Below are 1,153,433 nucleotides of genomic sequence, written 5' to 3'. Positions count from 1 at the left end.
GTGCGCTGGTTCTTCATCCTCTTACCAAGTCTGGGGTTCAATGATAGGGGGCGCTGTTTGCATTTGCTGCTTGATTTGCTGAGAGGCACTGATAGATTCTATCTCAGGAACTCTTTTCACTAAAATGGGTTGATCTTCTTCTATGCTGTTCTTTAAATAAATGAAAAACAGGGTTCCTGACTATGCTAATGTGATAAAGTCTTCTGGTCAGAGAAACTAAAGTGTATATTAAGTTTTGTCTCACTGGCTAGCTATGGTTCAAAAAAGATAAATAATAATTCAGTATCTCTTTTCTTTATTAAGATAAAGAGGGAGGTTTTGGCACATATTTTCTGACCCAAACACACAGAAGATTTCCTCTCACTCTGTATGTGTAAACTGTCTCCGTTCAAGGTTGCCACTAGAGACTTAAAGTTGTAACCTATACAGATAAATCAAGTGCAGCTTTGGATTGTGATGGGATCTTTATGTGTAGTCACTGCAAATTATCCTGCACTTTTTCCTTCTCCAGACATGCAAGAGTTTAATCTAGAACGCCTTTGACCCTTTTATACTGAAGCTGTATATCCCCGCCCACCACCACCACCGAAGGCAACGCTGGAGGGAGATGGCAGCCGGCTCTCCACTCTCTCCCCGAGGGCTGTCATCGGAGGGGAGAGACACCGGTGGGAAACCACAGGAAGGGGCGCTCCCACCCCCTCCAGGGGAAGGAAGGAAGATGCTGGCTCCAGCCGGTCTAAACCCACCCACCGCCCCTTTGCCCACTCACAATCACCGCCCAAGGTACAAGATCCCGGCAGAAATGCCAGAGAGGAGATTGCAGCCAGCTCTCCACTCACTCCCCAAAGGCCAACATTGGAGGGGAGAGAAGTCGACAGGAAACCACGGGAAGGAGTGTTCCCTCCCCCCCCCCCAGGGTGAGAGAAGGAAGAATCTGGCACCAGCCAACCTAAACCCACCCACCGACCCCCCCCCCCCCCTTTGCTCGCTCACCACCACCGCCGAAGGAACGAGATCCTGGTGGCAACGTTGGAGGAAGATCGCAGCCAGATCTCCACTCGCTCCTCGAGGGCCGACATCAGATGGGAAAGACGCTGGGGAACCGTGGGAAGGGGCGCTACCTCCCCCCCCCCCAGGTGAGGGAAGGAAGATGCTGGTGCTAGCTGGCCTAAACCCACCCACCGACTGCCCCTTTGCATACCCACCACCACCGGCAAAGAACAAGATCCTGGCGGCAACGCTGGAGGCACTTGCGCAGGCAGAAGCACACCCTTGGCACATGCATGAAGGAGAACAACAAAGGAGCTAGCCCCTTTGTGAGCACCTGAGATTATAGCCTGCTGTACATTTAACATTAGGGGTGTGCATTCGGTCCCTACATATTGGCAATCTGCAACGGATGTGGCCATATTTGTTGTATTCGTGGGGAAGTGAAACGTATCGCGATTCCCCACAAATACATGAATCTTCGCCAAATTATTAGGCTGCCTAAAGAAGCCAATTTAAACAAACCCCCCACCCTCCTGACCCCCCAAGACTTACCCAAACACCCTGGTGGTCCAGCCATCTCCTGCACTCACACCCTGGGCTGCTGGTTTCAAAATGGCGCCGATAGCCTTTGACCTACCATGTCACAGGGGCTACCGGTGCCATTGGTCAGTCCCTGTCACATGGATGACCGGTGCCATCTTGTGCTCCTACCATGTGACAGGGGCTGACCAATGGCTCCGGTAGCCCCTGTGACATAGAAAGGGCAAAGACTATCGGTGCCATTTTGATTTCTGGCAGCCGACGGCCCAAGTGCAGGAGATTGCTCCTGGACCCCTGCTGGACCACCAGGGACTTTTGGCAAGTCTTGGGGGACCCTGATGACCCCCACAAGAATTGCCAAAAGTCCAGCGGTGGTCCGGGAGCGACTTCCTACACTCGGGCCGTCGCCTGCTATTATTCAAAATGGCACCGATAGTCTTTGCCCACACTTTGCCGACAGTCGGCCCTGTGACATAGTGTGGGCAAAGGCTATCGGTGCCATTTTGAATAATGGCAGGCGACGGCCCGAGTGCAGGAGGTCGCTCCCGGACCCCCACTGGACCCCCACTGGACTACCAGGAACTTTTGGCAAGTCTTGTGGGGGTCAGCAGGGTCCCCCAAGACTTGGCAAAAGTCCCTGGTAGTCCAGTGGGGGTCCGGGAGTGATCTCCTGCACTCGGGCCGTCGACAGCCAGTAATCAAAATGGCGCCGATAGCCTTTGCCCTTAGTATGTCACAGGGGCTACCGGTGCCATTGGTCAGCCCCTGTCACATGGTAGGAGCACAAGATGGCGCCAATGGCCATGTGACAGGGGCTGACTAATGGCACCAGTAGCCCCTGTGACATAGTAGGTCAATGGCTATCAGCGCCATTTTGAAACCGGCAGCCGAGGGTGTGAGTGCAGGGGATGGCTCCCGCCCCCCCCCCCCCCCCGCTGGACCACCAGGGAGTTTTGGTAAGTCTTGGGAGGGTCAGGAGGGTGGGGGGTTGTAGTTAATTTAATTTTAGCAGGGAAACGAATAGAAATCAATGTATTAACGTATCGGGGCGCCATACGGCCGAATGCAACATATCTGCCCCCGACAAATCCAAATCCCGAATGCAACGTATGGCGTCCCTCTGCACATACCTATTTAATACCCTAACCTCTCCTATGAACTGAAACCATACTAACAATAGAATAAATAAACGTTATCGAACCTATTCTTGGCCATGGCATATATGGTGAACTAAGAAGGCAAACACAAAAACAGAACCAAAAAGGGATATAAGGAAGTTCTTCCAAACGATGAGTAACAACTCTCTTACAATCTCATCCTGCCTAATGTTTATACTCCTACTATTGAATGTTCAGTCACTGGGAAAAAAAAATCCCACTGATAAATGATCTGCTAGAAGATCTAAATCCAACTATCTTCTGCATTTCTGAAACCTGGTTAAATGACAAAGACAATATTATTTTAATCAAAGTGATCATCCCAATTATGATGTCTTTCACTTCCCCAGACCTAAACGTAAAGATGGAGGCCTACTAATAATCAGTAAAAAATAATTCAAATTAATACCTTACAAAATACAGATTAACCCACCCAACAAGGTGGCAATACTAAAATCACCACAACTTAACATAGAAATGGTCTATTCCCCCCCCCAGAACACTTCAAAAAGACTGCTCACCCCTAATCAAATTATTCACCAAGGTGTTTCCATCACCAGACTGTACAATAATAGTGGAAGACTTTAATCTACATGTAGATAGAATACCAAGAACTACAACATGTGAAATCTTTTTAGATACAATGGAAGCAATGGGTTGGTCACAATTTGTAACCAACCCCACTCATAACGCAGGACATATCCTAGATCTAATATTTGCCAAATATAATAATTGTTTAATCAATATTTACCATAATACATTGCCCTGGTCTGATCACCAACTAATAAAAGCAGAAATAACACTCCGCAACACAAAGCAAACAAACTTTAATAATAATCAAACTTTCATCTTCTGAAACAAAATACAGCTAGATATTCTTGAAGAATCAATGAAAAATAAGCTAATCGAGTTCAATCAAGCTAATGCCACCTCAGTTTTAACTCCTGGGATAAAATCGTCAATGACGTTGCTGATAACCTAAGCCCATTACTGAGAAAAACATTTCAAAATGAACGAAATACCTCTAAACAAAGGAAACCATGGTACAATGATGAGCTGAGGCAAACTAAACAGACACTGAGAAAGTTGGAAAAATAATGGTGGAAATGACCGTCTGCAGAATCTTTTGCAAAATTCAGATCCCTTCTAACAAAATACCGTAAAAAATTCAATAAACAAAAAAAGACTACTATGCAAAACAGATTCATAGGATAATATTTAATTCCAAATTACTCTTCAAAACCACCAAAAACTTAATCAAGGACCCATCTTCCTCCAACTCGAGTATATACAACTTCTTAAAGAATGCATGCTATGAATATGCCACCTACTTGTTAGATAAAATAAATAGGATAAAAATACAAATTCCCCACTTTCTCACCAACAATAGAACCTGAAGAAAAACATTGAAGGTCTACATGGAACACATTCAACATAGTAACCAAACTCAAAATAAATCAAATCATTACCAAAATTAAGCCTGCAATCCACAATTCCGACAAGTTCCCTAAAAATTGTACACAGCATAATCACTCCAACAATTGCAACCATAATCAACCTCGTGCTCTCAGAAGGACTGGTCCCACATAGGATGAAACAAACTGTGATCAAACCAATCCTAAAAAAATAAAACTGGCAGAATTGATGATTGGGACAACTATAGACCAATATCCAACTTGCCTTTTATAACAAAAGTTCTAGAAAAAGCAGTGTTATCACAATCGGAAAATCACTTAGAAGAAAATATTCTACACCCAAACCAATTCAGATTCAGAAAAGATCGCTCAACAGAAACTTTACTCATATCTTTAATGGACTCTGTGCTACAAGGATTTGACAATGATGAATCTTACATCTTGGTACTAAAAGATTTAACAGCAGCATTCGACACTGTGGACCACACCCTGCTTTGCCATCAGATGAAAAAAATTGGAATAGACGAAAGGGTACTCAAATGGTTCTCCTCCTTCCTAGCTGACAGGACATTCCAAGTCAAACTGGTAAACCACTTATCTGACACCTTCCTAATCAATACAGATGTCCCACAAGGCTCTGCACTCTTGGCCACACTTTTCAACATTTATATTCTTCCTCTATGTAAATTATTAGCGGAATTAGGAATCAACTTCTTCTTATACGCTGATAACATACAGTTCTAGAGTCCTATTGCCAAGTCAATTGAAAATATAGCATCAACATTCTCAATAGAGATGTGAATCGTTTTTTGATGATTTAAAACAATCGTCAGATATATTTTAAATCGTCAAAAATCGTTAGAGCCACGATACAATAACAATTCCCCCGATTTATCGTCAAAAAATCGTAAATCGGGGGAGGGTGTGAAAACTGGCACACCAAAACAACCCTAAAACCCACCCCGACCCTTTAAAACAAATCCCCCACCCTCCCGAACCCCCCCAAAATGTTTTAAATTACCTGGGGTCCAGTGGGGGGGTCCCGGCGCGATCTCCCGCGATCTCCCGCTCTCGGGCCACGGCTGCGTTAATAGAAATGGCGCCGGTGGCCTTTGCCCTTACCATGTGACAGGGAAAGGTAGCTCCGACGCCATTTTGGTTCCTGTCACCCGATGTCACGAGTGCAGGAGATCACTCCCGGACCCCCGCTGGACCCCCAGGGACTTTTGGCCAGCTTGGGGGGGCCTCCTGACCCCCACAAGACTTGCCAAAAGTCCAGCGGGGGTCCGGGAGTGACCTCCTGCACTCGCGCTGTATTGCCAATATTCAAAATGGCACCGGTGCTGCCTTTGCCCTCACTATGTCATACGACATAATCGCCGTCCGATGCCAATACTCAAAATGGCGCCGATCGCCTTTGCCCTCACTATGACGGCGATCGACACCATTTTGAGTATTGGCATCGGACGGCGATTTTGAGTCTCAAAATGGCGCCGATCGCCTTTGCCCTCACTATGTGTGTCATAGTGAGGGCAAAGGCGATCGGCGCCATTTTGAGTATTGGCATCGGACGGCCGGTGTGCAAGGAGGTCACTCCCGGACCCCCGCTGGACTTTTGGCAAGTCTTGTGGGGGTCAGGAGGCCCCCCCCAAGCTGGCCAAAAGTCCCTGTGGCTCCAACGGGGGTCCCGGAGTGACCTGCCGTCCGATGCCAGGACTCAAAATGGTGCCGATAGCCTTTGCCCATACTATGTCACAGGGGCTACCGGTGCCATTGGTCAGCCCTTGTCACATGGTAGGAGCACAAGATGGCGCCGGTGACAATGTGACAGGGGCTGACCAATGGCACCGGTAGCCCCTGTGACACAGGCTATCGGCGCCATGATGAAACCAGCACCGAGGGTGTGAGAGTACAAGGAATGGCTCCTGGACTCCCCGCTGGACCACCAGGGAGTTTTGGTAAGTCTTGGGGGGGTCAGGAGGGTGGGGGGGGGGTTTAAATTTTTATTTAGGAGGCCGAATAAAACAGAAATCTGTTTAATACATGGGGAGTCGCAATGCGTTTCGCCTCCCCACGTATTTAACAAATAGCAAAAAATAAGTTGCGGATTACAAATCCGTGGAAAACGGATGCACATCCCTACTGCTCGCATTGACCGCCGCCTACAACAACGGGCCAAGGAGCAGCGCTCCTCTCACTACAGTCCTGCTCGTGGGCCAGCGAGACCTGTGTCTTCTCCCAAGATTTCTCGTCCAGATGCTCCCACATGCAAACCCATGCAGCTGGGACGGGCCCCGCTTTCTGCTGAAGAAAGGCAATGTCGCCGTTTGTTGAAGTTTTGTTTATATTGCGGCCATTCCTGATTCCCCTTTCCCCTTATTAGCCAGGTCCTCTCCATTGCCCACTTTTATTGGAGTAGAAAGTTGAATAATATCCGCAGAAAATATTTGTGGCGGAGGAGGGGTACACGGGCTCCGGGGCTAAGAGATGTTTCGGCCAGAAGATCAGGCATCCGCTCTATGCCTTTATCTTCAATGGCCCCTTCCACCAGTTGTTTACTAGGAGCCGGTGAGAAAACTGTTGGTATCTGTGATTGGAGTGGTTCGGATAATGGAGAGGATGTTACTACCTCTCTTATCTTCACCTTCCTTTTTGTATGAGGCATTTTATATTGGAATATATATATGATACCAACTTTCAGATTAACAAATCCTGACCTGGGCAGGTTGGGAGCATTAGAAACCAAATTAAACAAGTAATTACTCACTTTTGTAGCACAGTAGCTCAGGTAGTATGTTATTCCCGCACTGAGACTTCAAAACAAAGCAAAGCCGCGCGACCCTTTGGTGTGTGTGGCTTCGGCGACACGCCGGCGGCAGCAAGCGCTGAAGGGGGATGGCTTTTATAGAGACACCAGTCCCCCTTTGATGACGTCAGCGCAGATGGATCTCAGACAGCGCTCCGGGGGCCGGGAATCTCCTCACCCCTTCCAGCATCCAGGTATTTGCAATTCGGCGAGTCTCAGCCAAGGTATTAAGGTAAACTCTTTAGTTGCCCGCTCCTCCACTGAAAAGCGCCGAAGGGGGCTGGCTTTTATAGAGACGCCAGTCCCCCTTTGATGATGTCAGCGCAGATGGATCTCAGACAGTGCTCCGGGGACCGGGAATCTCCTCACCCCTTCCAGCATCCAGGTATTTGCAATTCGGCGAGTCTCAGCCAAGGTATTAAGGTAAAGTCTATAGTTGTCCACTCCTCCACCAACAGAGATCATACTTAATTGTGTCTGGGTGTCGCATCCCTCCTCCACCACCCTACCCAACTGCCTCACTAGCCATGTGTAAAAGTTCAATGTCACTTATTAATCTCATCTTGAAGCCGTTTTGCTTCCCCCGGTGTGTCATAGGAGGACCATTTCCCTCCGAAGAATACTCTCAGCTTTGCTGGAAATTGTAAAGAAAAGCAGATCTTTTTCTCAATCAGCATGCTACACAAGGGAGAGAAGGCTCTCCGCAGAGATGCTACTCTAGCCGAGTTGTCAGGCACCATTCTTACCAGAGACCCCTGGAGCTGTAAATTTGTAGCTTTTCATGCCGCTTTCAAAATACTCTGTTTATGGTGGTAGGTCAGTATCTTAACAATGGCAATTCATGGATTCACAGCAGTGGTGTTACATGCACCTAGGTGGTGGGCCCATTCAATTTCCAGCGAGGTTTTAAGCTCTGGTAGGCATTGGGCATCCAGCAGCCAGTCCAACAAAAGTTTGCATAGTGCACTCTCCTCAATTGTCTCCAGGGATTCCAAAAAATCTAAGATTTGACCTTCTTGATCTATTTTCAAGGTCATTGATTTTTTCCAAGTGTTCCTTGAGGGAATTCTCTAACTTATATAACGATTGGTAAGTGCTGTCATGTCATCTTCCAAAATGGACGTTCTCCCATCGACCTGATCTAGCCACGGCCCATATTTGGCTATAGTGGCTTGAAGAGAAGACAATTGCTTAGAAATACCTGTTAGTTTACTTTCCAGGGCTGCGATGACCATCTCTTTAATTTCAAGCTTTGTCGGATGCAGATGTGAGCAGGTTCCTTGGCCCTCACTGCTATGGGTTTCTGCAATCACCTCCATCTTCCCTTCTTGCACACGTGGTTTTTCTCTCTCTCCCGTTTAGCAAGCTTCACTGGCATTGCAGAGGGCGATTTTTGTATGAAATTTGTAATTGACATAAGCGACCACGAAGGAGAGGACTTTACAAGCCCCGAGTTTGCTCTGTCTTAAGGATGGTGGTGGATTAAGGAATGCAGCAACCAGAGCTAGCCCAGACGCGTCTGTTCCATCTCATCACATCACGTGATGTCCCTCTGACATCGGGTTTAATATCCTCACTTTTGCACAAAGTACCCAAGGTAGAGAAATATCAGATGCATTCTTGCCTTTAGACTTAATCCTTAAAGGATCACAACAAAAAGGAGATTTAGCAATGTGCAAAACTGCAGTGGAAGCTCATAAAAATTCATGGGTATTTTTCTATGAAAATATTTTTACAAGATGGCCTCCTCTGCTAAGAGGCTTGCCTACAATAATGACCTACCTTCCCAGGCTGAATTTGGTATTCAAACACACAGCATAATATTAGTTCCATTCATACAATAGTGCACACAGAAATGTGCTTCCCAAAGAATAGATTTAGACATAGATTTCAGCAGTTTCACACAATATTTTGTAAATCTTCTTTTAAAGCTGTCATGTCTTTGATCACTCAGTAGGAATGTACCAGTTCAAGGCCTTATGACTCCTGAGATAACACAGCACATCCCCAGTGTGTCCTATGACTTCTAAGATGAGGGGGAGACAATCCCATCACATTTCTTTTTTTCTTCCCTGTTTTATATTTGCCATATGATTCCCTTCTTCAGCTGCTTTAAGGACAGCTGTTTCTGGTTGAAAACTGCCCTAAGCAGTTTATAAATATGTTTACTTAATGAGCATAGGCTTCTCCTTTCTTAACTGAGAAAAATCCCGAATTCCAACGTCACTATATCCATAGAAAATATGAAAACATATTATGATGCCATTTACCAGCAATCTTAACAACATCACGCAGACTGAATTCAAGAATGAGCCACCCAACATATTTCCCAGACCCCATACAATTAGGCAAAACAGTAGTGGCTCAGCCTATCCCTTATGGCCTGGAGCTTTGGAAACCCTCAGTAATTGTTGTCAGCTTAGCTTCCTGTTCTATGGCAGAGGGACAAAGGTAGCAATTCACTAGACACAGAGCCACAATGCTTAGGGATCGGGGAACTCATCATGAGGTTAAGGACAGCTTAATCACAAAGGCATTTATGCAGACTGAAACAGATGTAATACACATGGACTCTTTCTCACTCATTCATGTGTTTATTATTATTTGCACATCATAGAACATCAATACTTACATAGGGGAAATGATGAGCATGCAATGATATAAATGTATGTAAAACTAGAAATATAACGTAATATATACTAGATGACAGGAAAATAAATTATAGAGGGCACTGTAGATAATCCTGAATGTGCAGTGGGGTTCAGATTTAATATACATTACTAAAAAGAACAAAATTTGCTATCCTGAAGGTATATATTGGGCAATTTTCAATAGTCTTCATAGATGCAAGGTAAACACACACTTTTGTATGTATGCACCTTATAGCTAATTTTCAAAGATATACTACCCAGGTAGATCTCTTTGAAAATTAATTGCAAGTACATGTGTAATATTCACTCACATACTTTCCATCAGCAAATTTTGCAAGCAACAGATCAGAGGCAAAGTAGTAGGTGTACATTTGAAAATGCAAATAAACATATGATGTTTTTCTCCCTTGACTTAAATATAGCCCTGGAACATCTCTTTGTACTATTCCTAATAGTACATATGCTCTGGAGGGCATTTTGAGCCAGCCAATTTATCCAGGGCCGATGCTACCGAAAGAAGTTCACCTATCCAGCCAGCCTCATGGAGGAGGAAGATGCAGCAGCAGCAGCCTGCTGACCCTTTTACTCGCCGGACTGTATGTTACTGACCTGGCCTTCTTGGCTTTGCCCCTGGCCATGGCTCTGCCCTCATGGACTTCACCAGCAAGCCCAGGATGGGTGATCCAAATAGGAGCACTCTTTTGAATCCTCATTGGAATGTCTGGTGGTTATATCTGTTTTGAAAAATGTTCGGTCATTTTGGCATTCTGAGTATGTGTTCTTGTCAATTTGCCTATTGTTGTCAACTTATTCTGTCAGAGATTCCATCTAAGGCCTCACTCTGGCTTAGTTTTCTCAGTAGTTCTCTGGCTCCCAGCTTTTCCTCTGCATCTTACTCCACCCTTTCTGGATGGCATCACTGGCAGAAGAGAGGGCCAAGAACTTAGGCGCTTCTGGAAGTAGGTTATTTGCTCTTTATTAAAATTTTGGAGCCTATTGTGCATTATGTATCTTTTATCTTTACTGCAGATTTCATCTTGGTGGGACTAGAAGTTTCTAGACAGTAGGCCCTGAAAGCCTCGGAGACAAGATACCTACATGCAGTCTCTTGTGCTGCTCCAACTAATGTACAAACTTCTACCATTATATTTGGGGGTTAATCAATATATTAAGAATGTGCATTCATTTAAAACAAAGAGGTAAAATGCAACAAATGAGACCATTTTTGTTTTATTCATGGCTCCCCAAAATGAATGAAGGGTGCCCATAAATATAAACAACAATTTTTGTTTCATTTGTTTATATTTCCCATTCAAGTCTTTGGCCCATGTAAAAGTTGAGATGTGAATCGGAACCGGAATTGGTTCGGTTCCGGTTCTGATTCAAATCTTATAATTTTTATCGTCCGGCCCGATTGGTTTTTTGTTTATCGGCTGCGCCCGATCCGATAAACAAAAAACCCACCCTGACCCTTTAAAACTGACCCCTTAGCCTCCCCCACCCTTCCGACCACCCCAAAAATGTTTTAAAATTACCTGGTGGTCCAGTGGGGGCGCGGGGAGCAATCTCCCGCTCTCGGGCCATCGGCTGCCGCTAATAAAAATGGCGCCGATGGCCCTTTGCCCTTACCATGTGACAGGGTATCCATGCCATTGGACGGCCCCTGTCACATGGTAGGAGCACTGGATGGCCGGCGCCATTTTTAAAGATGGGGGGTCGATTTAAAGGGTCGGGTGGGTTTTTATTTTAGCGGCTATTAATTGTATCAGTAACATGGGATCTTCTTAGTGTTTGGGTACTTGCCAGGTTCTTGAGCCCTGGTTTTGGCCTCTGTTGGAAACAGGATGCTGGGCTTGATGGACCCTTGGTCTGTCCTAGCATGGCAATTTCTTATGTTCTTATGTTCTTATATGAAGCAAATTTACTTAAGAGGCCCTGCAAAGAGTTCACCAGGTCTGCTATATGTAGCAGAATGTTATCTGCAGACTGTCAGTTTAAAAACCTGCATGGCCTGCACCTCTACTGGGATACCCTTAATCGACACATTTCCATGAATATTCAATTAGCAGAAGTGGCTTAGTTTGCCCAATTTGCACATCAAGACTACTATAGGCCTCCTTCAGAGATTTCCTCTGGCTTCTCCCTGTGCAGGGCTTTGCACCAATTTTGTTGGTGCCCTTTGCTCCTAATTTGAAGCTTTGGGTTAATCCTATCACTATGGATACATGCCTTGCACCTCTCGTGGTGCCCGGGAATCTTCATGCCATTCTTTGTACTCTCGGTGGTTTGGCGGTTTTATTGCCATCTTTGCTGCTTTGTTCCCCCTTCATGGTGCTTAATGCCACTTTAACCCTCTCTTGCTGCCATGGAGGGGCTCATGCCCCTATTTTTTTTCCAGATCATTTATAAATATATTAAAAAGCACCAGACTCAGTACATATCCATGAGACACTCCACATTTACCTTCCTTCATTAAGAAAACTGACCATTCATTTCTACTCTCAGTTCCCTATCTTCTAACTAGTTTGGAATCTACACTAAGACATTGCCTCCTGTCCCATTACTTTAATTTTCTCAGGAGTCTCTCACAAGGGACTTTATCCAGATACACTACATCCAGAGACTCTTCATTATCCACATGTTTATTAACCCCTTCAAAAATGGAGCAGATTGTTTAATCTGCTTCATCATGCACAGCTGGTTTTAAAAGGGATTTGGATAAGTTCCTGGAGGAAACATCCATGAACAATTATTAACCAGGTAGATTTGGGAAAGCCACCGCTTATTCCTGGGAGTAGGCAACAATGAATTGTTCTATTCTTTGGAATCTGCCAAGTACTTCCCACTGTATTGGCCACTGTCAGATACAGGATGCTGGGTTTGCTGGACCTTATGTCTGACCCAATTTGGAACCTTTTCTGTTCTCATGTAAGGAGAGAAAAGCGGACATATATGGAACAGAGATACAGTAAATGTTACGGGGTTTTTTTTATATAGTTTATTAAGATTTTTAAACATAATTACAATGTAAAAAATCAAAGAACAAATTTTGTTATCAGAAATTTATACATACATACTTTTTAGAAATAATAATCCAAATCAAAAATTTCTAGTCCACTTTATGGGAGGAAACATCTATATAATTAAACTAAGAAAAAATGTAATTTTAATTTACATATCTGGAAAAACTACTTCTGCAGCATTTATCTCAACCTCTTTCTTTATCCACCAAAAACGCTTCCAGGTGGGAGGGATCCTGAAACACGAATTTATTCCTCTGGAACACTATGATACACTTGCAAGGAAACTTGAGGAAATATGTTGCCCCTAGGGTTAAAACTCTAGACTTTAAATTCAGGAATTGCTTTCTCCTAAGCTGCATAGTGCATGATACATCTGGGAAGAATTTGACTCTTTGTCTACAAAACAAGAACTCCTTATTTTTAAAGTATTTCTGTAAATTTAGTATCTTATCGCTTTCTCTGTAGAAAGTGACTAATAATGTTGATCTTTGAGGTATGTCATCCAATGAGGATTCCAAAAAGGAAGTTAAATTTGGAGACTTTGGCTGGACAATGTCCATTCCTTCCTCTCCCTCCTGTCTCTTAATTCTAGTATTAGATACATAATAAATTTTTGACACAGATTTATCATCTATCGTTGATATCGATAAATTTTCTACTAAATATTTCTTTAACAATTCACTAGGAGATAGAAGTCTGGTGATAGGAAAATTCAAAAACCTTAAATTCCTCACTCTATTTTCATTCTCCAGACTTTCCATCTGCCTATGAATAGCTAAGCTATCTTTAATAAAGGAGTTATTAGCTGATTGTAAAGTTATCTGTATAGTAGCTGTTCTACTTACTTCCTCTGTTTGTTTCAACCTATTATCATAAGAATCTAATACATTTTTAGTTTCAATAGATGAACTATTACTCTGAGTCATAAACCCAACATGGCCTTTTGCATCTCATTGATAGCCCTCCATACATCAACCAATGTTATAGTATGGGGGTCTATGGGATCTGAAACTATCTTCTGTAGTTCAGAATCCCCTATAGCCCCCAGGTCCTCTATACCACCACCTCCTGTGGGATAAGAATCACCGTGATTTGTTATAACCACATCTCCTTGAGTTGCAATTGGTTGTTGGGGGGCAGGCATTTCTACTTGTGGTTGAGATCCTAGCTGCTGGCTGGGACTTCCTGATGCTCCAGATGAAAAGGAAATATCTGATATCGAATTACGGGCGGTCTGACTTACCCACCTTATTATATGATAGTCCATTGGTCCCTTAGCCTGCGGAACTGCCAGCAAGGAAGTCCAAACTTTCGTTTTCCTTTTTCTGCCCATACGATTTCAAAAGAGCAGATAAGAAATAATTTTTACCAATGGGTGCGCCCCGCAACTGTCCCAAATTTATCTTGGCGTTCCAACCCTCTTGCTGATGTCACTTCCATGGACGTGGCCTCGGGCCAATCCTGGTGTTAATGCTCAAAGAATGGCAAAAGAGCTTCGGACCAGTCCCTTTCTGCCTCCCTCTCTAAACGAGAGGTATTCTAGTCAAGAAGTCCTCCGGTTTCAGGCCACACCTGTCCTGAATTTATCTCGGCGTTCCGACCCTCTTGCTGACGTCACTTCCAGGGGCGTGGCCTCGGGCCGATCCTGGTGTTAATGCTCAAAGAATGGCAAAAGAGCTTCAGACCAGTCCCTTTCTGCCTCCCTCTCTAAACAAGAGGTATTCCAGCCAAGACGTCCTCCAGTAAATGTTATGTTTTGTAAAAGTGTGAACTCCTTGGCCGAGGTGAGAGGTATCTCCACCCACAGGGAGGAGCCCTGTGAGCCTCACCGTCGGTAGGCACGGTCTCAGCGATGTCAGACACAGCCTTGTGGAATAGAGTCTTTATTAAAAGAAGAGAAAGGCACAATCCGTGGAGCGGGAGATGCAGTAAAGTAAAGTTCTAAGCAGAGGGGTATACCCAAGGGTGATACCTCAGATGTGAAGATCCGGTAGTGGCCCACAGAGCATGGTATGCCAGGAAGTCTTGCAGTAGTGTAGAAATACCTCAAATGTGTAGATCCGGTAGTGGCCCGTGGAGCGGGATACACTGGAGAGGTAGTAGTCCGAGGTGCAAGGACCCTAATGAGGTTCCTTTAGAGGTGGTGCGGTAATGACCTGCAGGCAGGATATACCAGAGTGGTTCCTTCTGGGATGAAGCAGTAGTGGCCCGAGGCACGGGGTACACTGAAGAAGGTCCCACAACGAGGCTTGATAGTAGAGATTCCGTAGAATTAAGTACTCACAGGAGGTAGTTCCAGCAGAGGTCCCGGAAGCAGGAGAGATAAAAGTCCAAGGTGGTAAGACCCTCCAAGGAGCGGATAGCCAGAGACAAAGTAGGGCCCCCGAGGAGCGAGTTCCTAGAATGTCTCACGCCAAACGTAGAATCTGGAACCGGAAGTCCAAGGATGGAGCGGATTTCAGCAACGAGGGAACTCCTTGCTAACTCGTAGAAGCGAAGGGCCAGCCAGCTTAAGTACAAGCGATGAGGGACGTCATCTGGAGGGGACGCCCCCGAGGTTCCCGCCATGACTTGTACAAAGGTGGCCCATGCCCGAGCGCGTGCCTAAGTAATTCCTGAAACAAGATGGCGGTCGGCAGCACCCACGCCATCCCGGGAACGCCAGGCTGGTCAGCGGTGGCTGGCAGAGACCACCATTCTTCCAAAGGATGACAATGCAGCAAAGAAAGAGGTGAGCACTGAGCATTAGTGGTCGCAGCCGTCTGCGACCGACGGGTGTAACAGTAAATGTTGTTATCACGTGTGTTTTAATGGATCCTTGGGTGCTGTGGAGATTACCTCACCCACGGGGAGGAGCCCCGTGAGGAGCCACAGCTCTGGGCTAGACTCTATACACAAAACACCGGGATTGAACTCTTTGGGGCGGATTTTAAAAGCCCTGCTCGCGTAAATCCGCCCGGATTTACGCGGGGGTTTTCAGTCGGGGGGGTGTCGGGGGCGTGTCGGGGCAGGGCCGATCGGCGCGGTGTTTTGGGGGTGGGATGCGGCATTTCGGGGGCGGGCCAGGGGGCGTGGTCTCGGGCCGGGGCGGTTCAGGGGCGTGGCCGCGCCCTCCGGAACCGCCCCTGGATTGCGTCTCGGCGCGCCAGCAGCCCGCTGGCGCGCGTGGATTTATGTCTCCCTCCGGGAGGCGTAAATTCACGGATAAAGGTAGGGGGGTTTAGATAGGGCCGGGGGGGTGGGTTAGGTAGAGGAAGGGAGGGGAAGGTGAGGGGAGGGCAAAAGAAAGTTCCCTCTGAGGCCTCTCCGATTTCGGAGCGGCCTCGGAGGAACGGAGGCAGGCTGCGCGGCTCGGCGCGCGCCGACTGCCCAAAATCGGCAGCCTTGCGCGCGCCGATCCTGGATTTTAGAAGATACGTGCAGCTACGCGCATATCTACTAAAATCCAGCGTACTTTTGTTTGCGCCTGGAGCGCGAACAAAAGTACGCGAACACGCCGTTTTTAAAAATCTACCCCTTTATGTATACAGCTTGAAGATAGCCACCAGGTGGCAGTGGTGATTTGTAGTCTCCGGGACCTCGGCAGAGGGAGCCCTTCTCTCCTAGGTGACGTCAGGAGGTTCCGCAGCAAGGGTTACTGTGGATGAGACAGATGAGATGTTAGAGTACTCACTCATTGTTAGCTGTTATGGATGCGATTCCACCAGATAGTTGTTGTAGGTACAGGCACTGAGGCAGGGAGAACAGGCCCTCGAGGAGCGAGTACCAGTTCCTTGAATGGCACCCGAAAATAGAAAAGAGGGCCCCCGAGGAGCGGGTACCCAAGTTAGTACTAAACTCCGAAGGGCAGAAGGAAAGCTTCCTGCAGGCAGCAGAGAAGCGGCAGAGTAGCGCAGACAGGAACAGCCGAGCCTTTGCCAACTCAATGAGCTAGCAATCTTGAGAAGTAGATATACCCAGAGTGGTGTGATGTCAGCTGAGGGAACGCCCTCGAGGTTCGCGCCACTGGGCGTACTTAGATGTGGGTTGCGCACACGCGCACACCCTAGCAGGTACCTGGGAGGAGCAATGCCGTACGGCTGCACCATAGCCGTTCCGGGGACACCAGAGAAGTCAGCTTGATGACACTGAGGTAGCCATCTTGCCCAGGTAAGCGGGAGGAGCCAAGATAAGGGTGCAACAAGCGGGGCGAAGCCGTCGAAGACCGAAGGGCGCAACAGTAAATATGAGTGCAAAAAGAAACTCAAAGATAGACGAGAGATATAGAATGATCCTAAATAAAGAATTCTGGCACCAATTAACTAGGAAATGAAAGGTCCATATTCAAAGCCATTTAGCTGGATAACTCAAAAGTTATCTATCTAAATAGCAGCTTTTCGAATATTGGGTCTTTTATCCAGCTAAATTATATCCAGACAAGTCATTATCCAACTCGGCAGAGGGAGCACCATAGCCGTTCCGGGGACACCAGAGAAGTCAGCTTGACGACACTGAGGTAGCCATCTTGCCCAGGTAAGCGGGAGGAGCCAAGATAAGGGTGCAACCCTAGGCCTCCCACGCATACAGGAACCTGCATTCTCCATACAGCCCTTCCCACCTTTCCCACCCTGGTAACCCTTCCAGCACACCCCATGCTCCCCCTAACTCACCCCCCGCCTCTTAGCCTCTTCAGCCTCCCCCCCCCCCGCCTTCTTTACCATATCAATCTCTCCTTTACCTTTACCTCCCCTCTCGCATATTTTCTCCCCCCCTTTCCCTCTCCCCTCACCCCTCCCCCCAACGTTGTAAATAAGTTCACATATGTAATATGTAATATGTAATTTTAAACCCATATCTTTCCAATTAAGTTATCCATGCTTGCTTTCTCTTTTCTCTCGTTCTTCGCTTTTTACCTTGTTCCTTTTATCCAATTATTATCCAATTCTCCCAGTTAAACCCCCCCTTGTTCAATGTAATTTCCTTTCTCAGTTAATTGTGAACCGACATGATGTGTCCTACGAATGCCGGTATATAAAAATGTTAAATAAAAAAATAAAAAAAAAATAAACTATAATTTAGCCAGTTAAAAAAGAAGAGGCATTCCAGGGACGTTCTAGAGTGGACCTAAATAATCAGGTTATCATTGTAAGTGGAATAGATTTACCATATGGTGTAAAAATTTGTAACCTATCATTAAAATCATCCATTGTACCTGAAGACTGGAGGATAGCTAATGTAACCCCAATATTTTCAGTTTTAATCAACTAACTCATTGATGCATCAAGCTGCGTTAGTACTCTAATATATTGCACGATATATGTAATATTTTGCATCTCCCCGCCCAGATACTGTCCCCTGTTCCAATGACCTTCCCTTGCGTGCAATTTGCATGCATGAATAATGCAAATACATACAAAAAAGCTCATGCATAATCAATTGATGTTATTATTTTATCACGGCCAACCAAGAAGATAGTCAGCCGCGATAAAATAATAACACCTCTGTGCAGTGGGAGGCTATCTTGGGTCCTGAGGCTCCCTTCGTACATTTAAAGTGGCAGAAAAAAAACGTTGTGGCCAAATAGGGAGGCTGAGTGGGGGTTAGTGCTGACTCCCATCTCCACCTGCCAGTTGAAGCAGCCCTGACACCCCCAAAATGTTTAAAAATAGAAAAAAAAAGCCCACACAATGATGACTCCTGGTACCCCTATCCATGTAAAAAAATGTGGCTTTAGGTCACAGCCCCCCCCCCCTAATTGACAATGATCGGGTCCTGGTCCCTCCTTACTACCTGCCCACCCCCCAAGTGACAGTGACAATGATGACCCCCTCCCCAACCCCATGAGTGACAACACCCCCTCCCTCACCCCCAAGAACCAGTGCCAGTGCCAGCCCCTCCCCTACTCCCAGTGACAGTGCAGTGATGACCCCCTTTGATTAAAAAAAGAAAGATATCTTGTTAATAGCACTGTTAAAAAGATGTTAAAGTGTCTATTGGGCCTGATTCCCACTCCCCTCCCTAATAACTCATACCTGGTACTGCTGGGGGTGCACATTCCCTAGCCCCCCAAATCCCTCCAATGTTAAATAAATTGATGAAATCTGCAGATCTGTGCCCCCCCCCTCCATTCCCAGATGTTTTTTAATTTAATCGATGGCTCTTTCCTGCCTCCCACCCCCCACTCACAAACTCTGTAGTACCTGGCCACCATCCCAAGACCCCCCCCCCAGGACCCAGAAATCCCCAGCCGAGAGTGAGATAACTACCTACCCACTCTCGGCACTCCCAGCGCAGCTCTGACAAGAGCCACTGTCTGAGCAGTGCTGGAAGCGTAAACCGAGGGTAGCTTGCACTCCCAGCACTTCTCTTGTCAACAGCTGCACTGGAATCGGCAAGAGTGAATAGGTGACCGCCTCGCTCCCAGCTGGGGATTTCTTGGTCTGGGGAGGTGGTGGGGGGGAGAGGTGCTGATCTGCCAATAAAATTAAAAAAAACAGGAAGGGGGAGGGGATGGGGGCGCTGACCTGCATATTTCATCAATTTTTTTTAACATCCAAGAGGTTTAATGGGCTGGGGGATGCGTGGCCCCGCAGGACCATGCATGAGGTATTGGGGAGAGGGGGGCGGGAATCTTGCCGCAGGCCCGAAAGACACTTTGTTTTTTTTATTTTATTTTAATAGTGCCACTTCGCCGGATATCTTTGAAGATAATTTAAAAACCTAACCAGTTATATTCAAACATAGCCAGTTAGAGTTTTAAGTTATCCGTCTGAAATGGAGCTGGATAGTTTTAGGTGAGGATATTCAGCGGGCTAACTTGTCCGCTCACTGGCTTACCTAATATGGACCTCTGAGAGTTTATCTTATCCTAAAATAAGGAAGGCGTCATTGCCAGTTTTTATTTTTATGGGTGGGATGTATTCAGTTCTCATAAATGATATTTAACAGGGTCAGTACGTGCATGACAGCCTGAGTTCAACCTCCTCTGCTCCCCCACCTAACTCTATCCATGTACGTCCCAGGCAATCTCCTTTCTTTTAGAAGGCCCTGGGGAAAAGATGTTTTCAGTAACAATAAGAGATGCAAGATAACCATAGACAGACAGGACTCCTGATGGTTTTCAGCTGCTCGGAATATGTCACAGCGGTCACTCTTTAACAGCAGCCGGGGGCTGTGTCAGAAAGCAGGAAGGGGAAGCTGCAGCCACGGAAGGAGCTGCTTTTGGACTTCTCAGCTTCTTCACTTGCTTGAAAGAAAACTGTATTGTAGGTATTATCTGATGCTCAAGTCTTCCCACTCCCGGTGTTGCTTACTGTCCCACAAGAATCTGGTACATTAGCTATAGTTCTTCTATCCCTTTGATCTGGAGTCAAAAGACAGAGCGTTAACAATAGGAAAAGGACAATTAAGGCAGATTTTTCAGTAGCCCCTGCCCCAACATCTTCGGATCCACAGGGGCTCACGTGGGAGGTCATGGGCCAGGGCTGTACCCAGGCTCCCAGATTCTTCCTGAAAAATGGAGAAAGAATCGGGCTTTCAGGACCCTTAGGGTTTTTTCTGGAGCTTCTCTGCCACAAGTCCAGTAAGAAGGAAGTCACTTCATACCGCAACCAGTTCGAAATTGAAATCGTTCACTGGTGAATTTGATTGCAGGAAACAGAAATCACAGTTGGTACATTCTGGTGTCATACACCGTCAGCACAGAAGAATAAAGACAAGGAAGAAATCACATTCTCAGGCAACAGCAAAGCTGCACACCCTGGCAGGAACGTGCTCTGGGTTCTGTACTGGGAGTCACTGCCCAGGCAAAGGGTCGTGGAGTCTTTGTGAACAATACTTTGAAATCCTTGGCTCAGTCCACAGTGGTGGTCAAAAAACAAATAGAATGCTAGGAATGATCCAAAAAAGAATTAAGAATAAAACGGAATATATCACATTGCCTCTGTATCGAGCCATGGTGAGACCTTGAGTATTGTGTGCAGTACTGGTTGCTCCATCTCAAGGAAGATATAGCGGTGGCATGGGCAGCATGCTGCTATCATGCCAATGAATCACGTGAAGTGGATCGGGTAGTGGGTACAGTTGGCTGCAGCCTTATTTGACAATATTTCAATGCGACGCAATCTAAACATAAATGTTACTATGTGAACTAATATAATTTGTATCCTACTAATTAAAATACACATCCCATCACCATTTACTTGACAGTTATGCCCCTTTTATTGATGGCCCTCCACCTCCCACCTGAGTCCAGTTCAATAGTTCATACGATTGGTTCTATGGCCATAATCATTCAAGCCCATCTGCTGGGGCTACTAGCCCGACTTTGGCATCCCAACTTCCAGCATCGCAAGGCCAAGTCCACCTCTACTGGCATTTCACAATCTGTGGCAGTGCAAAGCCTGTACCTTTCACTGTTATGCTCACAGACCAGTCTGTGGGCTGACCCTGCAGTGACTACACTCATAGGGAGTCCCAGTTGGAACTAGCGGGCTCTGTCAATATCTCAGGCAATGTACTCTCTGCGTTGATGTCATAGGCAACTTGTCCCTTTGCCAAACCCAAGGGAAATATAAAGAGGCTTAGTAAGCCACCATTGAAGATGACCGCTTAATCCTGCTGCTCCTCCTCCCCCCACTTTAATTCTTAGTTTTTATATGCTATTTTTATTTTTATTTATGTACTCTTTCAGCAATTTCCTAATCCAGGGTTGGTTTGCTCATCACTTCACCTTTAGGAAACTTTAGTGGGTGGAAAATGGAGTGGCCATGGAGATTCCTACTTGGTAAGGCTAACACTCCAACCATTGACCTGGCTGCTGGGCTGACAATATTGGCTTATACCTGCAGACTTTGTCTGCCATAAATTATGGATGTGGTAAGTTTACCTCTCTTTCTCTCTAGACAGCAACGGAACTCACCAGCAGTCGATTTTACTGGCGTGAAGCAGAGCTCTCAGTGCAGCCTTCTACATTGACACTCCATCAGAGACAAGGTGTACGCAAAACATCTCTTCACGTTGGTACTGCAATGTCAGCGGAGAGGATTCTTGCCAATCACTGCTACTGCAGCCCTCGCATCCCAAGGATCCTGGGGGCAGACCTATAAAATGAGCCATATAGTCCGAGCTGATAGTGAATGGTGAGCCTGGCAATCTTTTAGAATCAGGAGTCTGGTTTAGTAATATATTTTTATGTTCTCCCTCAGACAGAGTACAGCAATCACAATTATATTAGAGCTACCTCTAAGGTGAAGTGACAGAATCTCTCTTCAACTCCCTGTTTGTCTTGTGACTTACAAAGTACTGGAATTTTGACTCTGCATTAGCCAAATCATACTTTTTGTTTTACTCAACTGGCTCACCTCTCCTCAATGTCAGTCAGAAAAAGCTACATTGCAGCATTTGTTGCGATCCCCCCTGCTGCTGCGCTGCAGGAGGTCTCTTACCTTCCTCCAGAGGCCGCTCTGAAGCCAGGGCCTCGCCTGCGCATCATCCAGGACTTGCTCCAGGGCCTGAGAGGCCTAGCTGTGCCGGTGGCTTGCAGCCTCAGTGTTTGGACTTCCTGTTGGGCGACGCCCTTCCCTAGGGGCTGGCCCGCAGCTCTCTACCCTAGTTATAGGACCAGCGGTGGGCGGTCCTGGCAAGCTCCTCCCAGGGAGTTGCCCTCTACCTCCAGTATTTAAGGACTTTCTGTTCACTGTGTCCTTGCCTTCGGATTGGGTTACACAGTTGCCTGTGGCCTCTCCCGATCCAGGTCCTCCGTGACTACGACTCCTGCTTGTCGTCAGCCTGCCTTGACTCCAGTCTGTGACTCCGACTCCTGCTTGTCTTCTGCCTGCCTTGACTCCGGTCCGTGACTCTGACTCCTGCTTGCCTTCGGATTGGGTTACACAGTTGCCTGTGGCCTCTCCCGATCCAGGTCCTCCGTGACTACGACTCCTGCTTGTCGTCAGCCTGCCTTGACTCCAGTCTGTGACTCCGACTCCTGCTTGTCTTCTGCCTGCCTTGACTCCGGTCCGTGACTCTGACTCCTGCTTGCCTTCGGATTGGGTTACACAGTTGCCTGTGGCCTCTCCCGATCCAGGTCCTCCGTGACTACGACTCCTGCTTGTCGTCAGCCTGCCTTGACTCCGGTCCGTGACTCCGACTCCTGCTTGTCGTCAAGCCTGCCTTGACTCCGGTCCGTGACTCCGCCTCCTGCTTGTCTTCAGCCTGCCTTGACTCCGGTCCGTGACTCCGACTCCTGCTTGTCTTCTGCCTGCCTTGACTCCGGTCCGTGACTCCGACTCCTGCTTGTCTTCAGCCTGCCTTGACTCCGGTCCGTGACTCCGACTCCTGCTTGTCTTCAGCCTGCCTTGACTCCGGTCCGTGACTCTGACTCCTGCTTGTCTTCGGCCTGCAGATTGTGCATTACAGTTGTCTGTAACCTTGCCGGTCCAGGTCCTCTGTGTTTCCTGATGTCTGCCTAGACATGTTTCCTGATGTCTGCCTTGACGTGTGCCTAGTTGTTTGTTCCTGTGCCTGCCAGCCGTATGGACTTCGGATGTGAGTATCCCAGCATCGGAGTTCCTGTTCGCCTGGGTCTTCCCCGCGCCCTCCTTCTCAGCGTGGTCCGCGACCAGCCTCCCTAGGCTGTGTAGGGCGCGTCTGGGACAGGGTGGTCCGTGACTCAGTCCCACGGGTGGGCTGAGTAGGGCGCCCTGATGGACAGTGCAATGTTCCCGTCCAGCCTTGTCTCCAGTGTCTGCTTCAGCCCTTGTCCGGATGTCTACCTGTCTCTGCCTTGACCTGGTTCCTGAGCCTTCTGTCCTGTTGGGCCCTGGAGTGGCCAACAGGAGGGATTCGTCCCACGGGCTCTTGAGCTTCTGCCAGCCGAGGGGGCTTCGGATGTGAGTATCCCAGCATCGGAGTTCCTGCTCGCCTGGGCCTTTCCTGTGTCTCGCTTCAGCCCTTGTCCTGATGTCTTCGTCTTGCTTCTGCCCCGTCTGATGTCTTCAGTTTAAGGACTCTGTCTGCCCTCGCCTCTGTCCGGCCTGCTGCCCATTGCCGTTCCCTGCGGCGGGTCCGAAAGGGCCGGGAACAGTCGGAGGACCGTTCACTAGTCAACTTCCCCGTGTTGGCTACCATGGGCATGCAGGTCCGGCTGAGGGCCGGACTCCCTGCTTCTGTTCCTGCCTGCCTGGCTCACCATGCCTGCTCAGGTCACCTCCCACGGTGTGGCCTTGGGCTCCTCCTGGGGTCCTGCCGTGGCCCAAGGGCTCACCACCCGCCCGAGACGACCGCGCCCGCGCGCGCTCGTAACAGCATTAGCTAAATATAGTAGGAAGAAGAATAACACCTCAGATACAGCAGAAAAAATGGATGACTCCCTGCCTCCTAATTCTATTGTCAGTGCTCTATCGAAGGAACCTAATGCCCCTTTTACACTGTTCAGAGTCTGGTTTCTTGGGCTTTCCATTTCATTTTTGTCTGAATGTTTCTGTTTCTAATTTGTAGTCCCTTATTCTGATTAAGTAAGGGTTGATGTGTATTCTGCATACAGAACTAAAGTGCAGTATTTCTGTTGTATAGTTTCTCTGTAGGGATTTGTAGCAGTCTGGCTTGTTCTGTTTCCCCAGTAGATGATGCATTAGTGTTCTAGGGCATGGCATAATATTTGCATTGCTTCCTTTTCATAGATAAGGTTGCTGCTGTTTGAATCCTGAGATTCAGTGCTGTTATGATATGGTATAGCAAGGTTCTAGGTATCTTTTTTTTTTTTTTTTTTTTAGAGGTTTGAGTTACTTCACAGAGTGTTTGGCAGTGGAGGGTGTTTAGCTTGCTGCTACTGAGATGAGAGTGTGTGTGGAAGAGAAGGAAAATTGAGTAGGTGTACATGTGTGTGAGAGTATGAGGGTGAATGAGAGGAATGAGAATGAATGAGTGTGTGTGTGCGTGAGAATGAGCATGTATGTGTGTGAAAGAGACTCTGAGAGTGAACATGCGAGTGTTTTAATGTGCATATCTGTATGAGAAAGTTTGTGTGCATGCTGCTACTGGCATCTGTATGCACACTTCCTCCCCCCCCCCCCCCCCCCCGATCCACAACAATCTTAGGTTGACTAGAAATCAAAAGTTCCCAGATATGTCCACAAGCTATCTGTGATATCTCTGCTGCAACTGGCACTCCAATAATTATCTCCAGTCTCTCACATATGACTGCCATGTAATTGGGGCCACCTCCATTCAGAATAATGTCCCAGAGGTGGGCTGGTACCCGAATAGACCACTTTTCTGCTTCTGGAGCTAAAAACGTGAAACAAAACCACTGCACTCAAGATAAACCATCAGCCATGTAATTAAAAGCACCTGGAACATCTTCAAGATGAGGTATCTGAGAACCAGGAACCTAAGGAACTCAACAGTACTCAGGCATTTTGCCTGTTAATTGCCTCTATTTCACCTTTATTGTCAGAATGCAATATTACTTTCATGTTAGCCAAATCTTGGCCCCACACAAATAAGGCCACTACTACTGAGAACAATTCAAGCAATGTGGTTTGCAAATCCAACTCAGTGACCTCCATTTGGGTGGCCATGGGGCTGCACATCAAGCTTCTTGGAAATATCCCCCAAAACCCACACACCAGATGGTGCATCAGTAAAAAACGTGATGTCTGAATTGAAAACAGTAGGTGCCTGTCGGATACAGACACGATTAAAATCCTCAAAAAAACGGACCACAGCTTCATCTCCACCTTCACTGATCTAGTTACTTGAATGAAATGAATGGCATGAGAAATACCTCTGGTTTTGCTAGCTAATCTCCTAATGAAGACCCTTGTCAATGGGAATGACCCTGCAGACAAAGCTCAACTGACCCATAAGGGCCTGCACTTGGCGGAAGGTCAACTTTTTAACTAGCAATGCTCTGCTGAGTTCATCCCTCAGCTTCTTAACTTTCTCATGCAGGAGTTGGGAAATTATCAAATTCAAATCTAACTCGATACCCAAAAATATCATAACTGCCACAAGGCCTTCTGTCTTACCCTCTGCTAACTGGATGCCCAGGTCCCGAGTGATCCAGCCCCCCAGACTTGACTGAACTCAGATGAGCATTTGGGCCAATAAAAAGGAAATAATCCAGGTAATGGATAAGGCTCTTGTGACTGGATACCTGCTTGGTTACCCACAAATAATGGTGCTGAAAGCCTCAAAACTGGCACAGGATATAAAGCAGACCATCGGCATGCACTTGTCAAAATAATAGGAGGATTCCCATCTAAACCCTAGCAGATAAAAGGAATCTGGGTGAATGGAGAGGAAGCAGAAAGCTGACTCGATATGTGCCTTTGCTATGCAGGCCCCCACCCCATTCTTCTGGAGCAACAATATAGCCTGATCAAAGGAGGAATACTGAGCCTTGTAAAGCTCTGGGTCAAAATATTGGTTAACATCCCACTCCAAGGAGTAAGAAAGATTGTGGATAAGCCAGAATTTTCTAGGTTTCTTCTTCAGGAATACCCCCAGAGGGGATACTATCTGAACTGGGAAATAGAGTCTCATGAAATGATCCTGCCACTGCCCTAGGCTGATTTCTTTGCTGAGCTTCTCGCAGAAAATGTCTGTGTGCAAGTAGGCAGATTTTGCATTATTCACCCTACCCAACAACATCACATATTAACAAAGAATCCTAAAGCCATCATTAAAACCTCAAAGAAAACCTGTTCCACCATTTAGTTTGGGTAGAAACTCAGCCAGCCAGGCATCCTATCTACCCTGACTGGGAATACCACTTTGTTTAGCTGCCCACTAGCCGGGGGCCCCATGCTAGCAGATCTGGTAATTTGATGGTCTCCATAGCACCTGGAACAAGCATGTCTGAATTTACTAGGGATGTGCATTCATTTTGAACGAATGCGCAATCCACAACATATAGGTCCCTATTCGTTGCTTTCGTGGGGTTCTGAAACATGGCAAACCCCCATGAATACAACGTATCACTAACGAATAAAACCCCCACCCTCCTGACCCCCCCAAGACTTGCCAAAAGTCCCTGGTGGTCCAGCGGGGGTCCTGGAGCGATCTCCTGCACTCGGGCCATCGGCTGCCGGTATTCAAAATGGCACCAATAGCCTTTGCCCTTACTATGTCACAGGGGCTACTGGTGCCATTGGTCAGCCCCTGTCACATGGTAGGAGCTGTGATGAGGGTATAATACCTCATATCACTCAATTGATGTTGTATCTCCTCTTTGTATTTCATCGTGACCATCACAACAACAGGTCCTCCTTTATCAGCTGCTTTAATCCTTATCTCCTTATTCATGGATAAAGTGCACGGAGCTATGCATTCCTCTGTCTTCATGTTGTAATAGGTTTTCCTTGGCTGGTGTTCTATTGCATTTAAATCTTGTAAAACAAAATTTTGGAAGCTTTGTAAATGAGGGTTAAAGGGATCAGAAGGAAGCCAATGTGATTTCGATCTTACCAAAAATATATCCCGAGTCTCCATATCTTGCTCTGAAAAAAAGTTTCGGATCTGTATCAATCGGAAAAATCTAAAAAAAACTATCCTAGATTCAAAATGATCATGAAAAGTGGTGGGCACAAACTACAGGCCCAAATTCAACACCCATATCTTTGCCGTGGAAAGTGATGTTTTAGATAGATTTATTACTACTGATTGCGCTGTAATCAGGTCACCGATCTATGCCAAAAGTTTCCTTCCCCATATGGCACTGCAATGATAAGGGGAATGGAACAGCTCCCCTATGAGGAAAGACTAAAGAGGTTAGGACTTTTCAGCTTGGAGAAGAGACGGCTGAGGGGGGATATGATAGAGGTGTTTAAAATCATGAGAGGTCTAGAACAGGTAGATGTGAATCGGTTATTTATTCTTTCGGATAATAGAAAGACTAGGGAGCACTCTATGAAGTTAGCATGTGGCACATTTAAAATTAATCGGAGAAAGTTCTTTTTTACTCAACGCACAATTAAACTCTGGAATTTGCTGCCAGAGGATGTGGTTAGTGCAGTTAGTATAACTCTGTTTAAAAAAAGATTGGATAAGTTCTTGGAGAAGTCCATTATCCGCTATTAATTAAGTTGACTTAGAAAATAGCCACTGCTATTACTAGCAACAGTAACATGGAATAGACTTAGTTTTTGGGTACTTGCCAGGTTCTTATGGCCTAGATTGGCCACTGTTGGAAACAGGATGCTGGGCTTGATGGACCCTTGGTCTGATCCAGTATGGCATGTTCTTATGTTCTTAATCTCCTGGTGCCTCACACCTGAGATCCTCTCTCTAAAAAAGAGGCAGAGGATGAGGAAAAATTAGAAGGATTGGAAGGATGAAATGATGACGCTGACTGATGTTTCTTTTTGGTCTCTTCATCATTATCCTCAGAGCTGCTAGAGGATTCTTCAAAAGGTGTAAACCTAGCGTATCTTTTTTGAATTTGTGTATAAGTAGTTAATTTGTCAACTTTCTCTTTGTTCATCCAAGTGTACACTTGTAAGGAGGAGTAATCTTCCTGGTCTCTTCGAAATTTATGAATCTTTATTCTTTTAATATCTGCCTTGAATTTATCCATAGAAATGTTGAGCTCTGACAGTGCGAATCTTTCAGTAATTCTTTATTGTGTATAATTTCAGCCTGAATCTCAACTACAGTCGATGCGGTGCATTCGACTATAAGCATCGTGAGATCCAATGCACAGTTATTAAAGTATCGCAATCCACTTATTAAGAAAATCCTCATTGTGTTGGAAAATCTTTGACTCCTTGTTAACTCTGAGACCCCACGGGATCATATGATTTTTTACATACTCTCTGAGGGTGGTTCCATGTAGTTCTCCTCTTATTTCCCTCTTGTGTAATCTTGTCAGTTCCCCTAGCTGTTGAGACCAGTCTTGGAGCACCTCCCCTTTCGAAAGTAATGAGGGTTCCCTCATCATATGTTCATGTTGTTCATTCATATTACTGAAAGTTTGCTTCAATTGTTCATATGCCACGGTAGGTTAGATATTGTGACAACAGTTATAGTAAAGAAACCCGTCTGGTGAATAATCAAACGTGTAATAATACAATAGTAAATTCACCTATGTTTCAATAGTCAAAAGTACTTTTTTAAGAAAGAGAAAAGAATTTGGATTATCGGGACTGTCTTCTCAAGTTAAGTATTTTAGTTGCAATTTGAAAAACATTAAAAAAAATATTGCTCCTATGACCAATGATTATAATCTCAAAATGAGATCTAGGTTAGACCAGTTTCTGATTTCCTACAAATAAGTGGATTTCTGCATCTTTTATATGATGGTCATACATACTTTATAAAAAAAAGTCTTTTTTTTCTATTGAAACTGGTGAATTTACTATTGTATTATTATGTTTGATTATTCACCAGATGGATTTCTTTACCATAAGTATTGTATTTATTTATGGCAATCAGTGGAAACCAATGGAGACTACACTTAAACTTTCCTATTCTTGGCTGCTTAACTTTCAATATGATTGAGCAAATCTCTAGCCCCACTCCTTCAATGCTTCTATCCATTACTCCCCACCTACTCTTACTGCTGCATTCCATGTCTGTCCCAAGCATGTTTCAATTCTGTCATATTTTGTTTCACACTACCTGTCAGTAAATTATTCCAGGCATCTACCACCCTCTTAGTAAAGTATCTTTTTTCATCTTTCTTCTGAACCTTCCATTCTCCATTTTCATATCATAACCTCTTCTCTTTCAATTTATTTTCAATAGATATCATCTTCTTGTACTTTATAGAAAAGCTGGAGGGCTTGTCTAACCTGCTGCCTTTAAAGTGGAAGTGGGCAGGCATTCCCCTGAGCCTTAGCTATTTTGGGGGGAGGGGGATCGTTGTAAGGAGGTAGGATTGCTGTGGGCAACAATTTTGAATTGTTGCCAGTGCCTGATTGGTCAGGCATTTCAATTTGTTTTTGGCAGTCTTTTGGGTAGAGGGAGCCCTGCTGACGGTTACCTCAGTTTTTGTAGAGGTTGCTTCGGTTAGGTTTCTTCTCCCTCCCTTCCTCCCTTATGTACATTTAATGTGAGTAAGATCAGTTGATTCTTTATTTAATTAGTAATTGTTGCAGATTGGCGGGTAACCCGAGCCAAGGGGTTGCAATGTATGGAACTTTTGATTGTGTTGCAGGACTGAAGGGGAGAAGCCCATGTATCGGGGGGGGGGGGCTGCTACATGGGCTGTGTGATGGCAGTGAGGTCACTGCTTGAGTTGCTGGGACTCTAAGCTCTAAGGCTGGGAGGTAGCCTAGAGGCCTATACTGATGGCAGAGGTCCGCTGTCAGGGAAGGGGGAGGAAAGAAGTTCAGAGTGATCACCTCTGGGGCTGGTGGTGGTTGGATATCATCTTGCAAGGAGTGTTGGGAGGGTCACCTGGGGGGTGGCTGTTTTATATATGTTAAGATTTGACTTGGGTTTGGTGTTGTGTTAATAAACTGTGGCCTTGTTTAATCTCATTTTCTGGGGCCAATGCAATAAAGTTGCGTAGAAAGCAGGTGCTGAATATTCAGCACCCGCTCTTTTAATGAGCCCCAGGCACCCCCAAGGGGGGGGGGGCATGCAATATTAAAATTAGGGGGGTCGCATTAGCAAGGAGGCAATGGTTTCCCTTACCGGCGGACAGCCACGAAAACCGACACCGATAAACCCAGAGTTGGTTTCATGACTACCATTCACCACTTAGGAAAACCGACACCGATAAACTCGGCATTGGTTTTCATGACTACCATTCACCACTTAGGAAAACCGACACCGATAAACCCAGCGTTGGTTTTCATGACTACCATTCACCACTTAGGAAAACCGACGCCGATAAACTCGGCATTGGTTTTCAGCAGCGGATAGCCGTCATGAAAACCAACGCCAATAGACTCAGCGTTGGTTTGCCTTAGCGGTGAATGGTAGTCATGAAAACCAACGCCGGGTTTATCGGTGTCAGTTTTCGTGCCTGTCCGCCGGTAAGGAAAACCGAAGCTGATAAACTTGGCGTCAGTTTTCGTGATGGGTCCAACTGTCAATTTATTTTTTTACTTTTATTTCTTTTATTTTTCACCCTACATAATATCACAACGAAATTAGGTAGGAGGCAGTACAGAAAAGCAGGTATTAATAGATGACAGTTTAATGTGCGCCCAAGACACATTTTTTTTTGCATCAGGAGTGAATGCCTAATAGCCTCATTCACATGCATTTGCATGTGATGATCGCTATTAGATTCATTCCGTGTTGGGCGCACGTTGAATATGCGCTAATCCCCTTATTGCATTATGGGTTTGATTAGCGACTATTCTACCTGCGTCCGACTGCAGGTTAACTGCGTTCGGCTCAGTGCACCTTATTGCATCGGCCCCTCTGTGTGGTGCATATTTTGTCAAAGGAGGTGAGGGTCGGAATGCTACGAGAGTCCTGCTTGCACACATTATTAAATTGATCAAATATTTTAATGTTTCTATCATAATCCCCCATCCCTTCTTTTCTTCAGTGAGTGTGTTTTGAGTGTCTTGAGCCTTTCTTTGTAGGGTTGGTGTTGCAGACAAACTTATCTGGACAAAGGGGGTGGTGATTCTTAAGGGAAAGATTTATGTTTCCTGCATCAGCTGCCCTGCTTTTCTGCTTTCCTCATCTGTCGGGACGCTGAGGCACTTTCTGCCAGCAGCCTCAACAGCAGGAAAGACTTTAGAGACTTGCCCATTGGCTCCCCTGTCATCACTGAGACTGATTCCTCCTCTCTGCTGATGTCATCAAAGTGGGGGAGTGAAGAGACAATGGAAATGCTGCGCACCAAGGAGGTGCGTGCTCTGTCACACGCAAGAAGGAGCATGGCAAAGGAGCTCTTTGGGCACTCCTCCATGTGTGCTGAGTGGCAAAGAGTCTCTGCCAGTTGACTTATATACAGGCGAGTTATACAATATACATGTAGCCGATAATTTAAAAACCTAACCAGCTATGTTTGAAAATATCTTCAAAGATATATGGTTAAGTAGCACAGTAAAATCTATAAAAACAAAAATAGACTTTTGCGGGCCAGCGGCCCAACTCCAAGCCCCCTCCCCAATATGTGAACATTGGCCCCATAGAGCTGTGTAATTTTACCTCCCACAAATCTCCACATTACACTGTCCTTTTTTTTTTGGGAGGGCAGAAAAGGGATAGCAGAACGCCCCAACCTCTCTTTTCCCATTGTGTGATTTTGTAAATCAAGCCTAGCAGAGGTCTAGCAGCAGATCGGAAATAGCTAAAGATGAAAGAGTGATGCTTCTAGGAGCCTGTAGAGGACATAGGAGAGCCGTTAGTTTGCCAAGAGCCTTTTCCAAACTGAAATTTCTGCAGGAAGTAAACTCTCTCAGGCATTCTAGGGGCAAGGGACCAATAGGAAGAACACAGACAGAGAGAGGAGAAAACAGAAATAGATGCCATAGAGAGCTCAGAATCATTCAAACAATAACCAGTCAGGAAAAGGAGACTCTAAGCTAAGCAATATCATAAATTAATGCAGGTGGCAGTGTAACAAAGAAACATATACCTACACAGCAGAGGCAGAACAGAAAAACAAACAAAAATGTTCACAAAAATAAATCCGCACAACAGATAACTGTGTTATAAAGGTTTTTCATTATTATATGGTGATTTCTTTAAAAAAAAATGTAGCTCACTTGGAAAATTTGAATGAATCCAAAGAAAATATTCAAATTGTTTGTCCAGAACCTTTGCTCTGACAAAATTTACCCACATAAAAATAGTGATACTGGGGGCATTCTGTTGCATCTGCCGCCTGTGGAGCCCGGCGGGCGGCCTCACTCACCAGCTGCCATGCCACCGCAGCCAAACCAGCCCCGGGCTCCCTTGCAGTGGCTGGGAGCTACTTTCCTTCAACCTCGCAGCCCTAAGTCCTGCTGCCACCATTGGGCCACTGCTGATTCCTTGCGATTCTGGGGGCTGGTGACGCTGCCGCTCCCTTCCTTCATGGCTGGAAATGCTGCCAACATCCTGCTCCTGAACCTGACCTCCTAGGTGTGCATACGCGCCTCTCTGCAGAGTTTAAACGGCCCGCGATGGGAAAAGCCCCATGGCCCTTGCTGATGATGACATTGCTCCAGGACTATTTAAGGCTGGTCCCTGCCTTCAGCCTTTGCCTTGGCAATAGGTCTTCTCTTTCTGGAGCTGTGGTTTGCCGTGCTTCCAGAGTTCCTGAGTTTGTTCCTGCTTTCCATACTCCTCGCCTTCTTCCTTCCTTCCCTTCAAACTGATCTTGGCTTGACACCAGACCGGACATCGACCTTTGCTTCTCGCTACCTGCCTCGACCTTTGCCTGGACTCCGACCTTGAGTTTCGCTGCCTGCCCCTGACCTTGGCCTTTCACCACTTCTCTCTCTTCTCTGAACCCCTGGCTGTTCCGCATCTGACCCTCCAGTGTGCTGCCTGCAATGCTCCAATTTCTTGGACTTCAATCTCTGCAGATGCCCCACCTAAGTCCAGCCAGCCCGGCACGCAGGGTCTCGATCTAAGGGGAACAAGGGCTGGTATTGGTGAAGTCCCAGCTAGGCCTCTGCTTCCACCAGCCTTGCCTACTGCTCTTGAGCGGTTCAAACAGCTTAACAATGACCTGTGCAACCATAGATAAAGAGGAGAGCTGCTGTTGCCAGCAAAGAGGGGCGACCAGGTTAAAAAACGTGTTCTCCCCAATCCCACATTCTTAAGGGTGCAGGAGTGCATAGGCCAACAGCGATTTCAATGCTGCCAACCCGGGAGCACCTGCACTTTTAAGGGGGCAGACACTCTGCAGCAAGCATGTGCCTGAATTGCCCTCACCTGCAGCGGGTCCACATCCAGCCAGCACTGCTGCTCCTAGCCAAATGGCTGATCAGCCCAACAGGTGATGCCAACAGCATGCAAGGCACCCCTTTTCTACCAGCACCACAGGCTACCTCCCAGCTCGCCTTACTCAAGGATAACCCTGCTTAGGTGTCTTACTGAAAATTTACCCACATATAAACTCAAAAAATTCTTTGTTGATCAAAGTGAAACTTCTAGCAGTGTGTCTGTGTTGCCTTTTACCCATAAACCAGAGCTGTTTACCCTTCATACTGTTGTGTATATATATGTAAGTGAAAGAGGAAGAGATGAAGAAAGAAACTGGGTAAGAGGAGACAGAATGTTCCAAGCAAGACAGAGACATGAGCTGGAGAGTGGGAATAAGGAAAAGACAGCAAGACACATAAGCAGGAGAGAGAATGCAGAAAGGAGCCAATGAAAAGGCAGGCAAGAAAGAAAGTAACAGAGAGTCTGATGAGAGAGAGGACCAAAACTCAAGCAAGAGAGGAGGGGTGGAGAATAGAGATCGAGAGAAAGGCGGAAGCAGCCTGAAAGAGATGTTGCTGAGGGAAAGTTTCATGAAACAGTAATGCATATTGCAGAAACATGAGACAGATTGATTAGCTACCCTAGAGAGTCTGTGTGTGAAAAAGAATTCTGCTTGCACTTCCTATCAGACAAGGCCAGCATTTACAGAAAGAAAACAGACTGCCACATGGCAGGAAGGGATTGCTCCGTCCCTTCACAGAAGAATCAGCACTGAAGAGAAGACAAAGAGTGCAAGAAAAGAAAGAAACACTGAAATCACACGTTATTAAAGATTTAAATAGTGATTGCTGTAAGTAGGGATTGATAACTTTCATCTCATAGAACTTTATCTCATGAGATGAAAATATCCACTTGAAGGGAGAGCGAACCTAAAGTGAAAGCAATATCTAGATCTAAGAAAACAACAAAAACAATCTAACTTATCAGAACACTTACAGTAGGTCCAGACATTTAATTCTTGATCTAACTAACGGGCCGATAACAGTAAAGCACAGCCACGGTTACCCTGTTTCTAACCCGCTTTGGACGCACAATTTGGACGCGTAAGGCGAACTTCAGTATACGGTTTTACGCATCCTTACCGCTTGCCGAAATGGACGCGTATCCGTCTCTGCCCGCCGCATGTATATGATATGTTAATGATCGATTTAGCTATTCCCTCCGATACAGTAACATGCGCCCAGATTATTGCCTTTTTAACCAGCTTATTTGCCACATCTTTAACCTGCATATTTACCGCCTACCCTGACCCTGGCGTTAGTGTGGTGTTCAGTCAGCTTCCCGCTGCCTTGAGCGCCCGGCTGGACGTCCAAGCCACGACCTCGGACGTCCGGCCGGACGTTCATGAACCTTCCCGCTGCCTTGAGCTGTATCTTCGCCCCCTCTGGATCTCCCTCCTTCAAACTTCTCTGCACAAAAGTCATTTAAAAACATGTTCCTTTCACTCTAGTGCCGGGCGGGGCCAGGTCAGCTGGGAAGGCCCGATCTGGGCCCGCTTGCCCTGCCACTGCAGGCATAGAATCAGAGTTCTAATTTCATTAGGAGGCGCAGCAATCCCTTCTCCACGGCTGCAAATGGAGCGGTGGAGAGTGGAATAACATCGATCTCTTTTGCCAGCCATGACGTGACTCAGCTGACCGAGGTGATAAATGGGGTGAAGAGGACGAAGACTGACTCTGTAAACAGCTGTTACTTCCATTCTAGAGCCTTGAGTGCCCAGCTGGACGTCCAAGCCGCGACCTCGGACGTCCGGCTTAGATGTCCAGCCGGGCACTCAAGGCAGCAGGAAGGTCCATTATCGGACGCCGTGACCTCGGATGTCCGGCTGGACGTCTGAGGTCGCGGCTTGGACGTCCAGCCGGGCGCGGCTTCAGTTCATGGACCTTCCCGCTGCCTTGAGCGCCCGACTGGACGTCCAAGCCAGACATCGACGCGTCTGTTCATGGACCTTCCTGCTGCCTTGAGCACCCGGCTGGACGTCTAAGCCACGACCTCGGATGTCTGGCTTGGACATCCAGCCGGGTGCTCAAGGCAGCAGGAAGGGCCGACGTCCGAGGTCGCGAACCTGAAAATATGAATTATAAATTGGAGTCAACTTTTCAAAAGGATTGGGCGTGCTAAGCTCAATTCAAAGTACCTCTCCTGACATTTTTAAATGACAGGTTCCAGCGCACCCTGGATACTGTATAGGCGCTGTATACCGCTCTATACAGGAAAATGGATTGCGCACGCCTACCGCTTCATGGACGCACTTTGGACGCCGCTTGGATTTGCGTCTAATTTGAATACTGAATCGAGTGGCTTGTGAACCAAAATGTGCGTGTGGCAAACGAGCGGGCGCCTGGCACTGCCGCACTATTTCTTACGCGTCCTTACTGTATCGGCCCGTAAGTAAAATGTCAATTAATTAGCCCACAAGTAAAGGTGTTATTCTGTTCATCACAGGATTGGTTTGTTAATGAGGATATGGGAATGGGAATAACCACTAGGGATGTGCAGCCCCAAAATTTTCACTTTGATTCAATTTTTTGTTTCAAGGGCTTTTTTTTCTTTCAGTTCATTTAATTTTTTTTTTTCAGTTCTGTTCACATCCCAATCTCCCCCCCCCTCCCCCCCATTAAACCTGAAAACGTGGATCCCTAAAGACTACAGGATGGAAATGAAGAAATGAGTGCATGGGGGTAACTTGCTGGTGCGGCAGTTACTACCCTTACCCAGTAAGCCTTCATACTCTTGATGCAACTCCATCATGGCTCCCTGCTTCAATGGCAGGAGAAAAGGGGAATTGAATTCAGACAGGAACCAATGAGGACCCCGACTTCTACAGTCTGGGGAAAGAAATAAGCATGGGCGTTAACTTGCTGATGCAGTGGTTACTATCCTTAACCAATAATCCTGATAGTTTTGATGCAACTCAGCATTGCTCTCTCCTTCAACAGAAAGGGTTAACAGAGAATTGGATTCAACAGCAGCCAACAGGGGCCTGACCTTTACCATCTTGAAATCTGTTAAGCATGGGGGTAACCTATACAGCACAGCAGATACTGCCATAATCTTGCTGGGCAGACTGGATGGACCATTTGGTCCTTTTCTGTCATCATTGCTATGTTTCTTTATGTTTCTATGTAAAAAATAAAAATCAAAAAAACCCCAAAACAGGTCTTTGGCAGTCCTGGCTTGGCCTTCCTGGGCCAAAATCCTCAGCCAGGCTTGCCCCAAGCTGGCTTGGCACTGAGGGCAGGGCCAAGACTGGGTTCTTCCTCCCCATTTAAAAGTGCTGGGGTCAGTGTGCTCCCACCCTAGCCCACACTTATCCCCTATCTGGATATTGGTTCAAAAAGGGCAGGAGTTAGGCTCACTCATTCCCACCCAGGTCCCAGCACTTAAATAATGGCAATCTGTCTGGAGGGTAGCACTGAAGTGACATCACTTCAGCAACTTCCTCCAGTGCAGCTAACACCATATTCATGTGTGGCCAAAAATGGCCTCATTCATTGCATTTTTGCCGTTCATTAGAAAACAAATGCACATCTCTAATAACCACATAATGCTGAGGCTTCTCTGGGAACCAGTTTATGCAGTTCAGGTCAATGGGACCCTATAATTCTCAGATGGAACATTATTTCCATGCACTTTGCTTACTGAGGGTAATATTTAGTGAGCTAGCAACGCTTGCCACCCAGTGAGTTATTTGTGCCTGCAGGCCTGCAAAACAATTTCCCAAGGGAAACTCCTTAACCTGCCTATTTTACAGGTGCAAACTAGATGTGAGAAAGTGGCAGAAACCAGGTGAAGGGATTTCAAAATGAAATTCCAACATGAACTGTCTATGGTCTGCCTCAACCCTATTCCCAGGGCCGCCCTTTCTCCCCGTGACCTTGAAATACAGATGTTAGGGACTCAATTAGAAGCTTGAACCACCCTTACAAAGTTATTAAAAAAGTGTTCCTTTACTCTGCAAATTGATATAAAAAATAATAAGACCATTACTGATTGAGGGGATGAACACTATCTACTGTTTTCAGTCTCTGTTGGGTAAACATTAGTGGATATTCAGCTTTTCTTGAATGGCAATTATCGTAAAATGGTCTATGTGGGAGACATTCAGAGCTGAGAAAAAAGATATTCACTACTGCATGAAAGAAGATATTTGGAGTGAACAGGAGATGAGGGCACTATGGACACTCTGTTACCAATCTCTGTTCTGCCTTTGTCAGGGCTGGCCTTGAGCTGAGGGCTTCCTGATTGGGAGATTGAAAGCCTGCCTCCCGAGCCACTGAGTGGTGGTGATAAATCCAGCTTATGCAAGAGAGGTGGCCTATAATTGAGTTTGATGCAGGGACCAGTAGTCATGCTTCCCCCCCCCCCCCCCCCCCCCCGGGAAACCAGATTGTAGCCTGGACTTAAAAAAAAATGATCTCTGGGAACATGTCCTTATTCCCAGAACTTGATGGCTGCTGAGCACTAAAGAGCCTACCCCACATCTAGAGGACTGGCTAGCCCCCTGCTACATGACTACTCAGGATCTTGAAGGCTGCCCTGACCTATGGTGGTCACCACAAGAGCTACCCAGCACCTGAAAGGCTGCCTAGACTCCTGCTCTGCTACCTGACCTGTAAGTTACCTGCTTGTCCTCTAAGAGAGGGCTTGAGCCAAATTGGACTTGTCAGTTGTTGTGGCCATGCTTTTCCCAGACCAGAACTTGAGTCAGCTCTAAACTAATGACACAACGAACTGTCCTGCTTGCATGCCCTGAGTGAATTTATAGGTATGTTTGGGATCCCTGTGGTGAAGGAACCTATGCTTATATGTCAATTCAGGATTTTGAGTTAAATCCTTATTTGAATCCTGTAGAAACTGTTAAGTTAAACTCTGCTTGGAACCCACCTCCTGAACCAAGCCACATAGGGTTATCCAACCACATACTTCTGCAGATTTTATTCACCTTCCAGCAGACTCCACCCTAAAATATAGTCTGGTTGGGCCTTCCTCTTGCTACACAGATTCATTGATGTGTTCTAGGAGAAAATATATTCAAATTATATTTTCCTCCCACAGAAAATTATGGGAGTTGAGCTTTGTCACTTTTTCTCTTTTTACTCTTTTAATATTCTATTCAAATGGAATGGGAAAGAATTGTCAGGACAGATATCTCAAAGGGACCATTTCAGTAGCCTTTTATCTGCTAGACAGCATGACACTCCTTTTTTTTTATTTTATGTTTTGGCAGACCCTATGTACTACAGAACCAGACTAACACTCTCACTACCCACACATACCCATGCCTTTCAATCATAACTTATCTGCACATCCTCTCTCACAGACATACAATACTTGTTCCCAGACTGTATGCATACAGCTATGTTCCTGCATTCTTATCCACCAATCATATTCACACATCGCTAAATCTATCAGAAAAGATACAGAAAAGAGGGTTTAAACAAATTACACAAATTTTGCTGTAAATATTTTGAAACAAAATGTGCTTTTAATTTTCTGGGATTTTTTTGGTCAATTTCTTTGTCCATTCCATGCTTGACTACGTCTGATGATATGTTTCATTCCTGAACAGTTTTGAAACATTAAGAGGTGAGTAGGGCTTCCTACCATAAGTATCACTTTCCCAGTGTGGGTGATGAATGTGCTAGGCAAGGTCCCAGAGGCCTGCCAGGACTAGTATACAGTATCTGAAGTCATAGATCTCTGTAGGAGGGCATTACTGCTGGGCAGGCCTGGATTTCTGCACAGATGCACTAGATCTGTGCCTAGCATGGCAACCTCTGGGACAGTATGTGAAGTCAAAGATTTTCTACCTCCAAGATGCTCGTGGCTCCCAGGAGGCCCCTAGGCACTATTCCCTCTAAGTTGTGCATGTGTGTGTGTGTGTGTGTGAGCAGACAGGTTGAGATCGTTGTGTACACACCAAAACATAGCACCACACATGAAATCCCGATATTATATGCATTATACCAGCTTGTAGTATACACATTGGAAAGCGCACATAGTCTTTCAAAAATTTGAGGGAACATGGCCCCTGTGGCCAAAGATATGCAGGCTCCTGCTTCTTCTGGCAATCTGCAGGCTGGCATGGCCAAAGACATTTCACCTCCCTTGCTATTTCTGGCTTTCTTTCAGCCTGTAGAGCTGAACACATATCAGTTGCAACTATCCCCCAGCTTTCTGAAAGGCTGAAGACCTCCCCATTCCATGCTGCTCTTGGTTCCCCAGCAGCCCACAGGGTCAAATACCTACATCCAGCAACCATAGGGCCAAAGATTTGCCACGTGCTAAAACCATGTAGTGTGCCATAAGATCTCAGGGAAGGGGGTGGGGAAACACCAAAAATACGTCAGCTAGTAGAAAATAGGAAAATTGGAAGTTGGAAGGGGGCAGCACCAGAGATTGTGGGGAGAAAAAATAGATCAAGCAGGGATAGTACCAGAGGTCCAGAGAGAGAAAAATTGGAGGTCCAGAGAGTGGTGGCACTAACTGTGCCTTGGGGCGACTGACAACTAAATCCATTACTGCTACTACTGAAGTGTTTGAGGGGTCGGAGTTAACTGGAGGAGTGCAGGCTAATGAACCAGTGATGTTTGGAGGATCTAGCTCTAGATTGGGCAAACTGGTTAATGAACTAGTGAAACTGGTCATAGTGTGGACATGTGCCTGTTATAAAATTCCCTAACTTACGCAGCTGAAACCCGACTTACACTTCTGAGCACACAAAAGCTTAAAATTAGGCACACATATATGCACCCTTGGGCTATTTTATAACATGCACATGCATGTGTGCGCATGTTTTAAAATTGTCACATTGCTGGGCTCGCACCGACCTACACATGTATATGTGCACCCATGTGCCCATTTGCAAGTTTCAAAATCAGGCATCTGGCTGGGGTCCAGGCTGAGGCCCCAGCATAGGGACCTGGCCTCTGGACCGGGCCATGGCATTAGGTCTTGGCCCCAGGATCGGGCCTTGGCCTAGCCCCGGCATCAGGCCTTGGCCTCGACAATGGCGTCAGGCCAAAGTCGAGGAGTCGAGACCAGGCCTTGAAGCATGGGCTTCGCAAAGGGCCCAAGACGAGGTCACTACATCGTACCATGACCTAGGCCTAAGCAAGACTGAGGCTTCGGCCTGGGGCTAGACCTTTACTTTAGATCTCCACGGACCATAGGTGGGGGCCAGGGAGGATCCTGACCCCAACATTTTTCCTGGTGGAGGGATAGGTGGTAGGGAGGCCTCAGAAGGCCCTGTTTCTTTTTGTGATTGTTTGTTTTTTAATGTTTATTTCATTTTTTAAACTAAAGAAAATGTAATAAACATTAAATGAAACAAAATTTGTGAAACCCCCCCCAATAATGAAATTTATAAACAAAATTAAGTTTTTACCTCTGTTCATCCCTATTAAAGTCATGAAAGGAAATCAGAGTACCAAGGGATTTAGTATACAGAGAGAAGGGAAGAGGACCCAGGACAGAACTTCTCTATGTCTATGCAAGCATCCCTCGGTATTCAAGATCCCAGGGATATCTCATCCTCCAAGGCATGGAAAAGGAAGAACATCAAGTGGACAGGGGTCTCCTGGATGTGGATGGAATCTCCTTCCCAAGAAAATACCCAAGGTACCTTCAAAGCCAGTGGGATCTTTTTTGCTGCCCTGTGCAAACAATTACTGTCCTCCCCCCCCCCCCCCCCCCCCCCCCACCATTCGTTCTATCCTGGGCTCATCAAAAAAAGCCCAGCTCCCTCCAGCTGGATAGGGATGGGTATTACATATCCTAGGGAAACCATACAGCCTTGCACATATACCCCCATACACACACACACACACACACGCAAACACACTCCCACACCCTTCACGGATACACATAATAAAATTATGCATTTATAACAAATATTACATGACAAAGAACATTCAAAAGTACAGTCTTCTGAGGCAAAATCATCACTTACAACAGGCATATTATATTTACATGCACTGCTGTGGTGCCAGCCAGAAAACTCTGCAAAAACAGACACTTGGAATAAGACTTTTTGTAATGCGTGCTGCATGTGGGCTTGGCCCTCAGAAAGCAATGAATAAAATATAGTAATGGTAACTTCTCATACCAAAGCAGCCCTAACTGCCAGCACCCAAATAGTAACAACCTTATCTATGAAAAGATAACACTGCACATATTATACCAAGACCTAGAAAACCACTACACCTTCTGTTAGGAAAACAGAACACATCAGACTGCTATAGATCCCTACAGATAAATTATATGGTAGCAGAATACCTCACCTTGGTCACACATGGAGAACACAGACAGACCCTGACCAAATACAGACTAAAGAGACCAGAAAGTATAAATAGAAACATGCAGAGAAGAAGTGAACTGGAACCCATAACAAGCCAGCCTCAATAAGCAGAAACATTAGCATTCTTCATAAACATTTAATAAGAAATCAAGAAATCAATCAAAATAGTAAAATCATAGTCATAAAAGAATAAATATTTCAAATCAGTTAACAAATAGAATATCCAAAATTTCCCAAACACCAATAAAATATTTCAAGGCATCCGATGAATAAAAAAAAATCCAATAGCTAAAATATGTTCTAATATTTCCCCCCAAAACAATAAAATATTCAAAACAGCAGAAACATCAAATTATACCAATAATTAAAACTAATAGGGATTAAAAATCTCCTGCTCTCCATACCTAGGATCTTTTGATTTCCTGTCACCCTGACATTGTCATGCATTAGAGGGGGTAGTGCCAAACAAACTTTATCTTCACACACAAATGCACACATATTCATTCTCTCACATGCTCCATCTCTCATATACATGCCTATTCTCTCACACAGACTCCCTCTCTCTCCCTCACAGACACATTATGTGTGTATGCCTACCTGTGAGAGCCTATATGTGACACATAGTCTCTCAGAGGTACAAACACACATACACACAGGCATTCACAAAGACATTCACACATACACATGAACACAAGCTCTGATACAGACAACACATTCAAGCTCTGCCTCTGACACAGACACACACATACAAGCTCTGACACAGACACACACTAGCTCTGACACAGACACTTGCACACATGATCACACACACCACACAGTCACACACATGGCCTCCTATCTCCAGGCCACAGTAGGAGGAGCTCCACCGTGGCCCCATCCATACTCCTCTTCACTTCAGGACATGATAGGATGAGCTCCACCACAGCCCGCCAGCTTCCTTCCCTCTTAAGTTCGTGCCATTGTGGAATGAGCTCCACTACAGCTCAGTGGGCTAGTCTTTCCTTCAGCTCCGCCAACCTTCTCGCAATTGAGGGGAGGCAGGGGCAGGAAAGTTATAAGCGTGCGTGTACCAGAAAGCTGTGAGCACACGCGTGCAGCTAACAGGGAAAACTGCCGCTACCTTTCCTCACTTTTGGCCACCGGTGGGTTGAGCTCTGCCAGTGGCCCTCCTCTCTTCTTCCAGGCCTTTTCTCATTTTCAGCCGCTGGTGGGTTGAGCTCCGCCAGCAGCCATGTCCTCTCCTGCTGCTGCTGCCCCCTCAGGTGTGCCGCCCCGTGCAAATGCATGGTGTGCACACCCGGTCACGCTGGGCCAGTGTACTGTTCTCTAGCCTCTACAACTCTTTTCCTGGGATGAAGACTCCAGTGAGGGTCTCCAGATGAAAAAAAAAGCCAACTCTTACAGTTCTACTTTTTAGATGTTCTGGTTCCTTTGAAAGAAAGAGTCCCTTGTAGAATAGCAGGGAAAATCTCTTTTCTTCCCTTCTCCTGGGCAGGAAGGATGGCAACAAACCTCCTCCTGAACTAAAAAACAAAACTAAAAAAAAAAAAAGTATGTTATTTTTTTAATTTATATAAGGTATTTATATAAATGTCTTATGCTCTTACCTAAGTCTTTCACTATCTAAATTGTGCCTAGCAGTAAAATCCTAGCTAGGATCCAGTAGTTTGCAGACCATCCCTGCAGACTCCTCCACTGAGGTCAGTCTGGATTGGTCAGTCGTACACTGTAAAAGGCAGCGTAGCTTGAGGAGCAGTGTGGTTTTTGCTTTGGATTTCTGAGTTGAAGTTTTGGGAAGTTGGAGAGAGTGGAATTGGTCCCCAATTTAGGCTTCATGGCCTTACCAGGGTAGCAGACTCTGCCCTTGTCAGTATCTCCATAGGTCTGGAAGGGATTGTCTGGGAGAGTGAAGAAAAGATCTGAGAGGTTTGTTGGTTTGGGGGATGTGCATTTTTGAGATCCTGAGCCTGTCTGAGGAGGATTTCCCAGCTGCCTTGGAAGATCAGAAAGGTGCTGTGACTCCTTCCATCCAGTTGAAGAAGGGACAGCAGTATCCAGTCTGAGAAGAAAATAGAAATATTTTTTGTAGATACTTTATTCTTGTTTTTCAGGAGGAGTTTCTTTGGCCTCTAATTCCTGCCCGCTTAGAGAAGGAAAGAGGAGTTTTGGGATTTTTAACATCTTTTTGGGGCTTTGCCACCTAAAGCCCCAGATTACTATCAGAGAAATATACAAGGAGATTACAGCCCTACTAGAAGCCTACTCTCTATCACATAAAAGTGTGGAGTCTCCCTAGTGTTTGTCACCTTAAGGGACACTGACTCAGCTAACTAAACTGAGAAAAAATTGGCACTTTGGACCCTTTATTTTTGTATGGAAATTTTCTGAAGAATTATTTTTATGACTTGAACTTTAAAGTTTTTTTTTTGCATTACATTTTTGTTGAATACCCAACCAGAGTGTCCGGCGTGTTTCTTCTAAGTCTGAGGCGCCCTCAAGCAAAGACATCTCAAGCGTGAGTACCGTGAAATCTGCAGCCAAAGAGACTGTGTATCCTGGTCCCACCTCTGTTAGTCTAGGGCCCCGGAGCTATCCCACCAGAAGAACCCGGCAAGTTGGTGGCCTATTGTGACTGCATTGTTATAAATTGGAAAAGAGAGGAGAACCCAGAATAAAATTGGCCTCGGGACTGTTGTTGTGTCCCTGCATTCCAGAAGGTCTTCAAAGAGGGCGTTACATTTATTTAAAATGTTATAGACCACTTAGGCCCAGTTCAAAGCAGCTTCAAAATTAAAAGCATAAAAACATCACAAACCATGATAAAATAATAATCACAAACACACATCGTAAAAGTTCACTAAAAGACACAAAAAATAATCCTACCTGCAAAACTTAATATATAGACCCTGTCAAACAAATTGGGCTTCTTCTGGAGAAAATGCCTGCTAAAACAAATGGGCAGGATTTTAATATCTACGCATGGGCGTAGATTTGTGCTTGCAACCCGGCGCGCACAAATCTACGCCCGATTTTATAACATGCGCACGCAGCCGCGTACATGCTATAGAATCTGGGGTCGGTGCACACAAGGGGGTGCCGAGCCCTAGGGGAGCCCCGATGGCTTTCCCTGTTCCCTCCGAGGCCGCTCCGAAATCGGAGCGGCCTCGGAGGGAACTTTCCTTCCACACACACCCCCCCACACACCTTCCCCTCCCTTCCCCTACCTAACCTGCCTCCCAGCCCTACCTAAAGTCCCCCTAACCTTTATTTAGCAAGTTGCACCTGCCTCTGGTCATGCCACGCCCCGCCCCACCCCTTTTTTCAAGGGGTGGGGTGGGGCGGGACATACGCGTGTCCCGGGGCTTGCGCTCGTCACCAGGCCTATGCAAAATAGGCTCGGCGCGCGTAACCCCCCTGCGCATGTAAATCCAGCTGGATTTACACACGTAGGGCTTTTAAAATTTGCCCCAATGTGTCTTCAAAAGGTTTTTAACATTCTTCATAGAACTTGTTAACCTTATTTTATTAGGCAAGCTATTCCAGAATACTAGAACCGCTAATGAAAATGCCCACTCCTGTCTGTGCAAATTTCAATAAAGGGACTGCTAGTAACCAAGACTGAGATGAGCAAAATGATCGTAGCAGATTGTACTTTTTAATGAATGCACTAATCCATGGTGACTCAGTGTGCTCAAATAGGGGCAGATTTTAAAAAAGTACGCGCGCGCAAACAAGAGTACGCCGGATTTTAATAGATACGCGCGTAGCGGGGTCAGCTCACACAAGGCTGTGCAAAATCGCTAGCATGCGCGCGCCGAGCCATGCAGCCTGCCTCCATTCCTTCCGAGGCCGCTCCGAAATCGGAGCGGCTCAGGAGAGAACTTTCTTTCCGGCGCCCCCCACCTTCCCTTTCCTTCCCCTAACCCTAACCCGCCCCCTGGCCCTAACTAATTCCCCCTCTACCTTTATTTCAAAAGTTACGCCTGCCCAAGGCCGGCGTAACTTGCGCACACAGGCTGGCTGCCGGCGCACCATGTTCCAGTCCGGGGGCTGGTCCGGAGACCGCGGCCACGCCCCCAGAACGCCCCCCCCCCCGATGACACGCCGGCTGCGACATGCCCCCCAACATGCCCCCCCCAGGAAAGCCCCGGGACTTACGCGCGTCCCGGGGCTTGTGCACGCCGCCGAGCCTATGCAACATAGGCTTGGCGCACACAGGGGGTGGAAGGGGCAGCTTTTCGGGGGTTATGCACGTATCTTACGCGCATACCCCTTTGAAAATCTGCCCCATAGTTTGTAAATTAAAACAGCTATTTTGTAGTTAACATGCTACATTTGGAAACCAATGTAAATTATACAACAGAGTGATATTTGTTACTTATACCTGTCAAAATACGAGCTGCTGAGTCTTGTATGGTTTGCAACGTTTACAGCATAGACTCTGGCACTCCAAAGTACAGTGAATTGCAATAATCAATACCAATAAGCAAAAATACTTGTACCACTGTTCAGAATTCAGATGACCTCCAATAGTGGTTTTCAACAATGTAATGTTCTCAATTTTAAAAAATAGCCCTGACAACTGCGTTGATTTATAGGGATGCATCATAAGTCTGAAGTCTAAAATAACTCCAAGGCATTTTACTTGTGCTATGATGGGAAAATATTGACCCTTGAAAGTAAAGATAGTTGGCTTATCACTTGCAGGGGTCCTTTCCACTATCATTACCTCAGTTTCCAACAACTTCAGTAAAAGCTTATTATGGCTAAGCCAAGCTTTCGCTGTAGAAAGGCATAATAAGGCTAGGGGAAATGTAGAAGCCCATTACAATGACAGTGGAATAAAAAATAGGATGTCATCAGCCTATAGTCGATAATTAGCACTGAGGCATGACAGAAGCTTACATACAGGTACTATATTAATGTTAAAAAGGGTGGTGGATAAAGCAGAACCCTGCGAAATCCCCTTTCCAATCGCATTCCAAACTGAAGAGTAGGCATCAATATACAGCTGTTGATGACAATTAGACAGATATGAAAACCAAGAAAGAATTTTACCTGAAAGTCCACGTTCACTCAGTTGATTAATCAGAATTCTGTGATTTACAGTTTCGAATGCCACAGAGACATGCAGCAACACCAAGACATAATGCTAACCTAAATCAATGGTTGAAATCAGTAAGGTTTCCATGTTTAAAGATTTCTGGAGCCCAAACTGGTAGGGATCCAACATTGTAAAATCCTCCATGAATTTATTTAACTGTTTTAGAACTGCAGCCTCAATCACTTGTCAGAAAAGGAAGCGAAGAGAGGAGATGGTAATTAGAAAAAATATCTGGGATCTAAAGAGGTTTTTTTTAAAAGAAGCAGCTATACAGCAACAATTTTCAGTGCATCTGGCATAAGCTCTTCGTTTAACAAGTTAATAATCTTTGCCAAAAGTTTGAAAGTTTTAGAATTTGCTGAATTACAGACATTTATACAAATCAGAGAATCCACTGAATGGAATAACTCTTGAGAATTAATGCCTGCTTGATTGATTCTTTTGTCAAGATATTCTGGTATCTCCACTCTCCATAACTGACACTTCAGCTCAGGAAGAGAAGAGGTGTACCATAGTATAGTATTACTGCACTACTTGAATAATGGGCTTAAGAGGAGAAAGCTTGTTAACAATCTTATCAAGCATAGGGGCCAATGCAACAAATTCTCGTAGAAAGCGGGCACTGAACAGTCAGCGCCCGCTCTCTTAATGCTCCCCAGATGCCCCCAAAGGTGGGCGCCATGCAATATTTAAATGAGGGGGTCGCATTAGCAAGGAGGTGCTAGGGTCACTTGCGCAACTCTAGAGCATCCTTGCTAATGCTAACCCAATCGGTTTTCGTGACTGCCGTACGCTGGTCATGAAAACCGACAGAGTTTATCGGCGTCGGTTTTCAGTGGCGACCGGTTGTCATGAAAACCAATGCCGGGTTTATCGGCGTCGGTTTTCGTGGCTGTCCACCGGTGAGGTAAACCGACGACAATGAACTTGGCATCGGTTTTCATGATGGGTCCGACTGTCAATTTGGTTTTTTTTTTGTTTTATTTCTTTTATTTTTCATCTTTTTTTGATGCGCACACCTATTAACGCCTGCTCCTGGCAGGCATTAATAGATGACAGTTAAATGTGTGTCCGAGACGCACATTTATTTTTTTTGCATTGGGAGTGAATGCCTAATAGCCTCATTCACATGCATTTGCATGTGATGAGTGCTATTAGATTCACTCCGCGTCGGACGCGCGTTGAATATTAAGTGCACCTTTTTACTGTCACATGTCAGTAAAAGGACCAGTCTCCTTTCAGAAGGCTGTTCTGAAAGGGAATTGGTCCTTTTCACTGACAAATGTCTCTGGCAGGGATTCCAGGCCAGGAGGGAGGAGATTTGCAGTCTGCCAACGGCGTTTTTCGTAAGGAACTCAAATTCCCGAATTCAGGTACTAGACCCCTGGGTCTGACCCGGACTGCTTGGCCCATTGGGCCAGACCTTGGAAGTGGTCAGACCATTTAAAAAATTGTTTTTGACCTTACTCCTTTTTCTGTTCCTCTGACTTAATATCACCATGATTTTAAGTCAAAGGAAGTACAGAAAAGCAGTATTTTCTGCTTTTCTGTACATGTTTTGGGCTTCTCCAAAACTAAAACCTGCATGTGGCAAGCATTAATTTTGGAGATTAAAAATGTGCTCGTCGGGTGCACATTTTTTTTTTTTGTATAGGAGGGAATAGCTAATAGCCTCATCAACATGAATTTACATATGATGAAGCTATTAGCTACACGCATGATTGGATGAACCTTTTGGATTTACTAACCGCCGTTTTGCATCGGAGGCTATGGACATGCGTCCGAAATACACATTCAATCACGTGTTGAGCCATGTGCTGCATTCAGCGCATGGTACTGCATCAGCCTGTAAATGTATTCATGCATAAGCATACATAATGCATGCATGTTTGCTGGGAGTAAAGATACACATATTTTATAATATGTTCGTATTTCATACATATGAATTTTAAAATATTATCATAAATATGTGCACAGCCATGTACATGCATACATATATGCCACCGCATGCAGTAGTTTGAAACCTATCCTCAATGAAAATACTCCAGGTTTCAAATACATCGTCAAGAAAATGACCCTCAATATACATTGAACTATAAACTATCTGATTCCAATGCAACACTGACATAACATCAAGGAATTGATCACAAGATGTGGATGGTTGAACTGCATTGGCATGCAAATTAAAGTCATCAGGAATAATTAATTACTTCAAATTTATATTGGCAGCAACCAAATATTCAATAAACATGGAAAAATTGAGAGATATCAGGCTTGATAGTGCATAGACAAGACACATACTCAAAGAAATAGAGATTAAGAGTAGTAATTGCTTATTAATATAATGTTTAAAAACTATGGGCCAGATTTTAAAAGCCCTGCTGGATTTACGCGCGCAGTGGGGTTACGCGTGCCGAGCCTATTTTGCATAGGCCCGGCGATGCGCGCAAGCCCCGGAACGCGCGTATGTCCTGGGGCTTGAAAAAAGGGGCGGGGCTTGGGCAGTCTGAGGCAGGGGCATGGCCAGAGGCCTCCGTTGGGCCTCTAGGTCGGGGGATTGCGCGCCGGCACTTGGCCGACACGCGCAACCTATGCCTGCCCAGAGGTAGGCACAACTTCTTTAACAAAGGTGAGGGGGGGTTTAGGTAAGGCTGGCGGGCGGGTTAGGTAGGGGAAGGGAGGGGAAGGTGGGGGGGTGGAAGGAAAGTTCCCTCCGAGGCCGCTCCGATTTCGGAGCGGCCTCGGAGGGAACTGGGAAAGCCATCGAGGCTCCCCTAGGGCTCGGCATGCACAAGGTGCACAAGTGTGCACCCCCTTGCGTGCGCTGACCCTGGATTTTATAAAATGCTCGCGGCTGCATGCACATGTTATAAAATCGGGTGTAGATTTGTGCGCACCGTGCTGCGTGCACAAATCTGCGCCCGCGCATAACTCTTAAAATCCCGCCCTATGTGTGTTACGCTGCCGCTTGCGGCAGCCCCGCGGTGCGTCCCTCTCACCTTTCCAGATGGACTCCAGCTGCTGGCTCCTCCTTGCTGACAGTGGAGGGCTTTCAACTCCAACTTCGGGTTTCCTCCTGTGCCTCCGGCCCTGCCACACTACCCAGTGTTGCTAGCCAAGATGTCCCTGTTTGTCAGGCCTCTCCGCATGGCCCATGGAGAGACACCGCCATCAGCACCGAACCCCTTCCACTGATTCTTTTAAAGGGCCCGCGGCGGGAACTTGGCCGTGGACCCAGATGCTGACGTCAGACTCCTCAGCGTATAAAAGCTCAGGCCTCACTCCAAAGCGTTGACTTTGCAACAAGTCTCCTCATATGACAAGTACTCGTTGCTATTCCTGAATCGTCTCATCATTGTGTTCCTGTCGTCCTGGTTCCCGGTTCCTGTTCTCCTAGTTCCTGTTCGTCTATGTGTTGGATTGACTCTTTGGATTTGACCTCCGCTACACCTCACTACTCTTCAGCTTCTCTCCAGCCCCGGACCTCCGCTACATCTGACTACTCTTCGGCTTCTCTCCAGCCCCAGACCTCCGCTATGGCTGACCATGCCTGCCTTCTCCATGCCCTGACCATTGCCTTGATTGACTATGCTTGCCTTCTCCATACCTTGACTACTGCCTGGATTGACTACGCCTGCTTTCTCTGCGCCCTGACCCTTGCTTTGCACGACTATGCTATAGACTTTCCTGTGTCCAGAGTTCTATGTTGCTTGCCACAACTTCCATTTACCGCCAGCTCTGAACCTAGCCTGTCAGTGATGCCTCTCCTCGCCTATCCTCTGGACGTGGACTTTCAAGTCTTAGGCCTTCCTTTGCTTAGGTGCCTCCAGTTCCCTATTGTTCATTTGGCACCTGAGCCTCTGTACCGAATCCAGTCCAGGATAGAACTATGCCATCTACAGACTGCTATCTCTGGGCTGAACTACTATTCTTCTCTAGCTAACCTCGAGGCCCACCTAAGTCCTGCCGGCCTGGAACCCAAAGGCTCAACCCAAGGGGAACGAGGGCTGCTATAGGTGAAGCTCCAGCAGCTTCTAGCTTCGGCCCACTCCACCTGCTGACGGTGGGGACCCGCAGGTCCTTGCCTACGGGTTGCATCAACCCCACCTCAGCCCAAGGGTCCACCTCCAAAGCAACAATATGAAAAATCAGGGACTCAAATTTGAGAATCAGTGTCTGAAAGCCAAGTTTCAATAATGCATAAACCATCAGGTGATTGTTGTTTTAACAGATCAAAGATAACAGATTTTTTTCTTAACCAATTGAGTATTAATTAGCATGACCTTTTTTTGTCAAAAATACATCATTAAATTTATTTTGATCACAAAGCAATGGGAGTAATATCGACAGATCCCTAAATTGTAATGATTGTTTTAAAGAGGCTAACTCACCATACCGCCCTTGACCAGAAATAATCACAAGCAGGCCAATTCAATAAGAAGCACAGGAGAATGGATACTCCATGTTGAGCGCCCGCTCTCCCAATGCATGCCCAACCACATCTCCTGGACATGCGATACTGTATTTAAATGAGGGATTGTGTCAAAAAGGAGGCACTAGTGGCAACCCAGGAGAGGTGGCTGTCAATGAGTTTAGGAAACCGACGCTCAATTTTACGAGCACCAGTTTTCCAAACCCGCTGACGGCCATGGGTTAGGAAAATGGACGCCGGTAAAATTTAGCGTCCATTCTCCTAACCTGACCGGCTGGCACATTTTAAAACATTTTTTTAATTAAAAAAATTTTTTTTTTAACATTTTTGTTTCCTCCGACTTAATATCACTAAGCATGTGATGAGCGCTATTAGTTTCAGGGGCTGTTGGCCATGCATTTTCGATGTGCTAAACCCCATACAGTATAAGGGGTAGTGGACATGTGTTGAAAATGTGCATCCAAGCACATGTTAAACAGTGTGCTCGGCTGAGCGCACCTTATAATATCAGTCAGAATAAGCTGAAACATGCCATAGGCAAAAACTGCAAAAGATGACATGCTTTGCATGGAAATAAAGGATTAAATATAGCCTTAGCACAGATTCTCTAAAAACACAGAGTCATCACTGCCCATAAAGTAGATGTGAGATGGAACAACAGGTCTTCTCTTTTTTTCTGTCATGGTAGCTATGGATATAAGGCATAGCCCACTAGTGAAAGGAAAACCAAGGGAAAAAACTCTCCTCTGACTGCAAACTAAAATTACCAGAGAACTCTGATGCAGCCTAACCCTTGAGCAGGCTGGAGCCTACCATTGAAGTCACCACACAGGGGTGCTGTAGCAAGTGGTTTGTTCCACTTCCATATTCTCTACTGCAGGAAAGTTACTAGGGCCATCTAGTGGAGATCCAAAGAGTCTCCACATGTATATGTTTTGTTTGACTAAATTTCTGTCTGGAAGAGTTTATTTTCCAGTATGGATGAATAATTTGAAGATAAATCTCACTCCTAGGGACATAGTTCAAAAAGTGAAGTGGTAAATCTACATGTAGCAAGCTCCATAAAGTTTCAAATAGATACAGTATCAGCAGTGGATACAGTAGTTGCAGCACATCTATCAGAGCCTTTAGTAGATATAGTATCTGCTGCAGATAGCATATGATCAGCGCTTCTATCAGAGCATCTAGCTTAGCATATTCTATATGTCAGACTTTATTTTTCTTCCAACAACAGCATAGCATGGATTATGCAAGCATCAATTATCTGAAGCATCAATTATCCGAGCATCTGGGACAATGCATAGGTGTAGCTAGGTAGGCCCAAAGTGACCGCTATAAAGCTAAGTAAGACTATCTCCACCTCCAATGGCAGATAAATGCTCAATGACAGATTTAGATTTTTGCTGTCATTAGGCCTTTACCTCCCTAAGAAGGCATTCCAAATGGGTTGCTGGGGGTTAGGAGCGGGGATGGAAGTTTCTGACTTCAATTGAGGGGATAATTGGTCAGAGCTTCTTAGTGGTGTGCTTTGACTTGTGAAAGGGGCTTCAGGGATGACTTTCATGTGTGCAGGGAGATTTAGGGGGCATCATACATGTGCATCGAGGAGTCTGAAAGGGTTTATGAATATGCAGAATTGAGATTCTAGTGGGTGCAAGCAATGATGGAGTTTTTGGGTTAGGAAGAAACCCCCTATGCTATCCAACCCTTATATTTTGGGCCAGTTAGCATGGGCGGGATTGATCAAGGCAGCTAATGTGGATGCAACACTTTTTTTGTGTTATCTGCACTAATACCATGCACATGTTATTGAAGGTGATCTTTAGCATGCATGCATTAAAATGTATTGTATCACTCATGAAGTGATATTTCAACTTAAACATAGAAACATAGAAATGATGGCAAAAAAGGATCAAAATGGTCCATCCAGTTTGCCCACCAAGCTTCTTATGGTAGTATCTGCCGTACTGTGCAGATTACCCCATTTTCTCTTAAGGGTAGCAACTGCTGCTCTGTGCAGTTATCCCGAAGCCTTATGATAACCCATAAAAATGTATTGCTAGCAACATTTTTATTGGGTGATGAGCCTTTTTGAAAATTCAGACAGCGCTGCTTCATGGGCTTTGCTTATGGACTTAGCTGTAGAAGCAGTCCTGTGTTGTTTTCCTTATGTCTGCACATCAGTTCCCAGACCACAAGAGTTGGGACCCTCGTTGGTTGTTGTCTGAATCCAATTCCCCTTTTCTCCTGCCACTGAAGCAGGGAGCCATGATGGAGTTGCATCAAGAGTATCAAGGCTTATTGTGAAGGGTAGTAACCGCCACACCAGAAAGTTACCCCCATGCACTCTTTTCATCATTTCCATTAGGGGAATGATGAAAAGAGTGCATGGGGGTAACTTTGAATTCTTTCATGTTTTGGTCTTCACCATCACCTCCGGAAGGGCATTTCAGGCATCCAGCACCCTCTCCGTGAAGAAATATTTTCTGGCGTTGGTTCTGAGACTTCCTCCCTGGAGTTTCATTTTGTGACCTCTACTGATTTCTTTCCAATGGAAAAGGTTTGATATTTGTATATCATTAAACTCTTGCAGGTATCTGTGAAGGTATCTGTGCAGGTATCTGTGCCTCCTCTCTTCTAGGGTATACATATTCAGTTCCTTCAGCCTGTCCTCATAGATTTTCTGATAATGATCCTACACCATTTTGGTCACCCTTCCTGGACCGTCTCCACCCTGTCTCTGTCCCTTTTGAGATAAGGGCTCAAGAACTGCACACAGTACTCAAGGTGAGGCCTCACCAAGGACCTATATAAGGGCATCACCACCTCCTTTTGCTTACTGGTTATTGCTCTCTCTGTGTAGCCCAGCATTCTTCTGGCTTTAGCTATTGCCTTGTCACATTGCTTCACCATCTTCAGATCGCCAGACACTATCACCCCAAGATCCTGCTCTTGCTCCGTGAACATCAGTGTTTCACCCCCCCATCTCATACAGCACATAAAAATGTTACTAATACACAAGCTAAACATTTTTTGGCATGAGCTTTGTTACACAGATCCCTTAGCCATCAAAGAATATCAGATCAGCATATCCTTTCTAAAATCATTAGGCAAACTGCATTCTGTGTCAAAAGGGCCTCACTCACTTATCTTGTGCACACCTCATCCTTGAGAAATTAAAAAAAAACAACATATCTTTTAAGGAGTTATATATGGGTTTTATTTCACTTCTTCATGACTCATTCAATTATTGTGACTTGCATCTCTACTACTCACTAACAATAGCTATTCAGAACTCATGAAATAAAACCAGGCCTGAACATTCAGAAAGTGACGTATTCCATCCCAATGTATAATGAATTACAGATGTTCAGCACACGGTGGCCGCTAATGTCTTATTATGGTCGATTTGGAATACATAGGAACACAGGCAAACTAATTTTCCTGTGTCTTTGTCTCCCCAGCTGTGGATAGTGTCAGGTTTCTGGCCCTGGCAGAGAAGGGTCATATATATATATATATATATATATATATATATATATATATATATATATATATATATATATATATATATATATATATATATATATTGTTAGCTCCTCCCATCCATCCCATCCATCCCAGACATGATGTGAACGCTTCAGGTATGCCGGTATAAAAAAAAACCTTAAATAAATAAAATAAATAAAAATAATCCCAGCCTATATCTGCAGAAGTTGCTATAGAAAAATAATTCATAGCTATTCCAGCTCAGCCTGTCCTTGAAAGTCATTTTAGGAAAGAGGCAATGAATGCTGGCTATAAGGAAACTTATGGCCATATTATGGCCATAAGTTTCCTTATAGCCATAAGTTTCCATGGCCATAACTGGCCATGGAAACTTATGGCCAGTTATTCGCCAACTTATGGCGAATAACTGGCTTTCCCAGTTATTCGCCACTGTTAAATTACTATCTCCTTTTCTTCTGTTCCAAGTTGTAATATGTCCCTGTTTTATTGTAACTGCAATTTTTCCCTTCTTTTAGCACTTGTTAATGTTTCTTATCACTTTATTGTTGTTCACTCCTTGTTATTTGTAAACCGGCATGATGCGATTCCCTTCGCGAATGCCGGTATAGAAAAAACTCAAATAAATAAATAAATAAATCTCATCCCCAGCTGTTTACTGTAAGATTCTGTAAGAAATGGGTTAAGAGCTTTGGCTCTGAAAGAGAGAGAGCAAGATAGGTGTCTCCTAGCCAGGTGACAATAAACACTGCAAGGGCACAGCTGTTGAGAAACGTTTTAAGAGAGCATAAATAAGTTAGGTGGTTAGACCTAAACTGAAACTTAATCTCCACTGTATGGCTATATTTAGTGGTTCAAAATGCAGACATTCACATTTGACAACTGGGGGAGAGAGGTAATCTTAACCAGCTAGTTTGAATTTTCAAATGATTAGGTCTACGTGCATGGATAGCAGACTTAAATCTAGATTTAATGCGAATCCTAGAACACACTATTGATTGTGGGCCAGATTTTCAAAGGGGTACGCGTGTATCTTACGCGCGTACCCCTTTGAAAATCTGGGCCCGGAAAACCAGCCCGAAGTTCCCCCTGCGTGCGCCGAGCCTATGTTGAGTAGGCTCGGCGGCGCACGCAAGCCCCAGGACGCGCGTAAGTCCCGGGGCTTTCCTGGGGGGGCGTGTTGGGGGGCCATGTCGCGGCGGCACATCATTCGAGGGCAGGACCGCAGGCGTGGTTCTGCCCCGGGGACATTTCGGGGGGGTGGCCGAGGCCTCCAAAACAGCTCCCGGGCCAGGGAATCGTGCAGCCGGCACACGCAAGATACGCCTGCTTCGAGCACTTCAATCGACCACTCATCCAGGGCCGGTGGAACCACTAGGCGAACTAGGCGATTGCCTAGGGCGCCTAGCATTAGGGGGCGCCAAGCTGCTGGTGGCCGATAAGAAGGCTCATACGGCTGCCAAAGATCGGCCCGAAAAAATGGTCGCTCTAAGCTTGTAAATACTCCTCCTCCTTCCTGCCCCCGCAGACCCGGACGAAAAATGTTGCCGGAGCCGCGGGGGCAGGAAGGAGGAGGAGCATCAGCCGCGTGCCGGAAGGAGGAGGAGAATCAGCCGCGGGCAGAGGAGGAGAGTCAGCTGCATGCCGGAAGGAGGAGGAGCATCAGCCTCGTGCAGAAGAGGAGCAGCGCTTACGGGCCGCCGCGAATCCCACATTGCGGGCGGCCCGAGAAGACCAGGGCCGCTGCAGAGCCCATCCTGTGGCGACCCGTGAAGAGGAGGCCCAGAAGTGAGAGAGAGAGGCTGAGGGTCTGTAGAGGGTGTGTGTGTGCGTGTATGAAATGAGTTGAGAGAGTGTGTGTGGGAGTGAGGACCTGAATGTTTGCAGAGACAGCATGTCAGAGCCTCTGTGTGTGTGAGTCAGACAGCATGTGCCAGTGAGAGCCTGTGTGTATGAATGATTGTATGAGTTAAAACATGTGACAGTGAGGGCCTGTGTTTGAGTAAGACAGCATGTGGGAGTGAGAGAGAGCCTGTGTGGTGTGTGAGAGACACAACATGTGCCAGTGAGAGACTGTGTATGAATGATTCTATGAGTGAGAGCCTGTATGTGTGTGAGAGAGAGAGAGAGAATGCATGTGAGAATGAGAGCCTGACTGTGTGTTTGAGGGAAGAAGACAGATGGAGAGAAAAGAAATAGAAAAAAAGACAATATAAAAGGAATTGGCAAAAAAAAAAAAAAAGAAAGGAAAGGTGGGAAAAAAAATCCTGTGACCAACCGATTAGAAAACTAAGATCAGACAGCAAAGTAAAAAAAATAAATTACTTTTTACTGATTGGCACATGTAATCTTTGGGAATGTGCAAGAGTAGCACTTTCTCTATGCGGATCTCACAATGTAGGAGATCAACATTGAGGAAGTGGAAGCCCACGGGGCCTGCAGAGAAAAGGCAGCAGAATGGGCTTCAGTGCCAGTAGCAGCAATCAGCACCTCCCCAATAGCCATGCAGCAGCAGTGACAGTGGCAGCAGAGGAATGAGAGAGGCTCTGAGGTTGCTGGCAAAAGAAAGAGAGGGGGTCTGCCTTTAGTGTGCATGTGTATGAATGGGAGTTTGCCTGGCGGTGTATGTGTGTGAATGCATGGGTGTCTGCCTGAGGGTGTGTCTGTGTATGAGAATGTATGGGTGTCTTCCTGGGGTTTGTATGTGTGAGAATAGGTGCCTGCCTGTGTGTGGTTATATGTGTGTGTGTGAGAATGAATTGGTGCCTGCCTGGGGGATGGGGAGGGAGTGGTGTGAAAATGAATGGGAGCCTACCTGGGGGTCAGTGTGAGAATGACTGTGAGCTTGCCTGTGTGTGTGTTTGTGTGAGAATGATTGGGAGCTTGCCTAGGTGTGTGTGTATGTGAGGGAGCCAGTGAGAGTGAGAGCATGTGTGTATGAGAAAATCCAGGGGCGTAAGAGTGTGTGGGGCGGAGTGTGTGTTGGGGAAGAGAGTGTCTTTCAGCCTGAGAGTGTGTCAGTGTCTGTGAGAGCGAGAGGTTATGGTGGGTATAAGAGCATGTGTGTGTATGTATGTGACAGTGTATGTGTGAGAGAGAATGGATATGTGAGTATGTGTGAGAGAGAGAGGATAACCTCCTAATCCTCGACAATATCAGGCTGACTGGAAATCAAGAGCTCCCATGTATGGACAGCAGGGGCTTTTTAAAATCCTTATTAGTTTTAATTATTGTGTGTTATTTGATATATGTGCTGTTTTGAAATATTTTATTGGTGTTTAGGAAATTGTAAAAAATGTATATGATTTTAATTAATAGAAATTCTATTTATCAATAGTTTTAAAATATTCTTTTATTAGTATGGTTTTACTATTATAACTGATGCTTTATGTTTCTTGATTTTATTTGTTTTATGAGGAATGGTGGTTCTGTTTTTTCCATTGTTAATACACAGAGTCTGGCTTCTTGGGGTTTCCATTTCAGTTTTTTCTAATTTGTGCTCCTTTATTTTGTATTCTGTATGTGGTGAGGGTCTGTCTCTGCTCTGTGTGTGTGACTGTGATGAGAGATTCTGCTAGCATGTAGTGTCTGTATAGGGATCTATAGCAATCGGGTTTGTTTTGTTTCCTCAGTAGGTGGTGTATTGGTATTCTAGGACACAGTGTAATATTTACCCATGCTTATTCACAGGTAGGGTTATTGTTGTTTGAATCCTTGGTGTTATTACTGTTATGTTATGATGGGACTGCAGTATAGATTTTGAGTGTCTTTTTTGCAGGGTTTTGTGTTAGTTCACAATGTGCCTGGCAGTGGAAGGTGATTGTGCTGCTGTTACTGTGAGGTGACACCAGAATTTGAAAATATCTTTTAGTATGATGAGCTGTAAGGGAAACATCCAAGCTCCATTGTTTGGGGGAATTTCAGTGGATGCACAGAGTTACAGAACTGGAGGTGCAGGATTTATATTGACATTCTGTCCCTTCCTATATAGTCCTGACTTCACTCTCATAGCCATATAGAATTAGTTGAATGAGGCTATCAAATAATTTTATAGTGTGAAACTGGCCAGCTTTTTAAAATTATGCAGAAGAGCCTTTGGACTTTTTTATTAACACCTTTTTTTATAACCAATTTTAAAGCAGGATCCATGCTATAGAGGTGGGTGTGATGAAGAAATATCATTTTGGCTCCCCCCCCCCCCCCAAATTCTTCTGTTTAGAGACACCACTGATTTTCTGTGACCTTAAGCATTAGTACAAGAAGGATTAAGGGGGGATGCTGGAGAGGCGCACACATGGATTAGCCCTCAGGTGCTGGAGACCCTTGATCCGCCATTGGGTACAAGCCATATGGGGCCGCAAGCGGTGGCAAAGAGAAGTGGAGATTTGGCGGGCCGCAAGCAGTGCCCAACCTGCTCGTGACCCAGAAAGCCACACAGTCAGCGGGCGCGATCAAGAATGAGGTAGGAATCGTGGCCGAGACTGGGGGGTGGCGGCGCAACGGGGGGGGGGGGGGGCGCAAGGGAGAAGGCTCGCCTAGGGCGCCAAATCCCCTTGCACCGGCCCTGCACTCATCGCAAGTAAGAGACCTGGGTGTGCTACTAGACAACAACTCAACCTCATCAAGTTCATAAACAATACTACCAAAGAATGCTTCTTTAAATTGCAAGTATTAAAAAAATTAAAACCACTTCTGCACTTCCGAGGCTTCCGTCTGGTACTACAATCCATCATCCTCCCGAAACTGGATTACTGCAACTCACTCCTTCTGGGCCTTCCCGCTAGCACCATCAAACCACTTCAGATGGTCCAGAACGCGACGGCCAGAATCCTTACAAACACCAACAAAAGGGATCACATCACCCCCATCACTTTAAAGCCCTCAAGATGATACACAAGGCCCTACACAACATCTCCCCCCTCAACCTAACTTTTCAACTGCAGCAGCACATTACTAAGAGACCGATAAGAAGTGCGTACAAGAACATGCTACACACCCAGCCGGCAAAAACCTCACTGAGGAAACACGCCCTTTCCACTGCAGGTCCCCCACTTTGGAATTCGCTCCCTCCGGATCTCCGCCAAGAACCTTGCCTCATGACATTCAAAAAGAAGCTAAAGACTTGGCTTTTCTCCCAAGCATTCCCAGAGAGCTAAGGTCCGATGAAGTCAATGACTTTATAGACCCCAGTCCATTTATCCCACTGTACATATGTTTTTGAGTTGTACTTTATTTCAGCTAATAGTCTCTTTGAATGTAGTCCTTTTTTGTCTCTCTGTAAGTTCTTTATTTCAACTTGTTCCAATGTATTCCGCCCCAGAGGTGACAGTTTCAGTTCCTTGTAAACCGGTGCGATATGTATATTATACAGGAACATCGGTATATAAAAATTAAAAATAAATAAATAAGTAAATAAATAAAGGTTGGGGGGTTTAGATAGGGCTGGGGGGTGGGTTAGGTAGGGGAAGGTAGGGTAAGGTTGGGGGAGGTGGAAGGAAAGTTCTTTCTGATGCCACTCCGAAATCGGAGTGGCCTCGGAGGGAACGGAGGCCGGCTGCGCGGCTCAGTGCGCGCAGGCTGCCGATTTTTCTCAGCCTTGCGCACACCTATCCAGGATTTTAACAGATACGCGCGGCTATGCACGTATCTATTAAAATCCCGCGTACTCTGCGCCTGGTGCGCGAACAAAAGTACGCGTGTGCGTAACTTTGTAAAATCTACCCCTGTGAGCGTAACTCCTGTACATTTTATTGTGGCCAAGTATAGAATGATTTAAATTTGGATACAAAAGAGACACTGGGGTAGATTTTTAAAAACGGCGCGTTCGCGTACATTTGTTGGCGCACCAGTCGCAAACAAAAGTATGGTGGATTTTAGTAGATACGCGCGTAGCCGCGCGTATCTGCTAAAATCCAGGATCGGCACGCACAAGGCTGCCGATTTTGTGCAGCCGGCGCGCGCCAAGCCGCGCAGCCTGCCTCCGTTTCCTCCGAGGCCGCTCCGAAATCGGAGTGGCCTCGGAGGGAACTCGCTTTCGCCCTCCCCTCACCTTCCCCTCCCTTCCTCTATCTAACCCAACCCCCCGGCCCTATCTAAACCCCCCCCTACCTTTCTCCGGGGATTTACGCCTCCCGGAGGGAGAAGTAAATCCCCGCGTGCCAGCAGGCCGCTAGCGCGCCGAGACGCGACCTGGGGGCGGTTCCGGAGGGCGCGGCCACGCCCCCGGACCACCCCGGGCCGAAACCATGCCCCCGGGCCCGCCCTCGAAACGCCACGTCCCGCCCCCAAAACGCCGCGTCGATCGGCCACGCCCCCGACACGCCCCCCTCGAAAAACGCCGGGACTTACGCGAGTCCCGGGGCTCTGCGCGCGCCGGCGCACAAAGCCCTGCTCGCATAAATCTGGGCGGATTTACGCGAGCAGGGCTCTTAAAATCCGCCCCATAATGAACTGTTTAGCCATTATTCCCCCATGAATTAAACTGAAGTATTTGATATGATATTTCCTGCAAGGTCATTAGCAGAGGATATATTGCCCTGGGAGGTGAGGCCCGGTATTATGGCCTCTACAGATCTGCACTGTTTTTCTTGTTTTGGGCTGGTTTTGAGTTCCAGTGGCAAGATATAGAAAGCAGAGGGGAGGAAGTCTGTATCCCTTTTTTAAGTTGTCCTGTCATGTCCCAGCATGGAGACCGTGGGCCAGTTCGTGCTGTGGTAAGCATTTTCCCCACAGTAAATGTTACTTACTGACCCTTGGGAAGCATTAGCACAGGAAAATCACCATGGCCCTAATTTTGCATGTTTCTGGGTTAGTACATCTCATGCTAAACACAGGCTTCCCACAGGCAGTAAGTGTGGAACGTTACCCAAAGTAACCTTCCAAATTTTTCATAGTTTAGTATCTGGGCCCTCTTTTGCCCACCCTCAGAGGCAGCTCCTCTTCCATCCCTTTGCAACGTGTCAGGTGGGGTAGGGTGGAGGGAGTACCTTTGAAGGGGAATGAGGAGGCTACAAGGAAGGCTGCTTCCAGACACCACTATCCTTTTCTCCTTCCTTCTTTTGTTCACAGAGCAATCTAAACCATGCATAAAGCAGTGACTAACAGGGAACAGCTTATTTAAAGTGTAAGCTGTTTATCTGAAGCAAAGAAAAGCAGGCCTCTGCTACCCATCATAAAACTCTCCTGCTGTTAAAAGACACAGTCGGAGGAAATGATGATCTCAGACGGAATCAGATGGGTCCAGCTGCTGTCTGGGAAGCCCCAAAAATGGAATCTTTCTCTCTGAAGAAAAAAAAAAAAAGAAGTGTTTCCCCTCTAGCAACTGTGGTTTGATTCTTGTGCCATCTGATTTAAAGGTTAAATCTGAAAATAAGTCCAATAAATGCTTCTTGAAGATTCTGAAAATTAGGGCTAAACGAGATAAATCCCCACAACCAGCAGCTTCAGTTCAAATCAGTTCCTCCCATTTCTAAAATGAAGTAATGGAATTGCAGTATAAGAAGTAAAACAAAGCAAAAAAAAAAAGTGTATTGAATACTATCCATCATCCTATTAAACTATGCATCTGTATGACTCATTATATCACATAGCACTCAATGTCATCTGAAGCTCTGTGCTAACGATCATTTTAGAAAATCTGAAGTAGTCACTACAGTGTCTCTAAGGGTCCAGATGAGCCAGGCAGTTTCCCATAGACACCATGTGGGCAATTTGCAAACAGCCTGAGGAACTGTAAATTTATGTAGTTGCTTTTAGCATGTGTACGTCATAAAAAATTTTTTAAAGAGAAAATAACCACATTAAGGGCTAATGTACTAATGGGCTGATTGAAAAATTGCCCTTCACAAATGTGGGTTCCACAGTGTGCATTCTTTTACCTGTTGCACACTGGGCCTATTTTAAAAAGGCCCGGCGGTGCACGTAAAGCCCTGGGATGCGTATATGTCCCCGGGCTTGCAACAAGGGCAGGAGGGGGCAGGGGCGGGGCGTGGTCAGGCTCCCGGCACAGCGGCCATATTTTCCGCTGTGCCGGGGATCGCGCGCTGGCAGTTGGCCGGAGTACGCAACTTGCGCCTGCCCAGACGGGAAGTGGTAACAGGACTGGGAACGCCAGGGACTGCAGCAGGGTCAGAAGCACCGGGGGAGGCCCGAAGACTAAGCTGATGGCCCACCACCACCAGCAAGGAGGAACCAGGAGCTGGAGTCATTGTAGAAAGGTGAGGAGGCCGTGCCACGGGTCTGCTGCAGACGGCACACGTATCAGTACCGCCCCTTTAAGCCCCCCCCCCCCTTGGAGGTCGGGGTTTGCCCGCATGGGCACGATGAAAATTCAAGAGGAGGGTTTTGTCCAGGATGTTCTGAGCTAGTTCCCATGAATTTTCTTCAGGTCCATAACTCTCCCAAGAAAGGAGGTATTCCCACCGGTGGACGTCGAGGACTTCATGTTCCTTGTAGGTCATATCAATCTCAGCCACCAATGGAGGTGGTTCAGGAGCCTTTCGGGAAGGCCAGGACAAGACCACAGGTTTTAGAAGAGATACGTGGAATGTATTATATATTCCCAGGGTAGGAGGCAGCCAAAGCTGATATGTAACTGGTCCAATGCGTTGGTTGACCATAAAAGGTCCGATGTACCTAGGAGCGAACCTTTGAGAAGTTATTCTAAGTCGGATATACCGAGTACTTAGCCAGACGTTCTGGCCAGGAAGGAATTCAGGAGCCGAGCTTTGGTGACTGTCAGCAGTTCTCTTGGCCCGAGAAGCAGCTTGACGAAAGCGAAGATTCATCTGTTCCCATAAAGCCTTGAGGGAATCCGCAGTAGCCTGCACCACAGGGGATGGTACTGACAAAGGTATGGCCATAGACGATGGAGAACGATGAATTGCCTGTAGCAGTGGCAGTGTGGGATTTGTGAGAAAACTCCGCCCAAGGGAGAAGTCCACACCAATTGTCTTGGCAGTCATTGATGTAAGTGCACAGGAAGGCCTTTAAAGAATGATTCATTCGCTCGGCTTGTCCGTTGGCTTGGGCATGGTAAGCAGTTGTTAGACTGATGTTGATACCAAATTTTCGGCAAAGAGCTCGCCAATATCTAACAACAAATTGTGGACCTCTATCAGAGACAATGTCCTTGGGTAAGCCATGTAATCTTAAGATGTGACGGAAGAATAGGCGTGCTAATTCTGGAGCAGATGGTAGGCTGGTAGAGGGACGAAATGGGCCATTTTTGAAAATCGGTCTATGGTTACCCATATATCAGTATGATCCTTAGATAGAGGCAAATCCACGATGAAATCCGTAGACAAGTGGGTCAATGGTTCCTCTGGAGCTGGAAGTGGTTTCAGTAGACCCCAAGGTCAACCGACCAGGGGCTTTTGCTGTGCACAAGTGTTACAGGATTTGACATATGCTTTAGCTTCAGAGACCATAGTAGGCCACCAGAAGAACCACTGGAGCAGTGCCAAGGTTCGTTCTCACCCTGGGTAACCAGAAAACTTAGAATCATGCGCCCAACGGAGGACTCTTTCTCGGAGTTGTCAGGGCACGACAGTCTTCCCAGCAGGGACTGGGTGAGTAGCAGATAGACAGATATACAAGCAGGGTCTATTATGTGCCCGGGTTCTTCCGGAGTGTCTTCAAGCTCGAAGGAGCATGATAGGGCATCTACCTGGAGGTTTTTCTCAGCTGGATGGTAACAGAGCTCAAAATCGAACCTGGAAAAGAACAGGGCCCATTGGGCCTGACGGGTGTTGAGATGCTGGGCATGCCTCAAATGTTCCAGGTTCTTGTGGTCAATGAACACGATGAACTTGTGTTGCGCACCCTCTAACCATGGGCGCCATTCTTCGAAGGCTATTTTTTTGGCAAGTAACTTGCGATCTCCAATAATATAGTTCTGTTCCGCAGATGAGAACTTGCAGGAAGTAGAATGAAATTGGGACTATAGAACCTGAAGCAGTGCGTTGGCTCAGGACCGCCCCAGCTCCAATCGCAGAGGCATCCACTTCCACTTGAAAAGAACAGTTTGGGTCTGGGTGATGTAGACAAGACCCTGCCTGGAAGGCCTCTTTGAGGCGATGGAAGGCTGCGATGGCTTCCGGAGTCCAATTTCGAGTGTCTTGGCCCTTGCGAGTCAATGCTATCAAAGGAGCAGCCAAAGTGGAATAGTGTGGGATAAAATGGTATAAGTAATTTAGAAATCCCAGGAAGCGCTGGAGAGCTTTAAGACCCACGGGTTATGGCCAATCTCAGATTCCTTTTAACTTGGCAGGGTCCATAGAAAATCCTCATTGGGAGATAATGTATCTGAGAAAAGGCAGACTGGATTTCTCAAATAAGCACTTATCCAATTTTGCAAATAAGTGATTCTCATGAAGGCATTGGAGGACGGTACGGACATCAGTGCAGTGTGTGGCCAAATCCTGAGAAAAAACAAGGATATCATCCAAGTATGCCACAACCTTGGTATACAGTAAATCTCTGAAAATTTTGTTCATCGTTCGTTGGAAAACTGTGGGCGCGTTACAGAGGCCGAAACGCATCACCAGTTATTCATAACGCCCATCCCAGGTGTTAAAGACGGTCTTCCAAATGTCGTCAGGATGGATCCGTACCAAGTTATATGCACCGCATAAATCCAACTTCGTGAATATAGATGCTCCATGTAAGCGATCGAATAATTCCGAGATCAGCAGCAGAGGGTACTTGTCCTTACGGGTGATGGAGTTTAGGCTGCAATAGTCAATACACGGCCTGAGCGATCCATCCTTCTTGGTCACAAAAAAGAATCCTGCCCCGTTAGGAGAGGTAGAGGGACGGATGAATCCCTTCGCAAGTTTTTCTTGGATGTAATCCGTCATAGCTTTTGTCTCCGGGAGAGACAGAGGATAGGTGCGTCCTCAGGTAGGCGTGGTCCCAGGAAGGAGGTCAATGGGCAATCGAACCTCCAAAGAGGCAAGAGAAGATCTGCTTTTTGCAGGCAAGTCCCGACTTCACCAGTTGCAACGAACCCCAATTAAATTGGGGAGAGTGCCTTTGGAGCCAGGGGAATCTTAGGACTACCAGATGGATGATTGCTCCAATACTAACAGTTCAAGTTCTTCTGTATGCAGGGTGCCAGGGCACAATTGAACTGGCTCTGTGGTAAGGAATATTCATCTGGGTAACGGTTCTCCATAAATAGATGCTATGCACAAGGAGATCTCTAGAGGACGGGTCTTTATACCCAGGAGCTGAACTAGATCCTTGAGAATGAAATTACCTCCTGCTCCGGAATCCACCAGAGTAAGAACTGGGAAAGACCGGGAGTCCCAGATCAGGGTGACCGGTACTGACAGTTGAGGGGCCAGAGAAGTTGTGCCCAAGTTCAGGACCTTTACTGAACTTAGGCCAGGAAGTTTCTCGGACGGACTGGGCAGGTCTGTAGATGGTGGCCAGGTGCTCTGCAAACAGACTGGTTTGTCTCCACCAGAGGCGCTCTTCCGGTGTCAGCCGCCCACAGCCCAACTGCATGGGCTCTTCCAAGGTACAAGAACAGCAGCAGGGCTGGTGGTTGGTGGCGAATGGGATCGAACCTGATAGGGCTTCTTGGGCATCTGACTCTCTCGGTGATGCTCTTGGAGTTGATGATCGATTCGGCCTGTCAAGTCTATAAGGTCCTCAAGAGAGGAAGGGAGCTCCCTTGCAGCCAGCTCATCCTTCAGCTGTGAGGAAAGTCCATCCAGGTAAATAGCTCATAGGCAGTCTTCCAGCTAGGCGAGCTCGGAGGCCAGAGTCCGAAACTCAATGTTATAGTTGGCTTCTTTGACCTTGACAAAAATGTAACAAGTTGGTGCTTGCCACAGCATGCCGCCCAGGATCATCAAAGGTCCGTCGAAACACAGCCACAAACTGAGATAATTCACTTAGGAGTGAGTCTGATTGTTCCCATAAGGGCGAACCCAGGCCAGCGCCTTCCCTTCAAGGCGAGACAGGATGAAGGTGACTTTGGTCAGTTTGTCCTGGAAGACGGAGAGCTGCAGAGATAATTGCATATAGCATTGGCTGATAAACCCTCTGCAGGGTCTGGAGTTACCATTGAAACGTGGGGGCCCTGGTAGGGCCAGCAGGGCTCGAGGCATCGACGATGATGGCTGTGGATGAGGAGTAGCCGGTGTAGAAACTGGATTGCTGGTGAGGACATCAAGCTGGGCATGAAGACGATCAATGGAGGAGGCCAGTGCCTCAAGAAATTGCTGCTGTTCTTGTACCTTGGATGCCAGGTCAGAAATGGCCTGGAGGGCAAGCGGCTCCACTGAGTCCATGGCCTTTGCAACCTGTTGCGTCAGAGGTGGACCCTTGGGGCGAGGTGGAGTTGACGCAACCCGTAGGTAGGGACCTACGGATCCCCACCATTGGCAGGTGGAGTGGACTGATAGACAGAGGCTGCTGGAACTTCACCTATATCAGTCCTCGTTCCCGTGGGTTGAACCTTTGAGTGCTAGGGCCGGCAGGACTTAGATGGGCCTCTGTATATAGTCAAGGTGAGAGTCGGTTCAGCCCAGAGACAGCAGGTGAGAGATGGTACAGTCTTACTCTGGACAGGGTAGTGTCCTGGAAATGTGAACACCAATGGAATAGAGGCAGACAGGGGGCGCTCGAGCAAGTGCAAACCGAAGTCTGAGTAAACCACATCCAGGGAGTAAGCTGGAGAAGCATTGAAGAGCAGGCTTGAGTCAGGGCTGGCGGCAATACGAAGGCAGTGGCAAGCAGGGCTGAGGTCTATCAAGGAGATAAGGCTTGATAGTTCACTTGTTGATTTGTTCCTATGCTTTCTTGCTTTCCTATTGGTTCTTTGTATCCCCCACCCTCTCCCCTGTTTTTTGTAATTTCCGTCCTATAGTTCGATGTAAACTGATGTGATGTTTCGACTAACGTCGGTATAGAAGACTCTTTAAATAAATAAATAAATAAATAAATAAATAAATAAATAAATAAGGAGATAGTCAATAGCGTAGTCAGGCAAAGCAAAGGTCTGGGTCTGGAGATAGGCGATAGCGTAGTCATACGAAGCATAGGTCTGGGTCTGAAGATAGGCAATAGCATAGTCAGGTGAAGCAGAGGTCTGGGTCTGGAGATAGGCAATAGCATAGTCAGGCAAAGCAGAGGTCTAGGCTTGGAGAGAGTCGATGGCATGGTCAGGTAAAGCAGTTGTCTGGGCTTGGAGAGAATCAATGGCGTGGTCTGGTAAAGCAAAGTCAAAGTCCGTGTAGTCAATCCAAGAAATGAAGCAAGGTAGGAATATGGAGACAGGAACCAGGAACAATGAGGAACAGGAACACAGAGATGAGACAAATCTGTATGCTATTGCCAGGTTCTTATGGCCTGGATTGGCCCCTGTTGGAAACAAGATGCTGGGCTTTATGGACCCAGTATGGCATGTTCTTATGTTCTTATGTTCTAGGAGGCAACACGTACTCGATCAGCGAGGATACCTGGTGCAAAGGCAATGCCAGGGAGCAGAGCCTGAGCTAAAATACTGTAGCTGAGTTGACGTCATCATCCGGGGCTGCAGCTAGGTTCCCGCCGCGGTCCCTACTTAATCATCAATGTTGCGCGTGCGCGTGCCTAGGGAGGGGCATGGCGCAAGTAGCAGCGTCTCTCCGCGGCCACACGGAGAGGCCCGACGGGAAGTGATAGCAGGACGGGAAGGCCAGGGACTGCAGCAGGGCCGGAGGCATTGGGGGAGGCCCGAGGACAAATCTGAGGGCCCACCACCAGCAGCAAGGAGGAACCAGAAACTGGAATCTCTGTAGAAAGGTGAGAGGGCAGTGCCGTGGGTCTGCCGTGGACGGCACACATAACTGATACTGGAACAGGCAAGGAGCTGTGGACTGGATATTGGAATAGAGTGAGGATACTGGGGACTGGACTAGACAGGACATGACAAGACCAGATAAGGACAAGACTAGTGGTTAGAACAGTGGACTATGAACCAGGAGACCAAGGTTCAAGTCCCGCTGTCACTCCTTGTGACCTTGGGCAAGTCACTTTACCCTACATTGCCTCAGGTACAAAAAAACTTAGATTGTAAGCCCTCTGGGGATAGAGAAATACCTACAGTACCTGAATGTAAACCGGTGTGATATCTCAATTGAGATGAATGTCGGTATATAAAAAAAAATAATAAAAAAAAATAAATAAGACTAAACAAGGCAGACTAGGTCAGGACTTAGACAAGGCAGACAAGAATAGGAGCAGACAAGAACAGTGTACACCGAGGCTGTTATGCGTGCTGTCCACGGCAGACCCGCGGCTCGGCCCCCTCACCTCTTTCAAGTAACTCCAGTGCCTGGTCCCTCATCTTTGGCAGTGGTAGGCCGCCAGTTCCATCCTCGGGCCACCCCTTGTGCCTCCAGCTCAGCTACAGACCCTGGTATCTCCAGCTCAGCTATCGCTCCTGCTGCTCCGCGTCAGGCCTCTCCGCGTGGCCCATGGAGAGACGCTGCTACTCGGCACCGCAGCCCTCCCTAGGCACGCACGCATCACTATGACTTAAGTAGGACCCGCGACGGGAACCGAGTCGCGTCCCCGGATGATGATGTTAACGGAGCTCCGGTATATGCTTCGCTTCCTAGCTTTGCCTTTGCAACAGGTCTCCTCGCTGGTTGAGTACTCGATGCCTCCTGATGGTTTTGTCTTGTTCCTGTGTTCATGATCCTCGCTGAGTCCAGTTCTCAGTTTCCTTGTTCCTGCGTTCCCGTTCTTCAACCCTTCTTCGGATTGTTTTCACGGACTTTGACTCTGCTTTACCTGACCATGTCGCTAACTCTCTCCAAGCCCGGACCTCTGCTTTCCTGACCACGTATGACTCTCTCCAAGCCCGGACCTCTGCTTTGCCTGACCACGTTGACTCTCTCCAAGCCTGGACCTCTGCTTTGCCTGATCATGTCTGACTCTCTCCAAGCCCGGACCTCCACTTAGCCTGACCACTTCGTTGACTCTCTCCAAGCCCAGAACTCCACTTTGCCTGACCATGTCATTGACTCTCTCCAAACCCAGACCTCCGCATTGCCTGACCACGTTGTTGATTCTCTCCAAGCCCAGACCTCTGCTTTGCCTGATTACTCCATTGCCTCTCTCCAGACCCAGACCTCTGCATCGCCTGACTACTCCGTTACCTCTCTCCAGGCCCAGACCTCTGCATTGCCTGACTACTCAGTTGCCTCTCTCCAGACCCAGAGCTCTGCATTGCCTGACTACCCCATTGCCTCTCTCCAGACCCAGACCTCTGCATTGTCTGACTACCTCTGCCCATCTCCTTGCTCAGATCTCAGCCTTGCTTGCCACTTCTTCCAGACTGCCGCCAGCCTCAACTCAAGCTAGCCTCATGATGCCTCTTCAACCCTTGTCCTGGACTTGGCCTATTCAGACTTCAGCCTGCTCTTGCTCGGGCGCCCTCTGTCAGATTTTGTTCCTTTGGTGCCCGGGTCTCCGGGACTCCACCTCGTCCAGTACAAGCTGTATCATTCCTCTGTTGCTGTGTCTGGGCTGACCTTGATCCTTCCTCCTACGACAACGTACGGAGGCCCAACTAAGTCCAGCCAGCCCTAGTACCCAAAGGCTCAACCTGCGGGGAACAAGGGCTGGTATTGGTGAAGAGCCAGCCAGCCTCCGCCTGCCGAGGTGGGGACCCGTAGGAACCCTCTTATGGGTTGCATCAACCCCACCTCAGCCCAAGGGTCCACCTCCGGTGCAACAGAGGCCTGAAGGCAGCAACACTGAAGACCTATAGACTGCTAAGAATAAAGCCCATAGGCCACTAAGCATGGTAAGACCTGAGGAAGCCACAGAGTAGGGTCTAGGGATAATAGCAGGCCTGGAGGCCACAAGCCAAGATAAGACCTGGATAGGCAGGGCTGGTACTAGCTTTTTTGCTGCCCTGTGCGAACACTTATTATGGTGCCAGCCCCCCCCCCCCCCCCCACACACACACACACACACACACACTGTCTCAGGCCTGCCAAAAAAAATCCCAGTTCCTTCCAGCAACCTAAACTTTAAACATTGTCACCCCTCCACTTTCTGAGTCTTCACCCCCTCCCCTTGAACCCATTGCTGGTGCAAGAGAATTAGGTGCCCTAGGTAAGTCTTATATCCTTGCAACAAGTATTTCCATGCACTTCTTTGGTGCCAACCAGAAAACCCTACAATAAAAGACACTTGGAACCCATATGGCATTAGGGCTACTGTAATACGTTAGGTATGGCTTGACCCTCAGAAAGCCATGAGTAAATTACAATTAAAATACAATAAATCTCCAACACCAAAACAGCTCTAACTGCCAGCACTTAAAAATGTAACAACCCTATCTATGAAAAGGCAACACTGCATGTTAGGAACCCCGGCTGCGGCGCCCCGCGACCGGGTGTCATGGCCGCCAGTCATGGCGGGCTGGGACAGAGTCAGGTCGACGTTCTCAAAAGTAGCCTACTCACCGGGGGCACTGGAGGCTCCCGCGGTGGTAGGCGAACCTACTTTACTTTCATCGCGACGGCTGCCGCTGTCTCGCCCGCTGCTTGGTTCGCGGCGGTCCGGCTCCTCCCCCTCAGCCCCTAGGGGCTGCGTGCATGACTGCAGCAAGATTTAAAGGAGCCATGACCGGATATTGTCATGGCTCCTCCTGAGACTCCACCTCCTGGTTCCTGTATTTAAGGCAAGGTCTGACATCCAGACCTTGCCTTGGTATTGAGGCTCTGTGCTTGGTTCCTGGTTTGCTGTTCCGGATCTTCTCCTTACTCAGTTCCTGCTCTTCTCCTTGTTGGATTGATTCCCTGGCTCCTGACCTTCGGATTGGTGGTGGTGTATTCTGGTATCGACTTGGACTGGCTCTGGACCTTTCTCCTTCTCTACTCCTGGATCGGCTTCGGACCATTCTCCCGTCTGCTTCTGGACCGGCTTTCGACCCTCCTCTGGACTTTGACCCTTGGACTGGATTAGGACTATTCTTCTGCTATACTCCCGGACTTCTCACAACCTGCTGGAGGCGCCAGCCGTCTGGAACCCATGACCTACAGGAGGCACCTGCATCCAGACCATCTTCATTCTTCAGAGAGTCGCCTAAGTCCCAGCGGCCGTGTCCCTACAGGATCCTCCTGGGGGGATCACGAGCTTCCAGGATGAAGTCGTCCTCTCAACATCTTCAACAGGCCTCGCCATCTGACGGTAGAGACCGACGAGGGTTTTCTTCCTTCTCGGCAGTGCAGACTCTACCTCAGAACAAGGGTCCACTCTCCCGTTCATAACACTGCAAATATTACACCAATATACCTAATATTAGGAAACGAAACAAACCAAGCTGTTATAAATTCCTACATGCTAGCAGAATCTCTCATCTCAATCACACATGCAGAACACAAGCAGATTCTCACCAAATACAGGAAAAAGAAACCATAAAGTATAAATGGAAACATGTAGGCAAAAACTGAATAGGAAAACCGCAACAAGTCAGACTCTATGCAGTGTAACAATGGAAAAACAGAAACCATCACCAATCCTCAGACATTAAACAATAAATACAATAAATACATTAATCATAATAGTATAAACATACTAATAAAAAGAATATTTCAAAACAGTTGGTGAATAGAAAATCCATTAATTAAAAACTCATAAACAATTTGTTTTAAATTTCTCAAATACCAATAAATTATTTCAAAACAGCAGACACAAATAGCATCCAAAAACTAAAACTAATAAGGATAAAATAATTCATGCATGCCATACCTGGAAACTTTTGATTTCCAGTCACTCAGATTGTTGTGGATCAGTGAGAGAGGGATGCATAAACTTTCTCCTCTCTCATACACATGCATACATATGTCCTCTCCCTCATATACGCACCTGCTCACTCCCTCTTATATACACCTGCTCTCTCTCTCTCAAACACATTCTCACTCACACACATGCTCACACATGATCCCTCCTACATACACGTTCACAACACACATGTTCCCTCTTACATACACATATACACATAATATTCCTCGTACATACACCTATACACATAAGATCCCTCTTTCTCTTATATACATGCTCAGACACACATACACGCACTCACAAACACCGCCCTGCAACTTCCTCTTGTTTACTGCATGGCCTTGTGGCTCCTCCTCTTCTTCGCTGTGTGGAAAATTGGGAACCACCATGCAGCCCTGTGCTCCTCCTCTTCTTCGCTGCAAGGCAGATTGGGAACTACCACATGGCCCTGACCTTCTCCTCTTCTTCACCACGTGGTAGGTTGGGAACCACCAGACAGTGGTACCAGCAGTTCACTCGGTCTCGGCCTCAGACTGCTGCCTCCTTCATGGCTTGCACAGTGGGTTGCGCCAGCCCTGTAGATAGGCCAAGGAGCAGGGAGTAGGGATGTGAATCGTTTTCCATATCGTCTTAACGATAGAAATCGTGTGGCAGGGCAAGAAAATCGTCTTAGGCACGATTTTTTAGTTAAAAAATCGTTAAAAATCGTTTTTTCCGATTAGTGCGCACTAACTCGAGTTAGTGCGCACTAACGGGAGTTAGTGCGCACTAACTGGGAGTTAGTGCGCACTAACTGAAAATGATACAATTTGACACTTTTCAGGTCAGTTAAGGTCAGTTTAGGAATGAATATGTATTCCTATTGGCTGCCCTCTTATTTATTCATGTTACCAAGTTTCCTACTGACAGTATATGGGGGATGGGAAATGGAAACAGTTGGTAGCTTGACAAAACAAGTAATGTGATCAGTCAATGTGACTAGAACTTGTGCCCTAACCCTGATACCAGGGGTATTGTGATCTTCCTGCACACAGTGCCCTATCCCTATTAATACCAGGAGTGTTGTGATCTTCCTGCACACAGTGCCCTATCCCTAATACCAGGGGTGTTGTGATCTTCCTGCACACAGTGCCCTATTCCTGATACTGGGGGTGTTGTGATCTTCCTGCACACAGTGCCCTATTCCTGATACCGGGGGTGTTGTGATCTTCTTGCACACATCCCGATATCAGGGATAGGGCACTGCATGCAGGAAGATCACAACACCCCCAGTATCAGGAATAGGGCACTGTGTGCAGGAAGATCACAACACTCCTGGTATTAATAGGGATAGGGCACTGCATGCAGGAAGATCACAACACCCCTGGTATCAGGGATAGGGCACTGTGTGCAGGAAGATCACAATACCCCGGAGGAGTGAGGGTCAGGCAGCTCCCCCCTGTCTGTGAAGCCAGCCTCTCACTAGTAATGCAGGGAGGGAGCTGTCTCAGACTTCACCATCCACCCCCCCCCCCTCACCCACACACCATTCACTAGCTGGGACATGGGGGAAGTCAGGAGTGAGGGACAGGCAGCTCCCCCCTGTCTGTGAAGCCAGCCTCTCACTAGTAATGCAGGGAGGGAGCTGTCTCAGACTTCACCATCCTCCCCCCCCCTCACCCACACACCATTCACTAGCTGGGACATGGGGGAAGTCAGGAGTGAGGGTCAGGCAGCTCCCCCCTGTCTGTGAAGCCAGCCTCTCACTAGTAATGCAGGGAGGGAGCTGTCTCAGACTTCACCATCCTCCCCCCCCCCCCCCTCACCCACACACCATTCACTAGCTGGGACATGGGGGAAGTCAGGAGTGAGGGTCAGGCAGCTCCCCCCTGTCTGCGAAGCCAGCCTCTCACTAGTAATGCAGGGAGGGAGCTGTCTCAGACTTCACCATCCTCCCCCCCCCCTCACCCACACACCATTCACTAGCTGGGACATGGGGGAAGTCAGGAGTGAGGGTCAGGCAGCTCCCCCCTGTCTGTGAAGCCAGCCTCTCACTAGTAATGCAGGGAGGGAGCTGTCTCAGACTTCACCATCCTCCCCCCCCCCCCTCACCCACACACCATTCACTAGCTGGGACATGGGGGAAGTCAGGAGTGAGGGTCAGGCAGCTCCCCCCTGTCTGCGAAGCCAGCCTCTCACTAGTAATGCAGGGAGGGAGCTGTCTCAGACTTCACCATCCTCCCCCCCCCCTCACCCACACACCATTCACTAGCTGGGACATGGGGGAAGTCAGGAGTGAGGGTCAGGCAGCTCCCCCCTGTCTGCGAAGCCAGCCTCTCACTAGTAATGCAGGGAGGGAGCTGTCTCAGACTTCACCATCCTCCCCCCCCCCCCTCACCCACACACCATTCACTAGCTGGGACATGGGGGAAGTCAGGAGTGAGGGTCAGGCAGCTCCCCCCTGTCTGTGAAGCCAGCCTCTCACTAGTAATGCAGGGAGGGAGCTGTCTCAGACTTCACCATCCTCCCCCCCCCCCCCCTCACCCACACACCATTCACTAGCTGGGACATGGGGGAAGTCAGGAGTGAGGGTCAGGCAGCTCCCCCCTGTCTGTGAAGCCAGCCTCTCACTAGTAATGCAGGGAGGGAGCTGTCTCAGACTTCACCATCCTCCCCCCCCCCCCCTCACCCACACACCATTCACTAGCTGGGACATGGGGGAAGTCAGGAGTGAGGGTCAGGCAGCTCCCCCCTGTCTGTGAAGCCAGCCTCTCACTAGTAATGCAGGGAGGGAGCTGTCTCAGACTTCACCATCCTCCCCCCCCCCTCACCCACACACCATTCACTAGCTGGGACATGGGGGAAGTCAGGAGTGAGGGTCAGGCAGCTCCCCCCTGTCTGTGAAGCCAGCCTCTCACTAGTAATGCAGGGAGGGAGCTGTCTCAGACTTCACCATCCTCCCCCCCCCCCCTCACCCACACACCATTCACTAGCTGGGACATGGGGGAAGTCAGGAGTGAGGGTCAGGCAGCTCCCCCCTGTCTGTGAAGCCAGCCTCTCACTAGTAATGCAGGGAGGGAGCTGTCTCAGACTTCACCATCCTCCCCCCCCCCCCCTCACCCACACACCATTCACTAGCTGGGACATGGGGGAAGTCAGGAGTGAGGGTCAGGCAGCTCCCCCCTGTCTGTGAAGCCAGCCTCTCACTAGTAATGCAGGGAGGGAGCTGTCTCAGACTTCACCATCCTCCCCCCCCCCTCACCCACACACCATTCACTAGCTGGGACATGGGGGAAGTCAGGAGTGAGGGTCAGGCAGCTCCCCCCTGTCTGCGAAGCCAGCCTCTCACTAGTAATGCAGGGAGGGAGCTGTCTCAGACTTCACCATCCTCCCCCCCCCCCTCACCCACACACCATTCACTAGCTGGGACATGGGGGAAGTCAGGAGTGAGGGTCAGGCAGCTCCCCCCTGTCTGTGAAGCCAGCCTCTCACTAGTAATGCAGGGAGGGAGCTGTCTCAGACTGGTATCAGGGTTAGGGCACTGTGTGCAGGAAGATCACAACACTCCTGGTATTAATAGGGATAGGGCACTGTAAGAGATGACTGTAGTAGATTGAATAAAGATCTGATGTTTCTGCTCTCCTCACACCAAACAAAAACAACACACAAGCAGAGAAGCCCTTCTTACAAAGCTGAGCTAGTGAGTTAAGTAGGAGGAAAAGTAAACATACTGGTGCCAGTGTGGCTACTTAAAAAATACACTTACCAACAATCAATTACATATATTTGAACTGTGTACAGTTCCAGCCAGGACCACCTTTCTAAAATGCACAGTGATTGGCAAATTCAACATGCACTAGCATTTCAGGTGCCTGCTAACAAAAATAATAAACAAACAAGTTCTAGTCACGTGAGTGCTGATCATTACATTACTTTTTTTGTCAAGCTTCCAACTGTTTCCATTTCATATCCCCCCAACCATATTGGTAACATCAATAGATAAGAGCACAGCCAGCCAATAGGAATACATACATACATATTCATTCCTAAGTGACCTTTACTGACCTGGGAAGTGTGAACACTTTGTTTCATTTTCTGTTGGTGTTCGTTAGTTTCCAGTTCCATTTCCCATCCCCCCAACCATCACCTCAGTGGTAACCTTGGTAATATCAATAGATAAGAGGGCAGCCAGCCAATAGGAACACATATTCATTCCTAACTGACCTTCAGTGACCTGGAAAGTGTTTATTTGTATCATTTTCAGTTAGTGCGCACTAAATCGAGTTAGTGCGCACTAACGGGGAGTTAGTGCGCACTAACTCGAGTTAGTGCGCACTAACACGATTTAACGATTTTTAACGATAAATCGTTAGAATTTCTATTGTATCGTGTTCTATAACGATTTAAGACGATATAAACATTATCGGACGATAATTTTAATCGTTGAAAAACGATTCACATCCCTAGCAGGGAGTAAGGTAACAGAAGGCCCAGAGACTACAAGGCAAGGTAAGGTCTACAAGGCAAGGAGCAAGACACATGAAGTTGGCCATAGAAGCAAAAACTCACAATAAAAACTTGTAAAAATACATCTGAAGCAGAAAGCCTGCAAAGGAGTCAGTTGGAACATTAGATGATACAAAAATTATTCAGAGTAGTTAAATCACAAGCAGACTGTGATACATTGCAGGAGGACCTTGCAAGACTTGAAGATTGGGCATCCAAATGGCAGATGAAATTTAATGTGGACAAATGCAAGGTGTTGCATATAGGGAAAAATAACCGTTGCTGTAGTTACACGATGTTAGGTTCCATATTAGGAGCTACCATCCAGGAAAAAGATCTAGGCATCATAGTGGATAATACTTTAAAATCGTCAGCTCAGTGTGCTGCAGCAGTCAAAAAAGCAAATAGAATGTTAGGAAATATTAGGAAGGGAATGGTTAATAGAACAGAAAATATCATAATACCTCTATATCGCTCCATGGTGAGATCACACCTTGAATACTGTGTACAATTCTGGTCGCCGCATCTCAAAAAAGATATAGTTGCGATGGAGAAGGTACAGAGAAGGGCAACCAAAATGATAAAGGGGATGGAACAGCTTCCCTATGAGGAAAGGCTGAAGAGATTAGGGCTGTTCAGCTTAGAGAAGAGACGGCTGAGGGGGGATATGATAGAGGTCTTTAAGATCATGAGAGGTCTTGAACGAGTAGATGTGACTCGGTTATTTTCACTTTCGAATAATAGAAGGACTAGGGGGCATTCCATGAAGTTAGCAAGTAGCACATTTAAGACTAATCGGAGAAAATTATTTTTCACTCAACGCACAATAAAGCTCTGGAATTTGTTGCCAGAGGATGTAGTTAGTGCAGTTAGTGTAGCTGGGTTCAAAAAAGGTTTGGATAAGTTCTTGGAGGAGAAGTCCATTAATGGCTATTAATCAATTTTACTTAGGGAATAGCCACTGCTATTAATTGCATCAGTAGCATGGGATCTTCTTAGTGTTTGGGTAATTGCCAGGTTCTTGTGGCCTGGTTTTGGCCTCTGTTGGAAACAGGATGCTGGGCTTGATGGACAATTGGTCTGACACAGCATGGCAATTTCTTATGTTCTTATGTTCTTAAGGGGTTAAAGGGACACTTAGAGAAGATAAGGCCATCGCAGAAATATTAAACAATTTCTTTGCTTCTGTGTTTACTGAAGAGGATGTTGGAGAGTTACCCTTTCTGGAGAAGGTTTTCATGGGTGATGATTCAGATCAACTGAACCAAATCACAGTGAGCTTGGAAGATGTGGTACGCCTGACTGACAAACTGAAGAATAGTAAATCACCTGGACCAGATGGTATACACCCTAGGGTTCTGAAAGAACTAAAAAATGAAATTTCAGACCTATTTCAATTAATTTGTAATCTATCATTAAAATCATCCAATACACCTGAAGATTGCAAGATGGCCAATGTAACCCCTATATTTAAAGAGGGATCCAGCGGTGATCTGGGAAACTATAGATTGGTGAGCCTGACTTCAGTGCTGGGAAAAATCGTGGAAACTGTTATAAAGAATAAAATCACAAAACATTTAGATAGACATGGGTTGATGGGACACAGCCAATTTGGATTTACTCAAGGGACGTCTTGCCTCACAAATCTCCTACATTTTTTTGAAGGGGTGAATAAGCATGTGGACAAATGTGACCAGTAGATGTGGTATATTTTGATTTTCAGAAGGCATTCGACAAGGTCCCGCATGAGAGGTTTCAAAGAAAACTGAAAGTCAAGGGATAGGATGTGATGTCCTTTTGTGTATTGCAAGCTGGTTAAAAGACAGGAAACAGACAATAGGATTAAATATTCAGTTTTCACAGTGGAAAAAGATAAACAGTGGAGTACCTCAGGGATCTGTACTTGGACTGGTGCTTTTTAATATATTTATAAATGATTTGTAAAGGGGTATGATGATTGAGGTGATGAAATTTGTGGATGACACAAAAGTATGCAGAGTAGTTAAATCTCAAGTGGATTGTGATGAATTGCAGGAGGACCTTGTGAGATTGGAAGATTGGACTTCAAAATGGCAGATGAAATTTAATGTGGACAAGTGCAAAGTGATGCATATAGGGAAAAATAACCCTTGGAGTAGTTATTTATTATTTATTTATTTATTTTATTTAAAAACTTTTATATACCATTATTAGTATGCATACATCATACCGGTTTACAATGTAACTTTAAAGGCAGAAATTACAATGAACAGGGAGGGCGAACAAGGAGGAGTATACAAAGAGCAGGAGGTGGAGGAATTAAAGCAATAAATAAAACTGCAACGGACTATTTACAGGAATATACAAGGCGTAGGCAAGATACTTGCGGAAGTCAGTGTACTTAATCAGGGTAGGCTTGTCGGAAGAGCCATGTTTTAAGTTTTTTTCTGAACTTGGCGTAACATGGCTCTAGCCTGAGAGTGGTAGGTAGGGCGTTCCATTGTTTAGGGCCTGCAATGGATAGTGCACGGTCCCTAGTAGAGGAGAGGTGGGCTTTTTTCAAAGGGGGAATGGAGAGGGTGCCTTTGTTGACAGTGCGAGTGGGTCGTTCAGTGCGTATAGGACGAAAGGGTTCATCCAACCAATTGGAATTGTGCGAGTGGATGGACTTGTGCACTATGGTTAGAATTTTGAAGAGAATTCGGGATGCGATGGGGAGCCACTGGAGTTCTTTGAGTATAGGGGTAATGTGATCAGCTTTCCTTGAGTTGGTGATGACCCTGGCGATGGCATTCTGGAGCATTTGTAAGGGCTTGGTGGTGGAGGAGGGTAGGCCGAGGAAGAGGGCATTACAGTAGTCCAGCTTAGAGGAAAGGGTGGCTTGGACGACGGTGCGGAAGTCATGATAGTGGAGGAGGGGTCTGAGTTTCTTCAGGATGTGAAGCTTGAAGAAACCTTCTTTGAGGATGGAGTTGATCTGTTTTTTGAGATTGAGTTGTTGATCTATGATAACCCCAAGGTCTTTTACTGTGGGTTGGGGTGTTATGACGTTGAAAGCTGGATCGTTGGAGATCGGTGGTTTGGGAGGGAGGTGAGGAGAGATAAGGAGCAGCTCTGTTTTGGAGGAGTTTAGAGCGAGGTGGATGTTGGTGAGGAAGTCATTTATGTTGGCAAGACATGTGTTCCAGAAGGCAAGGGCATCTGAGAGAGAGTTGTGAATGGGAATGACGATTTGAACGTCATCTGCATAGAGGTAGAATTTGAGGCCGAGGTCTGTGAGGAGCTGACATAGAGGTGTGAGATAAATGTTGAAAAGGGTGGAGGAGAGGGAGGAGCCTTGTGGGACACCTTGAGACAAGGGGTAGAGTGTGGAGTTGTTAGGTTCTATCTTAGGTCTAGGCATCACAGTGGATAATACATTGAAATTGTCAGCCCAGTGTGCTGTGGCGATCAAAAAAGCAAACAGAATGTTAGGAATTATTAGGAATGGAATGGCAAATAAACAGAAGATGTTATAATGTCTCTGTATCACTCCATGGTGAGACTGCACCTTGAATACTGTGTACAGTTCTGGTCACTGCATCTCAAAAAGTATATAGCTGCACTAGAGAAAGTACAGAGAAGGGTGACCAAAATGATAAGGGGCATGGAACGGCTGCCCTATGAGGAAAGGCTAAAGAAGTTAGGGCTGTTCAGTTTGGAGAAGAGATGACTGAGAAGGAATATGATAGAAATCTACAAAATCATGAAAGGACTTGAACAAGTTAATGTAAATCGGTTATTTACTGTCCCAGATAATAGAAGGACCAGGGGGCACTCCATGAAGTTAGCAAGTAGCTCATTTAAAACAAATCGAAGAAATTCTTTTTCCACTCAGTGCTTAGTTAAGCTTGGGAATTCATTGCCAGAGGATGTGGTTCTTACAGCAGTTATTGTAACTGGGTTTAAAAAGGTTTGAATAAGTTCCTAGAGGAAAAATCAATAAACTGCTATTACGGTATTTAATAAGCAATAATAGCTTGTGATGTATCTAATGTTTGGGTACTTGTGACTTGGATTGGCCACTGTTGGAAGCAGGATGCTGGGCTTGATGGACCCTTGGTCTAACCCAGTATTGCATATCTTATGTTCTTATGTAAGGTCCAGAGGCCAGAAGAGCAAAGTAAGAGTGGCCAGGTCAGAGAGCCAAGAATGACTCCACAACATTTAGGTTCTGGCAAGGCAGGGTCAAATGGGGCAGCAAGACAGAGTCCGGGAAGGCTGGAGATGAAACTCGCTTAGGACCCCCTGTGGCTAAGAGGCTGCATCACAAGCCAAAGCAGGAAACAGTGAGAAGATGGCTCAGGTAGCTTAGAACAGAGCTCACTGAAGGCCTCTGCTGTTGAGGAGGTGTCACCGTGGACTGCATCAGAGCACGGTGGGACTGCACAGCAAGCAAACTCGTGACAAAAGTACAGAACAAAAAATCTGCTATCCTTTGCAGACCTTAGCAATTCAAAGTTCTTAAAAATAAATGGTATGTCTGAAGAATGGCTTCCTACCTTCTCCCTGGGTCCTTCCCAGGGGCGATTGGCCTATCAGGGCTTCAGGCATGCTCTGGTGGGCCAGTCAGGGCAGTCACGTAAAAATGCAGCAGCCAGTCAGGGCAGTCACATAAAAATGCAGCAGCCCTATGTCTGCGAAGCTGCTGTTATTAACATCCAGCCCCACTGCAGGCTGTTCTGGCAGAGCAGGAGCCTCCACTGAGGCTCTCCACTCATTTCTGGTTGGTTTTTTTTTTGTTTGTTTTTCCTGTGGTTGCAATAGAGGCCCCTGTGTCCAGGGGCCTCTACTTCTCTTTTATTTTTTTGTGCCCACAGCTGCAGCTGCGACTCTATGGACTTGTATTTTTTGTTGGTCCATTTCCTGCAGCGTTGCTGAACTCTGTGGGACTGCTCCCCCCCCTCCCCCCCACCACTACCATGGCGGTGGAAACACTCATGAGATCTTCCCTTTCATGACCCCCCCTCTCTCTCTGCCGCAGACATCCCACTGCTACCTCACCATGACTGAAGGGCTCTCTCACTGATTTCTGCCGATGATCCCTCCCCCTTATGCTGGGGCCACAGCAAAAAATAACCCCCCTTCCTGCATCGGGCCTTTCTACCTACCTCTTCCCACAGCAGGGCCATCAGGCTGAAGGCCCTGCCTGGATCCCTCCTGACCACCAATGCAAGTTAACCTTTTTAAGCATATTCAGAGGGCAGGGGAAAACAGAGAGAATGGGAGTGTGCAAGGGAGCATGCATGCATGTATGTGTATGTGTAAGCGAGTTCAAGGTAGCACATGTGTGTGTGTTTCAGCAGCTGTGAGGTAACATGTATATGTATGTATTGTATGTGTCAGTGGGAGGAGCGAGGGAGTGTGCATAGGTGTCAGTGTGTGCAAGGGAGCATATTTGTGTGTGTGTGTGTGTGTTTGTGAGTGTGTGTGTGTGTGTAGGTGTCAGTGGGTACGAAGGAGCATATGTGTAGGAGTCAATGGGTGTAAGGGAGCATGTGTGTGTGTTTGTGTATAGGTGTCACTGGTTATGAGGGAACATGTGTGTGTGTGTGTGTCAGCATGTGTGTGAGGGAGGAGAAAGTTTGTGCACTCCCTCACCCCCACGAATCCAGAACAATCTCAGGGTGGCTGGAAAATAAAGAAAGCAGAGGATTTTAAAAAAATTCTTATTGTTTTTAATTATTGGGTATTATCTGATGTATCTGCTGTTTAGAAATATTTTATTGGTTTTGGGGAATTTTTTAAAGTTTAATATGAGTTTAATTATTGGATGTTCAGCTGTTTTGTATGGCTTTACTATTGCTGATTTATATTTCTTGATTTAATTGTTTAATATTTTATGAGGAATGGTCATGTTTCTTTTTTTCCATTGTTCCACTGCATGCAGAGGCTCTGGCTTGTTGCAGTTTCCAATTCAGTTTTTGTCTGCACATTTCTATGTATTCTTTATGGTTTCTTTATTCTGTATTTGGTGAGTGTCTATTTGTGTTCTCCATGTGTGACAGAGGTGAGGTATTCTGCTAGCATGTAGTTTCTGTGTAGGGATCTAAAGCAGCTTAGCTTGTTCTGGTTTTCATACTGGTGTTTTAGGGCCTGGTGTAATATTTGTAGTATTGCCTTTTCATAAGCAGAGTTGATACCTTTTGAATGCTGGCTATTATTGCTCTTTTAGTATTGGAGTTTTACTATATTTTAATTGTAATTCAGTTTACCCAAAGCTTTCTGAGAGCTGAACCCACACCCAACATCTGTTACAGTAGGCTTAATGCAATATCGGATCCAAGTGTCTTTACTTTTTATTTTACAGGGTTTTCTGGTATAGTACCACAGCAGTGCATGTAAGTGATACTTTTACCTCATAAAACTGTTCTTTGAATGACCTTTTTAATGTATAAACTATTATAAATTGTTTGTAATAACAACTCTGACCAAGTCTTAAATCACACAATAATATATTTATTATACTGAGTATAAGCAATGGTATACTTAGGAAGCAAAAGGTATACTTACAACATGTACATAGCACATCTATGGTCTGGAACATTTGCTTGTTTTTTTCTTTTTGCAAGCTCTTTTTATATACATTTTCTGTAAGCTAATTGATAACTACTATTTGTTCCAAACCACAAGATTTCAGTTAACCTTGCTGCTAAATGCAGCTACTCTTTGTTCCCGTTTGATCTTATCTTACTTCATATGCACAAACTTTCTTCACAGATACCCTTTCTCAGATCTGTTATCTTCACAGATACCCTTTCTCAGATCCTTCATCTTGTTATCTCATGCTCATCCTGTGACTTACTTGTTGACGTTTAACCTGGATTCTGCTAATGTGTGTGTTACTTTGCAAAACTAGGCCATAGTTCATATGTTGCTTTGCAAAACTAGGCCATAGTTCACCATAGCTGCTTCTTCTTTCTTCAGAGCCTTAATTCATTTTGAGGCCTCTGGTATTTTTTCCAACAGCATGTTCTACAATCCTCCCTTGAGCCAGATTGACTCTGGCTCACATTAGGTGTCTTCATTCTTCACACAGGGGAACAGCATAGAGACTAGGGTTTTCTTCTCTGTATCTGTGGACACCTCCCTAGGACCTCCCTTTTAACTGCTCTCACTTTCCGTTTCCCAGCTATCATCTGTACTGATTGTGGTTTGGATCATTCTAGTAGTTCTCAAGTTTATATTGCTATACGCTATCATATTGGTTACTGGTTTTGGTGTTGGCATCTTTGGTCGACAATATTGTAATACTGAACAAATACATGGAATACAAAAACATAACATTATACCTAAAACTAGTAATCCAAGAAAAACTCCTACTATCCCCTTCAAATGACTAGATAAGTTAGAAAACCAGGAGGTTATGGAATCCCACCAAGTTACTGAGATTCCTCCCTCAAAATCGCTAACTTGAAGTCTAGCCAGTTCTTGTATCTTTTGCATTGCGTTGTAAACTATATGAGAGCGATTAACCACTACTGTACAACATTCAGAGCTATTAAGTACTGTACACAATCCGCCTTGGGCAGCCAATATATAGTCCAGACCGTGTCGATTATATGTAGAAACCGTAGTTAATTCATCTACCGTGTCTTGAAGGGCTTTAAGGGCGATCTCTAATTCATGCGTGACTACATGGAGGACAGATTGTAGTCGCCGAATGGCCATTCCCAATTCAGCTGCAACTGCAGGTTGGGCAAATGGTAACCATGAGGTATAGCTTAATGCGTCTAATCTAGTTTTAGTTAAAGGGTAGGTGGAGTTAATATAATCCAACGAGAGTTGGATTGCTTGATCTTCAGGGACAGCTGAGGGAACACTCCTTCGGGAGCGGGTATGCATAGGGTGATTTAATGGAATAATTCGAGAAAAATAGTTAAATGTAACTAACACACAAAATTCATAGTATGTAGGGAGTTTGAGGAAGACTATTCCATCACACAACCAATAATGTCCAACATAAAGATTTGCAAAGTTTTGTATTACGGTATCATTGCTATTGTCATAAGGGCCATAAACAAAAGGAGATTTATATTTTCCTAATACACTACAAGGAACCAAAGATAAGTCATTTTCAGATGAACAGTTATTGTCTGCTATGTTGAAAAGGTCACACAGACGTGGACAGACAGTGTATGTGGAATTGAAAGTGCGTATGTATTGGGTGTCGGTGGCTACATGTACAATCTTGGACAGATTTGCTATACATGGGAGGCAACCTGGTGGAGGAGATGCAGTAATATGTGAAAATGTGCAATTACAGCTTATTACAATGTCAGTGAAAGGGGTGCTGGGTAAGATGGTTCCCTTACGAATAATCCATGTTGTATTGTATGTGGAGTAAGTATAGTTGCAAGGAATAGGGTTCGGGGAAGTAATATTACTAAGGCAAAGAAAACCATTTTTTGGTAAATCGGCTGTAAGTGGGGGAGGTTTGGCATTACCCAAATATTGTGTCCATGTTTGTCCTGCTAATGGATCTATGGTCATATTGTGTTGTCCATTATCTTTAAATCCTAAAATATGGTGTAATGGAACTGGAAAGGAAATGGCTGGGACATGTGAATGGGCTTTTTGATGTGGAGTGCAGACGATACAATCCGTAATATCTGCTGGAAGAGCCTTTACTAATTCTTGTATTGTCTGTACCCACAAATTTGTTAATCCTGAAACAGGGGCCTGTTGGAGAGGGAAAGAAGTAACAAGTGGCCATGTATACGTTAGTACATATAAACAGGTTAGTAAACATAACATTTTCATTTCCTGCAGTCAGTCTACTTCAGAGAGAAAAGATAATGCAACAGTCCAATTATAGTATCGGATTAAATGTCCGTATATCCGACAAATGTACCCAAGTGGAATGTTCAGATAGTTTAGCAGCAGTATGGCTGAGGTCTGTGATAGTGAAAGGTCCAACGTATATCGGATCCTTCCAAGTCTTGTGGGTGTAATTCTTTCGTAGTACTTGATCACCTACTGAAAAGGAAGCGCAAAAAGATTGTTTAGGAACCTTTTTCGATTCAGTCTGTATTAGATCTGCTGCCATGGCTACTAGGGGCTGAACTTTTTTCCAATACTCTACTTGAGTATCAGTTTGTCTTATTCTCACCGGATTCATAATCCGTCCTGTCTGTAATTGAAATGGAGTAATCTCATGGATTGTACCTGGCGTATTTCGTATATTCATTAAGGCCAATGGTAATACATCCAACCAGGTATATAATTTGTTTGTTTTGTTTTTATTTAATGCTGCTAGCAATACCCTCAATTTGGTTTTCAATATTCCGTTATATCGTTCTACCAAACCATTCGAGGTTGGCTTATAGACTGACACACGTCGATGGATAATATTACAGATCTCTTGTAATTCATTCATAATTTGATTATTAAAGTGTGTCCCATTATCAGATACAATTTTGATCGGACATCCATGGGCTGGTAAAATTCTATGTAAAAAGGTATCAATAACTACATGAGCTGTTTCTTTTGTACATGGGAAAGCTTCTATCCAATGTGAAAAGCTATCCACCCATACCAATACATACCGTTTTCCTTTAACTGCTTCAATCATATCAGTGTAATCAATGTGCCATTCCAAACCTGGTCCCTGGGGGATAGGCAAGTTACCAGGACTCACAGCTGGGCCTCGACGAGCTATATGAGTAGAACAGACTAAACAGTTATGAATTATCTGTACAGCTAAAGCATAAAGATTCTGGTTCCAATGATTACTTTGTATGCCTGCTAATAGTGCAGTGGCAGACAGATGCATGGTTGCATGCCATGCAAAGAAGTATCGCAACACTTCTGATGTTGTCAAACATTTTTTTCCATTAGGGTGGAGCCATTCTTTCCCTTTTTGATAACATCCAATTGTCACCCATTTCTGTAATTCCTCACCACTAGGTTGTTCATGGAATATGTCAAGTGGCATGGGATATGGAGTATGCATTAATTCTGAGCTAAACCGTGTTTGCATAGTCATTAGTTTCACGGTAAGCACTTCTGTAGCAGCTTTATCTGCTAGGTCATTTCCTTGTGCCTCAAAGCTCATGTGTCCAGTATGTGCTGGCGTCCATACTATAGCAGTTTTAGAACCAACCCCTTCCCTTTTTGATAATAAGTTCAGTATTTGTTTCCAGTTGTTGATATGTTGTAAGGGCTGACCCGTTGCAGTAATCATTCCCCTTCTTTTCCATTTCAATAAATGGTATTGTAGAGAACTAACTACATATGAACTATCAGTATAGATCGTGCAGTGCTCTTTCATTCCTGAAGATTTCAAAGCTGCTATTACAGCAAGGAGTTCAGCTTCTTGTGCTGTTACACCTTTCCCTGTTTGATACTGTATTTTGGTAATAATATCTAAACTGGGTGTAACACTTAATGCTGCAAACGCCGCTTGCTGGTCTTTCTGTGCCCCATCTGTAAACCATATTAGTCCCTTGTCAAGGGGATCAAACTGGGTCAGTAAAAGGTCCGGGATGTCTTTTCTTTCAATTTGTCTCTGTACATTACTAGGAAAAAAACAATCTAATAACTTATTCTGAGCTTTCGTGAGAGGTGCTGTTACTATATCTTGGCCAGTCAATATTGTTTGATATTTACCAAATCTGGTTGCTGTCAATGCAGCCTGACTAGTCGTTAGCAAATGATGTATTGAATGAACGCAGTGTAAAATTAACGAGCTATATGGCATCATAGCTCGCCATTTACCAATAGCGGCGACAATAGCAGTTAATAACTTTGGAATTTCAGGTAGAGCCATTTCCACTGGACTATAGGATCCAGATAGAAATGCCACTGCTTGTTTCGGTGTATCTTCTTGATTTACAAAAGCAGCCCATGTGTTTCCCATGTCTCGGACCCATATATGCACTTTCAGCCTGGGGTCTACAGTACCTAAGGGTTCAGCCTGTAGTAAAGTCTGTAATACATCTTGTATTACCATTTCGTCATCTTCAGTCAATTTTATTTGCGCATTAGAATCAGTACCAGCCGGTACCTGTAAGTGCCTCAGTAGAGGAGAAATGCGCGCTGAATAACTTGGTATCCATTGTCGACAGTAATTAAAAGTTCCCAATAAACCTCGTAATTGCTTTAAATTCTGGGGAAACTCCTGTTTCTGTAGTTCTAACAATAGGTCCTTTGTTATGTGTTTAGTAGCTGAGGATATTATTTGACCTAGAAAATTTACTTGAGTCTTAGCTAATACACATTTCTGTTGATTACATTTATATCCTGCCTCACCAAGCCTTTGTAATAATTTAAATGTCCATTCACAACATTCTATTTTAGTTTCAGCAGAAAGCAATATGTCATCAACATATGTAAATAAAGATACTGATTTAGGTAAAATACTTCTGAACTGCTCTAGATCCTTGTTCAATTGTTTTGAAAATACAGTCGGGCTATCCGTAAAACCTTGGGGCATGCGTGCCCACCGATAAGCTTTTGTGCCTAATACAAAAGATGTTAGATCACGAGAAGCAGTATGTAGAGGAATTGCAAAGAATGCATTAGATAAATCAATGACAGAGTTGAACTTATATATGGGCTGTGTTTGTAATAATGTCAGAGGATTAGCACAAACTGGATATTGTGGAATCACTATATCATTCAATGCACGTAAATCATGAACAATTCTGACATCATTTTCTCCTTTTGGCACAGGGAATAAAGGAGTATTATAGGGTGACTGTGATTCTTCAATAATACCATGTTTTAACAATCTAGCAATATGTTTCATAGTAGGTTCCATTAACTTTTCTTTTACTGGATAAGGGCTCACATTTGGTCCCAGCTCATATGGTACTGTTTTAATTCGATAAGCCGGAGCTGTTTTTGCTCTACCATAAGGAGCCTCTTCTGTGCTCCATAAATCTAAAGGTAGTTGATCCCATTTCCATTCATCCGGGATTTCATTCTCCTCCTCACTTCCTATTGAAGTGAGTAATGAAAGGAGGCTTTTAGATGCTGGGATTTTAAAGGTGAGAGTTAATCCAAATTGAGTAAGTAAGTCTCGTCCTAGTAAATTTACAGGGCAATGTTCAGCAATTAAGAATTTAACTGAAGCTTCTCTTTTACCTTGTGTAGTGTCAATTACTACTGGGGTTAATTCAGTTAAATGTTTTTTACTGGGCTTGCCATCAAAGCCAATAGTGATATTTGTTTCAATGGATCTTTTTACAGCGCTTGGTTTAACACAAATAACAGATGATGTAGCGCCTGTATCAATCAAAAATTGCATTGGAACCTGCTGAGGACCTACTAATAATTGCACAAACGGCTCTGAATTCTGTAAAAATACAGTATCACCCTGCATAATTCCTTCATTCCCCGAAGTCTGTCAATAATTACCTTGGCCCCACACAGGGAATTGTGAGGGCTGTTGGCCAGCCTGTAACTGATCTGGTGCAGATAACGGCGGCGGTGTCTGCAATGTTTGGTTAAGCGGCGGCGGTGTCTGTAAAAATGTTTGTTGTGTGTGATCAGGAACTCCTGATCGCCTGCATTCAGTTGCATAGTGTCCAAATGACTGGCAATTCCAACACTGCACATGAGCTCTTCTATCAGGGGACGGTCTATTCATTATCCCTTGTGCAAAACCTCTTCCTCCCCTTCCCCTTCTCATCCCTCGACCTCGGGGGATATAGGAGGGATATGCTCCCTGATATATTCCTTCATACGGGGTACGCGGTGGACCCTGTATCACATAACAATCCTGTATATCACTGCCTTGTAGGTTTACTGTATCCTGATTTCTTTGTGTTTTCATATTCTTTTTCTCCTCTAAGTCCTCTATCTGTAATGTCATTAATTTGCTAGCCATTTTCTGTTGCTCTTTATTAGAAGTTCTTATCATTTTGCAATGCACTGAGGCGAAATGCATTAAGGTGTTTCTCACCTCTGGCCATGTTTTTGTTGAAAGTGCCACAACATTATTCAAATTAGTCTGCATATTTGCAGGTAACGTAGCATAGAACAAATGTAAAAATACAGGGATGTTTGGCTGTATATCAGCATCCTGCCCGGTTTGTGCCTTATACATGTCCATACATTTTGTCAGGTGCATTGCAAAATCAGTTAAGCCATCCCACTTGGCTGCGGTGATGGCTGTAAAATCTATGCTGGTAGGATACAGGACATTTAAAGCATTTACCAAATCTATCCTGTCCTGTCCCTGAAAAGGAAGTCCATCAGCAATATGGGTTATAAGTCGTGGACGTGCGCTTACTGCTGATAGTTGCGGTAAACTAATGCCGCAAGCTGCACATAGCGCCTTAAAATCCCCTATGGCTAAATGTGTTCCGGCCGTATTAGTATCTATTGCCTCGAGCCAGAGCCTTGCTCCTTTATGTATACTAGGCAATTTTTGTATAATTGTACTAATATCTACTGGTGTATATGGTTTATAGGCTGCAGTGGGTGGCTGTTGCCCATTATCTCTTAGAAAGATAGGACACTCCAAATTATCTTTCTTGTTTCTTATTCCCTTAAAAGGTGGCGAGTTTAAATCTTGTATACATTTTAACCATATGTCTAGACCTTTCTGAATATATTCCCAATCTTCTGACTCCGTACAATATTTGCTGATTAATTCCCTTATTTCTGCAAGCTGTGCTTCATTTACTGGCCCTTCTGGGTGGCAAGGAATGTTTATATTTGCATTGCCTAATTCTGTCTTAACAGTGGTCCACCATGGAGCCCCATATGAACCTTCCTCAATCGTTTTAATCCTTTCTTTAATTATCTCTGGTGTCAAGGATGACCCTTCCTCTTTTCGAGCCTTTTCTGATAAAGGACTCTGGGGGGCACCTGATAACACATCAGCCCATAATTGCTGACAGTCCTTGCCATTGGCAGGTGTCAGGTGCACTAATCCCTTAATTTTAAAATTATCGTTTCCAGGGAATAACTCAGCAGTTTCCCGTTCAAATTTAGCTGCTTGTTCTAAGTCCGGATATAAGGGTTTAGGCTTATTTGGCTTTGGTACAGGACCTTTCAACGGACCATAGCCTGCTGGTATGGGCATTAAAATTTCGTGATCACTGTCTTCCAGCAGGGGACATGTAGTCACATATGGGGGCGGATTTAGGGATTTTGATCCTATTTCATCTATAACCTTATTTTTCTTTTTTATTTCTTTATCAGCTGTATATAAGTCACCTGTCACTGAAAATAAATTCCAGACATGCAGGTGTTTCTCTAGACTATTTTTCTTTTTATTATCTTGTAGGAATGTTAACAATGGCAATAAATGACTAAGTTTCAAAGATCCTTCCATGGGCCAGGAAAGAAAGGAATCTTTAGCAGAGTATTTACCCCATTTGTCATTTGTTTTCTTAATAAGGTCTTTTTCAAATGGAAATAAATTAATTACATGCTGGACAGCCGTACATGTATCATCACTGTTAACATATAATGTATGTAACGTGTTAGGCTGTCCTAATTGTCCTTCTGGGACCCTTTTAGGGGTTGGGTGTGTGTTAACCATTTTAAACTGTCGTTTACTTAGGCTACGCACATATAACTGTATATAGTAACCGAGACAAAATAAGAACACAAAATATATACACGCTAATATTAACCCACACAGTAAATACAAGAAAAACAACAATTGCTGCAGCGTTAAAACCTCAGGCGCCTTTTCTCAAAACTATCACCACGATTCACACAGGACTTTTGGCTTTAATTACCGATTACTCCTGGGCTGCAGTTGATCAATCTGAGCCCTAGGGAATCACCAAACGAACGTGAATCTTCTACTCTTCCCAAGAAATAATCAGAGTTGCTTCCGCAAACATGTGACGAATGCCCGCATTCTTTCCACCAATTGTTTGTAATAACAACTCTGACCAAGTCTTAAATCACACAATAATATATTTATTATACTGAGTATAAGCAATGGTATACTTAGGAAGCAAAAGGTATACTTACAACATGTACATAGCACATCTATGGTCTGGAACATTTGCTTGTTTTTTTCTTTTTGCAAGCTCTTTTATATACATTTTCTGTAAGCTAATTGATAACTACTATTTGTTCCAAACCACAAGATTTCAGTTAACCTTGCTGCTAAATGCAGCTACTCTTTGTTCCCGTTTGATCTTATCTTACTTCATATGCACAAACTTTCTTCACAGATACCCTTTCTCAGATCTGTTATCTTCACAGATACCCTTTCTCAGATCCTTCATCTTGTTATCTCATGCTCATCCTGTGACTTACTTGTTGACGTTTCACCTGGATTCTGCTAATGTGTGTGTTACTTTGCAAAACTAGGCCATAGTTCATATGTTGCTTTGCAAAACTAGGCCATAGTTCACCATAGCTGCTTCTTCTTTCTTCAGAGCCTTAATTCATTTTGAGGCCTCTGGTATTTTTTCCAACAGCATGTTCTACAAAATGCATACTTTTTAATTGTGTGTGATGAAGGAGGGGCTGGGAGGTACAAAGCTGTAAGCTTTATCTATGATACCTAATACCCTTGCACCAGCCCTGGCTGCACAGGATCCATGTGGGAAAACAAGATTTTGGAGCTGTGCTGCTTTGGGTCCTGTGGCGCACACCAGTCTTACCAGGGCTTCACTTTTCTTTTTAAGCCCTGGAAGAACAGCATGGATTAATCTGATCTCCCCTCCCTTCCTTAGAGTAGGTAGGCAGTGCAGAGCCTGGAGGACCCTAAAAGCAGCAATTCTGTAATACTCCGCTAATGGAAATGCAGTGGAATGGTAACTGGTAGGGGGGGGAGGGTGTACAGAGAAGAGGAGGCAAGCTACAGTCAGAAAAAGGGATGGGGTGAGCCAAGAGGAAGTGCCTGTAAAGCATTGAGAAGGCTTCTATAGGCTGGTCTTTCCTCCTGAAATGATAAGCTGGCTGTGGAATCTGTGCGTATCCTGGAGAAGGGATGCCAAGAAGGGGTGGAGGTAGGAATGAGAAAGGGAGAGGGAGAGAGCTGCTGCAGGTTGGGGAAGGGCTGGCAGCAAGAAGAAACTTTTTAGATAATGATGTGGCAGAACTGGAGCAGGGGCATTCAGTGTGTGAGCATATGAGCAGTAACACAATGACAGAATGTGTGTCAGAGAGAGAGAGAATGTGTGTGTGTGTGTGTGTATGTGTCTTTTTTCCTGGCATAGAAAGACACCCATGCACACACTTTATTTATGAGATATCCATACACTGAGAGTGAGAGTGTGTGTGTGAGAGCATCTTTGTGTCAGAAAGAGAAAGACACCCACACATATCTTCTCTGTGTGGAGACCGGGTCTTTACAGTGTTCTAGGGGAGTTTCCTACATACTCTCTCACATGTTGTTTTATTTATATTTTTTTGCTAATTTGACTCTTGAATGCCTATATATTAAGAGGGGTTCTAGTTGTGCATAATTGTCACTAGTATGTACTAATTGCCATTAGTGTGCGATCAATGCACACTAACTACAATATTCAGGAAAAACAAAAAAACAAAACATTTAAAAAATAAAAAAGAATTAAAAATGATGTGAAATTAAAACAAAACAAAAACAATTTGATTCACACTCCTATTTCATCCATAGAGATTGCAGGGTGTAGTTTCTTTCCTGGAGAATCCGTATCCTACTCATCTTTATGGAAGGGGTGGCCAACTCCAGCCCTTGAGAGATGCAAACAGGCCGGGTTTTCAGGATATCCACAATGAAAGTACAAGAGATTTGCGTGCACTGCCTCCATTGTATGCAAATCTATCTCATGCATATTCATTGTGAATATCCTGAAAACCCGGCCTGTTTGTGTCTCTGGAGGACCGGAGTTGGCCACCCCCACTCTATGGAATCCATAATGTATAATGCCATGCTATTACCATTTTTTTCTGCTCTGTCATTTTGATATACAGTATTTTGTTCCCTGGTATCATCATGTCCCACTGGATGTCTTTTTTCTATTAGGTCTTTGAGATGCCTATTATGTCAATATCTTCATCTAGTGCCATACACTCTTCTATCTTATATTTTTAGACTTCTTGTATTTGTATACAGATACCTAAATGTATTCTATTTATTCTTTTTCACAACTCACTTACTAGCAGTTGATTCAGGTAATTTGGAATAGGCTTTTTCTATATCTTTTATATAGATCTGTTTGATGTAATTTTCTGTTCCTTGTTCTGTGTAAACCGAAGTGGTATGCACTAGTGCATGAACTCCGGTATATAAAAGCCTTTAAATAAATAAAATAAATAAATAAATCTTCACTGTCAGGACAATCTACTTTCCTTTTTTTAACAGCATTCTTTGTGGATACGCTGCTCCAAACCATGCATTCCCCAAAGACTGTAATATTTCCCTTATGATCTAGTTTAAAAGCTGCTCTATCACTTACATAAAAAATGGATATAAACAGAAACAAGAATTTTCTACAAAGGTGTAATTATTCAAAATACCACTAAACTGTGCAAGAATGATCCTGTTTTTGGTAAAGTACAGCTCTGGATAAAATTTGGTTCAGTTACCATCACTGAGGATACCAGACCCATTTCATACATCATAAGAACCCCTGCTAAACAGGTGATTATCACATCGACCGTCTTTGCGACAAGGAACCACAGAAACCATCAGAACAACCTGTGTTTTTCTCTCTCCTACTGATTATTTCACTAACCATCTGAATCCATTGAACCATTATTTATTTATTTATTTATTTATTTATTTATTTATTGTTTTTATATACCGACATTCTATCTCAATCGAGATATCACACCGGTTTACATTCAGGTACTGTAGGTATTTCTCTATCCCCAGAGGGCTTACAATCTAAGTTTTTGTACCTGAATCAAATGAAACACCTGCCAACATACTTGTTGGGTCACGGTTATCCAAAGGAATAATGTCATCATCACTGACAGTGGCCATCATACACCTGCCTGCACATACTGTGAAACTGGAGCACATTTCAGTTCAATCCCACTATCAGAATAACTACATTACTGTCTGCACATTGATACTTGACTTCCTTGTTTTTCTATCCTTCATACTGCCTATTGGTTACCCCCGCGCCCAGTTACTCTCCCTGTTGAAATGTATTTTCCAAGCTTGCAGTTATTATGTGAACCGGTATGATGTCCCCACTAATACCGGTATATAAAAGTTTCTAAATAAAAATAAATAAATAAATACTTTGGACTGTGCTGCCTGGATCTTGCTTTTGATTGCTCTATAGACTTTGATACCTTAGACCTTGTTGTCTGTATGCTGCATAGATTGGTACTACTGCTTTGGGACTTGGTATTTAGTATTTAAATGCTCTGGTTGCCAGGCTTCCCAACCCTTCTGCTGCATTAAGGCCAGCCTCCTCCCCTTCGGAGGCAGTCTGCTCTGCATCTGGGAGCCGCTGAATCTGATTATATCCCCTGGGATTCCAAAAACCTGCAAAAGAGTCATACTTCTCACCTGATAAGGTGAGCTGTCCTTTGTCTTAAAACTGGTCATCTGCACGCCCGGCCATTCCTGATACATGCACAAGACTTAAACTCCTGAATAAACCTGGGTTATCATACCTCAACTCTCTCCTCACACTTTTGGGTGACAACTCAACAAAAAATGGGATCCTCAGCATGAGGAATAAGCAGGTTTCTCTGTATATTACCAAGCCATTATTCTGAACAGGTTCTAGCAGCCTTTACACTAAACAGACTCAGTTTCAAATTCCAACACTCCACTCTGTGCCATTTATCAGAAGACTTAACATCTCACCCAAGCCTCTCTTCTCCCACTCATACCATGTCACACTCGCTGCTTCCTTTTACCAAATTACAGTATCTTACTTTGCACAGCATGGGAAAGATCCATCCTGTTATGAACACACACGAGGGAACAAGAAATATCTTCCTAAGCAAACAACTTTATTATCATTGAAATCCATGATAAAAACTTCTGAAATGAAACATAGCATGGGCTTCCCTCCCTGGATGCGATAAATGGAAATGTCAGACCCACTTTAAGAAGCACATGCAAGATGGGGCCAACTTCCTGGTTTGTTTCTTAGTTTAGACGCTTCTGACATACACCAATGTGGGAGAGGAAAGCCATCTTTGCCTTTTATCACAATGATGTTTATGGATAAGATGATGCTTATGTCCAAGTTCAACACTGCTAGCAGAGATCTACATGTGTATTATCACTATTTCTTTCAAAATCATCATTTATTTTACAAAGCACTTTACAAATTGGGCCAGATGTACTAAAAGTTTGTCTCTGTGGGAAACATACTTAGAAGTCTATATTCAGACACAGTCCGGATAGCAAAATAAGCCAGATAAACCTATCTGGCTAAATTTGGAGGCATATTCAACAGTGTAGCCACCCTATTGAATATAGCCAGATATCTTAATTAGTTAGCCGGCTATCTATAACTGACTAACTTTAGGACAGTTCTTGGCCAGCTAAGCTAACCAGCTAACTCTGAATAATGGAGTTAGCTGGTTAAATTAGTCATTGAACTCAACTTCTCCCAATTATGCCCCTGGACTGCCACTAAATAACTGGCTAAATTCTAGGCTCCTAACTTATTAGCCGGCTAGAATTTAGCTAAAAATAAAGATAAAGGCTGAATATAGCTGGGTAAGCCATGTAGATGGATAACTATTATGTTATATGTTTAAATGGTTTTTGAATATGAACCTCTTATTATATTTAGCCCAAAATTTGTTGGTAAAAGAACTAGATATAGTAAGGGTAACAATTTTTTGCTGAAATGTAAACCTTTAAGCTTAATTGTGGGGCTACATAAATTTGGAACCCTTTGTTGGAGACTTTTTGGACCTGTCAAACAGGAGCAAGTACTGCCACATTTTGCTATCTATCTATCTATCTATCTATCTATCTATCTATCTATCTATATATATATATATATATATATATATATATATATATATATATGGCACAAATATATATATATATATATATTTGTGCCATGTTCTCTCTACCTAGCTTGATTGCAGCTAGGTAGTTAGTGCATCAAGCTAGATACAGAGAACATGGCACAAATCTACTCTTCTTTCACATTTCATCACTCCAAATCACATTAAATCTTCACTGATGGTAACTGTGCTGTTCATACATATGACTGTACATGTAAAATAGCTCCCAGAACCCACCCCATCCCCAGAAACCTCACCCAGAGTTACTAGTGCCCCCTCTTACAGTGGTATAAATAGTTAACTATTTTAGGGCCCTCTATAGAGGTTTTCTCTGTACTTAGTACATCAGTGCTTTTTATCCCTTTGATATTTTATTTATTTATTTAGCATTTTTTATATACCGAGGTATAGCAGAGTTGCCTTCACTCCGGTTTACATACAGAACAACGTGTTACATTGAACGATGTTTGAAATTTAAGAATATCAAAGATTAACAATAATGAGGAAAGACATAACAAGGAGAATGAGTATAACAGGATAATACAGGGTGGAAACCCTGAGTAAGTGAACAGAGATATCTGGGAACATTGAAAACAGAGGACATCTGCATCATGAAACAGGAAGATTGATTGAAGGAGATATTGATATATATTTAAGTGGGCAATTTTTCAAAACTGTACATTTTTTACAAAGCTTATGCATACTTTCCTTTGAAAATCACCTATGGAAAAAGGGCCTGCAGAGATTTATACCTCCTTTTAATTGTGGGTAATTTGTTTCTTGCCAAAAACAATGCACAGAGTTTTGAAAATGCAAAATTATCATGTTTTTGCCTCCTTTAGCCTAACCCTACCCTGGGAAAGCCTCAACAAAAATGTGTAAAAGTCTGCATTTTGTGGCACAATCTGCAAACAGGGTGGGCAATTTCAAAAAGCCCTTTCACTCAAGTAAATAGCCATTTGCACAGGTAAATGGCATTTCAGTATTGCCCTTTTAGGAAGACAATTTTGCAACTGCCTGCATAGATATGAAGTCAAACACATGCACAAGTTATACCAATTTTCAAAGGGAACGTATGCGCATCCCTACCCACATACATTTGCACCTGGTCATTTGTGCACAGAGCTTTTTTAGGACCATGCACTTGCATGCTTTTGAAAATGCAAAAGTACGTGTCTAAGTACCAGCCCCCCTCCCCGGTCCCACCACTGAGAACATCTCTGCTCACGCCGGATAAACGTACGTGCATGCAGGCTGTATGCACATTCGTTTACCTGCGAACTAGGCAGGCCATTTTAGAACAGTCCACTTTTGTGGGTGAAGCACAGTTTGCACTCAGAAATGCCTCTGGCATTACCCTGTCTGTGCAGAGATATAAAAACAGTGCTACTTGGGTACAACAGACACAGCGGGCAATTTTGAATAGTCATATTACTGCACATTTGCATGGGTATAAAGTATCAACATCTCTTGTAGTAAATTTTTTCAAAAGCGAACTATCCATACGATTTCCCTTTCGAAAACTGCCTTCAGGGTACGCAGGTACCGAGTACTGATGGGCATTGGCTCCTGCCTTTTCCTGCAGGTTGCAAAACAATTATGACACAACGCACCGGAAGGCAATTTTCAAAGCTATTTCCATGGGTGTAACAGTAAAATGGGGGGGTCTATAAAAACTGACCACCCTCTCTACAGTTAAAATTACAAGCTTGGTGGCATTGTGTGGCCTAATTTTACCAGCGGGTAAAGGAGGGATTCCCGAGGTGGGGTTGGGGAGGCATGTGCAGGTAGGCACCTACCTTTTAATTTTCAAAAGTATAACTGAAAACATTTGGGATAAAAGATTTAGGGGGATACTCCAGAATTTCAGGTGTGGGAAGAGTGTGGGAAAAAATGTAATGACAACATCCTTGTGAGCTTCATTGACTTGATCGCTGTATTTTATAGCTTGCAGAGTCATTTGGACACCGTTAAAAGTATTTAAAATAGCAAATGTGGGCAGTAATAAATGTTGGCTCTGTAACAAGCAATTGGGCAAATCGTCACATTTGCTGTTTTACTGTGACTTCATTTACAACTTATGGGAACCCGTTGGGTTACGGGCAAAAAATGTGTTGCATCTAAGCAGTGATATTTCCTTTAAAATTGTGCTGTGGAAGTCTATCGCCATGCAACAAAATATTTCAAACCCAAAGAAAAACATTATTGGATATCCTTCTGTCATTAGAGCTGAAGATCATTCTTAGTGACTGGGAACAAGTTGATCTTATTACCAAGCAAGCATGGTGGACTTTGACATGTGTAGCACATAAGCATGTGACAGAGACAGTGGCAGCTGGTGGTGCACATAAGAGTTAGTGCCTTTGTTAGTGTACGGAAATGTATGAATGAGTTCACTTGAGGTGAATAGTTTGCATCCAGACTGTAGTTTTTGTAGATTTAGAATTGTTATCTTTTGATGTCTAACTCTGTGACCTAACCATTTCTGTTCCTTTTTTTACATGAATTGTCATTGTTTTCTTTTTTCTGCTGATGTACTAAAACAAATGTGGAAAAAAAAACCCCAATTGTGAACTCTGCCCGGGAAAAGTATCCACACGAAACCTAGCTGTAAAGCTGTGCAGGTACGTTTTCTTCAACTTTTTCCAAAGGGAACCTTTCCCTTCCAAACTGAGTGCCAAGTCTGCAGGTGAAACTTGCCCGCCGGCTTTGCACTTCTGCAGGCCGTTGAAAGTTGCCATCACAGTTTTTGAAAATCAAATCTACATGGCTTGTTTTCCTTTCCAGATCCAACCGTGCCCCTGGCTAAAAGTGCGCGTGTGGTGACAGCCCACACTGTCCTTTTAGCCAGGCTGGGGAGGGCAACTTTCACACAGGCCAATTTACCTGAGTAAATGGATTTGAGAATTGTCCTCAAAATGGTGTCTATTTGTCCCTGATTGGCCATGGCCGGCACTCTACTCTTGGCACTTGCTGGCTTGAGAGAGATGGTTTTACCACTGGTACAGTGTGGCCAGTCTGAGCCTAACGTAATATCCCTATTTTGGGGAGTTGCTATAAACCAACATTTGGAGCAGGGCAGGGAAAGCAGGTACTAATGGTACCTGCATGCTTTGCAGCTGTACAAATCCCCATTCATACTTTATGGTCCCTGCTAAAAGTATACACACTGCCATACTACATGCCTAGTTTTAGCCGTATATATAGGGGGCATTTTTCAAATTGTTGTTGTACATAGTTGAACATGAATTTAACCATATAAAAACCTTGGAAAACTGCCTTCCCGCACATAAAGAAGAAAGGCTTTGGAGTGTACTCTAAGAAAGAATCATAGATCCCTAATCTCATGGCCTTTTGCCCTTATTAAAGGGTAAACACACTGCTTAATACAAAGAGTGGTACATTCCCGTTTATCCCTGTGGGTGTGCAGTGGGTGGTTTCTGCCAGGAGAGAATCTTCAGAGATCCCTGTAGAGAGAAGCAGTCGGTCAGTGTTGGAACCTTAGCCGGAGTCTGGATCTGGATCTTGGTCCTCATCTCTTCTGGAATAAAAGCAGAAGACTCCTGCCTCAGAACAGTTCAGCCCTGCATCAGAATGGCAGAGAAATTCAGATGTTATCATGTATGCCTTTTGGACTGAGCTTTAAAGTCGTTGATCTATCCAATTCAGGTCCTCTAAGTAAGCTTCATGTGGAAGAACAAATCCCTGGTAACCCAGTAATGATATCCGCTTTGGAAAGGAGCAAAGACCACAGGATGTTTCAGTGGTGTATAATGGGCAGTACTTTACTTGAAGTAGCAAGTGGGCTGGTAGTGCAGATTATATTGGAAAAAGGGAAGGACTTTCTTACCCAAGTAATATCTTCATTGCCGAATCCTGCCTTCTAACAAAAAGAAGTAGAACTGTATGCTCTGTTTTAAAACTATTTATCTATTATCTGCATCTAAGAGAAAAGAGAAATCTTCAGGAATAGTAATCCAGTATATTGTGTTTATATTAACTGGAGTTAATAGTGAGTGTATTCCCTGCCCTGGAGGGCCCTGGAGATTATTCTGCTTTCTGAAGGACAAGAGCCCCTATGCCAAATTCAAAATGAAGAGTGAGTTAGGGCTACACTAATGAATGTAAATGAGTGACAAAGAAGAGGGTGGAGATTATGTCAAATACCCAGCAATGGGTCTTGTTTGAATAGTATGGACGGAGAAGCGTGACAATCACAAACTCCTTTCTAACCACTAACCAAGAACCCAGAGGAACCCAACGTCCATAAGCGCTACAACAGTCATTGAGAATGCAAGCTCCTAGTGTAGGATTCAGTTCAGTTCTAAGAGGCCTCAAATTTCTACCAAAGAACTAAAGAATGTACATTGTTGCCCTATCTTTCCTAAAAATGTAAAAGGAAACAATTTAGAGACAAAAACTTTCTGCAAGGAACGTGTGAACAGAAGAAGAGCCATGCTGTTACGCGAGCCGGCCGCAGCAGACCCGCGGCTTGGGCACGTCACCTCTTTCAAAGTGATCCAGCATCTGGTCCCTCGTCTGTGGCAGCTGTGGGCCGCCAGCTCCATCCTCGGGCCGCCCCTGGGGCCTCTGGCTCTGCTGCAGCTCCTGATGCTCCACGTCGGGCCTCTCCATGTGGCTCGTGGAGAGACGCCGTCCTGACCAGCGCTGTGCCCCTGCCTAGGCATGCAGGCGCGCACAGCTAGTCCTTAAATAGGGCCCGCGGTGGGAACCTGGCCGCGGCCCTGGATGATGACATCGGCAGAGCTCCGGTATATAAGCCCGGGCTCCACTCTCTCAAATTGCCTTTGCAACAGGTCCCTTCACTAGTCGAGTACTCGTTGCCTCTTCAGTTCCTGGTCCCCGATCCTGATTACCTTGGTTCCTGTGTCCTGTTCCTTCATCTCTCCTTCAGATTGCTAACCTGGTTTGACCTCTGCATTGCCTGACTACTCCGTTGCCTCTCTCCAGTCCTGGACCTCTGCATCACCTGACTACTTCGTTGCCTCTCTCCAGCCCCGGACCTCTGCATCGCCTGACTACTCCGTTGCCTTTCTCCAGCCCCGGACCTCTGCATTGCCTGACTACTCCGTTGCCTCTCTCCAGCCTTGGACTTCTGCTTCATCTGACTATCCTTTTGACTCTCTCCTCATCTAGACCTCAGCCTTGCTTGCCACTGTTTCCAGACTGCCGCCAACCCTGATCCCAGCTTCTTAAAGATGCCTCTTCAGCCTTGTCTTGGTCGTGGTTCACTCAGGCTTTGGCCTGCTCTTGCTCAGGCGACCTCTGTCAGACTGTGTTCCTATTTGCGCCCAGGTCTCCGGGACTCCACCTCATCCAGTACAGTCTGATACCTACACTAGCTGCTTCCTCTGGGCTGACCTCGATCCACCCATCGACGACTACTGACGGAGGCCACCTAAATCCAGCTGGCCCTGGCACCCAAAGGCTCCACCTGCAGGGAACGAGGGCTGGTATTGGTGAAGCGCCAGCCGGCCTCCGTCCGTCAAACGTCAACCCCACCTCGGCCCAAGGGTCCACCTCCAGCGCAACACATGCTGGGTCAGTCCTGTCCAGTCTGGATCACAAGTACCTGGCAGATTCTTAATAGTGAATCTATTTCTTGTAAAGAAGTCCCAGGGATAAGTGTTGGCTTTTCTAAGTCTTTCTGCCTGATAACTGTTTTATATGATTTTATGTGATTTGGAGTGATGAAATGTATAAAAAGAGTAGCATGATACATCAAGCTAGTTAGAACATTGTACAAATCTACTCTTCTTTTACGTTTCATCACTCCAGTTCATATAAAATCTTCACTGATGGCAACTGTGCTGTTTGTACCTCTGACTGTGCATGTAAAACAGCCCCCCAAAAGCTACCCCACCCCCCAAACCTCACCCTGAGTTCATAATGCCCCCCTCTTACAATGGTATAAAATGTTGACTTAGATGTGAGCCTCCAGAGTCTCTCCCTTTCTCTCTCTCTACCCCTCTATCTCTCTCCCGCCCCGAACTGGCATTTGCGATAAAAGCTGTTTTGGCCGTTAATGCAGGCATAACGAAGAGAAAAAAGGTGTAGTTATTTCCTGTGTTACTCTGTCGCATGCCACATTAACCAATCCTCATTTCCATTTACTCTGCCCAAACTCTTCCCACTTGGAAACTAATTTTAAATTTGCATTCGCATTTTGTGATGTGGCATTTATCGTGCGCGTTACGGTGTCACACATGCCATTGACCCTGGTTCTGATTAATGGCAGGAGGCCCAGAACTATTATTTTGCATCTGCACAATTTCTCAGGCAAGTAGAGGATATGGGAAGCTATGAGAACAGCAGGCGAGATATCTTTTGCAAAGAAATAGAAATCTCTTCTTTCAAACTTTTTCTGTGGGTTTACAATGCAAGCGGTGAAGTTTTCAGGAGGATAAAAGAGAGCTGAGGCAGTGCACTATTCTGTACTCAAGACTATACCCTGCAAAATTGTGTATGCTGCATAAATACAACTGGCCAGATTTTAAATCGGCCACTCGCGTAGAAATCGCCACGCATGCGCACACTGGGGTAGATTTTTAAAAACAGCGCGATCGCGTACTTTTGTTTGCGCAGCAGGCGCAAACAAAAGTAAGCTGGATTTTATAAGATACGCGCATAGCCGCGCGTATCCTCTAAAATCCTGGATCGGCGCACGCAAGGCTGCCGATTATGGGCAGCCAGCGTGCGCCGAGCCGCACAGCCTGCCTCTGTTCCCTCCCCTCACCTTCCCCTCCCTTCCTCTACCTAACCCACCCCCCGGCCCTATGTAAACCCCCCCCCCCTTACCTTTGTCCGTAGATGTACGCCTGCGAGAAGCAGATGTAAATCTACGCGCGCCAGCACACTGCTGGCGCGCCGACCTCCGACCCGAGGGCTGGTCCGGAGGCCTGGACCATGCCCCGGGGCTGGCGCCACGCCCCGGTCCCACCCCCGAAATGCCACGCCCCGCCCCCGAAACGCAGCATCATCGGGTCCCGCCCCCCGGCACGCCCCCTTCCAAAAACCCCGGGACCTACGCGCGTCCCGGGGCTCTGCGCGCGCCGGCGGCCTATGGAAAATAGGCGCGCAAGGCCCTGCTCGCGTAAATCCGGGCGGATTTACGCGAGCAAGGCTTTTAAAATCCACCCGACTGTGCACATTTTAAAAAAGGACCCGGCCACAGGCGTGAGTGGTGATACATGCATACGTACAGGGCCCTGACAAATGGGCGGACCGCATGGCAGGTATGGGTGGTCCAGGGGGCAAGAGCGGGGCAGGCCGTGGAGCAAGCCGTTAACAGCGCCATTCCTCGCTGACCCGGAGCCTCGCTTGCTGGCCGGCTGCCAGCGGGCACAAGTTACTTCAGGATGGGCCCTGAAGTAACTCAAAGAAAAAAAGGTAAATAAAAAAGAAGGGATTTAGAGGGTGGGAAGGAGAGGGGAAGGGGAAGGGGAAGGGGAAGGGAGGTTAGGGTAGGGGGTAGGAAAGTTCCCTCCCGGGAACTGGGGGAGCCCCGATCTCGTCGCCGCCCAAATTTGCCCTAATTCCCCCCTCCCCTTGCACGCGCTGCCTGCACATATGTGCGTGGCTTATAAAATCCGGCGCGTATGTGCGCACAGCCCACATATATTATAACATGCGCACGCCAGTCTTTAAAAACGTTTGTTGGGACTTTTACAATTAATTGTTAATGTTTTTTTAAATAGTTTTGGCTTAATTTGTTTGGCCTTCTATGCCCGGAATCCACTCTGCTCAGATCTGCTAATGAGTTCTTCTCTTTGTCTGGGGTCAGTCCTAGAGGTAGAACTACATGGAGAGTTCACTCTTAGGCCAATACTGACTTTTTTTTTCTTTTTGGGACAAACTTTTAAGTTTGTCCCAAACTTAAGTCCTTTTTGCTTGTGTACTGTTTCTCATTTGGAACTTTTTTCCTAATTTCAGGGTGGATGGGGACTCTTGGGGGAGAATTTGGCAGGGTGGATTGATTTTCTTAGTTCTGAAATGAGTTTGCTGAGTGAGGGGTTGGGTGGGAGGATTGGAAAGGGTGGGCTAAGTTTAGTAGTGGTCTCTACAGGTCTCAGAGGTTCCTCCACTTTGTGGGTTGCTCTACTATGTTTGGGAAATGTTTCTGTTGTGTGCATCTGAGCATTTGCTTGGGTCTGCCTGAATTTTAACTCTAGTCGGGATGTTTGTCCAGTTATTTTAGAGTAGTTGGGTTGAGTTATGTGATTTAGTTTACCAAATGGAATAGCTGTGAAGACAGTGAACGATTTCTGTGTAAGTCCAGTCATCAGTTTGGACTGTTGTGTTTGTTTGTTTTTAATCTAACGTGGGTGTGGATTCTGGAGAGGACGTTTCCCACATGTTCTTTGTTTTTAAATCTGTGGGGGTACTGAGCAGGGCAGATGCAGATTAAAACTCATTTTGCATGTTACAAAGATCTGTTGAGATCATTTCTAATGATGTTACTTGTGCCTCTGTTAATATGCATGGGCTGCCTTCCCCACTTAAACACAACAGGCTTTTTCAGTATTTGAAGAGGCAAAGTTCCAAATAGTCATATTACCTGAGATGCATTAAACTCATTTAGAGCATTTAAAGCTTAAGAGAAAATGGGTGGGACAAGTGTACTTTGCCTCATATAACTCTAAAAATAGAGGGTTTGTGTCCTTATTTAAAATGCATTACTTCTCTACTCTGACCCAGACAGCAGATTTGTTATCTTAAGCTGTGCAGTGTTTTCCTCCTCCTTCACCCTCAATGGTCCAAATGTAGGACAGCAAGCTTTTTACAAGCGGGTATCATCAGACACCGGTCAGTAGTTATAGTGAGGATTAGATGCTTATGGGTGTAGACTGGAATGTGAGATTTTGCAGCCTGATGAGGATAGATCTGTGCCTTCAGCCATCCCAGAGTGCCCACCTGCTAACTTGAAGACATTGATTGAGATATTCCACCTGGAGGCAAGCATTTCCCTTTTACAGGGATTACACTTACTTTTCTTCAAGAAAGAGCATTCAGCAGGATTGATTTTTTTTCTTGGCTCACTGGCAATTTGCCTTAAATTGTTTGTGATAACCTGTCTAGGGTGCTGTCTGAATAAAACTCTAAATTAAGGTTAGTTTAGATGTTCCTGTAATTGGTAAAAGGTTGTGGAGATTTAACACCTCTCTTCTCAGAGACCCTAAATTTGAAAAAATAATCTCTGATACTGTGAGAGATTAAGAGGAAAATATTTTGGAGTAGGGTAACCAAAACCATAAAGGGATGAAATGATTCTGCTATGAAGAAAGGCTAAAGAGATTAAGGCCCTTCATCTTGGAGAAGAGATAAATGAGGGGAGATATGATAGACATCTATAGTATCATGAGTGGAATGAAAGGGGTAAATGTGAATCAGTTGTTTACTCTTTCAAAAAATAAAAAGGCTAGGGGATATGCCATGAAGTTACTAAGTAGCACATTTAAAACAAATCAGAGAAAATACTTTTTCACTCAACACATAATTAAGCTCTGGAATTCCTTGCCAGAGGTTGAGATAAAGGCAGTTAGCTTAGCTGGGTTTAAAAAAGGTTTGGACAAGTTCTTGGAGGAAAAATCTATAAACCATTGTTAACCAGGTAGACTTGAAGATAGCTACTTCTTATCCCTGGGTATAAGCAACATGAAATCTATCTGCTATTTGGTATCCTGACAGATATTTGTGACCTGAATTGGCCACTGTTGGAAAAGGATACTGGACTTGGTGGACCCTTGGTCTTATCCAGTATGGCAGTTCTTATGTTATGTTCTTTTTTGTACATGTATAATACTGCCTCTGATCAGGGGTGGCTCAAGCCAATCTGCTGCCTGAGACAAAGGATGGAATGGCACCACCACCATGGCCTGGTGCAGGTGAAATCACCGAGGGCCAGGGCAGAGGGAAAGCAATGGAAGTGAAGTGACTTGCCCAAGGACACAAGGAATGGCAATAGGATTTTAACCCTGGCTTCGCTTATTTGCAGCCCACTCCTCTAACCACTCAGTTGGACCTGTTATTTTTTTGTTCTCAGTCTTCAGAGTCTGCACTAGAGGGGGCCAGAGAAATGTTTAATGGGGTAGGGTGGGCTCCAATCCCTATTACCCACCCTTCTCCAGGATCTGCCCCCTGGAGAGGGGTTAGTGAATGGTGGAAGTCTATGTGTGTGACACACTCTCTCTTAGGGCTGATACTACAGTATTAGATGCCCTAGACAAACCTTACAGCCTTTCATTCCCTCTTCCCTCCCCTCCCCACAATTTAAAATTTATTAACTTCCCCAATCTAAAAAGGAAGATTGCATATGGAAAATAGACATTCAAAATGCAATCTTCTGAAGTAAAAATATCAGTTAAAACAAAATATATATTGTACAGACATACACTGCAAAAAACACACTTTCAAAAATAATAGTTTAATAAACTTAATAAACTACCTGTCTCATAGTAATCAAAGCAGTTTACTGGATCCCATTTGGTATTAGGCCTATGTAAAATGCACTGGGTGTGGACTTGGCCCATAGAAAGCCAGGAATAAACTGAACTATAATTCCAATATAAGTAAGCCTTTCATATCATAATTGCCAGCACTCAGCCTATGAAAAAGCCATACTGCAAATATTGCATCAGGCCCTAAACACCAGTACACCTCCTATTAGGAAAACAGATTAAATCCAGGTTGTTGTAAATCCCTACACAGAAACTGCCTGCTAGAAGAATACCTAAAGCCTCAGTCACACAAGCAGAACACAGATAAACTCTCACCAAATACAGAAGAAATCATAAACTATAAATTGAAAAGTGCAGACAAAAAATGAACTGGAAATCACAAGAAGCTAAACTCTGTAAGCAATGCAAACACAATCAAGAAATATAAAACATTAAGGGGCAGATTTTTAAAAAATACGCGAGCGCGTACTTTTGTTCATGCACCGGGCGCGAACAAAAGTATGCTGGATTTTATAAGATACGCGCGGCTACGCGCGTATCTTATAAGGTCGGCGCGCACAAGGGGGTGCACATTTGTGCAACCTGCGCCGAGCCCAGCGCGAGCTGCATGTTCCCTCCGAGGCCGCTCCGGTGCTTTTTAATATATTTATTAATCTTCTGGAATTGGGAATGATGATAGAGGTGATCAAATTTGCAGATGATACAAAATTATTCAGAGTAGTTAAATCACAATCGGATTGTGATAAATTGCAGAAGCTTGAGAGTCCAGAAGATTGGGCATCTAAATGGCAGATGGCGCCGAAACAGGTAGGGGGGGGGGGGCGTGACCGGGGGAGCAGCACAAGGGTTGCCTAGGGTGCCCAATACCCTTGCACTGGCCCTGCATGTGAATCATTTGTGTACTCTTTCAGATAATTCAAGAACTAGGGGGCACTCAATAGTGGAAACTATCCTAAAGAACAAAATCACAGAACATATAGAAAGAAATGGTTTAATGGAACAAAGTCAGCATGGATTTACCCAAGGGAAGTCTTGCCTCACAAATCTGCTTCACTTTTTTGAAGGAGTTAATAAACATGTGGATAAAGGTGAACCGGTAGATGTAGTGTACTTGGATTTTCAGAAGACGTTTGACAAAGTCCCTCATGAGGGGCTTCTAAGAAAACTAAAAAGTCATGGGATAGAAGGCAATGTCCTTTTGTGGATTGCAAGTTGGTTAAAAGACAGGAAAAAGAGAGTAGGATTAAATGGTCAATTTTTACATTAGAAAAAAGATAAACAGTGGAGTGCCTCAGGGATCTGTACTTGGACCGGTGTTTTTCAATATATTTATAAATGATTAAGAAAGAAAAACAACGAGTCAGGTAACCAAATTTGCAGATGATACAAAATTATTCAGAGTAGTTAAATCACAAGCGGATTGTGATAAATTGCAGGAGCTTTAGAGTCCAGAAGATTGGGCATCCAAATGGCAGATGAAATTTAATGTGGACAAGTGCAAGGTGATGCATATAGGGAAAAATAACCCATGCTGTAGTTACACGATGTTAGGTTCCATATTAGGAAAAAGATCTAGGTGTCATAATACATTAAAATTGTCAGTTGAGTGTGCTGCAGCAGTCAAAAAAGCAATCAGAATGTTAGGAATTATTAGGAAGGGAATGGTGAATAAAACAGAAAATGTCTTAATGCCTCTGTATTTCTCCATGGTGAGACTGCAACTTGAGTACTGTGTACAATTCTGGTCACCACATCTTAAAAAATATATAGTTGTACTGGAGAAGGTACAGAGAAGGGTGACCAAAATGATAACGGTGATGGAATGGCCCTCCTATGAAGAAAGGCTAAAGAGGTTAGGGTTGTTCAGCTTGGAGAAGAGACGGCTAAGGGGAGATTCGATAGAGGTCTATAAAATCATGAGAAGTCTAGAATGGGTAAATGTGAATTGGTTATTTACTTTTTCAGATATTAGAAGGACTAAGGGGGCCCTCCATGAAGTTAAAACTAATTGGAGAAAATTCTTTTTCACTCCACGCACAATTAAGCAACATCTTAAGTTCTTATGTTCTGAGAAGTATGCACATATTTTCAGATTCATGTGCAAAAAAGGGATGGTCTAAAGGCGATCTGGGGCAAGGCCAGGAGTTACCTGTGTAGGTACAAGAACACATTAGGACATTTATTTGGGCAATTTTTCACCTGCTAATTAACTAACACGATTGATTTTCAGACTTATCTGTTGTCTTCTGTTTTTGGGTGGGAAGTCTGGGTGAACTGGGAGAAGCTTATGGTGAAGTGATAGGAGGAACTGAAGATAGACTGGGTGAACTGGTGGCGGTATCGGCAAACTGGTGATTTCAAGTGTACATGCACATTTTAAAATATACCTATCTCCACGTGAAAATCAAAGTTTGATGCATACAAGTTATATATTTGGGGGGGAGTAATATATATGCATGTATGTTTATAAAATAGATAGAGAAAGTATGTTTTTTTCCATGCATTGCAAATATTTGCATGTACTGAAACATACACGTGTATGTTGAGGCGCGGATATACACGGATTTTATAATCTGCATGGACCAGATACGCACTGATCATAACATACTATAGTAGATCTCTGTGCATCCATATACATGCGTATATGGGGCTGTGTGGAGATCTTTGAAAGTTACCTTTTAAAAGTGTGGAGAGCATTAAGTAAGTCCTTGGGGTTTCTTGAAGAACAATCCTAATGTAGCCCTACACACATTTCTTCATCTGGCAGTTGTGGGCTCCTTTGATTCATTAATGAGGGAGTTTGCTCTAAATAATGCTTCATTAAACACCTATCTGCAGTTAAGACAGGCTTTACAGGAACACTTGGATGGGTGCTGGGAGGTAAAATTGCTGAGTCTGGTTGAAGAAGCACGATGTCAAATCCATACTCAGGTTATGACTATTTTGACTATTTATAAAGGTATTTTAAAGGGTTCTAAGTTAGGTGTGAAATGTATCCAGAAGGTGATTGGCAAATGAAATAATGACCTTGATGCTAGGCTAAAGGAAAGAAACTGGATCAAATAATGGAAATCTATTTATAAAATATTCTGGCACCTTAGGAGGGTGGAATTAACTCCTGAAAACTTGGCAAAATGTGAGGTAGGGGCCTCCTCCAGTCTTTGCTGGGGAGGCTGTGTCATAGGATAGGATCATTTCGTCCATATTTGCAGATTTGTTTGTAGTTTCCGGGCAGAAGCTGAAGGAGAGAGAGCTCCAGAATAATCACATTTCCACTAGATATCGCCCGCCCCACTTCTGGGACTTTGGGGATCCTGGGAGGATATTGCTGCTATTCCTGCTAAATATAAGATTCTGGCCTCTCAGTGGCTGTTAGCAGCACTGTTTACTATAGTTCTCCATTGGAAATATGTCCCCAACATACAACACTGGCAGAATCAAACCAAGGACACAGTCCTTACTGGAAAACTGACATCACTTTAAGGTGAGGGTCTGAAATTTGAGCGAATCTGGGGCCCATTCCTAATATGGGGTAACATTTAATGGATTTGTGAGACAAGACAATTGTTTTTTCTTTGTCACTTCTTTTCATATATGGCGATACGATGGTGTATGAGCTGTTGCACTGGAAAGTTTATTTGTTCAGCGCATAGAACTCAGCTCGCCTTTGATTCTCAAGAGAAGCTTCCCAATGGAAAGAATAAGATGTGTTTTGTGCTGGCACCAGTGAAAAGTATTAAAACAGTATTGTGTAGTTACTGGAAAACAAATACAGTAGTATTTGGGAAAAGATGTGAAATGTAAATATTTGGATGTGGTTTTCAGCCCAGTGAGGTCTGGACTATGCACTACAAAGTGAAAATTAAATGACTTAAAGTTAATCCTCAAAGTTCAGAGATCTCAAGTTGATTCTTTCCTCTAAGTCCTCTTCAGTCTTCACTGAGGATACTGGTAAACATAGATAAGACCCTGGCTGGCATACAACAAAACAGCAGATAACTCGGGACCCGACTCACACACAAATATTTAGCAAATGTGCTTACTCACCCTATATCACTATTAATTAAAACAACTAATCCTCAAGTGACTTTACTTATAACTTAGTGATAACCCCAGCAGATCTTCTGCTCAAGGGAATAAAAGCTTCTCTTTACCAGTGCTGAAGTGAAGTTACATTTCATCCATATTTGGGGGAGAAGGTTCAGAGAAGGGCAACCAAAATGATAAAGGGGATGGAACAGCTCCCCTACAAGGAAAGGCTGAAGAGGTTAGGGCTGTTCAGCTTGGAGACGAGAAGGCTGAAGGGGGATATGATAGAGGTCTTTAAGATCATGAGAGGTCTTGAACGAGTAGATGTGACTCGGTTATTTTCACTTTCGAATAATAGAAGGACTAGGGGGCATTCCATGAAGTTAGCAAGTAGCACATTTAAGACTAATCGGAGAAAATTATTTTTCACTCAATGCACAATAAAAGCTCTGGAATTTGTTGCCAGAGGATGTGGTTAGTGCAGTTAGTGTAGCTGGGTTTAAAAAAGGTTTGGATAAGTTCTTGGAGGAGAAGTCCATTAATTGCTATTTATTAAGTTTACTTAGGGAATAGCCACTACTATTAATTGCATCAGTAGCATGGGATCTTCTTAGTGTTTGGGTAATTGCCAGGTTCTTGTGGCCTGGTTTGGCCTCTGTTGGAAACAGGATGCTGGGCTTGATGGACCCTTGGTCTGACCCAGCATGGCAATTTCTTATGTTTCTTATATTGACTCTGGAGCGGAAGGGGTTCTCTCTAACCTCTCAGCTCATCAGTATCTACTGAAGGGCAATCAGTCACTAACATGAATACAAATGGCAACGTAAAGTTTCCGTAGTCACTGGAAGTTGTACTATTCAGGAAAGCAAGAAGTAGTGAAGAGCATCCTGTTCATGGACTATAGGAGAGACTGAACTTGCCAGGAGGGAGAATGCATACAGCAATAATAGAAAATATACCAGGTGGAATCAGGTTGTGGATGGAGTCTTCTCTTGAAGTCTTTGCCCCAGGAGTTTAGCAGAGGAGAGGACGTGACTGTTTAAAACGAGCAAGGAGAAAGCACAGCAGAGAGAAGGATCTGAACGGTTCTTTTTAAGTTTCACATTGCTCCACTAGCAGCCTCAGTCCTACAGCTCATTATTTAAGTTTTCTGTCAGGTCTTTGAGTGCTTTTTTTTTTTTTTTTACAGTGAAAGCTGTGAACAATTAGAGGATTGGATTAAGATGTGGAAGGTACACTTAATGCCCACAGCCTCCTAGTAATTTCTTGGGGTAAACTTCTTACGAAATGGATACCACAAAATGTTGTGAAAGATTTCAATCACTGTTCCCTAGGCACTGTATACTTTTAAAAAATGCTTGTGGACCAATGCATTTTTATCATTTTTGTGTGTTCCTTATGCTGTTGTAACCCCTTCCTGTTGGGCCAAGCTTATGCTTTCTCTTACAGACTTGGGTATAAAATGACATTACAGATTGAAGGAGGTCAGCGTTCACTGACATGAAGGTGGAACTTCTTTCTGCTGAGCAGATCTTGATTGTAGAAATATGGTGCCTGGCGATGTTTCTGCTGAGGGGGGATAGCCACAGGGGCGCGTACCATCAATCCATCATGAGAATAAATATATAATTAGACAAAGGACATGGCGTACAGACAAAAAAATCACACAGATGGGTATGTTTAGAAGTGGTTCACTCAAAATAGAATCAAGGCTAATAGGAATGACATGAACTGAAAGTCAGCACTGCGGTATTACCATCCTTTGGGGTCACTGTAAGAGACCAATAGGCTTGTCCCTGCAAAGAGTTCTGGAGAAGCTGGAGTTAGCTGGCTCCAAGGGTACCCTCGCAACTCGTAAATTTAATAATGCATGGAAGGCCTGTTAATGGAAAGAAAAACAACCTCTCGGTGTCTTCAGCCTGGCCTTCATCTGGGGACTTGCATAAGGACACAGTCCTTCCTCGTGACTTTCCTTCTACAGGCTTTCTGCCATAACTAAATTGTAACAATGAGGATAGTGCAAAGGGCCTCTCTGAATTACCCACATGTCCACTAACAAGGCTTAAGCTGCAGGTTGAGTCTTGAGTAATTCCTCTCTGTGCTAGGATGTGAGTGCTTAGTCACCTAGCACACTTTCTGCTGATACTGATTATTTTTTTCTGCTTGAGAAAGACCTGTAAGCATAACCTATAGTTACTAACAACAATGTAAATTCCATCTCCCCATACTGAAATCAATAATGGTACAGTCCATGTGTTTGAACATGGCCCAGAGTTTTTTTTTTCCTGAGAGAGTTCTCCAGTTAGAGTGATAGAAGAAGGATGTGCTACATGCGCTCTGTTAACATTATGTAGGCTTAATGCATTCAGCTCCCTGTAGAGAATGTGTGAGCTTCAGGAAAATTAAGTCAGAAAACCCTAATGGGAGGACCCTTCCTAAATTGGAGATTGTGGCGAAATAAGGATCTTTGTGCCTGTTGAGATTTTTTATTTTGCACTGAGACCTTTTTGTTTCCCTAATAAGATTTCCTTTCCTTTGCGATTCTTGAGCTGACAGCCTAACTCCTGCTGTGGCTCTGCAGTTTCTGGCAACCACGACTGAACTGATTAACTTGCCATGGATCCCAAAGTGAGGCTTGAAGTGCATACTTCCCCAGTTTCTACCAGGTGAGGTAATGTTGCAACATCCTGTCTTGCTGTTGGTCAGGAAGCAGGTGCCTTGTGCTTTTGTTAGTTACACAGTATCAGCTCCAAAGTGACTTATCCCAGAATGTTCTAGAAATCACAGTCTTGACTGGGAATATAGAGGAACCATATCTCTGTCAAGGACCTTCCGAGCTTTACACATCCTTGTGAGGACACTCTTTTCTGAACCTTCCCTGCACTGGCTAAATACAGTGAAAAGTGTCTAGTTATTAAATGTCCCCTGCTGTAATTATGTGATTGTTGTTATGTTTGATTGCAGATAATAAATAAGATGGTTTGAACTCAGCTGGAGTGTCTTATGTGGTTAATGGAAAGGCTAACATTAATGTCAAGTGCACAGCTGACAATAAGTGAGAGGCTACCCGAGATCCACCCTGAGATGCTGCACCCCTAACAAGGATAGAGGGAGTACAAGTTACATAAACTCAATGTCTCCCAACTTCTAGTGAAGAATTCTGTAGACTCTCTGGTATCAATACGGCAGCTTTTCCCATATGTCTCACTTGCTCCTCCAGAATAGACTCAACTTCCAATTCAATCTCCTCTGCCAAAGAAACCCCAACGGTTCTCCTCATGTTGAGGTAGAGAATGAGCCACTTTTGCTACTGAATCATCCTTTGGTGGCTCTTCCACAAATTCACCTCTCTGTGTAAAAGCCAGTGGTTCCTGTCCTAATATATTCTAAAATAATATAATAATGATGATTCCACATAGCAACTATTTAGCAAAGTAACGTTTTCATTAAGAATAGCTTTTGCATGTTATGCCATATATTTCAGGGGTGAAGGTACAGTAATTGAAACACAGAAATTAAAATTATCCAGGCTGGTAGATGCGCAACATAGATCTGTGACATCACTGCCCTTTCCTCACTGCTTCTATGTAATGTATACAAATACCTCTACAGGACCTAAAATCACAGAAGGGACAAAAAGAAGTGTTGTGCAGGTAAAAAAGGATATTTGCACAAGAGTAGCCTAGTGGTTAGAGTGGGGGGCTGCAAGCCAGGGATCAAATCCCACTGCTATGCTTTGTGATCTTGGGCAAGTCACTTCACCCTCCATTGCCTCCAGTACAAACTTACAGGGTCATTTTTTATTCTGCACACGTGATAAGGCCCTACCGCACGCGATACCGGCCGCACCGCAGCAATATTATTCTAATTAGGGGAAGGTGAGGAGTGAGGACGGGGTTTGGGCAGAGGAATCTCCTGGTAGTGCTGCGGGTGATAATGTTTTTCACATTATCGCCGTCAGCACTGCGAGCATTAACTACACCTTTTCCCGTGGCGCTATGGGGGCGATAGTGTGCGGTGCGGCCGCACTGCGATGTGGCCAGCTGCCCACTATCACCCCCCCCCACCCCGCCCCCTTTGTTTTCGTGCCTCAACATTCTGCTATAAATATAAATAAATATAGCAGAATGATGAATCTAGGGGTTAGATTGTGAATTCTCTGGGGACAATGAAATACTTAACAGTGCCTGAATGTAATCCACTTAGAAGTGTCTGAAAGTAGGATTATAAATTAAAATAATAAATATATAAATGCAATTTTAAAAATTGCTTGATCTCTGGGGATGCACCTAATGGACCAGGAGAAATAGCATGCACATGTTTTCTCTGTGGAGAAGTTAGTATGCACAAAGGGGAGGTAATTTTCAAAGGACTTACGCATGTAAATGTAACACTATCATAGCAATTTTCAAAAGCCATTTACCTGCGTTAAGTGAGCTTAACACAGGCAAATCCTATCGACAATTCAATAGCATATTTTGTAGCAATTTTCAAAAGTCCTCTTTCCCAGGTAAAGTGCATTCACATGTGTAAAAGCCAGCTTTAAGTGTGTAAATGGTTTTGAAAACCAGGTCCTAAATGGGCATTTCTGGGCCATTCCAAGAACAAGTTGATCTGTTAGGGATCGGTTATTGTGCTTGCACATTGTAGAATCACCATGCCAGCCATGCCGGGCATCCCTTCCCAACACTGATAGCTATGTGAGCAGCAATGGAAGGACTTTCAGACCTCTGTGATTCTAGCTGTGGTACCCTGAAAATGCAGGGCAATTTTTATGTGATCACGGATAGCTGGGTAATTGCTTTTAGGCAACCTGTTGAAAATTGGCCTAGGAATGTCCTTTCTCCTCTTTCCACAATATCTGCTACAGTCTACATGTAGAAGGGATGAGGTTCCAAGGGAGTAGTGGTCACTTTAGAGTGGCAGGCAGGTCCATCCCCCAAAAGGTAGGTCAGTGGTCCAAAGTTATTAAAGGAGGATTCCTAGAGTCCTGAGGGGAGATGTCAACAACGAGCAAAAGGCTGCCTGCTCTCTGGGCTCCAGGATAGGAGAAGACATGTGGCCTTATCGCCTATCCGTTTAGAGAATATGTTAAGTTTCACGTGGGGTGGAAGGTAATTCCAGGAAGAGTATCCAGCCAGAAGAGTCTTCTTCCAAGCATAACCCTTTTCTTTGAAGGGGCATGATCCTTTAGGGGACACAAAAGTATTTTGATATCCATGGGGCTGACTTCACTGTCACTTGTGTCCTCCTGCTGGTTGTGGTGCTGTGATGATGCTTGCCTTGGGCAAATGGAGCAGGACACAGAGCTGGGTGTTCAATGGGTGTCCAATGGGTAAAAGTACAGCTGGATGTGCCTTTGCTCTATCTGCTGGCTCAGGTTCCAGGACTGAGTCCTAACACTCCTGCACTGCCTCAATCTCTGGGAAATTCCTTTTCTGAGTGGAATCCCCTTAAAGGTCCTACCTGAGTTCCTAGTTGAGATCTGCTACCTAGCCTGTGCCTGAGTCCCAGGATGGAAGATCCTGTGGAGTGTCTTCAATTCTGTTCTTTTTTTTTCTCTTTTCTGCCACACTGCTCCCTTTCTTGGACCTCTCAGAAGGAAAGGTCTTGGCTGACAAAGAACAGGTACTTTGCCCAATCTCCAGAGAGAGGAGGGGTGACAAAATACCGCCTTTCAACCAAAAGAGAATTCCTTTACTAAAATGTCCAAAAACCTTCTGGGGTGACCTGTCACTGCAGCCTCTGGATTCAGGGCAAGGCCATCTCCAGAAGTACCAGGCTGCAACCCATTTAAAAAAAACTCTCAAAGTAGTCAAAATTCCTAATAAAGTCTCTTTATCTAACTTAAGGTGTATCCAACCTGGCAGGGAGTGCACAGGAGGGAATATCCTCCAAAAATATACTAAGTGAGGATTGTAGGCCTCACAAAAAGAAACCACTCTAATAGATCTCCTCTATCTACAAAAACCCAACTCAAATGCCACACCTTCTTCTATCCTAGCCCCTACTTATAGTATAAGATCCAGCCTCTCAGGCAGACTGTACAGGAGGAGCAGAACTGTGGTATTCCTTCCAGCTAGTTTGTGGGTTACTAGGGTAGGGACATCTAGCGGCAAACCCAGAGGGGAAGCACACAAGCTTCTACAGGGAAGAGGACTGTGAGTACCATGAGGCACTTGATCTTCTGTATACTGGGAAGAGGATTTCCTGAATACTGAAGGGTTCCGGAGGATGAGGAATTAACAAAAGATTACAGTTTTCCTATGTGAAACTCAAGATGCATGAGGAATTGTATCTTAAGACAGTGAGTGGAAAAGGACTGTGACTGCCATTCTCGTGTTTTCTGGATTTGTGAAGAACTATCTGCAGTGTTGTTTGTATTACTGGATTACTTTACATTTTTAGTAAAGTTTTCTCTTTGTTTTGGAACCTAGTCTTTGGTGTGAAATGTTTTTTGGACTAAGTGTGATCCCCTTGGCCTTACAGATGAATCCTGTCCCCCCACACCACAAATCCATATATTTCCCAGATGTTGCGTCAAGTGTTAAACAGTTCAGAGGTCTCTGAAGTTTGACCTCCTTACAAAAGGGGGTGGAGTTACATATATTTCTGCCCATACATGCACTTGCTTAAAGCTTAAAGCCTGTGTATGTCATTTATACAGTCAGTGAGTGCACTAATTCCTGCAGCATGAATATACATAATGTGTTCAGCTAAAACATTACACTCATTTGACTGTCACCAAGCAACTGACCTAACAATGCATGCTAATTTAAATACAAAATGCTTCTTTCCCTCTAAAGTGGTGTAGGTATTCAGATATCAGAGACAAACGTAAATATGCATTGGGGTAGGTTTAAAGGGCCTGGTAGTGACATGGCCACAACACTGCCTGAGGAGCATTATGTTGACAGGGCTGCCGTTGATGATGCTTATAAGTATAGGGAGCCACCTATGAGTGTTTGCGATTTGATCCTAGGAGTTCAGAGGGCTCTGGGTGAGAGAGACCCCTGGAAATTTTGAGGCATATAGTGGTGAGAGGAAGAAATGTTTTAAATAATTATTGATTGTAATAACGATATTTGACCACCAGATGGCATTTCTTGATAAGTGAGCATTAAGTGATCTGATGCAATCTGTTTGGAGAAAAATGTATATCTTTTCCTTTAAAGTTTGAGGGGGTTTCCTATTGGATTCCAAGCTAGAAGTGGAAGATATGAAAGTGAGGAAATTTGATGGGTTTTCCTCCCCTGCCATCTCTCATATAGGGTGGGAAGTAAGGGCCTCCAGGGATGTGACCATTCTAGAGTGTGCGGTCTATTGGCTGAGAGGTCCAGGGACCCTCCAAGTGGGATCCTGCAGGGGCTCTCCCCCTCAGATCCCCGAACCCAGAGTGATAGAGACAGGTACCATGAAGCATCCAGTATAGTAAGGCTGGTGTGAATTCTGGGGGAGTTAGTTTTCCCCATCTGATATAGATGGGGCAATTATTAAAATAACTATGGTGCTTGCAGGCACATTATACTCACAGGTCTGCAAGCACATCTTCAAACAGAAACCCCAAGCAGGGCTTCCTTTGGAACACCCACAGCAGGAAACTGTAGGTCTAAGGCAGTGGTTCTCAACCTTTTTCCCATCATGACACACCTGACAGACCACTCTCACATGTGTGACACACTGCTACATAGAAACAGAGAAATGACGGCAGAAAAAAACCAATCAGCCCATCCAGTCTGCCCAGCAAGCTCCCACACATATTTTCCCATACTTATCTGTTTCACCGACCACCAAGTTCAGGGCCCTTGTTGGTAACTGTTTGATTAAAATTTCCTGCCACCCCGTGCCGTTGATGCAGAGAGTAATGCTAGAGTTGCATCAAAGGTGAGCATAAGGCTTAATGGTTAAAGGTAGTAACCACCGCATTGAGCAAGTTACCCTGATGCTCATTATAATTCATGGCAGAAATAAAAAATAAAGGTCCAGTATTATTTTTATTGTTAAGAATGACACAAGGGAAAAATAAGTACATTATCTGAACATAAATTGCATAAATAGTAAACATCCCATACCAAAACAGCACTAACTGCCAGCACTCAAACAGTAACCACCTTACAAGGCAAAAATGAAAATATTACCCCAGGCCTTAAACCTCCAACACTCCTCCTATTAGGAAAATGGACCAAGCCAGGCTGCTATAGAGCCCTACACAGAAACTACAATCCAGCAGAATTCCTCACCTTAGTCACACGTGCAGACCCTCACCTAACAAAGAATAAAGAGACCATAAAGCAATGAGCATAAATAGAAACATGCAGACAAAAACTGAACTGGAAACTGCAACAAGCCAGAGAGACTGTATGCAGTGTAACAAAGGAAAAAGAGAAATATCACCAGTCATAAAACAAATCAAGAAATATTAAATCAATAGCAGTAAAACCATAATAATAAAAAGAACAAATTATTTCAAAACAGCTAATGAATGGATTATTCAATAATTAAAAACTCATATAAAAATTTTCTAGATACCAATAAAATATTTCAAATTAGCAGGCACAAGGTCCCAATAATGAAAAATAATAAGGACAAAAAAAATGCTTTGCTCTGCATACCCGGGAACGTTTGATATCCAGATGCCCTGAGATTGTTTTGAATTAGCAGGAGGAGAGATGGTTTGCTTGCAACTTTCTCCTCTCTCTGTCACACACAAGCTCTCTCTCTCTCACACTGGCTCTCAATCATACACATATACACATGCTTTTTCTCTCTCACTTATATAGGCTCTTAATCACACATTTACACACATGCTGTCTATCTTTTCACACATACAACACACAGGCTTTCAATCACACACTTATATGCTCTCTTTTTCTCTCACTTACACACAGGCTCTCAATCACATACTCACATACTCTCTCATCTACACCAGCTCTCAATCACACACAGACCCATGTGCACTCTCTCTCTTATTTATACACACAGGCTTTTAATCATTCATACACATGATCTCTCTCACACAATTAGGTTCTCAGTCATACACTTACATTCATGCTATCTCTCTCACACACGAAGGATCTCAATCACACACAGGCTCTCAATCACACACACATACTTTCTTTCACACAAACAGGTTTTCAATCACACACAGGCTCTCAATCACTCATTTACATACATACTGTCTCATACTTACTCACTCACACATACACAACACACATACATGCACACAGGATCTCAAACACATATGTTTGCTCACTCACTCTCTCTCTTCCCACCGAACTAGTGGCAGCAGCAGCTTCCTCCTCTTCCAGCCCTCGTGGCCTCAAGAAAGGACTCCCATCAGCTGCGGGGGCTGATGTTGCTCCTCTTTTGCTCCTCGCTGTCCCTCTCTTCATTGGGCCAATGCTGCGTGTACTAGCATGGTTTCTTCTTCCCGCACACATGGCCGCTGCACTCCACTTCCTCTTCCAAACCATGGGAGGCGGGAAGAAGAGTCCATGCTGGTGCCGCTGACTCCTGCTGTGTTCCGCCCAGGCTATCAGCATTTTAAGCCCAGGTGGAAGATGTTCCTATTTCACTGGGGCAGGGAGAGCAGCTGGGCCAGCAGGGGACCGGGAAGTGTGGTGCCACACCTGTGTGTGCTTGGTGACACACTGGTGTGTCACGGCACACCAGTTGAGAATCTCTGATCTAAGGTACCCATGTACAAAACAAACAGGTGCAAAAGTCTGTGGAATCTATGTACCCATGGCAATTTTCAAAGGGAAGGTACACACAGACTTTCCCTATGATAATTAGGTACAAACTATCTACAGGTGGACAATTTGAAAATTGCAGCCAAAAAGATGGATGCTTAGAGTTGACAAGTTTGACAGGTCAGATTCATCAATGCAGCCTAGTGTTGTTACCTCGAACAGAATTTTCAGTTTGTTCATATAGCCCCCTCATCTAGTAGTTGCTATGAAGGAAGGGGGTCACACAATACCAGGGATTAGGCCACAGTCTTTCCAAACCTGGCATAGATTCTCTGAAATGGGGGGGTGGGGGTGGGGGGTGGGTAGGATATACCTTCAGGCCCAAGGCATATGGTAAAAGTCTCTTTCTATGGATGTAAGCTCAGTCTCTTAGTCTCTTTAATTCCCCCTGCCAATAAATAGACTGGACACTCAAGTAGGTATTCCAAAATAAAAGTAAAAGTTTGCTATGCAATTTGTTCAGTGGTAATCAGATGGCACCATGAGAACATAAGAATAAAGCAAAGAAAGGTCCATCAAGCCCTGTATTCTGTTTCCAACAGCAGCCAATCCAGGTCACAAGTACATGGTAGGATCCCAAAAGTTCGATAGATTTCATGCTGCCTTTCCCAAGGATAAGCAGTGGATTTCCCCAAGTTCACCTTTATTATGAATTTTTCTACCATGAGCTTATCTAAACCAGCTACATTAACAGATTTCACCACATTTTCCAGCAACGAATTCCAGAGTTTAATTATACAATGAGTAAAAAAATGAGTAAAAAAATATAAAAAAAATATTTCTGCCTATTTTTCTTACATTTTTACTTAGTAACTTCATTGATTGTCCCATAGTCTTTGAACTTTTTGAAAGAGTAAACAACCGATTCGCGATTACCCAGTCCACTCCACTCGTTATTTTAGAGACCTCTATCATATCTCCAAATGCATTTTCTTCTTGCTACATCCATAATTGCTTCAATAAATTAAGTCCAAAAATGTTATTTGTGTGCATGGTCCCTTGATATTTTCCCCAAGAGTCCCCTTCCTTCCTCTGGGTGGAATAAGGGACTGCTCAGAGTGAAATGGAATGGATCTCTTATTCTTCATGGCTCTCCTCTTCCAAATACCCTGTGGTCCACAGATTGAATGCAGAATTGGTCCAACCTTTCCAGTCTTGTTTCTCCTTGGCATAAACTCCTGAGGGAAGCCTCCAGTTTATCCTTTCTCCTCCAAATAGTATGCTTTCACATTCTCAACCTCATCCTAGAAGTCACTGGGATCCTTCAGACTGACAGATCCAAAATTAACACAAGAAGAGGGGGAAAATCCTTCTTCACGTCCCTCTCATGGGCAGGAAGAGTGGACAGAATACTTCCTCCCAAATAAAATCTCAAGACAGAAAAGTACTCAAGAACACTCAAGATACTGAGATACACTATCTAACTACTGGACAAGAGTCAGAATAGGTAGATTTCTCATTTTCCAACTGTAGTGTGGCCTTTACCTTGTATTACCCAACAGAAATAAGACACGCACACAAAGAAATACTAGCAATTATATTCTGAAAAAGGAAGTAATTATAAGCATGTACACTACAATGTACTGCTAACAGCATCATTGTTATTATATAGGACCACTAAGGTTTGGTCAGATATAGTATATGTAAACTTCATGCCTACATAAACTAGTATAGTAATATAATCCACAGCAAACACTTCCCAAAATCCTATGCAATATAACCAGTAATGTAATAGCAAAGCATTAGATAATATATTATCCTAGCTAATAACTAAATATGTATATGGTAGCACCCAAGCATAAAAAGATAGCAATAAAATAAATGCAGGACAGTTATGAGAAAGGCCAAGAGAAAGGATATATACAGAAGACACTTCTCTGATCAAATATCCCCCTGGTACCATCAGCAATGTCTCTGGAAAAGGTTGTCTAGGTGGGAAGATGGTCAGCATGCTGGACTCGGGGGTCATCTCAAATGTAATCGTTGTTCATCTGTGCCAGCAATATACTACTGTGATCTTCTTTTCATACTTCTTAGACTGGATCTGGCTTAACGCATATGCAGTCTTATTCTCATTGGGGTCCATATTCAGCCGCTGAGTGGCTAAAGTTAGCCGGAAACACCTATCTGGCTAACTTAACCGGGACATTCAGCGGTGCAGCATCACCACTGAATATACCTGGCTATCTTAAACATTAGCTGGATAGGTGTATCCGGTATAGGTGTAACTGATAGGATAGGTGGATAGGTGTAACTGATATTGTACATCTTACACCCTCAGCTCACATTTTTGCCAAAATCTGAATATTATCCAAAAAGATTCTTTTAAAGAGCTTTTAAAAATTATTCACCCTAGCCTTGCCATGATTTGAAAAGTCTGATGAGAAACAGTTTAAATGGGCATGAGGAAATGCCCTAATCTTTTGCTAGAATGCATTGGTTAATGGATTTCTTTTGATGGAGAGAGAGAAAAAATGGTCAGTTTTCTATCCACAATGAGGGACTCATCCTGCTAATAAAGTTTTATTGTCAGATCCGGTCTTGCTTATATCTCTTTTGGGATTTTCTTTTCCTGCATTGTACTGACATTAAAGGCATGGGAGGAATAACTATTGTGGTGAGTTCATGGTGCTCCACCCCTGTGGAAATCCCAGCTCTTGCAAGCCGTCTGACCCATCTTGTCTTGGCATTTTTGGAAAACCTTTTCATACGTGGACTAAATTCAGAGCTGAATCCTCAGTCGCTGGGGATTTGTAGCCATTTTCATTTGGACTATAACTTGGTGTTTCTGGAGGTATCTACCCAGCTGTGTGCTGACACGTGTCCTGTAGAGATGACAGCACTGCTGAAAATAATTTCTGCAGGGAGGAAAGCTAGGAAGGTTTGTTTGTCTTGGATGACTCAGGATGAACTATAGAGAACTGAACTTTACTATTCACATTGTAGAAATCTACATGCAAAGATGACTTCATGAGCACCAGTGCATTTTATTCTAGCCCTGTTTTTCTACTGACTTATGCCCTAAGACATTTTGCTATCCAAAGCTATATTGGGACCTATTTCCTAAAAGCTTTTACCACGTACAGAATGGGAGGCAATTCTGTAGAAAATATAACTCAGTGAACAGGAAATTCGAGACTGAAGCTGTGGGTATCACACTTTCTTTAAAAAACTGGGATACTTCTCCATTGTGAATGAGAACAATTGGGACACATAACAGTAATTCTCAAACTTAATCTGGAGCTGCCTTTCTCAGTCCTCCACTTCAAACAGGCCTAGCTTTTTAGGATAGTCTCAGTGAATATTCAAGATACATACTCTAACATTTGGTCTATAAACCAGATTAATTTTCATATTCTGATTATTCGACTTTATGGAAGGAGGTCTGAGGGCTGGCACACAGTAAGTAGACCGAGTCAGCTACAAACAAGTGTAGGCAAGAATTGAAAAGGGCTCACGTATGAACCCTTGATTCCTCTTAAGAAGGATATCCGAAGGACCGAATAGGCAGATTTTTTTTCTTTGAACAGGAGTTTTAATCCCCCTGTTTTGAGAATAGACATAGTGGAATCATGGTCCCCAGTGAGGTTGGTTGTCAAGGCCTTAATCCTCCACATTGTTCAGTCTCAGCCTTAAGTATTTTAAGCAAGGAAATACATACTGTAGTCAGAGGAGGCTAGGCTTGTAAAACTCTTTCAGAGTAGCTGCTCAAAGGAAGCCAGTGGGATTGCTTAGTTTCATCTACTGGACTAGAGGTTTGCACACTGTCAAGCAGGGAATGACCCAGGTTAGGAGCATCTCTAAAGAGTACACTGTGAGGGAGTTTCGAAGGGAAGGATTTGCTAGTGCAAAGGATTGTTGTGACTGTGCAACTATTGCCTGTGAACTGTCTGGCTTTTTATTTCTCTATGGATTGCGCCAGATGAAAATATACAGTTTGACAAATCATTCATCTGCAACAAATACCCCAGCAAAAAATAATTTATTTCTGAACACCAGATTGTGCAGCAGTGTTATTCCCACTGGAAAATTGCAGAGGATATTCCACGAGCCTAAGAACCCAGAAAGACATTTTGCTCCCCCCACCCCCCACCAGTCAAGAAAAAATCCTGGGAGCATGGGTCACAAGTTAAGTCCAAGAACTCCCTAAAGAGCACCTGCATCTATCTAGAGAGTAGAGCAGGGGTTAAAGAGAGATAGATTGTAGGGAGGGGATTTATTTAAAATGAGGGTGTCACCCTCAAGATGAGGGAAGGTCTGTTCTACTCACATCAATGACATTAATATTAGAATCAGTTTCTGATTAAACCACTTTAACATTCTGTCTGCAAAACACAGAACAAGGACATCCGCATACTTCTGCAATGATTAAGTACACTAAAGAGTGTATACGCTCAAATGCCAGATTCAGACTCACAATTGCATCCTATAAACAAATACATGCTCCAAACATACAAACATCACCTCAGTTGCCACCTCTCAGCACGCGCTTTCATACTCCAAATTGCCTTGCAACCTGCCCGGGTACTGTGTTCCCCCTTCAACAAGACTTAGACAGTGAGAACAGGAGCCCTTCCTGGAGTCTTTCCCTGTACTATGCAATGCTGAATACAATATTAGACATCATCACTCAGGAAAGGGATCGTGGAATCATTATGAACAATACTTTGAAACCCTAGTCCCAGTGTGCAACAGTGGTTAAAAAGCAAATAGAATATTAAGTATTATTAGGAAAGGAGAGGAAAATAAAACAAAAGATATCATGATGTCTCTGTATTGATCCATTGTGCATTTGCACCTTGAGTATTGTGTGCAGTTATGGTGGCCCTATCTCATAACAGTAGAATTAGAACTCTACCTACCTACACTGTTTCTTGGTCAAATTCAAGGGATACACCACCTCTGTCCAATGTATAGAGGTGCTGGAAAAACTGTATGCCTTGCAGTGGTCACACCATTAGGGTGGTAGAAACATATCACATGCATCTACACCTTACTATATTACTGGCTTTTCCATGGGGACATGGGCTGCTGTGTCTGCAACATTGCTTGCTCTGACCAGAGACCCCTATGATGTTCTGCTGCCTAGCTTCTCTATGTACATTTGGCTTGAAAGGTGACACAGAATATGGTTGCTGATTGCAGCTTCTCAATGATGCCAGCAGAGTGGAGGTAGAACGAGACACGCAGTGATATGCTTTGTCATCAAACACACATTTGGAATGTTAAAAAGCTGGTTCAGAAGCTTAGATAAATCAGTTGGCATCTTACAGTATTCTCCCCAAAAAGTAACATGTTATGCTTGCCTGCTGTAGGTTTCTTATTAGATCAGCAAAGCATTCCATTCCAGCAGATACTATCTCCGATCTAGAGGAGGACCCTTTGTACCCCTTTGCTACAGTCAGAGAATCTATAGTGAATAGAAGTCAGGACTGAACACAGATGATTGCGGAGTATTTCTTTTGTAAGGGCATAGTCAAGATATATGCTTAAAACTTAAAGGGCTGAAAAAAACAAACACCCTAACGGTTTGATTGGAAATGTTTCCTTCTCAAAGTGCTGCTGGCTACCTCCCCTGCTGATTCTGCTGTACCATAATGACTTCATAACTGTAAACAGTGACATCTTTAGCCTATTGGTTAGTAAATGTGTTTTGTGGGAAGTCATGGCTTGGTATCAATAAGCCAAGCCATGACTAATGAAGGTGCTGATGTTTACCAGCTTTAAAAGGTTAAGAGGCCCCCTACTCCTCAAACCCCAAGAATAAACAGATGACCTTCCACATTAGTCATTTTATTTCTTTTATTTTTGGCCAGTTTTCTTTTGCTCCATGGGAAATCCAGCTTAATTGGAACCATCATCTGCTGACAGCTACTGCAGCAAAAGTTCATGTGCAACCATCCAGTGTTTTTCCCTTGTTTATACCTTCTCCCACTTAGTCTTAGCTGAACTCTCTTCTGGTGAGTACTGGCTAGTGATGGAAAATCTTATTGGTAAGTAGTTCATTCTCCTCTATGCTGATGTGGAAATTATAGATCCTAGTTTTGTGTTGGAGTGTGCCAGTACTGCTCACTTCCTGTGAAGTCACTTCCATATCCAACAGTTCAGGTTATTAAGAGGGCTCCCTCTCTTCCTGGCATCTCTTTCCTCTTCCTATTCACCTCTTCCCCTTCTCCTCACCTATCTTCTCTTCTCTCCTGCTCTCCTCCCTTCTTCTTCTCTTCTTTACCTTCTCCTCCACCACCTCCTGCTTTTCCTCTACCTCTTTCCTCCTTTCCTTACTGCTGTGCTCCCTCTTCCTCTCCTCCATCTCCCCAAGCACATTCCATTAATGTATACCTGTGCGTGAACATTTGACCCCATTCATGCATCATCCTCACCCCACACATATGCACACATTCTCCTCTAGCAACCCAAATGCAGTAGAGGACAATTGTCAAGGCAATTTACTTGGGCAAACAGCGTTTAACCCATGTTGATTGTCTGAAAATTGCCCTCTCTGAATGCAGCTCATTCTTCCACAATGCCCATACTTTTAGCCAAGCTGAGAAAAAGCATTCCTAGGGAGTGTGTTCACAACAGGGGAGGAAAAGTATGCACCCAGAAGACATTTTCAAATATTCACACGTACTTTTCCAGCAAAGATCTATCTGCACAAAAAGCAGGTGCACGTGACTGCGCGTGCTTTCTACCCATGGCAAATTTCAAAGCAAATCTCCACGCATACTTCAGCTTTGAAAACCGGTGCAATGTCCAGGGGTAAAAAGTACATGCGGACTTTGTCCCAGTGCGGACAGTTTATGCCCACAAAAAGACCAAGACTGGCAAATTCAAACCAACAGAGACTTGTACACACACACGCACTCCAGCAGACAAAGGAAGGGAAACAGTAATGGGACAAGAAAACAACAGATAGCACATTTAGTACTTCATATCCCATCTCCACACCCACCTTGCAGCACAGGCACCAAATTGCTGCGAAGGCCCAACTTTTATTTTTTGTCTGGAGTGCCGGCATTTCCCCCAATATTTTCTAAGTCATGTTTCATCAAAATACTATTTCTTTTTACTGCTAGACAAAAAGCTGTCACCAGGTATATCATTAACTTCTTATGTATAGCACAGTAATGTGTTTTTTTACATGATATTTTTCGTAAGTCACCCACAGTACTTAAACTATTACAATTTAGTACATCTACTGCTTATGTACGTGTGTGATTGGCTACAGTAACATACCTGTCCTGTTATCTCACTTTTATCCTAAGAATAGATTTCTTGTGCTTTTATGATTTTTCATAAACATGTTCCACTGTGTTAACCTTAAGATAACAGAAGCAGTCTAGGGTTGCCTACTGGCTCCAGATTTTCAGGACAGATTGATTCAGCTTGGTTTTATCCCATTGCATGCTGGAAATTGTAGTTCTGATTTCCCTACTGCAGTTTATTAGAAATGCAAGGCTACATACAAATCCTGCATGCAATGGGTTTATACCAGAATTGGATCAACCTGTCCTGAAAATTTGGAGTCAGTTGGCAACCCTAACGAGGTCCCTCCAGTGTGAAGGCAGATATATTTCATTATAGATCAGGAGCAGATTCCAGGCCTTGTGCTGAGGAAATAATATCCAGATTATTAATAATGCTAATTAGATGAATGATGCATTAGGGATGGGTAACCTGACAGGGCCAGCAGCCTAAGAGAGTGTAATAAAGAAAGTCAATTTCTAGCCCTTGTAACTTTAAACATATTCTTCAGCATAGGCTGAAAAACATCTGTTACACTTCAAGGCTGAATTTACCAGTCTAGTGGGAGAGTTTATGTTTCAGAAGCCAGGCTTCAGTCCCCTGAAAGGTATTCTGCTCATCTCATCACTTTAAATATGAAGAATGAGTGGCAGAGACTGGCCCTGTCCCAACGAGCCTAGATGATTTACCACACAGACCCTCAGCCTCTGTTATTCCAAATAACATCTCCTGACTTAAGTTCTACAGGAGAGGAAGGGCGAACAGGATGGAAAAGCTTTCAAGAGCAGCTCCGGTTTCTCCAGGTTTAATGAAAAGAGTGGCTGAAGACAAAGTAATATTGTTATCAGTGAGTATTCTAGGAATCCAATTGCAGAACAGATGAAGCCACTCCTGTTTTCAGCGTAGTTTCCTATAAGATCATCATGACTTTTCTGTATGTTTTAACCCTTCATCCAAATTTGTGACATATTTGGTAGGGCACACAAAGATCTATGGCGCACACATGTCATGTGCCTTTGGATGTCTGGTTCCTTTACTTTTCTAGAAGAAAATAGGCCAGTTCATTGCAGTTGAAATCTCAGGGAGGTAAGAATACATTATGATGTCAGCAAGTATTTTCAAAGCTACCTTGCCATTGGTTAGTGCTTATAATTACCAGTTGACTCAATTTCTTGATTTGTTTTCAATAGGGAAAAAAAAATCATCTTTAAAGTTTAACAATGCATTTATTACACAGAAATTCTCAAAACGAATGTTGTCACCATTTTTTGAAAAATTCTCTACTAATGAAATTAGGGGCCAGTGGCTACATTTATGTTGGCATTTTATAAACCATGCAGCAGAAGCCTCGTGTTTTATAAAATATGTATATCTCCACCCCAAAATGTAGGTGCGTAGAAGGAAAAGTATACACACAAAAGAATGCATGTATGGAAGAAGCTATGTGCATAAAACATACAATCTATTTATAATTTTGTATGCATAATTGTTTGCATATGCATACTTGTGTATGCATAGTTATGTGCATATTTATAATTAAGTGGATATGACAGCTTCTGGGATGATGCAGAGATCAGCAAAATGGCTCTGCAACTATACAAGGCCAGCTTTTCCCAAAGGGATCAGCACCACCTCACCTAATTAATTCTGTGAGAGGAGCCCCCACCCCCCCTTCCTCATAGTAGCCAGCCACTACCTGTTGCAGTTGCCCTTATCCAGGACAGCCTCCTATGTATTCCACTATCTAGCATAAAAGAGCATACAAGCTGCTCCCTTAGCTCCCTCCAGCACCCAATCTTTCCCATGTCCAAATAGAGTTGTTTGAGAGTCTATTTCCTTGAGAGCTCTTACCTCTCAGGGATAGGAGGCCTGGCAGTTATAGTAGTAGAGGAGGGTCTGTAAAGTCCAGGATATCTGCCCAAGTGGATTGCAAATTCCTTTTCTGCTGTTTATAAAGGGAAGAAAAAGAGGTGGTGTTACTGTTCTCTCAAAAGTACTTGAAAAAGCAGTGTTATCCCAACCAGTAAATCATCTGGAAGACCAAGATATTCTCTTCCCAAATCTTGGGCCAGCCTCTTCTATGGATCTGACTAGACTGGGTAAGTGGGGGCCAGGGAGGATCCTGGCCCAGGTATTTTCCTGGGTGGGAAAGATGGATGGTAGGGAGGCCTATGGAGACCCCATTTCTTTTTTTTTAATGCATTTTTGCAGTGATTTTTAAAAAATGTTTATTTTATTTTTTAAACTAATAAAAACAAGGGACCAGCACAGCAGCAAAGCCAAATAAGCTCTCTGTCAGCTCTCTGCAGGGAATCTGAATCTATTAGGGTGTGCTTGGATTATATATCCTTTGAAATAGGCCATGCATTGTTAAGATTTCTTTGTGTAGCCTTTCTTGATATATTGCCAAATTACTGATAAGAAAAACTTTCTGTGTATGCCAAAATGGTGGCCTTCTTGTCTTTTGTCCACTGCTTATAATCACCATATTGTCTTTAAACCTAACACATTCTGCCCTGAACAATTGTCAGATATTTGAGCCCTCCGCATTATTTATTTATTTATTTAGACATTTTATATATAATTGTTCCATGTAAAAGATCACAATGGTTTACTAAGTAACATTCATAGCTATAAATCAGCAAGCAATGACAGGTGACAGAGTTAGTTTTCATAAATAGGCATTGACATCTATCAATCGAATTGTTCCGATACATTTGACTCAACATTTAAGACATGGCTGAGGGGTAAAGAAAGTTAAGATAGAATAAAATAGAATAGAATAATATAATGGATTTCACATTTTAGTCATTACATTGTGTTGATTCTTTCATTCTCCTCTTGCTTCAGTTAGTATCTTTTGACCTTCTTGTTATTGTTTCTTTTTACATTCAAGTGTTTTAATTTAGGTTATATGCATTTTTTAATAGCCATGTTTTTAGCTCACATTTAAATCTCTTTCTGTCTGGTGTTAACCGTATCATCTCAGGTAGAGAGTTCCATAGCTTTGGACCCGCTATGGAAAACACACAATCTCTTACATGCGTCAGGTGTGTGCTCTGTATTGTAGGAACAGTTAATAGTCCTTTCTTTTGAGATCTTACTGTTCGCTGAGAAGTGTATGGTTGTATTGTCAAACCTATCAGACCGGTGTTACTGGAATTCATGATTTTGAATATTAGCATAAATATGTACTGGCAGCCAGTGCAGAGAGATCAGTGAGAGTGTAATGTGATCAAATTTTCTAATTCCTAGCAAAAGTCTTGCTGGGGCATTTTGTAATAACTGTAGTGGTTTTAATAGACATGCTAGAAGATTTTATTTATTTTATTTATTTAGGTTTTTTATATACCGGCATTCATGATAAGATCACATCATGCCGGGTTACATTTGAACAAGGAGTGCAGGTTAACAATAAAACTGAAACTAGTGCATAGGAAAGTAATATGAGTTACAGTAGTCTAGGTTAGAGAAAATTAGGGTTTGCAAGACAGAATGAAAGCCCTCGAATGTTAATAAAGGTTTCAATCAATGTAATATGAGCAACTTGGCATAATCTGTAGTAACTAATTTATTTATGTGCTTTTTCATCGTACGTTTCTTTTCAAGTTGGATCCCTAGATCCCATACTTGATTTGATGGAGTAACTTAGAAACTACCGAGGTCTAGAGCTGGTGGTTTCACTATCGAAGAGTTTTTGCTTAACCAAATGATTTCAGTCTTTTTGTGGTTTAATGTTAGTTTAAGTTGCATTAGTTCCTGCTGTATTGCTTTCATATATATTGAAAGTGTTGACACTGTATTTTCAAATGATTTCGAGAATGGAATGTAAAATTGTATGTCATCAGCATATAAGAAGAAGATAATTCCTAATTCCACCATTAATTTACACAGTGGGATCATATAGATATTGAAAAGTGTTGCCGAGAGGGTTGAGCCTTGAGGGACACCTGAATCAATATGGAAAATATCAGAAATGTGATTGCCCAATTTGACTTGGAATGTTCTATTAGATAAAAAGGAGGAGAACCATCTGAGAACACAGCCATCGATCCCAATGTTGTTCAGTTGCTGGCATAGCAGGGTATGGTCCACAGTGTCAAAAGCAGCTGTTAGGTTGATTAGCACTAGAAAATAAGAATCATCAGCATCAAACCCTTGTAAAACAGAGTCCATTAGTGAGAGGAGTAATATTTTAGTTGAACGAATTTTTCTAAATGCAAAATGATTTGGGAGGAGAATATCTTGGTCTCCAGATGATTTACTGGTTGGGATAACACTGCTTTTTCAAGTACTTTTGAGAGAAAGGACAAGTTGGATATTGCCGATAGCTGTCCCAATCATCGATTCTACCAGTTTTATTTTTTAGAATTGGCTTTATTACTGCTTGTTTTAACCCATGTGGAATGGTTCCTTCTGAGAGAGAATGATTCATTAAGGATTTAATTATGGAAGTAATAACTATGTACTTGTTTCAAGGAACTGGCAGGAACTGGGTCATGTGGGTGAATAGCAGGCTTAGTTTTAGCAATGATTTAATCTCTTTCGAGATTAGTTACACTGTCAGATGTGGACCACTTAACTTGATTGTGTGGATCTTCTGGTACTTTTGTAGGAGAACAGATTGGGAACTGAGTTTTCAACTTATTGATCTTGTTTAAAAATGATGTGGCATATTCATTGCAGGCGGCCTTTGAGAAGTTATAGTTTCTCGAGATCGAAGATGATGGGTCCTTAATTAACTGTTTTACAACATCAAAGAGCAATTTATGATTAAATAATAGCCCATGAATCTGTTTAGCATAGTAATCTTGTTTTGTTTTTTTGGTTAGTGTGCGGTATTTTGTTAGGAGAGATTTATATTTTCCTAGGGATTCAGATGACTGCCATTTCCACCATTGCATCTATAATTTTCTAAGGTTCTGTTTAGATCTTAGATCATCATTGTACCAGGGCTTCTTATGTTTTGAGGTATTCCTTTCTTTCAGGCCAATTCAGTAAAGTCCACGGGAGAGCGGACGAACGCCCGCTCTCCCGGCGCGCGCACCGGTGAGGGGCCGGTGCGCGCGATTCAGTATTCAAATTAGGTGGTGCGGTAGAAACGGGGAAAAGGAGGCGCTAGGGACACTAGCGTGTCCCTAGCGCCTCCTTTTAACCCAGAGCGGCGGCTGTCAGCGGGTTTGACAGCTGACGCTCAATTTTGTCGGCGTCAGTTCTCGAGCCCGCTGACAGCCACAGGCTCAGAAACCGGATGCCAGCAAAACTGAGCGTCCGGTTGTCGGCCCGAATTCAAAATTATTTTTTTTTTTTTACTTTTTTTACTCTTCGGGATTCCGACTTAATATCGCCATGATATTAAGTTGGAGGGTGCACAGAAAAGCAGTTTTTACTGCTTTTCTGTGCACTTTCCCGGTGCTGGAAGAAATTAGCGCCTACCTTTGGGTCAGCGCTAATTTCCGAAAGTAAAATGTGCCACTTGGCTGCACATTTTACTTTCTGTATCCCACGCGCATACCTAATAGGGCCATCAACATGCATGTTGAGGGCGCTATTAGGTGCCGTGCATTGGACGCGCGTTTTCCTCCCCTTACTGAATAAGTGGTAAGGGAAAACGAGCGTCCAATAGCAGGCTAACAGTGCGCTCCGTCGGAGCGCACTGTACTATATTGGCCTGTTTGTTAATAGTTTTCATCTGGACAGGACTAAGGTTTTCTGCTATATCATTTATAATCTTAGACACAGTGATGGCGGAGTCAACAACACGCACATATAAAACAATATTCAACATAAAGAATGGGTGGCAAGAAAGTAAATCACTGTTCAATACATCTCATATATTTATTATTTTTAATAGAAACATAGGAACAATTAATACAAAACACTCTTGTTATTCAAAAGAATCCCTGACACAGACGTGTTTCATGTCAAGGCTGCATCAGGGGGACAAACATATTCACATCTGTGGACAAAAAACAAGTTCAATCAATACTGAGCAGAGGGCTAACACAGAAATGATACTAATCACAACAGGTTTTTGTTTAGTAGGGATGTGAATCGTTTTTCAATGATTAAAATTATCGTCCGATAATTTTAATATCGTCTTAAATCATTATAGAACACAATACAATAGAAATTCTAACGATTTATCGTTAAAAATCGTTAAATCGTGTTAGTGCGCACTAACGGGAGTTAGTGCGCACTAACAGAAAATGATACAAATTGACACTTTCCAGGTCAGTGAAGGTCAGTTAGGAATGAATATGTATTCCTATTGGCTGGCTGCCCTCATATCTATTGATGTTACCAAGGTTCCCACTGAGGTGATGGTTGGGGGGATGGGAAATGGAACTGGAAACTCACGAACACCAACAGAAAATGATACAAATTGTTGACACTTCCCAGGTCAGTAAAGGTCACTTAGGAATGAATATGTATTCCTATTGGCTGGCTGTGCTCTTATCTATTGATGTTACCAAGGTTCCCACTGAGGTAATGGTTGGGGGGATGTGAAATGGAAACAGTTGGAAGCTTGACAAAAAAAGTAATGTGATGATCATCACTCATGTGACTAGAACTTGTTTGTTTATTATTTTTGTTAGCAGGCACGTGAAATGCTAGTGCATGTTTAATTTTCCAATCACTGTGCATTTTAGAAAGGTGGTCCTGGCTGGAACTACACAGTTCAAATATATGTGGTAATTGATTGTTGGTAAGTGTATTTTTTAAGTAGCCACACTGGCCACCAGTATGTTTACTTTTCCTCCTACTTAACTCACTAGCTCAGCTTTATAAGAAGGGCTTCTCTGCTTGTGTGTTGCTTTTGCTTGGTGTGAGGAGAGCAGAAACATCAGATCTTTATTCAATCTACTACAGTCATCTATTATATTAACCTACTCAATTTTTTTTAAATGATTTATTATATCACTGAATTAATAATTAATTATTATTAGGTGGTGGTGAATGTCTGACTAGGCTACTAGCCTAGTGTCACTGGTGAGGCTAGTGGCATTTTAGCAGAATTATAATTTATTTTTATTAGTACTGCAGCATTAATATATTCAAGCCTAGGTAGGCAGGCAGTGCACCACTCCAGCAGTCACATCATTGCTTCCTGTGCATTGCATTATGTGCACACATTGACTCCAGCTTGGGGACAAGGCAGGTCTCCTTTACTGCACACATTGACTCCAGCTTGGGGAAAATGGCAGGTCTTCTTTACTGCACACATTGATTCCAGCTTGTGGATAAGGCAGGTCTCCTTTACTGCACACATTGACTCCAGCTTGTGGAAAAGGCAGGTCTCCTTTACAGCACACTGACTCCAGCTTGGGGACAAGGCAGGTCTCCTTTACTGCACCCATTGACTCCAGCTTGGGTACAAGGCAGGTCTCCTTTCCTGCACACATTGACTCCAGCTTGGGGAAAATGGCAGGTCTCCTTTACTGCACCCATTGACTCCAGCTTGTGGAAAAGGCAGGTCTCCTTTACAGCACATTGACTCCAGCTTGGGGAAAAGGCAGGTCTCCTTTACTGCACACATTGATTCCAGCTTGGGGATAAGGCAGGTCTCCTTTATTGCACACATTGACTCCAGCTTGTGGACAAGGCAGATCTCCTTTACTGCACACACTGACTCCAGCTGGGGAAAAGGCAGGTCTCCTTTCCTGCACACATTGACTCCAGCTTGTGGAAAAGGCAGGTCTCCTTTACTGCACACATTGACTCCAGCTTGTGGAAAAGGCAGGTCTACTTTACTGCACACACTGAATCTACCTTGGGGACAAGGTAGATCTCCTTTACTGCACACACTGACTCCAGCTTGGGGACAAGGCAGGTCTCCTTTACTGCACACACTGACTCCAGCTGTGGAAAAGGCAAATCTCCTTTACTGCACACATTGACTCCAGCACGTGGAAAAGGCAGGTCTCCTTTACTGCACACATTGTGAAGGAAGATCACAACACCCCTGGTATCAGGGTTAGGGCACTGTGTGCAGGAAGATCACAACACTCCTGGTGCCAGGGTTAGGGCACTGTGTGCAGGAAGATCACAACACTCCTGGTATTAATAGGGATAGGGCACTGTGTGCAGGAAGATCACAACACTCCTGGTATTAATAGGGATAGGGCACTGTGTGCAAGAAGATCACAACACCCCTGGTATCAGGGTTAGGGCACTGTGTGCAGGAAGATCACAACACTCCTGGTATTAATAGGGATAGGGCACTGTGTACATGAAGATCACAACACCCCTGGTGCCAGGGTTAGGGCACTGTGTGCAGGAAGATCACAACACCCCTGGTATCAGGGTTAGGGCACAAGTTCTAGTCACATTGACTGATCACATTACTTTTTTTGTCAAGCTACCAACTGTTTCCATTTCCCATCCCCCATATACTGTCAGTGGGAACCTTGGTAACATGAATAAATAAGAGGACAGCCAATAGGAATACATATTCATTCCTAAACTGACCTTAACTGACCTGAAAAGTGTCAAATTGTATCATTTTCTGTTAGTGCGCACTAACGGGAGTTAGTGCGCACTAGTTAGCACTAGTTAGTGCGCACTAACTCCCGTTAGTGTGCACTAATCGGAAAAAACGATTTTTAACGATTTTTTAACTAAAAAATCGTGCCAAACATGATTTTCTTCTCCTGCCAGATGATTTGATCGTTAAGACGATAGGGCACACGATTCACATCCCTATTGTTTAGGTCTAGGAAAATGAAATACATCATAGTTAGGCTGAGAAATTTGGTTAAAGAGCGCATTATCTTTGTCATTCAGCCAGGTTTCAACTATGCAAAAAATAGTGGGATTTAAATCCTCTAGCAGATCATTAATCATGGGGATTTGTTTTGACAGAGAATGAACATTTAATAGGAGCAGAGTAAACATTAAGCAGGAAGATATAGCGGTAGGATTGTTATTTATCGTAGGGAAGACCAAATTTGTGTTCCTTCTTTGCTTCATTTTTGGGACACTCCTTAGATTTAAATAAAGACCCCATCATAGCATAGGCTCAATGAAGCATGTCTGATCCATGATAATAGCAATTACATCCAGGACGCAATGAGTGCAATACTTCAAGGTTGCACTTCGGGTCCGCACAAAGGGGCGCACAAAGGAACAAGTTTTGCAAGAAGAGAGGACTACTGGAGGAATCTGAGGGCAAAGAAGAAGGGAGAACTGTCTGAAGAGGAAGAACTGTGGGCTGTGCGTGCGAAAAGGCCATAACGCGAGTTGGAAAATAACCCCCTTAGCCAGTTATAGTTTAAAATCTGCTGTTAGCTGGATAACTTAACTCCTCCCCGGAACGCCTCTTTAATGATTTATCTGGCTACAATCTAGCTAGATAAGGGCCTGAATATCCCAAACCTTGCCATTTAGAGATAACTTTGTTATCCGTCTAAATGGCATACTTTTGGGACATTGAAATACTCCTTACTTAGGGGTATCTTTTTATTTTCCTTATCATATCTAAGGCAAAGTTATTATTAAGTTTATAATTTTTAATTTTGTTCTCTTTTTAGTTTTGGGGTCTTGTTATTGTTATTACAAAGTTATTATTAAGTTTATAATTTTTAATTTTGTTCTCTTTTTAGTTTTGGGGTCTCGTTATTGTTATTAATGCCTAGCTTTTTAGTCAGTATGCATCTTTCCTATCTATTTCTATTCTTTTCACCTTTCTTCACTATTGCCCTCCTTTCTCCTGATTTTTTAATTGATTTCTCTTTACCCACACATACACCTTTTTCTACTAATATGTGGTATCAGTTAATGTATAAACAGTCTATTGCATTGTACCCTAATACTTCTTGTATTGCGTGTTCTCAGCATTTTCATACCACACAGATGGCAGGTTTTGTCCTTACTATACCAGTATCCCCTTCAAATGCTTCCTGTTTTTATCATTCTCTTGCATGTCCTATTGCTGGTACCCCTGCACAAGCTTCATCTCTTATTTCTTCTTATACAGCTTGTGTTGATGGGAATCAAACTGCTGGTCCTCCATCTTCTGTTCCCCCTGCTTCTAACCCTAACCAACATACTACATTCAGTTTTTCTCCTGCCACTATAATTTCTTTGTATAATGCATCTATTCTTAATGATACTACCTCTCAGTGTCCCCAACATTTACTCCATCAGCTGACCTATCTTACTTATTCCTGTCGTTTAAGGGAGAAATGGACTATTTGTGATACTGCTCCTACACTCTGTATATCCCCTATTCCTTTTGTGCCCAAGCACACCTGTGCCTTTTTCCATTTTGCTTCTCTTGTTAATTCATGGCACCCATTTTCTGGCCCCCTTTTTCATACTGCTCCTACATATTTCTCCTTTTGTTTTTCACAGAATGGAAGTGGACCTTTTTTGGGTATTTCTTCCTGTAACACTACCTATTATGGGATGTATCTAAAGTATGGTTCACAGCCTCTTATGGATGTTTTCTGGCAGTGTGGTATTTCTGTCTATTCATTTCTTCCATCCAGATGGCGTGGGACCTGCGCTATGGTGACCTTAGCAGCTCCAGTATTTATTTCTCCTCTTTCTATATTTTCTCCTTCTGTTTTTTCTACTCGTACCCGTCGTTCTGCTATTTATCTACTCCAGCTGATATACCTGATTAATTTAAACTGTTCAGCCGAACTGAAATCTTTTTTGCTTCTTGGCTGACTCCTGGTGTTCAAGCTGCTACAAATGCCAAATGGATTCAAACTATTCGTTATCAATTTATGCAATTTATTAACTTAACTACTGAAGGACTTAATGCTCTCAACTCTGAACTATGAGCTACTGCTGTCATGGCTCAGCAAAATTGTTTGGCTTTAGATTCAATCCTTGCCTCAAAGGGAGGTGTCTGTGTTATTATTGGCACTGCATGCTGTACCTATATTCCCACTGCTACCTATGACCATAACATGTCTTATGTTCTTCAGCATCTCCGTAACCTATCTCATATTATGTATGCACAAAGTGGTGTGAATTCTTCTGCTGACTCTTGGTTTTCCTCTTTATTTTCCTGGCTCCCTTCTCTTTCTTGGTTGCGTACATTGCTTATATTCCTGTTTGTTATTTTTGCAATTATGAGTTTTGGTTGTTGTTTCCAATGCTCTTTTTCTCTTTTATCATATATTCGCACTTCTTCTTCTTCTTCTGTTTTATACCTTTCCACTTCTGTCTCTGCTGCTCATTATGAGACAGTACTCCATGCAGAAACATGCCCAGTATAACAAGTATTATGAGAAAAATAATACTTTCATACTGGTTTCTCTTTGTTGTTCTTATCTTTACTGCAACATTATTATATAATTACCTGGTTCTGAAAGGTAACATATGTAGTCTTATTATCATAAGGTTTCTTTTCTTTATAATGTAGTCATTCTTGCAGCTCCACTATAGAGCTAATGGCTACCTAGTGAAACTTAGTTATGCTGTTATTATTTGTCAATTCAAGAGTGCATGTCTGCCTACGAGTCTCATTTACTTTTATGGGGGATCTAGAGGGATAACAACACACACAAGGTTAGCTGTTAGCCTACACATTTAGCCCATTTGCCATAATCACTTTCCACTGTTCTGTCTTCACCTCTGGTACTTGGGTGTGCCACTTTGCCATTTGTAAGTGGCACAAGAGGGAAATGAGAAGTATGCCTGAACAGAAAACCAACATGGAGAAGGAAATCCCCAGAAGCCTCTGCTTTTCTTTGGCCTGGCTAGGCTGAATGGACTCTAGGTGACTTTCTGAGCATGACTTACAGAATGTCCCTGGATATCTGTAGAAGCAGGCAAGCTGGCACCAGACAGCTGATGTCTATTCATAGAGTCACAAAGAAGAAACCACAGGGGAGCTTCAGGCACTATTCTCAGGAGTTTGTAATCCACACAGCTACAGACAGTGTTGATTACCTTGACCAGTGAAGAGTTTAACAGAACAAAGAAAGCCATGGGAAATGGGCCACACCTCCTGGGAAGAAACTAATCAGGGATAGTTAGGGATGATTTAATCATGCATTTGACATCACAATTTATGTAAATGATTCTTTGGGCAGCCACGCAAGTCTAGAAGCTTCCACAATATTGTATGTTATCTATATAAGAAGAGTCACTTCCTGTATATGGAGAGATGTTGGTCAGATTGTAAGACTAAGGGCACCCAGTACCCAGCATCTCCTGAGAACACTTATATTGACTAATAAATATACATTATACTTTTTACTGAGTCTAAGTGTTCTTGTGTCCCTGGCCATAATCATAGAGTAAGCTTTACACCCTGTTAGCTGGTTAGGTTTTTAAGTTATCCGGCTACATGTAGCCGGATAACTTTAGGTAAGTATATTTAGCAGAACATTTCTTCTGCTGAATAACGTATCCACTAACCGGCCTACTGAACATGACACCCAAGGTGCATAAAATCAGTTGAAAATAGGCACCTAACTTAGGGCTCTGAATTACGGTGCTGAGCACTAATTTAATATTGAGCTCGTGATTTCTCCATAGTTCCCATACTTAATAGGAATTTAGGTATTCCCCCAGGAGTCCACAGGGCATTTTTTTGTCACAGGAAAAATGAGAGATTATGTCTGGTCAGTGGGTTTACAAACAGTAAACGATGATGGTGTGCCTAAAACATTCCAGGAATTAAGACAAAAATGTGTTTTAAGCAACAGGGAATTCTTTGCCTATTTACAACTTAACCATTATGTGGGTGATAGGCAAAGACAGCTTGACTGTTTCACATAAACAGAATATTGACAATATTTTTTAATAGCAAAAAGGATAATTGTTTCTTTTCTTTATTCTATGCTCAGTTACTCTAATCCAAAATGCACAAATTGAAAGTTTTTTAATTGGAAAACTCAGATAAATATAAATTGGACAGCTAATCAGTATATGCAGTGCATTTTACATATCAAAGAAATAACAGAGAGTATTCTCCTAAGAGAAATGTAACGTAAAATACTGAGAAGAGCATGCATTCATCAAATTCGTGCCTTTAAAGACAAAGCAGCATCTGTATCAAATGTAAAGTAGAGGTGGGTACAATGATTTGGTTTTGTGCGTTCTGGGAATAATTTGTGTTATATAGGGTTGTTTTAGTGTACCCTTGGGCCTCAGCCCGACCCCAGACGGATCCAGGAAAGAACCGAGGGTTGACGGCGTGTTCCACCATGGCTGACGGTCTTCCCTCTGCCAGGCTGGCAAGCTCCCATCGACAACAACAGATGATGTTGGAATGTGAATGGTCCTCCGACCATTCCAAGCCCTTTCGGACCTGCTGCATGGAACAGCATGGAGCAGCAGGCCTGGCCTGAGGTCGAGGGCAGACGGGCCTTGACACGAAGACATAACAGCAGACTCGATGCAACGGCATTGCAGATGAAGACATGACAGCAGGATCGATGCAACGGCATCGCAGACGAAGACCTGACACCAAAGCTGATGCGAAGAAATCACGGACCAGTGGTCAATGCGAAGGCATCCCGGACCAGGGTCGATGCGACGACATCAGGAACGAGACGTGATACCAAGAGTGATGCAACGGTATCCAGGACGAGACGAGGAACTGACGAAGTCCAGACAAGATGAGAAGCTGGGCAGAAGGACATTGGCACTGTCTCTCAGGGCGCCCTACTCAGCCCACCCGCGGGACTGAGTCACGGACCACCCTGTCCCACTGCGCGCCCTACACAGCCCGAGGAGGCTGGGAGCGGACCACACTGGGAGCGGGACGAGCGCAGGGAAGGATCCAGTCGAAGCAGAACTCCAACGACGGAGCCGATGTCGTCCGAAGCTCCACCAATGGCTGGCAGGACATGACGGCTCAGGAGCACAGGACACACATCTACCTGTAGGCTAGTCCACGCTCGGGCAAGACATCATCCAAGGGACCCCCGGCCTAACAGGTACCAGAAGGCTCAAGAGTGCTGAAGACGAAGACACAGGAGCAGGACATCAAGGAACCTGGAACATCAGGAAATGGAGGATCAAAGCGAGACACCAGGACACCTGGATAGGGACCTCAGGCAATGAAGACATAACTTGACATGGCGTGACAACAAGAACTCCATGGAGAAGACGAAGAAGACCTGACGGAGCTCTGGCAGGCAGGAGCCTCCAGAGTGGAGTAACTCCAATGCAAGGCGAAGACTGACTGAAGGGGCAGCCCTTTTATAAGGCTGGTACAGGAAGTCCACTCCCTAGGTGGGGCCAGCACACTTCCTGTGCCTGGCCCTTTAAATCTTGCAGAGAGGCGCGCACCGGTGCCTAAGAGAGAGCAGGAAGAGCTGTGCAGGACCGCAGACAGCAGCCTGCACCGACGACTCCACACGCAGACACAGGGCTGGGTCTGGACGCAGGCCCCGAAGAATGCAACGGCTCCAGCCGCTGCAGACAGCCTCAAGGGCTGTTCCATCCGCCAGGAAAGACCGAGGCTTTTGTGGCCTCCAGCCGCGAAGATCAGGTGACGGCGGCGGCAGTCCTGGCCGCACAGGGAACGGCAGGAAGTCCGAGACTCCAGCCGCAGTGAAGAGGAGCAGCACAGGCGGCCTCTGGGCTGCGAGGGAAAACACAGTCCGCGGCTCTGGCCGCGTGGGAAGGCCGATGGCGGCGTCCTGCCGCGTCGGTGAAGCAGAAAACAGCACGGGGTGAGTGAGCCTGCTCGCGGGGGGAACCGCGGACAGGGATTCATAATAATTTGTACCATGTTTGTTTAGTGCATATTACAAAACTATTCCTGCAGACATCTTTGCAGGTGATGCCATCCGATGATTTGACATCCATGGGACCTGTGAACAGATAGATGAAAACGTTTTTTTTTAATTGCAAAAAAAAAAGTAATTTCCAGTTAACTAGAGACCAGAAGAAGACCCGACTCTTGCATAGTATAAAATACAGTTAGATAGTTTGATGATAATAGAAAGTCTTACTACAAAAGAAATAGAAAATGTAAAGAAAACATGTTTCTAAAAATTGGAGAAGATTATGGGATCCATATTCAGCAGCATTTAGCCGAATAACCTATGTCCGGTTAAACGACAACTTTTCAATATTTTAGCTACTTAGGATAAAGTTTAGCCATTTCTCATTAAAAATCTAAAATTTAGCCAGATAACGTAGAGTTAACTTATCTGGCTAACTCTGATATTCAAACTTAGCAGGATAACCTATCCAGCTAACTCTGGTCATGCCATAGACTACCCTGTTTCCCCGAAAATAAGACAGTGTCTTATATTAATTTTTGGTACCAAAGATGCACTAGGCCTTATTTTCAGGGGATGTCTAATACCGTTGAGCTGCTGGCTGCCCCTGCGTCAGCCATGCCTCACCAGTGTGCTGTCAGAGAGAGGTAAGAGTGTGCAGCATTCATGGTAGTCAGCTTGGGCTGACTCTGCTGCTTTTGAACCTCTGCACACTGCTTGGAAGGGGTCCCCCGACTGGTACTGCCACCATCCCCAGATGTCTGTAATCTTGCTGCCACTGTCACTGCTGCCACTTGGCTATTGGGGAGGCGCCGATTGCTGCTACTGACACTGAAGCCCATTCTGCTGCCTCCTCTGTGCAGGCCCCGTGGGCTTCCACTTCCTCCATGCTGATCTCGTACATTGTGAGATCTGCATAGAGAAAGTGCTATTCTTGCACATTCCCAAAGATCACATGTGCCAATCACTAAAAAGTAATTTTTATTTTTTTTTTTACCTTTGCTGGCTGATGTTAGTTTTCTAATCGGTTGGTCACAGGCTTTTTTTTTTTCCACCTTCCCTTTCTTATTTTTTTGCCAATTCCTTTTATATTGTCCTTTTTTCTTCCGTATTTCTTTTCTCTCCGTCTTCTTCCCTCAAACACAGTCAGGTTCTCATTCTCACATGCATTTCTCTCACACACACACAGTCTCTCACTGGCTCATGCTGTCTGACGCTCACACACACAGGCTCTCTCTCACTCCCACATGCTGTCTTGCTCAAGCATAGGCTCTCACCGTCACACGCTGTCTCTCTCACACACACACACAGAGGCTCTCACATGCTGCCTCTGCAAACATTCAGATCCTCACTCTCACACACAATCTCTCAACTCATCTCATAACCGCACGCACCCTCTACAGACCCTCAGCCTCTCTCTCACCTCTGGGCCTCCTCTTCGCGGGTCGCCGCAGGATCGGCTCTGCAGCGGCCCTGAACTTCTCGGGCCTCTTCCTCTTCTTGGGCCGCTGCGACTTGGGACTCGCAGCAGCCCGCGGCGGCTCCTCTTCTTCACGCGCTGATGCTCTTTCTGCTTCCTGCCCATGCGGCTCCGGCAACGTTTACTTCCGGGCCGCACAGGCAGAAAGGAGGAAGAGCATCAGTGCGTTTGCACGCAATCTTTTTCTTCGGGCAAGGAGGCTCAGCGGCCGCATGAGCCTCCTTGCGCCCGGGCGCATCGGCTCCCCTCCGGATACCACTGCAGGCCTCCTCTTCGCGGGTCGCTGCAGGATGGGCTCTGCAGCGGCCCTGAACTTCTCGGGCCTCTTCCTCGCTACCGGGCCTCTTCCTCTTCTTGGGCCGCTGCGACTTGGGATTCGCAGCAGCCCGCGGCGGCTCCTCTTCTTCACGCGCTGATGCTCTTTCTCCTTTCTGCCCATGCGGCTCTGGCAACGTTTACTTCCGGGGCCGCACAGGCAGGAAGGAGAAAGAGCATCAGTGCATTTGAACGCGATCTTTTTCTTCGGGCAAGGAGGCTCAGCGGCCGCATGAGCCTCCTTGCGCCTGGGCGCATCGGCTCCCCTCCGGATACCACTGCTCGCATCTGCTCCTAATACTTTGGAAACTTTATTTTAAAAAAATAAATAAATAAATAAAAAATGACGTCACAGGATTGACCGGCCCACCGGGGGAAGCCTGATCCCCCGATAGGTCAATCCGCCCCTGTTTACAAGGGATGTCTTACTTTCGGGGGAGGTCTTATATTTAAGAATTCGGCTAAATCCCTACTAGGTCTTATTTTTGGGGGATGTCTTATTTTCGGGGAAACACGGTAGTTCTAAAGTTAGCTGAAAAGCTCTTCCTTTCTTAACTGCCAGCAGTGTTAAACAATAATATATGTAAATCAGCAGCCTTAGATGGAACCACATTTAGACCAATCTGTCAATGATTCCTCAACACTCTGAGCTATCAACAGGGAAAGTTTGATGCAGTCAATATTCAAGCCGAGTTTGGCAGGATATTCAGCAGTGTAGCCGCACCAATGAATATATCTGACTATCTCGAAGCGGGGGGGCAGGTCTGCAGAAGCCGACAGCGATCGCATCACCACGGTGTTATCGCTCCCTGTTTTCGCACCCAATAGTGCCACCGTGAAAGGTGGCGCTATTGGGCACGCTACTGGCGGCGATAACGGGTCTTACCTTATCGCCTGCCAGCGAAGTTTCTGCCACGTCCGCCCTGACTCCTCCTCTTCCGGTCCCGACGCCAGTCCCTTTTCGCGTGCGATAGGGATAGAAAATGACCCCCTTTATCTAAATGCTTAGCCAATAATTGTTTTATCTGGGTGGTGACCACTGACCATTGCTGGATATTCAGCAGCACCACTTAGCCGGATAAGTCCGACTTATCTGGCTAAGTCTATTTTGAATATCGAGCTCAGTATTTTATGTAAGAAAGCCTTAACATGTCTGTTAAACCAGTCAGAAATGGCGTTAGTATGTTAAGGCTAAAATTATATCACCCCAATTCTCCACCATCTCCACTGGCTTCCAATTAAATACAGGATCCAGTTCAAGTCTTTAATGATGATACATAAGGCCTTACACAACATCGCACCTCTCAACCTAACATTCCAAATTCAATTACACACATCTGTGAAACCAACCAGAAGCGCCTATCAGAACAGACTAATCACACAACCTATGAAATCCGTTCTGAGGAAACGTGCATTATCCACAGCAGGCCCTTCACTTTGGAACTCGCTCCCTCCAGACCTTCGTTTAGAACCATGCCACTCTACATTTAAAGGGAAACTTAAGACTTGGCTTTTCAAACAAGCTTTCCCCTAGAGCCAAGAACACGAAGAAAAGTCTTTTCAAGCCCACAACGAGTTATTCAGATCTATTTTTTTCTTCCTTTGTTAATCAGAAATTTACACATGCTGACTTCAATGTAAAACTTATTACTTTGTTTTTGTTCAATGTAAAACTTCTTTTATTCTGTTCTATGTAAACCGCTATTTGTAGCGATAGTTACTGTTCTTTGTGAACCGGGGTGATATGTATATTATACAGGAACCTCCGGTATATAAATTAATTTAAATAAATAAATAAATAAATTAGTGCATACATGCATGGAAATAAAGAGATGTCCTATACAAATGAAGCTTTAGCATGTCTATGGTAAATAGCTTGGCATGCTCTTCTTCACCTGCTCTTTAGTGTCCACTTGCTAAATCCAGACATCTAACACTTACCTCAGATAGGGTTGCCAACTGGCTTCTGATTTTCAGTACAGACTAATCCAGTCCAGGTTTTGCATGCAGGGACTTAAGGTTCTTATTTCCCTACCACATGCCTTAAGAAAAGCAAGACTACAAGTTCCTACATGCAGTGGACTAAAATCAAAACTAGATCAGCCTGTCCTGAAAATCTGGAGTCATTTGGCAACCCTAGCCTCGAACCAGGTGTTAATATTTAGCATACAAATTATTCAAAGGGCTCGGCTACCCACAATCATTGTGTATACCACAATCTAGAAGGTCCAATGGCTTTCTGTCTCTCTTAGATGGCTATGCACTTTACTGTCAAGCAGGGCATGCACGGGAAACAGTTTGTTTTGTTTCTCTTGGGGGGGAGGGGGGTGTTATGTTTCTTAAAGTTATTTTGTTTCATTGCTTATGTACAGAAAATGAATTTTTAAGCATGCGAGTGATCTTGTACAAATATAAAATTGGTTGTGCACATGTAAGTACAATTTCCCATGCATATAAAACATATGTGCAAAGTAATGAAACAAAACAAAACAAATGCACATCCCTCCTATGAAATGGCATGTTTGTGATGATTGCTGCTGTTCTTGTGGGGTAAGGGCAGACTAGATAGGTCTTGCACTCTTTATTAGTCATCAGTCTTGGGCTTTCTATGTTTATTTTTACCACTTTCTGTGGTAGAGTTTTCCACAAAATGTATGTAAACAAGGTAATGCGCTTTTTTTCTGAGTCTACTCAGCAGTTCTGTAAAAGCAATATTCTGTCTTTAGTTTCCCTAAGGTCTGTGTGCACCATGCAGAAGACAAATTAAAATTGCAGATGTGTCCTATGCCTAGCAACTGTATGATGCGGACCCCTTAGGCAATTGAATACATCTCAACAATTATAGCAGCCTAGGCTACTGGGGAGAGGAGCAAAGTCTCAGCACAAAGCTCTGCCGGTATTTCTTATTCCTGACCTGTAGCAGTCCTTAGTACCTCATAAAGTTCTTCGTATGCATTTCAGATCTGCTCTGAAATAGTCAGTAGTACTGAGTGTGACAGGGTGCCCAATTCTGGGGCTACTGAGTAAGTGGTTGGGGTCTGGGATACCAGTGAAAAATCAGAAATCGGTGGGCCATCTGTTGCTGGCTACCAGATTCACTATAGCCACATTCTGGAAAACCAATCCCTCTCTGGAACATTGGAGAAAGCAAGTGAGGGATATTGCGGATATCGAATTGCTGAGATATGAGTTTCAAAATGCATATTACCAATATGTTTTGATGTGGGGCCCCTTTTGGAGTACAGCGCTCAATTACCTTTAAATGAAGATCACTGTATTGCAACTGATACTAGCATATATTCATCTGGTGGACTGTGCGTACAACACTTTCTATTGTGTTGATTTTTTTTTATGTGTTGGTGTGCTGAGAAAAGTTGTTAAATGAAGAGTTTGTTTTTTAATTAGTTTTTCCTGTTACAAAAGTGGCAACAGAGGCTTCCGCTAGTCTGCCTGCCCTCAGTGTGGCAGATCCTGCCCCTGTAGTAATGTATCCCCTCTCACTTTCCATTGGGAGGGAATGTGAGGCTCTATAAAAGTACTACACAAGGACAGAGGATTCCAAGATCTGGATTTCTTCTGGGTATCCATCTCCCTAAAGAGTGGTGCCAGTGGGCCTTATCCCTCCAAGGGAAACGTGTTCCTAGGTCCTAGGGGAGAGGATGGTCAGGCCTGGGAGGGAGCTGAAAGTCCAAGCGAGGAGAAACCCTAGGATTTCAAGGTGTGCTGAGAGAAGTGCTCCTGGGGACATTCTGAATCTGAAGGGCCCATGAAAGAGGGGAATTCTCCAGAGTCCAATGGATGAGTGCACTGCGGAGATATAGGAAGAAACAGCTCGCCTTGGGACAGTCCACAGAGTTGCTGACTGATCCATCATATCAGCTTGAGCCTAATCTAAGAGAAAGAAGTAAGAGAGGAAGGAATAAGAGGTTAACTTATCCAAAAGATACTGAGAGGGCCCAGGAAGGAAGGGCACTTTCCCCAAAGAGCTTATCTAGCTGGGAAATGGGTGGAAAGAGTGAAAGGAGACTGCATTGAGTTTCTCTGCTATTTTGGACTCTGGGTTACAGGACTGGCGCATTGCCACTGGTGTTTCCAGATTTTTGTTCTCCTGCTTACCCAGTTTCAGTAAAGATTTCATTGTTGGAGTGCAGTTTGTTTTTGTGTGCCTGGACTAGCAAGCAGAGGAATCCCAGAAACAGAACAAAACCCTAAGGTCCTTGAAAAGGTCTCTCTGTGCAGGAATCCTGGGAGGTTTTCGGCCTTGTATTGTCCAAGTCCCTCCTCTTGTGCTTCCATGACCAAAAGCTGACCGGGACGAGGGCTACGTGAACAACATACAGTACTTAGCCAAGGCATTGCTAGGTACTTAAAAGATTCAGGGCTTGGACCCAGACCTGGTCATGGACCAAATGCAAGCTTTTGCAGGGGTTAAAGGTCCCCTCCAAATGGTAGCTCTGCCAACAGGAATGTAACCCCTGAATGGGATTATCCTGGATACTGGACCCAAAGACACACAGTCAAGGATTTGGCACAACTTGCAATAGTTTTCCAGGAGAGCTAAGCTTATACTTCTGCGTGGTCCAGGGCTCCCCGTGGGGGGGAGCTTAGCTTCAAGGCCCTTTTATATGTGTAGCAAGCTTCTATAAACCAGGTTCCTGTCCCCAGAAGCTGCATCTGGGTCTGAGTGATGTGTTTTGGACTTGTCAAAAAGGGGTTTTCAACCCTGTAGAGACTGAAAGCTGCCACAGTCATGGTGAAGGAATATAAAAATATGTAAAAAAAAAATGCCTGTGTGCTCCATGTGAATGATAAATGCTCTGCAAGGACCAACATCCAGCACTCACAGTGTTAACAAGTTGGGGAAAGGGCTGTACTGTTTAGCCTGCCTAGAGAACAGCACTACCTAGCCAGCAAAGGAGGTAGCCTAAGGAATGCTAGGAGATCATTTAAGATAGAAAAAGTGCAACTTGGCTGGCTCTGTCTGTGTGTGAGGAGCGAGGACAGGAAGAGAGGAGTGCATCTGGCAGCTCTGCAATCAGCTCTGCTCCTGAAGAGTTAATTATCAAGAGGGAGAAACAGAAGTCCGCCCTCAGAGGAAACAGAGACTGATATCTGTTTTTGTTTCATAGCTGAGCTACATGTAAAATCCCAACAAGAGTCAAAGGAGCTAAGAGCTGAGAGACTAAGATACTTCCTTCCAGAGATACCCAGGAGAACATGGATAGATCACCCTCCTAAGAGACTGAATTAAGTAATCTAAACTTTGCACAGAGAGTACCTTAGCAGAGTAGGGAGAAGGTTTATTTCCTTGCCTTTTGTCACAAATTTAGAATCTCATCATAACTGCTTCAGCCTTTCAGCTGAAGTCAAGCATAAACCCTCACCACAGCCACACGAGATAGGGCAGGGAAAGAGAAACTGATGGACCATTGTCTTTTTGTAAGAGACTGAAACCAGGCCAGCTTTTTGTTTAGTATCAAGTAAACCATTTGGGGAAACTCCCCAGAAGAGAGAGAGAGACCTTTCACTCACTGCAGTGCTCACCTATTTGGTTTGTGATCTAGCCAGCTCCACCATCATCTTCATTTTCTTGATTGATTTTTTTTTTTCCACACAATTTTGTGTTTGGAACAGGGTGCACCCTTTACAAACTGGTGACATTGGGGTGGATCTGTTTCCTCCCCCACCCCCTTTTTTTTAGTACTCAGGGGTAAAGACAAGCTTTGAAAGCTGTGTACTTCACAGTATTTTCCCCCAAGCGTTGCTTGTTGTTTTTACTATCCATATGAGTATGTTGGTTGCCCTGGCTAACAGGCCATACCCAGTGTTATTTTTGTAATGCTTGATTTAAAATAAGAAAACTGCAAGTTTATATTATACTTTATACTGTACTTTCCCATTTAATGTTCTGGTTGGATTTACTGTCTACTAAAATAATACTAGTAAAAAGGTTAATTTCTGTTTTATTCTTCTATATTTTCCTAATATATATTGCTTTTCCACTGCTGCTTTGAATCTGTTCTCATGTGTGGCTGGATTGTTGTTTCTTCTGTGGGGCTGATTAATTTAGCAAAACAAAGAACGATAAAAATTCTCCAATAGGCAGTGTTTTATTTCTGCTGTTTTTATATTCTGTCTTGTTGGTTGCTGGAGTCTTATACTTATTTTCTAGGTGGAATTATATTTACTAGTTATTAGTTTACATTCTCTGTTATTAAGAGAGTAACACAGAGCATTACTATACCAGATGTCTGGATGTGGTTTGAAACACGTGCACAGCAAGAGGTATCTACTATAATCTAGTTAGAGACAGAATTTCAAAGCACAAGGTGACTTGGCTGAAGGGCTGAGCAGTTTACCTGAGTCCTGCTTTGGCTAAGTTTAAAAAGTCTAAATTAATATAACTTTCTTTTATATTTTTCCCAATATATGTTGTTTGTATCTCTGCTGTTTTGTTTACTGATTTGATTACTAATAATCTCAACTGTTAGAAGCCCTCCCCCTCTATCCATCCATCCCAGAGCTTGCTCTTCTAATATAGTCTTTCTGGGGTAGATAATTGCAGTAACTGGTAAGAAAATAATTTGCTACATCAATAAAAGGAGTTCTCTAACAAATCAATTGAACAAACTGACGGGTGTATAGGAAATTGAGTGCACGGGAGGATTGCTAAGTGCCTTTATCCTTTATTCATCATAATCCAGCAATCTCTGTGCACAACCTTTTTACTAATATGGATAAATGAGAGTTCAAGGGTTTGAAATATATTGGGCTGCTGATTGGCTGCTGCCTTTTCCTCATTTAGGGCTTGATTTTCAAAAGCATTTACATGCTTAAAACTGAGCTTTACACGTGTAAATGCACTTTACTCATGTAAGTGGCCTTTTGGAAATTGCTACAATATATGCCATTGAATTGTCCATAGGTTTTACCTGCGTTAAGTGCACTTAATAGTTTTTGAAAATAACTCCTTTGAAAATTCACCTGTACGTCCGTCAGTTCTAAGTCCCTGAGGATTTCATTCCTATTTATGATCTACTTCAGAAATCCCTTTACAAGTCGAAGGAGTCTGGTTGGCTTCCTAGATCGATGAACTCAATGGAAGTGCACTGTGCAAGCAAGGGACCAAAATTAAGTCTATTTCTGTGCTATATCAGGGACCATTAGATGATTTGGTAAGCGAGACTAAAGTAAGTCCCTGGTGCAGGAGGATTGAGGGTATTATGGGAAGCGGCACACAGGATATCAATATGTCGTAGAAAAGTTGATTTAATGTTTAGGCTCTTATATACAAGTACAAATATCCTATGTTATACCGCAGATTCAGTTGGGTGTTGGAAACAGTGTGGTCACACTGGTTTACACTTATTTATGCAACATAGTAACATAGTAATGATGGCAGAAAAAGACCAAAATGGTCCATGTAGTCTGTCCAGCAAACTTCCCAAGGTAGTAACTGCGGCTCCGTGCAGGTCACCCCCATCTTTCTCTTAAGAGTAGTAACTGCTGCTCCGTGAAGGTTACCCCCATCTTTCTCTTAAGGGTAGTAATTGCCACTCCGTGCCGGTTAAGCTTTTTTATTTATTCCCATCCTCTAGCCTTTTAGGGACTTGTCCATGGATACAAGACTTCTTGACTGAAGTCGTTAAGGGTATCTCCCGGGTGGCAGGGCATGATTTCTAGGATGGTATTGCTGGGTCATTGGGAGTCTTCTCCTGTCCTCAGACAAATTAAGGCGTTGGTTAACTAAATGTTATTGACCGCCATATTTAGCATTACTCCATTTTGGAAACGTGCCATCATTAAAGAGCCGTTATAACCGATAGGATCACTTCCATATTTGCTAATCTCTGCTCACTAAAATATTATGTGATAAGAGAAATATTCATACATATTCCCAGCTCTTTACAATCAAATGTTCTTGGTGGCACTTAATTATAATCGTCAATTTGTCCTCAACACCAAAGTCTCAACATTGTCTTTTTAAATATTTTTTCTTTAATGCAATTAAAAGTTATTTTATCAGAGCTGCAGCATGTCAAATATTCCAGATTCAGATCCCGACACTGGCCGCGTTTCGAGTTCGTCTTAATCAGGGGCACTCCCCTTTTACAAACTTGTACAGTATCACTTTAACCCTGATTTGATTTTGGATCCAGTGAAAAACTATCACTAGCCCTCATCACTATTTGCTGCTGTCACTACAGCAGTGCATGTAAATATAATAGACATGTCGAGATATTTTTCACTATAATAGTTTTTATACAATTTTTTTTCCAGACACACAGTCCACTAATTCCATGCTGTGCTGATCACAGAGCAGCTTCTGGGGACATTTCTCTTCTAATTACTTCAGAAAGAGCTTTTTCATTAACTCGAGGCATGTCTGTGGCTTGATTACGCTTTCCAAGTGCTACTGGGTATGAGCACAGAGGAAATAGGAGGCGAGCAACAGGGGACAATATCTGTTTATGAACTCTACTGTCTTTCCCTGACAGAGATTCACCCCTTGCATCTGGACACAGATTCCTGCAACTGGGCCTCTCCCATCCTAGCATTCATCCACTTCCCTCGCTTCTTTTACAACTGCAGTGGCACAGCCAGGATTGATTTTTTTTGGTGAGATTAACATGGGTGGGTATTAAGCAGAATGGGGAGGGGTGAGAAAGAGGGGAAGGGGATAGATGAGCGTTCTTGCTCTCTCTCCTCTGAACCCAGCATTCTTCTCCATTCCTTGACTCCGGCACTTTCCCCCCAACCTGTCCCCAGCAGTCTCTCAAGGATTCCAATCCCCAGGGCCGGTGCTAGCTTTTTTGCTGTCCTGTGTGAACAATTACTGTCCGTCCGTCCCCCCCCCGGATTCATTCAGTCTCTGTACCGGGCCCATTAAAAAGGCCAGCTCCCTCCAGCAATCTTATTCTTAAAATCTGACACCCTCTCCCAAACGAAAGCTATGGTCAGGGGAAGGGTATCAGGTACCCTAGGCAAACCTTACAGCCTTACACAAACACACACCCTCTAGAGACGCACACACACAATTCAATTATGCATTTATAACAGGTTTTACATGAAAAAAGCACATTCAAAAGTCAGTTTTCTGGGGCAAAAATATCATTTATAACATGCTTATTATATTCACATGCACTGTGGTGGTGTGAAAAATTGAACAAAACTCTGCAAAAAAGACACTTGGAACTTCTATAGAATTAGACTTTTTGTAATGCGTGCTGCAAGTGGGCTTGGCCCTCAGAAAGCCATAAATAAATGTAATTACCATTACAATAGAGGAAACCTCCCTTACCAAAACAACCCTAACTGCCAGCACTCAAACAGTAACAACCTTATCTATGAAAAGGCAACACTGTACGTATTGCACCAAGACCTATAATACCACTACACCTTCTGTTAGAAAAACAGACCAAATCAGACTGCTATAGATCCCTACAGATAAATTATATGGTAGCAGAATACCTCACCTCGGTCACACATGGAGAACACAGACAGACCCTGATCAATTACAGACTAAAGAGACCAGAAAGTATAAATAGAAACATGCAGAGAAGAAGTGAACTGGAACCCATAACAAGTCAGCCTCAATAAGCAGAAACATTAGCATTCTTCATAAACATTTAATAAGAAATCAAGAAATCATCAATCAAAATAGTAAAATCATAATCATAAAAAAAATAAATATTTCAAATCAGTTAACAAATAGAATAGCCAAAATTTCCCAATCACCAATAAAATATTTCAAAAATATTTATGCTCTGACACAGATACATACACATACACATGAACACAAGCTCTGACACAGACAACACATATGCACATAGGTTCTCATACACACCCACACACATACACACACACACTCGGCCTCCTTTCTCCAGGCTCCTCGCACGGCCCCATCCATCCTCTTCTTCACTCCAGGCTCCACCACGGCCCCACAGGCTTGCCTTTCCTTCGGCCTCACTGGCCTTCTTGCGATTGAGGGAGAGTGGAGGGAAGGAGCCAGCAAACTGCGAGTGCACACGCACAGCTAACAGAGAAAACTGCTGTGGTCTTTCCTCAACCCGCTGGCAAACTGCCTCTCTTCTTCCCGGTGTTTTCTCATTTTCAGCTCCGCCAGTGGCCCCGTGTCCTCTCCTGCTGTCGCCACGTCCTCATGTATGCAGCCCCGTGCATATGCATGGTGTGCACACCCAGAGGCGCTGAGCTTGCAAATCCCCTTCCTTTGCCTTCCTGCAGCAGTCTCTGTCTGTCTCTTGACCAAGGATAACTTTCAAAACTACTTGCGCGCTACGTAGCCAGATAAGTCTGAACAGTGCTAATTGTTCCTGGAAGAGGATAACTTCCAAACAGTGGCATGCAATGACCTTTATAGTAAGGGATTCAGTCTCACTCCCTCTGCCCCCCTCTCCCCTCCTACATGATCCAGCAGTCTCTCTTCCTCTGTCCCTTTTTCCCAACATACAAAAGACAGTTAGAACCCATAAGGTATTAGGACATTTTGCAACATGCACTTGGTATAGGCTTGGCCCTCAGAAAGCCATGAATAAACAAATTACAACACAGTAAACTTCCCATACCAATACCACACTATCTGCTGGCACTCACACAATAACAATCCTATCTATAAAAAGGCTGCACTACAAATATTACAACACACCCCCCATTAGGTAAACAAAACAAGCCATGCTGCCTAAAATTACTGCAAAATAAAAAATACCTGTACCTAAAAAAATTTGTACAAAAGCTTTTAAAACTACATAAGTCTCTTCTTCAGAAGTCAGATCAGAGACATTCATATCTAAAGACAGGTTCCATATTGTCTCAATAACTCATGTACAGTATTTTGGATAATACTTACATAGATTCAATAAAAACTATCATAGTCTGTCAATAATAGACAAATCTGCCATATCAAAACAACACTAACTCCCAGAAGTCAGATATCAACCACTCTACCCAGAAATAGCAGCACTGCAAATATTATTTCAAGAAAATATTTAAAAACAGCAGACATGTCAAATAACATCCAACAATTAAAATTAAGAGGGATTTAAAAAAAACATCCTCTGCTCTCCATATCTGGGAGCTTTTGATTTCCAGTTGCCCTGAAATTGTCCTGGATTGGTTGGCAGGGGAGAGGGTACACAAACATTATCCTCTTTCTCTTCCCTATACACACACTTTATTCACACACACACACACACACACACACACACACACAGGCACTCTTTCATACTCAGTGTCTCTCTCTTCACACAAACACACACACACTCTCTCTCTCTCTCTCCTTTACACACATGCACACTCAAATTCAGTGGCTCTTTCTCCTTCACATATACACAGGCATTCTCTCACATTCAGTGATTCTCTCTCCCTCACACACATATACAACCACTCTCTCACATGCAGTGACTCTCAACTATACAGGCACTGTCTCACAGAAAAAAAGCTCTCTCTCCCTCACACACATGCACACTCACACTCAGCAGCTCTCTCTCTTTCACACACACATGCACACTCAGTGCAATGGTCTCTGCTTTCTCCTGGCTCAAATAGGTACAATCACACTCAGTGGCACTCTCTCCCTCACACACAAACAAGCTCACTCACACTCAGTGGCTCTCACACACATACACACAGGCACTACCTCACATTCAGTGGCTTGCTCACTCATACACACACTCACTCTCTCCCACTCACACAGATTCAGGGCCTCTCGGTCTCTTCTCCTGCTCTTGTCATGCTGCAGGGTCGCAGGTCCTTCCTTTGGCCACCACAGTATAGGCTCCTCACTGGCCTGCCAGGACTCATCTTCAGCTGCCAACAGGATAGGCTCCATTGATGGCCACAGGGTTTCCTCTCTTTTCTGGCAGGCCACTGGACAGGCTCTGCGGTAGGCCTGCCAGATCACAGGTTCTTTTAGTAGCATGGACTGTAGTAGGAGTCATATTGATGCAACGTTGTCTGCTACTGTAGGGTTGATCACGCAATAAGAGCTGCAAGATCAGCCCTGCAGCAGCAGGAGATGACATTCACTTAAATGCGACTGCTGCTGCCGGGCCATCTGCGGGTAAAGGAAGTGGATGGTGTGGTTGAGGGCAGTATCAACTTAGTTTATCCCTACCTGACTCAGAAAAAACAAACTTAAAAAAAAACCAAACCCAAATACATAAAGGAAATAGGTTAGGGCCGGAGATTCAATGAATCCCTTGAAGGCCCTGACTGCACGCTACTGCTTTCAAAACTACTCGCATGTGCTCATATACACCCGTGTAGCACACAAAATTGCTTCAGAATTTTATAACCTGCACACAAACTGTAGACTGGTGAGCCTGACTTCAGTGCTAGGAAAATAGTGGAAACTATTCTAAAGATCAAAATCACAGAGCATATAAAAAGCCATGGTTTAATGGAACATAGTCAGCATGTATTTACCCAAGGGAAGTTTTGCCTCATAAATCTGCTTCATTGTTTTGAAGGGGTTAATAAACATGTAGATAAAGGTGAACCAGTAGATGTAGTATTTGGATTTTCAGAAGGCATTTGACAAAGTCCCTCATGAGAGGTTTTGAAGAAAACTAAAAAGTCATGGGATAGGAGGCATTGTCCTTTCGTGGATTACAAACTGGTTAAAAGACAGGAAACAGAGAGTAGGATTAAATGGTCAATTTTTTCAGTGGATAAGGGTAAACAGTGGAGTGCCTCAGGGATCTGTACTTGGATCGGTGCTTTTCAATATATTTATAAATGATTTGGAAAGAAATACAAGTGAGGTAATCAAATTTGCAGATGATACAAAATTATTCATAGTAGTTAAATCACAAGCAGATTGTGATAAATTACAGGAAGACCATGTGAGACTGAAAGATTAGGCATCCAAATGGAAGATGAAATTTAATGTGGATAAGTGCAAGGTGATGCATATAAGGAAAAATAACCCTTGTTGTAGTTACACGATGTTAGGTTCCATAATTAGGACCTACCACATAGCAAAAAGATCTAGGTATCATAGTGAAATCGTTGGCTCAGTGTGCTGTGGCAGTCAAAAAAGCAAATAGAATGTTTGAATAATTAGGAAGGGAATGGTGAATAAAACAGGAAATGAATGCCTCTGAATCACTCCATAGGGAGAACGCACCTTGAGTACTGTGTACAATTCTGGTCGCTGCATCTCAAAAAAGATATGCTGTAGTTGCACTGGAGAATGTACAGAGAAGGACGACCAAAATGATAAAGGGGATGGAATGGCTCCCTATGAGGAAAGGCTAAAGTGATTAGGGCTGTTCAGCTTGGAGTAGAGATGGCTGAGGGGAGCTATAATATAGGTCTAGAAAATCATGAGAGGTCTAGAACAGGAAAATGTGAATCAGTTATTTACTCTTTCAGATAATAGAAGGACTAGGGGGCATGCTATGATGTTAGCAAGTTGCACATTTAAAACAAATCAGAGAAAATTCTTTTTCACTCAGTGTACAATTAAGCTCTGGAATTTTTTGCCTGAGCATGTGGTTAGGGCAGTTAATGTAGCTGTGTTTAAAAAGGTTGGGATAAGTTCTTGGAGGAGAAGTCCATTAACCTATTAATCAAGTTGACTTAGGGAATAGCCCTGCTATTACTGGCATTAGTGGCATGCGATCTACTTAGTGTTTGGATACTTGCCAGGTGCTTGTGACCTGGATTGGCCACTATTGGAAACAGGATGCTGGGCTTGATGTACCCTTGGTCTGACCCAGTAGGGCAACTTCTTATGTCCTTAATATGTGCAGGTTATAAAATACAAACACATATGCATGCAAACATGCTCGCATATATAAAAACTGCGAGCCACACAAGTTCGGACTTATCCGGATAGATAGCAGCTGCTGCTACTTAGCCAAATAAGTTGGAATTTAGCTGGATAAGTGCCACTATTTATCCAGATAACTTTGAATTTGTCCAACTATGTACTGGCAAAGGCACTACTTAGCTAGATAAGTCAAATTTTTGCCAGATAAGTGTGCACAAATGATATACCTGTGTATTTTCACTTCAAATTTTAAAGGGATACATGGAGTAGATTTTACAGCCTCAACTCTTGTAAATAATCTGCCTAAACTTGTATATATTCCTCTAAATAGCTCGTTACAGTTTTAATGCTTTAACTTTCTATGCCCCCTGCTCTATGTATAATCCTCCTTGTTTTCCCCTCCCTGTTGATTGTAATTTCTGCCTTTAGTTACAATGTGAACCGGTATGATGTTTGCATACTAATACCGGTATATAAAAGTTTTCAAATAAATAAATAGATTTTTACATGTGTTATTTAGATGCATTTAACTCCCATAAGTCAGCTTTTAGACGTGTAAATTGGGGGATTTTCTATCATGTGCGCAACAATGAACTAACTAGTTTTACCAATTAGTCTGCCAGTTCACTTAGTCCATCTGCAGCTCATGAAGACCCTCCTGGCTCTTCAGTCTGAAGTCCCCCCATTTCAACCACACCCCTCATCCTGTCATTTTATTTTTTATTATTATCTGTTTATTGCATTTTGCAAATTAAACATCAAACAATACACTACTTGAATTACATTACAGGTATCAAGGATGAAAAATATTTTTTATACACAAAATCAATCATCCAGAGCAGGGGTGGGCAATTCCAGTCCTCGAGGGCCACAAACCTGTCTAGGTTTTAGGATATCCTAATGAATATGCATGACATAGATTGGCAGACAACTGAGGCAGAGTGCATGCAAATCTCTCTCATGCATATTCATTAGGGATATCCTGAAAACCAGACTGGTTTGGGGCCCTCGAGGACCAGAACTGCCCACCCCTGATCCAGAGGGATTAGACTCCCAAACCCCCAATCCTGTCTATCAAGCCCACAATAAGGATCCAAGACTACACAATTTCAATATAATATATACACAACATATATTAACTAGGCAATTCTAGCTATAGGATGGTAACACTACTTTAGAGAGATCACTTCACATCTAGGGAGCGCATTATGTGGTTCCTGGTGTACAGCTTAAAGCTGGTTTTCCCCTATTAACTATAAATTGTGTTAGTTGTGACGGTTGAGTAAATATATATGTACTAGCCGTTAAGCCCATAACAACGGGCTACATTAATATTTTTTTTTTCGGTCCATTTCCTTACCCCTCATTCTTTCTCCCTCCCCCCTCATTCTCCCTCCCCCTCGTCTCCCTCCCACCTCCCCCCTCCCCTCACTCTCTCCTCCCCCTCCCCTCTCCCTCACTCTCCTCCCCCTCCTCTCTCCCCTCACTCTCCTCCCTCCCCCTCTCCTCACTCTCTCCTCCCTCCCCCCCACTCTCTTCCCCCTCCCCCTCACTCTCTCCTCCCCTCAGTCACTCTCTCCTCCCTCCCCCCCTCCCCTCAGTCACTCCCTCCTCCCTCCCCTCAGTCACTCCCCCTCTCTCAATCCCCTCCCCTCTCAGCTCATGTTTGAGGCCTTACCAGAGGCTTAAATTGTGATAGAGGAAGTCCAGCGTATCTCTCTCCAGGCCCCTCAATTGCTGCTCTGATGGAAAGTTCTCCAGTTCCTTGGATGATATTTAGAGCCGTAGGGTTTTCCTGATGGTCGCTTCGCCTCGTGGAAGAATCCTTCACACCAATACTTTCGGTTGGCCCGGGGTCTCCTTGCTCCAAGAGGAGCCTAGTGGCAGGATTAACCGGCAGCAATCTCTCCCCAGGGGAGAGAGATGTCATTAGTTCAAGAGCGTCGGAGGGCTCCTCTTCCCCCCTCCCAACGATCAGCAAACACTCATACTCCAATTCCATCCCCCGCCGAATGTGGGCATCCATCGGGCCCACAGTTGGGGTAACCATTGTCGCATCCAAGGCCTGATGCTCCTTGGCTCTCCTCTTTTGAGCCGAATGAGGCATTTTTTACAGGTAATTGCTCGCGGTAAGAAAGACGCTCACAGTTGCTTCGCTAGTGGCGCCATCTTGGATCATCCTGTCATTTTTTCTCTTTTAAGATGATAATGATCACTTACTCTAGATATTGATCAAAAGTAAATATACACAAGTAAGGTTCCTAATTTACATGCATAAATTGCTTATAAAATAGCAACTTAATTTGCTCCCGTAAATATTGGTCCCTCCCCAGAATGCCCCTAGCCCTCCCCTTTTTTACATCGCAAATTTACTCATGGACCCTAATTTACTCATGTATGTTGAGGTTTCTAAAAGAGCATATATCTAACCACATATAGTACATGATAAATGCTATGTTTTACATGCGCAACTTTTGAAAATTCACCTTTTAGGGTCTAATAGTCATGGCATGGTGTGATTTAATATTAGACTCCCACCTCAAGTAAACTACACTAGGACAAGGTTTCTCAACTTTAGTTGAGCTGACTTCAAGTTGATAAGTAATTGTGCACAGAAAACCCTAGTAGGAATCCAGGATCTAAATTGTACAGAGGTACTATGGGTAGTAATAAAATAATATAGAGTGTAACAAATCTCTGTGTAAGGCAAGTCAGCAAGAGGAAGAGGAAAAAGGAGCTAATATTCTCTTAGAAGCTAGCAGCAATGGTAAGAACAAAAGGACTAGCATTCAGAAAACATAAAAAAAACAAAGTAGGAAAAGTAGAATTATCAGGAAAAATAAAGGGTCACAGAGAAGGCAGCTAGCAAGCAAAGGCCCAGAGGAGAACACTACCCAGTCAATTAAAGGAGGAGATAAAGCCTTTATTATATAAGGGAGAGATGAAAAACCAAAGGGATATGAGTATAGATAAAGTGAGAAAATAGAGTTAGATAGCAGGAGCAGCAGAAGGCAAAAATCTTAAACAAGTTCTTTTGCTCATTATATATAGAAAAAGAGGAAGGTGATGTACTTAAGGCAGGACACAATATAGCATAGTAACATAGTAAATGGTGGATTTCCCACTTCAAATCTGTGAGCGATGCAGCTTTTGCAAAATGCTGCAGCTAGATTGCAGTTCTTCAAGAATTGAATAGGCTCCTGGTTCATTGGAGAGCCATGTATAAATAAAGTTGCCACTTTTGTACATAAAATGTTATCACTCAATTCGTGTTCATGGCTAATGCATTGTTGCTAGAGATGTGAATCGTGTGATCGATCGTCTTAATGATCGATTTCGGCTGGGAGGAGGAGGGAATCGGATCGTCGCAGTTTGGGTTTTTTAAATATCGTGTAAATCGTGTAAATCGAAAACCGGCACACTAAAACATCCCTAAAACCCACCCCGACCCTTTAAAATAAATCCCCCACCCTCCCGAACCCCCCCCAAAATGCCTTAAATTACCTGGGGTCCAGTGGGGGGGGAGGGCGGGAAAACCGGCACACTAAAACAACCCTAAAACCAACCCCGACCCTTTAAAATAAATCCCCCACCCTCCCGAACCCCCCCAAAATGCCTTAAATTACCTGGGGTCCAGAGGAAGGGTCCCGGTGTGATCTTTTACTCTCGGACCTCGGACCTCCGTGCGTAGTAGAAACAAAATGGCGCCGGCGCTACCTTTGACCTGTCATATGACAGGCCGGCGCCATTTTGTTTTTTTGTCCCCCGACGTCAGGAGTGTAGGAGATTGCTCCCGGACCCCCGCTGGACCCCCAGGGACTTTTGGCCAGCTTGGGGAGGCCTCCTGACCCCCACAAGACTTGCCAAAAGTCCAGCGGGGGTCCGGAATGACCTCCTGCAGTCGAATCATTTTTCCGTACGGAAAATGGCGCCGGCCATACAGCGTATGGCCGGCGCCATTTTCCGTACGGAAAAATGATTCGCGATAGGAGATCGCTCCCAGACCCCCGCTGGACCCCCAGGGAATTTTGGCCAGCTTGGCGGGGCCTCCTGACCCCCACAAGACTTGCCAAAAGTCCAGCGGGGGTCCAGAACGACCTCCTGCAGTCGAATCGTGTTGCCGAATGGCCGGCGCCATTTTCCGTACGGAAAAATGATTCGACTGCAGGAGGTCGTTCTGGACCCCCGCTGGACTTTTGGCAAGTCTTGTGGGGGTCAGGAGGCCCCCCCAAGCTGGCCAAAAGTCCCTGGGGGTCCAGCGGGGGTCCGGGAGCGATCTCCTACGCTCCTGACGTCGGGGGACAAAAAAACAAAATGGCGCCAGCCTGTCATATGACAGGTCAAAGGTAGCGCCGGCGCCATTTTGTTTCTACAACGCATGGAGGTCCGAGGTCCGAGAGTAAAAGATCACACCAGGACCCTTCCTCTGGACCCCAGGTAATTTAAGGCATTTTGGGGGGGTTCGGGAGGGTGGGGGATTTATTTTAAAGGGTCGGGGTGGGTTTTAGGGTTGTTTTAGTGTGCCGGTTTTCCCGCCCTCCCCCTTCCCCTCCCCCTTCCCCCGATTTTTTGATGATAAATCTGGGGAATTGTTATTGTATCGCGGCTCTAACGATTTTTGACGATTTAAAATATATCGGACGATATTTTAAATCGTCAAAAAACGATTCACATCCCTAATTGTTGCACATGCTTAATCCTACATGGGCTTTGTGCTTTTCTCAGAGAGGCCTATTAGAAGTCCCTTGTGCATGACATGCTTGGCTTGCCAAAACAAGAGAAGTGCCTTCTCCATAGTTACTCTTGAGATCTGGAATTCTCTTTCTTTCAAGCTACATATGGAAGATTCTACCAAAACTTCCAAAGGGTTGTTAAAAACCCACCTGTTTTGTCAAGCTTACTCTTTATGAGATCAGGATCCTGAGTTTATTGTTTTTAACACTGATTGGTTGATCCTGTGATTAGATGTTATTGAAATGTTTGTTTTTCTTTTATGTGATTTTATTATGTATGTTTGTCTAGTCACCGCCTAAGGCCTATGGTATTGGCAATCTAGAGATTTAAATAAAATAAATAAATAAATAAATGTGGCAAATACGGACCAAAATGGTCTATTCAGTCTGCCTAGTACAGATTCATCCAATTTACGTATATGCATACACAAAAATATCGTATGCAACCCAATCTTAATACTCTCCTCTCCTCAAGTATTTTACCTGTCCTCTCATCCCTTTGATAATACTAAACATCCATTGATACTGACCAATAGATACACTTCACAATTTTCATAGCAGCCTCATTAAATGCATTATTATTTTAATGGACCCTCATAAAAGACTATGTACTGACAAATGTAATACAGTTGGTGACCTTGAATATAATCATTGTCCAAATCCAAGACTTTTTTGTTATTTGTAAAATGTGATCAAACAACTTCACTGTGAATATTCACCATAAAATTAAAACTTCCTGTTTTAATAAAGATATGGGAAATTAAAAATACTTAACTTAAATTGTGTTTAATCCAAAACTGCTGTGTCCATCAAGAGTGTATTCCAACTGCTGTAAATTTCCCTGGTGGCCAGTGGTAACAGCATGATCATGAACCCAGGCTCATTTCAGGATTCATGGGGGTCACCATAAATTCTTTCAGATGTTCATATTAGGTGAACTGTAAAATACCAAAGCAGAGACTCCTCTACAATAATCCTTATTCAAAAGAAAAGATTAAAAAAAACTCCCACTCACTCCTAAATTTATCACTACATTCACACTGTCTTGAACATGGCATCAGAAAAATGTTTCTCAAATTTTTATACCCACTGCCTCTTGCCATGCAATGGGCCCCAAGCGGTATCAGCATTGGACACCCTTGTTCTCACTCATCTGCTGGTTCACTGGAAAAAATCTTATCTTTTTTTTGTCTAAATTTTTATTTGTTATTTCCCAAAACCCATTAAAGAGAACTAATTACTTATCTTTAAATGAAATACATAAGGTCCCACACAATCACCAAATTCCAATCTTCAGATGTAAATCACCAGATTCACCTTTAAGGGAATAGTAGTCACTGCTTAGTGCTTATTACTGGCATTAGTAGTATGGGATTTATTTAATGTATGTGTACTTGCCAAGTACTTGTATCCTGGATTGGTCACTGATGGAAACAGGATGCTGGGCAACCTCTTATGTTCTCATGGTCTTAAGGTACCTCCCAGAGCAACAACAGCAGCCTTGCCTGGAATATCCCAGACCACCAATGTACATAAAAGCATATTTTCTTAACTTATTCACAGGTGGAGGGAGGATTAAAATGAGTAAGTCATTTAGCCTGTGTGTGAACGAAAGCATGTATCAGAGCATAAGAGAGTGAGTAAGCCAGTGAGCATTTGTGAAAGTGAGTCAGTGAGTATGTAACTAACTTCAACCAAAAACAAATGCAATGATTTTGCACAATTCTTCAATGACAAAATAAAGAACCTAATGAAAAACAACCTCCCCGACAACATTCAAAGCATCAAGATGCAAATCAAAGAATTTCTAAACTGGTCAAACTTTGATCCAGCCCACTGCCGACCTGTAAAGACGCGAAAGCTAAGACTCCCGGTTTTCGAAGATATATTTCGAGCTAATTCCTCAGATATTATTACTTTTGGTCAAGAAAATGCCTCATACTAAGAGGAAAGCTCGTGTAAGAGATATTACCCCAACTCCGGAGCAAGATACCTGACAACCAAGGATTGAGGCAGCATTCGCTAAGACGCCGACGATTCACCCGGAAGCAGCAGTCACTGGGGTCAGCAAGGAGCAGCTGCTGAGCCCCTTGACTCTAGAGACATCGTTAAGCCCAGGTGCTCCAACAGTTCCAGATCCGCCGATGAGACGGTTTGGTTCTGTGAATAACTCGCCAGAAATCAGTGGTAACCAGAGAAGAGAGGAGGAACCCTCTCCGGTGAACCCAGGGGAACCAGGTTCCAGGACCCACGATGAACAGGCACAACATCGCCTGAAACAGTGAAAGAGTGGAGAAGGCCTTATGGAGGTAGGAACTGTGAAGGAGAATAATATATCCCTATTCAGTACCACTCCAGCTTTTGCACTTTCTTTGGAAGAAATCAGGAATATATTATTAGTGATGCAGAAATCAATCAATACACTAATGGTTACGGTTCAAGAAGCGATAACTAAAACACATGCTGCAGAAGAGAAAATGATAAGTATAGAGAAACAATTGGAAGCAATGGAAGGCAGAGTAAAAGAAATTGAGAATGTGCAAATAAATTTGATAAAGTCAGAAAAAATGTTTGAAAATAAAATGGAGATCTATGAAAACCAGGCGAAAAGGGCAAATTTGAGAATTTTAAATTTCCCTAAAACCAAACTAATGACGCAAATGGAATTATTCAAAAGCTATCTCTTAAATATATGAAAATATACGCCAGATGTAATACCTGCAACATAAACAATGTACTATCTACCACAGAGATCATCATTACAAGAAGAAATTTCTCGATCGGAAAATCAAGAAGACATAAATCTAAATTAATCTTTCTTGAAAAATCCTTTAAAATGGAAATAAGTCTAAGAGCAACACTTTTTGTGAGTTTTCTTTCTTGACCGAAAGAGACAATGTTTTGAAACATTACTTTAGATTTCAGAAACTAAAGGTTTATGGGCAACCAATTCAGATTTTTCCGGACATTGCAAGAATAACACAGTTAAAGAGAAAAAAATTCCTCGCAATGAGGGGGGAGATAACTGATAGGGGAGTAAAATTTATTTTGTGTTTCCCTTGCCATTGTATATTGCTTTGTGGTGACACTAAGGGGTAGATTTTCAAAAACGGCGCGTTGGCATACTTTTGTTGGCGCTCCAGGCGCTAACAAAAGTACGCGGGATTTTAGTAGATACGCGCGTAGCCGCGCGTATCCGCTAAAATCCTGGATCGGCGCGCGCAAGGCTGCCAATTTCATGTAGCCGGCGCGCGCCGAGCCGCGCAGCATACCTCCGTTCCCTCCGAGGCCGCTCCGAAATCGGAGTGGCCTCGGAGGGAATTCCCTTTCGCCCTCCCCTCACCTTCCCCTCCCTTCCTCTATCTAACCCACCCCCCTGGCCCTATCTAGACACCCCCCCCCTACCTTTGTTGGGGGATTTATGCCTCCCGGAGGGAGAAGTAAATCCCCGCGCGCCAGCGGGCCACTAGCTCGCCGGGACGCGACCTGGGGGCGGTTCCGGAGGGCACGGCCACGCCCCCGGACTGCCCCGGGCTGAAACCACGCCCCCAGGCCCGCCCCCGAAATGCCGCGTCCCGCCCCCAAAACGCCGCGCCGATCGGCCACGCCCCCGACACGCCCCCCTCGGACAACCCCGGGACTTACGCGAGTTCCGGGGCTCTGCGCACGCCGGTAGGCCTATTGAACATAGGCGCACCAGCGCGCAAGGCCCTGCTCGCGTAAATCCGGGCAGATTTACGCGAGCAGGGCTCTTAAAATCTGCCCCTAAGTATGTATTTAACGATCCAATGCAACTTCATGCTTATTTAGATTCTTCTTCATGATCCTAAGATCCTCCAAAAGGAAAGTTGGAATGTAGAAAGTTGAGGCGATAATGACAGGTCTGACACATTAATATAAATAAAAATGTCTTTAATATATCTTCTCTATTCCTTTTCTTGGTCTCCCATATTTCCTTCAAGTGATTCAATGTGTGCATGACCAGATATTGTTATATGGGGATTTTCTTGGGAAAAGTTTTCTTTTTAAACTCATTTGATTATTATCTGGATTATGTTTATTCACATTGTTTAAAATTTCTTGTTTCAATGTTAAAATGCAATAAAATATAAATTAAAAAAAAACTTTGATCCAGCCTCCACACTAGAAATCAAAACAATCATAAAAAGAATGAACTCAGCTAAGAACCCCCTAGAGAGCATCCCCATACATAAGATCAAAACCATAGAAACTACCTTAACAGAAGCCATAACTAACATCATAAACCTATCACTCGCAGAAGGTCACTACCCAGACTGCCTAAAGTCTGCGATAATCAAGCCTATTCTAAAAAAGAGGAACCTGGATCCAGAGAACCTACAAAACTACTGGCCGATCTCAAACCTATCGTTCATCGCCAAAACGATTGAAAAAGTCGTACACACCCAATTAACAGATCACCTCGAAATCAACAACATACTATATCCCACACAGTTTGGGTTCAGGAAACATCTCAACACTAAAACCCTACTTCTCTCCCTAAACGACACCGTTCTCAGAGGCTTCAATAATGGCCAAAGCCTTCTACTAATTCTACTAGACCTATCAGCCGCATTCGGCACAGTAAACCACGCAATTCTCCTTGACCACCTAACTGAAATAGGGTTAACTGACAAAACCCTACTCTGGTTCACATCCTACTTATCCAATAGAACCTACCAAGTCTCAACCAATAACGATCTCTCTGAAAAAATACAGCTAAACACAGGAGTCCCCCAAGGCTCAGCCCTTTCCGCAACCCTCTTCAACATCTATCTACTCCCGATCTGCCAGCTCCTAGCCAGCCTTAACATAACACACTTTCTATATGCAGATGACATCCAATTACTCATACCGATACAAAACTCCCTGGACGAAACATACAAGAAAACAGCAACCTATCTAACGACAATGAAATAACTGTTAACTAAACTAAAACTTGTAATAAACATTAAAAAAACAGAAATAATAATCCTTGACAGAAAAATCAAATCAACACCTCCTCCACCCCTAATAATAGAGAATCAAATAACCGCAATCTCCCCAATCTCACATGCACATAATCTTGGAGTCATCTTAGACAGCAAACTATCTTTTAAAAATCACATCACAACAAAAATTAAAGAAGGATACCTAAAACTACTATCTCTGAGATGCATAAAAACCTTCCTAACCCAAGAGGACTTCAGAACAGTATTACAACTACTCATTCTCTCCATTATCGACTACTGCAACTCTCTACTACTCGGGCTACCTCTATCCACCATCCGCCCCCTCCAAATTCTTCAAAACTCAGCAGCAAGACTACTCATAGGAACCAAAAAACACAAACACATAACCCCAATTCTTATATCCCTACACTGGCTTCCAATAAAATACCGAATTGACTACAAAATATTAACCATTGTACACAAACACATACATGAGGAATGAACCAACTGGCTAAGCGAAGTGATCAAACCACACAAATCACACAGAAACGTTCATTCTGCCAACAAAGGACTCCTGGCAGTGTGTGTGTCCCCGTCCCCCCCCCAACGAGCCACACAACTGACATCAGTATTAGGGATGTGAATCGGACTTCGGACGATTGAAAATATCGTCGATATTTTCAAAATCGTCAGAAATCGGGGGCTCCCCCAAAATGATAGGAAAACCCTACAATATTGATCATGGGGGTTCCCTTATTGTTTAAAAGTACCCTTTAAAAGTAACCCCTTAGCTTCCCCCACCCTCCCGACCCACCAAAAACTTTTTACAGGTACCTGGTGGTCCAGTGGGGGTCCCAGGAGTAATCTCCCACAATCTCCTTCTCCGGGCCATCCTCCCACTCCCGGACCGTCGGCTGCCACTAATCAAAATGGCGCTGATGGCCCTTTGCCCTTACCATGTGACAGGGTATCTGTGCCATTGGCCGGATCCTGTCACATGGTAGGAGCACTGGATGGCTGGTGCCATCTTGTGCTCCTACCATGTGACAGGGGCTGACCAATGGCACCGGTAGCCCCTGTGACATAGTAAGGGCAAAGGCTATCGGCGCCATTTTGATTACTGGCAGCCGATGGCCCGAGTGCAGGAGATCGCTCCCGGACCCCCGCTGGACCACCAGGGCTTTTGGCAAGTCTTGGGGGACCCTCCTGACCCCCACAAGACTTGCCAAAAGTCCAGCGGTGTGATCTTTTACTCTCGGACCTCGGACCTTCGTGTTGCCGAATGGCCGGCGCCATTTTGCACAAAATGGCGCCGGCCATACGGCAACACGAATCGACTGCAGGAGGTCGTTCTGGACCCCCGCTGGACTTTTGGCAAGTGTTGTGGGGGTCAGGAGGCCCCCCCAAGCTGGCCAAAAGTCCCTGGGGGTCCAGTGGGGGTCCGGGAGCGATCTCCTACCGCGAATCGTTTTTCCATACGGAAAAACGATTCGACTGCAGGAGGTCGTTCCAGACCCCCGCTGGACTTTTGGCAAGTCTTGTAAACCGTTGTGATGGCAATACCAAACGAAGGTATATAAAACTCTACAAATAAATAAATAAATCAAAATGTGTGTGAATGTGAGACAGCAAGAGGAAGTTATTGAGCATGTGTGTGAGCTCAAGAATGAGCTTGTGTATGAGCATAAAAGAGATTACAGGTGAGTCAGTGAGCATGTATGTGAGAGACAGCGAGTGAGCAAGTCTATGTGTGAGCATGAAAAAGAGCATGAGTGAATCAGTCATCCTGTGAGTGTGAGTGAGCCAATGAACATGTGTATAAGCATATGTGAGAACAAGTCAGTGACCATGTGTGTGAGCAAGAGTGAGCCAGTAAGCATGTGTGTAAGCATGAGAGAACAAGTGAACATGTGTGTGAGCATGAGAGAGCGAGTGAGCATGTATGTAAGCATGAAAGAGAGCGAGTGAGTCAGTAAGCATTTGTGTGATTCAGTGAACATATGAGAGAATGCATGTGAGAATGAACATGTGTGTTAGGGAGTGTGTGTATATGAGAGAGAACAGAAAGTATTCCACAACAATCTCAGGGTGAATGGAATCAAAGGTTTCCAGGTATGGAAAGCAAGAGAATTTTTTTTATCCTTAGTGTAGCAAGCTACTATAAACCAAGTTACTTCCCCCTTGAGCTTATCATGTGTTGGAGCCCTACACTGTGAATTGAGCTGCATCTGGAGCTGAGTGATGTGTTTCAGACCTATCAAAAAAGGGTTTTCAACCCTGCAGAGACCACAAGCCACTACAGCCAAGGTGAAGAAATATAAAAATATGTCAAAATCTCTGTATGCTCTCCTGTGAATGACAAAAGTTCTACAAGAAGCAGCATCACAGTTTTAACAAGCTGGGAAAAGGACTGTACTGGTTAGTCCTCCCAGAGAACAGCACTATATAGCCAGCAGAGAAGAAAGCCAAAGGAATGCTGGGAGACAAAGGTAGAAAAGGTGCAATTTGGCTGACTCAGTGTGTGTATGGAGTGGGGATGGCCAGGAGTTGGAGCCAGGAGCCAAGAGCCAGGAAGAGAGGAGTGATCTGACAGCCCTGCAATCAGTTCTTTTCCTAAAGAGCTAACTATCAAGAGGGAGAGACAGAATATGTGCTTTGAGCAAAAAGAGAGACAGACAGCTGGAGCCAGGAGCTGAGAGACTAAGAGACTTCCTTTTCAGAGATATCTAAGCCCAAGAACACATGGCTGGATCACGCTCCTAAGACACTGAGTTAAGTAATCTAAACTTTGCACAGAGACTTTCTTAGTAGAGGAGGGAGAAGCTTTATTTCCTTGCCTTTTGTCACAAGTTCAGTATCTCATCTTATTTATTTATTTTATTTATTTGTGGATTTTATATACCGGAGTTCGTAGAGTAACATCAGTTCAGTTTACATTATAACTTCAAAATCAGCAAAACAGAGGCTTTACATAGAACTTGTAGGAAAACAGTGATTAAAACTATAAAATTAGTAACGAGGCTTAAATAAATAAACTTAAATAGAAGTTGTTGGGTAACTGAGATGATATTGAGAGATGTTTGGGGGATGGAGTATGGGGGAAGGAAAGAAGGGGAAGAGGGAGGGGGAAGAGGGAGGGGGGATGAGGGTGGACGGAGTGCACAGATTGCAAAGTGGAGGGGAGAAGGGTTGCATATTACATAAAGGGAGGGGAGGGATGAATTGCATGGGTTGCATGGGGGAGGGAAAGGAGGAATTGCACAGGTTGCAAAGAGCTATTTACAGTGAATGCATTGGGGTGGATATATATCATATGTTGAAAAACTATTTACAAGTTGTACATTATTGTAGTTATGTAAATCATGGCGTAAAGTTGGAAATCCAAGATGATAGCAACTATAAGAGATAGTTATCATATGCGAGATCATAAAATTAGGATTAGGGGATCTGACAGGGGCAGGGAAGCGGGAGAAGAGAGGCGTTAAGGGGACGGAGGGGAAGGACTAATGGGGGGGGGGGGTTAAGAGGGTACTTGCTTGCTGGCAGGTACTGGGAAAGAAAAACTGGTGGACTGCGGGATTTCTGTAAGAGGCTGAAAACAGTTCCACGTTCTGTTTAGTAACAAGTAAACCATTTGGGGAAATCTCCACAGGAGAGAGAGACCTATCACACACTGCAGTGCTCATCTATTTAGCTTGTTATTCAGCCAGCTCCAACAGCAAGAGACTTCTTCATATTATTGATTGTTTTTTTATTTCATACAATTTTGTGTTTGGGACAGGGTCCACCCTTTAAAAACTGGTGACATTGGGGTGGATCTGATATCCCCCCTCCCCCCCTTTTGAGTACTCAGGGGTAAAGACAGTTTTTGAAAGCTTGGGACTTCACTACTTTTTCCCCAAACCTTTCTCTATTAGCATTTCTTATTTTATTTTACTATCCATATCAGTATGTTTGTTGCCCTGGCTGACAGGTCATACTCACTGCTATTTTTGCATTGCTTGATGTAAAATAAGAAAACTTCAAGTTTATATTATACTTCACCACTTAATTTTCCCATTTAATGTTATGGCTGGATTTACTGTTTACTTATATTACAATACTAGTAAATGTATTAATTACTGTTTTATTCTGGTGTTATGAATTCATGTGATCTTTGGTGCCACAAGTCAGAGGTTGTTTTGGAAGAGCATAGAATTGTGGTATCGAGGTGACTGGGACCCTATAACTTACCTATAACTTACACGCCCACTCAGGCTGCAAACCTTACTAGACAAATCATATTAGTGAATATAATTTCTCATGTTGTACTTCCCACCTCAAACATAAGGGTAATGAATGGTCTGGACCAAGGGGAGGGGGGCACACTTGTTTTAATTATTGGGTGTTGTTTGATATGTCTTCTGCTTTGAAATATTTTGTTGGTATTTGGGAAATTAAAAAAAAATGAGATTGTAATTATTGGATGTTCTATTTATCAGCTGTTTTCGATATATATTTTTTTATTCACATGGTTTTGCTATTGTGATGGATATATTTCTTGATAATATTATTTGACGTTTTTTGAGGAATGGTGATGTTTCTATTTTTCTGTTGTTGCACAGAGTACAAAAACAGATTCTACATTGTTGTGGTTTCAGTTCAGTTTTTGTCTGCTTGTTTCTGTTTATACTTTATGCTCTCTTTATTCTGTATTTGGTGAGGGTTTATTAGTATTCTGCATGTGTAACTGAGCTGATGTATTCTGCAGGCATGTAGTTTCTGTGTAGGAATCTAAACAGCCTGGCTTATTCTGATTTCCTAATAGGAAGTGTATTGGTGTTTTAGGGACTGGTGTAATATTTGCAGTGTTGCCTCTTCATAGGTTGGTTGTTACTATTTGTGTGCTGGCAGTTTGTGCTGTTTTTGTATGGTAGGTTTAATATATGCAATTTTAATTCAGTTTACTCATGGCTTTGAACTAAACCCACATCCAATGTGCTCATTACAGTATTTTATTTATTTATTTATTTATCTATTTATTTGTTTATTTAAATGTTTTTATAGCCCGGTATTCGTAGGAACATCATATCGGTTTACAATGAACTTAAACGTAGTACATGGAACAGGGTGCATAGAACCTGGAGGGGGATGTAAAAGAACTTGAAGGGGTGGAGGGGATACAGCATTAATAATTATGGTGAATACAGTTATAAGATGGTGGATATGGAACTACATGTACAACTAGGTAAGAAATAGAAAATATAAATACAACGCATTAGTAGAGCGTGCAGTAAATTATGCATTCCAAGATACAATGATACAAATTCGATACTGAGGATGCTAGGTGGGAAGGTGGGGGGATCAAAAAAGGCAAATGAGAGAGGATGGGAGGAGAAGCGGGTTGAGAGCATTAGTGTAGGATTGCGGGGGTAGGGGGGGAAGGAGCATTAATGCCAAATGGATTCCAAGTTTCTTTTTGTTTTTGTTATTTTTTTGCAAGGTTTTCTGGTTGGCACCACAGCAGTGCATGTAAATATAATATGCATGTAGTGATATTTTTACCACAGAAGATTCTACTTTGAATGTCCATTTTCATGTAAAATCTGTCACTAGAAAGCATAATTATTTTAATTGTGTGTGGGGAGAATGGGACCTGGGTTGGGGGAATGCAAGGCTGTAAGATTTGCCTTTGACTCTTAATGCCCTTGCACCAGCTCTGGCTGCCCTGGCTTCATACGGGAAAGCAAAATTCCATCTGGGCTTGTGCTGCTTTGGGTCAGTGGCTCTCCACAGTCTTATCCATGGCTTATATTTCTTTTCTTTAAGCCCAGGGAGCAGCAATGATCACTTCTGATTCACTCCCACTGGAGAGATAGGCAAAGCAGAGCCTGGGGAACCATAAAAGGAGCAGATTGTGTAGTACACAGTCAATGGGAATATGTTGGAGTGGTGGAGGTGGCGTGTAAGTTATAGGTAAGCTACAGTCACAGAAAGGAAGGGGTGGGCCAGGAGGAAGTGCCTATGCAGTGTTTGTGAGGCTACTCCCTGAGTTTACTGGGCTCGGTTCTAAGACAGATAGGTGGCTGTGGAACCAGTGAGTCCCCTGGAGAGTGGGGTGCCAAGAAGGATTGGAAATAGCAAAGAGAATGTGCTGCTGCAGGATGGGGAAGGGCTAGCAGGAAGCAAGAACTTTACACCATGATGGGGCAGTGTTGGGGCAGTGAGGGGGCACGTGTGTGAGCACATGAACAGCAGCACATCAGCAGATTGAGTCTGAGTCTGAGTCTGAGAGCATGTGTGGGTGAGTGTCTTTCCCTGATATAAAGTCACTCTTTCACTCTCAGTATATGGGGGGAGGAACACGAGGAGCAGAATAAGAGCAGATTGTGTGTTATCTGAGAGAGAGAGTGTGGGAAAATGTCTTTCTCTCTGACACAGAGACAGGCACTCTCACTCTTAGTGTGTGGGTGTGTCTGTGTTTAAGAGAGATAGAGATTGAGAGAGAACTTGAGTGTGTGTCTTTGTGTGTATCAGTGTGTATGTGCCAATAAAGTTTCCACAATCTGATAATCTGCATGTGTGTCTCACACTGGCTGTCACTGTGGTTGTCTCATTACTTACAACTGGTTCAAGAGCTGCTTGGTTGGCTAGAGATTTTAACATTAGGCCAGGAATTCAATATGGGGCAGATCTTAAAACATACGCGCGGGCGTAGATTTGTTTGCGCAACCTGGCGCGAACAAATCTACGACCAATTTTATAACATGCACACGTACCCCGGAATGCCCCCGAATGCCATGCTGCCCCGACATGCCCCCCAACACGCCCATGACACACCCCCCAAGCAAAGCCCCGGGACTTACGCACGTCCTGGGGCTTTGCGTGTGCCAGCGGCCTATGCAATATAGGCGCGCTGGCGCGCAAGTCCCCTGTGCGTGTAAATCCAGCTGGATTTACGCGCGCAGGGCTTTTACAATTTACCCCTATATGAATATATAGGAGAGACATAACCAAACTTGTAGGGGACTCAACTGATTTCATGGATGGAAAGGGGACTGCAACTCAATTTCTTTACCTTTGATCTAGGGTGTGCTCTTCTTCTTAATTATTTAGGAAAAATGTAAAATTTATTTTGGAGATTTTATGGTTCAGTTCTGCCAGGCTACAGGTCACATGATATACTTCGAGGGTTGACTTGGTGTGCTTTGGGAGCTGTTGATGCACATGCTGCAGTGAAAGTAAAAGAGGAGGTTCGATATCTCATGGGCTGGTTTTGAAGACATCTCCCAAGCTGATATTTTCCTGCCCTTGATGTAGAATTATGTCTTCTTTGCATTACAGGCCTATTTTATTTTGTATAGAAAACTAGAGAGTTACAATCATTATAAGAATAAATAAAAAAGAAAGCATACATGTTTGGTGTTCCACTATTTTTCTGTGCCTTTTGGTCAACTGTATGCCACTGAATCAGATAACTTAACCTCTTCACAGACCACATGATCTATCCTGAGCCAAACAGAGGCTTCCCTCTAACTGCCTTTCACTTGGAATAAGGGCGAGATGGGAACAGATTTCTGTACTCACTTTGCAACAAGTTCATCTAAAACAAGAGCTCAACAGTCCCAGAAGTTAGCCATAATGGAGTCAACATACAGTTCCTTTCAACTTAACCCATTTGAAGGTTATGCCCTCATAGGCAGAAAAAAAGCCTTATTACTCATGTTGTTTACTTGAAAACTACAACAAAAAGCTCAGCTGCAGTCCAATTGCTATAAATATCTGTTGAGTTTTCTGCCATCAAAAAACAGAAGGAGACTGGGAACACCCTCTCTTTGCAACCTTGAGCTTGGACTGCTCTATTGTATCAGATGCATCCACATCCTGCCCTGTGAAATCCTCCTCTGATCTGTCACCTCCACTCACAGCTGCACGAACTGAATTGGACACAGGAAAGTGCCCCCATTGAACTAAACAGATCTTCCCCTACTGCATCCTTGATTGCTGTCATGCTATCACCTTTTAATTATCCATATATAAACATTTGCTTACATTCCCAATACAATTATAAAACTAAAATAAACACTGCTCTAGAGATTATACATCAAATTTTATTAAGAAAAAAGTAACCCAAAATCTAATTTTGGTTCCTTTTACACTCTAATCTTCTTTTCGTTTATTTGCTTCTTAACTGATCAGGAATATCTACTATTAGACCAAGCCCTAATAGATTTGCCAGATATTCCAAAGAATACATTCTAGATGTGATTTGACAATTGCTAACAGAACACTGACCATACTTTCCTTTCTGTTTGCGAAAAAATCATGACCATTATTGCTCCACTGCCTACTGTGAGCAAATGTGATTAGTTGAGTGTCAGCAACAATTCCTGGATGCATGTCATGCACATACTCCCACTCATCTCCAATTTCTATTTTTTTTTTAATTCTTTATTTATGAACTTTTATAACATATTCTGACAACAAATAACCATTGTCAGTAAAAGGTCATACAACAATCATACTTTTAAATACAAATTAACCAAAAAGAAGAATTTAAGTAATTTATAATGTACTATTAATCTGTTATTTAGTATTAATTACAATAATAATTGCAATAATTGCTAGACCAGAAAAAGAAATATTGATGATCCAGTTACAACAGGAGCACTACAAATTTAGGTATTCATATTTTTAAGAAATTAGGAAACACGAGACATCCATTTCTATGCTATACTCCATTTACTACTATGTAGTACTCACTTCTTTACTTACACTGAAATCAATAAATGACCTGAGTTGTGCTGATTCAAAAACTACATATCTATTATCTTTATATTTTACAACACACTTACTTGGATATCTTATATTAATTATGGCTCCAATGTCTCTAGCTTCCTGGCACATCATTAAAAAATGTTTCCTTATTTCTCCCAAGTGAACATTAGGATTAATCTGTGTCTTTCCACTGTCTTTCTTATCACTACAGCAGAGTAAGTCAGGAAAAATTAAACTAAGAATCCACGCACTGAGATAGTGGCAGAGGTTTATAAAGACTACAACCACATCATCTGATTCTCTCACATGGGGAGCCCAAACCCCCAACTCTCAGCTCACTAATCTCTCTGTACCTTCCCAGAACCTTTGGTTTAAGTTTTCTGGTAAGGAAACCTATGGTTTCTTACACATGGAATTGCTCACATTTGTGGAATTAACACATACATATTTGAATTATTACCCTGTAATTTAATTGTGCAAGGAAAAGAGAGCTTATACATAACTGAATTTCCTTATTCTCTGGGGAAATACCTGTAAAATATAGTTAAGTTTAAAAACAGAGAAATGTTATTACATTTAAGAAAACCTGAAGTAGTTGTCCCTAATTAACCTGTACAATATTCCTGTTTAGAGGAATGATTATTCTAAAATGAAGTAAAAAGGGTTCAAAGTTATTCTGAATTTTGTCAAACATATTTAAGTGCATGTTCGTTTGATTCAATTAATACCATTTCTTCTAGCCAAACAAGAAGTGTTCCTGAGAAATGAAAAATGTGTTTTCTGTTATGGACATGTTCTTGCCTCATTAAACTATAATATACTTAAGTGGTACATTATTTGAAGTTACTCTCTTTTCATACAAGCTCAGCCTATAAGGGGTTTGTATAACGCTAAACGTCTCTAACTCAGCTCCCCCTCCCAACCTCCAGGAGTCACATTGGCCATGTGGGTTCACTCATACTCTATATTTTAATGGTCTAGGAGAGATATTATGGGAAGGTAGTCCCCTCTACCCTTTATGGAAACTCCTGAGAGTAACACAGAACTATCTAATGCAATCTAATACCTGCAGTGAAACGCCATGTCACTTTCAATGAAAAGTTCCTTTGCCATAGGGCACTTTTACGCTAGGATTCATTCAAAAGCAGATCCAGATTTGTTTATGGAAGCCTGTATAAAGAGTTTCTGATCACTGAATGTGGCAAGAGACAACAAAATCAGTAACAGCTGAAAAAGTAAATGCAAGAAACACAGAGGGCATACTTAGTGCAATGTTTCTCAGTGCTATGACTCCCATTTCCTATTATAACATAGATGGGGTTTGACAAATGTCATTATAGAATGGCAGCATGGGCAGCAGAATTTACATACTAGCGGGCTGATACAGTAAAAAATGCAGGAGAGCGGGCGAGCACTCTCCTGTGCACGTGATACAGTGAATAAATGTATTTAAATTAGGCCCGGTGGTAAAAAGAGGCGCTAGGGACACTAGCGCCTCTTTTCGGACAGGAGCAGCAGCTGTCAGAGGGTTTGACAGCCGACGCTCAATTTTGCTGGCGTCGGTTCTGGAGCCTGCTGACAGCCACGGGTTCGGAAATCGGACACCGGCAAAATTGAGCATCCAGTTTTCAACCCACGAGCTGCGGGCCTATTTCAAAATTTATTTTTTTTTTCCTTTTTTAAACTTTCGGGACCTCCAACTTAATATCACCATTATATTAAGTCGGAGGGTGCACAGAAAAGCAGTTTTTACTGCTTTTCTGTGCACTTTCTCGGTGCCCGGAGAAATTAGCGCCTACCTTTGGGTAGGCGCTAATTGCTGAAAGTAAAATGTGCGGCTTGGCTGCACATTTTACTTACTGAATCGCGCGTGAATACCTAATAGGGCCATCAACATGCATTTGCATGTTGCGGGCACTATTAGGTTTGGGGGGTTGGACACGCGTTTTGGACGCGCTATTACCCCTTACTGAATAAGGGGTAAAGCTAGCGCGTGGAAAACACACGTCTAAATGCCGGCCTGTAGGTTATCAGAGTTGAGCATAGAGGGATATGGGGCCAGAGGTGAATCACCTGGAGAGGGCCCCTTGAGCAGGGCCAGTGCTAGGCTTTTGCTGCCCTGGGCGAACAATTACTGCGCTGCCCCCCCCCCCCCACCCGCATCATTCAGTCTCTGTCCCACACCCATAAAAAAAAAAAAAAACAGTTCCCTCCTGCAATCTATATTTTTAAAAACCAAACCTCCCAAACGGAGCGCATGGCCAAGGAAATGGTATAAGGTGATTTAAGCAAACCTTACAGCCTTGCACACACACAATTCAATTATGCATTTATAACAGATTTTACATGAAAAAAGAACATTCAAAAGTACAGTCTTCTGAGGCAAAATATCACTTACAACATATTTATTATATTTACATGCATTGCTGTGGTTACAACCAGAAAATCCTGCAAAAAAAGACATTTGAAACTCCTATGGAATTACATATATTGTAATGTGTGCTGGGTGTGAGCTTGGCCTTCAGAAAGCCATGAATAAACGGAATTAGCATCACAATAGTAAATCTCCCATAGCAAAACAACCCTAATTGTCAGCACTCACATAGTAGCAACCTTATCTATGAAAAGGTAACACAGCACATATTGCATCAGGCCCTAGAACACCAATACACTTCCTATTGGGATAACAGACCAAATCAGACTGCTATAGATCCCTACAGATAAATTATATGGTAGCAGAATATCTCACCTCTGTCACACATGGAGAACACAGACAGACCCTGACCAAATACAGAATAAAGAGACAGAAAGTATAAATAGAAACATGCAGAGAACTGAACTGGCACCCACAATAAGCCAGCCTCAATAAGCAGAGCAACAATGGCAAAACAGAAACATTACCATTCTTCATAAAACAAAAAATAAAATCAAGAAATATAAAACATCAATCATAATAGTAAAATCATAGTCATAAAAAGAAAAAATATTTCAAATCAGTTAACAAATAGAATATCCAAAATTTCCCAAACACCAATAAAATATTTAAAAAATCTGATGAATAAAAAAAAATCCAATAACTAAAATATGTTCTAATATTTCCCCTCAAAAAAAAAAAATCTCAAAACAGAAGAAAAATCAAATTATTTCCAATAATTAAAACTAAGGCTTAAAAAATCTCCTGCTCTCCATAACTGGGATCTTTTGATTTCCAGTCACCTTGAGAATGTCATGGACTGGGGAGATATGGCCACACAAACTTTATCTTCACAGACACACACACATTTTCACTCTCTCACACACTCTATCTCTTATATACATGCCTATGCTCTCACACACACTTTCTTTCTTTCCCTCACAGATACATTATGTGTGTGTGAGAGCATGCCTGTAAGAACCTATATGTGATATACAGACCCTCACAGGCCGACACACACACATACATGCACACAGGCACTTGCACACAGGCTCTCACACAGACACACACACAAGCGCACAGGTTCTCACACAGACACACATACATGCACATGAATGCAAACTCTGTCACAGACATACACTCAAGCTCTGACACAGACACAATACATGCATGAGTCCACAAGCTGTCACATAGACACAAAAACATACATATGCACACAAGCTCTGACACACACAAAGCTCTCATATAGACACAGAAACATACACACAAACTGTCACATATACACTCAAGCTCTCTCACACACACACATGCACAGAAGTGCTGATACAGACACACACTCAAGCTCTGACACAGACACATGAATTCAAGCTCTGACACAGACACACACTCAAGCTCTGACACATAAACATGAACACAAGCTCTGACACAGACACATGAACACAAGCTCTGACACAGACACACACTCTTGCTCTGACACAGACACATGAACACAAGCTCTGACACAGACATATGAACACAAGCTCTGACACAGACACACACTCTTGCTCTGACACAGACACATGAACACAAGCTCTGACACAGACACATGAACACAAGCTCTGACACAGACACATATTCAAGCTCTCACACAGACACACACTCATGCTCTGACACAGACACATGAACACAAGCTCCGACACAGACATATGAACACAAGCTCTGACACATAAACATGAACACAAGCTCTGACACAGACACATGAACACAAGCTCTGACACAGACACACACTCTTGCTCTGACACAGACACATGAACACAAGCTCTGACACAGACATATGAACACAAGCTCTGACACAGACACACACTCTTGCTCTGACACAGACACATGAACACAAGCTCTGACACAGACACATGAACACAAGCTCTGACACAGACACATATTCAAGCTCTCACACAGACACACACTCATGCTCTGACACAGACACATGAACACAAGCTCCGACACAGACATATGAACACAAGCTCTGACACAGACACATATTCAAGCTCTCACACAGACACACACTCATGCTCTGACACAGACACATGAACACAAGCTCCGACACAGACACACATTCAAGCTCTCACACATACACATGCACACAGACAAATGCACACAGGTTCTCACACACACACGTTCTCCAGGCCACGGTGTAATGGGCTCCACCGCAGCACCCTCCATCCTCTTCACGCTGGGCCGTGGTGGGATGAGCTCCACCACGGCCCCCGCGGGCTACTCTTTCTTCGGCCCCATCACCGGCCTTTCTGCGAAGGGGGGTGTGGGGTGGAAGTCAGAAAGTTGTGTGCACAGCTAAAAGCGAAAACTGCCGCGGCCTTTCTTCATTTTTGGCCGCTGGCGGGTTGAGCTCCGCCTGCGGCCTCTCCGGCTGCCGCCGCTGCCACCGGTCCCGCAGTGTCTCCTGCTGCCACTGCCCTCCCGGGTATGCCACCCTGTGCAAATGTACGGTGTGCCCACCCGGTCGCGCCGGGCCTGCCCTTGAGAATGAAGAGTGGGTGTCCCCCCTGGGAGTGAGGCGTGGAGTGCCACCCCTGAGAATGAAGACGGGGGGGAGTCCTCTCTGAGACTGAAAACTGACAGGGGAGGCAGGGTTCGTCTGGCCCATCTGAAAGAGTAGCTCCTAAGTTTATGTTCATTTTATTTTGGCACATTGCATAGTTAACAAAACCAATATGAAATTTAAGATAATGCAAGTAATAAATGTTTTTTTTTTTAATTATATTAAGCAAATGCATACATACATCATCAAAGCCTACGCAATAAATATCTAAAACATGAAATATCTTAATACAAATGTACCCCTGACTAGGGTCACCGAGAGGGTTCCAGTTTTCCAGGGTTAAGGAGAGGGCAGAGAGTTCTGCAACTGCAGGGCTTGTGCATTTTGCAAAGTTCCTTCCTGTTTAAGGAGGGGGCTGTAAAGGGGGATTTGAGATTTGTGCTGCAGAGCTGAGTGATGTAATGGTGTGAGATAAGGCAGTAATAATAGGAGGTCCAGGCCCTCGTAGGGGGGATGGGTTGGGAAAAGGTTATTTAAGTTGCTTTTCCAGGCATCTGAGGAGGGAGTTGAAATAGAGAGGCCTGAGGAGGTCTTGGGAGGTGTTTGTTTCTTTTGGATAAAACTGACAGGATTCCTACAGCCATCCAGAAGGAGGAACCCTAAATTCAAAGGGGACTGTCCTTCCTGGGAAAGCTCCAGGAAAGAGGTTTGTGACCATGTGCACCGGAGGCCTTGGGGGTAAATTTGGATTTTGTGTAACTTCATCTTCAGAGAAAGCTGTTTGAAGAGTGAGGTCTCTGCTGACCTCGCCTTATCTTTTTTTTCCACTTATATCCTGTGATTTGATTGAAGATTTCTCCTTTGAAGAAGTGTTTTTTACAATAGGATTTACAATTATTTTTTTTCTAACTTGGAGCCTACAATTGTTAAGGACATTGGACATTTGTTACATTTGCTAAGTCTTCCCTTGGGCTTCCCGGAGACTGCTCTGATCCCCATTGGCGATTCCTGGAAGACCTTTGGTTGTTCCCGGGGCTGCAGCAGTGTAACTCACCACCTCTCTGCAGCCTCCGAAGGAAACCCCGAGGAAAAGGGGGGGTTAAACAGATAATAGTAACAAAACAGAAAAAGCAGATCAAAACACAAGCAAAATAACTAAAACCCTACAATAAAAGTATAGGAATAGATATATGTCAGCAAAACTAGGAACTAGTGCAAGGTTTAATAAAGGCTTGAAGAAAAAGCCAGGTCTTTAGATTTTCCTCAGTTTTAAGTAGCCCAACTCAAATCTAATGTCCGGCAGGAGACAATTTCACATTAAAGGAACTTGACGACTAAAAGCTGTTTGTCGGGTGGACTCCAAGCAAATCCCAACAGGAGGAGAAGTTTTAATAGATCCTGCTGAGAGGAACACAGTGCCCTTTATGGACATGGGCTCCTGGCACTCTCACGGGGAGAAACAGAAAGTGAAGTCAGCTGGCAAGTGCCGGATGCTGGGCTGCTGCAGTGATGCCGTGTGATTGCCCCAGATCTGCTGCCACCCTCTCTCTCCTCCATGGAAGGCCCTGTCTACTGTCAGCCTGTCACTGTGCCCCGTTGGCGACACTGTGCGCTTCCATTCCAGTGGAGAAGGTTACACATCGAACCAGTCAAGCTGGGCACTGCTCAGTTTTAGAATTATTCACTTTATTGTTTAAAACAGCTAGAGGACACAAAACCTAGTTAAAAAAAAAAACAAACAAAAAACCAGATTTAAGCCTTGAAATTTTCTCCAGCAAGCATGGTCCCCTCAGCTCCTCAGCTGATCTATTAAACTGCCTGTTAGCTCAAGAACTAGTCTTCTTTACATATAGCCCTAAAGGGAAAAACTCTCTCTCGAAATTTCTTTTCAACCCTACATATAATCTAACAACACTTACTTGCCTAATCCCCTGAGGGTGCTTATCTTTTAATCACATTTCCCTTCTTGCAGACCTGTGTAGCCCTTTCTTCGCCGGGTTTGCTATTCCCCCTATTGCCATACATATATTTAATCTCTGGGGCTGTCTACCCAAGCATATTTCCCCTCACTGCAGACCCCAAGCGGTGGATTCTTTCTATGGGGGTCGAAGGCCGTCCTTCTTGGCATAGGCGGTGGTGTGCTTTCCCTTAAGTGTGTGTAGTTCTTTGGCTGTGTTTTTATTGCTGGGACAGACAGGCTGGGCACAGGCTGGGTGATCAAATGAAATGCACTGATTATCTCACAAACTTCCATCAATGCGCAATGGGGACTCCACACATGAAACTGCGCAATGGGAACATTTACACTGTCTTCCAGGTTCTGGGCTCGTGCCCTTTTCTCAGATTCTGGGAGGGAGCTTATCACTTTTCCTGTCAGTGTATAAACCGTCCCAGGGTGTTAGGGATCTCCTACTGGGGAAACCCCAAAGCCTGGGAATATCCTACCTGAGTCCAAAGCTTTGTCTCTTGCCACAGCCTGCGTCCTGGGTCCCTTAGGGGTGGAGATCCTGTTGAGGATCTCCTGATCGTCCTCCTTCTTCTTCTTGAATTTCCAACAGATGTTGTGACTTCGATAAAGGAAAAGTATGATGTCTGTCACCAGGCTCCTGCAGCCCTGGCTCCCACAGTGAAAAGAGGTGGAACAAAACACTCCTCATTAAAAAAAAAAAAAAAAAAGGGAGAAAAATCCCAAGTTGCTTTCAGCTAAAAATCCCTCGCTGGTGCCAAATTTTGATAAGTGCCGGACCATTCCCGGTTGTCACCATCCAAGCTGTCTGACCCTTCTTTCTTCCTGTTAGGGCTGCAGCAAGCACCTCCCCTCAGCTGAGCCTGGGGCTATTAGCCAGCCCCTATGCTCACAGGCCCGGCATGCTCCATCCCTAGCATGGGTTTCCCTGGGAACAGGAGGGTCTTGCTAGAGCAGAGGGCTGAGTGCTGCAGGGTCCGTGAGTGCACAGCCTCCACATTCAGCTTAGGGGAAGTTCTCGCTGCAGACCAGTAAGAAGAAGGAAGGTTTGGCGGACCCAGAAGTGAGGGGAGACATGCTGTGGGAGGCCAAGAGGAAAGATCTGAGCATGGATCCCACACTCTCACACTCTCTAGTTTCAGGGGGGGGCAAGGGGGTGCTTCCTCCATGTTTTAATGATTTCTGGGAGGAGGGAGAACTCCCCTCCCCCCTCCATGCTCTGATAATTCCTGGGGAGACCAACCCCTGTCCCTGCACCCTCTATGATTTCTCGGAGGAACCCCTAAGTGCCTATGTGCGCCTAAGCTGTAAATCTGGTCCTGCTTTCTTGGTTTAAATATCTGCTCTGGGAACTCCATGAACACCGATGTGCAATTTACTGGTAGTAGAAGAAAAAGGATAAAAGATAAAGGAACGGTCTTAAATACACATTGCTGACTGGAAAAACCAAGGGGAACACTGTATAGAAAAGGGGAGGGAACTGGGTACCTTCATTTTGGTTCTGTACAGGAGAAACATATTACCATACCCAGAGTATGCACTGCAATGAAACAAATCCCCCAGAGCTTAAAATGAGTAACTTAAAGCCAACCTCATATAACACACTGTAGCCCAGCAACCCCTATCCCCTAAGGCAGAAGGCCCTATTAGCTCCCGCCCAGTTCTCTAGCCAAACAACAGGACAACCAGTACATATGACAGAACTTACAATTTATCAACAGGACTGGAAAAAAAAAAAAAAAAGCCTTGATTTGAATTATTTATGGAATAGCGAAAGATTTTGAAGGGAATTCAGTGCTCTGGGATGCCGGATCCAAAGATGAAGGCCTTTCCAAGAGAATGTTCTATTATGTGTAACAGCTAATTTATCATCTTTAAGGGAGAAATTTTCAAAAGGTTTCAACACATAAAATTGGAAGTTAGGCATGTAATCACGCAAGTAGGATTTTGTAAAAGCCCAAAGTATGCCCTTCTAGCAGCTTCATGCATAAATGTAAGGAAAACAAAAGGAAGTAGTTTAGGAGCATGCCAGGGCGGGGTTCAGTAGTTTGCACACAAATTAGCACTTGGTAAGCAGCATATATGCATACATTACCAAATTTATGTGCATATTTTTACATCTGCTTTCACAGAAATGAAATCGCCCTTCTCTTTTGTCTACAGTTTTTGGGTGGCAGATCTCGGTTGAGTGGTGGGGTGGAATGGTGGAGGGTCTCGTGAACTGGTGAGAGTGTGGATGAACTGGTGGAGATGTCAGCGAACTGGTGGCTGAAAGTAATCCACAAGAATGGTCATAAACAGGATGTGCACGTACTTTATAAAATACCTGCCTACGCACATAAAGTGCAGTAAATATGTATACGTGTTACAATTATTCCATGCATAAAATAGGTAGAGATAATATATAGCTCCCTGCATTGAAAAAAATGTGTGCATATTGAAACATATGCGCACATTTTCGGGGTAGAGATAAGTAGTATTTTATAAACTGTGCTGATCCGACCACTCTGTTTATCAAATAGTGGCATAACTTTGTGTGCACATACTTATACGTATATGTGCTGACTTATAAACACACTGTTTAAAATTACTCTCTAAAAGAAGGCACCAAAAGGCCCGCCTCCTGAGAACATAATGACCTCACAGGGTCAATTTTTTTCTGGAGGTAGGAGAGGCCAATGCAATATAAATGTGGCAATATGGTCACAAGATGGCGTACAGATAATAGCAGTGACTAGAGTCTATTCTTACTATTGAGTCCTATATTTAACATTGAGATTTTTACAGAGTCGGGAGGGTAATTTGAGGGCAAAACATTTCTAAAAGGATGGCTATCCCTTATAATGGGGAACCTTCCAGATCAGGAAAGGCATTAGAAGAGTAAGGGGAGTGAGGGCGATTTGGATGACTAACAGTGTGCCTAGCCCAGAAAGGGGACTGGTTTAAGAAGGAGTATAAAATATGCTCCTCACGAGGAGTTTGCAGGACTGGAGATGGGAAGAGATGACAAAGGTGTAGAAGTGTTAGAGGCTCCTCTCCCACACATCATTTCAAAGTCTGTCACATCCTTAGACAATGCCAGAACAATACTGGCTGAGCAGTGGAAGGTAAGCTTCTACACACCTACCAACTGGTCCATAGAGAAGGGAAACCGAGGGAAGGGTGGGAGGGAACAACAGGAATTTAGAGACATTGGCTTAGGGGTGTTTCCCTTGGGATAACTGGCCTTTTAACTCAGAGCTGGTTCTTATGAGGGAGCACAAGGTATATGTGAAAAGCATACGCGGACCCTAAGGGCTACACCTTGTAATGCAGCCCTGTGAGTGTGCTTGCATTTTGCATTTCATTATTTCAGTACATTGAATGCTAAAGCCCAATGTACCATGGGCAGTAAAATCGTGCTGCCAAATTCAGTGTACATTTTAGTACATAAGCCCTTAAATTTACATAGCATTGAAAATGTGAGTTAAAAAAAAAATGAAAGGAGGAGAAAGGGAGAGAGGAGGAAAATCTAGCCGTGCTGGTCGTGAGCGTTGCCGGGGGCTAGAGGAGGAGCCCAGCCTCGACGGAGCTCCAACGCAACTGCCCGGAGTCTGACGTCATCTAGGAGGGACAGTACAGTACAGCCAGTAGTGCTGTAAGAGAACAAGAACTGAGAGGAACCAGTGATTTACAACATACCTTAGAAGGCATTTGGTCAATTTTGCAATCTATTGAAAGTTCTATAAAAATTCTATCCCAAGATCACATTAGATACTAAACATCAAACTATGTCTAACAATCAGTTAATTACTAGTTTTAATACTAAAACAGAATTCCTTGAAAATAAAATTATCTTTATTGAGAAAAAACAAGTAAAGCTGATTGAATCAGAGGGAATTACCTTAAAAGACTTGAGGCATTGGAAAATTTATTAAGGGCACATAACTTGGGAATTATTCATTTTCCAGTTATAAAATCTATACCTCCATTAAACTTATTTAGAACATATATGCAGCAAGTGTTAAAAATCCTTGAATCGGCATTACCTGTAGTGGTTAAAGCTTACTATTTACATCAGGTTGGTCAGAGAGAGAAGCAAAATGTTTCTTTAAAGCTAACAGACATATTAGAGCAATCTCTTGAGTTAGAGGTAGCTCAAAGGAAACCATTACTTATTTCCTTTGCTTTTCTGTCTGAGAGAAACCATATACTTCGATTACTTTTTTAGAAACAGACAGGTAAAATCCTTGTTGATGAGAGGAGATGTAATTAAGGGGGTCATTTATCAAAATGCGATAAGGTGTTTTCGCATGCGTTAAGGGCTTATCACATGTGAAAACGTGTTTAACGCATGCGATAGCACCATATCGTATGGTGCAATGCAAATTCATAAAATAGGAGGAGTGGACTGGCTTAGCCTGTCTGCAAAGAGCTATTGCACAGCCATAACACTGATTTTAACTACACCTCTTTGAATTGCGTTAAGCTGTGCAATAGCTGCCATGACATAAGGTTTCATTGCCCTTTGTGATGTCTCCCATAAGGCCTATTTCAGGTCAATTGACTGGGAGAGGGGGAGAGAGAGAGAGAGAGAGAGAGAAAGAGAGAGTGAGAGAGAGAGAGAGACTGGCCATAATATCATGGCCCATAGGTAGGTATTTGTATCCCTATGGTAGGTCCACCTAGTAACTCGAGGTGGGGTTTAGGTAAGAGTGTAGGGGGTTAGGGGCCACTTTGACATTCTACGTGACACCTATGAACAGAACAGTGGTCTCATGAAGATTTGATGACCTTTGGAGTGAGGAAACTCACTCCAAGATGAGATTTGGGCAAGGTTCTCTCAACCTAGCTTGATGGACTCTCTACCTGGGTAAAATCAAGCTAGGTTGAGAGAACCTTGCCCAAATCTCATCTTGGAGTGAGTTTCCTCACTCCGAAGGCCAGCAAAACTTCACAAGAGACCACTGTTCTGTTCGTAGGTGTCACGTAGAATGTCAAAGTGGCCCCTAACCCCCTACACTCTTACCTAAACCCCATCTCGAGTTACTAGGTGGGCCTATCATAGGGATACAAATACCTACCTATGGGCCATGATATTATGGCCAGTCTCTCTCTCTCTCTCGCTCTCTCTTTCTCTCCCTCTCCCTCTCCCAGTCAATTGACATGAAATAGGCCTTATGGGAGACATCGCAAAGGGCAATGAAACCTTATGTCATGGCAGCTATTGCACAGCCTAACGCAATTCAAAGAGGTGTAGTTAAAATCAGTGTTATGGCTGTGCAATAGCTCTTTGCAGACAGGCTAACTCAGTCCACTCCTCCTATTTTATGAATTTGCATCGCACCATACGATATGGTGCTATCGCATGCGTTAAACACGTTTTCGCATGTGATAAGCCCTTAACGCATGCGAAAACACCTTATCACATTTTGAGTCTCTCTCTCTCTCTCTCTCTCACCCTCATGTCTGGGACCATTAACAATGGTCCCCCAGTGGTTGAATGCAGGAAATACAACAGGTCTGGCACTTATCACAGAATCTGAAAATGGTATCACAATTTGCACTAACTTAGCTCTTCGCACAAATTGCTATATTAGCATAAAACACACCCCTTTTGCTATCGCATGAGGTACTTACCGCATTTTGATAAATCCAGGCCTAAGTTAGGTGCCCACTTTATATTAAAGTATCCGTGCAAGGCCTGTATATTCTCTAAGAATAATAATTATATATTTCAGGAACCTGCACAATTAAAAGAGTTTTTGGTAACACATCCCACCCCAAATAACTGCAGCAGATTCAGAGTAAAAAAAAAAAAAAGAAAAAGGGATCCTAGTGCTGCTCAGCATAATCAGTCATGTTATCAATTCTCTCTCTCTTTTCTTTAAGTATACGCTTAAATTTTCATCTCCTTATTGTCTTATAATTTAGATGTCTAAAATACAATACAAGATATATGTATAAGGGTTAAGAACATAAGAACATAAGAAAATGCCATACTGGGTCAGACCAAGGGTCCACCAAGCCCAGCATCCTGTTTCCAACAGTGGCCAATCCAGGCTGCAAGTACCTGGCAAGTACCCAAAAACTAAGTCTATTCCATGTTACCATTGCTAATGGCAGTGGCTATTTCTAAGTGAACTTAATAGCAGGTAATGGACTTCTCATCCAAGAACTTCTCCAATCCTTTTTTAAACACAGCTATACTAACTGCACTAACCACATCCTCTGGCAACAAATTCCAGAGTTTAATTGTGCGTTGAGTAAAAAAGAACTTTCTCCGATTAGTTTTAAATGTGCCCCATGCTAACTTCATGGAGTGCCCCCTAGTCTTTCTACTATCCGAAAGAGTAAATAACCGATTCACATCTACCCGTTCTAGACCTCTCATGATTTTAAACACCTCTATCATATCCCCCCTCAGTCGTCTCTTCTCCAAGCTGAAAAGTCCTAACCTCTTTAGTCTTTCCTCATAGGGGAGTTGTTCCATTCCCCTTATCATTTTGGTAGCCCTTCTCTGTACCTTCTCCATCGCAATTATATCTTTTTTGAGATGCGGCGACCAGAATTGTACACAGTATTCAAGGTGCGGTCTCACCATGGAGCGATACGGAGGCATTATGACATTTTTCGTTTTATTCACCATTCCCTTTCTAATAATTCCCAACATTCTGTTTGCTTTTTAAATTAGTATTTTTGTATGTTGAAGACATCAATTTTTCTGTAAAAGAGTTTATCTTGGTATAATTTTCAAAAGATTGGAAAATAAAGAATTAAAAAAAAAAGAAATAGTCACTTGGCCACATCAGTCAATGTACAATGAGGGAGGTCAACTCGGGGAGTGTTACAGGTCAATACTGAGATGAGATGACAGTCTTGTAGGCCCCCAGTAGTGGAAAAGCAGAGGACAGTGTGGGTCAAGAATACGGCAGCAGTTGGTTTTGCAGGTTTACATAGTGGTATGAAAAGAATTAGCTAGCTAAAAAAAAAAAAAGGGAGTAGAAACTAGACTTCTTCTACGCGTACTCATTGCAAGGATCAAAAGATGACCAAACAGCTGTCAGAAGGGGAAACTCTGCTGCCTCTCCAACCTTTGAGCTGTACTGGAAGTTGAAAAGGATCCATTGCGTAAATCCTTAGTAATAATGAAACTGGCCGGATGTGCCAGGAAATTATTGGGATAAGAAAAGTGCTGTTACAGATCTAATAGGAGTTTTCTTTATGACTCATGGGAATATGGTTGTGTCAGAGATTGCTTGTCAACAGGATATCCTAACCCATCAGTAGTGTGCTTTGTGAGAGCTGAAAACTTTTTTCTTTGCCTCAGTTACTTGGTTTTCTGGGAAATAAATGATTCCGAGAATTGTCACAGGAAGCCTTTTATTTCTCAGACTAGATGATGATGATTGGCACAGGGCTAAAGAGTTTTTCATGTCTAGATCTGCCACCCTATCGAGAGCTTGCAATTGAAATCACAGTACTTCTCATAGAAATATCCAGTCTAATAATAGCATTAAGCAAAATTAGATTTTGTTTCAGTCAAATGTATTTTTTACATTTACATTGTATAAAGTGATTTTAGTTGCCAGAGGAGCACTTTAAGAACTTCCATATATTGGCTAATATGTACTCTGGAAACTGCACCCTGATCCAAATCTCAGAATGTGCATCCGTCATAGTTAATTACTCAGAAATAAGCTATTGCAAGAGTGGCCAACTCCGGTTCTCAGGAGCCACAAGCAAGTCTGGTTTTCAGGATGTCCACAATGAATATGCATGAGTTGCTGTAGAGCTGCATATACTGCCTCCATTTTCTGTAGATCTATCTCATGCATTATTATTGTGGATATCTTGAAATCCAGGCCTGTTTGTGGCGCTTGACGGCCAGAGTTGGCCACCCCTGGCTCAAAGCAGTGCTTACAGTTCCACAGTCAAGAAGAGGTATTATAACCTTAGGACCCTATGCATGCATGCTACGGCCATTTAGTGTGCCAAAAATTAGTAGCTATGCACTAAAGTCCTAGCATGCATGCCAACCTGGGGTTATAATCTATTAGCAGGTATGCACTAAAATTACTGCCTGCCTGCATGCAAATGAATGAACTTTACATGAAAATTAGGCTTTAGTAGACACACAGAAAAAAATGTGGCATGCTCTCCTCCACCCGTTATTTAGTGTACACTTACCAAGCCTAAAATGTATTACCTGCCTCAAATAATAAACAATAACATTTAAAAAGTGGGTAATAAATCCAAATAATAAATAAATAATCCCATATTAATAAAAAGAATAAACATTTCAAAACAGCTGATTAATAGACTAGCATCCGATAATTAAAACTAATAAGGATTAAAAAATATCCCCCACTCTTCATACCTGAGAACTTTTGATTTCCAGTCACCCTGAGATTGTTTTGGATACATAGGGGGAGAAGGGGCACACAAACTTTCTCACCTTTCTCTTTTATATACACACACACACTAACACACACATGTTCATTCTCTCATGTATCCTAACTCACAAACTCCCTCTCTATCTCATACCTACACACTCTCTCACTTATGCTCTATCTCTCTTACTGTCTCCCTCATACACACATACATACATACATGCTCTCACTCTTACACACACACATTCTCTCTCTCACAAACACAAATGCACATGCTTGCACAAACACCCCTCTCTCTTACTTTCATGCTCCCTAGATCTCTCTTCCTCACACATTCCTTCTCTATTTCACTCACAAACATGCTCTCTCTCACTCACACATTCCTTCTCTATTTCACTCACAAACATGCTCTCTCTCACTCACACACACACACTCCCTCCCTCCCTCCCTCTCTCACTCATATACACTCCCTCACTCATACTGGGCCTACCTCTCCCTCACTCTTTTCTTTAGCCATTGGCGGGTAGACTCTGAGAGAAGACCAGCCAGGCCTCTCTCTTTCATTCTTTGGCTACCAGTGTGATGGGATCTGCGGATGGCACTATAGAATTAAAAAATTATGCTACCCCAAAAATAGAAATAGACAAGTCATTAAAACAGTATATCTATTTTTATTCATTATAATATTACATGAGAAGTACACTCAAGATACTTCTAAAAAATTAATGCATACAACCAAGCTTATATGTTCTCTATCTATTACAAAATTATGGTTAAAAAAATATTTCACCAGAGGGAGGCAAGATGGCGGCATAGCAGGAGTCAGGAACGCTCGTGCTCCACATAGAAATTTTCCTTAATTAAAATGCCTGCTAAACGAAAGGGTAAGGTGAGGATTTACCCCACCGAGTCCTTACCACCTATGACCCAACTGGAAATCGACCGGTTCCTGTCCCTCTCGGTAAATCGAGGTACCGAGGAGCCCGCTGAGAGTCCATGTGTGGGAGAGCATGGTGCTCTCTTGGAGGAGGTTTCCTTGAGCCCTGAACAGTGACACCCTCCAGCACAGCGCGACGCCGACGCTGACCCGACCCCGGTGCTGACCGATGACGCGGTAGAGGCGCCGGAGCAGGAGGGGGGAGAAGCTTCGTCAGAGGAACGCGCTGTAATCCTCCAGAACGCCGTGGAAAGGAAAAACTCCGGCGAGACAGGAGATGAAATCGGGCCGCAGGATAGCGGAGGAGCAGAGGGAGAGAGCCTTCCTGCGGGAGATCGGGCCCGGATGACAGCAGAAGCTGGAGGTGAGTCCGCGGTCAATTTTAGAAGACCGCAGACTATAACATTGGAAAGTATATGGGAAGTTATGATGGGACTGGGGGCCTCCAGTTGCAAATAATTTGCAGGAAAAAATAGAAGAGGTAAATGTACGGATAACACAGATGTCTTCTAGAATTGGTGTGGCAGAAAACAAGATAAAAACAATACAAGAAATAAACGGGACAATTATAAGAGATCAAATATCTTGCACCAGGAGACTGGAAGCTATGGAAAACAGTGCTAAACATTTAAACATCAGAATTTTGAACTTTCCCAAGATTGCGGGAGAAATCCCTTTTACCACCTTAAAGAGATTTCTAAGCGAGGCTCTCTCTTTTTCGCCTGATCAAATGCCATCAATAAATTCTTGTTTCTTTATTAATAAGAGAGCCTCGGCAGGAGAAATCAACCAAGTTAATATTCCCGCAAACTTGACCAGTTTCCTGGAGAATTCAAGTTTGGAAATTATGGAGAGGGGTACTCTCCTGGCATCTTTTATTTACAAGCAAGATGTTAACTCTATTATGAAATCTTATTTCAGGAAATTTCCTTTGAGTTTTTATGCTCAACCAGTGAAATTATTCCCTGATGTGGCCCAGGCCACTCAAATACGGAGAAGAGAGTTTCTCTCTCTTAGACAGAAAGCCATTGACTTAGGTTTTTCTTATGTTTTACGCTACCCATGTAAATGTATTTTAAAAAAAGGCAACGAAGTTTATGTTTTCTTTTATTTTGATCAGTTTAAGAAATTTGTGGAGGCTAGATTACCCACTACCTCCTCTCCAATACTGACAAATGTTTAAGGGTAAATCAATTAGATAACCGAAGAAAAAGCTATGTTAATGCCCTATTATTAATTTAATAATGAGTTTTTCTTAAAATTCTCCTCTAACAGTTTTCACTTGCCTCCTCCTCAAGTTATTCTTATGAAAGTTAGATAAGATATAAACTAATCATATACTAAGCTGTAATGGTTATTAGTGGAAAATGATTATGGTGAAATGTTTTTGTTAAAAAAAAACAGCGTATGTTATAGATGATTTATTTTTCTGATGTGTAAAATGGAAAATCTGATAAATAAAGAATTTATAAAAAAAATATATATATATTTCAGATGATCTAATCATAATTTCACTTCTTACATTTCGTTTCATCATCTCATTCTAAATCATGGCTAAATTAACAGGTCAGCATGACCTAGGCACTCATCGCAATTATATACCAGTCTAGCACACTTTTTTTTTTTTTACAAACAAGGATGACTCAGCATTATATCTATTTTCTACCACACATAATTAATTCTTCAACCTTGGCATAGTGGTATTATGCCTATCTAAGGATTGCTTAATACTTCAGTATTTTATCTAGTGCATGGGATCAAGTTTTGTAACAACTAATATATTTGGTTTTATGTAAGGAATAGTATTTAGAGTAAGACTAAGTATGGGACTTTTTATATTGAATTGAACAGATAGATACAATAAAACCTTCTGACATTCACAGCGCCACTAGGCCTCTCTTTTTATTCTTTGACTACTAGTGGGATGGGCTCCATTGGCAGCCCACTGGCCCTCTCTTTCATTTTTTTGGCTGCCGGTGGAATTGGTATGCTGGCAGCACTGCTGCACCTCTCTTCTGCCAGTGCCACCATCCCAATCTCCCAAATGTGTTGACCCATGCAATTGCATAGTTTGCACATCCAGTAGCATCAGACCTGTTTACACTGTGCTTCAAAGCCCACATAGAACAAGGCAATTTTAAAACACAAGGCAACCACGCATAAAAAGGGTGGCTAAATTTGCTTTTTTAAAATTTAAAATGATTCATCCACTGAGATTAATTATTCCCAGAGATTAATTTAGAATAGTTGCACAGGCATAGTCATGAGTCACCTAGACTATTGCAATTCTTTTGTATATAGGTGTACTGCCCTCAGCTGCTTGATGACTAGCTTAAGTGCTTAGACAGAAGCAAAACTTCTTCCCAGTTGCAGGTATCAGAAAAATGCAGTTCTTGGTTGCCAAAAACATTTATTTGAATGAAGAACAATTCAGCACTCATGGTAGATAAGTAGGTCTCATGAGTAACTGAACAGGCTGATGAAATTGATGCAGCTGTTATAAGATTCTCTGAAAGTTGACAGTAGCTGTGGGTTAATAGTAAACAAGAGGTGAAAAGATGATGCTTCTCAGAGCTTGAAAGAGGATGAGAACAACCTTTAGCCTACCAAGAGTTTTCTTCCAAATGAAAGTCTCTGCAGAAAGTACACTTTTCCTATTGGGTCAAAGAACCAATAGGAAGAGGAGAAAGGTATATAGAGAGAGAGAGTCAGATCAGAACAGGAACAGATCCAATAGGGAGCTCAGAAGCATTCAAACAATAATCAAGCAGGAAAAAGAGCTCTACAACATGCAGAGACTCTGACGGCCGGATTTTAAATGCCCTGCGCGCCGGCGTGCCTATTTTGCATAGGCCGCCGGCGCGCGCAGAGCCCCGGGACGCGCGTAAGTCCCGGGGCTTCGTAAAAGGGGCGTGTCAGGGGCGTTCCGTAAATGACGCGGCGTTTCGGGGGCGTGACGCAGTGTTTCGGGGGCGGGGGCGTGGCGCTGGCCCGGGGGCATGGTCAAGGCCTCCGGACCAGCCCCCGGGAAGGGTGATGGCGCGCCAGCAGCCCGCTGGCGCACGCAGATTTACGTCTGCTTTCAGCAGGCGTAAATCTGCCAACAAAGGTAAGGGGGGGTTTAGATAGGGCCGGGGGGGTGGGATAGGTAGGGGAAGGGAGGGGAAGGTGGGGGGAGGGCGAAGGAAAGTTCCCTCTGAGGCCGCTCCGAAATCGGAGCAGCCTCGGAGGGAACAGGCAGCGCGCGCTGGGCTCGGCGCGTGCAGGTTGCACAAATGTGCACCCCCTTGCGAGCGCCGACCCCGGATTTTATAAGATACGCGTGGCTACGCGCGTATCTTATAAAATCCAGCGTACTTTTGTTCGCGCCTGGTGCCCGAACAAAAGTACGCGCTCACGCAAAATTATAAAATCTACCCCTTAGCTAAGTAATATCTAAAGACAACACAGGGTGGCAGCATAATAAACATATACATATACTATGAAGACAGAACAAAGGGATTGCCAAAAGAGTTGTTATAACTTATATGCATGGCAACTTGTATAGAAGGCAGCTCTAAGGGTGACTACGGGCATAGATTGTTTTGAAAGAATCACTCCTAAGCTAAGAGAATTACATTGGCCCTCAACCTATCAAAGAATAAAGTTTAAGATACTTACAGTAATTCAGTGATATTCACTCCCAGCCCTCGAGGGCCACCAATAGGTTGGGGTTTTCAGGAGATCCCTAATAAATATGCATGAGATAGATTTACAGGCAAGTGCATGCAAATCTATCTCATGCATATTCATTAGGGATCTCCTGAAAACCTGGCCTGTTGGCAGCTCTCAAGGGTTGGGAGTGAATACCACTTAAGTAATTGATCAGGTTATATGACACAGTGAGATTTATGCTTCTCAGATGAAAATCTACTCTTTACTCCTTTGGTCAAGTCCCTCATGAGAGGCTTCTACGAAAACTAAAAAGTCATGGGATAGGAGGCGATGTCCTTTCGTGGATTACAAACTGGTTAAAAGACAGGAAACAGAGAGTAGGATTAAATGGTCAATTTTCTCAGTGGAATAGGGTAAACAGTGGAGTGCCTCAGGGATCTGTACTTGGACCGGTGCTTTTCATTATATATATAAATGATCTGGAAAGGAATACGACGAGTGAGGATATCAAATTTGCAGATGATACAAAATTATTCAGAGTAGTTAAATCACAAGCAGACTGTGATACATTGCAGGAGGACCTTGCAAGACTTGAAGATTGGGCATCCAAATGGCCGATGAAATTTAATGTGGACAAGTGCAAGGTGTTGCATATAGGGAAAAATAACCCTTGCTGTAGTTACACGATGTTAGGTTCCATATTAGGAGCTACCACCCAGGAAAAAGATCTAGGCATCATAGTGGATAATACTTTAAAATCGTCAGCTCAGTGTGCTGCAGCAGTCAAAAAAGCAAATAGAATGTTAGGAATTATTAGGAAGGGAATGGTTAATAGAACGGAAAATGTCATAATGCCTCTATATCGCTCCATGGTGAGACCACACCTTGAATACTGTGTACAATTCTGGTCGCCGCATCTCAAAAAAGATATAGTTGCGATGGAGAAGGTACAGAGAAGGGCAACCAAAATGATAGGGGATGGAACAGCTTCCCTATGAGGAAAGGCTGAAGAGGTTAGGGCTGTTCAGCTTGGAGAAGAGACGGCTGAGGGGGGATATGATAGAGGTCTTTAAGATCATGAGAGGTCTTGAACGAGTAGATGTGACTCGGTTATTTTCACTTTCGAATAATAGAAGGACTAGGGGGCATTCCATGAAGTTAGCAAGTAGCACATTTAAGACTAATCGGAGAAAATTCTTTTTCACTCATCGCACAATAAAGCTATGGAATTTGTTGCCAGAGGATGTGGTTAGTTCAGTTAGTGTAGCTGGGTTCAAAAAAGGTTTGGATAAGTTCTTGGAGGAGAAGTCCATTAATGGCTATTAATCAATTTTACTTAGGGAATAGCCACTGCTATTAATTGCATCAGTAGCATGGGATCTTCTTAGTGTTTGGGTAATTGCCAGGTTCTTGTGGCCTGGTTTTGTCCTCTGTTTGAAACAGGATGCTGGGCTTGATGGACCCTTGGTCTGACCCAGCATGGCAATTTCTTATGTTCTTATGTTCTTAAAGGAGATAATTTTCAAAAGAATTTCCTTGTATAAAACTGGGTTTTATGTGTGAAAATGGGCCTTTGAAAATTTTTACTTTTACACACATAACTCCTTTCAAAATTCATTCCATATTTTTTTTGCATTTAAATGGAAATGGGTTTTTGAAAATTGCCATCATGTATACTACTGTACTTTTACGCAAGTAATTCCTTTAAAAATTCACTCTGGCTCTAGTCACTGCAAATCACTGCAAGTCACTGCAAGTGACTAGAGCCAGATTATTTTCTTTCATTGATCTAGCACTGTGGAATGCACTGCCTGGTGTTGTGAGAAGCAAGGAAGATTATCTTTGATTTAGAAAAAAAGTAAAAGCAATACTCTGTCAACTGGTTTACGGGCAATCATTTCATTTTAATTATTTTACCTTAAGTATTACATTTGCTCTAATTTAAGTCTGTTTGCCTGTCCAGTTGTATTTATATATGTTTTTTGTGTGTGTTTATTGTTATCCACTATGATCAATTTAATTGGAATAATTGCAGAATATATATGATTGAATGAATAATAAAATAAATATACTGAGTTTGAAAATGTTGATGACAGAATACTCAAAAGGTGACGTGGGGAAATATGTAGAGGCTGATGAGGAGAAAACAGAATTCCTTAATAAATATTTCTGTCCCGTGTTCACTGAGGAAGCACTTGGAGTAGGACCACAGAAAACTGCCACAAATAGGAATGGAAGTGAGGTAGACGTCAAACAATTTTAGAAAGACTATGTTCACAGGAAGCTAGTGTAACCCTTTGGCGGATGTTTCCCCTAGGACCATGAAAGGATTTGTTAGTTGGGGCTAAACTCTCCATCCTTCTCCTTCTCCCTACACCTCCCAGGGAGTGAGCTCTTTCTGTGGGGGAAAAGGAAATCCTTTGTGGCTCAGGTGATGGAGAGTTTCTCCTGAGGTGTGTGTGTCTCAGAGTTGCATTATTTTCCTCAGGGACAAACAAGCTGGACTCAGACTGAGTGTTCAAATAAAGTTTACTGATTATTTCCAAAATGTCAATCACTGTCCCACAAACTTTCCACAATTGAAACTGTACATCTGAACTGTTTACATTGTCTCTCTCCCGGGGTTACTTGTGTCCATCTCTCTAGCTCCTGGGAGGGAGCTTGGCACTGTTTCCTCATCTGTATGCAAACAGCCCAGTAAGTTGGGAAATCCTACGGGGTAGCCCCCGTGCCACAAAAAGATCCCTCCTGAGTCCAAAGTTCTGTCTTGTGCCCACAGCCTGTGTCCTGCTCCCTTTTGGGGTGGAGATCTGGTTGGGGGCTACCAGATCGTGATGTTTCAATCCCGTTCTCTCCTTCCACTCTGTGTGACTTCTCTGGAGAAAAGTCTGATGTTTCCAGTCTTGACCAAAGTTCTCTACCTCTTTCCTCCAAGTTGGGAAGAGGGGTGGGATAAACCTCCACACTAACAAAACAGGGAAAAATCCAAAATGCACTAAGCCCCAAAATATCTCATACTGGGTGGGTAGTGCTGTCACTGGTCTTGTATCTTCTAGGGAGTAGAAGGATTAACCTACAGGTCTCCAGCATCTGCTTTCAGGATTGGGAGGGTCCCTTCTCCAAAACACAGGGTATTCCCCAGAACAAGAAACATCCAAAACCTAACCAAAATCTCCAAGAATCTCTCTCTCTTCAAAATGAGGCAGACCCAATCAGACAGGACATGTACTGATAAGGAATCTCCTACAAACGCAAGAAAAATACCAAACTTAGTGGGCCCAGCTCAGCAGGGGAAAAAGAAAAACAGCTCCTTCCTCTTCAACAGCCAACTCAAAATGATCATACTCTCTCTACCTTTAGCTCCACTCTATGCTCTTAGGATAGCCAATCACAGCTAGCTCTTTGGAGAGACTGAAAAGGAAATGGAAAATCCCACTATGCTGTTACTAGTCCTGATGATAAGGGACCTAGGGCCATCTATTGGCTAACCGAAGGGTCGGCCACACTAGCAAAACTAAAAGTGGATAAAACAATGGCGGCAGATGGGATGCATCCAATGGTAATAAGGGAACTTAGAGACGTTCTGGCAGGACTACCTTATGAACTTTTCAATGTTTCTTTAAAGTCAGGAGTGGTTTCAAAGGACTGAAAACAGGCAGAGGAAGTTCTTCACAAGACTGGAAGTAAGAATAAGTCTAAAAACCTACAAGCTGTTTAATCTGATCTTGACAGTGAGTAAATTAAAGGAATCATAGTTAAAAAAAAATAGTGCAGTTTCTGGAATTTAATGGACTACAGGATCCAAGACAGCATGATTTTACCAGAAGTAGGCCTTGTCAGATGAATCTAATCAATGTCTTTGACTGGGTGACCAAAGTTAGATCAGGGAAGAGCGGTAGAAATAGTGTACTTGGATTTCAGCAAGGCCTTTGACATGCCTCCACATAAGCAACATATAAACAGTTCCTTAAGTATGGCCCAGAACATGACTGATTGGGTTAGAATCTTGTTTTGTGGAAGACAAAAAAGGGTAGAGGTAAACAGAGTTCAATCCAAGGAAAAAGGGATTACCAGTGGTGTGCTGCAGGGATTGGTCCTCAGTCCAGTTCTGTTTAACCTTTCTGTAAGAGATATTGCAGAAGAGATTTTGAGAACGGTTTTTCTATTTGTGGATGACACCAAAATCTGCAGCAGAGTAAACATCCTGTAAAGTGTGGAAAACTTGACGAAGTATCTAGTGAAGCTTGAGGGATGGTGTAGAGGCTGGCAGCTAAGATTTTATGCCAAAAATGCAGATCTAGACATAAGGGTTGCAAAAACAGTATAGGAAATAAAGTTCTTCTGTGAACAAAACAGGAGCAGGATCCAGAGGTGATCCTATCTGATGATCTTAAAGTGGCCAAACAGATAGATAGGTGGTGGCAAAAACCAGAAGAATTCTTGGGTGCACAGAGAGAGGACTAGCCAGCAGGAAAAAGAAAGTAATTTTACCTCTGCAGAAGCCATTGTTGAGACTGCATTTGGAGTACTATGTACAATTCTGGAGGCTGCACTTTCAAAAGGATATAAATCAAATAGAGTAGGTCCAGAGGCAGCAACCAAAATGGTCAACAGACTTCATAATAAAGCATAAAGGGACAGACTTAAACATGAAAGCATTTATACCTGGAGGGAAGGGGGAATATGATAGAGACAATTAAATACCTCCAAGGAATAAATGCACATGAAATGAGCCTCTTTCAACTGAAAGGAGGCTCTAGAAGAGGTGTCATGAGATGAAGATGAAAGGGGATAGGTTTAGTAGTAATCTAAGGAAATATTTCTTTACAGCTAGGGTGGTAGATGCATGGAACAGTCTTTGTGGAGATGATGAAGATAAGAACAGTATTGGAATTCAACAGATAGGACAAGTATAAATATCCGCTGATTATAATCCATGTTTCTGTATTACTAATTTATTGTTTTTGTTAATTTATTGTTTTTGTTGATTATATCTATCACTCATTAATGTTATAGTTTAATTCTGCCCTATCTTCCGACATCCATGTTTTACGCTCCCTGTTTTAATGTAACTTGTCATTTCTACTTAGACGTTAATTGGTTTCCCCATGTTCTAATGTAAACCGGTACGATAAGACCTGGTCTTGAGTATCGGTATAGTAAAAGAAGTTAAATAAAATAAATAAATAAGTACATAGGATCTCTGAGGAAGAAAAAAGGACTATAAACATAAGAACATAAGAAGTACTATTCTGGGTCAGACCAAGGTCCATTGAGCCCAGCATTCTGTCTCTGACAGTAGTTTGTTTTAAATGTGCTACATGCTAACTTCTAGGGGGCACTCCATGAAGTTAGCATGTGGCACATTTAAAACTAATCAGCGAAAGTTCTTTTTCAATCAATGCACAATTAAACTCTAGAATTTGTTGCCAGGGGATGTGGTTAGTGCAGTTAGTGTAGCTGGTTTTAAAAAAGGTTTGGATAAATTCTTAGAGGAGAAGTCCATTACCTGCTATTAATCAAGTTGACTTAGAAAATAGCACTGCTATTACTAGCATCAGTAGCATGGGATACTTTGTTTTTGGGTACTTGCCAGGTACTTGCAGCCTGGATTAGCCACTGTTGGAAACAGGATGCTGGGCTTGATGGACCCTTGGTCTGACCCAGTATGGCATGTTCTTATGTTCTTAAACAGATAATCTATTTAACTCTCGGGAATAAGCAAGGACTTTCCCAGCTAATAACTGTTTATGGACTTTTCCTTCAGGAACTTGTCCAACCCTCTTTTGAACCCCACTATGTTAGTCAACTTGTCCACGTACTCTCCCAGCCCAGACCACGCCCCCCCCCCCCATGCGCATTTTTTGGAAAGGCCCGGCCACGTGTGTAAACCCTGTTATACGCCGAAGTACCAGGCCTCTCCAAAGGGGCGGGCAGGGGGCATGGCCTGGTGAGGAGGGGTGGGGGCAGGCCGGGATAGCGCCATTACCTGCTGTCCCGGGGAAGTGTGCACCGGCAGCCTGCCGGCACATGAAATCCACTGCTGTTCCGAAGGAGCAGCAAGGTGAAAAAAAAAATAAAAATCTAAGAGTTAGGAAGGGGCTAGGGGTCGAGGAGGAGAGGGGAAAAGGTAGGAAGGTTAGGAAGGGGTATAGGGATGTTCCCTCCCAGTCCACTCCTTAATTGGAGCAGACTGGTAAGGAACTGCGGAAGCCCTACGTGCATCGCCGCGCATTGCATTGTAAAATTCCCCACCATACGCACTTGAGTCATGGGCCGCCCGCAAATGCACATTGGATTTTAAAATCCGGCGCGCATGTGCGCGCGGCCATCGGATTTTATAACATGCGCGCACCGGCACATGCATGTTATAAAATCAGCGCCTCCATGTGCGCATGCTGGAAACTGCACAGGTCTTAAAATCGACCCCGAAGTGAAAAAAAAATACTCGCTATGAATTTGCTCTTAATCTGCTGCTTGCAAGCTTGATGGAGTGTGCCCCTAGTCCTAGCGTTATTTGAAAGAGTAAAATAACCACTCCCTATTTACCCATTCCATCCTTCTCATGGTTTTATAAATCTCAATCGTATCCCCTGTCAGGCATTTCTTCTCCAAGCTAAACACCCTTAATCTGTTTAGCCTTTCTCAATGAGGGAGCTTTTTGATCCCCTTTATCATTTTTGTTGCCCTTCTCTGTACCTTTTCTCTGTCTGCTATGTCTTTTTTGAGATGGGGTGACCAGAACTGCACAAAATTCTGAAGGTGTGGTCGCAGCATGGATCTATAGAAAGGAATTATGATATTCTCAGTTTTTTCTCTAATCCTTCCCAAATAATTCTTAATATTCTATTTGCCTTTGTGACCTCTGCTGCACACTGAGCTGAAGATTTTAAGGTGTTGTCCACAAGGGCTCCAAGGTCCTTTTACTGGGTGATGGCTCCTAACACAGAATCCAGGAAATCTGGGTTGGGATCATTTTTCCCTAAATGCATTAGTTTGCACTTCTCCATATTAAATTCCATCTGCCATTTGCATGCCCAGTCTCCTAGTCTGACAAGGTCCTTCTGCAGTTCTTCACAATCAGCTATAGACTGTCATATGGACTGCAGGAGATTGGTATTTGGGGCACTGTTTGGCAATGGCTTTACTCCTATTTGTCCAATAGACAGCAAATCATAACTGCTGAGGGAGAAGGCTCTGTCTGGTTCCCAATGCGTTGAGGAGTTCCTCGGGGATCGGCCCTGTAGGCCTTACTTTTTAATATTTAATTGGCACTAATTTGTCAAGTTTTTTCTACCCTATGCTCCAGTTATCATATCTGAAGTGACGATGTCCAGTTTTTCATTCTGCTTGCCAAATCTTGGTCTGTTACTTCAGCCTCAGTTTTTATTTGTATAAATAACATTATCCACTATGCAGAGTCAAAAAAACATCTAACAGTGGTTTAACTACAACAAGCTAGTCCTGAACCTTGCAAAAAAACAGAAATTATAGCTATTCAGCGCAAGGATTTAATTGAGGTTCTTTTAACCACTCAAACTGAGGGCATTCCTATCTGTATCTCAAAGAGTGCGCGCAGCTTAGGAGTACTTACTGACTCCAAACTGGATTGTATACCGCAGATTACAGCTGTGGTCCGCGTCGGTTTTTATAAACTGCATTTATTAAGGGATTTGAAACTACTTTTACTCCCTCATTATTTTCAGACAGAAATGCAGGCATTTTTACTGATTGCACTGCTTTATTGCAACTCGCTGTACATTGGCCTCCCTGATTCCTCAATTAAACTGTTGCAACTGCTGCAGAATGCTGCAGCGAGATTAATTACTGCCACAGGCAGAAATTACCATATCTCACCCGCTCTTGTCAGTCTCCACTGGCTGCCTTTTCAATGGAGAATTAAGTACAAAGTTGTCATATTGAGACCTACAAGCTCTTAACTTTAAAAACGCTGCCATGGTCAATTACAATACTCTGAGCATATGAGCCAAAAAGAACTCTGAGGTCTTTGCAAAGGGCACTACTTGATAATCCTCCCATTAAACAGTCAAAGCTTCATGCTACTCTAGAACGTGCTTTCTCCATTACAGCACCTAGTCTTTGGAATTCCCTTCCTTTGGAACTCAGGGTAATTAGATGACCAAAGTTGTTTAGATCTGCATTAAAAACATTTTTTTAAGCAAGCTTTTTACAAATTTTAATTTGGATTATATCTTTTAGCATGAAGCTTTATGGCTTTTGTTTTAACTTTTTAATCTTTTGAGTAAATTGTGATCTAGTTTACAGGTTTTACATTTATTGATTATAATGTATTTTTATTTATATTTTTTGTCATTGTTTTATCGTTTTATGTTGGACTGTGTATGTTGAGCTATAAGCCGCTTTGAGCTAAGACATTAGTAGTCTATAAATGCAAATAAATAAATACTGATTTACTAACTTAAAACAATTTTGTGTCATCTGCAAATTTGGTTATCTCACTCATTGTTCCCCTTCCCAGATCATTTACTAACACATATCCCATCCCAGTACAGACTTGTGGGGCACTCCACTAACAAACTTTCTCCATTAGGAAAACTGACCATTTAGTCCTACCTTCTGTTTCCTGTCTTTTATTCAGTTATCAGTTCACAATAGGACTCTGCCTCCGATCCCACATCTTCCTAATTTCCTGAGGAGTCTCTCATGGGAGACTTTGTCAAATGCTTTCTGAAAATCCAAATATACTGAATCAACCGACTCACCTTTATCTACATGTTTGTTTTGTACCTAGGCTCAGCAGAAGATGTGGCTGGGCAGACTGGATGGGCTGTATGGTCGTTATCAGCCATCATGCTCTACACTTCTATGATATGCAGGTAAATGTACACGAGCCTTTACTAGAAACTACCTAGGAATTTTTTCCCCTAGTTTATATTTCCTTCCAACTAACTTCAGTCTAGTTATTGCAGTGGCATTCCTTGGCCAGGGGCCACTCACCAGGGTTCCCACTGGAAAGCTGAAGTCATGAGTGCTAAATCTGGCCACTAGGTGTTGACTCTTCACCCTCGGCTAACCCAGGAAGCAGGAGACTTGACCCAACAATCGAACCACTAAATAGGACACTATTTATTGTGCACGCGAAACAGCTTTCAGTTGCACTCTCTTAGTGAATCAGCGCCATAGTGGGTACGGACAAGAGACAGACTTACTGGGCCAAATGATCCTTAACTACTGATATCTACTATATTATTTTATAATTGTACAATGTGTACAGAATGAGAAAGCATGGGCGTTCAGTCAGTCCAAAATCTGATTGACTGACACCCACAGTTGCTTTCTCATGTCTTTATAAAGATTTCATCTGCTGAAAATCCCATTACTTGTTTAATGGAAGCAGCTAGAGATCTCTCATCAATCCTGCCAAACCTCTATCCCTGTTACAGTACAATGAAGGGACATAACAGATTGGCACAATCAGGTCACAGATGGAATTCATTAGCTGGCTCCTTTATCGCAAAAGCCATACTACATTTAAAAAAATAGTAAGAAACAATAAATTTAAATCAACAAAGGCAAAAATCCATGAAAATACAAAGAATGTTGCAACATCTGCATTGAAAAAGACCCCTCTTTGCAACCTCTATGGCAATAAATTTAATTAGAGGACAGAAATGTACTTAATCATTTCCGTACAACAAAGGCAAACAATTATTCCTGGAATGACTCATGTCAAAACAGGACAGAGCTCTGAGAGGCAGTACTGGAGGGAGGCAGGAAAGGAAAGGAAAGCGAGATGAACAAGAAGAGAAAGAAACAAAAGAAGGAAAGACTGAGGGAGGAGAGAAAGAAAACCACATAGAGAGGAAGATAAAGAATGGAAAAGATCAAGCGAGAGAAGGAAGGGACAAAAAACTAGAGCAAGATAAATAGGAAGAGAGCATGACGGAAGGAAAATAAAGAAACAATGGAGGAAAGGAATGTTTAAAGAAAATTATGAGAGAGTAAAAGCTGAAAAGTGTCAGTAGCGTGAGGGACATTACTAGACACAGGGGCACAGGACCCATGTCCCGAATCTTTTTGACAGTGCTCCTAATCTCTGCCCTGCCTGTGGGAGAGGACTTTGTCATATCGGAGCCGCACAGAGCTTCCATCTCCCACAATCTCCTCTGCTGCGAGGCATGCGTCAGAGGCATCACCCCAGGGCGAGGCGTAAAGCCTTCCCCAGTTTCTGGCAACATCTGCAGGGAGCAGCTCTGTGGGTCCTCCCACTTGTTGCCCGTATTCTGGAAGCCCTGGGGGTAAGGCCTTGCTACAATGTGGTCAGGTGCGAAAGAACCACACAGAAAGACCCCCCAGGCCACAGCATCCCTCAGTGTAGGTCCAGTGAGGCAGCTGAGCCATTGAAGCCCCAGGGGCAGAGTCTGCAGCCACTGCTAGTGCAGCTCAGGCTGCAGGGGCCCACACTAGCCAGCTAACCCAGCCCAGGAAGAGTGGGGCTGGGGTGGGTGCAGCACCGAGGGACACTGGAAAAAAAGAGAAAAAAAAAAAAGGGATAGGGTAAGGTCGAGGGAGGGAAAGCGCATGCTGGAATTTCATTTTGTAATCCCTGTGCCTGCTTTCACACAGCTACATTGCACTGCTTCAAAGCTTGAGCAAAATTCGATGTGTAAAGTACCTACTTTCCCCCACCAGTCTGCATGAAAATTTTGAAACCACCTGCAGGGCCTGCAAGGTATTTTCAAAGAGAAACTCCCTTTGAAAACTCTGCTGGGAGTTTCTTTTTGAAAATACCTTCCGGTTCTGCAGGCAGTTTCAAAATGTGCACCAAGCGTTTTTTAAAAGTAGGACAGAAAATAGATAGGGCAATTTTCAAGCTCCCTGTCTAGAAGCCAAATTCATGGGTACTTTGAACCTGAATACCTTGTACCTGCCAACCTTGTACCTGCAGACTTTGTACGTTTTCATTCCCTTTGAAGACTGTCCATGGGTACAAAGGATCAGATTATTTTCTACTCGCTTTCTGTGCAGGTAAAATTTCAATGTAAAATAATGTACAGGGACGGTAACTTTATAACGCATATGCAGGCATCTGCACATGTGCACATGAGCATGCAAGTGCACATAGACGGGAGTTTTAAATCATGCAGACAATTGCACACATACGATTTAAAATACACCAAACGTGTCTGTGTCCTAATTTTAAGCAGCTACATGAGCAAACGTAGTTCACAGATCTTTCTTAGGACTTTGTCAGCTTTAACATCACACATAAGCGGATTTTAAAACATGCAAATGAAGGACAATCCCAATTTTACCAGTTAGTCCACTACTTTGCCCAGTCTATCTCGAGGTCATCCAGACCCCTCTGGTTCTTCAGCCTGCAGTCCCCTCAGATTACTCAGACCCCCTCACCCAGTTGTTTTGGGCCTAAAAAGAGATTTCTGCAGACTTACACCTCATCAAGAGCAGAAGTAAATATACACAGCTAACAGATTTACATGGGTAAATGTTGGCCCCACCCTGGAATGCTCCTGATTTGCCCTGACTCCGCCCCTTTCCCCATGCATTTGGTTGCTTATACACGCACATATTCACACATAATTGGGCTGTTTTAAAATACGAGTCACTTACACTCGGCCCAGATGCTTGTGTATATAGGCCTTTTAATGCAAGCAATTCTTTTAAAACTCATCTCATAGATTTGAATACATTTTACACACATTATTTTTCTCTCTTCCCCTCACCTCCCTTTGTGTGCCCCCCCCCCCCCCCCCCGACCTAAATATGACTCTGGGCGTACCTCCTTGCAATCTCTTGGAAAGTAAGTTTATACAGAGGCTCATACTTTTAGCCAGATTGAGGGAGGGAATGTTTCAGACAAGCCCTATTTACCCTGGTAAATGCCTTTGAAAATTGCTCCCTTGAAGTATTATAACTGACACATGCCCTGCTCTAAAGCTAATATGAGACATTTTTCATACCCTGTTTTAGCTGGCGATTAGAAAATTGTGCTTGCTATCCAAATTTTTTTACATGTTTTGGATCCCTGCTTGGAAACCATGCAGCGACACTAAGCTAAAGAAATATTACCAAGCAGAACCCAACTACAATTAATAATCATACTCAGGGCACAGGGTATTCCTATGCTAGAAATATGATGGCATTTCTCTCAGTTTGTCTCTAGGATTAGATGCAGGGGCTGCCCAAGTAGCAAGACTGATAAGCTTGTGCACAGATAGGAGCAAGCTTGTGTAAGGGAACCCTAAAATCTACCCCTTACTAGCAGTGGATGCCCATGGTTGGTATAGTATTTGTGGCCACAGTGTATGCCAGCAGTGCATATCAGAGTTTTCAACAGGCCTGAACCTGTGTGTACTGTAATGTCCATATAGTGATAGCATGATGTCTACCACGCCCCATTCGGAGGGATTGTAAAGGTGTATAAAATCCCCGTGCCCATGTGATGCAATGGGCAGAAGGAGAGAGGATTCCAAGATCTGGAGTCCTGCAGGGTATCCATCTCCTCATGGAATTGTATCATTGGGCCTAGCCCTCCACAAGGCAGTTTTGGGGAGAAGGAGGCATGAAAGGTGAAAGGAGTCCAGGAGAGGAAAAAACCTGGGATTCCAAGGTGCACTGATAGAAGTATTCCTGTGAAAATTCTGAGGAGCCCAAGGAAGAGGGGAATTCTTCAGGACCTGGAGGGGTGGGGGGGGGGGGGTTGAAGGTACTGGAAAGGATGGAACAGTAAACCATCTGCCCTGGGAAAATCCACAGAGTGTTGGCTGATCAAGCAAATCAGCCTAATGATCACTTAAGAGAAGAAAGAGAGGAACAGAGCAGAAGATCCCATAGAAACATAGAAATGATGGCAGAAAAGGACCAAATCAAATGGTCCATCCAGCCTGCCCAGCAAGCTTATGGTAGCATCTACCAGGCCATACAGGTCACCCCCATACTTAGCTTCCCAGACCGTCAAAGTCAGGGCCCTTGTTGGTTGCTGCCTGAGTCCAATTCCCCATTACTTCTTGCCGTTGAAGCAGAGAGCAATGTTGGAGTTGCATCAAAAGTATCAGGCTTATTGGTTAAGGGTAGTAACAGCCACATCAGCAAGATACCCCCATTCTTATTTGTTTCCGAAACCATAAAATTCAATGTCCTTGTTGGCTGCTGTCTGAATCTAATTCTTTTCCTCTTTTCCCCCTGCTGTTAAAGCAGAGACCAATAATGGAGTTGCATTAACAGTATGAAGATTTATTGGTTAAGGGTAGTAACCGCCACATCAGCAAGTTACCCCCATACCCCTCTTTTCTTCATTTCCATCTTCTAGCCTTTAGGGATCAATAGTGTTTATCCCTATCCCATGCCCTTTTAAAATCTTTCACTGTTTTTGTCTTCACCACCTCCTCTGGAAGTTCATTCCAGGCATCCACCACCCTTTCTGTGAAGAAATATTTCCTGGCGTTGCTTCTGAGTCATTCTCCCTGGAATTTCATTTAGTGGCCCCTAATTCTACTTATTTCTTTCCAACAGAAAAGGTTTGTCAATTGTGCATCATTAAAACCTTTCAGGTATCTGAAGGTCTGTATCATATCTCCCCTGCACCTCCTCTCCTCCAGGGTATACATATGTAGGTCTTTCAACCTCTCCTCATAAGTCATTTGATGGAGACACCCCCCACCACCACCTCCACCACCACCATTTTAGTCACCCTTCTCTGAACTGCCTCCATCCTATCTCTGTCTCTTTTGAGATATGATCTCCAGAATTGAACACACTACTCCAGGTGAGGCCTCACCAAGGAACTATACAAGGAGATTATCACCTCTTTTTTCTTACTGGTGATTCCTCTCTCTATGCAGCCCAGCATTCTTTTGGCTTTAGCTATCGCCTTGACACATTGCTTCTCTATCTTCAGATCACTAGACACTATAATCCCAAGGTCCCCCAACCCCACTTCCATCTTTTTTTTTTTCAAAATAATTTTTATTGGTAAGGAAACATTACCATGCTGTAGCAAAAAAACAAACAAACAAAAAACGCACAGTATGAACAGTACAAACTGCCTGTCACAGTAAATTTTACAGACCAAGTATCGCCAACAAATACATCGCTGAATAGCTGAATTTTTATCCCCATCCCCCAGTGCCTACCTGTCGCCCCGCCCTATCTCTCTCGCACCACAATTACATCCCCATCCAACACAGACATCCTCGGCCCATCCTTCTCCTCCCAACCCATAGAGACCAGGGTTACGACCACCCAGAAGTGTAACCGCTATCTCGTAGTCCATCTTGAATGTCTTTTGGCAGCAATTGGACACAGATGGACCAACAGGCCCCATACACTTTATCTGGCTTTCGCTTACCAACCAGAAAATCCAGACGTTCTAATTGCAGGAAAGAGGCCATCCTAAGGAACCACGCCCTGACAGAGGGCGGCCTATGCAGGTCCACCCACACAGTGAGAATGGTATGGCAGGCCAGCAAAACCGCCACTCTACTAAATTTGTCCTTCGAGCGGTTGCAGTCAACAGAGCACGCTTATGGTCTAGAAAGCAGAAACTGTCCAGTCGTCAGCAGCTGAACACCAGTACATAAAGAAATGATAGCAAAAATATCACTCCAAAATGTTGCCAGGGATCGACAATGAAAGATATGATGCAGTAGTGTGCCCTCTTCCTGGCCACATTTGATACAGAAAGGGGAGTCCGTGGATCCCATCTTAAACCGACTCACGTCGTTGTAGTATATACGATGCAGAATCTTAAATTGGACTTCCTGCAACCCAATATCCAGGACTTGCTTGTATATTGCTGCAAAGCATTGTGCCATGTATTGAGGGGTTATTTGCGTATCTAGCACAGCAGACCATTTGGATGCCAAATAGTCTAAACGATTATCCCGTTGCATAGTTTGGCACAGTTTAGTCCACCCAGATATAGTATTGGCAAGGTTAGCTATATCGAATATCTTAGTGGCAAATGCCGACTCTGCTGATAAAGCCGCTGGTGTCCATTGTAGAGAGATGAAATAGTGTCTAGCTTGTAGATACGCAAAGAAATGTTTGCTAGGTACTTGATAAGTCCAGGCCAATGTATTAAAGTCTAACAACACATGAGTATCATGGTCATACAAATGAAATGCATAAACAATACTTTCTCGGGCCCATGTCTGAAACAAAACTCCACAATCCCTGCCTGGCACGAATCCCACATTTCCTAGGAAGGATAGCAAGAGGGAGGTGATCCCCTCCATGCCACACTGCCGGTGTATCCACTGCCAAGCGCAAATACATGGGTACATTAATACTTTAGGAAACTCAAGTGTGCCGTGCTCCCCACTCATTTGAATAAGGTTCAAAGGTTCCAGGGGACTGCCATTCCTGTTAACAGGCCCTGCTCACAATACTTATATGTGTCTGTGAGCCACTCCCCCACGAAGCGCATTTGGCAGGCCACGTTGTAGGCCCGGAAATCGGGCATACCAAATCCCCCTTTGTCTCTAAGATAGTCCAACGTCGCATAACTAAGGCGCGCTCTCTTGCCCTTCCATAAAAATTTCTGAATTATGGCACTCAAGTGTCAGAGATCACCTGCCCTCAACCAGCAAGGGGTCATATGTAAAACATAAAGAATCCTCAGCGTCACCACCATTTTGATAAGAAAACAAGGTCAAGGGAAGAGGGCGCCAAGTCTCTAGTTGAGTCTGTATCTTGTCTATGATAGGGGTGATATTAAGTTCATACAATTGCCCCAGATTCCTATGGATCCAAATCCCTAAATACTTCAGCCTGTCATCCGCCCACCTAAGAGGGAACGGGCCATCCTAGGAATGTTGCAGCCAGGGTTCCACTGCCAGGGCCTCTGATTTGGCAAAATTCATTCGAACGCCCGCCATCCAACGAAATTGTTCGAAAAGATCAATAATCACCGGTATACTGGTGCAGGGCCAACCCACAAACAGTGAAATGTCATCCGCGAACATTGCTATTTTGAGATGGTGGTGTCCTACACTAAACCCCCAAAATCATTGCTCTCCCCTCAACCGTGTAGCCAGAGGCTCCATCGCCAGTATGAAGAGCAGGGGAGAAAGGGGACAGCCTTGGTGCATCCCACAGTGTAGAGCAAAGGAAGAAGTCGGCGTGCCATTCACTAGAATGCTAGCAGTAGAATTACTGTAGAGGATCCCTATCCACTGTACAAATGTGCCCGTGAACCCATATTTCCGCAGTGCCCAAAACAGGTATTCCCACGACAAAGAGTCGAAGGCCTTTTCGGCATCCAGACTGAGAATTGCCGTCTCCATCCCGGAGTTGTAGCTTGGCAGCATACGTTACCCACTCCCTGCCGCCCTCAAACAAACCTTGTCTGATCGACGTGAATTAGGGAGGGAAGCACGGCATTAAGCCTCGCAGCCAAGATCGCAGCTAAGATCTTGACATCGACATTAAGTAAGGAAATAGGCCTATAAAAGCCCACTTCCAATGGATCCTTGCCCTCCTTTGGGAGGACTACTATTACCAAAAGGTTCAACATCGCCGCTAAGGAGTTCGTTTCTAAGATCCCATTATAGAATTTTTGGAGTGGTGCTAATAGTAAGAATTTTAGGATTTTATAAAACTATGATCCCAGACCATCTTGTCCTGCAGCCTTCCCCAATTTAAGCTTCTGAATTATCGAGTACACCTCTGGTTGGCTAATGGGGGTGTTAAGGGCTCTTAATTGTCTGGTGTTATCCGCGGCCATGGGAGGGAGTCAAACAGGGCTTCAGTAGCTTGCGGATCCTTGTGCTACACCTCGTACAGCTGTTTGTAGTATTCTAGGAATCTCTCCGAGATATCACTCGGAGCAGTCTTGTGAACACCATGGCGATCCCTAATACCCACTATAGCTTTCCTGTGGTACCTAGGCCATACCAGGTTAGCTAGTAACCGACTGGCCCTATTGCCATATTTATACAACTGATTTTGGTAGAATCTAAGGGATTTGGATGCCCGCTGATGTAGCAAGCAATTCAGAGTTTCTCTAGCTTGGTCCGCCTGTCCCTTATGTTCTGGGGTCCTATCAACTGCATGTCGTTGCTGTGCAGATTTTAAAACTTCCATGAGCCGTAATATTTCTGCATTCCACTTACGGTTCCCCGGGCCACATAAGCAATGATCTCCCCCCGCACGATCACCTTCCCGGCCTCCCACAGTGTCGCTGCGGAGATATCTGGAGTAGAATTAACTGCCACATACTCCTTCCAGCAGCTTTGCAGATGTGTGTGGAATGTCCTGTCCAATTACAAGTCCGGATGTAGATGCCAAGAAAAAGGGGGTCTCGGGCCTTGTCCACACTGAAAACGAGCAGTGACGGGTGCATGGTCCGATATGGACTGGACACCTATACTCACCTCCTCCACCATGGAGAACCACGTATCAGACACTAACAAATAGTCCAGTCGAGAGTAGGTCTGATGAGGGTTAGAAAAAAAAGTGAAATCTAGTTCACCAGGGTGGAGGACACGCCACACATCCAACAGCTGCAATTCATTACACAGAAAGTTGACCCCCATGTGTAGATCCTTGGCTGTATTAGGCTTGGGTGGTTTACAGTCAATTTGTTTATTAGCAACCACATTAAGATCACCACCAACCACTAAAACAGAATCCGAAAAATCAGCCAATATACCCACTAGGTGCAAAAAAGATTCTAGTGAATAAACATTGAGAGCATAAACATTACAGAACACCACCTTTTGCTGGTACAGAACCCCGGCTGCAACCACATACCGGCCTTCCTTGTCGTGACAGGTACGAGTGAGTTGGAATGGCAAATGTTTGTGGATGAGGTTGGTTACTCCCCGCCTCCGGGCGGTGTATGAGGAGTAGATGCACTGACCCACCCACTCTCTTTTAAGTTTATGGTGTTCAACATCACTCAGATGGGTTTTCCTGGAGGAACACAATTTGAGAATGCATATGACTAAACATATGTAACAAATTCTTCCGCTTAATAGGGGAGTGGTGCCATCCACATTTAACGTAGTGACTCTAACTGTTGCCATTCCAGCCTACAATACATAGTTGGCCGGATTTTAAATGCCCTGCGCGCGTAAATCCGGCCGGATTTATGCACGCCGGCGCGCCTATCTTGCATAGGCCGCCGGCGAGTGCAGAGCCCCGGAACGCGCGTAAGTCCCGGGGCTTCGTAAAAGGGGCGTGTCGGGGGCGTTCTGAAAATGTCGCGGCGTTTCAGGGGCGTGACGCGGCGTTTCGGGGGCGGGCCCGGGGGCGTGGCGCCGGCCCGGGGGCGTGGTCGAGGCCTCCAGACCAGCCCCCAGGTCAGGTGATAGCGCACCAGCAGCCCGCTGGCACGCGCAGATTTACAGCTGCTTTCAGCAGGCGTAAATCTGCCAACAAAGGTAAGGGGGGGGTTTAGATAGGGCCGGGGGGGTGGGTTAGGTAGGGGAAGGGAGGGGAAGGTGGGGGGAGGGCGAAGGGAAAGTTCCCGCCGAGGCCGCTCCGAAATCGGAGCGGCCTCGGAGGGAACAGGCAGCGCACGCTCGGCTCGGCACGCACAGGTTGCACAAATGTGCACCCCCCTTGCACGCGCCAACCCCGGATTTTATAAGATACGCACGGCTACGCGCGTATCTTATAAAAATCCAGCGTACTTTTGCTCGCGCCTGGTGCGCAAACAAAAGTACATGCTCGCGCAAAATTATAAAATCTACCCCAGTATGAATTGCCGAGCCCATTTCTTTATAAAGCTCATTCTCGCGGACCCCAGCTAGGCCGCAAGAGCAGATAACAAGATTTCTGTCTAGCCATGCACCCCAGTCTCAGTTGCTGCACAGTGCACCCCACTCCCACCCCCTCTCACCCATCCCCCCCCCCTACCATTCATACCCCCAGTCAACCATCGCATTCATACTCACACACACCCCATCAACACTACTGTCTCCCACTCCAAGAGGCTCAGGGCCTTCCCCTCTCCCATCAAACCAACTGATGAGCTTGGGGACGCCCCTCTCTGACCTCCCCCCCCCCCAAACTCTACAAAAGCATGGCAGTACACAGTTCCAGGGCGTTGTAAAGGATCCTTTAGTCCAGGCCCCAAAAACCTCCTATCGGGAATCAGAGTAACTTCACAGAGTGGTATTTCTGAGGCCCACTGAAGATTATAGGAACTGAAACTGACATCTGGCACTTCGGCAAACTTAGATCTCTTGTTTATAAGACCGACTCGGTTGCTTTTATATCCTGTAGACAAAACAACCATTTCTCGCATACCCTACTGACCACTGCACTTGAACTGAACTATCTAAAAGAGAATCGCATAGTCCCCACTCACACCTCTACAGCTTGTGGCAAAGTAGCGATAAAGCCGTCCACTTCTTCTCTGGATGTGAAGTATAGAACTTTATTATCATGATAGACACGGAGCTTCGCCGCATACAGCAAACCAAACTTAATACTGCGTTTGTGTAACTCAGTACAGGCCGGAGACATAGTTTTCCGCTGTGCTGCCGTGCTAGCTGAAAAATCATTGAAAAGCAAAAGCCTATGGCCCTTATATTCCAGTGTACCTGTGTTTTTCTTGAAAGTTCGTAGGATTTGCATTTTATGGGACCAGTTTAATATTTTAGCCATCACCAGCCAGGGTCTGTTTGTACCTTCACGGAATGGTCTCACCCAGTGAGCCCATTCACATTTCACAGGGTCAGTGGAAAAATCCAGACCCACCTGTGCCGGAAGCCATTTCTCCACAAATTCAGTTAGCTCCCCATCCTTCACTGTTTGCGGCAGCCCTATAATTTGATGTTGTTCCTTCTCCCCCGATCCTCCAAATCTTCTAGTTTAGCGAGCAGCTCCTTTTGTTGAGCACGGAGGTTGGCCACGTGGCATTCCGACTCAGCTAAGCGGTCACCATGCTCAGATATTATGTGCTCTACTTCATCCAGCCGCTTAGTCTGGCCTTCAACAACAGCTTTGATTTCCTCCATAGAGGACTGGATTTTAATAAGGCGGAGATCAAGGGCTGCCATTACGCTTTGCAAAATCTGGAGCAGGGCATCCTACGAAACTGTCTCCAGCACTTTCGTGCCAGAGGGGGCTGCGGCCATCTTGTGGGAGCAGGGCCGATGATCCACACTCTTCTGAGTACTGCACTGGCGCATCACCCGCACACCTCCTGTGTGACCAGAGACGCCTGGAATGGTGACAGTGCAGACGGGTAAGAGCCTTTTAGCTTTCGCACACAATTATCAAGGGTTTGCAGTCGCCTTGGGAAGCTAGGTTGTGGAGCTCTGGCTTCGGGCCTCCGTCCCAATTACGCCACCACCGGAAGACCACTAATCAGGTGTCGGAAGGAGGCACTCCACCAGCTGTGCTGGGTCTTGCTCTGTTTCGCTCCTCCCCGGTCTCTAGTGTCCTATTAAGTGCTCAATTCCTGTAAAGGCCCTCCCGCGCAGGCAGTCCACGAGCCCACCGGGCATATCCTCTAATTCAGTGAGGGAAACTCACGTGGACAGCTGCCATCTTGTCCAGGCCGGGCTGTGCTCTGCTCTGCAGCAGTCGCAACCCCCTTCCACCAGTTCTGCACCGGGAGATCTCCTTCTGCAGCATTAATCCTATAAGTGGCCTCACAGGCCAGAACACTGCCAAATCGCCCACCGTTTTGGATAGTTATGGGAGGCAAAAAACCCCGGCGGCCACCATCTTGGCCATGCCGAGCCCAGCTCCGTTTCGCATCGCTCCGGCTGCAATCATTTGCCTCCCGCGGTGCACTGACAAACGTCGGCAGAGGGACAAAGCCTTCAGGAGATCTCCCCGACGAGAGGTGCTGCAAATTTCTGCCGCTGCACGGAGTTAACGGGGGAGGTTTAGAGGGGAGCCGCGGAGCTCACGTTTCAGACATCCTTGCCGGTGATGTCATCGCCGGAAGTCCCCCACTTCCATCTTATACAGCTCTTTTGGATTACTGCATCTCAGATGCATGTCTCTGCACTTCTTGGCATTGAATCCCAGCTTCCACATCTTCAACCACTGCTCAAGCTTCCTTAAATCACATCTCTTTCTCTCTACTCCTTCCGACATGTCCACTCTGTTGCAGATCTTAGTATCATCCACAAATAGACAAGCTTTACCTTCTATCCCTTACACAATGTCCCTCACAAAGATATTGAACAGAACCAGTCCCTACACCAATCCTTGTGGCACTCCACTTAACACTGTTTTCTCTTCAGAGTAGTTCCATTTACCATTACACGCTGTCTTCTATCCATCAACCAGTTTGTAATCCAGACTACCACCTTGGTGCTCACTCCCAAGCTTCTCATTTTATTCCCAAGACTCCGATGCAAGACCATATCAAATGCTTTGCTGAAATCCAAGTAGATCACATCGAGTACTCTTCTTCGATCCAATTCTTTAGACACCCAATCAAAAAAAAATCAATCAGATTTGTCTGACAGGAACTTCCCTTGGTGAATCTATGCTGCCTTGGGTCCAGCAATTCTCCTAACTGTAGATAGTTCACTATCCTTTTATTCAGCATTAATTTTACTACCACTGAGGTGAGGCTAACCGGTCTGCAGCTTCCAATCTCCTTTCTGCTCCCACCCTTGTGAATCAGGACCACATCTGCTCTTCTCCAATCAGTCAGCACCACTCCCATTTTCAGGGATCTATTGAACTGTCATGCAGTGGACCCACCAGCACATCTCTGAGCTCCCTCAGTATCCTGGGAAGAACCTCATCCAGCCCCATGGCCATGTCCACTTTCAGCTTTCGTAGCTCTTCCCATACATTCTCTTCTGTAAATGGAGTTTCATCCACCCCATTTCCATCTATGGTCTTATCAATCAGCAACTGTCCTTTTCCAGGGTCTTCTTTAGTGAACACCAAACTGAAGTATTTGTTTAATATTTCCACCATTTCTTCATCTCTCTCCACACAGTGCTCCTCATCACCTTTTAATTTCACTATACCACTTTGGGCATTCCTTCTTTCTCTGATATCTCTGAAAAAATGTTTTGTCTCCTCTCTTTACCTCGTTGGCAATTCTTTTTCATCTTGACTTCTTGCTTTCCTGATTTCTTTCATCGTCTCCCTCATTTTTAACAGATTTTCATCCTTGTGATCCTTTTTTTTAGATCCTTTATATTTCTTGAATGCTGTTCTTTTTGCCTTAATTTTTTCAGCCAGCTCCTTAGAGAACCATATAATTTTCTTTTTCCTCTTAGTTTTCTTTACTTTCTTAACATATAGATTTTTTGCCTTTGTAATAGCTCCTTTTAATTTGGCCCACTGTTGTTCCACCTCACCCATTTTCTCCCAGTCTTCCAGTTCTTCCTCCAGGTACATCCCCATTTTGCAAAGTCTGTATTTGTGAAATTCAAAACTTGGGTTTTGATGTGACGTCTCTGTATCCTATTTGTGATTTTGAACCATACTGTCTGATCACTACTGCTCAGGTGAGCCCCTACCCGAACATCAGAGACATTACCCCCATTAGTGAACTCTAGATCGAGGATCACACCCTCCCTCATAGGTTCCATTACCATTTGTTTGAGCAGAGCATCTTGAAGGGCATCCACTATCTCTCTACATTTTGTAGATTCTGCAGAAGGGATGCTCCAATTCACATCCAGAAGATTAAAATCTCCAATGACCAACACGTCTACCTTCTTTCCCAACTTTTGGATGTCCTCGTTCAGGTCTCTGTGCAGTTCATCCATTTGGGTTGGAGGCCTGTAGGTCACACCAGTAAAAGTGGAAGCATCATCTTCTCTTTTTAGGATGGTCCATAATGCTTCTTCTTTACCCCACGTACCTTACAATTCAGTTGCTTGGATATTGTTTTTGACATAAATAGCTACTTCTCCCCCTTTTCTGCCCTCTCTGTCCTTCCTTAACAAGTTATAGCCCAGGAAGGCTGCATCCCAATCATGAGATTCAGTGAACTGTGTCTCCATAACAGCAACAATGTTCAATTCTGCCTCTACTATTAGGGCCTGAAGGTCTGGGATTTTATTGCTCAAACTACAAGCATTTGTGGTCATAGCTTTCCATCTGTTCTTCCTAGTCATCTTTTGTGTTTTATTGAACTGATTGATTTTGTTACTTTGTCTTTCCACTTCCTGTATTGCATGGGGGTGACATTCCAATTTCACTGGCCACCTCCTGTCATCCCCACTTCCTAGTTTAAATGCCTGATAATGTATGATCTGAATTTTTCACTTAGCATCCTCTTTCCTGCCACAGACAAATGTAGCAAAAACTAAGGAATTTAATCAACTGATCTCTGTCTTATTCAACTACAAAAACCAGAGACATCATAAATATAAAAAATACAATGTATTTTTTATTTTTTATTCTAACAATAATGTGCAAAAACTTTCTATCTAGGCAATTAAATTCTGACTAACCCGTACATCACTCACACATCCCTCATTCATACAAATCATTAAAACATATAGCACTTACCAATACAGGTAAACATAGTGACATTAAACCATTTTATATATTCAAATATTTCCTTATCCAATGTCTAATTTCTTATTTCTTCTAATCTCTTGTTAAATTACAAGAGATTCAAATACTTTAATTTTTTTCTTATTGGATTCAAAATTCATTCCGGTCCGACAAAGATATCTGTGTTTCACCCCCAACACCGAGGCCCCTGGCACAATCCCAGGTGGCCATGCAGTACAAACATGCCCTATATGTCTTGGAAACTGGCAGACCTAAGTCCTGTGGGAGGACTCTTCTTAGGTCTAACTGCACCCTCTCCTCCACTCTCTCTTTCTGTATCCTTAATCTGCGGACCCTTAGAATACCAGACTCTTGCTCTAGTGGATTCTGGGGCAGGAGGCAACTTCATTTTGAAATGATTAGTAGATCACTTGCGGATCCCCCACCACAACCATGACATCTCCACTACTCCTATCTTCAATTCATGGGGAGCCATTACCGGGCGAAGTAACCCAGCTCAAACCAGTGAGTTTATGGACCGGAGATCTCCATTCAGAGACTATTTCCTTCTTTGTACTAGAGAAGGCCACCGTGGCTGCAGCAGCATATGCCTCAATTCAATTGGGCCACTCTGGAGCTTTCACGTTGGGGTCCAGATTGCCATGGTAAATGTCTGATGGAAGTTTCTCCAATACCCTGCATGCCAACTACCCCGTTGATGCCTGGGTTGCCGCCTCAGTATGCATCTTTTCAAGATGTATTTTCCAAAGAAGCCGCGGACGTACTACCTCCACACAGATCCTAGGATTGCGCCATCAATTTGAAGCCTGACACTGAACCACCCAAAGGAAGAGTATACCCTCTCTCCGTAGTAGAAACTAAAGCTATGTCTGAGTACATACAGGAGAACCTTCAGAAAGGCTTCATAAAACCCTCCAAGTCTCCTGCCGGCGTAGGCTTCTTCTTTGTGGGGAAGAAAGATGGAACATTGCGTCCATGCATTGACTACATAGGTCTAAACGAGATCACGGTGAAAAAACGCTATCCCTTACCACTCATCTCGGAGCTATTCGATAGACTACATGGAGCCAAGATATTTTCCAAGCTTGATCTCAAGGGAGCCTACAACCTAGTCTGCATCTGCTCTGGCGATGAATAGAAGACAGCTTTCAATACCCAGGATGGGCACTTTGAATATCTAGTGATGCCCTTCGGCTTGTGCAATGCCCCGACTGTCTTCCAAAACAGGATGAATGACATTCTGCATGATATACTTAGTATACTTGGTATGCGTAGTATACTTAGATGACATCTTGATATTTTCCCAGGACATGAACACTCATCTGGAGGATGTCAAAAGAGTGCTGCAAAGACTCCGCGAGAACTGCCTATACACCAAGTTGTCTAAATGCGAGTTCCACAAGGAATCAGTGCCTTTCTTAGGGTACATTGTTTCCAACCAAGGTTTCCAGATGGACCCACAGAAGCTGGAGAGCATTCAGAAATGGACACAACCCACAGGTCTATAGGCTCTTAGACAATTTCTGGGATTTACCAACTACTAAAGAAAATTCATCAAGAATTAGTCTTCACTAACTGTTTCGCTGACAGCAATGACTAAGAAAGGTGCCAACATCGCCAGTTGGTCTACAGAAGCTGTGACAGCATTTCAGAAACTGAAAGATGCCTTCTTGAGTAAGCCATGCCTTCGACATCCGGATCCGACCCGGCCCTTCATCGTTGAGGTCGTTGCCTCGGATGTAGGCGTAGGGGCCGTGTTAAGCCAGTCCAGTGACACTAAGATCTTGCATCCATGTTCCTTTTTCTCCCGGTGCTTCTCGCCAGCGGAGAAGAACTACAGCATTGGGGATAAAGAGCTACTGGCGATAAAGATGGTGTTCAAGGAGTAGCACCCCTGGCTTGAAGGTGCACAACATCAGATCACTGTTTTCACGGATCACAAAAATCTTGAGTACCTCCGTCACGCTCAGCGCCTAAACCATAGGCAGGCAAGATGGTCCCTGTTCTTCAATAGATTTGACTTTGTGCTGAAATACCACCCTGGAAATAAGAATGACAGAGCAGATGCCCTATCTCGCTTATTTCTCTCTGAGGACGTACCTGATGAACCCCAACATATCATTGACCCGAAAAGAGTTATCTTGTCAGCTACTCACCTGGTACCTGCAGGCAAGACCATTGTACCCAGGAACTTAAGGAGAAAACTGTTAGCATGGGCTCACGATTCTAAACTGGCTGGACACCCTGGTCAACGTAGAACTCTGGCTAAACTACAGAAGTACTACTGGTAACCCACCATGAAGGAAGACACGTTCTCCTATGTTGCTTCTTGTTCCAATTGTGCCAGACAGAAACCACCGCCCGGACGTCCTTGGGGCTTACTCCAACCCTTGGTGGTACTAGATGAGCCCTGGACTCACATTGCTGCAGACTTTGTGGTAGGCTTACCACTCTTGGGAGGTAACAATATCATCTGGGTTACAGTGGATCATTTCTCGAAGATGGCTCACTTCGTGTCTCTCCCTGGGTTGCCCTCAGGGATGGAGCTTGCCAAAGCTTTTCATCACCCACATCTTTCGTCTACATGGCATGCCAAAGCACATCATCTCTGACAGAGGAGCTCAATTTACAGCCAAGTTCTGGAAAGCTTTGTGCAAGAAGTTTTATATCTCTCTCGACTTCACCTCTGCATACCATCCTCAGTCTAACGGGCAAATGGAGAGAATGAATAGGTCACTCAAGCATTTCAATCGTGCCTACATCAGTACACGTCAAAATGATTGGGCTGAACTGTTGCGCTGGGCTGAATTCACCATCAACTCTCATCCAGCAACATCAACTGGATCAACACCATTTGAAGTGGTCTATGGACGACTACCATTACCGCCCTTACCACTTCCACTTTCACTTTCAGTGTAGTCCCCGGAAGCTCAATCTACTGCCAAAGATATTCAACAACTATGGACTAAGACTAAAGAGTTGCTCCAAAAAGCAGGACAAAGAGCAAAGACAGGCTATGATATTCACCACAGCAAGGCTCCTGAATTCCAGCCTGGTGACAAAGTCTAGCTGTCAGCAAACATCTAAGACTCAAGCTACCATCAGCTCGTTTTGCTCCACGCTTTGTCGGATCCTTTCCCATTCTCCGATTGGGTACTCTTACGTACAGTCTGAAACTTCCACCAGCGATGAAGACTCATAATACCTTACATGTCTCACTACTGAAACCGTTAGTCCTTAGCGAGTTTTTCACCAAGACACCTGAACCTACATCTATTGATGCAGAAGAAGACATTGAATACAAGGTAGATGCCATCCTTGATGTGAGAAAGAGAGGCAGAGTATGGGAATACCTCCTGTCATGGGAGGGTTACGGACCTGAAGAAAACTCTTGGGAACCTTTGGCTAATATCATGGATAAAGAGATGCTTCAGCAATATCACAGAACGCATCCTCAGAAACCAAGACCAGGTAGGAGGTCTGGAGGGGGCCCTTTGAAGGGCGGTACTGTTGCATCCATCTGTCTCAGACTGCTTCGACCTTTGTGCCTCACTTTTCTCTCTGCTCTCCCTGCCAGCCTTGGGAAGATGGTTGCCGCCGCATCTGCTTGCCACTCTCTCCGGCTTCCCCGGAACGGCCATGGCAAAGCCTCACGCCATGTTTCTCCTAAGGGCCTCCTAGGGTGCGCGCACGCTCGCCACCCTCGTCTTTATCCACGTCATGATGGGATCCATGGGGGTGTCCCCTTCGAATGACATCAAGCCATCCAGGTGTTTAGCCTGCCCTTGTTTGCTAGCTCATCGAGTTAGCAAGGATCGTGAATAGATGGAAAGCCTCCAGTCGGAGCTACTCTGCCACTTTCTTGCTGCCGATGGAAGCTCTCTCTGCCCTTCGGTATTTCTCTAACTTGGATACCCGCTCCTCAGTCATGGACTTAGACTTTTACTTATCAGATTTGGCAGGATTTAGCATTTAGAAGATAACAATTCCTGTCTCTAACATCCTAGTTACTAAGCACCAGTTTGTCCTAAAGAAAGTTCTGTACCATAGATGGTTTCAAACATGCCATAAACCTTAGCCTGCCTAATATATTAATACTTATGGCTAACCTACTTACCTCTAGCCCTAACTTCAAGCAATTTACCTCTGAAGAAGGCTCTGGCTGGTGGTCTGGAGAATGTGGGCAGGGAAAGAGGCTTGCTACTGGGTCTGGTACTAGTAGAGCTGCAGGGTGGTCTGGGAAAGAGGCTTGCTTCTGGGTCTTGTACTGGCAGAGTTGCCAGGCTGCTCTCAGTTCCTTACCGCTTCAGTTTCCATGCCACCGACCAATCCTAGGCAGGGCATCTCTTCTCTCCAGTCTCCTGGCCACACCTAGTCTTCTCCCTCCTCGATAGCAGGGGTTGCTGGGGCTGCTTCAGGTTTGCTCCTTTTCTCCGTATTTGTCCCCGTCTTATACTTTCCAGCTGATAAATATACATAAGCTCATGCATAATCATGTAGTGGGTGGAGGGTCTTTGCCACATTGCAGGTCTTTTGCCCTTCTCCTTTTCTTTGGGGGGGGGGGGGTTCCTACAAGGACTGGACCAAGGCTGAATGCCAGCATCAGCATTTTCTCTGTTTCAGAATGCTCCCCCTTCATACAAGGGTGGGGGTCCCTCTGACCTCTGTACTTCCCTTGGTCAGTCCATGACTTCTGCTTAAGAGCTTAAGTTGTTGCACTGTCCCTCTGCCTTGAATTTATTTGCACAGGAGCTTGCAAACAGGCAATCTTGATAAGTATCCTTCAGTTCTAGTTTAAAGTTCTCACCTGTGCAAAATTTCTTTTCTTTAGCTGAGACAGTGTTTTTGGGCCTGTCAGCATACTTGTCAGCTTCTTTCTTTGGCTATTATGATTCATATTAGATGCTTTCAGTGGTTAAATATGGGATATCTCCCTACACTTCCTCCAACATATCCCTCTCCTTGGTCACCCTCCCCAAATGTTTCCCTATACTCTCTTCCCCCTCTCCCAACTTATCCTCCTAGTCTGCCATCCTCACCCCTATCATCTATTAGCCTGCTACAGCCTATTGCCTTGTCCCTCTCTCTCCTGCTTACTGAGAGCACTATAGGCATCAATTGTCTTCTTCCTGCACTGCATAGCTCTCCAGGTGTGAGATGTGCAGTGCCCAAAATTCTGTGCTGCTCTCAAAGTCTCATGAGATCAACATAGGAATTTGGGCACCACTCAGATAATTCTGAGAGTCATGTGGTGCAGAAAGCAGACAGAAACAGCACTGGCTCTTCCTGCTCCTGTCAGCTCAGTACTGGGATGTATATAGCTCTGTGCATACTATCCTATGCTGAACCTAGGGGGGAATAATGCTTTATTGTTGTAGAATGCTGAAAATGGAATGATCCCCCTTGATGAGCAGGACTACACATAGGGGAATAAGAGCAAGGCAAAGTATGCAAGAGGGTTTCTTTTATTTTTGTATACTAGTAAGCCTTCCTCAACTCCTGTATAACATTCTGTAATTTCCTTCATGACAGTGAGGGTTTTTTTTCACTAAGAATAGGACATTTCTGTTTCTTAAATTTTCATTTTTCACCATTGGTTCCTATGAAGTTGGGCTATGTAAGTGGTTTGAAGCATATTTACAGCCCTAGTGGTAGCATCCCATAGAGAGTTATGAGCATGCTTTAGACGGAGATGTTCAGAAGTGAATCATTGTGTGTATTTGTGTGTTTCAATGAGTGAAGCACCGTCTACAGACAAGGGTTGAGAGTAGAGAGACTTCCAGAAGCAATGGCAATAGAAGGAATACCTAGCTTCTGGGAAGATTATGCAACCCTACTTCAGAGAGTTTTCCCAGTCAATGAGAACATGGAACAGTGAGGAGCTGGAGAATCCTTCTAATATTCACAGTGGGGGAATATGACTCCCATTGTAAACTGGCTATGAGAAAAGACAGGGATCTAGAAATTCTCAAAGAAGTCGAGAAAGAGACAGCATGCTTTTAAAATCCTTGTGCCATGTCTAAGAGAAGAGATTTTGTAATTTATTCTGTAATGCAGTCAAATGTGCCTGTGAAGAAGCCTGGGAATAACTTGTCCTGCAAATATAAATTAGACTACATTTGGAACCACAGCTTTGGAGTTGTCTGCCATTATTCCCGGTCTAGACTGAAGTAAACCAGTGCTGCCACAGAAAGGAGTGGTCACCCTGACTTAGAGTGCTTTCACCCACACTTCACTGCACCAGCTGATCAATCATCATTTAAAAGAACGCACCATTCAAGACATTCCTCCCCCGGAGACTGGTTACATATATATATGTATCATGCTTCACTCAGTTACTTGTGGAGTAATGAAATTGCAGTTTCATTGATGGAAAAAAAAGGGGGATTTCACAAAGCAGGCAGAATGATTACTGGAAAATTAAGGTTTTGTTTTTTTTCAAATCGATGGGGCGCCAGAACCTAATTCTTTTTGAGATGCAAAACGTAATAGAGATACAAATTAAGAGTCTTTCAGCATGAGATGGTTTTATACTGTAAGGTCACACAGATTCTGAAAAACTGTCAAGAAGAGCACCAGGACATTTATAAGAGAGCTGAGAGAAGAGTAGAACACCAGAACATTGATACACAAGGCTTATGTAACTTCTTTTATGTGAAAGGTCTTGGGAAACATGTGAAAAATGAAAGAACTAAAAGAGATGGAACTCTTAGTTCTGAACTTTAGACTCAGATGGACATTTTAGCTCCTAGATACATTTAATGAGTGTGGATCAACTGATGGTTCAGTGACAGTGTTGTGTATTATTGTGCAGAAAATGAAGATTTAATTCCCAAGTAGAGCTTTTGCTCTTTGCATCAGCCAGCACTGGCAATACTGGGAAACAGCGCACACAGTTCCTAAAGACAGAGTCCCTGGAGCGCATGCATCAAGGATTTTGAAGGCAGCCATGATCTGTGGTCCTTGGCCAAGGATTGTCACCACAGTGGCTGGGTTACTGGGGACTTATAAAATAGAAGGAAAAAACCCATAAATATTTACTATGTTTCTGAATATGTATGTTGTAAGCTTCTTTGAGCCCATTTGGAGAAAGGCGGGATTTCACATATAAGAATAGAATAGAATAGGTACTTGAGAATGAAAGTTCATGGTACTTAGACATAGCAGAGGTTGTTTCTGATTGAATGAAAGCCTAAAAGAGAAGGAAGTAATTACCAGGCAAAGCAAATTTGTGAAGAGACAGTGTGTGTTCCAGACAAAGCCCTCATCGACAATCCAGCAAAGGAGATCCCTGGTCTGATCTTTAAGATACTGAATTATATGGAACTGTATAAGAATAACACATGTGCAATGCAGCTGTTTTTCCATAAGTAGAACATGAAGGAGTGACTTTATTGTATTTGTGATGAAGTTCAGACCATCCCTCAGATCGCTGGGAGGCCTTGGTGAACTTCGCTATATGACTGTAAAAGCCACTGAGTGAATATTAAATCTCAGTCCATCAGTTTACATATTCGATTTGAAAATAAAATAAAATGAGAATCAACAAATTGGCTATCTTCTCACTTTTACCCCTAAATTTCTGGGGACAATTTATCTAATACAAGGAAATGTTGATTTCTCCCTTTTTACTGTCATTTTTAAGGTTTAGATGTCTATGACATATTTGAAAATAAAATGCTTAGTGCTGTATTGTGCTGGTCCTGTGCCTGGGTTTGCAAATGCTGACAGTGTTTCCTGAAGTTAAGTCACACACAAGGGTTTCAGAAAGGGATGGTTTATGGTGGTGTGACAGGATCCTTGTGAAGTTGTGCCTGTCCTGTATTGTTGCCAGATAGCGAAAAACAACCAAGCAAACCAGGCAAAAATGCAGAAACATTGTCCTTTTATTCCTCTTCTGGGTCTGTTACATCACACGCTTCATTCTTTGAGACAGGAGCAATACATACATGAACAGCAGGTTTTTATAAATAGGATGGCATAAATTGCCATTCAACAACTTAAAATGCCCTTAAAATGTAATCTGACATTTTCTAAGGCTTCCCAGCCTCTTGCAGAACTATTCCCAATTGGAGTGGTAGTTCAAGGCTTACCATTGTCTCCCTCCAACCAACCCTTGCTTCTGCCTTCCTGGTAGACTCCTGCCCCTTGCAGACTCCACCTGGCAACCCTTTTCTGGCTTTTTCAAAAAGATTTTTCTTTCTGCTTAAACCACACCCTAATATGGCTGCCTCCACAACACCTCTCCTTTTACAACTACATTAACCAGCAACTTCTTGGCTATATTGATACCCCTTCCTTTCTCCCCTTCGCAGCGCCCTCTGCTTCCTGGCGGACTAACTGCACCATTACTGGTCTGCTCCCAGCTGAGTAGAATGCTAACTCTATTACAGAGCCTCTTTTTTAAAGCCACATTTGTTTTTCATTTTACATCTCTGTTCTTTATGTCACTGTCAGCCTACTTGTTCCCTCTCTGTGGGATGCTTCCAAGCATGTGGAACCTTGGTACCACCACAAATGAACTACGACTGTAAAGCATCAGGGAACTCTGGAATAATCAGTAGCATGTGACAATTTGACTAAAAAAGACAAGCCAGTTATTTTTTTCCACTGATTTTCCCCTGTTTTAAACAGAAAAATTGTATTACTCTGTTATTCATTACAGCTGAATTTACAGATTTTTAAGAACTTATACTAATTATGTATCAGACCCATCTTTTCTTTTTGTTTAACTGTTCTTTTGTCTCCATTTTTATATCACCCACAGATCAGCCATTGAGGCACCAAATCTTTTCACCAGGAGCTGCGTTCTATGGTTCCCTCTAGAACCTGGTAAATATAACTGAGTCTCCTATGGCTCTAGCATGGGAGTCAATAGTGTGCTGGCACTGGGTGCTGGAGCCAGCCCCAGATTCTACATTTTGAGGTAAGAATGATTATCTCTAGGACAAAAGTATAACATAGCACAGACTGTGATCATATCTATTTTTCTTTTTATGTTTTTTACTGTCACATTTGTGTTTGGTGCTCCTTCTTTTACCTCACTGGGCAATTTTCAGGAAATTTTTTATTATCATATTTCTTCTCATACTGAGGCAGAATTACAAAACATAAAACAAATATTACAAAAAAAAATATTAAATAATAATAAAAACATGAGGTAAATTTTAAAAGCGCTGCTCGCACAAAGAGAGAGAAAGAAAGAGAGAGCACCTCAGTCCAGAGTCAGTCTGATACTCCATATATAGGTACCACTCTAGTAGAGAGGCATTTTGAATTGGGGTGGGTTTTCAGGAGGTGGGCTGGGGTTACGGGAGGTGTTGTTATAGACTTATTCAGAGGTATTCATAGTAAAATTGACATCAGTAAAGAATTACAGCCCTTATAAGTGATGAAAAGGAATAGACTTGAACAATGCAGCTAGCGCTGCAATACGCACGTTTATGGGCACACAAGCATTCCTTTTAAAATTGACCCAATAATAAATAAACATTAAACACTAAGGGACCCATACTTGAAGACAGCTGGATAACGTGGCTCAATATTGGCTTTGAATATTTTGGGCACCTATCTGGCTAAATTTTAGCTGGATAACTCATTATCTGGGTAAAATTAACCAGAAATTGTAAGGGTGTTCCAGGGGCATTCCAAGGTGGAGTTAAGTTAGCCTGATAAGTTATCCAGCTAATTCCAAAACTCAGAGTTAGCTGGATAACTTATCTGGCTAAATCTGGTCATGACATAAAACAGTGCTAAAATTAGCCAGATAAACATATCCATCTAATGTTAAGATAGTCAGGTATATTCAATATTGAATATCTGACCAAAGTTAAACAGATAGCTAATTTTGCTGGCCAAACAGCAACTAAAAACAAACTCCTAAAACATTTCAAATGAACAATTCTAAAAAAAATCACTAGTTTATTAGAACGCTTGAAATACCGCCTTTTAAACATCAAAGTGGTTTACAATAAAACATCATCATTAATAAACATAAAATAATAATCATAATAATAAAAAAACAAACATAATAATAGATACAAACCTTAAATAAATTATTTGAAAGATTGAGTAAAAAACAAAACATTGTCAAGTTTCCAAAATTTGGCATAAGTAGACTCTGCGAATATTCAATGACAATACAGTCCACAGAAATGGTGCCTAATAAATGTGGAATGTCTTGTCAATTCCTATTTCAAATGGAAAGGCATTTCCAACAGGCCCTTCTGTCAGGAACAAAAACCCTTCATAGGAGAAGAAACATTGAAAAGACATGCCAAATAAGGTTGATTCCATCGAAATAGTTTGTATACCATACAGAGCAATTTAAATTGAATTTGAGAAGAGACAGGCAACCAGTGAAGGTGCTCTAAAACACCAGATACATGATCATACTTGTGAAGATGGTATATCACTTGTGCTGCAGTGTTTTGGACTAATTGCAGCCTTTTTAACAAATAAGAAGGCTAACCCAGATAAATAATATTACAATAAACGAGGCATGAAAGTAGCAAAGAATGTACAAGTGTACAAGGATTAGATCCTTAAACAGTAGAAGCATTTCTGCACCACTGACGAGATTTACTGTGATATTTTCAATTTAGAATCAATCCAAAGCCTCAAAGAAGTCACAGTCTCCTTTACCAGAATGCGAACAGCACCGATCTCTGGAGGATATTCTAAGGGATGACCCTATCTGCTAATTCAGTGCGCCTCCGATTTATCTGGATTCATCTTAAGATTGTGAGAAAGAAGCTACTCAAAAATGCAATCTAAACATTTATTAAAATTCAAAACCATTCTAGTGAACTCATTTTCCTAAAAGCAATGACTGGTTGTCATCAGCATAAAAATATGTGCTAAAACCAAGTTCTTCAATTAACATGACTAATGGAGCAAGAAAAAGATTAAACAATAACAGGACCAATACAGATGCCTGAGGAATACCACAAAATAAAAACCTACTTCTCAAAACAGCTGAACTCCAAATAATTTGGAAAGACCTACCTGTTAGATAGGAAGCAAACCATGAGAAAGCAGTTCCACTAAAACCCAGATAAGAAAGTCTCTTTAACAAGCCATGATCAAACCATAATCAAAAGCTGCATTCATATCAATAATAACAACAAGGGCATCATAACCTTCATCTGCCTTCACCCTAGCCTTCATTTAAAAGGGCTGTTGAAGCTGTCTCAGTACTATACTTTGATCTGAAACCTAAGACCCGGATTTTCAGAGGATTTACGCGCATAGGTGGGGTTACGCTGTGCTGAGGGATCGCGTGCCGGCAGGGTGCCGGCGCGCTCAACCTGCGCCTTCCCCAAGGCAGGCGCAAATAGTAAGTTAAAGAAATGGGGGAGGTTAGAATAGGGCTAGAGGGTGGGAAGGTTAGGGGAAGGGGTAGGAAGGATAGAGTAGGGGGAAGGGAAGTTCCCTCACAGGCCACTCCTAAATTGGAGCGGCCTGGGAGGGAACTGGTGAAGGCCGCGGGTGTCGGCGCGCGCAAGCTGCACTAGTGTGCACCGCCTTGCGTGCGCTGACCCCCGATTTTATAACATGCTTGTACCTGTGCACGCATGTTATAAAATCGGGCGTCCATGTGCTCATGCACTGGGTAGCATGCACACATGGACGCCCGCACGTAGGTTTTAAAATCTACCCCTAATTGTTTATAATGAAATGCAAATTTGGCCTCTAAATAATGCTGAATTTGAGAGAACGCTACTTTTTCTAGCACATTACTAAGAAAAAGTAGATTAGAAATAGGTCAATATAATTTCAAATCTAATAGATCATGTGAACTCTTTTTTAGAAATGACCAAATTTGTGTAGTTTTCAAAGACAAAGCTAAAACACCATGGGAAAGACTTGAATTAGAAAAACTGTCAGTTGCTCTGCCAATCCCAACTCAAGTGTTTTTTACCAACTTGGGGGATCATTTTCCAAGGAGTTACAGCAGGAGATAATTCCGCTAACAGCTGTTAACGTGAATGCAAATTTTTATTCAGGGGGTGGAGTATATGTAAAGTTATCATGTGCGGCAAAACAGCCTAAAGGTTTATTGTGGAGAGAGAGAGAGGGAGGGAGGGAGGGAGGGAGGGAGAGAGAGAGAGAGAGAGACTTGCTATAGTGTCGAGGTGGGGATTAGGTATGAGTGTAGGGGGTTGGGGCCACTTTTACATTCAACATGAGACGTACAAACAGAACAGTGGTCTCTTGCCCAGGTAGAGTGTCCATCAAGCTAGTTTGAGAGAACATTGCCCAAATCTCATCTTGGAGTGAGTTTCCTTACTCCGAAGGCCATCAAATCTTCACAAGAGACCACTGTTCTGTTCGTACGTCTCATGTTGAATGCGAAAGTGGCCCCAACCCCCTACACTCATACCTAATCCCCACCTCGAGTTACTAGGTGGGCCTCCCATAGGAGGCCCACCTAGTAACTCGAGTAGTTACTCTAGGGAACTACCCTAGTAGTTCCCTAGAGAACTACCCTAGTAGTTCTCTAGGGAACAGACACTATAGCAAGTCTCTCTCTCTCTCTCTCTCTCTCTCTCTCTCTCTCTCTCTCTCATATATGAAACAGGCTGTGTGTGCACTTTGCATGGGAAACACCCCTTATTGGAAAATGAGGCCCTTGGTTGGTTAAAATCTTACTATGTTCCAGGCCATGTCAAGGATTCTTATTCTCTGGCCTGATCCCATCAAGTTTTTTTAAATTAACTACTGACACTTACCTTTATTTTTCTCTTAATGAAGTCAGAACTAGAAGTTCCCACGACATATATATATATAAATACAAATGTGGCTCACATGTTCCTCATGGCATGATGCTACCTGGTCATCTTATGGTCACTTCACTGTTGACCTGGAGTGGCAAACTACGCCCACGGACCAAACCCAGACCGACGACAGTTTTTTTCCCGCCTTCCTCCTATTGAATTTGTCCCATTATCTCTGGCCCGCTGGTGATTTGCAATGATGTCAGCAACGGTGGCCTTTGTTGATGGCGTAGTCATGGTTGTCGGCGGCCGGTAATGATATCCCCCTTAGTGTATGCAGGAGAGCAATGCGGACCCCAGCATCAGCAATTAAAATAGCAGTGTGCCAGTGGGGCAGGAAGAAGAAGAGCATTGCTGCCCTGCTGGAATTGGCACGTGCTGATGGCCGATATAGGGAGGCCCTTGCAGCTGCCGGTGGACCCCATCTCACTGTGGTTGAAAAACAGCGAGAGAAGCCCATGCAGCTCTGGTGGACCCCATCCCACTGGCAGCTGAAAAAACAGAGAGGGAGGCCTGAGCTGCCACCAGTAGACCCCATCCCAGCAACAGCCAAAAAACAGAGAGAGAGGCCTGTGCAGCAGTGACATCGGCAGCATAAAAGTGAGAGAGGCTCCAAGGCTGCCGGTAAAAGAGAGAGAGGTTCAGTGAGTGGGTGTGAGAATGGGAGACTGTGTGTGAGAGAGAGAATGAATAGGAGCCTGCCTGGGGTGGGGGGTGAGAATGAGTGGGATGTATGTGTATGAGGAAGCCATTGAAAGTGAATGCATGTGTATGTGTGCGTATGTGAAGGAGTCAGTGAAAGTGAGTGCATGTGTGTGTATGTGGGTGGGTGAGGGAGCATTGTGTGTATGGATGAGAGAGCATGTAGATATGTGTGGGTGAGAGAGAACATGTGTATGCAGGTAAGGGAGAGCATGTGTATGTGTGTGGGTGAGAGAAAGAGAGCACGTGACGTGTGTGTGCAACAACCCCCCTTCATCTCTGCCTGCTATCCATGACAAACTCAGAGCATCTGGAAACCAAAGGTTCTCAGGTATGGAGAACTGGAAATTTTTTAAAATCCTTAGTAGTTTTAATTATTGGGTATTATTTGATGTGTCATTTTGAAATATTGTATGAGCATTTGAAACATTTTTATATGAGTTTTTAAGTATTTGATGTTATTCTATTTGTTAACTGTTTTGAATTATTCTTTTTATCGATATGGTTGCCTCTTTGTTCTCTCATTATGGGGTATACTTGCCACTCTAACTTCTCCTCCCCCACTCATGGAGTTCTGTAACCCCCCTTGGTCTCCAGCTCCGATAGGCACACACCAATAATGTGGCCCTGTTTAAAAGGTTTGCCCACCTCTGCTCTAGACTAGGGATGGCCAACTCCGGTCCTTAAGAACCCAAAACAGGCCAGGTTTTCAGGAGATCCACAATAAATATATATGAAATAGATGTGCATGCACTGCCTCCATTGTATGCAAATCTGTCATTTTCATTGTGGTATCCTGAAAACCAGGCCTGCTTGTGAAGGACCTGAGTTGGCCATCCCTGTTCTAGATCCTCACATAAGTTTCACAAAGAGCAATCACATCACACATTTTTAGAGATTAAACAAGTAGTTCTGTTTATTTTAAAATGTCAGTCTGTGTCTTACTCTTTTCTGTCTTTTCCACTCTTGCTCTTATTCATAAGAACATCAGAATATAAGAAGTAGCCAATTCAGGTCTCAAGTCAGGAACGAATTTAGGGTTTTTGTGCCCCAGGCACTGCTGGTGCTGCCGCCCCCTATCATCCCCCTCTCCCCCCGAAGGCTAGACAACAAGGGGCAGAATGTCTGAAGCTCAGTCCCCCCTACTTTCCTGTGGCAGCTCAGGGGTAGATCCTGTGGCAAAAATTTAAAAATTCTGAAGCAAATTGGCAAAAATATCCATCTTTTAGATTATATTATGAAACTAGTTTTACACTATATTTATTAGTATAATTTATATTATTTTTATTGGAAGGCAGCAAAGCTTCAGCTGGCTTGCTGCCCCCCCCCTAGATTTCTGCTGCCCTATTGACAAATCCAGGCCTGTCTCAAGTACTTGACAGAATCCATGAAGTAGATCTAATCCCAGTTTCTCACTCCCAGGGTTAACAATAATTTTCTTCAGACTAACTGGCTTCCAGTGATTCCAGTCATTCTGAAACTTTTTTAATTACAGTCTATGGGAGAATTGCAAAAACACACAGGAACAGGAACAGAATGTCATATTTATTCCCTTTCACCCATTCCCTGTATAACTCCAGCAGCAGCAACAGCCAAGCTGAGCAAAAGTGAAAGTAAATTTCCAAATATTTGTATGTGTAAGAATTAGGTAATTGGAATTGCTCTTAACTGTACATTTAATTTTATGTGGGGGTTTTTTTTTGGGGGGGGTTGTATTCTATTGAATGATTGTTAAAAGCATAATTGAATTTGCATTCAGGGGCTTAAAAAGGCATTAACATTTTTTAAAACATTTTTTGGACACACAGAGGTCAATATTCAAAGCCATTTAGCCGGATAGCTCACAAGTAATCCGGCTAGATGGCAACCTTTTGAATGTTTGGCTACTTAGCCAGATAAATTATAGCTGGATAAAAATGAGGTGGCTGTTCTGGGATGGGCCTAAGTTATCTGACTAATTTAGCCGATTTTCAGTTGTAATCTCCCCCTCCCCTGCCAGGCCGTGAACACCCCACTAGCCAAAGCTGACCTAAAAGTGAAAATGATGTTGTGGGGTCTGATGTTCCCTTACCATCTTTCCCAGTTCTATTTTAACCTTGAAATCGGGCTGTGCAGTCCTTCATCCACCCAAAGTGCCTATGTCCCGGGCCACCCCATTATCCCCCCTCCTGTTCCATCCCCCCCCATCCTAAAAACACCCAGCTGGGAGTAAGGTACATGGATAGCTTCCGCCTCCAGTGCTGCTTCTGACAGAGCAGTGTTGGAAGCACCAGGCGCGTATCTCACTCCCGGCTGAGGTTTTTAGGATCAAGGTGGGGTGCGTGGGGAGTCCAGGGGTGGGGAGGGGTAGCCCAGGATATAGAGGTTGTGGGTGGGTGAAGGCTGGGGGGTGGAAAGTCCAATTTTAATTTTAAAACAGAATCAGTGAAATGGGTGGGAAGGCCCTACCCACAGACCCCACAACATTATTTTCACTTTGGGGAGGGTTTTGGGGTGCGATGGCTGGGGGGTGCATGGCCCAAAAGGGCTATTTATGAAATTCCAGGGGGAGGGAAGGAATCTGGCCCCAGAGGGGGGAAACACCTCAGGATTCACTAAGCTGCTGTGCCAAGTACTATAGCTTAATAATCCCCATTGTATTTTCCCCGATTTTTCAGGCAAGCCCAAGTTGTTTTATTTACATGGATTGCGTAGTAACGAGTTGCTTTGTATCCATTTGTATGCAAAGCAGCTCATTACCATACTTATGTTATTGGAGGATAATATGGTAAGGCAATTTACCGCACAGTAAACGCCTAACGCTGCTAAGTAAATAGATGCCTTAGTTTTAAGAGAGAGGTTATGAAGCTGACGGGGTGGAAGTAACCTGATTATACTCTTGCACAGGCAGAGAATTTTGATACTGCCAGGTTTTCCTTATTTTTCTCTCATCTCGCTGTTGCAATAAAGAAAAAATGTATTTTTTTTAAATGATCTGACTGATGTCATCCTCCCAGAACAGAGCAAGCTATTCCTTCTCTTGTCTGCATAAACCTCAGCTCTGGTGTTTGTGAGCTTTTATCAGTCAAAGATTCTCCCAAGCCCTAATTTTCTTTCATTATCTATCATTAGCAGTGCTCAGGGGGGAGTGAGATTCCAGTCCCGTTCCATCCTGGACCAATCCCCTCCTCCCTCAGCCCACAAAGCCACACAGAGAGCGGGAGATAGCTGCCTGCAGGGGTTTCATGTTGTTGGTGCGCATTTAGTAATATTCTCCCCTGCCCCTCCTCCCTCAAAGTTCATTCCTCCCCTCTCCTTTCCACTGATTAGTCAGAAATGAAACAATGGATGGATTAAATAAGCCACTACAGGAACCACGTTAACTGGGTTTCTATTGTCCTGGGTAGTGATGGCCCATACTGGTAATACAATGCCAATAAGTCAAGAGCTCAGACGTTATAGATATGGCTTCCTCGCGGCTTTAAGCACATCGGTCACACTTGCGAGGATCTGTGCCCTCAAAGAACAGAATTCTCCCATTTCAGCTAAAGGAGAATATTGTTGTTTTTAAATCAAAACCCATAAAGGCGTTTCATGACCTTCTCCATCAGGTCACAGGCTAGCGCTCCTATGGATTTTGCACTTTATGTCCACATCCTGATGTGGTATTCACATGCCAGTGCAATAGATTTGTCATGGTGCAGTGGGCTGGGCTTTGCCAATAGTGCTCTGCTCGTCCCATTCTAGTGCAGTAGGTTCTGGGCTTAGCCTGGGAATACTGGACATCATATGAACCGGTCTCGGGTCACGTTCACACTTTAACGAGTGAGCTTCATTTTCTATCCAGGAAATTCAATATCAATAGCAAAATATACCATCACTTTTTAAGCCCTTCTAGGTTTTCTTTTGGGCTTTGTGGGGTGTCAAGAATATTTTTTCAATGTTCTGACTTTGGGGTTTTTTTTGTGAACTCTGCTTTCTACCTCATTTGCTCTACTGTTCCTGTCCTCTTCTTTTCGTGAAGTTTTGACATTCTACAATGACATCAGTAGCTCTGGACATTGCTGCCACCGGGATACTTATCTTTCTAACTGATCTGTTGTCTATGCAATAGCCCAACAGAAAAGTTCTCCATAGGCAGCTACCTGTATGTTGAGGGTAACTGACTTCCTCTGAAATGAGCAAGCAAGACACAGAGAGAGGGAACTGCTGAGCAAAACGTGCTATGATTCTCTCTTGCCTGTTTTTAATTAACTCCGGCACCTCCTAAGCGGACGCATCCTTTCACCTATGAAGAAAGAAGACTGAAGACGGAAGAACTCCGAGGCCTGGGCACCAAGTCTGGGCCTGACCCTGGGCCGAGGTCCCGGGGTCGGGACTCAGACTCTGGGCCGAACACCAACCTTGGGCCTGGGTCTGGGCTGAGGTCCCAGCATTGGGACCCGGCATTGGGCCTGGGTCTGAGCCGAGGCCCCGGCCTCAGGACCCATTCTCTAGACAGGATTGTGGCATCGAGCCTGGGCCCGGGCCTAGGTCCAGGCTCAGGTATCGGTCCAGGGCCTGGACTGCGATACTGGATCCCTGGAACAGGTAAGTTTTTTCTATTTTTGGGACGTCGGTCAAGGCCCCAGCGTTAGGCCTGGGTCTCAGCCGAGACCCCGGTGTTGTGCTCAGGGCTAGGACACAGCCTATACCTAGGTGAGTCCCCAGTCTTGGGCCTATGCCTAGACTCAGATCCCAGCTTCCCACTTGAGCCTAGGCCAAGGCCTTTGCTTTGGCATCGGCCTATTCCTTAGGCGAGGCCCCCAGCTTTGGGCCAGGGCCTAGGCCCGACGGAGCAATTTTGTTTTCAAAATGAAACGTGAAAAACAATGGCATTTCGTCAGATTTTCAATCGTTTTGCTTTGATAATAAAATGAAATAATAGGAAATTTTGTCTAATTTCCTATTTTGTTTCTCCCGAAAGCCCATCCCTAACTTCAGTTAGCTACAAAAGCAATTTTCAAAGGTATTTACAAGGGTAAAATGTCCAAACTGATAATTATCCTCCTCAAAGGTGGCTATAAGTACATGCAGGCCCTATTGCAAGCCTACTTTTAGCCATGGGAAAAAAAAGAGGCATTCCTGTGAGCATTTAGAGCATGTAAGTCAAGAGAAGAAAATAGTACATATTCATTCAAATTGCCAAATGTGTTTGTGCTGTTTTGCCTCTTTCTTCATCTCAGCACCTGCAGAATTGCTAATTTTCAAACAAAAAAATATGGACAGTTTCTCTTTGAAAATGTGTGCAAAGTTTGCAACTCCATGGGCTATTATTGCTGCCTATACAATCAGTTTTCAAACCAGTCAAACATTACCCCGGTAAATCCTAAGCTCGACAGTTCAGGTATGACCTAGTATTTCCCATGACAATACAGGTTCACGTCATGCAGAATTAAAGCAGTTCAATAGATGATTAGTATAGGCCACGCAAATACCATGGATTAGACTGAGTTCTGCACCCTACACATCTAGGAAATTTCAGTGGGATGAAAATGTAACAACAGGATACCAAGGTGAACCACTTTAGACAGCAGGAAACCCAAGGCATTGGGGTATAGGTAAGGCAGACACTGGACAAAATGGCACTTCAGACAAGGGTTGTTTCCAGTGAGCCTTTTCCTTTAATGGTTTGCTTCTTCACAGACTCACAAACTGATTCAAAAGACTATTGTGGCACCTTTCTACTCCTATCTTGGTGCAACGGGGGTCATCTTTCTTGCTTAGTCATTGTAACATAATAATGATGGCAGAAAAAGACCAAATGGCCCATCCAATCTGCCCAGCAAGCTTCTTATGGTAGTAACTGCTAGTTACCCCCAATGTTTCTGTTAAGGGTAGTAACTGCTGCTCAGTGCAGATTACCCCCAAGCCTTATGTTAAGGGTAATAATATTAACAATCAAAACCAAGCAACTGTCAAGCCCATAACAAATTAACTGCTAGCAATATTTTACAGGGTGAGCAGCCTTCTTGATAATTTAGACAATTCTGCTTGAACGTGCTTTGCTTTTGGACTGAGCCATAGAAGCAATCCTGCACTTTTTCTCTAATGTCTGTGTATCAGTACCCTGGACCTTAAAAGTAGGGGCCCATCATTAGCTGTCTTCTGAATCCAATTCCCCTTTATTCCCCCCGCCGTCAAAGCAAAGAGCGATATTGTAGTTGCTTCTAAAGCATCAAGGCTAATTGATTAAGGGTAGTAATCCCCATGACTTCTGTTAAGGGTAGTAGCTGCTGCTCATGCAGGTTACACCTATGCACCTTTTTCTTCATTTCCACCTCTAGCCTTTAGGGATCTACAGTGTTTATCCCATGCCTTTTTTAATTTGTTTTGTTTTCATCCCCACTACTTCTTCTGGAAGAGCATTCCAGGCATCCACTATCCTCTCCGTGAAAAAATATTTCCTGATGTTGGTTCTGAGTCGTCTCCCCTGGGAGTTTCATTTAGTGACCCCTAGTTCTACTATTTGCTTTCCAACTGAAAAAGTTCAAAGATAGTGCATCATTAAAACCTTCCAGGTATCTGAAGGCCTGTATCATGTCTCCCCTGCACATCCTCTCTTCCAGGGTATACATATTCAGATCTTTCAGTCTCTCCTTATAAGTCTTCCAATACAGACCCCACACCATTTTGGTCACCCTTCTCTTGACCACCTCTATCCTGTCTCTATCATTTTTGAGATATGTTCTCCAGATGTGAACACAGTACTCCAGGTGAGGCTTCACCAAGGACCTGTACAAGAATATTATCACCTCCTTTTTCTTACTGGTTATTCTTCTCTCTAAACAGCTCAGCAATCTTCTGGCTTTAGGTATCACCTTGTCACATTGCTTTGCCACTTTCAGATTGCCAAACACTATTACTCAAAAGTCCCATTCCCAGTCCTTGCATTTTAATCTCCCCCCCCCCCCCCCCCCCCCCCCCATCACATACAGCTCTTTTGGATTACCATACCTCAGATGCATGACTCTGCACTTCTTGGCATTGAAACCCAGCTGCCATGTTTTGACCACTCTTCAAACTTTCTTAAATCACTTTTCATTCTCCTCTACTCCTTCAGATGTGTCCATGCTGTTGCAGATCTTGGTATCAACCACAGTAGACAAACTTTACGTTCTATTCCTTCCACAATGTCGCTCACAAAGATATTGAACAAAATCAGTCCCAAAGCCAATCTTTGTGGCACTCCAATTGACACTGTTCTCTCTTCAGAGTAAGTTCTATTTACCATTTCCCACTGTCTTCTCTCAGTCAACCAGTTTGTAATCCACTCCATCTCCTTGACGTAGACTCCCAAACTTTTCATTGTATTCAGGCCCCACACTTTGGAACACAATGCCTCTAGAGATCAGATTACAAAAAGATCTCAAAACCTTTAAGAAAAGTTTAAAAACATGGCTTTTTAAACAAGCATTTTATAAAGAGACTGGAGAATAGAAAATATACAGGAATAGGCAGAAGAGCACCAGCGCAAGCACTATTCTAAGAATGTGCCTTATAATAGTCTACGAACTCTATATCACAGTGAAATCAACCTCAAACAACACATATCACTGAAAGTCAGAGAGGGGTACGCAAAACTAATGGTCCTTAGAAGGCTAAAACCACTACTAACCCTAGCACACTTTCGAACTGTTCTTCAAGCACTTATTTTCGCTAGCACAGACTATTGTAACACACTCTTTCTTGGATTACCACAGTCAACACTAAGACCACTCCAACTCTTACAGAACTCTGCAGCCAGAGTTCTGACTGGAAAAGGCAGAAGGGACCACATCACTAAAACTCTTGCGGAATTACACTGGCTCCCAATCAAACAAAGAGCACAATATAAAACACTTTGCACAGTCCACAAACTAATCAATGAAGAAAATACAGATTGGTTAAACACTGCATTAAGACTACATATTCCCCAAAGGAATCTCAGATCAGCAAATAAAGCCTTACTAACCATACCCTCTGTAAAGACAGCTAAACTGACACAAGTAAGGGAAAGAGCATTATCACTAGCTGGACCTATATTATGGAACTCAATGCCATCCAAAATAAGACTAATAAGAGACCATAAAATCTTCAAGAAAAGCCTAAAAACATGGCTTTTCAAAAAAGCATTTCATGATGAGAATGGGGAATAGGTATTACTAAGAAACTAGAAAAGGACTGATACACACAGACAAAAGTCACCAGATAACATATTCCTTACCTTTATTTTTATCACACTTAAGTTTTAAGTTAAAGAATTACAGTATATCGCATATATGGATAGCCTATTAAGGAAACTTCACTACACACTACACATAGCTTATAATATTTTGAATCATGTATCTGAACAACTTTGGCACCCTCAATTTAAAGTAAAATCTATTCCAAATTTATTTATGTGCCTATTTGTAAACCGTTGTGATGGTATATCACTTAACGACAGTATAGAAAAGTTTTTAAATAAATAAAATATGAATATGAATTTTACCCGTGAACAGTGCCTTACAGGTACACCTGGTCATAACCAACTTCACTAAACAATTGATTGTCTTTAACGATATATTGTAACTGTACCTTTTGTGGCACCTGTTAGAATGTACTATAGTACGCATTCACCTACATTAATTTATGTGCCTACATGTAAACCGTTGCAATGGTATATAACTTAGCGACGGTATAGAAAAGATTTTAAATAAATAAATAAAAATAAATTCATGAGCCTCCCATGCGGGACTGTATCAAAAACTTTACTGAAATCCAAGTAAATCACATCAAGTTCTCTTCCTTGATCCATTTCTCTGCTCACCCAATAAAAAAAAAAAAGCAATCAGATTTATCTGACAAGTCCTTCCCCTAGTGAATCCATGCTGCCTTGGGTCAAGCAACCCACCAGTTTGTTAATGATTCACTATCCTATCCTTCAGCAAAGTTTCCCACTATCGAGTTGAGGCTCATCAGCCTGTAGTTTCCAGCTTCCTCTTTGTTACCACTCTTGTGAAGTGGGACCATCACCACTCTTCTCCAATCACATGGCACCACTCCCATTTCCAGGGATCTATTGAACAGGTCTTTCAGAGAACCCATCAGCACATCTCTGAACTCTCTTAGTATTCTGGGATGTATCTCATCCAGCCCCACAGCCTTGTCCGTTTTCGGTTTTCCTGCTCTTCCCATACATTCTCTTCTGTAAACAGAGTTTTGACTACCCCTCCCACATCTAAGGTCTTGTCAACCAGCAATGGTTCTTCTCCATGATCTTCTGTAGTGAACACTGAACTGAAGTATTTGTTTAATAGTTTTGCCATTTCTTCATCTCTCTCTACACATTGCTCCTTATCACTTTTCAATTTCACTATACAACTTCGAGCCTTCCTTCTTTCTCTGATAAATATGAAAAATGTTTTGTCACCTCGCTTTACCTCTTTGGCAACCCTTTCTTCCACTTGACCTTTTACTTTCCTGATTTCTTTGTTTTTCTCCCTCATTTTCACCAAGTATTCTTGCCCGTCTTCCTCTTTTTAGGATCCTTTATATTTCTTGACTGCTGTTCTTTTTGCCTTTATTTTTTCAGTCACCTTCTTTGAGAACCAAATTGGTTTCTTTTTCCTCTTAATTTTGTTTACTTTTCTAACATATAGATTTATTGCCTTTGTAGTAGCACTTTTAATTTGGCCCACTGTTGTTCCACCTTACCCATTGTCTCCCAGTCTTTTAAATTTTCCTCCACGTACATCCCTATTTAAACAAAGTCTGTATTTTTGAAAATCAAAACTCAAATCTTCATGTGACTTCTTTGTTTCTTATTTATGGTATCAAACTATACCATCTGATGTGGTGCTCAGTTAAGCACCTTCACGGACATTAGAGACATTATACCCATTAGTGAGCACTATGTCAAGTATCACACCCTCTCTTGTGGGTTCCATTATCATTTGTTTGAACAAAGCCCTTGAAGGACATCCAGTATCTCTCTACTTCTTGCAGATTCCACAGAAGTGATGCTCCAATCCACATCTGACAGATTAAAATCTCCAAAGAGCAACACTTTATCCTTCTTTCCCACTTTTTGGATGTCTTCAACTATATCTCTGTCCAGCTTTTCTGTCTAAATTGGAGGCCTGTAGACCACACTGATGTAAATGGAAGCACTATTTTCTTTTTTTTTTTAGGACAGCCCAGGTCTCTTGGATACTGTTTTTGACATAAAAAGCTATTCTTCCCACTCTTCTGTCCTCTCTGTCCTTTTTTAATAAGTTATAGCCTGGGATAACTGTATCTCAATCATGAAACTCAATGAACCACATTTCTGCATTAGCAACAATGTCCAAGTCCAGTACCACCATTAGGGCCTGCAGGTCTGGGATTTTATTGCCCAGACTATGAGCATTTGTGGTCATAGCTTTCTAACTTTTCTCTCTTGGTTTGATGCTCTTCCTAGTTACCTTTTCTGATTTTTTAAGCTGATTGATTTTATTTTCTCTTCCTACTTCTTGTATTGCTTGGGAGTAACATTTCATATTTCAGTGACCATTTCTTGCTACTCCTGCCCTCTAGTTTAAATGCCTGATAATGTATGATCTGAATTTCTTGCTTAGCATCATCTTTCCTGCCAAGGACAAAAGTAGATCATCCTTACCATATAACATTTTACTGCTCCATAGATGGCCCCAGCCTGCAATGTATCCAAAACCACTTTCTTTATACTATGTTTTGAGCCAGAAATTGAAGTTCTCTATATGTCAGAGCCTTTCCTTCCCTTTTCCATGAACCAGTAATACTTTCAAAAAGGCAATTGTCTTTGCCATGTGTCTAATCTTCTTCCCTAGATTTTGGAAATCTTTCTGTACTTCAGAGTTACCATTTCTAGCAAGGTCACTGATACAAATTGGGATAAATAAGTGGTCATCCTACTTATAACCGGGTCCTTGCAATGATTCCGGTTATAGGTAGGTTGACCACTTATGTATCTGCAGAATACAGGGTATTCCCATAATAAAAATATTACCACATTTAAAAAGCTGACCTTCCTCCATCTCCCCTCCTCTATGGCAATGAACAACAATATCAAATCAGCAGCCTAAGAACTCGGTAAGAAAACACTCCTAGTCTTTGCAGCTGCTTCTCCTCCCCCCTCTTATGCTTCCTGACTACAAATGAAATGCACACCATGGGGGAAGAGCAGCCAAAGGGATAAGGAGTACACAATTACCGTGCCTCTGCTCTGCTGGTTTGCAATTAAACTACTCTGTCTAAAGTACTGTAGCCCAAGCAACTGAGAGGACCCTGAAGGAGAGGAGGGGAAAATGGAGAGGAAGCAAGAAATGTGGTAATAGAGAGGAATTTGAGGATGGAGAGAAAAGTGGGGAGAGATAAAGAGGAATCCAAGGGTAGGAAAGACGAAGATAATCTTAGCAGGTAGGAGACGGATAAAATCTTAAGTGGGAAATAGAGATGAGTTTAAGGAGGAAGATAGCTGGAAAGGTCTTTGAGAGAGAGAAGGGTGGAGAGACTGAAGAACCAATAGAGTAAGAAAAGAAGAGATAGAAAGAAATGGGTGAGGTAGGTGGAAAGGAACCTGTCGGGAGAGATGTCCTGGAGGAAGCATTCACAGCTCCTAGAGGAAAGGAGTCCCAGCCATCACATGGTGATGATACCTATCTGCCAGATTCTGAACCAACTTCAGGAAGAAGCCAAAGTCTGTCATAATGGGCTGATGATTATTGATGTGTTGAATGGACTGGATGCGAGGGAGTTTTGAAAAATTGAGAAAACCCCCTAATTAGCATAAATTAAATTTCATGACCATGTAGATTCAATGCAAGCTGTAACTGATTAACTTGGAATCCTAAAGGTGCAAGAGAAAACTGCTTAGCCAAGAATAATTGATGAGGAAGAGAGAATTTGCCTTTTAAGAGAGAGGAGAGGCTGAATTTTCCAAAAACATTTGAGAAAATATTAGAAGTCAGAGGAGAAGATTAAGATCAAGGATCAGAGAATAAGAAGGATGGTTCTGACATATCGTAACATAGTAACAATGATGGCAGATAAAGACCAAAAAGGTCTATCCAGTCTGCCCAACAAGATGTCTAGGGTTGTAACTGCTGCTCCATGTGGGTTACCCACACAGAGCAAAGCTACCACAAGCTACCCAGTGCTTTATTTCCGTCCTCTTTCTACTGGGGATCTTCTGTGTTTTTCCCATACCCTTTGGAATTCTGTCACCGTTCTTGTCACCACCACCTCTTCTGGGAGGGCATTCCATGCATTCACCACCCTTTCTGTGGAAAAATATTTCCTGATGGTGTTGCTGAGTCTCTTGCCCCCAAGTTCTTCGGCTTCCATTCCATTGTGTCTTGTGCATGTTTCATATCTTTCAGGTATTTAAAAGTCTGTATCATATTGCCTCCCACCCCGTCTCTCCTCTCCTTTCCTCTAGTCTAGGGTATACACATTGTGATATTCAAAAGGGAAGAAAGGAAGAGGGAAGAGGAATTAGTCCTCACTCAATATTGACCTGAGATACTTAGCACTCCAAAATCTTTGGGGTTGATTTCCAAAGCCATTTACGGGCATAAAATCTAGTAAATGGCTGATACAAAATCAGCTGGGGCTCTGTTCACATTACGTGCGTAATCTGGTTAAGCCATATCTTTATACTGCAAACTGAGGTGTTTCGGGTGGGGGGGGGGGGTTTGTTCCCGGATCCCCGCTGGACATTTGGCAAGTCTTGTGGGGGTCAGGAGGCCCCCCCAAGCTGGCCAAAAGTCCCTGTGGGTCCAACGGGGGTCCCGGAGCAACCTGCTGTCCGATGCCAGGACTCAAAATGGCACCGATAGCCTTTGCCCATACTATGTCACAGGGGCTACCGGTGCCATTGGTCAGCCCCTGTCACATGGTAGGAGCACAAGATGGCGCCGATGGCCATGTGACAGGGGCTGACCAATGGCACCGGTAGCCCCTGTGACAAAGGCTATCGGCGCCATGATGAAACCAGCACCGAGGGTGTGAGTGAGTTCCCGGACCCCCTCCCCCCCCCCCCCCCCCCCCCGCTGGACCACCAGGGAGTTTTGGTAAGTCTTGGGGGGGGGTCAGGAGGGTGGGGGGTTGTAGTTAATTTTAATTTTAGCTGGGACAGGAATTTAACTCCCGTAGTAACGTATTGACAGATCGACAACTTATGGAATTCTCCATACTTCCGCATGAATCGGAATTGATCCCCCACGAATACGTATCACGAATGCAACGAAAACTTTTTGGCTGCACTTCCCTACAAGTTACACACAGACTTTTGCCCTACCTCCCCCTCCCCTCCCCATAGTATTCATGAGCCTATGCATTCTGCCTCTTCCAGTCAAATGTGAGCAAACCAAGCAGCAGGAGGACTGTGATAGAGCATCAGAGAATGCTCACAAATAAACTTTCACATTTGAGAAAAATGGTCCTGTTTCTTATTATCCCTGTACCTATTGTTATCATTCCTTTTTAAGAAAAAAAGGATGGCTCATTTAGAAAGAGAGACAGGTTAAATATTTTCAGAAAAGAAGAATTCCACTCATAACAGAATAAGCAGTGCCGGCGAATAAACGATCCATCTGCCATCAGACTCAATCGAATCTCTACAAAACAGAGGTTTCCTCTGCCTGTGCGTGTATAATGGAAACCGAAGTGACAGTGATGGCGGGGCAAGAGCTGCTGAGATCAGTTTTTATCCAAATTGCAGGGCATGCACAGAATAGGGGACAGGCCAGGGAAATGCACTTTAAAATTAGAACGTAAACCTTTGTACTTTGTGGGTGATGAAAGACGGCTCCGTGCACTGGCAGGGAGGCACAGATCGCACCTGGCGTGCCGCTCCCTGCAAGCAGTGCAGGGAAGTCAGGAGAGAGAGAGAGAGAATGAAAGAGAGAGCGAGAAGTTGTCTTCTTCAGCCATCACTAGGAAGGCAGATTTCGCCAAGGAAATGAAGGGCAGCGGCGCCATCTCCTAGGGCGCGCAATCTCTTAAAGTGGGGTCAGGACATTCTAGCAGCTGCTCTCTGCCTGGAAATTAGTAAGCAAAAGGCAAAGGACGAGAAACAGAAATTGTCAGAGGTGAAGAGGAAGAGTGAATATCCTGGAGAGAGCATCGAGCCAGCTGTGCAGGAAACACAGGGCTTCCGTGGAGGGGACAGGAAGCCGGGGAAGTGTCCAAACAGATAGCAACAGCATCGGTGGCGGAGCACTAGTGAGGACAGTTCTCAGGACTCAGCAGAAATATCTCTTTGTAAAATGCAAAGGGCACTGGAAGTTCATTTTTATTCCTAACAGGTCTGTTCTTTTCTCAAATGTTCATTTTAGAAAGGTCATCACTAACTTTCTGATAAGAGTCCGATGGGTTTTTCATGGCCTGGGGGTAATTTTCAGTTGTCTGCTAACTACTACTCAGGCAGTTTCCCTTTGAAAATGGCCTACAAGGTGTGCGCATACAAAGCAGGCAGAAGAGCAGGCTAAAATAGCGTGTTGACATTTGAAAGTGCAAATGTACGCACATTAAGATGAATTTTCATAATGATGCGTGCGCCAAAACCGAGAGATACACCAGCACCTAGCACACGCATGTGCCCACCCAAATTTATAAACCGGCCGCCTATGCGCACAAGTACCGATGCACGAATATCTCACATTGGGGAAAAAAAAGGGGTGGAATGTGGTGGGCATGGGCATTCTGGGACAGGGCTAAGAGAAATGGCGTAACTTTAAAACAGCCTCGCGGGCGTATATGAACATGTGTACGCCGGTGCGAGCCCATTTTATAACATGCGCACGTATAGGCACGCATCTTATAAAATCAGCTGGATGTGATTTTATAAGATGTAAATGTGCGCGACACTTTATATGGATGTGTGCAGGTGCCGCTTTTACCTTGTAAATGAGGGGATTTTAATATACACGCACGCCGACGCAGTTACCAGTTAAACTAGTTCATTCCCACTTTGCCCTGTTACCCTCTCTGCCCTAACCCTTAAAACCCCACTGACTAGCCTAGTTTTTTTTGTTTTATAACTTACGTGCCATCTATAGCAGAAGTAAAGTTACGCAATAGGGGACCCCGGCACGCGCTTGTGCACATAAATACTTACGCACTGGTTTCCATTTAAATTCCCAGAAACCTTATGTCCCACCCAGACATGCCCACGCCCTGCCCCTTTCTTGGATTTTTTTTCCTTTGTGCACATACCAGGAGTTACGCACATCCATGGACATTTCTTAAAATACGCGCGCTGGCCCGAAAGACGCACATATCTCCCTGATTTTGCACATGAGGAGGGGCAGATTTTCAACGGCTATACGCGTAACATACGCACGTAACCCGAGAAAATCTGCCCCTTCGCGCCGAGCCTATTTTGCATAGGCTCGGCGGTGCGCACAAGCCCTGGGACACGCGATTGTCCTGGGGCTTGCAAAAAGGGACAGGGAGTGGGCGGGCAGGGGCAGCCCGGGGACGGGGCAGGGGCATGGCCGGAGCCTCCAGGCATGGCGGCCATTTGCTGCTGTGCCTGGTATCGCAGGCCAGCCGTCGGCCGGCGCGCGTAAGCTACGCCTGTCGGGAGGCAGGTGCAACTTACCCAACAAAGGTAGGGGGGTTCTAGGTAGGGCTGGGGGCAGGTTAGGAAGGGGAAGTGAGGGGAAGGTGGGGGGAGGTGGAAGGTGGGGGGAAGGGGAAGGGAGGGGAAGGTGGGGGGAGGTGGGAGCTGCCTTGGAGGGAATGGAGGAAGGCTGCGCGGCTCGGCGTGCTCAAGTTATACACTTGTGCACCCCCTTGTGTGCGCTGACCCTGGATTTTATAACATGCGCGCGCGGCAGAGCGCGCATGTTATAAAATCGGGCGTAGATTTGTTCGCGCCTGGTTGCGCGAACAAATCTACACCCGCACGCACCTTTTAAAATTTGGCCCAGAGCTTTTAAATCTACTCCTATGCATGTAGGTGTGCACACAGATGGACATGCATCCAGGTCCATTTCAGCACAATTTAACTTCTGCTACAGCAGAGGTGTAAGTCAGAATAAAACGATTACCAACCACATATGAAGTAATTGAGGGGTCTGGGTTAACTGGGGGGAAGCGCAGGTTAAAGAACCAGGCGGTGTCTTGAGGACCTAGCTGTACCCTGGGCAAACTGGTGGTCAAACTGGTGAAACTGGTCATGTTCTGGACACGCGCATGTTATAAATTTCCCTCACTTGCGCATCTCAAAGTTGACATTTCCCCACTGTGCATGTACATGTTTAAAATTAGGAGCACATATGCACACGCCTGGCCTATTTTATAACATGCACGCTGATTTGCGCACACGATATAAATTGCAACGCATCTGGCCGTGCACCCATATACATGTGTTTACTCCCCCCAAACTAAACACCCCCCCCCCCAGGAGTGCCTCGTTTTAATCCAGTTAAAAGATGTGAACAGTAAAAATCCACGCATTCTTTTGGCAGCTCAGAGGAGGATTTTCATTTCATTTATTAAAAATTAATATCCCGCTTAATAAAACATGCTACCTAAGAGGCAAAACATTAAAAAGAACAATCATACATTTCTAATAATAAAATAAATACAACTTAAAATAATAAAACCAAAACTTTTCTAATCGAGTAAGTTTATAGTAACTCAGTTACGTCCATTTGAAAAGTGTCCTCTTTGTGTCTCTGGGGAAAATGCTTTGTACAACTGGGCCTTATTGCATGAAAAAGGTCAGCCAGCTAACCACAGGCTGAGTCCTTTTACATGGAGTCTGTTTTTTGCCTCAGCAACACTTAACTCCAAAAATGACTCTTTCTTACATTCTAAGTCAAAGTATTGGGACCTTGGGAGAAGGTAATTTCATCCCCTAAATATTTTCAATATTTCCATTTCCATTTATTTTTTATATTCCACCAAAGCCAAACCGAAAGGCAGCCCAAGGCAGCTTACAACACTCAAAAAAAAAATACATAGCATCAAATATTATACAGTGCAAATACAATTTAAATATATCTCTGTAGCGAAGTACAATATACCTATTGTTAGCGCCTCTCTTCAGAAGAATATCATTGAACAAGATTGCCAATTCCTCTTCCCTGGAGAGTTGACCCATTACAGATTGCTATCTCCTTCCTTATAGGAGCATCTAACAGCAGTTCGCTAACACATTACTAACTCCGCCCTCCTGTCGGGGAAAGCATTACAGATAGCTAACTCCTTCCCCTTTCAGGAGAAAAGCAGAATAGATTGCTAACTCCGCCTTCCTGGAGGGGTGAGCGATAACAGATTGCTAACTCCTCCCCTCTAGAGGAGGAGAGCGTTACAGGCAGAGATCAACTGAAGAACTGAAGCTGAGGAACTGAATCTTAAGGACAGAAGCTGAAGAATGGAAGCCGAAGAGTAGAAGCTGAGGAACTGAAGCTGAAGCTGAGGACAAGGAACCACTGTAATTGAAGACAAAGACAAGGAACCACTGGGACTGAAGACAAAGAAAAGGATGACTGGAACTGAAGACAAAGAACGCTGGAGCACCATGCACTACTGGAACATAGGGAGACCTCTTGTGGAGGCAAGGAAGTGGAGTTCTAGAGAGCCTTTATAGGCCAGCTTGTTGAGGTCATCAGGCTGGGCTGCGGGGCTTTTCCCACCATGGGCTCTTTAAGTGTGGCAACATTGGCCACACATGTGCCTAGGGGGAGGCGTGGTGGCAGGAAGTCAGTGGCATCCATCCACAAAGTGAGTCAGCGGCATGTTGCCGTAAAGATGAGTGAGGCCTGATGCACATGGGAGCAGCATCCCACCGCAAGGATAGCATACTGTGACTGAGGCCTGGCCTGGAAGGTGAGGGCGGTGGTCCACGGGGTTAGGCCATGGACTGCAGAATGCAACAGAGGAAAGGCAAGCCCAGAACTAAAGGCAAGAAAAGAATAAAAGAACAAAGACAGGAGCAAACACAGGCAAGAGGAAGTTGGAAGAGGAGAAGCTGAAACTGTGAGTGAAAAGAGTGAGAGGGAACTTAAAGAAGAAGACCTGCAGGCAGAAGGGAGCAGGCTTGATAATAACAAGCCTGCTCCCTTCTGGGGTATATTATTTTCTACTGGGATTATAGCTGCAGCTCCTCAACAGTTCACACCTGGACCTGCAGGCTGCAGCAGGGGCTAGAGAGGAAAGTGATTGCAACTCTCTTCCCATTGTTGGAAAGAGTTAAGGACATAAGAACATAAGAAATTGCCATGCTGGATTGACCAAGGGTCCATCAAGCCCAGCATCCTGTTTCCAACAGAGGCCAAACCAGGTCACAAGAACCTGGCGAGTACCCAAACACCAAGAAGATCCCATGCTACTGATGCAATTAATAGCAGTGGCTATTAGCTAAATACACTTGATTAATAACAGTTAATGGACTTCTCCTCCAAGAATTTATCCAAATCCTTTTTGAACCCAGCTAAACTAACTGCACTAACTGCGTCCTCTGGCAACAAATTCCAGAGCTTTATTGTGCGTTGAGTGAAAAAGAATTTTCTCCGATTAGTCTTAAATGTGCTACTTGCTAATTTCATGGAATGCCCCCTAGTCCTTCTATTATCTGAAAGTGTAAATAACCAATTCACATCTACTCATTCAAGACCTCTCATGATCTTAAAGACCTCTATCATATCCCCCTTCAGTCGTATCTTCTCCAAGCTGAACAGCCCCAACTTCTTCAGCCTTTCCTCATAGGGGAGCTGTTCCATTCCCTTTATCATTTTGTTGCCCTTCTCTATACTTTCTCCATTGCAACTATATCTTTTTTTAGATGCGGCGACCAGAATTTACACAGTATTCAAGGTGCGGTCTCACCATGGAGTGATTCAGAGGCATTATATTTTCCATTTTATTAACCATTCCCTTCATAATAATTCCTGACATTCTGTTTGCTTTTTTGACTGCTGCAGCACACTGAGCCGATGATTTCAAAGTATTATCCACTATGATGCCTAGATCTTTTTCCTGGGTGGTAGCCCCTAATATGGAACCTAACATCGTGTAACTACAGCAAGGGTTATTTTTCCAGTCTAACCCTATTATACCCTTCCTCATAAAGAAGGAACAAGGAAGCAAGGGCATGGTAGCTCAACTAAAGTCTTCTTTGTTCTCATTTCTGTGTCCAGAGCTCTTTGGGCATGTGGAGAGTTCAGCACTGGGCAGAGACAGTCACCACAGAAGGCCTAGTATCAGCCTAGCCTGTTTTGATACACTACCACAGCACCACATGGGGGAGCCAAGGACAGCTGGACCACAACACAGCATCCTTTCCTCAGAAACATTGCACACTAGAGCAGGGTGTTTCAACCTTTTTAGCCTAGTTTCAAGAGAAAAGTATAGGTGGCACAAAAATATACAATATGACATTAAGGGATCTAAAAAACAAATACATAGAAAAGAATAGAATCCTATACCAAAACTTGAAGAATCTTGACTTGTTAGAGAGAGAGTGGTGAGTGAAGACCCTGACAAAGCAGGAGAAGTGATATTATTGATATCAGACAAGAGCAGAACCAGGAATTCTCAAAGATTTAAGAACAGACAAAAGAATAAAATGATTGACAATGCTGAAAGCAGAAGAGAAATCCAGTAAAATAGCGATAAGTTTTGAATGAAGCATAACAAGCATTAGTTATAGGGTTGGCCTCTGGCTCCAGATTTTCAAGACAGGTTGATCCAGTCCTGGTTTTACCCCATTGCATGCTGGGACTTATTCTAATTTCCCTATTGCATTCACTAAGAAAATCAAGACCAGCAAGTGATGGTGGTCATGCATCAGACCTACCATGGACCGAATTAGGTGGCACAGAAAAATCCTGCCCATAGGAATAACTCATATGGCAAATGCTAGGCTGCCAATGAGGGACCTCATGTGTCTCAGCGTGATTTTCCTGCTGTGTATGGTGATAGCCACCATATTGGTCAGTTTCGCTAACTTATCGCTTGGGAGTCTAGATTATATCTGTGTGGAATCAAGCTCGATCTCTAGGAAAGTAAGGACAGTTACCAGGCCAAGGGACTTGCCCTCTGCCAAAGGGACACCAAATCTGTGTGCTAGCTCACGAAACGTGTCAAACAATTTATTTATTTATTTATTTATTTCGGAGCTTTTATATACCGAGGTTTAGCAATTAGCCTTCACCCCGGTTTACAGTAAAACAAATTATTACATCGAACAGGACATGGAACATAAAGTGGCAGAGATTACATCGAACTGTTAGAAGAATATCATAGAACAAATCTTAAACACTTGAACAAGGTCACGTCGTGATTAACTAAACTTTAACGGCAATGAGAACTGGGAAACGGGTTTCTAGAAAAAAACAGGACTAGAGCAAAGCAATATGAGAGTTAAGGTGGGAGGACGGAGGGGGTAAGAAAGGGGGTGGGGTGGGGGGGTGGGGTATGGGAGGATCGGAAGGCGGGAGAAATGGATCTCTGCATTATACGGGTGGCATGTTAAGGGGATCGAGAGGAGAAGAGCGGTGTGAAGGGGGGGGAGGGGGAGGGCATTAGGAGCTCTTAATGTGTTCATCCTGTATGGGAGTTGCTGTTGGAGGGGTTATGATGTTTAGCCCACGCCATCTCTGAATGTTTGGCTAAATAACCAGGTTTTCAGTTCTTTTTTGAAGGATTTGCTGTCGATTATTGAGCTTAACGCATTCATGTGAGTCCCCTCTTCCTATAAATAAGAAATCATCCAGATAGTGAACTAGTGAAGCTAGCCTGGATGCCTTTTCAGTTGCCCAATGTAGGAAAGTGCTGAATATTTTGAAGTAGGCACATGAAATTGAGCATCCCATTGGCAGACATTTATCCTAGTAAACTCCCCCTTCGAATTGGAAACCAAGTAGATGGAAATTGCTTGGGTGTACCAGGAGCAGTCGAAAAGCAGACTCGATGTCTGCTTTTGCCATAAGGGTGCCCCGTCCACAGGATCTTAATAAGTCTAAAGCAGCATCAAAGGATGAATATTATACTGAGGGGTACTCCGAAGGAATATGGTCATTCACGAAAGTTCCCAGCGGATAAGGTAGGATATGTATAAACCTGTATTTTCCTGGCTCCTTTTTGGGAACGACTGCTGGTGGGGACAGCACTAGGTGCTCCAAAGGGGGCTCCAGGAATGGAATGGCAATGCATCTCAGCTGAGCCTCCTTCTTGAGTTTCTCCTTGACAATGTCGGCTGAAGGGGCATTGACTACCTAAAGCGGATTGCAGCTGACCCATGTAGGGAATAAGAAAACCATCATGGAAACTGCTCGGTACAGTATTCGCCCCTACTCTGTTGGGATAAGACCCCAACCAGAGCAGCATTGCCTGTCACTTTATGGGGGTCGGGGCGATAACCTGACCCTGCCCTTTACTTATTGTTTCGCGTACATTTCTTTGCCTGGTGGGGTGCTACACACAGCATGCAGACATGCTTATATCTGCGATCACAGTGGAGCAGGCCCCTCAATTAGGCTTTGCGTGTGCTTGGCTTGCCCGCTGTGCACCTGCTCACTGCAAAAGGGCCGCAAACTCATGTTGGAGTTGAAAGCTCGTGATGTCATTTTTGTGAACCGCAGGCTGTCATCTTGTCTTCCCCAAGACATAGCAGACTTACTGGCCATTCTCTCATGAAAGGCCTCATCGTAATTCACCCATGCGAATCCACTGTATTCTTTATAACCATCCAGAATAGTGTCCAAGTATGTGAACAGGGGCTGCACTGCTGCAGGATCTGCATGTACCACTACTGAAGCCATCTGCGTGAATGCTCGCACTCAGTTTATAATCTGTCTCTGTGTGGGCTTAGCTGCCTCCAGTTCCTTTCTCCTCTCCCACTTGGTCTGGCCCCGCTTCCTATGTCCATCCAACAACTAGAATAAGTCAATGTAGTGCCTGTTCCTGATGCGATGTCTGAGGGTCTTGGGAACCAATTCCCAAAGTTTGTGTCCATTTTCTGGCAGCTCGGGAGGGCAAACAGCATTCTCCCAGTCTAATAGCCTTGCCATAGATGAGGAACCCGAACTTCGGGAGGAAGAGGAAAGCAAGCCGGAAGATCCGCCACTTGAGGAAGATGAAGACCACTGTGCCTCGCACACTTTCACCTATTCCTGCCTCTGCGCTGCTTGCGAGAAACTTTACGCTTTGCACATCAGACTTACCCAGTTCCTTGGTAGGCTGCGGCATTGGTGCAAGGGTCTTTGCAGTTGGCTTCGGTGTCAATGATCTGTGACCAGCGACACTGGGATGGGACACAGCTAAGCACTCTGATGTCGAGTATTGCTGCTGGCTGCATGTATCACCATCTCTGTCTCGCTGCAGACTGCCAGAGGGTGCTGAAGGCAGTTCCCTGCAAACACGCTTGCATCTGTTTTGGTCAAGGTAGTGACTGCGCTCTCGAGATTTCTTACTGCTATTGGGAAATGGTGAGAAAACCCAGTAGGGGTACGGTGGAGATCTAAATGTGGTTGAGGAGAAGCAAGGCCATTTTTACCATCTGGACCGGGGAGCAACATTGAAAGGTCTGTACTTATTTATTTATTTATTTAAGGTTTTTTTATACCGGCATTCATGAAAGCGTTCACATCATGTCGGTTTACATGAAAACAGGGGAGTGAAGAATACAACCAATAACATAAATAAACGTGATGAAGAGATGCAGTTACAATTAACAGGGGCTAATAAACTGGGAGGAGGAAGTAAAGAGAAAAGATAAGGTTAATTATAAATAATAGTACAGTATATATACACAGTCCGAAATATACAGCTGCTGAGAGGAGACTTTAATGGTGTGGCGTATTAAGTGGAGCTCGGGAATGCTTGCCTAAACAGCCATGTCTTGAGTCTTTTCCTAAAGGTTAGGAGGCATGGCTCGTTTCTGAGATCTGGTGGGATGTCGTTCCATAACTGTGGGCCTGCTGTGGAGAAGGCTCGGTGTCTTAAGGTACTGTGATTAGTGGTTTTAGTAGGTGGAATAAGGAGGCATCCTTTGTAGGCTTCTCTGGTCGGTCTTGTGGATATGTGTGGACGAATAGGAATTTGTAAGTCAATTGTGGTATGTTGGTGAATGATTTTGTATATTAAGGTGATGGATTTATAAATTATTCTGAAGTGAATTGGTAACCAATGGAGATCTTTTAGGACTGGGGAGATATGGTCTCTCTTCCTGGTGTTAGTTAGAAGTCTCGCAGCTGTGTTTTGGACCATTTGGAGCGGTTTGGTGTAGGAGGAGAGGAGGCCAAGTAAGGTAGAGTTACAATAGTCCAATTTAGAGAATATGAGAGCTTGGAGGATGGTTCTGAAGTCTTTAGTGTGGAAGAGGGGTCTTATCCTTTTTAAGACTTGCAGCTTGTAGAAGCAGTCTTTGGTTGTTTTGTTGATGTGGGCTTTGAAGTTTAGTTTATTGTCGATTAGCACACCTAGATCCCTTACTTGAGTGGTTTGTAGGTTGGTTGGAAGACAAGTTGAAGGATTGTTGTTCTCAGGAGAAATGAGTAATAGTTCTGTTTTAGTGGAGTTAAGTACCAAATTTAGGCTGTTAAGGAGGCTTTTTATTTCTTGATGACAGGACTCCCAGAATTCGAGTGTTTTTGAGTATGATTCTTTGAAGGGGATCAGTATTTGTATGTCGTCTGCGTATAGAAAGTGTTTTAAGTTGAGGTTGGTGAGGAGTTGACAAAGAGGAAGGAGGTAAATATTAAAGAGCGTAGGGGATAAGGAGGAGCCTTGAGGGACTCCAATGGTCGAGTCGAAATGTGATGATTCTTTGTTCCAATAATGCATGAAAGTGTCCGGATCCCCTGGGAGGTGACAACCGTCAGTGGACCACCGGAACGGCCTGTGCCATGGATCTGTATTTTCATAGAACTGCTCAGATGGTGAGAAGGAAGCCGGCCAGGATGGGGATCTGTATTGCAGCTCCTCCCTTGGGCTACATGCGCTCCTGATGCTAGGCTCATGAGAAGGTGCTGAGGCATGTTCTACACGGCAGGCAGGATTTTGTGCACCCGTTTCTGTACCCTAATAGGGAGGATAGGTGAGACAACTTCTGTCTGGAGAACCACCTGATCCTTAATTTCGTTGTAAGCGGGCTGCGGCATTTTGGTGTTGAGGGCACCAATGCAGCCACTGCTGCCCACCTGCGCTTTTTGTCCTTGGCCCCTTTGTCTTGCAGAATTATCCAAATTATGGTTTCCATGTAGGGTATTCCTGACCTTTTCCCTGTGTTTTCTGGACCTCTTTTTAACCACTTTTGCTCCTCGAGATGGACCTGTTGCCCTACCTCCTCCCTGTCGGCTTCTATTTCCCCTCCGGTCAAGAAACAACAGCAGGCGGGAAGGCCATAGAGTCAGGACGTGAAGGTTCCAGACCTATGGGCATCTCGAGGACAGGGGTGCCTAAAACCCCCGTAGCGCACTGTGCTGGGGCCTGCCGAGCCACAGCCGAGAAGTTGGACCTCAGGGACATCTGGCACAAACGTTGGCAGCACCTCCTTACAGATATACGCGATTCCGTCTCATGTCGGGCAAATCTACAGGAACCAGGACGAACGTGCAGCAGGTGCAGATGGCTTAATTATTTTTTGAGCCTGCTGGACCCGCTGAACAGCCAGAGGTCTTTTTAAAATCCCCCAAAGAAAAATACATTTTTTTTTAAAGGGAAGGAGTGCTGATTCAGCTCTACTCACCAGCGTGGCTCGAGCCCTCAGCCCACAGGAACAGAACCAGTATGATCGCTGTGCAAATCAGCTCTGCTTCAGGTACAAGGAGGAAGAGGCTGAGCTGAGGTGAGCCGACTGGTTTTAAATCTCCCACCGGCCACCCTTTCCCCGATGATGGCATTGTGCGCTCCTCTGGGCCAATCGGGTGGCCAGGCGTCAGGGCACATCTTGATGACGTCACTGCTGCCGACGCTGGACCAACCGGGAGAAGTGGCATCAGCAGTGGTGCCACTGCAGAAAGGATCCCTGTGGCGCCGGCAGTACAATGCCAGCACCATTACCCATGCGGCAAGGAGGGGAACGAACCCCCTCCCCCCACCCTGGCACACTCGAGATACGGTCAAGTACAGTGGGGGGGGCAGCCGCCCACATGGATGCATCAGGCATCTGGTTATTCGCGGCACCCACACATGCTGGAGAGCCGCCCATCTAAAACAAGAACAAGGTCTAACTAAACAGGAGCAAGAGACTGCAATGGGACAAGAGGAATCACTGAGGGGGTCAAAATGCGCTAAGGCGTTTTCGCATGCGTTAAGAGCTTATCACATGAGAAAAGCCCCGTCAACGCATGCAATAAGCACTTAACGCATGTGAAAACGCCTTTAACACAGGCGATAGCACCATATCGTATGGTGCGATGCAAATCCGAAAAAGAGGAGGAGTAGGGGCGGGAGTGGGCTGGGTTTACCAGTTTGCGAAGTCCTATCGCATGGAGATTTGATTACCTTCGGAGAGAGGAAACTCACCCAAAGATGAGATTGGTGCAGTGTTCTCTCCACCTAGCTTGATGGATTCTCTACCTGGGTAACATCAAGCTAGGTGGACAGAACATTGCACCAATCTCATCTTTGGGTGAGTTTCCTCTCTCCGAAGGTCATCAAATCTTCACAAGAGACCACTGTTCTGTTCGTACGTCTCACGTTGAATGTCAAAGTGGCCCCTAACCCCCTACACTAATACCTAAACCTCACCCTGAGTTACTAGGTGGCCTCCCTAGGGATCTTTCTCTCTCTCACTCTCACATATTAACATTTTGATAAATCCAGTCCCACTGTTGCTCCTTGTGGCCTTGGGCAAGTCACTTTACCCTCTATTGCCTCAGGTACAAACTTAGATTATAAACTCTCTGGGAGTAGGGAAATACCTACATATAATTCGCTTTGAAGTGCTGAAAAAGCAAAATATAAATAAATCCGCATAATTGAATTCTGCTATGCCTGTTCACTTTTTTCCTTTCTGTTTTTAGTGCTCTTTCTAGTACCGGAACTTTTGTTTTGATTTCTGCTCTCAGTGATTTCGCAATATTCAGTCAGCCTGATGGCTCAGTGGAAGTGACTGTGTTTAAGTCACAGGTCAGCCTTGACTTCCCTGATCAGGTCAGCCTGAACTGGGGATTGCTGCATTGGCAACATTCACAGCCCTGCTGGGGGAGCAGGGAGAAGCTCAGCTCTCACACAACAGCACTGTCTGTATCCATTTAACACAGTAACCCTAGAAAAAAGAACATGCCTCATATCCACCCTCTCCAGAACTATACCAGGATATTCACTTTCAAAGAGACAAACTTGGTAAACAAACAGGCTCTGGTGACTTAGCACGGGGCTGACCAAGTAGATTTTTTTAAATTAATTAATTAATTAATTTGTATAATTACCTCATTTTCGAAAGTCCTCTGGCTTTTGTTGTCCTGTTGCATTTTATTTATGCTGTTAAGAAAAACAAAGGTTCCAGTTACAGGAGAGCCCTGGAGTAAGGTTTAAAGTCCAGAACTGACCTGCTCTGTCTCAGAGGCCTGAAGACATGCGACCACCCCAAGGGCAAAGCAAAAAAAAAAAAAAACTAAGCCGGCCAAACAGCGAGGACCATTACTACAAAAGAGAGACCATCGGCAATAAGCTCTGGCAAAAAAGTGTTTCTTGTAATAAAAAGTCACATCTTTGTAGGGCTGATAACAAGAGATTCATTTCATGCACTAGTACAGGTTTCTGGCCCACCAAAGCAAATCTTGATTACCAGTAAATATTAAGAAAATTACATGCTGGTGATGGGCAACTCCGGAGGTAGCTGTGAAAGAGTAACAAAGTGCGCCAGTCTCTAGCACTTCAAATGCATTCCCTTGGTAAACGTTAAATTAGAAACACACATATGCACACATCTGTTATAACTTTAAACAACATTAAGTAGCCAAGCAGGAGAGTTCAGGCATACGTCAGTCCACCACATTGAGGTGTGCTCGTATGACCGCACATCTTAAACCAAAAATACAGAGAAAAGGGAATGGAAGCCGCACTGCTGCTAAGCCAAGGCTGTAGGAAGGCTAATAAGCTCCTTGGTGGGCAACCAAGCCCACAGATTACAATTACCATCATTACTTGTGCCCTTGAAATGCAGAGGTGCATATTCAGCTCCTATACGGCTAAGTGGCTATGTCAGCCGCATAAACCTATCTGGCTAACTTAGCCTGGATATTCAGTGGCACAGCTGCACCACTGAATATACCCAGTTATCTAAAAGTTAGCTAGATAAGTCTATTCAGCTAACTTTAGTACAGGTCTATGGTCCGATCAGAGTTAGCAGGATAACTTATCCAGCTAACTTGACTTCTCCCAATTATGCCCATGTTCTGCCCACCATTTAGCCAGCTATTTAGCTGAATAAGTAATTATCCAGCTAAGCGGTGGCTGTTGATCCCAGGCAGATATTCAGCTACTGCAACTTAGCCGGATAAGTCAAAATTTATCCAGCTAAGTGGCAGTGAATATCTATCTCCCATTATCTTATGTCCATTGATATCCTTTCCCAAATTTAGGGTAAGGTATGAAGATTTTTCTTCCAGGTCAGGTACTTCAGGTCACAGGATCGTAGCAGCTCAAAGGTTGCTTTCATCAACTGAACTAACACCACGTTGAAGTCCCAAGACACAGTGGAAGGCCTTAGGGGAGGCTTCAGTTGAAGCAGGCCCCACATGAATGTACAATTATAGGCTGTACAGAGATGGGAGTACCATCTACACCACAATGATGAACTCTAACAGAATTGCTCTTCAAACCAGCTTCCGATAGGTGTAGAAGGTAGTCAAGCAGTTTTTGTATGGAGAGGGAGAAAGGATATAGGGCTTTCCGCTCACAGCACATGAAAAACCTCCTCCATCTCAGTCCATAGGACTTTCTAGTGGAAGTTGCAATATCAATCTCTCAACATCCAGGCTGTGAGCGACAGGGCTTGTAGTTTGCGATGGCGCAACCTGCTTCAATTCTGAATGATGAGATCTGGGGAAGTCTCCAGCCTGATTGGTTTTTGGATGGACATCTCCCAGGAGAATGGAAACCAGACTGTCTCGACCAATGAGCGGTTATGAGGATCACAGTCCTTCTGTCCTCGCGAAGCTTCAAGAGAGTCTTTGCTACCAGTGGAGCCGGAGGATAAGCATACAGGAGACCCTCGTCCCAATGGTGGGAAAGGCATCTGAAGCTGGTTTGCCGCATGTCCTGTACAGGGAACTGAACTGAGGAACCTTCCTGTTCTAAGGCACTGCAAAGAGATCCAGATCAAGGCTTCCACAGAGGTGGAAGATCCTATTCATGACCCCTTAGTCTAGAGATCAATCATGGGGTCTAAAGGTGCGAATCATTCTGTCCGCTATCACATTCTCCATTCCAGCCAGGTACATGGCCCTGAGCACCATCCCCTGGGAAAGGGCCCATGGCTCTTTCTGGACTGCTCCTGAGACAGGAGGTATGATCCTATACCTCCATGCTTGTTGACATACCACATTGCCACTTTGTTGTCAGTCTATATCAGAACAATTTTGTTGGACAGCCAATCTCTGAAAGCCCATAGAGTGTACCTGATAGCCCAGAACTCCAGGAAATTAATTTGATAGAGACATTCCTGGATGGACCAAAGGCCTTGGATGCTGAGTCCATCTACATGAGCTCCCCAGCCCAGGGTGGACACATCCATGGTTAGGACAATTTGGATGGGAGGACTTTGGAAGGACACCTCCCTGTCCAGATTTGAAATTCCTGCCACCAGGACAAAGAGTTCCAGAGACACGGAATGACTCGGATGCAGACCTGGAGGTCCTGAGTAGCCTGTTGCCACTGCAACCACAGGATCCATTGGGCCTTTTGCAAGAGAGTGGTGTGAACTATTGCAGCCATATGGTCCAACAGCCTCAACATGTGCCAAGTTGACACCTGCTGGCTCTGTTGAATACCTAAATAACACATCATATACTTCTTTAGAAATCTGAATATTTATTATAGTAAAATTCTAAAGTATAATAATCACAATTAATATATCATCACAAAATTCACATATCCTACCACTCATTCACAATCACTCACACTAACAAATACAAAATTATTATACATTATAATAATATAAAATCCCTTTCCAAAAATACAATCTCATATAATAAATCACATATATTCCTAAAACAGTATTACAAATCTACTATGTTGCGCTCGGTGGTGGACCCTTGTCCTGGAGCAGTGGAGAACGGCTCCCTGGTAGGGACCAGGAAGCAACTGCCCCCAGGGGGCAGAGCACTGGAGGAGACCAGAGGCTAGCATGAGCTTCACCACTGGAAGCCTGAGGACCCCCTGGGAGGAGCTCGTAGGGACCCGGGCTGCTTGGACTTAGGTGGGCCTCACAGGGTCTCCTGGAAGAATGGAAGTCCGGTGTGCCCACAGACAGAAGGGGAGTGCAGTCATGTTCAAGACTGGAGTTCAGATGGAACAAGCAGAACCAGAATAGCGTAGGTGATGAAAAGGCTAGGAACAGAGCCAGAATCTAGAGACGTGGTCAAACAGGCAGAGGTCAGAGTCCAGGGGTCAGTCCGAGAAGTAGTCAGCAAAGCAGGGGTCAGGTTCCGGAGGTCAGATGAGGTCACAGGCAGGCCGAGGTCAGAAGGCAGGCAGCAGGCAGATGAGTCTAGGAACAAGCCGAGGTCAGAAGGCAGGCAGCAGGCAGGCAGGTCGAGAGACAGACTGGAGTCAGGAGGCAGGTGGCAGGCAGACAGGTCGAGAGGCAGACTGGAGTCAGGAGGCAGGTGGCAGGCAGACAGGTCGAGAGGCAGACTGGAGTCAGGAGGCAGGTGGCAGGCAGACAGGTCGAGAGGCAGACTGAAGTCAAGAGGCAGGTGGCAGACAGGAAGGTCGAGGAACAGACTGGAGACAGAAGGCAGGCAGCAGGCAGGCAGGTCAAGGAGCAAGCCGAGGTCAGTACCAGTGAGATAGTCCAGAGGTACTACCTGGGAAGACAGACAGACGAACAGGAACAGGATGCTGGTATACTAGGAAGCAGGAACAAGACAGGAACAGAACTGGAACAGAAGGATCCTGGAATGAGACTTGGAACAAGGTTCAGACGCAATGACAATCTAGAAAGACACTAACCCGATTGCCAAGGCAAGGAAGTACTAGCAGGGACTTCCTTATATCTGGGAATCAATCAGGGTGCGTCGTGGAGCTAGGACCTGCCCTTGGCCCTACAAGAGGCCGGGCAGTCCGCGCACGCGCGCATAGGGGCGTGGCCAACAAAGCCGAGGATGCCGAGCTCCGGCGTGAGGCCTGGTGCGCAGTGGAAGGCCCGGCGACCACTGCCGCGGGACCCCAAGGCCTGGAAGCACTTGCAGCTGCCACTAGGGAGGCCGACCCAGGACCTGCTGTGGAACCATGGAGGTGAACAGGCCCGTGCACGGGCCGGGCACGGACAGGGTGCATAACATACTAGCAACAATATATATATATATATATATATCTAAGGTACTATTACAACTTGATTGACATACACAAGTAAGTTAGATCAAAGCTCCAATTCTAACAACGTTCATATCTTATTGTTCTTTTTTCCTCTGCTGTTTATTCATCAAAAATAAGTGATACAATCCTCTCACTCTTCTCCTTCTATATATTCCCGACAAAGGACCCGTGTTTCACCAATGGTTTCATCAAGGGATTTATAATAATCATGAGGGAGATCACCATATTTCCATACAGGAGACGTTCAAATTCATATCCAACTGTGTACTACAACAATAAAAATTGTGATTCAATAACCTTTTAGCATTAAGTCTACAAAATACATACAAACATCTTCAAATGAAAATTATATAGTAAATATTATCTCACATAACATAAAACTCATCTTATCAATATATAATCAACATTTAATTGACATTTAATTAACCTGGTCACATGTAACTCATAAATCTTCAGTCATCAGATATCCCAAATATTATATCAAATCCCTAACTCCTTAAGCCTCCAACGCTCAAATCTCACCTATACCAGAACTCAACCACAGCCATCCCTCCTAAATAATTTTTAACCCCACTGATTTTCTAACCAACCTTTCACTTATCTCCAATCTCTGTTGAAACACTTGTTCCCAAAATCTACTCACAAGGGCACACATTGTGCCATTCCTCAATTCTAAAGTACACGCTCTCCATCCACAGTCTAAGGCTATATAATACAAGATAACAACAGAAACAAAAATATTATAACTATACAAATAAGATGACATGAAAAAAATCTTCATCACTTCAGAAATAAACTAATTTCACAATTATTGCCTACCAGAAACCAGAAAGTTTTTTACCTTTTGACTTTACAAAACTTCACACGACTCCATAACACCACTGCCGAAATACGATTCTGAAAAATGCCGCGGCTGCACACAGCAAAATCCACACCCCTTATATACTTACAAAGGAAGGTGCCCCAAATCCAATTAATAAAATCAATCAATTCAAAACTACCTCTAATTAATTATATATATGCACTCCTCTCTACAACCTGATTTAGAGGTTTACCCCTTACTGAATAAGGGGTAATGCTAGTGCTGAAAACGCGCGTCCAAATGCCGGCTAACAGTGCGCTCCGTTGGAGCACACTGTACTGTATCGGCCCGTGTGTAAGCTCCTCCTGGGGAGCTGACTGCACTCCAATGAGGCCATGAAAGATTTTAATGCCTCTTCGGGGCTGGAAACATTCCTGGCTAGCTCTTTTGCTATCTCTTTTCCCCAGGGTCTGGATCCTTTGTTAGTGGGGGGAAGATTTATCTTTCAGGGCCCAGAGTGACAAGGGTGACTTCTTGGTACTTTCTCTTATTCCTGGGAGAGGGGAGCCTTTTCCTTTTCTGTGTGTGCTGAACATGCCAAATAATACACGGGAGCCACTGGTTTAGTGTCTAAAATTAAAGTCTTTACTGATGGAAAATCAGATGAAATGCAGCACAATAAACTTAGACCTCAGCACCATGAAATTTCTCTTGGGTTTTAATTCTCTTTTGTTCTCTCTCTGTGCATGAATCTCTATACCAGGGTAGAGGAGACATCCATCCTCCAGGGCTTGGTGAGGTGGAGTTCCCAGGTGAGCAGGCTGTCCTTTAGTTGGGCTGGAAAACCTCTTCCAAAACTGGCCAAAAGGGTGAAACAGATTAGTGCACAGAAAGGTCCTTGAAGGTGTTAGGGGGGATATGACAGAGGTGTTTAAAATCATGGGAGGTCTAGAACGGGTAGATGTGAATCGGTTATTTACTCTTTCGGATAATAGACTAGGGGGCACTCCATGAAGTTAGCATGTGGCACATTTAAAACTAATTGGAGAAAGTTCTTTTTCACTCAACGCACAATTAAACTCTGGAATTTGTTGCCAGAGGATGTGGTTAGTGCAGTTAGTATAGCTGTGTTTAAAAAAGGATTGGATACGTTCTTGGAGGAGAAGTCCATTACCTGCTATTAAGTTCACTTAGAGAATAGCCACTGCCATTAGCAATGGTTACATGGAATAGACTTAGTTTTTGGGTACTTGCCAGGTACTAGTGACTTGGATTGGCCACTGTTGGACACAGGATGCTGGGCTTGATGGACCCTTGGTCTGACCCAGTATGGCATCTTAATCACAATTAGGTAGTTTGTTCTTCTTTCCCTTTTCTCTCAGGATCCCAATAGGAGGCATCCACTTAGAACAAGCAGCTCCCACTGCTCCAATGCAGGAAGGAAGGAACAGCCAAAATTCATCCTCCTGGATCTCATAAACCAAAGTTGTGTCCCCTTCAACTGAAGTTAACACCGCAATTCTTCCTTGCAGCAGCTCACCACCATGCCTCCTCCCTCATTGAGGGTACAAAGAGGCAGGTCTTCCCTTCCATGGGCACCCCCAGAACCAGGATTCCCCGTGCCCTGGGCTCAGGTGTTATCCTAGGACCTCACAAGGCTGCTAGCACGAAAAAGTGAAAAAACCCAAAAAAATCAACCCAGAGGGAAATCCCAACCAGTCAGGGAGTGGACTAGAAGGAATCACCTCCTGATCATGCTCGGGATCCCCAGGCAGGGTGTGTCTGATTCCTCCAAGTGGGCCTGAAAATCCAAACTCAAGAAATGCTCCTAATATCTTCTAACTCTCCGCCAATCTAAAGGGACTGCCCACAGTCTCTCTGTAAAAAATGCTTTAAAAAATCTTCCCTGGGGGATTCCAGCACCATCAAGAAGAGGGGAGGGGGCTGTACCATTTACCAACCTACACTGCTATAACTAAACTAAGAGTTCCTCCAGGGCGTAATGGCAATGTTCCCAGGGGGCCATTTCATCTGAAAGGTTGGTTTTTTTTTTTTTGTTTGTTTGTTTTTTATGATGGCAGTGAAAGTCCTAAATTTTGGTTGTGATGAATCCTGAGATCTAAGTGTTGGCTGTTTGAGGTTTTTCCCTTTCTTGCACGTTGTGTGCAGTTTGGTTGGGTACTCAGTATTTTGTGAAATTTTGAAGTTTTTGCACAAGCGTTTTTGTACAAAAGGGTAATTTTAAAAGGAGTTACAAATGTAAATGTAACATTCTGTCGTAGCAATTTTAAAAAGCCATTTACCCGTGTAAAGTGTTCTTACATGTGAATATCCTATGGGCAATTCAGTGGCATACACTGTAGCAGTTTTCAAAAGCCCATTTACGTGAGCAAAGTGCATTTACACAAGTAAAATCCAATTTTAAGCATGTAAATGCATTTGAAAATTACCCCCTTTTTTTCATTTGTCCTCTGGGGAATTTTTGGATTTTTTTTTTTTATTTAGCTAATGTAAAGATGCCTGAGTCTTTGAAAATTTACCTCATAATGGGAAGAAAAGCCAGTAGCAAACCACATACAGAAAATGCTTTGTTAGAATTCAAAAAGAAATCCTGCAACAGTTTATTAAAAGGAAACACATGAATAACTGCTGGTATGGAAGGTCAACATATGAAAATGCTACAAAACACTTTTTCATCTCTGCAATATATTTTCTCTATAACTAATGGACAGTTATTCTACCCATTCAGACACAGCATAAAAACATAAGAAATTGCCATGCTGGGTCAGACCAAGGGTCCATCAAGCCCAGCAATCTGTTTCCAACAGTGGCCAATCCAGGCCATAAGAACCTGGCAATTACCCAAACACTAAGAAGATCCCATGCTACTGATGCAATTATTAGCAGTGGCTATTCCCTAAGTAAACTTGATTAATAGCTATTAATGGACTTCTCCTCCAGGAACTTATCCAAACCTTTTTTGAACCCAGCTTCACTAACTGCACTAACCACATCCTCTGGCAACAAATTCCAGAGCTTTATTGTACGTTGAATGAAAAAGAATTTTCTCCGATTAGTCTTAAATGTGCTACTTGCTAACTTCATGGAATGCCCCCTAGTCCTTCTATTATTCGAAAGTGTAAATAACCAATTCACATCTATTCGTTCAAGACTTCTCATGATCTTAACGACCTCTATCATATCCCCCCTCAGCCATGTCTTCTCCAAACTGAACAGGCCTAACCTCTTCAGCCTTTCTTCATAGGGGAGCTGTTCCATCCTCTTTATCATTTTGGTTGCCCTTCTCTGTACCTTCTCCATCGCAACTATATCTTTTTTGAGATGCGGTGACCAGAATTATACACATTATTCAAGGTGTGGTCTCACCATGGAGCGATATAGAGGCATTATGACACTTTCTGTTTCATTAACCATTCCCTTCCTAATAATTCCTAACATTCTGTTTGCTTTTTTGACTGCTGCAGCACACTGAGCCGACAATTTTAAAGTATTATCCACTATGATGCCTAGATCTTTTTCCTGGATGGTAGCTGATCCCTCCACTGACAAAGCAAACATTTTGCTTACAAAGTCCATTCAATATTCAGTCCCTACATTCAGTGCCATCCCTAGACTATAGTTCACATTTACTGTCAAGACTCCACTGCCTTTTCATGGCCCCTTTCTCAAGGCTATTACAAGAGGTGGGCAAGAAGAGTGTCTGCCATGGGCACCAAGCTGAGGCAGGGGCACCATATCACCCTTTTGATTTAGTCTGTAAGTCTTCAAGCACGCAAGCCTGAACGTGAAGGGGGATTCAAGAAGCAGCCCTTCCACATGCATCTTTTTGTCCAGCAACAACCCTGCCTTTTGTAGGTCTTCTGTCTTCTGTCTGCTGCCTGCTGCCTGCATCTCTCCATCCTCTCCACTGGTGGCTCTTTCCTAGACCCATACCCTTCTGCTCCCCCCTCCCCCGGCTCCTTTTCTACTTCCTCTCCTCCTTGTTCCAACCTCCATAGCCCCTTCCCAGGCCTTCTACTTCGTGTCTGCTGCTCCATGGCTCTATCCCAGTTCCTCTCCCTCCTGCTGTCCCCTGCCCTCCATGGCTCCTTTCTCAGTTCCTCCCCTCCTTGTTCCAACCTCCATAGCCCCTTCCCAGGCCTTCTACTTCGTGTCTGCTGCTCCATGGCTCTATCCCAGTTCCTCTCCCTCCTGCTGTCCCCTACCCTCCATGGCTCCTTTCTCAGTTCCTTTTCCCTCCTGCCCCTGATGACCCATTCTTGGATCCTTCCCACACATCTTTCAGCCCTCCCCTCCCCACTTCAGGCTAGTATGGGGCATGGCAGCAGCAGCAATATCAGGAAATGTCAGCACAGGGCTTGTCACAGGTCTGCAGCAGCCCCAGTCCTCAGATAAGTTTCCATGGCAATAGGAGAGGGTGGAGCCACCTCAGGGCCCATGAAAGCATATCCCTTGACTGGTCCTATATTGGCTTTCCCTCCTATTGCTGCTGCAATCCACGGTTTTGGGGCAATGGGGATGGCCAGTGCAGAGAGACAAGCGTCCGTCCTCCTTGGGCCCCCAGCACTGTCCAACTGGGTGACTCTTAAACCACGGTTGGCACATGCATAGTTTTCATCTCATTTTTGGCTCTCTTTCCATCTGGGATCCTGGTTAACTGCCCAGTTTCCTCAGGCCCGTGCCCAGCACTACTTGCATTACTTTCATAGCCTGCGAATGCATGATAACATTGTACATGTCAACACAAGACAACCATTGTTGGGTACTGGAGAATGAAACGTCATCTCACCCGCAGAAGGGCTCCATCTCTGCCACAGCAACCCTGCAGGCTCTCCACACATGGTATTCTCACCCCAGTAGTTATACTTTCATACTGGAGGCTATGTTTTTATACTTGTTACTCCTGCCAGGACCATGGGACCTTGCCCAGTACATTCATCACCCATATTGGGAAAGTGATCTATATGAGAAGAAGTCCTGTTTACCTCCTGATGTTGCAACACACTGTTATGTATTTAAGCTTGCACACAGAAACTGACACTTTCTCCCCTCCGAAGGAGCAATAAAAACAGAAACTTGTAAATATTGCTTCATATATTTTCAGTAAAATGTGAATATTTTGTTTAAGTTTTGTCTCCTCCTGCCCAGATTTAATGAGTGATAGGTATGAGCACAAGAGCATGAGTGTAACCCCACCCCATTGTGTGTGACCTGCATGGGTGGGGCCATAAACTCATTTGGAAGTTCTTTGGGAAGGAACCTTGACTAGCTCATTTCTTTACCCCTTTCTCCAGGTTGTGGATCCTTTGACCTGGGGGGGAAGAGTTCCTTTTGGTCCCAGTACAGATGTGGCTTAAATCCTTCTAGATATCCCTGGAAGAGGGGAAATCTCTGTTTACAGTGTGCTGAGTGCCCCAATAAACACACTGGAGCCAATGTATGATTATCCAAACTTATAGCCTTAACAGTAAACACTGATTGAATAATGGCACAATAAATATGTTCCAGCACCACAGTCTTCTGGCTCTTTTTATAAATCCTTTGTCCTCTATCTGTGCAGGAGTGTTTTAAGTAGGTAAGGGAAATATCCAACCATGAAGTAGAAAAACAAATGTACAGACAAAAACTGAACTGGAAACTGCAAGATGCCTGACTCTATGCAGTTCAACAGGGAAACAACATAGCCATCACCACTCCTTAAAACATCAAACAATAAAATCAAGAAATAAAATAAATACATAATCATAATAGTAAAACATACTAAAAATATTATTTCAAAAACAGCTGATGGATAAAAGATTGAATAATTAAAAACTCATATAAAAGTTTTTTAAATGTCCCAAACACCAATAAAATATTTCAAAACAGCAGACCATCAAATAACACCCAAAAAATAAAACTGAAAAGGATTTTAAAAATTCACACTCTACATACCTGGGAACTTTTTATTTCCAGTCACCCTGAGATTGTGGTGGATTAGTGGGCATGGGATGCATAAACTTTCTCCTCTCTTTCTTTATATATATATATATATATATATATATATATATATATATATATATATATATATATATATATATATATATACATATACACACACACATACATACACACACACAAGTTCATACACACATATGCTCCCTCTCACACACACACATAAACATATGCTCACACACACTGCTCCCTCTCAGACATACCCCCAGGCATCTCCTGCTCTTCTTTGGTTGGGATCTACCAGCAGCCCCGGGGCCCTCCTCTTCATTTCGGCTGCTAGCAGGTTGAGATCCACCTGCAGTCCCATTCTCTCTCTCTCTCACTCACATACTCACACACGCATAAGCAAGGCAACTTCCATTCTCTGTCCTCTGTCTCACACACACACACACACACACACAACCCAGACAGGCTTCCATTCTCTCACACACACACATAACCCAGACAAGTTTTCATTCATATCTAAACACCCCAGGCAGGCTCCCATTCACATACACACACCAAAATCCCAGGCAGATACCCATTCATATCCATCCAAATCCCAGGCAGGCTCCCATTCAAACACAACCCATCCCCGGCAAGCTCCCATTTACACAAACACAAACACACCTATCCCTAACAGGCTCCCATTCACACACACCCACACCCATTACATGCAGTCTCTCATTCACACACACACACATGCAACCCAGGCAGTCAGGGTCCATGGGTCATTCCTCTTCTTCTGTCTCTGCCAGCCTTTACCTTCTTCTCTGGGGAGAGCAGTCATTCTGCAGCTCCTCCTGCGTGCTGACCCCACGGTATTCAGCACCTGTGGTGCTAGTACTTCCTATATTCTCATCTCATGCATTGCAATTTTCAAACGCCCCTTTACCCAGGGAAATCAAAATTTACCTGTGTAAATAGCTTTTGAAAATTATCCTATCCATGCATGTCCAATTATGTGTTTTTATAAGATAGTTCTGGATGATGGTGGAGGTCATTATGAGTACTGATTTTATCAAAATCTTATAGAAAAGAGTGATCTACAGGTCTGAACGTTACTGGTAAGGAGCAGACCTGGATTTAGGCATCAGCAACATAGGAAATTGCCTTGGGCACTAAATACTCAGGCCAAAGAGGATCCTGCTTCTCCTTGCTTTAGGGCTATGTGCCGGCACAGCTTCCATGTGCTGCTGTCATGGCACTCTGCCAATGGGCGTCAAAATTTTAAATCCAGCCCTCGGGAGGAGGGAGTGCAAGGCTGAGGGTTCACCTAGGGTGCCTAATAACTTTGCACCAGCCCTGTCCATGTGCCTGATACCCCCTGCATGGTAAGCACCAAACAACTCTGCAATGAAATGGTCTTTACTGTCCCCACTCACTACCTACACTTATTAAAAATTAGTTAAAAGAAAACCAACAAAATAGTTGGCCAGAGATGGCAGGCTACCGTGATGCTCCCTTTCCACTTCCGAAAAGCATTTAAGTTCTTATGCCCAGTTGCAGAACAGCAAATACCAATTAGTGCAATGTCTGGAGAAGCTCAAGCTCTGGGCTTTGCCTGTTTTGTTAATGATGTTTATTTCCTCATAAAACAGCAGAAAAAAATGAGCATTCCCAACAGGCATTACTACAGAACCAGTGCCATATGTAACAAATTACCACCCAGATTGCTTGGACTCAAATTGAATATTCAATTGAGCTTACAATTTGCAATAATTCTCTAATTAAGTGATAGTTATAAGGAACATATTATGTATGTGGCAAGCACTGCGAAGTAACAAAAATTTAAACTAAGCATGGCAAGTACTATGGAATAACTTAGACTAACATACCCATTCATGTGGTGGATGGTTTTCAAAGGAGTTACCCAGTTAGTTCCCTGGGACAAAAACTGTCACCCTCAGAGTGACTAAATAAAATAGCCTGGTTTCAATGGATGAGTATACTTGCCCCTGCCAAAGGGACTAATCCGAGGGCAGGGATAGGTTAGGGGAGGAAAGCAATGCATATAGATATAAGAACATATGTTGCCATACTGGATCAGACTGAGGGTCCATCAAGCCCAGTATCCTGTTTCCAAAAGTGGCTAATCCAGGATACAAGTATTTATTTTATTTATTTATTTATTTGTGATTTTTCTATACCGGCATTCACGGAGTTCGTATCATGTCGGTTTACATAAAACAAGGGGTGAGCAATACATAACTATAACTTGAATGTATACATTACAACTTATAACAAATTATAACAAATTATAACAAGTGCTCAGAAGAAGAAGTTACAATAAAACAGGGATAATTCTAACTGGGAGTAAAAGAAGAGGAAGATAGAAGTTTAACAAGAGGTAGAACTTTGTGGTGGTTGTTAATGACTATATTAGTTTAACGGAAGTACCTGGCAAGTACCCAAACATTAAATAGATCCCATACTAATAATGCTGATAATAAGCAGAAGCTATTCCTTAAGTCAGCTTGACAAATAGCAGTTTACTGACTTCTCCAGGAACTTGTCCAAACCTTTTTTAAACCCAGCTATGCTAACTTCCTTAACCACATGCTCTGGCAAGGAATTCAGGAGTTTAATTGTGCGTTTAATGAAAAAGAACTTTCTCCAATTTGTTTTAAATGTGCTACTTGCTGACTTCATGGAGTGCCTCCTATTCCTTCTATTATCTGAAAGAATACACAACCGATTCACATTTACCTGTCCTAGCCTTCTCATGATTTTATAAACCTCCATCATATCCCCCTCAGCTGTCTCCTCTCCAAGCAGAACCGCCATAACCTCTTTAGTTTTCCACGTAGGGGAGCCGTTCCAACCCATTTATCATTTTGGTCACCCTTCTCTGTACCTTCTCCAGTGTATTTATATCTTTTTTTAGATGCAGTGACCAGAATTGAACATAATACTCAAGATGTGATCTCACCAAGAAGTGATACAGAGGCAATATGATAATCTCCATTTTATTCATCATTCTCCTCCTAATCATTTCTAACATTCTGTTTGCTTTTTTGATTGCCACAGCAAACTGAGCTAAAAATTTCAATGTATTGTCCACTATGGGCCTCATTTTCCAATATCACAGTGGTAACATGTCCTATGCAAATAAGGCATTTTTCATGCAGTGGGGAAACATCACCACATGTGATGTTTTCATGGAACTGCAAATTGCACACCATGATTCATCAGAGAGAGAGAGAGAGAGAGAGAGAGAGAGTTCCTATAATGCCTATGCCCATGCCCTAGACAAGTATTTGTATCCCTAAGGGAGGGCCACCTAGTAACTCGAGGTGGGGATTAGGTATGAGCGTAGGGGGTTGGGGGCCACTTTCACATTCAACATGAGACCTACGGAAAGAACAGTGGTCTCCAGTGAAGATCTGCTGGCCGTCGGAGTGAGGACACTCACTCCAAGAAGAGATTTGGGCAACGTTCTCTCAACCTAGCTTGATACATCAAGGAGTGAGGACACTCACTCCAAGAAGAGATTTGGGCAACGTTCTCTCAACCTAGCTTGATGTATCAACCTAGCTTGATGTATCAAGCTAGGTTGAGAGAACGTTGCCCAAATCTCTTTTTGGAGTGAGTGTCCTCACTCCGACGGCCAGCAGATCTTCACTAGAGACCACTGTTCTTTCCGTAGGTCTCATGTTGAATGTGAAAGTGGCCCCCAACCCCCTACGCTCATACCTAATCCCCACCTCGAGTTACTAGGTGGCCCTCCCATAGGGATACAAATAATTGTCTAGGGCATAGGCATTATAGGAAGTCTCTCTCTCTCTCTCTCTCTCTCTCTCTCTCTCTCTCTCTCTCTCTCTCTCTCGAAATGTTGTGCACCAAAGTCCTCCTGTAATTTATCATTTTCTACTTGTGATTTAGCTACTATGAATAATTTTGTGTCATCTGCAAATCTGATCACTTCACGCATCGTTCCCCTTTCCAGATCCTTTATAAATATATTAAAAAACACCAGTCCAAGTACAGATCCCTGAGGCCCTCCACTGTTTACCTCTCTCCACTGCAAAAACTGACTATTTAATCCTACTCTCTGTTTCCTGTCTTTTAACCAGTTTGCAGTCCACAAAAGTCATTGCCTCCTATCCCATTACTTTTTAATGTTCTTAGAAGCTTCTCATGGGGGGACTTTGTCAAACACCTTCTGAAAATCCAAATAAACTATATCTACCGGCTCTCCTTTATCCAAATATTTATTAATCCCGTCAAAACAAATTAGCAGATTTTTGAGGCAAGACTTCCCTTGGGTAAATTCATGCTGGCTAATATGTCCCATTAAACCATGTCTATTTATATGTTCTGTGATTTTGTTCTTTACAATAGCTTCCGTGATGTTTCCCGACACTGAAGTCAGGCTTATCAGTTTATAGTTTCCCGGATCACTCCTGGAGCCCTTTTTAAATATCAAGAATATATTGGTCAACTTCTAATCTTATGGTACAATGGATGATTTTAATGATAGGTTGCAAATTACTAGTAATAGATCTAAAATTTCATTTTTGAGTTCTTTCAGAACCCTGGGATATATATGATCTGGTCCGGGCAATTGGCTACTCTTCAATTTGTCAGTCTGGCCTACTATATCATCCAGGTTCACGGATATTTGGTTCAGTTCATCTGAATCATCATACTTGAAAACCATCTTCGGAACAGGTATCTCCCCAAGATCTTCATGTGTAAATGCTGAAGCAAAGAATTCTGTTGCAGAAGTGGACCCTTGGGCTGAAGTGGAGTTGGCGCAACCCACAAGGAAGAGTCTTATAGGTCCCCACTGTTGGCAGGCGGAGCTGGCTGGAGTAGAGGCCCAACAGAAGCTTCATCAATATCAGCCTTGTTCCCCTTAGGTTGAGCTCTCAGGTGCCAGGGCTGGCTGGACTTAGGCACGGGCACTGTAGTGATGTAGATCTGTCACGTAAGGTGTTACAGGCCAGCACAAAGAGAAGCGGAGTCAGTTTGAGCAGTGGTCAGGGAAAGCAGCAGACAGCAAAGATGGGTACAGACTGTGGTCAGAGGCATGGGGAGTTCATTCAGTGTCGTGGTTTGGGCAGATGTCTGGGCAGGCAGAGTTCAAGTAAGTTGATGAGCAGGCAGTGGTCAAAGGCAGACGGAGGTCAAGCAGCATCAAGGTACAATCCGAAGTCAAAGCCTGAAGTCCAATCTAAAGTCAAAGCCAAGAGACCAATCTGAAGAGGTGAGGAGATGAGGATCAGCAGGGCAGATTGAGCTGCTGAAGATAGACAAAGGGAGGCAGAACACAAATACAAAAACTCAAGAGAAGACCAGACTTGCAAGGGAACCAGGAACAGGACACAGGAACTCAAGTAGATATACAGCGGAAACAGGAATTGGGAACATAGAGGCAAATCGCTACACCAACAGAGTCGACCTATTGCCGAGGCATGGAGCAACTGTTGAAGAGGCCCTATACATTCTTAAGGCAGTGATGTCACCTGGTTTCCCACCACTGGCCCTTTAAGAAAGGCAGGGTCAGCGTGCGCGGGCACTTAGGAGGGCCTGGGACTGATGTGGCATCGGAGGCTGGCTGAGTGTGGCAGCCTGCAGCATCGACAGGGAAGAGCAGCGTCGGCACTCCCTTGGCATCTACTGGGGCCAGCTCAGGTCCGGGGCTGGAGGTAAGAGTGGCTGGTCACGGGTCCATCCCGTGAACAGCCAAATGCAACAAATTCATTTAGTGTTTCCATGATGGCCTTACCTTCCCTAAGTACCCCTTTAACCCCTTCAACATATAATGGTCCAACCAACTCCCTTTTAGGCTTCCTGCTTCAGATATGTTTTTAAAAGTTTTTATTATGAGTTTTTGCTTCTACAGCCAGATTCTTTTCAAATTCTCTCTTAGCCTGATTTATCAGTGTTTTATATTTAACTTGCCAATGCTTATGCTTTTTCCTATTTTCTTCAGATGAATCCTTCTTCCAATTTTTGAAGGAAGTTTTATTGGGTAAAATAGCCTCTTTCACTTCATCTTTTAACCAAGCCAGCAGTTGTATGGCTTTCCTTCCACCTTTCTTAATACATGGAATATTTCTGGACTGTACTTCTAAAATGGTATTTTTAAACAATGTCCATGCCTTTTATACACTCTTAACCTTTGTAGCTGCACCTTTCATTTTTTTTCTATCTTTTTCATTGTATCAAAGTCTCCCTTTTGAAAGTTTAGTGCTTGAACTGTAGATTTACTTATTGTCCCCCTACCAGTCATTAATTCAAATTTGATCATGTTGTGATCACTATTGCCAAGTGGCCCCACCACCTTTACCTCTCTCTCCAAATCCTGCGTTCCACTAAGAATTAGATCTAAAATAACTCCCTCTCTCATCGGTTCCTGAACCAGTTGCTCCATGAAGCAGTCATTTATTCCATCCAGGAACTTTACCTATCTAGCATGGCCCGATGTTACATTTTCCCAGTCAATATTGGGGAATTTGAAATCTATCAATCAAAAAATGGGAACACAAAAATCAATTTTCTAAGCCTCAGTGAAGGTGTCAGCAAGCCTGTCGTTGTATTTCTACCGAAACCAACCGGTCTTCTCAATCATTCACCTTCAATAGCATTTTATTCTATACGCTTTTTTTCAGATTTTTTCTCTATAGAATTTTTATAAAAAGAGTTTTTAACCACAGTCCAGGAATTTTCAAGCGCCCAGTCCAGGAATTTTCAAGCGACAGGCTTGCTGACACCTTCATTAAGGCTATTTAGAAAATTGCTTTTTGTGTTCCCATTTTTTTGATTGATATATTTCTGCTTGGGTAACCTTGACAACTCCATTGGAAATTGAAATCTCCCATTATTGTTGTATTGCCAAATTGGTTAGCTTCCCTTATTTCTCTTGGCATTTCATTGTCTGTCTTATCATTTTGGCCTAGTGGATGGCAGAATACTCCTATCATTATACTCTTCCCCAACACACATGGGATTTCTACCTATAAATATTCTTCTGCTCATTTAGGGGCGGATTTTAAAAGCCCTGCTCGCGTAAATCCGCCCGGATTTACGCGAGCAGGGCCTTGCGCGCCGGCGCGCCTATTTTCCATAGGCCTGCCAGCGCGCACAGAGCCCCGGGACTCGCGTAAGTCCCGGGGTTTTTCGAGGGGGGGCGTGTCGGGGGCGGGGCCGATCGGCGCGGCGTTTCGGGGGCGGGACGCAGTGTTTCGGGGGTGGGCCCAGGGGTGTGGTTTCGGCCCGGTGCGGTCCAGGGGCGTGGCCGCGCCCTCCGGAACCGCCCCCGGGTCACATCTCCACGCGCCAGCAGCCCGCTGGCGCGCGGGGATTTACTTCTCCCTCTGGGAGGCATAAATCCCCCAACAAAGGTAGGGGGGGGTTTAGACAGGGCCAGGGGGGTGGGTTAGGTAGAGGAAGGGAGGGGAAGGTGAGGGGAGGGCGAAAGAGAATTCCCTCCGAGGTAGGCTGCGCGGCTCGGCGCGCGCCGGCTACACGAAATCGGCCGCTCCGATTTCGGAGCGGCCTTGGAGGGAACTTTCCTTCGCCCTCCCCCCACCTTCTCCTCCCTTCCCCTACCTAACCCACCCCCCTTACCTTTGTCGGCAAAGTTACGCCTACTGAAAGCAGGCGTAACTTTGCGCGTGCCGGCCGGCAGCCCCGCTCCGTGTTCCAGTCTCGGGGGCTGGTCCAGAGGCCGCGGCCACGCCCCCGGAACACCCCCGGGCCGAAACCACGCCCGCATCGCCGCCCCCGAAATTCCACGTCACGCGTGTCGCCGCCCCCAAAACGCCGTGTCACGCTGGCCACGCCCCGACATGCCCCTTTTAGACAGCCCCAGGACTTATGCGCGTCCCGGGGCTTTACGCGTGCCGGCGGCCTATGCAAAATAGGTGCGCCGGCACGTGAGTGCCCTGCGCACATAAATACGGAAGGATTTACGCGCGCAGGGCTTTTAAAATCCACCCCTTAGTTTTTGGGTACTTGCCAGGTTCTTATGGCCTGGATTGGCCACTATTGGAAACAGGATGCTGGGCTTGATGGGCCCTTGGTCTGACCCAATATGGCATGTTCTTACGTTCTTATCTATTTATATTGGTGTAATATATCGACCTCATCACAAACAAAAAAATGGATAGAGATTTATTGGAGGATATTCACAAAATTTCTATGAAAGGGTAAGGGCTATTGCTAGGGTATTTCAATCTCCCAGATGTTAATTGGGACATCCTGGCTAAAGTGTCTTCTAGAAGCAGCAGGATTCTGGATTATATGGAGGGAGAACTGTTCCATCAACTGGGAATGGAACCCATATGGAAGGAAGCAATATTTGTTCTGGTACTTACCAATGGGGACAATGTTTCTGATATTATAGTGGACAATCATCTGTGATCCAATGATCACTGGATGGTGTGGTTTAGGAACAGAATGCAGAAGATGAAGGTTCATTCAAAGGCAAGGAAGTACCTCAAGGAGTCATTAGCTGAATGGGAAGATCTAGGGGAGACAGAAGGCAGTAGGCAATTAACCTTTTTGTTAGGAAAGTAAATAAAGGAAAGAGAAAAACATGGCCTCTATGGCTTTCTAAAAAAGCAGCTGAAAACCGACAGAAACAAAGGTTGGTGTTCGTGAATTACGAGATGTTGCAGAAAGAGGAAGATGGGCAACAATATCTGGAAAGTAGTCAGGAATACAAAGATTCAAATGAAAGACAAAATATCAAATACAGTACAACAGAGGGACAAGATTTTATTTAGCTATGTTAGAGATAGGAGGAAGTGCAAAAATGGCATTATGAGACTCAGAGGTGAAGAGAAGGAATGTGTAAAGGCTGACAAGAAAAAAGTGAAATTGCTTAACAAATATTTCTGTTCATATTCATTGTGAATGGGCCACAGGGAGGGCCACATAAAAAGTAAATCTCAATCAATTTTCATAAAAGTGTGTTTGTAAGGAATTAACTAAACTTGATGGGGCTCGATGGGATACATACAAGAGTATTAAGGGGATTTAGAGAAGCTCCGGCAACTCCGCTGGCAAATTTTTTCAATTATTCTTTAGAATCGGGAGTAGGTCTAGAGAACTGGAGACAGGCAGAACTTATTCAGAAAAGTGCAAGTAAGAAGGCTGGGAACTACAGACCAGTTAGTCTGAGGTCTGCGATGAGCAAATTAACGGGATTGCTTCTAAAATAGAGGTTAGTGCAGTTTCTGGAATCCAATGAAATACGTGAGCTGAGGCAGCATGGTTTTACCAGAGGTAGATTTTGTTAAATGAATCTGATCAAGTTTTTTGATTGGGTGACCAGAGAATTGGATTAGGGGAAAGTGCTAGATATAGCAAGGTCTTTAACATGGTTCTGCATAGATGACATAAATAAATTGAGTGCCCTTGGTATGAGTCTTAAAGTGACTGATTGGGTTAAAAACTGGTTGAATGGGAGGTGACAAAGGGTAGTGGTAAATGGAGTTCATGCCGATGAAAAGGGCATTACAAGCAGTGTGCTGCAGGGTTCGGTCCCTGGATTGGTTCTTTGCAATGTTTTTGTAAGTGACATTGTGTAAGGATTATTGGGAAAGGTTTGTCTTTTTGCCAATAATACCAGAATCTGAAACAGGATAGACAGCCAAGAAGGTATGGAAAACATGTATGTACGTATGTATGTATGTGGGCATTTTTGCATGAGCAAAGTTTTTAAAATCAACCTGTAAGGATCTTTGAGGGAATGGTAGGGATTATAAAGTTTAATAGTTGGTGTGGTTGAGCAGACTAGATAGGCCATATGGGCTTTTTTCCTACCATCATGTTTCTACGTTTCTATAGGAAAAAATAATCCTAATTGTAGGTACACAATACTGGGATCTGTATTAGAAATCATCACCCTGGAAAAGAATCTTGGAGTCACTGTCAGGCCGATACAGTTAGCCTGCTATTGGACGTGCGTTTTCCCTTACCCCTTATTCAGTAAGGGGCGGAAAACGCGTGTCCAACCCGCCGAACCTAATAGCGCCCTCAACATGCAAATGCATGTTGATGGCCCTATTAGGTATTCGCGTGCGATTCAGAAAGTAAATTGTGCAGCCAAGCCACACATTTTACTTTCAGAAATTAGCGCCTACCCAAAGGAAGGCGTTAATTTCTTCCGGCGCCGGGAAAGTGCACAGAAAAGCAGTAAAAACTGCTTTTCTGTGCACCCTCCAACTTAATATCTTGGCGATATTAAGTCGGAGGTCCAGAAGAGTAAAAAAAGTTAAAAAGAAAATTGGAAGTTGGCCGGCGGTTGTCGGGTCAAAAACTGGATGCTCAATTTTGCCAGCGTCTGGTTTCTGAGCCCATGGCTGTCAACGGGCTTGAGAACCAACGCCGGCAAAATTGAGCGTCGGCTGTCAAACCCGCTGACAGCCGCCGCTCCTGTCAAAAAGGAGGCACTAGGGACGCGCTAGTGTCCCTAGCGCCTCCTTTTGCCCGTTTTTACCGCCGGGCCTAATTTAAATACTGAATCGCACGCAGCAGCGAGTGGCCGGTGCACGCGCCGGGAAAGCGGGCATTCGCCCGCTCTCCCGCAGACTTTACTGAATCGGCCTGTGTGTGAGCAATATGTTAAAACCCTCAGCTCACTGTGTGACAGCAGTAAGAAAGCAAATAGAATGTTAGGAATTATTCATAAAGAAATGGGGAATAAAACTGAGAATATAATAAGGCTTCTGAATTAATAAATGGTGTGACCACACCTTGAGTATTATGTGCAGTTCTAGTTATCCCCACCTCAAAAAAGATACAGCAACAAAAAAGGGCAAGAAAAATGATAAATGAAATAGAATGCCTCCCTTATAAAGAAAGGCTAAACAGGTTAGAAGTCTTTAGTTTGGAAAAAAAAACTTAGAGGGGATATGATAAAGATTTTTAAATCATCATAAGGTATGGTTATTTACCCCTTCAAACAATACTAAGTCTAGGGAGCACTCCATGAAACTAGCAAGTCGCAGATTTAAAACAAATCTTAGAAAGTATTTTTTTCATTCAGCGCACAATCAAGCTGTGGAATATATGTGGTCAAGGCAACCAGCATAGCTGAATTTAAAAGAGGTTTGGACAAGTTCCTGGAATAAAAGTTCATAAACAATTATAAGCCAGGAAGACTTGGGAAAGCCACCATTTATCCCTAGGGGTAAAAAAACAGAGATGGATCTACTCTTTGGAATCTGTCAGGAATTTCCTAGTGCTGGGCTCGATGGACCTTTGATCTGACCCAACATGGCTTATCTTAATACTTAATACTCCTATATGTCAATAATAATGAGAGGTCTTATCATGCAGGAGAGAAGAAAACTCTTCTGGGACCTCTGTTCATATAATACACATTTTGAGTACTTTAGACAAAACCAAAATCATGCACTCTTTTTATAATATAAGCATTAATGCCACCACCCCACAACTTTTGGCCAAACAGTCAAGCTCTTTACTGTGTCCCCTGTGTGCCATTAGAAGGTGTGACAACATGAAGGACTTCTATGCTAGAAACCTGATTTTCCTTAGAGAAAAGTCATTTTAAGGTTTGTGGTATATTTTGCAATGAGAAAGTTCCAGAGAAGGGGTAAGGAGTGTAAGAGATGGTATAGTGATTGGGCAGGTGCTTAGGAGGAGAATACAACCCTGGTGCAGCGTGGGGCTGGGGGTTTCCCCAGGGTAACAGTAGTGTAAGGATGTAGCTGTCATCCCTTCCCAGGGGTATACAGCACGGGAAGCGAAGTAAGATACTCTCTCCAGCATCCCAGAAGACTGGAGAAAGAAGCTGTGAGGTAAAATGGAGTGAAGCCAATCAAGAGGAAAGGAAGCTGTACTGGAAGCCAGCAGGACAAGGAGGAGAAACGGCCCCTGTCTTGGAGCTCAGTGCAGGGCAGAGGAGATTTCATCACCTAAAGGACAGGGAGTGAGCCTTCCTGGAACCATTCTGGGCACTTTCTGCATGCTGGAAACTGGGACAAGAAGCTAAAGAGAAAAGGCTGTGTTATGTGCCGGGGTTAGGCAGATGATTGGAGTGGGTGTAGAGAAGAAACTTGTTGGAAGATCTGGACTGTGAAATGTTTTCTTTACCTGGAAGCTGATTACTGCCATTCAGCTAAGAACTGTGAGCTGATTGTCTTTGGTTTATTCTGTTGATCTGATTTTTTCAAAGTAAATTCATTTTTTTCAAAGTAAATTCATTTTTTTTCAAAGTAAATTCATATAACAAGAAATTTCATTTCTTGTTATATGGTTGACTTTGTTATTCCCCTCATGTTATCTGTAAACCGATCTGATATGAATTTTCTTTCATGAAGGTCGGTATATAAAAATGTTAAATAAATAAATAAATAAATAAATTACTTTTACTTTTGAAGTATAATATTTGGTGTGGACAGTGAATTTTTTGTGTGTCCCCAGCCCAGTTTGGCCCTGCAGGTTAGCCTGCCCCCAGTCCAATTATTTATTTATTTGTAGGGTTTTATATACCGTTATTCGGTAGAGCCATCATAACGGTTTACAAATCTGCAATTATCATCCAACATATGCAATTATCTTACAATCAAATGGAGTTAACATAGTAGTTGGGAACAGTAGGGTTTTGTGAACAATCAACATATTTTCTTAGTCGTTGAATAACAGAATATTACGGAGAACATTTTCATAGAACTTAACCGATCAAGGGAGTGAGCAGGGAGGGGTAGAAAAGGAGGGTACATCAGGAGAGCATGAAGGAGGAGGATTATGCTTGCGAGTTCTGTTGAGTGCTGGGATGATCAGGTGTCAGATAGTTAGAATAGAGTTTGCGGAATAAAAATGTTTTTAGGTCTTTTTTAAATGTTTTTTGGATGTGCTGGGTCCTCAGTTCTATGGGTAGGTGTTCCAAGTTTTGGGGGAAGCAATGGAAAATGCTCTTTCTCGCGTAGTTGAAAGATGAGCGTCTCTTAAGGTGGGGATGTTTAGGAATCCTGTGTTGTTGGAGCGTAGGTTTCTTTGTGGGTTTTGGGGGGTAATGTTTAAGCCTTTTAGTCCATGAAGATCATCATTTAAGATTTTATGAATGATGGTCATAGATTTGTAGGTAATTCGTGCAGAAATAGGAAGCCAGTGAAGAGAGGTTAAAATGGGTGTAATGTGTTCGTTTGGTTTTTTTTCCGGTAAGGATTCTGGCAACTGAGTTCTGGCCATGGCCCAAGAGTAATCGTTCCCTTCCTTGGGAGAGTTATTCCAGTGCTCCCCGGGTCTTGTAAAGTAACCCCGAGTGGAAGAGTGGGTTACACTATATCAATCACAAAAATAATACTCATACAATTAATCACAGGTAAATAAAGCCACAGCCAAAACAAGTACCCAGTCTGAGGGGTCTTTATATGGGAATATTTTCACTATAGCATGAACAGAAGTCTAAAAACAGCTTGGAACGAACAGACTACTCCAAATATACCGTGTATTGAGTCACCATGAGTCACTGCTTTATGCTTGTCTGGACAATTAGTGAAGAGGCAACATCTGATTGATGTTTATGATCTCATACATTTTTTGTGGTGTTGGGTAGCTGTTCTATTTCCGAACAGACATTTCTGCAATCAGTTGGGCAAAACAATTCTCATTCACATGAAAAAGAGAAAGATCCCCTTGCTGTACATTTCTGATGAATGACTCCCTTTCTGAAGGGCAGCCAAAAACTCAGAAGGGGATATGGAAGCCCTTCGTGCTGCCCAAATTATTCTTTTTGGCTGATAAAAGCAAACACATTCTATGTATTTAGTGCAAGATACGGTTTGTGTCACTCCATACAAGGGGAGCAGCATAAAAATGTTGTGTTCGCCTGGGCAATCAGGGACAGCCTGGGCCATTCCTGGGTTATTAGCTCCCATCCCATTTCTCCTTTCATTAAGGAGCAGGACATGCAAGCGTGAAAATACATTGGATCAGGAGTTATGATAATTGGAATGCACTCAGACATGATACCTCTAGAGCCCTGCTAGTCCCATTGTTGCAAGAGAAAGGGAGGTATTTTATGAAATGCACAAAAGGTCATTACCTAAGTACAATTCCTTGCATGAGTTAATGTTAAAAATTAGAAGTAATATATGTCTGCAACCACCAGATGGCAGCAGGAGGTTAATTTAAAGGAGCAAGCTTATTTGTTTTAGGTGGTGGTAATCAGGCTCCTGGGGGGAGTGTTAGGGGGTTTCATGTCTCTCCTCTGAAATTTTAAGGCAGGTCTCTTGTAGATACTCCCACAATCAGCATGGACATGGTGAATTGCACCTCCTTCTCTCAGAATGGAATGGTGAGCTAGCTTTACTCTCAGGTGAAATTTCAAAGAAGTTACACGCATAAATGTAACCTACTACCATAGCAATTTTCAGAAGCCATTTATGTATGTAAATTGCACTTACACAGGTAAATCATATGGACAATGCAATGGCATATACTGGAGTAATTTTCAAAAGCCCACAGGTAAAGTATATTTACATGTATAAAACCTAATTTTAAGCATATAAATGCTTTTTAAAATCAGGCTATGGGGTAAATTTTTAAAGGCCCACGTGGGTGTCCATGTGTACGTGGTTCCCAGCGTGCACACGTGTGCCCGAATTTCTATCGGCACATGCAGGGGGGGGGGGATTTTTTAACTCACCAGTGAAGACGCAATTGAGCCTTTACCCAGTTCCCTCCCAGTCTGCTCCAATTAAGGAGTGGACTGGGAAGGAGCTTCCCTATCTCCCTAACTCACCTTCCTCCCTTTTCCCCTCTCCACCCGACCCCCAATCCCACCCTACCTACCCTATGTTTTTTGTTTCAAAACTTACATGCTCCTTTGAGCAGAATTAAGTTGCGCAAGCCTGCCAGCTGCCAGCAGGGGCTTCACCGGGACAGCGCAAAATGGTGCTGTCCCGGCCACACCCTGCCCCACCCCCACTCTGCCCAAATCCCGCCACAACCCACCCCTTTTCCACAACTCGGCACTTCTGTGTGTGCCGGCAGATATGCGCGTGGCCGGGCCGCTATGAAAATGCACTCGGCGCACACACGCCTGGCCACGCATGTATCTGCTGCTATTGGCCATGCCGGACTTTGAAAATCCGCCCCCTGTTAGTGAATAAAATAAAGAAAACAAAAAGTGGTTTGTGCTGTGTTGCTAAACAAAAAAAGAGCTCACAAAGAGTGAGACCGTTACAGTGCATTAGTTGAAGATCAGGCTAAGACAGAGAACAGAAAGAGTTATTTTCTTTCGGGAAACAGGCTTTTGTTGTTTAAAAAAACTGAAGAGTTTTCCTTAAGTTGGTTAAAAAAATGTGTATATAAACAATGTTCTGTAGTTAAGCAGTAGTGTAAATGAGTGAGTGTGATATGGAAAGCAGTAAGGGAGAAGAGAAAAAGCCTTACTAAAATTAGAGAAACCAGCTTTAAAGATAAGGGAATGAAAAATCAAACAAATAAAAGTAATTTCTGGAGCAAATTCACATGGTAAAATGTTGTTCATGTTTGAGACTATGCAAGAAAAGAATGGTTGAGAGCAGAAAATATTTTGAGAGTGAAACAATCTCTGTCAGATATTTTTTTTTTCATTTATTCTGATCCTGGTCAAAAAAATAGACCCAAATATTAGAAAACTGTTAAATATAGTGAAACACTAACAGAATGGGCTAGCACAGTTTGGTGCTAGCTGGCAGCAGGCCCTATATGAAAATTCTGAAAGGAAAAAAACTTAGGTACACTTTTAAAACACTATCAATCTGCTGCAGGATAAGTATGAAGAAGCTTTGAAGTCAATTGTTACTAAAATCTCCTTGACCAGGGAGAGTGCTAGGGTGAAAGAGTGTGCTAATGACAGTATCAGGGCAAAAGAGTCACAGGGCTATTATTTGATTTTATTAATTCAGCCTCTACTCTCACAGGGGTTTAATGGGAATGATTAATCAGATAAACATTACCTTATATTTAATTTGATTAGTTAGATTCACTGTTCACATTAGCATTCCTAAAGAATGAGACATGCATTAATACAGATTTTGGAAGACTGGCAGATTGAGTATGCAGTCTCTCTTTTTGATTTCATCAAAGATAGGGAATACGTTCTCCAAGAGAGGAGGTTTGAGCTCCTGTACTGGGAAGTAGTGAAGTTGTGTAATCCAGTGATGGCGAACCAACAAGAAGTATAGTTCTAATGTGCCCTATGAACATGAGCATCAGTTACAACTGACAAGTGAGCCTATAAAGCCAGACAACTTAGTAGTATTTCTGGCCAGAACGTATTGCAATATATATACTTACCTGAATTTAAAGAAATTAATGTTTTTCTTGAGCTAAAGATTAATGAGAAATGAGTATTGATGTTATGTGAATAGGATCTGTTTATTTGGTGTTACTTGTATTTATATTGATTAATAATTTTTTGCCTTAATAGCTATTTTAAAATATGAAATTGTATATAGTTCCTTTCATTTGAAGCAAAAACATTGATTTTTCTTATATTATAGATTTATTGTTCAAAATTTAAATTCTTTACTGCACTAGTCCTTCACCCATATCATCGGGGTTACCACTTGTATTATTAAACACCACAGTATGGAAGGATAGTGTTATTTTATGTAATCCCTTAATATTGAGGGAGCTATGATTGATATAAAGTGAATATAGAACCATGACAAGGGGACACTATCACAGAAAACCTTAATAGGTAGGTATGGTTACACTATAATAGTGTCACGATTGGCAGCTCATGCGATGGTCCCGCAAGCTACTGTACTCACCCCGACACTGCCATCAGCATGCTCCATTCAGCAGCCAATGCCACCAGCAATCACCCTCCCTCTGTGGTAGGACACCCCATGCCCACTGTGTCCAGCTGGCCTTCCTAGATGCATGTGTATGCCAATAGCCACATCCTTAAAGGGCCCACGGCGTGAAACACAGTGGTGCCCAAGAATGACATCACTAGTAGGTAGCCCTATTTAAGGGCCTTCAGATCACTGCACTTGTCTTCAGTAACAGGTCTCCTGGCATCCTCATTGTCCAAGTGTGTGTGTTGCTTCTCCTGTGTCTTTTGCCTTGTCCTAGTTTGTGCCTTGTTCCTCTTGCCTTAGTTCCATTGCCATTGCTGTTCCCTGTCTGTCAGCTGTCTGTGTCCCCCTTATCTGGTTCCCTTGGCTTGGTTCTCTGGTTTGACCTTGATATGGATCTTAAGAACATAAGAAATTGCCATGCTGGGTCAGACCAAGGTTCCATCAAGCCAGCATCCTGTTTCCAACAGAGGCCAAACCAGGCCACAAGAACCTGGCAATTACCCAAACACTAAGAAGATTCCATGCTACTGATGCAATTAATAGCAGTGACTATTCCCCAAGTAAACTTGGTTAATGGACTTCTCCTCCAAGAACTTATCTAAACCTTTTTTGAACCCAGCAGCACTAACTGCACTAACCACATCCTCTGGCAACAAATTCCAGAGCTTTATTGTGCATTGAGTGAAAAAGAATTTTCTCTGATTAGTCTTAAATGCTATCTTCATGGAATGCCCCCTAGTTCTTCTAATATTCAAAAGTGTAAATAACCGATTCACATCTACTCGTTCAAGACCTCTCATGATCTTAAAGACCTCTATCATATCCCCCCTCAGCCGTCTCTTCTCCAAGCTGAACAGCCCTAACCTCTTCAGCCTTTCCTCATAGGGGAGCTGTTCCATCCCCTTTATCATTTTGGTTGCCCTTCTCTGTACCTTCTCCATTGCAACTATATCTTTTTTGAGATGCGGCGACCAGAATTGTACACAGTATTCAAGGTGCATCTCACCATGGAGCGATATAGAGGCATTATGACATTTTCCGTTTTATTAACCATTCCCTTCCTAATAATTTCTAACATTATATTTGCTTTTTTCACTGCTGCAGCAATCTTGGACCGTCCATGACTACTGCCTGGACCTGAGCCCTACTTCGGTCCCGATCTTGCTTCTACGCCACCTGTCCCAACCTCTGGCTCATCTTCCATCATTGCTGATTGTCTCGACCAACACTTGCCCAGACTCACAACTTCGGAATCCTCTAGGGACCCACCTAAGTCCTGCTGGCCCCTGGAACCCAAGGGCTCAAACTGAGGAACAGGGCTGGAATAGGCAAATCTTCAGTCCATCCCGCCACAGTGTTTCTCTGATTAAAGGTGACATCTAGGCAGAGAACGTAGTGATGTGTGGCTCGGCGGCTTCTTTTGATGCAGCTATCTCCGGTGGAACAGTGGGGTTTTCTGCCATCAGTTCTATGCAGTCTGTCGATGAAGGTTTGATTCTACCACTGCAACAACTTGCTGAAACTTTAACTCCTTCAATGAGTTTCTCTCTGGTAAGACTAGCCCAGTATACTCTGGAATATATTTGGGAGGACATAGAAGGACTGAGGCTTTCTTTAATGGCATAGTTAAATCCTCTTGTTACTAAGGGTTCTGATTTGGAAGCTCAGGTACAAGTTTTGAAACATTTTAAAATAAATACAGGACAGCAAACTGACTTTCTTGTGCAAGAATTGGATTCCATGAATCACTGTAACAATCTGTTAAAGAAAATCAGTTTCTCTTAAGAAGGAAAATGTTGAAAATTCTATTAGAGCTAAGAATCTGAAATTTATCAATTTTCCTAAATTACTTTTTATACCACCCAAGGAAATGATCAGAAAATATTTACTGGAAATTTGAAGGTTGCTGAACAAGCTCTGCTCCCAATATCTAAGGTTTATTATTTACCCCAATTTAAACAAGAGTCTGATGTACCAGAAGGGGCTTGAGCTACTCCTGCAATTGGTCTGGATAATATTTCAGCTATATTGGAGACCTCTGATAGTGAAGGGATAACTCCTGCAGCTCTAATTGTTTTATTTGTGTTAGAGTCAGATAGAGATTTGATATTGAAGTTATTCTTTAGACCTCACTAAGGACCTATACAAGGAGATTATCACCTCCTTTTTTTACTAGTTATTCTTCTCTCTGTGCAGCCAAGCATTCTTCTGGCTTTAGCTATCGCCTTGTCACATTGCTTTGCCGTCTTCAGATCGCTAGACATTATCACCCTAAGGTCCCTCTCTTGCTCTGTGCTCAACATTCCTTCACACCCCCCCCCCCCCCACCCCAAACACATATATCTCTTTTGGATTACCAGACCCCAGATGCATAACTCTACACTTCTTGGCACTGAATCCCAGCTGCCATATCTTCAACCACTCTTCAAGCTTCCTTAAATCATGTCTCATTCTCTCAGCTCCCTCCGGCACATCCACTCTGTTGCAGATCTTAGTATCATCTGCAAATAGACAAACTTTACCTTCTATCCCTTCCGCAATGTCACTCACAAAGTTATTGAACAGAATCGGTCCCAACACCAGTCCTTGTGGCACTTCTTAACACCGTTCTCTAATCAGAGTAGGTTCCATTTACCATCACACGCTGTCTTCTATCCATCGCCCAGTTTGTAATCCATACCACTCCCAAGCTTCTCATTTTATTCACAAGCCTCCAAGGCAGGACCGTATCAAAAGCTTTGCTGAAATCCAAGTAGATCACATCAAGTGCTCTTCCTTGATCCAATTTTTTAGTTACCCAATCAAAAAATTCAATCAGATTTGTCTGACAGGACCTTCTCCTAGTGAATCCTTGTTGTCTCGGGTCCCGCAAGCCTCCTGACTGTAGATAGTTCACTATCCTTTCTTTCAGCAGTGTCTCCATTACCTACCACTGAGGTAGGGCTAACCGGCCTGTAGTTTCTGGCTTCCTCTTTGTTACCACTCTTGTGGAGTGCAACCACCATCACTCTTCTCCAATCACTCTGCACTACTCCCATTTCCAGGGATCTATTGAACAAGTCATACAGCAGACCCATAAGCACTGTGCCAGCTTCCTAAGAAAATTGCTTCAAACTCACTGCTTTTTTCCTCACTGACATAGCTGCTTTGCAGCACTCACTTTGGGTTGTCAGATCTGCTTGCAGCGATTATGAGGGGATTTTCTAGGCAACCATCAGCAAGCATGACATCACTTCCTCTGAGCTTCTACTAATTCTCAGACCCCATGCTGATGTTTCTCCCCCTTGCCGATCACCGTTGGGCTTGGATCCAGCCAAGAAGGGATGGGAGGTCTGACTATGCATGGGCCAGTGGAGATTGCTACAGTTTCTTCCTCTTCATCCACCACTGAATCTACCCCAAAGAAAAATGTTGGCCCCTGTCATCAGCCTGCCCTCTCTTTTTATCAGTCGTCATCCACTTTTGGTCTGGGTTCCAAAGAAAAATGGTGCCACTGACCCTGGCCTAGGGAACTTGAAGGAGGGAGGTGTTGAAGGAACAATCAGACGTGGGAGAGATTTGGGGATTGGATCAGTTGGAGAAAAATTGGCTGTGAATGTGAGAGAAGGGAAATGACAAAATATCAACTGAAAGATGTAAGAGATGCTGGGGATAGAGGTGAGAGAAAAGATGAAGAGGAGGCGACAAGCCTGAGAGTTGAGAAGTGAACGGGGAATGAGAGTGAAGCATGAACAGGGAATAGGTTGAGAGAGGTCAGGGTTGACAGAGGATCATTTGGGGGTTATAAGCAGGGCTTGGGGATGAGAGAACCAGCTGGAAGGGATGAAAGAGAAAATGGGCTGGGGAGGTGAGGAAATGGAGGATGTAAGATGGGATCAGTTAGAGGGGAGGAGGCTAAGAGAGCAGGTCCTCTAGAAAAGGTGGAGGTTGAGTGAGGGGATTAGCTGAAGTATGGGGAAGGTGACAGTGGAAAGACTGAGATGGAACGCACCCCTACTAATTTGTTTTGCTCATCTTCTGGGGTCATGTGAATTTTCAAGTGCTAAAAAGGGGTCACTTTGGATAAAAGTTTGAGAAGCCCTGACTTGCAATCTGTTTAACAATTTTACTTAAGTGTGACCTAAGGTCTTATTTCTGTATTAAAGAAGGGACAACTTACAGAAGGCTGTTAGTAAAACACAGCCCATATGTGCTCCCCCTCCCCTCCCCCAGAATAAATTGTGCTTTTAAGATGATTTTGCCCAGCTCAGATTTAGAGGCCTTGCTGAAGAGCAGGATATTTGGCAGGAAATAAGGATCTATTTGAAATAGTTTCCTTTCGTTCTCATATTCAATCACTCCTTAAGCTGCTGACTTTGCATTCTTGATGTGTGGGGCCTTCCTTTACTGGCTTCCTGCTTTAATTGTGAAATTAACTTAACTAATGATAGGTCATTAGTCCATGAAAGGCTGAGGAAAGGTTTAGTGGTTTCTCACCAACAGCACACAAATATGACATTTTCCCCTCTGTCTACCCCACCATGGCGCCTGCTGGTGCTCAATGCAACAATTTGTGTATCTATCCATCTCTTGCAGGGCTTGAGTAGGACTGACTCAATTCCAGAGCTGCTTGCTATGTAGATCACAGGACTGGAGCTCTTTGGCTGTGTATACTGGCTGATAAAGGAGACTGTTCACCACAGGAAATTGTCTATTCCCTTCATGGTTCTTCTGTTTGTAATGAAGCAGGATGGTCTCTGATATTTTCAAGAATTCTTCAATTTTCTTAATTTCAAATAGTAATACTAAGTATTTTCCCCACAGAAACTAAGAGAAACTCTCCGAGACATGTGGCCTTTTGAATAGTACAGTTCTGGCAGTATTACACACTTGAGGCCTCCAAAACTGTTCTTCTTATCCAGGGCCACGTACATATGACTGGTTTCATTTCATTAGCAATTTTGCAAACACAGAGGGAATCGGCAAATTAAGTTGTTGGTATCCTAGGCAGGGCATGCAGTTTAGTATTTAAAGTATTGAAAAACGACCAATCCAGAAATGTGTGCTCCAGTATCCTCACTACTGCTAACTCTGCATGACCTTGGTCAAGTCATATTGCTCCCCACCACCACCACCCCATAACTCAGTTAACCCAGCTTTTGAGTAATCATAATAACAGTAGTTTATTTTCTCCTCTTGCTGAGGCTTTCATGCCGTCTGCAGAGCCAGAGATGTGATATCAGATCAGCCACCCCAGATGTGACCGCGTGCATGCCTCTGAAGTAAGTGGTATAAAGCCATTTGGCTGGAGAAAAGATACAAATCATCAATGTCGTCATCATCACCATCATTATTATTATCCCGTTCTGAAGATGCTAACCAGCACGATTTGGATGCATCTCAGAAATGTTTACAAAACTACGGACTCCTGGTGAACCTGGGAAATGTTTTTGAGAATTTCAGTGATTCTTGGCAGATTTTCTCTCAAGCTGCTGTTCAAGTGTTTCCTTTTCTGGCATGGGAACATACGAAACAGAATATTATTATGGAAGCAAGCTTGATGATGAACTTACCCTAAAACTACAAATATTCATGAATGCTCAAACTGCCAAACATTGCAGTGCTCAGATATTTATTTCATTTTACACCCTTTATTTCCTTTCCCTTCACATTCCATAAATTAATGCTAATGTAGTATCCCCCCACCCCGCATACTCTCCGAGCAGAGGGACTCAATATAGGGGTGCTTGTGTGTCCGTTCCCATGGAGAGGGTGGAAGTTAAGCTTCTAGGCCCTTGGGGTTAAACAGTTGAACTTGAACAAATCACTTTTCACATATTCATGTGATACTCTAAGCACTAACTTTTACTTGTAACAAACACCAGATCTGTTACCAATATGCCCTGGGATAATGTGAAATGCAGTTAGAAATAATCAAGGGGAGTATCCACTCACGGACAGCCCCCCCCCCCTGGCAGAGTTGTAATGGAAAAGTTTTTATAGCAGAGCTCTGGAATAAGCTCTGGGGTAGTCTAAGTTGAGAGTGAGAGTGACTGGTTGTATTTCCTAAGTTGGATTTTGGGCCTACCTGGAGCCTCAGAAACCCGCCAAGACCATTCCAGGATAGGTCAAAGGACATCACTGCTGTACTCGCCACACAAAGTGCAGAGTGGCTGCTCTGGGACTAATTTTGGGATTTCTGAACTTTCATTTAGAGGAGCCCTGCTAAAGGCCTGGGCCTTTGTGAAGACCAGGGAATGGGGAACCCTGGGCTGAAAATGCCCAGGGTTTAGGGAAGATCTGCCGAACAAAGGTGGTGTCATGTAGCAGCAGATCTCTGCAGTTATTTAAGTTGGAGAAATGATTTGTTTTTCAACATCTGGGAGGAAATGTTTTTCTACTCCTCTTCCTGCCCATTAAGGGGACTGGCAAGAACTGCAGTCCGCAAGGATTCCTATCACTAGGGATCCTACCAGACGATAAATCTACTGACTGTGAGTAAAAGGTGTACATTCAAGGGAGGTCACCTAGGCGTGATCCTAGATAATCAGTTTAACCTAAAGAACTTTGTCAACACCACAGCGAAAGATTGTTTCTTCAAATTACAAGTTCTCAGAAATTGTAAACCTCTCCTTCACCTCCAAGATTTTAGACTGGTATTGCAATCCATCATCCTTTCAAAACTGGACTATTGCAACTCCCTCCTGCTCGGACTCCCAGCTAACACCATAAAACCTCTTCAAATGGTTCAAAACTCAGCCTCCAGGATCCTCACCAACACCAAAAAAAGAGATCATATCACCCCCGTTCTTCAGCACCTCTACTGGCTTCCCGTCAAGTTCAGGATCCTCTTCAAAGTCCTCACGATTATCCATAAAGCTAAACACAACCTCACATCCATCGACACCACCATTCAATTCACACCTCACACCTCATCCAGACCCATTAGAAGCGCCTATAAAGACACCCTGTTTGCCCCACAAGCAAAATCAGCCCTAAGAAAGAGGGCCCTCTCGACAGCAGGACCCCATCAATGGAACACATTACCACCAGACCTCAGGCAAGAACAGTGTCCATCTTCCTTCAAAAAAAGACTTAAAACATGGCTATTCAGCCTAGCCTTCCCGGACTCCTAATGCTATTCTTCCCATAATCCAGATTCCAGCCTTTATAGTCTCTTATTTCTTGCAGTCTCCGACTGTTTATTCCCCCTCTCTTTCTACCGTAATTGGCTCACACTTTGTTGCCCACCCACCTTTCCAAAGCTTTCCACCGATACATATTTACGAGAAGTTAATTGATATGATAGGATATGTTCTGCTTACTATATATTAAGTTAAAATTCTTTTCATATTTTTATGCCTTCTTTGTTATGTTGTTCTTTATTTGTTATTTGTTATAGGTTGTTATATGTAACGCTCCTAAGCGAATTTTGTTGTTATTATGTAAACCGGTGTGATCTGTATTCGTACAGGAACTTCGGTATAGAAAAATTAAAAATAAATAAATAAATACTAAAGCCCTGAGGGATAGAAACATTAGCTCTCTATGCCAAGATAGATTTTTGTGCCATCTGGGAGGGGTTTTCCAACCATCAATGGGGGCCTAGCACAGGGAGCCCACTCTACAGCCTAATCCAGGAGGGTGGTTGGATCCCCGGCCTTACTAAGACTCTTGCACAGGTAGAGGACAAAAGTATTGTAACACAAGGGAAAAGTGCAGAGACTGGTGCTGGAACACTCATATTTAGTTGTGCCATTCAAAAAATTGGTATGCAGTAAAGTATTATTTGGGCACTGACAATGTGGTCCTGGTGGTTCTTTTGGGATTCTCAGCACACAGTACTCTGTACCATGAAGGAATTTACAGATTTAAGGGAAGCACCCCTAGTCCATAGGACCTACACCTTGGGATGGGAGGAGAAGTAAAAGCTGCCCAGACGAAGTTACAAATTCCTTTATGTCCCCATCTGTGCAGGTCAGGCACACAGGGGAAGGGTTACATAAAATGGCGCTCAACATGAGGCTCAAAGTATGGACGAAGATGGATGAAATCGCATTGGGAATTGCCGCAAAACAATTAGTTCAATTACTCAGACATTTGGGAAAAAAGCCATGAGCCTTACCAACCTTACCAACATGGCCGCTGTTCCTGCCAAAATCTCCGCTTCCACCAAAGTATTCAGTAGCAAGAACTATGCCAAAAGAGGGGACACGTCACTGAATGCATGATGTTATTAGCTGGAATGATGCCAGTACATCAGCGCAACATCATCGCATAAGCATCATGCAGAAGCATAGCCTGCGTGGAGTACATTCACCATAATGCAATGGATCTGGATGCAGCCAGCAGTTATATCAGCTATTCAAAGTTCCAGAGTCAAACAGTCATACCCAGCTCTGCTGACTCAGGGGACAAGCAGCAGCCACCATTCCATTTGTGAATTGGACAAAGGGTCCAACAAGCAGAAGAGAGCTCTCAGCTGGATCACTGGAACAAGATGATCCAAGTAGGGGAATCTCAGTGGGTGATGCCTCGCCATCCAGATATGGAGTCCTTCTTCACCCCTTATGGAAGGATCAAGATAACCCTCCGAGGTGCCCAGACATTAGGGGCATGAGAGTGCCGGCAGTGCTCTATCTTACAGCCAGCATCACCAGAGCAATTACAGGGTGGGCATTAACTTGGCCTGATTTATGGAGTGGCCAAGTTAATTAGCAGAGCGCCTGCCCCTGGGGCAACCTCACAGCTTGCTACTGCCCTGGAGGGAGTGACCATGGCTGGACAGTTTGTTTCATTGTACCTGGGGTCCAAAGGCAGTGTGGACTGTGGCATCAAGAAATTGACTGGAGAAGCTGCAGCCTCCATTCCAGCCGCATCTAAAGTCAGTGGCAGCATATCGCCATCAGATGAAGCAGCAGAGGACTATAAGACCAATGAGTTTCGTGAGACCAACATTCAGGAACCAGAACGATTGCTGTCAAGGGTGGGGAAACCCAACTGGGGAGACCTGGTGGAGGCGGTGTTCCCACTAATTGATTCCGAGGTTGACCGAAGTTTGGAGTGAGGCAGGCCTCCCTTATGGAGACCACTGACACAAGCAAGGCCCCAAGGGATTGGGTGAAGTCTGCCAAAGGTGCAGCCTAGTGAGTCTACAAGAGGGAGAGGCCATTTGTCAGATGCAGGATCCCCAGCTCCCACTTATCTGGAGGTACTCCATCAAGGAAGACGGAGGGCCGAGGGTCGATCCAGTGGAATATAGCAACCAGTGCTAGAGTGACCCGGGAGAGATTACACATCATAATCCCGGAAGTCAACCTATACACCAGACAGCCAAAGACCTATAGAGAATACTGGGTTTCTTCAGCAGAGGCCTCACTGGCTGGAAGTAGCACACCAAGGTCTGGATGACCTGAATCTCTTTACATCCGGTCCCCTGCACCCAGTGAGGCATCAGTTGCCCTTTCACCTCGCAGTATATGGATGCCAATGGAGCTTTTTGACCTAACTATGCAGATGGATGTCAGAGACCAGTCATGGGTGGTCCCCAGTATCTGTCCTGATGCTAGGAAGCTGCTCAGAGCTTCCCAAGCAGAGAGGCTGGTATGTCACCGGGTTCAGTTGGACTTTGGTCTATACCATCTTTATGTCCCAATGAACATAATGGATTAGGTTGAACTGAACTGGCATGAGTGGCTGAAGGAAGAAGTAGATCACCACATCACCAGGAGTGTCTATGATTCCAGCTTTCGACAGGCCCACCTAGATTACCCCAAAGAGGTGGCCAAGTGCATGAAGGAGATGCAGCTGGGCCACAGTATTAGAAAACATGCTGCTGTTTACTAGGGATGTGAATCGTTTTTCTGATGACTGAAAATATCGGAAGATATTTTCAAACTCGTCAGAAGTCGGGGGGGCCCCCGAACCCGATAGGAAAACCCCATGAAATTTTTCGTGGGGTTCTCTTATCGTTTTGGGAGGGGGAAGAAAGGGCACTTAAAAATAACCCCCAAACCCACCCTGACCCTTTAAATTTAATTCTTTCTAATCCCCCACCCTCCCGACCCCACCCCCCCAAATTTTTTTAAAGTACCTGGTGGTCCAGTGGGAGTCCCAGGAGTGATCTCCTGCTCTCAGGCCATCGGCTGCCACTAATCAAAATGGCGCCGATGGCCCTGTGCCCTTAGCATGTGACAGGGTATCCGTGCCATTGGCCAGTCCCTGTCACATGGTAGGAGCACTGGATGGCCCGTGCCATTTTAAAAAATTCCTGAAGCAGGAAGCTTGCGAGGGAGTAGGTTGAACCATTAGATGATCAAGAGGTTAAAAGGGCACTTTGGGACGATAAGACCATCACGGAAAGACTAAATGAATTCTTTGCTTCTCTGTTTACTGATGAGGATGTTGAGGAGATACCTGTTCCTGAGACAGTTTAAGGGTGATGATTCAGATGAACTGAACCAAATCATGGTGAACATGAAAGATGTAGTAGGCCAGACTGACAAACTGAAGAGTAGCACATCACCTAGACCAGATGGTATACACCTCAAGGATCTGAAAGAACTAAAAAATGAAATTTCAGACCTTTTACAAATATTTTGTAACCTATCATTAAAATTATCTGTTGTACCTGAAGAGTGGAATGTGGCCAATGTAACTTTGATATTTAGAAAGGGCTCCAGGGGTAATCCAGGAAACTATATACTGGTGTGGCTGACTTCAGTATTTGGAAAAATTGTGGAAACTATCATAAAGAATAAAATCACATAACATATAGATAACATGGTTTAATGGGGCATTGCCAGTATAGGTTTACCCAAGGGAAGTCTTGCCTTACAAATCTGCTACACTTTTTTGAAGAGGTGAATAAATATGTGGATAAAGGTGAACTGGTAGATGTGGTATATTTGGATTTTCAGAAGGCATTTGACAAAGTCCCTCATGAGAGACTTCTAAGAAAACTAAAAAGTCATGGGATAGGAGACGATGTCCTTTCGTGGATTACAAACTGGTTAAAAGACAAGAAACAGAGAGTAGGATTAAATGGTCTGTTTTCACAATGGAAAAAGGTAAACAGTGGAGTACCTCAGGGATCTGTACCTGTACATAAGAACATTAGATACACCATATTGGGTCAGACCAACAGTCCAGCAAGCCCAGTATCCTGTTTCCAACAGTGGCCAATCGACGTCACAAGTGCCTGGCAAGTACCTAAAAAATAAATAAATCTCAAGCTACTATTACTAATTATTAATTAATAGCAGTTTATGGATTTTTCCTCTAGGAATTTATCCAAACCTTTTTAAATACACTTACACTAACTGCTATAACCACATCCTCTGGCAATGAATTCCAGACCTTAACTATGCGCTGAGTGAAAAAGAATTTTCTTTGAATTGTTTTAAATGAGCTACTTGCTAACTTCATGGAATATCCCCTAGTTCCGATTTACATTAACCTGTTCAAGTCTTTTCAATATTTTGTAGACTTCTATCATATCCCCCCCCCCCCCTTCAGTCTCTTCTCCAAACTGAACAGTCCTAACTTCCTTAGCCTTTCCTCACAGGGCAGCCGTTCCATGCCGCTTATCATTTTGGTTTCCTTCTCTGCACTTTCTCCAGTGCGATTATATCTTTTTTGAGATGTGGCGACCAGAACTGCACACAGCATTCAAGATGTGGTCTCACCATGCAGTGATACAAAGGCATTATTTATTTATTTATTTGTTTGTTTGTTTGTTTGTTTTTATATACCGATATTCACCCGTGGGTATCATGTCGGTTTACAAGATAACTTTTTTGATAATGTGACGGTGGTCATATTATCTTTACATTGTAACATTGTAACAAACGTGGTAACATTGTAAAAACTATGGGGCGGATTTTAAGAGCCCTGCTCGCGTAAATCCTGGCGGATTTACGCGAGCAGGGCCCTGCACGCCGGTGCGCCTATGTTCAATAGGCCTACCGGCGCGCGCAGAGCCCCGGGACTCGCGTAAGTCCCGGGGCTTTCCGAGGGGGGCGTGTCAGGGGGCGGGGCCGAGCAGCGCGCCGTTTTCGGGGCGGGACGCGGCTTTTCAGGGGCGGGCCCGGGGGCGTGGATTCGGCCCGGGGCGGTCCGGGGGCGTGGCCGCGCCCTCCGGAACCGCCCCCGGGTTGCGTCTAGGTGCGCCAGCGGCCCGCTGGCGCGCGGGGATTTACTTCTCCCTCTGGGAGGCGTAAATCCCCCAACAAAGGTAGGGGGGGGGTTTAGACAGGGCCGGGGGGGGTGGGTTAGGTAGAGGAAGGGAGGGGAAGGTGAGGGGAGGGCGTTAGCGAATTCCCTCCGAGGCCGCTCCGATTTCGGAGCAGCCTTGGAGGGAACGGCGGCAGGCTGTGCGGCTCGGCGCGCGCCGGCTACACGGAATAGGCAGCCTTGCGTACGCCGATCCAGGATTTGCGCGGCTACGCGCGTATCTACTAAAATCCCGCATACTTTTGTTTGCGCCTGGAGCGCCAACAAAAGTACACGAACGCGCCGTTTTTGAAAATCTACCCCTATATCTGTGTAGTGCTTTAACAATTATAACATTATAACATTGAATTATGAATTATGACATCCATCATTTTATTTGCCATTCCCTTCTTTATAATTCCTAACATTCTGTTTGCTTTTTTGATCACCAAAGCACACTTAGCTGACGATTTCACTAGGATGCCTAGATCTCTTTTCTGGGTGGTAACTCCTAAGAATGAACCTAACATTGTGTAACAACAGCAAGGGTTATTTTTCCCTATATGTATCACTTTGCACTTATCCACGTTAAATTTCATCTGCCATATGGAAGCCCAATCTTCCAGTCTCGCAAGGTCCTCCGGCAATTTATCACAATCCACTTGAGATTTAACTACTCTGCATAATTTTATATCATCCGCAAATTTGATCACCTCATTCATCGTACCCCTTTCCAGATCATTTATAAATATATTAAAAAGCACCGGTCCACGTACAGATCCCTGAGGCCCTCCACTGTTTACCTTTTTCCACTGTGAAAATAACAGACCATTTAATCCTACTCTCTGTTTCCTGTCTTTTAACCAGCCTGCAATCCACAAAAGGACATTGCCTCCTATCCCATGACGTTTTAGTTTTCTTAGAAGCCTCTCATGCGTGACTTTGTCGAATGCCTTCTAAAAAACCAAATACACTACAGCTACCAGTTCACCTACGTCCACATGTTTATTCATCCCTTCAAAAAAATGTAGGAGATTTGTGAAGCAAGACTTCTCTTGAGTAAATCCATGTTGGCTGTGTCTCATTAAACCATGTCTATCTAAATGTTTTGTGATTTTATTCTTTATAATTGTTTCCATGATTTTTCCTATCACTGAAGTTTATAGTTTCCTGGATGTCCCCTGGAGCCCTTTTTAAATATCGGGGTTACATTGGCCATCTTCCATACTTCAGGTACAATGAATGATTTTAATGATAGGTTATAAATTAATTGAAATAGGTCTGAAATTTCATTTTTTAGTTCTTTCAGAACCCTGGGGTGCATACTATCTGGTCCAGGTGATTTACTACTCTTCAGTTTATCAATCTAGCCTACCACATCTTCCAGGTTTACCGTGATTTGGCTCAGTTCATCTGAATCATCACCCATGAAAACCATCTCCGGAACGTGTTTCTCCCCAACATTCTCTTCAGTAAACACTGAAGCAAAGAAATTGTTTATCTTTCCACAATGGCCTTATCTTCCTTAAGTGCCCTTTAACCCCTCGATCATTTAACAGTCCAACCGACTCCCTTACAAGTTTTCTGCTTCAGATATATTTGAAACGTTTTTATTGTGAGTTTTTGCCTCAATGGTCAACTTCCTTTCAAATTATCTCTTAGCCTCTCTTATCAATGTCTACATTTAACTTGCCAATGCTTATGCTTTCTCCTATTTTCTTCTTAAGGATCCTTCTTCCAGTTTTTGAATGAATATCTTTTGGCTAAAATAGCTTCTTTCGCCTCACTTTTTAGCCATGCTGGCAATCGTTTGACCTTCCTTCCACCTTTCTTTATACATGGAATACATATGGACTGCGTTTCTAGGATAGTATTTTTTAACAATGTCCATGCCTGTTGCACACTTTTTATCTTTGTAGCTGCACCTTTCAATTTTTTCTAAATATTTTTCTCATTTTATCAAAGTTTCCCATTTGAGAGTTTAGTGCTAGAGCCGTAGATTTACATACTGTTCCCCTTCCAGTCATTAATTCAAATTTGATCACTATTGCTAAGCGGTCCCACCATCGTTACCTCTCTTACCAAATCCTGCGCTCCACTGAGAATTAGATCTAAAATTGCTCCCTCTCTCACTGGTTCCTGAACTAATTGCTCCATAAAACTGTCATTTATTCCTTCCAGGAACTTTATCTGTCTAGCATGTCCTGATGTTTCACTTACACAAACAATGTTGGGATAATTGAAATCTCCCATTATTACCGCACTACCAGTTTGGTTAGCTTCCCTAATTTCTCTTAGCATTTCACTGTCCGTCCCACATCTTTGTCAGGTGGATGGTAGTATACTCCTATCACTATACTTTTCCCCAACACACAAGGAATTTCTACCAATAAAGATTCAATTGTGCATTTGGAGTCATGCAGGATCTTTATCCTGTTGGATGCTATGCTATCCCGGTCATAAAGCGCCACCAAGACGCTCCTCTCTGCCATTGCGATATAATTTGTACCCTGTATGGCACTATCCCATTGGTTATCTGAGCACTATCCTATTGGTCCAATGCTTTTTAATATATTTATCAATGATCTGGAAAGGGGTATGACAAGTGAGGTGATCAAATCTGCAGATGACACAAAATTATTCAGAGTAGTTAAATCACAAGCGGATTGTGATAAAATGCAGGAGGACCTTGCGAGCCTGGAAGATTGGGCTTCTATAGGGCAGATGAAATATAATGTGGACAAGTGCATGATATTGTATATAGGAAAAAGTAACTCATGCTGTAGTTAAATGATGTTAGGTTCAATGTTAGGTGTTACCATCAAGGAAAAAGCTCTGCGCATCATAGCTGATACCATATTGAAATCTTTGGTTCAGTGTGCTGTGGCAAACAGAATGTTAGGAATTATTAGGAAAGGAATGGCAATTAAAATATAGGATGTCATAATGCCTCTGTATTGCTCCATGGTCAAACTGCATCTTGAGTACTGTACGCAGTTCTGGTTACTGCATCTCAAAAAAGATATAGTTGTAGTGGAGAAAGTACAGAGATGGGTGACCAAAATGATAAAGGGCATGGAATGACTGCCCTATAATGAAAGGCTAAAGAGGTTAGGGCTGTTCAGCTTGAAGAAAAAAACGGCTGAGGGGGTATATGATAGAGGTCTACAAAACCATGAAAGGACTTGAACAGATAAATATGAATTGGCTATTTATTCTTTTGTATAATACAAGGACTAGGGGGCACTCCATGAAATTAGCAAGAAGCACATCTAAAACAAATCAGAGAAAATTCTTTTTTACTCAACGTACCCTGGAATTCATTGCCACAGGATGTATTTAAGGTAGTTAGTATAGCTGGGTTTTAAAGAGGTTTGGATAAGTTCCTGGAGATGTCCATAAACTATTAATCAATAGGGATTAGCCACTGCTTGTTGCTGGCGTTAGTAACATGGGATCTATTTAATGTTTGGGTACTTTCCAAGTACTTGTGACTTGGATTGGCCACTGTTAGAAACAGGATACTGGGCTTGATGGTCCCTTGGTCTGACCCAGTATGGTGATCTTATGTTCTTAAGTAACCCATCATCATGTACCTGTAGCTGGGATTATATTTTCCCTACGTGGTTTACTTTGCACTTGTCCACATTAAATTTCCCCTGCCATTTAGACGCCCAGTCTCCTAGTCTCACAAGGCCCTTCTGAGTTCTTCACAATCTACTGCTGTTTTAACTACTCAAAATAATATTGTGTCATTTGCAAATATGGTCACCTCACTCATTGTTCCTTTCTACAGATCATTTATGAATATGCTAAATAACACAGATACCAATACAGACTCCTGGGGCAACCCACTAATTTGGAAAACTGACCATTCATGATTGACGTATAGACAAACATTTTTGGAATCTTGCCATTATTTCATGATGATGTCACAGCCCAAACTTGCTCTATGGTTTTGCTCCACCTTTTTTTATACAGGACCAACATCGTGATGCTGTTAATGCATTATTTTTTATCTTGTTAGCTGCTTTGAGTCCTTTTCTGGAGTAAGCAAGACATAAGAATGCAATGTAATATAATATAACTTTGCCGAGGGTAATGAGGCTCTTTCATATTGTAATAAGGCAGATAATGCATCCCATGAATGAGAGAGGGGTTCACATAAAATCCCTCATTACATGCTCATTATAGACCTCTTTGCTGTTCTTTGGATTCCAAAAGTGCTGTTTTCCAAAGACAGGATATGGTATAAATTATTTGGCCAGCCCTCCAAAACTACTATTCACCAAAGCTTCTTAAATGAGTGAATTGATGCCTTAGTTGTTCCTCTGCTTTTTCCTTTTGAAATGTTCAGATGTAGTCATTTATCTAGCTGACTCTAAATGACAGCTAGTTTTGAATGCTCCCTAAAGGCATATAATACTAAACTATAGCACTTATTATTTCTCCATTTTTTTTGAACTTCTTCCAGCTGCCCTCTAAGCTCCTGTAGAGCCTCTCAGGGAGCTACTTCATGAGCACACTATTTCTTAATAAACTCCACAGGGGCCTGGAGCGTGACTAAGAAGATTAACGAGGGTTTCTTGACCATACACAATCATATAAAAAGCAACCTTTAATTTTCTTCTTCGGAGGCTGAATGCTTCTGGAAGCATTTTAATCTAGGTTGAATTGCTTTAAAGAAGATATGTTAATGTAGTTTTTGGCAACTGTAAGTCAGCAGTCACTTAAAATGTTCATTTACAATTCTTAACATTTGTAGGCTAAGAATTAACAATTGTAGAAACGTCAGCCGTAAAAATCTGGGGCCTGGTCTCAGAAGGCTTTCAGCCACTCTGGGCCTGGGGAATATTTAAATAAAAAACAAGGTTCCTGGGATGAGGCTACACTCAGGGCTCAGGAACTGATGCTCTGTTGAAAAAAGTGTGGAAAAACTTTGCTTTTGCCTCATGATCACAGTGTGCTAAGCAGAGATGGGACTTGTTTGCCCAGTGGTTAGCGCAGTAGGCTGAGACGCAGGCAAATGAGGATTCAAATCCAACTTCCCCCATGGTGCCTCAGATACCCACTTACATTAACATTTTCCTCTGAAAATTACCCTGCAGCATTCTATCATAGCAATTTTCAAAAGCCCATTTACCTGTGTTAAGTGCACTTAACACAGGTAAAACTTATTGACAAGTCAACGGCATAAAGGGAAAAGGACTTTTGAGTTCAAGATCCAGGAAGTTTTGTCTGCCCCTTCCTTTCTCTATTGGAACAGGGTGAGCAACCTGTTTCCAAGGGTTCCCTCCCATCAGGGATCCAGAAAAGAGACTGCGAGAGTGCCAAAGAGATTTAGAAGATCTGCTAACTCTGAATAAAACCAGTCTGAGACCACTGAAGTCACCCATCCAGAGTCTTCACCCCTGGGGAGAGAGAGAATTGCCTCTCTGTGCCAAGAACAGTTTTGCCATTTCTTGAGGAGGTTTTTCTGCCCACATAAGGATCCCCCTGTCCACCTGAGAACTTCACTTTTCAAAGCCCTGAAGGGTGGAGACTTCCCTGCCCTGGAACAGGTTACTCCTGCATAGATAGAGAGAAGAAAGAATGTATTGAAAAAGGAATTCTGTGGTGCTGAAGGTGAATTTGATGTGCCATTTCTCATCAGTGTTTAAACAGTAAAGACTTTAATTTCTGGACACTAAACATGTGACTCCAGACTGGTTTTTTTATACCTACAGCACACACTGAGGACACGCTGAGACAGAAAATTGAGACCCTTCTCTCAGGGACTATCCAAAGGAAAATCAGCCATAGCACTTGGGACCCTGAAAGTTAACTCATTCCCCCTCCCACAAAAAAAATCCACACCCCCAGAGAAAGAGACTGCAGGAACAGCTAACCTGGGTTCCTTAAGGCTCCATCGGAGTGCAGCGTGCGACATGGGATGGGGTTTCACATGCAAAAAAGAGGCGTGTTGGGGTGTATCGGGAAAGGGTTAGCATATATGCGCATAATGAGGTATTTTCAAAGCGATATATGCGTAAATGTCATCCATATTAACACGTGTTCATTTACTGCTGCTCATGTACACACACAATTGCACACTTTCCTTTTCATTTTGGACTTGGTGCTTGGCAGGTTGGCTTCTCCAGGTGAATGGACACAGGAGCAGACTGAGGAGTGGGAGGGAGTGTGCCTGGGACAGACTGGGACTTATTGGGTGGTAACTGGGACATACTGGTTCATACTGAGGGTTACTGGAACAAATTGGGCAGGAACTGGGACATACAGGGCAGTAAAGGTGGATGGGAGTATGAGTTGTTGGGACATACTGGAGGTGTGAGGTGGAGGTGGAGAGTTCCTTTTCCTTAACTGCCCTATGGATACTCTGGTCACAATGGCTGAGAAAGGAGAGAGAAGAGAGGAGGCAGAGAAGGTACCCCTTACAGGACTAGGACACAGTTTTTGGATCTGTCTAAGATGCAAGTCCTGCTCAGGTTCAGGGAAACCATACTGTACTTATGCCAGCAGTTAGAGCAGGATCTGTAACCCAACTACCCAAAAGGACCATGCCTTGCCAGTACATATCAAGGTCGCTACCAGCCTGGTATTTTTCACCATTGAGACCTTCCAGCCACTTTTACTGATCACATCTGGAATCAGCCAGTCTGCCACCTCTATGTGTATAGATTAGGTCCGGGCTGCATTGCTCAGGAAAACGCAACACTATATATCCTTTCCTCAGAGAAGACAGCAAGAACATTAAATAATTTATTTATTTATTTATTTATTTATTTATTATTTTTGTTATACCGAGTTTCATGACTAATATCACAACAACCCGGTTTACAGCTAACAATGTGTGTAGGGTAAAGCGTAACATAATAAACAAATTTCCCAATTGAAACTTTAAATACAGTAAAACAATAATAAGGATGTGAGAAAGTTATTATAAAACAGGGAAAATTAACTAGGATCAGAAAAGGGGGGGAGAAATTGTACAAAGAGATATTTACAAATCAACCAGTTTCATCAAGTAACATAATTGTTACTTGATGAATAATGACTGATTTCTATCAAATGGCACATTTACCCTTTATCTTGGGTGCTATCAATTACACTCACGTCCCTATAAGGGCACCAGGGGGAAACGAGGCCACCTATTGCAATCACAAAGATTCTACTCCCTCAATATGCAGGTGGTCTGTGATGCCAATGGCATCATCCTGGACATCATGCCCAGGTTTCTGGGATCCACTCAAGATGCCTACATACTATCACAGTTAGGAATTCATGACCACTTCCAGAAAGGCCGGCTGGCTTCTAGGTAGGAATGCACTTATCACTACCACCATAAACCAACTAGCTTTTTCTTAAAGTCTTTCTCATATTTAGATGGACCGACAGCTTGGGCCCAGAAGAACTGCTTTAACTTTGTCCTGTGAACTACCCACTCCCCAATCCTAAGACATATCTAACTCTGCTCTTCTCTGCCTTCTCCCCTACAGGTGACACAGGATATCCACTCAAAACCTGGTTCATGATCCTGATGGCTAACCCACAGATTGCTGTGAAGTTTCATTACAAAAAAGCCCACAGGCAGGCTAGAGCAGTCATTGAAAGAACCTTTGGCCTACTCAAAAAACGTTTCTGCTGTCTGGACAGATCTGAGGGATGTCTTCTCTACAACCATCTAAAGTCTGTGAGATCTTTCTAGCCTGTTGTATGCTATCTATCTTGGCCAAAACCATATGCATGCCTTTTTCAGAGGGACTGGAAGAGAATCTGGATGAAGAGGAGAAGCAGGAAGAGGACGAAGAGCTGAGTCAGGAGGAACTGCAGGAGTCAAAGGCACGCTGAGTCAAAGGCACACTATAAAGGAAAGGAGCACTCTGATACAACACCATTTTCGAAGGTGTACATGCATTTATTTATGATGTGCTCTATGTGATGACTAATACATATGAAATCCCAACCCCCAGGTGCTGGCTGCACACCGAGGGGGCTATAAAAGAATTGGGGCTGAAACTACTCATAACTAGCTCTTTCAGTTTCTCTTTCCCCAGGGTCTGAATTCTTTGTTGGTGGGAGGAAAGATTTATCTTTCAGGGCCCAAAATGACAGGGGTGCTACTTTGCTCTTTCCCAGGAGAGAGGTAATGCTTTCTTTCACTAGCATGTATGCTGTCGGTGCCAAAAAATATACAGAAGACACTGGACGAGTGTCCACATAAAATACTCTACTGACGGGTAATCAGGTGAAATGATGGCGCAAGTAATAAAGCCCTCAGCCCCACAGCAATTCTCAAATTGCCGTCTTTTTCCCTCAGTCTGTGCAGGGCTCTCTATCCACACGAATGAGAGGCACTCACTTTCCAGGGCGTGGAGGTAGTCAGGCTCCCAGGTGGGCAGGGTATCCTTTGCCGGGACAGGAAAAACTGCTCCAATCTGCAAAATGGGTAAAACACAGTCTCTGCCCAGAGAGTCAAAATCCTCTCTCCCCAAGGGCTGAAGGCTCCCAAGTGGGCATCCTCAATAGGTGTGCAGAGGTTGTTACTCACGGTTAGTTGTCTCTTTCTCGTTCGCACGATCTTTTCTCTTGTATGGAATCCCAAGTTGGAAGGGATCCCCTCAGAAACACGTAGCCCTCGATGTTCCTCTTCAGGTAGGAAGGGGCAGCAGAAACCTTCCTTCTGGATCATCTTACAAAACCTTTTTCCCTGAACAGAGTCCAAAACATCGGAATGCCCCTGAATCAGGTCACTACCATACCTCTGGTCCCTGAAGAGGCTGCAGAGGAGCAGGTCTTCCTTATCCTGGGCTCCCCAGGGACAGGATTCCCTGTGCCCTGAACCCAGGCAACACCCAGGGGACTCTCAAGGCTTCCTGCCATGAAAAAGGTGCCAAAACCCCAGTATAACAACCCGGAAGTAAAGCCAACCAGCCAGTTAATGGTCTGGTAGTGCAGCCTTCCGATCTTACTCAGGATCTCCAGGCAGGGTTTGTCTTAGGCCAAAAAAAACCTACTTAGATAAAATATACCTGACTGCCACCTAACTCCAGCTCAAAGCACTGCCCCCAGTCTCTCAGCAGAGAGCTGCTTATAAATCCTACCCAGGGGAATGGCCATCCCAGCAAATGTACATAAGTCAACTGAAAAACAACCTTCTCACTCCTCTCCCTCTCCCACCCAAACTTTGTTAGATGAAATGCCCCCTCGGACTCATTACCATTAAGCCCTGGGGGAACTCCTGTCAGCTGGTGCTGTGTAAGTTAGAGATAGAGGGAGGTTCCATTTGGTATAGCATGAGGGTGGTATGTTTACTCCCAGGGGAGTGAACTGAACATAACGTTTTTGGGGTGCAGGCAGTGTTTTGATGTTTGGCAGGAATGCGGCCTGCTGAGCCACAGAGCATGGTCAGCGCAAGATGACGCTGGATTCGCAGCATGAGAAGTCAGCATTTTCAAAACAGACCAATAAACATCAACAGGCTGTAAGTGGGATGGGCTCGGCTCGCGGCCGGCTGATATTTGTCGGGCCGCTGATGTTCGCTGTGAGTGGGATCCCAAATCCTGCACGGAAATGGTAAATTCTGTGCAGGAAGGGAATTCTGTACAAATTCTGCACGCCACTGAAGCACAGAATTCCCCCAGGAGTAACAATCAATAATACCACAGTAAATTCTTTTACTATGACTTTGTGGGAAAACAGGTATAGTGTATTAATAGAAAGCAAAATAGATAGCAGAGGTGATAGACTATGTAATTAGAGGATAATTAGCAATAAGGCGATACCAATTACAATAAATTGCTATAAGAAGTAACAATAAGGTAATGAATAAATGCAGAAGAATACAACAGTTTAATCAGCCAATACTATTGTCATATGGAAACTGTGTAACTTGGAACTCATCCAGCTCAGTTTCAACCTCCCACTAAACAGTTACATTGAACATAAGTTGCAACCCAACAAGAAAAAGAAAAAGTAAAATGGCTTGGCTGCACATTTTACTTTCTGGATTGCGCGGGACTAACTAATAGGCTCATCAACATGCATTTGCATGTTGCGGGCGCTATTAGTTTCGGGGGGGGGGGGGGGGGGGGGGGGGGAGTTGGCTGCGCGTTTTCCATGCACTATTACCCCTTACTGTATAAGGGGTAAAAATAGCTCGTGGAAAATGTGCAGCCAAATGGGGGCTAAAGTGTGCTCGGTTGAGCGCACCATACTGCATCGGCCTGTATATGTTTTAGGTTAGCTCAGTTTCTTAGACATGGGGCTCACTCTTTCCTCCTGTCACTTGGATCCTGACATGGATACTGCTTTGCTTATAGGCAGATCCTGCAGACCTTCTGTTTCCAGCCTTGCCTTTCTGTCTTCGGAATTCTCCACAAGAATGCTCTCACAAATGCTGTAGGAATAGCATGGCTCCTTTTCTCTCCCAGCAAAGTGGTTTTCACTCCTCTGTCTAGCCTGCTCCTCTAAACAATGGCCCCCAGAATCGCATGGCAAAAGGACAGCCAGCCAGTTTACCTTGGTATTTTTTCATCTCATGTCTTTGACATGTCCTCTTGGAGTTAGCTAGAATCTGATTGGCTACATGTGTCAGGTGATCTTCTGACCAATCAGACAACAGCCTGTTCAGTTTCCTTGTTACTTCCTTGTGCAGTTAACTCCTGCAGTGTCTGGGCTGCAATAAATACACTGGCTTTTATTAGCACAAGTCTCTTTCTAAAGTTTAACTGAAAGCAGCTTCTATCTGGCTATCTCTGCTTAAATGGGACAATGAAAATGTGCCCACAAGACCACTGCTGCAGTACCTGAAATGCAGTTGCTACCAGTCTGTTAAAAATCCCTGGATGCACTGCAAAGCTCAATAAACAAACAAGTTCATTGGGGGTTGGGACATCCATTTATGGGGATCCTGCCACATAAACAAAGATGAACAACAACTGGAAGTGCTAGAGATTTCTTCACCTAAATTGGCCCATTATGAGGACCTTTTCCATTGCTGGCCCATTGCTCTGGAATTCTCTCCCAGAGCTACAGCATGCTTGAAGTCATTTAGGAAATCACTTAAAACCTGTTTTCCCAGGCTTATAGTTAATATTTTACAGCTTGTGTTCCTCCCCAGAGCCATTTTATTTTTTTACTTGTGTAAGCTGTGTTTACCTGCTGTTAGTTTAGTTTATGTTTTTAGTTTATTTATGTTTTTATTGGAATCTACCTTGAACATTTGTGTGATGTAAGCGGAATATACATTTTTGATTAATAAATAAACAACTTTGCAGTTAAACTAGTCTTTGATAGAATGAGCATTGCTCCTTGCTGGGTGCACTTTTAAAGTATTGTGTGCTAAACAGTGTGCAAGGGATGATCATTTTGGTTTTTACTCTTGCCATTAGTTCGGGTGATTTGAGGCTTTGCTACTATTTGTTCTGTTTAGGATCATAAACTGATCTCAGAGCTGTTGTCCTAATACAAGTCTGTGCACTAATGCAAGTGATATATCACTAAAGCAAACTGATTTGAGCTGCAGTTTTAACCCTGAGCAAAAACAGCTCTGACACTTCTTTTTCCCAGTACAGATACAGTGAGGCTAATATGTAAAAAAAAAAAAAAAGTGAGTCCTTAAATTTAGGGATCTAACAGGGTCATTTATCAGATTGTATTAGGGTGTTATCACAGGCATTAGGGCCCTAATGACCGCGATAATGCCATAACACATGCGATAAATAACGCATCTTGAGATGTGTATGCACATTTTTTAAATTTTGTCAAGTGGGAGGAGTTTATGAAAAAGAAGGGTGTTCAACATTGCATGCAATAAGGAAATGCATGCTATTATGGGATTTAACACTGGAAATAACTACACCTTTTTTCCTGGTGTTATGCCTACAATGGCTGTGTGTGGTTTCAAAGGGGTGGGGGGGGGGGGGAGGGAGAGAGAGAGAGACAACTTCTGGGGAGAAACATATACTAGTCAACTTTTTATACCACTGTAAGAGGGGCCATTCTGGACTCAAGGTGAGGTTTTGGTGGTAGCCTAGTTTTGGGGGAGCAGTTTTACATGCACAGTCAGAGGTACGAACAGCACAGTAGACATTAGGGATGTGAATCGTTTTCCATATCGTCTTAACGATAGAAATCGTGTGGCAGGGCAAGAAAATCGTCTTAGGCACGATTTTTTAGTTAAAAAATCGTTAAAAATCGTTTTTTCCGATTAGTGCGCACTAACTCGAGTTAGTGCGCACTAACGGGAGTTAGTGCGCACTAACTGAAAATGATACAATTTGACACTTTTCAGGTCAGTTAAGGTCAGTTTAGGAATGAATATGTATTCCTATTGGCTGCCCTCTTATTTATTCATGTTACCAAGTTTCCTACTGACAGTATATGGGGGATGGGAAATGGAAACAGTTGGTAGCTTGACAAAACAAGTAATGTGATCAGTCAATGTGACTAGAACTTGTGCCCTAACCCTGATACCAGGGGTATTGTGATCTTCCTGCACACAGTGCCCTATCCCTATTAATACCAGGAGTGTTGTGATCTTCCTGCACACAGTGCCCTATCCCTAATACCAGGGGTGTTGTGATCTTCCTGCACACAGTGCCCTATTCCTGATACTGGGGGTGTTGTGATCTTCCTGCACACAGTGCCCTATTCCTGATACCGGGGGTGTTGTGATCTTCTTGCACACATCCCGATATCAGGGATAGGGCACTGCATGCAGGAAGATCACAACACTCCTGGTATTAATAGGGATAGGGCACTGCATGCAGGAAGATCACAACACTCCTGGTATTAATAGGGATAGGGCACTGCATGCAGGAAGATCACAACACCCCTGGTATCAGGGATAGGGCACTGTGTGCAGGAAGATCACAATACCCCGGAGGAGTGAGGGTCAGGCAGCTCCCCCCTGTCTGTGAAGCCAGCCTCTCACTAGTAATGCAGGGAGGGAGCTGTCTCAGACTTCACCATCCTCCCCCCCCCCCCTTACCCACACACCATTCACTAGCTGGGACATGGGGGAAGTCAGGAGTGAGGGTCAGGCAGCTCCCCCCTGTCTGTGAAGCCAGCCTCTCACTAGTAATGCAGGGAGGGAGCTGTCTCAGACTTCACCATCCACCCCCCCCCCCTCACCCACACACCATTCACTAGCTGGGACATGGGGGAAGTCAGGAGTGAGGGACAGGCAGCTCCCCCCTGTCTGTGAAGCCAGCCTCTCACTAGTAATGCAGGGAGGGAGCTGTCTCAGACTTCACCATCCTCCCCCCCCCCCCTCACCCACACACCATTCACTAGCTGGGACATGGGGGAAGTCAGGAGTGAGGGTCAGGCAGCTCCCCCCTGTCTGCGAAGCCAGCCTCTCACTAGTAATGCAGGGAGGGAGCTGTCTCAGACTTCACCATCCTCCCCCCCCCCCCCTCACCCACACACCATTCACTAGCTGGGACATGGGGGAAGTCAGGAGTGAGGGTCAGGCAGCTCCCCCCTGTCTGTGAAGCCAGCCTCTCACTAGTAATGCAGGGAGGGAGCTGTCTCAGACTTCACCATCCTCCCCCCCCCCCCCCCTCACCCACACACCATTCACTAGCTGGGACATGGGGGAAGTCAGGAGTGAGGGTCAGGCAGCTCCCCCCTGTCTGCGAAGCCAGCCTCTCACTAGTAATGCAGGGAGGGAGCTGTCTCAGACTTCACCATCCTCCCCCCCCCCCCTCACCCACACACCATTCACTAGCTGGGACATGGGGGAAGTCAGGAGTGAGGGTCAGGCAGCTCCCCCCTGTCTGTGAAGCCAGCCTCTCACTAGTAATGCAGGGAGGGAGCTGTCTCAGACTTCACCATCCTCCCCCCCCCCCCTCACCCACACACCATTCACTAGCTGGGACATGGGGGAAGTCAGGAGTGAGGGTCAGGCAGCTCCCCCCTGTCTGCGAAGCCAGCCTCTCACTAGTAATGCAGGGAGGGAGCTGTCTCAGACTTCACCATCCTCCCCCCCCCCCCCCCTCACCCACACACCATTCACTAGCTGGGACATGGGGGAAGTCAGGAGTGAGGGTCAGGCAGCTCCCCCCTGTCTGTGAAGCCAGCCTCTCACTAGTAATGCAGGGAGGGAGCTGTCTCAGACTTCACCATCCTCCCCCCCCCCCCCTCACCCACACACCATTCACTAGCTGGGACATGGGGGAAGTCAGGAGTGAGGGTCAGGCAGCTCCCCCCTGTCTGCGAAGCCAGCCTCTCACTAGTAATGCAGGGAGGGAGCTGTCTCAGACTTCACCATCCTCCCCCCCCCCCCCCTCACCCACACACCATTCACTAGCTGGGACATGGGGGAAGTCAGGACTGAGGGTCAGGCAGCTCCCCCCTGTCTGTGAAGCCAGCCTCTCACTAGTAATGCAGGGAGGGAGCTGTCTCAGACTTCACCATCCTCCCCCCCCCCCCTCACCCACACACCATTCACTAGCTGGGACATGGGGGAAGTCAGGAGTGAGGGTCAGGCAGCTCCATCCTGTCTGTGAAGCCAGCCTCTCACTAGTAATGCAGGGAGGGAGCTGTCTCAGACTTCACCATCCTCCCCCCCCCCCTCACCCACACACCATTCACTAGCTGGGACATGGGGGAAGTCAGGAGTGAGGGTCAGGCAGCTCCCCCCTGTCTGTGAAGCCAGCCTCTCACTAGTAATGCAGGGAGGGAGCTGTCTCAGACTTCACCATCCTCCCCCCCCCCCCTCACCCACACACCATTCACTAGCTGGGACATGGGGGAAGTCAGGAGTGAGGGTCAGGCAGCTCCCCCCTGTCTGCGAAGCCAGCCTCTCACTAGTAATGCAGGGAGGGAGCTGTCTCAGACTTCACCAACCTCCCCCCCCCCCCCTCACCCACACACCATTCACTAGCTGGGACATGGGGGAAGTCAGGACTGAGGGTCAGGCAGCTCCCCCCTGTCTGTGAAGCCAGCCTCTCACTAGTAATGCAGGGAGGGAGCTGTCTCAGACTTCACCATCCTCCCCCCCCCCCCCTCACCCACACACCATTCACTAGCTGGGACATGGGGGAAGTCAGGAGTGAGGGTCAGGCAGCTCCCCCCTGTCTGCGAAGCCAGCCTCTCACTAGTAATGCAGGGAGGGAGCTGTCTCAGACTTCACCATCCTCCCCCCCCCCCCTCACCCACACACCATTCACTAGCTGGGACATGGGGGAAGTCAGGAGTGAGGGTCAGGCAGCTCCCCCCTGTCTGTGAAGCCAGCCTCTCACTAGTAATGCAGGGAGGGAGCTGTCTCAGACTTCACCATCCACCCCCCCCCCCTCACCCACACACCATTCACTAGCTGGGACATGGGGGAGTCAGGAGTGAGGGACAGGCAGCTCCCCCCTGTCTGTGAAGCCAGCCTCTCACTAGTAATGCAGGGAGGGAGCTGTCTCAGACTTCACCATCCTCCCCCCCCCCCCTCACCCACACACCATTCACTAGCTGGGACATGGGGGAAGTCAGGAGTGAGGGTCAGGCAGCTCCCCCCTGTCTGTGAAGCCAGCCTCTCACTAGTAATGCAGGGAGGGAGCTGTCTCAGACTGGTATCAGGGTTAGGGCACTGTGTGCAGGAAGATCACAACACTCCTGGTATTAATAGGGATAGGGCACTGTAAGAGATGACTGTAGTAGATTGAATAAAGATCTGATGTTTCTGCTCTCCTCACACCAAACAAAACAACACACAAGCAGAGAAGCCCTTCTTACAAAGCTGAGCTAGTGAGTTAAGTAGGAGGAAAAGTAAACATACTGGTGCCAGTGTGGCTACTTAAAAAATACACTTACCAACAATCAATTACATATATTTGAACTGTGTACAGTTCCAGCCAGGACCACCTTTCTAAAATGCACAGTGATTGGCAAATTCAACATGCACTAGCATTTCAGGTGCCTGCTAACAAAAGTAATAAACAAACAAGTTCTAGTCACGTGAGTGCTGATCATTACATTACTTTTTTTGTCAAGCTTCCAACTGTTTCCATTTCACATCCCCCCAACCATATTGGTAACATCAATAGATAAGAGCACAGCCAGCCAATAGGAATACATACATACATATTCATTCCTAAGTGACCTTTACTGACCTGGGAAGTGTGAACACTTTGTTTCATTTTCTGTTGGTGTTCGTTAGTTTCCAGTTCCATTTCCCATCCCCCCAACCATCATCTCAGTGGTAACCTTGGTAATATCAATAGATAAGAGGGCAGCCAGCCAATAGGAACACATATTCATTCCTAACTGACCTTCAGTGACCTGGAAAGTGTTTATTTGTATCATTTTCAGTTAGTGCGCACTAAATCGAGTTAGTGCGCACTAACGGGGAGTTAGTGCGCACTAACTCGAGTTAGTGCGCACTAACACGATTTAACGATTTTTAACGATAAATCGTTAGAATTTCTATTGTATCGTGTTCTATAACGATTTAAGACGATATAAACATTATCGGACGATAATTTTAATCGTTGAAAAACGATTCACATCCCTAGTAGACATCAGTGAAGAGTTTATGTGATTTGGAGTGATGACAGGTACACAAAGAATACATTTGAACATTATACTCTCAACCTAGCTTGATAGCAGCTAGGTAGAGAGTGTATCAAGCTAAGTTGAGAGTACATTGTACAAATCTCATCTTTGTGTACCTGTCATCACTCCAAATCACATAAAATCTTCATTGATGTCTACATGCTGTTCGTACCTCTGACTGTGCATGTAAAACTGCCCCCCAAAACCTAGGCCACTACCAAAACCTCATCCCGAGTCACTAGTTGTCCCTCTTACAGTGGTATAAATAGTTGAATTATATAAGCCCCCTTATAAAGAGTCAGTCTCTCTCTCTCTCTCTCACTCATAAAAGCCTGTCAATAATTTTAACCTTTATTTATGCAGGCTCTATACTCATGAAATTTATAACAAAATGATGACTCTAGGTCTTAAGTTAAGCACCAAATTAGCTGCCCATTTGCAGCCAAACTTTGGAGGGTTGCACATAGAAAACTGAACATACATGTGAGTAAATAGTATGTACTCGTGCACTTTCTATTTTATAAACATCAAACATATGCAAGAAAAAAAGAGTTTGTGCACAAATATATACGTGTAAAAAAGGGGCAGTCTTGGAGCGTTCTTCAGCAGGGCAGCGGTTGCTAATATAAGAGAGAATTACATGTGTAGATTTGACAACTTACATGTGCAAATTTTACACCTGATAATTATCTTTCATAAGCAGGCCCAGTGCAACCATGTGTGCATACCATGAGTTTGCACAGGGTGGCACACCCGGACAGGCAGCAGCAGCAGCAGAAAAGGTTGCAGACCGCCAGCAGAGCCCAAATCGCCGACGGGCAAAGAAGAAGCTGCAGACTGCTAGTGGAGCTCTACCCACTGGTGGCAAAAAGGAGGATAGGCTGGTGGTATTTCCTCTAACTTGTGGTCTCCAGCACGGGGAGGTGGTGGGGCCATGGTGGAGCTCATCACACCATAGCCTGAAGCAAAGAAAACCCGACAAGGCCATGTGTGAAGACAGAAGAGATCAGACAGACGCTAGTTGCTTAAAAGCCAGTTAATGAATTAATTGAGATGAATACCAACACTGCCACTGCTGGCCAACAGAAGGTACTGCCTCCACCTGTGGGACTGAAGTGGATTCTCTCACCATCCATGACGCTGCAAAACATTTATAAGAGTAACACATGTTCCATATTTCCCGCGTATTCCATTTCTGCCAATTCAGAGCCATAAAATCTCTCTATTCACATTTAGGATTATTCCCTGAGGAGGAATATGGAATACATCTAAAGACTTCCTTTATGGGGATCCTGCCACATAAACAAAGATGAACAACAACTGGAAGTGCTAGAGATTCCTTCACCTAAATTGGCCCATTATGAGGACCTTTTCCATTGCTGGCCCATTGCTCTGGAATTCTCTCCCAGAGCTACAGCATGCTTGAAGTCATTTAGGAAAGCACTTAAAACCTGTTTTCCCAGGCTTATTTTACAGCTTGTGTTCCTCCCCAGAGCCATTTTTTTAGTACTTGTGTAGGCTGTGTTTCCTTGCTGTTTTAGTTTATGTTTTTAATTTATTTATGTTTAATTGGAATCCACCTTGAACATTTGTGTGATGTAAGTGAAATATACATTTTTTTTATTAATAAATAAACAACTTTGCAGTTAAACTACTGATTAATAGAATGAACATTGCTCCTTGCTGGGTGCACTTTAAAGTATTCTGCGTTAAACTGCGTACAAGAGATTTTCATTTTGGTTTTTACTCTTGCCATTATTTCAAGTGATTCGAGGCTTTGCTGCTATTCTTTCTGTTTCGGATCATATTCTGATCTCAGAGCTGTTTTCCTAATATAAGTCTAGCTGTGAATTAATACAAGTGATATACAACTAAAGCAAGCTGATCTGAGCTGCACTTTTAACCCTGAGAAAAAAACAGTTCTGACACTTCTTTTTCCCAGTACAGATACAGTGAGGCTGATATTAAAAAAAAAGTCAATTCCTAAATTTAGGGACCTAAGAGGGACATCTACTAAGCATGTTCTGATAGATTAACGCATGCTAACGCAGGATTTAACGTCAGAAATAACTACACCTGGCTATTTTTTGCGGTACAAGAGAAAACATTTTTTATCGTGTGCCCGCAGCTGTTATCGTAGATCACGGCTATGATCGCATGCGATGAGGCCTTATATCATACATACCTACCACGTCCTCCTGGACAAATAAAAACACCTTTTCTTACCTGGCCTGGCCTCCTAAACCTATTATGTTTGTGGCAAGTTTACTTGTGTGATGCTACAACAAGAACAACCACCACAAGAACAGGCAAGGGAAGTTCCAAGCCCTCCTAGGAAGCCCCTGCACCAGAGCTCGAGCCATTGGCCCCGCAGGAAGAGGATCAGGGCCCACACCAGCGCTTGGCACGCAGGCAGACAGGGCGGAGGAGATACAGGGAGCACATCTTTCTTCCACAAGCCTCATTGCTGGGCATGCCAGAGGGCTATGTGGTTTGACCTCAGCTCATGCCAGAGGGCTATGTGGTTTGACCTCAGGTATCACCTCAGCTGAGGTGATACCTCATAGCCAGAGGGCTATGAGGTATCACCTCAGCTCTCAGGCTACCCTGGAATTATATGAAGAAATCCGAGGGGATCTAGATCCGGTCACGGAAAGGCCCCACGCTGTGCCAGGCCTTACCAAACTATTGGCCACTCTGCATTTCCTGGCAACCGGCTCCTTCAAGACGAGAGTAGGGGTCATCGGGGGAAAGTACCAAACTACAGTTTCCCACTGTCTGGGCCAGCTGATAACTGGCCTTGAACTTCTACATAGCATTTCCTCAGGACAGGCAGGACTTGATGGAATTGAAGAGAAGCTTTTATCCCATAGCTCACTCTCCCAATGTTCTGGAAGCTGTCGACTGCACTCACATAGCTATCATCCCACCCCGTGACAGGGAGGAGATCTTACGCAACGGAAAGCTTTTCCAGTCCCCCAAGTGCAAGTGGTCTGTGACGCTTGATTGCACATCCTCAACGCGGTGGTCAGGTACACAGAAGCCTCGCATAATTTCTTTATACTTAGGAAATCGGTCCTTTTTGAAAATTTTGAGGATAGCCTCTGCAGTGACAGTTGGATCATTAGTAAGACAGATGCTTCTTTCTCTATTCCCTCTCTGGCTATGTGTTTGCAGCAAATGGCACGGATATTGGGGGAGGTGCTGTGGAGGATGTAACAGCTTCACTGACAAGTGGATTGTACAGTTAGGTCTGCACGCCATTGCGCCAGGGCCTGGCTTTCTCTCCCCATGCTTGAGAAGCCTGCTAATCTTTTGAGGCCGAACAATGCATTTGCCATAAAGCTTTGTGTGAGCAGCCACTATATACTTTCTATGGCTTCACCTTAAACACTGGCCTTTTCCAGTTCTCCCATTTGGAGCAGTTGAAATCTCACTGGTTAATCCCAACCTTTAAGTGTCCACACTGCTGGTACTCGCAAATTCCGGGTGCCCTGTCAGTGATGGATCAGTCAGGATGTCAGGCACAGTTTGTCTTGCCCATCCCACAGGTAAACCAGAAGCAGCGGCCTGTGCATTTTTGGGCCTAGCATATTCACTGTGTCAGGGCAGACAAATTGATACTTCTAGAGGACATATTGTACTGCAGTCAGGGACTTGCATATTTAGAACATGAGGTCAAGATTTTTGTGCTCTGATATACTACTTCAGGGTTTGATGACTGCTACGAATGAGTACTTAACTTGGTTGTGAGGGGCTGCCACACATTTGATGCAATCCACAAATGCAGTTTTCTAGTCTGGAAGATTTGACCCAGATTCAGCTAGTGCTACAGTGTTCATATAGTGTCACAGAAAAAGGTGGCATGGACTTAGGGTAGAAAATCGGCTTTTAAGGCTCATGCTAAGCTAGAGGTTAGCTTATACTATCTTATAGCATGCTGTGGGTCGGCATCCATATCTCAAAGTGACGGTGGTGTGACTGATGCCCCCATTCTGTCTTTGCCACAGGAGATTTGGGATACAGGTGCAGGATCTGACTTTTCAACCCCATTGCTATTCCTAACACACCGGCAGAGACGAGATACAAGGCCTTATGTTCTACCCGTTGTGTCACAGAACATACCTTCAGAGTTCTCAAAAGTAGATTTCGCTGTTTGGGCAAAACGGGTGGAGCTTTAATGTATGCCCCACCCAGAGTAGCAGATATAGTGCTGCTCTGCTATGCAGTCCATAATCTCAGTCTATGCCATGGGATACCAATGGAGATACATCTGGATCTAACCCTGGATCCCCCATGTGCACCGCACAAACCGAGGACACCACACTGCGTGGCAGCCAACTTCAGCAAAGCCTCATAGAACACTACTTTGCCTATTAGACCTCAACTAGCTCGTCTCCTTCCATAGAAGGAAGGCCAGTAGAGTGTATGCAGCTGCTCTCCTCTCTATCATCTTTGTTTGACTCACTGCTCCTCTGTCTGTGTCATTGTGTAACAGAAACTCCATATACCTAACTACACTTCATCTTAACAATGGAGCTGTAGAATGTGGTTGAAAATTTAAAGATAACACCAAATACATGTGGCTGGCCTAATGTTTTCTGACTGATAGTGGGATTAAAAGAGCCATGTGTTGCAATAGTGTTTGTGTAGGACTGCCAACACAGTGTACATAGCTTGGCCTAACTTGTGGCATTTTGCTGGGTGGGCTTACCCCTAGGACCCTGTCCTAGCTATCACATATGGGTGAGATAGTGCCATGGGTGTGATGGAACTCCAGCTGGGCCTTGAACTTGGAAAGCAACAACTCTAGAAATCCTATAAATCACAAGTAGCTCTGAAGCTTAAAGGCACAGGCTAAAGCTACAGGTTGACAATTTAAAGTATCAATCACAGAGTTGCCATTTCAAAGCCTCATCCCATAGCTGACAATTGTGTGCATGTGAAGTTATGCACCTGTACCTGGGATGTTTTGTGTCACATGGTACTGCAAAGACACTGCTGACAGCACTGCCTCAGCTGTTTCAGAGTCCATGATTTTAGTATGCTCACCTAGTAGGCCTTCAGTTACAGGCTTTTATTAAAGTGCTTGTCAAAGATTGTAACATTCTAACAATGCTCACAGGTCATTGCAAGCTAGCATACCTCTTTGGGGTTGCATGCACCCATACACAGATGCATTCTGCTAACCTACCTAGGCAAAATGTCAACTGTCATGTACAGATGGTGAGGGCCTTTGCTGTTGGGCTATCATGGTGGTTATGTTAGATTCTTGGGGAGGCTAGACAAAGATTCTGGTCAGACTGTCTGAAGGCAGGTTGGGAATCAGATGGTGTCATGATTTCACTTATATTTGAAAGTCAGCTCTGAAATACCAAGGGCACAGTCTACTTTATAATGACTCTAAAAGCACTCAAATGTCTCCTAAGAAAAGGTTCACATCATTTAACCCAACACAAAGATGTGTTAGGAGCTATTTGCCTTGCCTGACACATCACAGGTAGCCTTAGCCGGTGCAGTTCAGAGCTAGTCATGTGGTGCTGCACATGACTTGCTGCTTTAAGGGTGACCACTATCTGTGGTCACCCTTAAAGCAACAAGGGCCCTGAACTTGGTGGTCGGTGAAACAGATAAGTATGGGAAAATAAGTGAGGGAGCTTGCTGGACAGACTAGATGGGCCGTTTGGTCTTTTTCTGCTGTCTTTCTATGTATCTATGTAAATAGGCTGAGGACTGCTGAGGTGAACAGCTTGCAGAATGGTCAGTTTCCCAGGTAAGTCACTTACCTTCCCAGTGTTTTATGGTTGGAGGCCCTTGCTGGTCCACATGGTTGCCATGACTTCTGGCCAAGATGGAAGAGTTGCTGTCCTATAGGCTGTGTCTCATGTACTGTTTGTCAGTTTTACAGTTTGTGGTCAAGCAGGTGTGCTGAGAGACACACAATCATCAGTTCTGTGTATAGCATAAAGGCTACAGCAGGTGTTGTCAGTCTACATCCTGTCTCATTCTGAAACCTACCACTCTGCTGACTGTATAGGCCAACTACTCCCAGAGGTCTCATGTATTTGGCATGATGACTTAGGCAATTTCTGTGTTCGTCTCTTGCAAGAAAAGCATTTAGTGCCACCTGAGGGCTTTAGGGGCCCATGTCAGAACCTCTGACAAAATGCTTATCACATATATTCTTCTCACAAATGTGTGTCATGCTGGCAGATGTAGATAATCTTCTGTGCGTAGTTAGGAATCTGACTCCCTCATTAGCAGTTAGGGATCAGGCTGCCACAGACATCAATGATGGTTGATTAGGAACAGGGCACGACCTACAGATTGGCCTTGTGTGGGTGCACAACGTGCAGGAGGTAATCTGTCCCCAAAAATGGCCCAACATATATGTGTGGCTATGTGTGTCTGGGTGAGCGACATGCTGTGTTATCCTTGGTCTAGATCTGTATCTGAGAGTGATATTGGCCTCATTGTTCCCTCTCTTACCACACCTATGCATATCTGAGAGCAGGCCATATGTATGTATCCATTTTGCACAGACTGGCTTTTGACACAAGGTGCCTCAGAGATATGATTGTATCATATGGGGAAAAAGTGGCCTCACACTTACTCAAAAAACATTCCATCTACTGTTCACACTGTTTATTCCTTGCCAGTGACAGACCTCAGGTATGGTGTGTCACATTTCTGGTTGAGTAGATATCTGCTGTAGTATACACCTTCCACCCCTCCCCAGGACCTGTTCACTAAGGAAGATCCTTAGCGAACAGATTCCAGGGCTGTACAAGGGTGGCAGAGAGTCTGTGGAGGTCTGTCTGCACCCAAGCAACAGCATGCCTTATAGCTGTCCACTCTTGGGCTAAGGAGATTCTCTAACCTACACATATTACTTACTTCTCCTCAATTGTCACACAGCTGCTAACACGGCCTTAGAGCAGGCTGCAAGTAGAAGACATATTTTGTTGTGTGTGAAGCCTAAAAAGGATTTGGGCAGGATTGCCTTTTAAGTTGCATAAGGACACAAATAAGGGGCCCAATGTTAAGACTTGTGGGGTGATTAGTGTAACTTCCCCTTACATCACACAAGCTTTATATGTATACTATGTACTCTTTGGCCTAGGCACCTGCAGCTGCACATATATGCTCCCTATAGATGAAACACACCTTTGGAACAATCACGATTAGAACAAAGAACATAGAAAGTGTAAATAGCACCCCAATGGCTACAGTACAGCTTTTAGAGTAGAGCTGAATGCAGCACAACTATATGCTGGCAAGAAAAAGGCTCCAGACAGTCCATGTTGAAAGAGTACACTCAAAGGGGGACAGCCTAAGGGCCAAGACAGAGTTCAACAAGAAGGCAGCAGGACTAGGACCAAAAAAAACAGCATGGAAGTCAAGGACCAGGAGAATACAAGGCAACATGCAGGCAGGAGTTCCAGGAGAAGACACAGCAGCATGAAAGCAGCAGCAGGATGAAATGAGATGAGACACCAGCATGGAGACAACAGCAGGATATGATGAAATGAGAAAAATGATGAGATATCAGCATCAGGAGCAGGAGATGAGACATGATGATAAGAGACAGCAGCAGCTGAACCATGACTGGAGACAGCATCAAGGAGGCTGGAGTACAGGCAGAATATTGAGGAGGGCATTAGAAGTAGACAGCAGGACAACACTGGCAGACAGTAGACCATCCCCATCATCAAGCCAGCACAGGAACTCTGTAGTCAGGATGGGTCCAGCAGACTTCATCTATCTATCTGCCACAGAAACTCTGTAGTCAGGATGGGCCCAGCAAGCTTCTTCCATCTAGCCAGCACAGGAACTCTACACAGATGCCTAGCCAGGCTTGTTCAACAAGTCTTATTCTTAGGCATTAGAGGCCAGCAGTTCATCTCCTTCATGGCCCTTTGCCACAGCGTGGCTTGCCATTTGGGGGTGGCATATCTTTGGGTTCCTAACCCTAGGTCAGCTCTCGGTCCAAGGGCTGCTGCAGAGCATGGAGTCCTGGGAAGCTGGGGAAGGCACAGGTGGAAGCTCTGGCATTCATTGCAGACTTTGGGTCAGGACACTGGTGAGGATATTGATGGAGGTAGCCAGTGTGGTGACAGCTTGTATGTGGGCTGCCATCTGGTCAAGCAGGGCCTCGGTCTGCCTGTTCTCAGCCCTCCTCAGGCATATTAGCTCTGCCCTAAATGGTAGTGGTGGACACCATGGCTCCTTTCCAGCTGGTACAGCTGCTCGTGCATTGAGGGCTGTGTTGGTGCCAGTGCTGGTGGTGATGCAGGTACCAGAGCTGGTGCTGGGGCCACTGCTAGTTCTGTGCTCATCTGGCCAGAGCTAAGATTTGGGCTTCCAGAAATGGCATGAGGAGGCTGGTGGGTTGCTCCAGCTGAGTGCCTGCTGCCTAGTGCCGGTGATGTGGTGTGCTGGTGCTGGAGTGAGGTTGCACTGGCTCAATTGTGTCCCACTGCAGGCTGGGTACCTCCATGAATGTATACATGTTTAAACTCAAATTCAGTGGTTTTGCTGATCCAAGGGCTTCTAGGATCTGGTTGTGCTGAGGAGGCTGCTGCTGCTCCTCCTCCTCCATGCTGAACTATGTCTGTGTTATCCATAAGCAAGGGGGCATGAAAAAGTGCTGCTGCACAGCTGATCCAGGGAGCTTCACTGCTGGTCCCTGGGGCTTGATGGCTAGGACTGGCAGAGTCCTGGATGAGAGATGTAGAAATAAAGAAGAAAACATGAGTACCAAAGCCAAGAAGTACACACATGCACCGTTTAGCATGAGATGCGCACTTTGCATCTCAATCAATGTGAGCATCTTATGCCAAATGATGTGCAGAACTGTAGCAGTCTTGCTATTTACAGGTGGGATGAACTTACTGGCTCTGACTTGCGTGATGTCTAATCGCTCAGCCATGCCCTTGAACACATCCGGTCCCTGTCATTGGACGAGGCGCTCTTCCATGGGCATGAGCACAATTGGATAAGGGGTTCCTTTGCCAGTCTGCTGTATGTAATTGTTACAGTTGGAGCTCTTCATCTTAAATTGTGCCTTAATGTCCTGGTACCTGTGGGCCACCTCCTTTGCACTGCCTGGATATTGCCTGGACTATGTTGCGCCAGATCTGGCCCTTGGATGCCTTCAATATTCTGGTCACATGGTTCTCAAAGAGCATAGCATAGTGTTCAAGGATCCCAGTGATAATCATTTCATTGTCCTTGACACTGAACTTGAGAGCCCTCAGACAAGCACACTCTGCTGCCTGGCTGCCAGAACTGGGTGCCACTTCTGCTTCCAGAGAGGTGTCCTCCCTTTCCTCACTCTCACTCTTGCTCTCATTCCTCACTCCCCTCTCCCCTCCCTTCCCCCATGCCCCTGCCCTACAAACTCCCTTCCCCTCTACCCTCTCTATTTATCCATAGCCTGCCAACCTCCTCCCTCCATTCCCACCTACCTATCCCCTTCCCCCTCCTGCCTCCTCCTATCCCTTCCCTCCTGCCTATCTCTACTCCTGTCCCTACTCCTACTCCTCTTCCTAGTACTCCTGCCCTCATCCTCCCACCTCCTCTCCTCATGCCTCTCCTCTCCTCATGCCTCTCACACTCATTCCTCTCCACTCCTCACTCCTCAACACCACCACCGCCACTCCTCCTCACCACTACCGTCACTCCTTCTGACAAAACGACAGACAGACGAACAGGACAAACCAACAAAAACTTTCACTACAACAAAGAAGACAAAAGACCATGGTAAAGAGAAACAGATGAGAAACACTAAACAGGAGACACAGCACTCAGAACTCGCTAAATAACTTCCAATCAACTACCACCAACTCACCTCTCCTCTTTCCAAACGCCTGACACACCTTCAAAGAGGCAGCTGCAGGAAGCTGGTATATATAAACCAAAAATTAACACGCCACACATAAATCAATGCATGGCGTGTAAATTGACGTGTGATGTACTGACATTACGTGCGATGCGATAACACAATACGCTTCACAAAAATTGCCTATGCGATGTGTTACACTGAAAATTAGCCTAACCATGCTCATTTTTTTTTTATTGCAGGAGCTATTTCTGCTATATTTATAAAATTTTGATGAATCTAGGCCTAAGTTAACTACCCATTTGCAGCCAAATTTTGTAGCCTAACAATTGAATTTTCAATAGGTTACCCATAGACAAATTAACATACATGTGTGTAAATAGCATGTATTCACGTATATGTATTTTATAAACACCAATCTACGAGGCAGTCTATGGGCATTCTGGGGCAGGGCCAATATATTCACGTATAAGTTGTTATTTTAAGAGAAACTTATATGTGTAGATTTGGCAATTTACATATGTAATTATACACCTGCTAATTATCTTGAGAAAGCAGGCCAGGTGCAACCGTGTGTGCATACAGTGCATTTGCATGGGGCAGCATATCCAGAGTGGCAGCAGGAAAGACCTCAGAGCTGTCAGCAGAGCCCAAATCGCTGGCAGCCAAAGAAGAAGCAGTAGGCCACCAGTGGAGCTCAACCCACTGGTGGCCAAAAAGGAGGATAGGTCGGCAGTATTCCCTCTAAGTTGCATCCATGTGCGCACAGCTTACCCGTCCAGTGCAGAAAGGCCGGTGGGGCAATGGTGGAGCTTATCCCACCATAGTCAGAAGCGAAGAAGACCCGGTAGGGCCATGGTGGAGCTCATCTCACCACAGCCCGAAGTGAAGAGGAGGCCATGTGTATCTGTGTGCATGTGTGTGCAAGAATTTTGTGTGGGTGTGTCAGAGCCTGTATGCATGTGTGTGTATGTCTATGTCTGTATAAGAATCTGTGTTCATGTGTGCCTGTGTGAGTGCTTGTGTGCCTGGGTGTGTCTGTATGGTTGTGTGTGTGTGTATGAGAGACAGAGAGAAGGTAAAGTTTATGTGGTCCTACCTCCCCAAATCCACAACAATCTCTGGGTGACTGGAAATCAAAAGATCCAAGGTATGGAAGCAGGAGATATTTTTAATCCTTATTAGTTTAATTATTGCGTGAAATTTGATGTTTCTACTGTTTTAAAATATTTTATTTTGAGGGGGAAATATTAGAACATTTCTTAATTATCTGATTTCTTATTCAACAGATGCTTTGAAATATTTTATTGGTGTTTGGGAAATTTTGCATATTCTATTTGCTAACTGGTTTGAAATATTTGTTTTATGAATATGATTTTACTAGTATGATTGATGTTTTATTTTTCTTGATTTTCTTGTTTAAATGTTTTATGATGAATGGTAATGTAACCCCACCCTGGTGTGTCCTGTATGGGTGAAGCCATAAAAGAATTTGTAAATTCTTCTTTGTGCCCTTTCTCCAGGGTGTGGATCCTTTTGGTTGGGGGGAACGGTTTACTTTCAGGGCCCAGTGCAAGGATGATTTCCTCCTTACTGAAATTTCCGTTGGAGAAGAGTAATCTCTTCACTGTATGTTATGTGCCATAAAACCATGCAGGACGCACTGGGCTAGTGTCCAAAATAACATTTTACTGTTCAGAATTTTGGTGAATAATAGCACAATATGGATCCATCACCACAGACTTTCTTTCTTTGGTTACAATCTTTATCCTCTATCTATACAGGAATCTTTTAAACAGGCAAGGGATCCAGCCACCCTCCTGGATTTGGTAAAGTGGTGGTCCCAGTGGGTAGGGTAACCCTAATATGGTCGAGAAAACGCCTTCCAAAGGTGGCCAAAATTATGTCCATGCATAAAGAATAAATCTTCTCTCTCCGCAGGGGGTGAAGATGCTGGATGGGTGTCCTCCAAGATGTAGATAGTCTCTTACTCAGTTAGTAGATCTTCAGGATCTTTACTCTTGATTCTTTCTCTGTTCTTTTCCTGTGAGGATCCCAATTGAGTGGGATCCGGTGTCCAAAAAGCAGCTTAGGCTGTTTCTCCACTCCAGACAGGAAGGATGGCAAAATTCTTCCTGCTGGGCAATTAACATAAAGTCTTTCTTATCCCCATAAAAATACTAACACTGGAGTTGTTCCTTGTAGCGGGTCACCACATCGGTGAGTCAGTGGGTCTTCATTGCCTGAGTCCAAGAAAGGCCCAGGTGTCCTGCACAGCTCCTATCACGTAAAAGTCCAACATTCCAAAATATTCCCAGGACAACCGCTCAGCACATTGGGAGAAAAGTACAGCAGTGAAGCCCTTGACCCGAAGTAGGCTACTTTTTTAGTGCGATCACATGCTGCAAATAACACAGTATTGTTTGCAGCCTTTTTGTTAACATGTTATACATAAGTGTTCGGATCCCTTATAAGCAATCTGATTGGCTGAAACACAGAGCACCAATTAGGCAGCCATGCCTGATTTCATAAATAGAACCACACCGATGCCTTAACAGAGAGACACAGACATTTTTACTAGTAACAGTAATAATCCCCCCTGGTCTCTGGCTAGGGCATAACTTCAAGAATTTGCAATTAAGACTGAGAGGAAAGAAAAGCACATGTTGGTTCTTCTAATGCATGGAATTCAATAGACTTCTTAGAAGCTCCAAACAGAAAATCTGATTCTATTTTAAACTTGGCATGGAAATTTGAATATTTTTAGCAACATTGATTGTAATATTATTATGTCCCCAATGGTGTCAAATGGCAAGGCATTAACCTCTCTATATTGTTCAGGCTCCCAGTCTCAGCCAAAAGGACACAAAGGGACTATCCTCAGCTCAAAGCTCAGATAGTGCACTTAGATCTTAGCCAAAAAGAGACTGAGAAGGAAGCCTCAAAATATTACATCACGGACTCCATATGCCTTGCCCTTGTCCCTCACACAGTAACAGGTAAATTTTAAAAGGAGTGCATGTGTGCCCATAAACACGCATATTGGGCACACAAGCAAAAATATGCTTAATTTTAAATCATGAGTGCAAGCACGCACGTATCATTTAAAATATTCCTACCACACGTATGTGTATGGCCTTTGCACGTAGTCACACAAGTGACCATGGCGGGGGAGGGGAAGAAAGAGAGAAAATATGACATTCTATATATTTCCCACTGTAAGTGAGGCACTTTCAACTCAGGGTGGGTTTTGAGGGGGGAGCGCCCTAGGCAGACCAATGTAACACTGTCCTCCCCCCCAAAACCCACCCTGAGTTGAAAGTGCCTCTTGTACAGTGAGAGATATAAAGAGTGTCAGAATCCCCCTCTCTCTCGCTTCTGTTTTTATGCAAGCAATGCTTTTAAAATCTACATGTCACTATATAAGCCTGGCAATGAAACATGTTTTAACTATAGCCAGCAGCAGGAAGGATCCTTTTCACTGCAAAATGTTTAGCACTTATAAATCCTGTAATGTAGAGCAGCGGTTCTCTACCGGTGTGTGGCAAAGCACCGGCAGGTGTGTTGCGCACCCACTGCTCTTCCTCCCCTCTCCTCACCTCAGTGAGATGAACACTGCTGCCATTCCTGCCCGGGCTATCAGCACATTCAAGCCTGGAGGGTAACAGCAGCAGTGTTTTGTGGAAGCCGGCAACAGGAACATGACCTTTTCTTCTTCCTGCTCCTGTGGCCCAGAAGAGGGAGTGATGTTTACCGGGCAGGCGGGAGGAAGAAAAGACCATACTGCTGCTGCCACTGCAGAAATCACGTCCCAAGGCTCCCCCCAGCCCCGTAGTGATAAGAAGGCAGCACGCAGCTGTTTGCCTGTGCTGCAATCATTGTGGCACAGAACAGTCAGCTGAGAATGTGGCCGCCAGGATTTCCCTGGGTGGGCAGCTAATGGATGGATTTCCCCAACATCCATGTGCAGAAAATCCCGAAGCTGAAGATCCCTGAAGTCCCACTTTACCAGGGACTGCAGGAGTTTGCAGCCGCTCCCCCCCCCCCCCCCCCCCCCCGGCTCTGACCTCCCCTTCGCTCACCAGCATGACACCAGCAAGAAAATATAAAAATAATAATAATCAAACTGCAAAAAAATAAAAGGCTGGGGTGGGGAGAAGAAAAGGCATAGAATTACATTCTCAGCTGACTGCTCTGTGCCATGATCACAGCACAAGCAAACAGCTGAGTGCTGCCTTCTTAGCTTTGTGGGGTGGGGGGGAGTCACTCCTGCTACAGTTTCCAGCCTGTCAGGACTCTGCTTTTAATAGCAGCATAATGGCTGCCTTGTGCTGTAGCTGCCATGTGTGTTGGGGTAGGATTGGGGGTGAGTGAGTGAGACAGAAAGAATGAGCTAGCAAGTGTGTAATTGAGACTGTGTGTAAATAAGAGAGAAAACATGTATGAAAGTGAGATACTGCTCAGGGAAGTGACTGTTGTGTATCAGAGAAAGAGATTGGTCAGGGAGGTGACTCGTGTGTGTGTGTGTGTGTGTGTGTGTGTGTGTGAGAGAGAGAGAGAGAGAGAGAGATAAAGAGAGATTGGTAAGGGTGGTGACTGGTGTGTGAGAGAAAGAGATTTGTCAGGGAGGTGACTGGTGTGTGGGTGTGAGAGAGAGAGAAAGAAAGAGAGATTGATCAGGCAGGTAACTGGTGTGTGTGCTTGTGTGTGTGTGTGTGACGGTGAACTACAGGGAGGTGATTGGTGTGTGAGAGAAAGAGACATTGGTCAGGGAGGTGCCGTGTGTGTATGAGAGAAAGAGACATTCATCAGGGAGGTGACTGGTTAGTGTGTGTGAGAGAGAAAAAGGAAAATTGGTTGTTACCTGCTAATTTTCGTTCCTGTAGTACCATGGATCAGTCCAGACCCTGGGTTATGTCACCAATCCAGCAGAGGGAGGCAGAGAAAACATTCTAATGACTCTGACCTATACCCTGGAGCACCACCTGCAGTCAGTCACTATTGAGCAGTATCAAAGCAGAAATTTAACTACTAACATATTAACTAGCTATCTAAATAGGAGAACGAATTTCCAACTCACAAATCCTAAATGGAAGCAGAATCCCCCAAAAAAATCTTGGGAATAAACAAGAAAATATTAAGAAAAATAGACAGCATGAAAGGCGGTTTAATCACCCAAACAGTGAACGAGCGGACTCTCCGAAAAGACAAATATAATACACAGACATAAAGGGTGGGCGTCTGGACTGATCCATGGTACTACAGGAACGAAAATTAGCAGGTAAGAACCAATTTTCCTTTCCCTGTATGTACCTGGATCAGTCCAGACCCTGGGATGTACCAGAGCGGATTCAATTAGGGTGGGACCCAGAGAGTCCCGCTTGGAGAACACTCTCTCCAAAGGCTGCCGAACTTGGAGCGTGAACATCCAAGCGGTAATGATGAGCAAAAGTATGCAACAACTTCCAAGTCGCTGCTTTACAAATCTCCTGAGGAGAAACTAATTGACATTCTGCCCAAGAGGTAGCCTGTGACCTAGTAGAATGAGCTCTCAACCCTTCAGGAAGGTCACGACGAGCTAGAAGATAAGCTGAACGAATTGTCTCTTTTAACCAACGAGCAATCGTAGCCTTCGAAACCTTATGACCTTTGCGAGGGCCACTCCACAAAACAAATAAATGATCAGACAATCGAAAATTATTTATAACTTCAAGATAACGCAACAGAGCTCGTCGTACATCCAATTTTTTAAGATCCCTAGAGGAAGGATCCAAATGATCTAAAGACGGAAAAGCAGGAAGCTCTATGGACTGATTTAAATGGAAAGAAGATACTACCTTAGGTAAAAAAGATGGTACAGTCCGTAATGAAATTCCTGTATCAGAAATTCTAAGAAAAGGCTCTCTGCAAGATAAGGCCTGCAACTCTGAAATTCTACGAGCTGAAAAAATGGTCACAAGAAACACCACCTTCAATGTGAAATCCTTCAAAGTCGCTTGATTAAGGGGTTCAAAGGGAGCTGAACACAGAGCCCTAAGAACCAAATTCAAACTCCAAGCAGGACAAGGATTCCGAAATGGAGGACATAGATGTTGCGCACCTTTGAGAAAACGCGCTACATCCAGATGCGCAGCCAAGGATAATCCCTGAACCTTACCACGAAAACATCCAAGCGCTGCTACTTGTATCCGTAAGGAACTACAGGACAAACCCTTGGATAAACCGTCTTGTAAAAAAGATAAAATATTGGATACCGAAGAGTGAACTGGATCGAGCCCAAGCATACACCTGATCTCGACTTCACTAACACTCTCCCGTCTGGAAAACATGATGTGTCCCACTACTTAATAATCCCAGAAACAAATACAATCTCCTCCTGCCAAAGACTACTTGTTACATGACTGATCCGAATCACTAGTATGTTAGATTTCAGTAATTTAAAATGTTCTTTCTCTTAATGTTTTATGCAATTTAATTTAATTTAATTAATTATTCACCCAATTCTTCATTTCCTTGTTCTATGTAAGACACTTGTGTTATGTCATCCCAAAATTATATGTAAACTGAAGTGATTGGTAACTTTGTTACCAGAACCCTCGGTATATAAAAAATGTTAAATAAATAAATAAATCTACTTGATGCTCATTACACCACGATTCAAAAATTTTCCACACCCTTGCATAAGCCAAAGATGTAGAAGGTTTTCTAGAATGCAATAAAGTAGTCACTACAGCATCTGAATAACCTTTATTCTTTAACCAATGCCTCTCAAAAGCCATGCCGCTAGAGAGAAGCGTTCGACCTCTTCCAAACAAACGGGACCCTGAGACAGAAGGCAGGGAAGATCTCGAAATCGAAGGGGACCGTCCAGTGCTAGTCTGACCAGGTCCGCGAACCACGAATGGCGTGGCCACTCCGGAGCCACTAAGACAACGTCGAATTGTTGAATTTCTATGCGACGCAGAACCTTGCCGATTAGAGGCCAGGGAGGGAACACGTAGAGAAGAACATCCCTTGGCCAAGGAAGTACCAGAGCATCTACTCCTTCCGCTCCTCTTTCCCTCCTGCGGCTGAAGAACCGAGGGGCTTTGGCATTCTGAAATGTGGCCATGAGATCCATTGCCAGAGTGGACCATCTGTTGCATATCATTTGATAGGCTTCCTCGCACAGTTCCCTCTCGCCTGGGTCAAGATGATGCCGACTGAGAAAGTCGGCTTGAATGTTGTCCACCCCGGCAATGTGTGAGGCTGCGATGCTGAGCAGATGTTGCTCCGCCCAGGCGATCAGCTGTTGTGCTTCCTGAGCTACCAGGAAGCTTCGGGTTCCTCCCTGACAGTTGATGTACGCTACCGTGGTCGCATTGTTGGAAAGAACCCAAACCGACTTCCCGCAAAGGAGAGGTTGAAGAGCGATTAAGGCTAAACGAACTGCTCTGGTCTCTAAAAGATTGATCGACCACTGTGCTTCCTCTTCGGACCACTGACCCTGAACAGATGTATTCCTACATACCGCTCCCCAGCCTGAAAGACTGGCGTCGGTAGTGACCACAGTCCATTCCAGAATCTCTAGTGGTACACCTCGTTGCAGATTCGCTGTCTGTAACCACCAATCTAGGCTGGAACGGGCCGTCTCTGTAAGAGGAAGGGGAAGGTGGTATAGTTCCGAAACCAGATTCCAGCATGAAAGCAATGCAGACTGAAGTGGTCTCATGTGCGCAAAGGCCCAGGGAACCAACTCCAGAGTAGAGGTCATTGAACCTAAAACTATCAAGTAATCCCGCACACAAGGAATAGGAATAGACTGTAAGTCTCGAATTTGTGATTGAATCTTGAGAAGGCGATGCTCCGGAAGGAACACTATCCCTTGACGAGTGTTGAACCGTGCACCCAAAAACTCCAGAGATTGGGAAGGTAATAGATGACTCTTTTCTTCGCTGATCACCCAGCCTAGAGACTGCAAAAGGCTGATTACCCTGTTGATTGTATAATAACAAAGAGATTCCGACTTCGCTCGAATCAACCAGTCGTCCAGGTACGGATGTACCAACAGTCCCTCCTTCCTGAGTTGAGCGGCCACCACAACCATTATTTTGGTAAATGTTCTCGGAGCTGTGGCTAATCCGAATTGGAGAGCCCTGAATTGATAATGTTGCCCTAGAATGCAAAACCTGAGAAACCTCTGATGATCGGATTGAATGCCGATATGAAGATAAGCTTCGGTGAGATCAAGAGATGCTAGAAATTCTCCTCTGTGAACCGAAGCTATGACAGACCGAAGAGTTTCCATCCGGAACTTTGGAATCCTTAGACAACGGTTGACCCTCTTGAGATCGAGAACGGGACGAAAGGTTCCTTCCTTTTTGGGAACGACGAAGAAAATTGAATAACGACCTTTCTGATGTTGGAACTGGAACTATAGCTCCTAGGTCGCTTAAACGCTGTAGCGAGTCTTGGATTATGAGTCGCTTTTGTAGGGAAGAACACGGTGAAATTAGGAACAGGTGGTGAAGTCGCCGAACAAAATCTAAAGCGTAACCTTGATTTATCACTGATAGAACCCATTGATCCGACGTACATCTGGCCCATTCTCCGTAAAACAGAGACAGCCTGCCCCCTATGATGGGAACCGGAGAAAGGACCGGCCTTATCTCATTGGACAGACTTTGTGCCTCCTGAGACTTGGGAAGTTCCAGGTCTACCAAAGCGGCGGCCACGAAAGGATTGAGACCAATTCTGTTGTCTACCTGAAGACTGTTTAGCTGGAGGAGCCAACGGACGAGAAGAACGGAATCTTCTGTTAGACCGAAAACGAGAGCGAGATGAAAAAGAGCTTCTAGGCCTAGGACGGTCCTCTGGCAATTTGTGAATCTTATTTTCCCCTAGGGACAAAATTAAATCTTCCAATTCCTTACCAAATAATAATTTTCCCTTAAAGGGTAAAGCCCCTAATTGAGCTTTGGAGGATGCATCTGCAGACCAATTCCTCAACCAGAGAAGTCTGCGAGCCGATACAGAAGCAACGATAGAGCGAGCCGAGATCCTAATGAGATCATATAAAGCATCTGCACTATAAGCAACTGTAGCTTCCAGTCTACCAGCCTGAGCAACTTCTTCTTCAGAGAGGGAAGAATTGTTTTGTAAAGCCTGGACCCATCTTAGTCCAGCTCACAAAGGCAAGCTACTACACATGGCCGCCCGCACACCAAGAGCAGAAACCTCAAAAATTCGCTTAAGCTGAACCTCCAGCTTACGATCTTGGAGATCTTTAAGAGCCGTAGCCCCAGTTACTGGAATAGTTGTTTTCTTAGTGACGGCTGAAACAGCGGCATCCACCTTAGGAAATTTTAAAATTTCCAAAGCTTCCTCAGGTAATGGATACAATTTTTTCATGGATCGTGCTACCTTAAGCCCCAACTCAGGAGTATCCCACTCCTGGTACATAAGGTCAGTGAGAGAAAGATGAAATGGAAATGATGTCGTGGGACCTCTAAGGCCAAGCAACACTGGGTCAACGTCACCCATCCGAGAATCCTTTATTGGAACCTTGAGACCCAATTCCAGTAAAATAGCTGGAATTAAGGGACTAAGTTCCTCTCTTCTAAACAGGCGGACTACTTTGGGGTCATCCCCATCTGCAACATGAGGGTCTGAACTAATACTCAAAGCAGGATCTTAATTTAAATCCCCCTCTGGCAAGGACTTGTCTGGGATAGGTAAAGAGCCATGCTCAGAATCATCTGAAAAAGAAAAAATTGTCTGATCCGGACCCTGATGAAGGGGAAGCTTCAGAGCTGACCCCACTCCCAAATCCGTGGACTAGCCCTTTTTGAGGAATGTGGCCTTAACTTCTGTTCAGATGAGAGACTCTTATGTCTCTTATGAAATTCCTTAGATTTGTAAGCTTTGCGAAGAAAACAAAGAAAATCCCCTGAAAAGGCAGAAGAAGAGGAAGAAGAATCTGAAATCTCCTCCAGGCTTTCAGCCGATAAATATGGCCCTGTTTCGCGCGGCTTGTCCCCACCCAGGGACCGCCGGCTGCGGCGACAGTGGAGGCGGGTCAGAAGCACCCTGAATAACTTGTTGTGTCACCACCCTCAGAGTAGACAGGAGTGCCTCAGTTCCCACACTGCAGCGAAAAGAGTTTGGGGCAGGAGAGCAGCTGGGCTGAGGTTTTGGGGCTGCGCAAAGTGGCCAAGTCCCTAACTACCACAGACTGCAGGGGTTAGGGATGTCCACCTCTGCTGGGAGACAGAGAAATACTGATTGACTGCAGGTGGTGCTCCAGGGTATACGTCAGAGTCATTAGAATGTTTTCTCTGCCTCCCTCTGCTGAATTGGTGACATAACCCAGGGTCTGGACTGATCCAGGTACGTACAGGGAAAGAGAGAATGGTCAGGGAAGTGATAGGTGTGTGTGTGAGAGAAAGATTGGTCAGGAAGGTGACTAGTTTGTGTGTGAGAGAGAGAGAGAGAGAAAGAGAGAATGGTCAGGGAAGTGCTAGGTGTGTGTGTGTGTGTGTGTGTGTGTGTGTGTGTGAGAGAAAGAAAGATTGGTCAGGGAGGTGACTGGTGTGTGTGTGTGAGAGAGAGAAAGAGAGATTGGTCAGGGTGGTGACTGGTGTGTGTGTGTGAGAGAGAGAAAGAGACATTGGTCAGGGAGGTGGTGTGTGTCTGAGAAAGAAAGAGACATTGGTCAGGGAGGTGACTGGTCTGTGTGTGTGTGTGAGAGAGAGACATTGGTCAGGGAGGTGACAAGTGTGTGTGTGTGTGTGTGTGTGAGAGAGAGAGATGTTATGGTTAAGTGGTGTTTGGGTAGATTCTTGGGTAGATTCTTGGGTACTGAGGCAGATGACCACACCCACACAGAGAAGCCCCATGAGGCACAACAGTACTGGGCTAAACGCAGAAGCACAAACACAGAGTATTTCTTTTATTAAACAGCTTGGGGACACTGTTATTGGTGCCCTTTGCTCCGCTATTGGTACCTCGGGACATTCTTGTGCCTCTTTTCCACTTTTTGTGGTGTCTTAGAGTCTTCATGCTACTGTTGTTGGTGCCCTTTGCCCCTCTTTTGGTGCCTTGGGATCTTCATGGCACTGCTTGTGCTGCTTTGCCCCTCTCACAGTGCCTTGGGGTGTGAATGTCACCGTTATTTGTGCTGTTTGCCCCTCTTTTGATGTCTTAATGCCTCTGTTGTAGGTGCCCTTTGGTCCCTCTTTTCATGTTTTGGGGTTTTGATGCTACTCTTCTTCCTGCCTTACTCTTCATTCTATGCCTTGAAATGCTGACCACTGTGTTTGCTTCCTTATTCCTCATTCAGTTCTGGGGGTGTTAATGCCATTCTTCTTGCTGCCTTGCTTTACACTTTTGCTTTTGGATTTTAATGCCAGTGTTCCTGCTTCTTTGTCCCTCTCTTGGTGCCTTGTAATGTTTTTGTCTCTATTCCTACTGCTTTGGCTTTTACTCAGTGCAGTGGGTGTCGGGACTGGTTCCACATAACACAAGTGATCTGCCATCCTGATTTGACCAATTATACCCTCATTTTGAATCCTCCAGGCATGTTGCATAGACCTTACCTATTTTGCTCTAATGGTTTCATGCTCTCCTTTACGTTTTCTTCAAAGTTCTTTTCAAATTCTCTTATGGTACTTACTATTAGTCTCATACAGTGTATGAGTACTCCCAAAGAAAGCCATTCATAATCAAGCCTCTGAATGCCTGACCAAATAACATAGTAAAGGGAATGATAATCATGCCGATACCATTACTAAGTTGATTTGATACTCTACACACATACTGCATCTCTCATGGTCCCTTTGGTGTCCCTTACTGTGTCACTCTGAACTCTCTGGTTTGGGGATTTGATGCCACTCTTCTTCCTCCCTTACCCCTCTTTCAATGTCTTGGGGTGTTGATGTCAATCTTCTTGCAGTCTTGTTCTACAGTCAATGGCTTGGGGTGTTCATGCCAGTACTCCTGCTATTTTGCATTTCTCTTGGTGCCTTTAGGTGTTTTTGCCTCTGCTCCCGTTGTCTTCAAAAGTTCTTTTCATATTCCCTTACAGTGCTTACTGATGGTCTCATCTGTTATTTAACTTCCATGGAGTACACCACCTATTTGCATCTCCATTACCAAACGACCTTCCAGTGACCGATGTATAGTAAAACTATACCTTCATGTCATTTTTCCTTCCCACGTTTAGAGGCCTGAGTAATAGCTGTATTTATTTTTATTTTACACAAAAATGTGTTTGTTAAGAGGTAATACTTCTTTAATGCATTAATAAATAATTTTAGGAGTTCTATTATTCCTGGAGAAACAGAGGGTGTGATATTCAGTGCCATTTGGCCAGCTAAGATTGGACTTAGCCAACTAAATGGCTGGATTTAAAAATTCCATTGTGGTTAGCAGCTGCCACACAGCTGGCTAACATTTTAGTTAGCTAGAAAGGTAGCCAGCTAAGTGAGGGGTGGAGCAGGAGCATTCTGGAGCAGGACCATGTGTCCAGCTAATTTAGCCAGATAAATGCAGATGTTCAGTATTAGCAGGCTTAGGAGCTCAGTCACAAAGTTGCATTACAAAATTTACTGAGTGATAAACGACCTAACACAGAGATAATGCAAGGTATTGCAAATACTTTACATTATTCTGCTGCTGGCACTGCACACATTTTAATGAGATGCTAGGCATGCAAATGCATGCTAATCCGTTATTAATAGTCTAAACAGTGCAAATCAAATAATGCAGCTTGCCTCAAAAATTGTAGCTAATTTCCCTCAGGAGCATCAGGATGCTAATGCATATCCTGATGCTCCCGGGGCCTAGGCTTAAAGGGGCCACTTTGCCCTGAGTAACACACTCCCCCAAAATATTTATGAAAAAAACTCTGGGGTCTCCATAAATCTCCTGTCCCACCCATCCCTCCATCCCCCTGCCACCCCTGGAGGTGACTGTAGTAAGAAAAATAAGTAAAAAAAAAGTTAAAGATCACAGTCCAGCCCTGCCCCTAACCCCTGCCCACCAAGTACAAAATTGTGATACAACAGACTGGGCTCCCCTCCCCCAGAATTTACAGTTTTTTCCCTGTTGGTGTAGTGGGGATCCAGAGCATCCTCTAGGCTTCCAGCCCAGCAGATGCCATTTTTTCAAAATGGCGTCAGCTGCCCCCACCATAGGATGGGTCAAAGGCCAGGTCAGATAAACTTTACTTCTTGTTCTAGTAGCTTTATTGGGCCTGACAGTCCTGGATTATCAGACTGACCCTAGAATGTTGCAGAAACCAGGATGAATCAGCAAACATAGAGTGAAGGGAAGATGGGGCTGTCCCAACTGTCTGATATCCATTCCAATATCCTCTTTCTCTCTCTTGTCCTCTATCCCCCACACCCCAGCCCAGTAGTATCCCCTTTATTCAGTCTCTCACTGAGTGTGTGCAAACTTTATCTCCCTAACTCACTCACTCTCTCTCATCCCCCCTCCCCAGGCCTAACCAACATAACTCACCACCTTCCCTCCCCAGACTTGATCCCAGCCAGCATTCTCCCTCTTTCCTTTTCCCCAAACTCCAACAAGAAGTCTTCCCCCTCCCTTCCTCACCAAACTCCAGTAAACACTCTCCTTCCCCTCAAAGATCCCAGCAAGTATTCTCCTTCTTCCCTCCTTCTAAAACCCGAGTAAGCCCTCTCCTCCTTTCTTGCTTCCCAAGATCCCAAGCAAGATCTTCTCCCCAGTAAGCACACTCCTTTTTTCTCTCTCCTCAAGACTCCAGTAAGTATTAGGGATGTGCAGAGCAAAATTTTATGTTCATATTTTTTATGTCCGAAAGGGGGTCCCACTTGCGGCCAATATGGACATAAAAAAAATCCAATGAGTTGGGTATATGTACATATGTGCAAAAAAAAAATTTAAACCCCCTCACCCTCCTTAATCCCCCCCCCAGACTTACCACAACTCCCTGGTGATCGAGCGAGGAGTGAGGACGTCATTTCTGCAATCCTTGGCGAGAAGCATGTGACGTCGGCGGCACGTCGAGTGACGCGGCGTCACGTGATTCCCGGCTCGTTCGCGCCGGACGGCTCGTTCGGCCCAAAAAGAACTTTTGGCCAGCTTGGGGGGGCCTCCTGACCCCCCCAAGCTGGCCAAAAGTTCTTTTTGGGCCGAACGAGCCGTCCGGCGCGAACTCGCCGGGAATCACGTGGCACCGCGTCACTCAGACGCGACGTCACGTGATTCCCGGCAAGTTCGCGCCGGACGGCTCGTTCGGCCCAAAAAGAACTTTTGGCCAGCTTGAGGGGGTCAGGAGGCCCCCCCAAGCTGGCCAAAAGTTCTTTTTGGGCCGAACGAGCCGTCCGGCGCGAACGAGCCGGGAATCACGTGACGCCGACGTCACGTGATTCCCGGCAAGTTCGCGCCGGACGGCTCGTTCGGCCCAAAAAGAACTTTTGGCCAGCTTGGGGGGGCCTCCTGACCCCCTCAAGCTGGCCAAAAGTTCTTTTTGGGCCGAACGAGCCGTCCGGCACGAACTCGCCGGGAATCACGTGGCGCCGCGTCACTCAGACGCGACGTCACGTGATTCCCGGCAAGTTCGCGCCGGACGGCTCGTTCGGCCCAAAAAGAACTTTTGGCCAGCTTGAGGGGGTCAGGAGGCCCCCCCAAGCTGGCCAAAAGTTCTTTTTGGGCCGAACGAGCCGTCCGGCGCGAACGAGCCGGGAATCACGTGACGCCGACGTCACGTGATTCCCGGCAAGTTCGCGCCGGACGGCTCGTTCGGCCCAAAAAGAACTTTTGGCCAGCTTGGGGGGGCCTCCTGACCCCCTCAAGCTGGCCAAAAGTTCTTTTTGGGCCGAACGAGCCGTCCGGCGCGAACTTGCCGGGAATCACGTGACGTCGCGTCTGAGTGACGCGGCGCCACGTGATTCCCGGCGAGTTCGTGCCGGACGGCTCGTTCGGCCCAAAAAGAACTTTTGGCCAGCTTGGGGGGGTCAGGAGGCCCCCCCAAGCTAGCCAAAAGTTCTTTTTGGGCCGAACGAGCCGTCCGGCGCGAACGAGCCGGGAATCACGTGACGCCGGCGTCACTCGACGTGCCGCCGACGTCACATGCTTCTCGCCAAGGATTGCAGAAATGGCGTCCTCACTCCTCGCTCCATCACCAGGGAGTTGTGGTAAGTCGGGGGGGGGATTAAGGAGGGTGAGGGGGTTTATATTTTTATTTTGGCTCAACAATCGCGATTTCCAACATATCGAACATATCTATGTTCGATATGTGGGAAATCCGATCGTTTATGTCGAATCAATTTTTTAAGTAAAAAAAAAATATGAGTTGCGTTTTACTAATGCGGTCAATCCGAATGCACACCCCTAGTAAGTATTGTCCCGCTTTCCTACAGCACCTCCCTCCCCCCATACACACACACACACACCCCCCTCAGTGCTTTATGTGTCTTCTGGCCCACGAGGGCCAATTACACTACTCCTTCCTGTGCTGCTAATAAATACTGTGGGACAACATGGGCCTGAAAATTCTAGGGGGCATCCACTGTGTGGCTCCAGATGATGAAACACCAGCTCATAATGCAACCTCCTCTTCAACGAGGATAGACATCGACCTGAAGACTCTAGGGGGCGTCCACTGTGTGGCTGCAGATGATGAAATGCCAGCTCATAATGCAACCTCATCTTCAACGAGGATAGACAGGGGCCTGAAGACTCTAGGGGCATCCACTGTGTGGCTCCAGATGTTGAAACGCCAGCCCATAATGCAACCTCTTCTTCAACGAGGATAGACATGGGCCTGAAGACTCTAAGGGGCGTCCACTGCGTGGCTGCAGATGATGAAACATCAGCTCATAATGCAACCTCCTCTTCAACGAAGATAGACATGGGCCTGAAGACTCCAGGGACGAGGGGGCAGCACACGGCACCAGATGCTATCAGTCTCTTTTTTGAAACAGTTAATAATGTGTAGGGATGTGAATCATTTTTTGACGATTTAAAATATCGTCCGATATTTTTTAAATCGTCATTAATCGTTAAAGAGTGCAATACAATAGAAATTCCGATTTATTGTGAAAAAATCATTAATTGGGTTAGTGCACATTAACGGGAGTTAGGACACAACCTAAAAACCCACCCCGACCCTTTAAAACTGCTCCCTTAGCCTCCACCACCCTCCCGACCCCCCCAAAACGTTTTAAAATTACCTGGTGGTCCAGCGGGGGTCCCGGGAGCATTCTCTCATGCTGTCGGCCGATAAGCAAAAAACCCACCCTGACCCTTTAAAACCGCTCCCTTAGCCTCCACCACCCTCCTGCCCCCCCCCCCCCCCAAAACGTTTTAAAATTACCTGGTGATCCAGTGGGCCCCGGGAGCGATCTCCCGCTCTCGGGCCATCGGCTGCCCTAATAAAAATGGCGCTGATGGCCCTTTGCCCTTACCATGTGACAGGGTAACCGTGCCATTGGCCGGCCCCATCACATGGTAGGAGCACTCGACGGCCGGCACCATTTTTAAAGAGATCGCTCCCAGGGCCCACCAGGTAATTTTAAAATGTTTTGGGGGGGGGGGGGGGTCGGGAGGGTGGTGGAGGTTAAGGGAGAGGTTTTAAAGGGTCGGGGTGGGTTTTTTGTTTATCGGATCGGGCGCAGCCGATAAAAAAAAAAACGATCGGGCCGGACAAAAAAAAATGCACGATTTGAATCTGAACCGGAACCGAACCGATTCCGGTTCCAATTCACATCTCTAATAATGTGGTCTCTCTCCAGCATGCAGCCCCCTCCCCCCCCAAAGTGTGGGGCACAGGGCAATCACCCCAATTTCTCTCCCCACTCACCTCCAAGAACAAACCTGCTGGATACTTTACAGGTTGTGGTCACTTATTCAGTTCTGGCTCCACTTTGTATTCTGGTTTCTCTTCAGATCAAATAAGAGTAAAAATCTTCCCCTTTTAGTGGCTAGGATCCAAGTGTGGGGTCTGAGCTATGAGCTGAGGACCATTTATTCTTGCCTATTTGGCTGAGAATGAGATTCTGTCTAATTTGGGGGAGAGGGGTGAGAGAGGTTAACACCTTGCCACCCAATCCTACAGGGGAGATAACGATGTAACAATCATTACCAAACCAGAAGGATTAAACCTCCTAGAAAACTGTTTAGAAATTATTTTAATTTAACTAGTCTAAGAAGTATTCAGAGATGAGGTTGTGCACGAGCTTATGAGATGGCTTCTTTCTGAAGAGGGGGTCACATTTTTTTTGGGGGGGGGATTCTTGTTTGTACAGTAAAAGGTATTACAACTTGTCTACAAATCTTATGATATATAATATGTAGAAATAATAATGTTTAAGTGGACTCATATGGCAACCACAATCCTTTCCTTACAATACGCAATGAATCACTGCTCTCTAGTGGGCCTTAGGGTCACTGCAGCACTGGCTATGATTAGATCACCTAGCCATGCAACATATAATATCCAGACACAGGCAGGCTGTATTGATGTACTTCTCTGCAAGAATAAAGCATTGAAACATTCTTTTAACAAGCTATTTTTCCCGTTATTTTCAGAGTTTCTTAATTTGACTTGTAAAGGAAGATGCTCACAGAGGGTAAGTACCATGTCAAAGACATGCAAGGAGCTGAAGAGATAGCTGGGAGAGGAACAGATTTTGCAACCTGCTAACCCAAAAAGATTTCAGAGAACTTAATTTTTATCAAGAGGTGCCAGACAGAACTAATAGATCCTACTTTCTGGGATATGTGCTCAGGAGCACATCTACATATATAGCTAGATCCCCCCCAAAAAATACCTTTGTCATGATCCTCTTGGAAACTTGCCATGTAAAATTTGGTTTGGATAAGACATCAAACACTAAGAGGTTCATTTTCAGCTGCAGAGCAGGGGGTAAAGTTAATGGGATAAACTTATCTGGCTAATTTAGCTGGGGATGTTCTGCAGCACAGGGCACACTGATGAGTATACCCGGCTATCTAAACATTAGCTGGACAAGTTTATCTGGCTATCTTTAGGGCAGTTTTCCACAGTAGTCCTAAGATTACCTGGCTACATTAGCTGGATAATGCTGAAAATTGGCACTATCCGGTTAATTTAGCTAAATAATGCTGCTCCTCCCCGGAATACCTCCAGACCACCCTAGTCATGTCTAACAACTTATCCCACTTTATCAGAAAGGGTCAAACCAGTGGGATTTTTAAACCCTGTGCTTTGTCTGGCTAAATCTGAACTTAGCGTTCAGGTTACATGATTCAATAATATGTGCTATATGGATCGTGGACTGGAAATTCCATTTATAGGACTAATAGAATATCCATATATGAGCTATACTGTACTCTCTTAAATGTTTTTGATCTTTTGTAGCCTCTGTGTTTTTTGTACATTTGAAATGTTGGTATATTTATATAAGAATGTGAATAAGAAATAATAAAGTTTTGTATTTGACATGATATATACTGACATAATAAGTGATGAATAATTGTACCGGCATATTTTGAATCCTGTATATGTACTGTTTATAACATGAGCAAGTTTGGGTTTGCCCCTATATATGTATATGCTGTGACAATTTTTGATAGGGGATGTAATATACTCTCTGAGTTGCATATCTTAAATCTGAACTTAGCCAGACAAACCTCTTTAAATATTGACATCAGAAATTATTGGTGAGGGACACATGGACACATACACACAGACACAATGATTTTATAAACCCACTTTTCTTCCTTTGGAAAGTAGACTGGAAAAAAGTATTTTTTTTCTCTTGAGATTTAGATCGTGGGGGTGTTCCTATCACTGTTGGTACTGTTTTGCTTCTTCTCATGGAGTTCATGTCTCTGTTTGGACTGCCTTGCTCCTTTTTTGGTACCTTGCACTGTTCATGTCACTGTTGTTGGATCTCTGTTGACAGTAAATGGCAAGATGGAACTTTGTACATGGAAAAAAGTAGTTATTTTCTTTTTTTTTAATTTAGTTTTGGTTCCCAGATCAGGAGTGTAAATTTATTTTGGTTTTTGTTTTTCCTATGTTATTTGTTACTTTAATATTTGGCAAAGTTATATGAAAGCACATTCTTTAAAACATATTTTCTCGTTACAGTGATGTACTGCACTATAATAAGATAGAGAATCACCATGGGAGGCATTTCAATGTTAGTAATGCCAAAATACTGCTTTAAAAGTTACAGCTGTCACTTGAGCAGAAGAATAACACAGGATAACACTTTTGGCCCTTTCAACAGCAAAAATATTTACAGTAGAGAGGCCAGAGGACTGGAAGACTTTGAGGTCCTGAGCATAGCACTTATTAGAAAGCCCATCTCTAAAATTAGCAGCCATAGATTTTAACCCATAGGTCAATTTCTTTTAACATATTTTGAAGTTCAGTTTTTCTTTACTTGAAAGTACAAATAAAAACACCAGATTTCTTTGTGATGATTTTTCAAATACAGAACTGTATCCTCATCTTCATCCTTCTGGGTGTTGGGCTAAGTACTGTAGCTGCCCATGAGTAGGGAGAGAAGGGGGAATCATCCTTCCCCCATCCCTAGACTTTAATAACTGATTTTGTAACAATTTCTGTAATTTTGCTTTTTAAATCCCTATTTATTTTTATTACCCCTGAAAATTTTTCTTCAGATATTAATGCAGTTGTCTTTTGATTAGCCCAACACTGTATATATACCATGCTTTTCATCAGGGTCCTACTGCCCTCTAATAAGAGAAACTATCTATTAGGGGTGTGCATTCGGATTGACCGCATTAGTAAAACGCAACTCATATTTTTTTTTTACTTAAAAAATTGATTCGACATAAACGATCGGATTTCCCACATATCGAACATAGATATGTTCGATATGTGGGAAATCGCGATTGTTGAGCCAAAATAAAAATTTAAACCCCCTCACCCTCCTTAATCCCCCCCCCAGACTTACCACAACTCCCTGGTGATCGAGCGAGGAGTGAGGACGCCATTTCTGCAATCCTTGGCGAGAAGCATGTGACGTCGGCGGCACGTCGAGTGACGCCGGCGTCACGTGATTCCCGGCTCGTTCGCGCCGGACGGCTCGTTCGGCCCAAAAAGAACTTTTGGCCAGCTTGGGGGGCCTCCTGACCCCCCCAAGCTGGCCAAAAGTTCTTTTTGGGCCGAACGAGCCGTCCGGCGCGAACTTGCCGGGAATCACGTGACGTCGGCGTCACGTGATTCCCGGCTCGTTCGCGCCGGACGGCTCGTTCGGCCCAAAAAGAACTTTTGGCCAGCTTGGGGGGGTCAGGAGGCCCCCCAAGCTGGCCAAAAGTTCTTTTTGGGCCGAACGAGCCGTCCGGCGCGAACTTGCCGGGAATCACGTGACGTCGGCGTCACGTGATTCCCGGCTCGTTCGCGCCGGACGGCTCGTTCGGCCCAAAAAGAACTTTTGGCCAGCTTGGGGGGGTCAGGAGGCCCCCCCAAGCTGGCCAAAAGTTCTTTTTGGGCCGAACGAGCCGTCCGGCGCGAACTTGCCGGGAATCACGTGACGCCGCGTCTGAGTGACGCGGCGCCACGTGATTCCCGGCAAGTTCGCGCCAGACGGCTCGTTCGGCCCAAAAAGAACTTTTGGCCAGCTTGAGGGGGTCAGGAGGCCCCCCCAAGCTGGCCAAAAGTTCTTTTTGGGCCGAACGAGCCGTCCGGCGCGAACTCGCCGGGAATCACGTGACGCCGCGTCACTCGACGTGCCACCGACGTCACATGCTTCTCGCCAAGGATTGCAGAAATGACGTCCTCACTCCTCGCTCGATCACCAGGGAGTTGTGGTAAGTCTGGGGGGGGGATTAAGGAGGGTGAGGGGGTTTAAATTTTTTTTTTGCACATATGTACATATACCCAACTCATTGGATTTTTTTTATGTCCATATTGGCCGCAAGTGGGACCCCCTTTCGGACATAAAAAATATGAACATAAAATTTTGCTCTGCACATCCCTACTATCTATGCTATGCTCCTCTCTCTGCACATTGGTGGGAACTGCCACAGCCACTGAGGCAATAACTCTCCCAACCGTAGCACAGACCCGGCACTGAAAATGTATGAGTGATGTGTGTCCTTCAAGTATCGTACCTGATTCAGGACATGCACCCACCAGGCCAGTGACATGGTAGATGATATCTTGATTAGGACTCCTTCAGACAGACTCAAGGGTAGAATGTCTGTTTGTAAATGAAACAAAAATATGTAATCAAAGACACATCAGGAGAAAAAGTAAAAAGCAAATTTAAAAAATGGAAAAATGATCAAGGGTTTGGAAGATGTGCTTCATGGCCAAAAACTGTAAAATTATCCATCTGGGGTACAAAAATCAAATAGCCATTAAGCACCTGGAAACAGAATGTGAAGGCTGATAATGACCATTAGGCCCATCTAGTCCACTCAATTTCAGTCCTGGTGAAATGCTAAAGACCCCAGTTAATCTCTGCTTTCCCTAATTTCTTTGCAAATAAGAATTATCTGTGCTTATCCCACATTTTTTTGAATTCCATTACTGTTTTTGTCTCCAACCCCTTCACTGGCAATCCACTACATATATCCATCACCCTTTCCATGAAGAAATATTTTCTGCTCTTGCTCCTGAACCTACTCTTTGGACCCTCATGATGTGACTTCTTCTTTTAGAGCATTTTTCCTCTAAAAAAAAGGTTTTGCTCTTATGCATTTAACCTCTGAGATATGTCTTTCTTACGGGCTGATACAATAAGGACGCATAAGAAACAGTGCGGCAGTCCGGCCCAGCCGGACGTCCAAGGTCGCAGCTTGGACGTTCGGCTGATCGCTCAAGGCAGTGGGGCCTACAGGCGGGAAGGTCCATGAATGGAAGTCGCGTCCGTTCATGGACCTTCCCACCTGTATCCGGGTGTCCATGATCGGAGGCCCCGCTGCCTTGAGCATTTTTCCTCTAAAAAAAGGTTTTGCTCTTATGCATTTAACCTCTGAGATATGTCTTTCTTATGGGCCGATACAGTAAGGACGCGTAAGAAACAGTGCGGCAGTGCCGGGCGGCCGCTCGTTTGCCGCGCGCATATTTTGGTTCACATACCGCTCGATTCAGTATTCAAATTAGACGCAAATCCAAGCGGCGTCCAAAGCGCTTCAATGAAGCGGTAGGTGTTCGCAATCCATTTTACTGTATAGAGAGGTATGCAGCACCTATACAGTATCCAGGGTGCGCTGGTACCTGTCATTTGAAATGTCATTACAAATGTCATTTGAAATGTCATTTCACCAGGTAAGTGGATGGTTCTTTTCTACAGACCCCGCTGCCTTGAGCACCCGGCCAGACGTCCACGCCTCGACCTTGGACGTCCGGCCGGGCGCTCAAGGCAGCGGGGCCTCTGATCATGGATGCCCGGATACAGGTGGGAAGGTCCATGAACGGACACCCGTATAGGCCGTCCATATAGGGCGTCCGTTTGGGCATCCGTAGAGACATCCGTATGGGCATCCATGTCTCCGCTGGACCCCGGAGCCTCAGGACGCCTAGCGGATGCCTATCTCTCCGGTGTCCATAGAGGCGTCCATGTCCGGAGCCTCACAAGCACCCAGAGATGGATGGTACAGCTGAACCGAAACAGAACACATACCTCCTCCGGTCTTGCTGCTGGGTTCTCCGGTTGGATGGGTTCTCCTTGCTGCTGGGCTACCCTGTTCGCCTCTCCAATCTGCCAAGCATTTCAAGCATTTCTCAATCGAGCATTTCTCATTCTGCTTCTCAACCAAATGAAAAATATCGCCAGAGCCAGTATATACATGTTGTCCATGGCGCTGTCCGGTACGAAGCTGACTGAACACCACACTAACGCCAGGGACAGGGTAGGTAGTAAATATTCAGGTTAAAGAAGCGGTAAATAAGCTGGTTAACAGGGCGATAATTTGGGCGCACGTTACTGGAGGGAATAGCTAATCCGATCATTAACATGTCATATACATGCGGCGGGCAGAAAGGGATACGGTCCTTTTCGGCAAGTGGTAAGGACGCGTAAAAGCAGATACTGAATCGCGGGTATGCCTTACGCTTCCAAAATGTGCGTCCAATGCAGGTTAAAAACCGGGTAACCACGGCCGCGCTTTACTGTATTGGCCCGTTAGTAAAATATTCTCTGAATAAAGACCTCTTGGTGTCCTCCATACACATGACGTGACCTACCCATTGAAGCTGATCATTCATCACCATTCCCTCATGCTAAAAATCTCGCACATCTCAAGGATTTCTCTTTTGGAAATCCTGCCTTGCCACCCTATACTGCAGATGGATCTCAGGGAGCACTGGTGGAAATACTGGAGTTGCCTGAGCTATCTATTGTATAGTGTCCAGGATTCACATCTGAATAGTACTATGGACAGTTCTACTGCCACGTACACTTTGATCTTAGTGGGCAGTCTCACCCTGCTTTCATCCCATAAATAATGACGGAGTCTGCCAAAGGAAGAGCTTGCTTTACCAATGCATACTCTCATTATCAATGTTGGCAATGTTGGAAAGAATGCGTCTGAGATAATTAAAAGCAACTGACAGATTATGTTAAGTGCCCAACTGTAGACTTGACATAGGCTTAAAAGGAATTGGCTGATACATGACTTCTATTTTTTTGAAGCTGATGGTGAGCCTGAAGATTCTAACTTCCTTGGTGATCCAGTCTAAAATAACCTGGACATCCTCCAATGAATGTGAAACTAGAACACAGTCATTCGCAAACAACAGATTGCTGACTAATGATTCTACTATCTTAAAGTGTGTTGTGCTCAGGGGTGGACCCTTGTCCTGGGACAGTGAAGGAACATCTCCTGAAAGGGAACAGGAGGTAACTGCCCCCAGGGGGCGGAGCAATGGAGGAGACAGAGGCTGTGAAGAGCTTCACCACCGGAAGCCCGAGGTCCCCCCGGGAGGAGCCCGTAGGGACCTGGGCCACTTGGACTTAGGTGGGCCTCGCAGAGTCTCCTTCTTCTTGCCCACGGGGCAGGGGATCCCCACATGCATATCATCAGTTTGCGGCAGCTGTAGGACTCTGACATCACAATTTCATGCCAGCAGCAATGCTATAGGGTTTCAAGTCATTGCTTTGTGGCAGTGCAAGCCCCACTGGACATCTCCAATACCCGTGGGGCTCCATGTCATCATGTAGCGGCAGCAGCGGTGCCAACAAATCTTCTTCATGCCCTTGGAGCTTGGGATCCCTGCAGGCATGTCATCATTTCCCTGCCACAGTGCTAGCATCCTCTTCTTTCCCCGTGGAAGATTCCACATAATTTCATGGTGACAGTGCCGCTGTTAACATCATCTTCCAGCTCGCAGGGCTTAGGATCCCCATGGGCATGTCATCATTAGGTGGCGCTGCCACCACCAGCCTCTTTCTCTCCTTGGATGTTTTCCATTTAGAAGCAGGGTGAGACAGCCATCACAGAGCTATTTTGTGGCATTTTCTGCCACTCCATAATTTTGCCGCCTAAGGTGGCCACTCACCTTGCCTAGGTTTACCTAATCTTCTGTGTGAACTTTGCACTCTGACTCCCTCATTATCACATAGGGACCAGGCAGTCAGAGACAGCACTGATGTTGGATTACGGATATGCCAGGAACATATTCATTGGCCATGTGTAGGTGCACAAACTACTGGAGGCAGTCAGTCCCCAAAAAAGGGTCAACACATATGTGACTGTGTGTGCCTGGGTAAGTGACATGCTGTGTTAGCCTTGGTCTACATCTGTGTCTGTGGGTGATGTTTGCTTCATTGTTCCCTCCATTACCACACCTATGCATACCCCAGAGCAGGCAGTGTATGTGCACCATTTTGCACAAACTATCTTTCGACATAAGTGATTCTGTGCTTCCACTGCTGAGACTGGGGGCCTCAGAGATATGATTGTATCATTGGGTGAGAAAATGTGCTCACGCTTACTCAAGGACCATTCTACCTATGGCTCACATTCTTTATTCCTTGTGTTGAGAGTGGGGTGAGGTGGGAGGATGTAAAACTTGACAGCATCAGACCTCAGAAATGGTGTGCCACATTTCTGGATGAGTATATATTTGCCTGTAGTGTGCCTGCTCCCCCCCCCCCCAACCCTGATGCTCTTCCACCTAGTACTTCAAGTGTCCCTAAGTGTCCTGTTATTTGGGGGTGAGCATGGTTCCAAGAGCTTCAGCTGCCAGAGAAGATTAGCTGTTCTGGGTGGGGGAGGGAGGGGGAGGTTTCTTGAGGCCTACTAGCACTTCTTTTAGAGGTTCCCTTTTTCTAGATCATGCCCTTTTTACCCTCCTCTCTGTAGAACAGATCCTGGCCACACCACATAGAGGCTACCACAACAGATCACATCTTTTGTGCCTTATTCTGCCAGATGAATAGGCTGGCAGCTGATGCCTACAAAGACGCTGCCATATGTAGCTCAATATGTTTGATGTGCATATATAGAAGTGGTGGCACATTTCTGCAGTTGCTGTCACCCTTCATCGCATTTTGAAAATGGCGCCCTCCCATACCCCAGCAGTGCCTCGCACGCTGCTGCCGCCCAAGTCCTGCCTAATGGTTGTGCTGGCCCTGCCTGCCAACTGGAATGTATCAAAGCAAGTATGTTACTCCTGGAAAGGCTAAGGAGAGAGGGAAACAGCATACTGTATGAGCCAGGCACATTGTATAAAGAGAAAAATGAACAGATCCTTTTGTTTCTACTGTCAGACTGTGGTGAGCCTAAGTCTGATGGAGGGATTGAATTGTATTATTGAAATGTGTTGATTTTTCTCTTTGTATTGCAGGCTTGGCTTTTGTTCTTCTAAATTTTGAGTCGCATTGTTTGGGACCCACGCAGAGATGCACCCTATTTTTTTGTTTGAGTTCAGTGGGTCCTTATCTTCAAGCATTCTCTACAGTGCCACAATTAAACCACCTTGGCATGCAAAGCTAGGCAAGATGAAAGCTGAATCACTTTGTAACCAAACTGCAAATTTGGTTTTGTTGGGCTTTATCCGCTTTGGGGGGAAATTTGTTTGGGATAGATATTTAAAAGCCATTTAAAACAAAACCTCACAAGTTATCCATCTAAATGGCTTAAACGGCATATTAAGCCTCCTTTCCATCTAAATTATAGCTGAATATGTTGCTATCCGGTTATAATTTAGCCGGATATAAAAGGGGCGTTTTGAGGGCTTTTGGGGAGGGGTCCCATTATCTGGCCAACTTAGCCAAATCCCAGCACCAACATTTTTTTTTAACAATAAATTGCCCATTTGGGGGGGGGTGGCACATTCGGCCCTGTTGGGCTTTTGCAACTCGGGTGGGAGGGAGGTGAGGGACAGGCCACGATGAGGGTTTTTTTTTAAAAAAGGTAACCTAACTTAACGGGATAGATTCTTTTTTGAATCCCCCTATACCTCCAGTAATCAGTACAAAGCTATCACATAGAGCACTCTATTTCAATCAGCTTCATTTGTAAATATGTATATCAAGTAACCTTGTATAATATAGTTAAGTTTTCTCTATCCCTCTCTCTTCTTTTTCAGTTTTGTTCCGTTTTTCCGCTGTTGGGAACTCTTTCAGTTTGTCCCCACCCCTCTCCCTGTTTTTTGTACTTTTCCTCCTTTTGTTATTATGTAAACCGATATGATGTGTACTTTAATGTCGGTATAGAAAAGCTGTTAATAAATAAATAAATAAATAAATTTGAATCCCTTTATGTTTTAGCTAATTAAAGTCACATTGCAAGAGAAATCATCTTTTAACATTGCTACTTTTGTAGCTATGAAACAAGGGTTGGGAGCAGCTTCCTTTGGACAGAGTGAATGGAGACCAAGTGGAAGAGAATTTCTGGCAGTGTGCGGACCCCAAATGGAATTGTCACATTTCATGTCCTCCCTCAGCTTTCCCCTGTATTTGATTTAGGAGGCAACTTTATACAAAGGAATTCCTGTACTGAAATAAAAAAAACATGTTCCAGAGAATTTTGTAAATATTGTGATTTGGATTTATTCATTTGTATTATTTATTAAAAGGATTTATTACTGCAACTATCTAAAATCCTAAACGAAGAACATAAAAACCATTCATAAAACAGTCACATAAAATAACTTACATCAAATGAGGCTAAACTGACAGATGGGCAATCTAATCGAATCCGCTCTTGACTACTGCCTCATTCTCAGCCAGATACCATACTGAACACATGCATGCTAACCTACCCCTTGAATGTCTAAGTAAACAGGAAAGTTTTTAGTTGCATCATAAAACCAGATAAAGAACCTTTTGATCTCAACTGAATAGGAAGAGAATTTTACAGTTGGGGCCCAGGTACCATGAAGGATCTGAAGCAGGTCTCAACCAATCAAATTTGTTGCACAGATGGTATGACTGAGGTTCTGATGAACTTATCTGAATTGTCAAGACTGATCATAGATCTTTAAGATTGACCCAAAGTAAGAGAGAGAATTGTTATACAAGGCTTTGTGAATTAAAACCAGCACCTTGTATTTGATACATCATGCTATTAGCAACCAGTACAGAGACAATTTTCTCAGAGGAGGGGGGTGGGCAGTGGAGTGCCTCAGGGATCTGTACTGGGACCCGTGCTTTTCAATATGTTTATAAATGAGTTGGAAAGAATATAACAAGTGAAGTAATTAAATGTGCAGATGATGCAAAATTATTCAGAGTAGTTAAATCACAAGCAGATTGTGATAAATTGCAGGAGGACTTTGTGAGACTGGAAAATTGGGCATCCAAATGGCAGATGAAATTTAATGTGGATAAGTGCAAGGTGATGCATATAGGGAAAAATAACCCATGCTATAGTTAAGAGCTACCACCCAGGAAAGAGATCTAGGCATCATAGTGGATAATACATTGAAATTGTCGGCTCAGTGTGCTGCAGCAGTCAAAAAAGCAAACAAAATGTTAGGAATTATTAAGAAAGGAATGGTGAAAAAAACAGAAAATGTCGTACTCCCTCTGTCTTGCTCCATGGTAAGACCGCACCTTGAATACTGTGTACAATTCTGGTTGCAGCATCTAAAAAAAAATATAGTTGTCATGGAGAAGGTACAGAGAAGGGCAACCAAAATGACAAAGGGGATGGAACAGCTCCCCCCTATGAGGAAAGACTAGAGAGGTTAGGGATGAATCAAATCACGGTGAACCTAGAAGATGTGGTAGGCCTGATTGACAAACTGAAGAGTAGTAAATCACCTGGACCGGATGGTATACACCCCAGAGTTCCTGAAATCGTACTGCCGTGGTGCGAAGGCTGCAGGCTTTTGCAGACCTGCCCATTTTCACAGGATTCATCATTCGGTGAGGAATGATGAATCCAGGCCTAAGTGACTAAAGGAAGACAAAACAATACCATGGTGTTCCATGAAGGATGATTCCTGCTCTTTCAAAAAGCAAAAGGTGCCTTAACAGGAGGAGAGACAAAAATCCATGACCTACAGGCTTTGTGGAAAATATGAGACTGAAGGGGCCCCTGTGAATGTGTGGCAGTATGGCACACTCAAAGTTTCTAAAAATCAAATTTCCTTGCTGGGCTTCCTCTGATGATGTCTCCCATGTGTGAGGACTACCATCCTGTTTGTCCTCAGAGAAAATCTCTTAATGCATACTGATGAGTTTTCCACAACTAACTGAAGACCAGCTCTAAATGCCCAGGGTTTTTATATTATCAGACTTCAAACATGTCACAAAAATATTGCATTGGCAGAATTATTACATCATCAGTGATGATAGCAAACTAACTTTGCTTGTGCTACCCAGAACATTTGTTGTCAGTAGCAGTGTATAGACATGTAGTCTGCTTTCACAGTTAGCTATTCCATGTCTCTCTCACTAATGTTTATTAGCAGATCACAGTAGCATGAGACCAAGGCTTTTTCCCACGGCTTGAGACTTTTCCACCTTTTGGCTCAAAAACAGCTGGCCAATGACATCAGGGTTAATCAGTGCTTCCCACTCAGCCTTTCTTTGGTCCCCATGATGGTGATACCGCCTGTGTCTTGCTCCCTCACAAAATTTCCACAACCCTGAAGAAAGTGAAGTTGCTTACCTGTAACATGTGTTCTCTGAAGAGAGTAAATCTCAAGTCAAACAAGTTTGAGCAAATGTCAGAGACTGAGGCAGACATTGCCAATGGTCATTCTGGCACTAGCGAAAACAGTAGTAATGACTTGAGAGAGAAAATATTATCTGGCCTGCAAGAGGACAATTTTGAAAGGGATGTACCTGGACATTTACATAGGTAGATTGCCTTGGCCCTTCATAGCAACTAAAAGTATGTGTGAGATTTTACTGCATGAGTACTTTTAGCCAGATTAAAAAGAAGTATTTACTGTAGTGTATGTAGATCAGGGGAGTAAACACCACATGTACATTTGCATTTCCAAACATACGCATGCTATTTTACAACCAGTTGGCTGCTCACAGAACTAGCAGGAGCAAATATACATGGTGACTCTGTACATGCCTACCTTGTAGTAATTAGCCATATGGGCCACACACTTTGATAGCTCTGCTAGTCTTTTGTTTGAAGACTTCCTGTGATTCCTGTGGCTCACACCATAGATTTGCTGAAGGTGTTCTATAGATTTGCAGTAATATTTTCACCATAGATCAATGTTTTCCCTGAACAGTATTTTTTTTTTTTTAAGTGTGACACCACCATTTGGAGTAATTTGAAGAGCAGACAATGTGGTCTCGAAAGCTCATGTAACATCATTATCTTTTGATAATTCTTATCTTGGGCCACTAAAAGACAATCTACAGAGAATCAAATATGAACAATATTGAGTAGGATGCTCTGTAATATCAGCAGCAACAGAAACATTAGGGGCGGATTTTCAAAGGGTTACGCGCGTATATTACATGTGTAACCCCAAAAACCCGCTCCTGCGCGCGCCAAGCCTATTTTGCATAGGCTCGGTGACGCGCAGAAGACTGGGGATGCGTGTATATCCCAGGGCTTTGAAAAAGGGGCGGGAAAGGGGTGTGGGCATGGGCGGGATGCCGATCTGGGGGTGGGACTGAGGCCTCTGGCATGGCGGCAGTGCCGGGGGATCGTGCACCGGCAGCCATCCGGTGCACGCAAGTTACGCCTGCCAGAGGTAGGTGTAAATAGGACAACAAAGGTGGGGGGGGGGGGGGGTTTAGGTAGGGCTGGGGGGTGGGTTAGAGAGGGGAAGGTAGGAGGGAGCGGAAGGAAAGTTACCTCCGAAGCCGCTCGGTGCGGCCTCAGAGGGAACGGGGAAAGCCATCGGGGCTCCCCTAGGGCTCGGTGCGCGCAATGTGCACAAGTGTGCACTCCCTTGCGCGCGCCGACCCCGGATTTTATAACATGCGCGTGGCTGCACGCGCATGTTATAAAATCGGGCGTAGATACTAAAATCTGGCCCTTAATATATAAATCTTTACCCTGTTTAGATCACAATGTATAGTTAATTTTGTGGGAAATAAGAATGATGAAATTAAGAACTTTTTCTTTGGTAAAGGTGCTGGACATTGGGGCTGCCTTTCAATTGTTTCTGATATTGCTTTTTTTCAATAATTTCAGAATTTTTGTTAGATTTTATGATCAAGTATTGTACTTTTCATAATAACAATTTCTGACATCATTACATACATTTACATTTCAAGTACCAGGATTCGTAAAGATGCATAATTTGTGAAATTGAGAGACTGACTTTTGTTTCTACTTTAAATTAAATACTGGATTAATCATTTCTCCCTTCTACTGTAAATCATAGAAAGCAATGTGCTACCATATTCTGCTCCTAGTCTTTTACACTGAGCACGAACACAAAGTTGAATCCAGGAGACTTGTTTCAAAAGAACAGGTCTGAATAACTTTTATTCTTTCACACAGCTTTTGGTTGCAAACAGTCTTCATTAAAATACAATATGCACGACAACTCTAAATTATAAAAATAGCTAGAAAAACCATCTTTGCATTGCTATTTACATTTAAGTGAAAACAATGTGGCTTTTATCCTAGAACCTAATAATTAGCAAATCAAATACTAAGGAAAATAAAATAGGTGCATATTATTTGAGTAACATTGCCTGTGAATTGAAAAGGAATCAAAGGAGCTTCACTCTAGTATGTCTACAATGGCCCCACACAAACAAAAAGCAGCCATCGAGAATTGGGCTTCTGGAACAGTCATAAAAATACTCTAACTAAAAGCAGACATACAAAAATAAACATGCTTCAGTCTTTATAATAAGTGTCTTCATTATAATAAACCATAACAAACCTTAACACTACAATTCAAAGCATTATACAATACTATGCAAGTCATCAACAAAAGCCTGCGTCTTTGTAGTGTGGGACGATGCTCTACTGCACTGCAACTGAATACAACACAGACAGGCTTTGGACTTGCTGAGAACAAATGACCTGCCCAGCTTTTTAAGCTGTAAGCAGTGACCCACAACAAAATGTATTCTGAACATCCTTAATGACCAGGGACTACTTTTACTACCTGTCTTTGTCCTTGTCCTACTTTACAGTAAGGATAGGCAAAATGACTTTGATTAACTATCTTGTCAAAAGGAAACTAAAAGGGAAAGTCCACAGGAAATATCTAACTGGAACCTATAGAGAAGCTATAAGATGGTAACCAGTCCATGGTGTGAAACTTACAAAACCTTTCAAATAAGTCAATTTTGCCTAGTCACACTTTAGATTCCTTGTTTTTTTTGTGACTGTTATGGAACAAATCAGAGGACAAGGCCAATGAGTGCACTTTTTAACAGTAAGTCATTTTTTAATGTGCATTTCTTCTTATCTCCTGGTTGAGAAACATCTCTAAAAGGTGTGTGTGTATATATGATGAGATTAACGTTACTTGGAATACCTATGCCTACAAACTCTTAGTTGGGAATAGGGTTTATCCTTGGATTTAAGTAAAGCCCTGTGTTACTTTAGTCCTGTAGGTTGTGCAGCATTACAGTGCCACTGCGGCGTCTCTTCCAGGGCTGACCTTAGGTGGGTGTAGGGCCTGCGGTGACTCAGCCACAGCAGGGCCCCGGAACGCTGACAGGAAATGAGCGTGCTGGGAGCGCAGGGTCCAAGGCGGTCACATTGATTCACACACTCCCCCACCCCTATAAAGAGCTCTGCTGTCTCCACTTTCCTTTAGTTGCTCACAGACTAGTGGAGACTTACTAATACCATTAAGAAGGCGGGGGGGGGGGAATCAGTTTTAGGATCAAGAACAGTGGAGAGCAGGTCTAACCTGGCTCGTATCAGCAAATCAAGCCAGGTTTCTGCTAAAGAAAATATTGTCCACAAGATAAGCCATCACCCCCAACTCTGCATTCTGCCAAGGTAATTCCCAATAGCTGAGAGCTGAATTAGGCTATCTGAGGATGAAGAATATTTCAAGTATGTTGATCTGGTGCTGATCGTTAGCTTACTGTCAAGATTCAGTACGAAAGGACAGGATTGTCTGAGTAGGCAGCAGTCTGGGGGACTCCACAGATACTTCTGAGAAACTCTGGAGGAAAAAAAGAGATTTTACTTGAAATGATTACAGCATATAGCACATGTGTATACACTAAAAGGTGAATTTTAAAAGAGATGCGTGTGTGAAAAAGTGCAGATGCGCGTGCACTGAGCATATACCTATCTCTGCTCGATTTTATAAACCTCCCAAAAACGCGCGCAACTACCGATGCGTGACTATCTTGTATCAAGAAAAAAGGGGGTGGAACGGGGACGGGGCATGGGCATTCTCGGGTGGGGCTAACAGATATGTATGTATGTAATGACGTGAATGGGCATGCGTCCAGGTCCATTTCAATGCCAATTTACTTCTGCTATAGATCAGGTGTAAGTCTAAATAAAACTATTTTTAGCCACATATGAAGTGTTTGAGAGATCTGGGTAAACTGGGAGGAATGCAGGCTAAAGAACCAGAAGGGTCTTGATGACATAGATTTAGACTGGGCAAACTGGTGAACGAACTGGTTAAAGTGGTCATTTCCTTCACGTGCGCATGTTTTACAATTTACTCACTTGTGCGTGTAAAGACTGACTATTCCCAGTTATTCACATGCATGCTTAAAATTAGGAGCACGCATACATAGGCAAGGCCTATTTTATAAAATGTGCGCAGTACTTGGGCGCACGATATAAGATTTTAGCATATGCTGCTGTGCATCCATATACACATATATATGGGTGCCCAGGCACTCATTATAAAGTTATCCTCTAAGTTTTAAGATATTTTCTTTATTGCTTTTTTTAATCACATTGGGCTTGATTCTTCCAGGTCTTTTCCCATAGTCACAAAATTGGAGAAAATCTTTACTGAATCAGGTCCACAGATTTGAAAAGCAGACAAACCGGTAACTTTCAAACCGGCGGGCAGGTGCACTTTGGCACATGTGCATTAGAGCGGGCACAGGGACACGGTGATTTTATAACGTGCACAAACATATGTATGTTGTAAAGTAGCACTGGTGCCCACATGCCTAGGCGGGTAAATCCCAAATCTACCAAGTTGGGGAATTTTAAAAGGTGCGTGCCTCCAAGCTATTGCCAAGTTTCAACAATTTGTCCATCAGTTTGCCCAGTTAAAAGTTAGGTCCTCCAAACTCCCCTGGTTTGATAGCCTGCATTCTCCTGTTACCCCAGACCCTTTAAAACTTGTCAGAAAAGGCTCTCTCTTTTTATTTTTTAACTTACACCTCTTCTGTAGCAGAAGTAAAGTTACGCAGGGTACATAGCTGTTGGACACGCTCCAAAACACCCATGCCTTGCCCAGATTACACCTCTTTTTTGAAATTTTGTGACAGGAGCATGCTGCAGGATATACGCGCACAGTGCGGTAGCTTTTAAAATTCTTGCTATGCTTGGTTTGGATGTCATCTAATCTTTTCATGTTCCTCCTGTAAAATGGACTATTTATCTGGCTTTCTGTAAAAAAAAATGTGTGATCGCTAATTATTTCAGTAGAATTTTGCTTACTTCTAACTCCTTCAAGGACTTAATCTTCCCCACTTGCTCTGCTATAAAATTGTGAATTGAACTGTAGTCTGATTGAGATGAAAAATAGAGATCATTCCTAGCCTATAAGAACGAGCTGGATTAATTGTATCTGTATTGGCAGATTAGATTAAATATGATACTCCACAGATAATGCTTGTATTAAAATAAAACATCCTGTTGAAGAATTTGACACTAGAACAACTGTTGGTTTTTATTTTTTTTTAATAGGTTTAAAAGGCATCATCACTAAAATCTTCAAGAACAATTTTAGATTCCATTGTGGAAAAACTGTTCCTTAGGGTGTGCTTAGGCTTTATCTCTTTTCAAGAAACAGTTTCCTTGTGACTTTTCCTTTGTAACATGATATTACAAATACCTGCATCTTTACATAATGCACCTTCAAGCCTTTTCTAGCTCCTTTTGAAAAAAGGCAAACATTTTAGAAATATCTGCAGTTTAGGTGAGTTTGTTGAAGCTTCGCAATATGATTGTGCACTAACAAAGAAATCTCTGATGGCTTTCTCATATTAAAGTTTATCTCTATTAGATATATAATACACGTATTCCATTTCATGGGAGGGGGGTTATAGCTTATATTAGGATTAGCATCTCATAACATGATTAGTCTCTCAACTAAAATTGTATTCTCTTGTTGCGATCCTGCCCTTTAGGAGCGCGGGCAGGCTCTTACCTTCACGCAGCCAGTTGGGCCGCTGACGCTATTCTCTTCACGGCAGGCCTGCCGCCGTCGCAGGCTCCTCCCCGGCTGTCTCCGATCCAGCGCGGCAGGGTCGGGCCACTGGGAGCTCCCTCATGTGGCTGGGGACTGCCGCTGCCGCTCCTGCTTCCCCGAATCAGCTGGGGCCGTCCCCGAAGCTGTTTCCACGAGGCTGGGGTCTTCAGCCGGCAGGGACGGCCTCCCTGCCGGTGCCTGCAGCTTCCTGCAGCTCTCTGCTCTGCCTGCAGCCAGCCCTTCTTCTCTTTCTGCTTCAGTCTTTGTGGCTGGGAGCTGCTCCTGCAGCCTGCCATCTCTCCAGCTTCGGAGCAGGGCTGCTCCGCTGCCTGCCTGGCTTCCTCGGGCCTTCCACGTGGCTGAGGACGCCACCAGCTTCCAGCTCTCTCTCATCCAGCTTCCTAAGGCGTGGGCGCGTTCCTCTCTCCTCCTCTTCAAGGGCCAGCCAGGTGTGGCCCCCTGCTGACCCTTCCCTGGGCGTTGTCCTCTTCAGCCCTACAAAAGGGCTCAGCGTCCATTCCAGCTTTGCCTTCACAAGGAGTTGGTCACTCCTGGGATCCTGCTGTCCTTCGCTCCAGGAGTCGTCGTTGTTCCAGCACTTCTTCAAGGTCCTGTGTTTCCTGTTCTTTGTTGGAGCTCCTCGTCTTGTCTTCTTGCCTATGTTCCAGTCCTAATGTTCACCTGCTGTTCCAGATGTCCGTGTTCCAGCCCTAAGGTCTGTCTCCTGATCCAGTATCTGTGATCCAGTCCAGATGTTTGTTCCTGATGTCCGTAACCCAGCTCTGATGTTGCTTCTCCTGATCCTGACGTCCGTGATCCCATCTTGCCCTCCTGAACCCCTGGTTCCTCGTTCCTGAGTCTTCTGCACGCTTGGTACCTCACGGCAAGCCATGTCGTGGTCAGCGACCAGCCCCACGGGCGGGCTGAGTAGGGCTCTTCATGATGCAAGCCAAGTACCTTCTTCCTGAGTCTTCTGAAAGCCAAGTACCTTGTTCCTGAATCTTCTGAAAGCCAAGTACCTCATTCCTGAGTCTTCTGTACGCTTGGCACCTCGCGGCAAGCCATGTTGTGGTCTGCGACCAGCCCCCGGGCAGGCTGAGTATGGCCTTCATGATGCAAGCCTTGTACCTTGTTCCTGAGTCTTCTGAAAGCCTAGTACCTCGTTCCTGAGTCTTCGTCTGTGCATCCCAGAACCTCGTTCCTGAGTCTACGTCTGGCCTGAGTCTACGTCTGTGCATCCAAGTACCTCGTCCCTGAGTCTCATCTGAATCTCCATGTTCTGGTCTCCGCTGCCCTGGTCTCCATCCGGCCTGCCGCTTCTTGCCGTACCCTGCGGCAGGTCCAAAAGGACTTGGAACGGTCGGAGGACTGTTTATAAGACCATCATTGCGTTGTTGGTCTTCCGAAGCGTGCAGGTCCGGAGGAGGGTCAGTATCTCCAGTCTTCAGTCCAGCCTTGCTCCCGTCCAGCCCATGCTCGGGCATGCCTCGCCTACCGCGGCACCTCTTCGGAGTTCCTCTGGGGTCGAGCCATGGCCCAAGAACACACATCTCTTGGTAAGTGGGACTGCTCTCCTAGCGCTCCACAACATCTCTAGTGTCATTGCACAATATAAGAAGAAATTTGGTCCTCCAAAAATAATCCTCAGACTCAATAGATGCATGTAATAAGGCCACGTAAAGTAAACCAACCTGACTAATATCACTGAAGATTTCCTTCTACCCTTTTTTTTTTTTTTTTTTTTAATCTATGCTCCATCAAGGGGCCATGGAGGAAAAACATATACATTATCTTCTCCTTCAGCTAAATCTGTATGAGTACAATTATCCAATCAATGCCTCAGTCCTTACACCCACAGAAAAAACTGTACTATCTTTGCATTTTGCAAAACGTAATTCAAACTGATAGTCCTCTCAAGGAGTTCCTGCTCGACTGGATTGAGAAGATTTCGGCATCAGAAATTGGTCAGTGGATTTTCACTTCACCCAATTTAAAATGTTTTCTTACCTCAGATATCTCTTGAATCTAGGTTCTACCTTGCTTGGTTATACTTGCCATTGTGGTAACTTTGTCACATAGTAATCTCATCACCTTACCCTACAGAAGCAGAAGAGAGCGATATTACACTTAACGCAATGCTCTCGTCTCTAATCTGATAATTGACCATGAAGCTTATATGTGAAATCATTGATCTTAAACAACATAACTTTTATCAGTGAGCTTGCTAGCTTGCCACACTTAAATCTGCAAATTCTACCATCCATGATCGTGGTTCTAACTTAACTCGACTTTTTTTTTTTTTTTTTGTACTAAAATAGAGTTGTCCTCACGGGAAAAAATAAGAAGTCAAGATTTTGAGATCTGAACCTAGGCACCATAACTATAATTGCTCATATTGCCATTCTCTTGTGAATTCTAAAGGGCTATTTATTTTTTGGGACGATATTAAACACACTTTTGTGTGCATATATAATAATATAATACATGTCAACAGAAAAAGACCCAAGTGGACCATCCAGTCTGCCCAGCACTCTTTTTTTTAAATTATTTGGTTTATTCTTAGAATGATTTTTGCTCTATGTAGTTTCCCCAATCAGCAGTTTCCTTTTATTTGTCTCCATCATTTAGTCACTAATTATTTTTTGGTATGGAATAGAGCTCCCAAATATTCTATTGTATGAAAATGCTGAAATTACTTTTGCAAAACTGATATCCTTTCAAACTTTCAAATAAAAGCTATGCATTTTGATATTATGATTCCTTTCTGGAATGGTAGCAAACCATTATCAATTTTTTTTCTTAGACATGCTGTAATAGATCATCTATTTTATATTGAATGCACTCATTATGCCCTTATCGAGAAATGATCCACATTTGTGCACTAACAAAGAAATCTCTGATGGTTTTCTCTTATTAAAGTTTATCTCTATTAGATCAGGCTAAGATAAAAACTTGCCTTTCCACTCTGACAGCTTTATTGTACTGAGGGTTTCAGTTTGAAAATATGGGGTAAGTATTCATTTTCTCCCTAATTTTTGAAAAGCGATTTGTGCAAAAAAGGTTCTTTTTCTGCAACTTTTTATTACCTGAGTTTAAATGCAATACAAATATTGGCATGTGCCATGCACATATACAAAGGTTAGAGGGAACAGTGGCAAGCATACTTTGTTTGCCCCCTTTTAATTCCAGAATTAGGTCTGCATGACCTGTTCTCTTTGGAGTCACAAAGTATAAAGAATAACTTTGTCTGGTTTCCTTTAATGGAAAACAACATATTGCTCTCAACATATCAATTTGCTTATAGCAGTTAGAACTGCTACTTTCTTTGTTGATGGTACTCTGTAAAACTGATGTACTGGAGAGATTACTCTGTACTGGAGAGAGATACTCTGTAAAACTGATGTATTGGAGAGGTTAGTTCTAGAGCAGAGGTTCCCAAACCTGTCCTGGGGGACCCTCAGCCATTTGGGTTTTCAGGATATTTGCAATAAATATGCATGAAATAAATTTGTATACATTCCATTTCATGCAAATCTATCTCATGCATATTCATTGCGGATATCCTGAAAACCCAATTGGCTGGGGGATCACAAGGGAACCACTATTCTAGAATATATTCGTATCTATGACATTGTAGCGATGGACAATGCCTCTTGGCCAGTGGGTGGCACTGTTTCTGCCTGCTGCTAAAATACACGGGCCGTAGGTTAAAGTTGACTGGGAAATTAGTAGAGGGGATTGTTGAGTCAGGACCTGACCTATTTCCTCATTTGCAGCTTCACCATAGAACTTACAAAGATTCTCACTCTAATTGCCTAACCCCTTTGATAGGCCTAAAACAGGCTCTCTCTTGCAGAAGAGAGAAAGAAAACCAATGTGACCACCAAACTGTAATTTAATACAAGATTTTATAATTGCAAAAAGCAAGTTTCCAGGGGGTTTAGAAATTATAAATGTACAATGAAAACACAGCTTTACTTAGCTCCTAATAATTTTATCTTTCCCATCTTCAAACTACTGCATTTTCCCGAGAAAGCCTTTCATCCTACTCTCAGTATTTTACCTTGGTACCCAAAACCTGTATGAAAGGATACTTAGCCCTGATTAATTAGTAACAGTTTTGGTTGCTTGATCTTTAAGTCTTTGCTAGCTACAGACACCTTCTTCTGAAAGGCTCCTGACTCAACCTACAGGGCTTAATAATTTTTCCCAGCTGTAACTGCCCACAAACACCCCCAGCTTCCTACAGTTCAAATTGGCTTGACAACAGGTAGTGGTGCTTAAGCAATCTTACCCACTATCGGGCCGATACAGTAAAGTGCGCTCCGGTGGAGTGCACTGTTAGCCCACGTTTGGCCGCGCGTTTTTGACACGCTATTTTTACCCCTTATACAGGCAGGCATTAATTTCGGCCGGCACCAGGAAAGTGTACAGAAAAGCAGAAAAAACTGTTTTCTGTACACCCTCCGACTTACAATCATAGCGATATTAAGTCTGAGGCCCCAAAAGTAAAAAAAAAAATTTTTAATTAAAAAAAAAAATTTTAATCTGCATGCGGCCTGCGGGTTGGAAGACGGATGCTCAATTTTGCTGACATCCATTTTCCGAACCCGTGGCTGTCAGTGGGCTCGACAACCGACGCCGGTAAAATTAAGCGTTGGTTGTCAAACCCGCTGACAGCCGCCGCTTCTGTCAAAAAGGAGGCGCTAGGGACGCGCCAGTATCCCTAGCACCTTCTTTTACCGTGGGCCCTCATTTACATAAATTTATTTACTGGATCGCGCACCCAGGAGAGCGGGTGCTCGCCCACTCTCCCACGAAGTTTTCTGTATCGGCCCTTATGTGTTCTTCTCCTTTCTACTCATTTAAGACCTACAGAAGAATGGTTAACACAGGCAAACATCTAAGCACTGATTAACCTGACGCCTCTACCACTCTAATCAGGGACTCACACTATTCATATTTCATATTTATTTATATACCGTCATTCTGGAGCATACAATCATGGTGGTTTACAATTAAAAAAAAAAACCAATGATACAATACAATAAAAAAGTATACCATAAAATTATTAAATAAACTAGAATAAAATTATAAAATCTGATCTCTCATTGACTCTGCTTTTCATTGTTTCTCTTGCTTTGAATATGCCATTTTAAACAACCATGTTTTTAATTCCTTTCTGAAGAGCTCATTGTCTTTCTTCATACATAGTTCTTCTGGTAAGATATTCCAAAGTTTTGGACCGGTGACTGACACAGTGCCCTTTCCCTTACTTCGCTTAGGTGTGCCAAATGTATAGATGGAATTTGAAGTAGACACTTATTGGCAGATCTTAAGTTTCTCGCTGTCACATAAAGATGCAATGATGCATTTAACGATTCCGTATTATTACTATTAATCATATTTTGAATTATAGATAAGATTTTAAATTGAACTCTATATTTAACTGGCAACCAGTAGAGTGAATTTAATATAGGTGTTATATGCTCATATCTTCAGTTGCCAGATAATATAATCTAGCTGTGGCAATCTGTAATATTTGCAGAGGTCTAATTATGCTTGTAGGTAAGCCTAGAAAAAGCACATTACAATAATCAAATTCCTAAAGATAAGTGTTTGTAGAACTGTTCTGAAATCGATATGAGTGAAAGGTGTTTTTAACTGTTTTAGGATGTTCATTTTATAGTACCCATTTCTTATTTTTCATGATATATGTTTCTTCATCAACAAATGGCTATCAATTATTACTCCTAGATCATGGGCTTGATCAGCTATTTCAATTTTACTCTGGTTAATCGTTATAGAACTTGTTGCTGTGGTTAACATCTTTCTGTTTAACAGAATGATTTCTGTTTTTTGTATGTTTAAATCTAGTCTCATGTGTTTTTTGTTGTTGTTGGGTTTTTTTTGTTTTTTTTAAATATCCAGTGTTTTTAATGAATGCTCCATGGAGATATCTATAGGAAGTAGGAACTGTATGCATTGACGTAGATGTAATAATTGATACTCATTCCCGATAATAATCTACCTAATGGCAGCATGTATATATTAGAGATGTGAATCGTGTCCTCGATCGACTTAACGATCGATTTCGGCTGGGAGGGGGAGGGAATCGTATTGTCGCCGTTTGGGTGTTTAGAGTATCGTGAAAATCGTTAAAATCGTGAATCGGCACACTAAAACCCCCTAAAACCCACCCCCGACCCTTTAAATTAAATCCCCCACCCTCCCGAACCCCCCCCCCCCAAATGCCTTAAATTATCTGGGGGTCCAGCGGCGGTCCGTAGCTAAATCGGGGGAAGGGGGAGGGCAGGAAACCCGGCACACTAAAACCCCCTAAAACCCACCCCCGACCCTTTAAATTAAATCCCCCACCCTCCCGAACCCACCCAAATGCCTTAAATTACCTGGGGGTCCAGCGGCAGTCCGTAGCTAAATCGGGGGAAGGGGGAGGGCAGGAAAACCGGCACACTAAAACACCCTAAAACCCACCCCCGACCCTTTAAATTAAATCCCCCACCCTCCCGAACCCCACCCAAATGCCTTAAATTACCTGGGGGTCCAGCGGCGGTCCGGAACGGTCTCCTGCAATTGAATCGTGTTGTCTTCAGCCGGCGCCATTCTGCGCCGCCAATTTGCAAAATGGCGGCACAAAATGGCGGCTGAACGACCTCCTGCAGTCGATCTCCTGCCGGCGCCATTTTCCGTACGGAAAACGATTCGCGGCAGGAGATCGCTCCCGGACCCCCGCTGGACCTCCAGGGACTTTTGGCCAGCTTGGGGGGGCCTCCTGACCCCCACAAGACTTGCCAAAAGTCCAGCGGGGATCCGGAACGACCTCCTGCAGTCGAATCGTGTTGGTCTATGGCCGCCGCCATTTTGCGCCGCCATTTTGCAAAATGGCGGCGCAGAATGGCGCCGGCTGAAGACAACACGATTCAATTGCAGGAGACCGTTCCAGACCGCCGCTGGACCCCCAGGTAATTTAAGGCATTTGGGGGGGGGTTCGGGAGGGTGGGGGATTTAATTTAAAGGGTTGGGGGTGGGTTTTAGGGTGTTTTAGTGTGCCGGTTTTCCTGCCCTCCCCCTTCCCCCGATTTACGATTTTTTGACGATAAATCGGGGTAATTGGTATTGTATCGTGGCCCTAACGATTTTTGACGATTTAAAATATATCGGACGATATTTTAAATCATCAAAAAACGATTCACATCCCTAGTATATATTGAAAAAGGTTGCAGAGAAAGCTGAACCCTGTGGAAGTCTGGTTGTCATATAAAATTTTTCTGAAGTGCATCTGTGTAGTCTAACTTGGTAAGTTCGATTTGTTAAAAAGGATCTGAACCATTCTAATATTTTCCCCTCGATCCCAATTTCGGACAGCCTTTGGATCATAATACTATGAGCCATTGTATCAAATGCGGCTGATAAATCTAGTAGAATCAGCAGGTAAGAATGTCCTGCATCAAATCCTCGCAAGATTGTATCAGTTAGGGCCAACAACGTTTCCGTGTTATAGTGCTTTCTAAAACCAAATTCAGTTGGAAATAAAATATTTGTTTCAAGATGATCTGTGAAAGAACTACTTTTTCTAGAATTTTTGCAATTTGCAGGAAGAGTTGAAATTGGCCTGTAGTTGTTTAAAACTTTACTATCATCTTTGTTTCCTTTCAGGATAGGTCTAATTGATTCACACTTCAAACTCGCTGGAATATGGCTCTCTTCTAATGAAAGGTTTATACATTTTGTTAAGTAAGGAACTAGAGTATATGCAATTGATTTCATTGATTTAATTGTTAATAAATCAACAGGGTGGGTTGCTGGATTTAATTTTAGTATTGATTTGATTTCTAATTGTGAGGCATGATCAAACCACGCCCAGCTCAGTGACTCATCATTTTGTAATAGAATATTCTGATTATCTATATTGGAGAAGCTTTTTACTAAGTTCTGAACCTTTGATTCAAAAAATTTAGCAAATTCATTATATTTCTCAATTGAATATTCATCTATGAGGGTGTTATTACTCGATCCATCTTTAATTAGATTATGTACCATCAAGTATAATGCTTTAGGATTATATTTAATTTTGTGAATTTTAGCTGCATAATAGCTTTTTTTGGTGGAATTTATAAAGGATCTGTATTTAGTTAAGCATGATCTATTATTTGCAAGGGTATATGTATTTGGTGTTTTCTACCATAACCTCTCTTTTTTTCTAAGTTGTTTTTTTAGTTCTTTAATGTTTTGGTTAAACCAGGGCTTATTCTTCTTATTATTAACTTGTTTAACTATACTTGGGCTAATATCCTCTATTATAATTTTACTCATGTCGGTCCAAGATTGGATTGCTGATTCTATGTTATTCTCGGATAACATGTGAAGTGATTCAAGGGTTTTTGTTAATAATTCTTCAGTCGTGAATTTCTTTCTATAAGAGATTACCATCTTTTTATTTGTATCTATTTGTTAGCTATATTCAGTGATGTATGAATTAATCTATGGTCTGACCATGGTATTGGTTTAATCTCTGTTGATTCTACTACTGTATTTCTTTTATTGATAAACAGTAGGTCTAGGGTGTAGCCTCCTCTACGAGTGGTGCCATCAGTAATTTGGTCCCAACCTATGGTTGACATAGTGTTTAAGAAAGTTTCACAAGCCTGGGTTTTATTATCTAAATCAACATGCAAATTAAAATCACCTAATATAATTGTTGGAGTGTCTATTGAAAAATTATTTGCGATGAGCTCTAGTAGCGATGAGCTGTTATGCTCTAATAAACCTGGGGGGGGGGGGAGCAGTATACTAGGCAAAGTTTAAATATCTTAAAATCCAGTAAACTTATTTCAAATGGTGGAGCAATTTCAGCAGCTTAAAGTTTACAGGGAATCAGCTAGTACAGACAAACATTCAAGCAGTGACAGAGATTAGTTCTTAATGCCCAATAGTGAACTTAGTAACTTTAACTTAACTTTTAAAAGAGTCAAGGCAGATTTATTTCATAGATTACTATATTATTTAACATTCCCAAATCAAAATACCTAACACAGGAAAGCATTAAATATCCCCTCCTAAATCATATTCCCTTTCCATTTTCCTTTTAGCTACAATAAATGAGAGGGGCAGACCCCACTCTAGCTTAATTGTGTGTGAGGGCTCTGTCTGAAGATAGCTTCCCTTCTACCTCTGCCTCTCCTTCCATGAGTTTCTATAGTGGGAATGCTGCTGGATCTGGGTCTCCCCTGGACCTGGAATTCCTCATTGTCAAAAAATTCCCTCATTTTTAGCACCTGGCCACCAATTATGAGAAACCTGCTGAGTCACTCTGGCCCAGCGTACTCTTGGTCATGCTTTCTCAGAGACTGGGGTCAGGGAATTCTGGGATTGTAGATCCCTTTGGCAGCCATCTTAGCTTTTCTTTTTCTTTTGAGAGAGATAGATAGATTTTCTACCAGTGTATCATTTGCACAGGGACTACCACAAATACTTTTAATCCATCACGGTATCATGTTACCTAGAACCCACTGGTCCACGGTTATCTGCATCCACTCTTTTAAATATTCCTGAGTTTCTCACTTCTTGAAAGGATTGCTTTCAACCTGTGAATCTTAAGAGTTGAGATGTAAAATATATACCTTGATGATATCATCTTGAATCACAATTTTGACTATATACTCTATGGGCTGGATTTTAAAAGCTCTATGCGCGTAAATCCAGTGGGGTTACGTGCGCTGGGCTTATTTTATAAAGGCCCACCGACACGCGAAAAGTCCCGGGACACGTCTAAGTCCCGGGGCTTTAAAAAAAAGGGGCGGGCCGGAGCAGGGCCAGAGACCTCCAGCCCAGTGGCCATTTGCCGCTGTGTCAGAGGATTGCGTGCCAGCAGGCTGCCGGTGCATGCAACTTGTGCCTGCCCAGAGGCAGGTGCAAAAGGTAAGATAGAGGTCGGGGGGGGGGGGTGTTTAGAATAGGGCTAGGGGGTGGAAAGGTTAGGGGAAGGGGTGGGAAGGTTAGACTGGGGGAAGGGAACGGGGGAAGGCTGCAGGCGTCGGCGTGCACAAGATGCACTAGTGTGCACCCCCTTGCGTGCACTGATCCTTGATTTTATAATATGAACGCGCCTGCGTGTGCATGTTATAAAATCGGGCATCCATGTGTGCGCGCCGGGTAGCGCACGCACATGTATGCCCGTGCGTACCTTTGAAAATCTACCCCTAAGAGGGCAACAAATGGACCTATCACTAAACTCTGGTAATCCTTTATTTCTTTTAGCTTCTCTTCAACAATTTGCCTTCCTTTTAATGACAATTTTAAAAACTTCATTTTTAACTAACAGTCCATAAGCCAACATCATAGCCATAAAAGACTTTTAGCCCTTCCTGAAAGAGCGATCAAACTTGAAGAAATCCTTATAAGGTCATTTAGACATACATTTGCCAATTCCAACTAGATTGGCTCCTCTCTGTTAGTAAGCTTTTTAACTTTAAAGCAGAAGTGCTTTAACAACATTGCTTAAACAGATTGCCACATGCACCGATAAAACATTTGCATGCTTGAATAATAGCTCCTTTATTCAATTCTCGAGAAAGATGTTTCCTTTCAGAGGGACAGTTGGTTTAGTGGCCAGCACAGAGACCATTGTAGCAAACCGTGGTATTTGAAATAAATAATCTTAGAACTCTGAAAGAAGCGAGCTTAGAGAGAAGTCTGGTGAGTACATTAATCTGGTGAGTACATTAATCTGGTGAGTACATTAATCACTAATACTCAATATAGTGGAATGGTCATTGATGCTTTACGTATATCTTTATTAATTGGATGAAAGATAGTGTTTTCAAATATATATGCTGCCAGCTTTAGGAAAGAAATAACATGAAATGAATGCTGTAATCACTTCTTTAAAGAACAGGAGGATTAAAGAAAGCTTCTTTCCTCTCAATAAAAACTTCCTTTCCAGGGAATTCAAACTGTTATTCCCATATTCTGCCTCCATGCCTGCAATAGACAGATGTATTACTTTAGGAGCAACTTTTAATATAAGCTCCTCTTGGGACATTAAACTCATAGGATGATTGCATAAATACAGTCCTTATTGCCTCAGAGAATTCTATTTTGCAGATGCTAATGCATCTAAATCCTTCATACTGCTTACAAAACACAGAAATCTTAAGGAATCTGAAAACTGAAAACATGCTCTCTGATAAGACTGGTCCCCTTTTTGACAAAGTTCAGGATTCAAAACAGCTAGTTGTGAGTATTGTTTATTTACGGCAGTGCAGAGCTTTGCTCGAGCTGTTGTCAAAATAGCTGCCATTCTAAAGACAACAGGGAAAATGTTATAAACATTACTGTTTTGTTTTTTGTACTTTAGTTTTATTCAAGGCCCTTGATACCGGCACAGTCACTGCTCAAGAACCAATGTCTCCGTGTCAACCAAACACAAAATCAATTTGGAGCCGCCATTTTGCTGCACTCCTAAATTCAAAAATATCTCACCGCCAACATTTGATAGGTCGGCGCGATCACTTCTTCAAACCAGAAAATGCACGAAGGGGGGGGGGATTTAAAATTTGCTCGTTTGTTTTGAATTTCCTACTACACCCAACAGATACATTTTTTCTAAGTAAGTCATTAAATGGCTAAAACTTAGCCGATAAAAGACAGAGTCAAGGGCATTCTGTGGGCATGGCTATATTTTATCCAGCTAACTCTTGTCAGAAAAACACCTGTCCTAAAGTTAGCTGAATAACAACAACAACAACAAAAGCTAGCGGCCAAGCAGCAGCCAATTCCCTCGCTGCCCCCACCCAGGATCAAACAAAGGGGGTCACTTATCATATTGTATGGTGCAATGCAAATGTGGAAAATAGGAGCATGGGCTGGGTTTGCCTGTTGTGCGATAGCCACCGGGTGGGGGGGAGGGAGAGAGAGAGAAATACCATAATGTCATCCCCCTATGGTAGGTCCACCTAGTAACTCGAGGTGAGGTTTAGGTATTAGTGTAGCAGGTTAGGGGCTACTTTGACATTCAAAGTGAGACGTACGAACAATACAGTGGTCTCTTGTGAAGATTTGATGACCTTTGGAGTGAAGAAACTCACCCACAAATGAGATTTGGGCAATGTTCTCTCAACCTAGCTTGATGGACTCTCTACCTGCAGGAAATACAACAGGTCTGGCATCTATCGCAAAGTCTGATAATGTTATCGCAATTTGCACGTTCTTCGCATAGCTAATTAGCGCAAATTGCGATAAACTGAATATTTGCATAAACCACACCCCTTTTGCTATCACATGCGATACTTACCGCATTTTGATAAATCTAGGCCAAAGGTAGCTATAGCTGAGTGGGCCCACCCTCCTGGATTGAAATTTCAGATTTTATTGTGTAGGTATTATTGTTTTCCATCTCAAACTATTGGAGGGTGTGGGTTACAAATTCTTTTAAATAAAATAAAAATAAATATTTTAAATTTAGCATGACCAAACGGTCCCCCTTCCCACCTCCAATATATTTCAAAGTTTAGCCGTGGCCAAGTCCCATCATTTTCAACCCCTCTCCCATCATTTAACTTCTTCATTGTCAGCAAAGAGACCAATCCAGTTCAGAACTGTCAGCTGACAGTGAAGGGAAAAATCATCACCTGAACACAGTGAATAAATTAATTCAAGTGCTGGTAGCTGTCCCTTCTCCTGCTCCATATTGGGGAGGCTTTTGGGGGTGGGATGGAGGTTTGAAACAATAACTTTTTTGAAGGTATGGGTGGATGAGGTAAGCTGGACATGGTCCAGCTCAAACATGGCTAAAATTTAAAACATATTTTTTATTTTATTTATTTATTATTTTTGGGGGCAAAAGGCCTGCTTGAGCACAGCTAAATTTTTTATCCTGGCTAGCAGAAAGGAGACGAATGAGGTGCTGTCGGCCCTACTTTAATATTCAGTAAACTGGTGAGTGGCAAAATTACTCAAATGGCTTAATTAGGGTAACTGTAACCAAGTATGTTAAACCCATGCAATTACAGTTCACAGCTAACTTTCCCACTCACTAGCTTTTTGAATATTGAGCAGCATGTTAATAAAAATTTGTTTTTAATGTTTCCAAAGAGCAGCTGATAACTTTTCTTCTGGTTAACCCAGTGACTAATTTATGGAGCAAAGCTTCCTAAATCTGTCCTAGGGATACCACAACCATTCAAGTTTCCAGAATATCCACAATGAATACGAGAGAGATAATGTTGCATAAATTGAGTCTCCAATTCTTTCCTATTTATCTTATGTATATTGATTATGGATATCATTGTGGCAACCCCGTGGTTGGCCACTAGATGACCCTAGTTCCACCAAAGGGATTAGGCAGCTAGAAGGGGATTCTGCTTTATCAGCACCTCCCCCCTGAAGCTGTCTGAAGTGTGTGGATTCTTTCCCCAGGAAGTAGGATTTAGGAGAAAAGCAGGTGTGGCATTTGAGTTCAGTATTTGGGGAGGTCGGAGCTTTTTGGAATCCTTTCTTTTAGAGTGAGGCCTACACCCTCACCGAGTAACTTTTTCGAGGAAAGTCCTTTAGAGGCACTCTTTGCTTTTTAGGACCTACTTCAGGTTCAGCGCAGAGACTTTAGTTACAAAGTTTTCTTTTTGAGAGTTGTTTTTACTGGAGTGCAGCCTGGGTTCCTCCTAGAGATGACCATCCCCAGGATACTGAAGTCTTGTCAGCTCCCTTTAAGGTCAGAAAAGAACTGCAGTAACAGTAGCACCCCAGAGGGATTTTGATATTTGAAGGAATTTGTTGAGAGGAGGTTTCTGTCACCCTCCTCTCCAGTGGAGAGTGGGCTGTAAAGCTTGATCTTGGTCAGCCAAATTACCTTTACACACTCAGTTCAGGAGTATTAGGAATCACCCAAGGAACCTGAGTCATAACCACTTACACAGAGAGAATGCATCCAGCTGTAATCTCAATTACTTTACAAGTTGGACATTGATTCAATTAAAAAAAAAATTAGTAAAATGTTATTTGGACACCAGGTCCTTTGTCCAGCTCATCTGTCTCTGTTCAGCAACACCACAGCACATCACCTGATAAACAAATACACACCACCGGGAGATTCACACCACCTCCTGGGCCATAAGCATCAGCTTTCTCCCCAGAAAGAACTCACCCCTGGGGTAACAAGCAGGAGGGGACAGGAACACAATGAAGGCAGCTCCTGAAACAGAAATATTTTTTGTGTGCCCTTGGACACTATGCCACTTCAAACAAAAGGGTTACATCCTGAATACCTGACTGGCAGTGGGGTCACCAGGACAGGTTTGGGAAACTTTGCTGTAGAAGAATTCAGCATATTTTCTGAACACAGAGTTATCCACTTGCACAAAATCATTTAAATGAGCAATGTTATGGAAATTCAGGAGTCGGCATTCAAAGGCATTTAGCTGGATAACTCACAAGTTTAATATTGGGGGCACTTGTCTGGCTACATTTTAACAGGATAAAACTTAGACAAGAAAAAAGGGATGTTCTAGAGTGAAGTAAAATTATCCGGCTAATTTAGCTGATTTCCAGCTATACTGGACTAAGTTTTCCAGCTCAGGTAGAACTAGGCCTGGGATCTGACACCAGGAGCCTTCATTTGCAAATACTCAGGGATTTTTCCCTTCTTTTATATCCCCTCATCTCCAACATACCTAATCTAGTCTGCTCATTACAGTGACGAATGAGGGGCAGAGGCCATGCACCAGTAGTCTTTTCAGAACCCTGAAATCATGGGCCCTAAATCCAGCTACCAGTTAAGCACTGACCATGACTCCTTCCCCACCAGTGCTGAGAACATGGCCTCTACGGCATATCCAGCTGACTTTGCTGATCAAACTGGGTACCTTCCATATGGCAGTGGACAGCACTTGCTGGACATATTTTAACATGGTTTTGTATTTTGATGTAAATTTTATAAAATGCAGTAAGCAGTTTTGAGCTGTCTTTGCAGCAAGCAGGGTACAAAAATATAAATGAAATTAAATGGAAAACAAATAAATATTATGCTCAGTAGAATAAATATTATGCTCAGTAGAATCTATATGGGTAGAAATCCCATGTGTGTTGGGTAAGAGTATAGTGATAGGAGTATACTACCGTCCACCTGGACAAAATGGTCAGACAGATGATGAAATGCTAAGAGAAATCAGGGAAGCAAACCAATTTGGCAGGGCAATAATATTGGGAGATTTCAATTACCCACATAAACATGGTGCAGGACAAAACATCTAGTTCCATTGAGACTTCAAATATTTTTTATTGTAACGTCAATCATTCAAAGTTCATTTAGTTGAGGCAACTCCATTCCAGGTAATCAAGCGAAACAACAATTAAAGTCCCCCGACACGGTCCGTGTTTCGGGTAAGCTGCATCAGGAGGGACCACAGCGAAAGTTTAATCTATATATTTAATCTATACATTAAACTTTCGCTGTGGTCCCTCCTGATGCAGCTTACCCGAAACACGGACCGTGTCGGGGGACTTTAATTGTTGTTTCGCTTGATTACCTGGAATGGAGTTGCCTCAACTAAATGAACTTTGAATGATTGACGTTACAATAAAAAATATTTGAAGTCTCAATGGAACTAGATGTTTTGTCCTGCACCATGTTTATGTGAGTACTTGCTTATGTGCAAGGTTGGCTTCTGTTGATTTTGGAGATTTCAATTACCCCAATATTGACTGGGTAAATGTAACATCAGGACTTGCTAGAGACATAAAGTTCCTGGATGTAATAAATGATTGCTTCATGGAGCAATTGGTTCAGGAACCAACAAGAGAGGGAGCTATTTTAGATTTAATTCTTAGTGGAGCGCAAGATTTGGTGAAAGAAGTAACGGTGGTGGGGCCACTTGGCAACAGTGATCATAACATGATCAAATTTAAACTAATAACTGGAAGGGGGACAATAAGTAAATCTGCAGCTCTAACACTAAATTTTAAAAAGGGAAACTTTGATAAAATGAGGAAAATAGTTAGAATCAAAACTGAAAGGTGCAGCTGCAAAGGTTAAGTGTTCAACAGGCTTGGACATTGTTTAAAAATACAATCCTAGAGGCGCAGTTTATATGTATTCCGCGCATTAAGAAAGGTGGAAGGAAGGCAAAACGATTACCGTCATGGTTAAAAGGTGAGGTGAAAGAAGCTATTTTAGCCAAAAAAAAATCCTTCAAAAATTGGAAGAAGGATCCATCTGAAGAAAATAGGATAAAACATAAGCATTGTCAAGGTAAGTCTAAAACATTGATAAGACAGGCGAAGAGAGAATTTGAAATGAAGTTGGCCATAGAGGCAAAAACTCATAATAAAAACTTTTTTAAATATATCCAAAGCAAGAAACCTGTGAGGGAGTTGGTTGGACCATTAGATGACAGAGGGGTTAAAGGGGCTCTTAGGGAAGATAAGGCCATTGCAGAAATACTAAATGAATTCTTTGCCTCCATGTTTACTAATGAGGATGTTGGGGAGATACCAGTTCCAGAGATGGTTTTCAGGGATGATGACTCAGATGAACTGAATGAAATCACTGTGAACCTGGAAGATGTAGTAGGCCAGATTGAAAAACTAAAGAGTAGCAAATCACCTGGACCGGATGGTATGCATCCTAGGGTTCTGAAGGAACTCAAAAATGAAATTTCTGATCTATTAGTTAAAATTTGTAACCCATCATTAAAATCATCCATTGCACCTGAAGACTGGAGGGTGGCCAATGTAACCCCAATATTTAAAAAAGGCTCCAGGGGCGATCCGGGTAACTATAGACCAGTGAGCCTGACTTCAGTGCCGAGAAAAATAGTGGAAACTTTTCTAAAGATCAAAATCGTAGAGCATATAGAAAGACATGATTTAATGGAACACAGTCAACATGGATTTATCCAAGGGAAGTCTTGCCTAACAAATCTGCTTCATTTTTTTGAAGGGGTTAATAAACATGTGGATAAAGGTGAACCGGTAGATGTACTGTATTTGGATTTTCAGAAGGCGTTTGACAAAGTCCCTCATGAGAGGCTTCTATGAAAACTAAAAAGTCATGGATAGGAGGCTATGTCCTTTCATGGATTACAAGCTGGTTAAAATACAGGAAACAGAGAGTAGGATTAAATGGTCAATTTTCTCAGTGGAAAAGGGTAAACAGTGGAGTGCCTCAGGGATCTGTACTTGGACCGGTGCTTTTCAATATATATATATAAATGATCTGGAAAGGAATATGACAAGTGAGGTTATCAAATTTGCGGATGATACAAAATTATTCAGAGTAGTTAAATCACAAGCAGACTGTGATACATTACAGGAGGACCTTGCAAGACTGGAAGATTGGGCATCCAAATGGCAGATGAAATTTAATGTGGACAAGTGCAAGGTGTTGCATATAGGGAAGAATAACCCTTGCTGTAGTTACACGATGTTAGGTTCCATATTAGGAGCTACCACCCAGGAAAAAGATCTAGGCATCGTAGTGGATAATACTTTAAAATCGTCGGCTCAGTGTGCTGCAGCAGTCAAAAAAGCAAATAGAATGTTAGGAATTATTAGGAAGGGAATGGTTAAAAGAACGGAAAATGTCATAATGCCTCTGTATCGCTCCATGGTGAGACCGCACCTTGAAGACCGCACCTTGAAGACCATTCTGGTCGCCACATCTCAAAAAAGATATAGTTGCGATGGAGAAGGTACAGAGAAGGGCAACCAAAATGATAAAGGGGATGGAACAGCTCCCCTATGAGGAAAGGCTGAAGAGGTTAGGGCTGTTCAGTTTGGAGAAGAGACGGCTGAGGGGGGGATATGATAGAGGTCTTTAAGATCATGAGAGGTCTTGAACGAGTAGATGTGACTCGGTTATTTACACTTTCGAATAATAGAAGGACTAGGGGGCATTCCATGAAGTTAGCAAGTAACACATTTAAGACTAATCGGAGAAAATTCTTTTTCACTCAACACACAATAAAGCTCTGGAATTTGTTGCCAGAGGAGGTGGTTAGTGCAGTTAGTGTAGTTGGTTTCAAAAAAGGTTTGGATAAGTTCTTGGAGGAGAAGTCCATTAATGGCTATTAATCAATTATACTTAGGGAATAGACACTGCTATTAATTGCATCAGTAGCATGGGTTCTTCTTAGTGTTTGGGTAATTGCCAGGTTCTTGTGGCCTGGTTTTGGCCTCTGTTGGAAACAGGATGCTGGGCTTGATGGACCCTTGGTCTGACCCAGCATGGCAATTTCTTATGTTCTTATGAACCAGAAAGCAGCTGAATAAAGCGTTAATTTAATATGTTTTTAAACAAAATACATAATGGTTTCCTATTAGATATAGCAAAATTGCTTACCTGTAATAGGGTTATCCCAGGACAGCAGGATGTAGTCCTCACATATGGGTGACGTCACTAGACTGTGCCCTATTACGGAAAACTTTCTGTCAAAGTTTCTAGAAACTTTTGAGTGGCACACTGAGCTCACTGAGCATGCTTAGCATGCCATGATCCCGAAAGTCACAGAGGTCTCCCTTCAGTCTCGTTTGTAGCAATAAGATTTAGGCAAAAAATAAAATAATAAATGTTTTGGACCCAACTCCACGGGATGGCGGGTGGGTTTCGTGAGGACTACATCCTGCTGCCCTGGGATAACACCTATTAAAGGTAAGCAATTTTGCTTTATCCCAGGACAAGCAGGATGATAGTCCTCACATATGGGTGATTAGCAAGTTACAGGCTGAGTCATCCTTGATTTGGACCAACAGCGAACAACTTTTACTGGTGTAAAAAATGAGGCAGCCTGAAATCACAGCAGGTTGGATGCGGAAGGAGTTGGGATTATACTGGAAACAAGTTCTTTAAGACAGATTGTCCAAAGGCTGAATCTTGTCGTCCTTCCTTGTCCAAGCAGTAATGGGCTGCAAATGTGTGAACATAGCTCCATGTTGCAGCTTTGCAGATGTCAGCAATTGGTACAGAACGATAGTGTGCTACTGAAGTTGCCATTGCTCTAACTGAGTGCGCCTTTATTCATCCTTGGAGAGAAAGGCCTGCTTTTTTTACAGCAGAAGTCTATACAGTCTGCTAGCCAGTTAGAGAATGTCTATTTGCCCACTGCCATACCCGGTTTGTTTTTGTCAAAAGAAACAAAGAGCTGGGTGGATTTCCTATGGACTTTAGTGCGGTCTAGATAATACACTAGCGCGCGTTTACAGTCCAAGGTGTGTAAAACTCTTTTGCCTTGGTGAGAGTGAGGTTTTGGAAAGAACGTGGGCATATTTATAGACTGATTCAAGTGGAAATCTGTAACCACCTTGGGAAGGAATTTAGGGTGAGTACGGAGTACCACTCGGTTATGTAGGAACCTGGTATTGGGTGAGTATGTTACAAGTGCTTGTAACTCACTAACTCTTCTAGCAGATGTAATAGCTACTAGGAAGAGAACTTTCCATGTAAGAAATTTAATATCGCAGGAATCCATGGGCTCAAAGGGAGAATGCATGAGCCTTGTTAGGACTACATTAAGGTCCCATTCTGTAACTGGTGGTCGTAACGGGGGTTTAAGCTGAATTAAACCTCTCATAAATCTATTGACAAAGAGTTGTGCTGATATCGGTGCATCCCCTACTGCATTATGGTAAGCTGAGATAGCACTTTTATGCACCCTTACGGATGAAGTCTGGAGACCAGAGTCTGAAAGTTGCCAGAGATAGTCTAATAAAGATGATGTGGAGCAGGAAAATGGATCAATACTTTTTTGTGTGCACCACGTGATGAATCTTTTCCACTTACAATGATAGGATTTTCATGTGGAAGGCTTTCGTGAAGCTACAAGCACTTGAGAGACTTGAGTGGAAAGATTGAGTGGTTGCAGGATCAAGCTTTCAACATCCAGGCTGTGAGGGATAGGGTCTGAAGGTTGGGATGGCGCAACCTGCCCTGGTCCTGAGTTATGAGAGTGGGAGCTGTGCCCAGGTGAATTGGTTCCCTGATCGAGAGGTCAAGGAGTATGGGAAACCATACTTGTCGAGGCCAATACGGGGCTATGAGTATCATCGACCCTTTGTCCTGTTGTAGCTTCACTAGAGTTTTGGTTATTAGCGGTATCGGGGGATACGCATATAGAAGGCCTGAGTTTTAGGGGCGAGTAAAGGCGTCCTTGGCTAACTGGTTTCTATGTTTGTGCAGGGAACAGAATCTGTCCACTTTTGTGATTCATTTCGGATGCAAAGAGGTCCATTGTTGGATGACCCCAATGTTGGAATATCCTGGTCGCTACTGAAGGATCCAGGGACCACTCGTGGGGTTGGAACTGATGACTGAGGCAGTATGCAAGTACATTGTGAATGCCTGCCAGATAACTGGCCTGGAGAAACAAGGAATGTGTCAGGGCCCAGTCCCAAATTTGTGCAACTTCTTGGCAAAGGAGATAAGAGCCTGTGCCTCCTTGTTTTTTTCAGGTACCACATGGCAACTGTGTTGTCTGTCTGTATTAGTACAGTCTTGTGTGAAAGGCAGTCCTTGAACGCATAGAGAGCATTACGTATAGCTCGAAGCTCCAAGAAGTTTATTTGGAAAGTAGCTTCGAGTGTTGTCCAAGTACCTTGAATCTGAAGACCTCCTGTATGTGCTCCCCAACCCAAGGTGGATGCATCTGTAGTTAAGGTTTCTTGTGGAACTGGTTGCTGGAAAGGTAGCACTTCGAGCAAATTGTTCATGTTCGCCCACCAGAGGAGAGATGAACATAACTGGTGGGATATTTGAATTGGAGACGCATTGGTTGAATAGCTTGGAGCCACTGAGATTTCAATGTCCATTGCATTATTCTCATGGCTAATCTGGCCATAGGAGCGACATGAACTGTGGAAGCCATGTGGCCGAGCAGATTGAGGAACTGATGGGCTGTCGTGTTTGCTTTGTGCGCAGAGAGTTTGCTAAAGTGGACAGAATCTCTGAGTGGTCTTTTGGGAGGAAGGCTTTGGATACGGTGGTGTCCAATTCTGTTCCAATGAATTGTAGAAGGTGAGAAGGTAGGAGGTGGGATTTTGGGTAGTTTATTAGAAATCCCAACGAGTGAAGCAGATTGATGGTTAGTTTGAGAGATTGGAATGCTGCCTGTCTTGAATGGCTTTTGATAAGCCAGTCGTCTAGATACGGAAAGACATGTATTCCCATCTTGCGTAAATGGGCCACTGCCACTGCTAGGCACTTTGTGAATACTCTGGGTGCCGAGGCAAGTCTGAATGGCAGAACCCGGTATTGAAAATGTTGATGACCCACCAGGAAATGCAGGTATTTGCGAAGAGGGGGAAAAATTGGTATGTGAGTATAAGTGTCTTGATGGTCCAGAGAACAGAGCCAGTCTCCTGACTGAAGTAGGGGAAGCATGATGCCTAAGGATACCATTCTGAATTTTTCCTTCCATAGAAATTTGTTGAGATTTCGGAGGTCTAAGATAGGACATAGGCCTCCTGTTTTCTTTGGAATGAGAAAATATCGGGAGTAGAATCCTCTGCCTTGCTGAGGTTGGGGAACTGGTTCCACGGCCCTGGCTCTCAGGAGGGTGGATAATTCTGCTTGCAGAAGTGTGGAATGATCCTTGTGTACACAAAGTGAGCTTGGTGGAAAATCTTTGGGCATTGTGAGAAAATCCAGATGGTAACCTTGATGTATAATGGAGAGTACCCATTGATCTGTTGTGATGTTTGACCTATTGGAAAGGAAAAAGGAGATCCGACCTGCTACTGGTAGATTTGGGGCCGAATTGGTGGAGTGGCTGCTGTCCTCTGGCAGATTTATCAAAAACCTGTTGCAGGGCCTGTTTGAGGGGGAGGCTGTGGACTAGGTGCCCTCGGCTGTCTAGTTGACCTCTCTGGGACGGTCTTGATACCCCTATCTCGAGGTGCTGGAGGATAGTATCTTCGTGGTCTGTAATAGGGTTTTCTAGTGTCTTTCCTGATTGTTCGTCATGTAGAAGATGGTGTGTCTGTTGGAACAGCAGAGAGTTGTTGTAGAGTCTCAGAATGTTCTTTTAATTGTGCCACTGCAGCTTGTACTTTGTCTCCAAAGAGGTTTTCTCCTGTACAAGCCAGGTCTGCCAATTTGTCTTGAATTTCAGACCTGAGGTCAGAAGCCTTTAACCAGGCCCTTCTACGGGCACTAATTCCCATTGCAGCCATCCTGGATGATGTTTCAAAACAGTCATAAGCTGCACGGACCTCATGCTTCCCTGCCTCTAGACCCTTATGAATGATGTTAGTAAGGGAATCTTGGTATTGTTGAGGGAGTGACTCAGTCAGTTCTTGTATTTGTTTCCATAAATTGCGCTGATATTGAGTCATATTCAACAGATATGACGCAATTCTTGAGACCAGCATTGACCCTTGGAACATTTTCCGGCCAAGAGTATCTAGAAATTTTTGTTCCTTCCCAGGAGGCGTCAATGAGTGAGGGTGAATTCTCTTTGAGTTCTTTTGGGCAGACTCCACCACTACAGACTGGTGTGGGATCTGAGGTTTCTGGAAGCCTGGTATGTGCTGAACCAGGCTAGTGGCATCAGTCCGCTTGTTTACTGGTGGTATAGAGCAAGGGTGCTCCCACAACCTATGCTGAAGATCCACCAGTACTTCATGCACAGGGATTGCCAGAACTTCCTTAGGAGGATCTACAAATTGTAAAACCTCGAGGGTTTTAGTCTGGTGTCCTCTTCTGCTTCTAACTGGAATGGTATAGTATCTGCCATTTCCTTCACAAAATTTGAAAAAGAGAGGTCCTCCGGTGGTGATTTTCTTCTCTCTTCTGGTGGGGATGGATCTGATAGAATATCCACCGATGAAGAACCGGTGTTTTATTCCTCCCAGGTGTCTGAAGAAAGTCGCCGTGGAGGAGTGGAGTGAGGAATAAAAAGAGGCATTGAAGGCATCGATGGTTTCATCGGCGGCATCGATGGCACCAAATTGCCCTTTAAATGCTGTCCAGCAACAGTGCTTTAATGTTTGTTGAGAGAAGTGGAGACCACACATCCGGTCCATGGAGCAAAGGTATCTTGACCCACTATTTTGCTTATTTATCTTAGCTATCGTGAACGTTTTCAGGGGTTGCAGAATTATTATGAGAACACCACTTTTATTTGATCTTCCTAATACTAAGAAACAGATTCATTATATAAAAATTTTTTTTTAAAGAGAACGAGGTGTCCTTTACACTTTGAAAGGATGCAAGCAGTATTTAAGCAATATTCTTACTATTTGAGCATAATGAGTGAACAAATAATCCATCAGCTTTAAGACACATATTGGTGTGACTATACAGGACACAATTAAAAGGAGAAAAATAAGCTGCAACGCAGTGTTATATATGATTTCTTAATCCCAGCATTATTTAAAAGACCACATCTCTTTATCAATGAATTTCTCCTTTTTTATAATCACATAATTTCTCAATAACAGGCACCGTTATTTGAATGGGGTCTACAAGATTGTGATTTTTTTCATAATATTCAACGTTGATTTTCAATTTTTATTATATTGCTCACATTTTGTACAGATTAAAAGTCCAATCATGTACATTGATTTTTCTATACAGATATGCTCCCATTGAGGATTAATTTTTAATGATATTGATTTACAAGCTTGATGCTTTCCTAATGGTCCCAAGTTCAAGTGAGAGTCTAAGGTAAAATCAATAATACAAATTTATATAAAAAGGACATTTTTTTGTAATACGTTACAAAACTTATGTTATTGTCACAAAATATCAATATTTTAAGACACGCCCCTTTCTTCTGCACATATAGGAAAATGTATGTTGTGGGGCGGATTTTAAAAGGCGCGCGAATAGCCTACTTTTGTTTGCACTCCAGGCGCTCCAGGCGCAAACAAAAGTACGCTGGATTTTAGTAGATACGCGCGGAGCCGCGCGTATCTGCTAAAATCCTGGATCGGCGCGCGCAAGGCTATCAATTACGTATAGCCGGTGCGCGCCGAGCCGCGCAGCCTACCCCCGTTCCCTCCAAGGCCGCTCCGAAATCGGAGCGGCCTCGGAGGGAACTTTCCTTTGCCCTCCCCTCACCTTCCCCTCCCTTCCCCTACCTAACCCACCCGCCCGGCCCTGTCTAAACCCCCCCCTTACCTTTGTCGGGGGATTTACGCCTCCCTCCGGGAGGCGTAAATCCCCGCGCGCCAGCGGGCCTCCTGCGCGCCGGGCCGCGACCTGGGGGCGGGTACGGAGGGCGCGGCCACGCCCCCGGACCGCCCCGGGCCGTAGCCACGCCCCCGTACCCGCCCCCAAAACGCTGCCGACACGCCCCCGAAACGCCGCGACGACCGGGCCCGCCCCCGACACGCCCCCCTCGGAGAACCCCGGGACTTACGCGAGTCCCGGGGCTCTGCGCGCGCCGGGAGGCCTATGTAAAATAGGCTTCCCGGCGCGCAGGGTCCTGCTCGCGTAAATCCGCCCGGTTTTGGGCGAATTTAAGCGAGCAGGGCTCTGAAAATCCGCCCCATATGTTCAATTTTACTTAATTGTCACTATTTCATTTAAATGTCACCATTTTATGTACCATTGATTTTTATAAGGTATTTGTTGCGCTCCCGATCACCTCCCCCTCGGTCGGGCTCGAGGCCACTTACCTCCTTCCGGGCGCGGTAAGGAACGCCGCTCCCCTGGCTCAGTAGGCCGCATGGCCGCGGCGTCTCCTCGTGGGGACGCCGCCGGAGGCTCCGCTGACTCCGCCCACCGCATCTGCCACGCGCGCGCGTAAGCACGGCACTTGAGGCCCCGCACCCGGAAGTCCTGGACTGCCCCCAGAGTGACGTCAGACGCCGGCAGAATATTTATACCGGGCGTCTGACTCCCGTGATTCGCCTTGCAACGAGGTTCCTGCTGTGAATTAGTTGTGCTCCTGTTCTGCTTCTGCTGATACCTGGTTCTTGACTCCGGTTTGTTCCTGATACTCCTGATCGCTGCCTACTACGACCTCGGACCTGCTCTTGACTTCTCTTGCCTCTGCCCTCCGGCTCTTCTGCTGATACCTGGTTCCTGACTCCGGTTTGTTCCTGATACTCCTGATCGCCGCCTGCCACGACCTCGGATCTGCTCTTGACTGCTCTTGCCTCTGCCTTCCAGCTCCTCTGCTGATACCTGGTTCCTGACTCCGGTTTGTTCCTGATACTCCTGATTGCTGCCAGCCACGACCTCGGATTGCCCCTGACTTCCCTGGCTTCGTCTATCAACCCTGCTGCTGCCTCCTAGGCCTGGACTACTGCCTAGTGCCCCTACTCTGCCGCTGTACCAGTATCACCGACACCCCTGCCTCCGGTAGTAGTCCCTGTGGCCCGGCCCCTACAGGCTCCTCCTGGGGGGGGTCCCAGGGTCCGCGTGGGTGAAGACCTTGCATCACCAGCTCCAGCTCCGCCACCCGGCCTTTCCAGTAAGAACTCTCCTCTTCCAGGCCGGCCCAAGGGTCCACTGTTCCCACGAGTACAACAGTTTGCAAGGCCATGGACCTGGCGGAGACGCCTAGTTTACAAGCCATACTGGGAATGGCACAGCGCCTGCAACAGCAGCAACAATGCCTCGAGGCACTCGCCGCCACTATGGAGCGGCTGGCCAATCGGCTTGAGGCCACGGTCCCAGAGCCATCTCCAGCACCACCCTCTGCTCCCGCCGCAAGTTTAGCAGTGATTACCCAGCTTCCAGCACCTATTCGCTTCGCGGGAGACCGTAAAGCTTGCCGTGGTTTCCTTAATCAATGCTATGTCCGGTTCTCTCTGCTGCCCGCCCAATTTCCTACTGACTCTGTGAAGGTGGCTTATATTTTCTCCTTGCTCGACGGGAGAGCTCTGGATTGGGCCTCTCCCATGTGGGAGCGAGCAGATCCTCTCCTGCACAATCTGGAGCAGTTTGTCTTGAACCTTCGGCAGACCTTCGACGAACCAGCTCGTCAAACTACAGCCACTTCTGACCTGCTGCAGCTAAGACAAGGTTCCAGGCCTTTGGCGGAGTATGCCATAGAGTTTCGCATGCTCGCCACAGAGGTGGGTTGGCGTGAGGACTGCCTTAAAGGGATCTTCCTTGAGGGCCTGGCAACCCGTATCAAGGACGAACTAGCTGCCAGAGACATTCCTGACGATTTAAACGATTTCATTGATTTGGCAGGTCGAGTTGACCATAGGCTGCAACAACGGGCCAAGGAGGGACGCCCGCCCCGCACTCCTATGCCATTCTCCCCGGCTCATTCATCCCGGGCCCCCAGGTCCACGCCCAGAACGTCCGCCACAGCCTCCGTGTCAGATGAACCTATGCAAATAGGCCGCGCTCCGCTCTCCTCTGAAGAACGGACAAGACTTCACACTCTAGGACTATGCCTCTACTGTGGCAGCAAGGGGCACTTCCTTGCGCACTGCAAAGAACGGCCAGAAAACGCTCGAGCCTAGGAGGTTCTGGGGAGCTACTCCTAGGTTGTGCCGGCACAGCTCCTCGATGCACTGTTCCCGTGACCCTAAGATACCCCGGAGGGTATTTCCACACCTTGGCCTTCATCGACTCAGGTGCCGAGGGGAACTTTATAGTCACGGACTTGGTTCGCCAGCTACGCTTGCCAACCACACCTCGACACCTCCCGCTATGCGTCACATCCATTCAGGGCACCATGCTTCCCGGAACCATATCAGAGTCGACAATGCCCTTGACACTCCAGACCGGTCTTCTCCACTCTGAAGAGATCACCTTCCTAGTGCTGGAAAAAGCCGTGCACCCCATTGTGCTCGGCTTACCTTGGCTACAACGTCACTCTCCCATCTTTCAGTGGGATACTCTCCATCTTGCGCAATGGAGCCCATTCTGCTTCTCCCATTGCCTCAAGGGACTCCAACCCGCTCAAGTCTCACTACTTAACCTCTTAGTAATGCCGTCCGCACCTTACAGAGACTTGGCCGAGGTTTCTCCAAGGAAAAGGCCGAGATCCTCCCTCAACACCGACCCTTCGACTGCGCCATTGACTTATTGCCAGGAAAGACACCTCGGGGTCGCGTCTACCCACTATCGCTCCCGGAAACCCAAGCCATGTCACAATACATCACTGAAAACCTGGCTAAGGGCTTTATCCGCCCCTCTCGATCACCTGCTGGAGCAGGATTCTTTTTTGTGGCAAAAAAGGATGGGTCACTCCGACCCTGCATAGACTATCGAGGCCTAAACGCTATCACTAGAAGAGACCGCTACCCCCTTCCTCTGATCTCGGAGCTCCTGGACAGGCTACAAGGAGCCAAACTGTTTACCAAACTTGACCTTAGGGGGGGCCTACAACTTGGTCCGCATCCGTCCGGGTGACGAGTGGAAGACGGCCTTCAACACCAGGGACGGGCATTATGAATATATGGTAATGCCGTTTGGTCTCTGCAATGCCCCGGCCATCTTCCAAAACCTCATGAATGAGGTGCTAAGGGAGATGCTAAACTCCTAAGTCATAGTATACCTAGATGACGTGCTAATCTATTCTAAGGATTTGGAGTCCCACCGCAGACACATCCAACGGGTTCTACAAGTCCTAAAGGATAATCACCTATATGCTAAGTTAGAAAAATGCATGTTCGAGTGCGAGTCTCTGCCTTTCCTGGGGTATATAGTTTCCTCGACTGGTTTCCGAATGGACCCTGAGAAAGTCTCAGCCATCACCAAATGGCCTTGCCCCACGGGTCTAAAGGCGTTGCAACTTTTTTAGGATTTGCCATCTTCTACAGACATTTTATTCCTCAGTACTCACGCAGAATGACTCCTCTCACAGCCTTAACTTATAAGGGGGCCGATGCTAAATCCTGGCCAGACTCAGCTATCCAAGCCTTTGAAGACCTCAAACAAGCCTTTTTGGCTGACACATGCTTACGACAGCCTGATCCCCAGTGACCATTTGTGGTAGAGGTGGATGCCTCTAACCTCGCGGTCGGGGCCGTGCTCAGCCAGCATTCCTCAGCAGGTCAGCTACTTCCTTGTTCCTACTACTCGAAGACATTTTCGCCCGCTGAGAGTAATTACAGCATAGGAGACAAGGAGCTCCTAGCCATCAAACTGGCATTCGAGGAGTGGAGACAGTGGCTAGAGGGAGCTCTCCATCCTATAACTGTCTACACGGATCATAAGAACCTCGAGTTCCTCTCTCAAGCTCAGAGACTGAACCCCCGTCAAGCTAGATGGTCCCTCTTTTTCAGTCGCTTCGACTTCTCCCTCCAGAACCGACCCGCCTGTAAAAATGTCAAAGCCGACGCACTATCTCAAATCTTCGCTCCGGAGGAAGACGAAGACCCTCCTCAATACATCCTAGACCCTGCCAAGATCCAGCTAGCTTCCATGAAAGTCACATCCCAGGAAAGGACCGTAGTCCCCAAACTTCTGCACAAGCAAGTACTGTCCTGGTCCCACGATTCCTTGACGGGCGGGCATGCTGGGCAAGAAAGGTCTCTAAACCTCCTGAATCGCTACTACTGGTGGCCCAATGTACGAAGAGTTGTTCGAACCTACATAAGCTCCTGCCCCACCTGTGCCAAGCAGAAACCCCTATCCGGAGCTCCTTGGGGCCTGCTCCAGCCACTCCCAGTCCCCACGGAACCGTGGACGCACATCGGCACAGATTTTATTGTGGATTTGCCTCAGTCGCAAGGAAACACCGTAATCTGGGTCACCGTGGACCGCTTTTCTAAAATGGCCCTTGTTTGGCTGTGCGGGAAGCGGCAGAGAGTGTACTTTGGATGGTTTTTCACAAACCTCCGGGACGTTGGATTGATAGCTGGACTGCTGGTAAGGCTGAAGGAGTAGCCAGGGGCAGAGGAGGTTTCAGCTGTTTCCCATATACGATCTGGAAAGGAGAACGTCCAGTGGCGGAGTGGACCTGATTATTGTACGAGAACTCGGCCCAGGATAGAAGCTCGGCCCAATTATTTTGTTTTTCATTTGTAAAGGCTCGGAGAAATGTCTTTAGAGAACGATTCATACGTTCAGCCTGGCCATTGCTTTGGGGGTGGAAGTTGAACCTTAAAGCATTTGCACAGGGCCTTCCAGTAGCGGGCTGTGAACTGTGGTCCGCGGTCAGACACAATGTCCTGAGGGAGTCCGTGAAGGCGGAAGACGTGTTGCGTGAAGAGTACGGCCAGCTCTGGGGCTGATGGTAGTTTGGGTAGAGGCACGAAATGGGCCATTTTAGAAAAGCGGTCCACGGTGACCCAGATTACGGTGTTTCCTTGCGACTGAGGCAAATCCACAATAAAATCTGTGCCGATGTGCGTCCACGGTTCCGTGGGGACTGGGAGTGGCTGGAGCAGGCCCCAAGGAGCTCCGGATAGGGGTTTCTGCTTGGCACAGGTGGGGCAGGAGCTTATGTAGGTTCGAACAACTCTTCGTACATTGGGCCACCAGTAGTAGCGATTCAGGAGGTTTAGAGACCTTTCTTGCCCAGCATGCCCGCCCGTCAAGGAATCGTGGGACCAGGACAGTACTTGCTTGTGCAGAAGTTTGGGTGGAACTCTGGTGCTTGTGCAGAACTCTGGTGCTTGTGCAGAAGTTTGGGTGGAACTCTGGTGCTGGGCGACGGTGTTGGTCAGCCACTTGTTTGGCGTAAGCACAGCACTTGAGGCCCCGCACCCGGAAGTCCTGGACTGCCCCCAGAGTGACGTCAGACGCCGGCAGAATATTTATACTGTGCGTCTGACTCCCGTGATTCGCCTTGCAACGAGGTTCCTGCTGTGAATTAGTTGCGCTCCTGTTCTGCTTCTGCTGATACCTGGTTCTTGACTCCGGTTTGTTCCTGATACTCCTGATCGCTGCCTACCACGACCTCGGATCTGCTCTTGACTTCTCTTGCCTCTGCCCTCCGGCTCTGCTGCTGATACCTGGTTCCTGACTCCGGCTTGTTCCTGATACTCCTGATCGCCGCCTGCCACGACCTCGGATCTGCTCTTGACTGCTCTTGCCTCTGCCCTCCAGCTCCGCTGCTGATACCTGGTTCCTGACTCCAGTTTGTTCCTGATACTCCTGATCACTGCCAGCCATGACCTCGGATTGCCCCTGACTTCCCTGGCTTTCGTCTATCAACCCTGCTGCTGCCTCCTAGGCCTGGACCACTGCCTAGTGCCCCTACTCTGCCGCTGTACCAGTACCACCGACACCCCTGCCTCTGGTAGTAGTCCCTGCGGCCTGGCCCCTACAGACTCCTCCTGGGGGGGGACCCAGGGTCCGCGTGGGTGAAGACCTCGCATTACCAGCTCCAGCTCCACAACCCGGCCTTTCCAGTAAGAACTCTCCTCTTCCAGGCCGGCCCAAGGGTCCACTGTTCCCCCGAGTACAACAGTATTTACTTGTTTTTAGATTTTGTTTTATGAATTATTGTATATTTTTGTGATTCATTCTTAGCCCCTGAGGCAGCCATTCCATGAACGGCGAAACTCAGCCTGAGTCAGGCAATTATTTTTTAAAAAACATTTCCATTACAACAAAGATTGGAATAGACTTTGGCATCTAATCCTCCTTTGTTTTCCTAACGGATTTTTTAGATCACCTACCTTCTTGTTTTCTGGGTCGGTGCTAACAGGGAAAGATCCAGTGTCGGCATTGGTGTAGGCATCAGTACAGGCATCAGTGCCGGTGATGATGTTGTTGGTGGTGGTGGCGACATCAGGGTCAATGGTCCCAGGTCTTGCAGAGCATCTTTTACTGCCTGGCGGATGAAACCGTCCAGTTCCTCCCGTATAGCTGGTGGGGTCAAAGAAGGCGGAACCGGCTCTTCCACCGGCTCTTCCAGTACTCGGCACGATATTGGTGGGGATCACCTTGGAGTGAGAGGGTATCGATGGCTCTTCCACTCGATACCTTTTTGGTGATGGCTCGACGGGAATCGAGAGAGCTCTAGGAGTTGAACCAACATTGGGCGTCGAAGTCCGCCGATGATGGTGGTGATGTTTTTCTCGATGATCGGAGGTCTGCTTCTCAAGCCCCGATGTAGATTTTGAGGATGACCGAGATGGAGTCGGAGATGATAGGTCACCACTGCCATCCGGACGACATTTAGTTTGAAGAACTAATTTCTTCGCCGCTTCAGTCGTAGATGACTGAGTCGATGTCGACGTCGATGAAAGCAATTGAAGATGGAAGAGATGCTCCATCTTCTCCAGATGGGCCCGTCTGCCTTTGGCCGTCATCTCGGCGCACTGTGGACATGTCAATATGCTATGTCCCTCGCCCAGGCACAAAACACACTCGACATGCAAGTCGGTGATGGACATGGTGCGAGGGCAATTCGGGCATTTTTTGAAACCCGTTGCCATTTCAAAGGCCGGACAGCTGTTGACGGCCTTGTGAAGAGAAAAAATGCAAAAAACGATATCACCCAGAGGAAATTTTGTACTCACCAACTGGTAGTGAAAGGGAGGCCCCTTTTGACTGGCTCAGTGTGCCAGTCAAAAGTTTCTAGAAACTTTGACAGAAAGCTTTCCATGATAGGGCTCCGTCCAGAGGCGTCACCCATATGTGAGGACTATCATCCTGCTTGTCCTGGGATAAAGTGTGTTACGATCCCGGTCACTAGCCTAGTGACCGGGCTCTTACCTTCCTCCGTGGCGCCGCGAACCGCCGGGTTTCTGGCCTCCAGGGCCGCATGGCAGCGGCGTCTCCTCGTGGAGACGTCGTCAGAAACTCCTCCCCCCAGCCCTGGTACGCGCGCGCGCGCGAAGAGCCGTGTTTTAAGGCGTCTGCACCCGGATGTGCAGACACGCCTCTTTTGACGTCAGCTGATTGAGCAGGGGATTTAAGCCGGGACTTTTGAAGTTGCAATTCGCCTTGCAACGAGGTTTCTCTTCGGAGTGCTAGTTGCCATCGTTTATCTGCCTGCCTGGTTCCTGACTTCAGCCTGCCTGACTCTGGTATCGTTTATCTGCCTGCCTGGTTCCTGACTTCTGCCTGCCTGACTCTGGTATCGTTTATCTGCCTGCCTGGTTCCTGACTTCTGCCTGCCTGACTCTGGTATCGTTTATCTGCCTGCCTGGTTCCTGACTTCTGCCTGCCTGACTCCGGTATCGTTTGCCAGCCTGGTTCCTGATCTCTGCCTGCCTGACTCCGCTCTCTGCCTGCTTGTACCCCGGTTCGTATCGCTTCCTTGGATTCTTCTGTTATCACCTAAGACCCAGCGGTCCGGGTCCCTACAGGCTCCTCCTGGGGGGATCTCGGGCTTCCAGGGCGAAGACTCCTAAGCCCTAGTGACCCGGGCCTCCACAGCTCCTCTGGAGGGGTCACGGGTTCCCAGGTGAAGCTTCATCGTTTCATCTAGTCTGCCTCCCGTCCGTCTCCCTCCGGCGGTCGGCCCAAGGATCCACTTCCGGATTGGTCAATCACAACAGTTTGCAAGGCCATGGATCCGGCAGATCTCGCTGGGCTTCAGGCCATTCCTGGGTTGGCACAACGCCTGGTGCAGCAGCAACAGGTGTTGGATTCGTTAGTAGCCACGGTTGAGCGCATGGCTACTCGAATGGACAATGAACCTCCTGGACAGGCTCCGCCTCCGGTTCCGGCTCCAGTAGTCACATTCCAGACTCAGACCCAGCTGCCTGCTCCTTCTCGTTATGCTGGGGATGCCAAAGCTTGTCGTGGTTTTCTCAATCAGTGCTATGTGCGGTTCGCTCTACTTCCCAATCAGTTTCCTACTGATGCAGTCAAGGTGGCGTACATTTTCTCCCTGCTGGATGACAAGGCGCTGAATTGGGCATCTCCTATGTGGGAGAAGAATGATGCCGCTCTCTCGAGTCTGGACCTCTTTGTGGCTGAGTTCAGAGCCGCGTTCGATGAGCCTGCTCGCCAAACTTCAGCAACTTCGGAGCTCTTGCAAATTCGCCAAGGACCACGTACACTGGCAGAGTACGCTCTGGAGTTCCGCACTCTGGCGCTTGAGGTGGGGTGGCGAGATGATGCCCTTCGGGGGATTTTTCTTGAAGGTCTAGCAGGCCGGATTAAAGACATTCTTGCTGCCAGAGAGCTCCCTGAAGATCTCAATGCTCTCATAGAGCTTGCTGGATGCATTGATCAGCGGTTGCAACAGCGGGCTAGAGAGCTACGCCCACTACGGCGCATGTCGCCACTAGCGCCGGTCTCGTCTAGACCTCTTGCCTCTGTTCCCCGGTCTACGGGGGCTACCGCAACACCATCTTCTGATGAGCCAATGCAGCTGGGAAGAACTACCCTGACTGAGGAGGAGAAGCGCCGCCGCAGGACACAAGGTCTGTGTTTGTATTGCGGCGGGAAAGGACATTTCCTGTCTAATTGCAAGGAACGGCCGGGAAACGCCCACGCCTAGGAGTAAGGGAGGAGTGTCCCCTGGGCTGTTTGAACGCTGCTCCTCAATGTACGGTACCGGTAACTTTAAAATTTCCCGAGGAGTCTTTTGAAACTCGGTCTCTGATCGACTCAGGGGCTGGAGGGAACTTCATTGCTCAGTCTCTGGTTGAGTGCCTGCAAATAACTACTCAACCTCGGGAGCCCTCCTTGCGAGTCACCTCCATTCAAGGGACTCCATTGGCCGGGAGTATCTCCTTGGTTACAGCTCCGATTTCTCTCCAGACCGGCCTATTCCACAGCGAGGTGATCTCTTTCCTGGTCTTGGAAAAGTCGGTACATCCTTTAGTTCTTGGCCTACCGTGGTTACAGCAACACTCTCCCATAATTCACTGGGACAATTTACAGATTGCTCAATGGAGTCCACAGTGCTTCCAGTCCTGCATTACTACTACTGGGAGTTCTCCCATCACTCTGGCACATGCGGGGCCAATTCTTCCGGCGGTGTACAGTGAGTTCTCCGATGTATTTTCTAAGGAAAAGGCGGAGTTGCTGCCACAACACCGTCCCTTCGACTGTGCCATCGAGCTTCTTCCCGGTACTACACCACCCCGGGGTAGGGTGTATCCGTTATCCCAACCAGAGACTAAAGCCATGTCCGATTATATTAAGGAGAACCTCGCTAAGGGGTTTATACGTCAGTCTACGTCTTCTGCAGGGGCAGGATTCTTTTTTGTAGCCAAAAAGGACGGATCTTTACGTCCTTGCATCGACTACCGTGGTTTAAATAGGATTACTAAAAAGAACCGCTACCCGTTACCCTTGATCCCAGAACTTTTGGACAGACTCCAGGGGGCTCGAGTTTTTACCAAACTGGACCTAAGAGGAGCCTACAATCTTGTGCGCATCCGTCCCGGGGATGAGTGGAAGACTGCTTTCAACACCCGGGACGGGCACTACGAATATCTGGTTATGCCATTCGGCTTGTGCAATGCTCCTGCCGTATTCCAGCATCTCATGAATGAGATTCTTAGGGAACTGCTGAACACTTGTGTCATTGTCTACCTGGATGATGTTCTCATATTTTCGCAAGATTTGGATTCTCATCGCCGACAGGTCCGGCAAGTTCTTCAAATTCTCCGAGACCAGCACCTTTACGCCAAACTGGAAAAATGTCTCTTTGAGCAGGACTCTTTGCCTTTCTTAGGGTATATCGTGTCTGCCACAGGATTTCGCATGGACCCAGAGAAGGTTTCGGCCATCAAGAAGTGGCCTCAGCCTACAGGATTAAAGGCGTTGCAGCGCTTTCTGGGCTTCGCCAACTTTTACAGACACTTTATTCCAGGATACTCCCGGCTGGTGGCACCTTTGACAGCCTTAACAAGGAAAGGAGCGGATGTTCGCCACTGGTCTGCAGAGGCTTGTAAAGCGTTTCAAGATTTAAAGGACGCGTTTCTGTTGGATACTTGCCTACGACACCCTGATCCGTCACGTCCCTTCATAGTGGAGGTAGATGCGTCCAGTGTGGCGGTAGGTGCAGTACTTTCTCAGCACTCTAGTGCAGGAACTTTACTCCCATGCTCGTATTTCTCGAAGAGATTCACTCCTGCCGAAAACAATTACGGTATCGGCGATAAAGAACTTCTCGCCATCAAGTTGGCGTTTGAGGCATGGAGGCAGTGGCTAGAAGGAGCTCAGCACCAAATCACGGTGTACACTGACCATAAGAACCTGGAGTTTCTTTCCCAAGCCCAACGCCTCAATCCCAGGCAGGCGAGATGGTCATTGTTCTTTAGTCGGTTCGATTTTATCTTCAAGTACCGACCCGCCGCTAAGAACATCCGAGCCGATGCTCTGTCCCGTAACACCATCCTTGAGGAAAGGAGTGACTCTCCACAGTATATCATTGACCCAGCCAGGATTTCTCTTGACTGCACTAGTGTATCTCAGCAAGGACGAGTAGTAGTACCTCGACGAGACCGAAGGAAGGTTCTGGAGTGGGCTCACGACTCCCTTACAGGAGGTCATGCCGGCCGAGTAAGAACTCTCACTCTCTTGAATCGATTCTACTGGTGGCCTCGGGTACGTCAGGACGTTCAGGAATACGTGGCATCTTGCCCAGTATGTGCCAGGCAAAAGCCACTTTCGGGTCGACCTTGGGGTCTGCTACAACCGTTACCCATTGCCACAGAACCATGGACACATATTGCCACAGACTTTGTGGTAGATCTCCCTCCTTCAGAGGGTAAGACTGTAATTTGGGTTATTGTGGACCGTTTTTCTAAAATGGTACATCTCGTACCACTGGACAAACTGCCTTCTGCACCTGAGTTAGCACAGCTGTTCGTACAACACATCTTTCGAGTCCATGGTCTTCCACAAAGTATAGTCTCTGACCGTGGACCTCAGTTTACAGCTCGCTATTGGCGAGCCCTTTGCAAACAGTTCGGGGTTCAGTTAAATTTCTCCACCGCTTTTCACCCCCAAAGTAATGGACAGACGGAAAGAATGAATCGGTCTCTCAAGTCTTTTCTCCGCAGTTTCATTTCTGAGAAAAGAGATAATTGGGTGGCGTTGTTTGCCTTGGGCAGAATTTGCATATAATAACCATGAACACTCTGTCACGGGCCAATCACCTTTTCAAACGGTTTTTGGTCGTCATCTCAAACCTCCTGTCCCAGTTCCAGTGGAGGTGGCATCTCCTGCGGCTCAGTCAGCAGCGACTCAATTTCGTCACCTATGGCAATCTCTTCAGCATCGTCTTTCTTCTGCAGCACGGAAAGCACAGACAACAGCGAATCGTCATAGACGGGCTGCTCCGACACTACTACCTGGTACTAAAGTATGGTTAAGTACCAAAAATTTGCACCTTTCAGGCTACTCTCGCAAGTTGGCTCCTAAATTCTGTGGTCCATTCCCAGTGGCAGAACGTATTGGATTGGTATCCTACAGACTTCGACTGCCATCATCATTGCGCATTCACAATGTATTTCATGTGTCCCTGTTAAAACCTGTGGTCCACTCCCGTTATCATCACCTCACTCCGGATGATGTCTCAGCATCATCTCCTGGGGATCCGGTCTATCAAGTACACGAGGTACGGGACGTACGATTTCACAATCGTCGGTGGGAATATTTGCTAGCCTGGGAAGGCTGTGGTCCTGAGGAGGATTCCTGGGAACCTGCGCGGAATATCCTGGATAAGACTCTGCTGTCCCAATTTCACTTGGACAACCCTGGAAGGCCCGGTCCTTCAAAGAGGGGGCGTAAAGTGGGGGGTACTGTTACGATCCCGGTCACTAGCCTAGTGACCGGGCTCTTACCTTCCTCCGTGGCGCCGCGAACCGCCGGGTTTCTGGCCTCCAGGGCCGCATGGCAGCGGCGTCTCCTCGTGGAGACGTCGTCAGAAACTCCTCCCCCCAGCCCTGGTACGCGCGCACGCGCGAAGAGCCGTGTTTTAAGGCGTCTGCACCCGGATGTGCAGACACGCCTCTTTTGACGTCAGCTGATTGAGCAGGGGATTTAAGCCGGGACTTTTGAAGTTGCAATTCGCCTTGCAACGAGGTTTCTCTTCGGAGTGCTAGTTGCCATCGTTTATCTGCCTGCCTGGTTCCTGACTTCAGCCTGCCTGACTCTGGTATCGTTTATCTGCCTGCCTGGTTCCTGACTTCTGCCTGCCTGACTCTGGTATCGTTTATCTGCCTGCCTGGTTCCTGACTTCTGCCTGCCTGACTCCGGTATCGTTTGCCAGCCTGGTTCCTGATCTCTGCCTGCCTGACTCCGCTCTCTGCCTGCTTGTACCCCGGTTCGTATCGCTTCCTTGGATTCTTCTGTTATCACCTAAGACCCAGCGGTCCGGGTCCCTACAGGCTCCTCCTGGGGGGATCTCGGGCTTCCAGGGCGAAGACTCCTAAGCCCTAGTGACCCGGGCCTCCACAGCTCCTCTGGAGGGGTCACGGGTTCCCAGGTGAAACTTCATCGTTTCATCTAGTCTGCCTCCCGTCCGTCTCCCTCCGGCGGTCGGCCCAAGGATCCACTTCCGGATTGGTCAATCACAACAAAAGTGTTTATTCTCACTATTCAATGGGAGGAAGGCTTTCCATAAGTAAGTCATGGTTTCCCAATGAGATTAAAGAATATCGTCCCTAATTAATACAGTGTTAGCAGCAACTTCTTTTCATCAATCCACTTAGCCAGGTCCACTTGATTGTAGTCTTGACTAAGGTAGTTTCTGTAAAACAGAAACAAGAAACACCCTCCCACAATAGGTAACTCACTTTATACACAAAACACTGGTTTAGAGATCATTATAAAATTCAAAAATACCAACAGAAGCAAACAATACAGTCTCTCCACCCCTTAATGGAATTGAAATTCTCAAACTCAGTGTAATGAGTGTGGACTTGGCTGCTGTGGTGAGGTTGATGCAGCCTGTAGGGCAAACCCCACAGGCTCTCACCAATAGCTGGTGGAGCTACGCTAGAGATTGGACAAGGGCTTCACCTATATCAGGACCAGGCAAGGGTCAGATGAAGGCAGCAAAGAAGAGTAATCAGTGTCCAGGTAAGGATCAGAGACAGGCAGCAAACAAGAATATCAAGGTCCAGGCACAGGTCAGAGGCAGGAGGCAAACGAGAATGGTCTGTATCCAGGCAAAGGTCAAATCCAAGAGTCAGTCCAAAGGGAAGCAAGGAGGAGGACTGGTGCAGCAGGAAGGGTGGAAGACAAGGAAAACTGGATATGACGAGGCTGACAGACTGGAGAGATGAGGCAAGGCTGGGTTGGAGAGACAAGGCATGACTGAGCTGGAGAAAAGAGGTAAAGCTAGGCTGAAGACACGAGGCAAGACAGAACTGGAGAAACAAGGCAAGGCAGGTCTGAAGAAAGGAACATTGGAGACAGGAATCAGAAACGCAACATGCACTACACACAGGATGCAAGAGAGCCATTGCAGTGGCAAGATATGGACGTCTGCAGAGCCCTTTAATAGGGCTGAGAATGGTGATGTCATCAAGAGGCGCAGTGGCCTTTTCTTGCTGTGGGCCCTTTAAAAATCGTAATATCAGGCATGCGCACACCTAGGGGAATGCACGAGAAGCATGCTTCTGGCAGCATCCTGCCACAGAACAGGGGTCTGTATGTTAGCAGCATCGGGGTGAGTGCTGCGGATTGTGGGCAAGTCCCACCAGTTGCCAAACACAACACTCAGTTCAATCACCCCCTCTTCCATTATTACCCCTGGAGGCAGGGGTTTCTCTTAACACTGGCTCTGTTGGGTAATAGATACTCAATTTGATATTTGTCCATAAAACCATCGCACCTGAAATAGATGGCTGCATGTTTGTAGATGTTTTACCTACTCTCAGCTTTTTGAACCTCTTTGTCATTTTCCCATAGTAATCAGGGTGACTCTTTACAAAATCATGATCAGTCTTATATTTAATCATGCATTTGTCTTCATACTCCCATATCCACTCTTCTCTGTGATGCTCAACATAATTCATACATGGACTGGGATGTATGGGTAGTATAGGCCAAACATGGCCCTCATTTTTCTCCAAACTAGCCTCTCAGTCTGAGATAATCTTCTGATGGTAAGGCCATGCTCTACTGTGCTGGGGACCATCCATAATTGGAATGGAGTGATCCAGCTCCACTACTGAAACTGTATAAACTGCTGAGATGTGCTGGAGAGTCACCACTCGGCCCACTTTCAAAGGAAACCAGGGGAAACATTCTACTCACTGACCTTCCAGAGGATACCCCAGAGCTGGACATGCTGAATGAATGGTCCATGCACTGCTTACAGAATTCCAACATTGTCTCTTTTGTGTCCGTCGATCACAGACAGCTGCGACCGCTCTGCCTCACCTCTCTTCTACCCTTTTCCTCCTCCCTTGGAAGGATGGCTGCCTCCGCTGCTGTCTGCCGAAACCCTCAGTGTCTCCGAGCCAGCATGGGCGTCCCCGTCTGCCATGCTTCTTCCTGAGGCCTCCTAGGGCACGCGGGCACATGCTGCCTACGTTTTTGAATACATCGTGGTGGGAACCTTGGGGGCGGCCCCACCGCATGTCATCAGTACCTCCGGGTATTTAAACCTCCGCTCCAATTCAACGAGTTAGCAAGGAGTATGGTTTTGTTACTCTGACCGCTTCTAAGCTGCTCACTTGGATCTCTCACTACCCTTTGGAGTATTTTGCTCCTACAGAAGCTCCAGGTACCCTCTCCTCGGGGGCCTCTCGCTTCTACTTGCCCTCCGAGGCTAATCTGCCTAACCTTAAGGATACCCGCTCCTCCGGGGTCCTGTCTGCTTTGTTTCAGGAACCCTCGGCGCTCCTAGGTACTCGCTCCTCAAGGGCCTATACTACTCAGGGTATCCTGCACCTTGGACCTCTGGTCCACCTCTTCATTCAACTACCAAAGGAAGTTATCAGCACTACTACTCTGTGAGTACCTCTACGTTCCAGCTCTTCTCATTCCACCCTCCAGGTTCACGGCCTATCCTGCACTGCGGAACACTACCGGACCTTTGCTACATCTGGGTGAGTCTATCATCTACAGAGACTGTTGAGCTACTGAGATCTCGCTGGACTACAGCACTGTCTGTTCCTTGGGCAAGATTCAACTCATATTTATTTTATTTATTTATTTAGAGTTTTTATATACCGGCAATCATGAAAACATATCTTGCTGGTTTACATAGAACGGGGGTGCAATAAATACATAGAACTAGAACTGTGGTGACAGAAGGTACAGTTACATTTAACAAGGGTGGCCGAACTTGGAGAAGGAAGAAGAGAGGAGAGGATAGAAATGGTTAAACAATATATAATTTAAATGTAGTATACAAAATAAATGTTATATACAAACGGCAAGGTGTTTTAGGAATCATTGGAATGTGTCATTGGGTTGGGTCCGGAAAAGCTTGCTTGAATAACCAAGTCTTAAGTTTTTTCCTAAAAGTTGGGAGGCAGGGCTCCTGTCTGAGGTCTGTAGGCATGGAATTCCACAGTAGAGGGCCAGCTGTGGAGGTGGCGCGATCTCTTAGGGTAATGTGTTTGGTCGTTTTCGCTGGGGGAACTAGGAGGGAGCCTCTATAAGCATCTCTGGTAGGTCTAGTAGAATTATGTACTTGGAGAGGGAATTGGAGATCGAGAATGGTGAGTTGATGTATAGTTTTATAGGTGATAGTTATGGCTTTATACATGATGCGGAAGTATACGGGTAACCAATGAAGCTCTTTCAGGACAGGGAAATGTGGTCTCTTTTCCTTGCGCCTGTCAGAATGCGGGCTGCTGAATTTTGAACCATCTGTAGTGGTTTGGAGTAGGATGAAGGTAGACCTAGCCATAGGGAATTGCAGTAGTCCAGTTTCGAAAAAATGACTGCTTGGATGATCGTTCTGAAGTCTTGAGCGTGGAAAAGAGGTCTTATCCTTTTCAGGACCTGGAGTTTATAGAAGCAGTCTTTGGTTGTTTTGTTGATGTGTGCCTTGAAGTTTAGCCAGTTATCTATTATCACTCCTAGGTCTCTAGTTTGTGTGGTAGGAAGATTGGTAGGAAGAGTACTGTTGTTGGTGTTGTTTTCAGGCGAGATGAGAAGGATCTCAGTCTTGGAGGAATTTAAGATGAGGTGTAGGCTGTTGAGTAGTTGTTTGATTTTTTGGTGGCATGATTCCCAGTAGTCAAGAGTATTAGAGTATGTGTCTTTGATAGGGATGATGATTTGAATATCATCTGCGTATAGGAAAAACTTTAGATTGAGGTCTGTGAGAAGTTGGCATAGAGGAAGAAGGTAAATATTGAAAAGAGTCGGAGATAATGAGGAACCTTGTGGGACTCCTATGGCAGAGTCAAATCTTGATGATTCCTTGTTTTGGAGTTTAACTTTGTAACCTCTATTGTTGAGAAAGGTTTTAAACCAGGAAAGGACGGTGCCACTGATTCCTATAGATGACAACTGGTTTAGGAGGATGGCGTGGTTGACCGTGTCGAACGCTGCGGATAAGTCTAGCAAGATCAATAGGAATGAGTTTCCTTTGTCGAGGCCCAATAGGATATGGTCTGTCAAAGAGAGAAGGAGAGATTCTGTGCCTCGATTTTTTCGGAATCCGTGTTGTGGGGCGAAGAGGAGATTATTGTCTTCGATGTAGTTTGAAAGTTGAGAGTTGACTAATTTTTCCATGATCTTGGCGATGAATGGGAGGTTAGCTATGGGGCGGAAGTTGTTGGGGTCCTTCGGGTCAAGGTTGGGTTTCTTTAGGAGTGGTGAGATTGAGGCCATTTTGAGATCATCTGGGAAGGATCCTTGGGCTAGAGAGCAGTTGATGATGTTTGTCAATGATGTGGCTATTGTGTCTGGAATAGATAGGAGTAGTTTGGTGGGGATGTGGTCTGCAGGATGAGACGAAGGTTTCATTCTTCTCAGGATGGTTTGTATCTCAGTGGAAGAGACGGGCTCAAAAGTGTTTAGGCTGGAGTTTATGAAGGTCGGGTGTTGATATGTCGGGAGGGCGTCAGCTGTATTGAAAGTCAGTTGAGTTAAAAGATTGTTGATTTTATATTGGAAAATAAACAAACAGCAGTATAATAAAGCTTTCTTTCCTCAGTCTCTGCTTACTAGAGTCTAGCCAATCGTTGTGGTTCCCCACAGGGCCCCTCCCTGTGAGTCATCGCCACTTCGACCAAGAGTCCACAATCTGCCACAAACCCAACAGATTTCTAACTCCATGGACTCGGCTCAGCTCGCAGCCTTGCAGGCCATTCCTGGCCTAGCCCAGCGGATCACTGAGCAACAAAAGTCTCTGGAAAGTCTGGCTGCTGCCTTCAATAAGTTTCATGCACAACTGAATACTTCGGCAACTCCAGTGAAAGAATTGCTGTCTCCAGTGGTGACTGTCCAGACCACCGTACAATTATCCATGCCTACCCGCTTCACGGGTGAAGCACGGATGTGTAGAGAATTTGTTAACCAATGCAATATGCATTTTCTTTGCAACCTACCCTCTTTCCCACAGAAGCTTCCAAGACCACCTATATCCTATCTCTACTTGAAGGAAGAGCCTTGGCTTGGGCTTCACCGTTATGAGAGCGTGAAGATCCTATCCTGAATGACCTATCGGGATTTCTGAAACTTTTCAAGTCTGTCTTCCTTGATCTGGCTCGCCTCACTGTTGCTGGATCCGCTCTGCTCAATTTCCAGCAAGGTAGTAAGTCCCTAGCAGACTATGCGATCGCATTCAAGACTTTAGCATCTGAACTACACTGGGACACAGGATGTTTACCTGCTATCTTCATGGAGGGCCTCAACTCTCGCTTAAAGGATGAACTGGTGGCTCGCGACCTGCCTGATACCCTTGAATCTCTCATGGAACTGGCTGGGAGAATTGACCGCCGGATTTGAGACTGGACTCAAGAGGGTAAGAGTCCCAGGAAGCCTATCCCGGGAGCTAACCATCCTAAACCTGTGCCAATTGCCTCAAGTCTGCAGCATTAGAAGTCACTTAACTTCTAAAGAAAGACGATTCCGCAAACGCATGAGGTTATGCATGTACTGTGGCCAATCAGGCCACGCCGTCCAAACCTGTCCCATCTGTCCAGGAAACTGACAGGCCTAGGATCTGCAGGAGGAATTCTCCTAGGCCTCACCGCTCCAACTCCTCCATTGTCTCTACCAGTCTCACTCCTCTGCAGAGGCCTTGAGTTTCAAACCCTCATAGACTCAGGTGCCGGAGGAAATTTCATCTTAAAATGCTTAGAACATCTACAAATTCCTACCACACCAATAGCTAAGCCATTACTATTATCTTCAATCCATGGAGAACCACTGCCTGGAGAGGTTTCGTTGATTACCCAGGCCATTGGCCTGCGCACCAGAGCTTTACACTGACACTCTGAAACCATCTTCTTCTTCATATTGGAAAAGGCCATGTATCCGGTGGTATTTAGACTGCCCTGGCCTCAAGATCATATGCCACAGTTTAACTGGGTAACGCTGGAATTATCCTGGTGGGGACCTGACTGTCATGGTCGGTGTCTCGCGGAAGTCTCGCCGCTAATATGCATGCCTACTACACCATCTTTACCAGGTTTACCTCCACAATACGCTTCCTTCCAGTATGTCTTCTCTAAACAAGCAGCAGATGTACTTCCACCTCACAGAGTTTTTGACTGTTCTATAAACCTGAAACCCAATTCAGAGCCTCCAAAAGGGAGAGTTTACCCTCTTTCTGCAACTGAGACTAAGGCCATGTCCGCCTATATACAAGAGAACCTTCAAAAAGGATTTATCAGACCCTCCAAATCCCTGGCTGCTGCAGGATTCTTTTTTGTGGGAAAAAAAGATGGCACCTTACATCCCTGCATCAACTATAGGGGGTCTGAATGAAATTACCATCAAGGACCGGTATCCCCTGCCCTTAATTTCAGAACTATTTGATAGACTACAGGGAGCCAAGATATTTTCTAAAATTTATTTATTTATTTAATTAGAAACTTTTATATACCGGTATTAGTGGGGACATCATACCGGTTCACATATTAACAGAAAGGCTTGGAAAATACATAGCAACAGGGAAAGAGAACTGGGAGGGGGGTTAACCAAGTGCAGGATGGAAGGATAGATTAAAACAAGAAATCATAACAAGAAGAATAACAATTTACAAAGTAATTAACTCCTTAATATAAGGAAGGGCGGTCACCGGGGGGGTGAGAGCTATGGTGAAGGTGGGAGGAGACTATTCTGGGTAGGCTTGGTTGAACAGAAATGTTTTTAGTTTCTTTTTGAATTTGATCGCACATGGTTCGAGGCGCATGTGGACAGGTAGGGAGTTCCAGAGAGCCGGACCGGCGATGGAGAGGGCACGGTCACGGGTGGAGGAAAGATGAGCTGTTTTCAGGGAAGGTACATGTAGGGTACCTTTGCTGGCAGATCTGGTAGCACGAGTGGACAGGGGGGCAATCAAGGGGAGGTCGAGCCAGTTGGAGTTGTGGGTGTGGATAGACTTGTGTACTATGGTCAGGGTTTTGTAGTGAATACGGGCGAGGATGGGGAGCCAATGTAGATCCTTGAGGATGGGGGTAATGTGTTCGTGTTTACGTGTGTTAGTGATGAGTCTTGCAGTGGCATTTTGCAACAATTGGAGAGGTTTTATCGTAGATAAGGGGAGCCCTAGGAGGAGAGCATTGCAGTAGTCTAGTTTTGCGGTGAGGGTGGCTTGGATCACTGTGCGGAGATCTTGGATGTAAAGCAGGGATCGGAGTTTTTTGAGAACGTTGAGTTTGAAGAAGCCTGCTTTGAGGATAGCGTTGATGTGTGGTTTCAAGCTTAGTTCGGGATCAAGCAGGACTCCGAGGTCCCTAACGGATGGTTGACCTGTGAGAAGGTTAAGTTTAGGGTCATTAGGCGGGAGGTCGGGGGGTTGCGAGGAAATGAGAAGGAGTTCCATTTTGTTCGCGTTGAGGGCAAGCTGAAGGTTGGAGAGGAGGGAGTTGATGACTGCAAGGCAGTTTTCCCAGTGTTCCAGGGTGTCAGATATAGAGTTGTGAATAGGAATGATGATCTGAACATCATCAGCATAGAGATAGAATTTGAGTTTAAGGTCAGAGAGGAGCTGGCAGAGCGGGGTGAGGTAAACATTGAAGAGGGTTGAAGACAGTGAGGAGCCTTGAGGGACCCCTTGTTGTAAAGGGTATGAGGCGGATAGGTTGTTACCAATTTTAACAGAGAACTTTCTGTTTGAGAGATAAGATTTGAACCAGGCGAGAGCTATTCCTGAGATGCCGATGCTTTCTAGCCGTGTCAGGAGGTGGTGGTGCCTGATGGTATCAAAAGCCGCCAAAATATCGAGGAGGGCAAGGAGGTAGCTGTGGCCTTGGCCCAGGCCTCTGAGTAGATAGTCGGATAGGGAAAGGAGTAAGGATTCGGTATTAAGGTGTTTCCTGAAGCCAAATTGGGAAACATGGAGGATGGCATGATCTTCAAGGTAATCCATGAGTTGTGAATTAACAACTTTTTCCATTAGCTTGGCAATAAAAGGGAGGTTGGAGATGGGTCGGAAATTGGAGGGGTCTTTAGGGTCTAGGGAGGGTTCCTTAAGGAGGGGTTTGACAACAGCGTGCTTGAGTGAATCTGGGACCATCCCATGGGTGAGGGAGCAGTTGATGACATCTGCTATGGCCCTGGCTATGCAGTTGGGGATGGCTATAAGCGCTTTGGTAGGGATGGTGTCATTGGGGTGAGAGGCTGGCTTAAGTTTTCGAAGGAGGCTTATGATTTCTTTGGAGGAAGTAACGTCAAGTATGGCCATAGTGGGTTGGGATGAAGAGGGAACAGAGGGTAGGATGGGGGAACAGAGATTGGGAAGGGGAAATCTGGAGAGGAGGTTGGAGATCTTACTTTGGAAGTAGTTGGCCAGTTCTTCACATTTGGCTGCAGCTTCAGAGTCTGGTATGGTAGGTGGGATGGAGGTGGTGAGGCTTGCGACATAGGAGAAAAGCACTTTGGGGTTAAATTTATATTCATGGATTTTTTTTTGCGTAGAAGTCTCGCTTGTGTTTGAGGGTAGATAGTCTGTATTTGTGTAAGGTTGTTTTGTAGCTGGAGGAATTTTGCGGGGTAGGGTCCTTGCGCCATTTTCTCTTTTTTGTCTGAGATTGCTTTTTAGGGTTTTTAGCTCTTGGGTGTACCAGGGCTTGGAGGGTTTCGTGGAGGTATTTATGACTCGTTCGGAGAGTGGGCATAGTTTATTGGCAATATCTTCTGTGAGGTTATTCCAGGAGGCTAAGGCTGTGTCAGGATCTGAGCAGACTAGTCTTGACAGGGAGGAGGCTAAAGCGTCCGTTAGTTCGTCGCTGGGGCATGTTTTTCTAGATATTATGGTTGAGTGAGACTTATGGTTACTTGAGAGGGGCCTCTTCGCGGAGAGTCGGCCTTCAATGAGGCAGTGGTCGGACCAAGGCACTGGGGTGCAGGTGGGAGTGTTGGTAGTTTGGAAGCTAGAGTTGCTAAGCATCAGGTCCAACGTATGACCAGCTTTGTGAGTTGGAGATGCTATGATTTGTCGGAAGCCTATGGCAAGGAGGGATTGAATGAAGGTTTCGCAAGATGCAGAGGGTGGAAGAGAATCAACATGACGATTAAAATCTCCGAGGATGATGGAAGGGGTATCGGATTTTATCCATTCTACAACAAATTCAATTAGGGGAGAGGGGTTGGACTCAAGGGTGGTGGGTGGGGCGTAGACTAGACAAATTTGCAGGGCAGCTGCCCTAAAGAGACCTATTTCAAGTTTGGGTGGGGCGGCTATGTTGATGGGTTTAAGGTTCAAGTATTCTTGGCTGCTAGGAGGAGTCCTCCTCCTCTTTTTTTGGGTCGGTGGATGGGGAAGATGTCATAAAGGGTAGATGGGAGTTGGTTTATGAGGACGGTATCTGTGTTTTTGAGCCATGTTTCAGTGATCACACAGATGTCTGGTGTGCAGTCCGTAAGTAGGTCATTGAGGAGTGGTGTCTTTTTGGAGAGGGATTGAGCGTTAATGAGTATAATGGAGAGGGTGGAGAGACCGAGGAATTGGGTCAGAGGCGAGGTGAGGATGGGGATGAGGGATTTACGGAGGGGAGGGGGGTGGCAGGGACGGAGGGGAGGGGGATCTCAAAGGAGCTTACAATTTGGTGCGCATTCGTGAAGGTGACGAATGGAAGACAGCCTTTAACACCCGCAATGGACACTTCAAATATCTCGTCATGCCCTTTGGACTAAGTAATGCACCTGCAGTCTTTCAAAATATGATGAACGACATCTTACGGGACTTACTATATCAATGTGTAGTAGTGTATCTTGATGACATTCTGATCTTCTTCCAGGACCTACAAACACATCAAGAGGATGTCAAGAAGGTTTTAAGAAGCCTACAGGAGTACTATCTATACGTGAAACCTGAGAAGTGTGAGTTCCACAAGGAATCTGTACCCTTTCTGGGATACATTGTTTCAAAAAACGGGTTTCAGATTGACCCCAAGAAATTAGAAAGCATCCGAGATTGCCCCAACCCACAGGCCTGAAGGCACTGCACCGTTTCTTGGGCTTCACGAACTACTACCGTTCCTTTATGAAGAACTATTCATCATTGACGGTCCCTCTCACTGCGATGACCAGAAAGGGAGCCAACCCTGCCAACTGGTCACCTGAAGCTATATCAGCCTTCCTGTCTCTCAAAGAGGCTTTTCAAAAGAAGCCGGGCCTCCACCATCCAGATCTGCATCGTCCATTCATCGTCGAGGTTGACACGTCGGACGTCGGCGTGGGAGCGGTTTTGAGGCAGTACAGCGAATCCAATGTGCTCCATCCCTGCTCCTTCTTCTCAAGGCAGTTCTTGCCCACCGAAAGAAATTATGGAATTGAAGACAAAGAGTTACTCGCAATTAAACTGGCCTTTGAGGAATGGCGTCCTTGGCTGGAGGGCACACAACATTAGATTGTAGTGTATACCGATCACAAGAACTTGGAGTACCTCAGACATGCACAACGACTCAATCACCGTCAAGCAAGATGGTCCCTGTTCTTTAACATATTCGATTTCCTTTTGAAATACCGTCCGGGAGAGAAGAACACCCAGGTTGATACCCTGTCACGATCCTTCTCCCCTCAGGATGTGCCTGACGAACCCCGTCACATTATTGATCCCGGGAAGGTGATTCTTGCAGCCACTCATGTTGTACCTGCCGGGAAGACTGTTGTGGCTAGAAATCAAAGGAAGAAACTGTTGAAGTGAGTGCACGATTCCCGCCTGGCCGGCCATTCTGGTCAGAGTCGAACTTTGGCCATGTTACAGTGGTATTACTGGTGGCCAACCATGAAAAAGGATGTACAAGCTTATGTGGGTTCCTGCGCTGCCTGCGCCAAGCAAAAGCCACCAGCCGGACATCCTTTGGGTCTGCTTCAACCCCTTCCAGCACTGATGAACCCTGGACACATATAGCAACTGATTTTGTGGTAGACTTACCACTCTCCAACGGGAACAATACCATTTGGGTCACCGTTGATCGCTTCTCCAAGATGGCACATTTTGTAGCCTTACCAGGATTACTCTCAGCCATGGAGTTAGGGAGAATCTTCATCAAACATATCTTCCATCTTCATGGAATGCCTACACATATTCTGACCGACAGAGGATTACAATTCACTGCTAAGTTCTGGAGAGCGCTATGTCAAAAGTTTGACATTGACTTGGACTTGACCTCCGCTTACCACCCTCAGTCTAATGGACAGACTGAAAGAATGAACAGAATGCTTAAACAATTTCTACGGTCCTACATTAATTCGAGACAGAGTGACTGGGCGGAACTGCTGCCTTGGGCAGAATTTGCTATCAACACGCATCCTGCTACTTATACGGGGTCTTCTCCCTTCCAACTCGTCTATGGATGACAACCGCTTCCTCCTCTGCCAAGTCCTTTATCAGTGGCTTCTCCTGCCACAGAGGCCACTGCAGCAGAGTTATCTCAGCTTTGGAAGCAAACAAAAGATCTACTCCTTAAAGCAGGACAGAAAGCAAAAAAGATCTACGACGCTCACCATCAAGAGGCACCTCAGTTTCAGCCTGGAGACAAAGCTGGCTGAGTACCAAGTTCCTCCATCTTAAACTAAGGTACACGTTTTGCACCTTGCTATGTACAACCCTTTCCTATTCTTCGGCACTTGGAAAATCTGATGAACATTTTGAGACTATCCCCATCAATGAGAATACATAACGCTTTCCATGACTGTCTGTTAAAACCCTTGATGCACTCAGAGTTCTCTAAGAAGACCCCAGAACCCACCAACCTGGACACGGACGACGTGAGTATGCTGTAGATGACATCTTGGATTTCTGTAAGAGAGGCAAGACGTGGGAATACCTCATCTCCTGGGAGGGTTATGGACCAGAAGAAAACTCATGGGAGCCTTTGGTCACCATCATGGACAAAGACATAGTATGTCAATTTCATCTCGCATATCCTCAGAAACCCAGACCACCAGGAAGAGGTCTTGGAGGGGGCCCTTTGAAGGGGGGTACTGTTGCATCTGTTGGTCGCAGACGGCTGCGACCACTCTGCCTCACCTCTCTTGTACCCTTTTCCTCCTCCCTTGGAAGGATGGCTGCCTCCGCTGCTGTCTGCCGAAACCCTCGGCGTCTCCGAGCCAGCATGGGTGTCCCCTGAGGCCTTCTAGGGCACGCACGCTGCCTATTTTTTTGAATATGTCATGGCAGGAACCTCGGGGGTGGCCCCACCACATGACGTCAGTACCTTCGGATATTTAAATCTCCGCTCTGCTCCAATTCAACAAGTTAGCAAGGACTATGGTTTTGCTACTCTGACCACTTCTAAGCTGCTCGCTTGGATCTCTCACTCCCTTCGCAATATCTCGCTCCTATGGAAGCTCCAGGTACCCGCTCCTCTGGGGCCTCTCGCTTCTACTTGCCCTCCGGGACTAATCTGCCTAACCTTAAGGATACCCGATCCTCGGGGGTCCTGCTTGCTTTCTTTCAGGAACCCTCGGCGCTCCTAGGTACTCGCTCCTCGAAGGCCTATACTACTCAGGGTATCCTGCACCTTGGACCTCTGGTCCACCACTTCATTCAACTACCGAAGGAAGTTACCAGCACTACTACTCTGTGAGTACCTCTACGTTCCAGCTCTTCTCATTCCACCCTCCAGGTTCACGGCCTATCCTGCGCTGCGGAACACTACCGGACCTTTGCTACATCTGGGTGAGACTATCATCTACAGAGATTGTTGAGCTACTGAGATCTCACTGGACTACAGCACTGTCTATTCCTTGGGCAAGATTCAACTCATCAACAGCAGTATAATAAAGCTTTCTTTCCTCTGCTTACTCTAGTAAGACTCTGCTTACTAGAGTCTAGGCAATCGTTGTGGTTCCCCATGGGGCCCCTCCCTGTGGTAGGAGTCATCGCCACTTTGACCAAGAATCCACAATATGCCACAAACCCAACAGTCTCAGGTTGTTTTACAAATAGATTGCTGCATTGAGTGACGATGGCAAAATGGCCGAGAGCACTGGCAGCATTCATGGCTCCATTTCACTCTCGCAGTTTTGGCTGATCACAGTGCTGCTGACCTTCAGGAGTAACTGCAAACTTGACGACCTTTCATTGGATGAACGGTCTTGTCTCTCTTCTCTGCTGGCTGGCAGAACAAGAGGCAGCCTCTGGCTCATACCTCCCACTTGGATTAAGACACTCACCAATGTCATCTAAATTGTCAGCAGGAAGGCCCGACCCGCACTGGAAAATACGTAGGCACATCTGCAATACTGCTGGGCCACAGGCTGTGGTTGCTGGAACATGTGGCATACAATGCACTTTACTGCACTCATTATGGCGTACCCCACCAGGCTCAACTGTGTTCAGCCACGTTAGTAAAAATAATGTTTCCCCTCGGATCCAGAAGCCACTGAACTAGGTCCCGGAGACCGGGGTGCGCTGGTACTCAGAGCAACCTTGCTCATTAGACTGCTGATTGAGTCACCGATGTTCACAGCCCAACTCTCCTCTGGGTGCAATGGTGGGCTTCCGTCTCCCACTCAGGATAATGGAAGGTTGGTCATGGTGAATGTCTCTTGAGCTTGGGCCTGTGCCACCTCTACTCTAGCAGTGACACTCCCTCGGTCAAATTCCTCATGCTCTCACACAACATTAGGATCTGGGCACAATCTTTTACAGAATCTCCCCATGCTTCTCCCTGTGTGGGCTGCTACAGATTTCTGGATTGGTTGGTGAGTGATGACACTGAAGTCCACATCATAAGCCTTGCATGACCTCCGTATTGCTGCAAATTTGGCTCGCTCTGATTCTTCAGATCATCCATTGGTAGGAACAGTGCTATTTTGATACATCTTTGCAGTTTTTTCTTAACACTGCCGAAATTGCACAAAAGTTGAAAAACTTTTAATGTTCTTACAATCGCCTGAAGGTAGGAAGGGAAGGTAAAGCAAAATTGCTTACCTTGTAATAGGTGTTATCCCAGGACAGCAGGATGTAGTCCTCACATATGGGTGACATCGTAATGGAGCCCTATGACAGAAAACTTTCTGTCAAAGTTTCTAAAAAGCTTTGACTGACACTGGCACACTGAGTGCACTGAGCATGCTCAGCATGCTATGATCCCTGCGTCCACAGGGGTCTCCCTTGTAGCATTATGCATAAGCGAAAATATAAAAGAAAATAATAAAACGTATCGGACCCAACTCCGCGGGGTGGCGGGTGGGTTCTGTGAGGACTACATCCTGCTGTCCTGGGATAACACCTATTACAAGGTAAGCAATTTTGCTTTATCCCAGGACAAGCAGGATGCTAGTCCTCACATATGGGTGATTAGCAAGCTAGAGATTGAGTCATTTTGTAGTGAATCAACATTGCAGTATTGTTGGTAAAAATGAGGAAGCCAAAATCACAGCAGGTTTGAAGTAGAAGGAGTTGGGAATATATTGGAAACAAGTTCTGTAAAGACAGATTGTCTAAAGGCCGAATCTTGTTGTTCTTCTTTGCCCAAGCAATAATGAGCTGCAAAGATGTGAAGGGAATTCCATGTTGCAGCTTTACATATGGTAATAATGGGCACTGAACGATAATGTACCACTGATGTAGACATAGCTGTTACTACGTGTGCTGTTACTTGCCCTTGGAGAGGAACTTTTGCTTTTTCACAACAGATTTCAATACAGTCTGTTAGTCAGTCGGAGAGAGTCCATTTTAATACCACAACTCTTGGTTCTTTTTTTTTTTTGTGAAAAGAAACAAAGAGTTGGTTGGATGTCCTATGGACCGTCGTGCAGTTCAGGTAAAAAGCTAGTGCACGCTCCCAGTCTAAGGTGTATAAGACTCTCTCTCCTTGGCTAGAGAGAGGTCTTGAAAAGAAAGTAAGCAAGATTATTGACTGATTAAGTGAAAATCTGGTACTATTTTTGGTAGGAATTTGGGGTGAGAGCAAAGGACTACTCTGTCATGCAGGAACTTTATGTAGGGTGAGTATGTGATGAGAGGTTGCAACTCACTGACCCTCCTAGCCGATGTAATGGCTACTAAGAAAAATACTGTTTTATGTAAGAAATTTCTTGTCGCAGGAATGTATTACAATTTAATGATCAATGGTCGAATGGGAGGCTTAAGGTGAAGTAAGCCTCTGATAACCCGACATACTAGGGGTTACGCTGTTATTGGCGTATACCCTTTTCCCTTGTGGTATGCCACTATGGCATTTAGGTGTACCCTTACAGAGGATGACTGGAGACCAGAATCCGAAAGGTGATATAGGTAATCTAGTACCGAAGGAGTGGGGCAAGAAAAAAGGTGAAAACCTGTTTGTGTGTACCACTTGGTAAATCTAGTCCACTAAAAGTGGTAAGGTTTACGTGCGGAAGGCTTTCATGAAGCTACGAGAACTTTAGAGACTTGTGTTGAAAGATTAAGTGGTTGGAGAATTACAACACTCAAGCTGTCAGGGCAAGAGTTGTTAAGTTGGGATGACGCAACGTCCTGATTCCGAGTTACGAGAGTGGGCGCTGTGCCCAGGCAAATTGGTCTCAGATCGAGAGGTCAAAGAATATGGGAAACCATACTTGTCGAGGCCAGTATAGGGCTAAGAGGACTATTGTTCCTCTGTCCTGTTGTAGGTTCACGAGAGTTTTGGGTATGAAGTATGGGAAGCATACTGGTCTCGGGCAGGACGTGGGCCTGAGGAACAGTGAACGCCGTCCTGGTTGAGCATTATAAGAGTGCTGGCTATGAGAAGTAGCAGAAGATACACATTTAGGAGGCCCTTGATGGAAGAAAGGCGTCTATGGGAATGCAGTGGTAGTAGAATCTGTGCGTCGTATGGTTCGATTCGGAAGCAGAGGGCAAGTTTGGTTGACCTCCGAGCTAGAAGATTTCTCTCGCTACACATGTCCAATACCATTCAAGAGGATGGACCTATCTGGAGATGGTCTGCTAGTGCATTCAGTAAGTGTCTGAGATCAGTGATCCGAGGATGCATAAAGTGAGTAAGGGCTAAGGATAAAGCTGTGCAGCTTCATTGCAGAGCAGCTAAGATGTTGTGCATGCTTGTATGTTGGAAAGCACATTGTCCCTATGCTGTCTGTATGCACAAGGAATTGTTGCAGAGGCAGTATTAGAAGGTATAAGGGTATAACTCATGGTACAAGATCCAGGAAGTTTAAGTGGAACTGCTTGGAGCGGAATAGACGCATATTGGGATGAGAAGATTTGTAGTCAAACTTACAACCTGAAGTAAATGCGAGCATGAGCAGGATCAGACTAGGATTTTGGTTCTAAATCCATGATATAGAGAGGGACGAAAGCGGTTGAATAGCTTAGACCCACTGATAATGGAATTTCACTGAATCTAACTCATAGCAGTTTTGGTCTATGAGGAAAGGGCATAGTGAAAAAACCTCAGAGCCCAATAATGTAAAATTTTTGGGGGGCTAAGGTTATGGAATATGTGCACAGGGACATGTAGGAATGTATTAAAATGTCTGCACGGATGCTGGACAGGAAAGTCATTATGACTATGGTGTCCAGAAGTGTATAAGGGAATTATAGCAGTGACAGTAATCCCAGATAGTGGACTGCCTTTGGTTATGCAGCTGTCCATGAAAGGAAAGCGTGAATGATGTTGGACTCTGTAGAGAAACAACAGTCACCGATATTGATTCAATGAAATACCCCAGTTGTCAAAGCTGGTGCCACTGGCAGAGCTTGGAATTGTAATATTGTTGACTCACCATGAGGCACATAGAAAGAATACAGGGAATGTACTTACTGCATTTTGGAAACATGGTAACAAGAGATACCATTTTAACTGTGCCTTCTGAAGAAAGTTGGTATTTCTGAGGTCCAGGATGGGCGGAGAGTAACTACTTTCTGTTGAAAGAAAGAATAATGTAATTAAAACTCCCCAACCCCCCTCTTCCCCATGTGCGCTTTGAAGCGTGTAAGGGAGTGTACCGGGAACCTTGGTACAAGGTGGGGGTGGCTGCTCTGATATCCGGCCAGTTGGAAAACCGGGAGGTGTCCAACTGGAGGGGTTGATGTAATTTGGATATCAGGTAACCTCCCACGGGAGTGAGAGCGGTAAAGTCTTACCCGCATTTCTGAGTGCTGTACAAGGAGACATCGAGACCTGTATCAGGCTTCGAGTTGGACTTGTAGTTGAGGCAGCATGTGCTGGATCTCGTGTTTAGCAGAACAGCGAATGCACCTGGAACTTTGGTACTGAAACAGGAACCAAAAGCTAGAGCATTAATCAGTACAAAGCCACATTGCTGAAAAGGGAGAAAACCCTGATGCAATCCCAAAGAAAAGAAAGAGAGGTTCTCCTGGTATTGTGGCTGACATAGCTAGCATAGCAATATGTGACACTAATACAATTCTTGGAAACTTTTCTAACCATGTGGCTAGAATTAGAGAACACAACTCAATGGGAATGCCACAGAAGCAGGTACTTACCATCCGACGTGAATCGCCGAAGGACGAGCCGGTGAATATTGCTCGAGGGGTAGCCTGTGGACATCAACGTCCGTCTCAACTCTGATACCTGGTATGGTGGCACAGGTATAGAGGAGAGAAGGCTGGGCGTGGCTGGCGCTTAGACCGGAATGAGCGGAGGGCCAGAATCCCGCACCGATGTCGGTGGGGCACGCCTGGGAACAGGGGAGCCGATTAACGAACTCATGAACCCAACCACTGTCGCAGCGGCTCGATGTCTCTTGACGCCAATGCAGAATTCTGCGGATCTCGATCCAGTGTTTCTGGAGCAGGAAGGACTGCCAAAACTGTGCGGAACAGTGCTGATGGCAGTGGTGATGTTGCTCGGCCCGAGCATCGTCCAGGATCGAGAAGCATAGCAGCAATGTGTTGGATGGCGTCGGTGGCAGACGGTCATCGTGTCTGTGACAATGAATGCCATGGTGCTCGACCTGGTCATTCCCCAGCGCTGAGATGAAAGCCCTCGCTGTCCTGGATGGCGATCGATGACGGACTGTCAGCATGCCTGCTCTGCTCCTGATACGGAGCTTTAATAAGGACCCAAAGCATGGAGCACTGTGTTCAGGTGAGGGCATTATGTGGCGATGTTATGTCGGCATTGACAGTAATCGAAAACATTGCTGGTTTCGGAAAAAATGATATGGGCATTGACGGAGTCAATGACCGCATCCATAAAAACATAGACGATGCCAATTGGAACGACGTATGTGTCGAGATCATCGATGTATGGAGGTGGGCGTCGACAATATCTGCGGTATAGCCACTGGCATCGACGGTATCGAGTGGATCGACTCGGGCAACAATGACGTCCATGGCATTTATGCCACGGACATGGGAAGCAATGGAATCAATGTTGACATGGATTTCATCGATGGATTTGGCATTGGCATGGATGCCATGCATGGAAATGGCATTGGCATGGATGCCCATTGATGGAAAACAGCCTGGCATCGATAGAAACAGCCTGGCATGGATGCCCATCGATGGAAAACAGCCTGGCATTGATGGAAACAGCCTGGCATGGATGCCATGCATGGAAAACAGCCTGGCATCGATGGAAACAGCCTGGCATCGATGCCATGCATGGAAAACAGCGTGGCATCGATGGCATCCATAATAAAAGGATGGCATCAATGAAAATGATCCCAACAGCGATTGAAGTGCCTCGGGTAGCGGTGGCATCGACCCGATTATGGATGCCAGCGACAAGACAAGGTGTCCGTCAATGGCATCCACTCGGGCAACGATAGCACCGATAAAAATTAAGGAATAAATCAATGCCATGGATAAAACATAGATGGCACTGATAGAAACTATGTAGGGAGGATGGCATCAGGGTACCACAGGGGGAGGGGTACCTGTGGAATCTAAAAATGCAGGGTGGCCTGAAGGGGGTACCGACGGTAGTGATGGGGTATCTACTGCGCGAAGGTAGCGAGGAAAATAAAGGACCTGAAACTACCAGGGCAGTGACAGCACCGGCAATCGTGGAAGTCCCTGTCCCACTAGTGCTAATTGCCAAGCAGAGTGTCACAGAGGGACACTTGCAGGCTATGTGTGACTAACTGAAAAATAGGGGGAGGGGAGACCGCAGTCGGTTGGCAGCCAGAAAGGTGACAGGAACTGACCGAAAAAATATGGCATAGTACTCACCGAACATCGAATTAAGCCAACGTGGAGGGAAAGGTGTTTGTGAAGTAAAAATGTAAATCTTTTATGAGGAAAAAAGTGTTAGGATTTCTCACAGAGCTCCAACCGCTATGATTACAGCAGAGCGGGAAAAAGAAGACTGAAGGGAGACCCCTGTGGACGCAGGGATCATAGCATGCTCAGTGCACTCGGTGTGCCAGTGTCAGTCAAAGTTTTTTAGAAACTTTGACAGAAAGTTTTCCGTCATAGGGCTCCATTACCGATGTCACCCATATGTGAGGACTAGCATCCTGCTTGTCCTGGGATAATAAATGTTTTAAAATAAAATAAATAAATAAATTTTCTTCCACTTCCCACACATCATAAGAACATAAGATATGCCATACTGGGTCAGACCAAGGGTCCACCAAGCCCCATAACCTGTTTCCGTGGCCAATCTAAGTCTCAAGTTCCTGGAAAGTACCCACACATTAAATAGATCCTATGTTACTAATGCTGGCAACAAATAGTGGTTATTCCCTTATAATTAATAGCAGTTTATGGACACTTCCAGGAACTTCTCCAAATCTTTTTTAAACACAGCTACATTAACTGCCTTGACCACATCCTCTGGCATGAATTCCAGAGTTTAATTGTGCATTGAGTGAAAAAGAATTTTCTCCAATTTAAGTGTGCTACTTGCTAACAAGTGCCCCTAGTCCTTGTATTATTTGAAAGAGTAAATAACCGATTCACATTTACCTGTTCAAGTCCTTTCAAGATTTTGTAGACCTCTATCATATCTCCCTTCAGCCATCTCTTCTCCAAGATGAACAGCCCTAACCTCTTTAGTCTTTCCTCATAGGGGAGCCACTCCATGCCCTTTATCATTTTGGTTGCCCTACTTTGTACTTTCTCCAGTGCAACTATATTTTTTTGAGATGGGACGATCAGAATTGCACACAGTATTCAAGGTGCATTTCACAATGGAACGATACAGAGACATTATGACATCATTTTTGGGTCCCTGTTTGTGATCCATTTATAACTCTCTAGACTGAATAAAGGGGGCTACACAGTTCCCAGGGCAAGTTCTTCAACATCCCATAACTCTAATTCTTTCTGCCATCTCACAGCGGTAACCATTGGGTCCCGGGGTTTCACAGGCAAGGTGAAGATATAAATCTCCTGGTCTCTTGGTGCAATTCCCAAACACAGTTGGTCACTTTCAAACACCCTCGCTATCACAGTTCAGAGGTTCTCACTTTAAAAAACCTTATCACAGGATACACCCAGAGAAACATAGCCAGCAGATGAGTTGTGGTGTTCAACAAAAAACTGGTTTACTTTAGCTTAAAAAAAAAAGGATCCAGGCCAGAATAGAAAAAAATCATTAACATAAAATGAAGAATCACAATTCCAGGGGCTGCAGTTTATTTTTTCCTGGTGCACTTCTTTCTAGCTTTCCTCCTCTGATCTAAATAAGTGTCCTATATGCCCACCCCTTGAAGGGTGAGAAAATTCTCCTTTTCCATAATCATGGACTGGGGGGAAAAGTTGAACAAAACCTTCCTTCCTTCCTTCAAAACTGGGTACAAAACTTCTTCGAAATCCAGCTCTCTGTTAACTGGATGCAAGGCTAAGATGACTGAAAATCCAGCCCCTCCAGAAAAGGGAAACATGGCACAAGAATCCCCAAACAATTCTTAAAGACTATCCGTATCACTTATCCGTATAGCAAAATTGCTTACCTTGTAATAGGTGTTATCCCAGGACAGCAGGATGTAGTCCTCACATATGGGTGACATCGGTAATGGAGCCCTATGTACGGAAAAACTTCTTTAAAAGTTTCCATGAAACTTTTGAATGGCACCAAAGTGCCTATTGAGCATGCCCAGCATGCCATGATATTCCCTGCCACAGGGGTCTCCCTTCAGTCTTGTTTTGTAGCAATAAGCATTAGCAAATAAAATAATAAAACGTATCGGACCCAACTCCGCAGGGTGGCGGGTGGGTTTCGTGAGGACTACATCCTGCTGTCCTGGGATAACACCTATTACAAGGTAAGCAATTTTGCTTTATCCCAGGACAAGCAGGATGCTAGTCCTCACATATGGGTGATTAGCAAGCTAGAGGCTGAGTCATTTTGTGGTGAAGCAACAGTGAGGTATTGTTGAGGAAATGAATCAGCCGAAGATCACAGCAGGTTGGATGTAGAAGGAGTTGGGATTATACTGGAAACAAGTTCTTTAAGACGGATTGTCCATATGCTGAATCTTGTCTTCCCTCTTTGTCCAAACAGTAGTGAGCTGTAAAAGTGTGAAGAGAACTCCATGTTGCTGCTTTACAAATGTCCATAATAGGTACAGAGCGAAGGTGTGCTACTGAGGTTGACATTGCTCTGACTGAGTGTGCTTTTACTCGCCCTTGAAGAGTAAGGCCTGCTTTGTCATAACAAAATTGTATGCAATCTGCTAGCCAGTTAGACAGAGTATGCTTACCCACTGCTTTACCTGGTTTGTTTGGATCATAGGATACAAACAGTTGACTGGATTTCCTTTGGGCTGTTGTGCGGTTTAAATAAAAGGATAACGCACGCTTACAGTCCAAAGTGTGTAGGGCTCTTTCACCCTGATGGGAATGAGGCCTAGGAAAGAATGTTGGTAAAACTATTGATTGGTTCAAGTGAAATTCCGTGACAACCTTAGGAAGGAATTTGGGATGTGTAAGGAGGACTACTCTGTCATGTAGGAACTTTGTAAAGGGTTCGTATGTGACTAGCGCTTGTAGTTCGCTGACCCTTCTAGCTGATGTAATGGCTATGAGAAATACCGTTTTCCAAGTAAGGTATGTAAGGTCACAGGTATTTATGGGTTCAAATGGAGAACGCATAAGTCTAGTTAATACTACGTTCAGGTCCCATAGTATGCTTGGGGAATGAACTGGAGGTTTAATGTGAGTAAGGCCTCTCATGAATTTACTGACGAGAGGCTGTGTGGAGATAGGTGCATCTCCTAGCTTGTTATGATAAGCTGAGATTGCACTTAAGTGTACCCTTACAGATGATGTCTTTAGACCAGAGCCTGAGAGATGGTAAAGGTAATCTAGTAGCGAGGTAGTGGGGCAAGTGAAAGGATCTAAATCTTTCTGAGTGCACCACAGAGTAAACCGTTTCCATTTGTAGGAATAATTTTTTCTAGTGGAAGGTTTACGTGCAGCTATAAGTACTTGAGATATAGCGGACGGAAGGTTGAGAGGCTGTAAGATCAAGCTTTCAACATCCATGCTGTCAGGGACAGGGATTGAAGGTTGGGATGGCGCAACTGACCCTGTTCCTGAGTTATGAGATTGGGAGCTACTCCCAGGCGAATTGGATCCCTGACTGAGAGATCTAGCAGTGTGGGGAACCATACTTGTCGAGGCCAGTATGGGGCTATGAGTATCATAGTCCCCCTGTCCTGTTGTAGTTTCACTAGCGTTTTGGTTATGAGTGGTATCGGTGGATACGCGTATAACAGGCCTGAATTCCAATGGCGAGCAAATGAGTCCTTTGGGAGACTGCTCTGCTGTCGGAGTAGAGAGCAGTAATTGTTCACTTTGTAGTTGAGCTGGGATGCAAAGAGATCTACCATCGGTTGACCCCAGCGTTGGAAGATCTTGGATGCTATTGTTGGATCCAAGGACCATTCGTGCGGTTGGAACTGACGACTGAGGCGATCTGCTAATACGTTGTGGACGCCTGCTAGGTAAGTGGCCCGTAGGAGAATTGAGTGTGTCAGGGCCCAGTCCCAAATCTGTGCTGCTTCTTGACAAAGGAGGTAGGAACCTGTCCCCCCTTGTTTGTTGATGTACCACATGGCTACTGTGTTGTCCGTTTGGATCAGAACAGTCTTGTGTGAAAGGCAGTCCTTGAATGCATGTAGCACATAGCGTATAGCTCGAAGCTCCAGGAAGTTTATTTGAAAAGAGGCTTCGAGCTTTGTCCACTTGCCCTGTGTCTTTAGATGACCAATGTGTGCTCCCCACCCTAAGGTGGATGCATCTGTAGTCAAAGTCACTTGTGGAACTGGTTGCTGGAAAGGTAGGCCTTTGAGCAGGTTGTTCATTGATGTCCACCAGAAGAGTGCAGATCTGAGCTCTGGTGTTATGTGAATAGGAGTGGACATTGGTTGAGTGGCTTGTATCCACTGAGCTTTGAGTGTCCATTGCAGTAGTCGCATGGTCAATCTGGCCATGGGAGTTACATGAACTGTGGAAGCCATGTGCCCTAGAAGAATGAGGCACTGGTGCGCTGTTACTTGGAGTTGGTTTCGCAGAGTATGAGTCAAGAGGACAAGTGTTTGAGCACGGTCTCTTGGAAGAAAAGCTGTTGCTATCGCAGTGTTCAGTTCTGCACCTATGAACTGTATAAGATGTGTTGGTGACAGATGGGATTTCTGGTAGTTGATGAGAAATCCCAAGGAGTGAAGCACTTGGATACTGAACTTGAGAGAAGTGAGAGCTCCTTCTTTTGATTGACTCTTGATGAGCCAATCGTCCAGGTAAGGGAACACATGCACTCTTTGTTTGTGGAGGTGAGCCACTGCGGCAGCCATGCACTTTGTGAATACTCGTGGTGCTGATGCAAGGCCGAATGGCAGCACTCTGTATTGAAAATGATGATCTAGTACTCGAAATCGCAGGTACTGACGATGAGGAGGAAAGATGGGGATGTGAGCGTAGGCATCTTGAAGATCCAGAGAGCAGAGCCAATCTCCCCTTTGAAGAAGAGGTAGAATAGTGCCTAGGGACACCATCCTGAATTTTTCTTTTTTGAGAAATTTGTTGAGATTTCTGAGGTCTAGAATGGGTCGAAGGCCTCCTGTTTTCTTTGGAATGAGGAAATATCGGGAGTAGAATCCTCTGCCCTTTTGAGGTCCAGGTACTGGTTCTATGGCCCTGGCTCTCAGAAGGGTGGATAATTCTGTTTGAAGAATTATGGAATGTTGATTTACTGTCCAAGATGGAAGTGGTGGGTTTTCTTTTGGAACTGTAAGAAAATCCAGTCTGTAACTGTGAGTTGTGATGGATAACACCTACTGGTCGGTGGTGATGGAGGTCCAATTGCTGTGGAAGTATGTTATTCGACCCCCTGCAGGTATGTTTGGGAATGGGTTGATAAGGCTGCTGCTCTCTGGGGTTTTTCAAAAACCAGATGTAGTGGCAGTTTGTGGTGGTGGTTGAGTCCTTGCAGGCCTCTGCCTAGGCTGTTGGCGTTGAGGTGGGCGGGCTGTTCTAGGCCTATTGGTTGGGGGGTAATACCGGCGTGGACGGTAATAAGGACGTCTGGTATCTCTTTTTGGAACCCTTCTTACGGGAGGCTGAGTATCCTGTGGAAGCAAGGATAACTGCTTAAGGGTTTCTGTGTGGTCCTTGATGGTTGCCACAGCTTCCTTTACTTTTTCACCAAAAAGGTTGTCCCCCAAGCAAGGAAGATCAGCCAAGCGTTCTTGCACCTCTGGGGGAGATCAGAGGCCTTTAGCCATGCCCATCTTCTTGCAGCTATGCCTGAACCAGAAAGCCTTGCTGCAGTCTCAAAACAGTCATAAGTGGCTCTGACCTCGTGTTTCCCTGATTCAAGGCCTTTATGGATTATATCTTGTAATGGTTCTTGATATTGTTCTGGAAGAGAGAGAGCTAGGTCTTGAACCTGTTTCCAAAGGTTCCTTTGGTATTGGTTCATATATAACTGGTATGATGCTATCTTGGATACCAGCATGGAACCCTGAAAAACTTTGCGACCTAGGTTGTCGAGAAATCTACTTTCCTTCCCAGGTGGTGTAGAGGAATGTGATTTCAGTCGTTTTGCCTTCTTTTGGGCGGATTCTACGACAACTGATTGGTGAGGCAACTGAGATTTTTGAAAACCTGGGATAGGTTGCACCAAATAAGTTGCCTCTGCTCTCTTATTGACCGCTGAAACGGATCCTGGATGCTCCCATATTCTTTATTGAAGTTCCTGGAAGACTTCATGGACAGGAACTGCCAGCATTTCCTTAGGAGGATCCACAAACTGGAGAACCTCCAATGTTTTTTGCCTCGCATCCACCTCCGTTTGTAATTGAAAGGGGATGGTTTCAGCCATATCCTTTATAAAATTTGTAAAGGATAGGTCTTCAGGAGGTGACTTCCTGTGGTCGTCAGATGGAGAAGGTTCTGAAAATAGCTCTTCATCCGAAGAATATTCAGAACTGGTGTCCACAGGCATCTCACGTGGAGTGTGGTGAGTGACTGGCTCCTTAGGTCGTGATGGTAGGAGAGGAGAACGAGGCCTTGGAGGTCTTGGTATCCCAGATAGGCCTGGAACAGGTTCCTCTGGTGTTTTATTGGAGAGAATGTCCAGGAGTGTGTCTAGTTTGGTGATGACTGGATGTAACATAGAGACATCTTCCTTGGGCATCGGTGCTGGCATCGGTGGCACCGGTGTGGGCATCGGTGTAGGTACTGGTGGCACCGGTGTAGGTATCGGTGGAGGTACCTGTGGCACCGGTGAGGGTACCAGAATAGGCATCGGGACCGGTTCCTGTGGCCTCGTCGGTGTCAGCGGCATCGATGGCGCTGGATCCCTCGGGGATGGAATCGGCATCGATGGTTGAGGTGGAATCGCATCGCGCAGAGCCTGTTGCACCGCTTGACGAATAAACGTGTCAAGTTCCACTCTCACAGCTGGTGATAACAGAGCAGCTATGGAGGGAGGCGGTGATGGCGATGCCGATACCTCCTCAGAGCCCTGAGGAGGTACGGAGCCCGTCACCGATATCGGTGGGGATCGCCGTGGTTCAGTAGGCCCTGAAGCCTCCACACTCGTCCGAGCTAGCTTTGCGGGTGAGGCCATACCTGTCGATGGATCCTCGGTCATCGATGCCTGGCGTCTTCGATGCCGGTGGCGATGTTTTTCTTTTTGTTTCTCGCTACCCGAGGTCGATGCCTTCGATGACACTGAAGGGGATGGCGTTGAGGCATCTCCCGCCTCCGGACGTTTCTTCTTCAGAATTAGTTGACAGACTGATCCGGATGGCAATGACTGCGCTGAAGTCGAAGGCCTTGGAAGCAACTGTATGTTAAACAATTGCTCCATCTTCTCGGCTCGAAGACGATGGCCTTTGGAAGTCATCTCCGCACAAGATTTACATGTTTGAATATTGTGGTCTTTGCCTAAGCAAAGAACACATTCAAAGTGTGGGTCGGTAATAGACATCGTCCTCACACAATTTGGGCATTTTTTAAACCCGTAGGCCATGGCGCTGGACAGCCGTCGACGGCGATGACCTAAAAATATCGGTCCCGGCCAGAAACCGAAAACGGAAAAAGTTACCGCTGGTGATACTGAGGGAAACCCCTGCGGTGGAAGTAATTTTTTCCGAAATTTTTTAACTTTTTGAAATGGGTGAAAATCACCTCAGGACTCCAATAGCCCGCGATGCTAACTGCTTCGCAGAAAAAAGAAGACTGAAGGGAGACCCCTGTTGCAGGGAATATCATGGCATGCTGGGCATGCTCAATAGGCACTTTGGTGCCATTCAAAAGTTTCATGGAAACTTTTAAAGAAGTTTTTCCGTACATAGGGCTCCATTACCGATGTCACCCATATGTGAGGACTAGCATCCTGCTTGTCCTGGGATAACACTTATAACTATTACTTTTATCTACTTATAACTATTACTATTTATATTTACTTATAACTATTACTATTATCACTTATCTATTACTATTCTTAACTATTACTATTATCACTTATCCGTATCACTATCCGTATCACTTATAACTATTACCTGCCTTTACCTTCTTTCCAGCTTTTTAAGCTTCCAAGTTCGTCATTCCTTGTTGATTGTAACTTTGACTTATTCTTATCTATTGTTATCTATTGTTTAATTTAATTCAGTTGTTACTTCAGTTACACCCTTGTTAAATGTAAACCGATCCGATATGGTTATTACTATGAAGGTCGGTATAAAAAACTGTTAAATAAATAAATAATAAATAAAGACAAAACTTTCCATTTGATGAGCCATGAGACCTACCCAAGAGCACCTTCTCAAAATACTTTCCTCAGTTTCAAAACTGTAAGATTCCCCACCAGACATAAGTGGTCTCCCCTTATAAAGAGACTTAGGGCCATCCCAAAAAGGGGATAGCCAAAAGATAGGGGAAGGAACAAAAATGTAAAAATTTCCCAAAATTAGAAAAAGGAAAAAGACTTAGGAAAGGCCGAAGCCCGCATCACATGACTAATAGAAAGCCTAATGAATCAATTAATATTTTGGGTCTTCCTTTTTTTTTTTTTTTTTTTTTAAATAGTAATGAATCAACTGGAAGGTTGTTCAAACTTTTGCCATGCCATATGTACTTTTGTATTATTTTCAATCTGTTAAAGTCAACAAATAGTAATTTTGCATGAAAGATTGTAGAAAGATGTGTTTAACTTTGTACCAAGTAGAGGTTGTATCAACTTCTGTTCACATACAGATTCTTTAAAACACATAGGGCCTGATTTTCAAAAGCATTTACATGCTTAAAAATCTTTAAAATCTTCAGACGGACAGCCGTGTTAGTCTGGTGTAGCAAAATGACAGGAATTGAGTGGCACCTTAGACTAACCAATTTATTAAAGCATGAGCTTTCAAAACCAGAGTCCACTTTGTCACATACATGAAATGATGTACAAGAGATGGGTTCTGTATATGTTTTCCCCATCTCTTGTACATCACTTCATGCATGTGATGATGCTTTAATAAACTGGTTAGTTTGTAAGGTGCCACTCGATTCCTGTCATTTATGTTTACAACTGTGATTTACATGTGTAAATGCACTTTAAAAATGTAAATGGCTTTTGAAAATTACCAAAACAGTAAGTTATATTTACATGCGTAACTCCTTTGAAAATTCAACTGTAAGTGGTGCCTGAACTTTTGTAAACAACTGTTTGTATGTATATATATATATATATATACACTAAAGATATATTGCACAACCCCAATAAATGTGTACTACTTTCAATACATTTTTCAAATGAAAATGCTTTTTTTGTTTGTAATATTTTATTAGGTATAGAACAGATCACATCAACTTTGAATATAATACAGTAAGGTACAGAGAAATTCCAACTGGTAATTTTAAAATTCACAAAAAGCAGGTTGATTCCGAACACCTCTGTCGCAATGGAATACTCTTAAGTAAAAATATGCCTTGTTCTCAACTCAACGCTTTTTTGCTCCTTATTTAACCCTGCCCTTTCCCTCCTTTCCTTTCCCCCTTACCTATACCCCCCCTAGGGCCAACAGGTCTGGTAAAAAGTAATGAAAAAGAAGAAGAAAAAGTAAATAATAAGAGAAATAAATACAGGTAACATTGTACAATCTTATTAGGCCCAAGTCTATCATTATCACAGTTGTCTTATTTACCAATATAAGAACAATTATGACCTATATTACAATTATCCAGAAGGATAGAGGTATTCTGTAAAGGGGTGCCAAATAGCTTTACATTTTGCAAATGATTTTGCAGATTCTTCCCGAAAGTGCGTTGTTTCTAGTAAGTAGACATCTGTCAAGAGATAGACTATACAAGCATCCCCACAAGTATTTAGGTATTTACGTATTAGTACCTACTGTTTTATACCCCACTTTCTTTTCCAACTCCCAGTTGTACTCCCTTGTTTTATTGTAACTTTCCTCTCTTCCTCTATTTATTACCTCTTGTTAATTGTTACCATTATTGTTAAGATCTTTGTTCTCTGTAAACCGAGTTGATTTGATTTGTATCAAGAAAGTCGGTATATAAAAGCTATAAATAAATAAGACAGTCATCCAATTTTCCACTGAAGGACCAGTCGGTTGTATCCAATGCAGTAAAATTATTTTCTCAGCTATTATACATCCTTTAATAAGAAGCTCGAGTTGGTTGGAAGAGCAATCTGGGTCACGAGGTGTGACTCCCAGTATACAAAAAGCAGGGGACCAGACGTCGGTGGGAATTAACATTTTCTCAAAATATGACTTTATGGAAGCCCAAAATGTTTTAGCCTTATCAGTCCCATAAATAATGCATTAACAAAGCTTTGCTCTCCCCACATCTCAGGCAGCAATCTGAAGCTGTAATATGCGCTACATATGCCTGACTAGGCCAAAATATTAAATGATATTTTATCTTGATATGTACTTCCTGAAGGGAGATCCTTTCAAAGATTTCATCACTAATTTGGCATTATTCTCAAATGTGATTTGGTTAAGGGTACCTTAAAGTCTGATGACTATTTAGTAGCAAGATTAGGGAAGATGGAATTATTGTGTATAGATTGTAGAAATTTGTACAGTTTAGACATGGATATAGAAGATGAAAACCAAAGAGTGTAGTCGTTGAAAAGGACCATTTGTTATAACATTCCAGCCCCCTTCTAATACCTTCCTAATATAGCTATGAATTTGCAGGTAAAAGAAATAGTCTCTATCCTGAAATGAATAGGTATCCATACAATAAGCAAATGAATGTGGTTCCCCTGTTCTTATATCCACAAATGATGATATTACAGAGATGTCATTTACCTTGATTATATGTAATAGCCTGCTACCCAAGCCGGCACTGAACTGTGGGTTCCTTTCCACTGGAAGGTACAAGGAGGAGTATCTTGATAAACCAAGAGGAGATCTAATTTTCCACCAGACGCATTTCATAGTCTTGAACAGTATTGAATGAGTGAGGTCCATACCAATTTCGCAGGCATTTGCATGTAAACAATATTTTAGACTCATTGGGTACAGAAAGGCATTTTCCAATTCTGTTATTGAACCCCTTATACTTGGTCGTATCCAATCTCCTAATAGCATTAGACAGGCCAAATTGTACGTACATAAATCTGCAAACCCAAGGCCCCCTGCTTCTTTTGGAGCAATAATATCGGCAAATTTCATCCGTGCACGGCGTTCCTGCCAAATGAAAGCAGCAAAGCTGCGCTGTATGCTCAAGGTCATTTTTAGTAAGAATGAATGGCGCCCTTTGCAGTTTATATAGCAGTTTGGGTTACAGAATCATCTTCACTAATGCCATTCTGCCTAATAAAGATAATGGAAGACCTGTCCAATTAATCAGGGTCTTTTTAAAATCCGCTACAAGAGGAGAGATGTTGATCAAGTACCAGCTATCTGGGAAACAGTGAAATTTGATACCTAAATATTTGATGGAATCATTTGCCCAACTGAGAGGGAAATCTGCCCATTTCCTTTGCAAGGTCCCTAATATATCTATAGCTTTGGATTTTGAGAGATTCAACTTCAGACCTGAAAAGCTCTCAAAGATTTTTATAGTATCAAGAACCCTTGGGAGTGAAGATTGTGCGTGGGATAATACCATAAGCATATCATCAGCAAAAAGCATCATTTTCAATTCTCCATTTCTTATTTTCACTTCCATTATTGTTCTATCTCCAAGCAAAGTGTGAATAAGGGGCTCTAGCGAAATAATATATAATAACGGGGATAATGGGCATCCCTGCCTGGTGCCTCTTTGCAGAGAAAACAGGGGAAATGTTTGATTGATAACATGAATAAATGCTTTGGGATTTTTATACAATAAGCTAATAGCTTGGAGTATGGGGCCCTCAAACTTAAAACCTGGAGCACCCTCAGCAGATAAGGCCATTCAACACGGTCGAATGCCTTTTTGGCCTCGAAGCTTAATAATAGTGGGTCTGATATTGAGGTTTTGTGTCACACACAAAGTGCCAGTAATATGCGTCTGATATTGGTATTAGCTTTATGCCCCGCCACAAAGCCCATCTAATCTTGGGAGATAAGGTGAGGCAAAATGTTTTTCATTCTATTTGCAATCATTTTTGCATAGATTTTAACATCCTGCTTAAATAATGATATGGGTCTATATGATCCAGGATCTGTGGGATCCTTACCTGGTTTTGGGAGCACTATGATTGCCACCTCCAACATAGTCTGAGGGAGCTTATCTTATGTAATCACAAGCCGTTAAGCCCGTTAAAACGGGCTACATCCCTCTGTCTCTCACCTCCCCCTCATTCTCTCTCCCCTCACTCTTCACCACCCCCTACCTCCCTCCCTCACACTCACCCACTCCTCCCCACCCTCCCTCTCCTCTCACTCAGTCCCTCCCTCCCACTCAGTCTCACTCACTCCCTCCCCCCTCTCTCCCTCCCTCTCACTCACACTCAGTCCCACTCACTCTCACTCAGTCCCACTCCCTCCCTCCCTCTCTCTCAGTCCCACTCCCTCCCTCAGTCCCACTCACTCCCTCCCCCCTCACTCAGTCCCACTCACTCCCTCCCCCCCTCACTCAGTCCCCCCTCTCCCTCTCACTCAGTCCCACTCCCTCCCTCCCCCCTCTCACTCAGTCCCACTCCCTCCCTCTCACTCAGTCCCACTCCCTCTCTCTCCTCCCCTCTCACTCAGTCCCTCCCTCTCGCTCAGTCAGTCCCTCCCTCTCTCTCTCCTCCCTCACTGCTGCCGCCCGTCTTCGCCGCCGCCGCTGCGGCCCTGTCTCTCACCTCTCCCTCATTCTCCCTCTCCCCCTTCCACTTACTCACATCCCTGACTCTCACCTCTCCCTCATTCTCACTCTCCCCTCACTCTTCCCCACCCCCTACCTCTCTCCCACACACTCACCCACTCCTCCCTCCCTCTCACTCAGTTCCTCCCTCTCACCCAGTCCCTCCCCCTCACTCAGTCCCTCCCTCCCAGTCCCTCCCCCTCACTCAATCCCTCCCTCCCACTCAGTACCTCCCTCCCACTCAGTCCCTCCCACTCAGTCCCTACCTCTCACTCAGTCACTCCCTCCCACTCTCTCTCTCCGTCCTTCCCACTCCCTCCCTCCCACTCAGTCCGTCCCTCCCTCTCAGTCTGTCCCTCCCTCTCTCTCTCGCCTCCCTCCCTCGCTACTGGCCACTGCCGCCGCCGCCTGCTACCGCTACCGCCGCCGCCGCCCGCTGCCGCTGTCGCCGCCCGCTGCCGGTACCGCCGCCGCCATGTTTTTGTTTTTTTTTGACGCTGCCTAAGACCGACGTGCTCACCCGCACATGCGCAGTAGAGCTGCTCTCTACTGCGCATTTGCGGCACGTCGGTCAAGCGTCGTTTATCTAGTTAGATATTATTAAAAAGATTTTGCAGGGTTGGGGCAATGTGAGACTGTAGTGATTGATAAAATGAAGAACTTAGTCCAACTGGGCCTGGGGATTTATGAGGTTTTCATTCTTTAATCACTCCCAAAATTTCTAACACTGTTATTGGTTTGTTTAAGCTTTCCAGGTAAGTAGGGGATAACTGAGGAAGGCTAAGTTTTTGTAAAAATTCCTCCTGGGGGTGTGTATCCGAGTTTTCAGATGTATATAAGGACTTATAAAAATCCCTAAAAACATTTGATATTTGAGAGGATTTCATAATTAAATTCCCATCTAGAGCTCGGATAGTGTGAATGAATTTAGATGCCCTTTGGGTTTTGACCAAATTTGCTAGCAAGCGACATGATTTATTACCATATAAGTACAATTTTTGACAATATGGGGCAGATTTTAAAAAGTTGCGCGAGCGCGTACTTTTGTTCGTGCAGCAGGCGCGAACAAAAGTACGCCTGATTTTATAAGATACGCGCGTAGCCGCGCATATCTTATAAAATCTGGGGTCGGCGCGCGCAAGGCTGCGCAAAATCGGCAGCCTGCGCACGCCGAGCCGCGCAGCCTGCCTCCGTTCCCTCCAAGGCCGCTCCGATTTCGGAGCGGCCTCGGAGGGAACTTTCCTTCGCCCTCCCCGCACCTTCTGAAAGCAGGCGTAACTTTGCGCGCATCGGCCGGGTGCCCCGCTCCGTGGTCCAAGGGCCCGAGGGCGTTCCGGAGGCCGTGGCCACGCCCCCGGAACGCCCTCGGGCCGAAACCATGCCCACGTCACCGCCCCCGAAACGCCGCGCCCCGCCCCCTAAAAGGCGCATCATCTCGACACGCCCCCGACACGCCCCCGACAGGAAGCCCCGGGACTTACGCGCGTCCCGGGGCTTTACGCGCACCGGCGGCCTATGCAAAATAGGCGCGCCGGCGCACGGGCCTTTGAAAATCCGCCCCTATATGAATATTGCATTTTTTACTTTCTGGTGTAGGAGGTCATTCAAAGCGCATTGGGTCACTATAAATTATCTTTCCATGTCTGTAGTTGGGTACTATTCCAGTAATTTTTATAATACTGCAATTGTTTTCCTCGTTGCAAAAATTTTGTTGTTACGGGATTTGCGTTGAGTTGCAGTGCAGCTAATAATGTCGCCTCGAAGAACAGATTTAGCAGTTTCCCAAAATAGACTGGACTCCTCAGCATGGGCTTCTTTATCTTTCGCATATAGGCCCCATTGTTTTACTAAAAATTCTTTGAAGGCTGGGTCCTTAACCAGCCATTCTGGCAGACGCCATTGAAATGGGCCTGGTGAGTTAGGAAGCAAATTCATATTGTAAAATACTGGACAATGATCAGAGATAATAAGGTTCCCAATATTTGCAGAAAATTGGGAACCTTAAAGACTCTGAAATTAGGATAAATTCTATAAGGGATTTAGTGGGATGTGCTTTTTCATAGTGTGTGTAGTCCCTTTCGCCTGGGTGTAGGGAACGGAAAATGTCTATCAAGGATAAATGATCACAAAGATATTATACTCCTTTTTGTTTCCCCAATTTAGAAATTGTGGTCTTAGAACATCTATCCATGCTTGGATCAACTACACAGTTGAGATCTCCCCCTAAAATCAATTGTCCCCCCTCCTAAAGCAAGATAACCATTTATGATATTTGTGAAAAAAGTGTGATCATATTGATTAGGGGTATATGCTGACGCCAAGATCACAGTTTTGCCTGAAATGTTGCCACTAACCATTATACTTCTTCCCTCTAAATCTTTCCAGGATTTCAAAAAAGAGAAAGGAACCTGCTATTGCACTGGAGGTGGACCCTTGGCCTGGTGCAAGATTGGTCCGGCCCTCTGGTCGGACCCAGAGAGTGCCTGCCACCAGGAGGCAGAGCACACAAGGAGACAGAGGCTAGCTGGAGCTTCACCAATAACAGTCTGGGGTTTCCACAGGTTGAGCTCTTGGGTACCCGGACTGCCTGGACTTAGGCGGGCCTCCAGTGGTCTCCCGGAGAGGTATCAGAGAGGTGTGCCCACCACGAGCAAGGGTGCGCGGCTGATGCAGAGTGGATGAGCTAGACCTGAACCGGAAGCTCTGGAGATCTCAGGAAGGCAACAGTTTAGGGAGGTCTTCTGGACGAGACAGGCAGCGCCTGCAGGTCTAGCCACGTGGAAGCTGCGGTCGTTATTCAAGCACGTTGGCCCAATGGTCAAAGGGAGCCAGAAGAGAGTGTCCGAGTGAAGCGCAAGGGTCAGAGCCAGAGTATCAGTCCAAGAGAGGTCAGCCAAAGCAGGAGTCAATACCAGAATCAGTCCGTGCGTAGCTGAGGTAAGCGAGGGTTGGTTCCAGGCAGCAGACAGTAGAATGGTCAGGCAGGCAGTGGCCGTTCCAGGCAGCAGGCAAAAGAATGGTCAGCAGGCAGAGGTCAGTACCAAAAGGTCAGTCCGAATAGGTACTACCTGGGAAGGATACAGGAATAAGGAGATGCTGGGACTGGAGATGCTGGAACAGAAGACACTGGAACAGGAGACACTGGTACAGAAGATATTTGGAACACGGAGGCAAACTATTACATCAACGGTGTCAACCCGATTGCCAAGGCGAGGCTCTGGGGAAAGAGCCTCACCTTATACTAGGGCTATGTGATGTCATCTCCGGGCGCCGCAGACCGAGTTCCCACGCTGGGCCCTTTAAAGGGAAGTGTGGCCCACACACACCTAGGGGCAGGGCCGATGCCATGGAGGACGCTGAGCCCCGGCGTGAGGGGCGTTGAGAGCTGGAAGGCCTCAACGGGCCTGGGAATGCCTGGGAGCGCCGTGGGCGATGGGAGCTGGCCGTGAACGCCAAGGAGGGGGAGCCGGAGCTGGTGGACGGAAGCGTGAGGTGAGTAGGGCCGGCCGCGGTGCTGACGCGGCCGGGACGTGCAACACCTGCTTACCAATTTGTATCGCTACTCCCCTTTTATGAGTGGTGCCTGAAGAGTGAAAAACATGGGAAAAGCCCTTCTTTTGTAATTTATCATGCTCTTTAGTAGACGTGCATTTCCTGGAGAAACAAAATACCACCTTTAGATTTTTTAATGTGAGTCAATACCTTTTCGCCTTTAACTGGGGAACCCATCCCTGCAATATTCCAGCTCATAATTCTGAGTGTTTTAGCCATTAGAAATCATACAAGTTAACTGTGGCAACTCCCTAAGTACTGAAACAAACCTTTGTAATGCTATAAGGGGTATTACAATCCTGTGCATGAATACTTTTTTAAAGTTATATTCTCTTAAACCTCTAGACAATGGCATTAACTCCGTTACCAATCCGTCCCCTTATCAATCCCTCCCTCACCCCCTCCCCCTAAACCGCAACCCCTCCATCTTGTACGGCCTGCACCATCGCTCATCACAAGGAAAGCTGGGGTCACTAACACGTTACCAGGTGTGTCTGCTCCATAAACCTGCATACAATGTGAGAACCAGAAATATCAACTTGCATCCCAAATCAAATCCTCATTATGTTTAAGCGTTATTATGAGTTCTCCAAAACCTGTCCCACCTACACATTCACTGATATTCGCGTGTTTAGATTCATGTTGCTCCACGTACAACTTATAACGATTGCCTCATGCTGTTTTGGCCTCACTTCGTTAACGGAGGATTACTCTCTTCCCATATGCCAATACTCTTCTCCAGGGAATCTTAGTTATTCATTTTATTGACTATCCAAACCAAGAATAATAGCATTCCACATGTTCCACTATGTAGAAACAAAAGAATCCATATGAAATTCTTACGTGGATGGTGTTTTCATGTTTGTTCCAGTTGTTCTACGAATTTGGTTGCCTCCGGTGGAAATTTAAAGGTGCACATGGAGCCTGTGTTCCAGATCCAAAGCTGTGCTGGGTATAGTAGTACAAAGCGAATCTGTTTAGCCGCTAATGTGGAGCAAATAGGAGAAAGCTCCTTTCACTTTGCTGAGACTTTGCTGAAAAAGTCTTGAAATATTCTTATAGATGCGTTCTTGTACTTTAATGTCTGTAATTTGCGAGAGCTCATCCATATCTGCTGCTAATGATGGTAATTCAAAAATCGGGCTATAACTAAACGCGCCCGTGTATCGCCTGGTCTCTGTGCTTCCAGCCAGTGGGCCCATTCTACCACCAAAGATGTTGCTAGCAATGGCAAACTCAAGGCCTCCGGAAGCCAGTTATGATTTGAGCTAGGTCATTTTCTTCTATGTCCTCCGTAAAGCCCACAAATTGCAAATTGTTCCTTCTCGATCTATTTTCCAAATCCTCGATTTTTTTCTTCTTGAATCAGGAGTTGCTTAGATAGTTTATCCAATTGCCTCGAGTGGGCCAGGGAGTCATCTTCCACCGAAGAGACTCGGCCTTCCAAATATTCCATTCGAAGACCGAATTCTGTTAGTGAGCCTTTAATCTCAGCAATCTGGTTGGCGATCGCTTCTAATTTCCCATGCAAGGCCTCTGTTACTGCGTGCGAAATTGCCTCTATGACAGAGGAGTCTAATAATGTGCATGAGGTCTCTTCTCCTGCAGCAGCCATCTTGCCTTCCCCCAGTTTCATTTTCTCTTTTTCGTTTCTTGTGGGCCGAATTGGCATTCCCAGTGGAGATTTGGACCCGTAGGAGTCAATACTCATAAGGATTGTGGAATGTCGCCAAAATGGAGTGATTTAGTTGATTGTGTAGGTCAGGATGCAAAGGATTGGAGCTAACACACCTGGAGCTCGCGAGTAAGACGTCCTCACCATCGCGTCACGTGACCCCATGAAAATGCTTTTATTAAATTCCTTATAAATATATTGCACATGCTATTAGACCATTCACCCCTATTAAAAAAACATTCATACTTCAGTCTTACCAATCATACTGCATCCCACTTAAAAAATCAGCACCCCCCGCATCATATTGTAACCACAATGCTATTCTATGCATAATAATTCTTAATAATCCTCTTTCATGTTATTAAGATAAACACCATTGAGCAACAACTTAAAATTCTGCTTGTGAGATTTTTATAGATGCTTTTTCTTCTTCCCAAAATAGGCCTAAGTTTCACTTAATGAAAGGCTTCATCAGGGAAACATTATGAAAACTCATGTATGCATGTGAATACGCGCTGACTGGCAGCACAGAAAAACTTTCATTTGTCCTTTTATGAAGACTCCAACATCACTGTTCAAGAAAAGCATGTCAAACTGACATGCTTAAAATCAGATGAGTTTGCATTTTCCCAGCGATTCCATCTTCCAAATGTAGTGTATCTTTTTTTAAAACCATAAAGTTCAAATGGTGTATTAACCCCAAGACATTCCCCAGTGCTATCCGTTGCTCATTGCATTCACTCGGGGAGGTCAGAGATTGTAGTGCACGCTGCCTCTTTCAAAAGCACGCATGTCTTTTAAACTCCAAACACACAGTTTTGAAATATAGCGTGTTTGCAGAAGAACCCGATGGCATACTAACAAACCCTGAACAACCGGTTTACAAGGTGAAGTTCAACAATATTTCAAAACAGCATGTTTGGAGTTTAAAAGTCACCTTAAATTTGTAACATTATTTCTTGTTGATTAGGTGAGGTCATATGAATATGATTTAACACAGGTCTGCAACCTTTCAAAACAAATGAGCCATTTCTTTGTCTAAAATATTTTGAAAGCTGCATCCCTATCATAAATCGGGATACTCGTGTAAATTGTCTCCTGCTCCTTTATGGTCTCGCTGTCTGTGTCTCTCTCAATCCCTTCTCGTCTCCAGCACTCTCTCTCAATTCTCTTCATCTTAAGCAGTTACTCTTTCATCTCCTTAATCTCTAGCAGTCACTCTCTTGCTCAATCCCTCCATTCTCAGCACGCTCTCTCTCAATCCCTCCTCATCCTCAGCACTCTCTCTTTCTATCTCTTAATATCCCATCCTATGCAGTTACTCTCTCTGTTCTTTCACCCCTTTTTCATCAGTCACTCTATGTCTACCCCTTTCTCAGCAGTCATTTTCTCTCAGTTGCTATCCCATGCAATCTCTCTCTCTCAATTCCCCCTCCTCTCCAGCACTCTCTTTCTGTGTTCTTCTCATCCCTATCAGTCATTTCTATCTCTATCCCCCTTCAACCCCAGTAGTCTCTCTTTTTCTCTCTCTATCCTCTCTCTATCCCCAGGAGTGTATCATTTTCTCTCTCATCCCATGCATTCACTCTCTCAATCTACCCCCTTTCTGAACAGTCATTCGCTTAAACCACCTCTTTTCTGCAGTTACTATCTCTCTCAATCCAACACAGCAGTCCTATCTCACTCTTTCAATCCCCCCTCATGCTCAACACTGCTCTCTGTCTCTCAATCCCATCCTCAGTAGTCAATTCTCTCCCTATCCCCCTCATTCCCAGCATTGTCTCTCTCCCACCCTCATCCCCAGCTGTCACTTTCTTTCTATCCCCTTAATTTCCTTTCTCCCTCTCTCAATGTTCCTTCATCCCATCAATCACTTTCTCTCTGTCTTCCTTCATCCCCAGCAGTCACTCACTCTCTCTCTCTCTCTCTCTCCCTCCCAGCAATCACTCTCTTTCTATATTACCCCTCATTCCCAGCAGTCAGTCTCTCTCTCTATCCCCCTCATCCCCAGTATAAGGATAGTAGATCCTTGTGTGGTTGAGGCAGCCAGTAGGTGAACCTACTAGGCCCAAGCCAGCAGCTGGAGAATGCACCCTGGACAGGGACTAAACTGGAGACTTTGGGTTTCAGGGGCCAACATGACTTAGGTGAGGATCCCACAGGGCGTACAGAGAGAGAAAGTCCAGGCAAGGACAAGGTCTGGAGAGGCTGCAGTGAGATAGTTACTAGGAGCAAGTGGAGGTCAAGGCAGGTGGCCAACGGGGCATAAACAGATTTTATATTTAAAATAAGGGCAAGTGGCAAGCAAAAGGGAGATCTGGGCTCAAGACAGAGGTCAGTGGCAGGCAGAAGGCAAGAAAGAGATCCAGGTCAAAGGTTGAAGTCAGTGACAAATAGGCTGAAGAAGGACTGCCATAGGGGTCTTACTTCAATCTCTTTTGTAGCAAAAGGTGCGAGCAAAAAAATAAAATAATAAAACAGATTCGGACCCAACTCCGCGGGGTGGCGGGTGGGTTTTGTGAGGACTACATCCTGCTGTCCTGGGAGAACATCTGTTACAGGTAAGCAACTCTGCTTTCTCCCAGGACAAGCAGGATGGTATTCCTCACATGTGGGTGATTAGCAAGCTATAGAGTGACTCATATTTGATTGGACCAACAGCGTACAACTTGTGCACAGGCACAACTGGCGTACTGTTGGGAAAAATGAGGCAGCCTGACTATCATAGCAGACTGGATGTGGAAGGAGTTGGGATTATACTGGAAATAAGTTCTTCAAGATAGATTGGCCAAAGGCAGAGTCTTGACGTCCTTCCTTGTCCAGGCAGTAATGTGCTGCAAATGGGTGAAGAGAACTCCATGTGCAGCTTTGCAGATCTCAGCAATCGATACTGAATGTGAATGATAGTGTGCTACTGAGGTTGCTATGGCTCTTACTGAGTGCGCCTTCACTCATCCCTGGAGAAGAAGGCCTGCTTTTTCATAGCAGAATTTGATATAGTCTGCTAGCCAGTTGGAGAGAGTTTGTTTGCCCACTTTAACACCTAGTCTGTTTTTGTCAAAAGAAACAAAGAGCTGGGTGGATTTCCTATAGACTGCAGTGCGGTCTAGGTAAAATGCCAGTGCACGTTTACAATCCAAGGTGTGTAAAACTCTCTCGCCCTGGTGAGAGTGAGGCCTTGGGAAAAAGGTGGGCAAGACTATAGACTGATTCAAGGGGAAGTCAGTAACCACCTTGGGAAGGAATTTAGGGTGAGTACGTAGGACCACTTGGTCATGTAAGAACCTGGTATAGGGTGAGTATGTGACAAGTGCTTGTAACTCACTAACCCTTCGGGCAGATGTAATGGCTACTAGGAAGAGAACTTTCCATGTAAGAAATTTAACATCGCAGGAATGCAAAGGCTCAAATGGGGAATGTATGAGTCTTGTAAGTACTACGTTTAGGTCCCATTCCGTGACTGGTGGCCATAGAGGGGGCTTACGTTGTAATAGGCCCCTCATAAACCTACTCACAAGGGGTTGCGCTGTTACCAGGGCATCCCCAACTCCTTTGTGGTACGTTGAGATAGCACTCAGGTGTACCCTCACCGAAGAAGTCTGGAGACCAGAGACTGAAAGGTGCTAGAGATAGGCTAATAGAGATGGAGTGGGGCAGGAAAAGGGATAGATACCTTTTTGCGTGTACCATATGGTAAATCTATTCCACTTAGAACGATAGGATTTTCGTATGGAAGGCTTTCATGAAGCTACAAGCACTTGAGAGACATCAGTTGAAAGCTTGAGTGGTTGGAGGATCAAGCTTTCTACATCCAGGCTGTGAGGGATAGGGTCTGAAGGTTCGGATGGCGGAACATGCCTTGGTTCTGAGTTATAAGAGTGGGCGCTGTGCCCAGGCAAATGGGTTCTCTGATCAAGAGGTCAAGAAGCATGGGAAACCATACTTGTCGAGGACAATATGGGGCTATGAGTATCACTGACCCTTTGTCCTATTGAAGCTTCATGAGAGTTTTGGCTATCAGCGGTATCGGGGGATACACGTATAGGAGGCCTGTGTTCCAGGGGCGAGCAAAGGCGTCCATGGCTAACGGTGTTGTTTTGTCTGTGCAGGTAGCAGAATCTGTGCACTTTGTGATTCAGTTCTGATGCAAAGAAGTCTATTGTTGGTTGACCCCAGCGTTGGAAGATTCTGGTTGTTACTTCCGGATCCAGAGACCACTCGTGGGGATGGAACTGTCGACTGAGACGATCTGCTAGTATGTTCTGTACGCTTGCCAGATAGGTGGCCCGGAGGTGCATGGAGTGTGCAAGGGCTCAGCTCCAGATCTGCGTGGCTTCTTAACAGAGGAGATAAGAGCCTCTGCTGCCCTGCTTGTTCAAGTACCACAATGCAACTGTGTTATCTATTTGAATGAGAACAGTCTTGCGTGAAAGGCAGTTCTTGAACGCATAAAGAACATAACGTATAGCTTGAAGCTCTAGGAAGTTGATCTGAAATGTTGCTTCGAGCTGTGTCCAAGTACCTTGAGTTTGAAGATTGTTCACATGAGCTCCCCAACCCAAGTTGGATGCATCTGTGGTTAAAGTCATTTGCGGAACTGTTTGCTGGAAGGGTAGACCTGTTAGCAGGTTTGCTTTGTGTGTCCACCAGAGAAGCGATAAAAGTAACTGGTGGGTTACTTGAATCTAGGATGAAAGCTGTTGAGTGGCTTGAAGCGACTGAGATTTCAAAGTCCAATGAGTGATTCTCATGGCCAGCCTGGCCATAGGAGTGACATGGATCGTGGAAGCCATGTGGCCCAGCAATGTTAAGAATTGATTGTCTGAGGCTGTTTTCTTTGTGCGCAGAGATGTAGCTAGTCTGGAGAGTGTGTCTGCGCAGTCGTTGGGCAGGAATGTCTTTGCGACTGTGGTGTCCAAATCTGCTCCGATGAAAGTAAGGAGGTGAGATGGGTTCAGGTGGGATTTCTGGTCATTGATGAAAAATTCCGACGAGAGTAGCAGATTGATAGTGAGCTTGAGATTGTCGAGAGCTCCTTGTTTGGAATGGCTTTTGATCAGCCAGTCGTCCAGGTAAGGACAGACGTGTATGCTTTTCTTGCGTAGATGGGCCGCAGCCACTGCTAGGCACTTTGTAAATACACGGGGTGCCGAGGCAAGTCTGAAAGGCAGAACCCAGTACTGATAATGTTGATGCCCCACTAGGAAACGCAGGTATTTGCGGTGATGTGGGAATATTGGAATGTGAGTGTAAGCGTCATGAAGATCCAGAGAACAGAGCCAATCTCCTTTTTGCAGAAGGGGCAGCATGGTGCTGAGGGACACCATCCTGAATTTTTCTTTTCGTAGAAATTTGTTGAGATTGCGGAGGTCTAGAATGGGGAGGAGGCCGCCTGATTTCTTTGGAATGAGAAAGTAGCGAGAGTAAAATCGTCTGCCCTGCTGTGCCCAGGGAACGGGTTCCACAGCCCTGGGAGCCCAGAAGGGTGGAAAGTTCTGACTCTAGAAGGATTGTGTGATCTTTTTGCATCCACAGTGGATTGGGTGGTGAATCCGGGGGTATCATGAGGAAGTTTAGATGGTATCTCTGGGTTATGATGGTTATAACCCATTGGTCTGTGGTAATGCTGAGCCAGTTGGTTATGAAATGGTGAATTCGACCTTCTTCTGGCAAATCTGGTTTTGGATTTGTGAAGTGGCTGCTGTTCTCTGGATAGATTTCAAAATCCAGAGCTTGCATGTTTGCGGTGGTGGCTGAGGCCTGTATGGCTTGGGCTGTCAAGGATGTCCTCTCTGAGACGGCTTGGTTGGCCTCACACGAGATGTAGGTGGGTAGTATCTGCGTGGGTGTTAAAATGGTTTTCTAGGGTCCTTTCTCGTGGGTCTTCTTGCAGAGGAAGGGACGTCGGTAGTAACTGTGGACAATTGACACAGGGTCTCGTTATGGTCTTTTAGTTGAGCTACTGCATCCTGTATCTTGTCACCGAATAGGTTGTCACCAGTACATGGCAAATCAGCGAGTTTGTCTTGGACTTCAGGTCTCAAGTTAGATGCTTTCAGCCAAGTCCACCTCCTGGCACTGATTCCCGTTGCCGACAAGTGAGAAGCAGTTTCAAAGTCATAAGCAGCCCGAACCTCATGTTTTCCAGCCTCAAGGCCTTTCTGTAGTATGGTGTTGAGACTTTCTTGTTGTTGGGGAAGAGAGTCAGCTATTCCCTGAACCTGCTTCCAGAGATTCCTTTGATATTGTGTCATGTAAAGTTGGTATGCAGCTATGCGTGTCACTAGCATAGGGCCCTGAAACATCTTGTGACCCAAAATATCCAAGAATTTTTGGTCTTTGCCAGGAGGTGTTGAGGAGTGAAGGTGCAGATGCCTGGCCATTTTCTGTGCGGATTCAACTACCTCTGACTGAAGGGGTAGTTGTGGTTTTTGGAATCCAGGAATATGTGGGACCAGCTAAGTTGCATCTGTCCTCTTATTCACTGGTTGGACAGGGACCGCCATAACGTCCTTTGGAGCATCAACAAATTGGAGAACAAATTGCCGAAGCTAATGATTTCCAAATTATCCCTAACTACTGAAAAGCAGGTTGTTAATACAAAGAAAAAACACACATTGAAATATCTATATGCCAATGCCAGAAGTCTAAGAAGTAAGATTGGAGAGTTGTGTATAGCAGCAAATGATGAGATTGACATAATTGGCATCACAGAGATTTGGTGGAAGAAGGATAACCAATGGGACAGTGCTATATCAGGCTACAAATTATATCGCAATGATAGGGAGGATCAACTTGGTGGGGGTGTGGCAGTTTATGTCCGGGAGGGTATAGAGTCTAACAGGATAAAGATCATACAAGAGACTAAATGCTCAGTAGAATCTTTATGGATAGAAATCCCATGTGTGTTGGGTAAGAGTATAGTGATAGGAGTATACTACCATTCACCTGGACAAAATGGTCAGATAGATGATGAAATGCTAAGAGAAATCAGGGAAGCTAACCAATTTGGCAGTACAATAATAATGGGAGATTTCAATTACCCCAATATTGACTGGGTAAATCTAACATCAGGACTCGCTAGAGACATAAAGTTCCGGGATGTAATAAATGACTGTTTCATGGAGCAATTGGTTCAGGACCCAACAAGAGAGGGAGCTATTTTAGATTTAATTCTTAGTGGAACCAGGATTTGGTGAGAGAGGTAACAGTGGTGGGGCCACTTGGCAACAGTGATCATAACATGATCAAATTTAGACTAATAACTGGAAGGAGGACAATAAGTAAATCTACAGCTCTAAAACTAAACTTTCAAAAGAGAAACTTTGATAAAATGAGGAAAATAGTTAGAAAAAAACTGAAAGGTGCAGCTGCAAAGGTTAAAAGTGTTCAACAGGCATGGACATTGTTTAAAAATATAATCCTAGAGGCGCAGTCCATATGTATTCCACACATTCAGAAAGGTGGAAGGAAGGCAAAACGATTACCACCATGGTTAAAAGGTGAAGTAAAAGTGGCTATTTTAGCCAAAAAAAATTCTTCAAAACTTGGAAGAAGGATCCATCTGAAAAAAAGAGGATAAAACAAAAGCATTGTCAAGGTAAGTGTAAAACATTGATAAGACAGGCGAAGAGAGAATTTGAAATGAAGTTGGCCATACAGGCAAAAACTCATAATAAAAACTTTTAAAAATATATCCGAAGCAAGAAACTTGTGAGGGAGTTGATTGGACCATTAGATGACCGAGGGGTTAAAGGGGCTCTTAGGGAAGATAAGGCCATTGCAGAAAGACTAAATGAATATTTTGCTTCCTTGTTTACTAATGAGGATGTTGGGGAGATACCCGTTCCGGAGATGGTTTTCAGAGGTGATGAATCAGACGAACTGAACCAAATCACTGTGAACCTGGAAGATGTAGTAGGCCAGATTGACAAACCAAAGAGTAACAAATCACCTGGACCAGATGGTATGCATCCTAGGGTACTGAAGAAACTAAAAAATGAAATTTCTGATCTATTAGTTAAAATTTGTAACCTATCATTAAAATCATCCATTGTTCCTGAAGACTGGAAGGTGGCCAATGTAACCCCAATATTTAACAAGGGCTCCAGGGGCAATCTGGGTAACTATAGACCAGTAAGCCTGACTTCAGTGCCAGGAAAAATAGTGGAAACTATTATCAAGATCAAATTTGTAGAGAATATAGAAAGACATGGTTTAATGGAACACAGTCAACATGGATTTACACAAGGGAAGTCTTGCCTAACAAATCTGCTTCATTTTTTTTGAAGGGGTTAATAAACATGTGGAAAAAGGTGAACTGGTAGATGTAGTGTATTTGGATTCTCAGAAGGCATTTGACAAAGTCCCTCATGAGAGGCTTCTAAGAAAACGAAAAAGTTATGGGATAGGAGGTGATGTCCTTTCATGGATTACAAACTGGTTAAAAGACAGAAACAGAGTAGGATTAAATGATCAATTTTCTCAGTGGAAAAGTGTAAACAGTGGTGTGCCTCGGGGATCTGTACTTGGACCGGTGCTTTTCAATATATATATATATATATATATATATAAATGATCTGGAAAGGAATACGACGAGTGAGGTTATCAAATTTGCGAATGATAAAAAATTATGCAGAGTAGTGAAATCACAAGCAGATTGGGATACATTACAGGAGGATCTTGCAAGACTGGAAGATTGGTCATCCAAATGGCAGATGAAATTTAATGTGGACAAGTGCAAAGTGTTGCATATAGGGAAAAATAACCCTTGCTGTAATTACACGATGTTAGTTCCATATTAGGAGCTACCACCCAGGAAAAAGATCTAGGCATCATAGTGGATAATACTTTAAAATTGTCAGCTCAGTGTGCTGCAGCAGTCAAAAAAGCAAACAGAATGTTAGGAATTATTAGGAAGGGAATGGTTAATAAAACAGAAAATGTCATAATGCCTCTGTATCGCTCCATGGTGAGATCGCACCTTGAATACTGTGTACAATTCTGGTCACCACATCTCAAAAAAGATATAGTTGCGTTGGAGAAAGTACAGAGAAGGGCAACCAAAATGATAAAGGGGCTAGAACAGCTCCCCTATGAGGAAAGACTGAAGAGGTTAGGGCTGTTCAGCTTGGAGAAGAGACGGAGGGGAGATATGATAAAGGTTTTTAAGATCATGAGAGGTCTTGAACGAGTAGATGTGAATCACTTTCAAATAATAGAAGGACTAGGGGGCATTCCATGAAGTTAGCAAGAAGCACATTTAAGACTAATTGGAGAAAATTCTTTTTCACTCAACGCACAATTAACCTCTGGAATTTGTTAACAGAGGATGTGGTTAGTGCAGTTAGTGTAGCTGGGTTCAAAAAATGTTTGGATAAGTTCTTGGAGGAGAAGTCCATTAATTGCTATTAATTACATCAGTAGCATAGGATCTTCTTAGTGTTTGTTTAATTGCCTTGTTCTTGTGGTCTGGTTTCACCTCTGTTGGAAAAAGGATGCTGGACTTGGTCTGACCCAGCATGGCAATTTCTTAAGTTCTTACGTTCTTAACTTCCAGTGTTTTATGGGTCAAAGGGGATTGTCTCTGACATTTCCTTTACAAAATTTGCAAAGAGAGGTCTTCTGGGGGAGATTTTCTCCTTTCTTCCGGATGAGATGGTTCTCATAAGATGTCCTCCGTGGATGTGTCAGTGTCAACATCTTCCCATGTGTCAGAAAGGTTCTGTAGCCGAGATCCTGAAGGAGGGAAGGTTAGTACTGTAGGACGTGTTGGCACCAATGGATCTTTCGATGGTATGGATGGAAGATTCAGGGGCCCTGATGTGGAATTCCCCCTCATCCACAGCAGTTGCAGTCTCTCTTTCTCTCTATCATAAGAACATAAGAAAATGCCATACTGGGTCAGACCAAGGGTCCATCAAACCCAGCATCCTGTTTCCAACAGTGGCCAATCCAGGCCATAAGAACCTGGCAAGTACCCAAAAACTAAGTCTATTCCATGTTACCATTGCTAATGGCAGTGGCTATTCTCTAAGTGAACTTAATAGCAGGTAATGTACTTCTCCTCCAAGAACTTATCCAATCCTTTTTTAAACACAGCTATACTAATTGCACTAACCACATCATCTGGCAACAAATTCCAGAGTTTAATTGTGCGTTGAGTAAAAAAGAACTTTCTCCGATTAGTTTTAAATGTGCCCCATGCTAACTTCATGGAGTGCCCCCTAGTCTTTCTACTATCCGAAAGAGTAAATAACCGATTCACATCTACCTGTTCTAAACCTCTCATGATTTTAAACACCTTTATCATATCCCCCCTCATCCGTCTCTTCTCCAAGCTGAAAAGTCCTAACCTCTTTAGTCTTTCCTCATAGGGGAGCTGTTCCATTCCCCTTATCATTTTGGTAGCCCTTCTCTGTACCTTCTCCATCGCAATTATATCTTTTTTGAGATGCGGCGACCAGAATTGTACACAGTATTCAAGGTACGGTCTCACCATGGAGCGATACAGAGGCATTATGACATTTTCTGTTTTATTCACCATTCCCTTTCTAATAATTCCCAACATTCTGTTTGCTTTTTTGACTGTCGCAGCACACTGAACCGACGATTTCAATGTGTAATCCACTATGATGCCTAGATCTCTTTCTTTATCCCCCCTCATCCCCAGCATTCACTCTCTTTCTGTATTCACCCTCATCCCAAGCAATCATTCTCTCCCTCTATCTTCCCCCTCTTATCTCCAGTAATCCCCCTATCCACAGCCTTTTTTCTGGTTGTCTCATACTACTGTGCACTCAAAGTTCTTTACTGGAACTGCATTCAGAACTTCAAGGAGCCACAGATTGAAGATTCCTGATCTAACATAAAAGGGCAAACGTAAATTTCCTTTTACTATTCTCTGATTTTGTGCTTTGAATGAATATATTTATATAGTACATATATACACAGTGTAATAGTTACATAGGGTAATGTATATGATACAGTGTGTGCATCTTGAGGTCAATATTAAGCAGTGTGATGAGCAGACAATTTATCTGGCTAAAATTAGCCAGATGCATTGTCACAGATATTCAGCGGAGCACTGCTGATTAGAAGCTCCACTGAATATAGTCAAATAAATTCCTAGTTAACTAGATATGTTATCCAGCTAACTTAACCCCGCCCCAGAACACTGCAAGAACGTCTCCAACTTATCTGACTAACTTATCAGGCTAAATAGTTAGCAAGAAATCAAAGGCAGTTACAGCGGCAGGAAATTTAAAACTTGTGGTTTGTCTGGCTTAGTACTGAACTTAGCTGGACAAAATGTCTGAATATTGACTCCCCTGTACCCAAAACTTTGCTCTGAAACAAAAGGACATTCATAAAGTTGGAAAAGGTTGAATTTCTGGAAATTTGAAACTGGTGAGAAGTAATACCACTATCATGGTTTCAAGCTTAACTAAAAAGATATAAGAAAGGAATCAAAGCAGAACCTGGAGGTTCCTTGTTCCTGTCCATTCTAAAGTATCTGTAGCCTGTCACCTGCTCTTCCAGTTCTAAGACTCTTGATCACTGCAGTCTACCTTGTTGATGATGTCTTTGGCTTTGTCACAAGTAAAAAGTGGTTCCACTGTCCTAGATCTGTGCAGAGACAAGGGGCACACTGTCATGGAGGAAGTCTTCTGGGACATGTCTATTAAAAAAAAAAAAAAGAGTAGAAACCATGTCAGTGTGCACAAGAATTTCTGTCCCTTCATACCTACAAAAAGGCAACAACACAATATGTTTTACAAATGGACCTTTGTTACATGGAATGGATAGCCATTTTTAGAAAAGGAATCTCCTGAAAGACAGAATATAAATTAAATCAAATAAATACATACATACATACAAGAAACCTAGGAGTAATAGTTGACCCTGAACTAAACATGAAACAACACATCTCACTGAAAATAAAGGAAGGATACGCAAAACTTATGATCCTGAGGAGACTAAAACCCCTTTTAACGACGAACAATTTTCGCACTGTTCTACAAGCAATGATATTCGCAAGCACAGATTACTGTAACTCCCTGCTATTAGGACTACCTCAATCTACAATACGGCCACTGCAAATACTGCAAAATTCCGCTGCCAGAGTTTTGACAGGCAAAAAAAGAAATGACCACATTACAGGAACACTTGCTGAACTTCATTGGCTTCCAATAGAACAAAGAATACAATATAAGGCACTTTGTATAATCCATAAACTAATCCACGATGAAAAAGCCGACTGGCTTAACACAGCACTACGCGTCCATGTTCCACACAGAAACCTGAGATCTGCAAATAAGGCTCTTCTAACCATCCCCTCTGTCAAATCAGCATGTCTCACGCAAGTACGAGAGAGAGCATTGTCACTGGCTGGTCCCGTACTATGGAACACCATGCCACTAGAAATAAGACTGCAGAGTAACTTGAAAATTTTCAAAACAAATCTGAAAACCTGGCTATTCAAACAAGCATTCTATAAAGATAAAGACAAAGAGAACGAGAAAAACAGATGAGGAATAAAGGCACACCAAAGTCAGAAGCTGTTATTTTAAACTAACAATGCATTGTAATGGTAAAACCAAACCGCCTAAATGTTCCCAACAATCAAGCTTAACATACACACTTAGTTTATAATTATGAACTGTTACCGTACAATGATTGCACTTAACCAAGTTGTAATCTATACCACCCATATGTTTATTGTTGTGCCCCTATGTAAACCGTTGTGATGGTTAACCAACTTAACAACGGTATAGAAAAGTTTTTAAATAAATAAATAAATAAACATATCGAGGTCTATATTCAGACACAGTCCGAATAGCAAAGTTAAGCAGATAAACTTATCCGGCTAACTGTGGAGGTATATTCAACAGTGCAGCCACACTATTGAATATAGTTGGCTATCTTAATTAGTTAGCCAGCTAACTATAGCCAGCTCTTTGACTTGATCAGACTTAGCCAGCTAAGTCATCCAGCTAACTCTGAATATTGGAGTTAGCCGGTTAACTTAGCCAGCTAACTGAACTCCTCCTAGTTATGCCCCTGGATTGCCCCTAACTTATCTGGCTAAATTCTAGCCTCCTAACTTATTAATTGGCTAGAATTTAGCTGGATAAAGGATAAATATAGCCGGGCAAGACATTTAGATGGATTACTATTACGTGATCCGTCTAAATGGCTTTTAAATATAGACCTCATAAGAAAGAGTTACTAGTTAGTACAAGTCACAGCAAAATGTAATGCCCCTACTGATGGCACAAAATTAGATTACAAGTAAAACAAATACCATCATCAACATGTTGTCTTCTAAATGAAGGTTGTCTGCTACTGTGTGTTAATTCTCTCTATGCTCAGCTTTTCTCTTTATTTTGCCCATTTCCAGATCTCGACTATATTTTAATGTTATCACAATAGATTGCTCTCTGCTTTCCTTTATCTCTTTTGCACTCTGTCATGCTCTCCCATACTAAGGGAGTCATTTTCCAAAGCGATCGCACTTGAAAAGGGACTTTTTGCACGCGAAAAGTCCCTTTTCGCGTGCGATCACTAAATTGGGGTGGAATCCGCACCGGAAAGGGAGGAGTTGGGGCGGACTCCGCGACGACTTCGCTGACGGCGAAAAGGTAAGGGCCCTTTTCGCTGTCACTAGCATGCCCAATAGCACCACCTTTTATGATGGTGCTATTGGGGGCGAAAGCCGGCAGCGATCGCACCGTGGAGGTGCGATCTTGCCGGCTTTCGCAGGCCTGCCCCCCACTTCGCCCCCCCCACACACACTTTACCATGTGATTCAGGAAGCCACAGTAGCTTAGAAAATCTAGGCCTAAATTAGACAATTTGCTATCACAACTTCTGAAAACATAAACAGCAAATGTCATGATCCTTTTGGCCTAATTTTCTGCCAAGGCTTTCCCACTTCCCATGATCTCATGTATTCTTTCATTTCAGATCATGTCCTTCTAGCTAATCTGCAGAATTCTTTTATGTCACTGCCTTTCAAATGAAAAGATGTACCATGAGAGGGAAGATTTTGAGGCGACCAAATGTTGACAATGATCAATTTAAAGATAATTGGTTGTGGATGTAAAGTGGGATCAGCTCTCGTTCTATGATATGGTAGAGAAATGACAACATTCTCTCTCACAAACATATGACCTAGTTATTCCTCTTTATGAGGTTAAAGCTCGGGAAAAGGGTAAATGTGCTGCATGGTATACACATAGCTTTGCAGAGATGAAAAGATTTGTTCAGAAGGTTGAAAAGCAATGGAGGAAGAAGAAGGACAGTGAATCCTTATGTTTATATAAGGAAGCAATGAAAAAGTACTGAGAATATTGTGTTAAGGCAAAAAAATATGTTTTTATATCCTATTTGGAAAAATCCTTTAATAAGCCATTGGAGCTATTTAAGATAGTGAGAAATCTTACACAGGGAGCTAGTAATGACTGATTTGAAGTCCCAGATTGTGAGTTGTTAGCTGATTATTTTGATGATAAAATTTTGAGACTTCAGAAGCAAATTGGTCCTTTGCTTACTGATTCTTTGAGCTTCAGCCATTGTGCCCCGAAAATTCAGTGATGTCATTTTGAAGTAACTACAGTAAAGGAAATTGAAGCTAAAGTGACAGCCTTGAAATCAATCAGGTCACTTTTAGACCCGTGCCCATTTCAGTTTGAGGTCATAAAAATGATGATTAACAAATCTTTAGCAGAAGGAACCATACCAGATATCTGGAAACAGGTCACTGGAAGGCCAGCATTGAAAGATATCAAAGTATCATCTCTAGAATTAGCAAACTACCGTCCCATTTCTAAGTTACAAACTGTAGCAAAAATTTTGGAAAAGGTTGAGTTGGACCAGTTAGAAAATTATATGGAGGATAATCGATTATTGGATAATTATCAGTGTTGTTTCCAGAAGGACCATTCGACAGAGTTGTTGCTTTTATTAGGTTCCTTAGATCAGGGTCAAACGGGTATTTTGGTTCAGCTTGACCTGTCTGCAGCCTGTGACTCCCTCCACCATGATATTTTGATAAGAACTTTGTCTTCTTATGGAGTAGGGGGTATAGTTTTAAACTGGTTCCGGTCTTTCTTGACAAATAGAGTGCAAAGAGTTTACATTGGTTCTACATATTCTTCTTGACTTCCTATTAAATGGGATATACCACAGGGTTTGGCACTGTCTCCTGTGCTTTTTAATTTGTATCTAGTGCCAACTGAAGTCATTTTCCATTCATTGAACATTTGATATTTTATATACGCTGATGACATCCAATTTTTCTCCCCTGTGGTCCTGGTGGTGATATTCCTGAGAAACTGATTCAAGAAGTTATGAAACAGGTTCAAAGTTGGTTCATAGAGCACTGTTCATTTTTTAATATGAATAAGACAAAAGTTCAATGGGTTGGAAAGTGTGCTGAAGAGACACATTCGGTCCCAATTTTATATGAGATAAAGAGTTTGGGAGTCTTTTTAGACTCTGAGTTATCACTGAAACCCCAGATACATTAGGAAAACTGCTTTTTATAAACTAAAGCTTGTTTGACCATTGCAAATGTTATTGCCATCTAATTATTTTAGAATTATAATACAATCATTGGTGCTTAGTCATTTAGACTATTGCAGTACATTGTTTATTGGTCTGCTGAAATCACTGCTGCGAGTGTTACAGTTGGTGCAGAATGCAGCTGCGTGGGTAATAGGTGGAATTACCAAAAAGAGATCATGTCTCTTCGGTACTTAAGGAACTACATTGATTGCTAGTCAAATGGAGATGCAGATTTCGACTTCTGACATTTGTTTTTAAATTATCAAATTGCTCATCTTCTTGTGTTATGAAAGATTAGATTGAACTCTATAATCCAAGTCGATCTTTAAGGTTGGAAGGAACCCAATTGTTAGTGGTTCCCCCGGTCAAACAGTAAAAGAAAGTTTTAACTAGAGGGCGTGTGCTTCCTTACTTAGCTCCTAATGAATGGAACAAACTCCCAGTTGATTTGAGGTTGCAGCAAGATTATAAAGTATTTAGGAAACATTTAAAGGCAGTTTATTTTTTGGAAGCTTTTGGGGGTAGTGATCATATTCAATGATATTAGTTAGGGGAATGCAAAATGGGATGATAAAAAAAAAGTTTTTATGTTTTTATTCTATTAATGTGTGTTGTATGGCATAGAATGTAAATGTCTAGATGGTACTATATTATGAATGTATTTATTGTAATCCATGCCAAACTGATCTCTGGAGGCAGTGGAATATAAGGGATTTTAAATAAATAAATAAAAAAAATAAATAAATGAAGCAAAAGAGATGATGGCAGGAAAAACCCCATGGCACTGAGATAAAGGGACCAAACAGCACAAGGAATGGCATCAAGACACCAAAGCAAAATGACAGGTGCCATGCAAACCCCAGAGTAGCAGGAACCCCTCAGAGTATAAGGTCTGGGGTATGGTAGCAAGGCACAATGGCAGAAACAACCCCAAGGTGCAGCATGAAGGATAGCAGCAAGGCAGAGTGGCATGGGAGATGTCAGCCATTCAGTTGAAACACTTGCCAACTGTCAAATTCAGTACAAGAGCATGAACTGTGTTAAATATTTTATTGACAAAAGCTTTTATTACATTCCCTGCTTGAACTTGATCAAGCTGCTGGGTGGAATTTTGATTTTCTCCTAAAATGGGCTTTCCAAATGGAACTGTTATCACATTCAGAATATGTAAATGATTTTCTTGGTAAGTTGTGAGGGTTGTTGTATTTAAAAAGCTGTTCCCATATTCCATAGTTGAACTCTGTTCCATTTCCTGATTCACTGGTTTTTATCACCTTCAGAAAATCAAAATGGTTTCTCTTGAGCATCTTTTCTCTTGTGCCTGTATATCTTCCTTCTGTTTGAGGGTTTTTGTGGACAAACCACCCCAATATAATCAACCATCAAACAGGATGGGAGAACTAGGCTGGGATTGTAGAGGGACAGAAGAAAAACAAGAACTATAGAACAGGTGCCATGGTGGTAGAACTAGAAACCTGTATCTTTTGTCATTTTTCACATTTTTGTTCTGAGGACAAACACCCCAGTATAACAAACCAAGAAGAAAGCTAAAATGGGAGGAACATCCCAAGGCTCCAAAAGAGGGCACCAAAAACAATTTCCTGATAAACTGTGAGCGTTGCTTTATTAAGAAAGCTTTTCCCATATTCTGTAGCTGAATTTTGGCTGTTCTATTTCTTGATTTTCTCATTTCTTTTATTTTCTGGCATATGGCAGATAGGCATGAGGCATAATGTTCCCTATGTTGGTATAATGGGGCATGGCAGGTAGGCATGTGCCAATAAATCCCCTAAAGTAAATAAGGGACATGGCAGGTTAGCATGAGGCAGCAAGTATCCTATAGTGGAATTAAGGGTATGGCAGGTAGACAAGCGCCAGCAAGTCCCTTAAGGTGAAATATGAGGTATGACAAATTCCCTATGATAGAATTAGAGGTATGGCAAGTAGGCATGAGACAACATGTCCCCTTTGGTAGTATATGGGGCATAGCAGATAGGAAGGCACTAGCAAAGAGGTAACAAGCAGACCCCTGGGATAGTATATCTGGGACATAGCAGGCAGAATGCCAGCAAGGCTTTCAAGGTGTTTTTATTTAGTCATTCACATGGAAAATCTGGAAACCCAAGCAAAGGAAGACTGCTTTTTAAAAATACCAGCTCTTCCATTAACTTGAGCAATGAGGGCTCACAATGTTTTCTGTCATGTTCACTGAACACCCTAGTTGGTAGGAAAGAAAGATAGTACTATGCCAATTTGGCTAGGTCTAACCAGATGGTGGACTTATGAGCCCAATATGGCAGCGCATCTGTGTCCATGTCTTTGATGGGCTAAGTAAGATAGCATGTCACAGAATTGTGCTGAGCTCTCCTTTGCCTGAGAGTCTTTTTTCTTGCCAGCTGCCTTCACTGTGGCCTGTTTCAGGAAAGATGTGGCTTTGGCATATTTTGGTGGGGTAGAAAGTGCTAGTTGTTTGGGTGCTGCTCCTGCTTGCACTACTCACTGAGGAGGCCACTGTTTACTCCTGTGCTACATCTCTATTCTACCCATGCCTCTGGTGCACCTTCTGACAGACCTTCTATTCTAGCATCTCCTTCAAGTGTGTGAGACACTGGATTTAGAGGGCAAGATTCCTTTTCACCTATGGATTAAATATTGTAGCAAGCATGCTACATTGTTTTCAGTCAGAGGTTTCAGTCTCTTTTGCACCTGATGCTTCAAAGAGTCCACAAACTGCAACACCTCTGCTTACATTCTTTCGTCCTGATGGAAGCTCTCCAACCTTTCCTCCAGAAAATTTAAGACAGGGATGACATTGCCCAAGTGGCGCTTCTGGAACTCATGTCCTCCATGGCATTCTTGAATTGCTTCAGGATTTCTACCAGTTGCTTCATTACTACCCAATCAAGATGCCCCAGAGGGCAATTCCCACCTATCCCTATTTCCTAAGACAAATTATGTCTGCTGCTCCACTAACCTTTACATCATGTAGGTGAAATTCCAGCGGCTGCCAATATTGACAATGAGTCGCTTGCGAGGCATCCCAAACTCATCCTGCTTTTCCTGGAGAAGCTGCCACGCTTTCACACTTCCATGGAAGTGCCCTGCTATTTTCCTGCACTTCTCTAAAAGCTCTGGCAAGTATTCATTCTTATGATCCTTGGACCCCAGCTGCAGAACCTCTTTCACTGCCAGGGGCAGAGTATGTGCAAAACATTGGATACCTGAAAGGCCCATCATATATTTGTGCCATTGTTTGTGACAAAGAAACTTGCATTTAAACTCCTCACTCTCCAATCTAGCTGCCAATCCTCCAGCATCTCTCTTATGGCTGATAAAATACTGGCCAAAGCATGGGACTCATCAATTAACTGGGTGTGCAGTAAAGCCCACCAGCATCCTGATGTTCCATCCCCACTAAAGCTGTTGCCTGCCCCTGGCTCCACCAGATCCCACCAGTTTGCCATCAGGGAGAGATGAGTGCATAGCATTCATAGAGGTCTAGATGTCACTGGTGAAATGCACGCTACTCCCCTTTGCCTTAGCCAGCAGTGCTTGGATGTGACTATGGCGTTGGTTGTACAGGCTGCAGATGACCTTCCTACTAATGATGGTCCTGGAGGGGACTTAGCAATTTAGCAATAACACCTGCAGCAAAAGCTTAAAGCCCACATTCTTCACTACCGTAGGGGATGGTCATTAAGGGCAATTATTTCCCCAATGCTCCTCGTTACAACTGTTGATGCTGCCTGCCTCCTACCACAGGAAAATGCTACCTATCACTATCCCTCTTCCTCCATGGTGGGTTGTTGTTTCTGATGCATAGTAGGGGGCTGCTGGCCTGCCACCTGACTGCTAGAAGGGAGTGAGGGCATGGGATCAAGTTGGGGAATGCTCTTCTCCTTTTCAACCACTCTCCTCTGACTGGGTCCCCTGGCTAGTACTGCCATCCTCCCCAGATGCCAGTGCTAGTGTGGATGCTGCTTCTGCAGGTGATGCAGCATACTAGCATTTGTAAGATGCTTGTTTGCCTCAGCTTATATCCTTGGCACACTAAATACATACTGAGCCAAATCAATTCTTCCCTGATTTTGTAGTGCTTCCAGATCATGGATTTCTTTTGTTATCCCTTCCCTATATCCTTGGAGGTGGATGCTGGCATTGGAGTTGAAGTAGAATGTGGACCCTGAGAAACAATGCCAGGGGCATCAGTCACTCTCTCTAGCATTGCCTGCTCTTTCTCACCATCATCACTAGTTTCCTCTGTCCCCTCCATTGCTGAAGTGGAAACTAAGATGCTAATAACTAATCCTCCAAAACTTTCTTTAGCCAATAGCTCAGTAATTTCTTCTTCAGAGAGTCCCATACAGGACAATTCATCTTCAGAAGAATCAAATGCACATACTGATTGCATTATCTCGACTACAGTAATAAAGGAAGTGTGTATTGCTAGTTTTGAGTCTCACACTTCTGCTACTTCTCTTGCCTGTGCCCTGCTACTGTCTGCCTTGGATGACTTGGCCACCCTTTCCCTCACCTTCAAAACAACATAGAGAGAAACAGGTGGTGTTGGCACATCCTCTTCAAATGTAAATTTCTTTTAGCTGGAGCTGCCTGCCTATCCTTTCATTTTGGATTTGAAAAAGTCCCTTTTCAATTTAGTTGCAGGACTCCCTGTCTTAGTGCCTCTTCTGCAAACAACATTTTTTATTCGGCCTTTGCCCTTCTCTGACATATTGGAATTGGTCACTGCTTCCTAGGGATTAGTACTGTGACTGTGTCACTGTGTTCATCACTGACTGTACCACTCAGACAATGCAGAGTCAGTCGAGACTATTCTGTTCACAGGCTGCACAAAACAAACAGCACACTGACATCGGCAGCCTGCCAGAAGAAATGCACAGTACTCCTTCTCGCAGATAAGAGAGATAAGATGGATTACAAAAATGCTTCACTTTATGTTGTCTCTATAGTCTCCTTGCCAACAAATCCTGCCCAGTGCCCAACAGTCTATGACAAGACTGAGAGATCACTCATGTCTCACGGGGAAGGACTAATTCCAATCCCTAGAGGAAGGGCTACATGGTTGCTTTAGTAACAATTTTTCTAACAGCAGACTAGCAGTACATCTGTTCTTCCATCGATTCCTATTGCCCCTAGACCTCCATGGCACATAGGAATGAATGGGCCGTGAAACTAATGGGATGTATTTCATTCGTGCAATGGTTCCCATTTATTTTGTGGACCCCATGAATTAAATGAAAAGGACCCATTTGTTTCAGATGTAACATTTGTTTTATATGAATGCACATCCCTAGTACCCAGCACGATCAGTGATTTATGCTTATGTGTTAATTATATAATGTGTTTATATATCTGTTTATTATTTCTATCATATCAAAAAATTGCATCATATGAAAGGGGATTCGCTTCACTGTGTATCAATGCTGAAGTCATAGTGTATAGAATCAGCCTAGCAGCAGCAGCTTGAAAAAGACTTCTCTGGCTGAATCTCACCTGTTAGAGACCTTTGCTTCAGGGACGATGTTTGCTTGTATTTCCAGATCGTGGGGATTGGCTCCCCAGCTCCCTTGTTGGCCTGTAGCATATTCGGAGAGTGCAGAAGCACACTCTTTTTCACAGGAATTCTACTGGATTGTAGGGGCACTGCAGGGCTGCAAAACACCCCAAAAAAACAAGATAATAATTAAGTTGACTTTTTCTACCCATACAGGATGGAAAGTTATACAGATCAAAAATAGAAACAGTGGTGCATCCTTTAGGCTGCTTCTGTTCCCTATGTATAAATCAATACACAATAGAAACAGTAGCTTGGTCTCCTCTACAGCTTTCATGCTCAGATATAAGCAAGAAAACAAGATCACTTTATATAGAGGGTTTAGATCCATAATTGATTATTATAGCTTGAGAACTTTGGAGACTCAGGATAGAATCTAGAGACTTTCATCTCTAGAAATGGATGTTTCAATGGAGTAGCACAGACAGAACCTTTTACCTTTAAGTCACCAGGCCCAGTCTCTTCTGAATTTAACTGATTTACCACCTAGCAGATTTTTTTTAACCTGAGTTCATACCTTCCAACTCTGGAAACTTTCAAATAGAAAAACTTTCCACTAACCACATTACCCTAATATCAATAAAAAAAGATTTGAAAATATCTATATTTCTCCCTCTCTACTTATATAGTTTTGCTGTTCTTACCTATAAAAGCTTTGTTTTATGAGCCTATCTTAAGTATCTTCCACTTCTCTTACTCTGTTTTCTCTTCTGTCAACTCTCTTTCTTCTGTAAGGGTCTTCTTTTTACTATAGGTCATTTTTTCCATTCTGCTTTCTTCTACCCAACCCTCCTCCTCAGACTCTTTCTTTTCAATCTAAGGCTCTAATTTCTTCCTCTGTCACACTGGCATATATCCCACTTATGGAAGTGGGCACTCACTCTGACAGATCAGCATCCTGTTAGGCAAGCAAAAAGAGACCCACTATGATAGTATTCAGTCCCAAAGAAAGGACTCAGAGGTGGACTGTGGAAAACTTGCATATTGGACAAAAAATCTGATTGCCAAGTGTTATTTTCTGAAGTTAAAGTACATTGTCAGTGCTAATTATGTTATCTTTTGAACAAGTTTTAGTTTTAAAAATATCATTCCATATAAATTTGTGAGAAAAATCCATTAAGCTGTTACTTAGAATGAGCTAAGTTTGGCGTGAGTCTCAAGATTTCCAGCTCTCACATCTCTTAAGAGTGAGTCCTAGTCAGAAAAAGATTGGGGACCATTGTTGTCTGAAGCAGGCAGGCTGTCAGTTTCTTAGACAAACATCAGGAACTTCCTTCAGTACTTAGACTCTTTCAGGTAAACAGTAGGGCCAGTAGCCTGTCGGCAGGCAGCCAGAACACATGGGCCTTTCCTTCGCTCATTTAGGGAAACTATGCTTTCTATGCAGTTGAGTTTAAGATTTCATTATAAAACTGTCATTTCCAAGGGTGAAATCAGAACCTCTCAGAGCTTTTTTAGATCAGAGATGTTTAAATAAGAGGCAGAACTTTGGCCTACTTAAACTAAATTTGGACCTTCAGGAGTCAATACTCAGTAAGCCGGTCAACAGCAAAGCTATCCAGGTAAAGTTACCTGGATAACCTTAGCCACATGTTCAATAGGGCACGTACCCATAAAAGCCAGTAGGAAAAGCAGCAGCTCTTTCCTCCTCCCACTAGTCTGAATAATAAATGCCGGTACAGAGGAGTGCTGAACCAGCATTGTAATATTCATATACATTTCACTGTCTGCTGATTGGTCCATTCACTGGCAGCTGCCTGTTAATGAACCAATCCTCATTCAGGACCTGAAGTTGAAGAATGGGGATTGATCTGTTCACTGACAGCTGTGAAGTAAATATATGAACATTAAATGCCAGTACACAGCTCTCCGCTGTAGCAGCATTTATTCTTCAGGCTAGCAGGAAGAAAAGGCCTCTTCTCCTCCTGCTAGCTTTAATGGGCAGTTTTGAATGTTAGAAGATGAGGGTGAAAGATTCAGGGTGATGGGGTGTGAATTTGAGAAGCAGTGGGGGCCCAGTTTTTTCTGCTATCATTTTGATGTTCTGGGGATTAAGAGGGGGAGATCCTTTGTTGGCCCACTACATTTCTAGTCTTCCAGGGATCAGAAGAAAAGCAAAATTGCTTACCTTGTAATAGGTGTTATCCCAGGACAGCAGGATGTAGTCCTCACAAATGGGTGACGTCAGTGACGGAGCCCTAACGCGGGAAAAACTTCTGTCAAAGTTTCTGGAAAGCTTTGACTGGCAGCCTGGGGCTACTGAGCATGCCCGGCGTGCCATGATATTCCCTGCCACAGTGGTCTCACTGCAGTCTCGTATGTAGCAATAAGCTTTAGCAAAAAATAAAGTAAGAAAATAAGAAAAGAGAATAATCTCCAACTCCGCGGGGTGGCGGGTGGGTTTCGTGAGGACTACATCCTGCTGCCCTGGGATAACACCTATTACAAGGTAAGCAATTTTGCTTTATCCCAGGACAAGCAGGATGCTAGTCCTCACAAATGGGTGATTAGCAAGCTAGAGGCCGAGTCATTTTGTAGTGAAGCAACACTGAAGTATTGTTGGTGAAAATGAATCAGCCAAAGAACACAGCAGGTTGGACGTGGAAGGAGTTGGAATTATACTGGAAACAAGTTCTTTAAGACAGATTGTCCATAGACTGAATCTTGTCGTCCTTGTTTGTCCAAACAGTAATGAGCTGCAAAGGTGTGAAGTGAACTCCATGTTGCTGCTTTACATATGTCAATGATTGGCATTGAACGATAGTGTGCTACTGAAGTTGACATTGCTCTTACTGAATGTGCCTTTACTCGCCCTTGGAGCGGAAGGCCTGCTTTTTCATAGCAAAACTGTATGCAATCTGCTAGCCAATTGGATAGCGTATGCTTACCCACTGCTTTACCCTGTTTGTTTGGATCATAGGAAACAAAAAGCTGATTGGATTTCCTGTGGACTGCAGTGCGGTTTAAATAGAAAGATAGGGCACGTTTACAGTCCAAGGTATGTAAAGCCCGTTCTCCTTGGTGAGAATGAGGCCTTGGGAAGAATGTGGGTAAAACTATGGATTGGTTTAAGAGGAATTCCGTAACTACCTTGGGAAGGAATTTTGGATGTGTACGGAGAACCACTCTGTCATGTAGGAACTTTGTATAAGGTTCATATGTGACAAGTGCTTGTAGCTCACTAACCCTCCTAGCTGAGGTAATGGCCATGAGGAAGATAGTCTTCCATGTGAGAAATTTAATGTCACAGGAGTCTATGGGTTCGAAAGGGGAACGCATGAGTCCTGTTAAGACCAGATTCAGGTCCCATTGTGAGACTGGTGGTCGAATTGGTGGTTTGAGCTGAGTTAAACCTCTCATAAACCTACTGATGAGAGGTTGTGTGGATATAGGTGCATCTGCCATCTTATTATGGTAAGCTGAGATCGCACTTAAATGGACTCTTACAGATGAAGTCTGTAGACCAGAGTCTGACAGGTGACATAAGTAGTCTAGTAGAGAGGAGGTGGAGCAGGAAAAGGGGTCAATATTGCTTTGCCTGCACCACAAAGTAAACCTTTTCCATTTTGAAGAGTAATTTTTCCGAGTTGAAGGTTTACGTGAATCTATAAGCACTTGAGATACTTTTGTTGAAAGGTTTAGTGGTTTTAAAATTAAGCTTTCAACATCCATGCTGTCAAGGATAGGGATTGAAGGTTGGGATGTCTCAACCGACCCTGATCCTGAGTTATGAGAGTGGGAGCTACTCCCAGGCGAATTGGCTCGCTGATCGAGAGGTCTAGAAGTGTGGGAAACCAAACTTGTCGGGGCCAGTACGGGGCTATGAGTATCATGGACCCTTTGTCCTTTTGTAGCTTCACTAGAGTTTTGGTTATAAGCGGTATCGGAGGATACGCGTATAGTAGGCCTGAGTTCCACGGGCGAGCAAAGGCGTCCTTGGCTGGTTGATTGTTCTGTTTGTGTAGCGAACAGAAAATGTCCACCTTGTGATTCAGATGTGATGCAAAGAGGTCTATTGTAGGTTGGCCCCAACGCTGAAAGATCCTGGTTGCTACTGAGGGATCTAGAGACCACTCGTGTGGTTGGAATTGACGACGGAGTCGATCTGCTACTGTGTTGTGTATACCCGGCAAATAAGTTGCCTGAGAAACATTGAGTGTGTTAGGGCCCAACCCCAAAACTGTGCAGCTTCTTGACAAAGGAGATACGAGCCCGTACCTCCCTGTTTGTTGATGTACCACATGGCTACTGTGTTGTCCGTTTGGATCAAAACAGTCTTGTTGGAAAGGCAGTCTTTGAAGGCATGTAGCGCACAGCGTATAGCTCGAAGCTCGAGGAAATTGATTTGAAAGGTTGCTTCGAGTTTTGTCCAAGTACCCTGGGTGCAGAGATTGTCTATGTGAGCTCCCCAACCCAAGGTGGATACATCTGTAGTTAAAGTTATTTGTGGAACTGTTTGCTGGAAGGTTTGGCCCTTGCGCAAATTGTCCTTGTTTATCCACCAAAGCAGAGATGAGCGTAGCTTGGATGTGATTTGAATTAGAGAATGAAGTAGTTGAATGGCTTGGATCCATTGAGATTTTAAAGTCCATTGAGTGATTCGCATGGCTAATCTTGCCAGAGGAGTGACATGAACTGTGGAGGCCACGTGGCCTAATAAGGTTAGAAGCTGATGAGCTGTAGCTGTGGTTCTTGAAGAAATCAAGTTCGCCAAGCAAGAAAGTGTTTCTGCGCGATCCTCGGGAAGAAAGGCTTTTGCGAGGATGGTATTTAAGTCTGCTCCTATGAATTGAAGGAGCTGGGACAGAGGAAGATGGGACTTTTGATAATTGATGAGAAATCCCATGTTGTGAAGGAGAGTAATTGTGTGCTTCAAAGAAGTTAGAGTTCCTTCTTGCGACTGACTTCTTATGAGCCAGTCGTCTAGATACGGAAAAACATGGACACCTTGTTTGTGCAAGTGTGCTGATATTACTGCCATGCATTTGGTGAACACTCTGGGGGCAGAGGCCAGGCCGAATGGCAGAACTCTGTACTGGAAATGCTGATGGCCTACTATGAAGCGTAGGTAGTTGCGATGAGGAGGAAAAATTGGAATGTGAGCGTAAGCATCTTGGAGATCCAGAGAACAAAGCCAATCCCCTTTTTGAAGAAGTGGAAGCATGGTTCCTAAGGAAACCATTCTGAACTTTTCCTTCTTTAGAAATTTGTTGAGATTTCTGAGGTCTAGGATAGGCCGAAGACCTCCTGTTTTCTTTGGAATGAGGAAATACCGGGAATAGAAGCCTCTGCCCTGCTGAGTCCAGGGCACCTACTCGATGGCTCTGGATGTCAGAAGGGTGGATAATTCTATTTGAAGTTGATGAATGTGATTTTTGTCGAGGTGAGAATTGCTTGGTGGAAATTCTGTAGGGGTTGAAACGAAGCTGAGTTGGTATCCTCGACATATGATGGAGAGGACCCACTGGTCCGATGTTATTGTTGTCCAATTGATGTAGAATTTGGACAATCTGCCTCCTACCAGGATGTTTGAGTGAGGATTGATATGAAGGCCTTGTTCTCTGGGTACACTTTCAAAAACTGGTAGTAGGGCCAGTTTGTGAAGGTGGTGGTGCTCTTGCCGCTCTTTGCTGCCTTTGTTGAGGTCTCTGCTGAGACCTGGGCTGTTGTGGTCTAGAGGCAGGGGGATAGTATTTTCGCTGCCTATAGAAAGGACGTCTGGACTCTCTGCGTGGAGGTCGTCTCATGGTATGCGTAGCAGATTCATGTGGCGATGTGGAGAGTTTTTATTTATTTATTTATTTATAGCTTTTATATACCGAGGTTCAATTAACAAGATTAATTATCACTTCGGTTTACATTACAATCAGCAAAATAACATAGACAAAGTCTTATTTTACAATGAACAGGGAAGAATAACCTGGATAAAACAATGAACAGGGTAGAAATAACCTTGAAAACATAAAATAGGTGGAGCAAGTATAGAGAATAGGGTTTGTATAACTTGGGCGAAAAGCTAGGAAATTAAATAGGGGAGGACTGTGAAGGCCTCAAGTTGGAGAGTTGACGTAACATTTCCGTATGATCACGTAGCTGGGAAACTGCATCCTGCACCTTAGGCCCAAATAGATTGTCACCAAGGCAGGGTAAATCTACTAGTTTGTCGGACTTCTGGGCGTAGGTCAGAAGCCTTAAGCCAGGCCCAGCGTCTTGCAGCTATGCCAGATGCAGCCACTTGGGAAGCTGTGTCATAGCTGTCATAGGCCGCTCTCACCTCGTGCTTCCCTGCATCTAAACCCTTGCTAATTATAGCAGATGCAGCTTCCTGATACTGAGTGGGCAGTGAAGGGATAAAGTCTTCCATCTGTTTCCAGGGGTTCCTCTGGTACTGTGTCATGTACAAGTGGTACGCTGAGATCTTTGAGTTCAGCATTGCTCCCTGGAAGATTTTGCTGCCTAGCTGGTCCAGAAATCTGTTGTCTTTTCCAGGAGGGGCCGAAGAATGAACTCTTGTCCTTCTGGATCTCTTCTGTGCCGACTCTACCACTACAGAGTGGTGGGGTAGTTGAGTTTTCTGATAACCAGCAGTCGGCTGTACCAGATATGTTGATTCTATCCTCTTATTAACTGCAGGAATGGTACATGGGTGTTCCCAGAGCCGTTGTTGCAGTTGGAGGAGAATGTCATGAACTGGAATGGCCATAGTGTGTTTCGGCGGGTCCACGAATTGAAGGACCTCTAAGGTCTGCTGCCGTACATCTTGTTCAGTATGTATCTGAAAAGGGATAGAATCTGCCATTTCTTGGACAAAAAGTGGAAAAGACAGATCCTCCGGCGGTGATTGTTTTGTAGCAGGGGGTGGAGATGGGTCTGATATGAAGTCCTCCGAGGAGGGATCTGAATCTGTGTCAGACCAGGTGTCATATTGAGGTATCTGTTGTGGAGGTACGACCTTGGGAGGAGGAACGACTCCAGAGGGTCCTGGGATGGGTTCGTCCTGTGAAGAATCCTCCACTTGTTGTTCTTCTGGACCACATGGTAAAGAGGATATCAAATCCTGATACCTCTTCGCTAAGATGTCATGCAATTGCTTCTCCTGTGAAGATGAAGTTTGGGTTGTTGAGTCATTGACAATTTTTGTTTAATCGATGACTTAAACCTTGATTTCTTATGCAGCGATATAGTAGGTGCCATTGTATAAAGTGACATCGACTGTGACGTCGATGGAACGGTCGATGCCTGATGAAAAATGGGAGTCGAGAAAATTGGCCTCGATGACAAAGAAAAAGTTGGCATCGATGGTATGACGATAGGCATCGAGAACGATGGATGTGGCATCACTGAAGTCATCGAGGGCTGCAGTGGCATCGGTATCGATGTATCCTTCGATGCCATCGATGACACATGCTCGAGAGTCTCCGTTGAGGTAACCGGAGATATCGGCAATAGTGGCCTCAGCACAGCCGCCGGCATCGATGATGATGTCGGCATCAGCGTTCCTGCCGGCATCGACAATACAGTCGGCATCGGCAGTATTGCCGGCATCGGCGACATCGGCAGCATCGGCGAAACCGCCGGCATCGACACTGGTGTCGGAAGTTGTTTCTGGATGGCATCCATAACTATTTTTTGGTTGAGATCAGTTAAGTCTGGTGTAGCGGAGACAGGTACGGATGCCGATATCGATGACAGTGTAGTATTTATCGAGGTTGGCACCGTATCAGCGATTTTTTGACGCTTTGCCGTCGGTTCTGTCGATGACGGAACCGATGAAGATTCCGAAGGTCGACGATGTCGATGTTTGTGCTTTATTCTAGGTTCAATCACTGACCTTGTCGATGACATGGATGGGGTCAGTGAAGTGGCATCCCCGGAACCTTCGATATGTTTCTTCTTTAGGAGAAGCTTTTTAGTTCCACCCACCGGGGTGGATTTTGTCGATGTCGATGGTGAGAGGAGTAGCTGAAAAATACTAGCCATTTTTTCACGTCTAAGTTTTCGACCCTTTGGGGTTATTTCTTGGCATTGAGGGCATGAAGCGATGTCATGCTTCTCTCCCAGACAGAGCACACATTCTAGATGCGGATCTGTAACCGACATGGTCCGGTTACAAGAAGGGCATTTCTTGAACCCGGAGGCCATGTTGGAATCGATGGCCGTCGATGAGAGTATCTGAAAAAAGTTTCCAATTTGAAAAAATGGAATATTATTTCTGTCACCGTCCAGTGGCAAATGAAAAGTGAGACCTGATGTGGGAGAAAATTGAGATTTCTAAGTGAATTTTTTAGTTCAAAGATGTGAGGGAATCTCACAGGGTTCCAGTAACCGCGATGCTTATGGCAGCGTGGAAAAACGAAGACTGGAGTGAGACCCCTGTGGCAGAGAATATCATGGCATGCCGGGCATGCTCAGTAGCCCCAGGCTGCCAGTCAAAGCTTTCCAGAAACTTTGACATAAGTTTTTCCCGCGTTAGGGCTCCGTCACTGACCATTTGTGAGGACTAGCATCCTGCTTGTCCTAGGATAAAGGGAATCTTCTACCTACTATATTTGCACTTTTTCAGGGATCAGAGGGGGAGGGAGCCCTCAGCCGGCTACATTTTCATTCTTTCCTGGATCAGAGGGGGAGAATCGGAAGCCTCTGCCTACCCAGTTTTCTTTATTGAAGGGTGGAGGGGACATTGGCTACGGATCAGTAGCTTGTTTTGGTGTTTTTTGGAAAGGTTTTCAGTAATCCAGCTAACTTTAGAACTGAATTTTTTCTCAATCAGAGTTAGCTGGATAACTTTACCGGACTCCTGCTTAAATTCAGTGCTAGCTAGGTAAATTTAAACATCACCCCAGAACACCCTCACCCTGCCCCTTTTTTTTCTATCCTGCTATGTTTTAGCCTTGAAATGGCTTACATGTGTCTATAACTTAAGCCATTCGGTGGGGAGAGAAATTTAAAAGTTTGGCTTTGTCCAGCTAAGTCCCCAACTTAGTTGGACAAACCCCTTTGAATATTGACCTCTTATATTTTAGAACTTTTCTGGGATGAGTCGTGACGGACGGATGGACGTTCATGACCTTAGGCTCTCTTGTACAAACCACAATTATTTTGCTTTATCCTTGATGCTACTTTAAACCAGTTGGTAGCTTGTGAGAATGTATGTAAGCATTTGGGTAACATTCTTATTTGTTCATGGAGAGCACTATCTGTCTGCCTCAAGCTGGAAGGAGTGTAATAAAAAGGCAGCATGCAACGAAATCCTGCTGAAGAAAAACACAAAACCTTTTCAAGAGGCTTCTTCATGGGGTGCATTTTGTGATATCAAAACATCCACTACTGAATGGCTCAACTGGCATTTGCAACATAATTTCTTCAGACATAGAAGCTTGTTAAGTATACTTTTTTTTTTTTTAATTACATGTTTCTTTAAGGATTTGCTGCCTTAAAAGAGAAACAGAACAATATACATCCTCAGCAGCAAAGTACAGGATAACTAAGGCTGTAATGTTCACACAGACAATAAATAGCTGAGATTAAAGAGGGTTTTTTTGTTTTTTTTTACCTTGACTGGTTCAAGTTCGTCCAATGGTTACCTTTTTTCTGCAAATTCTAAGCATAATAAATAAAAGTAAGCAATAAATAATAACAGAATCTGAATTTTAAAAAAGTCTTTCTGGTGTAAACCTCAGTTCTTTAATTGCATAACCTGTCAACCCAGTGATGCACTACAGACCTGCACCAGCTAAGGTTGGGTCTTTTGTTTGTTGAACACAACTAGTAGAGATTTTAGACTTCTGTCTACTGCTTCTAATATGCATCATATTCCGGGGCGTAAAGTTAACATCTATGGGCTCATTTCTGCCAAGTTCTGAAGCCAAATAAATGGATAAATGATTGGAAGTATTGACTTGTATTTTTTCTTATGCTGCCCAAAAGTTATTTGGCCTGTATTTTCTATTACATATTTGCTGTTGCACAAATTTATTTTAGCCATGCAATGGGCAAGACCTCCATAGACATTCCATATAAGCCTCTAATTCTAGCTCTTCACCAGTAACTAAAATCCTATTCCAAAAAAATCCCAAGAGCCTTTACGCACCACATAAGTGCATGCAGCCTAAATGAATTTGCTCCTACTTGAGGCAATGGTAACTCTGCAAGGATAGATTCTGAAGGCAGGTAATTCCATTTAACTCAATACAAGTACTGCTTATACATGTCCAGATTCTTCATATATTTCCCTTTTTCCTTTTCTTTTTTCTTCCTGTACCTCATTTCACCACCTTCACCCCTTCCTCTTCCTTCTGTGTGTTTTCAAGATCTCACAAAGCCTTCACTCAGATATAACCCCTTCCCACAATGCTATCCTCCTTACTTGAACCCTCCTCTTATTTTCTCCTCTTTCCGTCTCTCACCATATTACTCCTTTATCCTTGTTTCTCCTATCCTTCCTTTCAAAAATACCCTTCCTCAGACTGTGCCCCCACTTTAGTCCTCCTCTCAGCATTTCCGCTCCTTCTTTCACATGCCCATACCTTGCTCCAAACTTCTCTCGCTCTCTTCACCCACATCTCTCTCATATACCCTTCTTCTTATCTGTGCTCCGTTATTCCCCATCTCTATCTTACTCAATCTGCAATTGTCTTCCTCTTACATATATTCATTCTCAGGTGTTCTTTAGAACTTCCCCATATTCTCTTCACACTCTCCAAGGATCTCCAGTTCCATCCCCCACTATTAATCTCCACATATATTTTGCCCCCCTTTCCTACTAATACCTTCACTGATACTTTTCCCTCTTCATTTCTTTTTATCATCCTCTGGTGCCTCATTGTCTAGGCCCTTACTCTTCTCTCGTCAAATATTTCTCCGACATATCGGATCCCATACCAATGCCCTACTTCCATACACACACTTTTTCTGCATTATCTACCTCCTAAACCTGTCTTAAGCAAAACTCCTTTCCTTCCCGCAGAGTGCAGACACACAAAATTCAGCCAACCAAAGGCATGAACAGCACAGATATTTCAGAATTCATACCAAGCAAGACAAGCACACAAAGTTTTCAAATGTAAATGTTTTATTAAACATTTTAAAAATAAAATCAAGCTACTTTAGAATTGAGAAGTCATACAATGTTGATCTAACTGGTTCTAATATTACTTCTTTCCTCCACTCCAGTGTTGAGGTAGGTAGAATTGTTTCCAGGGCTTCTATTGTTTCTAGCATGTGTTGGGTCCCTTGGATTCCTCTTCCTCCTCCTTCCATGGGAGGAGAAGGATGTTATATTGGGACTGTCAAGAAAGAAAACAAACACTACTAGGCCAAACAGAACCTACCCCCTTGCCAGCATCAAGAGCACTGGCGTGGGCAATGCAGCTATGGCAGAATGGTTGACCAGAAAAATGTGCATGGGAGAAGGCAGAAAAATAAAAAATAGGAAAAAAAAAAGTATCCATATCAGTTCAAAACTACGCTTAGAACAAAGGGAATAGGTACAGTTGGTAACAGGCACTCACAATAGTGGCACAGGATCGGCAAGGAGGGCAGCTAGTCCATGGACCTAAGTAATCACAAAGCAACATTAATACATATGTATGAGTAGCAGCTAATATGCAACAGCAGCAAAAATGTACATAAAGCACAAATACACTACGGCTTCTATTGGAACATTCAGCTATTCACACATAGCGATACTTACAATATCTGCATACAGAGCCTTTGTGTCTACCTCCTCAGGCTCTTGGTATTTTCCCTCTACTTCCTGGAGCCAGGCTAGGAGCTGAGCATCCTCATATGCCTCCAGGTTGTAGGATGGAGGCAAGCTTCTCTCCTCCTGCATGAGCAACATCTTTGCCTGGTCTGCCTCTACCTGTGAACAGAAAAACACAAGAAAAAAAATTGTTAATATAAAAACAGAGAAGATGCCCATGGTTAAATTCCACCATCTCCTCCTAGTAATTCTCATTCGTCACTACTTCAAATTCCTCCTCTATATTTTCTAGCCCAGTCTCTGCAGCACTTTTATTTTAAGATCATGTTTGCAGTTCAAAATGATATAACAGGTTGTGAGCCTTTTTAGTCATATCTTGTATAATCATTTCTAATTTTCTAGCATACATATATATTTCAACAATACACAAACCTGCTTGTTAGTATTACAGCATAGATGTACTAAAAAAATACAACAGTAATAGACAACAGTATACACCAGGAATGGTTGTGGGGGCTGAAGTTCCACCTATTTGGAGGAATACCAGGATGGGGGAATGGTGTCCCACAAGCTACTGCTGCTTTTTCCATGGCCAGTCAGGTAATGATGATTTCTTCAAGCAGCAAGATGAAGCATGATCAGATATTTATCCAAAGGAGGATCAGACGTCTTTAAAGGGTTCTTAAACTACTGAGTCTATTATTCACATGATGCTGATAAATGGAATAAAGGTTCTCAAGTCTAGCACATAAAGGGTACACTGGAGAACATGTGCTTTACTCTTAGGGCTAGGTGAGACCTGGAAAGCTGAAACTCAGCTAAAGACCAGCACCTGGCTCTGCTCAGCTTGTCCTCACAGAAAATAAGCCAAGAAGAGTGCTTCAATACCACTAGACCATCACACCAATCCTTCCCATTGCCCCACTGCCACACCCAAGATCTTAACAAGATTCTGCCACATCCCAACCACAAGGTTACCACAATATTTTACCCCATCCACCCTTGCAACAGGAGCCTCAACATGGCACTACTTCCTCTGCATCTCAAATACCACTATAGGAATCATTAATAAATGAGTAACATCCTGTTGCCCACAAAATTACCAATCTCCAAACTTTAATGAAACATATGTTTAAAAAAACATGAATTTGTTTAACAAACATGTAAACTTCTTATTGTATTGCACTTATCCCCATATACATCAATATGATTATATCAATTCATAACATATCATATACATATAATCTAATAATCACAATGAATACATATATTTCATTATAACACTGTCACAGAATTACCAAACTAATTAACATTTGTTAAATCTCTCAAACATAGTATTAACTCACTCATATAAATTTTATCCTTCGGACATGTCAAAACCCCCCACACCATATAATAACAATAAAAATACATTCATACCACATACATACCCTCTAAAAACATTCAACCATAAAACAGTACAAATACTTGCTCTATTGAAGTTACATAATCCTTATTTTTTACTCCATCCTGTAGCTCACTCGTTGCTTGTTCACTTGTTGAGACAATGTAACCCCTTGTATATTTGTTGAAACAATGTAAACCCTGACAAGGTTCCTTGTTTCACCCGGTTAGGGTTTCCTCAGGGGGAAGTAAAATCACTTCTTATCTCGCCATCAACATTGTCTTCAAACCCGAGTATCTGTATGTCCAGGCACTCCCATTACATATTATTTCGAAATCATCACTCAGTCGCTATCATAGAATAACCCAGGCTACGCACCACATCTCAAAAAGTCATTAACTACCAACCATCTTCAAATCCCAGATTTTAATAAATCTCACTCTACTCCGGGTCTCAATCGCTCCACTTCACCGTCACAGTCTCATGCCATAACAACCAGAGCAGTGGACTAACGTCCCTCCCACGTTAGGGGACAATCGCCATCAACTCCTTTTACAAACCGACCACTCAAACACTGCTGATCCACCTCAAGGAAGCTCCCTGGTCATATCATACTTCCTCTGCAGCCAGCACCATGCAACTGAAGGGCATATATTTAAGACACATGGTGCTGGAGAAGATAATTGACTCTGCAACAATAACATGGGGGCTACTGGCACCGTGCAGCTACTGTACTAACTTCAGTCACGTGGCATCTGCTGCTGGGAAAAAAGTGGAGTGTTGCAGCTCAGAGGGTGGGCAGGTGGATGCCTTCAGACCTAATCTGGTATGCCAAGGAAAAGTTACCCCAGCCTGATGTTCAGATCTAGACCAGCACATAGGCTCTGCTCCCTGAATCTTGCAATAATAAGACACACCAATGGTGGCAAATAAACCAGGGGTGGTTCTATAATGAGACAGAATTTTGAGGCGGCAAAAAATGCCCTTCTCATAATGCCATTCTGGTGTCCGCCTCACCCTGCCTGCCCCTGCCGCGGCTGCTGGGGGCTACCACTGGTGATGGCCGAAGAATGGAGAGAGGGCTGAGGGCCACCACCAGAATTTAGGCCAGCGACGGACAAAGAATGGAGAATAGCTGGGGGCTGCTGCTGAAGCTCAGGCCAGCGGCAGTCGAAGAACAGAGAGAGACTGGGGGCCACTGCCGGAGCTCAGGCTGGTGGCAAGTGAAGAAAGAGAAGAGGCCTCACGTGAGAGAGAGGCTGCTTGCTTGTGTGTGTGCATGCGTTTGTGTGAGAGGCAGCTTGTGTATGTATGTGAGTTTGAGAGGCAGATTGTGTTGTATGTGCCATGTGTGAGGCAGCTTGCTTGTGTGGGTGGCAGCTTGCTTGTGTATGTGTGTGTGAGAGAGAGAGAGAGATTGCAAGTCTGGGGGGGGGGTGACAGAGCATGGATGAGGGTGTTTGGGTGGTGTGTGAGAGAGAGCATGTGTGAGGGTGCTTGGGGGTGTGTGTGAGAGAGAGCAAGTGTGAGGGTGCTTGGGGGTGTGTGAGAGACAGCATGTGTGAGGGTGCTTGGGGATATATGAGAGAGAGAATGTGTGAATGTGCTTTTGTGTGGGTGCCAAAGAGAGAGAGAGCCTAAGGGGAGCAGGGAGGGAGCAGGGGTGGCTGGGGGTGGTGGGGTCGGAGGGCAGGGGGAGCACATCTCATCCTTCCCCTCAGGCAGCAGATTGTCTTGGGCTGCCCCTGTCCTAAACATGTAGGAGTTCCTTTCTGAGAACATGTGAAGTCATTCATGCCTCTTCTTTCTAATTACAGCATGAATCCTAGAGTGGTAATTTATGGGCAACATGCAGGGCATGGACACCTGGACCCTGCTTTCTGAAGCACACACATTGTACACAGCACTTTCTCATTTGTTCCTCCCTTCTTAGACTCCTCTTTTCAATCCTTTATCTCTTATCTTCAGGCTGAGTGAGATAGGAAGAGCATGCAAAGAGTAATAGATGTGACTCACCCAGGGACCGAGCACACTGTATAACCCGCAATAGGGGATTAGTGCCTATTTAACCAGCGTCCGACGCGGAGTGAATGTAATAGCACTCATCACATGCAAATGCATGTGAATGAGGCTATTACTCATTCACTCCGTATGCAAAAAAATGAATGTGCGTCTCAGACGCACATTTATCATTCAGCTATTAACTCCTACCTGGAGCAGGCGTTAATAGCTGAGTGCAGGTAAAAGAAGTACAGAAAAGCAGAAAAAACTGGTTTTCTGTACTTCTTTTCTGAAATAAAAAAATAAATAACTTGGCGTCGGTCTTCATAACCAGCAGCCGTGGCGGGGTCACGTTAGCAAGGAGGCGCTAGCGCGACCCCCTAATTTGGGTATTGCATGGTGCCTCCTTTGTGGGCGCCATGTGCGTGTCACAAAAGCGGGTACTGACTTTTCAGCACCCGCTTTCCGTGCTTTATATTGCATCAGCCCCTCTGAGTGTTGGGAGCAGCAACAATGGAGAACTCTGGCAGCTACATGCACTAGACAAGGTAACTAACCAGCTGTCCAAACCACAATGACTTCTCCCTTCTCCAGCAATTGTATATATAAAAGGAACTGGGCCAATGTGTCAGGTTCACGTGTGTCTGTGCCCCCTCCCTTTGCTTTAAAATTTGGAAGAGATTGGTAGGGCTGGTTTCCTTAACCCTTCTTTTGGGCATGAGTTTTCTTCATGTCTGCACTGCCTGTTCTGTGGAGATTGGTGTGCACTGCATTTTTGTTAATGAAGGTGTGCTTTGGACTTCAATAGGTTGGGAAGCACCGGGGTAGAGTGTTGCTATCAAAGTAGTAGGTACAGTTCCTGTTTCTGAGTGGGACAGGTGAGATAAAGGGAGGAATAAAGCAGACTCCTGAGGGTGAGAGAGGAAGCAGGCGATTTGAGATTGAAATAGACTGGGTTAGAAGAAAGCAGTGAAGAAATAAACAGGCTGTAAAGCTGGGTGAGGATAGAATGGAAGGAAGTAGGATACAGGAGGAGGAAGGGGAAGGGGAAGGGGAAGGAAGATGATACAAGGTATGGGGTATGAGTGAGAAACATACAAGCTAGGCCAGAAGGAAAGGGATAAAAGTGATGAGATTATTTAGGATGGGCAGGGCAAAAGGAGAGAAGAGGAGGAGTAAGGTTGGGCTGGGGAGAAAGGAAAGTGAAGAGACAGGTGAGGCAGTGCAATAGAGAAAACAAAAGGGAGAAAAACGTGAATTAAAAAAGAGAAGGACAATTTGAAAAGTTTAAAAAGAGAAGAAGGCATGTCAAGGTAAAACTGAAAAGGAGTAGACCAAAAAATTAAAAAAGGTAAAGTATTGCTAAATAAAATCAGAGATGCAAATATGTTGGGGAAAAGTTTATTTTAATTTTGATTTTTAAATACAAATGAATTTGGCTCCATTTTTATTTGGCTTTTAGAAACCAGCCAACTCTTTTGGCTCAAGTTCTGGCTTAGCTTGCCTGTCAGACTTTTGACTTGTCCACCTGTATCAAACCTTAGGTATTTTTCACCTGAAAAAAAAAAAGTCTTCAGTGATATATTATACTGCAAGTGCGAAACTGAACCTCATCTTGAAAACAAGAATGAGTTTATACACTCTACTCTGTGCTGCTCACTGTTGCCTCACAGTGGATCTGGAAAGGTTGACCAAAAAAGAGGGCCTGGCTAGCTGAGACCATAGTTGCAAAATCGTGTATAGCATCTTTATGGCATATGCCTTGAGGTGAATGACTTCACTTCCTATCTGCAGGTTCCTTTCAAACTAGGGACTGGGGGGACACAACTGGCATTAGTTATTCCTCTGAGGGTAGAACCTCCTTCTTGGACTATGCTTGCCTACATCATCCAATATATCCAGTTCTTCTCTAATGATTGGAAATTTGTGTGGTCCAAAGGAGGTTCTGAGAAAATAAATTTCCCCATAGTCATCAGGCTATTATTTATATTCGCACAGCCTTAGCACCTCCCAGGAATTCATCTATTGCAACTGAAAGCATTTCCATAGCCTCAGAATCCAATTATATTTTATTTATAAAATGTTGGTTACAGATATGCCGTCCAGATTTCCTGGGTTCTGTCAAAATAGCCATTTATTAAAACAAAGTATGACTCTGGGCTTCATTTTCAAAACCATGTATGGGCAATAGACCCAATTTTATGCACATAAATGGCTCCTACAAAATAAACCAGGGCTCTGTGCACCTAAAAGTATACACATAACCCAGTTACACTGCAGAGAGGCATTCCAGGGGGCAGAGTTAGGACGGAATTGGAACTTGTGTACATATTTTTTAATTTTAACTATATATATAAATTAACCTGCATAAGTTACACCCTCTGAAGAGGAGGTATAAATTTTACATAAGTTAATCTATATACGTACTGGGCCATAAGTTCACTTTGAGAATTGTAACTGAAATCTACATGTTACGCATAGATTTTAACTCTACTCACACAGTTATACAGTTATCCTATGTGCATAAGGGAAGGAAGAAAGTTACCACTTGGCAAGAAAAAGTGAAAACCCATTGTTCTTATCTATTCTCCTACTTGATCAACAGGCTAATAAAGGTCTTGAGCTCTCCTTGTCTGTTGCTAAGTGAAAATGACTATCATTTACTACTTTGGCTCATGATTAATTTCCTTCCGTCTTGAACGCATGCTGAAGAAAAGTATGATGCAGCTCAGAAAGACACAAAATCTGTAATAGAGAATGTATGACCTGATAAATATTAAAAGTAGATTTTAAAAACCCTACACACATGCCAAAGCCGGGAGATACGTGCAGAATTCAGATTTTACAAGGTGCGCAAGTATGCATGTATCTCCCAGTTCGTGCACAAATCAGAAAGTCAGAAAAGGGGCAGGGCGTGGGTGGAGTCTGGGCAGGGCATGGGTGGGACATGGGGCATTCGGGGTCTGTAACTTAAAGTATATGCGTACGTATTGTGGTGAAGCACAGCCCGATGTGGGACAGAAAAGCTGGAATAATGTGGGGAAAAGCACAACCAAACTCGAGGCAGACACCAGAGGGTACTACAAAGGGGGGGGGGGGGGGGGGAGGAAAACTACAACTCCCAAGTTTTTAGAGGCACCACATGATCTAGGGGCCAGGGAAGAAGAGGAACAGGTGTTGGACTCAAGGGGCATTGAATCAGACACAGCTGAGACCATGAATGTAGAGGAAGAGGGCATGCCGATCTGGTGGAAATGGGCTGAAAAGCCCAGCTCCTCAGAACAGGAGGAGGAGGACATGGACATAGATGCACTAACAGAGGAGTCCTCCTTATCCAGCATGGAGACAGAGTAAGTGACCTGGTTGGGGGATGGGATATTCCCTATAGTATACGAAAATGCTTTTGTTTATAAGCTAAGGAAATCTACTGTGTGAAAAATGATATTGGTTTGGGAAGACCGCTGACTGCAGCACAACATAGGGGAGTTGGGGAGAGTTGTGCAATCCCCTAGCAGGGCGGCAGCTGCTGGCTAAAATGCCTAAACAGTACTTTTTGTGTTCTGGAGAACAGGAGGTATTTTGAGAACCTAGGTGCTGAACTAGAAGGAATAGAAAAAGGACTTTTTTTGTCGCAATACAGACTGTTTATATAACCTGCATTTCTGTGTTTTTGTGGGGAGCTTGGCAGGTCTGTGCAAAGGAGCCCAGAGGCAAAGACGGCCTGGATCTGGAGGAGTGGTGGACCGGTACCGTGGCGGTGAGGATCCTTTACAGTATTTATGCGCACAAGCATGCGCCGAGGTTCCTTACCACATAACGTTTCTTCTGCTATGAATGGCATGTAAGTTTTAAAACAAAAGTATCAGGGCTAGTCAGCAGGATTTGAAGGGTTGGAGTTAATAAGGTAAAGGGGAGGCTATCTAGCTAGGAAGTTCTATCCTTTACTGGGAAAGCTAGTAATTGTGTCAGCATGCGTATCTACTAAAATATACCCCATTTACGTGGTAGAGGCAGCATTTGCGTGAACATACATGCATCCATATAAAAGTGTGTGCACATGTACGTACTTACGTACAGCCAATTTTATAACATGCATGCATATATGTGTGAATGTTATAAAATGGCTGTGTCCACTCGTGTGAGCTGGCAAATATGCATACTTGCGTGCCCATGTGGCTGTTTAAAAGTTACAGTCCCTGGGTTTTGTGTTTAGATGACTCTGGTGCCACCACACATTTAACACCTAGAAAGATCTGCAAGTATTGTGATCAGCAAGAGTTATGCAATGAGATTCAGGGTCATCAAGTAACCTGAAGAACCTGTGAAGACAGAAGAGCAGCTCATAACAACAAACACCAGCTGGGGCAGCCATGGTCAGGAGACTATATCAATCCCGTGTTCAATTGCTGCTTCAAATGAGAAATATCATTGTGTCTATCACAACAAACAATGCACTGAGAAGCTATATCAGTTAAACCAAATGTCAGAAGAAAAGATTATAGGGAAATATTTTGAACTAGTCACTTAAGTAGAAGAATGAAGAAAGAAGCTATAAAGTGTGAAAAATTGTCTAAGAAAGTGTGAAGGCTAGTAATAAGATGGGCTACCATCTCTGCACCCAGGAGTATCCTAGGAGGCACAGCAGGTGGGCACATTTTGATATGGGAGAGGAAGCTCAGGAAGACCTTTACACACTACTGAGAGTATATCTGGCACCTCTGCCAAAGAAAGAACTCCGCCCTAGGCAACACTATTAGAATTCCACAAGATAAGCTTGGTCCTCTCTGCTAGTACTTCTTACAGACTATGTTATATGCTCAATTCATATTCTTCATGAATGATGTGAACGCCAAATTGTTCCTGCACTGCAAGTAAGTCTGCATTATGTTGGGTCTTTTTAACCTGTAAGTGGTGAGCAAAACTCATGATGATTCAGTTTTTGGACCAGTTGCTGCTTCCTGGCTCCTTGCCAGATCTTAAACATTATACTGTCAAAATGCCATGTTTAAAGGACCTACTTTAAACCTCTCTTATCCCCTTCAGCCTGCTATTTGTAGTGGACTGGATGAGGACTCCAAGATGGATTATAAGTGGCAGTACCACTACAAGCCACATCTTCCTACTCCAGGTATTGCTGTGGAAAGGTAGAGTGCTACTCTGTGTCAACATCACTAAATATCTCATCTGCTGGTCAGAAGAACATTACATTGAAGGTTCTGAAGGGGATAAGTGTTGTGTTAAAAAAAACAAAATCAAAGGAATCCCTTTCTTGACTGTCCATCATGGAACCCCTTTATGCCATGCGGTTTGTGAAAAGATAAACAATGATGAAGGCTGGCTACCAATTGCAAGAGGCACACCCTAATAAGGCTGATTTCTTCTTTTTAACGAACTCTTAGAGCTTCCCATATTTTAGATGTACCAAAAAGCTTGTCCCATATTATGTCTATGGAGAAAAATGCTTATATGGACTTCAGAAAGACATAATACTGGAAGTCTTATTTGGTGGAAACACTACAAAAATCTCCCCACCCCTTCCAACACAGTCATGCTGGAAATCATACTTGGCACTTCCCGAACTCACACACACAATATGCTGGAAAGAAGGATGAAGAACGATCTAAGAAATACTAGATTAGGCTGCACAAGATGAAAGACGTGGCTTTTTATTGCTGCTGTTTGAAATTATGTGGATTATGTTTTTATGGGTACCAAACAACTGTACTTTGGGTTCATGCAATGCATTAGCAGAAAGAGGATGCAAATTGCAAGAGCTCGGATAAAAAATACTAAAAAGAGCTTGAAATTAGAAAATATCTTGATCAAAAGATCTCACAAAAGAGAAGTGTTGTTAAAGCAAGTTCAAGTGTAGCAGCAGAGCTACATGAAAGCCTTAAGCAAACAATGAAGAAAATAACAATTGCACTGCAGAAATTGAAGAGGCCCAGTTGAAAAGAAATAAATGCTGATTAGAAGAAGTCAAATGATGCAGGCTCTTGACACAGGGAGATAACTTTCAAACATCTGCGTATGCCTCCACATATGCATGAATATGGGCACGCAAAAATCTACTCTTGTAATTTGTAACCTGCGCATATATGACATTCGCAGGTTCTAAAATATGTGCAAATGTACCTTGCAACCTGTGCACACATGTTAATAAAACGTGCAAATACATATTGCCCTTATCTGGGTAAATTCCCACTTATCCAGCTAAGTAGTGGCATTTATAAGTTCCAATTTATCCAACTAAGTAGCGGCAAAGCTGCTACTTGACCAGATAACTCTAAAAAGCCCTACATCTCTTGCTAAGTCAGATAGCCAGATAATTCTTAAAAGCCACAGCACACTGAGTCGATGATTTCAATGTATAGCAAAATTGTTTACCTTGTAATAGGTATTATCCCAGGACAGCAGAATGTAGTCCTCACATATGGATGACGTCACTGACAGAGCCCTATTCCGGAAAAATTTCTGTCAAAGTTTCTAGAAACTTTTGACTGGCATCCTGAGCCTACTGAGCATGCCCAGCATGCCATGATCCCTCGAGCCACAGGGGTCTCCCTTCAGTCTCGTTTGTAGCAATTAGCGTTAGACAAAAATAAAATAATAAAATGTATCGGACCCAACTCCGCGGGGTGGTGGGTGGGTTTCATGAGGACTACATCCTGCTGTACTGGGATAACACCTATTACAAGGTAAGCAATTTTGCTTTATCCCAGGACAAGCAGGATGCTAGTCCTCACATATGGGTGATTAGCAAGCTACAGGCTGAGTCATTTTTGTATTGGACCAACAGCTTACAACTTGTGCAATAGGCACAATAACTGGTGTACTGTTGGGAAAAATGAGGCAGCGTGAAATCACGAAAGGTTGGATGTGGAAGGAGTTGGGATCATACTGGAAACAAGTTCTTTAAGACAGATTGTCCATAGGCTGAATCTTGTCATCCTTCCTTGTCGAGACAGTAGTGAGCCGCAAAGGTGTGAAGGGAACTACATGTTGCGGCTTTACATATGTCAGCTATTGGCACTGAACGATAGTGTGCTACTGTGGTTGACATTGCTCTTACTGAGTGAGCCTTTACTCGCCCCTGGAGAGGAAGGCCTGCTTTTTCATAACAAAATTGTATACAATCTGCAAGCCAATTAGATAGAGTTTCCTTGCCTACCGGTTTACCCGGTTTGTTTGGATCAAAAGAAACAAAGAGCTGGGTGGATTTCCTATGGGCCGTAGTGCGATCTAAGTAATATGCGAGCGCACGTTTACAGTCCAAGGTGTGTAAAGCCTTCTCTCCTTGATGAGAGTGTGGTTTTGGGAAGAAAGTAGGCAAGATGATGGATTGATTCAAGTGGAATTCCGTGACTAGCTTGGGAAGAAATTTCGGATGTGTATGGAGTACCACTCAATCATGTAGGAATTTAGGGGTAGATTTTCAAAGGGGTACGCACATAGGATACGTGCGTACCCCCTGAAAACCTACCCCAAACCCCCCCTGCGCACACCGAGCCTATTTTGCATAGGCTCGGGGGTGCGTGCAAGCCGCAGGATGCGCATAAGTCCCGGGGCTTGCATGGAGAGGCGTGGCGGGGGGCGTGGCGGGGGCGTGGCGGTCGTGACGTGGCGTTTCGGGGGCATGGCGCAGGTGATGCAACGTTTTGGGGGAGGCGCCACGGGCGTGGTTTCGGCCCGGGGGTGTTCCGGGGGTGTGGCTGCACCCTCCGGAACAGCCCCCGGGTCGGGTGATGGCGCACCAGCAACCCGCTGGCGTGCGCAGATTTACGTCTGCCTCCGGCAGGCGTAAATCCAGCGACAAAGGTAGGGGGGAGGTTTAGATAGGGCCGGGGGGGGTGGGTTAGGGAGGGGATGGTGAGGGGAGGGCGAAAGAAAGTTCCCTCCGAGGCCGCTCCGATTTCGGAGCGGCCTCGGAGGGAACGGAGGCAGGCTGCGCGGCTCGGCGCGCGCAGGCTGCCCAAAATTGGCAGCCTTGCACGCGCCGATCCTGGATTTTAATGGATACACGCGGCTACGCGCGTATCTATTGAAATCCCGCGAACAAAAGTACGCATTCACGCTAAATTATAAAATCTACCCCTTAGTGTAGGGTGAGTATGTGACTAGTGCTTGTAACTCACTAACCCTTCTTGCAGATGTGATGGCTATTAAGAAAATAGTCTTCCAAGTGAGAAATTTAACATCACAGGAATCCATGGGTTCAAAAGGAGAACGCAGAGCCTCATTAAGACTACATTTAGGTCCCATTCTGTGACTGGTGGTCGGTGTGGAGGTTTAAGTTGAATTAAACCTCTCATAAATCTACTAACTAGGGGTTGCACTGAGATTGGTACATCTCCGACGGTATTGTGATAAGCTGAGATTGCACTTAAATGTACTCTTACAGATGAGGTCTGGAGACCAGAGTCTGAGAGGTGCCATAGATAGCCTAGTAAAGATGATGTAATGCAGGAAAAAGGGTCAAGACTGTTTTGTGTGCACCACGTGGTAAACCGTTTCCATTTGGCACGATAGTTCTTTCGTATAGAGGGTTTACGTGAAGCTACAAGCACTTGAGAGACATTAGTTGAAAGATTGAGAGGTTGTAGAATCAGGTTTTCAACATCCATGCTGTGAGGGATAGGGATTGAAGGTTGGGATGATGCAACCTGCCCTGATCCTGAGTTATGAGAGTGGGTGCTGTGCCCAGGTGAATTGGGTCTCTGATTGAGAGGTCTAGAAGTATGGGAAACCATACTTGTCAAGGACAATACGGGGCTATGAGTATCATGGAGCCTTTGTCCTGTTGTAACTTCACTAGAGTTTTGGTTATTAGCGGTATCGGGGGATACGCGTATAGAAGGCCTGAGTTCCAGTGGCGAGCAAAGGCGTCCCTAGGTAAGCGGGTTCTCTGCTTGTACAGGGAGCAATAATTGTTCACTTTGTAATTCAGTTGCGATGCAAAGAGGTCTATTGTTGGTTGGCCCCAACGTTGAAAGATCTTGGTCACCACTTCTGGATTCAGAGACCATTCGTGAGGTTGGAATTGATGACTAAGGCGATCCGCCATTATGTTGTGAATGCCTGCTAGATAAGTGGCCCGTAGAAACATTGAGTGCATTAGGGCCTAGTCCCAAATCTGTGCTGCTTCTTGACAAAGGAGATACGAGCCCGTACCTCCTTGTTTGTTTATGTACCACATGGCTACTGTGTTGTCTGTTTGTATCAGAACAGTCTTGTGGGAAAGGCAGTCCTTGAACGCATGCAGCGCATAACGTATAGCTCGAAGCTCTAGGAAGTTTATCTGAAAGGTAGCTTCGAGTTTTGTCCAAGTACCTTGAGTCTGCAGATAGCCAATGTGTGTTCCCCACCCTAAGGTGGATGCATCTGTAGTTAACGTCTCTTGTGTAATTGGTTGTTGGAAAGGTAGGCCTGTGAGCAAGTTGTCCATGTTTGTCCATCATAGGAGCGAGGACCGTAGTTGCTGAGTTACTCGAACTGGATAAGACAGTGGTTGAATGGCTTGTATCCATTGGCTCCTGAGTGTCCATTGAGTGAGTCTCATGGCTAATCTGGCCATAGGAGTGACGTGAACTGTGGAGGCCAAGTGACCCAGAAGAGTGAGGCATTGATGAGATGTCATCTGTGCCTGTGCGCGTAGAGAGTCTGCTAGCGATGCGAGTGTCTGTGCATGGTCTTTTGGAAGGAAAGCTTTTGCTGTTATGGTGTTTAATTCTGCTCTGATGAATTGCAACAGATGAGATGGTGTGAAGTGGGATTTCTGGTAGTTGATAAGGAATCCCAATGAATGGAGTAGAGTTATTGTGAGCTTGAGAGAGTTGAAAGCTCCTTGTCTTGTTTGGCTTCTGATGAGCCAATTGTCCAGGTAAGGAAACACGTGCACTCCTTCCTTGTGCAAGTGGGCAGCTGCCACTGCTAGGCACTTTGTGAACACTCGAGGTGCTGAGGCAAGACCGAATGGTAGCACCTTGTATTGGAAATATTGACTTCCTACTAGGAAACGCAGATACTTGCGATGAGGAGGGAATATTGGAATGTGAGCGTAAGCATCTTGAAGATCCAGAGAACAGAGCCAAATCCTTTTTGAAGTAGAGATAGCATGGTGCCGAATTATACCATCCTGAATTTTTCTTTTTTCAGGAATTTGTTGAGATTCCAGAGGTCCAATATGGAATGTAGGCCTCCTGTTTTCTTTGGAATGAGGAAATAGCGGGAGTAGAATCCTCTGCCCTGCTGTGGCCGGGGAACTGGTTCCAAGGCCCTGGCTCTCAGAAGGGTGGATAATTCTTTTTGTAAGAATATGGATTGGCTGTGTACTGTCCAAGATGAAGTGGGTGGAGTATCGTTTGGTACAGTGAGGAAGTCTAGGTGATACCCTTGAGATGTTATGGAGAGTACCCATTGGTCTGTGGTGATGCATGACCACTGTGTTGGAAAAATGTGATCCGACCTCCTACTGGCAAATTTAGGGTCGGATTGGTAAACAGGCTGCTGTTCTCTGGTGTCGTTTCAAAACCCCGAAGTTGACCCTGTTTGCGGAGGGGGTTTAGTTCTAGGCGCTCTTGGTTGTCTGGTCTGTGGTTCTTTGAGGTGGCCTAGATGATCTTCCACGGGCAGGAGGTGGATAGTAACGCCTTGGCCTGTAGTATGGCCGTTTAGATTCTTTCCTTGGGAGCCTTCTGGATGATGCTTGAGACTCCTGAGGCGCAGAGGACAGCTGTCTTAATGTTTCTGAATGCTCTTTTAGCTGGGAAACTGCTTCCTTTACTTTATCCCCAAAGAGATTGTCCCCTATACAGTTTTTCCTGTACTTCCGGTCTCAGGTCGGATGCCTTGAGCCAGGCCCATCGATGAGCACTTATACCAATGGCTGACATTCTGGATGCAGTCTCAAAACTGTCATATGCTGCACAAACTTCGTGTTTGCCAGCTTCCAAGCCCTTGTGTATTATGGAAGTAAAAGACTCTTGGAATTGCTGGGGAGAGTTTCAGAGAGTTCTTGGATCTGTTTCCATAAGTTACGCTGATATTGCATCATATATAACTGGTAGGACGCAATTCTGGAGACAAGCATGGAACCCTGAAACATTTTCCTGCCTATGTTATCCAAGAGTCTATTGTCCTTACCCGTGGATTAGATGAATGAGGCTTTATTCGTTTGGATTTCTTTTGAGCTGACTCAACTACCACTGATTGATGAGGTAATTGAGTCTTTTGGAAACCTGGGATGTGTTGGACTAGATATGTGGCATCAGTCCTTTTATTTACTGGTGGTATGGTGCAGGGATGCTCCCAGAGACTGTGCTGCAAATCAACAAGGGCTTCATGAACTGGAATTGCTAACACCTCTTTAGGTGGGTCCACGAACTGCAACATTCCAGAGTTTTTTGTCTGGTGTCCTCCTCAGATTCCAGTTGAAATTGTATGGTGTCAGCCATATCTTTAATAAAATTTGAAAACGAAAGGTCCTCTGGAGGGGATTTTCTTCTTTCCTCTGGAGGAGAGGGTTCCAAGAGGACTTCCTCTGAAGAGGTATCAGTATTGGGATCATCCCAGGCATCCGGTGTATGTGGACGAGGAGGTGTAGATGACATGGGTACCGTTGGCATTGACTGTTTTTCCATGGGTTTCGGTGGGAACAGTGGAGAAAACACTGGACATGGACGTGGAATTCCTGATGGGCCTGGGAGTGGTTCAGGCATTGGAATTTCCTTTGCTATGTCCTCTTCCCTCGGTGCTGGCATCGGTAACTCTGGAGATTTTATCGGGATGGCACCAATGAGCGTGTCCAATTTTGCTAAAATCGGTGCAAAAAAGGATACATCCGGCATCAGTATCGGTGGAACCGACGATGGAGTCAGTACTGGCATTGGTATGGGTACCGGTGATGGAAGTGGAACTGGTACCGGCGATGGCGCTGGCCTCGATGGCGGAGTCGGTGCTGGCATTGGAGGCATATCGAGGAGCGCATCCCTAACTGCCTGGCAGATATAACCGTCCAGTTCCGCCCGCATAGCTGGTGAAACCAGAGCAGCTATGTGGGGAGGCAGTGAAGGTGATTCCGGTACCTCCGCAGAGCCCTGGGGAGGTACAGTTCCTGGTACCGATATCGGTAGGGATCGCCGTGGAGTGGAAGGCCTTGGTGGAGCGTCCTCTCTCTGAGGTTTCTTTGGCGCTGATTCAGGATCCGTCGATGGAGCTCCAGTTATCAGATCACTTTCAGGACCATGAGGCCTCCGATGCTTTTGCTTGTGCTCGATGCCTTTCTCGATGACCGATGTCGATTTTATCGAAGACTTCAAAGGAGTTGGTGACGGCCGATCCCCCACTTCGTCCGGTCTTCGTTTCTTGAGGACGACCTTCCTTATCGCTCCAGCCGGAGACAACTGTGTGGATGTCGATGTCGAAGGCATTAATTGGAGATGGAACAAATGTTCCATTTTCTCCATCCATAGCTTTCTGCCTTTCGGTGTCATCTCAGTGCATCTTGGGCATGTCGAGACATCGTGTCCCTCGCCAAGGCAGAGCACACACTCTAAGTGTGGGTCCGTAATGGACATGGTGCGGCAACAAATAGGGCATTTTTTGAACCCTGTAGACTGACAGCCGTCGACGACTTTCAGGCACTATTATACAGTTGCGGAACAGACGGAAAAAATTGAGAGACTTACCGCGATGGTAAAAAAAGGGAGACCCCTACGGTGTCCGAGGTTTTTCCGGTTTTTTAAAACTTTTTTGTAAGATGAAAATTCACCACACAGGACTCCTAGAACCGCGAGGCTAACGGTTTCGTGGAAAAAAGAAGACTGAAGGGAGACCCCTGTGGCTCGGGGGGATCATGGCATGCTGGGCATGCTCAGTAGGCTCAGGATGCCAGTCAAAAGTTTCTAGAAACTTTGACAGAAAGTTTTCCGGAATAGGGTTCCATCAGTGACGTCACCCATATGTGAAGACTAGCATCCTGCTTGTCCTGGGATAATATCCACTATGACGCCTAGATCTCTTTCCTGGGCAGTAACTCCTAAGATAGAACCTACCATTGTGTAACTACAGCAAGGGTTATTTTTCCCTATATGCATCACTTTCACTTGTCCATGTTAAATTTCATCTGAGTGGCTTGTCTGGTTTGTTGCAATTCTGTCATCAGAGAATATCTATTATAGGGAAGCAATTTCACTTTCTTTAATGACAAATAAAAGGGCAAATATAACATGAATAACTGCCAACAGGGAAACCAGGAAAACATGTTTTTGTGACAAGACCTCCAGTTTTGTTTCCTTTTTTTGTCATTTTTAATCGAAAAAGAAATATAAAATGAAGAAGACAACCCAAAACATAACAATGGGCCCTAAAGGGTGAGATTTGGTTTTTACTCCGAAAATAGATCTTAAATGATAGGCAATCCAAACTAACAAAGTGGGCACAAATTGATGCAGAGGAACTGGAAGAGGAGACATCTGGTTGAAATGGAATGGGAGACCCACCGATATAGTCTTTTAATTTGTTCATGACCGGGATGAACTCTTACAGTCTCTTCATGATTCAAGCTCACTGAGACTTCAAAGTTCAATCGGCTTGTTTTCTATAGAGATGTGCATTTTTTAAGCCATTATACCTAGCATCCTTGCTGATGTCTGCTGACTTTAAATTATTTCCCATTCTGTGGCTACACTGGTTTGGGCTCTGTCAAGAGGGAGATAGGCCTTAACCTAAGTTAAGTGTAGCAAAGCATTTCTAAATTCCAACTGTGACAGGTCAAGACCTAGAAATTTGATGATAAACTCTATTGACTTGCAGCACCTGGATGGTGATCTGTAGAAATTAGTTTGCCCCTGCATAAGATATGCTGTTGATCAGCCATTCATTCAGGTAGGGAAAAGCATGCACAGCACTCCTAGCTTGTGCAACTATGACATCAGCCAGACACTTGGTGAAAACTTGCGAAGAAACTAAGCCAAAGGGAAGTACAGGTTCTTGTTCGTATCCTTTTAAAGAAACAGCAGCCAGAGCAAAGGAAGAAATTCAAGCAAAAGAAGCTGGCAATACCTCTGGGAAGGAGCCTTCAGGGGATAAGAGGGAACCAGGACCCCTGGCTATCAGACCCTCGAATCTGTTGCAGGCTAAAGCTGATCAGGGATAACCAACCCCCCACTCGCCCAGCTCAACCTGAGGGATAGCCTACAAAGGAACCTAATACCTCAAGGAGCATCTTCTAACTTTTCTTCTTCTGTCCTTTCTTTCTTTCTTTCTTTCTTCTTAACTGCATGTTTATACCTCTACTATCTGCTGGAGACAGAGAAATACTGAGGGACTGCAGGTGGCACTCTCCGTTATGTAGCAATGCCTCAATTTTTTTAGTTCTCTGCCTCCATCTGCTGGTAGGGATGCAAAACCCACTTGTCTGGACTGATCTATGGTACTTCAGGAACAAAAATTAGCAGGTAAGAACCAATTTTTCTATACTGAAGCAGTTGAGCTCCTACCATAAATCTGAAATATTTTCTTTTATTTGATGTATCCCTCTGTAGTAGCAGACCTCTGATGTCTAGAGAAATGGTACCTAACAGAGCCACTGAAACCATTGGAAGAATTAGATGGTGATCACCCAGAGCACCACCATTCTGGAGATGTCAGGATGGACGACTCTATTGCTAATGCCTAATCTCAGACAGAAGAAACAGTGGTTCTGCTTACTGCATCACTCCCTTCTCTCTAAGGCAGTGTACAATGAACAGAAAAGGAGGGGTTAAAGCTGGAATAAGCAGAGCACACAGCAGAGCCAGGCATGGTATCTGAATTTCATTTATTTTTTCATTGGTTAAATGCCTATAATTTGAATTTGTGTTTCACCTTTCAGATGGTTAGGGAAACTATTCCCTTTTTTAGATATTCAGATTTCTCATATTTGTAGAAACTGTTTTCTTCTGCTTGCGGCTTTTGCTATTATTGCACTAATTTTCCTGACAGATTTCAATTTTTACTGTTATCTGTTTTATGTATGGCAGTTGATGATGTGGTCGCTTTTGTTAGCTGGATCTAGAATTCTGTATTTTTTCTTTTCCGACTGCTTGTTTTTCTATTTTCATATGCTATCTCCTTTCTTTTGTTCATTTGGCATATCCTAGTTTCATTTTATGCCTATTTTTTATGCCTTGAATAGTCATGTGTTTCTTTTTTCTTTTCTTTTTTTTAATTTTCTGGTAACTGTTGACTCAGGCTATGGGTCTTGAGAATTCTCCCAACATAAGTCTATTGAGTCTAGTTTAGGTTTAGGAAAATTTGATGGTATGGGATTTTTTACCTACTTGGTTTTTGTGGACCTTACTCTGTTATAGAGACTTTACTATTTCTGCATTGCTTCAGTTCCTGAGAAATGCTATCACACTATGTTCTGTTACTTAAATGGTTGCTCTTTTTGGAGTAATTACATTTGCTTAGGTTTAAAAATAAGAAAAATGTTATTTCCTACTTTTCTGTCTTCATAGTGAAGACTTATACAAGCCCCCAAAATTCTACTTTTACAGTGCATGGGCATTTTTATATTTTTTTTTCTGTTATCTTATGTTTTTCATGTTATTTTTTCCTTCATTAAGAGGAAGAGAATTTTTCAGTCTTTAAAAAGAGAGCAGGTTAAGACTGCTGCCCTTTTGCATGAGATTCACTTCACTGACAGTGAACACCAAAATCTTAAAACAGACTGAGTGGGACAAATATTCTATGCACCTTTTAATTCTAAAAGCAGAGGTGACTACAAACATACTTATAAATCTCTTCCCACCAGTGTCAGTAAGATAATGTGTGATCCTTAGAGTTGATGGTTACTGTTTGTGATTTATTTTCAATCCAGTTTTGGTTAATGTATCTGGGTCAGAATTTGGGTAAGTCTGCTTTTTTAGGCAAGTTGGGTGAAAGTCTTGATGCTTTCACTGTTGTTTCTTTACTGTTGGGAGTTGACTCGAATACCTGAATTGATCCAAGACTGGATACATCTACGGAGGTTTCGCTACATTGGACTCATAATGCTGAGCTTCTTAAGTATTTTTGCACATTTTCAGTCATATATTATAGACGAGTCGTGACACACCTGACAGGCCACGCTCACATGTGTGACACACTGCTCATTACAATTTACGGCGGAAATAAAAAGTAAAGGTCCGGTAATTATTGTTATTGTTAAGAATGACACAAGGAAAAGATACATATTCTGTCTGAACAGAAATTGCATAAATAATAAACATCCCACACCAAAACAGCACCAATTTCCAGCACTTAAACAGTAACCACCTTACCTAAGAAAAGGCAACACTGAAAATATTACACCAGGCCTTAAGACACCAATACATCTCCTATTAGGAAAACGGACCAAGTCAGGCTGCTATACAGCCCTACACAGAAACTACACGCCAGCAGAGAACCTCACCTGAATCACATGTGCTGACCCTCACCTAACAAAGAATAAAGAGACCAAAACGCATAACTAGAAGCATGCAGACAAAAACTGAATTGGAAACCGCAACAAGCCAGAGTCTCTGTATGCAGTGCAACAAAGGAAAAAAAGAAACATCACCCATCCTTATAAAACAAATCAAGAAATTTAAAATCAGTAGCAGTAAAACCATACTAACAAAAAGAACAGATTATTTCAAAACAGCGGATGAATGGAATATCCAATAATTAAAAATTCATATAAAAAATTTCTAGATACCAATAAAATATTTCAAAATAGCAGTCACAAAGACCCAGTAATGAAAAATAATGATACAAAAAATGTTTTGCTCTGCATACCTGGGAACATTTGATATCCAGGTGCCCTGAGATTGTTTTGAATTAGCAGGAGGAGGGGTGGTTTGCTTGGAACTTTCTCCTCTCTCTCACACTGGCTCTCAATTACACACATATACACTCTCTCCCACTTACAAAGGCTCTCAGTCACTCACCTATACACATGCTTTTCTCTCCCACTTATATAGGCTCTTAATTACACATTTACACACATGCTGTCTATCTTTTCACACTTACACACAAGGCTTTCAATCACACACATACATGCTGTCTTTTTCTCTCACACACAGACTCTCATTCACATGCTTACAAACATGCTCTCTCTCTTTCTCTCATTTACACACAGGCTCTCAATCACATACTCACATGCTCCCTCGCCTAAACCAGCTCTCAATCACACACAGACACACATGCTCTCTCTCCTACTTATACACACAAGCTCTTAATCATACATACACATGATCTCTCTCACACACAAAGGACCTCAATCATACACACATACTCTCACACAAACAGGTTTTCAATCACAAACTTACACAAACACGTTCTCAATCATAAATTTACATTCATGCTCTCTCTCTCACAGGCAGGCTCTCAATCACAGACATACTCTCTTTCACATATATAGGCTCTCAATCATTCACATACATGCTATCTCACTCACACACATACACACACACAGGATCTCAAGCACACATGCTTGCTCATTCACTCTCTCTCCCCTCCCCCCCCTAGAACTAGCGGCAGCAGCAGCCTCCTCCCAACCCTAAAGACAGCAGCAACCTCCTTCATTTTCAGCCCTCTTGGAGAAAGGAGTCACATTGGCCGTGAGGGTTGAAGTTGTTCCTTATTTTACTCCGAGCTGCGCTGCTCATCCTTCAGGCCACGCCTCTCTTCTTTTCTTTGGACCGATACTGCCTGCACTAGCATGGTCTCTTCTTCCCATGCACGCACCTGCTGCTCACCACTTCCTCTTCCAGGGCGTGGGAAGAAGAGAGCATGCCGGTGATGCTGACTCCAGCTGTTCTGCCACGTTCCGCCCAGGCTGTCAGCATTTTAAGCCCAGGCGGAGAAGGACCGGGTCAGCAGGGGACCAGGAAGTGTGGCGACACACCTGAGTATTCTTGGCGATACACTGGTGTGTCATGACACACCGGTTGAGAACCGCTGTTATAGACTATTATCTCTGCTCACTTTCCATGTTTGCAAGGGTTCACTCTTGCAATATCTTGTCTTGCACTATCTCTGATCACTATGCAATTTATCTATTTATTTATTTTGAACTTTTATATACCGACGTTCATGTACACAATTACATATCACATTGGTTTACAGTGAAAAGTATATAGCATAACAGCTTTACAGAGAACAAGGGTTACAAAGAACTCGGATCCAGTAAAATAAATACAGGAGATATAAATACAAGTTGCTAGCATCTGATGCCAAAAACTATCAACAACATTTAACTGGATATAAAGAACCAAATAGATACTTAAAAAAAAAGGGTAAGGGAAAGGGTGAGCAATTAAACCCAAATCAATTGAACCGAGACAATTAGACCGGATAATGATGAAATGATGATAAATAAGATAACATGTAGTATATAAAGAAGCATATTTTTCAAAAAAGGGGGTAAGCCTAGATCAGAGTTCAATCCTGAGTCCATGCAACTTGATTTCCATCAAAATGTCTCTCATAGTCACTCTTGGTGCTAAATCTTTCTCTTATAGATAAAGAGGAGTTTCAATCATTGATGTCTGATACTATCTCTGACTTTCAGCACTACTACCCTGCCACTGAGTACTCCCCTACTCTTAGCTAGGAAACTCTTAAAGCAGTTTTGAGGGGTAATATCATAGGTCTGTTTCATTGTCTTAAGCACTATACATACACCCCAGAGGAACTCAACAAATTGTAATCCTACAAAACATTTTTATTAAATATGTACAGACATATGCTTTCATTAAACTCCCTACATCTAATACATAAGACCATCTATGTGTATGGTGCTTACCCTTATGATAAAACTACATACTCCATGCATTACCCTCCATTACCCTCCATTCATACTCTACTCATCCATACCCCCATATCACTCACCCTCCCTAAAAATAACCAATATGATCAGTTGTTATACATAATTATGCACAAATTGACATTTCATGATGTGTAGTCACGCTACCTCCACATACTTTACAATGATCACAATAATGCAAAACAACGCAGTTGCTTCAGCATGTAAGTTTGATAACACCAACAAAGATCTTGTTTCACCCGTCCATGTGGGCTTCTTCAGGGATTAACAATTCACAAAAGCGCAACTATGCTATCATGTTGATATGCTTGATATGACTATCTTCTAGTGCACTGTCTTCATAATCAGGCACAATCTTCTTTACAATGCTTAAATGCTGACGGCATCACCACACATAGTACTAGGTCCTATAAAGCATATAAAAAACTTAAATTATAAATTAACTCTACTTAACCATCACCATAAACGTCAATAGTATCAGTTGTACCAGCAGAAGAAATTTTGTTACCACATTCCGGCGTCTTCACAATGTTTCAACTATGTTTAGACAATAGTATCCGGCTTATGCTTTAAATGTCATCTTCAATAGGTGAACTTCACAGTATAACTATTACTCCTCGGGCTATTAAAGCCTTCTATACCTGCAACAAATACATAAAATGTCACGGCAATCTTTAATATACTCATTCCTCTATCCATATGTTAACCAACCTCGCCGTGAAGATCACTACCTATTATTTAAACACCGTTCAAAACGCATACAAAGCCTTACCCGATGTAATATGATTCCAAACTAAGCCGACATCTTAAACCACTGATGTCCACCGCGCTGCTCCCAGCCTTCCAATACCGTACGTGAGAGACTCTCCCGATCTCCCTCTACAACCAGCCTTCGAATAACGAACATGAGATATTCCCCCAACTCTACTATTCAGCGTCGATTTAAATCGCTCTTAGCCAATGGGCTTATCCCTTTGTCATTATTACCAACTACGTCATTATTACCAACTACGTCATGTATTCAACAAACTTTAATGAAAAAGAAATCCCCAACGTACTCGTCATATATCCGGGGATCTTTGAGAAAGGAAATCCCCTAGCATAGTTATCACACATCCGGGGCTTTCAAACCCTCTTGACAAACACTATGCTATTACCCACAAGGAAGGACGCCTTATCACGCTCGCCATTTATGCGGTTCTTCATTAAATATTTTTACACCCACGCCTTAATCTTAAGGCCTTGTCTTAAGCAGCATAGGCTTAAAAAGCAATTGGATCTTGAACATAAGATTAGCCATCTCAAAATTCAGCATAAATGTTATGGTTCTAGCAGATTATTTAAGGCGCTTACTTTAAGCTGGAAGAAGTTGAAGACCCTAGAGGTTAAGGACAGAAATTTTATCAGCATGGGGATAAACCTGGGCAATTACTGGCCAGACTTATACAGAAGAAAAGTCAACCTACTAATCTGTGTAAAGTCAAGGATTCCATAGAGAAGGTCACTTGTCTTCCAAAGGAAATCTCTAAGGCAGGGGTGGGCACTTCCGGTCCTCGAGGGCCACAAACCAGTCTGGTTTTCAGGATATCCCTAATGAATATGCATGAGAGAGATTTGCATGCACTCTGCCTCAGCTGTATGCAAATCTATGTCATGCATATTCATTAGGATATCCTAAAACCTCGACAGGTTTGTGGCCCTCGAGGACTGGAATTGCCCACCCCTGCTCTAAGGCCTTTAAACATTTATACACTAACTTATATATACACCTGAACAGCCTTGCACTCTTGAGCTTATTAGTTCCTTTTTGATTCAGTAAACCTGCTTGCCCTGTGTGCTGAACAAAGGGAGTATTTGGAATCACTTGTTTCCAGGATAGAAGTTTATAGAGCTCTTAAACATCCAGACCCTAATGGGTTCCATGTTGAGTGGTATAAGAGATAATTTTCACTGCTCTCTCTTTTTATGTGAGCTATTTACTTAGGTCAGGCTCCTGGAACTTCAGGGAAATTATTGTAAGTGAATATTATTGTTTTGTATAAAAAGGGGAAGGAACTAGACTGTGGTTCCCATAGACACATATCCTTGATTAATGTAGACAGAATCTTGGGCAAAATCTTGCAATTGTGTTTAGAAAAATTAATGCCAATTCTAGTCCACTGTGATCAATCTAGCTTTATTAAGGGAAGGATCTCCATGGGCAACACTAGACACTAGCTTAAACTAGAAAGACAGGAAGGGATCACAAACTTAGGACTTAGTGGAAAAATCTAAGATTTGCTAAAATTAATCTTATATATCAAAACCTTGCCATATGAAGACAAAAGACAGAACAAATGGGGAACTAACATTCAAGGAGGTGATATAAACAGCAGAACATCGTTGGCATAAAGAAAAATGTTATGAGCGGTACCTTTGATATTAAGCCCCTGAATGTCCTTGGAATTTTATATCAATTGTGCTAGTGGCTCAATGATTAAATTAAAAAGAAGAAGAGAAAGGGGACAACCCTGTTGTTTTCTTGGACCCTTGGGCCGGTTCGGACAGAGGATGGAGTGCTGTAGAGATCCACAGCAAGTGTCCCAACCAGGAGGCGGTTCGGAGACTCGGAGCAAGCTGAGATACTGGACTACGGTGGAGTCCTATGCGACCAAGGACTCGATACCCAGTGGGAGGACGGACGACGTTGCACCCTGGTGATTGAAGAATCTTCACCCTGGAAACCGGCACTCCCCCAGGAGGAGCCCTTAGGAGTCCAGTCGCTGGGACTTTTGGAGATTCACCCTGGAAGCCAGAGTCCCCCCAGGAGGAGCCCGTAGGGACATGGCCGCTGGGACTTAGGAGACTCCCTGAAGGTTTGAAGATGGTCTGGATGCAGGCGCCTCCTGCAGGTCGTAGGTTCCAGACGGCTGGCGCCTCCAGCAGGTCGTAGGTAGTCTCTGTAGAGAAGTTGAAGAAAATCCAAAAACCGGTCCAGGAGTCTGAGTCCAAAGAGCGGTCCGCAGCCAGTCCAGGGGTCGGAGTCCAGAGAGCGGTCCAAAGCCAGTCCAGGGGTCAGTGTCCAGAGAGCGGTCCAAAGCCAGTCCAGGGGTCGGAGTCCAGAAGAATCAATCCAGCAAGGAGGGCAGAGCAGAAGCGGGACGAAGAACCAGAACCAAGGATGAAGCTGAGAGGAGTCAGGAGACAAGCCAGGTCGGAACGAAGAGCAATCCAGGAACGCAGCAACAACAAACCGGAGACCAGGAACCTTGTTGCAAGGCGAAGATCTTCTCTGAGCTGCAGGGTGATATACCCTGCAGCGTCTGACGTCATCTGCCGGCAGTCCTAGGTTTTCCCGCGCTGGCCCCTTTAAGAGAGGAGTCCCCGCGCGCACGAGCGCCTGGGGGGCGAGGCCAGCGACGGGAGTCGGCGGCGTCTCCCTCGAGGTGGAGACGCCGCGGCAGGCAGCAGGACAGGCCCAGGGGGCTGCACTGAGCATCGCACGGGCCGGGCCGGCCCCGAGGTGAGTGGAGGGACCGGGGCATGGCCCGGTCCCGTAACAGTACCCCCCCTCCTACGCCCCCTCCCTGGAGGCCTGGGTTTACCTGGATGGTCGAGATGGAACTGGCGGAGGAGGTTCTTGTCCAGGATATTGGAGGACGGCTCCCAGGAGTTTTCCTCAGGGCCATACCCCTCCCACAAGAGGAGGTATTCCCACCGGAGGTGGTGGAATCGAACATCCAGGACATCTTTTACGGTGTAGGTGACATCAGGATCCGCCGTGGCAGCAGCCGGCTTGGGCGGCATCGTATGAAACTTTGAGAGGATCACAGGCTTGAGTAGGGAGACGTGGAACACGTTGTGGATCCTCAACGTGGAAGGCAGACGTAATCTATAGGAGACAGCCCCGACTCGCTCGAGTACTGCGAAGGGACCAATGTACCTAGGGGACAGGCGCATAGACGGGGTCCGTAAATGAATGTTTCTGGTACTTAACCATACCTTCTGCCCCGGAAGGAAGACCGGAGCAAGCCGGCGAGACTTATCCGCAGATTTCTTAGCCTTGGCCGCTGCCAAACGGAGTTTCTCCTGGGTGATTCGCCATAAGTGGTGTAAATGCTGTGCCATCAATTGGACCGCTGGAGATGGCACCGTCAGAGATAGAGGCTTGGAACCTTCCCATAGACCAACTGAAACGGGGATTGGTCCGTCGCAGAGTGCTTGTGCCGGTTATAGGAGAACTCTGCCCATGGTAATAAGGACACCCAGTCGTCCTGGAGATCTCCTACAAAGGGCGAAGGAATGTCTTCAAAGTCCTGTTGGTGCGCTCACTTTGCCCGTTGGCTTGGGGATGGAAGGCCGTGGTCAGGTGAAGCTGCACGCCAAACTTCCTGCAGAGAGCCTTCCAATACTTCGCAGTAAACTGCGGGCCGCGGTCTGAGGTTATATGTGACGGGAGACCATGGAGGCGGAAAACATGTTGAGTAAAGAGGGTACCCAGTTCCAGTGCCGATGGCAGTTTAGCGAGAGGCACGAAGTGGGCCATTTTAGAAAAACGGTTGACTGTGACCCAGATCACGGTCTTCCCGTCAGATGCTGGTAAGTCAACAATAAAATCGGTGGACAGGTGAGTCCAAGGCTCGGTAGGGACTGGTAATGGCTGAAGAAGACCCCTGGGGCGTCCATGCAAGGGTTTTTGCCGTGCACAAACGGGACAGGACTGGACGTAGAGACGAACGTCCCTCTTCAGTTGCGGCCACCAGTAGAATTCTGATAGGAGATTCAGGGTCCTGGCTATTCCCGGGTGTGCGGCAGTCAGAGAATCGTGGGCCCAGGCTAATACTCTCCTACGGGAACGAACAGGAACTACAGTCTTCCCCGCGGGAGCCACCTCAGCGGCCGCTAAGAGGACTTTGGCTGGATCCAGGATGTACTGCGGCAGCGAAGAGTCCTCTTCAGTCTCAGAGGTACGCGAGAGGGCGTCCGCCCGGATGTTCTTGGATGCCGGTCGATAACGTAGGGTGAAATTGAACCGGCTGAAAAAGAGGGACCAGCGTGCCTGCCGTGGGTTAAGGCGCTGGGCGTGACACAAGTATTCCAGGTTCTTGTGATTGGTATAGACGGTTATCAGGTGTTGGGCCCCCTCCAACCATTGACGCCATTCCTCAAAGGCGAGTTTAATGGCTAGTAGCTCCTTGTCCCCTATGCCATAGTTCCTTTCAGCGGAGGAGAACTTGCGGGAAAAATAGGAGCACGGCAAAAGTCTTCCTTTCTCGGATAATTGACACAAAACGGCCCCAACCGCTACGTCGGAGGCATCGACCTCCACGATAAATGGTCTTTGTGGATCTGGATGGCGGAGGCAGGTGTCCTGGAGGAAGGCTTCTTTCAGGTCCTGGAAGGCTTGTATAGCCGTCTGCGGCCAATGTTTAGCGTCGACGCCCTTCTTGGTAAGAGCCGTTAGTGGAGCCACCCTTTGGGAATAGTGGGGAATGAACTGCCAGTAGAAATTGGCAAAACCCAGGAAGCGTTGGAGCGCCTTCACTCCCAGAGGTTGTGGCCAGTCCTTGATCGCTGAAACCTTCTCAGGGTCCATAAGAAACCCGGTGAAGGATACAATATACCCTAGGAAGGGTAAGGAATCCTGCTCGAAAATACACTTCTCCAACTTGGCGAATAATTGATTGTCTCGCAGCTTTTGTAGCACTCGTCGGACCTCCTGGCGGTGCGTTTCCAGATCCCTAGAGTAGATAAGTACATCGTCTACGTAAACTATGACCGAAGAGTGAAGCATGTCTCTGAGAACCTCATTCATGAGGTTTTGAAAAACCGCCGGAGCGTTGCTGAGGCTGAAGGGCATAACCAAGTATTCATAATGACCGTCCCTTGTGTTGAATGCGGTTTTCCATTCGTCTCCAGGACAGATCCGCACCAGGTTATAAGCCCCACAGAGATCCAGCTTAGTAAATACCTTGGCCCCTTGTAGCCTGTCCAGGAGCTCCGGTATCAGAGGCAGAGGGTACCGATCACGGCGGGTAATGCTGTTTAAACCACGGTAGTCTATGCAGGGGTGGAGTGACCCATCTTTCTTGGCCACGAAGAAAAAGCCGGCTCCTGCCGGGGACTTAGATGGCCGAATGAACCCTCGTTCCAAGTTCTCCCGAATGAATGCAGACATAGCTTGAGTCTCAGGAAAAGACAAGGGATATACCCGACCTCATGGGGGTGTAGTACCGGGCAAAAGGTTTATCGCACAATCGAATGGGCGATGTTCAGGGAGAATCTCAGCTTTCTCCTTGGAGAAGACATCATGGAACTCCTGATAGTGCGGAGGCAGCGCCAAGGGAGTCGTCAGGAGCGGCACCTGGGCTTGAAGCACCTTAGTCAGGCAGGAGTGAAAGCAGGTCAGCCCCCAGGAAGCCACCTGGAGGGAGTCCCAATCAATGACAGGTGAGTGTTTCCTAAGCCAGGGTATTCCTAGAATGATAGGATGCATAGATTTCTCCAGAATGAGGAAGGAAATCCCTTCCTGGTGCAGCACGCCAGCACGTAAGGTGAGCGGTTGGGTGCGCGTAGAAATGGTTCCTGGAAGAAGTCCTCCCTGGATGGAGGAAATGCGAAGCGGAGGAGTTTGGGGTCGTACCCCAATCTGGAGTTGCCGAGCTAACTCCTGAAGGATGAAGTATTCTCCTGCGCCAGAGTCAATTAAGGCTTGCGTCTCAAACTCTCCCCACCCCCCCACCCCCCCCGGCAGAAGCAAGGTCACCGGGACGAAGCACGGGGAATCAGTAGTGGTATGACCTAGGGGAAGCTCCCCACTATTTCCTAGGTCCGAGCGTTTCCCGGGCGCTCGCTACACTGGGCAAGGAAGTGGCCTTTTCCACCGAAATATAGGCAAAGGCCCAGTGAGCGACGTCTCCTTTTTTCTTGTTGGGAGAGAGGTCCTCGACCCACCTGCATGGGTTCAACGTCTTGGGTTCCAGAGGAGGCTAGCTGGGAACTTCCCTGGGGGGATGGAGCAGGTCCAGAAGCGGCAGGTCTATGAACCGCCCCTCCTCTCTCGGAAGCGATGCTGGATGCGGCGGTCCACCCTGCCGGCCAAGTCAATAAGTTCATTCAGATCATCAGGAAGATTGCGGACAGCCAGTTCATCTTGTAATCTCGGGGAGAGACTCTCCAGGAAAATACCATGTAAGCTGTCGCTTCCCCAATTTAACTCTGCAGCGAGAGTCTGAAACTCCATGCCATGTTCCGCTAGGGGCCGATTGCCCTGTTGCAGCTGGAGCGACTCGGAGGCAGCCGTGGGTTTACGGGCGGCCACGTCAAAGACCTGCCTAAAAGCAGAAACAAAGTGGACCAGATTATTCAGGCAGGAATCCTGGCGTTCCAGGAGATTGGAGGCCCAGGCCAAAGGTTTCCCATCCAGTAGAGAAATAATGTAGCTGGTCTTAACTCTGTCAGTAGGAAACTGAAGCGGGAGAAGGTCGAACCGAATGTAGCACTGGTGCAGGAATCCTTGACAGCGTTCTGTGTCTCCTGAGAACCGTGAAGGTGCTGGCATCTGGATAGGAACGGTAGCTGCAGCGGAGGGACCAGCTCTGGACGGCGTAGAACTGGCAGCAGTGGCTCCACCGGCGCGGTCGGCTAAGGCTTGAACCGTTGCCGTCAAGGTATCAAGGCATGCTTGCTGTTGTTGTAGCCACTGGGCTATACCGGGAATGGCCTTCAAGCCTGCAAGGTCCGCCGGGTCCATGGCCTTGCAAACTGTTGTGTTCGTGGACCCTTGGGCCGGTTGGGACAGAGGATGGAGTGCTGTAGAGATCCACAGCAAGTGTCCCAACCAGGAGGCAGTTCGGAGACTCGGAGCAAGCAGAGATAGCAGACTACGGTGGAGTCCTATGCGACCAAGGACTCGATACCCAGTGGGAGGACAGACGACGTTGGACCCTGGTGATTGAAGAATCTTCACCCTGGAAACCGGCACTTCCCCGGGAGGAGCCCTTAGGAGTCCAGTCGCTGGGACTTTTGGAGATTCACCCTGGAAGCCGGAGTCCCCCCAGGAGGAGCCCATAGGGACACGGCCGCTGGGACTTAGGAGACTCCCTGAAGGTTTGAAGATGGTCTGGATGCAGGCGCCTCCTGCAGGTCGTAGGTTCCAGACGGCTGGCGCCTCCAGCAGGTCATAGGTAGTCTCTGTAGAGAAGTTGAAGAAAATCCAAAAACCGGTCCAGGAGTCTGAATCCAAAGAGCGGTCCGCAGCCAGTCCAGGGGTCGGTGTCCAGAGAACGGCCCAAAGCCAGTCCAGGGGTCGGAGTCCAGAGAGCGGTCCAAAGCCAGTCCAGGGGTCGGAGTCCAGAAGAATCAATCCAGCAAGGAGGGCAGAGCAGAAGCGGGTCGAAGAACCAGAACCAAGGATGAAGCTGAGAGGAGTCAGGAGACAAGCCGGATCGGAACGAAGAGCAATCCTGGAACACAGCAACAACAAACCGGAGACCAGGAACCTTGTTGCAAGACGAAGATCTTCTCTGAGCTGCAGGGTGATATACCCTGCAGCGTCTGACGTCATCTGCCGGCAGTCCTAGGTTTTCCCGCGCTGGCTTAAGAGAGGAGTCCCCACATGCGCCTGGGGGGCGGGGCCAGCGACGGGAGTCGGCGGCGTCTCCCTCGAGGTGGAGACGCCGCGGCAGGCAGCAGGACAGGCCCAGGGGGCTGCAGAGAGCGTCGTCCGGCCGGGCCGGCCCCGAGGTGAGTGGAGGGACCGGGGCACGGCCCGGTCCCGTAACAAACCCTATCTCATACTGCAGAGAACTGGAAACATGGAGAGGAAACCTTATTAACTGTAACATAGCCCCAGGCCAGAGTAAAGAGCCTGTATCCAGGCAAGAAAGGATGCTAGGAATTGGAATATCTTCTGTACAGAAATCATAAAATACCAGAACACATGGTCAAAAGTCTTTTCTATGTCCAAAGAAAGAATTAAGCTGGATGTGAATAAAATTACCAGTTATACCAATAAGTCCACCAGTTCTCCCAGTCCTGCCACAGCTCATCGAGACTTTCCTAGTTCTTCTGCCTAAATTCCCTAGTTCACCCAGACTCCCACCTGGTCACTAGTACACAACAAATACATTCATTATTACTCATGCCAGATAGTGGGTATATCTTCCCAAACTCCCGTGTTCTCATCTACAAAAAAAGTTCTAAATGAACCATTCTATTTTTATCATTTATAATAAAATATATATAGAAGAACGAGGCTAGTTTCATATTATTGGTGCATACCTCCACGGCCTTGCATCCTTCTTGTGCTATAATCATCAACTTGCCTCCTTCCTCCTTTTGTTCTCTTTATTTATTTTATAAATTATTTTAATGTGATATTAATACAAAAATTTTTTTTAAAAAACAATTGTAATCTCCACTGTGCATGAAAAAGGGATAATCTAATTTATATTTTCTATCGAATACTTCAATTACGCTATCCCCTTGCTTGTGGAAGATTATATCTTAATCTCCGTTTATATATACGCCGTACGCCTTTCCTTTAAATTCCCCAAAAGGGTTTTGTGAACGCCATGGTCTTATATCTTAGACTACCAATGTCCAAATAAAAACTGTTAGAGACTTATCTCCCGACACAGCTGCGTTTCGTTCTTTCTTCGTCAGGGGAGTGTGTCCATTCCTGTTATCTGTTCCTTGGTTAATCCAAAATTTATAGCTTGTTTGTTATTTGTTCCGGCTGTCCGTCTCTCTCTCTGGCGTGTGAGCTCCGAGTGGCGGCGTTTTTTAGCGCTTCAACTGTGCTTTAAAAGCTAGTCAGCAGATCACACCTCGACCAATGGGGTTGGATACGTGTAACGTACTGCGTCATCCTCGCAAACGTTTACTGATTGGTGGACTCAAAGTTAAAACACCGCTTATCCCAAGTAAATATATATAAGTGCCCCTTCCTTTTTAGATTAAACTCGCCCATTCTACTTCTTCGTTTAATCCTCGTGGTACCACGGTATTCAACCGAAAGATCCATTGTTGTTCAATGTAGTTCAATTTCCTCCTTTCGTCTCCGCCTGTATTATTGCTGTCCACTTTGTCAATGACTGTCCATCTTAATTGATCAAAAACATGATCGTGTTCAATACAATGCTGCACCATAGGTGCTTCCACTGTTTTTGTATTTAATTTCGATCTATGCTCGATCAATCGAGTTCTTATAACTCTTGATGTCCTACCTATGTAATTTTTAGGACAAGGGCACTGGATCAAATAGATCACATTTTTTGATGTGCAATCAGTATCTCTTTTTCTCATTATACAGTATCCTGTAACGGGATCCTTCCATTCATTGCCCTCAATGGTGGTTTTGCACATGTCACATCGTTGACATGCCCTGTGATTTCCTCTTATGATTTTCTCTTCAGTTTCTGTAACAATATTGTTTCTCTAATATTGTTAGAGAAACTGAAGAGAAAATCATAAGAGGAAATCACAGGGCATGTCAACGATGTGACATGTGCAAAACCACCATTGAGGGCAATGAATGGAAGGATCCCGTTACAGGATACTGTATAATGAGAAAAAGAGATACTGATTGCACATCAAAAAATGTGATCTATTTGATCCAGTGCCCTTGTCCTAAAAATTACATAGGTAGGACATCAAGAGTTATAAGAACTCGATTGATCGAGCATAGATCGAAATTAAATACAAAAACAGTGGAAGCACCTATGGTGCAGCATTGTATTGAACACGATCATGTTTTTGATCAATTAAGATGGACAGTCATTGACAAAGTGGACAGCAATAATACAGGCGGAGACGAAAGGAGGAAATTGAACTACATTGAACAACAATGGATCTTTCGGTTGAATACCGTGGTACCACGAGGATTAAACGAAGAAGTAGAATGGGCGAGTTTAATCTAAAAAGGAAGGGGCACTTATATATATTTACTTGGGATAAGCGGTGTTTTAACTTTGAGTCCACCAATCAGTAAACGTTTGCGAGGATGACGCAGTACGTTACACGTATCCAACCCCATTGGTCGAGGTGTGATCTGCTGACTAGCTTTTAAAGCACAGTTGAAGCGCTAAAAAACGCCGCCACTCGGAGCTCACACGCCAGAGAGAGAGACGGACAGCCGGAACAAATAACAAACAAGCTATAAATTTTGGATTAACCAAGGAACAGATAACAGGAATGGACACACTCCCCTGACGAAGAAAGAACGAAACGCAGCTGTGTCGGGAGATAAGTCTCTAACAGTTTTTATTTGGACATTGGTAGTCTAAGATATAAGACCATGGCGTTCACAAAACCCTTTTGGGGAATTTAAAGGAAAGGCGTAAGGCGTATATATAAACGGAGATTAAGATATAATCTTCCACAAGCAAGGGGATAGCGTAATTGAAGTATTCGATAGAAAAATATAAATTAGATTATCCCTTTTTCATGCACAGTGGAGATTACAATTGTTTTTTAAAAAAAATTTTTGTATTAATATCACATTAAAATAATTTATAAAATAAATAAAGAGAACAAAAGGAGGAAGGAGGCAAGTTGATGATTATAGCACAAGAAGGATGCAAGGCCGTGGAGGTATGCACCAATAATATGAAACTAGCCTCGTTCTTCTATATATATTTTATTATAAATGATAAAAATAGAATGGTTCATTTAGAACTTTTTTTGTAGATGAGAACACGGGAGTTTGGGAAGACATACATAGATATTTCTCATCACATGCGGAGAAGGATACGAATTATTAAGATAATGGGTATAAACATACGCAAGTGACTGCACAAATGTGCATGTGTGTATTTGAAAATAGCAACTTTCACGCATAAGTGTTGGCCCCGCCCTTCTTTTTCCACATGTAATATTTACATACAAAAGCAGATAAACAAGAATATGTTCAAAGTTATAAAATTCAAAATATGGGGCAGATTTTAAAAGCCCTGCGCGTGTAAATCCAGTCGGATTTACATGCGCAGGGGACTTGTGCGCCGGCGCACCTATGTTGCATAGGACGCCGGTGCGCACAAAGCCCCTGGACGTGTGTAAGTCCCGGGGCTTTGCTTGGGGGGGGCGTGCCGGGGGGTGTATCGGGGGCGGCGGGCATTCAGGGGCATTCCGGGGGCAGGGCTGTGGGTGTGCTGCTGGCCCGGGGGCGTTCCGGGGGCATGGCTGAGGCCTCCGAACCAGCCCCCGGGCCAGGGAATGGCACGCTGGCAGCCCGCCGACAGCCCGCCAGCGCACGCAAGTTACGCCTGCCTCAGGCAGCTGTGACTTTCTTAACAAAGGTGGGGGGGGGGGGGGAGCCAGAGAAAAAGTTCCCCCAGAGGCCGCTCTGATTTCGGAGCAGCCTCGGAGAGAACGGAGGCAGGCTGCTCAGCTCGGCGTGCACAGGTTGAACAATTATGCACCCCCCTGCGTGCGCCAACCCTGGATTTTAATAACATGCGCACGGCAGCGCGCACATGTTATAAAATCAGGCGTAGATTTGTTCGCGCCAGGTTGCACGAGCAAATCTACGCCCACGCAGAACTTTAAAAATCTACCCCTATGCATGTAGAGACTAATTATGTGATTTCAACTATTTATAAAGAGCTGTTGGAGTTATTGGATGGTTATATTTATGTCAGATACTCTTGTTAACAAATTAAATCAGGAGCTTCTTACACATTTAACAGTGGATGATTGGTCGATTTAAAATATCGTCCGATATTTTTTAAATCGTCAAAAATCGTTAAAGAGTGCGATACAATAGAAATTCCCCCGATTTATCGTGAAAAATCGTTAATCGGGGTTGTGTCCATTAATGGGAGTTATTTGGGGGGAGGGCGGGAAAACCGGCACACCAAAACAACCCCTAAACCCACCCCAACCCTTTAAACCTGACCCCTTAGCCTCCCCCACCCTCCCAAACCCCCCCAAAACGTTTTAAAATCACCTGGTGGTCCAGTGGAAGCCCCGGGACCGATCGCCCGCTCTTGGGTCGTTGGCTGCCACTAATAAAAATGGCGCCGATGGCCCGATAAAAAAAAACCTACCCCGACCCTTTAAACCTGACCCCTTAGCCTCCCCCACCCTCCCAAAACCCCCCCAAAACGTTTTAAAATCACCTGGTGGTCCAGTGGGGGCGCCGGGAGCGATCTCCTGCTCTCGGGCCATCGGCTGCCACTAATAAAAATGGCGCCGATGGCCCTATGCCCTTACCATGTGACAGGGCATCCGTGCCATTGGCTGGCTCCTGTCACATGGTAGGAGCACTGGACGGCCCGCGCCAGTTTTAAAGATGGCGCCGGCCGTCCACTGGATGGCCTGCGCCAGTTTTAAAGATGGCACCGGCCATCCAGTGCTCCTACCATGTGACAGGGGCCGGCCAATGGCACGGATACCCTGTCACATGGTAAGGGCAAAGGGCCATCTGCGCTATTTTTATTAGCGCAGCTGACGGCCCGAGAGCGGGAGATCGCTCCCCGCACCCCCACTGGACCACCAGGTGATTTTAAAACTTTTTGGGGAGGTTTGGGAGGGTGGGGGAGTCTAAGGGGTCAGATTTAAAGGGTCAGGGTAGGTTTTTTGTTTATCGGATCGGGTGTAGCCGATAAACAAAAAACCAATCAGGCCGGACGATAAAAATTATAAGATTTGAATCGGAACCGGAACCGAACCGATTCTGGTTCCGATTCACATCTCTAATATTCATTATGTGCCAAGCGCTCAGCTCTTATGATTCGACTTCATCATAATTATAGGGTCCCTAAATTGTTTTATAATTTTAATTCTTTGTTGAGTCCCCTATGTTGAAGAGATTGTGGAAATCAAAATCTCATATTCATGTTTGGCGGATGTGTCTATGACTTTTGGGTCCAGGTTTTATCTGAAATTTCAGGAGCTGTTGGTCATGTCCTTCATCCTACTCCTGAGTTTGGTCTTTTGTAATACTGAGGTGATTTATGGTTTTCTTCTAAAGTACAGAAGTTAATCTCTCAAATGCTGTTGGTGGCTAGATTCACTATCGCTAAATTCTGGAAGAGCACATCATGGCACTCTTTGAAATTCTGGTCGCTGCATCTCAAAAAAGATATAGTTGCGATGGAGAAGGTACAGAGAAGGGAACCAAAATGATAAAGGGGTGGAACAACTCCTCTATGAGGAAAGGCTGAAGAGATTAGGGTCTGTTCATCTTGGGGACGAGACAGCTGAGGGGGGATATGATAAAGATCTTTAAAATCATGAGAGGTCTTGAATGAGCAGATGTAAATCGGTTATTTACACTTTCCGATAATATAAGGACTAGGGGGCACTCCATGAAGTTAGCACATTTAAGACTAATCAGAGAACATTCTTTTTCACTCAATGCACAATTAAGCTATGGAATTTGTTGCCAGAGGATGTGGTTAGTGTGGTTAATGTAGCTGGGTTCAAAAAAGGTTTGGATAAGTTCTTGGAGGAGAAGTCCATTAACTGCTATTAATAAAGTTGACTTAGGGAATGGCCTCTGCTATTACTGGCATCAGTAGCATGGGATCTTCTTGGTGTTTGGATACTTACCAGGTTCTTGTGGCCTGGTTTGGCCTCTGTTGGAAACAAGATGCTGGGCTTGATGGACCCTTGGTCTGACCCAGCATGGCAATTTCTTATGTTCTTATGAAATCATTCACATTGAGAAATTGAGAGGCAAAGTTCAAAATATGATTTAATTTGGGGAAGGTGCTGAAATAAATACATTTTTATTACCTGAAGTAAATTCCATGCCCTTTATCCTGCAGTAGAACAGGTTTATCTGTACTGAATTTCAAGAGGGAGGAGATTTGACCTGAGCAGGTCCTGCTATAAGAATGAATCTGAATGCTATTTTGAGCAGACAATTTGAAGGGATTTCCAAAAGGCATAACCTGTAGCTATTCTTGCCAGTTCAGAGGAAAACCTATTAATGACATTAACAGGGAGAGTTATGTTAATATAGTAATTCTACTCAGATGTTCGTGTCTATTTCAAGCAATATCTTTAGTATATCAAATGCGTTGCAAAAATAAATTGTGATAAAATTCCCCTGGCCATTTAATGGTGATGATCTGGCGCTGACTAGTTTTAATTTGCATTATTGGGCAACACAACTACAATTTCAAACAGAATAATTTTGGGATAAGCCTGAAACCATTACTTGTAAAATAGAACAAAAAATGATTGGCAGTGTCTCCCAACTTCTTTCCTCATACACTCTGATCACAGTCCTTCGATCTTCCCAAATGGCTCTTCTTTCCTCCCCTCCTCTGGCTTCTTCCAAATTGGCTTTCATAAGATTTATTATTTCAGCTGTTATGCACCAAAAATTTGGAACAAGCTATCACAATCCCTATACGTTGAGATGTGCTACCTCACTGAGAAAAATGGCTAAGGCATTGCTTTTTAGCAATGTCTTCCTTTAGATTCCCCAACAGAGACCACAGTCTTCTGACTTACCCACCTGATCCTTTGAGTAAAGACTATAAGTTATACACCAGTTCTGTTCCAAATATAAATTTGATTCAACTGTGACTGCTAATTATAACTGCATGTTTAAAAAAAAAGAAATTTTTGTTTGTAATCCACCTTGAGGCCACTCTTAGAAAATGTCTATAAATAAGTAAATAAATAGTCTGAGATATTATATGTCCTAAAGAAAAAAAAAACAAGTGGGCCTATTATAAAAGCAGCCAACACTCTCTGAGCGAAAATAACAGAAAAGAAGGAAGGGTCAATATGAAGATCCTGACATTTTCCACTAAAGTTAATTCCAAGTTTTTCCTAACTTGATAGCTTAATTGAAAGATGACTGAAGCTAAAACATATGAATGAGAATGAAAAGAGAATCCAAATGAAGCAAACGGGAAAAGTGTAGGCACTGGCAAGTTAGATTGCAGAACATGGACAAGGCAGGCAAAAAGAGAATTGGGGGGGGGGGGGGGGGGGGGGGGGGGGTCCTTGCCATAGAGCGTAGAGGCAAAAGTAACGATATAAACCTTTTCAAATGCATACAAGCCTGTCAGTGAGTCAGTTGGACCATTAGATGACTGAAGAATAAGAACATAAGACTTATCATCAAGTCTGGCATCCTGTTTACAACATTGGCCAAGCCAGATCACAAGAACCTGGCAGGATCCCAAGGGATAGATAGATTCCAAGCTACTTATCCCAAGAATAACCAGTAGATTTCTGCAACTCTACTTTAATAATGGTTAATGGACTTTTCCTCCAGGAACTTGTCCAAACCTTTTTTAAATGCAGCTATACTAATAGCTTTCACCACATCCTCTGCCAATAAATTCCAGATCTTAATTATGCACTGAGTAAAAAATATTTTCTCTTATTAGTTTTAAATGTATTACCTTGTAACTTCATTGTTTGTCCCCTAATCTTTATACTTTTTGAAAAAGTAAACAACTCGTTCCATTCCACTCATTATTTTATAGACGTCTATCACATCCCCCCTCAGCCGCCTCTTCTCCAAGCTGAAGACTCCTAACCACTTTAGCCTTTCTTTATAAGGGAAGGGGCACTTAGAAAAGACAAGGCCATGGCAGAAGGACTGGATGGATTCTTTGCTTCATTGCCACCATGGGGGCCTTTTCTGTTTTTCAGTCGCCAGTGGGATGGGGTCCACCAGGAGCCTCATCCACTCCATGTGCTATGATTGGCTCTGGCCCCCAATGCCATTCTTGATCTGTCTGACATGCACATTGTGCCACTGATCATGACGTCGGGCTGGCCAAGTTAGGAACCCAGACGTCGGGTTGGCCAAGTTAGGAACCCAGACACAGGTATGCGAACCATAAATAATGTGTTGATGGGCCACTTCCAGTCTGCAGTTTGCCCATCCCTGGTCATTTGTAACTGTAGATTAGAGGATGGCCGATGTAATGCCATTCTCTGAAGGGGGGCTCCAGGAGTGATCTGGGAAACTATAGACCAGTGAGCCTGTACTCCGTGCTGGGAAAACTCATAGAAACTATTCTAAAGAACAAAATTTCTGAACATATAGATAAACATGGTTTCATGGGACAGAGCTAACATGGATTTACCCAAGGGAAGTCTTGCCTCACCAATCTTCTACATAATTTTTTTGAAAGGGTTAACAAACATATGGATAATTGTGAGCCAGTGGATAAGGTGCATCTGGACTTTCAGAAGGTGTTTGATAAAGTCCCTCATGAGAGATTCCTGAGAAAATTAAAACTCATGGGATAGGAGGCAATGTCCTATTGTAGAGTGTGAACTGGTTAGAAGGCAGGAAGCAGAAAGTGGGACTGAATAGTCAGTTTTCTCAGTGGAGAAAGCTAGTTCCTCCATAACCCCAGGGTTCTGGAGGAAAACCATGTAAACAGTCATTGACCAGATAGACTTGGAGAAAGCAATTGCTTATCTGTGGCTGTAAGCAGCATGGAATCTATCTGCTATTTGGGATCCTGCTCGATACGTGTGACCTGGATTGGCCACTACTGGAAATAGGATACTGGGCTTGATGGACCCTTGATCTGACTCAGTATGGTGATTCTTTTGTTTTTTATGAATAATGCACTCAAATCATTTAAGCAAGTTAAATACTTTCAAGATACTTTGATACTTTTCCACTATTTACAAATAGTGCACAACTGAAGATTTTTAGAAAACAACAGCACATATAACTATCAATGCACTTATCAAGACTGACCCAAAGAACAAGTTTTGTATCATGCATATGATGTCACAAATATATAGTATATACTAATAGAGACGTACAGCATTAGGATGAACAAGGTCAAAATAAGCAATGAACAGGACACTAACAAGATGATAGGGGTGATATTTTGGATAAAGCCAGAAATATATCTATAAAGGTGCAGCAGACAGCATTCTGAATGTATATACGTACAAAAAATTTACTTAAGACCTCAAGCTTTTTCAGTTGGGTGTTCATCCTGAAAGTATACATACACAGTGTAAGACAGAAGAGGGGTCATTTCAATATGATATGGGGTTGCAGGCTGATTCAAAGATTTTGAATACAGTAAAGATTATGAACATTCTAGGAATCAAACTGTATTTTTCATATTTTATATAGGGAACATATCACCCCTACCCTTCAGAGCCTTCACTGGCTACCTATCAAATACAGGATACTCTTCAAAGTCCTCACGATCATTCATAAAGCTAAAAATAACCTCACATCTCTCCACATATCTACCCAATTAAGACCTCATACTTCCTCTAGACCTATCAGGAGTGCCTACAGGAACACCTTGTATGCCCCTCAAGCGAAAACTTCCCTCAGGAAATGCGCCATATCGACAGCAGGACCCCATCATTGGAATGCGTTGCCCCCGGACCTCAGACAAGAAGCTTGCCCATCTGCTTTCAAAAAGAAACTTAAAACATGGCTATTCAGCCAAGCCTTCCCGGACACGTAATCCTCCTCACTTACATCTTCCCTCTCTTAAGTAAAACTTCCTTGCGGATACCATAGTCCGGTTTCTATCTACGTTGTTTTTATCCAGTTCTCATCTCATCCACTCTGAGATGATTTGTATTGAATTAACTTATAAGGTTTATGTTACGTTATGACCTGTTTTTCTGTTAATTGCCACTGCTGTTTTTTGTATCGCCCTGAGCGAATGTTGCTGTTGCATTGTAAACCGCTGTGATATGTATATTTTACAGGAACATTGGTATAGAAAAGCTAATAAATAAATAAATAAATAAATAAATAAATATTTCATGACAAGAGTCAGGAAAACTTTCTAAATATAGCTTTAATAGTAGCTAAAAAGTTGATAGTGTTGTACTAGAATCAACAAGACACACCAAGTACAAAACAATGGAAAATGGAATGGAAACCCACAATGAACTGTGGGAAAGTATTTTACAAAATAAAGGCAGGGAGAAATCCTACAACCAAAAAATGGTCCTTATTTGCTGAGCACATAGGAATTTGGACATAGGGACTCGTACACGAAAAAATGTTTTCTTACCATAAACAGTGTTTTCCAAGGATAGCAGAATGAATTAGCCATGATCTGTGGTAGTGCCCCCCCTGTCAGAGCTGGATGGAAACTGTTTCTCAAGGCTATCACAACTTTTGCTCCATTAAGCATGCACGGGAGTTCCCACGCGCGGGCATTGTTAGTGTTTCCTCAATGCATACCAAAAGATTCTGTAGGTATAAGAGTCTGCTATTCAGAGAGGAAGGCAGGCATCTCATGGCTAATTCATCCTATCTACAAAAAGACCACTTATGGTAAGCAAGCTTGCTTTTTTTCTGTTGATAAGCAGGGCTGAATTAGCCATGAACTGTGGGGAGTTCCATAGCTGAGGGTTGCATCAAGAAGCTGTTTTTCTTTTTGGAACCCAGACCTCACCCTGTAAAGCAGACTACTTGTCTTGAAAGTGCCTCTGTATGGCATATCCCACTGCGCTTTTATAGCTGAGAAGTCCAGACAGTACTAGGCAGTGAAGGTATGCACCGAGCACTAAGTGGCCACTTTGCAAATATCTTCAATAGGCATCCCTCGAAGATCCGCTATGGATGTAGCAGTTGCCTACACCTGATATGGTCTCATGGGGCCAGCAAGGTCTAGAGCAGCTGCTGTATTGGATGCAGTTAGTTATCCAATTTGGTAGCGTCCTCTTTGAAATGACAACTTCGAGCCTGTTAAGGTCATAGGAAATGAACAGCCAAGGCGTCTTTCATAAGAAAATAAGAAATTGCCATGCTGGGTCAGACCAAGGGTCCATCAAGCCCAGCATCCTGTTTCCAACAGAGGCCAAACCAGGCTACAAGAACCTGGCAATTACCCAAACACTAAGAAGATCCCATGCTACTGATGCAATTAATAGCAGTGGCTATTCCCTAAGTCAGAGCTTTCCAAACTGTGTGTCGGGACACGTTAGTGTGTCGCCTGCAGTGCGCAGGTGTGTCGCGCAAGCCCGGTCAACTCTGATGCGAGTTTGGGCTTTTTTTTTCCTAGAGATTCACTTTTTTTTTTCAGTTTATGGGTTGCTTATTATTGGGTGATTTTTGCTGTCAATCGCGTTTTTTTGGGGGGCTTGGTGGGTGGAACGAGCCCAGCCATCCTTGCATTGGCTGCTGCTGCCGATGAGGCCTGGCTGATCATGGAAGGGAGTGAAGCACTTAACTGGCAACAATCAAAAAGACGAGGTACATGAGTGTGGGGGCCAGACATGTGCTGGGGGGAGAGAGATGAGTGAGTGGGGGGCAAACGTGCTGGGGGGACAGACATGTGCTTGAGAGGGAGAGATATGAGGGTGTGGGGGCCAGACATGTGCTGGGGGGAGGAGAGAGATGAGTGGTGGGGGACAGACAATTTGTTTTATTATTGTTTCTCATAAATTATAACAATAACATGAATCTTGGAATATATATTTTTAATATAAATTTAAGGTTTTCATGAGATAGGTTGTGTCGTGAAACATTTTATTTATGTATATATTTAAGGAAACATACATAAATTGTCGAAATATGTTTCATTCGTTTAACCTTTAACCTCTGGTTTACTAGTAGACTGAATTACCGTGTCGTGAAATTATGTTTGTCTAAAAAGTGTGTCACCAACATGAAAAGTTTGGAAAGCTCTGCCCTAAGTAAACTTGATTAATAGCCATTAATGGACTTCTCCTCCAAGAATTTATCCAAACCTTTTTTGAACCCAGCTACACTAACTGCACTAACCACAACCTTTGGCAGCAAATTCCAGAGCTTTATTGTGCCTTGAGTGAAAAAGAATTTTCTCCGATTAGTCTTAAATGTGCTACTTGCTAACTTCATGGAATGCCCCTAGTCCTTCTATTATTCGAAAATGTAAATAATCAATTCACATCTACTCGTCCAAGACCTCTCATGATCTTAAAGACCCCTATCATATCCCCCCTCAGCCGTCTCTTCTCCAAGCTGAACAGCCCTAATGTCTTCAGCCTTTCCTCATAGGGGAGCTGTTCCATCCCTTTATCATTTTGGTTGCCCTTCTCTGTACCTTCTCCATCACAACTATATCTTTTTTGAACCCAGCTACACTAACTGCACTAACCACATCCTCTGGCAACAAATTCCAGAGCTTTATTGTGCTTAAGTGAAAAAGAATTTTCTCCGACTAGTCTTAAATGTGCTACTTGCTAACTTCATGGAATGCCCTCTAGTCCTTCTATTATTCAAAAGTGTACAACACTTGTAGTACACCAAGACGCACTTGCAATCAAGTGTATGTAGAAGTTTCTAACCCTCATGGGCATAAGGTTTGAGAAAGAAGGTGGGAAGCAAGATAGACTGATTCAAGTGAAAAGTGGATACTACCTTTGGTAGAAACTTTGGATGTGTCTGTAATACAACCTTGTCCTGATATAACTTCAGGTAAGGAGGAATGTGCTGAAATCACTGCAAGGAAAAATAGGACCTTCCATGTCATGTATTTAATGGAGGTCATTTTGGGTGGTTTGAACAGGGGTTTTGTAAGGGCTGTAAGCTCTACATTAATGTCCCAGGGCACTGAATGCTTAGTAACTGGCAGATGCGATCATATCAGCCCTTTCATGAACTTTGATACCAAAGGGTGAATTGAGACAGGATGGCCATCTTCATGTACATGATATGCTGCTATGGCACTTACATGAACTCTGACTGAAGTTACCAGTCCTGACTGGGATAGTTGGATGCAAGTAGTCTAAGAAACTTTGGTTTACAAGTAAAAGGGTCTACTCCAAGTAAGGAACACCAATTAGCGTAATAGCCCCATTTCAAGGAATAATTTCGCCAGGTTGAAAGTATGCGTGCTGAAAGAAGTACTTCGTACACCAGATCCAAGACTCCAAACCAACTCAATATTGTGCGCTCAACCTCTATGCCATTAGATGAAAACATAATAGCATTGAGTGTAGCAGTTTCCCTCTCCTGCATCAAGGCAAGTGTAGTCTCCAAGCGCGACAAGCGGTTCAACAGAAAAATTAATCATATAAGCATATCAAGATTGTCTGGGCCATGCTGGGGCTATCAGTTTCATTCTGTCTGAAACCTGGATGAGTTTCTGAATCATGCAGCAATGAGTGGAAGTGGTAGAAAAGTGTAAACTACACCCTTATTCCACAACAGTAGGAAGACATCCAGAGCCTCCCTCTGGGAGCTGAAGAGTATGGAGCAGAACCGATCTAAATTTTGTTGACCTCTATTATGTACAGGTCTATCCACTGCGTTTCCCAGCAGTGGAAAAGATGGTCGACCACTCATCGATCACTCGTGTGGCCTGTCCACTTCCGTAGTGAGTATATTTGGGATATATGTTGCTTGATGGTAAACCCCATTGTTCTCTGCCCAGTGCCAGATGTGTAGTGTTTCTTGATAGATGCTCCAAGATCCCGTGCCTCCTAGATTGTTCACGCAGAAAATTGCTACTTGATTGTCTGTTTTAATCATGATGCTCTTTCCCCTGAGCACATGGCTGACAGCTGTGAGGGTGTGGCAAAAGACTTGAAGTTCCATCAGGTTGATTTGTAGTCCCTTTTCTGGGATTGACCAGAAGCCTTGCATTTTCAATGAGCTTATGTGAGCGCCCCCCACCACGAAGAGACATCCATGGCTAAGAGTACTTGGTGATGGATGGGATGTAGCAATGCACCTGACGTGAATCGAGTTGGCTTGAACCACCAGCGAAGTTCCTGAGCCATTTCTAGGGATACCATCACCCTGGTGTGGAGAAGCTGGAGACACTGATTCCATTATGATCAGAGTCCCCATTGTAAGTGTTACATGTGTAAACGTGTAAGCAGGACTATGTGAATGGTGATGGCAAGATGTCCCAGTAATTTGAGCGTCTGTTGTGCTGTGGCCCGGCGAGATTTTAACAGAGAGGCTGCTAATCTTCAAAGGTTGACAACTCTTTCCACAAGCAGGAAGGTTCTCAGTAGACTGTGTCTATGAGTGTTCCTATGAACTGCAGTCTTTGTGTTGGGATCAGGACCGACTTCTCGAAATTGACAAGGAGTCCTAGCAACTAAAGGAGGGCAATTGTGGAGGCTGTGTGGGTGTGGAGAGTCTTCCTTGATGGAGCCACTATAAGCCAGTCGTCCAGATAAGGAAACATCTGATTATCCTGGCATCTGAGGTGAGCCACCACCATGGCCAAGCACTTCGTGAAGACCTTTGGAGCAGAAGACAGGCCAAACGACTGAACTTACATTGATAGTGGTGGTGTTGGCTACCTTGAAGCAGAGGAAGTGCCAATAAGATGGGTAGATGGGAATGTGAGCATAAGCATCTTTTAAATCCAGGTAGCACATCCAGTCACAGGATTGAAGGAATGGGAGGATAGTTCTCAGGGAAAGCATCCTGAATTTCTCCTGGCAAATGTGGTGGTTGAGATTGTGCAGGTTTAAGATGGGATGTAGATCTCCCCGTCTTTTTAGAGATGAGAAAGTTCTGTGAATAGAACCCCATTACACTTCATGGTTGAGGAATCTACTGGATCACATCCTGTAGTAGGAGCTTCTGAACCTTGAGGACTAGAAGAGGTGTCTAACTCGGGTCAGTGGGAGGGAAATCTTGGAGTGTGGCTGGCGGGGATGTCATAAAATCCAGTCGGGGGGGCGCTGTTGAGCGGTCGATGAGAGCAGTCGCATAGCTGCTGAGCTCCGCTCCCTCGGAGGCCCCTACCCCGCCGAAAACAGCGCACACGCAGCGAACATCGCTAAAAAAATTTGCTTGACGTGCCTTACATTGCTTATAATCGCATCCCGATGGCCGCGAAACGCCGAACCGCCGACTTAAAGCAATTTTCTTATGGGAAGCTGCCACCTGATCCTGAGCAAGATGGCGGATCGGACGAGGACGATGACGCAGGAAACAGTGAGGCTGTAATGGCGCTTCCTGAAGCGTGCCCCGACAAGCCAGCTAACCCTGCAGGCACTCCCCTCACTCGTGAAGAGGCGAGACAGTGGTTTATAGATTTGAGGGGCGACATGAAGCAGCACAAGAGGGAAATTATGGACTCGGTAGCAGAGGTGAAGGAGGGCCTAGCTGCCCTAGGGAGCAGGGCAGACGACATCGAAAACCGGGTCGAATTGCAGGGGGAGGCTCTAAACACTTTGCATTCCCAAGGGCTTAAACACAGCGCAGACCTCGTAGTGCTCCAGGAGAAAATTGAGGATTTAGAAAATAGGAGCAGAAGAAACAACTTGCGCATAAGGGGGGTACCTGACACTCCAGACTACGCTGACGCTACGGTGGTGGCGCAACAAATCTGTTTCCACATTTTATCGGATAGCAAGGGGACTACCAGTGACTCCCTACCTACAGCCTCGGCGATATCACTTGATCGGGCGCACAGAGCCCTGGGGCAGCGCAGAGACCAGCAGCCGCGGGACTTAGTTATCTGCTTTCATAACTTCCAACTCAAGGAGCAAGTTTACACTGCCTCCCGTGCGCTGAAGGAGATTACCTGGAAAAATCTGCGCATCACTGTTTTTCAAGATCTGGCGCCAGTCACGTTGCAGAAGAGGTTTGAATTGAGAGAAGTGACTTCAACACTTCGGGATAAAAATATAAAATATCGATGGACATTCCCCTTTGGGTTGTTATTCCAAGCTCAAGGGGTGACTTACAAGGTTAAAAACAAAGTGGAAGCTCTGGAAGAGTTCAATAAAGCGCAAATTCCTGTGTTGTTTCAAGCTCCCAAGATGGCGTCTCCGCCGGAGAGGCTGGATATGGCTCCACGTTGGCAACGTGCGGACAAGGGAGGGAAGAGACTTAGGAGGCAATCTGATGTCCGTCGATCCCCACAACAGGATCAAGATTGACTTTTTCTGAAAGGCGGACTTGAACACTTGAATGACTGCTCGGGAGCTGAGCTGGAGACTATTCTGACCTTATAGGGTATTGCCCTTTTATGCGTGCATGGCTATGCGTGCATGGCTGTGCGCACGGGATGACAAGGAGCACGTTGTGCTGGATTTCTGGTTATTCTATGTACTTTGTTAATGTTACAGGCAGTTCTTAGGTTTCTATGTTCTTTCACATTCGCAGGGGTAGGGGCTAGGAGGGGAGGGGTGTTGTACGCTGGTGGTTGCTGCTAGTCGGGTGAACGCGGCCTCCATTTAATGTATCCCACGGAGGGGAGGAGGGATACTGCGGTATTAATGGGGAACACACTGGGCACTGTTTATCTTGTTTTGGGTATACAGGGAATGGAAAGAGAGGCTGGGGACTTCTCGTTTAGTCTGAGTTACCGTTCCAGGGCGGGGGACCTCTTTTCTCAAGTCTGGGCGAGTAATGTCTTTCCTGTAAGGGATGGCTACTAAGATTTTATCACTCAATGTGAAGGGGCTGAATACCCCGAGGAAACGTTTGCTGCTCACTAGAGAGCTCCAGCATCAAAAGGCGGGAATAGCGTTTATTCAGGAGACCCATTTAAGGAGACACCATGAACGGTTATTGGCCTTCCCTCAATTCCCTACCTGTTATTGGGCTGCTAGCACTAAAGAGCAGAGATATGCTGGGGTGGGCATCTTATTCTCGGCTGCCTGTGTCCATGAGAAGTTATTCCACCTGGCGGACCCGAAGGGCCGATATCTTTTTTTGAAAATCCGAGTGGGTAAAACCATAATATCCCTACTTAATGTATACTTCCCAAACACAGATCAGGTTGCATTCCTCAATCAACTCAATGAAGTTTTATTAAAGCATCTGGAAGGGGATTTAGTGTTAGGTGGTGACTTCAACGCGACTCTATCCCCTGCTCTAGACAATAGTACTGGCACTAGTGTTGCTCGCAACTTCAGGTCTAAGTGGCACAGCTTTTTAGATCAATGGAGTATTGTAGATATTTGGAGGCGGAGGTATCCACACTCTAGATCGTATTCTTTTTACTCTCACCCTCATGGCACATACTCTAAGATAGACTACCTGTTTGTCTCCACTCAAATGCAAAACAGGGTTCATAGAACGGAGTTAGATCATATTACTTGGTCTGACCACGCCCCCATTTGGATAGAGGTTGCACTCCAGGACTCTACCTCTGGCTACAGGCCATGGAGGCTTAATGAGGGTTTACTTAAGGATCGGGATTTTGTGGCAAAGGTAGAGTCGCACTTGACATACTTCTTTCAAGAAAACCAAACAGACGGCATGAATCCTATCACGGTATGGGAATGCTCCAAGTCCGTCATGAGAGGCCTGTTTATTTCTCAGGCAGCGCATTGCAATAAGTTACGGGAGGCTACCAGGCTAGCTCTCTTAGCTAAGTTGGGGGTTTTGACTAAGCAGCATAGTGCCACCTCCTTGGACTCTGTCTACCATCAAATTTTTCAGCTTAAGGGTCAACTTCGATCGTTGGAAGACGAGGCTATAAGCCATCATATGCTTATGCTTAAGCAGAAATTCTTTGAGGGTGGTAACAAAGCGGGGCGCTATTTGGCTCGGAGGTTGCGGGCAGCTAGGGCGCAGGTGACTGTTGCTAAGATTGTACCCACAGGGGGCTCAGCTACCACCACCTCGGAGGGCATACGCCAAGCTTTCACCACTTTCTATGCACAACTATACTCGGCTGATGGTGCGATTAATGAGGGTGCCATCGTCGACTATTTACAATCCGTGTCTTTGCCCACCCTGACGGACTCGCAGAGGGAGTTCCTAGATAAGCCTATTGAAACTGAAGAGGTACTCCTTGCCATTAAACGCCTAAAGCCTGGCAAGGCCCCGGGTCTCGATGGCTTCACAGGTACTTATTACCGTAAATTTTCCAACCAGCTTGTAGGGCCCCTTACGGATTCGTTTAATTCCCTCTTGCTGGGGTCATCTTTTGGCCGGGATGCTAATACTGCCGGTATTATGGTGTTGCCCAAGCCAGGCCGGGACCCTACGAAATGTAGTTCCTTCCGGCCCATCTCCTTAATCAACATCGACCTTAAAATTCTAGCTAGGGTCTTAGCCGTGCGCCTCAATGGCGTCCTGCCTACTTTAGTACATAATGAGCAAGTGGGCTTCGTGCCAGGACGGTTAGCAGCGGATAATAAATAAATAAATAAATAATGTCCGCAGGATAGTTGACATTATCGATTTAGTGCATGCTGAAAGGAAGCCGGCTGTCCTTCTTTCACTTGATGCGGAGAAGGCATTCGACCTGGTTCACTGGCCATTCCTTTTTCAGACCCTGCACACAATGTCTTTTGGCACTTCTTTTGTGACATGGCTGGAAAAGTTATACCATCACCCCTTAGCACGAGTCAAGGTCAATGGGAGCTATGGTGCACCGTTTGAAATTCAAAGGGGAACTAGACAAGGGTGCCCTTTGTCTCCCTTGCTGTTTGCCCTGTTCCTTGAGCCCTTCACCACGACTATTCAACATTCGCAGGGGATTGTGGGTGTTCGGAGGGGGGAACATCACTTTAAGATATCATTATTCGCCGATGATGTGATGCTCACTCTTACTGAACCGGAATCCTCACTGCGGCAGGTAATGTCGGAGTTGACACGGTTTACTGCTGTGTCAGGTATGAAGGTTAACTTTGACAAATCAGAAATTCTTAACCTTACCCTGCCCCCTAGTGAGGTGAAATTGCTGGAGCGCCAATTTCCTTTTAAGTGGGCTACCACTTCCCTTAAATATCTGGGTGTTAGATTAGGCTCAACAAATAGTCAGCTATTTCAGTTAAATTATGACCCTCTTGTGCAAACCATACGCCAGGATTTAGCCAAATGGCAGCATCAGATGCATTCGTGGTTGGGACGCCTCGCTATCATTAAGATGAACATATTACCCAGATTTTTATATTTTTTTACCACAATACCCATTTATTTGCCGTCCTCCATACTCAAGAAATGGCAGCAAATGCTCTGTGGCTATATCTGGCGTAAACGACCCCCCAGGGTAGCTAGAACGACATTGTATAGGACTAAACTTCAAGGGGGAGTCCAGTTACCTAACCTGCTGTGGTATTATCTAGCGGCACAGCTTCGGGCTCTGGTTGCTATCCATCGCACCACTGATATGCCACAGTGGGTGCTCTTGGAACAAACACTGGTGGGGAAAATGCCCATATCGGCTTTACCGTGGCAACCGCCTCTCCAAGGAGGACGCTTTATGTCTCTGCCATTTGCACTTCGCACCACATTTAAGATCTGGTTCCAATGGAAGGCTAAATTGATTGGGCCTGAACGGTATTCTCTTATGACCCATCTTTATACAAACACTGTATATCCCCTTCTTGATAACTCCTTGACTGTGAAAAGATGGGCGTCAGTGGGTATTACTAGACTGATGCATGTGCAACAGCAGGGGTCCCTGATGACTCTTGAACAGCTAAGTGATCAATACTCTGTGACGAGTGGGGACTTTCTGCATTATGCCAAACTATACCACTTTGTCAAGCGCGGGGTGCGGGCACTTTAAAATTGACAGGTACATTGTTTGAAACATACTGCAAACTTGCTTCCACTATACGAGGTGTCATTTCTAAGATATACGGCCTCTTCAATGGGCTATTAAAGGAAACTCCACGCCACCGTACATTGTGGGAACTAGATCTTCAATGCCAGTTGGAGGACAGAGAATGGGATACTATTTACTCTTTAGCCCACAAATGCTCAGTTTCAGCTAGTTTGCAGGAAAACTGTTATAAACTCCTCTACCGCTGGCACTATACGCCGGAACGGCTACATACATTCCAGTCTACATTCTCTAACTTGTGCTGGTGGGAATGTGGCCACGTTGGTACCTACTATCATATATGGTGGGAATGTCCCAAGGTGATATCAGTTTGGCAGGAGGTACTGGGATGGCTCTCGATGGTTGTATTGACCCCGGTGCGAGCTGAATCTCGGCATGCTCTTTTAGGTCTTCCACTCCCTGACCATAATAACGACACACAAAAGTTTTTATTACAAGTTTTTATTGCTGTACGTTCAGAGATAGCTCTTCACTGGAAGGGGGCTACTGTCCCCAGTTTGGCTAAAATTCAAAACAGACTCCACACATATTACCAACTCAGTAGACTCACTGCTGTGCATAAGGATCGGTTGGTAGCGTTTGACAGGATATGGGGCCAATACACCAAGTGGATTGCACTTCAGACTTGATTTACTTCTTGGACAATCGAAGATGTTGTTTGTGCCATGGAGTTTCTTGACTTTATTTGATCCTGGGGTTATATTCTTATGCTGATATATTTTCCCTCTTTCTACTCTAATACTAGTGCCTTTTCTTTTGGTTGCCTGAGTGAGTTTTCTCACTGTCCTAGTTTTATATCTCGTATATCTCCGCCTCGTTCCTTTTCTTTTCCCTTCAGTCTCTTCTCTTTATCTTCCTTCAGGTTTTTACTTGATATATTCCCTGATGATTAATGGATCCCAGTTGTGTTAGGGGGGTGGGGGGAGGGATGTCTGGGTTAGGGTGAGCGTATACATGACAAAATGGTCAATCATGACTCAATATTGTTTTATGCTGTTCCGAGTTTATGGTTACTCGCCGGGTGCAATTACTGTTCTGGTTATGCATTATGTTTTATGTATCCTTCTGTGTTGAATTACTTTTTGCACTGATTGACAAATAAAATCTTTAAATATAAAAAAAAAAAATCCAGTCGGTAGCCATGCTCCACAATGCTTAATACCCATTGGTCGCTCGTGATGTGCTTCCAAACTTTGAGGAAGAATTGGATCCTTCCCTCCAGTTGAGATGTCGGAGATGGTGGAAAGGAGTCAAAAACTGGGTGCCGGTTTAGCAGTTTGTTGTTGCTGCAGTAGTCTTTGTTAATGATGTTCTCTAGGGTGAGCACGGGAAGATGAGCCTTGTGAAAGTTGTCTGGATTACGGCAAAGTCTATACTGCTAATTTATTTTATTTATTTCATAATTTTTATATACCACACAAAATAGCAAGCTGACCAAGATGGCTCCCAACATATAAAATTAAACAATTAAACACATTAAAACATTAAAACAATTAAAATACAAATATTATAATATAACACTAACTTTCACTGATTAGCTTGCACAAACAGCCATGCCTTTACCTTCATCCTAAAAACTGCATAATTAACCTTCAATATGATTAAAAATGAAGCTGACTTCCACATCAAACGCCCACATACTGAAAACATCTTCTTTTGGAACCCCCTCCCTTTTTACCTGCCTCACCCCTGGCACCTCAAATAAAATACCCTCTGCTGAACATAAGTTTCGAATTGGTATATGCCTCTGTATCCAATTCCTTAAATAAATTGCACCTTGGGATTTATTAGCTTTAAACATTAGGTCATGATCTTAAACATGATCCTTCCCTGTTAGGTAACCAATGTAACTTGGCAATATAAGTTTTGCATTAATCAATCTTAGGCAACCAAATACCAACCTCGCTGTCATATTCTGCATTAACTCTAAATGACGCAAATTTCTTACCGTTACTCCTAACAAAACCCCGTTACAGTAATTAAATATTGGGATCTCTAATATTGTATAATGGTCCGAAATATTTCCAGACTCACCCATCCCCTAATTCTCTTCAGCTATTTTAGTTTTAGAAAAATCCTCTTTATCATCAAAGAGATATGGGAATCAAAGGACAACTTATTATCATAGAGTACCCCAAAATCCCTAACTTCTGAAGAATTAACACTGCTCATCTCCCAATTTTTATTGTAAAAATCATACATTCAGTCTTACCCTCATTCAATATCAACCTATTTGCACTCATCCATCCTTCAAACCCTCCTGAATTTTACCCATAGATTTTAAAAGATCCCTCCACAAAGCACACACATAGCCTCTAAAACCCAAGCTGCGAATCTGTTGACCCAATAGTTGCAAAAAATATTAAAAAGAAGGGGGATAGTGGAGACCCCTGCGGAACCCCACAATCTAAATTATAAGATTTTGCTCTTTCTACTTTCATACATACGTCCATCAATCTATCTTTTGAAAAGGAGGCGATCCATCTCAAAATATATCCCTGCAATCCCAACTCTCTACGCTTCTGCACAAAATCTCATGGTCAAAAGTGATAAACAAATCCGATATAATTCCCCTGCCTACTTCACTGTTATTCAAAAACTGACAAATAGAATCATTCAGCACCATCAATAGTATCTGTGTACTATACCTTACACAAAAGCCTGACTGGCTGTCATCCAAAATACTGTTTTCTTCTATATATCTAGATAATTGTACAATAACCACTTTTTCTAATACTTTTGCTAAGAATGGGGCATTTGCTACTGGCTGGTAATTTATACATAATTTCCTTCTTAAACCTGCTTTTTTCAATAATGGACGGACCAATAACTTCTTCAAAGTGGCAGGAAAAACTCCTACCCCCAGGGAGCTATTCACAATCAATTGCATGTCACCTAACAAATCTGGTAGATCTTTTATCAAATATGAGGGACAAGGACTTGAACTACATGTAGTTAGGTTACAGTTCCTTAAAATTTCCTGGAGTTTCAATCATCCCACCTCTTCAAATACACCTAAACCTTCCCTAATAAGGCTTGTATGATTTTTTGGGATAATAAAGTCTCTTGTATGAGAAGTATGGCCATCTAGGTGTCAGTTGAGAGTCACTGGGGGGTGATAGGGACTGGACAGCAACATTTTGCTTCTTTATTTGGGATACTGTCTCCCTGAGAATCTCGCCAAAGAGATTATCCCACAAGCAGGGTAGGTTAGCCAGATTTTCATGGATATCATCACAGATGGCACTGGCCCACAGCCAAGCCATGTGATGTGTGCCTATGGAGGCCACTGACATATGTGCAGATGTGTTGAAGGCTTCATGCACTGAATGCAGCAAATGGCGAACTGCCTCTTCCAGGTTGTGTAGGGGTACTGGAGTTAGTGGTTCACTTGACTCTCCCCTGATGAAAGACTTAAGGCTCTGCATGCATTCATATATGTATTGAGCCATATAGAATTGATGCCAGGTTATCTGTGCCATAAGCATAGATGCCTGGAACACTTTCTTGCCAAACTTATCCAGCAATAGGTTATCCTTCTCCAGAGAGGTATTAGATTGAAGGCAGGCCTTCTTTGCCCACTTCATCACAGACTCAGTAACTGAATTATGGGGTAGGTGGACAATCCCATATCCAGGTGGCTTCTTCATGTGAAATTTTAAATCAATCTTCCGAGCCGCTGCAGGTCCCGTGAAGGGCATCTCCCACATTTTTAGCAGTACCTCGTTGAGCAGTTTGTATGAGGGTAGCACCTTCTGTTCAGAGAGGATATCCAAAATTTTTAGGATACCTAGGGCCTCCAGCCTAGTGGCTGGGCCTTTTCAGACCTCCACTTTAAGCACAGCTCCCATCTTCTCAGGAACTGGATCCGAAGAGATGCCAGTAGAGATGCTTGGGGACTCCCCTGGTGATACAAGAATTGTCCAAGTGGGCAAAGGTGACCTTGGTGGACTTTGTGGAGAAGGGATGTCAGGTGATGTCAGGCTCTTGCCCCCAGATGGTGAGGAGCGGGGGTCAGAACAGGAGGCGGGTGACCTGGATGTGCTCCCAGATTTACATCTTCCAGAGTGATTGGCCGAATGGGATAGGCAGGAGGAAAAGTGAGAGGTTCCAGGACTGGGAACAGAAAGGAGAAGAAAGTGCAGATTATATCTGTGATCTGGTCCAGAGCATGCTGACAGCGCTGTCCCAGAGTCAAGGCAGGGCATCCTCCTCAGAGACCATTACTGGCTCCCCTTCAAAAGATGGGAGAGGCAGGAGAGAGAACAAAGGGTCTGGAGTTTGCAGGCGGAGACCTTGTGAAAAAAAGCTGTGGTACTGACATGTTCCTGGCGATCGGTGGTGGAAGGTGCAGAGATGGGTCGTCAACCTTTGGCTGATGGGCCGTCAACCATTTAATGAGTTAAGGCAGTCTGGAGAATTTCCCTCATTGAATCCTCAGTCAGGCAACATGGTAGGACAGGGTACTGGAGATCTCCACCCCTTGAGCTCTTCAAGGCTTCAGAAAAAGGGCTTCAGAAAAAGGTGACAGAGGAAGCAGATCCTAACCGTTATCTGAATTCGTGGAGATGATCAGAGGCAGTTCAAGCAACTGTGCAGTTTTAGTGATTTGCCTGGAAGAAGTCATAGACTGCAATACTATTTTGGAACACACTGTAGATTTGATGGAAGTGTGCGCTCTGGGCTTCTTCATCGACTTCCTTGATGGGTGCATTGAGAGCTTCGATGACTGTGTCAATTGCATCGATTTTAGTGCAGTGCGCAGCTATTTGATATGTGTTGGTGTATGAGCCTTCGATGCTTTTGGTGCGTCAGCTTTTTTAGCTGGTACTGAAGCCACATGCATCAAATGTGTCAACGCCGCTCTGTGCTTTGACTTCGGAGGTCGTTCCGACGCTGTTTCTGATGCATCTCGATGTGGCATCGAGGATGCATGGTGAGGGTGGTCCTTGTCCCTGACCTGCGTGTCACCATTGCTGAACGACCTACTGTGGGTGCTCCCAGATGTCAATGGGGACGGAGGCTGGGCTTGTAAATCTCAGGGATTCAATTTCGCCGCCCTGATTCTCAGCACCTGTGGGGACATCTGTCCACAGGGACTGCAATTCGCCTGATCATGGTCAGGGTCCAGGTATAGATAACACCGGTCGTGGCCATCCATGAGTGACATGATCTGGCCACAGGAGCAGGCCTTAAAGCCACTGGATGCTCTTTTTGCCATAAGTGATTCCTCTTTCTTTTTTTTCTTCTTTTCTATTCCCAGTCGGGAAGTAGCATTGAAAAGTGCTGTTTTGGGGCTCGCTGAGCAAAGAAAATCTAAAAAAGGGGTGCAATGACCGAAAAATAGAGAGGGACCCGAGAATACTATCCATGCAGAGCGCAGACAAAAAGAGATTGAGAGGATGCTGATGACTCCCGTGCATGCTCAGTGGAGCAAAAACTCTGATAGCTTTGAGAAACAGTTTCTGTCCAGTGCTACCAGGGGGCACAAAACCACAGATCATAGCTAATTCAGCCCTGCTTATCAATGGAAAAAATAATGGATATTGTGTAATAAAACTGCAATTCATTGAGAAAGGGATTGTAATGAGAGTGTATAGTGTGACTTTTGACACAGTGTATTATAGCATATTGTATTGCTATCTTTAACAATATTTGTTAGTTAATGTAAAATCACTAAATATAATTGAGAGAAAAAATTCAATAACGGTACCTTGGGGACTATGACTGCATGTCCACACACTGTGGAGAAGGAAAAGATGCTTATGATGATGGCTGCATAAGTGGCATGACAATGTAGGCCTCTTCAGATGCCTTGTGATCTCATTAGTGGATGCCTGTAAAAAGCAGGTTAAAGAGGATAAAACCAAAAAGATTGAAAGATTATTTTTGCATTGTGTAAAAGTATAGCAGAGTCTGGGTATGTCTGTAAATTTGTAAAGAAAGGAAAAGAAAGTGAGTACAAGAACAGAGGATAGGTAAGAGACTGTGTGTTAACTTGAGGAAAGGTCATAATGCAAGGTAGCAAGTGCAAAAATGTATTGATGAGACAGCAAAATGAAGACTCACCAAGTTGCAACTGCAAAACTTCAGGTTCCCCTGGAGGAGAATGTCAGTGATTCAAAGCTCTGGGATAAACTCCTCCAGGAGTATGAGTCTGGATGGCTGAGGAAAGATCTCTGAAGTGCACCAGGCATGTCAGTAGTCAGGAATCCGATCTGTGATCACAAATTATCTACACTTACACTTGAGCTCACTAAAGGTCATCTCAGTGCTGACGGAAGCAGGATGGATAAGAGTCCAGATAAGCCATGTCTGAACATAGTTGGTGAGTTTGGAATATAAAGATGGATAGAAGAATTTTTCAGTCACTTTATGGACCAAAACTTCCACCTCGAAAGAATGGAAGTTAGACTGTCTTGTTGATATATAAAGCATGCCCTAAAAGCAGTACATCTATCCTATACTGATGTTTGTACCAACACTTCCTCATAGCATCAAGGTTGCTGCTTGGGACACTCAACAGTGAATCAGGAGTCTTTCATGGGTAAGTTCTTGAAGTAACGTGCTCTACCTGTTGCTGCCGACTCCAGAGATGTTACTGCCATGCTAGATATTGTGAGCTCTCCTGCAAGTGGAAGAGTAATGGCAAGATGAGCTCAGCTGTAAGCTAACTTCTGAGATCGGGGTATGGATATGGGATAAGATGGAGATTACAATTTTGGGACATGGTGGTTGTGAGAGGGTGCTCTAGGAAGCAGAAGCATTTAAATTGCGAAATCAGACGATGAAAGAATTTTTTTTACATGTCAAATCTCTGAACACCTGTGCTTTGGAACAACTATAGAATGTAGAAGGATTTCAAGAAGTGCTTTCCAAGTAAACACTGAAATAATTGTGTGTGAGAAACCAATGTGCCATGAGCTCCTCACTTCACTCACTCAAGCACCTGTGCTTCTTACAGAAAATTAAAAACAAAATCACTCAATCCTTGACTGATGTGTGAACAGATTTTTTTTATTTCATTCCAATATTCAGAGGGAAAATCAGCACTTAAGATATACTCAGTAGTATTGCTTCTTCCTTTGTCCAAATGTGCATGAGGTTATCCTAGGGATACATATCCAAGAACGTATAATGAAAGGACAAGATTCTTACAAGCGAGAGAGAACTTATTCTGCAACAGACACACAGGGCCAGCTCTTCTATTAGGTGAACTAGGCTATCACCTAGAATCCAAGATGGAGAAGATAGCAAAAACATTGCACCAGAGCTGCACCAATAGCCCAGAGACCAGAACAATGCTGCCAATGCATCTACCTAACCAGGCCCGCTAGTTAACACAAGGGATGTGCATCAGGTGCCCGATTGTTTGTGCTTTCGGGTTCGTGTGGCCACGGGAAAATCTCGTTTTGGCGTGGATCGGCATTTTTTTTTTTTTTTAGTAAAAAACAATTTTCATGAAAATTCGGGGGAAAAAGTGTTCGTATCTCATTTTATCCGATATATAACGAATTAAGAACTATCGTACGATAGTTCTATTCATTATAAAAATGATTCACATCCCTAATTAAACACTGCCCCAACACACTGCCTCAAAACTGCTTCTGTACTTCCATGGTGGTAAACAGCTAATTGGGCCAGTGGTGCATTTCCAGCTCACCACCTCAGGCTGAACCTCACAAAAACTGCTGTGGCAGGCCTGGCAGGCTGTAGCCTAAACAACACTCCTACTCCACCCCATTCTTTATCAAGATAGCCAACTATGACCGGAGTATGGAAGGTGTGAGGGGGGGCAAGGCCTCCACCAAATTATATGGAGGAGCCCACAGTGCAGCTAGATCCAGTCTTCCTCAACTTGCAGCAGTCACTTTTTTTAGCTGCAGTATTTTTTTATTGACTTCCTTGACAGCGGAGCCAGCTGGAAGAGACATCACCACTGTTGGGGCAGAAGCCAGCAAGTTCCTTGGGTGCTGGGAGTGGTGACTGCCAGTGGTGACTGCCCTGGGAGAGATCAAGGAGCCAAGACAAGTCTGCAAGTTGGATACTGCAGATTTTGTGTTGGAGGAAGGACTCAGAGCCCCCAATGCAGCTGTTAGGTAGGAAGCAGAGAAGGGAGAGACAATTAGATGGGACTGGGGGGAAGATAGAAAGATGCTGCTGGGCTGGAGGGAGGAAGAGAGAGAGGATGCTGTTGGAGCTGAGGGAAAAAACAAAGAAGGGGCTAGTGGAGCTGGGGTTGGGGAATGAGGAAGAAGAGTTGGTAGGGCTGGGAGGAAGATAAGGGGGAGCTGTTCAGGAAGAAGAGAAAGGGGAGCTGTTTTAATTGTTTTAATAGCACTCGTGATATCAATAATAACAGGAAGGGGTCACTATGCCGGTCTCACCCAAAAATATGGTAAGCGTTCCTCAAAAGGTTTAAGTGATGTGCAGATTTCTAGAAGAAATTTAGACCCATTTGTAAAAGTTAGTAAAGACTGTCTTCATATTGGATATATTAATGCATGGTCTATAAGAAATAAGGTTGAGATCATTATGGATAGCATATTTTCTTATCATTTGGATATTTTATGTGTAATGGGGTTCTGGCATCATGAACATGATACTGTTCTTATGAATAGTGTATGTCCAGCCAGATTTGTGTACTTCCAGCAGGCGCAAGGAACTAGACATGGGCAAGATATAATGGTGTTTTTTAAGCAGTCTCTCATGATAAGTAGGATAGCTCAAGATGTAGGCTCACCTATAGAGGCTCTATGGATAAAAGTACACATTTGGATTATTTGCACTTTGTATTTTCCTCCTGTCAACAAATAGCTAATTTATGCTAGCTCAATGATTTTATGAACATATTAGCTTTAAGATTTAAAAATGCAATTATTGTAGATGATTTACATTTTGAAGTGTGCGATTCTATGGGAATGCAGGAATTTGCATCAATATCTCTGGTATTGCAGGGCATACTTTGGATCTTTTGTTGTGTAGGGAATGTGATACCAGCTACTTGAAGGATGTTTAGAAACATGAAGTAGCTTGCTCTGATCACTATTTCATTACCTTCACATTAAAGGTGAAGGTGAAATGTAAAGAGAGGGGTGCCGCAAAGGAGAAAAGAACTAGGCATCCACTGAGCAATTTAAGGAGTGTTGGTTAGCAAAGCTTAATCTAGGTGTATGGGATACTTTGTTTTTAGATGCAATGGCTGATAAATGGTACTGTTCCTTATTGCATGCATATAATCAGGTTGCCCCAGAATATGAGTTTAGAGTTAGACTGAAAGAATAGTGTGCACCTTGGTATTCAGCAAGTGTTAGAGAAGCAAAGTGGGAGGTAAGAAAATTTGAGACACACTGGAGAAATGCAAAAGATGAGAATGCTTTGTTAGAGTGCAAAAAGGCATTAAATGATTATCGTGGTTGCTGCATGAGCACAAAAAAAAATTGTCTGTTGCATTTAGAGTGGGCAATTAATAAGCCGTTAGAGCTATTTTCTATAGTGAAAAAGCTAACGGCAGGTCCAATGAACTTGGACAATGAGATGCCAGATTGTGAGCTGCTAGCTAATTATTTTGATGAGAAAATTCAGAATTTGCAGCGGCAGCTAGGATCAATGTCAGATGGACTAGGGCTGGCCTGTGCCCCTCCCATAAAAGTGACGACAATAGGAATCGGATGATAACAAGCCCTTTATTAAAATGCCCGACTCTGGCCGAGTTTCGCTCCCTTGCACAGAGCTGCCTCAGGGGCAATTCATTTTACCAGGACTTGATTTGATCAATGCGGAAAATATCGTATTGATTGTGCCTTCGGTGCCGATGTGTTCTCACTCGAATAGACTTTCTCTAATCAGCCGTATCTTAGCTAGTCAAGATACGGCTCGTCATTTTAAATTTGTCATGTACAGAACGTTTTGACTTCAAAGCAGCTATTACGTAGCAACACTATGCTGATTAGAGAAAGTCTATTCGAGTGAGAACACATCGGCACCGAAGGCACAATCAATACGATATTTTTCGCATTGATCAAATCAAGTCCTGGTAAAATGAATTGCCCCTGAGGCAGCTCAGTGCAAGGGAGCGAAACTCGGCCAGAGTCGAGCATTTTAATAAAGGGCTTGTTATCATCCGATTCCTATTGTCGTCACTGTTACACAGCTCACTGGATCGGCTACCGCTTTGTTTTTTGGGTCCGCCCCTCCCATAAAATACATGGACAGAGTTTAATATGAGTATGTTAAAGGAAGTTGGTTTAAAAGGGTTAAAAAATCTGAAGGAGGTATTTTTTGAAATTATAAAAAAAAAATGGTTAAATCTCTAAGCGATGGTGTTATCCCAATAGCCTGGAAGTAAGTGCCAATAAGAACTATTAAGAAGGATATTAATCATCCCGCTACTGACTTGGCAAATTATCACCCAGTTTCGAATTTGCCAACTGTTGTAAAGGTTTTAGAAAAGGTAGACTTAGAGCAGTTGGAAGATTTTGTAAGTTATACTCAGATACTGAACCCGAATAATTTTTGGCTTTCATAGGCACCACAATACAGAGTACCTACTTTTTAAGTTTAATGACACATTGCTGAATAGTTTGGATCAAGGATGTGCAGGCATATTGATTCAGCTCTATCTAGCTGCAGCATTCGATATGGTAGATCATGAGACCTTGAGTGCATTCCTCAGTGTGCTGCAGCAGTCAAAAAAGCAAACAGAATTTTGGGAATTATTAGGAAGGGAATGGTTAATAAAACGGAAAATGTCATAATGCCTCTATATCGCTCCATGGTGAGACCGCACCTTGAATACTGTGTACAATTCTGGTCGCCACATCTCAAAAAAAGATATAGTTGCGATGGAAAAAGTACAGAGAAGGGCAACCAAAATGATAAAGGGAATGGAACAGCTTCCCTATGAGGAAAGGCAGAAGAAGTTGGGGCTATTCAGCTTGGAGAAGAGATGGCTGAGGGGGGATATGATAGAGGTCTTTAAGATCATGAGAGGTCTTGAACGAGTAGATGTGAATCAGTTATTTACACTTTCAGATAATAGAAGGACCAGGGGGCATTCCATGAAATTAGCAAGTAGCACTTTTAAGACTAATCGGAGAAAATTCTTTTTTACTCAACACACAATAAAGCTCTGGAATTTGTTGCCAGAGGATGTGGTTAGTGCAGTTAGTGTAGCTGGGTTCAAAAAAGGTTTGGATAAGTTCTTGGAGGAGAAGTCCATTAACGGCTATTAATCAAGTTTACTTAGGGAACAGCCACTGCTATAACTGGCATCAGTAACATGGGAGCTACTTAGTGTTTGGGTACTTGCCAGGTTCATGTGACCTGGTTTGGCCTCTGTTGGAAATAGGATGCTGGGCTTGATGGACCCTTGGTCTGACCCAACATGGCAATTTCTTATGTTCTTATGTACCTTTCTACATATGGTATGAGTGGTTCGGTGTTGAGTTGGTTTCAGCCGTATCTGTCAAATCGGAAGCAGACGGTTCAGATGGGTGCCCTGCATTTAACATGGTATAACATTCAATGGGGTGTGCCACAGGGGTTGGTGTCTCTGTAGTAGCTTTCAACAAATATCGTTCACCTTTAGGTTCATTGCTGCAGTCTTTAAATGTAAAATATTTTATGTATGCCAATGGCGTTCAGTTCTTTCTACCTTGCACCCCCTATGGTGAGTTACCAGAGATCAGGCTGCAAGATATAATTAAGGAAGTAAAGGGGTGGCTGACAGATAATGATTTGTTTTTAATATTAAAAAATCTAGAATTTTATGGGTGGGAAAGGGCTTTGATGAAAAGAACATGCAGAGGCCCTACTGGCAGATGGTCTGTCTGTTCCCGTTCAAATGCAAGTAAAATGTTTGGGAGTCTTTTTTGGACTCTCAATTGACCATGAAGCAGCAAATTCGTCATGTATCAATAAAGGCTTTTTATAAACTTAAAATGGTTAGGCTGTTAAAAAATTTCTTACCCCAAGACCTTTTCAAACAATAATACAGGCTTTAGTTCTAAGCCACTTAGATTATTGTGGTGTCTTGTGTGCAGGATTACCTGAGAGGTTAACACATGTGTTACAATTGGCCTAGAATGCTGCAGCTCAGGTGTTGACTGCTCTCTCAAGAAGAGAGCATGTCACTCTGAGAGACCTACATTGGCTTCTGATTAAGTGAAGGGTACGATTTAGGCTAGTGACTATGGTGTTTAAGCTTTTCAAAAGTGTATACCCATATGTATTAAGAAGCTCACCGAAGCGGACTTTAAGATCAGAGGGTACTCATTTGTTAGCTATTCCTCCAGCTAATAAGTATAAACAGGTACAGACAAGAGCAAGAATCTTTTCTTCTGCAGCAGTATCTGAGTACAACAATCTGTCAGTAGGACTTTATACTCAATTCATACGAACATCATAGGTGATAGCTGTTTTGTAGAACGTGATACCTCATATAATGTGGGAGCCTCTCTATATTTATCAGAGGGTACTCACTTCAAAGGTGTCAAATATATACAACATTAACCATAATTCTGAAAATTGGTTTAACGCAAAAAGACCTTTTTTTTTATATAATCATTGGTATCAACATTCAAGTTTTCCGTGCTTTGCAATTTTTTTTGAAAATTTTATCTTAAAGTATGTATTAAAGACAGATCACTTATCATTCATTATGCGTGGCGTAAAGAGGTGACAGCTTTTTCCAAAGCACCGGCTTGAACCAGACACGTCAGTGTTTCGTGGACTTCTTCAGGGGTATAATCTTGCAACAGTGTATTTTTTGAAGTCTGTCCCGTCTCATAACGCTTTCAGCATGATCACAGCTAAAGCATGATCACAGCTAAAGCGTTATGAGACGGGACAGACTTAAAAAAATACACCATTGCAAGATTATATTGTATTATATATTGTATATATATTGTATTATATATTATATTATATATTATATATTGTATTATAAGCTTATAATACAATATATAATATATAATATATTATATATTGTATTATAAGCTTATAATACAATATATAATATATAATATATAATATATTGTATTATAAGCTGTGATCATGCTGAAAGCGTTATGAGACGGGACAGACTTAAAAAAATACACCGTTGCAAGATTATACCCCTGAAGAAGTCCACGAAACACGGACGTGTCGGGTTCATGCCGGTGCTTTGGAAAAAGCTGTCACCTCTTTACGCCACTCATAATGAATGATAAGTTATCTGTCTTTAATACATACTTTAATATAAAATTTTCAAAAAAAAAATTGCAAAGCACGGGGTTCATGCCGGTGCTTTGGAAAAAGCTGTCACCTCTTTACGCCACGCATAATGAATGATAAGTGATCTGTCTTTAATACATACTTTAATATAAAATTTTCAAAAAAAATTGCAAAGCACGGAAAACTTGAATGTTGATACCAATGATTATATAAAAAAAAAGGTCTTTTTGCGTTAAACCAATTTTCAGAATTATGGTTAACGCTGTATATATTTGACACCTTTGAAGTGAGTACCCTCTGATAAATAATGAGAGGCTCCCACATTATATGAGGTACCACATTCTACAAAACAGCTATCACCTATGATGTTCGTATGAATTGAGTATTTGCTTGATAAATCATAATTGCACAGTAGGACTTTATAAGCAACAGGATTTAAAATTATTTAGAAAAAGTCTTAAGACAATGTTTTTTGAAGAAGCATTTGGATGAGGTAGAAAAATTTTAGTTTACTGTGTCTTATTATCTTGTTTTATACGGTTTTATGTTTTATTTCGATTATCTTATGATTGAACAATTGTAGTCTGCGCTGAACAAATATTAGGAAGTTGTGGAATAGAAAAGGTTTTTAAATAAATACAAAAATGGAGGAGCGGTTGGGAAAGAGAGTGAAGGGTTGCTGGGGCATGGGAGAAGAAGAGGAGTTGCTTGGGCTGGCGGGCGGAAGCGGCAGCGGCACTTGGAGAAGAGGGAGGGGTGACTGGGGGGGAGAGAAAGGGCTGCTGAATTTCAGGAATGGAGAGGGGGATGCTATGACAGAGCTGCTGCTGGTATGTAGGTGTGTAATGGAGGGGCACAAGACTGAAGGTTCACTTAGGGTGTCTAATACCCTTGCACTGGCCCTACAGGGAGCAGAGGCTGGAGCAAGGGTTGGAAGCTGTGGAAACCCCATTTACAAAAGTTGCTGAGATCATGCTGCATCCATTTGGCCTTAGTTTTGAAGGTGCAATGCATATATTGATATTCCCAGGATCCCTGTTCCAGATATCTCTGTACGTTTTTGTACACCAACAAATGTTGCAGAAGCAAGTTCTGAATTTTCCATCCATGTGAGTTTAGCTTCACATTCCGAATTTAATTGTTCATGTTTAAAATCAAACTATCATACTGGAAGAAACTGCGTAGTTGATGACATTTTATTCTGCATTGATTTTCTACTATTCTTACTATGATGTAGTGAGCCATGTAACACTTTTCTCCTCTTTGAAGGACATGTGTTTGAGTGCAGTGTTATTATTTTCAGTATTAAAGTATAACTTTACAGACCAGGCCAGTGGGATCAGTGATAAGAGCTGCATACTGCCAAGCGAAAGCCCTGGGTCAGTGCATTGGGATGCTAGCACCTGATGGGAATCTCAATCATTCGGAGGTACCTAATAACCGAACATAAGATTCAGGTTAGCCGAGTTCCAAAGGAAGTTTCGTTTTGTGGCTTCTGGCCAAGGACTGTCACTGCAATGGCAGGGCTTAGTTGGAAGAGAAGTATTAAAACAGAGGGTAATCCTGGTAGTTGTAAATGAAGGCTTTTGGTGCCAATTCCTTTTGAACTGGAAGTATACAGGAATAGGAAGACTTTTCTGAGCCAAAAAAAATACAATTTTACAACCATGCAAGCAATGTTCAGCAAATATACCTATAGAAAAAATGAGAACTGTTCTTAAATTTCAAGTTAAGTTTTGCAGTAGTTTCAGTTAATTTTGTTTTAGCCATAATTTTAGATTTGTGCTTATACATGACATAACAAAACCACTGTAGCACAATTATCACTGTTCTCTAACATTTGTAATACTTGGGCAGGAGATTCAAGATAGAAGTTAACTTAAATGCTTTAGTATTTCCACTGAACTAAGTTGCTGAGCTGAACATGAGGGAGCTACACATAGGGAGGGTAATTTTATAACAGCCTGCTTAGGGTTCAAGTCTGTATGCAGGTTTCTGCCCGAATTGTCTAAGCTGACTTGCAACATAGGTCTGCTTTGAAAATTAGTAGAGATGTGAATCGTGTGATCGATCGTCTTAACGATCGATTTTGGCTGGGGGGGGGGGAGGGAATCGGATTGTCCCGGTTTTGTTTTTTTTTAAAATCGTGTAAATCGTAAAATCGTGTAAATCGAAAACCGGCACACTAAAACAACCCTAAAACCCACCCCGACCCTTTAAAATAAATCCCCCACCCTCCCGAACCCCCCCAAAATGTCTTAAATTACCTGGAGGTCCAGTGGGGGTGTCCCGGTGTGATCTTCCACTCTCGGGCCACGGCTGCGTTAATAGAAATGGCGCCGGCGCTACCTTTGCCCTGTCATATGACAGGGCAAAGGTAGCGCCGGCGCCATTTTGGTTCCTGTCCCCCGACGTCACGAGCGCAGGAGATCGCTCCCGGACCCCCGCTGGACCCCCAGGGACTTTTGGCCAGCTTGGGGGGGCTCCTGACCCCCACAAGACTTGCCAAAAGTCCAGTGGGGGTCCGGGAGCGACCTCCTGCACTCGAATCGTGTTGCCGTATTGCAAAATGGCCATACGGCCGGCGCCAAAATGCCGCCCTCCCCCTTCCCCCGATTTACGATTTTTGACGATAAATCGGGGGAATTCCTATTGTATATCACCTCTAACGATTTTTGACGATTTAAAATATATCGGACGATATTTTAAATCATCAAAAAACGATTCACATCCCTAAAAATTAGTGGGTGTACACAGAACCCTGCTTGGCTTGGGAGCAGGGACAAATGTGTATATGTACATTTATGCTCATACTTTCAAAAACAGAAAGTATGCAGATAAATGGTTTCCCCACCCCAATTCCGCCCCGGGGAATGCCTCTTTCTAGTACTCATAAAAGAATGCACAAAATTAGTTTTGCAGGTATAACCCCCCAGGCCATTTTCAAAAGCTGATTTATGCACATAAATCAGTTTTTGAAAGTCAGCTCTAAAGGTTCAAATCAGTATTTATGGAACCATATATTCCCAGCAATTAAGAATAAGAAAAAAAATAACAGTCAAGTCTGAATTAAGAAAAAAACATCTTTTGCACCCAAAAATAGAGACCTGTGAAATTTTGGTAATTTCACTCATTAAATTCTCTCAAATTTCCAATAAATATGAATGACTCAAAAAGCCACCCTTTAATTCAATTAAAGGAAGACTTATAAATACAAAAAGCTCAATGAGTTTAATCCATATTAATACACATTATGAAGCACAGAATGTGATGTAAAAAGGATAAGAATCAATGATAATGAAAATATCACCTCCATTTCATACCCCATGCAAAGCTTGAAATCTCATCTCCCTTGATGTTTCTGGCCTTGCCCCCACTCCCAATCTGCTCAGTTTAGCCTTGAGGCAGACACACTACACTGCAACATGTGCGTGACTCAAAGAAGGGGTTTTTTTTTTGTTACCTGTAACAGGACAAATTCAAAGTCTGTTGCAGGAACTTCCCTTGGTGAATCTCCTTTCTGAAGTCCAGTTCTGTCAACAACAACTTCTGAGTCTTCACTGTTTTTAAGTGAGGATGGATAAACATTGTTGCTTCCTATATAATAGAAAAGAGATCTTTGAACTTGTGACCTACACACAATATCAAAGAAAGAACATAATTTAACTACCGGTATGTAACCCTCTTCAGCAGAGGAGTCCAGTGATTAATACTCTGCACTGCAAAACAAGACTCCAATTTCAGCTCCTAGTTTTCAGGTTGGAAGTGCCAGTGAAATAACATTCTTGGCCTGAGGATGGCATGGGAGGGAAGAAACTTTAATTGCTTACTGCAATCCTTACACTGCAAGTGACACTAAACAGGATGCTTAGGAGTTTGCCTGCACACTACCCACTCTACTATTCTTCAGTTGTAAGAACAACTCCCAAAAGGAAAGGCAGGTCTCAGATTTCATAATATGGGCATCCAGGACCTCACTCACTCAACACCTCCCATCCACTCCAAAAATTGCCAACAGACCGGATATTGGGTAAAACAAGGCCGCAGCTTTAATTCAATGACCCGAGCCCATAATACAACATATACATATTTAAATACATATTCGGATTTCAGACTATCCCTCACCTCCCCGCGTATCCGCCTCTTTCCGGCAGGATAGCCACTCCAGCCACTCGGCTCGATGTTCTCAGGCCCCACACAACAGGCTCCGACTCCTGCCGCCAACTTGCCAGGAGCCAGCCTGAGTGGACCCCCTACAGCATCCTGCAGGGAGTCTGGCCAAGCGGCCCCCGCCTCTCACCAGCAAGGGGCCACTCCCTGACAACAGCCCAGTTGTCTACCATCATTTGAATATCTGAAATCCGTCCTTGACATAACCATAACTATAACAAAATTATGGCTCGGGCCAACCGCTATGCCCAACACCTTTCCCCCCCCCCCAGCTGCGACAAATTCCCCTCAATGTACAAACACATAGTCTCAATAAAATGGGTGGGTGGGAGGGTAGCAACTACCACGCCAGACTATCCTCGCTGCCGCGCGAACCCGAACTGCTCCTTCCCGTGCTGCTCACCCGCCCCTATACCAAATTTGAATTCCCCCCGCCAATCCAAATCGCCCTTTGCTCTGTTTTCTTTTCCCCGCCTTCTCCCTGCCAATCCCTAACCGCCACGAACCCCCTTCACTCACTCCCCCCCCCCGCACTCCCCCCCCCTCCCCCTCACCCAGCTCCCTTGTATTGCTCAGTGAGCCTGGGCCCACATTAATTTGACCTCGCGGACACATGGTCCACTCGGTCGTTCAAACTATTTACCTGGCATAGCTGCCTGGATGTCCCACTACCACCTTAAACTTAACATGGTCCATATTAAAAAAACATTTACACGGATAATTCACAAAAGAGATCACATCACTCAAACACTTGCCGAACTACACTGGCTGCCAATAGAACAAAGGGTTTAATATAAAACACTCTGCACAATTCACAAACTAATTAATGAAGAAAAGCAGATTGGTTAAACACAGCGCTGCGCTTACAGGTCCCCCAGAGAAATCTTAGATCAGCCAATAAAGCCCTTCTAACCATCCCTTCAGTCAGGACAGCCAGACTGACTCAAGTCAGAGCTGGACCAATTTTGTAGAACACAATGCCCCTAGAAACTAGATTACAGAGAGAGTTAAAACTCTTCAAAAAAAAAAAAGTCTAAAAACCTGGCTTTTCAAAAAAGCTTTTTACAGTGACAATGGAGAATAAGAAATATGAACTAACAGGCAACGGAACATCAACACACAGCACAAAGTCACCTAGATGCGTATTTGCATATTTTATTTTCTCTCATACTTTACTTTTAAAGCTAAATAGAAACAGTATAAAGTACTATGCTTATATGGTTACCCTATTAATCATATATATGGACAAGATCCATGTCACCTTTCATATAGATTGTATTATTGAAACATGTAACCGAAACTATATTGGCACTTTGTAAGATAGTAGGACCCAAGCTGAACATTAAATATATGTGCCTCTCTGTAAACCATTGTGATGGTGCATGACCAAACGATGGTATAGAAAAGATTTTAAATAAATAAATAAACAAACAAACAAATAAATAAATAAGTTCTCCAACTAAATGGCAAATATGGCATATTCAGTCACTTATCTGCCTAAATTATAGCTGGAAAAGTAGTTATCCGGCTATAATTTAGCCAGATAGAAAAGGGACGTTCTGAGGGCATTTTGGGGAGGGACTGAGATATCTAGCTAACTTAGACGAATATTGGGTATATCTGGCTAGGTTAGCTGAATAATTTTAGACCTGCTTCAGAGCAAGTCTAAAGTTATCTGGCCTTGTGTGGCCAGATAACCTATCATTTAACTAGCTATATTTATTTATTTATTTATTTTATTTATTTATTTATAACTTTTTTTATACCGAAGTTCAGGTAACAGAATTACTTATCACTCCGGTTTACATTATAACAAGTAGAAAACAATGACAACATATGTCTTACAATGAACAAGGGAGTGAACAACTTGGATAATATAACATAACATAACTAGGAACAGTAGCAGTATGCACTATTAGAGCGAGACTAGCACATGGGGAGGGAGGTTTGCTAATGGGGGGGAAGGGGGAAGGAAGACTGTTCGTGGAGGGGGGGAGGAGGGAGAATAAGAATATTTAAAAGTTGGTTAAGTAGTGCTGCAAAATTAAAAAAAAAAAAAAAAAAAGAGAGAGAGAGAGAGATTCTGGGCCTACAAGCCCTAACCAGACCCTCTCCTTTATTTTACTTGAGCTCTAAAGGCTCAACCCTCTGGATTGAGCCTGCCCCCCATTTCCTCAAATTGGCATCTTAATTTAAAAAAAAAAAAAAAAAGGGCTGAGGATCGTGCCTTACCCCTCCCCCTCCCCCACCCCTTGCTCCTGGGTTTCCAGCTTTTTAAAAAATATTCTTCTTTACAGGGTCCCCACTATCCCACCCCCTTCTATCGTAAAGAGAAGATTCATGTGGCTCGGATCACGGCAGTGTCCTACCGCGATCCGGGCCCAGCACATCTTCTTCTGCGTTGCTAGGCAGTGCTGCCTAGCAACGCAGAAGCAGATGCACTGGGCCCAGATAGCAGTAAGATGCTGCCATGATCCGGGCCACATGAAAACTTCTAAGGTACAAAGGGGTGGGAGAATAGAGTCTGAATGGGAGGGGGGCCTTGGAAAGAAACATATTTTTTTAAAAAACTGGAAACTGGGAGCAGGGATGAGGCACAATCCCTGGCCCTATTTTTTTTTTTTTTTTTAATTACGATGTCGCCAATTTGAGGAGTGGAGGGCAGGCTTTGCCTTGCAGGGCCAAGTCTTTGGAGCTCAAGTAAAAGGGAGGAGGTGGTCTGGTTGGGGCCTACAAGTCTGCGATCTTTAAATTTTTTTTTTATTTTGCATTGCTACTTAACCAGCTATATTCTTTTGAATACAGTTGGTTATATGTAAAGTTATCTGGCTAACTGCAGCCAAACAACTTTATACATAACCTTAGTTCCCTCTAAGCTGAGCACGGGAATGACTGCTCATACATTTCGGAGCATCGCTCACAAGTTTTACATGGTCGCTCACATAAAACTTTCTTTGTGCTATATACAGAAATGCAACCCTAATACTGGTAACTCAAAAATTGTTGGTTTAAAAAAATTGTTGCTCACACAAAAGTAATTTGCATAGACCTAATCACTCCTTGGAGAGAACACAGTAACAAAACAGACCACATTCAAAAGAATATCCAGTTAGGTTTAAAATTATTCAGCTACCATTAGCCTGATAAATTTAATTGGGAATATTCAGTGTTACATTTATTCCATCGTATCCAAGACTAGTTATCTCGCTAACCTTAGCCAGATAACTTGTCCACTAAATGGCCTACTCAGTATTGGCCACAACATTCCTACATTTCCTCTCAAACTTACTTCCCCCTGCTACATTTTTCTATTTCTGTGGATAGAACCATCCTTCTTTTCTCCTTTGACTGCAACCCTGAAATCATCTTTGGGGTCATCTCCTCCTCTGTGCACATCCAAAATATTGTTAAAATATGTCATTTCTGTATAATATTACCAAAATCTATCATTTTTTTTCAGAGCACACTACCAAAACTTTTATTCATTTTCTCATCACTTTCGGCTTAGACTACTGCAAAATCCTCCTCACTGGTCTGCTGCTTAACTGTGTTTCTCTGCTACAGTCTATCTAAAATTCAGCTGCTCGACTTATCTTCCTCTAATGTTAATACAACCACATTAGTCGTCTTCTCACAGCTCTACATTAGCTCCTACCTGCCTCTGCATTCATTTCAAACTACTACTTCTCACCTACAAGTGCATGTACTTTGCAGCTCCACGTTACCTCTCCTATATCCTTCCTTGTAACCACTGTTCATTGGCCAAGCTGCTCCTGTCTTTCTCCTCCATTGCTAATTCCAGACTCCCCGCTTTCTGTCTCATGGCAATGTGTCCCTGAAACAGCCTTGCTGACTTTATGCACCTTGCTCCACCTCTAGCTCTCTTCAAGTTTTACTTAAAGACCCACCTTGTTAAATATTGCTTTTAAATCCAAAAACTCTGACTCTTCCTCATCTTGGTCCTCTCATGTTAAACATGTTTTACTTTAACATTTAAGTGATTACTATAAAATTATTTGTCTTGTCTGTTTCAGCTAGTTTTTAAGCTGCATAAGCAAAGACTGTCTCTTTTATGCATCTGTACAATAGTGCTATAGAAATGTTAAGTAGTAGAAGGTGGCATTGTACTGCTGTCAGAAAACAACAAGTAAGTAATTAACTTTTCGCTGATGACAAGCAACTAAAAAGAGCCATGCTGATAGGACTTCTTAGCTAAAGGGGTGGGAAAGGGGAAGGCAAGACATGAACAATGCTAAACATCAGAGTACAGATATATGTTTTGCTAGAGGCCAAATCTCTTTTTTTTGCCTTTTATCTCTTTTTTTAAACCATAGAATATGAAAGTCATGGCCAGGAAGATATCCCTAGAAACCATCAGAAAAGGATCCTAGGAAAGTAGGAACTGACCTTGTGAAACAGACAGTTTGAACTTTGAAACTTGATGGGAGGCATATGAAGGAAATAGATTGATGAATGTGTTGACAGAGCACCATATTGCAGCCTTGAAATTCTCTTCTAAGGGGCCGATGCAATACAGTGCGATCAGCCAACTGTTCAGCGCCTGCTTTCTATGCTAATTTATTGCATCGGCCCTAAAGTGGGTAAACCTTAGACTAGCAACTGGTGTTGCTATAGCCCTGACAACATGAGCCATAATATGCCCTTTTAGGAGTTTGATTTTCAAAAGGATTTACACACATAAAACCTGGTTTATGCACATAAATCTTCTTTTCAAAATCAATTGGAGCAAGTGTTTGTGTGTGTAAAAGCGTGCACATAAATCAATTACACGTGTTCTTTTACACACACTCACAACAGGTGTTCCAGAGCGTGAAGAAAAGATTTATGTGCATACTTTAGATTTTTAAAAATATAAGCATAAATCTACATGCACAAAGTTACACTGCTCATAGGCAGATATAATTTCGTGCACATACTGGGGACGCACACAAATGTAAGTGGACTTATGGGGTGAAAGGAACTATGGAAGTGCTCCCTTTATTTTATTTATTTAAAAAATGTATAGACTGCCTAGACCCAGTTCAAAGTGATTTGCAAAAGAAATAAAGCAAACCCTCCTCTCCCTCCTGCCAAAAAGCAGCTTTTTCCAAATTCTACTCTACATCTTCCAAGGAGTCAGAGTTGGGAGTGGTGTGATGGTCCTTAATTAGGTACACAGCTTCTTTCGTCATCTCTCCATAGAGATAGAAAAGTTGCATACCTGCAATGGGGTTTCTCTTTAGGCAGGATAAATCGGATACAAGTGGGTGACATATGATGGTGATGACATGAACTAGCTCTCTCAGAGCTCAGAAAAACCATCTAGGTTTCCTGAGCGTATGCAGGCATCACCTCACAAGTCTCCTCAGTCTAATGCAGTGCTTAAGCATCAACTCCTGAGGAAAGAGAGTGGATGTGTGTGTCTGATTTATCCTAATGTATAATGAGAACCATTGTTACAAGTAAGCAACTTGCTTTCTCCATCGACAAACAGGAGGAATCAGCCACACAAGTGGGGAATTCCCAAAGCTGATGGTTGCCCCATTATAACTTAGACCTGGATTTATTTAGGGCAACCCATTCCAGTATATTGGGGTGAGGGTGGTCAGCAGCAAAAGCAAGATTTGAAGATCCCAAGGAATCCAGAAAGAGGCAGGGGAGCCGAAGGTTTTTCTTTTTTTTTTTGGTCAAAATACTTTTTATTAACAGGGAAAAGCAGCACACACATACACTTAAGGTCATGAACATAATGAATAACAGCATAATCAGTATGACAAGGAGAACGTATAACGGGCAAAACACCCTCACTGGTGCTGATCCCTGATTTTTAATGATGTTTGTAATCCCCCGCCCCTTATCCCACCCCCCCCCCCCTTCCTATCCGTACAGCAAGGCCCCACTAGTACGGTTTCTGGAGCCCAATCTCAGTCATACCTCACACATACACCAGTCATACACTACCCTTCCCCTTATCCCCGCCCCCTAACCCCAATGTAGACCATATTGGCGTGTAGCCATTGTTCCTATGCCCATCTTGTAAAACCATGGGGAAGGCATCAAAACATGAATTCCAACAGTCACAATAAAATTTGTCTGGCTTCCGTTTGCCAGCCAAAAAGTCCATTCGTTCTAGCTGCAAAAGGGAGGCCATTCTCTCGAACCACGCAACAAGGGACGTTGTTGCCGTCGCGTCCGTCCAGTCTGCTAAGATGGTACGACAGGCCAGCATGACAGCCACACGCTCGAATTTAACCCACGAGCGGCCTCCAGGGATGGACCCAGTCGGCGAGCTCATCAGCAACACCCTTTCTGAGATGCTGACAGCTGATCACATCCATTATAGCTGTCCAAAAGGGCCACACTAATTGGCATGCAAACAGGCGGTGAAAGAGTGTGCTGTCTGTCATGCCACATTTAATACACAGAGAGGACTGAGTAAGCCACATCCGAAATCGGCGGATGTCATCATAATTAATGCAGTGCAAGATTTTAAACTGTACTTCACAAAGGCCGACATCGGGAATTAGCTTGTATAAAGCGGTAAAACAGGCTGTCATCTGTGGCACGGTGATGGCATAATCCAATGTAGAAGTCCAACGGGTTGCCAGATATTCCAAGCGGCCGGTGGACCGAAGCTTTTGGCCCATCTTCTTCTAGCCGGTGATCGTGTTGGCAAGACAGGCTATATCAAAAACATTAGTTGCAAAGGTAATTTTGTCCCTCAGCTCGGCTGTGACCAGGAAACGGACTGCAGATAATGGCGAGCTTGAAGGTAAGCACAGAATTGCTGCACTGGTAATTGATAGTTACGCGCCAGGGTGGCAAAGTCCAGCAGCAGGTGGGCTTCCGGATCATACATGTGAAAGGCAAAAACTAACCCCCTATCCGTTCAGGACTGAAAGACAGCACTACTCTCCTGGCCTGGCAAAAATTCCACATTCCCCAAAAAGGGTATTAAAAGAGATCGAAATCCAGACAGACCACTGAGCTTACGCAGCCATTTCCAGGTCCGTATACATGGATATAATAATACCTTAGGATAGTTTGCTGCGCAGTGCCCTCCCGGGCGCATCTGTAAAATGCTTAATAGGGAACCAGGGGCAGACATCCTAACTAACATCCAATTGTCACAGTAGTGATAGGACCTCGTAAGCCATTCCCCCACAAAGCGCAGTTGACAAGCTGCATTATATAATCTAAAGTCTTGCATATTAAGCCCGCCCTTTTCGCGGGGGTGCTCTAACACGCTATAGGTAAGCCGGGCGTGCTTCCCCTGCCACAGGAAATGTTGGATACTGGAGCACAGGCAACGGACATCCCCAATAGTCAGCCAGCAGGGAGCCATATGTAACAGATATAGGATCTTGGGCACCAGTACCATTTTAACCAGGGCACATCTACCAAAAAGAGACAATGGAAGTAGGTTCCACAGTGTTAACTGCGATTGCAGCTTAGCAATACAGGCAGAAATATTCAGAGCATACAGCTGTTCTAATCGTCGCGGGACCCAAATCCCTATTTGAATTTACCCAGGGCCCAATGAAAGGGAAAGGAGCCCACCCAGGTATCCGATAAATGAGTATGTAAAGCCAAGGTCTCAGATTTAGTATAATTTATTTTGAGGCCAGCAACCTTCTGAAATTGATCAAACAGGTGAATGATGACCAGCACACTAGTTCGCGGTTTGCCAACAAACAACAAGATGTCATCAGCGAACATAGCAGTTTTAAGGGGGTGGCCCCCCCACACACACAAACACTATTCTCACTGAAATTCTTTTCCCCTCTGAGACGGATGACAAAAGGTTCTAGGGTTAATACGAACAATAGGGGGAAAGGGGGCAGCCTTGTCGAACCCCGCAGTGCAGAGTAAAAGCCTCTATGGGTGTCCCATTAAGCAGAATAGTGGCGCTTGGATTACTATATCAAATCTGCAACCATTGTAAATACTCACCCGAAAAGCCATTCCTCTGCAGCGCCCAAAACATGTAGTCCCAAGATAGAGAATCGAAGGCCTTTTCAGCATCTAGACTCAGGATCAATGCTTCTGCCTCTGCCTGATAACCAAGCGCTGCCAAAAGATGCCTCACATTTCATACCCCCCTGGTGGCCCTTGACAAAACCAGTTTGATCTTCATGAATAAGGTGAGGAAATATAGTGTTTAGCCGGGACGCCAGGACGGTCGCTAAGATTTTCGCATCGACATTAAGTAGTGATATGGGGCGATAGGATCCTACCTCTAAGGGATCTTTCTCTGGTTTGGGAAGTACCACAATGATAGACTGATTGGAAGCCATGGATATTCCATTGGTACGTAACAGGTCAGTATAGTATTTTTGTAAAAGGGACAGGACAACAAACCTCAAAATTTTGTAATATTCAGAACAAGACCGTCTTGTCCAGCAGCTTTACCCAAGTGATTTGTGTGTGTAAAAGCGTTTCAGTTTCTGGATCACAGAATAAATTTCTTGAGTAGTGATAGGGCCATTTAACGCTGTGATATGTTCCACCATTAGTCTGGGCCACATAATCGCATGGAAAAGGGAGTCCGCGGTCTCCTCATCCATGAGTTTAACTCCATACAGTGATTTATAATAGCTTAAAAACTGAGCCGCAATAGCTGCAGGGGCAGTCTGGTGTACACCCTGACCGTCTTTTTACCCACTATGGACGCCCTCTGCCCTCTAGGTCATACTAAGTGAGTCATGAGTCGACTCGCCCAGTTACCGTGCTTATAAAGTTAAATTCGGTAATAGCAAAGGGATTTAGATGCCCGTTGATGTAATAAGCAATTTAAAGCCTCCTGGGCTCTGTCCACCTGAGCTTTGGCTTCAGCTGTCATATTTACCATGTGATGTTGTTGGGCTGCCTTAAGAACCTCAGTTAGTCTCAAAATTTATGCATTATATTTTTTATTTAGTTTGGCCACATAGGCTATAATAGCCCCCCTCATTACCGCCTTCCCTGTTTCCCACATCGTCGCAGGGGTGACCTCCGGGATGTCATTGTGAGCCAAGTACTCCTTCCAGCAACCTTGTAAATAGCTATGGAACGCCTTATCTAAATATAAATCTGGGCGCATACGCCATGAGAACGGGGGTCTGGCACTGAGTCCACATTTCAAGACCATTGTCACAGGAGCATGGTCCGAGAGTGAGATGGTACCAATACTCGCATCTTTCACCCTGGAGAAATACTGATCCGAAACTAAGTCAGAATCCGAGACTAAGTCAGAATCCCCCCTAAACGGAACGATACCGCAGCGCCGCGGAGCCTCGGTTGGCCTGGGATAGCCGGCCGCATGGCCGGCGAGCAGAGCCGCTCGCCTCGGGACTGGAGCGCGGACAGAAGGGGGCCGCCTCTCTCCCGTAGCGCACCGCACATTCGTGGGGAACCTGGTGCTAAATCATTCGTAGACGACCTGATTCTGAGTCAGGGTTTCGTACGTAGCAGAGCAGCTACCTCGCTGCGATCTATTGAAAGTCATCCCTTGAGCCAAGCCGGGTGGGGGCCGGGCGAGGAACCAGATGGCCGGGGGGGGGGGGGGGGGGGGGGGGTCGAAAGGCCCGGCCCGGCGCAGCACGGCGAAAGGCAAAAGAGCGTCAGAGTGGGGGGGGGGGGGGGGGGGAGGGGGAGGGCTTAATCTTCTTCGAGGCACAGCGGGGCGAGGGCTTAATGCTCAAATATCCTGGCGGTCGGTGCAGCCGGCGTAGCGGGGTTCGAAAAAGGTCGGGATGGGTTCCAGGAGGAGAAGTCCGTTCGTTCACTTCTTAGGGAATAGCCACCGCTATTAACTGCATCAGTAGCACGGGTTCCTCTTAGTGTTTGGGTAATGGCCAGGTTCTTGTGGCCTGGTTTTGGCCTCTGTTGGAAACAGGATGCTGGGCTCGATGGACCCTCGGTCTGACCCAGCATGGCAAATTTCTTATGTTATGTTCTTACTAATAAGTAATCCAACCAGGAATAAATATGGTGTGGATTGGAAAAAAAACGTAAAATCCAGTTCACCGGGGTGGAGAACCAGCCAAATGTCCAGCCACTGCAGTTCCCGGCACAATAGGTTAATGCCCATGTTTTGATCTGTCTCAGAGATAGGTTTAGGGGGGTTGTTGTCGAGGTGCTTATTAGCAACTCTATTAAAATCTCCGCCTACCACCAAGCTGCAGTCGGAAAACTCCGTCAATAATTTACCAGGGTGGTAAAAAATGCCGGGGAATACACATTTGGGGCATATACATTATAAAGTGCTACTTTCTGCTGGTATAACGTCCCCACTACAACAATATAATGCCCTTCTGTGTCCTGGCAAATGCGCGTGAGTTGAAATGGCTGGTTTTTGTGAACGAGGATGGCAACCCCCGCATCTACGCGTAGTGAAGGAGGAATAATAACACTGGCCCACCCAATCTCTCCATAATTTAGCATGCTCTATATCACCCAGGTGGGTTTCTTGCAGGACCACCACCTATGCTTGCATACATTTAAACATGATGAATAATTTTGTCCACTTAACTGGCGAATGGATGCCACCCACGTTCATGGAAACAATCTTAACTTGTGCCATAGTACTTAGGTAGTATAAAAACAGATGATAAGAGCCCCAAAAGGAACTCCGTTACAGAAACACTGAACTCCCCAAGATCTCCCAGCCTAGATCTTGGAGAAAAGTAAAACATGAACACTACATGCCACATCTTAGAGTCTTCGCTCAGGTCTATATTTCCTTCCCCCCCCCCCCCCCCCCCCCATATACACCCTCAGCCATTCCAAGCATCCATACCACTTGTACCACAAACATACATACAAATCTCCGCTCCAAGAGGCTCAGAGCCAACCCCATCCTGTACACTCATCACCGGGTGTCAGGGTCGCCCTCCTCCGGTCCCATTCCCTCCCCACGTTTCATTGTTTAGCCCTGTAAAATATGCCAGCGCTAGGGCAGAGTTCCGAACTGAACAACAATAGGAGCCCCCTAGGGCACTCTTAAAGTATATCCTCTGTCTCTTGGGTGTGATTGTGAAGTAACACACAGAGTGCAAACATCAAGGAATGGCAGCCCAGGGCCCACAAATGAGTTGTAGATAGGGGTTTATAGGTCGAGCGACTACTTATCAAAAGTGAAACTCCACCAGGTGGCTAGGCCTTGAAGAGCTGTAGATTCCGTTTCGGAAGAGATAGCTGAGAGAGCCACCCTGGTCCACTGAGTATTGAGCCCAGACCATGACTGAGAAATACAGGCTAACTAGAACCACCCCTTCAAACTGGGTTAAACACAATTAGGTAACAGGAAACTTTCCAAAGTGCTGTTTCTCTCTGCACACCGCTTCAGGTTGTGGCAGATTTACAATGAAGCCATCCGCCTCCTCCTTTGAGTTGAAAAACAGGATTTTGTTGGCTTGGTGAACACGTAATTTTGCTGGATATAGCAGGGCAAACCTAATGCCCCTCTTGTGCAACTCTGTGCAAGCAGGAGCCAAAACTTTCTGTTGCGCTGCTGTACTGGCGGAGAAATCAATAAACAATAACAGCTTATGGCCGTGATAATCCACCGCTCCTTTCTTCCGACAGGCTTGTAACAGTTGGGTTTTATGGGCCCAGTTCAAGATACGAGCCACGACGGGCCTGGGCCGAGCGCTGCCTTCACGCAATGGTTCTACACGGTGCACTCGCTCACACTGTAGGTGCTCTGCATCCAGCTCCAGCCCAACCTGCTTCAGAAGCCAGCTCTCCACAAAATCTCTCAACTCAGTCTTTTACTGCCTCAGGAAGATTAATAATTTTTAAATTGTTTCTCCTGCCATGATCTTCCTGCTCTTCTATTTTGGCAAGCAGTTTGCGCTGCCTGTGTTGTAGGTCTGCCACGTGGCGCTCAGATGTTGCTAGTCTGTCTCCCAAATCAGACAGAGTGTCCTCAGCCACAACCAGGCGTTTAGAGTGCCTTTCAATGGCCGATTTAATGTCCTCTATGGAGGTCTGAAACTTAGTCTCCCGTCGAGGGCATCAGTGACCCGCTGCGAAATTTTTTTGCAAGGCATCTTCTGTAATAGAGGCCATCACTGTTTCCTTGGTCTGAGCCACTGCCATTTTTGCTGCACGTGGGCGGTATGGTCGGCGGTCAAAGCTGCAGCGGGAGCTATTATTTCTCATTGCCCATGCAGCGCTTCTCCTCAGCTGCTGGCAGCGCTTCAAAGGCAGCTGATAGGAGGTAGGATGCACAAATTGAACGGCAAAATTGATACTTTTTGTGGGGTTTAAGGGAGCGGGACCACGGAGCTCGTCTCCCCTGCTTGAGTCTCCTTCACGTCATCGCCGGAAATCCAGGTTGGTTTTTTTTTAATGTTATTTTTGAGAGCTAAAACCCCATAATATAAACAGGAAACAGCAGGGTAGGAACAGAAGGCTGGACAGCAGCAGCAACTGGAAACTACACAGCAAAGCAGTGAACTAGAAGAGAGGTAGGGCACGAAAAGCAGGTCGTGTCAGACGAATCTGATTAATTTCTTTGGGTGATCAAGGACTTGGATCAAGAGAGAGCATTAGATTTAGTGCACTTGGATTTCAGTAAGGCCTTTGACAAAGTTCTACATAGATGACATAAATAGGGAGAATAACTTTAAAACATGTGCACGTGCATGCACACGCAAATGTGCGCACACTATATAAAATATACGTGTCTACTCAACAACAAGTTTGCATAACAAAAATACGCATGTATTTTACACATACATCCGGCTAACTGATGACGAATATCCTTCTACATAGCACTGTGGCAACTTAACCAGCTAAGTAGAGATGTTAAGAATTATCTGCTTACGTAAGATAGCCGGATAAGTGGCAGACATTTGCTATACATATGTATTTGTGCTCCTAGTTTTAATCATTTATATGAGGAAATGGAATTTGCATGTTTTCCTTAGCACTTGGTTTTATGCATGTAAATTATCAAATTTTATAACATGCACGCATGAAGGAAATTACCAGTTTGCCCAGTCTATTTCTAGGTCATCAAGAGCCCCCTGGTTCTTCAATCTGAGCCCCCTAGTTTACCCAGACCACTCACCCTTTCAGTATTTGGCTATAAAGAGTTTTATTCTGACTGATACCAGCTTTCACTGATCATAAAAAAGCAACTTATATTCGTAAATGTTATTCCTACCCAGGAATGCCCTTGGCCTGCCCCTTTTTAACATGAGCACATTTATTTGTGCCCCTGTTAAAAAGGGGCCATTTCCAATCTCCCTTTTGTGGCCAAGATAATGGAAAAATTGGTCAACTCTCAACTTTCCGATTACCTAGAAGATCATAAAATACTGCCCCCCACCCAATTCGGGTTCCGCAAGGCATTAAACACTGAAACCCTTCTCATTTCACTTACTGACTACCCCATCATGGGCCTGGACAAAGGCCAATCCTTTATACTAATTCTCCTCGACCTGTCTGCGGCTTTTGACACCGTCAACCATTCCATCCTCCTCAACCAATTGGCGGACATCGGAATCTCAGGAATGGCTTTCTCATGGTTCAAATCTTTCCTTAGTAACAGAGGTTACAAGGTCAAAATCAATAGCAAAGAATCCCTCCGCTACGACTCATCACTGGGAGTTCCACAAGGTTCCTCCCTCTCCCCCACCCTTTTCAACATTTACATTCTTCCACTTTGCCAGCTGCTAACTAACCTCAAACTAAAACGCTTCCTTTATGCCGACGGTGTGCAAATACTGATCCCCATCAAAGAATTTATTACCAAAACACTCGAGCACTGGGAAACCTGCCGACGAGAGATTAACCTTCTTCTCTCTACTCTAAACCTGATACTAAACGCAGCAAAGACAGAACTCCTCATCTCCCCGGAAAACAGTAATATCACACTAAGCGCACCATCTAACATCTTCGTCACCCAAGCAAGAGACCTAGGAGTTCTAATCGACAACAGGTTGAATTTAAAATCATTCATCAACCGCACCACCAAGGACGGCTTCTACAAACTGCAAGTACTAAAAAGAGTCAAACCACTCCTCCACTTCCAGGACTTCAGAACGGTTCTCCAAGCCGTGATTTTCTCTAAGATAGATTACTGCAACTCTATCTTGCTAGGTCTCCCTTCCTCCTCCATTAAACCTCTTCAGATGCTCCAAAACGCGGTAGCTAGAATCCTGACAAACACCAGAAGAAGAGATCACATCTCTCCCATTCTCAAAAATCTGCACTGGTTACCAATACATTTCAGAATCCCCCATAAGTCCATTACCATCATCCATAAAACCATCCATTCCCAAGCCCCTCTTAGCCTTCAAATCCCACTCAAACTACACTCCTCTTTCAGACCCATCAGAGAAGCCTACAGAGGATCGTTACATGTTCCCCAATCCAAAGTGACACACCACCTCGCCTTCAGGGAACGAGCCTTCTCCACGGCGGGACCTTCCATCTGGAACCCAATTCCCCCGGACCTCAGACAGGAACCATGCTTATTAACATTTAGAAAAAGACTTAAGACTTGGCTATTTAGACAAGCCTTTCCTGAATCTCACTGACTCCTCTAATGGGCCTTATGAACTGTCTGCTACAACCATCATGTTACATTCCAGCACTATGTAAATAGTTGTTCCTGTTTTACTCCTAAAACTACTCAGGCTTCTTTTCTTATCCCAGTTCCTGCTTCCCCTGTTTTATTGTAACTTTCTTGCTTCTCGCCACCTGTTAAATGTGATTCTATCAAGAATGCCGGTATAAAAAAAGCTTTATATAAATAAATAAATATATATATTTGCACACCCAGTACTTGAACATGTATGTGTGAGGTTTATAAAATAGAATTTTCGTGAATATGCACTATTTGAGCATGAATCTGCTACTTTGTGCATGCGCATTTCTTTCAAAATTTACTTTAAACTGAGCACCCATGGTATGGGTGCTAAAATGACAGACACTGGTTGAGTGGGGTGTGACAAAGATAGTGGTAAACAGAGTTTACTCCAAGGAGAGAGGCATTACTAGTGGTATGCCACAGGAATCAGAACTTGGACCGATTCTTTTCTACATTTTTGTAAGAAATATTGTGGAAGGACTATTGGGAAAGGTTTTTTTCTTTTTTGCAGATGATACCAAAATCTGCAACATGGTAATCAGCCAGGAAGGTGTGGAAAACATGAGGAGGGATCTAATGAAACTTGAAGAATGGTCTTCAGTCTGGCAGATAAAACTTAATGCTACAAAATGTGTCATATATTTGGGCTGCAAAAACCCAAGAGAGTAGTACAGTACGGAGGTAAAAATGTTTTATGTACAAATCAAGAGCAGGATCTGGGGATAATCATATCTGATGATCTCAAGATGGCCAAACAAATAGAGAAGGTGACAGCAAAAGCCAGAAATATGCTTGGGTGCATAGGAAGAGGAACAGTCTGCAGAAAAAAAGAAGATGATATTGTCCATTTATAAATTTCTAGTGAGACCTCATTTGGAACACTCTGTACAATTCTGGAGACCGCACCTTCAAAAGGATATAAAACAGATAGCCACTGGTTTTCATTGTAAACTATATGGGGACAGACTGAAAGATCTAAACATGTATACCACAGAGAAAAAGCAAGATAGGGGATATAAGATTGAGGCATTTAAATATCTCCAAAGTATATACACATAGGAGGCAAGTTTCCTTTAATGGACAGGTGACTCTGGAATGATATGTCATGGGATGAAGGTGAAAGAGGAGTAATTTAAGGGAGGGAGTAATTTAAGGAAAAATGTCTTTATAGAAAGTATGGTAGATGCATGGAACAGCCTTCCAATGGAGGCAGTGGAGACAATAACAGTATCTGAATTCAAGAAAGCATGGGACAAGCACAGGGGATCTCTGAAGGTATGATAGGGATTATAGTAGATAGGCAGATGATGGGCCTTATGGTCTTCTGTTGTCATGTTTCTGTTTTTAAACTCAATCAGGTAAATGACAACTGCCTAAATCAACACCAACCAAGCTAAATATAATCAGAAAAACTCAGGGAATGTGTTCATAAAACAATATATATGTATATAAATACATCAATAACTTTTATTTAAAAAATTATTACAATTAACAAAAATCATAATTACAATTCAAAAAATACAAAAAATACCATTTAATATAATACAAAAATCATTTTAAAAATTTTCATTTATACGCAACACACACATCTACCCTCCACTCCCATAAACCACAACATACACACACAGTTAATACACTTAAACATAACTCGCCCAATAAAAATATAATACTGTACAGACAAAGCAATAAAAACAAACACAACCTCCCAATCCACTCAAGCAATACACTATGCTTGTTACATGCACAAAACACTTGCAGCAAAAAACTTGTAAATTACTCAGATATAGATCCACCTTAAGGTGTCATACTGTTCTCCTGAATCAATTCTCCACATCAGACAGTAAGAAAGAGCAAACTTTAGGGGAACATGATTCTTTAATGTCAGTGTCATCTGTAACAATCTTCAAAAAGGCAACTTGTGCTGTTTAATAATAATGTTCCTCGGGACAATTTATTCAATTCACCAGACATGAGCTCATGATTTGTCTCAATCCAGAGGTTGCATCAGGGGACTAAACAAAAAAGAACACACACAACCAAATAACTGTCCCAAAAACCCAACAAAAAACAAAGACCCACAACTTACCCCAATAGCAAGTGCATAAAGTTCAGATCGCGCTTTTCAAAAATATCTATAAAAAATATAATTTAATGAATCCCTCATAAAGTCACATGCAAAATCAATCACATTAATAAAATAAACACTAAGGGCTGGATTTTCAAAACGTTATGAGGCAGATTTTATAAATCTGCGCACAAGCGTACTTTTGTTCGCGCACCAGGCGCGAACAAGAGTACGCGGGATTTCAAAAGATATGCGCGTAGCCGCGTGTATCCAATAAAATCCGGGGTCGGCGCGCGTAAGGCTGCCCAAAATCGGCAGCCTGTGTGCGCCGAGCCGCGCAGCCTGCCTCTGTTCCCTCCCCCCACCTTCCCCTCCCTTCCCCTCCCTTCCCCTACCTAACCCACCCCCCCGGCCCTATCTAAACCCCCCCCACCTCTATCACGAAAGTTACGCCTGCTGGAAGCAGGCGTAACTTTGCGCGCGCTGGGCCGTCCGGGGGCCGCTGCCACGACCCCGGAACGCCCCCTGGCCGGAACCACGCCTCCAGACACACCCCTGAAACGCCGCGTCACTCCCGACACACACCCCCGACACGCCCCCCATGCAAGCTCCAGGACTTACGCACGTCCCGGGGCTTACGCGCCGCCGAGCCTATGCAAAATAGGCTCGGCGCACGCAGGGGGGGTTGGGGTAGTTTTTCGGGGGATACGCACGTATCCCTTTGAAAATCTACCCCTATGCGTGTAACTGGACCTACGCACGCCAGGCCTATTTTTTAAATTCCCGGTGAGGTGCATAAAGCCCCTGGACGTGTCTAAGTCCTGAAGCTTTCAAAAAGGGGTGGGGAAGGGGTGGGGCGAAGTCAGAGGCTTCCGACACAGCGGCCATTTGCTGCTGTGCTGGGAGATTGCACACCAGCAGTTGGCCAGCGCGCGCAACAAGGTAAGAGAATTTTTTGGGGGGGGGGGGTTTAGCTTAGTGCTGGGGGGCGGGGGAGTTAAGGGAAGGGAAGTTGGGGTGGGGGGCTAGGGAAGTTCCCTCCGAGGCCGCTCCGATTTTGGAGCGGCCTGGGATGAAATGGGGGAAGGCAGCGCAGCTCGGTGCTCACAAGGTACACAATTGTGCACCCCCTTGCGCGCACCAACCTCCAATTTTATAACTTGCGCATGCCTGCGCGCACAAGTTATAAAATTGGGCGTACATGTGCGCGCGCCGGCTAGCGCGTGCACATGTGCGCCCGCGCGCTGTTTTGAAAATCTACCCTTAAATACTTCACAATCCAGTCTTTCAAAATGATCCAACCTGGGAGTCACCACCGCTGACTGCAAGTATGCCAAAATGCTAACTGCTTTACTCAATCCATAAGGCTTTTAAATTTAACAATTGACTTCCAAGCAACCAATCAGCACTCACCCTTGCCATCAAAATGGCCAACCCATAAGAACTACCGCCCATCCAGAGAACAAAACCAACACACCACTCAGAACAGAAGTAAATGACAATGTGTAGGATGACAGCGAATGGAAATCTAACAACCACCGACCAACCTCAATGTAAAAAGATCCCCCAATTATCCTAAAATTTAAACCCTTTGGTATAAAAGAATCTAAGCCGTAAATCCAGTTTGTATCAAACGACGGGATAAATTCCCCCCTCGAGGATGGGAAGAGAGTTTCTGAATTGACAAAAACCACAAATCGTGAGAAGAATGGCCCATCTCTACCCAATGTTGTACGAAGGGCACCTCCAATCAGAAAATATTTAAACTGCTCCAATATTCAACAACAAGTGTCTTCAAAGGGTGATTTGTCTGCCCAACATAAAGCAGCTGACAAGAGCATAAAATAATATAGATTACATTTCTCAATCGACACGTAGTGGGAACCCACAATCTGAAAACACATTGGGTAGTGGGATGTACAAAAGCTGTAACTGAAAGCGACAGTTCACTGGTTTTGTTCTCTGGGTGGGTGGCAGTCACTATGGGTTGGCCATTTTGATGGCAAGGGAGAGTGCTGATTGGTAGGTTGGAAGCCATGTATTGCGTTTAAAAGCCTTACAGGTTATATAAAGCAGTCAGCATGTTTGGTACATTTGCAGTCAGCAGTGGTATCTCCAAGGTTGGATCATTTTGAAAGAATTGATCTTGAAATATTAAAGCCCGGATTTTAAATACCCTGTGTGCGTAAAATCCGGGCTTTATGTGCGTAGTCAGGCCTTGTGCGCTGAGCTAATTATTGAAAGGGCCTGGTATGCACACAAATGCCGGGCTTTTTCGAAGGGGCAGGCCGGGAGGGCTGTTCTGGGCAGGGAGGGGCAAGCCGGGGGGGCGGGCTGAGACAGCGCCATTCTTTGCTGCCCCGGAGACTCGGGAGCTGAAGTTGCAAAACAAAGAAAAATAACAAAAAAAGGTAGGGTTTAGGGGGTGGGGAGAAAAGGAGAAGAAGGAGGGAGAATGGATAGGGGGTAGGGAAGTTCCCTCCCAATCCGCTCCATAATTGGAGCAAATAACTCTACCAAACACCCGATAAAAAACAAACACCTGCAACATACCCCAATAGCAAGTGCATAAAATTCAGATAGTGCTTTAAAAAATACTATTAAATATATTATATATATATTATATATATATATTATATTAAAAATATAATTTAATGAATCCCTCAAAAGTCACATCTAAAATCAATCACATAAGCAAAATAAGCACTAAGGGGTAGATTTTATAAAGTGCACGTGCTTCCTGGCACGCACACATGGATGCAACTATTTTATAACATGCACATAAAATACATGGGCCGTGCGCAAGGGGGAGGACTTTAACAATTTCCGCGTAGCAACACATTCTGGCCTTCCCCAGTTCCCTACCCATACTCCCTCCTTCTTCCCCTCTCTTCCCCTCCCCCTAAACCCTACCTTTTTTTTTTGTTATTTTTCTTTGTTTTGCAACTTACTTTCAGTTCCTGAGTGTTCCGGACAGCGAAGAATGGCGCTGTCTTGGCCCGCCTCTTCGAAGAAGCCCGATACTTGTGTGCATACTGGGCCCCTTCGAAAATTATCTCGGCGTGCGCAAGGCCATGCACGTAAATTCCAGATTTTACGCACAAAGGACGTTTAACATCCGGGCCTTAATACTTCAAGGTTTGAAGTGAAACATGCTCATGTCAGGTGATATGAATGAATGGACTTGAGGAACATTATTATTAAATAGCACACATTGGCTTTTTGAAAACTGTTACAGATGTTGCTCACGTTATAGAATCATGTTCCCCTGAAGACTGCTCTTTCTTATTGTCTAATGTGGAGAAACTGATTCAGGAGAAGAACGGCATGACACTTTCAAGATGGTTTTACATCTGAGATATTTACCTGTTCTAGACCTCTCATGATTTTAAAGACTTCTACCAAATCCTCCTCAAAATGCCGGAAGCCTACAGCTGCTGGAGATATGGGGAGGGGAAGAAGAGCCTCCCTCTCTCCCTGGCTCAATGTCACCATTTAGCCCCGCAGAAGGGACACAGCCGGGGAATCCGGCTGAGGAAAGAGCTGCCCCTACACCGATGGGAATGCTGACCGACCGAAGTGCCGTGGGACGTGACCCGGCAGGGATCAGAGGGCTTGCTGCCTCTTCAGGAAGCCCAGGAACTATAGGAGGGCAACCCGGCACTGGAACAGGAACTTCTTTATTGGAGCAAGCAGGAGCTGCTGCAGGAATGTCCATAATAACTTTGCCAGAAGTGGTAAGACCCTCTTCTTTCACTTTAGAAATGATTTGGGAAACCATTATTGAAATGAGAGCTTCTATCTTGCAACAAATGACCCCGATGATTAATAAAGTTAAACAATTTGAAGAAAAAATGACTTTGCTAACTCAAGCTACAGTGGATCTGGAAAGCCAAATTTTGTCGAACAGGCAACAGATAAGTGAAATAAAATAAATAAAAATAACTCAGGCAGCAATGATCAAAGAGAGAAATAACACAGCAAGAAAATTGGAAAACTTAGAGAATCTAAGTAAGACCAGAAACTTAAGATATATACCTTTTCCAAAGGTTCCTTTAAGAGCTCCTAGAGACTTATTTAAGCAATACCTCTTGGTTATATTACAGATAGAAGAGTCTGCCATACCTCCGATTATGAAAAATTTCTATCTATCCAGTCCAAGAAGACTAGAGGAACAAACGGAGGGCAGACCCCCAAATGAGCCAGATCAGGCTCAACCTTTGAATATTTCAAATTTGTTGGAGACCTCAGATACAGACTTGGTAACACCAGCGACACTAATAGTGACATTAGCACTGGAACATGACAAAGAGTGGTTATTCCGTCTAAGCTTACGCCACAAGGATGATATGTTTCTTGGTTGCAAGATAAGAGTTTATCCAGATGTTTCGCGAGAAACACAAAAAAGAAGAAAAGCCTTCCTTCTATTAAGACCTCATGTTTTGCATATTGGAGGGGTATTTTATTTAAAATTTCCCTGTAAGTGTGTTATAAAACACAGTAATAATACATATATTTTCTTTGACCCACCTCAATTAATTCAGTTTTAGTAGGAAAAACTGTAGCAACATCAGCTGTCTCTAATATTGAAACTATATGTCCCTCATAGTTATATGATCTTGGATCTCCTAAACTAATCATGAAATAGATTAAGATTATTCTTATGTTTTCTTAGAGTTGTGTATAACCTGCTCCTTCTTATTGGGGACTTTATATACAGAGCAAAAAGCCAGAAGAATGCTGGGCTGCATAGAGAGAGGAATATCGAGTAAGAAAAGGGAAGTGATTATCCCCTTGTACAGGTCCTTGGTGAGGCCTCACCTGGAGTACTGTGTTCAGTTCTGGAGACCGTATCTACAAAGAGACAAGGACAAGATGGAAGCGGTACAGAGAAGGGCGACCAGGAAGGTGGAGGGTCTTCATCGGATGACATACGAGGAGAGATTGAACAATCTAAATATGTACTCCCTGGAGGAAAGGAGGAGCAGGGGTGATATGATTCAGACTTTCAGATACTTGAAAAACTTTAATGATCCAAAGACAACGACAAACCTTTTCCGTCAGAAAAAAATCAGCAGAACCAGAGGTCACGAGCTGAGGCTCCAGGGAGGAAGACTAAGAACCAATGTCAGGAAGTATTTCTTCACAGAAAGGGTGGTGGATGCCTGGAATGCCCTTCCGGAGGAAGTGGTGAAGTCTAAAACTGTGAACGACTTCAAAAGGGCGTGGGATAAACACTGTGGATCCATCAAGTCTAGAGGGCGTGAATAAAGAGGAGGCAGCAAAACACTGCACGGAGCGGCAGTAGCCACAGAGGCATTCAAACACTGCACGGAGCGGCAGTAGCCACAGAGGCATTCACGGAGCGGGATGCCAGTGGCCAGTAGTTGGTGTTCCACCTTCACGGAGCGGAAGGATGGAGGGCTGCTATCTCCAATAAAAAACAAAAACAAACAAAAAAAAATAAAAACAGGGGTGGGTAAGAGTATGGGGTAAGGGTGTGGCCTGCTTGTTACAGCGGTTGCTACCACTAATTGAGCTGGACGTTCACTTGGATGCAGATACGGCGCTGCTCTCTAAATTGGTGGTGGGGTGGAGGGGAATTAGGGCTGGAGGGTACTGGAAGCCAATAGTAACAGGTGGGAGAGAAAAAAAGGGGAAAAAAAATGGATAAAGTGCGTAGCTTGCTGGGCAGACTGGATGGGCCGTTTGGTCTTCTTCTGCCGTCATTTCTATGTTTCTATATTTAATTCTTATTTGGCGGATTTCTTTGTATTGGTGATTTTGAAAAATCTATGTAATTCTCAGTTCAAGATGGTATTCTTGATGTAAATATTTAAAATGCATAAATAAAAAATAAAATAAATAAATAAAAATCTTCCTCAGCTATCTCTTCTCCAGGCTGAACAGCTTTAACCTCTTGTTGTGAACCCGGGCCATGGGAGTCCACGGCTAGGTTCCCACCTCACCTGCTGCTTCTCTTCAGCCGGTCGCGGCGTCCTCCGCAGTGCTCTGGGCCGCAGCTAGGCCTTCCCACGGCACTCTATCCCTCGTGAAGACACCGACTTTCTCCACAAACCCCACCCCTTAGGCACACATGCGCACAGGGGCTCAAGATTTAAAGGGGCTGTAGCGGGAAACCTCGGCCCAGCCCCTAGGATGACATCAGACGCTCAAGGGTATTTAAACCCAGACAGGATCCCAGCTCCTTGCCTTGGCAACAGGTCAACTCCTGCGAATTACTAGTTGCTTGTTCCTGATTCCTGCTCCGTTCCTGCTTGTTCCTGATTCCTGATCCATTCCTGCCTCCGTGTTCCAGTTCCTGCTCCTACTTCAGCTGGACTCTCTGGCTCCTGACTTCGGCTTGTTCTTCTGGTATTCCTCATCTGCTGCTTGCCCTGTTCCTTGGCTTGTCTCTGGTCTCCACTAGTCTGCTGCCTGCCTCGACTTCTGGTCCGTCTCCATGTCTTGCACCTCTGCTGCCAGCCATGACCTCTGGACTGACTCCGTCTTCTCTGCTCTTCCGCCAGACTCGACTCGGACCGCCCATCGGATTCCTCTTCTCCAGGAGACCTCCACATAAGTCCTGCCGGCCCCAGCACCCAAGGGCTCAACCTGCGGGGAACGAGGGTTGGTGTAGGTGAAAATTCCAGAAAGGTCTCCTGGTCCTGTTACGCCTCCTGGCTACGAGTTCCGCTGCGGACCTTCCTTCAGCAGATCCCCTCATACTCTAGCCGGCTCAAGGGTCCACATCCATAACAGTTTGCCAAGGCCATGGACCCAGTGGATATTTCTGGTCTTCAAGCCATTCCCGGCATGGCTCAGCGTTTGCAGCAGCAGCAACACTGCTTAGATGTTTTGGCAGCTAATCATCTGGACGCTACCCCTCCTGTAGCAACTCCGCCTCCAGTCCCGGTCTTTGTTCCTGGTCCGGCTGCATTGCTATACCTACCAGCACCACCGTGATATGCAGGAGATCCGAAGCAGTGCCGTGGCTTTTTAAACCATTGCTTCATGAGGTTTGCCCTGCAACCTACACAGTTCCCATCGGACCAGATTAAGACAACATACATACTATCCGTCTTGGATGGGCGAGATCTAGCTTGGGCCTCGCTGCTCTGGGAACGAGGTGATTCCTTGCTTGGCGATAATGCAGCAGTTTATTCATGCATTCAAGACGGTATTTTATGAACCAGCTCGGCAATCCATTGCCGCTAGCGAACTCTTGCATCTTCATCAGGGGTCCCATCTCCTAGTTGGCTACGTGGTTGAGTTCTGCACCTAGCATCGGAGCTGGGTTGGCGAGAGGATAGCTTGCAGAGCATTTTCTTGGAAGGCTTGTGTCATAGAAACATAGAAATGACAGCAGAAGAAGACCAAACGGCCCATCCAGTCTGCCCAGCAAGCCTCACACATTTTTTCTCTCATACTTATCTGTTTCTCTTAGCTCTTGGTTCTATTTCCCTTCCACCCCCACCATTAATGTAGCGAGCAGTGATGGAGCTGCATCCAAGTGAAATGTCTAGCTTGATTAGTTAGGGGTAGTAGGGGTAGTAACCGCCGCAATAAGCAAGCTACACCCATGCTTATTTGTTTTACCCAGATTATGTTATACAGCCCCTGAATAAAGGACGAACTCGCTGCTCGGGATATCCTGGAGGACCTTGAGACTCTAATAGACCTCACTAGGCGGACTGACCACCGGCTTCAGCAACGAGCTCGAGAAGTCAAGCCTGCTAGAAGACCAGTCTCACTGGCTCCTTCCTTCTCTCGTCCTCTGGTTCCCTCTTCCGAGTCTCCAACTAGTTGTGGTGAGGAACCTATGCAGCTGGGATGCAGTCCTCTGACCCCAGAAGAGAGAAAGTGCCGCCGTTCTCTAGGCCTCTGCCTATACTGTGGAGGTAAGGGTCACCTGTTAGCCCAATGCAGTGAGCGGCCGGAAAACTCCAGGGCCTAGGCGTCATTGGGGAGTTGACCCTAGGCTGCGTAAACCCTACTCCTCAATGTACCATTCCAGTTACTTTTGAATATCCTGGGGGAACGTTCCCCACCCTAGCCTTCATTGACTCCGGGTCCGGGGGGAATTTCATCTTTGCGGACCTCGTACAACAGCTGCAACTCTCTGTATAGTCTCACACACTGCCAATACGGATCTCTTCCATCCATTGCACACCACTCCCAGGCTGTATCTCTGCCATCACGACCTCGTTGACTCTCCGCACAGGAATACTTCACATTGAGGAGATTTCCTTTCTTGTTCTAGAAAAGGCCATTCATTCTATTGTCTTGGGCTTGCCGTGGCTTCAGAAGCATTTACCCATCATCCAATGGGACACTTTTCAAATAGCGGCCTGAAGTCCATCTTGCTTCTCATCATGCTTGCCTGCAGTTCCGCGACCTTGCATTCCTCTGCAGGTCACTTCCTTATCCTTGCCAATGCAATACTCTGAATATCTGGATGTTTTCTCTAAGGAAATGGCAGAACTTCTTCCTGAACATCGTCCCTTTGATTGTGCCATAGACTTGCTACCGGGCACCATGACTCCCAGAGGGTGTGTATACCCCCTATCACTTCCTGAAACACAAGCCATGTCCCGTTATATCCAGGAGAATTTGGACCGTGGCTTTATTCGACCCTCGACTTCGCCAGCGGGAGCCAGCTTCCTTTTTGTTGCAAAGAAAGATGGCTCACTTAGACCTTGCATAGATTACCGTGGTTTCAACGCTATCACCAGTCGGGACAGATATCCATTAACGCTTATCCCTGAACTCTTAGACCGTCTACAGGGAACCAAGTTCTTCACCAAGCTCGATCTCCGTGGGGCCTACAATCTGGTTAGAATACGCCCAGGAGACGAGTGGAAACCGCCTTCAACACTCGTGATGGGCATTATGAGTACCTGGCTATGCCTCAGTGGTTTTTCAAAACCTGATGAATGAAGTTCTATGCGATATGCTCCACTCTCCGTCATTGTATATCTGGACGATGTACTAATATATTCCAAAGACATCGTTAGGAAGTTAAGCAAGTGTTACAAAGACTTTGAGACAACCGCCTATTCGCCAAATTAGAAAAATGCCTATTCGAACAAGAATCTCTGCCATTCCTGGGATATACAGTATCCTCTAAAGGATTCCACATGGACCCCAACAAAGTATCGGCCATTAAAGATTGGCCTCAGCCAGTAGGCATTAAAGCCCTCCAGCGGTTCCTCGGATTCGCAAATTTCTACCGGCAATTTATACCCCATTATTCACAAAGGGTGGCTCCACTTACTGCCCTCACGAAGAAAGGAGCAAACGCTAAAGATTGTCATCAGCGGCAGAACATGCTTTTGAGGACCTGAAAAATGCCTCTCTCTTAGACACCTGCCTACATCACCCGGACCCTCAGCGACCTTTCATTGTAGAAGTGGATGCATCAGATCTAGCTGTGTGGGCTGTCCTCGGCCAAATATCTTGCAAGGGCAAGTTACTTCCATGCTCATACTTTTCCCGGAAGTTTTCTGCCGCCGAGAAAAACTACGGCATAGGTGATAAAGAACTCCTAGCCATAAAACTAGCATTTGAGGAGTGGCGTCAGTGGCTGGAGGGGGCCCAGCATCCTATAATTGTCTAAACGGATCACAAGAATCTAGAATTCTTATGCCAAGCCCAATGCTTGAACCCCCAGACAAGCTCGCTGGTCATTATTTTTCAGCCGTTTCAATTTCTCTCTGCACTACAGGCCCACGTCAAAAAATCTTCGTGCGGACTCCCTCTCCCGCACTACCGAGACGGAAGACACTCCTACTCCTGCTCAGTACGTCTTAGACCCAGCTAAGGTCTTTGTGACCGCCACTGATGTAGTTCCCATGGGCAAGACGGTTGTTCCTCTCCGTTTGCGAAGGGAGGTCATCTCTTGGGCTCACGATTCCCTAACGGCAGGTCATCCCGGTAAGGCACGAACCCTGGAGCTACTAACGAGGTACTATTGGTGGCCACACGTCAAGCGGAACGTCCAAGTATATCAGCTCCTGACTTACCTGTGCCAGACAAAAACCACTGCCGGGTCATCCTTGGGGCCTTTTACAGCTGCTCCCCATACCAGCAGAACCATGGACCCACCTTTCTACAGACTTTGTAGTGGACCTGCCTCTCTCTGAAGGAAAAACCATCATCTGGGTCACTGTGGACAGACTTTCTAAGATGGCTCACTTTGTGCCACTAGCCAAACTGCCCACTGCCCCCGAACTGGCACAACTCTTTACACAGCATATTTTCCGCACTCATGGACTTCCACTACACATTGCCTCAGATCGAGGTTCACAATTTACAGTTAAATATTGGAGGGCACTTTGTAAACATTTTGGGGTTTGTTTGGACTTCACATCTGCTTTCCACCCGCGAGGCAATGGACAAGCAGAACAAACTAATCATTCACTGAAGGCCTTTCTCTGATCCTTCGTAGGAGACAAACAGGATGATTGGGGGTGTCTACTTCTGTGGGCCAAATTCTCATATAATCACCATGTTCATTCTGCAATCGGAGCTTCTCCTTTCCAGCTTGTTTATGGTAAACAACTCAAGCCTCCTTTGCTGCTTCTGCTGATGGTGCCCTCACCTGCGGTCCAGCTCACTGCTCGGCAGCTTCACGCTCTCTGGGAATCCACGCAGACCAAATTGCAGCAAACAGCTGCCACTGCCAAGAGAAACGCCGACAAACATCATCGTCCCTGTTTTCAATCCAGGAGATAGAATATGGGTGAGCACCAAGCATGCACTTGGCACCTAAATACATTGGTCCATTTGTGGTCACAGAGCGAGTGGGTACAGCTTTCTATCGCTTGTGTCTTATGTCCACTTTGAAGATTTACAATGTATTCCATGTGTCGTTGCTTAAGCCATTGATATTTTTGGCTTTCCACAACAAACCACCTGAACCCTCCAAAACGGTAGCAGAAGAAGAGACCATTTACCAAGTACGAGATGTTTTGGACGTACGCTTCTATCATAGAAGATGGGAGTACCTACTCTCTTGGGAGGGTTGTAGTCTGGAGGAGAACACTTGGGAGCCTGCTTCCAACATACTGGACAAATCCCTTCTTCATCAATTCCACCAGGATCATCCGAGTAAACCTGGACCCCCGGGGAGGGGGCGTAAGAGGGGGGGTACTGTTATGAACCCAGGCCGTGGGAGTCCACGGCTGGGTTCCCACCTCACCTGCTGCTTCTCTTCAGCCGGTTGTGGCATCCTCTGTACTGCTCTGGGTTATGGCTGGGCCTTCCCGCGGCGCTCTCTCCCTCGTGGAGATGCCGCCGACTTTCTCCACAAACCCTGCCCCTTAGGTGCACGCGTGCGCAGGGGCTCGAGATTTAAAGGGGCCGTGGCGGGAAACCTCAGCCCAGCCCCTAGGATGACGTCAGACGCTCAAGGGTATTTAAACCCAGACAGGATCCCAGCTCCTTGCCTTGGCAACAGGTCGAATCCTGCGAATTACTAGTTGCTTGTTCCTGATTCCTGCTCCGTTCCTGCTTCCTGATCCATTCCTGCCTCCGTGTTCCAGTTCCTGCTCCTACTTCGGCTGGACTCTCTGGCTCCTGACTTTGGCTTGTCTTCTGGTATTCCTCATCTGCTGTCTGCCCTGATCCTTGGCTTGTCTCTGGTCTCCGCTAGTCTACTGCCTGCCTCGACTTCTGGTCTGTCTCCTTGTCTTGCACCTTTGCTGCCAGCTATGACCTCTGGACTGACTCCATCTTCTCTGCTCTTCAACCAGCCTCGACTCGAAATGCCCATCAGATTCCTCTTCGTCAGGAGACCTCCGCCTTAGTCCTGCCAGCCTCGGCACCCAAGGGCTCAACCTGTGGGGAACGAGGGTTGGTATAGGTGAAGGTCCAATCAGGTCTCCTGGTCCCGTTCCACCTCCCGGCTACGAGTTCCACTGCGGGCCTTCCTTCAGCAGATCCCCTCACATTTTAGCCGGCTCAAGGGTCCACCTCTTTAACGTTTCCTCATAGGGGAGCTGTTCCATACCCTTTATTATTTTGGTCACCCTTTTCTGTACTTTCTCCATTCCAACTATACCTTTTTTGAGATGCAGTGACCAGAATTATACACAGTACTAAAGGTGCGTTCTCACCATGGAGCGATACAGAGGCATTATTACATTTTTCGTTTTATTCACCATTCTCTTCCTAATAATTCCTAACATTATGTTTGCTTTTTTGACTGCCGCAGCACACTGAGCTAAGGATTTCAATGTATTATCTACTAAGACACCTAGGTCTTCTTCCTGGGTGGTAGCTCCTAATGTGAAAACATCATGTAACTACAGCATGGATTATTTTTCCCTATATTCATCACCTTGTACTTGTCCACATTAAATTTCATCTGCCATTTGGATGCCCAATCTTCCAGTCTCGCAAGGTCCTCCTGCAATTTATCACATTCCAATTGTGATTTAACTACTCTCAATAATTTTGTATCATCTACAAATTTGATTCCTCATTTGTCGTATTCCTTTCCATGTATAAACACAACAAACCTCAAGTCTGGAATCCTTCGAGCCCACTTCTTCTCTTGAAATAGAAAATATTCTTAGGAAACTCAAACCTTCCTCCCACCCATCGGACCCACTACCGACGAACCTTCTCATCTCCATCCCGAATACCATTTCTAAACCAACTGCAGAAATCATAAACATCTCTTTAAAACAAGGCATTATACCAAACCAGTTAAAACTTGCAATTCTGAAACCTGTACTAAAAAAACCAAATTTGTCACCAACGGACCCAGCTAACATCTGCCCCATAGCCAACTTATCTCTGATTGCCAAACTGATGGAGAAAGTAGTTAACAAACAACTCTCGGAATACCTTGAAGAAAACAACATTCTCGCCCCGACTCAGTACGGATTCCGAAAATCTCTAAACACTGAATCCCTCCTTTTATCACTCACGGACACCATCCTCTTAAACCTAGAGAAAAAACAATCCTACCTTCTGGTTCTTTTAAACCTGTCCGCAGCTTTTGACACGGTTAAACATGCAACTCTTTTAGAACGACTAGCAAGCATAGGCATCAAAGGATCTGCACTTAGCTGGTTTAAGTCCTTCTTATGCAACAGGTTCTTTAAAGTTAGGATAAACAATAAAGAATCTCAACCCGTCCTCTCTGACCAGGGAATCCCCCTCTCACCCACTCTCTTCAACATCTACCTGCTCCCGCTGAGCCAATTACTCACAAATCTAAAGTTAACCCACTACCTCTATGCAGACGATGTTCAAATTCTTATCCCGATCACAGAATTCCTTCACAAAACCATGACCCACTGGAATGACTGCCTTCAGTCAATTAAGCGCCTACTCTCAAGCCTTAACCTAGTCCTCAATTCCAACAAAACAGAGATACTCATCATCTCTCAAGACCACAATCACGCCCTCCTCAACCAACATCCCTAAACCCTAACCTATCACCGTTTGTTAGGGACCTAGGAGCCTGGCTGGACAAACAGCTAAACCTAAAAAAATTTATAAATACCACCACAAAGGAGTGCTTTTACAAACTGCAAGTCCTCAGAAAGCTAAAACCACTCCTTCACGTCAATGACTTCCGACTGGTGCTACAATCCATCATTCTATCTAAGATCGATTATTGTAATTCCCTACTGCTCGGACTCCCCGCCAACACCACCAAACCTCTACAGATGGTTCAGAACGCCACCGCCAGAATCCTCACCAGCTCCAATAAAAGAGAACACATCACCCCTATCCTCCGTTCCCTACATTGGCTGCCCATCAAATACAGGATCCTCTTTAAAGTTCTCACAATTATACATAAAGCGACGCACAACCTCTCTCCCCTCAAATTAAGCATTCAATTGAAACCACACACTTCTTCCAGACCCATCAGACGTGCATACAAAAGCACACTGCATGCCACCCCAGCGAAAACAGCACTAAGGAAGCGGGCCCTATCTACAGCAGGTCTCCATCACTGGAACTCGCTCCACCCGGACCTACGACTTGAACCATGCCCCTCGGCTTTCAAAAAAAAAAAATAAAAACTTGGTTTTTCTTCCAAGCTTTCCTGGACACCTAACCTTGGCCTGGGTTTAATATCAGTCTTGTGGCCTGGGCTTAATATCAGTCTTGCCCTGTCCACATTTTACTCACACTTATCTTTGGACCTTGGTTTAACAAAAGTCTTATTCATAAGAACATAAGAACATAAGAAAATGCCATACTGGGTCAGACCAAGGGTCCATCAAGCCCAGCATCCTGCTTCCAACAGTGGCCAATCCAGGCCACAAGAACCAGGCAAGTACCCAAAAACCAAGTCTATTCCATGTTACCATTGCTAATGGCAGTGGCTATTCTCTAGGTGAACTTAATAGCAGGTAATGGACTTCTCCTCCAAGAACTTATCCAATCCTTTTTTAAACACAGCTATACTAACTGCAATAACCACATCCTCTGGCAACAAATTCCAGAGTTTAATTGTGCATTGAGTAAAAAAGAACTTTCTCTGATTAGTTTTAAATGTGCCCCATGCTAACTTCATGGAGTGCCCCCTAGTCTTTCTACTATCCGAAAGAGTAAATAACTGATTCACATCTACCCGTTCTAGACCTCTCATAATTTTAAACACCTATATCATATCTCCCCTCAGTCGTCTCTTCTCCAAGCTGAAAAGTCCTAACCTCTTTAGTCTTTCCTCATAGGGGAGTTGTTACATTCCCCTTATCATTTTGGTAGCCCTTCTCTGTACCTTCTCCATTGCAATTATATCTTTTTTGAGATGCGGCGACCAGAATTGTACACAGTATTCAAGGTGTGGTCTCCTCATGTACACTTACCCATTGTAATTGTGCATACATTAATCCAATTTACGTAACCTTTACCAGTACACGATACCCTCTTCCTTCAATTGTATAAACTCTCCCATCAAGTTCCTTGTCCCAGTCCCCTGGACCGTATCATATCATAGACTGTTCAGTTTAAGTTCCTTGTACCAGTTCTTGCATTCACTTGTTTTTTTGTGTTAGCTGTATCAGTTCTTGTATTCACTTGTTTCATGTACTGCCTTTGAGCGAAGTTGTAGTTTCTTGTATACCAGGGTGATTTGTATCCCATACAGGAACTTCAGTATATAAAAGTTAAAAATAAATAAATAAATATTGAAAAGCACCAGTCCAAGTACAGATCTCTAAGGCACTCCAAATTTACCCTTTTTCCACTGAGAAAATTGACCATTTATTCCTACTCTCTGTTTCCTGTTTTTTAACCAGTTTGTAATCCGCAAAAGGATGCTGCCTCCTATCCCATTACTTTTTAGTTTTTTTAGAAGCCTTTTATGAGAGACTTTCTCAAATGCCTTCTGAAAATCCAAGACTCACTGGTCTATAGTTTCCTGGATTGCCTCTGGAGCCCTTTTTAAATATTGGGGTTACATTGGCCACCCTCCAGTCTTCAGATTTTTTTTTTTAATTCTTTATTTCTCATTTTAAAAAATACAAACAAATCATAATGAGTTTGCATATAGAATACATGAACTGGCAAGGCAAAGAAATAAACTTTTCCTTCAATTTAATGAAAACAGAATATCTTAAGCAAAAAAGAAAAACCACACCAGTTTCACTTAGTATTAAGCATAATTGAGGGCATGTTGCACAGTAAATGATAATTCAATGGGGAGTACTTTGCTCGAAAAATTTTTCTAATAAGGGGAGCATATAACCTGCTATTTTTCTATTCCATTAACTCGAAATTGGGGATGAGGTTGGAATTTTTCGATGTTCTAGAAACTCTTTAAGTTGTTCCGGTGAAAAGAAGATAAATACATCATTCTGTTTCCTTAGTACACACTTACACGGAAATCTTAAAGTAAAGATATAGCCCATATCAATTGCTTCTTGGCGCAAACCTAAGAAGGCTTTCCTCCTAAGCTGTGTTGAATAAGCTAAGTCAGGAAATATCTTAATTTGTTTCTCCATAAAATTGACAGGATATTTTTGAAAATATTTCTTCATTATCAAATTTATATCTTTAATTGAAGAAAAATTTACCAAGAGACTTCCCCAATCAATAATCTGAGCGCTTGTCTCAAGAAAATTGGTGAGGTCTCCCTGAAAAGGCTGTTCTAATCTATCATTTTCATTTCTTTTTTTTGGTATAAAATAGCAGTTAACTACTGTTATTATATCTCCAGAGACCTCACCAAGAATATTAATTAGAAAACTTTTTAGAGTGATTGAGGGTGGTTCCCCAATCACTCTAGGAAAATTGTTTAGTTTCTTCAAAATCCTGGGGTGCATGCCATCCGGTCCAGTTATTTGCTACTCTTTAGTTTGTCAATCTGGTCTACTACATCTTCCCTATGAGGAAAGGCTAAAGAAGTTAGGGCTGTTCAGTTTGGAGAAGAGACAACCGAGGGGGGATATGACAAAAGTCAACAAAATCATGAAAGGACTTGAACAAGTTAATATAAACCAGGGGGCACTCCATGAAGTTAGCAAATATTTCATTTAAAACAAATCAAAAAAAATTCTTTTTCACTCAGCGCATAGTTAAACTCTGGAATTTATTGCTAGGGGATGTGGTTTCAACAGTTAGTGTTACTGGGTTTAAAAAAAGGTTTGGATAAGTTCCTAGAGGTTAAATCCATAAACTGCTATTACAGTTACTAATAAGCAATAGTAGCTTGTGATCTATCTAATATTTGGGTAGTTGCCAGGTACATGTGACTTAGATTGGTCACTGTTGGAAACAGGATACTGGGCTTGATAGACCCTTGGTTTGACAATGTATGGCATTTCTTATGTTCAGGTTCACAGTGATTTGGTTTAGTTCATCTAAATCATCAGCCTTGAAAACCATCTCCGGAAATGGTATCTCTCCAACATCCTCATTAGTAAACACAGAAGCAAAGAATTCATTTAGGGGCGGATTTTCAAACACTACGCGCGCGGGTACTTTTGTTCGCGCCACCGGCCGTAGCCGCACGTATCTTATAAAATCCGGGGTCGGCGCGGGCAAGGGGGCGCACATTTGTGCAACCTGCGCACGCCGAGCCCAGCGCGGCCTGCCTGTTCCCTCTGAGGCCGCTCCGATTTCGGAGCGGCCTCAGAGGGAACTCCGATTTCGGAGCGGCCTCGGTGGGAACTTTTCTTCGCCCTCCCCCCACCTTCCCCTACCTAACCCACCCCCCCAGCCCTACCTAACCCACCCCCACCCCTTACCTTTGTCGGCAAAGTTACGCCGACAAAGGTAAGTTACGTCCCCGGCAGCCCCGCTCCGTCCTCCGGTCCGGGGGGCGTGGTCCGGAGGCCTTGACCATGCCCCCGGGTCCACCCCCAAAACGCCGCGTCGTTTCGGGAACGCCCCCGGACACGCCCCCTCCCTCCCCGTTTTGAAAGCCCAGGGACTTACGCGCATCCCGGGGCTTTAGGCGCGCCGGCGCGCGAGGGCCCTGCGCGCGTAAATCCGGCAGGATTTACGCGCACAGGGGTTTTAAAATCCGCCCCTTAGTCTTTCTGCAATGGCCTTATCTTCCCTAAGAGCCCATTTAACCCCTCGGCCATCTAACAGTCCAACCAACTCCCTCACAAGATTCTTGCTTTGAATATATTTTTAAAAGTTGTTATTATGAGTTTTTGCCTCTTCTGCCAACTTCATTTCAAATTCTCTCTTAGCCTGTCTTATCAATGTTTTACACTTAACTTGACAATGCTTATTCTTTTTCCTATTTTCTTCAGATGGATCCTTCTTCCAATTTTTTAAGGATTTTTTTTTGGCTAAAATAGCCTCTTTCACCTCATCCTTTAACCATGCTGGTAATTGTTTTGCCTTCCTCCCACTTTTCTTAACGCAAGGAATACATCTGCACTGTGGGGTAGGTTTTATAAATTTATGCGCGCACGAACAAAAGTACACTGGATTTTATAAGATACGCGCGTAGCCGTGCATATCTTATAAAATCTGGGGTCGGCGCGCGCAAGGGGGTGCACATTTGTGCAACCTGCGCGCGCTGCCTGTTCCCTCCGAGGCCGCTCCAAAATCAGAGCGGCCTCGGAGGGAACTTTCCTTCCATCTCCCCTCACCTTCCCCTCCCTTCCCCTACCTAACCGACCCCCCCTGGCCCTATCTAAACCCCCCCTTACCTTTGTTGGCAGATTTACGCCTGCCGAAAGCAGGCGTAAATCTGCGCACGCCAGTGGGCTGCTGGCGCGCCATCACCCAACCCGGGGGCTGGTCCGGAGGCCTCGACCACGCCCATGGGCCTTCGTCACGCCCCGACATGCCTCCTGCCCCCCCTGAAATTTGTGCCGCCCACCCGACACGCCCCCTTTGCAAAGCCCCGGGACTTATGAGCGTCCTGGGGCTTGTGCGTGCCGCCGAGCCTATGCAATATAGGCTAGGCGCGCGCAGGGGGGGTTGGGGTAGGTTTTCGGGGGGTACGCGCGTACCCCTCTGAAAATCTACCCCTGTGCTTCTAAGATTGTATTTTTAAACAATATCTATGCCTGTTGTACACTTTTAACCTTTGCAGCTGCACCTTTCAGTTTTTTTCTAAGTATTTTCCTCATTTTATCTAAGTTTCCCATTTGAAAATTTAGTGTTAGAGCTGTAGATTGTCTCTCTTCCAGTCATTAGTTCAAATTTGATCATGTTATGATCACTATTGCCAAGTGGCCCCAAGTCCGTTACCTCTCTCACCAAATCCTGCGTGCCACTAAGAATTAAATCTAAAATAGCTCCCTCTCTCGTTGGTTCCTGAAAAAATTGCTCCATGAAGCAGTTGTTTATTCCATTCAGGAATTTTATGTCTCTAGCATGTCCTGATGTTACATTTACCCAGTCAATATTGGGGTAATTGAAATCTCCCATTATTACTGCACTGCCAAATTGGTTAGGTTCCCTGATCTCTCTTAGCATTTCATCTGTCTGATCATTTTGGCCAGGTGGACGATAGGAGTGTACTATCCCTATACTCTTACCCAACACACATGGGTTTTCTATCCATATAGATTCTACTGAGCATTTAGGGGCGGATTTTCAGAGCCCTGCTCGCGTAAATCCGCCCAAAACCGGGCGGATTTACGCGAGCAGGGCCCTGCGCGCCGGGAAGCCTATTTTACATAGGCCTCCCGGCGCGCGCAGAGCCCCGGGACTCGCGTAAGTCCCGGGGTTCTCGGAGGGGGGCGAGTCGGGGGCGTGTCGGGGGGCGGGGCCCGGTTGTCGCGGCGTTTCGGGGGCGTGTCGGCAGCGTTTTGGGGGCGGGTACGGGGCGTGGCTACGGCCCGGGGGCGTGGCCGCGCCCTCCGTACCCGCCCCCAGGTTGCGGCCCGGCGCGCAGCAGGCCCGCTGGCGCGCGGGGATTTACGTCTCCCTCCGGGAGGCGTAAATCCCCCGACAAAGGTAAGGGGGGGGTGTAGACAGGGCCGGGTGGGTGGGTTAGGTAGGGGAAGGGAGGGTAAGGTGAGGGGAGGGCAAAGGAAAGTTCCCTCCGAGGTCGCTCCGATTTCGGAGCGGCCTTGGAGGGAACGGGGGGAGGCAGCGCGGCTCGGCGCGCGCAGGCTATACAAAATCGATAGCCTTGCGCGCGCCGATCCAGGATTTTAGTGGATACGCGCGGCTCCGCGCGTATCTACTAAAATCCAGCGTACTTTTGCTTGAGTCTGATGCGCAAGCAAAAGTAGGCTGATCGCGCTTCTTTTAAAATCTACCCCTTAGTTTCTATACCCTTCCGGACATAAAGTGCTACACCCCCACCAAGTTGATCCTCCCTATCATTGCAGTATAATTTGTACCCTGATATAGCACTGTCCCACAAGAGTGGGAACAGAGAAGAGGCTGGTAACTACAGACCAGTTAGCCTCACTTCAGTGGTGGGAAAAGTAATGGAGTCACTGTTGAAAGAGAGAATAGTGAACTATCTACAGTCGGAAGAATTGCTGGACCAGAGGCAGCATGGATTCACCAGGGGAAGATCCTGTCAGACAAATCTGATTGACTTTTTTGACTGGGTAACCAAGGAATTGGATCAAGGAAGAGCGCTTGATGTCATCTACTTGGATTTCAGCAAAGCTTTTGATACGGTCCCGCACAGGAGACTGGTGAATAAAATGAGAAGCTTAGGAGTGAGTGCCGAGGTGGTGGCCTGGATTGCAAACTGGTTGACGGACAGAAGACAATGTGTGATGGTAAATGGAACTCTCTCTGAAGAGAGAGCTGTGTTAAGCGGTGTACCGCAAGGATCGGTGTTGGGACTGGTCCTGTTCAATATCTTTGTGAGCGACATTGCAGACGGGATAGAAGGTAAGGTTTGTCTTTTTGCGGACAACACTAAGATCAGCAACAGAGTGGACACACCGGAAGGAGTGGCGAGAATGAAACTGGATTTAAGGAAGCTGGAAGAGTGGTCGAAGATATGGCAGCTGAGATTCAATGCCAAGAAGTGCAGAGTCATGCATATGGGGAGTGGAAATGCGAATGAACTGTATTCGATGGAGGGAGAAAGGCTGATGTGCACGGAGCAGGAGAGAGACCTTAGGGTGATAGTGTCTAATGATCTGAAGTTGGCGAAACAATGTGACAAGGCGATAGCTAAAGCCAGAAGAATGCTGGGCTGCATAGAGAGAGGAATATCGAGTAAGAAAAGGGAAGTGATTATCCCCTTGTACAGGTCTTTGGTGAGGCCTCACCTGGAGTACTGTGTTCAGTTCTGGACACCTATTCTCCAAAGAGACAGAGACAAGATGGAAGCGGTCCAGAGAAGGGTGACCAAAAAGGTGGAAGGTCTTCATTGAATGACTTATGAAGAGAGATTGAAGAATCTAATTATGTACATCCTGGAGGAAAGGAGGAGCAGAGGTGATATGATACAGACTTTCAGATACTTGAAAGGTTTTAATGATCCAAAGACAACGACAAACCTTTTCCGTCGGAAAAAAATCAGCAGAACCAGGGGTCACGATTTGAAACTCCAGGGAGGAAGACTCAGAACCAATGTCAGGAAGTATTTCTTCACGGAGAGGGTGGTGGATGCCTGGAATGCCCTTCCAGAGGAAGTGGTGCAGACCAGAACTGTGAAGGACTTCAAAGGGGCGTGGGATAAACACTGTGGATCCATAAAGTCTAGAGGACGTGAATGAATGTGGAAAAAAGGATTTGCATTCACAAAAAAGTGGGGAGTAGCTTGCTTGTTACGGCAGTTACTACCCCAAACCAAATAAGCCTGATACTTCACTTTCAATGCATATCCAGCATAGCTCTCTGCTTCAACGGCAGGGGAGAAAGACTGATTTTTCACGCATATCCAGCATAGCTCTCTGCTTCAAAGGCAGGGGAGAAAGACTGATACTTCACTTTAAATGCATATCCAGCATAACTCTCTGCTTCAACGGCAGGGGGAATGAAGAAAAGTGGATCTCTATACAGACAACAACCAACAAGGACTGAATTACATAGTCTGGGTAAACAAATAAGCATGGGTGTAGTTTGTTTATTGCGGAGGTTACTACCCCTAACTAATTAAACTAGATATTTCACTTAGATGCAGCTCCAACACTGTTCTCTGCATTAATGGTGGGGGTGGTAGGGAAATAGAAGCAAAAGGTTACTAAGAGCCAAGAGTAATAGATAAGTATGAGAGAAAAAAAAAGTGCGAAGCTTGCTGGGCAGACTGGATGGGCCGTTTGGTCTTCTTCTGCTGTCATTTCTATGTTTCTATGTTATCCTCCTCCACAAGGTCTCTGAGATGCCAATTATGTCTATTTCATCATTCACTGTTATACATTCTAATTCTCCCATTTTACTTCTTAGACTTCTTGTTGTGGGTCCCGGCCGCACTTACTCGCGGCCAGACCCCCCTACCTCCTCCACTTTGCTGGCGCAGGGTCCCGATCGTAGCGGGCAGCAGCGCACGGGCCACAACGCCAGATGTTGGGGAGCAGCGTCGGTAAAGACATAGCAAGCCCCGCCTCTTAAAGGGGCCGTGACGCCAAGACCAGGCCGGCCCCGGAAGATGACATCATCAGCCAGGGGGATTTAAACTCCCTCTGGAGAATGGAAGACGCCTTTGCAACAGGTTCCAGTGGTAGTCTGCTGTTCTTCTGGTTTTCCTATCTTCTGGCTTGACTCGGATTGGACCTTGCTGCTCGCCGCCTGAATTGGACCTTTGCCTGGATTTGGACTTCGTCGTTCGCTGCCTGCCCCAACCAGTGGTTTGGATTTCTCTGTCTTCTGGCTTGACTCGGAGTGGAACTCGGACTGTGTTGCTTGCCGCCTGCCTTGGACCTTTGCCTGGAACTCGGACTGTGTTGTTTTGCCGCCTGCCTTGACCCTTGCCTGGAACTCGGACTGTGTTGTTTGCCGCCTGCCTTGGACCTTTGCCTGGAACTCGGACTGTGTTGCTTGCCGCCTACCTTGAGACCCCTTGCCGGATTGTGCTGCAGTACATTCCACCTTCCGGAGATGAGCACACCTAGGCGCTACTGGTGGGTATCATCCCTCGTCCCGGACCAAGGATCCACTATCATAACACTTCTGGCATTGGCATACAGACATTTCAAAGTGTGGGGGGGTTTTTGTATTAACAACCTTCTTTACAGTTGATATGGATAACTTGGTAATCTTTAGCTTAGGTGATTCTTTACTTATAAGCACATAGGCTACTTTTGCATTTACTGGAACCTCTCTATTGGGATGCCCTAACTCTCCTGTTTCATTAGTATCCTTCAAAGATACATTCCTCCGAAACATGCACTGCTGAGTGACTGTCAGCTTTCCCCCTTGTTCTAGTTTTAAAAGCTGCATAATATATTGCTTGAGTCAGTTAAGGGGTTGTGTTTGTTTTTATTGTTTTGTCTATACAGTATTATATTTTTATTGGACGGGTTTTAAGTATATTAACTGTATGTGTATGTTGTGATTTATGGGAGTGGAGGGTAGATGTGTGTGTTGTTTGTAAATTAATTTTTATTTTAAAAGGCTTTTTGAATTGTTATATTAAATGGTATTTTTTGTATATTTTTGAATTGTGATTATGATTTTTGTTACTTAATTATAATTTTTTGATTAAAGTTATTGATATTGTATTTATATATACATATAGGGGTAGATTTTCAAAGGGTTACACGCGTAACCCCTGAAAACTTAACCCTGCGCGCGCAGAGCCTATTTTGCATAGGCTCGGCGGTGTGCGCAAGCCCCGGAATGCGCGTATGTCCCGGGACTTCGAAAAAGGGGTTGTCCAGGAGCGGGGCCGTGGGCATGGTGGCGGTCCAGGGGTGGGGCCAAGTGCTCCGGCACAGCGGCTTGTGCCGGGGCATGGCGCACCAGCAGCTGGACAGCACGATGCCCAAGGCAGGCGTAACTTTTGGAACAAAGGTAGGGGGGGATTTAGTTAAGGCTGAGGGGGTGGGTTAGATAGGGGAAGGGAGGGGAAGGGGGGGCCAAAAAAAAGTTCCCTCCAAGGCCACTCCAATTTCAGAGTGGCCTTGGAGGGAACAGGGAAAGCCATCGGGGCTCTCCTCGGCTCGGCGCAAGGGGGTGCGCACGCAAGGGGGTGCACACGTACACCTTGCGCGCGCCGACCCCGGATTTTATAACATGCACACAGCAGAGCGCATGTTATAAAATCAGGTGTACATTTGTGCCGGGTAGCACGCACAAATGTACCCCACGCGCGTAACTTTAAAAATCTGCCCCATATTGTTTTTTGGATTCTTTCCCTGAGTTTTTCTGATTCTATGTTTTTAAACCCAGCTCTTTCACTACATCCTCTGGCAACAATTTCCATACTTTAATTGTATATTGGGTTAAAAAGATATTTTTTCCAATTTGTTTTAAATTTAAGAACATAAGAAATTGCCATGCTGGGTCAAACCAAGGGTCCATCAAGCCCAGCATCCTGTTTCCAACAGAGGCCAAACCAGGCCACAAGAACCTGGCAATTACCCAAACACTAAGATGATCCTATGCTACTGATGCAATTAATAGCAGTGGCTATTCCCTAAGTAAACTTGATTAATAGCCGTTAATGGACTTCTCCTCCAAGAACTTATCCAAACCTTTTTTGAATCCAGATACACTAACTGCACTAACCACATCCTCTGGCAACAAATTCCAGAGTTTAATTGTGCATTGAGTGAAAAAGAACTTTCTCCGATTAGTTTTAAATGTGCCACATGCTAACTTCATGGAGTGCCCCTAGTCTTTCTATTATCTGAAAGAGTAAATAACGGATTCACATCTACCTGTTCTAGACCTCTCATGATTTTAAACACCTCTATTATATCCCCCCTCAGCCGTCTCTTCTTCAAGTTGAAAAGTTCTAACCTCTTTAGTCTTTCCTCATAGGGGACTTGTTCCATTCCGTTTATCATTTTGGTCGCCCTTCTCTATACCTTCTCCATTGCAACTATATTTTTTTTTAGATGCGGCGACCAGAATTGTACACAGTATTCAAGGTGCGGTCTCACCATGGAGCGATACAGAGGCATTATGACATTTTCCGTTTTATTCACCATTCCCTTTCTAATAATTCCCAACATTCTGTTTGCTTTCTTGACTGCCGCAGCACACTGAACCAGCGATTTCAATGTGTTATCCACTATGACGCCTAGATCTGTTTCTTGGGTGGTAGCACCTAATATGGAACCTAACATTGTGTGACTATAGCATGGGTTATTTTTTCCTATATGCATCACCTTCCACCACATTCCGCCTCCACGGACTCCTGAGGCATATACTCTCCGACCGGGGTATCAAGTTACGGCCAGATTCTGGAGGGCATGTAAAAAATTTGACATTGCCTTGGACCTCACGTTGGCCTATCACCCTCAGGCCAATGGTCAGACAGAAAGGACAAATCGGACTCTGAAGCAGTTTCTCCAGGCATATGTAAACTCACGACAAAATGACTTGTCGAGTTACTCCCTTGGGCTGAGTTTGCTCTTAATTCTCATCTTTCCTCATCCACCAGATCCTCACCCTTCCAAGAGATATACGGATGTCAGGCCCTGCCTCCGCTTCTGCTACCTCTGTCAGTGGCCTCTCCTGCAGCACAGGCCACCGCCCAAGAGTTGCATCAACTTTGGGACGACACTAAACGACTTCTACAACAAGCTGCCCAGACGTCCAAGAAGTGCTATGATACCCATCATCGGGCAGCCCCTCATACTGATGAAGTATGGCTTAGTACTCTATTTATTCGCCTGAAACTACCTTCAGCCCGCTTCGCTCCCAGATACATCAGGCCATTTCCTGTACTTCATTGCCTGGGCCCAGTTACATACAGCCTCCGCCTGCCCACATCACTCAAGATTCATAACGCCTTCCACATCTCATTACTTCAGCAACTCTGCTTTCTGATGCACACAATTCTAGTTCCACACAGAGGTGTGGAACTGGAATTCCACACCTATCCGAATTTTCCAAAAGGGCACCTGAACCTCAACCTCTGGCATCAGAGGAGGACATCACATATCAAGTACAGGACGTCCTGGATGTACGGAAGCAAGGAAGATGATGGGAATATCTGATATCATGGGAGGGCTTTGGGCCCAAAGAAAATAGCTGGGAGCCTGCAACCAATATTCTCGATAAAGAACTGATCAGTTTCATACTTCTCACCCACGAAAACTCAAACCCCCGGGGAGGGGGTCCTAAGGGGGCTACTGTTACACTCCACGGTCGCAGACAACTGCGACCTCTGTTGCTCACCTCCTTCTCTGCCTTAGCTCCGTTGGGCAAACTCGCAGCCTCTGCCAGCTACCGCCAGCCTTGCTGCCTCTGTTCCCGGGCCCACCTGAACAGTATGGATGCTGCCGACCTCCATCTTACCCTCGGGGTTCCCTAGGCACGCGTGCACTCCCGGACCTGCTTTAACCACGTCGTGGCAGGAACCTCGGGGGCATCCCCCTCAGATGACGTCACTCATCTTGGATATTTAAACCCACCGGCCCAGACAGCCGACAACTTGGCAATGAGTTCATCATGCTGAATCCACCTACTCTCGCTTCAGTACCTGTTCCGGTTCCTGCTTCCGTGCGTGAGTCTACCGGGTACCCGCTTCCTCGGGGGCCCTTCCTTGTCTCTCGGCTATCCACTCCTTGGAGGGCCTTCGCCCGGACTCCTGCCTGCCTCGCTTCCCGAGGCTTTCTATGGAACTACTCCTTTGACTTCAGAAACTGTGAGTAACCACACTGTGAACCACTGCTGTGATAGCTACATTGGAATCCTCTCCGGTGTACCCCGCTCTGCAGACCATTGCCGTGATATCACTAGAGGATCCCTCTCCGGGTCTACCCCGCTCTGCGGACCTTTGCTGTGATATCCTAGAGGAACCCTTGCCGGTGTACCCCGCTCTGCGGACCACTACCGTGACCTCCCACCCAGGAACCCTCTTCTGTACCATCTCTACAGACCCTATGTAACTTCAGTGACTGTACTTTCGCTCGGCACCCCCCACTCCTCGGGTAGTGCCGCAGCTATTGCCTGACTCCAGTTGTCCTGAGCTACCCTCTTGTGTACCATCTCTACGGACCCCGTGTAACTTCAGTGACTGTACTTTCACTCTGCGGGTAGTGCTGCACCTATTGCCTGACTCCAGTTGTCCCGAGCTGAGTCTGACGTCAGCACCTGCGCTGTCTCTCCGGGGCCCGCCTCCTGGGGTCACCCTCTCTCTCTCCTTCTCTTCTTCTTCTGCTGTATACCATCCCGCAGCCGATACCTCGCCTCCCGACGGTGAGACTCACCTCCCTTGGGCGGTACCATCTCTAACCTCGGCCAAAGGGTCCACATAACCATAAATCCTAACTGATTGGATAACTTCCTAGAGCATAAATCTATAAACTTCTATTATGGTAATTAATAAGCAATAGTAGCTTGTGATCTATCTAATGTTTGGGTACTTGCCAAGTTCTTGTGACTTGGATTGGCCACTGTTGGAAACAGGATACTGGGCTTGATGTACCCTTGGTCTGACCCAGTATGGCATTTCTTATGTAATGTTTGTCCTTACCAGCAAAATGATTTTATGCCCAAATTTTAAACATATATGTGCAGTTTTGTGTACAGTGCAATATCTTGCCCCTTCCCTCTTTCTGTCCTCCATCTCTACCTAATTTCCTCCTTCCCCGTTCCAATGCACCCTCTCTTCTGTGAATTTAAAAGCGCATTATGCCACCTCTATGTGGAACTGGAATTGTGTGCCTCAGAAAGCAGAGTTGCTTACCTGTAACAGGTGTTCTCCTAGAACAGCAGGATGTTAGTCCTCACACATGGGTGATAGCAGCGGATGGAGCCTGGCACAGAACTTTGATCTCAAAGAATCTAGTGCTTTCAGCATGCCCTACTGAGCATGTGCAGCTGTAGTCATCACCCTGCTCCCTAGGCAGAGTCCCTCAGTCAGCACAGTATTCCGTTTTGTTCTCTTCTCACAGTTTTTGTAAGTGATTTTTTCTAGAGCTGCAGCTGTTTACTTCCATTTTCTCTTAAAGTAGTTTTATTCTTCTATTTTTCCTCTTCTTTCCAACTATCTGCTGGCCGCATGGTGGGCTTTCCCCTGTGCAGCCTGGCAGTCTTATTTAAAAAACAAACTGCTCCTGCAGTTTGTTTTATCTGTATCCTCTCCTTGCTCTGTTTTTTCTCTTGTTACACGGTGCTGACAGGACTTTCTTATGCAGTATGTTGGTGCTCTGTGTAGGCCACTGAGCCTGGGAGTCGTCTGAGTTCCATGGTGGTTCACCGATCGATAAGCATCAATGGATTCAGATGGTCAAAGGATTGAGGACCATGCTGTTCCTGTGGGGGGGGGGAGGGGGGGGGGGAGTTCATCCTCCCCACATCTCAAGGAACTAGTCTGCATGGGCGGGAGCCCTTGATGACGTTTTCTCCCTTCTTGCTTGCCAGCAGTCTCCCTGAGAGAGAGGGTGAGTGGAGCCTGGGCTAGCAGCTTGCTGCCGCACCTCGGTGCCATGTCCATTAACAGCAGCCCTTGCAAAGCTGTGACCAGCACACCATTTGTCCGACTCACTGATGTCGGGACTGCATTGGGGACAAGGCCCATCTTTGGGTACCATGGTCACTCTTGATGCTGTCAAGGTCCAGGGTAATTCTCAAGGCCCAAAAAACCGAGGCAGGAGTCGGGGGCCGCGACCAGGGGTGAGGGGGTGTGTTGGTGTGACTGGCGGGGGGGTGCAAGGCAAAAGGTGCCTAGGGCATCTAATCCCCTTGAAACGGCCCTGCTATCCTGATTGCTCTAGGACAGCACACTTTACACACCTTGATGCAGTAAAGCCAGGCAGGAAGTCTGTGGAACAGAAATACCTAATCTTGTGCTAAAATAACAACAACTAGAAGAGGAAGAAAAAGTCTTCTGACACTAAATTACTCTGAAGAAGGCCAAAGAACAGTTCCTTTTCCAGAAATAGCATAAAAAAAACGAAGGAGTTGGTTCCAATAACTCTAATGCCATCTAGTGGCATATATATTTGGAAAAAGTTCCAGAGCTTGAGAAAAGCTCCTTCTAACAATGCATGCAAACCAATGTGGAAATTTAATTTTGGAGACTTATACTGTACAGCAATCTTTCATCATATACAGTCCTCAGTCTGTGTCACAAAATAAGAGGCCAGAGGTCTTCAACCATCAAAGAAATGATTTATAATAAGTGAATTATTGGTTTTACAAAAAGGATTATAGGGCAAAAAAACCTGGTACATTTTAAAAAATATATATTAATAGAATTTTGAATATTTTTCTCTTACAAAATGTAAGCCTCTACCCTCAAAATGTATCCAAGAAGTGCTGTGGTATCCAAGGAAAGAAAGTAATAAAGGCAAAAACAGTAATGGAATTTCAAGAAGCATGTAAGAAGCACAGATCTTCCTTGATGGAAGGGATACAAGTTAAAGGCAGGGATCAAATATGGTCTGTGGTACTGCAGTAGGAAGGGAAAACAAGAACATTAGATGAACCTTGTGGTTGTGCCTCAGGATATAAAATTTAACAATTTGGTTTTTGTAAGAATTGCCTTCTAGCTGTATTGCTTCTCTCTAGCCACATTCTGCCCTTACCTGCTCAAATTCATAAGATGCCGTCGTGCCATGCCACCATTTGGGTCTGCCACTGGCTGTAATATTCAACCATCACCCACAGGAGCAGCAACAGAAGAAAAAACTAAATGTAGCATCTGTGAGCTTGTGCATGCCTTCCAGGACCACTGGCAGCCCTACCCGTTGCACAGATTTCATGATAACAGGAAGTCTGTGTTGGAGGGCAGCTATGGATTGCTGCATAGTCTGTGAGTGTGTGAAGGCTCACAGGCCCCCTACTGATTCTTTTTTTTTTTTTCTGTTATTGCAGATGCTGCAGTCACCATCTATGGGGTGTGGGAGAAGGGCATATCAGGTCAGAGGAACTCCAGAGCACCCTCCTCATCACCACTACAACTGCTTAAGGGAGCTGACATTTTAAACCTGTCCCTGCAGCTGGCTGTGTATTATAAGCAAGAGTCTATGCTTTAGGATATAACATTTAACAGTTTGTGTTTCATAAGAATTGCTTTCTACCTGCATTGTTTCCCTTTTTCCACCTTCTGTCCTATCCTACTGTTTCTGAAGTGTTAAATTGTTTCACTCCTCAACCACTTGGTCTCTTAGCTTTTGCTATACAAAAACATTCCCCCACTCTCAATGTCTCTCTTCAATCTATTCCCCTTCAGTATCTCTCTTACCTTTTGGACTCCCTGTTTTGATGAGAGTTTGTCTTTCGACTTCGCTATGATTTAGTTACTACAGAGGTTAAAATACACTTTAATCTAAAATGCTACATAAATAATAGAAAAAAGAAACAAAACTAAAATGAGCCAAGCTTCACTTTAGTAGTTTATCTAAAAGTCGCCTGAACCTACTTGATGGAGTAACATTTTCAATTCAGAAATCTTCATCGATTATTCTATGAAACAGATATTCAGTGCAACATACCCCGATAAGTGTTCCACTGAATATACATGAATAAGCTACCTGGGTTACTTTAGGACAGCTATTTTTACAATCAGATTTACTGGCTAACTTTATCTGGGTAGTGTTGCATATCAGCTCATCTGCTGAAATTTAACCACATCCCCTAAATTCCTCCATCACTGTTTCTTTTTATTAGGCTACATTTTGTGCAGGTAATGAGTTACCCAGACAAAATGTTTCTGGGAAGCAGGGAACATTTTAAAACCTCATTTATTTATCTGGGTAACTTCAAAAGTTATCCAAACAAAGCCTTCGAATATTGACTTCTATATGTTTTAATCTAGCACAACTCAAAGGATCCAAGAAATGGAAACGTTTCAAGTACAGGGCTGCCACAGAGAGTGCTTTTAAAAATGTCTAAGAAAGATGTAATCCAGAGACATAAGAAACTCCCCTGACTGTACTGCCATTATTATCGAGAGTAAGGTTTCCACGTGGGAATGAGTCACTCACTAAAGACAGTTGCTTCCTTTGAGATCCAGGATGGGGGCGAAAGGAAACCTCCATCTTGGGTACAATGAAATAAATGGAATATTGGTCCATATTTTCTTGTGACATGGGCAATGGGATTTTGGCCCACAGGATGAGGAGCCTTGACAATGTACACTCCACTGCCTGTCTCTTCTGCGGAGAGCTGCAGGGAGACATCATGAAAACGTTCTGAGGAACGCTGAGAAACTCCAGAGCATAGTCATCTCTTATCACCTCCAGAACTCACTGGTCTGGTCTGATGTGATCTTGACCCACCTCTGATAAAGATACAGGCGACTCCCTATCTCCTGTTCCTGGGGGTGGGTCAGCACACCCTCATTGCGGGGGGTCGAGGGGCACCACCCCTCGAGCCCATGCCCCATCTGGGCTGCCTGGGATGAAGGACTGAGACCTATCCAAAGGTAGAGCCCTCTGAGAAGCCGCTCCTCTGTAGGGCTGAAAACGTATGAAATCCCTAACACAACTTGTTGCGCCGAATGACTGTGGTGCCTGAGTTTTATCTTTTGGTAACCGAGGAACCTGGGGTTCACCCCACTTAGTGGCCATTTTTTTCCAACTCACTCCCAAACAAGAGTGATCCTTGAAAAGACAATTTTGTAAGATTAGACTTTGAAATTGTATCGGCCGACCAATTCCTCGGTCATAGCTGATGCCTGGCTGTTATCGCCGAAGCCACCCCTCTAGCAGAAATGCAGACCAGGTGACAGCCTGCAACTGCCAAAAAAGCAGCTGCCGGTTCCATCACTGCCCTGGAATTCAAACCAGACTCATAGACTTCCTGAGAGAGAAGCAAGCAAGAGTGAGCTACCAGGAAGCAGCAAGAGGCTATCTGCAAATTAATTGTCACTGTCTCAAAGGCCTGCTTAAGGATAGCCTCAATTCTCCTATCTTACGCATCCTTCAATGCTGCTCCCCCTTCTACAGGGATAGTTGTCCGCTTGGTGACGGCACACATCTGCACGTCCTTTTTCAGAAAGCGCAACTGCTCTCTCGCCGCCAGATCCAGAGGCTACAGTGCTTCCAAGGTTCATCCCCCTTTTACAATTAGTTCCGAGGTGCCCCATTCAAGATCAATCAATTCTTGAATAGCATCCATAATGGGGAAGAAACATGATGCTTTATGCTAACAAACTAAAATGGGATCCTTCTTTGGCTCAGACATGGACTCAGCAACCGGCACCCCCAGCATCTTCAGTGTCTGGGAGATCAGAGCCGGCAACTCATCTCTATGAAAGAAACGCAACATGTAAAGGTCTACCCCTACCTGTACGACTGGCTCATAAAGGGATCCTCCAGGCGGGGGTCACTGCAGTCCCTGAAAGCCACCATTCATGTCTTGGAGACCTTGGGTTTTCTGATTAACTACCCCAAGTCCCAGCCTGTCCCATCCCTACAACTGGACTTCAACGGGGCCAGGTCTCAGGTTCGGGTGTTATTCCACCGTGATCAAGCACTCACCTTGGCTTCATTTGCAGGTGCAATTTCTCAAAGTCCTCAGGTAAGAACATAAGAACATAAGAAATTGCCATGCTGGGTCAGACCAAGGGTCCATCAAGCCCAGCATCCTGTTTCCAACAGAGGCCAAACCAGGCCACAAGAACCTGGCAATTATCCAAACACTAAGAAGATCCCATGCTACTGATACAATTAATAGCAGTGGCTATTCCCTAAGTAAACTTGATTAATAGCTGTTAATGGACTTCTCCTCCAAGAACTTATCCAAACCTTTTTTGAACCCAGCTACACTAACTGCACTAACCACATCCTCTGGCAACAAATTCCAGAGCGTTGAGTGAAAAAGAATTTTCTCCGATTAGTCTTAAATGTGCTATAAGTGGGTAAGTGCAAGGTGATGCATATAGGGAAAAATAACCCATGCTATAATTACACAATGTTGGGTTCCATATTAGGTGCTACAACCCAAGAAAGAGATCTAGGTGTCATAGTGGATAACACATTGAAATCGCCAGTACAGTGTGCTGCGGCAGTCAAAAAAAAGCAAACAGAATGTTGGGAATTATTAGAAAGGGAATGGTGAATAAAACGGAATGGTGAATAAAACGGAAACGGAAAATGTCATAATGCCTCTGTATCACTCCATGGTGAGACCGCACCTTGAATACTGTGTACAATTCTGGTCGCCGCATCTCAAAAAAGATATAATTGCGATGGAGAAGGTACAGAGAAGGGCTACCAAAATGATAAGGGGAATGGAACAACTCCCCTATGAGGAAAGACGAAAGAGGTTAGGACTTTTCAGCTTGGAGAAGAGACGACTGAGGGGGGATATGATAGAGGTGTTTAAAATCATGAGAGGTCTAGAACGGGTAGATGTGAATCGGTTATTTACTCTTTCGGATAGTAGAAAGACTAGGGGGCACTCCATGAAGTTAGCATGGGGCACATTTAAAACTAATCGGAGAAAGTTCTTTTTTACTCAACTCACAATTAAACTCTGGAATTTGTTGCCAGAGGATGTGGTTAGTGCAGTTAGTATAGCTGTGTTTAAAAAAGGATTGGATAAGTTATTGGAGGAGAAGTCCATTACCTGCTATTAAGTTCACTTAGAGAATAGCCACTGCCATTAGCAATGGTACTTGCCAGGTTCTTATGGCCTGGATTGGCCACTGTTGGAAAACAGGATGCTGGGCTTGATGGACCCTTGGCCTGACCCAGTATGGCATTTTCTTATGTTCTTACTTGCTAATTTCATGGAATGCCCCCTAGTCCTTCTATTATTCGAAAGTGTAAATAACCGAGTCACATCTACTCGTTCAAGACCTCTCATGATCTTAAAGACCTCTATCACAGTATGTTGCACCTCTTGGGGCATATGGCCGCAATGGTCCATGTCACTCCCTTTGTTTGCCTACACATGCGCAGAGCGCAATGGACTCTGCGATCACAGTGGCACCAGGCCACTCAGAGCCTTCTGGTATGCACTAAGTCACTCTGCCGCTTTGGGATTCCCTCTCATGGTAGATGACTCCATCCAACTAGGAAGTGGGGGGTTCTGTTTCAGGCTTCCCATGCTCAGGTTGTACTCACCACAGATACTTCCCACCAGGGCTGGGGAGCCCATGTTGGGGATCTTCGCACCCAAGGTCTTTGATTGCTACAGGAAGCATGGTATCAGATCAACTTCCTGGAACTATGGGCGATCTGGTACGCCCTTTGGGAATTTTAGGGTAGACTGGCTGACAAGGTGGTCCTCATCCACCCCGACAATCAGGTAGCAATGTGGTATCTCAACAAACAGGGAGGTACAGGATCCTTCCTCCTCTATCAGGAGGGAGTCCAGATCTGGTCGTGGGCCCTGTCCCAGGGCATCTCTCTCCGAGCCATGTACCTGCCAGGACAGAAGAATGTGCTGGTGGTCAACCTGAGTTGGTCTTTCCTCCTGCACGAGTGGTCTCTGAAGCAGGAGTTAGCGGACTGGATCTTCCATCTTTGGGGAACTCCAGATATGGACATCTTTCCTTCTCCTGACAACAGGGGCCTGGCTCAGCAAAATCACCCGGAGACAACTCTCCCTGAGCCTCCAAGCAACGCTGACACAAATTAGTAAGGACAGCAGGCTGAGATGCCCAAATATGGCAAGAAGCACAAAGGGCAAGGCACTTAGGCTTCTTTGCTACTGGCACCATGGATAAATACCTACTAGCAGCACCCTCCCAAAGGTGTCTGATAATTGTGCGCCCAGCTCCACGTCTACACAAGCGAGCCTGGACAGGGCATCCCAAAATAAGCTCTGTCTAATAAGTGAACCCTATGGATGTCCAAAATTTAGGCACCCAATACGCAGTCCAGGTAGGTGCCCACCTGAGCACCCACCTGGGTGAACAAGCACAAACTGATGTCAGACACTGCTTCGTGGAAGATTTGTGTATAGAAAAGTGTGCGAATTCCGCCGCAGCCTACGATGTGGCGTCTGAGCAAAGCCTAAGAGCAGGGCCTAGCCAAAAGGCTGCTCAACCCAAGCTGCTATGACTCTTCAAGTTTCCCCGGAGGCAGGAACGGATATCAGATTGGTGTGCTGAGGCTCAGAGACTGGAATGGGAATGGAATCTCTCACTCCTTTTTTTTTTATACTCTTTACCTGAGCTCAGCCTGTCCCAGTCTAGTGTTGAGTTGGTCTCCGGCTGCGGGGGGGTTGGGCAAAGGCCTTCACTGCCGTGCTCGGCTTCCTGCACCCGCTAACCTCACAGTTGTTTCTTCCTCTACAGCTAAGTCCATGCTAGAAAACCAGCTACCAGACTGAGTCACTTACTGAGGGAGAGATCCGCAGATATCGCCTCAGGAAAACTCAACTAAGGCAGGGACCATAAGGTATTACCACAGGAGAGTAGGGAGAATTAATTTCCTGCTTCTTTTCTCCTTCTAAAAATTTTTTTTAAAGCAGTCCCTAATAGGGATATGCACATGTACCATCTGCTGGAGACAGAGAATGCTGGCGGGCTGATGTCAGTGCAGGGATATATGTACCATGATGTCAGCTTTGCTCCATCTCCATCTGCTGGTAAAGGTGCATCACCCACTGGTCATGGATTAACCTGTCTGAATGCTAAGAAAGTTGTATCCAGCTCAGCTACTTACCCAGATAACTTTAAATATTGATCCCCAGATGTTCACTATGGGCCTGATTTACTAAACTTTTATTCCCATAGATATAAAATGATTAAAAAAAAAAAAAGCAGACTTAAAAGGTAATTTTAAAGGAGTTACATGTGTAAATGTAACATACTATTATATAAATTTTAAAAAGTCATTTATGTGCATAAAGTGCACTTACATATGAATATCCTATGGACAATTCAATGGCATATTTTATAGCAATTCGCAAAAGCCCACATACATGGGTATTTATTTATTTATTTATTTAATTAACATTTCTTATATACCGATATCCGTTCGCACATCGTATCGGTTCACAGTGAACATAAAACTTTGGGCATTGCCCTTACATATAACAAATAAACATGGTGAACTCAGTAACATATAGATAATCTTTGGGAGGAGCCCTTAGATATAACAAGCATCAATGGGGAGATGCTGATTATAATAATTATAACTAGAACTATATACATGAAAGTGCACAGTACAGAATCAGCAGACATAAAGGCGTTCATACCAGGATATCAATCTAACAATTCACATGGGGGTTTATGTAATAGGGGGTGAAATGGAGTAGGCTTGCCGAAAGAGCCAGGTTTTAAGTTTCTTTTTGAAAATGGGGGTATAAGTCTCTATTCGAATATCATGGGGCAGTGAGTTCCATAAGGTGGGTGCGGCAAGAGAGAAGGCTCTGTTAATAGTAGAGGAGAGTTTAAAAGATTTGATAGAATGGGCATGGAGTGTTCCTTGGAGTGCTGGGCGGGTGGGTCTATTGGATGAACGGGGTGAGATGGGGGGGTTAATCCAGTTCAGGTTAGAATTTACTAGACTCTTATGAATGATCGAGAGTGTTTTGTAAAGAATTTGTGACTGTATAGGGAGCCAGTGTAGTTGAATAAGTGTGGGGGTGATGTGGTCTCTTTTTTTTGTGTTTGACAATATCCGAGCGGAGGCATTTTGTAGGAGTTGAAGGGGCTTGGTGTGTGATGCAGGAATGCCGAGTAAGAGTGCATTACAGTAGTCGAGCTTCGATAAAATAATAGCCTGGAGGACTGTGCGGAAATCGTTGAAGTGTAGTAGGGGTCTGAGTTTCTTTATTGTTTGAAGTTTAAAATAGCAATCCTTTATTATGGATTTGATGAATGGTTTGAATGAGAGGTGATTATCACCTCTCATTCAAACCATTCATCAAATGTAGTTAATTTTCACCTGTAAATTTTCACCTGTAATTTTCACCTGTAGTTAATTTTCACCTGTAGTTAATTTTCACCTGTAAAACCCAACTTTAAGCATCTAAATACTTTGTAAAATCTAAATACTTTGTAAAATCATTCACCTGTAATTTTCACCTGTAGTTAATTTTCACCTGTAAAACCCAACTTTAAGCATCTAAATACTTTGTAAAATCAGGCCCTTAAGAGGTAATTTTTAAAAGGATTTACGCATGTAAACGCATATATTGTAGCAATTTTCAAAAGCCTATTTATGCTCATAAAAGCTTTTGACAATTAAGCCCTTTGGACTAAATTTTCAAAGGATTTATGTATGTAAACGTATCCATTTTCAAAAGTGCATTTCCGCGTATAAATCCTTTAGAAAATTACCTCCTTAGTAGGGCCAGTGCAAGGTTTTTCGGTGCCCTAGGCGAAACTTACAGCTTGCTGCCTCCCCCCCACCTTGATCACACCCTCCCTACAGGCAAATAAAATTATGCATTTATAATAAGTTAAAAAACAATAAAATTAAGAAATATAAATTATCAATAGAGTAAAACCATACTAATATAAAAAAAAAAGCAGAGCTGCTTAGCTGTAACAAGTGTTCTCCTAGGACAGCAGGATGTTAGTCCTCACATGTGGGTGACTTCATCAGATGGAGCCCAGCACGGAAAACTTCCGTCAAACTTTCTAGAACTTTGACCAAGCACACTGAGCATGCCCAGCATGCCACTATCCATGCGTGCACACGGGGTCCCTCTTCAGTCTCGTAACATATAATTATGACAAAAATAAAATAACCCAGGAAAAACCCAACTCCACGGGGAGGCAGGTGGGTTTCATGAGGACTAACATCCTGCTGTCCTAGGAAAACACCTGTTACAGGTAAGCAACTCTGCTTTCTCCTAGGACAAGCAGAATGGTAGTCCTCACATGTGGGCAATGTTACATTCGTCGGCCGCAGCAACACACGACCGACCTCGCTTATCCGGTCGAACCCCGGATCCAAGCCATCCTCTCTTGTGGTGGCGAGGAGATGCTGCCGCGATCCTCCTGGCTGGCTGGCATGCCTCCAAATCCAGCCAGGCTGGATATGACCTAGGCACACGCACGTGCCCCACGTTGGTTCTTAAAGGAACGTGGCGGGAAAAGTTCCCGCAGTTCCTTCCTGACGTCATCCAGCAGGGACTATTTAAACCTAGTCCCTGCTCATTAGCCTTGCCTCTGCACCAAGTCTCCTGAAGCTGCTGGCTGCATGATCGCTCCTCGTCCTGGTTCCTGCTCCTCTCCATTCCTGCCCTGTCCCCTTCCTTCTGGATTGTTTCCTGGCCTCGAACCACCACCGGATTCTGTTGTCTGTTGCTTGCCTCTGACCTTGGATTGTTACCGTTCTCTGCCGTTTGCTGCCTGCCTCGAACCTTAGATTGTTACTGGACTCTGCTGCTCGTTGCCTGCCTCAAACCTTGGATTGTTACTGGACTTGCTGTTCTCTGCCAGCCTCGACCCTTGGATTGTTACTGGACTTGCTGTTCGCTGCCTGCCTCGACCCTTAGATTGTTACTGGGCTTACTGTTTGCTGCCTGCCTCCACTCTTGGACTGTGTACTGGATCCTGCTGCTGACTGCTACCGGAACTGATACCGAGATCTGCCTCTCCGATGGAGAGCCTGGGAAGTCTCCTCTCAGGTAGGCCTCACTCGTCTCGGCTCAGGGGTCCACTATCCCAACAGGCAAATACCTAGCTACAGGCTGCTCTCACATAAACTGCATAAACAGCATGTAACTAGGTGCCAACAGCACAACAACTAATGATGTTAGAACAAAGGGAGTCAGCCTAAACCTGAACAAAGGGCCTGAGGTTGGAAGAGTAGTGTTTAGTTACTGGAAAGATTCTGTAAGACTGACTGACCGAAATGGCTGTCACGTCATCTTTCCCTGTCTAAGCAGTAATGAGACGCAAAGGTGTTGAGGGAACTCCATTTCGCAGCTTTGCAAATCTCATCCACAGGGACCGCTTGCAAGTGGGCCACTGAAGCTGCCATGGTCCGAATGGAGTGAGCTTTGACATGTCCCTCGAGCTGCAGTCCCGCCTGCATATAGCAGAAAGAGATGCAGTTGGCTAGCCAGTTGGACAAAGTCTGCTTGGTCACAGCAACCTGTTTTTATCGAAAGAGATGAAGAGTTGTGTGGATTGTCTGTGGCCTGCTGTTCATTCCAGGTAGAAGGTTAAGGCCCTATTGCAATCAAGGTTGTGCAGAGCCCGTTCACCCCGATGTGAATGGGGCTTAGAGAAGAAGATGATTAAGGTGGAAGTCGAACACCACCTTCGATAGGAATGTAGGACCACCCGATCGTGAAAGAACTTCGTGTAGGATGGATATGACACCAGAGCCTGAAGTTCGCGAACTCTGTGCACTGAAGTAATCGCCACCAAAAACAGGACCTTCCAGGTGAGGTACTTCAGATCACAAGCATGCAAAGGTTTGAAAGGAGCCTTTATTAGATTGGACAAAACAACATTGAGGTCCCAGGAGACTGCAGGGGGTCTCGGTGGAGGTTTCAGCTGGAGTAGATACTGCATGAAACGGCCCACTAAAGGCTGTACCGAAATGGGTCCACCATCCACCCCCTGGGTGGTAGGCCCCGATGGCACTAATGTGTACCCTGACAGAGGAGGTCTTCAGGCCAGCCTCTGAGAGATGTAGGAGGTAATCTAACAGCTTTCCACTAAAGTGAAAAACCTCTTCCACTTCAGGTTATAAGAATTCTTAGTGGAAGGTTTTTGGGACTCCAGCAAGACCTGAGACATGCCCTCCGAGAGATCCAGGGGCGGTAGTTACCCTCTTAACACCTACACCGTGAGGGATAAGGCCTGGAGGCTGGGATGGCGCAGCCTGCCCTGATCCTATGTTATTAGGTCTGGTGACATTTCCAGGTGGATCGGCTCCCACAGGGAGAGATCTTGCAGGAAAAGAAACCAGATCTGTCGAGGCCAATAGGGTGCGATGAGAATCATGGTTCCCCGGTCCTGCTGGAGTTTCAGGAGGGTCTTTGACACCAAGGGAAGCGGAGGATAGGCATAAAAGAAGCCCCTGCCCCAGTGGCGGGCAAAGGCATCTGATGCTGGCCTGCCATTCTCCCAAGTGAGGGAGCACAACTGATCTACTTCCTTGTTGTCAGGAGAAGCAAAGAGGACCATGTCTGGAGTTCCCCGAAGATGGAAGATTTGGTCTGCTACCTCCTGCTTCAGAGACCACTTGTGCAGGCGGAAAGACCAACTCAGGTTGTCCACCAGCACATTCTCCTGTCTTGGCAGGTACATGGCTCGGAGAGAGATGCCCTGGGACAGGGCCCACGACCAGATCTGGACTGCCTCCTGACAGAGAAGGAAGGATCCCGTACCTCCCTGATTGTTGAGATACCACATTGCTACCTGATTGTCGGGGTGGATGAAGACCACCTTGTCAGCCAGTTGATCCTGAAATGCCCAAAGGGCGTACCAGATTGCCCATAGTTCCAGGAAATTGATCTGACACCATGCTTCCTGTAGCAACCAAAGCCCTTGGGTGCAAAGATCCCCAATATGGGCTTCCCAGCCCTGGTGGGAAGTATCCATGGTGAGTACAACCTAAGCATGGGAAGCCTGAAACAGAACCACCACTTCCAAGTTGGATGGAGTCATCTACCATGAGAGGAAATCCCAAAGCGGCAGAGTGACTTGGTGCATACCCGAAGGCTCTGAGTGGCCTGGTGCCACCGTGATCACAGGGTCCATTGCGCTCTGTGCATGTGTAGGCAAGCAAAGGGAGTGACATGGACCATTGTGGCCATATTCCCCAAGAGGTGCAACGTACTTGTGCACTGTGACCTGAGGACTTTGAGAAATTGCACCTGCAAATGAAGCCAAGGTGAGTGCTCGATCACGGGGGAATAACACCCGAACCTGAGACATGTCGAACCTGGTCCCGATGAAGTCCAGCTGTAGTGACGGGACAGGCTGGGACTTCGGGTAGTTAATCAGAAAACCCAAGGTCTCCAAGACATGAATGGTGGCTTCTAGGGACTGCAGTGTACCCTGCCTGGAGGATCTCTTGATGACCCAATCGTACATGTAGGGAAAGACCTGTACATGCAGCTGCCTCAGGAAGGTCCCCACTACTGCCAGGGACTTGGTGGAGACACAGGGAGCGGATGCCAATCTGAAGGGCAGCACCCGGTATTGAAAGTGATTCCCAGCCACTACAAACCTGAGGTATTTTCTGTGGATGTGGGAAGTTTCTATGTGAGCATATACATTTCTTAAATCGAGGGAACAAGCCAGTCTCCCCTTCGCAGGAAAGGAATAAGGGCACAAAATGAGACCATCTTGAATGTTTCCCGCTTGAGGAATTTGTTCAAAGGCCTCAAGTCCAGGATCGAACGTAGGCCCCTGTTCTCTTTGGGATGAGGAAATACCGGGAGTAGAGTGACTGGGCAGAATGGGCTCAACCATCCTGGCCATTATGAGGGCAGACATCTCCTTGAGCAGCATTTCCTGATCCTCTGAGGACCCCCAAGAAGGGCATGGGGAAGAGTCTGGAGGAAACTCTTGGAAATGCAACCGGTACCCTCATTGGACAATAGAAAGGACCCATCAGCAAAATGAGGGCGATAGAGAGGAACCACACCTAGAATGGGAAGAAATAGACATGGACCGATCCCCAGCACCTAACTCGATCTGGGGATCCGGTAAAGGAGTTGGCAGGACAGGACTGGTACTTACAGGTCCTCCTTGCCCCTAGGTGTCGATGCTCCCAATGCTGAGGTCAAGGGCTCGGACTTCTTGGGCCCAAATAACTTTTCCAACTTTTCAAGATGCGTGCAGCAACCCTTGGAAGTCATCTGGGCACAAAAAGAACAGCTGTGCACATCGTGTGATGCCCCCAGGCACAAAATACAGACCTTTTGGGGGTCTGTGATGGGGGCAGCAGCAGAACCCAGATGACGTTATTGAAAAAAAGAGATCGATGAGCGGTCGATGGTCGGTGGCCTCCAGGAAATGGCACCGTCGTGATTGACCACAAAGAATGGGGACTTACCACAACACTTTCTAACTAAGGGCTGGAGATTGATTGAGGAACCCACAAGAAAAGATAACCGAGAAGAACTCGATTGGAAGTTTTTCCAAACAAAAAGCACGAGCTCCACATTCACAAGTCGAACGCTCCATGGAAAAAAAGAGAGACTGAAGAGGGTCCCCGTAAGGACGTGTGGACAGTGGCATGCTGGGCATGCTCAGTGCGTTTGGTCAAAGTTCTAGAAACTTTGACAGAAATTTTCCATGCCAGGCTCCATCTGATGATGTCACCCACATGTGAGTACTACCATTCTGCTTGTCCTAGGAGAATAAATATTTCATAACAGCTGACGAATAGAACAAATTTTCCAAATACCAATAAACTAAAAACAACAGATACATCAGAGAGCACCTACTAATTAAAATTAATAAAGATAAAAACAGAAGAACAGAAGAAATTGCCATGCTGGGTCAGACCAAGGGTCCATCAAGCCCAGCATCCTGCTTCCAACAGAGGCCAAACCAGGCCACAAGAACCTGGCAAGTACCCAAACACCAAGAAGATCCCATGCAACTGATGCAATTAATAGCAGTCGCTATTCCCTAAGTAAACTTGATTAATAGCAGTTAATGGAATTCTCCTCCAAGAACTTATCCAAACCTTTTTTGAACCCAGTTACACTAACTGCACTAACCACATCCTCTGGCAACAAATTCCAGAGCGTAATTGTGCACTGAGTGAAAAAGAATTTTCTACGCTTAGTCTTAAATGTGCTACTTGCTAACTTCATGGAAACCCCCCTAGTACTTCTGTTATCCGAAACTGTAAATAACTGATTCACATCTACTCATTCAAGACCTCTCATGATCTTAAAGACCTCTATCATATCCCCCCTCAGCCGTCTCTTCTCCAAGCTGAACAAGCCTAACCTCTTCAGCCTTTCCTCATAGGGGAGCTGTTCCATCCCCTTTATCATTTTGGTTGCCCTTCTCTGTACTTTCTCCATCGTAACTATATCTTTTTTGAGATGCGGCGACCAGAATTGTACACAGTATTCAAGGTGCGGTCTCATCATGGAGAGATACAGAGTCATTATGACATTTTCCGTTTTATTAACCATTCCCTTCCTAATAATTCCTACCATTCTGTTTGCTTTTTTGACTGCTGCAGCACACTGAGCTGACGATTTCAAAGTATTATCCACTATGATGCCTAGATCTTTTTCCTGGGTGGTAGTTCCTAATATGGAACCTAACATCGTGTAACTACAGCAAGGGTTATTTTTCCCTATATGCAACACCATGCACTTATCCACATTAAATTTCATCTGCCATTCATCATACCTGGAATCTTTTAAATTCCAGATGCCCTGAGATTGTTGTGGATTAGCAGGGGGAGAGGAGAGTGGTTGTTGCTCATAAACTTTATTCTCTCTCTCTCTCATATATATACACATGCTTTCTCTCTCATACATGCCCTGTCATATATTCACACACACAGAGACATGCTTTCTTTCTCATTTATGCACACACATAAACCGACATGCCCTCTCATACATGCACACACATGCGCCCTCATACATGTGCACATACATGCCCTCTCTCATATAAACACCCACACACAGGCACGCACCAACATGCTCTCTTATGCACTTCCCCTCCCCAGCCTCGTTCTTCAGCCCCCATAGCCGAAGGTACTCTTCCTCTTTCTTCAGGCCTGTGGGGGGCTGATGTTTCACTGCCTCCTGCGCAGCTTCCTACAGCTGAGCAGGAACCATGGTTGACATTAAGGCTTCCATGAGTGGGTGGGGCCACACTAGTTGGCTGCTGCTGCTCCTCCTGTTCTTCACTGCAGCACGGCATGGGCCTGTACTGCATTTTCTTGTGGCGAGGACGCGCTTTTCTTCTTCTCACCTACATTAGCATCAGTATGTCTCTCCCTCTTCCTGCCCACGCGGGACTGTGCCACGGTGCGTTTTCTTCCAGCTGCACGGGCGAGAAGAGGAAGAGACCATGATGAAGCCACCCCCGATCGGTGGCACCCTAGGCGGTTGCCTAGTCCGCCTAGTGTTTCCAACGGTCCTGCTCCTTAGGGAGTAATTTTCAAATTATTTACATGCTTTAAACATGTGTAAATGCACATTACGTGTATACGAGGGCTTTTGAAATTGCTACATTATAATGCCATTGACTTGTCAATATATTTTACACACATAAGTGGACTTTATGCGCGGAAATGGCTTTTGAAAATTGCTACAATAGTTTTAAAAGTGTCTCGAAGGATAGTAATTGTTAAATGAGCATGCGCCCAAATGCACACATAAGTAGGCGCATGGCCACATAAACATGAATCTCATATCGTCCATGCAAGTGCACATGTATTATATAAAATATGTGTAGTGCGTATGTGTGCTCCTAATTTTAAGCATTTACATGAGCAATTGCTATTTGCATATTTTCCTTGGAAATTGTTGGTTTTTACATGCTCAAGTGAGCTCATTTTATAACATGTGCATGTGAAAGAAATGACCAGTTTTACCAGTTAATCCATCAGTTTGCCCAGCCTATCTCTAGGTCATCAAGACCCCCTGGCTTTTTAGCCTGCACTCCCCCCAGTTTACCCAAACCCCTCACGCAGTCTATATTTGGCTAAAAAAGTTTTATTCAGACTTACACCTTATAAATAGCAAAAGTAAATATACACAAGTTCGAGCCATACATGCATTGCATTCTTAAGATATAAAATTGCAACTTACATGTGTATATGTTGGCCCCACTCTGGAATGCCCCTGACCAAACTCTAATCTGTCTCTTTTTTACGCTAGCAAAGATATTCGCGCACTGATACTTATACACATTTCTGTGAGGTTTATTCAAAAGCTCCAGCATGAATAAATGCTACTTACATGCGCATCTGCTGTTTTATATGCGCACATCTCTTTTAAAATTCACATTTAAGACAAATGGTCTTTTGAAAATTGCTACCATAATATGTTACATTTACATTCATAACTGCTTTTAAAATTACTTTCCCAGGGAATTAGGCTCTATGGGCTGTAACTGCCTGCATTGGTGTAGTCTGAGGGAACATTTTACCTGCAGATGCCACACCAGTTTTCCAAGTATAGGGTAAAATTTAAAAGCCACGCATAGGCGTCCATGTGTGCACAGTTCCCGGCACACGCACATGGAAGTGCCAATTTTATAAAATGCATGCGTTGCCGCATGCATGTTATAAAATTCAATACCCCCGTGCACATGCGCGTGCTGATAAGAAACGTGCGGCGACAGACTAGGCCTTTCCCCAGTTCCCTCCCAGTCTGCTCCAATAAAGAAGCATATAAGTGGGCTCTATCTAATGTTTTTTTTGTTGTTTTGTTACTTACCTGCTCTCCGGAGGAGCAGTAACATGCACGGGCCTTTTAACATGAGCAACTCTTTTAAAATTCACCCCTAAGTGCACTTATCATGGGTAAAACCTATTGACAAATCAATGGCATATACTGTAGCAATTTTCAAAAGCCCACTTACATGGGTAAATTATATCTACACATTAAAACCCAGTTTTAAATGTGTAAATGCATTTGAAAATCTAGCTCACGGTCATCATTTTTGGTCTCTTATTCTCTCTCCTCTTCCAGTTTGTCTTTCTTTTTTCTCCTCGCACACCCTTGTCTGTCTGTCTCCTCCTATCTTTTTCCCTCTCTCCTATTTTCCTCACCTATCTCAGTTTTTTTTTCCTTGGCTTTATTTCCTTCCCCAGCTTTTCTCTTATCTCTTCCCACAGCTCCAAGCTGTTATTTTCCAGATATAAGCCATATAATACACAGACAGACCTTCTGATGGTCTTACAATGCATAAAGTGGACAATTTCCAGCAACCTGCATTTTTGAAAAGTATTAGGCACTTTTGTACCCATGGACCTTGTAGCTAATTTTTAAAGGAAAACAATGCAGGTAGTTTTGCACCTGCTCAATCTATAAGTAGTAAAATGGGGACAAAACAGCTTGCATACATTTTAAAATTCAAATATACATACACTGTGTATACCACCAATCCAAATATCTCCCTGGAAATGCCACTATTTTAAATCTGGTTAAAAGTACACACTTTGTGAAAGCCCATACAGGCTTTTAGCCATTCTGTGGCAGACAATTTTCAAACAGTGTAAAATCCCTTTTGAAATCTGTACCCTGTAAAAATAATGGGGGTAATTTTCAAAAGGATTTATATGTGTAATTATAACTACTATTATAGCAATTTTCAAAAGCCATTTAACTGTATAAAGTGCTCTTATGTGGGTAAATCCTATGGGCAATTAAATGGCATATATTATAGCAATTTTCAAAAGCCCACTTACATACTCAAAACTTACCTACACTTAGCATAGAGATAAACTGGGTTTCAGAAGAAAAACACACTTTAAAAAGAACAAATTCAGAGTTTTTAAGCATTTTAAAAACCAGCACCCTTTATGTCAATGAAAAGCCCATGACAGATAGAAAGTCTCACAAATGGAAAGCTACTGATTCACAGTCTTATAACAAGGTCATCTAGTGAAGTTTCACGATAGTGAGCGGGAATAAGAACAGTGTAAGAATAAGGCAAACTCAAAATATAGAAATGACATTTATTTTTAACACCTGAAAATATATGAGCAGAAACATATTCATCATTTATTTCAGCTGCAATCAGAAAGAAAAGAAAAAAGAAGGCAGCAGACACAAACCCATAACATTTCATACAAAGCACACTCAGGTCTGAACTTGAGGGGCAGAACTATTGACTAGATTTTCTTCAGGAAATAACCAATCCAGTTCAAGGAACTGCAAAAGACTGTAGGAACCTGAAGTGTCCACACTGCCCCATTGGTGATTTGGCCTTCAAAAGCAAGCTGAAGTTGATGGCCATGTGATCTGCAGTCATAAAATGCTGAGATTTAACCAAGTATTTCTCAAATTAGGGGTTGTAACAGAGTACCAGGTTGTGGTATACCAGCAACTAGGTCACAGCTTGTTCCCAACTCTGTGTTCACCTCCCTCTGCAAAACTGTTCTGTGTGGAAAGAAGGGGGTGGGGGTTAGAGGAAGCCTTGTGAATGCCAAAGCATTTCACTACTGATACATTTCCTCAGTCTGCAACGAAGGTTAGTACATCAGCCTCTTTGACATTTATTCCACTTCAAATGTTGCTCTGGGGATAGAAGCCATTTTATTTTGGCAAGACATTTGCCTTGTCTGTGTCTGCTCTATAAGTTAAAATCTTGTTTTTATAAACTTAGTTACTGCATACTGAAAACAGATAAAGTCACTAAGAAAGCGATCTTGCTTTAGAAGATGTTATTAGTCCACCCTGTATTGAAGAAGGACCCCTGATTTTGCCCCATTCTTGTCTAGTAGAGAAAGATTATATGAAATTCAGTAAGTTTTTGAATGCTTTTTTTTTTACATGAAAGCTTTTCCCGATTAGTACCATAATGTTGATGGTATAGCAACTTGCTCTTAAAAGCACGGTCTGGTAGAAAAATACTTGGCTTAATTAACACAAACCCAAAAAATATATTTATGCAAGAAAAAAAAAAAGGTGAGTGTCCATAAAACTTATGAAACATTTTACATGAAAAATAAACATTTTAAACAATTATAATTTTTTTTCAAAACAAAATTTTATTACATCCGTTTACATCCAACATTTTATAATTCTAAACCTAACCCAAGCCCCCTCCCACCTTAAAACAATAAAAAATACAAACCTACCTAATATTCAACACAAGCTTGTGGCATGCACACAAGCCGCAAAAAATTGTAGTCTCCTTTACTAATTAGAAAATATTTTTTAAAAATGTTTCTTATAGAGAGAACATAGCTGTCAAAAGAACCACAGAAATCATTTTGTGAGAAAACAAGAGCTCTTACAGAAATGTCACCTCAAAGGAATAATTACAGATTCATTTTCAAAAGGATTTACAGGCTTAAAACTGGGTTTTACACATATAAATATACTTTACCCATGTAAGTGGCTTTTTGGAAAATTGCTACAGTATATGCCATTGAATTGTCAATAGTTTTTCCAAGTGCACTTTACACGGGTAAATGGCTTTTGAAAATTGCTATGATAGCATGTTACATTTATACATGTAACTCCTTTGAAAATTACTTCCTAAGTCTCACCAATGATATGTTCTGAGGTATTAACGCCACCTTTTTTCTACTAGTTATATACCTGTCCCTATGCATCTTAGTATTCCTCTGGCTCTGGAAAAGGCCTTCTTGAGCTGATTTACAAACTTGAGATCTTCAGTTATGGATCACCCCAAAATCTTATTTACTGTACATCAGTAACCAATCCCCCACCATGTACTGTTTCCTTGGATTTTTCTAACACCAATTATATGACACTACAATTTTTTTGCATTGGATTTTAACTGCCAAATACATGACCATTCTTCAAGCTCTCTTAGATCACTGCTCAATTTGGGGTCGATTTTAAAAGCTTTGTTCATGCTACAATGCTCACATACATGCATAAGTGGGCCATGTATGAGCAACGCGGATTTTAAAAGCTGTGATTTATGTGCGTCTACGCACATATATGAGCAAAAAATAAGGGGACGGAAAAGGGGTGTAGCATGGGCATTCCAGAGAGGGGCCAACTGTTACACGCGTAACTCCGTATTTTAAAACCAGAGGCCACAACGAGCGGAGGCTTGTTAACCGTGTAACTTTACAGCTGCTTTTGATAAGGAGCAAGTCTGCAGATCTTGCATTTTAGGGATAACAAACAGGGTGAAGGGTCTGGGTCAATTGGGGAAGCATGCAGGATGAAGAACCAGAGGAGTCTTCATGACCTCAAGATTGACTGGGTAAATTGTGGACTAATTGTAAAAACTGGGAATGTCTTTCGTGAAAGCATATTTTAAAATCCGCTTACATGAGCGCGTTAAAGCTGGCAAAGTCCTATGCAAGATACTTATGCGTGGTAGGAGTATTTTAAATCATATGCACGCAAGGGCGTGCATTATTTAAAATTCTAGAATATCTGTGCTCGACACCGATACACACATGCATAGGCACACATGTGCTTATTTTAAAATTAGCCTGTTTGCTCCATGAAGTAAGTCCACTATGGGGGTCATTTTCCAAGGTGTTATCGCGGGAGATAAATTCGCAAATCGCGCTAACAGCTGTTAACGCGATTTGCGAATGCAAATTCGTAATTTTATATTCAGGGGGCGGAGTATATGTAAAGTTATCGTGTGCCGCGAAACAGCCGCAGTGTTAGCGCGGCTAATAGCTACAACACTTTCATTTGCGTTACCGTGTGCGCTACAGGTCAGTAAAGGGTTATCATGGTCCACAACAATTCCAAATGGCTCATTTTGGGGGGGGGGGAGAGAGAGAGAGAGAGAGAGAGAGAGAGAGAGAGAGAGAGAGAGAGAGAAAGCCTTGCTATAGTGCCTATGCCCTAGACAGGTATTTGTATCCCTATCGGAGGGCCACCTAGTAACTCGAGGTGGGGATTAGGTATGAGCGTAGGGGGTTGGGGGCCACTTTCACATTCAACATGAGACGTACGGAAAGAACAGTGGTCTCTAGTGAAGATTTGCTGGCCGTCGGAGTGAGTACACTCACTCCAAGAAGAGATTTGGGCAACGTTCTCTCAACCTAGCTTGATGGACACTCTACCTGGGCAACAACAAGCTAGGTTGAGAGAACGTTGCCCAAATCTCTTCTTGGAGTGAGTTTCCTCACTCCGACGGCAAGCAAATCTTCACTAGAGACCACTGTTCTTTCCGTACGTCTCATGTTGAATGTGAAAGTGGCCCCCAACCTCCTACGCTCATACCTAATCCCCACCTCGAGTTACTAGGTGGCCCTCCGATAGGGATACAAATACCTGTCTAGGGCATAGGCACTATAGCAAGTCTCTCTCTCTCTCTCTCTCTCTCTCTCTCTCTCTCTCTCTCCTCTCTCTCTCTCTCTCTCTCTCTCTCTCTCTCTCTCTCCCCCCTCCCCCCCTCCCCCCCCCAGAGGTGTGAGACATGTTGCTTGCAGCACCTAAGAGTGGAACAGTTTCGTGCACTGCAAAGATTCATTGGTTGTTTTATCGCGGTGCACGATGTTTTCGCCATTTGCGGAAATGGATTCGCAAATCGCGAAAACATCGCGTGACGCGATGTTTCCCCACTGCACGAAAAATGCCTTATTTGCATGGGACACGCCTCCTCATGCGTTACCACTGCGATATTGGAAAATGAGGCCCTATGTTGCAGATCTTAGTATCATCTCTGAACTTTTCTTATTACCTTCTTCTGCAATATCACTTATGAATATAAAGGTGAATTTTTAAAAGTTGCGAGTGCAAAAAATAGCACTTGTAACTGTAAAATAGCACATATTTATTTATTTATAACTTTTATATACCGACAAATCAATTGAATATCACATCGGTTCACATACAACTGGGGAGCAAAAAACTAGGAGGGTGAAAGGAAGGATAAAGTTACAATTAACAGGGTGTATATGCTATTTTTAAAAATCGCAACACACACAAATTAGAATAATTTGCACGAATAAATTTGCACGTATATAAAAGGAGAAGGCCGGGGGGTTCCCGGGAAGGGCCAACATTTACACAGGTAAGTTGCTATTTTACAACCTGACAAAGTGGCGCAGGTAAGTTTTTGTGCACGTAGTGGTTGCGTGCACGTAGATTTGTGCACGCAACCAGGCGCGCACAAATATACGCCCGATTTTATAACATGCGCGCATGTTATAAAATCCGGGGTCGGCGCGCGCAAGGGGGTGCACACTTGTGCACCTTGCGCGCGCCGAGCCCTAGGGGAGCCCAGATGGCTTTCCCCGTTCCCACCGAGGCTGCTCCGAAATCGGAGCTCATCGGAGGGAACTTTCCTTCGGCCTCCTCCCACCTTCCCCTCTCTTCCTCTATCTAACCCGCCCCCCAGCCCTATCTAAAACCCCCCCACCTTTATTTTATAAGTTGTGCCTGCCTATGGGCAGGCGTAGGTTGTGTGCGCTGGTCGACGGCTGGCCCGCGATTCCAGGCACAGCGGCAAATGGCTGCTGTGCCTGGAGGCTCCGGCCATGCCCCTGCCCCATCCCATCCCTTTTTCGAGCCCCAGGACATATGCGTGTCACAGGGCTTTACGCGCGCAGTCGGGCCTTTTGAAAATAGGTCCAGTGCACGTAGGCTTTGAAAATTTGCCCCTATGTGGCATAAGTAATCATAAATATCTTAAAACTGAAAAAAAATGATTGGGGGTTCCGGGTGAAATGCAGAGACTTTAGGTTGAAAAGTCAGGAGTGTCTTCATGAGCTGCAGATGGATTGAGCAAACTGGTAGACTAATTAGTAAAACTGGTTATTTCATTACCATGGGCATGTTATAAAATCCCCTGACATCCGTGTGTAAAAGCCGACTTATGTGGGTAGATGCGTGAAAATAATGTAAATAAAATCTACTCGCATATCCCTTTAAAATCTGAAGTACAATTACAAGGTTCTGTCATTTATGCATACATATCTGGCTACATTCTAACTTATCTAAGTAGTGCCTTTGCTGCTACTTGGACAAATTTGAACTATATCTGGATAAGTGGCACTTTTTTTTTTTTTTTTTAGACTTATTCAGCTATTTTACAAATACAGATAAGTACGAAATGCGCTACTTAGACAGACATGTCGTGCTTTTCAGATTATCTGGATTATTGTGGTTGACTACAAACTGTCCCATGCCCTCCATTTTCCATGCAGTTCACAATGACTTTTTCAGATTATCTTGCTAAGTGCTGCTATTTAGCTGGATAAACTGGAATTTATTCTGATAAGTAGAGCAAATTTTCTAAAGAAGTCCAAACTCGCATGGATCATGGTTTATACATACACCAGCATTGTACTTGTATTTTATAACCTGCACATATTGTACCCACGTAGGTTATAAAATACATTACCTCCCTGCTTGTTGATATACCACATTGCTACCTGATTGTCAGTCTGGATCAGGACTGTCTTGTTGGATAAGCAATCCTGGAACACCCAACGAGCATAGCGGATCATCCACAGCTCCAGGAAGTTGATTGGCACTGAGCTTCTTGAGCAGACCACAGACTTTGCAAGCAGAGGCCGTCCACATGTGCGCCCAAGCCCAGGATTGATGCATCTGTGGTAAGTACAACCTGGGTAGGGGGAGATTGGAAAAGAAACCCCTGCTCCAGATTGGGCAGACTTTCCCACCAAGACAAGGAGGTCTGGAGAGGTGGCATGATGTGGATGCGTACACCAAGGTCCTGGGAGGCCTGCTGCCACTGAGACCACAGGGTCCACTGAGCCCTGCACATATGCAAGCGATCCAAGGGAGCAACATGGACAGACACAGTCATGTGGCCCAGAAGGCGAAGCAAGAGGCAGGCCGAGATCTGCTGGCTCTGGCAGACCACTCACAAGAGATGCCAGAGGAAGCGCCTGATTGCGAGGAGTCGCAGCATGAGCCATGTCCAGCCGTGCACCGATAAAGCTCAACTGAGGCAATGTGATGAGATGGGAATTTGGGTAGGGATGACAAACCCGATAGACTCCAGCACCCAAATGGTCAAGCACAGAGAGCGAAGTGCCCCCTCCTTGACCAGCCAATCGTCCAAGTAAGGAAACATGAGTACCCCCAGCCGTTGGAGGTGCGCACCCACTACTGCCAGATATTTGGTGAAGACCTGCACGGCCAGAGCAAGGCCAAATGGCAAAACGCTGTACTGGAAGTGCCTCTCGCCCACAAGGAACCACAGATATTTCCTGTGACTAGGGAAAATCTCAATGTGGGCGAATGCGTCTTTTAGTTCGAGGGAGCAAAGCCAGTCCCCTCTTTGCAGGAGAGGAATCAGGGTGCCAGGCGAGACCATATTGAACTTTTCTTTTTGTAGAAAATTTTCAAGGCTCTCAGATCCAAAATGGGGCACAGCCCCCCTGTTCTCTTTGGAATAAGGAAATAGCAGGAGTAGAACCCCAGACTTGCTGCTGCAGCGGTACAGGTTCAACTGCTCTGGACATTACAAGGGCGGAAAGCTCCATCAAGAGAATTTCTGATGTGAGGACTGATCCCAAGATGGGCACAGGGAGAGTCCGTGGGGACACCCTGGAAGTTCAACCGGTACTTTTGACAAATTATGGACAGGACCCACTGGTCTGAGGTAACCTGTGGCCAGCAGTCCATGAAGGAGCACAGCTGACCTCCGTCCGAATGGCCTGGCATCGAGGGTAAGGTCACAAGACTTATGCTTCCCTGCAGCCAGTCAAAACTCTGTAGCAGGGCTCTGCTGGGGTGCTGGCTGAGGCCAGGGGGTCTGCTACTGTCTAGTGTGGCCCCGGGAGCTCATGCGTGGAGTACGAGCATGCGAGGCAGGAGAATAGTATTTCCGCTGGCGATAGAAAGACCGCCTGGAGCTCTGATGTGAAGATTTCCTGGCAGAGGATAGCTGGTCTGCCAAACTGGCCGAGAGATGCTGAAAGGTCTCATGGTGATCCTTCAAGTGAGCCAAAGCATCTCTTACCTTATCCCCAAACAGGTTCTCGCCAGAACAGGGCAGGTCTGCGAGCTTTTCTTGGACCTCTGGTTGGAGATCAGAGGCTTGGAGCCACACCAACCTATGGGCGCCAATGCCTGCTGTCGCCACCCTAGTCACTGTCTCAAACACATTGTAGGTGGACCACACCTCGTGTCTACCACACTCCAGGCCCTGCTGGGTGATTGTCAAAAAGAAATCCTGCTGCTGCTGGGGGAGGTACTCAGATAATTCCTGAACCTGCTTCCAGAGGTTCTGAGTATTCTGGGTCATGTATAGCTGGTAGGAAGCAATACGGGTGTTCAACATAGTGCCCTGGAACACTTCCTACCTAAGGCATCCAACACCCTGTACTCCTGACCCAGAGGTACAGAAGAGTGTGTATGGGAATGCTTGGCCTTCTTGAGGGCAGATTCCACCACTACTGACTGATGTGGGGAGCTGACGCCTCTCAAATCCCAAGGCCTGCTGTACTAAATAGACGCATCTGCCTTCTGATTTACTGGAGGAACAGAGATTGGGTGCTCCCAAATCCTAAGGAGTAACTCCTTAAATATATTATAGACAGGAACAGCCACCACCTCCTTCAGGGCATTGACAAACTGGAGGACCTCCAACATCTTATGTCATGCATCTTCCTCTGTCAGGAGTTGGAAAGGAATGGCTTCCACCATGGCCCAAAGCCCGCTAAGGTCAAGTCCTCCAGCAGAGACCGGCGCATCTCCTCTGGAAGGGATGGGAAGATCCTCTGAGCCATCAAATGAAGACTCTGAGGTATCATCCCCCCACAGGTCATTCCAGGCATCCTCCTCACTAAGGTCCCCTGGGGACCCCATGGAAGGCCCCTACCCAGGCCTCTCGGTCTGGGCACCAAGGCCCCTGAGGGACCGGGAACTTGACAGGGCAACACCGGACATGGTACCGCAGGCTGCAACAACTCATCCGCCTCAGAGGAACCCATGATGGGAATCGCACTGAATGGAGGAGGCACCAGTGGTTGCTGGAGTATTGATGGACCCCCGGGCACTGGCAGCTGCTGCATAGGAGGAAGCCCAGAAGGACATTGAGGTGCTCCAGCAACAGAGCAACATCACAGTTGCCTCTCTGGCTCCAGTGGAAGTACTGGTGGAACAAGGTTCGATGCCCTGTAGGGCTCGGATCACCACCAGTTGCACACTGAGGTCCAGCTCCTCTGGAAAATCCACTAAAGACAGAATGGATGGAGGAGGAGAGGTTGTCACCAGAACTCCCTTGGAGTCCTGAGGGAGATCGGTGCCCAGTACTGGTATCGGTGGGGAATGCCTGGGACTTCCTGGTTTGATGGAGGTTGATGCCTCTACTTCGCAGGGGTCGCTTTGGGGGCATCATGGTGGCCTTCGGTGCCGACCCAAGCCTGGCACCATGCAACGATGGCGACCGGTGGTGATGCTTCCTGGATTTCTCTCTATGCTCGGCCTGGTCTTTCCCTGGGGCCGAGGAGGATGGAGATCATCCAGACATCCTGGAGTGCAATGACACAGATGACGGCCTATCCTCATTACCTCTCTCCTAAAAGGGTCCCAATGGGAGAGTGGACAGTGAAGGTTCCATGTTCATCAGTTCCCTGCGGCCTTTAGGCATCAATGCCCCCAATGCCAGAGTCAACGGATCAGATTTTTTGGACAAAAAAATCTTCTCCATCTTATCCAGACAGGCATGATGGCCTTTGGGAGTCATTTGATTGCGAAAACAATACCCCCAGGCGAAGTGCGACGCCCCCAGGCAGAGGATACAAACCTCATGTGGATCCATGAGAGACATGGTCTGTGGGCATCGGTGAAAACCCGATGCCATTAAAAATAGTTGGCGAGTGGTCGATGACTAGCGGCCACCGATAAAGAATCACTACCGGGAATTGACTGCAAAGAAGGAGAAAAAAATCTTACCGCACCACCTACCAAGGCACTGACCAGGAGAAGAGGGACCCAGTGCAGGAAAGTCAGTAACTGACCGGGAAAAACATTGAAAAACGAGGAAAAGAGCAGAGCTCCACAACCACGATACAAAAGCTCTGGGGAAAAAAGGAGACTGAAGAGGAACCCCACGTGGACGCGTGGATAGTAGCATGCTGGGCATGCTCAGTGTGCCAGTGAAAATTGACATGTTTTCCATGCTAGGCTGCATCTGATGATGTCACCCATGTGTGAGGACTACCATCCTGCTTGACCTAGGAGTTGCAGAAACTGATACTTATTTATTTATTTATTTAGCATTTTTTTATATACCGAGGTACAGCAGAAGTTGCCTTCACTCCGGTTTACATTTACAACAACATAGAATAATAAGGAAAATTCCTTAAGGTACTAAGCTCCTCAACTCTAGAATTCAAACCTTGCTCTCACACATACTTTGTATGTGATCTTAGGAAAGCTACATTATTTCCTTGTGCCTCTGCTTACCCTGCTTTAACTGCATAATAAGAATAATATAGTTCATTTTCTTGTTTGGAACCTCTGACACATATTAGGTACCAAAACTGATAACCAGACTTTCTAACACACTGGTGTCTGCACATGTTTTTGAACTTTTATAATTGTAAAGATCATTGAGATTCAATATGGAAGAAAGATGCAATATAAATAAAATAATAAACCTTATTATACTTTTCCTAATTAAATAATGGAAAACAGCAAAATTTCAATATTTAAAGATCCACCTCCAGAATGAAAACTGTAAAGTGATGTTACCAGAAATAGAAAAGCAATTGAAAAAACTTCCTTTAGAAGATATCAACAGTTTTAAAGAGCTGTTATTATAAAAGATTATAAAAGTTATGCAACAAGCTCAACTGAATCAACATCCCAACACTTCTGTTACTGAAATAACCAAAACCATTAAAAATATCATCCCATTACTCTCACAACTGAGAGAAAAATGGTTCAAAAGAAAATAAAGACTTTATGACTACTATTGAGATTTTGAGCAGCAGAGAAGTTATGGATCAAAATTCTTATTTCACAGATAATGTAGAGATTACTTAGTGTATGCAGATGGATTCAAAACAAGTGTACCCACTTGTACCCACTTGTTTTGAGTCCTAGCACTTGTGTGCACTTGTGTGCTCGTGCTAGCAGTTGGAGATGGATCTGACGTCAGCACAGGTACCTATACCCCCACAGGAAGTGCAGCAATTCAGTAATCTTCCTTGCAAAGCTGTATGGATATATGTGTAACTGACCGATCGCTTAAATAAACAGGATTACCCTGACCGATTGATAGTAGCTGGAGACCGCCAGCGTTCCCAACCGGAAGGCGTCGACACCCGGCAGGGTGGATGCCCTATCATAAGAAAATATGGCTTACCGTGAGTTGGTAAATCCCCATGTATGCCGGCAGCCGGGCGGGATGCTGAGTCCATCTGCATACACTAAGGAAAAGGAGATTATCAGGTAAGTAATCTCTACATTTCCTAGCGTGTAGCAGATGGACTCAAAACAAGTGGGATGTACAAAAGCTACTCCCGGACTGGGCGGGAGGCTGCCCGAGGTCCGTTTAGGATTGCCCTCGCGCAAATGCTGTGTCCTCCCTGGCCTGGATGTCCAGACGGTAGAATCTGGAGAAGGTATGGAGGGAGGACCACGTCGCCGCTTTACATATCTCTGCAGGCGACAGCATCCTAGTTTCTGCCCAAGAGGCCGCTTGCGCTCTGGTAAAATGAGCCTTGACCTGTAGAGGCAGTGGTTTTCCTGCCTCTACGTAGGCCGCCTTGATAACTTCTTTGATCCAGCGGGCGATGGTTGGCCGTGAGGCCGCTTCCCCTTGCTTCTTCCCGCTGTGAAGGACGAACAGGTGGTCCGTCTTTCATACTGCTTCTGACATTTCCAAGTATCTGGACAGCATCCTGCCGATGTCGAGATGGCGCAGTATTCGACCTTCTTCCGACTTCTTCAAACCTTCCGTGGTTGGCAAGGATATGGTTTGTTTGAGGTGAAATTGTGAGACTACTTTGGGTAAGAAGGAAGGAACCGTGCGAAGGTGGATAGCCTCTGGAGTGATTCTGAGAAACGGATCACGGCAGGACAGCACTTGTAGCTCTGAGATGCGGCGTGCGGAACACACAGCCAGCAAGAATACAATCTTCAAGGTTAACAAACAGAGAGACAGGCCTCGAAGGGGCCTGAAGGCAGATCCCGCTTGAAATTCCAACACTAGGTTGAGGTTCCACAGGGGCACTGGCCACTTCAGTGGCGGGCGAATGTGTTTGACTCCTTTCAGAAAACGTGAGACATCTGGGTGTGTGGCAATGGTGTTGCCGTCCCTCCTGGGACCGTAGCAAGACAGCGCTGCCACCTGGACCTTGATGGAGTTGAGGGATAGACCCTTCTGAAGTCCATCTTGCAGGAAATCCAAAACGATAGGGATTTTTGCAGCATGTGGATTAGTGCTGTGAGTGTCGCACCAGGCTTCAAACACTCTTCAGATCCTTATATATGTTAGTGATGTGGAGAACTTGCGTGCTCGGAGGAGTGTATCTATTACCGGCTCCGAGTATCCCCTTTTCTTCAGTCTAGCCCTCTCAATGGCCAGACCGTAAGAGAGAATTGAGCTGGATCCTCGTGGAGGATGGGCCCTTGCCGCAGCAGGTCCCTGTGTGGAGGCAGGGGTAGTGGATTCCCTGCCAGCAGTCTTCTCATGTCTGCGTACCAGGGTCTTCTTGGCTAGTCCAGGGCCACTAGAAGAACTAGGCCTCTGTGCCGCTGAATCTTGTGTATAATGGCGCCCAGCAGGGGCCATGGAGGAAAAGCATATAGCAGGATCCCCTGAGGCCACGGCTGTACCAGGGCATCGATCCCCTGGGATAGAGGATCCCGCCTGCGGCTGAAATATCTGGGTACTTGAGCGTTGGACCTGTCCGCTAGTAGGTCCATGGCCGGAGTCCCCCACTGATTCACAATCATCTGGAAAGCTGTGGGTGACAGCTGCCATTCCCCCGGGTTTAGGCTTTCTCTGCTGAGGAAGTCTGCTTGGTGTTGTCCTTCCTGGTGATGTGGACGGCGGAGATGTCCTGGAGATTTGCTTCCGCCCAAGTCATCAGGGGGGCTATTTCTAGAGATACCTGTCGGCTTCTGGTTCCGCCTTGACGGTTGATGTATGCCACTGTGGTGGCGTTGTCCGACATCACTCTGACCGCCCTGTTTCGGAGTCTGTGGGCAAATCGCAGGCAAGCTAGCCTGACTGCCCGTGCTTCTAGTCGGTTGATGTTCCACCCTGACTCTTCTCTGTTCCACCGCCCTTGGGCGGTGAGTTCCTCGCAGTGTGCTCCCCACCCGTTCAGGATGGCATCTGTAGTGAGCAGGGTCCAGGTTGGGGAGGACATTCTTGACCCCCGGCTCATGTGGCCGGGCTGCAACCACCACCGTATCTGAATCCGCACTCTGGCTGGTAGAGGTAGGTGTCCGGTGTAGTTCTGTGATCGTGGGCTCCACCGAGATAGGAGGGCGCGTTGTAATGGTCTCATATGAGCCCGCGCCCATGGTATCACCTCCAGAGTGGATGCCATAAGGCCGAGGACCTGTAGGTAATCCCAAGCTGTGGGCCGGGTGGCGCTCAGCAGGGCCTGCAGACGATTCCGGAGTTTTGCTTTCCTCTTGGATGTCAGACTGACCTTGTCTTCCTGGGTATCGAATCGGACTCCTAGGTATTCTAGTGACTGAGAAGGCTGCAGGGAACTCTTGTTCAAGTTTACTACCCATCCTAGGCTTTCTAGAAGAGCTATAACTCTGTTGGTTGCCTGATGGCTCTCCTCCGGTGACTTTGCCCTGATCAGCCAATCGTCCAGGGTAGGGATGGACGAGAATTCCTTCCTTCCTGAGTGCCGCTGCCACTACAACTATGACCTTGGTAAAGTTCTGCGGCGCAGTAGCTAGCCCGAAGGGTAAAGCTCGGAACTGGAAGTGTTGGCTCAGGACTTTGAAACGTAAATAGCGCTGATGATCCCGATGGATTGGGATATGCAAGTAGGCTTCCGACAGATCTAGGGAGGTGAGAAATTCCCCTGGCTGTACTGCATTCTTGACAGACCGCAGAGTTTCCATGCGAAAGCTGGGGACCCGTAGGTGTCGGTTGACTGACTTGAGGTCCAGAACGGGCCTGAAAGTGCCCTCCTTCTTGGGTACAATGAAATAAATGGAATAATGCCCAGAATTTATCTCCCTTGCAGGCACTGGGACTATGACTTTTAGGGATAGGAGCCTCCGCAAGGTAACTTCTAGTGCCGCCTTCTTGAGGGGTGAACAAGGAGATTCCACAAACTTGTCCAGGTAATACCCTTCTCGGATGATGGCGAGGACCCACTGGTCCGAGGTAACCTCGACCCATCTGCGGTAGAAGAGGGTTAGCCTGCCCCCTATGGCTGCTACCCCCGGATGGGTCGGCTGATTGTCATTGTGGGGTGCGGCCGGGACCAGAACCCGAGCCGGTTCTCCTCTTGTTGTGCTTAGTCCGAAAGGGCTGGTTCCTGGCCTGAGAACAAGGTGCTTGGTAGCGAGCCCTGTAAGGGTTGAAGCGCTGAGAGCGTCTACCTCTGTATGGCCTAGGAAAAGAACGCTGGCTCCTCCTCGACCTGTCTTCTGGCAGACGGGGTAATGGGGAGGCGCCCCATCTGTTAACCAGATTCTCGAGATCGCTGCGAACAGTAGGGATCCCTTAAAGGGCAGTCTTGTGAGGCATGTCTTGGAGGAAGAGTCAGCCGCCCAATTACGGAGCCAGAGCTGTCTCCTGCCTGCCACTGAGGATGACACTCCCTTGGCTGCCGTACGGACTAGGTCGGAGGCTGCGTCAGTGAGGAACGAGAGAGCTGATTCCATTTCTTCTCCCGGGGTGTTGGTCCTAGCTTGTGATAAACAAGAACACGTCACCACGGTGCAGCAGGTCGCAATTCGTAGGGACATGGCTGCCACCTCAAAGGCTTGTTTCAGAATGGCATCCATGCGCCGGTCATGTGTATCCTTGAGGGCCGCTCCCCCCTCCACCGGAATAGTGGTGCCCTTCACAATTGCGCTAACTATGGCGACTACCTTGGGGCACACCAGCAGCTCCTTGGTTGCCGGGTCCAGAGGGTACATGCCCAACCCCCTTTGAATGAGGCCTCTGGTGCATTCCATTCCAGATCGATTAGATGCTGTGCTGCTTGTAGGAGGGGAAAATGGTGAGCCGTTTGGTGCAGGCCTTCTAGCAGGGGGTTCATTCTAGGTTCCCCTGGGGTATCCTGGCCCGGGATAGCTAGTTCTGACAGGCATTGAGAGACCAGGTCTGGGAGATCCTCCTTCCGAAAGAAGCGTCTCATGGTCCGATATGGTTCTATCTCCGAGGGGAGTTCTCCCTCCTCGGGGGGCTCCTCATCTTCCTCGGAGTAATTCGAATCCCCATAAGTGGGGCTTCCGGGTGGCGAGCGACCGTGTCTAGGTCTCGAGGGTCCAGGGGCCGGGTCATCCGGTACGGAAGGACCCAGTCGAGGAGCAGAGTGCATCTGGACAAAGGCGTGAATTCCCTTGAATAATTCCACCCAGGAAAGCGAAGCCGGATCTGGCCGTAGAGGCACCAGGTCTCTCGGGTTCCCTGGCTGCGCACCGCGGCCTGCTAGGTCCGGAGTGTTCCCTGAGGAACTGGCAAGTACGCTGGGCTGGGACCAGTCCTGGCCTGGAACTCCCAGGGCCTCCTCACATTGGGCGCATAGGGAGTCTGCATCCTCGCTCAGTGTGGCTCTGAGGTTGCATGCTGAGCAGAGGCTTAGAGCTCTTATGCCTGATTCTGGAGGTGCTGGCTCTGCGGGCGCCTGGGCTCTCTTGCGCTCCATTTCGTCTGTTATCCCCTTCCAGCCGGAGTATGCGCCTTGCAATATGTGCCGCCTATTAATATGCGCTTATCCCCAGGCGCCGCTTAGCAACATGCGCCTATGAACGCGCGCCTATCAACAGGCTTCTAGGAACGGGCGCCTAGGAACGCGCACCTATCAACTGGCTTCTATGAACGGGTGCCTATGAATGCGCGCCTATGAACGGGCGCCTATGAACGGGTGCCTATGCACGGGCGCCTATGAATGCGCACCTATGAATGGGCGCCTATGAACGGGCGCCTATGAACGGGCGCCTATCAACAGGCTTCTATAAACGGGCGCCTAGGAACGTGTGCCTAGCGACGTGCGCCTAGCGGCGTGCGCCCAGCAACATGCGCTCAGCGACATGTGCTCAGCGACGTGTGCTCAGCAACGTGCGCCCAGGTGGCGAAGGCGGGCAGGCAGGCAAAATGGCGACCTCCTTGGCGGGCTGCCACATAGGCAGACCCCGCTACTCTTCCCTGCCTCGGAGACCACAGTAAAGATGTACGCCTTACCTTGTCTTCAGCGCTTCCCGGCTGCAACCCGGGCGGTCTCCGGCTGCGGGGGGAGAGGGTGAGTACCTTCACCGCTGCGCTCGAGGAAGTGCACCCGCTGCCTCTAGGCTGCGCCCGAACTCGTTTCGCTTGGGGGCCAAGTCCTCACCGGGACCAAGGCTGCCTCTCTGCCGCGCCCGAGCCCTTCTCACTCGGGGGCTAAGTCCCTGCCGCGAGTCGGCCACCGGACCGAGGCTCTTACCTCCGAGGGATCACGGAAATCAGCTCGGGAAACTCAACTGGGGGAGGGACCGAATGGTATCACCGCAGGAGTGCAGGGCTCGTCTTCAGGTAGGTTTCTTCTATGAATTTAGTCGTTTAGAATTTGGAAACACGCTCAGCGAGCGTGAGGTAGCTCCAAACTGCTTTGGAGATGGAAATTACTGAATTGCTGCACTTCCTGTGGGGGTATATGTACCCGTGCTGACGTCAGATCCGTCTCCAACTGCTAGCACGAGCACACTATACCCACTTGTTTTGAGTCCATCTGCTACACGCTAGGAAATGAATGTTGCTTACCTATAATAGGTGTTCTAGGACAGCAGGAAGTAAGTACCAATATCGGGGTGTCATCATCTGATGGAGCCCAAGTCAGTGAAGTTTACTTCATAGCTTCTAGAATCTTTTGGCACACTCTGTTGAGTATGTGCATGTCATTCCGCCCCCTTTTAGTTCTTAACATAATTAAAATATATAGCAGCCAACTTTAAAAAGGGGAGGGTTGGTACATTCTGCTGTCCTCAGAGAACACCTGTTACAGGTAAGCAACGTTTGCCTTCTCTGAGTACAAACAGAACGTGAAGTCCTCACAGCTGGAGAATCCCTAGCTACAGGCTGCCCCTAAGGAAAAAAAGGAGGGAAACGAAAGAAGAAAAAGAGTAACACTCAATAAATCAAGGTAAATAGTGCATTGTATGCAAATACAAAACAACCTCACTGAATTTACTAATCCACACCATAGACTACTTGGATCAAACTACCAAAAATTTTTAATTTTTGTTTTCAAGGAGGAAAATACTTGAGATGCCAGATTGACTATTTTTAAAAAGTCATTCTGGAAAAGGGCAAAATCATTAGTCTAAAAAACCTCATTAATTTTCTTTCTTTCTTTTTGTGACTTAAAACAGAACCATGAAAATACTGCTATTCCCATGGGCAATTCAATAATTATTCTTTAAACGTTTTTACAAAGTCCATTTCCTTTCTTCTTTCAAACTTATTTCTCAAAAAATGGAAACTATTTTCTAAACACCAATATTTGAAAATTTCATCTTGTGTAAATGAGAGCACATGAACATAAGAACAGAAGAAATTGCCATGCTGGGTCACACCAAGGGTCCATCAAGCCCAGCATCCTGTTTCTAACAGAGGCCAAACCAGGCCACAAGAACCTGGCAATTACCCAAACACTAAGAAGATCCCATGCTACTGATGCAATTAATAGCAGTGGCTATTCCCTAAGTAAACTTGATTAATAGCCGTTAATGGATTTCTCCTCCAAGAACTTATCCAAACCTTTTTTGAACCCAGCTATACTAACTGAACTAACCACATTCTCTGGTAACAAATTCCAGAGCTTTATTGTGCGTTGAGTGAAAAAGAATTTTCTCCGATTAGTCTTAAATGTGCTACTTGCTAACTTCATGGAATGCCCCCTAGTCCTTCTAATATTCGAAAGTGTAAATAACCGATTCACATCTAATCATTCAAGACCTCTCATGATCTTATAGACCTCTATCATATCCCCCCTCAGCCGTCTCTTCTCCAAGCTGAACAGCCCTAACCTCTTCAGCCTTTCCTCATAGGGGAGCTGTTCCATCCCCTTTATCATTTTGGTTGCCCTTCTCTGTACGTTCTCCATCGCAACTATATCTTTTTTTAGATGCGGTGACCAGAATTGTACACAGTATTCAAGGTACAGTCTTACCATGGAGCGATATAGAGGAATTATGACATTTTCCGTTTTATTAACCATTCCCTTCCTAATAATTCTTAACATTCTGTTTGCTTTTTTGACTGCTGCAGCACACTGAGCCGACGATTTTAAAGTATTATCCACTATGATGCCTAGATCTTTTTCCTGGGTGGTAGCTCCTAATATGGAACTTAATATCTTGTAACTACAGCAAGGGTTATTTTTCCCTATATGCAACACCTTGCACTTATCCACATTAAATTTCATCTGCCATTTGGATGCCCAATCTTCCAGTCTTGAAAGGTCCTTCTGTAATGAATCACAATCCGCTTGTGATTTAACTACTCTGAATAATTTTGTATCATCCGCAAATTTGATAACCTCACTTGTCATATTCCTTTCCAGATCATTTATATATATATATTGAAAAGCATCGGTCCAAGTAGAGATACCTAATGCACTCCACTGTTTACCCTTTTCCACTGAGAAAATTGACCATTTAATCCTATTCTGTTTCTGTCTTTTAACCAGTTTGTAATCCACGAAAGGACATCACCTCCTATCCCATAACTTTTTAGTTTTCTTAGAAGCCTCTCATGAGGGACTTTGTCAAACGCCTTCTGAAAATCCAAATACACTATATTTACCGGTGCACCTTTATCCACATATTTATTAACCCCTTCAAAAAAATGAAGCAGATTTGTTAGGCAAGACTTCCCTTGGGTAAATCCATGTTGGCTGTGTTCCATTAAACCATGTCTTTCTATATGTTCTACGATTTTGATCTTGAGAATACTTTCCACTATTTTTCCCGGCACTGAAGTCAGGCTCACTGGTCTACAGTTACCCGGATCGCCCCTGGAGCCTTTTTTAAATATTGGGGCTACATTGGCCACCCTCCAGTCTTCAGGTACAATGGATGATTTTAATGATAGGTTACAAATTTTAACTAACAGATCAGAAATGTCATTTTTTAGTTCCTTCAGTACCCTGGGATGCATACCATCCAGTCCAGGTGATTTGCTACTCTTTAGTTTGTCAATCTGGTCTACTACATCTTCTAGGCTCACAGTGATTTCGTTCAGTTTGTCTGACTCATCACCCCTGAAAACCATCTCCAGAACTGGTATCTCCCCAACATCCTCATTATTAAACATGGAAGCAAAGAATTAATTTAGTCTTTCTGCAATGCCCTTAATCTTCCCTAAGAGCCTCTTTAACCCCTCGGTCATCTAATGGTCCAACCGACTCCCTCACAAGTTTCTTGCTTCGGATATATTTTAAAACGTTTTTATTATGAGTTTTTGCCTGTATGGCCAACTTCATTTCAAATTCTTTCTTCGCCTGTCTTATCAATGTTTTACACTTAAGTTGACAGTGCTTATGTTTTATCCTATTTTCTTCCGATGGATCCTTCTTCCAATTTTTGAAGGACTTTTTTTTGGCTAAAATAGCCTCTTTCACCTCACCTTTTAACCATGACGGTAATCGTTTTGCCTTCTTTCCATCTGTCTTAATGTGTGGAATACATATGGACTGCGCCTCTAGGATTGTACTTTTAAACAATGTCCATGCCTGTTGAACACTTTTAACCTTTTCAGCTGCACCTTTCAGTTTTTTTCTATTTTCCTCATTTTATAAAAGTTTCCCTTTTGAACGTTTAGTGTTAGAGCTGCAGATTTACTTATTGTCCCCCTTCCAGTTATTAGTTTAAATTTGATCATGTTATGATCACTGTTGCCAAGTGGCCCCATCACCATTAGCTCTCTCACCAAATCCTGTGTTCCACTAAGAATAAAATCTAAAATAGCTCCCTCTCTTGTTGGTTCCTAACCAATCATTTATTACATCCAGGAACTTTATGTCTCTAGCAAGTCCTGATGTTACATTTACCCAGTCAATATTGGGGTAATTGAAATCTCCCATTATTATTGCACTGCCAAACTGGTTAGCTTCCCTGATTTCTCTTAGCATTTCATCATCTGTCTGACCATTTTGTCCAGGTAGACGGTAATATACTCCTATCACTATACTCTTACCCAACACACATGGGGTTTCCATCAGATGACATTCTCCAGCTGTGAGGACTTCAACTGCTGCTTGTCCTTGGAGAAATCACATATATAAAAAGTAAATGTGTTGAAAAGTAAGTATGATCCTCAAATGCTGGACATGTCACAGGATTAGAAGTAAATAACTCCACCAAAAATCACTGAATATAAGTTTAGCTCACATATTCATTTTAGCTGCCCTAAGAACTAGGCTGCATTATGGAACTCGGAAACTGGAGTTATTTATCCCTAAAAAAACAACAGATTGTACTAGCTGGATCCACAGTACCGGTTTCACTTTAAATAATACACTGAGGTGTTTTATAATACATATGCATCATATTACAAAACCAAAGAAAACAAAGACAGCAAGTGTATAACAAATAACACAAATTGCAGGGATTAAAAAAGATGAAAATCTTTATGAAAGAAAAATGTACATTTTTTTTGTCCTTTGTTTACAAAAGTGATCCTCCATTTAAGAACACTTTACATTTTAAAATATTTAATCATAGCACAATATGAGCCATGCTGCAAAATGACAAGCAATGATTTTCATCTCCTCAAAGAGACTTAAAAGGCCAAGCTTTTCTTTGACAAACAGAGGGCATAGAATACATTGGATAAGCAACAGAGCAACTCAAGTGCTCGCAAACCTAACAAAACAAACAACAACAATAAAGCAAAGTTGTCTACCTGCAGCAGGTGTTCTCTGAAGACAGCAGTTCTCCAGCCACATAAACACATCATGTGACTGCACTTCGTGCTGAAAAAATGAATTCTTCCAGAATTTTCTGGAAAGCTGTAAAAGTCTTTCACTGTTCATACAGTGCTGCTGTGGCCCTATACCCCCCCCCCCCCCCCAACTCCCTCAGCGCTATATAATAGCTTTGACTTCAGAAAAACCAGAACAGGAATTGGGAAGGTTTATGCAACTGACAAAATGTCCTTCAGGGAATACCTATTAGAGAAATTCAACTTTGCTTTCTCTAAAAATAAGCAGATTCACTGATTCAGACAGACAGGACTTCCTAGCTATGAACTGTCTTCAACAAAAAATAAGAGAAACAAAAACTGCCAAAGGGCAGAACATATTTTGTAATTTTTGTTTTAAACAGGGAAAACAATACTAAATTATAAAATGGGCCTTAGCAGAGATGAAGCTGGGCTCTAGCCTTCAAAGAGCAGACAATCCAAACTTACTACCCCAAGGGTAGACATTTCTGATCCTGGAGTGCCATAAACAGGTCTGGTTTCCAGGGCATCCACAATGAGATATATCTACATACAATGGAGGCAATGCATGCAAATATACCTCAAGCATATTCATGGTGGATATTCTGAAACCAGATCTATTTTACATAGTAAAAGGATGTGAATGTGTGGATTGAACCTCATATTGCAGCTCTGCAAATCTCAATGAAGGTAGACTTAGGTGAACGACTGATGCTGCAATGGTACTAACATTATGGGTTTTGACATGCCTCTCTAAGTTCAGATCTGCCTGGGCATAATGGGTAGATGCAATCTGCTATCCAATTAGAAATGGTGTGCTTCATCACAACAATTAGTTATATTAGGGTCAAAAGAAGTAAAATGTTGGGTGTACTTTCTATAGGCTTGGGTTTACTCCAGCAACAGCTCTCTTGTAATCCAGGAGATGAACAGCTTTTTCATCTTTATGGAGGTGTTGTTTAAGGATCTATGTTAGAAGGATGACTAAGATGGAAATCCCATATACATCCTAGGTTCCTGCTTAAGGTATGTGGAGCACCACCTTATTATGATGTAATCTGGCATAAATTGGATAAACCATTAGGGCATGAAGCTGACTCTGCAGGCTGAAGTGACCATCACCAAAAATGCAACCTTCTATGTCAGGTATCTGTGTACATATCAACACAGAGGGGGCTTTCAATAGCTGGCTAAGAGCCATGTTAAGATTCCATGACACTGTAAGAAGCTTGATGGGAGGCTTCGATTGAAGCAAACCTGTTATGACTCTGACAGCCAGAGGATGTACAGAAATAGTGTTTTCTTCTATTGAAGTGAACCCTAATAAGAGTTGCTTTTAGGCCACATTCTAAGAGATGAAGGTGATATTCAAGCAGTTTTTGTGTGGGACAAAAGAAGGGATCTAGAACCTTGCTCTCACATCAAATGGAGCTCCTCCTCAATTTAAACCCTAAAATCTGCTGGTGGATTCCTTTCTAGAAAACAGAAGGATTTGGGATATTATTTCAGAAAAAAACAAGAGATTCTATTAAGTCCCCCCTTGAAATCCAGGCTGTAAAGACTAGTGACTAGATATAGGGGTGGAGTAACATTCCCTAACTGTGTGTGATTAGATCTGGAAAAAGCAAAATCAAATCATTCAATTCTGTCAAAAACCCAATCAATGCCGCAATGCACACTGAGGTCTAAAAATCATGCAGGATAATGACAACAAAAAAGGAAGACATTTTTTAAAAAGCTGAAAAATTGCGACTCAGGAGGTCCACCAACAAAAAATGCTGAAATTTAGCAGAACAAACAGAGAAAGTTATTAGATAAACAGAAATACGACCATGGGGAACCGCATACAAAAACAAACTGACGGGGGCCTTACGCAACAGCAATGATACAGATCGTCCCACACATTCTCAGTAAGAACATAGAAAGCTCTAGAAGCTTCTAAAGAACAAATCCATTCCTGGCTCCAACAGATGGCATCACCTACCTGTGGAAACAGCTATCCAGTCATCCTCGAAGAACTGTGGAAACCATAAGGCCTAACATTCTGATCGTGGATACAGCTGTGGTCTGCCGACTCTGAATTATCGGTTTATTGGTTTATTTACAGCATGCTTAACAAGTCTCTAAGAGTGGTATAGAAAATTTACACAATGCAAAATTTAGCTATTTTAAACAATGAAATATGAAATTAATGTAAATACAAAATACATCTATAAATCTCATTAGAAAATGACAAAAGCAACCATTACAAAACTTTTCTTATAATAAACAATCGCAAATCAAGAACATAAAACCTGTCAACTACACAAGAAATCTAAAACTGAAATTAGCAAGAGCTACATGATTAATTCAGAGTAAAATACAACAAAGTAACAGAGTTACCTAATGCAATAAGCTCGATCTTAACAATTCTTTTAAATTCACCCATATCATGAGTATGCCTGGCCTGAAAGGGCAAAGTATTGTATAGCACAGGTATTCAACAGGAAAACACGCTGTCAAGTCCAAGCCAATTGAGCTGCTTTCAAAGATAGTACTGAAAGAAAAGAAGCATGAGAAGATCTCGGTTGTCTAACAGGCAAATAAAACATCAACAGAGAACTCAGATACAAAGACTTGGACATGTATATTATGGCTAATAAGACTTTAAACTGAATCTACCAGGATATAAGAAGCCAACATAGACTACATTGTACAGGAGTGACATGCTCTCACGCACTGCTACCCATAAGAAGTCTAGCAGCACTATTTTATATAAGCTGTAATTTATGGACAGATTTAGCAGGAAGACCAGCTAACAGACCATTACAATAGTCAAGGTGAGAAAATATAGTCACCTGGACCATTGCTAATAAGTCCGATTTATTTAAATAAGGCCAAATCTATCTAAGAGAGCGGAGTAAAAAAATGTCTTTCTAGAAATATTAGAAATATTTTTCAAGTGTAAGCAAAGAATCAAATGTTACTTGAAGGCTCTTCACATATTTGGCTGATACCAGAGTTACTCCATCCAGGAGTAAAGAATATTTTAAATTTTGATGAGGTGGTTTTCCAATCCAAAAGACTGCAGTCTTAATGGTATTCAAAGTTTATTCGCTATTAGTCACATCAACAAGGTCTATGTACCCACATATCACAATTTAGACTACCCCTTTAATTATTCAAGATATTTATTCACGCTTTGAACATTCCTTACATTCATCCACGTCCTGTTGACGAGTTATTATTATTATTGTCTATGTTATATTTAATTTGTATTATTTATAGTTATATGTTATATGTTACTCATATGTTAAGAAACGCTGTTTAATGTAACGCCTTTATTGCGACAGTTTTGTTCTATGTAAACCGACCTGATTCGATACTTGTATTGAGAATGTCGGTATATAAAAATCTGAAATAAATAAATAAATAAATAAATAAATAGTCACTGATAGATGGACTCAAGACCTTGATTTATAGATCTATTATTAGCCTGTACCTGAGAGATGATTAAATGGATATCATCTGCACAGCAGAAACAAATTGATACTCTGTGAATTTAACAGATCTTTAGAGCTTTACAGGTGAGATCATCACTTGTGGAACTCTGAAATTAAAGAGGTTTTGGCACAGAACAGAAATCTCCTAAAACTCCAACTTTTGGAAATTTTCTAAAAAGTACTTTAACCAACTCAAAGCCTGAACCCCCACTTCCAAACAGTTTAACAAAATAATATGGTCAACTGTATCAAATGCTGCACTTAAATCAAGGAGTGTGATGGGAAATGATTCTTCAGCATAATGAACTAGACTGATAAACACCGCAACTAAAACTGAATCTGTACTATGGCCCTCATGCAAGCCTGCTTGCCTAGGAGTCAAGGCATTCAATGTTTCTACATATTCTGTTAGTTGAGTGGTTGCTACTCTTCAGCAAACTTGGATAGTAATGGAATATTTGAAACTGAAGATTAATTAAGATGTTGGGATCTAAGACTGGTTTCTTGAGAATGGACTTTATCAGAGCTTTTTTAAAATACTCTTTCCCCTGTGAGCATGTTAGTGGAGAGACAAGCCATGGCTTGAGTAGTGTTTAAGAGAACCCCTATAGATTTAAATTGAGATATCAGGTTCAGATTGAATTTGGAGTAGGTGATGATTTAATCTAGTGACTGCTACACCCACATGGGCTCTACATGAATCCATCCACTCTTGTCCTAAATCTACTCTTGACCAGCCAATTAACCAAGCAGGGAAACGCATGAAGCTCTATCTTGAGTAGAAAGTCTGTGGCAACTGACAGTTTTTGAATACCTGTACTGCTGAGACTAAGCCAAAGGGCAGAACATATTACTGAAGATACTATTTCCCTGCAACAAATATGAGATATATCCTGTGACTAGGATCTATGCCTACCATTATTATTTTAGCCAGTATGCCATCATCACTGGATTCCATGGTAAACATCATTTTATCTGCCTCCTTTAGATTCAGAGAACTTAACTAGTCTCCTTTATTTAGAAAGAGAATTACATGTTACCTGCAGGAGCACTCCCAATGGCGCCGGCGTTCCTCCCTGACGCTGGCTTCCCTCGCGGCACAGCACCGCGCGAATCGGGGCTTGGCCACGCCCCCTTTTGACATCAGCCGCCGCGGAAGTGCTGGGTAGTGCGGGAAAGCTTGCCCTATTTAAAGGGAGCTTCTTCTCTTCTGCGCTGCTTCAGCCACGAGTAGCCTCGGGGAGTTTGTCTGCTGTTTTCCTGCTGCTTGCTGCCTGCCTGACCTGGACTGTCTTTGGATTACTCTGTCTGCTGCCTGCCTCTGGATAAGTTGCCTTGGTTCCTGTTGTTTGCTGCCTGCCCTGACCTGTTTGTGGATTACTCTGCCTGCTGCCTGCCTCTGGATAAGTTGCCTTGGTCCTGTTGTCTGCTGCCTGCCCTGACCTGGACTGTTTGTGGATTACTCTGTCTGCTGCCTGCCTCTGGATAAGTTGCCTTGGTCCTGTTGTCTGCTGCCTGCCCTGACCTGGACTGTTTGTGGATTACTCTGTCTGCTGCCTGCCTCTGGATAAGTTGCCTTGGTCCTGTTGTCTGCTGCCTGCCCTGACCTGGACTGTTTGTGGATTACTCTACCTGCCGCCTACCTCTGGATAAGTTGCCTTGGTCCTGTTGTCTGCTGCCTGCCCTGACCTGGACTGTTTGTGGATTACTCTACCTGCCGCCTGTCCTCGAGATTCCTTCTCCAGCGTCTCTACTAGCCAAGGTAAGCGGTCACCAGTCTTGGTTCCACGTTTCACCGTAACATTACAGAGTCCAAATAACTATCTGAACTCTTCTTTTTTCAAGAATTTGTTCTAGGCCCTTAGCAAACAGTGGGGAAGAATCCTCCTGCCATTTTGGGTACCAGGAAATACCTGGAGCAAAATTGCCACTCTCTCTCCTACAGTAGGCCAGGTTCAACCATTTTTGCCTGGATGAGGGACCTGAACAGATCCCGGTGTTGATTGGGTTTTTGTGTTCTTTAGGCAGGCAGTTTGGAAAGATTGCAAATAGGTGCAATCTGAAGCCTTCTTTTATGATCTGGAGGACCCAGCTATTTGAAGTTATAACAGGCTGTTTATAAAAAATCTCAACCTCTGCCCTATAGGGAGGTCATCTGTAATAGATACTGGAATTATGGCTGTCTCCTCTGCATTAAGTCAAAAATCCATTCCTAATTTTTCACTGGATGGCTGCAATACATTTAGAGATCCTCTGGTCTCATTGGCAAGGACCTGAGCTTTGTTATCTATGATGAGCAGGGCCTGGGAAACATTTCTTTTGAGGGAAATCTGCTTTCTAGGTGAACCACTATGAAACCTCTGAGCAGAACCGAAGCCAGGTCATTTGGCACCTATGTCCAAGTGAAAAAGTGCACCCTCACCCTGAACACAACATACAACACCACAATCTGGGAGACTCTATTAAAGCTATGATATGACCATCCGACTGACTCACGCCTAATATATTTATTCTCTCTTCTCCCCACCCATTGTGGGTATCCTCCCCCTCTTCCCCCCCACTCTCATTACCTCCCCTTGCTAATAATATGACTGCTTTGATTAACTCTCTTGTTAAAACATATATGTACATATGTATATAATTCTCGTATTATCTCCTCCAACTTTGTTCACCCACCCCCTGTTAAAAAATGATATTATTGTAAAGTTTGTTGATAAGTTATGTTACATTGTGAACCGAGGTGATGTTTTGCAAACGTGCCTCGGTATATAAAAAATCCTTAAATAAATAAATAAATAAATGTAGGGGGCTTTAAGTTTCCTCCTTTGGTTTTCCAGCTCAATCAGAAGCAGTACAGGGATCTTGGCGCCATGAGCCTTATTTAATTTAAATAAAAAATGTATCACCTGCTCTATCAAAAATTCTAGGCAGGTTACAAAATTACATTCATATTCAAACTTATAACCATCAAAAGGTTCACAAACAAGATATAAATATTTACACATCCATGCAACAATATTGTTCATCATGTTTAAATTAATTAGGTTTCTAATGTTGGAATAATGAGCATGGACAATATTTTTATCTTTATCTTATAAATAGATCAGAGGATTTAACAGCATCAGACATATCCAATGTACATAATGTAAGAGGTTGGGGAAACTGCCCACAAAGTGTCTCTTTGAAAATCTGGGGGCCAGCGAGACCTGTGGGTACTTGTTCCTGCTTTGTAGCAGGTGCAAAGTCCACACCATAAAGCACATGCAGGAATTTCAAAATGAAATCCCAGCATATTGCTTGCCAGATCCACTCTCCCCTTAAAGCCTTGGTTTCCGCTCTTCCCACTCACACCTTCCACACACACAATTAAAAATTATGCATTTAGAATACATGAAAAAGAACAATCAAAGTACAGTTTTCTGAAGTAAAACTTCACTAACAGCATGAATATTATATTTACATGCATGGCTGTAATGCCAACCAGAAAAGCAAAAAAACCAAAAATGCTTAGAACCCATATTTATTTATTTATTTGGCATTTATCTACCACTGTTTCGGTGGTCACAGCGATTTCCAATTAAACATTCATAATTATAGAAGTCATATATGGTATTATGCCTATGGTAATGCATTCTGGGTGTGGGCTTGGGCCTGACAAAGACATAGGTAAACTGAAATTACAAGTACATTAGACAGTAAATCTATACCAGAACAAAACTAAAAGCCAGAACAAACAATGACAACCATATCAATGAAAAAACAACACTGTAAATATTATTCCAGGTCCTAGAACACCAATAAACCTCCTATTAGGAAAACTGAACAAGCCAGGCTGTTATAGATCACTAAGAGAATCTACAAACTAGCAGAATCCTTCACCTCAGTCACACATGCAGAACACAGACAGATCCTCAAATACAAATTAAAAAGATCATAAAGTATAAATAGAAATGTGCAAACAAAAAATGAACTGGAAACCACAACATGCTAGACTCTACATGCAGTGTAACAATGGAAAAACAGAAACCACAGCATTCCTCATACAGCATCAAATAAAGTCAAGAAATAAAAACATTAATCATAATAGTAAAACCATACTAATAAAAAGAATAAATATTTTAAAACAGCTGATAAATAGAACATCCGGTAATGAAAAGCTCATAAACCTTTTCCAAACACCAATAAAATATTTCAAAACAGCAGACACAATAATACCCAATAATTAAAACTAATAGGGATATATTTTTTTTTAATTCCCTGCTTTCCATACCTGTCAAATTTTGATTTCCAGATGTCTTGAGATTGTTGTGGACTAGCAGAGGGAGAGTAGGGGAGTTGTTGCGTAAACACAGAAACACACTCTTCTCTCTCTCTGCCATGCTCAATTGCACCCACACTTGTTCTCTGCCATGCTCAATTATACCTACACAATCATACTCTTTCATGCTCACTCACCCATACATACTCTCTGCCATGCTCAATCACTCCCATATACTTGCTCTTTGCTATACTCAGTCACACGTATACCCACGCTATCATGCTCAATTACACCCATGTACTCGTTCTTTGCCTTGCTCAATCGCACCTACTCCCACTCTACCATGCTCAATCACACCCACTCTTTAACATGCTCAATCATACCCAAATCCATACATTCTGCCATGCTCAATCACACCCACAAACCCACATTTGCTCTTTGTCATACTCAATCCCACCCATACAAATGCTCTCTACCATGTTCAATCACATCCACACCCACACCCACACCCTCTACCATGCTCAATCACTCACTAGGTCTCACTTTCTTTCGCTTGTTTCCCCCCTCTGGAAGCACAAGGAGCAACAGAAGAAGTACAGCAGCCTTCTCCTTCAACTTCGGGCCCACCAGACTGCTCTTTGTAGTATCGGGGCCGCACTGCTTCTGCTCCAGACTGAGAGAAGACCAATACTGCATCTTCTGGCCAGTGGGCAGTGCTGCTCCTCCTGCGCCTAATTACCAGTGGAAGAACAGTTCCTCAGGCCACGCTGCTCTTGAGTACTTGGGGCAAATGAGGCTGATTCTTCTTTTGGCCCTATGGGCTATGCTGCTCTCATTGAATTTGGGGGGGTGGGAGGTCAGCCGGCCAAGGTGCTTTCTTCAAACTGGCGAGCACTCTGTTTATCCTGCTTCCCACTAGAGCAGAGTAGGAAAGTAATTCCGCTCATGACTGCGTGGACCACACTTCTCCAGACTGCTGAGGGAGAGGAGCCTGTGCAAGCCACCTCCACTGGGCATCAACATTTATATTTTTGTCCTGATTTCTCCTCTATCCCTTCAAGAGGGGAAGAGGGACTCTAAGAGCAGGCACATTTCATATTCTTCTCCCCCTGGCGGCAGACCTCTGAGCAGAATTGGAGGCAGCTTTTCACCTGCACTGTGTATGAGTAATGGTGCCTCAGGATGGATGGCGCCTATGGCTGGGCCATATTTGCCATATGCTAGCTATGGCTCTGTCTCTGAGATGTGGTTGATGGTTCGAACATAAGAGCCTAACTTCAGTGCCGGGAAAAATAGTGGAAACTATCCTCAAGATCAAAATTGTAGAGCATATAGAAAGACATGATTTAATGGAACACAGTCAACACGGATTTACCCAAGTGAAGTCTTGCCTAACAAACCTGCTTCATTTTTTTGAAGGGGTTAATAAACATGTGGATAAAGGTGAACCGGTAGATGTAGTGTATTTGGATTTTCAGAAGGCGTTTGACAAAGTCACTCATGAGAGGCTTCTACGAAAACTAAAAAGTCATGGGATAGGAGGCGATGTCCTTTCGTGGATTACAAACTGGTTAAAAGACAGGAAACAGAGAGTAGGACTAAATGGTCAATTTTCTCAGTGGAAAAGGGTAAACAGTGGAGTGCCTCAGGGATCTGTACTTGGACCGGTGCTTTTTAATATATATATAAATGATCTGGAAAGGAATACGACGAGTGACGTTATCAAATTTGCGGATGATTCAAAATTATTCAGAGTAGTTAAATCACAAGCAGACTGTGATACATTACAGGAGGACCTTGCAAGACTGGAAGATTGGGCATCCAAATGGCAGATGAAATCTAATGTGGACAAGTGCAAGGTGTTGCATATAGGGAAAAATAACCCTTGCTGTAGTTACACGATGTTAGGTTCTATATTAGGAGCTACCACCCAAGAAAGAGATCTAGGCGTCATAGTAGATAATACATTGAAATCATCGGCTCAGTGTGCTGCAGCAGTCAAAAAAGCAAATAGAATGTTAGGAATTATTAGGAAGGGAATGGTTAATAAAACGGAAAATGTCATAATGCCTCTATATCGCTCCATGTTGAGACCACACCTTGAATACTGTGTACAGTTCTGGTCGCCGTATCTCAAAAAAGATATAGTTGCAATGGAGAAGGTACAGAGAAGGGCAACCAAAATGATAAAGGGGATGGAACAGCTCTCCTATGAGGAAAGAAGAGGTTAGGGCTTTTCAGCTTGGAGAAGAGACGGCTGAGGGGGGATATAATAGAGGTCTATAAGATCATGAGAGGTCTTGAACGAGTAGATATGACTCGGTTATTTACACTTTCGAATAATAGAAGGACTAGGGGGCATTCCATGAAGTTAGCAAGTAGCACATTTAAGACTAATCGGAGAAACTTCTTTTTCACTCAACGCACAATAAAGCTCTGGAATTTGTTGCCAGAGGTTGTGGTTAGTTCAGTTAGTGTAGCTGGGTTCAAAAAAGGTTTGGATAAGTTTTTGGAAGAGAAGTCCATTAACTGCTATTAATCAAGTTTACTTAGGGAATAGCCACTGCTATTAATTGCATCAGAAGCATGGGATCTTCTTGGTGTTTGGGTAATTGCCAGGTTCTTGTGGCCTGGTTTGGCCTCTGTTGGAAACAGGATGCTGGGCTTGATGGACCCTTGGTCTGACCCAGCATGGCAATTTCTTATGTTCTTATGTTCTTAACATGCCATACTGGGTCAGACCAAGGGTCCATCAAGCCCAGCATCCTGTTTCCAACAGTGGCCAATCCAACAGTGGCCAATCCAGGCCATCATAACCTGGCAAGTACCCAAAAACGAAGTCTATTTCATGTTACCGTTGCTAGTAATAGCAGTGGCTATTTTCTAAGTCAGCTTAATTAATAGCAGGTAATGGACTTCTCCTCCAAGAACTTATCCAATACTTTTTTAAACACAGCTATACTAACTGAACTAACCATGTCCTCTGGCAACAAATTCCAGAGTTTAATTGTGCGTTGAGTGAAGAAGAACTTTCTCCGATTAGTTTTAAATGTGCCACATGCTAACTTCATGGAGTACCCCCTAGTCTTTCTATTATCTGAAAGACTAAATAACCGATTCACATCTACCCATTCTAGACCTCTCATGATTTTAAACACCTCTATCATATCCCCCCTCATAGGGGAGCTGTTCCATTCCCTTTATCATTTTGGTCGCCCTTCTCCATCACAACTATATCTTTTTTGAGATACGGCGACCAGATTTGTACACAGTATTCAAGATGTGGTCTCACCATGGAGTGAGACAGAGGCATTGACATTTTCCATTTTATTCACCATTTCCTTCCTAATAATTCCCAACATTCTGTTTGCTTTTTTGACTGCCGCAGCACACTGAACCAACGATTTCAATGTGTTATCCACTATGACGCCTAGATCTCTTTCTTGGGTGGTAGCACCTAATATGGAACTTAACATTGTGTAACTATAGCATGGGTTATTTTTCCCTATATGCATCACCTTGTACTTATCCACATTAAATTTAATCTGCCATTTCGATGCCCAATTTTCCAGTCTCACAAGATCTTCCTGCAATTTATCACAATCTGCTTGTAATTTAACTACTCTGAACAATTTTGTATCATCTGCAAATTTGATTTATTTATTTATTTAAAACTTTTCTATACCGTCGTATAGTAGAGCACCATCACAACGGTTTACAGTTAGGCACAAATATGTGGTTTCTAAATTATTCATAGGGTGCCATTATTATACGGTTACAAGGTTCAAAAATATACTCTAAATGGGAATGGGTGTGGTTACCATTTACGATTAACTGTCTTTTTAATTTAATACTTAATTGTGAGAAAATAACAAAAATAAGCAATTCTGTTTTTTCTTGGTGACTTCCTGCTTTGTGTATGTGTTATTCCGCTACCTCACTGTGAAATGCTTTTTTGAAGAGCCATGTTTTTTACCTCACTCGTTCTATTTCTTTCTAGATAATTTATAAATATATCGAAAACTAAGGGTCCCAATACAGATCCCTGAGGCACTCCACCAATGGATAAATTCTAAAGCATAGATCTGTGGTCAGTCATTAGTTCTACCACTTCCTTAATCTTACAGTATATTCAAAGAGATATTTCCACCACTGCAAAGTACATCTGCAAACCTATCTTGCATATGCTCATGAAGGCCCAAGTCCTGCAAACATGAGAGCTTGTGGACATCAATAGCCAGAGTAGAGGCTATTGATATTATTTCAAAAGCATCATAGACTGGCCAGACCGGATACTTCTCACATGCCTCACTGATGTACATCAGGCCTGGCCTGATGTACATCAGTGAGGCATGGACATGGTGAGGCATGGACATGGTGAGGAAAGTCAATGAAGTAAAACCAAATAAAGAAATTTACCTCTACAATTAGATGGTCAAAAGAGAGGAAAACACTTGGCTAAACAGCCTGCTGGCAATAATCACATTTGAAAAAAAAGCTTGAGCCAGTTTGTCAGTTTGTCACCAAAGAAAAGAAAAAAAACTTAGGAAAATACCAAAAATTTAATTAGGGAAAGAAGTGTGGAGAGGGAGGGGTTTGGCCAAAGCCAGAAGAGAAAAAAAAACCATGCCTCTTCAGCAGCTCTATAGGATCACAGAGAAGAAAACACATTCACTGGTTCTGAGAAAATGAAAGTTGCTGCAGGGCACAGCAGTGTGGGAACTACCACATGAGCAGTTGAAGGCTTTTATGCCTTTCCAGAAAGCTCTGGAAGAATTCATCTGTCCAGTGTGAACACATTACTCATGTGTGTGACTAAGGTGAACTACTTGTTTTTAGAGCATAAAGGTATTTTTACCTGTTAATACTGCAGTGGAACTTGTACACATTAGGGATGTGAATCGTTTTTTAACGATTAAAATTATCGTCCGATAATTTTAATATCGTCTTAAATCATTATAGAACACAATACAATAGAAATTCTAACGATTTATCGTTAAAAATCGTTAAATCGTGTTAGTGCGCACTAACTGAAAATGATACAAATTGACACTTTCCAGGTCAGTAAAGGTCAGTTAGGAATGAATATGTGTTCCTATTGGCTGGCTGCCCTCTTATCTATTGATGTTAACCAGGTTCCCACTGAGGTGATGGTTGGGGGGATGGGAAATGGAAATGGAAACTCAGGAACACTAACAGAAAATGATACAAATTATTGACACTTTCCAGGTCAGTAAAGGTCAGTTAGGAATGAATATGTATTCCTATTGGCTGGCTGCCCTCTTATCTATTGATGTTACCAAGGTTCCAACTGAGGTGATGGTTGGGGGGATGGGAAATGGAAACTGTTGGTAGTTGACAAAAAAAGTAATGTGATCAGTCAATATGACTAGAACCTGTGCCCTATTCCTGATATCAGGGGTGTTGTGATCTTCCTGCACTCAGTGCCCTATCCCTGATACCAGTCTGAGACAGCTCCCTCCCTGCATTACTAGTGAGAGGCTGGCTTCACAGACAGGGGGGAGCTGCCTGACCCTCACTCCTGACTTCCCCCATGTCCCAGCCAGTGAATGGTGTGTGGGTGAGGGGGGGGGGGGGAGGATGGTGAAGTCTGAGACAGCTCCCTCCCTGCATTACTAGTGAGAGGATGGCTTCACAGACAGGGGGAGCTGCCTGACCCTCACTCCTGACTTCCCCCATGTCCCAGCCAGTGAATGGTGTGTGGGTGAGGGGGGGGGGGAAGGATGGTGAAGTCTGAGACAGCTCCCTCCCTGCATTACTAGTGAGAGGCTGGCTTCACTGACAGGGGGGAGCTGCCTGACCCTCACTCCTGACTTCCCCCATGTCCCAGCCAGTGAATGGTGTGTGGGTGAGGGGGGGGGGAGGATGGTGAAGTCTGAGACAGCTCCCTCCCTGCCTTACTAGTGAGAGGCTGGCTTCACAGACAGGGGGGAGCTGCCTGACCCTCACTCCTGACTTCCCCCATGTCCCAGCCAGTGAATGGTGTGTGGGTGAGGGGGGGGGGGAGGATGGTGAAGTCTGAGACAGCTCCCTCCCTGCATTACTAGTGAGAGGCTGATTCACAGACAGGGGGGAGCTGCCTGACCCTCACTCCTGACTTCCCCCATGTCCCAGCTAGTGAATGGTGTGTGGGTGAGGGGGGGGGGGAGGATGGTGAAGTCTGAGACAGCTCCCTCCCTGCATTACTAGTGAGAGACTGGCTTCACAGACAGGGGGGAGCTGCCTGACCCTCACTCCTGACTTCCCCCATGTCCCAGCTAGTGAATGGTGTGTGGGTGAGTGGGGGGGGGGAGGATGGGGTAGTCTGAGACAGCTCCCTCCCTGCATTACTAGTGAGAGGCTGGCTTCACAGACAGGGGGGAGCTGCCTGACCCTCACTCCTGACTTCCCCCATGTCCCAGCCAGTGAATGGTGTGTGGGTGAGGGTGGGGGTGGGGGGAGGATGGTGAAGTCTGAGACAGCTCCCTCCCTGCATTACTAGTGAGAGGCTGGCTTCACAGACAGGGGGGAGCTGCCTGACCCTCACTCCTGACTTCCCCCATGTCCCAGCTAGTGAATGGTGTGTGGGTGAGGGGGGGGGGGAGGATGGTGAAGTCTGAGACAGCTCCCTCCCTGCATTACTAGTGAGAGGCTGGCTTCACAGACAGGGGGGAGCTGCCTGACCCTCACTCCTGACTTCCCCCATGTCCCAGCCAGTGAATGGTGTGTGGGTGAGGGGGGGGGGAGGATGGTGAAGTCTGAGACAGCTCCCTCCCTGCCTTACTAGTGAGAGGCTGGCTTCACAGACAGGGGGGAGCTGCCTGACCCTCACTCCTGACTTCCCCCATGTCCCAGCCAGTGAATGGTGTGTGGGTGAGGGGGGGGGGAGGATGGTGAAGTCTGAGACAGCTCCCTCCCTGCATTACTAGTGAGAGGCTGATTCACAGACAAGGGGGAGCTGCCTGACCCTCACTCCTGACTTCCCCCATGTCCCAGCTAGTGAATGGTGTGTGGGTGAGGGGGGGGGGAGGATGGTGAAGTCTGAGACAGCTCCCTCCCTGCATTACTAGTGAGAGACTGGCTTCACAGACAGGGGGGAGCTGCCTGACCCTCACTCCTGACTTCCCCCATGTCCCAGCTAGTGAATGGTGTGTGGGTGAGGGGGGGGGGAGGATGGGGTAGTCTGAGACAGCTCCCTCCCTGCATTACTAGTGAGAGGCTGGCTTCACAGACAGGGGGGAGCTGCCTGACCCTCACTCCTGACTTCCCCCATGTCCCAGCCAGTGAATGGTGTGTGGGTGAGGGTGGGGGTGGGGGGAGGATGGTGAAGTCTGAGACAGCTCCCTCCCTGCATTACTAGTGAGAGGCTGGCTTCACAGACAGGGGGGAGCTGCCTGACCCTCACTCCTGACTTCCCCCATGTCCCAGCTAGTGAATGGTGTGTGGGTGAGGGGGGGGGGAGGATGGTGAAGTCTGAGACAGCTCCCTCCCTGCATTACTAGTGAGAGGCTGGCTTCACAGACAGGGGGGAGCTGCCTGACCCTCACTCCTGACTTCCCCCATGTCCCAGCCAGTGAATGGTGTGTGGGTGAGGGGGGGGGGGAGGATGGTGAAGTCTGAGACAGCTCCCTCCCTGCATTACTAGTGAGAGGCTGGCTTCACAGACAGGGGGGAGCTGCCTGACCCTCACTCCTCCGGGGTATTGTGATCTTCCTGCACACAGTGCCCTATCCCTGATACCAGGGGTGTTGTGATCTTCCTGCATGCAGTGCCCTATCCCTATTAATACCAGGAGTGTTGTGATCTTCCTGCACGCAGTGCCCTATCCCTAATACCAGGGGTGTTGTGATCTTCCTGCATGCAGTGCCCTATCCCTGATACCGGGATGTGTGCAGGAAGATCACAACACCCCTGGTATTAGGGATAGGGCACTGTGTGCAGGAAGATCACAACACTCCTGGTATTAATAGGGATAGGGCACTGTGTACATGAAGATCACAACACCCCTGGTGCCAGGGTTAGGGCACTGTGTGCAAGAAGATCACAACACTCCTGGTATTAATAGGGATAGGGCACTGTGTGCAGGAAGATCACAACACCCCTGGGGTCAGGGTTAGGGCACTGTGTGCAGGAAGATCACAACACTCCTGGTATTAATAGGGATAGGGCACTGTGTGCAGGAAGATCACAACACCCCTGGTGCCAGGGTTAGGGCACTGTGTGCAGGAAGATCACAACACTCCTGGTATTAATAGGGATAGGGCACTGTGTGCAGGAAGATCACAACACCCCTGGTGCCAGGGTTAGGGCACTGTGTGCAGGAAGATCACAACACTCCTGGTATTAATAGGGATAGGGCACTGTGTACATGAAGATCACAACACCCCTGGTGCCAGGGTTAGGGCACTGTGTGCAGGAAGATCACAACACTCTATGTTCTATGTAAAGCCCCTTATCTCTGTTGGGCAGTTTATCGTTATATGTAAACCGGAGTGATTTGTAGTCTCTATAAGAACCTCGGTATATAAAAATTAAAAATAAAAATAAATAAATAAACACTCCTGGTATTAATAGGGATAGGGCACTGTGTGCAGGAAGATCACAATACCCCTGGTATCAGGGTTAGGGCACAAGTTCTAGTCACATTGACTGATCACATTACTTGTTTTGTCAAGCTACCAACTGTTTCCATTTCCCATCCCCCATATACTGTCAGTGGGAACCTTGGTAACATGAATAAATAAGAGGGCAGCCAATAGGAATACATATTCATTCCTAAACTGACCTTAACTGACCTGAAAAGTGTCAAATTGTATCATTTTCAGTTAGTGTGCACTAATCGGAAAAAACGATTTTTAACGATTTTTTAACTAAAAAATCGTGCCTAACACGATTTTCTTGCCCTGCCACACGATTTCTATCGTTAAGACGATATGGAACACGATTCACATCCCTAGTACACATAGCATCTAACATCTGACTACTCATTATGGGGCAGATTTTAAAAGGCGCGCGAATAGCCTACTTTTGTTTGCGCTCCAGGCGCAAACAAAAGTACGCTGGATTTTAGTAGATACGCGCAGAGCCGCGCGTATCTGCTAAAATCCTGGATCGGCGCGCGCAAGGCTATGGATTTTGTATAGCCGGCGCGCGCCGAGCCGCGCAGCCTACCCCCGTTCCCTCCAAGGCCGCTCCGAAATCGGAGCGGCCTCGGAGGGAACTTTCCTTTGCCCTCCCCTCACCTTCCCCTCCCTTCCCCTACCTAACCCACCCGCCCGGCCCTGTCTAAACCCCCCCCTTACCTTTGTCGGGGGATTTACGCCTCCCTCCGGGAGGCGTAAATCCTCGCGCGCCAGTGGGCCTCCTGCGCGCCGGGCCGCGACCTGGGGGCGGGTACGGAGGGCGCGGCCACGCCCCCGGACCGCCCCGGGCCGTAGCCACGCCCCCTTACCCGCCCCCAAAACGCTGCCGACATGCCCCCGAAACGCCGCGACGACCGGGCCCGCCCCCGACACGCCCCCCTCGGAGAACCCCGGGACTTACGCGAGTCCCGGGGCTCTGCGCGCGCCGGGAGGCCTATGTAAAATAGGCTTCCCGGCGCGCAGGGCCCTGCTCGCGTAAATCCGCCCGGTTTTGGGCGGATTTACGCGAGCAGGGCTCTGAAAATCCGCCCCTATCTGAATACCTATATGTGTACTGACACATCCTCTGCTGACCCTCTACTCTTCTCCAAGCCATGAAGCCTCAGGTAACTAAGGATTTAAACTCCTAGAACAAGTTCCAAGATTACATATATAATCAAAGCTGTATATGCATTCAGACTGCTAAGAGATATGACAGCAGCATAATAACTCTCAGCCCTCACAGAGCCTTAGTTCTCTTTGTATCACTTCTAGCTAACAGAACAAAAGGGTCATGAATGAATCTTAATCCCAACTCTACAGCATTTTTAAAGGAGAATCACTGGGGCAAAAATAAAGATCACATTGATGTGCAGGTTAGTGAAAATAGTTGTTTTCATGAACAATATATTTGGGAATTAAGCAGTTCTTCAATAATCCTACCTTGAATAAGAGGCTCTCACTGCTGTTTGGAGCACATAACTTTGTCCCTGCAGCAGTGACACAGCTTGTGATAAAAGCCAGTTCTTGCTCCTCATTTACAGGAAGTGGAAGTAGCAATGCTATTACTGCTGTGCTGCTTCTGGCACAACCAGATGTGTTTAGCAACAGCAGAGGCATGTGTGTTCAAAGTATCACTGCTGGAGATTTTCTTCATTCCACAACTTACTACCCAGTCAGATTTGTTGAAAAATAAGTTGACTTTTATCATTTTACCATTCTAGTTCTCCTTTAAAAATTAGAGACAGGCAATCCTGCCCTATATAACTGCCTCTCTGCTCCAAAAAAGTATATTACATGTTTAGCTGAAACAAATTCTTAATCTGCTTTGTTCCAGATATACTAAAGGGTTATTCCCATTTTGTGTCTATCGGAAAGATCCACAGTACATCTGTCTGTTTACCCACCAACTTGACCCTTTAGTGCAATGAGGTACCTAGTCATGCTAGCAATGATCCTATGCCATCAAGCTGGCTGACTGCCTCTCTGGAAATGTACTTAGTAAAACTATAATAAAAACAATTCTTCATAAAGAATGTAGTGCTCAGTAATTGTTGCTGCATTGATCTTTAAAATCATTTACTAGCTGGGGATGCAGTGTTAATAGTCACAGGAGGAGGAAGTCCCAGGAACCATGTAATTGCAACAGCCACTGGATGGCTTAAGAGCACACTTGTGCCAGGTTCCAAAGGATAACTACAGCTTGTGCTTCTCAGCTACAGGATTTTCCCTCAATGGCTGGACTAGACAGGAGAGGGTTAAAACAGGATAAACTCCATGTAGCTGTGAATGAAGACCCAAAGCACTGAAGCCCCTATAATAGCCAGTTCCAAATGAGCTGGAATCCCAGTGGAACAAAGAAAACTCCTGGGCCAAAAAATATAATTTACTGGTTACATTTCTCTAGGTTAGATAAAGATTTAGCATTATCTCCTGCCCCGACCCCCCATGTCTAAATACAAAGGTGTAAGAAAAAGGCAACAGTTGAATGGAATACTAATTTGTCACCTGACAGTAAAAAGAGAAATCTGTAGAGAGATTGTTTCACAGTCCTTCGTTTGGCTTTATTTTTGATGTCTAAACAGGATGTTACATGATCTCTGCAGTGAGACACTCAGATAAACAGTCCAGTGAGCAAAACCAGCCACATATGGCAAAAACTGTCAGGAGAACTTCTACATCATGACATCTTAAATCCAAGCTCTCTCTAACCTTTTCCACCTGCACTGATGTATAAATCAGCAGTACATGTTAGACAAGTTTAGAACTCCCATGGAGGCTGTTAGATGAAGGGTGTGTATCAAGTTTGCAGGAACTCTCATTCAGGAAACTCAGAGATGGCAGGCCGTGTTGAAGCAGAGGAGAGAATGTTTTGCTTAAGGCCCTACTTAGGATGGCTGGCTTAGTCATCACCTGAAGAGAAGGAATGAGTGGAAAGAGTCTGGGTGGCTTGACAGGATACAAACCTGATATGTTGAGAGAAGCTGGAGGAGAGCATGGCCCAAAGCTAGAGGACTGCTGGCGTTGAGGAGGATTCCTGGAGAAGTTGGGAGTGATGCAGGGAGAAAGGTGAGGCTGCTGGACCAATGAGCTCCGGTTGGTGCTACCAGAACTGCAGACAGCTGGTTGCAGCAGGGTCTGGTGATGCTGGCGACGCTTCTCATGGACTCTTGTTTCTAAATGCATTAAAAAAACAAAACAAACAAAAAACATAGTGGTTAATACTAAGCTACACCAGTCCCAGGACACTAAAGAATTTTCTCTCACCATTTACTGTGGCTATAGCATCATGAAAAAGCACAATAGCTCACCTCACACTTAATGTGGCAATGAACATATCAGCACAGTGCTATTCCTATCCAGAAATTTTCCACAGAACAACATTGGCATAAATTTGTGATGTAGTTTTCTCTAAAGGAGGAGGAGTAGCTTACTGGTTAGAGCAGTAGGTTGAAAACTAACAAAACCAGAGTTCAAATTACTTTTTTCTCACTTATGCTCCGTGGGGCCGATATTTAAAAGAAATTTAGATGGATAACTGAAAAGTTATCTGTCTAAATGGATTAGCTAGCTACTATTTTGATAACTTATCCAGCTAACTCTGTCTGTGCTGCAGGGAAGGTATATAGTTAACCGGATATACTGTACCTATCCAGCTAAAGTTTAAGATAACTGGGTATATTTAGCGGTGCTGCCAAGTCACTGATTATCCCAGTTAAATTAGCTGGATAGGTATATCCATCTAACTTAACTAGTCCCTCAACAGCTGAATATTGGTCCCCTTGTGACCTTGGGCAAGTCACTTTACCCTCCATTGCCTCAGGCATTAATTTATAGGACAAATAATGAAAGCCCTCATCCCCATGGGCAAAATACTTTTGTACTTACAGAAAAGGCTTTCATGCCCAACTTGTCTGTACATAAAGTAAATTTGCTTATCATAAACAGTGTTTTTCATAGACAGCATTACATATAAGTTACATCATCCAGCAGCACTGAATGGACCCATCTCTCCAAGCTAGAAGAGCTTTGAACTCTACTGAGCATGTGCAGAAGTTCCCATGCAGGCATTGTCTTGTGAGCCTCTTCAATCTATATCACAGCTAAATCTAGCTATGTAGTTTACTCTCCAGGGAGATGAGCAGGTATTCCATGGCTAATTCATCCTGCTTTCTATGGAAAACAGCTTTTACAATAAGCAAACTTGCCTTTTCCATTAATAAGCAGGCTGAATTAGCCATCACAAGAAACCCAAATTGCTTACCTTGTAATAGGTGTTATCCCAGGACAGCAGGATGTAGTACTCACATATGGGTGACATCACTGACGGAGCCCTAGCACGGGAAATCTTTCTGTCAAAGTTTCTAGAAACTTTTGACTGGCCCTGTGAGGGCATTGAGCATGCCTAGCATGCCATGATATTCTCTGCCACAGGTGTCTCTCTTCAGTCTCGTATGTAGCAATAAGGTTTAGCAAAAAATAAAATAATAACAGGAATGAGACCCAACTCCGCGGGGTGGCGGGCGGGTTTCGTGAGGACTACATCCTGCTGTCCTGGGATAACACCTATTACAAGGTAAGCAATTTTGCTTTATCCCAGGACAAGCAGGATGCTAGTCCTCACATATGGGTGATTATCAAGCTAGAGGCTGAGTCATTTTGTAGTGAAGTAGCACTTCACTACAAAATGTTGTTGTTGAAAATGAGTCAGCTGAAGATCACAGCAGATTGGATGTAGAAGGAGTTGGGATTAAACTGGAAACAAGTTCTTTAAGACAGATTGTCCATAGGCTGAATCTTGTCGTCCTTGCTTGTCCAAACAGTATTGAGCTGCAAAAGTGTGACGAGAACTCCATGTTGCTGCTTTACAAATGTCAAGGATTGGCACTGAACGATAGTGTACTACTGAAGTTGACATTGCCCTTACTGAATGCGCCTTTACTCGCCCTTGGAGAGGAAGGCCTGCTTTTTCATAGCAAAACTGTATGCAATCTGCTAGCCAATTGGATATAGTATGTTTATCCACTGCTTTTCCTGGTTTGTTTGGATCATAAGATACAAAACGTTGAGTGGATTTTCTGTGGACTGCAGTGTGGTTTATATAAAATGCTAGTGCACACTTAGTCCAAGGTATGTAAGGCTGATTTCTCCTGGATGGGAATGGGGCCTTGGAAAGAATGTGGGTAAAACTATGGATTGGTTCAGGTGGAATTCCGTAACTATCTTACGGAATTCCACCTGGACCAATCCACCTTTTTGGATGTGTACGGAAAACCACTCTGTCATGTAGGAACTTCGTGTAGGGTGCGTATGTGACAAGTGCTTGTAACTCACTAACCCTTCTAGCTGATGTAATGGCTATGAGGAAGATAGTCTTCCATGTGAGAAATTTAAAATCACATGAATCTATGGGTTCAAAAGGGGAACGCATGAGTCTTGTTAAGACCAGATTGAGGTCCCATTCTATGACTGGTGGCCGAATTGTTGGTTTTAGATGCGTTAAACCTCTCATAAACCTACTGACTAGAGGTTGTGTGGAAATAGGTGCATCTCCTACCTTGCTATGGTAGGCTGAGATTGCACTTAAGTGTACTCTTACAGATGAAGTCTGGAGACAAGAGTCTGAAAGGTAGTATAAGTACTCTAGTAGAGAAGTAGTGGGGCAAGTAAAAGGGTCAATTTTTTTCTGCCTACACCACAGAGTAAATCGTTTCCATTTCAGAGAATAGTTCTTACGTGTGGAAGGTTTACGAGAAGCTAGAAGCACTTAAGATACGTTGGTGGAAAGATTGAGTGGCTGTAAGATCAAGCTTTCAACATTCATGCTGTCAGGGATAGGGACTGAAGGTTGGGATGGCGCAACCGACCCTGATCATGAGTTATGAGTGTGGGAGCTACTCCTAGACGAATTGGATCCCTGACTGAGAGGTCTAGAAGTGTGGGGAACCATACTTGTCAGGCCAATATGGGGCTATGAGTATCATGGACCCCTTGTTCTGTTGTAGCTTCTCTAGAGTTTTTGTTATGAGCAGTATTGGAGGATACGCGTATAGAAGGCCTGCATTCCAAGGACGAGCAAAGGTGTCCTTGGTTGGCTGGTTCTTCTGTTTGTGTAGAGAACAGAATATATCCACTTTGTGATTCAGATGTGACGCGAAGAGGTCTATTGTTGGTTGACCCCAATGTTGAACGATCCTGGTCGCTACTGAGGGATCCAGGGACCATTCGTGTGGTTGGAATTGACGACTGAGGCGATCCGCTAGTACATTTTGAATGCTTGCCAGATAAGTGGCCCGGAGAAACATTGAGTGTGATAGGGGGCCCAAATCTCTGCAGCTTCTTGACAAAGGAGATACGAGCCCGTACCTCCCTGTTTGTTGCTGTACCACATGGCTACTGTGTTGTCCATTTGGATCAGAACAGTCTTGTGTGAAAAGAAGTCCTTGAACGCATGTAGCGCATAACGTATAGCTCGAAGCTCTAGGAAATTTATTTGAAATGTTGCTTCGAGTGTTGTCCAAGTGCCTTGTGTTTGGAGATTGTCTATGTGAGCTCCCCAACCCAAGGTGGATGCATCTGTAGTTAATGTTATCTGTGGGACTGGTTGCTGAAAAGGTAGGCCTTTGCGCAAGTTGTCCATGTTTGTCCACCAAAGTAGAAATGATCTTAGTTGGTGGGTCACTTGAATTGGATAATGTAGTGGTTGAATGGCCTGGATCCATTGTGATCTTAAAGTCCATTGAGTAACTCTCATGGCGAGCCGTGCCATAGGAGTGACATGAACTGTGGAGGCCATGTGGCCTAGTAAAGTGAGAAACTGATGAGCTGTCATTTGTTTCTGTAAGTAAATGGATCTTGCTAGTAGAGTAAGTGTCCTTGCCCGATCTACGGGTAGAATGGCCTTTGCTAGATTGGTGTTCAATTCTGCTCCTATGAATTGAAGCAGGTGAGTTGGAGTGAGATGGGATTTTTGATAATGATGAGAAAGCCCATGGAGTGAAGTAGGGCAATTGTTCGAGTCAGAGAAGTGAGAGCTCCTTGCTGAGATTGACTCCTGATGAGCCAGTCGTCCAGATATGGGAAAACATGGACACTTTCCTTGTGCAAGTGTCCTGCTATTGCTGCCAGACATTTGGTGAAGACGCTGGGAGCAGATGCCAGTCCGAATGGCAGAACTCTGTATTGGAAATGTTGATGGCCCACCATGAAGCGCAAATATTTGCGATGAGGAGGGAATATGGGAATGTGAGCGTAAGCATCTTGAAGATCCAGAGAACAAAGCCAATCTCCTGTTTGAAGAAGTGGAAGCATGGTGCCTAGAGAAACCATCCTGAACTTTTCTTTTTTCAGAAATTTGTTGAGGTTTCTGAGGTCTAGGATGGGACGTAGGCCTCCGGTTTTCTTTGGAATGAGGAAATACCGGGAGTAGAATCCTCTGCCCTGCTGAGTCCGGGGCACTGGCTGTACAGCTCTGGCTCTCAGAAGGATGGATAATTCTATTTGTAATTGAATTAGTTGAGAATTTTGTTGTGGGAAGAAATGTGGTGGAGATTCTGGAGGAATTGAGAGGAAATTTAGTTTGTAACCTCGAGACCTATGGAGAGTACCCATTGGTCTGATGTTATGTTTAGCCAATGTGTGTGAAAATAGGATACTCTTCCTCCCACTGGCAGATCTGGTCGAGGATTTAGGGGCTGGACTTGTTCTCTGGCCTGTGTTTCAAAAGCCCACCGCTGGGCCTGTCTGTGCAGGAGGTTGCGGGTGGGTAGGCTTAGGCTGTCTGGCCTGGGACCGTTGTTGTGGTCTAGTTGACCTACCCTTAGAAGTTTGGGGGTAGTATCTTCTTGGCCTATAGTAAGAACGTCTAGTTTCTCTTCGAGGTAGGCGACGAGAAGATTGTGTAGAAGGATCTTGTGGTATTTGAGACAGTTGACGTAAAGTCTCTGTATGGTCTTTAAGCTGTTGTACTGCTTCTTGGACCTTTTCTCCAAACAAATTGTCTCCGAGACATGGTACGTCCACAAGTTTTTCTTGGACCTCAGGCCTGAGGTCCGAGGCTTTAAGCCATGCCCATCTATGGGCGGTGATTCCAGTTGCTGCTGCTCTGGAAGCCATCTCAAAGTTGTCATAGACCGCCCTCACCTCATGCTTTCCGGCTTCTAGGCCTTTGTTGACCATGGCCTGTGCTGGTTCCTGGAATTGCGTAGGCAAAGAAGTAATAAAGTCTTCCATTTGCTTCCATAGGTTCCTCTGATACTGTGTTATATACAATTGGTAAGCAGAGATTTTTGTGTTCAAGATGGCACTTTGATACACTTTTCTGCCTAATGAATCGAGAAACCTATGGTCTTTACCAGGTGGAGTTGATGAGTGTGGGCGGGTACGTTTTGACTTTTTCTGTGCAGACTCTACTACCACAGACTGGTGTGGTAACTGTTGTTTCTGATATCCTGGAGCTGTCTGCACTAAATAGGTTGTGTCCACACGCTTATTCACTGCGGGGACAGAAGATGGATGCTCCCAGATGCGGCGTTGAAGATCCAAGAGAACCTCATGGATTGGAATAGCCAACACTTGTTTAGGTGGGTCTATAAACTGTAGAACTTCTAGAGTTTGCTGCCTGGTATCTTGTTCTGCTGTTAGTTTGAAGGGAATGGAGTCAGCCATGTCCTGTATGAATGTTGAGAAAGATAAATCTTCTTGAGGTGATTTTTTTCTCTGGTCTGGAAGTGAAGGTTCAGACATGAATCCCTCAGAAGACGTAGCAGACTGCTGGTCATCCCAAGAATCATCTAGGTCATCTCTATAAGGAGACCTTGGAGGAGATCTGGGAGGGTAATGAAGGCCTGAAGGGCCTGGTTGTGGATCATCGGAGGAAAACAAATGTGAAGTGTCCTGAGGCTTTGTTGTTGGCAGGTTATCAATGACATTTTGATATCTTTGTAAGAGACGTCGATAGAATGCTAGATCCTGTACTTCAGGAGGCTCAGATGATGGATGCCTCGATGATCTAGTGGTTGTCATCGATGTAGTCATCGGTAGAATTGTTCTGGAAGACTTTGACGTCGATGGAATCGATATCGGCATCGAAGAGCCCAATGGTATCTGGGCGAAGATGGACATTGATGACGTGATGAGTCTCAGTGTCTTAGTGATCGAGTCCATGGTTGTCCTCAGTGCCAACAAGGGCACCGGCATCGGTGGGCCCACCGGCATCGGTAATACAACCGGCATCGATGCTGGTAGCATCGGCATCGGCGGGATCGCCGAAGGTGCTTTATTCCTTTAAAGCCTGAAGGACCGCTTGTCTGATGAGATCAGACAATTCTGGCTGTACAACTGATGGAATCAGAGCATTTGTAAGTGATGGCGGAGGCTGCGATGATAGATCCTGTGCAGAAGTCTGCGGAGGATCTGGCATCGATGGAGGCAAAGGCCCAGGCATTGAGGGGACTGCTATTTCCTGGGTCCGTGGCCGCTTTGCCGTCAATTCCTCCTGGGATGTCGATGCGGATGATGACTGTGGACAATGCCGATGACGATGCTTCAACTTAAGTTGGTCGGTCGACTTCGTCGATGCTGTGGACGATGGCGAGGACGGACGATCACCGGATCCGTCTGGGCAAAATTTTTTAAGTAAGACTCGTTTAGTCACTCCGGCCTCAAGGGCACTCTTCACAGGTGAGCAACAGAAGAGGCTATAGCTCTCGCTTGATGAGCTTTGACAAAGTCACTAATCTGTACATCCGCTAAGCTGCAGCAATGTTTAATGCATTCTGCTATCCAGCTGGACAATGTCTGCTTGGCAACTGATATGCCTAATCTGTTAGGCTTGTATGACACAAACAGCTGAGAAGTTTTATAATGTTACCGAGTTTGTTTTTGTAATAAGCCAAGGCTCTTCTGCAGCCCAAGTGTGAAGGGTTTTCTCCCCTTCATGAGCATGAGGTCTGGGAAAGAAGGTAAGTAACACGATGGATTGATTGATATGAAAAACAGAGATGACCTTTGGCAGAAACTTCGGGTGAGTACAGAGGACCACCCTGTTGTGGAAGAATTGCATATATAGTGGATAGTGAATAAGAGCTTAGAGTTCGCTGACTCTTCTAGCTGATATCACTAGTACCAGGAACAATATGTTTCATGTTAAGAACTTAAGCAAAGCTGACTCTAATGGTTCAAAAGAAGGCTTCATAAGTTGAGAAAGGACAACATTCAAATCCCAAGGAACCAGCTGTTTCTGAACCAGAGGTTTGACATACCATAGTCCTTTCATAAATTTAGAGATTAGTGGATTAGTAGAGATAGGTTTATTGTCCATCATACAGGGTCATTTATCAAAATGCCTTTAACACATGCAATAGCACCATAACGTATGGTGCGATGCAAATCAGAAAAAGAAGAGGAGTTAGGGGCAGGAGTGGGCTGGGTTCACTGTTTTGTGAAGCCCTATCACATGGCTTTACTGCAGATTTTAGCTACACCTTTTTCAGTAGCATTAAGCTGTGCGATAGGTTGTGTTAAGGCTTTATTGCATGTTGTGATGTGTTCTCTAATGCTAGTTTTAGTAGTTTTGAAGCTCCTGGGGCACCAGCCTAGCTATCAAGGCTGTCTGAGAATGAGAGAGAGAGACAGAGACAGAGAGAGAGAGCCTAGCCATAATGCCCTCACACTAGATTGGTATTTATATCTCTATGGGAGGCCCACCTAGTAACTCGAGGTGAGGTGTGGGTATTAGTGTAGGGGTTAGGGGCCACTTTGACATTCAAAGTGAGACATACGAACAGAACAGTGCTCTCTTGTGAAGATTTGATGACCTTCGGAGTGAGGAAACTCACTCAAAGATGAGATTTGTGCAATGTTCTCTCAACCTAGCTTGATGGACTACTAGTGTGAGGGCATTGTAGTTTGTCTGTCTGTCTGTCTGTCTGTCTGCCTGCCTCCCTCCAGTGGCCCTGATAGTAAACATGGTCCGCCCCCCCCTCCCCCCCCAGTGGTTGTATGATAAATCCATTCAGACTGAAGATGTGGTGAGACCTGAATCAGAAAGGTGGAGCAAGTACTTTAGCAGATACTGAAGTTCACAAGAGAATGGGTTCAAAGCATTCTGTTGACACCACTTGGAACATCTATTCCATTTGAAGGCATAATTTCTTCAAGATGATGGCTTTCTGGACGAGACCAGAATATCTATTATCTCTGTGGATAGATCGAGATCTGTGATTATCGTCCTGAGTCAACAATTTAGGGCCTGTCCCCAGATGTATAGGAGAACTGCTGTACAGTTGAATTAGATATGCAAACCATATCGAAATTGGTCACACTGGAACTATGAGGATCAGATGATTATGATCCTGTAGAAGCTTCTGTACTATTCTGGCTATCAACAGCATAGATGGAAATGCATACATGAGATATGTGCCCCACTTGAGTAAGAAAGCATTCTGAGATCGCTGAGCAGAATTGAGCAAACTGATTTAGTTTCCTGTTTTGCTCCGAGGCGAGCAGATCCACCGACAGGGCCCATAATTTGAATAGTCTGTCTGCTACTGATTGTTGTAGTGATCAATTGTGTGGACAAAACACTCCATTGAGGCAATCTGCCAGCATGCTGATACCCCTATCAGATAGATGGCTTGTCAGACAGCCCAGTTCCTGACTGCCCAATCCCAAATCGTCAGCGTTTCCTGGAAGAAAGGCTAGCACCCTGTGCCTCCCTATTTGCTAACAGCACCAAGGAGAAGGGTGAATGAGTATGTGAGCATATGCATCCTTCAGATCTAGGGCACTCATCCATTGTCACCTAAGTAAAGTAGGACGTCCATATGCTGCTTAATCTAACCTCGCCATCCTTTGAGCCCTGACTGATGCTGAGGAGGTACATGAAACGGAGCCAAATGACTCATACACAAATCTGAGACATAGCTGAGGGTAATAAGTGCCAGCTTCCACTAGCTGTAGAAAAGACTAACGTCTGGATGCAATCATGAATGTATTGCACCATATAAAATTGGAGGATACTAATGCAAGTAGAAAGAATGGAACTTTGAAGACTTTCTTGACAAAGCTGTCAAGTAGTCTATGATCTTTCCCTGGCAGCGAGTTGAATTCTAGTCTTTTTTGCTTTTTTAAAGGAGACTCGACCACAACAGACTGGTGTGGAAGTTGAATGATGCCAAATCCCAGAAACTTTTGAACTCTGTATGTAAGGTCAAATTTTCTCACTGCAGGAATGCCAAAAATAGGAATTTCCCATATTCTCATTTGTAGGTGCTGAGGATGCTGTGAACGGAAAGGGCTATCAGCTCTGAAGGGGTGTCTAGAATTTGAAGTAGACCCAAGTAATTCCAAGCAGGGGTCTTTGTTTTTAAGGACATGGACTCCCAGCGATGTCCCCATCTTTTCCACAAACAGAGGTCTTCCAGAAACAGTTCAGACGATATACCAGTAGAGTCTTTATCTGAACCTACTGGCAGGGATTCACTTAGCCAGGACTCCAATGATGAAGAGGGTGAACCAGGAATTCTGGCTGTCCCCGAGGAGATTCACCTTGGTCAACCTCCTCCGATCAACTGGATTCCACTCTAAAGCATGCATCGATGAAGAACCCAGAATTACAAGTTCTGATGATGTGTTCAGGTCAATAGGCAAGACTGAGATTCTGGTCTGAGGAAGCACTGCAATAATTGCGGAGAGGAGAGATTGGATTGTTCCTTCCTTCTACCTAGTCAGAAAGGCAAAAATCTTGCTCACCAAACCCACATTCTGGTCAATCGGCTGATGTGCCCTTTGACCTGGTGTGAGAGGTGTACATTATCTTAAGAGACAAATAGTGGTTCTTGCATCTGAATTGGAGGTTTATTGGAGGTGAGTGGAAACATCAAGCACACTAGATCCAGTATTTCCAAGTGAAGGCTCTCTGAGAGCATCCTTGTTGGAGTGAGGGTTCTAGTTATTGGAAGGGGCACAGATAACATGACTCCCTCTCCCACATATCTAGGATGGGCTGAATAAAGTTGTATTGGTAGAAGAAGCCTAATGGCCTGGGTGGTGGGTGGGATATGTCGATAGCTTTTCTGGTGTGGAATGCTTCACCGTTCTCGAAGAACAGGGCTTCTATGGCATTGACGTATGTTTAGTAAATTGTGTCGAGGAAATCAGTGCAGAAGCATGATGTTACCCTGATGTGAGCATCATTTGCATCGGGACTACATCATGTGCTTTTGTGTTGTGCATCATAGGGTCATGCATCAGAAGACTAGATGCAACATGCAGCCTGTCTTGTTGATTTTAAAAGTCTTGTGCTTGCCAAAACTGGAAGAAACGCATGTCTTGGATGCGTGCGTGCCACATGGATTTTAAAAGGCCCATGACAACGCGTGTATCTCCTGTTACGCGCCCAAACATTTTTCTGGAAAAAAAAAGTGGGAAATGGGCATGATCTGGGGGGAGGGGGCCGAGGCAGAGGCATGAATTCTACATGTATGTATTTATGTACAAAAGCGTGGGCTAGGGTCCCCTACATGTAACTTTACGTCTGCTATGGACGGCATGTAAATAAGAAAAAAAACAGAGGCTACTTAGCAAGGTTTAGGGGGACTGGCCTAACAGGGTAAAAGGTAGGCAAACTAACAGAGGTGGTTAGGAAGGGCGATTGGTTAACTGGGAATGAACTATGAAAATGGGCTCTAGCATTGGTGCGCATATGTAATGAAATCCCTCCCACTTACATGGTCTGGGGGCATATGCACACACATGCACGCCAGACTATGTATGTTATTAAATGGCCGTGTCAGAGGAAGTGACGTCACCCCTCCAGATGGCAGCCTAGAGTGAGAGCTCCCGATACCGGCACCTGATTAAGCAGCGTTTCAGCAGCAGGACCTCCAAAATCGCAGCAAAAAATGGTGGCTAAATCGGGGGAACACAGCAGGATGTCCATCAGAAAAAAAATCGGCGATCTAAAGCATTTTTCTTACGACCCAGCAAAACTGCGGCAACCCGGAGCGGACATGGAGGAGGCAGAAAATGGTGGCGGGACGGAGTCGGGAGGGGTGAGTGCCGCGCCTGAATCACAGCATGCCAGCCCAGATTTGCTTCCTCTCACTCGGGGCGATTTTAAGACCTGGATTGGGGAACTTAAGGAGGAGATGGGCACCTTAAAAGCTGATATAAAAGCTATGCTGGGAGAGCTCCGCCCTGATCATGAGGTGTTAGAGGGCCGCGTGGGAGCGGCAGAGCAGCGGGTTGCTGAGATTGAGGAACATCAAGAATCACTGCAATGGGCTGTAAAAGGCCTACAGGACAACCAGCAGGAAATGGGGAGTTGGATAGACGATCTGGAAAACCGTTCCAGGAGGGGCAATCTCCGGTTCAGGGGGGTGCCCGAAGAGCCAGCATATTCGGACTGCGCCATGGTGGTGAAAGACATATGTGAGCTTCTCCTCTATGATAATGACCCGCCGGAAGGACACCCGGCGATAACTCTGGATAGAGCACACAGAGCGCTGGCGAAACCACGAGGCAATCAACCGAGAGATATAGTGGTGTGTTTTCACTCCTACTCCACTAAAGAAAAAGTTTTGGCGCAAGCTAGAAAGAAGAAGGACATCCTCTGGCAAGGATACTCAATAGAGGTATTCCAAGACCTTTCCACCTACACCATACGAATGCGACGAGAATTCAAGGACATAGTGACAGCCTTACGTAAAGCGGACATACGATACAAGTGGCTGTTTCCCTTTGGACTCTCCTTTACTATCAAAGGTTCCGTGTCAAGAGTACACACTGTGGAAGAAGCCAGAAAAGCTTTGGCTGACAGCGGCGTGACAGTTTGCCCTGGAACAGATGATACTCAAACAACGGAGCAAGATCGACGGGATCAGCAGCAGAGATGGCAGAGAGTACAATCTGGAGGCAAGCGGCTTCGCAGGAACTCAGCAGATACTAACAGTTGAAGGAAGATATCAGCAACATTTCCAATTTTCCTGTTCTTCTACAGATCAACAATTCCACACTTGGCCAGTTGGAGGTCCCAGGACATTTGAGTTTGCCCTCTTTATACTGTTTCATTATGCTGTTCCGTTAGAGTGGGGGTTGCTATGTTTCTAGCTGCAGGTTTTAAGTCAGAATAACATGTTAAGGATGAACGGTCGGGCTTGAGCTCTTAGGGAGCACTTGGAGTGGTCATTCCTCCATTAGAAAGGGGAGTGGGCGGTGGGGAGGGGAGGGGGGGAAGGGGGGGAGGGTGGGTGGGGAAGGGGGATCCGAGGCACTATTAAGTATCCAGGCAGGGGGGGTTCGAAGGTAGAAAAGATGAACAGGTTCTGGTTCATGCACAATGGGTGTTCAATAGCCCACATATTAGATATCGAAATATGCTATGGCAGGAACACTTAATTTGGTATCATGGAATGTGAAAGGCCTACATACCTACTCTAAACACAAGCGTTTATTACAAGACGCTTTTACCGCTAAAGAGGATATCCTGCTTTGTCAGGAGACGCATTTACGGAAGAGACACGAGAAACTGATCATCTCTCATCATTTTCCAAATCAGTATTATGCAGCGGCTACTGTGAAGGGCAGGTATACTGGGGTGGGAATTCTTGTCTCCCAACATCTAACGGCAGATGTACAGTCTGTAATCAGAGATGAGGAGGGCCGCTATCTATTGTTGAAAATGAAAATTTATTTTATTTATTTTACACTTTTTTATACCGACCTTCATAGTAATAACCATATCGGATCGGTTTACATAGAACAAGGGTATAACTGAAGCAATAAATAAAATAGTAATTAACAAGAGAGGAGAATAAGGCAAAGTTACATTTAACAAGGAGTAAAAACTTGGGAAGCTTAAAGCTGGAAGAAAGAAAGGCAGGAGGAATTATAACATCATACAAAAGGAATTTAGGTTAGAGCATAATGTGCTTTAACCTGAGCTAATTCAGTGCGCAAAAGGCCCCTTTTCCATTAAATGGGTCCTTACTGGGTACCTTCCTGGACACCATTCCCCAGAACCGGTGCCTAAAATAGGCCACCAAATATATACAATAGTTAATGTATATGTCCCCAACACTGGTCAAGGCCCCTTTATTGACAAAATGGCAGCAGTATTACGTCAATGGGCGGAGGGCCTGGTGATTGTAGGGGGGATTTCAATTTACCTTGCTACCCGTTTTTAGACACCAGTACGGGTACATCTGTATACTCTAAGTCACATAGAAAGCACCTGAAGAATTTTATGAAAGAATGGGAATTGGTAGACATTTGGCGACACCTCCACACCTCGGAGAAGGACTACACATTTTATTCAGCGGTGCATGATTCGTATTCCAGGATAGATATGTACCTTATTGATAAAAGTTTGGTTAACTATGTAAAAGATGCCAGTATTGATGTGATCACCTGGTCGGACCATGCAGCCATTCGTTTAACATTTAAGGGATTGGGGAATCAAGGCGGGGAAAGATTTTGGAAATTGAATGAGAGTCTATTGGAGGACCGGCAATATGAATTACAGCTTAGCCAGGAGATGGAAGCTTATGTTTCCAAAAATGATACAGGGGATGTATCTCCCATGGTGGTGTGGGACTGCTTTAAGGCAGTGGCTAGAGGTAAGATCATTGCACGCGCCACTCATGTCAAAAGGGAAAGGGAAAATCAGAGATTTAATATACTTCAACAATTAGGCAAATTGGAAATTCGCAATAAACGGAATCCGGACCCCCAGCTTAGATCTCAACTAAAAAGTTTACGGGAGGAATTAGACCAATTAGACATGCGTAGAATAGCTCACCACTTGGATAGAGCGAAACAAGAATATTATGAGGGTGGAAATAAAGCTGGCAGGCTGTTGGCTAGACGTTTAAAAGCTAGGATGGGCCTTAATCAAATTCTGAAAATACAAAATGAGCAGGGTGAAATGGTTTTCGAAAATGTGGCAATTAGTGAACATTTTACCAAATTCTACCAACAGCTCTACTCTAGACGACAGGATATCAAAGGGGAAGATATACAGGACTATTTATCCCACATCCATCTCCCTTAGTTGGGAGGCCTTCAGCAGGATTCGATTAATAAGGAAATCACGGAGTCGGAGGTCACACATGCTATAAAGGGCTTGAAAAGGGGTAAGGCACCAGGGGTCGATTGATTTTCTGCAGGATTCTACAAGAAACTGAGTACGGTGGTCACTGGGCCATTAACGAGGGCTTTTAACTCTATATTGAGCAGGGGTACTATCTCTGCGCAGGCTAACAAGGCGGGAATTACAATCTTGGCTAAACCGGGAAAAGATCCGACACAATGTGGATCTTACCGGCCTATATCCCTAATTAATCTAGACCTAAAAATTTTAGCTAAAATATTGGCTACTCGCCTGGGAGGTATGGCAACAGCTTTAATTAACCCAGACCAAACGGGCTTTGTCCCGGGTAGATTAGCAGCAGATAATGTGCGACGGGTACTGGATCTGATCTGGTGGGGACAGAAAGAACAAGTACCACTGGTACTCCTCACAGTCGACGCCGAGAAGGCGTTCGATATGGTACACTGGGACTACCTATTTGCTGTTTTAGACAAAATGGGACTGGGTGGAAATTTTTCTGTTTGGATTAAGGAGCTGTATAGGATTCCGAACGCTTGCATAAAAGTAAATGGCGGATACTCCCTAGTATTTCAAATTGAACGGGGTACGAGACAAGGGTGTCCGCTTTCACCCTTATTATTTGCATTATATTTAGAGCCGTTGGCGGAGATGATACGATCTCAAAATGAGATTCAAGGATTATCGATAGGTGGCCAAGATTAGAAATTATCAATGTTTGCTGATGATGTGCTATTTACCATCTCCTACCCCGAGAAATCGCTATCACATTTATTGTCCTCTTTACATAAATTTAGTGCTGTTTCTGGATATCGTTTAAACGTGGAGAAATCGAAGCTACTGAACGTGTCTGTACCACAGGCCTCATTTAATAAATTACAAAGGCAGTTTCCATTTAAAGTGGTCAGCCACAATTTAAAGTATTTAGGAGTCAAAATAGGCCCAGATCTATCACAAATATTTCAGCTTAATTATGGGGGATTATGGACAAGGATTGTACAGGACTTGCAAGCCTGGGATCGTATAGGACTGTCATGGCTAGGTCGTATAGCGACGGTAAAGATGAACATATTATCCAGGTTCAATTATTTATTTCAAACTTTGCCCATTGATGTACCATCAGGGTTTTTTACTGTATGGCAAAGGAAATTAATGCGCTTTATTTGGCGTCACAGACCACTTAGAGTTAGTAGACAGGTGCTCTATCTACCTAAACAGAGAGGTGGACTTGGGGTGCCATGTCTGCTATGGTATTATGTTGCGGCTCAGTTACGCTCTGCTATTCATTGGCATGCGTCTGGTATGGAGAGGAGATGGGTAATATTAGAAAAAAAAATGGCTACGGGGTGGGAGACTGGGCTCCCTCCTTTGGATGAGGAAATCTGATAGACCAGAGCTCCAACATTCAGCACCCACCATATGCCACACACTTAGGACGAGTGGAAGGCAAAACTGGTTGGCACTCGGCTGTTTTTCTACAGTACTCCGATATTTTATAACAAGGGGTTTATGCCAGGCCTCTCTTCAGGGATGGCCAGGAGGTGGTTGGAGAAGGGCTGTGCTATGTTAGGAAACTTGCTTAAAGATGGGGAGATTCAAGAATATCCAGAGGTGACCCTCAGATATGGACTCTCTTACAAAGACTACTACTTCTATGTGCAACTTAAGCATTTTATCTCCCAGCCGTAGTAAAGAAGGACTTACTACAAGGGAAAACGCTGTTTGAGGGTTTCTGCGACAAAGCAGACGGAGTGGCCAAGGTTATTTCTAAGCTTTATATTCTGCTGAACGGGGAGCTTCCGGAGCCTCCAGCTCACATTATCAGTTGGGAAAGGGATATTCCGGAACTACACACCCACCAGCTTTGGTGTGAAGGCTTCTTACGAGCACGGCAGTACTCGATCTCAGCCAATCTGGTGGAGCTTGGCTATAAACGTTTATATAGTTGGCATATTACACCATCCAAGCTCCATAAATTTTCAAATAAATGGGATAGTGGGTGTTGGAGGAAGTGTGGCAACCCGGATACATATTTCCACATGTGGTGGTCTTGTCCCAAGATAGCGGTTTATTGGGAGGTCATTGTGGATTTAATTTTCCAAATAACTCATACTAGACCCAGATCTCATCCAGCATTGTTTTTATTGAATATACAAATTATGGATGACCCCATGGAACACTTTTATTTAATTACACAGATATTGATTGCTGCTAGGATGGCAATTGCAAGAAGTTGGAGGCAGCCGGAGGCACCATTGTTGTTGCAGGTGACTCAAAAACTTAAGCAGATATACGGTTTGGAACATTTAACGGCCTTAAGACATGACCGCTTGAGTCAGTTTCAGTCCCGATGGCGAGCGTATGTGGAGTGGACCTCCTGTAGCTCTGCAAGTCCTTAGCTACCCTTCCAGCACTACAGTATAGGATCCTGGCTAAAATGGGAAGTTAAGCATTCTTTGCATCCTTCTTTGAGACCTATGGGAAAAAGATGACTGATGGATACTTATAGTGTATTGATATCCTGTAATAATAGAGGGGGGAAGTAAGGGGGGGGGGTACTAATGGAACAAGGGGAAAATACATTGTAGTTATTTTGGTGTAATAGATATACAGTGCTTTGTTGATTTTGTAATGTTGTCACCAAGGAAGACAGTGTTGTTTCATACTTCTGTTGCTATAGTTATTAACGCTGTACATTTGGTACCCATATTTTTGTATTATTACACTGTGATATCCTGGTATTTTGCATAAACCTTAAAAAAAATAAATAAATAAAAATGGCCGTGTCCACTGGCATACATGCACAAGTGCGCCCGCACATGGCTCTATTTACTTCTATGTGTAGATGATTCAAGATGCATTGATGAAATGCGGGCCATTGATACTGTGAGCTTTGGTACATCATGTGTTGTGCTAAATACATCGGTGCATTGCGTATCTGTATGTCATGCGTGAGTCACGCACCTGGCCATATCTTGGGTCGAGTGCACTGGTGCATTGTGCATCAACGGCCTGATTTAAAAAACCCGGCGCGCACCGAAATGGGCAGATATGTACATGGCTGGGCCGCAAGTGCGCCGTGAGGATTTTCAAACACCCGCGGCCACGTGCGTATTTGTCCATACATGCAGAAGATTGGGTTTGGCCAAAAGGGGCCGGCTGTGGGCATGGGCGTGCCGGCAGCCAACCAGCATGTGCCCATGCCCTGGCAGCCAACCAGGGTGCTCCAGAGAGCAGGTAAGTTTTTTTTTTGTTTTTTTTACTTTATCTTACTGAATTTTTTAATTATACAAAGATATACCTTGCACAGAAACATTGAGAGAGAGGCATAAGAAACAGGCAAAAACAATTTATAAGAGTAATATGTAACCGATAAGGTGGGGGGAATCAGAAATAGAGGAGAAAAAAATAAAATAGAACCTATTTAAAGGCAATAGACAGTGTGAATATAATCACCAATATCAAGAATCTGGATTAATACTGGGACTAACCCTTCTAGAACACAAAAATTCCTTTAACTGGTCGGGTTCAAAGAATATAAAAGTATGAGCACCTAGCTTTACAACACATTTGGAAGGATACCTTAAAAGGAAAGACGCTCCTAAAGCTAAAACCTCAGAACGCACACAGAAAGAAACCCCTTAAGTCGGTCTTGTGTTATCTTAGCTAGGTCAGGATAAATTCTGACCAAGCTTCCTAAAAAAGAAACAACGAAATTTAGAAAATAATACATCATCACCAAAGAAACATCTTACTGATGGGGGCCCAAGAGTTTGCTGATGGGGGACCAAGAGAAACAGATAAGCATGAGGAAAAAAAAATAAAGTGGAAGCTTGCTGGGCAGACTGGATGGGCCGTTTGGTCTTCTTCTGCCGTCATTTCTATGTTTCTATGTTAATAAAAATGAAAGCAACAATGTAGAATTTTCAATAACTTCAATATTGGAATTCTCCAGATAAGAATTTAAATTCATAGAGTCAACATTCAATTGAGGTTGAACTTCTGAATTAGTTGCAGACTTGAAGAGTAGAAAAGCCACTTTATCAATAGGAGGTATCTTCTCTGCAGGAATCTTTAAAACTTCAAGAAAATAATGCCTAAGTGTTACTCGAGGCAATTCACCCATCACTTTGGGGAAGTTTAGGAATCTCAAATTCAAACATTTAGGCCAGATTTTCCATTCTCCTAGAGAGGGAATGATGCTCATGAATTAAGGTAGCATTTACTGTCTTTATACCTTCCACAGCACTCCAAAGATTATAAAGTCACTGAGTGCTCCTGTAAAGTGTTCTGGTGATCTAAGGCAACCTTGTCCAACTTTGAGGAAACTGTCTCAAGCTTTTGAGAATAAACTCTAAAGGTTTGGCATAGTCCTGTGATGAAGTCCCAGAGTGAGTCTAGGGTAGCCACGGCCGGTCGCGATAACAAAGGGGAAACCCCAGAAAGAAGCTGCTCACCTACCAAAGTAGCCTCAACCCCTGAAGGGACAGAGTCCAAAGGGGAAACACTGTTTCCTTCTGTTAGATGTCAAGTTTGCTAGAATGGCATAGGGCTCACCCCAATTCCTAGTGAGTAGCCGACTGCTCCCTCACGGGGCATGGGAATGGGATCATCAACACATGCCCCAGCAGTGTCGGTGCTCATCAGGGTCAGCGCAGGTAGTAGAGATCGTATGTCGGGCGGGCTGAGAGACACTTCCCCAGGTGAGAACAGAGCTCCTCCCTCTTCCTTGCCAACTCTGTGATTGAAACGGCATATTCTAGAATGGTCCGTTGATCCTGGGGAATACAGGGTACGGAAGGGTAGACCCTCACTTTCCACTTCCTTTTGTGAGGCATCAGAACAAGAAACTTAAACAAACAGCAGGTAAATGGAGAGCAACAAGAAAGCACAACCTTTCATGCCATATCTTGGGTTCCCCCACCCCCACCCCGAGCAGGTAAGTTTTAAAACAAAACAAAACAAAAGATAGTTAGTGGGGTTTTAGGGGTTGGTGCGGATAGGGGGAAAGGGAGGCAGGTTAGCTAGGGGGGTTAGCAAGTTCCCTCCCAGTTCGCTCCTTTTTTGGAGCAGACTGGGATGGAACTGGGGAAAGTGTTGTGATCAGTGTGGTGGACCCTTGGTTCGACGATGGCCGATGGGACCACCGTCGGTAGGCGAGGCTGATCCTCGGGGTTGCAGGTGGAGAAAGAAGAAAATCTGGACGCAGGCGCCTCCTGCTGGTCGTGTAATCCAGATGCTGGCGCCTCCAGCAGGTCGAGGAACAAACCCCGCGGATCTCTTGAAGAAAGTCCGATCCAGAAGTCGAGAGCCAGAGAGATCCACAGCCAGTCCAAGGGTCAAGAGCTAGAGAGGTCCGCAGCCAGTCCAAGGGTTGAGAGCCAGAGAAGTCCGCAGCCAGTCCAAGGGTCGAGAGCCAGAAAAGTCCACAGCCAGTCCAAGGGTCGAGAGCCAGGGAAGTCCGCAGCCAGTCCAAGGGTCGAGAGCCAGAAAAGTCCACAGCCAGTCCAAGGGTCGAGAGCAAGAGAAGTCCACAGCCAGTCCAGGGATCGAGAGCCAGAGAAGGAACGTCGCCAAGCCAGGGATCAAGGAACCAGAAGGAGCGTCAGCCGGACCAGGAATCCAATCGGGAAGACAAGCAGGAACCAAGAACAAAACAAACGCAGGAGCCAAGAAGACAAGGCAAGGTCTGGAGGTCCAGACCTTGCTTAAATAGTCCCCAGCCAATAGGGAACCGCAGGAAGGAACCAGCTCATATCCGGTGAGTGTTCCTTTAAATCTGGGACCAGAGCCGCCCGCGCGGCCCTAGCTGAAGTCAGGGGGCGGAGCTAAGCCGCGCGGGGAGAGAGACCGCAGCCATCTTGGATTTGCAGCGAATGCTGCCGCTGAGAAGTCCCGCGGATATGCCTAGTGCCGGCGGTCCGACCGGCCCCTAGGAATGGGGGTAAGTGCCGTTCGCGGCTTGCCACGGCTGGGTTTTATAACAGTACCCCCTCCTTTAGGCCTCCCCCTAGAAGGCTTGGGTTTCTCCGGATGGTTGGTGTGAAAAGTCTGGAGAAGACCCTTGTCAAGAATATTAGTAGCGGGCTCCCAGGAGTTCTCCTCAGGCCCAAAACCTTCCCATGCCAAGAGATATTCCCAACGACGTCCTCGTCGCCGAACATCGAGAACCTCACGGACTTGATAGGTAGGGTCGTCCTCCAGCTGAACGGGCGAAGAGACAGGAGCCTTCCGAGACGGCCAGTGGAGGAGCAGTGGTTTCAACAAGGAGACATGGAAAACGTTGTGAATGCGAAGGGAGGCGGGTAGGCGTAGTTGATAAGTGACGGGTCCGATCTGCTTGGTCACTGGAAATGGACCGATATACCGGGGAGCCAATCTCATCGAAGGAACCCGCAGACGAATGTGTCTGGTGCTCAGCCACACCTTATCACCCGGATGAAAGTGAGGTGGAGGCCTCCGATGCCGATCAGCGAACTTCTTAGCCATAAGAGCCGCCTTACGGAGCATGCGTCGAGTGTGCACCCATAACCGCTGGAACTGAGTGGCAGGAAGTTGAGCTGCCGGCGAAGGGCACCGCCAGAGGGAGAGGCACCGGTGGAGTAGGTTGGTAGCCAAACACAACCTGAAACGGGGAGGAGCCGGTGGAGGTACATTTGTGGTAGTTATGGGAAAACTCTGCCCAGGGCAACAAAGCAGCCCAGTCATCCTGGCGAGTATTAACATACGAACGCAGAAACTGCTTGAGAGTACGATTAGTCCGTTCTACTTGACCATTGGCTTGCGGATGAAAGGCGGTCGTGAAATCCAAGGAAACTTGAAATTTAGCACAGAGACTCCGCCAGTATCGGGCAGTGAACTGGGGACCGCGATCGGAGGCAATGTGGGAAGGCAGTCCATGAAGTCGGAAGATATGGGACATGAAAAGTTGAGCCAAACGAGGAGCAGAGGGAAGGGCGGGCAGGGGTATAAAATGAGCCATTTTAGAGAAGCGATCAATCACTACCCAAATGACTGTGTGTCCTTCAGAGGCAGGTAAATCAACCACGAAATCGGTGGAGATATGCGTCCAAGGTTTGGTCGGTGCCGGCAAGGGTTGTAGACATCCCCACGGCAGTCCCACCAGAGTCTTATGTTGGGCACAAACGGGACAAGAGTCCACGTATGCCCGAATGTCTTTGTACATCCCTGGCCACCAATAGAAGCGCTGAAGGAGGTCTTGTGTCCTCTTGCGTCCCAGGTGTCCAGCGAATTGGGAATCATGTCCCCATTTCAATACCCGGTTACGGAGTCGGCTGGGAACCACCGTCTTCCCCATCGGAACCGGAACAGTAGCTGCCAGAATGATACGGGCTGGATCAATGATGGTCTGCAACACCTCTTCCCCATCCTCGCAGACAAAGGACCGGGATAGTGCATCTGCTTTAATATTTTTACTGGCAGGTCGATACCGGAGCTCAAAATCAAAACGGGAAAAAAATAATGCCCAGCGGGCTTGTCGTGGGTTAAGTCGTTGGGCTTGTTGTAGGTAAATTAGATTTTTATGATCAGTGAAGATCGTGATTTTATGCTGGGCCCCCTCCAGCCACTGTCGCCATTCTTCCAATGCGAGTTTAATGGCTAATAATTCTTTGTCGCCAATAGCATAGTTGCGTTCAGCGGGAGAGAACTTTCTTGAAAAATAGGAGCAGGGGTGAGACGTACCCTTGACATCGGTCTGGCTTAATACTGCTCCTACACCTTCGGTGGATGCATCAACTTCAACTGTGAATGCGCAGCTTGGGTCCGGATGGCGAAGACAGGGTTGTTGTAAAAAGGAGTCCTTAAGGGCCTGAAATGCTTCTTCGGCCGCAGTGGGCCAAGTAGTGATATTAGCTCCTTTACGCGTAAGTGCGGTGAGGGGCGCAGATAGTTTGGAAAAGTCCTTAATGAAATGTCGGTAGTAGTTTGCAAAACCAAGGAATCTCTGCAAGGCTTTTAGCCCCTTCGGTTGAGTCCATTCTTGTATACTTTTTAGTTTATTGGGGTCCATTTGAAAACCGCGTTTAGAAATAATGTATCCCAGGAACGGCAAAGACTCTGTTTCAAAAATACATTTTTCCAGTTTAGCATACAACTGATGATCCCGGAGTCTTTGTAGTACTTGTAGCACGTGTTGACGGTGAGTAATTAAGTCCTTAGAAAAAATCAAAATATCATCAAGATAAACCACAACGCAAGTGTATAACAGATCCCTAAAGATTTCATTAATAAAGTTCTGAAAAACTGCAGGTGCATTAGTTAAACCAAACGGCATTACCAAGTACTCATAATGTCCGTCTCTGGTGTTAAACGCAGTCTTCCACTCATCACCTTCTTGAATTCGTACCAAATTGTATGCACTACGTAGATCTAGTTTAGAAAAGATTTGAGCTCCTTGCAGACGATCAAATAATTCAGCAATAAGAGGCAAGGGATACCGATCCTTGACAGTAATGGCAATGAGTCCTCTGTAGTCGATGCAAGGACGTAAAGTCCCGTCTTTTTTTTTCCACAAAAAAAAATCCAGCCCCCGCGGGTGACGTGGATCGTCGGATAAATCCTTTTTGCAGATTGTCCCGAATATATTCGGTCATAGCTCGAGTTTCAACAGCAGACAAGGGATAGACTCGTCCACGCGGGGGTGTAGAACCAGGAATCAATTTAATAGCGCAGTCGAACGTCCGATGAGGCGGCAAGGCATCAGCCGCCTTTTTAGAGAATACATCTGCGAATTGATGATATGAAGGTGGTAATTCCCCCAAAAGTGCAGCGCAGACATAATTGGAAGCGGAACCGGAGTCCTTCAAACAGGTCCCGGAACATTCGGGACCCCACTGTGTCAGCTGTAAGGAAGTCCAGTCAAACTGGGGGTTATGGCGTTGTAGCCAAGGTATGCCCAATACCACAGGATGAATGGCTTTGTCGATGACATAGAAAGTAATTTGTTCAGAATGGTCTGGTGCAATAAAACAATTCAGGGGTTCAGTCTGATGCGTGATTCTGCCGGGTAGAGGTTCCCCGTGGATGGAAGAAATGATAAGAGGTTGCTGACAAAGTCGAACTGGGACGTGAAGCTTATCCACCAATGCTTGTAAAATGAAATCTCCTCCGGCTCCCGAATCTACTAGCGCCAAGGTGGTGAACTCACGTCCGTTCATATGGAGGGTGACTGGTAGAGTGAGTGGGGGTTGTGGAGAAGACAGGCCCAGGGAAATGCCCCCCAATGTCCCTAGGCTTTGAAGTTTCCCGGACGAATAGGGCAGTTAGCTAAACGATGTCCGGAACCTCCACAGTACAAGCAAAGCCCCGATCTGCGCCGTCTCAATCATTCCTCCGTAGTCAACGGACCTCTTCCGAGCTGCATGGGTTCGTCCCTGGAACCCTCACTGGGAGGGTTTCCTTGAGGCGTAGTAGTGGCAGGTGGAGAGATCTGGGAAAAAGTAGACCGTCTCCTCCAGTTGCCGCCCTCTCGTGCTCTTTCTTGTAATCTACGGTCGATCCTGGTGGCTAATTCGATGGTACCATTTAAAGAAGACGGAAGTTCTCGGGCAGCAAGTTCATCTTTGATTTTGGCGGAAAGTCCTTCAAGATATATGGTCCGAAGAACCCTCTCTTCCCAATGGAGTTCGTTGGCTAGAGTGCGGAAATCAATGTTGTAATCTGTGAGTGAACGCCCTCCTTGACGGAGATGCAGTAAATCCGTGGCCGCAGCGGCTTGTTTTCCGGGTTCTTCGAAAGTAGTGTGGAACAGTTCAATAAACTGGGAGTAATTCTGCAACACCGGGTCAGAACGTTGCCATAAAGGAGAGGCCCATGTGAGGGCTTTGCCTTCCAACAGGGACAGAATGTATGTGATTTTAGTGGCATCATCTGGAAAGAAGGGTGATTGTAATCGGAAATGCATTGTACATTGGTCCAAAAATCCCAGGCAGAGACGGGGATCTCCGGCGTATCTTGGTGGTGCTGGAAGTGGAAGTACTGGACGAAGGCTGCTGGACGTTGGAAGTGGAGCATGTGCGACCGGTGGAGCTGTGGTTGAGGCACTTGGCTGGCTGGCTACCACCGCATCTAGTCGAGCGTTGAGCGGCTCCATGGAGGCGGCCATGGCTTCGAGCATACTCTGTTGCTCCATGATTTTCTGAGCCAGACCAGGAAAGGCTCGCAGAGCAGAGGCCTCCGCCGGGTCCATGGCCTTGTCTTACTGTTGTGATCAGTGTGGTGGACCCTTGGTTCGACGATGGCCGATGGGACCACCGTCGGTAGGCGAGGCTGATCCTCGGGGTTGCAGGTGGAGAAAGAAGAAAATCTGGACGCAGGCGCCTCCTGCTGGTCGTGTAATCCAGATGCTGGCGCCTCCAGCAGGTCGAGGAACAAACCCCGCAGATCTCTTGAAGAAAGTCCGATCCAGAAGTCGAGAGCCAGAGAGATCCACAGCCAGTCCAAGGGTCAAGAGCTAGAGAGGTCCGCAGCCAGTCCAAGGGTTGAGAGCCAGAGAAGTCCGCAGCCAGTCCAAGGGTCGAGAGCCAGAAAAGTCCACAGCCAGTCCAAGGGTCGAGAGCCAGGGAAGTCCGCAGCCAGTCCAAGGGTCAAGAGCCAGAAAAGTCCACAGCCAGTCCAAGGGTCGAGAGCCAGGGAAGTCCGCAGCCAGTCCAGGGATTGAGAGCCAGAGAAGGAACGTCGCCAAGCCAGGGATCAAGGAACCAGAAGGAGCGTCAGCCGGACCAGGAATCCAATCGGGAAGACAAGCAGGAACCAAGAACAAAACAAACGCAGGAGCCAAGAAGACAAGGCAAGGTCTGGAGGTCCAGACCTTGCTTAAATAGTCCCCAGCCAATAGGGAACCGCAGGAAGGAACCAGCTCATATCCGGTGAGTGTTCCTTTAAATCTGGGACCAGAGCCGCCCGCGCGGCCCTAGCTGAAGTCAGGGGGCGGAGCTAAGCCGCGCGGGGAGAGAGACCGCGGCCATCTTGGATTTGCAGCGAATGCTGCCGCTGAGAAGTCCCACGGATCTGCCTAGTGCCGGCGGTCCGACTGGCCCCTAGGGATGGGGGTAAGTGCCGTTCGCGGCTTGCCACGGCTGGGTTTTATAACAGAAAGGGCCTATCGCGTCACTGCACACGTTGTTAAATTTCTCCCCCTTATGCGCGCAAGTTGGCATTCACTCACATGCACGTGCCAATATAAAATCGGGAGTGCATGTGCATGCGGTTAGTGAATTTTATAATGTGCATGCTTCAGGGCGCACATGTTATAAAATCGGCATGTGCACACATTGATGCCTGCGCACGGGTCTTAAAATTTACCTTCGAGTGCACTGGTGAGTAAATGTAGTGCTTCGATGCTTTTTGAATCTGACACCATGCACCAATGGCACCAGTGTTGATGCACTATGTTTGGAGTGCTTTTATTTCTTCGATGCAAACTCCAAATGGTCTAGTGATTGATTCCGATTCTTCTTTGATGCAGGTGGCTGATAGCACTCAACCCTGTAGCCTCGCCTAAGCTGAGGGGGTAGTCTTAGAGGAGATCCTGCTCAACTCTTCCCAGCGAGGCAGAAGACTGTGCAGTGAAGGAAAAGAACCTGCTGTGACTCCAAAGAGATTTACACAGCTCCTGGATTTGATCTCCCTGGAATGTTGGGAGTGTGGAGATATCCGTGCACAGGCGTAGCAATTTGCCTGGTCATGTTCAAGCCTAAAGCACCAATAGCAGAGCTCATGGCTATCAGTGAGGGACATTACCTTGCCATAGATGCAATTTTTAAAACTGCTCACTGTTAAGTTTTTTCTTGTGACTAGACATGTTGAGAAGACCTTCGGAAAGAAAATTCCATTTTTTTCCTAAGGTAGCACTGAAAAGTGCTGTTGAGGATGCAACCGAGGCAGCGAAGCAACTAAAAGAAGCTATTAAAAGATATATTGAGGTAAAATAATGAAAATTTTAAACTTTAGAGAAAAAATTCTGAGGAAAGACCGAGTACGTGTCTGTGCATGTGTTTGGACAAAAAATTGCTGAGCAGGTTCATGAGGCAATGCAGGAACTCCTACACATGCTTAATAGAGGTCAAAGCTCTACTGCTTGGAGAGACGAGTATATTTGGTGCTGCTGGATTACATCACCCACATGTAATGGCTTATTCAGCCTGCTTATCGACAGAAAAAAGGTATGCATGTTGCTCAATAACAAGCACACTTTTATCTGTGGAGTTAAGAAGCAGGGAAAATTGCCCATGAGAAAGCAGGCGCAATCTCTGTGGGTACATTTTCCAGGGAAAATAATCAAAGCAAATGCCTCTGTAGGCTTTTGCATTGATTACTGGTGCAAACCCTGCAGTTAAAAGTCTCCAGATGTGAGTATTCTACAAGGTTTGTTGTCCATCTGCATCAGAAACTTGATGAATTATTTTATAAGAGATTATTTGAGGATTGTAATCGCACATGTTTTCTATTATCTTTAGCACAACTGTACAGCTTGCTGTGGGAGCACAATGCTTTGGGGAGTTCTTTAGAAAGCTAGTTAAGAGCAATTAGGGGCTTGTTTTCTGGATTATTTTATAAGGTATATAATGAGGATTAGATAGCTGGTACAGCTAATACTGGTTTGGAGAAGGGTTCTTTTCTGTAGAGATGTTTAGCATGTTTAGTCATACTTTATATGTCCCTAGTGAGAGTTGGGAGAAGAGGGGATAGGGTTGGCATTGAGTACTTTAAAGTAAATTTTTATTGGCATTGAAATTTAAATGGAATTTGAATGATTTGGGGATCTAAATATTATTTTGATGCACTGTATTGATTGATTAATTTTGTAGTAATATTTATGCTAGTGCAATTTATTACACTATGTATTTAATGATTTAGATGCATATTTTTAATTTATATATTTTTTGATTATTTTTAATATGATATTATTATATAATTAGGATTTACTATTATAATAATAATATTTATTGTGAATACTGGATTGCTGGTAGAATAGTGTGATCCCCAAACTGACATTAACATCACCCGCACAGTTTGCATTAATGTAAGCAATCTGATTATTGCTTCCAGAGACTATGAGCTCTGGGACAGAGAAATACCTACTGTACCTGACTGTAACTTGCTTTGAACTTGGATTTGGAAAGATTAGTAATCAAATCTAAAATCAAAATCTATAAGGTGAAGACAAAAGGTCTCAATTCAATGGAAAAGTTACCAGAAAGTAATGTCATGGATGAACTCCAAGCAAAAAGAAAATGGAAAGCACTTGTTAATGAAGAAGCCAGAATACTACAGTAATATTTTAAAAAGAAATAAACAGGAGGAGTGTTTAAAGCAACTTATCCATGATAAAAGTCTTAATAGAAAGCATACTTCAGAGCCACATATGTGTCTCTGCAGTTCTACAATTTCCAGATCAATCTACTCAGTATAGCAATCGTATAACAATTTTAAAAAGCCTTTGAAAATTACTACAATATGTGCTATTGAATTGTCAATAGCTTTTACCCATGTTAAGTACACTTAACGCAGGTAAATGGGCTTTTGAAAATTGCTTTAATAGTATGCTTCATTTATATTAACATTTTCCTTTGAAATTACTGTTAATGCAATATCAGATATAATAAGAATCATTATCCATTTAGAAAAAGAAAGATATCCATATTTTCCATTCCTGCAATAAATGAATATGTAAAAAGCGAGTGATATTTTTGCAGATAGGGCCGGAAAACCACAGGGCGCGAATACTTAGGCAATCCAAAAGTCTCAATAATGCAAAGGTGTCTCACTATTAGAGTGCCACTTCGAAATATAAAAAGGGTTTCTTCACACATCATAACAAAAATATATATTTTTAAGTAGCAACATGCAACTTTGTTTAATTTACTCTAAACATTATCTCATCTGTAATCTTAAAATCCAGATTCAAAGGCATATGCATGCCAATGGGTGGCACCTACCTGCCTCTTCCACTGGAACTTGTCTGTAAATTGATGGGGCTGAAATATCAAACTGAGGTCACAAAAGAATTGCAGAATAAGGGGATGATGGCAGACTCAAGAGTAGCTTTAAAAAACTTTCTGAAATCCATACTGTTACAGCACCCAAAATACTTTACAAACACTTAAAACACAAGAAGGTAAATTTGCTTACCTGTAAACAGGGCTCTCCGTAGAAAGCAGGATGAATTAGCCATATGTGCAAGTGAGGTCATCTGACAACGCTGATACGGACCCAGTTCTCAGATCTTACTGAGCAAGTGTAGGAGTTCCTACACAGGCACACTGCCTCACGAGTCTTTCACTCTCTTCCAGAACTTAAGCTTTAGCTAGGTAGTTGACTTTCCAGAGAGGTGGGTGAGTATTAAATATGGCTAATTCTTTCTGCTAAGGAGAACCCTGTTTACAGGTAAGCAAACTTGCTTTTTCCTGACAAGCAGGCATGAATTCGCCATAATGTATGGGTACTCCTAAACTGAGGGTTGCATAGTGGAGCGATGATTTATTTACTTATTTATTTGATGTATTCAGCTCACGCCTTTTTCATTGTAGTTCAAGGTGAATTACATTCAGGTGCTGGTAAAAATAACCTGGCCCTCATCAAGTGAAGAGTAGACTACTGGGTGAAGAGGTTACACAATTGCTTGGCCAAAGTCACTTTCTCTTCATGACATGCTGAGACATAAAGGTGTGAAGCCAACCAAATAGCAGCCCTGCAAATGTCTTCAATGGAAGTGGTCCGAAGATGAGCTAATGACGTTGCCATGGCTCTCACCTGATTAGCCTTGACAGAATCTGTAAACTAGCCAGCATGTAGCAGTGTGCTATACAGTCTGCTAGCCAAGTGGGCAGAGTTCGGCAGCTACCTTTCCCAATCTATTGGGATAAAGGGACACAAACAGTTGACAATCTTGACAGTAATGTTGTTCTCTTTAGGCAATACACCAAAGTTCGCTTATAGTCCATGAAGTGAAAAGCCCATGCAGCACAGTTTTGTATTTCCTGAAATTTGTGGAGGGCGCAGACTTCTCAAATTTCATGGTTGAAAGTGGCAACTTTTTTCTGTTGCCACAATTTGCAGAATTATGATGAGTTCCAAGTCCAATATGGCTCCAAGGTTTTTGACCTGTGTTCTTAACAGGAGCTCATAGGTTCCAAAAGGGTTTTTCAGGTCTGGAATTTGTCTCTGTTTTGTACCCAGAGAATTTCTATTTTGTTGGTTCAGGTGGAGTTTGTTGTTTTTTTTGTTCATTATTGGATAGGTGTTAGGCATGTATTTAGCTTATTTATAGCAGATTTTGGGTCAGCAGGACATCATCTTCATAGATAAACTTTTATGTCAAAACTGCAGACCAACTGTCCAACTGTTTGAGATATATGTTGAATTGCACTAGTGACAGTATGGAGCCTTGGAGGACCCCAGTCTATTAACCAGAGTGCTAACATGTTGTTAGCAAAGTGTACAGTCTGTCCTCTGTCTGACAGAAAGGAATTGAAAAAGGTTAGGACCTTTCCACTTATACTGACTTCGTTTACAGAACTATTGAGATATTATGATTTATGGAAAGGATGGCCAACTTCGGTCCTCAAGAGTCACAAACATTCAGGATATCCACAAAGAATATGCATGATAGACTTGCCTGTACTGCTACCATCATTTGCAAATCTATCTCATGCATATTCATTGTGGATATCCTGAAAACCACATCTGTTTGTGGATCTCAAGGACTGGGATTGGCCACCCCTAATCTATGGTATCAAATGCTGCAGAGAAATCCAGTAGCACCAGTACTCAGTTCCGATATCTCAGAAGAACATCTAGCAAGGCAACTAGGTCCATTTCCATTCCATGGCCTTTTCTGAATCCAGATTGATATGGGTCCAACCAGTTTTTCTTTACTAGCTAATCATTCAGTTCTGCTCTTACTGACTTTTATTAATTTCCCAACGAAAGAGATATTGGACACTGGACAGTAGTTTTCAGTTTTATCTAGATCCAGGTTTGTCTTTTTTTATTACTGGCTGCACTACCAACCTCAGGGTCCAATGCAATAAAAGCACATAGAAAACAGGCACTTGTATTGAATGCCCATTTTTCTAACGTGCGCCCTTCCACCTCTCCTGGGCACCTGATGTGATATGTTAAGGAGGTGCTGCACTAAACAAAAGCGCTAGATATAAATTGTGTACCCCTAGCATGTCCTTGCCATTGGGTGCCCAGGAGACATGGCTTTGTGGGTTAAGAAAACAGACGCTCAATTTACCAGCATCTGTTTTCCTAACCTGACTACAGTCAAGACATTTTTTTCATGATGCTGCATTCTGTGGTTCCTCCTACTTAGTATTGTGTCAATATTAATTCAGAGGAACCACAGAAAAGCAGTATTTTTTGCTGTTTTGATGAGGATTGGGGCGCATCAAGACAATGCCAGCTCCAGGGCTGGCATTAAGTTTTGCGGGTTACAAAGTGTACGTCGGGCACATGGTGATTTTTTGCATCTGGGGTACTAGCTCATGTACATGGCATTTACATGTGATGAGTACTATTAGCTATGCGCTGGTTTTGACAAGCTAATCCCATTATTGCATCAGGAGTTATTCTAGCATGTCAAAAATGTGCTGGAAGCTTGCGCTGGTCTGAGCACACTATTTTGCATCAGCCTGCCAGTGAGAAATTAATTTACAATTTTGGTTGTCCAGATTATGTGGCTCTCACTTGCCAGTTCTATTAACTTGCAGGCCAATGCAATATTGGTACTCGTTAAATAGGCGCTCATGACTGAGTGCTTGCTCCCTTAACACGTGCTGATCCACCTCTCCCGGGCACCCAATTTAATATTTAGATTGGATGCCGCAGTAAAAAGGAGGCACTAGGGGAAATTGCGTGCCCCTAGCAACTCCTCGGCAACGGGCACCTGGGAGAGGTAGCTGTCAGCCAGTTAGGAAAACGGTTGCTCAATTTTAGATTGTCCGTTTTCCTTACCTATGCACAGCCACAGGTTAGGAAAATGGACGCTCATTAATTGTGCATCCCTGTTCCTAACCTGACCACCGGCACCCTTTTTATTTGGGGGGGCAGACATTTATAATATTTTAGTTCCTCCGACTTAATATTGCTACGATATTAAGTCGGAGGAAGAACACAAAAGCAGTATTTTCTGCTTTTCTGTACACTTTTTGGGCTCCTCCAAAATTAACACCTGTTCAGGGCAGGCGTTAATTTTGATGAGTAAAAATGTGCGCGTCAGGCTCACTTTTTTTTTTTTTGCATCGGGGGGGAATAAGAGAATGGCTTCATCAACATGCATTTACATGTGATGAGCACTATTACCTATGTGCACAATTGGACACGCGTTTTGGACGCGCTAACCACTGTTTTGCATTAGGGATAATGGACGCATATCAAATCATGCATTGAACTGTGCACTGTGGCTAGCGCACAGTATTGCATCAGCCTGCTGGATGGGCATGTATCCAAGGTGCAGGTTGTTGGACATAAAGATGCCAGATTTTTTCTGCGACCTTCTTCTATGATTGGAGTAAATGAATCCCATCTCACTTGTGTATTCCGTTGGGTCGATGCAGTCTTTGTCGCCAAGTGGGGAATGTCCTGAAGGTATCAATCTAAGTCCTTGATTTTGATCTAAGTGAAGGATGCTATTTCATTTGCTTTCAGTTTTATTTTTTGTGGAAAGATTCTGTTATGTTGAAGATTTTATCATGCTATTTACTATTTTGGATAGCTTCTTCACTGGGTTTTGGGCTTGTGCAATAAATTAGGAGAAATATGTTTTTTTCAACTTAGTTATGGCTGTATGGTATGTTGACATATGTTGTTTACATTTGAGTCTGTCCTCTTCGAGGAGTGTTTTGCACCATTTCCTTTCTAATTTTCACCCTTGACATTTATGGGCTCGCAGTTCCTGGGTGTACCAGGGACAGTCTCTGTGGGGAGAACATAAAACTTTCTTTTGGTGGGGCAATTTTGTCTAAGACTTTTGCTAGGTTTTCATTCCATACCATTTCTTGGTCTGTTACACATGTTTGTTTCTCATTCATAGTGGAGACTTCTAGGGCAATTAAGCAAGTTCTCTAGATTCTGAGTTATTTTTTAATTCTAGATCATTTTCCAGGTTCTAGTCATGTCTACATGTTTACAGTCTCTGTGCAGAGAATTTAATTAGTGAGTGATCATTCCATGAAAGCGATGTTATCTTAAAGCCATCTGTTTGATATTCTGGGATTTCCCCTCTCATGTGGAATATGAAGACTAGTTTATAACCTTTGCAGATTACACAGAACACTGCTGCCCACATTTTTAACCAGCACCCATATACAGGAGCATATTACTCCTATTCTCTATTCCCTGCACTGGTTACCTGTTCTTTGGCAGGTGAAATATAAAATTATTATATTGATTCATAAATCAGGATCATTACAAGGTACTTGAAAGATCTGGGGCACAGGCCCATAGGTCCTTTCCTTCTCCTGCCCCCTCCCCCTCTGGGTAGCCAACATTTTCACAGGCCAGGACTGGACTCTTGAGGGCCAGAGAAATGACAGACAACTGACCCTCCCCTCATGTGCATAAATTTGATAAATGTGCTACTATTGCCCCTAAATCTGCCTTATTTTTCTCATCCTTCTGTTCTTTCTGTTCTAGTATCACCAGGACAGTGTCAATGGATAATCTATCAATGGATCCACCGAACCAACAGGGTTACCAATGATGAGTGATGCACTCGTGAATCTATATGAAACACCATAAGAGTGATGGAGCAAAATCTGCATAGATGCCTACATTCCATTAATTGCAACATGTGTATTATGGATGCATTGATCATTTTTCCCAGTATTATGGAAATATGAGTGCATCAATCATCCACACCCTTCATTGATCTCAAGGTGCACTCTATGGGGCGGATTTTAAGAGCCCTGCTTGCCGGTGAGCCTATTTTACATAGGCCTACCGGCGCGCGCAGAGCCCCGGGACTCGCATAAGTCCCGGGGTTTTCTGAGGGGGGCGTGTCGGGGGCGGGCCTGAACCGCACGGCGTTTTCGGGGCGTGTCGGGAGCGTTCCGGGGGCGGGCCCGGGGCGTGGCTACGGCCCGGGGCAGTCCGGGGGCGTGGCCGCGCCCTCCGGACCCGCCCCCAGGTCGCGTCCCGGCGCGCTAGCGGCCCGCTGGCGCGCGGGGATTTAAGTCTCCCTCCGGGAGGCGTAAATCCCCCAACAAAGGTAAGGGGGGGGGTTTAGACAGGGCCGGGCGGGTGGGTTAGGTAGGGGAAGGGAGGGGAAGGGGAGGGGAGGGCAAAAGAAAGTTCCCTCCGAGGCCGCTCCGATTTCGGAGCGGCCTCGGAGGGAACGGGGGTAGGCTGCGCGGCTCGGCGCGCGCCAGCTATACGGAATTGATAGCCTTGCGCGCGCCGATCCAGGATTTTAGCAGCTACGCGCGTATCTACTAAAATCCCGCGTACTTTTGCTTGCGCCTGATGCGCCAGCAAAAGTACGCCAAATCGCGCGGTTTGAAAATCTACCCCTTTGTGTGTGACCAAGATGAGGTCACACGTACAGAGTGGCTGAGGGACCCAGATACAGCACTGCACAGCACATCACACAACCGCTTACATTCAGGAATTGGGTTATAGTATTGTAAAGATTTAAAAATTGTGCAGTCTTTAATTCGACAAAGACAACAAATTAACAATGAATCCACTGAAAAAAAGTGAATTACAAATACAATATAGTAAACCTTTCATTCCAATATTGCACCAATTGTCAGTACTCAAATAGTACCAACCCTACCTATGAAAAGGCAACACAGCAAATATTACACCAGACCCCATAACACCAGTACACCTCCTATCAGGAAAACAGAACAAGCCAAGCTGCTATAGATCTCTACACAGAAACTACATGCTAGCAAAATACCTCATCTTGGTCACACACATAGAACACAGACAACCCCTCACCAAAGACAGTCTAAAAAGACCATACAATATAAATAGAAACATGCAAACAACTAAAAACCGCAACAAGCCAGACTCTGTATGCAGTGCAATAATGGAAAAAAAACAAACAAACATCACAATACCACATAAAACATCAAAAATAAAACCAAGAAATATAAAACATCATAATAATAAAACCATACTCACAGAAGGAATAAACATTTCAAAATAGCTGGCAATAAGAATATCCAATAATTAAAAACTTGTATAAAATTTTAAAAAATTCCCAAGCACCAATAAAATATTTCACACAGCAGACACAACAAATAACAACCAATAATGAAAACAAATAAGGATAAAAGGAAATCTCTTGTTCTCTATACCTGGGAACTTTTGATTTCCAGTCACCCTGAGATTGTCATGGAATAGTAGATAAAAGGGACACACAAACTTTATTTTCTTTCTCTCTCTTACATATACACACTTTCCAGCACACATATACTTCCTTGCTTACTCACATCCTCTCTACCATATGCTCTTTCAAATACACACACACACATGCTCTCTCTCCCTTTGGAACATGCAGACAACAGTAGTCTGCATGTTCCAAAGGGAGTCCTCCTTGGACTTGCATAACGTCTCTCTCACAACACAAATATGCTCTCTCACACACACATCCACACTCACACATGCTCTCTCTCTCACACACATACTAACAAAAACACTTATGCTCTCTCACACGCACACTCATGCTCTATCTCTCACAGACACATGCACTCCCATGCTGTCTCTCACACACACAGACATACATACACACTTATTCTCTAACAAGCACACAATGATCTTTGTCCTTCACACACATACACATATACTGTCTCTCTCAAACACACATGCACAAATGCTCTCTTTCCACAGAGTGCTCAGGATGAGGGCAGAAGCAGCCTACTTTCTTCAACCCTGTGGGGTGGCCGACACAGCAGCTAATTCCTCTTCTTCCTCAGGCCGCAAGGGCAAGTTGACACAGCTGCAGCCGCTCCATCTCAGACCATGAAGCCTCTTCCTCCACCTTGGTCCGCACAGCCCATTGATACAGCTACAGCTCCTCTTCCTTGCGCCACCAGCCTATACAGCATCCATCTCCTCTTCCTTAGACTGTGCAGGACTGCTGACACAGACACGCTACACCCTCCTCCTTAGCAAGAGCTAAGGCTGAGACTCGGGGTATTGAGGTTTTGACTCAGGGCCTGAGCACAACACCCTGTCATAAATTACTTATGAATCATTCCTCTGCCTGGGTAAATGCCACTCTACATATCTATAAACCTACCCACCAGTTAAGATGTGACCAATATGGCTTCCTAGAAGTGTCTTCCCTTCGCTCTGCTCATCTGATTGAAATGTGTGAAAGGACTCTTTCGGTAGCAAGTCCTTTAATGTTAAATGCGCTACCAGAGCACATGCGTCTCCTTGAATATACAAGTTCTTTCAAGAAGGCTTCTGAAATCTTATCTTTTTGAACAGGTATTTGGGTCTAGTGACTAGTCTAAAAGTCACTAGACCCAAATAGTTGCTTACCTGTTACAGGTGTTCTCCTAGGTCAGCAGGATGTTAGTCCTCACAGATGAGTGACATCAGTCGGCACGGAAAACGTTTGTCAAAGTTTCTAGAAGCTTTGACTGGCACACTGAGTATGCCCAGAATGCCACTATCTGCATGTCCATGCGAGATCCCCCTTCAGTCTTGTAATTTAGATAAAAGAAAAAAATATGAGCAAAAGATAAAACAACAAATGGAAAGAGAACCCAACTCCATGGGGTGGGGGGGGGGGGGCAGGCAGGATTCCTGAGGACCAACATCCTGCTGTCCTAGGAGAACACCTGTTACAGGTAAGCAACTGTGCTTTCTCCTAGGACAAGCAGGATGGTAGTCTTCACAGATGGGTGAATACCAAGCTCCAGGCTGTCCCTTGTCTCCTGTCAGCAAGAGAGATCAACAGTTACTGAACAAAATACCAAAAGGTACAACAACAACTGTGGTGCTGTTGGTCAGCAGGGGATTGCCTGGACCCAACCATGGGCTCCAGGCAGGAAGAGTTGGGTTTAAGTCTGGAAGAGATTGCACAGGATGGACTGGCCGAAGGCACTGTCCTGACAACCATCTTTGTCCAAGCAGTAGTGGGCCACGAATGTGTGAAGGGAACTCCACGTTGCTGCATGGCAAATTTTGATGACAGTAACCACTTCCAGATGAGCCAAAAACGTTACCATAGCCCACACAGAGTGAGCTTTGATGCAGCCTGTCAGCTGAAGGCCCGCCTGCGCATAACAGAAGGCAATGCAATCCACCAGCCAGTTGGTTAGAGTCTGTTTACCCACCGCCACTCCCAGCCTATTAGTATCAAAGGACACAAAGTGTTGGGTGGCCTGCCTGTGACCGGCTATGCGTTCTAAATAGAAAGCCAGGGCCTTCTTGCAGACCAAAGTATGAAGAGCCCATTCCCCTGAGTGTGAATGAGGCCTGGGAAAGAAGGTGGGTAAAACAATGAACTGGTTGATGTGGAAATCAGTCACCACTTTAGGCAGGAACGTAGGGTGTGTACGCAAGACCACACAATTATGAAAAAACCTTGTGTATGGCTGGTACATAACCAAGGCCTGAAGGTCACTGACTCTACGAGCTGAAGTAATCGTCACTAGGAATATAACTTTCCAGGTGAGGAACTTTGGGTCACAGGAAAGCAATGGCTCAAAGGGAGGAAGCATGAGTCACACGAGGACAATGTCAAGGTCCCAAGTCACAACAGGAAGCTAAAGAGGGGGCTTCAATTGAAGCAGACCCCTCATAAAGCGACCCACTCAAGGCTGCACCAATATGGGTGTGCCAGCAACACCTCAATGGTATGCACTAACAATGCTAAGATGAAACCTGACTGAGCTGGTTTGAAGCCTAGACTCATAAAGGTGCCACAAGTAGTCCAACAGCCTGGGAATGGGGCATGTGAATGGATCCAAGTCATACCCCACACACCAGGTAGAGAATCTTCTCCATTTCAAACTATAAGATTTCCTGGTGGAAGGCTTTCTAGAAGCCACCAGCACCTGGGAGACACAGGTCCATGGGCTGAAGAACTAGGCGCTCAACATCCACGCCATTAAGGTTAACGCCCAGAGGTTCGGATGGCGCAGCGTGCCCTGGTTCTGAATTATCAGATCGGGCAGAGTCCCTAGCTGAATGGAGTCCCTGATAGACAGATCATGAAGGAGAGGGAACCAGATCTGTTGGGGCCAATAAGGCGCCATGAGGATCATGGTCCCTCTGTCCTGTTGAAGCTTCAGTAGGATCTTCAAGAGGAGTGGGAGAGGAGGGCATACGTACAGCAGACCGCTCCCCCAATGAAGAGAGAAGTCATCACCGGCCAGATATCTGCCCCCACAGCAACAGGGAGCAGAAACAACTCACCTTGTAATTGTATGGGGAGGCGAAGAGGTCCACATCTGGGGTTCCCCACCAATGAAAAATTCTGGCTGCTACCTCCAGATTTAGTGACCACTCATATGGCTGAAAGGAGCGGCTCAGCTGGTCCACCAGTACGTTAAGAGTCCAAGGCAGGTACATTGCTCGTAGCGACATCCCCTGTAACAGTGCCCAAGACCACACCTGCACTGCCTCGAGACAGAGGAAGAATGATTCTATGCCTCCCTGTTTGTTGACATACTACATTGCAAGTTGGTTGACTGTCAGAATTGGACTTCCTTGTGTGACAACCGGTCCCAGAATGCCCAGAGGCGTAATGGATTGCCCGAAGTTCTAATAAGTTTATTTGACAGCAGGCTTCGTGGGCAGTCCAGAGAACTTGCTTGCGGAGGCCAATCACATGGGCTCCCCAGCCTGAGGAGAGGCGCAGGTGGTGAGGACCACTTGAGGCGGGGCAGCCTGGAAGGGAATTCCCCGCTCCAAACTGGAGAAGTTTTCCCACTAGGACAGAGATGCCCTCAGAGGATCCGTTACTGAGCGACGAGAGGAGTAACATTGACTGAAGCTGCCATGTGGCCCAACAAACAGAGCAGCAGGCGGGCACTCACATGCCGGCCACTGTGCATGAAGGTTGCCAACAAGGTGAGTGCAAGAGCCCGATCACAGAGCAGAAATGCTTTCTCTTGCGCCATGACCAGCCTGGCTCCTATAAAGTCCAATTGGGGAGAAGGGCAGAGGTGAGACTTTGGGAAGTTGATTACAGACCTCAAGGATTTCAGTGTCTGCATGGTTAGGGCTAAAGCATTTAGCACCCCTGTGCGGAAGTTGCTCTTGATCAACCAGTCTTCTAGGTACAGGAAGACGTGACCCGCACGGTGCCTAAGTTAAGCAGCCACCACTGCTAGGCATTTGGTGAAGAAACGAGGGGGCTGAGGTCAACCCAAAGGACAGAAACTTGTACCCACCATGAAGCGGAGGAATTTTCTATGGCCGGAGAAGATAGCTATGTGAACATAAGCTTGAGATCGAGGGAGCAGAGCCAGTCTCCTCTTTTGAGGAAGGGTATCGGAGTGCCCAGAGAAACCATCTTGAACTTTTCTCTTAAGAAAAATTTGTTCAATGCCCTGAGGTCAAGAATGGGGCGCAAGCCTCCATTTCTCTTTGGAATGAGGAAATTTCTTGAATAGAACCCTCGGCCCTGCTGAGGGCGAGGAACGGGGTCTACCACTCCTACTATGAGAAGGGCAGAGAGTTCTGTCCGAAGTATGACCTCCTGGGCGGACAAACCCTATGATGGACACAGGGAAGAGTTTTCTGGAAGCCATCTGAAATTGATGGACCCTTGATGGACTATGGTAAGGACCCATTGGTCCAAAGTGATGGCCCTCCAGTGGTGGATGAAGTCAATAAGCCTGCCTCCTACTGGGGGATCTGGTACCAGTGGTACATTTGGCTGACTCTCACTCATTTGCTGCCAGTTAAAAGCCCGTAGCTGGGGTGCTGGTTGAGGCCTAGGTGTTTGCTGTTGATGGGAACGACCCTTGGAGTTAGTGCATGGCGTGTAATCTCAAGAGGCAGGAGGATAATATTTCCTATACCTGTAGAAGGGCTTACTGGAACTTGGCCTGGAAGTTTTCCTGGCAGAGGAAGGAGCGTCCGAAGCGCTAGCAGAGAGCTGTTGGAGGGTTTCGTGGTGGTCCTTCAACTGAGCTATAGCATCCCGGACCTTATCCCCAAAGAGGTTATCACCAGTGCAGGGAAGGTCAGCCATTTTCCCCTGCACCTCTGGACAGAGGTCAGAAGCCTGGAGTCAGGCCATTCTACAGGTGATGATGCCCACAGTGGCTACTCTTGCCGCTGTCTCAAACATATCGTAGATGGATCTCACCTCGTGTTTGCCAGCCTCTAGACCCTGCAGGGCAATGGCAGAGACTGACTCCTGTTGCTGCTGCGGTAAGCTCTCTGCGAGGTCCTGGACCAGTTTCCACAGGTTCTGGTTGCATTGGGTCATATACAGCTGGTAGGCGGCAATATGGGCGATGAGCATAGCGCCCTGAAAGACCTTTCTGCCCCGAGCATCGAGCTCCCTATGTTCTTGCTCTGGAGGAGCAAAGGCATGGGTATGTGAGCACTTGGCCTTTTTGAGGGCAGATTTCACGACCACCGAATAGTGAGGGAGGTGCTGCCTCTTGAATCCCAAGGCCTACTGTACCAAATAGGTGGTGTCTGCCTTCCTATTGACTGGAGATATGGAGATTGGGTATTCCCACATCCGAAGGAGAAGATCCTTAAAGATGTCGTGGATAGGACAATTTCCTTAGGAGCATCAACAAACTGGAGTACTTCCAACATTTTATGTTGCGCATCCTCCTCTGTAAGAAGTTGGAAGGGAATAGCTTCGGCCATGGCCCTGACAAAAACTGCAAAGGAGAGGTCCTCTGGGGGGGGGGACCAATGCCTTTCCTCCGACAGGGAAGGCTTGGATAGGGGGTTGTCCAAGAATTCGGATGAAGACTCTGAGGAATCCTCCCCCCATAGGTCATAAGAGCTTTCTTCCTCACTAAGGCCATCATGAGGCTGGTGCGGGTGAGGTCTGTGGAGGCACCTCACCCAAAAACACCGAGGGCCCCACAGGGATCGACGATTCCCCCGGTAATAGGGAAATCAAGGGCCGCGGAAGGCCAGAGGGCCCAGGCAAAGGCTCGGGGAACAGAGGCCTCAGGAACGTGGCACCGGCCGCGTCTTCCTCCTTTGAGGACCCAATAATGGGGATCGCTCCAGAGGGGGTCATCAGTGGCCACTGGGGAACCGAAGGTCCCTCTGGCACTGGTTGCATTGGGAGGGCGCAGAGAAGGACGTTCAGATGCTCAAGCAGGGACGCCAAGATAGATGACAAAAGCTCCGGCTCCAGTATTGGGGCCGGTGCCGGGGGCAGCTCGATGCTCCACAGAGCTCGGAGCACCGCACTCTGCACCTTGCAGTCCAACTCCTCCTGAAAGTCCGGTGAAGCCAGGACTGAGGGAAGGGGACAAGGCGTCACCGGTGTTTCCTCAGTTATCTGAGAAGGCACAGTGCCTAGCACAGCAGCCGCTGGTACCGCACCAGAACCGGAGTTGTGCGCCAACAGCGACCGGTGCCGATGCTTGCAGGATCTCCCATGGTGCTCGGTCCAGTCTTTCCCCGGCGCCGAGGAAGCGGAGGAACTCGATGTCTTGGAAACCGGCAAGATCATGTAAGACCACTCACCGTTCCCTTGGTTCTTTGAAGATGCAGTCAGAGGAGTAGTGAGAGGGAGCATATTGAGAGGCTCCCCCCAAGCCCCGGGTGTCGAGGACTCCGACGCGGATGTATATGGAGCGAACCTTTCTCCATTTTATCCAGACGAGCACGATGGCGCTTGAGGTCATCTGGTCACAGAGCTGACACCCTCAGATGTCGTGTGAGGCCCCCATGCAGAGAATGCCAACCTCATGAAGATCCATTATGGACATGGTCCACGGACACTGGGGGCATCGGCGAAAACTGGACGCCAGGACAAAATAACTGGCACATGGTCGATGACGGGGGCCACTGAGCGTGGGATACCTGGAATTGACCGCGAAAGGGGCAGAAAAATATTTTCAACCTACCATGCCAAAGAGAGGAACCGACTGTGAAGCGGAACCCAATGGGTCTGAGAAAAAAAATCTTGATTTTAAAAGAAGAAAAACGAAGTATAAGCAGAGCTCCAGAACTACGAGGCAACTGCACAGCGGAAAAAGAGAGGCTGAAGGGGGACCTCGTGTGGACGTGCTGGGCATGCTCAGTATGCCAGTCAAAACTTCTAGAAACTTTGACAAAAGTTTTTCGTGCCGGGCTCCGTTGAATGATGTCGCCATATGTGAGGACTACCATCCTGCTTGTCCTAGGAGAAGGAGTTTTCTTAGTATGAGCATATAGTTGACCTATGACATTAATATGGTTCAATAATTACAATTCATCTAAAGTGTTGTCTTATTTTAATTGATTGTCCTGTTTTATTTAAGATGTATTTAGATAATGTCTTTCCAATTATTTGTTTATAATATAGAGGCTAGAAGGCCTCAAAGATAAAGAAGAAATATGCAGTGTGTGTGCTGCACAAAGTGGGGCCTAGCTATCCATATCATGCATAGTGCCCATAAATTACCATTCTCTGGTGCTCAAGCTATAGCTAGGAAGAAGAAACATGCCTGATTACACATGTTCTCAGAAAGGACATGTTTAATAACCACCACTGTTGTCTTTTGTTTTTTTTTTATTGCTGTGAGATGCTGAGGGAGGAGCCCACATACTGTCCTGGATTTGAACATCAGGCAGTCGTGAGTTTTCAGTGGCACACCTGATCAGATCTGGAGGCACACTGGCTGAGAAACACTGATCTATCTAAATGCCATTAAATGCTGGCTAGAAGGCAACAATGTTGCCAAGTCAGAAGTCATTACCTTAAATAGATTTCCTCCATTCAGTCCCACTGTCGACTTCCATAAGAACATAAGAACATAAGAAAATGCCAAACTGGGTCAGACCAAGGGTCCATCAAGCCCAGCATCCTGTTTCCAACAGTGGCCAATCCAGGCCATAAGAACCTGGCAAGTACCCAAAAACTAAGTCTATTCCATGTAACCATTGCTAATGGCAGTGGCTATTCTCTAAGTGAACTTAATAGCAGGTAATGGACTTCTCCTCCAAGAACTTATCCAATCCTTTTTTAAACACAGCTATACTAACTGCACGAACCACATTCTCTGGCAACAAATTCCAGAGTTTAATTGTGCGTTGAGTAAAAAAGAACTTTCTCCGATTAGTTTTAAATGTGCCCCATGCTAACTTCATGGAGTGTCCCCTAGTCCTTCTACTATCCGAAAGAGTAAATAACCGATTCACATCTACCCGTTCTAGACCTCTCATGATTTTAAACACCTCTATCATATCCCCCCTCAGTCGTCTCTTCTCCAAGCTGAAAAGTCCTAACCTCTTTAGTCTTTCCTCATGGGGGAGTTGTTCCATTCCCCTTATCATTTTGGTAGCCCTTCTCTGTACCTTCTCCATCGCAATTATATCTTTTTTGAGATGCGGCGACCAGAATTGTACACAGTATTCAAGGTGCGGTCTCACCATGGAGCGATACAGAGGCATTATGACATTTTCCGTTTTATTCATCATTCCTTTTCTAATAATTCCCAACATTCTGTTTGCTTTTTTGACTGCCGCAGCACACTGAACCGACGATTTCAATGTGTTATCCACTATGACACCTAGATCTCTTTCTTGGGTTGTAGCACCTAATATGGAACCCAACATCGTGTAATTATAGCATGGGTTATTTTTCCCTATATGCATCACCTTGCACTTATCCACATTAAATTTCATCTGCCATTTGGATGCCCAATTTTCCAGTCTCACAAGGTCTTCCTGCAATTTATCACAATCTGCTTGTGATTTAACTACTCTGCACAATTTTGTGTCATCTGCAAATTTGATTATCTCACTCGTCGTATTTCTTTCCAGATCATTTATAAATATATTGAACAGTAAGGGTCCCAATACAGATCCCTGAGGCACTCCACTGTCCACTCCCTTCCACTGAGAAAATTGCCCATTTAATCCTACTCTCTGTTTCCTGTCTTTTAGCCAGTTTGCAATCCACGAAAGGACATCGCCACCTATCCCATGACTTTTTACTTTTCCTAGAAGCCTCTCATGAGGAACTTTGTCAAACGCCTTCTGAAAATCCAAGTATACTATATCTACCGGTTCACCTTTATCCACATGTTTATTAACTCCTTCAAAAAAGTGAAGCAGATTTGTGAGGCAAGACTTGCCCTGGGTAAAGCCATGCTGACTTTGTTCCATTAAACCATGTCTTTCTATATGTTCTGTGATTTTGATGTTTAGAACACTTTCCACTATTTTTCCTGGCACTGAAGTCAGGCTAACCGGTCTGTAGTTTCCCGGATCGCCCCTGGAGCCCTTTTTAAATATTGGGGTTACATTTGCTATCCTCCAGTCTTCAGGTACAATGGATGATTTTAATGATAAGTTACAAATTTTTACTAATAGGTCTGAAATTTCATTTTTTAGTTCCTTCAGAACTCTGGTGTGTATACCATCCGGTCCAGGTGATTTACTACTCTTCAGTTTGTCAATCAGGCCTACCACATCTTCTAGGTTCCAATTTAATAACTGTACTATTCCAGCTGCAACCTGGGTTAGAAATCTGGGAATCATGTTCAAATCTGACCTCTCCTTCTATGCCCAAATTAAATGTATTGTAAGAAGTAGTTTTTCAACTTAAGATGGTTAAGTAAGCTGGAGATTTAATTAAGCCTTACTGATTTTTGCACGGTTTTGCAGTCACTTGTTTTAGCAAAGCATGATTACTGCAATTCTATTGATCCTTATCTATCTGGCAAGATGCTAAAAGCATTCCAGATGATTCATAATTTATCCACGTGGGCACTGACTAGCACTGCGTGAAACAAATATAATACCCCTTTTCTCAGACCCTCCACTAGCTACCAGTCCAGTGGAGGATAAAAGTTCAAGTCTTCACCTTAACACATAAAGCTCAATAATAATACATAATTTATACATTAGTTCACTTTTGAAAATTTAGGGAAACAACTAGGAAATTAAGGCCTATTGGCTGCTGTATCCTTGATATCTCAGCTACATGATTAGTCTTGGCTTGCAATATTCTTGCAAAAGACTTTTGCAGAGTTGGTCCTCTATTATGGTACTCCTTACCTGAACAGCTTTGAAATGAGCGTTGTGTTGCCACATTCAAGAAATAACTGAATTCTTTCCTTTTTAAGGAAACTTTAGGCTTTAATTTCAATTGGTCTCATGATTTAGATTTTACGGTTTTGAGCCCTGCAATTCTTATTCCTTTTGTACAGTAGTTTAATAATATAAATAGATCTGGCTATGAATTTGTCATCAACTACAGTAGCTCCGTATTTGTCTTTGTACTGTTTTATGTGTGTTTTACTGAAAGCCACCAAGATCATTAAATCGTGCAGCATATAAATATTTTAAATAAACAACTAGACGTGATGCCGTGAAAGGGAATGGACATGCGCTGCCTTCTTTCCAGGAACCCTCTCTCCTTTTTGCTCATATTAAGCCATAATTATATTTACCGTCCTTCACTATCTGCTGGCACTAGTCTGCTGTCCCTCCAGTTATCTCGACAATATATTTTCAATGAGTGGTGGCACTGATGTCAATACGAACAACGCGGAGAGATAAAGAGAAGCAATGGCCAGGTGAGATCAAAATGGCTGACATAGAGGAGGATGACGCAGGGGCTGAAGCAAACCTCCTTCCATTTTATTTTATTTATTTAAGATCTTACATTCTGCGACCTCCAGACATCTGTTTGGAGCAGATTACATAAAAACATTCATAAAAAAAGATTGTAAACAGAACACATATTAAAATCAACTATATCTTACAAAAAGTACAATACATTTACACAATAATTACTTAGAATCCCCATTCAAACGAATGCCTCCTGGAACAACATTGCCTTCATCATTTTCCTGAAGCATTTGAAGTCCTGTTGTTGTTTGAGCATGACAGGAAGCATATTCCATGCTGATGCAGCCACAGAGGAGAACACACGCTTCCTGGTATCTACCAGCATAAATTTCTTCGCTGTGTTGGTTGCTAAAAGTAAAGCATCCTGTGATCGTAAAGCACGACCAGGAGTGTATCACTTAAGTTGATTCTTCAGTATACACAAGGGAGTGAGCCTCAATATCTGGAATACAATAATTATTATCCTAAATCTGCACCTCCATTTATTGGAAGCCAATGCAGGTCTTTCAGGACAGGCATTATATGATCTCTTCGTGACCGCCCTGATATTACTTGGACGGATGCGTTTTGTATGAATTGCAAAACATTGTCAACTTATCCAGAAGGCCCACATAAAGCGAGGCACAATAATCTAGATGGGAAAACACAAGACTTTGAACCACCATCCAGAAAAATGAAGTCAGAAATAATATTTTCAATGGGCGAACCAGCGTCAATTTATAAAAAGCTGTCTTGGCTACATAAGCAGCTATGATAATAGCAGTGCTGGAGGAGAGACTTAATAAATTATCTGACCAAATTGAAGGCATCAGAACCCGTATTGGTGGTTTTCAGAAAGGTCTCACTGAGGCTGAATACCGTATCTCTGGATTGGAAGATCCAGTAAACACTCTAGAGCACATCATTATGGACCTCCAAAAATCTAACAATTCTTAACAGCTAAAGTGGATGATTTGGAAAATTGATCCCAGAGGAACAATCTTAAACTGGTAGGCATTCCGGAATCTATTCCTGACAGTTAGCTGGTGGAAATCTTAGAAAAATGGCTGATCCAAGCTCTGGCTCTGAACGGGAACAAAGGTCCCCTGTGCTTGGAGAGGGAGCATAGGTTGGGGCCAACAATGCAGCAACCAAATTCTCAATCAATCTGAAACGATGACAAACCTTGAGCAGTCATACTCAGAGTGCTAAACTTTGCGCACAAAGTAGATTTTCTCAGGGTCTACCGACCGTTACAAAATCTGCACTATGAGGGCCATAGAATCCTACGTTTTCAGGATTATTCAGCTTCTGTCACTGAAAAGAGGTGATCTTTTGCACCAGTTTGTGCCCAACTCAAAAAGAAAAATCTGTGCCTTACCCTCTTGTATCCTGCTAAACTGAGGATCATCTATCAGGGTAAGGCATTACACTTTGCTACAGTGCGGGAAGCCACGCTTTTTCTTCAGAAGATGGCCAACGATTGAACAACTATGAATGCTGCTGTGTTATAATGCATGTTTTTTCTCATATATCTTCCATTTTTCCTTTGGCTTTATTGACAGCTTCGGTCATCCGATAGATCTTGTAAAGTTATACAGACTTAATTTTTCTTTTTGTGAATTTCTTTCATTATTGTTTTGGTGGAGGGGGAGATCCCCAAGGCATGATACACGGGTCTCCTTTCTATGTGAACCTCTGCTGGATACAATTGGTTTTATTATTATATATTTCTGATGCCTAATCTACAAGATGTTTGTGAGGGATTGGGGAGGGAAGGGGTTGTGATGGGGAGGGGTATAGCTATAGAAACATAGAAACATAGAAATGACGGCAGAAGAAGACCAAACGGCCCATCCAGTCTGCCCAGCAAGCTTCACACATTTTTTCTCTCATACTTATCTGTTTCTCTTAGCTCTTGGTTCTATTTACCTTCCTCCCCCACCATTGAAATATCTAGCTTGATTAGTTAGGGGTAGTAGGGGTAGTAACCGCCGCAATAAGCAAGCTATAAGTATAAATTATTTTCTGTTTCTTCGGAGTCCTCATCTACAGGAGCCATGTATGTGGTCTGCAATGAGAGGTGACCTAGGCTGGGGGGGGGGGGGGGGTCTCCTTCCTAAAATTGTCTCTGAACAATGCTTTCATTTATCATTCACCTTTTTTCTTTCTCTTATGACAAAAAGTCTTAAGTAGGTAATGTGGTGAAGCGTTTCAAACTATTACAAGCTATTTATTTTATTTATTTATTTAAACATTTTTATATACCGGCATTAGTTGTGGACATCATGCCGGTTTACAGCAAACGGGTTAAGCTTGGAAATTACATTTTAACAGGGAAATCAAAACTAGGAGGGGGTAACAAGAAGTAAAAGAGAATAGAAATGATAACAATAACATGGTTCCTCAATGTGAGAAGAGAGAGGATAACAAAATATGGTTCCTCAATATGAGGAGAAAAGAGTAGACGCAAAGTGGTCTATTTTTGGAAACGGTGTGGTAGCCTTTTATTCTGGGTAGGCAAGCTATGTGCAGATTTCAGGCTGATATAGCTTTCCTACAAGAAACACATTTAACTGACATGGAGCACACTAAATTACAGAAACAATGGGTTGGTCAAATTTATTACACATCCACTACTGCTCATAAGGCGGGTGTAGCAATCCTAATACACAAATTAACCCAAGGTGAATTGCCCATGGAGACCAATACAGCAAATATTATAATCTTACAAAAGCTGAGTAGAAATCTAATGTTCACCGGATCATATAGGCCAATTTCTTTATTAGACTATGATGTTAAATTATTAGCAAGATTGTTGGCCGATTGATTCTCTAACCTTCTCCCTTCTTTGATTTCTCCCGAACAGGCGGGCATCGTTAAGGGGAGATATGCTGTATCCAATGTACGCAAAGTACTTGCTTCCATAAACTCCATTTAATTTCAGTTGAATTCTTTGCTCAATAGCTTCAACGCAGAAAAAGCATTTGACAGGGTCAATTGGAGATACTTGTTTGCGGTTTTGGAGAAATATGGATTTAGGGATTGCTTCCTAGATTATATCCATATTTTATATAAAAATCCCCAAGCAAGAATACTGATAAACATAAACAGAGTCCTTTCAGAAGCATTTACATTGCAACAGGGTATGCGACAAGGATGCCCACTCTCTCCTCTCCTTTTTGTGTTATCTTTAGATTCTTTTATATGAACCATATTATTGGCTGAGAATGTTCCTCGGATCACCGTAAGAAATCATACTTTCAAAGTGGTGACCTTCACCGATGATTTACTTTTTCATATTGCTAACCCGCAACAACATCTCTTCCCACTGTTACAGGAGATCTCCCTCTATGGGTTTATAGCTGGTTTGAAATTAAACTTGGATAAATCGGAAGCTATGGTCATCGATACTGGGAGGGGGGGGGGGGCAAGATTGGATGGATACTTTCCCTTTAAAATGGGTAGAACGTCAGTTAAAATATCTTGGTATTTGGATTCCAGCAGACCTTTCCTCCCTACATACTATTTACGTTGTTAAATTACAAATTGACACCAAGGCTTGTATGAGAAAATGGGCGCCTTTAGCATTATCTTTAGGAAGTCGGATTCAACTGTATAAAATGACCATATTCCTTAAGTGGCTTTGCACACTTAGCATTTTACCTGTACTCCTTACTAGAAAAGATGTTATCACACTCCACAGAGAGTTTCGTCTTTGTTTGTAGAGGGGAAAAAAACCTAGATTATCGTTGACACAATTGATGGCACCAACCAAGCAAGGAGAGATGGGTTTACCCGCCACTCGCTGGTATAATTATGGAGCCCACTTACGAAATTTGGACAACTGGCTTATGGCCACCTCTTTCTATTGTGACTATGAAGCTGCATTTGCCTATCCTATGCTTCTCCGATATTTATTACATGATTCGGGCTCCCAGTTACCCCCTTATTTGAAATCTCATAGTCTTGTATTACCTGCTACAGCGATTTGCCATTGGATTACCTCCAAATTGGGTCTTACTCACACGGCCTCGCCCTTCTTGCCCATAGTTGATAATACGACTTTCGCACTGGGTTTGGATAGAAAGGTATTTTCTCACTGGATGCAAAAAAGGGTGTTTCTACTGTCACATGTCATGGACAACAAGGGAAAATGCTTTCCTTAGATTCTACGTGACACACATTGACTAATGCTGCTGTGGACTGTCGGTATATAAAAAATGTTAAATAAATAAATAAATGTTAATTCTTTGAACTCGCTTGATCTTGCTGCTAAGGGGTGGGAGGCATTCCAAGACTGGTTTGATTTGGAAATTCTGACCAGACGTTCATTGTACTATTTCCATAAATCTTTAAAGCTTTCCTTTGTTAAATTTTCCCTGGACCCCTGTGGTCTAAATGGACACAAGATTTACATAATCCTATTTCTTTTTCTGATTTGAAGGCTTGCTTTGGGCATATTTCTAAAATCACATAAAATGCTAACCTTCGTGAAATGCAATATAAATTTATTAGCTAGTGCATACAAATCACAGAGGCAAGCTTTTTTGATGGGCTTAACTGAATCTGCCTTGTGTATTAAATGCAATATTGAAGTGGGTTCCTCAGGACATTCTTTTTGGTGTTGCACTAATATACAACTTTTTTGGAAACAAGTCTTTGATTATATGGCTAATGTGCTATCTGTTCAATACACTGTTAGACCTGTTTAACCTCAACAATTTCTACTATGTTTCTGTTGCGTTTAGTTAATATGATGCCCGTTTATATCTTCTTTGTCTGTATCAAGTTGTTATTTTGTAAACCGGAGAGATGGCAGATTGCTATACTTCGGTATATAAAAGACTTTAAATAAATAAATAAATAAAATAAATTAACTTTCTCTGTACAGTTGGCAGTTTTTGGTTCTTTTCCTTTGGCAAAAGCCTTTTCTGATGATAAGTGGTCATGGATTTCTAAAGTTTTGCTTTTCGCTCAATCTGCTATATTGCATTTTTTGAGACAAGAACTGGATCCAGCTTTCACCTTCTGGAGAAATGATGTTCTTCGTCTCTTAATTATGGAATTAATGATCGGTAAAAGAAGTCACCCAAATAAGAAATAAAGAATTCTAGATACATGGCTTCCTTATTTGGATTCCCTGTCACCCCATATTCAAAGTCAACTTTTGAATTCTTATTAATGGGCATTTCACTGCTACTGCTGCACGCATATTATAGCTATAGGGGATAGGGTGGTGGGGAGTAAAGGATTTATACTTTGTTATCTCAATGACGTTTACTATGCACCTACTGTGTTCAGGAGCAAAACCGTTAGGTTGCACCTTTTCTATGAAATACTCTGTTCTGGAGTTTTTGACTTCATGTTTGTTGGGTATGATAATAATAAAAAAAAGATTTAACTTAGAAAAACAACTAACCAATCCACCTACGAAAATCTTTTGGGACTGCCTTTAGCCAGATTTATATAGTTGTCTTCAGATACTCCCTAAAAACATATTCCAACCCCCATCAAGTTTCATCCTTAATATTAAACAGTGCCTTTGTATGTTCTCTTTGTGTTGAAAAATTAAGATATGGTCTCTTTAAACATTTGCTGTCCCCAGTTTTGCACAAGAGTTACAGAAAATTGCAGAAAGTTATTACATACCTAATAATTTCTTTTTCTATGTTGATTTTCATTATATAATGAACCATGTCTTTTACAAGCAACCATTTGTTCCTTTTTGGAGATACTGGTTTTTTTGGGATATAGTTTTATTATTCTGCACAATAAAACTGATTTTCACAGCTCAGCGGGCTACATAGTCAGCTAAAGAGAAAATGCATTTCTTGTTTACATTTGTAAAGAGCTGACCAGATTACAGCTGCAGGCTGCATGTCACTATGATGCCAAGTGGTCAGGACTAGAGAGAGAACAGACTCCAGGCTGAACTCTGGCTAAAATCTTTATAAGCTTATTTATTTATTTATTTTATATAAAATCTTTTCTATACCGCCGTTAAGCGGGTGCCATCACAACGGTTCACAATAAGGCACAAAAACTATGTTGCATAAAGTGTCTGGAATTCTAACTCTTAAACAGGTGCCATAAAAAATACTGTAACATTATATCATAATAAGTACTATTTGGTGAGTGTTATAAGTTATGTCTAGATTTTCTAACTCTGCTAAAAGTTTGGTGTTACTTAACTTTAGTTCTCTGAAGTTTAAGATAAAGGTGGAGATTAGAATATAGGAGAGAAGACACACTTTAAGAAGGAAGGAGTGTGTTTGTGTGGGCGTTTGCTTGACCGCAACTAACAGTTCCCTGGGTTCTACTCTTGATTCTCTTTGTGGTATGCTTGCTTAAATAGCCATGTTTTTAAATTTTTTCTGAATGTTTTGATGTCTCTTTCCAATCTGATTTCTACCGGCATGGTGTTCCATATTATCAGTCCTGCTAGGGATAGGACCCTGTCCCTTACTTGTGTTAATCTGGCTGTTTTGACTGACGGTATAGTTAGCAGTGTTTTATTTGCTGACCTTAGGTTTCTGTGTGGGGTATTGTAAGCGGAGGGCTGTGTTCAGCCACTCTGCTTTTTCGTCGTGTATCAGTTTATGAATGGTGCATAAAGTTTTGTATTGTATTCTTTGTTCAATGGGTAACCAGTGTAATTCTATTAAGGTTTCAGTGATATGTTCTCTTTTACTTTTCCCAGTTAGAATTCTAGCCGCTGAGTTTTGTAAAATCTGTAATGGTCTTATTGTGGTATATGGCAATCCCAGTAGGAGGGCATTGCAATAGTCGGTACTGGAAAAGATTAAGGCTTGTAAGACTGATCGGAAGTTAGTGGGCGTTAGTAGTGGTTTTAATCTTCTGAGAGTCATAAGTTTGGTGTATCCTTCTTTTACTTTTTGAGATATATGTTGTTTCATACTTAGTTCTGGGTCAATTATCACTCCCAGGTTTCTTACTTTCTCAGCTAGATGTATTTTTTGGTTGTTGTTGAGTGTAATTGGGTTCTGGATGATAGTTATGTTTTTTCGTTCTAGGTGTAAGAAATCTGTTTTATCTATATTGATTACTAGTTCCATTTGGTTTAGAAGTTGTTTTATTATATCTAGGTACATGTTTGCTATGTTTAGTGTTTTTTCAATTGTGTCGTCAATTGGGAGTATTAACTGAATATCATCGGCGTAGATGTAGTGCGAAATTCCTAAACCTGCTAGTAGGTGACATAACGGCAGCATGTATATGTTGAACAATGTGGCGGATAGGGCAGATCCCTGTGGAACTCCTGTTTGAAGGTTTATTTTTTCTGACATTACTTCTTTGATTTGTACTTGGAAGTATCTGTTATGTAGGTATGATTTAAACCATCTGATTGTCAAGTTGCTTAGTCCTATTTCTTCTAATCTTTTTTTTTTACTGGTGAACAATAATATGGTTTGTGCAGTTCAACAAAACAATTGTAACTTATGGTTCATTATCTCAAGGTTTCCATCTCTACCTGGGGCCTCCCTCATCCCTCAGGCCCTGCCTTCTTATCCCTGCTTGCAGTGATCCACCCTAGCCCAGAATCTCTTACAGGTCTATCCTGTAAAGTGCGTCCGCGGTTTCCCCGTCCCTAACCAGCTCTCTACTCACTTTCCGGCCGCGTTAGCCCTTCCTGCGATCTCGAATCCCCTTTAACCTATTCCTACCGCGTCCTAAATTCCCCGGCAACCCCTTCCGCACGCGGCATGCATATTGCATGCAAACGAGCGAATTAGCTATTCCCTAGCATCCCGTAACCCGCGCCCCGACTATCGCTAGTTTTCCCTGCCGTTTGTCGCGCGTTTAACCTGCTAATTTACCGCCTACCCTGACCCCTGCGGTAGAGGCAGGGGTAAGGGTAGGTGGCAAGCTTTCCCCCAGCCCCCACTCACCTGCCCCGGCCGTGATCATGGGTGCCGGTCTCCGGGGCAGCCCCAGTCCTCTCCCCTCCTCCCGAAGCACAAAAAAAAAAAAAAAAGCAAAAAAAACTTAAAAGCAAAAAGTAAGTCGCTTCGCCGCTTCACTCTTCCCTCCTCCTGGAGCAGGGCGCGAAAAGCAGCCTGCTCCGGGAGGAGAGATGACAGCGGCGAAGCAACTTACTTTTGCATCCGATCGGACCCGACAGCGGCGAAGCCAAAAAAAAAGCAAAAAAACCAAAAGGTGACCCGACCCGACTTACTTTTGCAGCCGACCGGCCATCTGTAGAAGATATCGTTGCTCCCCTACCTCCCGGGAAGATGGCTGCCAGCACGGGGGAAAGCGGCCCCTGTGCATTCAATTCGCTGCTCAAGACGTGACGTCAAACGTCGTGACGTCACGTCTTGAGCAGCCAATTGAAGGCACAGGGGCCGCTTTCCCCCGTGCTGGCAGCCATCTTCCCGGGGAGGTAGGGGAGCAACGATATCTTCTACAGATGGCCGGACGGCTGCAAAAATAAGTCGGGTCGGGTCCGGGTCCGGGTCGGGTCAGGTCAGGGTTACCTTTTGGTTTTTTCGCTTTTTTCGCTTTTTTTTTGGCTTCGCCGCTGTCGGGTCCGATCGGATGCAAAAGTAAGTTGCTTCGCCACTGTCATCTCTCTCCCCTCCTCCCGGAGCAAGGCTGCTTTTCGCGCCCTGCTTCGGGAGGAGGGGAGAGAGATGACAGCGGCGAAGCAACTTACTTTTGCATCCGATCGGACCCGACTTCCTGGTATCTGTCATTTCAAATGACATTTGAAATGACAGATACCAGCGTGGCGTGAAGCCTTAGGCCCGCGCACCCAGGATACTGTATAGGCGCTCTATCCAGTAAAATGGGTTGCGCGGGCCTAAGGCTTCACGGACGCGGTTTACATTTAAATAAAATTAGTGTTCAGGATCGAGCGGTAGGTGAGCTGCACTGTGCGTGCGACAACCGCGGGTGCCGCAGGCACTAACGCAGCTCTTCCTACCGCTCGGTACTGGATAGACCTGTTAATGGGTTGGGAGTTAAGAAGGACCAGTACAGATAGTTGTAGCGGGTCCTTTAAGGTAATCTGAGAGGATTTCTTATATGTTCCCTCACAGTGACTTTAGACAGAATGGTTATTAATTTACTGTTTAAATTTCAGTTTTGCATGATATATACTTATTTTTCTGCATTTATGGAATTTCAACAAGTTTTTGCACCTAAAGACATTTGGTTTTTACTAATTTACAACCTTTTTCAAATCACTCAATATTTTTGCAAAATATCATTATCCTGTAAGGCATTGTTTCCTAACCAGTGTGCCAGAGCATACTGGTATGCATTCAGACCTGATCAGGTATGCACATAAAAGTCATCATTGCCTGATACTCAGACCAACACCTAGGCTCTGCTCTCAGAACCTCACAGAAACAAGTCACCAGCAGTGGCTCTTAAACATGGAGGAATTCCTTTCTGAAAACATGTGTAACCATGCGTGTCTCTTCTTTCTAGCTACAGCTTGAGCCCTGGAGTGTGGTAATCAATGGGCAGCATGCAGAGTATGGACAACCAGATCCTGCTTTGTTCAGCCCATAAATTGCATACTGCACTTCATCTTCCCTCTTCTGAGCTTCCTCCTTTGAATCCTTCCAGTCTCTGCCCCAGGCTGAGCGAAACAAGGAGAATGTGCACTGAGCACTGGATGTGCATTCTGTGTGTTGGGAGCAACAGCAGTGGGGAAGCTCTGGCAGCCACACAGCCAAGGTAACTAACCAAGCTGGTTGCCCACATCATACTGACTTCTCCTGAAATTGTATATAGAGGGAATGGACTCATTATGATGAGTTAATGTGTCTTCACCTTCTCTCTTCCTTTTTTTTTTTTTTTATTTGGCTGAGAGACTGGTGGGACTCTCAGTGAGGCCCTAGTTCTTCTTTTGACTCTATGAGTCCTCTCCATGTCTTTGTTGCCTGCCCTGAGGAGGATGGTGTGCCACACAACATTTTTTTTTTATTAATGTAGGTGTGCCTTGGGCTTGAAAAGTTGTGAAATACTGCTGTAAGGAGCTTTGGTAAGGCAGCACTGAGGCTGAAGAAGTTTGTTTATTTAAAATATTATTTATTTAAAATATTTATATATCACGCTATCCTTTGTTCTAGGCAGCTTACATCATAACATACTTAAATATCAAAAAAACATTTTACAAAACAAAGACAAGCCTGCTAAGTTCTGAAATGTAAATTCCACTTCATACATATTAGTGGAGCCAGACAGGAATTCAAACTGTGTTAATATTGGAGTTATGACTGGCACAGATAAAGAGGCACTGTCCTGCTACTGCCTCTATTTAATGTAGAACGTATTCAAATGTCCACAGAACGAGAAACGTTAAACGTGAGTCAAAAATGCAAATCTGTGCAAGAAAATCTGAGACTAGAAATCTTCAAGAAAAATAAACACAAAGGTGAAACTGACATACATTAATAAAACCCTGAGACTGTAAGCAAACGAGCTCACAGAAGAAACAAAGCCGAACCTGACTTTCTTTTTAAAAAAATGGATACTAGAGGAACCAATGTGATCTTGCAGTGGAATTATGACAGTGTAAGATGAGATCATGTTTTGTGAGTAGAACTATTTATTACTGTAATACAAATAAAGAAACAATTAGTTTAAACACTGACAAAGATGTCAGCATATTACTAAAATGTTTATATATTAAGAGGATTTTTTTTTACCTTTTCTTTCTTCCATCTTGAATTCAACTTGGATTTAATATTTGGAAAATAAATTCTAAAAAATTCTGAAAATGTGGAACTTAATGGGAGTAATTTTCAAAGCCACTTATGTGCATAAAATTGACCCGAGCTCGGTGCACATAAAAGTACGCATGTAACTCAGTTTCACACGAAGTTAAATGTGCACTAGGGAGAAAGTATTGCGGGTGGGCTTGAGACATTCATGCATAAGTTTTGATTTTAAGAAGTGTGTGTGTAAATTATCCCACACAAGTTTCACTCTGCAAAGAGCAGATATAACTTTGTGCAAGGTGATTTGTGCGCATACCAGACCAGTTACTCAAATATTTTCAAAGTGAACTTATGCATATTAGCTGCTTTGAAAATGCTGGTTAAACTCTACATGTACAGATTACACGCACAGTTATAAAATTACCTTCCGTGTTTATTATAATGCTGCTGAAAGCAATGTTGTAATTGAGATTAGACAGAGAAATCTTATTGAGATTAATTACAATATAGTTTGGGTTGTATGGTTTTTATTTTTTTGGACCCCGCCATTTCTAGCTAAATTGAAACTGGGGCTGGATCCTAATGCCATGAGCTTTCATTCACAACTAACTAGGGATATTTTTCTCCTCTCAGCTCACCTAGCCCAATCAATCGCAGTGACAGTCCTCAGCCAGGGGGCCACATGCCAGCGTTCCATTCAGAACACTGAAATCATGGCACCTAAGTCTTCTCACTAGGTGCTGCAGTTGAATGACAGCTGAGACTCCATCCTCCCAGGGATTAGAAATACTGTCTCTGCATCATTCCCAGCCAGCCTAGGGACCTGATCAGGAAGTTGAACCCAAATCCTCCACATGAGCACAACCACTGAGCTGGATCCTGTCTGGAGTGTTGTATGATGATTTCCACACTGGCAACTTTATATTTTTCCAATACCACAGTCAGCCTTTATGAAAGTACTCCAGAGACCCTCGCTCTCAGCTCCAAAAGAAGTGCAAGTGAACTTTTTGTGACAAAAAAGCAGTTAGAAACTGGCATGTCTAGAGGTTGGGGCAAGCACTGTGTGGTAGTGCAGATGGTGGCTGAGGGGAGAATGTCAGTATGTTCAAGGTGGGGAAGTGGCCTAGGAGAGTACAGAACAGGAATTTTCAACACACTTTGAACCCAGAAAGCAGCTGAATGTTTTTGAAGTACTATAATTGCAAATCATATTACATTAGCCCTACTTTAAGGCAATCTTTATCTACCTCAGCTTTTCCCAACTGTACTGTGCTTCAGCTCATATATGCTGCTTCCCCATCCCCTATCATCTATCTATTAAATACAACCTCTGATATTTTGCTACGGGGCAAAACACACTTTAAGTACTGCTGTGCTTATGGAATCAAAAGTCAACTACAGGGAAGAAGACTTGTCCACCCACTGATGTATTTTGGGGTACATTCATTGACTTCTGCTACTATTTAAACTCGACTCGAGATGCCAACAATTGATTGGACCTTTGAACTGAGCAAAATGAGCTTTACAGCTTATCCAACCTGCAATTCCATGCTGTTATTTCATGTGCACAATGTACTTGTAGAATCCCACGTCAACTCTGGGAAACAACCCCACTCTCTTGATGAGGTATTTTGGAGTACACTGCTGACTTCTTCTCTGCTTCTGTTTAACCTTGGTCCAAGATGCCAACAGGTGACCCACCAATAGTGGCTCACCGAAAAAGGCGTGCCGAAGGAAGATCGATCCTTTGGCAAGCTCCTTTGGTGAATCTCCAAGTGAGGCTTTAATTTATTATAGAACCAGGGCATTAATTTATTACTATTTTAATTTAATGATGAGAACATCAAGACTGTTTTAGGGCATCGAAATTATGGCAGTATCAGTTGGTTTATTCTCAAGCTAATAGAAAAGTTGATAATTGTTCCAGCTACTCTTCTTCTCCAAGTTCTAATTTTCCCTTGTTTATTGTAACTTTCTTCGCTACATATCAACACCAGTTTTCGTTCAATGTTATCACTCCCCTGTTTTCTGTAAACCTAAAGCTGAAGAACTTGCACTATTTTTTCAAAATAAAATCACGAATCTTCTGACTCAACTTCCTTCCAAAATCGCCCCCCTTCCATCATCTCTACTGCCTCCCATCAAAAACAATCACCTCGTATTCTTTGAACCTACCACAGCTGCCGAAATCCAAACTATCCTTAGAAGAATGAAACCTTCTTCGCACCCAGCGGACCATATCCCTACCAAACTTCTTCTTTCAATCCCAGACACTATATCCAAAACACTGGCAGACATCATCAACTGTTCACTCTCTCAAGGTGCCTTCCCTGAAGACCTCAAACAGGCCTCTCTCAAACCACTCTTAAAAAAACCAAACTTGGAACCAAATGACCCTAACAATTACCGACCTATAGCCAATCTTCCTTTCATTGCCAAGATTATGGAAAGGCTGGTGAATTCCCAATTATCAGACTACATTGAAGATAACAAACTGCTATACGCCTCGCAATATGGATTCCGCAAGAACCTAGGCACAGAATCCCTCCTCACCTCCCTCACAGACCTCCTTACTCTTGGCATAGACAAAGGACAATCCTTCATATTCTGGATTGGCGCTCTCCTGGTTCAAATCGTTTCTCACTAACAGAGGTTATAAAGTTAAAATCCAAAATAAAGAATCATCACGTTTCGACTCGACCATTGGAGTCCCTCAAGGCTCCTCTTTATCCCCTACACTCTTTAATATTTACCTCATGCCTCTTTGTCAACTCCTCACCAACCTCAACTTAAATCACTTTCTTTATGCAGACGACATACAAATACTGATCCCCATCAAAGAATCTTACTCAAAAACACTTGATTTCTGGGAGTCCTGTCATCAAGAAATCAAAAACCTCCTCAACAGCCTAAATCTGGTACTTAACTCCAATAAAACAGAACTATTACTCATTTCTCCGGAGAACAACAATCCTTCAACTTGTCTTCCAACCAACCTACAAACTACTCAAGTAAGAGATCTAGGTGTTCTAATTGACAATAAACTAAACTTCAAAGCCCACATAAACAAAACAACCAAAGACTGCTTCTATAAGCTGCATGTTTTAAAAAGGATAAGACCCCTCTTCCACACCAAAGACTTCAGAACCATCCTCCAAGCTCTCATATTCTCCAAATTAGACTATTGTAACTCTACGTTACTTGGCCTCCCCTCCTCCTACACCAAACCGCTCCAAATGGTCCAAAATGCAGCAGCCAGACTACTAACTAACACCAGGAAGAGAGACCATATCTCCCCAGTCCTAAAAGACCTCCACTGGTTACCAATTCATTTCAGAGTAATTTACAAATCTATCACCTTAATATACAAAATCATTCACCATCACACTACAATTGACCTACAAATTCCTTTACGTCCACACATATCCACAAGACCGACCAGAGAAGCTTACAAAGGATGCCTCATTGTTCCACCTACCAAAACCACTAACCACAGTACCTTAAGACACCGAGCCTTCTCCACAGCAGGCCCACAATTATGGAACACTATCCCACCAGATCTCAGAAATGAGCCATGCCTCCTAACTTTTAGGAAAAGACTTAAGACATGGCTGTTTAGGCAAGCCTTCCCGAACTCCACTTAACACGCCAACCATTAAAGACTCCACTCAGCAACTATATATTTCGGATTATGTATATATACTGTACTATTGTATATAATTAACCTCCTCTTTCTCTCTCTATTTTTCCTCCTCCCAGTTTACAGCCCCTGTTAATTGTAACTGCATCTCTTCATCACGTTTAGTTATGTTCTTGGTTTGTTCTTCACACCCCTGTTTCATGTAAACCGGCATGATGTGAACGCTTTCATGAATGCCGGTATAGAAAAACCTTAAATAAATAAAATAAATAAATAAACCGGCATGATATGATTTTATCATGAATGCCGGTATAAAAAAGCTTTAATTAAATAAATAAATAAATAAATAAATAAATAAATAAATAATTTGATATATGTCTCTTCAAAGTTCACTTTAAATTGTACTCAGACATTGATTGTGCAATCTAATAATCTTGCATTTGGACTTTTAAATACACGATCTTTAAGGTCTAAACATTCATCTATTGCTTATTTAATTTTGAAATATAAGCTTCAGTTTCTATGTTTAATAGAAACTGGCTTAAGGAAGGAGATAGTTTTTGTTTGTTCCAGGTCTGTACTCCTGGTTTTATTTTTATAAGTGTAGACCTAGAAGATTAGATGGTAGAGTAGCCATTATTTTTCAATATTCATTTTTGGCTTCAAGAACTAGTAATTACTGGTTTTATCTATACTTATGTTATATTACTTAAATTAGCTTTATGACAGCAATATCTGATTTAGGTTCACAATAATTGGTATTCAAGCCTACCTATAAAGCAGGAAATATACTAGATCTTGTCTTTACATCATTTAACCTTAATTTAGAAGGTAATTCTATTGTGTTAAGGCACTTTTCCTGGTCTGACCATTGTTTGGTTACTTTCTCACTAAAATTAAATTGGAAATCAGTCCTACATTAAAACCTGTTGAACTTCATAGGAACTATCAGAATGTTAATTGGGATTTATTTTTATCATCAAGTAAAGAAATTTCCTGATAAATATGCTATATATCCCATAGAAGTACAGGTTGATACTTGGAACAGTGTTCTTTCTTTAGCATTTAAAAGTACAATTCTATTGATTCAAAGGAAAACAAAAGCCAAACCAAGCCACGATAAGGCATATTGCAAGCCTTTTTTAAACATCCTTTGGGCATCAATAGCCATGGCACAAACTCTCAATGCAGTTTCAAAATAGGTAACTGAACTAGATGTTTTTCATGCTACTCAATGATTTTCATAAGTTGAAAAACTCTGCTTGTTTCTCTTAATGAAAAAGCTTCCTGCACCACTTCTAGGATTGTCTATAAAGCAGAGTTGCTTACCTGTAACAGGTGTTCTCCCAGGACAGCAGGATGTAGTCCTCACATATGGGTTAACGTCACTGGACGGAGCCCTATCACGGAAAACGTTTTTGTCAAAGTTTCTAGAAAGCTTTGACTGGCACACTGAGCACGCCCAGCATGCCATGATCCCTGTGTCCACAGGGGTCTCCCTTTAGTCTCGTTTGTAGCAAAAAAGTACGAACGAAAAATAAAATAAAACGTAAGCAGACCCAACTCCGCGGGGTGGCGGGTGGGTTTCGTGAAGACTACATCCTGCTGTCCTGGGAGAACACCTGTTACAGGTAAGCAACTCTACTTTCTCCCAGGACAAGCAGGATGGTAGTCCTCATATATGGGTGATTAGCAAGCTACAGGCAGACTCATACTACAACAGGCCAATAGCAGATAACTTGTGCAGCAGGCACAATAATTGGGGTTCTATTGGCAATGACGAGACAGCCTGAAATCACAGCAGGTGGTTGTGGAAGGAGTTGGGGATTATACTGGAAGAATGTTTTTCAAGACAGGTTGGCCAAAGGCAGAGTCCTGACAGACTTCCATATGTAAGCAGTAGAGGGCTGTGAACATGTGAAGAGAGCTCCATGTCGCAGCCTAGGAAATGTCAGCAATTGGTACTGAATGATAGTGTGCTATCGATGTTGCCATGGCCCTTACAAAATGTGCCTGCACTCACCCCTAGAAAGGAAGGCCTGCTGCCTCACAGCAGTATTCAATACAGTCTGCTAGTCAGTTGGAGAGAGTTTGCCCACTAGAACTCACAGCTTGTCTTTGTGAAAGAAAGAAAGATTTGGGTGTATTTCCTATGGAGTGCAGAGCGGTCTAGATAGAATGCAAGTGCACGTTTACAGTCCAAGGTGTGGAAATCCTTCTTGCCCTGGTGAGAGAGAAGCCTTGGGAAAAAGTGGGCAGAATATATTTTGAGTAAGGTGAGAAGCTGTGTCTACCTTAAGAAGAAAATTATGTTGAGTACGGAGGACTACTCTGTCACAGAGGAACCTAGTGTCGGATGAGTATGCAACAAGGCTTGTAACTCACTGACCCTTTTAGCAGAAATGATGGCTACGAGGAAAATAATTTTCCATGTTAGAATTTTAAAGCTATAGGAATGCAAAGGCTCGAACGGGGAATGTATGAGCTTTGTAAGCACTACATCTAGGCCCCATTCCATAACCGGTGATCGTAAAGGAGGCCTAATTTGTAGAGAACCCATGATAAGCAGACTCATATGGGGTTGAGCCGTTAATCGGGCATCCCCTACTGCCAGGTGGCATGCTGAAATGGAACTGAGGTGTACCCGTGCGGAGGATGTCTGGGGACAAGATGTGACGTAACCTTCAGGAGAAGACGACGTGATGGTAGACTATCACGTAAAGAGTCCGTTTCGACTTTAGATGGCGACTATGTGAGAATATACAACCCGACCATAGAGGGCTAAAATGTGAGTATGTTTTGATGCGTGTCTAGAAAAAAGAGCGAGACTGAAGAAGGATTAATTAGTGTAATACGGAAAAGAGAGATATAACCCGACGTGAAAGGAGACCTCTCTCCCGACGACGTAATTTCCAGTTTCGGTATTTAAAAGTACCTCTCTGTTGGACGCCATGTTAGGAGCGGGTGCGGCTCAGGCGAGCTCGCGCAAGAACAAAGAACATGGGTAGCCAAGAATAAAAGGAAGTTGAAGATGTTACAACACCGGAAGATGGATGGTGTTCTTGTATGATTGGAATACAGATACTGAAGAAAATCCCCTGAGGCAGGACTCTGTCCGAAATGCAATCGTGTCGGGATGCTAACCAAGGCTGGATTGGATGAGTATTAATTTTCCTCTCGTATCTTGTATTTTTGCGCCAGAGACGGGGATAAATTATTAAGTACTCTATTGAAATTTCAGAGACAGAGATAATTATTTTAACATATGAACAAAAAACGGACTAAAAAAAAGGAGTTGTAATTAAAGTAAGGTGACCCTATACCGTATCAGAGTCTGTGCTAAATACAGACCCTTAGAGTAAGGGGCCCACATATATATAGTTGGCTAAGGAATTGTATTCAATTAAGTTGGACCAGTTGGACCACTATTTTTGTTGTTGTGGATATACATTAAGGTAAACTGGAATACAGTGATATTTGGGGTAAGGTTTGTGATTGATTTGGTAATGTTTATCCATGATGTTGTTGCTATTTCTGTGTTTGTGAAGTCAATGTTCTTGAGTTCCTCTTGGAGATTTTGTTGCAGTGTTTTGCTATCAAAGGGAGGGTGGTATGAAATGGTTTTTATGTAGTTTTCTGTTGTGGTGGGTATACTGTTATGAGTAAGGGTGGCATGGATGAGGTAGTTGTCCGACCATGGGATTTCAGTGATTTTTATGTGGTGTGAGTTCCAGATGTCAGAGCTGATAAAAACTAGGACAAGTGTGTGTCCTGCTTTGTGTGTTGATCCGTTGACTATTTATTCTACTCCCATTGTTGCAAGAGCATCTGATTGTTTTGCATGTGGATGATAGGGGACGTGTGTCCATGTGTAAGTTAAAATCACCAAGGATAATGATTGGTTTATTGCAGGTTAAGTTGGCAATCATGAATTATCTAAAAGGGGAGCAATTTCGTTCTAAGGTTGCAGGAGGACAGTGTACTAGACAGATTTGTAACTTTGAAGAGTCAAAGAGGGCAATTTCGAATGGGGAGCATATCTTAGCTGTGGTAAGTTTCATTTTAAGCTTTTCTTTATGATTAGAATTAGACCACTGCCTTTTTTTCTTGGTCTGGGGATTGAGAATGATTTGTATGAAGGGTCTTCTATTTGGTTAATTAAGACGTTGTCAGAGTCTTTTATCCAGGTTTCGGTGATTGCTATGAAATCTGGTTTATTATCGAAAAGTAAGTCTGAGAGGATAGGCATTTTTTAAACTATGGATTGTGCATTAATAAGGATGAATGATAGGAGCATGCATTTGGAGTATGTCTTTAGATTTCTGTATGTTGAGTTTGAGGGATTGTACTTGTTTTCTTGTGATTCCTGGTTTTTTCATTTGAAGAATTTTTTGGAGGAAGCTTGGTGGTTTCCATTTTGGTTCGCTAGCTGGTTGAAATGAGGTGTATTGATATATCTAGTTTGTGTAAATACTAAGGTTTGCACTAAGGGGTGTACAAAGGGGAGTGCCCCTTTGGCGCGCACCTTTGGTGCGTGACGCCTAGTTATCACGCTTCTTTTGAATCGAAGGATTCACTTGTGGGTCGACGCCTGTTCTGATGACATCGGGGGGGGGGGGGGGGGGGCAGGGCTCCCGACTGGGTGTCTCATTGGGGCTCCTGCCCTTCTTTTTTCCTTTCTTTTCCCTTCTTTTTCTTTAGAAGGCGCTTTGCGCCTGCTGCTGTGGTCCCTTGTGGTGCGATCGCTGTTAGTCGAGCGACTCCTGCTGGTCGTGGCTCACTTAAGGGTCGACGCCTGTTCTGATGACGTCGGGGGGGGGGGGGGGCTCCTGCCCTTCTTTTTTCCCTTTCTTTTCCCTTCTTTTGGAAGGTTGTTGTGAAGCTACAAGTACCTGAGAATATCAGTGAGTCTGTGTTATGAGACTGACCTGTGGGCAGGACGAGGTTATGAGAATCATTGAAAACCTGTTCTGTTGTAGCATCACAAGAGTTTTGGCTATGAGTGGTATCGGAAGAGATGCATATAGGAGGCCTTTGTTGCAGGGGCGAGCAAAGGCGTCCATGGTAATGCATTTCGATGCATGTGTAGGGAGTAGAATCTGTCCACTCTGTGGTTCTATTCGGACGCAAGAGGTCGATGGTTGGTTGACCTCAGCGCTAGAAGATTTTGCTTGCTACACATGGATTCAGAGACCACTCGTAAGGATGAAGACATTGATTGAGACTGTCTGTTAATACGTTCGGTATGCCTGTTAGATAAGTGGCCCAGACATGCATGGAGTGTGCAAGGGCCCAGGTCCAGAACTGCGCGGCTTCCTGACAGAGCAGATAAGAGCCTGTGTGTCACTGTGGGTTCGAGTACCACATTGCCACTATGTTGTCTGTCTGTATCCACAAATATTTTTTGTGAGAGGCAGTGTTTTAAGGCATAAAAGGCATAATGCATGGCTCAAAGCTCCAGGAAGTTGATCTAAGACTTTCCATGGAGCAGAGTAGACATATTTTGGGTTTGGAGGGTGTTGATACGAGCTCTCCAACCCAAGATGGATGTGACTGTGGCCAAGATCATCTAAGGATTTGGTACTGGATCGGTGATATGGATCAGGAACGAAAGCGGTTGAATGGCTTAGAGCCACTGAAAAGGAAAATCCACTGAATTTTCCTCATGGCTAGTTTGGCCATAGGAGTGACATGGATAGTGGAAACCATGTGCCCCAGCAATGAAATAATTGATGGGCTGAAGCCATGTTGCATGCGCGTAGAAATGTGGAGAATTTGACAGGATGTCTGCGTGATTACTGGGCAGGAAGTCCGTTGCGACTATAGTGCCCAGAACTACTCCATATGGGATTTATGGTAGTTGATCAGAAATCCCAGCCAAATTTAGAAGATTTATAGTGAGTCTTGGAGAATTTAGAGCCCTTTGCTTGGATTGACTCCTATTAGGCAGTCGTCTAGGTAAGGAAAGGCGTGAATGCTGTTTTTCTCTGTAGATATGCGGCAGTCACTGCTAGGCATTTGATGAAATACACAAGTTGTCGAAGATAGTGCGAACAGCAGAACTTGGTATCGAAAATGTTGTTGACTCACAATGAAGCGCATAGAAAGACCAGAGGATAGAAGCAACCCACGTATTGTAGTAAGGGAAGCATAGTGATGAGAGACACCATTCTGAACTTTTCCTTCTGAAGAAATTTGTTGAGATTTCTGAGGTTCAGGTTGGGCAGAGATAGCCTGCTTTCTGTTGAAAGAAGGGAATAGCAGGATTAAAATCCTCCACCTTGTTGCATCCGGGGAATGGTATCCTGAGCCCTGGTCCTCAGTGGGTTGGCCACTCAGTTGTCTGGCAAGGTTGAAAAATCCAGGAGCCTGCCCAACTGGTGGAGCCGGTGTTATCCAGATATCAGTTGGTCTCATGCAGGAGCCGGAGCGGTAAAAGTCCTTCTAGAACCCTTCTCTGCTGTGCAAGAAACGTAGAGAGCTGTTGCAGGGTCTCGCGTGGTCTTGCAGTTGAGGCACTGTCTGCTGGACCTTGTGCATGACAGATCAGCTAGGTCATTTTGGATGTCGAGCTGTAAATCAGGGCCGGAAGCCAGGTTACTATCGAGTACGGAGTCCTGTTGCTGGCAACGGGAGGACGTCTTGAAGCAATCCCATGTGCTGGAAGAGAGGTTCCCTTGGTGTTGTGTCAAACATAGCTGGTAAATAACAATATGTGACAACAATATGGTTCTTGGAAGATGTTATGACCTAGAACCTTCCGAAAACATCTGGTCCATTTTAGTGAGGTCTCGTGGGATCGGTGTCGAAGCGGGATTAGAGTGCTCATCGCCCTTCGTGGTGGAGGCTCAGAAGGACGAGTTGGCGGCAATGACTTAGACTGTCGTTGGTATGTGTCACAATGAGGAGGTGACACAACGGTGCAAACATCGATGGTTCCCGTGGTAGTAGATTCCGGAAGGCATCAAGGACAGCCTGAGGGACGTAAACATACAGGTCCTCCCTGAAGTTGGTATGGGGGAGACAGGCTAGACATTACTGGTACTTCCACATTAATTTGTGATGGCTCACTACTCGGCACCGGTGTGGAACACCTTGGCGCCTCAGGTGCAGAGGAGCATGGAGACTCGTGTACCCAGGCCCACTTTACAACTGGCTCAATGGACATTGACGTCGGTGTGGTATCAGTGCCGGCACCGAACGTGGAACCACGTCGGTGCTGGCAATGATGTTTTCCTTGGAGCTCGGCCCGGTCATTCTCCAGCACCAAGGAAATGCAACCGATATCCAGAAAGGCATCGGCGATGGTTGTTTACCGTGGCAATAGCGATGTTTCCCTCGGTGCTCGGACAGGTCATTCTCCAGCACCGAGGAAGATGCCACCGATGTCATGGATAGCATCGGTGGCGGTCGGTCACCATGCCAATGATGATGATTCCCATGGTGCTCGGCCCGGTCATTCTCCAGCACTGAAGAAGATGCCCTCGCTGTCTCAGATGGCATTGGTGACAGACTGTCACCATGCCTCCACTGCTCCTGGCATTGTCTGTCGCCCAAGGATTACACGGGGCTCTGGTTTAGAACCCGAAGTATGGAGGGTTTTCTGTAGTCGAGGGCATTGATTGAGTTATAGATGCTTTGGTAGTATCGACGGTATCGATGGCGGCATTGAAGGTGGCATCAAAGGCATCGGCGAAGGCATCAATGGAAGCATCGATGGCATGGGCAGAGCACCAATGGCATCGACGGAGGCATTGATGGCACCGGTGGAATCGATGGCAGCATTGACGGGATAGACGGCATTGACAGGAGCATCGACGGGGGCATTGATGGAGGCATGGACGAGGGCATCGAGGGAATCTATGGAGGCACCAATGGACTCGATGTGAAGTAAAACTTCAAGTGTTTCCGTGAGGAAAAGTTGTGAGAAAAATCTCACAGAGCTCCTAAATGCGAGGCAAACTGCATCGCGGAAAAAAAGAGACTGAAGGGGACCCCTGTAGACACAGGGATCATGGAATGCTGGGCATGCTCAGTGTGCCAGTCAAAGCTTCTAGAAACTTTGACAGAAACGTTTTCCGTGATAGGGTTCCGTCCAGTGACGTTACCCATATGTGAGGACTATCACCCTGCTTGTCCTGGGAGAATTACTATATCATGAAGATCTGGTACAAAGCAACGCACAACTAGTGCATATCTTCTTCTCCAAAAGAGTTCAAGAGTCTGAGACTCACATACAGGGGGCACTAGTAACTGGGGCCTGTCAAATCCAAAAGTTGTCTGGCCACAGTACTTTATGCCTGGCTTCTTACCAACAGGAAGTACAGTGTGGGGGGTCTCGCATCCTTTCCATACATCCTAAATGAGAAGGTGAACAAGCACTGCCAATTGTTTAGGGACATCCAGGGATTTGTGGAAGCCAAGAAGAGATGCTCTGGGCTCACCCTCAACCTGTAACTAGAAGTAGATGATATTAGCCATTCTATGTACTAAGTCTGGGAAGGATAGATCTTCAGGTGAAGACCTATTCCTACCCTGTGCTAGAGAGGACAGGGTGGTCAAAAGAATATTCCTCCTCAAAACAGTACTCCTCTGACAGGCACATAGAACCCCAGGACTCCTCAGAATTGGTCTCCAAGAACAGTGTTTCAATAGATGCCTACAAGTGCATCAACCATGCTACCAAAAATCTCTATGAACTAAACCTCTGCTATCTTTAGCCAAATGAGATTGCGAGGCAGGAGAGGATTCTCACTTAGATCCCATTCAACTTTGACTTTGTGCTAAGCCACTGGACCTGTGTCGGCATGAATACATTCTATGATGAAATGGAAGCACCAAGAAAAGGATTGCTCAATGCCAGAATATTGATGCAACTGATCTGAACAGCGAACATTTCTCTACTCCTGTCCAACTCCACCTTGAAAAGTGCCAATGACAGCACCAGAGTCAGCCTCATAGGGGAGTAGATGTTCTCCTTGGCTCTCTAGAGGTCACTATCATAGGCTCCCAACTGGAAAACAGCACATCCATTTTGGATGGTGCAGAATCTCCTGGCTCTCAGAAGCATATCTCCATTTTCTTCTGATATTTACTCTAGCATTCAGAGCCCTGGTCTTGGCTCGAGCATGGAGAGTGTGATTTCTTTCAACGCCTGGACCTATCTTTGGACCAATGAGCTTAAGACCTGGAGGGCTTCCAGTCACCAATAGTCATTTGGCTCCATGGTTCTTGAGTCAAGCCTTTGATACCCAGCTTCTAGGAGGTGGATTTTAGCCCACCGGCAAAAAAAGCTTGGAATCTAACTTTCCAAGTTCAAACTGCTCTGAGTGACATATTAGCACAGATGTCACAACCTAAGTCACTGAAGTATCTCATGCATTTTTAGTAAACCTTGGATTAGTCGAATATGAACATCTGTTTGCATTTGGTACAGAACATGAATTTGCTGGCTTGTTTCTCTGATATTCTCAGGAAAATTAATGAGGTAGAATCAAATAACGGCACTTTCTAAGAAAAAAAAAAATTGGACTGGACAGCCTGCTGGAACAGCAACACTCAAAACAGAAAAACATAGGCTGGCTGAGCAAAATCAACGAAGAAGAAAATAAAACTTAGAAAGTGCCAAAAAGACCTAACGAGGGCAAAAATTGGGAGGGGGGAGAGGCAGTGTTGTGTTGTCAGAAAAGCCAGAATAAGAAAAAAAAGAATCTTCAACTCTGCAAAGCAGGAACAATCATAAATAATCTGAAGGTAACTGCAAGGCTGCTGCAGTTTGGAAACTACCATGCATGGGCAGAGATAAGCTTTTGCCTTCTAGAGAGCTCTGGAAGATTCTATTTGTTTAATGCAAGCAGGATCATATGACCCACTTTTATGCTTGATGAATTTGCTCATCTTCAGAGAAATAGCCTTAAGTATTGTTGAGATTCTTTTTAACAGAAATTCCTTAAAGAAACACTTAGTACAATGGTTTATAATCTTATGTGATACACCTTATATATTGTGTGCAGTTCTGGTCAACACATCAAAATAGTTATAGCAGAACTAGAACAAGTATAGAGAAGGGCAACAGAAATGGTTATGGGAATGGAATAGCTCCCTTATGAAGAAAGCCTAAACAGGTTAGGGATCTTCAGCTTGTAGAAGAGATAACTGAGAAGAGATGTGATCAAGGTTATAACATTGTGTGTGATGTGGAACAAGTTAATACAAAATGGCTATTTACTCTTTCAAAAAGTACTAGAACTAGGTGATGCCCCATGAAAATAACTAATGGCAGATTTAAAACAAATTTAAGAAAGTTTTTTTTTTAGTCAATGTACAATTAAGTTATGGAATTTGTTGCCAGTGAATGTGGTCAAGGCTTGATATAACCACTTTCGTTAACAGAACTGTCCAAAGGTTTGGACAGGTCTGTTGATTATTAGCCAATCTATCTCTACCTCTTACTTTTAGGAGTGAACAACATGGAATTGGACTTTCCTATTAGGATCTACTAGGTACTTTCCAGATTGGCCTCTGTCAGAGACAGGATGTTGAGCTTGATGGACCACTGATCTGACTCAGAATATAACTTTTTATGTTCTTAAGTATACCACAATAAAAAGACAAAATGGTCACACCTCACAATATAAAAGCCAATTTTTTAACTTAATAAACTGCTGCAAAATTCTTGAGTACATTTTACTCTGCACCAATTTTTAAAATGAAAGTACATGAGACTTTCATGTTGAAAATTGATCCAAGGACAAAGTATCTGCAGGCATTTGCACCTGCTTTTTCTGCAGAGACTTTTACCATGTAAAATAATATGCATAAATTGTGGAATTTGTACAGGACTTACAAATTTACAACTGAAAAAAATCTCATGTTTCAAAGTAACTTTTCACTAAAAGGGCACTTTAAAACAGCAGGCTGCATTAGCTGAAAATAGGTCTACCAGGAAATAAGTGGTGCCACCTAGTAGTATTTTTTCAAACACAATTGGGCGAATTTTAAATTCCCTGTGTGCGTAAAATCCGGGAGTTACGCACATAAACCCCGGTACGCGTATAAGTGCTGGCCTCCTTGAAAGGTGCAGGCCGGGGAGCATGTTCTGGGCAGGGAGGGGGCAGGCCAGGACAGCGCCATTGTTCGCTATTCTGAAGACCCGGCTCCTGGCACACACAATTTACTTCAGCTAGGGAGCTGATGTAAGTTACTGAACCAAGGTTAAACAAAAAAACCAAAAACCTTGGATTTAGGGGGTGGGGAAAGAGGGAAAAGGTAGGGAAGGTGAGGTAAAGGGTAGGGAAGGTGAGGTAGGGAGACTCCTCCCAGTCCGCTCCTTAATTGGAGCGGACTGGGAGGGAACTGGGGAAGGCCGGAATGCATCGCCGTGCGGGAATTTCCCAAGTCCTCCCCCCCCCCTTGAGTGCGCCGCACACACGTTATAAAATCGGTGCGTCCATGTGCACGCGCACCTTTTAAAATCTACCCCAATGTGTTATGGCTTTGCCTGCTATGCATCTCCTCATGCCAAGGTACTGCCTGCTGCGCAACCTTCCTTCCACCAGGGGTCCTCAGCAAGTCTTGTTCACAGCTCTGCCAGGTAACTCCTTCACTGGTCACACTACACCTCAGCCCTACTAAACTCAGCCTGCTCAATGCCGAGTGCCTCTTCATTGAGTCACCTTGGCTCTTTGACCTGGCCATTCTTACCTTGCTATTCCATGTGCACGCGCACCTTTTAAAATCTACCCCAGTGTGTTATGGCTTTGCCTGCTATGCATCTCCTCATGCCAAGGTACTGCCTGCTGCGCAACCTTCCTTCCACCAGGGGTCCTCAGCAAGTCTTGTTCACAGCTCTGCCAGGTAACTCCTTCACTGGTCACACTACACCTCAGCCCTACTAAACTCAGCCTGCTCAATGCCGAGTGCCTCTTCATTGAGTCACCTTGGCTCTTTGACCTGGCCATTCTTACCTTGCTATTCTACCTTGCCTAGCCTTGTGGCCGCCGGGCCTTCTGCCTTGCTTGTGGCCTTTCTTGACCTCTCACCTTGATCTGGGCTCTTTCATACCTTCTGGACTTGCTCTGCAGCCTCTCAGGCCTCCCTGCCTTGCTCTATACTCTCTTGGGCTTTTCTGTCTTACTTTATGGCCTCCAGGCCTACTAGGATTACTTGACCAGTCTGATGCCCTATTGGGCTTTCTTCCTCCCTGTTACCTGTCTAGTACAGTCCTGTTCTTGTCCTGCTCAGTCCAGTTCAGTCCCTTGTCTATTCCCCAGGTCTTGCCCTTGTCCTTTGCTTGTGCTCTGTATCCAGTCCTCAGCCAGTACCTGAATCTAGCTCTCATAAGAACATTAGAACATAAGAAATTGCCATGCTGGGTCAGACCAAGGGTCCATCAAGCCCACCATCCTGTTTCCAACAGAGGCCAAACCAGGCCAGAAGAACCTGGCAATTACCCAAACACCTAGAAGATCCCATGCTACTGATGCAATTAATAGCAGTGGCTATTCCCTAAGTAAACTTGATTAATAGCAGTTAATGGTCTTCTCTTCCAAGAACTTATCCAAACCTTTTTTGAACCCAGCTACACTAACAGCACTAACCACATCCTCTGGCAACAAATTCCAGAGCTTTATTGTGCGTTGAGTGAAAAATAATTTTCTCCGATTAGTCTTAAATGTGCTAATTGCTAACTTCATGGAATGCCCCCTAGTCCTTCTATTATTCGAAAGTGTAAATAACCGAGACACATCTACTCGTTCAAGACCTCTCATTATCTTAAAGACCTCTATTATATCCCCCCCTCAGCCGTCTCTTCTCCAAACTGAAAAGCCCTAACCTCTTCAGCCTTTTCTCAAAGGGGAGCTGTTCCATCCCCTTTATCATTTTGGTTGCCCTTCTCTGTACCTTCTCCATTGCAACTATATCTTTTCTGAGATACGGCGACCAGAATTGTACACAGTATTCAAGGTGTGGTCTCACCATGGAGCGATACAGAAGCATTATAACATTTTCCGTTTTATTAACCATTCCCTTCCTAATAATTCCTAACATTCTATTTGCTTTTTTGACTGCTGCAGCACACTGAGCCGACGATTTCAATGTATTATCTACTATGACGCCTAGATCTCTTTCTTGGGTGGTAGTTCCTTATATGGAACCTAACATCATGTAACTACAGCAAGGGTTATTTTTCCCTATATGCAACACCTTGCACTTGTCCACATTAAATTTCATCTGCCATTTGGATGCCCAATCTTCCAGTCTTGCAAGGTCCTCCTGTAATGTATCACAGTCTGCTTGTGATTTAACTACTCTGAATAATTTTGTATCATCCGCAAATTTGATAACGTCACTCGTCGTATTCCTTTCCAGATCATTTATATATATATTGAAAAGCACTGGTCCAAGTACAGATCCCTGAGGCACTCCACTGTTTTTCCTTTTCCACTGAGAAAATTGACCATTTAGTCCTACTCTCTATTTCCTGTCTTTTAACCAGTTTGTAATCCACGAAAGGACATCGCCTCCTATCCCATGACTTTTTAGTTTTCGTAGAAGCCTCTCATGAGGGACTTTGTCAAACGCTTTCTGAAAATCCAAATACACTACATCTACCGGTTCACCTTTATCCACATGTTTATTAACCCCCTCAAAAAAATGAAGCAGGTTTGTTAGGCAAGACTTCCCTTGGGTAAATCCATGTTAACTGTGTTCCATTAAATCATGACTTTCTATATGCTCCACAATTTTGATCTTGAGGATAGTTTCCACTATTTTTCTCGGCACTGAAGTTAGGCTCACTGGTCTATAGTTACCCGGATCGCCCCTGGAGCCTTTTTTAAATATTGGGGTTACATTGGCCACCCTCCAGTCTTCAGGTACAATGGATGATTTTAATGATAGGTTACAAATTTTAACTAATAGGTCAGAAATTTCATTTTTTTAGTTCCTTTAGTACCCTAGGATGCATACCATCTGGTCCAGGTGACTTGCTACTCTTTAGTTTGTCAATCTGACCTACTACATCTTCCAGGTTGACAGTGATTTTGTTCAGTTCGTCTGACTCATCACCCCTGAAAACCATCTCCGGAATTGGTATCTCCCCAACATCCTCATTAGTAAACACGGAAGCAAAGAATTCATTTAGTCTTTCTTCAATGGCTGTATCTTCCCTAAGAGCCCCTTTAACCCCTCAGTCATCTAATGGTCCAACCGACTCCCTCACAGGTTTCTTGCTTTGGATATATTTAAAAAAGTTTTTGTTATGAGTTTTTGCCTCTACGGCCAACTTCATTTCAAATTCTCTCTTCGCCTGTTTTATCAATGTTTTACACTTAACTTGACAATGCTTATGTTTTATCCTATTTTCTTCAGATGGATCCTTCTTCCAATTTTTGAAGGATGATTTTTTGGCTAAAATAGCCTCTTTCACCTCACCTTTTAACCATGACGGCTGAGGGCAGCCAGTGCCTGCCCTCAGCTTCCAGCCTGCCTTGCCTCATCCAGCCTACGCCTGACCTCAGCTTCTAGAATGTACTCAGCTCCCAGTCCATGTCCTGATGTTCCACAGAAGACAAGTCCTACTGGCCCCCAGAACTCAAGGGCTCAACCTGCGGGGGAGGGGGTTGATTAGGCAGAAGATCTGCTCCAGTCCTGTCCTGCAGCCCTGTACTGCCTCTGTGGGGGTGCTCCCTGACTCCAGCCTGAAAAAGAAAAACAAAACACTAATGGCCAGGTTTAAGAACTGGGCTTAATAAAGCAAAAAAAAAGGCATAAAAAGCATAAAAAGGTAAGAGGAAACTCTTCGACTTAGTAGGGGGTTGCTAAATATTTATTGTTGACTTGTTTTAAAGTTATTTTTAAAACCTATCTCACCGTTCTTAAGGAAGCAGTGATTCCGCCCACCTCTCCCAGGTAGCTAGAATTGCTCATTTCCAATTTCCGCTTTGATATTGTGTGCCTTTATTCTTGTCTATTTTTGATTGAAATTGTTTTTCTTTGAAATGCAATAACAAAGCACTGAAATGCTTAACTTTCCCATACTTACCACTGTCCCTACTTTTCTTATATAGATTGTCAGTGGGACAGAAGCTTGATTACTCCTCTGGAGTAAGAAGACCGTAACCAAGTTACACTGGCTCCTCACTGCGTGAGGACGCGTGCTCAAGAGGCGAGGATGGGACTAGCAGCCGCGAGAAGGATGGTGCCAACGGTACAGGCCTGCGCCCTGGCTTCAGCTCAAGTAAGCGCTGCTGTAGATGGCAATCAATTCGCCCTGTCAGGTTGATCAAGGCTTCCAGGTCCTCAGGTTGTTCCCGAGCTGCTAGTTCAACTTTAATTCTAGAGGCCAGGCCCTCTAGAAAAATGCTTCGAAGGATGTCCTCCCGCCAGCCTAGCTCTGAAACCAAGGTACGAAACTCCACCACGTAGTCCACCAAGGGGCGAGACCCCTGGCGAAGGTGGAGGAGTTCAGAGTCAGCCATGGATTGATGAGCTGGTTCATTGAAGACCTGTTTAAAGGTTTGGACAAACCGCAGGAGGTCCCCAAGAAGGAGTCGCCACGCTCCCAAAGGGGGGAGGCCCAAGCCAAGGCCTTATCATCGAGTAGAGATAGGATAAAGGTCGTCTTAACCTGGTCAGATGAGAACTGCACTGGTTTTTATTTATTTATTTATTTAACATTTTTCTATACCGAACTTCATGACAAGCTTCATATCAGGCCGGTTTACATAAAACTAGGGGTTAACTGAAACATAACCATATAACAGGAAGGCCGAAGCGCAGATACAAATAACAGGGAGATAGAACTTGGGGGCTAGAGTAGCCAGGAAATAAAGGACAGAATCAACTGGAGAATGAGAACATATGGATATACCGTGGCTGGGTCGGTCATTTAGTCTATTGGGCTAAATGAAAGAACTGTTACAATGTTAGGCTTAAGGGAAGGCTTGGATGAAAAGCCAAGTCTTGAGTTTTTTTCTGAAGGTAATCAGGCAGGGTTCCAGTCTTAGATCAGTTGGCAGGTTGTTCCAGATGGTGGGGGCAGCTGTGGAGAATGCCCGTTCTTTTGTGGAGGTTAGCCGAGAGGATTTAGTTGGGGGAACTTGAAGGGTTCCTTTGTGTGCCGCTCTGATGGGTCTTGCAGATGTGTATAATTTGAGTGGGAACTGAAGGTCTAAAGGTAGTTGGTTGTGTATGGATTTATGGATAATGGTGAGTGCTTTGTGTAAAATTCTGTATTTAATAGGTAGCCAGTGTAGGTTTCTAAGTATAGGAGTGATATGAGTTTTCCGGTTGGTGTTGGTTAATATCCTGGCTGCTGAGTTCTGGAGCATCTGTAGTGGTCTAGTGGCAGAGATCGGGAGTCCTAAGAGGAGAGTGTTACAGTAGTCGGTTTTGGAGAATATTGTTGACTGAAGGACAGTTCTGAAATCCTGGAGATGAAGGAGGGGTTTGAGTCTTTTCATAACTTGGAGCTTGAAGAAACAATCCTTCGTAATATTGTTGATTGATTTTTTTAGGTTCAAATGGTTATCAATGGTGACTCCTAAATCTCTGACTTGAGTGGTCTGAGGGATAGAGGTTGTCTGATCATGGCTGGTAGAATGGTCAGCGGAGATGACAAGGATTTCTGTTTTGGCTGCATTGAGGACCAGGTTCAGGCTGGTGAGTAAGTGGTTGATGGACTTAAGGCAGTTCTCCCAGAAGGAGAGCGTTTTTGGAAGGGATTCTTTTATTGGGATCAGGATCTGAACATCGTCAGCATATAAGTAATGAATTAGGTTAAGGTTTGTGAGGAGCTGGCAAAGAGGCAGTAGATAGATATTGAAGAGGGTGGGGGATAGAGAGGAGCCTTGGGGAACACCTAGAGTAGATTTGAAGTTAGGAGATTCTTTATTATTGATTGTGATCTTGGAGCTTCTATTATTGAGGAATGAGCTGAACCATTGGAAGGCGTATCCAGATAAACCAATGTCTGAGAGACGATTGAGGAGGATGCTATGGTTCACAATGTCAAACGCCACGGAGATGTCTAAGAGTATTAGCAGGAATGAAATCCCTTTATCTAGGCCCATGAGGATGTGGTCTGTTAGCGAGATGAGGAGGGTTTCGGTACTGGAAGACTTGTGGAAGCCATACTGGGAGGGGTATAGGATTTTGTGTTCCTCCAGGTAGTTTGAAAGCTGTTGGAGAGAGAAGCGCATAAAGCAGTGGTTGAGGAACCCAGGGCACTGCTTCGGGTCCCCGGAGTAGCTGGGAGGCGCCGGATGATGCAAGGAGGCGGAAGGAACTGGTGCAGGTGCTGGTGGTGATGACGGAATCCCAGGCAAGGGAGCAGTGTCCAGGCGATTGGCTAGGCGCGCGACTGTAGCCGCTAACATATCTATGCACTGCTGCTGTTGGAGTCGTTGAGCCAGGCCCGGAATGGCCTGGAAACAGGACAGGTCTGCCGGGTCCATGGCCTTGGCAAACTGTTAGCTCTGTGGACCCTTGAGCCGGCACGAGAGCTGGAACCACCACTGAGGGACGGCCCCCAGTGGTCCTCGTTGCCGGGAGGTGGTACAGGACTAGGAGACCTAGCTGGAGCTTCACATTTATCAAACCACGTTCCCCTCAGGTTGAGCCTTGGGTATTTATTTATAGCTAATGTACTACAGAAATTCTCCCATTTTGTACCTATGAGACAAATGCTTAGCACATCTGGTACTAAGGGCCTGATTCACTACTAGGTGTGCGTTTGGGAGGGGGGGGGGGTTATAACCCGAAATCTGAAATTTTTCAGGTAAGTCAATTTTCCGTTTGTTCTATTTTTACGAAAAGAAAAACCAACACTTTTGTTACAAAATTGATTTTAACCAAATACACATCCCTATGAGAGATCAGTAGTCCTTCTTTGTACTGAAAAGTAATGTTTGGTTTTGGGGGGCAGGGGGGGTTTAAAGAAGTTATCCTATGCCCTGCTTAGGCAAGATCAGGGTGCCTAATATTCTTATTTTTCAATCTGGCCATATTGTTATGACCTTATTTTTCAATCTGGCCATACTGTTATTACCATCGGCCGCAGGTGGCTGCGGCCGACCCAAATCACATCTTGCCATGCCTGGCCTTCCTCTCCAGGGGAACTCGCGGCTCTGGCGAGCCATTGTTGCCGCGCTGATCCTGGCCCTCCTTGCTCCACATGGCGGCTGGGACGCTGCCAGCCCACGCTCTGACTCCAGGCCTTCCTAGGCGCACGTGCCACCTATTCTCTATTTAAAGAGCCAATGGCGGGAATCCCCTGGGCCATCCCTGACTGATGACATCATTACTTTGAGATAGTTAAGCACCTCCTTTGGCCTATGCAAACTGACTTGGCAACGAGTTCCTTCGCCTCACTAGTGCTTGTTCCTGTCTCTCCGGACCCGTGGTTCCTGCCTTGGATCTCTACCTGCTGATCTGTTCTCTGGCTCGGGTACCCGCTCATCGAGAGCCTGCTTGCACTTCCTTCGGGAGACCTGGTCTCCAGGCTTCCCCACTCCTCGGGGTAGCTCCTGCACTCCTCACCAGAGATCCTACCGTCTCGTCCCTCCGCTCCTTGGGGTGGCCTCAGCACTGCCTATCAGAGATCCCATCTCTACTCTTCCCCACTCCTTGGGGCAGTCTCCACCATACCAGACCGGAGACTGACTCTACGCTTCCCTGCTCCTCGGGAAAGCCTCTACGTCACTTTATCAGAGACTTTGACTCTACACTTCCCCACACCTTGGGGCAGTCTCAACCTCTTTACACCAGTGGCTTTACTCTACGCTTCCCCGCTCCTCAGGTCAGCCTACGTCACTACATAAGAGACTTGACTCTGCGCTTCCCCGCTCCTTGGGGCAGCCCCTACATCATCACACCAGAGACTCTATTGCTACGCTGTCCCATCCCTCGGGACAGTCTCTGCATCACTCCTTCAGAGATCCTGTCTCCACGCTTCCCGGGGCCTGCCTAGCGCACCTCTGCCTTAGAGGTTCCTTCTCTGGTACATCGTATCTTCAGTCCTGCCTAAGTACTGTGATCCCTCTGAACTGTGCCTCTTTGTCCCACTCCTCAGGGCATGATGCAGGACGTTCTCACTCTACTGAACTACAATCGTGTCCCCTGCTGCAGCTGTCCTCGCCTCCCGACGATAAGGATCTGTGTGACCCCACCCCTCAGGTAGCATCAACCTCTACCTCAGGCCAAGGGTCCACGAAACCCATGAATCCTAACACATACTTTAACTGAAATATATACCAACACACATGAGCCAACATATGATTTAATAAAAGGGATACAGATAATGTGGTGCATCATCATCCTTGTACTTCCTCCTCCTTATTCTCGGCTAGGGTTGCCAGCTCAAGAAAATACTGTATTTTTACAGATTCTTCCAGATTTTTACTGACAATCTGACTTTTTTTTTTTTTTTACCGACACATGCTCTACTGTTGCATTTTCATGCACAGTTGTGTTACTATGCTGAATTTACCCCTTATAAATTGAGATATAGTCCCTGACACCCAATTAGTACAGTCTTGCAGAGCTTGAAAAATTTGCTCTAGCAGTACCTCAACAAGATTCACAATGATTTAGTTTCCTCCAAATCGTCACCACAAATGTACACATGTCCCCAACATCCTTCACAGGAAAGACTGGAGCAAAGAATTAATTTAGTTTTTCTGCTTTGGTCTTATTCTCCTTCAGTGCCTTTTAAGCCCTGGTCATCTAATGACCCAACTGATATCCTTGCAAGATTTCTCATTTTTAATATACTTGAAAAGCTTTTATTATTCATTTTTACCTCCTTGGCAAGTCTTTCCTCAAATTCTTTTTTGACCTGATTTATTTTACGTCAATAAGCAGGCTGAATTGACCATTCCATGTGGGCGATATCATCCGGCAGCACTGAGTGGACATGAACAGGAGCTCCCCCACAGGCGTTGCTTCATGGGTATCCTCAATCATTCTTTGTCTGAGCACAGCACTGACGTGAACTCTGTCTCTCATATAGTTTTCTGTAAAAAACCTTAAAACTTTTTTCAAGTTAATATTTCTTCATTGTCTTCTTATGTTGCCTAACTGCCTCTGCAGCATCAACAGCACTTTTCAGTGCTCCCACAAAAAAACCCCATCATTACACCAAAGTATGGCCTTCTCTTCCACCATGTCTGGACAGAAGAAGAAATCAACTGCGGTGAGCAGTTTTGAAAGTTGTATCTGTGGAAAGTGTCTCTCTCCAACAAGCATGGACTGTGCTACTGATGCTTCGATCCAGAACACTAGAAGAACTGCTATATACAGGGTGCTTTGCATCAAGAAACTGCATAAATCTCTCCAGAGTTGCAATAGATTCTCATTCTGCATGCAACCTTATCTGCCTTGCTGGGAAAAGAGTTGAGCAGGAGCTCCTCAAAGACTTCCCCATCAGCTTAGATCGAAGCCATGGGATTGAGTTCCACCAGGAACTTTCCAGGTTCACCTTTCTACTAGCACTATGGTGATACCACAGACTGGAGACCTGATATCAACTATAGGGGTGAACTCACCATCAGAACCCTTGCTTAGAGGTTCTCACTGTCCTTTGTAGCAGATTCTAGTAGGTCAGAAATGTTAGACCAGGCTGCTTCTCCAAGTCAACCAGAAGACCTGGTTCACCTTGTCACTGGGGTCCTGGATGAGTGACCCAATACCTTTAGGCTCAGATGAAGACTCTACCGGCATACCTTCCAACTCTCTTCCAGATTCTCCAGATCACACCTTATCACCGGATGATCTTACCTATTCTAAGTTTGTTGAAAAGATGGGTCCAGCACTGGGTATCCACGTTTGCAAAAACAAAGACCTCTGCTCTGAGCTTCAAATGCTGGACATTCTAGCTGAAACAGCTACCCTTCCAATTCACAGCATCCTCAATGTTCTACAGATAAGAATGTGGGAAATCCCCCTTTTCAGTCACTCCCACAGCTAGAAGGTCAGACCTCAAATTCAGGGTCCAGCACTCACTAGGCTTTGGTGTCATACAGCTGCCCCACCAGTCCACAGTGGTTGAATCTTCTATTAAAAAGCAAAGATATGGAGTCACTCAAATTTTCCACCAGGAAAAGACCAAAAATTTCTAGATAACTTTGGGAAGAAGATTTTACATGGTGCAATATATTCATTACAGCAATCAAAAGTTGAAGCCTTTCTTACCTACCATGAAGGAATGCAATTACTATCCACAACAACTCCTGGATGTGGAAGAGGACATCCATTATCTACTTTGATTAATATACAAATCTTTTGATTCTGTTTCAAGTATCTCCTCCACCTCTACTAGGCTAAACATATGGGGGCAGATTTTAAAATCTGCGCGCGGGCACAGATTTGTTCGCGCAACCTGGCGCGAACAAATCTACGCCCGATTTTATAACATGCGTGCGCAGCCGCGCGCATGTTATAAAATCCAGGGTCGGCACACGCAAGGGGGTGCACGATTGTGCAACTTGCGTGCGCCGAGCCGCACAGCCTGCCTCTGTTCCCTCCAAGGACGCTCTGAAATCGGAGTGGCCTCGGAGGGAACTTTCCTTCCACCCCCCACACCTTCCCCTCCCTTCCCCTACCTAAGCCGCCCCCACCTTACCTAGAACCCCCTTACCTTTGTTGAAGAAGTTACGCGCGCCGGCCAACGGCCGGCCCACGATCCCGGGCACAGCGGCAAATGGCCGCTGTGCCTGGAGGCTCAGGCCCCGCCCCTTTTTGCAAGCCCCGGGACATACGCGTGTCCCGGGGCTTGCGCGCGCCGCCAAGCCTATGCAACATAGGCTCAGCGTGTGCAGGGGGGGGATTTTAATGGTTACGCACATAACCCTTTTAAAATCTGCCCCATGGTGTGGCTTTGAACAAGTAGCATCAGTGAGGACGTTCCCGAAAAACTAGCAGACCTCCACTGCTTGAGGGACAATCTTTTTGGCAAAAGCTCAGGGAGATAGTTGCTCAGATAAAGGACCAGAATGTGTCAGTGCAGTTGCTATTGATGGCTCCTCAACAGCCCTCCATGGTATAGCATTACGTCTACCCATACTTCCACAGGAGGCCTTACTGGTCTTTTCAACAGTACCACCCTGCGTCTCTTTCAGCCAGTGTCAACAGCAATTTCCAGCCAGGCCTCGGCAAAGAGAATACTGTCAGCAGAAAACTCCACAACAATCCCAGCTCAAACTGGGGTCTCATTTTTGATCCCTCCAAATATTCCATTTCCGATTCTCCCAGTATGGGGAAGAATCCAACATTTTGTGGAGGCGTGGTGTCAGATTACCAGGGACAATTGGTCCTCCAAATTGTGCAGTCTGGTTGCATTTCTCCCAGCCTCAATGCCTCCCACATTGTTTGGTGCTCCGTCCAGATCCATCTCATTTAGCACAGCTTCGACTGGAAGTCCAATCACTTCTCCAACAACAAGCAATAGAACCAATCCCAGCATCTCAACACGCTCTGGGTTTCTATTCTTTATACTTCATTTATTTATTTATTTAGCATTTGTTTATATACCGAGGTACAGCTGACATAGCCTTCACTCCGGTTTACATTATAACCAAACCAGTTACATTTAAATTCATAACAGTGTAAAGAGAATGAATCAGAACAATAACTTAAAAAGTCAATAAATACATTGACCCATACATTGAACAATAGATATTAGTGTAAGCAACACTTGAAGTAGACGGTTGACACCGTTAAAGAGAAAAAGGTTTCTGCAGGACAGGACGGAATACAGAAGGAGGGGATTGCAGGCATAAAAAGGAACGTGAAGGTGGATATGAAACAGATTATGTTCAATACTTCATTCTACTTCATTCTACTTCATTCTCCCCAAATAAACAAGGGTGTTGCATATGCCGATCGCAGCATTCTGCGACCAGTCGCACTCACCCAACGCAGCCCCAGCCTGGTCCTGACTCCTCTTGCAGTAGTAGAGAGCTTCCACCAGTATCAAACTTCTCCGCAGCTCTGGGCCGCTGCTCGAAGCCCGACCCCACCGGTGACTTCCTAGATGTGCGTGCACACCTCTCCACTGTTCTTAAACTGACTGTGGCGGGAAGATTCCTGCTGTCCCTTCTGATGACATCAGTACTTCTACCTATATAAGGCCGCTCCTGCCTGCAATGCCATGCCTCAGCAACAGGTCGTGCTCCTTGTGGGTAGTTAGTTGTCTGTCGCCGTCTTCTCCTGGATTGCTTCTCTGGTCTTGATTTGGTTTGTCTTGGACTTTGTTTTGGATTGCCACCTACCCTGACCTTTGATACGTTCCTGGACTTTGTTGGATCTCTGCCCGCAACTTCTGGTACATTTCAGACTTCGCTGGATTGCTGCTTGCCCTGACTCTTGGAACAGTTATGGACTTCACTGGTTGCTGCCTGCCCTGACTCATGGAATGGTTACGGACTTCACTCGATCACTACCTGCCCTGATTCTTGGAACCGTTTCGGACTTTGCTGGATTGCCGCCTGCCCTGACTTCTGGTTTGTCCTCGACTCTGCTGACTTGCTGCCTCGTGGAGTTGCTCTTCTTTGGAGACCCACTCATAAGTCCTATTGGTCTCGACACCACATTAGCCAGCTCCGCCTACCGACAAGATCCTGCAGGGTCTCCTCCCTGCAGGTGGTGACAATCTTGTCTCAGACCCAGGGTCCATCTCGTAACAAAGGGGACTGCAGCCAATTCTTGACTTTAGTCACCTGAACAATTAAATCATGAGAAATTCAAAATGAACTCCTGCAACAAGATCTTGCCTTACTTAAAGAATGATGAATGGATGTATGCCTTGGATCTAAAGGATAAATATGTTCACTATCCCATCCACCCTTTACACTGACACTACCTCTACTTCCAGGTGGATACTTCCCGCTACTAGTACAGAATACTCCATTTCACCTCTCATCAGCCTCAAGGGTCTTTACAAAATGCCTCACTGTAGTAGCTGCTCATCTCCATCATCAGGGAATACATGTCTTCCCACACCTGGACTGCTGGCTTACCACAGCGAATTCAAGGGACGAAGTGCTCCACTCTATGAATTTGACCATATCGCTTCTAAATCGCTTGGGTTTCCTGATCAACTGAGAAATCAAGCATGGAGCTAAAATTCATCTATAGTGGCTTACCACACTATTCATCTATAGTGGCTTACCACACTATTCATCTATAGTGGCTTACCACACTGGTGGCTTACCACACTATTTCTAGCATTATTTGAAAGGGATTATACCATAACTATTCCCTATTAACTTGTTCCACACCATTCATAATTTTATAAACCCTTATCACATCCCCTCTCAGTCATCTCTTCCCCAACCTGTTTAGCAAACCAATCTCTACTCATCCGCTGATATCTTGTTTCACGAAAGGCCTATGGCATGTCAAGCCCCCCCAGAACAAAAGCTGCCTTTTCTGTGGGACTTGAATGTGGACTTTTCCCAACTAATGAAACCGCCTTTAAAGCCATTAGAGTCATCCTCTCTAAAGCATTTGACATGGAAAGTGGTTTTCTTCGTCACAGGGACTTCCAAACTCTCATCCATTATCATCCATACATGCAATTCTTCCACAAGTGGGTGGTTTTCTGTACTCTCCCGAAGTTTCTGCCAAAGATCATTTCAGCTTTCCATATCAATCAATACATTGAATTGCTTACCTTCTCTCCTAGTCCCTATACGCATGAAGGCGAAAAAGCCCTACATGCTCTGGACTACAAAATGACCATAGCGTATTACAAAAAACATACTCAACTACATGATAAAATCTCCTAACAATTCATCTCAATCAATTCCAATAGGCCAGGAATAGCAGTCACCAAGGATACTTTGTCTAACTAGCTGGCTTGAGTGCATTCAACACTGCTACACCTTAGCAGGACGGCAAGTCACTGACTTATCAAGTGAGAGCCATGGCTGCTTCCATTGTTCATCTTCAAGAAGTAACTATTGAAGATATCTGCAAAGCTGCAACTTGGTCTTCCATTCATATCTTTATATCCCATTACTGTCTTAATAACCGCTCAAAAACTGACCATAAATCTGGACAAGCAGTTTTGCAAAATCTGGCATTGCAGTAGTCCATTCTTCATGGTGTGAACCTGTTTGCTTATTTAGCAAACGCTCTACTGAAACTCTCAAATTGGGACTCCCCACATGTAATGGCAGTCTGCTTGTTTACAGGAAAAGCAAGTTTGCTTACCATAAATGGTGTTTTCCATAGATAGCAGGATGAATTATCCATGGAATACCCACCCACCTCCCTGAAGAGTCAACTACAATCTCTAGATTAGCTCTGGTATAGACTGAGGAGACTCACGGGGTAGCACCCACCTAGGAACTCCCGCACATGCTCAGTGGTGCTCGCGGCTCTGCTATGGTAAACAAACTTGTTTTACTGTGTTACATCTAACTTATTCTAGGCCAACTATGAAGAAAATATATATAAATCTGTCATTAAATATATAGATAATTAAGCATTGTCTGTTAATTTAATTTAATTGTAATCTGCATTTATCCTGTTGTAATCCACTTCAAACAGAGGGAAGTGCAGGTAATTCAATAAGTCCCCTCAACTTCAGATTCTTTTCATCAATGTAGAGATTACTTACCTGATAATCTCCTTTTCCTTAGTGTATGCAGATGGACTCAGAACAAGTGGGTATAGTGTGCTCGTGCTAGCAGTTGGAGACGGATCTGACGTCAGCACGGGTACATATACCCCCACAGGAAGTGAAGCAACTCAGTAATCTTCCTTGCAAAAGCTGTTATGGATATATGTGTACTGACAGATCAATTAATTAATGAAACAGGATTCCCCTGAGCGATTGATAGTAGCTGGAGACCGCCAGCGTTCCCAACCGGAAGGCGTTGACACCTGGTAGAGTGGACGCTCTCGTGTAAGAAATGACATGCCTTACCTTGAATTGGTGAAACCCATGTATACTGGCAGCCGGGCGGGATGGTGAGTCCATCTGCATACACTAAGGAAAAGGAGATTATCAGGTAAGTAATCTCTACATTTCCTAGCGTGTAGCAGATGGACTCAGAACAAGTGGGATGTACAAAAGCTACTCCCGGACTGGGTGGGAGGCTGCCTGAGGACCGCGTAGACTGCTCTCGCAAATGCTGTGTCCTCCCTGGCCTGGACGTCCAGATGGTAAAATCTGGAGAAGGTATGGAGGGAGGACCACGTCGCCGCCTTACATATCTCCGCGGGCGACAGCATCCTAGATTCTGCCCAAGAGGCCGCCTGCGCTCTGGTGGAATGAGCCTTGACCTGCAGAGGCGGTGACTTCCCGGACTCTACATAGGCCACTCTGATAACTTCTTTGATCCAGCGGGCGATTGTGGGTCGAGAGGCCGCCTCCCCTTGCTTCTTGCCACTGTGAAGGATGAACAGATGGTCCGTCTTACGTATTGTTTCTGTCATGTCCAGGAATCTGGACAACAATCTGCCGATGTCGAGATGGCGGAGCAAGCGCCCTTCTTCCGACTTCTGCAAACATTCCGTGGTAGGCAAGGATATGGTTTGGTTGAGATGAAACTGTGAGACAACTTTGGGTAAGAAGGAGGGAACCGTGCGAAAATGGATCGCCTCAGGAGTGATTCTGAGAAAGGGATCACGGCAGAACAGCGCTTGTAGCTCCGAAATGCGACATGCTGAACATACAGCCAGCAAGAACACCATCTTTAAAGTTAGAGAACGGAGAGACAGGCCCCGGAGGGGTCTGAAGGTGGATCCCGCGAGGAAATCCAAAACTATGTTGAGGTTCCACAGGGGCACTGGCCACTTCAGTGGCGGACGAATGTGCTTGACTCCTTTCAGGAAGCGGGAGACTTCTGGGTGCGTGGCAATGGTCTTGCCATCCCTCCTGGGACCGTAGCAAGACAGCGCAGCCACCTGAACCTTGATGGAGCTTAGGGAGAGACCCTTCTGAAGCCCATCCTGCAGGAAATCCAGAACAATAGGGATTGTGGCCGCATGTGGATTGGTGCCATGAGTGTCGCACCAGGCTTCAAATACTCTCCATATCCTTATGTAGGTGAGGGATGTGGAAAACTTGCGGGCTCGGAGGAGTGTATCTATCACCGGCTCTGAGTAACCTCTTTTCTTCAGTCTAGCCCTCTCAATGTCCAGACCGTAAGAGAGAATTGAGCCGGATCCTCGTGGAGGATGGGACCTTGACGTAGCAGGTCCCTGAGAAAAGGCAGGGGAAGGGGCTCCCCTGTCAGTAGTCTTCTCATGTCCGCGTACCAGGGTCTTCTTGGCCAGTCCGGTGCCACTAGAAGAACTAGGCCTCTGTGTCTCTGAATCTTGTGTATAAGGGCGCCCAGCAGGGGCCACGGAGGAAAGGAGTATAGCAGGGTCCCTGGAGGCCATGGCTGAACCAGGGTGTCGATCCTGTGAGAGAACGGATCTCGCTTGCGGCTGAAGTATCTGGGTACTTGAGCATTGGACCTGTCCGCTAATAGGTCCATGTCCGGAGTCCCCCACTGATCCACAATCATCTGGAAGGCTGTGGGGGACAGCTGCCATTCTCCCGGATTTAGGCTTTCCCTGCTGAGGAAATCTGCCGTGGTGTTGTCCCTTCTGGCAATGTGGACGGCGGAGATGTCCTGGAGATTCGCCTCTGCCCAAGCCATCAGCGGGGCTATCTCTAGGGACACCAGTTGGCTTCTGGTTCCGCCCTGTTGGTTGATGTATGCCACCGTGGTGGCGTTGTCGGACATCACTCTGACTGCTCTGTTCCGCAGCAAATCACAGGCAGGCTAACCGGACTGCCCGTGCCTCTAGGCGGTTGATGTTCCACCCCGACTCTTCTCTGTTCCACTGTCCTTGGGCGGTGAGCTCTTCGCAGTGTGCTCCCCATCCGCTCAGGCTGGCATCTGTGGTGAGCAGGGTCCATGTGGGGGAGGACATCTTCGACCCCCTGCTCGTGTGGTCGGACTGCAACCACCACCGTAGCTGTGTCCGCACCCTGGCGGGTAGAGATAGATGCACGGAGTAATTCCAGAAGCGTGGGCTCCATCGAGAGAGGAGGGAGCGTTGCAGTGGTCTCATATGGGCCCGCGCCCATGGTACCACTTCCAGGGTGGATGCCATGAGACCAAGAACCTGCAGGTAATCCCAAGCTATGGGTCGGCTGGCTCCCATCAAGGACCGTAGACGAGTCTGGAGCTTTAACCTTCTCTTGGTGGTTAGGCTGACTTTGTCTGCATGGGTGTCGAACCGGACTCCCAGGTATTCCAGTGATTGGGAAGGCTGTAGGCAACTCTTGTTGAGGTTGACTACCCATCCCAGGCTTTCCAGAAGGGAGATCACTCTGTTGGTTGCCCGATGGCTCTCCTCTCGCGATTTCGCCCTGATCAGCCAATCATCTAGGTAGGGATGGACAAGGATTCCTTCCCGTCTGAGTGCCGTTGCTACTACTACGATCACCTTGGTGAAGGTCCGCGGCGCCGTGGCTAACCCGAAGGGCAAAGCCCGGAATTGGAAGTGCCGTCCCAGAACCTTGAAGCGTAGGTAGCACTGATGATCCTGATGGATCGGGATATGCAGGTAGGCTTCTGACAAGTCTAAGGCCGTGAGGAATTCCCCTGGCTGTACTGTGGTCTTGACTGAGGACAGAGTTTCCATGCGAAACCTCGGGACCTTTAAGTATCGGTTGACTGACTTGAGGTCCAAGACGGGTCGGAAAGTGCCCTCTTTCTTGGGTACCATGAAATAAATGGAATAGTGCCCAGAATCCATTTCCCAGGCAGGCACTGGGATTATGGCTTTCAAGGACAGGAGCCTCGCCAGGGTAGCTTCCACTGCCGCCTTCTTGTGGATTAGACACGGGGATTCCACAAACCTGTCCGGAGGGATGTGATGGAAGTCCAGATAATACCCCTCTCGGATGATGGCAAGGACCCACTGGTCCAACGTAATCTCGACCCATCTGGGGTAGAAGAAGGTTAACCTGCCCCCTATGGCATCGTCCCCCAGATGGATCAGCTGATTCTCATTGTGAGGTGCGGCCAGGACCTGAACCCGCACCGGCTCCCCTCTTGTGCTGCTTGGTCCGAAAGGACTGGTTCCTGGCCTGAGGACGAGGTGCCTGGTAGCGGCTCCTATAGGGAGTGAAGCGTTGGGAGCTTCTACCTCTGGAGGGCCTCGGAAAGGTGCGCTGGTTCCTCTTGAACCTATCTTCCGGCATTCGAGGTACTGGAGAGGCGCCCCATGTGCTGGCCAGTTTATCTAGATCGCTGCCGAACAGAAGAGAACCCTTGAACGGCATTCTGGTGAGACGTGTCTGAGAAGGAGCATCGGCTGACCAGTTCCGTATCCAGAGCTGCCTCCTGGCTGCTACTGAGGATGATACCCCCTTGGCAGTCGTACGGACTAGGTCGGAGGCGGCATCCGTGAGGAACGAGAGAGCTGACTCCATGTCTGCTGCCGGGGCATTGTTCCTGACCTGTGACAAACAGGAACGCGTCACCACCATGCAGCAGGTTGCGATCCGCAGAGACAGAGCTGCCACCTCAAAGGTTTGTTTCAGGATGGCGTCCAGGCGTCGATCATGAGCTTCCTTGAGGGCCGCGCCCCCCCCCTCCACTGGAATGGTAGTGCGCTTGACCACAGCGCTAACCATGGCGTCCACCTTGGGGCACGCCAGCATATCCTTGATTGCCGGGTCCAGGGGGTACATGCCAGACAGAGCCCGACCCCCTTTGAATGAGGCCTCCGGCGCATTCCACTCCAAATCGATCAGCTGTTGTGCCGCTTGCAGGAAGGGAAAATGGCGGGCCGTCGGACGAAGACCCTCCAGCAGGGGGTTCTGATCGGATGCCTCCATGGTACTGGGGCCTGGAATAGCCAACTCTGTCAGGCACTGAGAAACCAGGTCAGAGAGATCTTCCTTGGGGAAGAACCACCTCATAGTTCGATATGGCTCTATCCCCGAGGGAAGTTCCCCCTCCTCGGGGAGTCCGGACTCGTCCTCTGAGACATCAGGATCCGCATGAGCCGGACTGCCCGGAGGCAGATGCCCGCGGTAAGGGCGAGAGGGTCCGGGGGCAGGGGCAGCCGGGGCAGCAGGGCCTGGACGGGAAGCCGACTGCATCTGTACAAAGGCGTGGATCTGCTTAAATAAGTCCACCCAGGAAATGGAAGCGGTCTCTAGCCGTCGGGGTACCAGGTCCCCCGGGATTCCTGGCTGTTTGAGACGGCCCGCTAGATCCGGGGTGGCCCCTGGGGAACTGTCGGTAAACCTTGGTTGAGACTGGTCCTGGCCCGAGGCTCCCACGGCCTCCTCACATTGGGCACAAAGGGAGTCTGGCTCCTCGCTCTGTGTGGCTCTAAGATGGCATGCTGAGCAGAGGCCAAGAGCTTTCACGCCGGAATCAGGAGGTGCCGCCTCTGGAGACGCCGGGGCGTTTAGGTGTTCCATCGCGTGTTGCGACTGCAGAGCGCCGGCACTTATGCAATATGCTGCCAATAATATGCGCTCAATAATATGCGTTCAGCAATATGCGCTCAATAATATGCGCTCAATAATATGCGATATACTCTCAATAATATGCACTCAATAATATGCGTTCAGCAATATGCGCTCAATAATATGCGATATGCGCTCAATAATATACGCTCTATAATATGCGCTCAATAACGTGCGATCAGCAATATGCGCTCAATAATATGCGTTCAGCAATATGCGCTCAATAATATGCACTCAATAATATGCGATATGCTCTCAATAATATGCGCTCAATAACATACGCTTAGCAATCTATATGCTGCGTTGTGCGCCTATCAACAGGCGCCTATCCGTGTGCACCGATCCGTGGGCGCTCAATACCTGAACAAGGCAGACAAAATGGCGACCTCCACGGCGTGCCGCCTGCCGACAACGCCACCGATCCTCGTACCTCGGAGACCAAAAGTAAGAGATGTACGCCTTACCTGATCTTCGGCGCTTCCCGGCTGTAACCCGGGCGGTCTCCGGCTGCGGTGGGAGAGGGGAAATACCTTCACCGCCGCGCTTGAGGAAGTGCACCCGCTGCCTCTAAGCCACCGAACTCCGCTCGGGGCTAAGTCCTCGCCGGGACCGAGGCGCCTCTCAGCCGCACCCAAGCCCTTCTCGCTCGGGGGCTAGATCCCTGCTGCGGTTCGGCCACCGGACCGAGGCGTAGATCTCTGAGGGATCGCGGAAATCACCTTGGGAAACTCAACTGGGGGAGGGACCCGAGGGTATCACCGCAGGAGTGCAGGGCTCGTCTTCTGGTATCTTCTTAGAAATTTAGAAAGTAGAAAGTAGTATTGGAAAACACGCTCAGCGAGGGTGCAGGAGCTCCAAACTGCTTTGGAGACGGAAATTACTGAGTTGCTTCACTTCCTGTGGGGGTATATGTACCCGTGCTGACGTCAGATCCGTCTCCAACTGCTAGCACGAGCACACTATACCCACTTGTTCTGAGTCCATCTGCTACACGCTAGGAAAAGGTTTCTTTTTATTTTTACATCGGCAGCTCCATTGCTTAGACAAGCACAGAATTTAAGAAGGGTCCCCTGACACGGACTCGTGTTTCGCCAAACCAGCTATGTCGGGAGGGACAAGCATTTAGAGCCAGGGATTCTTCAACTTTTAATCACTGTGTTGAATTTTTGAAGTGCAGGCTTCTGCTCCTGCATTGTGTTATGGAGTAATCCACTTCAAAACCATTTGTGATAAAAAGCAGAATATCAAATGTCAATAAATAAATACATATGAATTTATCAAGGAAGAGGGATTAAAAAATAACTTTATGAATCAAAACTATCAAATTATAACAATTTTATGAATCAAAACTATCAAATTATAACAATTGTACAAGCAGCTTTTCATTGGTCTCTTGCGCTGCAGTTTTCCATTTGGTCACTCTGCAATTCAATCTGCAAATGGAAGTAGGAGAATATGCAGTCTTCAAGTTGCATAATACCCACTCCCTTCAAAATAAAAGTAGATTGCAGTATGCAGTGACACAATACTCATCTGGATCAGCTAAATAATGTTTTAATGTCAGAGACAATAGAGTTGCTAATCTGTACAAAGTGTTCTCCGAGGACAACAGGATGTTAGTCCTCACACATGGGTGACATCATCAGATGAAGCCTGATGCGGAAACCTTGACTAGGCACCTGAGCATGCCCAACATGTCCTATACCATACATCCATGTGGGGTCCCTCTTCAGTCTTGTAACATAGAATTACGATAAAAATAGGAGAAACCCAACTCTGTGGGGTGGCGGGCAGTTTTGTGAGGACTAACATCCTGCTGTCCCCAGAGAACAACTGTTACAGGTGAGCAACTCTGCTTTCTCCAAGGACAAGCATGATGGTAGCCCTCACACATGGGTGAATACCTAGCTACAGGCTGCTCCCCAACACAAAAGGGGACCAACAGACACCTAACTAGGTGCCAATGGGCACAACAACAATGGTGCTTTTAGTAACGGGGGGGGGGGAGACTGCCTGAACCTAAACAACAGGCCCTAGATAGGGAGAGTTGGGTTCCACACCTCAAACAGGCTCTGACTGGCCAAACCTACTGTCACATTGGCCATCCCTAGACATACAGTAATGTGATGTGAATGTGTGAAGAGAACAGCCTTGCAGATCTCCTCCACGGGAACTGCTCGCAAGTGGGCCAGCAACACTGCCATGGCTCTGACAATGAACCTTGACATGATGTCCAAGATGCAGTCCTGTGGTGGTATGCTTTAATTGCACTAAGATGAACTCTGATGGCGTTGGTCTTTAAACCAGCCTCCGAAAAGTGTAGAAGGTAATCAAGCAGTTTTTGTGTGGGGCAGGAGAACGGATCTAGGGCCTTCTGCTCATAACACAGGGAAAACCTCCTCCACTTCAGTCCATAGGACTTTCTAGTGGAAGGATTTCTAGAAGCCAGCAGGATCAGAGACACATTCTCAAAAAGATCAAGCAGCTGCAGGATTAACCTGTCAACATCCAGGCTGTGAGCAACAGGGCCTGGAGGTTGGGATGCCACTGCCTGCCTTGATCTTGCGTGATGAGATCTGGGGAAGTCCCCGGAATGATCGGTTTCTGGATGGACAACTCCCGCAGGAATGGAAACCAAACCTGTCTCGGCCAATGAGGGGATATGAGGATCACAGTCTTCACGAAGCTTCAAGAGAGTCTTCACCACTAAGGGAATTGGAAGATATGCATACATAAGACCTTTGCCCCAATGACGGGCAAGGGCATACGAAGCTGTTTTCTGTCTGTCCTGGACAGGGAGCAGAACTAAGGTACCTTCCTGTTGCAGGGGCATGCGAACAGTTCTATGTCTGGGTTCCCCCAGAGGTGGAATATCTGATTTGCTACCCCCCTATTCCATGGACCACTCATCTGGTCTGAAGGCTCGACTCAGCCTATCCATTATCCTACCAGGTACAAGGCCCTGAGCACCATCCTGTGGCACAGGGCCCATGACCAGATCTGGACCGCTTCCTGACACAGGAGGTATGATCCCGTGCCTCCCTGCTTGTTGACACACCCACATGGTTAGTTGGTTGTCGGTCTGGATCAGGGCTACTTTGTTGGACAACCGATCTCTGAAAGTCCATAGCACATAAACGATCACTCAGAGCTCCAGGAAGCTTATTTGACAAGAATGTTCCTGAGCGGACCACAGATCCTGAGTGCTGAGCTGATCCACATGAGCTCCCCATCCCAGGGTAGATGCATCTGTGATTAACACAATTTGAGTAGGGAGACTCCAAAAGGAAATCCCCCATTCCAGATTGGAAAGTACCCTCCACCAGAACAAGGAGTCCCTGAGAGATGGGGTGACTTGGATACAATCCTGGAGGCTCTAAGTGGCTTGTTGTCACTGTGACCTCAGGGTCCATTGGGCTCTGCGCATGTGTAAACAGCCAAGGGAGTGGCCCAACAGCAACATGTGTCAGGCTGATACCTGCTGGCTCTGTTGAACGTCTGCAGCAATGGTTGCCAAGGCGACAGTCCTCTGGTGCAGCAGAAAGGCCTTGGCCTTGGCCTGAGTCATGTTTAGCAGTGCTCTGATGAAATCCAATTGAGGTGATGGACTGAGATGGCACTTTGGGTAGTAGAGAACGAACCCTAGTTACTCAGACGCCCAAATGGTCAAGCGCATGGACCTGGTGGCCTCTGCCTGAGACGTGCTCTTGACCACCAGTCATCCAGTTACAGGAAAACATGTACTCCTAGTCTGCAGAAATGCACCTTCACCACCAGGCATTTTGTCAAGACCTATGGGGGGGGGGGGGGGATGCAAGCCCAAACAGCAACACCCAATAGTGGTAGTGCTGTTTCCCCACCACGAATCAGAGATACTTCCTGTGACTAGGGAAGATCTCTATAAGGGTGCATGTGTCCTTTAGGTTGAGGGAGCATACCCAGTCCCCTTTCTGCAAATGGGGTATCAAGGTGCCCAGGGAAACAATCTTGAACTTTTATTTGTTTTTAGAAACTTGCTCAATCTCCTCAGGTATAGGATGGGATGGAGTCCTCCTGTTCTCTTTGGAATCAGGAAGTACCAGGAGTAGAATGCCTGCCCTCTTTGCCTTGGTGGAACAGGCTTGACCGATTTGGCTGTTAAGAGTGAGGACAGCTCCATTCGTAGTACCTCCTGATGAACTACCGGCCCTCAATATGGGCACGGAGGACAATTTGGTGGGGCGACAAAACAGAATTAGAAGCCAAATGTCCGATCTGGATTCTTTATTTAGACAGAGACAAAAGACTTTGATCAAGCCCGACTCAGGCCGAGTTTCGCCCTCTTACAATGGGGCTGCATCAGGGGCTCTGGCAGATAATATTATCCTGTGCCGCAGTATTATTAGAAAAACCAATGTGCTCCAAAGAATTTAGTGCGCTGAAGGTATTTAATCTTGTAGCGGCATCCACCTTGTAGCGGCATCCAGCACCTGATGCAGCCCCATTGTAAGAGGCCGAAACTCGGCCTGAGTCGGGATTGATCAAAGTCTTTTGTCTCTGTCTAAATAAAGAATCCAGATCGGACATTTGGCTTCTAATTCTGTTTTGTCGCCTCTACGGCTTTGTTAGATAGCCTTCCTTGCTGTTTCATCGGACAATTTGGTGGGACACCCAACAGATTTAATTGGTACCCCTGGCGAACGATGTACAAAACCCACTGATCCGAGGTTACACTGGGCCATCGTCCCGGGTATGGGCAACTGGCTTACTCTCCCTATGGCTCAGTCAAAACGCCATCCCCAAAGTTGACCGAGGAGCTGGCTGGGGCTTGGGAGCTCTCTGCTGCCTGGGATGCCCACAGCTCTGTTGGTGTTGATGGGTTTGAGGAGGCAGATGATAGTAGTTGCTTTGGTGAAAGACTTCCTTGGCCCTGGCCTTGATGGCCTCCTGGAGGAGGAGGATGGGTCCGGAATACTAGCAGAGAGTTGTTGGAGAGTTGCGCCACAACATCCCTCACCCTATCTCTGAAGAGATTCTCTCCCATACACTCCAGACCTTGTGCACCATTGACATGAGGGTGTCTTGCTGCTGTTGAGGCAGCTGTTCAGCCACCTCCTGCAATTTCTTCCAGATGCGCCATAAGTACTGGCTCATATAGAGATGGTAGGCAGCGATGTGGGCAATAAGCATGGCATCTTGAAACACCTTCCTCCCAAGAGCATCCATCGCTCTGTGGTCCTTCCCTGGGATCACCAAGGAATGGGTTCAAGAGGGTTTGGCCCTATTGAGGGCAGATTCGACCAACACCGACTGGTGAGGCAGCTGATACTTATCGAATCTGGGATCCTTCTGGATGAGGTAAACTCTGCCTGCCTTCTTATTAACGGGAGTCACTGGAGGGGTTTTCCCAAATCCTCAGCAGCAACTCCTTAAGGATCTATTTATTTATTTATTTATTTAGAGACTTTTCTTTGCCGACATTCGTGAGGCACATCATACCGGCTTACATTGAACTGAAAGGAGGAAAATACAATGAACAGAATAACATGTCATAGTTAAACGAAAATGGTGTAAGATATAAGATTCGTAAAAACATTCTGAGTTTATATATAATAACATAAAAGAACTAAATAGCTATGGAGGAAAAAGGTAGAAAGAAAGAAAGAGAAACTTTGTACAAACTATGAAAACTTTATCTTTAACAATGAGAAAGTGGTACAGGGGTTATGAAGTGCAGCAAAGTTCCAGGGGGGGAGGGTAGGGGCACAGATGGAAAAGGAGAAGAGCAAGGGGGGGAGGGGCACGGGAGGGGGGGAGGAGGGGGGGAGGGCAGGTAGTGGAGATTCTTAGAAAGGTCCATTTAGAAAGGTCCATTTAGGAGAAGTCTACGTATTGGTTGAGTCGGGGTATGCCTGCTTGAAGAGCCATGTTTTGACTCCTTTTTTGAATTTGTTGAGTGATGGTTCTATTCAGAGGGAAGGGGGGAGGAGGTTCCAGAGGTAGGTGCTAGCTATGGAGAAAGCCCTTTCTCTGGTGAGGGACAGATGCGCAGCCTTCAGGGAAGGAATGTGTAGGGTACCTGCACGAGTACTTCTTGTGGGGCGGTTGGAAGTGCGGAAGCGAGGCATTTCTTCCAGCCAGGTGTGATTGAGTTGGTATAATGAGCAGTGAAGAATGGTGAGTGTTTTGTATTGTGAACGGAAGGAGATAGGCAGCCAGTGTAGGTCTTTTAAAATTGGAGTGATGTGTTGTGTTTTGCGGGTGTTTGTTATGATTCTGGCCATGGAATTTTGGAGGATCTGGAGTGGCTTGATAGTAGTAGCAGGGAGGCCGAGTAGGAGGGCGTTACAATAGTCCAGTTTTGATAGCATAGTAGTCTGGATTACAGTTCGGAAATCGTTGGTGTGGAGCAGAGGTTTGAGTTTCCTGAGGATATTTAATTTGTACAAGCCTCCCTTTATGATGGATTTGATGTAAGGTTTAAAGTTTAGTTGATGGTCGATAAGGACGCCCAAGTTTCTTACAGCCTGTAATTTGTGTTGTGGAGCAGTTGTGTTCTGAGGTGAGTCGTGGGGAGAGCAGTCAAGATGGGTGGAAATGAGTAGTTCTGTTTTTGCAGAGTTTAGAGCTAGGTGTAGGTTGGATAGCATTGACGTTATTGAAGAGAGGCAAGATTCCCAGAAGTGCATGGATTCCTCAATGGATTTTTGGATTGGGATAATAATCTGCACATCGTCTGCGTAAAGGAAAAATTTGAGGCCTAAGTCAGATAGTAATTGGCAGAGGGGTAGGAGGTATATATTGAAAAGGGTTGATGATAAAGATGAACCTTGGGGGACACCTTGTGTGATAGGGATGTGTGAGGATTGGTGTCTGTCAATTTTTACTATGTATTCTCTATGGTTAAGATAGGAGGAGAACCATGAAAGTGCGGTGTCAGCAATACCTATTTCAGCCAGGCGGGTCATTAGGATTTGATGATTGACAGTGTCGAACGCTGCCGAGATATCTAGGAGGGCGAGCAAGTATGAGGTTCCATGGTCCATACTTTTGAGGATGGTATCTGTCATTGATAGTAGTAGGGTTTCTGTATTGCGTGCTTTCCAGAGTCCAAATTGTGAGGGGTGGAGTATGTTGTAGTCTTCTAGGAACTCGGAGAGTTGTTTGTTAATGACTCTTTCCAAAATTTTTGAAATGAAAGGCAGGTTGGAAATGGGTCTGTAGTTAGCTAGGTCTGACGGGTCAAGGTTTGGTTTTTTAAGGAGGGGTCTTACTACAGCAAGTTTGAGTGGGTCTGGGATGCTACCATGTGTGATGGAGCAGTTGATGAGTTCAGCAATTAATTTTGCAATGGTGGATGGGATAGCGAGGAGAGTTTTTGAGGGAATAGTGTCTAGGAAGTGGGATGCAGGTTTCATTTTCTTTAGAATAGTTTCAATTTCAGCATTTGTAATAGGGTCAAAGTTTCTGAGTTTGCTCTTGTTGTCAATGCATGGCGGCGATACAGGGGAGGGGTTGGTGGGCAGGCGAGTGAGGATGTTGTCAATTTTGTTCTTGAAGAACGCTGCTAGTTCCTGGCATCTGTTACGCGAATTGTCCTTGTGAAGAGGTGTGGTAGCGGGGTTAGTGAGGTCAGTGACAAAAGTGAAAAGTGCGTTTGCATTTAATTTATAGGCATGGACTTTTTTGGAGTAGTAGTCCCATTTGGCTTGGGTGATGGCTAGTCGGTAGGTATGTGCAGCGTTGATGTAAGTGGCTTTGAGAGTAGCAGATGGTTGTTTACGCCATGCACGTTCTTTGGATCGTAGGTCATTTTTGATCATCTTTAAAACCTTCGTGTACCATGGTTTTCTTTTTTCACTTTGCATAAGGGGAATTTCCTTGTGGATGATAGGGCATAGCTCATTAGCGATGGTGGTGGTGAGATTGTTCCAGGAGAGCAATGCTGTGTCAGGGTCTTTAAGGTCGAGATTGTTGGTTGTTTTGTCAAATGATAGAGCGATATCTTCTGTGTTACAAGGTTTGCGGAAAGAGATGGTCTTGCTGTGCTTCTGCGGGGAGGGAGTTGGGGTGTTGGACGTGAGACTGACATTGATTAGGGAGTGGTCGGACCATGGTACAGGGGTGATTACAGGTGGGTTAAGTGTAGAAAGTTGTGAATTAACGAAAATGAGGTCAAGCGTGTGACCTGCTTTGTGTGTGGGTTTGTTGATGATCTGACTAAAACCTAGGGCTTTGAGGGTATCCAGTAGGACCTCGCAGGCTGAGTTGGAGGGTAGGCATCTATGTGGATCTAGTGCACTGGGACCATCATGATCTCCTTAGGAGGCTCCACGAACGGGAAGACCTTAAGCATTTTGTGCCTGGCATCCTCTTCAGTCAAAAGCTGGAATAGGATGGCCTCCGCCATCACCCTCACAAAACCTGCAAAGGTAAGGTTCTCAAGTGGAGACCACATTCACTCATCCAGAGGAGAAGGATCTGAAGGGAGGCCATCAGAGTCCTTGGAGAAGACTCAGTTTGATCATCCCTTCCAGGGGTCATAGGGACCTTCATCCTCACTGTATGCCATAGGGGATGGGGCCCTAGGTGCTCAGCCTACATCCAAAGGTACAGGCACTGATGGAACAGGACCAGGGACTACAGGCCTTCGCATTCCACCAGCCTCGATGGAGCTTCCTCCTCGGAGGAACCAGTGACAACCACAGTATTGGTTGGGGGAGACCTCAGTGCCCGCCGGACACTGGTACCATCCAGAGAACTGACGCCAACTGGATCAATAATGCATTGATAAACACACTTAGCTTCTCCAGAAGCGGTATGAGGACAGGCAGCACCAGCTCCATCGGTGCCAAAGGACCGAAGCCCTGCAGCGCCCATTCCACCACCAGCTGGTCTTGATGCTCTAGCTCAAACGTGGTCAATGCCAATGCCAACACCAACTGGGAGGAAGGAGGGGTGACCAGGTCTTCCTTGGACTCAAGAGAGGGATTAGAGAATGGCACGGACCCCGAGTATTGATGGAGGATGAGCACTCCTCGCCACAGGGTCGCTTCGGGGGCATCGTAGCAAAAGCATGTGCATCCCTGTGCCCAGAACCTTGCATTGGCGGGGATCAATGCTGATACTTCTTAGGCTTCCCTCGATACTCGGCCCTGGTCCTACCCCGGTGCTGAGGCCAAGGACGATGAACCAGCATCCTTGGACTGGAGGAGACCGACAACAGTTGGTCTCTGGTGCCGCTATCCACCAGCAACCTTCATGGAACAGACGGTCTCGCTGATGTCAATGGCATGGTGACCATCAGTGCGGCTCCGATGTCCTTCGATGCCGATTCCGATGACTCGGACTTCTTCGGCCCGAAGAGCTGATCCATATTGTCGAGTCAAACACGACGTCCCTTCGGGGTCATCTGGGTCATAAGCGGCAACCCTCAATATCATGCGATGCCCCCAAGCAGAGGATGCAAACATCATGAGAATCAGTGATCGACATGGTCCTTAGGCACTGGGTGCATTGGCGAAAACTGAACGTGGCCATGTTGGGGCGAAAGAAAAGGATGGATGGAACAATGGCAGTGGGCCCTGAGGCATCACCACCAGCGGGTAACCGACTGTGAAAAAAAACGTACCTGAAATACCAAAAGCCCTGACTGGAGACACTACGGGGAGGCACCGAAAGAGACCTGGTGACCCACCTGAAGAAAATGAATGTGAAAAACTGCGTAAAAACAAAGTTTTCCACAAGGCAAAAGCCAAGTTTTTAGAGCTCATTGAAACCGTGAGGCTCATAGCTCTGTGGAAAAAAGGAGACTGAAGAGGGACCCTGTATGGACATGTGGTATAAAACATGCTGGGCATGTTCAATGTGCCTAGTCTAAGTTTCTAGAAACTCTGATATAAGTTTTCCACATCGGGCTCCACCTGATGATGTCACCCATGTGTGAGGACTACCATCCTATTTGTTCTCAGAGAAGCCAAGTGACCCAGGACAAGAAGGGAGATTTTACACTAGTCCCGGATTTGTGATAGTTCCAGCCTGATTCATTATGGTATTTGTAACACTGACATCAAATGGTAGAAACAGAACTTCTAACTCCACAATGCTTTGGGATGCAAGTTCAAAAACCAGGGTTGGCCAAAAGTCTCCCTTCTTAAACTGGGTTATTTGGCAGCTCTATAGTATGAATAGGGAATAGAGGCCTAAAAAGCAGGAGATTGATTGAGAACATTTTATTTATTTATTTATTTATTTAGGTTTTTTATATACCGGCATTCATGAACAAGTCACATCTGCTGGTTTACATACAAACAAGGGGTGCAAAGAGCAATAGAACTAAACTGGTGCAAAGGGGAAGCAGTTACAAAAAAACAGGGGTGGAATAACTGGGATGGAGAAAAAAGAGGAACAGTGGGGAGTAAAAGAATTGTAAGGGGATAAAAATAAATAACTTAATAAATATTTACAGTCACATTCTTACAGGAGTTAGAGGTGGTTATGAATTGTCTGGGAAGGCTTGTTGGAAAAGCCAGGTCTTTCTCTCTCTTCTATGAAGAGAGAGAAATTCACAGTTCAAGTGATAACAATGTGTAAAGTCATCAGTTCATCATCAATTACTTGTGGAGACAGCAAGGAAGTCAAAATAAGCAAAGGAAACACCATGTGCACATGAGTAGGGAAGGCTTTTATTTGTTCAGCTGTTTATGTTCATTGATGAGACAACAGTAGGTAACTACAGCAGACAGCAAGGGTCGGCAGAGAGTATGCAAAACAAAACTGATGCACTAAGCAGAGTGAGGGGAGAAATGAAGATTGCTATCAAACACAGATAACATATAAAGAGTAAAACATTCACATACAAATAAACAATTCAAACTAGCACTTCAATCTTTTAAGTTTGATCATATAGTGAAGCCTCATCTCAGTTAGCCAAACCATTATGGAAATGTCAAAAAACCAAGCATGTCCGTTTATAAAATGTTGGAAAAATAATACAGGACATGGCTCATATGTTTTATTCCTATGAAATCCTACTTTGGGATTGTCTCCTCCTTGCGTCCCATCAAAATGGAATCCTCAACTATTGCCTTCAGTGTTTTCTCCACAAATATAGACTAAATACTGCACCATCTATGTGGACAAGGTACTACAATTCAGTTTTTAAAGCTGCTTCCAAATAATGCTTCTCTGCTGCTGAGCCCCAAGAGTCATTGTCAGCACAGTATTTGCTTGCCTTCACAGGGGATATGCAGACTGCTTCAGCAATACTCCAGGCAGCTGAACCTTTTACAGCCACTTTAATACACTTTGTAAATTCATGGCCTGTTACACAGTCACTACCATCATCTCTTTGGAGCACTATTACATAAAGAAGGCTCTTTGGCAGTTTAGGATCAGGCAGAGATATTTGTCTCCTACTAAAGTTTTACGGTAATTATTTAATAAGATTCCAGTTTTAACAACTTATTTTAGAGAAAATTTATTCTCCTCCTGTAGTTAAATAGCAGGCTTTCTGTTTTGTTTTACTTTCTGTATCCCACCAGCACTGTCCTATCACTACATAAGAGAAAGAGAAGGTGATGTGACATGTTAAAAGCGCCAAGCCAGCAGGCGCCGCTGAGGGGGAGAGCTGGCCACTATCTGGAAAACACCTGATTACTTCTGAGGTAAAAAAGACAAAAAAAATTGAAAAAAGAAAAAAAGCAGCGCTGAAACTGGGAAGAGATGATGAATTTGAAAAGAATAAAAGGTCTGAGGGACCCGCCCCTCCCCTGACGTCATCGCTCACGGAACTGATCCATTAAAAGCACCAAGCCAGCAGGGGCCGCGTCGAAGGGGCGCGTCAAATGGGCATTCCCCTTTGTGCACCCCTTCGTGCATCCCCTAGTTTTAAATATTCCCCTTGTTATCTTTTATCCCTTGTTAACAATTTCTTCTTTATAATTGTTTTACATTTCTGACAAAGGTAATGTATGCTTTTTAGTATAATTTGTTGATTGTTCTATGTAACGCTCACAGGCGAAGTTATGTTTTATTGTAAACCGGTGTGATTTGTATTTTATACAGGAATGTCGGTATATAAAAGTAAAAAATAAATAAATAAATAATAATGTTTGAGGCAAGGACAGCTATTACATGCTAGCTTTATGAAATACTCATTTTTGACTGATATTGAATGCTATTACTGGGCAACACCTGGCTCCCCAATTAAAACTTTAAAGGGATTTACAAATGTTTCATTTTCATATGGAAGTGTTCTTTTTGACCAAGACAAACTCATTATTCCTGGCAATAGTGGACTCAATTCACCCAAATTCCAATGTTAACCAATGATATTTGTTGACTTGTGCAAATCACATTTACATTCTATATTTAAGAATCCTCTCTCCTCCCCCTCCCATATTCATAAATATATATATATATATATATATATATATATATATATATATATATATATATATATATATAGCAGCGTTGCTTACCTAAAACAGGTGTTCTCTGAGGACAGTAGAATGTCAGTCCTCACACATGGGTGACATCATGGCACATAAGATTATGTCAATGTTTCTAGAACTTTGACTTAGCCTCACTGAGCATGTATTATTCCAAGTGGCCACTTGGGATCACTTCAGTCTAATTATATAGCAAAATAAAATAAATACAATAAACCATGAAGTGGAGACCCAATTTCACGGGGAGGCATGCTGTTGTCCTCGAAGAACACCTGTTACAGGTAAGAAACTTTGTTTTCTCCGAGGACAAGCAGGATGTCAGTCCTCCCACATGGGCAAATCCCTAGCTATAGGCAGCCCTCTAGAAAGAAGTGCCAATGGGCACAACAACAACAAAAATGCTTTGTAGGCAATGGGGGTGGGGGCAGCTTGAACAAAACAAAAGACCCTAGGAAGGAAAAGTGTTGGGCTCTACACCTCAAACAACTTCTGAAGGACAGAATGGCCAAACCTGCTGTCATGTCAGCCATTCCTGTCCAAATAGTAATGAACTGTAAATGTGTGGATGGAACTCCATGTCGCGACCTTGCAGAACTCTTCCATGGGGACTGATTACAAGTGAACCACCAAAACTGCCATCACTCAGACAGAATGAGCCTTGACGTGACAAACAAGATTCAACTCCGCCTGGGCATAACAGAAGAAGACGCAATCTGCTAACCAATTAGATTAGGTCTGTTTGGCAATGGTAAGTCCCAGCTTGCTATGATTAAAAGAGAAAAAAGCTGGGTGGACTTTCTATGGGCTTCTGTCCATTCCACACAGAAGGCTAAGACTCTCTTGCAGTCCAACTCTGCAGGGCTTGTTCACCTAGCTGAGCATGAGATCTGCGTTAAAATGTTGGAAGAACAATAGAATGGTTAAGATGGAATTCTGACACCTTAGGCTGAAACTTAGGGTGCATACACAAGACCACCCTATCACAGAAAAACTTAATGTAAATTGGATAAGTCACTAAGGTCTGAAGCTCACTTAACCCTGCATGCTGAAGTGACTGCCACCATAAGAACATAAGATATGCCATACTGGGTCAGACCAAGGGTCCATCAAGCCCAGTATCCTGTTTCCAACAGTGGCTAGTCCAAGTCACAAGTACATGGCAAGTACCCAAACATTAGATAGATCACAAGTTACGATTTCTTATTAATTACGTCATAGCAGTTTATGGATTTATTCTCTAGGAGCTTATCCAAACCTTTTTTAAACCCAGTTACACTATCTGCTGTAATTACATTCTCTGGCAATGAATTTCAGAGCTTAATTATGCACTGAGTGAAAAATAATTTTCTTTGATTTGTTTTAAATGAGCTACTTGCTAATTTCATGGAATGCCCCCTGGTTCTTCTATTATCTGCTAGCATAAATAACCAAATGACATTAGCTTGTTCAAGTCCTTCCATGATTTTGTAGACTTCTATCATATCCCCCCTCAGTCATCTCTTCTCCAAACTGAACAGCCCTAACTTCTTTAACCTTTCCTCATAGGGCAACCATTCCATGCCCGTTATCATTTTGGTCGGCCTTGTCTGCACTTTCTCCAGTGCAGCTATATCCGTTTTGAGATGCGGTGACCAGAACTGCACACAGTATTCAAGGTGTGATTTCACCATGGAGCGATACAGCGGCATTATGACATCCTCCATTTTATTTTCATTTCCTTCTTAATAATTCCTAACATTCTGTTTTCTTTTTTGATCGCCACAGCACACTGGACCAACAATTTCAATGCATTATCCACCTTGATGCCTAGATCTCTTTCCTGGGTGGTAACCAAAAACATGACCTTCCAGATCAGGTACTTCAAGTCACAAGAGTGCATTGGCTCAAAGGGAGCTTTCATCAGTTGGGTCAAGACCACAATGAGGTCCCATAACACAATGAGAGATCTCATAAGAGCCTTCAAATGAAGCAGACTCCATATGAAGCGTACAACTAAAGGTTGTTCAGAGATGAGCTTACATAGAAACATAGAAACATAGAAACATAGAAATGACGGCAGAAGAAGACCAAATGGCCCATCTAGTCTGCCCAGCAAGCTTCACACATATTTTCTCTCATACTTATCTGTTTCTCTTAGCTCTTGGTTCTATTTCCCTTCCATCCCCACCTTTAATGTAGAGAGCAGTGATGGAGCTGCATCCAAGTGAAATATCTAGCTTGATTAGTTTGGGGGTAGTAGCCGCCGCAATAAGCAAGCTGCACCCATGCTTATTTGTTTTACCCAGACTATGTTATTAGCCCTTATTGGTTGTTTTTCTTCTCCCCTGCCGTTGAAGCAGGGAGCTATGCTGGATATGCGTGACGTATAAGTCTTCTCCCATGCCGTTGAAGCAGAGAGCCATGCTGGATGTGCATCGAAAGTGAAGTATCAGGCCCATTTGGTTTGGGGTAGTAACCGCCGTAACAAGCCAGCTACTCCCCGCTTTGTGAGTGTGAACCCTCTTTTCTTCTCCCCTGCCGTTGAATCAGAGAACTATGCTGTATATGCATTGAAAATGAAGTATCAGGCTTATTTGATTTGGGGTAGTAACCGCCGTAACAAGCCAGCTACTCCCCTCTTTGTGAGTGTGAATCCTTTTTTCCACATTTCCTCTTGCTGTTGAAGCTTAGAGCGATGTTGGAGTCAAGCCTGTGTATGTTTATTTAATAAGGGTATTGACTCCAGGCAGTAGCCATCATTCTGGCGAGTCACCCACTCTTCATTGGCAGCCTCTTGACTTTATGGATCCACAGTGTTTATCCCACGCCCCTTTGAAGTCCTTCACAGTTCTGGTCTTCACCACATCCTCCGGAAGGGCATTCCAGGCATCCACCACCCTCTCCGTGAAGAAATACTTCCTGACATTGGTTCTGAATCTTCCTCCCTGGAGCTTCAAATCGTGACCCCTGGTTCTGCTGATTTTTTTCCTTAGGAAAAGGTTTGTCGTTGTCTTTTGATCATTGACACCTTTCAAGTATCTGAAAGTCTGTATCATATCACCTCTGCTCCTCCTTTCCTCCAGGGTGTACATATTTAGATTCTTCAATCTCTCCTCGTACGTCATCCGATGAAGATCCTCCACCTTCCTGGTCGCCCTTCTCTGTACCGCCTCCATCTTGTCTTTGTCTTTTTGAAGGTACGGTCTCCAGAACTGAACACAGTACTCCAGGTGAGGCCTCACCAAGGACCTGTACAAGGGAATAATCACTTCCCTTTTCTTACTCGATATTCCTCTCTCTATGCAGCCCAGCATTCTTCTGGCTTTAGCTATCGCCTTGTCGCATTGTTTCGCCGACTTCAGATCATTAGACACCATCACCCCAAGGTCCCTCTCCTGCTCCGTGCATATCAGCCTTTCCCCCCCCATTAAATACAGTTCATTTGGATTTCCACTCCCCATATGCATGACTTTGCACTTCTTGGCATTGAATCTCAGCTGCCATATCTTCGACCACTCTTCCAGTTTCCTTAGATCCCGTCTCATTCTCTCCACTCCTTCCGGCGTGTCCACTCTGTTGCAGATCTTAGTGTCATCCGCAAAAAGACAAACCTTACCTTCTATCCCGTCCGCAATGTCGCTCACAAAGATATTGAACAGGACCGGTCCCAACACCGATCCTTGCGGTACACCACTTAAAACCGCTCTCTCTTCAGAGAAGGTTCCATTTACCATCACACATTGTCTTCTGTCCGTCAACCAATTTGCAATCCAGGTTCTACATGGTGATGATATGCTCCAATTACACTAAGATGGACCCTTACTGAGTTGGTCTTAAGACCAGCATTGGAGAGATGTAGAAGGTAGTAAGCAGTTTTTGTGATTTGGCAGGAAAAATATGTCTAGGGTCTTCTGCTCACACCATGCAGCAGACCTCCTTCATTTCAGTCTATATGACTTCCTGTGGAAAGCTTTCAAGAAGCCAAGAGGACCTGAGATACATCTTTGGAAAGATCAAGGGGCTGCAGAATCAGCCTTTCAACATCTATGTGAGCGTTAGGGCTTGGAAGCTGGGATGCCTCAACCTCCCTTGATCCTGAAAGTAAAAGTTGGGGAAGTTCTCAATCTGCTCGGTTTCTGGACAGACATTTTCTGAAGGAGGGGAAACCAAATCTGCCTTGGCCAACTAGGGGCTATGAGAATCATAGTCCCCTTGTCCTCTTTGAGCTTCAGTAAAGTCTTCCTTATCAGTAGAACAGGAGGATACACATACAGCAGACCCTGGCCCCAATGAAAGGCAAAGACATTCGAGGCTAGCTTGCAGTGTGCCTTTCATTGGAACAATAGAGAGGGAACTTCTTGTTCCTTGGAGTTGCGAATAGGTCCACCTTTGGGCTTACCCAGAGGTGGAAGAACCGATTCTCTATCCTCTGGTCCAGGGACCATTCCTGGATTCTGAAGGACTGACTCAGACTGTTTGCTACCTCATTTTCCAGTGTGACCAGGTAAGTGGCCCTGAGCACCATTCCCTGAGAAAGAGACCAGGGCCATAACTGGACTGCCTCATGACACAGGAAATAAGATCCTGTATATCCCTGATTGTTGATGTAAAACTTTGCCACTTTATTGTCAGTTTGGACCTATACAGCTTTGTTGGACAACCGATCTCTGAATGCCCATTATGGATACCAGATCGCCTTGAGCTCCAGAAAGTTTATCTGTTACTGATGTTCCCGGGCGGCCTAAGTGCCCTGAGTATAGAGCCCATTCACATGAGTTCCCCAACCTAGGTCCCCATTCATGGTTAGGACAATTTGTACGGGAAAAGTCTAGAAGGGAATTCCTTGGACTAGATTGGAGATCTACCACCAGGATAAGGAATCCCGGAGCAAAAGAGCGACTTGGATGCAAACCCCGAGGTCCTGAATGGCCTCAAGACACTGAGATCTCAGTGTCCATTGGCTCTTCGCATGAATAGTCATGCCATGGGAGTGACATTAACTGTTGCAGTCATGTGGCCCAACAATCTCAACATGTGCCGCAATGGTCATCAAAGTGACAACCCGTTGCTGTGGGAGGAAGGCATTGGCCTGAATTGTGTCTAGCAAAGCTCCAATAAATTCCAATTGAGGTGATGGGCTAAGATGAGATTTTGGGTAGTTGATGACAAAAACTAGTGACTCCAACACCCGGATGGTCCTGTGCCATTTATTTATTTATTTATTTATTTATTTATTTATTTATTTAAAAGCATTTGTAGGCCACTACTCCACAGATTGTGGCAGTGTATAATATAACATACAAAATATTTAAAAACAAGCATCCATTTTTTACACAAACCATCACCAGAGTATACATCTTAACAAGATAATTTGCTGGATCTTATTTGTTTTTCCATTCTTAAGGTTATTCCCAATTATAGCTCAACATGAAAGACTTCCTTAAAGAACCATGTTTTTAATGCTATTTTAAATTTCTTTACATCATCCATTAATCACAGTGTAACAGGCATCATATTCCAGGGTTTGGGGCCAGCTACCAATATAGCTCTTTCTCTCAATATCCCTAGATTTGCTTGATTGACTGGCAGTACATCTAAGAGACCAGTATTTGCAGATCGTAAAGCCCATTGAGGGCTGTACATGGGCCCAACTATACTGTTCCCGAGTTGTATGTGATGTTATCTATCAACAGCAAGACTTTGTACTGAATCCTGAAGTGAGTGAATTGGGAGTCAAGGCAATTCATGAAGTAATGGCGCTAGGTGCAGGGGGCGGTTCTATTGTGAGGTAGGGTGAGGTGGCTGCCTCAAGCGACAAAGTTTTGAGGTGGCAAAAAGTTCCCCAATACACTCCTGCTGCAACCTCTGCGCCCTGCATTCAGGCCAATCAGTATAGCAGCCAGCGCAGCTTGAACAACATGCCTACAAGGTTCCCATCCACCAGTGGGCAAAACAAGGAACTGCAGTGCGCTATTGGTGACAAGTTGTTAGGTTTCCGTGGACCCGTAAGTGGAAGTGTCCCACTACCACAGGTGGAATCCCCGCCGAAGGACAGTCAGGAATTTCACTTGAATCCAACCATCTTGCTTTGGGTGCTGATAGCCGGCATGGCTTCAGAAGTCCCGGAGTAGGGGCAAATCCGGTAAGCAGGCGAATGGTCAGCAGACAGCAAGCAGCAAGTCCAGTAATCAGGCAAAGGATCAAGGCAGGTGGCAAACAGCAAGTCCAGAAACCAGGCAATGGGTCAAGACGGGTGGGAAACACCAAGTCCAGAAGGTCAGGTCAGAATTAAACTGAAGACAAAACAAGAGTAGGGAAACCAGGAATACACAGTACAAGGGAGACCCACAAGGCATGGTCAGGGAACAACAAGAAGACAAAGGGAGCACTGGGAAGACAGCAGCACTGAGAAACTGGAGCAGCAGAGAAGAGCAGACTCACAGGAAACCCGTTGCTGCTGCTGAAGTCCTTCCCCAGAACTTCCGATGGCAGCGCGTAAAGTCGGGAGTCAGTGGCATGCATGCACCTGCTGCATGGGCAAGAGGGAGGATGCTGCTGTTATCAGCGTCAGCGTTTGGAAAGGTGAGGGAGCACAGGACCAGGTAAGCCCCATGGCGGGGGTGCGTTCTAATGTGTGTTTTGGGGTTTGCATCTCCCCAGGCAAAAAGAAAGGAACCACAGCACACTATTTGTGATGTGCTCGAGGGGTCTCCACCTCCCCGTGGGCAAGAAGAAAGGCACTATGGCGCATTATTGTTGATGTGCTCGCAAGGTTCCCACCCCTGCAGGCCAAAGTAGAGCCACAGTGGTACCAACAATGATGCAGAGGCTGCCAGCGGACAGAAAAAAGAAGCGGCGACAGAAGAGAGAAGAAAGACACGGAGGCCACTAGCAGACCCTATCCCGCTGGTGGCAGAAGAAGTGGCCCATGCCCTTTGTGTGTGTGTGCATGACTGTATGTGTGGGTGGGTGGCTGCCAAGGTGTGCATGTGGGGGAGGGTGAGAGCCTGTGTGTGCAAGTGGGGGGGGGGCGGTGAGAGCCTGTGTGTACTTATGCGGTGTGAGAGAGCCGATGTATGGGGGAGTGAGGACCTGTGTGTGTGAGACTGCTTGTGTGTGGATGACTACTATTGTGGTGTGATATCCTGTGTATGTGTGTGGGTGAGAGGATGTGTGGGGGTAGGTTTGAGAGGCTCTGTGTATGAGGGTAGGTGAGAGCCTGTGTGTGTGTGTGTGTGTATGTATGGGTGAGAACCTAAGTGTTGGGGTGTGTGTGTGTATGTGTGACTGCCTTTGTGTGGGAGGGGAGGGTGAGAGCCTGTGTGTGTGGAAGACTAAGTACATGGGTGGGTGGGTGTTTGTGGGTGAGATTTTGTGCATGTGTGGGGGTGTGTGTGTGTATGTGGATGACTATATTGGTGGATGAGAGCCTGGATGTGTGTTTGTGGGTAAGTGAGTTCCTGTGTATGTGTGAGAACTTGTGTTTGTAAGTATATGAGCTGGATGAGAGGCTGTGTGGCTGAGTATATATGGCTGGGTGAGAGCCTGTGTGTGGGGATGTGCGTATGTGACTGCCATGGGTAAGTGTGGGTGGATGACTGCCTCAGCCAGTGTGGATGGGTGGATGAGGGCCAGTTGGTGTGTGTGGACGAGAGCCTGTGTATGTATGTATGAGTGAGAGGATAACATTTGTACAGCTCCCCCTCCTCCGATCCACAACAATCTCAGAGCATTTGGAAATTGAAATATCCCAAGTATGAAGAATGGGAGATTTTTTATGAGGTTTTAATTACTGAATGTTGCATTCATCAGTTTTTAAATATTTGTTAGTTTTATTAGTACGGTTTTACTTTTATGACTGATGTTTTATATTTCTTGATTTTATTTGTTGGTCACTTATTTTGCTTTTGGTACGGGTCTATCTGTGTTCTGTATGTGTGACCAATGTGAGGGATTCTATTAATATATAGTTTCTCTGTAGGGGCCTATAGCAGTCTGTCTTGTTCAGTTTTCAACAGGAGGTGTATTGGTCTTCTAGAGCCTGATGTAATATTTGCAATGTTGCTCTTTCCTTAGTAGGATTGTTGCTATTTGAGTCCTGGGAGTTAGTGTTGTACTGATATGGCAGGTTTGTCTTTTGGGATAAACTGTATTCTTAGTAGGGTGTGATAGCTTTTAGTGGAGCTATGTTAAGTATTATCCAAAAATACTGTATGTGAATGACTGAGTCAATATAGGATCTGTCTTAAATGTGAATGTCCCTTCTTCAGATGTCAAATCAAATATTTTTAGGTACATGTCATGTTTTTTTTACTTTATAGGTATTTTAGACAGACTGATTTGTTCTTTTCTAAATAGGAAATATATTGGTGTTTTAAAGCCTGATGTAATATTTGCAGTGTTGCCTTTTTGTTGGTAGGTTTGTAGATTGGGTGCTAGTAGTAAGTGCTGTTTTTGGTATGGGAGGTTTACTATACTGTTTGTTTAAATCTGCCTATTTTTGAGTTTTATGATTTAAAACTGTATTTTAATTTGCTATTCTTTTATGCTTTATTTAATGTAGTTTTATGTTTTTTATTGTCAATTATTTTATGCATGTTTCATTAACTGCCTAGACCTTTCTGTGTTAGGTGGTCTATAAACCTAAAAAATGTAAATGTAGGATGATTGGGCCACTCTCCTTCTATGGGACTAACTACTAACACCAACTAATTTCAGAACAGTACTTCAGGCTCTAGTTTTCTCCAGCACGGACTACTGTAATGTACTTTTACTAGGACTCCCAAGTACAACTCTAAGACCCCTACAAATACTTCAAAACACAGCAGCTAGAATACTAATCAGAAAAAGAAGGAGAGACCATATAACTGAAACCCTAGCAGAATTACATTGGTTACCCATTGAACAAAGAATAAAATACAAAGCCTTATATACCATACATAAACTAATACATGATGAAAAAGATGACTGGTTAAACACAGCATTAAGAGCACACATCCCACACAGAAACCTTCATTCAGTGAATAAAGCACTCTTAACCATTCATTCAGTAAAGACAGCAAGAGTAACACAAGTGAGAGAGAGGGCCCTATCCTTAGCAGGCCCCACCCACTGGAACACAATACCGGTAGAGATCAGATTACAAATCGATCTCAAAACCTTTAAGAAAAGTTTAAAAACAAGCATACTATAAAGAGACCAGAGAATAGAAAAAATACAGGAATAGGCAGAAGAGCACCAACACACTGTACTACTCTCAGAATGTGCAACGCTATATCACCACAAACATAATTGTAAAATACAGAGAATAAGAATTTTACCAGTGATTAGTACCGTAAAGGCACACCTGGACATGACCTACTTCACTTTTCAATTGATTGCTTGTTCTTTTGATATATTGTAACCGAACGTTTTGCAGCACCTGTTAGAATGTACTATAGTACGCACTCAATCACCTTAATTTATGTGCCAACATGTAAACCGTTGCGATGGTATTTAACTTAACGACGGTATAGAAAAGATTTTAAATAAATAAATAAAATTCACACATAACAACCATTTCAGCAGTTGTAGCGGCTCCACACCCTTGCACCAGTCTGAAGAGAGTGCTTCACACACACACAAACTAACCGCCCTCTCCTACTTCCCTAGGAGTCAAATGTTGAGGAAGGGTGGGAGGCAGATGGTAAAATTTCAGGGAATGTGACAAGATTACCATCTTCCTGGAAATATCAATAGCAATTTATCTGCCACTCCTCTGGAAGCCCTGGCTCTTGCCTTATCCCTCCCCCAGCATTTCAAATCACTAAAAGGTCTAGACTCCATGGGGGATCTGACCCCCCTACCCATACACACACACTCTCTCAGTGATTTGACCTGCACCATAACTTGGGGAGGGGAGGCTATGTTCTTTTTCCTCACCTCAGACAGCAGATTGCCTTGGGCTGCCCCTCAAATACGACCCTATCTGGTCATATTTGGACAATCCTTTCAATAGTCTAGCAGCAGAATTTTTTAGCAGCTATAGAGCTCTAAGATAGGGAGGAGGAGTATCTTAGAGCTATAGAGCTCTAAGATAGGGAGGAGGAATAGCCTAGTGGTTAGAGCAGTGGACTATGAACCAGGAGATAGATAGGGAGGAGATAAGATAGGGAGATAGATAGGGAGGAGATAAGATAGGGAGGAATATCTTAGAGCTATAGAGCTCTAAGCTAGGGAGGAGGAATAGCCTAGTGGTTAGAGCAGTGGACTATGAACCAGGAGACCAGGGTTCGAGTCCTGCTGTCACTCCTTGTGACCTTGGGCAAGTCACTTTACCCTCCATTGCCTCAGGTACAAAAACTTAGATTGTAAGCCCTCTGGGGATAGAGAAATACCTATAGTACCTGAATGTAAACCGGTGTGATATCTCGTTTGAGATCAAATGTCAGTATATATAAATAAGATGTGTTGTTGGAATTCCTAGAAGTAATTAATTACAATAATCAATTCCATTGAACAGGAGAGTTAGCAATGTGCCATAAAAGTCACTTGGCTTGAATAGGGGTTTGAGTTTTTTTAGCATTCTCATAATAGATTGCTTTAATCAGATTCTTAATGTGGGTTCATCATTATAATTTTCTATCTATCTACCTGAAGACCTGGTTCTTCAAACACTCATACACCTAACATGCACACAGTCACTAGCACCCCCCCCCCTCCAACTCATTACCTCCCTCCTCTTCCCTCACCCCCCCCCATCCTTTCCACCTCCTATCCACACCCTCTCCACTTCACCTGACACTCTCCCATCTCCCCCTACACCCCATAAAGTGAAATTACCAGGACAGCATATTGTATATTGTACATAAGAACTTGTTATTCCCAAACACGTGTTTATATGCCGCCTACAAATGTTGATATCCTTCCTATTTATCAGAATTTCTTTGCCCCCCCCCCCCCCCCCCCCCGTTTAGATGGATAACCTCTATCATGCATACCACTTAGTTAATTATTTATTGTATATTCTACTCTGTTAATTGTATGTTTTTTAATGCTCCTTATATAATTATATGATAATTGTAAAGCCTGTTGCTCAGTTCTGTTCTCTGTAAACCGACGAGATGTTCCCAACGTTCGTCGGTATATAAAAGCTATTAAATAAATAAATAAAAATCTAGAGAAACACTTAGATATCTGACTATTATTGTACATGGACTGTCTTATCCATTAAACTTAAAGGTCGCAGTGCCTCAAATTCTGACCCGTGTGATAAGTAGAGAATCTTAGTTTTTGTGGGGTTTAATGAAAGGTGGTTATAATATAACCATTTCAGGATAGTATCTAAATAGATAATCAGCTCCTTCATTGCTGCAGATACAAAGGGTTTAGTGGGGAAAAAGAGCTGGATGTCACCCTTGTATATTCTAAAGCTAACACCTAAGCCCTCTTAACAGTTTGCACAAAGGTGCTAAATATGTGTTAAACAAGGTGGCAGGGTCCGCCGAACCTTGTGGTACTACCTCAAACTATGGTTATTGAATGTCATTGTAAATTTACTACTCTTCAGAAATAATTGAAACCAGCTTAGTAGCTGACCAATGACACCCAATTCAATCAAACTGGTTATCAAGATTTTCATGATCTACAATGTCAAATGCTGCGGTTAGATGTAATAAAATTAACATATAGCTCCAACCGCAGTCAAATTCCCACAGAATTATGTCAGTGACTGAAAGAAGTAAAGTACGATGACTGGAGCGGTTGGCTAACAGGGCCTGGACCCAAGACTTCCCGTTTCCTGGGAGGAAGCTTTCTCCTCTGAAGAATCCAGGATGATAATCGAGACAGCTGGCATAGACTCCGATACCCCTCTGGGCATCGGTGCCATCACGGGAACAGACACTGATGCCAATATTGGTAAAGCACTGGCAAGCACATGCAAGGAGTCAAGCAGAAGCTCGAGGAAGGCCAGTGCCGCCATCAGTGCTTCTGCACTGAGGCCTTGTAGCACCTTCTCCATAGCAAGCTGCACTCGTTTCTCCAACTCTTCCTCAAACAATGCTGATGCCAACACAGACTGGGAGGCAGGCTATGTCCTCTTTGAACCAAGAGGAGACCAGTGGCTAACACTAGGACTGGTAGAGACTGTAGCAGGTCACTTAGAGGATGAGCTCTCTTCACCATGGGGTCACTTTGGGGGTTTCTCAGCCAAAGCCAGACCATTCCTGTTCTCGGCACCATGCACTGATGCTTCTTCAACTTCCCTTGATGCTTAGCATGGGTCTTCCCCAGTACTGAGGCTAAAGAGGAGGAACCTGAAGCTGGGTTGTCTCAGGAGACCCTACTGGCCATCAACGCTGAGGGAACTGAAGGCCCTCCCCCCAATGCTGATGTCCTGATTGGCCATCGGTGCGGCTCCGTAATCCTTCGATGTCAATGTCTCCATTGCCGATGAATCGTTCTTCCGGTGCCTGAAGAGATGGTCAATCTTCTTCAGATGGGACCAGCATTCTTTAGGGGTCATCTGGGCACTTTTGCAGCAATCCTGGATTTCATGCAAAGCCCCCAAGCAGACGACACATCTATAATGGGCATCCATGATAGACATGGTCCTTGTGCATAGGGGGTATCACTGGAACCCAGACAACAGGTCAATTAGAAACAAAAGGGACACTAAACTGAATTCAATAGTGGCGACCTACTGACGGCTGGTGGGTGCCAGTATCACTACCCAGGGGGGAACGTCAAAAGGAAACTTGTAGAAAACCAACAAAAAACAACCTAGGGATTCTACAAGGAGAAGAATGAGCCCCCGTGATGACCAGGCCAGGAAAAATCAGTGAAAAAAAGGCCAAAAATCTCAAAAAAGAATGAGACTGGGAACAAGAAAAAAAGACCATGACCACCGGGATCTGTGGAAAAAAACAGACTGAAGGACCCCGCATGGCCTAATGCATGCTCAAGGATGCTCAGTGAGGCTAAGTCAAAGGTCTAGAAACTTTGACATAAGTTTTCTGTGCCAAACTCCATTGGATGATGTCACTTATGTATGAGGACTGCCATCCTGCATGTCTCAGAGAAATATATATATATATATATATATATATATATATATATATATATATATGCATATCTATATACCTACACAAACATAAGAACTTAGCTGGGGTGGAGGTCAGATACTGTTGAATATCTTGGTATTTTCAGGCAGCAGGATTTTATGTGGGCTCCAAGGATGGCAAGTCCTCTGATCAATAATCACCCTTATTTTACTATCTCCTCCCTATACCATCCCCTTTTTCCATGTGTTCTCCAAGGTGATATCATAACCTCAAGAATAAGGGCTCAAAAAACATACTGGCCATGCTCAGATAGATGTCAGCAATAAGGAACAGCATGAATCCAAAGATGGATACCCATATTTCAGGGGTTCCCAACCTTTTTGAGAGCATGGACCCCTATTCAACCTCCAAATGTTTTGCAGACCCCCACGTACTTTTCTTCATTTTATTTAAAAAAGGTTTATATACCGCTTTTACAACATAAAAGTTTGTCAAACTGGTTTACAAGATAATACTCATAATAAACATTAAACAGTAAATAAAGTACATAATAAAATGTATTTAAAACATATAGTAAGACATAAGTTTAGAAGATGTTGGAAGTTAAGAAGAGCTTGGATGGACTAGGAGTAATGGGTAGGAGGAAATGAGTGGGGGGAAGTGCGCCTGTAACCTGGAAGTTAAGGTTGTCATTGTCAACCGCCAGCTGAGACCCTAGGGGAGGAAAGAGAAAGCACGGGAGCACTGGGAGGTTCCCACCACTAGTTAAAAAGTCACCTTTCTCCTCTCAGTAGTGCAGGTCAGGGCTTTTCACAGCAGCAATTTGCCTCGCTCCTCTCAATGGTGTATTTTTCTCAGCTGCATTTCCTGTGGATCCCCTGTGATAGTCTCACGGAGCCCTAGGGGTGTGCAGACCACAGAGCTGCAACCTTTGCCGTATTTCATTCCAAACACACTTTTATTTCACTAATTAAAAATATTTTGTTTCGCATAGTTCTATGGCAAAGAAGAGCATGCAAAGCTTTTTGGCTTACAAAACAGATTATATTCTTTGGATCTGAATATAATACAAAGCTGCTAACTCAGTCTCTCTCCTCAGTCACTTTGTTGTGACAAAGTATTATTTACAAAATTAGAGTTAAAATCAAAAGATGTTAATTTTATTTTTTATTTATAAACATTAGATCTTCCGCCTTTTATCAAGAATGGCCTCAAGGTGGATTACAATCAATTTAAATCTTACATCCTGCCTAAGCAATTGGATGAACAACAACTCACACACAGCCTCGTTCAACTTTACTTACTTCACTTAATGACTGACTTTTTCTTTCAGAAGCATCAAGGCATGCTTACATCCATCTGTCTTCCCAGAACTCACACTTCTTAACACCTAGCACAGGAGTGGGCAAACTATGGCACAAGGGCTAAACCCGGCCCACTCCCCTGCTCCTTCTTTTCCAGCCTGTCTACCTCCAATATGATCACTATCGTGTCTAACCTGCCAACACTCTGACCAGACATCATCAGTAATGGACTGACATGCACATCTGTGCATCATTTTGGTCCACAGCTGATGACGTCAGGTGAATGCATTGAACAGACTGCTAAAGAATGACAATGACGGTGATGACGTGGGCGAGAGGAGATGGAAGATCTAGTGGAGGGACAGGCAAGAGAAGGCAGAGACAAATTCTCAGAGAGGAAGATAACTTTCAATCCCAAATTTTGGATGAACTGCAATGGAGAAATTGCAGAAGAACCCTAGGTCCACAAATGTCACAGCCTTATCCTCTCAGTATTGCAGAGATTAGATTGATTTCAGCAGTGGGACTGGATCCTATGTCTGCAAGTGTTATAGCTCTCTGTTCTCAGTGTTGGGATTGAATTCTGAGACTGCAAAGAGAGGGAGGCTTTGTGTACGAGGATGTTGGGAAGCTATATACAGTATATATACATGAGTGTGTGTGTATGTTTGACAGACAGAGGCTGTGCTCATTTAGGTGATAATTTTAAAAAGGATTTACATACATAGAGCTGGGTTTTACACTTTACCCCTGGGTAAAGCAAATGTTGCTTACCTGTAACTGGTGTTCTCACAGGACAGCAGGATGTTAGTCCTCACATATGGGTGACATCACAGGATGGAGCCCAATCACAGAACAATACTGTCAAAGTTTCTAGAACTTTGACTGGCCCCTACTGGGCATGCCCAGCATGGCACTAACCCTGCAGCCAGCAGGGGTCCCCCTTCAGTCTTGTTAAAAAGCTATAGGTAGTGCCGAAAATAAAATAAGAAAATGTTACGAACCCAACACCACGGGGCGGCGGGCGGGTTTCGTGAGGACTAACATCCTGCTGTTCTGTGAGAACACCTGTTACAGGTAAGCAACATTTGCTTTCTCACAGGACAAGCAGGATGGTAGTCCTCACATATGGGTGAGTACCAAGCTGAGGATGTCCGAGTATACACCAAATATACCCAAGATGTGCAACAGGCACAACTACTGGGGTGGAATTTGGCTGAGGGCATCCTGAACCCTAACGGGCAGGCGGAAGGGTGTTGGTACATCAAGTTGTGAATAGGTTACGCAGGACAGATCCGCCGAAGATGGAATCTTGTCTTCCGGCTTTGTCCAAGAAATAGTGGGCTGTAAAAGTATGGAGAGAACTCCAGGTGGCAGCCCTGCAAATGTCAGGAAGCGGCACCAATCGTAGGTGTGCTACTGAAGTCACCATGGCCCTCACAGAGTGTGCTTTAACACGGTCTTGAAGTGGAATGCCCGCTTGCTGATAGCAAAAGGATATGCAGTCCGCCAACCAGGAGGAGAGAGTCTGCTTACCCACAGGCTTTCCCAACTTGTTAGGATGGAAAGAGACAAACAATTGAGTGCTTTCCCTGTGGGCAGCTGTATAGTCTAGGTAGAACTCTAGAGCCCGTTTGCAGTCAAGGGTATGCAGAGCCTGCTCTCCTGGATTGGAATGGGGCCTGGGAAAAAAGGTTGGTAGTATAATGGATTGATTGAGATGAAACTCCAAAACTACCTTAGGTAAGAATTTAAGGTGAGTGTGGAGTACTGCCCGGTCCTGCAGAAGTTTAGTGTAAGGTGGATAGGTAACTAGAGCCTGTAATTCACTAACTCTGCGAGCCGAAGTGATTGCCAAAAGGAAAATCACTTTCCATGTGAGATATCAAAGGTCGCAGGATTGAAGAGGCTCGAATGGTGGTTTCATGAGCCGACCTAAAACTAGGTTGAGGTCCCAAGAAGGGGCCGGAGGATGCAGAGGAGGCTTGAGGTGAAGCAAGCCTTTCAAAAAACGTGTTACACGGGGTTGTACTGATATGGGAACATCCCCGACACCTTTATGGAAGGCGGCTACCGCACTGACATGCATCCTGATGGAGGAAGTTTTGAGACCTGACTCTCACAAGTGCCAGAGATAGTCCAGAAACTTCGTGATTGGACAGGTAAAGGGGTCAAGGGATTGAGAAGAGCCCCATGACATGAACCTGGTCCATTTGTAAGAATATGATTTTCTCGTGGAAGGCTTCCGTGAATATTAACTTACTCCTGCGTAATTATTGAATATGAACATATTATGGTTAATATATTTAATGAAGTTAGCATATTACCTTGGAAACCCGTTATTTATGTAAAGCCTGTTGCTGTTAAATGTTCTAATGATTATTCTGTTATATGTAAAGCCTGTTGCTAATTTACTGTTTCACTGTAAACCGAGGTGATGTATACCTATACGTACCACGGTATAAAAGAACCTATAAATAAATAAATAAATAAATAAATAAGCAATCAGGACACGGGAAACTGGTTCAGAAAGGTTAAGTGGCTGAAGGATTAACCTCTCAACATCCAAGCAGTCAGGGACAAGGCTTGAAGATTGGGGTGGCGTAGGCAGCTGTCGTTTTGAATGATTAGAAGCGGGTCCTTTCCCAAGGGAATGTGCTTGCGAATGGAGAGAAGTATTGGAAACCACACTTGGCGCGGCCAGTGGGGTGCTATCAGGATCATGGTTCCCTTGTCCTTGTTCCTTGTCCTCCACTTCCACTTCGAGAGAAGTGGAAGTGGAGGGAATGCATATAGGAGACCAGTTGCCCATGACAGGGAGAACGTGTCTCTTGTTTGATAGTGTTGGCTGCGAGTGAGAGAGCAGAAGTTGTCTACTTTGCGATTTTGATGTGACACAAAGAGGTCTATTTGAGGATGACCCCATTGTTGGAAGATCGAGTTCGCTACTGAGGGGTTGAGAGACCACTCGTGCGGTTGAAAGGTACGACTCCGCTTGTCTGCCAACACATTATCCACTCCCAGCAAGTAGGTGGCCCTGAGATACATCGAGTGGGAGAGGGCCTCCGCCGATATCTGCGCAGCTTCCTGACACAGAAGGTAGGAGCCCGTCCCTCCCTGTTTGTTGATGTACCACATGGCCACCTGATTGTCCATCTGGATCAGGATGACTTGATTGGAGAGGCGATCCTGAAATATCCTGAGAGCATATCTGATTGCTCGCAGCTCCAGGAAATTTATTTGGTGTTTGGCTTCCTCTGGAGACCAAGATCCTTGTGTCTGCAGATCGACCATGTGGGCTCCCCAGCCGAGGTTGGAAGCATCGGTGGTGAGAGTTATTTGAGGGTCTGGAGCCTGGATAGGCAAGCCCTGGAGGAGATTGACCTGATTTCTCCACCAGGCGAGAGACTGACAGAGTGAGTCGGTTACGTGGCCAATGGTCGACAGGGGCTGAGTGGATTGAGTCCATTGTGACCTTAGAATCCACTGCATGACTCTCATGGCCAAGTGGGCCATTGGGGTGACCTGAACTGAGGACGCCTTGTGTCCCAGGAGGTTGAGAAAGTGGTGTGCAGTCATGGAGTGCTGAGACTGCAGCTGGTGTGCAAGAGACACGACAGTGAGAGTTCGCTGTCGAGGCAGAAAAGCCTTTGCCTCCAAGGTGTCCAAGTCTGCCCCAATGAACGATAAGGTTTGAGATGAGACTAAGTAGGATTTGTCATAGTTGATGAGAAATCCGAGCGAAATTAGAGTGTGTAAGGTGGGATGTAGGGACGACAGAGCAGCTTGCTGAGCGGGAGCCCTGATTAACCAATCGTCTAGATAGGGGTAGACGTGAACACCTTGAGTCCTGAGGAAGGTTGCAGCTATGACGAGGCATTTTGTGAAGACTCGTGGTGCAGATGTGAGGCCGAATGGAAGCACTTGGTACTGTTAATGCTTGGGGCCTACTAGAAACCTCAGGTATTTGCGATGAGATGGAATTATCACGATATGAGTGTATGCATCCTGGAGGTCTAGAGAGCAGAACCAGTCTTCTCTTTGTAGAAGAGGAAGAAGAGAGCCCAAGGTTACCATTTTGAACTTCTCTCGCTGGAGGTACTTGTTGAGGGCACGTAGATTCAAAATTGGACGAACGCCTACCAATTTTTTGGGGATTAGAAAGTACCGGGAATAGAACCCTAGGCCTTGCTGGGAATAGGGCACTGATTCTATTGCCTTGGACTGGAGAAGGAGGGAGACCTCCTGTCCCAGAAGGATGGAGTGATTGGATGTTCTCCATGTCGGTAGAGGTGAGGAGTCCGGTGGAATGGAGAGAAAGTTCAGACAGTAACCTTGAGCAATTATCGCTAGGATTGAGTGCCATCTGTTGTTGAAATGGCACAATCAACGTCCCACTGGAATGTGGGGCAATGGAAGCTGGCTACTGCCCTCTATGCAGGAGTCAAAAACCGGAAGCAGAGCCTGGCTTAGGAGCTACTTCTGGTTTTTGTTTTCATGTCTGACGAGACTGAGCTTTTTGAAACAGTCTCGTAGAACGGGTTCTAGTTGGTGGCAGGTTCTTCAGGTGGAAGAATGACTTCTTAGAGTCCTTTTGGAAGGGCTGTTTTGAAGAGTACTCAGAAGGCATCAGAGAGAGCTGTCTTAGGGTCTCATGATGGTCCTTGAGCTCCACCACTGTCCGTTGAATCTGCTCACCAGATTATCTCCTACACAGGGCAGGTCAGATAATCTGTCTTGTACTTCAGGGCGAAGGTCGGAAGACTTGAGCCAAGCCCATCGTCTTGCTGAGATAGCAGCTGCAGATACCCTGGTAGCAGTGTCAAAGATATCGTAAGATGATCTGATCTCATGCTTGCCTGCCTCAAAACCCTTGTTTACTAGGGTTTGGAGTTGCTCTTGAAATTGCTGAGGCAGGGAGTCTGTTAAGTCTTGTATCTGCTTAAATAAGACCCTATTATATTGGGTCATATAGAGCTGATAAGAGGCAATTCTGGAGATGAGCATTGATCCCTGGAAGACACGGCGACCAATGACATCTAGAAATTTCTGTTCTTTGACTGGGGGAAAGGAAGTGTGAGGTTTTGATCTCCTTGCTCTTTTCTGGGCAGATTCGACAACCACAGATTGGTGATCCAATTGAGGTTTGCGAAAGCCTGGAGCTGACTAAACGAGATAGGTGGTGTCAGCTTTCCTGTGGACTGGAACCACAGAGCCAGGATGTTCCCAATTCTTTTTGAGGAGATCTAGAAGAGCCTGGTGGATAGGGATGGAGGTTATTTCCTTGGGAGCATCCAGGAATTGTAACAGCTCCATCATTTGATGCCTGTCATCTTGTTCAGTCTGTAATTGGAAGGGAACCAATTCAGACATCTCCTTCACAAAATTTATAAAGGAAAGGTCTTCTGGAGGAGAACACTTTCTGCTTTCAGTAGGTGAAGGTGGTGAAGGCAAATCATTGGTGTCTGGTGAAGAATTATCAGTCCAGGTGTCATAGGGATCAGCACCTGCTCCTCTAGGAACTAGAGGAGGATGGGGTGGTGGGATTCCTGAAGGTCATGGTTGAGGCTCCGAAGGACTCAAAGGAATAACAGGAGGCACCGATGAAGGCATCGAAGGCATCGGTGGATGGCTCGGTGGTGCTGATGGACGCGTCGGCACTGATGGGTGGATCGGTGGCACCGAAGGACATATCGGCATTGATGGCTGAGGCATTGGCAGAGCTCCTGATGGAGGAATGCGGAACGGTGTTTCTCCTCCCGATGACAAAGTAAGCGGGGAGGGTACCGGAGCCATTGGTGACCCAGGGTCCATCGGTGGAAAAGAGGCCATATGCGCTTCCGTCCTCAAGAGCAGTGGTGCCAACACTGCTGGAATCGGGTCAGTGGTCGGTTCCGCAATCGGTACAGTGTCTGTGCCGGAGGAACCTGGAGTCGATGCATCGCCTTATCAATGGCCTCCTGAACCATCCGGTCCAGTTCTTCTCGGAGACCTGGAGCAAGCAGCCCCAGCTCCGGAACAGAAGAAGGAGGCAGAGGCATAGCCGAGGAACCCCATTAAAGGCGGAGTCGCGGCTCCCGATACCCTGTTGGGTGAAGGTTGCCTCAGTGACCTGGTTGCCGAAAAGGTCGGTGCCTTTTCTGGACGGGGCTTCTTCGACGGCGGCTCGGACGATGGCGAGGTCGATGATTTCGCTCCCTCGATGGTCCGAGACTTTCAATGCTGGTAGTGATGTTTATCTCTACGATCCCCTCAGTCCTGAGGGGGAGTAGAGGGTGTCAAAGGCCGAGAAGTCGTCGATGCCGGACGGTCACCGACCGGAGGTCAATGCTGGCGTGAAGTTGACTGTGCCGGTTCTGACGACGTCAATGCAATCGACGGCGTCGGGGTTTGAGCACGGAAGAGAAGTTCCATCTTCTCCATTCTAGCCTTGCGACCTTTTGGTGTCATAAGGGCACATTTGGTGCAGGTTAGGACATCGTGCTCACATCCGAGACATATTACACAGACTTTGTGAGGGTCTGTGATGGACATGGTGCGATTACAGTCCGGGCACCGGCGAAACCCCGACGCCATGGTCATGAAAAAATTGAGCCGTGGTACGGTCGACGGCCAGTAGGCCGCGAGGGACAAACTCGACGGTAATCGATGGAAAACAGGTAAAAAAACTTACCCGAGTACTGCGGCTTGAAAAAGTTAAAGGAGGGACCCTGTGGGGTAAATTAGATTTTAGTAATTCTGTGAGGAAAATTCCTGTCAGGAATCTCTGCAGAGCTCCTTAACCGCGTGGCTACTGCTGCACGGAAAAAAGAAGACTGAAGGGGGACCCCTGCTGGCTGCAGGGTTAGTGCCATGCTGGGCTTGCCCAGTAGGGGCCAGTCAAAGTTCTGGAAACTTTGACAGAAATGTTCAGGTGATTGGGCTCCATCCAAGAGAGGGAGCTATTTTAGATTTAATTCTTAGTAGAACACAAGATTTGGTGAAAGAAGTAACGGTGGTGGGGCCACTTGGCAACAGTGATCATAACATGATCAAATTTAAATTAATAACTGGAAAGGGGACAATAAGTAAATCTGCAGCTCTAACACTAAATTTTAAAAAGGGAAACTTTGATAAAATGAGAAAAATAGTTGGAAAAAAACTGAAAGGTGCAGCTGCAAAGGTTAAAAGTGTTCAACAGGCATGGACATTGTTTAAAAATACAATCCTAGAGGCGCAGTCCATAGGTATTCCGCGCATTAAGAAAGGTGGAAGGAAGGCAAAACGATTACAGTCATGGTTAAAAGGTGAGGTGAAAGAGGCTATTTTAGCCAAAAAAACATCCTTCAAAAATTGGAAGAAGGATCCATCTGAAGAAAATAGGATAAAACATAAGCATTGTCAAGCTAAGTGTAAAACATTGATAAGACAGGCGAAGAGAGAATTTGAAATGAAATTGGCCAGAGAGGCAAAAACTCATAATAAAAACTTTTTAAATATATCCAAAGCAAGAAACCTGTGAGGGAGTCGGTTGGACCTTAGATGACAGAGGGGTTAAAGGGGCTCTTAGGGAAGATAAGGCCATTGCAGAAAGACAATGAGAATCGGATGATCAGAAGAAGCCCTTTATTTCAATGCCCGACTCTGGCCGAGTTTCGCTCATAGAGCTGCCTCAGGGGCAACTAAAATTGAACAAATAAATATAAAACCTTAAAACAACACAATTAAATAATTCAAAACAATAAGGACATAAAATACATGTATAGATGTACGTACTTAAATCATAAAATAAAATACATGTATAGGTGTTCAGATAAAAATTAAAATAACACAATTAAATAATTAAAAATAAAATACACGTATTAATGTGTGAATACAAACAAAAAGTGCTTGATACATGTATAGCTATATAAACTCATGGAATCCAAACAAATTAAAATTGCATTTGGACATCAACATGGTGCAGACAGAAAACAAAGAATGAATGATTCAATAGAACTGGAGAGGCAGACTTTCTATGAATGTAATTCTTAATCAGAGGATATAGTGGAGTCAATGTAATCATAGTTAGTGCTTACTTCAATTAGCAGGACTTAAAATATGCCTGCAGGGCTGCTGTCACACTGTCACAATGTCACAATATCATTAGTGTCTAAATAGAAACAACAACATATAGATTTTAAACAAACCATTCATCTGTTATATAATTCTAGCAATGTTTAAAAATAAGTAAAATAATAAATGAAGTTCTTACTATTAATTTAAAAAAAATATTCAAAACTATTGAGAATTGCACAGCCAGTAGTCTATAGCACATTAACCATAAGTTATCATCATAATATTAATTGTATAAAAATATATGACTAAGACAAACCTTTTGCCAATTTACTTTTAAAAAAATATAAAAAGGTCATTCCAAATTGAAGGACAGTTTGTGCTGTTGCTTCTCAATAAAACAAAGCCATAGTATCTGCATCAAACGTAGGAATCACAGCCAAATACTTAACTGATTGCGCTTCAGAGAGATCACGTACCTGCAAAACACTCTGACATTCCTTCTGCTAGTGTCAAACAGAGACGCCGTCAAGCCCAGTACTTATAGTGATTCTTGCGAGATTTGCAAGGAATTCGCGCCAAAAAGAATTTCTTTCAGCTGTCAGCTGATATACTCTGGCAGTTCTCTTCGAGTGTTATCAAAGCACTGCTGATATACTCTGGCGGTTCTCTCTTAATGTTATCAAAGCAATTCACTCACCTCAATCAGAGAAGCAAACACTACTAAAACCACAACCTTTGTTTGCATATACCTCATTTAGCACAACTTCCTTAGAACTTCTCATTCATGCTATTGTCCATGATTGCTACATAGACTTAAATTGCTACATTTGTAGCCTGCCATACAAAGGATATTCATTCTGCTAACCAAAAAGGAGAGTTTTAAATGTAGAAGCAGGAAACTTCTTACAGTGCACTCTAGTACTATGGGAAACCTTATTAGGCGTGATGTGCATTCAACAATTTTAATTTACTACTACCACTTCTCACAGTGTACTCTAGTACTCTGGGAAACCTTATTAAGAGTGGTGTACATTCAGTAATTTTAATTTGCCACTACTACAATTATTCAAATATGCATGGTGAAATACTTTTTTTGATTGATATATGTCAAACTATATCATGTATTAAAATTAAGTATACTGTTAAAAAGGTTAATTAATGATTAGATTGTGACAGCTTAAAATAATAAAAGCAACTGTAAAAGATAATTATAAAAAATAAATTGTGACAGCTTAAAAAATCACAAAGATAACAAAAACTATAAAATCATTGGACTCCAATTGTTATTAACTAATACAGATAATTTTCATAGATAAACTCCTAAATCAGATTCACTATTGAGACCATTAGGTGATAAAGTATTAAATTCATAAATAAACCTCTGTTCATTTCTAAGAAGTAAATTATTAAAATCGCCGCCTCTCCAGTTCACATTTGGCTTTTGGATTACGCAGAACCTAAAGTCTGAGAATTTATGACCAGTCTCAATACAGTGCGCAACTAAAGGTTTCCCTTCATTTAATCTGTTTATTGCACTTTTGTGCTCGATTACCCTTTTATTAAAATGCCTCACTGTTTTACCAATATACCACTTTTTACATGGGCAAATAGCAACATAGATGACTCCCGAGCTTTTGCAATTTGTTGAATCATAAAGTTTAAAGACTCTATCTGTATTGCCTATCTCTAAACTCTGTGTTCTGAGGTTCATGTAACAAACACAACAATTACCACATGGGCGATGTCCTACTGTTTCTTTCATCTTGGGTAAAGCGACAGGTAACGCTGATGGTGCTAGCAATTCCTTAAGATTCTTTTCTCGTTTGTTGGCAACCATTATTTGTTTATCACAGAATGCTGGAAGAGCTTGTAATATGTGCCAGTGTTTCTTGATGACTTGTATGATATTGTGCGAAAGACCTGTGAATGTCAGTGGGCAGATTATTCTATCCTTTTTTTCACTTTTCTTCCTTTTTTGTAATAGAATGTCACGTTGTTGTTTGTCTGCCTTCTTAAAGCACTCATCTATACAATTCTCTGGATAACCTTTCTCTAAAAACCGTGTTTTCATTTCTCCAGATCTCATTTGAAATGTTGCAGTATCAGTGCATAGTCTCTTTAAGCGTAAAAACTGACTATAAGGCAAATTCCGTATCAGTGATTTATTATGACAACTATCATAGGATAAAAACGTATTCTTGTCCGTAGGTTTACGATAGATATCTGTTTTAAAATCTGCATTGTCTCTTCTTATTAATATATCTAAAAATGGTATTTCTTTGGAATCAAACTGCATTTTAAAATGTAAATTCGAATCTAAACTATTCAACCATTCTAAAAATTGTAATAAAACGGATTCACTGCCTCTCCATACTAAAAACACATCATCAATATATCTCTTCCAAAGTAAAATATTGCTTTTAAAACTATGCTCTGATAAAAACATTTTTTCAAAATTTGCCATATAAAGATTTGCAATAGATGGGGCCATAGGAGACCCCATCGCTACACCTTTAATTTGCATATAGTATTCACGATTAAAAGAAAAAAAGTTTTTTGTCAATGCTATAGTAGCAAGCTCTATAATGAACTGGTTGGGTATCCGAGGGCTGATATTGTACAGATGGACAATTTTTTCAACAATTAAAATCGCCTCATTCTGTGGTATGTTGGTGTATAGCGAGTCAACATCTAAGGTCACCAAAATGATGTCTATATTTTCAATTTTCAACTCCGTGAGAGTGGTAATCATATGGGCTGAATCTCTTATATATGTTTTCTGTCTGCACCATGTTGATGTCCAAATGCAATTTTAATTTGTTTGGATTCCATGAGTTTATATAGCTATACATGTATCAAGCACTTTTTTTTTGTTTGTATTCACACATTAATACATGTATTTTATTTTTAATTATTTAATTGTGTTATTTTAATTTTTATCTGAACACCTATACATGTATTTTATTTTATGATTTAAGTACGTACATCTATACATGTATTTTATGTCCTTATTGTTTTGAATTATTTAATTGTGTTGTTTTAAGGTTTTATATTTATTTGTTCAATTTTAGTTGCCCCTGAGGCAGCTCTATGAGCGAAACTCGGCCAGAGTCGGGCATTGAAATAAAGGGCTTCTTCTGATCATCCGATTCTCATTATCTTTACTGTATCACAGCCAACTGGATCGGCTTCCGATTTGTTTTTTGGGTCCATTGCAGAAAGACTAAATGAATTCTTTGCCTCCGTGTTTACTAATGAGGATGTTGGGGAGATACCAGTTCCGGAGATGGTTTTCAGGGGTGACGAATCAGACGAACTGAACGAAATCACTGTGAACCTGGAAGATGTAGTAGGCCAGATTGACAAACTAAAGAGTAGCAAATCACCTGGACCAGATGGTATGCATCCTAGGGTACTGAAGGAACTTAAAAATGAAATTTCTGATCTATTAGTTAAAATTTGTAACCTATCATTAAAATCATCCATTGTACCTGAAGACTGGAGGGTGGCCAATGTAAACCCAATATTTAAAAAAGTCTCCAGGGGCGATCCGGGTAACTATAGACCAGTGAGCCTGACTTCAATGCCGGGAAAAATAGTGGAAACTATTCTCAAGAACAAAATTGTAAAGCATATAGAAAGACATGATTTAATGGAACATAGTCAACATGGATTTACCCAAGGGAAGTCCTGCCTAACAAATCTGCTTCATTTTTTTGAAGGAATAAATAAACATGTGGATAAAGGTGAACCGGTAGAAGTAGTGTATTTGGATTTTCAGAAGGCGTGTGACAAAGTCCCTCATGAGAGGCTTCTACGAAAACTAAAAAGTCATGGGATAGGAGGCGATGTCCTTTCGTGGATTACAAGCTGGTTAAAAGACAGGAAACAGAGAGTAGGATTAAATGGTCAATTTTCTCAGTGGAAAAGGGTAAACAGTGGAGTGCCTCAGGGATCTGTACTTGGACCGGTGCTTTTCAATATATATATATAAATGATCTGGAAAGGAATACGACGAGTGAGGTTATCAAATTTGCAGATGATACAAAATTATTCAGAGTAGTTAAATCACAAGCAGACTATGATACATTGCAGGAGGACCTTGCAAGACTTGAAGATTGGGCATCCAAATGGCAGATGAAATTTAATGTGGACAAGTGCAAGGTGTTGCTTATAGGGAAAAATAACCGTTGCTGTAGTTACACGATGTTAGGTTCCATATTAGGAGCTACCATCCAGGAAAAAGATCTAGGCATCATAGTGGATAATACTTTAAAATTGTCAGCTCAGTGTGCTGCAGCAGTCAAAAAAGCAAATAGAATGTTAGGAATTATTAGGAAGGGAATGGTTAATAGAACGGAAAATGTCATAATGCCTCTATATCGCTTCATGGTGAGACCACACCTTGAATACTGTGTACAATTCTGGTCGCCGCATCTCAAAAAAGATATAGTTGCAATGGAGAAGGTACAGAGAAGGGCAACCAAAATGATAAAGGGGATGGAACAGCTTCCCTATGAGGAAAGGCTGAAGAGGTTAGGGCTGTTAAGCTTGGAGAAGAGACGTCTGAGGGGGGATATGATAGAGGTCTTTAAGATCATGAGAGGTCTTGAACGAGTAGATGTGACTCGGTTATTTTCACTTTCGAATAATAAAAGGACTAGGGGGCATTCCATGAAGTTAGCAAGTAGCACATTTAAGACTAATCGGAGAAAATTCTTTTTCACTCAACGCACAATAAAGCTCTGGAATTTCTTGCCAGAGGATGTGGTTAGTGCAGTTAGTGTAGCTGGGTTCAAAAAAGGTTTGGATAAGTTCTTGGAGGAAATGTCCATTAATGGCTATTAATCAATTTTACTTAGGGAATAGCCACTGCTATTAATTGCATCAGTAGCATGGGATCTTCTTAGTGTTTGGGTAATTGCCAGGTTCTTGTGGCCTGGTTTTGGCCTCTGTTGGAAACAGGATGCTGAGCTTGATGGACCCTTGGTCTGACCCAGCATGGCAATTTCTTATGTTCTTATGTTCTTATGATGTCACCCATATGTGAGGACTACCATCCTGCTTGTCCTGTGAGAAATGCACTTTACCCGTGTAAATGGGCTTTTGAAAATTGCTACAATATATGCCATTGAATTGTCCATAGGATATTCATGTGCAAGTGCACTTTATATGTGTAAATGGCTTTTTCAAATTGCTTACACCACAAAGAGTGCTAGATCCAAGGTTACACAGTCCAAAATTCCAAAAGATTTTTTAATCCAGGATCGTTCTTTATTTGAAAACGGCAACTCCACTGTATATAATCAAATTCTCAAGGAGAGGGTCCCCCGACATGGACCCGTGTTTCGCCAAGGCTGCGTCGGGAGGGACACACAGTAAGTATCAACAATTCTATAAACAAAGAATATTAAAAAAGACTGTGTTAGAAATGGTGCCAAAACCGAACAGATCAAAGACTTAGTGCGAACACAAATCTTACCTTAATCCAGTTTCAAAATTTCATGGTAGGGAGCGCACTACACTATGTTAGAGACTAACTTTAATGCTATCAAAAAAGGCCTGGTTCAGGCAGAGAGGGGTACCCATCTAAAGTTTTGAAGCTTGCTTTTAAAAGGGCTTTATTTGTCAAGAGGGAATTATTATTCCTTCCGACTCAGAAAGATACGCATAAAACTCTTAATTGTATTTTACCTTTTTCGCCGTCTAGTCATACTATTTCTAATATCATCCGGCGACATTGGTCGGCTTTATCCCTTTCAGAGTTATTTCAGGGTTCCCTAAGATTCACCTACCGTAGAGGTAAAAATTTGCGGGACATTTTAACACATTCGGACTTTACTTTCAAACATTTTGACAGACACACGGTGGGCACCCACAAACCATGTGGGAGTTGTTCGGTATATAAACATACTACTACGTTGTCCCAATTCACTGATCCCAGCTCTGGTAAATGCTTTATTTTGCATGATAACTCTGACTGTAGTTCAGAAGGGGTTATTTTATGTAATACGTTGCCCCTGTGACAAACTATATGTGGGCAAGACGAAGAGGCAGGTTAGAACTAGAATTATAGAACACAGATCAAACATTAAACATGCTCGTGATTTGGCCCCGTTAGTCGATCACTGGATCACATCCACACATACTGAGTCTGACCTGTTTTTCTTTCTTTTGGAGGTAGTGTCCACCCCCTCCAGAGGAGGCAATTTTGATAGCTATTTGATTTGCCGTGAGCAAAGATGGATACATACTCTTAACACTGTCACCCCGGGGGGTTTAAATAAAGAAATAGAGTGCTTTCATTTCATCTGATGTTGATTGGTTGCGGGTACTTCTCCCTGATAGGTGGGTCATCTCCTTAGCTGATTGGTCCACAAATGTTTGGTGCCTTTTTTGACAGCATTAAAGTTAGTCTCTAACATAGTGTAGTGCGCTCCCTGCCATGAGATTTTGAAACTGGATTAAGGTAAGATTTGTGTTCGCACTAAGTCTTTGATCTGTTCGGTTTTGGCACCATTTCTAACACAGTCTTTTTTAATATTCTTTCTTTATAGAATTGTTGATACTTACTGTGTGTCCCTCCCGACGCAGCCTCGGCGAAACACGGGTCCGTGTCGGGGGACCCTCTCCTTGAGAATTTGATTATATACAGTGGAGTTGCCGTTTTCAAATAAAGAACGATCTTGGATTAAAAAATCTTTTGGAATTTTGGACTGTGTAACCTTGGATCTAGCACTCTTTGTGGTGTATGTTGTATTTTGAGTGCTGGCTGATGCTCATTCGTTGTTGTGGATTTTTCAAATTGCTACAATAGTATGTTACATTTACATGTGCAACTCCTTTTAAAATTACCTCCTATGTGACTTGGTGATTTTTGGCACTGTTGGTGATGTTTGGGATATTTTTGCCACTGTTGGTGCTGCCTTGCAGTAGTTCTGCTTGGGATGTTTTTGTTGCTGCTTGTGTTATCTCATTGTGCCTTGGGGTGTTTATACCACTGTTGGTGCTGCTTGTTTTGCTCCTCTTGCTGTAGGGGGTGCTATTTTTGCTTCTCCCAGCCTTAGTTGAGGAGTTCCAAGGTGGTTTACCTTCCCCCAGCCCTTTATGTAGACAAGAGCCAGTAATGTGGTCCTGGTTAATAGTATGCTAACCCCTGATCTATCAGGTAATGTAATTATCTCCACTCTTACATCAGGCCAGCTCACACCCCTGTTTCACAAACATTACTCCATCACTACAACATTAGAACATGTTCACCACACCAGCAAACAGACAGATTTACTTTTCAGATCACAGCTCTAAAGGAAGATTCACCACTCCTGTTCTCTGTCTCAAAGCACAGCCTGAATTCCATAATCATACAGTACAATTAAAAGTGAATTTAAAAGCTGGGCGTGCATCAAACACAAGCACGTGTTCACCCCATTTTATAAACCACCCACATGTGCGCACATGCACCAAAGTGCAAATCTCTCGCATTGGGGAAAAAAGGGGCAGAATATGGTTGGGATATGGGTGTTCCGGGTGGTGGCCAAGAGATATATGCATAGGTAGCTATTTGCCTCAGCGCGAGCGCAGGAATAATTCACAGCAAAGTTACTTCTGCTATGGAGGAGGTGCAAGTCTTAATAAAACTATTTACAGGCATCTATGAAACGTTTGAGGGGTCTGGGTTAATTGGGGGGAGTACAGGCTAAAGAACCAGGGGGGGTTGGGCGTCCTAGCACTAGGCTGGGTAAACTGGTGGATGAAACGATGAAACTAGTCATGGCCTGGTCACACATCTGTTATAAAATTCCCTCACTTGCATGTCCCAAAGTCAACTTATATTGCTATGCGTGCAGAAGCTTAAAATTAGAAGCATACATACATGCGCCAGGGCTAATTTCTAACACTCACACTAATGTGTATGTTAGAAAATAGCCGCGTATCTGGCCGTGTGCCCATACACACATATATGTGTGCCCGCACACCCATTTTAAAGTTATTGACCCATGCTTAATATATGCTCATCAGAGCATGAATCCAGGAAACGTAGTCATGGCATCTATCTCCAATAGCTGAAAATTACAATGCATTTGCATGTTCAGATTATAATAATAATTACATTCATTACTTGAAGGAACTTGTAAAGAGTTAAACTATCTCACATCACACAGGTTTCTGCAGCTCACATAAACACCCTCAGGCTCACTCAGACAGAGACACTCACACTGGATGCTCAAACAAGTAATCTTACTCTATATCTAGGTACCTTTATATTTAATGAATTTTGTGTTGTTTTTTTATGACATCCATCTGTTAGTTTTATCCTTATTGATATCTATCCGGATAAAACAGCCAGCTTACTGAATTATAGCTCTTTGTCTCCTACAGTGAATCACAGTGAAACCCTATGCATGCTTATTTCAGTAAGGAGTCTTCTTAATTCTAGTTATTATCAGATTTTGCAAGCACGTTTTTAGCCAAACACCTAGTTAGACATTAAAAAAATAGCTTCAAACAATTTCATTTGGCTAAAACAAAACAGAGACAGACAGACATAAAAACAACACTGAAACAGAACATGAAAACAATGAAAACACCTTCAAATATTAATAATTACCTTAATTTTATAAAACTTTTACTTACCTTAAATTTACAGAAACTATTAAAACTGTTCCTTCTTCAAAAATAGTTCATTATTTCCACATTACCCAGCATGCATTATGTTAACAAACACACTGCAACTTTTGTTTTCAATCATATTAGACGTCTCATAATGCCTTAGCCTAAAGTTGAGCGCTTTACCCTTACTAACCATCAGGCCGATACAGTAAGGAGCGGTAGGAAGAGGTGCGTTACAGCCGGGCGCACCCGCGTTTGCCGCATGCACAGTTCGGATCACCTACCGCTCGATACTGTATTGAAATAGCATGCAAATGCAAGCCGCGTCCGAAAAGCGTCCATGAAGCGTTAGGCCCGCGCAATCCATTTTACTGTATAGAGCGCTATACAGCGCCTATACAGTATCCTGGGTGTGCTGGTATCTGTCATTTCAAACGTCATTTCAAATGACGTTTGAAATGACAGGTACCAGGGGGGATTGCGAGTCCTCTCTCCCCCCTCCTGAAGCAAGGCAGGGCAAAAATTAAAACAAAAGTGAATAAAGTGTAATAAAAGTAATAAAAGTAAATTTACTGCATGTGATTTTTCTTTGAACAGTCCTCTCTCTCTCTCCTCCTCCCGAGGCGCGTACTGCGGCTCCCCTGCCTCCTGGGGGGAGCCGGCGCGAAAACGGCTTCCAGCAGCCCCCGCCGGCGAAGGTGAATGAATGTGCACCTGTGCGTGCAATTTGGTCACTCAAGGCGTGACGTCACGATGTTTGGCGTCATGGCGTGTGACGTCGGTGTTCGCTAATGCACTGCCTTGAGCGCCCAAATTGCATTCATTCACCTTCACCGGCGGGGGCTGCTGGAAGCCGCTTTGGCTACCCTGCCCCCGCCGGCGAATGAATGCACGCCTGTGTGTGCAATTTGGGCACTCAAGGCAGTGCATTAGCGAACGCCGACGTCACACGTTGTGACGTCAAACGTCATGACGTCACACCTTGAGCTCCCAAATTTCATGCACAGGCGTACACAGGCATGCATTCATTCACCGCCGGTGGGGGCTGCTGGAAGCCGCTTTCGCTGCTGGCTCCCTCCGCCTGGATGAATGCACGCCCACCGGCTCCCTCCGCTGGATGAATGCACACCCGCCGGCTCCCTCCGCCTGGATGAATACACACCCGCCAGCGAAGGTGAGTGAATGAATGCACGCCTGCCGGCTCCCGCCGCGTATGGGCGTGCAATCATTCACTTTCGCCCGTACGCTTTCGCCCGCCGCTTTCGCCGCCGGCTGCCCCCGGGAGGCAGGGAAGCCGCAGTGCGTGCCTCGGGAGGAGGGGAGAGAGGACTGTTCAAAGAAAATTCACATGCAGTAAGTTTACTTTTATTACACTTTATTTACTTTTGTTTTAATGACATGTCGAGCCGATTTTCGCTCTGCGCCTTGCTTCGGGAGGGGGGGATTTTGACCGGAGCCTGCCTATTGCTGTCACACCACACTAATGCCAGGGTAAGGGTCCCAGGTGTGAGGGGGTCGTTTGCCCATGAAATTTCGTCTCTCTGACCTGACGCTCCACACTAACGCAGGGGTAAGGGTAGGCAGTAAGTTAGCAGGTTAAACGCGCGGCAAAACTACAGGTTAAAAAGGAGATAATCGGGGCGCACATTGCTGTATGGGAGGGAATAGTTAATCGGAGCATTTACATCTCATATACATGCTGCGGGCGGAAAGGGTTAGCGGTTGATTTAAAGAAGCGGTAAGGATGAGTTAAAAGGGATAGTGAATCGCGGGTTGGACTTGCGCGGCCAAATTGTGAGTTAGAAGCGGGTTAGAAGCAGGGTAACCGCTGCCGCGCTTTACTGTATCGGCCTGCATGTGACTTACCTAAAACTAAACCTATCACAGAATAACATTTGTCAAGAACCCAACCTGAGTACGTGGCTTCTCCTTGCTTTGCTTCTTCTCCACCGTGGTCACCTCAACACAAGTGGGATAACCGGTCTTGAGGATAACATACCTGTCAAACTCTATACATCTTAACTCTATAAGTCTTAACTCTTATCCTAATAAAGTTTTCTCCAACTGTGGCTTTCTTTGCAAGACAAAACTCAAATCAACGGGTTTCCTTTCTGAAACAGAGGAGAGAGAAAACCAGCCGGCAGTGGAGAAAGGACAAAGGTAAAAAAAAGACCATTGTGCCCCTCTCCCTTAAACAGAGCAGCCAAGCAGGCAATCTCACCTACCGTCTCTTCCAGGTCCCAATGGGTCATCATCTGTAGTGGTTCTATGAAAACAGATGCTTAGAACCAACAGCTGTAGAGAAAATGTTTTTTTATTTCAATGCTATAAAATATAAATATTAAATAATAAGGTAGAGTACCAAGCAACAAAACAGCATAAACACCCTCTCCAAATAATTATACTGATAACACAGCTTTATATAGAATTTTTACTTGCACATTTTCATCCCCAAACTAGATTACATATTTGTCAAAATTTATGTGATTGGCTTTCTATTATAAATAAATAATCTGAATGGCCAGATGGTAATTTGCTCTTGGACTCCATGCTAATTATCCTCGTTTCGTATGATGTTATCTATGGCTTGAAATTAGTTGGAATATCAACTGGCCTTATATCTGTTCTATAATCTTGTAGCTCTGCATCTTTATCTAACTTACAGCGTCTGTATGTCTAAGAAAACAAGTCCAAGGCTGAAGCACAAATGTCATGCTTATAATGTTGTTAGTAATTATAAAACTGCCTATGATCAAAAATCAAAAACTTAGGGGAACAAGAATGACTTAATGTGTGACATGTTAAAAAGTGTTTCACTGCCTCTTCACTACTTTTCTTTACAAGCCATGTCTGTAACAGGGGCTGTAAGCACCACAACAATGGTACATGGCTTCCGGGGATCTGGGATGCATCACGCCACATACTGTTAAGTTCTTATCAACAGACTCAACCATATTAGGGTAGTAACCTGCTGTATAAAGGTGCCTCTCCACATCTTCTCTCTCCACAAAGGTACGGGAAATTGAATATACTGAAGAATGCCAGCTACCATGGCTTAAGGGCAGAGCTAGTACCTGGAGTCAGGGGGTTAACACATGAGTCGTATCTACAGCCACTTTCTGGAAGGAACCAGTAATCAGGAAATGAAGGGCTGTTAGCACAGTGAAGTTGCTGAGGGAGTATTGAGAAAAGAAGATGGATTTTTCCAGTGACTGAAGAGGATCATCACATATTGCTAGCTGGGCAATATTGGAACTTAAAAGTTTGGGGAGAGGTGAAATTGCAGGGAAAATTAATTTTTTGTGTGCTTTGACTTAAGGATAAAAAAGGTAGGTAATTTATTTTAGTGTATGTTTGCCTTGATTAAAAGCTAGGGAAGGTAGGTAATCTCTTTTAGAATGTATGAGTGTGTGTGTGTGCCTTGATTTAAAAAAGATTAGGAAAAGTAGGTAATTTCTTATAGTTTGTGTATCTGTATGTGCCTTGATTAAAAAATAAAAGCTAAGAGCTAGGAAAAAGTAGGTAACTTTATTTGAAAAAATATTAGAGAAGTATCAGGAACACAGAGGGTCACTCTGGGAAATTAACTGAAGTGTATATCATCAAAGGGGCTTCTTAGTACTCATTTGCCTTTGAAGCACAAGATATATTGCAAGGGAAGAACTCAGTAATTCTCAATCCTGAGGTAGCATTGAGAGGAGATGATTTTTCTGGTGGTTGAAGAGGATTGGTAAGAATTGCTTGCTGTGTAATACTGGGACTTAAAAGTTTAGCAAGAGATGAAATTGAGAGGTAATTTTTAGAGTATGTGCCTTGATTAAAAGCTAGGAAAGGTAGGTGAATTAGAGAGAGAAAGAGTGTGTGTGTGTGTGTGTGTATGTGTAGGTGTCTTGATTTAAAAAAAAGAAAGCTAAGAAAAGTAGGTAATTTCTTTTAGTTTGTGTGTGTGCCTTGATTATCATAAAAAGCTAGGAAAGGTAGGTAATTTATTTTATTGCCTTTCTTTCCTTCCCACCCACCCCTAAATTCATTCTTTGATTTATAAATTCTTATTACTTATAACAGGACAAGAGACATTTTCCCATAAAAAATCAATCAGGGATTTATCTAAAACAAGGGTGTGATCTAGTCCTTTTCAATTAGACTAATTGTCCCCTTGGAGGCCATTACCAAATTAACATTAAATACAACACATAAATTTAAAGGACTCTGCTTTACACATCCCAACTCCCATAGCATCCCAAATAAACTAAGAACTCAACAATCAGGCCGATGTAGTACCGTGTGTTAGCCGCAGCGCATAGCTTAATGTGCAATTGGACACATGTTTTGGATGCGCATCCATAACCCCCAATGCAAAACGGGAGTTAGCACGTCCAAAATGCGCATAGCTATTAGCGCTCATCACATGTAAATTCATGTTGATGAGGCTATTAGCTATTCCCCCCAATGCAAAAAAAAAAAAAATGTGTGCCAAACACACACATTTTTACTCTCCAAAATTAACGTCTGCCCCAAGCAAGCATTCATTTCGGAGGAGCCCAAAAAGTGTACGAAAAGCAGAAAGGACTGCTTTTTCTGTTCTTCTTCTGGCTTAATATTATGGCGATATTAAGTTGGAGGTACAGAAAAAGGAGTAAGGTCAAAAAACAATTTCTTTTAAAAATGGTCTGAACAGCTCCAAGGTCTGGCTCAATGGGCCAAGCAGGTCTGGGTCATACCCGGGAATCCAGTACCTGAATTTAGGAATCCGAGGTCCTTATGAAAACTGCCCTTGCCAGACTACAAATCTTCTCCCTCCTGGCCAGGAACCCTGCCGGAGACCCAACATTTAATATTAATTTATTTACTCCTTCACTTATTGCAGATTGGTCTATTTACTGTCACATGTTAGTGAAAGGACAAATCACCTTTCAGAAGACTGTCCTGAAAGGAGCGGACTGGGAGGGAACTGGGAAGGCCTACTCGCATCGCCACACTTACTTTATAAAATCCCCCCTTGCCCTGCGCAAGTTGCGGTACGCCCGCACATGCGGATGTTAAAATCCAGCGTAGATGTGTGCACGGATATCGTATTTTATAACATCTTAACTCTATAAGTCTTAACTCTTATCCTAATAAAGTTTTTTCCAACTGTGGCTTTCTTTGCAAGACAAAACTCAAATCAATGGGTTTCCTTTCTGAAGCAGAGGAGAGAGAAAACCAGCCGGCAGTGGAGAAAGGACAAAGGTAAAAAAAAAAAAAAAGACCATTGTGCCCCTCTCCCTTAAACAGAGCAGACAAGCAGGCAATCTCACCTACCTTTATATGTGCTTTATATAGAATTTTTACTTGCACATTTTCATCTCCAAACTAGATTACATATTTGTCAAAATTTATGTGATTGGCTTTCTATTATAAATAAATTATCTGAATGGCCAGATGGTAATTTCTTATAGTTTGTGTATGTGTATGTGCCTTGATTAAAAAATAAAAGCTAAGAGCTAGGAAAAAGTAGGTAACTTTATTTGAAAAAGTATTAGAGAAGTATCAGGAACACAGAGGGTCACTCTGGGAAATTAACTGAAAATCTTCCTTTAAGGTTTTTAAATGAATAACTAGGTGATTTTTATTAGTTTGTGAATGACTAGCAACAAGCCTAAGTTAGTCAATCACTAAGATTAGGATTAATTGTACATTATTCAAAAATCAATAATTAACTCCTATTTTCAAGATTTTCCTCCTAATTGGAGGGGATGGTAAATATTTAACAGAAAGAGAGACTGGGATGGGTGAGAATCAAACTAGAGACTAGTTGCCCAGGAATCAGTGCTCTCCCCTATTCTGAACAAGTGACCTTTGCAAATTCACAATTCTAATACTTATTAAAAAAAAAACAAAACTAATTTATACAAGCTCACAAAATTAATCTATTATTGCTAAACTCTCACAATTCTTAACAGTGGCAAACAAATACTAACTTATACAAAGCCAAAGTCCTATTTCTACACACACATATAACTCCTAACACTTGCAAACAAATGCTAACCTTAAAAACTAATACACAATAAACACAATCAGTAATAGTTTAACACTTAAAATGTATTTATTTTTTTTAGATTTTAGGTATTCTTTCCCAGCAAATCCAACTTACCTTCAGCAGATGAAGGTTTTGCAGTCAGGGTATCCACCAGGCTGCTACACTGCCAGCCAGTGCTAAAAGTCCTTGTTCTGTTTCTCTTCAAGTTGCTGAAAGGAATATGCGCACACCTACACACATGGGCACAGAGAGGCAGATACCTCATACCTAGACAGACACAGATAAACCACACCCAGACCAACATACAGAGAGAATAATATTCACCCAAACAGACACAGACATCCAGACACAGTACCTCATACCCAGACAGATTTCATCCTGATTTTTTATATTCCATTTTTTGGCATTTCAACACAGATTACATTCAGGTACTGTAGGTATTTCCCTATCCTCAGAGGGCTCACAATCTAAGAAACAGAGACAGAAGCATACAGACCACATCACACATAGGCATAGATCACAGCACACCAAACAAACACAGACACACACTCCACATCCAGACATATCCAGACCCAAGAGAGAAATGTACCACACTCAGACTCACAGTTAACACACCACAATGGTAAGGGCTAGAAAATGTTTCAAAATACTTAGGTGCTAGTCAAAATCTTTTAGGAGCAGAGAAAAAATCCATCTCACCCTGCCCATCTTTTTGGGCAGTCTAACTCTTTAAGGGTTAACCTCATCCACCCATTCTGGGTGACCAATTAATTGTTCTTGGGGTATCTGTGGTTCCACATTCATCTCAGTAAACCTATCAACTGTGACCTCTGGGTACCTGGAATACCCAGCTTTCCCTTGGCAGCGTTACTATAGTGGTTTGAGTGTGTTGGTATCCCTCATATATAATTCTGGGCTTCCCCAAGGAGATCTCTTGGAAATAACTCTTCTTCAGGTACAGAGTTGGTTGACCTGGTATTAAGCTGGAGCTAGAGTATCTCAAAGTCTGGGAAATCACGTTCCAAGATGAAAGGATATGAGGGCCATGGAAGTAATTTCACTTCAAAGCTGGCATGCCCAGTGAGTGTCTTCAGTGAGATTTATGTGATAGAGTACTGCCTTTGCTCTACGTGAATTCAATCTAAAGCCTATATAGGTTCATAGTCAATCTGGATTCACTTGACTAGATCCCTCCAAATGTGGGTTTTTGTACTCCCAGAATCTACTAGGGTTTGTGTAGGGCCCCTATCCAGCTCAACTAGAATCATAAAAGTACCAGGTCCAGGGTGAGGAGTATTAACAAAGCTACAAACATGGGATGTCATTAAGTTGACAACCATAACTTCCTCCTCAGCTCAAGTACATTCTCTGATGAAGTGACCTCTCCCCCCACAATGGAAGCAGGGCTGTGGACTTAAGTCTCATAGGCATTTATTTTCTGAGGTCTGCGGTAGATGCCTTGCTCCCCGACAACAGACTCCAGGATCCAGTGGTAACTATTTGTCTTATGCTCTAGAGTGCTCCAGAATTGATTGGGCTTGGCAGAAGGCATCAGCAACTTCTAGGGCGGATTCGAGGGTAAGCTTTGAATGCTGGTATACCCACTGCTGCATACATGGATGAAAGTCATGTAAAAACTGCTCCAGGAGAATTAGGTTGACTACCTCCATGCCAGTCTTTCCTTCAGGCTGAAGCCATTTCATTCTACATTCTTCTGTCAATAGAAGAGAGATGCCATGGATTTTCTCCTGGGGACAGGGTTCCCAGTGGAAACATTGTTGGTATACTTCTGGGGTGCACCACACATATTTAAGGATGGCGGCTTTAACCTCTGCATAGGTGGCCCCTCCATCTAGATTTGTGGCCTGAAAGGCAGATTGACTACTGCTTGTTAGCAAATTGCCTAGATAGGTAGTCCATATAGATTCTGGCTATCCTCCTAGGTGTGCCTTATTTATTTATTTATTTAACACTTTTATATACCGAAATTCATGTAGAAAATTACATATCACTTCGGTTTACAGAATAACATTAACTAGCATGTTCAAAGTTTATAAAAAAAACAAACATCTGGGTCCTCTCCTGGATTTACCTTAAATTTCACAGGAGCCAGTAGATTGGGCCAGCTGGCCTGTGCTATCTGCATCAAGGAAGCTTGCTATTTATCCAGTTGCTCTTGCAGGACTTGCTGCTGGGTCCACTGGCCTCATACTATGCCTTGTAATTGCTGTTACCCTCTTGTGAGGGGCCTGGAATATTCGCTCCATGGTAGCTTGAATTTTGTTTTGCTGTAGCAGCTGCTTCATGGAAGGCATGAAGAAGGGAAAAAAATGTACCCTTTCTCCCCAGCCCCCCCCCGCAAAAAAAAATCTTAGTCCATCTGGTTCTGACTCTATGTCCCTTACTATATGGGCAGGATTAGCCTCTTTAACTGCTGCAGCCGGGCCCAAAAGAAAAATTTAAAGTACAGGTCCCAGGTCTGTGCTGGGCTTAGACCAGAATTCCACTGCTACCATCATATGTGATACTGTGGAGTAGTCCTTGGCTTAGGGAAGGTGCCGAAGGACAGAAGGAGTCTGGACTCTTGCTTTTTCTCACACAAAATGCTTTATTATTTACAAAAACAAAATCAGCAGAAAAGAATGCCTGCTTATCTCAGCACCTTCTCTCGAAGAGCTAGCATTCAAATACATACAGTCTTAGCCATGTCTTCTACTTTCTCCTCCTGTCCAGTACCTCCCTTTTCCTCCCCAGGCCTCAGTTTTTATTCTTCTACCCAGGGACATGCCCTGTGATTTGGCCTTCTCTCTTGGGTATCCCTTAAGGTGAGCCAGGCTAGATAACTGGAGCCGGAACTTTAAGGTGTTCAGAGGGTTTCTCCTATATACCCTGTCACAACCACCAACTCAGAAAGTTCATTCCAAGAATATAGTGCAGCAAAAACTTTGGGGCTGGCAAAAGAGAAGGCACAAATAAAGTGACTTGCCCTATAAGCAGAGTAAACAAGGAGAGGTCTAAGAACATAAGAAATTGCCATACTGGGTCAGACCAAGGGTTTATCAAGCCCAGCATCCTGTTTCCAACTGTGGCCAATCCAGGCTACAAGTACCTGGCAAATACCCAAACACTAAGGGGTGGATTTTCAGAGCCCTGCTCGCCTAAATCCGCCCAAATCCGGGCGGATTTAGGCGAGCAGGGCCCTGCGTGCCGGTGAGCCTATTTTACATAGGCCTACCGGCGCGCGCAGAGCCCCGGGACTCGCGTAAGTCCCGGGGTTCTCCGAGGGGGGGCGTGTCGGGGGCGTGTCGGGGGGGGCGGGCCCGGTCGTCGCGGCGTTTAGGGGGCGTGTCGGCAGCGTTTTGGGGGCGGGTACGGGGGCGTGGCTACGGCCCGGGGGCATGGGCCGCGCCCTCCGTACCCGCCCTCAGGTCGCGTCCCGGCGCGCAAGAGGCCCGCTGGCGCGCGGGGATTTACGCCTCCCTCTGGGAGGCGTAAATCCCCCAACAAAGGTAAGGGGGGGGCTTAGACAGGGCCGGGTGGGTGGGTTAGGTAGGGGAAGGGAGGGGAAGGTGAGGGGAGGGCAAAACGAAGTTCCCTCCGAGGCCGCTCCGAAATCGCACAGCCTACCCCCGTTCCGGGGGTAGGCTGCGCGGCTCGGCGCACGCCGGCTATACAAAATCAATAGCCTTGTGCGCGCCGATCCAGGTTTTTAGCGGAGCCGCGCGTATCTACTAAAATCCAGCGTACTTTTGCTTGTGCCTGATGCACCAGCAAAAGTACGCCTATTCGTGTTATTTGAAAATCTACCCCTAAGAAGATCCCATGCTACTGATGCAATTAATAGCAGTGGCTATTCTCTAAGTCAACTTGATTAATAGCAGAGATAAATAGGGAGAGATAAAAGTGAAGAGGTAGTGAGGAGTTGCAGAGTGAAGGCGAAAAGGAGCTTGAACTGAATGTGGAAATGGATAGGGAGCCAGTGTAGTGACTAAAGAAGAATTAGAAGGGTGTAACAACTTTGGCAAAAAATAAGTCACGCAACTGAATTTTGGATGAACTGTAGTGGACAGAGACGGTTCACTGGGAGACATGTAAGGAACAGGGTGCAGTACTCTAAGCGGAAGAGATGAGAGTGGTTAAGGGTTCTAGTACCTGGTTGAGAAAGGAAAGGACAGATTTTGAAGTCATAGAAAAAGAAACACAATTTATCAGTGTTTTAGATATGTGTTAAGAAAAAGAGAAAGGAGCGACAGATGACTCCAAGGTTATGGGCTGAGGAGACTGCAAGGATGACATTATAATCCAGAGAAATAGAGAAGGGAGGAAGAGGGGAAGTGGTTTTGAGGGGAAAGATATAATTTGAGCTTGGCCATGCTGAATTTAAGGTGGTGATGGAAAATCTAGGTAGCAAAGTCAGACCAGCAGACTAAGACCTAGGGCTGGATCCCTGATGACATTTCTGGTGTAGAGAATTTCATCTGGGAATCATCAGCATAAATATGGGGTATTAAAAGCCATGGGAGGAGAGCAGAGCACAAGGGAATTAGTATAGAGAGAGAAGAGAGCCCAGGCCACTAATTGATAGTGGGATGGCAGCAGAGGAGGACTCAGTGGTGCGCAAAGGAAGGCCAAAGACAGGGGATCCCATCACATCTAGAAAGAAGAGGAGGCCCATGGCTGCCAGGGGAGCCCACCCCATCCAGCAGCAGAAGAGAAGGCAGCCCACAGTTGCCGGGGGAGCCCATCCTGTCCAGCAACAGAAGAAGAGGAGACCCACGGCTCCCGGGGGAGCCCACCCCACCCGATGGCAGAAGAGAAGCAAGCCCGTGGCAGCCTAGAGCACGGGGGGGGGGGGGGGGGGGGCACCACCAGCAGCAGTGAGCCAAAATGTTCTGCGTACTGCGGGGGAAGGTGTATTCAGCTGAACAGCCATTTTCTCTCTCCCCCCCCCCCCCCAATACAGCCCTTACTTTTAAGAACTTTGCACCGGGGGAGAGAAGATGATCTGCTGCACCTATTCTGGGCGTACCTTCTCCTCTCAGAGCCCTCCTTAAAGGCAGTGGGGGGAGAGAGCAAATCCAGACAAATCTGCACTAACATTCTCATCCAACTCATTTGCGGCCTGCGCAGCCCACGCCCCCTGCCTCCAAGGAACAGCAGGCTAGAAGAAGAAATGTTTGCAGCAAGAACAGAGCAGCTGCAGGGCCGCTAGATTTATTTATTTATTATTTTTTACATACCGACATTTGATCTGAGATATCACATCAGCTAACATTCAGGTACTGTAGGTATTTCTCTATCCCCAGAGGGCTTACAATCTAAGTTTTGTAACTGAGGCAATGGAGGGCAAAGTGACTTGCCCAAGGTCACAAGGAGCAACAGCAGGAATCAAACCCTGGTCTCCTAGTTTGTAGCCCACTGCTTTAACCACTAGGCTATTCCTCCTTTCATCTCCTCGCCGGCAGTGAGAAGAAACACAGCCACGGGCTGCAAGAAGCACTGGCCTCCTTCCCCTTCCTCCCAGTGAGGGGCAGCATGTCTAAAGGGCCGCTAGTAATATCGGACTTTCCCCAGTCCGGCAGCAGTCAGGAGCAGCACAGCCACGGACCGCAAGAATCGTCAGCCTCCTCCATCCTTCCACATAACACTGAGGAACAGCGCAGCCACAGGCCTCAAGAAGAACCATCACAACCCCCTCCCTTAGGAGCAAATAAAACACTGCTTGGAGGCTAGAATAATCTGGTAGGCCATGGGGGCTGAAGAAAGAGGCTGCTGCTGCTGCCCCTTGTGCATCCAGACTGGGAAACAAGTGGAAGAGCATATGTTTCTGTGTATATGATTGAGAGAGCAAACCTCTGTGTGTGTGTGTGTGTGTGTGTGTGTGTGTGATTCAGAGAGAGAGAGAGAGAGAGAGAGAGCGAACGAGCATGTGTGTATAATTGAGAGAGAGCGCAAACAAGTATGTATGTATGTGTGTGTATGATTAAGAGAGTACCAACAAACATGTGTTTGACACAGGGAGAGCATTAACAAGCATGTGTGTGTATGATAGAGCGTGAACAAGTGTGTGTTTGGGTATGATACAGAGAGCGGGAACAAGTGTATGTGTGAGAGAGAGCGAACGAGCATGTGTATGCATATGATTGAGATAATGAATGAGCATGTGTCTGAATGATGTGAGTGTGCAAACAAGCATATGTGTGTAATAGAGAGAGTGCAAACAAGCGTGTGAGTATGATTACGAGAGCAAATGAGCATGTGTGTGTGTGCGTATGATTGAGGATGAGCAAATGATTGTGTGTGTGTGTATGACTGAACAAGCATGTGTGTGTGTGTGTGTGTGACAGAGAGAGTGAACAAATGTGTGGAAGTGTGTATATGATTGAGAGAGAGAGAGAGAGAGAGAGAACAAATGAGCATGTGTGTGTATGTGTATGATTCAGCATGTGAGAGAAAGACAATCCATGATAATCTCATGGCATCTGGAAACCAAATGTTCCCAGGTATTGAAAGCAGAGGAGTTTTTCTTATCCTTATGCATTATAATTCTTGGATGTTATTTGAGGCATCTGCTATTTTGATATTTTATGGGCATTTGGAAAATATTTTATAAGAGTTTTTAATTATTGGATATTTTGACAGTTGTTTTGGAATATTTATTCTTTTCATTAGTATGGTTTTACTATTACACTGTTTCATATTTCCTGATGTTATTGCATGATGTTTTATGAAGAATGGTGGTTTGTATTTTTCTATTGTTGCACCACATATACAGTATAGCTTGTTTCAGTTTTCTATTCAGTTTTTGTCCGTATTGTTTCTATTTGGACCATTTCTTTATTCTGTATTTGGTGAGGGTCTGTCTGTGTTCTGCATGTGTGACAGAGATGAGGTATTTTACTAGTATGCAGTTTCTCTGTACGGATCTATAGAAGCCTGGCTTGTTCTGCTTTCCTAATAGAAGGTATATTGGTATTCACAGTGTTGCCTTTTCAATGTTGTTCATATTTGAGTGCTGACAATTTGTGCTGTTTCGGTATGGAAGGTTTACTATATGGTAATTGTAATTCAGTTTACTCATGGCTTTCTGAGGGCCATGCCCACACTCAGCATGCATTACTATAGGACTAGAGACCTTCATTTCAGTTTTTATTTATTTTCCCCAACAATTTAGCAATATTATTACACATACAAAAATAATATTTGCCCACATAAACAATGAGACATTTTTACCCATTTTTGTTCTTGTGGTAATAAATAATAATTAATTCCTAGGAACATAAAATAAAACTAAAATGAAGGTCCTCCTACATAGGCCTAATAAGCCATATGGGTTTCTAAATGTCTTTCGTTATCTTTTTTTTTTTTTTGGCAAGAGTTTTCAGGTTGGCAACCACAGCAGTACATGTAAATAAATTTTCTGCTTCTGTTTCTATTTTTTTGGGTGTTGTATGGGATGTGGAGTAATTGAGGTTAATTAAATATTCTACTAACATGTCATTTCTATGTAGGGATCTATAGAAGCTTAGACCTGCATTCATCACTTTGCTATAAATTTGAATGAATAGCACGCGTGAATAAAAAAAAGAGGTGTGGGCTAGGGTAATTTTTTTTAGTTATCGCAACATGTGCTACTAGCAGCTATCAAGCTAGGGCAAGAGTACAATGTACAAATCTCATCTTTGTCTACCTTTCCTCACTCCAAATCATGCCAAAACTTCACTGATGTGTACTGTGCTGTTCATACTTCTGACTGTGCATGTAAAACTGCCCCCCAAACCCTAGACCACCACCAAAACCTCACCTCGAGTTACTAGTTTACCCTCCTACAGTGGTATAAATAGTTGACTAATATGTCTGCCACCCCAGAGGCTCTCTTTCTCTCTCCACTCCACTCCCTCTTCCCTCTCCCTAATCCCCTCCTGCCTGAACCGGAATTTGTGATAAATATCGAAAATCCCGTTTCACAGAAAAAAGGTGTAGTTTGCATTACACTATCGCATGCAATGTTAAACACCCCTCATTTTCATAAACTCCACCCAACTATTCTCTTTTGATTAAAATTTAAAAATTTGTATATGCATCTCGCAATGCGATAAATAACACATGCATTATGACGTTATCGCAGGCTTTGGGGCCCTAATGCGATTTGATAAATGACCCTGTTAGTTTGTTCTGCTTTCCTAATAGAAGGTATATTGGTGTTTAAGGGCCTAGGGTAATGTTTGCGGGTCACCTTTTCATAGGGTTATAACTGTTAGCATGCTGATGGTTAGTGCTGTTTTGGAATGGGAGGTTTATTATATTATAATTGTAATTTAGTTTGCTCATGGCTTTCTGAAGACCAAGCCCACACCCAACATGCATTACAATAATCCTAATACCATATGTGATACAAGGATCATTTTGGCTTCTATGCAGGGTTTTCTGGTTGACACCACAGCAGTGATTGTAAATATTATATGCATGCTATTGTGATATTTTTACTTCAAAAGACTGTACTTTGGGTGTGTTTTTTCATGTAAAATCTTTTATTATAAATGCATAAACTGAAATTGAGTATGGACAGGGCCGTGGAAAGGGGAAGGCTGGGCACAAAGCTTTTAAGATTCATTTAGGGTGCCTAATACCCTTGCACTGACCCTGATTAGAAAAAGAATACAAATTAAATGTTAAAAAAAAAAAAGAATGAGGGGCCAGCCCAGAAATTGTTTGCACAGGGCTGAAGAAATGTTAACACTGGCCCTGCATGGCAGAGCACGAGGTGATGCGTTGGCAGGGTTCCCATCTCTCCCTAGTGAAGAGACCTCACGCGGTAGTGCCATGTGGTGATGCGCTGGCAATTGAAAAGGGGCAGAGAAAGAGGGGGGAGCCCGCAAGGGAGACAATACTGAATGCTTTGTGAAAGGAAGTTGCAGAATATAAGATTTTAATAAATAAATTTGCACCCGGGCACCGGAGACCCTCCCTAAGCCTCTTGGAGGAACTCCCGGAGGACACACTAAAAGTGCGATGAGAGAAGTAAGAAAAGAACCAAGACAGGTAGCAGTCCCAAATCTAAATAAGGATAGAGTGTCAAAGACTAGGTGGTGATTCAGTTTAACTTAGTTCATTGTATTTTTTATATTGCCTTTTTACACAAAATCAAAGCGATATAAAATCAAAGGAAACATAAACAGGTCCATATTCACAAGCCATTTAGACGGATAACGTGATAGCTAGCCATCTAAATGGTTTACCCAGCTATATTCAGCCTTTGTCTGGCTAAATTCTGGTTGGGTAATAAGTTAGGGAGCTAGAATTTAGCTGGATACGTTAGAGGCAGTCCAGGGGCATAACTCAGAGGAGTTTAGTTAGCCAGCTAAGTTAACCAACTAATTCCAATACTCAGAGTTAGGTGGATGACTTAGCAGGCTAAGGGCCTGATTCACTAAGGAATTTCTCCCATTCTGTGTCTATGGGAAAATGCCTTGATGAATCAGGCCCTAAGTCTGATTGAGTTAAAGAGCTGTCCTTAAGTTAGCCGGCTATAGTTAGCCAGCTAACTAATTAAGATCGTTGGCTATATTCAACAGTGTGGTTGCACTGTTGAATATGCCTCCAAAATTAGCCAGGTAAGTTTATTCGTCTAACTTTGCCATCCAGTCTGTGTCTGAATATAGACCTCAAAATAATATGAAGTAAATAAAAAAGAAACAAACTACAATTATCCAAACAAATTATATACTCATGATAAAACCATCAAAAACTTGAACAACACAAGCTTTTTAAAAAATTATCAGTGTTAAAAGTAGCAGATAGGTAAAGGAGGAGAAGGATAAAGTAAAGGCCTTTTGTTTTAACCATAAATAGGTCACTGGAGATTTTGGCAAGGGCTGCTTCTGTGAAATGTAGAAGGTGAAAACCAGACTGAAATGCCTTGACAATGGCTTGAGATGAAAGAAAGTCAAGGCAGTGGAGATGAACAGCACATTTAAGTAGACTGGATGCGAAAGGAAGACGAGAAATAGCACAATAGTTAGCATGGCAGGTAGAGTCCAGTAAGGCTTTTTTGAGGAGTGGTGTGATCACAGCATGTCTGAAAGATGCAGGGACAGTTCCAGTGGAAAGTGACAGATTGAGGATATGACAGATGGAAGAGATGACTAAAAGAGAAATTCAGCTGAGGAGCTGGGTGGAACTGAGTCAGAGGAACAAGTAGTGAATTTGGAGGGGGAGAGAAGTTGGGTAATTTCCTTTACTGTGATTTCAGAAAAGGAGAGGAAGGTGACAAGGACCAGAGGAAGGCAAGAGAAATGAAGTGGGGGAGGGGAAGGTAGTGATGACCTGGTTGAGAAATTGTGTGAACCTTGTCAAGGAAGTAGCCAGCCATAACCTGGGCAGAGAGTGAAGGAGGGGTGGGATGTGAAGGCAATTTGAGAAGATAACAGAGTATGACAAAAAGACAGCAGGGGTTAGAAGCAAGAGAGTCTATCAGACAACATAGTACTTTTCCTTGGCAAGTGCAATAGAGACTGGAAGGAGGTGAGAATTAATTTAAGATGTATGAAGTCAGTATGGGTATGGGATTTTAGCAAATGATGCCCTGAAGAGTGGGCACAGGAATGCAAGTAGGCTGGAATTTGGTGCACCTTTTGGGATAGTTAAGGGGAGGGGCAAGAGTTCTAAAGCAGAGGAGAATATACTGTTGTAAGAAGAAACTGCCTCATCAAATGACTCAGACAATGTAATGGAGGAGAGTAGAGATGACACAGTAGTGGAGAGGATACAAGGATTGATAGCCTGGAGGTTCCTGAAGGTATTGGTCGTGACTGGATGATACTGGTGGGGAGGGTCATTTAGTATGAAATTTATCAGATGATAGTCTAAGTAGGGAAGAACTAAGGTGGAAAAGTCTGAGAGAGAGCAATTGGAAATAAGGTCTAGGTCAGGGCAGTGACCATGCTGGAGGTCAAATGAGGAGATTAAGGTAAGGAACGCGCTTCGTCTCCCACCTTGGGACCGAGGAGCTGGAGCGGGAGAGACCCCAAAGGAGTTGAGGGTGAGACTTCCTTCCCGAGCAAGATAGAAATCTCCGATGCTGATGACTGATCCAAATGTTTAGGGCCAAATAACTTCTCCATCTTGTCTAAGCATGCCAGACGGCCCTTGGGGGTCATCTGGGCACAGAGATCTCAACCACGGACATCGTGGGATTCCCCCAGGCAGAGGACACAGACCTCGTGGTGGTCTGTGATGGACATAGTCCAAGGGCACTGGGGGCACCAGCGAAAGCCAGGCGATGCCATCGCAAAAAGAAAGTGGCATGCGGTCGATGGCCACCGGGAGGGGCGACACCATCTCTAGAGAATGGAGAGAGTCCTACAGGACAAGAAAATGGAAGAGGAAAAAAAACAAGGAAATATCCCTGGGCCAGTAAACAGTTGGGAAGCAGGGTCTAAGAAGGATACATCTAACAAAGAATTGAAGGGGAGGGAAAGGAATAAGAAATATGAAGAGAAGACCAAGAAAACTGGAAAGTCCCTCAGAAGAGAAATAGCTGAAATAACCTCAGTGTAAGAAAGCTCATGAAGCTAAAGGAAAAGAAAGAGGGAGGGGTACAGCAAGAAAATGATGACAGGGAAAGAAGGCAGCAAGCACAAAGAAGTTTCATCTGAACTGAATTGGAGTTGTATAACAGCAGTGACCTGATTGGAGGCTCTCAGAGTTGCACAAATACCACTTCCAAATTTAAGTGAATCATCTGCAGCTGGCCAGTTAGGATTGAGTTGATGATAGAAGACATGGGCTTGATAAAATATATATGATCTGAATACTGTTTGTGAAATTTATGGCAAATACAAATTTTACAACACTAAGCGGTCAATATTCAGTGATGTGGCAAGCAGCAAATTTATCTGGGGAAAGCTATAGGCACCATTTATCCCAGATATTCAGTGGAATTACATGCACAAGTCTCCCACTGAATTTACTCTTATAAAGTTACACGCATTACTTTAACTGGGTAAAGTTAGGACTGCTATTTTTCTGACCAGACTTGTGCACTTAACATTAGCAAATGCCTCCAGTGACTCCCCTTTTTGTCCAAAAGTTTGTGCGCACAAAATTTATGCGGTCAGCGGGTAGAAATATTTGAAACTCTGCTTTAGTGCATGCAACTCCAGTTAATCTTAGAAAAGCTTTTGAATATCAACCTCTAAATATTCAGTGAAAACCAAAATGTCCTGATATTCACCCTCTTCAGGCCAAAAATAATTTGGATGAATAGAGCCCACAGTCTAGTTATTTTAAAATTTAAAATACCAAACTTGAAAATGGCAGCTGGATTTTACTATAATCCAGAACATTCTAGCTCACATTTTTTGCAACCTGTGGGTACATAAACAAACCTACTATATCATAATTGAGAACAGGAGGAGAATGGCAGGATAGCAGAAAAAAGTTTCCTGCTTAGACTTTTATTTTTAAAATGTTGACTTAAAAGCAATTTGCAAAACAGATCAGAAGTCAACAAATTCATTAAACTATAGGGTTTTATAACTTTATATTAATTTGTTTTGATTGGCTACAGATTACATTTTTTTCAAGTTTCACAGTACTTTTCACAGTTAATGGATTCCCAAATGGCTCAAGTTCGGTCATCTAGGAACCCATCATTAAAGCAGGTTTAATCTATGATAATGATCCCTTTTGGGCAGCATCTATAAACCAATGAAACCAAATTGTTATCATCAAAAGAAATCTAACTCGAGTTTTGCAAAGGGCAAAATGATCACTGTAAAACTTATCATAATAGGTAGTAATTAATTCCTACTGCAGGGAACTACTGTAAAAGATAAAATGAACAATGCCCTTCCTTGGGAGGTGAGCCAGAAATCCTTTCAGATATTTAGAGCACATCATTAGAGAATGGATTTAAAAATGTAATAAACAGTTTGACAGTCAACAAACTCATTAACAAAATTCATTTTCTACTATTTAATTGTGCACTTAGAAGAACGGTAGTTAGCTGACCTCTTCAGTGTGGTTCCTCCTTGCAGCAGTACCAAAAGTACCAAAAAAACTGAACCAGGGCCTGCCAGCACAGCTGAAAGATTGGCTTACCTCGCACTGGTCCCAAAACCCTATGGCTGCCTTTCTGTGGACTTGTGCCAGCAGGGCCAGAAGTTCTGTTACAACTCAATGCGAAGTTGGGTGAAGCCTTGGTCTGTGGTGAATTCTGCTGGCTCCCATTGCTGCCATTGCTGTAACTTCTGCTCCTGTGCAAGGTGTTCTCAGATGATAAAGTAGATAGATAGCTGAAACAGAATTGAAAAACCAACAGCACAAACCTTTGATGAATACAGCCAGAGTAAAACATGTGGTCTTCAAGAGGAAAAAATGTTCTGAAACAAAGGCTGATTTTCTGTGAAGAACACAAAAATAAGAAAAATAAAAGATTATATATAGGAGGTCCATATTCAGTGCCACCTGTCCAGCTAGGTTCGGACTTAGCTGGGCAAATGGCAGAATTTGAAAATTCCACCAAACTGACCGATCCCAAGTTATTTTAAAGTGTTTTAAAATTGTAAACCGGTATGATTACATTGGAATAAGGATAACCGTTTACCTGGCTAAAAGGTTATCTTGCTAGCATGGGGGCTTTCTGGGGCAGAGCCAGCTATCAGGTTAAGTTAGCCAGATAAATGCTGATTTTAAACATTATCCAAATAACATAGCCAGATAACTTTAGGGCTGCAGAAAAGCAGTCCTCAATTTAGCCGGATAAAACTTATCTAGCTAAATTTGACATAGACAGGTATATTCAGGGGCTCAGGCACACTACTAAATATCCCAGCCAGATAAGTTTAGCCAGTCAGCGTCTAAATATGAACCTCATAAATATTATACACAGGGAGGCACAACCTTACTAACCATACATCCATGAATAGCCTCAACGTTTCTACAAGTCAGAAGCAGTGTTTGGAAGTAAAGAAATATAAGGAATGAACACTAAAAGCTACATAGGGAATGGGGAAATATTTAATTATCTACTCTTAAATAACAATAATTTATAGCAGAGCTCTCATATACTGTACAGACAACTCTGAGGCACCCCTGAAATAGGACTAAGTGGAAAAGAAAAAAATTTTGGCTTGACTTTCAAAATGATTTACATGCACAAGACCCTTTTTTAAGCATGTAAGCTTTTTCAAAATCAATCATGAGCCAGTGAGCATAAAAGTACACATATAATCTGTTTTCACACAGTAAGGAGAGGAATCCCATGGGGCAGAGTTGGTGCACAGTTGTGATTTACACACATAGGGCCGGATTTTAAAACGGTTACGCGCGTAACCGGTCTTACATGAACCAGGCCTATTTTAAAAAGCCCAGCGACGCGCATGTAAGTCCCGGGGCTTGCAAAAAGGGACGGGGCAGTCCAGGGGCGGGGTAGGCTCCCAGCGCAGAGTCCATATTTGCCGCTGTGCCGGGGATTGCAGCAGTCGGCCAGCGCGCGCAACTTACTTCAGCCCCAGGGTTGAAGTAAGTTTGGAGATAAAAACAAAGCAAAGGAAAAGGTAGGGGGGAAGGGCAGGGGAGGTAGGGGAAGGAAAGGGAAGGGGGGGTGGGGGGTAAGGAATGCGGGAAGGCAGCGCGGCTCAGCGCGCGCAAGGTGCACAATTGTGCACCCCCTTTCGCGTGCCGACCCCCGATTTTATAAGATGCGTGTTCCTGCGCGCGCATGTTTTAAAATTAGGCGTACATGTGCGCGCGCCAGGTAGCATGCGCACATGTACGCCACGCGCACTTTTTATTTAGCATAGTTGCTTACTTGTAACAAGTGTTCTCCACAGACAGCAGAGCAAATCAGCCACATGGTGCCAACTCAGATGTGCTCTTAGGGGTAGATTTTATAAGGTGCGTATCCATGTGCACACACACATGGACACGCCGATTTTATAACATGCTCACGCTGGCCAATGGCCATGCGCTCTGGATTTTATAATCCGCACGCATATGTGCAGGCGGCGCGTGCAAAGGAGGGATAATTTATGCAAACTCCGCATGGTGATGCATTCAGGCCTTCTCCAGTTCCCTCCCAGTCCGCTCCAATTAAGGAGCGGACTGGGAGGGAACAGTTAAAATAAACCCCCTCCCCACCCCGTAAACCCTACCTATCTTTCTTTTTCTTTTTTTTATTTTTATAACTTACATCAGATCCCAAGCTGAAGTAAGCCGGCCGGCGCACGAGTCTTTGGGACAGTGTTCAACGGTGCTGTCCCGGCCTGCTCCCCACCCAGACCCTGCCTCCAGGCCTGCCCCTTTGAAAAGGCCCGGCAGTTGTGCACATACTGGGGTTTACACACGTGGCCGGGCATCTTTAAAAATTCGTATGGCACGCGCAAGGCCCGGCCACACGCGCAGACCTTTTAAAATCCGGCTGTTATTGCTCAGAAAGACAGAAGTCTTTCTAAACATGCACGGCAATTCCCACATACTGGCACTGCATGAATCTCCTCAGTTTTTTCACTAGCTGATCATCATCTCCGTGAGAAGGGTGGGATTGTCTGGCTGATTTGTTCAGCTGTCTACAGAGAACACTTCTTATAAGTAAGAGGCTTTGCTCTCTCTGTGGACAAGCAGGAGCAAATACAGCCAGAAAGGAGAAATCTAAACCTACCCATTCATTTCCTTTTGTCTTGCTACAGACAGGTTATGTTCCCCATGGAGAGATAGATGGAGGCAGAGTACATGACTCCTTCTGTGACATCATCACTACTTATTTGTGGGGCAGTAACAGTTAAAATCGGTATTCCCATGACAAAGCAGATTTTAAACTACATAAATGTTACTAATTTTAAAACTTAGGACTAATTACCACTTTCTTTTTAATAGATGAAGATCCTCTTTAAAATTGTTACATTAAAAGACTTTATAATTTATCTCTTTCTTTTTTGTTGTAATCTTCTCTTTTACTAGAAAATCTCTATATTCTTTTATGTTTTAACTTCCTGGGTGGGTTCCTAGACTAAAGCAGCAGGACTATAGGAAATGAAATTAACAGCTATTTTTAAATTTCTCCTTCCTTCTTATTTTGCTACACCAGTCCAGAACAATTGGGAAGTACCAAAGACAATTATTATGGGAACTTGATCTAAAAGCTGGGTCTTCTTTTGTTAAAATATCCAATCTATAATGCTTTGCAAATGAATGCAAAATTGGCTATGTGGCTGCTTTACCAATATCAATGAGATGTATAATCTCATCCTCTGCCCATGATGAAGATTGTGCTCTTGTGGAATAGGCTCTAATTATATCTGAAATCTTACTATCCCTCAAAACATATGCTGTAGTAAGTGTTTCCTTAAACCATCTTGCTAAAGTAGCTTTAGATGCTGCTTCACCTTTGCATGGTCCTCCAAATAATACAAATTATCTGTTTTTCTAAAATAATCTGTTAGTTCTAAATATCTTAAAAGAATGAATCATAGGTCCAGGTATTATTTCAAAGATCTATTCGTCCCTTCACATTCTTTTTTTGAGAAAGCTGGTAATATAATTGTCTGATTTAGATGAAAACTAGAGATTACCTTTAGTATAAATGAAGGAACTGGATTATTATTGCTATTTGGACTTTTCAAGAATTGAGTGCTAAACATCTTTCTAAAGCTTTTTGTAGAAAATGTAAAATATTTGAAATTTCTGCCTGCCAGGGTGAAACAAATAGTTATTTGCTATATGTCTGAAATAAACATCACATATTCTAGAGATGTTGAATTCTTGCTTGCTTTTAAAAGAGTAGAAATTACAGAGTGAGCGCAGCCCTTTTTTTCTTAATCTTGACCTTTCAAAAGCCATGATGTAAGGTAGAATAGAGATAGGTCCTCCATTAAATTGATTCTTGTTTCAGAAGACCTCAGGATCCTGGAAACCTTAGTGGTTGATCGATTTGTGACATTATTTATTTGTTTATTTATTTAGGGGCACTTATAAATCGCATACAGATTAAGGTAAATCTCTCAAAGTGGTATACAATAAACAGAATACTTGGACATCGAACATCGAATCAGAAAACCCTTTAAAGAACTAAAAACAAGAGTGAGAACCGGGAATATACACATAATACAATTAAAGCAATCATGAAGTAGTGACTGGACAATGGATATTATAACAGAGTAAGAGGAAGCCTTTTATTTATATTTTCAGCTGATAGTTGATATTTCATCCACTTGGGACAGGCCAACAGGGAGGGTTATAGGGTAGATGAGGTGGTGGCGTAGATCTGCATAGCAAGGCCTTCTTGGCCAATCTGGTGCTACTAGAGCTTTTTTAATCTCTATTTTTCTTAGTATACATCCTATCAACTGAAAAACTGGCTTGAAGGTTTTTCTGACCTGCAATTTGTTTTGCAGAAATCTGTTGTAGATTTCTTTCTGCACAGGGAAATAGGTTTGTTTCTTTGAATATTCCCTGACCTCACGTTCCCCCATGTTTGTTTACATATGCTATTACCATAGCATTGTCACAAAGAATTCTCACTGCTTTTCCCTTTAATACTGAGAGAACGTGATCTATTGCTAACCTTATTGCTCTAGTTCCAATCTGTTAATTGATCAAGTGGCTTCTTTCTGAGACCATATTCCTTAAGAACATTAGAAATTGTCATGCTGGGTCCATCAAGCCCAGCATCCTGTGCCCAACAGAGGCCAAACCAGGCCACAAGAACCTGGCAAGCACCCAAACACTAAGCAGATCCCATGGCACTGATGCCAGCAATAGCAGTGGCCATTCCCCAAGTCAACTTGTTAATAGTAGTCAATGGACTTCTCCTCCAAGAACTCATCCAAACCCCTTTTAAACCCAGCTACACTAACCGCATCAATCACATCCTCTAGCAACAAACTCCAGAGCTCAATCGTGCGCAGAGTGAAAAAGAATATTCTTCGATTAGTCTCAAATGTGCTACTTGCTAACTTCATGGAGTGCTCCCAAGTCCCTTCATTATTCGAAAGTGTATATAACGGATTCACATCTACTTGATCAAGATCTCTCATGATTTCAAAGACCTCTATCACATACCCCCTCAACTGTCCCTTCTCCAAGCTGAACAACCCTAACTTCTTTAGCCTTTCCTCATAGGGGAGCTGTTCCATCCCCTTTATCATTTTGGTCGCCCTTCTCTGTACTTTCTTCAATGCAACTATATCTTTTTTGAGATGCGGTGACCAGAACTGTACACAGTACTCAAGTTGCGGTCTCACCATGGAGAGATACAGAGGCATTATGACATTTTTCATTCTATTCACCATTCCCTTCCTAATAATTCCTAACATTGTTTACTTTTTTGACTGCTGCAGCACACTGAGCCAACGATTTCAATGTATTATCTACTATGATGCCTAGATTCTTTTCCTGGGTGGTAGCTCCTAAAATAGAATCTAACATTGTGCAACTACAGCATGGATTATTTTTCCCTATATGCATCACCTTGCACTTGTCCATATTAAATTTCATCTGCCATTTGGATGCCCAATCTTCCAGTCTTGCAAAGTCCTCCTGTAATTTATCACAATCTGCTTGTGATTTAACTACTCTGAATAATTTTGTATCATCTGCAAATTTGATTACCTCATTCGTCGTATTCCTTTCCAGATCATTTATAAATATATTGAAAAGCACCGGTCCAAATACAGATCCCTGAGGTACTCCATTGTTTACCCTTTTCCACTGAGAAAATTGACCATTTAATCCTACTCTGTTTCCTGTCTTTTAAACAGTATGTAATCCACGAAAGGACATTGCCTCCTATCCCATGACTTTTTAGTTTCCTTAGAAGCTTCTCATGAGGGACTTTGTCAAATGCCTTTTGAAAATCCAAATACACTACATCTACTGGCTCACCTTTAACCACATTTATTAACCCCTTCAAAAAAATGAAGTAGATTAGTGAGGCAAGACTTGCCTTCGGTAAATCCATGCTGACTGTGTTCCATTAAACCATGTCTTTATATATATGCTCTATGATTTTGATCTTTAGAATAGTTTCCACAGTTTTTTCCAGCACTGAAGTCAGGCCCACTGGAGCCCTTTATAAATATTGGGGTTTCATTGGCCACTCTCCAGTCTTCAGTTATAATGGATGATTTTAATGATAGGTTACAAATTTTAACTAATATAGCCAAAATTTAATTTTTTAGTTCCTTCAGAACCCTGGGGTGCATACCAACCAGTCCAGGTGATTTGCTGCTCTTTAGTTTGTCAATCTGGTCTACTACATCTTCCATGTTCAAAGTGATTTGGTTCAGTTCATCTGAATTATCACCATTAAAATCCATCTCCAGAACCAGTATCTCTCCAACATCCTTATTAGTAAACACAGAAGCAAAGAATTAATTTAGACTTTCTGCAATGGCCTTATCTTCCCTAAGAGCTCCTTTAACTCCTCCGTCATCTAACGGTCCAACCGACTTCCTCACATGTTTCTTGCTTCGGATATATTTTTTAAAGTTTTTATTATGAGTTCTTGTCTCTACGGCCAACTTCATTTCAAATTCTCTCTTAGCCTGTCTTCTCAATCAATGTTTTACGCTTATCTTAACAATGCTTATGATTTTTCCTATTTTCTTCAGATGGATCCTTCTTCAAATTTTTGAAGGATTTTTTTTTTTTTTGCTAAAATAGCCTCTTTCATCTCACCTTTTAACCATGCTGGTAATCATTTTGCCTTCCTCCCACTTTTCTTAATGCATGTAATACATCTGGACTGCACTTCTAAGATTGTATTTTTAAACAATGTCCACGCCTGTTGTACACTTTTAACCTTTGCAGCTGCACCTTTCAGTTTTTTTCTTTTTTCCTAATTTTATCAAAGTTTCCCTTTTGAAAATTTAGTGTTAGAGCTGTAGATTTACATATTGTCCCCCTTCCAGTCATTAGTTCAAATTCGATCATGTTGTGATCACTATTGCCAGGTAGCCCCACCACCATTACCTCTCTCACCAAATCCTGCATTCTACTAAGAATTAATTGTGAAATAGCTCCCTCACTCATCGGTTCCTGAATCAATTGCTCCATGAAGCATTTATTTTTTCCATCCAGGAATTTTATGTCTCTAGCATTTCCTGATGTTACATTTACCCAGTCAATATTAGGGTAATTGTAATCTCCCATTATTACTGCATTGCCAAATTGGTTAGCTTCCCTGATCTCTCTTAGCATTTCATCATCTGTCTGATCATTTTGGCCAGGTGAACGATATTATAGAGTATCACTATACTCTTACCCAACACACATGTGATTTCTACCCATATAGATTCTACTGGGCATTTAGTCTCTTGAATGATCCTGTTGGATTCTATACACTCCCAGACATTACGTGCTACACCCCCACCAAGTTGATCCTCCCTTTCATTGCAGTATAATTTGTACCCTGATATAGCACTTTCCCATTGGTTATCCTCCTTCCACTAGGTCTCTGAGATGCCAATTATGTCTATCTCATCATTCACTGCTATACATTCTAACTCTCCCATCTTACTTCTTGGACTTCTGGCATTGGCGTACAGACATTTCAAAGTGTGTTTTCTGTTTGTATTAACAACCTTCTTTTTAGCTGATATGGATAATTTGGAATTCTTTAGCTTAGGTGATTCTTTACTTATAAGCACATGGGCTACTTTTGCATTTATTGGGACCTCTCTGTTGGGATGCCCTAACTCTCTTGTTTCATTAGTATCCTTCAAAAATACATTCCTTCGAACCATGCACTGCTGAGTAACTGTCAGCTTTCCCCTTGTTCTAGTTTAAAAGCTGCTCTAACTCCTTTTTGAAAGTCAGTGGCAGCAGTCTGATTCCATTTTGGTTAAGGTAGAGACCCGTCCTTTTGGAAAGGTCTCCCCCTTCCCCAAAAGGTTGTCCAGTTCCTTACAAAACTGAATCCCTCTTCCTTACACCATCGTCTCATCCACGCAATGAGAATCCAGAGTTCTGCCTGCCGCTGGGGACCTGCACATGAAACGGGGAGTATTTCACAGAATGCCACCCTGGAGGTTCTGGATTTCAGCTTTCTACCTAAAATCCAAAATTTGGATTCCAGAACCCCCATCCCACATTTTTCTATGTCATTGGTGCCCACATATACTGCGACAGCCGGCTCTTCCCCAGCACCGTCTATAATCCTATCTAGGTGATGCATGAGGTCTGCCAACTTCGCACTAGGCAGGTAACTTACCAGGCGGTCCATATGTCCACCAGCCACCCAGCTATCTTCATTTCTAATAATCAAATCACATACCATGATGGCCGACCTAACCCTTCCCTCCTGGGAGACCTGTCCTCAGTGTGAGAGGATAACACATCACCTGAAGAGAAAGCCCTTGCTACAGGATCACTTCCTGGTACACCAGGGTAATGCTCTCCAACTGGGAGACCTTTCTGATCCAAGGCAGCACCGGTAATGCCAGAGTGGATTTGGAACTTGGTTACTATGTTCCTGAAGGTCTCATCAATGTACCTTTCTGTCTGCCTTAGCTCTTCCAGGTCTGCCACTCTAGCCTCCAGAGATCAAACTCGTTCTCTGAGAGTCAGGAGCTCCTTGCACCAGGTGCACACATACGATCTCTCACCAGTGGGTAAAAAAATCATAAATGAGACACTCGATGCAAAAGACTAGAAAGCCTCCCTCTTGCTGCTGGACTGTTGCCTTCATCTTAATTTTGTTGATTTCCTAGCTAAGTTTAGGTTTTTAAGGGAGTTGGAATTAGAGTACTTTAAATGTTTAAGTAATCTGCTAGTGACCTACAAGGGGATGATTAAACTCTCAATAAGGGCTGGTGCAATAGTATGATTTAGAAAAGAGCCTGATTGATTTTTACTGAAAAAGTGTCTCTTGCCTAAAAATCAAGGGTTGAGCTAGGGTTGGGTGGGAGGGAAAGAAAGACATTAGAATTAACTCCCTCTGGCTTGCTTATTATCTCAGAAATACACAAACTCTAAAGAATATATTCTACTATTAAACCTCTCTCCAAACTTTTTTAAGTCCTAAGAATTTCCAAGGCTATACTTACCAATCCTCTTCAACCACCATTAAGGTTTAGTACTCACACCAGCACATTTAAAGCACTCCCTAGGTTTGTTTTCTTGCATATCCAAATTGATTTTCCGTTTCACAGAAGTGAATGAGGTTTTTCCAGCAGTAAAGGCAGAGATATCTTTGTAGCTCAGAGTTCTGCTGAATGAATTTATTCTCCAAGGTTAAAAACTAAAATTGGTATTATTCTACAGAGCAACTTATGGTAGCACCTCCTTGAGGCTTAATAGAAATATGAAATAAGAGAAAAAATGTCACTTTAGTAATTATTTTAATAATGTTGTTGTATGCTAGATTTTATTTTCCAGGTCGACAACCTTCCTACCATGATAGAAGTGAGGCTGATATTTTTATTTTTCCAAATTTTTTCAGTTTATTTTCTTTCAATTTTAAACAGAATTCTGATTTTTGTTTTATCCTGGCCAATCCAAAAATTTTCCAGACATTTTTTTCAATCATCTTTTTTGGTCTAATTTAACTTTTTGATTTAATTTTTGAGCTCAAAATATGTGTTAAGTGTTGTCTGTCTTGGTATTAAGAAGGCAATGAATGAATATTTTTGCAATGAATGGATATGTGTCAGTTCAGTGAAAAATGTGTTCTATGTAATGTCTGAGTACCTGAATTGTTTGTGATCCTGATTATTGCAAATCACCTTATAGTGAAGTGGGAACCTTATATAGACTATGATGTCTTCTAATTGATTAATTTGAATTTATGTTGCTCTATTACATTAGGTATTTGAATCCATAAACACACACACATCACTTATGCCTCAATGAAAGAAAGAAAAATACACCAGACTGAAAGAACTGAATACTGCATTGATTTTCATTCCATCCTTTCCATCCTTTGTCTTTGCCACTGAAGTCATGTTTTTGCCACAGAATTCATCCTGCACCCGTCATTATCTGATTTTTCTCTTTGTAATTGTTTTGTTATGCCTTACCCAGATGCAGTTTTTCTTGATTGTATGAATCAATGTACTTTTATCTGACATGTGATAATTGATTGTCATATATACCTAGTCAATATGCCTTTTTGCAGATGCCATTGTTTGGATTTTCAAGTTGATGATACAGTTTGAGTTAATGCAGTTTTATTAGTCCCTACATGCCAAGAGTTTTGCAGCATTTTAAAGCTAGTCTGATCACATTTAAGCTTCCAGAGGGGAATATATCATTCTTTTTCCTTATTTCTTGTTTTTATTTTCTTGAATTTCTTCACTTTCCTGTACAAAGACTCACACTGATGGTTTAGTAGCCCTACGAAGTACATTAATTTACATTTGAACACATAGCATGCTAAACACTTTCCCATAGAGTGAGCTGTCACTTGTTTCAATGAAAATGTTTTTCCATACACACACATTATCTGAATTTGTGCCAAGTCTATTCCATGTTACCATTAGCAATGGTAACATGGAATAGACTTAGTTTTTGGGTACTTGCCAGGTTCTTATGGCCTGGATTGGCCACTGTTGGAAACAGGATGCTGGGCTTGATGGACCCTTGGTCTGACCCAGTATGGCATTTTCTTATGTTCTTATGTTTATTTACTTACTCCCGGTTACAGGTTAAAGAGAGAATTGCAACAGTCATTAGATTTCCTAAATCTTAACAACACCTCCCTATTAGCAATTATAGGTGTCCTTACACAAGTACAGTGCTTACAAGCCATTTTTTTTAGTTATAGTTTATGAGTCTGAGAATATGTTTTAACAGAACTATTGATGAATTATCACAGTCATATGTACAGATGATTGTTATTATCCCAAAGCGAAGTATGTGCTATTTTAAAAAAGGACAAGGTTGTATTTCCATTGAATTTGGTCTAATTGGCGGGAATAACTGTTAAATTGGCTCACATTTCTAGAGGTAATTGGCAGTGACTACTTGTGGTTTGCTCTGATCCTTTGCTTGTGAATGTGGAAGCAGTATGAATGTGTTTGCCTACCTGTTTATTGTTTTATGGGCCTAAAACAACGTCTTCTATCACTATGAATACAGTCAATGCTAGAGGTCAATTATGACAAAGAACCTCTATGCTTACTTTAATACAGCAGCTTTCCTGGAAAGAGACCTCCTCAGGATGTCATGTTTAACAAGGACGGGTAAGATCTAGCTAACCAATCACTAGGATGGTTATGTTGGACAACCTAAGACAGTGGCATGACCCTGAGTATGATGATTGTCCCCAATCATTGAGAGGAAATAATGGAAATGTAGGCTATTTGTTAATTGCTGCTTAAAAAGGAAAAACTCTCTCATGTGTTAACAAATACCTGGAAATACCTGGAACAAGAAGGCCTGGACAGCATAGGAATGCAGAATAAATGTGAAGATGAGACTGAGTAAGCAAAGAATGTGTGATGTTTGTGAGCAATGTACCAGCAATATAAGAGAATATGAAAGCCATGTTTAACAGCCTAAAAGAGGGTAATGCAAATTTAAAACAATGCTATGTTTACTCCCATAAGGAAACACAATTTCATTCTTTCAGTTTCCACTATTTTGATTTTTATAAGACTTGGTTAGCCCACCGCTAAGACAAGTAATGCCAGGTACAGGTTTGGTATGAAGAATTAGAAGTGTTAATTCTTCAAGAGGGGAATGATAATATTCTGGATTTAAACAGTTAAATGATGAAATTAATGAAACAGCTTTGCACAAGTGAAAGAATGTTTGTCATTATGAGCAAGAACAACAGTCCTTGGATGACAGGCAGAAGCAGGTTGCGTAGAAACTTGTGTAAGATGTAATGTAACTTTATACTCCTTCAAACTGTCTCTTGTTGTTTGGTTGGTTATATTTACTGCCTAGTTCGTTGTAAACCGAGTTGATTTGATTTGTATCAAGAAAGTCGGTATATAAAAGCCTTAAATAAAAATAAATAAATAAGAAACTTGCTGACGCTTCAAGGCCTGGCTACTGAGTGGGGAAAGAAGGAGTGTACCAAGATAAAGGCATTGTGACATCATTAGATTTAGTAGACATGTATATAAGACAATGATGTATCCTGTAATAACTGAGCAGGCTAGGTAATATGTCACCATTAAGACTATTACGCTGCTCCCAAGAAACCTGTTGTATTTACTCTCACTTTCTTGCTTACTACTAATAAAGATTATTTATTTTAAAGATAAAAAGTAGTTGTTAATTATTAAGAAGGGCCTTCTCTGAACTCTCTGTGAGCGTGGAGTACACAGATAATGATTTTTCGTTGAACTCTCTGCGTGCTTAAAGCATTCAGATAATGATTTGAACTCCCTGCAAAAGCAGGTAATGATACTCTTGAACTCCTGGAGCATGGCAGCCCTCCAGTAATGAACAGGCTGTATAGTTCAAAACCTGGATCGCTTGCTGTGACCTCCAGAGTCTTCTCCTGGGGGATGTTTGGAGCAGTATGCAGATGAGCCTTCTGGTCCTTGTCTACTGCAAAGGGTGTGGGGCCTCTGGAAGCTGGGGCTGTGGAGTTCGAAACCTGGGTCACTTGCAGTGACCTCTGGAGTCCTCTCTCGGAGGATGCTGAGAGTAGTATGCAGATGAGCCTTCCGGTCCTCTTCTACCTTGACAAAGCAGCAACTTCGCTCCAACACTAGGCTCTCTTAAATGTATTGCAAAAGACTTATAAAGTGTCTCCTTTCTTAGGGAAAACTAGGCACTTGCCCCTCTAATATATTTTGATTCCTCCTGAATATCTACTTCCTTTAAAAACTCTCTATTTTATGCTTAGAGAGAAAAATGAGAGGGGGGTTTGAAGGAGCATCAGTAAGTTATCCTCTATCATAAATGATATGTCCAATCTTTTAGGCTCTACCAACACCCCTGGTTGGGCTAGGAGCAATGAATTAAGGACTCACTACTCTGAAATATTTCAGATGCCTGGCCCACAGAGACAGCTGTTAAACTGCAGTATTAAAAGTGAGTTTTACATTGTTTTAAGGAATCTTTAAAGAACAGGGTATATGTTTGGTCCATGAGCCTTGAGAACACATTGTGTTTAAGTGAACTCCCCAGGCTTGATTGTAAGCATCCATGGACAAAGGTTTCTTGTTTCTGTGGAGGATGGAAGAAGTGCCCAATTTTAAAATGGAAAAGATTTATACTTACCAGATAATTTCCTTTCTTTTAGTCCTAGCAGACCAGTCCACACCTTTTAGATTCTCCTGCTTGCCAGTAGGTAAAGCAGAGAACATTTTCCACGCTATTTTTTTTTTTTTTGCTTATGTCACTCACATTATATTTATCCTGGGATAGCTGGAAGTCCCTCACTAGCCTCTTGCCCTATCCTATTAGGTTGATGTCATGTATTTTTTTAACACACACCTTTTTTTGGGGGAGGGTACTTGGACTAGTCTGCTAGGACTAAAGGAATGGAAATTATCTGGTAAGTATAAACTTCCCCTTCCTTTTTATCCTGCAGACTAGTCCACATCTGCGGGATGTACCTAAGCAGTAACTAATTCAGGTGGGCTGAGGCCTTAGAGGCCCCCAACACTATTTTGCTAAACTTCAGATCCTCTTCTACCTGCAGGTCCAGCCTGTAATGGTTTGTGAAAGTAGTCCAGGAGGATCATGTGACCACCCTACAAATATCCTGAGGAGTTTTCACCCTACTCGCCACCCACGATGTTGCATGAGCTCTAGTAGAGTGGGCGCATAAGGACCTTGGGGCCTGCTTCCCCTGTACAACATATACTTCCCTAATCCAGCATGCAATTGAGGGCTTAGAAGCTGCCTGGAACCTATTTTGGCCCTTCAAGAGGACAAAAAATCTTTCTGTCTTCCTGAATTCACTGGTGATCTTTAAGTAATGTAGCAGTATCCTTCGGACGTCCAGCAGGTGAGGGCTTCCCCCTCTCTGTCTTCATCAGAACTGGTAAAACAATCTTCTGATTTGCGTAAAATTCTGACACTACCTTAGGTAAGAAGGATGAGACAGGATGAATAACTATTCTGTCCTTGTGAATCAACAGGTAGGGCTCCCTACAGGACAAAGCCTGGATCTCCGAGACCCTCCAGGCTGAGCATATTGCTGCTAGAAAGACTGCCTTTAAAGTGAGGTCCTTTAATGTCACACCTGCAAGTGGCTCAAAAGTGCCTTGGGCAAGGCCCTCAGAATCACATTAAGGTCCCACATGGGTATTACCTGGCACTTCGGAGGCTGCATGTGTTTCACTGCCCTCAAGAAATGTCCTATGTCAGGGTGAGCCCCTAAGAAGCCTCCTTGTACCTGGCCCCTAAAACAGGCTACTGCTACCACCTGCACTTTGAAAGACTTCAAGGCTAAACCTTTCTCTAAGCCATCCTGCAGGAACTGCAAAATTTCCCTTGTTTTTGCTGTTTCTGTGTAGACCTTTTTCCCCGTGCACCACTCTTCAAATCCTTCCAGACCCTATCATATGGCTGGAAGGCAGAGTGTCTCCTAGATCTTAATAAGCTGGCTACAACTGCCCTTGAATAGCCTTTTTTTTCTAACCTGTCCCTCTCAAGAGACAGGCTATAAGATAATAATGATCTGACTTTCCCCACTTGACCAGGCCCTGCCTGAGCAGGCTCTCAGCCTTCCCTAGTTTTAGAAGTGCATCCCTGCTTAGCCTCACCAGGTCCATGGCCAGTCTGGGCCACCAGAATGATTCAGCTCCCATGATCTGCTGCTTTCCTCTGCACTCTCGCTATTAAGGGCCATGGTGGGAATACAAATAGCAATTGGTCCTCCGGCTACATTTGGACTGGGGTATCTATTCCTTCTGAACCCTGTTCCTGGTTCCTGATGAAAAATGTTTCTGCCTTGGCATTCCTTCCTTTTGCCATCAAGTCCCATTCTGGCCTTCCCCACCTCTGTACCACTCTTGAAAATGCGTCTTCTGCTAATTCCCATTTTCCCTGGTCTAGCGTATGCCTGCTGAGGTAGTGTGCCTGTCTGTTCTCCTTCCCTGCTATGCAACTAGCTGTTAACCCCATCAGGTTCCTTTCTGCCCAGCTCATTAGCTGTTCCGCTATGGCACTATCGGAAAGGACTGTTACCAGCTTCGCTCTGACCCTGGGGCTTAGGGATTTGAGTGCCAGCCTTACTGCTCTCAGCTCCAGCATGTTTGTTGAGGTCTCCCTCTCCTTGGCTGACTATCTGCCCTGCACCAACTGTTCTTTGCAATGTGCCCCCCATCCTAACTTGCTGGCATCTGTCACTAATATCATCCAGTCTGGCAGAACTAGACTGACCCCTGCTAATAAGTTGCTTTCTACTAGCCACCAACGTAGGCTGGCTCTGGCCTTGGAGGTGAGCCTGAGCCTTTCTCCATATCTTCATGTGCTGGGGTTTCATCTTAAGAGCAATTTTCTGTAGTGGGCACATATGAGCCTTTGCCCATGGGACCACCTCTATGGTCATTGCCATCGACCCCAACATTTGCAGGTAATCCCTTGCTGCCTGTCTCCTGGGCTACTGCAAGCTTCCTCACCTGGTAACTCAGTTTTGTCTGCTCTTTTCTGCGTCAAAAACATCTTTGCTTGTTCGATGTAGAACTGGGCCCTCAGGTAAACTAGCCTTTGAGAAGGTTGTAAATTGCTTTTGGCTTTGTTTACTACCCAGCCCAACATCTCCAGGACCGCCCTCACTCTCCATGTGAAGCAGTTGCTCTCCTCCTCTGACCCGACTCTGATCAGCCAATCATCCAGATATGGGTGCACTGGAATATCTTCCTTCCTTAGTGCTGCCTCCACTACTACCATCACCTTCATAAAGGTTCTTGGTGCTATGGCTATTCCAAATGGCAGTGCTTTGAACTGATAATGGTTCCCCAGAACTACAAACCTCAGGTACCTGCAATGCGATTTTCTAATGGGGATATACAAATATGCTTCTGAATCATCTGAAACTGATGCGTCAATATTCTTCTCTGTAGCATTGAGGACTGAAAGACCATCTTACCTACATTATCCAACAGTCTACAATCTTTTCCTGACAGACTACTAGCGTAAATTTTGGTTTGTTTTTTTTTGCTTTTTTTTTTTTCACTTTCCAACGTACTGATTCTATTACAAAAGAATTGTTAGACAATTATAGAAACATAATTGTATCTTCTTATAACCTGAACAGTTCTTGACTTTATACTTTAAAACTATTTTACCTTATACTGGTGTGATGGAGTGACCCTATTTTCCCCCTTTAACCTGGTCCACATTAAATCCTACAGAGGGAGAGAGCTCTGTGGGTGAGACCCTGCTGGGAAGGAAATAAGAATGTGAGCCCAGCTGGGATCAGGAAGCTCTCACATCTCCAGGTCAAAGGAGCTCCTGACCCTCTCTGAAATTGTGTTGGAAGTATACTGCGAAGGTAGGCAGTTATTGTTAGTGTGATTTTTCTGTTTATGTTAATAAAAGTTGAGATTGCATTAGAAAAGGCAGGAGTCAGTGTAGTTTCCTGCTCCAGCCCAGAAGATTTGTTCAGTCATCCTCACAACTGGCAATACAAAAAGAGGACTGATCCACATCTTGGACCATAGGTCCTGAAAGGCCTTGAGTACTAGAACTGTGCACAGTTGTTTTGGTGATTTTTTTTTGTACTTTAAGATTCCAGGAAAGTCACCTGTTGGCTTAGGATCTTCTTGAAATTGGAAAGGGATGGATTTTGGTTGCTGAGATATCCCTTCCAGCATTGGACTAGGCTCCTGAGGAGGTATTTACATATCTCTCATGAATTTATAGAGAAATTAATTCCACATTTTCTGTTCGAATGCATGACTGCCCTTGTGTGGTAGAAAAGCTAAAGATGAAGTATCTGATTCTGGTACTATGGATGGTGCAGAGTCTCTTGAAATCTTTGATGCTGAGGTTTTTCAGCACTGAGGAATTAGGGAATGAAGCCAAAGTTTCTGGCACGACAGAGATGTCAGAAAAGAGCACCAGTTGTTGGTGAGATTTATGAACCAAAGGCAATCTGTGCCACTCTATTTCAATAAGTTGGTGACTCTGACTTCTTTTTTGGAAGTTCTGATTCACCAGGTTTGAAATTGTTTTCTCTGAAGGAGAAAACGCATAACAAAGTTTGTACTGGTGATATTTAATGGCTCAAGGTGACATTCTACTGCATGCTTTACAGTTGGATAAATTGTGGTAAGAGCTCAAACAGAAGACCAGTTTGTGGAGGTCTGCAGAAATTACTTTATGCCTGTATTTAGTGTCTAATTTGAGAGCTTGCTTACCTGACCTTTTGGCCCCCTGTGAAGAAATGAGAAATTACTACTTAACTGATTATTTCCACGACCAATGGGTTATGCACCTCTACCAGCAGATGGAGATGGAGCAAAGCTGATGTCATGGTATACATACCCCAGCATTGACAACAGTATTCTCTAGAAAAGCCAACTGTGGACAAATTAACAACACTTGATAATAACTTTTAACAGACAATTATTCAAGTACACAGTCAGGAAACTCTGAGCTCAGACAAATCTAGGGACTAAAACTGACACTTACAAGTTATCCCTGGATACACAGCCAATCAGGAGGACCACAGAACCACAAACTGGCAGATAAGGTCGGGAAGGTGGATTAACCTGTCTTCACTAGAGAAAAGGAAATTATCAGGTAAGTAGTAATTTTTCATTTTCAGCATTCAGCCAGGTTAATCCATGACCAGTGGGATGTACCAAAGCTACTCCCGAATATGGCAGGAGGCTGCCTGCACATCCAGGAGGTACTACCTGGAAAAAATGTGTAAGGAGGAGCACGTTGCAGCTCAGCAAATCTTAATGGGAGACAACAATCGAAGCTCCACCCATGACACTGCCTGAGCTCCAGTGGAATGAGTCCTAACCTGTTTAGGCAACAGCTACTCAGCATCCACATATGCGGCGTGATAATCTCCTTAACCCAATGGGCTATCGTAGCCTGTTATGATGACTTACCCTGTTTACCTCTACTGAGGAGAACTAACAGGCAATCAGTCTTCCTGAGAGGTTTTAATAACCTTCAATATTGCATTAGATGCCTCTTAACTTCCAAGGTCCACAACAGACGATATTCATCCACATCTCTCTCCCTGTCCAGTACTGGCAGGGAATTCTATTGGTTCAAAAGAAAATCTGAGGCTACTTTTGGCAAAAAAAGGACGGAATAGTCAGAAGCTGGATTCACCTGTAGGAACGGTTCCCAGCAAGAAAGAGGCCACAGCTCTGACCTGACGCGTGGAACAATTCATCATGAGAAACACCATCTTCAAGAATTTAACCTCAAGGAGAGGCGTCGCAGTGGCTGAAAAGTGGAAATTTGTCAAAATTCTAGAATCAGATTAAGGTTCCATGAGGGCATTGGCAACCACAAGGGAGGATGAAGAAGCATCATCCCTACAAAACTGGGCCACATCCAGATGGGCCGACAAGGGTCCGCCATTCACCTGAACCTTGAAAACAGGCAAGAACTATCATAGGATGAGTCCTTTAAGGGTCTAGCCCTTAAAGGTCCCATCCTATGAAAATTCCAAACTGAGTGGGATCTTATCCAAACGAGGAAGCATACCTCGTTCCTCACACCAAGACACAACACTCTCCAAACCCAAACGTAATCTAAAGAAGGGGAGAACTATTGTGCTTAAAGCAAGGTAGAAATCACAGCAGTGGAGATTCCATGCTTCAGCAACCGAGCTCTTTCAAGGACCATACTAAAAGACAATATCTACACAGACCTACACGAAGAATAGGAAAGGAGAGTCGGCAGGAGCCTCCACAAATCTATATTCCACAGCCTCCAGGGCCAATCTGGAACCACCAGAAGCACCAATCCCGTGTGCCTTTGATCTTCCAATCACTCTGCCCAATATGGGCATGGGAAAACACATACCAAAGCTTGTCTACCGGCCACTTCTGCTCAAGAGCGTCAATGCCCAAGGACTTCAAATATCTCCTGTGACTGAAAAAGGGGAGGAACCATCGCACTGAGTGATGTCTCCAGCAAGTCTATAAACATAGGCCCCACTGCTCACTATGATCTGGAACGCTTCATCCAACAATTCCCATTCTCCTGGATCCAGACTCTGTCTGCTGAAAAATTAGCTCTTACATTCTCTTTTGCCATAATGTGGGAGGTGCAGATTTCCTGAAGATGAACTTCCGCCCATTCCAAGAACTGGACTATTTCCTGCAACATTTGCTGACTCTTGGTGCCTTCCTGGAGATTGATGCAAGCCACTGTCATTGCAGTGTCTGACATTAAACATAGAAACATAGAAATGACAGCAGAAGAAGACCAATCGGCCCATCCAGTCTGCCCAGCAAGCTTCACACTTCTTTTTTCTCATACTTATCTGTTTCTCTTGGCTCTTAGTAACCTTTGGTTCTATTTCCCTTTCACCCCCACCATTAATGTAGAGAGCAGTGATGGAGCTGCATCCAAGTGAAATATCAAGCTTGGAGCACTTGACCCTGCCACTAGTCAACGAACCACAAGCATGCCAATTGTATGGCATATGCTTCCAGATAATTAATGCTCCAGAGAAATTCCTCTGCAGTCCAGCGCCCCTGCACCATCAACCCCTGATAATGAGCCTCCCAACCCTGGAGGACTGCATCCGCCACGAGTACCCGTCAGTACAGTGTTCATAGGGAAAGCAAAGTTGCTTACCTGTAACAGGTGCTCTCACAGGACAGCAGGATGTTAGTCCTCACATATGGGTGACATCATCAGGATGGAGCCCAATCACGGAACACTTTTGTCAAAGTTTCTAGAACTTTGACTGGTACCACTGAGCATGCCCAGCATGGTACCAAGCCTGCATCCAGCAGGGGTCCCCCTTCAGTCTCGTGTATAGTAAAAAGTACGTACGAAAAATAAAATAAATCACAAGCGTACCCAACTCTGTGGGGTGACGGGTGGGTTTCTTGAGGACTAACATCCTGCTGTCCTGTGAGAACACCTGTTACAGGTAAGCAACTCTGCTTTCTCACAGGACAAGCAGGATGGTAATCCTCACATATGGGTGAATAGCGAGCTGAGGATGCCCGAGCAATGTACCAAAAGCACCCAATGACGTGCAACAGGCACAACAACAGGGGTGACTTTGGAAGAGGGCAGCCTGAAATTCCCAGCGAGCCATTGGAAGGAAGTTGGGTATTAAGCTGAGAATAAATTGCATAGAACAGACTGGCCAAAGATAGAGTCTTGGGTGCCAGCCTTATCCAAGCAATAATGAGCTGCAAAGGTATGGAGAGAACACCATGTAGCAGCCCTGCAGATGTCAGCAAGAGGTACAGACTGAAGATGTGCTACCGACGTTGCCATTGCTCTAAAGGAGTGCGCTTTAACACGTCCCTGGAGCGAAAGGCCTGCTTGCTGGTAGCAGAAGGAAATAAAGTCCGCCAGCCAGGAGGACCCAGCCAGGGTCTGCTTTCCCACCGGGATTCCCAGTTTAATTTTATCAAAGGAGACAAATAGCTGGGTGGACTTTCTATGGCCTGCAGTGTGTTCCAAATAAAAGGCTAGCGCACACCTGCAGTCCAAGAAATGCAGAGTCCACTCACCTGGATCTGAGTAGGGTTTGGGAAAGAAAGTAGGCAAAACTATGGTTTGATTTAAATGGAACTCAGAGACCACTTTAGGCAAAAAGTTTGAATGAGTGCGAAGGACCACCCGATCATGAAGGAATTTTGTGTAAGGGGGTAAGTAACAAGCACTAATAGCTAGCTCACTGATCCTGCGAGCGGACGTCAAGGCAAGGAGGAAGAGCACTTTCCAAGTGAGATGCCGTAACTCGCAGGAGTACAGAGGCTCAAACGGAGGTTTCATGAGTCGCGCTAACACCACATTAAGGTCCCAAGCAGGGGCCGGGGGACAGAGAGGGGGCTTGAGGTGAAGCAAGCCCTTCATAAAGCGCACTACTAAGGGTTGCGTTGAAATACAGACATCCATTATACCCTTATGGAAGGAGGCCATTGCACTGACATGTACTCTAATGGAGGAAGTTTGGAGACCCGATTCCGAGAGATGCCAGAGGTAGTCTAGAAACTTCGTTGTGGGGCAAGTAAAGGAATCCAAGTCCTTTGATGTGCACCACAACGAAAACCGTTTCCATTTAGAATGATAAGACCTTCTAGCAGAAGGCTTTCATGAAGCTACTAAGACCTGGGATACAGAATCTGAGAGGTTGAGAGGCCGTAAAATTAGCCTTTCAATATCCAAGCAATAAGAGCCAGAGCCTAGAGGTTCAGATGTCGCAGGCGGCCGGCGTTCTGAGAGATCAGTGACGGATCTGCGCCTAGGCAAATTTGCGGGCGGATAGAGAGGTCGCAGAGGATGGGAAATGACACCTGTCACGGCCAGTATGGGGCTATGAGAATCATAAGACCCTTGTCTCGATGTAGCTTCATGAGAGTCTTGCTTATGAGTGGAAGTGGGGGATAGGCAGACAGGAGACCTGATGTCCAAGAGAGGGGGAACGTATCCCTAGGTGGAGTCCTGGGACTGCGATGTAGGGAGCAGAAGTTGTCCACTTTGTGATTGTGGATCGACACAAAGAGATCTATTGTTGGGTACCCCCACTTCTGGAATATGCGTTCCGCCACTGCAGGGTTCAGGGACCACTCGTGGGGTTGAAATTTGCGACTGAGCTTGTCCGCTAGTACACTGCCAACGCCCACCAGGTAAGTTGCTCTCAGTAGCATGGAATGACATAGAGCTAAAGCCCATAAGAACATAAGAACATGCCATACTGGGTCAGACCAAGGATCCATCAAGCCCAGCATCCTGTTTCCAACAGTGGCCAATCCAGGCCATAAGAACCTGGCAAGTACCCAAAAACTAAGTCTATTCCATGTTACTGTTGCTAGTAATAGCAGTGGCTGTTCTCTAAGTCAGGGGTGGGCAAGTCCGGTCCTCGAGGGCTGCAAACCAGTCGGGTTTTCAGGATACCCCTAATGAATATGCATGAAATAGATTTGCATACAACTGAGGCAGTGTGTATGCAGGTCTCTCTCATGCATATTCATTAAGGATATCCTGAAAACCCGACTGGTTTGCAGCCCTCGAGGACCGGAATTGCCCACCCCTGCTCTAAGTCAACTTAATTAATAGCAGGTAATGGACCTCTCCAAGAACTTATCCAATCCTTTTTTAAACACAGCTATACTAACTGTACTAACCACATCCTCTGGCAACAAATTCCAGAGTTTAATTGAGCGTTGAGTAAAAAAGAACTTTCTCCGATTAGTTTTAAATGTGCCACATGCTAACTTCATGGAATGCCCCCTAGTCTTTCTTTTATCCGAAAGAGTAAATAACTGATTCACATCTACCCGTTCTAGACCTCTCATGATTTTAAACACTTCTATCATATCCCCCCTCAGCCGTCTCTTCTCCAAGCTGAAAAGTCCTAACCTCTTTAGTCTTTCCTCATAGGGGAGCTGTTCCATTCCCCTTATCATTTTGGTAGCCCTTCTCTGTACCTTCTCCATCGTAATTATATCTTTTTTGAGATGCGGCGACCAGAATTCTACACAGTATTCAAGGTGCGGTCTCACCATGGAGCGATACAGAGGCATTATGACATTTTCCGTTTTATTCACCATTCCCTTTCCAATAATTCCCCACATTCTGTTTGCTTTTTTGACTGCCGCAGCACACTGAACAGATGATTTCAATGTGTTATCCACTATGACGCCTAGATCTCTTTCTTGGGTTGTAGCACCTAATATGGAACCTAACATTGTGTAACTATAGCATGGGTTATTTTTCCCTATATGCATCACCTTGCACTTGTCCACATTAAATTTCATCTGCCATTTTGATACCCAATTTTCCAGTCTTACAAGGTCTTCCTGCAATTTATCACAATCTGCTTGTGATTTAACTACTCTGAACAATTTTGTATCATCTGCAAATTTGATTATCTCACTCGTCGTATTTCTTTCCAGATCATTTATAAATATATTGAAAAGTAAGGCTCCCAATACAGATCCCTGAGGCACTCCACTGCCCACTCCCTTCCACTGAGAAAATTGTCCATTTAATCCTACTCTCTGTTTCCTGTCTTTTAGCCAGTTTGCAATCCACGAAAGGACATCGCCACCTATCCCATGACTTTTTATTTTTCCTAGAAACCTCTCATGAGGAACCTTGTCAAACGCCTTCTGAAAATCCAAGTAGACTACATCTACTAGTTCACCTTTATCCACATGTTTATTAACTCCTTCAAAAAAGTGAAACAGACTTGCCTTGGCTAAAGCCATGCTGCTTTGTTCCATTAAACCTTGTCTTTCTATATGTTCTGTGATTTTGATGTTTAGAACACTTTCCACTATTTTTCCTGGCACTGAAGTCAGGCTAACCGGTCTGTAGTTTCCTGGATCGCCCCTGGAGCCCTTTTTAAATATTGGGATTACATTAGCTGTCCTCCAGTCTTCAGGTACAATGGATGATTTTAATGATAAGTTACAAATTTTTACTAATAGGTCTGAAAATTCATTTTTTAGTTCCTTTAGAACTCTGGGGTGTATACCATCCGGTCCAGGTGATTTACTACTCTTCAGTTTGTCAATCAGGTCTACCACATCTTCTAGGTTCACCGTGATTTGTTTCAGTCCATCTGAATTATTGCCCATGAAAACCTTCTCCAGTATGGGTACCTCCCCAACATCTTCTTCAGTAAACACCGAAGCAAAGAAATCATTTAATCTTTCCGCGATGGCCTTATCTTCTCTAAGTGCCCCTTTAACCCCTCGATCATCTAACGGTCCAACTGACTCCCTCACAGGCTTTCTGCTTTGGATATATTTAAACAAGTTTTTACTGTGAGTTTTTGCCTCTCGGCCAACTTCTTTTCAAATTCTCTCTTAGCCTGTCTTATCAATGTCTTACATTTAACTTGCCAACGTTTATGTATTATCCTATTTTCTTCTGTTGGATCCTTCTTCAATTTTTGAATGAAGATCTTTGGTCTAAAATAGCTTCTTTCACCTCCCCTATTAACCATGCCGGTAATCGTTTTGCCTTCTTTCCACCTTTCTTAATGTGTGGAATACATCTGGACTGTGCTTCTAGAATGGTATTTTTTTTTTAACAATGACCATGCCTCTTCTACATTTTTTTACTTTTGTAGCTGCTCCTTTCAGTTTTTTTCTAACAATTTTTCTCATTTTATCAAAGTTTCCCTTTTGAAAGTTTAGCACGAGAGCCTTGGATTTGCATACTGTTCCTCTTCCAGTCATTAATTCAAATTTGACCATATTATGATCACTATTGCCAAGCGGCCCCACCACCGTTACCTCTCTCCCAAGTTCTGTGCTCCACTAAGAATTAGATCTAAAATTGCTCCCTCTCTCTAATTGGTTCCTGAACCAATTGCTCCTTAAAGCTATCATTTATTCCATCCAAGATCATTATCTCTCTAGCGTGTCCCGATGAGACATTTACCCAGTCAATATTGGGGTAATTGAAGTCTCCCATTATTACCGCACTACCAATTTGGTTAGCTTCCCTAATTTCTCTTACCATTTCACTGTCCGTCTCACCATCTTGACCAGGTGGACGGTAGTATACTCATATCACTATAGTCTTCCCCGAGACACAAGGGATTTCTACCCATAAAGATTCAATTTTGCATTTAGTCTCATGCAGGATGTTTATCCTGTTGGACTCTATGTCATCCTGGACATAAAGCGCCACACCTCCTCCTGGGTGCTCCTCTCTGTCATTGCAATATAATTTGTACCCCGGTATAGCACTGTCCCATTGGTTATCCTCCTTCCACCATGTGTCTGAGATGCCAATTAAGTCTATGTCATCATTCACTGCTATACATTCTAATTCTCCCATCTTACTTCTTAGATTTCTGGCATTAGCATACAAACATTTCAAAGTTTGTTTTTTGTTTGTATTTTCATTCTGCTTTTTAATTGATAGGGATAAATTAGAATTTTTTTAGCTCAGGTGAGTTTTTAGTTACAGGCACTTGGACTACTTTTCTAATTATTGGAACCTCACTGTCGGGATGCCCTAATTCTAATGCATCATTAGTATCCTTTGAAGATACCTCTCTCTGAACCATGCACTGCTGAGTGACTGTCGGCTTTCCCCTTTGTTCTAGTTTAAAAGCTGCTCTATCTCCTTTTTAAAGGTTAGCGCCAGCAGTCTGGTTCCACCCTGGTTAAGGTGGAGCCCATCCCTTCGGAAGAGACTCCCCCTTCCCCAAAAGGTTCCCCAGTTCCTAACAAAACTGAATCCCTCTTCCTTGCACCATCGTCTCATCCACGCACTGATACTCCGGAGCTCTGCCTGCCTCTGGTGACCTGCGCGTGGAACAGGGAGCATTTCAGAAAATGCTACCCTGGAGGTTCTGGATTTAAGCTTTCTATCTAAGAGCCTAAATTTGGCTTCCAGAACCTCCCTCCCACATTTTCCTATGTTGTTGGTGCCCACATGTACCACGACAGCCGGCTCCTCCCCAGCACTGTCTAAAATCCTATCTAGGTGACGCGTGAGGTCCACCACCTTCGCACCAAGTAGGCATGTTACCAGGCGATCCTCATGCCCACCAGCCACCCAGCTGTCTACATTCCTAATAATCGAATCACCAACTATGACGGCCGACCTAACCCTTCCCTCCTGGGCAGTAGGCCTTGGGGAGATATCCTCAGTGCGAAAGGACAATGCATCATCTGGACAGCAGGTCCTTGCTACAGGATCCTTTCCTGCTGCACCTGGTTGATGCTCTCCAATCATAAGACCTTCTTCCTCCAAAGCAGCATTAGGGCTGCCAGTCTGAAGTTGGGACTTGGCAACTACGTCCCTGAAGGTCTCATCTATATACCTCTCTGTCTGCCTCAGCTCCTCCAGGTCTGCCACTCTAGCCTCCAGAGATCGGACTCGTTCTCTGAGAGCCAGGAGCTCTTTGCATCGCATGCACATGTACAACTTCTCACCGGTGGGTAAAAAATCATACATGTGACACTCGATGCAAAAGACTGGGAAGCCCCCCTCTTGCTGCTGGACTGCTGCCTTCTTCTCAATTTTGATCAGTTCCTAGTTAAGTTTTAGGTTGCTATGGGAGTAGGAATGTGTCTAACGTCCTTTAAATGTATTAGTGAATTAACTATATGTCTGGTAGTAGCCTACCGGGGTCTGATCAAACTCTCAATAAAGTTTTTGTTGTTGTTGTTGTTGAGTTTTTTTTTTTGTGAAAGTGGCACCTGCCTATAAATTAAAGGATGAGCTAGGGGTGGGTGGGTGAGGGTGGGTGAGGGTGGGAGGGTTGGGAAATCCAAACAGTCTAACTTCAGTTAGTCAGCCAGAGTGACTCACTGCTCTCTTGATTAACAAATGTTGGTACCTATTCAAACCAAATCACACTACCTCAACACCTTTCCAAGGTGAATAACTGAGCTGAACTTTTCAACCTTTTTACTTAGGTATACACTACTCCTAGCTTATTTCTAGCTTCTGGCTACTTTTTGTGATTTGTTTGTTTTTTTGGTGATTTTTTTTTTTAATACAAACACTCAGTTCTGCTTACTAGCTGCCTTACAGACTTTTAAAAATAAACACACTTTCAGCTTACTAGCTGACTATTTAAAAATACAAACAGTCTAACTTATTTATTCACTGCCTTACTGACTATTAAAAGCACAAACACACAAACACACTTTGCCCCAATACTTTTAAAAAAGACAATGTCCCAAGCAAAAACTTACTGATTCCTTTCAGCCACCAGCAAGGTGATCCTCTCCTCTCAGTGCTCCCACTAGCTTGGTGGGTCCCAGATTTGCGTTACCTCCTTACACAGTAGGTAGGAGCCGGTTCCACCCTGCTTGTTGATATACCACATCGCTACATGATTGTCCATTTGGATTAGGATTGTCTTGTTGGATAAGCAATCTATGAAAGCTAGAAGGGCAAATCTGATCACCCTGAGCTCCAGAAAATGTATCTGATGTCGTGCTTCTGCTGCAGACCAGGTTCCCTGAGTCTGTAGGTTGTGGACATTTGCTCCCCAACCCAGGGTGGAAGCATCTGTAGTCAGAATAATTTGAGGTTCTGGAGCTTAGAAGGGTAATCCCATGAGCAGGTTGGATTCCTGGACCAACCAAGCTAGTGAGAGACGAAGCTGCCTGGTGACATGGACAATGTTGGACCCAAAAAGCACAAAGGAAGGCGATCTATGAAAGCCGTTAGGAAATACAAAGAGATAGATGCCTGTAGTCTTTTTCAATTCCTTTATTGAAGTGGAGACGTTAAAAATGATATCATTTTTAACGTCTCCACTTCAATAAAGGAATTGAAAAAGACTACAGGCATCTATCTCTTTGTATTTCCTTCGACATGGACAATGTTGGACATTCGCTGGTGGGCCTGAGACCACTGGAACTTTAAAGTTCACTGCATTACTCGCATGGCGAGTCGAGCCATCGGTGTAACATGGACCGAGGATGCCATGTGGCCCAGCAAGATGAGAACAAGACGAGCAGTCGTGGTTCGGTGTGACTGTATGACATGCGCAAGCACTGCAAGCGTATGAGCTCGGTCCCTGGGAAGAAAAGCCATTGCTTGGATAGTGTTGAAATCTGCTCCAATGAAGGAGAGGGATTGGGACGGAGTCAGACTGGATTTTTGATAATTCACTAGAAATCCCAAGGACAGTAGTAGTCACAAGGTTAGATGGAGGGATTGAAGAACCGCCTCCGCAGACTGAGCCCTCAGTAACCAGTCGTCTAGATAAGGATAGACGTGAGTGCCCAGTTTCCTTAAGTATGCGGCTACTACTGCCAGGCATTTCGTGAAGCCACGAGGGGCCGATGCCAGGCCGAACGGAAGCACTCGGTACTGGAAGTGCTTGTTTCCGACGAGGAACTGGAGGTATTTTCTGTGGGATGGGGTAATTTCTATGTGCATATACTCATCTTTTAGATACAGAGAGCAAAGCAAATCTCCCTGTTGAATCAGAGGGAGTAGAGAGCCCAAGGTTACCATCCTGAACTTTTCCTTTCGTAAATACTTGTTCAAGGCCCGAAGATCTAATATCGGACGAACGCCTCTGGACTTTTTGGTATCAAGAAATACTGGGAGTAGAAGCCTTTTCCCCTTTGCGAAGAAGGAACTTGTTCTATGGCATTGGCTTGAAGAATGGATGTTATTTCCTCCTCTAGAAGTGGAGCGTGGTCGGCGGAACTCCACATCGGATGAGGCGGGGAGTCCGATGGAATGGACAGAAAGTTGAGATGGTAACCTTGAGCTATTACCAACAGGACCCACTGGTCCGTGATGACTGTGTGCCAGATGTTGATGAAGTAGCAGAGACAGCCGCCCACTGGTAATTGCGGCAGTGACGGAGGTGGACATTTGCTCTCTATTAGGCAGTCAAAAACCAGAGGAAGGACCAGGCTGTGAAGGAGGCTGCGTCTTCTGAGGCCTAGGCTGGCGAGATTGAGACTTCTGATATGGTCTAGACGGGTGAGACAGAGTCTGAGGTGAGTAGTATCTGTGTGCCTTACAGGATGGGCATTTAAAAGAAGTGGTGAACTCCATGTGCCCAGCCGAGAGTTGCCATAGCGTCTCGTTATGGTCTTTAAGTTGAGCAACAGTCTCCTGAATTTTCTCACCGAAGAGGTTATCTCCTGTACAGGGGAGGTCAGCTAACTTCTCTTGAAACTCTGAACGCAGATCCAAAGACTTGAGCCAGGCCCATCTCCGAGCACTTATCCCAGCTGCTGACACTCTGGTGGCTGTGTCAAAGATGTCATAAGCAGAGTGCACCTCATGTTTACCAGCATCCAGACCTTTCTTCAGAATGGCATTGAGCTGGTCCTGGAATTGGTCAGGAAGAGTATCAGAAAGATCCTGGAGCTGTCTGAACAGGTTCCTATTGTATTGCGAGATGTAAAGCTGGTGCAATACGGGATATTAACATGGCTCCATGGAAGACCCTATGCCCAAAAGCATCGAGGAATTTCTGTTCTTTTCCTGGAGACGTGGAGGAGTGAGGTCTTGGCCTTCTGGATTTTTTCTGGGCGGACTCGACCACCACTGAATGGTGGGAAAGTTGAGCCTTCTGGAATCCAGGTGCTGCTTGGAACAGATATGTAGCATCAGTCTTATGGTTTACCGCGGGGACTGTTCCTGGATGTTCTCAATTGCGTTGAAGGAGGTCAAGGAGGACCTCATAGACAGGAATGGACATTACCTCCTTCAGTGCATCAACAAACTGAAGGACTTCTAACATTTTATGTCTGGAGTCTTCTTCACTCTGGAGAGTGAATGGGATAGACTCAGACATCTTTTTGATGAAACTTATAAAAGAGAGGTCCTCTGGCAGAGACTTTCTTCTCTCATCAGGAGGAGAAGGCTCTGATGGAATATCCCCTGTGTCTTGGGAATCTGAAGTCATCAGACCAAGGATGATAGTGCTGATCCCCAGCACCCAACGGTTCTCCAGAGAGCAAAAACGGACCTCCCCTGGCCGGAGGAGGTTGAGGCACCGAAGAGCCCGGTGGCTGTTTTGGTAGCACCGGTGTCGGCATCGGTGGCAAAAGCGGTGCTGAAGGACTCGATGACCTCGGTGGCCTCCTAGGTGGTAACACTCCAGAAGGGCTTGGCATCGGCGATTCACCCTCATCTGAAGAGAGGGGAATGGGTATCGAAGGACTCAGAGGTAATGCTGTTTTCCTCGGTGCCGAAGGAAAAGCACCGATGAGGGCATCGATCCTGTTCTGCAACGGTGCAAGCATTGGTGGCATTGGATCCGGCGTCGGGATCGGAGCTGGTATAGGTGCGGATGGAATCGGATGTCTATGGAGAGCTTGTACCACCGCCTCCTGAACCATCCGGTTCAGTTCCTGATGGAACACTGGCGTTGTTAAGACCAGGTCCGGAGAGGGAGGCAGGATGGGCACCACCGGAACAACAACCAGTATCGGTGGAGCATCAGTCGGTGCCGCCTCCTCGGCACGGGCCTTCTTCCTCGGTGGCTCCTTGGAAGTGGAAGTAGAAGCCACCGGTGCACACGGATCAGATGGTAAGGATTTGCGATGCCGATGGCGATGCTTTTCCCTATGATCTCCCTTACTGGTGTCCGGCGCCGAAGACGCAGAACCCGAAGTCCTCGATGCGGGTCGAGAGTCATCGGTATCCGACCGGTGACGGGACTTGGCTGGCAACGGTGTCGATGACTTCGAAGCTTTTGATGAAGAGACCTGTTTGGAATAGAACAATAAAGCCATCTTTTCCAAACTAGCCCAATGCCCTTTAGGGGTCATTTGGGCACAGTTGGTACACGAATCTACATCATGGGTAGGGCCCAAGCACAACACACAAATCTGGTGAGGGTAGGTGATGGACATTGTCCTCAGACAGTCCGGGCACCTACGAAAACCCGTCGCCATCGTCAAAAATTTAGGCCGCGGCGCGGTCAGTGACCTCCGGGCCTGAAAATTGGAACAGTCAGTAACCGACCAAAAAGGTAGTAAAACTTACAAAACGGACATGGGTATCAATGGTATACAAGGGGGACCCCAGCCGGGGTGAAATGTTTTGGAAAACTTGAACTTTTTCCTGAAGAATATTTTCCTGTCAGGAAACCGTGGAAGAGCTCCTAACTCCGCGTGGCAAAAGCTGCGTGGAAAAAAAGAGACTGAAGGGGGACCCCTGCTGGATGCAGGGTTGGTACCATGCTGGGCATGCTCAGTGGTGCCAGTCAAAGTTCTAGAAACTTTGACAAAAGTGTTCCATGATTGGGCTCCATCCTGATGATGTCACCCATATGTGAGGACTACCATCCTGCTTGTCCTGTGAGAAATGTCCTTCCTTAGATGATTCGCTTTCAACCACCTCTGCATTTCGATGCTAATCTTCATCGGTAACTGAAGCTGTATCGAGAAGTCCTGACTGTGGACTTCATCATGCAAGCAGTGTGCACTGAAGAGGATACATATGTGCCCTTTCCCATGGAACCACTTCTATAGTGGTTACCATCAACTAAACATCTGCAGGAAAGACCATACTGTCAGGCAAATTGCTTCTGTCAATATTTGTACCTGCACTATCCATTTCTGAAGGCGGGCCTCCGATAGGAACACCCTGCCTTGCTTTGTGACAAAATGAACACAAAGATACTCCAGTGTCTGAGACAGCTATAACTTTCTCTTGGCCAAGTTCACCACCCAACCTAGAAACTGCAGCAAGGAGACCACCTTGCGCAAAGCCTGAGGACTGTCTCCATGCCCTTGGCCCAAATTATCCAAATGTCTTGGTATGGGTGAACCAGAATACCATACTGTCTCGACACTGTTGCTACCACCACCAGGACCTTAGAAGTGGTCTTGGGCACGGTGGAAAAACCAAAAGGTAGCGCTCGAAAACTGATGTCACCCCAAAACATTGAACCGCCGAAGCGATGATGTTCCAGCTGAATAGGAATATGTAGATACACCTCTGACAAATCCAGAGACATAAGAAACTTCCCCGACTGTACTGCCATTATTACCGAGCATAAGATTTCCATTCATAAACAAGCCACTTGCAATGACTACTGACTCCCTTTAGGACCACGATGGGCGAAAGGAAACCTTCTTCTTGGGTACAATGAAGTAAATGGAATAATGGCCCATACTTTCTTGTGACTTCAGCACCAGAAACACGGCCCACCAACTCAGGGGCTTCAACAATGTAACCTCTACAGCCAGCCTCATTTCAGGAGAGTCGCATTGAGATGCCATGAAGTCATATCAAGGAATACCTAACTCCAAAGCATGGCCATTCCTTCTCACCTCCAGAACCCACTGGTCTAATGTGATCTTGACCCACTTCCGAAAAGAGAAGACAGGCAAACCCCTATCTTCAGTTCTAGGAGGTGGGTTGGCACACCTTCATGGGGGGGGGGGGGGGGGTGTCCAGAAGCATTGGCTACCTGGGCCAAAAGGACTAAGACCTACTCAGAGGTCGAGCCCTCTGAGAAGACACTTCTCTGTAGGGTCGAAAACATCCCTCGCACTGAAAAAGTGCGGCACCTCCTGTTAATCCTCTGATAAACAAGGAACTTGGGACTCATCCCGCCTGTTGGTCATTTACTCCAACTCACTCCCAGAACAAGAGCGATCCTTTAAAGACAACTTCATAAGATTAGACTTTGAAATTGTAGCAACTGACCAAATCTCAGCAACAGCTGACACGTGGCCAGTAACACCGAAGTCACCCCTCTAGCAGAGAGACAGACCAAGGCATAGCCCGCATCCACCAAAAAGGTGGCAGACGGTTACATCACTGCTCTGGTATTCAAACCAATCTCATCGAATTCCTGAGGTAGAAGCAAATAAGTATGAGCCACCAGAGAGCAGCAAGAGGCTAACTGCAATTATTTGCCACTGCTTCAAAACCTGCATAAGGATAGCCTCAACTGACCTATCCAGCGTATTCTTGAATGCCACTCCCCCTTATATACCTCATTATAATATAACCCCTTGTAACACACTGTAATCCACCTTGAAGTGGCTAAATTGCCACAAAAGGCAGAATAAAAATAAAAAATTAAATTTTTCCAGCTGTTCATGTCATCACCCTGCTTTGCTCTTACCACCACCTTTGGTGCCAAAGGAGATCTCCCAGCTGCCAACCATATAAATTTGACCTCCTGCAGGAGGTTGCTCTCTGTCCTGATTGCCAATAGCTAGGGAATACAGCCAAACCACTTTCTCAGGTTAAGCAATCTGCTACCTAAGTCTATAACCTTGCCATTTGGAGTAGGAAAAAAATTAGTAGAGGAATTATTCAAGAAAGCATATTATTTGCATAGTTTAAAATGCGATTGAATTACTTTATCAATGAAATTTGAATATGATGGCATAATTTAAATCTATAAAGAAATGAATCCTTCTCCCCTCTATTGACTATCTATTGTTTTTTCAATATCACACTGAGAAGAATACAAAAAAATGTTTTCAGTTTCACATTGTGAAAACAGTGACTGTGATAATGACCAATGATTATATATAAGGCAGAGTGAGAAAGTGGTAACACAAAACAATGATGCCTATTTTGAAGGTCATTTTACTAGCATTCTATGAAACAATAGAAAGTCAAAAGAGGGGAGGAGGATTAATTTCTTTATAGTATTGTTATTCCACTTGATCTCAATTTAAGGTTGACAGAAGATAGCGGAGTTATCTATAAGAAAATTACTTCTTACCTGCTAATTTTCGTTCCTGTAGTACTAGGATCAGTCCAGACGGTGGGTTATGTCCCCCGTCCAGCAGATGGAGTCAGAGTAAAACTTCGAGGGTGCTGGTATATAAGCTGGTGCACCCTCCTAGATCCTCAGTATCGAGCATATCAAAGCCAAGCCAGAAAACTGGACAGACCAAGGATGATGGATCAAGCATAACTCAACCAAATGATTGAAACTGTGAACAAATTTATGCAACATGCAATGAGAACTGTCAAACATAACAACACACAAAAGACCCCTACCCCCGAGAGGGAAGGAGCAGCGAACAGAAGGACAGTACAGAATAGTCGAGCAGGTTCCTACCGGGTGGGCGTCTGGACTGATCCTAGTACTACAGGAACGAAAATTAGCAGGTAAGAAGTAATTTTCTTTTCCCTGTACGTACAGGATCAGTCCAGACGGTGGGATCTACCAAAGCTTCCCTACACCGGGTGGGTCCCTGAGAACCCTGCTCGAAGTACCCTGTCCCCAAAAGAACCAGACTCCGTCACCGGTACGTGGAGTCGGTAGTGCCTGGCAAAAGTGTGGAGAGACTTCCAAGTTGCCGCCCGGCAGATGTCTTGTATGGAGACGAGCTGAGTCTCTGCATGGGAAGTGGCCTGGGCTTGCAACGAATGCGCCTTAATACCCACCGGAGGATCCTTCCCGGAACCCACATAAGCAGCAGCTACCGCCTCCTTGAGCCAGCGTGCGATGGTGGTCTTGGACGCCTGCCGGCCCTCTCTAGCCCCAGACCAGAGGACAAAAAGATGGTCGGAGAGTCGAAAGTCATTCGTCACCTCCAAGTAGCGAAGAAGCGCTCGTTTGACGTCCAGGCACCGAAGAGCCGCAGGGGCGTCCCCTGGGAAGGCTGGGAGCTCCACCACCTGGTTCATGTGAAACGAGGAGACCACCTTAGGCAAGAACGAAGGAACCGTCCGCAGGGAAACCCCGGCGTCCGTGAACCGCAGGAAGGGCTCCCTGCACGACAGCGCCTGTAGTTCCGAGATACGCCTTGCCGAGGCTATTGCCACCAGGAAAATCGTCTTTAAGGTGACGTCCTTGATGGAAGCGTGACGCAAGGGCTCGAAGGGGAGCCCCCCCCAGGGCCCTCAGCACCAGGAGGAACAAAGAGGACGCACCGGCGGCCGCAAGTGCTTAACTCCCCTGAGGAACCGGGATATATCCGGATGAGACGACGGATCCGGTCTACCGGAGGCGCGAGCCAAGGACGCGAGGGCCGACATCTGCACTCGGAGCGAATTGTAGGAAAGTCCCTTGTCCAGCCCATCCTGCAAAAACGCCAAGATGTGACGGCGGGAAGCTGCGGTCGCGAGGGCCCCCCGTGCCGAGCACCAAACTTCAAAGACCTTCCAGACCCTCACATAGGCGACCGACGTTGAAGCCTTACACGCCTTGAGGAGTGTGTCCACCACGGGAATAGCGTAGCCCTTGTTCAGGAGCGCCCTCCTCTCAAAAGCCACGCCGCAAGACAGAAGGGTTCCGCCTGTTCCAAAAATACTGGGCCCTGATGCAGAAGCCGTGGAAGGTGCGCAAGCCAGAGTGGACCGTCCACCGACACGCCGAGTAGATCCGCAAACCACGGACGCCGTGGCCATTCCGGAGCCACTATGATGACCTGACCGTGGTGCCGTTCCACCCTCCGTATCACCTTTCCCACCAGTGGCCAGGGGGGAAAGACATAAAGTAGAATCTGAGTGGGCCAGGGGAGAGCCAGAGCATCGACGCCTTCCGCGCCGCGCTCCCTTCTGCGGCTGAAGAACCGAGGAGCTTTTGCGTTGGCGGCGGACGCCATGAGATCCATCGCCGGCGTCTCCCACCGGCGGGAGATCAGCGACATCGCCTCGTCGGAGAGGGACCACTCTCCCGGATCCAACGCTTGATGACTCAGAAAGTCTGCTTGAATGTTGTCCACCCCGGCAATATGGGATGCCGCCAGCTGATCCAGGAAACGCTCCGCCCACGCCATCAGGCGCGCAGCCTCCCACGCGACAAGTCGGCTCCTGGTGCCCCCCCTGTCGGTTGATGTAGGCCACCGTCGTCGCATTGTCCGAGAGGACTCGAACCGCTCGCCCCCTGATCAGAGGCAGGAACTGCACCAGGGCTAGACGGACCGCCCTGGTCTCCAGGCGGTTGATTGACCAGGTAGACTGATCCCCTGTCCACCTGCCCTGAGCCGAGCTCCGGAGACACACTGCTCCCCAACCGGACAGACTTGCATCGGTAGTGACCACTACCCAGTCCGGCGTTTCCAGGGAACATCCTTGAGCTAGGTTCCTGGGGTCCAGCCACCACCTCAGGCTGGACCGAGCGGCCGGAGGAAGTGGGAGAATCGCCTGGTAGTCCTGGGAGACTGGTTTCCACCTCGAGAGCAAGGACATTTGCAGAGGCCGCAGGTGTGCAAAGGCCCAGGGCACCAAGCTGATCGCAAACACCATGGAACCCAGGACTTGGAGATAGTCCCACGCCGTGTGTTGCTGAAGAGACGCAAACCGGACGATTTGATCCCGCAGCGCTTGAGCCTTGTCCGGACGCAGGAAGACCTTGCCCAGAGACGTGTCGAACCGCGCTCCCAGAAAAATCCAACTGTTGGGCTGGCCGCAGGCTGCTCTTGCTGAAGTTTACCACCCAGCCAAGGGACTGGAGGAAAGACACCACCCTGTCGACCGCCGCCCGTCCCTGCGACAGAGACTTCGCACGAATGAGCCAGTCGTCCAAGTAAGGGTGAACCAGAACGCCTTCCTTCCGGAGCGCGGCCGCTACCACCACCATAATCTTTGTGAAGGTTCTGGGCGCGGTCGCCAGGCCGAAGGGCAGCGCCTGGAACTGAAAATGTTGACCCAAGATTTTGAAGCGCAGGAATCTGTGATGGGCCGGATGAATAGGAATATGTAGATAAGCTTCCGTGAGGTCGAGGGAAGCTAAGAACTCCCCTTGATGAACCGCCGCAATGACAGAGCGGAGTGTTTCCATGCAAAACTTGGAGACCCGGAGCACCTTGTTGATTTCCTTGAGGTCCAGAATGGGACGAAAGGCTCCGTCCTTTTGCCCCGAGCCCACCTCTCCTAAGGGGACGGGCGAGATGGCTCCCAGGGTCAGCAGCCTGTCCAGCGTGTGCTGCACCCCCTGACGCTTGAGACTTGACCCGCAGGGGGAGAAGATGAACCGATCCCTGGGAGCCCGCACAAATTCCAACGCGTAACCGTCTCTTACAATATCCAGGACCCATTGGTCCGTGGTGATGTTGGTCCATTCCTCGCGAAACAAAGCGATGCGACCTCCAATCCGGGGCAGCGAGGAGTGGACGGGCCTGACATCATTGTGAAGGCTTGCCTGAGGCTCCCTGAGCCGAGGAGTCCCTGGCCGGTCTGCGACCCCGAAAGGGCCGCGTCCACGTTTGCGACCTGGTGGAAGGTGTCCTGGGGCTCTGTGTCCTGGGGCCTCGGTAACGCCTCTGGGCGCGATAGCGATTCCTAGAAGTTCCAGAGTACGAACGAAAACCACGCTGTCGGTCCTCAGGCAACCTGTGGACCGAATTTTCCCCCAGGGTCTTGATGATCTGATCAAGGTCCTCTCCAAAGAGAAACCTGCCCTTGAAGGGCAGAGCTCCCAGACTCGCCTTGGAGGAGGCGTCCGCCGCCCAATTCCTGAGCCACAGGAGTCTTCTGGCAGAGACGGCCGATGCCATGGTCCTTGCCAGGACCCGCAGGAGATCGTGTAGGGAAACCGCCCCGTAAGCAATGACCGCCTCCAGCCGGTCAGCCTGGGCTGCCTCCTCGGGCGGTAACTCTTGAGAGGTGAGGAGCTGTTGAACCCATCGAAGCCCGGCTCTCTGAGTCAGTGAACCGCAGATAGCCGCCCGGACCCCCAGCGCCGAGACTTCGAAGATCTTCTTGAGGGCGACCTCCAGCTTTCTGTCCGAAATATCTCGCAGCGCGGTGCCCCCTGTGACCGGGATGGTAGTTCTCTTGGTGACGGCGGACACCGCTGAATCAACCTTGGGGACCCTGAGCAGGTCCAGAAAGTCCCCCGGAAGAGGGTAGAGCTTGTCCATCACCCTGCCGACCCGAAGGGACACCTCCGGGTTATCCCACTCTCGCACCAGAAGATGGAGAAATGAATCATGAATGGGAAATGTCTTCGCTATGGGACGGAGACCTGCCAAGACAGGGTCACCCTTGGAGGTAGCCGAGGCTACGGAGGGAGCCGGGGGTCCCGGGGGTTCCACGGGAGGGTCGAGGTCCAACTCCTTGAGAACGTGGGGAATGAGATCCGCCAATTCTTCTTTGCGAAAGATGCGAAGGACCCGCGGATCATCGCATTCCAGGTGCGCTGTTAAGGTCAAATCGTCATCCACCTGTGACACTGGGTCGCTCCCCAGGTCCGGCGAGAGTGACGGGCCCCCCAGGGAGAGAGGGATACTCAGGGGCAACCTGGTGCCGCCCCCTCCGTTCCCCGGTACCGCAGCCGCAACGCCCGAGGGCCTGGGGGCCTTGGCGGGGGGAGGAGAAAAAACTGCCCCCCCCCGAGGGCTCAGGCTTTGTAAATACGCCTGGTGCATCAGCACCACAAAGTCCGCTGAAAAACTGAGCGGACCCGCCGAGGGAGGGGGCAGGGGGTCCCTGGGGAGTCCAGATGTGGAAGGCAGAGGCCCCGAATCTGAGGTCGGGGGGGCGGACGGCAAAAAATCTTCAGTGGGCTCCTCCGCATCCGAGTCCGCGCTGCATTCCAGGTCTAAGATGGCCGCCGCTCCCGCCAAAGACGGGGGCGGGGCTAGCCCTCGAGGCCCGCAGCGCTCCGGGCGCGGCGGCGAAATTGTCGGCGGGGCAGCGCTAGTCTCCCCCCCGGGGAGACAACGCCCGCATGGACCGTCCCTCGAAGCGCCCTGGCCCGGGCCGCCGCAGGACAGGCAGCGCGCGCGTTGCATCGCGCGAGGGCTAAGTCGGGTGTAGCACGCCGGGAGGAGCCCCCCCCTCGGGAAAGCCTAAGATCGCGGCGCGGGAAGAGCGGGCTCGCCGTGCCCTTAGACACCCGCCCAAACACTCTCAACCCCGGGGACGGCAGGGGAATGGGACCTCCGTGCCGCCTGCAGCCCTGGGGAATGAAGCGTCGCAGGGCCGCGGGGGAGGTGAGCCGCCGCAACGGAAAGGAGGGGAGAGGCTGGCCCCACCAGCATCCACCTCAGAAGGCGTCCAAAACCTGCGCTGAAAGGAAAAAGTAACACAAACTGATAAAACTACCCCCAAGCTTACCCCTGAAGATCACAGGAAGAGATAAATGAGGTAAGAGGCAGTCCTTATGGCAGGCTGATCAGGGGAGCCAAGAAACCCCGGCTCCCTTCTGACAGGAACAAAAGTCTTTTTTTTTTTTTTTTTTTAAATAACTTGATCCATCAGTGAAAGAGAGAATAATAATATAGATATATGTAGAGTAATAAACCCTAATTTGGGGAAACAACGAGATCCCCTCCTCACATCTGCTGGAGTCAGAGAGATACTGAGGATCTAGGAGGGTGCACCAGCTTATATACCAGCACCCTCGAAGTTTTACTCTGACTCCATCTGCTGGACGGGGGACATAACCCACCGTCTGGACTGATCCTGTACGTACAGGGAACTAAGAATAATTTAAATCTTTACAAACAAAAGTGGACCAGTGCACAGAATATACACTGATAAGGAAATAAAAAAATATAGGGCCGGAGTTTAAGAGGTACGCGCGGGCGTAGATTTTATACATGCGCGCGCTGAGCCCTAGGGGAGCCCCGATGGCTTTCCCCGTTCCGTCCGCCCCCCACCCCCACCTTCCCCTCCCTTACCCGCCCCCTAGCCCTATCTAAACCCCCCCCCCCCCCCGACCTTTGTTAAATAAGTTGTGCCTGCCTCTGGACAGGCGTAGATTGCGCGCGCCGGCCAAGTGCTGGCGCGCGATCCCCTGGCATGCCGCTGTGCCGGAGGCCTCGGTCCCGCCCCCACCCCCTTTTTCAAGCCCCAGGACATACGCGCGGCCCAGGGCTTGCGCGTCGCCAGTTTATCTTTGGAAAGTATAATGCTTGGCACATCTTGGAAGTCATTTCCAAAGACATTTGTGTGCATAAAAAAGGGTTTGGATTTTCAAAAGTCTGCATGTAAGTTTACACGCACAAGTTACACAGTGCTAGGTGCAGGTGTAACTTCCTGTGTGTGCCTTGTGCATGTACTAAGGGATTTTACCTCAGCATTTTCAAAGCAATTTTATGTGCAAAAACTCACTTTGAAAATTAGTGGTAAAACTTGCATGTAACAGAGGCGCATGGACTTTACCACTGTGTATAGAGTTCTACTATTGCCTTCCGTAGAAGTTAAAAGCATGGCTGAGATTCACATTCCAGTAAAAAAAAAATTAGTTTGACATTTAAAACATATAGGTGAGAAATAAGGTTAGGAGTTTAGCCTTCATATACGCAGCCTCTGTTTTCATTTTAGCATCTATGGGTACCCAAACAATCTCAAGGAAACAAAGAAGGCACTTCAAAGCTGTATTTTGGCTCAATAGGATGTGAGATGCACAGGGTCCTCATTACCTTTCCACATAGATGCCAAGAATATAGCGTGAGAGAAATCCTATAACCTGCTAAATAATACCAAATATAAAACTGATCTGGCCGAGGAGGTCACATGATGTGGTGAGCCTGGGAGGACGGAAATCCCTGAGCTCCGAGTGCCTGTACTCCATCGGCGCGCATCTCACCCGCAATTGAGGCCCCTAAAGCACCGAACGAGTGACAGTAAGTCTTTATGTCCATTGTTCATTATATGAACAAGATGCCTCCCTCGATGATAGCCAAAACCAGCAAAAAAGAAAAAGAAAAGACACGCGGCCCCGATTCCAAAATGGCCGCCGTCAGCGAACACACCGGAGATTCTCCGACTGCAAGACTTTCACTACCTGCTATTGAGCGCATAATCAAAGCGGCTCTAGATGAAAAATTAGAGGGGGTGAAGGCACAGATTGGGGAAGTTCAGGCAGCCATCGCCGAATCGCCACCCCGAATCGATCATTTATTTTATTATTTAAAACTTTTATATACCGGTATTAGCATGCAAACATCATGCCGGTTTACATTGTAACTGAAGACTGAATTTACAATTAACAGGGCGGGGAAGGGGGAAAGAGTAAATACATAGTGCAGAAAGTATTGAAGAAGAAAAAACATCAACTTTGAACAGTAACAGATGGGTTAATTACAAGGGACTATATACAATATAGTTACAAGAGACTATGCTGAGAGCAGGATCTCTGCCCTGGAAGACGATGCTCTCAGGGCAGAATCTAAAGCTGAAAACCAGGGGAAACTAATCACACAACTCCTGGACAAAATAGATGATCTTGAAAACAGGGAGCGTAGAGCTAATCTGCGCTTCCTGGGCTTCCCCGAAGAGACAGAAGAAAGAAGTTTAGGAGCGCTACTGGAACAGTGGCTCCCTGAAGCACTGGACTTACTGGAGCTTAAAGGTGCTTTCAAAATAGAAAGGGCACACAGATTAGGAGCAAAAAAACCAGAGTCAACAAGACCACGCCTTGTCATCGCAAAAATATTAAGTTTTGCACACAAAAATGAAATCTGGAAAGCATACAGGCGCAAGCAAAACTTATGCTATGAAAAACATACAATCCACATTTTCCAAGACTATTCTGTGAGAGTGTCCGAGCTATGTAGAGGATTCTCCCCAGTTTGCTCCCATCTCTATCAGCAGCACATCAAATTTGCCCTCCAGTACCCAGCCAAACTGTGGGTTTGGTATGAAGACAAACAACATACATTCCAAACTCCAGATAAAGCTGCTGAATTTATGATTACTCTACCAGCATCTTAAAACTCACACAGGGCATATGCTAGCTGGCTCTCGTCTAGGCCTGCCCTATTTCTCCTTTTTGTCCAATAACATGCCAGACTAGGGCCTCCATTGTCATCATAGAGCCTGGTCCCGTCCACCCAGGGACAGAAAGGAAAACCCTAGTCTGAGCCGAGTAGTGGACCTCCAGCTAAGGCATGTCTTAAGAAATTCTACCGACCATTCTAGGCAGACTATGCTGAATTAATTAACACTTTTCGTAAGAACAAACCACATCTCTATGTGCACTCCCGATAGTATCCACTACCCTATATGGACTCAGCACTATCTCTTTGCACATAGTTTATCAGGGCCTTCTGCCCATTTTCTGGAGATACAGCACTTGTACACAAATCAAATGACCTCCACGCTTCAAAGAATGAAGCTTTTTCATGTTTGGACTCAAGGGACAGGGAACCTTAGGGGGGATGGGGGGGAGGGGTACTATAGAAGGAACAAGTTCTATCTTTGATCTTGTTAGTACAAGACCTCGAAGGATTATCAATTACCTTTGGAAACTCACCATTCAAGAGCTTAGAGGAAAGATACTAATATCACGGATGACATCTACACTCCAAAAAATGCACAACCGCCTGGATGAACTGGAGGAGAGGGCTAAGCTGGGGGCCCTCACATCTAACTCTACATTGTCTTTAATATTTCCACATCAGTGACCACTTCTACCTGACCCATGAATAAGCTTATATCTTGGAACATCAATGGGCTAGGTTCTCCTATCAAACGAAAGAAAGTCTTAACTCACCTTAAGCAATTACACGCCAACATCGTGGGTATTCAAGAAACCCACCTTACCTCTGTGGAAAGTGAAAAACTCCAAAGGGACTGGATAGGCTCATGTATCTACTCTGCAGCAGTCAACAGAAAAGCTGGAGTGGTCATTTTAATTAGTAAAACAGCAAATTTCCAAATTGTTAAAAATATAGCAGACCCAAATGGGCGATTCATCCTGCTTACTGGCCACTGGAATGCTATGCCAGTCACAATCTGTAACATTTACGCTCCTAACGAGTACTTGCACAGCTTCTTCACAACATTATGGGGCGGATTTTCAGAGCCCTGCTCGCGTAAATCCGCCCAAAACCGGGCGGATTTAGGCGAGCAGGGCCCTGCGCGCCGGGAAGCCTATTTTACATAGGCCTCCCGGCGCGCGCAGAGCCCCGGGACTCGCGTAAGTCCCGGGGTTCTCGGAGGGGGGCGTGTCGGGGGGCGGGGCCGGTCGTCGCGGCGTTCCGGGGGCGTGTCGGCAGCGTTTTGGGGGCGGGTACGGGGCGTGGCTACGGCCCGGGGGCGTGGCCGCGCCCTCCGTACCCGCCCCCAGGTCGCGGCCCGGCGCGCAGCAGGCCCGCTGGCGCGCGGGGATTTACGTCTCCCTCCGGGAGGCGTAAATCCCCCGACAAAGGTAAGGGGGGGGTGTAGACAGGGCCGGGCGGGTGGGTTAGGTAGGGGAAGGGAGGGGAAGGTGAGGAGAGGGCAAAGGAAAGTTCCCTCCAAGGCCGCTCCGATTTTGGAGCGGCCTTGGAGGGAACGGGGGGAGGCAGCGCGGCTCGGCGCGCGCAGGCTATACAAAATCGATAGCCTTGCGCGCGCCGATCCAGGATTTTAGTAGATACGCGCGGCTCCGCGCGTATCTACTAAAATCCAGCGTACTTTTGCTTGAGTCTGATGCGCAAGCAAAAGTAGGCTGATCGCGCTTCTTTTAAAATCTACCCCTATGTAACTTGCTTCTTACGCATACCTATGGTCAAGTATTTCTACTAGGAGACTTTAATTATGTCCATAATGCTACTTTAGACAGAAATCCCCCGCAACAGAGGACGGCAACCAAAACTAAGAAGGGCATAGCACTTCTCTGTCATCAGCTCCACCTCTTGGACGGGTGGCGAGTTCTTCACCCAGCTGAAAAAGACTTCACTCACGTCTCCAGGTCCCACATGTCTTTATCATGCATAGACTACATCCTTATCTCGCAATCTCTTTTTTTTCGGATAAAGCAAGCAACCATTGAAACACAAGTGATTTCGGATCATTCCCCGATCTCTATTACATTGACCTCGTCGCTGCCTACACCTGCCGAACGTGTTTGGAGATTCCCAAGTTATCTTAAAGACGACCACAAATTTAAAGAATTCTAACAAGAAAAATGGAAGGCGTATGCAGAATACAACCAACAACATATATCAGACCCCCAACTATTTTGGGAGGCTGGAAAAGCAGTATTAAGAGGGGATATAATCTCATACATTCACTCTCGTAATAAACTTCTTAACCAAAACCTATTGAAACTTGAACAACTGCTAGCAAATAGTAAACGTAACTTGATTCAATCCCCCTCACCAACACACAGAAAAGAATATTACAGTATTCTTGGGAGCCTCAACACTCTTCTACAGATGAGGGCACAATCTTTCCTTCAGAAAGGAGAACAAAATCTTTTCCGGTTTGGAAATAAACCGGGCAAATTAACGGCAAACCTAGTCCGTGCCGTGAGGAAACAAACGTTCATCAACAGCATGGGCCTATAACAAATAATCCACGAGAAATATGTGAATGTTTACGCCAATACTATGAACAACTATATGCTCCGGATCATGGGAACGGAGATGAAGAAGAGAAAGAATTCTTCCAGGATCTGACTTTACCACAACTTACCACAACTCAGAGAAATTTCTTAAACAGGCCACTCCAGCCATATGAAATTTCACAAGCAATCTCCAACACCCAAACTGGAAAATCACCCGGCCCAGATGGCCTCTCCTACGATTTCTATAAAATACTTCAATTACAAATAGCTACTCCTTTAACTCAATTCTACTCGGCTGGGCTTTCCAAAGAGCAGTTCCCTCCCTCTTTTAATACTGTTCACATCACAGTGCTCCCTAAATCTGGCAAAGACCCATTGCAACCTTCATCTTACCGACCCATTTCATTATTAAACTGCGACCTGAAAATTCTGGCGAAGGTGCTGGCAGAGAGACTGAATGTGCTCTTACCCTCTTTGATTTCACACCATCAAGTGGGCTTTGTCAAGGGGTGATCTCCACATGCAAATATCTTAAAATTAATAACAGCCATGGAAATCTGCCAAGCATAACACATTCCAGCCCGAGCTATCGGATTCGATTCCGAAAAAGCCTTTGACAGAGTGGCATGGACATATCTTTTCTCGACCCTTCAACGATTCGGAATCTACGGGGAGTTTCTGCACTATCTTCAGCTTCTGTATCGATCCCCAGTCTCCTGCATCTTAGCAAATGGTTACCTCTCAAATGATGTCCACATAGCACAGGGAGTATGCCAAAGCTGCCCGATGTCCCCGTTACTTTACATCCTCGCTATAGACCCTCTGCTACGCAAAATGGACCAAAGCCCGACCATCAAAGGCTTTGGGGGGCCTAACCACATTTTTAAAATAGCAGCGTTCGCAGACGATGTTTTTATCACCAAACCGCATCATTCACTGCCGGAAGTTCTCTGCCTCCATCATCAGTATGGGCAATTTGTGGGCCTTAAGATAAATCAAGACAAATCTGAGGTATAGACATAACAGGTACGGTCCGCACGTCATGGTCTGGAGACTTTCCTCTATGCTGGGTCTCGAAGGAACTCAAATACCTAGGAATCAGAATAACTACCCAGATAAATCTTCTATATAAAGCCAACATCCAACCGCTCCTGGAACACTCCACCACAAAGCTACAACAATAGAAATCATTACCCCTTTCACTCACCGGGAGAATCCAACTGGTCAAAATTATATTACTACACAAGTGGCTCTACATCTTACAAATGGCCCCTCTGTGGCTCACTAAACACAACTATAAGAGATTTCTAACAGACCTCCAACTCTTCCTGTGGCGTGGCAAACGAGCATGACTGCCCATGGCGGTACTGACCGCTCAAGTGCAGGCGGGGGCCATGGGATGCCCAAACTTGCTCACCTACAACCTAGCTTGTGCCCTTAGATATATTAGTGACTGGTTATTCTCCACCTCAACATATGTACCTCATCAACATTTCCTGGAATGGTATGGAGTTTCGTCTTTAAACCCCCTTGTGCACCTAGCACCCAAAATGGTACCAGCACACCTCAAACACCACATTCTTTTACGAACATGCCGGACAGCTTGGATCACTCTATGCAATAGATTCCAACAACCAATGCGCATGACTTCATTGCTACAGATTTCGGGGAATCCACTATTTCCCCCAGGACTCCACAAAGGCCCCTTCCACAAATGGCATGCTAGCGGCCTGATTTATGTTCACCAAATTTTTGAGGCATCCACCGGAAGGCAACTTACTTTTCTAGAGTTACAAACCACTTTTATGCTGCCACCTACCGACCATTATGCCTTCCAACAAGTGAGCCACTTCAGTAGCAGTCTTCGCCTTACAGCAGATGCACTTCAAGCCTCCCTGAAAATTAGAGGCCTCACACAGCCTGGGGTAACCAAGAAAACCTCTATATCCAAGATGACTAAATCATTAAATGCTATTACTCGGCCATCATTCCTGGATGCACTTTTTACAAAATGGAAGCAATAACCAAAATGCACAATCACACTGGGTGAGTTTCAATGATGTATGGAAGAGACATATGTAATATCAGAAAATGTCTTTCTTCGAGAAACAAATTACAAATTCTTGTGGCAGCTGTACATTCCACCGACTCGGGCGGTCCATATGCGCATTACCCCAACTAACAAATGCCTCAAATGCACAACAGAAGAAGGGAATCACTTCCACTGTTTTTGGGACTGCAAGGAAATACAGGTATTTTGGTAACAACTCTGTACATTTTGCTCTCATCTACTATATATCGCTCTACCACTTGACCCTGCACTCTGGCTCTTTGGAGTACTACCGACTGCTCCATCCACACTGAGCAAAACAGAAGGCCTACTGTTGCAGAAGGCAGCCCTAATGGGAAAAAAATCTATCCTACTTACTTGGACAACCAACCAAACACCAAACTATAAACTCTGGTTTAAAAGGATGGTACACCTTTGTGCAACTGAGTTTGCTTCAGCGCGGAACACGTCGGCAAAAACATTTGCATCGGTGTCATTGATCTGGACTCCTTCGACGGCCTACCTGTCACCTACAACTACAACTAAATAACTCACGCTCCCAATACCATGGATTACCGCAATAACAATACTAATAATATACACCGAAATATTATTACCTTTTGGTTAACAGACTTAGACGTCTATCCCATGGTTGCCCGATTAATGTCCAGAAACAAATAGGCGACAGCCTATCCAGGGATGCTTCGAACATCATTGACACTATCTGACATATCACCATTTCTTCTTTCCTACCCCCACTAGGTGAAGACCCCGGAGATGGAAAATTCCAACCTTCACCATTTACGTTTATTGTGCATTTTACTATGTCCTTGAATTTACATATCTAGTAACATTGCCATTTAAGGCAGTAGCCTTGATAGCCTTATCTTGTCATATATGGTGTATGTTTAATACTAACGATCGAGATGGAACTGGGGGAGGGAATTCAGAAAACCAGGGAATGTATAACTTTCTGGTACTACTGATGGCACTCTCTTGCCGGTTGTTATAATTGTTACGCATTTCTGATTATGTGATGTTACATTTGTTTACTTATTTATTCACTTATGTACCTTGTGCCTTTTGTGCTTTATTGGCATCGGTATAGTTTATAGGTTGTAGTCATATCTATAAAAACCCAATAAAATATATTTTTAAAAAAAACAATGGATCTGGCCATCAGTGTTCACCACGTGACAGCCAAATGGACATCAGACTGAAGAGGAATTTTGACCACTTTGAAAGGTTTGCAGCAGTCACAGTCTGAGAATCACATTTCTCAAGGCTGCCCTCTTATCATTTATCTCTTATATGGGAAATGCAAAAAGCACAAACAGCTAAAATAAAATAGTCACAAAATTCTGTCAAATGCAGCACCACCAAGATAATCACTCTTCAAGTGAACTCCTGATCCCTCCCCCCCCTTAGAAAAAAACCCAAAGATATCACTGGATCAAGAGATTCACTTTATCAGAGAAGAGAATTTCCAATTTATGAGATGCAACATGGAAGGTACATACGAGAGAGTTTGTCTCATTTCAATGTAATTTTATGCTGCTTTTCTAAAATTTGCAATATACTTGCTATATTTGGTTTTCCTTGTTCTCCTTTTCCTTGTACTGTTATATATATTGTTTAAGCTTGACTATATTTTCTTACAGCTTACCAGTAAATTGTAAAAATTTTGTGAAATATAAACTAAAATAAAAATTTGCAATAAAACAGAGTTGTTCTCCAAGGACAACAGGATGTCAGCCTTCATGCATGGGTGACACATCCGATGGAGACCGGCATGGAAAACATGTCAAAGTTTCTAGAACTTTGACTGAGCCTCTCTGAGCAAGCTCCAGTTTGCATTATACTACAGGGTACATGGGGTCCCCCCAGTCTTATAACATACAATTAAATAATAGAATAAAACTCACAAAGTGGAGACCCAACCCATTGGGAGGTGGGGGGTCTGGTGAGGACTAACATTATGCTGACATCGAACTCCTGTTACAGGTAAGCAAATCTGCTTTACCTGAAGACAAGCAGGATAATAGTCCTCACACATAGGTGAATCCTTAGCTCCAGGGAGCCTCCCCAACAAAAAAGGGGACCAAAAAAACAGGTGCCAATGGGTGCAATAGTAATAACGTTTTGTTGGTATCAGGAAAGGGGCAGCCTGAACAGAAATAATGGGCCCTAGACAGGAACAGAGTTGAGTTCTAAACCTCAAACAAGTTCCGAGGACAGATTGGCCAAATCTGCTGTCGTAACGGCCATCCTATCCAAACATTAATAAGATGTGAATGAATGGATGGAACTCACATCACAGCCCTGCAGATCTCCCCCATGGGAACTGCTCACAAGTGGGCCACCAGCACTGTCATGGCTCGAATAAAGTGAGCCTTGACATGACTCCTAAAACGGCACCAGTATTAGTAGGAGTTGGCAACTGCAGCATGGCCTTTTCTTCTTCCTGCCCCCCACCCCCGTGGCCCAGAAGAGGAAGTGATGCTCAGCGGGCATGTGGGAAGAAGAAAGGGCCATGTTGCATTCAAAAGAAGTGGCAGCATCGGCCCGAGTAGCAGTGCCGGCCTGGAGAAAAACAGCTGATGATCCGTAATGAGAGATTGCAGCATTAGTCCCCGTGGCTGATGGGATTAATTCTTGGGCCGCGAATGCTGGAAGAGGAGGCTGCTGCAGCTCCCAGTTGTGCCCAGGGTGGGGTGGTGGGAAGTGAATGAAACTGAGTGAGCCAGCAGGGTGGGGTGGGGAGTGAAATTGAGAGTGCGCCAACTTGTGTGTAAGTGTGAGAGAGAGAATGTGTGTGACTGAGAGCTTGTGTTTAAGTGAGAGAGATCACGAGTATGTAAGTGAGAGAGAGAGCATGTGTGTGATTGAGAAACTGGTCAGGGGGGTGACTGGTGTGCATATAAGAGAGAGATAGAGAGACTGGTCAGGAAGGTGACTTGTGTGTGTGACAGATTGGTCAAGGAGATGACTGGTGTGTGTGTGGGTGTGTGAGTGAAAGAGAGAGAGAGAGAGAGAAACTAGTCAGGGAGGTGACTGTGAGAGAGAGGCTGGTTAGGGAGGGGACTGGTATGCATGTAAGCGGGAGAAAGACTGGTCATGGAGGAGACTGGTGTGCATGTAAGAGAGAGAAACTGGTCAGGGAGAAGAGTGGTGTGCATATGACAGAGAGAGACTGGTCAGGGAGGTGACTAGTGTGCATATGAGAAAGAGACTGGTGAGAGGTGACTATGAGCGAGAGAGAGACTGGTGGGGGAGGTGACTGTGTGAGGGAGACTGGTCAGGGAGCTGACTGTATGAGATTGAGACACTAGTCAAGGAGCTGACGTGTGGGTGTGCGTGTGAGAGAGAGAGAGATGGAGAGACTGGTCGAAAAACTGACTGGTGCGTGTGTGTGTGAGAGAGATTGAAAGACTGGTCGAGGAACTGAATGGTGTGTGTATGTATGAGATAGAGAGACTGGTTGGGGAGCTAACTGGTGTGTTTTTGTGTATATGTGTGTGTGAGATTCAGAGACTAGTCGGGGAGCTGATTGGTATGTGTGAGTGCGAAAGAAGCAGAGAGACTGGTCTTGGGCCCTAAGGAAGAGGACATAATTGCCAGGTTCTTGTGGCCTGGTTTGGCCTCTGTTGGAAACAGGATGCTGGGCTTGATGGACCCTTGGTCTGAACCAGCATGGCAATTTCTTATGTTCTTATGATAGAGCTTCAGTAGCACCTGCTGCTTCTGGTGTGTTCTACTGGCCTGCAAGGGAAAGGAGTAGGAGAATTGCTGGAGAGGGTAAATTAAGGTGGCTTTTTAAGTTCATTTCTGTTGATTGACTGCCATTATAATTATTGGGTATTATGTGATGTGTCTGCTGTTTTGAAATATTTTACTGGTGTTTGGAGAATTTTAAATAATTTTTATGTTTGTAATTATTATATTATTCTATACATCAGTTGTTCTAAAACATGTATTCTCTTTATTAGTATAGTTTTACAATTATTATTTTATAGTTCTTGAAGAATGTATAAACAGAAATGTGCAGACTGAACTGGAAATATCACGAAGCCAAATTCTATATGCAGTGCAACAATGGAAACAACAAAAACATTATCTTTATGTTCTCTTTACTCTGTATTTGGTGAAGGTCTGTATGTGTTCTGCATGTGTGACCCAGGTAAGGTATTCTGTAAGCTTGTAGTTTCTGGGCAGGGATCTATAGTAGCTTGTCTTGATCTGTTTTCCTAATAAGGGGTGCACTGATGTTTAGGGCCTGATTTAATATTTGTAGTGTTGCCTTTTGTAAGATGTGTTGTTATTGTTTGAGTGTGTTCCATAATACAGGTGTAACTTTGCACAGATTTGTTTGTGTGCATTATTGCAGATCCTGGGAGTGTGTTAAGCACTATATTTCTGTTTCCATTTCTCCAGGTTTGCACTGTATGCAGACTGGCTTTTTCAGGTTTCCATTCCAATTTCTGTCTCCATATTTGTAATTTGTGGTCTTTCTGTATTTGGTGAAGGTCAGTTTTGTGTGTATGACTGAAATAAGGTATTTTACCAGCATGTAGGCATTTTTATCAGTCTTATTTATTGTGTTTGCTTAATAGGGCATGCATTGGTGGTGAACTGCTGTCTTTTCATAAGAAAGGCTATTGCGCCTGGTAGCAGGGAGAGTTTGTGTTGCTGGTACTAAGATGACACCAGAAAATCGTTTTTGATGGTGAGTTGTACTGGGATTGTCCTAGTTCTGCTGTGCACCCATTGTTGGGGGTCAGGGGGTTCCTGTGGATGTAGAGTGTATGTTTATTTTTAGCCCCGTGACAGTCATGTGTTCAGTGTGTCACACATGTGAGAACCATCTATCAGGTGTTTCCTGTCAGAAAAAAGGTTGACAACCACTGCTCTACACCATAGTGATATGTGCCAGTTGCACTCAAATAAACCCTGAATTGGTCTTGAGACCAGCTTCAGATAAGTACAGAAGGTAGACAAACAGTTTTTGTGTTGAGCAGGACAAAGGGTCTAGGGCCTTTTGCTCAATCCACATAGAAAAACTCCTCCACTTCAATCCTTAGAACTTTCTGGTGGAAGGCTTTCTAGAAGCTATGAGGACATGAGACACATCTTCCAAGAGTTTGAGGGGTTGCAAAATCAACCTCTCAACATCTAGGTTGAGAGCAACAGGGCCTGGAGGTTGGGATGCCGTAATCTGCCCTGATCTTGGGTGATGAGATCTGGGGAAGTCCCCAGTCTGATCGGTTTCCAGATGAAGAACTTCTGAAAGAGTAGAAACCAGATCTGCCTTGGCCAATGGAGGACTATGAGAATCATAACACAGAAACATAGAAGTGACAGCAGAAAAGGACCTTATGGCCCATCCAGTCTGCCCAGCAAGCTCCCATAGTTATCAGTTTCCAAAACTTATCAGTTACTCAGACCGCCAATGTCAGGGCTCTTGTTGGTTACTGTTTGAACCCAATTTCTTTTCCCCTCCTGTCGTTGAAGCAGAGAGCAATGTTGGAGTTGATTCAGAAGTGTAGTATCAGGCTTTTGGGTTAAGGGTAATAACCGCTGCATCAAGCAAGTTACCCCCATGCTCTTGCTGGTTACTGTTTTAGTTCAATTTCCTCCCCCCCCCCCCCCCGCTGACGTTGAAGCAGAGAGCAATTTTGGAGTTGCATCAGAAGTGTAGTATCAGGCATTTTGGTAGAAACCGCCGCATCAAGTAAGTTACTCCATGCTTATTTGTTTTCCCAGTCCTTGCTGGTTGTTGTCCGAATCCAATTCCTCTTTTCCTCCTGCTGTTGAAGCGGCAAGCGATAATGGAGTTGCATCACAGTTTGAAGGCTTATTTGTTAAGGGTAGAATCCGCCACACTAGAAAGTTACCTCCATGCCTCTTACTTCATTCCCCTCCCCCTTGCCTTTAGTGATTCAGTGTTTATCCCTTGCCCTCTTGAAATCTTGCACCATTTTTGTCTTCACCACCTTCTCCGGCAGGGCATTCCAAGCGTCCCTCTCCATGAAGAAATATTTCCTGACACTGATTCTGAGTCATTCTCCCTGGAGTTTTTCGTGACCCTTAGTCAAATGGACAACTTTCTCAGTGGAAAAGGGTAAACAGTGGAGTGCCTCAGGGATCTGTACTTGGACTGGTGCTTTTCAATATATATATATATAAATGATCTGGAAAGGAATATGACGAGTGAGGTTATCAAATTTGCGGATGATACAAAATTATTCAGAGTAGTTAAATCACAAGCAGACTGTGATACATTACAGGAGGACCTTGCAAGACTGGAAGATTGGGCATCCAAATGGCAGATGAAATTTAATGTGGACAAGTGCAAGGTGTTGCATATAGGGAAAAATAACCCTTGCTGTAGTTACACGACGTTAGGTTCCATATTAGGAGCTACCCCCCAGGAAAAAGATCTAGGCATCATAGTGGATAATACTTTAAAATCATCGGCTCAGTGTGTTGCAGCAGTCAAAAAAGCAAATAGAATGTTAGGAATTATTAGGAAGGGAATGGTTAATAGAACGGAAAATGTCATAATGCCTCTATGTTAGTCCCTGGTGAGACCGCACCTTGAATACTGTGTACAATTCTGGACGCCGCATCTCAAAAAAGATATAGCTGCGATGGAGAAGGTACAGAGAACGGCAACAAAAATGATAAAGGGGATGGAACAGCTCCCCTATGAAGAAAGGCTGAAGAGGTTAGGGCTGTTCAGCTTGGAGAAGAGATGGCTGAGGGGGGATATGATAGAGGTCTTTAGGATCATAAGAGGTCTTGAACGAGTAGATGTGACTTGGTTATTTACACTTTCAAATAATAGAAGGACTAGGGGGCATTCCATGAAGTTAGCAAGTAACACATTTAAGACGAATCGGAGAAAATTCTTTTTCACTCAATGCACAATAAAGCTCTGGAATTTGTTGCCAGAGGATGTGGTTAGTGCAGTTAGTGTAGCTGGGTTCAAAAAAGGTTTGGATAAGTTCTTGGAAGAGAGGTCCATTAATGGCTATTAATCAATTATACTTAGGGAATAGCCACTGCTATTAATTGCATCAGTAGCATGGGTTCTTCTCAGTGTTTGGGTAATTGCCAGGTTCTTGTGGCCTGGTTTTGGCCTCTGTTGGAAACAGGATGCTGGGCTTGATGGACCCTTGGTCTGACCCAGCATGGCAATTTCTTATGTTCTTATGTTCTATTGGATTCTTTCCAGCGGAAACGGTTTGTTGTTGATCGTGCATCATTTAAACCTTTCAAGAATCTGAAGGTCTGTATCATATCTCCTCTGCTCCTCCTCTCCTCCAGAGTATACATATTTAGGTCCTTCAACCTCTCCTCATAAGTCATTTGATGGAGATCTCCCACCATTTTGGTTGCCTTTTTCTGGACTGCCTCCAACCTGTCTCTGTCCCTTTTGAGATACAGCCTCCAGAACTGAACACAGTACTCCAGGTGAGGCCTCACCAAGAACCTGTACAAGGGGATTATCAATTCCTTTTTCTTACTAGATATCCTCTCTCTATGCAGCCCAGCATTCTTCTAGCTTTAGCTATCGTCTTGTAACATTGCTTCGCCATCTTTAGATACTAACACCCCAAGGTCTCTCTCCTGTTCCGTGTATAACAGCGCTTCACCCACCATTGCATACAGTTCCTTCGGATTACCGCATCCTAGATGCATGGCTCTACACTTCTTGGCATTAAATCCCAATTGCCATATCTTCAAGCTTCCTTAAATCATGTCTCATTCTCTCCACTCCCTCCGGCATGTCCACTCTGTTGCAGATCTTATTATCATCTACAAATAGACAAACTTTACTTACTATCCCTTCCCCAATGTCACTCACAAAGACGTTGAATAGAACCGGTCCCAATGCCGATCGCTGCAGCACTCCACTTAACACCATTCTCTCTTCAGAGTAGATTCCATTTACCATCACATGCTGTCTTCTATCTGTCAATCAGTTTGTAATCCATGCCGCCACCACATCATAATACCTTTGTCTTCCCTGAGCTTCAACAAAGTCTTTGCCTCAAACAGAGCTGGAGGATATGCATACAGGAGATCCTGGTCCCAATGAAGAGCAAAGGCATCTGAGCTAATTTGCCATGTGTCCCATACATGGACCAGAACTGAGGAACCTTCCTATTCCAAGGGGCCGTGAATAGATCCATGTCTGGGCTTCCCCAGAGGCAGTAGATCTGATTTGGTATCTCCTGGTCTAGAGACCATTTGTGGGGTCTGAAGGAGCAATTCAGACTGTCTGTTATCCCATTCTTCATACCAGCCAGATACAGTACATTGCACTGAGCACCATCCCTTGGGAGAAAGGCCAGGACCATATCTGGACTGTCTCTTGACATAGGAGGTAAGAGCCCGTACCTCCCTGCTTGTGACGTAGTACATAGCCACCTGGATGTCTGTCTGCATCAACACAATTTTGTTGGATAGCCAATCTCTAAAAGCCCTCAAAAACACCTAGAAAGGAGAAAAAGTAGAGATACTAAACTTCACTGTGAAACACCAGGCTCAACAGAAAAGAAGAGACTGAGGGGATCCCGCATGGCCACATGGTATAATGCATGCCGGAGCATGCTCAGAAAGGTTCAGTCAAAGTTTCTAGAAACTTTCACATAAGTTTTCCGTGACGGGCTCCATCAGATGATGTCATCCATATGTGAGGACTGTAATTTTGCTTATCCTTAGAGAAAAATGTATAAATATAAATGTCTATATTCAGTAAGCCAGGAACAAACAAGTAATCTGGCTAAAGTTAGACAAATAAATTATCCCTTTAGCCAGATAACTTTAAACCTAATCAGCCAGCTTTTAAATTTGGCCAGGTAGGTCTAAAGTTATCCAACCTTGTGTGATTGGATAACCTGCCACTTAACTAGATATCTTCAAAAGATATTCAGTTAAGTGGCATTCATATGATTTTAGAAAAACTTAACTGTGGGCCTCCCGGCCTGATTTCCAACTCCACATCATAAATGTTTAAAACCCCTGCTGGCTGAGCCCTCCTCCCCTCCCCTCCCAAGCCCTTCTGAAGGAAAATAATTAAGAAATTATCTGCTCTCCAGCTCTTCTTGGTAAATAGAAAAAAATATTATCTCCTTGCCCCTCCCAACACCCACCCAGTACATGGGCTGGACAGTTTACGTGACAGAGCAATACTAGAATGTTTATATTCTATTGCTATAAACCACCTAACAAAGGTAACTACTATAGGCGGATTAGAAATCATTTTAAATAAATAAATAATAAATGGAAGCACCTAGGATCATAAGAACATAAGAAAATGCCATACTGGGTCAGACCAAGGGTCCATCAAGCCCAGCATCCTGTTTCCAACAGTGGCCAATCCAGGCCATAAGAACCTGGCAAGTACCCAAAAACTAAGATCATGGCTTAATTGGTGGGGGAACAGCCTAGAACGCAGTTCCACCACTAATTTTCAGACTTTAGAGGCAGAGAAGTAGGAGTGTTCTATTCCAGCTCCTCTCCTCTAGGCAGCCTACAGGGAAGAAGAGGAGAGGGGCTGAGCCTAGAGCTGACAAAACTGAGAACAGCCATTCTGCTATCTAATCCAATCTTTCCCCTCCTATTCTACAGGGAAGAGGAGGGGAAGTAGGGTAATTCTGAAGCAGAATAAGCAAAATGTCACAGTTCCATCTGCTATGCAGCCTCCCTGCCAGCAGAGTTCATCAGTAAATCTCACTCGTAGCTGCCCTAGCCACCTCCTCGCTGATCACCTGATGCAGCAGTTCCAGCCCTACTTAACCCAGCCTGTATATTCCCTTGATATCTCTTCACCGAATCACCTTGGCTCCTTGACCTGTCCATCTTTGTCTTCCTATTCTGCCTTGCCTTGCAGCCTACTCAGGCCTTCTGCCTTGCCTTGTGGCCTACCTTGGCTTTTTACCCTACCTTGTGGCCTACCTTGGCCTTCTAACTTGCCTTGTGGCTTACTTTGGCCTCCTTTGCTCTGGGCCCTTCCATTCCTTCTGGTCTTACTCTGCGGCATTCTAGTCCTACTTCCCTGCTTAGTGCCCTTTTGGGCTTTCCTGTCCTACTTTGCAGCCTTCGAGCCTTCTAGGTACACCTACCCAGCCTTATGCCCTGTTGGACCTTCCTGTTTATTGTTGCCTGTTCTGTTTAGTCCTTGTCTATTCCTGTCCTTGCCTATTCAGTTCAGTCCTTGTTGGATATCCCAAGCCTTCCCTTTGTCCTTTAGTCCAAACTTGCCCTTGATCTAAGTCCTTGTTCCAGCTCCCAGCCTGTACTGTGTTCCAGCCCTGCCTATATCCTGCTCCTGTCTGCCCTCAATAGCAGCCCAACCTCCAGCCCTGACAATATCCAGTTCCTGCCTGCCCTAGGTACCAGCCTTGCCTGTATCCAGTTCCCAGCCTGTGGCTGAATCCACCACCAGCCATGATGTTTTCCAAAAAACAAAAAGCAAATGTTGCTTACCTGTAACAGGTGTTCTCACAGGACAGCAGGATGTTAGTCCTCACATATGGGTGACATTATCAGGATGGAGCCCAATCACGGAAAACTTCTGTCAAAGTTTCCAGAACTTTGACTGGCCCCTACTGGGCATGCCCAGCATGGCACTAACCCTGCAGCCAGCAGGGGTCCCCCTTCAGTCTTATTTGATAGCTACAGGCAGTGCCGAAAAAATAAAACAACAAAACATTACGAACCCAACACCGCGGGGTGGCGGGTGGGTTTCGTGAGGACTACCATCCTGCTGTCCTGTGAGAACACCTGTTACAGGTAAGCAACATTTGCTTTCTCACAGGACAAGCAGGATGGTAGTCCTCACATATGGGTGAGTACCGAGCTGAGGATGTCCGAACATGCACCAAATGTACCCAACGGCGTGCAACAGGCACAACAACTGGGGTGGAATTTGGTAGAGGGCATCCTGAACCCCACCGGGCAGGCGGAAGGGTGTTGGTACGTCACGTTGGAAATAGGTTACGCAGGACAGATTGGCCGAAGATGGAGTCTTGTCTTCCGGCTTTGTCTAGGCAATAGTGGGCTGCGAACGTGTGGAGAGAACTCCAGGTGGCAGCCCTGCAAATGTCAGGAAGCGGCACCAATCGTAGGTGTGCTACTGAAGTTGCCATGGCCCTCACAGAGTGTGCTTTAACATGGTCTTGAAAAGGAATGCCTGCTTGCTGATAGCAAAAAGAGATGCAGTCCGCCAACCAGGAGAAGAGAGTCTGCTTACCCACAGGTTGCCCTAATTTGTTGGGCTGGAAAGAGACGAATAACTGAGTGCTCTTCCTGTGGGCAACTGTACGGTCTAGATAGAACGCTAGAGCCCGTTTACAGTCAAGGGTATGCAGAGCCTGTTCCCCTGGGTTGGAGTGGGGCCTGGGAAAGAAGATAGGTAGTATGATGGATTGATTAATGTGAAATTCCGAAACTACCTTAGGGAAAAACTTAGGGTGAGTGCGGAGTACCGCCCGGTCCTGCAGGAGTTTAGTGTAAGGCGGATAGGTAACTAGGGCCTGTAACTCACTAACCCTGCGAGCTGAAGTGATAACCAAAAGGAAAATCACTTTCCATGTAAGATATTTTAGGTCACAGGAGTGAAGAGGTTCGAAGGGTGGTTTCATGAGCCGCCCTAGAACCAGATTAAGGTCCCAAGAAGGGGCCGGAGGACGTAAAGGTGGCTTGATATGGAGCAAGCCTTTAAGAAAACGTGTTATGAGGGGTTGTACCGATATAGGGACATTCCCGACACCTTTATGGAAGACGGCTACCGCACTGACATGCATTCTGATTCCAATAAATGCCAGAGATAGTCCAAGAACCCTGGGATTGGACAGGAAAAGGGATAAAGGGATTGCGAAGAACACCATGAGGTATACCTTTTCCATTTATAGGAATAAGACTTTCTTGTGGAAGGCTTCCGTGAAGCAATCAGGACACGAGAAACTGAATCTGAAAGGTTAAGTGGTTGAAGGATTAACCTTTCAACATCCATGCCGTCAGGGACAAGGCCTGAAGATTGGGATGGCATAGACATCCGTCGTTCTGAGTGATCAGAAGCGAGTGCATTCCCAAGGGAATGTGCCTGCGGATGGAGAGATCCTGGAGTATGGGAAACCACACTTGGCGTGGCCAGTGAGGTGCTATCAGGATCATGGTTCCCTTGTCCTGACGGAGCTTCACGAGAGTCTTCGAGAGAAGAGGAAGTGGAGGGAATGCATAAAGCAGACCGGCTGCCCACGAGAGGGAGAATGCATCTCTGGGCTGAGAGCGCTCGCTCCGAATGAGGGAGCAGTAATTGTCCACTTTGTGGTTCTGAGGGGACGCAAAGAGGTCTATTTGGGGATGACCCCATTGCTGGAAGAGAGAGGTCGCTACCGAGGGGTTGAGAGACCACGTGTGCGGTTGGAAGACACGACTTAGTTTGTCTGCCAAGATATTGTGCACTCCCGGCAAATAGGTGGCCCTGAGGTACATCGAGTGGGAGAGCGCTTCCGCCCAAATCTGCGCAGCTTCCTGACACAGAAGAAAGGAGCCTGTGCCTCCTTGCTTGTTGATGTACCACATGGCCACCTGGTTGTCCATCTGAATCAGGATGACGTGATTTGATAGGCAATCCTGAAAAGCTCTGAGAGCATATCGCATCGCTCGAAGCTCCAGGAAATTTATCTGGTGTTTGGCTTCCCCTGGAGACCAAAATCCTTGTGACTGCAGATCGTTCACATGAGCTCCCCAGCCGAGGTTGGAAGTGTCGGTGGTGAGAATGAGTTGAGGATCTGGCAGGTGAAAGGGCAGTCCCTGGAGGAGATTGTTCTGATCTTTCCACCAGGCGAGAGACAGACGGAGTGTGTCGGTGGTGTGGACAATGGTTGACAGAGGCTGAGTCGCTTGAATCCATTGTGACCTCAGAGTCCAATGCATGACTCTCATGGCCAGGCGGGCCATTGGTGTGAGATGGACTGAAGATGCCATGTGTCCGAGAAGGACAAGGAATTGTCGAGCTGTTGCTGTATACTGAGACTGCAACTGATGAGCGAGGGACACGAGGGTTTGCACTCGTTGTTGAGGTAGAAAGACTTTTGCCTGTAAGGTGTCCAAGTCTGCCCCAATGAACAATAAGTTTTGAGATGGGACTAAATAGGATTTCTCGTAATTGGCGAGAAATCCTAGAGAAATTAGAGTGTGCAGGGTCAAATTCAGGGACGATCGAGCGGCTTGCTGGGTTGGGGCCCTGATTAATCAGTCGTCTAGATAGGGGTAGACGTGAACACCTTCTTTCCTGAGAAAGGCTGCGACAATGACGAGACATTTGGTAAAGGCTCGTGGTGCCGATGTTAGGCCGAATGGAAGCACTCGGTATTGATAGTGCCTTGGGCCTACTAAAAACCTGAGGTACTTGCGATGAGCTGGAGCTATCGCAATGTAGGTGTACGCGTCCTGGAGGTCCAGAGAGCAGAGCCAGTCTCCTCTTTGTAGAAGAGGTAGAAGCGAGCCCAAGGTTACCATCTTGAACTTTTCCTGCTGGAGGTACTTGTTGAGGGCACGTAGGTCCAGAACTGGACGAAGGCCCTCGGATTTTTGGGGGATTAAAAAGTACCGGGAATAGAACTCTAGGCCTTGTTGCGAAAAAGGGACGGGTTCTATTGCTCTTAACTGGAGAAGAAGGGAAACCTCCTGCTCCAGAAGAACAGAGTGGTCGGTTACTCTCCACGCTTGTAGAGGTGGTGTTTCCGGTGGAAGAGCAAGAAAGTTCAGGTGGTAACCCTGAGCAATGATTGCTAGCACCCATTGGTCGGTTGTGATTGATTGCCACATGCCATGAAAGTGGCACAATCGACCTCCCACTGGTATGCCTGGCAGAGGAATTAGGCTGCTGCTCTCCGAGGGAAAGTCAAAAACCTGAAGCAGGCCCCGGCTGGGTAGCTGCTTGTAGCTTTTGCTTCCAGGGCTGGCGAGGCTGAGATTTTTGATAAGGCCTCGTGACTCGGGACCTTGTTGGTGGAGGATAGTACTTCCTTGGGCAGAAGAATGACTTCTTAGAGTCCTTCTTGAAGGGCTGTCTAGTGGGGAAGTCAGAAGGTATCGATGAGAGCTGTTTGAGGGTCTCATGATGGTCCTTTAATTCAGCCACTATTTGCTGAATCTGTTCACCGAACAGATTATCTCCTATGCAGGTCAGAGAGCCTGTCTTGTACTTCTGGGCGAAGGTCAGAAGACTTGAGCCAGGCCCAGCATCTTGCCGAAATGGCAGTTGCAGACACTCTAGTGGAGGTGTTGAAGATATCGTAAGCTGTTCTTATCTCATGCTTTCCTGCCTCAAACCCCTTGTTGACAAGGGTTTGAAGATGCTCTTGAAATTGGTCAGTCCTGTATTTGCATGAAAATGACCCTGTTGCATTGGGTCATGTACAGCTGGTAAGAAGCAATCCTGGAGATGAGCATGGCCCCTTGGAACACTCGATGACCAATATTGTCGAGGAACTTGTGTTCCTTGACAGGAGGAGTAGAGGAGTGTGGTTTTGTCCTTTTTGCTTTCTTTTGAGCTGATTCCACCACAACTGAGTGGTGGTCAAGCTGAGATTTTTGAAAGCCAGGGGCTGACTGTACCAGATACGTAGTGTCAGCCTTTCTGTGTACTGGGGCAATGGATCCAAGGTTTTCCCAGTTCTTTTTGAGGAGGTCAAGAAGAACTTGATGAATGGGAATAGAAGTGATCACTTTAGGTGCATCCAGGAATTGGAGAAGCTCCATCATCTGGTGCCTATCATCTTGCTCCGTCTGAAGCTGGAAAGGGACCAAGTCTGACATTTTCTTCACAAAATTAATGAAAGAGAGGTCCTCTGGAGGAGAACGCTTTCTACTTTCAGTAGGAGAAGGAGGTGAAGGTAAATCATCGGTGTCTGTGGAAGTATCATCACCCCAGGTGTCATAAGGATCAGGAGGCTGACCTGTAGGACGAGAAGGGAGTTGGATACCCGAAGGGCCCGGCTGAGGCTCCGAGAAAATTGAAGGAATCACCGGGGGCACCGTGGACACCCTGGGGGGCATCGGTGCCAGCATCGATGGCGCCGATGTGCGTATCGCTCCCGATGAGTGAATCGGTGGCGAGGGACAACATGGCATCAATGGCTGAGGCAATACCCCCGAAGGAGGAATGTGAAACGGTGTTTCTCCTCCCGATGAAGCTGTCATCGGGGAGCGCACCGGGGCCATCGGAGACCCAGGAATTACCGGTGGAAGGGCAGTCATGAGCGCCTCCATCCGGGATAGCAGCGGTGTCAGCGCTGCTGGAATCGGGTCGGTGACTGGTTCCACTCTCGGTGCCGGAGGGACCTGGAGTCGTTGCATTGCCTTGTCGATGGCCTCCTGGACAGCCGGTCCAGTTCTTCCCGGAGACCTGGGTCAATCAGTTCCGGCTCCGTGACGGAAGAGGAAGGCCGAGGCACAGTCGGAGGTACCACCTTTACAGGCGGAATCGCGACTCCCAAACCCCGATCAGGTGAGGGTGGCCTCGATGTCCCGGTCACAGGAGTGGTCGGTGCTGTTCCTGGATGGGGCTTCTTCGATGGTTGCTCGGATGGTGGCGAGGTCGATGATTTCGCTCCCTCGACGGTCCGAGACTTACGATGCCGATGGCGATGTTTCTCCCTTCGATTCCCCCGATCTTGAGGGGGAGAAACGGGAGTCGATGGCCATGAAGACGTCGATGGTGGGCTGTCACCAGACGGATGTCGATGGTGGTGCGACTTCGACGGTGCCGGTTCTGATGACGTCGATGCGATGGATGGCGTCGGGGTGTGAGCACGGAAAAGGAGTCCCATCTTCTCTATTCTGGCTTTGCGACCTTTTGGTGTCATAAGGGCACATTTGGTGCAAGTCAGGACATCATGCTCACGGCCTAAACACATTACACAGACTCCATGAGGGTCTGTGATAGACATGGTGCGAGTACAGTCCGGGCACCGACGAAAACCCGACGCCATGGCCATAGAAAACATCGAGCCGCGGTACGGTCAATGGTCATTAGGCCGCAAGGGCCAAACTCGATGGTAATCAACGAAAAACGGTGAAAAACTTACCGGAGTACCACGGCCTGAGAAAAGTTAGAGGAGGGACCCCTGTGGGGCAAAATAATTTTAAATAAGTCCGTGAGGAAAATTCCTGTCAGGAATCCCTTCAGAGCTCCTAAACCGCGAGGCTACTGCTGCACAGAAAAAAAAGAAGACTGAAGGGGGACCCCTGCTGGCTGTAGGGTTAGTGCCATGCTGGGCATGCCCAGTAGGGGCCAGTCAAAGTTCTGGAAACTTTGACAGAAGTTTTCCGTGATTGGGCTCCATCCTGATGATGTCACCCATATGTGAGGACTACCATCCTGCTTGTCCTGTGAGAAAAATATTTACTGTCCTGCCCTAATGCCCTGGGCCGCTTCTGCGGGAGTGACCCCTGACTTCAGCTGGCCAGACCATGCAAGAGAATAGCTACTCTGCTCCTAAATTCAGCCCTGTCCTCTTATTCTGCAGGAAAAGTAGCGGGGTTTGAACCTGAAGCAGACACTGCAAAGCAAAGAACAGACACAAAAAGAAGTTGACTTAGCACAAATTTGAAACTTCTGAGTAGCAGTGCCAATCATTAATGCTTCAGTCCTGGTCTTAATGACTGGCATTGCTGCTCACAAATTTTGAACTTGTGTTAATTCAACCTTTTTTTGTGTCTGTTACTCAGGACTTAGTTTATGGCACAAAGGTCGAAAGGTTGTTCTACCACCTTTTTTTCTGGAACCCAGTGAAGTAGAGAAGAACTGATGGCGTAAATCAGTTATATCTCTTCCATAGATATGGCTTATAAAAAGTGTGCTCACATACATGTGTGAAGGAGAGAGAGACTGTGTGTGTTTGGGGGAAAGAATTCACACCTAGCCCTGGGTCTCGCTCCCTTCCCTCTCCCGCCCCCAATCCGTCTCTGCTCCACAGTTCTACTTCATTTTTATTTACAAATTAAGCCCTGCCTAGGTTACAATCCTGGGCCTGCAAAGGGGCCATGATCAGGTACTGCATAGATGGGAGGGCATGAGGAGGAGTGGTGTGGATTAATGGGGGGGGGGGTGGAGGAGGGGTGAGGGCTGGAGGACCAATAATTTCTTTATTGTTTCTATTTAGAGGAGGGGGACTTAGCCAGCAGGGATTTTAAACATTTATATACTGGGGGGTGGGAATCGGGATAACTTTTTAAACTTTTTGCAGTGGAGCATTTATGCATGTAGGTGAACATGCAGAGATTTACATTAGTACTGTATAAACTGTACAGCAGGAGCTGCACAGTTTTATAAAATACCACACAAAGAAAGTATATTTCGGAGCAAAACTATTTTATAAATATATCCACGGATGTTTTCATGTGAAAAAAACATGTATGCGTAAAACCCTGATTTACAAATGGAAATAGGTATATTTTAAAATATGCAGGCTTACTTGAAATCACCAGTTTACCGAGACCTCTGTCAGTTCACCCAGTCTGTCTCCAATTCATGTAGATTCTTTTAATGCTTCAACCTCAACTACCCCCAGTTCACCTTGACTTCCCACTCAAAAATAGCAGGCAACAGACAACTGATATCTACAGTGTAAATTAATTAGCAGGTATAAAACTGCATGAATAAGTTGCCCAATGTATTTGCGTAAATCTCTTATAAAATAGCAACTTCCGCTTGTATCTTTTGATACTGCCCTTTTTTTTTGCACAGGTAAATGTGCACACAAAATCAAAAACATGCTCATACTTTCGATGTTTATAAAATAGCACGTACGCAAACACAGGCTATTTATGCGCATATAAGCTAAATTTTTCCTTGTAGCCCATTTGAAAATTTACTCATAAATCTTTTTTAAACTATATGAGTGCCATGTGACTGGATATCTTTTGAAGATATCCAGCTAAGTGGCAAGTTATCCGGCCATACAAAGCTAGATAACGTTACACCTGCTATAAGGCAGATCTAAAGTTATCCAGCTAACTTAGTACCTGATTCACTAAGGGTTTTTCCCATAGACACAAAATGGGAGAAAAACCTTAATGAATTTGGCCCTTAACCACTTATAGTTAAAAATTGGCTAACATAACCCAGAAATGCCCCCATAACACCTCTATGTTATCCATCTAAATTTTAGATGGATAAGTTAACCAACTAAAATTTAGTTGGATAAATGCGAGAAAATATTGAAAAGTCAGCATTTAGCTGGATAACTTGTCACGTATTGTCTGTCCTTTGACATATACCACTATGTCCCATAAAATAATCACGATTTTAAGAAAACACTGGCCCATTTTACAGGTTTTAACTGCTTTTAAAGATAAAGATTTATTGATCGCCAATAAAAGAGATAAGAACCTGAAAGATATGCTAGCTCCTTCTGCTCTACCAGAAAAACGAATGAAAGATATTAGACCACTGGGCCATCGCCCGTGTGGGACGTGCTCGGTGTGTAATGTAAATATGAAAACATCTGTTTTAAAAATACCTGGTAAAGCAAGAGATTTTAGATTGACGTCATTTACAAACTGCAAGAGTAAAGGAGTGATATATGCTATATCCTGCCCATGCAACCTGATTTATATAGGGAAAACTGTGAGAGCTCTGAACAAAAGAATAATTGAACATAGAAGTAATGTTAATCGATTAGTTCCTGCTAAACCTTTAGTTGAACATTCTATCTTGAAGAATCATAGATTTGATGATTATAAATTCTGTGTTGTACAACAACCATTACCCAACCAAAGAGGAGGTGATTTTGATTTATTGTTGCTACAACTTGAACAAAGATATATTTTTGATTTTAAGACTTTGACACCTGATGGTCTGAATAATGAGACTGATCTGTCTGTTTTTTTATAAGTTTTCACAATTTAAATGTGTAGCTATATGTAAACCATATATATGTTTTTTAATATTAATTATTAATTTTTAAATTTTAATATTTAATGGTCAGCTATATTTCACATTTTTTATATGTATTCTTTTTTATTAATGCTATTTATAATTTTTACCGCAATGGAATTGGAACCTATTTTTTAATAATTTATTTATTTTTTAAGTATTTTGTATCTGTAGATTTTAATCCATTGTGATGGGCAATGACACATAATATTTTTTTCTTCTTTTTATCATTGATTTTTTTTATAATGTCTTGAATGGCCATCCATGAACGTAGTAAAGATATTTTTATGGTTGTACAGCATGTTTTTTATGAGGTATTTCCACCAGATTTCATGTTATTCACAGTATCCCGCCCCCATGCTGTTCAGGTTGAATGATTTCAGATTCCCATGACAACAGTTTGATTTTAAAATCCACCTGGTACTCCTGTCAATCACAGAACCCCGCCCTCTATAAGTCATTTTAACTTCCCCATATAATTTTATTTTTATTTTTATTTTTTATTTTGAGTTCTTAGTTTTTTAGTTTATACCTCACATAGATGCATCAGGAATGTTTTTTCTAAGAACGGTCCGAGTATTTTTTTGAGATTTTCATGACATAGTTTGTTACCCCACCTGGAACCCCGCCCCATTGTTAATTAGTTTCAGTTTTGGAGCCAAGTCAGTTTTAAAAGGCAACCTGTTCGGTGTCCTCCTTTCTTATCTGTTATTGAGAGGAGACGAATCGCTACGAGAAACGCGCGATTGGTGAGTTCTTCCGCTGACATTCAAAAGATATCTATCTTGTGAAATTTTTTCCACCCAGCAATGCTATTTAGTTAGAAATATGTCAATGTTTTATGGAAAGGTTTGCAGCACATATTAGAGTTATAGGAAGCCCAGCCAGACATTTTTATGTTTTATTCTCAATGAAAAGAGGTGTACTGTAAAAGATTTGGAACAGAACTTGCATACCCAGTCAGGTGTTTCCACTCTACTGTTACATAGGCATTTTTCATTTAGCTTGCTTAGATTGATACAAACCTTGCTTTCTATATACAGCAACTTGATCATTGCTGTTACCCTGCACAGCACTATGAGTGACCAAATGATATTACTAGCAGGTTTGGGGTCATTTAACTTTTTTGGATTTGTGTTGTGATTGATTATTTGAGCATATGGGGTATTCTGGAGAGAGGACATATATTTTTTTGAGTCCAATGATTGTACAACAAATATTTCCTTACACTAGTATTTTGTTTTATGTGTCACACTAGTAACATTAATCACTTGAATCATATATCAATGTATGGTTTATATATGATTGAACCACTGAATCATATTTTATAATATAGCTGATCATGATTTATTATTTTTAAATAGACATAGATACACATTTGATCTTATTTGGACCACCATCTGAATACTGCTCTGTGACCAACAAGGTACCTTTATATTCATTATTGAAAATATTTTTGTATTGTTGAAATTGTTTGTAGTTCTTCTTAAGCAGTTTTTCTCCTTTTTTAAGATGAAATTCCATTGTCCATTGTCACTCTGATAGAATTTACATAGTTTTTATTTATTTAAAAATCCTTTTGAATTATGTATTCATTTGTTCATGATTATTTATGTTTTTAATTTTTATGCTTTTAATATGATGTATGAGTTATTAAACACCTATATATGTTTGTTTGTAGCCCCTGAGGCAGCCACCATTGGTGGCGAAACTCGGCCAGAGTCGGGCATGTTTATAAGAATTTTACGTCTCCTTGATTAAACGTTGAAAAGGACTATCTTGTGGCATCCATTTCTTTGTTTTTCCTAACTTGTGAGTTATACAGCTAAATGCCTTTGAATATCAGCTCCATAATTCATATCACTTTTGGCCATAAAAGAATACAGGCACAATAACAATGCAATTGCTGGACAGAGCACAAGCAAAGGTCTACATTCTTTCTAGTTCTGTAAACATGGGCAACACAAAGGATAAAGCTCAGTTTTATCACAATAATCTGTTCTATCTATAGGTGGGGGAGGTTCAAGCTTACTTGCAACCCTTTGGTGGTGTTCTGGTGCCTCTCTTCTTGGAGCCTGCAGTAATGCTCTTTGTGTTCCTGACATGCTTCAGCATCCAAGCCCGCAGATTGGTGAGGCAGCTATGTTCAGACATGATGATTCGAGGCCATGGGTTGCATTCTGCCATATCTAATGCTGCAATAGCAACTGCCCTGCCCACCTGCACATGATAAAACAAAGGTACAATGCTTCAGAGACCACCAACACAAGGTACAAGAACTAGTGACACCACCAATCATGTTGAGCTCTGGTTTTTCCTTGAGTACAGTGACTCTAATATTACATAATGGTATGAAAGAGTCACATAACAGAAAGCACAACCATTACCATAACAGGATGTCTCCATTTCATGCCAATGCCTATGGAGCACAAAACGTCTCCACTCAAACAGATCCCAAGTTTACTGTACAGCCAGTCCAAGTTAGTCCACAATAATTTCAGATGTCTCAATATACAATTGTGTTCATAAGTTTACATACCCCTGGCAGAATTTGTTAGATGTGTAGCATTTTAGGAAAACATGAGTTTTCAGACAAAACACAACTGTTATTTTTAATGTGTTTCAAATTAAACTATTATGCATCACAGAATAGCACAATCCTTAAACATACCATAGCAATAAAGGAAATAATGAAATGGTCTGTTTAAAAGTTTGCATATCCTAAGTTCTTAACGTTGTGTATTGCCCCCTTTTGCATCAATGATGGCTTGCAGTCTTTTGTGATAGTTGTGAATGAGGCACTTTATTTTCTCATGTGATAAGCTGCCCATTCCTCTCGGCAAAAAGCCTCCAGATCCTGTAAAGTCTTTGGTTGTCTAGCATGAATTGCACACTTGAGTTCTCCCCAAAGTGGCTCAATGATGTTGAGGTCAGGAGACTGTGATGGCCACTCCAGAACTTTCACTTTCTTCTGCAGCAGCCACTGAAAGGTCGACTTGGCCTTATGTTTCAGATCATTGTCATGTTGGAAAGTCCAAGTGCGCCCCATGTACCGCTTCCTGGCTGATGAAAGCAAATTCTCCTCCAGTATTTTCTGAGATGCTGCATTCATCCTGCCATCAATTGTAACTAAATTCCCTGTGCTTCTGTAGCTCACGCACCCCCAAAACAGCAGAGATCCACCTCCATGCTTCACGGTAGGGATGGTGTGCTTCTCTTCATAGCATTTATGGTTGTGACCATAAAGCTCAATTTTGGTTTCATCACTCCAAATTATTTTGTTCTAGAAGTTTTGAGACTGATTGTACTCATTGTTTAATTTTATGTTGTAAATCGCTTAGGAAGACATTTTTCTGTTAAGCGATACATAAATGATTATAAATAAATAAATAAATATAAAAAGTTATCCAAAGATTTGAAAATGCCAATCGGTATTGTTCAAATTCTGATCAAGAAGTGGAAAATTATGGGTTGTATTAATACCAAGCCACACTCAGGTAGACCAAGAAAAATTTCTGACACAGCTGCCAGGAAATTTGCCGGGATGTTATCTGGCATATTGTAAGCAGGCTATTTTGTGGTATTGGTGCAAAAATGGCTTTTTTTGGCATCTCTATCATGCAGCCCATTTTTGTTCAAGTATCTCTTATTGTGCATGCTGAAACACCCACACCACTTTGTTTCAGAGAAGCCTGTATTTCAGTAGAAATTGCTTGTGGGTTTTTCTTTACATCCCGGCAAATTTTCCTGGCAGTTGTGTCAAATATTTTTTCTGGTCTACCTGAGTGTGGCTTGGTATTAATAGAACCCATAATTTTCCACTTCTTGATCAGAATTTGAACAATACTGATTGGCATTTTCAAATCTTTGGATATCTTTATTTATGTATCTATTTATTTATTTATTTGTAATCATTTATGTATCACTTAACAGAAAAATATCTTCCTAAGCGATTTACAACATAAAATTAAACAATGAGTACAATCAGGTACAAAATAAAATACAATAAAACAAAATTTAAAAAACTATAAAAAATATTCTTTCATGAGACAAGTTTTTAACACTTTTCTAAATTCTTTTCCTGATTTATAAAATTGAGCTACTTTTGCTCGCAGATCCTTTGACAGTTCTTTTGCTTTCCCCATAATTTCAGTAAAAAGTCACTGTAGCCTGAATGAAATGCACAAGGGTTTCTCAAGAGCTAAGAAACTCACTGACTGTTTAAACACAGACACTAATTACAATCAAACAAGGCACAGGTGTGGATACCTGCCCTTCATTGCCATTTCAACCTCTGTGTGTCAACTTGAGTGTATATTATCAATCCAAACATTCAAAAGGCATGAAAAATTTTGAACAGGAATATTTATTATTTTGATTATTGCTGTGGTTTGTTTAATGGTTGTGCTGTTCTGTGATTCATAATAGTTTAATTTGAAACACATTAAAAATAACAGACATGTTTTGTCTGATCACTCATGTTTTCTTAAAATGCTACACATCTTATAAATTCTACCAGGGGTATGTAAACTTGTGATCACAACTGTACTTAACATTTAACTAATATCCAGCTTCCTAATATCCACATAATACCATCAGTTTGTAAGCCAAAAGCGTACCAAGGAATTAACACTTTTGAAAGTAGTACCTCTAGAATATGTAACCAAGATTTTCTTGTAAATTTCTAAGGAAAATCTGTATTGCAGAATATTTCTATATAACTTCATCTAAGCAACCAACAAACAATATGAATTCAAATTCTAAGCCTACAGTCTCAAACTCTCCCATGATCGTGTTGAGGTGAAAGAACATAGGTCCTTTATATGGACAGATAACTTGCTGTCTTACTGGATATCTTCAAAAGATATCAGGTTAAGTACTCCTGTCAAAATAATTTAAAAAAGAAATAGTAGTAATAAAGTGGCCTGTGGCCCAATTCTCTCCCTTCCCCAACCAGATTTCATAAACAAGCCTATCGGGCCATGCACCCCCACCCCCAAAAACCTCTCTTAAATTTGTGAAAATTGTTGCAATCCACAGGTCAGGCCCTCCCCCAACTCCTTCCCCTTTCCGATAAAATTATTAAATAAGCCTTCCCCTCCCTCCCTGATCTTTCCACCCACCTGCAGTCCCAATGGCCCAGGCTGCACACCACCACCCCCTTGACCCTATCCCATTCACGATACAAAAAAACCCTGCTGGGAGCCAGGTATAAACTCACTTGCTTCCAGCACTGCTTCTGTCAGAAGCAACAGTAGAACCACAAATTACCTGCAGTTTACATTTCCAGCACTGGAGTGCAAGGAGTGGGTGACTTTATATCTTGCTCCTGGGCAGAGTATTTTTTCTGTTAGGGGAATGGGGGTCTAGGGGATGATGAGGTGTGGATCGGGCCATTGGAATTGCGCATGGATGGGAAGGTCTGCAGAAAGGAGCTGGTTAAAAAAAAATTTTTAATTGGAAACAGGGAAGGGGTGGGTGGAGGTCCAATCTGAAGACTGAAACACTTTTCACAAATGTAGAAGGAGTTTAGGGAACGGGGGTAAACAGCTTGACAGGGTCATCTATTATATTTGGTTGAGGTACGGAGAGCATCAAGTTGCAGGCCCCTTTACTTTTCTTTTTTGTTTTACAATGCTTCTTAATTGTATAACTTTTGAAGATACCCAGTTAAGTAGTAAAATTATCTGGCCATAGAAAGCCAGGTAACTTTAGACTTGCTCTGAAGGAGGTCTAAAGTTATCTAGCTAACTTAGACCTAGATTCATCAAAATGCTATAAATATAGCGGAAAACAGTGACTGCAATTTTAAAAAAAGGACATGGTTAGGCAAATTTTAAGCATGCCGCATTGCATAGATAAATAACGCACGTGGTGTTGTGTCAACACATGGGACTTATGTCAGCGTGTCATATGTTGCGTCAGCGCGTCACACATTGCATCAGTGCTTGCCTGTCATTTTACATGGCTAGCGTAAATTAGTGCGTGGTGCATTATTTTTTCACTTTATATATCCTGGCTTCCTGCAGCTGCCTCTTGAGGGTGTGTCAGGAGTTTGGAGAGAGAAGGTAGGTAGGTGTTGTTGGTGGCTAGTTGGAGGCTCTTTAGAGTGATTACTGAGTGATTTGGCTTATTTTCTGTTGCCATCTGTTTCCTTTTGCCTTGGTCTTTTGTCTTGTTCGAGTGAAAGCTTTTGTTTGTTAGTCCAGTTTGTCTGTCTTTTGGTGTGGTGGAGTGGTGATGGAGAAGTGAGGAGGAGTGAAGTATTGGTGGAGGAATGGTGTTTGTGGTGAGGAGGATGGAGCGTGAGAAGCGTGAGGAGAAAGGAAAGGAGAAAAGGGGGAGGAGGGAGGAGAGCATGAGGGAAGACAGGAGTTGGAATGCTAGGGGAAGGAGAAGTAGGAGTAGGGACAGGAACAGGAATAGAGATAGGCAATATGGAAGGGATAGGAGGAGGCAAGAGGGGGAAGGGGGTAGGCAGGTGAGGACAGAGGGAGGAGGACATCAGGTTAGGGATAGACAGAAAGGGCAGAGGGGAAGGGAGTTGGCAGGGCAGGGGCAGGAGAGGGGGGAGGAAGGGAGTGTAGAGAGTCACAGTCCAGCTACTGCTTCTTCTCATCATGTCTCATCTCCTGCTCCGGATGCTGGTATCTCATCTCATCTCAGCTTATGCTGCTGCGTATTCTCCTGGACCTCCTACCTCCATGCTGTGCTCTTTGGTCCTGGTCCTTGTCCTGCTGCCTTGGCCTTAGGCTGTTCCCTTGCGTGCACTTTTTCAACATGGACTGTCTGGGACCTTCATTTGAACTTTGCTGCCTTGGCCCTTAGCCTGTCCCGTTGAGTGCATTCCTTCAACATGAACTGTCTGGGGCCTTTTCCTGGGGCAATCAAGTCCTCAGTCTGCTTTGAACTTCAAAGAGACAGCTACATGTACAAACTCTTGGGGAGAGCTAAGGAAAAGCTTAAATTAGCTAGCCAAATCTAGGGGAGGGTCTGATCAAAATCAATAGCAGAAAGTGTCCAGTGATCAGCCCTGGCCAAGTGTTAACTGTTTAACTCCCTCCCACCCTCCCACCCTGCCCCTCTACCCACCCACCCCTTTGTTTTTCTGATATAATCTTCCTAAATACATAATTTGCAACAAGATAAATTGGAAATTTAGTATTTCCTTAGGTGTTATCCATCAAATAAATTTACCAAAATGAGGACTATCCAATATAACTATTGTGGAGCCTTTATTCTGAGGGAAATCATCTGGAAAATTAGGGCTTGCCCCATTTGTTCAGAACTCTCTTCCTTGAAAAAGGAGCTAGCTAAAGTTAAAGCTGAATTAGCTGCAATAAAGAAAGTTTCTCCCACTTTACATTATTCAGGAATTAATTCCCCATTACCACAGAAAAACCAAAAGTCAAAGAAAAAGAGGTTTACAGTGGGCTCAGGTAGGAAAAGACCTGTGACCCACAGACACTCGTTCTTCACAGCTATGCAGCCCACAAGTCTAACCACCCCCCCCCCCCACTCACACAGGGAATTAAGGAACTCAAAAAACAAAGGGATTACAGTGGGCTCTGGTAGAATTAGACCTGTGATGCAGAGACACACGCTGTATCAAGTAACACAAGTACAAAACGCCTTCTCTGTATTAAGTAATGAAGAAGCTCTTGTGAAAGAGATTGAAGTGTTATCTGAAAAGAAAGAAGAAACCCAATGCATACAGAAATCCCATAATACAATCAGTAACCAAAGGAAAAAGTTCACTGTGCTGGATGACTCTGTCATCAGAGGCACTAATCTAGGAACTCTTAGCGAGGGAAACACTACAGTTAAAAGCTTCCCAGGATCATCAACCAGCAGAAATGCTATTCAAATAGTCAAAGTGATCAAAGAAGAAAGCAAAGACTCTAAAGTTGATATTATCATCCATCTGGGAACCAATGACCTTGCTAGAAACAGCACCCAAGCAGTAGAGAGAGATTTCCAGCCTCGAGCGAAGCAGATTAGTCACATGGCGACAACCATTGCCTTTTCAGAAGCGTTACCTGTTCATGGAAAGGGGAAGGAGAGGCTAAGCCATATTAATAACTTCAATGTATGGCTCAAATCCTGGTGTAAGGAACAAAGTTTTGGATTTATTGGGGGCTGGGGCCATGTATGAAACAGTAAAAAGCTCTTTGTCAAAGATGGCTTACATCTGTCTGTGGCAGGAAAAAGGATCCTAAGAGATAAATTCAAATCCTATGTCATAAGGCATTTAAACTAGATGTCGTGGGTGGCAGAAAGAAATTAGAATGTCACCCCCCAAATACAAATGCAATAAAAAAGGGTGAAGTGGATAACAAAACTTAACTAAATAAGTCACAAAAGGAGTCCAAGAAAAGCAGTAACCTGAACGAGAAAAGATGGAAAGCGATGAGCGCAAATGCTCGTAGTTTGGGCAATAAAATCCCAGATCTGCAAGCCCTAATGGTGGAGGCGGACTTGGACGTTGTTGCTGTCACGGAGACGTAGTTCACGGAATCTCATGATTCGGATATGGCAATACCGGGCTATAACTTGTTAAAGAAGGACAGAGAGGACAGAAAAGGGGGAGGAGTGGCTCTTTATGTCAGAAACAGTATCCACTCAAACAAAAACTGTATGTAATGGTGTATATTCCAAATATAGCAAACCTAAAACACCGTTATAGAATCGCTGAAAGTAATATTTTTGTGTAACTTTTGGATACCTCATAAACTTCACATGGGCTATTATTGGGAAGCCTCACGCTCGGGTTCTGCAGCGTATTAACGTGCTGCTGTGCATGTCAATCACAATATCTTTGACTATGCTCCCGTTTTTGTAATCATCGGTAACCACATAGTTTACATTTTTTACTCTTTTTAAATTTTCACTTCACTCTTTTTATAGTTATGCAGGTAAAACTGGACACTTATCTGAGCTTATCAAGACAGTTTATAACAACACCAACCCAACCCAACATGGTACGTGTTTCGTGGGCTTCATCAGGGGTGGAAGAGTAGTGCGGTGTCTAAAATACAAAGAATAAAACATTAGACTTATCTTTTAAATGATGACAACAACCGTCCAAAATAGCTTTTCCACAGGATTACTTTGAGTCACTGACTCTCTGCATATACTGCTGCACGGCTTCAGCTTAACTCTGGCAGTAAGCCGCCAAGAAGTCATAGATGGCTTTTTAAACCTAAACAGGAAGTCCAAAGGGTTCCGGATGTGACTAGAGCTGTCAATCAACAATTGAAATGTCAAGTGTCAACAATTGAAATGTCAAAATGCGGTCAAAATTAAAGTAAAGATGTCCACTCAACATTATCATTTAAACCAGCAGGTGCTTCCGTGGCAAGGGTGAAAATCCACCATTGCTCTCGGTAATTCAGTTGATAGCTCAGGTCACCACCGCGATCGTTTTTAGAGATTTGTTCCAATATTGTCCACCTAAGCTTGTTGAACTTATGGTGCAATTGCTGGCAATGGGTTACAATAGGGGCTTCAATGTTACCGGTGTGAATGCGGCTTCTGTGTTCACGTAGGTGAATCTTGATAGCCCTACTAGTGCGGCCTACATACAGCAGTGGACATGGACAGATTATTAAGTACACTACTTGGGCCGATTCGCATGTAGTATTATTATTCTTCTTATATATCCGGCCTGTGATTGGATGAAGCCATTCATTTCCTTCAAGAGTGGTCTCACACATGTCACATTTCCCGCATTGTCTATGTATCCCATTCAGCCGCACTGTATTGCTCGGTGTAAGAAATGCCCATACTACATAATCTCGAATATTTTTGCTTCTCTGATATGCTACCATTGGCATTTCTGAGAATGTGGAGTGAAGTTGCAGCTCATGCCAATGCCTCTTGATACTTTGAGCTATCAAATATGATTTGTCCGTGTGTTGAAGCACACAAATGCTTGCTGAAATAGATGGTTTGGATTGATACTGCAGGAGCGCCTCCCAAGGGGAATAATAGGCTCGTCTATATGCTTTAAGAACTGCTGAATAAGGGTAACTACGATCCATAAATCGCTTGGCGAGTATTAGCGCCTGTTTTTTAAATTCCGAATCTGTGGAGCACAATCTACGAATTCTAAAGATTCTTTCAGCGATTCTATAACGGTGTTTTAGTATTGCTAGAAACAGTATCCAAGCATCTGAGCTGCAAGGAAGATGGGGCAAAGAAGAAGCACTATGGGCTGACCTAAAAAAAAGATGATGGGGCATCCATTTTTATTGAAGTGGTTTAAAGGTCTCCAAATCAAATGGAAGAACTTGACAGAGATCTGGTTGAAGACATCCAAAAGATGGGAAAGAAGGGAAAAGTGGTGATTGTTGGAGATTTTAATCTGCTGGATGTAGACTGGAGAATCCCTTCTGTAGGATCTAACAGTAGTAGAGAGATAGTGGATGCCATGCAAGGGGCTCTGTTCAAACAAATGGTAATGGAACCCACGAGGGAGGGAGCTATACTCGATTTAGTGCTCACTAATGGAGATAATGTCTCTAATGTCCAGGTGGGTGCCCACCTCAACACCAGTGATCAACAAACGGTATAGTTTCATATCACAAATAGGATACAGAGAAGAAGCACGAAGACTCGAGTTTTGCAGTTCAAAATCATGGACTTTGATGAAATGGGGAAATACCTGCAGGAAGAACTAGAAGGCTGGGAGAAAAAGAGAGATGTGGAACAACAATGGATCAAACTAAAAGGAGCAATTCTCAAGGCAACTAATCTATATGTTAGAAAAGCAAGAGAAAAATGAAACCTATCTGGTTCTCAAAGGAGGTGGCTGACAAAATAAAAGCTAAAAGAACAGCGTTTAAGAAATATAAAGGATCCCAAAAGGAGGAGCACAAGGAAGAATATCTGGTGGAACTGAGGGAGACAAAAAAGTAATCAAGACAGCAAAAGGTCAAGTGGAAGAAAGGATTGCCAAAGAGGTAAAGCGAGGTGACAAAACATTTTTCAGATACATCAGACAAAGGAGAAAAGTTCAAAGTGGTATAGTGAAATTGAAAGATGAAAAGGATCAATGTGTGGAGTGAGACGAAGAAATGGCAGAAATATTAAATGAATACTTCAGCTCGGTGTTCACTAAAGAGGACCCTAGAGAAGGACTGTCGCTAGTTAACAAGAAACTGGAGGGGAGTAGAGTAGATGTAACTCCATTTACAGAAGAGAATGTATGGGAAGAGCTAGGAAAACTAAAAGTGGACAAAGCCATGGGGCCTGATTAGGTTCATCCCAGGATACTGAGGGAGCTCAGAGGGAGCTCAGGGATGGAAAAAAGGATTTGCATCCACATAAAAGCAGGGGAGTAGCTTGCTTGTTACGGCGGTTACTACCCCAAACCAAAAATGCCTGGTACTTCACTTTCAATGCATATCCAGCATAGCTCTCTGCTTCAACAGCAGGGGGAATGAAGAAAAGATGTTTTATATTCAAACAACCAACAAGGACTGAATTGCACAGGCGGGTAAACAAGCGTGAGAGTAGCTTGCTTATTATGGCGGTTACTACCCCAAACCAATTAGCTGGATACTTCATTTAGATGCAGCTCCAGCACTGCTATCTACGATGGTGGAGGTGGAAGGGAAACAGAACCAAAAAAATGATTTAAAGGGACAAGAGTAACAAAACTATGAAAAAAAAAAAAGTGTGAAAGCTTGTTGGGCAGATTGGATGAACCGTTTGGTCTTCTTCTGCCATCATTTCTATGTTTCTATGTGCTGGCGGGTCCGCTGTGTGACCTGTTAAATAGATCCCTAGAAACGGGAGTGGTACCAAGTGATTGGAGAAGAGCAGTGGTGGTCCCGCTTCACAACAGTGGGAGCAGAGAGGAGGCTGGAAACTACAGGCCGGTTAGCCTCACCTCGGTGGTGGGAAAAGTAATGGAGTCGCTGCTGAAGGAAAGAATAGTGAACTATCTACAGTCAGACGAATTGCTGGACCAGAAGCAGCATGCATTCACCAGGGGAAGGTCCTTTCAGACAAATCTGATTGATTTTTTGACTGGGTGACTAGGGAATTAGATCGAGGAAGGGCGCTCGATGTCATCTGCTTGGATTTCAGCAAAGCTTTTGATACGGTCCCGCACAGGACGCTTGTGAATAAAACGAGAAGCCGATGCCCCCAGGCACAAGATATAGACCTCATGGGGGTCTGTGATGGACAAACTCAGTGGACACTGGGGGCATCGAGAAAACCAGACAACACCATGGGAAAAATAATCCGACATGCAGTCAATGACTGGTGGCCAGTGGGAAGCGGCACCTTTGGGAATAAACCGTGAACAACAGAAAAAAAACTTACTGCGACTCCTAGTAACTAACCCCAGGTAGAAGAGGGACCCGGCGAAAACAAAAAAATGGGAACAAAACAATTTTCCACAAAAAAAGCACGAGTTCCACTGTTGCAAGGCGAAAGCTTCATGGAAAAAGAGACTGAAGGGGGACCCCGCATAGATACATGGGTAGTGGCATGTTGGGCATGCTCAGCGTGCCAGTCAAAGTTTCTAGAAACGGTTGCAGCCAGTTTCTAGAAACTTTGACATAAGTTTTCCGTGCCGGGCTCCATCTGATGATGTCGCCCATGTGTGAGGACTACCATTCTGCTTGTCCTATTTATTTATTTTTAACTTTTCTATACCGACGTTCGTTTATAAAATACAAATCACACCAGTTTACAATGAAACTGAAAGTCGCATGGAAGCGTTACAAGGAACAAGGGAATACATATAACTGGGATACAGGAACTTCAAAATTCAAATGGGGATACAACAAGGGAGAGAATAGAATTACTCAAAGGACACGAAATGAAACACAATTAAATATAGAGACCATGTACCTTTAAACTGATACTCACACATCACATGCTTCATTTTCTACCTCATCCAAATTACAGTGAGGGTCACAAACCTTTTTGCTGTCTTGTTGAAATCAGACAGCAGCCCCTTCAACTAATTTTGTCTAAAGCACAGATGGTGTTGATGATTTGAATAATGGGCCAGGATAGCAGAATTCAAATCCTGTTTCTCCTTGTAGCTCTTATTGTGATTTCATGCAAGCCACTTCTCTCCTGCTGTTTCATTTAGACTGTAAATTCTTTTGGGCAGAGACTCATTGTAATGTACAAAATGTATTATACAGTACCCTGGTATAGGGTTCTACATAAATGGCAAAATAAATTATATAACCCCTTGCTCAGGTTCCCTACCATGACCCAGATGTGGAAAGCAATGCTGAGAGCCAGGCAGACTGCTGACAGGATGATGGTGCCTTTGAACTTGCGGAATAGAAGACTGACCAGGCCAGCCTGGAACACGAAAGTGTTGAAAAACATGAGGAAGAGGATGATGACATTGAAGAGAATTGCGATGTCCTGAATAATGAAGAGGACGAGCTGAATGATGGGGGCCATGTGCAGCAGCTCAGAGGAGGAGTTGACAAAGAGGTCGTAGATCAGCAGTAAGAACTGCAGTGACAGCACCAGACTATAGTTACTGGCCTGCAGCATCTTTCCCCCTTAGGCTCAGGATCCCGATACAAACGAATAGCGTGCCTTCATCCTCCCCAAGCACAGAGAGAGCTAGAGCTGGTCCTAGGAGAAGTACCCTTTAATAAGGGATCAACTTAATTTTTTCCCAACCAAGAACGAGCCAGGATCCAGAGTTCTCATAAGACCAGATTTTGAGATGCATCAGCTGCAGGCACTAGCAGGTTTGCTACATCATAACACTGACAGATACAGGAATGGAATAATCTACCTTATAAATGGGCTCTGACCGACGGCCCGCAAATGCGCAGTAGAGAGCAGCTCTACCGCGCATGTGCGGGCCAGCACGTTGGTCAGAGCCGTGCGTAAAAAAATAAAAAAAAAATGGCGGCGGCGGTGGCGGTAGCGGGCGGCGGTAGCGGCAGCGGGCGGTGGCGGCAGCGGGCGGCGACAGCGGGCGGCGGCGGTAGCGGCCAGTAGCGAGGGAGGGAGGGACGGACTGAGTGGGAGGGAGGGACGGAGAGAGAGAGTGGGTGGGAGGGACTGAGTGGGAGGGACGGAGAGAGAGAATGGGTGGGAGGGAGTGAGTGAGGGGGGACTGAGGGAGAGGGAGTGAGTGGGACTGAGTGAGTGAGAGGGGGGGAGGGAGAGTGGAACTGAGTGAGTGAGAGGGGGGAGGGAGAGTGGGACTGAGTGAAAGGGAGAGGGGGACTGAGAGGGAGGGAGGGAGTGGGACTGAGAGGGAGGGAGTGGGACTGAGTGAGAGGGAGTGAGTGGGACTGAGCGAGAGAGAGGGAGGGAGTGAGTGAGACTGAGTGGGAGGGAGGGAGGAGTGGGTGAGGGAGGGGAGAGAGAATGAGGGGGAGGTGAGAGACAGAGGGATGTAGCCCGTTTTAACGGGCTTAACGGCTTGTTGAATATAAAAGAGGTTAGAGAATGTTTGTAATATGATAGGTTAAGAAAGTCTGAGATAGCCACCCTATAGATGGTTGCAGCCAGTTGTAAGAAAGTTAATACTCTGCCACCCAGCAAGTAGTTTGACAGAATGTGGAAAGTATATACTATGAAAAAAATCACAAACTCCAGAATGGAAAGTAATTTAAAATTCCAATTAATATTACAATCTTACAGAGTCAATCATAAAATTGTGATGGGCCGTTATCACATGCATTATCGCAAGTGATAACGCCTTAATGCACTCAATAACCTCATCGCAATTTGAACATTTAAATTAGGGAAAGGGGAGGAGTTTGGGTGGAGTTTAGGGAAATTAGGGGCCTGTAGTACTGCAGGTGATAATGTATCGCACATTATCACCTGCAGTAGCGCCGGAAATAGCTACAGCTATTTTATTGGCGTTACGGGGGCAACAGTGTGCAGCGCGGCTGCAATTGCTGCAGGTGCAAATGCACTGCCACGATGCAGCAGCCTGCTCACTATCGCCCCACCCCTTTTTTTGTCACGGCTCATTCCGCTATAAATATTGCGGTATGATGAATCTAGGCCTGGATTAGATTCTACAAATCAAGAACTGAAACAGTAATCCATCATAACCAGAGCTCATAAGAAAACCTATAATTTGCACTGCAAGTCAAGTGCTATAATATTGGCTGAGTTTTGGTTTTCTTGGTTTTTTAGGGGAAGGCGAGACAAGAGGAAAAGGGAACATACAATCACAGAATTTCAAGTCACACTGGTTGCTTTGAGAAAAAGTTTACTGTAATGATTATGAAGTATGGCAGGGGCCCCAATTTCTAAAACAATTGGAGGCACTAAACTCAACACAAATTACCCTTCCCTGGACACACAGGAAAGGAGTTTGCTTAATATTGGGCATGTACAAGCACCCACTGCACCCACAGAGCTGGCACTTATATGCTGATTAGGCAAGCAGTGATGACATTAGCTACATATTGCTCTTCTCTATTTCATACTGACATCAATGAAGTACTATTATTCTTTGAATAAAAATTTGAAATGCATAAATAGGTATATATCTTATTTAAACACATCAAGAACAATATTCAAAGGCAATTATCTGGATGTTTTAGTTATCCAGATAAACTGGTAAGGCCGCAGGCTCTGCAGTTGTATCCAGAATTTTTAATAGACCAAGGAATTCAGATCACGGAGTTTTGTTCTTACTGACAGGAATACCTAGAGCTGCTGCCAACTTTTCAATACATTTTGAAAAGGTGAAATCTTCTGGGGGAGAAGAATATTCCTCTAACAAGGTTCTAAGGATAAAAACAGACCCAAAGGTGAGTTTGGGGCTCCAGTCTAAGGAACCGCCGAAGCAAGAGTTAAAAAGAGGGGATGGAGTGTTCAGTCTTTTTTGTAAAGGAGCTATAAAAATTTCTCACTAACTCTGCAACATGGTCAAAGGATTGCTGTGTCTTTCAGGCTGGGTTTAGCAGAAGGATATCTTCTTTTGAAACTAAAAATGGCTCCTGCAGCGTGATAGGCAATGGATTAGAGGGCAAAGCACTATTGAACAGAAAGTGTCAGACAGTTGTAATTGAAAACCTTCCACTACCAACCTTGGGGGATGCACTGGTCTTTCAGGGCTTCGATGCACCATGTTGGGATGAGGCCTGTGCCAGTGGCACCAAAGAGGGACAGCTCGATGATTCCAGAACTGATGCACTTCATGAGAATTGCTTACGCTTCTTTGATGTACATAGGAACAGTTCAAGGGAGTGATGCCTCTTATGCATCAATAAAATCTGGGCAACTGAACTCGACTTTGTGGCCGCAAACTTCAGGGATGGGGAAGCTTTGGACTGGCTCCAACTCAAAGGTTTTCCTGAGGTGGCAGATGATGCTGCACTGCAGGAGGAAGATCTATTGCCATTCCTGAGAGATTTACGCAGTTCTTGCATGCACGTGGCACTGGAACGCTGTAAGCGTAGGTATTAGCCCTTTTTTCTCCACCACTCCATCTCTTAGGCTATCTAGCATACCCCTTGGATTCTGGTCCCCAGACATCTTCTACACGGGTACACCTCAGTTCCATTTTCACCGTACTACCTGGGAGTATAGGATGCCCGATTAACGGCCCAACCCCTTATGAGTCGGCTTATCATGATTTCTCTACAGATTAAGCCTCCTCTATGATCACTGGTTGCAGAATAGGGCATACATGTAGTGCTTACAAGACTCATGCATTCCCCGTGGGAGCCTTTGCATTCCTATAACTTAACAGTCTACCATGGGAAATCCTTTCCCTTGTAGCCATCACTTCTGCTAAAAGGGTCAGTGAGTTGCATGCCTTGTTGCATACTCACCCTACACTAGGTTCCTCCGTGACCGAGTGGTCCTCCATACTCACCCTAATATTCTTCTTAAGGTAGACGCAGCCTACCTTACTAAGAATATGCTCTGCCCATTTTTCCCAAGGCCTCTCTCTCACCAGGGCGAGAGGATTTTACACACCTTGGACCTTAAACGTGCACTTGCATTCTATCTAGACCACACTGCATTCCATAGACAACACACCCAGCTCTTTCCTTCTTTGACAAAGTCAAGCTGCGAGTTCCAGTGGGCAAACTAATTCTCTCCAACTGACTAGCAAACTGTATTGAATTCTGCTATGAAAAGCAAGCCTTCCTCTCCAGGGGTGAATGAAGGCACCATCTCTAATAAACATGACAGCATCGGTACCACACTATCGTTCAGTACCAGTTGCCGACATTTCTTAGGCTGTGCCTTGTAACTCTCTTCACACATTCGCAGCCCCCTAATGCTTACATATGGAAGTCTATCAATTCTCTGCCTTAGCCAATCTGTCTTGGAATGCTTCCTTCCACTATGCTCCCCAACTCCTTCTACAACCACCTGCTGTGATGTCAGGCTGCCTCATCATTGCCAATAGCTCCCCAATTATTGTGCCTGTGCACAGTATTGGCCTGGTGTAATATGAGTCAGCCTGTAGCTTGCTAATCACCCACATGTGAGGACTACCATCCTGCTTGTCCTGGGAGAAAGCAGAGTTGCTTACCCGTAACAGGTGTTCTCCCAGGACAGCAGGATGTTAGTCCTCACTGAACCCACCTGCCACCCCGCGGAGTTGGGTCCACATACGTTTTATTTTTCGCTCACACTTTTTGCTACACATGAGACTGAAGGGAGACCCCTGTGGACACAGGGATAATGGCATGCTGGGCATGCTCAGTGCACTCAGTGTGCCAGTGTCTATCAAAGCTTTCTAGAAACTTTGACCGAAAAGGTTTCCGTGACAGGGCTCCGTCCAGTGACGTCACCCACATGTGAGGACTAACATCCTGCTGTCCTGGGAGAACACCTGTTACGGGTAAGCAACTCTGCTTTACCTAAGGAGCAGTTGGCAATGCCTGGCCATCAGCTCCTACAGGAAGTACAAATGAGAATGTGGGAAACTTCATTTTCAATAATTCTTTTTGGAAAGAAGATAAATACAAAGTATCAGATCCAGAAAGCTCGAGGATTCAAGAAAGTCCAGTTGCCATACCAATTTGTAGTCATCAGATCTGACCTGAAAAGGGCTAACAGGAATCAGACCCATTTCTCCCTGGGAGGGAATCTTAGACTTTAAGACTTTACAAAAAGAAGTTCTTTTAGAATGGTATTCTCAACATAGTGTCCTATCAGATCCTATGATCGAATATATGCACTCTGATTGGGAAGGGGGAAAGAAGTTCTCCTCCAGAGAAACGTAAACAATTTATTCACCTACTGGATTATGGAAAACAGTGTGGAAAGCATCTGGTACAATTGACCTATGATGTTTTTTAAATAGCATCAAGAGCATCTCTAATGGCTATTGGAGCCTGCAGATACTTATGGCTGCATGCCTCAGAAAAGACATGCAAAATAGGTTTGCAGTAGTACCCTACTATGGCGTAATTATCTTTGGAGAGAAAGTCATTGAAGTGATGGATCTCAAAAAGGACCACTGTTCCACTTTTCATATTCTCTGCGGCCACCTCTGATCCACCTTCCACAACTTCTAGGAGGTTACAGGGTGGACTTGTAAGTAAACCAGTTTTTTCTTCAGATGATAGTTTTTCCACAGTCCTCTTATCTCTGTCAGAAGAGTTTAGGGTCTCACTATCATGATGGAGAAGCTCTAAACTCACTCAGCAACCCAATCAAAACAAGGAACAAGCTTTGACTGAATTCAACGCTCATAGCCATAATTCCAGTTCAACTAACATTAGATTTTCCTGTGATGGGAGGAAGCTAAGGTTGGCCTAGTATAAAGTAAGAAAGCTGTGTTCTCTGGATCATAGTGTATGGATGAAGGTTATGACTGCTGAAGATCCCACCAAATCTTCCTCTGAAGGTTTCACTTATAATCTCTTTTCAGTGGAAAATGCTTCTTGAAATCTCTTTCTTACAGATCAGAGTGGTCTAGCTTATAATTCTGCAGGAAAGAGGACAGGGATTCTAAATATTTAATGATTCCCAAAATGACTGGAAGATTCTGTCCCTTCTTAGACCTAAGTGCCTTGAACTAGTAGCTCCTGAAAAAGAAATTTAACATTTTTTTCTCTAGGCTCCATAATTCCCTTCTTAATAAAAGACTGGCTGTGTTTCCTACATAGGGAGACACCACAACTACAAGAAGTATCTCAGATTAGAGGGAGAGGAATGCCACTTCCAATAAGGCTTGCTGCCATTTGCCCTAGTGTTGGCACTGCAAGTGTTTACCTAGAGATCCATATTCAGTAAAGGGTCGATTTTAAGACATTTTATAACATGTGTGCGTTGGCGCACACATGTTATAAAATATATCCGCGTGCACATGCGCGCCGGATTTTAACATCAGCACGTACATGTGCGGGTGGGTGGGCTCTTCCGTGCGCGGGGGTGGAATTTTGTAAATTATGCGCAGCGAAGCGATTGGCCTTCTTTCCAATTCCCTTCCAGTCCACTCCAATTAAGAAGTGGACTGGGAGGGAACTTTCCTACCCCCCTACCTAATGTTCCTCCCTTTTCCCCTCTCCACCCAGAACCCTAACTGCTACCTATCTACCCCACATTTTTTTTGTTTCAATACTTACTGCTCCTCTGGAGCAGAAGTATCTTCTGCACCCCGTCAGCTGGCTTGCACGCGCTTCCCTGGGACAGGGCCTAATGGCCACTCTCCTGGCCGGCCCCCACCCTGCCTCTCCCTGCACAGACCATGCCCCCGGCCTATTCCTTTGAAAGGCCTGGTACTTCTGCGTGTAAGCCCTGGATTTTACGCGTGTGCGGGTTTTAAAATTGGCCGTAAGCTGGCAATCGGACAGATTATCTGGAAAAAAAAAAGTGCTTGTGGCTCTCAATTCCCTCTCTCCTCCCCCATCCCCAACTTCATAGAGGACCCTACTGGGCTGTGCATTCCCCACCCTCCAAACCTTTCCTAAATGTGCAAATAATGTTCAGGGAGTCTGCAGGTTGGGCCACCTCCCTTCCCCAATTCTCTTTAAATATATTTATTTATTTATTTAATTTATTTAAAAAATTTTCTATACAGTCGTTTAGTAGTATACCATCGCAACCGTTTACAGATAGGCACATAAATAAGTCTGGTTAGGATTATAAATTAGCTAGTAGGTGCCAATAAAGTTTCGGTTACATGATTCAATAATATACGCCATTTGGATTGTGGAATGGAAATTCCATTTATATGAATAATAGGATATCCATATATGAGAATACTGTACTCTTAAATTAATCTTTAGGTATGAGAGAAAATAATAAAGGAGGGATAACTGCTATTTGTTGATTTTAACAGTGTGCCGGAGTTCTCTTTCAAGTTGCCTTCCCAGACAACTCTACAACTCGCAATCCCTATGTAGTGTGCTCCCCAATTCCCCCAATACTTAAAATCCCATGTTAGAAGTGAGAAAGTGCTTACTTTGTATCCAGCATGAGATTTTAAGTATCGAGGGATGGGGGATCTAGGGTGGAGGATGCAAGACATAGAGGACTGAAGGTGGTTGGGGAGCTTCAGGAATGCAACCTGATTTTTATTTTTAGATTAAACAATTTTATTGCGCATGAACTGAAAAAAAACATTCAGCCCAGGAGGCTCACACAGTTGAACCTTCCCAGAACACAGAGATATACAGAAAAATAGTTAACTCGTATGCTATTTTTACTCACCCAACACATCTCTCCCCTCCTCCCCCCTTCCGCCCCCCCCCCCCCCAATCCCCCAATTGGCTTAGATTCCGGTATTCAAGTCCCAAAAGAATTACTATGCTGGTAAACTGTACAGACAGTCCATGAAGCAGAATCTGGCACAGTTCAGAAGGAAAGTATCAATAATCATAGAGAATCAGACTTCTGGCTCTGTGGGGTAGAGACTGTATGCACACATTCCAAATTTTTAAGAACTTGCGCCAATGTAACGGTCAGGTTTTAGATGCAAGATGTTCCATCTGCAACAATTTATGGTAGGCATTTCTCCACATCCAAAAGGAGGGTGTGACTGTAGTTTTCCAGTGCAGCAATATCATCTTTTTCCCCACATAGCAGGCCTTCTGAAGGAGCAAACGAGATTCCACCCCCCGAACCACTGAGGAGGGCATGCCACCAAATAGAATAACTGTGGGTGAGAAGGGAACTGGAGTGCCCAGCAATTCCTCCAAATAAGTCATGATACGAGCCCAATAATGTCGAATTTTAGGGCATCCCCAAAATGAATGAGACAAGGTGCAGGAGCCTGTGTAACATTTCACACACTGACCTGTCCTCTCAGATTTGCCCTGAATAAGAGCTTTGGGAACAAATATGCCCTCCACAAGAATTTGTATTGCATCTCTCGATAATAAGAATTGCTAGACACCCGAGATATCTGCCGAAACCCAGTCTGAATCACCTCAGGGGAGATCTTGAAGACCCCGTCACTTGATTTCTCTGCCAGCTGTCCCCCCTGGTCATTTAAAACTAGTTTCTTTAGACGTCTATGCGCCTCAGCCAAGGTCAGTTTTGCCGGTTTCTCCAACCGCAACATCTGATTCACCGCTTCAAAGATTGTTGGCGTCTTGCACTCTACAGACAAGGAGGCCACATAATGCTGTAACTACAAATATGGAAAGACCTGGGTAGGTCGTAGCGCATAAAGAGCACTCAGTTGAGAAAACGGGAGAATTTCCCACGTCCCATCCAAAACATGCCCTAACTGTGTAATATCCTGGTTTGCCCATAGCTGGAAGCTTGCGGTCTGAGAGTCCAGCATGAACTGTGCATTACCTTGTATAGGAAGTAGATAAGCGCATTGTGAAGGAATGTGTAGATGCTTACATAACCGCTTCCATGCTATCCGCATCGGTTCTAACAATTCATGGCCCCTTAGCACGTTGGGTAACTGACTGGTCGAAGCCTGTACAATGAAACATAAATCAAAGGGTGCTACTAAGGCTTGATCAGCCTGAATATGAGTATAATTTGAGGAGCCCAGTAACCATTCCCGTGTAATACGGAGATTACTCGCTAAATTATAGAGTGCTAAGTCTGGGACTCCCATTCCACCCTCACTCCATTGTGCTTTGAGTTTGACCAGGGCAATCTGTGGTCTCCTGCCTCGCCAGAGAATCTTACTAATAGTGGAGTCTAATATCTTCAGGTCCCTCCGGCTGAGTAGGAGTGGTAAATTCTGGAGAATATATAACCATTGGGGTAGGATAGCCATCTTGAAAAAATTGATGCGGCCCCCCAGAGAAAGCGGTAAGTCTTGCCATGTATGCAGCTTATCCCGCGTGCGTTGTAATAAGGGTGGGATATTGAGGGAATACAGGACCCTGGGGTCAGCAGACACCAAAATCCCCAAGTATCTAATGTGGCTTCCCTGCCCATCGCAGGGGGAAAGGCCCGTCCCAAAGGTCCCTAACTGTCGAACTTTTCCAAATTGATCTTAAACCCAGAAAAGGCCCCATACACTTGGAATAGCCGCAAAAGTGCGGGGAGCGATTGGGTGGGTGTGATGAGAAACATCAGAATGTCGTCTGTGAAAGCAGCGTATATGAAAACTTGTCTCTTGAGCCTAATCCCCCTGATCTCTGGAGTTGTCTGAATGGAGCGCAGCAGGGGCTCCAGTGTCAGAAGAAATAACAAAGGAGAGAGAGGGCCCCCCTGCCACATCCCCCTGGCGACCTGAAATGGTTCGGACTGTGAAGAATTCGTTATAATGGAGGCGGTTGGGTCCCGATAAAGCAAATGTATGCTTTGTAGGAAGAGCCCCTCAATTCCCAGATGACATAAGAGGGAGAACATGTAATCCCAGTCCACACGATCAAACGTCTTTTCCGCGTTCAAGTTTACTACCAGGAAAGGATCCTCTACCCGTCGGCACAATGCCATGGCAGCTGTCACCAAACAAACATTCGTAAGGGCATAGCGTCCTCTAACAAACCCCACTTGGCAGAATCAATTTCGGTAAGATAACTGCCAACCTTTCCACGAGGATTTTAGCTAATAGTTTTTGGTCAAAATTCAAGAGTGAAATTGGTTGGTAGGAGGCAGGAGACAGAGGATCCTTCCCCAGTTTGGGAATCAAGGTGATGGGCGCAGACTCTCTATCCTGGTGGTTCTCCTAAAGGGTCTACCTTTTCAAATTCCTCCTCATCAATTTGTTATGACTACAGATGCTTCCAGCCTGGGCTGGAGAGTTCACATTCACGTTTTTCACACCTAAGGTCCATGGTCAGTTCAGGAAAGATGCTGTTGCATCAGTTAAATTCCTGGAGCTCGGGGCAGTAAAGAACGCACTAAAGGCTCTCAGAAATCACGAGGCCTACAGAATTGATCTGATTCAAAAAAATCAGGATATTAATGCCTGATTTGGTTTGGTTAGCCAGTTCTTCAGGGTATTTTTGAAGGATAGAACTCCTTCCCTGTAAGGTCCATTACCTTTATTTTGGTTTGTCTTTGGCTGGTAAATAGCAATATGTGACACGCATAAAGTCCTTGGAAGATATGACGACCTAGAATCTTTCGAGAATATCTGGCTTATTTTAGTGACCAGGTCTCGACGGGATCGGTGCTGAAGGGGAAGTAAGTGCCTATCGCCCTTCGTGGCAGAGGCTCAGAAGGATGAGTCGGTGGCGATGACTTAGGCTGTCGTTGATAGGTGTCTCAATGAGGCGGTGCTATGCCGGTGCGAATAATCGATGGCTCTGGTGTTAGTAGGTTTCGGGAGGCATCGAGGACAGCCTGAAGGACGTAAACGTTCGACTCAACTCTGTAAGCTGGTATGGTAGCGCAGCTACAGAGGAGACAGGCTAGGCGTTACTGGCACTTCCACATTAATTTGTGGTGGCTCAGTACCCAGCACCGATGTTGGTGGGGAATGCCTCGGTGCCTCAGGTACAGAGGAGCACAGGACTCGTATAGCTGGGCCCGCTTCGCAACTGGCTCAATGGACATTGATGCCGGTGCAGTATAAGTGCCGGCACCGAACGTGGAATCCACATCGGTGCTGGCTGTATCCCTCAGCGCTCGGACCGGTCATTCTCCAGCACAGAGTAAGAGGATTCGTACGGTGCTCAGCCCGAACATTCTCCAGCACCGAGTAAGAGGATTCGTAAGGTGCTCGGCCCAGTCATTCTCCAGCACTGAGTAAGGTGATGCGTACGGTGCTCGGCCCGGTCATTCTCCAGCATCGAATAAGGTGATGCGTACAATGCTCAGCCCAGTCATTCTCCAGCGCCGAGAAAGATGCCCTTGCTATGTCAGATGGCAATTGGTGACGGACTGTCACCGAGCCAGTACTGTTCCTGGTACTATTTATCGCCCAAGGAGTACATGGTGCTCTGGTTTAGAACACAGAGTACGGAGCGTTTATTGTTTAGTCAAGGGTATTGATTAGGTGCTTCAGTAGGAATGAAGGTATCGATGGCGGCATTGAAGGTGGCATCGAGGGTGTCAGCGAAAGCATCAATGGCATGGGTGAAGCACTGATGGCATCGACGGAAGCACCGATAACATCAACAAAGGGATCAATGGAATCGATGTGGCATCGATGAAATGGATGGCCATCGATGGCATCAATGGCGGCATCAACAGTGGCATCAACGAGGACATTGACGGCAACGATGGAATCGATGAAAGCATCTATGGAATCGACAAAGGTATCGATGGCATCGATGAAATTGACACAGATGGCATCGACATTGGCATCGATGGAATAAACATGGGCAACGACGGAATCGATATCGGCATTGATGGTATCGATATGAGCACCGATGGCATCGATATGGGCATCGATGGAATGGTCGTGGGCATCGATGGAATCGACGGGGGCATCGATGGGGGCATGGATGGAATCGATGCAGGTATGGTTGGCATCGATGGAGGCAGACACGACATCGATGGGTGCATCAATGGTATCAAAAGAGGCATCAATGGCATGGATGAGGGTATTGAAGGAATCGATAGAGGCCCGATGGAATCGATGAGGGTATCGATGGCATCGATGGCGGCCCTGGCAGCAACGGTAACCGTGACGTCCCTATCCCTCTAGCCCCGAAAAATCCGGAGGAGGATCACAGAAAGGACACTCACAGGTATTGTGGGGCTGACCGAGGGTGAAAACATAGGGAGAGAGAAGGCCGCAGTTCAGTTGGTAAGCTGGGGGAAACCGTTAGTGAGGTGACAGAAACCAACCGAAACACAGCACATAGTACTCACTGAGCGTCGATTAAATGTACGCGAAGGGAGACCCGTGTAGGGAAAAATTATTTGTGAAGTAAAACTTCAAGTGTTTCCATGAGGAAAAGTTGTGAGAAATTTCTCACAGAGTTCCTGAAAGCGATGCTAACTGCAGCGCGGAAAAAAGAAGACTGAAGGGAGACCCCTGTGGACACAGGGATAATGGCATGTTGGGCATGCTCAGGGCACTCAGTATGCCAGTGTCAGTTAAAGCTTTCTAGAAACTTTGACAGAAAAGTTTTCCGTGACAGGGCTCCGTCCAGTGATGTCACCCACATGTGAGGACTACCATCCTGCTTGTCCTGGGAGAAACTGAGATATTTGAGAAAGATGTCCTGGGCTCTTCTTCAACCTGTAAAATGACTTTAGCCATACTTTGTACAAAATCTGAGGTGAAGTCCTCTAGAGGGGACCTTTTCCTTACCTATGTAGAAGAGTGCTGGTGAGAGCTTCAGTTCTGAAACAGACTTTTCAGACCTATAGGGGAGATCTCAGGACTTTCCTCAGATTTAGACTCTGAAATTATCATGCAAGTAGAAATCTAAGAGGGTACTGACTCTGTAGCCATGTCCTTAAAGGGACCCTGTGAAGACTTGTGGAACTTCGGAATTGAACTGTGTCAAACAGTCAGGGAGGCTTCCCTCTCTGTACTGATCTACTCATGCTCAATAAAGAAAGATTCAATGTTGCTTTTTAGCACCAAGGCACCAATGTAGGTACTGTGCCACTCAGTGTTGAGTTCAAGGTCTTAAGGACTTGTTTCATCAGTAGTGTAGTTAATGTTAAAGTACTCGGAACTGTCACTCAGATTCATTTAAGATACTGAGAGCCTTGAGGATCCTCCTGTTCAATTTGTCCTCAAAAACTGCTGAGGTCAAATTTGGAGAGGTTATAGCCTAGGCACTCCTTGAAGCCAATGGCTATCTTCCATGCAATGCTGGCAAAACATACAGTGAAAATAGGCCAACCAAAGCTGCTCAATAGATGTCTTAGCAAGTACAAAAAGAAACTCAGGGCTCAGAACATATGAAGAAAAAAAAAAAAAACAGCTTACCAAGTGCCAAAAACCAGACTAAGAGGCTAATGGGGACCAAGTGAGAAAAAACAGACCCAATGAGATTTCAAAAACTACAAGAAAAGGTGTAAGACACTACTTGTGTCAAAAACGTATTTGAAGTATGCTGCAGACAAAAATAGACTGAGGGGGACTCCATACTAGCACAGATGAGCAGGAAGTCCTGCACATGCCTGGAAAAGCTTTCTAGGTTTTTCCTTAGCTTTCAAGAAATGCTCCACATGTTGGCAACAATGATGAAGTCACTCAGTTTTGGGGTATTCTTATCCTGCTTGTCCTCAGAGAATAAACAAAGCATGCCCTTACCTGACTCCACATTTCATAAGAAACCTATCCCAAAAAATTTCTATAATTTTCAATTATATTTTTTGGGTTTCCTCATGGGAGGAAACCCAAAATCTCAAGTCAAAACTCAAGCAGAAAAACAGCAGACACACCAAAGTAATTGAAAATAAATATATGATTACATGCTGCAGGACCGACAATACAGTTTCCATAACAAAAACATCACCGTGTTTTCATTGATCCATTGATTCTACAGTATGTAAACATATATTTTGATTAATATTATTACAAATTACCTTGGAGTGTTTGATGTGTTTCTGTTCAGTGGATGACATAAGAACAATAAAACATTCCATGATACATTTTTGTTTACAGATAGTTGCTTTGATTTTCAATAGATAAAAGTACTCGGCCTCTTTCCTCATTCTCTATAAAAAAAAAAAAAAAAGCACACTTGAAGTACAATTCCACACACAATGCCCCAGTAAGCCTAAAGACATAATGTGAAGTGAAATTAACAAATTAATAATATTCATCCCTAACTAAGCAGTTTGAACAATGGCCTGTTTCACTTGGCATCCAAATTACCTGCTCAAAAACTTCTGTGGTGTATCTGGATGGAAACGTTGGTGGTGGTGGCGGACTCGCCCTCCCATTATCATGGCAAGCCATAGGGATGGTATTCACTGACCGCCCTGTGTTGTAATTGCACTCCAATGTGTAACTAAGAAATAAATAAAAGCAATAAACCACCTTTGTTATGAAGTATTCCAACTCTCACTAGTCATTGGTAGGTCAATATTCAAAATCCATTTAGACAGATAACTCAAAGGGTATCCTTTTAAACGGCAAAATTGGCATATTCAATCACTTATCCGGCTAAATTGTAGCTGGATATGTAGTTATCTGGCTATAATTTAGCTGGATAAAAAAAGGAGGCGTTCCAGAGAGGAGCTGCGATATCTGGTTAACTTAGCCAAATATCAGGTATATCCAGCTAGGTTAGCTGGATAACTTTAGACCAGTTTTAGAACAGGTCTAAAGTTAACCAGCCTTGTGTGGCCGGATAACTCCCTACTTACCCTGTCTCATTTTATAAATTCTTTATTTATGCATTTTAAATCAAATCAAATATACAAGATATTTAAAAGAAAAGTAAGCAGTATGTATAGTAAATTCAACACAAAGAAAATAAATTAATGGAAACATAATCATCATAACATAAAGCCAACGTTAGACCCCAATAGAGAGGGGGAACAGCAAAGTTCATGGGACATGACCATACAAACAGAAAATTAAATTCAATATAAGAAAAACGGACAAAACGTCTGAGCAGATCACTACCTATTAATCACAATATTCCCATACATCAGAGACAGGCTACAATACTATGCCATGTTTAGCATCAATAAACTCTCTCAGATGTAATAGATTAAAAAAAAAAAAAAAAGAACTTAGCTGCATCCAAAGTTATAACACACTTGCATGGATGACGTATAGTGCAAGTGGCACCCAGAACCAAATGTTTAGCTTTCCTGGCTATGAATTTCCTCCTTCACTCCTGTGTGGCTCTAGCTAGGTCAGGAAACATCCAAATGTTCTGTTCCTTATGTTTAAATTATTTTTATTGAACATATGTAAAATGATTCACATAAAGAAAGCCCAGAACTGGTGTATACTTCCTAGCCCAGGCAACACTTAATGTACTTTAATTACAACCCAAACAGACTTGACCCAAATCTTCCCACCTCACTCTACCCTCCCCCATCCTATCCCAAGGGAATAAGTAGAGTTACTCAGTTAACAAAATACCCAAATAACTTTAGCCAACATTTCTAAAACTCAATGAATGAAGTAATTTACTATCAAGCTTCTGCCACGAGGCGGTATAAATTGCAAGTATAAGTTCCAAATTTTCAAAAAGGTCCGATGTCTCTAATTCATATCCATTTGTTCGATATACTTTTCTAGCTGACATGTCTGAAAAACCATATTCCTTAATTGCCCTATTTTGGGCATCTCCTCCATTGTCCACTTTTGTAAAATACACTTCTTTGTCAACAGTAGTACATTACTACACCATAAACTTGTATAACCAGAAGGAAAGGTATATTTTCTCATATCATCAAATAGCAATACTCTTACATAAAGAGCCAAATGTCACTCCCAGTACTTCCTAAATATATCTTTGCACTGTTTTCCAATACTTTTGTAACACGGAACAATTCCAAAAACTATGACCCAATGTTCCCGACTCCTGCCCATATTTCATGCACAGACTCATTGCCACCAAATTACTCTTAAAAGCTTGAATCTGGGAGCAAAAAGCTCGAAGAAGAAATTTATATTGAGTTTCCCTCAAGGAAGCATTGGGCGTGAGAGATTTAATTCCCACCAAGGCCCTAAAAAGAGATTGCCCTGGCAATTCTATACTCAATTCTTTACTCCAACCTCTAGCTATTTTCTCAAAACTGGGTCCCATTTGCAATTTCTGTAAGATTTTACACCAGAAAGAAATAGAGTGATAGCTAGAATCTTCCAGATCAAAAATCTCTGGCATTATCTCTCATTGTTCTCCTTCCAAGGCCTTAAGATTTAGTGCTTGCACACCTCTGGATAGGGTAGAATAGACCCCTCTTCATACAACACACGATGTAAAAGAAACAGCCCCTTTTGTCCCCATTCCCTAAAAATCCGGGATTGTGAACCAGGTGAGAAATCATCATTCCCCACAATGGGCAAGAAATAAGAAATCTGCGCATCCTCCCCTGCCCTCCTACAATACCATATGCAGGATGAACCATAACTCCCTAGGCCTCACCAAACTCTTCTACATTTCCAGGGAGTGTAAAAGCTCATCCCCAAAATCCAATCTCCGATGTGTCTTAGACTACAAGCCCTATTATAATTTTTTATATTTACTAATCCCAGGCCTCCTTGCTTCCATTTCCTTGTTAACATCCCAAGCTATATGCAAGGCTTAGCCTTAAGCCATATGAACTATCTAACCTGTTGCTCTATACCTCTAATTACCCCATATTCAACCAAATAGGTACCATCTGAAGCAAGTACAACCAGTTCGAGAGTGTCATTATCTGATATAAATTAATCCGCCCCATTAACCATCCAGGTACTTAAAAGGTTCGTAGTTTGAAGCAACATTTGTTTATAGTTCTCCTTTTGCACCTTGGACACATCTCTGCACAATAATACCCCTAAATACTTAAAAGAATCCCTAGCCCAACTAAAGGGAACTGACTCCTGCACATGGTCCTAACATCCTGTCGCATTGGCAAAACTACCGTTTTATCTAAACTAATTTTAAATCCCGCCAAATTTCCATACTCAGTGAACTCACCTAGCAGAGATGGCAGGGAAGTCTCCACTTCCGTAATATGGACCACAATATTATCCATAAATGTCGAAAGCTTAAATATTGGGGCATTACCACTCCCTACACTTATTCCCTTGTTGACCATATTATCCCTAATCATAGTTAAAAGAGGCTGTAATGTAAGAATGAATAATGAAGGGGAAAGCAGGCAATCCTGACGAGTGCTTCTCTTGAATTAGAAACTCTTCAGATTGAGCCCCATTTGCCAACACCAAAGCAACCGGGTTACTATAGAGCAACCTCACCACTTTAATGAAGTAACCCTCCATTCCCACTGCTTTATTGCAAATATAAATTTCCAATCCACTCGATCAAAACTTTTTCAGCATCAAAACTCAAAAGTAGTGATGGAAGTTGTCTCCCAGCACTGACCTCTATGGATGCTAACACTTTCTGAACATTATGTACCAAGTGTCTACCTTTAACAAACCCAACTTGCTCATCTTTAATCTAAGAAGGTAAATAATGCCTAGCCAATCTGTCTGCCATTATTTTTGCTAATAATTTGGTTTCAAAATTTAACAGTAAAAAGGGCCTATAAGACCCTGGCGACAAAGGATCTCGATCTTGCTTATGTATTATTGTTATATACCAATGACGAGAACAAGAATTGGATGATGGAAAAAAGCCCTTTATTGGAATTTGCCCGTACATAACCATTTTAGGCGTAAAAATTAGCTATAAGGTAAATTGCGTATAAGTGATTTATTATGACAACTGTCATAAGATAAAAATTTATTTGTGTCTGTAGGTTTTCAGTAAATGTCTGTATTGAAGCCTGTGTGAGTTTTTTTGATGAGTATGTCTAAGAATGATATTTCTTTAGAATCATACTGCATTTTGAAATGTAGATTAGGATCCAAGTTATTGAGCCACTCTTTGAAATGTAGATTAGGATCCAAGTTATTGAGCCACTCTTTGAATTCTAATAGATCAACAACACTACCTCTTCATATCAAAAACACATGGTCAATGTATCTTTTCCATAATAAACCTTGTCTTTACATTTGTGATCTGTCAAGAACAATTTTCAAATTCAGCAACGTACAAATTGGTGATGGATGGGGCCATGGGGGAACCCATGGCCACACCTTTGACTTGCATGTAATAATGTTGATTGAATGAAAATAAATTCTTGGTGAACTAATCAATTCAATGATGAACTAATCAATTCAATGATGAACTATAAATTCATCATTGAATTGATTAGCTACAGCTGCTCTGACCAAGAATTTATTTTCATTCAATCAAATTCTTTTCATTCAATAAACATTATTACATGCAAGTCAAGGGTGTGGCCATGGGTTCCCCCATGGCCCCATCCATCGCCGATTTGTACGTTGCTGAATTTGAAAAAATGTTCTTGACAGATCACAAATTTAAAGACAAGGTTTTATTATGGAAAAGATACATTGACCATGTGTTTTTGATATGGAGAGGTAGTGTTGTTGATCTATTAGAGTTCAAAGAGTGGCTCAATAACTTGGATCTTAATCTTCATTTCAAAATGCAGTATGATTCTAAAGAAATATCATTCTTAGACATACTCATCAAAAAACTCACACAGGCTTTAATTCAGACATTTACTGAAAACCTAAAGACACAAATAAATTTTTATCTTATGACAGTTGTCATAATAAATCACTTTCACTTTCACAAAAAAAAAAAAAAATCAACAAAAACTTTATTGAGAATTCGATCAGACCCTGGTAGGCCACTACCAGACACATAGTGAATTCACTATTTTTATTTATTTAGCATTCTTTATATACCGAGGTATAGCAGACATTGCCTTCACTCCGGTTTACATTACAACAAACCAGTTACATTTAAATCCATAACAGTATAACAGAAACTGAATCAGAACAATAACTTAATATCAGTCAATAAATACATTATAAATTAGATAAATGATAGTATATAAATCTTGTAGGGGGATGGTTGATACAGAAAAAAATCGAGAAAGGTTTCTGTGAGTTGGGGCGGTCGTCGTAGGAGGGAGATTGCTAGCATAAAGTGGAACACGCAGTGGATGTGATCAAAGATTTATCCTTTGCTGTCTTTGGGTGTGCAGTCTTTACAAGACTGTGTGAGTAGCCAAGATTTAAGTTCTTTTTTAAAAGATTTAAAGTTTTCTTGCAAACTGAGGTGATGAGGTAATGAGTTCCATAATTTTGGGCCGATGATGGAGATGGCTCTGTTTCTTGTGGAGGACAGTTTGGCTTGTGGTAGTGAAGGAACATCAAGCTGAATTTTACATGTTGACCTTGTCGTACGTGATGACCTATGTAAATGTATAATATTGTCCAGGGCAGTGTAGTCTGCTTTATGAATTGTCTTGTGTAGGATTGTAAGGACTTTGTACTCTATTCTTTTCTCTACCGGTAGCCATTGTAAATTGTAGAGTACTGGGGATATGTGGTCAGATTTTCTTTTACCAGTCAGGACTCTGGCAGCTACATTTTGGAGTAACTGCAGTGGTTTTAAGGTTGATTTAGGAAGGCCTATTAGAAGAAAGTTGCAGTAGTCCAAACTGGAGAAGATGAAGGCTTGTAGGACGGTTCTGAAATCATGGGGGTGAAGCAGCGGTTTTAGGTGTTTGAGTATTTGAATTTTGTGGAAGCTTTCTCTTGTTCTAGTTGTGATGTGTTTTTTGTAATTTAGATCATTATCTAGCCAAATACCAAGGTCTTTAACGTTGTCTTTAAGTTGAATTCGAATGTTGTCAAATTGGAAGGGTGGTGTGGATATTGTGCCAGAGTTTTTTCTTGCGATTAGAATATTCGGTTTTGCTCATATTTAAACATAATTTTAGGTTGTTTAGCAGATTTCGTATTGCATCAAGGTGTGAGGCTGCTTTTGACATTGCGTCTTCTAAGGAGGAAGTTATAGGAATGAGAAGTTGTATGTCATCAGCATACATGTAGAAAGTGATGTTAAGGCTTGATAGGAGTTGGCATAAAGGTAGAAGGTAGATATTGAAGAGAATGGGCGATAATGCCGACCCTTGTGGAACTCCTGTTTCCAGAGGGATGGCCTCGGATGAAATGCTGTTGTAGGAGACTTTGAAAAACCTGTTTTTAAGGAAAGAGGTAAACCAGTTAAGGGTTTTGCCAGTGAGCCCAATGGATTCCAGGCTAGAAATAAGCCTTTTGTGGTCCACTGTGTCAAAGGCTGCGGACAGGTCGAGGAGGATCAGAAGGTGATCTAGTTTGTTATCGAAGCCTCTTGGTAAGGTGTCAGAAAGATTGAGTAGAAGGGTTTCTGTACTGAGGTTTTTCCTAAAACCGTGTTGGGTGGGAAATAGTATTTTGTGGTCGTCAAGATGTTCGTTTAGTTGTTTCAGAACCGCCTTCTCTGTCAATTTAGCAAAGAGGGGTAGGTTTGAAATTGGGCGGTAATTGTTTAAATCTTCTGGGCTAAGGTTTTTTTTCTTTAGTAGTGGCGTGATTGTAGCAATTTTTAGCTTGGTAGGAAGCTCGCCTTCCTCGAGTGATTTGTTGATGATTGCTGCTATTGTTGGGGCTATGGGATGAGCGATTTCCTTTAACGCTCGGGTAGGGATGGTGTCCATGTCATGACGCGCAGGGTTTATTTTTCTCAGCATTTTCTCTGTTTCCATGTTGGAGATAGGATTGATATCAAGCCAAGGACTTATGTTTGTAAATATTTGCTTTTCTATGATTGATGGGGTGTTGAAGGCATCAGTAATTTTGGAAATTTTGTTCTTAAAGAAGATGGCTAAGTCTTGGCTCAAATTTTTGGTTACGGTAGCATTGGGGTTGTTGTTTTCGGCGATGATGTTGTTTACTATGTTGAACAGGGATTTAGATTTGTTGGCGGAGTTTTTTATTTTTTTACCGTAGTAATCACGTTTCGTGTTCTGGATAGAGATTTTTTTGTAGGCGGCTAGTTGTGTGCGGTATCTCTGATGTAATACGGGCTGTTTGTTTTTTTGCCATTCTTTTTCGATTTTCCTGAGGGCCGTTTTCATGTTTTTTAGAGTGGTATTATACCAAGGGTTTTGTTGTTCTCTTTTGTTCTTTAGATGTTTGATTTTCTCTGGGTTAATGTTGTTAGCGTTTCTTCGGTAATTTGATACCAGGATTGGATAGCGTTATTTATATTTTAAAGGTCGAGATTAGCTAGCTGATATCCCAGTTCTTGTAGAAGATCAGATTGAAATGGTGGTCGGTATTTGAAGAAGTTGTGTGTATCCTTAGTGTTGGTTGAACTGTTGTAATGTATTTGAGTCTTGCATAGTAATAGATGGTGATCCGACCAGGGGACTGGACTGTGGAAAATTGAGGTATTTGAGAAGTAGCTATTAGTGAAAATTAGGTCCAATGTGTGACCTGCTTTGTGTGTGGGGTTGTGCACTTATAGGAAGCAATTTAAGCTTGAGAGCATGTCTAAAAGGGTTTGGCAGTTTTGAGATCTTGGGTTGGTATCTATATTTATTTATTTATTTATTTATTTAGCTATTTTCTATACCGGCTTTCACGACCGGGGGTCGCATCAAACCGGTTTACATTTAACAATTCAACATTTAACAATTCAACAATTCAACATCTATATGGAGGTTGAAGTCGCCAAGAATGATTGTAGGTTTTTTCATGTTGATGTTTGTAATAAGGAATTCAAGGAGCGGGGAGATGTTACTATCGAGAAGTTTAGGTGGGCAATAAACTAGGCAAATTTGTAGGTTTAGAGAGTCGAAGAGAGCTACTTCAAATTGTTTAGGGAGGTTATGTGGGATCATTTTCATTGAAAGATGTTTTTTGATAAGAAGGAGACCACCTCCTCTTCGGTAATTGCGAGACAAAGTGTCATAGGCATTGTCAAGTTGGTTCAGTAGGACTTGATCGGTGTTTTTGAACCAGGTTTCTGTTATGGCGATGAAATAAGGGTTTTTATCTTGTAATATATCAGATATTAACATGAATTTTTTGGTTAATGATTGTGCATTGATGAGGAGGAAGGTGAGGCAAAGTAAGTTTTTGTTATTTTTCATTAGTGGGATGTTTATTAGGTGCTTGTGTCTATATTGATGATGAAGGTTAGTTGGAGTCTCCATCTTAAGAGTGTCTGTGCTAGAGGCTGAGTGATATCCAGGTGTTGAGTGCTGGATACTGAATGAGGTTGGCTGAGGTCTGGTTGAAGAGTGCTGGATGCTGATTGAGATTGACTGAGGTCTGGTTGAAGAGTGCTGGATGCTGATTGAGGTTGGCTGAGGTCTGGGTGAAGAGTGCTGGATGAAGTTTTAGCGGCTGTGTGAATCCGGATGACGAGAGCTGGATGCAGATTGATGAGATCTTTATGAATGCGGCGTGAACAAATAATGCAAAAGGTTTAGCTGGATTGTGTCGGAAGGTGGTAGGAGATAGTTTGTATAGGTGCAAATATTCTATTCTTGTTCTGGGTCTTGGGTCTCACAAAGGGGCGCACTAAGGGGCAAGCCCCTTAGGTCAAAATTTCAGGAGTCAAACACTTTCCACACTCTAGCGTAAGTAAGCATAGTAGAGGGCCTCCGCGCATGAAGAAGCGTGGAAATGACAGGTTCTGAATATCCTTTCTTCCTCAACTGCCTCCTCTCATAAGCCAAGCCACCAGACAAAAGCGATCCGCCAGATCGAAAAATACCGGCCCCTGTCGAAGGAGGTGCGGAAGATGACCCAGACGTAAGGGCCCGTCCGTCGCGAGATTGACTAGATCCGTGAACCATGGCCGTCTTGGCCACTCTGGGGCCACTAGAATCACCCGACCGCGATGGGATTCTATGCGTCTTAACACCTTGCCTATCAGGGGCCACAGAGGAAACACATAGAGGAGGATGTGACGAGGCCATGGAAGCACTAGCGCATCTACGCCTTCCGATGCGTGTTCTCGCCTTCGGCTGAAGAACCGCACTGCCTTTGCATTTAGCCGAGATGCCATCAGGTCCAGACGCGGAATCCCCCACCGCAGGGTGATGAGACTCATTGCCTCGGCCGAGAGCTCCCACTCTCCGGGATCCAAGCGTTGTCGACTGAGATAATCCGCCTGAATGTTGTCTACGCCTGCGATGTGGGTGGCCGCGATGCGGGATAGATAACGTTCCGCCCAGGTCATTAACAACGATGCTTCGGCCGCCACCGGCCGACTTCTTGTGCCGCCCTGGCGATCTATATATGCTACCGTGGTCGCGCTGCCCGAGAGAATTCGTACCGCCCAACCTTGTTCCATCGGAAGAAGGTGGCACAAGGCTAGACGTACCGCTCTGGTCTCCAGACGGTTGATGGACCAAGAGGCTTGGCGAGGGGTCCACGTTCCCTGTACCGCACTGGATTGACAGACCGCTCCCCAGCCTGACAGACTGGCATCCGTCGTCACGACAACCCACGGAGGAGGATCTAGGTCCACTCCCTGCAAGAGATGGTCCAGGATCAACTACCAAGCTAGGCTTGACCGTGCCGGCTCCCAGTGGCAACTGGAAGCCATAATCCCCGGATCTCTGGTCCCAGCAAGAAAGGAGAGCCGTTTGCAAAGGACGCATATGCGCAAAAGCCCATGGCACCATCTCCAGAGTAGAAACCATATGTCCAATGACTTGCAAATAATCCCAGGCCGTAGGTAACGGGAGATCCAGTAGGTTCTGCACCTGAACCATCAGGTTTTCTATTCTCTGCTGAGTCAGGAATACCTTGCCCTTCAAGGTATCGAAACGTGCTCCCAAAAATTCCAAATACTGACTCGGAACCAGCTGGCTCTTTGCAAAGTTGACTACGCAACCTAGTGATTGAAGTTGCTTCACTACCAACTGGACCGCCCACCTGCACGAGTCCTCCGACTTTGCCCGGATGAGCCAATCGTCGAGGTAGGGATGCACTAGTATTCCTTGACGTCGCAGAAAAGCTGCGACTACTACAAGAACTTTGGTAAACATTCTCGGAGCCGTGGCCAAACCGAACGGGAGGGCGCCAAACTGGAAGTGTTCCCCCAACACCATGAACCTCAGGTATCTCTGATGACGCTCCCTGATCCCAATGTGAAGATACGCCTCGGCCAGATCCAAAGAAGCCAAAAATTCTCCCTTGTGGACGGCCGCAATAACAGATCGTAGAGTCTCCATGCGAAACCGAGGAACGCGCAAGGCCTTGTTTACTCTTTTCAAATCCAGAATCGGCCGGAACGTGCCTTCCTTCTTTGGGACCACGAAGTAAATGGAATACCGGCCTGTCCTGGTCTCGGCCGGTGGAACGGGCAACACTGCCCCCAGGGCCCGTAACCGGTCCACAGTTTGGGCTATAACCAGTTGTTTTTCCCGAGGACCGCAAGGAGATATCATAAAAAGATATCATAAAAAGATCACTAATACATTTAAAGGACGTTAGCCACATTCCTACTCCCATAGCAACCTAAAACTTAACTAGGAACTGATCAAAATTGAGATGAAGGCAGCAGTCCAGCAGCAAGAGGGGGGTTTCCCAGTCTTTTGCATAGAGTGTCACATTTATTATTTTTTACCCACCGGTGAGAAGTTGTACATGTGCATGCGATGCAAAGAGCTCCTGATTCTCAGAGAACGAGTACGATCTCTGCAGGCTAGAGTGGCAGACCTGGAGGAGCTGAAGCAGACAGAGAGGTATATAGATGAGACCTTCAGGGACATAGTAGTCAAGTCCCAACTTCAGACTGGCAGCCCTGGTGCTGCCTTGGAGGAAGAAGGTCTCATGATGGGAGAGCACCAACCAGGTGCAGCAGGAAAAGATCCTGTAGCAAGGACCTGCTCTCCAGGTGATGCATTGTCCTTTCGCACTGAGGATATCTCCCCAAGGCCTACTGCCCAGGAGGGAAGGGTTAGGTCGGCCGTCATAGTTGGTGATTCGATTATTAGGAATGTAGATAGCTAGGTGGCTGGTGGGCGTGAGGATCGCCTGGTAACATGCCTACCTGGTGGGAAGGTGGCGGACCTCACGCGTCACCTAGATAGGATTTTAGACAGTGCTGGGAAGGAGCCGGCTGGCGTGGTACATGTGGGCACCAACGACATAGGAAAATGTGGGAGGGAGGTTCTGGAAGCCAAATTTAGGCTCTTAGGTAGAAAGCTTAAATCCAGAACCTCCAGGGTAGCATTCTCTGAAATGCTCCCTGTTCCACGCGCAGGTCACCAGAGGCAGGCAGAGCTCCGGAGTCTCAATGCGTGTATGAGACGATGGTGCAAGGAAGAGGGATTCAGTTTTGTTAGGAACTGGGGAACCTTTTGGGGAACGAGGAGTCTCTTCTGAAGGGATGGGCTCCACCTTAACCATGGTGGAACCAGACTGCTGGCGCTAACCTTTAAAAAGGAGATAGAGCAGCTTTTAAACTAGAACAAAGGGGAAAGCCGACAGTCGCTCAGCAGCGCATGGTTCGGAAAGAGGTATCTTCAAAGGATACTAATGATGCATTAGAATTAGGGCATCCCGACAGTGAGGTTACAATAATTAGAAAAATAGTCCAAGTGCCTGTAACTAAAAACTCACCTGAGCTAAAAAATTCTAACTTATCCCTATCAATTAAAAAGCAGAATGAAAATACAAACAAAAAACAAACTTTGAAATGTTTGTATGCTAATGCCAGAAGTCTAAGAAGTAAGATGGGAGAATTAGAATGTATAGCAGTGAATGATGACATAGACTTAATTGGCATCTCAGAGACATGGTGGAAAGAGGATAACCAATGGGACAGTGCAATACCGGGGTACAAATTATATCGCAATGACAGAGAGGAGCACCCGGGAGGAGGTGTGGCGCTTTATGTCCGGGATGGCATAAAGTCCAACAGGATAAACATCCTGCATGAGACTAAATTCAAAATTGAATCTTTATGAGTAGAAATCCCTTGTGTGTCGGGGAAGACTATAGTGATAGGGGTATACTACCGTCCACCTGGTCAAGATGGTGAGACGGACAATGAAATGGTAAGAGAAATTAGGGAAGCTAACCAAATTGGTAGTGCAGTAATAATGGGAGACTTCAATTACCAGAAATATCACAGAAGCGCCTTGCACATGAGTGAGTCCACAAGGTCAATAGTGCAAGTAAAGAGATCAAAATCCCATTCACTGAATATTGAAAAGTTTATTAAACATTAATCAAGTTCATCAATTATTTGATTATATGATTAATGTTTAATAAACTTTTCAATATTCAGTGAATGGGATTTTGATCTCTTTACTTGCACTATTGACCTTGTAGACTTCAATTACCCCAATATTGACTGGGTAAATGTATCATCGGGGCACGCTAGAGAGCTAACGTTCCTTGATGGAATAAATGATAGCTTTATGGAGCAATTGGTTCAGGAACCGACGAGAGAGGGAACAATTTTAGATCTAATTCTCAGTGGAGCACAGGATTTGGTGAGAGAGGTAACGGTGGTGGGGCCGCTAGGCAATATGATCAAATTTGATTTAATGACTGGAAGAGGAACAGTGTGCAAATCCAAGGCTCTCGTGCTAAACTTTCAAAAGGGAAACTTTCATAAAATGAGAAAAAATTGTTAGAAAAAAACTGAAAGGAGCAGCTACAAAAGTAAAAAATGTCCAAGAGGCGTGGTCATTGTTAAAAAATACCATTCTAGAAGCACAGTCTAGATGTATTCCACACATTAAGAAAGGTGGAAAGAAGGCAAAACGATTACGGCATGGTTAAAAGGGGAGGTGAAAGAAGCTATTTTAGCCAAAAGATCTTCATTCAAAAATTGGAAGAAGGATCCAACAGAAGAAAATAGGATAAAGCATAAACGTTGGCAAGTTAAATGTAAGACATTGATAAGACAGGCTAAGAGAGAATTTGAAAAGAAGTTGGCTGTAGAGGCAAAAACTCACAGTAAAAACTTTTTAAAATATATCCGAAGCAGAAAGCCTGTGAGGGAGTCAGTTGGACCGTTAGATGATCGAGGGGTTAAAGGCGCACTTAGAGAAGATAAAACCATTGCGGAAAGATTAAATGATTTCTTTGCTTCGGTGTTTACTGAAGAGGATGTTGGGGAGGTACCCATAAAGGAGAAGGTTTTCATGGGTAATGATTCAGATGGACTGAATCAAATCACGGTGAACCTAGAAGATGTGGTAGGCCTGATTGACAAACTGAAGAGTAGTAAATCACCTGGACCAGATGGTATACACCCCAGAGTTCTGAAGGAAATAAAAAATGAAATTTCAGACCTATTAGTACAAATTTGTAACCTATCATTAAAATCATCCATTGTACCTGAAGACTGGAGGATAGCTAATGTAACCCCAATATTTAAAAAGGGCTCCAGGGGCGATCTGGGAAACTACAGACCGGTTAGCCTGACTTCAGTGCCAGGAAAAATAGTGGAACATAAGAACATAAGAAAATGCCATTCTGGGTCAAGACCAAGGGTCCATCAAGCCCAGCATCCTGTTTCCAACAGTGGCCAATCCAGGCCATAAGAACCTGGCAAGTACCAAAAAACTAAGTCTATTCCATGTAACCATTGCTAATGGCAGTGGCTATTCTCTAAGTGAACTTAATAGCAGGTAATGGACTTCTCCTCCAAGAACTTATCCAAACCTTTTTTAAAAACAGCTATACTAACTGCCCTAACCACATTCTCTGGCAACAAATTCCAGAGTTTAATTGTGCGTTGAGTAAAAAAGAACTTTCTCCGATTAGTTTTAAATGTGCCACATGCTAACTTCATGGAATGCCCCCTAGTCTTTCTACTATCCGAAAGAGTAAATAACCAATTCACATCTACCCGTTCTAGACCTCTCATGATTTTAAACACCTCTATCATATCCCCCCTCAGTCGTCTCTTCTCCAAGCTGAAAAGTCCTAACCTCTTTAGTCTTTCCTCATAGGGGAGTTGTTCCATTCCTGCCAACGCTTTGCAAAGGCACACGACTTGCTGTCAAAAATTTGATGAGCAACGTCATAGAAGCAACAATCTTGACAGGACCTTTCAAAGGTGAAGATGTCCTCATTCCTCGCATCCCTATCATTCCAACAGATCTGCCATTTCAATTTAAGAGATTGCAATTCCCAATTCAATTGTCGTTTGCAATAACCATCAACAAAGCTCAAGGACAATCTTTACAACTCTGCGGTTTAGATCTAGAAACAGACTGCTTCTCACATGGACAATTATATGTTGCGTGTTCAAAAGTCGACAAACCTGATAATCTCTATATCTGCACAAACAATGGAACAACTAAAAATATTGTATACCCACAAGCATTGCGAAATTAAACATATTACAGCCATGCACTTTCTCTTTTCTTTCTTTTCCACTTAACCAGGCTCCGCCACAGCAATGCGTGGCCGGGTACAGCTAGTAGATAATATTTCAACTAGAGCTACTTTGTTGATCTCATTTGCATTGAAGCAGGATAAAGATCAGGTTTTTTTTTATAAATACTTCCAGTGTAAAGAATTGGGTTTTTTGTGGACAAAAAATTCAGATCTTTCCAGATGTATCCAGGGCAACTCAACCTCGTAGGAAACATTTTCTTTCTTTTAAGCAAAGAGCTCTAGATTTAGGTGCCAGTTTTTTTCTTAAATTCCCATGTAAATGTTTAATTACTTATCAGAATAATAAATTCGTGTTCTTGGATCCTTTGCAGTTGGATCGTTTTCTAAGAGATAAGTCTCAGTGTTAAAGTATTATTTTTTTATTTGGTTGATAAGGTGTAATTTGGTTGTAATAATGTTACTGACTCACTTAATAGTCTTGTCCTTCCCCTATTCCCCCTAGACATGAGCTAAATAAGATTGAATTTATGGATATTCTATTAGATATACTTGGGGCCAGATTTTATAGCATGCGCACGGGCGTAGATTGTTTGCGCAACCCGGCGCAAACAAATCTACGCCCGATTTTATAACATGCGCATTCTGCCGTGCGCATGTTATAAAATCCAAGGTCGGCGCACGCAGGGGGGTGCACAATTGTGCAACCTGCGTGCGCCGAGCTGAGCAGCCTGCCTCCATTCCCTCCAAGGAGTGGCCTCGGAGGGAACTTTCCTTCCGCGCCCCCCCCCCTCCCTTCCCCTCCCTTCCCCTATCTAACCCGCCCCCCAGCCCTAACTAAAACCCCCCCTGACCTTTATTGAAGAAGTTCCGCCTGCCTCTGGGCAGGCGTAACTTGCGCGCGCCAGCTCTCCATTCCCCGGCCCGGTGGCTGTTCCGGAGGCCTCGGTCCCGCCCCCAGAACGCCCCCGGGCCGACGCCCCACGAACGCCCATTTTTTTCAAGCCCCGAGACTTACGCGCATCCTAGGGCTTGCATGCGCCGCCGAGCCTATGCAAGATAGGCTCAGTGCGCACAGGGGGAGGCAGGGGTAGGTTTTCAGGGGTTGCACACGTATCTTACGCGCGCAAACCTTTGAAAATCTACCCCTTTAAGTTTATTTTCCTTTATTCCTGGATTATTTCTTTTGTAATAAATGTTGTAACACAATAAATAAATAAATAGAATAAAATGTCATCAGGCCAATACTACTTTATGGTCCTGCTCAGTTATTGAACATTTTTTGCATTCAATTATAGGAGAGTTGATGAATATGACTAAAAAGGTAGTCCCTATGAATGTTTTCTTTAGAATGGGGCATTTACCTAAAACTACATTCATGGGTAAATATCAAATTGCTTTTGAGAAAAGCAGTTTTCATTGCTAAGTGATGCATCTTGCTGAAATGGCTTGATGAACACCAACCAGATTTATCTTTGTGGAAAACTGTAAAAATTGTATGATATATATTATGTGTGAAATTCTGTACTATTATTATCACTACCTTGAAGCAAAAACAAACTTTCCTTGGTATGCGGGATCCTCTTCTTCAAAAGCTAACTCTAGCAGAAGAAACCCGATTCCAGTTTTGATGTTTCTACCCTAAAAGTTCTTTTATTTTTTTATGATGGATGTTGAAGTGTATTGTTTAAAAGTGCCATTCCTGCTACTTTTAAGATTCTTCTTCTTGTAATTGATTTATGGACTGCTGTCTAACAGACTGATACAGTACAGTGCGCTCCGGTGGAGTGCACTGTTAACCCGCGTTTGAACGCGCGTTTTCAACGCGCCAGCTTTACCCCTTATTCAGTAAGGGGTAATAGCGTGTCGAAAACACGCGTCCAACCCCCCCTGAAACTAATAGCTCCCACAACATGCAAATGCATGTTGATGGCCCTATTAGTTATTCCTGCGCGATTCAGTAAGTAAAATGTGCAGCCAAGCCGGCACCGGGAAAGTGCACAGAAAAGCAGTAAAAACTGCTTTTCTGTACACCCTCCAACTTCATTTCATGGAGATATTAAGTCGGAGGTCCCAAAAGTTAAAAATATTTAAAAATTTTAAAAAAGAAATTTAAAATCGGCCTGTGGGTTGAAAACCGGACGCTCAATTTTGCCGGTGTCCGGTTTCTGAACCCGTGGCTGTCAGCGGGTTTGAGAACCGATGCCAGCAAAATTGAGCGTCGGCAGACAAACTCGCTGACAGCCGCCGCTCCTGTCAAAATAGAGGCGCTAGGGACGCGCTAGTGTCCCTAGCGCCTCTTTTTACCGCGGGCCCTAATTTGAATATTTTTTGTTACTGAATCGCGTGCACAGAGAGTGGCCTATGCACGCGCCAGGAGAGTGGGCACTTGCCCGCTCTCCCGCAACTTTTACTGTATCAGCCTGTAAGTGAGTTAAGCCTTCCTTGAATTATTGCCTATATATTAGGGAGGGGAGGTTTTGAGGGACTGAGTTTTGTGGGTTTACTTCTAGTGTTTACTAGTGATAAAGGCTACAAAATGAGAGATCTGTTGTTTGTGATGGGAACAACTGCAAAGATTATTTGTTTACATCTGGCATGACTGTTTAAAAATACCATCCTGGAAACCCAAACCAGATATATTCCATGCATTAATAAAGGTGTAAGGAAGGCCAAACAACTGCTGGAATGGTTAAAAGGAGAGGTGAGAGAGGCTATTCTAGCTAAAAAAACATCTATCAACAAATGGAAAAGGGATCAAAATGAAGAAAACAAGAAACAGCATAAGCACTGGCAAGTTAGATGCAAAACAGTGATAAGGAAGGAAAGACAGAATATGAAAAGAAACTCTCTATGGAAGAAAAACTCATAATAAAAACTTTTTCAGGTACATTCAAAGCAAAAAGCCTACAAGGGAGTCAGTTCAACGATTAGATTATTAAGGAGTAAAAAGGGCACTAAGGGAGGACAAGGCCAAAACAGAGAGATTACATGAATTATTTGCTTTGGTTTTTATTGAGAAAGATGTAAAGCAGATACCCATGCCAGAAGTGATATTTAAAAGTGATGATCCAGGTATAATGAGATTTGTTTCAGTTCCTCTGAAAGATGTAATACGGCAAATTGATAAACAGTAGCAAATCACCTGGACCACATCCCAGACTGCTTAAAGAACTGAAAAATGAAATTGTAGCCCTTCTATTAGTACTCTGTAAACTATCATTAAAATCAGCTACAGTACCTGAAGATTGGAGAGTGGCCAACGTAATGCAAATTTTTAAAAAGGGTTTCAGGGGTGATCCAAAAATCTACAGATCAGAGAGCTTGATGTCAGTGCTGGGAAAAATGGTTGAACTATTATAAAGAACAAAATTACTGAACATATAGACAAGACATAGCTTAATGAGACCAAGCCAAAATGGATTTAACCAAGGGAAGGCTTACCTCATTAATCTGCTATATTATTTTTAAGGCATGAACACATGGATAAAAGTGATCCAGTTGATACGTGTATCTGGATTTTCAGAAATGTTTGATAAAGTACCTCATGGGAGACTCTTGAGGAAATTAAAAAGTCATGGGATAGGAAGCAATGTTCTACTGTGGATTGAGAACTGTTTACAAAAAAAAAAAAAAAAAGAGTAGAACTAAACAGTCAATTTTCTCAATGGAGAAAGGTGATTTTAGAGTGCTCCTGTAGGGAGATATCCCATGTTTATCCACTGAAAGCACCTAATATGAATCATAATAGCCAAAGAAGGATGCAGACAAGTATGCTGACAGGCCGAAAAACACTGTCACATCTAAAGAAAAGAAACTTTGCCCTGATGAGAACTTTAAACCAGAAATGAAGGATACTTATCAAGATCTGCCTGTTTGTAAGCTCCTGTGTAAATAAAACCAAGGCAAAGGGACAATGCAGCAACTTAAGCTCATAAGCAGAAGTCACAGACCAGCCAAGGAAAGACAAGAAGTCAGAGGGACCCCCACCCTTGGATAAAGGGGGAGCATTCTAAAACTGAGAAAATGCTGACACTAGCATACTAGCTTGGCATACAGCCTTAGTAGCAGGACCCCTCCCCCCAAAGAAAAGGGGAGGGGGAAAAGACCTGCAATGTGGCAAAGACCCTCCACCCTCTACATGATTATGCATAGGCTTATGCATATTTATCAGCTGGAAAGTGTAAGTCAGAGGGCAAGTAAGGAGAAAGGGAGCAGACCCAAAGCAGCCCCTGCTATGGAGGAGTGAGAAGACTAGGTGTGGGCAGGAGACTGGAGAGAGAAGACGCCCTGCCTAGGGAACATAAGAACATAAGATATGCCATACTGGGTCAGGCCAAGGGTCCATCAAGCCCAGTATCCTGTTTCCCAACAGTAGCCAATCCAAGTCACAAGTACCTGACAAGTACCCAAATATTAGATAGACCACAAGCTACTATTGCTTATGAATTACCGTCATAGCAGTTTATGGATTTAACCTCTAGAAACTTATCTAAACCTTTTTTAAACCCAGTTACACTAACTGCTGTAACCACATCCTCTAGCAATGTATTCCAGAGCTTAACTATGCGCTGAGTGAAAACGAATTTTCTTCAATTTGTTTTAAATGAGCAACTTGCTAAATTCATGGCATGCCCCCAGGTCCTTCTATTATCTGAGAGAGAGTAAATAGCCGATTTACATTAACTTATTCAAGTCCTTTCATGATTTTCTAGACTTCTATCATATCCCCCCTCAGTCGTCTCTTCTCCAAACTGAACAGCCCTAGCTTCTTTAACTTTTCCTCATAGGGCAACCATTCCATGCCCCTTATCACTTTGGTCACCCTTCTCTGCACTTTCTCCAGTGCAGCTATATCCTTTTTGAGATGCGGTGACCAGAACTGCACACAGTATTCAAGGTGCGGTCTTCACCATGGAGCAATCCTCCGTTTTATTTTCCAATCCCTTCTTAATAATTCCTAACATTCTATTTGCTTTTTTGATTTGATTTTTTTTATTTCCACAGCACACTGGGCCAACAGTTTCAATGTATTATCCACTATGACGCCTAGATCTCTTTCCTGGGTGGTAACTCCTAAGGTAGAACCTAACATTGTGTAACTATGGACAGTGGCGGGGGTCTGAGGCAGTGAGGAGCTGAGAGCAGCCCGGCAGCTCTGCCACTACCAGACTTGGAAGCAAGCCTCTTTCCCTGACCACCCTGAAGCTCTGCCAGTATCAGCACCAGAAGCCTCCTCCAGACCTCCAGCATGAGCCTGCTTCAGAGGTAAAACAGGGAAATCGCTTGAAGTTGGGACTAGGGATAAGTAAGTTAGCCATAAGTATTAATATATTAGGCAGGCTAAGGTTTATGGCATGGTACAGAACTTTCTTTAGGGTAAACTGATGCTTAGTAGCCAGGATGTTAGAGACATTTATTGTTATCTTCTAAATGCTAAATCCTGCCAAATTTGATAAATAAAAGTCTAATTCTGAGGAGAACATGTTGTCTTTTCCTAAATTTAGGGTTGTGAAGTGATGTGGGAGGGGAACTGGAAGCATCCTCTAGCAGACAGGTCCCTGCACCCCTAATCTTACTTATACTCCAGGGATCCATACTAGGACCTCTGCCTTTTAAATTACTGTATTTAAAAATGACCTAGACATGGAAACAATGTATAAGGTGATCAAATTTTCTGATGATACAAAATTATTCAAAGTTGTTAAATCACAAGAGAATTGTGAGAAATTGCAAGATCTTGCGAGATTGGGAGACTGGGCATCCAAATGGCAGATGACATTTAGTGTGTACATGTACAAAGTGATGCATATAGGGAACAGCAACCCAAATTATAGCTACACATTGGGAGTTACCACTGAAGAAAAGGATATAAATGTCATTATGGATAATATGTTGAACTCCACTGTTCAGTGTGTGGCAGCAACCAAGAAAGCAAATAGTAACCTAAGAATTATTAGAAAAGGAATGAGAATAAAACAGAGAATATCTTAATGCCTCTGTTTCACTCTATGGTTCAACCGCACCTTGAGTATTGTGTACAATTCTGATTACCGCATCTCAAAAAAGACAGCAGAATTAGAAAAGGTACAGAGAAAGGCAACAAATAATAAAAGGGATGGAACAATTCCCCTATGAGAAAAGGTTAAAAAGTTTAGAGCACTTTAGTTTAAGAGAAGAGATGGCTAAGGGAGATAATATATAGAGGTCTATAAAATAATAAATGGAGTAAAACAGGTAATAGCTAATTGGTTAAGAACATAAAACATAAGATATGCCATATTGGGTTAGACCAAGGGTCCATCAAGGCCAGTATCCTGTTTCCAAGAGTGGTTATTTACTCTTTCAAAAGGTACAAAGACTAAGGGACATGCAATGAAGTTACTAGGTAATACAGTTAAGACAAATAGAAAAACTATTGTTTACTCAACACAAACTTTGGAATTCGTTGCTGGAGGATGTGGTAAAAGCTGTTAGCGTGGCTGGGTTTAAATAAGATTTGGACAAATTTCTGGAAGAAAAAGTCCATAAAACATTATTAAAGTGGACTTGGGGAATTCCACTGCTTATCCCTGTGATAAGCAGCATGACCTGGACTGGCCACTATTGAAAACAGGATACTTGATGGACCTTTGGTCTGGCCCAGTATGGCAAATCTTATGTTCTTATTTTAAAAATCTGAATGAGGCGCCCAATTTTCAACAGTCTGCGTAAATCAGTATATACGCTCATGCAAGTCAGCATGTGTAAAGTTACAGCAGTACACGCTTATATTTAATTGCCCATGCATGTTTGTAATTCAGGGAAATGCACACTTTCTCCACCTATTTCCTAAAAGTACATGGACATATTTTATGCACATAGGGGCCAATGCAAAAAAAAAAAGTGCGCTGAAGGTGGGCACACAGTGTTCAGTGCCAGCTTTCCTAACGTGTGCCCAGGCACCTCTCCTGGGGGTGCCATGCAATATTTAAATTAGGGGTTACGCTGCCAAGGAGGTGCTAGGGTCGATTGCGCATCCCTAGTGCCTCCTTGGCAGCGGGCTCCCAGGAGAGGACAGCTGTCTGCGGGTTAGGAAAGCGGATGCTCAGTTTTACAAGCATCCATTTTCCTAACTGGTGACAGCCACGGGTTAGGAAAATGGATACTCATTAACTGAGCGTCCATTTCCCTAACTTGACCACCGGCACATTTTTTCTTTCTTTCTTTCTTTTACTTTTTTAACTTTTGGTTCCTCCGACTTAATATCATCACGATATTAAATCGGAGGATGTACAGAAAAGCAGAAAATACTTTTTGGGGTGCTCAGAAATTAATACCTGATCTGGGTAGACGTTAATTTCTGAACATAAAAATGTGTGGGTCCATTTTTTTTTTTTGCATGTGGGGGTGAATAATTAATAGCCTCATCAGCATGCATTTGCATGTGATGAGCGCTATTAGTTTTACGGCACGTTGGATGCGCATTGTAAACATGCTAATCCTCTTATCGTATAAGGGGCTGTGGATGCGCCTCCAAAACCCACGTCCAACCACGGGTTAAACAGTGCGCTCGGCTGAGTACACTGTTTTCCATTAGTCCCATAATATGTAGAAGCAGGTATCTCAGAGAATATCGTGTACTCTGCTTCTAAAAATACTTGTGCTTGTACTTGGGATCACCAGTTCGCTAATACTTCCAACAGTCCACCCAGACCTTTACCAGTTCACCTAGACCCTCCAGCATTTCACGCAGAACTCCTATCAGTTCACCCAGACTTCTCACCCAAATACTAAAGATAAAAGACAAGTGTAATTTAAACTTCATTAGTAAATTAGCAAGTGTAAAAGCATACACAAAAGTTCAGTAATGTATGCAAGTTTACTGCTTACAAAATAGCAACTTGTGCGCAAGCTTCCAAAACTAGCCCCCTGGAATACCCCTAAATCACTTTTTGTTTTCCTTTAACACTTATGCACGACCCTGCTAGTACAGACGTACTTCGTGCTTTTGCAAAATACTTCTTACGTGTGCAACTTCCAATTTCACGCACGTAAAGCTTTTAAAATTCACCACAGTACAAATAAAAAATCATAAGAAAATTAGGTCTTACCTCCGATAATTTTTGTTCCTGTAGTACCAAGGATCAGTCCAGACTCCTGGGTTTTGCCTCCGCACCAGCAGATGGAGACAGAGCCAAACTTGTCAGGCTCCCTATATATACCAGGGTGCCAGCCACAGCCTGTCAGTATAACGTAATGTCAAAGCAGAAACTCTGAAAACTGAACACTAACTAAACCCCCCAGAATATTAACCGGAGAACCCGGGCCCACTGTCCCCAACGAGAGACCTGCCCTGGAAAGAGCAAATCAGCATATAGCTACTGAACCATATAAGGAAACCCGCAACATTCTCACAACAGAAAACACAGCGGACTCTCCGAACTGAGAAAACATAGAGGGCGGGACTCTGGACTGATCCTTGGTACTACAGGAACGAAAATTATCGGAGGTAAGACCTAATTTTCTTTTCCTTGTACGTACCGGATCAGTCCAGACTCCTGGGATGTACCAGAGCTGAAATTACTTGGGGTGGGATCCGGAGAGGCCCGCTCTTAAAACGCCTGCTCCGAAGTTGCCATCCCTTGAGCCCTGGACAACCAATTGATAATGACGCGCAAAGAAATGCCAAGATTCCAAGAGGCAGCCCTGCAAATCTCCTGCTGAGAAATCTGTATACACTCCGCCCAGGAAACCGCCTGGGACCACATCGAACGGGCCTCGAGTCCCTGTGGAACCGATTTACCGCAGATGAAATATGAGGAACCTATGGTCCCCTTCAACCAGCGAGACACGGTAACCTTGGAAGCCATATTACCCCTCTTCAGACCCTGACAAATCCCAAAGAGGTGATCCGACAATCGATATCATTCGTCACCTCCAAACACCGTAGGAGAGATCTACGAACATCTAACTTCCTCAGATCCTCGCCAATGGATCCGACCCCTGGAGATCCCCAAAGGAAGGAAGCTCCACCGACTGATACAGGTGAAAGGAGGATACCACGAGGGGACCGTGCGCAGCATTGCCCCGGCTTCCGAGATCCGCAAGAAAAACTCCCTGCAAGATAAGACCTGAAGCCCTGACACACGCCTGGCAGACGCAACCCGCCACCAAGAACACTGTCTTCAACCTAAGGTCCTTAAGGGTTGCCCATTTGAATGGTTCGAAGGGAGGAGCACATAGGGCTTTGAGGACCACGCTCAAATCCCAGGAAGGACACGGAACCTTCAAGAGCGGCCGCAACTGATCCGCCCTTTCAAGACTGTTCACATCCGGATGCGCCGCTAGAGACCTCCCTTCAAGAAACCCCCGAAAGCAACCAAGAACCGCTACCTGTACCCCTAGGGAACCACAGGGTAGCCCGTTCACCAAACCATCCTGTAGAAAGGCCAAAATAGCTGAAACGGAGGCCCGGGTAGCGGGAATTGACCGTTCAACGCACTGTGATTCGAAGATATTCCACACACACACGCACACACGTCCGCCAAGGAAACTGACTTCTTCCGCGATCTCAACAAAGTCGACACCACCGCGTCCAAGTAGCTTCTGACCCGTAGCCGACACTTTCCAAAAGCCATGCCGCTAGACAAAAGCGATCAACCTGATCGAAACACACAGTTCCCTGGAGGAGATCCGGAAGATACGGCAACCACAGCGGCCCCTCCACCGCCAGGTTGAGGAGATCCACAACCAGGGCCTTCTTGGCCATTCAGGAGCCACCAGAATAACCTCGGAGGGATGAGTCTCTATGCGCCGAAGGACTCTGCCAATCAGAGGTCAAGGAGGGAAGACGTACAGAAGAATCTTCGTGGGCCACGGTAACGCCAGGGCATCTACTCCTTCTGCCCCCGTTTCTCTTCGGCGGGCAAAGAACCTTGGGCCTTGGCATTCTGGAAAGTCGCCATCAGATCCCTAGCCAGCGTGCTCCATCCGTCGCAGATGAGATGGAAGGCCCTGTCTGCCAGTTCCCAGTCTCCTGGGTCGAGATGATGGCGGCTCAAAAAATCCGCGTGAACGTTGTCAACCCCTGCTATGCAAGACGCCACTATGCTTAACAGGTGACGCTCCGCCCACTGCATCAGGAGACGAGCCTCAAAGGCTACCGGCTGACTTTTGGTTCCCCCTTGTCGAATGATGAAGGCCACCGTTGTCTAAGCGGACCCGGACCGACTTTCCTCGGATCAGGGGATGAAACACCTGCAACGCCAGATGCACTGCCCTGGACCCGAGCGTAGCCTAATGGCCCTGAACCGACTTACGCCCCCCGACCAAGCAGACTCGTATCCGTGGTGACCACCGTCCATTACAGCTTCGTCAATGGCAACGGGAGAGAAGACTGCTCTGACACTGGGCTCCATCGGGAGAGCAAGGCAGATTGTAATGGGCGCATGTGCCCGAAAGACCGGGGTACCAGGTCCCATATTGCTGCCAAGGATCCTATCATCTGTAGATACACCCAAACCGTCGGCGGCTGTTTTCGAAGCAAGGATCGATCCTGCCCCTGCAATGTGTGGTAGCACTCCGACGAAAGGAATACCGTCCCCTGGCTAGTATTGAACAATGCTCCCAGAAACTCCAGGGACTGAGAGGGAACGAGAGGACTCTTCGTGATGTTCACCACCCAGCTTAGGGAACGCACCAACTGCATTACACGAGTGATTGCTAACAGACAGAGGAGCTCCGACTTCGCCCGAAACAACCAATCGTCCAGGTATGGGTGCACCAGCAGTCCTTCCCTCCGCAGCTGTGCCGCTACGATCACCAAGACCTTGGTAAAGATCCGGGGAGCTGTGTCCAGCCCAAAGGGCAAGGCTTGGAACTGAAAGAGTTTCCCCCAAGACGTATAACCAGAGATGCTTCTGATGATCCGCCCTGATCCCGACATGAAGATAAGCCTCCGTGAGATCCAGGGATGCCAGGAATTTCCCTGGCCGTATTGACGCAATGGCGGACCGAAGCGTCTCCGTGCGAAAAGCGGGATCCACCGACATCTGACGACACCCTTGCGATCTAGAATGGGTCGGAAGGTTCCTTCCTTCTTTGGAACGACGAAGTAAATGGAGCAATGTCCTTTTCGTTGCTCCTGATGCGGGATTGGTACAATTGCTCCCAGGTCGAATAACCTTTCCAAGGTTTGCTGGACCGCGAGGCGCTTGTCTACGTTTCTGCAAGGTGAAGGGAAAAACCACAGCCAGAGCTGGCATGCCAAAACTAAGGCATAGCCATGTGTTATTAACAGCAGTACCCCTTGATCCGACGGGATCCTGGTCCATTCCTCGTAGAAGAAAGACAATCTGCCCTCTACCCTGGGTACCGAGGAATGGTCCCGCTGGATATCATTGCACAGGCTTAACACCGACAGGGGACTGTGAAGAACCAGGCCTGCCAAAACGCCTGCCCCGAAAGGACCGAGTCTTCTGACGTCCGTCCCCCCTGAACTAAAGTTGGAGGAAGGGAAAGGAGCACCTGGGCGCGAGCCCTCCGATTACCCCTGAAACGAGGCTTGGAGGCAAAGGATGACCTGGGGCGTGTACTATCCACCAGAAGACGATAGCCTTTATTCTCCCCCAGGCGCTGAAGCAAACCATCCAACTCCTTCCCGAACAGCAGCTTCCCCTTGAATGACAAGGAACCCAGCTTGGACTCGGCTGCACCGTCCGACGAACAGTTCCGCAACCACAGCAGCCACCTTACAGAGCCGGCAGAGATCAGGGAGCGTGCAGAAGTCCGCAAAAGATCATACAGGGCGTCCGCACTGTAGACCACTGCTGCCTCTAGGCGTCCGGCCTGGCAAGCCTCCTCTTCCGACAGGCCCTCATTGGCCAGAAGTCGTGGGACCCAGCGTAGACTGGCTGAGTGCGAAATTACTGCAAATTGCTGCCCGGGCCCCTAGAGCCGAGACTTGGAAGCTCTTCTTCAACTGGATCCCCAACTTCCGATCCTGGAGATCCTTCAGAGCCGTGGTACCCGAAACCGGTATGGAAGTGCACTTCGTGACTGCTGACACAGCTGCGTCCATCTTGGGAACTCACAGGACTTCCAAGGCATCCTCCGGCAGGGGCAAAGCCTGTCCGGAGGCCTTCGAGAACCTTAATCCCAAATCCGGTGTGTCCCATTCCTGAAACAGCAAATCCGTAGCTGAAACATGGAAGGGACAGGTCATTGGGGCCCGCTCCGCCCCAGCAACACCGTAGCCATGGAACCGAGCCTAGACTCCTCTGGAGGAGTAGCGGTCCCTAACTCCTCCAGGACGGCTGGTAAGAGGGGTCCCAGTTCGTCCCTGCGGAAGAGACGGATGACCCTGGGATCATCGCCCTCCGAAGTCTGGCTCTGCCTCTTAGTCCCTGGCGGCGTGGCTCCGTCTCCCTCTGCCCCCCTCGGGGGTGGGGACAGACCCTCCAAATCCTCCTAGTTCGACGTGTCCTCCGAGAAATCTGAGGCATCCTGTGGCAGGAGGGCCCTCAGAGCCCGCTTTACCCGCAAAGGTCCTGTAGTGGCCCCCCGTCGTGGGCGTCCCATCCCAGCAGGGCGAGCCCCTTCAGGACTCTCCTGAGACACTGTTGAACGCCTGCAAGACCTACGGGCCCCGAAGGCCCTACGCATGGCCAAAATAAACTCCGAGGGGAGAGGAGCAGGAGACATCCGACTCGGATCCTGTGATGCCCCCTGCTCCCTCCCTCGTAGGGCCCGCGGGAGAAACTGTTCACGGAGCTGGGCGCTGTGGAGAGAAGGAGGGCGGCAATTTCCTGCCCCCTGTGGGGGGGCAGCGAAGCACTCAGGACAACCAGCAGGACCGGCGCTAAAATGGCATCTCTTGCTGCACTTGTCTGCAGCCGCATCGGAAACGCCGCAGGAGGGGCCCCAAGCGAGACCAGCATCGCGATCCGCCTACTCACCACCCCCCGCGTGCCCCCCGAAGTCCCTTCATCGCTGGGAATGCGGGCTGAACCCAGCCCATCCCTTGAGAGCCGCGCGCGCCGACCAGCAGGCCGCACAGGCCAGCCACGTGGCATGCCGGGCCGCGCCGCCGGCTGAAGAAAACTAAAAAATTCAGAAACTCGATCCGCGGGGCAAGACGCGACGATCAGGGAGGAAGGAGCAGAGAAAACAAAAAAAAAAAAATGCAAACCGCGCCGCCGGGCCGCCACCGTGAGAAAAACGTACCTCACTTTTTTTTTTTTTTTTAAACGACGCTGTCCCCCGGCGGGTGCTGAAGCGGCCTGGTTGGGGTGAGTGAGCCGGGCTCCCCGGTATCACCCCGGCTGGGCCGGTTCTCACCTGTAGGGTCCTCGACCCAAAACCACAGCAGCCTACTACCAAGGGGGATGGCCCCCTCAGGACCTAGCATCCCCCTGGGAGGCTCAGGCCCGATCCTCTGGAGAACCTGCTACAAAAAACAAAATATCTTCTTTTTTTTTTTTTTTTTTTTTTAACTTTACTGCAAGGAGAGGGGAATAAACAAAACCTAATTAGCCCCCTTACTCCTATAGACTAACACCCAATTGAATCAGGCAAGACTGTGGGTTAGGCATCCGACCATCTGATGGAGACAGAGTTATACTGACAGGCTGTGGGTGGCACCCTGGTATATATAGGGAGCCTGACAAGTTTGGCTCTGTCTCCATCTGCTGGTGCGGAGGCAAAACCCAGGAGTCTGGACTGATCCGGTACGTACAGGGAACCGCTATTTATAACTGGAATCTTAGCTGACTTGCTTCATGGTTCTTATTTTTCCAGTTGTGCTCTGTGTGGTGCTATCAGCATGATATGAACATCATAACCCAGGCTTCCCAGGCTAAAGCCTACATGAATCATGTGATGCAGATCCATCAAAAAATTTGAAAACTGGAAAAGATATGAGAATTCTCTAAGTGCTGCTGTATGAATAGTAAGAAATTTCAAGTTGTGTGATAGCCTCCTTGTAAAAAGGTATATTGGTATCACTGCTTCACATGCTGCACCAGCACATGGCTATCCTACTGCCACAGTATTCACAAACCTATGCTATGGTTGTGTACATGCAATTGTACAAGGGCAATAAGATACTGGCACATACTCCAATGATGCTTCATACCACCTCTGTATAAAGTCTTGTTAAGAGCTTGGGAATACAGGAGATTGGTGTAGCCATCTTATTATAGGAATCATCTGAAAATTAGAGGGTGTTTGAAGAGCAAGTAGGCTTAAAAAAAGGGTTACAGCATTTATCATATTCAGAAAAACTTCAAAATTAAGGTTACTTGCTAATGAAAACTAAACTTATGAGAGATAGCAGAGTTGCTTATCTGTAACAGGTGGTCTCCAAGGACAGCAGGATTTTAGTCCTTTCACATGGGTGACATCATCAGATGTAGCCCAAAGCAGAAAACTTTGACTAGGCACATTGAGCAAGCTCAGCATGCCCTATACCATGCATTAAATGGGGTCCCTCTTCAGTCTCATAACATAGAATTGCAATGAAAAATAAAAATAGGAGAAACCCAACTCTGAGGGTAGTGGGCAGGTTTCTAAGAACTAACATCCTGCTGTCCTTGGAGAACACATATTACAGGTAAGCAACTCTGCTTTCTCAAAGGACAAGCAAAACGGTAGTCTTCACACATGGGTAAATCCCTAGCTACAGGCTACTCCCCAACACAAAAGCGGACCAACAGACACCTAACCAGGTGCCAACAGGTACAATAACACCGGTGCTGTTGGTAACAGAAGGGGAGACAGCCTGAACCCAAACAATGGACCTTAATTTGAGAGAGTTGGGTTCTACACCTCAAACAGGTTCCTGAGTACAGACTGGCCAAACCTACTGTTGTGTCAGAAATCCCTATCCAGACAATAATGGAATATGAATGTGTGAAGAGAACTCCAAGTTGCAGCCTTGCAGATCTCCTCCACGGGAATTCTTCACAAGTGGGCCACCAGCGCTGCCATGGCTCTGATAGAATGAGCTTTGATATGTCCCTCAAGATGCAGTCCAGCCTGGGCATAACAGAAGGAGATGCAATCTACTATCCAATTATATAGTGTCTGTTTGGCAACAGCAACGCTCAATTTATTCTTATCAAAAGAAACAAAAAGTGGGGTGGACTGTCTATGGGCTTCTGTCTGCTCCAGATAGAAGGCTAAGGCTCGCTTGTGGTCCAAACTGTGCAGTGCTCGTTTGCTTTAGTACAAATGGAGCCTGGGAAAGAATATTGGCAGGACGATTGACTAGTGAAGATGGAAATCTGTCACCATCTTAGACAGGAACTTAGTGTGCATACGCAAGACAACCCTATCATGATAGAATTTTATATAAGGTGGATAAGTCACTAAGGCCTGGAGCTCGCTATCCCTGCGCGCTGAAGTGACCGCCACAAAAATATGACCTTCCAGGTCAGGTACTTCAAGTCACTGGTGCGCAGTGGCTCAAAAGGAGCTTTCATCAGCTGAGCTAATACCATGTTGAGGTCCCAAGACCCAGCGAGAGGCCTTAGGGGAGGCCTCAACTGAAGCAGACCCCATATAAAACGTACAACTGTAGGTTGTACAGAGATGACCGTACCATCTACACCATGATGGTAAGTGCCAATCGCACTAAGATGGACCCTAATGGAGATGGTCTTTAGAGATGTGAATCGTGTGATCGATCGTCTTAACGATCGATTTCGGCTGGGAGGGGGAGGGAATCAGATCGTCGCAGTTTGGGTTTTTTAAATATCGTGTAAATCATGTAAATCGAAAACCGGCACACTAAAACATCCCTAAAACCCACCCTGACCCTTTAAAATAAATCCCCCACCCTCCCGAACCCCCCCAAAATGCCTTAAATTACCTGGGGTCCAGTGGGGGGGGAGGGGAAGGGGGAGGGCGGGAAAACCGGCACACTAAAACAACCCTAAAACCCACCCCGACCCTTTAAAATAGATTCCCCACCCTCCCGAACCCCCCCAAAATGCCTTAAATTACCTGGGGTCCAGAGGAAGGGTCCCGGTGTGATCTTTTACTCTCGGACCTCCGTGCGTTGTAGAAATGGTGCCGGCGCTACCTTTGACCTGTCATATGACAGGTCAAAGGTAGCGCCGGCGCCATTTTGTTTTTTTGTCCCCCGACGTCAGGAGCGTAGGAGATCGCTCCCGGACCCCCGCTGGACCCCCAGGGACTTTTGGCCAGCTTGGGGGGGCCTCCTGACCCCCACAAGACTTGCCAAAAGTCCAGCGAGGGTCCGGAACGATCTCCTACCGCGAATCGTTTTTCCATACGGAAAAACAATTCGACTGCAGGAGGTCGTTCCAGACCCCCGCTGGACCCCCAGGGACTTTTGGCCAGCTTGGGGGGGCCTCCTGACCCCCACAAGACTTGCCAAAAGTCCAGCGGGGGTCCGGAATGACCTCCTGCAGTCGAATCGTGTTGCCGTACGGCCGGCGCCATTTTGCGCAAAATGGCGCGGGCCGTACGGCAACATTTTCCGTACGGAAAAACGATTCGCGGTAGGAGATCGTAGCACCGGCGCCATTTCTACAACGCACGGAGGTCCGAGAGCAAAAGATCACACCGGGACCCTTCCTCTGGACCCCAGGTAATTTAAGGCATTTTGGGGGGGGTTCGGGAGGGTGGGGGATTTATTTTAAAGGGTCGGGGTGGGTTTTAGGGTTGTTTTAGTGTGCCGGTTTTCCCGCCCTCCCCCTTCCCCTCCCCCTTCCCCCGATTTATGATTTTTTGACGATAAATCGGGGGAATTGTTATTGTATCGCGGCTCTAACAATTTTTGACGATTTAAAATATATCGGACGATATTTTAAATCGTCAAAAAACGATTCACATCCCTAATGTGAATCTATACAATAGATTTCATATCATAATGTAAATAATGTAAATATTTTAATCCCTACCGTTCGGCTCTCTTATTCTAATTTCTCTTCCCAGTTTTAAGACCCTGTTGTAATGTAACTTTTGTTCTCCTTGCACTTGTTTTTCGTTTCTTGTTCTCACCCCTTGTTTTATGTAAACCGGCATGATGTGGTTTCTAATCATGAATGCCGGTATAGAAAAACGCTAAATAAATAAATAAATAAATAAATAATGATCTTTAAGCCAGCTTCCAATAGAAGGTAATCAAGCAATTTTTGTGTGGGGCAGGAGAACAGTTCTAGGGCCTTCTGCTCACACATGGAAAGCCTCCTCCACTTCAGTCCATAGGACTTTCTAGTGGAAGGCTTTCTAGAAGCCACCAGGACCCAAGACACATCTTCCAAAAGATTGAGTGGCTGCAGAATTAACCTCTCAACATCCAGGCTGTGAGTGACAGGGCCTGGAGGTTGAGATGCCGTAGCTTGCCTGTTCCTGCATGATAAGGTCTGGGAAAGTCCCCAGACTGTTCGGTCTCTGGATGGACAACTCCCGAAAGAGTGGAAACCAGACCTGTCTCGGCCAATGAGGGGCTATGAGAATCATAGTCCCTCTGTCCACACAAAGCTTCAAGAGAATCTTCACCACTAAGGGAATTGGAGGATACACATACAGAAGTCCTGTGCCCCAATGGACGGTAATGACATCTGAGGCTGGTTTGCCATCTTTCCTGTCCAAGGAACAGAAATGAGGTGCCTTCCTGTTGCAGAGGGGCACGAACAGATCTACATCCAGGCTCCCCCAGAGACGGAATATCCAATTTGCTACCTCTTGGTCCAGGGACCACTCGTGGAGTCTGAATGCTCGACTCAGCCTGTCCGCTATAATGTTCTCTGTCCTGGCCAGGTACACGGTCCTCAGCACCATCCTGTGGGACAGGGCCCACGACCAGATCTGAGCTACTTCCTGACACAGGAGATGCCTCCCTGCAAGTTGACATACCACATTGCTACTTGGTTGTCAGTCTGGATCAGGGCGACTTTGTTGGGTGCCAATCTCTGAAAGCCCATTGCACATACCTGATCAACTGGAGCTCCAGGAAGTTGATCTGACATGAACATTCCTGAGTGGGATCATAGGTTCTGGGTGCCAAGCCCATCCACATGAGCTCCCCACCCCAGGGTAGATGCATCCGTGGTTAATACAATTTCAGTGGGTAGACTCCGAAAGGAAATTCCATGTTCCAAACTGGAAAGTACCCACCATCAGGACAAAGAGTCCCAGAGGGACATGATGACTTGGATGCAATCTTGGAAGCTCTGTGTGGCTTGCCACCACTGTGACCCCAGGGTTCATTGGGCTCTGCGCATGTGTAATTGTGCCAAGGGAGTAACATGTATGGTCATGACCATGTGGCCCAACAACCTCAACATGTGCAAAGCTGATACCTGATGCCTCTCTTGAACTTCTGCCACAATGGCTAGTACTGTGACAACCCCCAGCAATGTAATGTTCATCTTGCTTCAGTTACATGTACCAAGTTATTTCCTAAGTTTATTTCAGTTGTTTTAAATTAGATTGTACTTTATTATAGTTTATTCGATATGTTCCATGTTCCATGTATGTTCCATGTAAACCGCCTTCCCGGCGATAGTTTTCTCTGTTAATTGTGAACCGGAGTGATATGTATTGTATACAGGAACTTCCGGTATATAAAAACCTAAAAATAAATAAATAAATAAATAAATAACCCTCTGGCGTGGCAGAAAGGCCTTGACCTGAGCCATGTCTAGCAGGGCTCTGGGGAAGTCCAATTGAGATGACGGACTGATGGAAGTTTGGGTAGTTGAGAACGAACCCTAGTGACTTCAACACCCGAATGGTCAAACGCATGGACCTGGCTGCCCCTGCCTGAGATGGGCTCTTGACCAGCCAATCATCCAGATAGGGAAAAACATACATGCCCAGTCTGCGGATGTGTACCACCACCACAGCCAGACATTTTGTGAAAACGCGTGGGGCAGACGCGTATCCAAAAAGCAACAACCCATACTGGAAGTGCTATTTCCCCACTTCAACCGGAAATACGTCCTGTGAACATAGAAGATCTCGATGTGGGTGTATGCGTCCTGTAGGTCGAGGGAACATAGCCAGTCCCCTTTTCGCAAAAGGAGAATCAGGTTGCTCGGGGAAACCATCTTGAACTTTTCTCTTTTTAGAAATTTGTTCAAGGTCCTCAGGTCTAGGATGGGACAGAGTCCTCCTGTTCTCTTTGGAATCAGGAAGTACCTGGAGTAAAATTCCCGCCCTCTTTGCCGTGGTGGAATGGGCTTGACCACTCTGGCAATTAAGAGGGAGGAGAACTCTGCTAGCAGTACTTCCTGAAGCACTACTGGCTCCCAATACAGGCATGGAGGGTAATTTGGTGGGACACCCCATAGATTTAATTGGTACCCCTGACAGACAATGGACAGAACCCACTGGTCCAAGGTTAGACTGGGTCACTGTTTCTTGAAGAACTGCAGTCTATCCCCAACCAGAGGGTTCATCATCCCGGGTATAGGTGACTGGCTGATACTCCCTGCAGCTCAGTCAAAATCCCATCTCCGGGTTTGAGTGAGGAGCTATCTGGGGCTTGGGAGCTCTCTGCTGCCTGGGACTGCAGTGAAAGCTCTGATGTTGAGGACGGGATCACGGAGGCAGAGGATAGTACTTTCTTTGGCGAAATAAGGACTTCCTTGGCCCCTGCCTCAATGGCCTCCTGGATGAGGAGGACGGGTCTGGAGTGCTGGCAGAGAGTGGCTGGAGGGTCTCATGGTGGTCCCGAAGTTGGGCCATAGCATCCCTCACCCTATCGCCGAAGAGATTCTCTCCCATATATAGCACATCAGTGAGTTGTTCCTGTACCTCTGTTCGGAAATTCGAGACCCGCAGCCATACCATTCTGTGAGCACCAATTCCCGCTGCAGAGAGCCTCAATGCCATCTCAAAACCATCATAGGTAGCACGGACCTCTGTTTCCTGTACTCCAGACCTTGTGCACCAGCGACATGAGGTGTCTTGATGCTGTTGAGGCAGCTGCTCAGCCACCTCCTGCACCTGCTTCCAAATGTCCCGCGAATATTGGCTCATGTACAGTTGGTAGGCAGCGATATGGGCAATAAGCATGGAGCCTTGGAACACCTTCCTCCCAAGAGCGTCCATTGCTCTGGGGTCCTTCTCCAGGGGTGCCGAGGGGTGGGTCTGAGAGCTCTTGGACCTCTTGAGAGCAGATTCAACCACCACCGACTGGTAGGGCAGCTGATGCTTATCAAATCCAACAGCATTCTTAACCAGGTAAACCCCATCCGCCTTCTTATTGACAGAAGACACTGTGAGGGTGTGTTCCCAAATCCTCAGCAGCAAATCCAAAAGGATCTCATGTACCAGGACTGCCACGATTTTATTTATTTGTTTTTATTTAGAAGATTTATATACCGATGAACGTTGGGAACATCTCATCGGTTTACATTAAAACAAAATTATAGCTAACCGAACTTTACATAGAAATTGGAACCAATTGTAACAAGGAACAGAACAGATCATAACAAGACAGCATTAGAACTTAACTTATGAAGGGGAATAAGTAAAAAATGATCAAACACATATATAACAGGGAAAGGAAGGGAGTATCTATTTACAGGAAACTGGGGGGTATAGTAATAAAAATATAATAATAATAATATTAAGGAATTCAATTACAAGTAGTAAAGTGTCAGGGTAGGATGTTAAGCGAAAGCTTGCTTGAAGAGGCAAGTTTTTAGGTTATGTTTAAATTTTTTTGGGCAGGGTCCTGCCGCAGGAAGGGAGGGAGTTTGTTCCAAAGGACGGGCCCAGCTAATGAAAGTGCTCGTGCTTTGGTGGAAGCAAGCTTGGATTGCTTAGGTGATGGTATGACAAGAGTAGCCCTGTGCTGTTGCCTAATAGGTCTGTTTGATTTGTGAAAGATGAAGTGGTCAGATAACCAATGCATTTCTTGGTTGTGTAGGGCTTTATGGATCAGTGTGAGGGTTTTATAAGATATTCTTTCGGCAACAGGTAACCAATGTAAGTTTTTAAGAATAGGGGTGATATGGTCGCTTTTATGTGTGCTAGTGAGAATGCGTGCAGCAGCATTTTGTAGAAGCTGTAACGGCAGCAACGTACTTTTGGGTAAACCTAGCAGTATAGCGTTGCAATAATCTATTTTGGAAAGAATGAAAGCTTGTAGTATGGTGCGAAAATCATTGAGGTGCAGAAGGGGTTTGATTTTTTTGAGAGCGTGTAGTTTGAAGTAACCGGATTTGAGAGTGTTGTTGATGTGTTTTTAAATGAGAGGTGGCCGTCAATAGTGATGCCAAGACTGCGAACCTGTTGGCTGAAAGCAACGGTGGAGTTGGGGTTTGCTCCTGGTAGTAGAGGAGGGAGAATGCTTTGCAGAGAAATGTATAGTAGCTCAGTTTGGGCCGTGTTGAGTGCCAAGAAGTTGTTTGTCAGGAGAGCATTGATAGTAGCTAAAGTGGAGTTAAGGTTTCAATGGCTTTTTGAAGAGAGTCTTTAACAGGTATGAGAAGTTGCACATCATCAGCGTAGATGAAGTGCGGGAGACCAAGCTTGGTTAAAAGCTTGCAAAGAGGGAGGAGATATATGTTAAACAGGGTGGAAGAAAGGGAAGATCCTTGGGGGACACCATGTGGTAATGGAATGGTTTTGGAGGAGCAGTTGCCAATTTGAACACTGTAGTGCCTGTCTTGCAGGTAGGATTGGAACCATTGAATAGCAGTACCTGTAATGCCAATATCTGTAAGGCGTTGGATCATTATATTATGATTGACAGTGTCAAAAGCGGCAGAAATGTCCAGGAGGATCAGGATATGGGAAATGCCTGAGTCAAGGCTTTTGAGCATGTAGTCAGTCATGGTAATAAGTAGGGTTTCTGTACTATGGTGTCGTCGGAATCCATATTGCGAATGTGAGAGAATGTCATGTTCGATTAGGTAATCAGATAACTGACGATTAATTGCTTTTTCCAGGATTTTAGTAATAAATGGCAGATTAGAGATCGGGCGATAGTTGGTAAGGTCAGAGGGGTTTAGCGAAGGTTTTTTTAAAATAGGTTTAATAATGGCATGTTTAAGTATCTGGGGTACGGAGCCAAGAGAGATGGAGTGGTTAATAATATTTGCAATGGGTTTGGTGATGATGCTAGGGATTGCAAGGAGGGTTTTAGTCGGTATGGTGTCTGATGGGTGTGTGCAAGGTCTCATTTTTTTTAAGAGAGATTCAATTTCCATTGTGGATACGGTATCAAGGGCAGGGAGCCTTGCAGTATTGCTAACTGAGTGCCAAGCAGAAGAGGCTTGGGTGGCAGGGAATTGTGCCATTATATTGCTAATCTTTGTGTTGAAAAAAGTGGCGAGGTCATCACATTTGCCCTGATCATCAGTGACCTGGAGGTTGTTGGGACTGGACTTGGTTACAGAATTTACTAATTCAAAGAGGGCTCGAGGGTTGAATTGCAGGTGATGAATCTTGAGCGCATAGAAGTCTCTTTTTGCTTTATCAATGGCTGCTCTGTATGCATGTAGGTGAGTTTTGAAGGTGGCATGAAGAGTAGGGGTGGGTTTTTTTTGCCATTTTCTCTCCAATTTTTTTAGGCTGCATTTCCTGTCTTTTAGTTCACTGGAGTACCAAGGCTGTTTTTTTATTTCTGACTGGGTCTATCAGGCGTGATTGCAAGGGACATAGTTCATCAGCAATATTATTAGTGAGAGAATACCAGGAGTTGAGGGCAGTGTCTGCGTCTGTAAGGTCAAGTTTTTCGAGCTTTTGTGTGAGGGCTGTGACTAAGTCTTCTTGCTTGCAATTGCGTCGGAATTGGATGATTTTTTTGTGTGGGGTGGGTGTAAATGAGTTGCTTATGGAAGCAGGAAATGTCAACACGAAGGTGGTCGGACCATGGGATAGCGGTGTATAAAGGTGAAGTGGAATTGATGAGGGAATTGGTGAATATAAGGTCCAGGGTATGGCCTGCTTTGTGTGTGGGGTTAGAAACAAGTTGTTTAAAGCCTAGAGCATCTAAAGCAGACAGTATTGCTTCACAGGCGGGAGTCAGGTTTATAGCATCAACATGGATGTTAAAATCACCAAGTATAATTGCTGGGAGGTGGATGTTTATGTGCTTTGAAATAAATTCAATTAGGATGGAAGGGTTTTTTTCAAGAAGGCCAGGTGGGGCATAGGCAAGGCATATTTGGAGATTGGAGGTTGTGAAAAGGCTAATTTCCAGTTTGTGTGGCGGGGTGATGGGTTTGTGAGCAAATTTAAATGCCTTTTTGGCAGTTAGTAGCAAGCCGCCTCCTTTTTTTTTTTTAGGTCGGGGAATTGAGAATATGTCGTATGTTTGCACAGGAAGTTGGTTGATAAGGTGTCAGATTCTTTTAACCAAGTTTCTGTGATGGCGAGAATGTCGGGTTTGTCATCAGTGAGTATGTCATGAATTAGGGGTGTTTTTTTAGTGATGGATTGTGCATTAAGTAGCAGGATTGCGAATGTAGTGATACCAATGAGTTGCGTGAATGGGGTGGTCATGATGGGTAAGAAGTTTCTGTGTCTTACCAGTGTGGCTTTAGGGGGGGGGGACTCTAGTATAATGTTTAATGGTTGGGATAAGGAAGGTGCACATGATGATAGCAGGTTATCTTAAAGGCAACAGGCTGCGGTTAAGGAGTAGGTTGGCGGTGAAATAGGGTAGGAGGGAAGTGAAATAGACAGACAAAAATCAGCTTATGAAGTACAAATCTAAAGCATAGATAAACAGTTATACTTAAGCTTAAAGACAGTTGATTTGAGTAGCGTCCTTTCTAGGGGCGTAGAAGGTAAGCGTTGTTCTTGGAGTAGATGAGAAGTATGGTGTGTGGAGGACCTGCGGTGAGTCTTCCTATGGTGGGATCAATCAATTTGTGGATCTCCTTAGGAGATCTCCTTAGGAGCCTCCACAAATTGAAGGATCTCAAGCATCTTGGGCCTGGCATCCTGCTCCATCAACAGCTGGAATGGGATGGCCATCAAGGTTAAGTCATCTGGCAGAGACTTCCTTCGATCCTCTGGAGGAGAAGAGTCTGATGGGAAACCATCCGAGTCCTCGGAGGAAGACTCCATCTGATTAACATCCCCGGGGATCATAGGGACCCTCATCCTCACTGTATGTCACAGAGGATGGGGCCCTAGACGCTCGACCAATGTCCAGAGCTGCAGGCACCGATGGAACTGGACAGGGTTCTATAGGCCTCTGCGATTCTGCCAGCCTAGGTGGAGCTTCCTCCTCCTCGGGACTGGCGACAATCACCATATTGGTAGGAGAAGGCCCCAGTTCCCCGCCAGGCACCAGTGCCGGCCCAGGAACCAACGCCAACTGGGTTAGTAAGGCACTGATGAGCACACTGAGCTTCTCCAGAAGTGGTACTAGAATGGGCAGTACCAGCTCCAGTTCCATCTGTGCCACTGGGACCGCGGCCCTGCAGTGCCCACTCCATCGCCATCAGGACTCGATGTTCCAGCTCCTCCTCAAACGCTGCCAATGCCAACACCGACTGGGAAGAAGGAGGGGTGACCAGATTTTCCTTGGACTCTTGAATGGGATCAATTGGTGTCATGACCAGTGGAGACTGTAGCAGACCCCAGGCATCGATGGAGGACTGGCACTCCTTGCCATAGGATCGCTTTGGGGGCATCACAGCAAAAGCCGGTACATCCCCGTGCCCAGGACGGTGCATCGACGAGGACTGGTACCGATGCTCCTTGGTCTTCCCAAGGTCAAAGACCAACAGTCCTACCAAGGTCGATGGCGAGGTGTCCATCGATGCGGTTCTAAGGTCCTTACATGTCAATGCCGCTGATGCAGACGTCGATGGGTCAGACTTCTTCGACCCAAAGAGGTGCTCCATTTTGTCAAGTTGAAGCTGACGTCCCTTCGGGGTCATCTTGTTGCACAAGCGGTAACCCCGGACGTCATACGATGCCCTCCAGGAGGAGGATGCAGACTTCATGAGGATTGGTGATCAACATGGTCCGCAGGCACTGGGGGCATCGGCAAAAACTAGATGTGGCTATGAGTTGATGAACAACGGGCACCGAGGCACCACCACCACTGGTGAATTGACTGTGAAAGTAAACTTACCTGTGTTAATTTTATGTAAAAATGTGAACCCTGGGCTGAGGAGAGGTGTCTCCACCCACAGGGAGGAGCCCTGTGAGCCTCACCGTCAGCAGGCACAGTCTCAGTGGCATGGGACACAGCTAGAAGTAGAGACTTTATTATGAAGAAAGGAAAAAGTAATGTCCACAGAATTGGAGATGTAGTAGTACAGTCCTGAGCAATCGGGAATACCCAGAGTGAGGCCACAGATGAGAAGATCTGGAGGTGGCCCGTGAATCAGGGTATACCGGGGATCCCCTCTGACAAGTGTAGGCACCTCAGGAATACAGATCCGGTAGTGGCCCGCAAAGCGGGGTATGCCGAGGATGTCTGTACAATAGATGTTGAAGAAGTGGTAGAGATGCCGGAACCCGGAAGTGGCTCCTGTAGTTGGTGTGTAGATATTCTGCAGTGCAGGAAAGCTAAGTGGCTTCTACTGAAGAAAGGCGGTAGTGGCCCAAGGTTCGGGGTACACCGCGTGGAATCCACAAAACAGTTCATAAGTAGAAGTCAGTAGAGGTACTCACAATAGATGGTTCCTGGAGAGAGAGAGAGACACCTGAGAAGCAGGGATAGTAGCAATCAGGCAGGTAGACCCTCCGAGGAGCAGATAACCGGGAACACAAGGGAGCCCCCGAGGAGCGGGTACTCAGAGTGTTTAGATGCCAAGACCAAGTCAGGAACAGGAAGTCCTTGAATGAGGAGGATTCAGCAAGACGGAACTCCTTGCTAACTCAAAGAAGGCAAGGGCCAATTAGATTAAATACGCTAGGGGGTTGACGTCATTGGGAGGGGACGCCCCCGAGGTTCCCGCCATCACGTGTTCAAAAGAGACCCTTGCGTACGCCTAGGTAATTCTGGGTCCAAGATGGTGGTCAGCAGAGCCCACACTGTCCCGGGAACGCCGGAGAGGTCGGCGGGCATTGACAGAGACCACCATTCTTCACAGACTTGATGGAGCAGGGAAAAAAAAGAGATGAGCATGAGAGGTTGTAGCTGTCTGTGGCCGACAGGCGTAACAACCTGAAGACACTGCTGGGGATACTACAGGAAGGAACCAAGAGGGACACGGCGACGGAACAGAGAGAAAAAAATTGCATAAATGCGAAAAATAAGTTTTATACTAGGCCAAAAAGTCAAAAGTTTTAAGAGCTCAATCAACTGCAAAGCTCACAGCTCAACAGAAAGAAGAGACTGAAGAAGGACCCCGTGGACGCGTGGTAAAGAATATGCTGAGCATGCTCAGTGTGCCTAGTCAATGTTTCTAGAAACTTTGACATAAGTTTTCCACATCAGGCTCCATCTGATGATGTCACCCATGTGTGAGGACTACCATCCTGCTTGTCCTTGGAGAAATGACACCAACGTATAATACACAGAGACAAAGAATTTGCAGCAGGGAAAGATGAGGGGAATAGCTGGATCCCAAAGAGGTGGCTTACTAGGTAGCACACTACTTATTGTCCACACTATTGTGAACAATTTTACAAGGTCTACAGAACAATAGATGAGCTGCAAGGAATTAAATAAAGAGAATTTATAACTATTCAATAAGGAAGGAGAAACCTATGTGGATATGCTGCTGTCAAGGGAAAAAAATAGAATGAAACTTACATAAGAACATGCCATACTGGGTCAGACCAAGGGTCCATCAAGCCCAGCATCCTGTTTCCAACAATGGCCAATCCAGGCCATAAGAACCTGGCAAGTACCCAAAAAATAAGTCTATTCCATGTTACCGTTTCTAGTAATAGCGGTGGTTATTATCAAAGTCAACTTAATTAATAGCAGGTAATGGACTTCTCCTCCAAGAACTTATCCAATCCTTTTTTAAACACAGCTATACTAACTGCACTAACCACATCTTCTGGCAACAAATTCCAGAGTATAATTGTGCGTTGAGTGAAAAAGAACTTTCTCCGATTAGTTTTAAATGTGCCACACGCTAACTTCATGGAGTGCCCCCTAGTCTTTCTATTATCCAAAAGAGTAAATAACCGATTCACATCTACTCATTCTAGACCTCTCATGATTTTAAACACCTCTATCATATCCCCCCTCAGCCAACTCTTCTCCAAGCTGAAAAGTCCTAAGCTCTTTAGTCTTTCCTCATAGGGGAGCTGTTCCATTCCCTTTATCATTTTGGTCGCCCTTCTCTGAACCTTCTCCATCGCAATTATATCTTCTTTGAGATGCAGCGACCAGAATTGTACACAGTATTCAAGGTGGGGTCTCACCATGGAACGGATACAGAGGCATTATGACATTTTCCGTTTTATTCACCATTCCCTTTCTAATAATTCCCAACATTCTGTTTGCTTCTTTGACTGCCGCAGCACACTGAAACGACAATTTCAATGTGCTATCCACTATGACGCCTAGATCTCTTTCTTGGGTAGTAGCACCTAATATGGAACCTACCATTGTGTAACTATAGCATGGGTTATTTTTCCCTATATGCATCACCTTGCACTTATCCACATTAAATTTCATCTGCCATTTTGATGCCCAATTTTCCAGCCTCACAAGGTCTTCCTGCAATTTATCACAATCTGCTTGTGATTTAACTACTCTGAACAATTTTGTGTCATCTGCAAATTTGATTATCTCACTCGTCGTATTTCTTTCCAGATCATTTATAAATATATTGAAAAGTAAGGGTCCCAATACAGATCCCTGAGGCACTACACTGCCCACTCCCTTCCACTGAGAAAATTGTCCATTTAATACTACTCTCTGTTTCCTGTCTTTTACCCAGTTTGTAATCCACGAAAGGACATCGCCACCTATCCCATGACTTTTTATTTTTCCTAGAAGCCTCTCATGAGGGACTTTGTCAAATGCCTTCTGAAAATCCAAGTACACTACATCTACAGGTTCACCTTTATCCACATGTTTATTAACTCCTTCAAAAAAGTGAAGCAGATTTGTGAGGCAAGACTTGCCTTGGGTAAAGCCATGCTGACTTTGTTCCATTAAACCATGTCTTTCTATATGTTCTGTGATTTTGATGTTTAGAATACTTTCCACTATTTTTCCTGGCACTGAAGTCAGGCTAACCGGTCTGTAGTTTCCCAAATCGCCCCTGGAGCCCTTTTTTTTAAATATGGGGGTTACATTAGCTATCCTCCAGTCTTCAGGTACAATGGATGATTTTAATGACAGGTTACAAATTTTTACTAATAAGTCTGAAATTTCATTTTCTTAGTTCCTTCAGAACTCTGGGGTGTATACCATCCGGTCTAAAATAGATTAGATCAAATAAAACAAACAAATCACTTCGGAGATGATCCTGTGTACCAACCTGTGAATGATGCCCGTAGCTTTGTGAATAGCCACTCGCCCACTGCCTTCTTTCGACTGCCCATCTCTCTTATCTTTGGCATACATGTTTTTCTCTGAGAAATTGCAGCCCATGAAATCAAAGTGAGCTGAGTTTAGAGAGATGAGTTTGGGATAAAGCTGGTTCTCAATCTGAGGGGAAGAAGGTAACAAAGAAATTAATCTGAGGACTGACATTACTGTGATAACAGAACATGGATAGCTACAATTCATAGCCAGTTCAGTTTTGTCCAATTTATTTGCATTTCAACCAAACCAGAAATAAGGAAATTCAGGATTCCTAACCCTGGTCTGGCTACCTAACAAATTTGTATCATCTAACCTATCTGACTAATTTCATGGGTCCTATTCTCTCTACATGAAACACTCTGTGCCAGTATACTTTTGTGGATCTACCCTGGTAAATCTTTCCTCTACTGTAGTGAATAGCCACAGATCCCCATTTATTTCAATGGAGGGCCAATTTTGTTATTCTTTTAGAAAGTGAGAACATGACAGTAGATAACAACTGAAAGTCTCATTTAGTCTGCTCATTTTGCCTTCCTGCTACAATATTAGGGAGCATAGCCAACCTCCAACTTTATCTTCACTTTCATGTACTAAGGACGCTTGTGCCTAACTCTGCATTTTTAAATTTACATGTTCCTCCCCCCCCCCCGCATCTCATCCCTTGAGAGGTTTTTCCATGCATCTGACAGTTTTTTGGGGGGGAAAATGTGTATGTTGTTCCTCAGACTAACTGCACGGAGCCGTGTATTACAACACCTTATTCTAGAATGTCTTTTGCTTCTTATAAATTAATACCTCTGAGGGACTTGAATGTCTCTATCATATTCCCCCTCACCTTCCTCTCCTCTAGGATATACTCATTTAGACCCTCATTTCACATGGCATATGAGCCAGGCTCTGCAACATTTTAGTTAACCCTTCTATGAACTGCCTCTACTGTTTAAATCTTTTTAAAGGTCCAACCTCCAGAACTGGATACAATATCATCAGTGGAAATAAGAATGGTGAGGGTAGGCTATCTAGATATATAAAAGACAAGTCAGGCCAAATCAATAAATCAAACAAAAGCAAAGTAGAAATGTTGTTATATAAGACTTTACTAGTTGTCTTTCTTTCACATGGGGAAGAGAGAAGATTTCTGTCGTCACCTGATCACTCTCCTCACTGCAGTTATTCCCATACATGAAGCAACCACGCTTAGACGCATGCCCGTGCAAGTCCACATAGTATGCAATGCCACTTTCCCGTGGCATGACAGTTTCAGTGGGATCAGTAGACAGTGGCCTCTCCTCTTGGTTTTCATTCTGTGCCTCCTTATTGACCTGTTGTTCAGGATCCGCAATCCACATCACTTTATCATTGATAAAGGCATCAGGCACAGACTGTTCATTTGCATCATCAGCCAGCATTGGTGCTTCTTCTAACTGCTGGAAGGCCTCAGATGAAGTGATGAAATCGCCCTCGCTGTTTGCAGAATTGATGAGGTTGTTGGTTTTCTCCAGCTCAGACAGTGAGGCTTTGTAGGCAAAGGAGCAGTTTTCAGCGGAGTTATTAGTGTTTTTTGTGCTTATCATTACATTAGAGCCCAATGGAGAGACAAAGGTTCGCCAGTCTGGGGATTCTGGTCGTAAACGGCTGTGAACATGATGGTACAGCAGCACTGCTTTAGCTCCATAAATCGCCGGGTGAAGTTCAAAATCTGGATTTAGGTACTGCCGATTTAGGTTCACACCTCTTGAGTCAGTTCTGTAAAAGGAAGAGAAAATGCAAAAAAAAATCTAATAAACCAAGTCATCAGTGCCACAATCATCCCTTTTAAAGTAAAGTCAAGACAGAGCAGGTCATCTGTACATCTATGTAAAAAGAGATTACAATATATTAGGTGAGGCACATCAGTGTACTGTGGTTATTGCATATTAAAGTACAAGTAAAGGAGACTGAGATAGAATCTGAAGAGAGAAGCCATTTAGCAAAGACATAGTCTTGTCCAAAATTCAAGATTCAGGATCTGTAAAACTAGTGATTTGTGATTTTTTTAAAATCTAATTCTCCATTTGTGATTCAAATATGTATATGGATTGCAGACCGAACTGGGCATTATACTGTATATTGTAATCATATTTTAATACATACACAGTTTGTTTTCTTCTATGAATTCCTATATACAGTTTTTCCCTAACTGTACTTACAGTATCTACAAGATCTCAGTCTCAGCAGACTCTGAGCACTCTAGCTCAGCACCACCACTCAGATTTATCACAATTGGTCCCAACCTCTAAGCACCATCACTAGATAAAGGAGAGGAATTGGTTTCTGAAGCAGGCATCAGTTATGCTGTATTGACTACAATGATCTAGAGATTCTTTTCTTATCAATGGAGAGCAGATATTAGGACATTTTTTTAAATCAACATTATAAATGCCAATACACCAGCTTTTTTTCCTCCTGCTCGTTAGTTCTCTATTCTTTGCTGAGGGCACAGGTGTATGGCCTGTGATAGGAGGAACTCAGATAGTTATTTTTGTGAAAATGTTTGAGATGAGATTAGTGGCATAGGGAAAATTATGAAGAACCACCCATAAATAGAAGGAATAAAGCCTCCTTGCCCCAACCCTTCACTCTCAGCACTCAGACTTCTCCACCAATAACCTCCCTCTTATATATCTCCTTAATCCTCCTTTTTTACTCATTTTTCTCCTGCCTTTGACAATAAATAAAAGGAATTTGTGCCACACCAGAACATAATGCTCTGAGACCAGTAGCCACTACCAATTACAGCCTTTCAGCTCTGGCTTCTTCACCTGCTGTGGATTGTCATGGAGCTCCACACGCCAGTGTGCATACTTCTATGGTCTCCAAGGCTCTCTTCCCCTGCACGGCAGTAGAGGTCTGAGTTCCAGTATTCGTGCAACCAATAACTCCTTTCATTGTTTGCCATACAAGGTTGCCAAATTTTTGGTAAGGAACTCCAGGGCATTTGTTCCTGGTAGTCATAGAGGAACCAGAATACAGAAGATCTAGGTGATTTTCCCCAATGAAAATTTTAGCAATCTAGCAGTCAATATTCAAAGGCTTTGGGATGAATTTTCAGAGTTACACGTAAAAATTAGCATATACATACATGCTATTTTATAAACATAAAATATGTCCAATTTTTGCTTTCATACACACATATTCACACATAAAAAGGGAGTGGTCCAGGGGTGTTCCAGCCAACATTTGTGTGCAGGAATTGCTATTTTAAAAGTCACTTATGCATGTAGATTTGCTAAACTGGCTTATTTAATTTGACACCTGCTAATTATCTTGCGTAACTGATATTAAACGTATTTATTGTGTGCCATTGGCCGGGTGGAAGGGCTAGGTGAACTGTGAGGAATTCAGGCTGAAGAACCAGGAGAAGGACTAAGCAAACTGGTGAAGTAATTGATAAAATTGCTAATGTCAATTTCACGTGTATGTCTTAAAATATACCGACTTGGTCACATGATGCTGTGAGTGAGGCAAGATGTAGACTTGCTGACTCTGGGCCCAATCCTGCTCAATCTACTTGCATTTGCCACAAATCGGGTGAAATTCAACCCCAGACAGACAGCTGAAGTTGTGCATTTTGGGGGTTATTTTTTTCACTTTTAATGTGGTTATGAGCACCTGAACTGCTTAAAAAGAAAAACTCCATTTGTCTGCACTTAAGATGGTTGCGGCTCCTGAAACTACATCTGTGAACTCGACTTTGCTGGCAGCAGTAACGATACTAGATCTGGAAGCTGGGTGGTGCAGGAATTGGATACCAAATTTAAACTGATATATGAGAAACTAGAACAAGGTACCTCAACAGTTGCTGTAGTTGCAGAGAGAGTTACCGACATGGAACAGAGGGTCTCTAATGCGCAGGATGAAGAACAGGCCATGACAAAGGCAGCTCTGAAAGCCTGCAAGGAGCAGTTGGAGGACCTGGAAAACAGGTCACGCCATAAAGCGCAGTTGCTTACCTGTAACAGATGTCCTCCTAGGACAGCAGTATGTTAATCCTCACAATTGGGTGACATCATCCGATGGAGCCCGGCACAGAAAACTTTCTAGAAGCTTTGACAGGAAGACTGAGCATGCCCAGCCTGCTACTATCCACGCGTCCACATGAGGTCCCCCTTCAGTCTTGTAACATAGCAAAAAAATGAGCAAAAAATAAAACAACAAACCGGAGAAGAACCCAACTACATGGGGAGGTGGGCGGGATTCCTGAGGACTAACATCCTGCTGTCCTAGGAGAACACCTGTTACAGGTAAGCAACTGCGCTTTCTCCTAGGACAAGCTGGATGGTAATCTTCACATGTGGGTGAATACAAATCTCCAAATTGCCCCACTCCACTGGAGAGACCAACAGCGGACGAACAAGGTGCCAATGGGCACAACACAACTGCGGTGCTGTAAGGAAAAAGGGGGCGGTCTGGGTCCCGCATGAAGCAGGAAGAGTCGGGTTCAGGTCTGGAACAGATTGCGCAGGATGGACTGACCAAAGGCACTGTCCTGATGTCCATCCCTATCTAGACAGTAATGAGTCGCAAACGTGTGAAGAGAGCTCCAGGTTGCAGCCCGGCAAATTCTGACGACGGGGACGGCACATAAATGAGCCACAGACACCGCCATAGCCCGCACAGAGTGAGTCTTTACTCTGGCAGTTAACTGAATGCCTGCTTGCTCGTAGCAGAAGGCAATGTAATCCGCTAGCCAGTTGGACAAGGTCATTTTACCCACCGCCATTCCCAGCCTATTGGGATCAAAGGACACAAAGAGCTGGGTGGACTGTCTGTGGCAGACAGAAAAAAGATGGGAAGAATGATGGACTGACTGAAGTGGAAATCAGTCACAACCTTGGGCAGAAATTTAGAATGCGTACGCAGGACCACACGATCGTGGAAGACCTTCGTGTATGATGAATACGTAACCAGAGCCTGAATTTCACTGACCCTACAGGCTGAATTGATCACCACCAGGAATATGATTTTCCAGATGAGGAACTTCAGGTTGCAGGACTGGTCTGAAACGGGCGTGTCAGCAATACCTCCATGATATGTGCTGACCGTGCTGAGGTGCACCCTGACAGAACTGGTCTGGTGCCCAAACTCAGACAGGTGCAATAGGTAGTCAAGCAGTTGGGGGAGGGTGCATGAGAAAGGATCTGTTGCGTCTGTCGGTCTCAGGTGGCTTCGACCTCTGTGCATCACGTTTCTTCCTTCTCTCTCCACAAGCCTTGGGAAGATGGCAGCTGCCGCATCTTCATACTGCTCTCTCCGGCGTCCCCAGAATGGCAACGGCGACGGTGTTCGCCATGTTTCTCCTGAGGGCCTCCTAGGGTGCGTGCACACACGCCACCCACGTCTTTACCACGTCATGGCGGGAACCCCGGGGGCATCCCCTCCGAGTGACGTCACGACATCCTGGTATTTAGCCTGCCCTTCGTTTGCTAACAAACTGAGTTAGCAAGGATTGGACTGCCTCCGGTCTAAGCTGCTCTGCTGCTTCCCAGCTGCTGCAGGAAGCTCTCTCTGCCCTTCGGGGTAATTCATCGCTAACCTGGGTACCCGCTCCTCTGGGGCCCTTTGCTCTCTTACAGGTACCTATCTTGGATACTGGGTACTCACTCCTCGAGGGCCTGCTCTTCCTACTCTGGTGCCTATTACTGATCTACTTCTGCCTGCAAGGATCTTCATCAATCCAGCTATCTACTTCAGTGAGTAACTAACCCTGTCAGTCTGTCTCACCTTCTGCTTCAGTGCTCAGAGTCTACATCCGGGACTTTCCTCTACTACCCTGCGCTGCCTACCATCTACTCGAGAGTGGGACTGGTTTCCTCTGCTGAGGATCCCTGGACTACTTCTACTGGGTCTGCGTGTACTTCTACTGGGTGTACTGTGTCTGCGTGTATAGAGTCTAGCCTAGTACTGCAGTTCCTCACCAAAGGGCCATCACCACAGTACCCAAGAATCCACTCCAACACCTCAAAACCATAGCAGATTGCTAACTCCATGGATTCAGCTCAGCTCACTGCTTTGCAGGGCATTCCAGGCCTGGCCCAGCGAATCTCCGAACAACAGAATTCGTTAGACAACTTGACTGTTGCTTTTCACCAGTTACACGCACAGATGAATACACCAACTGCCGCAGGTAAAGAAGTTACACCGCCATTTTTAGAGCTGAAGATTTACATATTGTCCCCCTTCCAGTCATTAATGCAAATTTGATCATGTTATGATCACTGTTGCCAAGTGGCCCCACCACCGTTACCTCTCTCACCAAATCCTGCATTCCACTAAGAATTAAATCTAAAATAGCTCCCTCTCTCATTGGTTCCTGAACCAATTGCTCCATAAAGCAGTCATTTATTACATCCAGGAACTTTATGTCTCTACCAAGTCCTGATGTTACATTTACCGAGTAAATACTGGGGTAATTGAAATCTCCCATTATTACTGCACTGCCAAATTGGTTAGCTTCCCTGATTTTTCTTAGCATTTCATCATCTGTCTGACCATTTTGTCCAGTTGGACAGTAGTATAATCCTATCACTATACTCTTACCCAACACACATGGGATTTCTACCTATATAGATTCTACTGAGCATTTAGTCTCTTGTATGATCTTTATCCTGTTGGACTCTATACCCTCCCCGGACATAAAGTGCCACACCCCCACCAAGTTGATCCTCCCTATCATTGCGATATAATTTTTACCCTGATATAGCACTGTCCCATTGATTATCCCCCTTTCACCGGGTCTCTGTGATGCCAATTATGTCAATCTCATCATTTACTGCTATACACTCTAACTCTCCCATCTTAAGAACATGCCATACTGGGTCAGACTAAGGGTCCATCAAGCCCAGCATCCTGTTTCCAACTTCTTAGACTTCTGGCATTGGCATACAGACATTTCAAAATGTGTTTTTTGTTTGTATTAACAACCTGTTTTTCAGTTGTTAGGAATAATTTGGAAATCTTTAGCTCAGGTGATTTTTTTACATATAGGCACATGGACTAGGTTTGCTTTTATTGGAACCTCTCTGTTGGGATGCCCTAACTCTCCTGTTTCATTAGAATCCTTCAAGGATACATTCCTCCGAACCATGCACTGCTGAGTGACTGTCAGCTTTCCCCGTTGTTCTAGTTTAAAAGCTGCTCTATCTCCTTTTTAAAAGGTAGTGCCAGCAGTTTGGTTCCAATGTGTTTAAGGTGGAGTCCATCCTTTAGGAAAAGTCTCCCCCTTCCCAAAAGGTTTCCCCAGTTCCTTACAAAATTGAATCCCTCTTCCCTGCACCATCGTCTCCTCCACGCATTGAAACTCTGGAGCTCTGCTTGTCTCTGGGGACCTGCATGTGGATCAGGAAGCCTTTCAGAGAATGCCACCCTGGAGGTTCTGGATTTCTGCTTTCTATCTAAAATCCTAAATTTGGCTTCCAGAACCTCTCTCCCACATTTCCCACTTTTCTCAAAGCATAACTGAAAGTCTTCCCCAGTCGTTCAACTTTTTGAAGCGGAAAACATTTTTTAGATATTTGGCACAAATATGTCCAGAGGTAACCTCCTAAAGCTAGAAGTTGGGTCTTTAATTCTTAAGAATGGGTGTAGTGGTTTCTAATGGGGGAGGGTAATTATGGGATTGGGAAAGGGACTGGTAATTGTGGAGACCTGCTGCCATGGCAAGCTCTGAGCATCTGAGTCTGCCTTAAATAGTGGAACTGGTTGACGTCATCACCTGGGGCCACAAGAGGCTTTCTAGAAACTTTGACTGGCACACTGAGCATGCCCAGCATGCCACCAACACCGTAGCAACACGAGGTCCCCGCTTCAGTCTCATGTCAAAGCACAAAAATACGAGCAAAAAAATAAAACAACCAAACGTAGATGAACCCAACTCCGTGGGGTGGCAGGCAGGTTTGCTCAGGATTAACATCTGCTGTCCTGGGAGAACACCTGTTACAGGTAAGCAACTCTGCTTTCTCCCAGGACAAGCAGAATGGTAGTCCTCACAGATGGGTGAATACCAAGCTGCAGGCTATCCCCGGAACACACTGGGCCAACAGACACCCAATAACATGAAACAGGCACAACAGGGATGCTGCTGGCAACAACGGGGCAGATTGAACCTCATACTGGGCCCTAGGTAGGGAGAGTTGGGTTCGCACACTGGGAATAGGTTGCAGAGGACAAACTAGCCAAAGACGCTGTCCTGTCGACCATCCTTGTCCAGACAGTAAAGGGCTGTGAAGGTATGGAGGGAATTCCACATTGCAGCCTTACAGATTTTGACAATAGGCACTGCTTGGAAGTGTGCTACTAACGCTGCCATGGCCCTTACTAAGTGCGCTTTCACTCGGTCTCCGAGCAGAAAGCACACTTGCTCATAACAGAAAGCGATACAGTCCGCCAACCAATTGGATAGGGTCTGCTTGCCAACCGCAACTCCAAGTCTATTTTTGTCAAAGGAGACAGAGTTGGGTGGACTGCCTGTGGGCTGCGGTGCACTCTAAATAAAAGGCAAGAGCATGCTTGCAGTCCAAGGTATGCAGAACCCGCTCACCTGGATGAAAGTGTGGCCTCGGGAAAAAGGCGGGCAACACGATGGACTGATTTAGGTGAAAGTCAGTCACCACCTTAGGCAAAAACTTAGGGTGAGTGCACAGCACCACCCTATCATGGAAGAACCTTATGTAGGGTGGATAGGTCACTAGGGCCTGCAGCTCACTGACTCTGCGAGCAGAAGTAAATGCCACTAGAAAGATGACCTTCCAGGTGAGGTGCTTCAACTCGCAGGAGCACAGGGGCTCAAACGGAAGCTGCATGAGCCACGCCAGCACTATATTGAGGTTCCAGGTGACAACAGGACGACGTAGTGGAGGCTTTAGTTGAAGTAAGCCTTTTATGAAGAGCCCCTCTAAGGGCTGCACTGAGATCGGAGGGTCGCGCACTCTTTGGTGGTAGGCACTGATGGCACTCGGATGTACCTGGATTGAGGTAGTCTGTAGCCCGGACTCCAAGAAGCGCCAGAGGTAGTCCAAAAGCCTAGGTGTTGGGCAAGTGAAAGGGTCAAGACCCTGATCCACACATCAGGACGCAAACCTCTTCCACTTCGCATGGTAGGACTTCCGCGTGGAAGGCTTACGAGAAGCTACCAGGACTTGCTAGACATTGTCCGAAAGGTCGAGGGACTGCAGCATTAGCCTTTCAACATCCAGGCTGTGAGGTTCGGGTGGCATAGCCTGCCCTGATCCTGTGTGATGAGGTCGGGCGAGGTGAGAATAAGAAACTAGATCTGTCACGGCCAATGCTGGGCTATGATGATCATGGAGCCTCGGGTCCTGTTGTAGCTTCAAGAGAATCTTGGCTATGAGTGGAATCAGAGGGTATGCAAACAGGAGGTCCACACTCCAGGAGTGGGCAAAGGTGTCCACGGCTGGTCCCTTTCCCTCCCTGCGCAGGGAGCAGAAGCAGTCCACCTTGTGGTTCTGCGAGGATGTGAAGAGATCCATTTCCGGAAGATCTTGTCTGCCACAGAGGGGTTGAGGGACCACTCATCGGGGTGGAATATCCGACTGAGGCGGTCCGCCACCACATTCTCTGTCCCTGCAAGGTAGATCGCACACAGGAGTATGGAATGTGACAGGGCCCAGGCCCAGATTTGCACTGCCTCTTGGCAGAAGAGAGCCTGTGCCCCCCTGTTTGTTCATGTACCATACAGTCACTTAGTTGTCCATCTGGATCAAGACGACCCTGTTGGACAGGCAGTCCTGGAATGTATAGAGCACATACTGCATCACTCTGAGTTCCAGGAAGTTTATCTGGCATCTCGCCTCGGGCTTTGACCACACCACTTGCGTGTGGAGGCCGTTGACATGGGCCTTCCGGGAGGCATCCGTGGTCAGGATCACCTGAGCAGCTGGATGCTGAAAAGGAAGTCCCTTGTTCAGGTTGGATTCTTGCGCCCACCAGGCGAGGGACAGCTGAAGTGGTTCAGTTATCCGGATCAGTGCATAGAGTTCTTGAGAGGCTTGGTGCCACTGAGACCGCAGAGTCCACTGCGTAACCCTCATGGCCAGGCAGGCCATTGGGGTGTTGTGTACCGACGATACCATGTGACCCAGCAACTTCAGGAGCAGACAGGCTAAGGCCGTCTGCCGGTGGCGGATTGACCTGGCTATGCCTGACAGGGTGGCTATGTGTTCGCTGGGAAGAAATGCCTTGGCCATCGTGGTGTCCAGATCCACCCCAATGAAACTAAGCCGCTAAGATGGCGTCAGCTGGGATTTCGGAAAATTGATGAGGAACCCCAGTGACTGGAGGAGCCCCTCCAGTGACTGGAGGAGTCCCTCGAAGAACTCCTGATGAGCTGATCATCCAGATATGGGAACACTACTGCCAGGCCTGGGGTACAGAGGCAAGTCCGCAGGGAAGAACCCTGTACTGGAAACGCCGTTGGCCTTCGACGAAGCACAGATATTTCTGATGAGGCAGAAAGATGGCCATGTGTGTGTAGGTGTCCTATAGATCAAGAGAGCACAGCCAGCCTCTTGATGAAGAAGCAGGAGTAAGGTTCTCAAGGATACCATTTTGAACCGCTCTCTCCAGAGGAACTTGTTTAAGGCCCAAAGGTCGAGGATGGGACAGAGGTATGGTATGAGAAAATACCTGGAGTAGAACCCCTAGCCAAGCTGGGTCCGGGGGACCGGTTCCACAGCTTTGGACCGAAGGAATGCCAAGAGTTCTAACTCGAGGGTCGTTGCATGTTCTACGAGTCTCCACGCCGGAGAGGGTGGGGAGTCTGGGGGGGGGAACATTAAGCAAATTCAGGCGGTAACCCCGTGCTATGATGGATAATACCCATCAGTCGGTGGTAATGCGGCTCCAGCTTTTTGTGAATAGGCAGAGTCGGCCCCCCACTGGTGGGTTGGAAGGTATGGGCACTGGGGATAGGCTGCTGCTCTCTCTGAGCCAGTCAAAAGCCAGCTGCAGGGCTAGGCTGAGGGTCTGGATGAACCCGAGGTACCCGCTGTCGGCGAGTGTGGCCTTTTAGGTTAGTCCAAGCCAGACAAGCACATAAGGCCAGAGGGTAATATCTCCATTGCCTGTAAAATTGCTTTCTGGAATCTCTATGAGGTGCCCTGAGGGTCGCCGAGGAGGGGTCGGAGGTGGTAGTAGACAGCTGGCGCAGGGTCTCATGGTGATCCTTGAACTGGGCCACTGTGTCCAGGATTTTGTCCCCCAAACAGGTTCTCTCCTGTGCAGGGAAGGTCAGACCCTTGCCTCCATCTCGAAGACATCATAGGCTGCCCTCACTTCATGCTTCCTGGCTTCAAATCCTTTTTGGAGGATGGATTCCAGGCCCTCCAGGGACTGTTGTGGTAGGCCCTCGGCAAACTCTTGCACTTGTTTCCAGAGGTTCCGGTTGTTCTGGTTCATGTACAACTGGTGCTCCTTAGAAAAGTTTCCAGCCTAGAGCATCTAAGGCTCTATGGTCTCTTCCTGGAGGGGCGGAGCCATGAGGGCGGGTTCTCTTGGCCTTTTTCTGGGCTGATTCCACTACCGCTGACTGGTGAGGCAACTAGCTTTTCTGGAAGCAAAGGGCCTGTTGCACTAGATAGTTGGCATTCATCTTTCTGTTGACCGGAGTCACGGAACCCAGATGTTCCCAGAGCCGGTAAAGGATGTCCAGGAGAACCTTATGTACCAGGACTGCCATCATCTCTTTAGGGACGTCCATGAATTGGAGGACTTCCAACATCTTGTGGCGGGCATCCTCTTCAGTTAAAAGTTGGAAGGGAATGGTCTCTGCCATCGCCCACACAAAACTCGCAAAGGATAAGTCTCCGGAGGCGAGCACAGTCTCTCATCTGGCAGAGAAGGCTTTGACAGAAGGTCCTCTGAGGCCTCTGAGAAATGCTCAGAGGAGGCATCTCCCCATGGTCTTAAGGGGCCTCCTCTTCACCACTGAACTGCCTGGGTCGAGGAGGAGGCCAAAACCCAGATTACAGGGTGCGGGCACAGATGGTTGGTGAGGTAGAACCAACAACAGTTGCGCCAGCATTGAGGGTACCAGGACCTGCGATGGACACCGGGGCACCGGGAGGCCCAATGGCTAAGGGATGGGATCCAGCATATTCCTCCTCCCATGAGCCCTGAATTGGGATTGAGTCGGGGGAGGCACCGGTGGTGGACAGGGCACCGGGGGGGACCTGCCAGTATGGGCTGTATCAGTAAGGCACCAAGCAGCATGTCCAGCCTTTCCAGCAGAGGCACCAACATGGAGGGCGCTGGTTCCAATGCCGGTATGGGGGCCAGCGTCAGTGGCTGCTGGAGACCCCAAAGGGCATTTAGCACTGCCTGTTGAACCTCGCAATCCAACTCCTCTCTGAATTCGGGTGCAGACAAGAACAACCCTGGAGTAGGAGGCAGGCTGGGATTCACCGGAGCATCCATGGGGGTCCACGAAGGCTCGGTCCCAGCACTTATATCGTTGGGGAATGCCCTGGGGTCCCAGGTTTGGAGGAGGATGATGCCTCCTCCCCTCGGGGCCTCTTCAGAGGGGGTTCAGCCGAGGCTGATGCTGCTCCAGTGTCAATGCCGGCACCGGATGGTGACAACCGTCGGTGCCGGTATCGATGTTTCCCACAGTGCTCAGCCCGGTCTTACTCCAGCGCCGAGGAAGACAATCCAGAAGCCTTCGAATGTCCCAATGCCGGTGAGGGGTGATCTCCCGCCCCTTGATCATCGCGGCAGGGCACCGCTTGTCCTGGGAGATGTCCTGGGAGAAAGACGTAAGTCTCCCTCTGCTGACATATTAGTATTTCCTGTGATGCAGCTGCTCATTTCAGTTTCAAATAATAACTCTGACTGGGGGAAGTATCAATGACATCTCATCTTCAAGTAGAACTCTCTACTTTGCTGACTGCCAGGGCCATCGAACCAGTTCCCTGGTCTCAGCAGGGAAAGGTACTGAGTTAGGACCAACAACAGCATCCAACTTTCACTTTCTCCCAACGTGGAAAAGGAAGAGTTCATAAAGGTTCTGGATTAGTGACCTAGCAGAAAATCATCACTGATCAGGAGGGTTAAAATCTCCAAAAGGAAGGTAGAAGGGTTTGCATGAGTGGTGAACTGCTAACTTTAGATCAAATAGGGTTATTTACAATGCTCTGACGTGGCTGCAATGTGGAGGTTGAAGAGGTGAAAATTAGGAGGAGTCTGGAAATGCTTGTTTAAACAGCCAAGTCTTAAGTCTTTTTCGGAAGGTGGGAAGACAAGGCTCTTGTCGGAGATCAGGAGGAATGGAATTCCAAAGGGAAGGTCCAGCTGTCGAGAAGGCCCGTTCTCTTAAAGTAATATGCCGAGTGGATTTGGCGTGAGGTACCTGGAGGGATCCTCTGTATGCTTCTCTGGTAAGTCTTGAGCGGTTATGTTGGCTGAGCGGGAATTGTAGGTCTAGTGGAGTAAGGTGGTGGATAGCTTTATATATCATGGTGATGGACTTGAAGATAATTCTGAAATGAATAGGCAGCCAATGTAGGTTTTTTAGGATAGGGGATATGTGGTCTCTCTTCCTGGTGTTAGTTAGAATTCTTGCTGCCGCATTTTGGACCACCTGTAGCGGTTTGGTGTAAGAAGATGGGAGACCTAGTAAGATGGAGTTGCAGTAGTCTATCTTTGAGAAGATTATTGCTTGTAGAATCGTTCTGAAGTCATGAGAGTAGAAAAGAGGTTTTATCCTTTTCAGCACTTGGAGTTTGTAGAAACAGTCTTTGGTTGTACGGTTGACAAATGCTTTCAGATTCATCTGGTTATCAATTATGACTCCTAAATCTCTCACTTGAGTGGAGAGTGGGTTGGCTGGAGGAGTTATGGTGGTGTTATTTTCTGGGGGGATGAGAAGTAGTTCAGTTTTGGCGGCATTTAATACAAGGTTTAAGCTGGCAAGGAGGTGGTTGATTTTTTGAAGGCAGATTTCCCAATGATTGAGAGTTTTGGAGAAGGATTCTTTAAGGGGGATCACGATCTGGACGTCATCCGCGTAGAGGAAATGTTTGAGTTTTAGATTGTTGAGGAGCTGGCACAGCAGAAGGAGGTAGATGTTGAAGAGCGTGGGTGAAAGGGAGGATCCTTGTGGAACTCCTATAGGTGAGTCATGGCGGGGGATTCTTTGTTGTGGATTCTAACTTTGTAGCCTCTGTTGCTGAGGAACGTTTTGAACCAGGCTAGTGCCATACCTGTTATACCGATGGTCGATAGGTGGTTTATGAGGGTAGAGTGATTAACGGTGTCGAAAGCTGCCGAGAGGTCCAAAAGAATCAGTAGGAATGATTGTCCTTTGTCGAGACCCATAATGAGGTAGTCTGTCAACGATGTGAGGAGGGATTCTGTACTAAATGCTTTGCGGAACCCATATTGGGAAGGGAATAGTAGATTGTTATCTTCGATGTAGTCTGTGAGTTGAGTGTTAACTAATTTTTCCATGATCTTAGATATGAATGGAAGGTTAGCGATCGGGCGGAAATTGTTAGGGTCTTTAGGATCCAGATTTGGCTTCTTTAGTAGTGGTTTGATGGATGCCAGTTTGAGTTCGTCTGGATAGATTCCTTGAGAAAGAGAACAGTTTATGATGTCCGCCAGCGTTTTGGAGATGGAGTCTGGAATTGTCAGGAGATGTTTGGTGGGGATGTGGTCTAAAGGATGAGAGGAGGGTTTCATTTTCTTTAGAACAGAGAGGATCTCTGTGGCAGTAGTGGGTTCGAATGATTCCAGATATATGTTTTTTTTGTCGGTTAGCTGATGTGAGCTCAAGTGAGGGGGGGTGAAAGAGGGCAGCTATTTTAGGAGGTTAATGATTTTGTTTTGGAAGAACAGGGCCAGTTCTTCGGCTTTTGATTGTGCTTGGTTGCTAGGTATGTCAGGTGCGTTGATTTGGGTGAGATTGGCTACATAGGTAAAGAGAGCTTTAGCGTCGAAAACAAGGTTGTGGATCTTGTGAGCGTAGAAGTCCCTTTTGGATCTAGAGGTAGAGGTCTTGTAATGGTGTAAGGCCAGTTTAAGGTGGAGAGTGTGCTGGCACAAGGAGCTTTGCACCATTTGCTCTCTTTCTGTCTTAAGCTTTGTTTCAGTATTCGAAGTTCATTGGTGAACCACGGTTGTCTTTTGGACGTGTTAGTGTTGGGTTTTTTTGTTGCTAGGGGGCATAGATTGTTAGCTATGGATTCTGTGATGGTATTCCAGGAGAGGAGCACTGCGTTAGGGTTGGTGAGGTCTATGAGAGGGAGCTGAGAAGTAAGTAGTTTACTGAGGTCTTCAGAGGGGCAGGATCTTCTATTTGGAAAGAGGATTGGGGTGCGTGGTCTGTGATGGTTTCTTTCTGCGTGAACATGGTTGAAATAAGAACATGATCTGACCACGGGACCTTCTTGCAGCTAAGGGGTGATGAATGTTTGATGCCTGAGTTTATGAAGATTAGATCCAACGTGTGTCCTGCTTTGTGTGTGGGTTTGTTGACTATCTGATTGAATCCCATAGCTGATAAGGCAGTGAGGAAAGCTTCATAACTGGATGAGAGATTGGGGTCGTCTACGTGCAGGTTGAAGTCTCCAAGGATTATTGCTGGAGTGTCCAAATTAATGAGAGTTGTGGTTATTTCAACAATAGAGGAAGCGCCTGTTTCCAGGAGGCCCGGGGGGTGTAGACAAGTAGGATTTGAAGATGGACTGATGTGAAGAGGCCGATTTCTAATTTAGGATCTGATTTGACTGGATGTTGAGTGAATCTGAGGCCTTTTTTTGTTGCTAATAAAATGACCCCACCCCTTTTTTTCTGTTAGGGGAGTGAAAAGATATCGTAGGTCTGTGTAGGGAGATGGTTTATTATTGCTGTATCTGTGGGTTTGAGCCATGTTTCGGTTATTGCACATATGTCCGGCTTGGCATCTAGAAGGTAATCATTGAGGATCAGGGATTTCTTGGTAAGGGATTGAGCATTAAAAAGAGTTAGGGAGAATAGAGTAAGGCCAAGTAGTTGGGTGATCGATGCAATCAAGATGGGGGTAAGGGTTATTAAGGAGCGGTGTCGGGCTTGTCTGGTAGAGTTTACTGTAGAGGATATGTAGTGTTGGAGAATAGGGATTGGGAAAACTGGATACATTTTGGGTTGTTGAACCGGCAAGTGAGGTTGACTGGTTGGGTGGTTCGGATGACTGCTGGACGGCAGTTGGTAAGTTGTGGGTTGAGTTACTGAGAGATGCTGGGCAGCGATGGTAACCTGAAGGGGGACTGTTGGCCGTGGGAGTTCTGGTGGACATGCGAATGGGGAAAGTATAGTAGGCCGCAGTGAGAAGTTCCGACAGGATGGGGCCTTTGCAAGTAGAAGGTGAAAAAGGTGCGCACAAAGGGGCAGGCCCCTCTTCGGGCATCACGCAGCGGGGCGTGATGCCCGAAGAACCGGCGAGTAGATGAGGGGAATCGCCTCGTGGTCGGCGGGGGAGCCCGTTGGAGGTAAGTGCAGAATTAAATGGCCTTACCCCGACGGGCTTAAAGCGCCGACCACGCAGGCCCAAGCACCGCTTCCCTCTCTGTCCGTCTGTGTCGACCGCTTCCCTCTCCGTCCGTCTATCCCAGCGGTTCTCAACCTGTGGGTCGCGACCCCGGCGGGGGTCGAACGACCAAAACGCAGGGGTCGCCTAAAGCAGGTCCCCAACCACCGGTCTGCGGACCAGTACAGGGCCGTTGTGGTTTTTTGCCGGTCCGCGGCGCCGCGGCTGCTGCGGGGAGGCGGGGCGAAGCTGGCGACCTGCCTCCTCCAACCCCAAAAGGGAAGAGACATGGCCCAAAAAGCTAGCTCGTCGCAGTGACGTATGTTGCTGGAGCCGCGCAGGCAGGAAGGAGGTGTATCAGCCACTGCAGGTGCTCCTCCTACTTCCTTCCTGCCCGCCCTGCCCCGGAAGACAAATGTTGCCGGAGCCGCACGGGGAGGAAGGAGGAGGCGCGTCAGCCGCGTGGGTAGAAGAGGCGCTTCAGCCGCGTGCAGAAGAGGAGCAGCGGGGCTGGGAAGACTAGGGCCGCTGCAGAGCCCATCCTGTGGCAACCCGTAAAGAAGAGGCCCAGAGGTGAGAGAGAGGTGTGTGTGCGAGTATGAGATGAGTTGAGAGACTGTATGTGTTTGCAGAGACAGCATGTGAGAGCCTCTGTGTGTGTGAAAGAGACAGCATGTAAGAGTGAGAGCCTGTGCTTGAGCAAGGCAGCATGTGGGGGTGTGAGAGAGCCTGTGTGTGAGACTCAGACAGCCTGTGCCAGTGAGAGCCTGTGTGTGTATGTGTGTGTGAGAGAGAAATGCATGTGAGAATGAGAACCTGACTGTGTGTTTGAGGGAAGAAGACAGGTGGAGAGAAAAGAAATAGAAAAAAAGGCAATATAAAAGGAAATGGCAAAAAATTAGAAAGGGAAGCAGATGTAAAAAAAAAATAAATTACTTTTTACTGATTGGCACATGTAATCTTTGGGAATGTGCAAGAGTAGCACTTTCTCTATGGCGGATCTCACAATGTACGAGATCAACATGGAGGAAGTGGAAACCCACGGGGCCTGCACAGAGGAGGCAGCAGAATGGGCTTCAGTGCCAATAGCAGCAATCAGTGCCTCCCCAATAGCCACGTGGCAGCAGTGGCAGTAATTAGATTAATTGTTTGACTCAGCTGGAGGTGACAAAGTATGAAGTGGGATGTGAAATCAGCTTGATCTGGTGGAGAATTAGGATTGCTGTTACACATGAACTGTATTTGGCAAACATAAACGGAGCCAGGATAATCAATTGATGCCTGCAGCTGAGGACTGATTCATTATGACTCATGTAGAAATTAGTGCATTTTCCAGATTAGTCTGCATAACACAATTCTCAACATTCAGCATTTCTGCTGCATAGAGTTTTATCTGAGAGGCTCTGAGGTTGTGAGGGAGCCAGTAAGAGTGAGAGCATGAGTGTGTATGAGAAAATCCAGGGGAGTAAGAGTGTGTGTGTGTGAGTGGGGGGGGGGGGGGAGAGAGTGTCTTACACCCTGAGAGTGTATCAGTGTCTGTGAGAGTGAGAGGTTATGGTGGGTATAAGAGCATGAATGTGTAAGTATGTGACAGTGTATGTGTGAGAGAGAATGGAAATGTGAGTATGTGTGAGAGAGAGAGGATAACCTCCTAATCCTCGACAATATCAGGGTGACTGGAAATCAAGATCTCCCATGTATGGACAGCAGGGGCTTTTTAAAATCCTTATTAGTTTTAATTATTGGGTGTTATTTGATATATGTGCTGTTTTGAAATATTATTGGTGTTTGGGAAATTATAAAAATGTATATGATTTTAATTAATAGAAATTCTATTTATCAGTAATTTTAAAATATTCTTTTATTAGTATGGTTTTACTATTATAACTGATGCTTTATGTTTCTTGATTTTATTTGTTTTATGAGGAATGGTGGTTCTGTTTATAAATGTCATAATAAATAAGTATGCACTAAAATCCAACCCCATCCATAACCCCGCCCCCATATGACCAAAGCCCCACCCTCGCCCCGCCCTCGCCCCGCCCTCGCGGGGCGAGGGCGGGGCGAGGGGTCACCGCAACATGAGGAACTGTATTTCGGGGTCACGGCATTAGAAAGGTTGAGAACCACTGGTCTATCCTCTTATCTAGCCAGATAAGAGGCTGATTATTACAAAACTTGCCATTTAGATGGTTAATTTTTAGTAATCTGTCTAAATAGCTTTTAAATATCTACCTCTTAATATTTTACATCCGTCAGCACAACCTGAGTCATTATGGCCAGACACTGCTATAGCAAATCTTGTGATGCTTAGTGATGGGCTTTAGGGACGTGCTTTCATTTTATAGGAATAAATAGGAATATTTATTCCTATAATAATAGGAAATGCCTAATGACATTTCATACTTTGTTCAGTTTCATTTTGTAAAGAAAATGAAAGAAAAAGAAAACAAAATCGTGTTTGTTTTTCAGCTCCGCTCCATCAGCTGACTAAACCCAGTTCTAAAACTTAAAAAAGTACCCTCCCCTCCCTGCTCAGCTTTTCACCATTCTCCCAAATCCCTGTTCATTTATCCCGTTGAGTGGGGACCAAATGGGGCAGAAGTGATCCACAGTCATTTCTGCCTTGCCACACGTCAAAATGGAACCAGTCACAGTTTGATGGGCGCTATTTTTTTTATGCTCAGCGGCAGGAGGGTAGATGTGATTGGGGATCACTCCTACTTCCTTTAGTACCCCCAGGATAGGTAAGTGAAGGGAGGGTCCAGGAAGGGCCATGGGAGTCAGGGGGGAAAGGGATGGTGAGAAGCCTGGGAATAAGGTCTTTTTTTAGTTTTATAATCAGGTTTAGTTGGCTGTAGGAGAGGGTGTGCTGACAGTTTTTAATGTTCATTATTAACCAACAGCACACACTAGAAAATAAAAATGAAACAAAAAAATTTATTTAAAAAATCTCTCCAACAAAAAAAACAGCTGCATATCCCTAATGGACATCTGTACACCTAGGATATCACACAAAGTTTTGCATCTGCTTCTCGGACAGGGAGCCTAACTTTCAAATCTATAAGCGCATAAGTGGACATATGGAGACTAATACTAGTATTTTATAAACTGTGCAGCTCTTACAAAATAGCAACTTACAAAATAGCTCTTATCGATTTTGCTCACTATGGAATAAAGTTTCAAAGGGGTTTTGTGCGTAAGTAGCACGTACTCATGTATATGCTATTTTATAAACGTCAAGAATATGCGTGTACTTTCCATTTGTTGAGTACATTTTACCATGGGAAAAAAGGGGTGGGCTAGGGGTATCTGGAGGAGGGCTCAGAGGTATGTATGAACTAGCAGTTACAACCCTAAATAGTGCTAAACAGACTGGATGAATTGTTTCAGTCTTTATCCACTGGCATTTACTATTCTACTTTGACCTTGTGAGGCAGTGCCCCTAGTGTGCCCTATTTACCTGTGCAGGACCAGGCTAGGTGCCTGGTCCACCTTAAATTCCTTAAGGGGAGTATGCTCTATAGGTGGGATCCTGCAGGGCAGGTGGGCTCAGAAGGCATAACCACAGACTGGGAAATAAGAGCTGGGATCCAGGTGGGGATAACCAGACCAGGCCCAGGTCTCCAGGAGGAAGGCAACCCCTGTAACGTAACATTGTCAAAACACTGAGCTGAGACTAAGCTGTGTGAGTACTGGGAGAAGCAGTACAAACTGTGAGTAGAGAGAGTACACTGTCTGAAGGTAAAAGCAGTATACTGTTGTGTATATGACTGAAGCTGTGAATAATGATATACTGTCTTAAGAAAGACTGGAGTCAGACTAGTTTTGTCTCCAGGCCTGTGGGAATCACCGCTTGTTCCCAAGAACCCGTGTATGCGATAAAGGTGAACTGCTCATCTTCAGAGAAGCCATGATTCTCAAGATCAGGTACCAGGATATTTTATATAAATTAATTTTCTCTTTTAACCAATAAAATTGTTTCTAACTTTTGGAGTCTCTGGCTTCACTTTATGGCTCTGCTGCTCTCTCTTTTTTTCCTCATTCTATGTTCTAGTTATGTCTAGTTTATTTGTCTCTTTTTTTGACTCTCTCTTTGTCCTCCATTTTCTTTCCTGTTTCATTTGTCTTTTACTTTTTTGTCTCTTCAGCACTATTTTTCATTCCTTTTTGTTGCTGTTTTCCACCAATTTCTATATAACCTTCCTCCTGTATCTTCTCCTCTTATATCCTCACCACTTCTTCATCTCCATTCTAAAGTCATTTTGGTTTTTCTCAGTTCTTTCCTTTCTTAGTAAGCATTCTCCTCCCTCATCAAATACATTTTTCCAATTTTCTACATTTACCCATTCACTACCCCATCCCCTCCACCTATGTTTATCCCTCTTTCTCTTATACTGTCTCTCTTCCCTCCTGGATCCTTCTAACTTCCTTTGATTTTGCTGTTTTCCCAGTCCTAAAACAGATAACATGAAATTAAGTGGTTGGCAGCAGGGTCATGTTCGCAAGGAGAAGATCTGTTATCAATCTCCTCATCCCACAGTACTGCTATAACCGTCTATAGCACCAGAGCCAAAAAGAGGTGTAGAACCCTGGCCTTCCAACTTTCTCCCTTTCCAATTCAGCTCCCTCTGATTTAAGCCTTCCATTTCTCACCTTTTTCTCAGTAAATGTTTAAGCTATTTTCTATTCATTACTCCATCTACCAATATCTAGTATTATTCCTTAAGCAAACAAGACTGCTGTTAAAGTTGTTCTGTCTGGCATTCCAAGTTGCTTTTCTTTCCTCCCAAAAATGTAAGAGAAAAATAAATCAAGAAAGATTATCCTGAGAACCTGCCATCAATGTGCTCAGACAGCCTCCTGCAAATCACAAAGATAATCCTTTCTTGATTTCTTTCTGATTTTAGATTGAAAGAGAGAAACCAGGAGTCCCTGCAGACAAACACACTCTTCTACTGTTGCACATATTATAAATGGAGCATCCTTATTATTCCCAACACAAAAAAGTTCAAAGTCAGACTGGGGATAGTTCGCTGCACTATAATAAATGCACTGATAATACATAATTGAAGCAGACTTCTGAAAAATCCCCTTCCCTCATTCCTTATTTTACTTAAGGTTTTTTGCCTTCCTGCCTGTCTCTAACTTTTTCTCTCTCTATCTAATCTCTCCCACCACAGACAGGTTCTCAGCCCATCAAGGACTGCTCCAAAAGTCAGGGAAACATCAGAGATCAGGCAAAGAAAGCATAGAAGGCTGAAAGACTCAAATAACATAAAAATGCCATTTCTGCTGTCTTTCATTCGAAACAAGAAATAATCCAATCTATGATACTGACTTGTAGAACAAACATCAGGCAATCGTCCTATTCCATTTCACAAATCTAAAATCCCTTGGATATAAAGAACTGAAGTTAAAAAAAAAAAAAGATACCTTCATTTCTAAATTGATATTCAATCTAAAACAAAAAGTTAAGCTTCTCTCAATTGCTCTTACCGATAATGCCCTCTCACTACCCCATCAGGGTTCAGAACGGGGATCAATTTAAAGACGAACATGCGCCTCAACATCTGTGCCCGTGGGTCATCAAGGCGCAAAATGAACTCCAGGAAGCCAGTGAAGACATAACTAGAGGGTGTCTCCCCAGGGTGGACACGGCTACTCAAGAAAAACACCTGTAAAAAGAAGAGTAAGGAGGTGATATTTCTTTGCAATCTAAATGAGGCACGTCATATCTCACATAGTAATGAGGAACCATCTTTAAGAGATGGCTGCAGGGATGCCTACTACACTAGTTTCAAAGTGTTACTCCCATTCCATACTCAAAGCAGCACTACTAGCTACATCTGGCAAAAAATCAAGTTGCCTGTTTCTTGTTTCATTTTTCAGTCTTATTCCTAGATCTCCATGCTTTTTTTCCAATTATATATTATTTTCTATACTTTTACATTTTTGAATTATTATTTCAGCAAATTTTATATATACACACACACATACACACACACACACAGCCCTAATTTAGGGGGTTTTATAACAAATTTATACAAGTATAATAAGTCCCCAACAGAGAGAGTTTATAATACATGTGGGTGCCTGAGGCAATGAAACAAAGTAACTTGCCCAAGGTCACAAAAAGTATCAGTGAGAAAAGCAGGATTCAAACCCAGGTATCCTGATCTCCAGTCCATTCTTCTAGCTACTAGGCAACTTGAGTCGGATTCCTGAGACTGGCCTCTGATCTTCAAGATAGCCAGATTGGGGATTTAATGGAGGCAGCAATTATACTCAGGGAAGAGTGGGGGCCGGAGGAAAGTAGGCAAGTTTCAACCATAGCGAAATAGCAACCCCTAGTGGCCATATGTGTACCCTGGAGGAGGATCATCACTATGGGGTACAAGGGGTGAGATAATTCATAAAATGGGGGGAAAAAACAGGAAGTTATGAATGAAGGCTCGTGCGGCAGTAGCCCAGCAGAAATCAGTTCCAGTTGAACTAGAAGCCCAAAGGAATCAAAGAAAATTATTAAGCCAAAATAATAAAATGTTAATAAACATAATATATCAAGTTTTGAACTCAACTATCCCCATTCTGTTTTGTCAATTATCACTCGCCTTCCCAAACAATACATCGCAAGGTTCATATTCAAAAGCATTTAGCTGGATAACTCAGAAGTTATGCAGCTAAATTATGATTTGGGCACTTATCCAGCTAAATTCTAGCTGGCTAACTTACAGGATATGCTAGGGGCATTCAGGAGGTTTTGAGTTAGCTGATTAAGTTAACTGATTAATTCTGATGTTCAGAATTTACCAGATAGCTTAACTGGCTAAGTCTGGTCAGTTCAAAGCAACGCCCTAAAGTTAGCTAGATGAAGGTAGCCGACTAACTTTGAGCTAGCCGGCTATATTCAATAGTGTGGTATTGAAAGTACCTCCAAAGTTAGCCAGATAAGTTTATCCGGCTAGCTTGCTATCCAGACAGTGACTGAATATGGACCTCCACATTTATATCTAACCATATAAATCTAATATACAGCATTTCCTTACATCAGCTTGTTTTTGTCAATTGAAAACAAAGAAATTCCATCATATGTATTAAACTTTGTAAACCGCTGTGATGGCTTGTCTAAACGACGGTATAGAAAACCTGACAAATACAAGTTCAAAAAATATCACAGTTTATCTTGATCAGCCCTATATCATCATTTAGTAAAGAAAAGTTCTGTAAACAAACATAATTATTTGAAGATATATTTGTTTTATTTATTAAAAATATAAACCACCTCCCCATTCTTGGAAAAGTGCCCAAAGTGGTGTACAAATCTATATAAAAATGTAGCAATGAAACCAATGATCTTCAGTTCACTGATATCACAAATGCAGTGTACATGGAACAAAGGAATTCCTTGAGTTTAAAGAAACATCTTAAGCTGCAAGAATGGACACTAAATAGGGACACAAACTGGGCAATCCTCCCTACAATGAAATGTTAGCTTCGCCATAGCACATGTATAGTGAACCAAGTCTCATGGAAAAACATCTTTTTAAAATATTTCATGTTCATTGTGGGAGGAAGGGAAGAAATGAGCTGAGTACAGCCAGACCCAGTCTTCCTCCCTTTGTACAGAACAGTGTGAAAGCAAAGAAACAACAGCTAGACAGCCTTACCCGCTTTCCTGCAAAGCGGTGGGGACGAGCAGTAGACTTGTCAGGAAAGAGTTTGTTCAGTTGTGGTTCTCGATCTTCTATCATTCCATGGCATGAGGTGATTGTGAGAAGATCAACCCGCAGACCATCCAATGACTGGCACAGCAACTCCCGATGGTAATACAGTGAATCAAGAGGACTGTGGAGGAAGGTAAAAAAACATAAGGTCATAGGACTGCAGGAAAGCAGTAGGAACCAAAACACTTGGAGCTCAGCAGTCATGTAGGGCTAATTTAAAACTGCATTTCAGTACAGGCGACAAATGAGAAATTACTACTTACCTGATAATTTCCTTTTCTTTAGGACAATCACATGAATTCAGCACAAGTGGGTTATGTACCTCTACCTGCAGATGGAGATGGAGCAAACTAAAGCCACAGGATATATATTCCCCTGCAGTGACATCAACCTGCCAGTATTTCATTCAAAAGTAACTGTGGACAGACTAGCAAAAATCTTGATTAAAAACAAATAACCATTTCAATACTCAGTCACCAGGCAACACTGAGTTCAGAGAAGAATGAAATAACACTAGTCTAAGCATTGGAGTAACACTAACCAGTAATCCCTGTAACACGTAGGCACACAGGAGGATCAATACACAATCATTCGGCAGCCAAGGGAGGGAAGCTGGATTCATATGACTGTACTAAAGAAAAGGAAATTATAGGGTAAGTAGTAATTTCTCATTTCTTAGCATTCAGTCAGATGAATCCAGAATAAGTAGGATGTACCCAAGACCCTCCCGAATACAGCAGGAGGCTGCCCGCGGTCCAGTCAAAACCACACACGCAAAAGCCACATCCTCTCGGGCCTGAACATCCAAATGATAATACCTGGAAAAAGTATGTAAGGAGAACCACGTCGCAGCTTGGCAAATGTCGACGGGAGACAAAATCTAACTTCTGCCCATGACACAGCCTGAGCCCTAGTGGAATGAGCCCTAACCTGACTAGATAATGGCTTCCCAGCATCCACATATGCAACCGAGACTACCTCCTTAATCCAGTGAGCTATTGTAGCCTATGAGGCTGGCTCTCCCTGTCTAGTACCGCCGTGAAGGACAAACAGGCAATCCGACTTCCACAAAGGTTCAGTATCCTCTAGATACCTGATAACATGTCTCTTGACAACCAAGGGTCGCAACAAACAATACTCCTCTACATCTCTCTCTCTGTCCAGTGATGGCAGGGACATGGACTGATTCAAGCGAAACTCAGTGACCACCTTCAGTAAAAAGGAAGGAACAGTATGCAACTGTACCGCCCATGGAGTCACCTGGAGAAATGGCTCCCAGTAAGACAAGGCCTGCAGTCTGGAAGCCCTATGCACAGAAAAAATTGCCACAAGAAAAAACATTTTTAAGATCAGCAACTGTAAGGACAGAGTTCGTAGCGATCTAAACGTAGGGCCCACCAAAAAATCCAAAACCAAATTAAAACTCCATAGGGGCACCGGAAACCACAAAGGAGGAAAAAGATGTTTAACTTCTTTCAGAAAATGGGCCACATCAGGATGAGCCAACAAGAATCGACCATTTACATGACCCCTGAAACAGGTGACAGCCGCTACTTGCACCTTTAAGGAATTAAGTAACAAGCCTTTATGCAAGCCATCCTGCAAAAATTCCAAAATGAATGGAATCTTGATCAAGGAAGGAAGAGTACCTTGATCCTCACATCAGGCCTCAAACACTATCCAAACTCGCACATAAGAACATAAGAAATTGCCATGCTGGGTCAGACCAAGGGTCCATCAAGCCCAGCATCCTGTTTCCAACAGAGGCCAAACCAGGCCACAAGAATGTGGAAATTACCCAAACACTAAGAAGATCCCATGCTACTGATGCAATTAATAGCAGTCACTATTCCCTAACTAAACTTGATTAACAGCCGTTAATGGACTTCTCCTCCACAAACTTATCCAAACCTTTTTTGAACCCAGCTACACTAACTGCACTAACCACATCCTCTGGCAACAAATTCCAGAGCTTTATTGTGTGTTGAGTGAAAAAGAATTTTCTCCGATTAGTCTTAAATGTGCTATTTGCTAACTTCATGGAATGCCCCCTAGTCCTTCTATTATTCGAAAGTGTAAATAACAGATTCACATCTACTCGTTCAAGACCTCTCATGATTTTAAAGACCTCTATCATATCCCCCCTCAGCCGTCTTTTCTCCAAGCTGAACAGCCCTAACCTCTTCAGCCTTTCCTCATAGGGGAGTTGTTCCATCCCCTTTATCATTTTGGTTGCCCTTCTCTGTACCTGCTCCATCCCAACTATATCTTTGTTGAGATGTGGCGACCAGAATTGTACACAGAATTCAAGGTGCGGTCTTACCATGGAGCGATATAGGGGCATTATGACATTTTCCGTTTTTTCCCTTCCTAATAATTTCTAACATTCTATTTGCTTTTTTGACTGCTGCAGCACACTGAGCCAACGATTTTAAAGTATTAACCACTATGATGCCTAGAACTTTTTCCTGGGTGGTAGCTCCTAATATGGAACCTAACATTGTGTAACTACAGCAAGGGTTATTTTTCCCTATTTGCAACACCTTGCACTTGTCCACATTAAATTTCATCTGCCATTTGGATGTCCAATCTTCCAGTCTTGCAAGGTCCTCCTGTAATGTATCACAATCTGCTTGTGATTTAACTAATCTGAATAATTTTGTATCATCTGCAAATTTGATAACCTCACTCGTCGTATTCCTTTCCAGATCATTTATATATATATATATATTGAAAAGCACCGGTTCAAGTACAGATCCCTGAGGCACTCCACTGTTTTCCCTTTTCCACTGAGAAAATTGACCATCTAATCCTACTCTCTGTTTCCTGTCTTTTAACCAGTTTGTAATCCATGAAATGACATCGCCTCCTATCCCATAACTTTTTAGTTTTCTTAGAAGCCTCTCATGAGGGACTTTGTCAAACGTCTTCTGAAAATCCAAATACACTACATCAACCGGTTCACCTTTATCCACTTGTTTATTAACCCCTTCAAAATGATGAAGCAGATTTGTTAGGCAAGACTTCTCTTGGATAAATCCATGTTGACTGTGTTCCATTAAACCATGTCTTTCTATATGCTCTACGATTTTGATCTGAGAATAGTTTCCACTATTTTTCCCGGCACTGAAGTCAGGCTCACTGGTCTATAGTTACCCGGATCGCCCCTGGAACCTTTTTTTAAATATTGGGGTTACATTGGTCACCCTCCAGTCTTCAGGTACAATGGATGATTTTAATGATAGGTTACAAATTTTAATTAATAGATCAGAAATTTCATTTTTGCGTTCCTTCAGTACCCTAGGATGCATACCATCCGATCCAGGTGATTTGCTACTCTTTAGATTGACAATCTGGCCTACTACATCTTCCAGGTTCACAGTGATTTCGTTCAGTTCGTCTGACTCATCACCCCTGAAAACCATCTCCGGCACTGGTATCTCCCCAACATCCTCATTAGTAATCATGGAAGAAAAGAATTCATTTAGTCTTTCTGCAATGGCCTTATCTTCCCTAAGAGCCCCTTTAACCCCTCGGTCATCTAATGGTCCAACCGACTTCCTCACAGGTTTCTTGCTTTGGATATATTTTAAAAAGTTTTTATTATGAGTTTTTGCCTCTATGGCCAACTTCATTTCAAATTCTCTTTTCGCCTGTCTTATCAATGTTTTACACGTAACTTGACAATGCTTATGTTTTATTCTATTTTCTTCAGATGGATCCTTCTTCCAATTTTTGAAGGATTTTTTTTGGCTAAAATAGCCTCTTTCACCTCATCTTTTAACCTTGATGGTAATCGTTTTGTCTTCCTGCCACCTTTCTTAATGTGTGGAGAATTTTCTAGCTCTTAGCAAGGTGGAAATCAGTGCCGCAGTGTATCCACGTTTCAGCAAGCGAGCCCTTTCAAGGGCCATACCTTAAGAAAAAATTGAATCGGATCTTTGTGAAGAACAGAACTCTGCTGCAACAGGTTCCTGTGCACTGGAAGTCGAAGATGCGAATCCACCAGAAGCCTTCGCAGATCTGCATACCACAGTCTATTGGGCAAATGTGGAGCAACCAAAACACCATCCCTCTGTGGCATTCGATCCTTCAAATCAATGTGCCCAACATGGGCCATGGAGGAAAGGCATACAGCAACTTATCTTCCAGCCACTCCTGCACTAGGGCATCAATCCCAATGACTTCAGATCTATTCTATTCTGCAGCTGAAGAATTACGGAACTTTTGCATTGCGAGAAGTCACCAACAAATCTAGGAACAGGAGACCCCAGCAATCCCGAATCAACTAAATTGCCTCTTATGACAAATCCCACTCTCCTGGGTCCAGATTCTCCCTGCTGAGAAAGTCTGCTCTTACGTTGTCTTTGCCTGCAATATGCGAGGCTGAGATCATCTGGAGATGCACTTCTGCCCATTCCATAAGTTGATCTATTTCCTGTGACACTTGCTAGCTCTTGGTATTTCCCTGCCAATTGATTTAAGCCACAGTCGTTGCATTGTCCAACAGTATTTGAACTGATTGACCCTGCAGCCTGTCGCCGAACTGTAAACATGCCAACTGGACCTCCCTGGCTTCCAGCCAATTAATGTTCCAGAAAGACTCTTCTGAACTCCAGCGCCCTTGCACTGTCAGCTCCTGACAGTGAACTCCCCAACCAAGGAAACTCGCATCTGTTGTCAGTATTAACCAGTCTAGTGTTGGGATAGAGAAACTCTCTCCCGTAGATGATCCGCCTGCAGCCACCACTGCAGCTGGGAGGAGACCTCCATCGGCAGGTGGAGCCAAATCAAAAGGTCCTGAGACTGAGGATTCCACCAAGACAGCAGGGAGCACTGAAGAGGATGAACATGCACCCTCACCCACGGTACCACTTCCAGAGTCGTGCCATTAAGCCAACTACCTGCAGGTAAGCCTATTCGGCTGGGTGGGGAGTGTTCAACAATAGACAGAGGTGAGCTAGTAACTTCTGAATTCGAGTTTCTGGTAGGAACACCTTGCCCTGCTTCGTGACAAACCGAACCCCCAGATATTCCAGCAACTGAGTAGGCTGAAGGCTGCTCTTGGCTAGGTTCACCACCCAACCGAGATCTCACAACAGGAAAACCACCTTGCGAGTCACCAGGCCGCTCTCTTCCAGTTACATGGCATGAATCAGCGAGTCATCCAACTGTACCAGGATTTCATCCTTTCTCAACTCTGCCACAACTACCACCATTACCTTGGAAAAGGTTCTGGGAGTGGTGGCCAGACCAAAGGGCAGTGCCCAAAACTGAACGTGCGTCCCAGAACTGCGAACCACAGGAAGCATTGATGTTCTAGTCAGATGGGAATGTGGAGACAGGCCTTGGACAGAGTCAAAGAGGTCAGTAATTCCCTCAATTGCACAGCCATTATCACTGAGCACAATGTTTCCATACAAAAATGCTTCATTTGCAGATGATTGTCTATGCCCTTGAGGTCCAGAATGGGACGAAAAGAGCTCTCCTTCTTTGAAATAAATGGAAATATTGCTCCGTATTATTAAAATGAAATAAATGGAATATTGCTCCGTATTTTCTTGAGACATGAGCACTGGGACCACAGCACTCAGACTGAGGAGCCTTGCCAATCTACCCACCACTGCCTTGTTCTTCTACAGGAAGACCCCATGAACACATCCTGAGGAACATTGCGAAACTCCATCATATATCCTTCTCGTATCATCTCCAGAACCCAGTGATCCAATGTGATTTTGATCCACCTCTGATAAAAAGAGAGAGAGGCATCCTTCTATCTCCTGTTCTCGAGGGTAGGTCGGCAAACCTTCACTGGGAGGCTGGGAAGGTTCCACTACCCGTGCCTGTGCCTCTTCTGGGTTGTCGGGGACAAAAGGTTAGAGACCTACCAAAGTCAAGCCTTCTGAAAGGTCACTCCTCTAATGGGACGAAAACACTTTGATCCTCTAGCACGACCTCTCATGTTAAAGGAGCACTGTGCCTGCTTCTTATCCTCTGGCAAATGAGGAACTGGAGATTCATCCCAGTTACTGGCCAGTTTCTCCAACTCGCTGCCAAACAAAAGCGAGCCATTAAAGAGCAATTTGTTGAGTTTAGCCTTGGAGGTCGCATCGGCCAACCAATTCCTCAACCATAACTGACACCTGGCCACCCTTCTGGCTGAAGTGCGGACAAAATCACAGCCAGCATCTGCCAAAAATGTAGCAGCTGGGTCCATAACTGCCCTGGAGTTTATCCCAAAGTCATCAATCTCCTGGGAAAGAAGCAAACAAGAGCGAGCTACCAAGGAATAACAAGAAGCAATACGCAAGATCATTGCCACTGCTTCAAATGCTTGCTTAAGGCTAGTCGCAATCTTTTTATCATGAGCATCTTTCAAGGCAACGCCTCCTTCCACAGGAATAGCGGTCCACTTGAAGACTGCACATACAAGTGCATCTACCTGTGGAAAACATAAGCACTCCCTTACCACTGGATCCAGAGGGTACAGACCTTCCAAAACCCGACCTACCAAAGGGTCGAGTCCTCTGAAAGGTGGCTCTTCTATAGGGTCTGGCACGTCCTCTCATGTTAAAAGAGCACTGCACCCTTTGAAATCAGCCTCTGAGGCGCCCCAGTAAAGATCAATCAATTCTTCAGTGCCGGGAAAAATAGTGGAAACTATTCTCAAGATCAAAATCGTAGAGCATATAGAAAGACATGATTTAATGGGACACAGTCAACATGGATTTACACAAGGGAAGTCTTGCCTAACAAATCTGCTTCATTTTTTTGAAGGGGTTAATAAACATGTGGATAAAGGTGAACCGGTAGATGTAGTGTATTTTGATTTTCAGAAGGCGTTTGACAAAGTCCCTCATGATAGGCTTCTACGAAAACTAAAAAGTCATGGGATAGGAGGTGATGTCCTTTCGTGGATTACAAACTGGTTAAAAGACAGGAAACAGAGAGTAGGATTAAATGGTCAATTTTCTCAGTGGAAAAGGGAAAACAGTGGACTGCCTCAGGGATCTGTACTTGGACCGGTGCTTTTCAATATATATATAAATAATCTGGAAAGGAATACGACGAGTGAGGTTATCAAATTTGCGGATGATACAAAATTATTCAAAGTAGTTAAATCACAAGCGGATTATGATACATTACAGGAGGACCTTGCAAAACTGGAAGATTGGGCATCCAAATGGCAGATGAAATTTAATGTGGACAAGTGCAAGGTGTTGCATATAGGGAAAAATAACCCTTGCTGTAGTTACACGATGTTAGGTTCCATATTAGGAGCTACCACCCAGGAAAAAGATCTAGGCATCATAGTGGATAATACTTTAAAATAGTCAGCTCAGTGTGTTGCAGCAGTCAAAAAAGCAAATAGAATGTTAGGAATTATTAGGAAGGGAATGGTTAATAGAACGGAAAATGTCATAATGCCTCTGTATCGCTCCATGGTGAGACCGCACCTTGAATAGTGTACAATTCTGGTCGCCGCATCTCAAAAAAGATATAGTTGCAATGGAGAAGGTACAGAGAAGGGCAACCAAAATGATAAAGGGGATGGAACAGCTCCCCTATGAGGAAAGGCTGAAGAGGTTAGGGCTGTTCAGCTTGGAGAAGAGAAGGTCCAGGCAAGGATCCTACTTGCGCCTGCTCTAGAAGTCTTTGACAGGGCTGAGGACTGTCCCTGAAGAAAGGATTGCAACCCCTGGAAAAATTCTACCCATGAAACATAAAAATATCCAGAGTAGGAGGTTCCTGAGGCGTACTCACTGAACTACCTTCCTCTGCTGAGGAACCAGTTAGGGGAGTTCCAAAATCAGGCTCCCCACCCGAGCCTTCTTTACCCAGACCACATCCAGTTGGGAAGAACCAGGCTTAGTGAAATCAGAGGAAGACAATTCTCCCTGAGCCTTCAAACAGCACTGGTACAAATTAGCAGGCACTTCTGGCTGAGACACTCGAATATGACAAGCAGTGCAAAGAGAGACACTTAGGTACAAGTGCCATTATGGCCAACAGAACGCTGAGTGGAGGCATATGTCTAGCTATTGGGTTTTTTTTATTATGTGCGCTCAACCTAGGTGCCCAAAAATTATGCGTCCAAAACTTAGATGCTTTCCTAGGCACCCAAAAAATAAGTGCACAAAAAACTTAAGTGCACAGTACTACTTGTGCACTGAGGTAAGCATGTGACCACTACAGCGTCGCTTAACTGGGTGCACAACCTAGACACGCACACCAGACTGACAATCCTGTAGAGGGCAGCCCCCGAAAGCACACAAAATGTCACTGTGACCTACCACACTGCGCACAGCAAAAAGCCTCAGAGCGGGGCCTAGCCTAATGAGGCTGCTCATCCCGCCAGGCTGCCCACGTCTGTCGACCTTCCACAGAGCGGGATGAATGTCAAACCAGCATGCTGAGCATGGAGACCAGGGGAGGAGGAAGCCCTGCACAACAAAAAACCACCTTCTAAGCCTCTGTATATATATATATTTTTTTTTTTAACTTACCGGAGCTCAGCCTTCCCTGAGTACAGAGACTGTCTCCAGCTGCAGGGAAAGAGAGCAGGTGCCGTCACTTCCGTGCTAGGCTTCCTGCACCCACTGTCTTTCACAGTCTTCTTTTCTTCGGGCCGATGCCGAGCGCACTAGCGTGGCCTCTTCTTGCCGCACAGGCACCCGATACGCTCCACTTCCTCTTCCGGGCCGCGGGGGGTCTGTGTGTGTGTGTGTGTGCGTGCGTGTGTGAGAGATTGCATGTATGTGAATGATTGAGAGCCTGTACATGTGAAAGAGAGTATGTCTGTGATTGAGAGCCTGCCTGTGAGAGAGAGAGCATGAATGTAAGTTTACCTTTGGGAACCTGTATGTGTAAGTTTGTGATTGAAAACCTGTTTGTGTGAAAGAGTATGTGTGTATGATTGAGATCCTTTGTGTGTGAGAGAAATCATGTGTATGTTTGATTAAGAGCCTGTGTGTATAAGTAAGAGAGAGAACATGTGTGTCTGTGTGTGATTGAGAGCTGATTTAGGTGAGGGAGCATGTGAGTATGTGATTGAGAGCCTGTGTGTAAATGAGAGAAAGAGAGGACATGTTTGTAAGCATGTGAATGAGAGTCTGTGTGTGAGAGAAAAAGACAGCATGTATGTGTGTGATTGAAAGCCTATGTGTGTGTGTAAGCGTGAAAAGATAGACAGCATGTGTGTAAATGTGTAATTAAGAGCCTATATAAGTGAGAGAGAAAAAACATGTGTATATGTGAGTGACTGAGAGCATGTGTGTATAGGTGTGTCATTGAGAGCCAGTGTGAGAGACAGCACTGGTATGTGACTGAGAGAGGAGAAAGTTCCAAGCAAACCACCCCTCCTCCTGCTAATTCAGAACAATCTCAGGACACCTGGATATCAAATGTTCCCAGGTATGCAGAGCAAAAAAAATTTTGTATCCTTATTATTTTTCATTACTGGGTCTTTGTGTCTGCTATTTTGAAATATTTTGTTGGTATCTGGAAATGTTTTATATGAGTTTTTAATTATTGGATATTCCACTCATCAGCTGTTTCGAAATATGTTCTTTTTGTTAGTACAGTTTTACTGCTGATGATTTTATATTTCTTGATTTGTTTTATAAGGATGGGTGATGTTTCTTTTTTCCTTTGTTACACTGCATACAGAGACTCTGGCTTGTTGCAGTTTCCAATTCAGTTTTTTCTGCATGCTTCTAGATATGCGTTTTGGTCTCTTTATTCTATGTTAGGTGAGGGCCAGCACGTGATTCAGGTGAGGTTTTCTGCTGGTGTGTAGTTTCTGTGTAGGACTCTATAGCAGCCTGACTTGGTCCGTTTTCCTAATAGGAGATGTATTGGTGTCTTAAGGCCTGGTGTAATATTTTCAGAGACTTATTGTACTTTAAAAGTGTGATCTTACATAAAATGCACACATTTACTTGTATTTAGTTTTAAACATATTGTATGGCTCTCATGGAATTACATTTTAAAATATGTGGCGTTTATGGCTCTCTCAGCCAAAAAGGTTCCTGACCCCTGGTATAGAGCATCTATACAGTATCCTGGGTGCGCGGGCCTAACGCTTCACGGCCACGCTGGTATCTGTCATTTCAAATGTCATTTCAAATGACATTTGAAATGACAGGTACCAGGAAGTGGACAGTTCTCCGATGCTCAGCAAACTTTCCCCCAGCCCCCGCTCACCTGCCCTGGCCGCGTCCGGTCTCCGGTGCAGCCCCAGTCTTGTCCCCTCCTCCCGAAGCAAAAAAAAAAAAAACCGAAAAAGTAGCAAGAGAGCGAGGGGAGAGACGGGCAATCCTAGGCTCGGGCCTGCTAGTCCCTTCTCCTCTCCTCCCGAAGCAGGGCGCGAAAAGCAGCCTTGCTCCAGGAGGGGGGGGGGGGCAGTTTAAAGCGACGAAGCGACTTACTTTTGCAGGCCCCCTCCCCTCCAGACATCGGCGACGACCGCGGCTCCAGCCTCCAGCTGTCAGACAGACGCATCGCACGTGGGAAAGCGGCCCCTATGCGTGCAATTGGCTGCTCAAGACGTGACGTCACATGCTGTGACGCCAAACGTCGTGACGTCACGTCTTGAGCAGCCAATTGCACGCATAGGGGCCGCTTTCCCACGTGCGATGCGTCTGTCTGACAGCTGGAGGCTGGAGGCAGGAGCCGCGGTCGTCGCCGATGTCCGGAGGGGGGGGCTGCAAAAGTAAGTCGCTTCGTCGCTTTAAACTGCCCCCCCCCCCCTCCTCCTGGAGCAAGGCTGCTTTTCGCGCCCTGCTTCGGGAGGAGAGGAGAAGGGACTAGCAGGCCGGAACCTAGGATTGCCCGGTCGTCGTCGCTGATGTCCGGAGGAGGGGGCTGCAAAAGTAAGTCGCTTCGTCGCTTTAAACTGCCCCCCCCTCCTCCCGGAGCAATGCTGCTTTTTGCGCCCTGCTTCGAGAGCAGAGAACAAGGGACTGGCAGGCCCAAGCGTAGGATTGCCCGTCTCTCCCCTCGTTCTCTTGCTACTTTTTTTTCGGGTTTTTTTTTTTTTTTTTTTGCTTCGGGAGGAGGGGACAGGACTGGGGCTGCACCGGAGACCGGACGCGGCCAGGGAAGGTGAGCGGGGGCTGGGGGAAAGTTTGCTACCCTTACCCCTGCCTCTAACGCTGGGGTAAGGGTAGGCGGTAAGTTAGCAGGGTAAACGTGCGGCAAAACGGCAGGGTAAAAAAGTGATGGTCGGGGCGCGCGTTACTGTATGGGAGGGATTAGCTAATTCGCTCGTTTACATTTAATATACATGCCGCGTGCGGAAGGGGTTACCCGGGGATTTTAAGAGGCGGTAGGGATGAGTTAAAGGGGATAGTATATCGCGGGAAGGGCTAATGCGGCCGGAAAGTGAGTAGAAGGCGAGTTAGGAGCAGGGTAACCGCGGTTGCACTTTACTGTATCGATCTGTATGCTGCTTATCTACGTGAAAAAGACATGTTTCTTACCTAAAAGGGCAGGATCATATTTTAGTTAAATATGAAATTTGCACCATTGTCAGATTGTATTTATTTATTTATATTCTGCTTTTCGGGCACTTCAAAGCAGATTACATTCACTCTTCTGTTAAAGATATGGTGGTGCTCAACAGATGGTGGTGGAGAATAAATACAGCCCTTTTGTAACAACCAGAAGTTTGGGAAGAACTGAGGTAGACGTGGCAAATGGAGGAGTAGCCTAAAGGTTAGAACAGTGAGCTAAAAACTAGGGTTCAGGGGGGCGCTGTTCCGCTTGCCACGAGGATGGACGTGTAGTCCTGGGCTCTCCCTCCCAGATCGGAGAATTTTTTGCAAAATAAACCTGCACAGCGGCGAAAATCGGGGGACTTTTAGCTGGCAAGTGTCTGTCTGCCCCAGGATGACTGCGAAACGCAAACCTGCGGACCTAAAGCAGTTTTCTTTCTCTAAGCTGCCCGCGGAGTTTGCTGACGGCCATGATGCTGGGCCTGATCAGGCAGGGCTGGAAAGCACCGAGGTAAATTTTGGCGCTGCCGGTAGCACTGCGGAACGCGCGGAAATTGAGCCCCCTGCGCTTATCCCCCAGCTTCGTGATGAAATCCGGGGCTGGTTTGTTGAATTTCGTGCCGACTTGAAGACACACAAAACAGAATTATTAGCCTCCATCTCTGAGATACGGGAGGACTTTGCAGCTCTTGGGCGGCGGGTTGATGAGGTGGATCTGAGGACTGAGGCTCATGCTGAGGCCATACGTGCGCTCCAACAAAAACGGGACCACACTGATACCACACTTTCCGCGATGGAAGATAAGCTTGAAGATTTAGAAAACCGCACCAGGAGGTGTAATATTCGCATCCGCGGAGTGCCGGAGGCACCGCCCTATATTAATGTCTTTGAGGTGGCAGTGCGGATTTGCCAATTTTTTCTATCTGGTGGCGTTCCCCCCGAAGGAAACTCAGATGCTGGTAATGTGGAAATTAAGCTAGAAAGAGCCCATAGAGCTCTGGGCTCCAGATCTGAGGCTCAATCTAGAGACATAGTGCTTTGTTTCCATAGTTTCCTACAGAAGTCCGCTGTCATGGATGCTGCTAGGAAGCAAAACGTGTGGATGTGGGAGGGTCACTCCATTTCAATATTCCAGGATTTGGCCTCCTCCACGCTCCGGAAAAGGTTCGAGCTGCGGGATGTGACTGCATTCCTTCGTAAGGAAAACATTAGATACCGGTGGACCTTTCCTTTTGGATTACAATTTACTGCAAACGGTGCTACTCTCCGTGTCAAGACACAAAGTGAAGCGGTGGCTGCGCTAGAAAAGGCGGGCTTCCATCATAATATTGTACCTGCGCGACCACCCCCGAAGTCGCAACGCCTGGTGGACACTCCCCGATGGAGCAGAGTGGGCAAGGGGGGCAGGCGTTTAAGGAGGCATTCTGAGGATTCCCAGAAGACTCTTTCCGATCAGGGTTGAATGCTTTTTGAACTTCTTGATTTTTCTGAGATCTGGGGGATCTATGTGCTAGTGCTGTCTACCAAACACACTTTTTTCTACTTCAACCACCTGTGGAGATTTGGTAGTCATGACATTTTATGTGCTTTTGAGTGTTTTTGAATGGTTGCAGGTTTATATTATCTTTTTCCACTATGTATGTCGCTCTGATCTGGGGGGAGGCACTGTCGGCTGTTGGTTCTCGTTGGCATGGGGCTTCCCCCACACATGGTGAGGCCCATCCTGTTTGATGGCTGGATGGGGGGAGGGGGAAGGGGGGTGGGGGAGTGGGCGGGAGGGAGATTTTTCCACGTTTGGGGTGTTTATTTCTTCTAGTATCTCAGGTTCCACTTTCTTTTTCCAGGGAATTGTGGGATGTTATGCCCAGTGCTTCTTTATTAATTAGGAAAATGGCCAGTATATTACGTATGATTTCTATTAATGTCAAGGGTCTCAATCATCCGCAGAAACGGTCACTGCTGGAGCGGGAGTTATTGGCTAGTGGGGCCTCTCTTGGGTTTCTTCAAGAAACTCATCTCCGTAAACGCTACGAGCGCCTCATTGCTTACAGGCAGTTTCCCCACAAATTCCTGGCAGCAAGCACTAAGGAATCCCGGTATGCTGGGGTGGGAATACTTTTGGCTAAAGATTTTGCTCATGACGTTCTGGCATTCGTGGCAGATCCTCAGGGGAGGTACGTGCTCCTTAAACTGCGAGTGGGTGGAGAGGTGTGGACGCTTTTATCTATATATGCCCCGAACACAGGACAAGGCCCCTTTTTTAAGGCTCTAGATGCTTTGCTGTTACAACACGCAGCTGGCTTACTTGTCATTGGGGGGGACTTTAATATTACTATCAATCCCTCGTTGGATAATTCTGCCCAGCTGTCTTCTGCATCCAGGACTGCGCGAGCTTCCCTACAGTCCCTGCTTGATAAGTGGGACCTTCATGACGTCTGGCGAAAGAGATTCCCCACTTCTCATTCATACTCCTACTATTCTCAGGTTCACAACTCCTATTCCCGGATTGATTTTTTTCTGGTAGATGCTCATGTGTTGACTAGAGTGACTGACGCTGGGATAGATCCGATCACTTGGACGGACCACGCGCCAATCATGCTAGCTCTTAGTGCGCCCTCTCCTTCTCAGGGGAAGAGTTTTTGGAGACTGAATGAGTCGTTATTGAAAGATAAGGGGTTCTTGTCTAAATTAGCTAAGGCCAGGGTGGAATTGAGTGCTCTGGATGCTGATGCTATAGCATTAGCTATGGAAATTACCAAACAACAGTTTTTCGAAGAGGGTGATAAGGCGGGACGACTATTGGCTCGTCGCCTCAAGAAAACACTGGCCCAAAATCATATCACTCAGATTCGCAGTGCGGATGGGGATATCTGTACGACCTCAGATGCAATACGTCAGTGTTTTGCGGAGTTTTACTCCGCTTTGTACGGGGTGGACCACACCATTCGGGAAGGTGACATTGAGGCTTATTTAGCGCAAGTTGAATTGCCTACTCTGACGCCCGAGCAACAGACTCGGCTCGATGCTCCCATAACGGCCGGGGAGGTCCACCACGCTATTAAATTGCTGAAGGCTGGGAAGGCTCCGGGCCTTGATGGTCTCACCGGGGTCTACTACAAACAGCTCGAATCCACCCTAGTCGGGCCCTTGACAGATATGTTCAACTCCCTGCGTGGTCCGATAGGTTTGGCGTGCCATGCTAATGTTGCAGGCATTACTGTTTTAGCTAAGCCGGGGAGGGACCCTGAACTGTGTGGTTCTTATCGCCCCATTTCTTTGATAAACCTTGACCTCAAACTGCTGGCGCGCATTTTAGCAGAACGACTTAAGACTGTTTTGCCAGGCTTGATTCATAACGATCAAGTCGGATTTGTCCCTGCCCGGAACGCTAGTGATAATATTCGGAAGGTGATTGATATTGTCGATTGGGTACAGAGCAAACAGATTCCAGCGGTATTATTGGCTATTGATGCAGAAAAGGCCTTTGACCTTGTTCACTGGTCTTTTCTCTTCCATGTTATGCAAAAATTGGGTTTTGGCCCCTATTTCCAACACTGGGTACGTGCTCTTTATGATAAACCTCGGGCACGGGTGAAGGTGAATGGCGGATACAGTTCTTGCTTTGATATTCAGCGGGGTACGAGGCAGGGTTGTCCCCTCTCACCTATGTTATTTGCTCTTTTCCTGGAGCCTCTGACTACTAAGGTGCGTCATTCGTCTGCAATCTCTGGGGTGCAACTAGAAGGTATACACTGTAAAATGTCCTTATTTGCTGACGATGTCCTTTTCACCTTGACCAATCCTTATGCTTCTTTACTAGCGGTTGTGGAGGAGTTGGAGGCTTTTCAAAAAGTGGCTGGCTTTCGGGTCAATCATGATAAATCTGAGCTGCTTAACCTTACCCTGTCCGCACAGGACGTGGCACGCATATCTGGGTCCTTCCCTTTCCGCTGGGCAAAACAATGCATAAAGTATTTGGGAGTTCAGATCGGGGCTAGGCTGTCAGAACTCTTTACTTACAATTATATTCCGTTATGGAAGAAAATTGACTGGGATCTCCACAACTGGGGGAGGGAGTTCTTTTCATGGATGGGTCGCATAGCGATTTTGAAAATGAATGTCCTCCCACGTTTATTGTATTTGTTTTCCACTTTGCCCATTCTAGTTCCCAAAGCTATACTTAAAGTCTGGCAAAAGAAGTTCTTTGACTACATTTGGAAAAGGAGGCCCCCTAGGGTTTCGAGGGCCGTCTTGTATCATCGTCGTCAACATGGGGGTAGAGGGGTTCCTAATATTCTGTGGTACCATGGTGCAGCCCAACTGAAGGCGGTTGTTGCCACATATTCCACTCAAGATATGAAGCAATGGGTGTGTTTAGAAAATGCAATGCTTGGGGAGATGCCCATACAAGCTCTATTTTGGCAGCCTAAATCTACGTGGAGACCTATTGCTTTTATGCCCACTGCTTTACAATCTACACTTACTAATTGGTTTCAATGGAAAGGTACTCTGGTGGGCCCATACCCCTACCATCAATCCTCTTTTCTTTTTCATAACACTGGTTTCCCAGCAGGGTACAATTCCAGACTCTTTTCCATCTGGGTCTCCAAAGGCTTATTTACTGTTTGTCATTTTTGGAAAGAAGGTTCTTTAATGTCCATAAGGGATCTCCAGGGTCGACTGGGTGGAGGTCTACAGGACTTTCTAGGGCTGGCACAGATACGGCATTTCCTGTATGGGCTGTCCTCTTCCCAGGCGATACGCCCTACTATTTCTTTATTTGAAACATATTGTATGCATTCGGACAAGCTGACAGGAGCTATATCCAAATTATACTCTTTACTGAGTGCACCGGCCCCGTATACTTTCTCTCATTTGCGGGCCTAGGTTGCTGATCTAGGGGAGATTACTGAGGATGACTGGGATATTGTTTTTCACCAAACTGCTAAAAGTTCTGTCTCCTCAGCAATTCAGGAACATTGTTATAAGCTGTTGTATCGGTGGCATCTGACCCCAGTGCGATTGCATGCTATGTATCCCCGTATTTCAGATAAGTGCTGGAGGGGGTGTGGGCAGGCGGGCACGTTCTTGCATATCTGGTGGACGTGTCCTCTTGCGCAGCCTTTCTGGAGTGCTTTGCAAACCTGGCTTTCTGATATTACTGGTATAACAATTAAATTACACCCTGCTCAGGTATTGCTTCTTATTCCCAATGAGGCCTTATCTAAACCTATGCAATCTTTTGCATCCCAAGTCTACATTGCTGCCCGTAGTGAAATTGCTAAAGCGTGGAAACTACCTTGTCTTCCGTCTCTAGCTTCTGTGATTCATAGATTGCATTCGTGCTACAGGATGGCCTATCTCACCGCTTTACGTCATGATCGTATGCCTGCTCATAGTCGTACCTGGGAACCTTTTATCAAATGGCTAAATACTAATGACCACGCCGGTCCTCCTTGAGGCATTGTGACATTTTTGGGGTATGGTGCTGGGCCTGCTTAGAATATGCATGGTCCTTTATTGGGTTTCTGGGGAGTTTTGTACCCTTGGCATGGCTCTTTGCTATATCTTTGCTATATCTTTGCTGTATATTTTATGAAGTCATATTTGTATTAGTATTGTACCTTCTCTCACATTCCATCATGTTGGGGTTTCTTTGTTCCTGAGATGTTGATACTATTGTATTCTGTACAGCGGGAGTGGAATTTGGGGGGTTATATAGTTTAAAATGTTTATTGACTGCCTGGTTATGCTCATACTGTATTGCTCTCATTTGCTGTCAATAAAACTTTACATTTAAAAAAAAAAAAACTAGGGTTCAAGTCCTGCTGCCACTCCTTGTGACTTTGGGCAAATCACTTCACCTCCCTTTGCCTCAGGTACCAACAGGGAGGATAACTTTCATACAAATGCGCATAGTAGTATATGGGCATGTAAATAGCCACGAGCGGATTTACACAAGTATATGTGCGTTTTATAAAATACCCATATCTCTACCTCATAACATATGCGTATATGTAGGCATATGTGCAAATACATGCAATGTATTTAATGCACGTACTTTTCCTACCTATTTTTAAAATATATATGCATATATTTTACATGTGAAAGTACAATACGACTTACTTGTATAAGTCCCGATTTACACGTGTTATATCAGTCACTTTTAAAATATGTGCACGTAAATGAAATTAACCAGTTTATCAATTACTCCACCAGTTTGCCCAATCCTTCTTCAGTATGAACTCCCCCCCCCCCCCGTTCCCTCAGACCTTCCACCCAGTTAGCACTACACAATAAAAACATTTAATATCAATCAGATAATTAGCAGATGTAAAAATATGCAAGTAAGTTGGCAAATGTACATGTCTTTTAAAATAGCAACTTATGCATGTGTTGGCCCTACCCCAGAATGCCCTTAGACTGTGTTCAGGATCTGATGCTAGGAGTTAGCAATCTGTTCTTTTCTGTTATTTTTATAGGAGAGTAGTGGGTGGATCCTTGGGCCAGTGGCAGATGACTATGCCCCCGGGGGAAGATCCCGAGAGGGACCACCAGTCAGGCTCAAAGGTAGAAGACAAACACACACTAGTTCTTTTATTTAGACAGTATACTGAACCACCAGAGATGGCAGTAGTGAGCTGGTAAGCCCGGCTGGGCTGTAGTCCCTCAGATACTGGAACAGCGATCCCTGGAGGCTGAGCTGAAGAGAGACTGAGAAATAGTGAGTAGGTAGGGTATGCAGATGGTAACACTCACACAACGTCCCAATGAAGCCCAGGAGCTGGAAAGTATAGGCCTTCGAGGAGCGAGTACCTGGTTCCAGTGAAAGCTCAGAGAGAAAGATGGTAACTCACTGATGTAGCTGATATAGCTGGTAGTGATGACTTCCAGGCAGAAGAGTATAGATGCAAGTCTGGGATCAGGGCCCTCGAGGAGCGAGTACTGGTTCCAGACTATCGCCTGAAAAAACAAAGAGAGAGCAAGGCCCCCGAGGAGTGGGTACCTCTGGTAAGTCCGAGGAGGCAGAGTAGCTTAGACAGACAAGAGAATCCGTTGTCAATCCGTGTCCTTGCTAACTCGATGTGTTAGGAAATTCCGAGACCTTAAATATCCGTCGCGGGTGACATCATCTTCGGGGGGATGCCCCCAAGGTTCGCGCCAATGCCAGTACTTCAATCGAGGCCGCACCGCCCGCGCACCCCTAGGCCTCCAGGAAACATGGCAGTTGCAGCGTCGAGCCGGTCCAGGAACGCCTGAGGACAAGTGGCAGGAGAACGCCGTGGCAGCCAATCTTCCCACGGACAGAGAGGGAGGCGCCAGAGAGGTAAGGAGGGCGGAGAGAGGGCTTCGGGCACCGACAGACACAACAGACTGCCCCTTTATTACATGTGAATATGTGCACACGAAAGTGAAAATACATGTGAATTTTTAACTTTTATAAAATATGAAATACATAAGAAGAGGCTTATGCATGTATATGCTAATTTTTATATTTGTAACATTTTGAAAATTCATCCCTTAAGTTGTAAGCCTTCTGGGAACAGGAACATACCTACAGTACCTGAATGTAATCTATTCTGAAATGTCTGAAAGGCGAAATACAATTAAATACATAAATAAATTGTTCCTTGTGGTGAATATTGATAGCATTCCTTTGGACTCCTTTGGAAGAAAAGCAAAACTGTCATGTGAGGGAAAATAATAGAGATATTGATAAGATATAAGAAATAATAATATATTACAACTGGATAAGTTATACAAGGAATTTAAGAAGTTACACAGGATAATCAAAAAGTAATGGGAGAGCAAAACGTTTATCTAATGTCAGTAGAAATAAGAAGATAGGAGATATTATAGAAGAAGAAAAATTTTGAGCTGGTATTCAGTACCATTTGTCTGACTAAGTTCAAACTTAACTGGACAAATGGTGGGATATGAAAATCCCCAGTGGCTGACCACACCCAAGTTATCCTAAGTACATAAGAACATAAGAAATTGCCATGCTGAGTCAGACCATGGGTCCATCAAGCCCAGCATCCTGTTTCCAACTGAGGCCAAACCAGGCCACAAGAACCTGGCAATTACCCAAACACCAAGAAGATCCCATGCTACTGATGCAACTAATAGCAGTGGCTATTCCCTAACCAAACTTGATTAATAGCAGTTAATGGACTTCTCATCCAAGAACTTATCCAAATCTTTTTTTAACCCAGCTACACTAACTGCACTAACCACATCCTCTGGCAACAAATTCCTGAGCTTTATTGGGCGTTGAGTGAAAAAGAATTTTCTCCGATTAGTCTTAAATGTGCTACTTGCTAACTTCATGGAGTGCCCCCTAGTCCTTCTATTATTCGAAAATATAAATAACCGATTCACATCTACTCGTTCAAGACCTCTCATGATCTTAACGACCTCTATCATATTCCCCCAGTTAGCTGGATAAAATTTAGCCAGATAATTTGGAAACGTTCCCGAAGCTTTTCTGGGCAGAGTAAGTTTAGCCAGATAAGTTATCCAGCTGGCTTCACTATTGAGAGTTAGCTTGATAACTTATCTGGTCATACCATAGAACAGTCTTAAAGTTAGCCAGATAAGCTTATCCGGCTCACTTGAAGATAGCTGAGTATATTCAGCAGTGCAGTCATGCCATTAAATATCTTTCCTAAGTTACTGGATAAATTTATACAGATAACTTTGCCAGCTAGCTGAATATAGACCCCTTAATATGTACTTTTTCTCACTAAAAGATTATTTTGCGCATTCATTTTTTATTAGAAAAATATTACAATACCAATTGTGGCCCAAACAAAGAGCTTAGGAGTTATTTTAGACAGGAATTTCCATATGCAACAGTAGGTTAAAACCGTCAATAAGGCTGGATATTATACATTTCATTTACTTTGCCCACTAAAGGCACTACTGGATTACAATGAATTTTGTTCTGTTGTATAGGGCATGATTATACTCAGCACTGATTACTGCAACTCACTGAATCTTGATTTGCCAGCTACCGCCCTTCAGGCCCCACAACTCCTGCATAGTACTGAGATGCTATTGGTCTCAGTGGCCAATTTGGGGTTACATTACTCCTAGGGGAATTCTGCTCACAAAATTTAAAATTCTGCACACAAAAATTAAAAATTCTGAAAAATACTGCATACTTTATACTGGTCAAAATAACACAATATATAATGCAGAAAAAAATGTATTATTTAAAGATGCAAAGTTTAAAATATTTTGAGCAGAATTTCCCTAGAAGAACATTGTAAGAGTGTCCCTTCCACCCTTTCTCCCTACTCACTTGGCCAGTCTCCTTTCACTTTGCCCTTTCAGGCCGCAAATCCTCCACCCTCCACTATCTCTCCCTTCCCTCTTGTTATGGTTTTGAAGTGTTGGAGTGGATTCTTGGGTACTGCGGCGATGGCCACTCCCACGGGGAGGAGCCCCGAGAGGAACTGCAGTACTAGGCTAGACTCTATACACGCAGACACAGAGGATTTGTATTTATTATACAGCTTTGAGATACAGGCCAGGGGGTAGCAGTAGTGAGGTAATCTCTCCTAAGTACTCCCTATCTCCTCTGAAGCGCCCTTGCCTCTCTCCACTCTTCTCTTTACCTCCCCCCACAGGATCCCTTATGCCTGCGTAGCTTTCCCTTGCCCTTATGTGTCTTTTCTCCCCTTTCGTGTTCCCTGGAACCCATATCATTTTAATCTTTTAGGTATTCAGATTACCATTTCCGGCTGTCTACCTTATCTCAATGCATCTGTTTAATAACGCTGTTTCATAATGTCCATGACTCCCTGTACCATGTATTATAGTCTCTTGTACATTGTTTTTGCTATTTTTTAGCATGATACCCTGCATTATAACTCCTCACTTTAATATATAGTTATCTTGTAGCTGTTTTTGATACTCCTTTATATAGTCCCTGTTATTTATACATACTTATCCCCTGTATCTATGTTTCATTTTATGCTATTGTTCTATGTAAGGGCCACGCCCAACAGTTCTTAGCTGTATGTAAACCGATATGATGTGCAAACGGCTATCGGTATAGAAGAAACTCCAAATAAATAAATAAATAATCCAGTAGAGGCAGTCCAGGGGTCCTCAGCAGAGGAGACCAGTCCCACACTTGAATAGATGGTAGGCAGTGCAAGGTAGTAGAGGAAGTCCCAGATGCAGACTCCCAGTGCTGAGCTGTAGCTGAGACAGACTGACAAGGTTAGATTACTCACTGAAGTAGATAGCTATATGATCCTGGCAGGCAGCAGTAGTTGAATTGCAGGCACCAAGGCAGGGAGAGCAGGCCCTCGAGGAGCGAGTACCCAGTATCCCAGATAGGCACCTGAAAGAAAGCATAAGGGCCCCCGAGGAGCGGGTACCCAGGTTAGAGATGAAAGACCCCGAAGGGCAGAGAGAGCTTCCAGCGGCAGCAAGGAAGCAGTAGAGCAGCTTAGACCGGAGGCGTACCAATCCATTCACGATCCTTGCTAACTCAGTTTGTTAGCAAACGAAGGGCAGGCTAATAACCCGGATGGCATGACGTCACTCGGAGGGGACGCCCCCGAGGCTCCCGCCATGACGTGGATAAAGACGTGGGTGGTGTGCGCACGCGCACCCTAGGAGGCCCTCAGGAGAAACATGGCGAACACCCTCGCCGTTGCCATTCCGGGGATGCCGGAGAGAGCGTCATGAAGACACGGCAGCAGCCATCTTCCCAAGGCTTGAGGAGAGAAAAGGAAGAAAGGTGAGGCACAGAGGTCAAAGCCGTCTGAGACCGACGGACGCAACAGTACCCCCTTCAAAGGGCCCCCTCCAGACCCCCTACCTGGTCTTGGGTTTTGAGGATGCGATCAATGAAACTGACGAAGCATCTCTTTATCCATGATATTAGCCAAAGGTTCCCAAGAGTTTTCTTCTGGTCCGAATCCCTCCCATGACAGGAGGTATTCCCATACTCTGCCTCTCTTTCTTACATCAAGGATGGCATCAACCTTGTACTCGATGTCTTCTTCTGCATCAACAGGAGTAGGTTCAGGTGTCTTGGTGGAAAACTCACTAAGAACAAGCGGTTTCAACAGCGCAACATGGAATGCATTATGAATCTTCATAGCTGGAGGAAGTTTCAGACTATAGGTGAGTAAGCCCAATCGTTGGAGAATAGAAAAGGGTCCGACAAAGCATGGAGCAAATCGAGCAGATGGAAGTTTGAGTCTCAGATGTTTGGTAGACAGCCAGACTTTGGAATTCAGGAGCCTTGCTATGGTGAGCGTCATAGCCTTTCTTAGCTCTTTGTCCTGCTTTTTGGAGCATCTTAAATAAAATAAATAAATAAATAAATAAATCTCTTTAGTCTTTCTCCAGAGCTGCTGTATATCTTTGGCAGTAGACTGAGCTGCCAGGGACGACACAGAAAGTGGAAGTGGTAAAGATTGTAAATGTTGTTGTCCGTAGACCACTTCAAAAGGTGTAGATCCAGTAGATGATGCTGGATGCGAATTGATGGCGAATTCAGCCCAGGGCAACAGATCAGCCCAGTCATTCTGTCGTGAACCGACATAGGTGCGGAGGAACTGTTTGAGAGTTCTATTCATTCTCTCAGTTTGGCCATTCGACTGAGGATGGTATGCAGAGGTGAAGTCAAGTGTGATGTCGAATTTCTTACACAAAGCTTTCCAGAACTTTGCTGTAAATTGAGATCCTCTGTCAGAAACAATGTGTTTTGGCATGCCGTGTAGGCGAAAGATGTGACTGATGAATAGTTTAGCAAGTTCCATGGCTGAAGGCAAGCCAGGGAGAGCCACGAAGTGAGCCATCTTCGAAAATCGATCTACTGTAACCCAGATGGTATTGTTACCTCTAGAAAGTGGTACGTCTACCACAAAATCTGTAGCAATGTGGGTCCAGGGCTCATCCGGTGCTGGCAAGGGTTGAAGCAGGCCCCAAGGATGTCCAGGCGGAGGTTTCTGACTGACACAATTAGAACAGGAGGCTACATAAGCTAGAGTGTCTTCCTTCATGGTGGGTCACCAATAGTACTTTTGTAGCTTGGCCAGTGTTCGCCGTTGACCAGGATGTCCCGCCAGTTTTGAATCATGAGCCCATCTTAGTTTCTTCCTTAAGTTGTGGGGTACAATGGTTTGCCCAGGGATACCGGATGTGTAGCTGAAAAGACCACTTGCTTCGGGTCAATAATATGCTGAGGTTCATCAGGAACGTCCTCCGAGAGGAAGGACAGAGATAGCAAATGTTGCTTACCTGATGTAACAGGTGTTCTCACAGGACAGCAGGATGTTAGTCCTCACAAATGGGTGACATCGAGGATGGAGCCCACCACGGAAAACTTCTGTCAAAGTTTAAACAGAACTTTGACTGGCCCCTACTGGGCATGCCCAGCAAGGCACTGACCCTGCAGCCAGCAGGGGTCTCCCTTCAGTCTGATTTTCAAGCTACAGGCAGTGCCTAGAAAGTAAAAATAAAACGAACCCAACACCGCGGGGAGGCGGGCGGGTTTCGTGAGGACTAACATCCTGCTGTCCTGTGAGAACACCTGTTACATCAGGTAAGCAACATTTGCTTTCTCACAGGACAAGCAGGATGGTTGTCCTCACAAATGGGTGAGTACCGAGCTGAGGATGTCCCGACTTGCACCAAATGTACTCAACGGTGTGCAACAGGCACAACAACTGAGGAGAAATATGGGAAAGGGCATCCGCACCCTACCGGGTAGGTGGAAGGGTGTTGGTACATCAGGTTGGAAAAGGTTACGCAAGACAGATTGGCCGAAGATGGAGTCCTGTCTTCCAGCCTTGTCCAAACAATAGTGGGCTGCAAAGGTATGGAGAGAACTCCAGGTTGCAGCTTTGCAGATGTCAGGAAGCGGCACCGATCGAAGGTGTGCCACTGACGTCGCCATGGCCCTCACAGAGTGTGCTTTAACACGGTCTTGAAAAGGAATGCCAGCTTGCTCATAGCAAAAAGAAATGCAGTCCGCCAACCAGGAAGAAAGAGCCTGCTTACCCACAGGTTGTCCTAACTTGTTAGGATGGAAAGAGACGAATAATTGAGTGCTCTTCCTGTGAGAAACTGTACGGTCTAGGTAAAAAGCTAGAGCCCATTTACAGTCTAGGGTATGCAGGGTCTGCTCTCCAGAGTTGGAGTGGGGCCTGGGAAAAAAGATAGGTAGTACGATAGATTGATTGATATGAAACTCCGAAACTACCTTAGGTAAAAATTTAGGGTGAGTGCGGAGTACCGCCCGGTCCTGCAGGAGCTTAGTGTAAGGCGGATAGGTAACTAGGGCCTGTAATTCACTAACCCTGCGAGCTGAAGTAACAGCCAAAAGGAATAACACTTTCCAAGTGAGATATTTCAAGTCACAGGAGTGCAGAGGTTTGAAAGGAGGTTTCATTAGACGACCAAGAACCAGGTTAAGGTCCCAGGATGGGGCCGGAGGACGCAAGGGTGGCTTTAGATGGAGTAAGCCCTTAAGAAAGCGTGTTACTAGGGGTTGTACTGAAATAGGATTACCCCCAATACCCTTATGGAAGGCGGCTACCGCACTGACATGCATTCTGATAGAAGAGGTTTTAAGACCTGATTCAGAGAGATGCCATAAATAGTCCAAGAATTTGGAGATTGGACAGGAAAGGGGATCAAGGGACTGAGAAGTGCACCATGATGTGTACCTTTTGCATTTGTATGAGTAAGACTTTCTTGTGGAAGGCTTTCGTGAAGCTATCAGGACCCGAGAAACGGAATCTGAAAGGTTAAATGGTTGAAGGACTAACCTTTCAACATCCATGCCGTCAGGGACAAGGCTTGGAGGTTGGGATGGAGGAGGCATCCGTCGTTTTGAGTGAGCAGATGCGGGTCCTTTCCCAGAGGAATGTGCCTGCGGATGGAGAGATCCTGGAGTATTGGAAACCATACTTGGCGTGGCCAGTAAGGTGCTATCAGGATCATGGTTCCTCCGTCCTGGCGTAGCTTCACGAGAGTCTTTGACACAAGAGGGAGTGGAGGGAATGCATAGAGCAGACCGGTTGTCCACTTGAGGGAGAATGCATCTCTCGGCCGAGAGTGCTGGCTCCGAATGAGAGAGCAGTAATCGTCCACTTTGTGGTTCTGAGGGGACGCAAAGAGGTCTATGCGGGGAGAACCCCACTTGTGAAACAGAGAGGTCGCTACCAGAGGATCGAGTGACCACTCGTGTGGTTGGAAGACACGGCTCAGCTGGTCTGCCAATACATTGTCTACTCCCAGCAGGTAAGTGGCCCTGAGGTACATGGAGTGGGAGAGGGCTTCCGCCCAGATCTGCGCAGCTTCCTGACACAGAAGGAAGGAGCCTGTGCCTCCCTGCTTGTTTATGTACCACATGGCCACTTGGTTGTCCGTCTGGATTAAGATTATCTGATGAAATAGATGATCTTTGAAAGTTCGGAGCGCATAGCGGATTGCTCGAAGTTCCAGGAAATTGATCTGGTGTTCAGCTTCCTCTTTGGACCATAACCCTTGGGTTTGGAAGTCGTCCACATGGGCTCCCCAACCGATGTGAGAAGCGTCGGTGGTTAGGATTACTTGCGGATCCGGTGGAAGAAAAGGTAAGCCCTGAAGGAGGTTGACCTGAGTCGTCCACCAGGTTAAGGATAGGCGCAGCGCTTGTGTGACTGTGACTATGGAGGACAGAGGCTGAAAAGCTTGAATCCATTGGTGTCGTAGAGTCCATTGTGTTACTCTCATGGCTAGTCGGGTCATGGGAGTGACTTGAACCGAGGATGCCATGTGTCCTAGGAGAATGAGGAACTGGCGAGCCGTGGCAGTGTTCTGAGACTGGAGCTGGCGAGCCAGGGATATTAGGGTGTGGACCCTCTGAAGAGGAAGGTAAGCCTTTGCCTGTAAGGTGTCCAAGTCTGCCCCAATGAAGGATAAGGTTTGAGACGGGACTAAGCAAGATTTCTCGTAATTGACAAGAAACCCTAAGGAAAGGAGTGTTTGAATTGTCAATTTTAGGGAGGATTGAGCTATCTGTTGGGTGGAGGCCCTGATTAGCCAATCGTCCAGGTAGGGGTAGACGTGGACACCTTCCTTCCTTAGGAATGCTGCTACCACTACGAGACATTTGGTAAAGACTCGTGGGGCAGAAGCCAGACCGAAAGGTAGGACACGGTATTGATAATGGTCGTGGCCTACTAGAAACCGCAGATATTTGCGATGGGATTGTGTGATCGCAATGTGGGTATAAGCGTCCTTGAGGTCGAGAGAGCACAGCCAATCCCCTCTTTGTAGCAGAGGGAGCAGCGCGCCTAGGGTTACCATTTTGAACTTCTCTTTTTGAAGGTATTTGTTGAGGGCTCGAAGGTCCAAAATGGGACGTAGTCCCCCTGATTTCTTTGGTATTAGGAAGTATCTGGAATAGAATCCTTTGCCTCGTTGAGAGGGAGGAACGGGTTCTATAGCATTTGATTGCAGAAGAAGAGACACTTCCTGTTGTAATTGAGCCAAATGGGTGGATAGACTCCACGCTTGAAGAGGCGGGGAGTCTGCCGGAAGAGTTATGAAGTTGAGGTGGTAACCCTGTGCGATAATTGTTAGCACCCACTGATCTGAGGTGATCTGCAACCAAGGTTATTTATTTATTTATTTTTGGTTTTTATATACCGGAAGTTCCTGTATACAATACATATCACTCCGGTTCACATTTAACAGAAATAACTATCGCCGGGAGGCGGTTTACATGGAACATATCGAATATAATGAACGGATAATAATCAAGGTAAAATCTATTATGAAACAGCTAAGATCAACTTAGAGAACAACTTAGAAAACAACTTGAAACATATAACTGACACAATATGAACATTACAATAATGCTGTAAGACAAGTTGTAAGACAAGACAGGTTGTAGAAAATGGTACAGTCGACCTCCTACAGGAATGTCTGGAAGAGGGGTTTGGCATGTGTTCCCTACAGGGGAGTCAAAGGCCAGCCGCAGGCCCAGGAGGAGGGGCTACAGTAGGCCTTTGTTTCCTAGGCTGACGCGGCTGAGGCCTAGTAGAGGATCGAGCTGGACGAGGCCTGGCCGATGGAGGGTAGTAACGGCGTGGCCGAAAGAACGACTTCTTAGAGTCCTTCTTAAGTGGTTGTTTGGAGGAAACCTCAGACGGAACAGAAGAAAGTTGTTTTAACGTCTCGTGGTGATCTTTCAATTCAGCTACAATTTGCTGAATTTGTTCTCCAAACAAATTGTCCCCTAAGCAGGGTAAATCCGCTAAACGATCCTGGACCTCTGGGCGAAGGTTGGATGACTTTAACCAAGCCCAACGTCTGGCCGAAATGGCAGTAGCTGAAACCTTTGTGGAGGCATCGAAGATGTCATAAGCCGTTCTGATATCGTGCTTCCCTGCTTCAAACCCTTTGTTAAGAAGGGCCTGAAGCTGTGGCTGGTATTGGTCAGGTAATGTGTCAGCAAAATCTTGCATCTGTTTAAGGATGGCTCTGTTATATTGCGTCATGTAGAGTTGATATGAGGCTATGCGAGAAATCAGCATAGCTCCATGGTACACTTTCTGTCCCACACTGTCCAGGAATTTATTGTCCTTGACCGGCGGAGTGGAGGAGTGTGGCTTTAGACGCTTGGCCTTTCTTTGTGCGGACTCAACCACAACAGAGCGATGATCCAGTTGAGGCTTTTGAAAGCCTGGTGCTGACTGGACGAGGTATGTGGAGTCAGCCTTCTTGTTAACTGGTGATACAGATGAAGGAGATTCCCAGTTTTTCTTTAAGAGATCGAGAAACACCTGGTGAATGGGGATGGAAGCGATGATTTTTGGAGCGTCCAAAAATTGAAGCAGTTCCATCATCTGGTGTCTGTCATCAGTCTCAGATTGCAGCTGAAAAGGTACAATTTCGGACATCTCCTTTACAAAATTAATAAAGGAGAGATCCTCTGGAGGAGATCTTTTTCTACTCTCTGTAGGAGAAGGCGGTGATGGTAAATCTGTGTCAGAAGATGTATCATCACCCCAGGTATCATAGGGATCACTTGGGGGTTGAAGCCCCGATGGACCTGGTTGAGGATCCGAAGGCATCGAAGGAAACCTTGGAGGAACCGGTGGTACAATCGGTACTGGGAACGGCATCGTGGGTTTCGGTGCTGCCGATGGAGTCGGTGCCGGTCTTGGAACCGATGGAGCCAAAGGATAAATCGGTGGAGATATACGAGAAGGCACCGATGGGACCACCCCGGAAGGGGGAATCAGGAACGGTGTTTCTCCCGCCGATGAAAATCCAGTCGGAGACGATGGCGCTGTCGGTGCTACTGGAATCATCGATGGAAGGGCATGTACAAGTGCCTCCATACGTTGTAGTAGCGGTGCCAGCGCTTCCACCAAAGGTTCGGTGGTCGGTTCCTTCCTCGGTGGCGGAGTCGGTGCCGGGGTCGATGCCGGTGGCGGTGCCAGAGTCGGTGCCGGAGACGGTGCTAATGGAGGTTGGAATCTTTGCATCGCTTTCTCGATGGCCTCCTGGACCAGCCGGTCCAGTTCAGCCCGGAGACCAGGGGTAACAATACCCGGCTCGACGGGAGAGGGAGGCTGAGGCAGAGCCGGAGGGACCACCGTAACCGGTGGGATCACGGCTCCCACACCCCGAGAGGGTGAGGGTTTCCTCGATGCCTGCGAACGAGACGTGGACGGTGCCAAGTCTGATCGAGGCCTCTTAGTCAGTGGTTCGGCCTGTTCAGAGGTCGATGACTGTGGATCCTCGACAGGCCGAGACTTGTGCCGTCGATGGCGATGCTTGTCCTTCCGGTCTCCTCGCCCATCCGGGGAGGGGACAGGAGTCGACGGCCGAGAAGTCATCGATGGTGGACGGTCACCGGAGGGTTGACGATGGTGGTGCAACTTCGACGGTGCCGGTTCCAATGACGTCGATGCTATCGATGGCGTTGGGGTGGGTGCATGGAAGAGGAGCCCCATCTTCTCCATCCTGGCCTTGCGACCCTTAGGTGTCATTAGGGCACATTTGGTGCAAGTCAGGACATCATGCTCACTACCCAAACACAAAACACAAACCCTATGGGGGTCTGTGATTGACATAGTCCGGGTACAATCCGGACATCGACGGAACCCCGTCGCCATGGCTTAAGGCCAAATTTAGTCGCGGGCTCGGTAAGTGCCAACAGGCCTCGAGGGCCAAATTCGACGGTAGTCGAGGAAAAAAGGCAAAAAACTTACCGGTTTCCGCGAAGGTGACAAAAATTTGTCGAAGGGAGACCCCTGAGGGGCAAATTTTCTTCGGAAAGAAAAGTACCGAATTCCTGTCAGGAACGTGGTAAGGGAGCTCCTTTCACCGCGTGGCAACTGCTGCGCGGAAAAAAGAAGACTGAAGGGAGACCCCTGCTGGCTGCAGGGTCAGTGCCTTGCTGGGCATGCCCAGTAGGGGCCAGTCAAAGTTCTGTTTAAACTTTGACAGAAGTTTTCCGTGGTGGGCTCCATCCTCGATGTCACCCATTTGTGAGGACAACCATCCTGCTTGTCCTGTGAGAAAAAGTGTCTGCTCTGACATTCTTGTCAACAGGGCGGTATTTCAGTAAAAAGTCAAATCTGTTGAAGAACAGGGACCAGCTCGCCCTTCTATGGTTGAGGCGTTGAGCGTAACGGAGGTACTCCAGATTTTTGTGATCAGTGTAAACAGTGATCTGATGTTGTGCACCTTGAAGCCAGGGGCACCATTCTTCAAATGCCATTTTTATTGCCAACAGTTCTTTATCCCCAATGCTGTAATTCTTCTCCACTGGTGAGAAGCGTCGGGAAAAGAATGAACAGGGATGCAAGGTCTTAGAATCACCTGTCTGGCTTAGCATGGCCCCAACACCTACATCAGAGGCATCGACTTCCACAATGAAGGGTCGAGTAGGGTCAGGATGTCTTTTAACTTCTGGAATGTGGTCACAGCTTCAGTAGACCAATTAGCGATGTTGGCTCCCTTCTTAGTCATTGCTGTTACTGGAACAGTGAATGAGGAGTAATTTTTAATAAAGGTCCGGTAGTAGTTAGTAAATCCCAAAAATAGTCTTAGAGGTTTCAGACCAGTGGGCTGTGGCCAATTTTGAATACTCTCAAGCTTCTGAGGGTCCATTTGAAATCCCTTGTTTGAGACGATGTACCCTAAGAAAGGCACAGATTCTTTATGAAATTCACATTTAGCCAACTTGGCGTACAAGTGGTTCTCGCGAAGTCTCTGCAGAACTCTTTTGACATTTTCCTGATGGGCTTGCAGGTCCTGAGAAAATATCAAGATGTCGTCCAAGTATACGATGACACATCGGTAGAGTAAATCACGCAGAATATCGTTCATCAAGTTCTGGAAGACAGCCGGGGCGTTGCACAAGCCGAAGGGCATCACCAGGTATTCAAAGTGTCCATCCCAGGTATTAAACACCGTCTTCCATTCATCGCCAGAGCGGATGCGAACTAAATTATATGCTTCTTTGAGATCAAGCTTGGAGAATATCTTGGCTCCCTGTAATCTATCAAATAGCTCCGAGATAAGTGATAAAGGGTAGCGGTCCTTTATGGTGATCTCATTCAGACCTCTGTAGTCTATTCACAGACGTAATGTTCCGTCCTTTTTTCCTACAAAGAAGAATCCTGTGCCAGTGGGAGACTTAGAGGGTCTTATGAAGCCTTTCTGGAGATTCTCCTGGATGTAATTCGACATCGCCTTACTCTCCACAACAGAAAGGGGGTAGACCCTTCCTTTGGGTGGCTCCGTATTGGGCTTCAAGTTGATTGCGCAATCGTAGGGTCTGTGTGGCGGTAATACATCAGCGGCCTCTTTTGAGAATACATCTTGATAAGATGCATACTGAGGCGGCAACCTAGGCAACAATGGGATAATTGGCATGCATGGTATGAGAGACTTGTCCTATACCATGCATTTGCCATGACAGTCTGGACCCCAACGTGAAAGTTTCAAGGTGGTCCAACTGAATTGTGGCATGTGTTCTTGCAGCCACGGGAACCCAAGTACCACAGGGTGCATGGCCTTCTCTAGTACAAAGAAGGAAATAATCTCGGTATGAAGAGCTCCGGTACACAACCTCACTAGCTCGGTAAGAAGGGTTACTTCACACGGTAAGGGCTCTTCGTGAATAGAGGACAGTAGTAATGGAGACGTCATAGTAGTGGTAGGGATCCGCAAATGTTCCACTAGATATTTCAAAATGAAATTTCCCCCTGCCCCAGAGTCCACTAAGGCATGGGTCTGATATTCCAAAGGCCCACAGATTAGAGAAACTGGAAGAGAGAGTGGAGGAGAGGGTGCAGATAGACCTAAGAAGAGTCCTCCCACAGGACTTAGGTCGCTTGTTTCCCGGACATATAAGGCATGTTTGTACAGCACGGCCAGCTTGTCCACAAGTAAACACAAAAGGATAGATGCCTTGATCTTTTTCAAAAATGTATTGAAGTAGAGACGTATTCATAAAACCGCCCGACTCAGGCCGAATTTCGCAGCTCAACAGCTGCTGCCTCAGGGGCTACAAACAAACCATATAATAAATAATCAATAAAATCAATATCTTTAGAGTAAATTAAAAATGGCAACCGAATGGTAGCCACAGAGGCATTCACGGAGCGGGATGCCAGTGGCCAGTGGTAGGTGTCCACCTTCATGGAGCGGAAGGATGTAGGGCTGTCATCTCCCAATTAAATAAAAAACAAAAACAAAAAACAAAACAGGGATGGGATCCATCAGGTCTAGAGGACACATATAAAGAGCAGGTAGTAAAATACTGCACGGAGGCAGTGGCAGTAGCCACAGAGGCATTCACGGAGCGGGATGCCAGTGGCCAGTGGTAGGTGTCCATATAAAGAGCAGGTAGTAAAATACTGCACAGAGCGGCAGTAGCCACAGAGGCATTCACGGAGCGGGATGCCAGTGGCCAGTGGTAGGTGTCCACCTTCACGGAGCGGAAGGATGGAGGGCTGTCATCTCCCAATTAAATAAATAATAAAAAAACCCAGGGATGGGATCCATCAGTTCTAGAGGACGCATATAAAGAGCAGGTAGTAAAACACTGCATGGAGCGGCAGTAGCCACAGAGGCATTAACGGAGCGGGATGCCAGTGGCCGGTGGTAGGTGTCCACCTTCACAGAGTAGAAGGATGAAGGGCATCCATCTCCCAATTAAAAAAAGAAAAGAAAAAAAAGAAAAAAAAAACAGGGATGGGTTCATGGGCTTATAGGTATTACCAATTATTAGGCTTTTCAATATTTGATGATAGTTAATGTGACTTTCAAGGCATTCTTCACTTTCGGTGCATGTCCGGCATGACTCCTTGCTTCAATGACAGGGGAAAAGAAAAACTGATACTTCACACATTTCCAGCATTGCCCTCTGCTTCATGGCAGAGAGCTATGCTGCCGCTTACCCAACTAATCAAACTTAATATTTCACTTGGAAGCAGCTCCAGCACTGCTCTCTACATTAATGGTGGGGGTGAAAAGGGAATTAGAACATAAGGTTACTAAGAGCCAAGAGAAACAGTTAAGTATGAGAACAAATGTGTGAAGCTTGCTGGGCAGACTGGATGGACCGGTTGGTCTTCTTCTGCCGTCATTTCTATGTTTCTATATGTTTCTATGTTTCTATGAATGACTCATGCAACATCATCATTAAAATGTACTAAATATAATGAATATTAAAAATTTGAAAATTTGAAAATTAAACTTCAAAAATGGTGACATCAATAATTAAACAGACATAGTGATTATTGTACTACATAGTGTACAATAATTAAATCATATCATTCCATAAAAATCATTACTTTACCTTAGACAATCCAAGGTCTTGAATGAAATACAATGGTGTAGTGTCATCAAGCAACAAGTAACTGTATATCAACAATGCAAAATCAACTATAAGAAATGCAAACCAATGTGACAACTATAAGAAACTTTCCTAAAATTCAGACTGTATTAAACTTTAGGTCATATTGTCATTTAACTTAATAATAGAAAAATACAATTAGGAACAAGAAATAAATAACACTAAATACTGTATGGATGTGTGCATAAATTGGCTTAAAAGCAAAGTGGCTTAAAAACGGCATTGGGCAAAAGGTTAATGAATAAAAAACTTAAAATTATCTTAAATGTGATACAAACCCTTCAAATCGCTTAATAAAACTAAAACTAAAACTAAAAATGATCGGAATAAAAACAAAAAGGCATATTGATTAAAGGTTCCAGCGCGACTGTACGCTTGACTCTAAACACAATAATTATTCTTTTAAACGCTGTGTTAGGGAAAAGACATATAGACACACAAAGATCCTTCTTAAACGTAGTGTAAGGACAAAAGTATGTATAAACAATGTATTTTACCTCAAAACCTTTTAATAAAATACAGGGATGTACAAAACCTTTTAATAAAATACAGGGATGTGCATTGAGACAAGAACATAAATTAATAATGTGCTCAGGGATGCATGCAAAGCAACCTCTTAGTATCGCAGCAATGTAGCAATTAAATCACAGCATTACTGCTAAATACTGTATGGATGTGTGCATAAATTGGCTTAAAAGCATTACTGCTGTGATTTAATTGCTACAACGCTGCAATACTAAGAGGTTGCTTTGCATGCATCCCTGAGCACATTATTAATTTATGTTCTTGTCTCAATGCCACGATATTGAATAGGCTGGTAGTGTACATCCCTGTATTTTATTAAAAGGTTTTGAGGTAAAATACATTCTTTATACATACTTTTGTCCTTACACTACGTTTAAGAAGGATCTTTGTGTGTCTATATGTCTTTTCCCTAACACAGCGTTTAAATGAATAATTATTGTGTTTAGAGTCAAGCGTACAGTCGCGCTGGAACCTTTAATCAATATGCCTTTTTGTTTTTATTCCGATCATTTTTAGTTTTAGTTTTATTAAGCGATTTGAAGGGTTTGTATCACATTTAAGATAATTTTAAGTTTTTTATTCATTAACCTTTTGCCCAATGCCGTTTTTAAGCCACTTTGCTTTTAAGCCAATTTATGCACACATCCATACAGTATTTAGTGTTATTTATTTCTTGTTCCTAATTGTATTTTTCTATTATTAAGTTAAATGACAATATGACCTAAAGTTTAATACAGTCTGAATTTTAGGAAAGTTTCTTAGTGTCACATTGGTTTGCATTTCTTATAGTCGTTTTTGCATTGTTGATATACAGTTACTTGTTGCTTGATGACACTACACCATTGTATTTCATTCAAGACCTTGGATTGTCTAAGGTAAAGTAATTATTTTTATGGAATGATATGATTTAATTATTGTACACTATGTAGTACAATAATCACTATGTCTGTTTAATTATTGATGTCACTTAAAAATAACTGGAGTAGGACTTAATCTTCTTTTTAGAAAAGTGTTGGGAGCAAACAATACACGTACTATAACCCAAAGCTTCTCACCCAATGTGAAACTCTTGCGACGCTGCACCAACAAAATACTTAAATAGTGACCTTCATAATAGGCTTCCTCGTTTGGGCTTTCGCCTATACAACTCGGCCTTATATATAATCATCGGTCATGATGTTGACAATATTTTTCAGAAATTTTTCTTTTGCAAATTAAAATGATAAAGTCAATTACTATTTCCACTGCTGACTGACATTATTTCATGTATATAAAGCGTCATTCAAATGATTGAACTTATCTGACGGTGTTCACAGTGCTGACCCGTTGAAAACCATGACAGAGTTCACGGTGCTGACCCGACACGAAAACGTGTTTCGGACTGCTTTCACCATCTCCCAGTCCTTCATCAAGGGTAATGGTTCTGCGTCGAAAACATTCATTAATCAACTATACTGACCAATCTCGCACATTCAGCCAAAATTTTCAGTGGACTTACAGTTATGTCAGAGCGGACCGTATCCTGGAAAAGTACTTACATGGTTGTCAAACAAATCAAACATGGCGCTTCGGCGTTTTTTACCCATTTCCGGGAAAACCTCCCAAAGCCCTCGGATATGATGGAGAAATGACGTGATGTTGCTCCTCCCACCTATCAAACTTGCTGCGGGTTTACCGTATACCACATTATATCAGAGTATACCATTCTATAGAGGCATTAAGCCCTGCTGGAATCACAGTATTTAATCTAAATATCCACTGCTGTTCTTTCTTATTTAGAACTTTATTGATGTCTCCTCCACGAGGATGATTCATAATTTTTTCTAAAATTCTCCAACGCAAGGAATCAAAAGAATGTTGAAACTCTTTACAATGCTGCACTATGGGAGCAGTCAATTATTCCGTGGTAATGCAACTCCGATGTTCCACCAGACGTGTACGAATCATCCTTTTAGTTCTACCAACATAACAAAGTCTGCACGGACATTCGATGAGATAGACGACATGTGTGGAACGGCAATCAGTATAATGATATGCTGTATGTTTATACCCTCTAGCATTAGTCCAAGTTTCACCAGTAATAATTTGTTTGCAAACTGAACAACCAGTGCACGGCCAAGTACCATGTGGCAACACATCTTCAATAGGTTCCTGCAGAAATGAATGCATCACCAAGTCTCCAATATTGCGTCCTCTACTATATGCAATAATGGGATAATCATCAAACAAGGTGTTATGGGGGCGCAAAACAGCCCAATGTTGCTTGATTGAACGTGCAATGGATCCAGCCCTGTCAGAAAAAGGGATCGTGCAAACTAAAGGCGATTGGTTATCACTCTGTTTGTCTAATAATAACCAGCATCGTTGGGCATTTGTAGCTCTTTTCCATGCTGACTTAATATATCGTATGGGGTAACCACGTTGTAAGAGTCTTTTAGCCAAAAGATCTGCTTGCAGCTGAAACTGCCCTGTAGTACTGCAGATACGCTTCAACCGCAGGAACTGGCCAATAGGTAGATTTTTTAACAGATGATGGGGGTGAAAACTTGAAAAATGCAGCAAGGTGTTACGTTCACAGGATTTTCGATAGAGAGTAGTAGTTAACTTATTTCCATTTTTTGAAATATGTAAATCTAAAAAATCTATTTGCTCTGGATGAAATGTCATTGTAAATTGTAAATTCCTATCTAACGTATTTATCCAACTGTGAAACTCTGCTAGCATATCTTGATCACCGTGCCACAGAAAGAACACATCATCGATATATCGGGTCCAATGCCCAACATTTTGAAATTCAATGGCATCATATAAAAATGACTCCTCGAATTCTGCCACATAAAGATTTGCCAGACTGGGGGCCATAGTGGCCCCCATCGCTGTGCCGTGTATCTGTTTGTACCACGTGTGTTGGAACATAAAAAAATTATTACAGAGCGCCATCTCTGTTAAAGACATCAAAAACGTGGTAGGAATACGATGTGGCCGAACACGTTTATGGCTGGATCCATTGCACGTTCAATCAAGCGCCCCCATAACACCTTGTTTGATGATTATCCCATTATTGCATATAGTAGAGGACGCAATATTGGAGACTTGGTGATGCATTCATTTCTGCAGGAACCTATTGAAGATGTGTTGCCACATGGTACTTGGCCGTGCACTGGTTGTTCAGTTTGCAAACAAATTATTACTGGTGAAACTTGGACTAATGCTAGAGGGTATAAACATACAGCATATCATTATACTGATTGCCGTTCCACACATGTCGTCTATCTCATCGAATGTCCGTGCAGACTTTGTTATGTTGGTAGAACTAAAAGGATGATTCGTACACGTCTGGTGGAACATCGGAGTTGCATTACCACGGAATAATTGACTGCTCCCATAGTGCAGCATTGTAAAGAGTTTCAACATTCTTTTGATTCCTTGCGTTGGAGAATTTTAGAAAAAATTATGAATCATCCTCGTGGAGGAGACATCAATAAAGTTCTAAATAAGAAAGAACAGCAGTGGATATTTAGATTAAATACTGTGATTCCAGCAGGGCTTAATGCCTCTATAGAATGGTATACTCTGATATAATGTGGTATACGGTAAACCCGCAGCAAGTTTGATAGGTGGGAGGAGCAACATCACGTCATTTCTCCATCATATCCGAGGGCTTTGGGAGGTTTTCCCGGAAATGGGTAAAAAACGCCGAAGCGCCATGTTTGATTTGTTTGACAACCATGTAAGTACTTTTCCAGGATACGGTCCGCTCTGACATAACTGTAAGTCCACTGAAAATTTTGGCTGAATGTGCGAGATTGGTCAGTATAGTTGATTAATGAATGTTTTCGACGCAGAACCATTACCCTTGATGAAGGACTGGGAGATGGTGAAAGCAGTCCGAAACACGTTTTCGTGTCGGGTCAGCACCGTGAACTCTGTCATGGTTTTCAACGGGTCAGCACTGTGAACACCGTCAGATAAGTTCAATCATTTGAATGACGCTTTATATACATGAAATAATGTCAGTCAGCAGTGGAAATAGTAATTGACTTTATCATTTTAATTTGCAAAAGAAAATTTCTGAAAAATATTGTCAACATCATGACCGATGATTATATATAAGGCCGAGTTGTATAGGCGAAAGCCCAAACGAGGAAGCCTATTATGAAGGTCACTATTTAAGTATTTTGTTGGTGCAGCGTCGCAAGAGTTTCACATTGGGTGAGAAGCTTTGGGTTATAGTACGTGTAATTATTGATGTCACCATTTTTGAAGTTTAATTTTCAAATTTTTAATTTTTAATATTCATTATATTTAGTACATTTTAATGACGATGTTGCATGAGTCATTCGGTTGCCATTTTTAATTTACTCTAAAGATGTTGGTTTTATTGATTATTTATTATATGGTTTGTTTGTAGCCCCTGAGGCAGCAGCTGTTGAGCTGCGAAACTCGGCCTGAGTCGGGCGGTTTTATGAATACGTCTCTACTTCAATACATTTTTGAAAAAGATCAAGGCATCTATCCTTTTGTGTTTACCTGATGGCCATTATAGATCGCCTACCTCTTTGCTTTCTGGGACCAGCTTGTCCACAATACATGCATAGTCCCAACCTCTTTCGGAATCGTCTCTCTTTAGAAGTCAGATGACTGCGGCCCAATTGCATTGGTTCTTCTTCACCAGCAACAGGTCCTGAGAATGTAGGCTTGGGTGCAGGCTTGGCTCGAATCTCTCCCTGGAATGGTCTTCTGGGACTCTTGACCTCTTGAACTTTGTCACGAATTCGGCGGTCAATCTTAGCTGCCAACTTCATAAGTTCTACTAAGGTCTCAGGCATCTCACGAGTCACCAATTCATCTTTCAAGCGGGAGTTCAGGCCTTCAAAAAATAGTGTTTTCAAACACCTAGAGTCCCAATGTAACTCAGAGGCCAACATCTTGAATTCAATGGTGAAGTCTGGTAAAGGTTTGTTACCTTGTTTTAGATGAACCAAGGCTGATCCTGATGTCGAGTACCGGTCAGGGTCATCAAATACTGACTTGAACAGTTCAACAAACCCGGCAAGGTCATCCAGGATAGGATCATTGCGCTCCCACAGCGGTGAGGCCCAAGCCAGAGCTCTTCCGTCCAGATACGAAAGGATATAGGTGGTCTTGGCATACGCTGTAGGGAAATGGTTAGATTGCAGAGAAAAGTGCATGCAACATTGATTAATAAATCCTCTACATTTCCACACTTCACCCGCAAAGCGTGTTGGAGCAGATAGAGGTACTGTAGTCTTGACCTTCACTTCTGGAGGTGTAACTTCTTTACCTGCAGCAGCCGGTGTATTCATCTGTGCATGCAACTGATTAAAGGCAACAGTCAAGTTGTCCAATGAATTCTTTTGTTCGGAGATTCGCTGGGCCAGGCCCAGAATGGCCTGCAAAGCAGTGAGCTGAGACGAATCCATGGAGTTAGCAATCTGTTATGGTTGTGAGATGTTCGAGTGGATTCTTGGGTACTGCAGTGATGGCCACTCCCACAGGGGGGAGCCCCGTGAGGAACTGCAGTACCAGGCTAGACTCTTTGCACACAACACAGAGAAAGCAAGTTTTGCTTACCTGTAAAAGGTGTTCTCACAGGACAGCAGGATGTTAGTCCTCACATATGGGTGACATCACAGGAAGGAGCCCTGTACGGAAAACTTTTCTGTCAAAGTTTCTACAAAGCTTTGATTGACACTGGCACACTGAGTCACTGAGCATGCTCAGCCTGAAATTATCCCTGTGAACCACAGGTGTCTCCCTCAATCTCTTCTTATAGCTAAAAGCGCAAGCGAAACTAAAATAAAAGTAAAAACTTATACAGACCCAACTCTGCGGGGTGGCGGGTGGGTTTCGTGAGGACTAACATCCTGCTGTCCTGTGAGAACACCTGTTACAAGTAAGCAACACTTGCTTTCTCACAGGACAAGCAGGATGGTAGTCCTCACATATGGGTGAGTACCGAGCTGAGGATGCCCGAGAGTGCATCAAATGCACCCAAGATGCGCAAAAGGCGCAATGACGGGGGTGGAATTTGGAACGGAGGGCATCCTGAAACCCGTAACGGGTTGGTGGAAGGATGTTGGGTAGTTAAACCGAAAAGAATAAGAGTAGACGGACTGGCCAAACATGGAGCATGCCGGCTAGTTGTATCTAAGCAATAATGGGCTGCAAAGGTATGGAGAGAGCTCCAGGTTGCAGCCTGATAAATATGTACAAGCAGCAGCGGCCGAGGGGAAGCTATTGAGGCTGGGACGGACGCAACAGAGTGTGGTTACACACAGTGTTGTAGTGAAATCCCTGCTTGTTGGAAGGAAAAGAGATACAGATCGTCAATTAGGAGGAACAGGTTTGTTTGCCCACTGGAACTCACAGTTTGACTCTTGCCACAGAAGGAAAGAGTTAGGTGGAATTCCTATGGAGTGTATCTAGATAGAATGCAAGTGCACTATTACTGTCCAAGGAGTGGAAAAACCCTCTCGCTTTGGTGAGAGAGGTGTTGGGAAAAATGGGCAGAGTATATTCAGAGTAAGGTGAGATGCAACGTCTACCTTAAGAAGGATATGAAGTTGAATATGTAAAACCACTCGGTCACGGAGGAACGCAAGATCGGATGAGTATGTAACAAGATGTGTAACTCATTGACCCTGTTGGCAGAAATGACATTTTTGAGGGAAAGAATTTCCTATGCCAAACTGTGAAATGAGAGGAATGGAAAGGCTCGAACGGAGAACGTATGAGACTTATAAGCACGAAATATAGGTTCCATTCCGTGACTAGTGAAAGTAGAGGCGGCTTGATCAGTGGATAAATCCATGGTAAGCTGACTCAGAAGTTTACCGTTAATCGGGTATCCCCACTCCCAAACGATACACCAATTGGAACAAAGGTGTACCTATGTAGAGGATGCCTGGGGAGCAGAATCCGAGGGAGCAAGAGAAAAGAGTGGTGTAGAAAAAAGAAAAAGGGTAATACCCTTTTGTATGCATCATGTGGTAAATCATGCCATTTTGAATGGTAGGATTTATGTGTGGAAGGTTTTGTGACGCTACCAGTACCTGAGAACATCAGTGAGTCTACAATTTGGACTGACTGGTGAGATGGCGAATTGGTTACTGGTGTGATAGATTGAGAAGTATGGGAAGCATACTGGACTCGGTCAGGATGTGGGTCTGAGGAACAGTGAACCCCATTCCCGGTTCAGCATTGGAAGAGTGCTGGCTATGAGAGGCAGCGGAAGAGACACATTTAAGAGGCCCTTGATGGAAGAAAGGTGTCTATGGGAACGCATTGAAAACATGTATAGGGACCGTATGGTTCGATTCGGACGCAGAGGGCAAGTTCGGTTGACCTCAGCGCTAGAAGATTTTCCCCGCTACACATGTAGTCCGAGACCATTCGAGAGGATGGAAACCTATTTACCTATTACCCCTACCTTCTCAGAAGAAGAAGCCCAAAACAAATCTTCAGAGTTGGCGATTTTCTTTGACAACAAAATCAAAAACCTACTTGCCCCCATGGCAACATTCAACACTTCATCAATCGCCTCACAACCTCATAGCCAAAATCCAAGCCAAAATCCACCACCAACTATCCTTAAACAGACGCTAGAATCTCTTGAACCTACATCATCCCTGGAAATAGAATCGATTATCAAGAAAATGAAACCCTCTTCACACCCATTGGACCAAATACCGACCAAACTCCTCCTCACCATTCCCAACACCATTGCCAAACCTCTGGCAGACATCATAAATTGCTCCCTCAATCAAGGATCTGTCCCTGACTCTTTAAAAATTGCTTCGCTGAAACCCTTACTAAAAAAACCCAATCTGGACCCAGCCAACCCTGTAAATTTCCGCCCCATCGCTAACCTACCTTTTATAGCTAAACTAATGGAAAAGCTTGCCAACATCCGACTCACTGACTACTTGGACTCTCACAATATTCTATACCCTTCTCAATTCGGATTCAGGAAACGCCTAAACACAGAATCCCTCCTTCTTTCTTTAACGGACACCATCCTGATGGGCCTGACAAGGGACAATCATACCTTCTAGCCCTACTCGATATTTCTGCGGCATCGACACGGTAAATCATGACATCCTCATCAACCGTCTAATGGAAATAGGCATCTCTGGCTCCGCACTGCTCTGGTTTAAATCCTTTCTGAACAACAGGCACTACAAAGTTAAAATTAATGACAAAGAATCCCACCCCATTCCGTCAAAACAAGGAGTACCACAAGGTTCTTCACTTTCCCCTACCCTGTTCAATATATATCTACTCCCTTTATGCCAGCTACTCAATAGCCTCAACCTCACCCATTTTATATACACGGACGATGTGCAAATCATAATCCCCATCTCGGACCCCATCTCCTCTACTCTAAATTTTTGGAACAACTGCCTACACGCCATCAACCTGCTTCTCTCAAGTCTCAACCTGGTCCTAAATACGTCCAAAACGGAACTCCTGGTTATCTCCCCTAGCGATAACTACCCCTTCGCCAATAATGCAATTATCCCACTAGCAAGCCAGGTCAGAGACCTTGAGGCCACCCTTGACTCTAGAATGAATTTCAAAAAATTCATTAACGCTACAACCAAAGAATGCTTCTTCAAGCTACAGGTCCTGAAGCAACTAAGACCGCTCTTACACTTCCAGGATTTCCGTTCAGTGCTTTAAGCAATACTGTTTTCAAAGATCGACTATTGTAACGCTCTACTACTCGGTCTCCCCGCTTCGTCTACCAAACCTCTACAGATGCTGCAAAACGCAGTGGCCAGGATCCTTACTAACAAACGGCGCAAGGACCATATCACTCCAATCCTAAAAATCTTACACTGGCTTCCCATTCAATATAGAATACTTTTCAAAGCTCTCACTATCATCCACAAATCCGTCTACCAACAATCCACACTCCAACTCACCCTCCCTCTCGAACTACATACTTCCGCAAGGCCGATCAGAACTGCCTACAAAAGTTCGCTCAAGGCCCCCCCCCCCAACAAATCCTCAGTCCACAACTCTATTCACAAGCGAGCACTTTCGACAGCAGGTCCGCTACATTGGAATTCGCTTCCCCAAGACTTACGCCAGGAACAATGCCATCTAACATTCAGAAAGAATCTTAAAACCTGGCTCTTCGCACAAGCCTACCGTTGAAGGAACCTCTTTCAACCAACACTGTCTCTCACCCTTCGACCTCTCCCTAATCCCTCCCCCCTACTCACCTCCCCTCCTCTCCTCCTCCCGCTGGACATACCATGTTAATAACCGCCTAAGATAAATCTCTGTTTATGTATTACTAATTTATTGTTTTTGTTGATTATATTTATCACTCTTCAGTTGTTATAGTTTAAATTCTGCCCTGTCTTCCATCTCCCATGTTTTACGCTCCCTGTTTAATGTAACTTTACCTTCTACCTAGATGTTAATTGGTTTCCCCCTGTTCTATTGTAAACCGGTACGATAAGACCTGGTCTTGAGTATCGGTATAGTAAAAGAAGTTAAATAAATAAAATAAAATAAATAAACCTATATGGAGAAGGTCTGCTAGTGCGTTTAGTAAGTGTCTTAGATAAGTGGCCAGAGGATGCATGGAGTGAGCAAGGGCAAAGGGTAGAGCTGCGCAGCTTCCTTGCAGAGTAGCTAAGAGGTGTGAATGATGTTGCACTCCGTAGAGAAACAGCAGTCACAGATAGTGATTCAATGAAATACCCCAGTTGCTGAAGCTGGTGCAACCGGCAGAGCTTGGGATTGTAATATTGTTGCCTCACCATGAAGCACATAGAAAGATTAGAGGTAATGTGCTTACTGCGATATGGAAGCATGGTGATGAAGGATACCATTTTACCTGTGCCTTCTGAAGAAAGTTGGTATTTCTGAGGTCCAGGATGGGCGGAGAGTAACTACTTTCTGTTGAAAGAGAGAATAGTGTAATTAAACCCCCCCCCCACCCCCAGCGCTTTGTAGCGTCTGGGGGAGTGTACCGGGAGCCTTGGTGCAAAGTGGGGTGGCCGCACTGATATCCGGCCAGTTGGGAGACCAGGAGGTGTCCAACTGGAGGGGCTGATGTAATCTGGATGTCATGTAACTTCCCACGGGAGCGTGAGCGGTAAAGTCTTACCCACATTTCTGTGTGCTGTACAAGGAGACATCGAGACCTGTCGTCAGGCTTCAAGGTGGACTTGCACTTGAGGTAGTATTTGCTGGATAAGAAAATTACTTCTTACCTGCTAATTTTCGTTCCTGTAGTACTATGGATCAGTCCAGACGGTGGGTTATGTCCCCCGTCCAGCAGATGGAGTCAGAGCAAACTTCGAAGGGTGCTGACATATAAGCTGGTGCACTCCTCCTGTATCCTCAGTATCGAGAATATCAAAGCCAAGGAAGAATACTGGACAGACCAAGGCAGATGGATCAAGCAAAACCCTGAACAATCAACTGTAAACCGTGAAGAACTATGCAACGTGCAATAAGAACTGTCCAAACATAGACAAACACAAACACACAGGTAGAAATCCCCGAAGGGAGAATAACCATGAGAATAGTAAGACAGGAGAGACGAACGAGCAGGTTCCCTCCTAGATCCCAAGAAACATCCAGGGAGGGCGTCTGGACTGATCCATAGTACTACAGGAACGAAAATTAGCAGGTAAGAAGTAATTTTCTTTTCCCTGTACGTACTAGGATCAGTCCAGACGGTGGGATGTACCAAAGCTTCCCTAAACCGGGTGGGTCCCCGGGAAGCCTGCTCGAAGGACCCTGTCCCCAAAGGAACCAGACTCAGATACCTGTACATGAAGCCGGTAATGTCTGGAGAACGTGTGAAGAGACTTCCAGGTCGCCGCTCGACAGATTTCCTGCGCAGAAACGAGCTGGGACTCCGCACAGGAGGCGGCCTGGGCTCGGAGAGAATGAGCCTTGAGACCCGTCGGGGGATCCTTCCCGGAACCGATGTACGCCGAAGTCACCGCCTCCTTGAGCCAGCGCGCAATCGTAGTCTTGGACGCTTGATGACCCTTTCTAGGCCCCGACCAGAGTACGAAAAGGTGGTCGGAGACCCGGAACTCATTAGTCACCTCCAAATAACGTAGAAGGGTGCGCTTCACGTCCAGTCGTCGAAGAGACATGGGAGCATCAGCCGGGAAGGCTGGCAGCTCCACTACCTGGTTCACGTGGAAAGAGGAAACCACCTTTGGCAGGAACGAAGGGACAGTCCGGATGTGAACCCCCGAGCCCGTGAACCGGAGGAAGGGTTCCCTGCACGAAAGAGCTTGCAGCTCGGAGATGCGCCGCGCCGAAGCGATGGCGACCAGGAAGACCGCCTTCAGTGTGATGTCCTTGAGAGCAGCCTGCCGCTGTGGTTCAAACTGGGGCCCCCTAGGGCCCGCAAGACCAGGTTGAGATTCCACGAAGGACAGAGAGGACACACCGGCAGGCGTAGGTGCTTAACTCCCCGGAGGAACCGCGAGATGTCCGGATGAGACGACGGATCAGGTCTTCCCGAGGCACGAGCCAGCGAAGCGAGAGCGGAGACCTGCACCCTCAGGGAATTGTAGGAGAGGCCCTTCTCCAGCCCCTCCTGCAGGAACGCCAGCACCTGATGACGGGATACCGCAGTCGCGAGAGCACCCCGCGCCGAGCACCAAACCTCAAAAACCTTCCATACCCGCACATAAGCGACCGATGTGGAGGTCTTCCGCGCCTGGAGGAGTGTATCGTCCACGGGACCAGCGTAGCCCTTGCGCAAGAGGCCCCTCCTCTCATAAGCCACGCCGCAAGACAGAAGTGTTCCGCCTGCTCCGAAAATACCGGGCCCTGGCGGAGCAGACGTGGTAGGTGCGAGAGACGAAGGGGCTCGCCCACCGCCAGGCGAAGGAGGTCCGCGAACCACGGGCGCCGCGGCCACTCCGGGGCCACTAAGATGACTCGACCGATGTGTCTCTCTATCCTCCTTAGCACCTTGCCCACGAGGGGCCAGGGGGGAAAAACGTAGAGCAACAGCTGAGGGGGCCAAGGAAGGGCCAGGGCGTCGACGCCCTCCGCGCCGCGCTCCCGCCGACGGCTGAAGAACCGAGGGGCTTTCGCGTTGACCGCTGACGCCATGAGATCCAACGCGGGCGTCCCCCAGCGTCTGACAATGAGAGCCATCGCCTCGTCGGAGAGGGACCACTCTCCCGGATCCAACACCTGACGACTCAGATAATCCGCCTGGATGTTGTCCACCCCGGCGATGTGGGAGGCTTCCAGACGTTCCAGGAAACGTTCCGCCCAAGCCATCAGACGAGCCGCTTCCAGCGCCACTAGTCTGCTCCTGGTGCCCCCTTGCCGGTTGATGTAAGCCACCGTAGTCGCATTGTCCGATAGAACTCGGACCGCCCGTCCTCTGATCATGGGCAGGAACTGCCCGAGAGCCAACCGGACCGCCCGGGTCTCCAGGCGGTTGATTGGCCAGGCCGTCTGTTCTTTCGTCCACAGACCTTGCGCCGAGCTCCGGAGACACACTGCCCCCCAGCCGGACAGACTGGCATCGGTGGTGACTACAATCCAGTCCGGTGTCTCCAGGGGGCATCCTTGGGATAGGTTCCTGGGATCCAGCCACCATCGCAAGCTGGCCCTGGCGGTCGGAGGGAGAGGAAGGATCGCCTGATAATCTTGGGAGACCAGCTTCCATCTCGAGAGAAGGGACATTTGCAGGGGCCTCAAGTGTGCAAAAGCCCAGGGGACTAGGCTGATTGCGAACGCCATAGAGCCGAGGACCTGAAGGTAGTCCCGCGCCGTGTGAACCGGGAGAGCAGAAAACCTGATGATTAGCTCCCGCAGGGCTTGCGCCTTGTCCGGCCACAGGAAGACCTTGCCCTGTACCGTGTCGAAGCGCGCCCCCAGGAAGTCCAACTGTTGGGACGGAAGTAGACTGCTCTTGCTGAAGTTCACCACCCAGCCAAGGGACTGTAGGAAGGACACCACTCTTTCGACTGCCGCCCGCCCCTGTGGCAAGGACTTCGCTCTGATGAGCCAGTCGTCCAAATAAGGGTGGACTAGAATGCCTTCCCTCCGCAGCGCTGCTGCCACCACTACCATAACCTTAGTAAAGGTCCTGGGCGCGGTCGCCAGACCGAAGGGCAGCGCCTGGAACTGAAAGTGTTGACCCAAGATCTTGAAACGAAGGTACCTCCAATGGTCCGGGCGGATCGGGATATGAAGATATGCTTCCGTGAGATCGAGGGAGGCTAGGAACTCCCCCTGATGAACCGCCGCGATGACGGAGCGGAGCGTCTCCATACGAAACCTGGAGATCCGAAGCATCTTGTTGACCTCCTTGAGGTCCAGAATAGGGCGAAAGGATCCGTCCTTTTTGGGAACCACGAAGTAAATTGAATAATGTCCCGAGCCCACCTCTCCTGAGGGGACGGGCGCAATGGCTCCCAAATCCAGGAGGCGGTCCAGTGTCTGCTGTATCCCCAGCCGCTTGATGCTGGACCCGCAGGGAGAAAAGATGAACCTGTCCCTGGGAAACCGGACAAATTCCAACGCGTAACCGTGCCTTAGGATGTCGAGGACCCAGCGGTCCGTGGTGATGTTGGCCCACTCCTCGTAAAACAGGGCAATGCGACCCCCAATCCGGGGTAGCGAGGAGAGGGCCGGCCTGGCATCATTGTGTTGTCTTGCCGGGGGCTCCCTGAGCCGAGGAGTCCCTGGAGGGTCTGCGGCCCCGAAAGGGCCGAGTCCACGACTGCGACCGGGTTGACGGTGTCCTCGGACCTTGCTGTCTGGAACCCCTGTAGCGCCTCTGAGCGCGGTACCTGTTCCTAGGAGTCCCCGTGGATGGACGAAAGGACCGGTGACGGTCCTCTGGAAGCTTGTGGACCGCGTTTTCTCCCAGGGTCTTGATAATCTGATCTAAGTCTTCCCCAAAGAGGAACCTGCCCTTGAAGGGCAGGGCACCCAGGCTAGACTTGGAGGAAGCGTCCGCAGCCCAGTTCCGAAGCCACAGGAGGCGCCTGGCGGACACCGCCGACGCCATGGTCCTCGCCAGGACCTGCAGCAAGTCGTGTAACGTGTCTGCTCCGTAAGCGATCACCGCCTCCAGCCGGTCAGCTTGAGCCGCCTCGTCCGGTGGCAACTGCTGGGAAGTGAGGAGCTGTTGGACCCATCTAAGACCGGCTCTCTGGGTAAGGGAACCGCATATGGCCGCTCGGACCCCCAGTGCCGAGACCTCGTAGATCTTCTTGAGGGCGACCTCCAACTTCCTGTCCTGAATATCCCGTAGGGCAGTGCCTCCCGTGACCGGAATCGTGGTTCTTTTCGTGACGGCGGAAACCGCTGAGTCAACCTTGGGGACCTTCAGAAGATCCAGAAAATCGCTCGGGAGAGGATAGAGCTTATCCATGGCCCTGCTAACCCGAAGGGACGCCTCCGGGTTATCCCACTCCCTCACGAGGAGGTGTAGAAAGGAATCATGGATCGGAAATGTCCTCGCCAGGGGACGGAGACCCGCTAAGACAGGGTCTCCCTTGGATGTAGCGGAGGCCACGGAAGGCGCTGGAGGCGCGCTGGAGGCCCCGGGGGCTCGACTGGGGGGTCAAGGTCCAATTCTTGAAGCACGTGGGGAATGAGATCCGTCAATTCCTCCTTGCGGAAGATCCGCAGAACCCGTGGGTCGTCGCATTCCAGGTGTGCCGCTGAGATTGTCTCGTCGTCCGCTTGCGACACCGGGTCGCCCCCCGGACCCGGCAGGGGCGCGGGCGTGCTCAGGGGGGCCCTGGGGCTGCCTCCCCCGGCCCCTAATCCCGCAACCGACACACCTGCCATCCTTGGAGCTTTAGCGGGAGGGGGCGCGGGAACCGCGCCCCCCTGCGGATTCAGGCTCTGCAGGTACGCTTGGTGCATGAGCACCACAAAATCCGCCGAGAAACCGGATGGCCCAGCTGATGGGGTGGGAAGGGGGTCCTTGGAGAGCCTGGAGGTGGAGGGAAGAGGCCCCGGATCCAGGCTCGGGGGCGCCAGGGGTAAAAATTCCTTCGTGGTTTCTTCTGCGTCAGAACCCATGCTACTTTCCAGTTCCAAGATGGCCGCCGCTCCCGCCAAAGACGGGGGCGGGCTCAACCCCCGAGGCCCGCGGCGCTCGGCGCGCGGGGGAGAAGTGGTTAAGGGAGCGGTGCTAGTCTCCCCCCCAGGGAGGCACCAGGTGTAAAAATTCCTTCGTGATTTCTTCTGCGTCAGAACCCATGCTACTTTCCAGTTCCAAGATGGCCGCCGCTCCCGCCAAAGACGGGGGCGGGCCCAACCCCCGAGGCCCGCGGCGCTCGGCGCGCAGGGGAGAAGTGGTTAAGGGAGCGGTGCTAGTCTCCCCCCCAGGGAGGCACCTGCCGCAGAGACCGTCCCTCGATGCGGCTTGTCCCGGGCCGCCACAAGCTGAACAACGGATGCGCTGCATCACGAGCGTCCGGGGGGGGGGGGGGGGAAGCCAAGGCACACGAGGCAGCAACGCCAGAGATCTCGCCGCGGGAGGAGCGGGCCGTCCGCGCCCGAGCTCAGCTCAAAACAGCCCAGCAGCCCCGGGGGCGGCAGGGGAATGAGACGTCCGTGCTGCCTGCGGTCCCGGGGAATGTGACGTCGCGGGACCGCGGGGAGAGGGTGAGAGACCGCGACTGGAGTGAGGGGAGAGGCTGGCCCCACCAGCATCCACCTCAGGAGAACACCAAACTCAAGCTGCAAAGAAAAAAATACAAGAGCTCCCCCCAAAACACTTACCCTGTACCCCTCCGGGATAGTAAGCTAGACGGGGGGAAGGAAAGAAGAGGCAGTCCAAATGGCAAGTCTTAAAAACGTGGCGCCAGCCGAGCTGGCTCACCACCCGAAGAACAAAACTTTTTTTTTTTTTTTTTTTTTTAATCTAATTTCTCTTAATAGCTTGATCCACCAGAAAAAGATAGAATAATGAGAAAAAAGTGACAAGTCACTCAGTAGAGGGAACAATGAGTTCCCCTCCTCACATCTGCTGGAGTCAGAGAGATACTGAGGATACAGGAGGAGTGCACCGGCTTATATGTCAGCACCCTCCGAAGTTTGCTCTGACTCCATCTGCTGGACGGGGGACATAACCCACCGTCTGGACTGATCCTAGTACGTACAGGGAACTCATGTTTAGCAGATCAGCGAATGCATCTGGAACTTTGGTTCTGAATTAGGAACCAGAAGCCAGAGTATTAATCAGTACAGGGCCCTGTTGCTGAAAATGGGAGGATGTCCTGATGCAATCCCAAAGAAATGATAGAGAGGTTCTCTTGGTATTGTAGCTGACATAGCTGGCATAGCGATATGTGACACTAATATGGTTCTTGGAAGGTACATGACTTAGAACTTTTCGAACCATATGGCCCGAATTAGAGAACACATCTCAATGGGAATGCCACAGAAGCAGGTACTTACCATCTGACGTGGATCGCCGAAGGACGAGCCGGTGAAGATTGCTGGCTCCATGGATTCATCGAGGGGTAGCTTGTCGGACGTAGACGTCCGTCTCAACTCTGATGCCTGGTATGGTGGCGCAGGTATAGAGGAGACAGGCTGGGCGTGGCTGGCGCCCGACAGGCTGGCCAACAGGCTGGCCCTCGATGAATCCTGGCTCTGTGGATTCATCGAGGAGTAGCCTGTCGGACGTAGACGTCCGTCTCAACTCTGATGCCTGGTATGGTGGCGCAGGTATAGAGGAGACAGGCTGGGCGTGGCTGGTGCTACCACCGTAATTAGTAGAGGGCCACAATCCCGCACCGATGTCGGTGGGGGCCCGCCTCGGGAACAGGGGTGCCATCTTTGGCTCGTGAATCTGGCCCTCGTCGCAGTGGCTCGATGTCTCGTGACACCAGTGCAGAATTCTTCGGAACTCGTTCCTGTGTTTCTGGAGCACCAAGGACTACCAGCACTGTGCGGAACAGTGGCGATGGCAGTGGTGATGTTGCTCAGCCCGGGCATTCTCCAGAACCGAGAAGGACAGAACCAATGTGCTGGATGGCGTCGGTGGCGGACGGTCACCATGTCGGTGACGATGCGTGCCACGGTGCTCGGCCCGGTCTTTCCCCAGCACCGAGATGGATGCCCTCACTGTCTTGGATGGCGACTGATGACGGACTGTCAGCATGCCTGCACTGCTCCTGGCACTATGTAGTGTCATAGGCTAATACGGGGCTTTAATAAGAACCCAAAGCATGGAGCACTGTGTTTAAGCGAGGGCATTATATGGAGGTGCTATGTTGGTATTGACGGTGTCGATGGCGGCCGAAGCGGCCTCGAGGGTATCATCAAAAATACATAGGAAAAAACGTCGATGACTTGGGCAGAGCAACGATGACAGTGATGGAAGCACTGACGGCATTGGCATAGGTATCTATGGAAACAATGTGGCATCGAATAATCGAAAAAACATCATTGGCATCGGAAAAATGATACCGGCATTGACGGAGTCGATGACTGCATCGATAGGAACGTTGAAGACACCGATGGAAACGACGTGAGCGTTGAGGGCATTGATGTATGGAGGTGGGCGCCGACATCGGTGGCATGGCCACGGGCATCAACGGCATTGCCATGGGCGTCAACGGTATCGATTGGATCAACTCGGGCACCAATGGCGTCGATGCCACCGACATGGGCATCGATCACACCGACATGGGCACTGATAGAACCGACATTGGCATCGATGCCACCGATAGAATTAACCCTGGCATCGATGCCACCAACCTGGGCATCGATGCCACCGATGGAATCGACCCAGACATCGATGCCACAGACCCGGGCATCGATGCCACCAATGGAATCGACCCAGACATCGATGCCACTGACCTGGCATTGATGCCATTGACCTGGGCATCAAATCCATCAATGGAATGTCCTGGGCATCGATGACAGCGATAAAATAAAGGATGGCATCGATGGAAATGATCCTGGCATCGATGGAAGTGCCTTGGGCGATGGTGGCATCGACCCGGGCATGGATGGCACCGACGAGACAAAGGTGTGCGTCGATGGTATCCATCCGGGCAATGATGGCACCGATGAAACTCAAGGAAAAATCAGTGCCATGGATGAAAAACTTGGATGGCACTGATAGAAACGATGCAGGGACCGATGGCATCAGTGTATCGTGGGGGGAGTGATACCGATGGCATCGAAAAATCCAGGACGGTCTAAAGGGGGTACCGACGGTAGTGATGGGGGCATCAACTGTGCGAGGGTACCAAGGAAATCGAAGAACCTGAAATCGATAGGGGCCCTGGCGGCAACTGAAACCGTGGAAGTCCCTGTCCCACTAGCGCTAATAACCAGGCAGAGTGTTACAGAGGGACACTCGCAGGCTATGTGTGGCTAACTGAAAACATAGGGAGAGGGAAGGCCGCAGTCGGTTGGCAGGCCAGGGAGGTGACAGGAACCGACCAAAAAAACAGGGCATAGTACTTACCGAGCGTCGAATAAACGTACACGAAGGGAGACCCGTGCAGGGAAAAGTGTTTGTGAAGTAAAAGTTTAAATGTTTCCGTGAAGAAAAAGTATTAGAATTTCTCACAGAGCTCCTAACCGCTATGCTTACTGCAGAGCGGAAAAAAGAAGACTGAGGGAGACACCTGTGGTTCACAAGGATAATTGCAGGCTGAGCATGCTCAGTGCACTCAATGTGCCAGTGTCAGCCAAAACTTTGTAGAAACTCTGACAGAAAAGTTTTCCGTACAGGGCTCCAACCTGTGATGTCACCCATATGTGAGGACTACCATCCTGCTTGTCCTGTGAGAAGATAGTTTTTATTGTACAGCAGGGTGGCACTGCCCGGGAAGCGGATAGCAGTGGTAGATAGCTCCAGCAGTGGTAGTTCAGGGATCCTCGGCTGAGAGGACCCGTCTCACTCTGTAGAAGGTGGAGACAGCGGGGAGAACAGGAACAAGTCCCGGATGTAGAGCGCTGAAGCTGTAGAGGAGATAGTCTGTTATGTTGGTACTCACAGAAGCTGAAGCTGTATCTTTGAGAGTCCTAGCAGGCAGAAGTTGTAGAGTGGCAGGCACCAGGATAGGGAGAGCAGGCCCTCGAGAGCGAGTACCTGGGATTCCAGGATAGGCACCTGAAAGAAAGTAGAAGGGCCCCCGAGGAGCAGGTACCCAAGTTAGTAGAATTATCCCGAAGGGCGAAGAGAGCTTCCTGTGGCAGCTAGGAAGCAGAAGAGTAGCTTAGACCAGAGCAATTCCAATCCTTGCTAACTCGGTTTGTTAGCAAATGAAGGGCAAGCTAAATACCAGGATGTGCTGACGTCACTCACAGGGGACGCCCCCGAGGTTCCCGCCATGACGTACATAAAGACGTGGGTGGCATGCGTGCGCGTACCCTAGGAGGCCCTCAGGAAAAACATGGCGAACGCCTTTGCCGTTGCCGATCCTGGGACACCGGGGAAGGCGGCATGAAGACGCGGTGGCAGCCAACTTCCCAAGGCTTAAGGAGAGAGAAGGAAGAAAGGTGAGGCACAAAGGTCCAAGCCATCTGAGACCAATGGACACAACAGACTTTTGTAGGGTAGCAGATTTAAAACAAATTAGGGAAATTCTTTTTTCATTAAGTGCACAATTAAGCTGTGGAATTTGTTGCTGGAGGATGACGTCAAGGCATCTAGCATAGCAGGGTTTAAAAGAAGTCTGACAAGTTCCTGAAGGAAAAATTCATAAACAATTATTAGCCAAGAAAAAGCCACCACTTATCCCTGGGAGTGAGCAACAAAGAACTACAGCTACTTTTTGGGATCTGCTGAATACTTCCTAATGACCCAGATTAGTCAATGGTGGAGACAGGATGCTGGGCTCATTGGACTTTTAAGAATATAAGAACATAAGAAGTTGCTATACTGGGTCATACCAAGGGGCCATCAAAGCTACCATCTGTTTCCAATAGAGTCTAATCCAGGTTATAAGTACCTCGCAAGTACGCAAAACATTAAATAGATCCCAGTAATAATGCCAGTAATTGCAGTGGCTATTCCCTAAGTCAACTTGATTAATAGCAGTTAATGGACTTCTCCTCCAAGAACGTATCCAAACCTTTTTTAAACTCATCTACACTACCTTCCCTAACCACATCCTTTGGCAACAAATTCCAGAGCTTAATTGTTCATTGAGTGAAAAAGTATTTTCTCTGATTAGTTTTAAATGTGCTACTTTCTAACTTCATAGAGTGCCCCCTAGTCCTTCTATTATCGGAAAGAGTAAATAACCGATTCACATTTACCCGTTCTAGACCTCTCATGATTTTATAAACCTCTATCATATCCCCCCTCAGTAGTCTCTTCTCCAAGCTGAACAGCCCTAACCCTCTTTAGCCTTTCCTCATAGAGGAGCCATTCCATCTCCTTTATCATTTTTGTCACCCTTCTCTGTCTAACCCAGCATGGCACAACTTATTTTCTTACACTTTGTACTAATTCAACATGCCCAGCAGTGGAGAAAGCAGAGTTGCTTACCTGTAACGGGTGTTCTCACAGGACTGCAGGATGTTAGTCCTCACATGTGGGTGACATCATCTGATGTAGCCAATCACGGAACACTTTTGTCAAAGTTTCTAGAGTTTTAACTGGCACCTACTGGGCATGCCCAGCATGGCACTAACCCTGTATCCAGCAGGGGTCTCCCTTCAGTCTTGTGTATATCAAAAAAAGAGCGTGTGAAAAATAACATAATAAATCGCAAGTGTACCCAACTCCGCGGGGTGGCGGGTAGGTTTCTTGAGGACTAACATCCTGCTGTCCTGTGAGAACACCTGTTACAGGTAAGCAACTCTGCTTTCTCACAGGACAAGCAGGATGGTAGTCCTCACATGTGGGTGAATAACAAGCTGAGGATGCTTGCGCATGTACCGAAAACACCCAAAGACGTGCAACAGGCACAACAACAGGAGTGATTCTTTGGTATACGGGCAGCCTGAATATCCCAGCGGGTGTAGAAGGAAGTTGGATATTACACTGAGAATAGATTGCGTAGAACAGACTGGCCAAAGATAGAATCTTGTGAACCAGCCTTGTCTATGCAGTAGTGTGCTGCAAAGCTATGAAGAGAACTCCAGGTTGCAGTTTTACGGATATCAACGAGAGGTACAGAACGAAGGTGTGCAACCGATGTTGCCATAGCTTTAATGGAGTGCGCTTTAACTCGTTCCTGAAGCGGAAGGCCTGCTTACTGATAGCAGAAGGAGATACAGTCCGCTAACCAGGAGGACAGGGTCTGCTTTCCAACTGGGATTCCCCGCTTAAGCTTATCAAAGGATACAAAAAAAGCTGGGTGGATTTCCTGTGGCCTGCAGTGCGTTCCAAATAAAAGGCAAGCGCACGTTTATAGTCCAAGGAATGCTCAGCAGGAAGTGAGTGGGGTTTTGGAAAGAAAGTAGGTAGTACTATGGATTGATTTAAATGAAACTCAGATACCACTTTCGGAAGAAATTTAGGATGAGTGCGAAGGATCACTCGATCATGTAGACATTTCGTGTAAGGGGAATATGTGACCAGCGCCTGTAGCTCACTGATCCTGCGAGCAGATGTTAATGCAAGAAGAAAAAGGACCTTCCAAGTGATATGCCGCAACTCGCAGGAATGCAGAGGCTCAAACGGAGGTTTCATGAGCTGCGCTAAAACCACATTAAGGTCCCAAGATGGGGCCGGTGGACGGAGAGGAGGCTTCAGGTGAAGCAATCCTTTCATAAAGCGCACCACCAGGAGGTTGAGATAGAGACATCCCCTGTTCCCTTATGGAAGGTGGCCACCGCACTGACATGCACTCTGATGGAGGAGGTTTGTAAACCCGACTCTGAGAGATGCCAGAGGTAGTCTAAAAACTGATTCGTGGGGCAGGTAAAAGGATCTAACTCCTTTGAAGTACACCACAATGAAAATCTTTTCCATTTCGAATGATAAGACCTTCTAGTAGAAGGCTTTCATGAAGCTACCAGGACTTGAGATACAGATTCCGAAAGATTGAGAGGCTGTAGGATCGACCTTTCAACATCCAAGCTGTCAGTGACAAGGCCTGAAGGCTGGGGTGGCACAATTGACCGTTCCTCTGAGAGATGAGGGACGGGTCTGAGTCTAAAGGAATCTGTGGACACAGAGAGAGATCCCAAAGGATGGGAAACCAAGGCTAACATGGCCAATAGGGCGCTATGAAAATCAATAGACCCCTGTCCATGCGTAGCTTCACGAGAGTCTTGCTGATGAGAGGAAGTGGTGGGTAGGCATAAAGGAGACCTTCCCTCCAGGAGAGGGCAAATGCGTCTCGAGGTGGAACATTGCAACTGCGATGGAGAGAGCAGAAGTTGTCCACTTTGCGATTCTGTAGAGACGCGAATAAGTCGATGGTCGGACACCCCCACTTCCGGAATAAACTGTCCTTAACGATAGGGTTGAGGGGCCATTGGGGCTGAAATTCCCGCTAGAACATTGTCCACACCTGCCAGGTAGGTCGCTATGAGACCATTCGCCTGAGATAGAGCAAAAGCCCAAATCTGTGCTATCTCCTGACAAAGGAGGTAGGATCCGGTTCCTCCTTGTTTGTTGATGTACCACATTGCTACCTGGTTGTCCATCTGGATCAGGATAGTTTTGTTGGACAAACAATCCCGAAATGCTGCGAGAGCATATCTGATTGCTCGGAGTTCCAGAACATTTATTTGGTGTTGTAACTCCTCTACCGACCAGGTTCCCTGAGTCTGTAGGTGGTTGACATGTGCTCCCCACCCTAGAGTGGAAGCATCGGTCATCAATACTATTTGAGGTTCTGGAGTCTGAAAGGGTAGACTCTGAAGTAGATGGGACTCCAGGATCCACCATGCCAGTGAGAGACAAAATCACCTGGTGATGTGGACAAACTGAAGAGTAGTAAATCACCTGGACCGGATGGTATACACCCCAGAGTTCTGAAGGAACTAAAAAATGAAATTTCAGACCTATTAGTAAAAATTTGTAACTTATCATTAAAATCATCCATTGTACCTGAAGACTGGAGGATAGCAAATGTAACCCCAATATTTAAAAAGGGCTCCAGGGGCGATCCGGGAAACTACAGACCGGTTAGGCTGACTTCAGTGCCAGGAAAAATAGTGGAAAGTGTTCTAAACATCAAAATCACAGAACATATAGAAAGACATTGTTTAATGGAACAAAGTCAGCATGGCTTTACCCAGGGCAAGTCTTGCCTCACAAATCTGCTTCACTTTTTTGAAGGAGTTAATAAACATGTGGATAAAGGTGAACCGGTAGATATAGTATTCTTGGATTTTCAGAAGGCGTTTGACAAAGTTCCTCATGAGAGGCTTCTAGGAAAAGTAAAAAGTCATGGGATAGGTGGCGATGTCCTTTCGTGGATTCAAACTGGCTAAAAGACAGGAAACAGAGAGTAGGATTGAATGGGCAATTTTCTCAGTGGAAGGGAGTGGACAGTGGAGTGCCTCAGGGATCTGTATTGGGACCCTTACTTTTCAATATATTTATAAATGATCTGGAAAGAAATACGATGAGTGAGATAATCAAATTTGCAGATAACACAAAATTGTTCAGAGTAGTTAAATCACAAGCAGATTGTGATAAATTGCAGGAAGACCTTGTGAGACTGGAAAATTGGGCATCCAAACGGCAGATGAAATTTAATGTGGATAAGTGCAAGGTGATGCATATAGGGAAAAATAACCCATGCTATAATTACACAATGTTGGGTTCCATATTAGGTGCTACAACCCAAGAAAGAGATCTAGGTGTCATAGTGGATAACACATTGAAATCGTCGGTGCAGTGTGCTGCGGCAGTCAAAAAAGCAAACAGAATGTTGGGAATTATTAGAAAAGGAATGATGAATAAAACGGAAAATGTCATAATGCCTCTGTATCGCTCCATGGTGAGACCGCACCTTGAATACTGTGTACAATTCTGGTCGCCGCATCTCAAAAAAGATATAATTGCGATGGAGAAGGTACAGAGAAGGGCTACCAAAATGATAAGGGAATGGAACAACTCCCCTATGAGGAAAGACTAAAGAGGTTAGGACTTTTCAGCTTGGAGAAGAGACGACTGAAGGGGGATATGATAGAGGTGTTTAAAATCATGAGAGGTCTAGAACGGGTAGATGTGAATCGGTTATTTACTCTTTCGGATAGTAGAAAGACTAGGGGGCACTCCATGAAGTTAGCATGGGGCACATTTAAAACTAATCGGAGAAAGTTCTTTTTTACTCAACACACAATTAAACTCTGGAATTTGTTGCCAGAGAATGTGGTTCGTGCAGTTAGTATAGCTGTGTTTAAAAAAGGATTGGATAAGTTCTTGGAGGAGAAGTCCATTACCTGCTATTAAGTTCACTTAGAGAATAGCCACTGCCATTAGCAATGGTTACATGGAATAGACTTAGTTTTTGGGTACTTGCCAGGTTCTTATGGCCTGGATTGGCCACTGTTGGAAACAGGATGCCGGGCTTGATGGACCCTTGGTCTGACCCAGTATGGCATTTTCTTATGTTCTTATGTTCTTATGTGGACAATATTGGACATTGGATGATGTCCACTGTGTTAATCGCATGGCTAGACGAGCCATTGGACCAAGGATGCCATATGCCCCAGCCAGACCAGTAGATGACGAGCAATCGTGGTTTGACGAGATCTTATGTTCCGTGCCAAGACGCCAGTGTGTGAGCTCGGTCCTTGGGAAGAAAGGTTTTTGCTTGGATCTTGTCGAGATCCGCTCCGATAAAGGAGAGGAACTGAGACGGAATCAGGTGAGATTTCTGATAATTGATTAGAAATCCCAATGAGAGTAGTAGTTGCACTGTAAGGTGCAGGGAGTGAAGAACTCCTTCCGATGACTGAGCTCTCAGTAACCAGTTGTCCAGGTAAGGATAGACATGAATGCCTAGTCTTAAGTATGCAGCTACTACTGCTAGGCACTTCGTGAAAACCCGAGGGGCTGACGCTAGGCCGAATGGAAAGACCTTGTATTGGAAATGTTGGTTCCCGACAAGGAAGCAGAGGTATTTCCTGTGAGATGGGGTAATTGCGATGTGCATGTATGCATCTTTTAGGTCTAGAGAGCAAAGCCAATCCCCCTGTTGAAGAAGAGGAAGCAAAGAGCCCAAGGTTACCATCCGAAATTTCTCTTTTCGAAGATGCTTGTTTAAGACCCTTAGGTCTAATATCGGGCGAATTCCTCCTGTCTTTTTTGGGATTAAAAAGTATCGGGAGTAGAATCCGTGCCCTCTTTGGACAAGAGGAACCGGTTCTATGTCATTTGCTTGCAGCAGGGAGGATACCTCTTGCTGCAATTGGTGACAGTTGTTGGAAGTGGGCCACCCCGGCCGAGGTGGAGTATCCGACGGGATGGAGAGGAAATTCAGATTTTAGCCTTGAGTGACAACTGCTTGCACCCAGCGGTCGGTGGTGATGTTTAGCCACTTGGTGGAGAAGTGGCATAGATGGCCGCCCACAGATAGATTGGGTAACGGAGGATGGTCTTCACTCTGAAGTCAAAATCCCGCTGTAGGAGCAGGTTGGGAAGGAGCTTGAGCTTTCTGAGCACGAGGCTGGCACGGTGTAGACTTCTGGAAGCGCCGGGACGGACGAACCCGATAGGCCGGTGGATAATATTTATGGGTCTTGTAAGCCGTCCGTTTAGTGTCACGTCGGAATTGGCGTTTGGATGGAGTGGAAAGATCCGCCTGGGCCGCCGAGAGCTGTCAAAGCATTTCACTATGGACCTTCAGCTGGGCCACCATCTCCTGGATTTTATCTCCAAACAGGTTATCCTCTGTGCATGGAAGGTCAGCCAAACGATCCTGTACTTCAGTACGAAAATCAGAGGACTTCAGCCAAGCCCAACGGCGGGCGCTGATGCCAGCCACAGATAAACAGGATGCTGTGTCGAAAACATAGTATGCTGAGCAGACCTCATGCTTTCCCGCGTTGAATCCCTTCTGTAGTATGAAATTCAGCTGGTCTTGAAGCTGTTCTGGAAGGGACTGCCCAAAATCCTGTAGCTATGTAAACAGATTACGATTGTACTGTGTCATATATAATTGATATGACACAATGCGCGAGATAAGAATGGCCTCGTGAAAAATCCTTTGGCCTAAAGCGTCGAGGAATTTCTGCTCCTTCCCAGGTGGTGCCGAGGAATGGGGTTTTGGACGCTTGGCCTTCTTTTGGGAAGACTCCACCACCACCGACTAATGAGCTAACTGCGTCTTCTGAAACTCCGGGGAGGGCTGGACCAGATAAATAGCGTCCGTTTTACTGTTCACTGGAGGAACAGACCCAGGATGCTCCCAGTTGCACTGCATTAGATCCTGCAGCACCTCATGAACCGGGACGGACATGATTGTCTTTGGGGGATCCAGGAGGTGCAGCACTTCTAGCCTTTTATGCCTGGAATCCTCTTCTGTCTGCAGTTGAAACGGGATAGTCTCTGCCATTTCTTTTATAAAACTAATAAAGGAGAGATCTTCCGCAGACACTTGCATCTTTCGTCTGGAGGAGACGGTTCTGACGGAACTTCTATTGAATCCTGGGAATCTATCGAATCATCCGTCCAGGGATCATAGGGTTGATCTCCTGCATCCTTCGGCGGTCCAAGTGTATATTCTTCAGCCCAAAGGTGAGGTTTGAGTGGAATCGGTGCAGGCATCATTGGACCTGGTCTCGGCATCAAAAAATCGAGATCTGGCACCGGATGCACGGGCACCAATGGCATCAGGGACTTAACTGGTGGCCTCATTGGTGGAAGTCCCGACGGCCCTGGAACAGGCTCCGTCATTGACATGTCCTCTTCTCCCGATGAAAATGGGATGGGTGTCGATGGAATCATTGGTAACGGTGATTTTCTCGGTGCCCCTGACAGGGCACCGATGAGCAGATCCAGCTTGTCTAGGAGAGGCAGCAGCGCTGGAGGCATTGGTGCCGGTTCCCGCACAGGCACCGGCGCTGGCATCGGTGGTCGCGGGAGGCCTTGGATAGCCTGGACCACAGCCTCTTGCACCAACCGGTGCAATTCCTCAAGGAGCGCTGGGGTGGTGAGCCCCAGGGTCCGGAGTGGGAGGCATCAATGGCAGTACCGGAGGGGTCCACCGGTCCCGGTGGAGTCTCGGTAGCTCCTTCTACCGAAGGCGCGGAATGCCTCGGTGTATCCGGCTTTGAAGGCACGGGATGCACCTCGGCCCGGGTCTTCTTCATTGGTAGTTCAATGGATCCACCGACGTCGCGGAAGTGGAAGGCACCGGCCTTCGATGTTTGTGTCGTGCTTCTCTCGGCGCTCTGCTTTCCCAGACTCTGGCATCGATGACGTAGACGCCGAGGACTGGGACAGCAATCGGGAGCCTGCGGCCTCAGATCCACGTCGATGCTTCGGCGAGGATAGAGTCGATGGCACCTGTGGAGACGGTCGATGGAATTACAATGCCATCTTTTCCAACCGTGCCTTATGGCCCTTCAGGGTCATTTGGGCACAATCAGTACATATCCCCACATCGTGCGACAGTCCAAGACATAAAACACAGACCAGATGAGGGTCCGTAATTGACATAGTTCTCGGACAGTCAGGCCATCGACGAAAACCCGTCGCCATCATGGCCGTCGAAAAATTTAGGCCGGTCGCAGTTGGCGCCGACAAGACCTACAGAGGTTCCCGCCAAAAACCGACCAAAAAACGATGGTAAACTTACTGGACAACTCTGTATTCGACGGCAAGGAAGGGAGACCCCTAGGGGGTATAAAATTTTGCAAGTTTTGAAAATAATTTCCTGAGGAAAAAATTCCAGTCAGGAACTGTGAAGAGCTCCAAAACTCCGCGTGGCTATAGCTGCGTGGAAAAAAAAGAGACTGAAGGGAGATCCCTGCTGGATGCAGGGTTAGTGCCATGCTGGGCATGCCCAGTAGGTGCCAGTCAAAGTTCTAGAAACCTTGACAAAAGTGTTCCGTGATTGGCTCCATCAGATGATGTCACCCACATGTGAGGACTACCATCCTGCTTGTCCTGTGAGAAAGTTTGTTTTGTGGTTATGAAAGTAACACCAGAATTTGCATATTAATTTAAAGTTTACAATATAAAAGTATGATGCTCAATTATGTATTTTGACAGGACTATTCTTTGGGAGGGGGGGGATAGAAATCAAGATTGGTTCTGTTACCAAAATTTTGGTGGGGACTATATAGGTATGAGCCTTGAGTTTATGTAGCTAGCATTTATTCTGGGAGGATTTGGTGGCATGTTCAAGAAAGATGTGGGAAAAGAAGAAGTTTGAGATAGACTTTGCAGGGGACATAGGAGGGGCTCTGAACTTGAGAGAAAGACACTACTGGGGATTAGAGGGGTGGAGGTAGACTTGAGGGAGAGACTCATCCACTGTTACCCATCTTGTCCCCAGCAGTCTTGTGCTCTCTCAATGCCCTTCCTCCACCAGTCTCTCTCTCTCTCTCTCACATAATGGGGAGAAGGAGCATGGTTATATTTGTATACCAAGTGCCCTCCCAAGTTATCCTCAGGCCCTGCCAAAATATGAATTCTGGCTAAGCCACTGACATAACTCCTTTAAAAATTACCTCCTAAATATGTAGTTAATGGAAATGACTGTTACCACTTGCCATAGCAAATGCATGTGTACCAAGCAACTGCAGCATCAAGCACATCTTATTACTGATGTTGAGGGTGACCATATCATGAGGAGGGCCTGAAACTGGGGTTACTGCCACAATGACTGATTGGGAAATGGTGCCTACGTGTTCAGAAACGCCAGAAATTTAAAATTTTTGGAAAGTGGAGAATGGATGACGTGCAAATCAATGACATTTCATTGCAGGATTATATTGCTGCGAAGGAGAAGTATGCCAAGTAATTGTCATAATTGATGAGAAACCCTAACGAAATTAGAGTGTGTAAGGTTAGACTGAGGGTTGACAGAGCAGCTTGCTGAGTGGGAGCCCTGATTACCCAGTCGTCCAGATAGGGGTAGACGTGAACACCTTGTATCCTGAAGAATGCTGCGACGACTACGAGGCATTTTGTAAAGACTCGTGGAGCAGATGCTAGGCCGAATGGAAGCACTCGGTATTGATAGTGCTTGAGGCCTACTAGGATTCTCAGGTATTTGCGATGAGCTGGACTTATTGTAATATGGGTGTATGCGTCCTGGAGGTCCAGAGAGCAGAGCCAGTCTCCTCTTTGTAGAAGAGGTAGAAGCGAGCCCAAGGTGACCATCTTGAACTTTTCTCGCTGGAGGTACTTGTTGAGGGCCCGTAGATCTAGAATAGGACGGACGCCTTCCGATTTTTTGGGGATGAGGAAGTACTGGGAATAGAACCCTACGCCCTGCTGAGAGCGTGGAACGAGTTCTTGACTGGAGAAGGAGGGAGACTTCTTGATCCAGAAGAATGGAGTGGTCGGACGTTCTCCATTTCTGCAGAGGTGGGGAGTCCGGTGGCAGGGCGAGAAAGTTCAGATGATTGCCAATACCCATTGGTCGGATGTGATTGAATGCCACATGTTGTGGAAGTGGCACAGTCGACCTCCCACTGGTATGTGCGACAGAGGAATCTGGCTGCTGCTCTCCAAGTGGAGGTCAAAAACCTGAAGCAGGCCCCGGCTGGGGAGCTGCTTGTGGTTTCTGTTTTTGGGTTTGGCGAGACTGAGGTTTTTGATAAGGTCTCATAGCACGGGATCTGGCTGGTGGTGTGTAGGACTTTCTTGGACAGTAGAACGACTTCTTAGAGTCCTTTCTAATGGGCTACTTTGAGGAGAAGTCGGAAGGTATTGAAGAGAGCTGTTTTAGGGTCTCATGATGGTCTTTTAATTCGGCCATCGTCCGTTGGATCTGTTCACTGAACAGATTATCCCCTACATAAGGCAGGTTGGACAATCGGTCTTGCACTTCTAGGCGAAGGTCAGAAGACTTGAGCCAGGCCCATCGTCTCGCCGAAATAGCAGCTGCAGACACTCTGGTAGAGGTGTCAAAAATGTCATAAGATGTTCTGATCTCATGCTTGCTTGCCTCAAAACTTTTGCTTACAAGGGTTTGTAGTTGGTCTTGGAATTGCTGAGGCAGGGAGTCTGAGAAGTCCTGTATCTGCTTAAAGATGACCCTGTTATACTGGATCATATAAAGTTGATAGGCAGCAATTCGGGAGATGAGCATGGCCCCTTGAAATACTCAGCGACCAATGTTGTCTAGGAATTTTTGTTCCTTACCAGGAGGGGTAGACGAGTGAGGTTTTGACCTTTTTGTCCTCTTTTGAGCAGACTCTACCACGACCGAGTGGTGATCAAGCTGAGACTTCTGAAAACCTGGGACTGACTGTACTAAATAAGTACTGTCAGCTTTCATTTGTACTGGAGCAATTGTTCCTGGATTTTCCCAGTTCTTTTGAGGAGATCAAGAAGAACCTGGTGGACGGGAATAGAGGTTATTACCTTGGGGGCATCCAGGAATTGGAGCAACTCCAACATCTGGTGCCTATCATCCTGTTCCGTCTGCAATTGAAAAGGAACCAATTCAGCCATTTCCTTCACAAAATTTATAAATGAGAGGTCCTCTGGAGGAGAACGCTTTCTACTCTCAGTGGGTGAAGGAGGTGAAGGTAAGTCATTGGTGTCTGATGAGATATCATCTCCCCAGGTATCATAAGGATCAACACCCTTTCCTCTAGGAAGTAGAGTGGGACAGGGTGGTTGGATACCTGAAGGTCCTGGTCTAGGCTTCGAAGGAATCGGAGGAATTATCGGAGGCATCGACGGCACCAGTATAGGCATTGACGGCACCAGTATAGGCATCGAGGGATGGCTCGGTGGCGCCGATGGACATATCGGCACCGATGGTTGGATCGGTGGCGAGGGACTTATAGGCATCGATGGCTGAGGCATAACTCCGGATGGAGGAATGCGGATCGGTGTTTCTCCTCCCGATGATGCTGTCAGTGGGGAGGGCATCGGAGCCATCGGAGACCCAGGATCCATCGATGGAAAGGCAGCCATCAGGGCTTCCATCCTGGATAGCAGCAGTGCCAGCACTGCCGGAATCGGGTCGATGATCGGTTCCACAGTCTAGTGCCGGTGTCGGAGGAACCTGAAGCATTGCATCGCCTTGTCGACGGCCTCCTGGACTATCCAGTCCAGTTCTTCTCGGAGACTTGGAGCAAGTAGCCCTGGCTCCGGAACAGAAGAAGGAGGCAGAGGCATAGCTGGAGCCGCGACTCCACCGATAGCTGGAGCCGCGACTCCACCGATAAAGGTGGAGTCGCGGCTCCCGATCCCCGATCGGGTGAGGGTTGCCTCGGAGACCCAGTCGCAGGAATGATCGGTGCCTTTCCTGGACGGGGCTTCTTCGACAGCGGCTCGGACGATGGCGAGGTCGATGATTTCGCTCCCTCGATGGTCCGAGTCTTACGGAGTCGATGGCGATGTTTCTCCCTGCGATCCCGTCGACCCTGAGGGGGAGTAGAGGGTGTCAATGGCCAAGAAGATCAAGAGATCTAGGTGTCATAGTGGATAACACATTGAAATCGTCGGTTCAGTGTGCTGCGGCAGTCAAAAAAGCAAACAGAATGTTGGGAACTATTAGAAAGGGAATGGTGAATAAAACGGAAAATGTCATAATGCCTCTGTATCGCTCCATGGTGAGACCGCACCTTGAATACTGTGTACAATTCTAGTCGCCGCATCTCAATAAAGATATAATTGCGATGGAGAAGGTACAGAGAAGGGCTACCAAAATGATAAGGGGAATGGAACAACTCCCCTAATGAGGAAAGACTAAAGAGGTTAAGACTTTTCAGCTTGGAGAAGATACGACTGAGGGGGGATATGATAGAGGTGTTTAAAATCATGAGAGGTCTAGAACGGGTAGATGTGAATCGGTTATTTACTCTTTCGGATAGTAGAAAGACTAGGGGGCACTCCATGAAGTTAGCATGGGGCACATTTAAAACTAATCGGAGAAAGTTCTTTTTTACTCAACGCACAATTAAACTCTGGAATTTGTTGTCAGAGGATGTGGTTAGTGCAGTTAGTATAGCTGTGTTTAAAAAAGGATTGGATAAGTTCTTGGAGGAGAAGTCCATTACCTGCTATTAAGTTCACTTAAAGAATAGCTACTGCCATTAGCAATGGTAACATGGAATAGACTTAGTTTTTGAGTACTTGCCAGGTTCTTATGGCCTGGATTGGCCACTGTTGGAAACAGGATGCTAGGCTTGATGGACCCTTGGTCTGACCCAGTATGGCATTTTCTTATGTTCTTATGTTCTAAGTCGTCGATGCCGGTCGTTCACCGGTCGATGGTCGATGCTGGTGCGAAGTCGACTGTGCCGGTTCAGATGACGTTGATGCAATGGACAGAGTCCATTGCATCAACTGAGCAAAGAAGAGAAGTTCCATCTTCTCCGTTCTGGCCTTGCGACCCTTCGGTGTCATTAGGGCACATTTGGTGCAGGTCAAGACATCGTGCTCGCGTCCTAAACACATTACACAGACTTTATGGGGGTCTGTGATAGACATGGTGCGGGTACAGTCCAGGCACCGACGAAACCCCGACGCCATGGAAAAAATTTAGACACGGTACAGTCAACGGACAGTAGGCCGTGAAGGCCAAACTCGATGGTAATCGATGGGAAACGGGTAAAAACTTACCGGAGTACCGGACTTATAAAAGGTAGAGGAGGGACCCCTGAGGGGCAATTTAACTTTTATTAATTCCATGAGGAAAATTCCTGTCAGGAATCTCTTCAGAGCTCCTTTACTGCGAAGCTACTGCTGCGCGGAAAAAAGAAGACTGAAGGGGGACCCCTGCTGGCTGCAGGGTTAGTGCTATGCTGGGCATGCCCAGTAGGGCCAGTCAAAGTTCTGGAAACTTTGACAGAAGTTTTCCATGATTGGGCTCCATCCTGATGATGTCATCCATATGTGAGGACTGCCATCCTGCTTGTCCTGTGAGAAAGCATCTTACATGGATCAAAAAGTACAGCAAAATTTAGTTTATCATGTTCCCAGTCATGGCTTACTACATTTATAAACGTTTTGGAGAGAAAGAAGAGGGAGAGACTTTGCTTTATAGATTCTGGATTTTGCTTCACTTCAAGCCTCACCCAACTTGAAGCCAAATTTGTACTTACCAGATAATTTCCTTTCCTTTAGTCCTAGCAGACCAGTCCACACCTATGGGATTCCTCTGCACGCCAGTAGATAGAGAAAGAGAACTTCACGATTTCTTACGTCATTCTTGCTACATATTCTGGGATATTTGGATGGTTATCCAGTAGTCTCTTGTCCTAGTTTCATAGCCTAAACTCCTACATTCTTCTTACACTCCGTCTTGTGCCCCTTCTACATCTCCTCTTTTTATGTTTTTGTTTTTTTTTTACCACTCTTAAGAAACGTGCGATAACCATATACGGGCCTAACAAAACCCCTTGCATTCGGCTCCTATTACATGTCAATGCCGTTACCTGTACCTTGAGCAAATTCAAGGCCAGCCCACTTTCCAGGCCATCTTACAGGAATTGCAAAATTTCCTTCACCTGGGCCCTATCCAGCACCACTTTTCAAATACCTTCTAGACTCTGCCATAAACCCGAAACATAGTATGCTTTCTGGACCTTAATATTGTGGCCACTATCGCCACAACTTGTTCCTCTCAAGAACAAAGCTGTAAGACAATCCCTACTAGGCCCTGTCCTTGCTCAGCCTCATTAGGTCTGTATACCACGGTGTTTGTTGTGTCCGTCGGTGCCCGACACCCTCTCTCCACTCTCCTTACCTCTCTGGCGCCTCCCTCTCCGTCCGCGGGAAGATTGGCTGCCGCAGCATTCTCCTGCCACTTGTCCTCGGGTGTTCCCGGACCGGCTCGACGCTGCAACTGCCATGTTTCCTGGAGGCCTAGGGGCGCGCTCGCAAAGCGGCCCTGATTGAAGTACTGGCATTGGCACGAACCTCGGGGGCGTCCCCCGAAGATGACATCACCCGCAACGGATATTTAAGGTCTCAGAATTTGCTAACACATGGAGTTAGCAAGGATTGACAACGGACTCTCTTGTCTGTCTAAGCTACTCTGCCTCCTTGGACTTACCAGAGGTACCCACTCCTCGGGGGCCTCGCTCTCTTTGTTTTTTCAGGCGATAGTCTGGAACTGGTACTCGCTCCTCGAGGGCCCTGATCCCAGACCTGCTTCGTATACTCTTCTGCCTGGAAGTCATCACTATCAACTATATCAGCTACATCAGTGAGTTACCATCTTTCTCTCTGAGCTTTCCCTGGAACCAGGTACTCGCTCCTTGAGGGCCTATTCTTCCAGCTCCTGGGCTTCATTGGGACGTTGTGTGAGTGTTACCATTTGCATACCCTGCTTACTCACTATTCTCAGTCTCTTTTCAGCTCAGCCTCCAGGGATCACTGTTCCAGTATCTGAGGGTCTACAGCCCAGCCGGGCTTACCAGCTCACTACTGCCATCTCTGGTGGTTCAGTATACTGTCTAAATAAAAGAACTAGTGTGTGTTTGTCTCCTAACTTTGAGCCTGACCGGTGGTCCTTCTCGGGATCTGCCCCTGGGGGCATGGTCATCTGCCACCGGCCCAAGGATCCACCCACTACTCCTAAATAAATAACAGAAAATAACAGATTGCTAACTCCTAGCATCAGATCCGGAACAGATTGCTAACTCCTAGCATCAGATCCGGAACAGTGTCCTGGGCCAACCTCACACTATCAGAATGACCTCCACTCTCCTCAATGTCCTCACTATTTGCCATGGAGGGAAGATGTACAACAACTGATCTATTAGCCATGGCTGGACTAACACATCTATTCCTCTTAACCCCTTTTCCTGGCATCTGCTGAAGAAATTATCTACCTTGTCATTCTTTTGTGCTGCCATCAAATCCCAGAGGAGCCTTCCCCACTATTCTATTATTTTTGTGAATGCCTTGTCTGCTAGTTCCATTCTCCTTGATCTAACATGTACCTAATAAGGAAATCTGCATGCGTGTTCTCTGACCCTGCAATGTAACTGAATGCCTACCCTGCCAGGTTCACTTCTGACCAAATCATCAGTTTCTCTGCCTCTTTCTCTAGCTGCCAACTCCTTGTACCTCCTTGTTTATTTATGTATGCCACTGCTGTCATGCTGTCTGAAAGTACTCTTACTGATCCTTGCTTTCATTCTGGGGCTCAACACCCTAAGTGCCAGCCTTACAGTCCTTAGCTCCTATCGGTTTATTGACCCTTCTCTCTCTTTCGCTGCCACCTGCCCTATATAACCTGCCCCTTACAATGGGCCTTCCCAACCTGACTGGCTGGTGTCATTCATCAGTGTGATCCACACTGGCGGGACCAGGCTGACTCCTGTCACTAAACTGCGCCCCATTAGCCAGTACTGCAGGCTGACTCTGATTTCAGATATCAGCCTCAAGCTGTACAAAGTGAAGTAGATATTCTTTATTGTTTTGTTGTTTGTGTTTTTATCTGGCGGAGAGACCCGGCAGTGTTCACCTGCAATTTTTGGGCTTCCGTCTCAGGCACAATCAAGGCTGAGATCTGGAGCTATGAACCTTTATTCACAACTACTTTGGGATTTTTTCTCCTATGTTTATATCCCACTCCCCCCAGCTCACCTAGTCCAATCACTGTAGTCAAAACCATGCAATCATGGGCTGTGTCTGACTAATAGGTGACTGTGTAACACAATGACTGGGGCTCCCTCCTCTTAATAGTTGTGAACATTGTAGTCACAATTCCCCTAGCTCTGGTTGCAGCAGGGAGCAGAAGTCCCGAGCCAGGAATCAAACCAAGACCCTCTGCATGGCAGTGCAGCACTGCCACCAAGTTACTTGCATAGCCCCAAAACCAATATTAGCTTATTTTACTTATAATATTCAAGTGAAATGAGCACAATGAGTCAGTCATCTGCTGGTTGAACAGGATGAATCAGCACAAAGCTGGTCTTGCAGATGTAGCAGTACTTAAGGTATTCCTTCCTCATCAGATGAAAATACCACACATAATAAACAAGGGTAACTAAGCAATAGGAAACATAACCATATGTTACCTGCTGGGAGACAAGTGTTTACAGTCTGCAAATCGATCATCCAATCCTTTTAGTATCTCCTGGCTCTCCTCATATGAGAAGGGGTAACAGAAAGCAAAATAAGTAGTGGCTCCACGGCAGTCCAGCAAGCGATGAGTGAAGGATAGCACAAAGTTGGTCTCCACCATCTGGGATGGAGACAAGCATAGTAAGAAAGTGACATAGCATACATTCCGGTTCAGAAGACAAGGATATCCCCTTCTGTTTTTTTTTTTTGGGGGGGGGGGGGGGGGGCATGCAGTCTCACTTTTGCAACTACACTGAGCTCAGAATGCAGTCAAGCACAAAACCAAGAACCCAGCTTAGCATACCTTCCTTCTACCTTAGCTATGACAAACATACAGTGATCTCCTTTTATAACAAATACAAGCCTTTTTCCACAGAGTAATTCTTGTAAAATAATTATTATAGTAATCATATTCTGCCATAACAAAAAGCCTCTCTAGCAAAAAATGTACTGAATAACAGATAACACATTTGTGTTAAAGCAGGATTGCTTTAACACACCCTTTGTACACTAGACTTGCTGCATAACCCTAAACCAAGGCACACCAGTTTTCCAGCAAGTGTTCTTAATGGAACTTAAGAATGCTCAAAAAAGCAAGTTTGTTTACCATAAATGGTGATTTCCATAAATAGCAGGATGAATTAGCCATTATATATGGGCGACATCATCCAGCAGCATCGAACGGACTCGTTTCTCCAAGCTTGTAGAGCTTTGAGCTCTACTAGGCATGAGCGGGAGTTCCCATGTGGGCGTTGCTTCGTGAGTCTCCTCAGGCTATATCGGAGCTAATTCTAGCTATGTAGTCATCTCTCCAGGAATGTAGGCAGGCATTCCATAACTAATTCATCCTGCTAGCTATGAAAAACACTGTTTACAGTAAGCAAACTTGCTTTTTCCATTGATAAGCAGGCTGAATTAGTCATTACATATGGAGAGTCCCAAAGCTGAAGGTTGCAGTGAAGTGTTTACTAAATAAGCAACCCAGATGCCATCATGGAGAGTGGACTACTGCGAGAACAGGTTATGCAAAACTGCTTGTCCAAATTTACTGTCTATCCTTAATAGGTTGTTGAGTCAGTAGTGGAATGTAAAGGTGTACGCTGACAACCAGGTTGCAGCTTTGCAAATGTCTTCAAAAGGAACTTCTCACAAATGAACAACAGAAGAAGAGGTATAGCTTTCACTAAGGTGTGGCCGTGTTGAATGCACTCAGCTATCCAATTAGACAAAGAATACTTAGCAACTGGCACGCCTAGTCTCGTATGACACAAACAACTGAAAAGATTAATAAAGTGGCTGAGTTCGCTTCTTGTAATATGCTACGGCTCTTCTGCAGTCCAACTATGAAGGGTTTTTTTCTCCTTCATACACATGAAGTCTTGGAAAGAAAGTAGGTAGTACAATGGATTGATTGATATGAAAAACCAAGACGACCTTTGGCAGAAACTTTGGGTGCGTACGAAGGACCACCCTTTTGTGGAAGAATTGCAGGTACTTGGGATAGTGTTTGAGAGCTTGGAGTTCAGTGACTCTTCTGGCTGACCAAACTGCTATTAGGAACAGTACTTTCCATGTTAAGACCTTGAGTCAAGATGACGCCAATGATTCTAAAGGAAGCTTCATAAGCTGAAAAAGGACAATATTTAAATCCCATGGAACCAGCAGTTTTGTACCTCAGATCTGATGTGCAATAGACCCTTCATACATCTAGATATTAACAGGTAGTAGAAATAAGTTTACGATCCACTAGAACATGTATGCTGCTATGGCACTGAGACATACACACACTGAAGATGTGGCAAGTTTTGAATCAGAAAAGCAGAGCAAGTACTATAGAAAATGCCTGGGCTCACAAGAGAATGGGTCCAAAGTGTTCTGTTGGTACCTTATGAAGTATCTATTCCATTTGAAGGCATAATTATTCATAGTTGATGGTTTTCTAGACAAGACTAATATGTCTACAATTTCTGAGCAGTCAACATCCAAGGTGTAAGATTGAGGACAGGGAAGTTGAATGATACAGTGTCCCTTCATCTTGCATTAACAATATAGGAACTGACCCCAGATGTATGGGAGAACTACTGGAGAGTTATATGAGATATACAAGCCATATCTGTCTGGGCCATGCTGGAACGATAAGGATCAGATGGAGAAGCTTCTGCACTGTTCAGGCGATCAATGATATTGACAGAAAAATGTACATGAGGTTTATTCCCAGTGGAGCAGGAAAGTGTCCTGAGCTAGTCTAAGAATGTTGGGTAGAACTGAGCAAAATTGATTTAGTTACTTGTTTTGTTCTGAGTCAAACAGATCCACTAATGACCATCTCCATAAGTCAAATAATCTGTTGGCCACTGATTGCTCTAGAGATCATTGATGGACAAAACACTGTGCTGAAGTGATCTGGCAGTATGCTGGAGATCCCTGGAAGATAGATGGCGTATAGGACAGGTCGATTTTTGGCTGCTATTTCCCATAAATTCAGTACTACCCGGCATGATGACTTGGTTGTTGGTTTGAACCAGGCTGCTTCTTCTCTGAAGAAGGTGCATGAATATTTACAGAGTGTATCTTATTGCTCTTAACTCCAGTAGGTTGATTTGATACCAATTTTCCTCAAGAGACCAGGTGCCTTGGATTTGAAAAGATCCTGTGTGAACTCCCCATTCCCTAGTGGAGGCATCCACAGTCGTCATTACTTGATGGAGGAGCATTCGAAGAGGAGTTTCTTCCTGCAGAACTGGGGGATGTAACCACCACTGCAACTCTCAATTCATGTCCTCTGTGATCCATACCACAGTCGACAGAGATTGAGTCAGCTGATCCCACTGATCAGCTGACTCGACCTCTATAGGCTGAATGTAGACCCTTATTGCAGGTAACTGATGTGAAAGAGGGTCAGCAGGACCACATAGATGGCTGTACATATGTCCCAAACCACTAGGAGTGCTCTGGCTGTTCAGCATGGAGAGGACAGTAGTTTGTGAATGGGTGATCTCTTGATATTCATGAGTTCTGAAAGTAAAAATGTTCTCTCTTGTAGTGAATCTATCCAAGTTCCAATGAACCTGAACTTCTGAGTGAGCACTAGATTCAATTTCTCAAAATTTACTAGAAAGCCCAAGTATTATAGAATAGAAATGGTCTCCTGCAGGGAACAGAGTACTTTCTCCTAAGAACTTACCATGACTAGCCAATCATCCAGGTACGGGAAAACTTATATTCTCTGACTACAAGGATGTGCCCCTACCACTTTGAGGCACTTCATGCTGCCAATAGTCTAAACAGAAGTACCTTATATTGGCAGTGGGAAGAATCCACTTTGAAATGAAGGCAGTGCCAATGAGAAGGATGGATAGGATTGTGAGCTTATGCATCCTTTAGATCCAGGGCACACATCCATTTGTCCTTCACGATGTTAAGAAGGATCATGCTAAGAATTCATTTGGAATTTCTCTCAGAGTAGGTGTTTGTTCAAGTGTCTTAAATCCAGAATGGGTTTCAAGTCTCCAAATTTCTTGTGGATGAGGAAATATCAGGAGAAGATGCCCTGCCCATGTTAGGACACAGAGATTGAATCTATCACTCACTGTTGAAGAAGCAACAGGACTTCCAGGCAGAGCTGTGGCAGGTAAAACAGATCTGGAATGTAGGAAGGATGGTGGGTGGGAGAAACACAAACTGTATCCAGATTGCACGATTTTGAGGGTCTAAATGTCCTTGGTGATTTGACGCTACATTTCTAATAAGGTCTGAATTCTTCCCCACCACCAGAATTGAGATATAAGGATTTTTCTGAGTATTCAAAAACTGGGCCCAGGTTTGGGTTGGACTTGTGGCATGGATTTCATCTGACAAAGTTCCTGGTGTCAGGGTCTGGCCAGAAGTGACTGTTGATGGTGGGCTGGAAGAGGCACCAGGCGCTAATGTTGAAAAGAGCAATAGCGCCATCTGTGGTAGAACAATCTTTAGTAGAACAGATGCTTATATGAGAAGGAACATCTCGAAGTAGAAGGCTACTCAGAAGCCACTGAAAAGGTTTGCACCACTACATTCTGATCTTTAATTTGAATGACTGTTTCTCTGAGTTTTTCACCAAACAGGTTGTCATCTAAGCAAGGGAAGTTTGCAAACTTCTCATGGACATCTTCACATGTGCTGCTCATTCTCAGCCATGCCATATGTTGATCCTTTACTGAGCCTGAGGAGGTATGTGAAACAGAGTCAAAAGACTCATACATAGACTAAAGAAGATGACTCATGCCTTCATTCACATCCAAAAGCAGTAGAGGATAATAACTACTATCTTCCATAAACTGTAGACATGACTTAAGTTTCTGGATGCAATAGAAAAGGTATTGCACCATATTGAATTGGTGAATAGTGATGCGAGCGGTAAGTATGGAACTTTGAAAGACTTTCTTGCCTAAGTTATCAAGTAGTCTATGATCTTTCCTTGGAGGTGAGTTTGGGTGAATTCTTGTTTTTTTCACTTTTTTTCATAGCAGATTTGATTACTACTGACTGGTTTGGCAGCTAACAATGTCGCATCCTGAGGACTTCCGAATTCTGAATTCCAGGTCAAGCTTCCTAGCCACAGGGATGTCCAAAATAAGCATTTCCCACAATCTCATTTACAATATGTTGTAGACTAGAAAACCGTAGGTTTTGACTGGATGTCCAGAATTTGAAGAAGACTGAGTGGACTCTGTCTTTACAGACATGGATACCAAGCATCGTTCCCAACTTTTCCACAGAGTATATATATAAGGTACTCCGGGAGTGAGGTGTAGTTCAGAGGATCAAGATGTTGGTTCCTGCATCTGTATGTGATTGGGGGGGATCTTGGGGTAATAATGTCTGGAAAACCAAAGATGGTGGAGCAATGTGACAAGGCGATAGCTAAATCCAGAAGAATGCTCGGCTGCATAGAGACAGGAATAACCAGTAAGAAAAAGGAGATGATAATGCCCTTATACAGGTCCTTGGTGAGGTCTCACTTGGAGTACTATGTTCAGTTCTGGAGTCCATATCTCAAAAGGGTCAAAGACAGGGTAGAGGCAGTCCAGAGAAGCGCGACCAAAATGGTGTGGGGTCTGTACGCGTAGACCTATGAAGAAAGGCTGAAGGATTTGAATATTTATAACCTGGAAGAGAGGAGGTGCAGGACAGATACAATATAGACCTTCAAAATACCTGAAAGATTTTAATGATGCACATTCAACAAAGCTTTTTCATTAGAAAGAAATCTGTAGAACTAGGGGTCACAAAATGAAACTCCAGGGAGGATGACTCAGAACCGTCAGGAAATATTTCTTCATAGAGAGGGTGGTGGATGCCTGGAATGCCCTTCTGGAGGAGATAGTGAAGATGAAAACAATAAAAGAATTCAAAAGGCATGGGATAAAAACTGGGGATCCCTAAAGGCTAGAGGTTACCCATCGAATACAGGATAAAATACAAAGCCTTATGCACCATACACAAACTAATATATGATAAAGAAGCAGACTGGCTAAACACAGCCTTACGAGTACAAGTTCCACAAAGAAACCTCTGCTCAGCAAACAAAGCACTACTAACAATCCCTTCAGTAAAGTCAGCAAAATTAACCCAAGTGAGAGAAAGGGCTTTATCATTGGCTGGGCCCATACTATGGAACACGATGCCACCCGAACTCAGATTACAGAATAATCTCAAAACTTTTAAGAAAAATCTAAAAACATGGCTCTTTAAAAAAGCCTTCACTAAAGAGTGTGGAGGGTAGAGAATGAAAGTACAAGGTAATGCAGATGAGAATGAATTTAATCAATCCTACTTTTAAGAAGTAATATTTCAAAGCAATAGTAACTCAATAATATACCTGGACTTGACCAACATTACTCAAATAATGATTTTATTTATGAAATTGTAACCGAACTTTATTGGCACCTGTTAGAATGTAAGATATCCTACATTTACTTTCCTTAGTCTATTTGCCTATCTGTAAACCGTTGCGATGGTATATAACTTAGCGACGGTATAGAAAAGTTTTTAAATAAATAAAACTGAAGAAAAGAATGCATGGGAGTAACCGGCTGGTGCAGCTGTTACTACCCTTAACCAGTAAGTCTTCATACTGTTGATACAACTCCGTCATGGGTCTCTGCTTCAAAAGCAGAGGGAAAAGGGGAATTGAATTCGAACAGCAACCAACAAGGGCCCCAACATTTACAGCCTGGGGAACACATAAGATTGGGGGTAGCTTGCTGATGCGGCAGTTACTACCCTTAACCAATAAGCCTGATACTTTGATGCAACTCCAACATTGCTCTCTGATTCAAAAGCAAGGAGTAACAGAGAACTGGATTCAAACAGCACTCAATGAGACCCCTGATGTTTACGGTCTGTGAAACTGATATGCATGTGGGTACCCTGCATGGTGCAGCTGATATTACCATAAGCTTCTTGGGCAGTCTGGATGGACCATCTGGTCCTTTTCTGTTGTTTCTATGTAGAAGATATGCCTGTAGAGTCTTCATCTGAACCTACTGCCACAAGTTCATTTATCTTGGACTCCAATGATGAAGAGTTGATTCTTCTGGTGGCCCTTGAGGGGATGCACCCTAGTCAATTGCCTCTGACCAACAGGACTCTGCTGCTAGAGCGTGCAATGATGAAGAACCCCAAATTACAGGTTCTGATTATGTGTTCAGGCTGATAAGTGAGATTAGGACTCCAATCTGAGCAATCTCCGCTGTAATGGTGGAGAGGCTGGAAAGTTCCTTCCATCTCCTTGGTTAGAGAGGTGAAGAAACCACACACCAAACATGCAACTGGTCAAGTGAATGATGTGTCCACTGACCTTGCATGGGTGGTAAAACATCCTCCTTGAAGACTAAGATAGGTTCCTGTACCTGAACAGAAGGTTTTTGGAGGTAAGTGGAATTATGGAACACACCAGATCCAGTGTTTCCAGCCGCAGAGTCTACTAAAGTAACCTGAATGGAGTGAGAGCTAATGTTAATGGAAGTAACATAACTCCTTCTACCATAGATATAGGATGGGCTGCATATAGCTGCATTGGTAAAGCACCTTAATGAGCTAGGCTTTGAGCTTGATGCATCTTCAAATGATGTTTAGAAGAATGTGGCTTTAACAAAGTCAGCAGATTTTTAGCAAGTTGTGCCGAGGAAGTCAGTGCAGAGCGATAATGTTGCATCAATGCAAGCTTTGACTGCATCATGACTGTACCGTGTGTTCTTGCACTGTGCAATATGGGGGTCATGCATCAGAGGCCCAGATGCTCCGTCTGGGTGGTACATGAAAGCCTTGAGGAACATCAATGAACTATGGGCTGCACACTTTGCAAGCTTCAGTGCATTCATCATAAGCATTGGTACGTAGTGCATCAAGGCTTCAGAGCACTATGTGTCAAATGCACCAGCGGAAAGTGCATTGACCATCTCGCACCAGCAGAGCTGGAGTACTTCATTGCATTGTACATCAGGAGCTTCGACACACTTTCCACTGATGGCGCCAATGGTTGTGTTGATGGTGCAACTCTTTACCCAACGAGACAGATGATACCACACTGCGGGAAGAGGATTCTGAAGAGATTTACCAAGCTCCTCCATGCAAACTGTCCTGGAATGTTGGAAGCGTGAAGACATCCTTCTACAGGCGTAGCAATTTTTCTGGTTATGCTCCAGCCTGAGGCATCAGTAGCAGAGCTCAGGGTTGTCAGTGCAGGACATCACCTTTCCATGGATGCAGTTTTTAAATCCAATCACTATCCCCTTGTTCTGGCCCAGCATGTTGAGGAGGTAGGGCCCTGAGAAAATCTTTTTTAGTACTGACAAGTGCTATTTTGGATGCTGTAGGGGCAGTGAGGCAACTATTAATGAAGAAAAAGATTGGATTTAAGAAGTTTTAAGAAAAAATTTATAAGGAAAGACTGAGTACATGCCTGTGCTTGTGCTCAGACAAAAAATGACTGAAAAGGCTCTTGAGGCAACTCTCACACATGCTCAGCAGAGCTCAAAGCTCTACTAGCATGGAGAGACAAGTCCATTCAGTGCCACCAGATATGCAAATTCAGCCTGCTTATCAACAGAAAAATTAAGAAACATAGATTAGCAGTTATACCACCTTTGGTTTCTAGTTCAGATGTTCATGAAACAGACTTATATGGCTGGACTGAGAGAAGAAACTTTTCAAATATGGCCCTTATGAAATGCCTTGGTGTCACTTTCCCAACCAACCATTTAGTGGATACATACCTCCCTTAATGGGACCCTACTGAAAGGAGTTCTATTAAAAGAGTTCAGGGGTCCCAAGGACAAACAAGATGGCCAGGAAAGATTAAATATATAAATATTTATATATTTATATATAATGATAATATAATTATATATATATATATATATTATATATATATATATATATATATATATATATATATAATAAGACTGATGCTTTGTATATAGTTTTATGTATGTTATATTTATAGTTTCTCCCTATTTATTGACCTATTAAGTTGCATTGCCTCCTCCCCCGGTTATCTGTATTGTTATCTGTTATTTGTAAGGGCGCTGCCCATAAGTTTTTTGTTCTTTGTGAACCGATACGATGTGCGAACGGCTATCGGTATATAAGAGACGTTAAATAAATAAATAAATAAATAAATAAGGTACCTCATATGTGGGCCTATCTCGAACACGCTCCCACCGGGGTTTGACGGGAAGAGTCTTGACTAAAGGAGCCATTCCCTGGGAATACAGTTTGCTCTGCTTGTTCATATTCATGATGTTGATTTTGATCAGTTTTCCTGGCACACCCCCTCGTACACTGAAATAAAACCAGGATCTGAAAGAATGCAGAAGGAGAGAGAGGGAGGAGATAAAGATGTACAGAGAGTAAGTGACATCGTTGTGCAAGTGTTTCTGTCAAGGAATGTTTTGTGCTCCCTCATTGTGCCCTGCAATGTACTCATACCAAAACATAGCAGCTAGTACCAGAAATGTAGTGTGCTTTAAATGGACCATTTCACCATGTAGTTCCATCACACCTGGTCATCATACCTTCATTAACAAACCCCACTGTAAGCCCGGGGATGCTCTAACTGTTGTCAGTCTGCTTAACATGGAATAAATAAGTAACACTTAGTCTGCCATTCAAGGTGCTAGGGAATAATAAAAGGCGCACTATTGTAGAGATTACTTACCTGATAATCTCGTTTTCCTTAGTGTATGCAGACGGACTCAGAACAAATGGGTATAGTGTGCTCGTGCTAGCAGTTGGAGACGGATCTGACGTCAGCACGGGGTACATATACCCCCGCAGGAAGTGCAGCAACTCAGTAATCTTCCTTGCAAAAGCTTTATGGATATATGTGTGACTGACCGATCGATTAAATGAACATGAATACCCTGACCGATTGATAGTAGCTGGAGACCGCCAGTGTTCTCAACCGGAAAGCGTCGACACCTGGCAGGGTGGATGCCCTATATAAGAAAACATGGCTTACCGTGAGTCAGTGAATCCCCATGTATACCGGCAGCCAGGCAAGATGCTGAGTCCATCTGTCTACACTAAGGAAAACGAGATTATCAGGGAAGTAATCTCTACATTTCCTAGCATGTAGCAGATGGACTCAGAACAAATGGGATGTACAAAAGCTACTCCCGGACTGGGTGGGAGGCTGCCCGAGGTCCGTTTAGGATTGCCCTCGCAAATGCTGTGTCCTCCCTGGCCTGGACATCCAGACGGTAGAATCTGGAGAAGGTATGGAGGGAGGACCACGTTGCCGCTTTACATATCTCTGCCGGCGACAGCATACTAGTTTCTGCCCAGGAGGCCGCCTGCGCTCTGGTAGAGTGAGCCTTGACACATAGAGGTGGTGGTTTTCCCGCTTCTACGTAGGCCGCCTTGATAACTTCTTTGATCCAGCGGGCGATGGTTGCCCGTGAGGCCGCTTCCCCTTGCTTCTTCCCGCTGTGAAGGATGAACAGGTGGTCCGTCTTTCGTACTGCTTCTGACATTTCCAGGTATCTGGACAGCAGCCTGCCGATGTCGAGATGGCGCAGTATTCGACCTTCTTCCGACTTCTTCAAACCTTCCGTGGTTGGCAAGGATATGGTTTGGTTGAGGTGGAAGTGTGAGACTACTTTGGGTAAGAAGGAAGGAACCGTGCGAAGATGGATAGCCTCTGGAGTGATTCTGAGAAACGGATCACGGCAGGACAGCGCTTGTAGCTCTGAGATGCGGCGTGCTGAGCATACGGCCAGCAGGAACACCATCTTCAAGGTTAACAAATGGAGGGACAGGCCTCGAAGGGGCTGAAGGCGGGTCCCGCTTGAAATTCCAAAACTAGGTTGAGGTTCCACAGGGGCACTGGCCACTTCAGTGGCGGGCGAATGTGTTTGACTCCTTTCAGGAAACGTGAAACGTCTGGGTGTGTGGCAATGCTGTTGCCGTCACTCCTGGGACCATAGCAGGATAGCGCTGCCACCTGAACCTTGATGGAATTGAGGGACAGATCCTTCTGAAGTCCATCTTTTAGGAAATCCAAAATGATAGGGATTTTAGCGGCATGTGGATTGGTGCTGTGAGTGTCGCACCAGGCTTCAAATACTCTCCAGATCCTTATATATGTTAGTGATGTGGAGAACTTGCATGCTCGGAGGAGTGTATCTATTAGCGGCCCCGAGTATCCCCTTTTCTTCAGTCTAGCCCTCTCAATGGCCAGACCGTAAGAGAGAATTGAGCTGGATCCTCGTGGAGGATGGGACCTTGCCGCAGCAGGTCCCTGTGTGGAGGCAGGGGTAGTGGATTCCCTGCCAGCAGTCTTCTCATGTCTGCGTACCAGGGTCTTCTTGGCCAGTCCGGGGCCACTAGAAGAACTAGGCCTCTGTGCCGCTGAATCTTGTGTATAATGCCGCCCAGCAGGGACAATGGAGGAAAAGCATATAGCAGGATCCCCTGAGGCCATGGCTGTACCAGAGCGTCGATCCCGTGGGAGAGAGGATCTCGTCTGCGACTGAAGTATCTGGGTACTTGAGCGTTGGACCTGTCCGCTAGTAGGTCCATGCCCGGAGTCCCCCACTGATCCACAATCATCCGGAAAGCTGTGGGCGACAGCTGCCATTCCCCCGGGTTTAGGCTTTCTCTGCTGAGGAAGTCTGCCGTGGTGTTGTCCTTCCCGGCGATGTGGACGGGGGAGATGTCCTGGAGATTCGCCTCCGCCCAAGCCATCAGGGGGGTTATTTCTAAGGATACCTGTCGGCTTCTGGTTCCGCCCTGTCGGTTGATGTATGCCACCGTGGTGGCGTTGTCCGACATCACTCTGATCGCCCTGTTTCGAAGTCTGTGGGCAAATCGCAGGCAGGCTAGCCTGACTGCCTGTGCCTCTAGTCGGTTGATGTTCCACCCCGACTCTTCTTTGTTCCACCGCCCTTGGGCGGTTAGTTCTTCGCAGTGTGCTCCCCATCCGTTCAGGCTGGCATCTGTAGTGAGCAGGGTCCAGGTTGGGGAGGACATTTTTGACCCCCGGCTCGTGTGGCCGGGCTGCAACCACCACCGTAGCTGATTCCACACTCTGGCTGGTAGAGGTAGGTGTATGGTGAAGTTCTGTGATCGTGGGCTCCACCGAGATAGGAGGGCACGTTGTAACGGTCTCATATGAGCCCGCGCCCATGGTACCACCTCCATAGTGGATGCCATGAGGCCGAGGACCTGTAGGTAATCCCAAGCTGTGGGCCGGGTGGCGCTCAGCAGGGCCTGCAGACGATTCCGGAGTTTTGATCTCCTCTTGGAGGTCAGGCTGATCTAGTCTTCCTGGGTGTCGAATCGGACTCCTAGGTATTCCAGCAACTGGGAAGGCTGTAGGGAACTCTTGTTTGTGTTGACTACCCATCCTAGGCTTTCCAGAAGAGATATAACTCTGTTGGTTGCCTGGTGGCTCTCCTCCGGTGACTTTGCCCTGATCAGCCAATCGTCCAGGTAGGGATGGACGAGAATTCCTTCCTGAGTGACACCGCCACTACTACTATGACCTTGGTAAAAGTCCGCGGCGCGGTGGCTAACCCGAAGGGTAAAGCTCGGAACTGGAAGTGTTGGCTCAGGACTTTGAAGCGTAAGTAGCGCTGGTGATCCCGATGGATTGGGATATGCAAGTAGGCTTCGGACAGGTCCAGGGATGTGAGAAACTCCCCTGGCTGTATTGCACTTTTGACTGACCGCAGAGTTTCCATGCGAAAGCTGGGGACCCGTAGGTGTCGGTTGACTGACCTGAGGTCCAGGACGAGCCTGAAAGTGCCCTCTTTCTTGGGCACTATGAAATAAATGGAATAATGTCCAGAATTTATCTCCCATGCAGGCACTGGGATTATAGCATTTAGGGACAGGAGCCTCCGCAAGGTAGCTTCCAGTGCCGCCCTCTTGAGGGGTGGACAAGGAGATTCCACAAACTTGTCTGGAGGGAGCCGAAGAAAGTCCAGGTAATACCCTTCTCGGATGATGGCGAGGACCCACTGGTCCGAGGTAATCTCGACCCACCTGCGGTAGAATAGGGTTAGCCTGCCCCCTATGGCTTCTTCCCCCAGATGGGTCGGCTGATTCTCATTGCGGGGTGCGGCCGGGACCCGAACCTGAGCCGGTTCTCCTCTTGTTGTGTTTGGTCCGAAAGGACTGGTTCCTGGTCTGAGAACGAGGTGCTTGGTAGCGAGCCCTGTAAGGGTTGAAGCGCTGAGAGCTTCTAACTCTGGATGGCCTAGGAAAATGGCACTGGCTCCTCTTTGACCTGTCTTCTGGTAGACGGGGTAATGGAGAGGCGCCCCATTTATTAGCCAGTTTCTCGAGGTCGCTGCCGAACAGGAGGGATCCCTTAAAGGGCATTCTTGTGAGGCGTGTCTTGGAGGAGGAGTCGGCCGACCAATTTCATAGCCAGAGCTGTCTCCTGGCTGCCACTGAGGATGACACTCCCTTGGCTGCCGTACGGACTAGGTCGGAGGCTGCGTCAGTGAGGAACGAGAGAGCTGATTCCATTTCTTCTCCCAGGGTGTTGTTCCTAGCTTGAGATAAACAGGAACGCGTCACCACGGACGCACATGACCACGCGTCCATGCGCCGGTCATGTGCATCCTTGAGGGCCGCGCCCCCCCCCCCCCCTCCACCGGAATGGTGGTGCTCTTCAGAATTGCGCAAACTATGGCGTCTACCTTAGGGCACGCCAGCAGCTCCTTGGTTGCCGGGTCCAGGGGGTACATGCCAGATAAGGCCCGACCCCCTTTGAATGAGGCCTCCGGCGCATTCCATTCCAGATCGATTAGCTGTTGTGCTGCTTGTAGGAGGGGAAAATGGTGAGCCGATTGTCGCAGGCCCTCTAGCAGAGGGTTCATTCTAGGTTCCCCTGGTGTGCCTTGGCCCGGGATAGCCAGCTCAGACAGGCATTGAGAGACCAGGTCTGGGAGATCCTCTTTAAGAAAGAAGCATCTCATGGTTCGATACGGTTCTATCCCTGAGGGAAGCTCTCCCTCCTCGGGGGGCTCGCCCTCTTCCTCAGAACAATCTGAATCCCCAGAAGTGGAGCTTCCGGGTGGCGAGTGGCCGTGCCTAGGTCTTGAGGGTCCAGGGGCTGGGTCCTCCGGTACGTATGGGTCTGTTCGGGGATCAGACTGCATCTTGACAAAGGCATGAATCCCCTTGAATAATTCCACCCAGGAGAGCGAAGCAGGTTCTAGCCTTAGGGGCACCAGGTCTCTCGGGTTCCCTGGCTGCTCACCGCTGCCTGCTAGGTCCGGGGTGTTCCCTGAGGAGCTGGCAAGTACGCTGGGCTGGGACCGGCCCTGGCCTGGAACTCCCAGGGCCTCCTCACATTGGGCACATAGGGAGTCTGCTTCCTCGCTCTGTGTGGCTCTGAGGTTGCATGCTGAGCAGAGGCCTAGAGCTCTTATGCCTGATTCTGGAGGTGCCGGCTCTGCGGACGCATGGGCTCTCCTACGCTCCATCTCGTCTGTTATATCTATGCGGTGCGCTCCCAGCCGGAGTATGCGCCTTGTAATATGCGCGAAAGATGTGCGCCTACTAATGTGTGCGTATCACCGTGCGCCTATCTACATGCGCCAATCAACGTGCGCCTATGGACGTGCGCCTATTGACGTGCGCCTATGAACGGGCACCTATGAACGGGCGCCTAGCAACGTGCGCCTATCAACATGGGCTTAGCAGCGTGCGCCTATCAACGTGCATTTAGCAACATGTGCCCATCAACGTGCGCCTATCAAGGTGTCTGGCCTGAGCGCTAGAGCGAGGCGACGAACCAGGGAAATGGTGACGGCGAGCAGGCAGGTAAAATGGCGACCTCCTTGGCGGGCTGCCACGTAGGCAGACCCCGCTAATCCTCGCTTCCTCGGAGACCCACAAGTAAAGATGTATGCCTTACCTTGTCTTCGGCGCTTCCCGGCTGCAACCCGGGCGGTCTCCGGCTGCGGGGGGAGAGGGTGATTACCGTCACCGCCGCGCTCGAGGAAGTGCACCCGCTGCCTCTAGGCCGCGCCCGAACTCGTCTCGCTCGGGGACCGAGGCTGCCTCTGTGCCGCGCCCGAGCCCTTCTCACTCGGGGGCTAGGTCCCTGCCGCGAATTGGCCACCGGACCGAGGCTCTTACCTCCGAGGGACCACGGAAATCACCTCGGGAAATTCAACTGGGGGAGGGACCGAATGGTATCACTGCAGGAGTGCGGGGCTCGTCTTCAGGTAGGATTCTTCTATGAATTTAGTCGTTAGAATTTGGAAAAATGCTCAGCGAGCGTGAGGTAGCTCCAAACTGCTTTGGAGACGGAAATTACTGAGTTGCTGCACTTCCTGCGGGGGTATATGTACCCCGTACTGATGTCACATCCGTCTCCAACTGCTAGCACGAGCACACTATACCCATTTGTTCTGAGTCCATCTGCTACACGCTAGGAAAGGATCTTTTATAGGGCCACAAAATTATTAGGTGCCCTACTACATGTACTTTCTTTTTTTTTTTTTTACACATATATATTCAGATGGAATGCCTCAGCACTGGAATGAGAGGAGCTAAGCAATCTGGAAGATGCATAATGCTGCAGTTCCCACAATGAAGGCTACCAGCAGTAGGAGTTGCAGGGAAATCGTTCAGAGCTCTGCATAATCAGACGAGGGATAGCAAGTTGCTGGGACAGCAGAAACAAGCAGAATGACAACTTGCTCTAGAATCAAAATAATAAAAAGGAGTTGATCTAATTGCCCAGCACCAGCATTTTCAAATACAAATACAAACTTCTTGCCTTAGGTGAGAAGGAAAAAGGGAGGATAGAAAAGATCTCATGAATGTGAAATATCAACAGCAATATTTTTGGAGATTTTCCAAATGAAAATTGAATACTTCATGTGTGGATGGGAAACAGGTTCAGCACTACACATGGATATCTAGTTCTTGGATGACTACACGTTTGAACACATCATGGAGGTGAACCTCAGGTCCTGGTAAAGGGAGAGGAATGCTGGAGTTCAGGGGCGGATTGGCCTATCGGGGCTTCGGGCATGCCCCAGTGGGCCGGTCACCCCAATCACGTGATAGGTGTTGGTTGCGGCAACCTGTGCCTAGGGCGCCGAGACTTAGGGGGCGCCGCGGCAGGCGGCAGAATTTTGAAAGGGCAAAAAGTGCCCTTTCAAAATTCTGCCAGCCCCCAACTTGCCCTGCCTCCCCCCCAGTGCCACCCTCCTGACACCCCCCCTGGTGGTCCAGCGGAGGGCTCGGGAGCAATCTGCCACTCCCGGGGCCTCGGCTGCCACTAAGCAAAATGGCGCCGGTGACCTTTATCCCCACCATGTGACAGGGGCCAACCAATGGCTCCGGTAGCCCCTGTCACAAGGTAGGGGCTGAAGGCCACCGGCGCCATTTTGGTTAGTGGCAGCCGAGGCCCTGGGAGCGGCAGATCGCTCCCGGGCCCTCCGCTGGACCAACAGGGGGGCGTCGGGAGGGTGGCATTGGGGGGGAGGCAGGGCAAGTCGAGGGCTGGCTGCCTGACGCGGCGCCCCCTAAGTCTTGGTGCCTGGTCTCCGGCTGCGCTGATCTTCCTTTCTTCGGCCACGTGATCAGCTAGACCGCCTGCGCCGATCTTCTTTCTGTGTGTATGTGAGATGTAGTGTGTATGTGGTGAGTATGTGAGAAAGGAATCTGCCAGTTTAAAAAAATGAAATGTGAAAATACATATACCTCAACTTTTGTACTGGTAGCGCAACTTTTGAAAAGTTGGATGAAAGATGAAATTACTGAATTTTAAGCATCTCTCTTCTGGAAAATAAAATTTAACAAAGTGGGTAGAGACAAATACTAAAGCAAAAAAAAATTAAAGTATTTAAAATGTTTATCTCAGCAAAATCACAAATGTAAGATATGATGCCAGGTGGGGTTTGTTTGTTTTGGGTTTTTTTTTTAAGCATAATTTAAGCATAAAGACTAGAATAGTTCCAATCTGAAACGGTTTTGCTTTTTTTTTTTTTTAAGCCTTTAGAAAATGTATATTTTTAAATGACTAAGACTGGAATATTCCCATTTAGAAGAGAAGCTAAGGATGTCTTTCTGTTCCATATCTCCCACATGAATAATCATATAACTGATAGTTTGAAGAAAGACACTTGCTTTACTTCCTGAAAGCGTAAAACGGTGTGGGTGTCTGTCCCTTGGGAGGACAGAACCTGAAGGAAGGGTGTCATTTCGCCTTCTGATAGGAATGTGATTTTCTTATTTAACGGTTGGGAGCATCACTTTCACTTTTAGTAAAGTGAAAAATGCTGCAAGTCTGAAAGGAAGGTGCTTCTGTGAGAGTGTAATGTGTATGTGAGACAGGGAGGGTGCTTCTGTATGTGTGTGGCGAATATGTGAGACAGGGAGGGTGCTTCTGTATGTGTGTGGCGAATATGTGAGACAGGGAGGGTGCTTCTGTATGTGTGTGGCGTATATTTGAGATAAGGAGGGTGCTTCTGTATGTGTATGGTGTATATGTGAATCAGGGAGGGTGCTTGTATGTGTCAATGTGTGTGTGCAAGAGAGATGGAGCATGTTTTGGCTGGCTTGTGGCTGTGAGAGGGCATGTGTGTGATTGAGCCTGTTTGTAAGTGAGATAGAACATGTGTGTGATTGAGAGCTTGTGTGTAAGTGAAATAGAGCATGTGTGTGATTGAAAGCCTGTGTGTAAGTAAGAGAGAGCGAGAGCATTGTGTGATTGAGAGAGACTGGCCAGAGAGGTGACGTGTGTATGTGTGAGAGAGACTGATCAGGGAGTTGATTGGTATGTATGTGCTTGTGTGTGTGTGAGAGAAAGAGATTGGTTGGGGAAATGTTTGGGGTGTGAGAGACAGAAACTGGTCCTGAGGGTGTGACTGGTGTGTGTGTGTGTGTGTGTGTGTGTGTGTGTGTGTGTGTGTGTGTGTGTGTGTGTGTGTGTGTGTGAGAGAGAGAGAGAGAGAGAGAGAGAAGAGACTGGTTGTGGTCCCTAAGGAAGAGGACTATGAGGACAGCTTTAGCAGCTACTGCTGCTTCTGGTGTGGCCTGCAAGGGAAAGGAGTAGGAGAACGGCTGGAGAGAGTAAATAAAGGTGCCTTTTTAAGTTCATTTTTCTTGATTGACTACCATGATGTGTCTGCTGTTTGAAATATTTTAAATACATTTTATGAGTTTTTAATTGTTGGATATTATTCTGTTCATAGTTGTTGTGAAACATTTATTCTGCTTATTAGTATAGTTATACAATTATTTCTGTGTTGGGATCTATAGCTGCTTGGCTAGTCCTGTTTTCCTAATAGGAGATGTATTGGTGTTTAGGGCCTGATTTAATATTTGTAGTGTTGCCTTTTCAAAGGTAGAGTTGTTACTGTTTCAGTGCATTCCATAATACAAGTGTAACTGTGTGTGGATTAGTTTATGTGCATTACTGCAGATCCTGGTAGTATGTTAGGTCGGTTCTGTGTATGTGACAGAGGTGAGGTATTTTACTGTATCAGTCTTATTTGTTGTATTTTCTCAAGAGGACATGCAATAGTGATAAACTGCTGTCTTTTCATAAGTAGGGCTATTGAGCCTGGTAGTTGGTGTTGCTATTACTGAGATGGCACTAGAACCAGAATATATTTTTTGTGAGTTGTACGGGGAATGTCATAATTCTGCTTTACATCCATAATTGTGGGTCAGGGGGGTTCCTGTGGATGCAAACTGTACTTTTACATTTAGCCCTATGATGGTCATGTGTTCAGTGTGTCACGCATGTAAGAGCCATCAGTCAGGTGTGTCCCGACAGAAAAAAGGTTGAGAACCACTGTGCTAGAGAACACTAATTCATGACCATCTCAAGGTGACTGGAATTAAAAGTTCCCAGGTATGGAGAATCGGGGATTTTTTTCTATCCTTATTAGTTTTAATTATTGATTATTATTTGATGTCTGCTGTTTTTGAAATATTTTATTAGTATTAGGGAAATTTTCAAAAATTTATATATGAGTTAAATTACTGGAGATTCTATTCATCAGCAGTTTTGAAATATATATTTTTAGTATGATTTTCCTATTGTGATTGATGTTTTATAGTTCTTGATTTTATTGTTTGATGTTTTATGAGGAATGATGGTATTTTCTGTTTTTCCATTGCTGCATTACATACAGTTTAACTTGTTGTGATTTCCAGTTTAGTTTGTACATTTCTGTGTATATTTTATGGTCCCTTTATTCTATATTTGGTGACTCACCAAATTGTATGTGTAATTGGGTACCCATGGGCCAGTATGGGGAAAAATCCCCCGGGCCACTATTTTCCCACAATCCGCCCCTGCTAGAATTGGCTGTTTTTAAAGTTTAGGAGAAATCTACTAGTGATATTCATATGAAGTCTGCAGTTAGCAGTGCTGGTCTCAACACATGAAAGAAGTGGAAGTTCAGGAAAAGCAGTAAAGCAGGATCTGTGGTCCCTTAAGGACTATATGAGTCCATCTGTCTACACTAAGGAAAACGAAATTATCAGGTAAGTAATTTCTCCATTGCTTATCTTTCCTCTATTCCTTATCCCCTTCTTAACTTCTTACTGCCCACTTCCTAATGGATCCTTTGCACAATGTATTGGATTGTTTCACTTATTGTGACCTTTATCAATATGTAATTTCTAATTGTTTTTAAACTGGTCAGTTAACTATCTGACTATGTTACCCTAAGTTTTTCGTTTTACATTCATGGTTCCTTGTATCGCCTTTTTGGCAAGTTCTTTGTAAACCGGTTTGATTTGTATCTAATGCAAGAAGATCAGTATATAAAAACTATACATACATACATAAATAAATAAATAAATATATGATTTAGGAATAGATCAACACTTGGAAGTATGAAAGTAATATAGAAATGCTAGAGCCCATTGTAGGGCACAATGGAAGGTGGATTATGAAAAGAGCCCCCGGTTTCCTGTGGCAGATTTTTCAACATTCTGTGGCAAGAACTGGCAAATTTTTAAAAATTCAGAGGCAATTATGCAGCACATTTGCACCATTTTGCATAAAGATTCACATCTCTGACTATACAAAAATAAGCCTTTTATTTATTTTATTTTTTTTTTTACTGAAAACCATTCAAATTGTTTGTTTTTAAACAATATTTAAACTATATACAGATAAAAAAATATACCAAGCACAAAAATCAACAATTTATCAAGATAAGATGTATGTTACAAACTAATTGTGACTTGTCACTTTTCTTCTGAATTGAAATAGTGCAACCATTCTTTTTATATATTGTCATCTTTCCAAGTATATGAGCTTCAGTATGTTAAAAATGCCCACATTGGCAGTTTGTCATGCTGTTAATTACACAGAAAAATATGTGCACATACACTGGACACATGATAATACAAAAATGAAAATTATTCCTTACCTGCTAATTTTCGTTCCTGTAGTACCATGGATCAGTCCAGACGGTGGGTTATGTCCCCCGTCCAGCAGATGGAGTCAGAACAGAGCTCGAGAGTGCCACCTCATATACCAGCGCACCCTCTGATGGAGCTCAGTATCTTGAATAACAAAGTCCACAACGAGCAAGAAAACAAAACAATTTGGATCAAACATCCTGACGTAAGTAAACACCAAGAACAAGAACAGGAACGACCCAGAACTAGGTCATAACAGTCAACTTGTGAGGAGCTGTACCAACCCCGATAGGAAGAAAGATAGAAAAAGACAGCTACATATACAAATCCGAGCAGAAGCTCACAGTCCCAAAGTGGTGGGCGTCTGGACTGATCCAGGTACTACAGGAACGAAAATTAGCAGGTAAGGAATAATTTTCTTTTCCCTGTACGTACCAGGATCAGTCCAGATGGTGGGATGTACCAAAGCTTCCCTAAACCGGGTGGGCCCCTGAAAGCCCTGCTCGGATAACCTGATCGCCAAAGTGTCCAGGAGCCGAAGGCGCCAGGTGTAGCCGATAATGCCTAGCGAAGGTATGCAGCGACTTCCACGTTGCCGCCCGGCAGATCTCCTGTGAAGAGACAGCACGAGACTCCGCCCAAGATGCAGCCTGAGAGCGTGTAGAATGAGCCCTGACGCCCCTAGGCGGATCCCGACCGGACCCGATGTAAGACGCCGAAATGGCATCCTTGATCCAGCGGGCGATGGTCGTTTTCAACGCGGAGGAGCCCTTCTTAGGTCCCGACCAGAGCACAAACAGGTGATCAGAAACCCGGAAGTCATTGGTAACCTCTAGGTAGTGGAGGAGCACCCGCTTGACGTCCAAATGATGAAGAGACTTCGACTCCTTGGGAGAGAACGCCGGGAGTTCCACCGTCTGATTCACGTGGAAGGAAGAAACCACCTTCGGAAGGAAAGATGGTACCGTACGCAGCGAGATCCCCGCTTCCGAAATGCGCAGGTAAGGTTCCCTGCAGGAGAGAGCCTGCAGTTCCGAGATGCGACGGGCAGAGCATATCGCCACCAGAAAAACCGTCTTCATAGTGAGGTCCTTCAGAGAAGCCCCTTGTAGAGGCTCGAAGGGAGCACCCGCCAGGGCTCGGAGAACCAGGTTGAGACTCCACGACGGACAAGGATCCCTGACCGGTGGCCGTAAATGCCTGGCCCCCTTCAGGAAGCGTGCGATATCCGCTTGGAGAGGCAGGGAGACTGCTGTCTGTACCAGAACATTCAGGGCTGCTACTTGTACTCGGAGGGAATTGTATGCCAGACCCTTATCCAGCCCGTCCTGCAAAAACTGAAGGATCAGGGGTACCGACGCCTCCGTGGATCGGGCCCCATGGTCGACACACCAAGACTCGAAAACCTTCCATACTCGAACGTAGGCCACGGAAGTAGAAGGCTTGCGGGCCTTGAGCATCGTGGAGATTACCGCCTCTGGATAGCCTCTGCGGCGGAGGCGGCGCCGTTCAAAAGCCAGGCCGCAAGACAAAAGAGTGCCGCCTGCTTGAAAAATACCGGTCCCTGCTGCAGGAGCCGGGGAAGATGACTCAGACGTATTGGTCCGTCCACCGACATGTGAAGCAGGTCTGCAAACCAAGGACGACGCGGCCACTCCGGAGCTACGAGAATCACGGGGCCGCTGTGATTCTCTATTCTGCGAAGTATCTTGCCCACTAAGGGCCAGGGGGGAAAAACATAGAGCAGCTGATCCTTCGGCCACGGTAGCGCGAGAGCATCCACCCCCCTCTGCACCCCGCTCTCTTCTGCGACTGAAGAAGCGCAGAGCCTTGGCGTTGAGAGCGGTCGCCATCAAGTCTAGTCGAGGCGTTCCCCAGCGCCGAACCAGGAGAGCCATCGCTTCGTCGGAGAGAGACCATTCGCCGGGGTCCAACCTCTGTCGACTCAGGTAATCTGCCTGAATGTTGTCCACGCCGGCGATGTGAGAGGCCGCGAGTCGAACCAGATGAAGTTCCGCCCATGCCATCAGGAGCGTGGTTTCGGCGGAAACCTGTGCGCTCCTCGTCCCTCCTTGACGATTGATGTAAGCCACGGTAGTCGCGTTGTCCGAGAGAATCCGTACCTCTCTGTTCCGAATCAGGGGGAGGAAACGTTGAGGCGCGAAGCGCACTGCTCTGGTCTCCAGACGATTGATCGGCCACCTTGCCTCCTCCGGAGACCACGTCCCCTGTGTGGCGCTTCGCTTGCAGACGGCGCCCCACCCCACGAGGCTGGCGTCGGTGGTCACTACCACCCAAGAGGGAACTTCGAGAGAGACGCCCCGGGCCAGGTGAGCCGGGACCAGCCACCACTCTAGACTGTCGCGGGCTGACTGAGGAAGAGGCAGAATCACCTGATACTCCTGTGACACCGGTTTCCAACGAGAAAGCAGGGACGCCTGCAGAGGACGTAGGTGTGCAAACGCCCAGGGAACCATGTCTATGGTGGATGCCATCACTCCCAGAAGCTGCAGATAATTCCAAGCGGTGGGTTCCGACAAAGTCGCGAAGTGACGAATGTGCTCTCTCAAGGAGAGAGCCTTGTCCACACGTAGGAAAACCATGCCTTGCTGAGTGTCGAAGGTCGCTCCCAGAAAATCCAAGCGCTGAGAGGGAACTAGGGAACTCTTGGGCAGATTCACAACCCAGCCTAGGGAGCGCAGCATCTCCAAAACTCTGGCCACCGAGGCCTGTCCATGCGAGAAGGACTTTGCCCGCACCAGCCAGTCGTCCAGGTAGGGATGTACTAAGATCCCCTCCCGTCGAAGGGCCGCCGCCACCACTACCATGATCTTGGTGAAAGTCCGTGGAGCAGTCGCGAGTCTGAAAGGCAGGGCCCGAAACTGAAAATGCTGACCAAGAACTTTGAAGCGTAGGTAACGCCTGTGGTCCGGGCGTATAGGGATGTGCAGATACGCCTCCGTCAGGTCCAGGGAAGCCAGGAACTCCCCCTGGTGGACTGCAGCAATTACCGACCGCAGCGTCTCCATGTGGAACCGGCTGACCCGCAGTGAGCGGTTCACCTCCTTTAAGTCCAGTATGGGTCGGAACGAATCGTCCTTTTTGGGAACCACGAAGTAGATGGAATAATGGCCCGAGCCCACCTCGGCGGAGGGAACGGGAACAATAGCCTCTATGTCCTGGAGCCGGTCTAACGTCTGTTGAACCGCCATCCTCTTGAGATCGGAGCCGCAAGGAGAGAAGATGAACCTGTCCCTTGGCGGGCGGACAAACTCCAAGGCATAACCGTGTTGTATGGTGTCCAGTACCCACTGGTCTGAGGTTATATTTACCCACGCCTCGAAGAATGCCGTGAGTCTGCCCCCGATGGGCGGACTGGAGGAGTGGGTCGCACTGGCATCATTGGGAAGATTTGGTGGAGGAATTTCCCTGTCCTGAGGCTTCTCTCGCGGGCCGCCACCCGCGAAAGGAACGTGACCAAGGCTGCGGTCTACTGGGAGCTGCGCGAGAGCCAGGCTGTCGGTACGACCTGTAACGCCGCTGTGCCCTAGCTCTGGTTCTAGTGGAGGCAAACGCCCAGTAAGGGCGCTGCCTGTCTTCGGGCAGGCGATGTACCGAGTTCTCCCCCAGCGACTTGATGATTTCATCGAGATCATTGCCAAAGAGGAACTTCCCCCAGAAAGCAAGGGATCCCAGGCTCGACTTGGACGAGGCGTCTGCAGACCAATTACGCAGCCAGAGGAGCCTCCGAGCTGCCACCACCGAAACCATGGACCGAGCCAGTACCCGGAAAAGATCATACAGGGCATCCGCCCCGTAAGCAATGGCAGACTCCAGGCTGTCGGCCTGAGCGGCTTCCTCCGGGGGCAACTGCTGGGACGTCAAGAGCTGTTGGACCCAGAGGAGGCTAGCCCACTGAGTCAAAGAACTACACATGACGGCCCGCATCCCCAAGGCCGAAACTTCAAACACCCTCTTGAGAAACGTCTCCAGCTTGCGATCTTGCGTGTCCCGTAGGGCCGTCCCGCCCGTGACGGGGATCGTCGTCCTTTTCGTCACCGCTGAGACCGCCGAGTCCACTTTAGGAAACCGAATGACATCCAAGAAATCCTCCGGCAAGGGATACAATTTTTCCATGGCACGGGTAACCTTCAACGACGCCTCAGGGACGTCCCATTCCCCAGTGAGGAGCTGCAGAAAGGACTCATGTACTGGAAAAGCCTTTGCCCTAGGTCTGAGGGCGGCCAGAACTGGATCCCCTTTTTTGGATGATGTCGCGATCGCCGGAGCTACTGGTGCCGGGGGGTCCGGTGGCGGATCCAGATCCAGCTCCTGCAGGGTCTGCTGAAGGAGATCCTCCAGCTCCTCTTTGTGAAAAATTCACAGGGCGCGGGGATCGTCGCCCTCCGCCTGCCCCTCCGTGTGTGCAGGGTCCGGAGGATCCGAGGGGTCAAACCCCAACGGGGAAGCCGCTCCCACCAACCGTGGCTGGGATAGCAAAGCAGAGGTCCCTGGAACTACCCCAGCCGGAGTCAGGGACCCGGGGGGAGCAGCGCAAGCTTAGGGATTTTGGGCGCAGGAGGACCAGCTGAGGCACCTCCCGGATCTGCCAAGCCCTGCAAATATGCAGTGTGCACCTTTAAGATAAAATCCGGAGAGAAAAAGGGTAGACCGGGAGGCGCGGCAGCAGCAGGATCCCCTTGATGCAGCTGAGCGGGCCGTCCTTCTTCGGGGCATCGGTGCAGGCGGGGGGGGCCCTTAACTGCGCCTTCCTCCTCCGGCGAATGCGCTGCGCCCGGATCCTCCTCTAAAATGGCCGCCCTTCCCGCCATCGGCGAGGAAGTGGCCGGCCCACGCTTCCCAGGCTGCGGGGAGGATGGCGTCGGGAACGAACCCGAGGTGTGCGCGTCACCTTCCCCATCGGGGAGGCATCGAGGACACACTCCCTCCCTCAAGAAACGAGACCCCGGGTCGCCGCAGGTCTCGCAACGGGAAAAGCGCGGCATAGCCGTGCCGCTGAAGGAAAACGCCTCGGGGAGGGGCCAAAAGCAAACCGCACCATGGGGGGGGGCCGAAAGGCCTTCACAACCCGCGCAACGAGTCCTCCGGCGCCGGCAGGAAAACCTCTGCCGGTGCGCCCAGGCCCGCGAGAAAATTTGCCGGGCTGCGGGACCGTCGAATTGCACAGTGGCCAGCAATGCCGAAAGAAAGAGAAACAGCTGAAAATAAAAGTTTCACAAAACAACGACACTTAACCCCAAGGTAAAGAGAGGGAACCGCCGAAGGAGACAGAACAGAGGAAAGCACGCCTCCTCAGAAATTAAAATTCTTTTTTTTTTTTTTTTTTTTAGTTTTGACAACTTGATCCAAATTGTTAAGAGAAATGACAGGAAGAACTGAAGAAGAGAGAAAGAATAACCAAAAAAAACCTGTCACTCTGGGGAAGCACTGATTTCCCCAACTCGCATCTGCTGGAGTCAGAAAGATACTGAGCTCCAGCAGAGGGTGCGCTGGTATATGAGGTGGCACTCTCGAGCTCTGTTCTGACTCCATCTGCTGGACGGGGGACATAACCCACCATCTGGACTGATCCTGGTACGTACAGGGAAAGAGGTTTAATTAGCACAAGTCTTCTATGAATTGAAATTAATGCTCTTTCTGCCAGCTGTGAAACACCAGTAGCTGCCGACTTCCAAACACATCCAAGTCTTTGTAAATGGTGTATGACTGGCCAAATATGCAGGTGAAAGAACCTTTGTATAAAGATACAATTTTTCTACAGGGCCATCACTCCATTCAGAAATTATATCAAAATCATCTTTTATAAGAATTTAAGAAATCTTTTAGGGATTAAACATTCAGACTGCTTTGTCTGTCCAGTCCAACTTCATTTATCCTCTCTTCACTTCAGAACAGGAGGAAGGAGGGTGAAGGGAACAACAGAAGAAGATTCTCTGCAAGCTAATTGAGAGGGGAAGGACTGCAGCAGGAGCAGAGCTGAAAGAAAGGCAGGCAAACTGCAGATTTCTTCAAAAGATTGAATTAAGAGGGGTGAAAGCTTTCAGGAATGTTGAAATGTTGATTCCTTGGCAAATTGTAAAATATGCGGCAACAAACTAATTATGCGGTTTCTCCCAGGCGCTATAATCCTGGGCGTAAAATGTTCGGCTTGGCCAACATTTTTTTCTCGGTATCCCGGGTGCATAACTAATAACCTTATCAACATGCATTTGCATGTGATGAGTGCTATTAGTTTCGAAGGGGGGGGGGTTGAACACCCGTTTTCAATGCTCTAAACCCCTTACAGTATAAGGGGTAGTGGACCCATGACAAAAACGCGTGTCCAATCGCATGTTAAACAGTGCGCTCAGCCAAGTGCATTTTACAGTATTGGCCTGTTACTATGGTAGAATTACGACAGAGTTCAGAGAGGAGAATGTATGTTTACATATGGAAATATGAGGTAGCCTGGAGATGCATCACTGACCATACACTTTTCCTACGTCTTTAGGGTAAATTTTAAGGTACTAATGTTAGATCTTTAAAACTGACTTTTATGGAAGGCCCCTAATACTTGAAAGATCAACTAATATGCCATGTTCCAAACAGAAAGCTACAATCTTCTCAAGACATTGCATTTTGCAATCCCTCTACTTCGCATATAAAATATGTATTGATAAGAAAGAGAGCCCTTTCATGCACGGTACTGCTTTATGGAATGCTATTCCTAAACAAGTAAATATGATGGGTGACTATCTAGCCTTTATGAAAGGCTGTAAAACCTAGCTTTTTGCTGAAGCTTTTAAGAAAACTAAATGAAGCTGGACTACAAGAACCCTAGTTTAAAAAAATGTTGAAAAATGATAAAGGCTTGGTAATCTATGTTTTTCTTTTAAAGGATATTGAAAATAATGTAAATACTGATTGTTTTAATTGCTTATGGAATATTATTGTTATTTATATTGTCTGTACACTGCTTGGAGCCTGAAGTTGAATAGGCAACTAAAAATACAAATAAATAAATAAGAAAATGGGAAGTGGGTTACTTTTTTCTTACCTGTTCCCATTTTCGTATTCTGTTTCTGCACAGTCCGGTTTGGTCCACACATTGAAATCATAGTCAAGAGTGGGGAGCAAGCCCCCAGACATCGAAGAGCCATTCCCAGCTGCATCACCATCTCCATCCTGGTGCTGCACCTTCTCCACACGAGCCAGATTACCAGAATCAAACTTGGAACTGAATAATAAGCCACCACAGCGAATCTCCATGTTTAATCACCCAGCGAGAGGCCAGAGGTGGGGTTTTCATTCTCTTCTCTCTACACTTACACTGTTGGGATATCCCCAAGATCTGTGGAGCAAAGGAGAACTAAATCAGCTGATAAAAGACCAATATGGCCCCAATATAAGCAGGAGCATTTGACTGTGAGCACGTTAATGTGTGGCTGTGTGTATAGTTTTGTATGTACAACTTTATTCCCAATTTAACAAATTAACGTTCCACCATGCAAACCCCATGCTAATTAAGGCATTAGCTATTACTCCCCAATGCAGGGATACAGCCAGATGAAAACCTCACAATGAAAATGCACATCGGTAAATTAATTAATTAATTTTTATCAGGTTTTATATACCGTAATTAAGAAAATATTCCATTATAACGGTTTACAAAATACTTAAAATTCAAAAATAATAATAAAACAATAAATACATATTATTAATAACATTTCTTCATAAAATTCAGACATATTAGAAATTTGAAATATAAAAGATTAAAGAAAATATCATAAAAATAATCAAGACAGGTTACACCACGTTGCATATTCTACATTGATTAAAACCATTAACTCTTGCAGACTTCCATATTGTACTGCAAACGCAAATCTTCTGAAGCCTTGACTACTGCAACTCCCTAATAGGTCTACCAGCAAGTCATTTAAAACCACTACAGCTACTGCAAAATACTGCAGCAAGACTATTAACTAGGATATTACACCATCGCTGATATCACTGCATTGGTTCTACTATAAAGTATTAAACTTAATATTCAGCATCATGCATTCCAATAATACCGGCTTGTTAGGAGTGACACTACAACCTTATAATCCTCAGCGAACACTAAGATCTCAAAATAAAGGACTGCTGACTATTCCCACAATACAGAGCACACATTTGACTCAAATAAGAGATCAAGTGTATTCTATAGCGGGTCCAAAACTCTGGAATTCTCTCCCTGAGACAATTATGCAATTTTACCAGATAGAAAGAGATTTAAATGTGAATTAAAAACATGGCTATTCAAAAACGCCTACAATTTAACTTAAAAAAACATCAGAATATGCAGAACCACAAAACAAGAAGGACTAGATCAATGTTAATATGGATTAGAATTTTTGACTTGAAAGATAAATGCCTGCCTCTATATACCACCCTGTAACCAATCTCTATTGTTTATTCATATGAGTTACAATTATGAATGTCACTTTGTAAACCGTTGTGATCTATAAATGGAATGATGGTATATAAAATGTCTAAATAAATAAATAAATAAATAAATAAATAAATGCAGAGAGGAGCATAGGATTAACTCATGTGTTCTTATTGCTGGAAATTAAATTCCTGGTCAGAGGTGGAGTAAAGTTTCTGGGACTAGTGTCTAGAAGGCTGAACCTGGAGTTTGTGTTCCAGGAGTTCTGTACTTGGGATTTATATGCATAAAAGACATAGGGGCAGATATTAAAACCTGTGCGCGGGTGTAGATTTATTCGCGCAACCCGGCACAAACAAATCTATGCCTGATTTTATAACATGCGCGCGCAGCCGCGCACATGTTATAAAATCCAGGGTCGGCGCGCTCAAGGGGATGCACAATTGTGCAACCTGCGTGCGCCGAGCCGCACAGTCTTCCTCCGTTCCCTCTGAGGCCGCTCCGAAATTGTAGCGGCCTCGGAGGGAACTTTCCTTCCACCTCCCCTGACCTTCCCCTCCCTAACCCGCCCCCAGCCCTACCTAAAAACCCCCCTTTACCTTTGTTCCAAAAGTTCCGCCTGCCCGAAGCAGTCGTAACTTGTGCGCACCCGCCAGCTGCCGGTGCGCCATGCTCCAGCACAGGCCGCTGTGTCGGAGCACTCAGCCCCGCCCCAGACCACCCCAAGACCACAGTCCCGCCCACGGCCACGCCCCCGGACCACCCCTTTTTCAAAGCCCCAGGACATACGCATGTCTCGGCGTGCGCAGGGGCAGCTTTTCGGGGGTTACGCGTGTATGTTACGCGCGTAACCCTTTGAAAATCTGCCCCCATTGTATACAAATTATGTTTTCTGTGCATGAAATGTGATTCTGCACATAAATCTTTTTTTATTTTAATTTGATGCACAGAAAAATGTTTTATGCACATTAAGTATGTCTTTGTGTGTGTATTTTTTTTAGATTAATGCACTTTATTTAAACTCCCACTGCAGTAGCAAACCATTAGATTCCTGCATCAAGAGTTAACTCTTTTTAATGCATGAGTAAAGAAATTCTGTGCTAAAATTCAGTGCACACCTTTTACTAATATCGTATTACACTGGGGCCTGAGAGAGTGAGCAGTGCAGAGAGAACCACCATTAGTCCAATTTTACTTGATGAATCTATCTTAAAATGGATTTAAATTTATAAGTGCATGTAGAAGCATTGTTATAATCTACAAAATGAAGTTAGTGATTTCACACTATTAGGACTGTACATAAAAATGATTCATATATTTTGTGAAAGATGCCCATTACATCTTTACCCCCTGAACTCCGACAGGAACAATGCCCGATCACCTTCAAAAAGAGACTCAAAACTTGGCTGTTTGAGCAAGCTTTCAATCTACGCCAATAATCTCCCACTATTCACTTCCTTTCTTATTTTCAATGACTCCTTTCAGACTATACCAATATTGTCAATCCAGTTAGCATTCCTACTTGCAGCTTATCAACTCGCAGTTGGTCTAGTCTGATCCTTACTTAGCTTTTGTTTAGATGGATACATGTCTAACTATTGTTTAGCCTGTTACACAAAAATATCACACTATTTATTGTTTATGGTTTATGGTGATACCAGTCTCCCAGTTTTAGTTGTTCCAAGTTAAATATTCCTTGTTCTATGTAATAGCATTCTTACATGCATGTTAATGTTAAAATGTAAACCGAATTGATTTGTAACTCTGCTACATGAATTTCGGTATATAAAAATGCTAAATAAATAAATAAATAAGAGTCACTTCACAAAAGTTTGGCGACAAGAGCTAAAAAACAAGAAAATTCTTTAAATTATATTCTGTCTTTCATTATACTTAAATCAGATTACATTCAGGTATTATAGGTATTTCCCTATTCCCAGAGGGTTTACAATGTAGCTGAGACAATTTCAGGGTGAAGTGACTTTCCCAAGGTCACAAGAAGCAGCAGAGCGATTTGACTCCTGGGTCACAGCCTACTGCTCTAACTACTATGCTAGTGTTTCCCCAACCCTCTCCTGGAGGCACAACTGTCCAGGCAAGTTTTCAGGATTGCCACAATGAATATGCATGAAATAGATTTGCATTACTTGGATCTCCATTATATGCATATAGTGGAGATCCATCTCATGCAGAATGGCCGAGTGGTCTAAGGTGCCAGACTCAAGTGCTCTTTCTTCATTGTGCTGAGTGTTCTGGTCTCCTGGTTTATTTTTATTTATTTATATTTAAGGTTTTTATATACCGGCATTCATGAAATGATCACATCATGATGGTTTACAAATAAACAGGGGTGCAATAAATACATCAAAAACAGAAATAACGTGTCAAAGAAAGCAATTACAATTAACAAGGACTATTGAACTGGGATCAGAGGAAATAAAGATAGTTTAGCAGAGACTAAATTATATACAAGGAGAAGAGGTACAGCTGCTGTGTTGGATATGTTGATGGCGAAGTGGGTTCAAATCCCACTTCTAACACACTCCTCCTTTATGTGGATAAAGGTGAACCGGTAGATACAGCGTATTTGGATTTTCAGAAGGTGTTTGACAAAGACCCTCACAAGAATCTTCTAAGAAAACTAAAAAGTCATGGGATAGGAGATATCCTATCATTGACTGCAAACTAGTTAAAAGACAGGAGACAGAGAGTAGGATTAAATGGTCAGTTTTCTCACTGGAAAAAGGTAAACAGTGGAGTGCCTCAGGGATGATCACATTACACCATGGCTAATATCATTGCATTGGTTACCAGTACAATCAAGAATCTACTATAAAGTATTAACATTGATATTCAACATCATGCATTCTAATAATACCGACTTGTTAGGAGTGACACTACAACCTTACAATCCTCAGCAAACACTAAGATCTGAAAATAAAGGATTACTGACAGTAAATCAAATCAAAAATAGTTCCCGCAAATTACACAAGTATCAAAAATAAAAACAAGGAACATTAGCAAAACCAAAATATTTTTTATTCACAATATCTGATATACAAGTATCTATTGTTTAAAAATAGTTAAAAAACAATCAAAACACATACATTCTTCCTGCAAAATATTTTACAAAGGTGACCGTACAAAACTGTAATGCATTCCACAGATGACAATCAAATCATTTAAATATTCACAATAATTTAAAGCAGACAATTTGAAGATGACAGACTCAACACCTTCAAACTTCAGGAACTCAGTTCACAACCGCATTGTTGACACAAAGTTGCATTTTCTCAAATCGCCAAAAAAATGAAAGATTGTTACAAAACTAGCTGTTTTTCATAAAGCCCCAGAGATGAAAGATGTTATAAAGTAGCTGTATTCCATAACCGGTAACCCCGACACAAAGGCCTTAGGGGCGGATTTTCAGAGCCCTGCTCGCCGGTAAGCCTATTTTACATAGGCCTACCGGCGCGTGCAGAGCCCCGGGACTCGCGTAAGTCCCGGTGTTTTCGGAGGGGGCGTGTCGGGGGCGTGCCCGAACCGCGCAGCGTTTCGGGGCGTGTCGGGAGCGTTCCGGGGGCGGGCCCGGGGGCGTGGCTACAGCCCGGGGCGGCCCAGGGGCGTGGCCGCGCCCTCCGGACCCACAGGAGGCCCGCTGACGCGCGGAGATTTACGCCTCCCTCCGGGAGGCGTAAATCCCCCGACAAAGGTAAGGGGGGGGCTTAGACAGGGCCGGGTGGGTGGGTTAGGTAGGGGAAGGGAGGGGAAGGTGAGGGGAGGGCAAAAGGAAGTTCCCTCCGAGGCCGCTCCGATTTCGGAGCGGCCTCGGAGGGAATGGGGGTAGGCTGCGCGGCTCGGCGCGCGCCGGCTATACAAAATCGATAGCCTTGCGCGCGCCGATCCAGGTTTTTAGCAGATACGCGCGGCTCCGCGCGTATCTACTAAAATCCAGCGTACTTTTGTTTGCGCCTGGAGTGCAAACAAAAGTAGGCCTATTCGCGGAGTATGAAAATCCGCCCCTTAATGTTTTGCCGCTGAACGGCTTCATCAGGGGGAAACCATAAACATGAGCTGACAAAAGAGTAACCCAATATAGATACTAACATAATATTATCAGATACATCAATAATAAACCAAGAATAAATTGTAGAAAAAAAAATATTTTTTTTTTAATGCCGGTCAGTAGGAAGTAAAAAAATGTCAATGTATTGTGATAATGGCTCCAAATAAAGATCCTAGGCCAGAAAATATAGGTCTCCCGGGAGGTGTTACCAGCAGCCGAAATATTTGCTGTCTCAATAACTAACAACATCAGATCGTAGAACTACATCCTCTGTTACCAGTCTTTTATTTATTACCTAAAACTCATAGATTGCTGGTAACACCACCTGGGAGACCTATAGTTTCTGGTCTAGTATCTTTATTGGAGCCATTATCACAATACATTGACACTTTTTACGTCCTATTGTTTCTTCTGCCCAATCTTACATTCAGGATTCCACACACTTTATTCAGATTATTAATACTTTGGATCTTGGATATGATACATGTTTACTAGTTACAGCCAATATTTCTTCCTTATATACAAATATTCCTCAGGATCAATCATTGGACAGTATTGGAGAAATTACTTACCTGATAATTTCGTTTTCCTTAGTGTAGACAGATGGACTCAGGACCAATGGAGTATTGGTGTACTCCTGATAGCAGTTGGAGACGGATCAGATTTCAATCTGACGTCAGCCCTAGTACATATACCCCTGCAGGAAGTGCAGCTCTTCAGTATTCTCCTCGAAAAGCAATTGTGGATACATGCATGACTGAATAACTTGATTAACTTGAATAACTTTATAACTTGGTTAACTTGATTAATTTGAACTGGTTGAATTGGTTATAGCTGGAGACCGCTAGTGCACTCAACCTAGAAACATCGACACCTGGTAGGATGGGTGTCCTAATTGAAGGAAAGCATGGCTTACCCATGAATCACTCGCTCTCAGGGATGTCACCCGAGAATTCCATGAATAACGGCAGCTGTGGGTTGGATGCTGAGTCCATCTGTCTACACTAAGGAAAACAAAATTATCAGGTAAGTCATTTCTCCATTTCCTAGCGTGTAGCAGATGGACTCAGGACCAATGCGATGTATAAAAGCTACTCCCGAACCAGGTGGGAGTCTGCCAGTGGCCCACTTAGTACTGCCCTTGCAAATGATGTGTCCTCTCAAGCCTGAACATTCAGGCGGTAAAACCTGGAGAAGGTGTGGATGGAGGACCATGTCGCCGCCCGACAGATCTCGGCTGGTGACAGCATCTTGGTTTCCGCCCAGGACACTGCCTGGGCTCTAGTGGAATGGGCCTTGACTTGTAAAGGCGATGGCTTGCCTGCTTCTACGTAGGCCGCCTTGATTAACTTCTTTGATCCAGCGGGCTATGGTTGCTCGCGAGGCTGCTTCCCCTTGCTTCTTCCCGCTGTGAAGGACGAATAGATGGTCCGTCTTTTGTACGGCTTCCGACCTTTCCAGGTATCGGACTAGGAGTCTGCTGACGTTGAGGTGGCATAGACTGCGAGACTCTTCCGAATTCTTATGCTCATCTGGCGATGGTAGCGAGATGGTTTGGTTGAGATGGAAGTGAGAGACCACTTTGGGGAGGAAGGACGGGACCGTGAGTAACTGGATGGTTCCCGGGGTGAGTCTGAGGAATGGCTCCCAGCAGGACAGTGCTTGTAGCTCAGAGATACGATGGGCTGAACAGACTGCCACCAGGAAGGCTGTCTTCAATGTTAATAGTCAGAGAGACAGGCCGTGAAGAGGTCTGAAGGAGGCTCCTGCTAAGAAATCTAGGACCAGGTTGAAGTTCCACAAAGGCACCGGCCACTTTAGGGGTGGTTGGATCTGCTTGACTCCTTTCAGAAAGCGGGAGACATCCGGGTGAGAGGCTATGCTGCCGCTCTCACTCTTGGTTCCGTAGCATGACAATGCGGCCACCTGTACCTTGACGGAGTTGAGAGACAATCCCTTCTGTAGGCCGTTTTGTAGGAACTCCAAAATCGCAGGAATTTTGAATGAGCGTGGAATGAGGTCGCGGTCCTCACACCAGGCTTCGAATACTCTCCAAATCCTTATATATGTTAGGGATGTGGAGAATTACTGCCCCCGAGTATCCGCTCTTCCTCAGGCGGGTCCTCTCAATGGCCAGGCCGTAAGAGAGAATCGAGCTGGATCCTCATGGAGGATCGGCCCTTGTTGGAGCAGGTCCCTGTGTGGTGATAGCGGGAGAGGGCTCCCTGTCAGCAGCCTTTGCATGTCTGCATACCACGGTCTTCTTGGCCAGTCAGGGGCCACTAGACGTACTGGTCCCTTGTGATGTTCTATCTTGTGGATAATTGCACCCAATAGGGGCCACGGTGGGAAGGCGTTTAATAGAGTTTCCTGTGGCCAGGTCTGTACCAGGGCATCGATTCCCTTGGACTGAGGTTCCCGCCTGCGGCTGAAGAAGCTGGGCACTTGGGCATTGGACCGGTTTGCCAGGAGGTCCATGGTTGGTGTTCCCCAGCGGTTTACTATCAACTGGAATGCTGTGGTTGACAGCCTCCATTCTCCTGGGTCTAGACTTCCTCTGCTGAGGTAATCCGCAGCGACGTGGTCTTTCCCTGTGATGTGGACGGCCAAGATCTCTTGAAGGTTCGCTTCCGCCCATGACATTAGGTGGTCTATATCCAGAGACACCTGTTGGCTTCTGGTTCCTCCCTGACGGTTGATGTAGGCCACTGTTGTGATGTTGTCCGACATGACTCTGACTGATTTGACTCGGAGTCTGTGACCGAACCGTAGGCAGGCTAGTCTGACTGCCCGGTCTTCTAGGCAATTGATGTTCCATCCTGACTCTTCTTTGTTCCATTGCCCCTGGGTGGTTAGCTCCTGGCAGTGTGCTCCCCCATCCTCGTAGGCTGGTGTCCGTGGTGAGCAGGATCCAGGTTGGTGAGGATAGCCTCACTCCCCGGCTCAGATGGCCTTCTTGTAGCCATCGTAGTTGGGTCCGAACTTTGTCTGGGAGCTGAAGACATACGATGTAGTTCTGGGACAGCGGATTCCATCTTGATAGTAGTGAGCGCTGGAGGGGTCTCATGTGAGCTCTTGCCCATGGCACAACTTCCAGTGTGGATGCCATGAGGCCGAGGACTTGGAGGTAGTCCCATGCCGATGGACGAAGCTCGCTCAACAGGGTTCGCAACTGGGTCATCAGTTTTGATCTCCTTGTCGGTGTTAGGATGACCTTGTCTTGTTTGGTGTCGAACTGAACTCCCATGTAATCTAGAGATTGGGAGGGCTGCAGACAGCTCTTGTTTGTGTTGACCACCCACCCGAGGCTCTCCAGTAGAGTTCTGACTCTGTTGGTCGCCTGGTGACTTTCCTCCTGGGATTTCGCCCTGATCAGCCAATCGTCTAGATAAGGGTGTACGAGGATTCCTTCGTTCCTCAGTGTTGCTGCCACTACCACCACGATCTTGGTGAACATCCGAGGTGCTGTGGCTAACCCGAATGGTAGTGCCCAGAACTGGTAGTGGCAGTCCAGGATCGTGAAGTGTAGAAAACGCTGATGCTCTTGGTGGACCGGAATGTGTAGGTAGGCTTCCGACACATCCAGGGATGTAAGGAACTCTCCCGGTTTGTATCGCCCTTATTACCGAGAGAAGGGTTTCCATGCGGAAGCGAGGAAATTCACGTGGCGGTTGACCGACTTGAGGTCCAGGATGGGCCAGAACGTTCCTTCTTTCTTGGGAACGATAAAATAGATGGAATAATGTCCAGTATTTATTTGTTGTGTGGTACCGGTGTTATAGCCTCTAAGGCTAGTAATCTGGTCAGTGTAGCTTCCACTGCCATTCTCTTGGAAGGGTTGTGGCAGGGGGATTCCTCAAACTTGTCCGGAGAGAGGTGGTGGAAATCCAGGTAATATCCCTCTCGAATGATGGCTAGGACCCACTTGTCCGCAGTTATCTTGACCCACCTTTGGTAGAATAGGGCAAGTCTGCCCCCTATGGCTTCTTCCTTTGGACGGGTCGGCTGATTTTCATTCTGGGGTGCGGCTGGGGCCAGGGCCCGAGCCGGCTCCCCTTTTGTCGTGCTTGTTCCGAAAGGACTGGCTCCTGCCTGCAGGGCGAGCCGCTGGATATGTGCTTCTGTATGGGTTGAAGCACTGTGATCCTCTGCCCCTGGAAGTTCCGGGGAAGGGTCGCTGGTTTCTCTTATTCCTATCCTCCGGTAGCTGCGGCAGTGGGGATTCGCCCCATTTGTTGGCTAGCTTCTCTAGTTCGCTTCTGAACAGGAGGGTTCCCTTGAAGGGCATCCTTGTGAGTCTCGTTTTGGAAGATGCGTCGGCCGACCAGCTTCGGAGCCAGAGTTGTCTTCTGGCTGCCATGGCTGATGACACTCCTCTAGCTGCGGTGTGCACCAGATCAGAAGCAGCATCCGTGAGGAATGATACTGCTACTTCCAGGGCTTCCCCGGGAGTGTTGTTCCTGGTCTGTGATAAGCAGGAGCATGTCACCATGGCACAGCAGGCCGTGATCTGTAGTGACATAGCGGAGACGTCAAAAGACTGTTTGAGGATGGATTCCAGACGTCTGTCTTGAGCATCCTTGAGTGCTACTCCTCCCTCAACTGGGATAGTAGTGCGCTTCGAGACTGCACAGACCATGGCATTCACTTTCGGACATGCCAGGAGATTGTTGGCAGCTGGGTCCAGAGGGTACATGGCTGCCAGGGCATGCCCCCCATTGAACGTAGTCTCCGGGACATCCCATTCCAGGTCAATTAGCTGCTGGACGACTTGTAATAGTGGGAAATGACGGGAGGTCTGATGGAGTCCCTCTAGGAGGGGGTTCGTCTTACGTTCCCCCGAGGCACTTGTGCCCGGGATAGCGAGCTCTTTCAAGCTGTGTGTGACTGGGTCTGGAAGCTCGTCCTTGGTGAAAAAGCGCCTCATGGTTCGGTGGGGCTCCATCCCTGGGAGAGTTCCTCTTCCTCCGTGACCCCGAAGGTGGGGCTTCTGGGCGGTGGAATCACTTCCCTGGGCATAGAGGTCCCCGGGATGTTGAGGTCCTCTGGCGGACGTTGTGGCCGAATTATCGGAGGCCCCGGTTGCATGTGGACAAAGGTATGCAGGCCTTTGAAGAATTCCACCCAGGAGATAGATGCTGGGTCTAAATTAAGAGGTGCTGTGTCCCTGGGGAACCCCGTTTGAGGGAGGGAGGGTCCCGCTGGGGGACGCTAGATCCAGCATACTGTTCGAGAAGCTGGAACCCAGTACCAGCTGGGGAGGGCCATGGGCTGGATCCCCCAGGGCCTCCTCGCACTGTATACACAAGGCCGTGGCCTCCTCATGTTGTGCAGCTCTAATGTGGCATGCTGGGCAAAGACCCTGAGCTTCTTCTCCGGTGGTACCATGGCTTGTGCATGTAAAATACAGGGCCCGGGTGGCTTAGTTATGCGCTCCAGTTCGTCGAAGTTGTGCGCATAGGATTGGTACGCGCTCAGGGAGATGTGCGCGCAGATTGAAGTTATGCGCCCGGCACAGTAAACGTGTGGCTATGCGCGTCGCTTGTGCGCACGGTACTTGGACGTGTGACGTTGTACGTACAAGATATTTGTGCGCACGACTCGCCTCTGTGCGCATGGATCGGGGCGACGGACAGGGCGGCAAACAGGTCAAGATGGTGATGGCGACCATGCGGGCAATATGGCAACCACCTCAGAGGGTCTCCACATGGGAGGTCCCTCGGATCTGACCAGGGTCTAGCCCTGCTAGGGCAGATGAACCCAGTGGCACTGGTCCCGCTGGCGACCTGTGTGACTCCTCAAGCTTCGGAAACCGGCGACTTTTAAATAGATTTCTACCTTACCTTGTCTCAGCGCTTTCCGGTCTTGTTCCGGGTGGTCTCCGGCTGCGGGGAGAGAGGGAAATACCTTCACCGCCGCGCTCCAAGTTGCACCCGCTGCCTCTCAGCCTCACCCGATGTCGGGGGCTAGGTCCCCGCCGAGGGTCGGCTGCCAGGCCGAGGCTTACCTCTGAGGGATCGCGGAAATCACCTCGGAAATTCTCAACTGGGGGAGGGACCCAAGGGGTATTACCGCAGTTGAGCGGGGCTCGTCTGTAGAGGTAAAATTTCTTCTTGTTTTGGTTTTCTTTGCTAAATTACTCTAACGCTGTGCTAGCGTGCATAGAGTTCCGAACTGCTTGGAGATGGAAAATACTGCAGGGGTATTTGTACTAGGGCTGATGTCAGATTTAAATCTGATCCGTCTCCAACTGCTATCAGGAGTACACTATACCCCATTGGTCCTGAGTCCATCTGCTACACGCTAGGAAATTGGAAGATTTTGATTCATCACCATGGCTCTTCTGTTAGTTTTGCAGATTTTGTCGTAGATCTTTGCCTTTAAGGAAAACTTTTTTTGTTTTAATGAACAATTTTACCAGCAAATAAAGGACATGGCCATGGGTGCCACCATGGCACCCTCACTGGCATGTATTTACGTCTCAGAATTTGAAGAAACTTTTGTTTTTCCATCTCCTTTTTAGTCTAAGATTCTTCTGTGGACTCAGTTTATTGATGACATCTTTTTTATTTGGAAAGACTCAATACCCAGAATCAACATTTACCATTTTCTTTTCAATATAATTCCACTCAGATAGCTTTTTTGGATCTAATGGTTAGAAGAAATGATAATAAATTAATACTACATATCACATAAGGACACAATGTAATACATACAAATTGTTTTATTTATTCATACAAAATTTATGTAAACACTCCTATACATTAAAAATATATACCCCATTTCAGTCACACACACTCATACCTACAACACATTCATTCCACTTTCCCCATTTCACATTCCAACAATTAGAATCCTATATTGTTTCACCTTAGTCAGGCTTCCTCAGGGAATATCAAACAAACACACTTTATACATTTTTTCTAAAATACAATTTCCATTGGTGAAGCAAATTCCTCTCTTTTTTAGGTATATTCGTTTTCTTAATCTTTACTTGTTCCTTCCAATGTGTTATATACTTCAACTATTTTCACCACAGATGTTCTAATCTCTTTCCTCTGTAACTCTTCGTTATGGTTGAGTGGTGTTTGGGTGGATCTTTGGGTACGGTGGCAGATGACCACACTCACGGGGAGGAGCCCTGTGAGGAGCCACAATACTAGACTAGACTCAGAACGCACAAACACAGTTAGATCTTTATTATACAGCTTGAAGAGTACCACCAGAGATGGCAGTAGTGAGGCAATCTGGTAGCTGCAGTCTCAGGGACCTCGGCAGAGGGAGCCCTTCTCACCCTGTTGGTATTGGAAGGTTCCAAAGCAGGTCTCCCAGCAAGGAAGTACTGTGGATGAGATAGAGAGTTAGAGTACTCACTAGGTGTTTGCTGTAGGTATGTGATTCCACCAGGTTGTAGAAGAAAGTACAGGCCCCGAGGCAGGGAGAGCAGGCCCTCGAGGAGTGAGTACCTGTTCCCTGTAAGGCACCTGAAATAAAGCAGAGGGCTTCCAAGGAGCGGGTACCCAGGTAGGCCATTACCCCGAAGGGCAGAGAGAGAGCTTCCAGTGGCAGCACGGAAGCAGCAGAGTAGCGTAGACAGGAACGGATACAAGTCCAGATTCAAGTCCTTGCTAACTCAATGAGCTAGCAAATTAGAGTAGGCTATATACACAGATGGCTTGACGTCAGCAAGGGGGAACGCCCCCGAGATTCACGCCAAGGTTGGAATAAAGACGTGGGTGACGCATGCGTGCACACCCTAGTAGGAACCTGGGAGGAGCATGGCGGGAGGCTGTATCACAGCCGCTCCGGGGACACCGGAGAGTTCAGCTTGCAGACGCAGCGGTAGCCATCTTTCTTAAGATATGCGGGAGGAGCCGTGAATAAGGTGAGGCAAACAGGGCGAAGCCGTCTAGCACCAGACGCAACAGTACCCCCCTTCAAAGGGCGTCCATGCTGTTTCCTACCAGGTCTTGGTTTCTGAGGATGCAATCTATGGAAGTCTTGTAGCATCTCTTTATCCAGTATATTAGCCAAAGGAGTCCAAGAGTTTCTTCAGGTCCATAACCCTCCCAAGATAGGAGGTATTCCCATACTCTGCCTCTTTTTCTCACATCGAGAATAGCGTCTACCTTGTATTCGATGTCTTCTACATCTATAGGTGGTCTGACCCAGCATGGCAATTTTGTATGTTCTTAGGTTCATAAAAATATACAGAGTAGTCTGTCTATTCTGATTGCTACTATCAGTTATACTCCTTAGCATATCTGTGGCCATCCTTAAAGCACATAGGCTGAGGACTCCTGGGGAGACAAGCTTGCAGAATGATCATCTTCCCAGGTGATTCGCCACCCTTCACGAATTTACAGTGTGAGGGCCTTACTTGTCCACATGGCAGCCATGATTTGTAGCCAACACTGAAGAGCTGCTGCCCTATAAGATATGACTCGTGGTTTTCGTGACTTTTAGAGTTTGTGGATATTATGAGCAAGGCATGTGTGCTGATAAACTCTCAATCATCAGCTATGTGCATAGCATTAAGGCTAGAGAAAATGTTCTCAGCTGAAGATCTCAGGAGCCAAACACCAGCCTTGATCTAAAGCCTGCCGCTGTGCAAAATATTTAGGTCAACAGATCCCAGAGGAATCAGTTTTCCATAATGGCTTCTGAACTTTCAGTATTATTAAGTAGAAAGTGGAGAAATTACTTACCTGATATAATTTCGTTTTCCTTAGTGTAGACAGATGAACTCAGGACCAGTGGGATTATGCTCCCCTGCCAGCAGATGGAGACAGAACAAGCTGACATCACAGTATATATAACCCTGCAGTGACCCCAGCCTGCCAGTATTCTCTTCAAAAGCAACCGAGGACAGACTAGCAAAAATCTTGATTAAAAACAGAACTGTACTCAACCAACCATAAACAATGAACTCACATAAGATTCTAGATACCCCAAGCTAGGAACTAGATGAACACTTACCAGTAATCCCTTGGGACCCAGAGCCCCACAGGTGGACTATTGACACACTCATGCGGCAGCCGAGGGTGGGAAGCTGAGACCATCTGTCTATACTAAGGAAAACAAAATTATCAGGTAAGTAATTTCTCCATTTCCTAGCATGCAGACAGATCGACTCAGGACCAATGGGATGTACCAAACCTATTCCCCAACAGAGTGGGAGGCTGCCCAAGGTGTAGTTAACACCACACTTGCAAAGGCTGCATCCTCCCGGGCCTGCACATCTAGACGATAAAACCTGGAAAAAGTGTATAAGGAGGACCACACACAGCTCAGCAGAAATCAACGGAAGACAACAGACTAACTTCTACCCATGACACTTCCTGAACCCTAGTGGAATGAGCCCTAACCTGAGTATGCAACGGCTTTCCAGCATCCACATACTCAGCAGTGACCACCTCCTTAATCCAACGAGCTATGGTAGCCCGCGAAGCCGGAGCGCCCTGCTTACTCCCGCCATTGAGAACAAACAGGCGATCTGTCTTTCGAAAAGACTCAGAGACCTCCAAATACCGCACAACAAGACACTTAACATCCAAGGAGCACAAAAGGCACAATTCTTCCGCATCCCTGACCATATCCAGGGATGGCAAGCAGATGGACCAATTCAAATGAAAGTCCAAGACTACCCTGGGAGAGAAGGATGGAACTGTATGCAGCTGTAACGCCCCCGGAGTCACCCGAACAAATGACTCCCAGCAAGATAAGGCCTGCAGCTCAGAAATCTGATGCTCTGAATATATAGCCACCAGAACACAGTCTTCAAAGTCTACAACCGTAAGGAAAGGCTATGCAGTGGTCGGAACATAGGGCCCGCCAAAACGTCCAGCACCAAATTAAGACTCCACAATGGAACCAGTAACCTCAAGGGAGGCCTAAGGTGCTTCATTCCCTTCAAAAAAAAACAGGCCACATCAGGAGGAGACAACAAGGAAACACCATTCACCAGGCCTCTGAAACAGACAAGAGCCACAACCTGTACCTTCAAGGAATTAAGAGCAAAGCCTTTATTCAATTCATCCTGCAAAATATCCAGAATGAGAGGGATCTTAACTGAACGAGGAAGAACATCCCGCTCCTCACACCAGGCCTCAAAAGCTCTCCAAGCCCGCACATAAGCCAAAAGAAGTGGAGAACTTGCAAGCGTGAAGTAAACTGGCAATCACCGCAGTGTAAAAACTACACTTTAACAGGCAAGCCCTCTCAAGGGCAAAACTGTATCACAGAATCGATTCAGATCCTAGTGAACATAACATAAGAAAATGTCATACTGGGTCAGACCAAGGGTCCATCAAGCCCAGCATCCTGTTTCCAACAGTGGCCAATCCAGGCCATAAGAACCTGGCAAGTACCCAAAAACTAAGTCTATTCCATTACTAATGGCAGTGGCTATTCTCTAAGTGAACTTAATAGCAGGTAGTGGACTTCTCCTCCAAGAACTTATCCAATCCTTTTTTAAACACAGCTATACTAACTGCACTAACCACATTCTCTGGCAACAAATTCCAGAGTTTAATTGTGCGTTGAGTAAAAAAAAACTTTCTCCGATTAGTTTTAAATGTGCCCCATGCTAACTTCATGGAGTGCCCCCTAGTCTTTCTACTATCTGAAAGAGTAAATAACCGATTCACATCTACCCGTTTTAGACCTCTCATGATTTTAAACACCTCTATCATATCCCCCCTCAGTCGTCTCTTCTCCAAGCTGAAAAGTCCTAACCCTCTTTAGTCTTTCCTCATAGGGGAGTTGTTCCATTCCCCTTATCATTTTGGTAGCCCTTCTCTGTACCTTCTCCATCACAATTATATCTTTTTTGAGATGCGGCGACCAGAAGAACCGGTGACCAGAAGAACCGGTGACCAGAAGAACCGGTGACCAGAAGAATGCGGCGACCAGAAGAACCGGTCCCTGCTGAAGCAGATCCATGTGTGGCAGAAGACAAAGGGGGGCCTCCACCAGTAATCACTGCAAATCCGCATATCACGGACATCTGGGCCAGTCCGGCACCACCAGGAGTACTAGTCCCCTGTGGCCTTCGATCTTGCAAATTATCCTGCCCAGCAAGGGCCAAGGAAGAAAGGCAATAAACAATCTGTCTTCTGGCCAGACCTGTACGAAAGCATCTATACCTAGGGACCACGGATCTCTCCTGCAACTGTAGAAGCAAGGAACCTTTGCGTTTCGAGAAGTCGCCAGCAAGTCTAGAAATGGAAGGCCCCAGTGATCCACAATCAGCTGAAACACCTCAGCTGACAACACCCACTCTCCTGGATCCAGACTCTCCCTGCTGAGAAAGTCCGTTCTTATATTGTCTTTTCCTGCAATGTGAGAGGCTGAGATCATCTGCAGATGAACATCCGCCATTCCATCAGGTGGTCTATTTCCTACAACATTGCTGTTCTTGGTTCCTCCCTGGCGATTGATATAGGTCGCCGTCATAGTGTTGTCCAACATCATGCAAACTGCTTGATTCTGCAGCCTGTGGCTAAACTGCAAGCATGCCAGCCATATTGCCCGGACCTCCAGGCAATTGATGTTCCAGCGGGACTTTTCAGCATTCCAGTGCCCCTGGGCCGTTAACTTCAGACAGTGAACCCCCCCAACCATGGAGACTCGCATCTGTCGTGAGTACAAACCAGGCCGGAGAGGACAAGGGAACTCCCTTTCTCAGATGATCCCCATGCAACTACCACTGGATGTGGGAGCAGATTTCCACGGGCAACTAGAGCCAAACCACATAATCCTGAGACTGCGGGTTCCAACAAGATAGCAGAGAGTACTGAAGAGCATATGCACCCTTGCCCTCATCACCACTTTCAGGGTAGCTGCCATCAAGCCAAGTACCTGTAGGTAGGACACACCGTCGGGCGTATGGTGTTCATCAGCTGACATACTTGAAACATCAATCTCTGGATCCAAACTTCTGGTAGAAAACTCTGTCCTGTCCCGTGTCGAACCAGACCCCCAGATACCCCAACGACTGGGATAGTTGAAGATTGTTCTTGGTCAGGTTCACCACACAACCGAGCTCCTGCAATAAGGAAATCACCTTGTGTGTCGCCAGGCAGCTCTCTTCCTGAGACTTGGCTTAAATCAGCCAGTCATCCAAATAGGGGTACACCAGGATTCCTTCTTTTTGCAAGGCCGCTGCTATCATCACCATAATTTTGGAAAATGTTCAGGGAGCGGTGGCTAGACCAAAAGGAAGCTCTTCTTATATTCTTAAGCACCCAAAACTGATAATGGCGCCCAACACCGCAAAACGTAAAAAGCATTGGTGTTCCAATCAGATGGGAACATGAAGGTAAGCCTTGACAGATCCAAGGAGATCAGAAATTACCCCGGCTGCACCACCATTATTACCAAGCCTAAGGTTTCCATTCAAAAATGAGCCACCTTCAAGTGACGGTTGACCCTCTTGAGATCCAGAATGGGACGAAAGGAGCCTTCCTTCTTGGGCACAACAAATTAATTGGCACATTGCCCCATACTTTCTTGAGATGTTGGCACCGGAACCACAGCCCACAGTCTGAAGAGCCTCTCAAGCATGAACTCCACTGCCTGCTTCTTCTGCGGAGAGTGGCAAGGGGACACCATGAACACGTCCCAAGGAATACTGCAAAATTCAGTGCATACCCTTCACGTATCACCTCCAGGACCCACTGGTCCAACGTGATCTCGACCTACCTCTGATAAAAAAGAGAGAGACGTCCCCCTATTTCCTGTTCTGGAAGCTGGGTCAGCAAACCTTCACTGGGAAGCTAGAGAAGGTCCACCACCCAAGCCGGCTCCTCTCTTGGGCTGCCGCAGATGAAAGGACTGAGACCTATTGAAAGGCAGAGTCTGCTAATGTTGCATGTCCCGGCCACAGCAGGTCCACAACCGGCCCTACTCACTCCCGACGCCCGGGTCCCAGACCTGGTCCTTCCTCTTTGGCAGTGGTAGGCAGCCGCCTACGCACTCGTGCTCCTACCATTTCCTCAGGTTCCTCCGGTTGCTCTGCGGCTTCCTCCGGTCCCAGTCGGGTCTCCCCACATGTGCGGAGGGGAGACGCCGCTACCACGTAGTTCCTATTACTTTGCCTTAGGCGCAGCCCCGGATGATGACGTCGCTGGGCCCTGCTACTGAAGGAAGGCCCCACCATCCAGTCTTTGCCTTGGCAACAGGTCTCCACGCTTCCTGTCATGTGCTTAGTTGCTACTCCTTCATGTTCCTGTTTCTGCTCCTGTTCTTGTTTGTTCCAGTCCTGCGTTCCTGATCCAGTCCCCGAGTTCCAGTTCCCGTTTCCTGTTCCTGATCTTTGTTTGTTCCTGATTACCTTTTGGACGGATTCCTGGCTTTGACCCTCACTTGTTCCTGACCACGCTTTGGACGGATTCCTGGCTTTGACCCTCACTTGTTCCTGACTTCGCCTTGGAAGGATTCTATGGCTCTGACCCTTGCTCGCATCTGACCTTGTCTCCAGCCACCTTCCCAGACTTCAGCTTGCACCTGACCCTGTCTCCAGCCACCGTCCTGGACTTCAGCTTGTACCTGACCTTGTCTCCAGCTGCCTGCCCTGACTTCAGCTTGCACCTTATCTTGCCTCCAGCCGCCTGCCCTAACTCCAGCCTGAACCTGACTTTGCATCCAGCTGACTGCTTGGACTTGGCCTTTCTTAGGCTCTTGCCTACTTACAAGCCCGGATTTAATCTGTTCCTGTTCACTAGCCTGCCTCAGCTTGTCCAGGCTTCTGGATCCAGGCCCTGTCTTGAACTCAGCTCCTTCGGACCCTGTGTCTCCATTGCTTCCTGGCTCCCTGCTTTGAACATCTTTTTCGGTATCAACCACACGGAGGCCCGCCTAAGACCAGCCAGTCCCGGTACCCAAGAGCTCAACATGGGGGGAACGAGGGCTGGTATTGGCGAAGCTCCAGTCAGCCTCCACTTCCCATTCTGCTTCACCTCCCAATGGTGGGGACCCGTGGGGTCTTCTCCACGTTAGCGTCAACTCCACCTCGGGTCAAGGGTCCACCTCCGCAGTAGCTGAAAGGTCATCCCTCTGTAGGAACGAAAACACCTGGAACCCTGGAAATTACGCCTCATACTAAAGGGGTGCAGTAACTGTTTCTTATCCTCCAGCAACCAAGGCACTGGAGACTTGCCCCACTTACTGGCCAGTTTCTCCAACTTGCTCCCAAACAAAAGCAAGCCTTTAAATGGCATCTTGGTAAGATTGGCTTTAGAAGCTATGTCCACTGACCAATTTCGCAACCAGAGTTGACACCTGGCCGCCATCACTGAAGCCACTCCTCTGGCCGAGGTCTGGACCAAATCACAGCAACTACCTGCTGCCCCCTAAAAAGCCTGCTGCCCCCTAAAAAGGGGGCAGCAGGCTTTATAATCACTCTGGAATTCTCTCCAGACTCATCAACATCCTGAGAGAGAAGCAGACAAGATCTCGCTACTAGGGCGCAACAGGAGGTAATCTCTAAATTCATCGCCACTGCCTCAAAGGCTTGCTTACGAATAGCCTCAATCCTTCGATCATGTATATCCTTCAAGGCCACACTTCCCTCTACGAGGATAGTCATCTGCTTAGACATGGCACATTTCAGAGCATCCGATTTGGGAAAACCGCAAATGCTTCTCACAGCCAGATCCAGGGGGTACAGGCCTTCCAATATCCAACCCCCTTTAAATTTTGCCTCTGGAGCATCCCATGCCAGATCAATCAATTCCTAGATGGCATCCATCACTGGGAAAATACAAGAGGCTTTACGTAAGGAAACCAAAATGGGATTCTTCCCAGCTGTTGCAAGGTCTGGGAAATCAGAGCTGGCAGTTCATCTCCATGAAAGAACCGCAACATGGTTAGATATGGTTCCAGCCCTGAAGGAATTTCCTCATTTTCTAGGGAATCAGGATCAACCTCATTATCAGTGCCATCTGGATTCCTGTCGGGAACACCCTCAGGGAGCTGAGGCGAGCCCTGACACTTAAGCATAAACCTGGAAGAGGAGGGAGCCACCAGCTGAAGGTCCAACTGGCCGGAAATGGGGGAAGCAGAGGACTGTGCCTGAAGAAAGGCTTCTAAGCCTTGAAAAAATTTCACCCAAGAAAAAGCAGCCGGGTCCAGACCAAGCCCAGAAAGAACTGGAGCTGGTCCCACATAACTGCTCTCACCAGCGGAGGAGCCAGTCAAGGAAGAACCAAGAAATGGCATCCCCCCAGTCAAGGCCGTGACCAACCCATCATCAAAATGGGAAGAGCCATACTTAGCAAAATCTGAGGAAGACAACTCTCCCTGAGCGTCTGAGCAGCGCTGACGCAGGTTAGAAGCCAGGTCAGGCTCAGAAGCCCTAATATGACAGGCAACACAAACAGGAAGACGCTTAGACTTCTTGCTTACCGCAACCATCAATGCAGTAAAGGTGCCCTGGAACGGCTCGCACTCAAAAATCAAATGTGCCCAAAAATAAGCACCTAGAAGAAAAACACAGCAAGGCGCAAGCACAACCTATACACCAAGTAAAGCATGTAAAAAGCGCGCCCAAAAACCAAGCATACGTGTGCGCAGAGCCGATACACTGCGCACACTGAAGGCATATAGAGAGCACAAGAGTGCGCGAAAATGGCTGCTGTGGCCTACTTCGCGACGTGCAAAAAAAAAAAAGCCTAAGTGTGGGGCCTAACCCACCAGGGGCTGCTCATTACTCAACCCCCAACGAGAGCGGGAACCAACATCAGCATGGCGTGCCGAGAACGGAGATCGGAGGAAATCCTGAAACTCCTGTAACTGTCTCCGATTCTGGTAAAACTTTTTTTTTTTTATCTTACATCTTACCCGAGCTCAGCGCTTACCGACTTGAGTACAGAGACGGTCTCCAGTTGTGGGGGGAGAGGGCAACTGCCATCACTGCCGCACTCAGCCTTCTGCATCCGCTGCCTTTCAGCTGAACTAGCAGCTAAGTCCACACCGGGAAATCCAGCTACTGGACCAAGGCACACATCCGAGGGACCATGGAAGTCGCCTCAGGAATTCTCAACTGGGGATGGGAACTTTAGGTATCACCAAAGATGAGCGGGGCTTTCTTTTCCTGAATTTAGAATTTCAAATTTCTCCTTTTAAAAAGCTCAAAGCAATCCCCATAGGGAGATGCACGTCCACCATCTGCTGGAGACAGAGAATACTGGCAGGCTGGGGTCACTGCAGGGTTATATATACTGTGATGTCAGCTTGCTCCATCTTCATCTGCTGGCAGGGAAGCAAAAACCTCTGGTCCTGAGTCCATCTGTCTACACGCTAGGAAAACAAGCATTTAAGGCCACCTGAGGGCTGGAGGGGCCCATGTCTAACTCTGACAATTTTGTTAGCATATATACTTCTGACAGATGTAGGTCATGCTACCAGGTGTCAAAAATCTTCTGTGAGGAAGCATGACTGACTCCGACATTAGCAGGTAGGGATAAGCTTGACAGAGACATCACTGATGGCTGATGACGAACAGGGAAGGAACCACAACACTGAGCATGTGTAGGTGAACTAAGTGCTGGAGGTAATCTGTACCAAACACTGGTCAAACAGATATTTGGGTCTGTGTGCGTCTGGGTGAGCGATGTGCTGGGTTAACCTCTGTCTATATCTGTGTCTGGGGTGAGGTAGGCCTCGTTGTTCCCTCCCTTAAGAACATAAGAACATAAGAAAATGCCATACTGGGTCAGACCAAGGGTCCATCAAGCCCAGCATCCTGCTTCCAACAGTGGTCAATCCAGGCCACAAGAACCTGGCAAGTACCCAAAAACTAAGTCTATTCCATGTTACCATTGCTAATGGCAGTGGCTATTCTCTAGGTGAACTTAATAGCAGGTAATGGACTTCTCCTCCAAGAACTTATCCAATCCTTTTTTCAGCACAGCTATACTAACTGCACTAACCACATCCTCTGGCAACAAATTCCAGAGTTTAATTGTGCGTTGAGTAAAAAAGAACTTTCTCCGATTAGTTTTAAATGTGCCCCATGCTAACTTCATAGAGTGCCTCCTAGTCTTTCTATTATCTGAAAGAGTAAATAACCGATTCACATCTACCCGTTCTAGACCTCTCATGATTTTAAACACCTCTATCATATCCCCCCTCAGTCGTCTCTTCTCCAAGCTGAAAAGTCCTAACCTCTTTGTTACAGTTTTGGCTGCAGTGCAACCGCCTCACCACCAGGGGTCCCTCTAGCGCTGGCTCTCCTGACAGGCCCAGTCCATCTCCTCTGTCCACTCTATGTTCTGGGTTTGTCCTTATAACCCTGCCTGACAGTTCCCTCGGTGCTTCGGCATCGAGCTCACCTGGGCTCCCTGCTCTAGCCTTCCTTGCCTTGCGCGGCCTTCGGGCCTTGCCTTGCCTTGCGCGGCCTTCGGGCCTTCTTCCTTGCCTTGCCTTGCGCGGCCTTCGGGCCTTCTTCCTTGCCTTGCCTTGCGCGGCCTTCGGGCCTTCTTCCTTGCTTTCCATACCTGGCCTACGGGCCTTCTGACCTGCCTTGCCCTACTTACGGTGTGTGGCCTACGGGTCTTCTGTGTGTGTGTGGCCTACGGGCCTTCTGACCTGCCTTGTCCTGCTTACTGTGCCCTGACCCAGCCTGAACCTAGACACTGCTATCTGCCTCCTGCCTTGACCCAGCCTGAACCTAGACACTGCTATCTGCCTCCTGCCCTGACCCAGCCTGGACCCAGACACTGCTACTTGCCGCCTGCCCTGACCCAGCCTGGACCCAGACACTGCTATCTGCCGCCTGCCCTGACCCAGCCTGGACCCAGACACTGCTAACTGCCGCCTGCCCTGACCCAGCCTGGACCCAGACACTGCTACTTGCCGCCTGCCCTGACCCAGCCTGGACCCAGACTCTGTTCTAGCCATTCTTGTCTCTCTCAACCTGGAGCCACCCTTCTGGGTGGTGTTCACGACTCCTGACCGGAGCCCAGTCGTAACACTCTTTAGTCTTTCCTCATAGGGGAGTTGTTCCATTCCCCTTATCATTTTGGTAGCCCTTCTCTGTACCTTCTCCATCGCAATTATATCTTTTTTGAGATGCGGCGACCAGAATTGTACACAGTATTCAAGGTGCGGTCTCACCATGGAGCGATACAGAGGCATTATGACATTTTCCGTTTTATTCACCATTCCATTTCTAATAATTCCCAACATTCTGTTTGCTTTTTTGACTGCCGCAGCACACTGAACTGACGATCTCAATGTGTTATCCACTATGACACCTAGATCTCTTTCTTGGGTTGTAGCACCTAATATGGAACCCAACATTGTGTAATTATAGCACGGGTTATTTTTCCCTATATGCATCACCTTGCACTTATCCACATTAAATTTCATCTGCCATTTGGATGCCCAATTTTCCAGTCTCACAAGGTCTTCCTGCAATTTATCACAATCTGCTTGTGATTTAACTACTCTGAACAATTTTGTGTCATCTGCAAATTTGATTATCTCACTCGTATTTCTTTCTAGATCATTTATAAATATATTGAAAAGTAAGGGTCCCAATACAGATCCCTGAGGCACTCCACTGTCCACTCCCTTCCACTGAGAAAATTGTCCATTTAATCCTACTCTCTGTTTCCTGTCTTTTAGCCAGTTTGCAATCCATGAAAGGACTCCCTTAGCACACCTATGCATACAACAGCACATGCATAGGTGTGTGCACCCATTTAGCATATACTGCCTTTTGACAGAAACAATTCTGTTTCCACTCTTTGCAATGGATGCCTAGATTTGTTAATATATAGGATGGGGAGAAAAAGTCCTAACGCTTTGTAACCAAACATTCCACCATGGCCTGACACTGTTTATTCACTACTTCAAGGGGGGTGGTATGAAAATTGAAAGTGTATTAGCTCAGATATGCTGTGCTACTTTGCTTGATGAGTTATCTGCCTGTAGTGTCCACCTCCCCACCCCCGGCACCTGAGGCTCTCCCATCCAGTACACAGAGTGGGATTATTTGTACTGGTATTTGGGAGTGTGAATGGTTAAAAGAGCTTCAGCTGCCAGGGAGGCTGTGGTGTTTTGGTGGGGGGGGATATTTAGATGCTACCCACTGATTGTGGGGATGCCGGGATGGAGGGAAGGGGGAGTGTCAATGGCACCCTCATGCCATTTACTTTCTGGTTCTACAGATAAATGGGTTGGGGAAGTGGTCCATGCCAGCAAATTAATGATACTTGGGAGTGAGGAGGAGGGAGGGAAGGAGGCCTGCCAACACTCTTTATTAGAGGTTTTCTTTTTCTACACAGTGGCCTACTTACCCACTTATCTATAGAACCTCAGCCTTCAATACTATCGACTGCTCTATTCTCCTTCACCACCTTCAGGCATGCGGTATAGAAGGGATTGTCTTAGCCTGGTTTTCTTCATTTTTGAACGATCGGTCTCAACAATTCAAAACTAGAAATCAATTTTCTCAAAGGTCATCTCTCAATTCTGGTGTCCCTCAGGGTTCTGCCTTATCCTCTATGCTTTCCAACATCTACCTTGCTCCCATCTGTAAATTTTTATTTACTTTGTGTGATGATTATAAGATCTATGCAGATGATATTCAGTTTTTTTATACATCTTCATCCCACCTGGCATGACATTATTGAACATATTGAAATCTGCATTAGCACCATATAAACTGTGGCTTCATCAGTACAAATTAGCACTCAATACAAACAAAACCGAATTCCTTCTTATTCAAAGAGCGCATTCCATGCTTGATTATTCTTCCATCACTCTTGATGGTTCTATCTTTACTATCAAAGTATCAAAAGCTTGGGTGTTTTGCTTAATCCACATCTGACATTTTGAACACACATTAAGTCATCACATTAAGCTAGTTAGGGCTGGCTTCTACAAACTTAGAGTCCTTTCTGGCTTAAAACAACTGCTATATGCTTTGAGGTTTCCCACTGTTGTGCAGGCTTCTATTTTTCCTCTCGTTGACTGTTGCAATGGGCTCTATTTGGGCCTCCCTGATTCTACAATTCAGCCACTTCCATTACTTTTGAACGCAGCCACATGTCTAATTTCTGGTCACAAATGCTTTGATCATGTTACGCCAACTCTTATACAGTTACAATGGCTATCTCTGCGACAAACTCCTTAATTTGGGATCTTGTCCATTGCTCAATGCCCTCTTGAAATTATATCAATCCTCACATTAGTTAAGAGCGTCTCAATGAGGCTTTCTCAATGTTCCATCTTTAAAACGTGCTTGCCTATGTCTTACAAGAGAATCTGCATTCTCTACTGTAGGTCCAGTTCTAGAGAATTCTTTCCCTATGGAACTAAAACACTGCAATTATTTAAAAACATTTAGAAGTTTGTTAAAAACCTTCCTGTTTAAAAAACCTTATTACTGACTGGAGTTAGGTTTAGCTTCCTCACTATTACAGGATTGTTCAGTAAACTATCTTTATTTAATGTTATTGTCTAAGTTTGTTTTATTTGAATTTTATGAATGCTTTTTTTTTTGTAGAACCTATCCTGGTAAGTCGACATAGAGCCTGCCACACAAAGCTACATCATTTGACATGTACTCTGGTATACGTAAATGCTGCCAGGTTAGGCCTACAACTAATCTGCCATATCTAGCTTCACACATTTTGGGTGCATAGAAGAGGTGGCACATTTCTGCAGCTGATTATAGGGAACAGGTTTTGATGTTCACTGGCGATGCATTACTTGTCCACTATCCAGACTTAAGGATTGTACACCTTTGTGTACTTGCAGGCTGTTAGAACACTGTGTCAAAGGGTATGTACTGATCAACATCCCAGGGCAGTGCGGGGGTGGGAGCCATTCTGTTGAAGTCGGACTGGTCCCAAGCAACAGCAGGCCTCATCACTGTCTGCTCTTGGCCAGTGGGGAATCTCGATCCTACACTCCTCCTTTGCTTCTCCTCAGGTGTCACACAGCACCTGATAAGGTGTTCTAGTGGCCTTACAAGTAGATGACATCTTGGTTAAAGTGCTTTTGGACTGAGTGCCTTTTTAGTGGAGTGAGGGCACAAGTAAGGGGCCCTAAGTAATATCTTGAGGGGTGCTTAGTGTCATTTGACCTAACACCACACAAGAGTTATATGTTGACCGTGTAACCTGCAGCTGTACATTTCTGCTCCCTAGAAACACAGAGTACTTTATGCACGTTGCAAGTAGGCTAATGACTAGACTTATGTGATGACAACGTTTGGTGCTAGTGCCAGAGAGAAGGCCCATTGTTTGGTTCAGAGGTAAGCTATCTTCACAATGGAAGAGGCCAAAGGTTTGTTATAGCTGCACTATGATAATATGCATAGCCCTAGAACCTAGTGGTCATCAACAACATGAAGACATAGCAACAGCGCCTCTAGCCAAGCCTTTCTATATCTATTCCACCAGATAGTGCATAGAGGTGAACATTAGCTAGCTAGTGGCCATCTCACATACATGCCCATGTTCCCAAAAGTTAGCTAAGAGTATGCTCTCTGGTGAAGGCAACAGGAGTCATTTGGGAAGCTCCACAGTAAAGTTTCCTGTTTTGCTCTTGTAGTCTTCCTTGGGAGCATACAATGACTTGTCAGTGGTATGGCCTAGGCCATATGGTCTTGCATGTAAGCAATGTGCCTAGTTGGAATGGTCAATGTCACTCTAGCTTGCAAGGTCATATGGTTTTCAAACCTTTTACCTTGTGAATTTTTAAGAAAAAAAAAACACAATGAAAAGACACAACCAGAAAATGAAGTTTAAAAACCTGTGATCAGTTTATTACACAACAGTTGTAGCCAACAAAATAGATTCAAAACCTAGTCACCATCTTTGGTAATCACATTCTGCAAGGACAAGAGATCAAATAGCATGACATTGTACCTGAAATGGACAGCACCAATTTAGTGTAGAACATGACATATAGAGTATTAGCATCTTATCCTTTTGCAAAATCATGATTTCAGCAAAGAATATAGAAAGCGGAAATGTGGAAAGAGTGCACTCATAGGGGACAGTCTAACGGCCAAGGCAGCAGAGTTCAAGTAGAAGGCCCAGATAGTCCATGTTGAAAGAGTACACTCAAAGGGGACAGCCAAAGCAGAAGAGCTCAAGTAGAAGGCAGCGGGACCAAAACAGAAAATCACAGCATGGAGGCAGGAGCCTAAGGAGATGACACAGCAGCATGGAGGCAGGAGCCTAAGGAGATGACACAGCAGCATCGATGCATGAACCCCAGGAGATGACAAAGCAGCAGGGAGGCAGCAGCAGGATGACGCGAGATGAGATGAGGCACCAGCAGGGAGGCAGCAGCAGGATGACACGAGATGAGATGAGGCACCAGCAGGATGACATGAGAAAAGATAGCAGCTGGACTGTGACCGGAGACTGCATCAAGGAGGCTGGAATGCAGGCAGAGCTTAGAGGAGGGCGTTATAAGTAGGCAGCAGGACAACAAAGGCAGACAGTAGACCATCATCATCAGCAAGCTAGCACAGGAAATCTGTAGTCAGGAGGCTTCTTCCACCTAGCTGGCACAGGAACTCTGTACAGAGGACCAGCCAGGTTTGTTTCCACAAGTCTTGTAAGCTGTGTAGATATGGCACCAGTACTGCAGCCTCATGGCCCTTTTCCTTGGCATGCCTTTCCAATTGGCAGTGGCATCTCTTTGGGGGGGCCTACCCCTGGGTTGTCTCTCTGGTCATGGACTGCTGCATGGCATGGAGTCCTGGGAAGCTAGGGAGGGCACAGGTGGAAGCTCGGGCATTTGTTGCAGTATTTGTGAGAAAACACTGATGAGATTATTTATAGAGGTAGCAACTGTGGTTAGGGCATGCATGTGGGCTGCTGTCTGATCGTGCAGGGCCTGGGTATGAGTATGGTGAGCTTTCCTCAAGTGCACTAGCTCTGCCTGCATGTGGTGGATGTGAAAGCCATGCCTCCTTTCCAGGCGATCCAGCTGCTCATGCATAAAGCGCTCCGTGCTAGTGCTGTGCTCGGTGTAGTTGGAGATGCTGTTTAGGCCTCCAAATGTGGCATGATGGGGCTAGTGGGCTGCTCCTGCTTGGTGCCTGCTGCCTCATGCTGGCAACGTGATGTGCTGGAGGTAGGTTGTGATGGTTCTCCTGCCTCCCACTGCAGAGTTGGGTCTTCCATGAAGCCTAAGACGATGAGGCTTAAGTTCAGAGGGTTTGCTGAGCCGAGGGATGCCAGCATCTGCAAGTATTCCTGAGGCTGCTGCTGCTTCTCCTCTTCATTGTTTCAGCATACAATGTTAAAGCTGCACTGCTGGTACCTGGAGCTTAACGACGGAGACCGGGGGCTTCCTGGGCGAGAGCTATGGAAACAAAGAAGACATAAGTATGAATGCTAAGAAGTACACATGTACTTTTGGCATAAGATGAGCATTTTCATCAATCAATGTGAGCATCTTATGCCAAAATATGTGGTCATCTGTAGCAGCCTTGACATTTACAGGCGAAGTGAACTTACCGGCTCCAGCTCATGTGGTGTCCAGCGACTCATCCATCACCTTAAAGACATCCAGCCCCAACCATTCAATGAGGCACTCCTCCATTGGTGTCATGACGATAGGGCAAAGGGGTCCTCCTATGGACTGCCATATATATTTACTGTAGCTCACCATCTTATTTTTTAATGGGGATATGGCCTGGGCAATACACTTGATTGCAAAATTACTTGTCCTCATAATTTACCATATTGGAATGATACTCTGATGGAATAAAGTTCACTATGAGAATGACTTTGTGGTTTAAGGCATTTCACATAACCTTAACGCATGTATGTTAAATCAGATGTCATCTCACCTTTATTCACCTACTGGGCAATAGTGTGCCAGATCTGGCCCTTGGCTGCCCTGGAGGTCCTGGCCACATAGTTGCCAAACAGAATGGCATAGTTCTCAAGGACCCCAGCGATGATCACGTCCTCATCCTCAACACTGAACTTTAAAGCCCGAAAATGACTACACCCTGCTGCCTGGCTGCCAGATGAACAGGGTGCCACTTCCACTTCCAGAGTGATGTCACCTTCCTTGCTCCCACTCCCACTCCCCTCGTCCCTCCCTTCCTCCCCCCCCCTCCTGCACCTGTCCAACTCCCCCCTGCCATCTTTATCTATCCCTACCCTGCTGTTCTCCTCTCAATGTACTCACCTGCCTATTCCCTTTCCCCTCCTGCCTCTTCCCTTCTGTCTATCTGTACTCCTGTTCCTGTCCCTACTCCTCCTCCTACCACTCTTGCCCTTGTCCTCAATTCTCCTCTCCTCCTCTCCTCCCTCCTCTCTCCCCACACCTCTCACGCTCCATCCTCTCCAGATCTTCACGCCTCACTTCTCCTCCACACCACCACACAAAAAGACTGACAGACAAATTGGACAAACGTACAAAAACTTTCACACACAAATATAAATAATAGACCAAGGTAAAGGAAAACAGATGACAATAGAAGACAAGACAACGCACTCAGGTAATCAAATGAAAAAAAGCTCCTAAACCCACTAAACTCACCAACTCTCTCCTCTCCTCTCTCCAACGCCTGACACACCCTCAAAGAGGCAGCTGAAGGAAGATAGTATATATAAATCATAAAAACAAGCCAGATATAAATCAACGCATGTCAAGTAAAATGACGTGCAACGTGCCAATGCTTCATGAGACATGATACGTTTTCGCGAGTTATGCTAATTACCTACGCGATGTGGTAGATCTTAAATTTCCCTAACCACACCCTTTTTTTTCTATGCAGATGATACCATGCCAGATTTCTGCTGTATTTATAGCTTTTTGATGAATCTAGGCCTTAGATTGTAAGCCCTCTGGGAATAGGGAAATACCTGCAGTACCTGAATGTAATCCACTTTGAAGTACCTGAAAAGGCAGAATATAAATCAATTAAATAACATTACTATTGCTGCGTCTACCTGCTATTCCATTGCCTAATTATGTTCATTCGAGTTTTGGATCTTCCATTTTGTTTCCTGTTTGCACATAGAGTGTTTGATTTTCTCCAGAAAAAAAGGTAACTTTTTTTTTTTTTTTTTAAATTTCTCCTCCCTCACCACCTATTCTGTGGTTATTTGATTTGTTCTAACCTCTGTACAATGATCCCAGCCCGGTTCTCTCACCATGTTTGTTTGCTGGTTCCACTAGGGTGTTCTGTCCACAGAACAAAAATGAAAAAAGAAAGACAAAAAAAAACACCCGCCCAGCTGCCATACCACCCTAGGGGACTTGTTGCCACATGCCAACCTGTCATAATGTTGGTGGTACCCTCTTTTAGAGCCTTGGGATGTTCTTCCAATGCATACCGGAGTGTTTTATCCCCAGCAAAAAATCTGAAAAAAGTCTAAAAAAGACACAGGTTTCATTACCAAAGCACGGCACCTGTTCTCTATTTCTACCTTTTCTCCAGTCCCGCCACAATCTCAGCCTGGTTCTCCCACCTGTTTCATGGTTAATAATACTGAGGTGGTTTGTCCAAAAAAAAAAAACTCTCAATCAGAAGGAAAAAAAAATACAGGCACAACAGAAAGGTTGCTCAACATTAACAATTTCGATGTCCTGAATGTGCTAACAGAATACTGAGATTTCATACAAAACCTGAAAATCAGGAAATGGAACAGCCTGAGGTCAGCTAAAGAATATGTGAAAACGTTTTAAGTATAGTAATTCTTATCACTTTCCAGGAAAAACATACCATATTGATTAGAGAAACCATTTAGATGTCCTGTATGTGATAGTCACCTCCTTCAGCAAGCCCATTTCACAAGAAAATCAAAATTCCATCCAGCACGTTGGGGGTCTTTGTGCCACTCAACCTTGCTTCCATGCCCATAACTTAAACCTTGCAGTTCTCTTTGCCACAGTGCCTAGGTGTTATACCCCAGACCTTACACCTTGAGTTGTTCCTGCCAGTCTGAGGGGCTGCTTTGCACCTCTTATGTTGCTTTGGTGTCTTGAAGCCACTCTTTGTACTGCTTGGCCCCTTTATCAGTGCATGTCTTGGGGTTTTTTCTGCCACCTTTTCTTCTTTGTTCTCCCTCCATGCTGCTTTAGAATGCTGATGCACTTTTGGTGCCAGGTTGCCACTCAAGATGCCAAAGGTTCATGGCACTGTTGTTGCTATGCTCTTTTGGAGCCTTGGGGTGTTCTTCCCACTTTTGCTGCTTTTTTGCTCCTTTCACAGTGATTTGGAGAACTTTTACCAGTACTGGTACCCCTTTTCCCCTTTACAGAGCCTTAGATTATTCATGCCACATTTAGTGCCACTTTCCAAAGTCTTTCTAGGTACCTTGGAGTTCATTCCCCCTTCTGATGATTTCTTCCCACAAGTTCTAAGAAAATTGATTAGAAAACCCTAAATCAGGAGCCCAATATAGGCTGTAAAGCTTCCTCCACTGACTTTAATGGCGAACAAAAAATAAATCAAATGAAAAATCAAAATTTTCTTTTGTTTTAAAACTAAAGAAACGAATTGGGATCCCATGAAACAAATTATGAAACTAAAAGAAAGCTTATCTCTTGGCAAACCTACTGGCAAAGCCTTTGATTGCTCTTACTCAACTGGTTATTTCACTAAGAATATAAAAACCGACATCAAGCCCAGTATCCTGTTTCCAACAGTGGTCAATCCAGGTAACAAGCACCTGGTTTGGTCTTGTCATATATACTCCCATCTTACCACCAGCTGGTAAGAGCTTTGCTGAGGAATACCTATCTAGGAGATGCAAATTTAAAGAGCCTTCTCAAATGAGGCTAAATGTAGATACATCTTCAAAAGGAATGTACTTTTAGCTGCATTAGAAAGAGAAATTTCTGTGGGTATATTTAGGTTAGAGGAGTAAAAAGTGCATGCAAACAAATCATTTTCAGCTGTATGTGCACTATTTTGCCCCTGCTCAGCAACTTGCACAAAAAGCAAGAACAAAGTACGTAGATCCTTTATAAAGCATGCTTTGCAGCTTCTGACTTTCAAATGGGCATACTTTAGGTGGTTTCTCTTTGAAAGTCTGCGTAACATATACATGTTAAAAACACCTATGTAGATAGTGAGATATGTGAAACTTGCCCCCAACAAGTCGATTTTTAAAAAGTTACTCACGCAAAAATGCCCACAATCATTTGCGTATGTGGGCCATGCACAAGCAACGAGGATTTTAAAAGCCCCAATATATGCACATTATGTACCCCTGTACATGTGAGGAATAAGGGGAAGGGGTGAGTAATTCTGAGGAGGGGCTAAGACTTACATGCGTAACTCTGAATTTTAAAAACGAAACCTACAGCACACCTACACTAGATGCCACATACCTTATTGCTGCTTCTGATGAGGAGCGAATCTATAGATCAAGATTTAGGTCTTATAGGAAACAGTGAGGGGTCACGGTCACCTGGGCAGCATGCAGGATGAAGAACTAGATGGGTCTGAACGACCTTGCTACTAACTGGACAAACCGGTAGACTAACTGAAAAACTGGGAATGTGCCTCGCGCAAATATGGGCAGATTTTAAATGCCCTGCTCGCGTAAATCCGCCTGGGGTTTTTTTAAGGGGTCGTGTCGGGGCGGGGCCGAATGACGCAGCATTTCGGGGGCGGGACCGGGGGCGTGGCGCCGGCCCGGGAGCGTGGTTGAGGCCTCTGGACCAGCCCCCGGGTCGGATGACGGCGTGCCAGCAGTCCGCTGGCGCGCGTAGATTTACGTCTGCTTCTAGCAGGCGTAAATCGAGGGACAAAGGTAAGGGGGGGATTTAGATAGGGCCGGGGGGGTGGGTTAGGTAGGGGAAGGTGAGGGGAGGGCGAAAGAAAGTTCCCTCCGAGGCCGTTCCGATTTCGGAGCGGCCTCGGAGGGAACGGAGGCAGGCTGCGCGGCTCGGCGCGCGCAGGCTGCCCAAAATCGGCAGCCTTGCGCGCGCCAATCCAGGATTTTAAAAGATACGCGCGGCTATGCGCGTTTCTTATAAAATCCAGGGTACTTTTGTTTGCGCCTGCTGCGCGAACAAAAGTACGCGATCGCGCTCTTTTTTTAAAATCTACCCCATATGTTTTCAAATTCGCTGACATACACACGTAAAAGCAGAAATGGTCCTATTGAAAACATACACACGTTAGCTCTTAAATTTATTTATTTATTTATTTATTTAACACTTTTCTATACCGATCTTCATGGTAGAAACCATATCAGATCGGTTTACATCGAAAAGGGGAAACTATAACAAAAACCATAGTTACAACAGGAAGGACAAAGTTACATTCAACAAGGGTAGTAAACTTGGAAGCAAATGCTGCTAGAAAGAAAGGTCTAAGGAACATAGTGATTAGGATAATAACAACAGTTAAAGCGACAGAGTAGGCTCTTATTCAGAACATGAGGTTAGTGTGGAGATCCATAGTTCAAAAAGGGTATTCGGTCGTCTAATGTGTGTCTGAGGATTATTAGGAAATTAAAAATTTCCTAATAATAAAATAAATAAAATAAAATAAATTATTAAATAAATTAAAATTAAAATAAAATAAATAAAAAATAAATAAATGAATGAATAATAAATACATAATAAATCAATACTGAATAAATAATAAAACAAATAAAAATTTAATAAATAAATAAATAATGAAATAAAAAATTAAATAAAAATAAAATAAAATAAATTAGAAAATTAGGAGCATACTTACGCATGGTTGGTGCATTTTAAAACATAAGCCCGTAAGTGTGCGCACGATTAAAAATTCTAGCATATCTTCACTTGTGCACTGATAAGCATGTGTATGAACGCATGTGCTCATTTTAAAACTGACCTGTTAGTCTATGCAGTGGAATAGAAGGTGATATTTGAAGCACAACTTTCATCACTCAAAAAATAAAGACCTACTATAAAAAAAAAATCAAATAAAAGTTTACTTATCATAAACGGTGTTTCCGTAGATAGCAGGATTAATTTAGCCATGCTTTCTGGGAGCACCCCCTGGTGGCCCTCAGCGGAACATCTAGCAGCAAATTTTTGCTGCTGCACGCCTACGCGGTGCTCTTCCCACGCAGTTAACGGTCTCCTGTCAGTTGACTTCAAAGCACAGAAAGGAAAACATAAAGGAGTAGGAGACAGAGTAAGAGAAAATCAGTGTCCAGGGAGGAGGGCGGGGATGCATGGCTAATTCATCCTGCTATCTACAGAAAATACCATTTACAGTAAGCAAACTTGCTTTTCTCTGCAGATAAGCAGGGCTGAATTAGCCATGGTTTCTGGGAATCCGCAGCTCAAGGCTTCGCAGCACAGGCAGTGGGTAGCTTGAGAGAAATGAATTATCGAATGTAGGTGATTATAACCATCTGCCTGTTGATTTTCTTTTTTTTTTTTTTTTTTGTGGAGAAGCCTGTTATTCTCGTGGACATCTCTATCGATTAATGCCATGACTTAAGATCTTGTGGTCCATTAGGGCATCTGATTTGGCATGCTGCTGAAGGTAGTAGTGGGAGGTGAAAGTGTGTAGGGACAACCATGTTGCTGCTTTGCAAATATCCTGAAGAGGAACTTGTCGTAAATGGGCAATGGAAGTTGCTACCGCCCTTAGTTGATGGGCTTTGGCCTTTGATGATAAAGAGACTGGTCGATTGTGATAACAGAAGTTGATGCTTTGTGTTAACCAGCTGGCCAAGGTTCACTTGGACACCAGCAGTCCGAGAGTGTTTAGACTGTAGGAAAGAAACAGTTGTGATAGTCTGTGAGGGTAATTGGTCCTCTGTTTATAGTAAGCCAAGGCCCTTTTGCAATCAAGTTTATGTAACAGTGACTCCCTTTCTGAGGCATGAGGTTTTGGAAAGAAGATTAGTAGAGTAATTGTTTGGTTGAGGTGGAAGGCAGAGACCAACTTGGCAATAAAGGAAGGATGAGTTCGTTGGGTGACTTTGTCATGATAAAACTGGAGAAAGGGAGGATAATGCACAAGTGCTTGCAGTTCTCCAACTTGTCGGGTCGAAATGACTGCAACGAGAAATAGCACTTTCCAGGTTAAATATTTTAATTCCACCTTCCCAGTGGTTTGAAGGGTAGAAACATCAGAGTCTCTAGGACAACACTGAGGTCCCATGGGACAGCGGGAGGCATCAGAGGGGGTCTGAGGCGTAAGGTGCCCCTCATGAAGCGGGATATTAGAGGATGCATAGAGATGGAGCGGTCCTCACTGGAGGAATGGCATGCTGCGATGGCACTGAGATGCACTCTGATGGAGGATATCGCAAGATCAAAACTAAAAAGTAGATGAAAGTATTTAAGTAGTTGTTCCAGTGAGGAGCGGAAAGGGTCCAAGGATTCTGTTATGCACCAACATTGGTATCGTGACCATTTTCCATCATAATTCTTCCTCATGGAAGGCTTGCTCACTGCGATCAGAATATCTTGGATGCCCTAAGTGATGGTGAGGCGATTCAGTGCTTTCCTTTCAATCTCCACGCTGTCAGGTGGAGAGAATCCTGCATTGGATGTAGCAATGTCCCCTGTTCTTGTGATAGAAGGCTTGGTTTGTTCTTGAAAAGAATGGGCACTTGTATAGAGAGATGGACTAGGTAAGCATATCATGGCTGCCAGGGCCACACCGGGGCAATGAGGATGAGGTTCAAATTGTCCGAGATGCATTTTTGTAGTACCATCCTATTAATGGGATTGGAGGGAACGTGTAGAAAAAGCAGTTCGACCACTGCAGAAGGAAGGCATCTTGGGCTATTCTATGATTGCTTTGTCATAGGGTGCAGAACTGTTGCACCTTTGCGTTGCATTCTGTGGCAAACAGGTCTACTAGAGGTGTGTCCCAACATCTGAAGATATAGGCCATCACCTCGTTGTTGAGTTCCCATTTGTGGGGGTGGAAGAGATGGCTGAGTCTGTCCGCTTCAAAGTTCCTCACCGGGAAGATAAGTTGCTTGAAGTTGAATTGAGTGCGCTAGTGCCCACTCCAGTAGTAGTATGGATTCTTTGCATAGAGTCCTGGAACCTGACCCTCCTTCCTTGTTTACGTAGTACATGGCCACTTGGTTGTCTGTGCAAATCATGCCCGATGTGTGTTGAAGAATCCGTGAGAAGGTGTAGACGGCATAGCGAATGGCACGAAATTCTAATAGATTGATTTGGCAGTTTCCCTCTTTTGTCAACCATAGACCTTGAGTCTTTAGATGCAAACCATGGGCTCTCCATCCTGTCATGGAGGCATCTGTAGTCAGCATGATCTGATGGGGTGGATGCCGAAAGGACGCACTGGAGTGTAGAGTATTTGAGAACAACCACCAGTCGATATCTTTGATCATGGAATGGGTTAAGATTATTTTTTGGGACATGTGATGAAAACATTGGGACCACTGGGATTTCAAGCCCCACTGGAAGCATCACATGTGTAGATTAGCATGAGATATCACATTAGTTGCTGCTGCCATGTGACCCAAGAGCATCAGCACTTGTTGTGCAGTGGGTTATTGTAGATCCCTCATTAATCTGGCTAGGGTTTGAAATGTGATTCTGTCTTCCAGGAGAAAGGCTTTGCAAAGTTGTGTGATGATGAGCACCTCTATAAATTGTATTGTTTGAGAAGGTTCCAGGTGAGATTTCTCGTAGTTGACCAAGAAGCCTAGATTATGCAAGCAGGACAGGACTCGAATTTGCTGGGTGCGAATCAGGTCCTGACTAGGAGCCTATCATCGACATAGGGGAAGAGTTTTATGCCCTCCTTTCGAAGGTGGGCCACAGCTACCACAAGACATCCTCCCTCATTGTTACTATCCTCTCTCTTGAAATTCCTTAACCCTGTTTTTGTTATCAATGTTACAGTTTCATGTACCTCTCTTTTCCTGTTAATTCAGTTCCATGTAAACAGACATGATGTACCTACCAATGACAGTATTAAAAAACCCTAAATAAATAAAATAAATAAGACATTTGGTGAAAGCTCTCGGTGCTAATGAGAGGCCGAAAGGAAGCACTTAATATTGATAGTGCTGTTTGTGAGTTTGGAAGCACAGGTAGTGCCATGAAGAGGGGGTTTGTGGACATAAGCATCTTTGAGGTCCAGCGAGCACATCCAGTCCGCGAGTTGTAGATAGGGTAAGATGTTCTTGAGAGAGGTCATCTTGAATTTCTCTTTGATGAGGAAACTGTTCAACCCTCTGAGGTCCAGGATGGGTCATAGTCCCCCAGTTTTCTTGGGAATGAGGAAGTATTGCGAATAAAATCCCAGGGACTGTTGAGAACAGGGAACCTTCCATATTGCCCTTTGGCTCAGGAAGAGCTCGATCTCCCACAAAAGGAGGGAATCATCAGTCTCTCGGGAAGGAAAAATCAAATGTAGTAATGGGGGAAGCATTTTGAAATTCAGGCAGTAATTGTTCTGGATGATGATGAGGACCCAACGATCTGATGTAATCTGTTCCCATGCTGATGCAAAAGAAGTAAGTCGGCCGCCTACAGCTTGTGGTAGCTGTGGTTGCAGATGGATCAAAAAGACAGTTGAGACTTGGGAGCAGTGGCTGGGGGTGGTTTGGGCATGCGCTGCATGTGGGATCTGCCCCATTGAGGTTATGTCTGGTGGTTGAGACCTCTGGGAGACGTAGTATGGAAGACAGTATGGTGGGTATGGCTTGTAAAAGCGCTGGGGATAGAAAGGCCTTCTGTAGGAGGGATAATAGCATCTTGAGGTAGACTAATCTTGGAAGGAGGTAAGAGAGGATACTGCCACACTCTGTTCTTTAAGTTGAGACATCGTCTCGCGAAGCTTATCACCAAATAAGTTATCTCCCTTGCAGGGGAAATCGGCAAATTTGTCATGAACATCTTCACGGATCGCACTTGCCCTCAACTTTGCTATGCATCATGCTGCAATAGCGACTGCAGATGTCTGGGCCAATATATCAAAGGCTTCATAGACAGTGCATAAAAGGTGACATCGGTCTTCTTCTAAATCAGCCACCAAATGCTTACCAGGTCTGACATTGACGGTTGGTCTTCCTCAGATTTTAGACATTGGAGGCACTCATAGAGATACTGAGTAATATAAAGCTGGTGCTGCTGCCCCTTGGCATTTAGCATGGATCCCTGGAATACCTTTCACCTAAAGTCAATTAGGTAATGATTGTCTCTGCCTGGCGGAGTAATTGAGTACAACCGTGTCTTTCTGGCTTTTTTCACAGCAGACTCCACAACGATGGAGGCGAGCGGAAGCTGTACTATGGCAAAGTGCTGAGATTTTCACAGTCGAAATTTCAGCTCCATTTTCCTGGACGTGGTGGACATGGAGAAAGGTGTCTCCCAGGCTTTGTTGCTGAGTGTCGAGCACTGAGTGAGATGGAAGCGCTGTAGGCTCCGCTGGAATGTCAAATATCTTAAGAAGGTCATGCACTTCAGACAGTGGGTCAAGAACCTTTCTGGTTTCAAGGTTTAAAACAGAGCCCAGTTTCTCTGCAAATATGGAGTAATTGAGGTCTTCAGGAGGGGATGCTGGCATTAGCGAACCACCAGGAGCGTCAAAAGGTATCCCCAGGGAGGAGCAGGGAGATGGCCGAGAAGGGGCTTCCGGTTTCTTGACACATGGGCTTCCATGGGGACTCAAGCCCTTAAAAACGATATTTGGGTCCGAGCACGGAGGAGGAGGTGTCGAGCGATCAGACTCTACCACAAAAATACTTGAGGGGGTCCTAGGCTGTTTGGCATGGACCACCGAGTCAAAGAAGGTCTGGAAAAGCCCAGTGATCTGGGACAAAGTTTGCGAGACTATCCCTTTGAGTTCTTTAAAACCCTAATTGTCCTTCTCCTTTTCGGAGGGGGAGAGGCAACTCTTTTCGGAGGGAGTAAGGCAACTCTGAGAAGAGTGTCTGGAGATGGAAGACTTTTTCCTTGAGCAATGTGCCTGGTCACCATGTGTGGCAGAGGCAGAAGAGTGTTGGGTGTCCCCTTCTGAATCACCTGAATAGTCGAGGTCTGACAGTAGTATTGGTAGTGGTGAGGAGGCTATTCGCTCCGGACTGAGGGGGCTCTGTGTCTTTTGGGGACTGATGCACTATATTCAACATAGTGGGTCTTTTTCTTTGCCTTGCCATGTTTTTCAATGGGTGTGTTGGGTGCGTCTGTGGATCGCCCGATGCACCTCGTGGCGCCGGGTGTGTCGGTGGATGCGTTGGGGCCTCTGCGTCCAGAGAGGCGGATGGAGCCATGCGTCAGTCGAAGTCCGATGCACTGGATCTTTGTTTCAGCTCGATGCATCTCCCTGCGCTGACATAGGTCGTACCAACACAGACACACCTAGGTTCCGGGAAGAGCTGGAAGTCGGGTCTTTATGAGGCCTCTTGGAAGGGGGACTGCCCGACCTTACCTTCACCTTTCGGTCTCTATGTGTAGAGGAGGTTTGAAGAGAGGAGGCTGTTTTGGTGTCCTTCAGTCTGTTTGTTTCCCTGGTTGGGGAAGACTGAATTGAACATTGCAGGGCATAGGACCCCAATGTATCCCAGACACTCTCCCTCAGGTGGGTTATTTTCAAGGCCCGTTGTTTCTGGGCCCTGGAAGACATTTTCCCACAATCATGGCAGGCCGCCATATCATGGTCGGGCCCGAGGCTGAGATAACAAAGTTTATGTCCATCGGTCGCGGACTAATTTTACCACAACGGCAAAATTGAAATCCAGGGTCTTTGGGGCCATAGTGAGCACTGAAAAGTGCTGTTTGGGGCTTTCGGTTGAGAGGAGACAGAGAAGAAGACAGGAGAAGAAGAAGTTGTGTCCGAATTGCACGCAGGGATAGAAAGAACTGACAGGAGGACGTTAGCCGCGCGGAAACAGCACGGCACAGGTGTGCAGCAGCAAAAATTTGCTGCTAGAAGTTCCTGCCAAGAGCTGCAAGGGGGCACTCCCAGAAAGCATGGCTAATTCAGCCCTGCTCATCTTCGGAAAAAAAGAGTATTCTAATTTTCCTATGTAAAAATATCAGTTAAAACTGTTAGGAGCTCCCAAGATTTTCAGACCCCCTTCTAGAGTCAAAGAGCTCTGTAAGTCACCATTGCAGTCGTACTTTCTTTATCATGCACAAACAAAACGAAAAGCTTAATTTTCCAAAAGTGACACCTTGAACTGCCATGACTTGGACCAAGAGATAAAATGAGGTTCAATTATTAAGGGAAAGGGTGGAAGAGAACAAACTCTAGTAAATAAGAAAGGAGCCCTACCCGTGGTGACACGCTGAGTTTTCCTGCCTGATTGCTTGACTCCGGAGCTGTAGTTGACATCATCTTCGGGCGCCTCTTGGACCATCTAAAAGTGGTGCACCACCACCAGCTCACCAAAGCCACACACCAAAGGGACGCACCCCTACACTCTGGTTGTCAGGTTCAATTTCTTTGCCTTATGGGAAAGAAAACAAAGGCTTCTCTTCCAGACAAGATTAGAGACTTTCTTTCCCAGTATTTCTTCGGAATCAGGAAGCAGCAACCCTGGTGTTGTGCTTCTGTTCCCCCTGAGTTTTATATCTCCCTCAGCCCTGATTCCAGGCCACTGTCCTCCTTGGAACAGGACAAATTAGCAGTTCTGGCTAAGAAGGACCTTATCCTTGGAATGGATAAAAAGCCCTATTTCTCAGGCTGAGTTCAGTTCTACTGATGGGAATAGTTTAGTTACTGCTCCAGGAGTTTCTGGGTTGAATTCTGTTTCTTCTAAAATTTCAGCAATTATTTCCTCTTTGGTCCAGTCATCCTCTGTTCCTTTAGGGACTCTATGGATGGTGGTAACTAACCTGGAGAAGTCACTTTCTTCTAGAATAGATAAAGCCATGGTTTCCTTTGAGAAATTAAATCTTTCAAGTGGATAATCATTTCTTGGCATTGCAAGTAATAGCAAAAGAGAATGGGGTCATGGAAGAACAAATTGTGACTCTTCAGAACTCATCCCTTGCATTAATTAAAGACAATGAAATTCTTCATAATAAAATTGAAAATAGGGAAAATTATTACCTTTTTCCTTTTTCAACTCAAGTGTTTCCTAGGGCAATGTTGGATAGATTTTTACCTTGAATTGTTAAAAATGTTCCTTGATGAAATTCCTAATATTGCTAAAGTTTTCTATATTTGAAGGAAAAGTTCTGTTGATGCTATTTCTGATACTTTAGCTGTTGGTTTTATTCCAGTTGCCCTAATTCCATTTGTCCCTAGGTTGAAGTCCTTCTTAGTGCTACATTGTTAGTTGTATTTGTTTTGGAGTCTGAGCAAGATCAGTCTCTGAAACTTTTCTTTAGGTTAAAAGAGAGGTCCTTTTTGGGGAAATGTTTAGAGATATTTTCATATGTAACTAAATCCACTCAATTCAGGTACAAACTCTTTCTTCAGAACAGATCTAATGTTCTGACACTTGGGGGTAGTTTTCAATTGAAATTTCCATGTAAGTGTCATGTAAAATTGACTAATGTTAAATTTATATTTTTTGATCCTGATCAACTTGAAAGACTACTTCAGAATAAATAGTCTCATTCATAGAAATTTACAGGCCTTTAATAATTGTATTCTGAGGGGTTTTCTCTGGGGGGTTTTTTCAGCTCCCCCAGTGGTAGTCTATACAGAGATATTTACTATATGTGGTTTTGGTTTTCCTTGTTTCAAGTATGAGGTAGTTGTGTCTTTCTATTGTATCTCTTTGTTTTCTGTTATGAATATATTGTATTTTGAATATGGAAATCAAATAGGTAAACGGGTAAATAGTTTTTAAAAAAAACATGCTTGCCCTGACATTTCCTTCTATGATTTGATTAAATAAAAAAAAAAAAAAGACACTCTAGTAAATATATCCACCCCACTACTGGTACTTGATGGCTAAAGGGGCCTTTTCTGCCAATATCAGTGATACTCCCCAACAGCAGCTGTTGCATTCTCCACTGCGCCTCAGTGCCTCTGTTCCCCTCCCTCCAATACAGAAAACATCAGTCTACATATCTGATGAGAAATGATAAAGTGTGATAATAGATTTAAAAAAAAAAAAAAAAAAAAGAGAACGAGCTTGATTAGCAAAGAACAAAGACAATTACAAATTAAAACTACTGAAATATAATACAGAAAATATTCCACATACATATGAACAGAAGCCTTTGGGAATGTCAGATATTGCTGACAGAAAAGAACTTACAACATTAATCTATGGCACTCTGATTTTTCACAGTATCAGAAGTGTTGTTATATGGCAATTATGATATGCTTATGGTGTATGTGTTAAGGGGGGAAAAGGGTGGGGAGGGGACAGTTTTTCAGGGGGTTAGTATTGATACTGTTACGATGTTGCTTTATTGTAAAAACTTTAATAAAGAATTAATAAAGAAAGAATTTAAAAAAAAATTAATCTGCTGCAATGACAATAATTGATAGCAAATGGAAAAAAAACAAAGGCCTTTTACCAAATTTCCCACCTGATACACAGGTAAAAGCAAGTTTGCTTACCATAAATGGTGTTTCCGTAGATAGCAGGATGAATTAGCCATGCTGTCATAGGGAACTGTCTTTCAGGGCCCGGGAGGCGGAGTTTTATCAAGCAGAGGATAGAGTTTTTGCTCTCTGCGGCTGCACGTGTGTTCCCTCACAGGAAAGTAACAGATTCTCCTCAGTCTGTAATTAAGCTTTAATGTAGTCGAGTAGACGGTCGACTGCCAGGGAGGAGGGAGGGTCAGCATGGCTAATTCATCCTGCTACCTACGGAAACACCGTTTACGGTAAGCAAACTTGCTTTTTCCCCATCGATAGCAGGGCTGAATTAGCCATGCTGTCATGGGAGTCCCAAGCTCCCGATCATGCTGTTTGTGATGGCTATATGGTCGCGTGATCTGTGTAACGTGGCAGTCACCGTGGACAGGAGGATAGAGACTGCAAGACTGCTTGCCATATCTTTGCATCAGTGGCCACTTGTTGGTCAAGGCAGTAGTGAGACATGAAGGTATGAAGTGATGACTATGTAGCTGCCTTACAAATGTCTACAGGTTGTACATTCTTGAGATGCGCGAATGACGCAGCCACTGCCCTACCTTGGTGAGCCTTTGGAACAGAATGTAGAGGTAGCTTCTGTTTCTCGTAGCAGAATTTGATGCATTGTGCTATCCAACTGGAGATGGTGCGTTTAGCCACCGGTAGGCCAGGTGCTTTCAGGTCGAAAGAAATGAATAATTGAGACACACGGGAGTTGGAGTATGTTCTGTCTTTATAGTATACTAATGCTCTTTTGCAGTCCAGCATATGTAGTAATTTTTCTCTATCATTATCATGAGGCTTAGGGAAAAAGATTGGTAGTTCTATGGCTTGATTCAGATGAAACTGAGAAACCACCTTTGGAAGGAAGGATGGGTGAGTCCTGAGAACCACTTTGTGATGATAAAACTGTAAATATGGAGCATAGTGAACTAATGCTTGTAATTCACTGACTCGGCGTGTAGACGTTACCGCTACCAGGAATACTACTTTCCATGTAAGGTATTTCATGTGTGCAGAGTCCATAGGTCAAACAGAAAAAACATTAGCTGTTCCAAACTAGGTTGAGGTTCCATGGAACTGGAGGTTTAGATATTGGCAGGCGAAGGTGAGTTAGCCCTTTAACGAAACGAGAAAACAAGGGGTGGTTGGAGGTAGGGTGATTGTTAACTGGCCTATGATATGCACCAATGGCAGAGATGAACTTTTATAGATGATGTTGCTAGACCAGATGTGTACAGGGTATGTAAGTAATCCATGAGTAGTTCGGGTGAACAGTCCAATGGTGCAATGCCCTTGGAAATACACCAGGTAGAGTAGCATTTCCATTTATAACTATAATTCCTTCTAGTTGATAGTTTCCTGGACTCCAACAATATAAACTGGGTTGAAGTGGAAACTCCTTGCTCCGTTAGGAGGAGCCGTTCAATCTCCATGCTGTCAAATCGAGACACGAGTGTCGCGGATGCAGGAGTGTCCCTTGTTCTTGGACCAGCACATCTGGTTGATTCGGTAGTCGAACTGGGTCCATGATCGACAGACGTAGGAGGTAGCTGTATCACGGCTGCCTGGGCCAGGATGGGGCTATGAGGATCAGTTGAGTCCTGTCTGCTATGCACTTTTGAATTGTCCTGGTAATGAGTGGAATGGGAGGAAAGGCATACAGGAGGCCTTTTGTCCACAAAATGAGTGATTCTGAGCTGGTTGGGTCTTATTGAGCAGAAGCGGGATACTTGAGTGTTTATCTCCGTGGCAAAAAGATCTATCGATGGTGTCTCCCATTGTACGAATATTCTTTGGGCTACGTGTGGATTGAGGGACCATTTGTGAGGATGAAATATGCGACTTAGTTTGTCCGCTCTTGTATTGGCTACAGGTAAGTTGCCCTTAAATGTATGGAATGTCGATGAGCGTGCTCGAAGATTATCAGGGTTTCTTTGCACAGGGACCATGAACCGGATCCTCCTTGCTTGTTTATATAAAACATCGCCACCTGACTGTCCGTGTAGATCATGACTCTGCGGCCTTTCAGGTGGATTTGAAAGACTTGGAATGCATTTCGAATCGCTCTGAGTTCTAATAAATTTATCTGCACGGTCTGTTCTGATATTGTCCATAGACCCTGTGTTTCGTAAACTTCGAAATGAACTCCCCAGCCCTTGCGGGATGCATCGGTGGTCAATACTGCGTTGTGAGGAGGGGGGCTGAACAATGCTCCTTTGGAAAGGGTGGAGCCAAGGAGCCACCACGTTATGTCCTTCCTCATCTCGGATGTTAATGATAGACGTTTTGTCAATGGTTGTGAGTGTTGTTTCCATTGACGTTTTAAACCCCATTGCAGGCATCTCATATGTAGCCTGGTGTTTGGAACCGTGAAAATAGCTGCTATCATATGGCCCAATACAATTAAAACTTGTCTTGCCAAAGGTCTGAGTGTTAAGTTCAGAGAATGTAGGAGTTGACAATCAGTTGTTTCCTATCTTCTGGCAGGAACGCCCTGTTTCATCTGGTGTCCAGACAAGCTCCGATGAATTGTTGAGTTTGAGTTGGTTGCAGATGTGATTTCTGAAAATTGATCACCAGTCCCAACTCCTGTAAGCAATTTATTACCCGTCGGAGGTGGTCGATCAAGATTTCCGGAGTCCAGATATGGAAATATTGTCATACCTTGTTGTTGGAGATGAGCCACCACCACCACCATGCAATTGGTGAATACTCTGGGTGCAGCCGATAGGCCAAAGGGAAGAACCTTGTATTGGTAGTGTTGATGCTTGTATCGAAAGCATAGGTATTGCCAAGAGGATGGATCGGAATGAGTGTGTAGGCATCCTTCAGATCTATTGAACACATCCAATCATTGGGTTGAATTAGGGGTAGAATGGATTTCAATGACATCATTTTGAGTTTTTCTTTGACCATGAATTTGTTCAACTCCCGAAGATCCAGTATTGGGCGAAGGCCCCCAGATTTCTTGGGAATGAGGAAATATGGGGAATAAAAGCCTGAGTTTCGGGCTGTCGGAGAAACTAGTTGTATTGCTTGTTGTTTGTGAAGCAAGGCAATCTCCTCCCCGAGCTGGGAATGAGATCTCTGAGGTATCTGAATTGTGAGATGGGGCAATGTGGGTTTCTTTGTAAACTGGAGTTGGTAGCCATGTCGTACAATCTCTAAAACCCATTGATCTGATGTTATATTTTCCAAGGCTGATAGGCGAGAGTGGATTCTGCCTGGGGGTGCTTGGTACTGTGGTGACGGCTGTGGTCCTAAAAAGATTGTATTGATTTTACAGGGGCTGCAGGTTGTTGGGCTGGCTGCCTCTGGTTTCGAGGCTTGCCCCTTCACTGATGTGGATTTTGTTGTTGCGGTTGTGGACGCTGATATGATTGATAAGAAGGCGTCCTGTATTGTTGGTAAGATCTATACAGTCTGCGGGCGAATTGTCTATGAGCAGTGTCGAAATAACGGCGAAAAGAAGAAAATTGGGATGGAGCCGTTAGGGATTGAACCGCAATAGCTTCATCCTTAAGTTTACTAACTGTATCTTGGAAATGTTCTCCAAACAAATTGTCTCCTGTACATGGGAGGTTGGCGAGTTTTTCATGAAGATCTTCCCTAATGGCACTCTCCCGAAGCCATGCCATTCTGCGGGCTGCAATGACTGTAGCAGACGCCCTGGAAGATGTCTCAAACCCTTCGCACACTGCTCGTAAAAGGTGCCTAGAACACTCTTTCATATCAAGGAGAGGAGGTGCTATCTGTTCTCCGGTAGATGTAAGCATACCTTTGGTCGCTTGGATGCACTCATACATATATTGTACCATATAGAATTGATGGTGTTGTATGCGAGCATTTAACATTGTGTTCTCGTAAATCTGTCTTGCCAACTCATCTAAACACCGGTTATCCTGTCCCGGAGGGTAGGCAGTGTGTGTTTTCGATTTCTTAGATCTTTGCATCGCGGATTCGACCATAATTGATGCATGTGGCAATTGGGGCACAGTGTAGTGAAATGTTTTCCGCATTCGGAACTTTAGATCAGTTTTCCTTGATATAGCCGAGAGAGAAAACGGCATTTCCCAAGATTTTTGTAAAACGCTGTCTAAGATTTCCTGTGGTGTAAGAGATGTCGGCTCTCCTGGAGCATCAAAGATCTTTAGGAGACCTGTAGTTTCTGCTCTGGGATCAGGAATCTTTTGGACCTCCAAGTGCAATATTATACCCAATTTTTCTAAAAATTTCAGGTAAGTTAGGACTTCAGGTGGGGAATATGGCTCCTGTGGTTGATCTGGTGGTTCGGATGGGTACCCAGTAGAAGAAGATGGTGAAGTGTGCAGGGAAACGGAGTCAATTGGAGTTTCCGGGTTTTGAACTGGTGAAGCCGGGAGAATCTCTGTTGGGGATGACGGAGGCTCCACTGATGGTTCCCTGGAAGTTTGTACTGTTTCCGGAGAATCTACGAAAGATTCTGTAGGCATTTTGAAGGACGACTGTAAAACTTCAAAAAAAAAATCCTGACAATGATTGGGACAGATTGAAAAACACTTCCCTTGACTAAGGCGGCATTGGTGGACAACCTGGTTGCAAAGGTGGTGGCAACTTATTCCGTGTGCCAGGGTCAGAAGGGATTAACTTTGGTGCTTTATATGGGACAGCTTCCTCCTGTTTTCTCTTTTTAGGCAACGTATGTGACCTCTTGTCTTCCATATGTCCTGACAGATATGAGAGGCACTTGGAGATTCATGTCTCCGTTTTAATGGTGATTGAATTATCTGAGACAGATGTGGCACCCGATAGGATGGCCCATGCGCTGTATGTGCCAGCTTCTGCACCATATGCGCCGACTTCTGCACCTTGTGCGTCGTCTGCGGCGCCTTGTGATGTTCTCCTGGTGCTTATGCCTCGGCTCCTGCGCCGTTTGCATCGACTTGGACTTTAGACGCTCCATCTTCGACGCTGGTGGTGTCTTCTTTGGCGCAGCCACAGAGAGCAAAAACTCTATCCTCTGCTTGATAAAACTCCGCCTCCCAGGCCCTGAATGACAGTTCCCTATGACAACATGGCTAATTTAGCCCTGCTATTGACGGGAAAACGCATATATCACGTGTAAGTTTATCCAAACTGACTGGAGACATTCTTGAGGGCAGAGTTGAGGAGAGGTGCTGACTTACGTGCATATTTTTGTATTATAAAATATGCCACATCAATTTTCAGTTAAAATGTGTGCTGTTTTAGCAGGTAACTTGTGCGGGTAGACTGGGTGGGTAGATGGGATAATTTTCAAAGTGGTCTCAAGTGTTTGACAATTACCCCTGTTATGTTTTCAGATATTTTTATCACACTTTTTTCTACTTGCCACTGAGCATGTTATCCAGACTGACAAACATCAATTTATTTCTGCACATAAAATACTGATTTTTCCTGCAGAAGTCACTATGAAAATTACCCTCAGTATGTTCCAGTGACCCAATTTTACATCTTTCGTTAATAAAAATTTGAAGATCATCTTACTTGTTTCACTGTATTTTGGTTTGTTCCCTACATGAGATATCTGAATTATCAAAGGTGATGCTTGTCTTGTCCTTGCTTCCTATACTCTTAAACTGACCATGTGGAGCAACATAGATCAGTAATATATATATATGAAGACTGCTGGTCTTCTTCATCCTATACTCTTGTCCACTAAACAGATTATAAACTGTTATTTTTATTGTTGTTTTAACAGATAAAACATCCTGAGGGGGGGGGGGGGGGGGGGAGGAAATGAGTGTTTACCCATTAACACTAAAAAACACTCTCCTTTGTCTGGGGCCTCACTGACACCACTGTCTAGATTCTCCACTATTGCTGAGCACTCATTCGGCCAAGCCTCATATTGAGGACACAGCAGCAGAGTTGACTGGTAGAGAAGTCAGACAATAACATCAATCAGATCCCATTGATGAGAAGAAATGGCAGGAAGTTTAATCTCAAAGGAGAGATATACTGAGGGCAGCAGGCATGAGAAAACAAATTGAATGAGAAAGCACATTGAACAGGTGCTCAGAAAAAGAAGGGGTGGAGGAGACATAAAAATCAATATTTTGAGAGGATTTCATTTTTTAAAATTTTAACTTAAAATTAAAAGGTAAAAACCACTAACTTTAACATATCTCATATAATGGAAAAAAGTCTAAAAATGAACATTAATTACCAGAAAACCTAATTATTAATCCTCTCACTTTCACAGAGCTAAGGCCACACTTGTTTGCACCCTTCTGCTACCAATACTACAGGAAAATCTCCACAAAACAAAGAGGAAAGTAGTGGCTCTCAAATTAGTGAAAATAAGCATCAATTACTTATTTACCAGACTACTAGCAATATTTTACAGACAGTTCCCTAACATCCACTTATGCTTATCAATAAACAAATAGTGTAACAGGTCCAGTGTAGCAAAGTTTAAGAACAAACTACTTTTCAACTTACCATAGTAATTATATCCATTTTGCTCAAACATGTTTTTCTGAATAAAAAACATTTTTGTAGAAAGAACAACCTACAAGCAAAAAGGACAAACAAATCATAAGAATGTAAATGGCAATCACTAGACTTATCAAGTTCATTTCTGAAAATATCAGATCCAGGCAACTATACCCAATATTACATTTTCAATCACAGATCTCGCATCCTCTTTCACTACTCACAACTTCTCATAAACACAACATACACAGAGGTTTGCACCACACATTGAGTTCTTTTTGGGACAGTTTAATCTTCCTGCTTTGGACAGGATCCATATAGTTTGAGGTATCCAGTGGAATCGAGCAGCAGACTCTTCCCTCTCCCCTTATATAGCAATAATGTCAAAAGATCATTTTACAGGCCAATGTAATAAAATGTGGGTAAAAAGTGTGAGCTTAATTTTAGATCTCAATTTCTTCACTCATACAGTAAAAGCTGAGATAACTTCTGATGCAGTAAGTTAATCATATGCTAATGCATCAAAACTTTTTTTTAAAGCATGCTAAACTGAAAGCATGCACAGAAGACATGCTTAATGCAGATAAAACATAAAATCTTTTCTTTGAATAAATTGTATTTAAAATAAAAACCATATGGCCAATCCAGTCTACACATCCATATCTCCTGCTCCACTTTACATCCCTTCCTATTCCTCAGAGATCATCTGTGCTTGTCCCGTGTTTTCTTGAATTCTAATATGGTCCTTGTCTCCACCACACTTTCTACAAAGAAATATTTGCTTAGATTACTCCTGAGTCTACCCCTTTCACTCAGCCTGTGACCCCCCTCATTTCAGGGTCTCCTTTCCATTGAAAAAGGCCTGTGCATTTATTCCTTGGAGATATTTCAAAGTTTCTATCATATCTCTCTTTTTCCTTCTTTCCTTCACGGTGTATATATTTAAGCCTGTCCCCATATTCTTTCTAATGAAGACCATTGACTATTTTAGTAGCTGCTCTCTGGACTGACTATATTCAGTTTACATCCTTTTAAAGGTACAGTCTCCAGAACTATATACAGTACTCCAAATGAGGTCTCATCATAGAATATTCAGAGACATTCTCATCTCCTGTTTCCTGATGGTTATTCCTGTCCTTATGCACCAAACATCCTTCTGGCTTCTGCTGATGGCTTTTCTAACTTTTTAGCCACAAGATTTATTTATGTATTTAACAGTGTTTATATACCGCCTTTACAACACACATTGGTCAAAACAGTTTACAACTGTTAATATGCATAAATAAAATAACATAAATGGACACACTATAAATCAATAAGTAAGTATAAAAGGGCAAGGAATGTACAATTGCATAAAACCCCAAAATTGGGTTTTATGCACATAAATTACAAGTACAGGAACGTCATACTACACGTTTGGTTCAGTCCCATAGACTAACATTAGTTGTGGTAACTTTTCTCCAACTCTTAGCAGGAGTAAAATTTCAGTATTAAACAAAACATCTATTAAGCCTATGTTCCTCTATATCAGGGAGTAATAGCTAATGCCTTCACTGGGATTTAAATGGAGGAGTACTAATCTGTATGCAATTTTTGTGGCAAAATTCCTTGCTGCATTGGGAGTAAAGTCTGCACACGCACACACAAAAAGAGGGGCACATTCAAAAGTAAACCTGTGGGCACAGCCCAGCACATCTTATTACATCGGGGCCTCAGCTCGGAACACCTTAAACGTGACCTTATTAAAATAAACCAGCTTTTTGGCTAACCAGCAATGGAAAAAAATATATGCAGCAAAAACGTTGACAGAATCGAAGCACACATGGGATAAACACAAAAAGGATCTTAGTGACATAGGAATGGAGAAGACCACAGGTCAAGAAAGAGTTGTAAAAGCACAGCGGACAAACTGGTGAATCGAGCGGTCCTGTTCGGCCGACATCGTCTACGTTTCGTTTTAGAATTTTACACACCACGGACCAACCAGAAACTGCACGGAGTATGCATGAAAGCCGCAGATATTACTTATGTCGATTTACAGGTATACGTACAGCCCCACGCTGGACAGCAGACCGTTATCCCAGCGGTTGATGACTCTGGCGGAGGAGAGGGGGCGGAGGTTCTTGGTGCTGTTATTTTCTTCCTTCGGACCTTCGGACCTACGGCTGTCTACCAACCTCCCTCTCTTTACCTGAGTTCCGGCGCTGCGTGCCCGGTTAGGGAGGAAAAAAAGACGGGGCAGGGCTGGTAGGAAGGTGTGGAGGCCGGAGCACGGAGCGCCGCTTCCCTGCCACCACCACTGCCTCACGAACCCAAACAAACCCACCAAGCTTCCCGTCTCTGCCAGACAACAACAACACGAGCTATGATTGGTCCATGCGGTTTTACCACTAGCCACAAAGCAAACTGCTTTGGGATTGGTTCTTTCATTGAATCTCAGGCTATGTGGAATATCTGCGTTTCAAGCCTCTCTCTGAGTCAAGGACTGTGATGGGTGTACAGTGGAAGGGTGTTCGTTGTGGCGGTTTGGTTTCTAATTTCGCTTTTTTGCAGTTTTTTCATACATATCTCAATGCTGAGAGTTTTGCAAAGACTTTAACGATAACTGTGCTAAATCTACCAGCAGACTTGGATTTGTTAAATTGACTCTTAGGTGTTGCATGGCTTACACTAGAGACCCTGCAAACCAGAAGGTAAAGCCAGAATACTGGAAAAACATTAACCAAAGACTAGCTGCCTGCAGCTTGGAAAGAAATGACTGACGAGATTGTTTTTATTTTGATGTTTAAAAGTATCCGAATATTTCCTATAGTGTTCAGATAAAATCTTGTCCGAAATCCTGGTCAGTGAGACCGTTACAGCCAGGACAGATTGAGTGCTCCTTCCCATGTTTTTGACTAGGACGACAAGCAGGAGGAGACAACTTAAATAACTTTTATTTTGTTTGTTCACTTACAAAAAACTATGTGCTTGAATTCTGAGGGGTCTGCTGTTTGTTGTAACTGAACGCTTGGATGTACATCTTCATACTTGGGCCCGCTCAGGACTTCACCCTGAGACTCGGAATTTGCATCAGTTGCAAGGTCTCAAGCGAAACGCTAGAAATCTCAAGTCCTTTCTATACAACTCAGCCACCCCCCTTCCTCAGTAAGCCTGCAGCGAACAGAAGTAGGGTGAGACTGGAGCAGCCACTGCAAGTAGCATGTGGTTGAGAAATTGGAAAGGGGCTGGAATACACCCAAAACAGTCTGCAGCAGTGATTCCAGGACTTGGGCATTCCTTCAGCTAAGGGTAGATTGAGGATGCATAAGTCATGGAGCTGTGACTTATAGGGGGTGGGAGCAAAGAGAGCGCTGGGGTCAGGAAGGGGAAGTATGCGGGGGCGGGGGGGTCATCTCTGGATGTCAGAGGGACAGATGATAGAGAAAATGTTGATTGGAGGTAGGGTAGAAGAGAGAAAACTGATTCAAATTATTTAATTCCTTCCTCACCCTCTGCTTATCAACAGCAATCTCAGGGTGACCACCACTGAAAAGTTCCCAGGTATATACATTTTATGCTATGGTCAAATTGAGACACCTAAAATTATAAACAGTTTGCCATGATTTAGAAATTTATGAAGCCATAAGCTGGGCTTGTTGCAGAATTTCTTATTCTTCTGTAACTAGGGTATAACTACATGATAGATTGCAATGTTGATGATATACATGCAGTTCTCAAATGTATCTGTAACCCCTGGGCTAGAGTCCCACTGCAGGACCCCAAAGACCACAACTCAAATAAGGGTTAAGTTGATAAAGTCTTTCCTGATGTTCATACATTCTGAAAGTCCAGAATTCCCTGTCTAGGGGGAAGAGATTTCTCTTCTAGGCCCTGAGCATTGTTTAAATCTTTTTTAAGAATTAAAGTATATAGTAAACAACATTAATAATCACATTGTTATAAACAATGTATTTTTCTTCAATCTTTACTATTTTTTATTTATTTATTATGTTTTTATTTTCTTTAGTATTATTATTATTTTTATCTCTTTATAATTTGAAGTTGTGAACCGTTTTGGTCGGATGCCCTCCGTGAAAATCGGTATATAAAATGTTTTAAATAAATAAATAAAATAAGCATTCTGAAGTTGATCTGTTTTCCAACTTAACTTTTACTGATAAATGATGGAAAATTATTATAAGGTTCTTTACAGCTCTTTGAATTTGCAAGTCCAGTTTTTATGCCTTAGATCTTCAATATATTGTGACATATTTCCAATGAGTTTATTCTGAAGTTATAGCCAATTGTTAAAGTCAATTCCAATTAATCATTTTTGGTTTTTCTCCAGGCCAAAATCTGGGATAGTTGGTAAGCTTCCTTCCAAAAGATGGCAGATACCTAATCTACTTTGATGTACACTTTTACGTGCCGAAAAGCGGAATATAAAAATAAAATCTAAATAAATTGGGGAAATAGCACATCTTTAATATAACATAAAATAAAAATGATGGCAGAAAATGACTAAATGGTCCATCCAGTCTGCCCAGCAAACTTATGGTAACTTCAAAAGTATCAGGCTTATTGGTTAAGGGCAGTAACAACCACATCAGCAAGTTACCCCCATTCTTATTTGTTTTCCCAGACCTTAAAATTTAGTGTCCTTGTTTAAAGGTGTTAGTGTAAAATCACAATTAATCTTACCTTTAGTCTAGTTCCGTATTCTCCTCACTTCTCTATGTTGTGTCAGGGCGCTACCTCCAACTCCTCTCTCCTATCTGATTATCTCAATGAGATGATAGTGGATGCATCTGTCGAGTGGCACTGTTCCTCCACTGATCTCTCCTTCTCCATGGGAATGAATGATGATTCATTTCTACACAAAGGACATAGATGGTCCAATGGTCATCTTTCTGTGAGAGATACCTCTTCCTCCAGATAGAGACTGAGCCTCTGGTCCCTAAGGCAGAGGTTCTCAAACCTGTCCTGGGTGACCCCCAGCCAGTCGTGTTTTCAGGATATCCATAATGAAAATCAATGAGATAAATTTTCATATACTGAGTCTCCATGATATGCAAATTTCTCATGCATATTCGTTCTGGATATCCTGAAAATCTGACATTCTGTGGGTCCTCTAGGACAGATTTGGCATGCAGTCCCAATTCCATTTATTCAGCAGGTCTACAAATCTCCCAAGAGCCTGAACAGGGATAGGGCAGTTATTATGCTTATTATGGCTCAAAACCCTAAAGGGGACTTTTAGTTATCTAGCAGGTATGCAATAATTTAACACATCCTGGTCAATGTGGAAACCCCTTGGGTAAGAGGCAAAGAGGAGGTATCCAGAAAGGGCAGTTTGAAACTACAATATTACTTATACATCAGGTGCTTGGATCTTAGGTACCCACTTAGAATGTAAGCTCTCTAGGGCAGGGACTCAACCTGTATGCAATGTAAATTGTAAAGCTCCCTGGTTTAGGTTGCTACATAAATATAATTAATTACTTTCCCTTTGGATGATATTTCTAGGGCTCCTTGATTTATCACTATTCCTTATCTTCTACACTTTGGGCCGGATTTTAATATCTACGCCCGATTTTATAACATGCGTGCGCACAGATTCCCTTTTTGCGTCATTATATCATAATTTCCTGTCACTTAAACCTTTTTTGGTAAATTGAGTTATGTATTATCTAACTCTTGTGACATGCCCAACCTATAATTTCTGCTATTACTGTGAAATACCAGGAACAGTTTAAAAATAAAATTACTTTATGAACTTTGTTTCGTTTGTCTCTGATTTATTTCTTATGTGTTTCTTGTCTTCATTTTCATTGCATTTTTCCCACTTCTGTTTTTCTCTCTTTGTTTCTTGCCTGAAAATGTTTGTTTCCAGTTTTATAAATGTCATCGTGAAAAGTAAATTCTGTATTGGCCTTCCTTTGTCCTCTTGGGCACTGGCTGAATAAAGAACTGTTTTTATTAACAAAATATTTCCCCCCTAGTTCTTGTATTGTCCAAAAGAGTAAATAATTCCTATTTACCCGTTCAAGTTCTTTCATGATTTTGTAGACCTCTATTATATCCCCTCTCAACCGTCTCTTCTCCAAGCTGAACAGCCCTAACCTTTTTTGCCTTTCCTTATAGGTGAGCCATTCCATCCCCTTTTTCATTTTGCTCGCCCTTCTCTGTACTTTCTCCAGTGCAACTATATGTCTTTTGAGATGTGGTGACCAGAATTACACACAGTATTCAAGATGCGGTCTTCCCATGGAGTGATACAGAAACATTTTAACATTCTTCATTTTATTCCAAATAATTTCTAACATTCTGTTTCCTCTTTTGACTGCTGCAGCACACTGAGCTGACAATTTCAATGTATTATCCACTATGATGCCTAGATCTCTTTCCTGTGTCTTAATGTGGAACCTAACATCATGTAACCACAGCAAGGGTTATGTTTCCCTATATGCATCACCTTGCACTTGTCCACATTAAGTTTCATCTGCCATTTGGACATCCAATCTTCCAGTTTCACAAGATCCTCCTGCAAATTATCACAATCCGCTTGAGATTTAACTACTCTGCATAATTTAAGCTCCTCACTCGTTGTGCCCCTTTCCATATTTTTTATAAATATATTATAAAGCACTGGTCCTAGTACTCTCCACTGTTTACCTTTTTCCACTGTGAAAACAGACCATTTAATCCTTCTCTCCGTTTCCTGTCTTTTAACCAGTTTGCAATCCACGAAAAGACATCGCCTCCTATCCCATGACTTTTTAGTTTTCTTAGAAACCTCTCATGAGGGACTATGTCGAATGCCTTCTGAAAATCCAAAAACACTACATCCACTGGTTCACCTTTGTCCATATGTTTATTCACCCCTTCATAAAAATGTAGGAGATTTGTGAGGCAAGACTTCTCTTGGTAAAACCATGCTGGCTGTGTCCCATTAAACCATGTCTATTTACATGTTCGGTGATTTTATATACACACTCTTGATCTCTCCTGTCACTGCCCCCTGCTCACTCTCTTCTCACTGCCCCTATACACCCTTGCTCCTGTTTCTCAATGTCCTCACCCCACTCACATACACACTCTCTTGCTTTCTTCTTTCAGTGGACCCCCCACCCCCCCAATACAACATGTGATCTCTTGCTCTTACCTTGTTCCCTCCTAGGGCCCCATACAGGCTGGATTGGGACATGGGAAAACAACTTTTTGTTTTGGATCCATGGACTGCCTGCATCAATGGGGGGGGAAGACAGTGGCTTGATGACGCCCCTTGCAATGTGACACACGGGGCAGCAGCCCATTTTGCTCCCCACTGTGCTCTCTGCACCTCTTGTCTTTTTCTCTCTTCATCTGTCCATCAGTTCATTCACATACCCTCCCTCAGCCTCTCATTCACTTTCAGAGTTGGCTACATCATTACCTTCAATCCCGATTGAGTCCCAGTTGCTTCCTCCAGTACTCTGTGCTTAGTTTGGGACTGAGCAGGATTGAGGTGATCCCCCTACTCCACATGAGGACAGAGCATTCTCAGTGGAGCACAGGACTTGGTGAGAGAGGTAACTGTGGTGGGGCCGCTTGGCAATAGTGATCATAATATGATCAAATTTGATTTAATGACTGGAAGAGGAACGTGTGCAAATCCAAGGCTCTCGTGCTAAACTTTCAAAAGGGAAACTTTGATAAAATGAGAAAAATTGTTAGAAAAAAACTGAAAGGAGCAGCTACAAAAGTAAAAAATGTCCAAGAGGTGTGGTCATTGTTAAAAAATACCATTCTAGAAGCACAGTCTAGATGTATTCCACACATTAAGAAAGGTGGAAAGAAGGCAAAACGATTACCGGCATGGTTAAAAGGGGAGGTGAAAGAAGCTATTTTAGCCAAAAGATCTTCATTCAAAAATTGGAAGAAGGAACCAACAGAAGAAAATAGGATAAAGTATAAATGTTGGCAAGTTAAATGTAAGACATTGATAAGACAGGCTAAGAGAGAATTGAAAAGAAGTTGGCTGTAGAGGCAAAAACTCACAGTAAAAACTTTTTAAAATATATCCGAAGCAGAAATCCTGTGAGGGAGTCAGTTGGACCGTTAGATGATCGAGGGGTTAAAGGGGCAAGTAGAGAAGATAAGGCCATCGCGGAAAGATTAAATGATTTCTTTGCTTCGGTGTTTACTGAAGAGGATGTTGGGGAGGTACCTGTAATGGAGAAGGTTTTCATGGGTAATGATTCAGATGGACTGAATCAAATCACGGTGAACCTAGAAGACATGGTAGGCCTGATTGACAAACAGAGTAGTAAATCACCTGGACCAGATGGTGTACACCCCAGAGTTCTGAAAGAACTAAAAAATGAAATTTCAGACCTATTAGTAAAAATTTGTAGCCTATCATTAAAATCATCCATTGTACCTGAAGACTGGAGGATAGCAACTGTAACCCCAATATTTAAAAAGGGCTCCAGGGGCGATCCGGGAAACTACAGACCGGTTAGCCTGACTTCAGTGTCAGGAAAAATAGTGGAAAGTGTTCTAAACATCAAAATCACAGAACATTTAGAAAGACATGGTTTAATGGAACAAAGTCAGCATGGCTTTACCCAAGGCAAGTCTTGCCTCACAAATCTGCTTCACTTTTTTGAAGGAGTTAATAAACATGTGGATAAAGGTGAACCGGTAGATGTAGTATACTTGGATTTTCAGAAGGCGTTTGACAAAGTTCCTCATGAGAGGCTTCTAGGAAAAGTAAAAAGTCATGGGAAAGGTGGCGATGTCCTTTCGTGGATTGCAAACTGGCTAAAAGACAGGAAACAGAGAGTAGGATTAAATGGACAATTTTCTCAGTGGAAGGGAGTGGACAATGGAGTGCCTCAGGGATCTGAATTGGGACCCTTACTTTTCAATATATTTATAAATGATCTGGAAAGAAATACGATGAGTGAAATAATCAAATTTGCAGATGATACAAAATTGTTCAGAGTAGTTAAATCACAAGCAGATTGTGATAAATTGCAGGAAGACCTTGTGAGACTGGAAAATTGGGCATCCAAATGGCAGATGAAATTTAATGTGGATAAGTGCAAGGTGATGCATATAGGGAAAAATAACCCATGCTATAATTACACAATGTTGGGTTCCATATTAGGTGCTACAACCCAAAAAAGAGATCTAGGCGTCATAGTGGATAACACATTGAAATCGTCGGTTCAGTGTGCTGCAGCAGTCAAAAAAGCAAACAGAATGTTGAGAATTATTAGAAAGGGAATGGTGAATAAAATGGAAAATGTCATAATGCCTCTGTATCGCTCCATGGTGAGACCGTACCTTGAATACTGTGTACAATTCTGGTCGCCGCATCTCAAAAAAGATATAATTACGATGGAGAAGGTACAGAGAAGGGCTACCAAAATGATAAGGGGAATGGAACAGCTCCCCTATGAGGAAAGATTAAAGAGGTTAAGACTTTTCATCTTGGAGAAGAGACGGCTGAGCGGAGTTATGATAGAGATGTTTAAAATTATGAGAGGTCTAGAACGGGTAGATGTGAATCGGTTATTTACTCTTTCAGATAATAGAAAGACTAGGGAGCATTCCATGAAGTTAGCATGGGGCACATTTAAAACTAATCGGAGAAAGTTCTTTTTTACTCAATGCACAATTAAACTCTGGAATTTGTTGCCAGAGGATGTGGTTAGTGCAGTTAGTATAGCTGTGTTTAAGTTCTTGGAGGAGAAGTCCATTACCTGCTATTAAGTTCACTTAGAGAATAGCCACTGCCATTAGCAATGGTAATATGGAATAGACTTAGTTTTTGGTTACTTGCCAGGTTCTTATGGCCTGGATTGGCCACTGATGGAAACAGGATGCTGGGCTTGATGGACCCTTGGTCTGACCCAGTATGGCATTTTCTTATGTTCTTAAGCATTCTGTGTTTACCTTCAGAAGGTGAGGAAGACAAACTCTGCCATCACCATGAATTCTGTAGGTTTCATTGTGCTTGGCCATCCAAGAGAATAACATGAGAAGCCAGAAATGCTAGAGGCCTGGCAAACTAAATATTCTAGAACATTAGACAAAGAAAGAATTGAGTGTAGAGCAGAACTAAAATATAGTCCTCAGGTAGCATACTTTTTCCAGTTCTGGAGACCGTTCTTCTAGAAGGATATAAACAGCTTGGCAACGGTATAAAGAAAGGCTACCAAAAGGGTAAAAGGCATTCCTTGAGGTGTAGATCAATGGCACAAATGTGTCATCAGTTTGTGTTTTGATAGTTAGTTGTGTGTGTGTTACCTGTACCTCCTATTATACCTTAAGACAAGGGTGGGCAAAGTAAGGCACACAGGCCAAATTTGACCCATAAATACCTTTCTTCTGGCCCACCTACATTTTTATATAGCATTAGATGCAGCTTGCCTGAGTGCCTGAAGTCATCCACAAAAGCCCAAAATGTCACCTTTGATGAAGCACTGAAATGTGCAAAATTGGGTCAGTTCAGACCTTTGATGATAGGTATGCAGGCAGGCATACACATGGGCGGGAAAGTCAACATCAGCTTCGCCATGGCAGTCTGGGCTGGAAACGTGATTGGCGCCTTTTCCTTTGGAAGCCAACTGGAGCAGCAGCTGACTCTTCATGCCACCCACTACAGCAATTGCTGCACTTATAAAAGGGGCAGCCCTAGCTCCAGCCTGCTTCAGCCTTCTGCTGAATTCCTCCCTCCCATCTCAGCTCTAAAGGTATGGAAAGCTGAGTGAGTGTTGTTGATGTTGAATAATGCTGCTGGGGGGGGGGGGGGGAGGGTTTGCAAAAATGGGACGGCTTCTTGCAGTAGCCTGGATCTGCTCTCTCCCCTCACGTGGACTCACTATCCTCCTGTTATGGGGTGGGGGAAAGACTGCATGGATGAAAGAAAGGTGAAAGGCAGATAGAGGTCCATATTCAACCGTGGTGTGGCTCAGCTAGTTAGCCAGATAAACCTATCTGGCTAACTTAGTCCATATATTCAGCAGTGCAGTCTGGCTACATCAGCTCTCCCCTGGAACTCCCATGCCTTGCCTGCCACTTAGCTGGCTAACTATTTAGCTGGATAGCTAGTTATCGGGCTGATACAGTAAAATCGCGGGCGAGCGGGCCCACTCTCCCGGCGTGCTCACAGGCCACTCTCCTGTGCGCGCGATACAGTATTTTAATTTATTAAAATTAGGGCTGGCGGTAAAAAGAGGCGCTAGGGATACTAGCGCGTCCCTAGCACTTCTTTTGACAGGAGCAGCGGCTGTCAGCAGGTTTGTCAGACGACGATCAATTTTGCCGGCATCGGTTCTCGAGCCCGCAGACAGCCAAGGGTTCGGAAACCGGACGCCAGCAAAATTGAGCGACCGGTTTTCGACCCACAAGCCACGGGCCTATTTCAAATTTTTTTTTCTATTTTTTTTACTTTTTATTTAACTTTCGGGAGTGCACAGAAAAGCAGTTTTTACTGCTTTTCTGTGCACTTTCACGGTGCTCGGAAAAACTAGCGCCTACCTTTGGGTAGGCGCTAATTTCTGAAAGTAAAATGTGCAGCTTGGCTGCACATTTTACTTTCTGTATCGTGCGGGAATACCAAATAGGGCCATCAACATGCATTTGCATGTTGCGGGCGCTATTAGGTTGGGGGGGGGGGTTGGATGTGCGTTTTGGACGCGCTATTACCCCTTACTGAATAAGGGGTAAAGCTAGCGCATTCAAAACGTGCGTCCAATCGCGGGTTAATAGTGCGCTCCACCGGAGCGCACTGTACTGTATCGGCCTGTATATGACTAAGTGGCAGCCATTCAGTGGAGACAGATATTCATTTGCCGCTACTTAGCTGGATAAGTCCTAATTTATCTGGCTAAATAGTGCTGAATAGCAACCTCATAATATATATGTCTTTTTTAAAATAGTTTATATCCCGTGCCCTCCAAAGTTCAGGGCAAGGTACAAGTTTGCATGCATCAAAATCGAAAACATTAAGAACATAATAAGTTCTTGGAGAAGTCCATTACCTGCTATTAATTAAGTTGACTTAGAAAATAGCTACTGCTATTATTAGCATGGGATAGACTTAGTTGGGGATGTGGTTAGTGCTGTTAATGTAGCTGGGTTTATAAAAGGTTTGGATACGTTCTTGGAGAAGAAGTCCATTAACTGCAATCAATCAGGTTGACTTAGGGAACAGCCACTGCTATTACTGGCATCAGTAGCATGGGATAGACTTAGTTTTTGGGTACTTGCCAGGTTCTTGTGGCCTGGATTGGCCACTGTTGGAAACAGGATGCTGGGCTTGATGGACCCTTGGTCTGATCCAGTCTGGCTATGGACCAAGGGTCCATCAAGCCCAGCATCCTGTTTCCAAAAGTGGCCAATCCAGGCCACAAGAACCTGGCAAGTACCCAAAAACTAAGTCTATCCCATGCTACTGATGCCAGTAATAGCAGTGGCTGTTCCCTAAGTCAACTTGATTGATAGCAGTTAATGGACTTTTTCTCCAAGAACGTATCCAAACCTTTTTTAAACCCAGCTACATTAACAGCACTAACCACAGCCTCTGGCAACAATTTCTAGAGCTTAATTGTGTGTTGAGTGAAAAATAATTTTCTCTAATTAGTTTTAAATGGGCTACTTGCTAACTTCATGGAGTTCCCCCTAGTCCTTCTATTATCCAAAAGAGTAAATACCCGATTCACATTTACCTGTTCTAGACTTCTCATGATTTTAAAGACATCTATCATATCCCCCCTCAGCCATCTCTTCTCCAAGCTGAACATTAATCAAGACATAAAAGCAGAACATGTAACAGATAACAAAATATTACATTACAACAGTAGTACCGTGGACAATATCTGCATTGAAATACAAAAGTTGGAAGTAATTGGCTAATTATTCAGGAACCATTTTGAATGCCTGCTGAAATAAATGTGTTTTTAAAGATTTCTTAATAGCTGTTTGGTCAGTAATGCTGCCGATACACAATGGAATTGAATTCCACAGGTCTGGTCCTCCTCTAATAGAGTAAAGCTGTGTGATGAGACATCCATAGGTTTTTGGAGGATGGATAGAGAGACCTTGCAGGGCTATAGAAATAAAAGAGTACAGTGATTCATAGTGAAGCAATGTGGCTATCTTATATGGAATTCACCAAGCTATGGGAAGCGATTGTAAAGTTGGTGAAATGTGTTTACGACTGAGTGTCCCAGAAAAAAGATGGCCAGTGGCATTTTGTAATAATTGTAATGGTCGTAGTATATTTTTTGGAAGACCAAGTTATAAGGAGTTACAATAATCTAAACCTGTAAGAATTGTGGCTTGGAAGACTGTGCGAAAGTCATGAGCATCAAAGAATGGTTTCATGTAGTGGAGGAGTCGTAACTTGGCAAAAAAATGCTTGTACAACCGCTTTGATCTAGAGCTTTATAGATTATGTACTTTGTGTATAGATGAAAATACCTCAAATTAAGGAAGAAGACACTTTTTAAAGAGAAACTTTTTGTTGATGTTTTTAGATCAAAGATGTAAAATAAGTAAAAAAAAGAATTAAAGAAAAAGTGTTGCTGCAACATATGTGGTGGAGGTGAAAGTTTGATTTTACTGTCCTTAGAGAGAAGAAGGGACGAAGGGAGAAGACAATGAGAGAAAAGAAAGGAGAGGTGGAAAAAATTTTATAAAATTTGAAGCCAGCTCCAATTTATAGGACCCAGTGGAAAAATGTCTAAAGATTTTGTATTTTTTTTAATATGCAGTGTTTAGGTTTAGTGTAAAAGTTTGCTCACACCTGCCTTAAATCTTCCCTGATATTCTTAATATCCATCTAAATTTGCATAGCCATCAAAATTTACATAGCAAAATGTATGAACAATTTTTAATTGCTTTTCTAAAGTAAAATAATCTGGAGGATGCGGGCATCGATCCCGCTACCTCTCGCATGCTAAGCGAGCGCTCTACCATTTGAGCTAATCCCCCATCCTTATTAATACCTTTGAAAGTTAGATAGATATAACTACTCTGTTTGCCATTTAACTACTAGTCATTTATTGGGAACGAGAGTGAAGTAATCCAGTTTTATTGTGTTAATAAGCATATTCGCCACCTGCCCGCTACAACAATTATCCTAACAGCTTTCTTATTCAGGCAGTGAAACTGTGCAGACCTTTCACTGCCATTCACTCCGCAGCAAGGCTGTTCGCCCGGCCTCCTCGGGGGACCGACGAGCCAATCTCCCAGCGAGTCCGGGCACGAGACAGGCAGGAGATGGTGTGCTGCAGCGCGCCTCTCCTGTTAGGAAAAAGTGGCGCACAGGCTGACGAAGAAACAGGTCGACTTAAATAGTAGAGCCCTGTCTGCTGTCCTGCGCACGGTTCTAAACCTCCAACCGATTCTCCCTAGCGCATAACAAACCACGTGTCTACAGCGCGTTGCCCCAGACGACACGGAAATGTGTTTTCTTTGTTATAATTTTGCAGTTAGTCCTGCCGAAAGATTCAGGCCGCCACCTGAAACAGTTCAATAAAAATGCTTCGCGAGTAATGGACGCTTAAACATAACAACTGGTATAAGATAGACATTGAAGTAATAAATATATATATGCATAACAATAATGAATCTATAATATTTTTGTCTTTCAGCCATATTTTTTAAAAATATCTTAGTAGTTTTTAAAAAAAATATTGGTAGTCCTTCGAGCCGGAATCGAACCAGCGACCTAAGGATGTCTGGAATGTTACCTACAGTCCTCCGCTCTACCAGCTGAGCTATCGAAGGCCTAACGAAGGGATCTTTGATAGCAACTTTCTTGAATGTACAGTGGTTTGGTCATTAAATGAAAATAGGAATAGTGAAAAATAAATATAGTTAAAAGAAGATCACTTGATTAGTGAAGTAGAAATTATATGTTATGAGGCTAATGGATGCTTAAAGATGCTTTCTTTCAGTTCTTTGTTAAGGTAATGTTGGAAGGGACATGATGTCTAAATTATCTTTAAATTGTAATTAGCTTAATAAAGACCCTTAAGAGTAGCATAGTGTACCACCCCTGCCATTGCATCAAGGACAGTCACGCTGCTTGTTCACCGTTTGTGGCAATCCTGGGTATAATTTATGCAGGAGTTGCTTGACAAAGATAAATAATTTTTATTATGCATGTATATAGGATAACCTGCCAAGTATATTGGATCGTGTGGGCTAAAGGTACTTTTTAAATTACATACCAGTGGAATGCTTCCCACTGAAGGCACACTGCCTATTGCTTAAACAAGGCTTTTCCTGGGCACTATAGGGCAAGCAAGGTGAGAATAGAGCATCAGAGAAAAGGAATTGGGGAGGAGCAGTAGTGGACAACTCTGCTTCCAGAAGAAGTAGGCTCCTTTTTGGCTCGGGTACAGTACCTTCAAAATTTGGCACCCTAGGCAGTTTCCTATGTTGCCTATTCCTAAACCCAGGCCTGCGCCTTGCTCCCGTGGTCACTGCTGCAAGCAGAACAGATGATTCTTTCTGGCACCAAGTTCAGTCATGCAGTGCCCCAAACTACTGTGTTGTTCTCAAGACCTTGCCTTGACGTACCAATGAAAAGGAATCAGCTCAATCTAAACAAATAAAGTAAATAAACATTGTAACATAGTAGATGATGGCAGATAAAGACCAATTGGTTTATCCAGTCATCTTATTCTCTGGTTCTTTACAACTGAGAAAAATAAGTAAATAAATTCTCATACTTAAATCAACACCAGCTCCCCTCCCATATGTCTTTTACCTCACCTTTCAACACTACTACCCCTATTACCCTCTAGATTTGTCCCAAGTATGACTAAACTCTACCGTATCATCAGCTTGTATCACCTCTTCTGGTATGCCATTCCAAGCATCCACCACACTCTTAAAAAAGAAGTACCTCTTTACATTTCTGCTAAATCTAACATATAGTAGGTGAAGATAATGGTAGCAGGGCCAGTGCTGCCACTAGACAAATTAGACAATTATCTAGAGTACCAGATCCTCAGGGTGGCAAAACCTCATCAGTGCTAGCTGCAGGTGGAGCCCACCTCACCAGCAATGGAATAGTGAGAGACCTGGGGACAGAGACTACTTGTGGAGCCCATTCTGCCAGCAGCCAAAGAAGAGTAAGAAGCCTAGCAGCAAAGCCATAGCTAGCCTATGGCCGATGTGGCCTCAGCCATAGGCGCTATTGTGCACAGTGGCCGTGTGGGGATATATTTTATATTATGTCATAGAACACTCTACACACAGCCTTGTAAAGAAAAACTTAGTTCACTAAATGTTATAAATATATGAATAATAAATAGCAAAATAATAGCAACCTTGACTACAGTATCACAGTAAGCTGTACATAAGTCAATACAGGTAAATAGGAGACAGACAGAAATAAAGACAGAACATTAATCAAAGGACAACAAAGAACAAAAAAAGAACACCTCCCTTATACGCCCTCCTTGTATATAAGCCAGTGTTCATAGAAACCTGGAAGACGCGGGCCCAGGGACTCTGAAAAAGAATGACTTGCTCTCTGTTCCTTTCAGCTCCTCCAACTGACATAAGCAAATGTACTGCCTTATATATCCCTCTGCATTTCAATTTGCACTTTACCCAGGAAGGCATTTCAGTACCAGTCTTTTGATCTCCAATTTGGTAAAAGACACCAAATATTTGAACTCATTATCAGCTCATGTTCTCTGGCAACAGGTTTCACGGCTTTGTTGTGCATTGAGAGAAAAGGTACTGTCTGGGATTTGTTTTAAATCTGTTTATTAATTTCATAGTGTGTCTCCTTATTTTACTGTTATTTGTTAGGGTAAATAACCACCCTTTATTTACCTGTCCCACCTCACTATCAATTTCAGGGGCATTGCTAGTCATGGGCACATATATTGGCCTGTGGCCTAAATCTCAAACAGCTGTTTTGTTTACTTTTACAGCCCTTCTCCTCCAAAGAACAGGAAGGGAGGGACTGGAAAAGCAGTAACTTTCTTCTCTGTAGTGTCTGCTCCAGTCTCTCTTCCTTCCTGTCCTGTGGGGAAGGAGGCAAGGCTGGAGCAAAAACCGCTGGCAGCACGTGGGGAAAAACATGAGCAGAGGGGCTGGACAAGGGAGCAGAGCAATTTGTTTTCTGTTCTGCTGGGTCCTGGGCTCTAGTCTCATTCCTTTCTACCCAATCCCCTTGTTTCAACAGGAGGGGAAGGGCTGTACCCAGGGCTGGTGGAAGCACTAGGCAAACTAGGCAATTGCCTAGGGTGCCACAGGGTTGGCGGCGACCCCACAGCCACCTACTGCTTCCATCGGACCTGCTGAGAATTGTGAAAAAACTTTGTCCCAATTCCCGACATTGGTGGCAGCTGCAGGACCTCCTTCTTCCAGCCTTCGAGAACTGGAAGAGAAAATGTGTTGTGGGCCCGCGTGGGCAGGAAGAAGAATGCCCAATCATCGTAGCTGGAAGGAGCATCCAGAAGAAAAGACTGAGAGGGTCAATTGCAGCATCACCCGGGCCGTGCGGCAGGAGAGAGGCGGTGATCGGCCGGGCCACGTGGTTGGAGAGAGGCAGGATCAGCTGAATGCACTGCAGAAGAGAGGCAGCATATCTGCTGAACGAGGAAAACAGTGGAGGCCTCCTGATGCTGTGGAAGTCCAAGAAGAAAGCTGCTGCTGCCTATACATAGGAGGGAGAGTAAAAGAAAAGAGTACATGTGTGTGAGCATGTGTGAGTGCATGTGTATATGAGAGCATATGGGGGGGGGGGGAGAGAGCATGGGGGGGAAAAAGAGTATGTGTTTTTGAGAGAGAGCATATGAGGAAGAGTGAGTGTGTGGGGGAGAGAGAGCATGTGTGTGTGAGAAAGCATGGGGGGGGAGAATATGTGTGTGTGTGTGTGCATGTAGGAGAGAGAGAGCAAGTGTATGTGTATATGAGAGCATATGGAGGAGAGAGAGCAAGTGTATGTGAATGTGAAAGCATGTGGGGGAGAGTGAGTATGTGTATGAATATGTGTGAGTAAGGGAATATGCTTGTGTTAGAGCGTGTGTATGTGAGAGAGAGGAGAAAGTCTTTGTATCACAGCCACTGCTTCCTCCCATTAATCCATAACAAGCTCAGACTGAACATCAAATGTTTCCAGGTATGAGCGTGGGAGATTTTTTTATCCTTATTTATTTATTTTTTTTTATATATTTCTTTATTGAATTTTAATGTTTCAAACACAGTATGAATAAAACTTTGAACATTGTTTTGACAGATCATACCTTTCACTGAACCAATATCGTGCTCAGTACATGTTCCACTCAACCAAACTAGACCCAACTACCCCCCCTCCCCTCCCCTTGTCAAGCGGACTCAGTTTATATCAAAGTGTCTTGTTTATGTGTTTGTTGTTTTGAAATATTTTATTTGTGTTTGGGAAAACTTTCAATTTGCATGTCTTTATTTATTTGATATTCTATTCATCAGCTGTTTTGAAATTATTTTATTAGTATGATTTTACTATTATGATTAATGATTTATATCTCTTGATTTTATTGTTTGTTTCATGAGGAATGTTTGTTTTTCCATTGTTGCACTGTATAGAGTCTGGCGTGTTGCATTTTGCAATTCAGTTTTTGTCTGCACATTTCTATTTATACTTTATGTGGCTTTATTCTGTATTTGGTGAGAGTTTGTGTCCTGCATGCAAATCTGAGGTGAAGCATTCTTCTAGCATGTGGTTTCTCTGTAGGAATATGTAATAGCTTGGCCTGTTCTGTTTTCCTGATAGGAGGTGTATTGATATTTGAGATTCTGGTGTAATATTTGTGGTATTCCTTTTCATAGGTGGGGTTGCAGCTGTTTGAGTGTTGGCAGATAGTACTGTGTTGATAGGAGAGGACCATGCCGACACGAAACATGTAACAATAGGTGTAATGCCATATGAATTCCAAGTTGCAAAGTTTTCTTGTTGGCATCACAACAGTGCATATAACTATCACAACAACGTGTATATTATTTTTTACCTCCAAATGTCATTTTTCATGTAAAATTGTGTATGGGGAGGTGGGGGGAGGGGACTGCCAGGCTGTAAGGTTTGCCTAGGGAGCCCAATACCCTTGCACTGGTCCTGGCAGCCTGTACCAGATATAGACACGGGGGCAACACAAACGATAGATGCCAAGGAATGTCCGTTAAGTCTCCAAATAAAGAATGTTAACGGACATTCCTTGGCCTCTATCATTTGTGTTGCCCCCACGGCTTTTTTTTTAGATTGCCTACCTCCATGTTTTATCAACCCAGATATAGACATGGGCACACCCATAACCTGTGATCTCAGGACGCAGCTGAGGGCAGAACTGGGGAGAAGGAAGGAGGCATCCTAGCGCACGCTCTTGAACTGTAAATGATTGATGAGGAAGGAGAGCGGGTAAATGCTGAAAGGGGCTGAGGTGAAGAGGGAATGAATGCTTGTGGTGCAAAAAGAGGGGTGGGGTGAGAGAGGATAAATGCTGGTGGAGGTGATGAGGGGATGAATGCTGGGGGAAGTAAGGAGCGACACAAAAGGGGGTTGAATGATGGGGAGGTGAGAAGAAGGAGACGAGGCGATGAATGTATTTACCTCCCCATCTCCCTGAAGTCAGCAATGCAAACTTGGGTTTTCTGAGATGCGGAAAGAGGTCCTGGGTATGGGGGGGGGGGGGGGGGGGGATGAGAATCATGTGGGAGGAGAGGACATGCGTGGGAGAGTGTGGGAGCACAATACATGGGAAGGGGGTGCAAAAGAGCTGGTGATCATTTGTTCTATATATACCTGTTCTCTTGTTATATGTCAAGCGCATTTCATGTGCAGTTTTTAACGTTTAATGTAAACCAATGTGATATCCCAGATGAATGTCGGTATATAAAAACTTCAAACAAACAAATAAATAAATAAATACATGATGGGGTGGGAGAGAGAGCTAGAAGAATGTGCGTGAGAGACAGACAAGGAGGCCGATGCAATGCCACGCGCTAGCCACGGCGCAGGACTTGACACGCATCCATAACCCCCTGAGATCCAATACGGGGGGGCTTAGCGGGTCCAAAACACCCGTCCAAATCACCAAGTAGCTGATAGCGCTCATCACATGTAACTTCATGCAGATGAGGCCATTAGCTAATCCCAGTGATCCAATAAATCTTCCACGTGGCCAGCGCTCCCTTGCAAAGCAGCAAATTTTACGCCAGCTCAGGGCTGACGTAAAGGTATGGGCACATTGAAAAAAAAGAAAAATCCTGTCATTCCCTCCTAATAGTATTGTTGCGATACTAAGTAGGAGGAATCAAATAAAGCAGTATTTAGTTTAAAAAAAAAAATCTGGATGCCCAATACACACATAAGATGCATGGCCCAGGTCACGTATCTTGTACCTTGTCTATGCCAGCACTGCTCGGAGATTGAGCGTCCCTTTTTCCAACCTGCTTGACAGCCACCTCTCCTGTGCACCCGCTGCCAAGGAGGCACTAGGGATGCACAGATTTTCCCCTAGCGCCTCCTTTTTAGCCCAACTCTTCCTTTAAATATTGAATCACGCATCCCGAAGACGTAGCTGGTGTTTAGCCCCCTGCTCATATATTTACCAAAGAGGCTGCTCCGGGCTGAACATTTGTGGTGCTTGTCCCTGGAAATACTAAACTTTTGATAATATACTTACCTGAATGTATTGTACAGGAAGAGATCTACTCAGAGCCAATTCAAGTAATTTAGATAAATGTATTTCTTAGACGGCAAGCAAATAAGTTCCAGTCAGTAAGCAGTATAGAAAAGTATAGGAAAAAAAAATAGTTTACAGCAAGCCCGTCTCTTTCTCCCTGGAGATACTGCTCTAACCTTCAGCTCTCTGCGGAGGGGCCAAAGGCAGTATTGCAATCCTAATTTTTTTTTTTTTTTTTTATCAACTTTTCAAATTACATAATCAAGAAGTTCTTGATATCGTTACATCATGTGGTTTAAACAAAATTGGATATAGAGAAGAAATAAGAAAAAACAAGAAAATTATACTTAACCATAGTTTCCAAAGTCCACAATAGAAGGAGTAGATCATATACATATTGAAGGTTATATAATTTTAAGGTATATCAAAGAAATTACTACGCAATCCTACTTGGGGAGTTTGAATTACTAATTTTATGAGAACATCCATAAATCTCTACGGGGTTGCTAGACCAGAAATTTCAGCCTTAATTCTATCTGTTATGAATTTAGTTAATTGTGAGGGTTGAAAACAGCAATACTTAACATTTTGATAAGATACACAGCAATCCTAATTTTACATCAAGCCTTTATACTCTGAAGTAAACAGGCATATGTGATTTCCAACACACAAATCTCTCAATGTAGCTTTTCGCTACATTCTCTCCTACCCAGCGTGAACTAGTCTCTTCCAGCTCCCTTATCTATAGTCCACAATGAAGGAGTTCGATTTTGTGAACGTCTGAAGAATGAGATGACTGAAAACCTTTCAACTAACCATGCCAGCAGTGAAACGCACAGCCATCTTGAATGTATTAACATTTGAAACGCAAACAGCATGTAATACGTAGTGACGCAGTTACGTACTAACATTTAGTGGAACGTGACTCCATTTTGGAATAATAATTTGTATTGTATTAATACGATCGCCGCTATAAATGTCTAACACGTCAATTAAATAACGAAACATAGTCTGATCATAAGCTACACCTACTAGAGGACCACGCTAGCAAATGCTTGTTCAGCAGTTTGTAAATTGTTTGTTCAGCAGTTAGTAGAACGCATGTGTGAAAGATAAGAACTGTAAAGTGTATAAAAGTTTGCTCCTAAGGGGGCGTGGCATGCAGTTGTACGAAGCCCTTGTCTTAGCTGCATCTTGCTGGCAATAAAAGTCTATCTTTGCGGATCAGTTGTCTGGGCCTCCTTACTGACTTTTGGATACGGTTACAACAACACTTTCGCTTGCTGTTAACTTTTCAGTTTTCTGGAAAATGCCAGAGTTTTCAGTTTCTGGAAAATACCAGAGGCTTTAACTTTACTTTCTTACTATCATGAGGCTCAAGCCTCAGACACTCATTTAGTCATTTATTCAGGCTGTTATCCCAGTGCACTTATGTCCTCGAAATGACCTTGGATTCCTATATGTTGTTTTATTTTCATTTCAATGCTCAGTCCCTTCACTGCCCAGTATTGCATAGCTGGCCAGGCTTTGCACTACATGGATGAGCAATATGGACTCTTGCAGCACGTGATCCAATAGATTTTCTGCACGGCCAATGTACCCTTGCAACGCAGCAAATTTTACACCAGCTCAGGGCTGGCATAAAAATATCCTCGCTCATAGGCGCATTGAAAAAAAAAGAAAAATCCTCTCTGTGATTCCTCCTCATAGTATCGTCGCGATACTAAGTAGGAGGAACCAAATAAAACAGTATTTAGTTAAAAAACATTTTTTGGGGAAAAAAAACATTCTGGATGCCCAATGCACACATAAGATACACGATCCAGGCCTTTGTCTATGCCGGTAGCGAGAGAAAACGGACACTCGTAGATTAATTGTCTGTTTTCCCAACCTGCTCGACAGCCACCTCTCCTGTGTGCCTGATGCTGAGGAGGCACTAGGGACGAACACATTTTCCCTAGCACCTCCTTTTTAGTGCAACTCTTCATTTAAATATCGAATTACGCTTCTAGGAGAGGTGACTGGGCGCACATTAGAAAAACGGGCACTTAACATTGAGCGCTCATTTTCTGCACACAATTATTGCATCGGCCCCAAGGTGTGATGGAGGTGAGAAACTGGTAGCATATCACTTATCACGTAAGAATCAGTCAGTGCCGTCTATACTCTTGGCTATTCCAGCGTGGTTGGTGCTGATTTTTTTTTTTTAATTGGCCCTATAAGGCTAGTAGGAGTTCAGTAACACTAGTGTCCCATGTTTTTATAGGACCATTTTTGGGAGATAGGGAATCTGATCATGATTATTATATTTAATTATCAAAACCTCAGGTGGGAGGGCTGTATAGGCCTAAATTACGTGGGCCTATGCACAGAGGTCCTTTAAGTACCTAACATGTCTCTGCATAATTTTATAAACTTTTGTCGTGTCTTCTTTCACTCTTCTCGTTTCCGAGCTGAAGAGTCTTAACCTGGACAGCCTCTCATTATAGGGAAGTTGTTTCATCCCCTTTATCATTTTTGTTGCCATCCTCTGCACCTTTTCTAGTTCTGCTACCTTCAAAAATATCTAAAAGATTGGTAAGGCAAGACTTCCCTTCACTAAAACCATGTTGACTCTTTTCCATTGAGCCACGTTCTACATCAGGGATAGGCAAACTATGGCTTGTGGGCCAAAACCAATCCATCTCCCCCATTTTTGTAGTTTTCCTAACTTGCAGCAATATTCATAGCATCTGGCTCATGGAAGCTCCAATCTACTGGATACCCTCTCTCTCTCAGGCTGTCACAAAGCTCCACTTGTCTCTCCTCCCACTGGCTCCCTTCACTGCTGCTGGTGGGAGAACAGGTCACCTGGGAAAGGGTGCAGTGCAGTCGTGTGTGGGTACGGCCACCAAGAACACAAACATCTAGCTCATTGGTGCGCAATTACCACAGGCACTGGAACTGACATTAGGAAATGTGCCGAATCTGTCAGCAGCTTGGGTCAGCTGTCGGCTACATCTGTGTGTGGCCTGCGCACAGCACTCTGACAAATTGTGCCAAAGGGGATGGGGAGAAGAAATTTCAAAACTGCTGCATAGAAAGACCAATAATTGTTTTGGCCAGTTTATTTGCTTAGCTGCTGTTCACTGCTTAAAGTGACAAATTTAAAGAAGATATTGACGCGGACATTGAGTGATTAAAAGGGCATAATATTATTTGAGGACAATGAGTGGAAGGAGTGTAATATAGATTAAAGGATATTAACATCATAGGAATGTTACTACACACATGTATGAGGGGAGGATTATACTAACAGTTAGGCCTGGATTCTCTAAGGGGGTCATTCTCTAACGCTAATGCACTCGAAAAGGGACATTTCTCATGCGAAAAGTCGCTTTTCGCATGCGATAGCTAGCTTGGGGCGGAGTCGGCCCCAGAAGAGGTGGAGTCGGGGCAGCACCGGGGCCGAAGCTGCGGCCACATCGCTGGCAGCGAAAGGTAAAATTCCTTATCGCTGCTAGTTTTGTGCCAAATAACTACACATTTTATGGTGTAGTTATTCGGCGCGAAAGCTGGCAGCGATCGCACCGCAGAGGTGTAATCGCTGTCGGATATTGCAGGACCACCCCCGCTTTGCCCCCTGTTACCGCCAGATTCTTACCTTTCACCACCAGTGATGTGTCCTCAGCGTCGGCCCCGGTGCCGCCCCGACTCCTCCTCTTCTGGGGCCAACTCCGCCCCGACTCCACCCCAAGCTAGCTATTGCACGTGAAAGGGACTTTTTTTCGCATGCAAAACGTCCCTTTCACGTGCGATAGTCTTAGAGAATGACCCCCTTAGTCTTTAATTAAAGGATATATATTTAATGAGGATTGCCATATATATATATATATATATATATTTATTTATGTTGGTTAGAGAATTTTGAATTTATGTAATAAATGTGCAAACTATAGGAGATTAATATTTGTATTTGATAGGATATGTATTTTATTGTATGAATGGATTAGATGGTATGAGTGTGTTAGATCGTTTTTAATTGTATAGATAGGAATTTTGTATTGCATAAATAAATACTATTAATATTTAAATTTGTATTTTCTCTGTGGGTGGGTTGACATAGTTTTTAGAGAAAAATTTGAAGAGGATTACCTTCAGTATTGTTGATACCTTGGTAGTTACTTAAAGGCCAATACAGTAAAGCACGGCTGCGGTTACCCTGTTTCTAACCCGCTTTGGACGCACAATTTGGAAGCGTAAAGCGAACCCGCGATTCAGTATCCAGTTTTACACGTCCTTACCGCTTGCTGAAATGGACGCGTATCTGTCTCCGCCCGCCGGCATGTATATATGTTATGTTAATGATCGATTTAGCTACTCCCTCCTATTACAGTTAATGTTGCGCCCCAGATTATGCACCTTTGTCAACCAGCCTCTATTTGCCGTCGACTGTAACCTGCATATTTACTGCCTACCTTGACTCTGGCGTTAGTGTGGTGTTCAGTCATCTTTCCCGCTTTTTCTGCCTCTTGAGCGCCCAGCTGTACGTCCAAGCCCATGCCCTCGGATTGTCCAGGCAACCCCAATGCGTGCTGAGCCTGTGCTCCAGCAGCATCTCCAGCCACAGCTCCCGACAGCTCCAGGGGGCTCCCCTGAGCGTGTTATACCCAGATGCGCTGCTTGTCCTATTCCTGCGCCTCCCTGGCTGGCTCCGGGTGCCGGCGGATGCCAATCCGCCCCAACTTCGGGGATGCGGCCGGCACAAGTTGCCACCCCGGCTGAGCAAGCCACTTGCCGCCCGACCGCCCCCCATTCCCGACTGAGGATTCGGACGCGCTGCACAAGTTCCAGCTCCCCTACCAGGTGACTCCGTGCAGGGGAGAGTGGACCCACTCAAGACGTTCATGGACCTTACCGCTGCCTTGAGCGCCCGGCTGGATGTCCAAGCCGTGACATTGGACGTACGGCTTGGACGTCCAGCCGGGCGCTCAAGGCAGCGGGAAGGCTCATGAACGGACGCCGTGACCTGAGCACCCGGCTGGACATCCAAGCTGTGACCTCGGGTTTCCGGCTGGACTTCCAGCCGGGCGCTCAAGGCAGAGTGGGAAGGTCCATGAACGGACGCCATGACCTGAGCGCCCGGCTGGACGTCCAAGCCGGACATCCGATGGTCGCGGCTTGGACGTCCAGCCGGGCGATCAGGTCACGGCGTCCGTTCATGGACCTTCCCGCTGCCTTCAGCGCCCGGCTGGACGTCCACGACGCGACCTCGGATGTCAGGCTTGGACGTCCAGCCGGCCGCTCAAGGCAGCAGGGTCTGTAGGAAAGAACCTTCCACTACCTGGTGGAATGACATTTGAAATGACATTTAAAATGACATTTGAAAGGACAGGTACCAGCACACCCTGGATACTGTATAGGCGCTGTATACGCTGATACAGTAAGATGGATTGTGCACACCAACTGCTTCATTGACGGCGCTTTGAACACCACTTGGATTGCGTTAATTTGAATACTGAATCGAGCGGTATGTGAACCAAAATATGTGTGCGGCAAACGAGGGTGCGCCCAGCACTGCTGCACTCTTTCTTTACGCGTCCTTACTGTACCGGCCCGTTAGTTTGAAGGGAAGAGTATGGATAATGTGCCATACTTACACTGAACCAAGCTGGCAATGCTATTTTAGAAGGATTTCATTTATTGACTCTCCTTCCGCAGAGATCAAGGGAGAGAATTGGACAATTATGTTAAAAATTGTAGGAAGAAGATTCGAATTGGAACTACATGCTGCTACTTTAGTAGAATATTTCTATGTAAAACGCATACCAAGAGGGTTAAGACTAAATAAAGAACCATCATTATTTACAGATGATGAGTCCTTTGTACAAAAATTGAATGCTATCTTGAATAAATGTTTTTACGATTTAGTGTTAATTGTAGAATCCACGAAAAGTAAAATCGAATGTATTCAGAAAGAGATTGAGGTGGAATTAATGAAGGTTCAAGAAGATTTGCCAAAAGAAGTATTGGAGAACCTTATGAGTGAGTTTCAAAGGCAGCTAGATGATTTTAGAAAGGAAACTAAAAAGATCAAAGTAAATAAATTTCACCAAGATGAAAAAGATTATAATGGAGGATATGTTTACCCATGGATGCAAGTGATAGAAAACAAAGTAGTAGAAAGAAGGGGGATTTTTCTTCGTCTGATGACTCTGCAGATGAGACAGGGCCAATTCAAGCTAAAAATAAGGAAGGATACCAGACATGTTACATTTCATGATTCCCCAGTGAGGCGAATATATATGTGATTGATCAACACTCTACTTTTTAGGTCATCGTCCTCGAGACAACAAGGAACTCTGTGTCCAGAAAGGCAAGAGTATAAGTACGAACTACAATCTACGTCGTTAGCATATTCCCAGGGTATATCTAGAGATAGTTCTGATAATGTCTGTCAATTATATAACAGCAAGCTGTTGTTTAATTTATTATCCAAAACATATCTAATACAATGATAACAGTATTGAATTGTACCTGCATGTAGATATGATCCTTTTTTAACATGTATGAATTGCAAACTTTTTTTCGAAGATTACATATTAGAGATTATTTCTCTTCTGAATTACAGATACCTAATTAATCAGGGTTATTAAAACCATCTAGATGGATACCTCTTACACTCCTAGCCCTTTGATATCAGCTTTTCAGACATTAATTCTAAGTGGATTTAGAGAAAATAGATGGACAGACTATTTACATTACAACTTGTCTAAAAGAACAGTTGGAGGCTGTGAAAGAATTGCGAAAGATGTATCCATTAAAATAGTTTCTGCTGATAAAGGTGAGAGAGATTGTGATCATGGATGAGGTTGATTATGATAAGGAAGTTTGTAGACAACTGCATGTTGTTCGGTTTTATGAGGAAGTAGGAATTAACCCTATTCCTGAGTTACATCAAAAAATTAATAAGATCTTGAAGAAGCAGTAAAGGATAAAAGTGATTTCTAGTAAAGAAATTCATTTTTTACAGGTTTCCTATCCGACTATACCATATTTTTGTATCATGCCCAAAATCCATAAGTCAATCCACTAGAAGATCAATAGTATCAGGATTGGGTCTGTGTTGGAACCATTGGCCAAATTCCATCGATCACATGTTACAGCCTAGAATGTTAGTAATTCCATCATATGTGAGAGATTCCATGGATTTATCAATCAGCTTGGCATTTTGGCCAGCTACAGAAAAGAACTGGATTTTAGTGACAGCGGATATAGCATCCCTGTACACTAATATCCGTAGCAAGATGCATTAGAGATTATTAGGAATGAGATCAGTAATATGGATTTTTTCTCAGAAGAGATGTGATTTTTTGATGACTATTGCAGAGATTACTTTGACATGTAATTTTTTCACTTATAAATCTCAATTCTTTTTACAGACTAAGGGTATCCCTATGGGATCCCCTATGGCACCTACAATAGCATGTTTGTATGTCGCACAATTTGAGGAAAGATTTGTGTACAATTCCATTTGGTTTAGGAAAGTGATTAGTTGGAGGAGGTACATTGACGATGTGTTTTGGATTTGGCAAGGTGAGAGTGAAGAATTGAAGTTGTTTATGAAGGAGATTAACTCTAGTGACTCAAATCTCATGTTTACCATGACGGCAGACACAGTGACAGTATCTTTATTGGACATTCGCGTCTATATACATGGTACTAGATTGGCAACTACAGTATATAGGAAACTCACTGACAAAAATACATTGTTACATTATCAGAGTTTCCATCCCCGACAATTGAGGAATAATATACCTGTTGGCCAATTTTTAAGATACAGGTGCCTGTGCTCTACTACTGAAGAATTTAAAATTCAAGCACAGGTTTTATTTGATAGGTTCATGGCACGTGGGTATACTAGATCTATTATTAAGAAGGCTTATAAATGAGCCCTGTATGCCAATAGAGAGAACCTTCTGATTAAAACAGAAAGGGAAGTACCTACCAGGACTATCTGTACAATTCCTTATTTTTTTAAAGCATCTTGGATTAAGGATTTAGTGCTCAAATATTGGCATGTGTTGCCCCTTTAAAGAATTTTGTGGAACCTCCCATATTTGCAATCAAGAAACGTCGCAGTTTATAGGATAAACTTGAGACAACAAAAGGATTCTGTAGATAGTGTAAATCAGGACTATGGCCAGACTCCTTGCGGGGAGTGTTCTGTATGTCCACACGTATTTATTTTGAAGAAGTTCCATTATCCGAATTTGAAACAAGACTATGTGCTACCTGAATTATTTACATGCAATTCTTACGGGATCATTTATGCTATAATATGTCCGTGCAGCTTGATATATATTGGGCAAACTGTTCGGTCTGTTAAATTGAGAATTATTGAGCATAAAAGCCGCATTAGGTCCCTGAGGGAACATGCACCTTTAGTGGAACATTGGGTGGAACAACAACATAAATTAGAATATGTTAAATGTTTTGTAATACAAAAGGTCCGATTGAAAAATGGTGGAGATTTGCCACTTATGTTGAGACGCATTGAACAATGGTTTATTTTTAATTGGCATACGTCTGCCAAGCGAGGTCTCAATGGCCCCATTGAATGGTCTGCTTTTCTATAAATATAATTGGGTGTATTTTGGATAAGTTATTTCAGGCATTCTGTTAATCTCAATGTCTAGTTTCTGAATTTATTCACTTATAGTTGGTGGAGTATAGTGATATGCGGAATATGATTCTTTTGTGAAAAGTAATTTGGAGAGTCAATTTCATGATAGTATTATGCTGAAATAAATAGGAGCATTATCTTATTAACTTAAGGGTATATAAGCGGTTAGTAGAAGGGCTCGATACATCGTGTAGGAAATGGTTTGGCGTACGTCATTTCCAGGATTTACATGATAGTGTACAACATGGCAGTTTGATGTTGCGTGTGCGTTTAGGTGAGTGTTTAAGTTTAATTAAAATGTGATTTTTTTGTTTGTAGATGGCTGCACGTTTTGAAAATTAATAAAAGATGAAGAATATCTGAGATTGAAGAGTTTGAGATAAGGCACCGGCATTTTTATATTGAGAGATGTAAAGATTAGTGGTGGTTACAAATAATATGGTGAGTTGTTTAGTGGAATAGATTTATTTAGTTTATGAAGAAATTTGTTAGGAATAGTTGATGATTGGACATATGTGTGTTTTGTAATAGTTATAGAATGTGTCCTGAAAAGATTCACAGCAGTGGAGAAGTATTAGTATAACATTGAGCATTGGTCCCTGAGGAAGCCCTTGGTTGTGAGGGTGAAACAGAGATTTATTTGTTGGACAAGGACAATGAGTGACGGGAGGACAATGTGGATATTGAGTGATTAAAAGGTCATGATATTATATGAGGACAATGAGTGGAAGGAGTATTATGCAGATTAAAGGATATTATATCATGGGAACATTACTACACACATGTATGAGGGGAGGATTATACTAATACTTAGGGGCAGATTTTCAAAAGGGATACACGCATAAACCCCCGAAAAGCTGCCCCTGCATGCGCCGAGCCTATCTTGCAGAGACTTGGCGGCGCACGCAAGCCCCGGGCTGAACGTATGTCCTGGGGCTTCGAAAAAGGCGCGGGAAGGGGGCGGGTCCAGGGGCGTGGTGACTGTCCGGGGGCAGTCCAGGGGCATGGCAGAGGTTTGGGGGCGGTCCCGAATCCTCCGGCACAGTGGCCTGTGCCAGGGGATGGCGAGCCGGCGCGCACAAGTTACGCCTGCCTTGGGCAGGCGGAACTTCGGAAATAAAAGGTGGGGGGGGGATTTAGTTAGGGCTGGGGGGTGGGCATCGCAAAAAAAGTTCCTTCCAAGGCCGCTCCAATTTTGGAGCGGCCTTGGAGGGAACGGGGAAAGCCATCGGGGCTCCCCTTGGGCTCGGCGCGCACAAGGTAGACAAGTGTGCACCCCCTTGTGCGCGCCGACCCCGGATTTTATAACATGCATGCGGCTACGCGCGTACAATATAAAATCGGGCGTTAGATTTGTTCGCGCCAGGTTGCTGCGAACAAATCTACGCCCACGCATAAGTTTAAAACCTGGCCCTTAGTCTTTAATTAAAGGATATATATTTAATGAGGATTGCCATATATATGTTAGAGAATTTTGAATTTATGTAATAAGTGTGCAAAATCTTAAAGGAGAATAATATTTGTATTTGATAGGATATGTATTTTTATTGTATGAATGGATGAGATGGTATGAGTGTGTTGGATAGTTTTTAATTGTATAGTTAGGAATTTTGTATTATATAAATAATACTATTAATATTTAAATTTGTATTTTTTTTCTGTGGGTGGGTTGAAAATTAAAGAAGAGACAGGAATAGACTCCTACTCCCTGACTGGAGCTCCAAGGAAGCACCACCCCAGCCTGGCCCCTGGTGCATTAGAGAGCCACAAATGTAGCCCAGTTTAAAAAAATGTTTTATCACCACTTATCTATTAGCCAGTGATTTTGTTTTTATGAATTTATGAATTCTACCATTTTGCCTGGCATTTTGTCAGGCTTACTGATCTATCGTTTCCCAGATTATCCCTGGAACCCTTTTTAAAAATCAGTGTTACATTGTCCGTCCTCCAGTCCTCAGATAGTGTGGTAATTTAAATTATAGGTTACAGATTACTAGTAATATGTTTGCTATTTCATCTTTGAGTTCTTTTAGGAATCTGTGGTGGATGCTATCTGGTCCTGGTGATTTGTTACTCTTTAGTTTGTCAGTTTGAGCTATTACATTTTCCATTATCACAGAGATTTGTTTTAGTTGCTCAGAATCATCCTTGTCAAAGAATGTTTCCAATGTGGGTATGTTTCCACCATCTTCCTTAGTAAAGATTGAGATGAAGAATTCATTCAGTTTTTCTTTGTCAACCCTGAGCACACTTTTTACCCCTTAGTCTTCTAGCAGCCCTGCGACTCCTTCACAGGCTTTTCTTTTTATATTCCACTTCCAAAATAACTACATTCAGGTACCGTCACTATTTTCCTATCCCTGGAGATCTTATAGTTTAAATTTGTAGTTGAGGCAATGGATTAAGTGACTTTCCCAAGTATACAAGGAACAGCAGTGGGGTTTGAACCATGACTTTGCAGGTTTTCAGCCTGCTGTTAATCACTAAGCTACTCCTCCACCCAGCAAAGCTGCTCCACACATTTTGCTTCATATGTTTTTGAAAAAGTTATTTTTTCCCTTTCTGGCAAGCTTCTCAATTTCTCTCTTGCCCTGTCTTACCACTGTTTTACATCTAACTTGCCAGTGTTTATGCTCATGCATGTTTTCTTCATTTCAGTCTGCTTTTCATTTTTTGAATGATGCTCTTGTGACTACTTCTTTCACCTCCCCATTGAACCATGCTGGCAGTTGTTAGATCTTCTTTTTAAGTTTTTAATGCATGGAATACATTTTATCTTGACTTCCAAGATAGTATTTTTAAATAATGTCTGTCTCATGCAAACTTTCAACCTTTGCAACTGTTCCTTTTAGTTTTTTTTCTAATTTCCTCATTCTATTTTGGTCTCCCCTTTTATTTAAAGTTATATCCTACTGCAGTAGCTTTACTTAATGCCCTTCCTCCAGTGGTTATGTCAAAGTTGATTGTATCATGATTGCTATTGCTTAGCAGCCCCAGCCCAGTAATCCATTGCACTAAATTAGAGATAGCCTATTCCATTCATTGAGAGCCACAAACAGGTCAGGCTTTCAGGAAATCCACAATGAATATGACAGATTTTGTGGAAAATCCCTTAGAGAGACTTACCCGAGAGGCCCCTTGGCCTGGCTTTGTATATCTCTGTCTATACCAATTTAGAAACTTTAAAGAAATATTTGTACCTCTAAAGAAACAGAAGGCAATTAGCTTACTTTATTTTATTATGATTGTGCACATACAGACAATACAGGGGAACAGTTGCGACCCAAGATATGAGAGTACTGAGTGACGCAGAAACAATACACACCTTATAAATCATCTTAAGGCACTGATGATAAACATTGGAACAAATCAATGGATGTGTATCCTGCTCTACATAAAAATGCATCAAAATTAATTAATTCCCAAGAATCTTATACTCAATACAATTTAACTATCACTTATGCATACTTACATTTTTCCTAAGAAATTACAATTAACTTTTTGGAGTAAACATTAACAGCCTTCATATATGTTTAGGCTTTTGCTATTAAAGATTATGTAAATGTATAATTCTTAGCATGCTGTAGCTATGTCATTTTCAGTACTTTTGCCTTTTAGCTGTTACTAGTTAGTTCTAACAAGCACAGTCTCAATTCTTGTGACTGCAGTTAGCATAACCTAACTGGGATTTCAAGCTTGAAATACAGAAATTCACCATAAATTTGCAAATGGGGGTAGTGCATGCAAATCTATCTTATTTATTGTAGATATCCTAAAAACCTGGCATGTTTGTGGCTCTCATGGACCAGAGTTGGCCACCCTTGGACTAGGTTGTATGTTCACTGAGGACTAGATCTAAAGTAGCTGCCTCTCTCATTGGTTCTTGGACCAGCTGCTCCATAAGCAGTCAGTCATGGCATCTAAAAACTTAAACCTGTGTAGAATGTGCCAATAAAATATTGACCCAATCAAGTGAAATTTTCTATTAGTGTTGTGTTGCTAAATTCTTTGCCTTTCTAATTTCAGTTAGCACTCATGAACCATTAACTTTAAGTCTTGTGGTCTATCTGCCTTCTATTGAAAATCCAATACCAGAGTTTTGGGCTGCAACCTATTACACATGCAACATCTATGCTGTCATTCATGTCTTCACAACTGGCAGAGTTATACATTTAGACTACAAAACCCTAAGTGAGAGGTACAGTACTGAGAATAAAATTATTCTAAGCATGAAAGAAGAGCAGGATCTGGGGATGATTGTATCTGATGATTTTAAGGTGACCAAACAGGTGGATAAAGTGACAGCAAAAGCCAGAAAGATGCTTGGCTGCATAGGGAGAGGAATGGTCAGCAGAAAAGGGGAGGTGATATTGCCTCTGTATAGGTCCCTGGTGAGACCTTATTTGGAATATTGTGAACAATTCCAGAGACCACACCTTCAAAAGGATATAAACGGGTTGAAGTCAGTCCAAAGGGTGGCTACTAAAATGGGTAGTGTTTTTTGTTCTAGAGCATATGGAGACAGACAAAGATCTAAACATGTATAGCCTAGAAGAAAGGAGAGATAGAGGAGATATGATCAAGACATTTAAATATTTCCAAGGAGGCTCTAGAAAGAGGGGGCACAGATGAGAGTGAAAGAAGGAAAACAGGAGTAATCCAGGAAATATTTTTTTTACAGAGAGGGTAGTAGATGTATGGAACAGCCTCTCAGTGGAGATGGTATAGACAAAAACAGTATCTCAATTAAAGAAAGTATGGGATAATCACAAGGGATGTCTGAGGGATGAGCAAACTAGATAGGCCATATGGTCTTTTTCTGCCCTCGCATTTCTATGCTTCTAACTCTTTGTCCTCCCTTCATACATTAACCAAATAGGGCAAAGGAAATCACATTAATGAAACCTTTGGAATTTGCAATTGCCAAAAAATATCCCATTTTAGAGATCTTCCATGTAAGAGATGTTGAAATTCATTCATCTTCATCATTTTTGGATATGCGGTAAATAGACCACAGGGAACATTTCTAACCAGTTAATGCTGATGGTGTCAGAGGGAACAGTAAAAAAAAAAAAAAAAAAAAGCCCTTCAGATTTATCAGTCTCAAAAAGGAAAAAAGGATATGAGTGCTTTCTCTTGCATAGTAAGCAAATTACAATTTAGTTTGCTGGATATCTGAGACTGCAAACCACAAATTCAGTTTTGGACCTTATTGTATTCATCTCCATGCAAAGTACATGTATAGGCTTGCATAACCACTATCACTAAACCTTTGCTTATATTTTTTGCTTGCATTTAAAGTAATTTCTCATGGAGCAAATTCTTCCAAGCCTGAAGTATTGTCCAACAAAAACAGTCATCTACAGAGACCTAGGATGAAAAGTGTTGAAATATAAGAGAGCATTAGGGTCCATAAGGTTTCATTGTCTTGATTTGTCAAGGACATCATCATCACTAAAAAAAGAAATGCTAGACGAGTCAGACTGCGTGGAAAATTTTAGACGTGAAATTTGACAATTAATCCCTCCAAAAATGTTTTAAATAAATATTGATTGATTGCTTACCATACTAAGACTGTCAATATGTCTAATCATCAATGTCATAATAATGTCCATGTGATTGCTGTCACATATGTGTATAAACTACCCATATATGTATACTGTATTTGAGGCCACCGAGGATCCCATGGCTGTTCCTTGTTCTGCTGCTATTGCTCCATAAGCCTCTCTGCTGCTGTATCTTCTGCATTTGTCTGGCACAGGCATGGAATGGGAGTGAGGGAGAAAAGAGAAGCCTCCCAAAATGTGTTCCCATTCTTATCCCTCCTCCAGGCACTGGGGTTTTAAAACAGCTCTGGTCTAGAGGAAGCACTCCTCTCCCATGCTGCTGCTTCTTTTGCCTCCCATTGTTGTGGATAAGCTTGTGTGGCTCCTGTGTGCCACAGAGTTGTACAAGGTTTACGTCAAAGAGAGCATGTTACATTAAAGTTGGGATTTTCTCCTAAGGGAAGTCCTGTAAGGTTGTGCATTATGGTTGTGGAGAAAGGTTCCAATGAGAGAGGTTCATTCTGAAGGCTGAGGGGGTGACAGGCAACTAAGAGAATGAAAGCCTGGCACACCTGCTTTGGGTATGGTTTATAGTAGGATATAAAAGCCCTGTTTACACTTGGGACTGGAGCTTCTCCAGAACAAGGAGGATATAAGCTGCATGGGCATAGCATCCATACTGCACAGAGGGGTACACTGGCACCACCAACTTTAAAAGAGCTGTGTCATGCACCACCAAATTTGGACATATTGGCTTCTTACTCTGGCTCTCCCCCTTCCAGAAGGATTTGCTTTCTCCCCAATGCCTATTTTATTCAGTGCAGCGACAGTCTGATTCATCATTCCTGGTACCCATTGATTGTAAATATTGCTACCCTAACATAAGGCTTGAAGTAACCTGCACAGAGCAGCAGTTACTACTCTTAACAGAATCATGGGGGTCATTTGCAAAGATTAGCAGTTATTACTGTTAGAAACTTGCTGGGCAGACTGGATGGACCATTTTGGGTTTTTCTGCTATCATTACTATGTACTTACATAGCTGCATGGCGAACAGGGGGCAGACTTCCTTTTTCATGCAAGAAGCTGCTGCTGTCGTCACCATGCGATTGTCAAAGTCCTGTGCCGTTGCTACAATGAAGAGGAGAGGTGTGTGGACATGCACGTGCACATACACACATGAATGTACAGTCAGTGCTGCTGCCTTTGCTATGCCTGTGGTTAAGGGGGGCTCAGGGTCTGCAATGTATATGGAGGATCTGAGGAAGCTCTCTCTGGGGGATAGATCACTTTGGGGGCTGAGGATCAGGGATACTTATGGGGGAGGAATCTGGGGAGGTTCTTTTAAGGGATGGATCACATGTTTGGGGAGACTCAGTCATCTCTGAGCTCCCAAACATGCAATGCATGTCTAAGAGAGCCTCCCCAGCTCCCTCTATACGCATCCCTGACCTTGAACACCCCCCCCCCCCCCCCAAAACATGTGATCCATCCTCCAGAGAACCTGTTGGGAGCTCATGGATCATGTTTTGGAGGGGCTCAGAGTAAAGAAAGTGTACTGTGGAGTCTAGGAGGTTCTCTGGGGGATGGATGATATATTTTGGGGACTCAGGGATCTCCATCAGTGCCTGGGGAGGCTCCTTAGGGTATGGATGCTCTTTGGGAGATGGATCATGTGCAAGAGAGTCAGATATAATTCTGTTGGAGAATCTCAAATTCTTATTTTTCAGTCACATGGCGGCAGCAGCAAATGTTCTGGTGCACCACCAAGTCAGCAGTCAATTTCATTCCTATGTAGCTGGTACTACTCACGCCAGGAACTACAGCAGGACTGAAGTACAAGTCCATAGGTATTTCTTTTTAAATGTCTCAGGAAACGTGAGGGGAGAGAGAGAGTGTGGTGTGTGTGTGTGTAGTGTGTGTGTGTGTGTGAGATAAGTTTAAGAAGACAAAAATCTGCTAATTTTAGTGGAAACCGGCCAGCCAAGAGCCAATCTGTGCCTAGACTTGCTATGCAGTTGAGGATTATGTTTCTGAAAGGATAAGAGACAACTCTTCCTGGAGCTGATCTGAATAACTGTGAGTAATATAACAGTGTTTAGAGATTGAATGGACCTGGAGTAAGCCTGAAGAGTGGATTATAACCAAACCAAAATAATGAGGTAACCCAAAAATACCCACCATTTTTTCCATTAAAATCTTTGGGGGGGGGGGGGGGGGGGGAGGAGGAAAACAATGCATTTTTTAATTTCAAGCCAGACAGGGTGAAGCAGTTTTCCCATACAGTCTATATCAGGTATGACTTCAAGTAGTCTCCTTTTATTCCCCACTGAAAGCAAAGCAAAATTTAAACTTAAACACATTAGCATTTTCACAGTCTTCCTGTATTAGCTTTGGCTTGGCAGACGCAGGTTGTGAAGCTCTTATCTTTAGTGTTCAGCATCCTATTAAAACTTTAGAAAAAGATTAAAGGGTGCTGCTAGTCAGTAGTTCAGTAGATAATACTGGTCAAGCCCAGCTGTGCTACTGCTTCCACTACCAGCTGCAGTAGAAGGAAACTCTGTGACTGTGCTTGCTGCTGCACTCTGTGCCTTGGACTGGTGGATGCTACTGTGCTTCCTTCCTTACCACCCTCATTCCATGTCTTCGATGTTATGCCACTCTTCCTGCGGCCTTGCTTTGGGGGTTTTAATGCAGTGCCTGCTGCTTTTGTCCTTAGCTGGGGGCCTTGCACTGTTTTTTGCCTCTACAGCTATGGCTTTTACGTGATAGCTTAGGTTTAAGATTGATCACACATAAAACAGGTGATCCTTCATCCCAAATCAATCAACTGGTACCATAAGATTGAATGCTCCAGGCATACTGCCCAGACATTACCCATTTACCTCTAATGGTTTCATGATTTCTTTGACTTTCTTCAACATTCCTTTTCAAATTTAGTTATGGTACTTGCTGACAGTAGTGGTCCTCATTGGTATATAGGTGTATCTAAATAAAGTCATACAAATCAAACCTTTGGATACTTTCCTTTACTGTTTTGGTTGGTTAAGTCAATGATAATCATGCTGATACCAGTACTGTGCTATGCTAGGCCTGCTGCTTTATGCCCTTGCTGCACTTCTCACAGTCCCTTGGGGTGTTCATGTTAGGGTACTTGCTGCTTTTCTCTGCAGTCTATGGCTTAGGGCATGGATGCCACTCTTCCTGCTGCATTGCACTGCAGTGTCGGTGGGTGCTGACATCAGCATTCCTGGTGCTTTGTGCCTCGGGCTGTTCTTGCCTCTGCCACTGCTGTTGTCAAAGTTATTTTAAAATTGCCTTATGCAATGCTTTTTTTCTAGAAAGATGATGGTACTTAATACAAGGCTAGCCTTAGGGAAATTTGGTCAACCACTCAGGCACTCCCTACAACCGGCTGAAAGGTACAGTCATAGCAATTGCTTCCCTTTTCCGCTCCTGGCACCCGAAGGTCTAACGAGCAGAACTTTTAGGGGTTAGTAGCGGCTCTAGCACTGTCATGGTACAGAAAAAAACAGCAGTGGGGGATGGAGGGTAAAAGAGAGAAAGGCAGCGCTTGTGTTTTTTTCTCTCTCGCCTCCTTCCTCCACTGGTACTTTTCTCTTTCCTCTCCCTACCCCATTAGTGCTTTTCTCAGATTCAGAAATCTTTGTCATGACAAAATTAGTTTAGGTGTTGCCAAAATAATAAAAGTCATAAAAAAATAGTTCAAAGGAAAATAAACAAGATACATAATTCCAGGGGCTGATGCAGAAGGGAAAAAATAGTGCCAGTACTAAGACCCTTAGAGTACAGGCACAAAAATAGAACTACCCTTCTGGTACTGACTATTGGGGCTCTGTCCATTATTTAGCCTTGCATGAAGTAAACCACACAATTTAGACTGCATTCCCAAACAACCTTCTAATGAACAGTATGGAATTAAACTAGACTTTAATGTAACTTTTTCTTCCCATGTTTTTCAGGCCTGACCTAATAAAGAGGTCCATATTCAGCTACTGCATGGTTCAGCAAGATGGCCAGATTATACTTAATGGCACAGCCATCTAAGTCTTTCAGCTCTGTTAAAGTTAGTCAAATAAGTGGATTCAGCTAACTTTAAGCTGAATCCACAGGTAGCCACGTAACTTATCTAGCTAACTCAGCTAGTCACAGTTATGGCCTAAGAGTGCCTGTAACTTATTATCTGGTAAAAATTGGGTTGGATAAGTTATCCAGCTATTATTTAAGCTGGTAACTGCCCAAATATTCATTTAGCCAGATAACTTCTTGTTGCTTTCAGGGAAGACTGGAAAGCTGAGGCCCCCTCTTCCACTACAAGAATCAGCATCAGCCAGTAGCATAGCGAGGGGGGGGGAGGGCAGGGGGCCAAGGTCCCCAGGCACAAAGCTGTCGGGGGGTGCTATGGGGGCAGGAGATCCCATCCAGTGCAAATAGAAAAGGCTCTATGGTAGCAGAGGTGGAGACGACTTGCAGCCGCTGGGGGGGGGGGGGGGGGGGGGGGGGGGAGGAGTGTCCATCCCCTGGCGGCAGAAGAGGCGGCAGCCCACGGCCTAACTGAAGTTGAGGGCGTGGAGCCAGTGTGTGTGTGTGCATGTGTAAAGGAGAGGGCGTGGAGCCAGTCTGTGGGTTTGGAAGAGAGTGAGTGAGTGAGTGGAGTTGTGTAGGAGAGGGATAGAACCAGCGTGTGGTGTGTGTGCCTAAGACTGAGCCAGTGTTGTGTGAGTCCAGCCTGCTTTTGTGTCTCTGTGCTTGTGTGAGTTTTGAAAGAGTATTTGTGTGTGTCAGTGCGAGTATGAGGATGAATGTGTGTATATGAGGTAGGAAAAAGTTTGTGCATCTCCCTTTCCCTCCCACTACTCCAATAATCTGAGTTTGACCAGAAGTTCCCAGGTATGGAGAGTGAGTTGATTTTTTTAAAATTCTTATTGATTTTAATTTATCAGGTGTTGTTTGATGTGTGTGCAGTTTTGAAATATTTGTTTGGTGTTTGAGAAACTTATAAAAATTATGAGTTTTTAATTATTGGATGTTATTCTGGTCATCTGCTGTTTTGAAATATAATTTTTTTGTTAGTATGGTTTCACTATTATGATTGATACTTTATATTTCTTGATTTTGTTTGATGTTTTATGAGGAAGGATGATGCTTTAGTTTTTTCCCATATGTGCACTACATATTGGGTCGGACTTCTTGTGGTTTCCAGTTCAGTTTATGTCTGAACTTTTCCATTTATACTTTATGGTCACTTTGTTCTATATTTGGCAAGGGTTTTGTGTGTGTTCTGCATTGTGATTGAGGTTAAGTATTCTGCTAATGTGTCATTTCTATGTAGGGATCTATAGAAACTTGGTTTGTTCTGTTTTCTACTAGGAAATTTGTTAATTTCAAGACAACTACAGACCTCCTCCAGAAATTTTCTCTAGATTGACCCTGCCTAGGGACAGAAAAGATTGCCATGTTTTAGCCATTAAATGGTATAATTAGTCTTTCACCCCTATACCCCAGACCTGCCATCCGATTTGTACATCAGGACCACTATAGTAGTCCTGGCAGGCTTCCTTTTTCTTTTTAAAATATTTTACTTATAAACAGGAAAGACATACATGAAGAGCAGTGGGCATTGTACAAAGCTTTTTGAATAATAGGTTGCATTTTATTTAACCTTCAGACAGGGCTGGATTAAGGGGCAGGCAAACTGGGCAACTGCCCGGGGCATTTATCAGTAGATGCTTGGATGTTGCCTAAGGTCTCATCGGGAGCAGCACGGTCCCCCTGGAATCTGCACCATGGTCGGTGGGGCCTTAAGAGTACCAGCAGCGCCTGCTGAAATCGCCCTTGGGGCCAGAGGAGAGAGAGAAAGAGCACTGTGGCCCTGCTGGAATTGTCAGCAGGGTCTTAAGAGAGAGGAGGAGCACCAAGGCTTGCTTTACAGGAAGGGCTTAAGGAGACTGCAGCTATTTCAAGAGGGGGAAAAGTGAGAGAGGATATGTATGTGTGAGCGCGAGCAGGTGTGCATATGTGCGTGAAAGGAGAAAGTTTGGGCGTAACAACCTCCCTTCCCTCTCTGCCTGCTAATCCATGACTATCTCAGGAGATCTGGAAATAAAAAATTTCCAAGTATGGAAAGTGGGGGATTTAAAAAAAAAAAAATCCTTATTAGTTTTATTGGCTGTCATTTGATGTTGTTTTGAATATTTTATTGGTATTCAGAAAATGTTTATAGGAGTTTTTAATTATTGGACATTATTCTATTTGTTAGCTTTTTTAATTATTCTTTTATTGGTGTGGTTTTACTATTACTGTATTTATATTTCTTGATTTTATCATTTTATGAAGCATGGTAATGTGTCCTTTTTCCATGATTGCACTGCATAAGGAATTTGGCTTAGTGCAGTTTCCAGTTGTTTTTGACTGTACATTTCTATTTATATTTTATGGTCTCTTCTGTATTTGAAAGAATGTCTGTGTTCCACATGTGTGACTGTGAGGTATTCTGCTAGCATGTAGTTTCTGTGTAGGGATCTAAATCAGTTTGGCTTGTTCTGTTTTTCTTATAGGGGGTGTTGTATTAGTGTTTTATGGCCTGTTGTAATACTTGCAGTATTGCCTTTTCATAAATTGGGTTGCTACTTTTAGAGTGCTGGCAGTTAGTGCTGTTTTGATATAGAAAGTTGATTGTATTATAATTTCTGTTTTCCTCTTGGCTTTCTGAGGACCAAGCCTCCTCAGAAAGGAGGCTTGAGCGCCCTGTTACAGTAGAAGACGCGTTCACTGCATAGCTCAAGGTTAGAAAACCACTTGTTTAGCTAGGATTGAGAGCTTTTCTCTGCGAGTCACTGACTGTGGCCACTCAGAAGTATTTTTCTGAACAACCCTCCGCAAGGTGCCCGTGCTCCGTCTCTGGTGTTCCTCTCACCAACTTACTGGACTAAAGCTTGTTTTCACACATCATTTTCTATTAACATCAGTGATTTTCCAGGCCTCTATCCCTCCTGACGCAGCCCATGTGATGAAACAGTCCATGTTGGGGACCAAAACCTCACTCTAAGGGAAATAGAACCAAAGGTTACTAAGAGGCAGGAGTAACACAAGTATGAGAAAAAAAAAAAGTGCGAAACTTGCTGGGCAGATTGGATGGACCGTTTGGTCTTCTTCTGCCGTCATTTCTATGTTTCTGAATAAAAGGGGGGAAATGCTTGCTTTAAGTCCTTATTTTTTGATTAACTCACTACAAGGATCCAGGATTCTCTAGCGCTATACCAGTTCGACCTATGGTTAGTCACCACTAGCATATACCGCTCGTCATCTTCACCTTCTATTGGCTATTACAGTAGGACTAATACCATATGGTGCCAAGGGCCTTAGTTGCTTTTGCAGGGTTTTTCTTGATGACACTACAGCAATGCATATAAATACAATATACTTAATAAATAACGTAACTGATTTTTATGTATTAAAAAAAGACGAATAGGCCAATTATTTACCCTCAGAAGATTCTTTGAATATCCTTTTTCATGTAACATGTATAATAAATGCGTACATTTAATTGCATGTAGAGTGATAAGTGAGATAGGGCTTGGCAACCGGGGAGTGGATGAGAGACTCCTGATGTTTTCCTTCTCCTCCCCATTGCTCTAAATCTGTTAAAAGAATGGTTTATAATCCTGCTCTATTGTAGACCCTCTTAACAGAGTAAATTTTTTTTTGGGGGGGGGGGGGGGGGAGGAGGTTGGATTCTTATTATTCAAATTGTACCTTTTGTACTATTTTTGTTTGGAGTGTTTTGGAGACGTGGGGTGCTGAATTACTAACATAAGAACATAACATAGAACACAAGATGTGCCAGTCTGGATCAGACAGAGGGTCCATCAAGCCCAGCATCCTGTTTACAACAGTGGCCAAGCCAAGTCACAAGTACCTGGCAAGTACCCAAATATTAGATAGATCACAAGCTACTATTGCTTATTAATTATAGTCATAGCAGTTTATGGATTTAACCTCTAGGAACTTATCCAAAATCTTTTAAACCCAGTTACACTAACTGCTGTAATCTCATCCTCTGGCAATGAATTCCAGAGCTTAACTATGCACTGAATGAAAAAGAATATTCTTCGATTTGTTTTAAATGAGCTACTTGTTACCTTCATGGAGTGCCCCCTGGTCCTTCCATTATCTGAGAGTAAATAACCGATTTATATTAACTTGTTCAAGCCTTTCAGGATTTGGTAGACTTCTATCGTATCCCCCCCCCCACCCACTCTTCTCCAAACTGAACAGCCCTACGTCTTTAGCCTTTCCAGACCCCTTATTTTAGTCACCCTTCTCTGCAATTTTCTCCAGTGCAGCTATATCCTTTTTGAGGTGCGGTGACCAGAATTACACACAGCGTTCAAGGTGCAGTCTCACCTAGAGCAAGAGAGGCATTATGACATCCTCAGTTTAATTTTCCATTTTCTTAATTCCTAACATTCTATTTGCTTTTTGATCGCCCCAGCACACCGGGCTGACTAGTTCAAATGTATTATCCACTATGATGCCTAGATCTCTTTCCTGGGAGGTAATACCTAAGATAGAACCTAACATTGTGCAACTACAGCAAAAGTTATTTTTCCCTATATGCATCACCTTGCACTTGTCCACATTAAATTTCATCTGCCATTTGGAAACCCAATCTTCCAGTCTCACAAGGTTCTCCTGCAATTCATCATATTCCACTTGAGATTTAACTACTCTGCATAATTTTGTGTCATCCACAAATTTAATCACCTCACTCGTTGTACCCCTTTCCAGATTATTTATAAATATATTAAAAAGCACCTGTCCGGAGGTCACGTGATGCGGTGAGCGGGGCGAGAAGCACTTGCCTGCGCTCCGTGTGCTTCCCCCCTGGAAAAGCCAAACAAACTGAGCGATATAGCCTGGAATACCGGCGAAAACAGGGAGTATCAGTCAGGGGAGATCTCAGGCACTGCAGGAGTGTGGAAAAATCGGACTTTTTGCGGCACAGTATGACATCTAAAGCCCTGAGGAAAGACAAGCTAAAGGCGGGAGCTGGTGAGGACAAAAATGGCGGATGCCACAGTGCCGCGGAAGCGCAGGCGTTGGATGATAGAGGAATAGAAAAACTAACATCCGCAGTAGTGGCGGGCTTTAGACCACAAATTCGATGGACTTAATGAAAATATTGCGGCAGTGAAGGAGGCCATGGGAGACATTGGAAACGGATCGACATTGCAGAGGGCCGGATTGCGCTAGTGATGGAGGACAATGTAGCGCTTGCAAATAAAATCACAGCGTTAGAGGCAGCGTGCAAAGTGGCGGACGAAAAGCTGGAGGACCTGGAAAACCGTTCCAGAAGAAAATAACTTGAAATTTCTAGGTATCCCGGAACTGTGCTGGACGGAGACCTAAGGGCAAAACTGGAAGACTGGCTACCCACAGCACTACAGGTACCGGAACTAGCTGGCAAACTTGTCATAGAAAGAGCACATCACCTGGGCCCAAAAAGGGATGCTGAAAGAAGGCCCAGATTGGTGATCGCCCGATTTCTGGACTGGGGACAGCGAGCTACGATCCTTACAGCCTTCCGGAAGATGAAAAACCTTAAGTTCCAAGAGCAAAATATTGTTATTTTTCAAGATTATTCTGCAGCAGTAGCGGCAAAGAGGAAGCTTTTTCAAAAACATGCCAGGACCTATCCAACCACAACACCAGATTCGCACTGCAGTACCCGGCGACCCTAAAGGTATGGAATGAAGGCAGAATTCACACCATTTGACACCCCAAGCTCCGCAGAGGCCTGGTTACAAGCGACGAGAGGGAACACCTGAAGAGAGGGGGCATATCAGACTTCCATGGTTAGATGGACAAATGCCCGTGTTTCTAGACCATACTGTCTTATGGGAAAAGCTGTACAGAGGCTAAGTTGCTATGTAAGCAGTTTTGTTGAAATCTATGTTTAGTGTTGTGTTCAATTATGCTTTAGACTAACTAGAAATTATAATTCTGTAATACGACTAAGCAAGGGACTAGTTCACCCTTCTGGGAGTAATGGGTGTGAAGGGGCCCAGAAGATTCTACTTCACATCTAAAACAGGGGAGGCTTCCACTTCGGGGCTGGTAAAAGGGGCGATGAGGCCCGGTAAAATTAAAAAAATAAATAAATCAGAAACAGGAGCCGGGAGGAGGTTGAGAAGCAAACCGGCGTCTCATAGCGTACAATGAAAGGGAGTGGAAAGGAATTTAAATAAAAGGGAAGGGTACTGGACCGCAGAGGGGTGTATTAATACGATATAGGGGGGAGCACACGAACGCACGTGTAACGGACCTTAACCCCAACTTAATGGGGAGTTTTTGGAGTAAGAGGGATATAGGGTCCCGGTGGGGGGAAGGGGGAAGGGTTGGGAGTAAGGAAATGGGAACAGTGATAAAGGGGGAAAGGAAGGGGGAGGAGGGAGGGGGTTCAAGGACAATGGGGTTATATGCGGATCACTATATACTATCTCGAGTACACAGGAAGGCAATATAGAAGAGACCTGGGGGTTCAGGCTGGGAAACCCCAAGGTTTGTTAGGGTTCAAAAAGTATCTTGTGAAGGAAAGGGGGGACGTGTTCCGATGACGACTTTAAAATGTGGAACGTGGAATGTAGGTGGGATAGGGTCACCGATTAAGAGAAAAAAAATCTTAAGTGCTTTACAAAGGAAGAAAATGGACATAGTCAGCCTCCAGGAAACCCATTTAAAGGACACTGAAAATGAAAAATTGAAACGTAGTTGGGTGGGGCAATGTTTATATTCAGCAGCGGTCCAAAGAAAGGCGGGTGTTGCGCTATTAATTCATAAAAATACTCTGTTAGAGGTACACCATCAAATAAAAGATGAGGAGGGCCGGTTTCTTATAGTAGTGGGGAAGATATGGGGGAAAGACTACACCATATGCACGGCATATGGTCCCAACTCATATACGCACTCTTTCTTCCAGAAGTTGGCGGCAAAAATTTTAGCTGTAGCGACTGGGCAGATAATCTTAATGGGGGATTTTAACTGTGTCAATGATACTTCCCTGGACTCCTCGAGCGGTGGTGTCAGAAGGGATGGGGGAAAGGGCAAAGGTATTGCTTATTTACTGAAGGAATTGAATTTACTAGACATATGGCGGACCCTTCATCCCACGAAGCGTGATTATACACATGTCTCTAGGGCCCATGCCACGCTATCTAGGATCGACTATATCCTGGTAAGCGACTCTATGTTCCCAAGGATTGAGCAGGCGGTCATTGGACCGATTGAGATTTCGGATCATGCTATCATCTGGATAGATTTAAAGGTACATGAGGAGCACATGGGATCCAAAATGTGGAAATTCCCGGGTTACTTAGCAGACGACACCAAATTTCAAGATTTCCTAAAAGATAAGTGGAGAGAATATGAAAGGCACAATCAACAACATAGGGTGGATCCAATTCTATACTGGGAAGCGGGGAAAGCGGTAATGCGCGGCGAAATTCTGGCCTATATGATAGCGCGCTCGAAAAACATGCATAAGCAAATTAGGCTCTTAGAGCGGCAGCTTCAGAAGGCCAAAACACAGATGATAGCATGTAACAGCAAAACTACACGTGAGGAATACTACGCAGTACTTCAAACTTTAAATGAATTACTGCATAGGAAAGCGCAACAATCACTACTTTATGGGGAACATACATTTGTTAGGTATGGGAATAAGGCGGGTCGCCTTTTGGCTAATCTAACTAGGGTAGCCAGGGGCAAATCATATATTACCAAATTGAGGGATGCCAAAGGAAATCCTATCCAAACAGCAGAGGAGGTGTGTGCGGCTTTTAGGAAATTCTACAAGCAGTTATATACGGACGACCGAACAGGAGGGGAGGAACAGGAAGCTGAATTTTTTAAAGACCTGCCAATTCCACAAATAACCCAGGAGCAGCTAGCTCAGCTAAACAAACCTATACAATTAGTGGAAATTGTTAGTATTATCAAAACAAGTAAACAGGGAAAAGCACCGGGTCCAGACGGTTTTAGTGCAGAATACTATAAAAGTTTGCTATACCAAATAGCGCCAGATATGTTGAAATTTTATGACAAGGCACAAAACCAGGGAGCATTTCCAGAGGGCTTCACTAAAGCTCATATTACAGTACTTGAGAAGCCCGGGAAAGACCTGTCATCCCCGGCTGCATATAGACCGATTTCCTTGTTAAATTTTGAAACCAAGGTATTCGCCAAAATAATGGCTGACAGGATGGGGCAGGTGTTTTCGTCCATAATCTCGCATACACAAGTAGGCTTTGTAAAAGGACGGTCGGTCAGCTCTAACATGACCAAACTAATAATAGCCCTAGAGGAGTGTGGCGTACGGAACACTTCAGCTCTGATTGTCGGATTCGACTCTGAAAAGGCGTTTGACAGGGTGTCATGGCCATACATGTACTCAGTCCTGAGGAGATATGGGTTCACAGGAGCTATTCTACAGAATATTGAACTGCTGTATAAGGCTCCTAAATCAGCTATAGTTGCGAATGGCCACATTTCGGCAGATTTCCAATTGCATAGGGGGACCCGGCAGGGGTGTCCGATGTAACCATTGTTATACATCCTAACTATCGACCCCCTCCTTAGAAAAATAGAACAAGATCCATTGATATCTGGTTTCACAGGGTGGTCGGTTGCCTTTAAAGTGCCGGCCTTCGCAGACGACGTGCTGGTTTTCCTCACATCCCCGCAACAATCACTACACAGGGTCCTGTTACATCAAACACTATTCGGGAGGTTTGCAGGCCTAAAAATAAATGTGGAAAAATCAGAGGCCATGGACCTCGGCACGGAGGTGAAAACACAGTGGGACGGGGTATTTCCGCTGCGGTGGGTAGGGCAGTCTATGAAATACCTGGGCCTACATTTGACGAGGAAGGTGGAACAATTAAAAGGGGCCAACATAGGACTACTTCTCAAACAAATGGAAAGGCGGTTAGGGGTATGGGCTAAACTGCCACTGTCGTTGATGGGAAAGATAAATCTCTTACGTATGATGGAATTGCTGCGTTGGCTCTATGTGTTACAACAAATCCCTTTTTGGTTGACTAAACTAGACATCCAGCAAATTAATAAACATATCCGCAGATATATATGGGGGGGGGGGGGGGAAGAGGGCAAGGGTATCCCTTAGATCTTTGATGATGCCGTATGATCAGGGGGGGTTATCATGCCCAAGTTGGAGGGATTACAACCTAGCCTGTTTGTTGAGACATATCCAAGATTGGGTATCAGGAACTAGCTTATACTCACCATATGATTTTTTACTGGATTGGATGAAACCGTATAATCCAGCAAACTTGTTACATTTACGTATGGTTGAAGTCCCCCCTTCATTTAAAAAATGTCTGTTAATAAAATCAAGTAGAAGAGCATGGGATCACTTGTGTAGAATTAAATTACAGGTCACCGGGAATATGTCCCCTTACTTGACTTTTTCAGGAAATCCTCAGTTCCCGGCAGGGAATTCAAACAAGATTTTTCATATAATGGTACTTGGTGGGACTATATAGAATTGCGCATCTATGGATGCGACCAAAATCAGGAGAAGAGTTTTATGGACCTCCAAGAACAATATGCATTAGATGCTAAAGATTTTTATGCATATTTGCAGGTCAGACACTACTTTGACACCTTACTTAAAAATGTGAAAGAACCTTGGGGTCCTCAGTTTTCAAAGCTTCGATTGTTCTTTACCCCAGTGGGGAAAAAGCAGAATTCATGCTCTATCTTCTCCAGAGCTCTTAAAGACATACAATCGGAGGGGATTATGACAGACATACAACATTCCTGGTCCTTACAAGCAGGGATAAGTCTAACTATAAAAGACATTTCCCAGATCTTAAGCGACATAGTAGTGGCGACTGAAAATATTACCTTGAGAGAAACGGGATATAAGGTACTCCGCAACATGTACATGTCTAGAACACGAATGTTTATCGCTAAGCTTTGTGAGACAGATAAATGTCAGAAATGTACGGTGGAAAGAGGTACTTTGTTTCACTCCTTTTGGAGCTGTATTAAAGTGGCCAAATACTGGGACAGTGTCATAGAATTAGGGAATATTCTGCAGAAAAACATTATTAAATCACCAGAACTTTGCCTATTGCGGCTGATTACAGGATCTATGGAACAAATGCCTGACTGTGACCAAATATTTCTGAAAAAAGCGCTACTGGTTGCATTGCAAGCACTCTTGAAGGTTTGGATAGCAGTAGACTCACCCAGTGTCAACCTGTGGAAGAACAGACTGTATAAGATTCTGAGATTTGATCATATGACGGCGCAACACAAATCAAAGGGAGCTTTAATTAAGTGTCACGCAATCTGGAGGAAGTATTGGAACACGCTCTCTCCTAGTATGCAGGACTGTATTACAATGTCTTATACACCTAGACAATGAGAAAGCCTTTCGAGAACTTTTACTTGTGGGAGTTTGATGATTCCATAGGGGGAAGGGGAGGGAGGGAGAAGGGGGGGAAGGGTAAAGTATAAAAGTATAAATGAAGGGATAGGGAAGGGAGGATAGGGGCGTAGGAAAAGTGAAATGAAATGACAGTACCAAAGTACAAATGCAAACTGTATGGATATGTTTAAGTAATGTTTAAGATTTGTGACTGTTTTGGAACCTTATCACTGTTGAGCTCTTCCACTGTTTAATGAAAAATGCAATAAAAATATTAAAAAAAAAAAAGCACCTATCCAAGGACAGATTGCTGAGGCACGCCACTGCTCACCTTTTTTCACTGTGAAAACAGACCATTTAATCCTACTCTCTGATTCCTGTCTTTTAACCAACTTGCAATCCACAAAATGACATCACCTCCTGTCTCAAGACTTTTTAGTTTTCTTAGAAGCCTCTCATGCAGGACTTTGTCGAACACCTTCTGAAAATCCAAATACAACACATCTACCGGTTGACCTTTGTCCACATGTTTATTCACCACTTCAAAAAAATGCAGATTTGTGAGGCAAGACTTCCCTTGGGTAAATCCATGTTGGCTATGTCCCATCAAACCATGTCAATCTAAATGTTTTGTAATTTTATTCTTTATAACAGTTTCCACAATTTTTCCCAGCACTGAAGTCAGGCTCACTGGTCTATAGTTTCCCGGATCACTCCTGGATCCATTTTTAAATATAAGGGTTAGATTGGCCATCTTCCAATGTTCAGGTACATCAGATGATTTTAATGATAGGTTACAAATTTTCACTAATAGGTCTGAAATTTCATTTTTTAGTTCTTTCAGAACCCTGGTATGTATACCATCTGGTCCAGGTGATTTACTACTCTTCAGTTTGTCAATCAGGCCTACCACATCTTCCAGGTACACCGTAATTTGATTCAGCTGATCTGAATAATCACCCATGAAAACCTTCTCAAGAACAGGTATCTCCCCAATATACTCTTCAGTAAACACTGAAGCAAAGAAATCATTTAATCTTTCTGCAATGGCCTTATCTACTGTAAGTGCTCCTTTAACCCCTTGATCATCCAACGATCAACTGACTCCGCTGCAGGCTTTCTGCTTCAGACATTTAAAAAAAATTTATTGTGAGGTTTTGCCTCTAAGGCCAACTTTTCAAATTTTCTCTTAGCCTGTCTTATCAATGTCTTACATTTAACTTGCCAATGCTTATGCTTTGTCCTATTTTCTTCTGATGGATCCGAGAGATATTTTGGCTAAAATAGCCTCTTTTACCTTTTAACCATGCTGGTAATCGTTTTGTCTTCCTTCCACCTTTCTTAACACATGGAATACATCTAGTCTGTGCTTTTAGGATTTTTTTTTTATTTAAACAGTGTCCACACCTGTTGCACACACTTTGTACCTACATCTTTCAGATTTTTTTCTATTTTTCTCATTTTATCAAAGTTTCCCTTTTGAATGTTTAGCACTAGAGCCATGTATTGACATACTGTCCTTCTTCCAGTCCTTAATTCAAATTTGATCATATTATGATCACTATTGCCAAGTAGCCCCACCACAGTTACCTCACCAAATCCTGTGCTCCACTGAGAATTAGATCTAAAATTGCTCCCTCTTGTGTCAGTTCCTGAACCAATTGCTCCATATAACTGTCTTTTATTCCATCCAGGAACTTTCTCTCTCTAGCATACCCAGTTTCACTTACCCAGGAGCAGATGCAATACAGTGCACTCAGCCAAGCACACTGTTTAACCGGCAGTTGGACACAGGTTGTATAGGTGCTAGCACCTCCATAACACGTGTCCAACACTGAGCAAAACTAAAAGCGCTCAGCACATGCAACTGCATGTGAACAAGGCTATTAGCTATTCACGCCGAGTGCAAAAACAAAATAGTGTGCATCCAAGACGCACATTTTTGCACTCAAATAATGCTTGCGTGGAGCAGGCATTAATTGCTGAGTGCTTCCAGCCATTGTACAGAAAAACAACTTTTCTGTACATCCTCAATATTGTTGCAATATTAAGAAGGAAGAAAAAAATCTTTAAAAAAAAACTTTGTGCCGGCAGTTGGGTTCAGGAAACACACTCAGTTAACAAGCATCCATTTCTTGAACCCCTGGCTTTGTGCTGTTTAGGAAAATGGTGGCTGACGCTCGTAGGTTTCTCTTCTTAAGGAGGTGTAATGGGATGTACCCAAGCTGATCTTAAATAGGGTGGGAGGCTGCCCGCAGTCCAGTCAACACCGCACATGCAAAGGCTGTGTCCTCCTGGCTCTGCACATCCAGATGATAATACCTGGAAAAGTGTGTAAGGAGGACCATGTCACAACTTGGCAAATGTTGATGGAAGACAACAATCTAACCTTCACCCATGACACTGCCTGAGCCCTACTGGAATGAGCCCTGAGTAGGCAACAGCTTTTCAGCAGCCACTATGTGGCAGTGACCACCTCCTTAATCAATTGAGCTAGTGTAGGTCACGAAGCTGGTTCACCCTGTTTTCCTCCACCATGAAGTACAAACAGGCAATCTGTCTTTCAGAAAGATTTAGAAACCTCCGGCTACCTCAAATCATGTCTCTTGACATCCCAGGGACACAGCACAAGATATTCTTTTGCATCTTTCCTTATCCAAGCATGGCAAGGAAATGGACTGATTCAAGTGAAAATGAGACCACTGTAGGCAAGCTACACAGCGGTAGGGTCTGCCAAGAAATCAAACACCAGGTTAAGGCTCCACAAAGGAACCTGTAACCACAAAGGAGGGCGAAGCAGTTTCACTCCCCTCAAGAAATGGGCCTCCAAAATCTGAAGTGATCCCCAGTAGGGAGATGCACATCTACCATCTGCTGGAGACTGAGAATACTGGCAGGCTGTCACTGCAGGACTATATATACTGTGATGTCAGTTTGCTCAGTCTCATTCTGCTGGTGGAAGTGTATAACCCATTGGTCCTGAATCCATCTAGCCAAATTAGGGTGGCCCTTAGTTGTACATGATTTTGTGAACGGAAATATTTTTCATCTCCCAATCCCCGAAATTGTTCCAATCTGTGTAAAAGTAGTCTCTGTAAAATTTCAGCTCACTCAGATATTAATAAAATGGGCCCCAAAAGCCCTGAAGTTTCAGACTAACAAAATCAATATTTTTTATATTAAACTGTTTTTATCTTTATCATACTTTTTTCAAAAGTAGAGAATATGATTAAACGAGAATTTAATTTGCAATAAAAAAGTGTTTCTGGAAGCTTATAGAAGGTTGTGGAAGGTTCTACAACCGTCAAGAAAGTTCTGAGGCCTATATATAGATGGCATCACTCAACGATTCTCAGTCAGTTTAATTCAAGTCTTACAGCCAGAAAGGCAGTTTTCTAAGTTCAGATATAGATTTCAAGTTACAGTTCTATTAGTTAAGGGGTAGATTTTCAAAAAGTACGTGTGCGTGTCCATGTGCGCGCGCTATCCGGTGCACATACTTGAATGTGATTTTATAACATGCGTGCGCTGATGCGTGCATGTTATAAAATTCCAGGTTGGCGCACACAAGGGGGGGATGTGTGTCTAATTTTGCAAATACGCGTGGCGATGCATCGGGGCCTTCCCCAGTTCTCTCCCAATCTGCTCCAATTAAGGAGCAGACTGGGAGGGAGCTTCCCAACCCCCTACCCTAACCTCCCTTCCCCTTTCCTGCACTCCCCCTCCCCCTACCATCCCAAATTGTTTTATTTTACCTTTTGCTCCTGCCAAGGAGCAGGACAAGTTGAGTGCCAGCGAGCGATCCCCCGGCCCAGCAGCAAATGGACACTGTACCGGGCACATCTAGCCCCACCCCCGGACTGCACCGCCCAGAAAACGCCCCCCAGCCTGCCTCTTTCAGGAAGGCCCTGCTTATGCGAGTACCGGCCTTTATGCACGTGGCCGGACCTTTTTGAAAATAGGCTCGGCGCATGCTAGGCTGGATTTTACGTGCGTGGCCTTCTGAAAATCTGCCCTTAAGATTTTAGTACGTTCTCGTATTAGTTTGTGCTTTGTGAAGTATAGTTCATTTATGTGATATAATGGCATCATCAAAGTCCACTTCAAGATACTGCTTACAAAAGATTACGAATGTAGTCCCATTGAAAACAAACCAAATTGTAGGAGCGAAACTACCTTCAAATTTGCAAGTACTGAGTGTTCTTTTCTTCAATTTGTGTGCTAAATTATTAATCAAAGAATATGTGACTTTAGTTGTAAAAAGTTATTTTTTGGGAAAAGGGATGAATTCCCCCAAAATGAACTGATCATTGCATTGAAAAATTTATATCACTACATAAAGAATGGCAGGATTTACAGAAACAGTTGAGTAGAGACTCAGATATGGAAGCAAAAAAACAAACAAAATTCCTGGATAAATTAGATAATTTATTCGATGTTGCACATGAGAATGTATTAATCATCATTAAGAACAAAGAGGATAAGCAGTTTTTATTACTGCAATGCAAGAAAGGACAAATTTAAAGCTAGGGAAGAAAAAAAAAGGAACGCATAAGATAAGGAAAAACAGAAGAAAGAGAATTTACGAGGAAATGGAATGAAACATCATGGTTCAACTACCATTATTGTCAAGCAGTGATAGTGAAGATGAAGAAGACAGCCAACATTCTAATGATCCTGCTCAAGATACACAACCAGACTCAAGTGATACCATGACAGTGAGCGAACCGAGTACTTCGGGTATGAGAGGTACACTAGATTTTTTTCACTCCACATCTGTCTGAAGAACTAGACAGATGAAAAATCTCCAACCAAAATGCAGTGCAGCAGCAGCTTTCAAAGGTAACACTGAAAACAATTAATCGTACTTCGTTTCAATGTCGATGGAAAGAATTCAGGGAATAGAGAGAAGCAGAAATTGAAAGAAAATTTAATCTAGCAAATTGCAAAGCTTTGGTGTTACACTGGGATAGCAAGCTGCTTCCATGCTTTATCTGGCGTGGAAAAGGTTGATAGATTAACCATAATTGTTACTTTTCATGGCAAAGAACAATTATTAGGTATACCTGAAATTCCAACATCTACAGGAGAAGATCAGGCTGTAGCAGTTTACCAAGCAGTGGAAAAATGGGGCACAGAAGGAAAATACAGGTGTTGTGTTTTTTGGCCTGGATTGGCCACTGTTGGAAACAGGATGCTGGGCTTGATGGACCCTTGGTCTGACCCAGAATGGCATTTTCTTATGTTCTTATGTAACAAATTTTATTAGAGACTTCAAGTATGCATTCAGTTATATTCCAGTATTCAACAGCAGCAATTGTATTATGCATATGTAATTAGTAAATTAACTGTTGGACTCATTTCCTGTTCCACCTGGATGTGGAGTGTTACAGATAACATTATCGTTCTATCCAACCTGAAAATATTTCTGTTTAATTAAAAACTATATCAAACTCTTTGTATAAGTATCAACCATACTATTGTTGGTCTTAATATTCCACGCATAACACTGATTAGTTTCTCCTTTTATTATTAATCCCTCCTTACCTTCCCCACAACCTCCCCCTCCTCAACATTCTTTATAATGAAAGAAACCATGACACTTGTTAGTGTATATGATAAATATATACACATCCTATCCTAGAGGAAGACCTCAATAGACATATTAGGATTGTGCTGATCTCCAAGTCAGATAAGGGGACCAAATTTTTTGAAATGCTCCTACTCGTTTATGCTTATGTGCTGTTATCTTTAGTTGATAAAGTTCTTCTGTTCGAGACTGTACTGAGGCAATGGTAGGGACTATCCAATCCCTCTACACTCGGGCCAATTCACATCTAGCAGCAGAGGCAATTAGTTTTTGCTGATAATGGTTTACTAGAGCAAAGGATTCATTTAGTAGGGCAGATTTGATTTGGGAGTTAGAATAATCTCCTTATAAAGAATCGTACCCAACCATTCAGAGACTGCGAGCCAGTACTTTGTAATCAGAGTGCAAGTCCACCAAAGGTGAAAATAGGTACCACATTCACCATAGCCCTTCCAACATTTTTCAGAAATGCTAGGATAGAACTTGTGGAGCTTATATGGAATGTAGTACCACAGGTATAAGTTTGAATCCATTTTCAATTAACAGTGCTGATGTTAAATCTTTACCAGCCGAAAGTTTTCTTTCTAACCGTGTTTGTCAATTCAATATAGGCTCCCATTCTTCTCATCTCTATTCTCAGTCAACTGGAGTACCTCAGGGCTCTTCATTATCACCTATATTATTTAACATATCTGCTTCCGCTGTGTCTTATCCTTTTCATCACTAAACATACAATTTAAAATCTATGCGGACGATATCAAACTTTTCATACCGTATAAGTCTTCCTGGTCAGAAACATTATCCATGATTCAATTATATATGAATACTATTGAACAATGGATGGCCCATAATCGTTTGAAGCTTAATAAAAAGAAAACATTGTTATCAAGTTTTATATCTTCAGAGAACATCACTCTAGGAAAAGATGTCATTCATGTCACAAAAGTTGCGCGTAATTTGGGAGTATGGATAGACTCGAATTTATCGCTCTCACAGCATATTTCTAAGGTTGTAAAAAAATTCATTTTTCAAATTGCACGTGTTAAAACGGTTATGACCTTTATTGTTCAATGATTTTAGATTAGTTTTGCAAGCCTTGATCTTCTCTGGTATAGATTACTGTAACGGATTATATTTAGGCTTGCCTGAAACTGCTATTAGGCCCCTTCAGTTAATTCAGAACTCAGCAGCTAGACTTCTTACAGCAACGCCCATGAGAACACATTTCTCCTGTTCTCCAGAGACTACATTGACTACCCGTTAAATATTGAATAAAATATAAAATTCTCACGCTTATTCATTCGTTACTAAATAATATCGATACTGTCTGGCTCTGTTCTGAACTAAGAATGTACAAACCCTCAAGAGATCTTAGATCAGCGGAAAAAAAGTTATTGGAAGTCCCTGCTGTAGAAAAGGCAGCTTTAAACGTTACAAGACAAAGGGCCTTTTCCGTTGCTGGACCTATTATGTGGAATGCTTTACCGGACTTCCTAAGACAAATACATAATAGGAAAGAATTCAAAACAGCCCTAAAACCCCACTTTTTTAAAGAAGCATTTGGCAACTTAGAAACTGCCTAATTTTGGATCTTTTCTATGTATGAAAGATTATTTATGTTTAATTACTTGTTTTTCTATTTCTTATTTGTAAGATAGTGGTTAAAGATATTGATTCTATTATAGTATATTTTATTTATTTATTTATTTATTTATTGTTATACCAGTTTCATGACTGGCATCACATCAACCCGGTTTACAATTAACAATGTGTGAAAAGCATAAGGTAACGTGATAACAATATTCCCAAAAGAACTGTGAACTTTAAATACAGAGAATCAATTGAAGGGTGAGAAAGTTACAATAAAACAATAAAACAGGGAAAATTAACTTGGAGCTGGAAGAGGGGAGAGATTGAACAATGCAATATTTACATTTCATTTTGTTATTATTGATCATGACATTAATTGTACTTTTATTCTACTATTATAATTTTTTTATATTTATTTTTATTATTTTTAATTTGATTATTTTCTTTTGTTTCTTTATTTTTATTATTTGATTTTTTGTGAAACTATTGTTAACTGCTTCGTTCAATTATGCATTGGTGAAACGATATATAAATGTGTTAAATAAATAAAATATTTCATCCCAAAAATCTTCTCCTTGCTCCCCTCCCAAATCTGCCTCCCAGGCTTGAACAGATGCAAGCTTTCTTTTACTTTCCTAGTTTAACATTTTATAGATTTTGGACATTGTTTTCTGTGTTTTATCTGCAACTTTACAAAAGTTTTCAAATAGTTAGACTTTTTTTTTTTAATAAGTTCCTGTTTCATTCTATTGGATTGCAAAAAATGATGCAATTGCATGTAATGAAGGTATTCTGATGATCTTAAATTGTATCTAAACTGTATACTGTTAAAGTTTAGCATTCCTTGTGATTCCCAGATCTGGTCACATTTGTAAATACCTTGCTTAATCCAATTCAAGAATGTTTGATATGCCACTCCACCCAAAAAATCTTTGATGAAAAAGATAAACTATTGATCGAAAGTGATTTAGGGCCAATGAGAGTAGATTTCCATCTCTCCCACATTTGAAGTGTTTGTAGCAGGGATGTTGGTAAAGGCTGGTTGAGAGCCCAAGTCTTTCTA

At 44.7% G+C, this 1,153,433-nt stretch overlaps 2 protein-coding genes and 2 non-coding genes across 7 annotated transcripts; all 4 read right to left on the bottom strand.

Moving 5' to 3' along the window:
• Positions 1 to 357,562: 357,562 nt before the first annotated feature.
• On the bottom strand, positions 357,563 to 1,098,168 carry AGBL5 (ATP/GTP binding protein like 5). Of its 4 annotated transcripts, XM_029596295.1 has the most exons (19): positions 1,097,883 to 1,098,168; positions 1,095,838 to 1,095,907; positions 1,046,459 to 1,046,752; positions 1,028,169 to 1,028,340; positions 1,019,451 to 1,019,617; positions 949,362 to 949,539; positions 947,191 to 947,369; positions 926,279 to 926,876; positions 925,084 to 925,253; positions 882,653 to 882,788; positions 857,540 to 857,727; positions 790,912 to 791,105; positions 638,658 to 638,867; positions 618,584 to 618,649; positions 535,902 to 536,035; positions 466,411 to 466,457; positions 456,797 to 456,954; positions 447,283 to 447,392; positions 357,563 to 359,221 (listed from the first exon to the last, which is right to left on the bottom strand). In XM_029596295.1, exons 3-19 carry the CDS (start codon positions 1,046,668 to 1,046,670, stop codon positions 359,144 to 359,146), a joined length of 2,997 nt encoding a protein of 998 aa, XP_029452155.1. In that variant the 5' UTR covers positions 1,046,671 to 1,046,752; positions 1,095,838 to 1,095,907; positions 1,097,883 to 1,098,168; the 3' UTR covers positions 357,563 to 359,143. The 4 variants fall into 4 exon arrangements, with proteins under 4 accessions (XP_029452155.1, XP_029452157.1, XP_029452156.1 ...); XM_029596297.1 differs by lacking the exon at positions 618,584 to 618,649; XM_029596296.1 differs by lacking the exons at positions 357,563 to 359,221; positions 447,283 to 447,392; positions 456,797 to 456,954; positions 466,411 to 466,457 and adding exons at positions 467,920 to 468,142; positions 468,368 to 468,411; positions 468,550 to 468,720.
• Positions 864,437 to 869,046, bottom strand: LOC115088459 (transmembrane protein 138-like). The gene is made up of 2 exons (XM_029596732.1): positions 868,747 to 869,046; positions 864,437 to 864,535 (listed from the first exon to the last, which is right to left on the bottom strand). Exons 1-2 carry the CDS (start codon positions 869,044 to 869,046, stop codon positions 864,437 to 864,439), a joined length of 399 nt encoding a protein of 132 aa, XP_029452592.1.
• Positions 1,098,169 to 1,109,729: 11,561 nt separating the features above from the next.
• TRNAA-AGC lies at positions 1,109,730 to 1,109,802 on the bottom strand. Its single transcript has one exon. It is a non-coding gene; the product is annotated as a tRNA-Ala (tRNA).
• Positions 1,109,803 to 1,110,513: 711 nt separating this feature from the next.
• On the bottom strand, positions 1,110,514 to 1,110,600 carry TRNAY-GUA. The gene is given in 2 exon segments: positions 1,110,514 to 1,110,549; positions 1,110,564 to 1,110,600. It is a non-coding gene; the product is annotated as a tRNA-Tyr (tRNA).
• Between the last annotated feature and the right edge of the window lie 42,833 nt (positions 1,110,601 to 1,153,433).

The sequence above is a fragment of the Rhinatrema bivittatum genome, chromosome 3 (assembly GCF_901001135.1).
Source record: "Rhinatrema bivittatum chromosome 3, aRhiBiv1.1, whole genome shotgun sequence".
Taxonomy (NCBI): Eukaryota; Metazoa; Chordata; class Amphibia; order Gymnophiona; family Rhinatrematidae; genus Rhinatrema; species Rhinatrema bivittatum.
The sequence above is the reverse complement of the archived record's forward strand: the minus strand, read 5'-3'. Positions and strand labels throughout refer to the sequence as shown.

What these genes read in the sequence shown, in the direction of transcription:
- AGBL5 (XM_029596295.1), bottom strand. Translation starts at nt 1,046,670, where the DNA reads ATGGAGATTCGCTGTGGTGGCTTATTATTCAGTTCCAAGTTTGATTCT. An exon ending in GAGATAGGCCCACATATGAG is followed by an intron (nt 1,019,618 to 1,028,168) that starts GTACCTTATTTA and finishes TCTCCATCCCAG; the next exon opens with ATGGTGGAGACCAACTTTGT. An exon ending in GGTTTTGGGACCAGTGCGAG is followed by an intron (nt 638,868 to 790,911) that starts GTAAGCCAATCT and finishes TAATGCATTTAG; the next exon opens with AAACAAGAGTCCATGAGAAG.
- LOC115088459 (XM_029596732.1), bottom strand. Translation starts at nt 869,046, where the DNA reads ATGCTGCAGGCCAGTAACTATAGTCTGGTGCTGTCACTGCAGTTCTTA. An exon ending in CTTTCCACATCTGGGTCATG is followed by an intron (nt 864,536 to 868,746) that starts GTAGGGAACCTG and finishes TTTGTATTTTAG; the next exon opens with ACACCGCACTACTCTTCCAC.